General features: G+C 35.5%; 2 protein-coding genes, 1 long non-coding RNA gene, 1 other non-coding gene and 7 pseudogenes across 6 annotated transcripts; 7 read left to right on the top strand and 4 right to left on the bottom strand.

The window, feature by feature from the left end:
• Positions 1–246318: 246318 nt before the first annotated feature.
• LOC147830031 (U6 spliceosomal RNA) lies at positions 246319–246425 on the bottom strand. Its single transcript, XR_015445051.1, has one exon. It is a non-coding gene; the product is annotated as a U6 spliceosomal RNA (small nuclear RNA).
• A 60094-nt stretch (positions 246426–306519) lies between these two features.
• Positions 306520–308215, top strand: LOC101721595 (ubiquitin carboxyl-terminal hydrolase 1 pseudogene; annotated as a pseudogene).
• Positions 308216–393803: 85588 nt separating this feature from the next.
• Positions 393804–894712, top strand: Dok6 (docking protein 6). 2 transcript variants are annotated; one of them, XM_087191445.1, is made up of 8 exons: positions 393804–394097; positions 569186–569293; positions 597711–597825; positions 668396–668515; positions 687616–687805; positions 751426–751564; positions 774341–774458; positions 881441–894712. In XM_087191445.1, the coding sequence occupies exons 1-8, from the start codon at positions 394032–394034 to the stop codon at positions 881578–881580; spliced, it is 996 nt and encodes a 331-aa protein (XP_087047571.1). In that variant the 5' UTR covers positions 393804–394031; the 3' UTR covers positions 881581–894712. The 2 variants fall into 2 exon arrangements, with proteins under 2 accessions (XP_087047571.1, XP_087047572.1); XM_087191446.1 differs by lacking the exon at positions 774341–774458 and having other exon boundaries at positions 393834–394097.
• On the top strand, positions 415705–419169 carry LOC110346286 (general transcription factor 3C polypeptide 2 pseudogene; annotated as a pseudogene).
• LOC106007953 (dual specificity protein kinase CLK1-like) lies at positions 677124–678832 on the bottom strand (annotated as a pseudogene).
• LOC147830030 (10 kDa heat shock protein, mitochondrial pseudogene) lies at positions 692788–704657 on the top strand (annotated as a pseudogene).
• Positions 748557–762242, bottom strand: LOC147830029 (uncharacterized). Its single transcript, XR_015443151.1, has 3 exons — positions 761886–762242; positions 751167–753251; positions 748557–750205 (listed from the first exon to the last, which is right to left on the bottom strand). It is a non-coding gene; the product is annotated as an uncharacterized LOC147830029 (long non-coding RNA).
• Positions 818308–824956, top strand: LOC101720881 (transmembrane protein 135 pseudogene; annotated as a pseudogene).
• Positions 894713–1013167: 118455 nt separating the features above from the next.
• LOC101696462 (adapter molecule crk pseudogene) lies at positions 1013168–1013990 on the top strand (annotated as a pseudogene).
• A 19905-nt stretch (positions 1013991–1033895) lies between these two features.
• On the bottom strand, positions 1033896–1103618 carry Cd226 (CD226 molecule). Of its 2 annotated transcripts, XM_004861971.3 has the most exons (7): positions 1103438–1103618; positions 1099676–1099842; positions 1099091–1099429; positions 1060686–1061030; positions 1042739–1042838; positions 1038674–1038731; positions 1033896–1036052 (listed from the first exon to the last, which is right to left on the bottom strand). In XM_004861971.3, exons 2-7 carry the CDS (start codon positions 1099719–1099721, stop codon positions 1035939–1035941), a joined length of 1002 nt encoding a protein of 333 aa, XP_004862028.1. In that variant the 5' UTR covers positions 1099722–1099842; positions 1103438–1103618; the 3' UTR covers positions 1033896–1035938. The 2 variants fall into 2 exon arrangements, with proteins under 2 accessions (XP_004862028.1, XP_087047562.1); XM_087191436.1 differs by lacking the exon at positions 1038674–1038731 and having other exon boundaries at positions 1035811–1036052; positions 1103438–1103608.
• Positions 1103619–1119019: 15401 nt separating this feature from the next.
• On the top strand, positions 1119020–1120097 carry LOC101716691 (SWI/SNF-related matrix-associated actin-dependent regulator of chromatin subfamily A member 5 pseudogene; annotated as a pseudogene).
• The last annotated feature ends 33336 nt before the right edge of the window (positions 1120098–1153433 follow it).

Below are 1153433 nucleotides of genomic sequence, written 5' to 3'. Positions count from 1 at the left end.
GTGCAGAAGCTTTTTAATAAGATGAGATTCCCAGTTGTTGATTCTTTGTGCTAGTTCCCATACTACTGAGAATTTGTTCATGAAGTTTTTTCCTATGCCAGTGTCTTCAAGAGATCTACCTAACTTTTCTTCCAGTAAGTTTAGTGTTTCTGTTTTAATATGTAGATCTTTAATCCAGTTGGATTTTAGTGTAGCGCTTGGTGAAAGATAGGGGTCTAGATTTAATCTTTGCCAGGTTGAAAACAAGTTTTTCCAACACCATTTATTAAAGAGACTATCTTTCCTCCAGTGAGGATGGTTGGTTCCTTTGTCAAAGATTAGATAGTTGAGTATGTCTGGAGTTGTTTCTGTATCTTCTAGTTTATTCAACTGATCCTTGGGTCTGTTTCTTTGCCAGTACCATGCTGTTATCACAGTGGCTTTGTAGTATAATTTCAAGTTGGGGTTTGTGATAACCTCTGCTATGTCTCTATTGCCTAGTATTGCTTTTGTTATTCTAGGTCTCTTCTTGTTCTAAATGAATTTTTGGATTATTTTCTCTAACTCTGTGAAATATACTGTTGGGATTTCAACCAGGATTATATTGAATCTATATAGAAGATTTGGAAGTATGGCCATTTTCACTATATTAATTCTTCCTACTCAGGAGCAAGGAATATCTTTCCATTTTCTTATATCCTCTTCAATCTTTTTGCAGTATTGTACTTCTCAATGTAGAGGTCTTTTGGTTCCTTCATGAGACTGATTTCTAGACATTGCATTTTTTTGGATTCTATTGTGAAAGGAATTGTTTCCCTAATTTCTCTTTCAGTGAGCCTGTTATTCGTGCACAAGAAGCTATTGATTTTTGAGTGTTGACCTTGAATCCAGCTACTCTACTGTATCTGTCAATTAAGTCTAGAAGTCTTTTGGCAGAGGGGTCTTCAATGTAGAGTATCATATCATCAGCAAATAATGACAGGTTAACTTCTTCCTTTCCTATCTTTATTCATTTTATTTCTTTCTCGTCTAATTGCTGTGGCTAATGTTTCCAAAACTATATTGAACAGGTGTGGTGATAGTGGGCATCCTTGTGTTGTTCCTGATTTTAGCATGAAGTTTTTCAGTTCTTAATCATTTAGTATGATGCTGCCTGTTGGTTTTTCATAGATAGTCTTTGTCAAGCTGACATAAAGACCATCTATTCCAATTTTCTGCAGGGTTTTTTTATCATGAATGGGTGTTGAATTTTATCGAATGCTTTTTCTTTATCTATTGAGATGATCATATGGTTTTTGTCCTTGGCTCTGTTAATATAGTGTAATACATTTATTGATTTACGTATGTTGAACCATCTTTGCATCCCTGGGATAAATCCAACTTGGTAAGAGAATATGATCTTCCTGATGAAGCTCTGTATTTTGTTTGCCAGTATCTTATTGAGGATTTTTGCATCTATGTTCATTAGGGAGATTGTCCTATAGTTCTCTTTTTTGGTCGGGTCTGTCTCTGGTTTTTGGAATCAAAATAACACTTGCTTCCAGAGATGAATTTGGAAGTATTGTTTCCCTTTCAATTACACTGAAAAGTTTAAAGAGTAGTGGCAATAGTTCCTCTCTAAATGTCTTGTAGGATTGAGCAGTGAAGCCATCAGGACCTGGGCTTTTCTTTGTTGGTAAAGTTTTTATTACATTTTCAATTTCACTGATTGTAATTGGGGAGTTTTGACTTTTTATATCTTCTTTGTTCAACTTTGGTAATTCATATGTATCTAGAAACCTGTCCATTTCTTCTGTGTTTTCCATTTTATTAGAGTAAAGTTTCTCAAAGTAGGTATTGATGATCCTCTGGATTTCTGCTGGATCTGTTGTGATTTCGCCTTTTTCATTCCTAATTACATAGATTTGAGCCTTTTCTTTCCTTTTTCTGATAAGTTGGCTAAGGGTTTATCAATTTTATTTATTCTTTCAAAAACCCAACTCTTTGATTCTTTGATTTTTTTTTATTGTCTTAGTCTCCATTGCAGTGATTTTTGCTCTAATCTTTATAATTTCATCTCTTGTACGAGCTTTGCATTTGCCTTGCTCTTCTTTTTCCAGGAGTTTAAGATTTAGCATTAGGTTGCTTATTTGAGGTACCTTTGTTTTCCTAGTGTGGGAATTCCCTGCTATGAGTTTTCCTTGTAGAACTGCTTTCATTGTGTCTCATAGATATCTGTATGCTGTATTGGCATCATCATTTAATTGCAAAAACTGTCTAATTTCTTTATTAATTTCCGCTGTGACCCATTGGTTGTTCAGGAGAGTGTTATTCAATTTTCATGTGTTTGTGAATTTCTTGCAGTTTCTTATGCCAGTGTAATTGCACTATGGTCTGATACTATACAAGGGATAATTTCAGTTTCTTTGTATTTTCTTAAACATGTTCTATAAGCTCACATGTAGTCTATTTTGGAGAATGACCTGTGCTTAGCTGAAAAGAATATATATTCTGATTTTGTAGGGTGGAACACTCTGTAGATGTTCTATTAAGTCCATTTGTTCAAAAGCTTGGTTGAGTTATAGCATTTCATTGCTTTTTGTCTAGAGGATCTATTTGTGCCAGTGGAGTATTGAGTGCCCTCACTACAACTGTATTAGTGCTTATTTAGTTTTTCATGTCCACTGATATTTGTTTTGTATAGTTGGGGTCATTTGTATTTAGTGCATATTTATTTATGATTGTCATCCCTTCTTCTTGGATTGTTCCTGTTACAAGGATGTAATGACCTTCTTTGTCTCTCTTAATTAGTTTTGGTTTGTCATTTATTTGTCTGTAAATAAGATAACTACCACTGCTTTTTTCCATGTTCATGTTGTGTGGAAAACTGTTTTCCATCCTTTTCCTTTCAGTCTATTTTTTTTGAACTAGGTGCATTTCTTGTATACAGCATATTGTTGGGTTTTGTTTCTTAATCCATTCTTCCAGTCTGTTTCTTTTGATTGGCTATCTGAGCCCATTAACATTGATGGTTATAACTGATATGTATTGACTTATGATTGTCATGTTGTTTTCTTGTTGTTGGCTCTTTTTTATTTTTTTCTCCTCTCCTTTTAATTTCTTGCCTTGCCTGATGAATTTGCTCTATTGGGCCTCATGAAGATGTAACCTTCATTGTTATTTTCCAGGATATTTTTTACAATTGTTTGGAATGCTGGTTTGGTATTCATGAAGTTTCTCAGATATTCTTTGTCATGGAAGTATCTTATTTCCTCATCAATTTTGAAAGACAGTTTTGCAGGATACATCATTCTAGGTTGGAGGTTGTTTTCTTTTAGGGCTTTAAATATCTCACCCCAGGCTCTCCTTGATTTGTGGGTTTGTGTTGAAAAGTCTGCTGTGATTCTGATGGGCTTTCCTATGCATATGATTTGTTTCTTTTCTCTAAATGCTTGTAGTATTTTGTCCTTCTGTTGGGTTTCTGGGATCTTGATTATTATGTCTAGGTGTAGATATTTTTTTGATCATGGCTAGTTGGAGTCCTATATGCCTCATTTATCTGTATGTCAAATTCTCTACTTCTGTCTGGAAAGTTTTCTACTCTTTATTTTGTGAACAGTTTTTTTATGTCATTTGTACTTTCTCCTGCTTTTTCATGGACTCCTATCAGTCTTATATTCTTCTTCTTTGCATTATCTAGGAGCTGTTGGATTGATTTATCATGGTCCTTTACTATTTTTAATAGACCTCTCTTTTCATGGTCACTGACCACCATCCTGTCTTCTATATTTGATATTCTGTCTTCATGTAAGCTCAGTCTGCTGTGCATACTTTCAATAGAGTTTTTAATCTCCTGGATATCTGTTTGCTTCTGTTTCATGGATTCCATTTCTTTCCTATGTTGGGTGTTCATGATTTCCATTTTTTTCCTATACTGGGCATTCATGGCTTCCATCATGGTCCTGAACTCATCTATTTTTTTTATCTGTTTCTGTTCTAGAGTCTCTAATCATGTCTCTTATTCTGCTTACCATCTCTGTAGTTATCTGGAAAATTATTTCTGTTTTGCATTTTTTCTAGAGCCTCATTCATCTGTTTTGTTACTTCCTGTTCTATCAGTACAGGGTGTCCAGGTAGTTGATTATCAGACTTTTCCACCTCATTTCCCCTAGAGTTTGCCTTTGATGAGATGGAAGTTTGGGATTGAGTCTTGCTTAAATGTCTTCTCATTTCTATTTTTGTTGTTGGTACTGTCCTTGGTTTATTTCCTGGGTTGATACTTTGATATTGATTATTGTAGGTATCTTTGTTGCTTGTATTTCGAACCCTTATGTGTAGGGGACAGGGGAAGGGGACATTACCAGAACCTCTGCAGTTAGTCCTGGTCTCCTGCGAGCCACGGCAGCACACGGCGAATTACAGGAAAGGTAGAAAAATGAGACCGAGAAGAAGCTGAGCTTTGGGTCTGATCAGTGCTCCTCTGGGCGGCAAAGACAAAGCCCCCCAGCTTACCACACCTTTTATTCAGTACATCGGGAGAAACAAATGTAACAAATGACTTGCAGAGAGTTCAGTAGTTCACATTGGGATAAACAAGGTGTAACGGAAGGCTTGCAGAGAGTTCAGTACATCTCCGGCAAACAAGATGTTAATCAGTCCAAGAACAATGAGGAACTGAGCAGATGTTTGTTCTCCCAGGATGTTTCTTGTCCTGGAGAATCACAGCATCACTGGATCACTGAAGTCTCAGTTGTGACCGGAGGCCAAACTGGAGTTATTCTGTAGCTGGGCTGTAGGCAAGAGAACTGGGCTAACCAAATGATTTATCCCTAGAATTATGTAGCATTGCTCCCAATACTTATGGAATGATTGCTTCTCAGAGATGTCTTCCAGATATAGCTGGTCTTAAGATTTTGAGTCTCTAATGACTCTGGGGCAATCAACTACAATGGTCTAGTGTGCCTTTATTGCAGAGATTCTCTTCACTTTTCCAGTGGGCTTCAATTTTCATCATGGAGCCTCAGAGAGGCCCTCTCTGTTTTCCACTTCTGCTCTATCTTCTGTAGCTCAGGACAAAGGCCTTTATGATCCCCTGTGACTCTGGGGTGTGGATCCAGGTATAAATGCAACCAGGAGGCCAGAGGCTAGATAGGGTGGGGGTGGGGGGCTGAGGTGGTGCTGCAGGCCTCTGTGGGGCTCCACTCCTCACCTGTCTGCCACTGTCTGGGAGGCCTGGAACTGAGTGGTGAAGCTCAGACCTGCTCTAGTAGGTTCGGCTCCTCAACTGTCCACCCATAGTTGGGAGGCCCGGGACAGGGTGGTGTAGCTTGGACAGTTCCAGGAGGTCCAATTTGTGTATTCAGCCACAGTTTCTAACTTTCCTCCATTAGCTGATATTTTATTACTTAGAAATGCAGTCTTATAATGCACAAGAACTAAACAAAGCTAATAGTCATACTAAATATTTTCCACCTTACTTTTACATTTTCATTTCTATGCTTCATTTTTATCTTCACTAAAGTGTCTTAATCTGGAAGAACATACAGACTCCAAGCCTCATATTCCCTAAAAGACAAAAGAGAAACAGAACTAAAAGCTATATTAATTCTCATGGGTGCTGATTTCATTCTTGCATTCTCTTAATAAATTATTGATAATGAAATTTTGGTGGGGAAAGTTATTAGAAGCAGGTCACAACTAATGAGTTTCAGCTAGCTTTTGAAGTGCTAGAAATGGAAAACACTTCATATGAACCAAAAATGAATAAATTTGTATAATGAACTTTCCTGTTCCTCCACAGGCACAGTAAGAAAATTCTTTCATAGTTGTTAAATTCCATTTCTGTTTTGTTTCAATGCACCTGAAAAGTCTAGCATTATAAATCTCACCTGGGAAAAAGGATATTTATTATTTATTCAACCTTACTTAAGACGCTTAAACTTTGGCTAAAGAAGAATAGTGCCAGAATCTAACTTTAACTCAGAGGGTAATAAAGAGTGAGCAGTGTTTCAGAAAAGCCTCAATATGACCCGATGGTTTTGAAGGACCATTATATCTTGAGAATAGAGGTTAAAGAACAGATTTAGAATCAGGGAGGGTGGCTAGAAGATAATATGGTAATGACGGAGAGTAAGGTGGAGATCACAGACTGAAAAAGAATCACATTGGAATGTTCTAAGTATTTAGAAGCTAAAACCAAGAGATTTGCTGCATCATTTGAGAAAAAGAAATGAGTTTACACTGACTTTGAAATTTTTGTCCTCCACTATTCCATGGCTAGAATGACATTTGTTGAAATGGGAAAGGGAGTCAAAGGAAGAAGTTCCAGATGGACAACAACTTTGAACTTTGACATGTTGAGGTTAAGAGTTATATTTGATTTTCAAGTTGAAAGTTTGAAAAGTGATTATAAATTACGAGGTATAAATATGAAGCAGAGTGGTTGAAAGTCATTAATAATCTGAAGGTACATTATAGGTATATAGAAGCACATAATTAAGTATAAAGTTCTGGGACATGGGAGTCTAATTCAGCAATACAGTATCTGATTAGAACTTGCAAGGACCTGAGTTCAATCCCCAGCATCAAAAAATAAGACATAAAAAATAATGACGTTTTATAACATGTTACCATCCTGTGAATATTGTTTGTGATGCTGTTTTACAAAAAAGTGGCATAAGTCCACTTGAACATGTACTTGATTAATTTTTAAAAAATTATTACAGTATTTTAAAGTAACAAAATTCATCCACTTGAGGTGAAAATCTAATAATTTAGTTACTTTATTGAGTGAAAAACTGTCTCTGTAAATCAACTCTTGCTCATTTTCTTTACTGCAATGAGACCATATGCAATCATTGAGACTTGATTCACCTTGTCACAATGGCTGTGTATTCTGTGATATAGATATATCACAATTTATTGTCTTCACTAGTTAGACACTTAGAATGTTATTTTCATAATTTAAAATAAATTTCAATGAACATAAGTTTAACTAAAGTTTTGAAAGCATTAGCAGTTACTTTCAAGAAAATATGCTCAATTTGAGGATTTTGGCAAGTACTAAAAATGGATCTCAAAAATTATATGGTTTTACACACTTATAAATATTACATAATAGCCCTTTCTTCCCAAATATTTCCTAAATATTTGAAATTTCACTCAAGAAATATTTGTATTTAAAATTATATTGGTTTACACTACCATGACCAGGATTGCCAATCATTTTCACTTATGTTTCTCTATTTTAATTAACTTTTTGACAGTTTTCTATTAATTACAATTTATATTCTAATATTAAAGTTTTTCTTCCCCTAAAAAATAAATAAATTCAGTATATCTACATCTGTCACATACATTGCAAAGATGTTCTTTATTTAATATGTGCCTTTAAAATCTGTTTATAAGCTTTTAACATTTAAATATTTTTACATTTTATTTAGCCAAAACTATAATCCCCTTTGTAGGTAATTATTATTGCCACATTAGAATTCCAACTAAAGATTTTCATAGTTTTTGTATGTTCTTAATGTATTTGTTTTTATGACTTTCTCAAAATTGTGTTAACATATCATTTATTGTTAATTATCATTTTCTGTTAAGAAATGATTAAAACTTAAATATATAATTTATATGCATTGATTATTTTATGGTGTTAAGATTGATATATTATTTTCTCTCTAAGTAAACGTACTTACTGAACTATCCATCATTTCTTCATTTTTATATATCTTAGGAGAGTTTCATTCAGGGCAGTTTTCTTTTGTGTATTTCAAGAATTTTTTTCCCTGTCTTTTGTTAGATTCCATTTCTATTATCATTCCTTGTACATTTGTTATATGAACTTTATTTACCAAGTATTTTTTCAAATTTCTAATTACTCTCCTTTCTCTGCATTTGCAATCTTTAAGTTGTCTATATAACAAGTTTTCAGTTGACTTCAGTTTTTTTGTATTTCCTTTACATATTATGGTGCACACTGAATGTGCTTCAAGTGGTTTCAGCCTGAAGGGTGGACCCTGGGAACCTGCCTCATGAGATTTACACATTGTACTGGGATTGGTTTCAGAAATCAATGGAACACAACAGAAATGTGCCATTTTTGGAATGAGATTAAAAAGGTCTACAGGCTCCATCCCTCACTCTGTCTCTCTGTCTCTCTCTGTCTCTCTGTCTCTCTGTCTCTCTGTCTCTCTGTCTCTCTGTCTCTCTCTCTCTCTCTCTCTCTCTGTCTCTCAATTAATCACTCTGGAGAAGTTATCACATCATGAGGAGGGTCAGGCAGCCTGAAGCCCACGTGGTGAGGAATAGAATCCTTGGCAACAGCTTGTAAGAAAACAAGGCCCACTCATGACCATCTGAGATGGTTCTGCAGGCCCAGTTCAGCCTCTAAGACTGATAAACATTTGTTGTATGGTATTTATGTTTCTCTCTTTTCCTTTTGGTAAAAATGTAAGGTTACAGTGTATAATAAATTCTGGCACAAATTTAAATGTGCTAAAATTGGAGAGTCCTTTTAATCTATTAGCTTTTCCAATCTTTCTGTATTATTTCCCCCATTAATAGCTCCTTCATACCATGAGATGGCACCTTTGAAAACAGGATGCTTATAGAATCAGTACTTAATCTGCAAGGGAAATGGTACAATGTGTGACTTTTCTTTGGCATATACCAGTCAAGTCTTCCCTATAATCAAGAATTTACTGATCTCTCTCCCCTTAAAGATTTTGTCAGTAGGCAGCAGGGATGAAATTTCCAGCTGAGAAAGCTAAAATGATAAGCCAATCCACCCATGATAGTTAACCTGCTTTCAACATTTAGGATGCCTGTCAGAGGGAAGGGAAAAAGGCTCTTTAAAACTTTTACCTTTCCTATTGTAAATATAGTATTATAGAATATTAATGAAAATCCATAAACAGTGCACACATTCAACTGATCTTCATGTTTTGGATAAAAATTTCTTAGTCATTTAGCAGGTAACTTTATAACATGATATAAAATACATGAAGAATTGCATGTGTCTATAGAAATTTCACAATTAATAACATGTAAAAATGTTATTTACTTTTCCTTTATCACTAATAGGACCAAAATTGATAAAAAATGAAACAAATGCATTAGTGTTTAAAATGATTCCATGTTTGAAACATAAATGAAACTATACAAACCTGATATTATCAGGAAACACCTCTGATCATTAATTTAGATCTCTCCTCATAAACGAAGAAATTTTGTGTTATTTCTTCATTAAAAAAATGGGATATGACATTTAAAATTCAGCTTTCTTTAAAGATCTGTTCTGTTCAAGGTTTTGCTTTTTTTTTTTGTAAAATCCATTCCAGGCTCAAATTTTAAATGAAATATTTACTATTATCATGAATATGACATTTAACTATGATCAGGCAATTTACTCAATGCCTTAAAAAGTACTAGGGCTTATTTTTATTTTTATTTGAATCCTAGAAACACCTCATTAAGACTCTCTGAGGTTGGGGCCAGGGATTTAGCTCAGTAGGTCTGGCGCCTGCCTCACAAGTGCAAGGTCCCGAGTTCGATCTCTTGTAACAAAAAACAAAACAAAACAAAAGATTCTCTGAGGTGAATTATGTGACCTACATAGTGACAAGACCACAACAGTAAAACTCCTATAAGTACAGGGCAGAACTTACACACACACACACACACACACACACACACACACAATCATCCTCAAAAGCAATTAAATATTAGAAATTATTTCTTTCCACCTACTCATTGGGTTGAGTTTTGAAGCAAGTTATGAAGTATTATTTCCTCTGTGTCTTCCAAAATCATTTATATAAATTGGGTATTTTTTTTCATTAAGTATATTGGTACATTTTAGGTATACAATACAGTTACATTCATCATTGAGACCTTGTACCTTTACACACTGTATCTTGGTTCTTATTTTTTCCCCATTCCCCTGACCTCCCTTCAACCCCTCCACCCTTCCCTATTTACAAAGACTTTGTTTCCATGATTTTTCTTTTCTCATATTTTTTCTTTTCCCTTCTTTTCTTTTTCCTACCCCTCCCGCTTCCCCTACTCCTTTAGACCTTTTGTTCCTATTTCACAATATCAATTACACATTTTGATCCCTATTTACACTTTTAGTTTTTCACACCAGAGAAACTATTTGGTATTTACACGTGTGTCCTATTTATTTCACTTATGAGTATGGCCTCAATGTTCATCCACTTAGCTATAAATGCCTCTAGTTTCTCATTCTTTATGGCTGAGTAGTACTCCATTTTATTTAAAAAAAAAAAAAAACACATCTTCTTTATCCAGTCTCCAGTTGGGGTATTATTTAATTCTTAATTTTATTTTCAGAATTTATCAGTGACGCCATATGAATCTGTAGAAAAGCTTTGATTACAGCCTCAATTCCTTTAAAAGCTTCAGGTATATTCAGTTCTTCTGATTCCTTCAAAGTAGTTTTTGTATTTTTCAAGAAATTAATGATTTAAAATTTCTAGAATAAAGCAATTCCTACTAGTTTGTTGTATAGTGTCTGCTTTACAAACGTGCATGCACACAGATGCTTCTATTAGGAACCCATAGGCTTATATTTGTTCTATATCTTGACATCCCAAATGTTCTCATCTGTTAGTATTTTTAAAAAATAAGATTAGCTAAAATTTATCACTAATCTATTAAATATACATTTTCTTTGTCTAGTGAGTTGATATAGTAGTGTATAGTTTTGTGGCATAGAGTTGAATTTTTCATAATTTAGTTTTTTATTTCTGTTTACCCAGCTTTTTTTCCTTTTTTCACTTTTGTTTCTTCACGAAACACTGCCTTTTTTAGTTTTATTGTTGTATTTGCTTTTATTTCTTCTTTCATTCTTTTGAAAGTATATATTTATAATTATTATTTTATTAGTCGTTAAATTATTACATAATTATTTAACTTAACACAGTCCAGAATGAGGTATACTATTGTCAGAAATTTCTCCCTGTGAGAAGAATACAGCTCATTTTCTCTGACCACAGCTTCAGCTTTCAGGTCAGTCTCCCCTTTGTAAGGAGGTGGAGTGGTGAGATTGGGAACATACCTGTATTTTAGTCACTTTTCCACCACTGGGACAAAACACACAATACCTACCCTTAAAGGAGGAAATAGCTTGTTTGGCTTACAGATTTATGGTTTCAGTCCTTGGTTCATTGACTCCAAGGCAGAAACAGTTGGTGGACAAGCATGGTGGAGGTCAGCTACTCACCCTATAGTCACAGGAAGCAGAGAAGGAATCCCCCCAGGGACCTACCTTTCCCACCTAGGCTCCATCTAACAGTACATTCCATTATGAACAATCAGTAGATTGATTCACTCATGAATATAAGGTCTCCTCGATTCAATAACCTTACAAAATCTCTACTTCTAGACATATGAGACTTCTGGGGGATATTTTAGATCTAAACCATAATTATCTGAGTCATGTCATGCAAGGACACCTATGCCTTAAAATGACTGAAGGGTGGAGACGGTGAAGGGAGGGCAGGGGAATGGGGAAAAAATAAGAACTAAGATACATCATGTAAAGGTACAAGGTCCCAATGATGAATGTAACTGGATTGTATACCTAAAATGTACCAATAAACTTAATGAAAAAAAAAGATTGCCTTCTCCAGGATCTATTTTTTCTACAGCAAGACAGTTCTGAAAAATATCTAATCAGCAATATCATAAGAATTAGAAATTTTCAAAACCTTTATCTTATTCTTTTCTTTTATTTGAAGAAGGAAAATTGAATTCATAAGACTATATGTTGGTTCTTAGTGCAGGTTCCAGTAACATCTGAATAAAAATAAGGCACATATTATGTCAGTTCACTTTAGTAACCCTGAAAAGTTTTCTCTTTTTAAATGAATATTCCAAAAGTTTTAAGTATATACAACATGGGTGTCCAAAATTTTGGCTTGCCTGGGCCACATGGAATGAAGAGGAATTGTCTTGATCCACATAAAAATATTAAATACAGCTAATACAAGTTTAATAATTAAATTGGAAAACTAACATGTTTGATTAACAACAATAAATGCCTGTCTTCGCAGACACTGAGGGGTTGGTAGATTGAAATGCTTTTATTGATAATGGCTGCATTTTACTTACCAGCCAAATGGCACAGGTGCATGTAATGTATGATAAATGTGGGTCTTGATTTGTCTGTGTTGGGTGTAAGAGGCAAGTGTAAGAGGCGCAGCACTGCATTGTGTTCTTTCTTCCACAGCATTCTCTTGTTACCCAAGCAGCCTCCACTTGAGCACTGTACAACTGAGTCATGAAAAATACAATATTCCTGATAGTCACATAATTATGCAAAAATATACAATCTCATGAGACTGCATTACTAGTTGTCCCGGTCTGTGTATAACCTGTAGTGTATGAATGACATACACCATCACCACAAAATTATGATTATTGTAATTAGACTTTGCGTTCTTATATAAAGGTGAGGTAAATTGTTTCAATTTGATTTCATGCTATTCAAGAAAACACTGTTTTATTTTTACCTGTGTACTGATGTGCTTTCTTCTTATTAGTATTTTCTCTTCATTTTTTTTTTTTTTTTTCCGTGCTGAGGGTCAAACCCAGGCCAGGGCCTCACACAGGATGCTAGGCAAGTGCTTTATCATTTGGCTATATCTCTAGGCCAAGGGTTCTGGATTTTAGCATGACTATTTGTACAGCTACTGTAATAATGTAAGAAATTGAATAAAAAATTTGACAATTAAGATAACAATTATTCATAAATCTAAAAATAACAAATGCAATTTAAAATATGTTAATATACATATGCATATTTTTGTCACTCTGTGGATAAGATAGTTTTCTAGCAGCACTCACTGATTAAACTAATCTGTTTGTGTTATTTAATTTAATTTAATTCATCTTAAACTGTCAGAGATCATCAAACACATTAACGATAGTACACACATAGAAATTTAAAAACTAAACAAAAAACCTTATTCATTTAACAGCTCTATACTTCCTTGATAATTTGTATTTAAATATTTTAAACATACTTTTCTTATTTGTAGTACTTGTATAATATAAATTTACCTTGTGAGTATACCCAGCTCTTCTTAATACATTTCTCAAATATACTAATTTATTTACCTAAGCTCAGCCTATTATCAGGACATATAATTGAAGTTGTGTATAAATGCACATATATCTATATTTGCAGATTTTTAAAAAATTTTGCAATGCTTTTGCATTTTTTATGTTTTTAAGCTTTTGTGTTCTTTTAGCTCTTCCAAGATATTTTATCTTATTTTGTGGTCCAAATTAAACAAACAACTTCAGCATATACACACCTAAGTAACCAGGATATAGATTTGCATTGTTGTTTTTTTATATGTATGTGTATTTATCATTATCTCTCTAGTAGAGAATTGTAAAATGACTTACAAGATTTTCTAACTTGGAGATAAATTCCTAACACATATTAGTAATTTTCCTCATGTTTTAAGGGAAATTTATCACCAAAGAACAAGATAGACTCCATTTGAGTCTGAAGTTCACAAATTAATTGATGAGTTATTTTTAAAGCAAAAAAATAAAAGAAACAAGAAGTCAAGGGAGTTTCTTCTGTTAGAAGGAATTTCGAGTAAATTGCATTTACTTTGTGCTCAGGGTAACAGAAAGCTAGAGTTATATATTATTTCTGATTTGTCCAGACTTTTGTTTTACTTGAAATATTTTTTATATTCCTGTCACAATTGTGAAATTCCCATGCTCCCGCCCAAGTCATATTAGGAAGAGAGATAGAAATGCACCATTCTCCCTGTGCCTGGTCTAATCACAGCTCTCTCCTCTCAAAATAACTTGCTTCTCTCTTTTATCTCAAGAAGATTGTTGTTGATGTCATGCAATTACTTTTTCTGTTTCAGTGGAATGAAAAAGAGTGCAAGCTAAACATCTGAAAAATATTCCGTATTATGTTCTCACTTTATAAAATTATATATGAATTTTCTCTTAGCTGTATACGACAGTATAAAACCATTCCACAAAATCTCTTGTCTATCTTGCATAAAGAGATAGAATCTGATTTTCCCCTTCTTGAATATGAGTTGGGCTTAGTGTCTAACTTCTAACAAAGTAAATATCTTGGAAGGGATGCATGAGTCCATATTAGCAAAGATGGCACAGCTGGGTATATTGGTGCAAGGTCATGGTCCTAGCACTCTGCGAGTCTGAGTCAGGAAGGTCAGAAATTTGATCAGTCTAGGCAACTCAGGTCAGTATAGGCAACTCAGTGACTCGGCAACTTAGGGAAACCTTGCCTCAAAATAAGTTAAAATAAGGAGTAGAGGGCTGAGATGTAGTTCAGGACAAAGGTCTCGGATTCTGTTCCAAGAGAAGGGATTGAAGGAAGGTGGCGTAGATTCAACCTAACTTGCTCTCTTTTGGGACTTACATCTTTGCAGTTTTGAGTCACTATGTAATATACCTTTCTACCCTGGAGCTCTTTTGTTGTAAAGATCATGAGACTAGAAAATATAAAGATATATGTCCAAGCATCACATAAGGAAAGCTTTAAGTCCCTTCAGCAACAGTTACCAGTCACCAACTTGAGTCACTGAATCTCAAGAAAATGACTCAGGCCCACTGAGGACTCAGACACAATAGGGCAGACATAATCTACCCTTCTGTGCCTAATGAACAAATTAAATGGTGGTTATGAAAAAAAAAAGTGGTTATGGCCATTTGGTTGCCACTAGAATAAAATGGCTGGTTCAAGCATTACACCATGCTTTAGTGACAGTTAACTAATACATTGTTTCTGGGTGGAGGAAATATTGTCACATGACAACAGTAATTATCCTAGCATTACAGTAGAGATGTATGTATCCTTCAGAGATATATAGCATTGCTTGGTATCTTAGATTATTTACTTACTAATATATTACTTTTTCAAATTTGTGCTCTATTGTTTCAATTCTTCATTAGTATTAATACTAAAATTTGAAAGTTTCATGGTTTTAGCAACTGTTTCCATAAAACAAACAAACATTATCAAATTTTCTGAAAATTATTTGTGAGTTTTACTGCCTTTTTTAGCTATTGAAAATTTAAAAAATGATATATCAGTATAAAATAAAATATTCGCAACTTGTACTGATTCATTTTTTAAAGTATTGACTTGCTTAATAGTCTCTGAGTAAAAATATCCTGGCTGTAAACAACAGATGCTCACATTCCTGAGTGCAAAATCAAGCCACAGGTAAGAAGATCTCATTTGATTTGAGTTTTTAGCACCACTGATGAGTAGTCAATATATTTTGCATATTTTATTATTGATTATCTTTTGCTAAATTGATCTTAGACAAAATGATCTCGTCCACTAATTTCAAATTAACAGCCACAAATCAACTGAAAATTCATTTGTTAATTGTCTTCATTACTAGATATTTTATAAAAGATAGCAATAGACAAAAGTCAATGAATTTGGGTTTCCTATTTGTGTTTTATGCTTGTGTGTGTTTGTTTCTACAGCCTTTTTGTCAGTCCCTACCTAACACCACTGTGGGCAGAACACAAGCAGTATGTGACCAAGAGAAGTAATTTTACTGGAAGTAAATATAGCTTTGATTTAACAATGAAGGAGATAGCTGGTTTCTAAGTAACTAACACTGACTATTCTTAACATAAAATTGATTACATGATAAAAATTTACATAGTCTCAAAAAATTTGAATAGTCTCTGCAGTGGAATAATATTGTCTGGTAATATTTTCCTGATTAAAAATTATACCTCAGAAGTATGTTTGTTGTATATTCTCTGCTTCTGTAATCCCATTGAGACACCAAGACTATTATTTCTCAAAGTTGTCACTCTTTAACATTGTACAGTTAATACATACAATTAGTTTTCTACCAATAAATATTTTTAAACTTTGTGACCCTTTAAATATATCCCTAACTTTTTTTCAAGATTTGGGCTTTTGAAGGGAAATTAAATTATAGCATCTGGAGTGAATTATAACATTATAAATGAATTTGTTCTCCATGAAAAATGACTTTATTTGCTGTTCTAAGTGTATCACAGTTATTATGCATATTATCTTTGTTATACTGTGTATACAATCCCTTGCTAAAAGTTTCACTAAATTCATTATAACTACAATACCATTGTATTTTATTTAAGAAGCTAGAAGAAATAGGATTGTGTTGTTAGACGACACCATGCCTGTAAGACACCCACAGACAGCACATTGTTTCACAGCTTCCTCTTACCCCATTTTTCCAGTCCTAGGTTACATCAACACTACTTCTTAGTTGTTCATCTCCAAATGTGATCGTTTCAGCATTATAAATGATCAGAACTTTCTGGTCTTTTCAGCCTGTAGCATGCTGGCAGACAGCTAAGGCACTGAAGAACTCTGAGAAGTCTCCTGATGATTTATTCCTAAAGATCTCTGTATAACTTATGAATGAATGGAATCAGTCAACTTAGAAGGGACTCCTAAATATCATTAGTTTAGCAGCATAACACTCTGGTTAGAAAGAATGTGTCTGTGCTGTGTGCATGTGTTTGAAGATGTGTCTTCTTGGGATTTGCAGACTGAAATTTCTTTCTGAGTGAACCTAGCTGCCATATTGCTACCCAGGAAAAATCCCCTCTCTTCAAAGGTAATTAAATTGTCATAGTGGAAAAGCCAACAGAGATTAATCAATGATTAATAAATGAATAATTAAGCAAGCATACCAACTAATAATTGAATGAATGTGTCATCTAGAGAAACATTACAATGTGTGATATAAAACATTTAGCCAAAGCAACCAAACTCAAGTTCCAGCTTTCTGAATTCCTGGTATTGATGTTTGGAATAAAATACTTTATCTTATTGATACTCTAGATTTTTCATATGAAAAGAAAAAGCATCTATGCATATGTCTGCTATGATATTAAATGAGAACATCTATGTTAAAAGTCACCATGTTATATCTCTAGAATAAATACATTGTATACACTTGGTCCTACAGTAGATGATACTGATACTGCCCTAAACTCTTCAGCTATCAGGTGTCTCACACAGATGCTCGCTTCTAAAACTGGGTAGATATCCACCTATGGTAGCCATGTTGGGCTTGTAAAACAAGGGCTCACTTATTTTATAGTAAAGATATGGCATGCATAATTGAAATTGAAGCTAAAATTGAGTATCTGCACATAAATTAACAGAAGCTATACTTGACTGGAATAAGCTCAAAGATGCTTTCCTTCAAATGGCATTAGAATGAAGACACTAGCTAACTCTGCCTCAATTGTCCCTGGTCCTTTATGGGGACATGCTGGTATTACTTCACCACAAGGTCCAGAGACAAGTACTACACCTGAGGTGTGGGGCCTTGTTAGGTGTCTTAGAATCCCAATTTCATCACCCTGAAAAGTCAGTAGAATTGCTTTATATGTCTACACAAATCTCCTTTTATACATTACAAAGCAGGTCCAGTATCCAAGTTTCATGTTATGCCACATGTAGCAACTTGCTATCTTGCCTGTAGTAATGAGGAACTATCATTGTAATTTTGCATTTACTCATATATTCTCTTTGCATCTTGTGACTATGACTTTTACTCTGTTACCTCTGTTAACTTTGTTTTACTCTGTTACTCTGTTGTACTCTGTTAACCTAAGAGGAGCAGAGCGGGGCAGTGCTAGTGAGGCTCAATCCAACAGGACTTCCCTTTGCTCTGGTACCTCATTATTTAAAGTGAAGTCCTTGAATCAGCAGCATCTGATAGCACCTGGGAATGTGTTAGAAATGCAATTCCCATCCAGATATACCAATCAAACTTTGCCCTTTAACACAATCTACAGGAGTTTCATATGCTTATTAATGTTTGAGAAGTGCATATTGGACACAACTTTAGTTTCAGATGAGGTCATGATTGTGTGATCATAGAACCACAAGTGATCCTTCCAACTTAATCATCAAATTGTAAATCATCAAGGAACAAATTCAAACAATTTTAGCTACTGATGATTCATGACACTCTTAGGCTCATGCATGTGTATGTTTTTACAGTCATTAAAAATATCTTATTACAAAGACTTTTTTAAAAATCATATTCTCAGGAGAAGCATTCGAAGAAATAAAATGATTTAAAGGTATATAATTATTGATTCTTACTAGCATACAAAAAGTCTTGTTTCACTGATTAATTTTTGCTATTCTGCCATATATTTTAAAACAATCAGAAGATTTCTAAATTTCTTCTTGATAGATATGAGTATAGATATAGATATATGTTTTATATGCATATGTATACATATGCACATACCATTAAAATACACATTATATTATAAGATTAATAGAGGCTGTTATTGAGTGGTACCATTTAGAGCTATTTTGATACCATTTGCATTTCCAAATTTACAATTAGAAAAAATAACTAAATAAAACTTTATTATTTGAAAAATATACTTGATCCTTGATTACTGATAAACATATAATAAAATACTTAAAAAGTATGAGAGGACTTAAATTATGAGAAATCTTATACAGCATTTTATTTTATAGATATAAAATTGATTAAAACTGAACTTTCTCGTTTAAAATTTATAAGGTCATTTAAAACAATTTGTTGAGCATATGTGGTGATGTATGCCTATAACCCCAGCACTTGGGAGGCTGAAGCAGGACAATTGCCTTGAGTTCAAGGCTAGCCTGTGCTACTTAATGCGTTCAAGCCCAGCCTGAACTCCAGAATGAGTTTATGTCAAACAACCAAAAAATTTTTGATGAGTTTTTAATAACAAAAAGTTACATTTTTATAAAACTTATCTTGAAGCCTGATAAATTTTCTATAAAATAAAATGCTGTAATCCAGGCTCAATACTTTTTCAGAAAAATAAGATAAAATGTTTAATAACAAGCAAAAAATGAATTCCTCTTAATAAATGTTCAAAAACCCCATAATTTAACTTATTGTAGACTAAAATACCTGATTAATAAATCTTGAAAAGTAAACAAAGAATTAAAGAAAGCATTGTGACTATTCTAAACATGCATCCAACATATTCTGATAAGTAAAACTGTGAAACAAAATCAGAGATATGTTGCCTTGCATGTTTATCAACAACATAAACTAAGATCTCTACAGTCTCAATAGGGGAGTAAAGATTGATTATGAAACAAGAACCGTTTGAATAGCTAATAAAGGGCTAACATTTTGTGCTGATTTATTACATGTTAGACATGAAACTTCAGTATAAGTGTAACAGTGTATCGAATGCCTCCCTGGAGGCTCTGGGTTTACATGCTACTTCACAAACCCTAAAGTGGGTTGGTAATTTCTGGTGACCACAGCAGAATATGCTAGAGCCCATGCACAGGGGTCCATTCTTCCATACTCTTATTGGACCTTTATTACCCTTGTAAAAAAAGAGGGAACCCAGATTTTCAAAACCTCCAACAACGAGAAAAACAGATTGTTCTAAGTGCACTCTGTTGAAGGTTTTCAATATCAGAAGGAGTGTCAAAATTTATAGAATAAGAGACAAGGAAAAGTCTGAATATTGCAGTCAAAGATATACAGACCTTTAGACTAAGTGATGCATTAAAGCCCTAGTTCATCCCGGGGGTGGTTCTCAGGCCAGATGGTCCTAAGAGATAACTACAGACAAATGCTAGTGACAAAGACTATTCATTACATAAACAGACAAAGCCACACATCCCCACCTACATGCAAACATGGTTTCTCTTTATTTCTAACTTGAAGATCTTTTATAAACTACTGATGTAGTAGGAAAGAACATACCATGAGTCTTAAACAGATTGAGGGAAAAAAAATATGAAAGAACACCTTCTGGTAGTGAACAGAGATACACGATAACGCCTTGTGTTTCTGCCTCTGGACATTCCAAGCAGTGGAAAGCCAGATTTTTGCACCAAAGTCAGTCGAAAGGAGTATGTTTCTGATGATCATTGATAGAACTTCCACAGCCAAGGACTTGGCTGTGATTATTTTTTAATCATTTTTTAATTCTTTATGGATTCTAAGAAAACAATCATGGAAAAGATAAGTTAAATGCCATTCTGCATTTTCCCCAGACATGCCTGAAATTATGAATAAAATTTAGCTTATCTTTACCCAATGCTTGATCCATCCAAGTCAAGGCAACAACCAGGAAATATTTTAAACCTTGTCTTACTCTTGAATCATAAGGTATAGTCTTGCAATCACTTCTTATAACTCAATACATCCTGGAAGAACATTTTGTATAACTTAACCCTCTTTTTTCTACCCTCACTTTACCAAATGACTTGGTAGGATTGAATGGTTTAGTTTCAAAATCTCTGCTCTACAAAGCAGAGAGTTGCAGTTATGTTGTCTGTGTATGCAGGTGTGTAATAATAACAAATACGTTACATCCTTTGCTATACATAAATATTTTAAGACTTTCTATTCCAAACATACTGAGAAAAAGAGAAGGCTGAGGGGACAAGGAATATGTTCCTTCAAATATTTTAAGAAGTATAATACTAACAATATAGAAAATGTATGCTCTGTCTTCCAAAATTCAGAACTAGAACAGATAGTTGCAAATATCAGACAATCAAACTACAAAGGCATGTTTTAGTAAGTAGCACTTCTTAAAACATAGCTAATTCAAGTTGAGGCTAAAGGAAAAATAATTTTTTTTAAATAATCTCTATTTGAATGAGACGCCAAAGGACACATCCACCACAAACCTGTTGGGCCTTTTTTCTCATTGTGATGGTTTTCCTACATACACTGCTTTGCCTTCCTGTGCCTGCCGTGTCAATTCCAGGTTAGTTTCAAATAAAAAGAATGATTTGGGGAAAGTTAAAGTATGAGAAATTGGATAGTTCAATAAAAGCGTTTACTTGTTCCACAGTGCTGGAGAATAGAAATCCAAAACAGGTGGCAATGGGGTTGATTCCTTCTGTGAAGGCTCCAGGGGAAGAGCCATCCTGCCTTTGGTATATGTTTTTTTCTTAATTTTACACATTCATGGGGTAGTATGTGATGTTTTAGTGAAAATTTAATTTACTACAGCTATTATACAAAATAGTTATCAAGGTTCCTCAAAAAAATTAAAAATAGAACTATCATGTGTGATCCAACAATCCTACTACACAGTATATAGCTGAAGGAAATGAAATCAACACGGTGAAGGGACATCTGCACTCCTATATTCATTGCAGCACTGTTCACATTGGCCAAGACACAGAAAAGCCTAAGTAACCTTGATTAATCTTGGTTTGTAGATGAATCATGCCACTCTCTGCCTGTGTTCTCATGGCCGTCTTCCCTCCATCTATCTCTGCATTGCTTCTCTTTTTCTAAGGAGAGAAGTCATAATGCATTAAGAATATTAGTGAAAGGCTTTAATAAATCTTGAGAAAATCGATGCAACAATACGATAAAAATGAACACCTCCAGTCCTTTCTGCTATATTAAATAACTCTTCTCTTTGGGTACAGATTATTTCCATTGATATTTTAATGACCATTAGTTGCCACAGCTGAGAGAATATGCAAGTGTGAGGGAAAAATCAAAAAAGAAACAAAAGGAATTTCATATATAGATCGTTCTTAGTCTGGACTTGGAAGAGCACCATTCCTTTAGCAATTTTGCTGCTCCTGGGTGTTTGATTCAGATTATGAAGTGATGATTTCTTCTAAATGTCATTTGTCAGGTCAGAAGGTTTATTAATCTCCTGAAATTTCTCAGATGTAGCTCAATGCAAATTAATTTTTTTCTAATGTAATTAACTTGTAGCATTCGTCATTGTATTAGTATCAATGAAAGAATTAAATTTCTCCTATTTTTTTCTTCATACTTTTTGTTCTATGAAAGTCTGAAGATTAGTTTTCAACTGACAGTAAACACATTATTTTAAATTTTTGAATATTTTTCATTAAGTACAGGAAACAAATATTTAGTTTTTCCTGATTATTCCTTCTTATGTTTGTAGAATGAAACTTGAGAAAGGTGAAGATGTTACATGAACTTTTCTCAAAATGTGTTCAGAGTTTATTTTTATTTTGACAGTTGCTACATTAGTCAAACAGATTTAATTAGTTTAGATTTAGTCATTAACTTGTGTACTTTTAACTACACCAATAACATATCTTTTAAAATTAATATTTTCAATTTAGAATTTTCAACTCATCTGAAAGTCCTTACTGGGAATACCCAGTTAAATGAACACACTATAAAATATAGAGCCCAGAGGAATAACCTAAAATGCTTACTATAAACACTGTATTTACCTCAGTGTCTTCTACATATTCCTGAGCTTTCACTAATGGAGACATTGTATCAACTACAGACACCAAAGGAAAAGGCATCCTACTTTTCCACTCTAAATATATATAAGGTCTAAATTTTCACAAATTATTGATTCTACTATCTTGTATGTAACCTTCTGCTGTTTTGATTCAAATAAAATATTTAAAATTATATAAGTATTGATGGAAATTAAATCAACTAAGATTTCTATTCAAAATTGTGTCCATAAATGATGCTCACATTTAGGAATATTTGACCCATGATAATTTCTTAGTAAATAATGTGATCTCATAACTTGGTATTCTGTGTCTTAAAGGGTAATAGTTAATTAAAATGCAAAATGGATATGTCTCAATTCCCCAAAATTGATATAATCATCATGTATGGCAAACATATACTAATAAAAAAGGAAACTAAAAAAACAGGAAAAAGGGAAATATTCATGAAAAACATTTTTGAGAATAAAAGCAATAAAGTTTGAGGAATTCAAGTTTAGCTCTTAGAAACATGATGTTAAATCAATATATTACATGAAGGTTGATCATAATTTAGCTAAGTTTAAGCCCTTTATTTTGATGAGATTTGAAGGATAAGTGATGTCTATAAGAGGCATTTGTCTTATTGGCCTTAATCCCACTGCAGGAATATAGAATCTCAAAAAATGGTTCTGTTTTCTTTCAATTCTTTACCATTCTGACTTTTTATATCCACTTTAAGGGTCATCAGAATTGTAAAAAGAACAATGTTAAATTACTTTTCCTATTCCTTAAGATTAAGTTTGTATATTTTATCTCAGTACTGATGTGTCATGTCATATTTATTTTTATCAATAAAATATTTCAATAAAAATTTTCATCTTTTTTGCTTCTGCATTTATTGCACATTTTGTCACTGAGCCATCTTTTCCTAAAGATTGGGAATTTTAACTTGGAAAATACCACAAATAGAGAAAAAAAAAGTGTAGCTTAACAAAACAGTAATTAGGAAACACCCTAAGCACATTACCCAAATCAAGAGGAATAGTACAGTTTTATCTGCTAAAGATCTCAATCTGACTGTAACTGCAATCATTTTTCTAACTTTCATAGGGATCAGTTCCCTACATTTTTGTATAACTTCATGTTCATAATATTTATCAGTATGTTTCCATAACCACAGCTTTTATATTTTGAACTTTATATTAAATGAAGGAAACCATGTATTATTTTCAGTAGTTCTTCTGTTTAACATCTTTATGAGATTTACTCAGTGCTGTATGTAGCTATAATTTTTATTTTATTCTTTAGTATGCCACTACAGGACCACCGCAAAACTTATATACCCTGTATTTGAGCCATTTGATTTGCTCCTAAATTGGGGCTTGTGGAAATAACGATGCTATGAGCATTCATTGGTAGATCCTTTCATTCACAAATGCACATGTGGCTCTTGTTTAAACACCATAAAGGCAAACTGAGGTGTAAGTATGTTCAATAATTGTTCTACTAAGGGAAAGAAAATTAGTTTTAATCTAAATTTGTACAAACTCTTACAATCATAAGCCATTTCACTATTAGCCATTCTGGTGTGTTGGTGCTGCTGTATCATTGTGGTTTATCTTGATTTTCTAATTTACTCAATGAAAAAAGTATATATTTATATATATATATAATTTTTGAAATTTGATTTTAAGTCCTCTACTTTTCTGCTATCGCATATCACATTCTTGTTCATGTGTAGGAGGTTTTGTTTTGTTTTTTTCTTTTTATAAATAATCTATTAAAAATTACAAATAATTCCTTCAATTCTGTTCTAAATGGCACTTTTTGATAAAGAGAAATTTCATTTTGATATTATAAAATTTATCAATTTTGTTATGATTATACTCACACTGATTAAAAATTGCTTTACTTAAGGTCATGGAAATATTGTCTCCTATTATCTTTCAGAAACTTTACCATTTCTTGTTCAAAATTTAAATCTACAATTCAAATGGAATCTACATATGTGCATGATCTGAAGTAACATTCAAGATTTAGTTTTCTTGTTAAACTAATTTGCTGTAACAGTAAAATTTATGGAAAAGAAGATGCTTTCTCTACTGCTGTGGTGCAACATTTGTCATAAGATGAAGATATTTATCTACTGTCTTAGTTACTATTTTATTGCTAGAACAAAATAATCGACACCTATAGGCAAAAGAAGGAAAAGTTTATTTTATCTCATCGTTTGCAGAGGTTTAAGTCCATAGCCAGCTGGCTCCAAGGCAGAGAGACATGGCAGAGGAGAAACAGTCCATGGCAGGGTAGGCAGAAGGCAGTAAAGCCTGCCTTCCGTCTTTCTCTTTATATTCTATCTAGGGTACAATGGCATTGATTGATGCCACCCAGAGTGAGACCTCCACTATTCACAGCCAAAACTATGCTAAACCAATTTAATTATCACACACCTTTAATCTCAGTATCACACACCCATAATTCAGCAATCTTCCAAAATCCCTACCTATGAGCACATGAGGCTTTGGGGGACTATCTAGATAGAAGCCATCTCTCTCTCTCTCTCTCTCTCTCTCTCTCTCTCTCTCTCTCTCTCACACACACACACACACACACACACACACACACACACACACACAACTTATCCAGAGGCCTAAGTTCAGTTGTTTTAAATATTTTTGACACAGTTATTACATGGTCTTAAATACTATTGGCTTGATATATGTTCTTAAGTACTAGTGGCTTGACATATGGAATTACACATTTTCCTCAGTTTTTGTTCTTTTTTTAAACAATATTGTGGTGATTTGCAGGCCTTGGAAATTCCATTCAGATTTAGAGTCAATTTTTTTGCCCACACTCTCCTGAATAAAAAGAAGATGTTCTATTGATAGTTTGATTGGGATTACATTTAGAGATCAGTTTGAAGAGAATATTTGTATAACTCAGAGTATTACATTCTGTAGACATGATATATTTTACTAATTATATGGAGCAAATAAATTCCTTTGCTTTTAAAATATGTACACTTTTAAAATATTTTCTGATTAAAAGAATTAAATACTGTGTTAGATTTAATCCTGATTTTTTACATATTTAATTATATAAATAACATTTAAATTATTTTCCTTAAAACCTTTTGATAGTAGATAGGAATGCAGTTGATTTTTCTACATTTATCTTTTATGTATTACATGAGGAAAATTTAGATTTAGCCCTCCCTGTCGTGCAAAAGTGATATCTCGTCACATAGACCTATGCATTATTACACTGGCCCATTGATTTTCACTTAAGAATATCATAGTTTTCATATTCCCAGTTGTTTTGCTTACTATTTTTGTGTCTATATAATTTTACTATTTACTGAAATTTTAAACCTTGGAGTCTACTACCATCCATAACCATACAAAAATTGGTTTTATACAGAGCAAAAGCTACCATCTGGATCCATTTAATCTATCTGTCTAATATGTTTTTTAATTTTGCTGTCCTGGAGCTGAAGCTGGGGGGATTCTACCACTGAGTTATATCTGCTTTGCTTTTTATTTTTTATACTGAATCTGAAACTCATTAGTTGGCTAGATTGGACTCTAATTTATGAACCCCCAAACTTGTATCAGACCCCGAGTGGCTGAGACTATGTGTGCCCCAGCACATTCAGCCCAAATTACATTTACTTTATCTATTGTTAATGTGCTTTTTGTCACCAATCATATGAAGAATTTCAGAAAATATTTGAGGTTAAGATGATGTTCAGTTGTGTTGTTCTTCAAAATATTTTCTAAGCCATTGTATTGGAGAGGCAATAGTGATCTCATTCACTTTTCCTAATTACACTTTTAAGGAGAGTGGAAGAAATGCTGTACATGTTTGTTTAGGTACATTGCTATTATTAATGACACTGATTGCATGACTATTGGGACATCTCATTGGGGTTGAAACAAATTCATTTAAAATTTATATCACGAGAAATTCAAATAGTTTATTTGCATCTTATTCAACCAAAAGTCAGAGCCATTGATAGTTGTTATAGTAGTTTGATGCTCACATAAAGTAGTTGTTAAGTGAACCTCCAAGTTTGTTTAAAATTTTAGGTTGTTCCTCCCTCAACTTAGAATATCAAAAGGATATAAAAATGTGCTATGTCCATAGAAGAAAATATTATTCATTTATAAAAAGGAGTGAAGGATACCTTCTACCGTGTGGATGAACTTGAAAATTTAAAGGTAAATAAGAGAAACCTAACACAATGGTCACATATAATAATCTTTCTAAGAAATATCCAGAATAGAAAGAAACAAAAGGAATTGATACTGTATGATAAGGTCAGAGGGAATTGGAAGTGACTGCTTAATAGACAAGCAGTTTGATTTAGGGTGATGAAAAAGCTTTGGGTCTATACAGAGATAGTGATAATACAACTTTGTGAATGTATTATGGACAATGTAAAAATATATTTCTTTCTTCACCTTAAAGTCACTAATCTTTAGGTAAATTTCACTTGAATAAAAATTGTCCTCTGAAGAACTACAAAAATATGGAGAAAATCAGAAGAAAAGTCATTCTCTGTTCTGATGTAAAATAATTAATTGTTAATTGTTTACAGGAAAGATTAGAATTATTCAAATTTGGCCCTAGTGCAAGCAAGATATTGGAGTCTTATATTTCAGATAAGAATCACAGTAGAAGCAGTGATGACAACTCCTTTTTGTAGGCTGAGAAACAATGAAGAAAGTCCCATTATTTCCAGGCAATAAAAATAAGAACTGAAATGGAGACTACAAATTAAATTGCACTTGGGTAAAACATTTTTAAAATATTTGATATTACACTACACCATGTAAGACCTAGAAGGATGAAGCCTTTCTTTCTCTCTCTTTTTTTAAAAAAAATTTCAAAATAGTTATTTTCTGTAACTGTTTCCATACAACAAAAAGTTTTATTATTTCCGTGTGGAATCCTGTTTTGCTTTTATCCTAAATAATGCTCAGTTGTTTCACTGACCTTTAGTAGAATTTTTTGAAGTTTTTATATATGAGCTGAAACTATTTTTAATTCATAAAAGAGACAATGAGAGATAATTATACCTTACTCTGAGAATGTTTAAAGCAAGCAAGATACTTTTCATGTGGTGTATTTCTCTTCTTGGGATGAGATATATGTAGAAATATATTAGGATGAATTTTTTTTCAGTTTTTTGAGGCAGGGTTTACCTTTGTAGTTCAGGCTGGCCCTGAACTCACTATGTAGCCCAGGCTGGCCTCCAACTTGCAGTGATCCTCCTGCCTCAGACTCCCAAGTGCCGACACATAACAAATATGTGTCACCACACCCGGCTAGGATGAATGTATAAAAATGTGATTTATAGGGACAAAATGAAAGGAGCCAGAAACTCCATTGTTATGTTGTTATTTAGGGAATATGTTATCAGATAAAAGGGAATACTGTTTTGATTGAGAAAAACATTGTACGTGTTTAACTTTAAATGTGACCTTTAGTTACTAGGAATTAAAGATTTTCTTTCCATATTTACTAATTGAAACATAATCATCTTCACATGTCATTAGATGACCTGATTATTTTTAGTGAGAAACTGACATATCAATATTGATACTAATATATTTAAAGATATAGCTTAATGGTAGAGTGCTTGCCTACTGTATGGTAGGCTCTGAGTTCAATTCCTAGCACCACATAAAAATTAATACTTACATAACCTTAAACAATTTAGGTGCATACATTTGTGTAACATTTATGCATTGTTCATATAACAGGTATTTTACACGGGTTTTATGCCAGAAGTAAACCTACAAAAATCTATAAGCAGTTTCTCTATTTCTTCATGAGAAAAATAGCAAGATGAAGAATTTTAGTACATTTTATGATTCTCTCCCCGAATTTGTAATGAAATAAAATGAAAACGGGTCAGAGAAGCAGCCTAAATGAAAAGATCTAGGATCTTGCCTAAACTAACCATTTCTCTTCTGCATAAATGTTTCACTGTGAATACTCTAGAAGTGCAAAGATGATCAGAAATTTTTTATTTTGTCTGTCAGGAAAAAAATTTAAGAAAGAGTATAAGAGAATAATCACCAGCAGTAATATCATTGTTAGCAAATAAAGGCAGAGAGGAGAGAAAAACATCAGATAAGTACAAACATTTTTAACTGAAATTCATAGAAGCCGAAAACGTCAGAGAGTAAGTCATCATGACACAAAAATAAAAATCTGTTGTAGATATATGCCTGTAGACTTGACATGTGAATAAAAGTTTTACATTTGAAATTGCCTTTCAGTTAGGATTTGAGAAGGGAGTGCTGACATGACAGGAGAGGAGCTAAGGGAGATAAAAGGGAAACAAGTATTGTGTTTATTGTAGTTAGTTAACAGATTGGAGCATTGCCTTCCTACATCCAAGCATACTGCAAGTAATTCTCAAAGATGAGCTCCTGTAATACATCTAGCAAGCCAGTGAGCCTGCTTTTATTATCCTGCATGCTTTGCAAGTGAGAAAACTGAGGCACAGAGATAAAGCCAGATTTCCAAGTTTACATGGACAGTGACAGAGATGTGATTAGAAATCAGGCATGGTGTCTTAGTTTTGATTACTGTCATTTCATAAAACACAACAGGCTGTATGTTTGCTTGCTTTTGTATGGATAAATGTATTTTTTAAAAAAAGACTTGGAAAGAATTTCACTAATTTTTCTCACTTTCTTATCAGTACCAATCCACATACACACATAAATGTGCTTGGTATATTAAGCACTGAAGATGAACTGGCTAACAAATCGGAAAGTAAGATTTGTATCTAGTAAATTAGGATTATTCTCATAATGTAGACTTAACCACTTTACTTTAGTGCCTTAAAACCAAACTGTTTCAAATGGGGAAATAAATGATGGCTGTAGGGAACTATTTCTGGTTTCTTCAAAGCCCAGGGAGCCTAAGGACCCATAAGGAGATGATCCAGCCATCTGCCAAATGCGCACAATGGGACATATTTATGATAGCATAACTTGACATAGACTAGCACACATGCATTATGTGGTTATGGAAGGACACAATGATTTAAGACTATCTAGTGGCTTATATAAAGGCCATGGAATGAAGATCTGTGCTCTTGTTGCTGTTGGTGATGTCAGCAATGTGTGCTTTCTTTTTCTTGGGGACCTCACCCATGAAAATATCCCTTCAACCCCCTGTTCCCCCAACCCCACTAAATGGCATGGGCAGCAGGATGAGGTGAATGTCCCCTTGGCACTTGTGGACACACTGTGTGATGGCAAGGAGAGCCCTAGGGGTTGTTGACATGCTTCCCCTGGCCTTGCTTTGCTTATCTGTAGCTACTTTTTTGGCCACAAGGAAGGCCCCCAAGGACTGGGAAGCAGGCTGCCTGACACCCAAGTATATACTGAAGGCTTTAGAAATACTGGACACAAAATTCCCTCCCCCTCCCCATCAGCAGGGTGGGTGGCTTTGCTGCTTTCACTCTTTCCTGCTGTGTAGGCCAAAAGGCAGAAGACCTCCTCCAGTGGAGTTGGCCAACTGCAACATACAGAGAATAACCTAGAACAACCACTGGTCACCATGGAAGCCATGTTGGGGCACAGAGAGCACCACCTCCTCCTGAAGCATAAGTCCCTGTTACCAGGAGAATTCCCTGGTACTGCATGCAAGGCTTGCTATTCAACAAAAGGTATAGGTGGAGGAGCCTCTAGTCCAAGGCGGGGACCAGGGAGATTGCCCATGTCTATCCATCATGCAACATAATGACTTACACGGCCATGGAGTTATGAGAGCTGAGGAAACAACTGAAGCAAAGGGTGGGTGAGAGAATGCCCACCTGGTTGCTATGGTTGTGGGACAAAAGGGCTCATAACACAGAGTTAAGGTGACAAGAGATGTCCCAACAAGCTAGCCCCTCCTCAGTGCAACAGGTTTTTTTGGTTTGTTTGTTTGTATCGAGGATTGAACTCAGGACCTTGTGCTTGTGAGGCAGGCATGGTGCCACTGGGGTAAATCCCCGGCTGAAAAATGCAGCAGGTTTTGTAGGATGTGCAGAAGAAAAATCCATGAGCAGGTAACCAGACTTTGATAAACCTATTGATGGCAGCAGCCTGCCTCGTGTGGGAGAATCCAGGTGAGCTGCTGGAGCAAGTCACAAAATAGACAACTTGGTTGGACTTAGTAACTGCTATGGGACAAATGATGCTTGCTGTACAGTATCACGGGTCTGATAAAGAACTGCTTATAACCATATGAAAGACTTGATCATGGCTAGCAGACCTGGTGGCTACTAGCCCAGCCACAGATAAAGTAGATGGGCAGCCCTTGGATATGTTGCTGACCTTGTGGTGGCAGCTCTTCCCCAAAGGGTAACACTGGCTGGAAGGCCCAAATGACAATGCGTATTAGATGCTTGGCCCTGTGCCATTATGATGTTTATATTTCCCTGGTACTGAATATATACCGGGGGTAGACATATTGACTGGTGCTCAGCTTGACACCATGCAAGAATTCCCTTTGTGAATTCACATGGTAGAAACTTTGAGGACATCCTCATCATGCATCACTGACTGTTCTGCAGGCTACTAGGGTTGTGTGCATAAAGCAGTATCAGCTTCCTTGGGAACATGAGGAAGTAGAACAGACCTTTTCAAAGCTGGAAGAAGCTGAAATGACATGCTTTGCACACAACCCTTTCAGTCCCCCAGTGTGGCCCATCCAGAAGCTGTACAGAACATGGTGGATGACTGTGGATTACTGGGAATTGAATAAAGTGCCCCTCCACACACACAGTGATACCTAATATTGCAGACCTAAGGATTGTCTCACCAGGACACTGGGTTGATATCATCATGTTGTGAATTTGGCTAATGATTGGTGATATTATATTGATTTGGAAGCTGCTGCACACAGTCTGAAGGAAGCTTTGCTCACCTAGGGGTGGACCGTCAATGAAGACAAGGTCCAGGGACCTGGCTGGTCTACCAAATTCTTAAGTGTTACCTGGTTGGGTAAGATGAAAGTAATTCCTGAGGACTGAGAAGGCTGCAACATGGGACTGGATAGATGCAGCAGAAGCTGTGCAGTGGAAGCTGCTTTTCAGGACTCGAAGAGGGCAATCAAGCAAGTACAAGCCCTCTGAGTTGTTGACTCTACCCTGCCTTTTAGCCTAGCTGTCAGTGTAGATGATGTTAGTTTGGTTTGAGCTTGTGGCAAAAGCAAGGGAAGCAGAAGGACCCTATTGGCTTTTGGTCACAGTTATGATAAGAAGACGAAAGTCAGTATTCTCTGATTCAGAAACAGTTATCAGTGGTGTATGCTGCTCTGCATGCCTGTGAAAGATCATGGGGCAGCAGATGATGGAAGTGCAGACTAGATACCCAATAAAGGTCTGACTCCATACATGGACGTCCCATCCCAGGAGTGGAGTATCGCAGGTCCTCACCTTAAGGTGATGGGGGATGTACTTTCAACAGAAGGCCTCCTTCTCAGCCAAACTTTTGGTGGCTGAATTAGTAACAGTTTGGGGACCTGTTATGTACACAGCACAGGAAGCCTGACAGGATGATGCACCGTGGGTCATAACACCTAGCCCCTATGTGGAAGGGAAAGAAAGGCCTCTGGCCAAGGTTTGTATACCAATGGGTCCAGCTGTGGTGCAATCCTGCAACGGATGGCAGCTGCTGTCCAACCCAGTATGGAAATTCTCTAGTTTGAAACTAGAAAAGGCAGGTCAAGCCAATGGGCAGAGTTTTGGGCACTGTGGCTACTTGTAATGCATAAGGATGGACATCTCCATGTGGTACAGACAGTTGGACTATATACCAGAGGCTGATGCTCCAGTTACTGGATTGAGTGGCCCCAGAGTGACAGGGCATTGACCAACTGATGTATGGGTAACAGACCATTAGACTGCCTATTGAAAGTGCAGCTGGCCTGTCTGTGTATTTCACCCACAGACCAAGGTTCTTAGGTAAAAAGAAGTGATATTATGGCTGCTTGGCCCAACTTCCTGGGGTTGATGGACCTAGCTCCGACTCCTTTACCCCCGGTAGAAACAGAAACCCGGGTCTGGTATTCTAAGCCAAGAGGTAAGATGATTCTGGCCACAATCCTATCATAGGATAAACATGTGGCCTGCATACGTTTGGAAGAGCAAGATCTGTCCATAATGTTTTCTGTTCATGACCTGTCCTTTTGACCAGGACATGTTATGCTAACAGCATCGTTTCCTGGCCACATATGTTCACCTGTGTACACCAACTCACATTGTTGGGTGTTCACCAAACTGCTAAGGGCCTCTGAGAGAGGATGACATCCCTGTTCAATTGGACAGAATGGCAGCAACAGGCTGTGCCTGGGATCAACAAAGCCAGGCTGTCAAGGCACTGCTCCAGAGAGCACGACCACCCCACAAGGACTAGGACCTGTTATGTATAATGGTTGGAGGTAGAAAATAAGAAATCAAGTAACATTGCTGGGATGGCCACAAGTTGTGCTGTGGCAACAATACCGTTAATGGTATTATGCTGTTCCCTTTATTGTTGCTTTACTCTTTGTGCACAGGGGTCAACTTTATGGGACTTTCACAAGAAGTAACATTCTCCTAACCTGTGAGGGGATGGGATATAGGGAACCACTTCAGGTTGCTTCAAAGCCTGAGGCATCTGAGGACCCATAAGGACATGACCACCATCTAGTATATCTGGAAAATGGGACATACTTATGGAAGCATGACTTGGCATACACTACTGCACATACATTATACAGTTATGTAAGAACACAATGACATAAAGCTATGCAGAAGCCTATATAAGGGCTGAGGAATAAAGACATCTTCTCTTGTTGCTGTTGCTAATGTCAGCTCCATGTACTTTCTTTTTCTTGAGGAACACACCCGCAAAATGCTCCTTCAGCTCCCCATCCCTGATAATTGCTTTTTGAATATAGAAGTGCTTTCTGGAGTTAAAAAATAAAATTCATATTATACCAAAAGCAATGCCACAGACAAACACATAAAAGTATAGACAAATATTATTTCAGAAAGGTAGATGGAAATAATAGATACAAAATTGAAACAGAGATGCAGAGTAATAAAAGCAAATAAAAGTATTTGAAAATTAATATGCATGTACATTGAAGTCTAGTTCGAATACAGAGGACTTATTCAAAGAATTAATAGGAGGCTCAACTAAAAATAATAATTTAAATTCCACTGAGATGAGGAAATCCAGATAATGCAACAGTTGTCCTCTGTTATAATTATAATCTGAAATAACTTCCCAAAAGTTCATTATGTTGAAGGCATGGTTCCAAGCTGATCAGCTTTTGGTTAGTGGCTAGATCATGAGGACTCTGAAGCCATGAAGTAGATTAATCCATTGATGACTTCATTGGCTGAATGAACTCTTATTGGGAGGTAGAGCCTAATTGGATGAAAAAGATCACTGGAAGCATGGCTTGGAAAGGTCTATTTTGTTCCCAACCCTTTTCTCTTTGGCTCTCTCCTTCTCTGCCCATTTCTTGGCCACCAGTATGTGAGTAGCCTTCCTTGCCATGCCCTTCTATCATGATGTTTCTGCTTCGACCCTGGCCTAAAGCAATGGAGCCGGCTAACCATGGAATGAAACTTCTGAAACCATGAGCAAAAATAAACCTTTCTTCTTTTGGTTGCTTTTACCAGCCATTTTGTCACATCAATGGAAAGGTGAATAACTTATCATCTTTTCCACAAAATTATTAAAGTCAAACACTCATGTCTCAGGACAATTCAGGAAAAAGAAAGTCATAAACAGATAAAAATGAATAACTGTCAAAAATGTTTCAAGAGTATATATATATATTCATATATATACATATATATCATATATACATATATTCATATATATACATATATATGAATATATATATCTTAATGAATTAAAAATGAAAAAATAATGAAACTAGAAAAATTTTTGTAGAAATCATGAAAAAGGTTTTTACAGATGCAAAAATTAAAAAATATTCAATGTCCTTAAAAACCAAAGTGAAAAACAAACTAAAACCCCATGTAAAGGCTTTCTTACTCATTAGTACATTCTTTAAGTTGGACACAACAAACGTTGGTCAGGATATAAAAGAACAGAATCACTCAACCACTGAAGCTGGAGATGAAAACATGGAAGGCATCTATTTGGAAAGCAGTTTGGGCATTACCTAGCAAAGCTGAAACAGTTCTTAGCTTCGTGATATACATTGGAATCACCTGGGGATCTTTAAATTTTTTTTAAGTAAACACTGACATCAGGTTCCACCTCAGCAGCAGTTCTGAATTAATTGGTGTGGAATGAGACATAGGTGCTCAAAACTTTAGAAGCTCTCCAGGTGATTTCAAAGCACAGTGAGGTTTGGGAACTGCTGCCAATACCTGGAATGTAGGAACTGTACTAAAGAAGACAGCCTTAAGGGATCTGTTGCACATGGTTTCCTGGAAGCAATTACAAAAAAAGTAAAAGAAACAGAGGTTATGATAGCCAAATATAAATATAGTCAGAATGTGCATCTATCTACCATTGATAAATAATTGTGGAATATTCAATAAAACAAAAAAAGAATAAGAGACAACTTCAGGCACTAATAATATGACTCTGAAATATAATTTTGAGTGAAAAATATATGTTGCAGAACATAAACAAAATAAAAATATCAATTTCTTTACCTACCTTATTTGCAATATAACACAATCAAATCTTTTATTTTAGATAAAGCCATTGAACAAGATAAAACTTAAATAATTTTCCTAAGGTCATATGGATAGTAAGGTGGATGAAAAAAAATGACCTAAGGTAGTCAGGGTCTAAAATGTGTATATTTCTAAATAATTTCCCATAAAATAATTGGAAGATCAAGTAGGAAAATGTACTTACTTTACATTGGTATTAAAATCCTTAATATATGAAGAAAAAGATAAGCACAGGCCATTTACATTCCATGTAACACGTGAGGAAGGAGAGAATCTAGAAAATAAGAGATATGCAACATCAAAAAATCAATTCAAGTTTAAATGATAATATATTAAATTAAATAGCTTCCCCTGAAGGCATCTATGTTTTTATTCTTAGAACTAGCCAGTGTACTTTGTATCACAAGGTATGCCATACATACTGTATGATTTTACAGATATGATCAAAGTAAATTTCATAAAATGTGGAAATTATCTTGGATTATCCAAGTAGGTTCAAGTACATTTATAAGGAATTGGAAGGGAGATTTTACTACACACATGATGGGACCATAAGCCAAGGAATGCTGACAGAGGCTAGAAGTGGAAAGAGGCATGAAATAGCCTCCTGAGAGTTTCTAGAGAGTGTATACCTGCTGAAAATCTGATTTTTTCCCCAATGACATGGATTTCAGAAGGTGCTTTTCTAGATCTGTGATAGAATAAATTTCTGGTACTTTATTTAATAATGATATGTTTCCCATTTTATGGTGTCTAAAGTATGAAAAAGTAAACCCCAAGTTTTATTTTGGCCTGGATACTTGGGATAGATGATGAAGAAGATGGAAAACTTGAGGAATAATTGGTATAGGTTTCAGGATACTGGTTAGTTTTGCTAGAAGAGAAAAAAGAAGTCTCCAGTCAATGGACCATAGAAACTGCATTTAATGTTCTCTGTCTTGCCCTGGTGGTAGGTACACAGCTGTTTGTTTTAGTGTTATTTTTCACCTCTCTATAGCTTATATATTTTTATATACGATTTCTATTTCACAATATTTTTGGAATAAATTCTTGTGAAGATTTTAAACAAGATGTTGACTAAAAGATTATTCTTGTAAGCACCGGTGTCAAGACTGAATACATATATAACTGAGAGTGTCAAGACTGAATGCATATATAACTGAGAGGGTCTTGACACCCTACCCACATATTTTCCTGTTAATAGCCAAAGTAATGGTGCTTACGTTAATAATCTTTTAGCCAACATCTTGTTTAAAATCTCCACAAGAATTTATTCCAAAAATATTGTGAAATAGAAATAGTATACAAAAATATATAAGATTGGTAGTGAGAAAAAGTGTAAAATCATAGATCTTTAACCAATTTCTATGCTGATAATATAATGGGCATCTTTTTAATTTACTGAAATAGGAAAACATGCATGTAGAATAAAGATCTTTATGAACAAGGGCACAAATCACTGTCTCCTGATAGCATCTTCATTTAACTTGACCCTTCTACTAAGGTGAAGGTGTGTAAAAGACACACACAAGTCTGGGTCTCAGGAAAAATAACTCGGTTTAACATTTTTTTCTGATCATCGGTACATATTTATTAAATGTATTTGGAACTAATGAAGAGATTGCATAAGATAGTACAAAGTGAGACAAAAAGACATTCTTGGGTCCAGAGGAAGAAAATAGAGAAGGTCCATGAAGAGAGAAACTGAAAAGGTATTCTTTAGAACAAAAAGAAAATTCAGTGTGGTATTTTGATGAAAAGTATATAATATTGGCATGTGTCACTGTATTCATTTTGCTTATTATATTAGAGCTTGTTCAAAAACTTAAAATCTAGCTTATGCTACATTTAACACAAAGCAGTAGTTAAAAAAGAGAAGCGTGTAATAAAACATTTTTCACTTTTAAATAAAGAACTCTTACTCTGACAATTGGAAAATTTGAAAGTATAAGTATACTTAAGGATATATAAAATTAAGCTTTAGATATCTATTTACTAGTGAATAATTCGAAGGAAGTGAGAAAGATGTATTAATTGCATAGAGTTTTATAAACTCTTTCAGCTAGCAAGCATCAATAGACATGTTTAACTTTACAATATTTCCAAGGTACATTTGAGAGAAATTATAGAAGTTTTTACAAAGTCTAGACATTTCACAATATCTATTTGTCACTGACATCACAAAATTGTACCAGGATGGGGACCATTATTCTTTTTTCAAACATGAGTCTCTCAATGTGTGATTGTGGGAATAAGTTAGTCCCAAAAGTAAGAAAGAAATAACTGGCAATTGAAAACTACATCAATGAACTAATGAGAAAATAGTATTTTGTGCCAGAAATTCCTTCTTCAAAGCATTAAAAAACTAAAACATGGGAACAACCCTATGTTACAAATAAGATTAATGGATTAAATAACCTTTTGAAGTTTACAGATTTGTGAATGACTTTTATAACTAAATCTTTGGGTAAAATTATAGGCCCATGACCAATTAAATTAGGATAATGTTTTTGCAAGCATACCTACATAAAATGTTCTTATAAAATATAAATTCTATTGCTTTCAGAATGTTCAACTACATTCCCTAAACTCAGTATTTTTGTAATTGTATAGATTTTTTTGTAAAACAGTTTGTGTAACTCATCCAAACTCCGTTTACCATTTTATTCACAGAATGAATGAATTCCTGTGTGTAATATTTGTATTATTCATTCATGATATTATACTTCTGTATAAACAATGAATCATAGATTTCAATCATGAGAAATTATTAATCATTAAGGGAATCTAACTGTGTTTATGGGCATAGAAAGATTTCTACAATACAGAAAAATTCCATGCAGCAAAAATAAGGAAAATAAATCTAACATTTCAAAAACACAAAATTTGTTCTTATTTGTTAGAAATTATGTCAGGATTCAATAATTATGATCATTTTTATGATCTATTTTATTTATAATTATATCCAAGCTCATGTATTTATATATTTTCTAAATGATAGAGCTATCTCTTTATTTTATTAGCACCTGTTTGAGATACATAATGAATACATTCATTGCTGGGAATCCATACATGTCCATATCACATCTAAATCCTCTTGACTTCCACTTCATGTCTCCGCCTGCCTCACTCCATCCCTTTTTCAAATAGATCCCTACTATTTTCAAAAGATCTACTTCTCTGTTTCCTACAGTTTATCATCTCCTTATTAAGAACATCCATATCTGTTTCTCAGTCTAGGCTTAATCTTCCTTCATAACTCTGGAGATACTGTGAGCCTATTAGTGTCCTTACATAGTTAATAACCCTTCTAACTTTTACTCTTTAATGGCAGTTTTCAAGACAATAAGTGCCCTAAAGTAAAAACTTTTATGTATTTCCTAGACATTATGCATATTTTCTATCCTAATTATGAAGTAAATGTAGTTTTGCTTTTGGAGTTAGCAGAGTGTAGTTTTGTTGTAGACCAATTTCATATTGATAAAAACTTGAACACATGGACAAATATAAATGCACATTTTCAAATATGTGGAAGAGCTACCAAGATACCCATAACTCTGGAGACTAGGATCCTGAGGTATAAGAAAGAAGCTTATGGTGATTCCAACAGTCTTTTTCATTTATTAATATGTTCAACAAAATAAATTATGAGAGGGATGATGTCATCAGGGGATCAGCTAATTCTTTAAAATCCAATAGAAATTCTAAAATGACTGAAATAATTTTACATTACATAAATTAATAACAAATTGTAAAAAAACAAAATCATTAATAAAATAGAAGCAAGGTCAAGCATATTATTGAAAGTTACACGTTGAACAAATAGTATAGAAAAGTTTTATAGAGTATAAGAGAGAAATTGGTCATGGTAAAAATGCTGAAAAAATTACAGGGACAAAGAGAGAGAGGAAATCACCCGAAATTAATATTTGAAAAGAGATTCCCAATGAGTTTTTCAAAACTGCAAAAAATTACAAATAATGGACTCAAGAACCCCCAAAAGTTATACAAAGAAAATAACATGCAAGCACATAACTGAAAATGCAGAATATCTATGACAGAAAAACAAAATCAGGAGAAAAACCCATAATGCCTTGCCAGGAAACAAAACAAATGCTGTTGAATTTTCACCAAAATTAGTAGAAAAGAATTATTAACATATATTTAATACTTAAGAATAAATTTATTGACATATAAACAATTATGTATTTTAATAATATAAAATATTATCAAACAATAAAAATAAAATAAATATATCTTGAATAAGAACATTTTTTTCTGTAGATGCTATGTAATCATAAGTGATCATCTTTAAGTAGATAATAACAGATATTATACTGGACAACACATAATGTATACATGCCATTCAACCTCCCATGGTACCATGGAGATGTAAAATTTTTATGTTTTTATGCATTAGTTAAGACATAAATTTAAAATTTCCTTCATAGGACCACTTTCATTGTGGCCCATAAGTTCCAGTATGTTGTAGCAGTACTATCATTTAATTCTAGATTATGTCTAATTTCTTCTTTAATTTCATCTTTGAACCACTGGTTGTCCAGGAGGGTGTTATTAAATTTCCGTGTATTTATGAAGTTTCTCAGTTTCTTTTGACACTGATTTCCAATTTCATTTCACTATGGTCTGATAATATGCATGGGGTAATTTCATTTCCTTTGCATTTACTTAAAAATGTTCTATGAGTTAGTATGTGGTCTCTTTTGGAGAACGTCCCATGAGCAGCTGAAAAGAATTTGTTTTCTAATGTTGTGGCAAGGAACACTCTCATGAAAACATACCAAGCTCAAATAAACAACCTAATATTGAAACTCAAACTTTTAGATAAAGAACTAGTGGCCAAAGCTTACATGAGGGCTGAAATTATAAAGATCAGATTACAAATTAATGCAATTGAGACTAAGGAAACAATACAAAGAATCAATGAATCAAAGAGTTGGCTCTTTGAAGATTAAAAAAATGATAAACCACTAGCCTAGCCAACCTTATCAAAAGAAGGAAAGAAAAGACTCAAATTCATGTAGTTAGGAATGAAAAGGGTGAAATCACAATGGATCCTGTGGAAATCCAGAAGATGATAAAAAGTTATTTCAAGAGCCTTTATTCTAATAAGATGGAAAACACAGAAGAAATGGGCAGATTCCTAGATAGATAAAAATTACAAAAGCTAGACCAAGAAGACAAAAGAATCCTAAATAACCCAGTAACAGTCAATGAAATTGAGGAAGTAATTAAAATCTTACCAACAAAAAGTCCAGGCTCTGACAGATTCACTGCTGATTCTACAAAAAATTTAGAGAAAACCTAATGCTATTTCTCCTCAAACTCTGTAATAAAATAGAAAGAGAAGCAATAATCCCTATATCATTCCTAGAGGTAAGTATTACTCTGGTAGCTCGAAACCATAGAAAGATCTAACCAAAAAGTGAACTAGAGACCCATCTACCTAATGAACATAGATGCAAAAATTTTCAATACAATACTGGCAAAAACAATGCAGAAAATCATCAAAAATATAATACAACATGACCAATTTGGATTCATCCCAGGGATACAGGGAAGGTACAAATCTGGCAGATTAAATAAATGTAATACACCATATTAACAGAGCCAAGGACGAAAACCACATGATCATTTAAACAGATGCAGAAAAAGCATTTGCAAAGTCCAACACTCATTCATGATAAAAAAAAAAAAAAAAACTCCACAGAAAATTGGAATGGACAGGCTTTATCTCAATTTGAAAAGTCTAGACTGGTGCAACCACTGTGAAAATCAGTATGGAGATACCTCAAAGACTGAGGGCTAGAAGTCCCATTTGACCCAGCTATTCCCCCACTGGGTATCTTCCCCAAAGAATTAAAAGAATCATACCACAGTGATATATGTGAACCCATGTTCATAGCAGCACAATTCATGATAGCTAAAACTTGAAAACAACCCAATTGCCCGTCAACTGGAGACTGGATAAATAAAATGTGCTTTTTCATATAAAATGGAGTATTACTCAGCCATAAAGAAGGAGAAACTAGAGACATTTATAGCTAAATGGATGCACATTGAGGCAATACTCTTAAGTAAAATAAATAGGACATGCGTGTGTAAATACTGAACAGTTTCTCTAGTGTTTCTCTGAAAGTGTAAATAAGGACTAAAAGGTATAATAGATAATGTGAAATAAGAAAAGGTACAAAGGGGAAGGGGAAACAGGATGAGTAGGGGAAAAGAAAGAAAGATAAATGGTCAAAAACTGAAAACTTTCATGCTAAAATCAGGAACAAGACAAGGATGCCCACTATCACCACCCCTGTTCAATATTGTTCTGGAAATATTAAACTGCAATTAGGAAAGAGAAAGAGATAAAAGGAATAAAGATAGGAAAGGAAGAAGTTAAACTGTCATTATTTGCTGATGATATGATACTTTACATAGAAGAGTCAAAAAACTCATTCAAAAGTCTTCTAGACCTAATTGACAGATTCAGTCGAGTAGCTGGATAAAGGTCAACACTCAAAAAACAATTGCCTTCTTATACACAGATAGCAGACTCATTGACAGAGAAATTCAGGAAACAATTCCTTTTACAGTAGCATCCAAAAAAATGAAATATCTAGGAATCAACCTAACAAAGGGAGCAAAAGACCTCTACACTGAAAACTACAGCACTTTGGAAAAGGAGATCAAGGAGGATATAAGAAAATGGAAAGACATCCCTTGTTCCTGGGTAGGAAGAACCAATACAGTGAAAATGGCCATACTTACAAAAGTACTATATAGATTTACTGCAATGCTGATTGAATTACAACAACATACTTCACAGAACTAGAGAAAACAATCCAAAATTTCATTTGGAACCAGAAGAGACCTAGAATAGCAGAAGCAATTCTGGACAACAGAGACATGGCTGGGGGTACCACAATCCTCAACTAGAAACTATACTACAAAGCTACAGTGATAAAAACAGAATGATATTGGGAAAGAAACACTTGAGGATCAATGGAATAGATTAGAAGATGCAGAAACAACTCCAGACATACTCAGCCACCTCATCTTTGACAAAGGAGCCGACCACCATCATTGGAGGAAAGATAGCCTCTTTAATAAATGGTGCTGGAAAAACTGGATTTCAACCTGCCAAAGATTAAAACTAGACCCATACCTATCACCATGCACTAAGCTAAGATCAAAGTTGATTAAAGATCTAAATATTAAGACAGAAACACTAAAATTGCTGGAAGATAAGTTAGGTAGAATTCTTGAAGACGTTAGCATAGGAAAAGACTTTATGAACAAAACTTCAGTAGCACAGGAACTAGGACAAAGAATCAACAACTGGGATCTCATCTTATTAAAAAAGATTCTGCATTGCAAGAGAAACCACCAACAGAGCTAAGAGACAACCTACAATGTTGGAAAAAAATTTTAGCAGCTGTACCTCAGACAAAAGTCTACTATCTATAATATATAAAGAATTGAAAAAAGTCAGACCCCCCAAATTCAAAAACCCAATTTAAAAATGGGGATCTGAAATGAACAGACATTTCTCAGGCAAAGAATTAAAAGCAGCAAATAAATATATGAAAAAAATGTTCAACATCACTGGTCATTTGAGAGATGCAGATGAAAAAAACACTGAAATTCCACCTCATCCCAGAAAGAATGGCTGCTATCAAGAAATCAACCAATAACAAATGCTGGCAGGAGTGTGGAAAGGAACCCTTCTCCATTGGTGGTGGGAGTGCAGACTGGTGCAACCACTGTGGAAATCTGTATGGAGATACCTCAAAGAACTAGGGCTAGAGGTCCCACTTGGCCTAACTATTACCCTGCTGGTTGTCTTCCTCAAAGAATTAAAAGAATCATACCACAGCGAAATATGTGCACCCATGTTCATAGTGACACAGTTTGTAATAGCTAAAGCTTGGAAACAGCCCAAGTGCCCATCAATTGGAAACTGGATAAAGAAGATGTGGTTTTTCCATAAAATGGAGTACTACTCAGGCATAAAAAATGAGAAACTACAGACATTTATAGCAAAGTGAATGCATATTGAGGAGTGACAAGCCCTAAAAGAAAACAGCCTTCAACCCAGATTGATGTACCCTGCAAAACTCTCTTTCAAAATGGATGGAGAAATAAGATGCTTTTATGACAAAGAGCACCTTAGGAACTTCATGAATACCAAACTGGCACTTCAAAAAATTTTACACAATATCCCAGGAAAAGACATTGAGGATCACAACCCCAGGAAGCAAAGCAGAATGAACCCATCTAGCATGACAAGAAATTAAATGTAAAGGGGGAGAACCCAACAAAAAGAAAAAGTCATGGCAATGACAAGTCAATATGTTTCAGTTATAACCATCAATGTTAATGGTCTCAATTCACCAATCAAAAGAAATAGACTGGCAGAATGGGTCAAGAAGCAAAATGCAACAATATGCTACATTACAAAAAACACACTTAATTCAAAAGGAAACTCATAGACTGAAAGGTAAAGGGTAGAAAACAATACTCCATGCAATGTGAACCTGAAAAAAAGCAGGAGTAGCTATCCTCTTTGCAGATCAAGTAGATTTCAAACCAACACTGATTAAGAGAGATGAAGAAGGACACTACATCCTTGTAAAGGGAACAATCCAAGAGGAAGAGATGACAATCGTAAATATCTATGCACCAAACACTAGTGCACCCAACTATATAAAACAAATACTAATGGACATGAAAAGTCATATATGCACTAATACAATTGTAATTTGGGACCTCAACACCCCACTGTCACAAATAGATAGGTCAACTAGACAAAAAATAAGTAATGAAATACTAGAACTCAATCGAACTCTTGAACAAATGAACTTAACAGATGTTTAAAGAGTCTTCCACCCCACAAAATCAGAATACACATTCTTCTCAGCTACACATGGGTCATTATCCAATATAGACCACATACTCACACATAGAACATGTTTAAGTAAATGCAAAGGAATTGAAGTTATCCCTTGTATAGTATCAGACCATAGTGTGATGAAATTGGAGATCCATAGCAAAAGAAACTCAAAAAATTTCATAAACACATGAAAATTGAACAACACACTTCTGAATGACCAATGGGTCAGAGAGGAAATTAAAAAAGAAATCACACAATTCCTTCAATGGAATGACAATGACATTACAACATATCAAAATCTATGGGACACAATGAAAGCAGTCTTACGAGGGAAATTCATAGGAGTGAATACGCATATTAGGAAAAGAGAACGAGCCCAATTAAACAATTTGATGCTGCACCTCAAACTTCTAGAAAAAGAAGAACAGGACAACCCAAGAGCTCATACAAGGGAGGAAATTATAAAGATCAGAGGAGAAATCAATGCAATGGAGACTATGAGAACAATACAAAAAATCAAAGAAGCCAAGAGTTGGTTCTTCAAAAGAATCAACAAAATTGACAAACCTTTAGCCAACCTTGTCAGAAAAAGGAAAGAAAAGGCCCAAATCCATGCAATTAGGAATGAAAAGGGTGAAATTACAATAGACCCAGCAGAAATCCAGAGGATCATCAATACCTACTTGCAGAATCTATACACCAATAAGATGGAGAACACAGAAGAAATGGGCAGATTCCTAGATACATATGAATTACCAAAGTTGAATGAAGAAGACCTAAAAATTCTGAACAACCCAATATTAACCAGTGAAATTGAAAATGTAATTAAAAATTTATCAACTAAGAAAAGCCCGGGCCCTGATGGCTTCACTGCTGAATTCTACAAGACATTTAGAGAGGAATTGCTGCCACTACTGTGTAATCTCTTCAATGAAATTGAAAGGGAAGCAATACTCCCAAATTCATTCCTGGAAGCAAGCATCACCTTGATCCCCAAAGCAGAGAAAGACCCAACCAAAAAGGAGAACTATAGGCCAATCTCACTAATGAATAGAGATGCAAAAATCCTTAATAAGATACTGGCAAACAGAATGCAGAAGATCATCAAGAAGATCATACACCCTGATAAAGTGGGATTCATCCCAGGGATGCAGGGATGGTTCAATATTCTAAAATCAATCAATGTAATACACTATATCAATAGAGCCAAGGACAAAAACCATATGATTATCTCCATAGATGCAGAAAAAGCATTTGAAAAAATCCAACATGCATTTATGATAAAAACTCTACAAAAAATGGAATAGATGGTCTCTACCTCAAATTGATGGAAGCCATCTGTGAAAAACCAACAGCCAATATCATGCTAAATGGTCAAAAACTGAAATCCTTCACACTCAAATCAGGAACAAGACAGGGATGTCCACTATCATCACTCTTGTTCAATATAGTTCTGGAAACATTAGCCATGGCAATTAGACAAGAGAAAGAAATAAAAGGAATAAAGATAGGTAATGAAGAAGTCAAATTGTCATTATTTGCAGATGACATGATACTCTATATAGAAGACCCTAAGAACTCCACCAAATGTCTTCTAGACTTAATAACCAAATTCAGTCAAGTAGCTGGTTACAAGGTCAACACACAAAAATCAATAGCTTTCCTCTACACAAATGACAGACTCACTGAGAGAGAAATAGGGCAAATAATTCCTTTCACAATAACACCCAAAAAACTGAAAAACCTAGGAATCAACCTAACAAAAGAAATCAAAGAATTCTTCTCTGAAAACTATGGCACTTTGAAAAGAGAGATTGAAGATGATATCAGAAAATGGACAGACATCCCCTGCTCCTGGGTAGGAGGATTAATATAGTGAAAATGGCCATATTTCCAGAACTGCTATATAGATTTAATGCAATTCCAATTGAGATCCCAGCAGCATACTTCATGGACCTTGAGAAAACAATCCAAAAATTCATTTGGAACAAGAAGAGATCCAGAATAGCAAAAGCAATTCTAGGTAACAGAGACATGGCAGGGGGGTATCACAATCCCCAACCTGCAACTATACTACAAAGCTACTGTGATAAAAGCAGGATGGTACTGGCAAAGAAACTAATTCCAGGACCAGTGGAGCAGATAAGAAGATGTGGAAACAACATCAGACACACTCAGCCATCTCATCTTCAATAAAGGAGCCAAACACCCTCACTGGAGGAAAGATAGCCTCTTTAATAAATGGTGCTGGAAAAATTGAACTTCAACTTGCCAAAGATTAAAACTAGACCTATGTCTCTCACCATGCACTACACTAAAATCAAAATGGATTAAAGATCTAAATATTAATATAGAAACTCTAAACCAGTTGGAACAGAGGTTAGGTAGAACCATTGAAGATATCAGTGTACGAAAAGATTTTATGAACAAAATCTCCGTTGCCCATGAACTAGCACAAACAATCAACAAGTGGGATCTCTTCTTATTAAAAGGCTTCTGCACAGCAAGAGAAACCACCAGCAGTGTGAAGAGACAACCCACAATGTGGGAAAAAATCTTCACCTGCTCTTCCTCAGACAAAGGTCTACTATCTCAAATCTATAAAGAAATTAAAAAGATCAAACCTCCCAAATTTAAAGACCCAATCCAAAAATGGGCATCCAAAATGAACCAACATTTCTCACACAAAGAAGTAGAAATAGCAAATAAATACATGAAAAAATGTTCAACATCACTGGTCATTCGAGAGACGCAAGTGAAAACAACGCTGAGATTCCACTTCACTCCAGAAAGGATGGCTGCTCTCATGAAATCCACCAATAACAAATGCTGGCGGGGCTGTGGGGAAAGAGGAACCGTGGTCCACTGCTGGTGAGGGTGTAGACTGATGCAACCACTGTGGAAATCAGTATGGTGATACCTCAATGATCTAGGACTGGAAGTCCCATTTGACCCCACTATTCCACTGCTGGGGATCTTCCTCAAATAATTAAAAGAATCATACCACAGTGATATATGTGTGCCCATGTTCATAGCAGCACAGTTTGTGATAACTAAAACTTGGAAACAGCCCAAATGCCCATGAACTGGAGACTGGATAAAGAAAATGTGGTGTTTTTTTTCTAAAATGGAGTACTACTCAGCCATAAAAAATGAGAAATTAGAGACATTTATAGCATGTTGAGACAATACTCTTAAGTGAAATAAATAGGACACACATGTATAAATACCGAATATTTTCTCTGGTGTGAGAAACTGAAAGTGTAAATAAGGACTAAAATGTATAATAGGTAATGTGAAATAGGAAGAAAAGGGGCAAAGGAAAAGGAAGTGGGAGGGCTAGGGGAACGGTTACTAGGGAATGGATTTAATATGATAAAATGGAAAAATAGGAAGAAAATCTTTGTAAATAAGGAGGAATGGAGTGGTTGAAGGGAGGGCTGGGAAAGGGTGAATAATAAGAACCAAGAGAGACTATATAAAGGTGCAAATTTCCAATGATGAATGTCATTATATTGTATACCTAAAATGTGCCAATGATTAGAATGAATAATCAATAATGCAAAATAGGAAGAAAAGGTCCAAAGGGGTAGGGGTAGTGGAAGGGGCAAGGGAAAGGAAAGAAGGGAAAGGAAAAATGATGAGAAATGGAAAAAATGGAAATAAAGCCTTTGTAAATAGGGAAGCATGGATGGCATGAAGGGAGAGCTAGGAACGGGGAAAAAATAAGAACCAAGATGCATTATGTAAAGGCACAATTCCCAATGAGAAATGTAATTGTGTTGTATACCTACAATGTACCAATAAAGGAATTTAATAAAGTGCAATAAAACAAAACAAAACACAAAAAACAACAAAAAAGCAAAGTCAACACTCAAATATCAATAGCATTCCTATAAATAAATAATAAACACATCAGTAAAGAAATGAGAGAAACCACACCTTTCACAATAGTATTTAAAAACATAAAATATTTATGACTCAATCTCATAAAGGAAGTAAAATATATTTCTATTGAAGACTACAGTACTCTGAAAAAAGTTTGAAGAGGATATCAGAAAACGGAAAGATATTTCTTGCTCATGGGTAGGAAGATCCAAACTGGTAAAAATGGCCATACTTCCATAATTGTACAGATTTAATGCAAGCCCAATTAAAATTCCTAGAGCATACCTCTCAGAACTAGAGAAAACCTTCTTATAATTAATTTGAAACCAGAAGAGACCTAGAATAGCAAAAACAATTCCAGGTGACAAAGGCAAGGTGGGGGGCATCACAATTCCTGACCTGAAATTATACTACAAAGCTACTGTGATAAAAACAGCATGATACTGGTGAAAGAAAGAAAGACCAAAGAGTCAATAGAACAGAATATAAGATCCAGAAACAACTTTGAACACACCAACCATCTTGTCTTCCACAAAAGGGCCAAACACCTTCACTGGAAGAAAGATAGCCACTTTTTAATAAATGTTGCTGGAAAAACTGGCTTTCCACATGCCAGAGACTAAAACTAGACCCATGTCTCTCACCAAGCACTAAACTAAAATCAAAATGGTTCGAAGATCTAAATATTAAAAGAGAAACACTAAATCTGCTGGAAGAAAATAGGTGAAAATCTTAAAGGCATAGATATGGGAAAAGATTTTATGAGCAAAATCTTGATAGCATGGGAAATATTACAAAAATCAAAAACTGGGATATCGTCTTATTAAAAAGCTTTTGCACAGCAAAAGAAATTTCCAACAGAGTCAAGAGACAACCAACAGAGTGGGAAAAAATTTTGCCACATTTTCCTCAGACAAAAGATTCATACATAGAATATATTAAGAACTGAAAAAATCAAATGCTCCAAATTTAAAGACTCAATCTAAAATTGATTATGTCAAATGAATACACACTTCTCAGGTGAAGAAGCCCAAATAGCAAATAAATACATGAGAAAATGTTCAATATCACTGGTCATTCAAGAAATGCAGATTAGAACAATGTTGAGTTTCCACCTCACTCCATAAAGTATGGCTGCTACCAAGAAATCAACCAATAACAAATGCTGGTGGGGGTGTGGAGAAAATGAACCCTTCTTCACTGTTCATGGGAGTGTATATTGGTGCAGTAACTGTGGAAATCGGTGTGGAGACTCTTCAAAAATCTAGAACTAGAGGTCCCATTGGACCCAGATAGCCCTCTCTTAGAATCTTCCCCCCCCAAATTAAAAGCATCATATCACAGTGATATATGCACACCCGTGTTTATAGCAGCACATTTTGTAATAGCTAAGTCTTGGAAATAACCCAAATGCCCATCAGCCAAAGAATAGATAAAAAAGATATGTTTTTTATACATTAGAGTATTACTCAGTGATAAAGAAGGATAAACTTGAGACATTTATGGCTAAATGGGTGCACCTAGAGACCAAACTCCTAAATGAAGTAAATAAGACACACATGTGTAAATATTGCACTGCTTCTGTGGTGTGAGAAACTGAGAGTGTAAATAAGGACCAAAATACATAAAAGGTATTGTGAAATAGGAATATTATGTTCAAATATGAAGGGGCACAAGATAGGATGGCAAGGGAAAAGAAGGAAGGAAAAAGAGAAAAGAAAAAATGGAAATGATGCTCTTTTAAATAGTATATAGAGGTAGAAGGGAGGGAAGGGGAATGGAGAACAAATATGAATCAAGATATATCATGTACAGGTACAAATTCCATATGATGAATGTGATCATTGTGTATATCTAAATTGTACCAATAAAGTTAAAGATAAAAAAGGCATACATTTAATTTTAATTTTAAAGAGCTAAGCAATTTTCAAAATGCTCATTATTCTAAAAAATAAAATTGTTAGTTGAAAAACTCTAAAAATACACAAGAAAACTGTAATACTAATGATGATGCTTTTATTTTAATTGATAGCCAAACCTAAAGTTGCTAAATGTCAAAAAAATACATAGACGGTTGGGAATTTAGCTTAGTGGCACCGTGCCTGCCTCGCAAGCACAGGTCCTGAGTTTGATCCCTGGTACCACAAAAAACAAAAAACAAAAAACAAAAAAACATAGCTGTAGTAATGAAGGTGATGCGATGGCAATAATTGGCAATATGCTAAAAAATAAACCAATGAAACATAGTGGAGATTATAAGAGATAAACTGATGCTAGCATGAGGTTTATGAAGGGGTAAACTGGACGTGCACTATGATAAAAATATACATGTCTCCTCCTTTAGTAAGCTACCTAAATAATTTTAGGTGGATTGCTGATTTTAATTGGAAAGATATTAAAACAAGCTAAACAATACGATTTAGTTGTAATACGAGGGGATATTTTTCCTGTACTTGTGGCTTCAAAGATTTTTTAAACAGGACCTTAATTGTGCTAACCTTGCAAGAAATATTTGGTAAATTGAACCTTAAAAATTAAGAAATTCTGCTCAGCAAAGGACTCCATTCAGTTAAAAAAAAAAGTACCGTCAAAGGAGAGGCACAGGTACTTGTTATACATATACTCAACAAAGTCTTTAGTGTATTGCAAAATATTAATATTTTATGTAGATGATGTGTGCTATATAAAGTATAAAATGCTAAAACTACATACATACAACCATACTTATAACTACAAGTACTTACCTATATTTACTTCTATATATCTACATATATAATTTCCACACATTAAGAAAAAGAAACTTAAAAGGAAAGGAAATATAAGTCAATAGAAAAATGGGCCCCAAAATAACATATCCAAATGACCACTAAGTATATGGATGAATAAATGCCTTTCACAGTCATCAGGTAACCTGGATTAACAAAATAGCACCATGTAACCAAAAGAAATGATTAAATTTAAAGAAGCATATGTGTAAATAAGTGCATGAAGACTCTGTAAATCTCATGCACTGCTATTGACCTATAAATTTATATATTCATCTTAAAATTCTGTCACAGTTAGGCATGGTGGTGCTCCCTTGTAGTCCCATTCACTTGGGAGACTGAGGCCTGAGGATTGCCACAAGTTTGAGGCCAGCTTGGGCTATGAAGGAGGTTGAAGCCCAGCCTGAACTACAGAGTGAGACTCTGTCTCAATATAATTCTCTAACCCTAACCCTAAATAAATTCTATCATGATAGCTGCTAAATATGAGCTAACATCCAGAAATTATACTACTAAGATCCAGCAATTGTTCTCTTTGTTGTATATTTTCAGAAACGAACTTTATACATACCAAAAGGCATATGTGGCTGAGAATATTACAACAACAAATCTAAGATAAAACAAGTACCAATCACGTTTATTGATAAATATATATTTTGACATATTCATACAATGAAATAATTAACATGAAATTTTAATACTTCTGCTACATAAATAACATAAACATGAAGTACAATTTTACTTATGATGATGGATGCCAAAGAGGACATATGACATATAAACAAAATTCAAAAATCAGCAAAATTCTATCCAGTGTTAAAACACAAGATTGCTATTATTTTCCTGGATAAAAAGAAAGTAGAAAGTTCTATACCAGAGAAGGTAGGGCAGACCATCTATTGTGCTGATCACAATCTATTCCTGGGTCCTGGTAGTGATTATGTGGCTAAAATTCTTTGAGGTATACAACCATGATGTCTGCTCTTCAGTGTATAAATACTATTCTTCCAAAATAAGATTATAGTTTATTAAATATGAAGGTATAAATTCTGTAGAGCATTATGGGATTGATTTCCAGGATTTAAGAGCAAGTCCTCTTTTAAAAGTATTTTATGCAATTAATTGGAAAAGACAAGCAAGTTAATGGTCTGATTAAGTCAAAAATAGAGGGAAACATTGTAGATACTGTATGACGTTGTCTACTTGATGGAAAACATTATTTATTTCAATATTTCAATATCCTTAAAATAAATACCATCTCTGGAACTTGGTTTGAAATATCAAACAATACTGTTGTTAAAGAGGGAAAAACATTGAAATAAAATTTTGACACAATTATCTAAATGCCTATACATTTAATCTCTGTTGTAATGAACTGAACTTTTTTATTAAATAGAATTTTTTTTCAGAATGCTAGTTTTTATTTTAGGGATGAGTTTACTTGTCAATATTTTATCTATATGCTTACTATTCTTTGATGACACAAAGTCCAAATTTCAGCATGCATACTTTTCTTATGTATTTGCTTTGGGATTAAAAGTAAGTAAATTGGGGACCAGGGGTTTAGCTCAGTGGTTCTGGGGCATGCCTCTCAAGTGCAAGGTCCCTAGTTCAATCCCTGGTACCCCCCCAAAAAAAGTAAGTAAATTATTATGAATTTAACAGCTGCCAAAACAGAATAGGAAATAATGCATTTTGCAAATATTAAAAATGTCATTCTAGCATATTATATGAAATTAAATATTTCCTTCTCTCACCTTACCCTCTCCTCCTTTTTCCTTTTCTCCACTTCCTTGTCTTTTAGGGGATTGCTTTTATTGAAATAGCACTATCTTCCAGATCATGTAACTTGCAGTATAGTCTTCACACTAACATGGAAATTCCTCTTCCACTTTTATCTTGAAAATTCTTAAATATAGATTGAAAGCATAAATTTTACATTAGATAATGAAAAGTTGAAAATTTAGCCTCAATTACAGACAAGTCTTTTGTCTGCGTATTTTGTTTTCAAACAGAAGACAAAAGGACAATTACATGCAATGTCTTTTCCTTGACATTAAACAAATATTAAATAAGTATTTCAAGTTGCTTATAAAAATACAGTTTGTAAGAGTGAATATAAATGTTATAGCAAAGCTTGACCTTGTACCTCACAAATATATACAAATACTGTGTCAATTAAAAGAATTTTAAATTTGTGGTGTTTTGTTTGCTTCCTATGATGTATAATTCTTTAATGAATCTAAGCCTCTCACCTCATACAGATGGAAACATTTTCAACTTTCTGCTAAACTATAACTCCTTCTTTTGCTCATTGGCAGCCATGAAGGTCATATAATCTGCTCAGCTGGTCTATGTTCCCACCTCCAGTGTTGATGGGACAGCTTTACTGGTAGCCCAGTGTCACTGCTATTTCTCTCCCCTATTTTCCACTTTTGTGGTTTCTCAGCTTTCTGTTAATTTTGTGGCATCCCATTATCCTTAAAATAACATCTCTGCTTACTTTTCCAGAATACGGATCTCATATATATAAAGAAGAATGCATAACTGAGTCTATTTCTCTTTACCTTCAAATCCAAAGAAGTAAATAATTTTGCAGGAATGAATAAACAATCTTAGATCTCCTAATATATTTTACCCTGTCTGTAATATATATTTCATGATTTAAATCATGAAAATTTTGTCAAGGAAATTTTATGTAATATAGAATGATAATTGAAAAGTAGCAGTATTTTAGAGGTCATATATGCATGATTTTTTAAAAAAGGTAAAAGCATGAGTCTAGATATTAAAATCCTTTGATGACAGTAAACTTCTTGAAAGGAAAGTCAGTGTAGTGGCTTTAATTTCATATCTTCTAATAGAAATAACTTTGAATGTTAGAGTGTTACATTTCATACAACCAGAAGAATAACACTTATTTTCTGAGCACTATGCAAATATAGTACAAAAAATTCTTCTGGTGAGGAATGACATTAAAACTTAATAGCATTTTCAAATATATATACTAAAAAGAATGATAGAAGTGTATTCTTATTATTTTCTTGCTTTTGAAAATTTATTTTTTGTATTCCCTCCCTACCATGATTCATAAATGCTTCCACAAAACTGATTGAGCCTATACCCACACCACATTGACTAAGAACTCCTGTTCCCCACTCTAGCAGGTCCCCCATTCTAAAACAGGGCTTTAAAGAAAGCAGTGAGAAAGAGAGCAAGATTGTTATTCATCACCTTAAGTTTGGGAATAAAACTTTGTTTGCACATTTATATTATTAAACTAAATGAAAAAACACATCTACAGTTAGAAATATCAATATCAGGCATAAAAAAAGAATGTAAACTTCACTTCCAGAATTTTACATGTGTAGCCAACTGGTTAGATGCCAATGTCAGAATAACAACCTGTTGTTAAAAATCTAGCTCTGCTACTCGGCTATCCCAAGAAGGAGAAAATGTGCAAAAGTAGAAAAGAGTAAAACAAGAAGTATGTAAGCCAAGAGAGTGATGTGATCTGTTCAGCTTGATGGTGATGAAGACTTCCATCAAGGATACGTGTACACAGGAAAGTAAAGAATACAGGAGGGTTGATTAAATAACCTAGAAGTGTCAATATTTAAAACAAGGATGTGGTGGACAAAAATCTGAAAATCACAACCTTCAGAATTAAATGTTCAAAGAAGCATTCTATTTTGGGTTTTTTTGAGGGTTTTGTTGTTGTTTTTTTTCTTGATTTTCATTACTCTTTATTTTTTAAGAATGGTATTTTTTAAATTAAATTCTTTGGAAGCTTTCTATTTTGAAAGGTGAGAAGTGGTCAGTTGGCCATTGTGAAGTCAATAGTATGAATAGAAGTTGTCTTTCTTTCAGTGAATTCACCTTTAATCTCTGATCATCATCCCATTGCAAAGTGAGTCATTTTCTGCATCACAGTACAGTGACTTTCACGTAGGAACCAGTCTCTTAATGGAAATTAAGTTTCATTACACCAGACATCCAAGCAGAGAATTAAGGCTGTCTGAATTAAGACATAGGATAATGATGCTAACCTGATTTTTTAAAAATGGAACGGCCTGTTTATAAATTTACTGATATGAAAGACACCATCTTTAGGGCACCCTAAGGAACTCCAGTTGTCCCACATCTCTTCTTAGAAAGTAATTCAATGCCTAATGAACACAGTTATTCATAAATATTTTTCCCAGCAGTACCAGAGATATTTCATTATGCCTTTGTACATTAAGCCTTTCACATATTTATTGGTAACTCTGATTTTAACAAAGTTATCCTCACTTTTCTCTTTAAAGTGTATTACTCAGTTTCTCCTTATGATTGAAGGCTGCCGTCAACAAATTCACTTCCACTATTGCTAGATTGTGAAGACAAGGAAATATTGTTCTGCTAAAGCCAAAACGTGAATGGAGGTCTGATTAGATTGAATATTTTTCTCTGCTTATGGGTTTGAAGTGAACCTTATAGATCTGTGCTTTTTCAAGCCAGTTCTGAATAATGTGTCCAAACCTCCTTTCCACTTTCTCCTGTCCAAGCACACATGTAAAAGAAGTCAATATTTTTGGTCAGTTATTTCAAAATAGATCAAGACAATCCACTCACTTTTGGAGTTATCCTAAAAAGTGGAGCACTGTGTTCTTACACTTGTAGAATTTGGGTTAGGTTTAGGGTCACTTCTCTATAGTCCTAACCTTAGTGGAAGGGACTATAAGAATCAGAAATATTCTGATTTTTGGAAAACAAGTAGCCCAATATAAAGGTACCTATGTATAAGGGATTCATCAAAAAAATTATGACACACCTGGAAATTCAAGCTGCATAAAATCTTGACATTTGTGTATGTTTTCATGCAATTTTCATCACAGCAAAAGTATGTTTACATTCAAGTCATTTGCCTATATTATTTAGACTTATTTTTTAAATTACAAAATTATTTTTTAATTATTGTTCCTTACCAAAAATTGAATTTATATTTTCATTGTTAAAATCCCTTGAATGTTTATAACAAGTACTGATGAACTTAAATGTGCATGTCTACTCTTGTTTCTAACCATCTGTCCTCCTTTTTAAAACTCCATGGTCCTTAACCGAAAAGACACCTCACAAAGCTACATATTGTTGTTGCTGTTTCCCAACTCTGTGTCCTGCTACTTCCAAGTTTTTGAAATCTACATTTAGGTAAACTAAGATTAATATAAAGATCTGTCATTTGCTATGATTTTGTCATTAGGATTCTTTAAGCCTTAATTCTTAACAAATATGCATAAGGGAATGCCATTAAGTAAGATATCTAAGATGGAGAGATGATATACTGTGAGAGAGTTGTGCAATTTCTCTGTCAAAAGGAGTGTAATATTGTAAAATATCAGGATTCTATTCATAAGAGAGCAACCTAAAGATGCCCACACGAAAGAGAGAGGCAATTACACAGCAAGGAAAACTGCCTGCGTATTTGGGCTATAATTAAGAAAGAAACCTGTGAACAAGAGCCATAACTAAGCCAGGAGAGAGGGCAGATGGCCTGGAGCCCACAGAGCACATTTTCAGGCAAGAGTATGGCAACTGCTGTCTGATTTCTTCCAATTATCATACATCAAATAAAAGGCTTGACTCTATGGTGGAATAAAAAAGAATGTTTTTTTTTTAAAGCCTGTTTACCTTTTTAAAAACACAATTACATTTGTCCAAGTGTGAGTTGGAATTTAGTCATTTTTTCAAATTAAAAACAAATGAGTAAGTAAATCCGAAGTGCCAAAGCCAAAGGTAATTTCAAGGCTAAATTCATAAGTAAGGAAGGCACTGTCAATGAGACAGATGTTATCCTTGGAAGTCTTCTTTCCTTTCATTGGGCAGCATCTAATCCTTCTTCAAATTTCCTAAAGGATGAAAAATAGAAGAAAGCAATGAGAGCTGTAACCTTTTAATCAAGGAGTCATATATGTGCAAAAATATGCATGGCAGCACACATCCTCACTCAAGGACTGCACATGCATCATAAAAAATGGAAGCACATTGATTCCTCTTATATTTCACCATGACATCCTCATTTGATTGACTGTGTCAATCAAGCAGCATCATTGTATTTTCCTTTCCTCAAGCTTTTAAAGGTAATGCATCTTGGAGTGGTAATGCATGACATATGGATGGGGAATTTGTTATTTATTATTTGTTCATTTAAATTGTGTCCAGGACTGTGTAGTTCAAAACTCATATAAAGGCAAAGATATGACTGTGGACATTGTGCCTCTACAAATAGAGACAACTTCTATAATATCAAGTTTGAATGTGCACTCTTGTGATAAATTTTGAAAGGTTTACTGCATATATATATATATATATATATATATATATATATATATCCAAAATGCTTGTTGTATAGAAGAAAACCACACAAGAGTTCTGCTTGCCCACAGTCATAAATCTGAAGAACCAACTGCAGAGAGGGCCTCTACACATAAAAGTGTGGGTGGATTGTTTAATTGTGGGCATAGATTTTCACGATAACATTGAAAATGAGAAAATGAACAAAAGATATCATGTAAGAAACATATTTGGAAATAAGGAAGTAAATATCATATTAAAAAGCTATGAAGTTGAAAATGTTATTTCTTTAAAGTGAGAATTGGATGTGAGGAGGCAGGGTACATTTACATATCAAAAGATGAAGTAAAAGGAGAAAAACATTCAATGAAAGTTAGGAATCAAAATAAGTAACTATCAAATGCAAGTAAGTAAGTAACTGAATATGCTTCTAGAAAAGGCAAAACTGTAGAGGCAATAAAAATAATAAAGTAAATATAGATCTTTCTGAATTTTAAAGATGTTTCAGACTAAACTCTTTTCCACCCAGTTCAGTGTTTCTGTTTTAATGTTTAGATCTTTGATCCGTTTTGATTTTAGTTTAGTGCATGGTGACACATATAGGTCTAGTTTTAATCTTTAGCAAGTTGAAACTCAATTTTTCCAGCACTATTTATTAAAGAGGTTGTCTTTCCTCCAGTGAGAGAATTTGGCTCCTTTGTCAAAGATGAGGTGGCTGAATATGTCTGGAGTTGTTTCTGCATCTTCTAATCTGTTCCACTGATGCTCAGGTCTGTATCTTTGCCAGTACCATGCTGTTTGTTTTTTTTTTTATCACAGTAGCTTTGTTGTAAAGTTTCAAATTGGGGGTTGTGATACCCCCTACCATGTTTTTGTTATCTAGAATTGCTTTTTCTTCTTGTTCCAAATGAATTTTTGGATAGTTTTCTCAAGTTCTGTGAAGTATGCTGTTGGAATTTCAATTGGGATTGCATCAAATTTATACAGCAGTTTTGGAAGTATGGCCATTTTCAATATATTTGTTCTTCCTACCCAGGAGCAAGGGATGTCTTTCCATTTTCTGATATCCTCATTAATCTCTTTTTTTCAGAGTGCTGTAATTTTCAGAGTACAGTTCTTTGATTTCTTTTCTTAGATTGATTCCTAAGTATTTCATTTTTAACACATTGGCTTAGGAAAAAATTTCATGAGCAAAATCTCAGTCACACGTGAACTAGCAGAAAGAACCAACAACTGGGATCTCATCTTTTTAAAAAGCTTCTGCATTGCAAGAGAAACCACCAATAGAGCAAAGAGACAACTTACAATGTGGAAAAACTTTTCACCAGCTGTTCCTCAGACAAAGGTCTACTATTAAGAATATATAAAGAACTCAAATAAATCAGACCCCCAAATATAAAAACCCAATTCAAAAATGGGCATATGAAATGAACAGACATTTCTCAGACAAACAAGTAAATGCAGCAAATAAACATATGAAAAAATGTTCGACATCACTGGTCATGCAAGAGATGCAGATGAAAACAATGCTGAGATTCCACCTCATCCTAGAAAGAATGGCTGCTATCAAGAAATCAACCAATAACTAATGCTGGCAGGTTGTGGGGAGAAAGGAACCCTTCTCCATTGTTGGTGGGACTGCAGACTGGTGCAGCCACTGTGGAAATCTGTATGGAGATACCTCAAAGAACTAGGGCTAGAGGTCCCACTTGACCTAGCTATTCCCCTGCTGGGTATCTTCCCAAAAGAATTAAAAGAATCATACCACAGTGATATATGCTCACCCATGTTTATAGAGGCACAGTTTGTAATAGCTAAAACTTGGAAACAGCCCAATTGCCTATCAACTGGAGACTGGATAACAAAGATGTGGGGTTTTTTTTCATAAAATGGAGTACTACTCAGCCATAAAGAATGAGAAACTAGAGACATTTATAGCTAAGTGAGTGCAGATCGAGGCCATACTCTTAAGTGAAATAAATAGGACACACATGTATAAATGCCAAATAGTTTCTCTGATGTGAAAAACTAAAACTACAAAGAAGGATCAAAACGTATAATTGATATTATGTAATAGGAAGAAAATGTCTAAAGGAGTAGTGGAAGTCGGAGGGGAAGTGGGAGGGGTAGGGCAAAGGAAAGAAGGGGAAAGGAAAAATATGAGAAAAGGAAAAAAATGGAAACAAAGTCTTTGTAAGTAGAAAAGAGTGGAGTGGGTAAAGAGAGGGCTGGGAATGGGGAAAAAATAAGAACCAAGATACGTCATGTAAAGGTACAAGATCCCAATAATGAATGTTAACTGTATTGTATACCTAAAATGTACCAATAAACTCAATGAAAATAAATGAATCATACAACAGCGATATAGGGGCACCCATGTTTATAGTGGCACAGTTTGTAATAGCTACAACTTGGAAACAGCACAATTGTCCATCAACTGAAAACTGGATAAAGAAGATGTGGTGTTTCTCATTATAAAATGGCATACTACTCAGCTATAAAGAATGAGAAACTACAGATATTTATAGCTCAATGGTTGTACATTGAGGCCATACTCTTCTTTAGTGAAATAAATAGGACACACATGTAAATACCGAATAGTCTCTCTGGTGTGAGAAACTGAAAGTGTAAATGAGGATTAAAATGTATGATAAAGAATGTGAAATAGGAAGAAAAGGTCCAAAGGGGAAGGGGAAGTGGGAGAAATAGGGGAAAGAAAAGAAGGGAAAAGAGAAAATATGAGAAAAGGAAAAAATGGAAAGAAAGTCTTTGTAAACAGGAAGTGGTAGAGAGGTGAAGGGAGAACAGGGGAATGGGGAAAAAATTAGAACCAAGATACAGCATGTAAAGGTACAAATTCTCAATGATGAATGTAACTGTATTGTATACCTAAAATGTACCAATAAACTTAATAAATAAAAGATGTTTCATACTATTCGAATGGTGGCAATTCATGTATACATTGTTTAGACTTTGAGACATCAGCAATGAACAAGAAAAAGAATCTATGTTTTCCAGACTTTGCATGTAAATGAGAAAGTCCATAAATATAAACAAATAAATATATAGTGATTATTAGTTCTACAATGGAAAAAAATCATATTGCTTAATAGATACAGGCCTTGTGTAGGTGTGGAGAGCAGAGTTGAGTGTTTTCTTTCCAGAGTCCTAGGAGTGGGGAGAGGGAAAAGAAGGAAGGGACAAGGAAAAAAAAGAATAGAAGGCAAAATGGAAGCAAAGCTTTTGTAAATAAGGAAGGAAAGAGGGATTGACAGGAGAGGAAGAGAAAGAGAAAAAAAAAAGAACCAAGATGTATTATGTATAGGTACAACTTCTTAAAGATGAATGTTATCATTACGTATATCTATAATATACCAATAAAAAAGAGAGAAAAAAGAATATATGTAAGAAAGATTAGAAGAAAGGAAAGAGCTGAGCTGTGTGTAAGTGTGGGAAGAAGCCTTCTATAAAGGAAGATATGGTACAACATCCAAAGCTCTGCAGACTTTGTGGGTTGAAGCAAAGAGGAAAAAGTGTTCAATGCTTGATGAGTTTTAGGCAAAGGGGGAAAATTGTAGAAAATGACATCAGATGGGAAGCTAAAGTCAAGGTACTTGGTTCTGTGTCTCAATGGAATGAGATACCATTACTATGATTTGAAATGTGCTTTAAAAATTCTGATTTTGTTTGAAACCTAAAACAGACAAGGAAGCAAAGATTAAAGAAGAGAGATTAGTCAAGTATTCCACACTTTGGTAGTTTGGACCAGAGAGAAGTAGTGGAAGTCATTAAATGGGGAAGGTTCTGGAAGCCTTTTGAGTAAGGAGAAATCAGCATTATACAGTATATTTATATTTTTATCTAAGCAACTAGGTGTCTGCATTTCTTTAGGTGATAAAGGCTATGAAAGAAACATTTTAGGTAAGAGAGAATCAAGATACCCTTTCAGGTTTTTGGTACAATAAAAAAAGACAGTTAATGTTTAAGTTTTAAAAAATGTATTACAGTAAAAGACACATTACTATTAATTTCCTTCAGAATAGTACTGCTTCTTCAAGCTCCAGTATCCTATTGTTCTTGCTACTTTCTGAAGCAGTTACGAAGTTCTCTTTCTTGTATTTACAAAATATAATTGCAAATATAGTGAATGCTGCTACTCAGTGCCACCCAACCGCAAGGTGGGCTTGTAAAAACATGATGGTGTGTCCTCATCCACCTTATTCACTGGATTTGGCAACCTATGACTTCTGATTCTTCTCCAAAGACAAAATGACCATAAAAGCAAAAATTTTGATTAGATTCGGGACACGAAATGTCCACCACAGTGCAGCTAAAGACATTCCGGAAGGATGGCTTCTAGAACTGCTTTGAAAAATGAAAAGAATGATGGGATACATGTGTTTGACTCTAAAGGAATATTTCACAGTGGATTAATGGAAATGTGCATTGTATTGTAATATATTTTTTAACTTTAAACATTCACTGCATATTTTGATTACCCATGTATTTTAAGTTGACGTTGAGTGGAAATCAAAGGACAATGTTGAATAAGCAGGTTGATACACAATTTCAAATTTTAATGAAGAGCTTTTGGAGAAAACATAGATGTTAAAATGTATGACAAAATGATTCTATTTTTTCAGGTTTTATATTTTATTAGTACATGTTTGGGGTGTATATGATTTCATTTGTCACGGGGAGTTGGTACATACACATAACACATCTTAATTCATTTTTTAATCTCCTTCCTTCCTTCTCTCTCCTCTCTCACTCCATGCCTTGGCCCCCTCCCCTTCCCCCACTTCCCTTTTGCAAAAGATCTATATTCTTGATTTATATGAATGATAAAATGATTCTATGTTTGAAGTAGGCAAAACATCCTAATAGGTCACATAAGTATAATGCAATTTAATAGGAAAACAACAGAAATATTTAGAAAAGATAGTGTTTGTATGTTTAGTTTTTCAATATATGGATGAAAAGAGGCCAGACATAATTATTTTGTTAAAGTCTAGTCAAAACCTTTATTTTTCTTTAAGCAACACAGTTTACTACTCAGAGTTCTGGAAGCTAAGGTGTCTAAGATGAAGTCTCCAGCAGACTTGATGTCTAGGACAGGCTTATTCCTCACAGATGACACCAACTATGTGTCTTTTCCCTATAAAGGAGAAAATAAGCTTCCTCGGTCCTCTTAGAAGAACCCTAATCCCATTCATGGGGTCAGAGCTCTCATGACCTAATTACATCCTACGGGCCACACCTTTTAATACCATTATTTTGGACATTAAGTTTCAATATACAAATGTGGGGGGGGACATAAACATTCCGACTGTTGCAATCATGTATTTGCCTTACTATGTGATTTTTGATACTTTTGTGATAGCCATATGAACGAAGTAGAAGAATTGAAGCTGATTAAGAAGCAAAGATGTCACATTGGGGAAGGTAATTTAGTACAAACAAGTAGGCTCTACATTTTTCAGAATATATTTGTCTTAACTAAACTTTGTAATGGTTTTTATAAGCATTTTAGTTACAATGGCTGATGAACTTTAGTAAATATAATACAGCAATACTGTTTATAACAGAATTTCTGATTTATAGTGAGCCAAATCCCAGGTCTTGGGGTATAAAATATGACTAAGAATATGTCCTTCCAGTTGAAAACTTATTTTGCAGCACAGAGATAAATATTAAAACAGTCAACACGAAAAATGTTATGCAAAGAATTATGGGAATAAAGCAAAATTATAAATACCTGCCTATAGATAGTAGATATGACCTCACAATGGGTGTTAAAAATAATTACAGACAAAATGACAGTTGTGTTGCTGTATATTAGAAGTCTTACAAACGTGAAAGACACCATATATTGAAGACCTCCTGAGGTTAGAACACATGCTATGTGTCAAAGGTGAGAAGTCAGGGTGGATACTGAGCTAGACCACTTCCAAATTTTGCAAGAACAGTGGAGGTAAGATTTCTCAATATAATTATGGAAAGTTCTTTAGTCACACACATATAAATCAAAAGTTGTTCAAACCTCTGCCTGTATCTTCTGACATAAAAATGAAAATAAAATAAAATAATTGCTACCTGTAACCAATCAACACATGATGATGTGGTACAGGGAATTCAGTTTTGCTGTTTGTAATACACATGATAACCCAAGTCATTTCCTGAGCATTGCATAAATACTTTGGGGTAAGCTGACAAACTAATTGTATTTACAAATATAATTATATAATTTATTTTAACCAATTCATATATATATGATCATTTAATGCTCTCATAAAAAGAATAGATTCTGTAGATTAGCATTTTAAAGTCTCACTTTCCAATGTACTACACTGTCATTTGTTCATTTACTTTTTCAATTATATACTATTCATTTTTGTCAAAATGACTCTCAAATTCTGTAGGGATTATTATTATTGAGCACTTCTCTGTAAAAATTGTCTCAAAATATTGCAGCTTTATAAAAACTAGGCTTTCATTATTTTAACCAGTTTTGGGAGCTGAGAAATACTAGATGCAGATTGTTTGAGTGGCTCTGACTCAAGGTCTCTCATGAGTCTGTTATCAAGCTGAAGCTCTGAGCTGCAGTTTCAACACTTCAGACTTCTGCTGATGAAATTCTGCCTCCCACTTCAGTTCCATGGATATTGTCAAGAGGCTTCTGTTCCTTGGCATGTGAATCTCAGGATTAGTTGCAAATAGCATGGTTTCCCTCAGAGTCAGTGATCCAAGAGAGAATGCCACAGACTATTTATTACTTTATCTTGGAAATGGGATGTTATTATCCCCATCATTTCTGTTTAATAAAAATTAACCACTAAATCCAACATATATGTAATAATAAGAAATTGAGTTCCATCTCTTGAGGGGAGAGGTATCAAAGAACAGGTAAGAACAAGTAGATACATTAAACATCATGACCAAGATTGTCTTATATCAACTCAGTTCTTGTGATCACAAACACTGGTCTAGCTCAATGTTTGTTTTTATAGATGGAAAATTTATAAGAAATATCTATAACATTTAAAATGAAGACAGTATAATAGAAAATGCATGGCCTTTATAATTAAAAATACCTTAATTTGAATCCCAATTCTTCCACTTATTAGATGTATCCATGGAACAAAATGTTTATACTTTTAATACAATTAGGGTAGTGAGAAATACTTAGAAAAATTCAGTAAGTATTAACTACTGTAACTTTAAAGTTATTAAAATTAATAAATACATGTTCATAATTTATTAATAGGTTCATTAATAAAATCAGTAATAAAGAATTAATGATTATGCCAAGAGTTTACTTAAACAACAGATCCACATTTCCACATATGCCATTAGCATTAAAAGTGTATTAGTGGTTTTAGCTGACAAGAGCATTAAGATGCACAGTTAGACAGGAAATGTAGCATCTGCCATATTACACCTGGGTGCTCTGTGGTTACACTTAATCACCCTCCTAATGTCATTATTGCACCTGAATCGTGGAAGGCATATGGTGCTTTTCCTCTTTAGTAGTGTTTTTCCATTTTAGACTTGGTTGCCAATAATTCACTATTAATATTCTGCCAGCTGTATATATGAGGATGTTAAATATAAAACTGATTCTACAGAAGGACTTACTCTTTGGCATTTAACATACTTAACCCATTGGAGTCAGTTGTGTCAGGAATTCCATTTGTTGTGCTTAATATTCCCTTCTAAGCTATTCTTATTAAAAATAATCATTAGTTCTTTGTCTGAATGTAGTTTTAAAAGTAAAAGTAAAAAGTTGTTCAATTGCTTAATTACAGTTCAGGCTATATTCTAATACAAAACCATCCAATCTTTTGCTTCTAGTATGTAAAATTCTAAAAGTTCTTAAATAGAATGAATCTGGACAACCATCTTTTAACAAATTTTCTAGAATGCATGAATAAATGGAAGTCAGAAAGCATTATAATTTTATTTTGAAAAGTTCTGAGAAAGTTAGAATCTCAGTCTTTACCTCATTTGATAGCAGCGTATGACAAGGAAGGAAACTTACACCGGATGAGAAACCTTAAAACATTTTTTATTCATTCAGTTTATTGGTTTTGTGATCTAAAATAGAGGAGAATAAACTCAATGACCATAAATCTCAATTCTGTGGAGCAAAACCATAACATTGGTCCTTGTAGTATCATCAAATGTCTGTCATTCTGAGGGATGCAAGTATGTTTCCTCTGACCCAACTTGTCCCAAATAGCTAAAATTCCATTTTTCTACTGATTTTCCTATTCACTGGTATTTCAGCTGCATAGGTTTTATGCTATATTGCTTTGAAACAAAATCAAACATTACTAAATACTTACTTAGCAGTGATACAAATCAGAAAGCACTATGATAGGCCAAAAAAAAGAAAAAACCAAGGGACGAATTATGAAGGATTCCTATTGACCTAGTATGGGGTGTCAACACAACAAAAATAACATAGGAAATCGTTATGTTGCTATTAGTTTTCTTGCTAAAATAAATAAAATGGTAACTCTCTTAAAGGATTATACTCCAGGTAGAAAACTAAAATATAAGATGAAGCAATAATTTAAGTAATAATTAAAGAAAAATTTTCATGAGGAGGGATAATATTGAAAAATATTAATGAAATATTGTGATTTCCAGATGTGATTGAACAAACTTGAAAGTATGAGTACAAACAACAGAGTGAGAATTACCGCAAAATCTTCCAGGCAGTTCCAATGCACGCAATAGATGAGCTGGAAAAGTTTGAGACAATTTCAAGAAGAGCAATTAACCACCTGGAGGATAAGTTTTAGGAAGTAATAGGTTGGTGAGCAGATGTGTAAAGCCTGATTTTTATGCCTGATCCTGACCTAACTGCTGAGAAGTTGTGGGGTGAAAAAAAATAAACCAAATCTTTGCCTTTAACAGCCTCAGTCTAATCAATAAAATGATTTCTGGTGGTGTTATGTGCTGTAAAGAAGTTAAAGTAAGTAATAGATTAAAAAGAAGTGTAATCCAAAGACTGCTAAGTTTTAATGAGTTTTTTAAAAGTCTTAAATATAAGAGTGGCAAACAAAACATACATACATTCTAATAAATACAATGTGTTTTAAAATTTCATTGTTTTTGGCTACCATTTTGTCTATTTTTTCTAGTAACAATGGGTTTATATACTTAAATTATTACCTAGTGAAGCTATTCATTATTTTCCTAAGGATTTTCTGGGCAACTATTGTATGTTATATAAAAATTATTTCGCTCTGGAATACCTCACATAATAAACAAACACATACAGTTACAAAAATGCTGGTACATGTCATTTTCATGCACACACAATGAAAATGCAGAGGAGGAAATGAGGATGAGTAAGACACATTTTTAGAAAAAACATAGTTGTATCATTTTAAAATGTTCCACGTGTCTAGTCTGGCATTTCTGAATAAACACGTTGCATTTCATAGTTACCTTTAGGACATCATAGTGTGCATGCTATGTTCTGAACCTACAAGTATTTGTTTAACAAATGAATGAACCCAGCACCACCACAAGAACCAAGTTAAACCCTGAAGTTATTGTGCTTGATCTAGTTTGAGTTTCACGTAAAATGCCACAAATTGAGTGCGTTGCCCTTATTGCCATGAAATGCTTTCATAATACATGCAGTTCTTTTTTCCATGATGATTTTGTAAACTGAACTAAAAAACTGTAAATGCTGTAAGGGATAATATTTCTTGAAAAGAATCTTAAATCTGGGCCATTTGAAAACATAGAGAGCTGGTTATCTAATAATACTAATACTCTAATATAATTTAATTACCTTAACCCACAAAATTCTCTTGTGAGTGAAGTATGGTTATCTTGGGTAATATGCTTCGTCTGTGAAATGATGGCAGTGAAGAAAATATGGAGATGATTTGTGGAGATGAAACGGCCCTTAGGAAGTCTGTGCTAGGTAAAGCAAGACTATTTCTTGAATGTACAGGAAGTAAACAACATCTTCCCAATAGGAAGAAATTTTCCAAAGGTCAAACAAGCCAGTAATGTACATGGTCAGGGGCTTTTCCTGAAATATAATTTTCTTTCAAAAAATATTTTGCTATTTAAAACAAAATGTTCTTGTTTATTTGGATTATTTCAGAGCTTGTTTTTCCCCTAGATTGTGATACCTGGTCTCTTCTATTTTTCCACCTTTTCAGATTACAACAGAGACAAAGATCTCTGTATCTGAAATTAAGAATGAAAAACACCTGTAAAGATTCCACAGAAGAAAAAGATGCATGAAAAATTAATACAAGAGCATCTATGGGATAAGGGGTGTGTGTGTGTGTGTGTGTGTGTGTGTGTGTGTGTGTGATTTTTGGTAAGACAAACAAAAATACCTGAGAAGAGCAAGAGTGAATAACCAAAGAACACTTAAAAGTTAAATTGAGTGTAAAAAGAAATATTGATTCTTGGGAAATAGGAATATTTAAAATTATTCTTTATTACTATTTGTTCTGTATACTGTGTGAAATATAGTGCATATTATGAAAATCTTAATTTAAATTTTCTACCCCATTTTATTTCTTAAAATAACCTCACAAAATTAAATGTACTATATTATTCAAGAGGTAAATGGCTGAATTTTAAAATTTGTTTCTAAGGTAAAAGCAGCCTTTGCTTTTTAACCTCTTCCAAATTGATCACGGGACCATGATGAGCATCTGGTGCACCTGTGTGCTCAAAACAGTAAAGTTATGGAGGAATAAAACTATCCCAAACAGTTTTTAACCATGAAAAATAAAAATGAATTATCCTAAAGATAACTGTAAGCAGTGCTAAGAGTGATTAAAAGAGATCTTTTGAAATAGTCATGGCTTAGAGGATTATGGACTTGTCCAAAAGATAGATCAGCCTGCAATTGGCTTACATTGGAGTTACTGTCTTTTCTGTTTTTCTTTCTCATTTAACATGGAGGTTTTTCTAGTTGCTTGTACATAGGATTATAATCACTTTAAGTCTCTAGGTTAGCCACTCTTTTTGCCACTGAATACTTATGATCTGTTACTTTGCCAACAAAAAATGTCTGCTGTGTAATATTGAAGAAATAATATTCACAAAGCTCCCTTCTAGTGCAGATAATTTGTTAAATCTCTGGAAAGCACAGACATTTTTAAGGATATCTGTACTTTGAGAACTTAAGCCCATGTCTGCCTATCATGTACTGGGCTCAGTTAAGCATTATCTTCATTTGTTTAGCAAAAAATATGGTGAATACTGATTTTTACTTGGTGTTGTGGCTTCCAGCAAGCCAGTAAATAGCACTTGTTTTCTTTTGTTCTGAATTAAGAAATGAAATGTAGAGTAGTATATCTAGACCAAAGTACCAGCTCTATTACTTATAAAGTCTGTTGGGGGTGGTAGTTTAGTGGAATATGGAAGGATTGCTAACTGAACTTTCAAATGAGGCAGTTACCCACTTCAAGCAAGTGTCAGAAGAGGTTCCATCACCCCAGAGGAATTCCTGATTCCTTTGGCCACCTTGCTTCCTGGAAGAAAAAAGAAAAGAGACAGGCAGTGATCGCACTATACCTTAGTATGTGTTTAGCTTTTAATCCTGGTAACTACTGAATAAAGGAGTAAAATGAAGGTTGATTTTATACTGACGGACCTCCACCCAGGACTGGAGGCAAAGCACTTACAGAACACTAGGACCCTAGGTTCCATGATGGCAAAAAATAAATAAATAAAAGGAAAAGCATGGAAGCAGCTCAGAACCTCTAAGAAGGGTTGCCAGGAAACAGTCTGGTTCTGCATGAGAAAGTGGGCTGGAATTGCCTGTGATGAGATTGCAATTGTATAGTTCTATTTTTAGTGGCTCTATATTTAGTCAGAGCGGGTGAGGAAATCTGGATAGGGAGAAACATTTTTAGGCAAGAAAATATCTCAAGTAATTGCCATACAGGCTTAATCAACATGCACAGAAGATACCCTCCTTCGTGGTATGATAATTAATTCCCACCTGCCAATTCCCTCTGTCTGGCTGGGTAAAAAATGCACTATGTAAATTAATTCTTGACATCTATTGAATGCTATGTGCTAAGCCTTTCAGTTTGGTGATATACCTTATCTCTTTAGTCTTTTAATAACTCTTTAAAAGTTATAATTATTATCAGAACAACATATGCACCAATTATTGTTCATTGTCAACCTCCTTGGATTAACGGACTCCTGAAAGGTGACTAGATCCTAGGAGCTCAATACTCATCAGTGCTATTCATAGCTGACTGTGCAGCTAGGGTGTGTGCAGGATTGGAATGGGTGGGTCATTAGAATGTGCTTCTGGCGGGTATTTGTTTTGCTGGCACTCTTTCCCTGTGCTACCACCCCATCTTCAGATTTCTCTTATTTGAATTAAAAAAAAAACACTTCCCATTTAATGTGAATTAATGATCAATAAGAACTCTGACAGACTACACAGATGTAGCCTCCAGTATTGAACTAAATAAGTCCTAAATTTAGTAACATAGGTTATTGCATATATCAGCCATATACTACTTAATATTAATGCCTTGTTGTTAAAATGTACATTCTCATGTTTTACTCCGGAAAGTCATGTAAAGAAATTAAGAATTAAAGTGTGCACTTGCTTAGCAATTGGACAAAACAAAGACTCATTCATTCTTATTTATATCTCATATCCTGTATTTCCACAGCTAAATATTTATTTTATTTGAGTTAACATACTACATTCTAGGATTACCAAATGATAATTAAAGAGAGAAATATGAAAGCACTTCTACAGTAAATGATGGGCTCAGAAAAGTATTAAAGACATTAGCAAAGATTAAATGAAAAGGGAGAATATTTGTATTTTGGTTTCTGAAGAAATAGCAGAGAATTAAAAGTAGAAGGAAAAGGCAAGTCATTATAGGCAAGTCGACCTTTTGAAATGATAGTTTGAAGGCTGAGTTCACATCATCTGGATGGATGAGAATAAATAGGACAATAAAATTCTTCCCTCCAGGCTGCATGAGACATTGAGGGTTTGGGGAAAAGTGCTAGTCACACTGACAAAGAATACAGAAATCACTGTTGCATTTCTTAACAGTAGAGCTAATGGAGACAGTGGTCTCTTTTATTTCTTCCCCAAGCTTTAGCGCTTTTTTTGCCACTTAGGAAACTAACATAACTCCAGAACCCCCGTCCTAGTCAAACTCCCTCTGTACCAGGGAATTATTATTTTTTTTTTAAAGGCCTGCATGTTTGAGAGTATAGTTACTAGAGATCCTCTCTGCAGAAGCCCTTGCCCCATTAGTTCGCTCTGGAGGGAGCTGTGAGAGTCAGCTTTCTAAAGTTTAAACCACTCAGGGATCTTTCCAGCTGAGAATGCTTCAACTTCTCTCCCTGTAAACAAGATAAATAACAGTTTTCAATAAGGCGGGCCATGGGGAAGAAGTGAAAAAGTGGTCTTGTCTCCTCCTTCCTGTCGTACATCCAGGAGTGGGTGAGATTGGAGCGTGCTATCCTTCCCATGAGTACAGTTAAGGAAGCCACAGTGCTGCCAGTTTCCTCTCTCATCTTCCATGATCCACCCCATCTCTGGGCTACATTTCCACGCCCTTCACGAATCACCAAAGTGACAGTTTTTCTTGTCTCTTGTTATCTTCTTTCTTTTCCAGATTCCTCTTGCCTTTTCCACCTTCATACTTCCCCCTCACCTCCCCACCAGCTTTTTTTCACATCTCTATCCCTACCCTCTTTTCAAGATGTTGCTAAAAGGTGAACTTATTTTGTGAAATTTTCCATGATCTGATGTGTAAGAAAACGCTGCCAAAACAATTCCTACACACTTTTTTTTTTTTAAATATCGGAAACCGAACTCAGAGCCTCTCGCCAGGCGCTGTGCCACTCAGCTATATCCCGGCCCTGCACATTTTAATTACAGTGCTTTCCTCATTGCCTTTAATGTATTTTTATAGATAACTGTCTTTCACAAAAGCCTTTGAAAGCTTTAAAAACAGAATCATGGTATTCTTCTTGCTATTCTCAACAAGGCATAATTCTTGGCATAAAATTATTTTTGACAAAATAGCCTCTATAAATTGTTATTAAGCAAAACTAAAGGACCTTTTTTGACGACTTTCTGCTGTGATTGTTTCTGACTGACAAAGATTTATATATTTATACTGGTGATTGAACACAGGATGTTCACCCTGAGCTACGTTCTCCACCCTTTTCTTTATTTCTCTCCCCATCTTTATTTTTGATACAAAGTCTCCCAAATCACTAAGTTGCCCAGCAGCCCAGGCTTCACAGGAACTTGGAGATCCTTTTCCCTCAGACTCCTAAACAAAATCTTTTCACAGTATCACTCTTCTAATATGATGACCTGACATAAGAATCTTTGTACCTTTGCTCGGTAAAAATTACCTTCATTAATAATCCATTATTTGATATTACTGCAGTTTTATAGTTAAATGCATAGACTTATTTACCTTTTATGTTATTTAGGAAGATAAACTGTTCAGGTACTATATTCCAAAATGAATGAAAATCTGCAAATGTTTGTACTTGACTCCCCTGCTAAATAAATGCCTAAATTCACTCACTGACTTTTAGAATCTCAGCTCCCTCATCTACACATGACAGATGACCCCTGTGATTCCATCCAGTTCAACCATTGTGGCCCAAAATCGAGACAGAATATATTGCAAATACAGTATAAAAGCCATTCAACTAAATAAATGCATGCATAATTTCTTGATGGTTTTTAACTACGTTTTGGCTGAAAAAATATTCTGGACAAATGATCCAAGGTGTTGTGTTTTTAACAATGCACTTAATGGTTTATTGTCCTTTTTTTCTGGGCATTTTTATCCTTTATTACTTTAGCACTCATTCTGCTTAGACAGAAAATGGAAGTTGGGATTATTTAGTTCACTTAAATTAGTAGAATAGTCACAATAACATTTCTCAGTAATCTCTCAACTATAAAGTGAATTCCTTATTTTTTTTCCAGTATTTGCACCATTTTGATGACAAACTGAGCTTTGTTCTATGACAAAGAAAGAAAAGTTTCATAAAGCCAGCTTCAGTTGATCTGTGAACAATTTCACTTGGCATGTTCTTAAAAAATCCTCTGACAATGGCAATTTTTTGTTATTATGAGCAGTGGAATTATGTCTCACCATGTGGCCTTACTTTAGATTATGTTATTAAGTGTGACTTGGGAGATGAAATATGAAAGAGAGCTTGTATGATTTCTAACTGCCTTTCTGATAAAAGCAGCAGGGAGCTATTAAACAATCCCATTCTTAAAGTGCATGTTTCCAGGGAAAATATCTCAATCTTCTCTCTGTGTAGGCAATTCTGAGGAGAAAAGTAGAATATTTTTATCTATTTCATCATTGGATGGTAATTCTTTTTTCAATTTATAGAATTGTGCTATCTCATAAGTATCATGGAACTCAGCACACAAAGGATATAGACAGCTCTTCCTCATGAGAAAATTTTTCTTGAGTTTCCATGTTTTTTCCTCAATATTGAAACATACTCATTTTAAATTGTTTTCTGAGTGCATGTTTGCAATATATAATTAATACCTTTATTGTGGGTAGTTGGTCCACGTTCATGATCCATCCTGACCCTTCTTATCCCCACTCCCGTCCAATCTCTTGGTCATGTGAATGGTGCTATTTGTGAGAATACCATTTTACTGTTTTTAATGTATTTATGATTATTTGAGTTTTAAATAATATAGCTTGAACTAAAATTTAGCAGTTACTTGAATATATCGAGTTCTATTGACCACTAATTTGTCATTATTATTCAATGTAACATACTTAGTTTGTGTCATAAAGTATATTGGCTAGATTTAAAAATTTTCAAATAATCTTACTTACTCTAGACATTCTTAGGCTTTCTTTTTACAAAGCTTAAGGAGTTTATATAGGTAGCAAAATACATATAAGTATTTCAGGTAAGACGGAAGTGAAAGTTGACAAAATAAAATAGAAGTGCCTGTTGCTTCCCTACTTTGTAAAAAGGCCCAATGAAAGCAAAAGTCTCTAATCAAAGTTATTGTGCTTCCTCAAAGAGTTATCTTCTGTCTCGGCATACCTTGTTTTATTACTTTTTCTACTTGTAATTGTGATGTTTTACAAAGATGCAAAACTGTGGAGATTAATGTCGCAGATAACAATAAAAAGGTAACCAAAATTTAACCCCCATAACATGTGTTTACATGTATTTCCCATTTGTTCTGTCCATCTCTATCACCTTTCTTTCCATTTTTTGCCAGAGATACTGAGTGATATTTCTATTTGTGGTTTTATATATACATGTGTTCAATAAATGATAGATACATCAATGTCAGTAAATAAATAAGTAATAAGTAATATAGCATTGCCTGGCCTCTCTCCAGCCTGCTTTTAATTCACTTGAAATTCTGTGTTTGAAATTAATTTATTGATTTGATAAAAGTATATTTAATTTAGTATTGTAGTTTAATCCTACTACATTTATTTACCTATTCTTCAGTGGAGAAATGTTTGGATTATTTTCACATACTTATTATTAAAAATGATTCTGATTGAAGATCTTTCTAGAGTTCAAAACATGAGAGCATGATTTTCTCCAGGGTAGGATTCTTTAATTGTGCAATACCTGGGACATAAGGTCGTTCCTTTCCTCTGCTTGTAAAGCTTCTGAATTGTGTGATCAACAGAAATTTTATCATCAAAAGATAGTCTCTTCTGTGTCATTACCAAATAAGTAAATTAACAGTTAATTTCTAAATACTTACTAATAGGGAGATAGTAACATTTTTGAACAAAAATGTAAAATGTTTCACTCTATGACTTCAATGGTTATGTTTTCTTTAAAAATGTTCTTTCTTCTTGCTTCATAAATGAAAAAACGTCGTGAAATGTTTTGTTTTTGTTTTTCTGTTTTTGATGTTTAAAGGGCCCAACCTGCAATCCAATTAATGAGAATTTCTTCATTACTCTCTTTTTTTATTTTTTGGTACCGGGGGTTGAACTCGGGTTCTTGCACTTGTGCAGCAGGCAGTGAAACCACTGAGCTAAATCCCTGGCCCTCTTCATTACTTTTTAAAAAGACAGAATTTCCTAATTTCTCTTTGTAACATAAGACTATCTCAAGCAGTTGTTTCTCTGTGCTTAGATTCTATATGTAAAGCATAAAAACAGGTACAGGAGTAAAAAAGAAATTTCTTTTTCTATGATTAATGTTATCACTAAGAAGAAGTTATTTAGGCCCTTTACTTGGATGCATCAGGAAGTCTGACATGTGAGATTATCTAACATATGTTCAATGCCTTAATAATTCGTGTTTTAAGCTGCAAAATTTAAAAGTGTATGATATAAATCAATGATTTGAAAATCAAGTGCTTTTGAAATCTTTAAATTATAGTCAGTCATCTATATCTGTGTGTTTTGCACCATGGATTCAATGAAACACAGATTGCAAATAATTTTTTAAAATTTTCTGTGTATTCAACATGTACAGAAGTTTTTGTCATTATTTCCTAAAAGATACAGTATAACAACTATTTACATACCACTTACTTTGTATTAAGTATTGTACGTGATCTAAAGAGTTAAAGTATGGGATATGTGTGGTTTATATACAAATATGTGTGTAAAATATCCATTTCATATAGGGGCATAGAGTATCCTCTATTTTGGCATCAGTGTGTGTCTTGGAACAATTTTCACACATATAACAAGGGAAAATTATATTCCAAATACACGATCAATTAAAATATCACTTTTACTCAATTTCAGTTTTTGTTTGTTAATAATTTTCTTCTCAATAAATATGCTAATGAAGGAATATCATATCAATAAATATGCTACTGGAATATGCCCATTATAGTTATTTATTTACCATTACCATTGATACATACAGCTGCTATTTATGCCTAAAAAAGACAATAATTTATGATAGTTATTTTTATGCATCAACATGGGTAAGTCATGTTGCCCACTTTGGTCCAACAGTCTAGATGTCATGAAGACATTTTTTTATATGTGATTCTCATGTAAATTACGAAATGCGAGCAAACTTATTACACTTCCAAAATAGGAGTGGTCTCATCCAGTCAGTTAAAGTACTCATAAAAGAACTGAAATTTTTTGATGAAGATAAAAGAACTAAATTTCTTGATGAAGAAAAAGACTACAAAATAGAACCCTACCTGGCTTTTTAGCTTGAAAATTTTGTATTCAAGAGTACATCATTAACTCTTCCCAACCTGTTGGTCATCTTGCTCTGGGGAACAAGTCCTTAAAACCAATAACTTATTGGCTCTTTCTTTTGGAAAATATCTATTACACCATTTAATTATCTAATACCATTGTATCGATGTAATAAAACAATGAACAGTAAAGGTACTAACATAGATATCAGTCCACTGAAAGATCAAAAGTACAATGACTGAATTTTGTAGCATATAGTATTTCTAATTAACAAGATTTAGTTTTCTAATTTATTAATCTTTCTTGTTTTTATATGCTTCCATTTTTTGCTCAATAATAATCTTTTAGTTCAAATAAGCTGCAGAAGAATTTAGAAAAATTATATATTTAATATAATCATATATTACAGTCAGGACATAAATAAAATTATTTAATAAATTTAATAGTAGGTATAAAATTATATAAGACACAATATAAAAATAATTATGTAATCTTGAGTTGTTTATTTGAAATCTTGCAAAAACCAATCCCAAGTGTAAAAGCAGATAAAATGTTGCAAGTTTTATAGTAACACATCTTGTTTTGAACAGATGATCAATCCAGACAAAAATTCCATTATTAAGTGTTTTTTAACTAAGCTTCCTACATCAGGAAGCTCAACAATAGCATTCCAAGTTACTAAAATTATATATTTCTAGATACTTTACTAAAGAAAATTAAAATACTAGAATTGTTTATTAATCAATGTTTAGTATTGATTAATAATATTAGTAATATATACATCTTTAAGTTTTCATATTCTACTTAGAGTTAACATTATATCACTTTCCATTAAATGCAGAACCTTTGCAACCATATATATAAATTTGTGTCCTCATTTATATATCAGCTGTCATATGTGATACATCTACATATGCCATCAACCCCTATATATGTCATAATTTTTATTTGGACTACATAGGCTAAATAAATTTAGATAATCTTTTATGAATAGTCATATATTTACTTTTTTGGCATGTGAGAACATCCAAGTTTATTATTTAACTAGAAACTGAAATATAGTACTGTTTACCTCTCTTGACAATGACATCGTATTTGTATGTCTGAGAAAGTCTTAATTTTTCCTTCAGATTTAGAGTTTTTCTAGCACCTTTGGAATTAGATATTGACAGATGTTATTCAGTTTTACACTGGTCTTCATTTGTTCTCACAGCAGGCTAGCAGTCATCTGTGTGCTTGTCCTGTATAGTTTTTTCTACAATTACAGAGACGTTATCTGTTTTTTTTTGTTTGTTTGTTTGTTTGTTTGTGGGTTGTTTTTTTTTGGGTACCGGGAATCAAACTCGGAACTTTCAAGGTAGGTGGCAGAACCACTGAGCTAAATCCCGGCCCTAGAGACTTTATCTTTGATATTCAGTAGTTTGAGTAACATGTTGCTAGGTGTTGGTTTGTTCTTTGGGTTTTGTGATTATAATTATTTTTGATAGGTTTATTCTACTTGAGTATTTTTGAATTTCTTGAATATATAGGGGGGATTTTTGGCACATACTCTGTCAAAATTTTTCTGATTTATTTCTTATCCATATGACTATCCTATACTTACACATATTTTAAATATAGTAATATTGTCACAAATGTGTCAGACATTAATTCATCAATCTACTCAGATGGATGATGGTGGATAATGATATTTCTAATGTATCTGTCAATTTTCTTTTTCTTTTATTATTTCAAAACTACTGTTAAGTTTACCACTTTTATTCAGATCTTTAAGTTTTTAATTCTAACATTTCTATATTTCCTTCCTATAGTTCCCATTTCACTTCTGAATTTTCCTGTGCTTTCATTTACTTTTTGTGCCATTTAAAAAAAATTCTTAAGCACACTTAGTATATAACTATGATATAAAAAGGTGTGTTTACTAACTCTTATATGGGAGTCATCTTTTGGTTGATCTCCTGTGATTGTTACCCATTCTTGATAGTTAATAATCCATTCCTGATACTCATACTACCATTGTATCGCAAATATTGTGAGTAATGCATTATAGAGACACTGAACAACATTATTTTATTCTGAATGAAATTCAGTGTCTGAATTTCAAAGTGTTGCTTAAATTTTAGCCAATTATTTTGGTAGAATTAAACTACAAATTAAATATCTTTAGAAAATGGTTCCTGAAATTTCTACATTTTATTTGATCTGAGTCCAACAAACACCTGAGTAGTTCAAGGGTAAACCTGAGAATTGGACGGAGCTTTTGTATGGAGTTTGAAAACCCATTCAGCGATTCTCCTTTCCAGAATATTTCCAGCTGCTTTTTTCATGAGGAATTTAGTCTTCTGTATTTTCCAGCCAGTAAAACTGTTGATCTCTAAACTGATTTTTTTTTTGAGACAGGATTTTGCTATGTAGCCCAGGCTGGCCTCAAATTCCTGTCATTCCTCTAGCCCCTGCCTCCCAAGTACTGGGATTAGAAGTGTGCACCACCATGTCAATCCTGTCAACTTCCAAATGGCCATTAAAGTGTTGCATTACGCCTGCCCTTAAGTACAAAACCCTAAAAATCAGAAAATCTCTAAGTGCAATTTTTTCTAGTTTTAGACTCTCCTCCAGTTTCTGGCTAACTCTGGACATTCTCCCATGATAAGGGTGTGTGCTTGTGTGTGTGTATTTGATTTTATTCATAGCATACAATGGCAATCTCAGAGGACCACAGGAGTTGGTCCTTTATGGATGTGTCAGTCAAACTATCACTACTAGAAATATTTTTATCACGTGTAACTTTATTATGGAAACGCTCTACCACATGGACCGTTTTACCCTTTCTTGATTCTTTGTTTTCTTATCCTCCTCTTACCATGTCCTGAAAATCAAAAGAAAAACTAGTTGCTGAGAAGCAAGAAATCCTTCTCCTTAAAAGATTATAAGAATTTTAGCTTCTCAATTTATTTCATCTTTGTCCTGCTGCTATACCAAGCCCCACATAAATCCCTCACCATTGAAGTCAAACACACTGTATGTAATTATAAATTCAAAATGAAGTTATTTTAGCCTATTTATATAACCTTTAATATGTATATACTTTCTAAAAGTTAGTGCCCTTGAGCATCTCTGAGTGATGTTAGAGGCCCTTAGAACAGAACAGTATTACCTGTGCCTCTAGAATTAAATATTACTACCAGGCCATTGTGTAGATTGTGACTCAAACTGTCACAGTTGTCTCTCTGCTGACAACTCTGGCTATGGACAGAATGTTTATGTTCTCCCAAAACACATGCGATAAACCCATAGTCCCCCAGTGAGATGTTTTTAAATATAAATCATAAAGCAATAATCAAATACATTGGTGGACCTTTGACTTACGAACTTGATCAGTTCCCAAGGGCTGGTTGTACATCAAGTTGGTTGTCCATCAACGCAGCTGAAATCTGGATGTACCCAGGTACATGCTATAGATAACAAGAGGCAGATGAATCTTCCATTAACCTAATTAACCCAAGTTTTTTGTATGTCAGGCAGATTATAACTTGAAGGTTCACTGTATTTACTTTTAAAATATTATTTCTAATATATTGGCATTAATACTTATTTGTTTCCTTTTCCTATTTTTATAATTAATATAGTTTTCACTATCTAAACTTTTGTTTATAGAATTAGTAAATCATTTATGAAAAAGTGTGCTTGTTTACTTATTTATTAATATTTGCTTTACATATTTCACTAATTTATTTATTGACAATCTGTTAAATACTCTACACCAGTCTTTGCACCTCTCTTCTATATTAATAATGACTTCTTTAACTTGGTATTAATAGAATCACATTTTACTGTTGAAAAGAAAATTATATGAGATAGTATAAGGGAAAATACATCATAAATAGTGAGTGGTCAATATAAGTTCATTTACTTCTAACTATTTAACCTAACTCTCCTCTATCAGAATTTTTTCTGTTTATTCCCCTAAGTTTCTTTCTTTGTCATTACTTCCATTTATCCAGAGTATTTATATTGGTAAATTTTTCTTTTGAAAACACTAGGTAAAGTGTTATATGCCACAGAATAATTTTGACCTTCATAATGTAGCCAGGTTAATCACTAGATAATGAAAAACACCTATTTTCCTACAATAAGCTGCTCAGCAGGAATTTTTCCCATCTAATTAATATGATAGTGACATGTTCTATGAACCACATCTAGAATTTTGTACACAATTCAACAAAATTCCAGAGATTAATAATCTACAATAGATCTGAATATGTCTCTGTCAACAATAATAACACTTTTTGATAAGGAATGTTGCAAAATATATGCATATGGTGATGTCTCCAAGGAATCTCATGTTTCTCAAAGATAGTAAACATAAGTTGAGGAATACTTCTTTGTTTCAAGATTTGATACAAAAATCTTTATTTAAAATTTAAACTGTGTTTTGGTCCCCAACTGTACTCCTTTCAATATTTTAAATCTTAATATTTAATTACTGGTATATTTTCTAAATAGGCATATATCTATTTCATAAAATAAAGAAAATATGTATATTGTTCACTTCTATTGATATGAATTTGATATAAGTCTCTTAATTTATCATTTGAGCCAGAGAAATAGAATTTCAGTTATGTACATTTTCTGTGTATCTGTTCATTTTCCTACTTCTTTGTATAAAATACACTTTTTTTTGTACCAAACTCAGGATCTTGTACTTGCCATGCAGGCCCAGGCCCACTGAGTTAAATTCGCAGCCTTTAAAATATAATTTTTAACTGGAAAATTTACATAATGCATTGTAGCAACTCTGGATACTGTTGCCCCCCCCTTCCTCAGTGCTCATTTTTCTTGTTTCGATATGACCATTAATTATGATATATCTACTATGAAGGGAGGAAGATATGGCTAGCATAATAGTAAAGCACATTTTCAGTGTGTATGGGATGTTTCCACAGATGATTGGGATGTAAGCCAGCAAACAGAGGGATGAAGACCCACCCTGATTGTGGGTGATGCCATCCAATAGGTTTACGGCCTGGGCAGAATAAGAAGAAAAGAAGGAGGAAGTAGGCAAGTGTGTGAAGAGCTCCCTTCTGCTTGAGTGGATATGTCTTTTGCTGCTGTTGCCTGTGGACTTTAGTCTCCAGTTTCTTCAGCCTTTCAATATATTCTCATACCAGTGACTCTCTAGGGAGCTTCTGGTCCAGTGGTGGAGAACATACGGCACACATGCCACAGCAGCCTATTTGTTACATTGAAAGCTCTAAAAGGTTTGTCATAATTGCAAGGCCTTTGGTTTCAGATTGGTGGGGTAACTTGATCCCATATTTTTCTGCGACTTCCAGCTTCTTGTAATGAGCAGCTACTACACTCCTCCAGCTCTCCAGCATTCAGCTAACCATTGTGGAGCCTCCTCCCTCTGATTATGTAAGTCTATCTAATAAATTTCCATATCACTAAACAATATACTTGTATATTCATTTATATATATAAAATTTGATTGGAATATTTCAGTGAATTTTATCTGTTGTGACTCCCCTCAAGTATGGCCGCATGGGATTGCCTATGTGACCCTTGCATGGCGGTGGGTTTTGTGGAGCTAGATGACTTTCCCCTCACTTGATCTCTTTCTTTAAGCTTCTGGTAGTACAGAATTAATTAAAATCAATCTATCTGATAACTTCTATTAATTGCCTGCAGAGTGCTGTATTATTTTTGATAATGCATGTCCTAGAGCATAAATTCCTCTACAATCCCATCCTTTTAAATTTAGACCTTTAAAAAGGACTGATCAACAGGTCAGCTTTTATGATTTGTCCCTATCCCAAGAGAATTCTTCTTAGCTTAATTTCTCATGTTCTCTCTAGGAATATTTTAGCAGGTTTATTGTTTATTGGATTGTTCTCATGGAGCAACTGGCCCCTTCTTAATTGTTTTGTTTTGTTTTGGTGCCAGGGATTGAACTCAGGTCCTTGAGCTTGCAAGGCAGGAGGAGGAACCACTGAGCTAAATCCCCAGCCAAACTCAATTTTAGGAGAGCTGACTTTTTTTTTTTGGTACCGGGGATCAAACTTGGGTCCTTGCACTTGCACAGCAGGCAGCGAAACCACTGAGCTAAATCCCCCCGGCCCCCTTTCTTAATTGTTTACCAACAAAATCTCAATGGTTTCTGAGAAGACCCTCAGATTTGAATATTCTGTGCTCTACTACAAATAAAGTCAATTCATTCAGTCCTTACTGTTCTTCTAGCTGCTGCACCCCATGGCAACTCTTCCTGTCCACTGCTTTCCCTCTGAGTGTGGGACAGTGGGATAAATCACTGGGAATTGCTACCCCTCAGAAAGAAGATGCTGGACAGGGGCAGAGCAGCCTCTGGTCTCCTCAGCTTGTCTCTCTGAACATGTGCTGTGGTGTGGATGTTAATGTTCCCCAAAAGCCCATGTTTTAGAGGCTCAGTCACTCGAGTGACACTTTTGAGAGGTAAACCATAGTGGGAAGTCAGGTCATTAGGCTGTGTCCTTGATAGAAATCATGGGATCCTGATTCTTCCTTTTTTTCCTTCATCCCTGACCATGACATGAACGGGCTTCTTCCCTGATGTGCACCTACGAATACCATGCTGCCACAGGCTCAAATCAAAAGGACTATAATTGTTCAGAACTAAAATCTCCACAACTGTAAACCAAAAATAAACCTTTACTCTTCATAAGCTGATTGTCTCAGATATTTTCTTTACAGTTCAGAAAGCTGAGTAAAACAGCATAGAACCTCCAAGCAAGGCATCAAGTGTTAGGATTCCCATGCTCAGAGTACAGGAGCCACCCCATGAACAGCGCTGCTGAATGAAGAGAAGCAAAAACCTCAGTCATTGGTGCTAGATTGAGGCCTGCATGACATTCCCTGGGAGTGAGGTGAGAGGTACTGATGACTTTCCTTTCCCCAGGAGTTGATGCAGCCATAAACTGTGAGCTGAGGCTGGAGCAAGCCGAGTGAGTAGTTTTAGTTGTTCTCAGCTGCATCATACAGAGATGGCGGAGTTAACAGGTATTTGTTCAAATGCCACAGCCTGTTGTTGACTTTATCTACATTTAGTAGAGTTCCTTAAATCAGTGTTTCTTCATTTTCCTTAAATCTAGAAATTTTAAATGTTTATTACATTTTCATCAGTTATGGTTGTTTTACTTGGACAGGGTCTGGTGATTTCCATGAGTCTCCACCTTGGCATTATATTTTATATTAAAAGCAAAATCTGTTTAAAAGTGTTTGCTATAACTCTTCCATTTTTTAGACTGTTCATATATTATTTTTCTAGATTCGGTACAGTATAATTTAGATCTAAAGAATTTAATATTAATGTAATTTGTCTTTTAAATGGTTGAAGTGAATCAAAAATCCAAAGTAAGTGACCCCAAATAAATTAATTTGAAAATTCTGGAACTGTAGCAGCAAATATTATTTTCATTTTTAAAATTTTCTCAACTTCAAAGAGGCTGAAGAACAGTAGCGGTCGTCTTTCAACTGTCAAAATTTCTGAGCCACAATTTTACTCTATGCAAATTGTAACTCAATAATCCTGACTTGAAAAAAGTACTTCAAAAGCAAGAGAAATTATTGAATATTTTAGAATTTTTTTAGTGCTCAAGGATGTATTACTGAAATAAAAAATCAAGTATAATGGGTTATGTAAATGGGAGTGTGGAGAAAGCTTAATTAAGGCATTGCATACTTTTTCCCTATAATATAGTCTTACAATCTGAGATAATTAGAACTTATTCATAAACATGGAAATAGACAAACTGCCTAACATATGGCCACTACTGATCAATGAAATCATGTATGTTAACATCACTGAGTCTGTATTCTAATGGCCTTCTATGATTAAGTAGCAGTTACTATGAGTGGAGGGCTATGATATGCTAGTCATTGTATGCAACACATTTTGGCTATATCTCATATCATCATCACAAGAAACTTGTGAAACAGTCTGTTATCATTCTCATATAAAATTTGAAGAAAATTCAGTTTAAAGAAATTAAATGATTTGCCATAACCATGTGGTAGATCTGGGAGTGAGAAATCAATTTTTTATGTACTAAAATTTATGCATTATGCATTCAACTATAATGTTACTCTACATCCCCTTTTGTTTTTAAGCACCTGATTCTAATATATTGCAGTTTATAAAATAGATAATATAGTTAAATATAAATTATTTTCTATTCAGTGGCATTTTAAATATAAAACTTGTGACTTGAGCATTCCTAATAATCTATTATTCAAAATGATTCTAAAGTGCTGTCATAAGATGCCACTAATTGTAAAATGAAAATTATCACTGCTGCTGCATAAAGCACAAGCTAATGGTTCCCAATGTGAAAATTATGGAGTGCTGGTTTCAGAGTTCCCTGGAATATGTTTTAAAGATTTATGAGTTTCTAAAACAGACCCATTGACCCAGAAATACATACTTTAAAAGATGATTTATAAGCATGATGAAATTAAAATCTCCCTTAAGTTATTTATATTCCTACCTATGGTGTACTACGTATCAACATAAAAATGATCTTTTTCACTTTCCAGTGACTTAAGATGCATGTCAGAAAGTTTCCATTAGTGAACTATGCAGCCTGTTAACATTTGTTGCCACTGCTTCTAAATGCAATTCCTGACTAATCTGCAGACTAGTTCCTCAAAAAAGTGATGTGTATATTATTTAGGAGTATCATAAAGAAACTATGAATTTTATTTTTATATCAAGAGAGATTTTATTGATTAAGAAAATAATAAATAAAATATACGTTATAAATGAGTCCTTTAGTTTTATTTCACTTACCAAACCATAAAAATGGATTACATTGTGCTTGAAGTATATGCTAGTTACTTACTCATATTCTCCACAATCTGTATATAATTTATGTAAGGTTGAGGGAATAGATGTCACTGGAGACCCCTGCAGTAGGTCCCAAACTCCTGTGAGCCACCACAGCACTGAAAAGAGCTTAAAGAACAGACAGAATGAGACACATAGTGAAGCTGAGTCTTGGGTTCTGATCAATGCTGCTCTAGGCAGCAAAGACAAAAGCCCCCAAGCACATCCAGCATTTATTGAATACAATCATGAGAAGGAATAGGGAGCTAGGGAGCTTTGAAGTCGTCTAGTGAATTACTGCTGAACACCTGGCAGGATGGTGCCAGGCTGGGCTGTTAAGGGGTAGGCACTACTTATCTTGCTAGAATAGAAGAAACTGGTAAGGGGACCAGGAGCAATTACAAGCAACCCACAATGTGAAGTGATAATTGAGGGGAAAGGATTTTAAGTGGGATCAAACTGACCACAGCTGCTCGTAATTCAGCAGGGCCCTGCAACTTCGCAGACCATGACTTAGGCCACAGTGACAGCCATTAACAAAGGAGCCCAATTCTGCTAGCTGACATGCTCATTTGAGTCATGCAGGGCTTCAGTCTGACTCCTGATATAAAACAGTATAGGCAAATTAGGGAATGCAAGAAGCGGGTACCACTCATAGCCCGCTAGTACTGTGCAGGGATATCTGCTACAAATTTACACTCAACATCGAAGTTCATAGAATATGGTAAAGCAATTCCATTATATTTGAAAGATTTTTTAACTGTATATCCTTTTATTTGTACATTTTAGGTATACATATAATGACATTCATCACTGGAAATTTGCACGTTTACATACTCTCTTGGTTTTTATTTTTTCCCCCTTCCCCTGCCCTCCCTTCAACCCCTCCATCTCTCCCTATTTGCAGAGACTTTGTTTCCTTTTTTCCATTTTCTAATATTAATTACATTTGCTTCTTTCCTTTCCCCTACCCCTTCCCCTTTGGCCCTTTTCTTCCTATTTCACATAATCTATTATACATTTTAGTCCTTATTTACACTTTCAGTTTCTCACACTAGAAAAACTATTCGGTATTTACACGTGTGTCCTATTTATTTCACTTAGGAGTATCGCCTCAATGTGCATCCATTTAGCCATAAATGTCTCTAATTTCTCATTTTTTATGGCTGAGTAGTTCGTTTTATAAAAAAAAAAACCCACATTTTCTTTATCCAGTCTCCAGCTGATGGACATTTGGGCTGTTTCCAAGTTTTAGCTATTACAAACTATGCTGCTATGAGCATGGGCACACATATATCACTGTGGTATGATTCTTTTAATGCTTTGAGGAAGATACCCAGCAGGGGAATAGCGGGGTCAAATAGGACTTCCAGTCCTAGTTCTTTGAGGTATCCGCATACTGATTTCCACAGTGGTTGCACCAGTCTGCACTCTCACCAAAAATGGAGAAGGGTTCCTTTCTCCTCCACACCCCGGCCAGCATTTGTTATTGGTTGATTTCATGAGAGCAGCCATTCTTTCTGGGGTGAGGTGGAATCTCAGCATTGTTTTCATTTGCATCCCTCAAATGACCAGTGATGTTGAACATTTTTTCATATGTTTATTTGCTATTTCTACATCTTTGTCTGAGAAATGTCTGTTCATTTCAGATGCCCATTTTCAGATTGGGTCTTCAAATTTGAAATGTCTGATTTTTAAAAGTTCTTTATAGATTTGAGATAGTAGACATTTGTCTGAGGAAGAGCAGGTGAAGATTTTTTTCCCACATTGTGGGTTGTCTCTTCACACTGCTGGTAGTTTCTCTTGCTGTGCAGAAGCTTTTTAATAAGAAGAGATCCCACCTATTGATTGTTTGTGCTAGGTCACGGGCACCTAAGGTTTTGTTCATAAAATCTTTTCTTACACTGATGTCTTCAAGAGTTCTACCTAATCTCTGTTCCAACCAGTTCACTGTTTCTGTTTTAATATTTAAATCTTTAATCCATTTAGATTTTAGTTTAGTGCAAGGCGAGAGATATAGGTCTAGTTTTAATCTTTGGCAAGTTGAAACCCAGTTTCTCCAGCACCATTTATTAAAGAGGCTATCTTTCCTCCAGTGAGAGTGTTTGGTTTCTTTGTCAAAGATGAGGGGCTGAGTGTGTCTGGAGTTGTTTCTGCAACTTCTAATCTGTTCCACTGGTCCCCAGGTCTGCTTCTTTGCCAGTACCATGCTGTTTTTCTCACAGTAGCTGTGTAGTATAGTTTCAAGTTGGGGGTTGTGATACCCCCTGCCATGTCTCTGTTACCTAGAATTGCTTTTGCTATTCTGGGTCTCTTCTTGTTCCAAATGAATTTTTGGATTGTTTTCTCGAGGTCTATGAAGTATGCTGCTGTGATTTCAATTGGGATTGCATTGAATCTATATAGCAGTTTTGAAAGTGGGGCCATTTTCACTCTGTTGATTCTTCCTACTGAGGAGCAAGGGCTATCTTTCCATTTTCTGATAACCTGTTCAATCTCCCTTTTGAGAGTGCTATAGTTTTCAGAGAAGAGGTCTTTCATTTCTTTTAAGTTGATTCCCAGGTATTTCAGTTTTTTGGATGCTATCAGAAAAGGAATTGTTTGCCCTATTTCTCTCTCAGTGAGTCTGTTGTTCCTGTGCAGGAAAGCTATTGATTTTGCTGTATTGACTATGTATCCAGCTACTTGACTGAATTTGGTTATTAAGTCTAGAAGACTTTTGGTGGAGTTCTTGGAGTCTTCTATATAGAGTATCATGTCATCTGCAAATAATGACAATTTGACTTCTTCATTTCCTATTTTTATTCCTTTGATTTCTTTCCCTTGTCTAATTGCTGTGGCTAATTTTTCCAAAACTATATTGAACAGGAGTGGTGATAGTGAACATGCTTGTCTTGTTCCTGATTTTAGTGTGAAGGATTTCAGTTTTTGACCATTTAGTATGATATTGGCTGTTGTTTTGTCATACATAGCTTTTATCAGATTGAGGTAGAGACAGTCTATTCCAATTTTTTGTATGTTTTTTATCATAAATGTATGTTGGATTTTGTCAAATGATTTTTCTGCATCTATTGAGATGATCATATTTTTTGTCCTTGGCTCTATTGATATAGTGTATTACATTGATTGATTTGCATATGTTGAACCAGCCCTGCATCCCTGGGATGAATCCCACTTGATCAAGGTATATGATCTTCTTGATGATCTTCTGCATTCTGTTTGCCAGTATCTTATTAAGGCTTTTTGCATCTATGTTCATTAGTGAGATTGGCCTATAGTTCTCTCTTTTGGTTGGGTCTTTCTCTGTTTTGGGGATCAAGGTGATGCTTGCTTCCAGGAATGAATTTGGGAGTATTGCTTCCCTTTCAATTTCATTGAAGAGTTTAAACAGTAGCGGCAGTAGTTCTGCTCTAAAGGTTTTGTAGAATTCAGTAGTGAAGCCATCAGAACCTGGGCTTTACCTAGTTGGTAGGGTGGTAATTACATTTTCAATTTCATTGATTGATATTGGGTTGTTCAGAATTTTTAGGTCTTCTTCGTTCAACTTTGGTAATTCATATGTATCTAAGAATCTATCCATTTCTTCTGTGTTGTCCATCCTATGGCGTATAGGTTCTGGAAGTAGGTATTGATGATCCTCTGGATTTCTGCTAGGTCCATTGTAATTTCATTCTTTTCATTCCTAATTACATGGATTTGGGCCTTTTCTTTCATTTTTCTGATAAGTTTGGCTAAGGGTTTGTCAACTTTGTTGATTCTTTCCAAGAATCAATTATTGGCTTCATTTATTTTTTGTATGGTTCTCTTAGTCTCCATTGCATTGATTTCTGCCCTGATCTTTATAATTTCCTCTTTTCTATGGGCTTTGAGTTTGTCTTGCTCTTCTTTTTCTAGAATCTTGAGATTCAGCATCAGATTGTTTACTTTGGCTTGCTCTGTTTTCCTAATATGCGTATTCACTGCTGTGAATTTCCCTTGTAAGACTTCTTTCATTGTGTCCATTAGATCCCGATATGTTGTATTGTCATTGTCATTTAATTAAATGAACTGTCTGATATCTTCTTTAATTTCCTCTGTGACCCTTTAGTTATTCAGAAGTGTGTTGCTCAATTTCCATGTGTTTATGAAATTTTTGCAGTTTCTTTTGCTGTTGATCTCTAATTTTATCACACTGTGGTCTGATAATATACACGGGATAACATCAATTCCTTTGCACTTACCTAAATATGTTCTATGAGCGAGTATGTGTTCTATGTTGAAGAATAACCCATGTGCAGCTAAAAACAATGTGTATTCTGATTTGGTGGGATGGAACACTCTATAAATATCTGTTAAATTCATTTGTCCAAGAGTTTGATTGAGTTCTACTATTTCATTACTTATTTTTTGTCTAGTTGATCTATCTATTTGTGACAGTGGAGTGTTGAGGTACCCAACTACAATTGTATTAGTGCATATATGATTTTTCTTGTCTGTTAGTATTTGTTTTATATAGTTGAGCACACTAGTGTTTGGTGCATAGATATTTATGATTGTCATCTCTTCCTCTTGGATCGTTCCCTTTACAAGGATGTAGTGTCCTTCTTCATCTCTCTTAATCAGTGTTGGTTTGAAATCTACTTGGTCTGCAAGGGGGATAGCTACTCCTGCTTTTTGGGGGGTTCCTGTTTCATGGAGTATTGTTTTCCACCCTTTAACTTTCAGTCTATGAGTTTCCTTTTGAATTAAGTGTGTTTCTTGTATTCAACATATTGTTGCATTTTGCTTCTTGACCCGTTCTGCCAGTCTATTTCTTTTGATTGGTGAATTGAGACCATTAACATTGATGGTTATAACTGAAACATATTGACTTGTCATTGCCATGACTTTTTCTTTTTGTTGGGTTCTCCCCCTTTACATTTAATTTCTTGTCATGCCAGATGGGTCCATTCTGCTTTGATTCCTGGGGTTGTGATCCTCAATGTCTTTTCCTGGGATATTGTGTAAAATTTTTTGTGGAGTGCCAGTTTGGTATTCATGAAGTTTCTAAGGTGCTCTTTGTCATGAAAATATCTTATTTCTCCATCCATTTTGAAAGAGAGTTTTGCAGGGTACATCAATCTGGGTTGAAGGCTGTTTTCTTTTAGGGCTTGGAACATGTCTCTCCAAGCTCTTCTTTCTTTGATGGTTTGTGTTGAGAAATGTGCTGTGATTCTGTTGTGCTTTCCTTTTTATGTGATTGGTTTCTTTTCTCTAACTGCTTGCCGAACTTTGTTCTTCTGTTGAGTTTCTGGAATCTTAACAATTATATGCCTATGTGTAGACTTTTTTGATCAAGGCTATTTGGAATCCTTATGCCTCACTTATCTGTATGTCAAGCTCTTTTCCCCTGCTTGGGAAGTTTTCTGCCATTATTTCTGTGAAGAGATTTTTTTATGTCATCTGCACTTTCTCCTGTTTCTTCATTGACTCCAGTTAGTCTTATGTTATTCTTCTTTGCATCATCTAGCAGCTGCTGAATGGATTTCTCATGTTCCCTGATAATTTTGAAGCAATTTTTCTTTTCCTGGTCACTAATTGCAGTCTTATCTTCTATATCTGAAATTCTGTCCTCACATTGGCTCATTCTTCTGTGTAGAGTTTCTATGCAGTTTTTAATCTCCTGGAAATCTGTTTGCATCTGTTTTCAGGATTCTATTTGTTTCCTATGTTGGGATTTCATCATGTTCCTCAGCTCCTCTATCTTTTTATCTGTGTCCTCTCTAGATTTATTAACCATGTCTTGCACTAGGGGCACAATCTCTGCTTTTATTTGAGTAATTATTTCTGATTTCACTTTTTCTAGATCCTCTTTTGTTGCTGGTTCCGGGAGTCCAGGTGGTTGAGTATCAGAGTGTTCCATCTTATTTCCCTTTGGGATTGCTGTAAGTCATCTGGAAGTCTGGTTCTGAGACTTGTTTAAGTTTCTTCTCATTTCAACTGGGATAGGGGGAGGTGTTTGCTGCCACCCACGCAGCTCACCTTCTCTGTGGTGGGAATTTTGGTAGGTTGGCCTGGAATCCACCTATTCTTCACTGGGAGCTGTGGTATGTTGACCCTAAGGCTCCTCTGTGCTGGGAGCTGTAACACACCAACCCAAAAGCCTCCTCTGTGCTGGAGGCTGTGGCACATTGACCTGGAAGCCTCCTCTCCATTGGGAGCTGTGGCACACCAACCCGGAAGCCTCCTCTGCACTGAGATCTGTCACTTGAAAGTTCTTTCAGGGGAAATACTGTCCTCAGACAAAGGTGAAAATCTACTGAGGAGATGTTCATAAAGAGTAAGATGGAGGAAAACTGTAGTTGTTTAGGGTAAAAGAACTATTCCAAAAAGCCAAGGGGAAATGTTGAAAGAAAGAATATCAGAGATGTCTTAATTTTAGGGAAAAAACCCCACAAGCTCCTGAAATGATAAGATTATGACTGGCTAAGTTGAAAGATACCAGGAAAAACATGTAATTTCATTGTAATTTCAAGTTTCTAGTCCAAGAAAGCTCAAGGAAGAATTCTGAGGAGATGAGTATCAATCTATTTGAACTGGGCCTGAGGTATAGTCTCAATCCAATTGGCTAAAGGACAAAATCAACTAGTTCATAAGGTTTATTCAGTAGTTTGAAAGGATTTGCAACCCTAGTGGAGTAGAGAGTAGCACTTGGTATGGGGAAGCCCATTTTGTGTCTTGTAGAGGGATGGGAAACCTGAGGTCAACACTACATTGGCTCCACAGCTAGATTCATCAGGTTTTACATTGCAGATCAACTTGGAAGAAGCAAAGTCTTGTCCATGGAATCTTTCAACCAAATGATATTGACTTTATTTTATTTTCCCCTTAAATATCTATGTGCAAAATTTATTTCAAATAATTTTTAAATACCAGGACTTAAAATTTGTGTTGAAACTAAAGCTTATTTTCAAATCCATTGTAAAAATGGATTTGGCTTTAATGTAGAATTCACATAAATATTATATTTAGAGGAAAAATATTACAAATATAAAAAAAGTCCTTAACTACAATATTTAGATTTTGCATTTCTCATATTATCTCATAAGTTATCAGATACATCATGGCCATGATATGAACACATTACTAAGGATTAGAATATGAAAGGTAAATACTGACAACAAAATGATTTTTGCTTTGATTCATATAATTATGTGTATTACAATCTTACAAATCAGTCTTATAACAAATTGACCACCAGGTTGGTTATAACTAAATCAGTCTTATGGGAAAGAACATAAATGAAAATAATTTATTTTAATCTTTATTTGCCTGCCTCTAAAAAAAAGAGAAGGAACTTTTATTCTAACTTTATTGGTTTAGTATCTTAGCCCATTAACAAATGAAAAGATGGAGCTATAAATAATTTTAACAAATATTGCCTCTAATCTTTACATTTTCTTATTGACATCAATGTACTTCATCCAATCAAAAGCAATTTTAAATTCCATATCTTCACTAAATGTATCAGTTATACACATTTCCAGGTCACTAATCTCTACTAAAATTTGTAGTAGTAAATTACTATAATTGAAATAAGGCTTAAATTTCTCTATGGTGCATCCTAAAGTTCAGTCAGATTCACATCACAGTTAATCAGATAACATCTTGGGAATCAGCTCTGGTCAATAAACTCAAGCACTTTTATACACACATAACACTCAAGGTTGTACACACACAAAGTGCCTCTGACACTTTGCAATATTTTATATGAAGATTCTTAGAGACAAGAAGAAAATGGGTAGATAATTCTCATTAATATGACTATAAGGCATTTAAAAAGTAAATGTGACAAAAAAAAACTGTGCGTCTAAAGCATAGTATTTAAAATATACCATGGAAACTAATACCAATATATAATTTTAATATCTCTAAGAAATTTACACTAAAAAGAAAGCATTCACTAAATAACTTTAGTGTACTTTGTGTTGCTTTGGCAAAATTATCGGATACTTTATAATTTATAAAGAATTACAAGTTATTTTTCATGGTTTTGGAGGTTGAGAGTTCAAGACCAAGTTGTAAGTATAATCAGTGTCTATGAAAGCTGGTGTCTGCTTCCAAGATGGTGTCTTGTTGCTGTTTCCTCTGGAGGTGAAGAATAATGTGTCCTCACATGGTAGAAGGGCAAAAGTATATGAATCTTGTGTCCTTTCATGGGTGAAGGCAGAGGAGAGTAAACCCACTCCCCACTCCTTCCCCCCATTTGTAAAGGTAATAATCCCATTTATGAGAGTTCTCATGGCTTATGCTTCCTAAGTTTCAACTTATAACACTATTATACTGATGATTAAATTTCATTATATACATTTTTGGGTGGATAAAATCATTCAAATCAAGTCCTCATTTAACAACATGTTAAGATCTGTTTTTATGTAACTAAGTTTGTGGTTCAATGATAGGATTCTTTGCATCTTCCCAATTTGACAGGCAGACTTTGGGTCTTTTGCTGCAAAATAACTAACAGTCTTCATGGACGAGCATATTTTTTAAGCAACCAATAATGTCAAACTTTCCTTACATTCCCCTTGCCTCTACTTTTCCCACTCTTGACGATATTAACTATAATCTGCAACTTTCCAAACAGAAATAAAGTTGAAAGTAAAGGATAGTATAAATAAAGGTATTACATTTATAATTTTGGAAGGTTTCTCCAGATGTTACTACACTCTAGAAGAAAGAGAATGTGGAGTAGTTTTATGGAAGGTAGTTCCATGTGGCATGCTAAGTGTTCTATGTAGTGATGCTTACAATTACAGAAATCTTGAGTGAGATTAGGAAAGGATTTAATAAAAAAATGCACAAGCATTACTAACCATAAGTAGAAAACTCCAAATTGAACTGCATTAAAATAAAAACATTCTTGTCAATAGATTTCATTTAAAAAGTTAGAAGAATAAAACACAAATGAGAAGAGATGTCAATACATATATCTAATGGCCGATCCTCCAGAAATCTATAAATAAATGTCAAGTAAACTAATAAAAAAATGATACGTGACAAACATACATTTCATAAATAAGATAACAAAGTATTGATAGCATGAAAAATTTGTTAAAACTCATTAGTCATTTTCCAAAACTAAATATACCTATACCTATTCCTACATATATCTATCCTATGATTATATGAGTTGAATCTTGGATATACAGTCAAAAAATTTATACTGACATATGAGTTAAATTTTTATCAGCAGAAAAATACATAAATAAGTAAATAATGATATTTTATACAAAGAAACCTCACATTATAATGACAATAAATGTATTAGAGCTCTCTAGAAGACAGATTGAATGTAAAGTATACATGTGATTATACAAAGGATTTATGAGATAGGCTTACAGAATCAGAAAAGCCCTCATGGCTGCCTGCCAAATAAGAGATGGAAGAATCTAAAATGGCCATCTTGGCACTGGAGAGTTGGAGGATCCAGTAGCCATCAAAATCTGAAGGCCTGGAAGATTACTTCAGAATGGCCAGTGAATATCTGTGTCAGAAAGTGAAAGAATCTGCATTGGAAATCTGCAAAGTCTGTGCTGAAAGCCTGAAGGACTGTAGACCAATGTTCAAAGGCAATGGTAATGACCAGAACTTCTCCAAAGAAAGGAACAGATTTCCTTCTTCTCTGCTATATTTCATACAGGATACCACCCTATTGTATGGTTCCACTCAAATCCTAGCCAGGAACTCCTTCCTCTGTTTGTGATTTATATGTTAATCATCCACAGACACACTCAGACATTTACTAATTTGCTAAGCAGGCATTTCTTATGCAAGTCAAGTTGACATATCACGATTAAAGATGGCAATAAATGACATAGCTTATATACAACATTGCCTTATAACCACAATTTTAAACAAAAGAAGTCAGATATAGAGTATATACTATAATCTTACATGTTTATGAAGTTCGAAAATAGTTATCTAAAGTATTAAAACCCAGTAGTGGGTTGAAGACCAGAATGGGACACAAAGGAAGTCTGCTAGGGTTTTACTAATGGTTTTATTTTTTCAGCTCTTTGATATGCTTATGAATGTCCTTACTGAATGAAAATTGTATCTTTGTTCTGGGTCCTGGGGATTGATTGCAGGGCATTACACATGCTCAGCATGTCCTCTCCACTGAGCTACATGCCCAACTCTCAGTGAAAATTCAAACCTCACACTTATAAACTGTATAAACATTATGTTATTCTGAATAACAACTCCAGTACCTTCTGAATATTTTTGGCACAGTTAAGGAAAAGCTACTGCAGTCAGGAAATAGATAATTTTTAGACTTCAAAAAGTGACTGCCAGGGGACCAGAGTAAAAAATCAGTCCTGGAGCCAACGGAAAAATAGATTAGAAAGAGATGGGTTTTAAAAAGATGCAAAATTATACAGATGCTTAGCATACTATGGTTTGACATGTTTACAGTGATAAACAAAACAACAAGGATGAACAGTTAACACTGATGCCCTACCCAGGTCCTGACTTGCATGGAACATGCCGAATCAGCCCACGCCCTGGCAACAATCCACTGGACACCCAACGCCGCTCCTCTGTACAGCCGCCTGGTTCCACACTACAAAGATGCAGAGAAGATTGGACCACCAGACCACTGTACTGAGTCCTGCTGCTCCCGGCCCAGAGGTAGGGGCTTCTGAGCCACCATTCCACTGCTCCTGGTCCAGAGGAAGGGGTTTCCCAGCCAGCATCCCTCCCACTGCTCCCAGCCCAGAGGATAGGGCTTTTGGGCCACCTTCTGTCCCACTGCTCCTGGTCCAGAGGAAGGGGCTTCCTGGTCACCATCCCTCCCGCTGCTCCCAGCCCACAGGAAAGAACTTTTGGGTCACCATCCCTAACTCTGCTCCCTGACCCTGTCCTACCTCTCTCAGCTCAGAAGAGGTAATCTGTGCAGGCGCCAAAGCCCCCACCCCAGTTGAAATGAGAAAACACATAAATAAGTCTCAAAACCAGACTTCCAGATCACCTACAGTAACCCCAAAGGGAAATGAGATGGAACACTCTGATACTCAACCACCTGGACCCACTGAACTGGAAACAAAAGGGGATCTGGAAAAAATGAAATCAGAAATAATTTCTCAGATAACAGGAGAAACTGTGCCCCTAGGGCAAGACATGATTAATAAATCTAGAGAGGAGCTCAGGAACATGATGGGATCCCAACATAGGAAACAAATGGAATCCATAAAACAGATGCAAATAGATTTCCAGGACATGAAAAACTCCACTGAAAGTCTACACAGCAGAATAAGCCAATGTGAGGACAGAATTTCAGATACAGAAGACAAGATCGCAATTAATGACCAGGAAAAGGAAAACTGTTTCAAAATTACAGGAAACACAAGAAATCAATCCAGCAGCTGCTAGATGATGCAAAGAAGAATAACATAAGACTGACTGGAGTCAACGAAGAAACGAGAGAGTGCAGATGACATAAAAATCTCTTCAGAGAAGTAATAGCAGAAAACTTCCCAAGCAGGGGAAAAGAGGGTGACATACAGATAAGTGAGGCGTATAGGATTCCAAATAGCCTTGATCAAAAAAAAAAAAAATCTAGACATAGGCGTGTAATTGTTAAGATTATAAAAACTCAACAGAAGAACAAAGTTCTACAAGCAGTTAGAGAAAATAAACAAATCACATATAAAGGAAAGCCCATCAGAATCACAGCAGACTTCTCAAAACAAACCATTAAGGCAAGAAGAGCTTGGAGTGACATATTCCAAGCCCTAAAGGAAAGCAGCCTCCAACCCAGATTGATGTACCCTGCAAAATTGTCTTAGAAAATTGATGGAGAAATAAGATACTTTCACAACAAAGAGAACCTTAGGAACTTTGTGAGTACCAAACCAGCACTCCAAAGAATTTTACACAATAGCCTAGGAACAGACATTGAGGATCACAACCCCAGGAAGCAAGGCAGAATGAACCCATCTGGCATGACAAGAAATTAAATGTAAAGGGGGAGAACCCAACAAAAAGAAAAAGTCATGGCAATGACAAGTCAATATGTTTCAGTTATAACCATCAATGTTAATGGTCTCAATTCACCAATCAAAAGAAATAGACTGGCAGAATGGGTCAAGAAGCAAAATGCAACAATATGCTGCATACAAGAAACACACTTAATTCAAAAGGAAACTCATAGACTGAAAGTTAAAGGGTGGAAAACAATACTCTATGAGACAGGACCCCCAAAAAGAGCAGGAGTAGCTATCCTCTTTGCAGACCAAGTAGATTTCAAATCAACACTGATGAAGAGAGATGAAGAAGGACACTACATCCTTGTAAAGGGAAGAATCCAAGAGGAAGAGATGACAATCATAAATATCTATGCACCAAACACTAGTGTGCTCAACTATATAAAACAAATACTAGCGGACATGAAAAGTCATATATGCACTAATACAATTGTAGTGGGGGACCTCAACACCCCACTGTCACAAATAGATAGATCAACTAGACAAAAAATAAGTAATGAAACACTAGAACTCAATTGAACTCTTGAACAAATGAACTTAACAGATGTTTACAGAGCCTTCCACCCCACAAAATCAGAATACACATTCTTCTCAGCTGCACATGGGTCATTCTCCAAAATAGACCACATACTCACACATAGAAAATGTTTAATAAATACAAAGGAATTGAAGTAATCCCCTGTATATTATCAGACCATAGTGCAATGAAATTGGAGATCCATAGCAAAAGAAACTCAAAAAATTCCATAAACACGTGGAAATTGAGCAACACACTTCTGAATAACTAAAGGGTCACAGAGGAAATTAAAGAAGAAATCAGACAGTTCCTTCAGTTAAATGACAATGACAATACAACATATCAAAATCTATGGGACACAATGAAAGCAGTCTTATGAGGGAAATTCATAGCACTGAATACACATATCAGGAAAACAGAATGAGCCCAATTAAACAACCTGATGCTGAACCTCAAGCTTCTAGAAAAAGAAGAACAGGACAACCCCAGAGCTCAGACAAGGGAGGAAATTGTAAAGATCAGAGGAGAAATCAATGCAATGGAGACTAAGAGAACAATACAAAAAATCAATGAAGCCAAGAGTTGGTTCTTTGAAAGAATCAACAAAATTGATAAAACCTTAGCCAATCTTGTGAGAAAAAGGAACAAAAAGGGCCAAATCCATGCAATCAGGAAAAGGGTGAAATTACAACAGACCGAGCAGAAATCCAGAGGATCATCAATACCTACTTCCAGAACCTATACACCAATAAGATGGACACACAGAAGAAATGGACAGATTCCTAGATACATATGAATTACCAAAGTTGAAAGAAGAAGACCTAAAAATTCTGAACAACCCAATATCAACCAATGAAATTGAAAATGTAATTAAAATTTATCAACTAAGAAAAGCCTGGGCCCTGATGGCTTCAGTGCTGAATTCTACATGACATTTAGAGAGGAACTGCTGCCACTACTGTTTAAACTCTTCAATGAAATTGAAAGGGAAGCAATACTCCCAAATTCATTCCTGGAAGCAAGCATCACCTTGATCCCCAAAGCAGAGAAAGGCCCAACTGAAAAAGAGAACTATAGGACAATCTCACTAATGAACATAGATGCAAAAATCCTTCATAAGATACTGGCAAACAGAATAGAGAAGATCGTCAAGAAGATCATAAACCCTGATCAAGAGGGATTCATCCCAGGGATGCAGGGATGGTTCAATATATGCAAATCAATCAGTGTAATACACTATATCAATAGAGCCAAGGACAAAAACCATATGATTTTCTCCATAGATGCAGAAAAAGCATTTGACAAAATCCAACATGCATTTATGATAAAAACCCTACAATAAATTGGAATAGATGATCTCTACCTCAAACTGATAGAAGCCATCTATGAAAAACCAACAGCCAATATCATACTAAATGGTCAGAAACTGAAATATTTCACACTCAAATCAGGAACAAGACAAGGATATCCACTATCACCACTCTTGTTCAATATAGTTCTGGAAACATTAGCCACGGAAATTAGACAAGAGAAAGAAATAAAAGGAATAAAGATAGGAAATGAAGAAGTCAAATTGTCATTATTTGCAGATGACATGGTACTCTATATAGAAGACCCCAAGAACTCCACCAAAAGTCTTCTAGACTTAATAACCAAATTCAGTCAAGTAGCTGGTTACAAGGTCAACACACAAAAATCAATAGCTTTCCTCTACACAAATGACAGACTCACTGAGAGAGAAATAGGGCAAATAATTCCTTTCACAATAGCATCCAAAAACCTGAAATACCTAGGAATCAACCTAATGAAAGAAATCAAAGATCTCTTCTCTGGAAACTATGACACTCTGAAAAGAGAGATTGCAGATGATATCAGAAAATGGACAGACATCCCCTGCTCCTGGGTAGGAAGGATTAATATAGTGAAAATGGCCATACTTCCAAAACTGCTATATAGATTTAATGCAATCCCAATTGAGATCCCAGCAGCATACTTCATGGACCTTGAGAAAACAATCCAAAAATTCATTTGGAACAAGAAGAGAGCCAGAACAGCAAAAGGAATTCTAGGTAACAGAGACATGGCTGGGGGTATCACAATCCCCAACCTGCAACTATACTACAAAGCTACTGTGATAAAAACAGCATGGTACTGGCAAAGAAACAGACTGGAGGACCAGTGTAACAGATTAGAAGATGCAGAAACAACTCCAGACACACTCAGCCATCTCATCTTCGATAAAGGAGCCAAACGCCCTCACTGGAGGAAAGATAGCCTTTTTAATAAATGGTGCTGGAAAAATTGGGCTTCAACTTGCCAAAGATTAAAACTAGACCTATGTCTCTCACCATGCACTAAACTAAAATCAAAATGGATTAAAGATCTAAATATTAAAATAGAAACTCTGAACCAGTTGGAACAGAGGTTAGGTAGAACACTTGAAGATATTGGTGTAGGAAAAGATTTTATGAACAAAACCTCCGTTGTCCGTGATCTAGCACAAACAATCTACAAGTGGCATTTCTTCTTATTAAAAGGCTTTTGCACAGCAAGAGAAACCACCAGCAGTGTGAAGAGACAACCCACAATGTGGGAAAAAATCTTCACCTGCTCTTCCTCAGACAAAGGTCTACTATCTCAAATCTATAAAGAATTTAAAAAGATCAGACCTCCCAAATTTAAAGACCCAATCCAAAAATGGGCATCTGAAATGAACAGACATTTCTCAGACAAAGAAGTAGAAATAGCAAATAAATACATGAAAAAATGTTCAACATCACTGGTCATTCAAGAGATGCAAATGAAAACAACGCTGAGATTCCACTTCACTCCAGAAAGAATGGCTGCTCTCATGAAATCCACCAATAACAAATGCTGGTGAGGCTGTGGGGAAAGAGGAACCCTGCTCCACTGCTGGTGAGAGTGTAGACTGGTGCAACCACTTTGGAAATCAGTATGGAGATACTTCAAAGAACTAGGACTGTAAGTCCCATTTGACCCTGCTATTCCACTGCTGGGGATCTTCCCCAAAGAATTAAAAGAATCATACCACAGTGATATATGTGCACCCATGTTCATAGCAGCATAGTTTGTAATAGCTAAAACTTGGAAACAGCCCAAATGCCCATCAACTGGAGACTGGATCAAGAAAATGTGTTTTTTTTTTTCTAAAATGGAGTACTACTCCACCATAAAAAATGAGAAATTAGAGACATTTATAGCTAAGTGGATGCACATGGAGGCGATACTCTTAAGTGAAATAAATAGGACACAGATGTGTAAATACTGAATAGTTTCTCTGGTGTTAGAAACTGAAAGTGTAAATGAGGACTAAATGTATAATAGGTCATGTGAAATAGGAAGAAAAAGGGCAAAGGGAAAGGAAGTGGGAGGGCTAGGGGAAAGGATAGAAAGGAATGGGAGTAATATGAGAAAATGAAAAAAGGGAAACAAAGTGTCTGTAAATAGGGAGGACTGGAGGGGTTGAAGGGAGGGCTGGGCAAGGGTGAAAAATAAGAACCAAGAGAGACTATGTAAAGGTGCAAATTTCCAGTGATGAATGTCATTATATTGTATACCTAAAATATACCAATGATTAGAATGAATAATCAATAATGTAAAATGGGAAGAAAAGGTCCAAAGTGGTAGGAGTAGTTGGAGGGGCAGGGGAAAGGATACAAGGGGAAGGAAAAATGATGAGAAATGGAAAAAGTGGAAATAAAGTTTTTGTAAATAGGGAAGGATGGAGGGGGTGAAGGGAGGGCTAGGAATGGGGAAAAAATAAGAACCAAGATTCATCATGTAAAGGTACAATTCCCAATGAGAAATGTAATTGTGTTGTATACCTACAATGTACCAATAAAAGAATTTAATAAAAAAAATCATTTAACACTATACCTTTATTGTGTAGAGAACACATCAATAATTTCTATGACAGCTCCTGAGACATTTTCCTATGCCCTGTATCCACCCCATGCTAATGATAAACAGTAACAGAAAAAAAAAATACTTTAACAGGCTGCTAGGATTCTACCAGTTGTATTTGTGCACTACAATTGATTTCTTTTGAGCTTACTTACTGTTCATGTTGAATGTCAACCCATTTGAGTATACTAAATGACTTATAGTATCATACAATAATTGTTTTAGATTCCACAATAAAAATAAATGTTTTTCTTATAAAAATTATATAAATGTTCAAGTAAAAAAAACATTATGTTATGCTACAATGAATGCTTATTTTTAAAATATTTATGGAAGAAAAGTTAAAATCATATTCAGTTAAACGTGACAATGGTTAAGACAATAAGGAACTTTTTGGTAGGCTATATGCAAATTGTGTTTCTATGAAGTTTTAAATGTTTCACTGTTTCAATGGTATGAGCAGTACCACTGACATGGTTATCAATAGATATTATAGGTATCCTACCATCACAATAGTTGTCTCAGATATAATGAAGTATTTTACATTCATTTCTACTTCGAAATTATGGTAGTCAACCCAGTATAAATCCTGTTACGACATTAAAAATGATACATACAAATAATGTTCCACCATGTTTTTTAATATTTTGATAATTCCATTTATACATGATATGATTTTTCTGAAAAATATTTTACACTGTGGGTCTAACTTCCCAAACTTCAAAGAGCCATCAAAAGGTTAATGATCTCAGTGGATGAATAGGGGGTGCTGGAGGTGGTGAGTACCTCCAATTTGGTGATGAAGAATAGCAGTTAATCTGGGAGCAGGGTGGAAAAGTAAAGGATTCTGATACAGGATGATAGACAAAAGTCGCCCTAGCTGGACTAATATACACAGTTTCGAGGGTGAGAGAGGGGAAAACAGCCCATGTCTGGATCATGGTACACTAGCCCCTCCCCAGACACATCACCCATGCCATCCTGAGAGGGCTGGGCTGAGATAGACACCAAGTCAGCCCTCAGACACTTCAACAAGTCCGCAGTCAAGATATCCTCCCTACTAGGCAAGGTCAAGTTAGGTAACACCACCCCAGAGACACAAAGAAACCGAAAACAGGAAGGGGTAAAATTTAATTGCGAAACACTATTGCTCTCATCCCTGGAGCCTGTGAGCCAAGACACAAGGGAGGAAAGAGGTTTCTTCAAGATAGACAATTTTAGGACTGGGGATTTAGCTCATTGGTACCGCCACCTGCCTCAGAAGCGCAAGGTCCTGAGTTCGATCCCCGGTACCAGAAAGAAAAAAAAAAAAAAAAAGACAGACAATTTTAACAGTAATAAGCCGTCTATTTCTCCAACATACAGTGGGAGCAAGGTACACGAAACATTCAGCACCCTACACTTGACTATCAGCGGCTTCCCACGGAGGAGGTGACAACCAGCAATGTCTAACAGACGGGCAGAAGGAGGTGAAAGCCAGTTCTGTGACAAAACCAGAAAGTGCGGCAACTGCAACTCCTGGGAGCCAGGAGAGAGACAGAGCGCCCTCTTGAGGTTTCTGTGGGCAGAGCGGAGACAGACAAAGGTGATCAGAACCAGGGAGAGCGGTCTTCAGGCCATACAATAGACAAGTAAAACCTGTGAAAGAAAGACACAGAGAAGTCCGCGATCTTTACCCTTCAAATCAATCACGATAATTGGATCTATGGAGGTTTGTAGGAAGGCACACCTGGAACTCAAAGCCAGAATTTAACCTAGGAAGGAATAGCGGCTCTCAAGGCTTCAGATAGGCAATTGTGTTGAACACAAGAGGAAATTGCATGGCTAGTCAAAACCTGACCATGACACCAGGTTTAATTTCTCTTACTCTTCTTTCTTCCAATTATTCTTTATTGGCCATGGATGATTACAATACTTTGAGACCAAGTGGTTTCCCATTTGATCTGCTCACTCTTTTAGTTTTCCTTCCACCCATCCTTGAACTTTTCCCACTATATCTTTAGTCCTTTCTACCTCTCCTTGTCTTTTGTTCTTGCCTTCCTCTCCTCCTCTTCATCGATCTAATGGCATAAAAATAACAGAACACTGTATAAGTGCTTTAGAGAATAAGAAATAATCAGTGCTATAAATAAAATGGTACCATTTAAGGGCATGTCAGCATGATTCATAGCAAAATTGTGCTTACAGGAACCAAATAAAACTACCAACAAGCATATTGACAAGTACCAGCAATCTCAGGTTCACTAAGTCTCTATATTGCCATCCATCTGCATACATCCTTTTAACTACACAAATCTTCTCTCTACCCCCCCCATCTTAGTAACTTTTTCTCTTTGCTGAGACAAAATTCTCGACATCCCAAGTTAAAGGGGGAAAAGTTTATTTTGGCTGGCTCCAAGACAGAGTGGCATAGCAGAGGAGAAACAATTCATGGCAGGCAGAAGTCAGTAAAAGTGGTGAAGAAGCAAAATAGCAAGCAGCAAGAGAAAAGCAATGACCACAGCAACCCTCTTTCTGTCTCTTGTATTTTATCCAGGCTGTGCACCTTTAGGGTGGGTAGCACTCATACCCTTAATCCTAGCATCATGTCATAAATCAATCCCAACACCACATCCTTGATTCCAGCATCACATAGCCTAGATCCAGCCACCTCTGAAAAGTCCCATCTATGACTGCAAGAGGCTTTGGGGAGACATCTAAACACAAGCCATAACAAACTTCACAAACACAAGCTCTTTACCTCAGCTATAAAATAACTTCAACAGAATCAGACATTCCAATTATTTTCTTTTTACTTATTGATAAATGTCTTAACTTCCTCTGTTCATATTGACAGATTGCTTCCCCTTTATCTTTCCTCACCATGTCCAAACACCTCATACATCCCAGTACAACATACTCTGTAAGGGCATTGACAAAAATGGAGAAATTATAAAAACAATTTTAATTTCATGATTAATGTATGGTCAGTTCTCTTGACATTTTTATAACAAATAGAAATTCTCTTTCCCTACAACATGGTGTCAGAGTCCAACCTAATCACATTGAAAAGCATATAGGGTTGAAAAACATTCCTAGACAAAGCCACAAACACAACACTGAAAAGCAAATTCTAACTAAAAAATCTCTTCATATAACAAGAAACCTTTCTTCTTCTATTGACATCAACCATTCACATCAAAAATAGAAGAAAAAAAGTATATACAGTAAAAATCTTGGTTTGTGAGGATAATTCATCCTAGAAACATGCTTGTAATCTAAAGCTCTTGTATACCAAAGTGAATTTCCCTGTGAGAAGTAATGGGAATTCAAGATAATTTGTTCCACAACCCTAAAATATTCGTATAAAATGATTATAATATTCTAATATAATACAAAATAAATAAAAACAAAATATAATGAAAAATAAACAAATTAATCTTCACTTACTTTGAAAATCTTAGAGGATGGTGAGAGGAGGACAAGAGAGAAGAGACTTATTTTTTAGGACAATTTTCACTACCACTAACAGAATCACTGCTATCTATTGGCTTAACACAAAAAAACAAGGCAACAAAAAGCCACCAAAGTTTCCCACACCTCCCAGAGCACATCCAAGGGGTACTAATGAAGAGTAGCACAAATATCAGGTAGCATGACACTGGGAATCTTAACCTAAGGATAATTGGAGTTAGAAAAAAATTAGAAGATAGCACTCACAGAATAAAAATTCTTTTTACAGAAATTATAGTAGAAAATTTCTAAGTATATAAAGAAAGGTTTCAACATACAGATAAATGAAGCTTATAAAACACCAATTAAGTACAATGAAAACAAGAAGCTATACATGACACATCATAGTCACAACCCAACATGTCCAATAAACAGAATCTAAAGCTGCTAGAGAAAAGCAAAAAATCACATGTAAAGGTAAACTGATCAGGACTGCAGCAGACATCTCAACACAAACTTCAAGGGCCAGGAGAGCTTGAAACAAAGTATTTCAAACTTTTGTAACTTCCAACCCAGACTAATACATTTTTCAAAACTATCTTTCAAAATTGATGGAGAAATAAGGACAATTCATGACAAAAAATACCTTTAGAGATACATTTACAGAAAAAGAGTACTAAGAAAAAAAATTCAAGAAGAGACTAGACAGAGACAGCAAAGCTAACAGAAACAAACAAAGAAATCAATTAGAATGAACACATCATCATGGCTTCTCAGCCTTTTGGCTAAGATCAAGTGTAGAATGAATACATCATGCTAAGCAAGTGGTTAAACAAAAAAGGAAAAACAAACTAGTCATGAACAGAAAAAGAACACCGTAACAGAAATAAATCAATAAGATTCTGTAAAAACTCCCAGCATAAATGGCCTCAACTCCCTAACAAAAAGACAGATTTGTAGAATGGATCAAAAAATAGAAGCCAACAGTCTAAAAATGGCATGGTACTGGAACAAAAACAGAAACATGGATCAATGGAACAGAATAGAGGACAGAAACATCCCCAAACATAATCAGATATTTGATCTTTGACAGAGGGCCCAAAGCAAACATTAGAGGAAAGGTAGCCTATCCAGCAAGTGGTGCTGGGAAAACTGATTATATGTTTGAAGAAGATGGAAACTGGAATGATCTCTCTCAGGGTGTACTAAATTAAAATAAAAATGGATCAAAGATCTGAATATTCAAAGAGAAACATTAATTCCATTGTAAGATAATAGGTAAAACACTTAAAGACATAGATGTAGGAAAGGATTTTCTAATAAGAACTTCAATTGCACAAAACAGAACAGTAAGAATCAACAAATGGGATTATATCAGACTAAAAAGTTTCTGTAGAGCAAAATAATCAATTAGTAGAGTGAAGAGACAATCTGTGGGAAAAAAAATTCTGCCAGCTACTCCTCAGACACAGGGCTAATAACTAAAACATATAAAAAACTCAAAAATATTTGATGACCTAAAAGTAATGCCTCACACAAGAAATAGGCAAATGAAATGAATAGACACTGCACATAGGAAGAAGTACAAATATCTAACAAATATATGAACAATTGTTAAAGGTCTGTAGGCATTGGAGAGATGCAAATTAAAACAATAATAAGATTTCATCTTACTCCAGAAAGAATGACAATCATTAAGCTATCAAAACATAATAAATGCTGGTGTGGGTGTGGTAAAAAAGGAATCCTCCCACATTGCTCCTGTACTGAAGTCCTGACTTGCTTTAACAATCTGATGTTTTCATTTTGAAATTCTTCAAAAATTTTAAGTAAAGATCCTAAATTTGTATGGATCTCTAAAAATTTTATAGCCAATATGGCTCTTTCTTTTCTAGACATATTATTTATAGATCCTTAGAATGTATTTATAACTAAAGGTGAATTGATAAAGAAGTGTTAATACCTGTATGTCAAGTGCTATCTGTGTATTCAAAATGGGATGTGGTTTTTAAATTTTTCATAATGCCTCATATCTCAAAGGGTATTTCCAAGTTGTTATCCCTTGGATCCATTCTTCTGAAGAACTTGGGATTGAGTTCATGTTTCCATTGATAACATTTATCACTGGAGACACAGTTTTCACTTTTAACACAAGTCTAGACTTTAAAGTTCACCAAGTGGGGTTGGGGAAGTGATTCAATCACAGAATGTATGATAGCATTCATGAGGCCCTGGGTTTGATCCTCAGCACCATACCAAACTGTAAAGAAATTAAGTTTACTGGACCCTTCTCTAGTTTGTGTTAGACATTCACACAAAGAGAACTATACAATTACAAGTGTGACAATGTGCAAGAGTTTCTTTATATAGCAGATAGACTGAAATTAAGGATTGCTAATTAAATGCTACAAATTTTTTGAAGTTCTCCCAGTCCTAGTTCATCAAATTTTGTATATGGACCTCCTCTGCAAACCAACAATCTAGGGAAATGTTCCTGAACCTGAGTCAAATTAACTGAAAGTTTTTGTAGAGTGAACCAAAATGTATAATACATAATTTAAAATAGAAAGAAAAGGTTCAAAGGGGAAAGGGAAGGGGAAGTGGTGGGGTAGAGGAAAGAAAAAAATATGGGAAAAGGAAAAAACAGAAAGATAGTCTTTGTAAATGGGGAGGGGCAGAGGAATGGGGAAAAAATAAGAACCAAGATATATTATGGACGGATACAAATTCCCAATTATGAATGTCATCATATTGTATACCTAAAATGTAGCAATAAACTTAATGTATTAAAAAAAATCAACTGAAGATTTTTGTGGAGTGGAATGGAATTATCTGAATCTACCTGCAAATCATTGTGACTCAAATGATCTGGGATAAAGATAGGCAGTATATTTTAAACTTCCAATTTCAATTTTCCAATTTTACAGGAAAGAAACTTTGCAGATGCCACTCTGTCTTTACAAGTAAAATGCTGAGTCAACAACTATGTAAGGAGCATGAAGAGAGGAGAGGTGAGAACTCAGAGAAACCTGGGTTACCGTGAAAGAAGAAAACCCAGACAGGGCAATACAGGGAATAAAAATCACCTGAGAAAAGAGTTAAAAACTTCAGTAGACTGTCAAGGAGGGGGCACATTAATGAGCTTTACTTGCAGAACCATGACTATTTTTTCATGGTAAATATCACAGAAAAAAACTGATACCTTTTGTTCAGTGGGGGGGGATTAGAATAATTTAGAATTATACCTTATGACCATTAATCATGGTATGTCAACTTGACTGGATTAAAAACACCCCAGGAGCCAATGAAGCACACTTACAGGTGTGTCTGGGTAGATTAGAGAAGCATGACCTGGGGTAACTGGCCTGCAGTCTTTGCTCTGCCATGAGATTTCTGTCTCCCACCCAGTTGAACATAAACTTAATTTGCTGAAAATATAAGCCAAATTAAATATCTCCTTCTTTTAATCATGAGTATATTGTTTCTCAGCAATGGGAAAGTTCAATAATACAGAAAATTGGTACCAGAAGAGTGGTCATTTCTGTGATTATATCTGATCATATGGTTCAGAAGCTTTGTAGAAGAGTTTGTTAGGTTAGGAAATACAGGCTAGCATAGCTCTACAATGCTGTAACTGATGGGTGATTCTGGTCTAAATTTAGAAGACTAGTAATCTGATGGAAATGTGGACAGAAAAGACCAGGCTCAGGAGATTTCCTCATGGAATAAGACTCCATTGACAGTTGGACTAGAGACTGTGTGTTTTACACTCTGGGAAAACTTTTGCCCATATCATGAAACTTCACAGATGAAATTAAGTGTGGTGGATTGATTGTTATGGTGGGTGAAATTTCAAGGCATCACCAAGGTGAGGCTATAGCATAGGTACTACTAGTTGCTTTCAGCCAGATATATAGCAAGAATTGGGAGCAAAATGAAAAGCAGAATTATAGAGCAAATTAAGTTCATGAACTGAGGGACCACTGTTCTTGGTTTACTTTGTACAGGGACAGAAACAAAAATGCCTTGATCTCAGAAATCAGTAAGACCACACATATCAGAGTCTCACAGTTGGAAAACATTTTATTTGAAAAGAGAGACCCTGGGACTCCTGCTTGAGAATAGTCTCCCAGAAATTTGTTACCCTAGGATTTTTTGAACTCTAGTCATCTATCTAGATAATCAGAGATCACTGCAGCCATAGTCTGAGAAGGCTTAGGTACTGCTTTTGCTGACAACAGACCTTGGCATTATCCATGTTGTGCCAGTTTTACTGGCATGTAGAATGCAAGAGTTGTTGGGTCAGGGACGTTTCCACTCAGATTTCTGAGAAGGCCTGAGAGGACAAGCAAGAAGCCCCTGAAAGGACACTGCATGAAGATGTAGAATGAAGCCAAAGATGTAGTGGAGACCTAAGGAAGTCAGAAATACTGGGAGCATGGAATATCTGTGAAGGAAAGCTTCATCTGTGAGTGGAGACAACCCAAGAGAGTGGCTATGTGGACTATTAACAGCAATACTACGGGAGAGGGAATTCTCATGTCCTCTGGAATTCACACCTTAACACTGTGGGCCCTGATTATGTACATGCAACTGCAGGACTTAAATGTTTATCCTACTGGAATTTGGTCTTACTTCTGAACTATTCTTTTTTGTCTTTAATCCCTCCCTTTTAGAATGAGAATGTTTACCCAGTGCCATTGTAATTTAGGATTATGTGACTTTTTGAAGACAAATTTTACAGAGGTCTACAGCTAAGAGTTTGCCTTCAGTCTTAGAAGAGACTTTGACTTGGACTTTGGAAAAATGTTGGAATTTTTAAGTCTTTGGGAATGTAATTAGTGTATTTATGGTTGTACACAGGGTAGTCATATAGTGTTAGGCAGAATTACAAACTTATTATATTTTTATTTGGAGATTAAGTATGATTTATACAGATGTATATGCTTGTGTAGTCACCAAGGGTAGGTTGTGATATTTAATTGTGATATGTCAACTTGACAGAATAAGAAACATCCTGATGATTAGTAATGCACATGTTCGGTCATGGAGGAGTAGTACAATATATAGTTCATAGCCCCTTCTTCTCGGGCTCTGTCCCCTGATGTACTTCCCAGCAAACACAAACTGAGCATATTTGTTCCACTACGCTCTTCTTCCATGATGTTTCTGCCTTAAACTCAGCCTTACCACACATTGAATTACCTGAAAACATGAATCAAATTAAATATTTCCTCTTTTAACTTGTGTGTGTTGATTGTTGTGCCTTGGCAACAGGAAAGCTAACTAATGAAATTCCAGAGCATTCTGTTTATTTTAACAAACCCTGACTTCATATTTCACAATAATTATCTTCAAGTGTTTCAGAGACTTAACTGTAACACCCAAACCTATAAAATGCCTAAAGGTCAACATGGAAGAAAACTTAGATAAACTTAAGTTTGACTATGACTTTTTAGATAAAATATCAGAACAAACCAGGACAAAAACAAATGATATGCTGGGCTTCATTAAAATTAAAATCTTATGTTCAGAAAAAGACAGTATCAGAAGAATGAGGGAGAAAATTCTGCAGACTGTGAGAAAATATTCACAAAAGATACATCTGATGAAAACATGTTTTCAAAAATACATAAATAATTTAAAACTCAACAATAAGAAAATAATCTAATTTTACCAAGGGCCTTACGAAATACCTCACCAAAGAAAATATATACATGGTAAATAATCATACAAAATTTGTTCCACAAAATATGCTGTCAGTGAAATGCAAAGTAAAATAACAATGAGAACCTAGTGATAAGAACCTACAACATGGGTATCAGAATAGCCAAAATCTTCAACACTGGCAAAGCCGAATGCTGGTAAGGGTGTGAAGCAGCAGAAACTTTTATACATTAATGATGGGGATAGAAAATGGACACTTTGGAAGATGTATCCTCCGCAAGCCATGTATAAAGGGGCAATGGAGTAGGTTTCTGAGGGGCTGGACAAAATACCTACTTACAGCATACAAGAGATAAGGTTTACCAAAGTATCATAAGGAATGGATAGGGTTAATTGAGGATTATTAGCAGAAAAGATAATGATCAGTGATAGTGGGCTGGAAGAGTTAATTGCCAAAATTTCTGGAGGCAACAGGCCTGACAAAAAATCACCAGAGAGAGCTAGAAGTATCTGGTGGTAGCAGGCTGGGGCACTCCACTCTGTAATTTGGAGGAGGGGGGTAATAGAGTAAACAAAATGACAGTGACAACCTTAGCTTGCTTTGTTCTGTTGTGTGACCAAAATTCTAGAAACAGTTGACTTAGTATATGGGAAGAAAAGCAGATTCTACAGATAACACTAGTTTGCACAACTCCTAGTGACCCTCAAATAATATTCATCCCAACATTCTAGTGCCTATCTGCTTACAAAGCCCCCTTGAGTTGGTAAATGTCTTGGGAATACAGAAGTGCTATTTCAGGAACATGATTTTAAATGCTCTGGGTTTTTTTTTTTTTTGGATACAATATGGAAGCTTGTTTGGCAGTTTCTTTCAAAACTAAACATATTCTTATGAAATAACCAATTGTGTTCCAAACATGTTAACAACTTATGTCCACTCCAAAATCTGCACATTGATGTTTATAGCAACTTTCTTCATAACTACTAAAACTGGGAACAAACCAAGATGTCTTTTAGTAGATGAATTGGTAAACTACAATATGTCTGACAACACAGCATTATTCAGCACCAAAAATAAATGAGTTTTGAAGGTATGGAAATACCTACAGGGAATTTAAATGTATATTATTAAGTTAAAAAGTAATCTGAAAATTCTATATACTGCAAGCTTTTAATGATATGATATTCTAAAAAAGGGTAAACTATGGAGACAACAAAAATTTCAGCAGTTTCCAGGAATTTGGGGTGATTGGAAGAATAAACAGAAAAAGCACAGAAGTATTTTTAGCTCAAAGTCCTCTGTATTTTAAGAATATAAACATGTCATTATCCATTTGTCCAAAATCATGTCATGTACAGCAAGAGGAAACCATCAGAGTTCCTCTGGATTTTGGTGATGATGATGTATCAAGGTAGATTCATCAGTTGTAACAAATAACCTGCTATTATAGACAATGTTGACCATGAGAAGACTATGAGTGTAGGGAGGCAGGAGGGTATGGCAAATCTCTGAATCTTTACCCAATTTTGCTGTGAATATAACACCAATTTTAAAAGAAACATAAAACTTTTAAAACAAAATCAAAGAAAGAGCAAAAAAGAACCTTCCCAGAAGATTATAAAGAGAAGCCAGAATAAAGTATAACAGATCTTACTTATGGATTTATATTTCTCAATTTATTCCTCCCACACTCTCTCCTTACTTTCCTGTTTCCCTTGCCACCTTCTCTTTCTCAGTTTGCCTAGATATCTGGCTTTATTTTCATATTTTAAATGTACATACTGTATAATATTATTCTACTCTTTTAAAATGAAAAAGAAATTGTGTATGAATTCTCCATGTGTGTATCAAAATGTGGAGGGGTTGGCCTTGGACAGGTTAAGAGAAGAGGCTATAGAATAAGAGGGTAATGTAGGAAAACACTTCCTCAGACCACATAGGGTTACAGTTAGAAATTGTATGGAAATGCAGAAGCAAGGAAAAAGAAAAGATAGTTACAGGTGTGTGGGTTTATCCTTCCCACTTGTAGTCCATTTACTTTTAGATGCCAGAAGCACTTTTAGTCATTCCCTGCCACTTGTACTAAGTGGCTTACCTCGCCCAGTTTGTGGAAAGGAGTGAAGCAATTTTCAGTGCAGTTGAAAGCATCATTTTTGTTGACTTTCTGGTGTAAGAGTAAACATCATCCAGAGAAATAATAAATTGGGAGAAAGGGTATCTACTGATCTGTAAAGGACAGGTAATTCTGTTTGAGAGACACTGTCTAACCCCTGTGGCCTGTTTTAACTGCATATGCTAGAATTTCACCACTCAGAAGACAGCAACTAACCCATGACTAGAAGTTGAAGGATACCCTTCATGATGCCCATCTATTATGAAGTCTAGACTGTCATTATTTAAATGGAAACACAAAAGGAAATATGTAGAATCTAATCCTGAATTCAGACACTGGCAATGCATAATTTTCTTAAATTGATTTGCCCTTTCCTCTTCTGAATAATGATTTTTTGCATTGTAAGCATGCAATACTAAGGTGTATGGGGTTTTGCCCATATCTCTGTCCCTTTAACTTCCAACCTACATTTAAGTCAGTTATGGAGAAAGAGTGATATAAAATGTATTCCATGACAAGCATTTAAACATTACCATATGTAAGAACTGGAGTAGAAAATAAGAGTGTCATGAACAACCCTTTGTCAGAGAAGAATTTTCAATGAGACTAAGCATATCAGAATAAAGATGTGAATTTTAGGTGTGTGATTGCAACATATCTTTTTGAAACACACACCTATAATACTGTATACGGTTGTATGTATACATTTGAAAAATAAATTATTATTTCAGAATTATCAATAGGAAACTAGGAAATAATCCCCCATACACACAAACACACATGCACATTCAAATCCTCAATTCTTGGTACATCAAAGTATATTCTCATATTCAGATTCAGTTAGAAAATATGCAATTTGTGATACCTTAGTTTTCTATTCTACACCAGTTCATTTAGCAACAATGGACCTGTACAAGTAACGTCAACTATGCAAAAATAAGTAAGAAAATGTTCGAAGTTTATTTTTAAGAAATGTGAAGACAGAACACACTGAAAAGAGCATGCCTAGATTTCCTCGACAAATACAGATATTTTGATATTTAAACTGTGATAACTGGAAGAGTTAAATTTACTGATTTATCACAATGAGATTTGGTGCATCTAATCCGTTTGTTCACTGTAACAAAAACATGGTTAAGAAATATTTTAAATGATAATTTACAATGACTGAATTATCTCATATTTCTATTCAAATATCATTTCATATTTCTATTCAGATATCATTTCATTAGTTCTTTCCTGAAAACTCTTTTTAACATTCTACAGCACTATCTATCCTCTCACCTGTTTTTTTCTTTTATTCATTTTCTTTATATGGTTTATATTGTTACAAGTGCACATGTGTTTCTTAAAAACAGAAATGCAAGCTCTTCTTAGCTCTTCTTGCAGGCAAGCTCTATAAAGTCAAGAATATGTTATTTACTGTGATAGCCATAGTGACCGACCCTATATCTTGGACAAAAAAACTACCAAATAAATATCTTCTTACAAGATTAATGAAATTTCTGGGTTGTTTTTATATCTATTAAAAATTTAGGTTAATTTCAGAACAGATTATAAGAAGAACAATGAAATGACTATTAACTGACTATAACTTTGGCATGTTTTAATTCACTAAATATTACACTTTGTTAAAATATAATATTTTGTTTGCTTTTAATATTTTTAATTTTATTATATATATTCCAGGGGTAAATGTTTGGAAATGTACATACATAATGAAGTCATGTAAATTAAAATATTTATCATATCAGATAGTTGCCTTTCTTTTTAGTCTTCTGAATTTCATTCTTTTTTCTTTTATTTTATTCTTCTTTTTTGATGCTAAGAGTACTTAAAGTCTAGTCTCTTAAGAAATTACTAGTATACAATACATTTCTATTAACACCAGTCCTCATACTGTGGATAATATTTCTAGTCTTCTTCTATCTGTGACTCTTTACCATTTGGTTTACAAATTCACATTTTCTTCATCTTCTTGAGTACTAGTAATCACTTTCTTTTTCTGTTCCTACTTACCTAATTTTCTTTCAATTCCACACATAAGTAAGATTATCCAGCAACACCTTTTCTGTGTCTGGCTTATTTTATATAAAATAATGCTCTTTGTATTCATAAATGTTGTTGGAAATGGCAGTACTTCCTTCTTTAAAGCTGAATAATAGTCCACTCGAAACACAGAATTCCAGTGAATACACAGCTTCTTAACTATCCATCTGTTGACAGACATTTAGTTGCATCTATATCTTGGCTACTGTAAATTCATCTGCAATGTAAATGGGCGTGCAGATGTATTTATGAGGTGATGATTAAAACAAGAATGACTTTGTTGAAAGTGATAGTGATACCTTACTCTGGAATGCTATAATTTTGACAAAAATTTAAATGCCAGAAGTGCAAGTAAGGACCAGATAAAATGATGCAAGAAAGAGCTTGGTGGTTCTGCTGCCTGCCTTGAAAGTGCAAGGTCCTGAGTTAATTCCCAGCACAAAAAAAAAAAAAAAAATGATGCAAGAAAAGAAGAAGAATCAACAAAGCATAATAATGAATGAGCTACTTCTCTGTGTGACTGTGGTTTAATTTCATTGGGATCCTCAGAGAAAGTATATAAAATATACCTCAGAATTTCCCACTTGAGTGTAGGGAAAGTGGGCATTTGTCCTCAGACTCCTCATCTCATGTCTTTGATAAAGGTTACTGGGTAATAATCTGGACTATTGAATAGTGGTGACATTGTGAAAAGAGAATGGCCTCAGTTAGAGAAGAAAAAAATATTGATTGTACAAGTGGCAACCTGGCCACATGCTGGGAATTGTCTACCAGAGCAGCTGGCATGCACAGTGTCTGAGGAAATACCAACAGTACTGGCTATTACCCACACATGTAGCTGTCAAGAAGCAGCTGTGCTACCTGGTCAAGAAACTGTCTTGATCAGCCTACTAGAGTTCCTCTTAGCAAATATTACTTAGTTTTTCAGAAGTCTCTCTTTTGAAAATGTTATCACGTACCATCTGGTGTTCTTTATATAATAGGGGAAGACGAAGGGATATGTTTGAAATTATTTATTAACTCAGAATTGTCAAATATATTAGCAACACAAAAATATGTAGTACATTCACCAAACCACTGGTATGGCATAGAATATTTTTAAACTCTCATAATTTAGTAAGTTTAATTTAGTTAAATAAGGAATGGGGAAAAACACGAGACTATAATAAAAGGTATGTTTGTAATATACAATGAATGTTTACATTTTAAAAATTTATTACAATAAAAAACACATTGCCATTAACCACCCTCAAAACACTCACTATCACTTCAAAAAGTTATCCCATCATCCTTCACACTTTCTAAAGTAGTTCTGAAGCCCTCGTTTGTGAGTGTGTTTAGTTGGCTATCCTGGCTGCTTCAATGTCCTGAATCGATTCAAAACTTTTACCTTTCATGATAATTTTGACTTTGGGGAAAAGCTAGAAGTCACATGGTGTCAGATTGAGTGAATATGGTGTATGAAGACACACTAATGTTTGTATTTGACAGAAATTGCTGCAATCTTTGATCATTACAGTAACAGACATATTGAAATTAACTCCCCTGGAAATATTCAACATACCCCACTTATCTTTGATTCTTGGGATTATGTCTTTCATTCTAATAAGATTTTTCAATTTAAACAGTTGCTATAGCTTTTGACAAAAAACACAAACATTGCAATAAAATAAAAATATGTTATGAAATGTGATATAGTTCATATTAAACAATAAACATTTAAAGATTATTTTTAAACACAAAATGAAATTACATCCTTTGTATAAGAACTACACATAAAAATAATTTCTAAGAAAGATTCAATATAAGAAATGTTAATAATATATCTAGAAAATAGAAAAACAGAAACAAAATAATAATGGCAGCAGTACTATTATCAAATGATAACAATTTTAATGTAATAAATATTAATGTAAAAATAATGCAAAGTTGAATACAATGATACCTCAGTTCAATAACTTAATTTGTTCTGCAATTTTGGAAAAGATGCCTATGTTTATGTTTGAGCAGGAAAAATGGCTTGGAGTTGTTTTATAGCATCATTACCTATAAATTTTTCCTATTTCAACTAGTGAACTAATTACCATTCTCACATAGATATTCATAAAATCTGGATTTGGGGCAAGCAATAAGCATAAAAACAACAAAAGATAAATATTTGCATATAAGACATCTGCTTTATCAGCACTAAGATTCTGGCTGTATTAATTTAGCAATAATAATATAGCCCACAGAGACCGTCAGGGTGGTTTATATATTGAGGTTAATGTCCTTGCAAATGCATTTACATTTACATATTCTATATTGCAGGAGTCTTTAAACCACTTTTTAAAAATATATCAGGTGTTAGCTAATACAATTCATAAAATATGAATTAAAATTACATGAAATGTTATACCAATCATTATGCTAAATTATTATTTTATCACAGAGCATAATGAGTTGAAGGCTAAGGAAAAAGAGTGTCGCAAATTATACACCAAGCCAGAATGTATTTTTATGTAGACGTAAATCTCTAAAGGATACTCCTTACCTATTCTTATTTATGCAAGACCTGAAAAAAATCACATGATATTAAAATAAATTCTATGGTTAGCTGGCTTTTATGTACACATTTCATATTACAGAGGTAGAATTTATGTAACTTGCAACTCTATGACAATTACAATAAAATGATATTCTAATATGTGAAGCCAAATTTGGGGTTATATATAAAAAGTTATATATACAACTACATTTATACGACACTAAGTGTAAATATAAATGAATATAATTAATAGTCTAATCGAAGAATTCTGTTAAACATTGCCAGGCAATCAATCTTATATACTAGCATTATTATTATTTATTATGATTAAGACAGTTATTATTTTATTGTCCTAGCTGGACTATGCAGTTTTTTTCTGGTCTGCTAATGCCTGAAATATTCTGCACTGAAGAAAATCTTCATGCTTCAAGTCCTTTATAATTTTTCACACGATAATTTTTTGTTTAGTAATAGACTTTCAAAGAATTGTCATTCATTGCCATATCTTTTGTTTTCTACTGAAAGTTTTCCTTTTCTCCAGAGTACTGTGTGAAATGACTGCTATTGATTTTTCAAACAGAAACAGGCAACAGGCATTGGAATTCCATACCTGAGTTCTCTCTGTTGTGTCTTTCTGTGCTGCTTTGTGGTGGCTTTCTCTTCCACAGAATGAAGAGAAGAGATTATAGAATTTGTTTTTGCTTTTTTTTTTCACAGAAAGAGTCTTTTCTCACTAAATTGGCCCTGAATGAAAAGCACGTATTTTCTGTGTCACAGTTCCATGTTCCTGTCCTGGATTTATATGATGATCCCTTCCTTCATGCTAGGTGGCCACTAGGAGCCACACACTATTCCAGACCCTGAACACACAGGAGCAACAACATCGAGAACAACAACAACAGTAACACCAAAACTCTGGCCCTCAGCACACTTATAGTCTGGAAGCAATGAGACACTCCTTTGGCAGAAATATTTGTGAGGCATTATCATCTAGACATTTTTGCAGTTCATAAGAGATTAAACTCTTCACCATGGACAAATGGAAATTTTAAACTAAGGGACTATATTGTACACTACAAATACATGATACAAAATATGAACATTAACATAATATGTATAGATTCAATAAAAGAATTAATCTTTTGAGTCATTTGTAAATATTTTTAAGAATTTCAAAAGTAAAAGATAAAGTTTATGTTGTATATTTTAAAGAATTTTATTCTCATATGCATCAAATATTCCATATATTCATTTTTCCTAATTACTCACATATGTGAGGCATTGCAGGTATTTTTTCATTGGTGCTAATATTGATGACTACAGAGGAGAGCTATGGCATTCATTTTCTTCATCATATATTTGGCTGAAGAATCTCGAAATGGTTTCATATTGTTTTCTTTGAATATATCAAAGAATTAGGTCATCAAGGATATTACAAAAGTCTGGAACAAAAACTATTAGATTCAGCCCATACAGAAAAGATGAAGCAGGAGAAAAAAGTGAGGTTTTTTGTTTATTCTTGAATTTTATTCTATAAGAATATTTTTATTTACTTGTTGTCCTATACAAGTTGAGCAATTTTCTTTGAATTTATACTTGTAATCATTCTTATTAAATGTTGGCTGACACCTTTAAATTAATTCAGAAAGCTCAGCTGTTGTTTTATTTTTAATTATTATCTCCAGAATCTCCGTGTGTGTGTCTAAATCTGATAGTGTTAATGCCTTGGGTGTGAAAGAGGTTAAAGAGTCCTGCAAAGTAAATTGCAGTTCTTAAAATAAGAATATTTCTTCCTATATAACTTCCTTCTTTTTTAAAAGCTGCAGCAATTTTATTTTTATTTTATTAAGCAATTAGACTCCAATGAAATAGCTTGAAAAACATAAAGTAATTTCTATATGGCAATTTCATACTTTTTCCAATTTTGTACAAAAAGCCATTTGGAGAAATTCATATTCAATAATATATTGGAGAAGATAAAATGTTTATTTAACACCTTCAGCTTCCTATAAATATGTATTGGTAAGGGAATAGATAGCTCTTCCTAAAAGGTAGCAGCTATATGAAAGTTTGAATTAATATTGAAACTCTCATATGCAAACACATTGATAAAAAAGAAATATCTAATATATAGCAGAAGTGAAAAATTCAAGTTGATTCAGCCAAAAATGCCAAAAGAATTAAGATAGTTATAGGTTATTCTTTGGAAAGTTGAGCACTAAATGTGCCTCTCTGGTTAAAAATTGAGAGAAAATGCTTAGTATTCTATTGAAACTATAAACTTTCTAAGAATAACAACCAAATACATATTTGTTTTACTTATAGACATCAACAGTTATACAATAGTATTATGATTCACAAATTACTACCAGAATATTCAAGTGAGCCAACTAAAATATAGTCTCTCTTATAGTCTGGATATCAGTACCTATAAGATATAACAAGCCAGATAGGAAACACGACAAGAGGAAAATCATTTATAAATACTGAGTAATAAATATTTCCAAAGGTGTTAGAAAATGAAGAGTTTTTATAAAATACATCTAACCTGCCCATGCCCTACCGAGGTCCTGAGTCGCACAGAACACCCTGAATCAGCCCACTGCAGACAGGCAGGTCTGCCCATGCCCTACCGAGGTCCCCAGTCCTGCAGAATGCGCCGAATCACCCCGCTGCACACAGGCAGGTCTGTGTATGCCCTACTGAGGTCCTGAGTCAAGCAGAAGACACCAAATCACCCCGCTGCAGACAAGCAGCCACCTGGTTCCACACTACAAAGATGCAGAGGACACCAGACCACCAGACCAAGGTACTGAGTCCTGCTGTTCCCGGCCCAGAGGTAGGGGCTTCTGAGCCGCCATCCCACTGCTCCTGGTCCAGAGGAAGGGGATTTGCAGTCACCATTCCTCCCGCTGCTACCAGCCCAGAGGAAAGGGCTTTTGGGCCACCTTCTGTCCCACTGCTCCTGGTCCAGAGGGAGGGGCTTCCTGGCCACCATCCCTCCCGCTGCTCCCAGCCCACAGGAAAGGGCTTTTGGGTCACCATCCCTACCACTGCACCTGGCCCCTGTCCCACCTCTCCCAGCTCAGAGGAGGTAATCCATGCAGGTGCTAACAGCCCGCCACCCCAGAAGAAATGAGAAAACACATAAATAAGCCTCAAAACCAGACTTCCAGATCACTTACAGCAACCCCAAAGGGAAATGAGATGGAACACTCTGATACTCAACAACCTGGATCCACTGTACTGGAAACAAAAGGGGATCTGGAAAAAATGAAATCAGAAATAATTTCTCAGATAACAGGAGAAATTGTGCTCCTAGTGCAAGACATGATTAATAAATCTAGAGAGGAGCTCAGGAACATGATGGGATCCCAACATAGGAAACAAATGGAATCCATAAAACAGATGCAAATAGATTTCCAGGACATGAAAAACTCCATTGAAAGTCTACACAGCAGAATGAGCCAATGTGAGGACAGAATTTCAGATATAGAAGATAAGATTTCAATTAGTGACCAGGAAAAGAAAAATTGCTTCAAAATTATAAGGGAACATGAGAAATCAATCAAGCAGCTGCTAGATGATGCAAAGAAGAATAACATAAGACTGATTGGGCTCAATGAAGAAACAGGAGAGAGTGGAAGTGACATAAAAAATCTCTTCACAGAAATAATGGCAGAAAACTTCCCAAGCAGGGGAAAAGAGCTTGACATACAGATAAGTGAAGGATATAGGATTCCAAATAGCCTTGATCAAAAAAAATCTACACATAGGCATATAATTGTTAAGATTCCAGAAACACAACAGCAGAACAAAGTTCTCCAAGCAGTTAGAGAAAAGAAACAAATCACATACAAAGGAAAGCACATCAGAATCACAGCAGACTTCTCAACACAAACTATCAAGGCAAGAACAGCTTGGAGTGACATATATTACAAACCCTAAAAGAAAACAGCCTCCAATCCAGATTGATGTACCCTGCAAAACTATCTTTCAAAATGGATGGAGAAATAAGATACTTTCATGACAAAGAGCACCTTAGGAAATTTGTGAATACCAAACCAGCACTCCAGAGAATTTTACACAATATCCTAGGAACAGACATTGAGGGCCACAACCCCAGGAACCAAAGCAGAATGAACCCATCTGGCATGACAAGAAATTAAATGTAAAGGGGGAGAACCCAACAGAAAGAAAAAGTCATAGCAATGACAAGTCAGTATGTTTCAGTTATAACCATCTATGTTAATGGCCTCAATTCATGAATCAAAAGAAATAGACTGGCAGAATGCAACAAGAAGCAAAATGCAACAATACGCTGCACACAAGAAACACACTTAATTCAAAAGGAAACTCATAGACTGAAAGGTAAAGGGTGGAAAACAATACTGCATGCGACAGGAACCCGAAAAAAAGCAGGAGTAGCTATCCTCTTGGCAGGTCATGTAGATTTCAAACCAACACTGATTAAGAGAGACAAAGAAGGACACTACATCCTTGTAAAGGGAAGAATCCAAGAGGAAGAGATGACAATCATACATATCTATGCACCAAACACTAGTGCACCCAACTATATAAAACAAATACTAATGGACATGAAAAGTCATATATGCACTAATACAATTGTAGTGGGGGACCTCAACACCCCACTGTCACAAATAGATAGATCAACTAGACAAAAAATAAGTAATGAAATACTAGAACTCAATCGAACTACTGAACAAATGAACTTAACAGATGTTTACAGAGTCTTCCACCCCACAAAATCAGAATACACATTCTTCTCAGCTGCACATTGGTCATTCTCCAAAATAGACCACATACTCACACATACAACATGTTTAAGTAAGTGCAAAGGAATTGAAGTAATCCCCTGTATATTATAAGACCATAGTGCGATGAAATTGGAGATCCATAGGAAAAGAAACTCAAAAAATGTCATAAACATGTGGAAATTGAACAACACACTTCTGAATCACCAATGGGTCACAGAGGAAATTAAAGAAGAAATCAAACAGTTCCTTCAATTAAATGACAATGACAATACAACATAGTGGAATCTATGGGACACAATGAAAGCAGTCTTATGAGGGAAATTCATAGCAATGAATACACATATTAGGAAAACAGAAGGAGCCCAATTAAACAACCTGATGCTGAATCTCAAGCTTCTAGGAAAACAAGAGCAGGACAACCCCAAAGCTCATACAAGGGAGGAAATTATAAAGATCAGAGGAGAAATCAATGCAGTGGAGACTAAGAGAATGATACAAAATATCAATGAAGTCAAGAGTTGCTTCTTCAAAAGAATCAACAAAATCGACAAACCCTTAGCCAACCTTATCAGAAAAAGGAAAGAAAAGGCCCAAATCCATGCAATTAGGAATGAAAAGGGTGAAATTACAACAGACCCAGCAGAAATCCAGAGGATCATCAGTACCTACTTCCAGAACCTATACTCCAATAAGATGGACAACACAGAAGAAATGGACAGATTCCTAGATACATATGAATTACCAAAGTTGAAAGAAGAAGACCTAAAAATTCTGAACAACCCAATATCAACCAATGAAATTGAAAATGTAATTAAAAACTTATCCACTAAGAAAAGCCCAGAGCCTGATGCCTTCACTGCTGAACTCTACAAGACATTTAGACAGGAACTGCTGCCACTACTGTTTAAACTCTTCAATGAAATTGAAAGGGAAAAAATACTCCCAAATTCATTCCTGGAAGCAAGTATCATCTTGATCCCCAAAGCAGAGAAAGGCCCAACTGAAAAAGAGAACTATAGGACAATCTCACTAATGAACATAGATGGAAAAATCCTTCATAAGATACTGGCAAACAGAATGCAGAAGATCATCCAGAAGATCTTACACCCTGATCAAGAGGGATTCATCCCAGGGATGCAGGGATGGTTCAATATATGCAAATCAATCAATGTAATACACTATATCAATAGAGCCAAGGACAAAAACCATATGATTATCTCCATAGATGCAGAAAAAGCATTTGACAAGATCCAACATGCATTTATGATAGAAACCCTACAGAAAATTGGAATAGATGGTCTCTACCTCAAACTGATAGAAGCCATCTATGAAAAACCAACAGCCAATATCATACTAAATGGTCAAAAACTGAAATCCTTCACACTAAAATCAGGAACAAGACAAGGATGTCCACTATCACCACTCTTGTTCAATGTAGTTCTGGAAACATTAGCCATGGCAATTAGACAAGAGAAAGAAATAAAAGGAATAAAGATAGGTAATGCAGAAGTCAAATTGTCATTATTTGCAGATGATATAATACTCTATATAGAAGACCCCAAGAACTCCACCAAAAGTCTTCTAGACTTTATAAACAAATTCAGTCAAGTAGCTGGTTACAAGGTCAACACACAAAAATCAATAGATTTCCTCTACGCCAATGACAGACTCACTGAGAGAGAAATAGGACAAATAATTCCTTTCACAATAGCATCCAAAAAACTGAAATACATAGGAATCATCCTAACGAAAGAAATCAAAGACCTCTTCTCTGAAAACTACGGCCCTCTGAAAAGAGAGATTGAAGATGATATCAGAAAATAGACATCGCTTCTCGGCCTTTTGGCTAAGATCAAGTGTAGAAAATGGACAGACATCCCCTGCAACTGGGTAGGAAGGATTAATATAGTGAAAATGGCCATACTTCCAAAACTGCTATATAGATTTAATGCAATTCCAATTGAGATCCCAGCAGCATACTTCATAGACCTTGAGAAAACAATCCAAAAATTCATTTGGAACAAGAAGAGACTCAGAATAGCAAAAGCAATTCTAGGTAACAGAGACATGGCAGGGGGTATCACAATCCCCAACCTGCAACTCTACTACAAAGCTACTGTGATAAAAACAGCATGATACTGGCAAAGAAACAGACTGGAGGATCAGTGGAACAGATTAGAAGATGCAGAAACAACATCAGACACACTCAGCCATCTCATCTTTGATAAAGGAGCCAAACACCCTCACTGGAGGAAAGATAGCCTCTTTAATAAATGGTGCTGGAAAAATTGGGCTTCAACTTGCCAAAGATTAAAAGTAGACCTGTATCTCTCACCATGCACTAAACTAAAATTGAAATGGATTAAAGATCTAAATATTAAAATAGAAACTCTGAACCAGTTGGGACAGAGGTTAGGTAGAACACTTGAAGACATCGGTGTAGGAAAATATTTTATGAACAAAACCTCAATTGCCCATGAACTAGCACAAACAATCTACAAGTGGGATCTCTTCTTATTAAAAGGCTTCTGCACAGCAAGAGAAACCACCAGCAGTGTGAAGAGACAACCCACAATGTGGGAAAAAATCTTCACCTGCTCTTCCTCAGACAAAGGTCTACTATCTCAACTCTATAAAGAACTTAAAAAGATCAGACCTCCCAATTTAAAGACCCAATCCAAAAATGGGCATCTCAAATGAAGAGACATTTCTCACACAAAGAAGTAGAAATAGCAAATAAATACATGAAAAAATGTTCAACATCACTGGTCATTGGAGAGATGCAAATGAAAACAACGCTGAGATTCCACTTCAGTCCAGAAAGAATGTCTGCTACCATGAAATCAACCAATAACAAATGCTGGCAGGGCTGTTGAGAAAGAGGAACCATGCTCCACTGCTGGTGGGAGTGTAGACTGGTGCAAGCACTGTGGAAATCAGTATGGAGATACCTCAAAGAACTAGGATTGTAAGTCCCATTTGACCCCACTATTCCACTGCTGGGGATCTTCCCCAAAGAATTAAAAGAATCATACCATAGTGATATATTTGTGCCCATGTTCATAGCAGCACAGTTTGTAATAGCTAAAACTTGGAAACAGCCCAAATGCCCATCAACTGGAGACTGGATAAAGAAAATGTGGTTTTTTTCTAAAATGGAGTACTACTCAGCCATAAAAAATGAGAAATTAGAGACATTTATAGCTAAGTGGATGCACATTGAGGCAATACTCTTAAGTGAAATAAATAGGACACACATGTGTAAATACCGAATAGTTTCTCTGGTGTGAGAAACTGAAAGTGTAAATAAGGACTAAATGTATAATAGGTAATGTGAAATAGGAAGAAAAGGGGCAAAGGGGAAGGAAGTGGGAGGGCTAGGGGAAAGGATAGAAGGGAATGGGATTAATATGAGAAAATGGAAAAATAGGAACAAAATCTTTGCAAATAGGGAGGACTGGAGGGGTTGAAGGGAGGTCTAGGCAAAGGTGAAAAATAAGAGCCAAGAGAGAGTCTGTAAAGGTGCAAATTTCCAATGATGAATGTCATTATATTGTATACCTAAAATGTGCCAATGATTAGAATGAATAATCGATAATGTAAAATAGGAAGAAAAGGTCCAAAGAGGTAGGGGTAGTGGGAGGAGCAGGGGAAAGGAAAGAAGGGAAAGGACTAATGATGAGAAATGGAAAAAATGGAAATAAAGTCTTTGTAAATAGGGAAGGGTAGAGGGCATGAAGGGAGGGCTAGGAAAGGGGAAAAAATAAGAACCAAGATGCATTATGTAAAGGCACGATTCCCAATGAGAAATGTAATTTTGTTGTATACCTACAATGTACCAATAAAAGAATTTAATGCAAAAAAAAATACATCTAACCCAGTAAATCAACCTATACATAAAACAGGACACAAATATAGCTTATAAACATGAATGGGTTAACTAATGGATAGCAAACAGCCATGAGAAAGGAATGTGGGACACTCTATTTCCTGAAAGCTTGCCAAGGGAATCGAGTGGAAATCTTAACTTGATCATCAGCCTTAAATAATGAAATAATTAGGTATGCAAAGATGAGAAAGACCTGTGGACCTACGTGAGGCTTCAAAAAATGAAAAGAGGAGAGTGTTGAAGAACAATGAGGTATACAATTGGGCCAAAATAGTTGAATCATAAGACATGAAATTTATAAATTGAACATTCAGTACAAAGTGTGGAATGCTAAACTGCCAGATTGAAAAGTTTGCATATTATTTTTTTAAAAAGAAAAAATGAAGATATTTAAAGAATTATCTAGCAATAAAATGCAAAATGTTCTGAAATAAGGAAAAGACCAGAATAGAAGTTGTAGTTCAAGAACAGTTTCATGGTATGGAGTATGGACGATTGCAGTTTTCAAATATCTTCCTTGTGAAAATATATCCACATGCTTCACATTGAGTGTGAAAAGAAAATAAGAATGTATTGTACCACCCATAGTTTTGGAACATAAAGATTATAAAATCAATGCCACTCATATGAATTTGAATGGCAAAATTGTATCTTTTCAAATACAAAACTGATATCCAAAACACATGCACACTCTGAATGGATTCACGTATTTTATAATTATCTTATTCTAATGAAGATATTGGGGAAGACGGAAATATTTTCTTTATAGATGAAAATTATCTTTAAATTAACTGTGTCAATTATAATTCTACAACTGTAAATGAGTATATACAGTCTAAAATGGAAATAAAACCAACATTATTAAATAATACATTCAACTTAATTAATTTACATATTTATTAATTTTTCAGGGGAGAAATCTTCAAGAGGGAATAGAGATGCATGTTTATTAAAAAGTAAAAGTTTCAGTTCAAGGCCAGCCTGTACTACATAGTGAAACCCTGCCTCAAAAAAATGTTTGTAAAATTTGAGGAAGGAAATAAAAAATATATGAGAGTTTCTAGCAGCACCAAACTTTATTAGCTATGAAAATGGATCACTTTTGTTTTAGTATATCTTCCAACAATAAAGACATTTGCAAGGAAAGTTCTGACTTCTGAATTATTTTGTTTTACTTGTAACTATTCAAATAGTTTTAAACAAATGCTCCCTATTAACTTAGCAGGGTAAAGACAAAAGTGTATAAGGGAATATTTTTGTCATGTTTGAAACATGCACAGAGTTGGTGAAGCGATTCATATATTGTCAAGTAAGAAAAATATTAATTTATATTAATAATTATTTTTAGTCAATAAGAGAATTCTTCCCAAATCCATAGTTATCAGGAAAAGCTAACTACATACTACTTAGATTGAAATCTGCTGACACAGTCAAAAGACCATATGCCTCTGTGTTCACACGGTATTTAAAACTTTACCAAGCCAGCTGGCTTTATTTCATAATCTAATTACATATAAAAATGTTCCCCTAAATACTGCAACACTTGCCAAAAATTTAATGTCTTCATTTCCCTTAAGTCCCATGTTACTGAATTTGAATGTTTTATTATTCCAACCCTTCTACTTCTTGGTTTTTCAGTATTAGTTTTTAATAAAACATTATTTACTTCACTTAATGGATTTTGTTTTGCCTAATGAATGAGTGTAGATATTACATGGATGATGAAGTGAAATAATCTTATGGAAGTTGACTCTCTCTACATATATTTCAACAAGAAAATATAAAATTTCATATTCCAACATATGTCAATTCAATGCAAAAACAAACTAATCATTCTATAAAAACAATAAAAATTGCTTGTAAAATATGTGGATTTTATTAATGTATTGTATTGCAACAGACTTTTATACTATTAATGCCTATTCTCTTCATAGTATTTACAAGGTGTAGCTAACATTTAGATGAATGAAGATCTCTTGTTTGATAGTTGTACCTTTGTTATGCAATCCATTCTATGTAATTTCTTTTTCATATAATTGTGTGTCCCACTTCTTACATTTGAAAAGTTCATCATATTTTGTGTGTATTCTATACTTTTTTGAGTTTCTTTAAAATTATTTTTGGTTATGGGAGAAAATTTCTTGATTAATAGAAAAATGGTTGAATCTCTTTTGTTTTATTCCTTCGTATTTGACATCATTTCTATTTCTTCACAAAATTACATTTTAAAAGAACTCTAAATCTTCCATATCATCATACCATAGGAAGAAACATACTTTTATATACTAATGTCATGCATAATTCATTTATGCTAAAGAAAATAATTTGAATAGGATTTGCAAACTAAGTGGAACATACTTTAATGCTTACTTTACAAAATGAAAAATTATATTTTCATGATTTTAAGATTGCTCATTTTAAGTGAATCAATTGCAAAATCTTTAATAGGGCACTTTTTTGGAGTTGTTGTCCCTCTTTCATTAAAATTTGAATGCCTTAATTTACTGGTAAATCTTGTCAATCCTAGCATTTAGAGAAAAACGTTCATCTTGATGTTTTAGAACTTAACTTTCTTCAAGATTTTATTCTATTTTGTTTTATTTATTTATTTTTGTGTTATTGCCTGGATTCTTAAAACATAGTCTGGATCACCAATGACACTGTTCAGGAGTCAGCCAGTGAAGACACTCAGGGCTCCACCACCTGCTTCCTCAGCCTCTCAAGCATCTTGCAGATGCTCTTCTACTCAGACCCACTGGGCCTTTCATCATTCTTTGAATTTTCTGTGTTTTCCTATCTACTCTGTTTTTCTTTAGACTTAAAATGTCCTCTCTTTTCATTTCTTCCAAAAGATTGTAAATCCATTTAATCCTAGATCAAACCATTTTTCTTTCATAAAATGTTCCCATGGCATTTATCTCACCTCCAGTAATCTTTCTCTTCTCTGAATGAAACTCTGTTTATACCACTCATTCAGGAGTGTGTTTTGCTTTTATTATAGTTTGAACCAGATTTTATTTACCTGATTGAATCCTCTTGGACTAAGGAACTATATCAAAAGCCCTCCAGTTTTTAATATAACACTTTATGCACTCAAATTCTGTCCTCTTATGGCTCAGTCTAAAATTGACTTATGAGTTTTATTGTTCCAATCATACTTAAGTGTTTATTTCCTTACCTAGATTTCAAAGTTCCTTTCTGTTACCTTGGAATACTGTGTTAATGAGCTTGTCTTTCAGGAAATATGCACTCACTTTATACTCCAAGAAACTGTTCAAGGAATCTTTTAACCTTGTAAACAAATTCTGAAAGAGATAAATTATGTAAAATGTTTATGTATTAAATTGAGACATACTAGTAATACAAATTTTACACACATACTCACATGTACATTTTGGCTGGGATACGGGCTTGGACAAACTAATTTGGCAAGATTTCAAAATAACTGTCCGAAAAATGTTTTCTTCTTTTCTGAATCTTAATTGCAGAAGCATTGCTCCTGCAAATATTTCAAGACAAAAGAAAACAAACAAACAACCAGAAAACAAGAAGACATTTCAAACTGTAAGTCTATAAAAAAATTTTAAATTATAAAATGGCTATTATTTTCTATTTATCTTTTATTTAAAATTAGACATAATAGTGATATTGCTAGTATGACGAGACCAATGTATTTTGCAATAAAAAATGACACTCAAAAAATCTTCATATCTGTTTGTTTACAACTTATTTACACTCACATAACTATGTTCTGATAAGACTGAGAAACATGAAAAATAGAGGATCAAATCAATATATTCATTCTCAAAAGGACTACAAAATGTTATACAGTTTCTAGTTCTAGTTTCTAGTTACCTTATCCTTAGTGTTTGCTGCCCCCATTTCAGGGGGAAAATAATCTGAGGATCAAAAAAATGAGTCTAGCCAAAAATTCTAATTTTTCTACTTAAGCTAATAAACAATATGAACCTCAGTCATTTCATGTAGAATACAGAAGTAAAACCACCTGAAATGGTGGCAGTGAATCCTAAGGATGAAGCAGGTAAAACACCTAGCTCTGAGATTAGTTTATAAGTGACATCTAACAACTTCAAACTGTTAAGACTATTTGATACCTTTTTGAGAATGAATACATTGATTTGCTCCTCCATTTTTTCATATGCCTAATATCATCTACTATATAATTTTCCCTTACCTTATCCAATAACCATGGATAAACCAAATTTATTGGCATGCCTTTTTAACTTCTAGGGGTTTGAAAAACTGATCTATTTATAAGTTTATATTCTAAAAATTACATGATTTCAAATCATTCATACTTCAGGCTGACTTAGCATATTGAAATTTTATATAGAATTTATAAACCAAGATAGTTTTATGGGGATACACAGTAATGATTTTATAATTTAGTTTGATTTCCAAATGTCTCTATTTATTATATATCAGGCAATCTAGTAATCAACAAAGACATAAGAATGAAAACCATTTAGATTTTGCCTTTGGGAATCAGTCAGACTTGTTTCTGAAAAAGAAAAAACAATCACATATACTTTAAAATAAAAGCAATGTATCATGCAGACAATAAAGAGGCAGCTAGCACTGCCAGCCATGAGTTGGGTGGACAAGGGGATAAAGAAGTTGATCCACAGGACCACAGATCACTCCTAATGAGGGAAATTTTCAATTAATTTAGTGCAATGATATGAACTAGAGATAGTCTTTTACTTTTGTAACTTGATGTAAGAAGAAAGTATACACCTATATCAACTCCTTTTACAAGTAAGATCACAAAAATATTCACATTTATGTAGTTTGAGAACTTGGCAAACATTTAAAACATCTCTTTTAAAAATAAATTATATAATATGCATGTGCATATATAATATATTTATACTTATATATAAAATGAAGTAATTTTTTCTGTATAGATTTATCTTCACAGAGAAAAGTCCCCAGCCTCACAAATATGGGCAAACATATTTGTTCCTTCTATTCAACAAGAATCCTTGTTTTTGGTTGTCTTCAAGTCATATTCCTCTCATTTGGTTGAATTCATATTATATATCTTCCTTTTTCTAGTCTAACAACATAAATAACGATTTCTACTATTTTGTAATAGATATTTATATTTACCAATTACCTACTAATTAATGTACAAACTGAGTTGAAAGTTGGGGGAGATGAAAATGGGTTACTCAATTCATACAGTTTAAAGAAGCTGGCTAAAAATTATATAGCAAATTAAAAGATGTATGCAGGAGGTCCCAAGTTATGAAGACACCGAATTACCCAACTGCAGACAGGCAGGTCTGCCCACACCCTACCGAGGTCCTGAGTCATGCGGAACATGCCAAATCAGCCTGCACCCCGGCAACAATCCACTGGACACCCACCCTAGATCCTCTGTTACAGCCACCTGGTTCCACACTGCAAAGACAGATGCAGAGGACACCAGAAACCCAGACCACGGTACTGAGTCCCACTGCTCCTGGCCCAGAGGTAGGGGCTCATGAGCCGCCATGCCACTGCTCCTGGTCCACAGGAAGGGGCTTCCCAGTCATCATCATTCCCACTTCTCCCAGCCCAGAGGAAAGGGCTTTTGGGCCACCATCTGTCCTGCTGCTCCTGGCCCAGAGGAAGGGGCTTCCATGCCACCATCCTTCCCACTGCTCCTGGCCCAGGGGTAGGGGCTTCTGAGCCGCCATCCCACTGCTCCTGGTCCAGAGGAAGAGGCCTCCCAGCCACCATACATCCCGCTGCGCCCAGCCCAAGGGAAAGGGCTTTTGGGCCACCATCCCTATCGCTGCTCATGGCCCCTGTCCAACCTCTCCCAGCTCAGAGGAGGTAATCCGTGCAGGCACTAAAAGCCCCCCCCCCCAGTTGAAATGAGAAAAGACATAAATAAGCCTCAAAACCAGACTTCCAGATCACTTACAGCAATCCCAAAGGGAAATGAGATGGAACACTCTGATACTCAACAACCTGGACCCACTGAACTGGCAACAAAAGGGGATCTGGAAAAAATGAAATCAGAAATAATTTCTCAGATAACAGGAGAAATTGTACCCCTAGTGCAAGACATGTTTAATAAATCTAGAGAGGAGCTCAGGAACATGAAGGAATCCCAACATAGGAAACAAATGGAATCCATAAAAGAGATGCAAAAAGATTTCCAGGACATGAAAAACTCCATTGAAAGTCTACACAGAAGGATGAGCCAATGTGAGGACAGGATTTCAGATACAGAAGATAAGATTCCAATTAGTGACCAGGAAAAGAAAAATTGCTTCAAAATTATAAGGGAACATGAGAAATCAATCGAGCAGCTGCTAGATGATGCAAAGAAGAATAACATAAGACTGATTGGAGTCAATGAAGAAACAGGAGAGAGTGCAGATGATGTAAAAAATCTCTTCACAGAAATAATGGCAGAAAACTTCCCAAGCAGGGGAAAAGAGCTTGACATACAGATAAGTGAGGCATATAGGACTCCAAATAGCCTTGATCAAAAAAAATCTACACATAGGCATAGAATTGTTAAGATTCCAGAAACTCAACATAAGAACAAAGTTCTCCAAGCAGTTAGAGAAAATAAACAAATCACATACAAAGGAAAGCACATCAGAATCACAGCAGACTTCTCAACACAAACCATCAAGGCAAGAAGAGCTTAGAGTGACATATTCCAAGCCCTAAAGGAAAGCAGCCTCCAACCCAGATTGATGTACCCTGCAAAACTACCTTTCAAAATGGATGAAGAAATAAGATACTTTCATGACAAAGAGCACCTTAGGAAATTTGTGAATACCAAACCAGCACTCCAAAGAATTTTACACAATAGCCTAGGAACAGACATTGAGGATCACAACCCCAGGAAGCAAGGCAGAATGAACCCATCTGGCATGACAAGAAATTAAATGTAAAGGGGGAGAACCCAACAAAAAGAAAAAGTCATGGCAATGACAAGTCAATATGTTTCAGTTATAACTATCAATGTTAATGGTCTCAATTCACCAATCAAAAGAAATAGACTGGCAGAATGGGTCAAGAAGCAAAATGCAACAATATGCTGCATACAAGAAACTCACTTAATTCAAAAGGAAACTCATAGACTGAAAGTTAAAGGGTGGAAAACAATACTCTATGAGACAGGACCCCCAAAAAGAGCAGGAGTAGCTATCCTCTTTGCAGACCAAGTAGATTTCAAACCAACACTGATGAAGAGAGATGAAGAAGGACACTACATCCTTGTAAAGGGAAGAATCCAAGAGGAAGAGATGACAATCATAAATATCTATGCACCAAACACTAGTGTGCTCAACTATATAAAACAAATACTAGCGGACATGAAAAGTCATATATGCACTAATACAATTGTAGTGGGGGACCTCAACACCCCACTGTCACAAATAGATAGATCAACTAGACAAAAAATAAGTAATGAAACACTAGAACTCAATTGAACTCTTGAACAAATGAACTTAACAGATGTTTACAGAGTCTTCCACCCCACAAAATCAGAATACACATTCTTCTCAGCTGCACATGGGTCATTCTCCAAAATAGACCACATACTCACACATAGAACATGTTTAATAAATGCAAAGGAATTGAAGTAATCCCCTGTATATTATCAGACCATAGTGCAGTGAAATTGGAGATCCATAGCAAAAGAAACTCAAAAAATTAGATAAACACGTGGAAATTGAGCAACACACTTCTGAATAACTAAAGGGTCACAGAGGAAATTAAAGAAGAAATCAGACAGTTCCTTCAGTTAAATGACAATGACAATACAACATATCAAAATCTATGGGACACAACGAAAGCAGTCTTATGAGGGAAATTCATAGCACTGAATACACATATCAGGAAAACAGAAAGAGCCCAATTAAACAACCTGATGCTGAATCTCAAGCTTCTAGAAAAACAAGAACAGGACAACCCCAAAGCTCATACAAGGGAGGAAATTATAAAGATCAGAGGAGAAATCAATGCAATGGAGACTAAGAGAACAATACAAAAGATCACTGAAGCCAAGAGTTGGTTCCTTGAAAGAATCAACAAAAGTGACAAACCCTTAGCCAACCTTGACAGAAAAAGGAAAGAAAAGGCCCAAATCCATGCAATTAGGAATAAAAAGGGTGAAATTACAACAGATCCAGCAGAAATCCAAGGATCATCAATACCTACTTCCAGAACCTATACTCCAATAAGATGGACAACACAGAAGAAATGGACAGATTCCTAGATACATATGAATTACCAAAGTTGAAAGAAGAAGACCTAAAAATTCTGAACAACCCAATATCAACCAATGAAATAGAAAATGTAATTAAAATCTTATCAACTAAGAAAATCCCGGGCCCTGATGGCTTCACTGCTGAATTCTACAAGACATCTAGAGAGGAACTGCTGCCACTCCTGTTCAAACTCTTCAATGAAATTGAAAGGGAAGCAATACTCCCAAATTCATTCCTGGAAGCAAGCATCACCTTGATCCCCAAAGCAGAGAAAGACTCAACTGAAAAAGATATCTGTAGGCCAATCTCATTAATGAGCATAGATGCAAAAATCCTTAATAATATAATGGCAAACAGAATGCAGAAGATCACTAAGAAGATCATACACCCTGATCAAGTGCGGTTCATCCCAGGGATGCAGGGATAGTTCAATATATGAAAATCAATTAATGTAATACACTATATCAATAGAGCCAAGGACAAAAACCATATGATTATCTCCATGGACGCAGAAAATGCATTTGACAAAATCCAAAATGCGTTTACGATAAAAAACCCTTCAAAAATTGGAATAGATGGTCTCTACCTCAAACTGATAGAAGCCATCTGTGAAAAACCAACAGCCAATATCATACTAAATGGTCAAAAACTGAAATCCTTCACACTAAAATCAGGAACAAGACAAGGATGTCCACTATCACCACTCTTGTTCAATATAGTTCTGGAAACATTAGCCACGCCAGTTAGACAAGAGAAAGAAATAAAAGGAATAAAGATAGGAAATGAAGAAGTCAAATTTTCATTATTTGCAGATGATATAATACTCTATATAGAAGACCCCAAGAACTCCACCAAAAGTCTTCTAGACTTAGTAACCAAATTCAGTCAAGTAGCTGGTTACAATGTCAACACGCAAAAATCAATAGCTTTCCTCTACAGAAATGACAGATTCACTGAGAGAGAAATAGGGCAAATAATTCCTTTCACAATAGCATCCAAAAAACTGAAATATCTAGGAATCAATCTAACAAAAGAAATCAAAGACCTCTTCTCTGAAAACTATGGCACTCTGAAAAGAGAGATTGCAGATGATATCAGAAAATGGACAGACTTCCCCTGCTCGTGGGTAGGAAGGATTAATAGAGTGAAAATGGCCATACTTCCAAAACTGCTATATAGATTTAATGCAATTCCAATTGAGATCCCAGCAGCATACTTCATGGACCTTGAGAAAACAATCCAAAAATTCATTTGGAACAAGAAGAGACCCAGAATAGCAAAAGCAATTCTAGGTAACAGAGACATGGCAGGGGGTATCACAATCCCCAAACTGCAACTGTACTACAAAGCTACTGTGATAAAAACAGCATGGTACTGGCAAAGAAACAGACTGGAGGACCAGTGGAACAGATTAGAAGATGCAGAAACAACTCCAGACACACTCAGCCATCTCATCTTTGATAAAGGAGCCAAACACCCTCATTGGCGGAAATGTAGCCTCTTTAATAAATGGTGCTGGAAAAATTGGGCTTCAACTTGCCAAAGATTAAAACTAGACCTATATCTCTCACCATGCACTAAACTAAAATCAAAATGGATTAAAGACCTAAATATTAAAATAGAAACTCTGAACCAGTTGGGACAGAGGTTAGGTAGAACCCTTGAAGACATCTGTATAGGAAAAGATTTTATGAACAAAACCTCAGTTGTCCATGATCTAGCACAAACAATCAACAAGTGGGATCTCTTCTTATTAAAAGGCTTCTGCACAGCAAGAGAAACCACCAGCAGTGTGAAGAGACAACCCACAATGTGGGAAAAAATCTTCACCTGCTCTTCCTCAGACAAAGGTCTACTATCTCAAATCTATAAAGAACTTAAAAAGATCAGACCTCCCAAATTTAAAGACCCAATGTGAAAATGGGAGTCTGAAATGAAGAGACATTTCTCACACAAAGAAGTAGAAATAGCAAATAAATACATGAAAAAATGTTCAACATCACTGGTCATTGGAGAGATGCAAATGAAAACAACACTGAGATTCCACTTCACTCCAGAAAGAATGTCTGCTACCATGAAATCAACCAATAACAAATGCTGGCGGGGCTGTGGGGAAAGAGGATCCCTGTTCCACTGCTGGTGGGAGTGTAGACTGGTGCAAGCACTGTGGAAATCAGTATGGAGATACCTCAAAGAACTAGGACTGGAAGTCCCATTTGACCCTGCTATTCCACTGCTGGGGATCTTCCCCAAAGAATTAAAAGAATCATACCACAGTGATATATGTGTGCCCATGTTCATAGCAGCACAGTTTGTAATAGCTAAAACTTGGAAACACCCCAATGCCCATCAACTGGAGACTGAATAAAGAAAATCAGCTTTTTAAATAAAATGGAGTACTACTCAGCCATAAAAAATGAGAAACTAGAGACATTTATAGCTAAGTGGATGCACATTGAGGTGATACTCTTAAGCGAAATAAATAGGACAAACATGTATAAATACTGAATAGTTTCTCTGGTGTGAGAAACTGAAAGTGTAAATAAAGTCCAAAATGTATAATAGGTAATGTGAAATAGGAAGAAAAGGGGCAAAGGGGAAGGAAGTGGGAGGGCTAGGGGAAAGGATAGAAGGGAATGGGATTAATATGAGAAAATGGAAAAATAGGAACAAAATCTTTGTAAATAGGGAGGACTGGAGGGGTTGAAGGGAGGGCTGGGTGAGGGTGAAAAATAAGAACCACGAGAGACTATATAAAGGTGCAAATTTCCAATGATGAATGTCATTATATTGTATACCTAAAATGTGCCAATGATTAGAATGAATAATCAGTAATGCAAAATAGGAAGAAAAGGTCCAAATGGGTAGGGGTAGTGGCAGGGGCAGGGGAAAGGAAAGTAGGGAAAGGACTAATGATGAGAAATGGAAAAAATGGAAATAAAGTCTTTGTAAATAGGGAAGGGTGGAGGGCGTGAAGGGAGGGCTAGGAATGGGAAAAAAAATAACCAAGATGCCTCATGTAAAGGCACAATTCCCAATGAGAAATGTAATTGTGTTGTATACCTACAATGTACCAATAAAAGAATTTAATATATATAAAAAAAAGATGTATGCAAAGGAAGTCAAACTGTATTTTGAGATTGACACAATCACTCTGAGTGAAAGGAACTTTTGCCTCATCTTTTTATTTTGATTCCTCAGATGCTATCATATAATGGAAAGTGTGAAGTTAAAATCCTATTAAATCTAAGATTTTTACCCCCATTCCTGTCCATAATTCTAAGAAATGTGATTTGAAAAAGGAACACATATTCAAACTGCATGTTTGAATGGTACACCTAGTGGATTCCATCCCACTAGTGATACAGAGATCAGACATGGTTCTCCTTTTTTATAGCTGGCAGATGCTATTATCATAGAGATAATAGCTTAACCAAAATGCTTAACCAAAAACCTTTTCAGCTAAACAGATAACAAAACTCTTCTATGCTGACAGTTTGGAGATAAATGGAAAGCATAGGTGGCTTGACTTCATGCACTGCTGAAAAGCAGCAAAGAAGTAAACATGTAGGTAAGATATCTATGGATTATAGAAGAACAAGGATGGTTCATTTTTAGAGATAGTGTAAGACTTTGTCTATCATTGTTGACAGAGCAAAACTCCAGCAAACAAAACTAAATGTAATTACAGAAATGATAACTTTTCAATAAATGAGAACTTAAAATCAAAACATATTCAGCTAAAGAGGAGAATATTAAAATGAAAATAAAAAACCCATAGACCAATTAAAGAGAAAAAAATAAAATTTTCCTGAGGGAAAATTAGAGAGGGGTTGCTTATTTTCAGGTTGAAATTTGTATGAGGGTTATTTTATTAGTCATACATTTGATTTTGTGATTTGTTTTTACTTCTGGTAATATTTCAACCTCATGTAAGTGATGCAAATATACGTTTTGTGGTTTTACAAATTTGAGATTTAAATAAAAGTTTCCCTTTCCCCTAAGCTAATGCTTTTTATTTTCTTTCTTTTTCATACTTGTATAATTTTAAAGGTATCTCCACTGCTCAATTATTTTCATAATCTCATCTTCTTTCCAAACACATTTCCTCATAGCCTCAGACATCTGTTAAAAGTCTCTATTATGGTACATCAGTGGAGTGTGGATTCCAGAGGACAGGAGGGCCTGCCTTCTTTGCATCCCTTCTCCTTGCATCTGACAGTATATTTCAGGTATATTTTTCTCTTTTCTCCTCCTGCTTCAAATGAAATAAAGTATAAATATCTATCTATGGCTAGAGTATTTTAATGGCTTCTGAATTTCATATTAAAAGAAGCATTCAATTTCAAATTCTATCTCCTTGCATTTAGCTATAAAATTCCCACTAAGACCCTTGCACTTCTTTTATCTTTTAATTGTTTTAGCAATGATTGATGATTCTAACACCTCTCACACAGAGTTAAAATGAACAATTATAAAATCTTCACAGAGGCTCTGATTTATAAGAGGAAGGAAAATACACTCCATTAAATGCACAAACCTTTAGAGTATTCTGTCCAAAACTGTTTAAGCTCTTGATGATTCCTGCCAAGTGGTTCTTGGAGGCAGGGGCAACAAGTCAACTTTATTCTTAGATAATTGAGAGTTGCACTTATGACTTCTTTTCCTGGGCCTCGTCATAAATAGTAAAAGACCCTGTCTGTAAGGTTCAAGGTGAAGGGAGCCACATGGTTCTCTTAGCCAAAAATAACCACCAAAGTTGCTTTATTTTCACAGGTTTCAACTTCATTTTTCCCTGCAGTTTTCTTAAGTGCTTGTTAGCTCACTTAAGTATAAAAGATGATAATTTTTCTATCAAATTAGCTGATATAGGTACATCCAATTATTTATTACTATCATCTGCAAAAGAATCTTGGAGAAAAAAGATAAGTAACACTTTGAGAATAGAATAAGAAATTTCCAAGAGTACTGAATTTTATTAGATGACGTAAATATTTTAATGTAGTCTGGGAAAGTTGAAGAGAGTAAGTTTAGAAGTATTAATGAGAGAAAAAGTACTGAGTTGTAAGGGGGGACCTGTAATTTTTCAGTTATCTAATGACAGTTTAAGGTCTTGCACTCTTTAAAACAATAAGAGAATATAGAGATGTGTGGTGCCACCCAGCTATATTCTCAACACCTTATGTCTTAGTTACTTTTCTCATTGCTGAGAAGAAATACACAATACTCAAAGTAAGAGGAAGAAAGATTTATTTCTGTAGTTTCTAGAGGTTTTAGTCCATAGTCAGCTGGATCTAAGGCAGGGTGCTATGGCATAGGGGCATGGTAAAAGAGAAATGTACATGGCATGTCAAGCAGAAGGCAGCAGAAGACAAGCAGAAACAACAGAGGCAGCAGCAGGAAGAAATGGTAGCAGCCTTCATATCCAGGGTAGGTGGCCCTAATCCCAGCATTGCACCCTCAGTCCCAGCATCAGATCCTTAATTCCAGCATCACATACCCTAGATCCAGCCACCTCTGAAAAGCCTCACCTATGATTACATGAGGTTTGGGGGGAACATCTAGCTACAAATCATAACATTCCTTCCTGGCTTCCCAAAGACTCCTGCAAATCCCTTTATGCCAAATACATTTAGTCCGTCTCTAAGAGTTGGCAGCATTCTAACAGATTCAGCACTGCTGAAAAGCCCAAGTCCAAAGTCACCTCTGATACTCAAGGCAAACTCTTATCCTCAAGCTCATGAACAAATGAAAAGAAAGTTAAACACTTCCAGCATTCAATGGCACAAGATAGACATTTCCATTACAAAAGTCACAAAAGGCCATAGCAAGGAATGAGAACAAAGAAAGACCAAAATCCAGCAGGGCAAATATTAAATCTGATAGTTCCACTTTCAGCAGCCCCAGAAATCTGTGGTTAACTCCGAAAAGCTTGGGTGCTCAGCCTCTATGGCACCACCAGTGGTTGTAACTCCCATGGCTTCTCTCTGGGGCTCCCTCTGCACCTTCCTTGTAGTTTTCCTCACATGATCCATGTTCCTGGATTCTCTAAACTTCTGGAGTCTCCACTGCACCTTCAGCTTTGCCCTCACAGCCTCACACATTACCCTCTGGGTGCACACTGCCTGGCCTCCCAAGCTTTCTTCTGAAATCTGGGGGAAGCCTTCCTGACTTACAGTCTCCATGCAACTAAAGCCAGCACCACATGGTTGATGCCAAAGGGTGTCGCCACGCTTCCTCTTCTCTTGGCTGTCAGGGTCAAGTGCCTGAATTGCTGAGCAGTAGGAAGCAAATCCTGAGGAAAAGCTCCTGTGGTCCACTGCCATTCTGGAACATGGAGCTCTGGGGCTCTTTTCTCAAATCAAAGTCTTTCACCTTTTCAATTTTGAGGCTGCAAAGGCTAGAGTCCCACTGTTTCTTGTGATGTCCTCAGGCCATCCTTTTTATTATCCTGTTCCTTCTCAGCAACCAAGGTCTCTCTTCTCCATCTTTTCAGTCCACAATGTTACTGGAGCTTTCTTTCTGGTCAAACTCATAATGTTTGAATCATTCTCCTGGGCTTTTTGCTCTTGATTTTCAACATAAATTTGACTAAAAACCCCCAACAGTAGCTATGCTACTACCTCAATATTATACAGCCTTAAAATTTCTTCCACAAGATTAATTAGTCCACTACCTCTAGTCCCCATCCCAGGCAAATTCTATGAACATGAGCAAAATGCTGACAGTCTGCCAAAGCATAGCAGACATGCTCTAGATTCCAGCAGCCAATACAGTCTTTCTTTCCAGCAGAAACCTTCTGAACCTGCTCTTTACCAGCAACATTTCTATCACTATTCTGGTCTTCTGACCTCAGATAAGAATTTCCCATTGAGTATTGCTTAGAGTATTTGAGGGCTTCTCCTTCCACCTACACCTCCAAACATTTCCAAAACCTTCCCACAAATCAGTTAGAACGGCTCCTGAACCACATGATCAGGTGTTGTCACAGCAACAACCCCACTTCTCTGGTGCCAAAATCTAGCTTAGTTACTTTTCTCACTGCTGAAACAAAATACTCAATATGCAAAGTACAAGAAGCAAAAGTTCATTTCAGCTCACAGTCTGTAGAGGTTTCAGTCCATAGTCAGCTGGCTTCAAGGTAGTGTGGCATGTCAGAGGAGCATCATAGAGGAGGAACAGTGCATGACATGGGAAGCAGAAGGTGGCAAAAGACAAGCAGAAGCAACAGAAGCAGCAGCAGGAAGCAATGGTAGCAGCCCTCACACCCTCACACCCAGCCCTGTACCCAGGGTCAGGTGCCCTTAATCCCATCATTGCACCCTTAGTTCCAGCATCACACAACCCAGATTCAGCTACCTCTGAAAAGCCCCACATAGTACTACATGAAGCTTTGGGGGTACGTCTAGCTTCAAGCCATGACTTTAGAAGGCTGAGGTAAGAAAATCGTAGGTTCAAGCCCAACCTGGGCAACTTAGCCACTTAGCAAGATCATGCCTGGATATAAAAACAAAAAGGGGCTAGGGATATAGTTTAATGGGAAGGTTTGGGTTCAATCCCTAGTTTTAGGCATGTAGTTAGACATTAGCAGGCCTAAGAGACAGTGGCTACATAACAGAAGCTTTGACAAAAGCTTTGACAGTTAAATGAATAAACAAAGTCTTCAGTGTATAATACACTTATGATCATTTATTAGGTCTCAGACCCAAAGACACGGGGTTTCTATTTCTATAACAAGGTATACAGCCTTCCAGGTTAGCAAAGACTATGGCCCAGTGCTATGAAGCAAGGAAACATTTTTTAAAGACCCTCCTGCCTTGGGCTGAGACCTAATTTAGATCAGAACTCCTTGTGTATTTTTCTTACATGATTAAGGCCCCTGAGGGAACACTGATCATCAAAAAGGAACAAAAAGATATTTTCCAATTCAAACAAAAGATAGCTAAGAAAAGTATCAATGAGCATCATAATATCATAGTTCTCTGAATTCCAGGAGTAATTCTTGTATATGTAAAGATATCCAGACTTCCACATGGCACTTCCTGCCTTCTCACTTGAAGGGATTAATCTCTCTATATTTGCTTTAATAAATTGTACTTATACTTCCACACAGGCACCTATATATGCCTCTACCAAACGCTTTCATGAAAGGCACAAAGAACTGAGGAGCCAGCGGCAGGTTCCTCCTGATGTCAGAACCTAACCCAGCTACCTGGTTGGTAGGGGAGGAGATGGAATGCATTCTACTCCAGCCTTCTGCTTGGAGAAAGAAGGAAGATGCTTTTACATAGGCCTAAGATGAAAAGATCCTTAGATCCTTTATTTACCTCTTGGTAAAAGTCCCAAGTTAGAAGTCACCTGTTTTTCCTGTGTGTATTTTCATTCCTTCCTGCACCCAGACTCCCTTAGCCCCCAGAAGTGGAGATAGAGGAGGGAAGGGAAGCAGAGGAGGTGCTGAGGAGGAGAGGTAAGAGCTTTGAGCCAGAGGATTCACCGAATCTTCCAAGACACAGAGAAGGTTCTCATTGTTTCCTAACCCTTAACATCCAGAGAGGATTTACCTTCCCATAGGATTACATCCTACTCTTTACACCCCATGCAGCAATTGTTCATTTAGTGTTAAATCATATAAGGCAGTTCAATAATACATTTACTTTAGTGAGAACTGAAAAGAATTACTTGTTAAACCAAGGGAATGATTTCTGCAGAGAAATGATAGTTGTTTTCTTAAATTAGATTTTCTATTTGCTGAGCAGAACTTTTAATTATGTATTTTTAGTCAATAGTTAGAATTCTTTCATCCACAGTTTTAAGCACAGTTTAAAGATAACAGACTACTTATCTCATGTAGTGACATTTTGAGTAGTTTAGCTTTATGCACGTATATTGTAGACTATGTTTAAATGTAAGGCAGTAAAAACTTGAGCAGTTGTAGTTCATCTTGATTCAAAGGACATTTACTGCACATAGAATTGTTACATTTACCTGGAGAATCTTCATTAAGCTTGTGTTTTTTGACTCTGGTACTCAATAAATATCCACGGAAAGTATTATCTCTGCTTTATTATTTTTCTGATATGCGTAATTCCACCTGACATTTATCTGGGAACTATACTAAAAATTAGAGGGGTACAGATAAAAAAAGGAGACCATCCTCCTTGAATATTCTCACATTTTTGGAGCTGGACATGGAAATAGGAAATTTTAAACCAACAAATAAATTACTTATCTGAAAATTGATAGAATTGCTAAGGAAATATAAGGTAAGTAATGTCTATATTCTGAGCTTATTCAGGAGAAGTTTATTAAGCATTATGGGAATGTAGACAAAGAGTTAAAAAAAGTTTATATTTATTCAACAAGGGGCAGATGACCAAATCAGAAAAAGGACTGTTTGATAATATGGAGACTGTAACAGTCTGAGAAAATACTATCACAGTTATCTCTGTAATATAGTAGGAGAAAGACTTAATAGGAGATGTTCCAAAAGCGATTAAAAGTAGTTTGAAAAAAATACAATTTCACACAATGTCCTCAACCAAGTTATGATGGATGATAAAGGGTGACAGTGTGAAATGAGCACACTGTCATTACGTGATTCTGGGGTGGGGTCAGGACAGGAGACGGGGTGAACAGATCATGCATTCTGTACCATGAGCAGTTTAAAAACATGAACAGGTTATGAAAAACCTAGAATTTCAGGAATTGTGGTTGGAAATCCAGGAGGGGCTTGTTAACTGTGGCCTGAAATTTTACTCCACCTCAGAGGAAAGAAGGAGCTCTGGATGAGATTAAGCAAGCTATTCCTAATCAGAGGTGCATTAAAGTTTGATTGCTCTGAAGGAAGTGTGCTTTGAGGCAGGCAAGGGTAGAAAAAGATGGTTGGGTAAGATTGATGGATGCTGTATGCAAGTATGGAGATATTGGCATGAATTTCATTAATATGCACAACCATTATGTGTCAAAGAACAAGAAAGAGGAAGAGGAGAAGGAAGAAGGAGAAGAGAAAGAAGAAGAAGAGGAAGAGGAAGAGGAAGAAGAAGAGGAAGAAGAAGGAGGAGGAGGAGGAGAAGGAGAAGAAGAAGAGGAGGAGGAGGAGGACAACGACGACACTGTGGCCACACCTGCAATCCCATCACACTAGAATAGTGAGACAAGAGGATCTTAAATTCAAGTGACACCTGGGCAATTTATTTAGTTAGTAAGACCTTTCCTGGAAAGAAAGAAAGAGAGAAAGAAAGAGAGAGAGAGAGAGAGAGAGGGAGGGAGGGAGGGAAAGAAAGAGAAAGGGAGAGAAAGAAAGGAAAGAAAGAAAGAAAGAAAGAAAAAGAAAGAAAGAGAAAAAAGAAAGAAAGAGAAAGAGAGAAAGAAAGGCAGGCTAAAAAATGGTAGTCTGAGGATGTTGCTCACTGCAAAGGCCCTGGATTCAAGCCCCAGTACTGCAAGAAAATGAAGGAAGGAAGGGAACAAGGAAGGGCTTTGGAAGAGGATACAGGCAAAGAAACACTGAGAGAAGAGTATCACTAAAGTTTGATTTTAAAACACTGTTAAAAGCTTATGTCAGGGGAAACCTCTATCTAGAGGAGTGTTGACCTTCTCAAGAGTACCTCAACACTATAGTACTGGTTTTCTCATTAATTCCATCTTCATAATTTGTATCACCCATTGTCTTATTACAGGCCTAGGCTCCATTGGGCCTCCATCCCGGCCCAGTCTGTGTTCTGGGGTTTGTTTGCTGCCTTCACCTGAGTACAAGAAAAGCCCATGAAAATGAAAAAATGAGTTTATTTACAACTTGGCCAAATTGGGCAGGATGGTTGATGCCCGCCCCAGCTATGTGCACAGAAGCACTCTGATTTATATAAGGAGAACAAAATCCAGCAAGTATTCACATGTAAATTAGCTAAGTTTTGGCACAGACACTGACGTATTAAATTCTCCCTGGGAGTAGGAGTTTACTCTCACAACAGAAGGAAGTTGAAGAAGTATCTTGCCTCCAAAGGAAAACTAAATCCTAATTTTTAGAGTCTATTTTACCCTTTTGGGTTAAAGACTTAGATATAAACTGCAAAGAACTTATGAAACATTACTTGATCTTCCTGATTAGCATACTCTGCCTTGGTGTATATTTTAAGGAAAATACATTTAATGATCCCATTGTGCCAAAAGTTACAAGATTATATATATGAAGGGATATATGTATATATATGTACATGAAGGGATCGTCATGGTGACTAAATAATAAACAAAGGTTAGGAATAGGAGCACCTGCACCTTAACAGTCCAATAGAGAACCAGAGTGAAAGGAAAAAGAAGCCAGAATCTCTTCTCAGGTCCTAGTTTTTAACTAGAATCTATAGCTAGATAACAGGTTTATTAATATTAACAGTTATTATTAATGTTATTGTTATCACTAAGTACTAATTATTTATGGAAGACACTGCTTCTCTATTTGTAGAATACTAATTTCTTAATTTAGTAATTCAATGAAGTGAATAATTTTATTTATACCCATTTTTCAAATAAGATTTGTAGCTCAGAGGTGTGAAGTGACTTGTATAAAACCAGTCAACTAGAAGTGGCCAACTCTCCAACTTTAATCATAATGGTGGTGCTATTAATTAAAACGAAATTAAAGAAGGAAGAGCAATCTTGGGGCTAATGATGACTTCAGTTAGATGGGAACATAGAGGTACAGTGCTATGGGACCACAACATTGCCAGGTGACAGGGAAACTTAATGGTAACAGATTGCAAACCTTGCTGCAAAGTGTCTGCCTCTGCCTCTCAATTTTGAAGTGTTATTTTCTTGTTGGCAGACTTTTTTTAATAGTCCTAGGTATTGAACCTTAAACTTTCACAATGAGCTATGCTCTCTCTCTCTCTCTCTCTCTCTCTCTCTCTCTCTCTCTCTTTTGCTTAAATCCTTTTATTGGTACATTTAGGTATACAATACCTTTACATTTATCATTGAGTGCTTGTACCTGTACATGATGTTTCTTGGTTCTTACTTTTTCCAAATTCCCTGCCCTCCCTTCACCCCCTCCACCCCTCCCTATTTACAAAGACTTTATTTCCATTTTTTCCTTTTCTCATAATTTTCCTTTCCCTTCTCTCCTTTCCCCTTCCCCTCCATTTCTTATTTTCACTTGGAAACAGTATATGGCTTTTGTTGTAGTTTGTTGTTGTTCTCTGTCTTTTTGTTTATGTTGCAGTTGCACTCTATACATTTCTCATTCACCATAGCACTCTCATCCCCCTCCTGCTCACTTTGGCTTCCTCCTGTCTCTAGACTTGACTACACTTCTAAAACCTTCCACGTTGCTCAGAGCTGCGTGACATCATATTCTATGGTGTTACCTTCCAGAGTTCCTCTAGTTACCATCATCTTTCCCACACTGCACTTGAGTTGATTTGCTTGTACATCACTTCACTTTTCACAGTGGATGTTAATCTCATGAGAACAGATAGTCTACCTTGGGTTTTGTTTTGTTTTTTTTTTCGTACTGGGGATAGAACTCAGGACCTTGCCCTTGTGAGGCAGGCAGCGGCACCACTGAGCTAAATTCCCAGCCCTACCTTGGGTATTTTTGATGCTCTGATATCAGAACGTTTTCAATAGCTACAGGAGTTCAAATAAATTTTTCTTAAAAGAAAAATTCAAGAAAAATCTAAAATGTTTAAGACTGGTTAATGCTATAGAGACAATTCGGAACAGAGGCTGAACTAAAATATCTGGGTTAGATGAGTATAAATGACTGAAAAGTAGATTTTGATTTAACATAAGAAAAACATTTTAATATCAAGGAAAAATATTTATTCATATATTGAGACATCACTTGAGATTTTGACACTTTTGAGGAGAGTTTTATCAGAATTATTTCTTCACAGGTACATTCAGGAAGGAAATACTTCCATGAGAATGAAATAGCTTGAGTTTATTACACCGTGTGTACTGTTCTACTTCAAAAATACCCTGTAATGCTCTATTGGTTTCAATGAGCAGAGTTAAGAGCAGAATTTTCAGGACTGCTATTTTAAGAATACCCTTAGCACACCATTCAGTAGAGGTGTGCCCTCCCAATCCATTACAATAAGAATAAGGAGTGAGTTTATAGTCAATTATGGCTTCCTATTCTGTGGGTAATGTTGGCTTTCTAACTCAGAGCAGAAGCTGGAGGAGAAGGGAAACATTATCTTGACAAAGACAGAATGTTCATATTTTGTGGGCGATTTATAATATATCAGTAAGACAGGATGTAATCTAGCTTATGTCACAAGACTTTTTTTAAATAAATTTTTTTCTGAAGAACTTTAGCGGAAGTCTTTTTACAGGACAGTTGGTCTCAGTCACCCAGTATCCAGACTATTTGTATCCCAAAGAATTGAGCAGGACATAGAAGTAGTAAAAAAAAGGCAAAGATTTTTTATTAAAAGAAAGTACACTCCACAGAGTGACAGTGGGCCAATGAGAAAACTCAACAGTAGGACTGACTCAGAGTAGCCCTGTCTGTTCTAAATTTAAGATTAAAGTATACTTGGGACAATTCCAAGTGGGCAGCCCCCAGAGATGGAAGCTGTTATTATTGATAATACTCCCTCAAGAATAGGGGGCAGGCAGAACCAGAGATGGCAATGGCAGTGAATTCTGGGGTTATATTCTCTTTTGTTTGCCTAAAATTTTGAGAGTGGTCCAGGTGGTAACTAAGTGGGCTTTCTTTCAATCAACTGTGAGTCTCCATACCCAGGTCAGGAGGGGAGTTTTTAAACTTATAGGGCCCTAGACAGAACTATCATGATTGTCAAAGCCCAGGGGCTGGAGTCAAAACTGCAGTGATAATGATATAATGACTGAGCAGTTACTCTTGTTTGTTGTGTCAAGGTGGAACAGCTCAGTACTATAGCCAAGTGTTAGAGCACTAAGGCACAGCTAAGTGTAACAGTGTTACAATTTGAAGACTCAAGAATTTAATGGTAACTTGAAGAGGTGGAATCAAACCTTTATTATGCCAGTGGGCTCAGAGGAGTTCATACTGAAAGTCTGAGCTCTCTACCAGAAATGAGAGCCTCCTTATATAGGAATCTATAGTGTAGGCGAGCACGGCTACACTAAATCAGGGGGGCAGGGTTACAGAACTTTCCTGAAACACATGCCATGTGAGCATGCTCACTGAAGCAGAGGGGCAGAGTTACAGAACATTCTTGTAAGGGAGTGGAGCTTAACAGAACATTCTCATAAGGGGACAGAGCTAACAGAACATTCCAGAGAGGGGTGGAGCCAATGGAACACCCCTGAGGGGGTGGGGCTAACAGAATATTCCTGAGAAGTCATGAAGTTCAAACAGTTCAAAACCCATGCTATTCCCTACTCTTATCATTACTTTATGTAATTATTATCTTCATGCCTTCCAACAATTTTGACTTAATTAATAACAGTATTCCTATATTATGAGTGAAAAAAGTGAGAATTAAAGAGGCTAATGTACCAGCTGGAAGGCAGTAATTTACAAATCTAACAAAAAACAAAAAATCTGACCACAAGTCCATATTCTAAATCATGATATTAAAATAGTGTGTTATGATCTGATTGAGAAAACTCATTTAAATTGCTGTTACAGCAGAATTGTATTGAAAATATTTAACGAAAGGTAATGCCCCTTTACTAAGCAAGCTCTTGCTCCTTCTGACAAGGGGCTTGTTTCCACTGTGAACTCCTTGTCAGATTCCTCTGAGGAGGAGCCTGGGGGTGGCAGCTGTGTACATTGTTCCACAAGAATGGGAAACCCAGTAGAATCTAGGTGAGTTTTATAGTGGTCCCTGGCAGTGCCAATTAAAGGCCACCAAGGCTTAATGAGAAAGGCAAGTGAGGAATAGGTAGAGGAACCTCTAAAGGACTCAAGGTATACCAACAAAAGTAACTAGGAAGAGAGATTTTTGGGGGGTCTCACTGACGCAGACCATACCAACCTGAATAGTAAGCTAGGAATTGTATTGAAAAGAGATACAACGGGTAAGGGATGTGTGTAACATTGGATGGTTAAAGACAATAGCTGTTTACCAACTAGTAAATATTTCAACAGCCAGTACAGCTTTCTGGTGGGGATCCCAGATACAATGCGAAGGTCTCCTGTGACTGACTATTTCTTTCTCACAAAGAAGTATGCTGAGCCCCTTAGCTGGTCTCTTCTGATACAGGTAAGATTTATTTTCTTCTAGATTTGCTTTCTGGACTCTGAACAGACTGGCACCTAATTATCTTGGTACTCTTATGTTTAATATTTTTTCAATTTTTTGTACTTATCTCCACCCATACAAATTTGATTACAGTATAAGGGTGCTTTCCCGTCAGTAAGCTGTACTAACCACTGGTTTGCTTCTATGTTTATTATTGAGAAATGGCTCCACTCACTTTGAGTTCAACCTGTAGCTTTCTATTTATATATACTTAGCTGAGATTCTTCTTGGATGCAAATGGATGGAGATTTAAATTCTGCTCCTTCTGCAGAATAGGGTGGAATTATATTGGGGGAAGGGAAGCACGTTATTTACAGTGCATTCTAAAAACAGATTCCCTCATTACAGAGAAACATGACCGGCTCCACACTGTCTATGTTACAGCTTTAACACACTGTCTGGCCCTTTATTTGCAGCAGCTCAGAGGTTTCTCAATTCAAATTGATCACTACACTCATGTTCTGGTATGTGCCACAGAGCAGATCATTTGGAGTTGAATTGTCTTCTTGCACAGCAGTTGAAAAATATCAAATTTGTGTCCCTTCTAAGCTTCCGTCATATTTCTGTAGTCTGTCTCTGTGTTGAATTATTTTTAGTTTCAATTTGAGTTATTGGATTGATTTAATTTAATTTTCTTGTTATAATAATAAATGTTCTTTATTAGCCTTTAATGTGAATAGCCAATTTGTTTTGATTTTTGTTTGTTTCTTAGTTTTATCTCCGCTTTCATCTTAAGCTCTTTTGCTTCCCTAGTTTATAACCATAGGTCTTTCTTCTCACTTTCTTCACCTTGGATCTTATTAGGACTCTCATTTTACTACTCTCTCTTTTGGTTTTCTTTTTTTTAATTTTTAAAATATTTCTTTTACAAAATCAGTGCCTATTGAGAGTCCATTGCAAATCTCACTTTTAGGAGTCCTTGGTATTGATTTTATATTAATTATATCTTAGTTAAGAATATTTTTAAGATTCTCCATTGATATTTTAACATAGGTATATCCAGTCTTTTAATTTGAGGGCTAAATGCAGAAGTCATCAACTTCTTTTGGAGAGGATATATTTTTATAAAGAACTGATAAAATCAGCAGTATTGACCCAATAACAGGGGAAAGACTAGAAGAAAAAACTGACAGAAAGTATTTTCCATTCTAATTCTCCCACGTATCGCCCCTGTACCACCCATTTCAGTCTGTAGTTTATGCCATACACCAAATTCAGGGAGGTTTTGGGAACTAGTTATAGATTGGGGCTACATGACCTTTGACCATTGGAGGCCAGTTTATCCCCAGTAACTACTTGCTCATGAGAGTACCACTAGGGATAGCTGTGTGGGGTAAAAGCAAGTCCTCTTCCTTTTCCCTTCAACTTGGCTACATCTACATGGCAGAGAGGAAACCCAAATGCTTTTCTATCATCGGTGATTCTATGGTTGAACCCTCCACATGGCCACACTCCAGGCAAGTTAGATATACACATGAGAAAAAATGTTTTGAAAGTTTTAGATGCATGTAGGTTTTCCAGGACACTCACAGATTCAGCAAGTTATAAAATACTTTGTGTGACATCTGGTTTTAAATTTGACTAAAGAAGGAAAAAAAAAAGACAGGTTGTTCTCTGGAAAACAGATCTTTGGCCAGAAGAAAAAAAAACCTTTCATTCTACTTTTATTTTGCTGAGTATAATAAATGTTATACTGGTCTACAGCTTCCCAAATGGTTCCATAATGGATGAGAAGGTAGGTAACAGGAAGGAGGAAAAAGATTCTTCTTATACCTGGCATTGTGCAATGCCTCATCTGAAACACTCACTCTTAGCCAGGATGGATGAATTAAGACTCATTTCAAAAGTGGTACAGCTAAATGTGGTAAACTAAATTATGTTTGGCTTTCAGTTTTTCAATGTGAGCCTGTTTCTGTGTCATTCACTGGGGTTCATTCAATATCTGTCCATCACAGTAGTTCATGGTTCTCTCTCACCTAAGATGTTCATATGAGGAACACTCAGGAGATGGCTATAGTGATGGCTTACTTCTGTTATGAAGAAGACTGTGGAATTCTGGATAAGTTAAAAGCTCAGTTACAATGACACAAAATCTCTAGAATGGAAAACATCACCAGAATTGAGCTCCAGGATCAGTCTAGACCTCTTTGGACTTGTGCTTGACAACTCCCATAACAGCTAAATCTCTCCAAAGAGTCAGACAATCTAATACCACTTATAGGGAATAATGTATTCTACTTAGCTTAATGTAACTAACTTTGGGGGTAACTTAATAGACTAACCAATTAAGTAAATTACAAATATAATAAACCCAATTCTCTGTAGCAAGAATCCAAAAAACTTGTGTAGTGCAATTTAGTGAGATTTTAAAAGAGGATATACAGTAAGAAGTAAAGAAAAAAAATTGTAAAATGTTCTTAATTTGTAGTTCATTTTGGTTATTTTCAACTGGAACATTTCAGTTATTGAGAAATTTTCTAAACATTAAGCAAGAAAGGGTCAGGGATTTAGCTCAGTGGTTCTGCTGTCTGCTTTGCAAACACAAGGCCCCAAGTTCGATCCCTGGTACCAGAAAAAAAAAAATTAAGCAAGAGTGTAACAACTTAATAAACTCAAAGTCAACAAAAACTTAAAAGTTTTTATAATCATAAACCTATTTTAAAACTATAATTTATAATCAAATATGATTATAAAGTTTTACAAATTTCAAGGAATTCTTGCGATATGTATGGTAAAAGTATATAGTTTACCTTGAAAGGTAAGATGTCTGAGAAATCCTAAATCAACATAAGACTCTATGTCAAATTTGTCATTTACACTTTAGACAACTGCATTTCTGAGTAACCATATTCTCTGAGTTATTTTGGTCCTGTTCAAGTATTTGTTATGGGTTAGATTAAAAATCCCCCCCGCCACACACACACACACACACACACACACACAAAGGATCCTATGCTCAGAGCTGGAGATTTTGGAAAGTTTTTAGATCATGGTGGAACTGATATCGTGAATGAATTACCTTACTGATAAGCTCATAGCTGAAGGTGCTGTTAGGAGGTGGGGCCTACTGGGAGGAAATGAGTCACTGAAGATGTGACTTGGAATGGTGTATTCTTGTCCCCAGCCCCCTTCTTTCTAATTCTTCCTCTGTTCTCTGCTTCCTTCCTACCATGAGGAGAGCAGCTTTCTTCTGCCATGCATTTCCACCTTAGTATTCCTCCTTTGGAGCCAGAAAGCCATGGACTGAAAACTCAAAAACTATGAGCCCAAATAAATCCTTCTTTCTGTAAGTTATGTATGTGAGATGTTTAGTCCCTGCAATGGAAAAGGACTAATAAAATATAAATCTCTTTCTTGTGTTCATATTAACCCAAAATTTGGTGTCTAATGGAGGATTGATGAGGTTCTATTAATTGATTATTTGGGATATTCCTCTTTTTTAGCTTTTATTGTTATGAGTTATATCTAGATGACCCCAAAAGCCTCATGCACTCATAGGCAGATCTTTTGGGAGGTGGTTAGATCATAGTGAATTATAGCACACTTGCTGTCAAGAGGTGAAGCCTAGGCGGAAGAGGAGAGTCACTGGATGAGTATATCTCCCTTTCTGCCTCCACCCTTTACTTACTCCACTTCCTAGGCACAAAAAGGTGAGCACCTTTCCCTCTGGCATGCCTTCTGGCTTCCAGCCAGCCAACTATGGACTGAAATGTGAGCTAAAATAAATCTCTTTCCTCTTTTAGGTTCTGAGTGTGAGGTAAAAAACCAAAGTGACTAAGACACATTTTGTCCAAGGTGTTGTAATAAAAAAGAAAAATTTTACTTTCTATAAGTAAAATGTCTTCATCATCTAATATGATTGAACATCTTTTTATGTCCTTATTATCTGTATCCAATGTTTTATGCATATCATTAAGATGTTCAGGTGTTATATTTTATGTATATTTTCCTCATTAATTTTAATCCTATTCTAGTATAAATACTTGAACAAAAGATAGAATATTTTATGGTATGGCTGTGAAGAGGGAGTTGTTTTGCATCATAATTAACACTAGATAAAAGACTAGAAACCAGGATTCCTGAAAGGATACAAAGTCTTTGAAGAAAAATATTATAAAAGAGGGACAAATGTTTCATAAGGAATTTTAAAGAAAATGTATCCCTTAATTTTATAATAACAAACATATACAACATTTTTAACTAGCTACAATTCTTTACAATTTTTTTTCCTAGCTACAATGTAAATATCTACTCTAATTTCTTAGAAAGTATTCTCTATGTTGCAGACTTTGACCTTGAAAACTCTTTTGACAGTCATTGTAATTTTTATGATCATAACAAATGTCAAGCTCAATTGGGCAAGGACTAATTAATAGCCCTTTCCAGGCTAGGCACTAAAAAAGTTGTTGAGAATAAAAAAAAATATTAACTTTCTCTGGTGATTCTCTCAGTCTACTAAAATTTCTCCAATAGATCATTTCAATGTAATGTGAAAATGTCATTTAAAATTTTACCCTGGGAATGAAGAGAGAAGAATAGAAACCTCACCAAGCTTGAGAGATTTTAATAAAAGCATTTTGAAAGAGAAGATGCCTGATATATGTTCTTCAGAAATGAAGAGTGTGGTGACAGTTGTAGAAAGTGAGTGTCTTTCTTAGAGCAACGCCAAATATGAAAATAAAACAAACTACTAAATAGGTAACAATTTCCTTAGCAAAAAATACTTCCTAAAACAAATTAATGGCAAATCAAACTGATTATTTCAATTATCTAAAGTGTTTCTATATTCTATCATTAGTAGATATTCATCATTTTCATTAGTGTCCAATTGTCTGGTTATGTGGAAAACAATGTAAATCAGAGCTAACATCTTTAAATAAGCACCAAAATATTTATTTAACAGTATTTTACAAATACTACCTCACTACACTTCATATTACTCCTGGGCAGTACATGTCATTGTGCTTATTTTATAGCTAAGGTAATTAAGAAATAAAAAGTGTGGCCGGGGATTTAGCTCAGTGGTTTTGCTGCCTGCTCCACAAGCGCAAGGAACTGAGTTCAACCCCCGGTATCAAAAAAAAAAAAAAAAAAAAAGAAAAGAAATAAAAAGTCTAAGTTATTCTACAGTAAATGTAACTTATCTATCAAATAGATATCAGAGGTTATATTCAATCTTAAGTAGTCTCTCTCAGACTCTTTTACTAAAATATAACATTTTGTATTGAACATCCTAACTCACAATAAAGCAGGTAGATGAAGTACAGAATAGGGGCTACACAATTATCTGGTGCTAGATACCAGTTCCTAAGTTTGGCTATGGCTCTCGCAGACTAAGAGGAGCTAGGCATGATAAATACAGCTAGTCCATGAGCCAAAGAAAAGTGATCAGAATTTCAAGTATAGTCAACCACATTGGCTCAGATAGTAGCACAGAATAGACTTTAATAACCAAGTAGTGCCAAGTTATGATCATAGATGACCAAGAATGGCCTTTATAATGTTTTAGCCTTTTCAAACAAGAAGATCAATAATACATCTCCCAGGTTTTTCCTTGACATCATCCATTTTTGAACCTGTGTTGAATCTATTTTCTACATTATTTTTGTCTTTGTATAAACTAATAAGATCTTTTGTAATCTTGGTCACTTATGTTATGTTGTAAGTACTTTCTTTCAAGAAATCAAAGACTGAATCTCATATTTACTTATTTTTCTTCTCAAATTTTAAAATAGTTCTATCCATATTGCTTATACAGTGAAATTATATCATATGCATGTTTAACGTAGGTAAATACAAAAAGAAAGAAAGAAAGAAAAAAATATATATCTTAAGAATGAAGATGCTTCCCACCTTTTCACCATGTGTGCCTGCCCTAGAGTCAGTGTGAGAGAGGATAATTGAATCAATGTTTATTTTGGCCAAGCCTAGCTTCCTCAGACTTTGTAATATGAACATCTCAAGCTTTCACTGTGATTGCAAAAATTTAAAAGTATGTACTTTTCTTATAGTATATCCTCTAAATTTAATGTAACTAATTCATTGAGAGCCTAGTACAAATGTAGTAATATATTCCAAAGTTGGAGAGAAAACGGAGGCTTTAAACTTACTGAGAAATCCTACGTGTGTGTTCAATGTTGAGATTTCCTGGGGAAGTTTCAAGGAAAATGTTAACTTTATACAATTATCACTCTAGGAGTCACCTTTTGATGTTAAGTAATGTCACTGTGATTGCTCTGTACTCAAGGAAATAGCTCTTAAATGAACTAATAGACTGGACAACAGTTAAAAGTTATGGTGGGAATAAGGACAGTATTAGAGCTATTTGTTAAGGAACCTAGAGATGTCTGAATCTGGTTTATAAGTAATTGATTACCCTTATAATGTTTCAAGCCAATATTTGTAAGAAAGAAAATGGACCCTGACCACCTTTTTTTGATTTGCTTGAGTTATGATATTCCCTAATCAGACTCCAAGTTTAGCTCTGTTGAAGTACACATCTATAGATTATTAAGTTTTTAACTTCATCTCAAGCCAAATTCAAAACTTTTTTGGGACAGGCGGCCTAAGTGATGATGAAAATAATCAAGTCTGAATGTTAGAAAAGAAAAGAAGTCAAGATGGTTGACCCTACAAGACTTTAACTCTATTTCCTGATCACCCCTGATACAGGCTACAGGAAGAGAAATTATAGAAAAAAATCAGACGCAATATTTTTATATTGTATATTGTATATAGTATGCCTTTCCACAAGTGGATGACCCAATCATCTTCCTAGATGATGAGAAACCACAAGATTTCTAGGTGTGGAGCTACAAAAATAATTTAACTCTAAACTATTTATTCACTTTAAAATATCAATCTTGATTTATTAACTGTTATACTAGACTTGGTAAGTCGTGAATAGGCTGCTAGTAAAGAGATTCTTTTCTAATCCAGAAATGCCTTAATTACTCATAGCTGAAACACAATACCCAATACCCACAAGTTAAAGCAGGAAAGGTTTATCTTTTCTCACAGTGAGAAGAGGTTTCAGTTGGTTCCAAGGCGGGGTGGTATGGCAGAAAGACATCAGAGTGTAAAGCGCTCATAACATGGCAGGTTGGAGGCAGCAAGCAGTGAATCTCCCTTTTCTTTATATTCCATACAGGCTACAAACCTATTGGTCTGTGCCACCCACACCCAGAACCATGCAAACCAATCAGTGTGCTGATCCAGTTATCTCATGCTCATACTTTATGCCCACACACCCTAGATCTAGCCACCACTGAAAAGCCCCACCTATGAACACATGAGGGTTTGGAAGGATGTCTAGATACAAGCCATAATAAGATATGTGCTATGACTTCCCTGTATTTCTAATATTGTACATTGTAAAATAATTTTCTTAACTATCACTGTGTGTATTTAATTCCAGTACTGGTTTTGGAATTCCATGACCACAAAGTAAACTGGAAAAATTGAAAGTTTTATGAAAATAATTCAAAAATACAATGAAAGTATTGGATAATGGAACCATCTGATGAAACTGAAAAGCATCCATGATATCTATAGAAAACATGAATATAGGTGATATGTCTCCTTTTCATGGTAATGTATCTTTTTGTATTTACCTATGGCCTCTTTTTAAAATTTAAACCATAGATTTATTCAGTTACCTTAGCATCATAATAATAGGGGAATTTTGGCAAAGATTAAAATAAAGAAGTGAGATGAATAAAAGTAATTTTAAGGGCCAGGGATTTAGCTCAGTGGTTTCACTGCCGCCTCACAAGTGCAAGGTCCAGAGTTCGAGCCCAAGTACAAGATAATACCACTACTACTACTAGTTATTATTCTTATTTTAAGATTAGGAATCCCACCCTACATGTCTTGAATCTCTGTATTGGAAATCTGGCAGTAACTCTGTGCTCCCACAGACTGAAAATTCTCTCCTTAATGATGGCCTTGCTTATTCTACACAGTTACCTTATTATTTTTCCCTACCAACAACTTCTTCATCATATAATTATGGGTTTTATTGGCCAAAAATGAGTCAATAAATTTTCAGTTTTTCAACTTTTAATTTCCAAAATAATAATCACGTTGGTCTAATGTGATTATTTATAGAGTGCTTCAGACCATTGGCTAATACTCCTGAAGTAGGCATGCACCTGGTGAACAGACCTGAAGAACTCCTGGTGGGTGTATCATGGCAACACAAGTGGAAGTAACTGTGGGGAAATGTAGAGCAGACAAGGAAAGTTACCAGAATATTTCCCTTTGTTAGTTACATATTTGTTATCAAAACCCTAACTATAAACCTGTGCAAAGTTGTTAGATTTTATAAAAGGAATTTAGAGCTTGGAATCTTCTACCTATTAATTTTTAATTTTCTAGCCTTATCACTTTTAGTGGTACTGTAGCTTTGGTATAAAATCTGTGTATGTGCTCTTTGACTTTGTCTATGAATTTTAACTCCACTCCTTGCTGATTGCTAAATGCTGTATTAAGTTGCCTGGGTAAGTGACCAGATAATGGATTAGCAGCTTCTTCTTGCTGAAAAGTTCTGAGCTTATTTTGTAAGATTTTATATCACTCAAGGAGTAGAAGTTGAATCCAGTGTTTTACTTTTTTGCTGGCCCATACTTGACATTATGCCATTCGATGGATCTTCGCAGTTCTGAAAATGTTGCCTTATTTCTCTCAATATGCAGAAAACCAAGAACTTAAACATAAAATAAGCAAGTATCATAAAATGTTGCTAAATTTCAAGAGCTATGTTCTTTATTTCTCTCTTTCATCTCAAGCTCAATTCCCAAAGTGAAAGTATTGCATAATTCCTTTCTAAGAAAGTTGATTTAATAATTAAATTTTAAATCCTGCATGTGATATAGCCAATATTTCCATCTTGTGAAACTACCGAATCCAGTCTCTTTGAACTGTCAAAACCCTATCCTAATAAATGCAGTACCATTTCACTAAGAAGAGAGATTTTTAGTTTTATTCTGATCCCCAGTTGCAACTCTGTAAAAAGCAATTTAGATCACTACTTAAATCACAAATTTACTTTCTAAATAGTATTTGTTGGCTATGCTCACAAGTTAATAAACACAGAAAGATTCTTTCCTATAGATTAGGTTGCAATGTATTTGAATTTACGAAGCTGCTTCCTCATATTTAAAATAAACCAGTTTGACTAGCTCATATATAAGTTCCCTGCCAGAATTAAAATGCCATGATCATTTGACTGTATGACTCAGACAAACTTTTAAGCAAAAGGAGCAAAACTCAAGCAAAAATTAAAGTTCATAGGAAAGGTTACTTTTATTCTCAGTAGTTTATTAATTTTTTTCTCTACTTTCATAGACCAATATGGAGGCCTTATAAAGCTATTGGTGATTTTTCTCTGAAACCTCCTTTAATATATTCTTTCCTTCAATATTAAAGTAGGAAAGTCAGAAAAGTAGGAAAGTAGGAAATTAGGAACGCCTTCAAGATACCAAGTGATTAAATGCCAAAGGTAAAAAGTTGGGAACAGATAGGTATTTGTTCAATTATCATACTGAATCTTATCTATCCACTCCTGCCGGGCCAAACTTGAAGTTCTGAAAAATTTACCTGGCTGTGAAAACAAGTTTTGTCTGTTATTCAAATTGAAATTCAGTTGAATAAAATAATCCAAATAGAAATGTTATGTATTGGTCAGCATATGGTTGACTTATCATTTTGATAGATTAGACAAAAATAATGAGTATAAAAATATATTGAGATCTGATTTGTATATATTTATGGGCATAGATTAGAGTTTGGCAAATCATGACCTTTGTTCATGAATAAAGTTTTATCAAAATACAGCCATGCACATTTGCACTTGTAGGCTACACTTGCACTGCAATGGCAGAGTTGAGCAAGTGTGAGTGACTGTAAGATCATGAAGCTGAAAATATTTTCTATTTGTTCTTTTAAAAAGTTTTCTGACATCAGAATGAGGATAATAATTCTTGTTTTAAAAATAATTGAACATGTGTTCATTTAGAGAAAGAATTAAACTGTGGTAAAATACATCATTTATAAGAAATGATGCACCAAGCATATTCAGTGTGGTGCTCACACTTTGGTGGATTGTGACTGCCAGATAGAGGTACCTGGAAACTAACAGTGATTATATGTGACCAAACCTCTTATTTCATATGACAAAATTATCTCATGGTATCCACAAGAAGAAAGAAGCACCCTTGTTCATTTTACCACTAACTTTTTCTTCCAGGTGCTTAGGGAGGTGCCTTATAATTCTTTTTTTCCCCCATTAACTTTATTGGTACATTTTAGGTATAAAATACAGTTACATTCATCATTGGGATCTTGTACCTTTACATGAGTCTCTTGGTTCTTATTTTTTTTTCCCTTCCCTTGTCCTCCTTTCAACCCCTCCACCCTTCCCTATTTGCAAAGACCTTGTGTCCATTTTTCTCCTCTTCTCATATTTTTTCCTTTCCCTATTTGACCTTCCCCTACCCCTCCCAATTCCCCTGCTCTTTTAGACCTTTTCTTCCTGTTACACAATATCAGTTATACATTTTTTAAATTACAATATTAAGATCTAGGAGACATTACCACAGATTTTACAGAATTTAAAAGGCTATAGAAAGCATATTACAAAAATCCTTTTTGAAATAAATTTGACAACTTCTAAGAAGTAACTTGGAAGACAAATTAATGAAACTAACTCTGGAGGAAATATAAAATTTGAATAGCGCCTATTAAAGAAAGTACATTCCTAGCTTGAAAACCTACCTATATGATAACAGCAGGATCATAAATATTTTAACTGATAAATTATACAAACAATTAAAGCAGAAAAAAAAGAACACTTCTCCCCTCATTTTAGGAACTCAATATTGTGCTAATCCTAAAACTAGATAAAGATAATAGAAGAAAAAAGTATGAACATAGATAGAAATTTGTTTAACAAAACAAACCATTGGAAGTCAGATGTGGCGGGATGTAGAAAATGGTTTTGTTATAAGTATGGCAGTGTTGGTTCAGCATTGGAAGATCCACCCCCAAAAGTCATCATTTTAACAGAGGAAAGGAAAAAGCCATATGATCCTGTCACTAGTTGGAGAAAAAGTATTGGACTAAATTCTACAGCTGTTCATGGTAAAAGCTAGCAGGAGCCTAGAAGTAGAACAGAAATTTCTCAACAGATTAAAAACATGTACTCCATACTTCCAGCGAGAATGCCTTATATGAATGGAGAAGATACAATGCTTTCTCCTTAAGGTGGGGAACAAGGGCAGATATGCTTACTCTTTATCTGTCCATTAAACTTTGAAACCTAGTCCCCACCAAAATAGTCTGGCAATAAAATGACACAACTAGGATAGGATTGGCATGGCAGAAGCAAAATCTTTATATGTAGATGAAATGATCATCTACAGAGAAAATACTAAGAAATCTCTAGGAGCCCCTAGAACTTGTACTTGAATTTAGAAGGATTAGAAAACACAAGATATATATATATATAAACATTCAGGCCTGTGTATACTTGCTATAAATGAAGAATTGGATATTGAAATTTAAAAGTTATGTAGGAGTACAAAGGACCTAGGAAAGTTAAAAACAAAAAAAAACAAAAATAAAAAAAAGTGTTGGAAGACATTTAGTATCTAATTTTTAAGACTTCTTCTAAAGCTACAGTAATCAAGGCAGTGTTGGTGTAAGGAAAGACATATAGATCATTGGAATAAAACAGAGACTCTAGAAATAGAACCAAATATATATGGTCCACTGAGTTTTGATAGATTATTTAACATTAGCATTTTATAGACTATAAACTCAATTCGGGAGCCGAGGAAGAGATAGTGTTTTCAGCAAATGGCACTAGAACACCTGGTATCCGTATATAAAAAATTAACCTCAACCCTTTTTTCCATATATGAAAATAACTTGAAGAGATCTATGAACCTAAATAAGAAAGCCTAAAAGTATAAAACTTTAAGAAGAAATTATAAGGGAAAATATTTATGAATTCAGGGTAGGCAAAACTACCTAGGATACAAAAAGCATGATGTATGAAAGAAAAAACTTGATAAATGGGATTCCATCAATATTTAGAACTTTAAATGACATCATTAAAATGAAAAGTAGTCCTTAAAAAGACCATATTTACAATGCATATAACCTATGACCAGAATATATAAAGAATTCTTAGAGCTCATTAATAGACAACCCAATTAAAATGTAGACATGGGAAGATGATAAATAGCCAGTATAGCACAAGGAATGGTGTGCAAGTCTAGAATCAGAAAAATACTAATCAGTACAATAATAAGATTGAATTATACACTCATTAGGGAGATGAAGTTAAAAGTTTTAAAAGCCTTGTCATGACTTTTTCTTTTTGTTGGATTCTCCCCCTTTGCATTTAATTTGTCATGCCCAGTGGATTCATTCTGCTGGGTTTCCTGGGGTTGTGATCCTCATTGTCTTTTCCTAGGGTATTGTCTAAAATATTTTGGAGTGCTGGTTTGGTATTCATGAAGTTCCTGAGGTGCTCTTTATCATGAAAGTATCTTATTTCTCCATCAATTTTGAAAGATAGTTTTGCAGGGTACATCAGTGTGGGTTGGTGACTGTTTTCCTTTAGGGCTTGAAAGACATCACTCCAAGATCTTCTTGCCTTGAGGGTTTGTGTTGAGAAGTCTGCTGTGATTCTGATGGACTTTCCTTTGTATGTGATTTGTTTCTTTTCTCTCACTGCTTGTAGAATTTTGTTCTTCTGTTGGATTTCTGGAATCCTAACTATTATATGCCTATGTGTAGATTTTTTTTTATTAAGGCTAGCTGGAGTCCTATATGTCTCACTTATCTGTATGTCAAGTTCTTTTCCCCTCCTTGGGAAGTTTGCTGCCATCACTTCTGTGAACAGTTTTTTTTATGTCATCTGCACTCTCTCCTCTTTCTTTATTGACTCCAATCAGTTTTATGTTATTCTTCTTTGCATCGTCTAGCAGCTGCCGGATGGATTTCTCATGTTCCCTTACAATTTTAAGGCAATTTTTCTTTTCCTCCTCATTAATTGCAATCTTATTTTCTATATGTGAAATTCTATCCTCACATTGGTTCATTCTGCTGCCCAGACTTTCGATGGAGTCTCTAATCTCTTGGAAATCTGTTTGTATCTGTTGTATGGATTCCATTTTTTTCCTATGTTGGGGTTTCATCATGTTCCTCAGATCCTCTAATTTTTTTATCTGTGTCCTCTCTAGATTTATTAATCATGTCTTGCACCATGAGCAAAATCTTTGCTGTTATCTGAGTAATTATTTCTGATTTCATTTTTCCCAGATCCTCTTTTGTTGCCAGTTCAGAGAGTCCAGGTGGTTGAGTATCAGATTGTTCCATCTCGTTTCCCTTTGGGGTTGCTGTAGGTGATCTGGAAGTCTGTTTTAGAGGCTTTTTTATGTGTTTTCTCATTTCCATAGAGTGGGGGGTGCTTCTCATGCCCATGTGGCTCATCTTCTCTGCCGAGGAGCTTGGGATGGCAGCGGGGTAGCTTCCTTCCAGGTACTGGGACCAGCTCAGCTTCTCTGCCCCAGTACCTTATAATTCTTAATGGATTCCTGAATCCAGAAATTCTACTTGGAATTATTCAGTACCAAGGGCAACCATACCACTGCTGTGCAATACTCTTTCAAATTAGATTCACCCCAGTTTCCATTAGGGCAAGATCAAAGCCCTGACTATCCTGCTTGCATATGAGAGACATGTTATTTTACACACCTACAGATAATAAAAAACATTGAAGATTTTTGCCATTAACATTTCACAGACATTTTACAAGGAATCAGTCCCTTTTGCTATGTATTCCTAGAAATCACATAATGTAAAATACTGTCTCCAAAAATAAATATCATGGCTTAATACTTGAGGTTTTCCCATTTTTTTATTTAAAAGAAAAGTATGACAGGATATCATGATAGATTATCATCTATCCTAAATTGCATTGAGATGAATAAAATAAACCCTCAATTACTTTTCTCATTGCTGAGAAAACATTCCTGACACTTAAAGGAGGAAAGGTATATTTGGCTCATAGTTTGTAGAGGTTTCAGTCCGTAATAGGCTGTCTCCAAGGCAGGGTGGCATGGCAGAGGGCATCACAGTGGAGAAACAGTTTATGGTGGGCAGAAGGTAGCAAAGCAAGCAAATGACAAACTATGAATAACTAGCAGCAAGCCTTTTTCTGTCCCTTATGTTGTATCCACATACTCACACCCTTAATCCTAGCACTCTTAATCCTAGTATTGCACCATGAATCAATCACACACTCTAGATCCAGCCACTTCCAAAAAAGCCCCACCTATGACCACATGAGGCTTTGAGGGGACATCTAAACACAAGCCATAACAGTTAACTCTTAAAATATGACCATATTTATGGTTCATATCCAATTATACTTAGGATTGAAAATATAATTATAGACATCCCTGATCTTATTAGAAAATTAGTTTAAGTTGGGAAGAATTTTGGAAATAATGCCCTTTTTATTGTGGGGAGAACATAGTAGTAGATTCTCTAGAAACTTGTGACAATATTAAGATATCATCTAATTGCTAAGATAATACCAAATATGTAGTTGTCAAAATCACAAAGCAGCCACAAATAATTTCAGGCTTATGGACAATTGTCAAACATGAAGAAGTTTAAGACTATCACTGTACTTTGTTACATTAGATTTTACTTGGATTTAGTATTTGAGATTCTAAGTTATGCATATAGGTTACTATTTGCTTAAAATAAAAATCATTTTATTTATAAAACATTTTCATTTTTACTTTTCACAATAAGAAAGTAAAAATAACATTTTCCAGGATACTGTAGCCTGGTAAATTAAAATAACACAATAAACCTCCTCAAAAGACCAGGTTATGTGACTAAATATATGTCACAGATGAGGATTCTGTTTCCTCTGATAGTGGACACATTAGTATGCTTATCAGAAAGTTCCATTAGCATGTGCACACAAGAATTTAATTAGATTATGTTTCCATACCAGGAGAGAGGAAAAGAGATTTCAACTGAGACACAGCAGACAACAGAATTGATATTTTAATAATTACCCAATTCCAACAGATAAAAACCAATATTGTCTGGGACAAACCAAGGTGTGTTCACACTAGACAAAATTAATCATGCAGCATTAAGGTTGGCATATAGACAAAGGAGAACAGAAATGGGAAATGTTAAAAGAACAATATTACAAGAGAGTAATAAATATTAACATATAGTGCTTAACTTAAACCATATACTGTGTTTTGGCTTAGTAAGTGTGGGGTGAAATTAGTACAAACAGTGATCTGAAAGAAAGTCTAAACTTCTGGACATATTTGTTGTTGTTGTTTCTTTGGTGGGGGTGGTATTTTGTTTTTTTCTTTTCCTTTTTATTCTTGTCTACTGTATGTATCTTTATGACCTACAGGATTTAAAAAAAAACTCTCTTTGGATGACCTGAGTAAAATTTATTGTATGTCTATTCTAAAATTTCAATAGTTCTTTTTAATTTTGGAGACTATTATGCTTTGACTGTGATTTCAGTATGTTCCCCAAAGTGCACGTTTTGGAAGGTTCTTACCAGCATGGTTGTGTAAGAGGTAGTGAGGATTTTAAGACGTAGAGCCTAGTAGAAGTTTCTTGTCTTGTTGAGATCATGGTCCTTGGAAAGAATTTAGGTAGTTTTCATGAGACTATGACTTAGTCCTCAGGAAAGCAAGTTGTTATTAAAGAGCTACTGGTCTCTGTCAAAATACCATCCACTGTGAAGTACTGCTCCCAAGAATTCCTTCAGAAGAGTCAGTGCCATGTTGATTGGACTTCACCTTCCAAATGTGTGAAGTAAGTAAGCTCTTTTCTTGTTAAGCTACTATGTCTCAAGTATTTTATTATAGTAATGTATAATAGAATAACATAAGGACAAAACAAGAAATATATTCAGTCTTGTGTAGTAGGCTTATCCAAATTCTCACCTTTCAAATTATCACTGTAAGGTGAACAAGCAAGTCTCCAAGATTCACATAAGTCAAAACTTAAACTTCAGAATAAAAACTAGGGTATTTCTCTGCATAGCAGCCTGAAATATGGATGGCCTATTCATAGCATGTTCCATTAGAGATTTCAAAGCTATCTTAATGGCTTCATAATTTGCCAAGTTCCATATGCATAGAGTCATTTGTCATTCCTTGGCAGTTGTACAATTATATACTTTTTATATCTAGGGACATGCATCCAACCACTAGGTAATATTAATTTCAATGTGCTATTTAAGTTAGACTGCTCCTGGCCACAATAACTAAATGATTGATTAAAAGTAACTTAAACAACAAGAACATTTATTATCTCACTTAAAAACTCTACTGGTGATTTAGTCATAGGAAATTTTTCAAATTTATCTTGTACCTATCGGTTTTGCATTTCTTCTTCAAAGTCCAGAATACTGATTTTTATCCCAATTCCTGTTCCCATAAGAATCCAAATAATTCAGCTGTCATGGCCTCAAATGGCTTATTCAAAGGAAGATTGGAAGGTAATTTTTTTCTTTATGAGTTGCTTTTATCACATATAAACATTTACTAGCAGCTCAATAGCAGACTTACTATATTTTATAAGCCAAAACTGGGTCCATAATTACTATAAATTATTTACCATCAAAACTTAATTATATTACCACAATTTCTTTACCCTATGATAATTCATGGTACAAAACTTGCATTTTGTCACCCCAAATTCATGAATAAATGTAGAATTCTAAATCAAGGATACAGAAACAAACCATTACTGTAGTTGTAGCTTGGAACCCACCTGATAGTTTTTGAGTGTTTACTATGTTTGAGACAATTTGAATTTGTTCACATATTTTATATCTCTGAATCTCCATAACTCTATTAATGTTTATCCTCATTTAGTACAGTTGTAAAGTATGGGTTATAAACTCTGAGAATTTACCCCAATATGCTAGCATATGATGAAAATTCCACAATGATTCACATGTAGTGTTCTCTGTGAAATAGATTATCGTTCTGGAAATTATAACCCAATAATATTTCTGATCAGAAGAAATAGCTCCAGAGATGTAGAGCTTGAATGTTGGCATATTGGTTGAGTTTCTGTTAAAGAAAAAAGGCAATATTAGTATCCCAAAGTAAAATGACTGGTTATTTCAGCATTAGAAAAAGGAAATTCTACCATCCATAGAACAAATCCTGAATAAACTTGGAATATATTTGAATATTCTGGGAAAGAAAATTAAATTTGTCATGCTCAAAGCTGGTTAAATTGTGATGGATTTATTTATAGGATTAGAATGATTAGTAATTTTCGTTTGAAATATAGTCCTCACCCTTTGATAGGTTGACATATGATTTTTAACATTAGAATGGTGCTTACATTCAGTACAAACTATTTCGCATTTTGATCTTTTCTCTGGTTAAATATTGAACTATTCTATGACAATGCTAGGCACCACAGCCAGCCACTGGGCCCAGGCAGCCACTCAATCAAGAGGGTAAACACAGTACACTGTGTTATATAGCATGATGATCTTTAGGTTGGGTGCATTGAATTCATTTTAGACTTATCGTATTTTGAGTTTTTGGTGGGCTTGCCAGAATGTAACCCCATCATATATGAGGGAGTATTTAGTAGACTGATGAAAAAGTAGACTGAATTTTCTCTATTAATATTGTAAATATTTCTACTCTTGTTGGTCTATTCAGAATAAAATTTTGTAAAGTATTTCTCTTATATCTTGAGGATATGTAGAAGGCAAATATTGGGTACTTTAGTATAATTTCCTTTATGTTGATTCTATAATATCCTTCACTACTTAAAGAGCAAAATTTCTTCACATTTGTAAGAATAAAGATTCTTTGAAATCATGTTAACCCCTATATTTATGTCAAAGTATCTTATTATTACTTTGATTAAATTAACAGCCAATCTGTTTCTTAGTAACCCATGATCCTATTTCAGTCACAGATTCAATATCCTCACAATTTTTGATATTTTACTTCTTCCAAAATATTGTTTCAGATGATATCCTTGGCAAGTAAAACTGTCTTGAAATGTATTGGGAAAATCACCAAAAATACATTATTTCATCTTGTTAAAAATAAGAGGAATTTGAAGTAATGAACTTAATTAAATTTATTTGAATAGGTACTGTTAATGAGTTGTGGGGGAAATATTTCCAAGTATTTCCAATACTTAACATTGGTTAGGTTAATCTTGTGTTAGTATAAACATTTAATACATTATAGGCTGTATGGAAAGACGCTAAAGAATTATCATTGCCTTTTTTCCCATAATATTTCTATTTATCAGAGTCCTGGTGATGTTTTCCTTAAAACTGAACTACAGCAAAAACTGTTAACCTAGTTATGATTTTCTTTGTTTTATTTGACTCTGGCATCTCCTAAAGTAATGGATTTTAGTTGACAATTGACATCATTTACCAAGTTCTATTAAGATATGGATATTTAGAGCTCACTTCAGACTTACACAATTTCTTTACTTGATTAAACTGATACATTATTAGTACATTCTAGCTATTAGTTTGATATATTACCTGGGGTTCATATGTTAATCTGAAGGTTTGTTCCTCCATGAAACTTATACTCATTCAGTTTGATAAGTTAGATTTCATATGCACTTTGGAAACATGATAGCAAATATTTTAGGTACCTACTGTATTTTGTTGTTCCACACTACACAAATAACTACATTCTTCTTTCATTATTCCTCTACTGAACTCCTGTCAGATCTTTCTCTTTTGAAAATTATTAGCCAAAAGTGTCTTCAGTAATTCCAAGAGATTTACCATTAAAAGACAATTTATGCCTTATGCTGCTGCTTTTTTGAATGCTCTTGCAGTCACCGGGGTGAGTGGTAATTCTTCAAAAAGATTAGTCTCTTTATTCCCAATGGAATAAAGACTGACAGATGCTTTGGGGAACAGGCTGCTGATGGGATGACTTGCACAACTTTGTGACCATTCTGGTTGACTCAATCAGAATTTATAGAACCCTAGTAGAGAAGCAGATAAAGTCCTGAGACCACTCATCTAAGATCAAAGGGAACAAGAATACATTACACGGGAATGAAGGGAAGGATGATTATAACATTTGTTTGGAATATTGTTGATGATCATTTTAAAATTTGAGCTTCAGTTTCTCTTTTCATTGTTTTGTTTTACAATGTTCAATTGATGAATAAAAATTGCTTTTATTTAAGTCATATACCTGATGATTTTATGTATGTATACACTGCGATTATATTACACAGTATTCCCAGTTACTTGTGAGTGTGTGTACTTACTGTGAGGACACTTGAGATGTGTCCCTCCATAAAATATCTAGTAAATATTAGGGTTTTATTAACAATAGTCACCACATTTTATGAAATACCCAGAGCTTATTTATTTTAAAGCAAAAGTTCATATCCTTTGACTGATATTGCCTTAATTCTTCTACCAGCTATCCTTATTTTATTATGAACAATAATCTTTCTTAGATTTTTGTTTCTGTTTTTTGGAGGGGTCTTTTTGCTTTGTTTTGTTTTATTTTTATTTTTTTTTGTTTTGAGTACTAAAGAGGGAATCCAGAGCTTCATGAATGGTAGGCAAGTAGTTTACCACTTAGCAGGTTCCATGTCTGTACTTTGTCTTTTTAAACTATTTTGCACCTCTTCTAAATTAAAAACAATTGACATATATATAAAATGTATCTTGTCTGGTAGAGATTTAGATGACTCAATTTATTTGGGGGGCAGGTTTGATACTTATATTTGGTTGAAGAATATTATCTCTAAATTTACATCCACTTAGAACCTCAGTGTGCAACCTTTGGAAACTGGGTCTTTGCGATAGGTATTATTTCATTATTTTGAGATTAAATTATACTGTATTTAGATTGGGGCCTAAAGCAATGGCTGAAGTTTTCATAAGAGAAGATACAAGGAGATGAAAGGAACAAGCCTGTGTTAAAACAGAGGCAGAGAATATACAATCCATGAAAGACCAAAGATTGCCTGAGGTTAGTCTCCAGAAACTTTGTGATGCTCAGAAACATTCTTCCCAAAATCCTTTAGAAGGAGTATGAGTCAATACCCCTAGATTTCAGATTTCTGAACTCTGGAATTGTGTGAGACAGCAAATTTCTGTTATTTCAAATTACTGCGTGATACCTTTCTCTGGCAATTATAGGAAACTAATAGATATCTATAGTATTAGATATTTTAAATATTATATACAGTAGATTTTATTGACAAACTTAATTCACTCGCAAGGCTGTTTGTAACTCAAGTTGGTCAATTAAGGTTCAGGCTCCTCTACACAACTTTCAAAGTCTCTCTCCTATATACAAGAAGATCTCAGTGTCCTTAGAGAGACATTGGCCCAGGATTTCTTAATTAACCCCACACAGGAAATGATGTTGTAATGTTCCTTCCAGAACTCTTAAAAGGTTAAATCCGTATCTGAGACCATCTGTAAACACAAGTGGCCAGCATTTGAGTTGTAACTCAAGATTTTGTTCATAAGTTAAAACTAAATTTCTGGTTATAACTCAAATCATTTGTATATCAGGCTGGTCCTAACTCAAGGGTCCAGTGTAATTATATCATATTGGACTAGATTCTGTTTTCTTACTTAGCTTTTTATTTCTTACAAATTTTAAATTTCAGTTTTACTCAATATATAGTTTCAACTCTAAGTTAACATTTCAAATTTTTCTCCCTTCTACCTGAGTTGAAAACAACAGCAAAAATCTGACTCTCCGGGTTCCATGTGGGACTCTAGGCTGCCTTGTACCAAGAGTTTTCCCCTTAAAATGTGAAAAAGCTTTGCACCTGAAGCCCAGGACTTAGGTAAAACTTGAAAGGTGTCATCACACAATACTCCAAGAATAGGTGAGGTTTCTCTCACCAATTTACTGCTTGGGTCACTAAGAAGGAATGGCAACATGTTCGGGCTATGCATGCCTTTTTCTCAGTGGACACCAAGAACATGGGTGGAAATCATGACCTACAGCATCACCTTTCTGTGATGGATATACTAATTATCCAATTTGATCACTGTACATTGCACCCATTATTAAAAATTGTACTGTAACCCATAAATATACATACTTAAGTGTTAATAAATTTAAAACAAACAAGTACTCAAAAGGCCTCAAATTATGCACAACTTCTTGGAACCCAGTGGAATCATAACTTTACTCCCGGGATTCAAATTTTTTCTTTTTTGTTTAATGCAAACTTTTATATGAATAGTTCTCTTTTTTCCTTTTTGGAATATTTAAGATTTCTCATCACTAAGATCTGAAACATCTGAATCTTGCCACTACTTTTTAATTTATAATTCCATCGATTATTTTCAGGAACATGAATTTCTTAGTTACTTTTCTATTGCTGGCACCAATTATCCAACACCCACAAGGTACAGGAGGAAAGGTTTATTTTAGCTCACAATTTGAAGAGGTTTTAATCCTCAGTTGGCTGGTTCCAAGGCAGAGCAGCCAAGGCAGAGTAGCCTGGGATGTAGAACAGAAACAGTTCATGGCAAGCAGGAAAGAGGCAGCTACAAGCACCTGAGCCTGCCTTCTCTTCCTTCCCTTTATATTTCATCCAGGATACAAGCCTATTTGTTGTAAAACTCCCATCCAGAGGAAGCGTCACTCTTTAGTAATTTCATCACCCACAACAACGCTAAACTGATTGATGGACTAATCCAGTTATCACACCCATCATCCAGTATCACACACTCATGATCCATCTATCTTCCCATAACCCTACTTATGAGTGCATGGAACTTTGGGAGGACATCTAGATTAAGTCATAACAATAGCCAATAAGAATAGCTGAGATGCTAATTCTCTCTAATCTATATGAGCCCACTCAAAATATCGATGATTATTTGAGTTGTTTAGTGATAGCTGTTATTAATCTGTCTTGAATAAAGGAAGGAACAGCAAGATTGAATTTCACCTGTGCCTGTGCTCCCAGGAAATGTCCAGGTGAGTGACAATTAAAGAACATTCCATCCTTTCATTTTATTGGAAACAGCTAACCACAATAGCCACCTTGTTCCACGTGACAGACAAAACTGGCTGCCCAGGCTCTGTCATCACTCACTCACTTGTTTACCAGCCTTTATGGAATGCTGGGCTGCCTTCACTTTCAGAGACATTTTTCATTACTTTATTATCATCATATCAGAGTAGCTTGAATAACATTATCTTAATTATTTGATGAAATACACCTGTCACACATCAGAAGAATAAATCTGAAATCAGCTCTCAAAACCCAGATGAAAGCATGTACCTGTGTGATCGCACTAAGAATCTGTTCTATTCCCCTGTTTTTCTCATGAGAGTTGACTAATGTTTTCAATTTTTGCTTCCCAGTTCAATTATTTTTAAGCTTTATAATTTGAATATATTCCAAATAATATATGGCTCATATATTGCTACTTTCATAACTATACATAAATAATGAAAATATCACCTAATCTCTTTAGGTTTAATTTTTCATTGTATTGTACACATAGCTGTGGGCATCTATAGTGCATTTACATTTACCAATGTGTATTAAAATGTCAGAAATTACTTACCCTTACCATTTCTTTTTAAATGTGTATTTATATCATTTGTGATTTTGACACTATAAAAAGTGCTGTTTTGAAGACTGAAATTCATGCAGTTTTTAAATATTTGTGCATTAATTCTCTGGAATATATTTGGTGAAATTTGCCAGTTTGGAAAATAGGAGGAAAATCAAACTTTATAATACCATCTCAAATGTTGTCTAAATGATCCATCAGCTTACAATTCCAATATAAATATTTTAAGACATTCTATTGATCATGCACTCTCTACATTGGAATCAACTTCTTAATTACTGCCAATCTAATTAATGTATATATACATTAATTTTCATTTCCCTGGTTATTTGTGAGTTTATTTTGGCCCTCTACATTGAAAATATTTATAACAATTAGTTTCTCTGTGTTTACTTACTTTTTATTGACTTGTAGGAGTTCTTTATATATTCCTGAAAAGTAACCTCTGGTAAAGTATTTGTTGAATTATCAGCCTAATATGTCTTACATTAAGAGATACAATCTAAAATAAATTCTTAGTGCCTAGTGACAATACAAGCTTGTTTCTTGGCTATGTCAATCATCCACTATGGTTTAACTGTGAGATTTTTTCAAGGTATTATCATTCCAAAAGTAATGCTAAATGAATAACACTTTGTAGGATGTTGTTGGCTTGTGGCAGGAAAAAATAAATAAAATTACATAATGGAATGACAGCCCTGTTTAGAATTAACAAGAGTTATTTCCTCTCATTCTTTAGTGGTGAAAGGAAATCAAACAGCTAGATGTCAATATACTGGCAATTCAAAATCTTCCATCCCCCAAGATAGCAACAATAAATAATATAATTAATAATATCATGTGTTACATGTAGTGAAAGTATCACTGAGTTGTTGTCTTCTTGCTTTCTTGACTAGAATTTCTTACTTTGAGGAAAATTGATGGTTCATAAAATTGAGTGGATTCTTGATTTTAATTCTTTTGGATATATCCTTAGAAGTGGATGCTGGATCTTATAGATGTTCTTTTCCATTTTTAATTTTTTGTGCAAACTCCATACTGTTTTTCCTAGCAACTGCAGCATTGACTATCCCACCAACAGTACATAAGTATTCTGATTTTTCCATACCTTCTGCAGTGTTTATATTTTTATTTTTTCCTTTATATATATATTAGCCATTTTAGTAGATGTGAGTTGATTCCTCAGTATGGTTTCTGTTTGCATTTCTCTGATGACTAGTGATCTTGAAAATCCTTTCATAGAATTGAGAGACATTTCTTCTTAGGAGAAATGTCTACTTAGATTCTTTTGCACTTTTAATTGTTAACTGTATATTTTGTTGTTGTTGCTGCTGCTGCTGCTGCTGCTACTGTTGTTAGTTTTGGGGTTTTTTGTTTGTATGTTGCTATTAAGTTGTAGCAGATCATCATATTTTTACTAACATTTTGAGATATATAGCTTGCAAATATTTTCCTCTGTCTCATAATTTGGTCTTCACTCTGCTGACTGTTTCCTTCACTGTTCTGAAGGTTCTTAATTTGATATGATTCCACTTGTATATTTCTGCTTTATTTTCTTGTGCTTTTGTTGTCATAGGCAAAAATAATGATAATAATTTCCAACACCAGTGACATGAAATTTTCCCCTTTATTTTCCTCTGGGAGTTTTAGTTTCATGCCTTATATTATAATCTTTAATCTATTTGAATTGGTTTTTGTGTATGGTGAAAAACAAGTGTCTAATTTCATTTTTTCAGTTTGTGGATAAATAGTTTTCTAGCCTTCCAGTTTAAGAAGACTATTTGTTGTAGTCAGGGTTTGCAAGGGAAATATATTTAATACAGGATACAAAATTTATAGGATTTTTATAATAGTTACCCAAAAAGTCAAATGCAGAGGAGTGCAAGAGATCTAGCCATGCACTAAAGACCCAAAGAATCCAGGTAAGGGCCAGGATCCCACAGCAATGTTCCTCAGAAGAACAAGAGTCCAAGGTAATGTCCTGCATGAGTTCAGCCAGTGGCCTAGAGTCCATGGCAATATTTCATACTTGCTTATATCAAGAATCTTCACTAGCAAAGCCCAAAGGCCAGTAGTGGAAGCCAGAAAACCTGCACCAGTGGGGTGAAGGATTTGTGCCATGAGACTGAGGTATCTATATTAGAGCCAGGAAGTGATGCTCATGGTGAAGATCAGAGCTCCCCTGATGAGAACAGCAGCCATTCCTAGTGATGATGAAGACCCAAATTCCTCCTCCTAAAGGAACAGCCAAGTTTGCATCAGGAAAACCAACCACAGCAAGCTTCTCCTAGAAAATCAACAGCCCATGATCTTCCCCTCCATTTCTCTTTTTGTGCTGTTGACAACAATCTGCAGGTGGGTCTTCCATGCCCAAACCACGCTGATTCAGTTCAGTTGGGAGTTTCACATTGACCATTAGTTAATCCAACACACTATTCTTTCTCCATAGTGATTTCTTGGGATTCTTAGGAAGAAAACTAATTTACACTATATGTGCAAGTAAATTTCTGCATGTCTATTTTGCTAGATAAAGAATACAGTGTTGGACTATTTTAATGATGATTGGGATGTTTTCACTGCTGCAACACCAGTAGAGATATTGTTGTGCTTAGTGTGTCTTGTTTCTCAAAACTCTCCTAGTCCTTCAATAAGGCTAATTGTAAAACAAAACAAAACAAAACAAAAACCTTGATTCAAAAATCATTTTGAAAACTTCCTTCATAGATAAAATACAGGTCAGACTTTAATGCAAAAGGTAAGACAATAAATGGTAGGCATTCAAAAATAATTAGAGGGAAATATTGTCAATAAACTACTAGTAATCAGACACCTGATAAAAAGCAAATCTTTTCTCTTTTGAAGCTGAGACTTCTTTTTTTACATAAGAAACATATTGTCCCAGGCATTCGTGCTAATGGCACATGGCTGCATACAATGAGTCTAAATCAGGAGAAGGGAGAAATACAGGTTTGAAGAGAAGGAACCAACCTCAGGGACTACTTAGGTAGATGGAGAATAGATGTTAAGAAAGGAGTTAGAAGTGACTCTGACCCAAGTTATGAAAGATGACAGATTGATCTCTAATTTTAACATGAGAATCTGCCCTAAAATGAATCTAGGGCTTTCAAAACTGGTGGTTTCAAAACTGATGGTTCAGAAAAGGGAGATACTTTGCTTGGCCTCTAATTCCCATACTGCCCCATATGTTCAGTGTTCTGCGTCCTCTCTCTTCAGTGTTGATCACTATCCATTTCTGGAAACCACTGTTATGAAGGTGAGCTGCTGCCTAAGGGGACCCTCACAGTCCCTCTATTGTTGGATCTTCCTTTTATATTGACACAATCTTTTCCTATTACTCAGGATGTGGCCAAAAGTGAACAAAGTAATATCTCCACTGTTGAGCCATGTAGAGCTAGAGAGATATGCACACTAACATTCCATGTAATAACATGTACATATATAATCAATATATTAATGTTCTACATATATATATATGGAGAAGAAACAAATATGGCTTAGCTAGGGAAAGTTGGAGGAAAAATTATGTAACTCAATACCTGAAGGAATTGTAAGTATTATCAGTTTTATAAATTTAAGGAATGTATCCAAATGATGCATCTGGATTAAACATCTGGTGATATCACAAAAGCTAATGTGAGTGAAATACTGTATGGAAATGAACATTTACCTAAAATATGAATGTTACAGTCAGTGATAAGGAATTAGTCTGATGAGGGGAGGCAGGCTCCTGGATATAGAAGAAATTTCAGAGGAACAAGACAATGCTGGTAAGCAGAAGGAAATTATAGTGACCTATGCAAGCATTTATCAAGACAAGATGTGAGGATATATATTATCTGTGATCTTTTTGTGTTTCAAGCATGTAATTTGTAGTTTTAGTTTTGATTATATATTTTGGATCATTCTGATAACAATCTTATACCCAACCACTGGCATGTACTTTAACCAGGTGCCATTGGGATAGTCATTAAAATGACAAAAATTCCCAAGAAATACTGCTTTAGTTGCCACAAGCTATAGAGAAAATAAAAGAGGCATAAAAAATATTTCAGTAAGTAAAGTTTATATGGTAAGTGCAAGAGAAAGTTTCCGAGAAAATTCAAGCAAACAAAATGATTGAAAAAAGAAATATATTTTTCCTCCTACATGTTGGAGTATGTTAAAATCTAAAAACTAGTGGACAGAAGGAAAATAGGAATATGGCAGGAATGATTTAATTTCAGCAACACATTCATCAAATTAAAATAATACTTTCAATTTCAATTTTTATTGATATTTTATTTCTATGTAATTTGTAATTAGACAAATTTTTCTTTTACACATATTATTTCCATGAGGAATTTTATTACTTTTGTAACAAAGTGAATAATTTTATTCAATTATTTGGATCTGTAAGAACTTATTTTTCTTTAAGTAGGGGAGCTTACTGCTCCCCAAATAAAAAATTAACATTTTAATTTTCCTGTAGGAAGTCTGAGGTATGAGTGGAAGATCATTGTTTCCTGACAAAAGAGGCTCTATTTTAATTAATAACTAGGTGCTTTTTCTATTATATCTTCTGGTATAGTCTTTCATTCTTCCCCTCAGGTCAAGCTATATGAGATGAGTATAATCTTAGTTTATGCCAGTTGTGCTCTTGTTACTCTACAAATGAGTAGGATATCGGCAATTCATGCATATCCAAGACCTTCCTAAGTGTGTAAGACATGGCAACTGGCCTTTAATTACTGACACACCTTGGAGATGATAACAGGAAATTGCTCGAACAACTACACTCACCTTTTTAAAGAATTATCCTTCATGATTTAAGGATAAAAATACACTTTTATTTAATGTTTAACATCAAGTTTCACAAAGGCAATGTGAAAATCATCCTCAAAAACAAATTTCCCTTTCACCAAAGTTAATTTCAAGGTAGAATTAAAAGCTAAGGAATGCATAATATTTTAAATCCAAATGTCTGCTGTTCAGGTACCCAAGCTTCTTCACAACCCAGTTATGTCAACATAGTGTCCCTCAGGGAACATCTCCAGCCTAGAACTTCAAGGAAGATTCTCCAGAGAATTTTCTTTCTACCCCAACAAAAACCTTCACTGCTTCCATGCTCTGACGAGGAAACAGCTCCCCCACTTCTCACTCAAACAAATTCATTCTCTTATTATCTGCTAGTTAAACACAAAAAGTCAAAATTTTTATAGAATTAAAAATCTATAAGCACATTAACTGTTTTCAAATTAACGTTTTTCCCTTAATATGGCATTTGGAACTTTCTGATAAATATGTAACACACACACACACAAAGAGACACACTTCACTATTCTTTCATTTAACTTAACTCTTTTGTATATTGAATCTTATGTTTTAGAACATGAAAATAGTAAAAATGGAGAAACTATTAGTAAAAATGGAGAATCTTGTTAAAAATAAGTCCATATTAATAACAAAAAGGCAAATGTTTATATTTTGAAGAATTAATAGAAACAAAATAAGAAATGTGTAATTATAATATATTATGTTTTAATATGTGAAGTGCTTTTTTCTATAGTAAAGATTTGTTGCCTCCAAAAATAACTTAGAAGTATTGTGATTTACATTAACATTCCTTTATTGAATTTTAAAAACTTCTTTCATAAGAGCTCAGGTTTCATGTAGGAATCTTTGGAAAGATTCTTAGAGTACTTGAGGGACAAAGAGAGAGATGTTGCAGGCAAATGAGCATCCTTGGAGAGGTTTTCACACTTGTAATATTTGCAAAGTGCTGGCCAGAGGGTAGAGCAACCACAGGGCTGGGGCAGGATCCCTGAGCTAGCAGAGAGAGCGGGTACCAGAACAAGGAGTGGGAGTAGCCCGGAGAGAAAGTCCTAACTGATAGAAGAGGAAGAGGTGTATCTCCCAAACCTACTAGATATCTGAAACGCGAGCTCATGTTCTCTAAAACTGAAGAATGAATTCTAGGAACAATGGAGGTTAAGAGTAGGAAAAATTTATTGGGAGAAAGAAAGCTTTGCCTAAGAGAAACAGAACGGGGGCTGGAAAGTGGGTTGCCTGCCCACCCCACTTTTCAAAGATGTTTTATACAGCAAAGCCATGTGGTGAGGCAGGTACAAAGTGGGACAAAACTTTAAGACCCAATGGAAATTTACAAGGTGGGCATGAGGTGGGGCAAAACCATGACCAACCAATACAAGATTACAAGTACAGTCACCAGGTAATATTGATTAAATAAGGGTCAAATGGTGGCACAAGTCATGTAGCAAGAGTACCAGGATTTTTCAGTAAGCGTGGGTCAGGGATATGTCCTAGAGAGGCTGGATTAATTGATACTTGTGTGATTGACACCTGTTTAGAATATCTATCACTCCTGTTCATCCTTCTTGGGTATGCTAATTTCTCTCTTTTACAATACTGACCTTCAGTGAATGTGTCTTCACTGTCCTCCATGTTGGCTCCTTGTGGGCTGGCCCTGTCTAACCACCTACAAGATGTCTAATTAACTTAACTATCTACAATATAATGAACACTTACCTTTCACCTGAGGACACACTGGAAATAAATTCCTTCATCATATGCTGTTCCCATCTTTGAACACCTTCTTGGGGTTCTTTTGGGTGGGAAAGGAAAAGAAGGTCCCTGTTGCTGCAGCAAAAGGTACAGATCCTGGGACAAGGCAAAGAAAAATGGAACAGATATGAAATGCCAAACTGAAGAGACCAAGCACAGCTGACTCCCAACACAGTTTATAAAAGATGGAAAATAAGATATTCCATTGGTAAAAATGTGAAGTCTTCTGTTCATGTTCTTTGTTTAAATATGAAAAAGACAGAATGGCTGTGACTCATTTTGGTGAAACTAAAATGTGTAATAATTGAATCTGTTAAACTAAAAATTCTTCCTCTTTTTAAAAGCACAATCCTACATTTAGAAAGACATTTAAATGATGGGGTAATAAGAGCAGGGTGCAAGCTAAGAAAGCAATAAAGGAATCCAAAGATAAAATGTCTTTATTGTCTTTTTCAATAGTAAGTTTCTTTGTTTTGACTTTATTTTGTGATACTTGATATATATATATATATATATATATATATATATATATATATATATATATACTGCCATATCCAAGGTGGGTCTTCCTTCTTCAGTAAGTCGATCACTCAGACACACCCAGGACTGTTATCATCCAATCCACTCCGTGTCTCTTACTCAAGGTGCCACCACAGTTAACTGTCAAAATCCATCCCATTTCAACTTGGCCACCACACTTTTCCTTAAACTATACTGTAAACCATCCCTATAAATGCATATGATAATAAAGGTTTACTAGTCAGAATCACAATGGCCACTTGCAGAGTTAAGTATTGAAGACTGTAAAAAGGTCACCTGGGCACTGAGGAGTCAAAGGATCCAGTCAGAAGTCAAAAGACTGGGGTTTCCTGTAGAGTCCCATTGGAGTCTATATCAGGAAGCCAAAGGGTCTACACAGGAGTGCTGAAGCTTCTTTGCTGAAACATCTTCACTGAAAGGCTAAAGGGCCTTTGCTGGAGCCCGGAGAGAGATGTCCAAAAGTGATACTGAAGATTGAAGATCCACTGAAGCAGCAGAAATGAGATTTCCTTTTTTCCCTTCTTATTCCATCGAGGCTATAAGAGTATTGGTTGGTGCCATCTACACCCAAGATGGCTCTTCTCTCCAGTAAATCATCCAGACACATCTAGAATTTTGATAAACCAATCAGCTATATATCTCTTATTCAAACTGATACCTACCAGAGACTCCTGCAATTAGGTTCCAGTCCCCTGCCCAGTATACAACACAGGACTACAGGACTGAGGAAAAATATACTAAGAGAGAGAACTAAGAGGAGAAAGTGGGGTGCAAGGACAACTAATGCCAGTGTAATCAGCAAAGGCCCTGTCTCATCCCAGCCACTGACTTTTATTGGCAATCAATTGGGGTAAAGGGAAGCTATGTGCAGTTTCTATGGAAATTAATGTAAACAAGGCTCATAAAGACAAGACAAAGCATTTGATAATTAGGAACAGAATAGACAAAATATATGGTTGTAATGAGAACATTGTCCTTCTAGTCAGATAGTTGTGGGAATGGAATTTGGGTGTGAGATACTCTGACCTCAGCACTTTGGCTTTGGCCAGACTGACTTCTATAAATAAGCCAATTGTGAGGGTAACTCTTTACAGCCTGATTTGGGTATAATCAATATTACAGTTCTCTGCAAACCCCTCAGATAACTATCACAATCTGTCTCTTGTCAACATGGCAATTGAATACATTTCCTTAAACCATAATTAGTCTCCAGATACAATAGGAAGTTCATAATTACTTCTGACATGGTACATGGTACATCTTGCATACAAATGAGAGGACACTAATTTCCTCTCCAGCATGGAAGGCAAGGTTTATCTTTTGCTGATGCTTACTAATAATATTACATAACTTGAACATTATTATATGGGTGTAGCAATGCTTCATAATCAATATTAAGTCTATAAACATTATGTTACAAAGAAAATATCCTGCTTAACATATATGTGTATATGCATAAATATATTAACAAAATAAGAAAGAAAAATTACAATTGTAATCCTCATTTCTATAATTGGTCCTTGTGATAATAGCTGGTATTTATAACTACCTTCTGCTACTAACCATGCTGTATTCTCCTGGCCTGCATCAAAACCTCACCAGGTTTTGGTTCTCTCCTTGGCAGAGTGACCCATACCTTAATTCCTGAAAGTTTTGGGCCATTTGTCATCTTGTCTGGATTGGGTTGTTGTAGTTTCCCGTTGACCTTAATAACATGGCATGATAATGCTAGGAGGCACAGTGTGGAATCTTCTGCACTCCAAGTATGTTCTTCCTTTCCTCCATTGTGGGGTAATAGTCCAATTTTCCCTTGGTATTCTGAGTCAATGTCTCCGCCAACACCATAACTTTCTTTTGAGCTTATTTACTCAGAGACACAGGACTACTGGAGAAAGTCTTAGCTTCCAATTCAATGGAATCATGGTTGTGTTTCCAGATGTATGCCTTCTCCTTTCTGAAACTAAAACTTTTGGGCCACCAGAACATAAGGTTGTGGGAAGAGGAAACAAAAATTTTGCTAGTGAGTTACTAGAGGTAATGGTGAGTGGTTCCATTCCCACTTCCACCCTTTGATTTCTAGACCTGTGTATCTGTGAGACAAAGTACCTAGGGTGGATGCTAATTTAAAGCATATATGCCTTTTTGAAGAACCTTCTCCTAGCCTTTAAGTTTCCCAAGTAGGTGACTGCTGTACCCACTTTAAGGTCTGCTATCCAGAGAAGAGAAATGGCAGGGCTGTTCAGGAATGATGGTGCTCCTCTTAGAAATCCATTTCTTAAGGTATTAGTGAAGGGTAAATATTAGGAATGATGCCAGTGTGGAAGACTGAATTTAACATGATAAATCCTCTATAATATTCCTATTTCCATGAGCCTTTGAATTTCTCATCAACAATAAACCAAGGAATATCATACATCTCTAAATCATTCAAAGTGGGCAATCTTTTGATCCATACTTCTGCGCCCAGCCAGATAAAACATTAACACTTTTTTCATTCCATGAACTGCAACATTAAATTCAAAATTTTTCCTTAATGGACCCATATGGACAAACTCAGCCTGATCCAGGTGTATGTTTTTACCACCATATTGCACACCCTTAAGGTCGATTCTCATGCTTCTATATCAGACCTCTGTTTATAAAAGTTAGGAAACTCAAGAAGTCCTTTGGGAGTATAGCAGACCTCCTCACATGTCACACTGTGTACTTCATCTTTGGGAGCCTTTTGAGATGTGAGCCTGGTTATAGGCCTAGAGGCAAAAGTTGGTGATGAGGATGGGTCTAGAGGAGTGTCAGCATTATTATGTTTGGTGACTGTATTCAGCAACACGAAATTAGTTTACTTAGGTACAAGAGAATAGGACAGTACAGAGAATGCCTTTACCAATGTGGTTGGAGAAATCTCTTCCGCTGGCAAAATAATCTCATCAAGTTTTAGGAGCTCAACATCCCTAGCCACATCACCATCGTCCAAAACATCTCCATCCCAATTTATGTGATCCCATTTTTTTCAAGTCATGGCCCTCACATTTACTTCAGATACCCTTCAAACATTAACATTTATGTGGTATTTCAGCAATTGAATTACAAGGGCTTGTGTTTGGCTTTCTGCACTCTCAGCCCTGTGGCTAAAGGTGATACAGGACACATTTAGAAACTTAGAGATCCCTTTAGGTGTATGTTTACTCTGATATTCTTTTTTTGTCTGGTTGACTTGTCTATTTGTTAAACTGAGGTATTGAAGTCTTCCATTATGACTGTATTGCTGGAGCTGGGAGTTTTAATCTTTAAGCTCCTTATTTTCATTTAACTTGCCTTCTCATTTAGAAAACTTTTGATTTTTAAGCATGTCTGAAGCTCATAATTTCCTTCACTAGTTTGTCCAGAAATGCTAAGATCAACCAACCAGCATCATTATATTTCCTATTCTGCAAAACATATTCAAACATATTGTATATACAGTCACTAAATTCCTTGCATCCCACAGTGAATTAGCATAATAAGAGAGATTTAAATTTTTCCTTACAAATGTAAATTGGGCATTTACACAGTTCACAATATGGACTATTAGTACTTTGCACATGTCAGAAGGAGTGATCATAGCAGTTTTAAGTGTCATCAAATTAGAGAGCCAACTCCATGAATCAATAAAGCCATTAAAGAAATTCATCTTTGCAATTCTGTAAGGTCCCTCTTGGTAACAAAATCTGTATCAGGGTTCACTAGAGGAAATGATGAACAGATTTAGCTTGAAATTAAATACATATATGTATATATTTATGTAATGGTATGTGATTATAAATAATATATATGATAAGATATAGATGATATGTATATATGATATAAGCCTAAAGATTTACAAACTAGACTTATGATAACTTCCTAAAGAGTTAGGTGTGTCCTCCATCCCAGGCTCCTACGGCACAGAAGCCCAGCCAGTCCCAGAACCTGGAAGGAAGCTCCCTGTCTCTATCTCAGGCTCCTAGGGCAGAGAAGGTGAGCTGTGTGGGTGCCAGAAGTACCCCCTCCCGTGGAAATGAGAAGACACGTAAACAAATCTCAAAAACAGACTTCCAGATCACCTACAGCAACCCCAAAGGGAAATGAGATGGAACACTCCGATGCTTAACCACCTGGACTCTCTGAACTGGCAACAAAAGAGGATCTGGGAAAAATGAAATCAGAAATAATTACTCAGATAATAGCAAAGATTTTGCTCATGGTGCAAGACATGATTAATAAATCTAGAGAGAACACAGGTTAAAAAAATAGAGGATCTGAGGAACATGATGGAATCCCAACATAGGAAAAAAATGGAATCCATAAAACAGATACAAACAGATTTCCAAGAGACTAAAAACTCCATTGAAAGTCTGGGCAGCAGAATGAACAAATGTAAGGATAGAATTTCACATATAGAAGATAAGATTGCAATTAGTGAGGAGGAAAAGAAAAATTGCTTTAAAATTGTAAGGGAACACAAGAAATCAATCCAGCAGCTGCTAGATGATGCAAAGAAGAATAACATAAGACTGATTGGAGTCAATAAAGAAAGAGGAGAGAGTGCAGATGACATAAAGAAACTGTTCACAGAAGTGATGGCAGCAAACTTCCCAAGGAGGGGAAAAGAACTTGACATACAGATAAGTGAGGCATATAGGACTCCAGCTAGCCTTAATAAAAAAAAAAATCTACACATAGGCATATAATAGTTAGGATTCCAGAAATCCAACAGAAGAACAAAATTCTACAAGCAGTGAGAGAAAAGAAACAAATCCCATACAAAGGAAAGTCCATCAGAATCACAGCAGACTTCTCAATACAAACCCTCAAGGCAAGAAGAGCCTGCAGTGATGTCTTTCAAGCCCTAAAGGAAAACAGTCTCCAACCCAGATTGATGTACCCCGCAAAATTATCTTTCAAAATTGATGGAGAAATAAGATACTTTCAGGTTAAAGAGGACCTCAGGAACTTCAAGAATACCAAACCGGCACTCCAAAAAATTTTAGACAATACCCTAGGAAAAGACAATGAGGATCACAACCCCAGGAAACCCAGCAGAATGAATCCATTGGCCATGACAAATTAAACACAAAGGGGGAGACTCCAACAGAAAGAAAAGGTCATGACAAGGCTTTTAAAACTTTTAACTTCATCTCCCTAATGAGTGTATAATTCAATCTTATTATTGTACTGATTAGTATTTTTCTGATTCTAGACTTGCACACCATTCCTTGTGCTATACTGGCTATTTATCATCTTCTTATGTCTACATTTTATTTGGGTTGTCTATTAATGAGCTTTAAGAATTCTTTATATATTCTGGTCATAGGTTATATGCATTATAAATATGGTCTGTTTAAGGACTACTTTTCATTTTAATGATGTCATTTAAAGTTCTAAATATTGATGGAATCCCATTTATCAAATTTTTTCTTTCATACATCATGTTTTTTGTATCCTAGGTAGTTTTGCCTACCCTGAATTCATAAATATTTTCCCTTATAATTTCTTCTTAAAGTTTTATATTTTTAGGCTTTCTTATTTAGGTTCATAGATCCCTTCAAGTTATTTTCATGTATGGAAAAAAAGGGTTGAGGTTAATTTTTTATATGCAGATACCAGGTGTTCTAGTGCCATTTGCTGAAGACACTGTCTCTTCCTCGGCTCTTGAATCGAGTTTATATTCTATAAAAGGCTAATGTTAAATAACCTTTCAAAACTCAGTGGACCATATATGTGTGGGTCTATTTCTAGAGTCTCTGTTTTATTCAAATGATCTATATGTCTTTCCTTGCACCAACACTGCCTTGATTACTGTAGCTTTAGAAGAAGTCTTAAAATTAGGTACTAAACGTCTTCCAACACTTTTTTTATTTTTGTTTTTTTTTTGTTTTTAACTTTCCTAGGTCCTTTGTACTCCTACATAACTTTTAAATTTCAATATCCAATTCTTCATTTATAGCAAGTATACACAGACCTGAATGTTTATATATATATCTTGTGTTTTCTAATCCTTCTAAATTCAAGTACAAGTTCTAGGGGCTCCTAGAGATTTCTTAGTATTTTCTCTGTAGATGATCATTTCATCTACATATAAAGATTTTGCTTCTGCCATGCCAATCCTATCCTAGTTGTGTCATTTTATTGCCAGACTATTTTGGTGGGGACTAGGTTTCAAAGTTTAATGGACAGATAAAGAGTAAGCATATCTGCCCTTGTTCCCCACCTTAAGGAGAAAGCATTGTATCTTCTCCATTCATACAAGGCATTCTCGCTGGAAGTATGGAGTACATGTCTTTAATCTGTTGAGAAGTTTCTGTTCTACTTCTAGGCTCCTGCTAGCTTTTACCATGAACAGCTGTAGAATTTAGTCCAATACTTTTTCTCCAACTAGTGACAAGATCATATGGCTTTTTCCTTTCCTCTGTTAAAATGATGACTTTTGGGGGTGGATCTTCCAATGCTGAACCAACACTGCCATACCTATAACAAAACCATTTTCTACATCCTGCCACATCTGACTTCCAATAGTTTGTTTTGTTAAACAAATTTACATTTATGTTCATACTTTTTTCTTCTATTATCTTTATCCAGTTTTAGGATTAGCACAATATTGAGTTCCTAAAATGAGGGAAGATGTGTTCCTTTTTTTCTACTTAAATTGTTTGATATAATTTATCAGTTAAAATGTATATGAGCCTGCTGTTGTCATATAGGTAGGTTTTCAAGCTAGGAATGTACTTTCTTTAATAGGTGCTATTCAAATTTTATATTTCCTCCAGAGTTAGTTTCATTAATTTGTCTTCCAAGTTACTTCTTAGAAGTTGTCAAATTTATTTCAAAAAAGATTTTTGTAATATGCTTTCTATAACCTTTTATATTCTGTAAAATCTGTGGTAATGCCTCCTAGATCTTAATATTGTAATTTAAAAAATGTATAACTGATACTGTGTAACAGGGAGAAAAGGTCTAAAAGAGCAGGGGAATTGGGAGGGGTAGGGGAAGGTCAAATAGGGAAAGGAAAAAATATGAGAAGAGGAGAAAAATGGACACAAGGTCTTTGCAAATAGGGAAGGGTGGAGGGGTTGAAAGGAGGACAAGGGAAGGGAAAAAAAATAAGAACCAAGAGACTCATGTAAAGGTACAAGATCCCAATGATAAATGTAACTGTATTTTATGCTGAAAATGTACCAATAAACTTAATGGGAAAAAAAAGAGTTAGGTGTGGAAGAATGCCAAAATGCCTGCTGTGTGCTGGAGAGCTAGAAGACCCAGTCAAATGTCAAAGGCCTGAATCTCACTGCAGATTCCCGTGCAATTCTTCATCAGAAAGTTAGAGTGTCTGCACTGGAAGGCTGAAGATTGTGTACTAGAAGGCTGAAATATCTGCCTTGAGAGCCTGGAGACAGATGTCTGAAGGTGATGGCAAAGACATGAGTTACTCTGAGGAAGTAGAAATGAGATTGCTTTCTTTTATGTTTTTCATGCTATATTGGTTGTTGCCACCCACATTAGGCTTTCTTCTTTTCTAAGTCAATCACCCAGACACATCCAGAACTGTATTAAACCCATCACTTAGGTATTTCCATCATAGTTCACATCAGAGTTAACTATCACAGTGGGGATTGCACCTAGGGCCTTTGAATTGTGCTAATCCTAAAACCATTTCTTTCTTTCTTTTCTTTTCTTTCTTTCTTTCTTTATAGGATCTTACTAGGTCACTGAGTTGCCCAAGCTCAGTTCAAACTTGTGACCCTCATGCCTCAGCTTTCCAGAGTGTTGGGATTATAGGTGTGTGCCACCACATGTAGCTCTCAATAGTCAGTTTAATAGTAAAAGTTTAAATTTTAGAAATGTGTGAGTCATCAACTTCTTTCCCATGTCTACTTTCCCAATATTAGAGAATTATTTATATGTCTATTGGGATGATCATGTGATTTTTATATTTGATTCTATTTATCTGGTGTATTATAATTATTAATTTCTATATGGTGAACTGTCCTTGAATAACTGGTATGCAAATGACTTGGTCCTGTTGCATAATCTTTCTAAATATTTCTGAGAGCCTTTGCCTCATATTGAAGATTTTCATACCTATTCACCAAGGATATTCAATTATGATTTCTTTTTTATTAAGTCCTTATATCCTTTTGGTATTAGGGTAATACTAGCTTCATGGAATAAGTTTGGAAGAATTCTTTCCTATTCAATTACATGGAAAATTTTGAGCAGTATTGGCATTATTTCTTTTACAGAACCCTACTCTGTTAACATTCAGTGGTAAACCCACTGAGCAGCAGGTTTTTCTTGATTGGTAGAAATTTTGGTTTTGTTTTTTTTGTTGTTGTTGCTTTTTGGGGAGGGTTTTGGTACTGGAGATCTAACTCAGGACCTTATGCTTGCAAGGCAGGCAGCAGCACAACTGAGCTAAATCCCGGGCTCAGAATTTTTGTTACCACCTAATTTTACTGCTTATTTTTTTATCTGTTCAGGATTTTAAAATCTTGGCTCAATTTTGGTAAGTCATATGCATCTAGGAATTTATACTTTTCTTCTAGATTCTACAATTTATTGGATTATTTGCCTTGCAAATAGTTTCAAATAGATCTCTGGATTTTAGTGGTATGTTGTAATTTCACCATTTTCATTTTGGCTCTCTCTTTTGTTAAGAATGACTAAATGTTATCAACCTTCATCCTTTTGAAGAACTAACTCTTTAATTCATTTATTCTTGTATTTTTTAGTCTTGATTTCATTAATTTATGCTCTTCTCATTAATTTTTTTCCCTTCTACCAGTTTTGTTTGTATTATTCTCTTTTTTTTGTACCTTGAGATGGACCATTGATTATTTATTTGAGATTGCTCTATTTTTCTTATGAAGGCACTCATAGCTATAAATTTCCTCCTTAGAAGCTCTTTTCTTGTATCCCACAGATTCTGATATGTTTTATTTTTATTTTTATTTGAATCTAGTAAATTTATAATTCTTTGCTGACTTTTTCTATGACCCATTGATCATTCAAAAGTGAATAATTCAATCACCATGTGTATGCACATTTTCTGTAGTTTCTTTGGCTATTGGTTTCTAGCTTCATTCTATTGTGATCTCATAGAATGCATTAGGTTATTTCAATTCTTTTGTATTTATTGATACATGCTTTATTGCCTAAAATATTGTCTATGTTGTATATAGTGCTGTGGTTGCTATAATGATATGAATTCTATTGTTGTTGAATGAAATGTTGTGCAGATATCTGTTAGATCCATTTTTTCTGTGATGTACATTTACTTTGCTCTTTCTTTGTTGATTTTTTTGTCTAGTTGACTTGTCTATTTGTGAAACTGAGGTATTGAAGTCTTCTGTTATGATTGTATTGTTGTCTATCTGTTCTTTAATGTCAAGTAATTTTTGTTTTACAAATTTGGTATATTGACATTCAGAATATAAACATTTACAATTGTTCTTTCGGTGAATTTCACCTTTACCAGTTTGGAGTGACCTTAATTGTCTCTTGCCAGTTTTAGTTTTAATTCAAATATGTCAAAAATTAGAATAGTTACTCCTGCCTTCTTTTGGGCTCCAACTCTTAAAATCTCATTTTCAATACTTAAATGTGCACTTTGTGCATCTTTGTGGATGAGGTTTGTCTTTATAGACAATGTATAGCATTTTAAAATTTAACACTACAGTCTGTACCTTTTGATTAGAGCATTAAGACCATTTAGATTGAGTGTTATTATTGAAAGGTATGTACCAATTAGTGTCATTATATCATTTATCCAGTGCTTAATTACTTTCTATTTTCCTTTTGTTTTACTCTCCCAGTGAGATTTTTTTTTTACCTGGCCTCATGAATGTAGATTTTGTACTTGCATCTGTTTAGAATTCCCTTAAGTATTTTCTGCAGTGTTGATTTGATAATCCTGGATTTCTTTATCTCTATCAAGGAATGACAGCTTTAAAGGATATAGTAATCTGACCAGGCAATTATTTTCTCTAAACAGTTGAACAACTTCACTCCAAGTTCTCCTCATCTTTAATGTATGTATTGAGAAATCTTCTGTTATTTGGATGGGTTTGCCCTTAGAGGTGTTTGTTCCTCTTAACAACTTTCATTATTCATTGTTCTGAGCTTCTGGTATTTTGACTACAATGTGTCCTGGAGAAGTTAGTTTTAGGTCATATCTATTGGGGGTTTTAAATGCCTCTTTTATCTGGGTATCCATAGTGTTCCCTAGATTCATGAATTTTTCTGTAATGATTTTATTGAATGGCATTTTCTTTAAAATCAGGAATGAGGTCAGAATGTGCACTCTCATCACTCCTGTTCAGTGTAGTACTCAAAATTTAGCCAGAGCAATAAGGCATGATAAAGAAAAAGATTATGAATGCAAAAGGAAGAAGTCAAATTATTCTTATTTGTAGATATGATTCTTTATACAGAAGATCCAAAATACTCCATTGAAAAATTTTTAGGTAGAATAAGCAAATTGGAAAAAGCAGCAAGATACCAAATCAACCCACAAATATCAATAGTCCTCCTATATAGCAATAATGTACCCATAAAGAAATCAGGGAAACAAATACATTAGTGATAATTTCCAAAAAATTAAATATCTAGGAATCAACCTGACCAAGGAGAAAAAGAACTCAGCAATGAAAACTATAGAACTCTGAAGAAAGATATAAGTGGATTTTAGAAAATGGAAAGTATCCTTTATTCTTGGATTAGCAGAATTAATATTGTTAAAATTGCCAAATTATCAAAAACAGTCATTCACTTTTAGATATTTGATTCTTAACAAAGGATCCAAAAATATATTTGGGAAAAGATAGACTCCTTTAAGAATGGTGTCAGGAAAACTGGGTAGTCACATGCAGAAGATTGAAAGTAGATCCATATCTCTCACTCTGCACTAAAGTCAAGTCAAAGTAAATTAAAGAACTACATATTAAAACAGAAAATTTCAAATTTCAGGAAGATAACATAGGGGAAACATTGGAAGCCATAGGGCCAAGCAACACTTCCTGAACAGAACTCCAGTGGCATAGTGCAAATGGGAAGGAGACCAAGAGAAGGAGAGTGAAGTGGGGGAGGGACAGAAACATAGAAATAATTAAGATGGGGTCAGGGATTTTAGCTCAGTGGTTCTGCCACCTGCCCCTCAAGCTCAAGGTCCCGAGTTTGATCCCTGGTACCAAATAATAATAATAATAATAAAGATGGATTGTGTACATGGGTCAGTCAATAAGCCACAATGAATATAATCATTATATGTCATTTAACTTGAACTGAAAATAAAGAGGAAAGAAAGAAAATAGGGGAAAAGTATCTAAAGATGGAGGGAGAAGGGAGAGAAGAAAAATAAAAGGAATCAAGATATGTTAAGTATATATACTTAGTAAGATGACTATAAACAGGTACTGCAAACATGTACTAATGAATTTTTAAATTTAAAAATAATTAATATATGGAATTATACCAAATTAAAAAGTATATACACAACAAAGAAAACAATCTCCAGACTGAAGAGATAACCTATAGAATGGAAATAATTTTTCCAGCTATTCCTCAATAAAGGACTAATATCTAGAAGGTATATAGAGAACTGAAAAAGTATCAAACTACCCCAAAACAAATTACTCAGTCAAAAATAATAGGCAAATGAATCAAAGAGATACTTCTATAAGAAGAAGCATAAATGGCCAATAGAAACCAGAAAAAATGTTGCTCACATTAAGTTTTTAGAGAAATGCAAATCAAAACAACCATGAAATTTCATCTTTCCCCAGAGAACTGGGGAAAAAAAGAATCCTTCTGCATTTTTGATAAAAATGTAAATTAATTGAACCACTATGGAAAGCAGTATGAGGATTCCTCAAAATACTAAAAATAGAAATTCCACCTAACCCATGTATACTGCTCCTGGGTATAATCCCAAAAGAAGTAAGGGCATCACACTATTAGTGATATATGCATGCTCATGTTATGGCAGTGCAATTTGCAATAGCTTACCTCTGAAAATAGACTAGATGTCTGTCAACAGACAAAAGGATAAGGAAAATAGGGTATATATAAACAGTGGAGTATTATTCAGCTATAAAGAAGAATTACATTATATTATTTGTGGGAAAATAGAGAGAACTTCAGACCATAATGGAAACTGAAATAAGTAGGAACAGAAATTTAAATATCATATTGTTTCTCTCATATGAGAAGCCTAAATATAACTTAATAATCCAGTAAAATAAAGGAAAGATCATAGGATACCATAAGGAAGATTTTTGGAGGTGGGGAAGGGGATCAGGAGGAGGAAAAAGGGAAGAGAAGGGGGAAAAGGGACCAAAAATGTTCCAGATATGTTATATGTATGTATCAATTCCCCAGAATGTACATAATCATCATGTATTGCAAACATACATCATTTTTAAAAAACTAATTATGAATTTCAGTTTTTTAAAATATGACTTATTAATTTGAAAGTGACTATTAAGCTTTATTTAAAATTAAAATGTGATTTAAAACTACACATTTTCTTATTCACTTTCTTTTCACTGGGACAAAATACTTGACACTTGAAACTTACAGGAGGAAGGGTTTATTTGGGCCCATATTTTAGAAGTTTAAGTCCATGTTCTAAGGACTTAACAAAGAAACATCATGGTAGAAGGGCCTGGGCAGAGAAGAGATGTTCAGATTATGATGGTCAGTAAGAGGAGGGAGAAGCAAGGAACAAATAAGGGAGACATATCCTTCCAGGTCACACCCCCAATGACCTGGCTCTTCTAGTAAGTCTTCACCTCCTTAACAGAAAGTCAGTTATATCACCCTCCATGATTCAATCACCATCCAAAAGCCTGCCTATAAGTATATGATGGCTTTGGGAGACATTCCTTATCTAAACCATAACATTTTTACCCCTGGCCATTCAAAACTCATGCACATCTCTTTATGTAAAATGCATTTATTTCATCTCTAAAAGTCAACAAAAATTTAACGGTTCCAGGATTGCTGAGAAGTCCAAGTCAAAAATCTCTTCTGAGACCTAAGGCAAACTCTTACCTGTTGACCCATGTAAAAATAAAAACTCAAAAAAGTTAAACATTAACACATTGGCAAAAATAAACATTTCCATTTCAAAGGGGAGAAACTGGGATAAAAAGAAATGGGACAAAACAAAATTAAAATCTGGCAGGGCAAACTTTAAGCCCTATAGCTCCACGTCTTACACCTGGGCAAAGATGTGGCGCCAAGGAGTGGACTCCAAAGGGCATGGGCAGCCCCACACCTTTGGCGTTGCTGGTTGTATCCTTTACTTCATGAGGTGATTTTGCTTGCTGCCTGAAGCTTCCCTCAGCTGATATACCATATTCCTGATATCTACAACTTCTTAGCGTCTCCACTGCACTTTCAGCTTCATTTTCATAGCTTCACACACTGCCCTCTCAGGGGCACATTGCCTGGCCTCCCAGGCCTTCTTCTGAAATCTGAGTAGAAGCCTCCTTGACTGCACAACTCTTGAATTCTGCATATGTAAAAATTTGATTAATGAGATCAAAGAGAAGATAGCTATGTTCTAGGTTTATGAATTAATGATAATATTTGAAGGTGAAATTAAAATCATCAAGGAGAACATGTGGGTCTTTACTACTCTAGCTTTTTTTGCTGTTGTTTTGTTGTTAGTTTTTTTTATATATATACCAGGGATCGAACTCAGGACTTTAGGTATGCCAGGTACAGTGCCACTGAGCTCTGGCATTTTTACTCATCAAGAGAAAAGGTTGATCAAGTCTACAAGAGACAGGTTTTGATGAACCCCATTTCCCCTTTGGGAAGCAAATATGAGACCTACCAAAGATCTTCCTCCTTTTCTCCTTCAAATTCCTGCACTTGCTGATGGCAATCATCAATAGACTAATGATTACCTAGGGAGAAACAGAGAAATGTTCCCTTCCAGTAAGAGAGAGAGATCTACAAATCATAGTGTCAGAGTTAGGGGAAGAAATAGTTAAAGTCCCAACAAGATGCTTTTCTGAGCAAAACTACAATGTCTTCCAGGCATATCTTCAGCTTGCCTGTTGCTTTGAAATTTTCTCACTTAACGAAGACTTTTCCTTATTCCTCCAGTCCTTATTAAAGGCTTTCTGTCAACAGGGGTGTTACACACCACTATACTGAAATTAGACAATATTTGGAAAGGGTTTTCCATAATAAATACCAAGGGAATTTAAGAAACTGAAGAATGATCTTCACTTGAATACTGGCTGGAAAATATTGTTTCCTTCCCAGTGTTCAGTTCAAACAGTAGTTTTGGTTTAGCTCTGCACCTGCAGCACTTTAGTCTCCTGCCAAGAGTTTCAGTTTCATTTTCAGATTCCAACATCTCTGACACCATAATTGAAAAGAAATGTAAATTCCAAACCCAGGCTCTGTCATTTAGAAGCTGTGTGCCACTTACAGCATGCCTTTATTTCTCTAAATAACGTTCTTTATCTGATAAATAATGTTAAGAAGAGTTACACTTTCAGTCAGAATGGTGGTACGTGTTTGTAATGCCATCAATCCTGGAAGTTGAGGCAGAAAAATGACAAGTTCTAGTCTAGCCTGCACAATTTAGCAATTTAGTGAGATGATATATTACAATTTATTTTTTTTCAAAGGAGGCTTGGGATGTTGCTCGGTATAAAGATCCTGTACCACACACAAATAGTCAACTAAGGCAACACATTGCCCAAACACTGCATAATAAGCTGTTGAATATATATAACTTCAGTAATAGTTTCCTTACAATTTTCACACTATATTGTGATGTTTCTTATGCCTAAACAAATAGCAAAGACATCAAGAAATGGAGTAATATATACTTTCATTTCTGAAAAACAAGGATTTAATATTAGGGTAGTGAATAAATTCATAAATGAATGAATAAATCAATTAAATAATAAGCTGATAAAAGTTCCTTCTAAATTCCTTTGAGTTATAGAATATGACTCAACCATAAAAATATTACATTACTGTTTTGGCTTGTGTCTAGATGTCCTTCCAAAGCCTCATGCAGTCATAAGTGGGACTTTTTCAGAGGTGGCTGGATCTGGAGCACATGATTCAGGGATCAAGGGTGTGTGTTTACTAAATTAGTCCACTGATTGGTTTGGCATAGCTCTTGGTAGAATTAAATGTGCCCCACCCTGGGTGTGAGTGCTACCTGCCCTAAGGGGAGGTAACCTGCATAAAATATAAGGGAAAGAAAGAGGACTAGTCTTGCCACTTGTTGCTTGCTTCTTTCTGCCTTCTGCCTACCTTGCTTTGCCATGAACTGTTTCTACTCTGTGATGCCGCTCTGCCATACCACCCTGTCTCACAGCCAGCCAAATATGAACTGAAACCTCTGTAAACTGTGAGCCAAAATAAACCTTTCCTTATTTAAATTTAGGTATCAAGTATTTTGTCTCAACCAGGAGAAAAGTAACTAGAACAATTAATTACCTTTCATAAATAAAAGTTTTGGCAAAGAAAGAACTCAAAAACCTTAGAATTTAAAGTTACTTATAGTCTTCAGCCTTTCTTAAGAGAAAATAATTAGAATAAAATAATTCTAGCTTTAGAATAAAATCAATTTTATTAAATAAGGGAAATATGTTCTGGGTGGATATTTGTAAACCAGTAAAAATTTATAGAATATTACCATATTTATCGTCTCATCCAAAATTGTAGTTTAAACAATTAATGTAAAGAATAAATTAATAAATTTCTCATGCTCTTCATTAGTTTTAAGAGTAATTTCACTCTCACTGGAAAATGAAATTAAGTTTAAAAGGATATATATATATATATGTAAGTGTGTGTATATATATGTATATCTAAGTATATATATATTTGTGTGTGTGAATTTATGATATATGTGCATATATAGAAAAAATATTTACCTATACACAGAGAAATAGAGACAAAAACAGAGAAATAATACAGATATTAATGACATAGATATATAGATATAGATGTAGATATAAATACAGCTGTAGATAGACATAGAGATGCAGATAGTGAAGAATAATTAGAAGCATAGTTCTTCTGTCAATAAAAATGCAGTGATCCAAGCAGTGTGCTTATATGTGGGAGATGATACATTGCTCATGAACAATATGGAATCATCAGTACACATACATCAACTAGAATGTGCCTTGGGCTGAAGCAGAAGCCTGCAAAGTACTGGTTAAAGTAAATTAATTTAATTTGGTTTTAGGTGGCTCCTGGAGTTGATTCCATTGCTAGAGACTCTCAGAGCCAAAGAATTTTGATTTTCCTCACCTTTATTTCATGTTGCCTTTTGCTATGACCTCACTTCTCTTCCTCCAGTATCACATATTCACAAAGACATAGAAGGACAAAACAACAATAACAACAAAAATCAGAGAGGAAAGCAAAAAAGCACATGTTTCTGAAGTGCTCCCTTCTGAAGAGCTTTCCCAAGCAGCCCAACACAACTTATTTCATTTAGCAATTCATGGCATACTGCTCATGCTGCAAAGACAGTTGGGAAATGTAATTTTCTTTATTGTGTAGAATACCATCTCTAACAGAACTTTGGTACTATTAGCAAATAAATAGTGATGTATAGATGTAGTATTAATATTTTGTAGCCATTTACATTTTTCTTGATATTGCTATATTTTACTGAATCAATTACCAAATAAAACACATCTACAGTATTATTAAAATTCAACCCTCCAAAAGTCATCAACTTTAAAAAAAAATCAATAGACATTTTTGAAGTAGGTTTACAACAAAATTGAGCAATAGTACACAGTTCCCACCTCCACTCCAAAGTACCCACCCCTATTGTTAATATCTTTCTTAAATTAGGTAAGTTAGTTAAGACTTGGTGAGCACATATTGATATGTCATGACTGATCAAAGTTCAATGGGTTTACTGTGTTGTAGATTGTACGGTTCTTGACAAAAGTTTAATTACATGCATCTACTTTTGTTGTATTGTACAGAATGATTTCACTACGCTAAAAATCCCTGTATTTCACCTATTCATTTCTTATTTATCACTTTACTCCCAGCAATTGCTTAAATTTTTATTATCTCCATAATTTTGCCTTTTCCAAAATGCAGTACACTTAGAATCAAATAGTTATACAGCTTTTTTCAGATTCACTTCTTTCACTTAGTAACATACATTTAAAGAAACTCTATATGTTTTTATGACTTGATAGCTCATTTCTTCCTGGTGCTGAATAGTGTTTCTTTGTATGCCTATATTACAGATCTACTGATGAACATCTTATCTGCTCCCAACTTTGGGAAATTATGACTAAGGCCACTAAAAAATATAGGTGCAATTTTATATGGACATAAATATTTAACAACTATTTAATTGTAATCACATTGTCTAACAAGTTTTTATAACACTCCCAAATATGGTGAAATGCCAGAGTGTTCAAGAAAATTACTTTTTTGAATTTAACAATTGAAATTCACTTTTCCATTTATATAAAGTAAAATTTCATTGTTTGCAAAAACCATATCCCTCCATAGTAAAAATATATATGCAGTTACCTATTCAATAAAATATAACTGTAAAATTTTTATAATAAAATTAATTTCATAGCTATTTATTTTTACTCCCTACCTTGATATTAGTATATAAATTTAGAAAATATACTTGAGACTGTCTTTGATATCAGGTTATATTTTACTATAACACATTTCAATTTTATTTCTCATTTTTCCTAAATCTGTCATGCTTATTTTGGATAAAGATCAGCATCTCTTTCTCTTTTGAAATCTTCTACCAAATATATATACATTTCAAATTAATTTTTATATGTTCTCTGTTCCAAATCTCTGACTTCTACTCATTTTATTCCATAGACAACAAATTCAAATCTTTCATCCCTTCATGCATGGCCTCCCATGCTCTGATATCCCACCATCCATGTTTTATTTAGTTGTGTACATCTCCAAATTACTTTCTAATACACTACTTTCAGTTACATTGCATATACTTTCAGTCTTTGGCTTATACTGTCCTTTCCTTTCATACCTTTTTTCAAGTCTAACTTCTTCAAATTCTTCAACTATGGAAGACCCTTCCTATGGCCAGTTCTCTGAGTATCCTATGAAAACACCAGACTTTCTCTATCTCAATATCTATAAGTCGGTTTATACCACACACATAAACAATTAATATCTTATTTTGCACTACTTATTTTTGTATGTTTGTCTTCTCACCTTAACTAGTGCACATAACGTCTCATACATTATTAATAACATGGTATATAATCAATAATTACTAGTTTTTAGTTCCTTAATTATAAGCTGTGTTTTTGTCATCCGCATTTTCCTACCTAGACAATAATACTCATACTTCATATCTATATAGATTAAATCCTATTCTAGATCCTGCAAACAATTTTTATCCAGATGAATGAAGAGTCCAATTCAATAATTTTTCATTTAATGATTATTTTGCTTTGACATGCATACACTCACCTTTTCTATCTCTCTCCCTCCTCAGACATACTGCTGAGTTGATTACCTAAGGTAAAATATACTTCTGTTCCAGCATTCCACATTCTATGGAATGGATTCTTTTCCCTGAAAAAGACAACTTTGTGAGAAAATATACCATAGCTTTCTTGATCAATACTCTTTCTTTGGTTGTTTAATGAAATATTACTGTGCATCAGATAACATTCCATTAAATAAGTTAAATCTTCCCTAATATTTCCACCTGAGCTTTTGCATTGTTGTTTTCACTTATGTTAATTATAGTCTTCATTCCCTGTTTCAATAGACCTGGATTTTGATTTAATTTGGCTGAGATTTTTTTAAGACTAGTTCACTTCAACTTGCTCTTTCCTCCTATAAATACCTTACAATTGATTTTTTCCAATGTCTAGAGTGTCAATATTCAATAAACACTTCACCTCATTGTCAGCTGAGCCATAATTCAGATAACAACCTCAGTTAAAGCAAAATTAATCCAGGTCTAGCATGGAGTCTAAAGTAAACTGTGACAATTTTAACACATTTTCTATCTAAAACTTTCTACGTTTCAAATTTAATCACAATTGGGTTAACCTTTGAGCAAAATTCAACTTGAAATTTGTGAATTTCATAGCACCTATTTACAACAGGAGCACTTAGATACATCATAGACCTTTTCATAGTGAAATCTGATTCAAAATAATGGAATTTCTGTGCTTATGTATCTCAACTTGACCTTCATGATGAACTTCAGAATTTCAAATATGTTCTCAGGCCCTTAAGTTATCTCATATATTCATTATTATTTTTATTTAGTCACATATATTAAGTATAAAATTTTGACAAATATTTCTTTTTCATTTCTTCCTTCTTAAAATATCAGTGACATTTGTCTAAAATATGCTTAGTTCTAAAAAGATCTTTTTCTGACATTCTTTACTCACAATCACATTTGCAAAAACTTAATTCAAAAGATAAGAAATAAATATGAACAATGAACATTTTCTCCTTTGCTTCTTGAATTCTCTAAGTCTACAGCATGCCCAGCAGTATATTTAAGATTTTTAAATGTTCTTTTTAGGGTAACATATTAAATCAGTTTATATGCTTTTTATATTGTATCTTTAGCTTCAAAGGTATTTTGAAAATTATTTGTATTCTAAGCTATGCATTCCATGCCATTATGACAGGATTTGCATTCTAGATGATACTGAGAGAAAGAAAGCATAACAAGCCAAAACAAATAAAAGCATAAAAGATTTTAAATGTCAGGGGAAATAAAGTATGTGTAACCTCTGCATTTCTTTTCAGCAGTAATGTAACTTTGTAATAATGTTTTGAAAGACAATGATCCAAAAAAAGACTTGAAATTGTATTACACTACATTATTCTCAACACTTTTTGGCATATAAAGCAAGAGTAAAGATATAAATCCTCCAGTTAACATTAAATACCCAAGTGTCTAACACCATCATTTTTCAGTTTTTGGACAGTTTTTTTAATGATGCTTCTATTGTAAAAACCTGAGAAACCTGAAAGAAAATAGGCATTACTGAATTCTTTCTTTTTAGCAATAAGATAGAGTCTCAAAAGAATTTTTCACCCTTAATATTCCATAGCACAAATCTTGTGGGCTAATTCAGTATGCTCATATAACATAGATTTCTTTAAAGTAAAACTTCTTGAATATCATTTAGGACTGCCATATATAAATTTTGTAATCCTACCCTAATAGACAATCTTTCAAAATATGCCAAAAAATTTATTTAATGTGGATACACCAATGAAATGAAAGAAAATATACCAATCAACCTTCCTTTCCAGCTTGGAACTCTAAAAATGTGATGACAACGTACAGTGTTTGTCATGTTTCCATTCCCTGATGGGATTATTACTCTTCAGAGTTCCTTCATTATTAGGAATTTGGCTAATGATGATGCTCACAAGGCCTGATTTGCAATTTCTTTTATTTTTGTCCCCCTCAGAAAAAGGAATAAGAATACTTTCTCTGAGGTATTTGCAACACATTTTATCTCAATGATTAGTATTTTTTACTCATTTGGTCATTTTTATTATTACTTAGGTGGAACTCATTCTACAATGGAAATCTTAATATTTTGTAGGTTAATAGTCCAATGCATACAGATTGTATACAGTGACATAGGTTTTTGGATTCTGATTACCAGCTATACTGACTTTAGTGAGACAGAACACCCCCCACTCAAACAGTCACATTAAGCAGATTTATCACTTATGGGTAGACAGCCGCAAGCAAAAACAGAACTTTAAGTTTCATTCCCTAAGGCTTAGGAACACTGCCAGAGTAGATAAAGTCCTGTCTCTATGTGCCTCATTGTAGCTGAGGACTCTGGAGAGCACTATATTCTATGGAGGTCTACAATATACTAGGCTATAATGCGAAGGACATTCTGCTTCTGGAAGGGAAGGGATAGAATGGCCAACTTCTCCAAACCCTGGAATGTTCTACTGTTGTCCTTAAGAGCAACAAACAAGGGATGGAGGGAGAAGCGTATTGGTCCAAGGCCACACAGAACACTGTCCACAACTCCCATCAGCATTCACTGTCTCTTCCTCCCCAAACTCACTCCCTAACACCAAATATAAGCAAATATTAACCTATAGAAATGTTTATTTTTGATGCCTACTTCTAAGGTCTGTACTAATTTTTTTAACTATGAAGTTCAGTATTTGTTTTATCAAAAGCTAGATTATGTGGATAGGGATAATTGTTTTCTGCTATTGCCATACTAAATTTCCGTGCTTTTAGAAACTTGACACAAAAATTTATTTCACTTGTCTATAGGCCATAAGTCTGTAAATCAGCTGATCGGCCTACTGTAGGATTTACAAGACCAAAATCAGTGTCAGCTGGCCTGATTTCTTTGCCAGAAGCCCTACCAAAAATTTCCTTCTAGGGCCAGGGATTTAGCTCAGTGGTGCTGCCAGCTGCTTCAAAAGTGCAAGGTCCTGAGTTCAATCCCCGGTATCAAAAAAATGAATTTCCTTCTAACCTCATTCAGGTTATTGTCAGGTGAGGGAGGGACTGAGGTGGCTGCCAGCCAACAATCTCCTCAGCTTCTTGACTGCCCAAATGTCCTGTTTTGTGTCTTTCTCCTTAAAACCCAACATCTTTGGCTTGTGTAGCAACTCTCCACACTCCATTTCTGACTCCAGTGTGAGAAAATTCTCCTTTTCGAAGGGCTCAGATGATTGAATCATCCCTGATGAACCAATCTAATCTCCCTCATTTTTTGATCTTTAGTTTAATCACATCTACAAAACCCATCTTGCCAGGCATTATATTTCCAGGCTTGAGGTACTGGAGTGTGTATGTCTCTTGGGAGCCATTCTGCTTCCCACAGTCAGCAGTTTGTCTTATTATCCACTGACAGAAAGATGACATATAGCACCAACTAGGTAAATTTAAATTTGGTAAGACAAATAGGCAATTATTAGAAATCTGTAACAGTAAAAAAACTAGTTCCATATATTTAATTCTTTAAATGACAATTTCAAGTCTGAAATATCAGTCCCCTTTTAATTCATTTAACATAAATAATTTTTGGCAAATTTAATGGGAACCATAATTACTTTACCCAAATCTGAGCTAACTGATTTGATAAATTCTCAACTGAATTGGACCTTGAGCCTTTGCCCTGAGCCTCGTTACCATTCATTCATTCACAGGATCTTGATAAGTCCCTAATTTTCCTAAGCCAGACTCCAACTTGTGATTCTCCTGCCTCAGCCTCCCAGAATGCTGGGATTATAGGTCTATACTTCCACACTCAGTAAGTTCTTACTGTGTATACAGTCAACCAAATTGAACAAGGTTAGCAAAAGGAACAATGCCTTGTGCATTGATCCTAGAGATGGCCCACTGCCTACATAACATGTAATTAATGGCACAGTGAAATATGTTGAGGGTATGGCAGTTATAGCCTTACCACACAAGTGGGAAAAGTCTCATCAAATTCTATTATGCACTATTATAATCCCAATTATGTACAAAGCATTAAATATAGAAGATTGTTTTATCTTTTTATTTAGATATTCCTTTTCTATTCACAGTGCTAAGAAAATGTTCCTCAACTTAGCAAAGTACGACCTGAAATAATTCACAAAAATTAAAATTAGATTATCTATTTTCTCAGTTTCTTTTGCTAATTAAAATTCTCTGTACACTGGTTCTCCAAAATCCTTCCATAGTGAATCGAAATAATTGATCTGAAAACTCCTCCAGTCATTCATTCTGTGTAATCAATGACTCTAAAATTTGGTGGCATAAAAAGAAGCCTTTTATGATACTCATGATTCTGTGGGTCAGATGTTTAGACAGAGCACAGTGAGAACTATTTACTTCAGCTAGAAGGTGTCTCATGTAGAGTTGCATGGAACCAGGAAAGGTTGTAATGGGGCAATATGCCTAATCCTTAAACTGTCTCCATTAGAAAGAGCTGAGGGGGCTCCTTCTTTTACAGTGCACTGCATTAGCTGGGACAGTGTAGCAGCCTCTGTTGCTTCCCTTCCATAAAGCCTTTCCACATAGCTAGCTTGGTGTTCTTGAAAATTTTCATGCTTCTTATATAATGAATGGCTTTCCAGAGAAAGAATGTTGTAGATATCTGTCCTAGCTATGGATGTTTAACAGAATCACTTCTGTCATATTTCATTGGTTACAGGGTTAATATCAAAGAAATTAATGCAATAGCATGCCTGGCTACTCTAGAATCTATGAAATAGTGCTAAGTTTCCCTCATTAAATATTTTAGTTTTATATGGAATGCTGTAAATTCACAGTCAGTTTGGATGGTTTATATTAGGAATAATAAAAACACAGGAAAAGAAAGTCTAACATTCTATTTCTTAGTGGGTGTCTTGAAACCAAGGGATAAAAATTATATTAATGTTAAATCATATACATAGTGTATAATCCAAATGTGGAATGTATAATAAAAGTCCTCCCATGGTAAAGTTGTAAACAATAAAATGAAAACAAAAAATAAATCAGACACATAAGATTAAATATTGCATGATTTCTCTTATATGAGAAACTCAAAGTATAAATTAAGAGCAAAATAAAAATAAAGATAATAGGAAGTAGGGAGATAGATCTTTCTTAAAGTAGGGAAGGGGATCAATGGATGGGGAGTAAAAAAGGAATTAAGGTGTATTTTGTACATGTGCCAACTCCACACAAACAATATAAATATTACATATTATAAACATGTACCAAAAAAAGGAAGGAGATGAACAGATGGATGGAGGGTGAGGGAGAAAAGGGAAAGTGGATGAATTAGAGGAATTGGGATGTATTTTGTACATGTACCAATTCCTCACAAGAAATGTAACCATTATGTACTACCAACATGTTCTAATAAAGAATACTAAAACTGATAAAAACACATTAAATTGTTTTAGTTAATATAATTAAGTATGATTTTGTTGTTGCTGATAAAAGATTGCAAAAGAGAGAAAAATTAGAGGTAATGCTCATACCCTGGGACATATTCTTTCACTTTGTCGTTTCCTAAAAAGCATAGCTAACATTTTAGATTTTATAATGAAATGGGATTTTGATAATGAAATAACAAATTCAGATTCATATTAAAATATTTCTGTGATACAATCTTTTTTATTTACCCTAATAATCATAATCCTGTGGAGTATGACTATGTCAAAATTATATAGAAGGTGTAGAAGAAGTCTGCTCTAGTTGCAAGTTTTTCTCTTTGTCACTATTATCTCTTAAATTAGAATTTTAGACATTCACTAACTACAGATATCTTCACCTGCCATCATGAATATCCTTTGTACCTTATCTAGGCATGCCCCAAAGTGAGCCTAGCTGCTCTCCCTATTCACATTTTATACTTAAACATTTATTTCTAATGTGCTATTGCATAAAGCACACAAATTTAAGACTCCAGTTTCTAAGTTGGGTTCAGTGGTGCTGTAGTAACCATTTATGGAATTCTTATTTAACCCCTAAGTCTTCTTGAAAATTATTTAATCTTGTCTTTGGAAAATTATGGACCTCTAGATCACATGCCCTAATAAAAAGGGTTTATTTGAGCTCATGCCTACAGTTAAATAAAGCTACTGTGTCCCATGTCATTACTAGAGAAATTTTCAAGCAACATCCGCTCTCAGAAAACAGTGTCTGGAACACATTCTACAAATGTGTAAGTTTTACTGACCATGCTGGCAGCCAGGGTAGTGTCATTCCAGTGTTTAAAAAAATAAAGGATTTGTTCACTGTTTTAGTTACTTTCTTGTTGCTGAGACAAGACACCCAAAAGTTATAGGAAAAGAAGTTTATTTTGGTTTAAAGTATACAGAGGTTTCAGTCCATAGTTGGAGGGTTCCAAGCCAGGGTGCCAGGGCAGAAGAGCATGGCAGAGGAGAAACAGTACAGGAGATATCAAGGAAGGAGATAAAGAAATAAACCCTTCCAGGCCATGGCCCCAATGACCCACTTCCTTCCACCAGGCTTCACCTCCAACATCACACCCACCCATAAAGACATCAGTAGATTAATCCAACATCACGTACCCATGATTAAGTATCACACATCCACGATCCAGTTACCTCCCAAGAGCCCCATCTATGAAGGCAGGAGACTTTGGGGGGACATCTAGACACAAACCACAACATTCACCACCATTAGAAAATCATAATTGTTCACTAGTTTCCACACTGGCTCAGTAATATTCTCGTTCCGTTCTCAACCTGTCAATATAGTTGCCCCTCCATATCCACAAGTCCCACGTTTGCAGATTCAGTAAACCCTAGATGGAAAATATTTGGGAAAACAACTATTTTCATAATATACTTTATTAGATTTTTATAAGTAACCCAGAGATGATTTAAAGTATATAGGAGAGTGTGCATAGGTTATATGCATATGCGATGCCCTTTTATATAAGGGATTTTAAGCATCCTAGAATGAATCCTTCATGGATACCAAGGAACAACTACTTTATAGTTTAGTTTTTCCAGATGTCTTTCATTCTAATGCAACACATACTTTTCACTTTTTATAATATGGTTCAAACTATTCTTTCATTTTAAGTGCCTGTAATATATACTGTGCTGTCTTACCTGCAATTATCCAAACCTTATAGTGTTCACACGAAAGTCCACCATATTCCATATCAGAGGTAATTTTTTTTCTGGAATCCTTTAGACCTTTCAGTACCTCTGTTGTTTTCATTTCTTCAATTTAATATAATCTATTTTATAATTGCCTACATTAATTTAATATCCTTTCAATTTCTTGATGCCAACTATAGATCTTGGCCCCAGTACCCTGGCACAAACACCCTGAACCTATTAGATGCTTAATTACTTATTGTTAATAGAAGAATAAATGAATGAAGAATTTTACTGATTAGTAACAATGCTATATTAATGTTTGAGTATATTACTACTAAGTTACACTAATGTTTGAGTAAATTGATCCATTCATGGTATTAAAGGAGGGCAGCGATAAAACAACATGAAATTAGGCTACTGGGAAGTAACTTCAGAGAATACATCAAGTAACCCATATTTAGAGTAGAAATAGTTTAAACTTCTTCATGTAAAATTTGCAAACATACTAAAAATGATATGAGGTATTCTAGTGTATAATTGTCTTACAATTTTTATTCAATACACTATTTATTCTGAGTTTAGTACAAAATAAGTTTTAAATACCAATTCTCTACTATTTTTCTTTCATTGCCATTTCATCTATTCTCAAGTAAACATAAACTAGGATGAGAAGAAATGAGAAAATGTAAAACTTCAATGACAAAATGATTTATTATAGGGTATATTTTCAATGGAAGAACATGCAAAAATAAGGACTTTCAAAATACACATGTTCTATGGAAATTAAAAATGATATTTGAAAATAAAATGCTTTATAAAAGAAAAAAGATACTAGTTGAAGGTTTATGAAGCTTTTATGTTCTCTTCAGTTAGATGTAGGTTGAGCAGAACAAACATAACTTCCCCATTTCTTGGCTCAATATAACATCACATGAACTATTGAAAAAGTTGTTATTCACCAGAAACTCTGCATTTGTTGAACAAATGTATATAACTTATACAATAACCCCTTGTAAATTGAATTTGCCTTTAACTATTTTAAATGCCATTTATTTTACCTGCTTCTTTGATACTTAAAATATATGTAAACATATAAGAGGAAGTATATTCTATTATCAATTGTTTCCAAAACACATTTATAAGTTCTAAAACTCTATCTTTAATCCAGCTACAATTAGAACTTTTTAAAGCTTATTATTAATTGAAAAGAAAACTGGAATTCTCAAAAAACAATTTCCACACAAACTATATAATGAGGTTTTGCTCAGATATATCCATCTAATTGTTTTCTTTCCTTTTATAAAACCCTAAATTAATAATTAGTCTAACCTTCCTTCGCTTTTCCTTCTATCATTCCTCCCTCTCTCCCTCCCTCCCCCCCTTCTTCCCTCCCTCCTCTGTGGAGGACTGCCCTATCGATTATGTCCAAAGCAGGATATAAGCAGTGGAGGCTGTAAAGAGTTACCCTGGAATTGGCTTATTTTAAGAAGTGAGTCCAACCTACCCCTACATGACTCATAGGAGCATTTTGGGTGGCGTACAGGTTAGCACAACCTCTACACCAACAGCCACAGCAGAGACCAGAGAAACGGCCTGTGAAGTTGTGGAGCTCAATGTGAGATATCATAGCAGCCAAGGTTGGGGTGATTCACACCCAAATTCTGCTCCCAAAATTGTAACCTTCCTCACTACTGAAAAGATAAGGTTCATTATTAACCACCACCTATATTCTTTCTTTTCTGTTACTAATTCAAGAATGCTTTTTCCCTTCCTTCACAAGCCTTCCCTGTATCAACAATGTATCCATAGCAACCCTACATAGCAACTCAACTTTATCTCAATCTAATTATGATGTCACCAGTGAATATCAGCAGCTGTGGTTGGTCAGGGTCTTTTTCTGGTTGCCCCACACTGGCCATCCTGGATCCCCATTTTTCTCTTTAATTCTGTCTTTGAAATTTTCTTCTTGCCTTGTGCCATAGCACGGAGCAGGAGATTGGAACCCACCTTGGGGGGTCTCCAGTTCTTCTCTCCCTCTTTCCTTCTCTCTGAGTATTACAAAAGGAAACTTGGCTTAAGTGGGAAAAGCAAACTCTTAGAAGGTATCAGAGTTTTGAAATCCAAGTGTATAGTACTTTGGAGCTAAAAGCTGAGAAGTCTCTAGTTTTAATCTATAATCTGATCATAGTCAACTGCTTTGTTTCCATGTGGATATTTAACAGATGTCTCCACTTTGTTCACATCAAGTCTAAACAAAACATTTATTTTGCCAGGATTCCTACTCAATGCCTCTTCACTCTCATCTAAATGGTTTTCATGTGATTGTCCAAGTCAAAAAGCTGGGTATTACCACTTACTCTCCTAAGGATGACCTCTAATTCCCTTTTCTCTGCTTACTCTTTAATACATACAAAAGAAAACAGGACACAAACATTTCCATTCTTTAGTACAGTGAGAGGTTGACATGTGACCAAGTTCTGAGAAATGAAATGCAGAACTGGAAACGTTTTAAGACTTTCAAGGTGGCTTTTTTGATCTTGAGCAGAAGGATAGATTCAGCCCAACAATTTTTTGGGGGGGCAGGTGTTGAGACAGAATCTTGCTTTGTAGTTCAGGCTGACCTTCAACTCACTAAGTAGCCTAGGCTGCCCTCAAACTCACGAGAATCTTCCTGCCTCTGCCAATCAAATGCTGGGGTTACAGGTGTAAGCCACCCAACCATTAATTACTTTCACCTTTTCCATTCAATAACTAAAATTGATACATGGAATTGTGATTGATTTTATGTAATAAAGAGGCAAGAAGTATAGAAGAAAAAATTCTACAGTGAAAGATTCAAATGCAGAAAAATGACTTGGATCTTTGAATTTATGCAATTATAACCAGCAAACACTGCATCACTTCATTTAAGACTCAGTGGAGGGGTTGGTCACCAATTAAAATTTAACAAAAGTACCTCCTATATCAATATAAAATTCTATTCTGCCTAACTTGTCTGATAATTGAAAACAACAACAAAAAGTTAACCTTACATCTCTTTTAAAATCCCTATTATACATTTAGTTGTTAGAAATGTTTTACCATGCAATGTCTGACAACTCCCCCAGAACAAATGACAGCCCCTTATTTATATAAAGAGTTAGGCTTGCAGAATCTAAGAAGCTAATACATATAGTAATATATAAAACTCTTTATTCTACTTCATCTGTACAAGTTAGCTTATTTTGTATTGAAAGGAACTAACATAATCACTTTATTTCTGATACAGCATATGTATTATAATGATATGCTGAAAATATGAAATCACAAAATACTACCTCCTAACCTGACAAATTTACAGGCCAACCAAAAAGTGCTGTCTGGAGTGACTATGGAATGACATTGGAAAGTCATCATTTCATTGAGCATTTAGAAAAAAATGTTTTTCATTATCAGCTGAGTATTTATAAATCTCCCATGACTGGGTTATATATTAATCCACCAGGAACCAAGTAATTGTATCATTGCCCTGAAGGAGGTAGTTATCATATGCAACCTTTATGGCTCTTTCCATTCTCATAAACTCTCTTCAACCATCCTTTAATATTTTCTCCAAGATCAGTATAAGTTTTGCCTGCACACTAACTCAGCTTCAAGGCAGATTGGACAATCAGCATTCTGCTTGAATATATGTCCAAAATGGCTTTTCTGAGGTCACCCCTATAAATGCTTAGTAAGTCTAATATTGTGCAGAGCTCTTCCATACAATTTCTGGTATATTTCCTTTTCTCAAGTTAAATGTGACATAATATATGTAAAACAAAGCATAGAAACAATAAAAAGGAAATAGATTAATCAAAATGGTTAAAATTTAAAATTCCTTATCCTTCTAGAAAAATAAAATCATCTTATTTCACATAGAAGAACAAAATAAATTCCAGATGAACTAAAAACTTAAATGTAATAAATTAAACACTAAAAATGTTGCCACTAATTTAATACTTATTGTCTTATAATTTATCTTGCGGCATTAACATTTTAAAACTCTATTATAATTTATTTCCTCTCTAAATCATACACTTCCTGAGCCATACTATATTTTGACCACTGCCAGGTCTAATACTAGAAGTTGCCATCTACATAGAACGATAACCTCAGTTTTGTCTAAACCTGATCAGTATAGTCCCATTTAAGACATTTTTCCCTAAGTGCATAGTTTGTCATTATAAAACAAAGACATTATAAAAAAGAAAGTTAACTCACTAATCCTGAGAGTTGCATTTCAAAAGTATTATATGTAATACTGAAATTAAGCAGTTCTTAATTCTCATTTTTGAAAAATTCACCCAAAAGAAACAAGTTATAAATAGTAATGCAAATTATAGGACAGTAACTGAAAGTCCATAGACCAAGGAACTAGGATGGCCTGTACAGCACCCCCACTAGAATCAGATCAATCTCAATAACTGATTCCACAAAAAGATCACAGCCACGAGAATGACAGGGGGTGGATGTCCTGCTGAGTGCTGTTTTCTCCTGCTCCAGGCTTCTCCTAGCCCAGAGAGAGTGTCTGTTCTTTCCTAGAGATGGGGCCTGGAACATTTTGTGGAATTAATAAAGCTCTCCCCGTCTATCCCACATTTTTCTTCTATTATTTCCTTCTACCTACTTCTCAGATCTATGGTGGTTTCTTTTTCTACATTTCAAAAGCATATAATTTGTCTTCTAATCTCAACTTCTAGCTGTTGAAACTATCCATGACTTACTCTTTCGGGGAAATCGAGGGATGCCAAGAAAGATGTGGCAAATAAAAAAGAAAATATTTTGGAACTAATTGATATAACTGATGTATTAATTTCCAATAATATTTTTGTATGTGTTCCTAGTAGACCCCCACTGCTGTTGTTGGAGCAGAAGGAGAACTTTACCATCTATAACACACTTCTGTGAGATATGGGAAATGCTGTCCTACAACTGCATATAATACATATCTCTTCAACTGACTACTCATAATCTAATGTGCAGCTTATATTTTCCTGAATTTAGACAAAATTTTACATGAAAATAGATTGTGATAACTTTCTTAGCATTTTTCTAGTTAAAATTAATGAAGTGGTTCTAACAGACTTACATGCAATGAATCATTCTATTTTGAAGAATTTCTGAATCCATGAGGAAACATGTTGATAAACCACTCCCTAGCCCTACTACACTTCCACAACCTTTCCTAAAAAGAATCTCATATAAATCATGAAGCAAAAAATTCTGTATTTACTCGTACCAAAAGAGTAAATGATTCAAATCATATCTGAAAGTAAAGAACTAGGATACTAATTTTGAATTTCTTGTCACCAAGATAGGAGCCCATTTTTAAAAAAATCTATTTCATGTCCATACCTGTCCTCTAGCATCTCACCTTAGCAATTAAACTCTCTGATGTGGAACACAGTTAAATTCATTTTAGAAAGTCAAAGTGCTGCCTCATCACTTGAATTTTTCTTATTTATCATGACAGTAATCTCTTCAAAGACTTCCATAGGGTTTGGCTGAGTTTCACCTCTATGCAGCCTGATGTTTCTGTCATTTTGTTCTGTCTTTTGAGCTGTTTTCTTACTCTCTTCTCTTTCATTACTGACTGACAGACTATTCTTTCTATATCTATCATGCCCAGTGTCTCTGCATTCTATAATTCTCTGACAATGTACTTGCAAACTATCACTTAAGTTTTTCAAAGCAGTTTGGCTAGACTCTAAATCTTCAATTTTATGTCTTATCCCCAGCATTCTGCAAGGTCTGACTGCATGACTAGATTTCCCAATGATGATCTACAATAACAAAATTATACAAGGCGGTGGCATATGGAAATAAAAGATGTACCAAAAAATGTTTACAATATAAGAAAAAATCTACAACTTAAGGTAAAATATCAATCCATGCATCTATTAAACCTTTCTTACATAACTTTTAATAAGAAGAAATCACTACCTTCACCCAGTGTCTATGTTACATGTTACCAAGACAGCTGTATACATTGTTTTGGCCATTTACAACACCCAGATCAACTCTGCCTGTATGGTCAAGCCGAATCAAATTCCTGAATTTGTAGTCATTTCATTCTGACAACAAAATTATTGGGTGTGAAACAATCTGAGCCTAGGAGCAAAAAAAACCCCCCAAAACACTATATTATATAATTATATAATTATAATAGAATTATATAAATATTTATATATAATATACTATATATGTATATGTATATATATATATATATACATATACATATAATTTTATGTATCAATTGAAACTAAACCAGACTTGGCAAGATCTAAAAAAAAATACAAATACTAACAAGTAACTAACTCCACTGCAAATTTATTAAATAAGAAAGTGAAAGTGATGAGCAAATAAAGCACTAACATGTAATTTTTTTAAAAGAATAGTACTTTGATTTGATAATGTAAGGTTACCAGCAACAAAAGTTGTACATAAATGAGGAAATCTAGCTCCTAAATCTATTTTATGTGGGTAAGAGAATTGAAAAATATCATTGTTCTGTGAGGGAAATTACAAATAAGCAAAGAGAAAACCAGAACTATCTTGGTGATATCGCACTGAAATCAGAGGTGTGAGTGTTAGTTCATAGAGATTGATAGATGATGGAGAGAGACAGAGAGAGAGAGAGAGAGAGAGAGAGAGAGAGAGAGAACCCCCTTACCCATAGCAGCTATGTTTCAAGATCCCCAGCCAGATAACTTGAAACCACAGACAGCATCAAATCTTATAAATACAGTATTTCTGGGCACACAAGGAGGCTCAAGTGAATAACCTTTCTAGCCCCAGTTAGATAGTACCTAAATCTTCAAACTTCAGTCCCAGTTTACCATATCCCAGTTCTGTCCTGCTAGGATACAGCCGAGAAAGATGCCAAGGATGTTACCCTCTCCCACCAGCCACCCATCCCCCACCTCCAGCCCCCATGTTTTCATTGTGCTGGGCTGATTCCTGTTCTCAACTTTCTAGATTTCAGATTGCAAGGTGGAACAAGAGAGGCACTTTTGCTTATTCCACCCAGTCTTCTGCTTAGAAGTTCTTTATGGCTGCTGTTTCCTCTGCTGAGCCAATCTTCTGGGGTGGGTTTGGCAATCAACACTTTCTTGCCCCATCACTGCTCTGTTTCAGAAGATCTGTACGTTTCCAGCTGCTGCTGCTTTTCCTTCCACCCCGTCTTCTCTTTCTCTACTTCTCACTGCCCTTGTACATGGCATGGTGGCCAGGATCTGTGGTGACTCAGAGCTAGGTCAGTTCATGGGAATCCCTTATACAACCTTTGACCAGACACAGTGGAAAAGTGCATACCCTTTATGTCTCCTGTGAGTACAAGTTATTTAATCTCAGAACACTGGTTCCTGTGGTTTTGAAACTCTAGAAAACAATTATCAAACTGTAGAGGTTGTTCCATTAAAGCCTCCTCTTTCTGCGTTGTAGCCTGAGATGGGGAATTCACAGTACAAGACAAGAACTTTTTCAAAAAATCTTTTCCAATCTCCAACTCTTTTCTTAATTTTTCCATTCTCTTTGGTAAGCTGAATAATTGCAGAAAAAACCTTTGTGATTCTTTTAAAAAGGTCTCAAATTCCTTTTGCAAAGTTGAATCTGTGTCTCCAGGTTTCATAAAAAACTAAAGAATAATGTAGTTTTATTTTAAAAAAACAGTAATTAGATTTTAAAGTGTGCTTCTATAAAGTACATTTTAAAGTGTTTTTTTTCCACTTCCAATGAGGTGTTTGTTAAGCACATAAAGACTCTGAAACTAAGGAATTAAAAGAAAAGTATTATATATTGTTTAGCGGAGCTTGTAAAGTAAGTGCTTTGGCAAAATTAACCTTAGCATCAAAACTCAGTAAGAAAATATGGTAGCTTATAAAATCTAGCATTATAAGATTTTTCTATTTGACTATAGGTCCTAAAATGATGATAGTGTTTTTTATCACTATGACTCACACAAGCCAACTATTGTTAGTGAAATATTTAGAGATAAAAAGCTTATAAAATATTATTTCCTTATTCCTTTCTAGTTCCCAGGCTATCCATGACTATTGTAATTTTAGAATCATTTTTAAAGATTTTTTCAAATAGTTTACTGGGTTTTTTTTCACACATGGGACTATGAAATTCATAGTAAATAGGAGTAACTTCTAGTCAATTTTTAAATGCCCCAAAATTAAAGTTTGCATTAGTTTCTAAGCTACAGAAAATTATAAAGAAAAATATTAAATGATGAGAGGATTTTTGTATGATATAATATCACATACACTTTTCGTAGGCAGTAAATCATTGCTGCCAAAATAGCAGTGTAAAAATTGAAAATTTGAAAAATGACAAAACATAGAAGAGAATCATGAGGTTGAGCTGGCAAATCTAAAGTGAAATCACCTCAATCTAAGTGAGACACAACTGCATGAAAAATGAACACTAATTCTGAACAAGTACTGTTCATCAAGTATAGAACCCATGACTTGTGTTGTAAAACTGCTTCCTTTTATGATTTAAAAAAAATATTTGTAATGTTCTGTGATAAAGCATTTTGCAGCTCCCATACATCAAAATGTATATTTTTCTAGTTTGTAGTATGATAGACTATGGAACTAAGAGAAAAAATATTTTATTGGTTGACTGGCACTCTTTGTTTAATTTTTACTCTTAAAAGATCTTCAAAATGCTTTTAAAGGGTACTGATTAGATCATAATAAAACTGAAATTGAAGTACTATAAGGAGAAATTTCATTATAAACTTTATTTTGCAAAATTAAGATACATTGGAACGTTGCTTTTTTTCTGAGGGCTAAGGATGTTTCATGTCCTGAAAATGATATGTTAAGTAATAGGAACAACAGAAGTAAACTAAAAAGGGCTCAGAATATGCTGCTGCTTAGGTGATGAGATTTTAGTAAATCGGATCCCTGCCTCTAAAATAAGTCATCCTGATTTGCTCAGTGATGATGGAAATTTTTTTCAGCATGGCCAAATCCTTTCATCTTAGAGTTAATTGAAAATCTTAAGCTGAATGTAACCCTCATAAGTTTAAATGAGAGATACTGGATTCTTTCCTTAGTCCAGATTTCAGTGAAGAAAGTAGTGAGAATCTGAAGGATTTTGAACAACTTGATAGAAGATGATGTTCTCATGCCAAAGGAAAGAGAGATTCTTAGAAGGTCCCCATCTTGAATATTTTGTGTATTGTCTTTGGAAATCTGCCTTCTGTCACCAATACTGTGATTGTAAGATGGTTAAAATATGATGCAGAAATGGATCATTAGACTATTAAAACTATGCGTGTGGATCATTCAAGAATCACACATATATTCTTAGTTGTAGAAGTTGGACAAATTGTGTAAGTTTATCATCATCATCATACAGTCTTTATCCATTTTTTAGAAATTACTATAAATAATTTGAGAGTACAAAGGGCAAGAAAGTAACAACTTTCTTAGAGTTATCTTAAAAATGAGAACAAAGAAGCGACATTTAGAATAACAATGACACTTCTGTACTTTCTGTATTTCATTACATCTCTTTTGCCTGAACTCGTTCTTACTATATTTAATTACACCAGTTTCAATATGTAACTACGTACTGAACAACAAATAAACATTAATATTATAAATGCTGCAGAGGAGATGAAAATAAGTGAATTAGATCATCTCTGCTGTGAAGTATTTATCAGACTAGTTGGGCAAAAGACAGACTTCTAACTGCCACATAAAATGGAAACATTATAAAACTTTATATCTACATAAATTCTTTAAGTTTAATATTCAATTGCATTATAATATTCAAATCTATAATTTTATATTTATAAATGGGGAAACTGGAAAACAGAGAGGCTTAAATACCTTCTCTCTTAAAATCCAAGCTAATTATTTTATGTATTGTTAAGAACTTCATCCACTTGTTCAGTAATTATTTACTGAACGCTAAAATGTGGTCAAATTATGCCATTGCTGGGGCTGGGGATTTAGCTCAGTGGTGTTGCTGCCTCCTGTGCAAGTGCAAGAACCTGAGTTCGATCCCCGGTACCAAAAAAAAAATGCCATTTTTAAGTTACGAATGTAAATAAGATATCCCTCTTGGCCTGAGCTTTATAATCTTTGGGGGAAACATACATGAACATATAAAGACATGATAGTACAAAGAATGCTATATTAAATATATGTATGGCGTGAGATGTATTTGGACCACTGTACTAGCTTTTCATAGCCGCTATTGCAAATTGCTAAGACCTTGAAGACAACTTAACAACATAAATTTATTGACCTTCCATTCTACAGTTCATAATTCCAAAATGGATCTAAAATCAAGGTATTGTCAGGTCTTTGTGGTGGCTTTAGGGGAGATTCAACTTTCTTGCTTTCTCCAAATTCTAGAGGCTTGATGGAATTGTTGTATCACCTAATTCACCTTCAAAGCTAACAACATGACTTGCCTGTTCTGCTTCCTTAGTAAGCTCCCTCAGACTTTCTTCCTTTACATCCTTCTTTAACTTTTATGGTCCCATGTTAGTTATTTTTCCCCTTGCTGAGACAAAATTCCTGACACCCAAAGTTAAGGGAGGAGAGGTTTATTCTGGCTTACAGTTTGTAAAGGTTTCACTCCATAGTTGGCTGGCTCCAAGGCAGGAAGTCATGGCAGAGGGATATCACAGAGGAGGAACAGTTCATAGCATGGCAGGCAGAAGGGAGCAAAGCAGTAAAACACCACCAGCAGCAAACTTCTTTCTGTCTCTTATATTCTGTCCAGACTACCCATCCCTTGAGTAGGTAATACTCACACCCCGGGTGGGGTATGCTTAATCCCAGCATTGAACACTTAATCCGTGCATCACACCCTAGATCCAGCCACCTCAAAAAAAACCTCACCTATGACCACATGAGGCTTTGGGGAACATCCAGATACCCCCAAAACAGGATCTTTGTTTTTATGTTGGACCCACAGAAATAATATAGCATAATATCCCTATTTTAAGATTGAAATTAGCAACTCCATCCGCAACCCTAATTCTTTTGTGCAATGTAGCCTAACATATTCCACTTTAAAGACTAGGGACCAACACTTTTGGAGGGTCTGTATTCTGCCTACCACTAATGGAAACAAGGAAGGGGAGAGGATAAAAACACCCATAAAAGACTTTACAGCAATTGGTCTTGAAATACGAATAGTAACAAAGTGCTGTGAGAGTACTGGAGAGGGAAAGATCAATGATCACATTAGTATGTCAATGTGATAAAACAGAAATGAGCCCTTCCTGCAAGCAGAGATACGCATACTGCTTCAACAGTCAAGGGCAAAGGAGAAAATATTCATGACATACCAATGAGAAAGATAGAAAGCAATTTGTAGACACATTCTTCTGCTTTTAATAAAGTTACTGTATTAGCTTTTCTGTTGCTGGGAGAAAATGATCTGACATTTACAACTTATAGGAGGAGAAAATAATTTAGCTCATGGTTTCATTCAGTCCATGGTCTGCTGGCTCTAAGACAGGAACATCATGATGGAAGAGTGTCACATATGGCTCATGCCAGCCAGAAAGCAGAGTAGAAGGAATAGCATGAGAGAGAAAGGGAACAGCACCATATACAATACCCAAAGTCATGCCACCATGACCCACCCAGACACACCCAGAAGTGTTTTACTAATGAAGATACCCTCAAACCAATCAAATTGACAATTAAACTTAACCATCACACTTACATTTAAATTGACCAAGAAGCACTTAACATACAATTTTGAAAATTTAAGAGATGATTTTAGCAACTCGTCAGAAATTTAGCTCTCATTTTGTAACTAGTACATATTTAAATTAGTGTTTTAATTATTGAAAAAATTCAAAAAGTTCAAAATTTCTACCAATTGAAGAAGAAATACATATGACAGTGAAAGTTTGAGTTAATGAATTATTACATTATTTTTTTCTCTAGATATCTTAGTGCTTATATCAAGTCATGTTCAGTGAATTTTTCAAATTAAATGTATGTAACTTTTTTACATTTTATTTTAAATAGATTTGGTTTGTTAGAAAAGTTTTAGATTTACACAAAATTTGAATAACTAGTGCAGATCCTTGGTACCTAAGTTTTGCTACTATTAACATCTTGTATCAGGATGGTACATTTTTATGAATAATTAATCAATATTGCTTAATTTAACATTAATTAAAACCCATGGGGTTTTTTTCAGATTTCCTTAGTTTTTACCTAATGTTCTTTTTTTGCTCCATATCTTGCCCAGGTTACCACACTACATTAAGTCAATATGTTCTGCCAATCTTCTCTTGGCTGATAGTTTCTCAGATTTTTTTTGTTACACATGGTTTGATAATATCCAGTAGTACTTTTAAGGAGTACTGTAGAATTACAAGGGTTATCTGTTTTTGAATGAAGAACACAAATGTAAAGAATTTCCTCACATCATATCATACCTATTATCTGCATGATGTGTCCTTGTTGATGCTGATCTTAAGCACGTGAGTGATGTACTATCTATCTTTCTCCACTATCAAGTTACCCTTCCCCTTCTTAAGGAGAAGGGTATGTACATAAATTACTTAAAATTCTTCTCAATGAGAGATTTATGCTTTTCTTCATCTACTTATATATTCAACCATTTATTTATATTAATATGGATTAATTAATATATATTTCATAATAATATTTATTTTGTTGATCCAAATGATCAAATAAACTTTAATCAGAAGATATTACATGAAATCTTTTAATTAAATTATTATTAATGCTGCAATACAAAGGCTATACCTGTGAAGAGTCAGATTTTACATAAAATCATTTTAATTTGACAAGTATTTTAGTTACTTTCTCATCACTGTGACACAATAACCAATACCCACAATTTAAAGGAGGAAAGGTCTATTTTATTATAGTTTTAGTCCCTTTTTGGCCAGCTCCAAGCAGAAACACCATAGTGGAAGGGCCTGAAAGTTGCTCACATCATGGAGGCCAGGAAGCAGAAGAAAAATAGAAAAGCTGGAGAGAGAGATCTGTCTTTGCAGGTGATACTCCAGTGACTTGCCTCTTCTAATTAGATGCCGTCTGCTAACATCAAGCCAGCTATATTGCCCTCATGATTCATTTACTTTCCCAAAGCCTCATGTATGACTTCATGAGGCTTTTGGAAGATATTCTCAATCTAAACCATAATAACAAGTCACATTAGGTATTCTGAATAAGTAAGCTCTTCCTTAGTCAGAAGTATAGAATACATAACTACAAACTTAACATTTTTGGATTCATAGAAAAATTTACTTCCCAAACAATGTTACAGATAGAATATTTTATTCAGCACCACCTGTTTTAATTATTATTTTTTTCCATGTCCATTTTATTGTTGTGGTAGCTGAATTGACTAGAGTTAGCTAGACAAGCATTCTTTACATTTGAACAAATGCAAGATATTGAGAATAAATAATAGCAGAATAATTGCTTTGAGAATTCAAAATTTTCTGCAGGCATATTTTGCAGGATTTAAATGATATGAAATAAAACTACTCTTACCAAGATTATATCTGGGTCCTTGTCCTAATTCAGGCCAATTTTTAATATATTAAATATATGAATTATTGTGAGCAGAACTGAATTTCTCTCTTTGCCTGATTTCATTGGTCAAATGTATAATTTAACATTCTGTGCAGCTGTGACTACATTCTCAATGCTTAATTACTTTAGCTAGTTTCCATCTGTTCTTTGATTTCAAGCCTTTTCTGAAACTTTAAATGACATGGAAATTCTGCAAGCAGGACCGTTGTGTGATGGATATTTCATGTTAAAATTCAATAGATTGAACATTCACCTTCAAATTCAGGTAACCAATATTCTGGCCCTATGTGACCTCTAAATGTATGAAACAGGATTGATTTCTGTACTCTTCACATCCTTTTCACAATTGCAAACCTAACATTTAAAAAAGTACAATACTGAATTACTTTTTCTGAATCACATCTTTGTCCAAATAAAGTATAATGTTTGAGACTGGTTTACTAAAACCACAAACAAATTGAGGTGTGACAAAACTGACGTTTTGAGATTTCAACCTCTCTTTCCAATGCTGTCCACTCAGGATAACAATGACTTCTGAAGAACTGAACATATCCAATGTGAGATATCTATATCTATAGCTATCACAATACTCTATGAGAGTAAAATAAAAGATGTTTTTCAAGTAGCAGATAGTTTAAGAAAAGTCTTTTTGTAATCCAAAGATCAGACAGCAGCAGGAAATACAACTAAAACTAAGTACATGGGAAGAAAATTATCAATCCCAAATAAAACTGTCAGTTGTATTTTTCAGTTGCCATAGAAAGAAGCTGTCAAAACTGCTTTCACTTAAAAATGTGGGGATACAATTTCCATTGTGCCCTGTATTTGTCACTTTCCCTCTCCAGGGACAAAATACCTAATCATCACAACTCAAAGGCAGTATGGTTTCTTTGGGCTCACAGCTTCAGAGGACTCAGTCCATTCATGGTCAGTGTCTCCAAGGCAGAAATGGCATGGTGGAAAGGCCTGGAAAAGGAAATCTGCTTAACTCATGGCAGTCAGGGAGCAGAGGAAGGATGAAGAGAGGAGTCAGGAGCAAGAATAGACTCTTCCAGGTCATATCTCCAGTAACCCACCACCAATCACACCCCAGTTCCTAACCATACACTCAGTTATTAACTCATCAACCCACTGTTGAATATCAGGCCCCCAAGATTGGATCACCTTCCAAAAATCCTACCTCTGAAGACATAAGACTTTGAGAGAACATTCTAGATCCAAACCATAACATACCCTGATGTGAAATTATTTCAACTGATGGGTTTATAGGAAAATACAAAATGGTTCTCTTCTCACAGTAAATCCTGGCATCAAGAAGGATATAAGTTTATTCACCTATAAGAAGCTGAGGTAGGAAGATCACTGTGAGTTTGAGGCCAGCCTACACTACTATGCAAGACTCTCCCTCAAAAAACCAAAATAATAATAATAATGTTTATCGATCTCAAGTGAGGTGTTTTTCAAAGATGCTCGCAATAATGATACATAGGGATCTGTGGAACAATGAATAGCTGTATGTGCCTAAGATGTGCATTTAATTACCAGCATTCTCTATCAGAAAGATAATTTTTAAATTGGAGAAAATAAATAAAATGTATTAGTAAATAGAAATACCCTAATTGTGCCAGTTTGATAAACAGTATAACTGTATTTGCTGTCTGTCTCTCTGCAAAAATAGGTAGGCAGAGTAATAGCAGTGAGGTGAATGGAAAAGATACTAGCTATGCAACGATATGCATCCATTGAGCCACATCTTGACATACTTAACAGCAGAATCCAAGAGTTCAGAAGACTAATTAAAAGAAAATACTTATTTCCATGAAATTTAAGGCTGGTCTAGCCTTATAAAACTGTTCATTAAATAAGTCAGAGAGTAAATCTGAAAAGACATTTAGTTTATTCTCTTGCTTTCATATGGTAATGCCAATGACTCCACATAATTATTTTAAAAGACCCAAAGAATATTAAAATGTCCTCTTTAAAAAGATTGCTCATTGTTTCTCAGTGATCAATTCAAATGTTTAACAATACTCACATAACTAAGAATTCTATAGGTTTTAAAGGAAGGCTTCTGTAGGACTTCAAACCAAAGAGTAGCCACAATATGAACTTTACAAAAGATTATAAAGATAAAAACCATTTGAGCAGAAGGAATGATTTACTCAGTACTGCAAAAGCGCTAAGTTCTCCGTGTAGCAGGTTCTGGTGCATTGAGGTCCCACTGACTCAAATTTGTAGCTCCTGTGGTTTTGCACCTGCCTTTACCAGTCTTCACCTTTCCACATCCACTGTGGGTCCCCGATAGGAGCGCACAAGCCCATCCCGTACTGTACCTGCCGACACTGAACAACCAAGTCATTTCTTTCCTTCCATTTCTACTGCTGGCCTGCTTTTCCAGCCCTCACACATGGCTACCACACGTCGTTCTGACACCTAACTCTACCTCTATTTTTCTGAACCCACTGATTCTAAAGCATCCATCACCTTCTGCGCCTGAATATGGCTCCAAAGTGATTCTAATTTCTGCTATTTCATCTGAGGCTTCTCATGCTATAGTTTTGTTATATATGATTTATATACTCATCAGTCTAAATCAAGGGGGAAAACTACATATGCATATACACAATTCTATGACTTGTAAATGTTATAAAGGAAAGAAGAGATCGATGTGTCTCTGTCCTTTAGACTTATAGAAATAGATCGTTATTAAAATAAAGTATTTATGAACTCAACTTTGTAGGTGTATGGCATATGATTTTGTGAGAAATCTATAGTTAGTTTAGTGCTTTTTTTTGGTTATTACATTCAGATTGATATAAATTTTGAAGAAAGAACAATATGTTACTTTAATTTTATCTACCACAGCTCTTTCAGGCATAAATGTGTATTAAATAATACACATGTAATGCAAATGCACATATTAATACAAATGTAAATCCAAAAGTGTCATCCTTACTCCATTTCCAATTGCATTAAATAAATCTTTCATTCTTCATAAATTATTACACAATGTTTACATATCTCCCTTCGTCCACCTTTGATGTGCTCTTTATACAACTTTGTCAGGATGTTTTCTTGCTTGTGACTATGAGTTCATGGAAAAACTCCAACTGCTTTGCTTGACACGAGGCCCTTACAGATTGGTAATTCACCTTTCATACTGCTTTAAACACAGAGAGTAAAGTGCTGTCTCCACAATATGACAAGCTTTTCTACAAATTGTTCTCTATCCTTACCTGTCCTTCCCAGTTTCCTCCTGCCCTCATCTAAACTCTTTATGCCATTCTAAATGGAACTAAACAACCATCCTTTCTGCACAGCGTGTCCCTGCCTTCTCCTAATGCGATGTACATTCCTGCCTGACTTAGCATCTTGCCATCTCTACTACTGCAGCATTTATCAAATTATTATAAAATATTTATTTGGGTTTTTTTCGTTACTTAAGGATCATAAATTGCCTGAGAGCTGACGTGAAACTGCTCCTAAACGTGTTATGTGAATGCTAAAATAATATGACATTTATTATTTCTATTGTTTCCTTCTCAACTCCAAACCTCAACTACATGACGAAAAGTGGGTCAATTATGTGGAAATATTTGAGGGCTGAAAATTCTATTATGCCATATTGTGTGGGTTGTGTTATTTTCCATTTATCATATTGGTATGATACAATTATTAGAATATTTCCCTCAATTATCTCAAGACTTTATTTTTTGTGTGTTTTCAATGCATATGGAATAAACTATCCCTAGTATATTTTGAGTAAAAATCCTGTTTTATTGTTTTGGCTGTTTTGCTTCTCTTTTCTAAATAAGCTAGATTAAACTTTATTTTTTTTCTACTCACTAAAATTCTTTATTTTTCTCATTGAGAAAATAGAATTACTCAAAACACTGAAGAATTGGTGACAATGTCTATTTTATATTCTCAATAAATATAGGGAAAGGAAGTTGTTATTAGCAGAATTCTGTGGCTAAAATTTTCTCAAGGAATTATTTATTTTTAAATTTTTCTTTCATCTTTCTTTGCTTTTTATTCTTATGTGTGTGTGTGTGTGTGTGTGTGTGTGTGTGTGTTAACAAGGATTGAACCTGGAGCCTTGCACTAAGCTACATCCTCAGTCTTTTTTTATTTTTTATTCTGACACAGGGTCTTACTAAGTTGCTCAAGCTGGACTGGAACATGTAATCCCCCTGTCTCAGCCTCCCAGAGTGTAGGGACTACAGGCTTACACCTCCACATCCAGCTTAATTTTTCAATTTCAAATTGTAGTACACCATTTTCAATAAATAATTTCTATGTTCCCCATTAAAATATTTTCACTGGTGTTTAAAACTTTATAAATTATTCATACCTCTTTGGAAAACATACAGTAATTTATTTTTTTCCATTAAGTTTATTGGTACATTTTAGGTATACAATATAGTTACATTCATCATTGGGATCTTGTACCTTTACGTGGTGCGTCTTGGTTCTTATTTTTTCCCCAATCCCCTCTCCTCTCTTTACCCCCTCCACCCTTCCGTATTTAAAAGACTGTTTCCATTTTTCCTTTTCTCATATTTTTTCTTTTATAATTGATAATGTGAAATAGGAAGAAAAGGTCTAAAGGAGTAGGGGAAGTGGGAGGGGTAGGGGAAAGGAAAGAAGGGAAAACATACAGTAATTTCTTTGCTGATAGGAATGAATGGATAGATTTTGAGTTCTATAAAGAAGAAATCATTAAGATACATATGTTTGTATGTTGCACAAAATATGACATACATACTCAGTAAATGTAGCCTAAAAAAATAATCATTTGATTAAATGAAATTCAAAATAGCACCCAAGCATTTTAAATATTTTATTACTTAAAATATTTTAAGGAATGCCTCCAAAAAAGGATGTCTTGATCAAGAACCAATAAAAGTGGGATAAAAGCACTGAAATTTTTATATGTAGTACCCTGGTTTAAAATGTAGCAATGGTATTAAATAGAATGTAAATCATATGGTCTCAGGAAATCCAAATTACTTTGAAGAGATGTGAAATACAATATTTTTTTTACTTCAAGAAGATTTTGTGTGCATGAGTTTTCATATTTATCAGAGATTGCTATGGAGTAATGAAATTCAGCTCCAAAACTTATCTAGAAAAAAGTAACTTTCAGGTTGAGAAAACTCATTTTAGGAGTCAGATATGACCACTAAAGAACCAGAGTATATTATGTTGCACTTCATCTGTGCTTTCAATATTGGGGGCCGGGGATTTAGCTCAGTGGTTCCCTCACAAGTGGAAGGACCCGAGTTCAATCCCTGGCACCAAAAAGAAAATTTTTGGGTTGAGGATTTAGCTCAGTGGTCCCAGCTCCTGCCTCACAAGCACAAGACCCTAAGTTCAATCCCCAGTACAAAAAAAAAAAAAAAAAAAAAAAAAAAAAGATATACCAGGAATGTCAGAGCCACCAATCCAGGAACAAGCAGACCCTTAGAGGGCCTCTACCTTTGTGTTAGCTGATGAATCCTCCTTTAATCCAAGGAGTTCCAAATTCTACTATAGTGAATTCTGTGCTTATTGGACCACAGACCTCATCCACTTTCATCTCTAAGTGAGACAGAAGATGCCACTACATCTAATGCTGTGTTTCCCTGACAATAAGACCTCACTGGAAAATGAGAGCGGGTCAGTCCATGGCGAAGGCTAGTGTCGTACAGAAGGTTATATTTCATCCGGCCCTTGCTCAGTGGCTACTCTGTAACGTCAAGTAAGGCAAGTTGATTGGGGCTACCATTATTGATATCCAATTTTCAAGGCTGTTTATTTTCTGGCTAGTTATTATTTTCAGGGAAATACAGTATATGTTCTAAGGGCTCCTTATGAAGGTAACCCTTTTGGTCCAGGGCTTTACTCCCATAATACCAGAGGCTGCATGTCACACTGTAGTTCACAGACTTGGCTCCTGTAAAGTTGACATTCTTGGATTGTGACAGCCTCACATTAAAGATTTGTGATGTTTATTTGGTTATATACCTATATCAACTCCCCATAAGAATGTAAATATTATGTACTACAAACACATACTAATAATATAATTCAAAAAAGAAAGGGTCCTGTGATATAACCCATTGTTCTTTATCGTTTGACTATAAGATGAAAAGTCATATTCCCTATTTAGTTTGGAAAGGACTAGACATTATTACACATATCTTATCCTTTAGCTGCTATATTTTTTTAATTTTTTCAATATTTATTTTTATTAGTATATGTTTATAGTACATAATGATTATATTCTTTGTGGGGAGTTGGCACATGTTCCTAGCACATCTTAATTCTTTTTTCATCCCCTTCCTCCTCCTTCCCTTTCCTCTCCCCACTTTTCTTGATCCTCTTGCAAAATATTTTTCTCTATATTTCCTATTGTCTAACTTATATTTTGCTCTTTATTTGTTTTGCTTTTGTGTCTGATTTATTTCACTTAAGATTATTATCTCAAGGTGCATTCATTTTCCTACAAATGACTCAAGTTTATCCTTCTTTATGGCAGAGTAGTTCTCCATAGGGTGTAAATACCACATGTCTTTTGTCCTTTCATCTGTTGAAGGATACATACGCCACTGCCAAAATATAGCTATTATGAACTGTGCTGCTATAAACATGGATATGCATTTATCAGGAGACTATGATGTCTTTAATCCTTTGAAGGAAGATACCCAGAAGACCAATAGCTGGATCAAATGGAATTTCTAGTTTCAATTTTTTGAAGAATTGCCATAACAATTTCCAGAGTGGTTGTACCATTTGACATACCCATCAACAATGAAGAAAGATTTCTTTTTCCCCACAGCCTCTCCAGGACTTGTTATTATTTGATTTATTGATGTTACCTTTCTTTTTTGGGATAAGGTGGAATCTCAGTCTTGTTTTAGTTTGAATTTCTCTCATGGTCAGAGATTTGGAACATATTTTCATTGACACTCAGAAATGTCCATAAAAAATTAGATCCCTGAAAATAAAAGATTCAGTCAAAAAAATGACCAACTGAAATGAATAGCTGCAATAATTGTTTACATATCTCAACTTCTTTTTGGAGGCATCATCCCACTCTCAATGCATTGAATGCTTTTTAAAGTGAATGTTTAAGTATCTTTCATTTATATTTTTACCTTGTAATATCCAGATATCATAGATAATCATAATCATTTCAATTTTGGATAAATCACATACTACATATTATCACAATCAAGACAAATAACATATAACACTGGATCTAAAGGGATTTTTAAAAATCTTTTTTCCTCAGGAGATTCAATATATCAGAACTACCATGAACCACATGTCCTATCAGGTAATAGGAAAAGGTACTGCATTTTAACTCAATGTGACTTTATTAGGAAGAAAGTACTTGAGCTGAGTGTAACATTAATAATGAGTCTTAAAGAAAATATAGAATTCATCCAGTAAAAAAATAACAAGGAAAAAATGTCATCTGAGGTAAAAGTCATTCAAAAGTAGGCTGGTTTTATAGCATATCATAGTGTGGTAGCATATGGAAGGGAGCATTGCCTGGATTTGCAAAGGCACTGAGTATCATTTGGGTTTGTTCATTAAGACTCTGAAGCTCAGGTTTTATCTTTTGTAAAAGGATATTTGTATTGATAACTATATTGTTAATTAACCATTGAAAGGATAATTGACAAAGAAAAATTTGGAGAAAATTAGTTCAGGGTTTGACAATAATAGGTTGTCATGCATTAATTATACTTGTAATAGTTGCCATAAGTAAGGGTGGTGTTTATGGTGAAATTAGAAGCTCAATGTGTCTGGAATATAGGATACTAAGACATGAGAATATGTAGTGGTATTTGAGGGAATTGGTTTCTGCCAGATTTATGTTTTGTGATGATCCCTGAGGGTGATAGAATGGAGATGTCCACTCATAAAATCACATTTCAGAAATCATATCCTTTCCTCATTTCCTCATTTCCCTCATCAAATTATTAATATGGTCTTAATCCTGAAAAAGGATTTGAATTTCTTCTCTCCATAGGTTCTCCTGAAATGAAATAACCTTGAGATGTCCCTAAGGCTGAAGAGGACAAGACCTACATTCTGAAACAGTTTCTTCATCATCTCTTACTGCTGCTTACAAGCTAATATAACCAATGTAACAATCTTTGTCACATTTATAGAACTGAATTTAAGTAACATTAAAGTTATTTAAAATTTTATCACAGAAATGCATTTAAATATACAGTTTTCACTTGTGAGGATATGGAATGTGTAAAGATTTCAATATTAGTTTTTAAGATCAATTATGTTAACATTTTAAAATGTGAAATGTAATAAGCTGTACTTTCAGAGCTAAAACAGTGATTAAATAAAATGAGTTAATAAACAATTGCTTCATATTTAATTAAAAGTAATATTAAAAGCTGAACTAAAGCCAAAATCAATGTAGACAGTACATTTATATCATAGAAAGCCCTGAACATGGTGACTATGTACTTTGCAATACATAGGCTGAAGACAAAAGAAAAGCCCAATTTCGTTGCATTTATCAATTCAGAAGGAATTCATCTAGATCAACAATCAGCATTTAATTCATAGTGTGTGTGTATGGTACGTGCAGTTCTTTCATGATTAGTATAACTCTTGTTTCAGTCAAAATCATATCAAAAGGGAAGCTAATCTGGGTATCATTCTCATAAGTCAATTATAAGTGTTACTACTATAGACACCAGGAAATGGAGATTTGACTAGTTATTCCAGATAAATTAATACAAAACTATATGTGATATCTACACATTAAACTTTTAGGCACCTAAGACATAGAATGATATAAAGAAGAAAGAAGTTATCTAGTTCCTTGCAAGAATAATGATCCTTATTTACACTTTCAGTTTCTCACACCAGAGAAACTATTCGGTATTTACACATGTATGTCCTATTTGTTTCACTTAAGAGTATGGCCTCTGCTGCTCAGGTCACCATTAGGATTCCCCCCCAACCCCTGGCCTCCAAGGAGCAGAGCCGCATGGGTGCCTGCAGCAATAACCTAGCGCTCCCTGCCTCTGGCCTCTGGGCTGTGATGGTATCTGGATCTACACCAGAGGCACAGGAGGTCATAAAGGCCATTGTTCTTAGCGCCAAAAGATAGAGCAGAAGTGAACAACAGAAAGAGAACCTCTCTCAGGCTCTTGATGAAAATTGAACCACTGGAAAAATGAGAAAATCTCTCCAATAAAGGCACACCAGACCACCATACTTGACAAGTTGGAGGGATCAACACCTCCCCTTGGAAACTGGACTATCTTCAGGTGAAGGGCAGCTAAAACCTGGAGTAAAAGCCTGCAGAGTTCAACCCTGCAGGAGGACAGGGAGCTCAACTTGGGTCTTGCAGCCAGAAATCAGCCTGAATCTCAGGGGACTGCTGCTGGCTTACTGAGACTAATTGACTTAAATATACACACTGCTGCTCACATTTTCTATTGTGACAGCAGAGACATACCGTGAAGGAGGCCCTTCATTTTTATTCTTTAGCTTCAAAATTATTTTATCTCTTAATTTTTTTCTTCACTTTTCAAATTTTTCTTTTTTTCTTTCTTCTTTTTCTCCCCCCCCCCCACACCTTGTTCTTCATCTCTCTCACTTTTTGTTCCTGTTCCTATCCTAATTCGGATTTCTTCTTTCTTTTTCTTTTCTTTCTTTTTCCTTCTCCTGATTGTCATTAGTTTTAAAGGAAAGTGAATACAGTTTCTAGCTTCCCTATTGCTATCAGGTTGATCTGTTCTTCTCTTTGTTCTTTTGTTCTGTCTTTTCCTCTTGTATTCAACAGTTTCCTAGAGTTTGCATGATCTTCCTCTGTCCTCTGGCCTTACTTCTAACCTTTCCCTATCTTTCTACCTATCTATGCCTCCCTCCCCAACTCCATCTAAGTTCCCATCCCAAAGGATAAAGTTGTTATATTGAAGAGTTTATTACTATAAATATATTTGGGACTAGTCTTTGATTTTGATTTAATTCAAATGGTTAAAGGTGATAAATTAATAGCTATCACAAATTGTCATTTTCTAAGCTGTGCTTGATGCTATTGTTGTTGCTGATTGTATCACTTCAGCTAAGGTGCTGTGATTGATGTAATCAGTTGTCCTTCCTGGTATACTGAAAATGAGATTGTCTAAGAGTCATTAGAGACTCAAAACCTAAAGACCAGCAATGTCTGGAAGACACCTCTGAGATGCAATCATTCCGTAAGGGTTCTAAATACAAGTAACAAAGATACACACAATAACCAACATCAAAATATCAACCTAGGAACTAAACCAAGGACAGTAGGAACAACAAAAATAAAAATGAGAAGACACCTAAGCAAGGTATAAACCCAGACTTCTAGCTCACCAAAGGCAAATTCTGGGGACAAACAGGTAGAAAACTCTGATAATTAACCACCTGGACACCCTGAACTAATAGCACAGGAAGTAACAAAACAGATGAATGAGGCTCTAGAAAAATTCAAAACAGAAATAATTTTCCAGATAACCACAGAGATGGCAACCAAAATGAAAGACATGTTAGAGACTCTAGAACAGAAACAGATTAAAAAAAAAAAAAATAGATGAGCTCAGGTCCATGATGGAAGCCATGAATGCCCAGCATAGGAAAGAAATGGAAACCATGAATACCCAACATAGGAAAGAAATGGAATCCATGAAACAGATTCAAACAGATATCCAGGATATTAAAAACTCTATTGAAAGTATTAGCAACAGAATGATCTGAAGACAGAATATCAAATATAGAAGACAGAATGGCAGTCAGTGACCATGGAAAGAGAAATCTCTTAAAAATAGAAAGAGACCATGAGAAATCTTTTTAACAGCTTCCATCAGGCAAGGGAAAAAATTAAAGGGAGGGGGGAAATAAAAAGTAAAAGAGCCAAGAACAGGAAAATAATATGACAAGGATAAGTCAATACAATTCAGTTATAACCATCAATGTTAATGGCCTCAATTCACAAAAAAAAAAAAAAAAAAAAGACTAGCAGAATAGATGAAGAAGCAAAATCCAACAATATGTTGTATGCAAAAAACGCACTTAGTTAAATAATAATTCAGATACTGAAAGTAAAAGGATGAAAAACAGTTCTCCATGCAACAGGTACCTGGAAAAAAGCAGGGGTAGCTATCTTATTAGCAGCCAAGGTAGATTTCAAACTGAAACTAATTAAGAGAGATGAAGAAGGTTACTACATCCTTGTAAAGGAACAATCCAAGAGTAAGAGTTTACAATCATAAACATATATGCACCAAATTCTAATGCCCCCAACTATACAAAACAAATATTAATGGACATGAAAAACCAAATAAGCACTAATACAATTATAGTGGGGGACTTCAATACCCCACTGTCACAAATAGACAGATTATCTAGACAAAAAAATCAACAATGAAATACTAGAACTGAACCAAGCTTTTGAACAAATGGACTTAACAAATGACTACAGAGTGTTCCACCTAACAAAATCAGAATAAAAATTTGTTTTGGCTCCAAATGGGTCATTCTCTAAAATAGACCACATGCTAGTTCATAGAACAGGTTGAAATAAATGGAAAGGAACTGAAGTTATCCCCTGTATATTACCAGACCATAGTGCAATTAAACTGGAGATCAATAACATAAGAAATCGCAACAACTCCACAAACACGTGGAAAATGAACGTTCTCCTGAACAACGAATGGTTTACAGAGGAAATTAAAGAAGAAATTAGATAGTTTCTACAAATAAATGATAATGCCAATACAACATACAGGATTCTATGGGACACAATGAAAGCATTTCTACAAGAGAAATTCATAACAGTGAATGACCATACTAGGAAAGCAGAGCAAGCTCAAATAAACAACATAAGGCTGAATCTTAAGCTCCTAGATGAAGCAGAGCAAGACAGGCCCAAAGCTTATACGAGAGGAAACTATAAAGATTAGAGCAGAAATCAATGAAATGGAGACAAAGAGAAGGATAAAAAAAAATCAATGAAACAGAGTTTGCTTTTTGAAGGAATAAATAAAATCAATAAACCCTTAGTCTTATCAAAAAAGGAAAGAAAAGGCTCAACTCCATGCAATTAGGAACTAAAAACATGAAGTCACAACAGACCCAGCAGAAGTCCAGAGGATCATCAATACCTACTTTGAGAACCTGTACTAAAATAAAATGGAAAATTGAAAATGTAACTAAAAATTTACCAACAGAGAAAAGCCCACATCCTGATTGCTTCACTGCTGAAATCTGCAAGCCAATTAGAGAAGAACTATGCCCACTACTCTTTAAATGCTTTCATGAAATTGAAAGGGAAGCAATACTTCCAAATTCATTCCTGGAAATAAGTGTTACTTTGATTCCAAAACGGGGGAAAGACTCAACCAAAAAAGAGAACCATAGGCCAATCTCCCTAATGAACATAGATGCAATAATCCTTAGTAATAATAATAATAATAATAATAATAATAATCCTTATTCTGGCAAACAGAATGCAGAGGGTCATCAAGAAGATCATACATCCGGACCAAGTGGGATTCATTCCAGGATGCAAGGATGGTTCAACATACATAAATCAATAAATTTAATACACTGTATTAATAGACCCAAGGGGGGAAAAAAAATATGATCATCTCAATAGATGCGGAAAAAGGATTTGACAAAATTCAATACCCATTCAGGATAAAAGCCGTACAGAAAATTGGAATAGAAGGTTGTTATCTCAACTTGATTAAGGCCATTTATGAAAAACCAACTGCCAACATCATACTAAATGGTCAAAAATTGAAAACCTTCAAACTAAAATCAGGAACAAGACAAGGATGTTCATTATCACCACTCCTGTTCAATATAGTTTTGGAAACATTAGCCACAGCAATTAAACAAGTGAAACAAATAAAAGGAATAAAGATAGGAAAAGAAGAAATTAAACTGTCATTATTTGCTGATAATATGATACTCTATGTTGACCTAAATAAATCTGCCAAATGACTTCTAAACTTAATTGACAGATTCAGTAGAGTTGCTGGATATAAGTCAACACTCAAAAATAAATAGCCTTCTTGTACACAAATAACAAACTCGCTGAAAGAGAAATTAGGGAAACAATTCATTTCATAATAGCATCCAAGACAAATGAAATATCTAGGAACCAATCTAACCAAGGAAGCAAAAGACCTCTACATTGAGAACTACAGCATACTGAAAAAAGAGATTGAAGAGGATAGAAGAAAATGGGAAGACATCCCCTTTTTTCTGGGTAGGAAGAACCAATATAGTGAAAATGGCCATACTTCTAAAACTGCTATAGAAGTTCAATGCAATTCCAACTGAAATTCCAACAGTATATTTCACAGAGCTAGAGAAAACAATCCAAAAATTCATTTGGAATAAGAAGAGACCTAAACTAGCAAAAGCAGTTCTAGGCAAAAGAGACATGGTAAGGGATATCACAATTCCCAACTTGAAACTATACTACAAAGCCACTGTGATAAAAACAGCATGGTAGTGGCAAAGAAACAGACCTGAGGATCAGTGGAATAGATTAGAAGATCCAGAACCAACTCCAGACATACTAAGCTACTTCATCTTTGACAAAGGAGCCAACCATTCTCACTAGAGGAAAGATAGCCTCATTAATAAATTGTGTTAGAAAAACTGGATTTCAACTTGCCAAAGATTAAAACTAGACCCCTATCTTTCACCAAGAACTAAACTAAAATCAGAGTGGATTAAAGATCTAAATATTAAAATAGAAACACTAAACTTGCTGGAAGATAAGTTAGGTCAAATTCTCAAAGACATTGTCAAAGGAAAAGACTTTATAGGAACAATTCCTTAGTAGCACTGAAACTAGCACAAAGTACCAACAACTGATATCTCACTTATTAAAAAGCTTCTGCTCTGCAAGGGAAACCACCAACAGAGCTAAGAGACAACTTACAATGCAAGAAAAAAGTTTACCGGCCATTCCTCATTCAGAGGTCTACTATCTAGAATATATAAAGAACTCAAAAAATAGATGCCCCCCAAATATAAAGACCTAATTCAAAACTGGACAGATATTTCTCAGATGAAGAAGAGCAGCAAATAAACATATAAAATATGTTCAGCATCACTGACCATTCCAGAGTTTCAGATGAAAACAATGCTGAGATTCCACCTCACTCCAGAAAGTATGGCTGCTATCAAGAAGTCAACCAATAACAAATGCTGGTGGGGTTTTGGGGAGAAAGGAACACTTCTTCAGTGTTGGTAGGAGTGCAGACTGGGGCAACCACTGTGGAAATCAATATGGAGATACCTCAAAAAATAATATTAGAGGTCCCATCTGACCCAGGTATTCTTCTGTTGGGTATCTTCCCAAAAGTATTAAAAGAATCATACCACAGTGGTATATGCACACCCATGTTTTTTAGCAGCACAGTTTGTAATAGCTAAAACTTGGAAACAGCCTAATTTCCCATCAAGTGGAGACTGAATAAAGAAGATTTTTTTTTATAAAATGGAATACTACTCACCCACAAAGAATGAGAAATTAGAGACATTTATAGCTAAATGGATGCACATTGAGGCAATGTGAAATTAATCTTAAGTGAAATTAATAGGACACAAATATGTAAATACTGAATAGTTTCTTCTGTGTGAAAAACTAAAAGTGTAAATAAGGAACAAAATGTATAATTGATAATGTGAAATAGGAAGAAAAGGTCTAAAGGAGTAGGGGAAGTGGAAGAGTAGGGGAAAGAAAAGAAGGGAAAGGAAAAAGTACAAGAAAAGGAAAAAATGTAAACAAAGTCTTTGTAAATAGAAAAGGGTGGAAGGGGTGAAGGGAGGCCAGAGGAATGGGAAAAGGATAAGAAACAAGATATATCATGTAAAGGTACAAGATCCCAATGATGAATGTAACTCTACTGTATACCTAAAATGTACCAATAAACTTAATGAAAGAAAAAAAAGTATGTCCTCAAAGTTCATCCATTTAGCTATTAATATCTCTAGTTTCTCATTCTTTATGGCTGAGTACTATTCCATTTTATTTTTTTAAAAAAAACACATCTTTATCCAGTCTCTAGTTAATTGGCAATTGGGCTATCTCCAAGTTTTAGCTATTACAAACTGTGCCACTATGAACATGTGTGTACATATATCGCTGTGGTATGATTCTTTTAATTTGAGATAATGTGAAATAGGAAGAAAAGTTCTAAAGGGTAAGAGGAACTATGAAGGACAGGGGAAAGGAAAGAAGGTAAAGGAAAAAATATGGGAAAAGGAAAACATAGAATCAAAGTCTTTGTGAATAGGGGGGATGGAGGGGTTGAAGGGAGGGCAAGGGAATGGGCAAAAAAACCCCAAGATATGTCATGTAAAGGTACAAATTCCCAATGATGAATGTCATCATATTGTATACCTAAAATGTACCAATAATCTCAATGAAAGAAAAAAATAGATAATGAAATAATTATTTGCATTTTAAAAGAAATATATATGATAAAAATTTTAGTTGTCTACTTTTTTCTCAATTAATTTGTATTTTAAAATCCTCCAGAGTAGTATTTCCCAATCATTTTGGCACCAGGACGAGTTTCACAGAAGACAATTTTTCCATGGATGTGATGTGGGAGGATCCTTCACAGAGATAGGATGTTAGAAATGGAAGCACATTTTCAGTGTTTTTGTGGCAATTGCAAGATATTCTACCTGATTTTAATCTAGAATGTATGCATACTTGAAGATGGCTCAAACATACTTTTAAGGGACCATCATTTGCAATCTCAAACAGTTGATCCTCTTGACAAAAATCAGTTCATCTGGTTCATTTAAAAATGTGTTGCAGATACACTCCTTCACAGTTTGGTGGTCTTTTGTGGTTGGGAAGTAAAACAGTATTTTGAAGGCTGAGATAGGTAATCATGATCCAGCTGGGAGAAAGTAGACCCTGGTCTGGTCTCTTTAAAAATCTCCACTAATATTTGAAAATGTCAAAAATCTCAATGTTCACTCATACATTGAGTTCATAATTCATTTGGCTTTGAATGCAGCTATTTGCCATTCAGAGTTTCTTGCAGTTCTATAAGTATTTTAGGATTTTTTTTCTAATTCTGTGAAGAATGTTGTCTGTATTTTGATTGGGATTGCATTATATCTATATGACAGTCTTGGTGGTATGGTCATTTTGACAATATTTCTTCTGCTCCTACTGGAAGAGAAGTTATCTTTCCATTTTCTGAAATCTTCTTCAGCCTCCTTTTCACATTACTGTGGATTTTATATACAGGTCTTTCACTTTCTTTGTTAGGTTAACTACTAAGTGTTTTACTTTTCTTGTAGTAATTGTGAATGGTACTATTTTCCTAATTTCTTTCTTAATGGGTTCATCATTTTTATACAAAAACACTACTAATTTTTGTGTGTTAATTTCGTATCATGCTACCATGCTAAATTTATTTATTAGTTCTAGGACTACTTTGGTGTAATTTTTTGAGTCATTTATGTAAAAGATGATATTTGCAATATAAGGATAGTTTGACTTCTTACTTTTCTATTTATATCCCTTTTATTTCTTTCTCTTGATCACTCCGGCTAAAGTTTTGAGCACTATATTGAACAGGAGCAATGATAGTGAACATCCTCTCTTGTTCATAATTTTAGAGGGAAAGCTTTCAGGTTTTTTCCCATTTTCTATGATGTTTGTCATAAATGGTTTTATCAGATTGAGATAAAGTCTTTCTATACCTATTTTTTTCAGGGTTTTTATCATGTAAAATGTTAAGTTCAGGTGCCATATTTTGGCTAAGCAGAATTTCTCTATGGATGACACATACATAGATTGACATTCAGTGGCTCTTTGACCTGAGTAGTGAGACCAGAAAGCCATCCAGCCACAGCAACACTCCATCCATGCATATTCCCAAACAAAATGACTAATTCCGTTTTCCTGATGTGTAATATTTCAAACTTGAAAAGTTCTGCAGCTATAGTGTTGTATGGCAACAAAAATGTACATAACATATTCTCATGCACATCCTCCTGAAAAATATAGCACATAATGACAAGTATTGTTGCCATGTTGTTAATATTGGAAGACTCATCAACGTGGATTGTGTATCATGGTGCTCATTAATCCTCTTTAGCAACTGTGCCTCGGTATCATCTGATATTTCATCAGTTCATCCAGTTACAGTAGTAACTGAAAGCGGAATATATTCCACCATTTCAACTGCTGTCTCTTCTAAAATTTCCAAACAAATGCACTTTGCAGCAGGTGGGATCAATTGTTCACCAATTGTAGAAGGCTTCTTGGCTTTAGAAATGTCATTAGGCACTAAAAGTGATGCTCCCAGTGCAGACACGTTTGAAGTAGTAACCTTCAATAATGGCTTTTGTTCTTTATGTTCACAGTTTTTTTCTTTTTAAAAACTCCAAAGGCTTTTTTTTTTTTTTTTTTTTTGTACCTGGGATCAAACACGTGTCCTTGAGCTTGCATAGCAGGCAGCGAAACCACTGAGCTAAATCCCTGGCCCAAAAGGCTTCTTTTTTAATGTATGGTGCTTGGTCTCCATGTAGCAAAGCAGTTTTGAAGTTTCATTTCTTCTTTGGCTAGCAGGTGACTGCATATTGTGCAAATATGTATGGAGAATGTGAATTAGCTGTGGCAAATGAAGTCATATTTTAACTAGGACTCTTAATTTTCTTTCAAATATAGCTTTCTTTTTTGTAGCAGTTTTAAAGTCTTTTGTTTCTCATCATTGAGTCTCCCCAAAGAAGGTCTCCAGTGACACTCATCTTTAACTCATTTTGGCTTGGGTTACCTTGTGGGGATTGAGTGAGACATGTAGTTCAGAAAAGATCCATGATGGAAGTGGTAAATAATAATATAGGCAGTCCATGAGAGAAGTACAATGAGTGTCAGATTCTGAGTTAAATCCTGCCACCAGATGCATCTATATAACTAAGGTAGATCACCCCTCTTGTAGCTTTAATGCCTGAACCTGTCACCAGATGCAGCTTGTCACCACTCACTGATAGGGTTTTGATCTGAGTCTTCAAGCAGTTGAAGTATTATGATCTCTGTGAAAATATATTTGCTAAAGCTAATCTGTACTTGTAGCCACTCCCCAGTGCTAGCCTCTCTGTCTCAGCTTCAACTCAGATCATCAGACATTAAATTCTCAGAACATCAGGCCTCTAAATCCCTCACATAGTTCACGACAAGGTTCACACTCCTAAGAGAATGTTATGTTCCCACTGATCTGACTTGAGGCAGAGCTCAAGCCATAAAGTGAGTGGTGGAGAGCAGATGTAAATACAGGTGAGGCTTTGGTGGTGTGACTGCTGCTCATCTCCTTCTGTGTGATCTGTTTCCTAATAGGTTGTTAGAGTTGGTGAACCTGGGTTCATAGCCAGCATTGTATGCTATCACGATTTCCTTAACATTTAACATTGACTTGAAATATACATTCTGGTTGCAGAATAGTTTTTTAATACCCAAAGTTGAAATGATTGTCCATGATGTCTGGGCCTTAAAAGGTAAAAAAGAATGTTCATGAATATACACTACCAGATGTAAAGATAATGCAAAATTAAAGTAGTTAAGAAGTTTGTTATTAGTACAGAATAGACAAACCAGTTGACAAAGAGCTCAAAATAATCCCCAGATAGACAATAAAAGTACAAATACAACAGTAATGTTATTTCCATAATTTTAATGAACTATTGAACATTTGTATGAAAAAACCATCCTAATTCTTATCATGTGTTAATATTAAATGGATTATATACCTAAATCCAAAGAAATATATAATGCTTCTAGAAGAATATAGGGGACAATATAATAGTGAACTGAAGTAGAAAGAATATAGATATGTTAAATAGAACACAATAGTGACCAACAATTTAAAAAATAGAAATTTTTTGAAAATAAAAAATTTCACTTACCCAAGAAGATCATTTTAAGAGAATGAAGAAATGAAAAAGTCATACAAACTTGATGCAGATATTCATTAGACATGATACCTGAAAATAAAACCTTACACCCATTATATGTAAAATAAGATTCTAATCTCAAAACATTAAGTAAATGACAAAACATACAATACAAAATAAGCAATTGCCTTCCTTAAGGAGGCATTAATATATATACAAGATGTGATTGAAACATACGGTGAATGTTTAAATTTTAAAAATTTATTCCAGTAAAAGACACACTACAATTAGCTCCTTTCAGAATACACCCCTTCCCTTTGAACATTTATCCCATCATTCTTGCCACTTCCTTCAGCAATTCTGGCAGTCCTCATGTGTTGAGTTGTACTATCATAGCTGACCTTATGTCCCTATCATTGTCTTCATGAGTTTGGGGAAGAGTCAGCAGTTGTATAATCCCAATTCTGGTGAATAAGAAGAAGGATGACACACACTTAACATTTTCATTACCCTGCCTTTCTTTTGAGTGGCAGTTTGCAGCTATATTCACCATATTTTTGATCACATCCCATAAAGACAAAAAAGCAGACTTCCAGAGCTACTGGAAGTCACTGAAGTGAGGGCAGTATTTTAAGAGAAATTAATATCAATTTATCTATTACCAATATAATTTATGTTCACATGTATTCGATCATATTTCACATATGTAAATTTGCATATACATGAAAGTAAGTGAAAGAGACAGAGACACAGAGAGAAGTAGCCATTATTGGAATTGCCTTACACAGCTATAGAGACTGCCAAGTCCCACAGCATACTGTCTACAAGCAGGAGAACCATGAAAGCTGATGGCTCAAAGGCCCAAGAACTAGGAACTCTGGCATCTAGGGGCAGGAGAAAATGAATGCGATAGCTCTGGCAGGTAATAAGTTCACCTTTCCTCTGCCTATTTGTTCTATTTGGTCCCACAATGGAATGAATGTTGCCTCCTCTCATTGGCGAAAGTTATCTGTTTTATTCAGTCTACTATGCCAATGTCTTCCATAAACACTCTAACAGACACTCAGAAATACTGGTTACCAACATCCTGAGCATTTTTTGACTCATTCAGTTTGATATATAAAATTAAACACCACGGTATTGTAATGGAATTTGAAAGCTTCAAGCCAAAATTTAAGATCACTTTTAAAATAGAAAAGAATAATGCTGGAGGGAGGCATATGTCAGCTGTCATAATTCTTCTTCTACAATGCGAAATCTCTTAAAGTCAATCACTATGGAAAATGTTTAAGGAAAAGAGAAACATGATTCATTATGATGCACCCAATCTTTTGTAGATGAAATCCTGAATCACTAACTGTTCTATTTCATGTTTGGTGGAAAGAAACAAGCAGAACAATCAAACTTACTATTCAGGCAATCCCATCATTCGGTCTATGACAGACCTCCTATAGGACCTGAGCCCACTCAGCTCTCCATCCATGTTTGCGTAATTCTGGACATATCAGCCTTCCTCAATGGATGCTTCTTTCCCTGTTCACTATGACTGTAAGGCCATATTTCCCATGTGGCATTACTGAGAGGTGAAGGAGAGCTCTCAGTCCACTTTGCCAATCCTGGCCCTTTCCTTGTATAAAATGTCTTGTTTTAGAATCACCCTCTAGGCAAACTAGTCTGGTTGTTGTTGTATATTATTATCTATCAATTTCTGGCATTTTACATCTATTAACTAAAGATTTGACATCTGGATCACAATAATTTTTCTCTTTTGCACAAAATCAAACTTACCCTAGATTGTTTCAGTCTTCTCATGGAAAATCCACACCAGACACCTTAGGACTTCAATAGCCAATAATCTATACCACCTCTGTCTTTTATTTTGCTGCTCAATAAAGCTTATCATTAGCTTGATAGGTGTCTTTAGCATTTTTCTCATTGCTGAGATAAAATTGCCAACACCCACCATTTGAAAGGAGAAAAGTTTTATTTTAGCTCATAGTTTGTAGAGGTTTTACTCCACAGTTGTCTGACTACAATGCAGGGTGGCATGGCAGAGGGGCATCGCAGAGGAGAAGCAGTCCATGGCAAAGCAGGAAGCAGCAAGCAACAGCCAGCAATAGGAACAAGTCTGCCTTCCCTCTCTCCTTTTGTATTTCATCCAGGATGTAAACCTATCACTTGGTGCCACCCACACCTTTAGTCCCAGCATCACACCCTTAATCCATATGCACATACTCTAATCCTTCCATCTTCAGGACTGGCCATCTATGACCACATGAGGCTTTGCAGGGACATCTAGATATAAGCCATAACAATATGCTTGTGGCGGAATTGTGGTATTTGAAACTTCTTAGCCTCTGTATATAACCAATAATCTCTATGTTTTCTTTCTTCTCACTTAGGTATTTGTGATACATTGATTCTTCTGCCTTGTAAGGTCTTTGCTATTTTCCTCCTATAATCCATCCATTTTCTTTTTTCTCGTTCCTATACAGGTGACATGTGATGCTCATGGCTTACTCAACTCACTCATAGATATTCTTAAATCCCCTATCCTAATGATTTTCCATTGCATTTGCCTGGGCGAAATCCCAATTACAGATTCAGCCAATTATACTGTATTATCCCTTCCAAAAAATCCACATCCCAGGCACCTATGTCCTCCAACTGGGCCTCGCCTACTACAACTACAGTCAGCTATGAATTCAGTGGATTAATTGACAGGTGACTCTTGCTTCCCCATGATCCAGTCACCTCTCCAGGAGTCTCTTAACCTATCAAGTTGACAATTAACATTAACTGGCATGGACTTCATGGTAACATCTGTCTCCTCATTTCTCCATTCTTCTCTAACAGCTCAAATAAAAATAATACACCATACCGGCATCTTTTCAAGAACTGCTGTTTGTGAAATCACATAATCTACTTTTGTTCGTTAAGGCTTTTTCTCCCTTGTATAAGACATTCAACATTCTTCAACACACATCACTGTCCTCATACAAACCTCAAACCATGTTAAAATTTATGTAATGATTCTTAGTCTTCATCAAAAGATAGGTTATGGCTATAGACATATCTCTTGGAATGATAATCCCAAATTAAGTACCCTAAAATTAAGTAGATAAATTACTGTTCTTATAACACATCTCACCTCCTTCCTACCCACACATCATTGAAGCTTTTCTGTCCTCGGCCATTTCTTATGCATAGTCATTCTACATTAACAGGGACTGCCAAAGACTTACAGTGGAAAAGAGTTGACCTCAAGAAAGAGAGATGAAAAGCAATACATGAATAGTGCCCACCTTGGCCCCTGCTGTGCTTTCCTTCTGCCAAGCACAAGCATCTGGACTACAGAGGAGAGAGAAAAGGCCTCAACATCCGGCCTTATTTTTTGCTGATATCACTGTAGGACATCATTTATTATCATGTTAATGGATCTTTGAAAATATAAAGCAAATATGTTTATAAATTCCAATTATTTCTTGTAGCACAAAAGGAGAAAATTTTGCAGTTTTTGATTTTTTTCTATTTTAATATACCATAGTAATAGAAAAATTTTAAGAAATATAGACAAAAAAGTGATAAAAAAATGGAATTGTTGCTTATCATTTTCATTTTGATTTTATGTTCTGACTTTTTAATAGTTACCAGATGTATTGTGGGGAAAAAAATACTACAAGAAAGTAACAGCTTACTAGGTGAAATAATCCATTAACCTGAAAACAAATCAAAGCAGGACTCTGCATACAAATCTAATACACAAAAGTGAATCCCACCCCTATATACCAACTATGAACAATTGAAAATTGAAATGAAAAGCCCAATAACATTTACATTAATACAATAAAAATTTAATACTTAAAAACTGACAAATTATTATTATTATTATTTTGAGACAGGGTCTCACTATGTAGTTCAGGCTAGCTTCAAACTCACTATGTAGCCCAGACTGGCCCAGATCTCATGGTGATCATCCTGTCTCAGCCTCCTGAGTGCTGGGATTACAGGTGTGCACACCACCGTGCCCTGCAGAAAACTGACAAATTATTTATAACATCTATAGGGTGAAAACTACAAAACTTTGATCAAGAAAATGAAAAAAGTAAAGTGAAGAGAGTTTATGTTCATGAATATAAAGTTTCAGTGTTATCAAGATTTCAGTTATTCACAATGTGATCTGGAAATTCAGTGAAATTCGGTCAAAATCTCAGAAAGTTATTTTTATATTTCAATAATCCGATTCTAAAGTTTATATTGATAGGCAAAAAACAGCATAGCCAATACAACATTGAAGGAGAAGAACAATGTTGAAGGACTGACTATACTCAATTTTACGAACTACTATGGAGCTTTGCTAAGCCACACAGGGCATAATGATTGGAAGAAAGCAAGGAGGTAAATGAACTGGATAGAAAGCCCAGAAATACACTAATACAAAGTCATGATCTTAGACCAAAAAAAAAAAAAAAAAAAGGAAATCCAATGAATAAAAAGAGTCCTCCTAGTGAATAGTACTCAGAGAACTAGACTTCCTTGTGTGATAATAATTTATACGCTTCACAAAAATTCTGTTAACTCAAAATGGATCATAGAGATAAATGCAAAATGCAAATGTATTGCACTCCTCAAATATAATATAGGAGAAAACCTATGTGACCTTGGGTCTGACAATGGCTTTAAAGGCATAATCTCTGAAGGAAATCAATAATAATCTGGACTTCATTTACATTAAAAACAGCTGATCATGAAAAGCACTGTCAAAAAAACAAGAGTTCACATTAGGACAAAATGTCTTTTAAAGAACTTTTGTCCAAAGTACACAAACAATTTTCAAAACTCACCACTAAGAAAACAAATGACCAGATACCTCATCAAAGAATATATACAAAACAATTAAGTATATAAAATGCTTAATATCATGTTATTAAAATGCAAATTAAAACAATGTTTTACTACATAACTACTAGAATGGTCAAAATCTAAAATTCTGATGACATCAACTACTAGAGAGATACAGGAGCTCTCAACCATTAATTATAAGAATCCAAAATGGTGCAACCATTCTTCAGTTTCTTATAAGATTAAACATACTCTTTCCATATCATCTAGTAATACCATCTTCCCCTTATTTGCCCATATAAGTTGAAAATTTATATCCACACAAATACCAGCAAGTGAATGTTTGTATTCATGCCAAAACTTGTAATCAACCAAGATTCCTATCAGTGTGTGAGTAAAAATCTGAGGTACATTCAGGATATAAAATATTATTCAAGACTAGAAAGAAAGTATTGCCATGCCAAGAAAAGACATGGAAGAAACTTAAATGTATACTAATAAGAGGAATACTCTAAGAATATAACTATGGAAAAGACAAAATATGGACTCTGTGAAAAGATTACCATTTCCCAAGGTTTATGGGGGAGATAGGGATGGATAGCCAGAGCACAGAGAATATTTAGAACAATGAAATTGTTCTGTATGAAACTATAATAAAAAAACCCCTATAAACACTACCTTAGCCAGATAATTAATGTTGCCTGTATTAGTTACTTTTCTTGTTGCTGAGAGAAAATATCCGACACCCAAAGTTAAAAGGGGAAAAGTTTATTTAGCTCACAGTTTGTAGGGGGTTTTGTCCATAATCAGCTAGCTCCAAGGAAGATTGGCACATCACAGAAGAGCAACAGTTCATGGCAGGTGGAAGACAGCAAAAACAAGAGACCTTAACTGCTTCTTCCTGCCCCTTTTATTTTATTCATACTACATAGGGTAGGTAGCACTCACATCCTTAATCCTAGTGCCCTTAGGCCTACCCGCACCATGAATCAATCACACACTCTAGATTTAGCCACCTCAGAAAAAGCCCCACCTACAACTGCATGAGGCTTTGAGGGGACATCTGGACACAAGCCATAACATTGCCCATAATAAATCATGTTGATAATACAGTATAATTTAATAAGAATGGCGCTTGACCTCCTGTAGTCTTTCCCAAAACAAATAAACCCCATCTGACTATGAAAAAGCATCACCAAAACCAAACTGATTATGCTACTTAATCTTAGTTGTCAACTTGACTAGATTAAGAGACTCCTGCAGAGCTGATTGGATCATGGGATTATTATACTCACCAGTGGCTTAATTTCCATGAATCTTCACACTGAAATGTGCTCTCAAGGGGTGGGGTCCAGTGGGAGGAGGTAGGTCTCTGTGGATGTCCCTGTGGAGGGAATATCTCTTTGCTGGCACTTTTACTTTGTGCCCTGCTTCCCAACTGCCACAAAGTGAGCAGCTCTGCTTTACTGCACTCTTCTCCCATGATGTCTCTCCCATGGAGCCAGCTGACCATAGACTAAACCAATAAAACTATGAACCAAAGAAACCACTTTCTCCTTTAAGCTGTGTATATCAGGCATTTTACTCCTGCAATGGAAAGGTTGACCAATACACTGAGAGACATTCTATAAAATACCTGACCCCTACTACTCATCGGAATTGCCAAAACTACCAAAACAAAGAAAAATCTGAGAAACTCTTACAAATTAGAAGAAGATAAGAAGAAATGAAAACTAAATTAAATGTGTTACTTGGAAAAAAATCTCCAGCAGAAAATGGAATTTGGGTACAAATGTAAAATAGGAATATAGTCAAAAATGTCCAAAAGTATACTGTATCTCTCTATTACATTATTCCACAATTTATTCTGTATATCTAAAACTATTCTGAAATAAAAAGCCCTTTTTAAAATCATTTGTTCATTGTTATTGGAATAGCAATAATCCTCCCCTGTAAAAAGAAATGCATTTTTAAGAGTTGTTTTATTCTTTGATATTGATGTGTGAAACAATACTCCAAAATCTCTCCTTTGATAATATTTTTTCACCTTGTCTGAAATTACTTGGATTTTATAATTTTTGAAGAGCATGTGAAAGTAACCATAGCTATTATTTCATTATATTCCTACTGCTTTATCAATAGATGTACTGCTCTTGTCATGGGAAAAGCATTGCTCATTCACTCCCTATCTGACAACGTTGAGTAATGGCCTCATGTTTTCCAGCAAGTTGTGAGAGCAACAGTGAGTAAGGATATATATCAAAAATAGAAAATAGCAAATACATTTTAGTAGGGTAACCTGAATAAATAGGGAGAAGTCAAAAGAAGTAAATAGTGATCCCCATATCTGTGACACTTTAGCAGAGGTTATCTTAATATTCTCTCCAACCCCATCTGTGTCTAGTTATATTGCCATGACTGTAAATTTAGAAAGGTAACTAGTAAATAAAACAACACAAGAAGAGAGGTGATTTCTTGGAAATTGATGTTCTCATTTCTTACACTATATTAGAAATCTTGCTTGGTTTTATAAATAGCATCACCATTACCTGAATTTTATTGGGTATAGAATGAAGAACAGAACAGAGTCATATTCATTTATCAATTTCACATGAATAAATTCAGTACATAATATGCAGTGAGAGTTAAAAAAACTTTAAAAATGTATATTCAAACACTAGATTGTGAATGCAAAAGACAGTATAATATAAACAACCAGCAATTACAAGATCTGGGCTTTGGATCTCTTTTTTAACCCTACAACATATGCCTGTAATTTGATCTGTCGGTTTTCTTTTTATCAATTAATACTATAATATTTCATGTGCATCCCTATATTTTTTTGAAAATAAGGCAGTGTGTTGTAATTTTCATGATGTATGATGAGGTATTTAATTCTATCTCTCCTTCTCTGTCCCTAATACAATTACAAGTTTTCTGATCCTAATTATTGCTTACCTATATCATTGGAAAGTTTCTTAGTTGGGCTGTAAGCCTCCAGACTCTAAATTGCCTCTTTGTATGATTCAACTATATGAAATATTTTCAAGCTGACCATCTAGTAACAATACTTCAGTGGTTTTCCAGGAGGAGGAAACCCAGACACTTTGCAAGTTACTTGGGATGTATCCTTTATCTACCCATAAACCCTCTCTTAAACATCCCCAATTCTGAATTCATAGATATAAAAACTTTTATAACACACTACTTCATGTCTCTGTGTCTTTGTTCATGTTTAATTCACTTACTAGTCTTTTAGTTGTTATAATTTTGGCTCACTCCAACCCTAAGACAGAACTAAAGGCTCATTGTCTGTGCTTTCATAATACCTTGTTCATATTGATGGGAAAATTAACTCTCAACCTGTTAGATGTCAGATGTGCCAAGTTCATGATCTCACAGCATTGAGGAAAGAAGTCACAAACCAAAGGAGAAAGTTAGAAGAGTTTTATTGGAGATAAGAAAAATAGCTCCTGGATTTCCAGCAGAGGCCACCAAGTCTCTTTTTCAGGAGTAATTTAGACAGCAAAATTATAATGTGGATACAACATAGGTCAAACTACAATCAACCTATGGATTACAAGTGCAGTCACTTAGCTAATATTAATCCAATAGGGAAATGAGTCCCACAGAAAGGGTATATAGAAAAAATAAAGGAATTCTTAGAAAGGAATGAGTCCAGTTGTTCTGGTCACCAACCTATGCATCCGATGCCTATCTGGGCTCGCTGGACAAGATGGTGCTAATTATAACATAATCTTAAATTGTTATTTGAGGGAGTCTCACAGGCCTGGCTATTGAATCTCTATCGTGAGGCCTGCCTCCATTCACAATTTGATGTCTTTATCTTTTGTTCCAACGTCTTCAAGGGCCCAATTCCTTTCTGACTGTATATTAATTTCCATCTAACCTAGCTATCTCTAACAATATATTCATAATTTTGCATTCACATTTAATAATTTTTAATAAACTCAACTCACAGTCTTAAAGAATAAAAGTTTACTGTATTTATATCAATTAATGCGATATCAAACAGTCATTTCAATAAAATTTCTAGACTGGAGTTAACATGTATTATTATAAAGTTATGTTCTGTAAATCAGAAGAAAAATTTTCTTGTATCTTAAAGTCTACGTCATAAGCTGTATTTCTGAGGAAACTAATTAGAATGTGCTGTGAATAAAGTATATCCTCCAGAACAAATAAATTGAAGTTCTAACACTCAACAACTTTGAATATGGTCTTATTTGGAAATTGAGTCATACAGTGAAGACATAATTACCATAGAATTATGTAACTAAAGTTAGATATATTGTTCCTGAATAAGTTAATCACTATAAATAATGATAAATGTACTCAGCCAATTGGATGCATATATACATCAAGCTTTTTAATTTTTTTTCCTCTTTTTGAACCTCTATACTAATTTCAAGACTTGAATTCCTACTGAGGGAAGTTTGTGCTTAAAATATGAACCTCAGAACACAAAAATGTTAAAAGTCCTTCATACTTCAGTAATCACATTTGCATCACTTTATTCATTATTTTTCTAAAGCTAGTTCACTCATTATTATCCCCTACTTCACCTACTGTATGTTCATGTTATATATGTAAAGCTATTGTCAGTTTTTGGAAAACTATTATTAAAATCTTCTAGTTTAGAAGTCCTCTTCACATAGAAAGTAGAGGAAGAAACTACCAAGTATCAAGCTATAGGCAATGTACTAAGACATTTCAAAGACAGAAGAAATCTTACTTTCTTACATACCCTAGTAGATACAACTCATTCAGTGGGTGTTTTCAGGATAAACAGTAACTAATCCTCAAACAAGAAGGCTCGACAGTGCTGTTTGTCAAAAGGTTGTTCATTCAAAAATGCTGTGACTATTGATGTTAGTTAAACGGCTTTATCCAAAGAGGAAACAATGGAGAAAAAAGGTGTCAGCTTTATTACAGAAGACAATTCTGCAGCTTTGTAGGAAGATGCCCAGTGAAGTTAAGAGACTACTCTGCAGAGAAGACTCTCTCTTTCATGCTTCCATTTCAAAGAGATGGCTTCCAGGACATGAAAAAGTCATTCCTGGGTTATAAAACTAACAAAAAGACCTATCTAGCTTCCAGAAGCAGTTATACATATTTCTAAGAGAAGAAAAAATATTTTAAACTAAATGCTCTAGCAAAAAGGGGAGGGCTAAGTCATTTCCCTTATTTTAAAAACAACAATAAAACTTTTATTTTATTTATTTATTTTAAAATATGGAACACTTCATGAATTTGCAAATCATCCTTGTGCAGGGGCCATGCTAAACTTCTCTGTGTCGTTCCAATTTTAGTATATATTTTTATATTTTTTAAATTTTCACTTAATCTTATGCAAGATTTTATTTTTCAAACTAATTTTCTTATTTGAATCTTTTTTACTGCTTCAATAACATTGTCAAGTCTTTATTGTATTAAAAAATTTTGTTATATTAATTCAAGTAAATAAATTATATTACTTGAAATAAAAATATTCAAATTATTTTATTATAGAATAGTAAAAATAAAGCAAATCACACTGAAAAGAATAAAAGGTTGTATTAACACTCTCTTCGTACTATAATCCTTTTCAAATGATTATGTTAGGAAATTTAATAAGATTTACTCCTTCTCTGTTTAGGATTGAACCCAGGGCCTCCTGCATGCGACTACAGGCTGTACCACTGAGATACACTCCCACCCCTAATGAGATGATAATGTGTCCTTTGTTCTAATTGAATACATATATTTCTTATTACATTCCCACAACTAGATCTTTAAGTGAATTGGTCGCTATATGAGGAAATGTAAAACAACAGTACTGTAATGTATAGTACAATCATCAAAAATTACAGTGCTGTATAAACAAGGTATACTGCAAAAAAAAACAAGACCCTGAGGCTCTATAAACAAGATGTATAGAATTGTACAAAAAAATTAGAAAGGTCATATGTCCCAATGTTAGTGTGTAAGTCCAAACAGTGCAACCTTGGTTGTAAGTCAGAAAACTCCTTAAACAGGTAGGTCATTAAATGAGAAACATCTGTACAGTTCTGCTAATCACCTGTCATAGTCACGGACACTGTATTCATGAATGCATGGGTCAAAATAATTCTTTTTAATTGCTTCTCTACTAAACACATATAACCCTTTTTTTCTTGATGCTACTTCTTAAATAATACAACAACTATTCACAAATAATTTACATTCTATTAGGCATTATTAAAAATCTAGAGATGTTTAAAACTCTGAGAGGATATACTTAGGCTCTATGTAAATATTTCTCTATTTTATATAGGAGACATAAGCATCTCTGGATTTTGGTATCTGCCAGAATTCCTGGATCCACCTACCATGGAACTGGGAGCTGAAAAAGAGTATATTTACCCTTTGACAGAGGTTGAATTCAATCTTGCCTGCTTCTAGAAATGAAAGAGCTGTCACTATACAAACCAAGCTCATTGCTTCATTAAATGAATAATGAAATTGTGGACAAAGGGAGAAGTTAGGAGAGGTTTATTAGAAATATAAGAATAAGAATCACTCCCAGTTGGGAGGGGTCCTGAGTGGGTCACCATATGGCCCTCAGTTCAGAACTTCTATGGATTAGCAGAGCACAGGAATTGCTCATTTGTTTAGCAGCCACCTATCACAGGCAGTTCTGTGGGTTTAAAATGATCATTTGGAATGCAGGCACTGAGTTACTAAGCATATAAAGTTTAAAAAACCCCAGGATTTTAAAGAAAAATCAGTTGTTCTGCATTTCAAGTTCCTCAGAATTCAGGAAAGGACTGTATTCCATGTTGCCTGAGGAAATCCATTCTTGGTCAAAGTCTGAGTCCATTCCCTATTCTTAGATTAATTCTTTGTCAGTGTGGCTGATCATCCAACTCTCTGTCAGGCATTTCCCTAGCTAGGTGCATATTCATAAGTTATCTAACTAAACTGTCTTGTGTGTGGAAGTACATCCATTTCAGTAACAGACCCTAACTGAAATCTGAAAACTGAAATCTCTTGAATTAAATCTCCTTCGTTTCTGTTGTTTCACTGAAAGGCTTAATGTAGGTTTTCTGGAAGGAGAAAAATACTGTGGAAGAGATTAAAAACATGGAATTGGGTATGCTCTGCTCATGGCTAGATTCTTCATATCACAATGACTGGCACTTTGCTCCCTGAACTTACCTTGGAAGTCTCCATGATATATTCCTCTTAAGACTGATCACTGAGTATTAGAAATTTCAGTCTATGTGAATACAGGGAAACCATACCTCAATATCTGTATTTGTCTATACATGTTTATAGATATGTTGTCAGATTTTAGGGTGCTGGAGTATATTTCTAGAGTATACTTCTTTCTGCCTTGAACAAAGAATTGATCAAGACAAATGCAAAAAATAGTGAGGTTTTACATTTATTAAAGATATGGAAAGAGAAGAAACATGCTCCACAGAGTGAGTATGGAAAATAAGAACACACTACAGAGTGAGAGCAGACCACTGTGAAAGAGAGACCCCTGTGGCAATAAAGTTAATGGCAACTGTCTTTGGCATCTCCCACTCCTCAAGTTGATGTCAGGTCTAGGCTTTCCTGTCATAAATCTACTCAAGTTCATGTGAGTAGAATTGAAGATAGCACTGTCTGATTGGTTCCACCTGCAGGGCTTTGGGAAATGTTCTGTAAATGTGTCCCGCAACTCTGTAATCAATAGGTCATGCCTACTCTCCCTGCCAGTTTGCCACACCCTAATCTCCTGCCTAATCTCTATCTCTGATAAATAAATAGATGCCTAGGTGGAATGATTATAGAAACATTGAAAACCCAAGAGAAAATAGAAGAAACCTTAAGAACAAATCCATTAATTAAGCAAGAAAGAGGAACATATAGTGATTTCAACCTTAAATACAAATATACAAATATATTTCATTCATAAATTCTTATTTGACAAATGATAATTGAAAATATTTGTGGGGTGCAATGTTAGTTTTTGATATATATTTAAAACGAAGAATGATTAAGTCAGGAAAATTGACAAATTCAACATTCACAAACTTCCATGATGAAACCATTTAAAACTTACTTTTCTTGTAATTTTTAAATATATAATGCATTGTTATTATAATCACCATTCTGTGTAATAGATCACTAAACTTATTTCTCATAACTGAAACTTTGTACCTTTTTTTATATTACTGGGGATCAAATTCAGAAGTACTTTACTACTGACCTACATCTCCATTTCTTTTTATTTTAATACAGGATCTAACTAAGTTGCCCAAGTTGACCTCAGTCTTAGAATGATCCTGCCTTGGGCTCTGAGGAGCTGAGATTGTCACTACTTAGCATAGGTCATAGTCATGTTAGATGAAAATCAAACATGGACTAATTATAAAGTAAAATGAAAGTTTGTCATAGAAAATAAAACAAAACTGCCTGCCCCATGGGGAACCTCAAGAAAGAAAGAGCAAAGCTGGCTACTCCAAAGACAGACAAGTCCCCGGTAGAGCATGCATTTCATGTCTATGGCATTTTAAAGGAATGTTATTAATTATTCATGGTTTTTCTCAAAAGTGGCAGAGGTCTCTGGATACCATAGGGTTTAGTTACTGCTCAGGTGAGAGTTTGTACACAATATAACATGTTAGAAATCCATTATGTCTCCTTTGGGGGTAGAAACTTCATCATGGGAATGTATTATAATTAGGATATAAGGAAATGTCAGGTTATTTCTTGGTCACACCAGTTGCCAACTTTGGTGAGCTCATCCAATTTATCTGCTTATCCCACCTTCTCATCTCAAGCATGCTTGCTTGCTTAATTGACAACCTGATTTACTTTCCCATTCCTTCCACTGAAAGTTGAAACTGTCTGCTCCTTTTCTCTCAGGCTCCTTAGAAGTCATGCCAATCCCCATCCTCATGTTAAGATTGCAGTCATGCACCACCATGCAGCAAAACTTTATATGTTCTCAATATCTCTCCTTTTCCTATTTATTCCCTTCCCCTTACCTCTGGTAACAATTAATTTTCTGGGTTTTTTTTTTAACAAATTACCACCAAAACGGTGTCTCAAAACAACACCACTTATCTTTGCATTCTGGTCATAAGTCAACACTAGTGTCACTATATTAAAAATCAAGGTTTCAACAAGGCTACTTTCTGTTCTGGAGGCTTTGATGGGGACCTTCTTCCTTACCTGTATCACTTGTTGGAGTGCAACTGTACTTTTTAGCTTATAGTACTTTTCCTCCCTCTTCAAAGTGAGCAGTACATCACAGCACTCTGACCACTCTTCATGGTCATATCTCATTTGAAAATCATCTCCCTCCCTGTTCTACTTTTCAAAGACCTTTGATAACATTCCCAGAAAGTCTCCTGAAACTGTTTGACTTAGTCACATCCGCAAGTCCATTTTACCTTGTAGCAGAGTTTTTAGGTTCTGCAGATTAGGATGTTGACATTCTCAGAGATTATTATTATGACTATTATATTCATCCATTGTAACAGGAAGGAAGGTAGTACAAACAGATAAATTGGTGTACTTAATAGTGAGGAATTCAAGTAATTCTTAGCTTACCACCTGAAATTTATCACTGAATTGACTCAATTATCCATAATTTATCAAGGAAGAAAAAAATGTAGAAATTTGATGAAAAATTATTAAATAGTACTTTGGAAAGTGGAAGAGTGAATTGAATAGGCTCATATTAGCACATTTTCTGGACCTCAATTGAGGTTTGTGATACTAAATTTAAGATAGTGACTTTTCGATATAGTTGTAAATTTTCTCCATCAGATTTCACATTTCTATTGAGTAGGTGAGTATTAGGGTTAAGTATGTAAGCAAGATGAGGAACAAAGCACTTGAGGATATGTACAGAAGAATATTCATGGACGATTATACCTCAGCTGGACAAAAAGAAATGAGACAATATGGGCAGAAAAGTTCATGGATGTGGAGGAATGGAGACTCTAATGTGATCAAGCAGTTCAAACAGTTCTGCAAGTGGTCAGTTCCCGGGTAAGTGATGAGCAAAGCGAAGAAAGAAGTAGACAATGAGCTTTGTGAAGTTTTAAAAGTGGAACTGGCTTATTTATCATTAAAGGCAAAGTTAAAGGTGATCTTTGTGGAAAATGTGGTCAGAAATTTGAAAGTAAATAAACCAAGAAGATAGGTTTGTCTTGGGATTTTTGTGCATCTGTGTGTGTCTCTCATTCTCTCTTTCTTATTTACATTGTTTTACAGTCTTGGAGGAAAAAGTACAATTTAACACAAACTTTGAAATATTCTCTAAATTATGTTGTTAATATCTATCATACCTAAAAAGAGATATTTAGAATTTGGTTCCCAGGAATTTCCTCAATTAATCTTCACGAAAGTATTTTGTAATAGAGTAGCTGTAGAATTTATGAAATAGAAAATTACTAATGGATATATCGAGAGTTCACATGTCCACAGAGTCACATTGATTGTTGATGTGAGGACTTTACTCCAATTTGTTACATTGTGAAACAATGAGCTTTTGCCAAAATCAAATCATATGTAAGGGCTTTATACTAAAATAAGACATTAAAAATATAAAATTGCCTAACTGAGTTGATCATGTCAGCTGATGATAGTCACGGGACACCAGTGAAGATGTTTAACCTTGGCTTTCAACTCAATATCCTGCTGAACTGCTGGAGGCCATGCATTTAAGTCGGTAAAATAATAGGGCATCTGAAGAAGAAAGGACAGCCTGGGGACAATGAGTCCTCACATAAGACATGACTCATTTCTCCAGTCCCATATCTTTAACTGCTTTACTAATTAACACTGAGAGCATCATATATCACAATGCAACAAGCATCTAGGGACCAGAGCACCATTGTAAAGAGAGATATCTTAGTTCATATTGAGACATTAAATTCTTTGCAGTACTCTTTTTACTTGAATAAAGATATTATTGATATCATACAGAATCAAATTTTAAAGTTATACTCTACTATGAGATTAAGCTATAACCCTCAGGGATACATTCCATGATTCTCCAAAATTAATTTATTTTCAAATCTATAATTAACAGTTCACTAAAATCTCCAGCACCATTATAGCAATAGAACAGCTCCTAAAATTCCAACTACATGCTCATAAAATTTTGATTACTTCTTGTAATCATACCATCTGGTAGCTTGGTTAGAGCTATATCTTAAAAGTTATTGGAAATTGTGTGATTTTTAAAGCTTTTTAGTATTCTGATAATTCATCATCTCAGGAATAAAACCATAGTTCTTCATCTTTAAAATGAAGCTATAAAACAATTGTTCATGTATAAAAATGATAATTTAGCTAGTTTTTGTCATACCAAGTACTAATGTAAGTACTTTTTTTTAACAATTAGTAAGTCTGAATGTATTTTAAATGTAGAAAATTATTTATCTAAGGTTCCAATATTACAGTATCACCTTTTGTCCAGTAATAAAATTATAAATATATATAAATCTATATATCTTATTTTCTATTTCATACAAGCTTAATATTTTATACACTCAAATATCTGAAAACAATAATAAAGAAAAGATCACTTTTGCAAGATAATCCGGAATACATACACTATTCTTAAGTCAGGCTGTTAGTGGATCTACTCAGCAAATGGAATTGGATAAAGAAACCTTCAGCTACCTCTGAGAATGCAGTTGCAGATCTGTAGAATCGGGTAAATAGTATTTGAGGGAAAAAATGAACTGCTGTAAAGCTCTGTGAGATGGCTCCCAGAGAAACATTAAATGCCATGACCAGTTTCAAGACTAAAAGTCTGACATCCCCAGCTTTTTGGGCTTTCAAGACCTGCCTATTGAATGTTCCCGAGTGACAGAGAAACAGCCTCCTGTTTCTCCATCCAGCTAGATGCTAAACTGCCAGCACATAACAGGAGACAACACTCAGGCCCATTCATGGGTCAGACAGCCCCTGAGGAGTCCCAATACCTGCACCACAGCCCAAGGAGCAGATAGGAAAATAATGCCTCTGTGCCCGGCCCCCAAGTCAATGCCAGGTGAACACTTAAATTAGGTCCCTAACAAGACAGACAGAGGAGGGAAGCAGGAACTAGAACAAAATATCTTTACTTTTAAAATTTAAAAAAAACACACACATAATTTTAAAACTCCACTAGGTATGTTAGACTACAGGACGATGCATGTAAAACTCCAAGCCATAGAAAAAAACGTAAAGATAATAAAGAAGAGGAAATTGAAGCACCTAAAAATAGATAAACATGGCCTGATTACAATTATTCTTAGATTACCTGGAAGAGAGTAACAAAGCATAACAGAATGAGAAAACAAGACAATTTTAATGAAATATTAGTGTTTTTATGTTATAAATTCATACTTAAAAACTCAGATAAGTAAAATCTAGATTTCAATATTTTGTTAAAATGATTTGATATAAAATGGAAAATAGAAAAAGTACTCTACGACTTTGACAATATTAATTATGATACAGTTAGAAATTCATTTAACAGAGTCCTATATGAAAGTTAAACAGCTATGAAAAGATAAAAATAAATGGAAAAATATTCCATAGATGTTCTGGTAGTTAATTGACTAATTGTCGGCTTAAGTCAGCATGGTTGACAGAATGTATAAAAAGGAGACTGGGAAGGAAGGATTTCATGCTGATTTCCCTTGGAAGAGATTCGTTTGTGCTGATTTGTGGCTACTTTCCTTCAGAGAAGCTTCAGCTATTCTCTTCACCCTCGCCAAGGATGACTGCTGTTCTCTTAGGAGGGGCTCTGGTCCTCACCTTTGCCTTGAGCATCATCTCCTGGTTCTCAGTGCAGATTCTTCAACTTTCAGCACCAGCCCCTGGGCTTTCTGGCGCAGGTCCTTCAGTCTTCCATTGCAGATTCCTCAGCCTCCTGATTCAGACATGCACCAGACATTGCTGTGGACTCCAGGCCTCTGGTTAGATTCTTCAGATCTCTAGAGCACACAAAGACCTCGTGCACTCTTCTACATTTGACTCTGTGGGCAGATATTGCCAGCTAATCTTGTAAATTTCTATGTCCTTCATTAAATCTGTTTGTCTTGGCAATACTGACAACAACAGGTATGAAAATTTAAAATCATATGATATAAATTATTACAAGCCTATATAATTAAATTCAATGCATTTTGGGGGTTAAAACCTTGCCACTGTTTGTTATTTTAAAATAGAAAAATATGCTGATATATTTCCCCCAGGTATTTGCTAAACACCCACATCATCCCTGGTATTTCCTTGACATTCCAGATGCCAAGGCAAACCATATAGTCTCTGCCCTCATCCTGTTTATGTCCTTCTGGGGGCTAGGTGCGGGCAGGAATCCTTTAAAGCTACACAACATGGGAGGTAGAGATAAGGGCTCTGAGTTAAAAATAAAAAAGGGTGCTAAGTAAATGAAGAGATCTTATTTCAGACATGGTGCTCAGGGAAAAAAATTCTCTGAGGAACATTCCAGTAAAGATGTGGGCTCTTAAATTGTAAACACATGGAAGCAAAGAATTATAAGGAGTAAATACCAGTGCCTCAGGTTAAAAAGTCAGTGCATTTGAAGAATACATGGGAGAATGACAGGAACTAGGGTCTAACACCTTGTAAGGTCTTTGCAGACTGATGAGGACTGGCACAAGGGGTAGGGAATGAGCAGCTGGCGAAGGGAAGGTCAAGGACTGGCTTGAGCTGTGGGATGTATTAAGCCATATCTCATGGGTGAGAGAGAATGACAGTTGAAGAGCAAAGGTGAACACAGAAACAATGAGCAGGCCTGGAGCTATTCATGGAAGAGACGGCTGCAGCTCCTATCACAGTGTTACTGATTTGATTAAAGAAAGATTTTGCGGATAAAACCAGCAGACATATTTCACAGAATGTACGTTGCTTGTAAGTTAGACAAGTCAGTTATGATATTATGTTTGTTTCTTTTAATAAACCAAACTGGACAATTGTATATGATAAAATGAGGCATGACAATCAAGGAAAACCTACAGGAAGAAAATGATTTCTAAAAATATTAAAGGGTCTTTCTTTAGCGAACTGTATGCCAGAACTTATTGAAAGATTAATGGAGTAAAATAAATATTATACTCTCATACCTAGAGACAAATAGACTGATAGAACATAATACTAAATTCAGAAATAAAAACCACTATATAAGAAAAGGTATTATATGAAAAAAGTAATACTGGAAGTGTAAAAAGCATGGTATATTTAATAAAAATATTGGCAGAAACAGTTCTCCATCTGGGTAAGAATAATGTGGACCTAGTCTCACATGTTATCAGCAATAAATCCCAGTTAGCTTGACTAGGAGGTGGAGAAAATTTTTCCTTCCCAAAACTACAAATTTAAAAATCATCAGAGAAGGCTTCTCTCACTTTCTCTTTTTCTCCAATAAAATACTGTGAAAATACTGTTTAACAAAATAATTAAGATTTAATTTAATTCATATCATCAAATAATGTGATTATTATTTACATAGTACTTAATGAAACTAATTTTGAAATATCAATACTGTTATAAATCATGGTCAGGGAATATGAATAAGCAATTCACAAAGAATTTCTGCTAATATTAAAATGCATATATCACTATAATATGATGTCTTTTACTCTTTTCAGAAAGTACACAGAAAGGGAATGACTAGGTCAAATGGAATTTCCATGTTTTTGGTTTTTGAGGAATCTCTTTAGTGATTGTACTGCTCATATGTATTCAGTAACAGCATAGAAAGTCTCCTTTACCACCAAAGATTTTCCAGGAGTTTTTATTGTTTGATTGCTTGATGATAGCCATTCTTTCCGGAGGAAGATGAATCTGTGTTTTTTTAATTGAATTTCTCTACTGGCAAGAGATATTGAACATGTTTTCATGTATCTATTGGCCATTTGTCCTTTTTCTACTGAGAAGTGTTTATTCATTAAACTTATACATTTATTTTTTAAAATGGGACTTTAGTTTTGGGAGAGGTCTAATTTTTTTTGAGTTCTTTTTATACTCTAAACATTGGTACCCTGTCTAAAGAATAGCTAGCAAAAGTTCCCTTCCCCATTCTATTTGTCATCTCTTTATTCTGTTGGTTATTATTTTTCTAAAACTTTTCAATTTGACATAATACATTTACTGATTCTCAATGTTATTTCTTGTGCAATTGAGATTTGGTTCAGCAAGTCCTTTCTACACCTATGTATTTGAAAGTATTACTTGTTATATCTTCTAAAGAATTAAGTGTTTCTGTTTTAACTTGTAGATTTGTGATCCATTTTGATTTTAATTTACTACATGGTAAGGGATATGAGTCTACATTCAATCTTCTGCATGTGGATAGCCAGCTTGCCTAGCACCAATTGTTAAGGAAGCTGTTTCTCCTCCAGTGTAAGTATTTGGCCCCTCTCTCAAGTATCAGATAACTGAATGTTTCTGAAATTATTTCCATACCCTCTATTTTATGCCAATTACTGACATGTCTGTTTATGTGCTAGTACCATGATTTATTTTTTCCCTGTATTTTTGTAGTATAATTTAAAGGCCAGGATTGTAACACATCTTGCTTTGCTCTTTTTGCCCAGGATTCTTTATGCTATTCTGGGTCTTTTCTTGTTCATATAAATTTTAGGATTGTTTTCTCTAGTATTATGAGGAATGCTATTGGTCTTTTTATTAGTGTTGCATTAGATTTGTATATCAGTTTTGAAAGTATGACCATTTTGACAATATTTGTTTTGCCTATTCAGAAACAATGCAAACATTTCCATTTTCTCTTTGATCTCCTTTTTCAGAGTACTGTAGGTTTTATTATAGAGGTCTTTCATTTTCTGTTAGGTTAATTTCTAAGTATTTAATTCCTAAGTATTTAATTTTTCTTTATGTTAATTTGTATGACATTGTTTTCCTAATTTCTTTCTGTATGTTCATTATTGCTGCACAAGAATGCTAATGAACTTGTGTTTTGACTTTATGTCCTGTTATGTTAGTAAATTTCCTTATTAATTCTTAGAATCTTTTGGTGAAAATTTTTGAGTCATCTATGTAGAGGTTTATGACATCTGCAAATGATAATTTGATTTCCTCTTTTCTTATACGTATCCCTTTTATTTCTTTCTATTGCCTGGTTTCTCTGGGTAGTATTTTGAGTACTGTATTGATCAGAAGCGGTGGTAGTGGACATTTTTGTCCTGATATAAAAGAGTAAACTTTTAGCATTTTCTCATTTAATATGATGTTGACTATTGCTTTGTCAAAACTGGCTTTTATCATATTTTGATAATGTCCTTCTGTACCTATTTTCCTCAGAGTTTTGTCACGAATGGATTCTGGACTTTGCCAAAGGCTTTTTCTGCATAAATTGAAATGATCATGTGATTCTTTTTCCTTGATCCTGTTTATGTAATGAAATACATTTATTAATTTGTATACTTTGATCTATTTCTTTCTCCTTGGGATCAGTCACACTTGGTCATGATAAACAATATTTTTGATACTTGGTTTGCATTCTTTCTGCCAATATCTTCTTCAGGTTTTTTGTGTCTAGATTCATTAAAGAGATTGGCCTGTACTTTCTTTTTTTTGCTGGGTCTCTTTTTGGCTCGGAATCAGGGTATCTATAGCTTTCAACAATGACTATCAGAGTACTCCTTCCCTTTCAACTTCATTAAAAACTTTGAGGAGTATTGGCATTAAGTATTCCTAATTTTCTCGTAGAATTCAGCAGTGACTGTAACAGATCCTGGAAGTTTAGTAGTTGGTAGATAATTTTTATTATTGCTTCAACTTTATATTGTTGGATTATTAAGTGTTTTCATATCTTACTGATTTTTTGCAACTCTTATGCATCTAGGAATCTATCCATTTCTTCTGAATTCTCCAATATGTTAGAGTAGAGGTTTTCAAAGTAGTGATTATTAATCTTGTTTTCAGCGTTATCCATTGTTGTTTCACCTTTTTATTTCTTTTTTTATTAATTTTATTGGTACATTTTAGGTATGCAATATGACATTTATTGTTGAAAATTTGTACCTTTACATAATCTATCTTGGTTCTTACTGTTTCTTCATTCCCCTGCCCTCCCTCAACCCCTCCAACCCTCCCCAACTACAAAGACTTTGTTTCCATTTTTCATTTTCTCATATTAATTCCATTCCCTTCTTTCCTTTCCTCTACCCCTCTCACTTCCCCTTTGCCCCTTTTCTTCCTATTTCACATTATCTATTATACCTTTTAATCCTTATTTACACTTTCAGTTTCTCACACTAGAGAAACTATTCGGTATTTACACATGTGTGTCCTATTTATTTCACTTAAGAGTATCGCCTCATGTGCATCCATTTAGCTGTAAATGTCTCTAATTTCTCATTCTTTATGGCTAAGTAGTACTCCATTGTATTTTTTTTTAAAAAAAAAAAACATTTTCTTTATCCAGTATCCAGTTGATGGGCAAATAGGGTGTTTCTACTTTTAGGTATTACACACTGTGCTGCTATGAACATGTGTGCACATATATCACTGTGATGTGATTCTTTTAATTCTTTTGGAAAGATACCCAGCAGGAAAATAGCTGGGTCAAATGGGACTTCCAATCTTAGTTCTTTGAGGTATCTCCATACTGATTTCCACAGTGGTTACCACCAGTCTACACTCCCACCAGCAGTGGAGCAGTGTTCCTCTTTCCCCACAGCCCTGCCAGCATTTGTTATTGGTTGTTTTCATGATAGCAGCCATTTTTTCTGGAGTGAAATGGAATCTCAGCATTGTTCTCATTTGCATCTCTTGAATGACCTGTGTGGTTGAACATTTCTTCATACATTTATATGCTGTTTCTACTTCTTTGTCTGAAAAATGTCTGTACATTTCTGATGCCCATTTTTGGACTGGGTCTTTAAATTTGGAGGTCTGAGTTTTACAAGTTCTTTATATATTCTAGAGAGTAGTCCTTTGTCTGAGGAACAGCTGGTGAAAATTTTTTCCCAAATTGTGGGTTGTCTCTTTACACTGTTGGTGGTTTCTCTTGTTGTGCAGAAGCTTTTTAATAAGAAGAGATCCCACGATAGTTTGTGCTAGTTCACATGAAACTGAGGTTTTGTTCATGAAATCTTTTCCTATGCCAATGTCTTCAAGAGTTCTACCTAACCTCACTTCCAGCCAGTTTAGTGTTTGTTTTAATATTTAGATCTTTAATACATTTTGATTTTTAGTTTAGTGTATGTGAGAAATATAGGTCTAGTTCTAATCTTTGGCAAGCTGAAACCCAGTTTTCCAGCATCATTTATCAAAGAGGTTATCTTTCCTCCAGTGAGGGTGTTTGGCTTCTTTGTTGAAGATGAGGTGGCTGAGTGTGTCTGGAGTTGTTTCTGCATCTTCTAATCTGTTCCATTAATCCTCAGGTCTGTTTCTTTGCCAATACCATGATGTTTTGATCACAGTAGGTTTGTAGTATGATTTCAAGTTGGAGATTGTGATACCCCCCACATTTATTGCCTAGAATTGCTTTCGCTATTCTAGGTCTCTTTTGTTGCCAATAAATTTTTGGATTGTTTTCTCAAGGTCCATGAAGTATGCTGCTGGGATTTCAATAGGGATTACATTGAATCTATATAGCAGTTTTGGAAATATGCCCATTTTCACTATGTTGGTTCTTCGTAACCAGGAGCAAGGGATGTCTTTCCATTTTCTGATATTTTTCGATGTTTTTTCAGAGTGCTTTAGTTTTCAGAGTAGAAGTCTTTGCTTTCTTTTGTTAGGTTGAGTCCTAGGTATTTCGTTGTTTTTTTTTTTTTTGGATGCTATTGTGAAAGGCACTGATTGTCCCATTTCTCTCTCAGTGAGTCTGTCATTGGTGTAGAGGAAAGCTATTGATTTTTGTGTGTTGACCTTGTATCCAGCTACTCTACCGAATTTGGCTATTAAGTCTAGAAGACTTTTGGTTGAGCTCTTGGGGTCTTCTATATAGAGTATCATGTTGTAGGCAAATAATGACAATTTGATTTCTTCATTTCCTATCTTTATTGCTTTTATTTCTTTCTCTTGTCTAATTGCCATGGATAATGTTTCCAAAACTACATCAAACAGGATTGGTGATAGTGGACATCCTTGCTTTTCTTGTTCCTGGTTTTAGTGTGAAGGATTTCAGTTTTTGACCATTTAGTATGATGTTGGCTGTTGGTTTTTCATAGATGGCTTTATCAGATTGAGGTAGAGACCATCTATTCCAAATTTTGTAGTGTTTTTATCATGAATGTGTGTTGGAGTTTGTCAAATGCTTTTTCTGCATCTATTGAAATGATCATATGGTTTCTGTCCTTGACTCTATTAATACAGTGTATTGCATTTGTTGATTTGCGTATGTTGAACCATTCCTGCATCCCTGGGATGAATCCCGCTTGGTCGGGATGTATGATCTTCTTGATGATCTTCTGCATTGTATTTGCTAGTATCTTATTAAGGATATTTGCATCTATGTTCATTAGTGAGATTGGCCTATAGTTCTCTTTTTCAGTTAGGTCTTCCTCTGTTTTGGGAATCAAGGTGATGCTTGCTTCCGGGAATGAATTTAGGAGTATTGCTTCCCTTTCAATTTCATTGAAGAGTTTAAACAGTACTGGCAATAGTTCCTCTCTAAATGTAGAATTCAGCAGTGAAGCCATCATGGCCCGGGCTTTTCTAAGTTGATAATGACCCATGCACAGCGGAAAAGAGTATGTATTCTGATTTTGTGATGTAGAACACTCTGTAAACATCTGTTAAGTTAATTAGTTCACGACTTTGATTGAGTTCTAGTATTTTGTTGTTGTTTTTTTTATCTAGTTGATCTGTCAATTTGTGACAGTGGGGTACTGAGTTCCCCCACTACTACTGTATTAGTGCTTATTTGATTTTTCCACTTCATTTCTATTTGTTTTATATAGTTCGGTACACTGGTGCCTGGTGGATATATATTTATGATTGTCATCTCTTCATCTTGGATTATTCACTTTAAAAGGATGTAGTGTCCTCCTTTTTCTCATTTAATCAGTGTTGGTTTGAAATCCATCTGATCTGCAAAGGGGATAGCTACTCCTGTTTTATTTCAGGTTCTTATCACATGGAGTATTGTTTTCTACCCTTTCAGTCTATGAGTTTCTTTTTTAATTGAGTGTGTTTCTTTTATATTGTTGGATCTTGCTTCTTGACCCATTCTCTCATTTCAACAGATGCAGCCTGCTGAGCCTTCATTGAAGCACCCAGTATTCTTCAATTCTCATCAAGCCACCAAGCGGCCTTTTCTCTGCTGCTCACCAGTACACCAATTCTTGGGTTCGGAATGGTTGCCTTTTGGATCCCTGAGCTGACTTGTTGTCTGGGCAGGGTTCTGGCTGGGGTCTGTGCACACTTAGGATGGTATCTGTGCATGCCTCTAGCTAGGGCCCCCCAATGTAGCTGTTGTCTTGGAAGGCCATTGGCTAGGGGCTGTGCACCCCAGTCCCTGCCTGGTGTGTGAGCAGGCTTCTGGCTAAGGTCTCCACCCACTTACTGGTGGTATCAGGGTGAGCCTCTGGCTGTTGCTTGTGCACCTGTGCACACATGGGCCTTTGGCTTGGGCCTGTGTGCCCAAGTGGCTGGGGTCAAGGAGGGGCCCTAGCTAGACCTGCCTGAAGCTGCACTTTTCTGGTCCACACTGGTGCTTGCCGGGATCGCTCACCCTTTTTATTTCTAATTGCATTGAGTCTTTTCCTTCTCTTTTTGTTTTTTTGTTTGCTTTTTGTTTTTTGGTACCAGGGATAAAACTCAGGACATTGCACATGCAGGGCAGGTGCCAGCACCACTGAGCTGAATCCCAGGCCCCTTCCTTTTTTTGGTAAGATTGTCTAAGAATTTGTCTGTTTTTTTATTATTGCCAGAAACAACTCTTCAATTCGTTGATTCTTTATATTGTTATTTTATTCTCAATTTCATTAATTTCTGTTCAGATTTTTATAATTTCCTTCCTTCTACTATATTTCAATTTTTTTTATGGGACCTTGAGGTGCCTCATTAGGTTATGTATTTGGGATTGCTCTGTTTTTCTGATTTGAGCATTTACACTGTAAAATTTCCTCTTAAGATTGTTTTCACTGTGTCCTGTAAGTTCTAATATGGTATATTGGCATTAACATTTAATTCTAGTTTTGTCTAATTCTTTCTTTGATTTCTTAATTGCCCATGAATTGTTCAAGAGAGTATTATTTAATTTAAATGTGTTTGCCAATTTCTGTGGTTTCTTTTGCCATTGATTTCTAGTTTCTTTGCACTATCCTCTGATAATGTTCATGGTAAAATAGCCATTCCTTTGCATTTACTTAAGCATGCTTTATGAGCTAGCGTGTGGTCTATTTTGAAGAAAATCTCATGTATTTTTAAGAAGAATATGTTTTCTGTTTTGGGGTAAAAAATCCTGTAGATATCTATTAAATTAAAGGTTTGGTCAAATTCTGATATTTCTTTCATCTGTCTAATTGTGATAGTGGGGTATTCAGGTCACCCATTATAATTTTATTGATGATTTGTATGATTATTTATGTCCAGTAGTATCTGTTTCATAAGGTTGGGTGGGCCAGTGTTCAGTGGATATATGTTTATATTGTTATCCTATCCTATTGAATTGTTCCCTGACCAATTTTTAGTGACATTCTTTGTCTCTTCTGATCAGTTTTGACTTGAAGTCCACCTTATCTGAAAATAGGATAGCTGCTTCTGCTTTTTTGCAGATTGTATGGAATATTTTTTTCAATCATTTGTTTTTTACTATGTGGATTAAATGTGTTCCTTGTATACAGTAGATCATAGGGTTTTATTTCTTGAACCATTTTTCCCATCAGTGAGTTTTGATTGAGGAGTTAGGAGTTATTCCTGAGAAGTAATGATTCATTCTCATCATTACATTATTTTCCTGTTGCTGATTTATTTCATTTTTTCCCCTTCTGCTTAACTGCTCTCCCTGTCTGGTGTTGTAATCTAGAAAGTCACAGTTTTTCTCACCTAATTCTATGCCCTGTGGTTTTGTGAAATGCCCTCTTTTTTGAGAATCCCTTATGTCTGTTCAACCCAGGCTGTAGTAACCATCCAAGGCAATGCATGTCCTTGCAGACATCACTAGATGTGGAAAGGAATCAAACCTGTGATCTGTGCTGGATGTAGGTAGCAGGGCAAGCATTCAAGCAGACCAGTGTACTTAATGTGTGCACTCAGACCCAGATGCTTCTAAAAGCTACACATACTGGGCGTGAGTTCTCACCACAGAAGGCAAGGCCCCATGTCTTTCCTAGCCCGAGATTAAATTTCTCACAAGGACTGTGTCTTAGTCCACACCCTCCCTGCAGCAGTTCCCCCTGGATGTTTCTCACCCAGTCACTGTGGGAGTATAACACTGAGAACTCAGAAGTGAAGTTGTTTTGTAGTTTTTCTTTGCTTCAGTCTTAAATAATCAAACCATTCCTAAAATAGCACCTGATTAAGAACTCTCTGACAATATTGTGGATACTGCACTGAATTCTTCCAAATGCATCATGCTGTGAAGGAGTCACTTTTGGAGTAAAACCCCACACTGTTTTTAGAGGTTACAACACCTGTGGGCTTTTCTTGGGGCTAGTACTACTGGCCTGGTCCATTGTTTCTCCTGGACCTCCTGATCTGGAGGAACATAATTTTTCTGCACAGACAGGGCCCCCTTCCCAGAAGCTTTTGTGAGCTTCCTGATTGCTTTGTTCTTTTCTATGAATCATGCCTCATTTCTCTGGCTTCTCTGAAATTTCTAATTCTCCAGATGGTTCCCTCTTGATTCCTGGAGATCTACTTCACTTTTCATCAAGTTGTTTTTATCAAATGTGTCTGGATTCCAGGCCCCAGAAAAGATTATAATGGCTATATTTTTCTGCTGATCACTATTCCATAAATTTCAGCCCTCCTGTCTTTGATCCATTTTAATTTGATTTTAGTCTAGGATAAGAGATACAGATTAACATTAATTCTTCTGCATTTGGATAACCAATTTTCACAGCATCATTTGTTAAAGAGGCTATCTTTTCTTTAGCATATATTGTTAGGATATATTATAAAATTTAGGGGTTGAAGGTGCTTGGAGTCATTTCTGTATCATCTCTTCTATTGGTCAATAACTTTGTTCTTGTGCCAGTACTATGCTGAATTTCTACTATGGCTTTGTAGTATAACTTGAATTCTACAATTCTAATGCCTTCTGCCTTCCTCTGGTTGCCCTGGATTGCTTTTTCTATTCTGGATCTCTTCTGTTTTTTTAAAATTAAAATTTTAAAATTACTTTTATAGTTCTATGAAAAGGGTTGATAGTATTTTGATGAGGTTTGCATTAAATCTATATATTATTTTTGGTAATATGGCCATTTTGATGGTGTTAGTTCTGCCTATCTAGGGACAGAGCATGTCTTTGCATTTTCTAAGGTCCTCTTCAATTTCCTTTTCCAGAGCAAAATAGTTTTTACTACACAGGTTTTTTCACTTACTTGGTTAGGTTAATTTTTTGAAGCTGTTGCGAGTGGGGTTGTTTTTCTGATTTGTTTTTCAGTGTATTCATTTTTGGCATATAGGCTATTGATTTTTTTGTGCTTATTTTGTGTTTATTTTGTATTCTGCCTCTTTGCTGGATTTTTGTATTAATTCAAAGGGTCTTTTCATTGTGTTTTTTGGATCCTGTATGTAAAGGATCATATCCATTGCAAATAAGGATAATTTAACTTCTTCCTTTCCTATTCTAATCCCTTTTATATCTTTCTTTTGCTAATATTTTCTGGTAAAGTTTCAAGTATCATATTGAACAAGAGTGGTGACAGTGAACATGCCTGATTTTAGGTGGGAATGTTTGTCTTGTTCCTGATTTCAGTGGGGATACTTTTACTCTTTTCCCATTTAGTGTGATGTTGCCAGTAGTTTTATCATAAACAACTTCTTTCATTTTAAGAAAAAGTATTTCTGTACCCAGTTTGTCAAGGTTTTTATCATGAATAGATGTTGTATTTGTCAGAGGCCTTTCCTAATCTATTGACATGATCATGTGATTTTCATCCTTAGTTCTGTTTTTTTGTGGTATATTACATGTATTGATTTATGTATGATTTATGTATGCTGAACCATTCTTGCATTTCTGAGAAAAATCAAACTTGTCCACAATCAATTTTTTAATGATTTGTTGCATTTTGTTTGAAAGTTTTTGTTGATGATGTTTTATCTATTTTCATTAATGAAATTAGTCTGTAATTGCATTTTTTGTTAGGGTCTTGTCTGGTTTTGGTGTCAAGGCAAGGCTAACTTCATGGAATAAGTTTTGCAGTGTCACTTTCCTTTCAATTTTGTGGAAGAATTAGAGGATTATTGGCATTAGTTCTTTCCTGAGGTTCTTGTAAAATCCAGTGATGAATTCATCTAGTCTTGGGATTTTCCTAGATAGCAGGTTTCATTTTTATTACTGCTTTAATATCTTGGCCTGCTACTGGAATGTCAGAGTTTTTATATCTTTGTGGTTCAGTTTGGTTAATTCAAATATATCTTGGAATCCATCCATTTCTTCTGGATTCTCCAATTTATTGGCATACAGTTATATTAGTTACTTTTCTCATTGCTGAGACAAAATATTCAACACCCAAACTTAAAAGAGAAAAGGTTTATTGTAGCTCAGTTTGTAGAGGTTTTGGTTCATAATTGACTGACTCCAAGGCAGAGGGGGACATTGCAGAGAAGTAACAGTCCATGGCAAAGCAGGGCAGGCAGAAGGCAGCAAACAGCAAGCAGCAAGAAACAAGCAGCATCCACAGCAGCCCTCTTATGTCCTTTATATTCTATCCAAGCTACCCACCCTTAGGGTGGGTAGCACTCACACCCAGGGAGGGGCACCCTTAATACTAGCATCCCACCATAAGTCAATCCCAGATTCACATCCTTAATCCCAGTATCACACACCCGAGATCAAGCCTACCTTACACCACATGAGGCTCTGGGGGAACATCTACGTAAAAGCCATAGCAATAAGTTTTCAAAAATAGTTACTTATAATCCTGTCAATTTTGACAGAATCATAGTAACTTCTACTTTTTCATTTGTAATCGCAATGATATAGGTGTTCTCTTTACTGGTTTTGCTAAATTTGGCTAAGGATTTGTCTATTTTGTTTATCCTTTTGAAGAATCAATTCTTGTTCATTGCTTCTTTGTATGTTTTTGTCTGTTTCTTGACTTCCATTTTCATCTTTACAACTCTTTCCTTGTACTAATCTTGGATTTAGATTGTTCTTTATGTGGGACCTTGAAGTGCATCATTAGGTTATTTATTTGGGACAAATCCTTCTGCTGATTCTGTGTTCTCCCTCATCAAGTCTCCTCATAAGTTTCCCATGGAACATTCTCTGACTATGCCACCAGTTTTCAGCTCTTCACCTGCAGTTTTTCCTTCATGTTTCCTCACAGATCATCACTCTGCAGTCCACAAACCGGTAAGCTTTATGGCCCCTGGCCAGTTGTAGTGAGTGTTCTTGTGTGGGTACCAAATGATGAGCAGTGGGTAATGAGGAGGATATCCATGGGCACAGCTCTTTCCCATGTTTGGGGGAAGAACAGGTGTGTGTCTATTTTGGGGCTGCTCCAATTACTTTTTTCTCCAGAATCTTGCTGTTTACAGCTGCTGCATACTTGTGTAGCTCCCAGGGCTGCAGTTTTTTCAGCACTCAAATCTGGGTCCCTAATCAGGATTATGTCCTCGTTTTCAATTTTCCCAAGGGCCTGGTGGTGCTTTCTCAAGCACTGCTCCAAGATTTTCAGTTTCTCTTGTGCTTTGTCTTTGAATGTCTCACTCATTGGGTACTTTTCTCAGTGGGGACTGTGGAAAGATTAAGAGCCTATTTCAGCAGCCTGGCCACCACTGAAATCCTGGATCTCTCTCAGAGTGTGAAACCCTCTCTCAGAATGCATGTATGTCAGAACTGTGTAGTAAGTGATATCTTGGACCAGGGATGGTCCAATTTTCCTTTCTATATCCCCTAATACTGGATTTGGATCTAGTGTGTTTCTCTTTCAGTTTTCCTTCCTGTATCTGGCTTTCTTTGTCACCCCTGTTTCTGTGCACCTGTGTTTTCTGAAGCATATCTTTGGAGTCACCCTCATGTACTACTGCCATTAGTTGGCCATAATGGAATATACATATAACTACCATGGAAAATTTATTTTCTGTTCTTTGTCACATAGTCAAGCAGTAGCAGCAACATGATGCTTGACTGGATTAAAACACATGCATAAAATTGATCATTGTTATGGTTTGTGTCTAGACATTCCCCCAAAGCCTCATGTGGCCATAGATAGGGCTTTTTGAAGGTGGCTGAATCTAGGATGTGATGCTGGGATTGATATACAATGTGATGATAGGATTAACAGTGGATAGGATATAAGGGAAAAAAGGTGGTTATTGTTTGTCACTTATTACTTGCTGCTGCTGCCTCCTGGCTACTCTCCAATGTCTCTGCCATGCCATCCTGCTTTAGAGTCAGCCAATTATAGTCTGAAACTTCTCCAAACCATAAGCCAAAATGAACCTTTCCTCCTTTAAAAAAATCAGAAAACAACTGGACAGTTTTTCTCTAATTTGGTAGAAAAATAAGCACCCTGTGCAGGAATGATGTACACTTCCACTAATAAACTTGAAAGAGGTTTTGTAGTATATTAATCAATAAGTAGGGCAGATTCAAAGCACTGGGTATAAGTCTGCTTTTTCAGGAAAAAAGAAAACAAAAAGAAAAGCCCATGAATATTTACGTATATGTATTTAAATGTGTGATTATATGAGTAATCTATAATGAATAAACGTGAAAATTTTGAAAACACAAGAAGAAATGAAAACATATATACATAATAAAATTTAAGTTCCAACAGGATATGTTTTGTTTTTACCCATCTTCTCCCCATTATCACCTTCCTTCTTTCTTTTTTTATTTTATTAATATATGTTTGCAGGACATAATGATACTATTCAATGTGGGTAGTTGCTACACACATTACACATCTTTATTCTTTTTACATTCCTTTTCTCTCCCCCCATCATGGGTATGATGTTTTTGTGGAAGAACTTCTATACTTTGTAAAATTTTACATATATATATAATATAAATGTACAATATATAGTTATAATATTTGCTTTGAATAACATATTTAAAGATTAAGTTATTTATAGGTATGAGTTTTTATAAATATATGTATGTGTAAGCATACACTCTTAGTCTCTTTCTCTGTCGCTGAGAGACAATATCCAATGCCAACAACTTGAAGGAACAAAGTTTATTTTGTCTCACAGTTACAATCTCTGGTCAGTTAGCTCCAAGGTAGACACTACATGGTGGAAGGGCCTGTGTGGAGGAAAGCTTCTCTTATCAATGTGCCCAGGAAACAGAGAGAGAAGGGAGGAGCCAGGGAGGGAGATACACTCTTTCCAGGTTATGGCCCCAGTGACTTACCTCTTGCAACCAGGTCCTACCTTCTAATAGTAAGTCAGAAAGAGCCCCATGATTCCTCACCTTCCAAAAGCCCTACCTCTGAACACATGAGATCTACATTGTACACTTCAGATCTACATTGTAGGGGACCACCCTATTGATTATGCCAAAAGCAGGCTGTAAGCAGTGCAGGGTGTATAGTTATCTCTGAAACTGGCTCATTTCAAGAAGCGAGTGTGACTGAAGCTTACATGACTCATAGAAGTGCCTCATAAACACTGTGGTAGTAGGCAGATTATCATGACCTTCCTACTAACAGCCACAGAAGAGATCAGAGAAATGGCTAGTGAAGCTGTGGGGCTCAATATGAGGCAAGATAGTGTCTGAGGTCAGAATAACTCACACCCAAAGTCCATCCCCATGACTAAAATCTTAACTAGAAGGACAAGGTTCTAATTGCAACCCTATATTTTGTTTATTCTCTTCCTAATTCAAGAATGCTTTGTCTTTTCCTTTATAAGCCTTGCCTGCATTAGTATCCATAGCAACTGCACAACTACATGTCCTTGCACATAGGTCCCCTTTACCCCAGTTTGATTACCACTAAAAACCAGTGGCTCAGACTAACCAGGGCCTCTGCTTGTTGCTCAGCACTGGGTGTCCTGGCTCCCTACTTTTTTCTTCAGTTCTGTCTTCAAGTCTTTCTTCATCCCTGCATCATACACTGGACAGGAGACTAGAACCTACTGCATAGGTCTACAGTATACATAATATAGTAATACAGATAGATGATAGAGAGATGGATGGATAGATAGATAGATGATTTAATATTTTATATATTTTACTTTTATTTTGGTTGCTCCAAATCTTCTTCAGATGTCAATTTACTTCTGTCAAAAATCCCTCAAGTGTTTCTTGTATATCAGTTCTCCTGGTGATTCCCTCAATTTTGTTTGAAAATATTTTTAACTTTCTATTTTGTAGGATATTTTTCTGAATAAAAAATTCTGAATAACATTTCACTTTCAGCATATTTATGTTCTCAATTCATAGTCTTTTGTATTTGTTTCAGATTATGAATCAGCAATTATTTGTATCATTGCTTCCTTGCATATAATATATCATGCACTTCCTCCCCCTGTGTTTTCCAGACTTCTTTCTTTACCTGTGACTAGCAGGACTTTATGTACGTTGTACCTAGATATGTTTTCTTTAATATGCATCCAGTTTCTCTACTCAGATTCTTGGATCATAAATTTATGTTTTTCAACAAATTCAAGAGATCTTCTGAAAATGTTTCTTTACATGTATTTTTCTATGTCTGTCTATCTATTACCTATCTCCTATTCATAGGTATGGATTTACACACCCTTCATTTTGTTATTCTTTACTTTATTTACTGAATTTATGTTCACGTTTTTGTTTCCTGTTCTTCAAATTAGCTGTTTCTATTTTGAAATTCACTGCCCCTTTCATTTTCCATCCCTAGTCATCTGTTTAAGACAATTAATGTTTTCATTTCAGATAATCTAAGTTTGCAGTTCTATCTTTTTTACAGTTTGTCATTCTACTGAATATTTCTTCATTCTGAGAGTCATGTATTTCTTTATGCTCTTGGTCTATTTATGTCATACACAATCTTTATGGTTCATTCCAATACAGTATCTAGATTATCTTGCTGTTGATTGCTATTAAATATCTTTCTCCCTAGTTATGCTTCATTATAGTATAGTAATTTTTAAAAATTTTTGTTGTCTTCCTTTAAGTAGTATTGGATATTATTTTGGGAGGCAGTTACTTCACTGTGTCATATTTTTCCTTTCAACCCTTAAGCTCTTTCAGGACTGCTGTAAACTAGCCATTATTCTGTTATGTCTTTGTGAGTCTTAACTGAGTTCCTATGGCTGGCTTGTTGAAACTCCCATTTTCTAGACAGTGGTTGACATCTAATATCCTAATATCTCCATTCATCCCATAACTTCCTAGAAGCTATTAAAACTAGGTCATGTAGCATTTTGCTTAGAACACATACAGCTTAGTTATTCAGCCACAGACTTATAGAGACTATGCAAATTTCTAAAGATTCTATGTGTATTTTTTTCACGTTATTCTTTCTTGTAAATTCCAACTGTTTTATCATCTATTAAATTAGACCATTTCTCCCAACTTTAGTAAATTGTCTACATTGTAAATGGGCTCTACTTTTCTATCCAGATGTGAAAAATGTACACATTAGGCAAAATACAAAATGATATGGGACATACTGTGTGTGCAGTGACAGCCCTTATTGTCTATGTTAATTATCTGAAAATATTCCATCTTATTAATGATATGAGGGTTAATATGGTATCAGTGATTTGATCATGACTAGACTATTTGATGGCACTACTTTCCTCTTTTTTATTTAATTTCCATGAATAAGTTAGATTGCTAGGGCACAATTAATATATCCATGGTTATAAGACAATCCAGTAACTTGCTATTTCAGTATGATTTTTATAGGCAGTTAAGGGCTTTGCGATTCACAATTAATCCATAGTGGTCCCATATCTCAAAAAGATGCAAAATATTTCCATATGAATAGAATTAAAAATCAAGGACCTGCATATGTACTTCAGTGAATACCACTGAGGCTATGTTCTAATTAAATTGTTCTTATTAATGGCACCAAGAAAAAACATTAGTTCATGCAAGTAAAAAATTCTCTTAAAAATGTTGTTATTGTATAATTCAACATTAGAATAAATATAGAATGTCTAATTTTAAAAGACATTTTAGAAAATATAAGGATTATACCAATAATTTTAAAGAATTGTTATATGTGTATTAATTTATAAGACCTTTCATATTTTACTGACGTATCAAAATAAATGAAACTGCTTTCCTTGTAAAAAGAAAAACAATTAAATGTTTCAATGGATAATTCTATTCAACAAATAGATTGTTGTATTTTTGTAGTCTAAAAATGTATGATATTTAAGTGACTTTCTTCCTTTCAAAAGTAAAAAATACACATTTTGTCCATAAGTTATATATTTTTACAATGTTAATGATATTACTGAAAATATGAGATAAATCATGGTGATAGAAGACTATCATTATAGAGCACAGTAATCTATCATTTTAAATAGATTCTACATTAATCATCTACTTTAATTTGAATGCTCAAGTAATTTATTATAGTGATTCAGACTAAAAATAAGTATCAATAGTGTTGGCTGCTTTTGTAGGACAATACAGACTAGATTTAGAAATTACCCCAAAACAACAAGCCTAGTGCATCAGTGCTAACTATATTCAATGGGAAGCACATTTTTCATATTGGTCTAGAAAATTGGGCTATTTTTACCCAGACAAATTCACCAAGTATTAAGCCTAATTCAATTCTCCATGGTAACATAGATACAGCCTAGATCATATAATGTGCATATGTATTTCAAGTTAACATTATGTAATTAAAAACAACAACTTGGAATAATATATAGAAAGAAGATATAAACAACGCGTGCTGCCAAGATTTTACGATCTGGCTAAATATGCAATGAAAAATGTATCCCCTCAGTTTTCCAACTTATTTTATAAAGTTCTACTACTTGCTCAGATAAAGAATTTATTGAAGGTAAGAACAAAAATAGGTTTCCTGGCCTCCTTAATAAATGCAATTCTTTTTTTCCTTGTCTTTTATATACCAATAGTTCTTATGAGATTTTGAAAAAAAAATAAATTTTTGGTGTTAAAAAGTGTAAATTTTTAAAATATTTTTGTTGTAAGATAAATGAGTAAATATAAATGTTCCTGCAGGCAAGTTTGTTAAAGTCACTGATAAAACTAAAGAATAAGATTTTTCCAAACAACTGGTTTTAAGAGCTACTATGAAAGAAAAAGTTAAAAAATATGAAATAAGACCAAGGACAATAATGCTTCTGGGAGTATGTAATTAGAATAGGAGGAAGATAAATGATAAACAACTGAACAAACAGTGGAGCCAATTGAGGAAAATAATTGAGCCAAACAGGAAAATAATAAAATGAGAAAGGTTTAAACTAGTGATTACTTTAAAATAAAATTACACTCTGCTCATTTCTAACTGAAGAAGGCCCAAAGTTATGGCTAAATACTGCCAGTAGAAGTATTATAATTATCATGCTTAAATTTTAGGCTTTCTGGGTGGACAATGTCTGTTCTTCCTTTAACTCAGTTCTGATAGATGCAAATATTGTAGGTCAAATGGTACATTTAAATATACATCACATCAATGTAATCAGCAAAGACAGAATACAGACAGCAATCATATTTGTTTAGGCCAAAAGAAATTCTTTCAATGACCTCTCAAAATCTGAGTTATAGTTTCTATTGTACAGGAATAGGAAGATATACAAAAAGACCTTCTCATAGGTGGCCATCTTCATGTGACCTAATTAGCCAGTATTCTGAAGTCATTTCTACTTTTATAGATTATTAGTATGTAAATGTCAAGGATGATGTTATGGCCTAAATCTAGGTGTCCTTCCTAAGCCTCATGTGCTCACAGGTGGGGTTTGAGTATTGACTGGATCATGAGTATGTGATACTGGGTTGGTCCATGGATGGGTTTATGGCTGGATATGATGCTGGGAAGTGAAGTCTGATGGGATAGAAGGAGGTGGGTCACTGTGTATGTGGCATGAAGGTAGATAGATAGATAGATAGATAGATAGATAGATAGATAGATCCCTTCTGCCTTGAGCACTTGCTGCTTCCTGCCTGATGTGTCCCTCGGCCATGCCATTTGCCTTGGAGTCAGCTGACCAAGGACTGAAATCTCTACAAACTATAAGCTAAAATAAACTTTTCCTCCTTTAATTTATGCCTGTCAGGTATTTTGTCCCAGACGTGACAAAGTAACTAAGACAGATGAGGACACTGCCTCTACTATACTTGGATCAAGTGACAAGTTTATACCTGATAACCTGGCTAAAATGTTGAAGTCAGATAAATCACATAAGAATATGTCTAATATTTGATATATGATGAAATACATAGGTAGATAAAGGCTGGTTCTAAGAAAGTTACACAAGAAATAACAACAAAAATAAAACAACTACAAACAAAAACATCTTCCAAAATAATCCAAAAGATTTGTCTACCTACTATGTTTTTGGTACAGTATTAGTGTGCTCTGTGGCATGCCATTTTGAAAGTGATGAAAGCAATGGTGGAAGCTTTGTAAAAGTTAATTTCAATGATTTCAAAGATAACCATATAAACTGATAGATGATAGATAGATAGATAGATAGATATTATACACCTTTACATAGCAGATTTTGAAAATATGTTACCTTTACCCACCATAATAACAGCATGATACACATATATTCCACAGATTTTCAGACCACATAGTTTTCCAGTATATGAATTTTCTGATACTTATAAACCAGTGTCAAGTAGTAATTATATTATTTACCTTATTTTCTGTGTCTAAATTATTAATATGAGATTCAGAAATAACATTATTATATAATAGAATTTACACTATTCTCAAATATGGCCAGTAAAAACACTTAATATTTTAAAATTTATTGATAATCATGCAAACACAAATGAATTGAAATAGTTCACAAAACAAATTTTCACCTTTAATTTTTATATCAACTTTATGAAGTAGAATTTGTATACATACTCATTTTTGTGGTAGTAGGGATGAGACCCAGGGACACATGCTCTACCACAGAGCTATATCCCCATCCTGTATACTTACTTAAAATGTACAATATGTTGACTTTCAACAAATGTATAATTTGGTGAAACTGATACCTTAATCAAGTTATAAACATTTTCCATTAACCCAGTACATTCCATTTGGAACCCCTACAGACTCTTTTAGAGCTATTCATGTAGTTCTAGAGCTTCTGCTATAGAAAGGCTTTTAGTTATTCAATTATTTTTACATATAATGGGACCTTGAAAGTGATGAATTTTAAATGTGCACATGACTAGATTTAGGAAAACCTAGACAACTGGTAAAGTATCATTTTGGAGTGTGTCTGTGAGCATGTTTTTAGAGACTGGTGAGTGAGGTAGTTCACTGGGTGGGGAAGAGTCATCCTAATTTTGGCTAGACACCATTTGATTGGCTCGGAGTGCAGATGGAAAATAGAGGTGATTTCTTCTGTCATAAAAATAGGATATATTCTTCTTCCTGTACTTAGACACCTGAACTCCAGGTTCACTAGCTTTGGAACAACAGGGTTTATACTAGCAGACCCTAGCGTTCTCAGGACTTTAGCCTCTGACCAAGAGTTAAACCATCAGCTTCCCTGGTTTTGAGGATTTTGGAGTTGAACTGAACTATTCTACTGACATTCCTCACTGGTAAAATGCTTGTCATGGTACATCTCAGCCTTTGTAGTCATGTTAGCCAATTTCCTTAATTAATACCCAATTATATGTCTGTACAGATATATATCTTGTTACAGTTTTCAATGTTCTTTCACAGTCCCTTGGAGTTGTACTTCAGAATACAAACCACAAAGACACGATGTCACTCTTCTGCTCATTACGGTAACTCCTGTTGAGTTCAAGTTACATAGCCTTCTTGAACTTCCACATATGTGCTCTCAGACAATGAGGATGAAGTTCACTGTTGTGATCTTTCTCTCTGTTGGCAGAGTACAATGTGACTCTAGGCAGAAGACAAAGGCAATAATAGGTAATCTTTTACATCTCATGTCTCAGTGATCAAAATATTAAATAACTTGTTAGCTAATGTCAATTTTTTTCAGATTTTTAGTTGCTTAAGATTGGATAATTATATCTCTGATTCCATTGTGATCGGAAGAACAAAAAATTATTATTGCCAAGGATTACTTTGTTGGATGTTTCAGGGTTATGTTTCATAAAGTTTAAAAACTTCAGACAAGGATTACCAAAATTGAAGAGACTGGTAATAAATATACTTTTTAAGAAGAATACAAAGAAAAATAAATTATTTTGCTCTATTTTTTTTTTTTTTTTTTTTTGGTACCAGGGTCAAACTTGGGACCTTGCGTTTGCAAGACAGGCACCAGAACCACTGAGCTAAATCCCGGGGCCCTTGCTCTATTTTTTTGATTCAGACAATATGTTCTTGATCTGACTCTGTGAGTAATATTTAAGGCTTTGTGAAATCCTATTGTCTATTTTATAATATCAGAAAATATTAATAATTAATGGATTTTCATGGAAAAAATTCGTATTATGAAGTTTTTGAAAATTTCCTGAATATTCTGTAGCTATTTAATAGCTGATAGGTATTTTTAGATAAAGACATTCTTCAGAGTCCTTACTCATATTTTATAACATCTACAATATCCTAGGGAACATATAGTTAGCAATGTATTTGTTAACATAATTGCCTAATGAAATACTGCTGTATTTTCTTCACTTATGAAAAAAACTTCATTCTGATTTTACTCAGGATGCTGCCCTTCTTAAATTTGACTAGATATTAGCTCATACTCTTACTTCTCAGAGTGCACATGAGTCAGTGAGAAATTTAAAACTTTCATCATATCTACCATGTAATTTGGAATGGCAGAGAATGTTATTTTATTTCCCAGAAGATGAGACATGGCTCCACTCTCATCATAGGCTCCTGCCCACTAAACTCATCCCTGCCCACACTTCTACTGTGTGTGGCCATGCAACATGGAACAAAGAGGTGCGAGGGAGCCTGCTCTCTCATCAGTCAGTGAATGAGCTTATGTATTTCAAAAGTATAGTTCAAATTTGGAGTGTATCCATAGAAGACTTTGATAAACCCTAATTTTTACTCTGCGTCATTCAGCATAAATGTGACCAGACCTATAAAATAGCAAACTTTTGATTTACTGATCAGCTAAAGGCACTATTTATAGGAAAAACTTGGTGCTTAAATCCTACATGTGTGATTTATAATGGAGAAGAAATATTGTTCCCTTTGAAAGGAACCTTTATAAAGGTCCAAATAATAGGCCAGGAATGATTTGAATTGAGTATTTTATGAAATATTGTAAGAAATGACCATAAGATTCTTTTAAACTCTTAATTTTTTTTGAATTTACCATGCCTTCTTTCTTTTGCAAGATTATCCCTACTTCACAAAACAGTCTAATTAAGGATGACATTGGGATACATGGTTCAGCACTTGATAACTGTGACTTATAAGATGAACAATTATGAACCTGGAAGTACTGTTCACTTCTGAAAAAATCATCCATGTGCCTTGAACATATAAAACTCTTGTAGATGATGGTCAAGATGGTGAACACAGTTTTTGTGGGGAATATATGTCTTTATATTTATGAAAGATTTAGTGCTACTAGTGGGTGAGCCAATCTATTTTGTGCTTACTGCAGTTTTATTTGCATGCTGTGTTAATGTTCAGTTAAAGTACATTATAATGGCTAAGTCAAGATATGATAAATATGTGGAACATTGTGGTTCATTTATCATCCTGACAGCAAGAATAGTCTTATGGCCAGCTGCAAATGGGAAAAAGTATAAAAGTTCCTGAAATGGACTTGACATTTATCTTTTATATTTATGAGCTTTACATTCTTCTCCAAAGCCTATCTTATTCTGATTTGTGTGCAAGAGTTGGTGCCAGTATGCTCAGTGGCTGGTGTGGATAACAGGAAAATTTTTGGATCTTCTTTGCTATTTTACATGGGATTTATTCTCCTGCTAGAACAATAAAAGTAATTATGTAGCTCTACATTTCATTTGTTTTCTTTTTTAATAGAAGTAATCAGAAACTAACTTGCATTCTAATGGATTTTAAACCAATGAATAAGAAAAGTCAGAAAATGGGTGATGGAGTAAAAGCAACAAAGATAATTGTGGCATTAGTCTCTATCTGTATTTTAAACTGTACCCTATCAGATAGTTTTACTCTTTTCCAAAGGAAACCTGTACTGTTTTATGCTACTTCCTAGTTCAGTAGCCAGTTGATCTTCTGTTCATTCTTGAGTGAAGTACAGGTGTAGGACATATCAACAATATCAAATTCTTCCACAATCTAACTCCTACATAAATTTCCAGTTGTATTCTGTATTCCTTTTAAAAGATCTTGAGAGCCGTTATCTTTTATTTATACACACCTCATCTTATTTTCCCATTTTTACATTTTCCCACATTTTAGCATGCTTCTTTTTTGAAGAAATTCAAACATTTTCTCCTGGAAATTTTCCTTATTTATTCACCATCAAACATGTTTTTCTAATTTTCCTTAAAAATTTTTGAGTATTTCTTTGACAAAACTTACTAATTAATAACCTGCACCAATATACCACCAAAATCCTTTTTAAGAACAGAATCCATGCCTGCTCTTCTACATATATTGTCCACTACTAGCAAGCTGAATAACAAAATACTTTGGAAATTTTTTGCTCTGTTTTAGTCTTAAAACTTCAGGGAAAACCCACTGGAGAGATTTTTTTGTTTTTATTTCATACTCTGAAGTTAGGTACAACATTCACAGTTGTTATATGAGTTTATCTATATTTGATTAAACTAATTCCTGACTTCAAGCAACTGAAATAAAAGTGTAAATATCGACTGAGAAGTTTTTACCTGGTGAAAATATTTTTCAAAGACATTGGTAAGAGAATGTTTTCTGATAAATAAAAAAATCAAGGCAAATGTCAGTGTAATATATATAACTTAAATACTGTGAGGAAAACCGCAATCATAAAAATCATCAATCCAGAGTTCAAAAAATGTGAAAATATCTTCAAAAATTAAAATATATAATGACACTTTTTCAAAGACTATCACCAGCATACTTGAATATAAACAATATTAAAGTAACTTATTCAGGCAGACTGAAAATGATACCATTTTGAAGCTTGGATTTAAGAAATATATAAAGAGCAACAGAAAAGGACTATATATAGATAAATATGTAAAGTGGCTTGTGTTATTGTAAATACCATTCATTAATTATGCAAAATATTAATGTATTATCAGGCATATAAAATAAAAATAAGCAAACTATATTACTAAAATATGACATAGGGCAAGAATTAGAAAATATAAATACAAGTGATATTATTTGGAAGTTAACTGGTCAACTATAATGTTATGACATTGTATATACAATGAAACAAATTGGTATAGCTAAAAAGCAAATCCTGGAGACAAAGGGAAATCCTAAAAAAATAATTTTACCAAAGTGGATGATAAAATAGTAAAGGAGAAAAAAAAGAACCTATGGGAATAATAGAAAGAATAGCATGTTATTAAATTTAAACAATAAATTTGTTGAAAATGACATTAAATTTAAATGGTCTAAATTCTGTTGAGTTGAAAATGTCTTTATTCACATATGAAATGATCATCTGTATAGAAAGATCCTAAGAAATCTGGGTAAAAGCTATAGAACTTATATAAAAATGTAGCAATGTCAGAAGATAAAGATTGGCATGCAATTCTCAATTCTATTTCAATATACTAACAACAAACCTTTGTTGGGTGTCAGCTTGGTAGATGGGATCTGTCCCCACTGTGAGGAGTGCTGGTTCTGCTGACAGATGACCCTTGGTCTCTTTATTTGCAAACCTTTCTCCCATGGGTCCTAGGTTAGAGCCTCTCAGGCTCTGTAGGGGGTGTGTGTGTGCATGCTATAGCAGTGGGCATAAATGAGCCATAAAGATTCTTTCATGCGGTGTTTGGTTGGGATCTGGGAGGCTAAGGTGCTCAGGTCCTGAATCTTCAGTGAACTTAACTGTGTGACCTTGGGCAAGATACTTAACCTCTCTGTGACTCAGTCTCCCTGTTTTATAAAATGGGGGTAATACCTACCTCACAGAGTTGTTGTGGGGATTAATTAGAAATAATGTCTCTAAAGCATTTAAGGTTCTTGAAGAAGGCATTACATAAAAAAATAATATTAAAGTTGGTTTATTTCTGAAAAATAAATAAATAAATAAATAAATACATTTATATGGTAAATTACCCTTAATTGGTGGGGTTGGTTAGTAGCTAGAAAGTGAACTTTTAGACATGCCCAAAGTTGAACAGGTTTGTTTTTAAAACCATTGGTTGTAGATAATGAAAAGGTAGTTTGCCTCTTCATATCTGCTCTCCTAAATAGCTGCATCCAAAAAGGCTATTTTGTCCCACTACCCTGTCTTGCCCCCATTAAGCAGAAACCAGGATTGGTTTATGTCCCACTCCTGAATACATGTAAAATATGTACAAAAATATCTTCTATGAAAATGATTTGTTCTGTAGGCTTACTACCTTAGAGATGTCTTGAGATATAAAATCCCACCCTTTGGGTTATGGAATTTTTTGTTTTGGTTTGTTTCATTTTCTCCAAATAAATCTAATATTTAAAGTTCAGGAAAAAAAAATAGTAGCAGCAAGCACTGGGAATTAAAATTAACATGACAATAGTATTACAAAAAATATGAAATACTTAAGAATCTAACAAATTATATTCAACACAAGTATCCCAAAATTTTAAAATATTTTTCAGGGAAGAAAAGATCAAAACAAGTGAAGAGTTATATTGTGTTCATGTACTAAAAGATTTAATGTTATCAATAGGCTAATTCTGTTAAAACAAATTTAGAATGGATTATTGTGTGAAAATAATTGAGCTGCTTATAAAGTTAGTAGAAAAGCAAAGGGCCTAAAGTATAAAAACAGTTTCGAAAAAAGAATATCATTGGAAGATTTGTTCTATCTGATTTCCACATTTATAAGAAACTATAGAAATCAAAACATTATAATCCTAATGTAATTAGACACCCAGTTCCATGGAATGAGTATGCTATACTGTAAATCAGCCATTCTTCTGTTCAAGGAAATAGAAATGTAAATAATATTTAGGAAGTGAAAAGTTGGAGAAAGACTAAAAAACGACTTCTATAAGTAAGAAAAAGCTAAAATTAATGAATAGAAAATATAATGTGAAATAGGAAGAAAAGGGGCAAAGGTGAAGGGGAAGTGAGGGGGTAGGGAAAAGGAAAGAAGGGAATGGGATTAATATGAGGAAAGGAAAACATGGAAACAAAGTCTCTGTAAATAGGGAGGGATGGAGGGGTTGAAGGGAGGGCAGGGGAAAGGGAAAAATAAGAACCAAGAGAGACTATGTCAAGGTGCAAATTTCCAATGATGAATGTCATTATATTGCATACCTAAAATGTACCAATAAAATAATATTAGAAAATATTATTTTAGATTAATACACAGAAAGGTAGAGACAAAATAAATAGGAAATCAAGATAGCATGTGAAAGACAAGTGTTTTCAGGACAAGAGGAGAAGGACATTAGGAAGAAGTAGAATTGTAACAACAGAGAATTTTCCAAATATAATAACAATATTATATACAAGAACATATTTTAAAAGTATAACAAATCCCAAAGAATATTTTTTAAAGAATTGAAGTAAAATTGGGGGGGGTGATATATAAGAACATGGCAAAACTGAACACTAAAAAGTAGTCAACTATAGACATATATTGAACCTGCGATCCAAGTTCTATCTAAGCATACCGACAATTACTTACAAAAATTGACCATAATGTGCCTGTCAGCAAGTTTCAATAAGAGTCAAAACACTAAAAGATTTGGCACAGTGGTGCATACCTGTAATCCCAGCACTTTTGGGAGGCCGAGGCAGGAGGATTTCAAGTTTAAACCCAGCATGGGTATCTTAGCAATTTAGCAAGGCCTTGTTTCAAAACAGAAAATAAAAAAGTGTGGGAGCTGTAGCCTATTGCAAAGGCCCTGTGTTTAATCCTGAGAACCACACACAGAAAAATGACTACAATATTAAAAGTAATAAAAGCATGTTTTTTCATTAGAATTTAATTAGTTCATCTACTAATATCTCCACAGAGACCACCACTATAAAGAAAGCACACCGAAAACACCTGAAGTGAAAAGAACTGAGAGTATTAGATTTAAAGCAAAGTTAAGAAAATTTTTTTCAATAAAGGCTAGGGAGTAAATATTTTAGGTTTTAAGATTGATATGGTCACATGTGGTTGCAGCTACTCAATGCTGCAGATACAGAAAGAAAGTGGCCACAGACAACTGACTATGTTTCTGTGTGACTTTGTGTATAAAATGAGTGGGAGCTAATTTTGGCCCAATGGCCAGTGTGCTGGTGTCTGTTTCAGTGCAATGAAGTCTTACAGATTCCTGCCTTGCTACCTTGTCTGTAGGTGAGTGATGTTAGGCTAGTGACTAAATCTTTCCTTTTGTCAGATTGCTCATCTATATACAGATCTAGTGATCATCCTTCCTTCGTGGTTTTATATGAAACTATAATAAATGATTTTTAAAGTGAAAAATTCTTAAAATATCTCTACATTAATTTTTTCTTTTCAGTTTGGTTAATTAAATATGTTCAACTGCCTTGAGACACATAGAACTTATTCCTCAATAGCTATTTTTTAAAAAAATGAATAAAATAATATCATTTTCCCTACTCATCTCGATTCAAGCTATTCTCACCCATCAAAAGGAAAATATTGTTTGCTGGGGATTTAGTGGTTCTGCCACCTGCCTTGCAAGTGCAAGGTCCCAAGTTTGATCCCCAGTACCAAAAAACATCAACAAAAAAGAAAGTATTGTTTTATTCCTGGATTTCTATTAGCCAAGTTATTAACTTGAATGTGCATGCCCATTTAATTATTATTAATGTAAGCTTATCTTCATGCAGATGAATCACATCTTCCTATGGAATAAAAAGTGATAATTAAACTTAGTAAAAGTGATATTGTCTTATTTCCTCAAAAGCAACAATTCCACATTCATTGATAAGTGAAATCATCATATTTTTGAAAAAGATAACAGTTTCATCTTTAATTAAAAGAATTTTATGCCATCTGCTTTTACAAAAATAGTTTCATTTTTTAACATTTTTTAATGAAAGTCTATTCAAAAGAGAACCGTACCTAACCAAGTTCTAACAGAGAAAAATGTAGATATTCAGTTGAAAGTGATCATTTCAGAGTACCAAGGAGGAGAGCCTCTTGGGCCACCATACTACTACCCCAGAGCACCGAGGAGGTGAGCTTCATGGGTGCTAGCACTGCCCCCCCGCCCCTCCCTGGTTGTGCTGAGCCATTACCTAGATCCACACTCCAGAGTTGCAGGGGCCATAAAGGACATTGTTGGGAGCTTGAGAACATAGAGTAAAAATGAACAACAGAAAGAGGGCCTCTCTGAGGCCCCTTGATGAAAATTAAAGCCCACCAGAAAAGTGAAGAAAATCTCTGCAATAAAGGCACACCAGACCACCTTAGTTAGGGGAGCACCAGTGTGGACCAGAGCAACCTGGCTGCAAACAGATCCCAGCCAGGGCTCCACCCCAACCACAGAGGCTGGGGCACACCAGCCCAAGCCAAGGTCCTGCCTGGAAAAGAGCTACACAGGCACATAAGCAACAGCCAGAGGTTTGCCCCAGTACCATCAGTAAGTATGTCAGACCCTAACCACAAGCTTGCTCATACAATAGGAACTGGGGTGCAAACAACTCAGCCAAACGCCCTCCCAGACAACAGCTACATGGGGGCCCTAGGCAGTGGTATCAGCTAGATATCATCCCAAATGTGCACAGGCCACAGCCAGAAGCCCACCCAGATAACAGGTCAGATCAGGGATCCAGAAAGCAACCTTTCTGAACCTAAGAATTAGTGTACTGCTGAACAGCAGAGAAAAGGTGGCATGCTGAGAATTGAAGACCACTGAGTGAGCAAAAAATTGCCTCAACAAAGGCACAGCAGGCTGAATCTGTTGAAATGAGAAGACACATAAACACATCTCAAAAATAGATCACTTAAGGCAATTCCAAAGGGAAATGAGATGGAAAAATCTGATACTGAACCACCTGGTCTCCCAGAACTGGCAACAAAAGAGGATCTGGAAAAAATGAATTCAGAAATAATTTCTTGGATAACAGCAGAGATCATGCCCATAGTGCAAGACATGATTAATAAATCTAGACCAGAAACAGATAAAAAAAATAGAGGAGCTGAGGAACATGATGGAATCCCAACATAGGAAACAAATGGAATCCATAAAGCAGATGCTAACAGATTTCCAGGAGGTTAAAAACTCCACTGAAAGCTTACACCACAGAATGACCCAAGTGAGGACAGAATTTCAGACATAGACAATAAGATTTCAATTAGTGACCAGGAAAAGAAAAATTTCTTTCAAATAGTAAGGGACCATGAGAAATCAATCCATCGGCTACTAGATGATGTAAAGAAGAATAACATAAGACTGATCAGAGTCAGTGAAGAAACAGGAAAGAGTGCAGATGATGTAAAAAAATTGTTCACAGAAGTGATGGCAGAAAACTTTCCAAGAAAGGGACAGATAAGGGAGGCAACTAGCCATGATCAAAAAAAAATCTACACATAGGCATATAATAGTTAAGATTCCATAAACCCAACAGAAGAACAAAATTCTATAAGCACTTAGAGAAAAGAAACAAATCACATACAAAGGAAATGCCATCAGAATCAAGGCAGACTTCTCAATGCAAACCCTCAAGGCAAGAAGAGCTTGGAGTGACATATTCCAAGCCCTAAAGGAAAACAGCCTCCAACTCAGATTGATGTTCCCTGCAAATGTATCTTTCAAAATTGATTAAAAAGAAAGATACTTTCACAACAAAGAGCACAGTAGGCACTTCATGAATACTAAACCAGCACTCCAAAAAATTTTATACAATATTCTAGGAAAAGACAATGAGGATCACAACCCTAGGAAGCCAAGCAGAATCAGGCATGACAAGAAATTAAATGCAAAGGGGGAGAATTCAACAAAAAAGAAAAAGTCATGACAATAAGTCAATATGTATCAGTTATAACTATCAATGTTAATGGTCTCAATTCACCAATAAAAAAATAGAGTGGCAGAATGGGTCAAGAAGCAAGATACAACAATATGCTTCTTACAAGAAACACACTTAATTTAAAAAGAAACTCATAGTCTGAAAGTTAAAGGGTGGAAAACAACACTCCATGTGATAGGAACCTGAAAAAAAGCAGGAGTAGCTATCATCTTTGCAGATCAAGTGGATTTCAAACCAAAATCTGAAACACTTCTGGTCCCAAGAATTTCAGATAAGGGACAGTCAACCTTTATGTACAAATCAATTTTGAACATGTGTTTTCATTTCTCTTAAGTAAAAACTGAAGAACAGAACTGTTGGTTCTTAACAGTAATACAAGAAATTTCTGTATTGTTTTCCAAAATGGTTTTATCATTTTACATTCACATTAGCAGTATTAGAAAGTTCTAACTAGTTCACACCTAAGCTGACATTTGTTCTTTTAAACCTTTTAACTTAATCTCCCTATTTTGTGTATAGCATGATCTTTTTATTGTACTGATTTACCAATTTTTCTGATTCTAGTGGTGCACACCTTTCCTTGTGCTGTACTACCTATTTATCACCTTCTTGTGTCTACTTTTTAATTGGGTTGTCTGTTAATGAGTTGTAAGAGTTCTTTATTCTGGTCATAGGTTACATGTATTTTAAATATGTTCTGGTTAAGGACTACTTGTCATTTTCTTAACGATGTCTTTTAAAGTTCTAAACTTTGATGGAATCTCTTTTGTCAATTTTTTTCTTTTATACATCATGTTTTTTGTATCCTAGGAAATTCTTGCCTAAATTCATGAACATTTTCCCTTACTTATTCTTAAAGTGTTATAGTTTTAGTCTTTCATGTTTAGGTTCATAGATCCTTTCAAATTATTTTTATATATGGAAATAAAATGTTGAGGTTAATTTTTTACATATGGATAACAGGTGTTCTAGTATCATTTGTTGAAAACATTTTCTTTTCCTCTGCTCTTCAGTTGAGTTTATGTTCTACAAAATGTTAATTTAAATAATATTTCAAAAATGAGTGGACCATATATGTGTGGTTCTATTCATAGATTCTGTTTTATTTCAATGATCTATATGTCTTTCCTTATCCCAACATTGCCTTGATTACTGTAACTGTAGAAGAAGTCCTAAAATTAGGTAATAAATGTCTTCCAACACTGTTATTATTTTTTTTTTACTTTTACTTTTCCAGGTCCTTTGTATTACTACATAACTTTTAAATTTCAATATCCAATTCTTCATTTATAGCAAGTATACATAAACCTGAATTTTTATATATACTTTGTGTTTTGTAATCCTGCTAAATTCAAATACAAGTTCTAGGGGCTCCTAGAGATTTCCTAGTATTTACTCTGTAGATCATCATTTCCTCTACATATAAAGATTTTACTTCTACTTTGCCAATCCTATGATATTTATTTATTTTATTTATTTGTTTTTTGGTACTGGAGATTGAATTCAGCACCTTGTGCTTGCAAGGCAAGTGCCTGAACCACTGAGCTAATTCTCTGGCCCCTATCTGTTTATTTTTATTGCCAGACTATTTTGGTTTGGCCCTATGTTTCAAAGTTTAATGGACAAATGAAGAGTGGCCATATTTGTCCTTGTTCCCCACCTTAAGGAGAAAGCATTGTATCTTTTCCATTCATATGAGGTGTTCTCACTTGAAGAATGGAGTACACGTCTTTAATCTGTTGAGAAGGTTCTGTTCTACTTCTAGTCTCCTGATAGCTTTTACCATGAACAGCCTTAGAATTTAGTCCAATACTTTTTCTCCAACTAGTGACAGGATCATATGGCTTTTTCCTTTCCTCTGTTAAAATGATGACTTTTGGGGGTGGATCTTCCAATGCTGAACCAACACTGCCATACCTATAATAAAATCACTTACTACATACTGCCAGATCTGACTTCTAATAGTTTGTTTTGTTAAACAAATTTTTATTTATGTTCATACTTTTCTATTATCTTTATCCAGTTTTAGTATTAGCACAATATTGATTTCCTAAAATGAGGGAAGAAATGATCCTTCTTTTTTCTGCTTTAAATGTTTGATACAATTCATCAGTTAAAATGTTCATGAGCCTGTTGTTGTCATTTAGGCAGGTTTTCAAGATAGGAATATACTTTAATAGATGCTATTCAAATTTTATATTTCTTCCAGTGTCAGTTTCATTAATTTGTTTTCCAAGGTACTTCACAGAAGTTGTCAAATTTATTTCAAAAAAGTTTTCTGTAATATGCTTTCTATATCCTTTTAAATTCTATAAAATCTGTGGTGATGTCCTCTAAATCTTGATATTGCAATTTTTTAAAAAATGTATAATTTATATTGTGTAATAGGAAAAAAAGTTCTAAAGGAGTATGGGAAGTGGGAGGGATAGGAGAAAGGAAAGAAGGGAAAAGAAAAAATATGAGAAAAGGAAAAAAATGGAAACAAAGTCTTTGTAAATAGGGAAGAGTGGAGGGAGTGAAGGGAGGGCAGGGGAATGGGGAAAAAATAAGAACCAAGATATGTCATGTAAAGGTACAAGATCCCAATGATGAGTGTAACTGTATTGTATACCTAAAGTGTACCTATAAATTTAATGGAAAAAAAAGAATGTGAAACCATGAGCCTGAATGTGGTATTCTAGTACTAGAGAGGAACTAAAAACTACCTTCTGTTCTGGCAAGAAATACTGAAATATCCCATATGATATTGGACAATAACATATTTAAGATTGATTGCATTAGATTTTGTATTTTATAAATTATTTATTTTGCTTTTATTGCCTTTATAAAAAATTCTACCATCAGCATAATTACAGCACTGAATATTTTAATTTAATTAGGGAAAATATGATCATATTTTACCAAACATAAATACATATAAAATACTGTAGTACTTGTGTATAAATATAAATCTGATAATCCTTGTTGAAACATGAATGTAATTAATAATGCAATTAATTTATTTGTATTAATAATGATGCTGAGGACATTGATACTATGACAGCCTTAGTGCTATGCTGAATTCACTGTCTGCCGGTATAATTAACACAACATAAAAATAAGGATATGCAAACAAGACTCTTGTTTACATTTACTGGTGGAAAAATTAGCCAGTCACAAAATAATGCAATAGAGAACCTTATTGCTAAAGAGACCTCAATTTTCATCTACAGCGTTGCATTTTGGAAAGAAAGAGAAGCCCAGAAAGTCAAATCAGTGGTCTCAGTGTCAGTGTCAGGGCTGAAGCTCATTCTCAGGCTAGCATTTCTCCTGAAAGGGCCCAGAGCCCTTATGGCTTAGATTTATTGACAAGCTTCAGCTAGGAAAGCAAACGTGACAATTCAGGTCTGACTTGAAATCAGTGCTGGATCTTCTGACTATGAAAAAAAAAAAATTGGGGGCTAGTATATATATTTTTTTCTTTTTTACTGTTTTAAGTTCATTTTTTATTCTTATTAATACATGCTACCATAACTAATTATTACTGGGCCAGGGATTTAGCTCAGTGGTTCCGCCGCCTGCCTTGCAAGCTCAAGGGCCCAAGCTCGATCCTTGTTGCCAAAAAAACCCAAAAAAACAGAACAAAACTAGTGATTACATTTATTATCAGAAGTTGGTGGAAATATATAAGTAGGAAAGTTGCAAAGCCTGAAAATGAGCTTACAAGGGGCAAACCAGTGAAGAAAACACTACAGTTGTCTTTGGATGGTAAGGTATATGATGAAGTATAGTCATAGAGCTTCAATTTCTAGTTTAAGTATCTTTATAAATGGAAATAGATGAATGCCTATGCTTAAATGATAAATACTTCCAAATTAAAAGCTACAAAACTTGATACATAATAATAGTGCAAAATAGATTACAGTTTGCTCTATTCACTTAATATAAAGTCAACTGAATAGTAAGACCATTCATATGATTTAATAAATTAAATTTGAATATTATAAGGTTTTTTTGTATCATACACTTAGGCTTCAATATCCATGTGTGTATACTTACAATAAAATTAAAAATTCAAATTCACACTTTTATATGTCAATTGTTTTATAATTAGTCTTGTCATTTGCACTTTCTGTTTATGAAACTTAAGAAGGTTTGATCTTATATATACATAAAATGTGATTTCCCTGAAATGCAAATTACTAATTTATTGACCCTATTGTATTAAAATAAACTATTTGAGACTCAGCCTCCAAGCATCTAGTGAATGGACGGGTGAAGACTTCAGCCTGTGGAGCTGGGGCTGCTGTCCCCCACCCCCACCCAGCCTCCCAGTGAGAGCAAGTGGATGGGTGAGGACTTCCCCGCATGAAGCTGGGGCAAACGGAGCCACGTGGGCACTTGCAGCAACCTCTCCCCTGCCCTGGCTACATTGGTACCTGGGTCCACACTGCAGAGGCACAGGGGGCCATAGGCCATTGACCTGAACTCCAGAAGATAGAGCACAAGGAACAGAAAGAGGGCCTGTCTCAGGCTCCTTGATGAAAATTGAAGCCTACTGGAAAAGTGAAGAGAATCTGTGCAATAAACACACCCTAGACCACCTTAGTGGGTAAGATGGAGGGATCACCACCTCCCATCGGAACCTGGACTATCTTAAGAGGAAGGGCAGCTGGAACCTGCAGTAGAACTTTGCAGAGTTCAACCCTACAGGAGGGCAGGGACCTCAACTTGGGACTTGCAGCCATAAATCAGCCTGAATCTCACTGGTCTGCTACTGGCTTGCTGAGACTACTTGACTTATGTCTGTACACTGCTGTCCACATTGTCTATTATGACAGCAGAAACATACACTGAAGGAGGCCCTTCATTTTTATTTGTTAGTCTCAAAATTATTTTTTTCTTATTTTTAATTTTTAACATTTTTCTACTCTTTTCAAATTTTTATTTTTTTCTCTTCTTTTTCTTTCTTATTTTTCTTCTATTCTTTCTCTCTCTCTCACTCTCTGGCTCTCCCAGACTATTCCTCATCTCCCTTTTTGTTACTGTTCTGGCCCTAATTTGGATTTCTTCTTTCTTTTTCTTTTCTTCTCTTTTTCCTTCTCTCAATGGTCATTAGTTTTAAAGGATAGTAAATACAGTTTCTAGCTTCCCTGTTGCTGTTAGGTTGTTCTGTTCTCATCTTTGTTCCTTCATTCTGTCTTTTCCTCTTGTCTTCAACAGTTTCCTAGAGTTTGCGTCATCTTCCACTGTCCTCTGGACTCATTACTAATCTTTCCCTATGCTTCTACCTATCTATCCATCCTTCCCCAACTCCTTCTAAGTCCCCATCCTGAAGGCTAATGTTGCTATATTAAAGAGTTCATTCACTATAAACATATTTTGTGCTGGTCCTTGATTTTGATTTAATTCACACAGTTAAAGGTGATAAATTAGTAACTACCACAAATTGTTATTTTGTAAGCTGTGATTGATGCTATTGTGTTGCTGATTGTATCACTTGGGCTAAGGTGTTGTGATTGATCTAATCAGTTCTCCTTCCTGGGATAATGAAAATGAGATAGCCTTAGAGTCATTAGAGACTCAAAACCTAAAGACCAGCTATATCTGGAAGACACCTCTGAGAAGCAATCATTCTGTAAGGGTTCTAAATACAAGCAACAAAGATACTTACAATAAGCAATATTGAAGCATCTACCCAGTAATTAAACCAAGGACAGTACCAACAACAAAAATAGAAATGAGAAAACATTTAAGCAAGGCACAAACACAGACTTCCAGCCCACTAAAGGCAAATTCTGGGGACCTAGAGGTGGAAAAGTTTGATAATCAACCACCTGGACATCCTGAATGGATAGCACAGGAAGTAACAAAATAGATGAATTAGGCTCTAGAAAATTTTAAAACAGAAATAATCTCCCAGATAACTACATAAATGGTGAGCAGAATGAAAGACATGATTAGAGACTCTAGAACAGAAACAGATTAAAAAATAGATGAGTTCAGGACCATGATGGAAACCATGAATGCCCAAGAAGAAATGGAATCTGTGAAACAGATTTGAACAGATATCCAGAAGATTAAAAACTCTATCGAAAGCATACACAGCAGACAGAGGCAATCTGAAGACAGAATATCAGATATAGAAGACAGGATGGCAGTCAGTGACCACGAGAAGAGAGATCTCTTAAAAATTGTAAGGGACCTTGAGAAAACAATCCAACAAATCTTATATGATTCAAAGAAGAATAATATAAGACTGATAGGAGTCCATGAAAATTCAGGAGAAAGTATAAATGACATAAAAAAAAATGTTCACAGAATTAATGACAGAAAACTTACCAAATACAGCAAAATAATTTGACATACAGATAAGTGAGGGATATAGAACTCCAACTAGCCATGATAAAAAAAATCTACACCTAGATATATAATAGTCAAGATTCCGCAAACCCAACAGAAGAATAAAATACTAAAAGCAGTTAGAGAAAACAAACAAATCACATGGAAAGGGAAGTCCATCAGAATCACAGCAGACTTTTCAATACAAGCCCTCAAGTCAAGGAAAACCTGGAGTGAGGTACTTTAAACCCTAAAAGAAAACAACCTCCAACCTAGACTGATGTATCCTGCAAAACTATCTTTCAAAATTGATGGGGAAATAAGATACTTCCATGGCAATGAACACTTGAGAAACTTCATGATTACCAAACCAGCACTCCAAACAATTCTAAACAATATCCTAGAAAAAGACAATGAAGGTCACTACTCCATGTGACTCAACAGAGCAAATTCAATAGGCAAGGCAAGAAATTGAAAGGAGAGGGAGAAAAAAAAGGAACCAAAAGGAAAACAACATGGCAATGATAAGTAAATACATATCAGTTACAACAATCGATGTTAATGGCCTCATTTCACCAATCAAAAGAAAAAGACTGGCAGAATAGATGAAGAAGAAAAATCCAACATTAGGCTATACATAAGAAATGCACCTAGTTCAAAAAGAAACTCATAGACTGAAAGTAAAAGGATGGAAAACAGTTCTCTGTGTGATAGGAACCCAGCAAAAAGCAGGGGTGACTATCTTATTAGGTGACAAAGTAAATTTCAAACCAAAATTAATTAAGAAAGACAAAGAAGGTCACCACATTCTTTTAAAGGGAACAATCCAAGAGGAAGAGATGACAATCATAAATATATATGCACCAAATACTAATGCCCAGAAGTACACAAAAAAGTATTAGGGAAATGAAAAACCAAATAAGCACTAATACAATTGTAGTAGGGGACCTCAAAATCCCAATGTCACAAATAGACAGATCATCTAAACAAAATTCAGCAATAAAATACTAGAACTGAACCAAGCTTTTAAACAAATGGATTCAAAAGACTTCTACAGAGTGTTTCACCTCACCAAATCAGAATGTACATTCTTTTCAGTTGCACATGGGACATTCAAAATAGATCACATACTAGCTCATAGAACATGTTTAAGTACATGCAAATGAGTTGAAGTTATCCCATGTATATTATCAGACCATAGAGTAATTAAACTTGAGATCAATAGCATAAGAAATTGCAAGAACTACACAAACACATGGAAATTGAATAACATTTTCTTGAACAACCAATGGGTCATAGAGGAAATTAAAGAAATTAGACGGTTTTTACAAATAAATGATAATGTCAATAAAATATACAGGAATCTATGGGATACAGTGAAAACAATTCTACAAGGGAAATTCATAGCAGTGAATGCCCAAACTAGGAAAACAGAGTGAGCTCAAATAAACAACCTAATGCTGAATCTTAAGCACCTAGAAGAAGACCAAGACAAAACCAAAGCTAGTACAAGGGAGAAAATTACGAAGATCAGAGCAGAAAACAATGCAATAGAGACTAAGAGAACAATACAAAAGATCAACAAAGCAAAGAGTTGGTTTTTAGAAAGAATAAAGTTGATAAATCCTTAGCCAACCTTATCCAACAAAAAGGAAAGAAAAGGCTCAAATACATGCAATTAGGAATGAAAAAGGTGAAATCACAAGAGATCCAGAAGAAATCCAGAGGATCATCAATACCTACTTTGAGAAACTGTACTCTAATAAAATGGAAAACACAGAAGAAATGGACAGATTTCTAGGTACATATGAATTACCAAAGTTGAATGAAGAAGTTATAAAACTTCTAAACACCCCAATTACAATCAGTGAAATTGAAAATGTAATTAAAAATCTACCAACAAAGAAAACTCTAGGTCCTGATGGCTTCATTGCTGAATTCTACAAAACATTTAGAGAACTATTGCCACTACTCTTTAAACTTTTCAATGAAATTGAAAGGGAAGAAGTACTTCCAAATTTATTCATGGAAGCAAGTGTGATTTTGATTCCAAAACCATGGAAAGAACCAATCAAAAAAGAGAACTATAGGCCAAACTCCCTAATGAACATAGATGCAAAAATCCTCAATAAGATACTTGCAAACAGAATACAGAGGGTCACCAAGAAGAACATACACCCTGACCAAGCTGGATTTATCCTAGGGATGCAAGGATGGTTCAACATATGTAAATCAATAAATGTAATACACTGTACTAACAGACCCAAGGGGAAAAACCATATGATCATCTCAATAGATACAGAGAAAGCATTTGATAAAATTCAACACCCATTCATGATAAAAAAACTCTTCAGAAATTTGGAATAGATGGTCTTTATATCACCTTTATAAAGGCTGTCTATGAAAAACCAACAGCTAGCATCATACTAAATGGTGAAAAACTGAAAACCTTCCTGCTACAATCAGGAACAAGACAAGGATGTCTACTATCACCACTCCTATTCAATATAGCTTTGGAAACATTAGCAACAGCAATTAGAAAAGTGAAAGAAATAAAAGAAATAAAGATGGGAAAGGAAGAAATTAAACTGTCATTTGCAGATGATATGATACTCTACATTGAAGACCTAGAAAACTCTGCCAAAAGATGTCTAGACTTAATTTCCAGATTGAGTAGAGTAGCTGGACACAATGTCAACACTCAAAAATCAATAGCCTTCTTGTACACAAGTAACAGACTCACTGAAAGAGAAATTAGGGAAACAATCCCTTTCACAATAGCATCCAAAAATAAACATTTAGGAATCAATCTAATGAAAGAAGCAAAAGACCTCTCTGCATTGAGAACTATAGCACTCTGAAAAAAGAGATTGAAAAGGATGTAAGAAAATGGAAAGACATCCCTTGTTCCTGGTTAGGAAGAACCAATATAGTGAAAATGGCCATACTTTCAAAACTGCTATACATATTCAATGCTATCCCGATTGAAATCCCAGAAGCATATTTCAAAGAACTAGAGAAAACAATCCAAAAGTTCACCTGGAATTAGAAGAGACCTAGAATAGCAAGAGCAATTCTAGGCAACAGAGTCATGGCAGGGGCAATCACAATTCCCAACTTGAAACTGTACTACAAATCCACTGTGATAAAAACAGCATGGTACTGGCAAAGAAACAGACCCAAGGATCAGGGGAATAGACTAGAAGATCCAAAAACAACTTCAGACATACTCAGCTACCTCATCTTTGACAAAGGAGCCAACCATCCTCACTGGAGGAAAGATAGCCACTTTAATAAATGGTGTTGGAAAAACTGGGTTTCAATTTGCCAAAGTCTAAAACTACACCCCTATTTTTCACCATGCACTAAACTAAAATCGAAGTGGGTTAAAGATCTAAATATTAAAGCAGAAACACTAAAATTTCTGGAAGACAAGTTAGGTACAACTCTTGAAGACATTGGCATAGGAAAGGACTTTATAAACAAATCCTCAGTAGCACGGGAACTAGCATAAAGAATCAACAACTGGGATCTCATCTTCTTAAAAAGCTTCTGCACTGCAAGAGAAACCACCAACAGAACTAAGGGACAACCTACAATGTGGGAAAAAATTTTACCAGCTGTTTCACAGACAAAGGTCTACTATCTAGAATCTATAAAGAACTCAAAAAAATCAGACACCCCCCCCCAAATATAAAGACCCAATTCAAAAATTGGCATCTGAAATGAACAGACATTTCTCAGAGAAAGAAGTAAAAGCACCAAATTAATATATGGAAAAATGTTCAAAATCACTGGTCATTGGAGAGATGTACATGAAAACAACAGTGAGATTCCACCTCACCCCAGAAAGAATGGCTGCTATCATGAAATCAACCAATAACAAAGGCTGGCAGGGTTGTAGGGAGAAAGGAACCCTTCTTTATTTTTGGTGAGAGTGCAGACTGGTGCAAACACTGTGGAAATCAATATAGAGATACCTCAAACAACTAGGATTGGAAGTCTCATTTGACCCAGCTATTCTTCTACTGGGCATCTTCCCAAAAGAATTAAAAGAATCATACCACAGTGATATATCCACACCCATGTTTATAGTGGCACAGTTTGTAATAGCTAAAACTTGGAAACAGCCTAATTGCCTAATTGTCTCAACTGGAGACTGGGTAAAGAAGATGTGTTTTTTTTTAATATATAAAATGGAGTACTACTCAGCCATAAAGAATGAGAAACTAGAGGCATTTATAGCTATGTGGATGCACATTGAGGCTATACTCTTAAGTAAAATAAACAGGGCACATATGTGTAAATGCTGAATAGTTTCTCTGGTGTGAAAATCTAAAAGTGTAAATATATCAAAATGTATAATTGATATTGTGAAATAGGAAGAAAATATTTAAAGAAATAGGGGAAGTGGGAGGGGAAGGGGAAAGGAAAGAAGGGAAAAGAAAAAATTGAGAAAAGGAAAAACATGGAAATAATTTTTTTTTAAATACGAAGGGTGGAGGGGATGAAGGGAGGGCAGGGGAATGGGGAAAAACTAAGAACCAAGATATATCATGTAAAGGTACAAGTTCCCAATGATGAATGTAACTATTATCTACCTAAAATGTACCAATAAACCAAATGAAAAAAAAACACTATTTGACGTACAAACTTAAAAATGCCAAGTAGTCTCCATTGTTATATTCTGGTCTCCCTAATAATGTGGAAATCTCTGTGAATATAGATCATTAACCAAGAGAATTTATAAGATAATAATTATTATATAGAATCTATTGATTGTATACAACAGCTTTTCATTAAAATTAAGAATCACTAGAAGTTCCTATAAGTCAGTAGAGGATTTCAGAATGAAATGATTCCTCTTGTTACATGTCATGTATTCAGCAAGTAAAATCCAGGCTCTTGTGTATGAAGAGCAAAAATTTGGCATGAACAGAAAAGTGCTGTTTGGATAACAGGAAAGCAAAAAAGCACTGCACACAGATAAATCAGGCTTTCAGAATTTAAAAGATATGTACCTTAGACCAGTCCAGGAAATCCAATCCAAATGTGATCTCACTTAGATTATCAAAGATCTCCTGGGCTTTTCTTATTTTCTACCTCTCTTAGGACTGTGCAAGGAGGAATGTACCTAGGGTATTGTTTCACCTTAAATGAGTAGAGGGAAGTGATTTCCTCAGCTCCACTGTTTTACCTGGACTACTCTTATCTTTCTGTCTTTCTTTTATGTTCCATTCTACAATTAGGAAGGCAGTAAAAAGCGTGCAAAAAATATTTATTTTTGTATATACCATCATCAAACAACTGACAAATATTTTTAAGGCCTATGCTATGTGCAACAGTATTAAAAAACAGGTAACAGTGATAAATTTAACCAAAGATGTGTAAGAATGAAAAACCGTACCAGAAACTACACTCACTGAAAAGTAAAAATTATTGATGAATGAAAGGAAAAAAATCCAAGTGGATGAATACATATCTTATTTCATTTTCTGTAACCAACAACTGTCTTATTCTTGTTTCTATAACCAACAACTGGTTATTTACTATAAATAACAACTGTCTTGTTCTTTAAGTTCAATACTAGCTAAAATTAATATGCTATGATAAATAGCAGAAGAATGAACACCTGTGAGTAGAGAGGATTGACTTCAATGGTCATGAGAAAAATCTGAAGAAATGAAAAAATTCTATAGCTTGAGTGAGTAATTGTTATGCAACTATGCATGTTATAGTGTGACTGTATCCCCTCAAATTCACCTATTAGATACTTAATCCAGAATACAATGCTGAAAGGAGTGGGGATCCTTTGAGAGGTGCATCACCTCCATGAATACATTAATGACACTATAACAAGAACTTATGGGAGTGGATTTGGTCTCTTCTTGCCTTTTTTTCTTTGCTATGTGAAGATTCAATGAAGAGATCCTTCCCTAGATTCCAGCATCTTGGAGTTTTCAGGCTCCAGAACTGTGAGAAATACATTTTTAAATTATCTAAATTGATAAATTATCAATTCTCAGGATGTATAAAGTGGATTAAGAGAGTATAATTTGTAAAATATGATTGAATTATACATTTTTAATCAATAACTTTTAATAAAAAATACTTTAAGAAAAATATAATGGCAAGAAATTGACTTTTATTTTTGTTTTGGTATTATTTGTAGATTCGTACAACTAAAGGTCATGCTTAGAAGAATTTTCATATTTTAATAAGTATAATGGATTTTTAAGGCAAAAACAAATGTTAAAACTGCTGTTACTATATTTGTCTTAAATTTAAAGGAATATAAACATACTATTATAAAATGCAATTTATTAGATACTCTCCACTTATCATATTAGATTTTAAAATCTTGAAATTGGAAATGAAGAGTTTGAGGAGTGGTGGCATTAAATCTTCTCTAAAGTTCTTGTAGAATTCAACAGTGACTAGACCTGGGCTTTTTGGTGGTGGTGGTGGTGGTGGTAGATTTTTATTACTCCTTCAATTTCATTAACTGATATTAGATTACTTGGAAGTTTTATGTCTTCTTGATTCAACTTTGATAATATACATGTGTCTAGGAATCTGTCCATTTCTTCTGAATATTCTATTTTATTAGAGTACAAGTTCTCAAAGTAGGTACTACTGATCTTCTGGATTTCTACAGGATCCATTGTGATTTCATCCTTTTCATTCCTACTTACATGGATTTTGGCTATTTCTTTCTTTTTCACAAGGGTGGCTAAAGATTTGTCTATTTTATTTAATCCTTCAAAAAACTAACTCTCATTCATTCTTTGGATTTTTTTCTTAGTCTCAATTGCATTAATTCTAATCTGATCTTATAATTTCCTTCCTTGTGAAAGCTTTGCATTTAAGTTGCTCTTCTTTTTCTAGAACCTTGAGTTTCAACATTAGCTTATTTACTTGAGCTTGCTCTATTTTTCTGATGTGGGAATTCAGCACTATAATGTGTCCTATAAGTTCTGGTGTGTAATATTGGCACTACGATTTAATTGCAGAAATTGTCTAATTTCTTTAATTTCTTCTGTAACTCAATGGTTGTTCAGGAGAATATTATTATTATTATTATTATTATTATTATTTTCATACTGGGGATTGAACTCGGGCTCTTCAGCTTGAGAGGCAGGCAGTGGAACCACGGAGCTAAATCCCTAGCCCAGAAGGGTATTATTTAATCCCCATGTGTTTATGTAGTTTTTGTTACTTCTTTTGCTATTTATTTAAATTCTATTGAGTTATGATCTGATAATATGCATAGGATAATTTCCATTCCTTTGCACTTATGTAAGCATGTTATATTAGCTAGTATGAGGTCCAGTTTGGAGAAAGTCTGGTGTGCTGCTGAGAAGAATGTGTATTCTCTTGTTATTGGATGGAGCACTGCAGATATCTACTAAATCCATTCATTCTACAGTTTTGTTCAGTACTGATATTTCTTTGTTGATTTTTTTGTCTTGTTGATCTATCTATTTGTACCAGTGGAGTTTTGAAATCCTCTATTATAACTGTGTTAGTGCTTATCTGATTTTTCATATCCATTATTGTTTGTTTTATATAGCTCTGTGTGCTGGTATTTGGAGCATATATACATATAATTGTTATCTCTTCCTCTTGGACTGTTCCTTAATGTGCATATAATGACCTTATTTGTCTTTTCTAACTCAGAATAGCAAAAGCAATTTTGGACAAGGGAAATGCAAGGGGCATCACAATCCCTGGTTTGAAGTTATACTGCAACGCTATGATGATATAAACACCATGGTACTGGCAAAACAAAAACAAAAACAAAAAAGCAAAACAAAACCAGACCTAATGATCAATGGGATAGAATGGAAGATGAAGAAACAACTCCAAGGACACTCAGCTAAGTTATTTTTGACAAGGGAGCCAGAAACCTTTACTGAAAGACTCTTTAACAAATGGTGCTGTGAAAACTGGCTTTCCACATGCCAAAGTTTGAAGCTAGATCCATATCTTTCACCACACACTAAACTAATATTGAAGTGGATCAATGATCTAAATATAAAAACAGAAACACTTAATGTGCTCAAAGATATAATAGGTAAAACTCTGGAGGACATAGGTATAGGGAAAGATTTTATGAAAAGAGAGTCCAGTCATATGGAAAATATTACAGAGAATCAGTAAATGGGATCACATAAAAAAAAATCAATAAATAGGATCACATTAAAAAGCTTTTGTATAGTGAAAGAGAACACTAGTAGAGTGAAGAGACAACCCATAGAATGGGAAAAATATTATTCCAGCTACTCCTCAGACAAAGGACTAATGTCTAGAATATATTTTTTTAAACCTTAAAAATATCAGACCTGCCCAAAATTCAAATGTAAAAAAGGGCATCTGAAATGAATAGACATTTCCCAGAGGAAGAAGTACAAACAGCAAATAAATATCTGAATGTAAAAAATGCTCAACATCACTAATCATTCCAGATATGCAAATTTAAACAACACTGAGATTCCATCTCACTCCAGAAAGAATGGCTGTCATCCAGAAATCAACCAATAACAAATGCTGGGTGAGGCTGTGGGGGAAAAAGAAACCATTCTCCATTGTTAGTAGTAGTGTAAACTGATACAACCACTAAGGAAATCAGTATGGAGATTCAACAAAAAACTAAAACTAGAGCTTCTACGTGACCCAGCTATTCCCCTTCTAAGCATCTTCTTGAAAGAGTTAAAAGCATCATATCAAAGTGATCTATGCATACTCATGTTTATTCCAGCATATGATATAATAGCTAAATCTTGAAATCAACCCATAAGTCCATCAACAGATGAATGTACAAAGGAAATGTGGTATTTATATACAATAGAGTACTACTCTGTCATAAAGAAGAATAAACTTGAGACCTTGTAAGAAAGTGAATGCACTTTGAAACCATGATTTTAAATGAAATAAATCAGACATACAAGTTCAAATATTACATTTTTTCTCTTGTGTGAGAAACTCTAATGATAAATAAGGAACAAATGGAGGCTAGATATTGGGAAGTAGGAAGAACATGTTAAAATGGGAAGGAGAACAAGGAGGGGCTAAGGAAAGGTAGGAAAAGGGTTTAAAAAACAAAGAATGGAAGGAAAAATTGAAACAAAGCTTCTGCAAATGGGGATGGAAAGAAGGGTTGAAGGGAGGGGAATGGAAAAGAAAAATAATTAAGACATGTTATGTACACATACATAATCCCTTTGATGAATATGAACACTATGTATGACAAAATGTAATAATAAAAATATTTTTAAAAGAAAAAAAAATTGAAAATAAAACTCTACAAACTAGAATTTATAGCAATTTAACGTGAGGCCATTGAATATACAGCCTATTCAAAATCACCTTCAAAACATTTTTTTATTAGTACACGTTGACGATACATAGTTTATATTCCTTACGTGGAGGTAGTACATGTACCTTCCACCTCTTAATTCATTTCTTTATCCCTTTTCCTTCTACTCCCTTCCCCCTTCCTCCAGCTCTTGATCCTTTTCCTATTTGAGAAAGATCTATCTTTTGCTTTGTTCTTTATTTATAATTTGGGCCTCTCATATAAAACAAACCATGTAATATTTAAGCTTGTGTGTCTGATTTATTTCACTTAACGTTATGGTCTCAAGTTACATCCAAAGTGTGGCATTTAAATACAATAGAATAATTCTCTGTCATTTTGTAATAATCAATTTACAGATTAAACTAAAATGAGTTCTTGTTGCATACTCATTAAATAATCTTAGAACCATTCAGTCATCATATTTAGGTTCATTTTATTAAAATTCAAAGGTAGCAGTATTAATTTACATATTGTAAATTAAAGCAATTTTAATTGCATTACTATTGAAATTTAACTTGTAAGTTTTATCATTAGTTACTATTAATCTCAATCAAAATAAATTTGGTAGATAGTGTCAATTAAATAGGTCAATGATGGTGCACTTTTATTCATATATAAGATCTTTGCAATTATAAAATATCACATTAAGAATTTTATTAACTCTCATGGTTTTTAAACAATGAATTTTTCTTTAAGACTTTATTAGGTTGCATAGACCATAATGTTTAATCATTAATATGACCAAGATTTGCTGCCAGATAATTCTGAACTAATTCTTCATTTCAATGCCTATTACTTAGACTTTAAGTCCAGCTTACAACAAAGGATAAGCACTTATCTAAACCACTTTAAATTATGTCATGTCTTAATAAGTTAGGTAGCACACTTTAGCTGACAGAAAATTCAATATAAAGATTAGGTTTTAAATTTTATATATGAAGTTAATTTCAACTGATACTTTTAAAGGATTTTTCAATGCACATACATACATAAATTCTAATTAGTCCAACTGGCCTGGTGGCTTAAATAAATAGTAGAATAGTAGTATTCATTCCATGACATGTCTTAACTATTCACCTTAAAATGAAATGCAGATACATCTGTATTATATTTTTACCAGCCCATAATGGCAGTAAAGTGGCAACAATAGCAGTATATCATTGGGATAGGCAGGAGAATGTTTTTTATCCTCCTATTAACTTGTCCCATGCTAAGCCTCATAGTTGTGGGTATTGGAAGTAATGACAGAGGAGGAGGAGAGGGAGCCTTGCCCTCTGCTACCAAGTATTGTCATGGAAGATTCTTTTAGTTAGGTTTAAATCTCATGGGCAATTAAGTGGTAAAATGATTTAGTATGATTAGCTCACCAATTTTGTATGGATGTAAACTTTCTTAAACAATCTTTGTTTCTTAATATATGTAAGTCAAATTCTTATCTCTATAAAGTGTTTCCCAATATTCCCATTTGTGTGAGTCCCTGAAACTAGGGTTGCTGCAAATTAACCTAACAATAATAATAGGTAATAAAATATCTGTGGAAGGTATGTGGAAAAAAATCTACTAACAAAAATAGTAAAAATCTACATTAGAAGGAAAATGTTTGCATTATCAATGTATTAGACCTTTTTTCCCCTGGTGCTGGAGGTCAAACCTAGAGCCTTGGGTATGCTAGCTAAGCACTCTACTAGTGAGTGCTTTCAGTTAATTTTCTTATGTAGCAAATTCAAAGTCAATTTATGATGAAACATGACAACATAATGTTTGAATTCTTATGTGGAATGAAAATAAGTGTAAAATAATTTTTTAAAAATAGAGAGACATATAATTAAGTGTATGTGCTGGGTTTAGATCACAAAGATATTATAAAAATTATAAAACAAAAATAGCTATCTTTTATATCAATAATAGTTACATAAAACTGAGAAATACTTTTGTTATAAAGGATAATTTAACATTTAAAAAAAAAAGCATCTCAAATGAATTGGAAAAGGGATGTTATTTAATGATTGTTATATAAATGATTAGTTTGATGTGTACGAAAACACTTTCAATTGACCTTATTTTTCAAGTGCACTGAATAAGAAAACATACGTATAAAACATGCAGGTTTGAAATTTGTAAAACCATAGAATGATTAAGTCAAACTAATTAGCATACATATTACTTCCTATACTTTTCTACTTTTTGGAAGGGTGAGAACACTAAAAAATCTACACTCTTAACAATTTTCAAGAATACAATACATTGTTCCTAACTATAGTCACCATTGTAAATGTTGATCACATGCATGAAATATATTCACAGAAACATCTAGACTGGTGGTTTACCCAACAACTTGGTACCAGCTAACACCATAGCCCACTTGTAAAATAATCACAACCATATAAATACATGCATCTTGGAAAGTTCTCAAATACATATCCACAAGTAATCAAGGCACTGTTTGTTCCAGGGATGCCATTAAGTTTGGGTCCATTAACCTCCTTCTTTGCATATCTATTGTCTTTAATTCTAGAAAGATGGTACAGTTTGATATTTAAACTTTCACTTATGTCAGAATTAAAGGCCTTGGGACAGAATCATTTGCACTTCAGTAATAGATAGCTTCTGCCACAGAATGGACAGGTTTTGCATAGCGATATAACCATATGAAGATTTTCTAACAGTCCAGAGACTGGAATGAGAGCCATAATTATACTGTGTGAGCCAAGGACCTGTATCTATATTACTAATATATTCATCCTTTAGAGAAACTCCATCTCTATTGAGCCAACTTGTAGTTGTATGAATTTCCTATTCTTTTTTAACCTAAATCTACTTCTCACTTTTCAGCTGGATCCTTTCCAATCTTACCTAAGCTAGAATAGCACATATCTCTTGCATGATCAGTTTCCCTTTTTCCTAAATTATCCTGTTAGCTTTTAAATGTGCTAAAATAGTTCACATTAAAAAAATTTCCATTGACCACCATATCCCTTCAGTTACCACCCCAAATGTCAATTCTTCCTTACTACTGAATCTCTGTCCCTCCAATCACCCTTTCATTCCTAACAGTCGACTATAATTGCCCTTTTAAATGGCTTCCACATGGCCGAATCCAAAGTGACCTTCTCTCACTCAAAATATTCACAATGTAGATTGTTATGTAGCGGCCTTGTTTAATTCAGTATTTTAAAATAATATTAAACTCTACTTTTTAAGAATACTTGAGTATTTCCCATCTCAAGAAATACCCATGCAATTCATATATTACACAGGTAAAAAATTTAAAGTCCAAGATTCAACCTCAATTTGCTATATTTGTAAATTATCATATGTTCTAGTCTGAAGCATTATAATTACTCTGATGTCCTTCTGTTTCCTTCTTACCCACCCAATGTATTCCTCACATGGCAGGCATTGTATATTTTCCCTTGCAGGTCCAAATTCCCTAAATAGCTTCTTAGGTCAGTCAGAATAACCCTGAGACATGAATATTATATTGTACAGGATGCACTTGATATGATTCACTGGTGCCTCCATTTCCTGCTCTTCTATTGTTCATCCATGTAATCCGGCAGCTCTGGAAATACTGACCTCCTGATTTTCCTATAACACATAGATGTCCCACACTTCAGTGTCTTTGCACTTGGTGTTTGTTTTTTTAAAGTAATTTTATTGGTACATTTTAGGTAGTTCAATATAATGACATTCATCATTGAAGATTTGTACCTTTACATAACCTGACTTGGTTCTTATTCTCTTTCCCCATTCCCTTGCCCTCCCTTCAAACCCTCCACCCCTCCCTATTTACAAAGATTTTGTTTCCATTTTTTCATTTTCTCATATTAATTCCATTCCTTTCTTTCCTTTACACAATTCCTCCCACTTCCCCTTCCCCTTTGCACCTTTTCTTCCTATTTCACATTATCTATTATACATTATTTACATTTTCAGGGCCGGGGATTTAGCTCAGTGGTTTCGCCACCTGCTGTGCAAGTGCAAGGACCCAAGTTCTATCCCTGGTACCAAAAAATTAAAAAAAATTTATGTTTTCAGTTTCTCACACTAGAGAAACTGCACTTGGTGTTTCCCAAGCACCACATGATACATTCCATTTCTTCCACCAGCTACTGGCCGGCTGTCCCTTCATTAGTATGCTTTACCTGATCACCTTTATAAAACAGTAGTCTATGCTCCCCATTCACCATCTCCTTTCTGCTTTTTTTTTCATAATATTTACCATTACCTGACACATTATGTTTATTGTTGTATTATTTGCTTATTTCAATCTCACCAACTTGAATGTAACTTTTTTTAGAAACAAAGATTATATGTATTTCACTGTCAAATTATCAGCTAGTTATTTCACAAATAATTATTTTATATGAGTTGGTATGAAAATTCATGATCACAAAAAATTAAGCTGTGTTCAGATAACCTCAGTTTAGTGAAGATCCACTCAGCGTTCCCGTTACCTTCTAGACGCAGGTACTCACACTACCTCCTGCTCTGACATTTGTGACTAGCTTTCATTCTCCAAAATAGTGCATCTTATCAATAATGGCTACTTATTAACTATGGTAGCTACTGGCCCAGATTCTGAATAATCATGTGTATAGTGTAATAAACACTTCATAAATGCTTGAGTTAATGCAGCGATGAAAATACCTGGTCAGATTCTCAGGCATCTCTAAAGTTAGAGAGAGGACCTCAAATCCAGCTTTGGATCTCTTCCTTCCATATTCCCTCCCATCTTCCTGAAGAATTAGAAATGTTGGCTTCGAACAATTGCATGTTTCAAGGTAGAACATAAATACTTCTTCTTAATCAAGTAAAACTGAAGTCAAAAGAAAAAAGAAATATATATATATTTCTTATATATAATATATTATTATATTATATTATTATATATAATATCATGTTATTATATATTAATATATTATATACTATATATTATAATATATTATATATATACATGGTCTTTCACTACCCTGGAACTCAATTATGAGTCCATACTGCAGCTCATACATGGATTTTAGTGAGAGGTATGGTGCTATTACCTTAGAGACTGTATTCTTCTGATATCTTGCTGGGTTAAGTTAATCATTCAGGCATCTTTATCCTCAGTGATTTAGGTAAATGTTAAAACATGCATAGATTAGGTTACCATTTGATAGGTATTTCACATTTAATTATAAAATTATGTGAGTGTTTCTAATTGTGGTTTGTCAATTTTTTATGGATATTAGAAAAATTTTTGAACTACATTTTTACATAGTTTAAGTTTGGTGAAGTTTCTGCCAATGCAGATATCTGCTCAAATTTAATTGCTTTTTCTTCTATCACTCTTTTAATTTCTCTTTTTTCCTTCACAATATTATTTTTTGTCACTATTTTCCTATATTTGTTGTTCTCCTCTGTATTTAAGAGATGATTTCAACATATTCTTCTACATAAAGTATTTACTGTTTAAAATAACTTCAATATAACTATTATTTATTTATTTTTATATAAATCACATGAAATGAAATTCTTTTAAGTTTTTACAATCCTGCATTTTTTATTATACTCAGAGGTATATAACTATCACCACTTCTTATTTTAGGATATTATGATCACCCTTAAATAGAAACACTGTACTGATTATGGGCCACTATTCCCTAGGTCTTCTCCCTAAACCCCTAAAAAGCAGTAATGAACTTTCTGTGTTTTATCCATGCAAAATATTTCATATAAATGGAATAAAACATATGACCTTTGTGAATGGTTTATTTTGTTTAGCCAAATATTTCCAAAGTCCATCTGTGTCATAGCATATATCAGTATTTCATTCCGCCTTGTGCTCAACTGTATCCATTTAAATAAATATACTGCTTATTGTTTAGTGATTCATCAGTAGCACACTTAGATTACTTCCACTTTTTTAAATATTATGAATGAAACTCCTGTGAACATTATTTATAGTTTTTATTTCATGTAAACATATGTTTTGAATTATCTTAGACATCTATCCAGAAAAGCAATTGCTGAATCTTATAGTAATTATATGTTTAACACTTCACAAACTGCCAAACTGTTTTCAAAAGTGACTCTATCATTTTTATAATCCTATTAAAAATGTATGAAGGATACAATTTCCACACATCTTCACCAACACTTGTTATTGACTTTTTAAAATTTTAGCCATTGTGGTGTATATGAAATAATATTACCTTGTGGGTTAAGTTTACATTTCTCTTATAATTAATGATGCTAAAGATCTTTTAATGTTATTATTGGTCATTTATGTATCATCTTTGGAAAGACATCTATTCAATCTCTTACTCCTATCAAATTGGTTCATCATTTTATAATTGAACTTAAATTTTTTAAATATTATAGGTATAAGCCCTTTATCAAATATATAAATACTTTCAAACATTTTGGCTTTTTTTCACTTTGTTGATGATATTTACCAGTAAGAGTTTTAAATATTTTTGGAACAGAATGCTGCACAAGTAGTATTATAATATATTCTCAGAAACATTCAAGGAACATGCCAACTCCTAAAAAAAAGAAGATGTAAAATGTGTGGCAGAATTATCTACAAAGGTAGAAGAGAAATCTCATCAGAAAGAGGAAAGGAGTAGAATTAATAGCATGGAGATTTACAATATGAAGAATTCTGAGGGCTGTAAATAAAAACCACCAAAAGGGAATGAGAAAAGAAATGAGAACTAGAGACAAATTAGATCAAATAGAAAAGCTATTGGTGAGATATTGGAGACTCCTCCTAAAGTAATCCCCTAGCGTATTTCTGAAAGTGAGAGCCCAAGATCCTCACAAAAGAAAATGAGAGATAACATAAATTGGTTAATGTCTGCAGCTAAGCAACCCAAAATTCTTTCTAAATTCTGTAGTCTGAGAAAGCTAGCAGCAGTTAAAGGACTCAAAGGAGAATCTAAAGAAAATAAGTATGGTCTTGAAGAGGACTTTGGGAAGTAAGAAAGTGATAATACAACTAGTAGTTGTGGAGTTGAATCTCCAGGAAATATTAAACCTATAGATGTTGATGAACTTAAACCCATATACAAAAGTGCAAGGCAAATTGATCTGAGTTAGTGGAAAAATTATTTCAAGGTCAGCTGGTATTAAGGACTCATTGCTTAAAATGTTAAAGTTTAACAGAAAGAAGTGGAGATTTTCAGGACACCAGTGTGCCAGTACAAGATGACCTTCCCAAAGTAGAATTCTGGAATTTCTCTGGAGCCAAGAAAGAAATGAACACCTTGAGATGGGCAATTTCACAATTTCCTTTGGTAAGAGGATTGTAGGAGAAGATAAATATTTCTGTGAAGATTGCCATCATCATACTGAAGCTCAAAGAAGTCTCCTGTTTGACACATTGCCTGAAGTTAAAACTATTAATTTGAAATACTTTGCAGCTAGTAGCTTAGAGTTTATTATAGTGGTGGACTTCTCAAGATCAACACTACTTTATTGACACCTCTTAAGTTGTCACTAGAAGAATTGAGCATAAGGCCAACTGATGAAAGCTATGAATTTTTTTGTGGTTGTAATGTATAGTAGCACTGCAATCAGCAGTTGGCATTACACTGCTTCTGTTAAAGTTACTGACCTCAAAAGCTTAGACCTAGACAAGGAGAATTTTGTGGTTAACCAGATGTATGAAGTAGGTAAGGTGGAGCCACTGTATGAGGAGGAAGCGAGGGATGCAGTAGAAAATTACAGTGATGAAGAAGTGTCAATGAAACTTAGTGGAAATATCCAGCCAAGTAACATTTTGAACTTAAAAAAATGTAGAAGCTATTTGACTGGCTAAGGACAAAAGAGCAAAGCTGATTATGAGCTCTACCACAAAACATCTGATCCTGATAAGGCTATCACTACCACCATTGGTGAAAGTAGAAATTCTTGAGACTTACATTACTCATGAGACCCACAAAGTGGATAGGAGCAAAGAATCTAGTGAGCAAAAAGGAATTATTAACATTATTGAATTGAGAACAAAATTTCTTATATAGTTCAAAGTTTAAAAGAGTATAAGGGAAAGTGGTTGTGTTTTGATGATTCTGAAGTGAAATTTACCAAAGAGAAGGACTTCTGAATTCTCTTTCCCTTTCTACATCTCATACAACTACTTCTTACTTGTTATTTTATAAGAAATTATAGAGTGGGTATATTTTCCTTGTATATATATTAAACAGACCTGACCAATATTGGTAAAGTGTATTACAGCAAAGAATCCTTTATCTCATCTTTTGAACCTATTGGATACTATTAATATCTCTAGATTTTATAGAATCATCAGATCTGAAATACTGAAAACATGTAAATTTTTAGAATTCATTTTCCTTCAGAGACACCCGGTACATTAGCTCCTGAGAACAAAATTATAGGTTGTATAGGTTCTTAAGTGAATTATCTAAAATGGAAGCATAGAAACCTTTCACATTTACACCAATCTTTTGGTTTGCTTTTAAAATAAAGTGCTTATATTTGTATTCTCCATATTTTGGAGAAATTATCTAAATGACATTTATAGGTCTGTATTTTTTAACTTAAGAAATAGAATCTCATTCAGTACATTTAGTTTTATAATAGTCATTAAGCCTGATCTCTGATGGGCTATATCAGAGGCACTAAATCTACAGTGTATATATTCAGAACATGGTGTGCATTTTGTGCCTTGAATCAGTTTGGAAAGTATCCCAGAAAACCTACATGGTCACATACATCTTCATAATATATATATATATATATATATATATATATATATATATATATATATGGTTCTATATGCTAGTGAATCTTTTTGGTCAGGGGCTAATTTGTATCTCTTCATACTCATATTCAGTATGATCTGTATATAATACACCAAACTTAAAGGTATGACCTTAAATTTAACTTAAAAAGAAAAACTGGGAGATCAAAATTTAAATTGCTTACCTATGAAACAAAACAAAATATTTCTCATGAAGTTCATTTGTGTGTGTGTGTGTGTGTGTGTGTTTATTCTACTGAGATAATATCCATAGTTGGCCTGCTGCACTGCTTTTAGGTCTGTGGAGAGGCAGAAATAAAGAGAAATGTCACTGTGGAACAAAGCTGCTTACTCCATGGCAGCCTGGAAGCTGAGAGAGAATTACACCTCTTCACGTTTTTACCATCTCAAAATAATTTTATCATTTTAGGATACCTTCAATAGATTAATCCATTGATGAGATCAGAGTACTTTTGATGCCACAGTTCCCAAAAATCTCCTTTCTCATCATGCTGCACTGAGGACCACGCTTTCAACACACAAACTTTTGGAACACATGTCAGAACTAAACCATAATAGCTAATACCAGACTAAACATACATAAGCCAATAAGTTCATAAATGCAAAATACTCATACAACAGGAAAATAAATCTAAATGTGTATGCCCCTAATGACAGAACTTTCATAACTTATTTTACATGGAATAATGGTCAACTGAAGACTGGTTTACAGCACCAGTTTGGAAAAAATGTCATTCAAAATATGAGGCTATATCTTTGGAGATAGAAATATGCTTTGAGCCAGTGACAGAGGTATGGTATGTCTGTGCCCTAGTAAAAGCACATGGATTTGGGGGATCAAAGAATGGATATGGAAGTAGACCATCTCAGTGTTATACATCATAATCCACTCAAAGACATTTTTTCTTCTAGTTATCACAATTTTGAATCCTACTGAAAGAGGTCTTGGTTCCTAAAAAATGTTATCAGTCACATAACACTGGTTTTATTGAACTTAAAGCTAAGATCTCCTACTGGTTATTTTTGATTCCTCATATGAATGAACAGACAAAAAGGAAAATTTTATACCAGATGGGATGATTAATCCCAAGTACTAATAAAAAGGAAGGAGATCAAGAGATGGGTGGGGGAAGGGAAGGGGATGAAAAAGGGAATTAAGATGTGTTATATGCTAGTACCAACTCCCCACAGGGAATGTAAACATCATAGAGGTATTAATTAATTTAAAAATCCAATGAAAATCTATTGCAACTGTTAAATAAAGACAGAAGCACTGAGGATAGGGATTCTATAGGAATGAAGGTTTGGGTCACTCCTCCAATAATATCCTGGGCTAAGACAAGGAAAACATGGAAGTGTAATGGAAAGAAAAAGAAAAAAGAAACAAAAAAAATAGTTCACTATAATCTCTTCATGTGGTACAGAAATGAAGGCCATAGCAGCAATGCCTGTTCCTTTCAAATTGTAAAGTATTGTGTATCATCTCTTTTCTTTTCTTTGTTATTGTCTTTTATACTGTTACACTATTGTTCAAGGTACTGAAACAATTTAGTTTTCAAGTGACAGAATATTAAGCTGTTACTGAGATTGTTTTTAAGAGTGTTAGATATAAAAGAAAAGACAGAGTAACTCTCTACCAGAACAAGTATAAATAATTATTGGTTTATAGGTTAGCCTCAGTTCAAGAAGAAAACAACTCAATTTGTACAAAGGGTGGTTCTATGTTAGATGGAAAGGTAGACATACTTTGTTGTTTTATGGAAGTTCAGATAGCTATATAAGGGTGTGTGTATTTTTAAAAGGAAAATGTAACATGCTATGCCAGTTAAAAACTTGTGCCTGCTTCAATCTCACTTTTCCGTGTTTGTTTAGTGAAAATGAGACCATAGTAAGACTATAGAGAGTAAGGGTGGAAAAAAAGAATTAGGAGCAAGATCAATGGGAAGGCATGAAGCAATATCTTCTAGGGAAGGGCTTGTGAATCACAATCAGTATTGTACTTGGTGAAATAGGGAATCATAAGAGTGGTTTTAGAAGACTAATTTGTTGTTTATCTATGTCCTATAAGATCATTTAGATGTAGAAATATCTCATTTCAGGATATCAGAAAATGGAAAGACATCCCTTGTTCTTGGGTAGGAAGAACCAATATGGTGAAAATGGCCATACTTCCAAAACTGCTATATAGATTCAATCCAATCCTGATTGAAATTCCAGCAGTATATTTCACAGAACTAGAGAAAACAATCCAAAAACTCATTTGGAACCAGAAGAGACTTAGAATAGCAAAGGCAACTCTAGGCCACAAAGACAAGGCAGTGGGTATCACAATCCCCAATTTGAAATTATATACTACAAATCTACTGTGATAAAAACAGCATGTACTGGCAAAGAAACAGATCTTAGGATCAATGGAACAGATTAGAAGATGAAAGAAACAACTCCAGACATACTCAGCCACCTCATCTTTGACAAAGGATCCAAAAACCCTCACTGGAGGAAAGAAAGCCTTTTTAATAAATGGTGTTGGTTAAACTGGGTTTCAACTTCCAAAGATTAAAACTAGACCCATATCTTCCACCATGCACTAAACTAAAATTGAAATGGATCAAAGATCTAAATATTAAAAAAGAAACACTAAACTTGCTGGAAGATAGGTTAGGTAGAACTATTGAAGACATTGGCTTAAGAGAAGACTTTATGAATAAAACCTCAGTCACATGGAAACTAGCACAAAGCACCAGCAACTGGGATCTCATCTTATTAAAAAGCTTCTGCACTGCAAGAGAAACCATTGACAAAGTGAAGCGACAACCCACAATGTGGGATAAAAATTTTACCAGCTGTTCCTCAGACAAAGGACTACTATCTAGAATATGTAAAAAAATTTTAAAAACGGGCCCCAGGTACAAATTTCCAGTGATGAATGTGATCATTATGTATATCTAAAATGTACCAATAAATTTAATGGAAAAAATTAAAGATACTGTAGCAAAGAATAATTAGGAAGTTAAATTAAAAACATAAAATGAGTATTTGTAACCTACAAAATATGCACAACATCTACATGCTAAAAATATAAATGATGGTAAAAGAAATTTTAAAAAACCTTAAAAAATAAAAAACAACCAATCCAAAAATGGGCATCTGAAAGGAATAGACATTTCTCAGATGAAGAAGTAGAAGCAGCAAATAAACATATCAAAAAATGTTCAACATCACTGGTCATTCAAGAAATGCAGATGAAAACAATGTTGAGATTCCACCTCACTCCAGAAACTATGGCTGCTATCAAGAAACCAACTAATAACAAATGCTGGCTGAGCTGTGGCAAAAAAGGAACCCTTCTCCACTGTTGGTGGGAGTGTATATTGGTGCAACCACGGTAGAAATCAGTGTAGATATTCCTAAAAAAACTAGGGTTACAGGTCTCATTTGACCAAGCTATTTCCCTTCTGAGTATGTTCCTGAAAGAATTAAAAACATCATACCATGGTGATATATGCACAGTTTACAGTGGCACAGTTTGTCATAGCAAAATCTTAGAAACAGCCCAAATCCCAATCAACTGGTGATTGGATAAAAAAGATGTGGTTCTTTTTATATAAAATGGAATACTACTTAACCATAAGGAAAGACAAACTGGAAACATTTACAGCTAAATGGATCCACCCTGAGACAATACTCTTAAGTGAAATAAATAGGACACACGTGTAAATACCGAATTGTTTCTCTCGTGTGAGAAACTGAAAGTGTAAATGAGGACCACAATGTATAATAGATGTTGTGAAATAGGAAGAAAATATTCAAATGGAAAGGAGAATAGGGTGGGGAGGGGGAGAAGAGAAAGAAAAAAATGAGAAAAGAAGGATAAAAAGGAAGCAAGCTCTTTGTAAATAGGGAGGGGTGGAGGGGTTAAAGGGAGGGAAGGGGAAGGGGGAAAAATAAGAACCAAGATACGTCATGTACAGCTACCAATTCCCAATAATAAAGGTGATCATTTGTAGACCTAAAGTGTACCAGTAAATTTAATGAATAAAAAAAGAAATCTCTCTTCTCAAACATCTCCAGCAAACTTTCCATTACCACCACCATCTGTAGCTACCTGAGGCCATGCTTTCTCAATTTGCTTCTTGTTAATGTCTCTTCTTTTTAAGTTTTTACTGGCACATTTGCAGTACATAATGTCTACATTACTTGTAGGGAGTCGGCACACGCACATAACACATCCTAATTCCCTTTTTCATCTTCTTTCCTTCTCCTATTTTCACCCGCCATCCATCTCTTGATCCTCTTTCCCTTTGAGAAAGATCTCCGGCCCTCCTACTGTATATCTTTTATTTTGTTCTTTGTACTTTTGCTTTCTCCCATAAAGGAACCATGCAGTATTTAATATTGTGTGTCTGATTTATTTCACTCAACATTGGGCTGGGGATTTAGCTCAGTGGTTCTGCTGCCTGCCTCACAAGCGCAAGGACACGAATTCAATCCCCAGGACCAAAAAAAAAACGTCACAACATTATGGTCTCAAAGTGCATCCATTTTCCTACAAGTGACTCAAGTTTTTCTTTCTTTATTGTGGCATAGTACTCCATTGTGTGTAAACACTATATTTTCTTTATCCATTCATTTTGATGGGCATACAGGCTGCTTCCAAGATTTAGCTATTATGAACTGTGCTTCTATAAACATAGGTAAGCATACATCACTGTAATATGACATCTTAATTGCCTTTTCCATTCTTTTGTCAATGACATTTGGTTTCTCCAGAACCTGTCTCAAATAACTTAGCTTTCATTTAGTTATAAAATACCCAACACTCCAAGAAAATAATACACCAATTTTTGATGCTATGATTTTTTTTTTATTTCCAAGTTTATAAAAGCAAATGCCCATGTAATACTCCAATGTAAGATTGCCAAAATTTTCCTCAGGATTCAGTGGTGCACTGGAGAGAATCCATAGATCTTAGAACAGGCATCATCCCCGTAGCTCCAAAAGCTATGCTACAGTTTGTGTTTCCAGTCACAGTATAAAGGCAGGGCCCTTTCAACCCTCATATGACAGTTCCTGAAGTATCCACTGTATTTTCACAAGGCCTACACACAATAGCTTCCTGCTGCTCTCATCTTTATATCATTAGTATTTTATTTATATTGAAATAAAACTTCCAATAAATAAGGCTTTCTATGATTATAGTCATCCTCATTTTAGACATACATGAATGTTTTTAGGCACAGATTAAGGAAAAGTTTGATAGACTGAATCACCAAAAAAAAGCTTTATTTCATTTTCTTCGTTCTTATCCTAGGAATAAACTAATTCATTATTCTCAGTTTTCAGTTATTTCTTTTGAATTAAGGAAATGAAGCATGTGGGAAATCGTCTAGATAAAACAGTTCAGGCATTTAACTGAAACAAGGACACTTCTATCATAGCCTTTTCCCTTGTACTTTTGAAACTATTTTTATTGTTTCTTTTGTTTATTTAAATTACCAATAGAGGTAAAAGGATGGGTTTCTTTGTATTATTCAAAAGGATTGTACAAAATAGCATTTAATGTGAAAATATTTAAATAAAAATTTTTATTTGCTTAATGAAGTGTACTTAATTTAGAAATATTGCCTAAGTATAAATATTAATATAGATGAGATTTTAAATCACATTAAATCAATTGATAACCATAACAAACCTTATTCACTGATTTGCACAGCCATCATTCAGCATTTCTTATCATTGGTATATTTATATATAAATTATTTGCAAATTATAAATTGCTACACAACTGTTAATTATTTTGCTTTGAAAATGCTAGAAAGAGAATTCTGCAAAAGCAAATGTATTTTAAATGTGTGCTAAATATTTTCATTATATTTAAATACCATTTCTATGTATCTGCACTGGAAATATCTTCACTCAAAATAAGAATTTCTTTTGTCCTGAACTTTATAAAATTAGGTGAAATCCCTAGGAAGGTGGAAAAACAAACTGAATTTTTTTAGAATTTTAGTAGCATGATTCATGGTAATAGTTTCACCATGCCATAGTAAATGATAATCAGATTGAAAACAAAAAATGTATCATAAGAGCCACAAAAAGATCTGTGTGGGGAATTATCTTTCAGAGTATGGGAGGCAGAGAAGGAAGGGGGATAAAAACAGGAATAAAATGTGTTATGTATCTGCACTGACTTCACACAAGGAATGTAAACATTATGTACTGCAAGCAAGTACTAATAAAAAAAAACACAGTGATTAGAAATAAAAACCTAAAGAAAATCAAATTGTTGAATCAGAGACCTTACCCAACATCAAGCTTTTCTACTAAATTAAATGATTTTTCCCCCAATGAGACATGAATCTGTGGTTCTAAAATAAGGTGAGTCTTCTGATGAGACCTTTCAAAGAGGTGTTGTAAATTCTTGCAGCAGCAAGTTCAGGATATCAATATCTTTGTTATACATGACACATGGTTAGTTTATGGGACATTTTCCAAGGAACCAGGAGTCATAAATCTATATTTTATGTTTTTATCATAAGCAAGTCTAAACCAGGGGTATCTTATAGAAACATTAAATTACTAGGGTCTCTCCTGCTTCCAAGAAGGTCCCTTTCTCAATGGGTTCACAAGAAAATCAGATCAGGTTAGCTAACTTTCTGTCCCTAGGAGCACCCTACACCCTAGATGAGAAAAGAAGAATCCCAAGGCAATTGCTTTCTTTGCTTCTCACTTGCTGTATATATCTGGGTGATTTTACTTATGTCTGTCTTTTCATCTTTAGTATGGAAATACAGGAACTCTATATATGCAGCTTTATTGTTAAGTTGAATGCAATCATGCAACTTGCTGAGCACAATGCCTAGCATAAAGCAAGTGTTCAATCAGTATTAGTTATTGCTCTTAGTAGTGGGTTTTGCTTTCACTGATTAACAAGAAGAAATTCCTCCTTTGTAATTTTTAAGTAATAGCAGAACAATGAGGGCACAGTGAATAATAATATTAAATATATAAGGCACTATATATATATTTATATATGGATTGGTAGGAACAATAACAAAGTGTCCCACTTAGTTACTCAGCTAACCCAAAATATTTCCATTTCAGTAAAAGAAACATGAAGAATCAACTGCTTATGAAATATCTTCAAAAATGTCATTTTTGAACAAAATCTTTGTAAATAGGGAGGAATGGAGGGGTTAAAGGGAGGGCTGGGCAAGGGTGAAAAATAAGAACCAAGAGAGACTATGTAAAAGTGCAAATTTCCAATGATGAATGTCATTATATTGTATACCTAAAATGTACATTGATTAGAATGAATAATCGATAATGTAAAATAGGAAGAAAAGGTCCAAAGGGGTAGGGGTAAGTGGGAGGGGCAGGGGAAAGGAAAGAAGGGAAAGGAAAAATGATGAGAAATGGAAAAAATGGAAATCAAGTCTTTGTAAATAGGGAAGGGTGGAGGGCATGAAGGGAGGGCTAGGAATGGGGAAAAAATAAGAACCAAGATGCATTATGTAAAGGTCCAATTCCCAATGAGAAATATAATTGTGTTGTATACCTACAATTTACCAATAAAAGAATTGAATACATTTTTTTAAAAATATCATTTTTAAGATCAGTGAAGAGAAAATACAGAAATATGGCCTGGCATCTGGTAACATTAAGGTCCACTGAAATTAGAAATAAGTAAATACAAATACATTTGTTTACCTTCCCTTGAATCTTTTATGTAGAAAAACAAGGAATGAAAGAGAATTTAATGACACAAAGCTTTTAATGATGCAACAATTTTCTTCCACTTTTATATGAACCATTCTCTTATTGGGACAGGTCCAAGGGTCACTGTTGACAAGAGAGGTGAGTGGTAAACATGTGAGAAAAGTATCTCATCAACAGCATCATATTGTTTATATGTTCACTTCTTTGTATTTGTTTCTTAATTTTTCTTTTTGATCATTATACAATTAGAGCAAGCAATAGTAGTTTCAAAGTATGATTTGGGAGGAATTTTTTATGTGCTCTGTGACTATTTAAATAAGCTATGCTGTTCCTGAAAATGTGTAAGAATTCAGCCTGTTAAAGTGACTGATCTGTTGCCCTTTCAGATACTAGAACTTACATTATCTTTTCTAATTTTTATTACTCTTAGCTCAGCATGTTTTCTACCTTTTTTATTTGCTAACTTTTCCTTTTCCTGCTCAATCACCTTTTTAGCTATCATTTCAATTTATGAATTTGTTCAAAGTGACCTCATAAAATTAATTTGGAGTCATTTTTTCTGTAGTTTCATTCTTTTTATTCTTCAGTTTTTTTATGCTTTCTCTTTTATTTCCCTCTAGATCAAACCTAATAAACCTAATAATTTTTTCAGGGAACAATTTGGTGCTTGTATGGTTAAGTATAGTCAATTTTATTGTTATCTTACTTTTTATTTAACTTCTACTTCTATTAATTTCTCACTATTACCTATTGTTATTTAATTATTCTTCTAATTTCTCAATGTAGAAGTTTCTTTATTAATCTTCAATATTTTTTCTGCAATTATGATTTTAGGTTTTTAATTCTCTAGATCCCATAGTTTTATATTTAAATTTTTCATTTACATTCATTTTAATATAGTTTTATCTTATTTTTAATGTAATTCAAAATATTTAGAAGATCTTATTTATCTCCTAAATCTAAAGTTTGGAGGGCAGATTTTATTATTAATAGTTGATACATATTATTTCATATTTGAAAAATAAGACATGATTTTACCTCTTTATATTTTATTATATTGTCTTTTTTCTGTTTTAATGAATAGTTAATCAATATAAGTATTTATGGATAATATCTTATTTCCTAGTTATAGCTTGTATTTTTATTTACATCATTAAAAGCTGCTTCTCAGCAAAAATTCAAAAAATGATATAATTTCCTTTTTTTAACTTTTTGTAACTTCTTCTTTCTTGGACTTTATTTCACATATTAGTGGAATATATTTTCTTGCTTTTTTCCAGAATTAATGCATTGTAGAAATTTTCTTGGCCTTTCATGGATGAATAAGTCCTTTTCCTTCACCATGAAATATTTATTATTCTAAATTTTCTCTTAGAACTTCAAATTTTTCCTCCATTTTAATTTAGAATTATATATTACTAGCATGAAGACTGATATTCAGCTAATTTTTATCTCAAACAGTAACTTGTATGTTTTCTCTGGAATTCTTTTTTTTTTTCTTTTTCTTCCTTTAACATTGGTGTTTCCAGTCTACTACTTATTAGCCACATGTGGTCCTAGACAGCTATTAATGTGACCCACAAGCCCATAAAATTTGAATATTGTTTCGTGATTTTTAGTGTTATTTTTATGACTCAACTGTGGCTTGCTTCAGAGCAGACTGTGTAGACAAGAGAAGGCTATGTAGAGGAGGGCATCTCCTTGGACCACAACATCATTATTTCAGTTGAATGGAAATCCTCATAACAGACAATTTAAGTTGCGCAGGCTGGGCTCAAAATTGTGATCCTTCTACCTCAGTCTTCAAGATTTCTGGGAATATAACTGTGCAAGTATCTAGTATCTCCAATACTAGTATCTAGTATTTCTCTTTTTTCTTTAACAATGTGTGGTGTTTTGTTTTGTTTCCTTTGACTCTGAAGACTGAACCTAAGGCCTCACACATTCCAGACAAATTCTTTAACACTGAACCACATCCCCAGCCTTCCATAATAACTTTAGGGTGGTGATGGTGTCACATATCTCCAAATTCATCAAGGTGTCATTCATTTAAAAAAGAATAAAATGTGTTCTTTTCACTGTATGTTTGAGAGCTTCTCATAGCTCAATCACTCATTGGAGATGTGTCCATTATGCTATCTAGCCAATCTGTGGAACAATTTAATTTATTCCAGCAATCCTCAATCATACTTCTAATTTCTAAGAATGTTGATTCTTTTTTAAGGAACACACCATTTTTTTCTAAGGTCATATTTTCTCAACTGCCTTGAAAGATACTGTCATATTTAAAAACACCTTTTTCAAAAAAAACTTCTATTATTTGAGTAGTTTCATTAAAATTAGATGCCGCTCATTTGTGTATTTAAGCTTCTCAAAGTTCTTAATGATTCTTGTCTGTTTTGAATGCATGAGATATAGATGGATCAGTATTGATAGTAATATATTTCTTAGTCCATGGAAAAATATCTCTGGTCCTTCTTTCAGGATGTAGATTCTACTTAGTGGAGCTCACAGTTTTATGACTGATAGGGTCCATGGACACCTAGCTGGGCTTCTTCAAAAGATTTCATGTAAAGTTCACATCTTTTTGAAGAGTTGGGGAATGAGGGTTGCTTTCTTTAATTCGAGTAGGGCTTGTTTCTTTAAAAAAAAGGGTCAAATATTGACCCATTACTTTTCTGGGGATGAACAAAATAATTGATGTAATATTTTATTGGCTCTTTAACAAATTGGTATATCGACATTTTTAGAATGGTTCTGTATACTTCCTACTGGCACTGATTTTGCTCTTATTCAAAGGTAAACAGCATGTAAGACTGTAAGCTACTCCTACCTTTTTAGATGGTGTAAATCCAATTTCTCATGATCCACACAGAGCTAAATGTTCTTATAGTTCTATTTCTGACATTAACTTGTATATACAGCAAAACTAGTTACACTTACTCCTTTTTATTTTTTCAATATTTCAATGAAATTATGGAAAATGGGATTCAAAATTATGTTCAGAGAGGCAAGTTGAACCAAAAGCTAAAATACACTTTTAGTGCTTAAAACATGGCTTATATAAAATACAGACTTTAAGATTATCATGAGAGAATTCTAAAATATTATCTTTAAAATAATGCTAGTACTTTGGGGCTTTTGTATTATGTAACATCCCCTATCTTTCAAGATCTTAGAAATATGTAAGATGGACTTTTAGGTGTTGCATTACAAAATAAAAATAGTGTAAAAGAAACAAAAACTTGGACAAATATAAAATACATAATGTTTTAAAGAATAACTTCAGGCATCTTACTGGTATCTTTGTGCATTAGCATATTAAACCTACTGTATTGTTCATCAGCTTCTTTATAAACTTTGTGAAACAGTAAACACTGAAGACTGTTGGCACAGTTTTTACAAATGTGGAGACCAGTTAAAATCATATATATATGGGAAAACTAGTTAAAAGATTTCAACCATTATAGTTGTATTATCAATATTGGCTATTGGCAATATTGGCAATATTTCTCAAGAATTTTTTCTCCCAAGGGATCACTGTAATATCATTTAAATCTTTTAATTCTGTCAATGCATTGGTTTCTATTATAAATTTTCTTGTAAAGTAGATTTATTACAGTGAGACAGTACTTTGTAAATCATAGGTTTTGTAAATTACTAGGTCAGTATTGGTTGTGACCATTATAATTTGGATAAACAGGCGATTCATTTTTAAAAATATAAAGCACTTAGACAATTTCCAGGCAAATTGTGAATTTTGTGTATATGTCAATCATTATTCTTTCTTTTTTGTCAAATTATATTTCTTTTTTGATGACTACTGCCAATGTTGCCTTACAACTCATCTTTTTCTACAGGAAAAGAGATATAAACGAAACTTGCAAAAGAAAACCATTTAAGACACCTTGTACATTTTCATGTAAATTCTTTGAACATTTGGCAAAACTCACCTTTGTATTAGTGTTTTTTGTGTGAAGATATTTGATTTCAAAACTCAAAGGAGTGTTTCATATATTTTCTTTATGTACTTAAAATGCAAGTGACATAAACATTAAAAAAATGAGCATATGTGAAAAGCATTTCAATATACTGCTAGAAATTGTGCTTTAACTTGGATATTTATATAGTAGTGAATATAAATTATTTATTAACTAATCAATTTTTATGAAAAGTTATGAGTGCTAATGATCAAAAATATCTATCAAGTTGTTTTACAACTGTAATCAGAAATAGAATAATCAAATACTCTTCAGAATTTGACATTTAAAAATATTGTGCCACTGAAAGTCATACTGTAAAATCAACCCCTTTTATTTACAAAATGGCATCTGCAGAATGAAGATAAAATCGCTACCACTTTTGTTATTACCATTAATAGAACTTCACATTTATTGAATCTTTATTTTTCATTATATAGTCTGCTGCATAGCTTACATATCTCATTGAATCCTCATTGTAACCCTAAGAAATAAGCAGACATTTTATACCTATTTTTACAGAGGGTACGAACAGGTTAAGTAATGTGTGCAAGATCACACTTTGAGTTGGAGGCTGGAAATGTACACAGTGAATGTTGAAGAAGGGTTTATGAAATTATGTAAATATAGAACGCTGCTAGAGCCAGCCTCAATTTGTGCTCCCATTCATATTTATTCCTACCAACTCATATTTCATCCATATGTCTCAGGGGATCCCAGCATGGAGCAATTACAAAACTTAAAACCAAAACAGTGATGATACATCATGTATCATGTACATCTTAGCTGTTAAAAGCAGGAACATTTGCATCTGAAGCTGACGCTCGCCCCAAGTGACATAATGCTGCACAAAGGCCTAAAAGCTTCCGTAGGAAAGATGCTAAATCAGCCAGTTACAATCGTTTGAAAATAATCCTCCTGTCATATTTGCCATAATTTCTAATACCAAAAATAATAAATGCATTTATTTATAGTGTTGGTGTCAATGTCTCCTAATAGCTTTTTAAACTTCACAAGACAGTGATGATAATTATGACTATTAGTTATTAGTTTGTGTCCTTGGAACATGAGTGCTGAGAAAATACTCATTTTAGTTGAATGAACTAAATTGAACTTTTAGGAATGATTCATGTGGGGCAGACACAATGGCATTCAGGAGGCAGTGTTCTTTGTATCAGGCAGAAACAACAACAACACTCTCAGTCTCTGGTTGGACACTGTGAATGTCAGAAATTTATTTTTCTTGGACAAACTACTCACTTGTTTATTGGCATAATGAATGTTATGAACAGATTCTCACTGAAAAAAAATTTAAGATGATTAGTTGTATGGTTAACTAACCTGTTTTGAGATACTCCTCCCCCTAGGAAGAGAAAAAGCAACAGAATTTAGAGGGACCTCCAGAATTTGCCATTATAGATGGTGCCTTAGATTTGGTCACCCCCTATATGACCACCCTTTCCTCTAATAGCTACCAGTTTGGCCAGTACCTGCTGCCTCCCATCCCACTGCAGTAAAGGCCATATATTTCAGATATATTCTTAAGTAGCAGCGACCACTTCAAGTAACCAGTTTCTAAGACAGGACAGACTGATATATGTGGTGAAACAAAAAATCATCCCAGGGCCGGGCATTTAATTCAGTGGTTCCACCACCTGCCTCACAAGCACAAGGTCCCGAGTTCGATATCAGGTACCCAAAAAAAAAAATTATTCACTATCTCAATGGCTGAAAACAATAATGGTTTATTTCTTAGTCACCTTCTGTCCCTTACCCATAACTAAGGTATCTTCTCCAATTTATCTTTGCTAGAAACAAGCTTGTAGAGCAGATTCTATCTGAATTAATTTCCTGAAGATGCTATAAAAATGTATCATAAACTAGGTGGCTTAAAACAACAGAAAGTTTTTATCACATAGCTCTGGAAGCTGTCAGTCCACAATTGTGTGCAGGGCCATATATCCAGTCAGACCTGTGTGGAAAAAACATTTGCTTCTAGTTTCTGATGCTAGCTGGCAAACTGTGGTGTTGTTGACTTGTACATGCACCTCTTCAAACTGTTGACACTGTCACAACACATTCTCCCCTGTTCACCCCTCTTCTTTTCTTAAAAGCATATGGTCATACTATACTGTGGGCCCACCTTATTCCAGTACAAAGTCATCTTACCAAAGTGCGGTACAATGACTCTATTTCCAAATAATATCGCATTATGAGTACAAGCAGTCAAACTTGAACACACATTTTATGAGGCACACAACTCAAACAATTATACCATCCAAATGTTGATAGTTGCTGCTATGGAATGAATATTTGTGTCCCCACAAAATTTATTCATTGAGGTTCTAACCTCTAATGTTACAGTGTTTCTATCTGGAGGCAGGCCTATAATCTCTCTCTCTCTCTCTCTCTCTCTCTCTCTCTCTCTCTCTCTCTCTCTCAACATACAAGAGGAAAAGGCTATGAGAAGACACAGTGAGAACTCAGCTGTCTAGTCTAGAAAGTAGGCCCTCATCTAACACCTGATCCACTTGTACCTCCATTTTTGAATTCCTACCTTTCAGAATTGTGAGGAAATATCTGTTATATAAGCCATTTACCATAGTCTAAGGCATTATCTGAGAATATTAAGGTAGTACTTAGGCAAAGAGACATTGTGATAAACTGTGCAATTTCTACTAATGATTTAACCCAGAAAGAATACACATGGCTTCTATTCAGGTTGCAGTGATAGAATATATGACATTGCTGTCCACCCAACACTTCTCAGCACTATTTCCATGAATCCTGTCTCTTTTTCCATGACCTTTTTCATCACCATGACCTTTTTCCCTTGGTCTGAGAGCTCTTGCTGGCTGCTGGTTCCAAAAGAATAGATCATAGAATTTATACTTCTCTAAAAATAGACACTCCAGAGTAACTCAAGTTGGTGAGTTTTTAAACTAGTTGCTTTGCTCTTGTGTTAAGATGACTCTCATGCGTGTTTTAAATTACATACTAAAGCTTTTCTATGGAATTTGCCTTCGTTACTTATGTTGTGAACATGCTTGACCATACATACCCTTTTGTCTTCTATAATCTTCTTTCGCTCCTCTGTGCCTGTTCCATCAGAACACCTTGAATCAAACTGCTTGCCCCTGAGAGCTTGTGCTTAGGTCTGCTTCCTGGGGAATCCAAACTGAGATGATCCAGAAAAGCCAACTGGACCCTTCATTGGCTTCCCAAATCCTCCTTCCTCATCTCACACCCGCCCCCCCACCTTTCTTTCTGGGATCAACCCCTGAAGTTAACTATTCATTCCCAAGTCTCCAATTTACATTGGCTTTTGCAGTGCCTGATATAAGAAAAACCTCAAGGTTTCAAAAAATTATGTTTAAAAAAAATTTGTATTGTGTGCTAGAAAGTAAGTTCCAGGTCATGTCACATTTTGTGTGTGTTTTTCTTCTTCTTGTTTAAATGTGTGTATTTGTTTATATGTACATATATATATTTGCATAGAGATATATAAAAATGTATACTTATTTTTGTGGATATCATCTTTTTAATACTCTGTGCCATAAGTAACTTAAATAACATTTGCAATAAACCAAATATGAACCATACGTGAATTCTTCAATCAAATTATTTACTTGGGAATTATTTACTCCTAGGAATTATTTTTGTAATTGTGGGTAAATCGGCTCCATATAACCCCCTTAGAAGTTCATTCTATTTTTCTCAAGTTGCATGCTTCTTTCAGCCCTTTACTTTGCTATTTATGGTTTATTTGTGTTCCACACTCAGGCTATCTCAGAGAATTTATACTTCTCTGTGAATCCCTTAAGGCTGAGTCTGGAGAATACCATAAGTTGCAACTGTTCTCAGTGATAGAAGTCCACCTAAGATGTGGGCAAGGTCTAGAAGCTAGAGATTGCACAACTACTTATCTTATTTTTGAAGCACCTCCCTTCTCTCAGACTCTATATTTTTCAGGCTCCGCTCCCATAAGTTCTTTGTCATTATCTTGGACATCAGCAATATCAGAAATGCACACAATGGATTGAATTTGACCCTAAATTTTGCAGATCTGTTTGGGTTAAGTCCTCCCAAAACTTGTAACATTCAATTGCCTCTCTAGTATCTTCCAAACCTAATCTCCACTTATTCATTTAGCAGAGGGACAAAAAAAAGGCCAATACCAGCTTTATACAAGTAACCTGCAGAAAGAAACTCAAAGTATCACTTATTTCCATGAATCCTCAAGCATCTGCCAAAAGTTAGCCCACAAGATGACAGAAATTGGAGTTGAGAGTAAAAAGCAAGGAAGTATCAATCAGGCCACCTCAGGCCCATAATGCTCACTTTAAGTACTTTGAGCTTTTATTCCATTGTTGTTGTTATGATTATGCTACACTACTAGAAAGTTAAGCTTTTCACCAAAGCAATGTGACATGGTTGTTAAGAATTCTGACTCTAGAGTGAGATTAGACAGATTCTAGTTACAATTCATCACCTACCATTTTGTGTGATCTACACACCATAATTTAAGCCCTATGCTTCTGTTTTTTCCTTAAAGTATGGCTCATAATATTTACTGCTTAGAGTCTCTACAATAAAGATAACATCTCTTTAGCAGAGTCTAAAAGGCTTGAGATTAACTTATAACTATGTATATCAAAACATCTATTTCTTACTGAATGTAAAGTGTAAAGTTTAATAAAAGACAGATGTCAATGAAACTTGAGAATTATACCCACTTACCTCCAAATTGATAGAAAAACAAAATATGTTTTCACTGCATGCACTTGATGGTCAAAAGTAAAATTGAGGGCAGAGTTGGGCTTTGCACATCTGGTTATTTTTTCCAAATTTACAAATTTACTAATTTCCAAATTTTGCCCATCTCCTTGTGAGTTGAAAGTTGCCTGGTGGAAATCTGATCTCACAAAAACAAAGAAAAGCAGGAAAGTTGTCTACCCTGTTATACTGAGGTTAATATCTATCTGTGATGGTTTTATTTTGAGTAGTCTTTGAGCCTAGTCATTCTTGTTGTAAAAAGGGTTGTGGGTTTCCCTGAGTTTGGGCATGAGCTTAGCCACTACCTCTTCTGCTCAAAACATCCCCTTTGGATACTTCTTGGACTCCTCATGCACAGGATAGTTTCACCCCCCAGGTCCTTTGAAATGAACACTTTAAGCAGCCCATTTCCATTCTTATCCAAAATCCTCATCTACAAGAATTTCTTTGAGCTCAGAAACCACTACCAAGATAAAATGCATAAAGTCCAATTAAAAATTTCAACTGAGCTATGGCGGAGTTTAAATCCTATGCAATTATAAAAGTCCCAGGAAGAAACAAAAGCTAAAATATTTGGACATTCTTCAAGTTAAAATTCAAACATGATGAAACCAAAGCAATGAAAGTCTACTAATCTTGCTTTTACAAACTAAAATCTAAACTGCACAAATTTTATATTACACTTAGGTGAAGAAGTCATCCTCATAAATTTGTCCCTCCATGTTACCTCTGTCAGAGGCATTTTTCCTGACTATCTAGGACTGTACTCATTTCAGAAGCTAGAGAAAGCTTTAACATCTCTTATTTTAATGTACATGCTTGCTTCCTGGCCTCGAAGATTAGAGATAGAACAAATCTCTCAAGACCTCCACAGTCTTCATAAAACATATAACATTATGAATTCACTACATCTATGCCCATAAAATTTAGGCAACAAGAAAACCATTAGCCTTTCTAACAGTTATCTCAGGGGTACTACTCAGCATTCCATCACCATAACAGAATACCTAATAGCACAACCTATAGGAGGACAGGATTTCTAGGCTCACAGTTTCAGACAGTTCAGTTCATGGCCTTCTGGCTCCAAGGTACAAATGTGGTGGAAGAGCATAGCAGAGAAAATCTGCTTATTTCATAGTAGATGGAAGTAAGCACAGGAGAAGAAAGCCAGCATCAGATATAGCCTCCAAAGGCACAAGCCCAGTGACTCACCTCCTCCAACTGAATCCCATCTCTTAACAGAACATTCAGCTATGAACATGAGTGGGTCACCCCACTACTGAGTATAGAGCCTCCATGAGTCATTCACCTCTGCAGAAGTCTCTTAATCCAGTTGAGTTCTCAATTAAGATTAAGTGACACACCGGGCAAATTCATATTCCCCAAAACTAGTAGTACTCAGTTTTACCTAACTCCATAGTAGAAACCAAATGAAGGAGATGTCTGCCAAGAAAATCTCCATGTACTTACCCTCACCAGAATTACAATCAGTCCATTTCTGTTATTCAGAGCCTTTAAATTTGTTTAGAAACAATAATGCTGTGAAAGCATTGTTTTTGATTCTATTCAGTTGTTAAACCTGAACTAAAGTTCACTTTTGTGTCTATATCCTATTACTTTTGCTGGCATTGAAATGTTGCTAGTTTCTTAGAAGTCTGGAAAATTTCAATGAACAGGACACCATTAGCCAATTGGTATATTTGAAGTGTCTTTCTTTTATAATCAGAATTGTTGATTGCCGTTTATTCTTTGATTCCCATTTTCCTGACCCAGTATTATACTGAGGTTAGCATCTATTTTTCTGAGCACATTTTCTCATTCCTGGGCCATATTATGATATTGTATGATATATTAAAGTTGGTAAAACCTGATTTCCAGCAATTGATTCTCTTTCATCCCTTTAACTTGTTTCACTTGGAAAAAAATATCACTTTCTGATTTGGGATCAGAAGCTGCTATTTATTTGATGCTTTTGAAACCTGTCCCAAAAGGGACTTAATAAGACCTAATTCCTCTGCATGATTTCTTTAAAATACATTCTTTTTATTCACTTTCTGAATTTTCCAAGCATTGAAGAACATTACTTTATGTTGCTTTTTTCCCCAACAGCCATTAAATGGTCCTCTCGTGCTTAATTTTCTTTGCCTTCTGCCTTTCAAGAGAATTTAGCTGAATTCCCAAGGATTGAAATTTATTTTTGCCTTAGTTTCTTTCCTTCTCTAAACCGCATGAATTTTATAAAATTTATTTTAAATTGAAGAGTAATAATTATATATTTATGGGGCACAATGTGATGTTTTGATAAATGTATATATTATAGAATTACTTGCTTTAATAGAATCTATGAGTCTTTCACATCTTATTTCATGCTGCACACAATCATTTTCTCATCATTCTCTTTATATTTTGTTCGCACAGTGAAATGGCTCTGGACTTGTGTGTGTGTGCGTGTGTGTGTGTGTGTGTGTGTTAGTGAACTCTTGCTCAAATAAACCTTGTCTTCTTCCTTCACACTGTCACCTATCTGCACCTGCCCTCTCTCTGCCATTGCCTGTCCCTTCCCTTTAAGATGTCTCAATTAGTATTTACTTCACAGTGTTAAGTGCATACATTTGTGGCAGCTTATTAAGGAAAAATCATATGTTCATCTTTCATAAGTATACGCCCTTGAAATTGTCTTAAACGACTTCAGCTCTTCCTCACTTTCACTTCTGAACTTTTCTTTAAATCTGCACAGATTATTTTTGGGAACCACTCGGTGAAGCTACTGCAGTCTTTCAAGGTGGTTTTCTCTTTGCTTTTTTACAGGTTCCTACACTAAGGCCAGTTTACAATGATGTTTTCACTTCCAATTTCTTTAGGGATATTACTCCCACTTGTATTCTAGAAATGCTGCTAAATTTCCTTGGGTCATAAATAAGGTAGATAAGGTTCTGTCTCTTTATAAGTATCTTTTACTTAATTATTCAAGTGTAGGAGCTTGTTTAGCCTGCCTGTGCACCGTCTTCCATGGCCTTCACTGTCAATGTCACTTTTTCTCCTCAATTCTGTTGTGCTTATGTCTTAAAATCTCTACCTTTCTATGGGAGATTTTTCTCTCTCAACACATCTTCCATTACTTCCATTGTCTAGTGTTGCCTTCCTCCTGTTCTGAGAATAAACACATTTTTCAAGCTACATGCTAATCTATATAATTTCATTACATTGTTTCTCTACTACCAAGATGACATAGGGTAAGGGCATCATGTCTTTCTATTTATATATTAAGAAGATTATTATGTTTGAATTAGTGAATATAGTTGAAATCATGAAACCAGGGGGCCTTAGAGCTACTGTAATTGAATCCTGATACACTCTATTGTGGTATGAGTGTGGGGGTAAGACTATATTGGGTGGTAAGGAAAACCACCATACACATAAATGGGGTGCTGCCTGGCATGCTGGCAGAACTCTATGATCACAGTTCTCAGGGAAGCAGAAGCAGGAGGATCACAATTGGAGCCCAACCTGCACAAATTAGCAACTTAGTAAGACCCTGTTTTAAGATTTAAAAAATAAAAAGGGGTGAGAATGTAGCTCAGTGTGAAGACCCAGGGTTCCATCCTCAATATGAAAAATCAAAACCAAACCCAAACATAAAAGAACCAGGGAACCATAGTCTTCACCCTGGGTTGGTTCTTCCTTCTTCATGACATTCTGAGATATGGACAGTATTTCCTCATGGAACTCAAGGGACCCAAAAATCCTAGTGTGTACTGCACAGACCTCTGCAAAGTTGAACCCCAGTGCCTTTCTGGAGATTTGTCACCATTAGTGAGCTCACAGTGATCACCTCTAATAGGAAGGCCATTCCTCTAAGAAAAAAACTAAAAGGAGAATAAATGCCATAAATTGCAATTTCCACCCCAGTTCAAGAAGCAGCATGGCTGACTCAAATCATTTTACCCAGGACACAGTAGTTAAAGGCTCATTTCTCTGTGACAAACACCCATTTGACATACTATTAACCTCCACAAATCATACAGAACAAAATACCTGCCCCTCACCCTGAAAGCCAAGACTGCAACTTCACTTTCTGTTTGCCTTTATTGCAGAGATCTCTAACTGACTACAATTTCCCTTATTTATATCAACTTATTGCTTGTTTTAATTATATAAATGTGATTATCTTCCAAAAATTTTAATTTTAAGAAGCATAAGTCTTAAAGTTTAAAGTAAAAAAAATACTAGTTTGAGAAAGGATGTTAATGTGACACAGTCATGTTTGGATTACTTTCTGGTGTTCCCAGAATTCGCTGTTAAAGACTTATTAAAGTTTAAAACAAATGAAAAGGAAATGCGTCCTTCATCTCACCCTGTGGTGGAATATGCAGGTAGATCTGTAGGCATAACAAAGCTGCCTTTTGATAAGTCTAGAAAGTTGGACTTTTCCAGCTTAAAAAATCAGGTTAAGCCTAAGAAAACTGTCAGAACAAATATTGCAAAAGCTGTTCATAGTCTACAAACAAATCTGACAAACTCTGTTGTATAAGCAGTTTTTTTTTCTGAGCCACAATTCTGACATGACTTTCTAAACACTATGTTGATCCCACAAAAAATAAGCCTCTTCTGTATCTCTACTCTTTATTCATCTTCAGAGTTGCTGTGGTCATCTCCCAAACTCTATAATTTGTCCTAGTATGAACCTGTCATTACATAAATTATCAAATTTGAGACTGCAGAGACTTAAGCCAAAATCACTGGCTTAATGGCAAAACTGAAACTTTGTAAGATATTCATATTTATGAAGAAAAGCCTAAGTCCACTAATAATGGAATTAATTCCCAGGCTAGCTATATGCCTATGCATTCCTCTGAATTTAATTTAAAGCAGTTACACTGGAAAAGGTCATTATTCTGAGCTATGGAAGATGGCACAGTGGTGACCAGCAGAGAGTGGACCTCTCCAAGGCTTGTTGAGAATTTAAGCCCATCAAGAGATGGAAGAGAGTCACTGTAATAAAGATACAGGAGACTACAGAAATTGGTGAGTCCTTGGGATCAGCACCTCCTACCAGTACCTGGACTTGCTGTGGAGGAGGGGTGGCTCGAACCTGCAGCAGAATGGTGCAGGGTTCAAACTCACAGGAGGTCAGCTAGCTCAATTCCAGACTTGCAGCCAGATACCAGCCTGAATTTCAGTGGAATATGGCTAGCTCACTGAGGTTAATCAATTCACATATGTACGCTGCCTATGTTGTCTATCAGTGACAGCAGAAACATGCCTTGAAGGGGACATTTTTTTCTCTTTCTTTTCTTTTCTCTTCTTCTTCTTCTCCTTCTTCTTCTTCTTCTTCTTCTTCTTCTCCCTCCTCCTCCTCCTCCTCTTCTTCTTCTTCTTCTTCCTCTCCTTTTCCATTCCTGTGTTTATCCTGTTTTGTATTTTCTTAATTGTTTTTATTTTTATAGGAGTGTGTATATGGTTTCTAGTTTTCTTGTTGCTGTTAGTTTGTTCTGTTCTTGTTTTTCTTCCTTCTGTGTCTCTTTTCCTCCTGTCTTCACCAGCTTTACAAAGTTTGCATGATCTTCCTTTGTCCTCTAGCCTTACTTCTAAATGTTCCCTCTCCTATTTCTCTAGAATTTTTTTTCTGGTACTAAGAATCAAACTTAGGACCTCGTGCTTTCAAGGCAGGTGCCATGCCATGCAATTAAATCCCCAGCCCTCCTTCCATTTCTCCATCCAACCTCACCAACTCCTTCTAAGTCTTCTTTCCAGCAGGTAAATTCACTATATTGAAAGTCTTATTTACTGCAAACATATTTCTGACATGTTCTAGATTTTGATATATAACCACAAGTGTAGTTCATGTGGTTAAAAGTGGCGGATTAATAGTTATCATAGTTTGTCATTTTCTAAGCTGTGTTTTGTGCTATTATTGAGGCTGATTGTCTTATTTTGGCCAAGGTGACATTATTGTTATAGTCAGTTTTCCTTTCTGGTATAACAAAACTGAGATTGCCTAAGTGTCATTATATACTTAAAACCCAAAGACCAGCTATACCTGGAAGACACCTCTGAGAAGTAGTCATTCCCTATGGGTTTTAAATACTAGCAATGAAGACACTTGCAATAAGCAATTTAAAAGTGTCAACTCAGGAATTAAACCAAAGACACCAACAAAAAATAGAAAGACCTAAAGAACATACAAATCTAGACTTCCAGCTCATCAAAGGCAAATCCAGGAACAATGAGGTGGAACACCTGAAAGTCACCCACCTGAACTAGTAACAAGGGAAGTAACAGAACAGAGGAAAGGAGCTCTGAAAAAAGTGAAATCAGAAAAAAATTTCTCAGATAATAACAGAGATGATGAGCATAATGAAAGACATGGTTAGTAACTCTAGAGCAGATAGAGATAAAAAAAAAAAGAGGAGCTGAAGAAAATCATAGAAACCATGAATGCCCAGCATAAGAAAGAAATAGAAAACATGAAACGCATCTAAGAAGATATCCAAGAGAATAAAATTCCATTGAAAATACCAAAGCAGAATAAGTGAATGTGAGGACAGAAATTCAGATATAGAAGACAGGACTGTGGTTAGTGAACACACAAAAAATTTTTCTTAAAAATAGGAAGGAACCATAAGAAATCAATCCAACAGCTACTAGATGATATAAAAAATAGCTTAATATTGATTGGAGTCAATGAAGGAGTAGGAGATAGTGCAAAAGATGTAAATAAACTATTCACAGAAGTAATCGAAGAAAACTTCCCAAACATAGAAACAGAGTTTAACTTAAAGATAAGTGAGGCATAGAGAACTACAACTAGCCATGATCAATAAAAATCTACATTTAGGCATATAATAATCAAAATTTCAGAAATGCAGCACAAGAGAAAAATATTAAAATCAGTTAGAGAAAAGAAATAAATCACATACAAAGGAAATCCCATCAGAAACACAGCAGACGTCTCAACTCAAAGAAGAGCCTAAAGTCAAGAGCCAGGACTGAAGTATTCCAAGCCCTAAAAGAAAACAACCTCCAACCCAGATTGATGTACCCTGCAAAATTATCTTTCAAAATTGATGAAAAAATAAGATACTTTCACAATAAAGAACACATGGAAAATTTCATGAGTACCAAACCAGCACTCCAAAAATTCTAAAATATATCATAAGAAAAGACAATGAGGGCTGCAACTCCATGAAGCCCAACAGAATGAATCTATCAGGCAAAGCAAGAAATTAAATGCAAAGAGGGGTAAAAAAATCCAACAACAGGAAAATATCATGACAAGGATAAGTCGATATATATCAGTTATAACTGTCAGTTGTAATGGTCTCAATTCACCAATCAAAAGAAATAGACTGGCAGAATGAATCAAGAAGCAAGATCCAACAATAGGCAGCATACAAGAGACACACTTAATTCCAAATCAACTTCATAGACTGAAAGTCAAAGGATGGAAAAGAATACTCCATGTAAGAGGACCCAGAAAAAAAAAGCACAGGTAGCTATCCTATTTGCAGACAAAGTGCATTTCAACCAAGACTAATTAAGAGAGACAAAGAAGGTCACTATATCCTTGTAAAGGGAAAAATTGAAGAGGAGGAGATAACAATTACAAATATATATGCATCAAATACTATTGCACCAATTACATAAAATAAATATTAATGGACATGAAAAGTCAGATAAGCACTAATACAATAGTAGTGGGGCACCTCAATACACCACTATCACAAACAGACAGATCAAATGGACAAAAAATCAACAACAAAATACTAGAACTGAACCAAATTTTTGAACAAATGGACTTAATAGATGTATATCAAGTGTTCCATCCCAGAAAACCAGAAATACACATTCTTCTCAGCTGCACATGGGTCATTTTCCAACATAGGCCACATACTACCTCATAGAACATGGTTTGTTGCCTGCAAAGGAATTGAAGTTATCTCCTGTATATTATCACACTATAGCACCATGAAATTTGAGATCAATAGCAAAAGAAACAACAAGAACTTCATGAACACATGGAAATTGAATAAAATCCCCCTAAACAACCAGTGGGTCACAGAGGAAATTAAAGAAGAAGTTAGAAAGTTTCTACAATTACATGATAATGCCATTACAACATACTGGAATTTATGGAACACAATGATAGCAGTCTTATGAAGGAAATTTATACCAGTGAATACCCATATTAGCAAAACAGAGCCAGTTCAAATAAACAATTTAATGTTGAACCTCAAGCTTCAAGAAAAAGAAAAGCAACACAAACCCAAAGCTTGTACAAGGGAGGAAATTATAAAGATCAGAGCAGAAATCAATGCAATGGAAACTAAAAGAACAATACAAAAAAAATCAACAAATTTGTGTTGGTTTTTAGAAAGAATAAATAAAATTAATAAACCCTTAGCCAACTTTATCATAAAAGGAAAGAAAATGTTCAAATCCATGCAATTAGGAATGAAAAATGTAAAATTACAACAGATCCAGCAGAAATCCAGAGGATGACCAATACCTACATTGAGAACCTGTACTCTAATAAGATGGAAAACACAGAAGAAATTGATAGATCCCCAGACACATATGAATTAGCAAAGTTGAACCAAGAAGATACAAAAATTCTAAACAACTCAAAATCGATCAGTGAAATTGAACATGTAATTAAATACTTACCCAAAAAGAAAAACCTAAAGGCCTGATGGTTTCACTGCTGAATTCTACAAGAAATTTAGAGAAGAAATAATGACACTACTTTTCAAACTCTTTAATGAAATTGAAAAGGAAGCAATAATTCCAAATTCATTCCCAGAAGCAAGGATTATCTTGATTCCAAAAGCAGAGAAAGACCCAACCAAAAAAAAAAACAAAAAACAAAAAAACTACAGGCCATTCTCTCTATGAACATCGATGCAAAAATATTCAATATGATATGGGCAATCAGAATGAAGAAGATCATCAAGAGTATCCTGCACCCTGACCAAGTGGGATTCATACCAGGGATGCAAGAGTGGCTCAATATATGTAAATCAATAAATGTAATACATTATATTAACAGAGTTGAAAACAAAAAATATATGATCATCTCAATAGATGGAGAAAAAGAGTTTGACAAACTCAAATGCCTATTTATGCTAAAAGCTCTACAGAAAATTGGAATAGATGGTCTTTATCTCAACCTGATAAAAGCTGTGAAAAGCCAACAGCCAACATCATACTAAATGGTCAAAAACTGAAAACTTTCGAGATAAAATCAGGAACAAGACAAGGATGTCCACTATCAACAATCCTGTTCAGTATAATTCTGGAAACCTTAGCCACAGCAATTAGACAAGAGAAAGAAATAAAAGGAATAAAGATAGAAAATGAAGAAGTTAAATTGTCATTATTTATGGATGATACTCTGTATAGAAGACACCAAAAATTCCACCAAAAGTGTTCTAGATTTAATAACCAAATTCAATAGCCTTCTTGTACAAAAATAGTAGACTCACTGAGAGAGGGATTGGGGAACAACTCCTTCCACAATAGCATCCAAAAAAAATGAAATATCTAAGAATCAATCTAATGAAGGAAGTAAAAGACCTCTACGTTGAAAACTACAACACTAGAAAAAAAATCAAAGATGATAACAGAAAATGGAAAGATATCCTTATTTTGGGATATGAAAAACTAATATAGTGAAAATGGCCATACATCCCCAATTGCTGTAGAGATTCAATACAATCCCAATTGAAATTCCAAGAGGATACTTCACAGAACTAGAGAAAACAATCCAAACATTCATTTGGAACAAGAGACCTAGAATTAGCAAAAGCAATACTAGGCAACAAAGACAAGGCAGGGGTATCACAATTCCCAACTTGAAACTATACAACAAAGTTACTGTGATAAAAAACAGCATGGGACTGGCAAAGAAACAGATCCAAAGATCAACAAAACACATTCGAAGATTAAAAAAACAACTCCAGACATCTTCAGCCACCTCATCCTTGACCAAGGAGCCAAACACCCTCACTGGAGGAAAGAAAGCCTCTTTAGTAAACAGTGCTGAAAAATTGGGCTTCAACTTGCCAAAGATTAAAACTAGACCTATATCTTTCACCATGCAGTAAACTAAAATCAAAATGGATCAAAGATCTAAATATTAAAAGAGAAACATTAAACTAGCTGGGAGGGATTAGGTAGAACTCTTGAAGACATTGGTGTAGGAAAAGATTTCATGAACAAAACTTCAATCTAACATGAACTAGCACAAAGAATCAACAACTGGGATCTCATCTTATTAAAAAGCTTCTGCACAGAAAGAGAAACCACTAACAGAGTGAAGAGACAACCCACAATGTGAGAAAAAAATTTTACCAGCTGTTCCTCAGGCAAAGATCTATTATCTAGAATATATAAAGAACTTTAAAAAATAAGACTTCCCAAATTTAAAAACCCAGTCCAAAAATGGGCATTGGAAGTGAATAGACATTTCTCACATGAAGAAATAGAAGCAGCAAATAAACATGAAAAAATGTTCACCATCACTGGTCATTCGAGAGATGCAGATGAAAACAATGCTGAGATTCCATCTCACTCCAAAAAGAATGGCTGCTATCATAAAATCAACCAATACCAAATGCTGGTGGGGCTGTGATGAAAAAGAATCCTTTTCCACTGCTGGTGGGAGTGTAGACTGGTCCAACCACTGTGGAAATAAGTGTGGAGATTCTTCAAAAAACTAGGATTACAGGTCCCATTAGACCCAGCTATTCCCCTTCTGGATATGTTCCTGAAAGAAATAAAAGTATCATACAACAGTGATACCTGCATACTCACTTTTATAATGGCACAATTTGTAATAACTAAATCTTGAAAACAGCCCAAATGCCCATCATCTGGTGACTGGATAAAGAAGGTGTGGGTTTTTTTTTTAAATCAAATGGAATACTACTCAGCCATAAAGAAAGATAAACTAGACATTTATAGCTAAATGGATGCACCTTGAGGCCATACTCTTAAGTGAAATAAATAGGACACATGTGTAAAAACCAAATGATTTCTCTGGTATGAAAAACTGAAAGTGTAAATGAGGACCAAAATGCGTAATAGATATTGTGGAATAGGAAGAAAATGTTGAAAAGGGAAGGGGAACTGGGGGTGGGGCAAGAAAAAAATGAGAAAAGAAAAAAAAGGAAAAAGCTTTTGTAAATAGAAAGGAATGGATGGGTTTAAGGGAGGGATGGGGAATGTGAAAAAAATAAGAACCAAGATATATCATATACAGGTACAAATTCCCAATGATGAATGTGATCATAATGTATACCTAAAATGTAGCAATAAACTTAATAAATAAAAAAATACATAGCAGTTACACTAAAACTTTTTATTTAACTTGTACAGAATATATACCATATACATTTTAAAAGAATTAACAGATTCCAAAATAAATGTCTATTAAGTACAAGAACATTAAGATAAACACATTTAACAACACTTGGTGGAGGTCTGCTCTGATAATACAGTCTGAAATAAATCTTCCTTTCTACTTCATACTTTCATGCTTAGCATTCTCTGATAACCTTTTATCATGACAGTTCTCTGATCTGTAAATATATATTCATTTGTGTTTTGTCAATTCAAAGTCTACCTCCCAGGCAGACCTTACCCCCATGGCTGCCTGCTTCCGGGGTACCATGGTGCTGCACTGCATGAATGTAGAGCAAACAGTACATTCAAGCCAACATTTGCTAAATTACTAGGTAAATATTTGTCCTAAAATACCAAGGAGCAAGACCTTGCTATGCTTCAATACCTGTCCATTTCCATAACTCAGAGAGGAAGAATTTAATGAACACAATATTTAAATGAAATTACAACATTTTACTCATTTAGCACTATATTTTATTATGCAAATTAATTCATTTTTTCCTTCTATTTCACTTGCTTGAATATCAGTGGGAAATTGCTAATGTAGATTTATTTTAAAGTGATAACATGTTCATAAAAATATGGTCACTCCTTTATTATTAGAATATAATCTGTCTGTCAAGAAATAATTTATTTTCCAAATGACTTCTTCCTCCAGTTAGAATTCTTCTAAATTCTTCAAAACAGATTGTCAAAGTGGCTGTAGGAAATTATCACATATAAGAAGTAATTAGAAATTAAAGTGTGTTGCACATAGTATATGACTGAATGAGAATTGGAGGAGAGTTGAAATGGGTTTCTAATAAATAGAGTTAAAATTAAAATAGAGAATTTGGAAATGGAAATTTATCTAAGAATGCTGGAGATAACAAATTGAAAAACTCATAATGCTCATGTTCATTGGCTGCTTAGATATCATGAGATAAACTGAAGCTAGGTTTCCCAGTTAGTGAGAAAAATGATAAGGAAAAGATTTATTTAAAAAATCATCTCTCTTTTATTACAAGATCCATTTAAAATGATGAAGAGTTTAGGGCTTTTATGTTTCACAGGACTGAATAATCCACCTACATGTGTAGCCCAAGGAGCAGGAGAGGTACCTTCCTAAATGCCAGCCCTATTGTGCCCATCTGTCTTAGACAAGTCTACTGTTCCACATGGTCTCAAGGTAAATGCCATTAAACTGAGGGGAAGGGAGTCATATAAACAAGCATAAGCTCCAGGAAATACAAGAGAACATACATCAAGTTTAAGAACTACATATATGATTAAATTTATGTAAGTTTTATTAAATGAAAATTGATATTAACCTGCCAAAACATGAGGAAGTTGAATTGCCAAATATGCTATTGTGAAGACTTTATAAATCTTTAATTATGTAATCTTTAAATTTATTATTGTCCCATGTGGAATCACCCTATCAATATCTTCAGATTAGACCACTGAGGACAACAAAGAAGGAAATCCAAAGAAGACAGAGATGGGGGACAAAAGAGTTACTCACACATGCAAAAGAAGAGAAAGCCAGAGATTTATTATGTGGCAATGCTTGATAACTCCCATGGACTATTTGCTCCTTCTCATTCTTTCTATTTCTAAATAAATGACTGCTTCTCCTATTTCATCATAGGGAAATGTATACCATGATAAGTTCTGAAAAATTCATGTAAATCTATTCTAATTTGTCCCTCCTTCTTATCACAACTAAATACAATGGACAAAATAGAAAAAAAAAATCCAAATGCCTCTAGACATTGAAAAGTGAGTAAAAACAGATTCTGAGTAGAAGTTAGAATTTGGAGAACGAATTGCATAGGTGGAACTTTTTCTGTTAGCTTATTTTTCTTTCAAAGTTTTGTTCTCAGTGTGGGTCCAATTAATAGACCACAAGGATAGTAGTGATGGTTAAAACTTGAATAGATATATATATAGGATATAGGTCAGTTGGAGGAGCCATAGAAAATATAGGGGTACAATTTTCTACATTATACTAAACTGATAAATTATTAATTATAAGTTTACTGTGATAAGTTATAGTATATATTATAATTGTAATTCCTAGAAAAACAAGTAAATATATTACAAAGTGTCCTATAAGGGGAAAAGATAAGTCAGAATGAAATTCTAAAAAATATTCAAATATTCTTTAAAAAAGACAGAAAAATCTGGTTTATCTAAATCTTTTAAAAAACAAAATGATTAAGAATGTAATGGAACTAAATTCAACCATACTTACAGAAATGTTAATGTCGGAGTGATTAAAAATTGGAAATCTGGCATAAGCTGCCTACAAAATAAAATCACATTAAATAAAATGAGACGGGCACATTTAAATTAAGTAGCTGGAAAAAATGTCCTGTGTGAACAATCAACATAAGAAGGCCAGCATGATTGGAAGGACTATATGAACACTTGAAGATATTGAGTACTACCTAAGATAAATGGGGATATTTCATAATGATAAAAATATTTTGTATAAACATAACATGTAAATATTTGTCCAGCCACTGAAAGAACTGCAAAATAGATGAAGCAGAAATAAAATTTTTCTTTTGCAATGCTGTGGATGAACCTGTGGCCTCATGCATACCAGGGAAGCCCTCTACCACTAAGCTATCAGCTTAGACCCTAACTCAGATTTTTACAAAGAAGACAGTAACACAATCTTAGCAGATTTTAACACCTCTCTCAACAACTGATGGAATAATTAAGTTAAGAAAAATAATATTTTTGAAGCCTTTGTGAATGGACTTTTTTTCCTGATTTCTTTCTCAACTGGTCTGTGTGTGTGTGTGTGTGTGTGTGTGTGTGTGTGTTGATTTTATATCTTACTACATTGTTGCATCTGTTTACCACCTGTAAAAGATGTCTGGTGGAATATTTAGAGTCTTCTAAGCATAGAATTATCTCATCTGTAAACAAGGATAATTTGACCTCTTCCTTTCCTTGTTGTATTCCTTTTATTGATTTCTCTTTCCTGATTGTTGTAGCTAAAATTTTAAGAACTATATTGAACAAAATTGGTAGTAATGGATGTCCTTGCCCCATTCCTTATTTCAGAGGAAATGCTTTCAGTTTCTCCTCATTCAGAATGATATGGGCTATGGGTTTGTCATATGTGGCCTACAATATTGAGGAATGATATTTCAATATCTAGTTTCCTCAGGGCTTTTATAATGAAGGAATGTTGAATTCAAAGGCTTTTTCTGTATCAACTGAGATAATCATCTTGAGTTTTTATCCTTCATTTATTTATGTGGTGTGTTACATTTTTTGATTTGCATATGTTGAACTGTCCTATCATCCCTGGGATAAATACAAATTGAGCATGGTGTATGATCTTTTTAATAGATAAAAATGTAAGCATTTCTTTTTAATGCTAGAGGAATTAAGCTATATTTATTTTGTTTCCTTAATTTTTATTTAAATTAGTACATGTTTACTGTACGAAATGATGGCGTTCATTTTGGGGAATTAGTACATGTACATAACAAATCTTAATTCTTAATACTTTTTTTAATCCCCTTTCCCTCAGCTCCTTCCCCCCTCCCTTCATCTCTTGGCCCCCTTCTCCTTTGTGAAAGATCTAGCCTACTGTTTCCTATTAACTGTTTTTTACATTGCTCTTGATTTATATTTTGAGTTTCTCATTTAAGAAAAATCATGCAATTTGTATGTGTGGGTCTGATTTATTTCACTTACCATTATAGTCTCAAAGTGCATCCATTTTCTCACAAAAGATTCAAGTTTATCCTTCTTTGTGGCAGAATACTATTCCATTAAATATAAATGCCACACATTCTTTATCCATTTCTCTTCTGAAGGATGTATAGGTCACTTCTAAGATCAAGCAATTGCGAATTGCTGCTATTTACATGTGTATGCATGTATCACTGGAATAATGTGTATTCTGATGTTGTTAGGTAGTACACTGCAGATGTTTATTAAGTCTATTCTTTTAAAGGTTTGGTTGAACTCATATTCCTTAATTGATTTTTTTCTAGTTGATCTATTTATGACACTGTGACTTTGATATCCTCCTTATAATTTTGATGATGTTTATCTGATCTTTTATGTCTAATATTGTTTGTTTTATGAAATTGAGTGTGCCATTTTTGGTACATATATGTATAGGATTGTTATCTATTCCTGTTGAATTGTTCCTCTCACCAATATGTGGTGTAGTGACCTTCTTTGCCTTTCTTATCAGTTTTAGCTTGAAGTCTACCATATCTGAAAATAGGATAACTACTTCTGTTTGTTTTCAGGTTGCTATCTCACAGAATCTTCTCTTTCATCCTTTAATGTTTAGTCTATATATTTCTTTTTGGATGAAATTTGTTTCTTTTATGTAGAATACCATTCAATTTTGTTTTTAATCCATTCTGCACATTTGTGTCTTTTGACAGCAAAATAAGACCATGCACAATAAGAGGTATAATAGAAAGGTACAGTATTGACTTATTCTTTTCATTGCATTGCTTGCTTCTTTCTGGAATATCCTTGAGAATTTTTTGGAACCCTGTTTTTGGTGGTTCATGAATTTCTTAAGGAGCTCTTTTATGGAAATACTTTATTTCTACATCAATTTTAAAAAATAATTTTGTGGTATATAATAGTCTTGTTTGGAAGTTGTTTTCTTTTGGACCTTAAAACACCTTAATCTATATTTTTCTGACATTTAATATTTTTAAAATTAATTTTATTGGCACATATAAGGTATACAATATAATGAGATTCATCACTGGAAGTTTACATCTTTACATAATCCATCTTGTTTCTTATTTTTTCCCCATTCCTCTGCCCTCCCTTCAACCACTCCATCCCTCCCAATTTACAAAGAATTTGTTTCCATATTTTCTTTTTCTCATATTAATTCCATTCCCTTCTTTTTTTTCTTTTGCTTAAATTTTTTATTGGTACATTTTAGGTATACAGTACATTTACATTTATCATTGGGAGCTTGTACCTCTACATGATGTATCTTGGTTCTTATTTTGTCACCCATTACCTGTGTGCCCTTCACCGCTCCACCCTTCCCTATTTTCATAGACTTCATTTCCTTTTTTTTTTCTTTTCTCATAATTTTTCCTTTCCATTCTTTCCTTTCCCCATCTCCTCCCACTACGCCTACCACTTTGGACCTTTTCCTATTTCAAAGTATCAATTATTAGTTATTAATCCCTTTAATCCTTATTTACACTCAGTTTCTCACACTAGAGAAACTATTCTGTATTTACACGTGTGTTCTATTTATTTCACTTAAGAGTATGGCCTCAATATGCAGCCATTTAGCTATAAATGACTCTAGTTTCTCATTCTTTGTGGCTGAGTAGTACTCCACTTTATAAAAAACCCACATCTTCTTTATCCAGTTTCCAGTTGATGGGCACTAGGGCTGTTTCCAAGCTTTAGCTATTACAAACTGTGCCACTATAAACACGGGTGAACATATATCTCTGTAGTATGATTCTTTTAACTCTTTCGGGAAAATACCCAGCAGGGGAATAGCTGTGTCAAATGTGACCTGTAGCCCTAGTTCTTTGAGGTATCTCCACACTGATTTCCATAGAGGTCACACCAGTCTGCACTCCCACCAACAATGGAGAAGGGTACTTTCTCTCCACTCCCCCACCAGCATTTGTTATTCATTGATTTCTTGATAGCAGCCACTCTTTCCAGGGTGAGGTGGAATCCCAGTGTTGTTTTCATGTGCATCTCTTGAATGACCAGTGATGTTGAACGTTTTTTCATATGTTTATTTGGTGCTTTTACTTCTTTGAGAAATGTCTGTTCATTTCAGATGCCCATTTTTGAATTGGGCCTTTGAATTTGGAGGGTCTTATTTTTTTCAGTTCTTTACATATTCTAGAGAGTAGCCCTTTGTTTGAGTTACAGCTGCTAAAATTTTTTTCTCACATTGTAGGTTTTCTGTTAGCCCTGTTGATGGTTTCTCTTGCAGTGCAGAAGCTTTTTAATAAGATGAAATCCCAGTTGTTGATTCTTTCTGCTAGTTCCCATGCTATTGAGGTTTTGTTCATAAAATTTTTTCCTACACCAATGTCTTCAAGAGTTCTACCTAACTTAAATTCCAGAAAGTTTAGTGTTTCTGTTATAATATTTAGATCTTTAATCCACTTCGATCTCAGTTTAGTGCATGGTGATAGATACTGGTCTAGTTTTAATCTCTGGCAGGTTGAAATCCAGTTTTTGCAACGCCATTTATTAAACAGGCTATCTTTCCTCCAGTGAGGGTGGTTGGCTCCTTTGTCAAAGATGAGGTGGCTGAGTATGTCTGAAGTTGTTCCTGGGTCTTCTAATCTATTCCACTGATCCTCGAGTCTGTTTCATTGCCAGTACCATGCTGTATTTATCACAGCAGCTTTGTAGTATAGCTTCAAGTTGGGTATTGTGACACCCCCAGCCAGGTCTCTGTTGCCCAAAATTGCTTTTGATATTCTAGGTCTCTTCTGGTTCCAAATGAATTTTTGAATTGTTTTCTCTAGTTCTGTGAAGTATATTTTTGAAATTTCAATAAGCATTGCATTAAATCTATACAATAGTTTTGGAAGTATGGAATATTCACTATATTGGTTCTTCCTACCCAGGAACAAGGAATGTTTTTCCATTTTCTTATATCCTCCTTGATCTTTTTCAGGGTGCTGTAGTTTTCAGTGTAGAGGTCTTTTGCTTCCTTTATTAGATTGATTCCTAGATATTTCATTTTTTGGATGCTATTGTAAAAGGATTTGTTTCACTAATTTCTCTCTCAGTGAGTCTGCTATTTGTGTATGAGAAGGCTATTGTTTTTTGAATGTTGACCTTATATCCAGCTACTCTACTAAATCAGTCAATGAAGTCCAGAAGTCTTTCGGTAGAGTTTTCTGGGTCTTCTATGTAAAGTATCATATTATCAGCAAATAATGACAGTTTCACTTCTTCCTTTCCTATATTTATTCCTTCTTTTTCTTCCTCTTGTCTAATTGCTGTGGCTAATGTTTCCAGATCTATATTGAACAGGAGTGGTGATAGTGGGCATCCTTGTCTGTTTCCTGATTTTAAAGTGAAAGTTTTCAGTTTTTATCATTTAGTATGATGTTGGCCATTAGTTTTCATAGATATCCTTAATCAGGTTGAGATAAAGACCTTCTATTCTATTTTTCTGTAGGGTTTTTATCATGAATGGTGTTGGATTTTGTCAAATGCCTTTTCTGCATCTATTGAGATGATCATATGTTTTTTTTCCCTGACTCTGTTGATATAGTGTATTACATCTATTTATTTACAAATATTGAAACATCCTTGCATCCCTGGGATAAATCTGACTTGGTCAGGGTGTATGATCTTGATGATCCTCTGTATTTTGTTCGCCAGTATCTTGTTGAGGATTTTTGCATCTATGTTCATTAGGGAGATTGGCCTGTAGTTCTCTTTTGGTGTTGGGTCATTCCCTGGTTTTGGAATCAAAGTAACACTTGCTTCCAGGAATGAATTTGGAAGCTTTGCTTCCCTTTCAATTTCCTTGATGAGTTTAAAGAGTAATGGGGTTAGTTCTTCTTTAAATATCTTGTAGAATTCAGCAGTGACACCATCAGGACCTGGACTTTTCTTTGTTGATAAATTTTTTATTACATTTTCAATTTCACTCATCGTAATTGGGGTATCTAGAATTTCTATATCTTCTTCATTTAACTTTGGCAATTCATATGTACCTAGGAATCTGTCCATTTCTTCTGTGTTTTCCATTTTGTTAGAGTATAGGTTCTCGAAGTAGGTAATGATGCTCCTCTGGATTTCTGCTGGGTCTCTTGTGACTTCCCCTTTTTCATTCTCAATTGCATGGATTTGAGACTTTTCTTTCCTTTTTTTGACAAGGTTGGCTAAATCGATTTTATTTATTCTTTCAAAAAACCAACTCTTTGATTCATTAATTTTTTGTATTGTTCTTTTGTCTCCATTGCATTTATTTCTGCTCTGATCTTTATAATTTCCTCTCTTGTGTGAGCTTTGGGTTTGTTATTCTCTTCTTTTTCTAGGAGTTTGAGGTTCTGCATTAGGTTATTTATCTGAGTTCTCTCTGTTTTCCTAATATGGGCATTCACTGCTATGAATTTCCCACATAGAACTGCTTTCATTGTGTCCCATAGATTCCTGTGTGATGTACTGGGATTACCATTTACTTGTAGAAACTGTCTAATTTTTTCTTGAATTTCCTCTGTGACCCATTGGTTGTTCAGGAGGGTGTTATTCAATTTCCAGGTGTTTGTGTGAGTTTTCCAGTTTCTCATGTTGTTGATCTCCAATTTTATTGCACTATGATCTGATAATATACAGGGGGTAATTTCAGTTCTTTTACATTGACTTAGACATGTTCTATGAGCTAACATGTGGTCTGTTTTGGAGAATTACTATTGTGCAGCTGAAAAGAATGTGTATTCTGATCTTGTGGGGTGGAACACTCTGTAAATATCTATTAAGTCCATTTGTTCAATACCTTGGTTCAGTTGTTGAATTTCATTGTTAATTTTTTTCTAGATGATTTGTGCATTTGTGATAGTGAGGTATTGAGGTCCCCACTACACTTGTACTAGTGCTTATTTGGTTTTTCATGTCCATTAATATTTGTTTTATATATTTGCGCATATTTGTATTTGGTGCATATATCTTTAGGATTCTCATCTCTTCCTCTTTAATTGTTCCCTTCACAAGGATGTAACGACCATCTTTGTCTCTGTTAATTAGTTTTGATTTGAAATCTACTTTGTCTGCAAATATGATTGCTACCCCTGCTTTTTTCTGGGTTCCTGTCTTGTGGAGAGCCATTTTCCATCCTTTTACTTTCAGTCTATGAATTTCTTTTTGAGTTAGGTGTGTTTCTTGTATACAGCATATTGCTGGATTTTACTTCTTTAATCCATTCTGTTAGTCTACTTTTGATTGGTGAACTGAGCCCATTAACATTGATGGTTATAATTGATAGATATTGACTCATCCTTGTCATGATGTTTTACTGTTGTTGGCTCTTATTTTTTTTCCCCCCTTTCCCTTTAGTTTCTTACCCTGCCTGGTGGCTTCCCTCTGTTGAGCCTCATGGAGTTGTGACCTTTGTTGCCTTGTTTTAGGACATTGCTTAGAATTCTTTGAAGTGCTGGTTTGGTGTTCAAGAAGTTTCTCAGGTGTTCTTTGTCATGGAAGTATCTAATTTCCCCATCGATTTTGAAAGATAATTTTGAGGATACAACAGTCTAGGTTGGAAGTTATTTTATTTTAGGGCTTGAAATACTTGACTGCAGTCTCTCCTTGAGTTGAGGGTTTGTGTTGAGAAGTCTGCTGTGATTCAGATGGGCTTTCCTTTATAGGTGATTTATTTCTTTTCTCTAATTGCCTATAAGGTTTTGTTTTTCTATTGGGTTTCTGGGATCTTAACTATTATATGTCTAGGTGTAGATTTTTTTATCGTGGCTAGGTGGAGTTCTACATGCCTCATTTATCTGTATGTCCAATTCTCCACCTCTGTCTGGGAAGTTTTCTATTACTTCTGTGAAGTTTTTTATGTCAATTGTACTTTCTCCTGTTTTTTCATGGACTCTTATTAGTCTTATTTTATTCTCCTTTGCATCATCTAGCAGCTGCTGAATTGATTTCTCATGTTCCCTTACTACTTTTAAGAAATCTCTGTTTACATGATTCTTCACCACAATCCTGTCTTCTATATCTGATATTCTATCTTCAGATTTTCTTAATCTGCTCTGCATGCTTTCAATGGAGTTTTTAATCTCCTGAATATCTGTTTGAATCTGTTTCATCCATTCCATTTCTTTCCTATGTTGGGCGATCAGGATTTCCACTTCTTTCTTATGCTGGGCATTCATGGCTTTCAGCATGTTTCTGAGCTCATCTGTTTTTTTTTATCAGTTTTTGTTCTAGAGCCTCTAATCATGTCTTTCATTCTGCTCACCATCTCTGTAGTTATCTGGGAGATTATTTCTGCTTTGAATTTTTCTAGAGCCTCATTCATCTGTTTTGTTACTTCCTGTGCTATCTGTTCAGGGTGTCCAGGTGGTTGATTATCAGACTTTTCCACCTCATTTCCCCCAGAATTAGCCTTTTGCAGGGTGGAAGTTTGAGTTTGTGACTTGCTTAAATGTTTTCTCATTTTTGTTTTTGGTACTGTCCTTGGTTTAGTTCCTGGGTTGATGTTTTGAAGTTGCTTATTGTAAGCATCTTTGTTGAGGTACTTATAACCCTTATGGAATGATTGCTTCTCACTGGTGTCTTCCAGATATAGCTGGTCTTTAGGTTTTGAGTCTCTAATGGCTCTGAGGCTATCTCATTTTCATTATACCAGGAAGGAAAACTGATTAGATCAATCACAACATCTTAGCCCAACTGATACAATCAGCAACACCATAGTATCAATTACATCTTAGAGAATGACAATTTGTGATAGTTATTAATCTATCACCTTTAAAAATGAAGGGCCTCCTTCAGGGTATGTCTCTGCTGTCACAATAGACCATGTGGCAGCAGTGTGCAGTTATTAGTCAATGAGTCTCTATAAGTTAGTCCCAGGACCATGAGATTCAGGCAGATTTCCGGCTACAAGTCCCAAGTTGAGCTCCCTGTCCTCCTGCAAGGTTGCACTCTGCAAGGTTCTATTGCAGGTTTCAGCTGCCTTTCCCCTGAAGAAAGTCCAGTTTCCAATGGGAGCTGATGATCCCTCCAACTTACCAAGCACAGTGCTCTGGTGTGCCTTTATTCCAGAGAGTCTCTTCACTTTTCCATTGGGTTTGTTTTCATCATGGAGCCTGAGAGAGGCCCTCTCTCTGTTGTTCACTTCTGCAGCTCAGGACAATAGCTTTTATGTCCCCCTGTGCCTCTGCAGTGAGGAACCAAGTACCTGCAACAGCCAAAAGTCCAGAGGAGGGGGGGTGGGGCAGGACCTGTTGGAGGCACCCACATGGCCAAGGTGGCAGCTGGTGAGCAGGCCCGGGGGGGTCCTCCTCACCCTGTCTTGATTGCGAGACTTTCTTGGTTGCAAGCTGGCGGAGCAAGCCAGAAGAGGAAGCAGGTCCTGCTCGGCCACACTCAGCCCTACTAGGCCCTGCTCAGGCAAGCTGGCAGCTGTTAGGCATGCCGGGGTGGGGGTGGGGGTGTCTTCCTCACCCTGTCTTGGTCGCAAGCTGGTGGAGCAAGCCAGAGGAAGCAGGTCACAGTCGGCCCCACTCGGGCCCACTTGGCCCCACTTGGCCAAGCTGGCCTCTGCTGGGCATGCCTCGGGATGGGGGGGGTCTTCCTCACCCTGTCTTGGTTGCAAACCTGTCTTGGTTGCAAGCCTGCCTTGTTCGCAAGCTGGTGGAGCAAGCCGGAGGAAGCAGGTCCCTCTCGGCCCTACTTGGGCCCACTCGGCCCTTCTCGGCCAGGCTGGTGGCTGGTGGGAGTGCCCTGTGGGGGTTCTCCTCACCCTCTCTTGGTCACAAGCCTGTCTTGGTCACAAGCCTGTCTTGGTTGCAAGCTGGTGGAGCCAGCCCCATTTCCTTCTTTCTTTTTCCCTACTCCTCCCACTTCCCCTTCCTCTTTGCACTTTTTCTTCCTATTTCACATTATCTATTATACCTTTTAGTCCTTATTTACACTTTCAGTTTCTCACACTAGAGAAACTATTTGGTATTTACACGTGTGTCCTATTTATTTCACTTCAGAGTATAGTCTCAATGTACATCCATTTAGCTATAAATGTCTCTAGTTTCTCATTCTTTATGGCTGAGTAATAGTCCATTTTATTTTTTAAAAAAAACACATTTTCTTTATTCCAGTCTTCAGTTGATCAGAAGTTGGGCTGTTTCCAAGTTTTAGCTATCACAAATTTTGCTGCTATTTATAGAGAAAAGTTTTAAAGTAAGTTTAGTAGATTAGCTATTAAAGTAGTTGTGGAAGCAAAATAGGTAGTGCATCCCTTTAAAAGCTTTTCTTGTGCCATTGCTTTTGTTGTTTAAAGTGAAGGTTATATAGCTGCTTTGATCTGTGGGTCCACTATAGATAACATTTTTGCTCCAAAGAACAAAGTGGCAATCCCAGAACAAACTTGTGATATATGTGCCCTAACTGTCATGTGTTTAGGACTATAATCAGTGACAGAAACCACCTGCATTTAGTTTAACCATTATGCAGAAAATGGAACATTATTTACTTAACAAAGACAACTAGGGAGGAGATAATGACTAACAAAAGTATAAAAGGTGACTAACAGAACCCGATGCAGGACTCTGACCAGACCAGTTTGTGGTGGTCCCAGCTGCTTGCAAGTAAACTTACATTATTTTACCCAAATTCTGTGTCTCCATTTATTTCTTTCCATGATTCCAGAACATTTGGTTCCCTGGCTGGGAATTGGGAAAGAAGTGGTCCTTTTGGGCATCAGCCTGAACTCCACCAGAGGGAGCGGCTCTCTGCCTCCTCAAAGGGAATGGCATGCCCCTGGGACTAATTTCCTATGCTCCCCAACAGGCAATGGAGACCTGCTCGCTGGCTGTGGATTGCCTGAACCTGAGACAGAGGATGACAGAAGAGGGCTGCTGTTGTTGTGGTCTCATCTGTCTCTTTCCTTTGCTGGATGAGAAAACCCAGGAAACCTCCTAGTTGTTGACTTTTGGTTTAGCTTTGGTTTAATTTTGTGAATTTGTATTTTATAACTTTGGGCAAATACAGCACAGGGGCCTGATCATCCCTTGTGCTTTGCCGTTTGGAGAGGTAGCTTCTTTCTTTTGTTTTGATTATGGTTAGGGGGGTCACCAGGAGGGAATGTGATAACTTCTGAATAAATATGTGAGTGAAAAAGTTCTGGATAGGAGAGTGTGTGGAACAAGCTGCAGAACAAGACAAAGAGAGGAGGCACTTGCACCTAAAGAGTCCTCCCCGAGTTGTGGAATTTGTGTGTGGTCTATCCCACGATTCTGTGATCATGTTTAACAAAGACACAATGGTGAGCTCATGCAATAGTACACCTTAGCCTGAACATTCCTTAAAGTGGCCAAGAGGCCCACAGCCAGGCAGGTGAGCATGTGATCCCCCACCTTTGTTTGTCTTACATCTCAGTACAAGGGTATCCATACACACAATGACACTCTGATCAGCCAATTGTGTGGATAGAAACATCTCATCCTACTGTTTTGGAATGCATGCTTAAGAATTTTAAGAAAGGTTTTAAAGGAAATAATGGCATTAAGATGAAACCCCAAAACTTAGAGCTTTTGGTGGGTTACAATGGCCCAAGCTTTCACTAGCTTGGCCAACTGAGAGATACCTAGATGAGGGTCTCCTCTGGTCTGTCTGGCTAACAGTCACTGCCCCTGAATGGGAATATCCAGATCAATTTCCCTATATTGATATGTGGCACAAATTGTGCCACAGAATGCCTCCTTGGTTTCATATGTGCACCCTGGATGCAAAAAGCAATATTCTGGTCCTCCATCAGAAAGAGGACAATGCTGGAAAGAAACCAGTCCTTTCCAATCCTGGAGAGAATTTAGACTTTCCCCTCCTTACCGGACTGTCCCTGGCCTTCCCTGAGCCCTTAAGACATCAGCACCAGCCCCTATGGCCCCAGCCTTGGCCTCACCTGATTCAACCCAGCTGCTCCAAGACCCAGGTACCCCAAGATGAGCCAAATAAAAACAATGGAACTTAGGGAGCATGTCAAAAATAACATCCAGACAGTGCAATGAAAAAGTTATTTCCCTTGAGACATTAACTGAGACCTTGACAGCTTGCAGCCTTGTGCACCACGCCTGAGAGCCTCTCAAATTTCTGCTCCACTGCAATCAGTGGCTGGTGAGAACTGTTTGGTTTCCATTTTAAAACAGCTGCTTGCCAAATCTGCTGTCTTTCACACCATGGACTCGATTCTCTCAAAAATGTGACATCATTGCTGGGCTCCCTTCTGGTGGGGGTCAAGCTGCTTCCTCCTTTTCAGTTGCTAAATTCACAGGTGTGGAGGAGGTGGGGACAAAAGCATGAAAACTGCTTGACTTCAGAGCACCAGAGGGTGCATGCTGTGGTCAGACTCAGAGAGGATCGAATAGGGCTTACACTCAAATGGAAAAAACTAAAAAGAAAAAAATAAGTGATGGATTAAAAACAGCTAAGAAAGCTCTGAAGAGCATAAAACAAAGCCAGAAAAAGTAGACCTGTGCTCTATTAGACATAAAGAAATTTTACAAGATAAATCAAGTTACAAATTTTACCTAATTGATAAATGTATCTGTGTTTCAGTTTGAGTTGATGTTTAGTTGGTGTGCATAAAATATTTCTTGGACATTCCAAATTCTTCACTTCTAATTACAGGGTTAACTTGCTCTTTTCTGTATTTCGTTGATAAAAAACTCAAGGTTACTACCATTCTATGGGCAGCCAACCAAATTTAAAGTGTAACCATCTGAGAACAAAAAAAGGGACACTTTAAAATTTTAACAGCTAAAGACAAAATTGTGATAAAAGGTCTATAGTAAATGAGATGAAAAAAATATTAAAAAGCTGTAAGTACCACTCCCAGGGCAGAGGAGGTGAGCCAATCCCAGTGCCCAAGAGGAGGCTCCTGGCCACCATTCCACGATGCCCAGGGCAGAAGAGGTGAGCCACATGGGTGCCAGGAGGCCCCCATCCCTGTGGAAATGAGAAGACATGTAAACAAGCCTCAAAAACAGACTTCAAGATCACCTACAGCAACCCCTAAGGGAAAAGAGATGAAAAAATATGATACTCAACCACCTGGACTCCCTGAACTGGCAACAAAAGAGGATCTGGGAAAACTGAAATCAGAAATAATTTCTCAGGTAACAGCAGAGATTGTACTCATAGTGCAAGACATGATTAATAAATCTAGAGAGGACACAGATTGAAAAAAAAATAGAGGAGCTGAGAAACATGATGGACTCCCCACATAGGAAACAAATGGAAGCAATAAAACAGACACAAACAGATTTCCAGGAGATTAAAAACTTCATTGAAAGTCTACTCAGGAGAATGAACCAATGTGAGGAAAGAATTTCAGATATAGAAGATAAGAATGCAGTTAGTGACCAGGAAAAAAAATTGCTTTAAAATTGTAAGGGACCATGAGAAATCAATCCAGCAGCTGCTAGATGATGCAAAGAAGAATAACATAAGACTGATTGGAGTCAATAAAGAAACAGGAGAGAGTGCAGATGACATAAAAAAACTGTTCACAGAAGTGATGGCAGAAAACTTCCCAAGCAGGAGAAAAGAACTTAACATACAGATAAGTGAGTCATATAGGACTCCAACCAGCTTTGATCAAAAAAAAATCTACACATAGACATATAATAATTAGGATTCCAGAAACCAAATAGAAGAACAAAATTCTACAAGCAGTTGGAGAAAAGAAACAAATCATATACAAAGGAAAGGCCATGAGAATCACAACATACTTCTCAATGCAAACCCTCAAGACAAGAAGAGCTTGGAGTGATGTATTTGAAGCCCTAAAGGAAAACAGTCTCCAACCCACATTGATGAACCCTGCAAAACTATCTTTCAAAATGGATGGAGAAATAAGATACTTTCATGAAAAAGAGCACCTTAGGAACTTCATGAATACCAAACCAGGACTCCAAAAAATTTTAGACAATATCATAGGAAAAGACAAGGAGGATCACAACCCCAGGAAACCCAGCAGAATGAATCCATTGGGCGTGGCAAATTAAATGCAAAGGGGAAAAATCCAACCAAAAAAAGAGTCATGACAAGGCTTTTAAAACGTTTAACTTCACCTCCCTAATGAGTGTATAATTCAATCTTGTTATTGTACTGATTAGTATTTTTCTGATTCTAGTGTTGCACACCTTTCTTTGTGCTATACTGGTTATTTATCATCTTCTTGTGTCTACTTTTTAATTAGATTGTCTATTAATGATCTATAAGAGTTCTTTATGTATTCTGGTCATAGGTTATATGCATTGTAAATATGGTCTGTTTAAAGGCTACTTTTCATTTTAATGACATCATTTAAAGTTCTAAAGTTCATTTGTCAAATTTTTCTTTTATATATCATGTTTTTTGTATCCTAGGAAGTTCTTGCCTACCCTGAATTCATAAACATTTCCCCTTATAATTTCTTCTTAAAGTTTTATACTTTTAGGCTTTCATATTTAGGCTCATAGATCCTTTCAAGTTATTTTTATGTATGGAAATAAAGGGTGAGGTTAATTTTTTATATACGGATACCAAGTGTTCTAGTGCCATTTGCTGAAAACACTATCCTTTCCTCAGCTCTTGAATTGAGTTTATATTCTATAAAATGTTAATGTTAAATAATCTTTCAAAACTGAGTGGACCATATATGTGTGGTTCTATTTCCAGATTCTCTGTTTTATTCCAATGATCTATATGTCTTTCCTTACACCAACACTGCCTTGATTAATGTAGCTTTAGAGGAAGTCTTAAAATTAGGTACTAAATGTCTTCCAACACTTTTTTTTTCTTTTTCTTTTTACTTTTCTGGGTCCTTTGTACTCCTACATAACTTTTAAATTTCAATATCCAATTCTTCATTTATAGCAAGTATACATAGACCTGAATTTTTATATATACCTTGTGTTTTCTAATCCTGCTAAATTCAAATACAGGTTCTAGGGCCTCCTAGAGATTTCTTAGTATTTTCTCTGTAGGTGATCATTTCATCTACATATAAATATTTTACTTCTAACTTTCCAATCCTATTCTAATTGTTTCATTTTACTTCCAAACTATTTTGGTTTAGGCCTATGTTTCAAAGTTTAATGGACAGATAAAGATTAGCCATATCTGCCCTTGTTCCCCACCTTAGGGAGAAAGCATTGTATCTTCTCCATTCATATAAGGCCTTTTTCCCCTGAAGTATGGAGTATATGTCTTTGATCTGTTGAGAAGGTTCTGTTTTACTTCTAGTCTCCTGATCGTTTTTACCATGAACAGCTATAGAATTTAGTCCAATAGTTTTTCTCCAACTAGTAACAGTATCATGTGGCTTTTTCTTTTCTTCTATTAAAATGATGACTTTTGGGGGTGGATCTTCCAATGCTGAACCAACACTGCCATCCCTACAAAAAAACCACTTTCTACATACTGCCAGATCTGACTTCCAATAGTTTGTTTTGTTAAATGAATTTCTACCTGTGTTCATACTTTTTTCTTCTATTATCTTTATCCAGTTTTAGGATTAGCACAATACTGATTTCCTAAAATGAGGAGAGAAGTGTTCCTTCTTTCTTCTGCTTTAAATGTTTGATATAATTTATCAGTTAAAATGTATATGAGCCTGTTGTGGTCATGTAGGTAGGTTTTCAAGCTAGGAATATATTTTCTTTAATAGGTGCTATTCAAATTTTATATTTCCTCCAGAGTTAGTTTCATTAATTTGTCTTCCAAGGTACTTTTTAGAAGTTATCAAATTTATTTCAAAACAGATTTTTGTAATATGCTTTGTATATCCTTTTAAATTCTGTAAAAATCTGTGGTAATGTCTCCTAGATCTTGATATTGTAATTTTAAAAATGTGTAATTCATATTGTGTAATAGGAAGAAAAAGTCTAAAGGAGTAGGTGAACTAGGAGGGGCAGGGGAAGGGAAAGATGGGAAAAAAAAATGAGAGAGAAGGAAAAAAGTGGAAATAAATCTTTGTAAATAGGGAAGGGTAGAGGGGGTGAAGCGAAGGCAAAGGATGGGGAAAAAAATAAGAACCAAGATACTCATGTAATGGTACAAGATCCCAATGATGAATGTAACTGTATTTTATACCTAAAGTGTACCAATAAATGTAATAGGAAAAAAAAAGCTATAAGTAAAAGTGGTACAATTTTGATATAAAAAATTTTGTATGCTTATCTTTTTAGAAAGATAAAAAGAGATATACAAGACCAGAAGGCTTAGGTAAGTCAAAAGATATACAAAAGTGATTTATCAAACAAATATGCATGTTTGTTGGTTGGTTTCAAGTTTGTTATGAAAAGTTTAAATATATTTACATTGGTTGTCATCAAAGGGTTAAATTCTAAGTATGTTATTATAATATGTGTACATCAGTCATCTTCAAAGCATTTAAGAGCCAACAGGTTACAATATGACCTTTCCTTTATAGTGAGTTAGAAATAAAACTGTTGAAAAAAGGCACAAATATGTCAGACCAAGTTACAATATTTGAGATTTGACTTAAAAAAGGACAAAGGAAGCTAAGTCCAGAGAAAAAAGTCATCATGCTTCAAAAAAAAAAAAGTCAAATGCTTCAATTATTTCATTCCATCTTTGCTACCTATTGTCCTAATTGGGAGGACTGTAAACAAGTTTATAAAACTTTGTTAACCTCTAAAGAAATGCAGAAAGTTTTAGGAGAAATTAAAAGGATCAATGCCCCTAGAATGGTGGCAGGCACAAAAAATCCAGATACTTGTCATGAACAGCAATTTCCAGGGAATGAGCTGCCCAATTGAAACCCCAGTGCCCCATGAAGCCAGGACAGCTTAAGCAATTATCAGACAGCTCTCCTGTCAGGGATATGAGTCACTAGTAAAAGGCCTACAAAAATGATTAACAGGCTAAAAACACAGCAGGAGCCCGATGAGAGCCCTGAGAGATTTTATGAGTGACTCTGTAAAATTTACAGAATGTATAAACCTTTTGATCCTGCTGTTCCTGATAACCATCAGTTAATCAATATGACTTTTTTGACCAAGCCAGCTCCAGATATTAGAAGGAAAATTCAAAAGCAAGAAACTTGGGAGTGTCTAAATATAATGCAACTGTTGCAATTAGCTAGGAAACTGTATGTGAACAGAGAGTCAGTGAGAAAGAGAGAGTGAGCAAGGAAGGAAGATGAGTGAGATAAGAGGAGAGCAGAGGCTATGAGAGCCAAGAAAGAGAGAGAAAGACAAGGAATAAAACCAGAGGGAAAGCAGAAAAAAGGCTTTAGATGTAAAGACTTAGAGTTTGACCAGTGTGCATATTATAAAGAGAAAGGACACCATAAAAATAAGTGCCCAAGGCTCAAGGAAATGAAAAAGCAGGACTTAAAGGAAAAGAAGGATACTGGCACATTGTTGCCTGTGATGGAAGACAGTGACTGGCACAGACTGGGATCAATGCAGCTAGGCCCCCATGAGACCATGGTCAATATAAAGATAGGAGCCCAAAATATGTCCTTTATGGTGAATAGTGACACAGGACATTCAGTAGTAACAGCTCAAGTTGCCCCTCTGAGAGGAAAGAGCATCCAAGTAATTGGTGCCACTGGAATTTCAGAGAAGCACCAGTTCTGCTATGAAAAGACGTGAAATTGGAGGACTTAAAGTGAAACATGAATTCCTGATATGCCAGAATGTCCTATCCTCTTACTAGGAAGAGATTTATTATCTAAATTGGGAGGCACAATAACTTTCAGTCAATGAGGAAATGTATTTCTGCATTTAGATCCAGGAAAAGATCTCATCATGATGGTAACTACTAAAAGGGAGGATGAATGGAAGTGTTACAATGTGGATGATGTTTACCAGGCTCCACAAGAATTAAAATCTATGTTTCCTGGAAGTATGGGCAGAGAAATTGCCCCCAGGCTTAGCTAAGAATCATCCACCCATAGTTGTAGAATTAAAAGACAATTCAGCCCCCATTGCTGTAAAACCATCTCTAATGTCCAGGCAAGCCCAAATTGGAATCAAGCCCCATATCATGAGACTAAAGGAATCTGGACTTATAAGAGGATGTAAGTCACCTTGAAACATCCCTTTGCTGCCAGTTTGAAAACCTGATGGGTACTGTAGGCCAGTGCAAGATCTAAGGGCTGTAAATGACAGAACAGTAACACTGCACACAGTGGTCCCTAACCCTTATACTTTGTTGGGTTTAATACCCCAGAGGCAGCATGGTTTACTTGTTTGGACTTCAAAGATGTCTTCTTTTGTCTTAGCATCCTCCCCTTAGTCAACCCATCTTTGCATTTGAATGGGAGGACCTAAGAATGGGAAAAAAGACTCAGTTTACTTGGACCAGATTGCCACAGGGATTTAAAAACTCACCCACACTTTTCAGGGAACCCCTAGCTAAGGACTTGCTTGCTTTCCCCATGCAACAATATAGCTATGTCCTACTGCAGTAGGTGAATGACTTACTGTTATACAACCCAACCCAAGAACAGTGCTGGGAAGGCACCAAAAAGTTTTTGCTCCATTTATAAGAAACTGGATATAAGGTATCAGGAAAGAAAGCCCAGATCTGTGTACAGCATGCTAAATATTTAGGATTTCAAATAACACAGGGCATGTGTTGCCTAGGAAATGAAAGAAAACAAGTTATTAGTGCCATGCCTGAACCCCAAACAAAGAAGCAGCTGAGAGAGTTTCTTGGGGTGGCAAGCTTCTGTAGAATTTGGATTCTTGGTTTTGCAGAAATCTCTAAACCCCTTTATGAAGCCCTAAAGGGACAGGAGGAGAATCATCTGCATTGGACTGCAGAACAGAAGGAAGCTTTTAAAAACTTAAAATTGACTTTGGCAGCTGCCCCAGCCCTAGGCATACCAAATGTAAAGTGGCCTTTTACTTTATATGTGACAGAAAAACCATGTGGCCCTTGGAGTGTTGACCCAAGAAGTAGGACCATGGAACCAACTGGTGGCATATTTGTCTAAAAATTTAGATCCAGTAGCAAAAGTTTAGCCTCCTTGTCTTTGGGCCTTAGCAGCTTCAGTTCTGCTGATTCAAGAAGCAAACAAGCTGACTTTAGGTCAGGAACTGACTGTGTAGGTTCCACACGTGGTCCTAGAACTGCTGAACACAAGGGGACATTGTTGACTCTCAAGTAATTGGGTTGCTCAGTATCAAGCCCTTCTCTGTGAGAATCCCCACTTGTGGTTTATTCCTGTAAAAGCTTTAAATCCTGCTGCCGTTTTGTCCCCAGAGACAGGCCCTCTTGATCATGACTGCTTGAGTGTCACCAATGAGGTCTTTTCCATCCACCCTGACCTGCAAATGACACCATTGTCCAATGCTAACCTCATCCTGTTCATGGATGGGAACAGCTTCATGGAGGATGGGGTTCATCATGCTGGATATGCAGTAACCATGAAAGATGAGGTGATCCTAGCTGGGGCCCCTCCCTATTGGCTGGTCAGCACTGCATGCTGAGCTCTGGGCACTCATACAAACACTCAAATGGGCAAAAGGTATATATATATATATATATACAGATTTTCACTATGCATTTGCTACATTGCACATCCATGGCATGATTTATCAAGAGCAAGGTGTCACAGCAGAAGGGAAGCAAATTAAAAATAAGCAAAAACTTGTACAGTTGCTAGAGGCAGTGTGGGAACCTAGCAAAGTCACAGTAATACAATGTCCAGGACATCAGAAAGGCAAAACTTCATTGCCAAGAAAGACAATGCACTCAAAGCCCTGTTCTCACCATTCCAGAGGCTGGTGAGTCAAAGCATGGCTGAAGAATAGGAGCACCAAGAAAAACAACATGGACTATTGTGCTATACCAGATCACCACTGCTCTGAGTTTCTTTGTGTTCAAACTGTGGGTGTTTAAGCCTAGTGATGAAAAGTTAATAAACAATATGTAACTTTTAAAAAGGTAAAATGGGAACTGGAGGGCTATCTTTTTACAATGCTCTTTGATGCCTGCCCAAAGGAACATTTTGGGAAACCTGGGGCAACTTCTGACTGTGGGGGTTATTCTAATGAAAAACTATATTGCAAACAGAAAACACAGTTTGGATCAATGGCTCCCTTATTGGATGAGGCATTGGTAATTGTAACAATTGTATAAAAGATCAACATAATCCTATATCTATGTATATGTCAGCCCCATGGGATACTATTTGGCAGCAAGGAGTAATATATTTATTTAGGACAAGAAATTAGAAAAGATCTTGAGGAAATTCAAGATGCACTTCAGGCTTTAGAAACCCAAGTAGATTCACTAGCCAATATTGTATTACAAAGTAGGCTTGCTCTCAATTTGCTAACAGCCCAGAAAGGAAGGACTTCTTATTTCTTGGTGAAGAGTGTTGTTATTACACTAATAAATCTAGTGTAGTACAAGAATAAGTAGATAAACTGAAAGATTGGATCAAGGCTCTTGATGAGGAATTTGGTATAGGAGAGCCATCCTATGGGATTAATTTTATTTAGGTAGGATGAAAAACTTGGATAGGACCTCTTCCGAGTCCCATTATTGTTATAATATTAATAGTAATGTCTGGTCCTTGTGTTATTCAATGGATTTCAAGATTATACAGCAATGAATTGCTGACACTCAACAATATCAAATGCTAGTATTAAGAAATACAGATAAGTTAGATAGAAAATTTTATGGATAGAAGATTTATCCCAAAGTAGACAAAGGGAGGAATAATAGAGAAAAGTTTTAAAGTAAGTTTAGTAGATTAGCTCTTAAAGTAGTTGTGGAAGAAAAATAGGTCATATATCCCTTTAAAAACTTGCCTTAGCCCATTGCTTTTGTTGTCTAAGTGAAGGTTATATAGCTCCTTTGATCTGTAGCTCCACTACAGATAACATCTTAGCTCTGAAGAACAAAGTGGCAATCCCTGACCAAATGTGATATATGTCCCATAACTGTCATGTGTTTAGAACTGTAATTAGTGACAGAAACCACCTGTGTTCAACCATTAAGCAGAAATTGGAACTTTACTTAACAAAGACCACTAGGGATGACATAATGACTAACAAAGGTATAAAAGGTGACTAACAAAGAATGTGGTGTGCGGACTCTGACCAGACTAGTTTCTGGTGGTTCTTCCTGCTTGCAAGTAAACTTCTATTATTTTACCAAATTTCTGTGTCTCCATGTATTTCTTTCCATGATTCTGGAACAGTATGAACATGTGTGCACATATATCACTGTGGTATGATTCTTTTTATTATTTGGGGAAGATACCCAGCAGGAGAATAGCTGGGTCAAATGGGACTTCAAATCCAAGTTCTTTCAGGTATCTCCATACTCATTTCCACAGTGGTTGCACCAGTATACACTCCCAACAGCAGTGGAGTAGGGTTCCTCTTTCCCCAAAGACCCACTAATATTTGTTATTGGTTGATTTCATGATAGCAGCCATTCTTTCAGGGGTGAGGGGGAATCTCAGTGCTGTTTTCATTTGCATCTCTTGAATGACCAGTGAGGTTGAACATTTTTTCATACATTTATTTTCTATTTCTTCTTCTTTGTCTGAGAAATGTCTATTCATTTCAGATGCCGTTTTTTGGACTGGATCTTTAAATTTGGGAGGTCTGATTTTTTTAAGTTCTTTATATATTCTAGATAGTAGACCTTAGTCTGACGGACAGCTAGTGAAAATGTTTTCCACATTGTGGGTTGTCTCTTCTCACTGTTGGTTGTTTTCTCTTGCTTTGCAGAAGTTTTTTAGTAAGAAGAGATCCCACTTGTTTATTGTTTGTGCTAGTTCATGGGTAACTGAGTTTTTGTTCATAAAATGTTTTCCTACATCAATGTCTTCAAGAGTTCTTCCTAACCTCTCTTCCAGCTAATTTAATATTTCTGTTTTAATATTTAGTTCTTTAATCCATTTAAATTTTAGTTTAGTGCACAATGAGAGATATAGGTCTAGTTTTAATCCTTGGCAAGTTGAAACCCAATTTTTCCAGCACCACTTATTAAAGAGGGTATCTTTCCTCCAGTTAGGGTGTTTGGCTCCTTTGTCAAAGATGACATGGCTGACTGTGACTGGATTTGTCTCTGCAGCTGCTAATCTGTTCCACTAATCCTCAAGTCTGTTTCTTTGCCAATCCCATGCTATTTTTATCCCAGTAGATTTGTGGTATAGTTTTAGGATGAGGATTGTGATATCCCCTACCTTGTCTTTATTGCCTAGTATTACTTTTGCTATTCTAGGTCTCTTCTTGTTCCAAATGAATGTTTGGATTGTTTTCTCCAGGTCTGTGAAGTATGCTGCTCAAATTTCAGTTGTGATTGCATTGAATCTATATAGAAGTTTTGGAAATATGGCCATTTTGACTCTTTTGATTCTTCCCACCCAGGAGCAAGGGCTGTCTTTCCATTTTCTGATATCCTCTTCAATCTCTCTTTTCAGAGTACTATAGTTTTCAGAGAACAGGTCTTTGATTTCTTTTGTTAGGTTGATTCGTAGGTATTTCATTTTTTTGAATGATATTGTGAGAGGAATTGATTACCCCATTTCTCTCTCAGTGAGTCTGTTGTTCATGTACAGAAAAGTTATTGATTTTTGGGTTTTTTATCCAGCTTCTTTACTGAATTTGGTTATTAAGTGTAGAAGAATTTTGGTGGAGTTTTTAGGGTCTTCTACATAGAGAGTATCATGTCATCTGCAAATAATGACAATTTGAATTCTTTGTTTCCTATCTTGATTCCTTTAATTTATTTCTCTTGTCTAATTGCTGTGGCTAATGTTTCCAAAATTATATTGAACAGGAGTGGTGATAGTGGACATCCTTGTCTTGTTCCTGATTTTCATGTGACTGATTTCAATTTGTGACCATTTATTTATTTTATTTATTTATTTTTTATCTTGAAGTTCATTATGTTTTATTTATTTTTTCCCCATTAAGTTTATTGGTACATTTTCAGTATAAAATACAGTTACATTCATCATTGGGATCTTGTACCATTACATGAGTCTCTTGGTTCTTATTTTTCTTTCCCCTTCCCTTGCCCTCCCTTCACCCCCCCTTCCCTATTTGCAAAGACCTTGTTTCCATTTTTTTCCTCTTCTCATATTGTTTCCTTTCCCTTTTTTCCCTTCCCCTAGCCCTCCCAATTCCCCTGCTCTTTTAGACCTTTTCTTCCTGTTACACAATATCAGTTACACATTTTTTTAATTACAGTATTAAGATCTAGGAGACATTACCACAGATTTTACAGAATTTAAAAGGATATAGAAAGCATATTACAAAAATCTTTTTTGAAATAAATTTGACAACTTCTAAGAAGTACCTTGGAAGACAAATTAATGAAACTAACTCTGGAGGAAATATAAAATTTGAACAGCACCTGTTAAAGAAAGTATATTCCTAGCTTGAAAACCTACCTATATGACAACAGCAGACTCATAAACATTTTAACTGATAAATTATATCAAACAATTAAAGCAGAAAAAAGAAAGAACATTTCTCCCCTCATTTTAGGAACTCAATATTGTGCTAATCCTAAAACTGGATAAAGATAATAGAAGAAAAATGTATGAACATAGATAGAAATTTGTTTAACAAAACAAACTATTGGAAGTCAGATCTGGCAGGATGTAGAAAGTGGTTTTGTTATAGGGATGACAGTGTTGGTTCAGCATTGGAAGATCCACCCCCAAAAGTCATCATTTAAACAGAGGAAAGGAAAAGCCATATGATCCTGTCACTAGTTGGAGAAAAAGTATTGGACTAAATTCTACAGCTGTTCATGGTAAAAGCTATCAGGAGCCTAGAAGTAGAACAGAAACTTCTCAACAGATTAAAGACATGTACTCCATACTTCCTCTCTAAATATCTTGTAGTATTCAGCAGTGAAGCCATCAGGACCCAGGCTTTTCTTATTTGGTAAGTTTTTAATTACATTTTCAATTTCATTGGTTGATATTGGGTTGTTCAGAATTTTTAGGTTTTCTTTGTTCAACTTTTGTAATTCATATCTATCTAGGAATCTATCCATTTCTTTTTTGTTTTCTATCTTATTGGCTTATAGCTTCTGGAAGTAGGTATTGAAGATACTCTGGATTTCTGCTGGGTCCATTGTAATTTCACCCTTTTCATTCCTAATTGCATGGATCTGAGAAGTTTCATTCCTTTTTTTGATAAGATTGGCTACGGATTTGTCAACTTTTTTTTATTCTTTCAAAGAACCAACTCTTGGCTTCACTGATTTTTTTGTATCATTCTCTTAGTCTCCATTGCATTGATTTCTGCCCTGATCTTTATAATTTCCTCCCTTGTATGAGCTTTGGATTTGTCATGCTCTACTTTTTCTATAAGCTTGAGGTTTAGCACCATGTTGTGTAATTCAGCTCACTCTGTTTTCCTAATGTGAGTATTCATTGCTATGAATTTCCCTCGTAAGACTGCTTTCATTGTCTCCCATGGATTCTGATATGTTGTGTTGTCATTGCCATTTAATTGTAGAAACTGTCTGATTTCCTCTTTAATTTCCTCCATGACCCATTGGTTATTCAGAAGTATGTGGTTCTATTTCCATGTGTTTATGAAATTCAATAAGTCCCCATCACAATACAAATGACATTTCTCAGAGAACTAGAAAAATAATACTAAAATTCATATGTAAAGTCAATAGACCCAGAATAACCAAAGAAATCCTCAGCAACAATAAAAAATTGGGAGCATTATAAAACTTGATTTTAAATTATACTACAAAGACATAGTTAAAAAAAACTATGGTACATGCAAAAAATAGAATTGTAGATCAATGAAACAGAATAGAACAAACAGAAACAAACCCATGGAATTATATTCATCTGATTCTGAACAAAGAAGCCAAAAATATACATTAGGGAAAAGACAGTCTCTTTAACAAATGGTCCTAGAAAAACTGAATATACAATTATAGAAGATTAAAACTACATCCCTTTCTCCCAGTCTTACAAAACTCAACTTAAAGTTGATCAAGACATAAATATAAGACCTAAATCTTTGAATCTTCTAGGAAAACACATATTGTGCTGTTTTATGACCCCAGTAGCCCAGGAAATAGCACCAAGAATCAACAAATGGAACTACATCAAATGAATATGTTTCTGCACAACAAATAAAAAGGTAACGAGACTATCTAAGAATGAGAGAATGTCTTTGCCAGCTGCTTGTTTAATGGAAGATTAATAACTAGAATATATAAAGAACCCAAAAAACTTAAGAGTAAAAGCTACTACATTCAATAAACTGCCAAAAGAATTAAGCAAACACTTCTCAAAAGACATAGAAATGGCCAATAAGTATATGAAAACATTTTCAATATCTTTAGAGCCATTAGAGCATCCAAACTGATACTATATTGAAATTCCATATTATTCCAGTCATAATTACTATCATCAAGAATACAAAAAGTAAATATTGGAGAAGATGATGGGAAAAATGATACTTCTCCACTGCAGGTGCGAATTTAAGTTGATACAACCACTATGGAATTAAATATGGAAATTTCTCAAAAAACTAAAAGGAAACTACCAATTCATCCATCTATACCACTTCTTAGTATATAACCAAAGGAATTAAAGTCAGTATTACATAGAGATATCCGTATAACATGTTTACTGTGGGACAAAACACAGTAGTTCTGATATGGTACCAGCAGATGTGCTTATCAGCAGATGAGTGGGTAGAGAAAATATAGTATATGTACACTGTTATTTTTTATTTCTAGATAACCTTCAAAAACCTCATGTTATCATATATGGGGCTTTGGGAAGTGATTTGATCATGTGGGGACTATACTCATGAGTGATTTGATCATGGGGGCACTATACTCATGGATGGATTAGTCCACTGATGAGTTTGTAGCTAGGTGTGCAATTGAGAGGTGAGGTATCCTCAGAATAGGAAGAACACTGTGAGTGTGAGTTGGAAGGGTACATCTCCCTCCTCTGCTCCTCCCTCCTCTGTTTCCTGGCTGCCATGACATGAGCAGCTTTTCCTCTTCCACATCTCTCTGCCATGCTATATTTTCTTTGAAGCTGATCAGCCATGGACTGAAAGTGTGCCCCTGTAATCACACTGTGTGCAATTGTAAGAGTAAAGTGGAAAGTGCAGTGGAGACCCTGGGAAATTGGAGATATCAGGAATGTGGAACTTCAGATGAGGACATGTGCAGGCAGGGAATGAAGCTGCCTCAAGAGAGAAGCTGTGTGAGGTACAACCAGAAAAGTTGTATGTAGGGCTGGAGCCACTTAAGCCCTTTGGAGTTCATATCTTGTCACTACTTCTTGTCCCAGGTGCTGGACATGGAGCTACAGGATTTAAGATTTCCCCTGCTGAATTTTGGTACTGGTTTGGTTCAATTTCTTTCTCTCTACTGGTTCCCCCCTTTTGGAATGCAAATGTTTACTCTGTGCCATTGCATGTTGACAGTATTTAATTTTCTTTTTCTTTTTTTTTTTCTTTTTACAGGGGCTCACAGTAAGAGTTTGCCTTAAGTCTTAGAAGAGAGTTTGGACTTGGACTTCTCAGCAATGCTGAAACTGGTAGGATTTTGGCAACTCTTAATGGTGGACTAATTACATTCTGCATATGGAAATTTGTCTGAGCCTTTTGGAGGCCAGTAGCAGGATATTATGGCTTATGTCTAGATGTCCCCAGAAAGCTCCATTTCATCATGTGTTGGATTTCTGGAATCTTTATTATATATGCCTAGGTATAGATTTTTATTGATTATGGCTAGTTGGAGTTCTCTATGCCTCACTTATCTTTATGTCAAATTCTTTGTCCCTGTTTGGGAAATGTTCTGTGATTACCTCTGTGAATAGTTTATTTAAGTCTTTTGTGCTATCTCCTACTACTTCATTGACTCCAATCAGTCTTAAGGTATTCTTTTTTACGTCATCTAGTAGCAGTTGGATTGATTTCTCATTGTCTCTTCCTTTGGGGTACTTTATTCATGGGTGCATTAGTCCAATGGTGAGATTATAGCTTAATTTGCTGTTTGAAATGGGGCCTGGTCAGAATAGGTGGGTTCCTGGGGGCATATACTGGAAGGGTATTTCTCCTTCCCTGGCTCCTCTCTTCTCTCTCTGCTTTCTGCCTGCCATGATACGAGCAGCTTTTCCTCTTCCATGTCTCCCTGCCATATAGTTTCTCCTTTGGAGCTGGGTGACTATGAACTGAAATGTGAGCCAAAATAAGTTCATTCACTTTTCAGTTGCAGGTGTTGGGCATTTTGTCCCAGTGATTAGAAAAGTGGCCAAGACATATACAATGGGGTATTATTCAGCCATCAAAAGGAATGATATTTTGTTATTTGCAAAAAAATGGATAGATCTGGAGATCATCATGTTGAATAAAATAAGCCAGACTCAGAAAGACAAACATTGTGTGTTCCCCCAATAAGTGTAATTTAAAACAGAAGACAAGAAAGTAAAAGGGAGACTATTATTATACAAGAAGAAGAGAAAAGAAGAAAAAGCAGGTATACTGGCAGGTAGTAAGTGGCAAGAATATGATCAAAATTCATTATATGCTTCGAACCACCAAAAATGTGAAACTAGGAGGAAATGTGGAGGAAATGGTATGGGGGAAATGATTAAAGTTTATGTTGTGCATGTAGAAATTCACCAAAATAATGCCCATTAATCTATATAAACTAAATAAAATAATTAAAAATGTATCAAAAAAAACTGAGGCAGAGAAGTTAAGTAACGTCCAGGTTCATATAGCTAGGAAGTGACAGAGTCAATATCACGCCCAGGGTTACAATGGATTTATTTTATGTAAAGAAAAAATAACTAGAGTACAGCAAAGTGTATGTGGCTCCAGCTTAGCTGGTGATCAGTACAAGCTTGGATGGGTCATCTTTAAAATCTGTACTCCTATCCAGGCAAAATGTCACATGCATGTAAACCCCAATGGTTTGGGAGACTGAGACATAAGAATCTCAAGTTCAAGCCCAGTCTAGGCAACTTGGTAATTTAGTGAGATTCTCTGAAAATTCAAAAAGTGACTGACTCAGTGCAAAGGCTCTCCAGTGGAAAAACAAAAAACAAAGAAATCTTCATAAGGTAACTTTTGGAAGCAATGGACATGTTCCTTAAATTAATGGAATTAATTTTCACTTAATGTAATTATTTCATGGGCATATACAGATATACATATACATATATCAAAATTATCAAATAATACATTCTGACTACAATTCATTGTGTATCAATTATTTAAAGTTATTTTTCATAAAAACATATCAATTGTATGATGGATTAAAATGTTTTCAATATTTCTAAAAAAAGAAAATTAATAAATATAAGAAATTAACACTATGGAGTACTTTAATTCTAGTGAATATTTTTAAAACTTTATGCTTAATAACAGAAGGATACATATTCTTTTTATGGTTTATTCCCCAAGAGTGATTGTTCATTATCTGGGGAGGAGGATAAGGAGAAATGGATTCCAAAGAGATTTATGAATATATTCACAAGTTTTGGAAATGTTTATTATCTTCATTGTCAAATGTGATCAAATAATACACAAATGTGAGTATAGTTTAATGAAGTTTAATTATATCTCTCTAAAAGTATAAAAGTTAGTAAAAAAGGAAGTAAAAGTACCAAGGTGTCCTATGTATAGCCCATGATTAATATATATTCATGATGTGTCTCAAACATATATTAAAAATTTTAATCTATAGTTGAATTTTAAATGTTGATTAAAATACTTAAATTGTTTATAGCTAAATAACTGATTTGTTACCTACCAAGACATTTGTCTTCAACATTTCCTTATTCTTCAATTGTGATAATAGAATATCATGCACAAAAACTTTAAATTCTACAGTTTACACTCAAGTAGGTACTGCAAGTGTATAAAATGAATACCAACCCTTATGCAGGTTGGACATGTTAGTTGGACCAGAATGGTAGCTATCAAGAGGATGAAAAGATAATTTCTTTGACATTATTTGAAAGTACATGCCTAAATGAATAAGATTTTTGCTTGCATTTTGAGTGAGAAAGAGAGGAAGTACCTTCTTATTTTTCAGTCTGAGCAACTGTAAATGTTGGTGTGTCATTTTATGTTATTTAGTTTGGAAACAGAAGAAACAGGTATGAGGTACTCAATGATTAACTCTGAGGTGCTTACAAGACATTTAAATAAAGCTTAGATATTTCCAACCTGGAGTTGGATATATGGTACATATCAGGGAGATATAGTACATACAGATAGAAAAGAACTCAAATACAAGCCCTAGGACATTTCAGCATTTAAAAGTTGGGGAGATAGTAAGAACTGCAAATATTTATAGTAACAAAAAAACCTTTTAAACTGTCCACCAATCCACATATAAATTTTATATATTCACATATAATTTTTATGTTTTTCTAAATAAATATGACTTGAAAAACTGTGTAAAAGTAAATATGTATATATTCGTGAAGTCATCAGAACAACCTTATGCATTAGGTACTTTTACCTTCTCCATGTGTTGATAGAAAAGCCCAAATACACAAGAGTTAATCAAATGCTCAAGGTTCAAGCTAAGCAGTGGTACTTGAACTCCAATGGTGTGGGTCCAGACTTAGTACCCTTCAATCCTATACCTATCTTCTCTTTATGAAGAAGCACTGGCAAATATTTCTAGTAAAGAGCATCCCATGAAGTCAGAGTAAAACCAGGAGAGGTGGGCTCATGGAAGCCAAAGACAAGTATCCTGGAGAAAGGAGTGATGGGCTAGGTTGAAAGTTGCTGATAGGTCCACTGAATGATGATGAGAATTGATCATTATATTAGCCAAGGATAGCTACTGGTAATTAAATACATTCTGTTGCTTCAAATTAGGCTGATGAGGATTAATTCAGGATGGATTTTGAAGAGTGAAAACAAAAACAGAATTTGGACTTCATTGTCAACAATAGAGAACCAAGTTGGCACCTTGTTGGGGATGTGAGTCCAAGAATAGATGAAGGAGGTTACTGTCAGTATCTGTGTTGATCAGAATTGCATAGTATAAGTGGGAGAAGGTAGTAATGCAGAAGACAGTTCATGGTTACATTATTAGGAGTTACATTCCCTATTAAATGAATGAGCTTGGACAATGGCCTCAAATAAGAAGGATGGCTGGTCCATTCACAACCAAAGGAAGGTGGATAGAGAGCTTTCAAGCTTGCTTGCAAGACCATAGAGGACTGCTGTCTTGGGAGCTGTGGCCAGTTCTCTTCCGAATGCTCCTTTCTCATCAGTGTAAGAGGAAATTGGATTTGAATGTTAAGGTGGAAGAGGAGATGTGGAATTTTAAGAGAGAGAAAATAGTAAATATTGTAGCCATCTGGAAAGTGTTAGAGTGATTGAACTAAGATAATGTGATTGAATGCTGAGGCATCATTTAAAACTCAATTACCAGTTACAGATTTATAGTTAGTACAGTTTCCAATTGCTGCTGTAATGAATTACTACATAACCAGTGGTTTAAAACAATGTAAATTCATTATTTTTCAATTCTAAAGGTCAGAAGACTAAAGTCTAACCAAAATATAGGTGTGTCGGCAAGATTGTTCTGCCTTATAGAGGATCTAGGGGAAGGTCTGTTTCCTACTTAGCTGAGTTCTTGACAGAATTCTGTCCTTTGAAATTGCAGGACTGAGATCATTGTTTTGGTATTATCTATAACTTGATGAGCAGTCCTAGTTTTTATGAGTGGAAAATTGTTTGGTTTATAGACCATTTCCTCCATCTTCAAAACCAGCAAATGCTGAAGTTTATTTTACATTCTTGCATATCCCTAACCACCCTGGAAAGGGTTCTCTGAAGTTATAAAATAAAATCATGATTAGATTCAGCCCAACAAGATAATCCAGGGTTATTTCATCATTTCAAAGTCCATAACTTTGATCATATTTACAAAATGTCTTTGTCATGTCACTAACCTAGAGCTTCTTGGGATTAGGTTGTGAACACATTTCAGAGACCATTTCTCTGTGTACCATATTCAGTCAGGACAATAGTGTGGTTTTTTCCAGGTGCATTCTACTGTTTTTCTACAATTTACTTTTCTACTATATGCAAAGTTGGAGCCACACAGGCAGTTGGATATATACAGGGGTGGAGAAAAAGAGTCGAAGGTTTGTTCGAGGAATATTTAAAGTGATTTATTTGGAGATTACTGTTGCATAAATGTGTGTAGCAAGAAGAGTGATCTCTGATTAAGACAAACAGACAAATGAAGAAGGAAACAAAAGATTATATATTCTGAGAAAGATTTATTATTAAAGGGGCTATTAAAGCATATGTAAATATAGAGAAACCTCAAGATATACTGTTGTAAGTACAGGTCTGCAGGTCAGGTGTCAAGATAAAAGTCCAAAATTTAAAACATTCCAAAGTCTGAAAATTTTGAACGCTGACATAAGTGAAAATTGCATATTGTGACACAATTTTATGCATAATTTAAAATGTTGTATAAAATTAACTTCAGCCTCTGAGTATAAAGCACATATGAAATATAAATGAATTTTGTGGTTAGACTTGGGTCACATCCACAAAGTAGTTCATTAGGCATAAGTAGATATTTCAAAATTTTAAAAAATCCATAATACAAAACACTTCTGCTCCTAAGCAGCTCAGATAAAGAATACTTAACCTGTAATAGCAGTGATATGCTACCTGTAACCCAGGAGAATGACAGGAAGAGTGACTACTAGAGTCTGTGTTTCAGTAGAGGAAATTACCTTGAGAGAAGCACTGCCCTTTGCCTAGGTGTTTAGCCATTCAAGCACGACATCCCGGGAAGTAAAGTGAGAGCTAAATACCTGACTTCACTCTGCCTCTCCTCCGTGTGCTCTTCTAGGCTCTCATTGTCTAAACCCAAACAGAAGCCAGAATGTCAGAGTATGCACGGAAGTAAGCCTCCATGGCAAGACAGCAGCGCAAGAAAGGAAAGAGGGTAGGATATGCAAAGGTAAGGCTGAGAAGATGCTGTGGCTAGTGAGGAGCATAAGAGATGTGCAAAATGTAGGTCCTGGTGAGGTTGAGATATTGATGTGAACTGAAAAGAGAGTTGGTGATTATGAGAACATGTGGTACTTGGAACTGAGGTGAGGTGTTTAACACAATCATATTTGTATTATAGCCTCAGAGTAACATTCTCCTTTAGTAATGCAAAAGAATTTTACATTTGTAGTATTTTTTATGGTTTTAAAAATGATAATATTACCAGGTGTAGTGGCACATACCTGTAATCTCAGCACTTGGAAGCCTAAGGCAGGAGGATCACTGCAAGTTTAAGGCCAGCCTGAACTAATAGAGAGACCCTCTCTCTCTCTCAGAAAACCGCTAGGTTATATTTTGAAATCAGTTCAGATTTCCACATATTTATACTCTTTTAGATACTGGTGAAACACTCTTGAGTGGGCTTTTAAATTTTCAATAATTAAACAAATTTAATACTGAATTTTTAAAAATTATGATTATATTTCCAAACACAACAAATCAAGTGATGCACTTCTAATCTGCGGCTGTTCAAATGTGTTGTTTCTGTGCTTATTTGATCCCAGGGCTACAGTAACACTAGATCTCTCCTTGCAAGACATCTCTACATTTCCATTTCTTGGTTTTTACATAACTGTGTAGATTTTTAACCAGAGTGACACTGTAATACCCTTCCTTCACTTGTCATTAATTTCCCAATGAATTTACAATTATGGTTTCCTTGCATGTACTTTCCATTTAATATATTTCCAGATTTTCTTTGGTTTGGCACATAATTTCCTCATTCTTTGGAGAACACTCAAAGTAGATTATCCTCAAAAGTAAATTACTTTCTTGATAATTTACACCTTTTCTGTTTTTTCCCACCACTAAGCAATTTTTCAAGGCTCAAGGTGATCTAAAATAAAAAGTTAATTCAGTTTTCCTATTGAATACTGGTCCTAGGACTGTTGGTCAATACATATGGTTACCTGTAAATATATTTTTATAGTATATAAAGATGAATAACATTAGGAATTAGTGTTTTCCATTCACTATGTCAGCCCTATATTTTAAAGACTATTTATGAGGAATGTCCAACACACAAATATTTTTATTAAACTGAGTGCATTGATCATTATATTGGCTATGGGGAAGAAGAGGGAATTTATTTTGGTAGGTTTCTAATATTCTCAACATAAAACAGATTGAAGATGTATTTGGGGGCAGGTAGAAATGTGATTTTTAAAGAGTCTCATAATTTGAGTCTGGTGATAAGTGTAAACATTTACTTCACAATTTTTTCAAGGTATGAAAGAGTACCTTTAGTGAATCACCACCTCTAAATCCTACCATCTCTATCACTGCATCTCTTAACACATGTTAAATGATTTTTTTATCTTAACACAATTCTTCCATTTCTCAGAGTTGCATGAGAATATATATGGTGGAACATTTTTAAAAAGTAGGATGGCACTTAAGATTTATTTTATCTTTTGACTCTATCCAACAGACAAATCCTTATTTTCATCATGGAACCAAAGGCTAGAATGCCTTTGGCATATTTTGATTTGGAAGAACAACAAGACTAAATGCATTCACAGTTTCCTGCTCTCTTAAAGAAAACAGTAATGGGCTTTTAGAAACAGCCTTCAAGAGCACACTTCCATGTTTGTCAATATTAAAGCACTCTGTTTTTTCTGCTATAATTTAATGCCCCAATATAGGAATTATCCCTGTACAAATGCTTAAATGTACATCTACATTACCCATTGAATAAAGGTTCAGATAAACAAATGTTTTTGGAAGGGCTGTTATGTGACAAAAGTGCTTCTATCACTATTTAAAAGTCATATAATTCATTTACAAATATTATAATTCAAGAAAAGACAATGGCAAGTACCAAACTTTCTATGCCTTATTATCTTACCTTATTACTCTTCTATTTCAACACCTTAGGATCACCAATCATCATGTTTGACAACCTGGAAATAAGGTTTGTTTAATCTCTCCTCTGATTACACCAATTTGACACATCATGTCACTTCAAAAATTACATTTATTGAAACAATTATTACCAATAGGTCATATGCAACGAGAAATGTGTTGAGAAGGGCAATGAACTTCATTTCTCTCAAAGCAATAAGAGGTGTAAGTAATCACTACAGAGGGTTACATATTCCCTCAACACTGGAGCAAATATAGAGAAGTATCATTTACATATGCACCAGGAAGCTAGCAGCTTTTATTTATTTTAATGTTCATTCCAGAGTCTGAAAAGCAAAAGAAAATGAATAATAGTTCTTACAGTGTAGTCTCCTATACCAGTCATCTGATGAACTCTATGCTATATAAAGCCAAGTGCCAGGGGCTAACTGTGCCGCCTTTCCTTTACAGTAAGTTTGCCTGGAAAGTCAGGGGAGTATAAAGGAAGTCACTTACTGTGTAGAAGGATAAACAGGTAAAATCTTGGCCAAATTATTTCATTCAAATTCAGCTTTCCCAATTAATTTGAAATTTTAATGCTTCTCTTCTAAGATTTCAGGCAGAATGAATGGCAAAAAGTGGAAAATATCTGTAAATGATTGAGAATTCCATTCTTAGAATGAATGATTGGCTTTTTTTTCCCCTTCCATCCCTTGATCTACCAAGTGGATAGAGTCATTTCTACATTGGCAGCAAAGGGAAGAGCATGAACAAGACTCTGAGATCAGGGAGAGGTTTGGCAGGAGAAGAGCCACAGATGGAGGCTCAGTGAAGGGTATTAGGTAAGACACCAGGAAGCAGGCAGTGTAACTGCCACAACACAACATGCCATGGCTTAGAAATGCATGCCATCAGCTAAATCATGAGCATCCAAGTCACCCTGGGGCTGTGGCAATGACTGTCACAGTGTCAGTGGTGTAACAACTTCACATTAATAAAGACATAAACTGAGTACCAAGAGAAGGCGAACAGAGCAGAAACAGGGATTGGGTCCCTGCAGCAGTCATAAATATTACTTGTGATGAGTTTTCTCCCAAATACCAGAAGTAGTGGCATGGTAATTCTCAAAACCTCTGGGATTCAAAACAGGTTTCAATCTTTAACCTGTTTAATGAAGCTTAGAATGAAATTCAAGATACTGAAAGTCATTTAAAAGTCATCTTTTGGCTCTTTGCCTTCACTCAGCCTAAAATTTAACTGAGAAAGAACTATAAATTACTTTTTTTGCTTCCGAAGAGGATTTTTGTCAGTTTTTTTCTAATCATTATTTATTCCCCTTTTATAATTGCAAGGATATTTTCTGTGATGGAATTAATTGTCCCCTATTTTATATAGATCCACGTGCTTCTCTTGTCTATAGATAATGAAAGGATTAAAACTGGGAAAGGAGAAGAGATAGATTGTGCCATAATCTTAGTAATCTTGATGTCTGGCAAAACATGGAGCTGTCGAGTGACATTAACAGCATATTTAAGGCATTGATTTGAGGAGCAGAGAGAGACTAGAGACACTTTCCTTACCAGAAAAGTGCTCTACTTCTTACACTTGGACCATCCTGGTTCCTACCCATTACAGCAACTCCCAGAATTCAAGGAGCTCTCCAGATCTATCCAATAAATTGTGTTAAGCTTAAGTTAGCAAGAAGGAGTTCATGCTGTGGACTTTCAGCCCAATCTGTTGTAGCCTCCAGAAAAAATAGCAGGGAGAACTCATTTTACAAGGAGGAAGATTGAGGACAAGACAATTTGAGCACCACGAGAAACACCAGTCGTTGGGAAAAACCACTGCTTTTTGATGCAACCATTATGATGCCCGAATTTATCTCATTTTTAATAATCTTTTCCCCGTATTATACTATATATGCTTCTCTGTCACACCTTCATCAGTAGGAGATTATAAAAATGAAATTCATAGATCATCTGTGACTTAGGAAAACATTTCAATGAACTCTGAGGCAGAATCCAACTTGCAAAGGCTTGAGTGAAGAAGCATTGTTGATCTAGGAGGATGTAAAGGTAATGAATAAAATGGAATGAAATGACATGCTAGTTAGAGTCAGTGACAATCTCAGGGAATGTTTCAAAAGCCAGCAAAATGTGTTGTATTTTTAGGTGAATTGGATGGAGTTAATAGGGAGGAGTTTAGGAATAGCAAAAGCTAAAGAAAATAATGAGGAAGGGAGACCTAGAAAACAGCTTTCCTAAGCAGAAGAGACCTTTGCTCTTGGGGAAATATGTGAAGGACCAGATGAATGACAATATAAAATAATTAAACAGATTTGAAATGTCTTTGATTTTCATAAGTTAATAAAATGAATTCAAGGGTTTACAAATGACCATAGATATGTGTAAATAACTTCCTGATAAGTGTATGCATTTCTTCTGTAAGGATGTTTTCTCTCATGAGATTTCATGAGCTGCTTTTTAGAGACTCAAATATACATTGTTCTAAATTGAGCAAAAAGAAAAAAAAACAAACCTCTTGTTTCTTTATACCTTTTCTTGCTCTATTCCAAAAATTCCAATCTATTTTCTTATCTTTCATTCAAATATTTACTTAAGAACAATTATAATTCTTACCTTAGCAGAGTATTTCAAACGTATATAAAATGCAGCCTAATATATCATAATCTGTTACTGCAGGTGTATCATCTGTTCACATCATCTATTGTTTACCATCTGAGTGAAATAGCTTTACACTTAGTCTCTCTCCCCTTTCTTTTTGCTGTCTTCTTCTTTCCCTCCTTCTCTCTCTTCCTGCTACTCTTAAGACACTTCATTTCTGCATTTTCCTCTGTTCTTCCTGTAACATCCTCTACCAGGTCTAGATCTTTAGATATGTGAGCATGTACCTGTTAGATATCTTTTCTACACAGAGCAATAATAAGTATCAAATTTTCTGCCAGACATGTTTCTTTTGCATCATGTTTATTAATTTTTACATGCCCATATCTTAGATATCAGGACTTAGTGAGATCTATAATTATGTTTCTACTTATATCTGAATCTCAAGTTTATATTGCCTCTGACTCATATGCTGTGGCATCCAAAGTCATGAAGATGATTTTTTATACACTTTCCAATAAATTGTCCCCCAGAAACTGCTGACACTCCTTTCTATTGGTTTTCTTTATCCCTTGACAAACAAGATTTCCAGTATTCTATCATTACTGATATATCAGACCTTTCTTTCTCCTCTTCCTTTAAGCTTAAATTCCTTGTCATGAAATCAATAAAACTCAAGGAAAAGCATGTTTTAAAAATCTTTACACTAGTCTCCTGACATTAAAGAAGAATCCATGTATTCCACTCCCTGTATTTCATAAAAAATTGTATTCCAGAAAGCCAAATCCTGCTGTTCACCTTATATTTAAAACTTTGTCAGATCTCAATTTCCTTTGAGAAGAAGAAATTAAAATTCGATATTCATCTTCAGAAAAATTCTAGGTCTTATTAAGATTTCATAGATATACTTGATATTTATTTTTCATCACTTATCTTCTTGACCATATAACTTGTTACCACATTATTTTATTCTGGAAATTTTTATTGAAAACCTATACTCAAATCATGATACTAAATTGTATAAAAAAGAAAAATTAGACATTGTCACTATTCTAAAGGCAATATAATGTACCAAATATTAAAGTCAATGATTACATTAGAAAGTATTACATTTATGCAATAATAGCAATTATTTTATTATACAAGATAAATTAATGATTTTTCTAAAAGCATAGTGATGTCAAAACATCCTTACAATGATAGAGTGGAGACCTTGAGGAAGGCTAATAGTTAGACTTTTTATATTATTATAGATCTGTCATCTGGGGAGAAAGCATATTTTTGAGTCAAACATGTCATTTTGAAACATGTATTTCTATATCTTCAATAATGATTCTTAAATGACCAAAATATAAAACATTTCACAATTTTAGAAGAAAAAACACCAATCCTCTTTACCTATTTATTGGCATTGAATGGGAGATATATATATAACATATATATATATTATATATATAACATATATATAATATATATATAACATATATAAAATATATATATAACATATATATATAATATATATATCCAAATACTTCCTTCAATGTTTTCTATTATCTTCTTTCTTTTCCCGGTGTGGCATATTAGTTAATATTTCTAATATTCTAGTGTCTGCTGATAGAAACCTGTCCCTACTGATACTTAAAATTCAGAAAATACGAGCAAGATCACCTGTGACAACTTTTCTGGCTCACTTTTAGTTGTATGAATTGCCGTATTACTCTGAGAAGATTGAAGAGGAAAGACACTGGTAAGTTAAAATTTGTATAACCTTGGTGAGAAATTGTTTCTCTGAATTATGACTGACTCAAGTTCTTCCTGGGACTGCATGGTCTGATCTATAAAATCTCCTATGCCTCTTCTAAGCCAAATACCCTGTCCTTCAGCCTTTGTGTATGTTAGGATATTCTTGAGAAAAAAATAATCATACCATTGTATTTTTTCTATTTACTCAAATATAAACTTCCAATAGCTATTTTTGTCTAAAATCAGTATTCTTTTTTATTTTAAAAAATGTTGCAAATATCCACTTTGCATGCTTAAATTCAGAAGATTTCTCTTTAGACAGCTATCACTGTGTTGACATTATTTCCCATGTGAAAAAAAAATCTATGATATTTGCCTGAGTTTGTTATGAGCCAAATGCAGACTTTGGTGAAGTGAATGTTTTCTTCTTTCTGTCCTCTGTTTTTCAAGTAGATAATAATAATTGGAGTTAAGGTGATATAATTTACATTTATAATGTTCTTCAGGGTTATATTATTTACATTCAATTGCCCTTTGATCATTATACCAAATATGTGGAAAATCAAATTTGTATTAGTTACCTGCTTTAAGGTTTTTGAAGTCTATGCTTTTAAAAAAAAATTTTAATCAACTATAAATTTCATTGTGTATATTTATGTGGTATAGTGTGATAATTTGATACATTTATATAATAGGTGTTAATGGAACCAGGGTAATTAATATTTCCACATCCTTGTCACTACTTTGTATTTGGAGCCTTTGCATTTTCTCTTGTGTGAGTTACTCATAAAATATACAATAGCTTAACATGAACTATAGTCACCACATTATGATGTTAAAAAAAAAGACACCTTATTAGTGATTGCCTAGTAATCAGTCTAATAAGAGCCCCTAGTAATCATTCCTGTATATTCATTTTGATGCATTTTAACATTCACTATAATATCATATGGTATCTGTCTTTCTGTGTCTGGCTCACTTAACATAAAATTCTCCAGTTCCATCATTTTGCTGAAAATTGGTAAAGGCAATATTTTTTGTAAAACATCTCAAAATACAGGAAACAAAAGCAAAAATTTATAATAAAATTATATCAAATTAAAAAGCTTCTGCACAGCAAAGGAAACAACAGTGTGACAAAACATGCAAAATAGGGAAAAACTGCAAATTATTCATTTGATAAACAATATTTACCCACTCTCCAGTTGATAGGCATTTGGGCTGTTTCCAAGTTTTAGCTATTACATAGTGTGCTGTTATGAACACGGGGTCACATATATCACTGTGGTATGATTCTTTTAATTCCTTGGGGAAGATACCCAGCAGGGGAATAGCTGGGTCAAATGGGACTTCCAGTCCTAATTCTTTGAGGTATCTCCATACTGATTTCCACAGTGGTTGCACCAGTCTACACTCCCACCAGCAGTGGAGCAGGGTTCCTCTTTTCCTAAGCCCTGCCAGCATTTGTGATTGGTTGATTTCATGATAGCAGCCATTCTTTCCGAGGTGAGGGGGAATCTCAGTGTTGTTTTCATTTGCATCTCTCCAATGACCAGTGAGGTTGAACATTTTTTCATATGTTTATTTGCTATTTCTACTTCTTTGAGAAATGTCTGTTCATTTCAGATGCCCATTTTTGGATTGGGTCTTTATAATTGGGAGGTCTTATTTTTTTAAGATCTTTATAGATTCTAGATAGTAGACATTTGTCTGAAGAACAGCAGGTGAAAATTTTTTCCCACATTGTGGGTTGTCTCTTCACATTGTTGGTGTTTCTCTTGCTGTGAAGAAGCTTTTAAATAAGAAGAGATCCCACTTATTGATTGTCCTAGTTCATGGGCAACTGAGATATAGTTCATAAAATCATTTCCTACACCAAGGTCTTCAAGACTTCTACCTAACCTCCCTTCCAGCCTGTTTAGTGTTTCTGTTTTAATATTTAGATCTTTGATCCATTTTGATTTTAGTTTAGTCTATGGTGAAAGCTATGGGTCTACATTTAATCTTTGGCAAACTGGAACCCAATCTTTCCAGCACCATTTATTAAAGAGGCTATCTTTCCTCCAGTGAGAGTGTTTGGCTCCTTTGTCAAAGATGAAGTGGCTGAGTGTGTCTGGAGTTGTTTCTGCATCTTCTAATCTGTTCCACTGGTCCTCAGGTCTGTTTCTTTGCCAGTACCATGCTGGGTTTTTTTTTTTCTTTTACAGTAGCTTTGTAGTGTAGTTTCAAGTTGGGGGTTGTGATACTCCCTGCCATGGCTCTGTTACCTAGAATTGCTTTTGCTATTCTGGGTCTCTTCTTGTTCCAAATGAATTTTTGGATTGTTTTCTCAAGGTCCATGAAGTATGCTGCTGGGATTTCAATCGGAATTGCATTGAATCTATACAGCAGTTTTTGAAGTATGGCCATATTCACTCTGTTCATTCTTCCTATTCAGGAGCAAGGGATGTCTTTCCATTTTCTGATATCCTATTCAATCTCTCTTTTCAGAGTGCTATAGCTTTCAGAGGTCTTTGATTTCTTTTGTTAGGTTGATTCCTAAGTATTTCAGTTTTTTGGAGGGAATTGTCAAAGGAATTGTTTGACCTGTTTCTCCCTCAGTAAGTCTGTTGTTCATGTACAGAAAGGCAATTGATTTTTGTGTGTTGACATTGTATCCAGCTACTTTACTGAATTTGGTTATTAAGACTAGAAGACATTTGAGAGAGCTCTTGGGGTTTGCTATATAGAGTATCATGTCATCTGAAAATAATGACAACTTGACTTCTTTATTTCCTATCTTTATTCCTTTTATTTCTTTCTCTTGTCTAATTGCTCTGGCTAATGTTTCCAAACTATATTGAACAGGAGTGGTGATAGTGGACAGCCTTGTCTTATTGTTGATTTTAGTGTGAAGGATTTCAGTTCTTGATCATTTAGTATGATATTGGCTTTTCATAGATGGCTTTTATCAGTTTGAGGTAGAGACCTATCTTAATTTTTTGGAGAGTTTTTATCATAAATGCATGTTGGATTTTGTCAAATGCTTTTTCTGCATGTATTGAGATTATCATATGGTTTTTGTTCTTGGCTCTATTGATATAGTGTATTACATTGATTGCTTTGCATATGCTGAACCATCCCTGCATCCCTGGGATGAATCCCATTTGGTCAGGGTATATGACTTCTTGATGATCTTCTGCATTCTATTTTCCAGTATCTTATTAAGGATTTTTTCATCTACGTTCATTAGTGAGATTGGCCTATAGTTCTCTTTTTCAGTTGGGTCTTTCTCTGCTTTGGGGATCAAGGTGATGCTTGCTTCCAGGAATGAATTCAGGAGTGTTGCTTCCCTTCCAATTTCATTGAAGAATTTAAACAGTAGCGCCAATTGTTCCTCTCTAAATGTCTTGTAGAATTCAGCTGTGGAGGCATCAGGACAAGGGCTTTTCTTAGTTGGTAAGTTTTCAATTTCATTGATATTGGGTTGTTTAGAAATTTTAGGTCTTCTTCATTCAACTTTGGTAGTTCGTATCTGTCTAGAAATCTGTCCATTTCTTTTTTGTTTTCCAGCTTATTAGCTTATAGCTTCTCGAAGTGGGTGTTGATGATCCTCTGGATTTCTGCTGGGTCCATTGTAATTTCACCCTTTTCATTCCTAATTGCATGGATCTGAGAAGTTTCATTCCTTTTTTGATGAGGTTGGCTAAGGGTTTGTCAATTTTGTTTATTCTTTCAAAGAACCAACTCTACTTCATTGATTTTTTGTATTATTCTCCTCATCTCCATTACATTGATTTCTGCTCTGGTCTTCATAATTTCCCCCCTTGTATGAAATTTGGGTTTCTTCTGCCCTTCTTTTTCTAGAAGCTTGAAGTTCAGCATCAGGTTGTTTAATTGAGCTCACTCTGTTTTTCTAATATGAGTATTCATTGCTATGAATTTCCATCTTAAGACTGCTTTCATTGTGTCCCATAGATTCCAATATGTTCAATTATCATTGTCATTTAATTGTAAGAACTGTCTGATTTCTTCTTTAATTTCCTCAGTGACCCATTTGTTATCCAGAAGTGTCTTGTTCAATTTCCATCTGTTTATGAAGCTTTTGCATTTTCTTTTGCTATTGATTTCCAATTTCATCTCAGTATGATCTGTTAATGTACAAAGGATAACTGTAATTCCTTTGCACTTAAACATGTTCTATGTGTGAGTATGTGGTCTATTTTGGAGAATGACCCATGTGCAGCTGAGAAGAATGTGTATTCTGATTTTGCAGGGTGGAACACTCTGTAAACATCTATTAAGTTCATTTGTTCAAGAGTTTGATTGAGTTCTAGTATTTTGGGTTTTTTTGTTTGCCTAGTTGATCTATCTATTTGTGACAGTGTTTTATTGAGTTCCCCCACTACTATTGTATTAGTGCTTATTTTAGTTTTCGTGTTCATTGTATTTATTTTGTATAGTTAGGTGCACTAGTGTTTGGTGCATATATATTTATGACTATCATCTCTTCCTCTTTGGTTGTTCCCTTTACAAGGATGTAGTGCCCTTCTTTGTCTCTCTTACTCAGTGTTAATTTGAAATCCACTTGATCTCCAAAGATGGTAGCTACTTCTGCTTTTTTGGGGTTCCTGTCACATGAAGTATTGTTTTCTACCCTTTAACTTTCAGTGTATGAGTTTCTTTTTTTAATTGAGTGTGTTTCTTGTATGCAGCATATTCTTGTATCTTGCTTCTTGACTCATTCTACCAGTCTATTTCTTTTGATTGGTGAATTGAGACCATTAACATTGATGGTTATAACTGATACATACTGACTTATCATTGTAATGACTTTTTCTTTTTGTTGGATTCTCCCCCTTTGCATTTAATTTCTTGTCCTGGCTGATGGGATCATTCTGCTGGGCTTCCTGGGGTTTTTATCCTCATTGTCTATTCCTAGGATATTGTCTAAAATTTTTTGGAGTGCTGGTTTGGTATTCATGAAGTTTCTAAGGTGCTCTTTGTCATGAAAGTATCTTATTTCTCCAATTTTGGAAGATAGTTTTCCAGGGTACATCATTCTATGGTGGAGGTTCTTTTCCTTTAGGGCTTAAAATATGTCACTTCAAGCTCTTCTTGCCTTGAGGGTTTGCACTGAGAAGTCTGCTGTGATTCTGATGGGCTTTCCTTTGTGTGTGATTTGTTTCTTTTCTCTAACTGCTTATAGAATTTTGTTCTTATGTTGGGTTTCTGGAATCTTAACTATTATATTCCTATGCATAGACTTTTTTTTATCAACCCTAGTTGGAGTCCTATATGCCTCACTTATCTATATGTCAAATTCTTTTCCCTTGCTTGGGAAGTTTTCTGCCATCACTTCTGTGAACAGTTTTTTTATGTTGTCTGCACTCTCTCCTCTTTCTTCATTGACTCCAGTCAGTCTTATGTTATTCTTCTTTGCATCGTCTAGCAGCTTCTGGATTGATTTTTCATGGTCCCTTACTATTTAAACATTATTTTTCTTTTTCTAGTCAATAATTGCAACCTTATCTTCTATATCTGAAATTCTGTCCTCACATTGGCGTATTCTGTTCTGTAAATTTTCAATGGGGTTTCTAATCTCCTGGAAACCTGTTTGCATCTGTTTTATGGATTCCATTTGTTTCCTATGTTGGGATTCCAACATGTTCCTCAGCTCCTCTATTTTTTTTATCTGTGTCCCCTCTAGATTTATTAATCATGTCTTGCACTATGGGCACAATCTCTGCTGTTATCTGAGAAATTATTTTTGATTTCATTTTTTCCAGATCCTCTTTTGTTGCCAGTTCAGGGAGTCCAAGTGGTTGAGTGCCAGATTGTTGCATCTTGTTTGCCTTTGGGGTTTCTTTAGGTGATCCAGAAGTCTGTTTTTTAGACTTGTTTATGTGTTTTCTCATTTCAACAGGGGTGTGTGTGTGTGTGTGTGTGTGTGTGTGTGTGTATGTGTGTGCTGCATGTACAGCTCACCTCCTTGGCGCTAGGGGGGCTCTGCTCCTTCTCATTGGAGGATGTGGTATAGTGGTCTGAAAAACTCACCTCCTCGGTGCTGGGGACGGGGGCTCTTCCTTTTGGTTTTCAGGGTGGTGGTACAGTGCCCCCAAAAGGCTCAGTTTAGCAGATATATCTTTGGGTGAAAGTGAAAAATTCCAGCCCAAATTATATTTTAAGGCTTATTTAAGAGTGGACAGAAATTGTTAAGAGTAGAAGTTAGCTGAAGGAGGAGAAAATGAAAGGAAGTATTTCAATTTATTTCCTTCAAAGATTAAAATACATATCAAAATGCTTTGTAAATACAGTTCTTTAAATAAGTGCTAATATTAAAGAAAGATTAGGTCTTTTCCAAACTACTAAGGCATATAAAAATGAAAAGCTAAACTATGTAACAATATATCAAAAACTTAGAAAAATAGCTTGAAAGCAGAAAATACCAATTTAGAAAACAGAAGTAGTAATAACCTTATCAATCACACACACCAAAAAAATGATTCTTAGTTAAATGAGAGGGAAAACAGGCAGAACTCTGTCATTTGAATTATTCTCTGAAGTTGGTTAGAATAGCTCTTAAGGAGGATCCATGCATAGTGTGATTTAGGTGGTGAGGATTTCTACAGACTGCACATTTGAAGTATTTTCCAGAGCCACAGAACCTAACTGGTGAGCTTCAGAACCAGTCATGCTACAGTCATCTTCCTGTTAATTCCTTATAGCCACATCTAACCCATTTAATCCTGAGTTTCCAAACTTGAAGATTTGGCCTGAGGAGAGAAAAGGAAGAATTGTTTGAGAGAATGATGAAGAAAATAATAATTTTGGTATAGCTTTTTAAAGTATGTGTCATTTTGGAAAATCACTTTTATAATGTTTAACAGTATGCTTAAATAATCAGTCTTCCTAAAGAACCTCATGATACCCTATTGTTGGGGGAAAAACCTCTTATAGAATCTGATTAGTCAGAGTAATGAGCATTCTAAAACACAGTGCAGCCTTGGGTTCATTAGATTGTAATATGTTGATACCCCATACTTTTGTAGAATTGGAATATGATTTCTCACAAATGAATTTGATAATTTCAAGTAAGTTATGTGTGCATGCTAAAAGGTTACAAAAATAATTCTATGAATACCAAATTAGGCAATGATGTTAATATTTATATTATTCATTTGCCTTGTAACTTTTTTCACACTGTGGTTCTTCCTTTTATTATACATGAGCTTCATTTCTACTATGTGAAAAAATTTTTTTGATACAAGGAATCGAACTCGGGACCTTGTGCTTGTAAGGCAGATGGTGGCACCTTTGAGCTAAATCCTCAGCCTGAATATTTAATTTTCTGTTTGAAATAATACAGCATTAAGAAACAATGCATCAACTAATATTCTTCATCTTTCAGTTTGGATGATTGTTAGTTGGTTTGCTGAATCTGATTTGGTGTTTGCTCAAAGAAATATTCCCCATTGAGGTGGGAGCTCAAAATGCCTATGTGAAACAGAAATTCATTATTGGTTAGACAATGGTTAATGCACCTACAAGAGGTCTATAGAATATAGCACTTGCAAATTTGTCATTGATACACAATACTGTAATTGTGAAATATCTGTTTCCCTATTGCTTCTCTTATGTATTCAAGTATAAAAAATTGGTAAGTTTCTTCTGTTTCAGAGAATCATTGGACATTATTTGCAAATTTAATATTAGTAGTAAAGTATTTGTTATGCTGTTCTTTAATCCACTTACATATTTCTAGAGAAATCTGCTTATTATATTCTTCTGAAGCTTGAAGTTGACCTATACATTTCTTTCAGTAAGTTCTTCACTGTAAATCACTGTGGGATTAGTGTACGTTCCATTCCATATTTTTTTCTTTAGATTGTTTTCTTACACCCCACCCCCCAAAAAAGTAAGTATGATGGACTTTCTCTATAATTGAGTAAAATTTGCCTTTGGATGTTATTTTGATGATAAAGTGAAGATCTTCAAGGCACTGCATTTTTGTCTAAAATGATCAATTGAACTGCTTTGAGAATAAAATTCTATGGGGTACGTAAAAAAATTATACACAAAAACTAACAATGTACAAAATATATTTAATGGTGATTCAAAAATGTAACTCATAGGGCTGGGGATTTAGCTCAGTGGTTCTGGAGCCTGCCTCAGAAGCCCAAGGTCCCGAGTTTGATCCCCGGTACCAAAAAAGAAAACATGTAACTCATATAAGTAAAACAGAAGAGATTAATTTAGAAATCTTTACACTTTCTAATAAGAAAGAAGGCTTAATAAAATACCAGCCAAAAAAGAACTCAAGGGAAAATATATTAGCACAGAGTACTCTAATGTTAATAATATATATTAAAATAAGGATTAAAAGGTAAAATTTATTTAATAACTATCACTGAATTAAAATATAAAAGGCAAAGTAAAATATTGTTAAAATAAAAAAGTATGCCTAGCATTTACTGTGTGTACACAGTAAGACAGGTTCAGAAACAGAACTCCTCTGTCAAGTATTAATCATGGACAGCTCTGGGAGTTAGTAATACACATTGAATCAATTCTAACTCAAATACTCAAATCTTCTTTATGAAAAAAAATTTATACTTATAATTTTGCCTGGCAATAGCACAGAGAAAAAATTGCTAGAAACAACAGTAGAGATTAATATACTCTTTTTTTTGGAAAAATAAGGGAGATACAAGGATATAGAGGAATAAATAATATAACTAACACATGTTTTCACCATGTGCACATTTTGAAAACTTAATCAGATTTTCCTAAGATAAAAATATCAAACATTATTCAATTTCATAGGATTACAATTATATAGAATAGTTTAAGGTGTAGTATTAACTCTCTGACAACAAAACATAAAATTTGAAATTAACCATAAAGTGTTAACTAGGGATTATGTTTTTATTTTATTTTGTCTTCTTTTGATTTCTAAACAGCACTTGAACCAAAAATAAAACCAAAATCTCAATTCTTCATATCTTAACAATTATTCATACTCACAGGCAATATAGCAAATAAATGTATTCTAGAAGAAAACCCTTATCCTTAAATAGTTTATCTTTTTAAAAAAAGAACAATATTATTATTTAAGCATGCCATTTAAAGGCAAGCAAAGTAAAGAATAGTAAATGTTGAAAGGAATTGAGGAAAAGAAATAGGACAAAATAAGGCATGCCTCATTTTATTACATCTCATTTTATTACAATTCATGTCTATTGTGTTTTTATACATTGAAGGTTTGTGGCAGGCCTGCACTGAGCGATTCTTCTGCCATTATGTTGTCAATAGCCTTTGCTTATTTTGTGCCTCTGTCACATTTTGGCAAACCTCAGCATATTTCCAAATTTCATATCTGTTGTGATCTGTGATCAGTTATCTTCCATGTTATGATCCTAAACTGTTTGGAATTCCATAAACCATGTCCACATAACATAAAGCTGATCAATATATGCTGAATGTACTCTTACTGCTCCACTGACCACCTGATTCCCCATATCTCTCCTCAGTTCTCTCTGTTCCTTTAGACACAAAAATATTGAAATTAAACCAATAGCCTTTAAGTGTTCAAGTTAAAGGGACAGTTGTACATTTCTGACTTCAAATCAAAAGCTCAAAATGAGGGCTGGGGATTTAGTTCAGTGTTTCTGCCTCTTGCCTTGCAAGGACAAGGTCCTGAGTTCTATCTCCAGTACCAAAAATAGAAAAAGAAAAGCAGCAAAAGCTCAAAATGATTATGCTTAGAGAGAAAGGGATATCAAAAGCTGAGATAGAGACAGGACAAAAACTAGACATCTTGAGCCAAATGGTTAGCCAAGTTGTGAATGCAAGGAAAAAGTTGTTAAAATTAAAAGTGCTACACCACTGAACACAAAAACGTTAAGAAAATAAAACAGGCTTATTGGTAATGTGAGGAAAGTTTTATTGTTCTTGATAGAAGTTCCAGCTAGCCTCAGGATTCACTTAAGCCAAAGCCTAATGTAGACAAAGAGTCCTTTTTTCTTCCCTTCTATGGAGTCTGAGAGAGGTGAGGAAGCTTTGGAAAAAAGGTTGAAGGTAGTGAGTGTTGATTCATGAGTTTAAGAAGCCATCTTCATAACGTAGAAGTGCAGATGAAGCAGCAAATGCAAATGTAGAATCTGCAGTGAATCACAGATATGCACAGCCAAGATAATGGTAAAGGTGGTGACATTAAACAAAAGATTTTCAATGTAGACCAAACAGCCTTATATTGGAAGAAGATGCCATCCAGGGCTTTAATAACAGAAAAAAGTTAGTTCTTGCCTTACAGCTTCAAAGGACTGGCAGACTCTCTTAGTAGGAGCTAATGCAGCTGGTGACTTAGTCCATGATCATTTACCATTCAAAAAATTCTAGGGCCCTTCAGAATCACACTGAATCTATTCTACCTGTGGTCTCTAAATGGAACAACAAAACTTAGAGGCAAGATACCTGTTTACTAAACATTTTAAGCCCACTGTTCAGAAGTATGAGTCAGAAAAATACTCCTTACAAAGTATTATGTCTTCTGACAATTCATGTGGTCATCCAACAGTTCTAATAAGGATGTACTATGTGATTAATATGTTTTCAAGCCCACTAACACAGCAACCATTCTGTAGTTGTGGAGCAAGGAGCAATTTTGACTTTCAAGTCTTACTAATGAAGAAATCTAGTATTTCATAAGGCTATAGCTACCATCAATAGTGATTCCACTGATGGATCTAGGAAAAGTAAATAAAAAATCTTCCAAGGGAAATTCATTCTAAATGCCATTAAAAACATTCATGATTCATAAGAGAAGGTCAAAATTTCAACATGAATGCAAGTTTGAAAGAAGTTGATTCCACTCCTGAATAACTTTGACAGATTCAAAGTGGAGATGTAGATGTAAGCAATGTAAGCAATAAGATGCAAGATGTAAGCAATAAGCAGATCCAAAGGAAATAACATGAGAAACAAAATTAGAGTTAAAGAGAATAAGCTTACTATTGATAACTGTTTATTTTACAAAAGAATAAATGCAAAGAATGTTTTAGGTGGAGAGAGAGATATGAAGGTGAAAAAAGTAGTTTTAAGATATAGTAAAAATTCTTGAAGAAGCAATAATAAGTAGCAATAAATAAATAAATAATAGATGAAATAATGGAAGTGTTATTGTTATAATAAAAATATTTCCGTGATATTAATAATAAAAATGTTTAAAAGTTCTAGATAATTTTAATGAGAAGTCACATAAGGCATAATCCCATAATGTTACTGAAAGGAAGAAGGTAATAATTTATAAGATTCAAGGCAGAATGAAACGAAGTTGTGTACTGAGAAAAAGTCAAACTGACATTACATTTCTTCCTTGCACACTGTAAACTGAGGACTGTGTAACACATACAGGCCCCAGAGATATAGGAATGAAATCTAAGAATCCATGCTATAGCCCACAAGTTATCATTCACTAATGAAGGAGAAAGAAAGATATTTGAAGAGATGCAAGAGTTTAGTGTTTCATACACATACTCACTTCAGGAAGGTTTTTGTTTGTTTGTTTTTTGTTTTCGGTACAGGGATGGACCTTGTGCTTTCAAGGCAAGCGCAGCGCCACTGAGCTAAAGCCACGGCCCACTTCAGGAAGGTTTTTAAGAAGAGACTTTACTGAGGAACAGGAACAGGGGACCAGAAGAAACAGCTGAAGGCTTGGGACAAGGGAAATCAACAATGGGGGAAAGAATATGGAGCACTCTGAGGTGTGTGTGTGTGTGTGTATAATATTTATATTAAAAATGTGGAAATGTGTCTGGGCATGTGTCATGTGTTAATTAAGAAAGTTATTTGAAACATAACAATTTATCTCAAGAATTTTAATGACAAGTAGAGATAAGAGAAATAAAAGCATTCCAAATATATAATGGGAATAGAAAAAAAGGTTAGAGAATGTACACAAAAAAATATTCTAAAGGTATTGTTTCATTGAAGTTTAAAGAAAAATAGTGTATTGTGGTGAAGAAAATGTTGACTGTGTTTGGAGGTGTTAATTAGTATACATTATAAGTAGATTTATCATATATATTTGCCCGAGACAAAAATGGACAGTAGTCATTAGTATAACAGAAAAATACATTAGAATTTCTAAATTAATGGAGGAAATTAAATAAAAGACAGGTCAAAACAAGAAGCATTGAGAAAATGTGTAATAAATAATGAAAAAGGGTAAAATCTAGCATAACTACCATTATAAGTGTGAGTAAAATTAATTATCACATTATAAGTCAAAGAACATTAAGATAGGTTAAAATGGAAAACTTCATTGTGTTTTAAAGAAACACACAAAGTAATTTAAAGATTGAAAATAAAGTAAATGAATTAGAAAAGAGACATTTAAAAATGTAGCAATTAAAAATCGAAAGAAAAGCATTTTTAACAGACATAATTTATGGTAAGAACACCAAAAATTAGAGAGGATATTAAATAATTTTTGAAGGACGTAATATGTGACAAAGCTGTATCATTCATAAATGTCAATACAAAAAGCAATAGTAAAATAAAATACATTAATAAATTCTACTCAAATGGAAGAAAAAAAATCAAAAATAAATTATAGTGAAAATTTAATGTAACATTCATAGAATTAGATATGAAGAAATTATAGATTCAGTTGAAAAGATTAATTATGATTCTTCATTTCTCCAGTAATTGTCTGCATATAAATAATATTGTTAAGTATTCACCAATCACCAATAAATTTATTACAAATTCATAAATTATTAAAGCAGCAGTTAAATTATAGAAAATCACATTTCTAGAAACCACTAAAAGGAAGAATCATTCAATCAAAATTCTTAACAAGATTTGTACAATCATATATCGAACAATTTATTCTCTGAATAATGGATGTACTCAACTACAAAGATTGACAAATAGGAAATTTGTAAGAAAATGGATGTACCTGGAAAAATATAATATTGAGTGAAATAAATCAGACCAGACGTGCAAACTTAGGGTGTGGTATCTCTTATCTGAATGAGGAAGTACAAACAAAGAGAATAATAAAGGACAGATCGTGGGCAACAAAGGGATAGATCCCTTTCCCTAGGGCAATGGTCCAAGGGAACAGGGGTGAGGGGTGAGGAAGGGGAAAAGGGAAATAAGGAGAATAAAGACATGCCAAGTCCAGAAACCCAATAATCCCAATTAATGTAAACATTGTGTGCCATAACATAAGCTAAGATTAATAATATCACATATAAAATTTGGGATGGGGAACTGGAGGAGGGAGAAAGGGGAGAGAGAGAGAGAATGAGATTTTAAAAAAACAAGCTTTAGTATGTACATATAACCATTGTCCAATGTGATTATAAACTCTATGTACTGTAAACATATTAATAAAATAAAATTTTTAAAAATTCCTTAGGAACTGGCCAAAGTGGAAATTTGAAAAGCTTCAAACATCTGGCATGTTTTCCCCTTAAAGGAATACACTGAATTGTGAAGATATTCAGTGTGACTTAAAGATGAAGTAAAAATCTTTTAAATCCTAGCATGCACATACTTGACAGTGGAGAATATGCACAATCACCAACATTAACAGTCTTAGGGAAAGAACAGGTTCTTCACTCAAAGTAGAGGGATATAAGGTCAATCTGAGAAGCAACAGATGAAAGGTGGAAGTATTAAGATCCCAAACTTCAGGTGACTATGTGAGGTCAGTAGATTGAAGTACAAGTTAGTAAATACACAGAAATATTAACTACCAGATTGAGAAAAACACTAGGAATAGGAAAAGAAAAACAGGATATAAGTTCTGATATTCACATTCAAATATTAGTGGTTAAAGTGGCCTGAGAAGGTAAATCTCAGACAGACTTAAGAGGTGGACACAGCCACACCTTTTGGCAATTTCATGGAGCAGAAGAAGGATACCACAGATGTCTTAACTTAGTTTTTTTCCCCAAAAAGTAAGCATTAATAATACAAAGTAAAATGAGTAAAATGGAGTTTATTTTGTTTTTCCAGTATTTTGAGTTTGACACATGTATTGGATAATTCTTTTAGATTGCATTCCTAAGGATGAAGCATATTCATTTTGTATAAACCTATGAGACCAGTTGTCTTTCTCCCATAAATCCAAAAATGGTTGGATAAGCCTAATACAAACACTTTGCAAAGTCCCCAAGATCCAATCACCTTCCAAAAGCCCTACTCCTCAACTCATGAGAGCTTTGGGGAACATTTTAGATCTAAACTCCAACATGCTCCAAGAGAAATAATGAATTCTAGACCTAGAGTTGGAAACACAAGATGAGTCTGAGAAACCTTGTGTTAACAAGACGAGTAAGGTCTTTAAATGTCTTTGAAAAACACAAAAATATCAAGTGAAGCAGCTCCTTCTGGTGCAAGCACTGTAAAGAATAATTACCACAGGGGATTGAAATGCATCAAAAACAAGGACTGCATTTTTCATAATGACGTATCAAAGGGAGTAGTGTCTCATTTTGAGTTTGTGAGAATCCATTTGCTATTTCTGAAAACTGGTTGATGAAACTAATAATCAAGCAAGTACCTGGCTTTTTTCATAGGATATCTACTTCAGAGCAAGCCTATACATTGCAAGGGAAACTTTCAGTTCATTTGTTTTATTTTTAATAAGAGAACAACAACTCATAAATGCAGAATTAAAATAAAATTAGAAAGCCAAAACTTAACAATCACTAATGAAATAATGCATCTAAGCAATGGTCATCCTTGGCAACAAAAACCATTGTGTAGAAGTTTGGTGGGGAATTTTATATATTTTTTAATTTTAGATTGTATATAACTTATATTTTATAATTTCTGGATGGAGTTCACAACATTTTACCTCTAGTCAGTTGGAGAGGTAGACATTTTGTTTCTTTCACTGTGAGTTACTGAGATATGCACAACATCTTTTATGGGTTATTCTTGAAAAAAGTCTGTACTCAAATTTCTAAGTTGCACTGACCATAGGAAATGTGTTACCTAGGTGAATATATTAAATGATTCTATAAGGTTACAATCACCCACATCCAGAACTGGAAAAAAATATATATGACAAGTAATCTTGTATGTCCCAGTGACAAACCAACAGCATAAAGGGGGAGGCACACACACAATTACTATATCAGAAATTACTATATCAGAAATTTACTATAGAATTACTATATCACACAATTACTATATCAGAAATTTAAAAATGAAAAGTATATTGAGGAGAATATTTAAATCATTTAAACATATTACTGTATTATAAAGACCTTCATTAACATGATTGTAGGCACAATCATTGTAAAATCTTTAAAAGTTAAGGTTTCCCCCTGTACCTTATCATCATGTATTAAGTACAGAATTGCTACCAAAACAAAAGGAATTCTTGATTTCTGTGGAAGCAAATTATTATACAAATAAGAGTGGAGGTTAATGATCATGAGTTATTGTACACAATATCAGTGTTGAAACTGGCTCTGTTACAGAACATTTCTCAGCCTCAGTTTCCTAATCCTTAAATGGCAAGTATGCTTCATTTAACACTTGTGGTTGTCAAGATAGATGAATAAAATGATTTTTAAAGCATTTACAAGTCTGAAACAATCTTTATAATAAATACAATAGTCAAGATATATGTGAAATACTCACAAGTGAATGGAATAGAAAATAGGTGTATCTCAGGAATTTAGAAGAGGGAATCACACTGAGTTGATAGAAGATTTATGTAAATTTTCTGGGAAGGTTGGATATAGAGCTCATTTCAGAGTGATTACCCAAAGGACTTTGCCATGTGAAGTATCTTCCCAGCATCTGGTAGTTTACATGGTGGGCACCCCCCCCCCTTCCCCAATGCTCAGTACAGAAATGAATGACTAGGAACTCTGCTTCTAAGGCACATCAGGATTTCCTTTGGATTGTGTAGGATCTAGACCAACATTCTTGCTAAGGTTGAAACCAAATCACCCCTGGGATGCTCATGAAATTGGGGTGAAGGACAAGGTACAACGTCTTACAAGCTTTCATAGTTTTCCTCCCTTCAAATAAATTCAGTTTCCTTTTTTCTTAATATGGTTATGTTCCAATTGGGGCTAAGGTATTTTAAATAAAAATCTTGAAAAATCTTCCTTTTGGTAATTAGCAGAAACATTCATTATGGACATTCATTTAATATAAATATTTTATAACTGAAGGAAGCGATATTACATCTTTGAATATTTATACGTTTATCTTAATTGAAAACCCCTTTCCTTGAATCTTATAAAGTGACATAATTTGAAAAATTAAAATGTCTTTACAATAGAGGAAAATCTACTTTTAAACATGTGTTCGTTCCTACATTAAAGAAGAAAGTTCTTCTTTCCTTTGTTTTTAAGAGCTGAACATTTCAATGCATCCACTGATAATAGCTACAGTCTGCATTTCCCAAGTAGATGGAGAGCCACGAGGCAGTTTCAGTCATAGTTCACTAAAACGCATGCATAAATCCAGTGACTCAGGTCGGTCTTCGCCACTGCCTCGCCTGATTGCTTAGGTCCCTTCGGCTGCAGGAGGATTAGACACATGCGCAGGATTGGTCTCTTTGTGTGCACCAGGAAAGGCTCGGCGACAATTTACACTTCCTAACGGGGCAAAGACCTGGAACGGCGGCGTGTGCCTAGGAATAAAAATGCATTGTAAACACCGCTACTGAAATAAACAATTGTCCCGCTCCCGCTTGCCTCTTACAGGGCAAGTCTCCCCGCCGCCCTTGCCCCGGTGTACAGCTCGGCGGGGAGAGTAACAGCCCGGAATGAGGAGCCCTGTCTTTAGGAATCCCGCACCCAGAGGAGCGCTGCGGGCAAAGGGAGCGGGTGGGAGCGGTGCCCGGGGCTAGGGTGGCGCGTGGAGCTCCCCGCCAGAGCCCGAGCGATGGAGCGCGTCTCGCCAGCCTCCTCCAGCCCTGCCACCCTGCGGGCCAGGGGGAGGGAGCCGGGCATGGGGATCGGCCCGCCCCGCCGTCCCTCCCCCTCCCCCCGCGCCGGGGAGCCGCGATGGTGCGCTCCGGCCAGCTGTGCGCCGCCAAGTGAGGCGCCAGCCTGTGGGTGCCGCCGGGGGCAGCGGCGCGGGCCGCGCAGCTCGGCTCGGGGCGGGGGGCGAAGGTGAGGCTCGGAGCGCGCAGGGCTGGAGCGGCTCGCGGCGCCCGGCCCCGTTCCCGGTCCGCGGCGGCCCTGCCACTGACCCTGAGTCCCCGCCGGCGGGAGCTCCGGGCGGACCCGGCTGCGGCGCGGCTGCTGGAGGTGCCTGACTGCATGGAGACCTGAGCGGACCCGGAGGCAGTCGGCGGCTTTCGACTCCGGGAAGCGAAACGCGCTGGCCATGGCCTCCAACTTTAACGACATAGTCAAGCAGGGCTACGTGAAAATCCGCAGCAGAAAGCTGGGGGTGAGTTCCGCGCTCTGCTTTTTCCTTCCCCTGCGCTCCAGGGGCCCGGTGGCAGCTTGGGGGTTGGGGGCGGGGAGAGGTGACCCGCGCGGGGACGGGAGCGGAGACACCAATCCTTCGCGGACAGTCCGCTTGTTGCTTGGCCGGGCAAGGGCCCCACACCTGCCTGGGGCAATGTGGAGACCGAGCTGAGGGCTGCAGGAGCGCCTTGGTGCCAGTCCTCAAGCGCGCGGGGCTGGTTTGGACCGTACGGAGAAGTCCGGGAGACGAAAGGGCTTGTCGGTTCCGAAGAGAAACGTACCTGGGAGGGGAAGCCTACACCGCGCACCCCACCAAGGTCTGCTCGCTCTCTAAAGTGTGCGCCTCTCGGTAGAACTGCTTGCTCCGGGTGCAGACTCCGAGGCTTGGGTGTGTGTTCAGAATCACCATTTTCTGGTCCCTGCTGCCCACAGCCCATTTTGAAATTCTCTTTTGATCCCCTATCAGCGCCGCGCGTCCCTGCAGGCTTTAGCAAGTGGGTTTAATGTGCCCTTAACAGTTGCCCAGTGGCAGGCTGTGCGTGCCCGGCTCGAGTACCTGCGCCCGTGTGCAGGCAGGTGTGTGTTCACGCACTCGCCCACTGACACACGAGAGAGTCAGCGGCGCCAAAGTTTATGGAGACCTTCGCCTACTTTTTTTGAGAGATGCTTTGTCTGATTTGGAAGATAAATCGTTTAGACCCCCGAGTTACAAAACTTCTCTAGTGAGCGGATGAGGAGGTAAGAAGGAAGCTCCCAGTATTCTAGAGGACTTGGGGTGTAGATAGGAGAGGGCAGCTGAGGAGGGCGGGCCCCTGAGCTTAGTGCTGCTCAGACTTAGCGGATGCGAAGGGGCGGAGGAGCGACTATGCCGGGAACTGATGCCCACCAGGGCAAGCTGGTCCCGAAGAGGGAAGGAAACTCGGCCCGAGGGAGGAAGTGCTGGCTTTCCGATTTCCCTGGATGTCTTTCTGCCTCTCTTGCCTCAAAGTTCCAGTTCTGAGAAGCTCCGAAATCATGGGGCAGTGGCCTGGAGGTAGAACATTCCCTGTGCTTTCTGCTGAATGGATGCATACTCCAACTTGGGGAGAGGATGAGGCAATTTTCTCACAAGAGAAGAAATATCCCCTGGGTGAGAGATGAAAAAAGGTACAGAGGAATGTTGAAAAGAGGGAAGATCAGCACCGCGTACCGTACCCAGCGGTTCTGAGGGGGAGCCTGCGGAGGAGGCAGATGTTGGGGTCACGGGAAGGAAGGGAGGTTGTCACGCTTCTGCCTGTGCTGGGTTTTGCCTTGAAGGCACAGACTATATACCCCAAGGACACGAGGGACCCTTCCTTGAACTTCTGGTAATCTGCAGAAAACTGAAGTAAGGGTTGAAAGGGCAAAGAATACAGAGCTGAGTGACAGTGGAAACCCACTTCACCAGCCTGGCACCGCTTGGGCTGCTAGGTGGCCCCCTAGGGCAAGAGAGAGCAGGAGCTGGGATTAGACCTACAGTTCACTCTCAAGGACTTTTCTTGGTTACCAGATCACACTTCATTCCTTTCCAGAGAGATAAGGACGGACGAATCTCAGTGAAAACTCGCAGTTGTCTAGGAAGAAGGCTTATTGCTAATCGCAGCTACAACACAGTGCTCAAATCTGTCTCTGGCACGGCTATCAGCCAAGAACTGAGGTGTGGAGCTGAGCTGCAGCAGGGGTGTGTGTGTGTGTGTGTGTGTGTGTGGCCTGAGAGGTCTTCTTAAATTGACCTTTGACGCCCTTTGCTCTCTAGCAGAGTCCTTACTAATCATTCTTGCCTTTCTTTCTTGAAATCTCAGTTGTCTGACAGTTGGGACTGTACAAACTAATGGATGAATTACGTCCCCTAGGGAGATGTGTTTCTGCTTTCAGAGTCACTGTACAGGAAAATTGTTTTTCTTACTTTTACAGGGTTTAAAATGCCCTTAGAATTGTCTGCTTCTTCTAGTCATCTACTTTTTACATGATTGGTATTATAATTCATAAGGTACTACGACAGCTAGTTTTGGTTGTTTGTACAAAAAGGATACATTCTTTATCTATCAGGCTTGCTTAACTATTTTCTTCTGACTGCTGATGGATTACATTTAGTAAGCAAAGCATGTATTGCAGAATATCCAATCTGTTCTTGATTTGCAGCCAAACTAAGAAACTCATCACTGAAATCATTAATAACCTAATACCTTGCTTATTGACTCTATAAATTTAACAAAAATATATGCAGCATTATGGAATGATATCAATCATCCTCACCAACTTCTTGAACAAATTTGAGACTGCTATAATTTAACTAATTCTAGGCTCATATCTCAAATCATTATTTTAAAAAAATTTATTGAAATTTTATGACCATCCCTAATCAGAAAGTCCAAAATCAGAAATTCTTCAAAATCCAGAAAATTTTGAGCACCAACATGATGCCACAAGTGGAAAATTCCAAGTTTTACCTCATGTGATCAGTAGCCATCAAAATGCAGGCACCCTAAATAGACAGAATGAAATTTCTTCATGCTATGGTACATAAGATACATAAGAAAAATAAATGAATATCTAGTTTAAAATTGAGTCTTGTTCCCTGATATCTCACTATATATATATATATATATATATATTCTAAAATCTGAAAAAACATTAATCCAAAGCACTGCTGATCCATAGCTTTTCTGATAAGAAATATTTAATCTACATACATCAGTGTGAATGTTCATAGGCACATTATACTTAGGAAAGATGAAACTTTATGAAGACATTTTTCTGTTCCTTACTGAAAATCAGGTGGGCTATTGGTATTGGTATGTGGGGGTACTAAAGGAATGTCTCAAGGTATGATTGTGTGTGTGTCTGTGTGTTACAGTCCTGTTGTATTAAACCAGGGTTACTTACAAGAAACACATGTCATTATTCACATAGGGTTAGCTACAGTGATTTTTTCCAAATTCAGTTTTGAGGAAAGCAAGGAAATATGGAGGAATTCATTTTGAGTTTTTGATGGGTGCTGATCATCTATTAAAGATTTTGTCTTTAGTATAGTCTCGTGTGTGTGTGTGTGTGTGTGTGTGTGTGTGTGTGTGTGTGTGTTGCTAGAAGTTGAGTCCATGGCCCTCATGAATAATTAGCTCCCCGCCCTTTTTTATTTTTTATTTTTATCTTTTAAATTTTGAGACAGGGTCTTGCTGAGTTGCCCAGGTTGGGCTCCAACTCATGATCCTTCTGCCAGAGCCTTCTACAGTGCTTGCTTTCCACACATGCATCATCACGCCTGGCTTCTGAATTTGTTTTAACGACATATTGTAGATTAATCTACCTCTTTCTCTTTCTTTTCCTTCATTAAAACTTCAAGATATCTCTACTCCTGACTTAATAATTGTTGGTCTCCATCCTATAAATACTTTGAGGTTTCTTTTCATGTCATTAACAGCTTTCCGCTGACAATAACAGATGTTAGAGAGTTGTTCAAGAGACATTTATGGAAGTTTACTCTTTTATAGAAGCTCACACATTAAATAGGAATGTGCATGCATTCAATGCTTTTGTCCATTAGAGGATTTAACAACTTTTTTATCCTTGAATCTCTAAAAATTACTTTGTCTGGTGTGACATGCATTACTATTTGCCAAAACATAGTTAATACATTTCAGATAAAAGTATAAATAACAATAATTTTGATCATTCAAAGGCTTAAAAGAACTTTCAGAGTCATTTCTTTAGATATGAATTCTCAACCAATGGATCTAAAATATAGAAGTTGTATTGGATGTGTTTTAATCTTTACTCACGCTACCCTGGACATTGCTTTCAGAAATGGATGCAAAACACCCATTTTTAGATAATTTATCTTTCATTAAAGATAGATTTGAGAAAGGTTGAACATTTCTAGTTATTTATTATATTTTGTTTTAGAATTTTTCTCATGATGAATATTATATCTATTCTTATGGCATTTGTAAATATGCCACTTGTTTATTTGTTGGCTCCTAAATTTTAGAGAAGAAAATATTTTATTCATGTTCTACCTGTGTATTACATTATTTGTAATGCCATGATACTGCGTATGACATTTCAACCATGCTTAGAAAGTCTGCTGTCTACACTGGTGAGATTTATTTATTTTTAGAGTTTTAATCCCTGATTGCACATATGGGTGTGCCTAATATGCCTTGAATTTTAAAAAGTTAAGACAAAAAAAGAAGCCTAACTGTAAAATCTAAACCTAGACATGGGCCTGGAGTTTTATATTAAGTAATTGTGCCTATGGAATACCCGGGAAAGCTAAAAATTAAGGGGGGATTGTAAGGATTGACATCTCAGTTTATATCTAGATAGATTTATAGATCATGGCTGTTAAGGTGAATTAAAGATAGTATTTCTTTTCTCAGATGACAAATATTACTCAATACTTAGAGAAATCTTTCAAATTACTGGAATTAATATGTTTGCAGTCATATCAAGGCCAAATACCTTTGTAAGATCTACACCTTCAATTTCCTTAAATGTTTTACAGAAATACACAATAATGCTTGACATAGTGGGTCAGTATATGATAACATGAAGGGATCAGTTTAATTTAAAGCCTATGAATTTGACATAGGTGTCACTCTTTAAAGAATTTTTTTAACATTTTTCAATTTTGACAACAATGACCCATGAGGATATTGTTGAGTAGTACTGTGGAATATTTTTATCTTTGGACTTCTATTTACATCACTACATTTTAAAAACTGTACAGGTGACCAGAAATACAAAGAAAGTAAAATTACCTTCATTCTCCTCGTTCTCAGATAATCTTAAGACTCCAGAGGTTTTGATGTGGGAGTTTAACTGCTAGTTTTAAGGGAAAAAGTAATTTCAGGCAAATGCAAGAAAAAGATTAAAAAGGAGTATATTGTAATTTCTTTGGCCTCAATTTCTTTATTTTTGCCTCACTTTACTCTCAGTATTTTCTTTTTCTTTAAGCTCTCACAACTTTGTACATAAAGTCCACAAACACTAGACAGAGAACATTTTCATTAACTTTCTGCATAAATCCTCATTAGTTTTATTTTAAGACACAGCACAGGATTATCCTTGGGGTAATTTCATTTTTGTATTTATAACATTATTTTATCAATGATAATATTGTACCTGTCAGTCAAATTGTTATTTTGTTAACAGGCAGAGAATAGAAATTAATATAATAAAAAATTATTGCTTTTCATGATGTTTGAAATTGCTGATTGTTATAATTTTTGCTCATGTGCAAAATATTTTGTCTCTTATTATATTTTTGGGATTGGCATTAAAATTACTGAAAACATTTAACACATTGAAGCTTTGTTTAATTTGAGACTTCGTAATACAACCTGGGATGTGTGTATTTTGTTTGTATTATGCACTTTTAATTTTGCAAATAATTATTACTTATCTTACATAATTCTTCCAGCAGCCTTTTGAAAATATACTTAGTTTTTATTCCCATTCTAGATGTAAGCTAACATCAAAAGGAGCAGGATGTGACAGGCAGAGTTGTAGAGACAGATTGGGTCTAAAGGGAGGCTTTTAACTTCCAGTTCAGTGCATTATCTACCTTGTAACAACTGCCACTTTGGAATACGTGCAGACAACTTTTGTGTACTCTTCAGAGAAAATGTGTTTTCTTTAATTAGCAACTTTGTGTAAATCTAATATGGCCCTTGACTTCACTCAGCTTTGGGTTACTTACAGCTGAAAGTGCTATTGAGTGAAAGAACTTCAGTGACACTAAAGGAGTACTATGTGGTTATTTGTTCAGGGCACTGAATGGGCACACTTCCATTTTCATTGACACCTGAGAATCAGCTGATGTATCTTTCAAAACAGGAATGAAGGCCTCAAAATTCAGCTAAGCTTTAAGTAGAATTGAAAACATTTTTAAAATGAGTGCATCTGTTTTTGCATTACATTTGTTTGTGGAAAATAACTTTCCATTTAAATTGGTTATATAAAAGATTATATTTAAATTAACTTAATGAAAATTGAGAGTTTTTTTAAAGGAAAACACATTTTTAAACGACTATACAGGTGTCTTGGGATCTGAAAAATCAGAAAGTGATGTGTGGTGACCTAGCCAGCAAATAGTATGACAGTGTTTTCCAAATGCTTGAGCAATGGACCATACTGAGCTATACCATGATGTCTACCTGAGAGGCTCATTTTTGTTTGTTTTTATTGCTTGTTGATTTTAAGGGACAGGAACTGAAGTAGATATATATAAATTATATTCTTTTGAAACTATTATTTTTCATATTGTCTAAATGTCATCCTCTTACTCGTGTAAATTCACATGTGTATTAAATGATAAACATCTAAGTAATTTTCTCATTTCTGTAAATATGAAATTGCTTTTGTCTGACTATGCAGTATTATGCATGTTATACATATGCATGTATACAGTCCACACACATACAAACATGTTGAATATTAAGTATAACATATATATTTCCAAATGGCATGTTAAATACTCAGACGTATTAACGGTATAACAGCACTGCTCTCCGCCCCTCCGCTGGAAGAAAATGTTCATAAAGTTTCCTAGTTGGATACCAGGAAAAGTTTTATTGTCTAAATTGTTAATTATTTGCTCCATGTTTACACTGTTCTTTCCTTAAACAAGTAGATGTGATATTAGTCAAAAATTTAAAAATTAGTGTATTTTTCCAAAAATTGTAATTTTTAAATGAGGCGAACAGTGAATGTAAAAATTTATCTATATTTATATAACTCTGGTAAATTTTCTCACATACTATCCAAGAATAAGAATAAAAGCATACTTTTTACATACTGGAACTTGCTTTAACAAATACATTTTTTGGGTTAACTTACTAGCAAATAGTGCCTTAAAGACTGTTTGCTTGGGGGAGGTTAGAATAAGTGCAGTGTTAAGGAAAGTACCTGTCATTGGACTGATGCCTTTTAAGAGTCCATCACACTTTGGAGTATGAGCTATCTAAGTCTTCTGAGCAAGTAATCTGGTAGCTAATCATGGTCTTGAGTATAATAAAGCTGCCAAATTTATGTATAATATATAATGGAGTATTCTGTACGTTTCAAATATGAAAACTGTTTAGAACTCTGAAAGGTATTTAACACGTGTTTTCTAATACTTTGCAAACTTATCTACATGACCAACTTCCCACCCCCTTTTTAAAAAAATAATTCTAAGCCATGTCCGGATATTGGAATCACCTACAGTACTTGATGTATATGCATGGTCCTTCCTCATTGAGCTACTCTGCCTGGGTCTAAGCATGGGTAGACATTTAAAGTTACTCCAAGTATTTATAATATTGTGCTAGTGTTGGTAATAATTGTTGTACAATAAAGATTTTTTATAATGAAATATATAATGTTGTTAAGCTATTGTAAACTACTAGATACAGTTGTTAGAGTTAAAATATCTGAATTGGCATTTCTGAAATATCCAGTAAATCAGTCAGAAAACACTAATCTGTTGACAATCTATAATACTTCGTAAATGTGAACACTGAGGAAAGATACACCAAAAATTTCTTTCTGGTACAGAAAGTCACCTGTTATACAATGTAGTGAATATAATGTATTTTACCTGAGGACTCTGCGTCATGGTTTTTGTCCACTCTCTTGGTGCTTGGCAGAAGCTTCTGCTAGCAACATGGCTGCTTCCAGCAGACTTCTTTCTCCTGCATGGTGCATTCTGTCTCAGCTGGTTGAATTTTATGATGTCCTTGGACAGAACTAGAGGCTGTGGGGTTCTCTAAAACTCCATTAAGAGCCAAGAGAGATGGCTCCAGCTCTTCCCTCGTGTGAGATCCTTGTCTTCTTGTAATTTTGACTTAGGGTATTTTCTTCTCTATTTCCCGTTTATTTTTCTTTGTGGTACTGGGGATTGAACCTAAGGCCTTCACACTGAGCTACATCTCCAGTTCTTGTTTATTATTACTATTTTCTTATTTTGAGAGAGAGTCTCGTTAAGTTGCCAAGATACCCAGACTAGACTTGAACTTGGCTATCTTCCTGCCTCAGCCTCCCAGAGTGCTGGAATTACAGGCTTGAGCCACCAACCCTGGGCAAAAAATAAAGATATTTGAGTGATAGAACTAGCTTCAATTGATGAAAATCTTTTGCGGAAGGGAGGGAGAATATTCTACTTCTGAACATAAGTGAAGTAATAAACAGAAAAAGAACCAGCAATAAGCCTATGTTAGTATGGAACTTAATAAGACCAATAGTTTTTCCCTTAAACCAGTAGTTCTTAATCCTGGATGCACATTGCAATACAGATGAGGTTTTTTGGTTGTTATTGTTGTTTTTAATCCTTTTACAAATTTGTTTTTGTTTTTAAAAAATTGTTTTTTGTTTCTCCCAAGTACTTCTAGAACAAGCACTTTTCACTAGTCTATTTTCCAGACCACATTGTTTCTCACCATGCATTACTACAGAACTTTAGTGAGTTTTGACAAAGAGGTTATAATATGTATTGATGAGTAACTAGACAACACTATGAATTGCTATATTGGCCATTTTTTCATCTTTTTGCTTACTCAGAACTTTTTCTTTTCTATGATTGGAAAGTACTTTCATTTTATGGATGTAAAAGGTAGCGGATGATGCTTTGCATTACAGAAGTTGAAATGCTAAAAATATTATTTTCTCTTTTCTCTTGTCCCTAGTGCAGGAGAAAATGAGCTGGGTTTACAGTTACACAAATCTAGAATGGAGGGTTGTGACAAAGAGGCAACACAGTGGAGGGTCTTCACAGTGAACAACAGAGTAATCATTTCTACTGGGTCAATTGATTCCTGAAGAAGTAAAAGCAATGCAAATTGTACCTACTGTCAAAAGGTAATATCCTCATCAAGCCACTTTAGTGATTGAGGGATTATATTTCCTTAGTCTTAAACTTGGTTGTCCAGGTCTCTCTTCCTAGTTTGAAATAATGAAAAATTTAATAAATCACTTTCTGTCTAAATCAACCATCCTCCCCCCTCGGCCTTTTGAGAATGGGTCTCACTATATAGTTCAGACTGGCTTTGAACTCACTAGGTAGCCTAGGCTGGCCCCAAACTCATAACAATCTTCCTGCCTCGCCTCCCAAATGCTGAGATTGCAGGCATGCACCACCACACCTGACTCTAAATCGATCATTTTCAGCTTCTATTGCTGCCAGCTAATGCATACAACTGATAAAATAGCATTATCAAGTGACCAAGAGATGGACAGAAGGGAACAGAAGGGATGAAAAAAAGAATTAAGATGTGTTATCGGCATATACCTACTCCCCATGGACAATGTAATCATTATGTACTGCAAACACGTACTAATATAAAAATTGAAAAAAGTGATCCAATTTTAGAAGTACTATAGTAAAATAATTAATTTTTTGGTACTGAGGATTAAACCCAGGGCCTCCACACTGAGCTATTTTCCCAAGTCCTTCTTTTGTTTCATTATTACTTTTTAAATTTTGAGACAGGGTCTGGCTAAGTTGTCAATTCAGAGTTTAAACTTGTGATCTTCCTGCTCAGCCTCCCAAAGTGCTGGGATTACAGACGTTGACCACCACGCCCAGCTAAATATTTACTATTTTGAGGAATAAATATTGAATAGTTGTCCTAGTAATATATACACACTGGAATTCATTTTTTTCTTGTTTCTCCTAGCATGGTCATTAAAGCATAATTATTAAGTCTTCTGTTCACTAATGGAAATTTGGAAGACTTTTGATGTATGCATACATTCATATCATATCCTCAAGAAAAGAAGTTTGTTTTAAAAGGGGACTCACAAAATACATACAGCAGAGATTTGAAGGAGGTGCAAAAATAATTCAATTAAGAAGGAATACTTTTTCAACAAATGTTGCCAGAAAAGCTGGAAATGCATAAGCAAACTCAGTGAACCTCAACATAAACCTCACATCTTGCAACTCAAAATAGATCACAGACCTAAATATAAAACACAGCACTACATAACTTGGAGAAAAAAAATCTTTGGGAACTAGGACCAAACAAAGAGATCTTATACTTCACAGCAAAAGCAAGATCTATCAAAGGAAAAGTTGACAAAATGAGCTCATCAAAACTAAAACTCTTGGTCTGTGAAAGACTAGCTGTTGATGGGAAAAAATACAAACTGCACCTCTCTCACAAGGACATGTGACTGCTACGGTTAAGTTGTGTTTTGGACTTGATTGTATTTAGAGGCTCCTGGAGAGGCAGGTGAATCAGGGAACACCGTACTCCTCGGAGTTCATAGCTGAGTGTGGGGACAGGAGGTGGAGACAGTTGGAGGGTGGTGATGGGGGTGCACCTTTGAGGGGACATCTCTGGATGGAGTCTTCCCGTGGGCTCTGCTTAGGCTTAGTAGTAGGGTAAGGTTAGGCCATGAAAGGAGTAACTTTAGTCCAGAGGGTCCTTGTGCTGTGATGTTCCTGCCTTGGAAGCAGCTGACCATGGACTAAAACTTCAAACCTGTGAGCCACATTAAATCTTTTCCTTTAAATTGTGGGTGTTGGGTATTTTTCTCAGCAGTAGGAAAGCTGACCCATATAGGACTAATATATAAAACTGTCAAAACTCTACAGAAAAAAAAGCAGTTAGAAATGAGGCAAAGGCAAGAACAAAGCATTCAGCAAAATTGATGTACAAGCACTAAATAAGCACATGAATGGATATATTTGATGTCATCAGGCATTGGAGAAATGCAAATTAAACCACCATGACATATCACTGTGAAACTGTGGGAAAGGTTATAATAAAAAAATAGTGCTATGACTGTAAGCTGGCACAGTGGGAGGCTGAAGCAGGAGGATCACAAGTTTGAGACCAGCCTGGGCAACTTAGCAAGACCCTGTCTCAGAATAAAAAATATTAAAGGGCCGAGGATGTAGCTCAGGGTGAAGGCCCTGGGTTCAATCCTCAGTAGCCCCCAAAGTGATGTCACTAAACACTGGCAAGCATATAAAGAAGCTGTATCACTTGTATATTGCTGGAAGAAATTTGAAGTGGTACATACGGCATCTTTCTGGAAAACAATCTGGAGGCCTCTCTCTCTCCCTCTCTCTCTCTTTTCTTGTACTGAAGATTAAACTCAGATTGTTTGTACTGAGCCACATTGCTAGCTCTTTCTTCACTTTTTAAAATTTTGAAATAGTGTCTAAGTCACTGAGTTGGCCAGACTGGGAATGTGCTTGCAAATCCAGCCTGCCAGAGTGCTAGAATTGCAGGTATGAACCACTATGCCAAGCTAGGAGGTTTCTTTAAAAAAATATTTTTTTCCAAGGCCTCACATATGCTAGGAAAGTGCTCTACAACTGAGCTGCACCCCCAGCCCCAAAAGCCTTTATTAGTATATGTAGTAACCGTGCTATACGTTAGATTTCCATAACTTATTTTTCCTTAAGAGCTGAAACTTTTTACCGTTTGATTAACATCTACTTTTCCACTTCCCCTTCCCTGGCAACCAGTATTGTTCTGTTTCTGTAAGTTTAACTTTTTTTAGCCTCTACCTTTATGTGAGATCTGTTCCTGGCTTTTTGTAGTTATTATAGCATCCTTTAGGTTCATCTGTGTGGTTGCAAATCTCTTTTTGCAGGCTCTATCCACATATCTATGTGTATGTATCACATTTTATTTATCCATTCTTACATTGATGAGGACTTAGTTTGATTCCTTATGTTGGCTGTTGTAAATAATACTGCAATGAGCATAGGAGTGCAGGGATTTCTTCAATATACTTATGTTCTTTTGGATGTGTACCCTGTAGTGAGATTGGTTGTGTCATAGGCAATGGTATTTTTAATTTCTTAAGGAACTTATTTTTATCATAATGGCTGTATTATTTTACATTCCCATTGCTAGCATACAAGGATTCACTTTTTTGCCACATCCTTGCCAGTACTTGTTATCATTTGTCTTTTTGATACTAGCAATTCTAACATATGTAAAGCAATAACTCATTGGAATTTTACATTTATTCAATTAGTGATTTTGAGAATTATTTTTACATACCTATTAGCCTTTTCTATGTTTCCTATTAAGAAATGTTTACTCAGGTCATTTGCCTGGTTTTTAATTGGGTTACTTGCGCTCTCGCTGTTATTTGATATTTGATATTTATTTGGATATTAACCCCTCATCAGATATGTAGATTGAAAATATGTTCTCCTTTGCTTTAGGTTGTTTCTTCATTCTGTTGATTGTCTTCCACCTACGGTTAGGCCGAAGCTATTTAGTTTGATACAATCTCATTTGTCTGTTTTTGCTTTTGTTTTTGTAGCCTGTGTTTTTGAGGTCATATCTAAAAAGAAAAATCATTGCCCAGACTAGAATTTTTGAACTTTTTTTCTGTTTTCTTATATGAGTTTTATAGCTTCAGGTCTGATGTTCATATCTTTAATTTATTTTGAGTTGATTTTTGTATATAGTATGAGATAAGAGTCTAATTTCATTCTTCTTTATGTGATACCCAGTTGTCCCAACACCATTTATTTGAAGAGACTTTCTCTATGGTGTTCTTGGAACTTTTGTTGGAAATCAACTGAATTTACATATATATTTTGTTTCAGTGGTCTCTGTATATTTTTATGCCAATACCATGCATTTTATTTTTCTTTACTGTAGCTTTGTAGTATATTTTGAAGTCAGATACTGTGATGCCTCCAGCTTTGCTCTCTTTGCTCAACACTGTTCTATTTGAGATGTTTTGTGGTTCCATACAAATTTTAAGATTTTTTTCTATCTTTATGAAAAATGTCATTGGAATTCTGATGGGAATTGCATGGAATCTTTAGATCACTTTGAATTATGTGAACATCCTAACATTAATTCCTCCAATCTGTGAACACAGGATGTATTTACATTTTATTTATGTCTTCTTTAAATTTATCAGTGCTTTATGGTTTTTAGTATGTAGATCTTTAACCTTATTGCTTAAATTTATTCCTAAGTATTTTATTTTATTGTATTGTATCTATTGTACAAATAAGATAGTTTTCTTAAAATTTAGGTTGGGGACAATTCATTGTCAGTGTACAGGAACACTACTACTAATTTCTGTACCATTATTTCATATAGTAAAACTTTGCTTAATATATTATTATTAAGAGTTTTTGGTAGGGATTTTATAGTTTTCCTTATATAACTTCATGTCATTTGCAAGTGAGAACAATTGACGTTCTTCCTTTCTTGTCTAATTTCTCTGCCTAATTTTGAAGTTTCTTAACCTAAATATGCAGCTAAGGTATGGCCTGGCAGTCACACACTTGGATGTTTACTGTAGAGTAATGAACACTTTTATTCACACATAAACTTGCACATGAATGTTCATAGTTGCTTTATTTGAAATAGTCCCAAATTGAAAACACAACATCATCACGACAGGAATGGTTAAGTGAACTATACTCCATTCATTTCATACAGTGCTATTCAGCTGTAGAACCTTTTTTTTCCTGGTATCGGGAAGCAAACTCAGGACTTTGTGCCCCTATTGAGCTACATCCCCAGGCCACAGCTACTCAGCTATAGAAAGGATCAACTATTGATGAATGCAAAAATGATGGATTTTGAGAAAATTATGTCAAGTGAAGAAATTCCTAAAGATTATATATTGTGTAATTTCATTCATAAAACATTTTTTCAATTATTGTTTGTTATTAGAACATGTTTGACTACATATTGTTTACATTCCTTGTGCAAAGTTGGTACATGTTCATAACACATCTTAATTCTTTTTTCATCCTTTCCCTCCCCTTCTTCTCCCCATCCCTTGATCACCTTCCTATTTAAGAAAAGTCTATCCCTCTATTTCCTATTATCTATATTCTATTTTGCTCTTTATTGTGATATTTATGCATAATGGAATATGACTGTCATAAAGAAGATTAAACTTGAGCAATTTTAGGTAAATGGATGCATTTTGAGAGTATAATGTTAAGTACAATAAATCAGACACACAGCCATAAATATTGCATACAAATTTAACTAAAGTACATGAGGAAGCATCAAAATGAAGCTCCATTTGCCAAACATGATAAGGAGTTGGATGGGGACACAATTACAGTGGGAGTAGTGTAGAAAAGCTGATTTCACATGGTCTTTAGAATTAGTCAACCAGAATTTAATCTCTAGCTCTGTCAATTATGAATTCTACAACCGATGGCAAGTTTCAAATACCTCTGCACCTCACTTTTCCTAATTGTAAGACAGAGGTAAGAATATCAACCTTATCATGTTTTGTTAGGATTGAGCAAAATAATATTTTACAAGATCTAAAAGAGTGCTTTATGTATCACGGTCCAAAATCTTGAAAGGTAGAATTGATGTACAGATCCCAGGAGGCTCACAGGACAGTTCTTTGGCAAGAAACACTCATGGGGCAGCTTTTCTGAGTTGAGGTTTCATGAAAGAAGGAAGCTTAATGTGCCGACATTTCCAGTGTATGTAATGAGTTACTGTCTCTCCTATGTGGAAAATGAATAACTGTGCAGTACTTGGGAAGATTGAGAAAAATAATTCTTCAAAACATTTTCTGTAAGTCTTAATCATCTCAGGAAACAGATTCAGACATGGTGAATTTTATTTGATAGGCAATCAATTTGGAGATATTATCAAAATCTAAACAGAAAAGGCATTGTTCTGTGATGGTTTGAAATGAGTGAGGCACTCTACCATCCTCTATGGCTTTTAAATGTTATTACTGGCACAAACATAGGTGCCAAGCATCTATTTGGTCACAGGTTTGAGTCAGTGGCTGAACTCAAAGTCTGATATGGAGTGCTCATGGAAACAACTATACCAGTATATGGTGTTGGCGTAACATTTTCAGTTACTTTTCAGGATATCTGTGAATGCATACACTGTCTCATTTTCAGTACCTAAAAATCAAAGTATCCATGAGACAAATTTGGTTTTGTAAAGCAAAAGTCCCATTTAAACAAGTGAAAAAATATTTTGAAAATCACAAAAATATAGATAAAAAATGCTTACTTCAAGTATGCAACTCATCTATAAAATCCAAGACTACTGAACATGTAAAAGATTAGTTTGGGAAAATTTGGAATTGAATATATACTTACATAAAAATTTCTAATAAATATACTCTTCATTTACTGAGCTGATAATGTGATTACCTTAATTAACACATAATTACATTTAATCACATTTCAGTGTCCTCTTCTGTAGCTACTCTGTTTCCCCCTGCTCTCCGGATTTCTAGACAAGTCTTTCTGAGCTAAAAAAAAAAAAAAAAAAGAAGGAAAAATGAATAGTGCAAGGAAGCAAGAAGATCTTCATGATGAAAGTATATTTTTACTGAACAGTCCTAATGACAAGATAATCACTTTGAAACACAGGCTGTAGTAACATAGAAAAGGTAAGTTATGTCTTTGTATAAAAAGTACGTATCATGATATGGAGGTTCTGCCCAGCACAAATCCAGTGATTGTTCTTTTGGAGTTGTATACATAGTCTTGGTCTTCTTTGAATGCATTATAAAATTTCTCTGTTTGCTTTTGATCTAATAAATCTAGGATGTTAGAAGGTTAGGCCAATTATGCTTTTTATCTCTTGCCAGGAATGCATAAATATCAATAAGTATATACTGATTATATTTTTGTGAATAACTACTATTTAGAACACACTCAATGTTTTAATTGTGCCTAGATTTTTTGGTGTTTGTTTATACACTTTGAGGACTACTTTGCCTCCTTTTATGTCTAAGGTAAATGGAGGTTCTCTTATTATAAAGTCTGATAAATTTCATATTTTTATCTAAGCTTGATGAATTATGACAGCTTTTCTTAGTGAATTATCAGGGGCATGTGTGTGTGTGTTTAGAATTTGTATTTGATACTAAATTTTTAAATAAACATAATGGGAAGAATATTTAAACTCTTCAAAAAAGGCTTTTTTAAAAGTTAGTAAGGAAATAATAGTAAACTAAAGAAACTAGTGAGGTGAACACTTTCCTTACCAAAGTACACCTATAACAGCTATTAGCTGGAATTTTTATGGCTTGCTATCTCTCTGAATTGAGTCAAATACAAACGTTAATCATTTTACATTTGCAATTTAGTGTTCTCTATTAAGCGAGACTTATGTAAGTGACATTTACCACAGAACACCTTAATTACTAGGAGCTGGGAGGTTTGTACATTCTACTCACTGCAGAAACAAACAGCAGTGCAAACTTCTCTGCCTGTGATGTAGTGCTCTGTCCTTCCTCTAAACGTTAGGAAGCAGCGTTAAAGAGAAGAAGATAAAGTTCAGCATGATTCCAGTGAAATTCCACTTCATATCTCAAGGAGAAGATGGATCACTTAGCTACATGCCCATCCAAAAAGTGTGGTTTGCAGTGTTGATACTCAGGGTGATCCCTAGTGACAACTCCTTTTCAAATGAGAATGAAACTGGCAGAAACGGAGTAAATAAACCACCTGAGACATTTCAGTTATGCTCTCAGCTGACAGGTTCATTTTAGTACCTGGATAAAATGTGAAGAGGAAACAATAAAATCACTTTTAAAAAGAAACTTAATAATACTTAAAACATTTGTCCAATCATTTACACAGTCATTTATGTGAGATGTATCCAGGGTTCGGAATCAATATTGAAGAAACTGTTTTACTCTGCAGTTAGTAGCTGTAATGTATGTGGTTATTTCCAATTAGAAATATTAAGGACATATTAATAGAAGTATAATATTTATTGATGATATGCTTTGAAATATATTAAGAATGAAAGAGTAATGAGAAGCCCCCCCAAAAGGTTATTTACCATACACTGGTATGAGGATACCTTGATAACTAAGATCCATTGTCATTCTAGTCTAGTCTGGTAAAAAAAGGGGGCAGTCAACAAACACTAATTGCTAAATTAAGATTATGTTCAGATCAGTGCCACAACACTTTTGATTGATGTATATGTGAGTATTGGTACTATCTTCAGAAGCAATTTGTAATTTCCACCTTTAAAATTAGCTTCAGTAATATCAATTGATTTTTTTTGCTTAAATTCTTTTATTGGTGCATTTTAGGTCTACAATACATTTACATTTATCATTGGGTACTTGTTCCTGTACATGATGTATCTTGGTTCTTATTTTTTCCCCATTCCCTGTGCTCCCTTCAGCCCCTCCACCCTTCCCTATTTACATAGACTTTATTTTCATTTTTTCCCTTTTCTCATAGTTCTTCCTTTCCCTTATTTCCTTTCCCCTTCCCCTCCCACTTCCCCTATCCCTTTGGACCTTTTTTTCCTATTTCAAATAAAAGAATCATACCACAGGGATATATGCTCACCCATGTTTATAGCAGGACAGTTTGTAATAGCTAAATCTTGGAAACAGCCCAAGTGCCCATCAACTGGAAACTGGATAAAGAAGATGTGGGGTTTTTTTTTTTTAACAAAATGGAGTACTACTTAGCCATAAAGAATGAGAAACTAAAGACATTTATAGCTAAATGGATGCATATTGAGGCCATACGCTTAAGTGAAATAAATAGGACACACATGTGTAAATAGTGAATAGTTTCTCTGGTGTGAGAAACTGAAAGTGTAAATAAGTATCAATTGAATTTTAATACAAAGACTGGATTTAGAAACATAACAGCTACAAAATGTCTTATATTTTACTGAAATGCAATGGCCAGTGTTTAATTTATCAGAAAATATGTTTAATAACTTCAAATAAAATAGCTTTTGAAAATTCTTTGTGAAAACAATAAAATTTTGCTATCTTAAGAAAAAATATATAAAAACATAAATAACAGGCACATGACTTTGAAAGGAATGAGTTCAAGAAATAGGTTTTGATTTAAATCTTACCTAAGTCAAATAAAATTAAGGTGTGCAACATTGTCTTCAGATGTGTGTGTTATACTGTGATATTTTATTTGTTTCAGTTTCTATTTTCACTATTATATGTATTTTAACATTTATTATGAAATTTCTAATAGTATATAAATTAAAATCTCAAGGTAATTGTCTTCTAGCAAGTGGAACTTCTTTTAAGAATCGTGCCAGCAACTTCTATTTGAAGTTTAATATTCGCTCTTTTCTGTGGCTCACCTTTGACATATGAAAGCAATGCTGTTCAGTGGCCAGATGCAGTTTTTGGGTTCTGTAGGAAGACCGTGATGTTCAGACAGGTGAAGTGACACTGCGTCAGAGGGCTCAGTTCTGTCACCTCGTTTCTAGGGCCCTCTCACAGTGCATGCACTGACTGCACACATTTTTATGGCAATGTATCCAACTCTCACCCTAACAAAGCCTGGTATATCTCTGAGGACATTAACCTAGACAAGGTTGTAATTTTATTTTATTGTATTATTATTATTATTATTATTATTATTATTTGGTACCGGGGATTGAACTCAGGACCTTGCGGTTGCATGGCAGGCCATAGTACCACTGAGCTAAAGCCCTGGCCCCGTAATTTTATTTTTTTTAAATACCATATATAAACTGTGAAGTGCCTATTGACATAGATTTCCTTCAGTGTAGTTTGGAACCATTTAAATTATCTGTTCCAATGCATAGCCCTGCTCAGTGTCTCAATCCCTAATGTTAAAGGTAACGTCACTAATGACCCTTTGGACCTCACTGTTACTTTCTCCGTTGTGTAGGCAGTCTGCCAGCTCTGGAGAGCGGTGATGCATGAATCACTGTAAGTGTACTCAAGATTAAGAAAGTTTCTCATTATTCTTTATTCTTAAATGTGAAAAACCTTTACAGAAATAGTCCTCTATGTAAAAAAATGTAATTCTGAAGTAGGTTTTCTTCCACCTCTTTGATGTTGGTTTTTATGACATCTGATTTTATGATATAAAATGAAATTTCCAATTTCTTTTCACCAACAACTTTATTAGTTTTTGTCTGAAATAACTCTCCACACACTTCTGCTTCGGGAAAACCAGTACTTCAGATTATTAATGTTATTTTAAATCAGAGTTTTCAAGTTTGAATCTCTAAATATCAGAGTACAGTAGAGAGAAAACAGCTTTGGAAAGAGAAACCCGTGGTTACCATTTTCTTGGGTGCTGTTGCTATTCCATAAAATCAATGTCCACTTTAAGCAAATGGTTAAATCCCATAGAATTACTACAAGCAGTAAATAAGAAAAATATCTATCCCGCCTGCACACCATACAGTAGAACCCATTCCCTTTTGCCTGTTGACATTGGTATTTCAAAACACAAATACTGATTTGACTTGTCACAGTGGAGGAGTATCGCCACTTGGGTGCATTTTATATTTCCTTTCACCTGTTGGGGATATGATTTATTTCTTTGAGAAAATGATGATGTGTTGAGATTTATATTTGGTCCAAAGTGGTACATTAAGATAGGTTTTAAGCCACAGGGACTATTTGCTTAAATGTGTTGTAGGCATATTAGTCTGGCAGAATTATCCTCAGTGATTGACACATGTGAAGACATAGGAAGTGTGGAAGTTGCCACAGTGCCAAAGCTTTTTTTTTTTTTTTTTTTTTTTTTTAAGGTGGTACCAGGATTGAACCTAAGGCCTTTGCACAGAACTACATCCTCAGCCCAATTTTTATGCTTTATTTTGAGATAGTGTTTTGTTCAATTGCCCAGGCTGGGCTCAAATTTGCCAGCTTCCTGCCTCACCCTCTCAGAGTTCTGAGATTACAGGCATGAGCCACTACACTGGGCTGGTGATGGTCATGATCACACTTTGCCTTGAGGCTTCCAAGCTTTCTCTCCTGGAGAGAAAGAGCACTGGATCTTCTATCAGACGTAAAGTATCACCTAGGAAAATCGCCTCTTCTGGACCTTTTGTTCTCTAACCCTTTCATGTTTCCAGCCTTTGAAGCACTTCCTCTTCTCATGCTACCTGGGGTTATGTCTGCCTGAGTGGCAGGAATCCACATGGGCCCCTCCCCACTAGAGCTCTTTCTCTCACTTCTTCTCTTCCCCTCTCATTCTCAGCCGGAAGAGTTCTCACAATAATCTGTTTTTGAACATCTTATTATGTTCCCTTCATAATTCTTTAGTCTTGAACGGTAAAGTTTCATTTTCAGTCTTTTTAAGACTTCCCTTGAAATACTCTTGAATTCTAGTCTCACTTTCAAACTCCGGATTTGCATGTTCAAATTTCTGCAAGATATGCCCTCTTGATACTCCTATTACAGTGAATCTAAATGGAACACGTGTTTTCCCCTCCCGAATCAGGTGAACGTATGTAAGTAGCTGTTTTTATTAACACTGCCACTCTTCAGGTTTGTCCAGTATGAGATTTCAGAAAAACAAGACTAACTTCCCCTTTCTCTTACTCCCCACATCTAACCAAATGCCTGATCTTACTGGGACAGTCTTGCAGTGTTTTTGCCATCTTTAGTTTTCTTTCAGTTGAAAATTGTGCTTCTTAACTGAACACTCGAGGGTTGCTGTGGCTTTGTAATGGTTCATTTTACTGCCTGTTCAATTACCCTTGTACTCCTGCTAGATTATTTTTTATTTCAGTTTTGAACATATAATTCCCCTTCTTAAAGTTTTCTATGGTTTCTCATTACCTAGAGGAATAATTAAATTTAAACTAGTAATTCAGAGCTATGTACAATACCTACCATTGTGGTATTTAGTTTTGTAAAAATGCTGTGTTTGAAATATCCTGGAAATTACAGGGAAACATAAACCTCCATGGACAAACTACCCATATTTTACCAACGTTATCCAATACTTTTCTTTGCTTTAATTTTTTAAAGACAAAAATGTTTAGAGTTGAAGCTCCATCTGAAGCTCTTGCTATAATCATACTCAAGAGTTTCATTCGGTGTTTATGTTACTATATAGCCCAAGTTTGTTCATGTCAGTTATTGTGTTGTCCTGTTTTGCATAAATAAATAAAGCACCCTTCCTCCATTAATGGAAATTATATTTGCACTGTTTTTACTATTTCAAAAATGTTTTAAAACCCATTCTTATTGACTGGGTGGGGAGCTCAGTAGTAGAATGCTTGTCTATGAGGCCCTGGGTTTGATTCCTAGCACCACACAAATGAAATAAAACAAAAAACAGTTATATCATTATCCTTGATTGTATATGTATACTTTTCCAGGGTATAGGGACTTAGGTAGAGCTGCTTTTATTTTTCACTTTGCCAGCTATTTTCAGATTATCTTCAAGTAATTGTTCCTATTTTGAAGCCTACAACCATTTAAATGAGCAAACTTTTGTTTTATTACATACTGAGCTACAATTGCTTGTACCAGTTTTTCAAATTATTAAATATTTCATAAATACAAAGTTTTCTTTACAAATTGTTTCTTTACAAATAATTTGCTGTATTTGTTTCAAATTCTTTAAAAGAAATAATGAATAAAATTTAAGCTCACTGGGTATATTAATATAGTTACTTCCAATGTAAACTCATGGTTATGATTTTGTACCCAATTCTACATATCTGAAATTTTTGTATATCTTTAAATAATACATGTTGTTGCTTTGTATAGTTCATTTTGGTTATAAGAATTTTACAATATGTGATTTCCTGTTTTGGCTCGTGATTATGCTGGGGATATTTAGTTGTTTTGATACATATCATTAATGTTCATTCATTTTTTTAACTTTTATTTACTATTGCTTTGTATTATGAGTCCACAATTTATATTCCTATTACAAATATGCAAGAATTCTGTTTGTTAACTTGCTTGAAGATGGGTTTGATTTGATGGGCCTAAGTTGTCCACATAGCTTACTAAATCTTGCTAGTTTGCCAAAGAATGATTCTAAATGCACACTAATGCACACACACACACACACACACACACACACACAATTTGGGGACCTTTCTTTCTGCCTCTTCATCAATACCTGGTAATGTGAGACTTTTTCTTCTTGGGTAATAGATGTTTTAATATTGTGTATCTCTGCCCTTTGTACATGTTTTCATATCTTTGCTGAAGAGTTGATTTTCCTAGTTTCAGGACCATTATACATTTTTCTATGTGATATCTTTTTAAAAATTTTTATGAGAATTTTATCAATATTCAAATATTGATCTTTTATAGTTAAACGCAGTACAGTTAGCATCTCTTAAGTTATGGCTTGCCTTTAAATTTCCTTAAAGTGTCCTGTGTTTTATTATCATTTAAAATTTTAAATCCCATTTTAAATCCCATTTGACTATTCCTTATGACTTGTACTTTTGTGACTAATTTAAGAAGTCACTTCCACCAAAATGACTTTGCCACACAGACAGCCATTTTGGGAGTTGTTGATATATACCCCCTGGGTTGGCTGTGTTGCCTTGAGGGAGGCCAAGCCCTCCCTCCCTCTAATCTACTCTGGTAGATTCTCCTGGAAAAGAAGTGCTACACCAGCTTGGTGTCATGGCCCCATCAGAAACAACTAGTGTGGAGGCTTCCATAGAGATACCTACTCCTTCGCCTGGATTCCAGGACTCTCCTGATAAAAGAAGGCTTCCTTCATAGCAGGAAGGCCTCTTCAGCCTAGAACTGCAAGATCTTTCTTCAGAGTTGTCAAAGGTCTGAAAGCCTAGAACCTCAAACCCTGCCTGGAAGTGAGGTAGTAGGACACAAAAAGCCCCCAAAGGCCCCAACAGTGTAAACCTCCGTCAGCCCCTTTCCTTTCTGGTCTTTTAGATCTACCCATCCTGTGCCTAAGAAAAAAAGTCAAAAGTCCGAGGGAGACCTGCTATTGCTGAAATTATCAAAAGGCCTAGGTCAACCAGGCTCTCCACCTCTAAAGAGGACCCTAAGGACTTTGAGACCTCTCCTGGGGAATGACTTCACTGAAGGGCTGCCCAATTGGCACTTGTGTATCTTCAGAATCTGGCTGAAGAGCTCTCTTCAACCATACTGACTCCTGTGACCTTTCGTAAGAGTGCCATGATGAACCACTATACAAAAACAAAGAAGACCCAGCAACAGGCAGCCTGTCATGGTGAAGAGGATGCTATTGCCCCAGATAGAGACTTTGTTCTCCAGGTTGATGCTGAAGATGAGGCAGAAAGTGAGGCCCCAAGCCATGCCTTACCTGACAATAAGTCTGTAGTGCCCCAAAGCACCTCTGGAGGATCCACTTGGGAAGTGGAAGCCACAGCTGGGGCATGGCTCCCAATGATTTACCCATTTACATTATGGCTCCTGTTTGAATGTACCTCCATCTCACCAAGGACCTCCAAGAACAAAAGCATTCATTTTGTGACTTTGCTGAATGAATTCTTCTAGCCTAGAAGGGATACTCATTATCTGAAATTAAAGTAAGTTCCTAGCTGCCCCAGGAAGATAAGTCTCCATTGTTTTTTTTGTTTTATTTGTTTGTTTGTTTGTTTGTATAATGTGAAGGCCTTTCTGAGGATGTCACACTGTGCTAAATAAATGATTTAACTCAATCTTGGCACATCCAGAGCACTGGGATGTGTCCTTGAAAGGAGGTCTGCTCTGGGGTCTGGACTGGTGCCCATTGCCAGGTAGGTCAGCAGCCTCACAGGATTTTCTCCAGTCCTGATGTGAATGAGACACACCAAGTAGGCCAGCTTCATTCAGGCCCTAGGCTACTGTGACTCTGAGGCCTTGGGGCATTGAAGCTAGAAAGATGTTCTGGAAACAGGGTCCAGTTTGTCTGTGAGACTGATTGTGACCATGGCTACATCTGGGACCTCAGGTTCTGCTCCAGTGCTACAATGGGAACTTCTGGCACCTGTCAGAAGGCTCCTCCCCTGCTCCATGTGGGTCTCTTGGCTCTTGTGTACTCAGATGGGAAGTTGCTACTCTTTAGTCTGCCATATCCCATGTCTGTTTTCTCAGCAGCCCCTAGAAATGATGAACCCCATCATCTGTAAGCTACATCCTCAGCTCTGCCTGGACGGGCTGCAGCTCAAGGCTGTTCACAAGTACATTTCAGCCCAAACCTGGACTCCTATGGATGGCTATTGTCTGGGGAACAGTCATGGCTGGTTTGGATTCATTTCATCCACAGAATCATGTCCCCACTGGGTCACGATAGGCAGTTTGAAAGCTGAGCCCTCTTTAAGATTATTTTCCAGAAGTCCTCCAAAACTAAAGAACTTGGCTTTCCTCCAGCCAGTCCTCACCTTCTGCCCAAGCTCTAGTCTTGGTCCACTTAGGACCCTTGAAATGAAGTCTACTAAAGACAGATGAACTCCATGCACAGATCACGGTGATGGTGCCAAGCCTAGACTCTGACGTCTGCCTTCCCAGAACTCCTTAGATCCTTCTCCTATTGACTTCCATGGTCACAGCCATGGAGAGGAGAGTCACAGAGGGGTTCTCCCTCCACACAGGCTCCTGAGCCTAAAACTAAGGCTCACAAAAATTGCTCAGGCTAGATCCAGGCTTTGGAGTCAAATCGCTCATATTGACCAAGTGGTTAAAGCTAAGTGGTTAAAGCTAAGTAAAAATATTGACTGCTTTTGAGAACACTTGGGAGTTGAGTGTATGAAGAGTCACAAAGAATGTGCACATGAAGGCTCTGACTATATTTCAGGATCCAATGTTACTGCCTTTCCAAACTTCCTCTTCACAGTGACCAACACACAGGTGCAAGAGGATTTTATTGGACTGAAGCTGCTTACAGTACTTCTTTAACTGAGGAATACCATAAACACTACCAATAGCACAGTAGCTTAGCTCTTGCTTGCTCTTGCTTATTAAGTATTCTCAATCACGGGTCACTGGACCCTACTTGAACACTCCTAGGCAGTCATATTTTTAAAATCTTTCTTTATACCAAGCCAGAATATCTCTTAATTTTACTCCTGAGTGACAGGAAATCTAGTAATTGTTTCCTGTGATTACCTTTTTTAGTATTTAACAATAGCTATTACGTGTTTTCAAACTCTTTTTTTCCTGTAGATTAAATATCTTATTTCATCTGTAAAAAAGTCACTCCTTGCTGTAACATAAAATTACTATTTTCTGTCCTGATAATAGAATATTGTAATTGTTTTCACGTATAGATCTGTAATCATATAATTAGTCGTTAATTTTAGGTTTGAGTTTAGGATCTATTTATTCTCATATGAATAAATCATTTTCATCTATATTAAATATTATTAAGGAGCAAATCTATCTTTTCACATTTTCATATACATTTATAATATTTTGTTGGATTTATTCGTGTAGTTTATAGTTTTTGTTCTTATTAATGAAATGTTTTGAACATTTAGATTCTCTAATTGTTTGCTTCTGGTATATGGGAGTGCTATTGTTTTCATATATAATTGACCTAGCATTAATTCACTAATTGAATATTGAATATATTAAGGGCTTGCTCTGTGAAGGTAATGTAGAAGTGGCACAGATACATCAGATCTAGGAGCAGGAACCTCACCTTTCAGGAGCATATCTAACAAGGGCTCAGAATGCAAACATACAGCTACCATGAGGACTCTTAACATTCTCTCTACAAGGGGAAACGGTGGGGAAAATATGAAGGAATCTGCTTTTGAGAGCCAAAGAGTGTCCAGAGAAAAAGACACTTTTCAGTTAGTTCTGATAGAAGAGATGGAGCTCAGATGTGTGTCTATAGGGAGGAACTGCATAGACAGAAGGAGTCACACCAGCAGAGGAAAGGCAGTGGGCTTGTGTATGAAGCACAGGTTCTTCCAGGCCACCTTTGTATAAAGTGCCAGGTTAGGTCAGGGTAAGTAGGTGAGGGTAGCACAGTCATATTTGGACATGGTAGTCTGAGGTAGTTTGGGAAGAACTGGAACCAGAGCTACTCTATAGAAGCAAGGCCAAATAAATGCAAGAGTCACGTGGGCAGCAAGTTTTTATGTATCATATGACTAAGTAAAAATGGATGAAGAGTTTCCCACTTCTGGTTTTTAGATTTTATATTTATATAATAACTTTTTCTTTCAACTCCACTCTCACAGCAGTTTACCATGTGACCTGTCGATTAAAACTGCTTGAGAAACCACCCATTTACAAGCTTCATCCAGATTTCCTAAACATTATGAGGTTTCTGTACATCTTCCTTCCAATTATTTATTGTTCTTAGCTTGTGGTTTGTAGATACTTTTTTCTGCTTTTATCATATTTATATAGTCAAGAAATCAATATATTCTTAATTATTCCACAACCGTGTTTATTTTGTAAATACTTACTAAAATGTATTAACTGAAATTCTGAATTTATAATAAATTATTTTACTTTATTCATTACATCATAAATGCCCTTTTTTTGTTTTCAAAGAAGAATAATTTTAAACAAAGTCTTGAACTAATCTCTGTGTGAATATTTAGTTTTGAGTCAAAGTGATACTAATTTAAAATGTTGAAAATGTTTCTAAATTAAAATCACAAAAAATCACACAAACTATTAAACATATGCTTAGTCATCTGACTGTCTTTCCCCCCTTGACTTTATCTCTATCTGTAGAGGAGTTAGGCAAGGCAGTCTTTAAGATCATTTAAACACTAACATATGATAGTTTGGTATGATATTTATGTTTTCTAAAATTTCTTGAGAAATTTCTTCCTGCCCTAAAACCATAATGATATTTCTATATTTTAGTCTAGTAGCTTAAGATTTTAATTTTCATGGGCAGTCTATCCACATGAAATAGTTCATACTTAACTTAAGATAATGTGTCAGATTTATCTTTTCCACATATTTACCAATCCAGTTTTCTTATCACCATTTGTTAGGAAAGACTTTTTTTTGTCTTTTCTGGTATCGAGAATCAAACTCAGGACCATGCACTTGCCAGGCAGGTGTGGCACCACTGAGCTAAGTCCCCTGGTCTCTTATCACCATTTGTTAACTAGTATATTCTTTTCCATTCATGACAGTGGTACTTTTTTGTATGCCAGATTTCTCTGTCTAGGCTCTATATTCTGTTCTGCTTGCTCATTTGTGTATAAAGAGCCCTCTCTATTCCAAACCACCTTTTCTTTTCTTTCCAAAGGAAGATGGCTAGGATCATCTTTAACCTGTTCCTCTGTCATTTGACATTTAAGGTCTATTTATTACCTTGCATCAAATACTTTGCTGAGATGTTTGCATTGAATTTTAAAATTACAATGAAACATGAGTATTAGACATTATGAAGTACAACTTCTTATTTTATAAATATGGAAGTGGGAGCCAAAAGGTGTAAAGTCAGATCACCTATAGAAAACATTTTGAGTCTATATTCTAGGGGAAGTTATAAGTGATTGAAATTTGGACTATGTTACTGAACACCATGTATCATGATTATATCATTAAAAATAATAAGCTGAAATTCTCAAGAAAATCCATAAAACCATAAATTCAATCAATACCATAATTTATTTAAAAGAATCATAACACACTATTATTTTACCAGATATTCACAACAATTTTTGCACTTTTAAAAATATGATTTGTATCACATTTTGGCTACAAAATGCCCTTTTTTTCTTTTAGTCATTTTGTATCCTTTCCAATATAATGTACTTACCCTTTTTTTAAAGATATTTTCCTTACTGAGGACTTAGCTCAGTGGTTTCACCGCCTGCTGCGCAAGCACAAGGACCCGAGTTTGATCCCCGGTACCAAAAAAAAAAAAGAAGGTATTTTCCCTGTGTTTAGAATGATTAATGGTCTTAAATTAATATACTGTGCTTTTTATACTGAGTGAATAATTATAAAATGTAGGGAATATATTTTATGTAAAAAAGAATATAGATTATAAAATAGACTATTTCTCTGCTAACTACTGCATTGCCTAACTGAGTGCCTATTTGTCACTATACATATCTCTGATGAAATAAATATATTTTAAATTCCATAGTTCATGTGTTCATTCATTCCACATTACTGATTTAACATTTATTTAATTTATGGCAAAATGGTTCTAATCCTCTCAGAGATTTAAAATTTTTACTCTTTCTTGTTCTTTCAGGAAATATTTCACCTATTATAGGAAATTTTATTTTCAGGAATTACAGAATTGATATAAACAATATGAGCTTTGGGTTCCAGAAGGGTTAAGCCCATAACTTTAGAACATCCTCATGTAAAAAAAAAATGACTATTTAGTTCAAAGAGAAAATGAATGAGAAGAAAAATTAGCCTCTTATAGCTCATTTTCTGAATAGAATACCAGAAAAAGTAAAATCCAAATGAGTTGATTAGGATTATCTAATCTGTACAAAAGCAAATCAATTTTAATAACCAACCTCTTGTTCTCTTTTTATATACTCTAAAAAATTAAAACTAAAAATGAAAAGGATTTTCTCAAAGTATCAGAGTGTATATTTTTACCTTGAGGTTGAGAAATAGTTACAATTGTTGCCTTTCATTGTAGATTCATTGTTTACGTTTATAAATGGCATTTCTTTATGGAAACGTAGACCATGCATGAAAAACATCTCCAAAATCAAAGTTTAGTTATGTTACCTCTTGCTATCCACAAGTGAAAGCATTTGTGACACCAAGCCTGACATAGCCTGGGCAACTCTGATCTAAGAGATCAGTTACTAAGTTATTAAGAGATAACTTGCCTATTCAAGCTAGCCATGAGAGAATTGAGGACTTGTATCAGACTTTTTTTGTTTGGGTTTATTTTTTTGGTACTGGGAATCGAACTCAGGACCTTGTGCTTACGAGGCAAGCGGCAGAACCACTGAGCTAAATCCCCAGCCCTGTATCAGACTTTTTACAGGATATATGTTTTAATTATTTGCTCTATCTTTTGTTTCAAAAAATTTTTGTTGGAATCTTAAATTTCGCCTTAGGACTGTTTATTTAAGAAGTCATAAGATCATTTCTGGAGCATTAATTTATCTCTGTTAATTGAGGATATAAGAGAAGTTCTACTGAAAAATCTTTAAAATATTTTGGGAAAAAATTGATCCTATTCTGTTTCTACACATAAATGATTTGTTTTACTAATTACTCAGTGTTCCTAACATTCTAGCAGTTTAACATGATTTTTTTTCTTTCCTTATTGCATGAGCATCATTTATATTTCTATCAAAATTATAGTCTTTTGGACTTTTGTTTATACTAATCATTAACCCTTAAATATATGTTGAAACCCACAATTTTTGCAATCAGACTTACATTCAACAGAAACAACTATTTCCACATTGATTTTGTTATAAGGAAAATATCGAATTGTTCTGTTTGTTTCTATTGATATCTCTCTCTCTCTCTCTCTCTCCATATATTTATGTATTTTCCTTATTAGTAGAGCATATGATCTCCCTCCTCTTCGATCACACTCACAATGCATTTATAACTTCTACTGATTTTTTTCATTCTTATAATTGTAATTTCTAAGACTTAGTGTAACTATTAAAACTCAGAAAAGTTAAAGTTTTCATTTAAATAAAAAATATGGGACTCATTGTTCTTATCTCTGAATTTTTCCAGTGAAAAACTGGTTAAACTGTTGATTATGATCATGAAACACTCATTATTACTATTAATAAATTGACCATTTTCATCTAATAAATTTTGTTTTTTTGGAAAAAGACCATGAAAGCTAGCTCAGTGCATATAGGGTTATGCAACTACTTCTGAAATAAATGCAAGTGATAGGTGGATGTTTGCCAACATTGCCTTCCAAAGATTTTAACTAACATAAAAGTTTATTCTGTAGAAGGAAAATTGTAGCTATTTGTTCTACCTTGTGTTTGAGAGTCTGGGACTGATTTGATTATAATGGAAAAGAAATAGCCATTGTGCCCTAAAAGTCTTAGATTGTCTACATCAATCCTCTTATTGGTTTAACATCCAGATTAGGAATATTAATTAAGCCTGCATCTTCAGTGTAGGTATTCTGAAAAGAACACTAGTTAATGTTGGGATCTTGATTACTTATATAGAGCTCAGATTTAAGATACAGAATAGTTCTATCTACTTTTGCTTTTCAAATTATTTTTTGGAGAGCAAGAGTTTATTCTCTTCAAAATGTAAAACTTTACTTTCTTTGATTATAAACATAAATTGTTCTTTTCAAAATAAAAATAACATGCACTGTATTTTTGTGTGTGTGTCTCTGTGTGTGTGTGTGTGTGTGTGTGTGTGAAATCGGGGATTGAATTGAGGACCTTGTGCTTGCCAGACAGGCGCTGGCACCACTGAGCTAAACCTCCAGCCCTTAAAATTCAGTCATAAAACATGAGAAATTAGAGACATTTATAGCTAAATGGATGCACATTGAGGTGATACTCTTAAGTGAAATAATAAATAGGACACACATGTGTAAATACCAAATAGTTTCTCTAGTGTGAGAAACTGAAAGTGTAAATAAGGACTAAAAGGTAAAATAGATAATGTGAAATAGAAAGAAAATGTGCAAAGGGGAAGGGGAAGTGGGAGGGGTAGGGGAAAGGAAAGAAGGGAATGGAATTAATATGAGAAAATGAAAAAATGGAAACAAAAAAATAAATAAAATGAAATAAAATAAAAATCACACAAAATAGAAAACTATAAAGTTGTACCTACTCACTATTTGCCCACTTCCTCATAAGAAGTGTTATTATTTTTTGGATGAATCTAGCTAGATGTTTTTCACTCTCTAGGTGAATGCTTATGTTTTTATTTTGCAAAAATAAAATATATGTATTATTTCATAGGTTTTGTGAACCTGCTGTTTGTAGGTTTTCTCTACCCAAAAATAAATCATTAATGATTTTGAATATCTATTGTTCTAACACCATGAAAAATAAAAAGTATCCATCCTGACAGTCAGGTTAATTGAGTCATTGGAGTGGAAAAACTGCAACAAAGACATTTTAGCAGTTCTTATAAAACTAAAGAAAATGTAGACTTATTATAATGTTTTGGGGGGATGCTGCACTTTAAGTAAAATGTAAATGAAACAGTTCTTGTGGAAGGCCTAAAGCAGAACTATTTAAAGGGGTCGACATCAGGTCTGGACTATACTGAAAACTCAGGGTTCTTTTTCCATAGGAAAACCAACATTGAGATAGTGAAGAGGTACTGTGTCCAGAAACCCCTTAAAATATCTAAATCTCTACATCTCAGTGAAAATTCACTATTGCTTCTCTGAGTCAAAAAAACAAAACAAAACACAAAAAACACAACTTAGCAACTCCAGAAAAGAGTGGGACACATTGTACTTATAATTTCAAACATCAGGCTGGGGATTTAGCTCAGTGGTTCTGGCACCTGCCTCACAAGTGCAAGGTCCCAAATTCGATCCCCGGTACCAAAAATAAAAAATAAAAACGAAAAAACAAACTACATATAATTTCAAACATCGAAATTTCTGACAGCAAACAAGGTTTCTTAGTGAGTACTACTCACTTGCAAAAGGGCATCTTTATGCTACTCTTGGTTCTGTGCATCCTACAGGGAAATGGGGATTCTGTTAATTTTGCCTCTGGCTTTATCCATCTTTTATTCTAGCCCAGTGAATGGAAGATCATTACAGACCAAGCTAATTTGTATTTTTTCGCAATAAATGAAAAGGTGTACAATTTTTGATGGGTATGATTTATGAGTATTATATCTTATATACTACTGTTGGACTTCCTCCATCTCACAACTTATAAGCAGAATTGTTGCTTCAAACTTACATATTTGGTATATTAATTTCAGATATATTTAGGCTTACATAAAAGTTACAAAAATTATACCAAGAATTCTCCATGCCCTTTAGTCTTCTTTCCTTTGTGTTAATTTCTTATATAAACATATTTCAGTATTTCAACAAGGTTATATTATATAAAATTAATCTTATTTATGGTTTTGCTAGTTATATAATAACCACAGGCAACAGTAATACATTTAATGTTGTTAATGCCTATAAATTCATGTTCAAAGTTTACAAATTTAAACTATGCTGTTACAAGAAAAAGGAAAAGAAATACTGTCAGTGGAAGAAAATAAAATTTTATTTAAAGCATAAATTAATTCAATTAAAAATCCTTCACTAAAATACTTTCATGTATTTGGTTTGATCTGTATAATATGACTTAATTGAGCTAAAGAATTGGCTCCTATGATTTCCTAATTGAGGTAAAGGGACTGGGCATTATAATTTTTGGCATGCTCTGTGTTACTAAATCAAGGCTTTAAGGCTGGGAACATGTCTGGTTAACCTCAAAATAAAGCGATTGCCTTGTTTTAATAGTTTTGATTATTCTTAAGTCATATTATTAAAACCATGATGTAGCTAAAAACACAGGCTATCCTCTACTGATTTAGTCTAATTCAAAGATCTTGATTCTGTGTGCTGTCCTGGGTTTGAACCTAGTTTGACTCAGTATATTAGTACCATTTTAATTAATGCTTAAATTAAGCTAGAATGCCTCCATGGTTTCTAGGAGATCAGTTAGTGCTGCATTTGCTGATGGTAATTGACCGTGGCCTCCACTTGAGGAACATGCAATAAAATAGTCTAAGAAGGCAAGTTTCAGTTTTTCTCTGAATTTTGTTTTTCTGAGATTCAGTGAAGTATTTTAAAATGTTTTATTCTTCAATTGAATGGCAAAAAAACCCAGTTTTGACTTTTGAAAAAGCTTCCTCTCAGATATTTTGGAAGAATCATTGGCATATTGCCACAAAAATGGTGGGAAGTTCAGAGATAGTTTTCAAGTGATCAACATATTTTTATTGCATGAAATTTTGTAAGTTAATTATGATCTAATGAAAATATACTTCAACTAAAACATCAGGCCCAAATTACCTGAAATAAAGATAAAACTCATAATCCAATTTTCCTACTGTACTTAAAAGTGTAATGCAGTAAGCACATTGCTGAAATTTCAGCTCTGAGTAGGAATGTGAAAGGTTCAATGTACATGTAGTGTTGTTGTTGTTGTTGTTATTGTTTTCTTGTTTTGTTTCATTTTTAGTTGTGGTACTGAGTATTGAATCCAGTCTTTACTCTGTATCCCTAACCAATCCCCTTTTCCTTTTGAGACAGAGTCTTGCTAGGTCATTAAATTCCCCATGTTGACCTTGAACATGTGATCCTCCTGTCTCAGCCTCACAGAGTGCTGGAATTACAAGTGGGCACTGCCATGCTTGGCTCTTGTGCATGCAACTTTATAGACTTTGCCCTGCCTATATCATCTGTACCTGTGGCAAAAAAGGAGGAAACCCAGATACTCTTTCTTTTTAGAAGATACAGAATATAAATTCCTTGGGAAGAAGTGTGGAGTGTTTCACATTTATAGCATAAAATTAACAGAACATAAATAAAGAACAAAAATAATTTCACATTTAGAAATTTGGTGTGTGTGTGCCTTTATGTGTGTGCATTTCTATGTACTTTTTCACTTTAGATATTCTACATACTGTATTTTCTATTCACACATAACTTTTCCAGTGGGGATAGTCCTACTTTTCATTGTACTTTTCAAGTATTTCTTACTGACTTTTAGACTTATTATCTGAGCATAATTGTACCACATTATGAAAACATCAGCAGAATCTAGAACCCCTCCTGGGATAAGTGGCACATGGGTTCATAATTAGACAGAGCTGTGTTTGAAACGTTTTCCAATTTTTCATTCATTCCTCGGGTATCTGTTGACTTCTTGTCCTCTTTGAATTCTTTTCTATTAATTTGTCTGCCAGGTGCTCCCCATGTGATCTTGGATAAGCTCCTTACACACTTTGCTCTTTAAACTCCTCATTGGAAAAATAAGGAGAATAATTTTTTCCCCTTCAATCTAGGTTGAGACTCAAATAAAATGAAAGAAACTGGCATGCTCTTTGTATGTAAGGAGTTCATGGGGATTTGCATGTGGAAAGTGTATTGGTACCGCTCTGGGGAGTTCCACAGGTTAGAGAGTGAAGAAGGTCCAGTTGGTAGAGGAGAAGCTAGCCCATTCTGGGGTTGTGATTGTGGTTGCAGGCCCTCATGAGCTCTGAAGCTGTGATGCCCCTGTGGAGCTGCCCCAGATTGAGGCCAAGCAGCCAGTCTGCATTTCTGTATCTGTCAGTCACTAGCTTCAGGTTGTTCCCTTCCCCATCAATATCCCAAGGTTTCATGTTGGTGTAATCATCCATTTATCACAAATTTATTTAAGCTTGGCACTCTATTGGAGATATAAAGACAGATAAGACATAGACTTTTCATTCCATTCCAAATGAAATGAACAGATAAATTGATCTAGTATATAAGTTTGTGTGATTTTGTGCAGTTCACAATAAAAATAGAAGTAAGTCCTATAATTTATGGTACCATAGCAAAGGGAATTTCCAGTAGATTGTGGACTCAGACTAGGAAATGATTCTTTAAATATTCCTTAAGGATATGGATCTTGAACCGAAGTATTACAGTTGTAATCATTTAACAATAGGATATATTTTGCGAAATGCATTTCAGGCAATTTCCTCATTGTGTGAACAAAAGAGTAGGCACTTCCACAAATTTGGATGACTGCAACATCATCAGGTGATATAATCTTATGGAAGCACCATTGTATATGCAGTCTATCCTTAACAAAATGTCTTTATGCACTGCACGACTCTATTTCTCCAGTCTTGATGAATGATGAAATCATAAGAAGTTCAGGAGATTGAACAGCACTAAATATATTTCCACATCAATGAATGTATTTTTAAAAAACCTTTAAACTGTTTGTTTTTGTTTGAATATTTCCAGTTTATTATTTTATTTTTAAAGACTATATAAACAAAACTATATAAATACATTTTTCGCTGAGCATTTTTCTGTCAGGTTTTTTGTTTCATTGCCTAAAAGTGGATCTACTTTTTTCTTTCTTTCTTTCTTTCTTTCTTTCTCTTTCTTCCTTTCTTTTTGGTTTATGTGTTCTTTTCTTTAAATATATAGGAATTATATTTAAGATAATGTCCCTTTATGCCCTTATATAAAAACTGAATAAAAACATTTTAGGGGCCAGGTATTTAGCTCAGTGGTTTCGCTGCCTTCTGCGCAAGCGCAAGAACCTGAGTTCGATCCCCAGTACCTAAAAAAAAAACATTTTAAATTCTCCTTTTGTTCTTAATGTTTGTGGCATTCCAACTGAAGTTTTAAAATTTGCGTTATGAGTTATAATTTATTCTCATGTCTTTCAAAATTTTACTTCTAGTATTTTATTTGTTTACTTTTTATTTGACATGCAATGTTTGTGTGTGTGTGTGTGTATATATATATATATATATATTTTAAGAGTAGGGAAAATTTATTGAAATAAATCTTCTAAGCTTAAGACAGAAGGGAGACCAGAATGTGGGTTGCCCCTAATGTTTGTATATTTATATGGAGTTCATTTTTTTCCATTAATTTTATTGGTACATTTTAGGTATACAATACAGTTACATTCATCATTGGGATCTTGGACCTTTATATGATGTATCTTGGTTCGTATTTTTCCCCATTCCCCTGCCTTCCCTTCACCTCCAATTCCCCTACTCCTTTAGACGTTTTATTCCTATTTCAAAATATCCATTATACATTAGATGGGGTTCAGTTTTGAATCCAAGTGACATCTCCATCTTGAAATCTGTATTTTGATACATAACTGGGTTAGCTGGAATTTATTCTTTGGATGGTTGCAAGAAGATATTAACAGAAGTAGCAGTTGTGTCCTGTGACTTATAGTATATTTAGGAACATTGGTCTAGTGCTTTTATACTTGCAGAATGACTCAAGGCTGAGTGTGCTGCTGGGGTTACAGTCTTTTACACTGTCTCCTCGCATTTACTGCATCTGTGGAGGAGCTTGTTCTCTAATTACTTAACTTTTCTATAGAAATTGCTGCCTCTTCAGGGATTTCTGTTCTTTTAAAAAAATTTTTTTCTTGTTCACCGTAACGATGAGACATGATGAACACGGAACAAATACAGTCTCTACGTAAAATTGTATTGTTTGATTGAAGCCTTAATAGATGTACTCAGAGAGTGGGTAGTGAATTTCAGCAGCTTCATGAAACATTTCAAATCCCACTATTTGATTCTCAGTAGCCTAAGTAAAATTGGTTGCCCACTTTAAGCTTTTGGAATTACAACAGGAGATATGAAAATTAAACTTTCCAAATTACTTCTCAATTCTTCCTGACTCTTGGTAAAATTCTTGGATTTTTGCTTGTTTGAACTTACATTAACTCAGTCCTTACAGCTGACAAAATAATCTCTATCTCAATACTAAATGAAGTTAATATGATATTATGCTCATTATTAAAATACTTTGTTATTGCTAAAAATTTGACCATAAAGGTAGAGAAGTATGTCAAATATTCTATAATAACAGTGTTTAGCTATTCAAATTCAATAACAAGGTCATTCTTCCCCCATCCATCTTTTCCTCAAAGATTGCATATGTTTTTTGCAGGCATTTTCCTTTGAGGATTTTAATTCTTTCATACTTTTTGAACATTTTTGCAGTCAAACACATTAGAAGGCAAGAGAATATATAGTCAATAGGGCATCTCTGAGAATGATATATATTGTTATTCAATCTGATTGTGAATTGCTCATTTTGAACTATATTTCTTAGGGAAAAAAATTTAAAACTGTACTATATCTACCCCCTAGTGACTCACTCAGTCAAAGTGCATAGAAAACGTAAATACAAAAGGTATTTCTGAATGAGATAATTATTTTTAGTACACCAGAACATGTCCTGGGAACTACAGTAATAAATGTAGATAAAAATATATTCTTTTTTTTTTTTTTGAGGATATCAGCAGCCAGGTTGCTCTGAATAATTGTTCATGCAACAGCTGTTGCTTTGTGACAAACACTACAGGTGTCTTGTGGTACAAAGAAATGGCTCAGTGGTAGAAGTAAAAGCCCTGATGGGCATAATGTAGCATAGGGTGTGATATATGCCTCAAGGAAGACACAATAAAGCATTTTGAATATTGAGAGAAAAGAACAAATTGTTCTTGATGGAAGGAAGGCAGAGTTCAGAAAAATACTTTAGAAGGGAGATAATATTTAAGCTGTGGATTAAAATACTGTTTCCCTGGAATATGCTGAGATAGAGTAAGATAACAAAATAAAAAAGTCAGAGGATTTGAATAACATTAGATTGTGCACAAATCCTGAGTTATTATTTTGCCTTGTGTTTTTGTTTGTTTGTTTAAGCTGTTAATGATTTTTTACTTGGTTTATTTTCTGTCCTTAAAAAGTTGCTCATTTTAAGAACAATAATATTATTTGAAATTATTTTTATATTTAAGGATCTTTAAAGATTTTTAATATCCTTTTAAAATTATTTTCACCAATAGAAATTTGATTTGTTCTCTGCATTTTACATGCTGCTTATTGTGCTGAAGATGTTTGCATTTTTGCCTTGTAACACATGTAATCTTTAATTATACTTCTTTGTGAATGTTCTAGTAGTGTCTCTTTGCCTCCTAATTATGAGTTTCATGACATTAGGGACCATTTCTTGTTTTTCAGTATGTTCTTGTATTGCAAAACTATTGTGCAGGTGCACAATAGATCCTTGTTGAATTGATGCACAAAAAAGCAAAAATGAATGTTACTGTATACACTTTATTTAAAAAAAGGTTTTTCATCAGACATAAAGAAGGTACAAAAAGGGCAGCTTAACTCACAAAAAATACATCAGTTGATTTAGATCCTGAATTTATGTTTTTCAAAGTAAAAGAATTACATTTGTATGGCACCTATATGACCCAGTTATTGCCCTTCTGGGCATATTTTAGAAAGAGTTAAAAACATCATACCACAGTAATATAGGAACACCTATGTTTATAGCAGCACACTATATAATAGCTAAATCTTGGAAACATCTCATATGCTGATCAACAGATGAGTGGATAAAGAAAATGTAGTATTTATATACAATGGAGTACTACTCTGCCATAAAGAGGATAAACTTGAATAATTTGTAGGAAAATGGATACACTGTAAGAACATAATCTTAAGTGAAATAAATCAGATATATAAGTTTAAATATTGCATTTTTCTCTTGTGTGAGAAACCCAAAGGCCAAATGAGCATAATGGGGGATAGATATTGGGAAGTAGGAAGCACATGTTCAATTGGGAAAGGAGACAAAAGAGAGGGGAGGGGAGAGGGAAGGAAAGGAAAAGGGAAAAAAAAGAGAATGGAAGGAAAAAATGAAAACAAAGCTTTTGTAGATGGGAGGAGAAGGAGAGTTTAAGGGAGGGGAGGGCAATGGGAAAAATTAAGATGCATTATGTACAGATACAATTCCCTATGATGAATGTGATCAATTTGACAAATATGTACAAAATAAAATAAAGTTTACAAAGAAACAAAAGTGTTATGATATTATTATAGATTCCCAGGGTCTCCTCTCTTTGGACATAGGAATTACTGTTTTTAACATGGGAAAACCTGAACCTGTATATACTTCTTGTATCCTAAAACAGAGTAACTAACAAAGTGTCATAATTGTTCTGGTCCTTATCAATTCTGTTATCTGATGTTGCTCCAGAGCATAAACTCTGCACAACTTCAGTGCCATTCAGACTTGTGTCAGCAGCATTTTCTTTTGCTGCTTTCTACTCCTTGTGCTATATGCTCTGGCCACACTGAATTACTTGCTGTCACCTCTCTATCTTGCCTCAAGAAGTTGTTGATATTGCTCCTTAGGGGCCGGGGATTTAGCTCAGTGGTTTCACCACCTGCTGCACAAGAACAAGGACCCCAGTTCGATCCCCAGTACCAAAAAAAAAAAAAAAAAGGAATTAGTGATATTGCTCCCTAGCTGTAGGCCTGCAACACTCCTACTATTGAATTTTGCTGGACTACATACTCCTTTCCTGTGGTGGCTATGGTTTTCCTAATCCAGTGCAGAGGGCAAATCTATGTTCTTCCCTAACCAACCTGTGTATGCTCTGTGCTTATGCTTAGCACACTCCACATGTAAAGCCTGCTATACCTGCTATACACTGCTCAATGAAACACAGGATGGGCTACCTCCCCCCCTCTCTCTTTCTCTCTATGTCTTTCTGTCTATATATACACACACACACACACACACACACACACACACACACACACACACACTGCACAATGCCACATACACATAAAAAAATAAATGATAGTAAAGTTATCTCTTCTTGCAAAGCAACTAGAGAAATACATAAAATGTGAGTTTTAAGATGGATTTAGACAATTTCAAGGAAATGGCTGTGATCATGGAAGGTGAAATTCAGTAGACAACATACAGTTTTTAAAGTTATATTATGTTTTGGGGGATATTATACCCATTCTTTTAGCCTAGACCAGTTCTCTTCCAATGTATGAATGGTATTTCAAGGTACTAATGTGGGGATATTTCATGATGGGTGGATATTGGAAAAGAACAAAAAAAAATTGTGGATTTTGTGGATATAAGAACTCATTGCCTTAGCAATTATGCAAAAAGGGACATTATATGGAGATTATTCAATGCATTGTTGTTTTCCAAGAATGCATTTCCTGATCACCCAACCCCACAAATAAACTATGCCTATTTTAAAATTGTGTCTTTGGGGTTTACTTCAGTGGCATTTAGTATGTTCACTGTGCTGTGCAACTGTCATGTCTATCTAGTTCCATAACACCTCCAACTTTGTTTTTGTCACAATTGTCTTGAATATTGGGCATTATTAATCCATATGAATATTGGATTAGGTTTTCAATTTTTTTTTTGCAAAAGGTGACTGAAAATTTTTTAGCAATTGTATTGATTTTATAATCACTGATAGGGGTGGACTATTTCCATATTAATAATATTATGTATTCCAATTTATTTATTACAATCTGTTCTGATGTGTTTTGGCAATATTTTGCAGTTTCAGTGTATAAGTATTGCACCTCTTGAGTTAAAGTTATTCCTATGTATTAGGTTCTTTTTTGTGCTACTATGAATGATATTCCATATTTGGTTTCATTTTCAGATAATCCATTATGTGTACATGGCTATATAATTGGTTTTGGCATTTTGAACGTATATTCTGCCACATTGCTGAATTTACTTAGTTTAAGTTCTGATAGTTTGTGTGTGCATTTTTAAGTTTTTTATTTACAAAAATCAAAAAAGTATGATCAAACGATATAATTCTTAAATTTTTAAAAAATATGTTACACTAAAAGACACTTTGCCATTAATCCCTCTCAGAATACTTCCTCTCACTTTAAACACATACGTCTCATCTTTCTTGCCACTTTTTGAAGAAATTCTAGAAGTTGTCTTTTATGAATATCTTGAGCTCTGTTTTCTGGCTGCTTTGTTGTCTTGAGTCAATTCCAAATGTTTATGTTCCATAATAATTTTGACTTTGAGAAAAGCCAAGAGTTGCACATTGTGAGGTCTAGTGAATAAGGTGGATGAGGACACACTATAATGTTTTTATGAACCTCATCTTTTGTTATATGGGACAGCAGGACTCATTAGATTTCAACCACACCTTGTTAAGATGCTGAAGAAAACTTCCAAAACTGTTTTAGAAAATGGCCAGAATGATGAGATAAGTATGTTTGAAGCAAGGGAGAAGAGTGTTTTGAAGGAAAATAATGTCAATGTTTGTTTTACCTTAGTAATTTTTTTTTTGAGAGAGGGTCTCACTATGTAGCTCAGGCTGGCCTTGAACTAACTATATATCCCAGGCTGGCCTCAAACTTGTGGCAATCCTCCTGCTTCAGCCTCCTGACTGCTGAGATAATAGGTGTGCGCCTCCATGCCCAGCTTACTTTAGTGAATTTTTACACTTGATCTTAGCCAAAAGGCCAAGAAGTGATTTTAGTGAATTTTAAAAATGTAAATATGTACCATATTTTTGTTCATACCACAGAAGTGATTAGGACAATTTTCCTCTTTCCCAATTGCGTTCTTTGATTTATTTTTCTGGCCAGTACTTTGATTAGAACCAGTACTAGTACAATGTTGAAAAGAAGTGACTAAAGTTTTCATCATTATCTTGTTTCTAAACTTAGAGCAAAGATTTTCAATCTATTGCCTTAAATATGTTTCCTATGGGTTTTTCATAAATGGTTTCCATCAGACTGATGAAGTTTCCTTCTATTCCTAGTTCATTGAATGTTTTATTAACACAACAGAGCTTGGGATTTGTCAAATGCACTTTTTGTATCAATTGAGAAAACTGTGTGAATTTGTTTCTTTTATCCATTATGATGCATTACTTTGATAGATCATAATATATTGAGCATATTTGTATTGCTAAAAGTAAATCCCACTTGGCTATGGCATTTTTTCAATATGTAATTGGGTCCAATTTGCTACTATTTTTGAAGATTTTTTCCATCATTTTTCACAAGAAATATTGGTCTATAGTTTTCTTATGAAATATTTATTTGACATAGGTGTCAAATTATATATCAAGAATATATTAGGAGTGTTCTCTCTTGCTTTTCTATTACTTAGAAAAATTGGAAAAGTGTTGGTGTTACTATTTGTCAGAAAGGTTTATAGAATACACCAATGAAACCATCTGATTTAGGACTTTTCTTTGGGGGTGGGTAGTATTGATGACTGATTCAGTTTTTTAACCAGCTATGCATTTGTTAACATTTTCTACTTCTTCAGTCAGTTGGTATGGTTTGTGCTTTGTCCATTTCATTTTGGTTTCTTAATATTTTTACTATATAATTGTGTGTAATGTCTTTTGTAAACCTTCTTATATCTATGAGGTCTGTAGTAATGTCTTCACTTTCATTACTGATTTTAATAATGTGGATCTTCTTCTGTCCTTTATTTTCAGTGTATCTGAAAGTTTGTTAGTTTTACTCATATCATTTTCAGAAACCAGCTTTAGATTTTGTTGATCCTCTCCATTGCTTTTAATTTATCCCCATTCTGATTCTCAACTTCCTTTCTTCTGTATTCCTTCAGTGCTTAGTCGGGCCCTTTACAGCTCTGCCTTGCCTTTCACTTCTCATGTAGAGTCTGAAGGTGAGCTGGTGGTGAGGGCTGAGCTTACTCTGTGCTCTTTCTAGAGTATGTGTACAGCCATGGACATGGATTTAGTCTTCTTAATTCATCAGAGTACTCTGAATTTTTTTAAGCCCTTATTTTTTCACCTATCTTTATATTCAGTCTCTCTTTCCTCAATATTTGGTTTGATGCTTGTTTTGCCTGTTATTCCTTGCTTTGGGCTTCCATGGTCTATAAATGCTTTTGGCAAATGTTACTTTGTCCTAAGAATGCTCTGATTTAGACAAATTAACTACAGCTCTCATTCAGCAAGCCATCAGACAGAGCAGAACACAACTTAGTTCTTTGATACTAGCATCCATCTTGTTCCTTTTGGCCCTAACAACATTCACTATGAGTGTGGCCAGCTGACTCCTTGGCTGCCACCTAGATGGAGAAATGACAGACAGGTATTCATAGTGCTGTATTCTCTCTTCAACATGTAGCAGCTTCTGTCATCATTAAACTGTTATCTGGTTCTTGTTAGTATTTTTACTGTATTCCTGAATTCTGCAAAAGCTGACTGAGATTTTTTTTACTGATGTCTTAAATAGTTGTCAAGAGTTCCTTACTCTGTCTTTTGTGTGGTCTCAACTACATTGTTTTATAGTAGATTACACTAGGCTTTGTTCTTAAGGAGAAATGACTAAATATATTTGCATACTGAATGATAAGAAAAGATCATTATTTTTAAATCAAATGTTAGAGACAAGAAAAGTGATATAATTAACATGCATTTAGAAAATGCTTATTGAGTACCTTCTACATTAATTGCCACATTTTTAAAAAGTAGAATATAGCAAAAATGGAAACCACATAGTAATCAAATAATTTGTCACACAAACCTGGAGAGTTTGAAAGTGTTAAATAACAAAGAACTAAGATAACGAGGATTAAAGTTAAGATTGAGGAATAAACTGGACTGTATTGGCATAATCAGTAAATATGACAATCCTTGTTCTATCTTTCATTCTCTTTGGTGAGTGATACACTTCACTTACATAATAGTCCCTTTATGGTTTTTAATTTGCAGGGTTTTGTTTTGTTTTGTTTTGTACCAGGAATCAATTTCTCAGCCTTGTGCTTGTGAGGCAGGCATGGAGCCACTGACCTCAATCCCTGGCCCCTAATTTCCAGTTTTTTCATTATTATGTAGATGAGCAGAGACTTTGTTGCTAAAAAGTTAGGTACAAGATAAGTCTGATTTTAATATAATGCATCTACCAATAGTGTTTTCCTATCTCATTGAAGACTAATCACATTTATAGTTAATACTGCAATAGAAATATCCATTTCACTGTTAGAGAAATATGATCTAATATTCAGGAAGGACATAAGAGCTGTTACTCTTACTTGTAAATGTTAACACAAATTTGTAGAGAATACCAAAGAAAGAAAAAAACTAAAGAATAAACATACGTTAGTATTACAAAATATCAAAGTGCCTTTGTATTTGAAATAAGAAATTTATAATTACTTATTTAATTTAATATCAAAAGCTTCAATTTTCTTAGATAACATGTAATAACTATGCATGAAAACAGTCATGAAACACTTTCAAGTACATTTAGAAATATCCTTCGCGTACTTGTGAAAAGTATCTGCATCAAAACAAAACTGAAACACCAAGCTAAAAATCATTAATATGTTGAGATACAGAATATTGTGGAAGGAAGAATAGTAAATAAGCAGTCAGTCTTTTTCTACCATAAAAATAACACCTTCTGGGATTGCAGCACATCCCTGAAGTTGTGCTTGCTGTGTCAAAAACCACTTGTTCTACTTTATTTCTTAAGCTGATACAAGACTTTTGCTATGCTGAAGGGCAGTACACTTATTTGTGTTTTTTACTAATATATAAAGTGAAAATAGACTAAAATAGTTTAATGCAAATATGCATAAATAATTGATTCTGTAAGATATTTTAATGAGTTCATTTCCTCTCCCTCTTTCTTCCATTTGATATTGTATCAAATAGAGTTACAAGTGGCATATCTTTGCGTAGATACTTCATCAATATAGCAGCTTGTTTTTACATAGGGTTGTGAAGTAAGATACAAGGCGACTCGGGATTTTATTTGACAGCAGGTGGAAAGCATATAACATTTTGGGGGTAAATGCCATAACATAAAATGTAAAATATCGGCAATCCTTCTCTTTCAGTGAAATTACCTGCAGCTGTATTGGCAAATAACTTGTCATTTATATTCAAAAAGCTTGATTATGGGCAATTTGAACTCATTTATTGTCTTTACATAAATGCAAATAATGAAAATATTAATCTTTTTTCTCAAAAAAAAATGAACAACTACTTTGAAATGCCAATTCTCTGAAAAGACTTCTACTTACAACAGCGTATCCACATTAAAAACCAGAATTAAAGGAAGATTAAGGATTTCAAACTGGATTGAAATACAGGAAACACAAGGTTTCCAATTTGATTCTACCCTCTAAAAATAAACATTATTCAACCAGTGTAGTTAAGAACCATATTGATGGCATCAAAACATGCTTATTTTCACCCTTGATATTAACATGTTGTTTTAATTCAGGAATGCATTTCAAAATAATTTTTTAGTTAAGTCCACTTAATTTATTGTGTTCTAAACTCATTGAGCTTGAAATTTGTATTCCAAATTCAATAAATAAATGTCAGTAGTGCCTAAAGTAAGCCTTTTGTATTTGTTGTGGCTTAGCAGTTTTTCTCAGTGCTTTAAACTTTTCTCATTTCAGATATATTCTCTATATTTCTTTAGGTCTCTTTGTTGATTTTCTAATTATCTAATTGATAACACTAATAACAATTAATGGCTAATCTTTATTGAATATTTAAAGTGGGTCCATCTTCTCAGCATTTTGCTTTTAAAATAATTTAGTACTAACTTCTTATATGTGAGGAACATTGGGCTTCTGTTTAGTGACAAAGTACACATATGCTTAGATGGTGACTGTGGTAGAAAGTACTGTATAATTTTCTGTTCTTATATTCTCACGACTAAGCCTCTGTCACAGTAGTCAGAACCCTACTATCATTCAACACAATGAGTTCAACGCATTCAGGAAAGAAAAATACCTAAAAAAAAATATGAAAACAATATACTGATTACATCTGATACTTGGCTTAAATATGCATAATTGATAGGAAATACTTATTTTAAATATTGTGTGCTCATGTAACTTTATTTGATGCTTGGATGAAAGTTATTATAAAAGCTGCTTTTTAAAAAAAAAAGCTGCTTTTTTATTAGTACACTGTGTTTTAAATGATTTCTTATTTTTTTAATGTCATTATAGATTGTTCTACAGAATTTGACTTATAATTACTTCATCTCACTGTTAATTTTTAAAATTTATTTTTAAATTTATTGCTAAGCGATATATAAAAACAAAACATAGATATTTATGAGTGGTTTCAATACATTTCTCTGTTGAGTTATATTTAAATCAGAGTAAATATACCCACCTACTCATACATTTATCAATTCTCTCAGGTGAAAACATGGAAGACCTTGTCTTTCAGCTTCTTTGTGTCTACAGTGCGTTCTTTTTATTTGTAGTCACGCAGCTGTGTAGCAGCGCGGCAGAGCTTCTTCCTCCTGTGTACCCGACCCGCCTCTTCGGCTCACTCCCACCTCCTCCTGTCCCAAGCCTTTGGTGACCACTCTTCCACACTCAACTTCTACGAGATCAGCTGGTTTTTGTTTTCTTTTTTTATTTTAGATTCCACGTGTGGATGAGATCAAGCAGCACTTGTCTGCTGTGCCTGGATTCTTTAACAGCGCTCACTATTGACTACTGGTTATTTTTTCCTAAATGTATGCATTGAGAGCTTCGCTTGGCTAGCCTCTGTGTGTCCTTCTGGCAGCTTCCTGTGTATTCTTAAGCACTTCTTTTCTTTCTGGTGCAGTGTCTAAAAAGCTCAGGGGAGAGGAGAAAGTTCATCCTTAGCAAAAAAAAAAAAAATGCAGACAAAAATTCAGTATCAATGACAGAAAGAGAAAAAAATGTAATTTTCCAACTATTATAAGAATCATTGAATCCTCCAGGCATTATCAATCAGTGAGTGAAAAGCAATTAGGATTTTCACAACTTGACATCAACTATAATGGGTCAAATGATACTATTGTGCCCTGATGTGATCCAATAACAAGAATATTTATATATACATGTAAATATGTTAATCTTAGATCAAGAAAAAACAATACATTGGTAGACTATATGAATACATAGACAGATACCACTAAGTCTTATAAAATAAACATAAGTATATATCAATTAAATTATACTTTAAAATTACTGACTGGGCTTGATCAGTATTTTTTGCATGCATATATTGTTTCTACACCATAATAAGTAATGTGAAACAGTAATTAGATATTAAATTTTTCATACCTTTTATGAACAGTCAAGAAATTATAGCAAACCCACTGATATCTGGTAAACTCATTGGTACGAGAAATTTGTATTAAGTAACACTGGTGGTTTTATTATTTTGCAGCTAAACTACTCAATCTGTTTCTTTAATGTATATTTATCTCGATCTGGGGTCTTACCAGCTGGCCTAAAACTTCTAAGCTCAAGTCATCCTTTGGCATGCATCCAACTGTCTTGCTTTTTAGCTTATTTACAACTGGTGACATAGTGGCTTCTGTCCTAGAAATGTACTGCCTTCTCTTCTTATTTCATAAGCATTATTTCAAAAAACCCAGAGCCATTTTTCCTAAAGTTTTTCATCTCAAACCAGGCCATGCTCACTTTTGAATTCCCAGAGCAAGTAACCCTTTCTCTTTCACATTTGTTCTTTTTAATCTGATTTTTGAATGTGTGTCTACATTTATCTACATGTATATGTGTGACCAAAATAGTATTATGTATTTAAAAAGTACAAAAAACCTTAAACTGACATACTTTTTCCAACATGCCTTCCTCATAAATGTTGCTCATAAGTACTGAATATTTGTGGAAGAACATTTTTTATTATTAAGAGTGCTTGACACACAAGCACTTTCTCTTCATTTTGATGAATATACATATTTCACGTACACCTACATTTTCTTTTCTCTTTCTCTCTTTCTCTGTCATACACACACACTGGATATGTTTTTCAACCTAACCTGGAATCTTGATGTGTTCCCTAGAATCGCATTCAAACCTCTTCTGTTTCCTTTGATTTCTGATCCGTCATGCTTCTGAGCACTCAAAGCAAGCAACCTCACCTTGCATTCCACGTTGAAAACTTCTAACAGGACTTCCTTGACTTCTGAATAAATGTCTGACAATGGTATTGTACCTAAATATGCCTTTATTCATCTGATCCAAATATGATGCTACAAATACCCCTACTTGCTCTAAATCTCTTCCAGCTTCCCTCTGAATCAGACCCTTAATAGGAACCCTATTTAATGTATTTTATGCTTTCTTACAATCTTTAAATTATCTTTCTCACCTCCCTTTTATTTCCAATGACAGAAATGTCTTTTCATACTAATTTAAAAATAAAATTAAAAAACATTTTAAATCTCTATATTTTCTTCTAGTTGTAGACCTACCTTTTCTCAAAGCATATCTCTGCTGTGGCCTATATACTCTTTTCTGGTTTCTATCCCATATAGCTCTGTTCTGGCCACAATGAACAAATTTAGTTGCCAAATACAGAATCCATCTTTCTGGCTCTTTCTCATTTCCAGATACCTACTTATTCTTTCTGCCTAGAATGGTCTGTGTGTACTCTCTACTGCTGTGTGGTCAGTTGTTAATTCCCATACTTCATGTAGGTAGGCCTTCTCTTCTTCTCAGAGGGCTTTCTTGACATTCCCAAGGGAATGTCAGTGTTACCCACTGCTCATTAAATTATAACTGTCTACTTCTTTGTGCATATTTCCCACTAACTTGAGGTTAATGTTAGCAAGTGCCTTTCATTATTTTTTATAACTATGTGCTCTTAAAACATAGAATAAAGGCTGTCAGATAGAAGTAATTCACTAGATGAAATGTTACTTATTGGCTTCTTGCGTAAACCATCATATGTTATTCTGTGTATATCTCTATGTGGGTGCTCTTAAACTTCTCAGGCTATGAAGATTAAGAATATTTACAAAATGTATCCTCACATATCAGTCTTCCATGAATATTTTGATTGCATTTTGCTTCTTTCCATTATGGTATTAAAAATTCTAGATATATGTATATTTAAAGATATATTTGTTCAAAACATTCTTGTAAATGGTAGAAAAACCTCTGTCCTGTTTGATCGTTGTTTTTACTAAAAGCTTCAGTGAATTGATACATGGCTTTCAAAATATTTTTATAAAGCATTTATGTGTGGTATTAACCGATTAATCCTCTGCTAGAAGATTATGAAACCCTCAAATCTGTGCAAAATTCAGCAAATCCGGATTAGTAGTATTTAAGCATTGGAGAGGTCGTTTCTCTGGGGAGATTGAACAATTACTTTAACTCTGTGCCCAAGTAACTTGAGCCATTCAAATTGGCCTGCATTTTAAATTCTCCATGCCAGGTGTGATAACTGGCTGCCTTGCCTAATTTTCATCACCTTCACCAGTGGCTTTTGCAAAAATTGCTATTAGAATTTAGTCTGTGGCTAGCATTTGGGGATGCATTTCACCACTGGATTATTCTATTTATACTTCTATCACAAAATATCATGAATTGGACAGCTTATAATGAACACAAATTTATTCCTCAAAGTTCTATAAGTAACAAAGCTCAAGATTAAGGTGCTGGCAGATTTGGTTCCCATGCAAGTCATCTTCCTGATTCACAGATAGTGCCTTCTAGCTTTGTCCTCACCTAAGGGCAAGAAGTATCTCCTGGGCCACCCTTATGAGTCCACCAATCCCCATCAGGAAGATTCTGTCCTTTTGGCTTCAGCATCTCTAAATGTCCCAACTCCCAAAAATCATCACCATCATGATTCAGAGGTCACCCTAGCAAGCAGGAGAGAAGCAAACATTGATGCTGAAGAGTCACTCCCACCCCTCTCACTTTAGTTCTTCTCCTGAGAGCTCTTCATCAGCACTTAGCATTGAGAGATGATTAGAAACATTTTGTTGCATTGCTTTGTTTTGTTGGCTTCTCCTGTACTACATACTGTTCTCTTTCCCACTAAAGGCATTTTCTATTGGATGAAATTCTATTTTTGTCATTATATTAAGTGAAATATTAGGATAATTTATTAACAAAATGAGATACTTGAGAAAGAAGTCTACTGAGCACTTTTCACTTGCTATAAGTTATTCATCATCTTTTGTCTTGTGGTTGCGTGTGTGTGTGTGTGTGTGTATGTATGTGTGTCTGTGTATGTTAGGCAGCTTTCTATCACTGTCACAGAATACCTGAGAAAAACAAAAGAACTTAAAAGAAGAAAGATTTGTTCTGACTTATGGCTTCAGAGGTTTCACTCCATGGTTGACTGACCATTGTTCTTGTGCCTGTGGTGAGGCAGACACATCACTGCAGGAGGGCTCGATGGAGCTGCTCACCTCATGGTGGTCTAAAATTTAGGACAGGCAGGAGAAAGAGGGGGGAGAGGGAAAGAGGGAGAAAGGAAGTACAGAAGGCTGGTGGACAGAGAGAGCCAGAGAGAGGGAGAGAGGCAGAGACAAAGAGAAGGCATGGACAAAATATACCTTTCAAAGGCACACCTTTAGGGACCTAACTCCTCCAACTAGTCCTCAATTCCTAGAATTTCTACCACTTCCCAATAGCATCATTAGGTAGAGACCAAGCTTTGAGCACATGAGCTTTTGGGAGATATTTAAGAATAAAACTCTAACATTGTCTGTACTTCCAAGACTGTATGTGAGTGTTATGTGTCTGTATGTATGTGTGTATCTGTGTCTATGTGTTTGTGAATGTCTTTGTGCTTGTGTGTGTTTCCATTTCTATGCCTCTGTACCTGTGTGTGAGTGTGTGAATGTATGTGTGTGTTTGTATTTGTGAATGTCTTGGTGTGTGTTAGCCTCAATTGTCTCCTTTCTCATATTTAAATGTCAGGCCACTATGTCAACTTTGTCAGGACAGTGCTTAGCATTCTACTGATGCAGAATAAAGCTTGACCTGCAATCATTGTAATTACTGCCACTTTTGTCTGAAAATAATTAACTGTAGACTTTTGTCAATATTTTTGTTACTTAAATTGTTTCTTTCTGTATTTGTACCATTCAAAACTCCAGACCTAAAAGCATGAAGATCTGGACTATCTAAAGTTGTGGCAATTTTGAAAGTGCATTGTATGTCCTGGGCTTCAAACATACATAAAAATTATAGCACACTTAATGAGGATAATCACCTAACAGCATGAGTGTTGTTTTCATAAACATGTTTGCCTAATGACAGACTCACTTCTGAAAAGAAATCAACTAATCAGTGTGAATTCCGGTAATTTGTCACATATCCCAGTGCGGGATCGACATTTTCCAAAAACCTTTATTCTAGTTAAAAGTTTATCTTACAAGACTGTCAACAAGATGTGCATCACTATTGAGAAAATATGTTTATTTTTTTCTGTTTAAGTTTCAGTTATTATGGTCCTCTTTCTTGTTCTTTAAGGTGATACCTATCCCCACTGCTGTCTACATCTTCACTGTCAGATACATTTATAGTCTGGTGACAACAGTGTGATTTTTTTAATGGACTCTCTATTAGAGTATGAAAGTACAGCTGGTACACAGTGATGTCTGCATCATTTCTAGACTAGAGTAGAAATATTCAATGAAGATTTTTGCATGACTAATGATTAGGACAAAAAATCCACAAAATATTATGCGTATCATCTATAAAATTTTGTACATAAAATACTTTAGACATCTTAAATTTCATCATAAAATACTCATAATTTGAGCTAATTATGAACAAAACTAGCCTGAATTAATAAATAATGCAAATTACAGAACACATTTAAAGATTACAGTTATTACATAAAATTAATTAGGGCACTTCAAATTAGTCTAGGAAAGTATTGGCAGCTGATGTACTTGGGGGACTTGCTTCCAAGAAGAAAAACAAGAAATATAAACTTCTATTTTTAAGTTTCAGATCATTGTTTTTAAAGTAAATATTTCTCAAATATACTTCTAATAAACTTTATTTCAAATTTTTTAACCTTGTGTTTCCTTATAGGATCCTTATCTAGCTAATTGACTACTAGACATTTTTGTTGTTCTTGAATTAAAAATTTTTTAAATCCAATAATGGGAAAATTATTGTTCAAACATCATGCACAGGGATAGGGATTTAGCTCACTGGTTCAGGCGCCTGCCTTGCAAGCAGAAGGTCCTAAGTTCGATCCCTGGTACCAAAAAAAAAAAAAAAAATACACAACCAGAAACTAATTCATTGAATTTTTGTGCTATGATTGATTTTGCTCCTGGATCAGAGACCCTTTTTTATATAAAATAATAGAAAGCCAAAATAGATTAATTAGCCAGTGCTCCTCTCCACAGGTCAGCCAAGCAGCGTGAAGCTCCTCGGCTGCATCCTGGTTCCTGCTCACGGCACAGTGAGGTCCCAGGAGTGCCTTGGAGCCCCGCCTCAATCCGGCACTCCACTTAGCCACGCTGGTGCCTGCAAGGCCCAGTTCCACTCCCCTCCACACACCTTCTGGCTCTTCTGCTACCTGGTCCCACACTACAGAGGCACGGGGGATTATACTTCACATAGTTAAATGTAATAGATTAATAACTACCACAAATTGTCATTTTCTAAGCTGCACTTGATGCTATGGGACTGCTGATTGTATCATTTGGTCTAACATGTTGTGATTGATCTAATCAGTTTTCCTTCCTGGTATAAGGAAAATAAAATAGCCTCAGAGTCATTACAGCCTGAAAACCTAAACATAAGCCATATCTGGAAGACACCTCTGTGAAGCAATCATTCCACAAGGGTTTTAAACACAAGCAACAAAGATACCTGCATTAAGGAATTTTGAAATATCAACCCAGGAATTAAACCAAGGACAGGACCAAAAACAAAAATGAGAAGACATTTAACCAAGGCACAAATGCAGGCTTCCATGCCACAAAAAGGAAATTCTGGGGGAAATGAGGTGGAAAAGTCTGATAAACAACCACCTGGACACCCTGAACTGATAGCACAGGAAGTAACAAAGCAGATGCATGAGGCTCTAGAAAAATTTAAAGCAGAAATAATCTCCCAGATAAATACAGAGTTGGTGAGTAGAGTTAAAGACATGATTAGAGGCTCTAGAGCAGAAACAGATAAGAAAATAGATGAGATCAGAAACATGCTTGAAGCCATGAATGCCCAACATAAGAAAGAAATGGAATCCATGGAACAGATTCGAACAGATTTTCAGGATTAAAAACTCCATTGAAAGCATGCAGAGCAGACTAAGAGAATATGAAGACAGAATATCAGATATAGAAGACAGGATCGCAGTTAAGGACCATGAAAACAGAGATTTCTTAAAGATAGTAAGAGATAATGAGAAATCAATCCAACAGGTGCTAGATGATGCAAAGAAGAATAACATGAGACTGATAGGAGTCCACGAAAGAACAGGAGAAATTACAGTAGACATAAAAAAAACTGTTTACAGAAGTAATAGTAGAAAACTTCCCAGACAGAGGTGGAGAATTGGACACACAGATAAGTGAGGCATATAGAACTCCACCCAGCCATGATAAAAAAAAAAAACTATACCTAGACATATAATAGTCAAGATCCCAGAAACCCAACAGAAGAACAAAATCCTACAGGCAGTTAGAGAAAAGAAACAAATCACTTATAAAGGAAAGCCCATCAGAATCATGGCAGATTTCTCAACACAAACCCTCAAATCAAGGAGAGCCTGGAATGAAGTATTTCAAGCCCTGAAAGAAAATAACTTCCAACCTAGACTGTTGTATCTGGCAAAATTATCTTTCAAAATCGATGGGGAAATTAGATACTTTCATGACAAAGAACACCTGAGAAATTTCACGAACCCCAAACCAGCACTCCAAACAATTTTATGCAATATCCTAGAAAAAGACAAGGAAGGTCACAACTCCATGAGGGCCAACAGAGAGAAGACACCATGCAAGGTAAGGCACTAAAGCGAAAGGGGGAAAAATAAGAAAAGAGCCAACAACAATAAAACATCATGGCAAGAATGAGTCAATATCTCTCAATTATAACTATCAATGTTAATGACCTCAATTCACCAATCAAAAGAAATAGACTGACAGAATGGATTAAGAAGCAAAACCCAGCAGTATGCTATATACAAGAAACACACCTAATTCAAAAGGAAATTCATAGATTGAAAGTAAAAGGATGGAAGACAGTTCTCCACTCAACAGGCAACCAGAAAAAAAGCAGGGGTAGCAATCTTATTTACAGACAAAGTAGATTTCAAACCAAGACTAATTAAGAGAGACAAAGATGGTCACTACATCCTTGTGAAGGGAACAATCCAAGAGGAAGAGATGACAATCCTAAATATTTACGCACCAAATATGAATGCCCCCAACTATACAAAATAAATATTAATTGACATGAAAAACCAAATAAACAATAACATAATTGTAGTGGGGGACCTCAACACCCCTCTATCAAAAATAGATTATCTAGGAAAAAAATTAACAATGAAATTCTAGAATTGAACCAAGCTATTGAACAAATGGACTTAATACATTTTTATAGAGTGTTCCACCCCCACAAGATCAGAATACGCATTCATTTCAGCTGCACATGGGTCATTCTCCAAAAGAGATCACACGCTAGCTCATAGGGCAAATCTAAGTAAATGTAAAAGAACTGAAGTTATCCCCTGTATATTATCACACCATAGTGCAATAAAACTGGAGATCAATGACATAAGAAACCGCAAAACACCCACAAACACATGGAAATTGAATAACACCCTCCTGAACAACCAATTGGCCATGGAAGAAATTAAAGAAGAAATTAGACATTTTCTGCAAGTAAATGATAATGCCGGTACAACATACAGGAATCTGTGGGACACAATGAAAGCAATTCTACGCGGGAAATTCATAGCAGTGAATGCCCATATTAGGACAACAGAGAGAACTCAGTTAAATAACCTAATGCAGAACCTCAAGCTCCTAGAAAAAGAAGAGCATAACAAACCCAAAGCTCATACAAGAAAGGAAATTATAAAGATCAGGGCAGAAATCAATGCAACAGAGAATAAGAGAATGATACAAAAAAATCAATGAATAAAAGAGTTGGTTTTTTGAAAGAATAAATAAAATTGATAAACCTTTAGCCAGCCTTATCAAAAAGAGGAGAGAAAAGGCTCAAATCCATGCAATTAAGAATGAAAAAGGTTGGGCCAGGGATTTAGCTCAGTGGTTCCGGCGCCTGCCCTGCAAGCACAAGGACCCAGGTTTGATCCTCGGTACCAAAAAAAAAGGAGTTTAAAAGAATGAAAAAGGTGAAGCTACAACAGACCCAGCAGAAATTCAGAGGATCATTAATACCTACTTTGAGAACCTGTACTCTAATAAAATGGAAAACTCAGAAGAAATGGACAGATTCCTAGATACATACAAATTGCCAAAGTTAAATGAAGAAGATGTAGAAATTCTAGATACCCCAATTACAATGAGTGAAATTGAAAATGTAATAAAATATTTACCAACAAAGAAAAGCCCAGGTCCTGATGGCTTCACTGCTGAATTCTACAAGACATTTAAAGAAGAACTGTTGGCATTACTCTAAATTCTTCAAGGAAATGGAAAGGGAAGGAATACTTCCAAATTCTTTCCTAGAAACAAGTGTTACTTTGATTCCAAAACCAGGGAAAGACCCAACCCAAAAAGAGAACCACAGACTCCCCAATGAACATAGATGCAAAAATCCTCAACAAGATACTGGCAAACAGAATACAGAGTGTCATCAAGAAGATCATACACCATGACCAAGTCGGATTTATCCCAGGGATGCAAGGATAGTTCAGCATTTGTAAATCAATAAATGTAATAAACTATATTAACAGAGTCAAGGACAAAAACCATATGATCATGTCAATAGATGCAGAAAAGGCATTTGACAAAATCCAGCACCCATTTATGATAAAAATGCTACAGAAAATTGGAATAGAAGGTCTTTATCTCAACCTCATTAAGGCTATCTATGAAAAAACAACAGCCAACATCATACTAAATGGTCAAAAACTGAAAACTTTCATGCTAAAATCAGGAACAAGACAAGGATGTCCACTATCACCACTCCTGTTCAATATAGTTCTGAAAACATTAGCCATAGCAATTAGACAAGAGAAAGAAATAAAAGGAATTAAGATAGGAAAGGAAGAAGTGAAATTGTCATTATTTGCTGATGATATGAAGCTTTACATAGAAGACCCAAAAAACTCAGTCAAAAGTCTTCTAGATCTAATTGACAGATTCAGTAGACTAGCTTGATACAAGGTCAACACTCAAAAAACAATAGCCTTCTTATACCTAAATAGCAGACCCATTGAGAGAGAAATTTGGGAAATAATTCCTTTTACAATAGCATCTAAAAAATGAAATATCTAGGAATCCACCTAACAAAGGAAGCAAAAGACCTCTACACTGAAAACTATAGAGCTCTGAAGAAGATCGAACAGGATATAAGAAAATGGAAAGATATCCCTTCTTCCTGGGTGGGAAGAACCAATATAGTGAAATTGGCCATAATTCCATAACTACTATATAGATTTAATGCAATACCAATTGAAATTTCAACAATATACTTCACAGAACTAGAGAAAACAATTCAAAACTTCAGTTGGAAGCAGAAGAAACCTAGAATAGCAAAAGAAATTCTAGCCAACAGAGACATGGCTGGGGGTATCACAATCCCCAACTTGAAACTATACTATAAAGCTACTGTGATAAAAACAGCACAGTACTGGCAAAGAAACAGACTCGAAGATCAGTGGAATAGATTAGAAGATGCAGAAACAACTCCAGACATACTCATTCACCTCATCTTTGACAAAGGAGCCAACCACCCTCATTGAAGAAAAGATAGCCTGTTCAATAAATAGTGTTGGAAAAACTGGATTTCAGCCTGCCAAAGATTAAAACTAGACCCATACCTATCACCATCCACTAAACTAAGATCGAAGCGGATTAAAGAACTAAATATCAAGACAGAAACAGTAAATTTGCTGGAAGATAAGTTAGGTAGAACTATCAATGACATTGGCATAGGAAAAGACTTTATGAACAAATCTTCAGTAGCACGGGAGCTAACACCAAGAATCAACAACCTGGGATTTCATCTTATTAAAAAGCTTCTGCACTGAAAGAGAAACTACCAACAGAGTTAAGAGACAATCTACAATATGGGAAGAAAATTTTAGCAGCTAGAATGTATAAAGAATTGAAAAAAATCAGACCCCCAAAATTCAAAGACCCAATTCAAAAATGGGCATCCAAAATGAACAGACATTTCTCAGACAAAGAAGTAAAAACAGCAAATAAATATATGAAAAAATGTTCAACATCACTGGTCATTCGAGGGATGCAGATGAAAACAACACTGAGATTCCACCTCACCCCACAAAGAATGCCTGCTATCAAGAAATCAACCAATAACAAATGCTGGCGGAGGTGTGGAGAGAAAGGAACCCTTCTCCATTGTTGTTGGGAGTGCAGACTGGTGCAACAACTGTGGAAATCAATATGGAGATACCTCAAAGAATTAGGACTAGAGGTCCCATTTGACCCAGCTATTCCCCTACTGGGTGTCTTCCCCAAAGAATTAAAAGAATCGTACCACAGCGATATATGTGCACCTATGTTTATAGCGCCACAGTTTGTAATAGCTAAAGTTTGGAAACAGCCCAAGTGCCCATCAACTGGAAACTGAATAAAGAAGATGTGGGTTTTTTATAAAATGGAGTACTATTCAGCCATAAAGAATGAGAAACTAGAGTCATTTATAGCCAAATGGATGCATATTGAGGCCTTACTCTTAAGTGAAATAAATAGGACACACATGTGAAAATACCGAATAGTATCTCTAGTGTGAGAAACTGAAAGTGTAAATAAGGATGAAAATGATTAAAATGAATAATTGATAATTTGAAATAGGAAAAGGTCCAAAGGGGTAGGGGTGGTGGGAGGGGAAGGGGAACAGGAAGAAGGGAAAGGAAAAATTATGGGAAAGAAAAAAAAATGGAAACAAAGTCTATGTAAGTAGGGAAGGATGGTGGGAGTGAGGGGCGCATAGGTAATGGGGGAAAAATAAGAACTAAGATACATCATGTACAGGTACAAACACCAAATGATAAATGTAAAGGTATTGTACACCTAAAATGTACCAATTATTATATAAATTTTTAAAAACATAGAAATGGCAAAATAGATTAATTAGATTAATTCTTTTAAGCCCCCCAAAATCGAATTCACTTTTTGTATTTTTGTAATATAATGAAAAAATAAGCAGAATTCAAAATAAAGTTATTTTACGGTAAGTCTCTGACTTACAAATAAATTCTATTCCAGGAGAACATTCATAAGGCAGATTGATTCATAACCCGACAAAATGAGCCTTATGCAGTGCACCTGTGAATCTAATACAGTACATCTGAACTCGAATGCTCATAAATTGGGGGCTTACTGTATTACCTACTTTTAAATTTTTAGTAAAGCATTATTGATATATAATTATGATGTACAACATGGTACTTCGATACATGTATACACCATGAAGGGATGAGATCAAGAGAATTAGCATACTGTCACCTCCCATACCACATTATATTGAGAACATTTAAGATCTATTCTAGTAGAAATTTTCATACATATAATAAATTATTAACTATAGTCATCATGCTATAACAGATTTCCTAAACATTCATTCTGTCCACTGAAAGTTGCCCCATTTGGCCAATACTATCTTGTCCCTCTATTCCTACCTCCAACCCCTGCAAATCATCATTTGACTCTTAGTTTCTATTAAGTTTGCCTTTTATTAATGGGAAATCATGCAGCATTTTTCTTTCCATAACTGGCTTATTTCACTTGACATAATGTCCTCCAGATTCATCCAGGCTGTTGAAAATAACATGATTTTTAAAGGCTCAATAGTATTCCAGTGTGTGTGTGTGTGTGTGTGTGTGTGTGTGTGTCCCATATTCTCTTTATTCATTCATCTGCCAGTAGACATATAGATTAAATGTTTGACTTTGCTATTGTAAGTAGTGCTGTAGTGGACTTGGGAGTGCAGATGTGTCCTCAACATACTGATTTCATTCCCTTTGGGTATGTACCCTGAAATGGGGTTGCTGGATCACATGGTGGTTCTATATTTAATTTTCCGAGGAACCTGAATATTGTTTCCTATAATGACCTCTGAATTCAAACTTAATGTATTATAAAAATTTACATATTTTCTGCCTTTGAAAAGGTTTTCAAAAACAAAGAAAGGTGGATGACGTGATAAGGGAAAATCCTGAACTTATTCAGTGAATAAGCCACTTACATGATATGATAGCAGCCATCCTAAAGACCAATAAACAAAGCAAGGCAGGGAAGCAAGAAAGAACCCTTTCTTCTCTATGCGTAATGAAGCATCCTTTTCTGCTGAATAACTTTAACTACTATTGTATTAAATGGTATCTGTCATTTCACTTTTCTCTTTTCATTTTTTCTCAAATAAACCAGAGGTAAGACCAAGAAGGCACCCAGTGTTTAGGGAATAATGAGTAAGGAGCAACATCAAAAAATTCATAATGACTAACTTTAATTTAACCTCCCTGAATTTTTAAAGTATGCATCCTGTCTATATACTGTAAAAGAAGAAAAAATATAACAGTCCATTGTCTCAATGTTTTAAAAATAAGTACAGTTAAGAAATGACTGAAACAACAGTGAACACATACCATATTCTTACATAGTTGCTAGAAATAAAGGAGAGACATAATGTGAGAAACAGTAATTCCTGGATACTGGTAATTTATACATAAGGTCATATCACCATTTTAAATGACAAAATGAGAATAAAATAAATGCTGACTTTAGCATGAATTAAAAAAATCAATAATGAACCAAGGAAGAATTTATTTTGAAAAAGGAATGCGATGTGCTCCCTCTCTAAAAGAAGTAAAATAGATTAGAGGAAGAGTAGCTTCAAACACTGTTTCACAGTTATCCAAACAAATGCAGAATTTTCTTCCCTAGTGTATATCCAACTAATTTTTGTTTGACTCATAATGTTTAAAACATCATGTTTATATAAGGTGATATGAATATTATCAAATAATTTTATGCAATTACATGATTAAAACAGGTGCTTTTAAAAGAAAACATTCTTAAATGTGCCACCAAACATTTATAGCAGAGTTACTCAAAAAGTAGGTTTAAATCTGTAGCTTCATATATCATTTATGTTATTTCATGAGGTACCTATTAGCAGTTAGTCTTGGTTTTTATGCTATTGAGATAACTATGTTAGAAGTGACAGGCAAGATCATTAGAAAAGAGAGGATGGGGGGGTAGAATCTCTTAGCCATTGTATTGTAAATAACGATATGGAGACAATGCTTGCACTTTTGAAAGGCACTATGCCATGTGATAGGCCATGACTTAATTTTGAAGTTATTTTATTACATTTTCAAATGAAATGGAAATTTCCCTAGTTTCTTACTTTATGCTTCCTTATTAATTCACAATTTTTCCTTCCTTAGATGAATGTTCTGATTCACATATCATTCTCTATCTTATATGTTATAGAAACATTTGCCATTATATGATGGTGGGAATTTATTTTTCTCATTGCAATGGAATTATTTCCTCATCCACTTTAAAGAAGGCTTCTGTATTGCAGAAAGCGAATTATGAATTCTTATTTAACAAACAGAAACAAGTCACTGAGCAGATTCTCCCATTAAATTCTACTCTTCATGGAATTTGAAATAGTTGGAATTTAAAACTCTGCTAAGTTTAACATGATAATAACACAATAAATTTGATTTGTAACAATGCATCAAGTGTTATGTGAGTTACTAGGCAGTGTCTGTGCCCTTGAGGTGTGTAAAGCTTGATATACGGATTTTCCAGTCATTTCTATTAGTTTATCCTCCATTTTCTGAAATCTGGGATGCAGAGATGTGGCTAGTTAGAAAAACAGAAAGCAAGGCCATTAAGGGTTTCATATCTAATGCGACATAGGGGTATTTTAGGGTTCAAACTTAGATAAAGGTAAGATAACGTCATAGGTTTGAATGATTTAACTGTTGCTAGATGCAGAAAGAATCTACAGTATAAAGAGATCAGCTTGAATATTATTAGAGAATACAGCTCTAGATAAACATGAGTATTTCATAAAAAATAAAAGCAAAGACACACACTGTCACACATTTCAGAGCAAGTGGAGTCGGGATTTTATAACTAGAACTAGGGGGATATTTGGGACAAAGAAGATGTGTGGGACATTCTTTTTGAAGATGACGTCTTTCATATCAGAAAGGTCAGAGGGTGATGCTGCTGCTACTGAAGGAAACATGGGTTTGTCCAGGAAGTTAATGAGTTTGTATCATTTATACTAATTAACAGAAAAAAGAGGTGACATAACGACAACAAGAAGTTTCAGGACAAGCACCCACTGAATCAGAACTAGAAGTACAGATTGAATAATCTCTAGTGTCTGTTAAGTATGGATAGTTTCATAAAGGAGATTACATTGCCTAGTTAAATTATTTGATTCAGAGATTTTTTCCATTTTTAGGTAAGCTTTTCATCCTAATCTTTTGTTTAAATAATAAACTATTTTAAATTCAAATCATTTTAATTTTGTGTTTTTGTTTTATAGGACAGGAAAAGATAATTCAAAAATTCATACAAATGGTAATTAATTTTTCCCTCTTTGATCTTTATTTGAAAACACATATAATCTATGAGCCATTCCAAGTAGTTGCTTGAAAACAATGCTTGTAAAGGAGTAGAAAACAAAGCATGCAAATGTTTTTGTTTATTTAGCTGGTAGTACTTGACTTTGGCTTTGTGTTCTGAGATGGATCAGGACAGAGATTAACTGCTTAACACAGGAACAATGAAATAGATGACAATAAGTGCTGTATAAGGATGCTTTTAAGAAGTGCGTTGCAGTAGGGGTGGACGTTAGCTCTTGTGGATGGGTAGGCAACAATGGCTCCCGGGAACAAGCTCCAGGCTCTAGGCTCCAGGCTCCTGACCACAGACAGCCCAGGATCATGCAGAGTACACTGAGAGCTCAGGAATAGAATTTATTTGTTGGAGGAAGAAAATTGAAACCATTATGATGAGAAATGGGCACAACTAAATAGCAAGTTTGGAAAGTCAGTGGAAAATTAAGCAAGTAGACTATAAACCATGGCACATTATTTGGATTTTAAATTTTCTGACAAGACATTGAGTACTTTTAAAGATGGATTTTTCCTTATCTGGTTTATATTTTTTTAAATCATTTTGATTACTGTACTACAAGTGGATGGAGAGTTGCTAGGACATTAGAAAAAATAAGAGATCATTTCAAATCTTATTGTAACATCTGAAAGAAAATTCTAATCAATACATACTGAATGAATGGTTAAATGAATTGCCTTTTGGTTCAAGAAAATTATCTTTTTTCTTTTCAAATAAAGACTAGTTCTAGGTTGACCAGAAAATACAGAGAAACTGTATTTCAAATAACTTAATGAAATTTGTCTGTGCTCTTACTGGTTAATTGTTTCACTGCATTTTTTGCTGCAGTTTTCAAACAATCCAGTTTCTTATCCCATGCCTGCATCCATTTGACCATTTTAAATTTACTTTACAATGTTGATTATGGAAAATATTAGTATTATTATTGTACTAGTGTACATTTATTTATTCAGCAGAGATTGCAATTAGATTTTGCTAATAGTTCTATTAGGTGAGTAACATAAATATCTCTATTTTACATTTAAGAAAACTCAAGCACAGCCTCACATAAGAAATGGTTCACTTGTTTCTTACTTTGGAAAAGTCAGAAACCAATGTCAAAAAAAGCACTTTAAATATCCCTTTCCTTGAGGTTAGATAGAGAACAGCAATTGCAAGTAGACTTACCTATTTATTTCAGGTACTTAGACCACCACTCACCAAAAGATGATTCCTTCTTCCTTGTGATGTTCATCCACTCCCAGGAGTATCTGCATAATGAGAATATTCCCAATAGACTTGAAGTCTTTAAAATAAATAATGAACATCATGGTACTGCCTTTGTGTTTAAAGTTTCTGTGGAAAACTCCCCTAACTACCACCTCCTTAGTTCCTTGGAACCTGCATTTGTTTGTTGTCAGTACTAGCTGTGAGCCTAGGTGAACCCCTGCCCTGTTCTGGTCTTTGAGACTGCTCATGCCCAGGACTCATTAGGTTTACAAGGAGGAAAATTTTGCAACTGTTTCTACAACCTTTGCTTTCATCATCTTCTTTTCCAACTCCTCATCTAGAGAATTATTTGGCACTGATTGCATCATACAATAAAAACTTGATTGGGAAACTATTAATATTCCTTATCTTATGTAATTAATCCTGCTTCCAAAAAATGAGAGAAAAAATTTAAATTTGCCATGTAATTATAAGTAAGCTATTCACATACAATATAGGATACACAGTTAAATTTGAATTTCAGATAAATGTGTCTAAAGCAATAATAGTTACATGTTTATTTTTTAAATCTGCCAACCCTAATTATGAGACCATTTCCACCCTATCTTGGTTTTCCTGTCACCACCCCACTGGAAGTTCACATCTAATGGAGGTAAGGGAAAAAAATTCTCAGACTTCTGCAGTCTTGTTCACCTTCTCTCCTTTCCCTCACTTTCTCCCTAACACAGAGGAGGATGAGGGCAGTGTCTTCTTGGTAATAATGGTCTTTACATTTTAGTTTCCTTCTCCTCTAGATTTAGTGCTTTGATCATGACTGTAAAACAATCTTTTGAAAATGAGAAATATTTTTCTTTTTCAGGGTACCTACCTAAGACTCACTAAAATCCTTAGGACGTCATCTTTCTGACCCAAAGGCCTCTTTGTTTCAGGTGTATTATCCTTTTTGTTGAAGATGAGTTCGATGGACAGAAGTGTCAATATGCTAGGATTTTTAGGAATGGAAATGTATTTCAAAATAATTTTAAAATTCTCCATTATATTAATATACCCTTTGCTATATTTGTGCAAAGAAGGAATGATTTTTTCCTTCCTCTCCTCCCCCTTCCTCCCACCTTCCTCTTCTTCCTCATCGGCTTTCTTTCTCCTTGTCTTCTCTGAAGCTGTGTAATTATGTATGAATAATTGTACAATGCATCCCTAGATGTTTAGGGAACAGAAAAACTTTTGAAATCTTTTAAAAATAATTTTGATGCTGAATTTTGTATTAAGGACAGATTTTAGGCTGTTTTAATCTGTTATGAATAAAAAGTGTTTATTTTATCCAGACTTCTTCAGAAAATATGTACTCATTTAGTTCAATAAAATGAGACATTTACCCATAAGCAATTCAAGTTTGACTGCTGATATGGTTCCTCTATCACTCTATCCAAAGAGTGTATTTATTGGAAAGTGTGTTAAAATGTTTTTAAATGCCAGTTTTTAAATTTTTTGAATCAGTTTAGAGACAGCTCTCTTGGGAATTGCCTATACCTTATTTGTCAAGAAAAAATTTGGTCATAAGATAACTAAAATAGTTTCAAAGGTTACTCAAAGCAGTATATTTAGAGATAGGGTCATTCTTCTGAAAAGTAAAAGTTAATAAAGTCTTATAATTCTTGTCAAAGAAAGAATGTCCTTAAAATACTGTAGCTTATGGTATTATCTATAAGCAAAAACTTGAACCAAATGAATAAATATAGCAATGTGTAGTGCTTCATTAAACACCAACCTACACATCAGAGACATTAAAATATGTACATCTTTAAATTTTACTATAATAGTCCACAAATAAATCCTAAATCAAATAGGTGTTTCATTCCAAGTGGCCACATTTGCACTGAATTTAGTACACTAAGAAAAAATTTAATAAGTCACTCCTAAAATGATAAAGGAGTTAATAAATAATAGCAATTGTGTACTTCAGCATTTTAATTTACTTTAGTTTAACAGAAAAAAAGCATTTGTATCAACCATTGTAGAAAAAAAAGACATTGGGGTTAAATAAAGATAATATTGGAAACTTACATTCTCAGGGAAAGTTGGAAAAGCACAGGTATTGATCTTACCAAGAGTAAGTAGTTTCCAAAGGCATAAAGAAAAACAAAACATTAGAATTGGATCCAATGGAAATGCACCCATCCTGATTGCAAATTCCTACTTATCACTTTGTAATTTGCCCTTAATGAGATAATAAAAAATAAAGCACACCGACATTAGAACTAAAAATTAAAAGGAAACCAGGAAAATGTATCACTGAAAATTGGCAAATAATTTTCCATCTTGAAGAAAGAAATTTAATGCATAGGTGAACATTGCCTTTGGTACTTCTCTGTGAACTCTCATTATGATTGCCCCAACTCTTCTTGGAATTGTGTTCTCCAAATACAGAAGCTTGATGCCTACTGGCACTGTACTGAGCAGTGTATCTGTTTGAAAACTGTTTACTTTGGATATATCAGCTCTTCAGGTAAATAGGCAATGGCTGTTCCATCCTACTGTATTCTTCAGCATTTAATTGTATAATAATCAATATGTGCGTGTATGATGATCTTCTAGTTTTAATGGTCAAGCTTATCACAACCACCTGACATTTAAAATGTCGTTCTCCACAGGCTGTTTTCTTGTGACTTTACTGTTATTGATTTGATCTATTGTCAGTTGTAAAACAGAGTTATCACCTCTCAAACTAGTTTGTTTAGCCTAAAGGAATAGTTGTTTTTCTGGATAGATAGACATATATAAATATTTCACATGAAAGTATATGCTTTATATGAAGATTTTGTAAGACAAAAAAATTTTAGTCTTAAAACCTTGCTTCATATTGAGTATAAGTATCTTAGAGCTCATGATTTTAGTTTTTAATTTGTCAAGAGTAGAAAAAATTAGAGACATTCTTGAAGACACATATAATTAGCTCTATTTTCAGTCAGGATCTCTGGAGAAGACAGATGGCTCTCTCAGAAGGAGCAATTAGAGAAATCTCACTGTGGACAAGATAGTTAATAGAGAAGTTAGGGAAACCAACAAGATACACGAGAAAGAGTCAGCCGCTGCCAGGCCTGAAGCAGAAGAGATGGGATGGTGACCAGTGGGGTCCGAAGGAGGAGCTTCATGAAGAGTTGCTGTTAAGGAGAAGAAAAGCACGCCTTCTTCCCTCTCATCTCTTGTTAGAGTTTTCTTTTGTCTGACTCCAGCTGGAATCCCTTGGGAACCCAAAAGGAACTTTCTCGGGCACTCCATGAGGCCCAATCTCCAGGACAGAATAGGCTAGACAGCGGTGAGGATCTTGGATCAGCCAATTGATACACACTTTGACTGAAGCGCTGTAGGAATTCTGCATTTATTTGAGTAGCAGCCTTTATATATAAACTACTTGTAACACAGAAAGACTTGGGGCTATATTTGAAGATGACTTGGTTTATTGTGTTTCACAATTGCTTGATAACCCTAAGGTGATAGTACTGTTGGAAATAGAAAATTTCAAATAAAGTTTAGAACAACATTCATACTTTGAGGAATCTATGGAAAGAAGTTTTGTAGATCCATTTCAGATCAAAAGCATCAATTCCAGGATTGCTAAGACAAGTTCTTCCCATCAAATGCTATGGTCATAGTAGGCTATACCTGGGAACAACAGAAAACAAAATCAATGTCCTAATGCCATGGATTTAATGGTCCTTAGGTTTCATGTAGGTAAAAAAATATTGGTTTTACCTTTGTTTTTATCAAATGAAACTATAAACCACATTGACTTTCTTTGTATTCCATAGCTATGGAAAATCTTAAAGCAAAAGGATATGTAATTTATCATTCATTTTATTCAACAGATATTTATTAATTTCCTACATGCTAAAAAATGTGAAGTCCTAAATGGATTCAACAAACAGCATCTATTTTTCTGTTCTCCTAAAATATTATTGGTCTTATATTTGAATATTGATGAAAATATATTTTATATAGGCTAATCTACATGTGTTTAAAGTTCAAAGCTGACCCAGTTCTCTTTGGGGGGAGTGGGGTGGGATGGGTTAAGTATAACATGAGTTTGTAGAAATTTCAACGAAAACATTTTAAATATTGATAACTATTGTGGTGGTTTTGGCATCTTCTGAATGATCAACAGTCAGGAGAATAAGCTATTAGCAAACATTTGAACTTCATGCCATGTCTCTATACTTGTGTTCTATGTTTTTCTTTAAACATAACTGTTAAAAAGAGAAATACTTTCACATTTGAGGCTTTAGCCTTAAATTTATTTATGCTAAATCTATCACAAAATGTATCAATATTAAATGTAAGTTAAAATTACTATCATCAAAATATAAGAAAGGAAAGTTATGTTGTATCTCTTCTAAACTATAGAAAATTGCCTTACATTGAATATTCAAATATACACACTCATAATGTACACACAGTATACAACATACAAGGGTATAGCTGTTTTTACGCTATAGTTCTATTAGCTTGGTGGAAGAGAAAACAGGCTTTCTAAATAATGGTGATATTTGACACTATATTTAGCTATGTCCTGAATAATTAAAAAGTCAGATTAGCAGTCTTATATTAGCACAGGGCAAATGCTTGAAAAATTGTATCAGTCACTTTTTATTCTAAGGAATTTTCTTACATCTTTAACATAAATCATGTTTTAGGGCTTTGATTTCTAACCTGATGTCCTGTCTAATGTGCTTCCTCTTCCTACTGTTTCTCCTTTTGTTGCTTCATCTTTTCCTTTATCTCTTTAAGTCTTCCCTTTTATTTTCTAATCTAAAGAGTGAAACCATAAAATTAACATTCCAGCTTTACAATTGCTACTTCTTCAATTTTATCATTTTCATTGAGGAATAAATTCACTATACACTAAAATTAGCATTTTTGCTTTCTGATTCTATTTATATACACTTATTCATTTAGTTAACATTACTATACCTTTATTTTAGGCCAATTATGTCTGTTTTGGTACATAATGTCAGTATTTTAAATAAGAAAACTAGTATGTAATTTTTTATAATGCTTTTTGTTAAAATAATTTTTGAACTTACAGAAATATTGCAAAGGTTATAGAGTTTATCATTTGTTGAGATTCCTCTAATGTTAACATCTTATATTACCATGAGGTGTCAAAACTAAGAAAGCATACCCGTGTGTCACCAGTAACTAAACTCCACACTTTATTAGCATTACTTGAGTTTTTCAATGAAGATCTTTTTAAGTTCCAAACTATATGAAACAAATTTCATTTAGTATTGCTTAAATTTTTCATTGCTTTTTGGATTTGGAAAAAGACTTCCAGATTTTGGTTTAGATTTCAATGAAAATAAATTAAGATATATTTGATATATATCCAATTTAGATATTTTGTCAGTTTAATGTTTGGAAACTATTGATTGCTCAGCACAGAGTAATGTTTATATTTGGAGATAAGATAGCATAAAAATAAAAGATAAATCCTGGTTGCTTATTCTGTTGAAGAGTATACACAAAAACAGTAAACAAAGAAAGGGGCATCATTAGAGGGGAGGAGGGAGAATTAAATGCATAATGAACATGTTTGGTTTTGACAGTTCCCATATAAAGTTAAAACTATGAAGAAGATAATTAGGAAAGAGCTCCACAGTGACTCCTAGAAGATGCAGTAACATAAACTGTCCTAAAATCTAGTAACATGTGGCTCATTTAACAAGATAAGCTAGAATAAGGTGTGGTCTAGCTTCTGTCACTTGCCTTCAGTCTGTAAAGGATGTTGAGCCAGTTCATAGGAGACAAGAATCAAGGAAACAAATTTATCAAGGTTCTGGGATTATAGAAGCACAATCTTTTTGTAAGGTGGTCAAAGGACACTGTTAAAGATTTAATTAAGAGCTCTTTGGAGGAAAATGGTCCATAATATAAGTTAATACTGTGTAACTTAAAGCATCCTTCTCAAGGTAAGTTTTGCATTAACTCTGGTATATTTTCACACACAAAGAAGGAAACATCTTTGTCACCTGTACTCTCAGTCTGAATGGAATTATGATTTCTTCCCTTGAGGACCAAAGGCCACCCAACACTCTCATGTAGAGACATAAAATAATGAAATACTTAAAATTTCATAAAGCATTTTGAATGAAGGATGACACAAATGTGATTAAATATTTATGTTTGCATCCATTCAGTCCCATGTGAGAATGTGGTAGTGGCCAGATTTTAATTTAATTATCAGAACCACTAATGAACTTCGACATAAGTCAAGAGGGGGCAAGTCAATTTCAAAAGTTATTAATAAATTGACACACTCAGAACTCATTTAATTCTTCACAATGTAAACTGATGAGGTCTTTCAATCTATTTGTCATCATAGCATTATAGCTGAATCCTTTACCTTTAATTAAGTATACACCACTTGAAATTGTAAAATAAACATAATTTACTACTAGTAGTAATTTACTGCATGATTTTAAATATGCTTACTATGTGCAATTTATAAGGTGACTGCTAATAAATGAGACAAGTGGGTAACTCAGTTTCTTTTTATTTGTCTAACTTTTGAAATGACAAAAATATATAAAAGATATAAATATTAATGGGCTTCGACAGTGATGGAAAGTTAATACATTTTTATTTTTATATATCCTTGATTAATTATTCTATGAAAATGAAGTCTCTAATAATATGTGATCTTTTTAATAATTAATGTAATTGTCTAAATTTGTATCAGACTACTTAAAGCTAGTAACATCTAATCTGTTTGAATTAAGGTATATTCATCAGTTGGACATGTTGGTATTGGGCAGTACTTTTTCATTGTATTGTATTGTGTCTTGGGAAGGAACTATGATTTTGATATGACTGAGGTCATGGTCAGAATCTTAAAGAACCACTGTAATATGGGCTGAGGGATAACAATGATCTTTTATCCACCAAACGTTTGAAAAAGAAGGAAGGAAAGGACCACACCCTTGCTCAACCACTTGTAGTTTCCTGCTTGAGAGTGGGCAGGTGGTGAGATGTCAATTAAATATGAGATAAGGATTTTCAAACTGAAAGTCTTCAGAGAACCAAGAATTCACCCATGTGTTATAAGTGGAATAGTTTATGACAATTTGAATATGGCACATTTGGGAAAAATAATCTTTTAGTACTTGTTTACAGAACATAACAATTAGATATTTTGTGGGGAGCTGGTACATGTACATATCTTGATTCTTTTTTCTTTCCCTACCACTCTCACCTCTCCCTACTCATTAAAGAAAGAAAAAAAAGGGAAGTAGAGCCTTTACAAATTGGAGAAAGAATTGAAGAAACATTAAATTATTTGTTTGTATGCCCTGAGACTGAGAACACTAAATAAACTCATTTTATATATGATGAAAACATAATTACATTTTGGGGTGCAAACTACCTATTGAAAAAATGGGAATATACAGTCAGAGTGGAAATGACAGAACAGATTATTATGATATACCAGCCTAAATATAATCCATTTTAGAAGTGTATTTTATTTGGCATATACATATCTGTACCAGCTAGAATCTTTCTCTTTAAAAAAATATTCTAGAAGATAAGTAACTACTAAAAATGAAATGAAAGAGTTACATAAGAAATATAAATAATTTGAAAATTCCTCTAAATATATATTTTCTAATGGCCTCCTTTAGAGATACACTGCAACCCAGGAACCCTAATACCTCCCCAAACCTTCACATTATAAAATGGAATCTTAGCAGACCTGTCTTTTGGAAGCTATCCCAGGTTCTTTGGGAGGAAGGGACATCATGCTTCCATGATACTCAAACAGATTAACCAGTAGTCACCTCATTAAGGATTTCTTCCAATCTTTGATTCTCTTGGCTACTCGTCTCCTTAGCACACATGGATCTTTTTCCTCAGCAACTGCAGATGACATTTAGATCTCAAGAATTTCTTCCTTTTCGATTACAGTAACAAGTTGAGAAGGAAAAACTTGCTTATTTCAAATACTACTTAGCAGAAATGTAGGCTTTACTCATGCTTGCTTTTAACATTTTAGAAAGGCATTAGACACTGGTCCCAAGTTTTCTTCATACTTATACAATGAATATTTTTGAAAGTTAATTGCTATTCTTTAATGAGTGAAATATTTTTTCTATCCTTTGACCTACATGTTAATTGAGTTTGTTTATTTGGTTCATGTCAATATCTAAGTTTTGTTATTCTTAAAACTAACAAGCTTATTTAACTACTTAAGCCTAAAGATTTTATTTTTTGCTATCTCAGAAATGATTAAATCCCGAAAAGAATGGCTACTATCAAGAAATCAACCAATAACAAATACTGGTGGAGTTGTGGGGAGAAAGGAACCCTTCTTCACTATTGATGAAAGTGTAGACTGGTGCAATCACTGTGGGAAACAATATGGAGATTCCTCAAACAATTAGGATTAGCAGTCTCATTTGATCCAGCTATTTCTCTGCTGGGTATCTTCCCAAAAGAATTAAAAGAATCATACCACAGTGATATATCCTCACCCATGTTTATTGCGGCACAGTTTGTAATAGCTAAAACTTGGAAACAGCACAATTGCCCATCAACTAGAGTCTAGATAAAGATGTGGTTGTTTTATAAAATGGAGTACTACTCAGCCATAAAGAATGAGAAACTAGAGATATTTATAGCTAAGTGGATGCACATTGGGGCTGTACTCTTTTTTTTATTAATGTATAATTTTATTATCATTCACTAAACATACTCATATACAAAAATTAAAATTATTCAAAGAAAAACAATGCAAGGGAAAAAAAACTATAATAATATTCAAATATAATAGAACTCAACCAAAGCAAAACTGAAAAGTACTTAAACATTTTTCCATATAATTTAAAAAAATCTCAAGCATTAATAAGACATCAGAAGATGTGATTTGTTTTAGAAAGATTTTCAAAACTAATATTGAACAAATAGTGGTCTGGAGAAAAATTCTAATTAATTACTAGACTCCACATAGGCCAAACTTTTTAATTTAAATTTCAATACAGTCATGTGACATGTAATGGAAATATAATCTGAGAAATATATTATTAGGCAGTTTTACTCATGTGTATCACAAAGTACCACACAGAATGCCAACTTCCAAGTGCAAACTGAAAAGGTATACATCAATCATCTGTGATGGCCCCTTGATATCATCCAAATACACAGTTAAACATGAGATACATGAGGCTACCACTGGCATAACAGCACACTGTTTTACAGTAAGCTCTTTTATATAAGTAGGATTATGCTCCAAAGGATGAAAAGCACAGCATGTTGTGATAAGTACCTAAAACAGCAACAGTCATTTATTACACTATTGAGTACTGTGTTCTATACATAGTTGTATGTGCTTCTTCTGGAAACATACCCTTCCCTCCTTTGATCTCAGTGACTCTTCCTTCCCAACCCACTGATGTGCTCCAGCCTAGTCTCTTATCTACATCTCTTCCTATAGTTTTAAACAAAAATCTATGTATGGATTCTTTCCAGATTCCAGCCTGTAAACTGATCTCTCCCCTTCCCCTCCACAACCCCTACCTTTTGAACCTTTTCTACATATCTCAAATTATCCATTATTCATTTTAATCATTTTAATCCTTATTTACACTTTCAGTTTCTCACACTAGAGAAACTATTCAGTATTTATACATGTATGTCCTATTTATTTCACTTAAGAGGATGGCCTCAATATGCATCCATTTAGCTATAAATGTCTGTAGTTTCTCATTCTTTATGGCTGAGTAGTACTCCATTTAAAAAAAAAACACACATCTTGTTTATCTAGTCTCCAGTTGATGGGCACGTGGGTTGCTTCCAAGCTTTAGCTATTACAAACTGTGTCACTATAAACATGGGTGCACATATATCACTGTGGTATGATTCTTTTAATTCTTTTGGGAAGATACCCAGCAGAGGGATAGCTGGGTCAAATGGGACCTCTAGTCCTAATTCTTTGAGGTATCTCCACACTGATTTCCACAGTGGTTGCACCAGTCTGCACTCCCACCAAGAGTGGAGAAGGGTTTCTTTCTCCCCACATCCCCGCCAACATTTGTTATTGGATGATTTCTTTATAACAGCCATACTTTCTGAGGTGAGGTGGAATCTCAGTGTTATTTTCATCTGCATCTCTCGAATAACCAGTGATGTCAAACATTTTTTCATATATTTGTTTGCTACTTTTACTTCTTTTTCTGAGAAAATGTCTGTTCATTTCAAATGTCCATTTTTTTTTCAGATGCCCATTTTTGAATTGGGTCTTTGAATTTGGGGTGGTCTGATTTTTTTCAATTCTTTATATATTCTAGGTAGTAGTCCTTTGTCTAAGGTGCAGCAGCTGAAAAATTTTTCCCACATTGTAAGTTGTCTCTTAGCTGTGTTGGTGGTTTTTCTTGCAGTGAAGAAGCCTTTTAATAAGATGAGATCCCAGTTGTTGATTCTTTGTGCTAGTTCCCATGCTAATGGGGTTATGTTCATAAAGTCTTATCCTATGCCAATGTCTTTAAGAGTTCTAGCTAACTTATCTTCCAGCAAATTTAATGTTTTTGTCTTAATATTTAGATCTTTAATCCACTTCGATCTTAGTTTAGTAGATGATGATAGGTATGGGTCTAGTTTTAATCTTTGGCAGGTTAAAATCCAGTTTTCCAACACCATTTATTAAATAGGCTATCTTTCCTCCAATGAGGATGGTTGGCTCCTTTGTCAAAGATGAGGTGGCTGAGTATGTCTGGAGTTGTTTCTGCATCTTCTAATGTATTCCACTGATCCTTGGGTCTGTTTCTTTGCCATTACCATGCTGTTTTTATCACAGTAGCTTTGTAGTATAGTCTCAAGTTGGGGATTGTAATACCCCAAGCCATATCTCTGTTGCCTAGAATTTCTTTTGCTATTCTAGGTCTCTTCTTGTTCCAAATGAATTGTTGGATTGTTTGCCTAGTTCTGTGAAATATATTGTTGGAATTTCAATTGGTATTGAATTAAATCTATGTAGCAGTTTTGGAAGTATGGCCATTTTTACTATATTGATTCTTCCTACCCAGGAACAAGGGATATCTTTCCATTTTCTTATATCCTCCTCGATCTCTTTTCAGGGTGCTGTAGTTTTCAGTGTAGAGGTCTTTTGCTTCCTTTGTTAGATTGATTCCTAGATATTTCAGGTTTTTGGATGCTATTGTAAAAGGAATTGTTTCCCTAATTTCTCTCTCAGTGTGTCTATTATTTGTATATAAAAAGGCTATTGTTTTTTAAGTGTTGACCTTGTATCCAACTGCTCTACTGAATCTTTCAATTAAGTCTAGCAGTCTTTTGGCAGAGTATTTGGGATCTTCTATGTAAAGTTTCATATCATCAGCAAATAATGACAGTTTACCTTTTTCTTTTCCTATCTTTATTCCTTTTATTTCTTTCTCTTTTCTAATTGTTGTGACTAATATTTCCAGAACAATATTGAACAGGAGTGGTGACCGTGGGCATCCTTGTCTTGTTCCAGACTTCAGTGTGAAGGATTTCAGTTTTTGACCATTTAGTATGATCTTGGTTGTTGGTTTTTCATAGATAAACTTAATAAAGTTGAGATAAAGACCTTCTATTCCAATTTTCTGTAGGGTTTTCATCATGAATGATGTTGGATTTTGTCAAATGCCTTTTCTGCATCTATTGAGATGATCATATGGTTTTTGTCCTTGACTCTGTTAATATAGTGTATTACATTTATTGATTTACAAATGTTGAACCATCCTTGCATCCCTGGGATAAATCTGACTTGATCAGGTTGTATGACACTTCTTGATGATCCTTTGTATTCTGTTTGCCAGTATCTTGTTAAGGATTTTTGCATCTATGTTCATTAGGGAGATTGGCCTGTAGTTCTCTTTTTGGGTTGTGTCTTTCCCTGGTTTTGAAATCAAAGTAATACTGGCTTCCAAGAATGAATTTGGAAGCCTTGCTTCCCTTTCAATTTCCTTGATGACTTTAAAGAGTAATGGTGATAGTTCTTCTTTAAATGTCTTGTAGAATTCAGCAGTGAAGCCAGCAGGACCTGGGCTTTTCTTTGTTGGTAAATTTTTTATTACATTTTCAATTTCACTCATTATAATTGGGTGTTTAGAATTTCTATATCTTCTTCATTTAATTTTGGCAATTCATATATATCTAGGAATGTGTCCATTTCTTCTGTGTTTTCCATTTTATTAGAGTACAGATTCTTGAGGCAGTTATTGATGATGCTCTGGATTTCTGCTGGGTCTGTTATGACTTCCCCTTTTTCATTCTCAATTGCATGGATTTGAGCCTTTTCTTTCCTTTTTCTGGCTAAGGGTTTATCAATTTTATTTATTCTTTTCAAAAACCAACTTTTTGATTCATTGATTATTTTTGTATCATTCTCTTAGTCTCCATTGCATTGATTTCTGCTCTGTTCTTTATAATTTCTTCTCTTGTATGAGCTTTGGATTTGTCATGTTCTTCTTTTTCTAGGAGCTTAAGGTTCAGCATTTGGTTGTTTATTTGAGCTCTCTCTGTTTTCCTAATGTGGGCATTCACTGCTATGAATTTCCCTGGTAGAACTGCTTTCATTGTGTCCCATAGATTCCTGTATGTTGTACTGACATTATCATTTACTTGTAGAAACTGTCTAATTTCTTCTTTAATTTCCTCTATGACCCATTGGTTGTTCAGGAGGGTGTTGTTTAATTTTCATGTGTTTGTGTGAGTTTTGTGGTTTCTTATGTCATTGATCTCCAATTTTATTTCACTATGGTCTGATAATATACAGGGGGTAACTTCAATTCTTTTACATTTACTTAGACATGTCCTATGAGCTAGCATGTGGCCTATTTTGGAGAATGAACCATGTGCAGCTGAAAAGAATGTGTATTCTGATTTTGTGGAGTGGAACACTCTGTAAACATCTCTTAAGTCCATTTCATCAATAACTTGGTTCAGTTCTAGAATTTTGTTGTTAATTTTTTGTCTAAATGATCTGTCTATTTGTGATAATAGGGTATTGAGGTCCCCCACTACAATTGTATTAGTGCTTATTTGGTTTTTCATGCCCATCAATATTTGTTTTGTATAGTTGGGGGCATTCATATTTGGTGCATATATATTTAGGATTGTCATCTCTTCCTCTTGGATTGTTCCCTTTACAAGGATGTAGTGACCATCTTTGTCTCTCTTAATTAGTTTTGGTTTGAAATCTACTTTGTCTGCAAATAAAATTGCTACCCCTGCATTTTCTGGGTTCCTGTTCCATAGAGAACTGTTTTCCATCCTTTTACTTTCAGTCTATGTATTTCTAAGCAATAGTAGGAAGCTTCCCAGACAGAGATGGAGAAGTGGACATACAGATAAGTGAGGCATATAGAACTCAAACTAGCTATGACCAAAAAAAAATCTACACCCAGATATATAATAGTCAAGATCCCAGAAACCCAACAGAAGAACAAAATCTTCCAGGCAGTTAGAGAAAATAAACAAATCATCGGCAAAACAAAACCCATCAGAATCACAGTAGAGTTTTCAACACAAACTCTCAAATCAAGGAAAGCCTGGAGTGAAGTATTTCAAGCCCTAAAAGAAAATAACTTCCAACCTAGACTGTTGTATCCTGTAAAATTATCTTTCAAAATTGATGAGGAAATTAGACACTTCCACAACAAACAACACCTAAGAAATTTCATGAACACCAAACCAGCACTCCAAACAATTCTAAGCAATATCCTAGAAAAGGACAATGAAGGTCACAACTCCATGAGGCCCAACAGAGGGAAGCCACCAAGCAAGGTAAGAAACTAAAGGGAAAGGGGGAAGAAAAGAAATAAAAGAGCCAACAATAGTAAAACATCATGAGTCAATATCTGTCAATTATAACTATCAATGTTAAAGGTCCCAATTCACCAATCAAAAGAAATAGACTGACAGAATGGATTAAGAAGCAAAATCCAATGATATGCTGTGTACAAGAAACACACCTAACTCAAAAGTGGCCATACTCTTAAGTGAAATAAATAGGACACACATGTAAATATCAGATAGTTTCTCTGGTGTGAAAAACTAAAAGTGTAAATAAGGATCAAAATGCATAATTGATATTGTGAAATAGGAAGAAAAGTTCTAAAGAAGTAGGGGAAGTGGGAGGGGTAGGGGAAAGGAAACAAGGGAAAGGGAAAAATATGAGAAAAGTTAAAAATGGAAACAAAGTCTTTTTAAATAGTGAAGGGTAGAGGTGCTGACGGGAGGGCAGGGAAATGGGGAAAAAATAAGAACCAAAGTATATCATATAAAGGTACAAGATCCCAATGATGAATGTAACTCTATTGTTTACCTAAAATGTACTAATAAACTTAATGAAAAAAAGAAATAATTAAATTGAGAGTTGAGATATCATATATTTACCAGATGTCTTTGTCATCTTTATTTAATATAAATATATAAAATGTAAATATATAAAATAATATAAATATGCAAAATATATTTTATTTAAATATTTGTAAATACACATATATATTTGTTCTTTGCTTAATTTATAAATCCTGAGTCTTACCTCATAAAGTAATGTAAATGTTTAATAATTACTTACTAATTCTCTAAAATGCAAAAATATTCGAAGCATTATCTTTTAAAGTACTTTGATCAACCTTTTGCTATGTAATATGTGTATTTTTTTTAAAGATTCAACACTATATTTTAAATATGAAACATTTATTTTATAGAAGCAATTTAAATAAATATCTCAGCTTTGTAAGTATGTACAGAGATACTCAAAACTGATTAATTTTTGGTTACGGGAACAAAGTCTAAATCTAGAAGCTATTTCTTTTTTACAATACAGTCTTAAAATACTTGCAGACATTTTTAGTTTTTTGTTTTTTGTTTACTCAATGGATAAAAATTAAAATGGCAAAAATCCAGAATATTTTTAAGCTTTGTCATCAAGTGGTAGTGAATCAATGTTCCTACAAAACAGAACTGGGTCCTCGCAGCATCTAGTCACATTTTAGTCAACAGATCCATACATAAACTTGTTTAAGTAAGTTTCTGGTCAAAGACACTTCATATATAGTTTTTATTTATTGACATTAAATTCACAGCCAACAATACCATCATTTAGGTCAGAACAAAGGTTATCTGATTTGTATTTCTTGACAGACACATCACAGCCTTCTGATGCTCAGGAATATTAGCACTTCTGCAGTTTGCTTGTGATTTGTTTTAAATGGTTAAATGACCAATAAAAATGCAGAAATGTGAGAACAATGGCTAATAAATACAACTTTAAAAAGGAAACTTGCTTGGAGTGATAGAAATTAAACAAAAGATCAGAGCATTGTCCCTCAGCTGGGAAAAGTGTGCTATATTTATATTCATGAATGACAGGGAAAAGCAATGAGTAGTGTTGGTTTCGGGGGTATAAATAGTTTTCTGATTAAATGAGTTAGCAACTTTGGAATCTACAAATAAGAAGATCACCTGCACTTCACACCATATCCTTTACTCTCCCATTTGAGATGTGTGTTGGGACTCACCGAAGCCATTATTCAGCATAGGATGTCATGAGGCACTGCTCAGAGCCTGCTCCGTGGTGAGCTAGGGCAGAGAGTGAGAATGTGTGCTTAAAGCTATTTCAACAACTAGAAGTAGTGCTTTTAGATCTGTGGAATCTAATTAAATTTTAGAATGTATTTCTATATTATATGTATATTTTTAAGAAAGCCATTTTAGTGTACTTTATATAGTTTATTAACAGATAAGTGGTAAGAAAGACAAAGACATAATCTTTACCCTGCACAGATGGAGAATTGCATCAGGTGGCCGTGTAATTGTGTCTACAGAATTTGGGTACAGAACATAGAGCATCATTTAGGCTGTCATTAATCTCCTCCTGGTCTCTCAGCCCCAGAAATCCTTTTTCCCAAGTCTGTGCTTGAGATAGTCTTAGGCCTTATTGCTTCTTTTTCTTCAGAGAAGCAAAGAAAGCCCTGGCTGATTGGTGGTTCACCGTCTTTATCCTACCTAGGAAGGCAAAAGTAGCAGTCCTCTAGAAATATAAGTATTTTTGTAGTTGAGTTTAAAGAATCAGAAAAAAAATGTGCTCTGGGGCCACTGAAAATTTTAAATCAAAATATACTGTCTTAGACATAGCTAAGACAAGAATATAGTTTTCTCCTTCTCTGCCTCCACTACCACTAAAGAAAAGCAATTCTAAAAATACAAAATTTTGGAAATAGTCCCATGACCAGTCTTAGACTTTCCTTACTTATAGAATGAAATGATTCAAAACTGAAAGTCCAAGATTGCCACAAAAAAACTCTTACTCATTAACTTACAATAAATATTTAATTATCATCTATGCATCAGGAATTGTTCAACACATATGTGTGTGTGTATATATATATATATATATAATTACTTTAATAATGATTACCCATAGCTGCTTTGTACATCTAAAACAAATAATTTTATATTAGGGACAGTAGCCATTCTATATCTATATCTATTCATATATCTATCTAGTCTATCATTTATTTTTCTGTAATAAAGATGGAGAACATAAAAATGTACCTATAAAAGAATTTAAGCAAAAAAAAAAAAAAAGATGGAGAACATTTGAAGCACCTAGAGAAGGAGACAAATGGACTCAAATAATTAGGTCAGCCGTACTTGTGAAAAAGTCTACCAGATAGATGGCTAATTATCAATCTATGTGTCATATTGTCAAAATGTAATTAAAGAAGGAGGAATGCAAGTATGGGAGAAGGTCTTGTCTATATGTGTTTGAAAAGTTGAAGCAGATATGTCATATAAATGTCTTGGGTTGGCAAGGGGATTTGTTCCATAATGTTGTCTGGATCCAGCTGATGAGAGTCTCTCCATCTGGAGAGCACAATGTTGGAGACAGTATCCCATCAGAAAAGATTAGGAGGCTATAAGATCTGGCACAGATCGTTCCACTACTTCAGCTGAAGGTATCACAGATTAGTCACATTGTGGCTGCTTCTAAACACTAAGTCCCTGGCCCAAGGGGTCAGGGAATATGGAGAACAAGTCGAAGACTGGGGAGCTGCTTCTGACTGAACCACATGAGTGATGCTGAGATTAAATAGTTTGTCTACAACCTGGAAGTGTTTTGCAACTTGTACATAAGTCACTGAGTGCAACTCTGACTTGCTTTCAGGCAGTGGACAAGAATGATGAACTTATTTTTGGGATATGAATTTTTGCTGGAGCCTGTTTTACTCCTCAAAATTCACTGATGTATGACAGTGATTGTAACTTACCTGCAACAGTGATATTTGAATGGTGCTCAGAATCATAAACATCTACATTAGGTATTTGAAAGGTCCTCATTACATGGTCACTGGAAAAGTGATATCCTTGTCTGTTTCACTTGTTGCAATTATCAGGAAGGTTTTCATACAAAAAAACCCCCAAAGTTCCTGCTCCTGAACAATTACTTGAATTTGAACGCCTATGATATCTTACAAAAACCCACTTCATATCTATCACTGTGTTTAAGATCAATAATACAAAAAAATGTGATATTCTTGGCAATTAGCCACTTTGAAATTAAAAAAAAAAATAAGAACACTGATATTTGAAAGATTCTTCTTTTTCTTCTTTTTTTCGGTACCAGGAATCAAACTCAGGACCTCGCACTTGTGCGGCAGGCATGGTGTAAAAGAGTCTTAACAATAAATGCGTTAGTGATAAATACCATTCTGTGAAATAAAGAAGTCTAGAGGTCTAACATATGACATAAGGACAATTGTTAATTATATTGTATTTTGAAAATTTGCTGCGAGAAGTTATTAGGTGCTCTTTCTATATATAGATGAAAAATAACTATGTGAGATACTGGATAGATTAATTTGCTGGACTGTTGTAATCATTTCATTATATGCAGGTATATCAAAGAATCATGTTGTACATTTTAACCATATAAAACAAAAATATAAAATAAATGTTGACTAGACATGTATGTTTCGTAACAGGAAAAAATCTTGTTTGCTTGAAGTTGGAGTACTGTAGCCACTGAATTCTAGTCAAAGCAAATATTTTAACTTTTTATTTTATATATTTATATAATTTGGCTTTTCATGATGAAATTGATAAATCAAAATCTTAATCATTGAAAGCATAAATTTATGATTGCTTCATATATATTGGTATACAGATATTGTAAAATTTTATATATACAGTAAATAAAGGAGTTACAAAATTATAAACCTGTAGTCAGAAAAGTAGAAATGCCTTACAGCAACATGAATCAAAAGAATTGCAATAATGAAATTTTATTAAAGCATTTATAATAGATTCTGAGGAAGCTTTTAAAGAGAATTACCCTTTGTAAAAATACAACTTCAATTATACTAAATACGTAATTTTTACTTTCATTTAAAGTATGTTATGTAAATATTTGACAGTGAAGTCCAAATTATTAACAGAAATTACCATAGTGTTTCTTGAACATTTGACATTTATATCCCTTGTGAAGCATATTTACTTCTATTACTTATTATTTAAAATACTCTAAAAATTCTAATATAGAAGGAAATAAATTGATAAATAAGTAATGTCTGGCCTTTGAGGAAAATAGTTTTATATTCAGTACCTATTAGAACTTTATTTTATGGTATTCTACCTCAAAAATGTTTAGAAGTAAACTCAAGATCTATTATAGATACATATTGTATGTAAAGAGGTAAATTAATAATTTTGGCAGACCTGCTAAAGATTCAGATTTTTAGTCTTTCTTTTTGCTTTTTTTTGTTCTTCATATTGGCTAATAAGCAGTCTGGCAATGCCTTTTCTTATCTTAATAAGCCCTCTTAAGCTTAAGGACTGCCTTTTGGGTAATTAGCAAGAGGCATACAACAGTGAAGCTATGTGTCTTGGAAAATTAACCCAGGTGAAATTGTTTACACAAGTTTTATACTTGGACAAATGAAGCTTCATCAAATGCAGTAGCCAAAAATAGTATAAAATTGGTACAAATAAAGCCAGAAAATTTAATGATTGTTTGTCTATTCCTTCAGCATATTACCTTAAAATTCAGTGGCTGGAGACAATCATTTTATTCAAATTTTGTCAATAGAAAATCACTCTTCTGTGTGCGCTGTGCCCAGTCTGTGAGCATGAGCAGGATTGACTGAGCCTGAAGGGCCTTCCCAAGATGTCAGGGTTCTTGACTCAACAAGTCCAGTTCTTTCTTGCAGCTTAGACCTTCTCCCTGTCCTCATGGAGACATCTCACTTGCCTTTGGCTAAGGCAGTGACAGCTTGGTTTTCCTGTTGTAACATTTTTCATATGGCATATGCATTGCCAGAGACAGGAAGTAGAAGCTCTCAGACCAGTCAGTTGCTGTGTGGGGCCAGGATCACTTCATCCCTCACAGGTCATTGGCCAGGGCAAGATTCAAGGAAATGGAAAAGTAACCTCCCCCCATCCCCATGAGAGAAGGGCACAATCACACTACAAAAGAACATACCAGATGGGAGAGATTATTGTGGTTAAATTTATAAAATGAAACCTTCCACAATTCTTAATCTGAAAAGAAATGTCTTTGTCCATTTTTCTTCTATAATAGACTACCACAGACTAAGTAAATTATAAACAATAGAAGTTTATTTGGCTAACCATTCTTGGAGGCTGGGAAGTTTAATACTGAGAGGTCACACATAGGGAGGGCTTTCTTGCTACATCATAACATGGTAAAAGACTTTGCATAGAGAGCCAGACAGAGGGGAAACTGGGCAGCAACCATTTTTTATCTAGAATCCACTCCGCTGATAACTAACCCATTCCCATAAAAATGACATTAATACAATCATGAGAACAGAGTCCTCATGACCAAATCACTCCGTAAAGGTCTCACCTCCTAATACTGTCACAATTGCAATTAAATTTCATTCTGAAGATATGAGGGAAACATTTAAACCATAGCAGTAAAAATTTAGAGACTATAATATTCCAGATTGATATGTAGGTTAATCTATTGCTAAATAAAGAAGCAATTAGCTAATAACATTATTTAATGAAACTTTACTGGGTAAAGTTTACATAAGTTATACATTTTTCAAGTACTATGTTTTTAATGAAATGTGTGGAGTCTAGGACATAGATCAGTGGTAGAGCACTTACCTAGCATATATAAGGACTCTGGATTCCAGATCCAGCACTGCACAACAAAATGTGCTTGTTACTGAAATACATTTCAGCAAGAGGAGAGGCTTTATTCTAAAATGAGAATACAAGAGTAAAACATTCAAATATGTCATATATCAATTAGAAGAAGGATGAGGCTCATGACAAATGGACTCCAGAATGCAATACAAATTGGTAGGAAGTTGTGTGAACAACTTTTCTAGTAAGAAGTTTAGCACAGAATATTCTGCCCACTCCAGTAAGAAGAAAATTCAAGGAAGCCGTTGTTGTTGTAGTTTTCTACATCTGTGTGAACTTTAGACATTTCAAGGTGTATATATATATATATATATTTTCAATATCATCTCATGCTATTTGTTTTTCTTTATTACTGGAAATTCTCTTTGTTAAAATATGCCTGGCTTTCCTTTATACATTAGTTCCTAATCCTCTGTTCATATTTTAGTGCCACTTTTTGGATTAAAAACAAATATGAAACAGGGCTGGAGATTAGCTCAGTGGCACCACACCTGCTTCACAAGTGCAAGGTCCTAAGTTCAATACCTGGTACTGAAAAACAAAAAAACAAAACAAAAAACAAATATGAAACAGAGAAAATGTATTTTTGTAGTTAAAAATTTTGAGTTCTCATAATGGTCATTTTTCTTCTGCAAACTATGATATCTTTTATTCCTTTGTTGATTTTCAGAATCAGATTTTTTAAAATGTATTTTAATTAAGGATATAATAACATAAACTGACCAAATAATTTAAAATATATATTTTTAAAAATCTGAAGATATGGACCAGGAATTTAGCTCAGTGGTTCCGCCGCCTGCCTCACAAACGCAAGGTCCCGAGTTTGATCCCTGGTACTAAAAAAAAAAATCTGAAAATATTTCAGACATTGTTAGAGGAAATGGTTTTAAAATGCACTGGATATGTCTTAAAATACAAAGATAGTAATATCTATGAAATAATAGTCGTTTATGTGTTTGTTTCTTGTCCTTACCTCACCTCGGTATAGTGACTTTGGTAGAAATACACCTTTTTTTTTCAGACTAAGTCCTAAATCTAGAGTCTAGAATGGAGCTTTGATCTATCCTGGAACATCCCATTATGTACCTTCAAGAATCTGAAGTTCAGCCTTTATTATCTTCAGATCATAACATCTGTGGCTGCAGCAAACTCTTTTGTTTGTGGATTTTGTTTTATTCATATTTATCAATGAAACATCATAGTTTAGAAGTATTCATTTTCACTTAACAAAGGTACCATTTGGATTTCTCAAGACTAATTTTGAATTCAATCATGAGCTTCTTATTGGTAAATATGAAACTTATCATTGAAAACTTTTTGTTTTGTTTATAGACCGTGTTATGGAAATTTACTAAAAATAGCTCTTATTTCATTTTAAAGTGTACATTTCTGAAAGTGTTTGCTATAGAAATACCATCTGCAGTTTATATGCACCTGTTTTCCTATTTGGCTTTTTATTTTTTGTCTCCCTTCTGTATTTTCCCTCCTGCTTTTTTTCTATTTTGTGTTATTGATGATCTATTTTTGTTCCTCTTTAAGTTGTAACATCCTAACCCTGTCTTTTCCAGGGTCTCTTGAGATGGAAAGTTGAGGAAAAGGAGACTTGAAGGAGGCAGTGTACATTATCAGTTGCTGCATTTTTCTCAGGAGATAGGTATTCCTTAATAACAGTGGTTATGATTAATCATAGCATTGATAAAATGTGTATTTGGATCTTTAGTTATTCCAGTTTTAATGTTCTATTAAATTTCTTCACAGTATCTATATAAGACCTTTTTATATGGTATAAATCTGATAGTCCTGAATTAGGAACCCAGAAGAGAAAAGGAATATAACTGGATTTGTGTAGGTTTCTAAGACAACAAAGCTTCATTGAGGGTATCTGGGATAAAAATCTGCTCCTGATCTTTGAGGAGATGAGAAAAATCCAATCTATGTTTTATCTTTCCCCAGGGATAAAACTGGATATGTGTAGAATACTCTTTTATCCTTTTTTGTCAATATGAAACAGCAAAAACATATTTTTATTTTTTTAGCATTGATTTTAAAAGCTTACTTCTTCTGGTAAGGAATTTTATATATTTGTAAAAGTTATGCAAGAAAGCTTCTGTACATAGTCTTGTAAAAGGAGGTGAGAAGACAATAACAGGATATCTGATCAGCTGGAAATCCTTGGGCTCTGAATCCTCACCAGTTATAAGGTGACAGATCTCAGTTTTTGTCCACTTTGAAGATCTGTGCTCTTTTTGGAATCTAACAGTTTCAGGGTTTATCTCACTGTACAGCATTTACAAATGAGTCCAGGTCATTAGCCAAGGTGTTGCCTTAACACACCTTGGTTTCTGCCATCATGTGTCTATTACTTTGGCTCTGCTTTAGTCATACTGATCCAGTAGAACCTCCTCACTGTTGTTGCCATTTCTTTAGGCTATTTATCAAGGGCTTTCATCGAAACTCTCTGTTCTAGTCATGCTTTGTGTTCTCTAAGGGTCTGAAAGAGCCTAGATATTTCAATCATATAGAGACCCTATGCACTATAGGCTCTTTGGTTTACCTATTAGTCAGATTCTTGTCCCTGGGACCAAATACCTTACATGTACAATTTAAAGAAAATAAGGTTCATTTTGGCTCATGGTTCAAGAGGTCTCAGCTCGTGGTTAGCAGACTCTAAGGCAAAAATGGCATGGCAAATGAAAGCTGCTCACCTCATAGCAGCCAAGAAGCAAAGAAAGAAAGCAGTGGAAGAGAGACAGAAAGAAAGATCTAGGGGAGGGGACCAGGATATACTTTTTCAAGTTCTGCCCCCCTTGACCTACTTGCAACTAGGCCCCATCTCCATTCAACTATGAACTCATGGATGGATTAGCATTGATAAAGTAACAGTTCTGTTGCTTCCCCAAAACCCCATTTCTGAACTCTTGAACCTTTTAGGGGACATTTGGGTTCTACACTATAATAGCTTACTATAACAAATCATCATAGACTAGATGTCTTTCACAACTTAAATTTATCTCTCACAATCCTGACCAAGGTGATAGTAAAGGTAGATTTCATACTGAGGGCATTTCCCTTGGCTTGTAGGTGACAACCATTATGAGAGAAGAGTGCACATCTAGTCCATATCTAGTTTTAAATACCTACCAAAGGCCCCACCTCCTGATACCATTACACTAGGGATAAGGCTCCAGTGTATGAATATCACCACCTAACACAATGTTTTGCTCCCTCTACTGGGGCTATTGACTATTGCCAATTGTTCTTACTCCCCACTTCAGTTTCCAACTCATATCAGTCTCACTGTTGCAAGCTCAGTAGTTCTTGTGACTGATTTACATTGTTCTTGTGTCACTATATTTAACACCCATGGCCCTGCTGCCTGAATTACCCCAACTGTAACTGCTGCTCATTGGCCTAGAGCAAAATTAATAGAGAAACTAGCCTGAGTCTCTGGTTAACTCTGCTCTTACTGCAGGGGCTATGGAGCCCTAAGTGTTGCAGCTTTGTAAGTTTTGTACACAGATAATTTTCCTACAAGTGTGTTGAAAGAGATTCAATAAAGAATCACCACTAAACTCAGACACACAAGTGCATTCTGTCAGATTGGCTCTAAAATATTTTAATTAGAGTGTCTTTTGTGATTTGGCTGCAGTTTAGTACCCTACCCACACTGACTAGCTTAAATATGAACATACCTACGAATTTTAATTTTCAAAACTTTTTCCGGAAAATTTTCCAGACCCTGAAAAAAGGAATTAATACAAATATAGAAAGTTCATTTTGCTCACACAAAGGACACAGGGCCCACTTCCATCTATTAAAGTAGCCCAAATATTGAAAGTCCGTCAGCTCTCCCTTAGTCATAAGCAATGGCCATGGAAAGGACTATTTCCATGCTGTTGCATATCTTCGATGTTCACATTAATAGCTTGAAATCAGCCATAGCAATGGAAATATTTAAATAGGAAAATGTTACAAATCTGGGCTTTGGGAGGGGTGATGCAGCGGGGCAGAGTACCAATTCTCTGACCATGACTGATGACAAGATACTGATGTTTTATGAACAGCTCATAAAATCTTTAAAAACTTAATCTTTTAATTTCACAATTCATTATTATGTTAAGTCTCACAATCCATTATAATTTGGCTACAGTTTACCAATCCTGCTTTCAACTGATGAATAAGGGAAGCCAAATTTATAGTACATTTTTAATGTTATTATTTGTGTGATAGGTAGATATTTGTATATGAAGCTTAGGAATTGATGTTTAGGCATGCACCATATAAATAAAGTAAAAAAATTAATGTAGATGGAAATGTGGTCACGACAACTTGGTCATTCTCAGTTGTGACTAAGTATAAACTTTGGCCAATTTGACACACTATAATTTTCTCTTATAAAATACTAAATTTAAATTTTACTCATTCATGGCCACTACCAGGTTCCCAGAGGAAGTAGCTGTTTGTATATAGGGCCACTTTGGAGGACCATGGAGTTTAAGAATCACAAGGTCACTGCACACCTCAGAGAAGAGAATAATTACAATGGAGGATTAAGACGGGTCAATGACAGAGTCGGATCTGAGAAAATGGAAATTGGGGTATATTGGTATTTTAAGAAATTTAGTAATATTAGAAATAAGATAGATTGAAAATTTCCAGGGAAAACTTCAAGGGATGATGTTTGTGAAAGAGTGAGACACCTGTTTTGTATATTCAGACAAACTGAACACAGTCAAAAGAAAAAGCACGACAAGGTATAAGACAGATGGAACAAGATCCAGAGAGAATTGATATTTGGCAAAAACACTAAATATTTTTTCTTCAGAGCCAGAAAAGGGCAGGGAAAAAATAAGGGAGTGACACAGAAAGATGTGGAGGTAAAGAGGATTGTGGACTTAATCTGAATTTATTATTGCTCTTTCTCTTATGAATGGCACTGAAAAAAAAATTTTATTCAGTCCCTTTGATATCTAGTACTCTGCTTTGTGAGACTGAACTTTTGGATGCTTTCTTGCCTTCTCATGCTTACATTTCATGCTCATTTCCTTGGTCCTTTACCACTACTTCAACCATTGTAGCCCCTGGAAGTATCCTAATGCTTTCTCACATAAGAGACATCCCAGCCATCTGGAAAATAGTCTACCAACAACTATTCTCCATGTCTTCCTTCCTTTAACCTCAGACTCAAATTTATCAATGAGCTTAAATGTTTAAGTAACATGTTGAAGTCTGAAGACCTTCAAGGAGCTTATCATTTAATGAAATGAATACATATCAAAAGGAACTTTTTAAAATTAGCATTTAGGGCCAGGGATTTAGCTCAGTGGTTCCACCGCCTGCCTCACAAGTGGAAGGACCTGAGTTCTATCCCTGGTACCAAAAAAAAAAAAAAAAAAGAAAGAAAGAAAAAAAAACAACAACAAAAAAATAAAATTAGCATTTAGAAAGTAAAGTGATCAGTCATGCCCCTTTAAAAAATTTTTTTAAAATATTTCTCTCTTGTAAGATTGCACAGCTTTTTCTTAATCCCCGAGTGAGAGGTAGGTATAGAGATTGGGCAGGTAATGAGGACAAAAAACAAATACATTAGAATGTGTAAGATGTTTATAGATATTACACTACTGCCTTGTACACAAAATGCATTCATTTAAAGAAATAAAATGTCTTTATAATTTTAATATCTTGTTACTCCAACAGACCATATATCTAACATGAAATCTCTTGAAATTTTGAATATTTTAAAGACAAAATCAAACTAGAAATTATGATATTTTGCTTTATAGAATTGAAACTTAAATAATAAAATTCCAATAAAGTTTAAAAAGCTGGATATTCTACACTACCTCTCTGGTTTCTATGAAGAAATTCCATGCAATAAAACATGTTATAAATACCTCTAAACATTGATTAACATAATTTACAATGAATCAAAACTAGAACAGTTTTCTTTAGCTTTGACATAAGACCTATTGTATTTTTTTTTTTTTTTGTACCAGGGATCAGAATCCTCAGGAAGCCCAGTAAGACCTGTCTGTTTGTTTTAGTAAACCAAGGTGGAAAAATCTAGAAATATTTTTTTTAAATGTCATATTATAATGAAAATAAAGAGATTTAATTTTACAGTGTTCAGATCAGAAAGTGATTTCATTTGTACTTTGCATATTTTGCTCAAATTCTCTGGCTTCTTTTGCATTATGAGACTTAATAATATGTTTAACATTCACTAATTTTCCCCTGACCAAATTCTAACACCAACCTTTCCATCTTCAGCTAACCACTTTTCTGTTGAGAACCTAACCCTGCAGGGGATGGGTAGGGTAGTACACGATAATAAATAATAGTGTGCTTGGAGACAAGAGGCCTGGGTTCAAGCCCTATCTCCAACTAAACAATGACCTCAGCAATTGACTCTTTATGTGCATTGAATCCGAAGGTTTAACAACAGGATATCAAAAAGGTTACATATGTGAAGTTACATAGGTTAATATTCTAATATTACTATATTACTCAAAGCAAAGGTAAACCTAGCAGAAGTTGCTTTTCCTTTCAAGAGTCACCATTACCAATCCTCAAACTACACTCCATAAGTGATATCTACTAGTAAATAAGAAGCAAGAATGTGCAGAGGGAACCTATGGAATGGGGAAGAAATTAGACTATTCCATGGGCAGAGAACTAATATCTGAATTATATCAAGAACTCAAAAAATTAGACCTCTCAAAATAAAACACCCAATCAAAAAATGGACAGTTGAAATTAATCTCAAAGAAGTAAAAATGACTGATAACTACATGAAAAAATGTTCCACTTCACTAGCTATTAGAGAAATGCTAATTTAAACAATACTGAGACTCCAGCTTATTACAGAAAGAACAACTATCATAAAGAAATCAAATACAGACAAATACTGGCAAAGCTGTGGGGGAAAATGAACCCTTCCACATTGTTGGTGGGAATGCAAATTATTATAAATATCATAGAAAACAAGTGTGGATGTTCCTCAAAAAATCTAAAACTAGAAATTCCATGCAACCAAGCTGTTTGCCTTCTAAATATCTTCCCAAAAGAGTTATACAAATCATATTTTAATAATATATACATATGCATGTTTATAGCAGCACAGTTAATAATACCTAAATCTTGGAAGCAACTTCTATGTTCATCAATGAATTAATGGATAAAGAATATGTGGTATTTATACACAATGAAGGATTACTTTACCATAAAGAACAATAAACTTTTGAGTCATTTCTAGGAAAATGAATGCACCTTGAGATTATAATGTTAAATGAAATAAATCAGAAACACAAGCTTAAATATCTCATCTTTTGTCCTATATGAGAAACTCAAATATAATTAAAGAGCAAAATAAAAGGTAGGTAATAGGAAAAATGGAGATAGATATATGCAAAAGGGAACAAGACCAAAAAATGGAATGGATGGGATGAAAAAAAGAATTAAGATGTGTTATATACATATACTAGCTCCCTAGCAGAAATGTATTCATGTACTCCAAACATGGACTAATAACAAAAACAGAAATAAAGAAGCAAGAATGGAGCACAGGGAAGGGGCTTCAGGACTGGTGTAACAATGCTCTCAGCACAGAGAAAGGGGTTTCTGGGATGCCATATCACCACTCCCAGCGCAGAGGAGGTGAGCTGCATGGGCTCCAAAAGCACACAAAACCCTGCCATGCCCCACTCCCATCAAAATGAGAAGACACATAAACAAGTCTCAAAACCAGACTACCAGATCACCTAAAACAACCCCAAAGGGAATTGAGATGGAACACTATGATACTCAACCACCTGGACTCCCTGAACTGGCAACAAGAGAGGATGTGGAAAAAATGAAATCAGAAATCATTTCTCAGATAACAGCAGAGATTGAGCTCATTGGGCAAGACATGATTAATAAAACTAGAGAGGAGCTGAAGAACATGATGGAGCCCCAACACAGGAAACAAATGGAATCCATAAAATAGATGCAAACAGATTTTCAGGATTAAAAACTCCATTGAAAGTCTGCACAGCAGACTGAGCCAATGTGAGGACAGAATTTCAGATATAGAAGATAAGATTGCAATAAGTGACCAGGAAAAGAAAATTGCTTCAAAATTGTAAAAGACCATGAGAAGTCAATCCAGCAGCTGCTAGGTGATGCAAAGAAGAATAACATAAGACTGATTGGAGTCAACAAAGAAACAGGAGAGAGTGCAGATGACATAAAAAAAAAAACTGTTCACAGAAGCAATCACAGAAAAATTCCAAAGAATGGGAAAAGAACTTGACACACAGATGAGTGAGGCATATAGGTCTCTAACTAGCCCTGATCAAAAAAAATTCTACACATAGGAATATAATAGTTAAGATTCCAGAAGCCCAACAGAATAACAAAATTGTACAAGTGGTTAGAGAAAAGAAACAAATCACATACAAAGGAAAGCACATCAGAATCACAACAGATTTCTCAACACAAACTCTCAAGGAAAGAAGAGCTTGGAGTGATGTATTCTGAGCCCTAAAGGAAAAGCCTCCAACCTAGATTAATGTACCTTCCAAAACAATCTTTCAAAATTGATGAAGAAATAAGATACTTTCATGACAAAGAGCACCTTAGGAACTTCATGAATACCAAACCAGCACTCAAAAAAATTTTAGACAATAACCTAGGAAAAGACAATGAGGATCACAACCCCAGGGAGCCCAACAGAAAGTATCCATCGGGTGTGACAAGGGGGGAGAATCCAACAAAAAGAAAAAGTCATGACAATGATAAGTCAATATGTATCAGTTATAAGCATCAATGTTAATGGTCTCAATTCAACAATCAAAAGAAATAGACTAGGGCTGGGGATTTAGCTCAGTGGTTCTGCTGCCTGTTTTGCAAGCACGAGGACCTGAGTTTGATCCCCGGTACCCAAAAAAAAAAAAAAGAAAAAAGAAAAATGAAATAGACTCATAGAATAGGTCAAGAAGCAAGATCTAACAATATGCTGCATACAAGAAACACACTTCATTCAAAAAGAAACTCATAGACTGAAAGTTAAAGGGTGGAAAATAATACTCCATGCAAGAGGAACCTGAAAAAAAGCAAAAGTAGCTATCTTCTTTGCAGATCAAGTGGATTTGAAACCAACACTGATTAAGAGAGACAAAGAAGGACACTACATCCTTGTAAGGGGAACAATCCAATAGGAAGAGAAGACAATCATAAATATATATGCACCAAATACTAGTGCACCAACTATATAAAAAATACTAATGGACATGAAAAATCATATATGCACTAATACAATAGTAGTGGGGGACCTCAATACCCCACTGTCAGAAATAGATTGATCAACTGGACAAAATACAAGTAATGAAATACTAGAACTCAATCGAACTCTTGAACAAATGAACTTAACAGATGTTTACAGAGTGTTCCACCCCACAAAATAAGAATACACATTCTTTTCAGCTGCATATGGGTCGTTCTCCAAAATAGACCACATACTCATCACTCATAGAACATGTTTAATTAAGTGCAAAGGAATTGAAGCTATCACTGTATATTATCAGACCATAGTGCAATGAAATTGGAGATCAATAACAAAAGAAACTACAAAAATTTCATTAACATATGGAAATTGAACAACACACTTCTGAATAACCAATGGGTCACAGAGGAAATTAAAGAAGATATCAGACAGTTCCTTCAATTAAATGAAAATGACAATGACAATGCAACATATCAGAATCTATGGGACACAATGAAAGCAGCCTTATGAGGGAAATTTATAGCAGTGAATACTAATATTAGGAAAACAGAGTGAGCACAATTAAACAACCTTATGCTGAACCTCAAGCTTCTAGAAATAGAAGAGCAGGACAAACTCAAAGTTCATACAAGGGAGGAAGTTATAAAAATCAGAGGAAAAATCAATGCAATAGAGACTAAGAGAACAATACAAAAAAATCAATGAAGCCAAGAGTTGGTTCTTCAAAAGAATCAACAAAATTGACACACCCTTAGCCAACCTTATCAGAAAAAGGAAAAAAAAGGCCCAAATCCATGCAATTAGGAATGAAAAGGAGGAAATTACAACAGACCCAGTAGAAATCCAGGGAATCATCAATACCTACTTCAAGAACCTATATGCAAATAAGATAGAAAACACACAAGAAATGGACAGATTCCAAGATACATATGAATTACCAAAGTTGAACGAAGAAGACCTAAAAATTCTAAAAAACCCAACATTAATAAATGAAATTGAAAACATACTTAAAAACTTACCAACTAAGAAAAGCCCAGGTCCTTATGGCTTTGCTGCTGAATTCTACACGACATTAAGAGAGGAACTACTGCCTCTACTGTTTAAATTCTTCAATGAAATTGGAACGGAAGCAATACTCCCAAATTCATGCCTGGAAGCAAGCATCACCTTGATCCCCAAAGCAGAGAAAGACCCAACTGAAAAAGAGAACTATAGGCCAATTTCACTAATGAACATAGATGCAAAAATCCTTTATAAGATACTGGCAAATAGAATGCAGAATATCATCAACAAGATCACATACCCTGACCAAGTGGGATTCATCCCAGGGATGCAGAGATGGTTCAACATATGCAAATCAATCAGTGTAATACACTATATGAATAGAGCCAAGGACAAAATACATGTGATCATCTCAATAGATGCAGAAAAAGCATTTGACAAAATCCAACATGCATTTATGATAAAAACCCTACAAAAAATTGGAATAGATAGTCTCTACCTCAATCTGATAAAAGCTATCTATGAAAAATGAACAGCTGATATCATACTAAATAGTCAAAAACTGAAATCCTTCACATTAAAATCAGGAACAAGACAAAGATGCCCACTATCACCACTCCTGTTCAATATAGCTTTGGAAACATTAGCCATGGCAATTAGACAAGAGAAAGAAATAAAACGAATAAAAATAGGAAATGAAGAAGTCAAATTGTCATTATTTGCAGATGACATGATACTCTACATAGAAGACCCCAAGAATGCAAACAAAAGTCTTCTAGACTTAATCACCAAATTCAGTAGAGTATCTGGATAAGTCAACACACAAAAATCAATAGCTTTCCTGTACATGAACAACAGACTCACTGAGACAGAAATAGGGCAAACAATTTGTTTCAGAATAGTATCCAAAAAACTGAAATACCTAGGAATCAACCTAGCGAAAGAAATGAAAGACCTCTTCTCTGAAAACTATAGTACTGTGAAAAGAGAGATTGAAGATGATATCAGAAAATGGAAAGACATCCCTTTCTCCTTGGTAGAAAGGATCAACAGAGTGAAGACAGCCAAATCCAAAACTGCTATATACATTGAATTCAATCCCAGGGCCGGGGATTTAGCTCAGTCTTTTTGCCACCTGCTGCACAAGCTCAAGGACCTGAGTTCAATCCCTGGTACCAAAAAACAAAACAAAACAAAACAAAACAAAAATAAATGCTATCCCAATGGAAATTCCAGCAGCATAGTTCATGGACCTTGAGAAATCAATTCAAAAATTCATTTGGAACAAGACGCTACCCACAATAGCAAAAACAATTCTAGGTAACAGAGACATGGCAGGGGGTATCACAACCCCCAACTTGAAACTATACTACAAAGCTACTGTGATAGAAACAGCATGTTACTGGCAAAGAAACAGACCTGAGGACCAGTGGAACAGATTAGAAGATGCAGAAACAATTCCAGACACACTCAGCCATCTCATCTTTGATGAAGGAGCCAAACACCCTCACTGAAGGAAAGATAGCTTCTTTAATAAATGTTGCTGGAATAATTGGATTTCAACTTTTCAAAGATAAAAATTAGACTTCTATCTCTCACCATGCAATAAGCTGAAATCAAAATGGATTAAAGATCTAAATGCTAAAATAGAAATTCTGAACCAGCTGGAACAGAGGTTAGGTAGAAATCTTGAAGATATTGGTGTAGGAATATATTTTATGAACAAAACCTCAATTGCCCATGAACTAGCAAAACCAATCAACAAGTGGGATCTCTTCTTATTAAAAAGCTTCTGCACAACAAGAGAAACCACCAGTAGTGTGAAGAAACAATCCACAATGTGGGAAAAAATCTTCACCTGCTCTTCTTCAGACAAAGGTCTACTATCTTGAATCCATAAAGAACAAAAAAATCAGACATCCCAAATTTAAAGACCCAATGCAAAAATGAGCATCTGAAATAAACAGACATTTCTCAGATAAAGAAGTAGAAATAGCAAATAAACATGAAAAAAATGTTCAACATCACTGGTCATTTGAGAGATGAAAATGAATGCAAGGCTGAGATTCCACCTTACCCAGAAAGAATGGCTGCTATCATGAAATCAACCAATAACAAATGCTGGCAGGGGTGTGGGGAGAAAGGAACCCTTGTCCATTGTTGGTGAGAGTGCAGACTGGTGCAACCACTGTGGAAATCACTATGGAGATACCTCAAAGTACTAGGACTAGAGGTCTCATTTGACCTAGCTATTCCCCTGTTGGGTATCTTCCCCAAAGAATTAAAAGAATCATACAGCAGTGATATATGTGTACCCATGTTCATAGAAACACAATTTGTATTAGCTAAAACTTGGAAGCATTCCAAATGCCCATCAACTGAAGACTAGATAAAGAAAATGTGTGTGTGGTTTTTTTATAAAATAGAGTACTACTCAGCCATAACAAATGAGAAATTAGAGACATTTATAGCTAAGTGGATGCACATTGAGGCGATACTCAAGTGAATAGGACACACATGTGTAAATACTGAATAGTTTCTCTAGTGTGAATAACTGAAAGTGTAAATAAGGACTAAATGGTATAATAGATAATATGAAATAGGAAGAAAAGGGGCAAAGGGGAAGGGGAAGTGGGAGGGTAGGGTAAAGGAAAGAAGTGAATGGAATTAATATGAGAAAATGAAAAAATGGAAACAGTCTTTGTAAATAGAGAGGCATGAAGTGGTTGAAGGGAGGGCAGGGGAAGGGTGAAAAATAAGAACCAAGAGAGATTATGTAAAGGCACAAATTTCCAATGGTGAATGCCATTATATTGTATACCTAAAATGCACCAATAAAATAACATTTTAAAAAAAGAAGCAAGAATGATAAAGACACACTGTAGCTACAAAATTTTCAAAAATTATCAAAAAACAGAGCAAAAGTTTTTTCTCTGAGATTGAAAGGTAAGACTAGTACCTTTTTGAAAATATTGACCCACTTACAAATGCCTTGATCAACCATTTATTTTATTTTCATGACCCCAGAAAATTTACCTGGGTTTTCCCTTCTGTTGCCGTCACCATTTTATTCTATTCAGGATTTCAATTCATCTCTTATTCATTGTATAATAAAACTCATGTTTGTAGATGTTTCCATCCCATTTCTGTGTAAATATAAGGAGCAAATGCTTTTAAGATTTTCTTGAATTTTATACTTTTTGGTTATATGTGTTCAGCCTAGCTCAGGTAGATATAGCAGGATTTTTATGCATATATTTTCCTTAGAAAACTTTGGAAGCAACAATTTTGAAGGTATAATTATTTTTTTGAAAAATATTCCAGAAAGCTTATCCCTATGGAAATACAGTTTCTAAGAAATGTTGGCATATTCAAGGCAATATTATAGGCTACTGTGTCATAGTTTTAAATATTCAGGGAACATGCTAATTAGTCCAGAATTAGCTTCTCAGATTGCTTGAGAATCAGATTTCTAAAAAGAATTGCCTTATGTGATAATATATTTTCTATTTTAAGGATAAACATTTCTAAAAATAAAATGAGAAAAAGATTTCTTGCTCCAATGGATGATTGCTCTTTTGGCATCAATTGTGACTTCCTACAAGTGATGAAACACCCAGCCTCACCAGGATTCATTAGACTGAAGTTATAGTTCACACCACCTTCCAGAGCTTTATATCCCATACTCTCTTTATCTGCAAATTTCATAACCCAAAATGACAACATTTACATTAAAATTTAATTAATAAATATATTTGATAGAAAAGTTAAAATTCAGAAAGAAAGATAAAACCTCAACCCCAGACAATGGAAACTTGAAAATGCTAATCATGAAAAAATGTTTTGAGTTAAGTAGCTATTATGAGATCCCTTTGTTGTGTCCATTTTCAGGAAATTTGAGTCATTAATATATGTCCATTAACATACAGATAAGCTAAAAGTACTTTTTATATCATTTAACAAAAACTCATAGTTTTAAAAAATATTGAGATCAAACATTAAAACTATGATCAGTTATGATTCTCATGCTGCTATGAGGTTATGTTCCAATAAACTAATCATGAATTGAAAATGTATTTAATAACCTAACCTACAGAACATCATTGTGACACAGTAGAATATCCATGGTTACCCTCATGATCAGGGGCCTGAGTGCTAGAAGCATTAGAGTATTCTATTGCATATTGCTACCCCTGGAAAAAATAAAAATGCAAAATTTGAAGTATAGTTTCTACTGAATGCATCTGGTTCTTGCACCACTATAAACACAAAAAATCCTAAATTGAATCATCATAATTCAAAGACCATTTGTGTTAATAGACAATTTTCAAAGTTTCTGATCTACTTCCACCTTGTGCAATTAAAACAAGCAAAACAATGAAAAAGAGAGAGAATTGGCTTCATTTAAAATTATCTAAATTTGAATAAAATAATATACTAACATGAATATAAAGATAAAATAATGAACTACTTTCAATTATTTAAAGCCTTATATTAGATTTTCTTTTCACCTTTCACAAATTAGATTCACTAATTTCTAAGTGGGATAAATGTGCATATGGGAAATATGTGCATGTGCTTATTTCTGTTATGAATTTTATAGGAGTAACTCACATCACCCAGAAGGAAGCTCCCCGCCTCCATCCCAGGCTCCTAGGGCAGTGAAGCTCAGCCCTTCCCAGCACTCAGAAGGAAGCTCCCCCACTGCCATCCCAGGCTCCTAGGGCCAAGAAGGTGAGCCAGTCCCAGCACCCAGGAGGAAGCTCCCCCGCTGCCATCCCAAGCTCCTAGGGTAGAGAAGGTGAGCTGCATGGGTGCCAGAAGCACCCCCCCCGTGGAAATGACAAGACATAAACAAGCCTCAAAAACAGACTTCCAGATCACCTACAGCAACCCCAAAGGGAGACAAGATGGAACAATCTGATACTCAACCACCTGGACTCTCTGAACTGGCAACAAAAGAGGATCTGGGAAAAATGAAATCAGAAATAATTACTCAGACAACAGCAAAGATATTGCTCATGGTGCAAGACATGATCAATAAATCTAGAGAGGACACAGATAAAAAAATAGAGGATCTGAGGACCATGATGGAATCCCAACATAGGAAACAAATGGAATCCATAAAACAGATACAAACAGATTTCCAGGAGATTAAAAACTCCATTGAAAGTCTGTCCAGCAGAATGAACCAATGTGAGGATAGAATTTCACATATAGAAGATAAGATTGCAATTAGTGACCAGGAAAAGAAAAATTGCTTTAAAATTGTAAGGGAACACGAGAAATCAATCCAGCATCTGCTAGGCGATGCAAGGAAGAATAACATAAGACTGACTGGAGTCAATGAAGAATGAAGAAAGAGTGTAGATGACATAAAAAAACTGTTCACAGAATTGATGGCAGAAAACTTCCCAAGCAAGGGAAAAGAACTTGACATACAGATAAGGGAGGCATATAGGACTCCAACTAGCTGTGATAAAAAAAAAATCTACACATAAGCATATAATAGTTAGGATTCCAGAAATCCAACAGAAGAATAAAATTCTACAAGCAGTGAGAGAAAAGAAACAAATCACATACAAAGGAAAGCCCATCAGAATCACAGCAGACTTCTCAATGCAAACCCTCAAGGCAAGAAGAGCTTGGAGTGATGTTTTTGAAGCCCTAAAGGAAAACAGCCTCCAACCCAGATTGATGTACCCTGCAAAACTATCTTTTTTGATGGAGAAATAAGATACTTTCATAATAAAGAGCACCTCAGGAACTTCATGAATACCAAACCGGCACTCCAAAATATTTTAGACAATACCCTAGGAAAAGACAATGAGGATCACAACCCCAGGAAACCCAGCAGAATGAATTCACTGGGAGTGACAAATTAAACCCAAAGGGGGAGAATCCAACAAAAAGAAAAAGTCATGACAAGGCTTTTAAAACTTTTGACTTCATCTCCCTAATGAGTGTATAATTCAATCTTATTATTGTACTGATTAGTATTTTTCTGATTCTAGACTTGCACACCATTCCTTGTGCTATACTGGCTATTTATCATCTTCTTATGTCTACATTTTAATTGGGTTGTCTATTAATGAGCTCTAAGAATTCTTTATATATTCTGGTCATAGGTTATATGCATTGTAAATATGGTCTGTTTAAGGACTACTTTTCATTTTAATGATGTCATTTAAAGTTCTAAATTGTGATGGAATCTCATTTATCAATTTTTTTCTTTTATACATCATGGTTTTTGTATCCTAGGTAGTTCTTGCCTACCCTGAATTCATAAATATTTTCCCTTATAATTTCTTCTTAAAGTTTTACACTTTTAGGCTTTTTTATTTAGGTTCATTGATCCCTTCAAGTTATTTTCATGTATGGAAAAAAAGGGTTGAGGTTAATTTTTTATATATGGATACCAGGTGTTCTAGTGCCGTTTGCTGAAGACATTGTCTCTTCCTCGGCTCTTGAATCGAGTTTATATTCTATAAAATGCTAATGTTAAATAACCTTTCAAAACTCAGTGGACCATATATGTGTGGGTCTATTTCTAGAGTCTCTGTTTTATTCCAATGATCTATATGTCTTTCCTTACACCAACACTGCCTTGATTACTGTAGCTTTAGAAGAAGTCTTAAAATTAGGTATTAAAAGTCTTCCCACACTTTTTTTATTTTTGTTTTTGTTTTTGGCTTTTCTGGGTCCTTTGTACTCCTACATAACTTTTAAATTTCAATATCCAGTTCTTCACTTATAGCAAGTATACACAGACCTGAATTTTTATATATACCTTGTGTTTTCTAATCATGCTAAATTCAAGTACAAATTCTAGGGGCTCCTAGAGATTTCTTAGTATTTTCTCTGTAGATGATCATTTCATCTACATATAAAGATTTTGCTTCTGCCATGCCAATCCTATCCTAGTTGTGTCATTTTATTGCCAGACTATTTTGGTGGAGCCTAGGTTTCAAAGTCTAATGGACAGATGAAGAGTAGGCATATATGCCCTTGTTCCCCACTTTAGGGAGAAAGCATTGTATCGTCTCCATTCATAGAAGGAGTTCTTGTTGGAAGTATGGAGTACATGTCTTTGATCTGTTGAGAAGGTTCTGTTCTACTTCTAGGCTCCTGATAGCTTTTACCATGAACAGCTGTAGAATTTAGTCTAATACTCTTTCTCCAACTAGTGACATGATCACATGGCTTTCTCCTTTCCTCTGTTTAAATGATTACTTTTGGGGGTGAATCTTCCAATACTGAACCAACACTGCCATCCCTGTAATAAAACTTTCTACATACTGCCAGATCTGACTTCTAATAGTTTGTTTTGTTAAACAAATTTCTATCTATGTTCATCCTTTTGTCTTCTATTATTTTTATCCAGTTTTAGGATTAGCACAATGTTGATTTCCGAAAATGAGGGGAGAAGTGTTCCTTCTTTTTTCTGCTTTAAATGTTTGATATAATTTATCAGTTAAAATGTATATGAGCCTGCTGTTGTCATATAGGTAGGTTTTCAAGCTAGGAATATACTTTCTTTAATATGTACTATTCAAATTTTATATTTCCTGCAGGGCTAGTTTCATTAATTTGTCTTCTAAGTTACTTCTTAGAAGTTGTCAAATTTATTTCAAAAAAGATTTTTATAATATGCTTTCTATAGCCTTTTAAATTCTGTAAAATCTGTGGTAATGTCTCCTAGATCTTAATATTGTAATTTAAAAAATGTATAACTGATATTGTGTAACAGGAATAGAAGGTCTAAAAGAGCAGGGGAATTGGGAGGGGTAGGGGAAGGGAAAAAAGGGAAAGGAAAAAATATGAGAAGAGGAAAAAAATGGAAACAAGGTCTTTGCAAATAGGGGAGGGTGGAGGGGGTGAAGGGAGGGCAAGGGAAGGGGAAAAAAACAAGAACCAAGAGACTCATTTAATGGTACAAGATCCCAATGATGAATGTAACTGTATTTTATCCCTAAAATGTACCGATAAAGTTAATGGGGAAAAAAAAAAGAGTAACTCACGTCTCATATAAACAGCTTTGGAAAACCATCTGGTTGCATGCCCTGGTGGTAATGGAGCAGAGATTGAAGAGGAAAGCAAAGCCTCCTTTTGCTGTACTCCTCAGAGAGCATTGATTTCATCTCAGACTTGCCTTAAGGGCATTTGACTTTGGGAAAGATAGATGTGTCATATGAAAGAAAGCTACTTTTTTCTTAACTTAAAGTATGATGCATTTCTATTTTGAGAAAAGGGACAGCAACAATGAGACAGTAGCCTGACATAGCAAAGGCAGGTCTGGAAGGCTTGTGGGCAAAGCAAGCTCAGTCGTGTCTGTATCAATGCTGGAGGCTGCAGCGATCTACAAGCAGCAGAGTGTTCCTTTCAAGCAGTCATGCTTTAAACAAACAATTAGACATCCCTGTTAACATTTCTTAGTACGTACTTTAGTGGAAGCAGTCTATCATATGTCTAGATAATACCACTATGTTTTGTAAATTTTAGTGTTTTAGAAGTTTACATTTAATATTTTTAAGTAAATTTATTTTTAAAATTTATGACCTTGGGGATACTTTCAAAATTGGTCATAGTTTTTATACTCAATAAAATAAAATATGAATAGAGGTTAGTTACTCCATCCAATAACTTTAACAGGTTTTATAAAAATTTTTCTCTTCCCACAGAAGATATTAGAACATATACTTGAAGAAAAAACATATATGCATAATATTGTAATTTGAAAGGATATTGGAAGAATTCATATATGGATGCATTAGTGATTGTAAAATTTGTCTTTCAAAATCATTAAGCAAGAGTTTAAATTATCTATGTATTTCTCTATTTTTTAAAAAAAATTCCACATAAAATTATCACACATGGGTTATATATTTTTAATTCAAATAGAAGTTATTCCAAATTGTTAGGGATTTACTTGACAGAGAAAAATACACATAATCTATTCAATACTTACTGTTCTTTAGATAGTTGTTGACTCACTCAGACCAGTTATTCAGGCATGAGAAAACCAATATCCAAAAATTTCAAGTAATAGCTTCAAGTATCTTTCAACTAATTTTGTACTATTTAAGATGTCACTTGTTGGGCTGGGAATTTAACTCAGTGGCACTGTGTCTGCCTCGCAAGCTCAAGGTCCTGAGTTTGATCCCCAGTACTGGAAAACAAAAAACAAAAAACAAAAAAACAAGTAAAATGTCACTTGTTACTACCAGTTTCCTCAGTTGATCTCTGTTTTCATTTAGTTGATTAAAATGAATTATTCCTACAAAAGGCATGACATAAATTTAACATTCAGTAAATTTTAATACTAATAGTAATAATAAACGCAATAATATTGGAACTGTTTAGATTAACTGAATACTGTTACTAGTACAGAACCTCTATGGAGCTTACCTCGATAAATTTCTAAATTTTATTACTGGCTAATTTCTGGAGGAAACACATTATTTTTGCACCTTGCTGTCCTGATTGGCTCAAATGCCCCTCACAACAGAATAGAAGCTAGCTAATGATGCATAATATGGCTTATGATTTTCTGACAAAATAAAATGTTTTTCAGTGTGCACTTGGGTACTTTTGGGACAATAGCTCTAGGAATTGTTTTCTAAGATTTTAATAAAGCTATCTAGTGCTAAATTTAAGATTTCATAATGTTATCTCATTGATTAAATCATTGTGTTATACACCATTGCATGATATAATACTAGACGGCAATTAGCATAAATGTAGCTTGTTATCAGGGTACTTCCTAAAGAGGAAATAAAAACCTAAAGGGCCGAGGATTTAGCTCAGTGGTTCTGCCGTCTGCTCGCAAGTGCAAGGTCCTGAGTTCAACCCCAGGTATCAAAAAAAAAAGGAAAAAAAAAAATAAAAACCTATACTAAATATTACTTCCAGTCATGACTGAGGGCTCTCTAAATGGTGATAGTGATTTAGCAAGTTATTATTTTGCTTAAGATTATGGCCTTGGAGGTTGTTTGCTGTACCTACTGACACTGGATTTGTTTAGAATTGGTTGCCCAGAAATATTTCTTGACATGCTATACAAATATATAAACTATCCTTTTTTCAGGGGCTAACTGGCTAGACATTATTACAGACTAAATGGCAATCAATGTGCAGACAATCAAAAGAATATTAAATGTAGGCATCTCCAAATTGAGAGCTCTGGTAGTTTCATTATGGCTGTATTTGATAGAAAATGTTCATTTCCAAAGCTATCTTTTAAGAGAGCTAATTTTATGCCAGTAATAGAAAACTGAAGAGATGAGTAATATGAATTTATAATTCTAATTATTATCTGATTTGGAATGAAATACAGCATGTGGAAAGACTAATATATTGATTTTGTTGAAAACACATGAATAAGACCTAAAAAAATCAAGACATTGTTTATATGAGAGGAAAATGTCACATAATTATTGATTTTAAATTTATGAATATCATACACGATGGAAAACAGCATTAAACATTTTGGTTACTTAAACAGTTAAGAGCAATATTTTCCCTGCAGGGATCACACATTCTGCATCTGCAAGTTCTAATTCTAACAAACCCATCACTGAATTATTTTGTGAGGCTATAGCATGGGATTTTTAAAGGCAGTATTAAGAAATACTCAAAAGATTTGCATTCAGTTTTTCAGATTATCTGGCTTTCAAACCCAGCTGTGTCATCCCCTACTTCTGCTTTCTCTTTTTTAAATGAGAAAAGTAATTGTATATTCCTCATGGAGGCGTTAAGAATTCTAGATGAGAACATAAACTGTCAGTGTAAGGGCCCAATAAATATCAACTATCATAGCTACAAAAGCACTGTGATTTCACTATGCTACTGTCACAAAAGATCATAGTATAGATCTTTCCCAAGTTCTGAAATGGAGTCCATAGCCCTGTATATAAGTACCAAAAGCATAGAATTTTAATATTTCATCTTTGAATAGTATTTTAAAAGATATGGTCTATTTAATCCCTACTATAAATTTAAATATTTGACATGGTTACTACTGTTTTTAACTAACCATTAAATAGAGATACAGAAGCTTTTGGAGTGGAATGTCTGAATGTATTTTTGAAGGAACACTCTAGATGATTATAATGCATCCTAAACTTTGAGAGCCATTGCACTACATAAGGCAAAAAAGGATAACATCTAAAATACAATTAGCAACTCGTTAATAATGTTCCATTTCTTCAGATTCATAGGTATATATCTGTGAAGTTAGCATGCCTATCTTTTATAAACACTACCAGCTGTATATGGGTATTTTGGTGAGTCTTATGTGGGTGAATATACCTATAAATCAAAGAAATATATATCAAACAGGAAAGATCTTTTGTGGCTCTTGTTTTTTCCTCTGTAATGGTTTTATGTTATTCCAGCTTTATTAATGTAAAATTGAAAAATTAAAATTGTATGCATTCAAGAGATACCATGTGATGATTTGAGTATATACTGTGAAGTGATTACTGTAATTAAGCCAATTAACTTCATACAGTTAACTCTGTGTGTGTGTGTGTGTGTGTGTGTCTGTGTGTGTGTGTGTATGCAGATTTCTCTAATCACACATTCAGGTAATGATTCTACTCACCCAGATCATTACTTCAAAAGAGAGTAATCCACACAATGATCTCAGGGATAGAGTTCCATAAAACATGGTTACACAGTGAGCTCTCTAAATGAGCTATTCTGTCTTCTGATTTCAAGTAAATTAGGCAAATTTTAAAGTTTTGGCTGTCTTGCATAATTAACCCCACTTAAGATTTCTTTTAAAATAAATTTCCAGGTAATAGCTTATACTTAAAAGATAATTCTATAATTAGGGACAAAAATGAATAAAGTATTCCATTTCCTGGAATTACTGAGAAAGTGTCTTGTCAAAATCACTTCTGCACTGATGTCTACTGAGTGCTGCCTCATCTTTCTCTACTCATTGGAATTTTCCAGTGTCCAATTTAAACCCTCTTACCTCCTTGTTTTTCTCAAAAACTTAAATTTATATAACTAGCTTTCTGTTCTTAAATGTCTACTGTTACACTTTTATTCAAATGTTGATGTCCAGCCAGTGATTTCCATGGGATTTTCCCACCTAAATTCCACATCATGCTATGGTATTCCAAGGGGATAATTAAGAAATAAAACCATGCATAAATATCCTTTTGAATCTGCTTCTCATGCTTAACATATTGCATTTGAAATCTGTCTATGATTTTACATTACAGTAGGTCACTTCTTTTTTTAATACCCAATGGTATTTCTGGCTGTGTCAATTTGTTTAGTTATTCACCCCCTGAAGTATGCATGAGTCACTTACAGGTTTTGAGACTACAAATAAAGATTGCACAGATATACATAACTTACAGTGAACATAAGTTTTTACTTACTTTATAAATGCTTAAAACCAGGGTTTCTGGTTCGCATGTTGAGTGTGTGATCACCATTACAGAAACTGCTACACAGTTTCCCATTTTGAATTCCCAGCAATGTGTGAAGCTGTTTTTTGCCCCATATTGTCATCAGCACTGAATATTGCCAACACATATTCTTTTGTTTTAGCCATTCTAATAGATATATTCTGCTATCTCATTATAATGTTAATTTATGTTTATGCATACCTAATGATTATACTGATGGCCATATTTTTACCTGGCTATTCAGAATTCATATATTTTCTTTGGTAACAGTTCTGTTCAAATATTTTGCTAGTCTTTATTTTTTATTTTTCTTATTATTCAGTTTTAAGACTTCTCTATATATTTTGGTTTTGGTTTTGGTTTATCCCTCTTCTTTTTTCCCATTCTCCCTCCCCTCAACCCCCTCTTCTCTTTATGTACAAAAGTTTTGCTAACATTTTTCCTTCTATTTTTACTTTTCATGGGGGGGATACAAATTTTTTTTCAAATATGTGATTTTCCAATTTTTTTTAGCCTGTGGTTTCTCTTTTCATCTTAGCAGTTTCTTGCAAAGAACAGAAATTTTAAATTTTATCACAAGTTACTGACTTTTGTCTTTAATGATTCATGTTTGGTGTTATACCTAAGAAGTCTTTGTTAAACCAAGAGCCACGACATTTTTTCTTATATTTTCTCTTAGAAATTTTACATTTTGCTTTTACATTTGCTATAGATTTTTCTATTTATACAGTTCAAAGTTGTATATTTGCACTTTTGTACATATATATGGTAGAAAGGTGCATAGTATAGGTACTTCTTGTTTTGTCTTGGAATTTTACATATGGATATCCAATAGTTCCTGAAACATGTCAAAAATATTGATTCTCTAATGGATTAGATTTTTGTTGAATATCAATTATGTATTTTCATATATTCAAGTTTCTGGATTATAATGTGTTTCTTTACTCTGTGTATCCATCCTTTTACCCATATATATACTGTATGATAAGTCTTAGATTCTAGTAGTTCAAATCTTCCAACTTTTGTTCTTTTAAAAATTGTTTTAATTATTTTGTCTTTTCATATATTTTAGGATCAGCTTGTAAATTTCTGGAAAAATGTATTAATTTCTAGGAAACTTCATGTCTTAACTACTATTGAATTTTTTTAAAAATAAAGACTGTATATCTCTACTTATTTAAGTCTTTTATTTCTTTTATAAGTGTTTAGTACATTTCATCACTCACATACTGGGCATATTTGGTTAGATTTATCTCTTTTTGTTTTATTGTGGGTTTTTGTGCTATTCTCAAAGGATTTTTTTTCTTTTTTAATTCCTAATAGTCACTACTAGTATAGAAATTTTATCTAGTGTATTATGACGATGAAAAACTCATATTAGTTTTTGAAAATTTTGTCTATATGACTTGGCAGTTTGTAAATACAGAAAATTCTACATTTTCCTTTCTTATCTGGAAGTCACTTGTACCTTTCATTTCTTACAGCACTCACTAGAATCTCAAGTATGATAATAAAGAGTGGAAAGAGAGGACATCTTGGCTTTGTTTGTAATCTTAAGAATAAAATTCAGTCTTTCACCTTTATGTATGATGTTAACTGTATTTTTGCCCCCACCAGAGATATTTTCCAAGTTAAGGGGATTCCCTTCTAAAATTAGTTTCCTGGTTTTTTTTTAAGGAAAGATGTTGATTACTTTCAGCTTCTCTTTCTGCCTCTTATTTAGATGATTAGGTGCATTTTTTTTTCATATCTTTCCTATGGCAAATCATTCTCATTAGTTTCCAGTGTTGAACCAGCCTTGCATTAATGGAATAAATCACATTTGGTTGTTATATATTATACTTTTTATACATTACAAGATTATATTTGCTGCTGTTTTATTGAGTTTTTTCATCTATATTCATGAAGGACATTTATCTGTAGACTTATTTATTTATTGCTGAAAATACCCTTTCTGTGGTCTGTTTCCTCCTCTTCTATTTTGTGCAGTAGTTTGTATATCATTAAAAGTGTTCCTTGTTCTTTGGTAAAATATGTCAATGAATCTATTAGTGTTGAGGTTGTTTTGTTGGAAAGTTTTACATTAGAATTCAATGCATTTAATTCACAGACTTCAGTGAATATTTAAAGATCATATTACGGAGGCAGACAATAAATGTGAGGAGAGAGATGGAGACCAATGACAACCTAGACAGCCAATGCAAAGACTGTGAGCCTAAAATTGAGATGCTGGGTCAGATTCGGGCTGAGTGTTTATGCATCTACATCACTGCAGACTGCACCAGAGATTTCTCCTTTCATTAGGCCATGACCTGACACTTAGGCAGCCTGCCTCAGGAATTTATAACTGCAGCTTGGAAGATTCAGACAGAGTTACAAAGAAAAGATTAGAAAGAGTAGTGTAGACAGTCTGCTGGTTTCTGGAAATACTGTTGTCATTATTAATTTAGTCATGGTTTCTTTGCTGCTTTTTAAAAAATAATTGATCTTGATAAAAGTCTGTTTATGTTATTAAATTACAGGTAGAACAATGATATGGAGTCCAAATTTAAAGGCTATATTACATAATGTAACAATCCTGTTACACTTCACATGTTACTTGAGGTTACTCATCACTCGTAATAATTCACACCTTGCTTTCTGGCTCTTTCTGAGTCCTGAACATTCTTCCCTTCATCATGGACCAGCCTTATCTTGACTCTTAGTGCTACTTAAAATGGTTCTAAGATTAATTTATGCTCTTTAATTGTATTTTCGATATTTCTACATTTGACATCATTCATATATGAAATTCAATAATTTTCCAAATCTTGACAATAATTCCAATAATGACAAAAATGTAGTTAAAAAGCCAAGCTATTTGTATCCTCTGACAGTGAGAGTTTTATTTCTTCTTCTCAGTTACATTTTCCCAAATAAACTGTTCACTTCATATTTATGTTGTCCCTTTGGTTACTCATATTTAAATAAAACAATCCCTATGGAATTTGATTCTTGGATTAACACAGTAAATTTTTATTAAGTCATTGTTGAGATTCTCAGGGTGCTGTGAAATTATTTGAGAACAAACGGATGTGAAATGTTTTCATTGTATCGAGTCTTCAGTGTGACACAGCAAGGATAGCAGTGGAGTTTTTAGTAATGTTTGACTTGATCAAACTGCCTGTGTGGATGATAGTTTTGAAAACATGCTGAAGAAAGATAAAGATTAGATGTAATCTTTTCCTTATGATTTCTCTCTTAGGAGATTTGTACTTTAAATTGTGTTTTAGGGACTTGTTATTACTTTACAGTCTTTCTGTTTTATTGATTGATTGATTGATTGATTGATACCAGGGATCGAACTTTTTGGTACCGGGGACCTTGTGCTTGTGAGGCAGGTGTGAAGCCACTGAGCTACATGCCCCGACCTAGCGTCATATTGTTTAAATTTTCAAATATATTCAAAACAAATAAATCCCAGAATTATTCTTACTACACTGAATTGGAGCTATTAGATATTGTCTGTTTAGTTCTGTATTACTTTGTGTTTTTTGGTGCTATTAAAATCGCACAGTATTGCTTTTAGACAGTATCAACTATTAAATAATGACTTCATTAATCACTTAACAGGATATCTTACCACTCACTATTGTTTCTGTCAGTTTTGCTTTTGTAAATATCAACTGCTGCTTTTATATGAACTTCTTTGTTGAATAGTTTTAAAACACTCATGTCAAATATTTTTAAGGCCTGAATGAAAATAATTGTGGTTTTGTTGTTTAGCTTATTGCATTTAAATGCCAATATAGAGGCAGTTATTTTAAAAATTTTCTATGATTTTCTGGATGACCATTAACAAAGTGAGTGTCACTAGTTTTTCTTCTACCTAAAGTGATCTAGGCCCCTGTGTGATAGCGACAGTACAAGATACAAGCAAGGGTAAAATTACCTTTACTACAATAATTTTCAATTGATATTTTACAAAAAGGAAATCAAATACTTTTTAGCAAATTTGATCAATGACTTGGAAACGTTTAACAGCTGATTTCAACTTCTGAATTTACATTGTTTGGGTAGTATAAAATTATTTTACTTACAATTTGTTTAATTTTGCTCATTTCCTTTTTGTCTTCTTCCATGTCTTTCTCTTTATCTTCCCTCTCCCCTCCCCTCTCTCCATCTCTTTGGCTAAATCATTATTTACATAGACTAAATGATTAAGGTCACAAAGTCATCAATGAAGTCAAACAGGTGAGTTAATGAAGAATGCAAATAATTCCGGCAATATTATTTTATTTTTAAAAAAGAAAATTAAAACAAAAATTGGCAGCAGAGAAAGTAACTTTTGAAGCATGAGATGGTTTAATGAAAGAGATGTTCCAGTTCTTGTTGATGTTTTTGTTTCTTTATATCAAAATTGTTCCCATGCAATTAGAATTGCCCTGTACACCTGATTATTGCACCTTTATTTATTTATAGTTATGTAAACCTTGAGGACTCTGAACTAGTGTATCTTTCTCCCCTGTTCTCTATGATGTGTGTGTTAGAGTACATTACTTTCACATATTATGATATGTATTTTTAAATGAACAATATCAAATGAGGCCCTCCATGAGGTTATAAAGCATAATTCTGTTTCTTTTGGGAACCACTTAATTCTGGAAATCCTCATTATCTGGGATGACAGTAAGCTGCTTTTCAAGTGTGACAAGAGGTACTGGGGTAGCTCATACCTGCAGTGTTCATGGGTGTGCACGTGTATGTGCAATACAGATGTACAACAGGTAGATTTCAGCAGTCAGGCTAGAAACTTGATTAGTTTAACTGATGACAGAAGAATACAAGAATGAAATTTTCATAAAATGTGCCAATAATCCTAAGAGTTTGTTCCTCTTCCTTCTTTATTAAGACCCAAACCATTTTCTGTTATGATATAGTCCATTAAAAAAAAAAGGGAACAAGGGCCAGGGATTTAGCACAGTAGTACCGCCACCTGCCTCGCAAGTGCCAGATCCTGAGTTCGATCCCTGGCACCAAAAAAAAACACAAAAAGGGAACAGAGATCAGTGTATTTTTGTTCAATCATAAAATATTTAAAACAAAATATGTATCATATAGTATAAGAACTTTTCCTGCTTTATTTTAGTTGTAATTATAAAAAATGAAAATCAATCTCAATTGAATTCAATGCTACTATACTATTTACCTCGTACATGTAATAACATCAGGTATTTGTGGTGCATAATTAAAATTAGGTTAAAAATTCCCCTCTATTTATCTTCAGTGATATAAATTTATGTTGTGATATAATACAAACTGTATGGCATATATTAAAGAACTGAGAAATTATAATGGCACTGAAAGGAGCCCTGAAGTGGAAGCCATTGTAGTGTCTTAATGTAACATACTATTAACATGTTTGTGGGGTTGCTGGTGTACACAAAGCAACTATGCTTCCAGTCATAAAATCATAGCCCATACAATTATGTATAGTACATAATACTTGACAATGAGTGATGGTGGTACCGGCCCATGGGTTTACGAAAAATACTTTTTACAATAATTTTAGGATCCATTTCTCCTTCTTATATAAAACGTAGTTCACTGTGGGACAAGGAGGTCCTTCAAGAGACAGTCCAGAAGAAAGGAGGCACTGTGACCATAGGAGGTCACAGACCCCCGAAGAGTGTCCATGGGGACAAGATGTAGAGGTAGAAGAAAATAATGGTGGCAGTCCTGACCCTGTGTAGGCTGGGCTACTGTGAGTGTTTATGTCTTAGCTTCTAACAAAAAAATATTTAAGCAGAAAAAAAATCAGAAGGAAAGAGAGAAGAAAGGAAAGAGGGAGGGTTAAAACTGGTTCAAGGTTTAGATTTCACTCTGATAAAATACTTGGAGGCCTTTCTATGATTGACAACCTTGCACAACTGGAAAGGTTTTGGGCAATTTTTACACTACAGTAAAATTCTCAGCAAAGCAATCTAGAGGTAGTGAGTTCATTATAATATGATTTTTGCTGAACTAAATTGCATAGCAGTAAATAAATGCAGTTCTTACTTGGCAAGAGAGCACCATATTTTCTGGTATTGTACAAGTCCAGCATTAAAATTTTGTTCCAAAAAAGCTAAACCAGTGAAAATACACTGTCTAATCTAAATGTTACTGTATTATCTCCTAAGCTCTCCTTAATAAAATGTATTTCACATTTGTATTTAACAGATTAAAATTTAATAAAATTCTGGGTCTCTATTAAAGTTAAAAAGGTTATTATTTAAAAGTTATGTAGGAGTGCAAAGGACCTAGAAAAGTTAAAAAAAAAAGTGTTGAAAGACATTTAGTACCTAATTTTAAGACTTCTTCTAAAGCTACAGTAATCAAGGCAGTGTTGGTGTAAGGAAAGACATATAGATCATTTGAATAAAACAGAGAATCTAGAAATAGAACCACACATATATGGTCCACTTATTTTTGAAATATTATTTAAATTAATATTTTGTAGAACATAAACTCAAGAGCAGAGGAAAAGATAATGTTTTCAACAAATGATACCAGAACACCTGGTATCCATACGTAAAAAATTAACCTCAACACTATTTCCATATATAAAAATAACTTGAAAGGATCTATGAACCTGATAGCTTTTACCGTGAACAGCTGTGGAATTTAGTCCAATACTTTTCTCCAACTAGTGACAGGATCATATGGTTTTCTCCTTTCCTCTGTTAAAATGATGACTTTTGGGGGTGGATCTTCCAATGCTGAACCAACACCGCCATCCCTATAATAAAACCACTTTCTACCTACTGCCAGATCTGACTTCCAATAGTTTGTTTTGTTAAACAAATTTCTATCTATGTTCATACTTTTTTCTTCTATTATCTTTATCCAGTTTTAGGATTAACACAATGTTGAGTTCCTAAAATGAGGGGAGAAATGTTCCTTTTTTTTTCTGCTTTAAATGTTTGATATAATTTATCAGTTAAAATGTATATGAGCCTGCTGTTGTCATATAGGTAGGTTTTCAAGCTAGGAATATATTTTCTTTAATAGGTGCTATTCAAATTTTATATTTCTTCCAGAGTTAGTTTCATTAATTTGTCTTCCAAGGTACTTCTTAGAAGTTGTCAAATTTATTTCAAAACAGATTTTTGAAATATGCTTTCTATATCCTTTTAAATTCTGTAAAATCTGTGGTAATGTCTCCTAGATCTTGATATTATAATTTTAAAAATGTATAATCGATATTGTGTAATAGGAAGTAAAGGTCTAGGGGGGCGGGGGAAGTGGGAGAGGTAAAGGAAAGAAAAGAAGGGAAAAAATATGAGAAAAGGGAAAAAATTGAAACAAAATCTTTGCAAACAGGGAAGGGTGGAGGGGTGAAGGGAGGGCAGGGGAAGGGGAAAAAAAAATAAGAACCAAGATACTCATGTAATGGTACAAGATCCCAATGATGTATGTAACTGCATTTTATACCTAAAATGTACCAATAAACTTAATGGTGGGAAAAAAAAGGATATTATTTCTGGTTAGGTTTTTAACTCTGATTATGCATATTAACTCCAATTATGCATATAACTTACTGAATTTACATACAATATAATAATTATATATAATATAATTATATATATTATATATATATATAATTATATGATATATATAATTATGTAATAATTTCAGTCAAAAGTTACAAAATGGGGGCCAGGGATTGAGTTCAGTGGTTCCACCACCTGCCTCGAAAGTGCAAGATCCCAAGTTCAATCCCCAGTACCAAAAAAATAATAATAATAATGAGTAGATTGTATCATTGCCTGGGATTTAGCTCAGTGGTTCCGTCACCTCCCTTGCAAGCACAAGTACCCAAGTTTGATTCCTGGTACCAAAAAAAAAAAAAAAAAAAGGTTACAAAATGGATGATATGTAAGATCCTGTTGCGTTGAGGTTTTTCCACTTAAAATCTTGCAATCATTTGATTACTTTTCTATGTAAATACTTAAAATATATGCATAAGTATTAATTCCAGAATTGATACATTTCATGTATTTTCAGGGCAATATATTGATGCAAATATAAGAAATATATTGTTTCAAATATAAATGAGAGAAAAAATCAGGGAGGGAAATGAGAGAAGGGAATGAAAAAAAGAAGGAATGAAGAGAATATTTAAGAATATTTTCCTCTTGTGCCATTATCTTGAAAAATTAACAATAGGAGTGGCCATATGTCGTCTCTATTTACAAATTTTCTCTATATGTTAAATTTTCAAGGTGAGAGCAAGTAACATTTCTGAATATTTTAATACAGTATTGTGACGTGAAAAATTATTTATCAAACTGGTTGCTGAATCTTGAAATGTAATGTATCACCGATCTGATTTATTTGGAAACTTTAAAATGAAAAACAGTGAATATGAAATTCAGAGAAATGTCTGTGTTGATGGTAAACAAGAGGGTTGGTTCGTTAATTTATAATTTTTTTAAAAATCAAGGGATGGCATTGAAGCAAAAATATATTAATTTATCCCACATCCTTCATCTCAAAACCTAAAGATAGTTATTTTTAGAATCCATTTTTATTTCAAGATTAGGCGGGGTTTTTTTGTAAGTAGGAAAGAAGCTCCCTATATAATTATTAAGCTGCTCCCTCCTACTCTGAATCACTCCTGGTTAGAGTTCCACTTTTTCTAGGAAGAAGCAGACCACTGCTATTTGCCGCAAGGTGCTGAGGCATTGCCATTCAGCCCAGCACTCAGCTTTGTCTCATGTTGATTTCTTCAAGCTAATTAGGACTTCTTTCCAGTTAATAGGATGCAATGGAGGCAATTTTTAAAAATGACTGATAGTGAATCTTTTATGACTTTAGATCAGCTGTTCACATGTGGGATGATCTTGGTGAAAGTTGATGATAGCTTTCCATTTATTTAATGTTTAACTTAACTTCACTAAGAAATTTAAAATATATGAGAAGAGACAGTTTTACATCAAAATGATTTATCCAGAGTGCTTAATGTGTACAAGTTACTGGATTTGATCATTTTTTCTTAGACTTATTTTACACTACAAGAACAGGAATGTAAAGGAGATATGTATAAATACATGTAAGTAAAGAAAAGATTTTTGTGGTTTGTGTGATATAACCTCTTCAATGCTTAAACACAAAATGATAAACTTTTTTTCTAACTCTAAGGTGAACAGAATAATAGATTCAGCAGGCTGTGAGCTTCTGTGTCTTCTGATATTTACTAGATAGCCTACTTTTTTGCTGATGCATGGTCAATCATTTGTCTTATTTCTCTTTGTTTCTTGGCCACCTGAGCGTGAGATTACCGTAAAGCCAGTGCCACACTGAATAAATTAGGGACTCAGTCATGAACTAAGAAACATAAAACTTATTTTTAATTATTAGTTTTTCTGCCACAGCTCAGAAGACACAAAAATAGAATGGGCTTGAAAAAATAAACAAGTGTCTTATAAGAGAAAAAAAAAAAAAAAAAGACAAACAAAGGTGAGAAATATATGGACACTTTCCACTCCACTTATTCTGGTTGAATAACTTTATGTCATCATTTTTTGTGGAAAAATACATTCCTGTCATGCCACTTCACACACTAATAGACACACAATTTATGATCACATAAGATTGGAAGAGTTATAATTGTGGACTGTTTCATTACTGTAGGGAGATTCAGTGTTTCTAAGCATGCTAATAGTGCAAATTTCTCAAATATATTTAGGGTTATAGATTTTCAAACTCTTTACAAGCATAGATTACTTTCCACTATTATGCACTTTAGCATCTACTGTTATGGTTTCATTATTGGAAAATGCTGACCAGTTCTTTTCCTGCAGCTTTGTAATTCAGAACATGATTTCAATTTCTATTTCAGAGAAGTTAATCAGAAACTTGCAAGCCTGCTGTGAGCCAGGAGTGGGTGTGGCTCTCCTTAGTGCTCATAAGGTCGCCAAATATTTTACAAAGTACACTTCATCCAAGAAAATTTTGTATTCCAAGTGTTATGCTACATGTGAGACTTAAGACGTTCCCTGTTTTAGAATTTAGAGTAAGATCTGAACTAGTGAAAATGGCAGAAATAAGAACACATAACTATGATAGAAGGAATTAGTGGTATAGATCAGGTAAGAATAAAATCCCATTTCATAATACAGGAGGGCGAACACCTCTTTTGGGAGAAACAGGATGAGCTCTTTTGCAGTAAATAAACTGAGTCCTAAAGGATAAATTGTTATTTTATCAGGTGAGGGCAAGAAGAAAACCTAAAGTATGTCTTTTCAGAGACAGATATATAAACAAAGCAATTCACTTATAAGAAAGAAGAAACTCAGTAAGAATTATTAGTTAATAATTTTTCTGGGGCAAAGATTTTTGTGTATTGATTTTTTATTTTGTAATTTAATATATTATTATATCAGTCTTCTTTAATGTAGTTTTGGTTACCCTAGGCAATTTTAATCTACATTTTCCCATATAAAGTACACTTATTCTCTCCCTTTTTATTTATGAAACATTTGAGTTTACATCGATTTAAATATCAGTAACCCAAAGACCAAGAGTGTAATTTTAGCATTATTACATTTCTCACAGAACTGTTTACGGCTATGAATATACAGGAGGATTTTGGTAAATGAATGAGATGTTAAAATACTATCTGAAAAACTGTGAAGCAAACATTGCAAACAATGTTCTTAAGCTTTAGTTGATTAATGCATTTGTATGCAGGAGGTAGATATAACAGCTGAGTGGATTGTATCTCCTCAAAGCTAGTGAGACCATCTGATTTTTCCATATGTAAAAAATGCCAGTATTATCTTGGTTATATATATTCTAGATGTTTTTCATACTGTTACCTCTTCAAGTTGCATCATTGTTACAATTTCTCAGAGAATCTTTGACTATGCCAATTAAACTTGAAACATTCCAGAACCTCTTTGAATGGATGACTTATAATATAGAGCCATGAAAGCCTCTCTTCCAAACCATGTCTTGGGATACATCATTTTTTTATGTTTGTATATATCCATCAGTTGATTGATTGATAATTTAGTTGTAGCCAAAAGTCAGATTATTTTGCTTTTATGTATTTTTTAAAGAAAATTATTACTTTAAATTCCAACTGAGGGTTAAATGACCCTGTTGCTAATTTTATGGTACCTTACCTTAAATTGAATACCTATATTTGAGAGTTATGTTATACATCTTAGGTCATTATTATTATTTTTATATTTCACATAGCCTTTTCTGTGTAGTAAGCAACAAGAATGTGAACATTCCATTGCATGCAAATGTGTACATTCGATTGCATGCGATTGTGTTGTTCATATGAGTGTGCGCTGTCCTTTGTCCTGATTTAATGTCTGCAGCTGTGAGGTATATTTTCTGTACACCAACATTCACACATTAAATACTGGCATCACTAAGGCTGCCTTTCTTAGGCCAGATTATGTCTATATACATCAGCTGGCAAGGCTTGACTCTTAACTCTCCCTTGGTGGCTCCATGCGCTGGCTGCCATCAGTTTAATTTCCATTTGTTCATCCCAATGATTCTTAATAATTCGGAGTATTATTATTACTTGTCATAAATATGACAAGATTTGCTTAGAAAGAAGGGATGCTTATCAGCACTCTTTAAATGTTCAGAAAGCATTGCTGGTTTGGTAAATTGAGACTTTGTTTCTGCAATAGTACAATTTTTTAAAAATCTATTGATAAAATTATACAGTAAACACTAGAGGACCAAAATGCCTAAACATTTTGTAACACTCCTCACTCCTTGCCCTGTTCCTCCTTTCCCTGTTGTCTTTCCTCCTCTTTTTTCCTTCTCTGTTTTGAAAGTCCTATGCCCTCCACGTGTGTTAAACTCATCCTCTCTTGTTGTCTCTCTTTCTATTATTCTGGTCTTGCTTTTAAGTAGCCTCCTCTTTTATAGTGCTGTATCAAAAGTTACCTTAATGCTTATAAAATACTGTGTTGTGCTTTAAATGTTTTGACATATATTTAACTAAAAACATTGCTCTTGTTGCCTGATGTCATAATTAGGTGACAAAAGTTGAAATATTATGAATGTATTCAGAAATTTTATATCAAGATTAAATAGGTAGAGGATTCATAAATACTTGGTAGGGTATTATGTAGATAATTTTTCCAATACATTATCACTTTGGTTAAGGGGAAAATCACAAAAATTTGTCATAACCTTAAAGTGTGTACTAAAGTTAAAGTCATAATATGTAACAAGGAACATATGTTAGAATGAACCCAATAGAAGACACTGACATAGTATAATCTCTCTAAAATATGTATTGAAGTTTTCCTGCTCTTATTGGAATAACGATGTCAGGCAATCTTATCATTGATAGACCCAATTGTAGTTTTAAATATTATCAGATATATATTTATCTTTCACAGGTCACATATGTGTTAGCCACCCTGTATTTCACAGGAAGTTCTTCCTTCCACATTATTATTCCATCAATTAAAAGGAAAATACAGAAATTTATCAACTGAATATGATAGATTTAAAATCTTCTTGAGAAAATACTAATAAGATATAGAGTATGAGAAAAGGAATACTATTCAAATTTAGGCTCAGTTTCACAGATTTTGTGTTGCACGTGAGAGATGAATTTTGCACAAATATTTATGATATGATTAATAGAACATAAAATTGTACTAAACATAATAACATATTAATAATTTATATAAAGGTTGAAAAAGAAAACAGCCACACTCAATGTATAGTCACTTAACAGCCAGACTAAGATAATTAGAATAAAGAAAAAGAAGAAAATATTTAGAGTCAGGAATGTTTATCTCTGATTGATTTTCACTATTCACACGTACAACAGAAAGTAACTAAAATTCCATGTACAAGGATAAGTAAGTAAATTGTGCGGGAGTTATACATTGAACTTACATAAAACTATATTAAAACTGAGACTTTGATCACTAGAGACTCGAGATATTATTAAATGTTATGTAAAGGCAATTATTAGATATGTACCAACAGAGGCAAGCTAGGAAAATATACTAACATATTTTCAAAGGTTACTTTTGGATTAGTGAGTAAAATGTATTGTCTCATAAATACTCCCAAGCTTCTTGATGCGTCCTGAGGTACATACTGGTAGCAGAAGCTTGTGTATTTTTTTCAGCCAAGTGATAACCATCATCTATGAGAATGGTGCCATAAAAACATAGGCAATCCCTATAAGAGAAAGAAAGGAAGGCCCCTGGCAAGAAAGATCTAGAAGCAAAGCAGAATTTAGAGGCATCATGAGTAGGAATTCAGTGTTGTTCAGAAATGTACAGCTTAAATTTGTGACTATACTGGTTATTTTGAGGAATGAGATACGAAGCCTTGAACCAAGATGTGAATCTTGATTCTCACAGATTGTTTAGCAAAAACCCTGTTTCTAACAGAAACAGTAAACTGGCTAAGAGAGGTTAGGTAGAACTCTTGAAGACATTGGTGTAGGAAAAGGTTTCATGAAGAAACTTCAATTGCACCTGAACTAGAACAAAGAATCAAGATCTGGAATCTCTTCTTATTAAAAAGCTTCTGCACAGCAAGAGAAACCACCAACCGCATGAAGAGAAAACCAACCATGTGGGAAAAACTTTTTGCCAGATGTTCCTCAGACAAAGATCTATTATCTAGAATATATAAAGAACTTGAAAACATCAGCCATCCCAAATTTAAAGACCCAATCCAAAACTGGGCATCTGAAATGAACCAACATTTCTCAGACAAAGAATTAGAAACAGCAAATAAATGTATGAAGAAATGTTTAACCGCACTGGTCACTCAAGAGATGCAAATAAAAACAATACTGAGATTTCACCTCACTCCAGAAAGAATGGCTGCTATCATGAAATCAACCAATGATAAATGCTGGCGGGGCTGTGGAGAAAAAGAGCCCTTCTCCACTGTTGGTGGGAGTATAGACTGGTGCAACTACTGTGGAAATCAGTTTGGAGATACCTCAAAAAACTAGCATTAGAGGTCCCATTTGACCCAGCTATTCCCCTGCTGGATATCTTCCCCAAAGAATTAAAAGAATTGTACCACAGTGATATATGTGCAGCCATGTTTATAGCAGCACAGTTTACAAACCATGATAGCTGAAACATGGAAACAGACCAATTCCCCATCAACTGGTGACTGGATAAAGAAGGTGTGGTTTGGTTTTTTTTTTATAAAATGGAGTACTACTCAGGCATAAAGAATGAGAAACTGAGGACATTTATAGCTAAATGGATTCACATTGAGGCCATACTCTGAAGTGAAATAAATAGGACACATATGTGTAAATACCAGTTTCTCTTGTGTGAGAAACTGAAAGTGTAAATGAGGATCAAAATGTATAATAGATAATATGAAATAGGAAGAAAAGGTCCAAAGGAGAAGGGGAAGGGGAAGTGGGAGGGGTAGGGAAAAAGAAAGAAGAGAAAGGAAAAAATGGAAACAAAGTCTTTGTAAATAGGGAGGGGTGAAGGGGTTGAAGGGAGGGCAGGGGAATGGGAAAAAAATAAGAACTAAGATATATCATGTAAAGGTACAAATTCCCAATGATGAATGTCATCATATTGTATACCTAAAATGTACCAATAAACTTAATGAATTTTTAAAAAACCCTGTTTCTGAGCATTGATTCCACACTGGTCTGCATCTACCATGATGAGCCTGGGTAGCACAAGAAGCTGTGAAACAGAGAGTCAAATCTTAAACTAAAATATACACTTATGGAAAGACTATAAAAAGATGCAAAGTCATAATAAATTAAATGTTTGATTGAAATTCTTTACACATTTATCTGTGTAAATTTGCAAAATTATGTGCATTTATCATGTATAATATGGTGTTTTGAAGTACCAACACATTATGGAATGGTTAAATCTAGCTAAAAAACATATTCCCTCACATGGTTATTATTTTTCTGATGAGAAATCTTACTATCAGAATATTGAGAAAATATATTGGCATTGACTATAATCACCATTCTATATAAATCATCCATTGAGTTTATCAATTTTTCTGGTTTTCAATAAAAACAAATATTTTAATGGTTAAAAATATTTAGACTTTCATATTTTTGAGACACTATATTGATATTCCACTGAAGAAAAACAATTCTTTTTTTCCCTTATGAAATTGTTCTTGTCTCTTTGGTGTTACTGTTTTGTTTCTGTTCTTATGAGTATTTAGATCTAGCTCTGGTATCACCAAGAGGAGAAAATACTGGTCTGTGAGCAGAAATAATGGTTGTGTTCAAGAAACTTATAAAATATCTTTTACTTAGTGTAATAGTTAAGAATGTCTGATGTAGAGAGAGGATGCATAAACAAAATCTGAGTTACAAATCAATCAAAAGCTTTTCTCAGTTCATATATTTGCCACTTCAGGAAGCTTTCTCAGCTTTCATCCTGGATTTTTAACAACTGGATAGTGAGATGATATGTTGAAAACTCTCCAAGTGCAGAAGTTTTAATTCTAGAAGATTTTCACTTAAACCCATGTGCTTCAAGAAGTGACTGTTGTATTCTTGAGTAGATGAGATGCCTTGTGCTTGAGATACACATTAATTTTGTGGATTTGTCACTGTGCTTTAGTCAAGTTAGACAATTCTACATTGGAATTGGAGTTAAGGAGTAAATTAATTATCAAATGTTAAGAGTTTGAACATTCTATTAGGGTTGGCAACCTAAATGTCAGGATAAACAGGCAGTACTTTCCACATGTTTTTTAGCATGCTTAGCCTGTGTTTTATTAAATATTCTTCAGTACTCAAGTGACAATTTAAGCAATTTAAAGCTTTGTTAATAGCAATTTTCTTGGTTCTATTGTAAAACTAGAGTGCCACTTTCCTTGTATCTGTACTCCCTCAATATTGTGAAATGTATGATGGCATAAAAAATTAGAGAATGGACAATATCATTAATTATCTTCTAGTTATCTCTGAAGATTCAAAGTATAGTATAGACAGTTCTAATAATCTATATGCTAAGTACTGGATTTTACATTAGAGTTATGTAGACTATTCAGAAACTTTATGTTTTCAAACTCATTTTATAAAGTAAACACATTCATTTAAAATAGAAATGAATTACCTATCATTTTGAAATCACCAGAAATACAGCAGTGATTTTATTTTATGGATTATGAAGAATTTCAACTTTAAATCCTTAATGCAGGTAATTAATCAGGCAGTAGCCTGAAAATGTTATGCAGATTTTTGAAAATTGAAATTAATGCAATTATGTTGACTAGTTTGTTTTTTAAAAAGTAATGAGAGTTTTTTCACATCAATTAGTATTCTTTAATTTTGCATCTCTTTCAATCTATTTCTACCAGTTATTAGAATAGTGAACTTTAGTTGCTATGCTTGCAAATTTACTGGAGAGGAAAATTTTTATTTTTACTAAAATGATATTAAATGAGGATTTTCAATATAAAGGAAGTGATTTTCATATTGCAGTGTATTAATTAGTACATATACCAATATATAAAATATTCAACTCAAATAGTTTATTTTACAATTCTTTGATGTGTATAGGTAGAAGTATAACATTTTGAAAGTTCTCTAAAATAAGATGAGCCAGGTATGGTGGTGCATTGTTTTTTAAATTTTTTTATTTCAATGTAATACATGTAGATACTCATAAAGAAAATATAAAGCCATTCTATGAAAAAATGATTTTTCATAACAAAAACTATTATAGAATAACTATGGCAAATACACTGTGTATCATGATTTTAAAAGAATATATTTTCATTTACTAATCTATCTCTCAGCGCATCTCACAAAGGAAGTAAAAGATCTTTACATTGAAAATTACAGTACTCTGACAAAAGAGATTAAGAGGATATCAGAAAATGGAAAGATATCTCTTGCTCATAGGTAAGAAGAACCAACTAGTGAAGATGGCCATACTCCCAAAATTGTTATACACATTTAATACAATCCCAATCAAAATACCATTAGCATACCCCACAAAACTAGAGAAATCATTCCTAAAATTCATTTGGAATCAGAAGAGACCTACAATAGCAAATACAACCCTTAATGACAAAGGCAAGTCAAGAGGCATCACAATCCCTGTCTTGAAATTATACTGCAGAGTTTCTGTGGTAAAAACAGCATGGTAGTGACAAAAAAACAAACAAACAAACAAAAAACAAAAAAAAACAGACCTGGGAACACACTAGAAGATGAAGAAAGAGCTTCAAATACACTCAGCCAGTTTATCTTTGACAAAGGGGCCAAACATATTCATTCACTGGAAGAAAGCCTCTATTATAAATGGTGCTGGAAAAAACTGGGTTTCTACAGGCTGAAGACTAGACCCATATCTCTCACCATGCACTAAACTAAATCAAAATGGATCAAAGATATAAATATTAAAACAAAAACACTAAATCTGTTGGAAGAGAGAATAGGTGCTTTCTCATAGTATCAGTCACTGGAAAGTCAAAAGCAAGAGGATTATTTGAACCCAGGAGTTCAAGACTGACCAGCCTGAGCAACATAGTGAAACCTTGTCTCAAAGAAAGAAAAAAAGCCTACATAATAAGAAATGATTTAACTTTACAAACTAATCTTCATTTCTCATTTTGTTTCTTAATACATTCATCTACAGATAGGCACCTGGGCTGATTCCATGTGTTATTGTGAGTACAGCTACAATAAACATGGGCATGGGCATGCAGATAGCTCTTTGGTAGGTTGACTTCATTTATTTTGGCTATCTACTCATAAGTCGGACAGCTGGATCATATGGTAGATCTGTTGTTAGCTTTTAAAAGAGAATACATATTGCTCTCTATAGTAGTTTCAGTCATGAGAAAATACTATACTTTAAATTTTTGTAAAAACTAGAAAATAAATATTTTGGGCTTTGTGGGTCATTAACTCTCTGGTACAACTACTTAACTGTGCTACTGTAGCATAAAAGCAGCCATAGACAGTATGTGAACAACTCTGGCAGTATTCCAATAAAACTTATATAAACATTGAAATTTGATTTTTGTGTAATTCATACATATCATGAAATAGTCTCTAAAAATAGTAAAATGCATTCTTGGTTCTTTTGCCATTCATAAATCTGTTCTGTGGCCTGCTTTCCAGGGGCCCCCAGCATATCATCAACGAACTTTAGAAGAACCATAAAATTTATTCATTAAGTTAGTGTGCATAAAATATATCATTTTAAAGTAAATGTATTTATGTAGTATTTCTACTTTTCTTTTTCAATTTTTTTATGTTTTATTGACATACAATTAACATACCATAAAATTCATTCAATTTATACATTCAGTGCCTTTTAGTGAACTCACAGAATTGTGCATTTATTACCACTTAGAATATTTCATCACCGTAAAAAGTCTCAGAATCCTTATTGGTCATTTTTAGTTTCTGCTAGTCATCCCCAACCCTAAACAACCGTTGGTAAGTGATTTTTATTAATTTGTTTATTTGGTGCAATTCACATAAATGGAATCATGTAATATGTGATCTTGTATACCTTACTTCTTTCATTTATAATAGTGTTTTCATCATAGCATATATCAGTGCTATAGACTTGTTCACATTGCTGAATAAAATTCCACTTATGAAACATTTTCAGTTATACATTCATCTAGTGATGACCGATTGGGTTGCTTCTACTTTTGGCTACCATGAATCATGCTTCTATAAACATTCATGTAAAAGATTTTGTGAAGATATATCTTTGTATTTCTCTTGGGTATATCCCTAAGAATGAAAATATTAGGTCAGACAGAAATTTGGCAATTTCTTAGTGATTTCTGGTTTCATTTCATTGTGGTCTTAGAACAAATTGTCTATCATTCTAGTCTTCCTAAATAACTGAGATTTGTTTTATGACACAACATATGGTATATTTTGAAGAATGTTCTATGTATGGTGAATAACATGTTTTATGGAATAAGTTACTGAGAAAACAAGGAATTATATGTGTATACTAACCTATGTATGTATATGTATGTATATACATATATAAACATTTCTATATGTAACATCTGCATTTACATTGAGCTGAATTTCACTTCCTACTGATGTCTCCAGGTCCCATACGTTATGACATCAATCATTCTATCCCTTTCTCTTGCTTATCTGTAACTCCTACTCTAGTTACAACTAACCATCTATTGTTTGTTTAATTTTAGTATAAAGGCATAGTGATTAAGAATTCTTAACATATACTGCCTGGGAAACAACTTTATTCCTTAGCTCCAGTGCATATGCATAGATACTTTTCCCTTCAGTCTTAAATCTGCACTCATTTCTGATGTTATGTTATTTGGCTCCAAATTCCCTACCTGCTTTAGTGTGATTGTTTTATATATTGTAATGCAGTTAGGTAATTTGGTCACATTTTGCACTATATCTTGGAAATATATTTCTCTGTGTGTGTGTGTGTACTTTGACTGATATTTATTTAATACAAGATCAAGACAGATTTTTCTGTCATTTTCCCCCATATCCATCATATTGTTATAAACATAGCTGTAATATACACTAATCATATTCCTTTCAGAATTTAATTTTTCTAAGGTATCTAAAGTTGAGGGAGGAAAGTAACTTTGAAGCAAGTATTTAACCCACTAGTAGGTTTTAATAATACACTAGGCTTCTGAATCTGAGTAAATTAAGGCAAGGAGAACTTTAGTTTCTGTGTAGGGATTTATACAGAAGATTCCTTAAAATATAGCCTTATTTTCACTACTCGTAACAATACTTCTCCCAAGGGAATCTTTAATTTGCTAGTTTTTACAAGGCTGAGGAGCAGTAAGTAATCCTGAATTCTCATATGTACTTATTTGGGCTTTTTTTTTAACTCAGGACCTTGCACTTGCTGGGCAGGCTAGGTGCCACTGAGCTAAATCCCAGGCCGTAGGCTTTGTATTTAAATGTAAGGTTTAATAAAATTAGTTCTCCCCTAGACTGGGTATCCATCATCCAGTTGGTAGTTCTATCCAGATCTTATTATTTAATCTTCTGTACAATTTTGTCACATATAACATTGTAGTATTTCTTAAAATTAGTAAAGCAGCTTCACTTTAGAACAATTAGCAGAGTTTATATTGTATTACTCAATATCATCTTTTTAAACAAAATCTCTGAGAAATGAAAAATGAATTTCCTTATCACTGAAGGTTCAAAGAGCAGAGTAGTATAAATTTCTAGCATGTCTGATCTTTCCTAGTAAGAACTTTCAATGAATATTGTTTATTGTTGCTCTCTCTCTCTCTCTCTCTCTCTCTCTCTCTCTCTGTCTCTGTCTCTGTCTCTGAATGCATAAATCTGGTCTGTGTCCTATTTTCCTGTGGCCTCACAATACACCCTCAATAAACTTTAGAAAACCTGTAAAATTTATTGTTAGTATGCATAGAAATACAGCATTTAAAGTAAATTTATATTTCTATATTCCTTCTTAAATTTTATACCAGTTTTATTGACAGTTATTCTCTCTCTTTTTCTCTCTCTCTCTTGCTTTTCCTCCTACTCCCTTTCCTCCATCTCCCCTTTTTCCATGTATTATGCAATGAAAATATATTTCATAGTAAATCAATGTATTTACTCCATAGACTGAATTGTAGCATTATATCAAGTATTCATTTTTTAAAAAACTCCTTAAATTTGATTTTAGCATTTATTAAAAAGATGAAATTCCTCTTAGATCTTTTTCTCCTTCATTCCCCTATCTAATTCACCAATAATTCTTTAACTGATATATGACATTTTGTTCTGGCTACTTCTTTCAAATTCCCATAATCAAATTCCCATAGTACTTTATGCCTTCATTTTATACCTTGGACTCATTACTCAATGGAACACAAACTATGTTCTCCAAAGTGGCTTCCCCATCTGCAGCCTGTAATTATCAATTGTTTGTAGAATCAACATTATTTAATGCCTTAGGTCATCCATTTGGAAATGAATACAAATACTTTCTGAGTCTAAACTCCTACTACATAAAACAGCAATTGAAAAATAATATGAGTACTCCATAAGATAATTGATGAGTATTTTCTTGCAATTACTTTTTCTTATAAACCTTTGTTTAAATTATTATCATTAAAGAGAAAAGAACTCTTTTTCAACTTAGCTTATTAAAATCTTACATATCCATCCATTAGGGTTAAATGTTAATCCTATTTCTAGCTTGTCAGTGATAATCCAAACTGGAAAAAACACTCTTAATTCTTAAATTCAATGTAACTTAGTTTTGGTACTCCTATATTTCATATTTCAAAATTTTCTGAAGTTTTCTATGAGTTATAATAATGATATGCTAGGCACTTTGCATATATTATTTCATTCTTATGGCTTCTGTATACCAAATATTGAAGGACAAAGGTTTTAATCTATACTTGTCTCTGGTCCTTCCAGCTGAGTAGCTTTGGGCAAGTTTCTTAACCACAATCTATCTATCAAATTAGAATCATTAGAATTTCTTACAAAAACACTCAAAATTATTCTTATTATCATTTATTATTGCCTTTTTATAGAGTATGAAATTAATATCCAAAAGTTACTGAATAAGATCATGCCATTAACAAACAGATCCAGATCTCTGATGCAAAACTACTTTACTTCTGAGAACCCTCTTATGTTGCCTTTTGTGTATTTTTTTTTCTAGTGATTGGACACTTGCCTTTTAGATGGTAAATACTGGACAGACATTAGCTGTATCTTAATGGTAAAGCACTCTGTTGTCCCTGTATGCTTTGTTTTATGTAACATTGCCCATCCCAAAGTGTTATCTAATCTATATGAATATGAAGCTGAGTGTAGGCTTTGAACAGATAAATTGCTGCTGGCAGCAGACCTGGAGAACAGATATTACTTTGGGGAGACATTGAAGGTTGGAGAACAAAGATGAGCAGTATCAAAGAAAAGTTACACTGGAATGAGTTTAATAGGCAAGAAAGACTTTATTCCAAACTATATTTCAATAAGAGAGAGACACCAAATATATTTTCTCTGAAAATAACTTTTAGGAATTTTAAGCACTGGGTGAGATAATGGAAAAGTCCTGAAGGGGAATAGGGGAGAGGTTTGTCAGTGAAATTAGGTTTTTGGGTTTGCTAATTGACTTTTATATTTATAAAACACAATTTCATAGCAAAATAATAGGAGAATAACAATAGTTTATCATCTTCAAAGTACTCAGAGTACAAGACAGACAAAAAAAGATTCTCTCTTACACAGAAGAAACAAACAGATAATAGCACCAGAGTTTATTTTCAATGAAATAAGAGAAGCTAGTAGTAAAAATGAAACAAATTTTTATATATAGTAAAATATTTTGAGATGACAGAATAGATAATTTGGGGAATTATTTGAACTTCTCCCTAATTTCTATTTATTTATCTTCTATTTTGCTCTTTAATTTTTACATTTATATTTTAAGTTTTGCCTCTTAAGAAGTTTGACTTCCACCCTACCTTAGGGACTGGGAAATAGGGACTATAACTGCTGTGGTGCTAGTATTACAAATATATGCTTTTTGTGTCTATATATCACATATATATACACATATATATATATATATATCATATTTGAGAGGAGTTCTTTAAGAGGGTGGAGAAGATCTATCTCCCAGAGAGAGAAAAACTTTGCAATGGGAAATTTTCTACAGTAAATTCTCTAAGACAAGAGAGATGCTGGTCTTATAGGAAGAAGCCTGTCTAATGTTTACTCAACCTGAGGGAAATGTGAATTCTCAATACCACCTTCCAGAAGTTATCTTAGTCCAAAACATAAACTTTTTTCTTTTGGCACTGGATGTTAAACTCAGGGCCTTTGCACTCAGCTACATCTCCAGTTTCCTCCCGATTCTTTTAAATTTTACTTTGAGACTGGGTCTTACTAAGTCACTACATAGCCCAGGCTGAGCACAAACTTCCTTCCCATCCTCTTGCTTCACTTTTCCTGAATGCTCACATTACAGGAGTGTGTCATCGTTCCTGGCTCTAAAACATGTTCTTAATAAAAGATATTCCATGTGCATCAGAATTCCTGAAGGATTTTTTTTAAAACATATGTTGCTTAACCTCCTTATCTCTCATTTTCTTTACTGACATGTTCCTGTATGATATTGAAACTGCTTGCGTGTGGATCACATTTATAGCACACTTTCTCTAGATAATTATGTGCCCAGTAGCTGGTTCTTGAGCTTACTTTCATTATCAGCAATCCCAGAGAGATTCAGCTGAGACTATTAGACTTCACCAGCTGTTCAAACTTGGTGAGAAAATGAATTGATCAGGGACATTTTTCAGAGGGAGATGATGTAAACAGTAAATATATTGTGCTTTTTGATTTGTTATTATGCACAACTCTAAACTGAGGAAAACAATGTATGTATGTGTTTTATTGTAATAACACTTCTTTAACTTTCTGAAAAATACACGATCTGTACTATGTAAATTTTCCTGAAGGAATTATAACTCCTTAGCATTTACAAAAGCAAAAATAAGTCAGCTACAAGGAGATCTTTTACAAATAATTAACTGATAAGTCAAGTGGACAATTTTCCTATTTGAGAATTTCTCAAATGTAGAACATTAACAGCCATGAAGAGCCAAATTCAGCCCATGACACTCAGCACATAGAGAACCTTTCAGTTTACAGTCTTTCTCTTCATCCTGATTATATCCTCATTCCTTCCATTCTCATGAAGTTTCTCCATCATTTCAGCATTTAAGCTCCTCAAAATCACCCATTTAAATGTTTTTCTCTAGGGCCAGGGATTTAGCTCAGTGGTTTCACCACCTGCTGCGCAAGCACAAGGACCTGAGTTCAAGCTCCAGTACAAAAAAAAAATCTATAAATGTTTTTCTCTCTGTTTTTACTGAGGCCATAGTATTATCCTTTTCAAAAATTGCCATTATGTAAAATACATTCAGAAATTGTTTTAAAAGAACATCTACGTAGATTTCTATTAAATGAACATATTTAAATGCCTGTTATGGATTGAATGCTTGTGTTCCCCAGTATGCTTTTGTTGAAGTGCTGATATCACCTCTAGAGTGATGATATTGGAAGGTGGTTAGATTTAGATGGATTCATGAGGATGGGGTCTCATGGCAAGATCAGTGACCTAGTGAGAAAAGGAAGAGGTAGCATTCTCTGTTCTTTATCATGTGGGGTACTGTGAGAAGACATTTTTTGCAAAGCTAGAAAGACCACAATAAGAACTAAATCTTGGCTCTTTAACATTGAAATTCCTGGCCTTCAGAACTGTGAGAAATAAATGCCTGCTGTTTACACCACCCCATCACTGTGTTATTTGTTTATGGCAGCCTGAGGGAGAATACACACTCTTTTATATTTGAACAAAGAGCTCTCTTCCCTTCTTTCAGTTTTATAGTCAATATCCTGAGGAAGATGTGCATTTGTCAAGAAGCACTGGCAGGGTTCTCAATATCATTTTCATTCTATAAAGATACTGTGCTTTTATAATCCAGCATGGCACAATATGTATTAACCACAAAAGAGATAGTTTCTGCATTTTTCCTTGTAGACAACATGAAAATAGAAGCTTTTCCTGACAATTCTGTGATCAGAATATGCTTAGTCAATCCCAAGCACCACAAAAGAAAAAAGAAAAATGTGCTAACTGAATAATCTAGGTGATGCTTTCTAAACAATGTAAGTGGTATTTTTCTTTAAGGCCAAGTGTTTTAAGATATTTCTGAAAATAAAATTGCATGAAAAGTCAAATTTCAGTGGTGGTGGTGAAATACTCATAGAAATAAGCATTTCTTCCCTCAGAGAACAGCTTTATGGGGGACCATCTATTTCCACATCTGCTTTTGTGGGAACAAATGAATAATGACAATTCATGATACTCTAAGGAAATAAGAAGAAGTAACAGTAAAGTATGCTATTTTAAAAATATTTATCCAGGGCCGGGGATTTAGCTCAGTGGTTCTGCGGCCTGCCTTGCAAGAGCAAGGACCCAAGTTCGAACCCTGGAACCAAAAAAAAAAAAAAAAATTTATCCTATGTTTAGTATGGCAACTCAACATCTTATTCTCCTCCAGAAAAAAAAATGATTTGTTACCTAAACAAAATACCCAGTCCTTTGAATTGTATGAAAATTCCTTCAAATTTATTTTAAATTACAAACTACCTATGTTTAGGATTAATGTACATCTATTATTGCTTATAATGAATGTACACATAACTCCAATATTATCTCAAAATTTGTTCTGACAACTTTTCTTCCTTTTCAGCCATTTCAGTTGATCTTCATTATCCCCCAAAAATTATTTTTAGTGTGGCTTGTCATGTCTTCTCTAATTCAGAATAAGTCATGTCTAACATTATGCCAACAGATTTTTCTGTTCAGTCAAACTGAATAAAAATAAGATACTAGTTATTATCTCAGAGAAAAAGTATAAAAGTGGAGTGACTCATATTATACAAATATAATTATTAACCTGACAACTGCAGGAAAGAAACTTCAGTAATTTTTTATTTAAATGACTAATCCCAGAAAGTCAAATTAGAACACATTATATATGAACATATGGATGAAATGATTATTGCTCAATGTTCATAGAAAATTGTATACTTAAATTATAATTATTTTATGTTTAGATCCTTAGTAAAATGAACCACTTTATTTTCCCTTTAATAATTTCTCCCTTGCTTTAAAAATATAGACAATTATACTTTTTAAATTTCTAAATTACTGTTTTTATTCTTTGACAAAAATGCTATCAGCAGATGCGTAGTATCTAAAGGATTGGTGTAACCACCAGAAATCCCTTGTGAATGTGTGTGTGTGTGTTGAAGTAGCAAGCAGTTGAACAATGTTCTTATCAAGCAGATCAACTTTTTTAAGATATATTTTTTTTAAGTTCTTCAAGGTAAAGGAAGTCAGCTTTGGACCTAGAATATAACTTCAGGGTATATGTAATGTCCTCTATTATTATTTAGAGATATATGACTTAAAATTTTTATCCTTTAGTCATGTAAAATGAGTGAAAATAATTAGAAACAAATAACCAATCTGCAACCAGTTATTTCTAGTTTTATAATATTTTTGTTTACTAAAATTATAGTACTGATACTATTATATAGTCTAGTTGTTCTATATAGAGCTGAGACTTTTGTGTCTATCTTCAAATATCCTGTATTGTCTTTCTAGCTGATTTTCAGTAATTCTTGTATATTTTAATATATGGCAATCAAATTTATTTACATTTGCCTACTCTTTATTTAAAATAGGGGTATGGTGAAATATAGCTTTTAAATCAAATTTATATTTGTACTCATTAAATTTTCATATATTAAAACACACACTGTTGCAGAATAGCCTTGTCTTTATGCGTTGTTTATACTGTAAAAGCTTGGAATAACTAAGATCTTTCGGAAAATAATTTCAAATAATGTAAGATACTTATAGTACTCATGGTTAGTACCATATTTATAAAACCAAGAACTTAAGTGTATGATGGGCCTATAAATCTTGTGCCTCAACCATTAGACTCAAGTAAAGTAATAGTGAAATCTTAGGCTTCTCCAGGAACAAGCAAACCACTCAGTAACTCCTGTCAGTTTTGGTCTTAAATAGATTTGAAATTTGAATTTCTTTCCTCCTTCTCTGTTCGAAATCTGCACTATCTCGCAGTCTGGCTAATGTGGTAATCCTTGAGTGTGTGTCTATAAGTAGAATTTCTGGCTAATGGATGTGTTCAACTTTGGAAGGAATTTCTTCCTGCTTATGTTAATTGGAGCATTGTGCTCAATACTCAGATATGGGAACAACAGTATGTCTGCTACTAGACAAATGGCTAGAGAAAAGATGAGATATAGCTTGTATGATTCAATATTACGCATTCCTGAAAAGAAAAGAAATTCTGTCACATAACAATTATGGATGAACTTGGAGGACATTATATTAACTGAAATAAGTCAAACAGAAAGACAAATGCTGCATGATTCACTTATATGTGTAATTTAGAAACATTAAACTCTTAAAAGGGTGAGTGAAATGGTAGTTTGTAGGGTCTGAGGAGAAGAAAATGTGGAAACATTGGTCAAAAGGTACAAAGCTTGGTATACAGAATAAATAAGTACTTGAGATCTAAGGCAGTGTGGTGACTATACTTCACAATAACATATTGTACAGTTAAAATTTTCTAAGGGAATAAATCTTTAATTTTCTCCATGCACACAAACAATGGCAACTGTGAGGTGATTGTTATATTAATTAGCATGAATTGTGGCAATCACTTCACAATACATATATCCAAGCATCATGTTATATACTTTAAACACATGCAATTTCTATTTTTCAATTTTTTCAATAAAGCTGGAAAAAAAAAAGAAATTAAAGGAACTTCCAGAGAGTTTTGAATCTGATTACTTATTTTACATTATTGCTAACAACATATCAGATTCCTAGATCTTCTTAAGGTCAGTTTAGCTATTCCAGGTCATTTGTACTGACATACAAATTTCAAAACCACCTTGTCATTTTCTATTTAAAAATTCTACTAGGAATTTTATTATGATTATGTTGAATCTATAGATGAATTTGGAAAGGATTCTTTTCCTAATTCATAAACATTGTATATCTCTCCATTTATTTAGGCCTTCTTTATAGTCTCAGACATGTTCTGTATTTTTCAGTATAAAAGCTTTTCTCATATTTTAGCATATTTTGTAAGTATTTTGTGTCATGTCTTATGATGAGGATAGTATTTTAAAATTTTATTTTCTTTCCTTGTACCAATAAAAGAATTTAAGGAAAAAAAATATTTTCCCATTGTTAAGCACAAATACGTAGAAATTCAGTCATTTTGTATATTAACCATGTAGTCTTTACAGAACTTTTATATGCACTAGTTGTTTTCAGAGATACCTCAAAACTTTTAAACAGCTATGCCACCTGTAAGTACAGATAGCTTTTCTTTTACCTTTCCAAACTTTTTACCTTCAACTTATTTCGTTGTGCAATTGTTCAGTCTCAGGTATATGGTAAATGTGGTGAGAGAATATGCCTTAGAACATAATTTACAGGTCACCATTAAATGCAATGTTAGTATTACATTTTCCCTCAAGATCTTATCAGACTTAAAATGTTCACCTCAGTTTAAATTTCTCTTTGAGGTTTGATCCTGAATATATCTCAAATATTAACCCTTGATTTTTTGCACACATTGAAATAATGACTTTCTTTTTATCATATGTCATTGTTGTAAATTATATAAATGGATAGTAGATGTTAAACCAGCCTTTTATTCCTAGAGTGTACTCCATTTCTTTCCATTTTCATGAGAGTAATTATATTTTATGTTATTATAATAATTTTATATTGTATTTCATTCTAGCTTTGACTTATGCTGACATAATAAAACAACTTGTGCTGGTGCAATAAAACAACTTGGGAGGAATTTCCTCTTCCATTATTTTATAAATTACTTTCTGTAACTTTTTGTTTCTTTGGTTGGTTTGCCTTGTTCTGTTGTTGTTGTTGTTTGTTTTGTTAATTTCTGTTTTTGTTTTTTGCAGTACTGCCTGAAACATCACTCATACTAGGGCAAGTGCTCCAGTACTGAGCTAAAACCTTCCTTCTCCCCAGCCCTTTTTCATAAATTCTATTTTGAGACATGGTTTTGTTAAATTGCCCATTCTGGGATGGAACTTGAGATCCTCCTGCTTAGGGCTCTGGAGCAGCTAGGATTACAAGTATGCATCACCACTTAGCTTGCTATTTTTTTTTCTTTAAACATATAATAAAACTCACCAGTGAGGCCTTTGGACTATGATTTTAGTCTGAGAGAAGATAGTGTTTGTAAATCCAGTTCCTTTAATAGATATTGAACTATTCATATTCTCCATTTCTTATTTTTGATAAACTGGTTTTCAAATAACTTATTCATATTTTCTCATTATTTAGTTTATTAATATAGGCTATTTTTTTGTGTGTGTAAAGGTATGTGTGTGGCACCAGGGATCGAACTCAGGACCTTGTGCTTGCCAGGCAGGCAAAGTGCCAGTGAACTACATCCCTGGCTCAAGTATAGGTATTTTTGCTAACTGCCTTATCCGTTCCATATCTTTAGAATGCACAGTAATATCCCAGTTTCATCCCTGATATTTCTTTCTTAATGTTCCCTCTCTCTCCCTTCTCTCTCCTCCCTCCTGTCCTTCCAGTAGAATTATTGATCTTTTCAATATGCATTTTAATATTATTGATTTTTTCTTTTGCTTTTGTTTTCTATTTCAGTGATTTCTGTCCTTTCTTTCCTTTCACTTACTTTGAGCTTGATTTGCTTTCTTTTTCATTTTTCTTCCTTTCTTTGTGTTTATGATGCATTCAGGTCAGTGATTTTAACTCTGTATCACATTGAAAGCTATGAAATTCATAGTAAGCATTGCTCTATCTGTGTATATGCATCTGTCCCCAAACTGCAAAACTTTAATTGTCTTACTTTAAACTCTTTTGTATTTTTTTCATGATTCTTCTTTGTCCAACCTGTTTATGATTATGTTGCTTTAGTGGGAGAATTTGTGGATTCCAACATATTTTATTTCTAATTAAGTCTTATTGTAATAGAAGAACACACTTTACATGAGTGCAGTTCTTCTGTGTTGCATATTTTACTAGATTCTAATTTTGATAATTGAGACTTCCTGAATCATGCTCCTTAAAATTCTTCATCTTCTCTCCACAGCTCAGTTTGAAACTTCTCCTGTATTATAAGAAAATATAAGGTAGCACTCTGCTTTATGTGTAGCGAATATGTATCATTTTCATAGGCTGCATTATAAATTAAACCATATTTAATGGCTTAATATAAGACAGATTTATCATCTAAGATTGAGGGCCAGGAGCCAGGACACAACTCTCTGACCCTCTCTTTTGATATCATAAGGCAGACAACAGGATGCAGGTGGTGTTGTGATCTCATCTGTGGCTCAGGATCCGACTGCAAGCTCACTGACTGTAGGGAGAATTCAGTTTCTTTCAGATGTAGAGAATCTGTCCTCAGCTCCTGAAGATAAGCTGTTCTTACATGCCATATACACTTGCCCACCACATGGCTGATTGGTTCTTCAAGACTAAAAGAGAATATCTGTTTTTTCAAATTTTTCTTTGCTCTCCAATCTGTACTTGCCTTTTTTAAGGCCCATCTAACTACATCATACCCACCAAATGTAATACCAATAGCTTTTTAGAAACTAAGGATCATTTTTTATATCTGAAAACTTGTTTACCTTTGCCATAGGACTGAACCACAGGAGTGAGACTCCATCATATCCACTAGCTCTACTCACAGTCAAGGGAAGGGGTTCATATTTGCCATGCATAGAGGGACACATGAATTATAGGGGCATTTTTAAATTCTGCCTACACAAGCATGTGCTTTTATACACATGGCCCTACACCAATAAAAATTACTTGAATTATGTTTTGTTTTCATTGAGAAAATGTTTATTTTGACAATTTCCAAATTCTCAGGACACTTAAAGAAATATATTCTTCACCCAGATTAATCAAGTATTTATACCTGGCCAACTGTCTTCAAACTTCCTTTTACCAAACTATGTGAAAGTGGCTACAGATTTCATAACACATCACCCTAACACTTTAGTAGCCCTTTCTTCCAAACAAGACTATTTTCTGACACCACATTATAATACTTAATGAAATGATGCAATAGTAAATGATACTATTTACTAACATGTTCCAATATACTGTCTTAACAATGTGTATCCTTTCAGATAATCCTTTGTAATTGCTATTTTTCCCTCAATTGAGAATCTTTTGATCTTCAGATATTGCAATCAGCTGATAGGCCTCCTTCATATACCTCAGTCTAGACCAGCATCATGGCCAATACTATCTTCTGGTCTTTTGGAAAATAAACCCTTTGAAGAATGTAAGCCTGTTTCCTTGCAGAACACCCACATTATGGCCATACTGATATGTTCACCAGCCACAACTACTGACTGGTATTAGCATTCATTGATACCATGATCCTTGCATAGATCAATTGTTATTTTGGCTTTTAGATAGCAAGATTTTCTAGATATGTTGTTTCTTCTATTTCTCTACTTTGCATCATTTTGTGGGAAGAAAAGCTTTCCAGATTAATTCTCTTCATAGAGGTGATAAACAAATTGAAGAAATGCCTACATGAACTCATACTTTTAGATGACAACAACATGGGCATTTTTGGACTGCTAATCTTATTGCAGGCATTAGGCTGAGTGTTTTACATATATTCACTCATTAAATCATTGCCACAGTTCCTAGAAGCTCCTTTTAAAATCAATTTTTTTTCTGTTTGCAAATGAGGAATAGTAAGGTTAGATAGCGTGCCTGCATTTTCACTGATCCTGTGTGGCAGTTTTACTCCATGCCGCATTCATTTTCCACAGTCTGTCTCATAGGTAGGAGATTTAGGGTAAAATAACATTTTTCTGTATTTGAAAGAAAATCTAATGCTGAGTCTTATATAGGAATTAAGCATTATAAGATTGTAATTATACAAAAGAGTTAATTAACCTGTTAGAAGCTGACATCTTCAAGCGCTGATAATCTTCAGTGAAGTTAGATAATGACCAGTAACACGATCTGACGGCACCACAATTAAATCACACTCACTTGCCCTTGGTCCTGACACTGCTGTGGGAGAGGCTTAGCAGGAGAAAGACAGCTGATTCCTAAATAGTAAACCAGTCTGAATTCAAGAGAATATTAATAATGGTAACAATTATTTTTGTTGAAAACTTAAATAATTTTCTATTAAGTTTATTGGCACATTTTAGGTAAACAATACAGTTACATTCATCATTGGGATCTTGTACCTTTACATGAGGTATCTTAGTTCTTATTTTTTCCCCATTTCCCTGTCCTCCCTTCACCCCCTCTACCCTTCCCTATTTACAAAGACTTTGTTTCCATTTTTTTCCTTTTCTCATATTTTTTCTTTTCCCTTCTTTCCTTTCCCCTACTCCTTTAGACCCTTTTTCCTATTTCAATTATCAAGTATACATTTTGATCCTTATTTACACTTTTAGAGAAATTTAAATAATTTATAACTGAGTAATTATTCCTGCAAAAATTATTTAAAATATTCTAAAACATTTCTTCTAAATAGAAATGATTCATTCCTTATTTTGTTCTTACCATTGAAAAATATCATTGTGCCAAAGAATAACTGTGTAGTGATAAATCAATGGATTAGCATTTTATAAATAGGGGAATCAAATCAGCTCCATCATAGATATGATATTTTATTATGCTTTACAGGCATCATTAAGAGAGTGAGTTTATTATGAAATGTATTTCCCTCTAGGTGAAGTATTCCTGTTCTCAACTCTAACAGTAAGCTTGACATCAAATAGATTTGACATAATAAACGTTCATTTCCACAGCTGTGTATGAAAAATAGCCTAAATTTATCTATTAGTTCTGTTAATCATATGCTTATAATAAAATATTTAATATTTTAACTTAATCACGTTTGTCTTCTGTATAGACTGTTATTTTAAATTTGTATTTTTAATTCTGAGATAATTTCCTTGTAAAATTTTTGAATTTTGTTTTTTATATTTATGATATTTATCCATGAGAATTGACCTACAGTAGTACCTCAGTTCAAGAACTTAATTCTTTCCACAATTCTGGTTGCAAACCCAAATGGATGGGAATCAAATACAGTTATACAGTTTCTCCATAAGGTCAACATTGAGATATATATATATATATATATATATATATATATATATGGTGAGAATTTTAAATAAAACATTTTCTTTTTTGTATCTGTCCCTTTAATCCCTGCATCAAAACAACAGTTTTAATTATTACGAATCTTTATACTAAAAAGTAGAAAACCTTTAGCCCATTCTTTAGCATCTACTATGTTTTTATATTTGTAAATTTACAGAAAATGTCTTGTAAGGGCTTTGGCTGAAATTGATTGCATTTATATATTAGAGAGAGGAAAATCAATAGAAATCATTATATTGCTCATACATCCCTCCAGTTCTGTATGACCTTAATGTGCTTCAAAAAGATTACATATTTTCTCCATATTAATCTTAATTGCCTTTCTTAGATTTACAACTACATTTTATATTTTCAATGCCATTGTAAAACTTACATTACCCACATATATTTTCTTTATATTTGTTGCTGCTGAATAAAATGGCAACTGCTTTTTCTTTCTCTTTTGTGGTACTGGAGACCAAACCCAGGGATTTCACAGTGAGCTACATCCTCAGCCACTTTTTAAATTTTTGAGAAAGAATCTAACTAGGTCCCTAAGTTGCCAAGGCTGAGCCAGAACTTACAATCCTCCTGGCTCAGCTTTCCTGAGAGGTGGAGTTTACAGGCATGAACCACCATTTCTTTCTAAAAACAATTGATTTCTGTGTATCTGATCACCTGACTTGTTGAAATCTTTATCATTCTAATAATTTATTGAATTTTTGTATAGATAATAAATTTACATAAATAACAAATAGATTTTGTTTATTTTAAACTTTCCCAATTCTTTTTTTTGAGGGGGGGGGTACCCGGGATTGAACTCGAATCCTTTCACTTGCGAGTCAGGCAGCAAAACCACTGAGCTAAATCCCCAGCCCTCACAATTCTTATATAAGAGTTCTTTACTCCTTGGTTTGTGAACTTGCTAGAAATTTTTGGTACATGGTATCAATCATAATGGCCATTCTCCTCATGTTCCTGATATTAAGGATATTACTTTTGAAATTTTTATTATTAACTTTAACATGTTTACTTTTTCTTAGACTATATGGAAAGATAAATATCAGTAGTTCTTCAGATTTCCAAAAAGAAAAGAAAATGAGTTAGAGTCAGACTATCTACATGAGCCTCAAATTTCATTATAAATCTTTGGATTTGAGAAAATAATAGGTTAATAGATTAATACACACGGAGTTGTGTGTGCCAGAAAATGTTTAAAATATATGGTAACTGGATAAATTATCATCAAATAATAATTGCACAAGCACATATTTCTATCTATATATGGAAAATCTGAGGAATTATCACATGTAGAATGAGTTCTTGAAAAACAATAATATATACAATCTTCTAAAAACAAATGGTCACAGTATGGGGAGAAGAGCAGTATTAGGCTCGATGTGTACACAATTACCCAACTCTCTGCAAAGACTGATAAAATCAAGACTTCTCCAAGAAATTTACTATAACTAAATCATCAGTGAGGATAGGAGATGTATTATCGTATTTGAGGATTTAAGAATAAACTCGAGGATTCCACCCATAATCCCTTTTTATAACAAATAACTTGGAAATAAAATCAGGTGCACTGAAACACTGATGGATATGATTACCTCAGTAATAGAGAATCTATGGTCAAAAGATATGTTGAATATCAAAAGCAGTGACATTTAGACTACTTGCTCAATTAAGAATAGTATGCAATTTAAATGCCCTATGTCTTAGCCACTTCTCTCATCACTGAGACTCAACACCCAGCACAACTGAAAGGAGGAGAAGTCTATTTTGACTTACAGTTTGGGTCCATAGTCAACTGGTTCCAAGCAGAATGACATGGCACAGGGGCATGGAGGAATAGCTGCTCACCTCATGACTTCCAGAGAGTAGAGGGTGAAGGGAGGAGACAGGAAGGGAGATAATTCCTACCAAGCAGTGCCCTCCCACTGCCTCTTCCCACCAGACCCTACCTCCTAAGGGTAAATAGGCCCTATCATCCAACCACTTTCCAAAGATTCTGCTTATGATAGCATAAGGATTTAGGGGAACATAAAGATATAAACCACAATACATGGTATGTAAAATTATGACTAAAAAATCCAATCTGCTAAACATTTATTGTTGAAACTAAAAAGTAAAAGAGGATATTTTTTCTTAAAATGAAACTTATTAAATATGTCTCATCTTTATCAAACTAATTCTGATTATCTGAATGACCAAATAATCTATATAAAATACTTGTTATTTTAATAATTATAGATTTTTCTAATTAGTGGGGCTCTTGTGGATCATTTTTATCTTCTCTATATTTTTGTTTGAAATATAATTAGTATAAAAAGTATTTTTTAAAAAGTCACAGAATTATTCTGAAAGTTGAACAGTATAGGCTGAGAAAAAGCCTGTGTAGTCTTTTGCATCAATGTAGCCACAATATATTACATTAATTTTGTACTTAAAGTATCTTTAATAGTAATTTAATCTAACACCCTCATGATACAAGAAAGAATAAGCAAATCCAAATGACTCAATAAATTGTCCAGATTAGTAATTGAGTGATCAAAGGCTCAGTTTCTCATATTTTACATCAAATGAAACAAACTCACGAAGAAAAAAGAATATACACAGTAATAAGACAAAAGATTAAAACCATATTCAGGTAATAGCAAAAGTTTTGTAGAGAATATTGCACTTTGATTTTATAAAGACTTTTGAAACTTGGACTTCATTCTGCTCTTTGCCGCTGTGTTGTCTGGTTAATTCAATCTCACTCAAGTCTTCCTTTCGGAGTAGGTTTCTTTCATTCAAGCTTTGCTCCACATGACATGTCGTTTGTATCTTTGTCTCAATATACTCTGAGCATATCATTGTCCTGATCCTTTCTAAGGTAATTTGAAATTAATTTTTACATGCTTATCTGCCCTAGTATAAGATAAGTTCCTTCTAATCGAGATCTACTCATTACCATTTTCTGTATTCACTAAAACAGTGGCATAGTTTGTGTTCTAACATTGAAAATTTAACTGATTATATTACATTGAGGAGTCTATACAGTCAGCTAATTATGTGCATTTATTATGAGTAGGAGATATTGATAAGAGTTCAATTATACTTCTGTGTCTGAGATAGTATGTGTATTTTACAGAAATAAGCAAACTCTTGTTCTGACTTTGCATTTGAACAAAGAATAATCTATGATCTCTATCTAGAAAACATACTTCAGAGGTATTTTGAGTGGTTACCTGGCTAAGGACCTGATAAAATCTCTTTTATCAGGGGCCATGCTCCCTACTTTCATATACTTTTTATAACACTATGTCTTGAAAGTGTATTGACAGAATAGTATACTATGTTCAAGATGTATCAGAGATAGGGCTCCCAGTGAAAATAAGCTTCTTAGAAAGCTTTTAGTATTGCTATTTTTATCTAAAGGAATGATTGAAAGAATTTTTTAACAGATTTGTGTCTCAGCAGAGACTTAAAGCTCTCATATTAAACTTGATGTTATATGATTGTGAAATATGAAAAATCCTAGAAAGTTATAGGGCTATCATTATTGTATTGAAATCTAAGGTAAATAGGTTCTTTTTCCATGTATCTTTTTGGTTGGAACAACTGCATTTTGAGAATAGAAACATTATTTTGATACTTGAGAGTCTATATAGAAGATAAATATGAAAAGGAGGAGAATGATAAATCTTATAAAAATTCTGTTGTATTTAGAATACAACAAAGACCTCCTGTTGTCTGATTTTGAATATCATTTTTTTAAGCGGGCTACCCGCTGCTGGATTTTCACCTAGCAAGAAAATGTGAATGTTTTAGTGCCTTCCTACAGCTCTCTTTTCCAACTCATGGTTTATATGCCCATCCCGTGATCCCTGGGAAATTGCACTCCTGGTTACTCTTGTTACCTGTCTGCTTCTCTTCCTCCGAATCCCAACTTCCCTTTCCTTCTCAAAATCAACCCTCTTCCTCTTATTATTTTTCCCTTTTTCTCCCAAAATTGTTCCTTCCATGCCAAATGCTGGCCCTGATTCTCCTTGACCTTTCAACAGTTTCTGAAAGTCTTAGTTGCTGTAATCGTTTCATCTCCAAAATGGAAATAATAGCAGTAACGACCACACAGTATTCGCCTCATAATAAGTGAGGGAGACAATGTTTGACACATAGGGAAATTGGTTTTTTGTTTGTTTGTTTTGGTACCAGGGATCAAACTCTGGTCCTTGAGCTTTCGAGCCAGGCGGTGGAACCACGGAGCTAAATCCCTGGCCCCACATAGGGAAATTAGTGAATGAGTATCAGTAAAAGCTTTCCCAGTCTCATTCGAAACACAAACATAATAATAATGGGTTGTTCAGTGGCCGTCCATTTAAATTGTTTTTAAAAGCTTAAATGCACTTATCATTATGCACTGAAAAACATGTACTACTAATAAATGAAAAATTAAAATCGTTTTAAAACTCCAAATATCTCTGGGAAGCATTTAAATTGCTATTTAGCATATTTTGATGTTCCTTATGAGACAGACAAAGCGCTGGAATATAAGCTGTAAATTGAGTTTTTACCAACACCATCTTGGTAGGATCCTTGTAGTGGAAACTGATTTTTAAGTTTCAGTTTGTATGGTTCTGATGTTTCTTTATAGAGATAAGAAATGTTGCTATATATATTTTTATTGTTTTTATTTCTCATAAACTTATTCAGGAGATATTTTCATGTCAACACATAGAAAGCTTTCTAATCTTGTTATGTGGATATGTAGTTTATTAACAAGTTCATATTAGGGCATATTGATATGATGTCCAACATTTTGTTATTATCAACAATTCTACAGTATATAGTTTATGCAGAGAACATTGTGATGAAAATAGATGCATCCATGGCTTAAATTCCAGAGTGTGAGAATGTTGCTTTCTAGTAACATGTCTTTAATTTTTATACATATTTTCAGATAAAAGGTGTTTATCATCCTTCCTGGATTGAGCTGATATGTCAGCTTTATCATTGCAACTATTTCTGAAATTTCTGTGCTATTCTAGTCTGAGCAGTCAGGTTCCATACCTACACTGTTTCAATTACTGGGGCATCAGAGTGTGTTTAATATCTGGAACATTTCCCCCACCATTATTCTTCTTTCTCTGAGTTTTACTGGCTTTCATTTATTTTACTGGGAGTTAAATAAGATATAGTATTTTGTTCTTCAAGAATAATATAAAGCATATTGGACTAAAATAGTTACTACTACAGGAAAAATTATTTTCTATCTCCAATTGTAGTTGTATCTTTGCCTTAAATTATAATTTTGTGTCCTGTAGAAATGTTTTCTATTTTTTTTAGCATTTACTTAATAGATATTCAGAAGTCTGAAAGTTCATTTAAGATTATATCACAATCTCTTAATATTTATGTGGCTATTACAAATGGACCATTCTCTCGCATCCCACTTTCTAAATTATAATTGTGTATATTGAAAATTATGAACTTCTGATGATTAATTTCAAAAGTTAATCACTGTACTTTGTCATATATTTCAATAGGTTCTATTGCTTACCAACATATAGTTATTTCACCTGCAAATTGTTTTAGTTACTATTTTCTTGTATTTCTAAAATTTCTTTCCCTTTTGCAGATGCACTGGTTAATATTTCTACTACTATATGAATCACAGTGTTTCTGGAGGGAATTTTTCTTGCAGTCTTGATTGTCAGAAATTATTCATTGTGTTTTCCTATTAAATATATTGATTGACTTGGTCTAATTTAAGTGGGATAGGGGTGTGTGTGTGTGTGTGTGTGTGTGTGTGTGTGTGTACACCCATGCATATTGTGTTTGGAGTTAGGATATGTGATTTATTAACTCACCAAGTGGTATGATGTTTGTGTTTCTATTTCCACTGTCTGCCTTTGAAGCCAATTATGAATTCTATTTTCTCCCACTATAAGTATATTTCATCACATTATCAACATGTCTGTACCATGCCATTTGAATTATAACTTTGAACTTTAAAATTATAATTTACTGTAATTTGTTCTCATGCTCTGGAATAATTCCTAAGGAGAAAAATCTCCTTATCTGTAATGGAGGAATTGATTGCTTTCATAATGGCTCAATATTATGACTGGTGACAAGAAGGGATTAATGGATGTTTTCTGCAGCATAATGATGTATATTATCCACAAAGATTAAATACACCACTATATGTTTTAAAATAATGTTCATTTTCAATTATTTGTGAAAGAAATTTTCTTGGAAATAAGTGTGAAAGTTTTTCTAAATTATATAATTCTCTTTTTTAGGTTTAGAATGCTTTTTACTAGTTCTTATGCATCTAAGGTTTGAATTCATGCTTTCTACTAATAAATAGAGTCCTTATGGAACCATATTGGGCAACAATTGTGAAAATGGTAGTATGATTTTTTTCATGATGTCAGGCAGAACAGTTTAGAATAGAAGAGAAAGCAGAGATTGGAAGTCCTTATCATGCAATGCAACAATTAGTATTATGCCAAACTAGGTTACTTCTCTTTTCTACCTGACTATTCAATTCTATACACAGGGGTAATTATATTGCCTGTGTTATTAAATTTTGAGATGGTTTAAACTGTATTGATGTTTGTAAATCAATTTTTAAAATGAGAAACATAAGAAGTTAAGATGCCAGCTATTATTATTCAGTCATGATTGCTGATTCTGTGTATGGAAATGATGCTCAAAATGTTAAACCAGGCCACAAGTCAAGTGAAACCACAGTATTAAAATAATACTAACAGAAGTAGCCCCCAAAACCAATTACGCAACTCTAAACAGAGAACCAACACTTTAAAAGAAACAGTCAAAATTGTTTTGGGAAAATTATAAAATCAAAAATGTAAAGTGGAAACAACACTGTATACATCGTGCAATGTTGATTTTCGTTCCTGAGTGAAAATGCTTGTATAAGACTCTTCGTTTCGAGGGAGCATTCAGTCATCCACTGAGATGCTTTTCTCACAGGTCATCAGACTTCTGAAGCTTTCATGTCTTCTTCATGTTATGAGGTTTGAAGCTTCAGTTCAGCCACTGAGCTTGGATTAGTTCCTGAGGATACAAAGGTGCCCGGCTGTCAAATGCCATGAGTTTAGATCTTGACATTTTCTTTTACTCTTGATTTTTAAAAAAATTGTTTATGACTGCAGAAGATTTACATCCTAAAAATGAAAGGACAGAAAGCATGCCCAAAGAGTTATTTTTGAAACATCTGTTTGGGGGCAAAAATGTATTCATAACTAAAGACAGAGATTAAAGAGTTCTTCATTGGCTGAATCTCTGTGTTAGTCAGCTTTTGCTTGCTCTGACAAATAACTGAATAAAACACTTAGGGGAAGAAAGATTCATTTTAATTCATGGTTTCAGAGGCTCAGTCCCTGGTTGGCTGGCTGCAAGGCAGAAATATCATGGCCAAACAATACAGTGGAGGAAATTTGCTCAACTCATGGCAGCCATGAAGCAGAGAGAAGAGAAAAGAATCAAAGAGGAAGGATTTAGGGACAAGATATATTCCCTAAGGTGACAGCCACATAATCCACTTCTTCCAACATTGTTCAACCTCTTGTTCCCATCACCAATAATGCCACCTAAGTATAATCTTATCCTTTGGTGAAGTTAGAGCTATCATAATCCAAACACTCTCTGAAAAACCCCATTTCCGAATACGTGAGACTTTTGACATATATTTTAGATCTAAACCATAATAATCCCAAACAAACCCAGTATTGGCTTTAGGATCCTTGAATCTGAGAAAGACTACTAGTGGCAAATCCTTTTTATTTTTATTTTTCTGTTTTGGCTTCTCCCATCTCAGGCTTCAGCCATGAAGTGCTGCAGGTGTGCTGAAATTTTTAGTGTGGCAAAAAAGTGGGTAATCCTCTTTCAATGGCTATTTCCAATTCGAGAACAAGGCTTTCCTGTAGAAGTTTTGAACAAATTTCTCTGTAAGGTAGGTGAATGGAGAACAAGTGGAAAGGGGTTAATATGAAGAAAGACAGAGAGAGAACATTTATCACACAAAGATGACTTTATAAAATATGAAAAGAAATATATATATAAACATGTATCACCTCTCATTTATGTCAACCTCATTATTTTTTTATTTTTTTTAGCAGCTTTGTGCCCTCAAGCTCAGGTTCTCTTCCTTGGAGAAAGCCAACCTCCTTCCCTATCCTGGTGCAATTTTTCTTAACTTTAAAATCAATACGTTAATATCTTGCTTCCTTAACACTCAGATGGCATAATGCACGAGGGAGGTTATTATAGTAATTACAAATACAAACTCTGAAGCTGTAGTGTCAGAGTATCAGGTACTATCTGTTTTTAAACATTTCTACACTTTGATTTCCTCATGTGAAACATTGATTAAAAAAGATGGCTTAATTATATTTTGAGGATTAAATTAGTTAATACAGTTTAAATATTGAGAACAATGTGTGGCCTAGAATAAGAGCTCATTTGGGTAATTTAAATGCATATGCATATAATTTAAATGCAAATGCATATACATATATATCTATAAGGAATTAATTACTTCATATGGTGACCTTATAGTGACTTATAAGACTTATAAGTGATTGCTTATACAGTATAGGGGTGAAGAGGAAGCAATGATCATAATAAGGCACAAGTGCTTCTCTGAAGAAGACTATAATATAGTAAAGGAGGCTAATATTTAGAATATGGTAGAGTATAAGTGTTAAGGAAAAACATTCTGAAAAAAACCTCAATTAGAAAACAGCAGCATTCCATTTAAAAGTTAAAGCAAACAAAGTTAAACCAATGTCAATGATGAGTTAACTAGTGCAACAGAGAAAGAATTTTAGGGGAGAAGTGACAAGTGTCCCGTGTTAACTGTGAGATTAATTTCTGACTGTTACTGAATGGCGAGCTTCAGAATTCTGAATTTCATCTATAAGAAGTAGGTATTAGTGAGACCTAGAAAGATTAGTTATTGTTTGATTGATTCCAGTTTTTTGTTACTTGAACAAAACAGATATATGACCGCTGTGTTTTGTGACTATGACTGTAATTTTGCAAAGTGGACTGGAATGAAACAAATTTAAGAGCAAGAAATCAACTGCGGGGTTACCAAAACAACATTCCTTAAAATGAGACCCTACTAGGTTTAGTGGTGGAAATGAAATGAAAGGGAAAATTGTTATGTAAAAATAAGAATTTATTATTGACTACTGATGTTACAAACTTTGAAGTTCTTATAGATTAGTATAAAATATTATTTATATCAAATTTTAAATAATTGTTAAAATTCATTTAAAATTCAGAAGCTTCTTGTGACTAATTTTTTAAAAATGATTAACCAGTTATAATAATATTTGTCATCAGAAAATCCACATTACTTAAAAATCATACTTTATTACCAGTATTTGATGCTAACATCCCAATATAACTATATTTAAGGAAGAATGGAGCATTAGGGGCATTGAGTAATTCCATTTTAGATTTAAAATTTCATTCAAGACAAATGAGAAAGTACATAAACTTAAGCCAAGTTAATAAATGAATTTAAAACAAGCAATAGAAACATGTTTTCTGATTTTATATACACATATATATTGAATTTTACACTTTTAATGGCAGAAAAAAAGCTGGTAAATAGTAAAGGAAGAATCAACATTGCAGAATGAGATAACTATGAGAATTTATAACAAGAAAATTTAAGTAAGATAACATTGTAACATGGTGGATTTAGTTTAAAGGAAGAAATTGTGATGAGAGACCGAGTGAAATCCACTCATTTAACAGAAGGCTGCAGTTTCAACTTTGACTAGGAGCTTGGGTCATGCAGATGTTTATTTATCATATCACAACCAAAGTACCTGAAACTAAATTTCTTTCTTAGATTTTCCCACAGTTGCATGCATGTCATCATCCACTTATGTAGATATAAATGCACAGATATGTCTCTAATTCTTCTCTTTTTTCCACTCATATTGAAGTTTTGTGAGATTCTAAATTTGGGCCTTAATGTTTTCTTCCTGGGTTCATCTTTATCTCCACAGTCTTTTACACCAGATGAATTGTAATCCCCTTCTATTTTTTATATACTAATTGCTCAGTAAAAATTTTATTTCCAAAGTCATTTCTAGACCTTCTACTTTTCTAATGTCTTTTAAACATTATTTTCATAGTACTGGTCACTTAAAACTGATTGATTCTCTTTTTCTGCTGAATCAATGAAAATTCTTTTTTTATTAAGGTCTTCCACCACTTTTCTTCTTCATTTCCTTTTTCCATCTACTTTTATTGCTTTATTCAAGGTATTCTTAATATAATTCACGAAGTTCTTCATTTAAGGTTTTGTCCATAGGTTTTGACATGCTTTAGGCAAAGGAAATGGAGAAGTAAATGATGACATAAAGTTTGATCACAAATATGGTTCACAAATGGAGGAAGCACAGGAGGAAAAGGAAATGAAGGAAAAAAATTGACTTTTTATTTGGTCATTGAACTTTTACTTGCATGTCATGATGTCAGCTCTAAGCTGTGGTCCTGAACCTCAGTTCTCTAGATATCATTGTTATAGTCAGAGTTTGTGATGTCTTAATAAATTTTTCAAGAGAGGAATGGTATATAAGAAATGAGGAATAATCAAATTTTAGAGGAAAAATTAAAAATAAGAAAACCATAAGAACAAAATATTAAATGAAATTGAAAAAGAGGAATATGGTTTAGAATTTCAGAAGCTCAGTGTTATCAAGCAATGCCCATCAGAAGCATTAGGATGCTTTTTAAGAAAAAATAGTGATTCTGAAGCAAAAACTATAAATATAGAATCTTCAGGGATTGGGGCTTGATATGACCAAACTCTATATGTACTAACTTTATCCATAAAATAGTTATCTATACTGAGCAGTGGGGTTTTTTTTACTTTTTTATTTCATTAGTACAGTACATGTTGGCAGTACATGCAGTTTACAATCATCTTGGGGATTGGATACATGTGCATACTATAGCATGTGTTTTTAATCCCTTTCCCCTCTCCTTCTTCTTTCTCTCCATCCTCCTGAAATTCCCCATCCCAGTTTTCATTCTTGTTGATATTATTTGTCTGAGTTCATGTTATGGTATATACTGCTTCATTTCATTGATGTTACTAGTTTTCTGTACATGGCATAACTTTATTCTACTTATTTCCCCTTCCCCTCCTCCTCACCCCTCACCCTTGTTCCCTTGGACCCTGAGCACTAAATTCTACCTCTACAAGTGACTAATCAAAAAAAAATTGCCATTGATTTCAACAGACAGCTGTTTATATGGTAAAAATATTCTAATTTTAGCAAACTCAAACATAGCACATGGCATCAGAACACACATCTTTTCTGGAGATCTTGTTCAAAGAGAAATGATTTTGTGATCTATATCATGTCAGTGTTGGGCTGTTTCAAAATAGGAAGCTTAAAGGGTATAATTTTAAGTATCCTTCCAGTGCTTTAATTGTTTCTAAAAATATCCTTCTGCTTGGAAACTACTCAGCACTTCTGCGGTACAACTAGTTTTCATCCTCATGATGATGATGATGACAATTTCACACTCTTGCCCTAAAACTTCTGGGAAGCATTTCCTTGCTGAATGTGAATCTAAACCCTGTGTGTCTTCTCTCTTGGTATTTCACTGATGGTCTGGTAAACAAATGCTGCAGAGAGGATGATGTTTACTCAAGTGAAATTTTAAAAATTGGCTTCCACAAAAATTGCCTCTGGTTAGAATTTTGAAATCATAGTTTGTCTTTATAACTTTCGCAATTGTTTCTTTAGATTATTAATACCGTGTGAAAGCAAGATACTAGAAGCAAACAATTAATGTGTTCATTCTGGTCTTTGCAAATATATTAAACTATATATAGATACATTCATATATATATATTCTATCTATAAACAAATGTATAAACATGGGCTTGGATTTATACTATATATGTATATATGCTTGAATATATGCTAGAATTTTTACTGTGATTCTGTTTGGTCTCATTCTTAACTTCTTGCTTTTTATTTATGCCCTTTTCAATAACAGATTCCATAGCCTAAAGCAGAAATGGACAGCAAGCATATTTTTATGTACTTAAATAAAAACAACACTAGAATTAATGATGTGAATTCCTATATTTTTGTGAGAAAAGGGATATTCATATTGCTAAATTAGCTATTAAATATATATATATTTAGATTTGTATTTATTTTAAAAATACATTTATAGTATACAATTGAAGAAGTAGGCTTTTTACATTTTCTAACTGAGGAGTATTTGCTCTTAAAACAGACATACTTTTATTTGTAAAAGTATGATTTTAAAATATTTTTTTGGTATACATTAACATCCCATCCCTGGTCCCTTCCCTCTCTCCAAAATGTCTAACTCCCTGTCTCCTACCATCTCTCCTTCATATTACTCTTCATTTATATTTTGGTTTTCTCATATAAGAGAAACCATGCAATACTTAAACTTCAGTGTAAGAATCAATTCTCTTAACATTATGGTCTCAAGGTTATCCATTTTTCACAAATGACTAGGATTCATCTTTCTTTATTACTAATACTATGTTGTATATATACTACATTTTCTTTATCCACTTGACTATTGTAAACATCTAGGCTGTTTCCAGAGCTTAGCTGTTGTGAATTGTGCCACTGTAAAAATGGTGTGGATGTATCACTATAGTATGATCTCTTTAACTCTTTAGGGAGTATACCCAGAAGGGGTATAGCTGGGTCAAATGGAATTTCTCTTTAGTTTTTTGAGGACTCTGCACACTGATTTCCATAGTGCTTGTACTTCTTTCCAAGTCCATCAACAATGTAAAATGGTTCCTTTTCCACACATCTGCACTAGCATTTGTTTCTTTTTCTGTTCTTGATGACAGACAGCCTTTCTTAAGGAGTAAAATGGAATTTCATGGTTGTTTTTACTTATATTTCCCTAATGGCTAAAATGAAAAACATTTTTTCATGTATTTATTGGCCATTTATACTTCTCTGAGAAGTGTTTATTCCTTGATTGAGTCTTTTGTTTTAGGGGGTCTTTTTTAAGCTTTTTTATATATCCTAGACATTAGTCCTTCAACAGAAGAGTAGCTGCCAATTTTTTCCATTTCATAGGTTGTCTTTTTACTCTGTTTCTATTGCTTTGCAAAAGCTTAACTTAATATAAATCCATTTGTTGATTCTTGGTGTTACTTCTTGTGCTATTGGAGTTCTGTTAAGGAAATGCTTGCCTATGCCTTATGTGTTTCCTCTATTGAATATCCTAGCAGTTTCAGTATTTCTGTTATTATAGCTAAATCTTTGATCCATTTTTATATGGCTGTATTAAAAGTTGAGAGATATGGGTCTAGTTTCATATTTCTGCATGTGAACATTCAATTTTTCCAGCATCATTTGTTAAAGAGGCCATTTTTTCTCCAGCGTATGTTTTAGCCTCTTTGTGAAAGATCAGACTGTTAAAGCTTCGTGGGGATTTTTATGTCTTCTTTTCTGTTCCATTGGTCTACATGTCTATTTTAGGGCCAGCATCATGCTGTCTTTCTTGGGGATTTTGGTATTGGGGATTGAACTCAGGTCCTTAGCTTGTGAGGCAGGTGCCACGTGGAACCACTGAGCTAAATCCCCGGCCCATGCTGTTTTTATTACTACAGCTTCCTAGTATAACTTGAATTCTGGGATTGTGATGTCTCCCACATTGCTCTTTTTTCTCAATGATGCTTGTACATATTTGTGAAGTATGTGTTTAATCCCATACATGTGTACAATGTGTAAAGATTTAAATCAGTCCAATGGGCATTTTCATCTTCTTAAACATTTATTATTTCTTTGTGTTTGTAGGGTACCTATAGTTTATAACTTATTCTATATATATATAGAGAGAGAGAGAATATATATATATATAGAATATATATATATACTAGAGTACATTTTATAGTTAGTTTTGACACAAAGTTTTCAGTTGTACTTGTATTCTTTAGTGTGTCTAATAACTCACAGGTGGAGAAGACCATTTGGGGATTTACATTTTTCAGTGAGCCATTTATTTGGGAGAATCCAGCAGGCTGTGAACCTATGCTGAGCTGTAAATGTATACAAAAAGTCATCATGAATAAACATAATCTAGAAGACCACATTCTCAGTTCAGTTGAGCATTTAGAAGATACAGAACTACAGCTGACATATTCCTCATCCTATATGGCTATTTTAAAATTATCATTTTATTTGACATCTTAAGTATTTTGTTTGATCTAAGAATCTTATATTTTTGAGGCTTCAGTTTACTTAACAATTTTTACCTTAACATAAAGAAAGAGATGGTGTTGTTTGGTGTGTTATTTATTTTTATTTATTTATTTATAAGTACTACTGGGGATTGAACCCAGGGTTTTTACACAGAGCTCCATCTCCAGCCCTTTTTTAGTTTTTATTTTGAAAGTTTCACTAAGTCACAACATTGCTCAAGCCAAGTTGAGACTCATGATCCTCCTGCCTTGGCCTCCCAGACTGCTGGGATTACAGGTATGTACCACCATAGCTGGCTTCTTATTTAAATCTTCATGAATGACTGATTTCTTAGATTCATTTAGATATTTGCCAAAGTGAGTGAGACTTCTTAGGGGACAAAAAATGTTCTTTTATGTAAAATAGGATTGTAGACACAATTCTTATGGAAATTTCCATTTTTTAATTAATTAAGTTTATTGGTACATTTTAGATATACATAATGATCACATTCATCACAGGGAATTTGTATGTGTACATGATATAACTGTTTGTTTCCATTCCCTTACCCTCCCTTCAATTCTTCTTCCCCTCCTTAATTACAAGAGATTTGTTTCAATTTTTTTCCTTCTTTTCTAGTTCTTTTTTCCCTTCCTTTCTTTCCCCCTCCCCCTACTCCTCCATAGTTCCCCTTCCCATTACAGCATTTTCTTCCTATTTCATAATGTCTAGCATACATTTTGGTCCTTATTTCCACTTTCAGTTTCTCACACTGTAAAGACAATGCTACATTTATACATGCATGTTTGTTTTATTTCACTTAAAAATATGGTCTCAAGGTGCATACATTTACCTAGAAATGTCTCAAATTTATCCTTCCTTAATGCAGAGCAGTACTTCATTGTATAAAAATTACATCTTCTTTATCCATTCCTCGGCTGAAGGGCATTTGGATTTTTTCCAAGGTTTAGCTATTACAAACTTTGCTGCTTTAAACATAGGTGTGTATATATATATCATTGTGGTATGATGATTTTTATTTGGGGAGGAGATATCAAGAAAAGGAATAGCTCAGTCAAATGGAACCTCTACGTTTAGTTTTTTGAGGAATCTCCACACTGATTTCCACAGAGCTTGCATCTGTCTACCCTCCCACCAACAATGAAGAAAGGTTCCTTTTTCTCCACAGCCTTGCCAACATTTGTTATTGGTTGATTGAGGATAGCTATTCTTTCTGGAGTGAGATGGAATCTCAGTGTTGTATTAGTTTACATCTCTCGAATAATCAGTGATGTTGAACATTTTTCATATATTTAATTTCTTATTTCTACTTCTTCATCTGAGAAGTGTGTATACATTTCAGATGGCCATTTTTGAATGGGTCTTTAAATTTGGGGGGGGATTGATTTTTTTTTTTAGTTCTTTATAGTTTCTAGATATTAGTCCTTTGTCTGAGAGACAACTGGCTACAATTTTTCCCACTATGGATTATCTCTTCACTCTGCTGGTGATTTCATTTTCTGGGCAGAAGCTTTTTAGTAGGATGAAACACCTGTTATTGATTCTTTCATTATTTCCTGTGTGATTGGAGTTTGTTCATAAAGTCCTTGCCTAAAGCTAAGTCCTCAATAGTTCTACTTATTTTCTCTTCCAGCAAATTTAGTGTTTCTGTTTAATATTTACATCTTTGATCCATTTTGATTTTAGTTTGGTGCATACTGGAGGCATGGCTCTAGTATTAATCTTCAGCATGCAGAAAGCTAATTTTCCCAGCACCATTTATTAAAGAAACTATCTTTCTTCCACTGAAGGTGTTCAGTCCCTTTGTTGAAGATAAAGTAGTTGAGTGTATTTGGAGATGTTTCTGCATCTTCTAATCTGTTCCTTGGGTCTGTTTTTTTTTTTTTCTTTTGCCAGTACCATGCTGTTTTCATCACAGTAGCTTTGCAGTATAATTTAAAGCCAGGGATTAGGATGTCTCCTGCCTTGCCTTTGTTGACCAGAATTATTTTTGCTATCCTAAGTCTCTTCTGGATCCAAATAAATTTTATGATTGTTTTCTCTAGTTCTGTTAGGTATGCTATTGGTATTTTGATTGGGATTGCATTCAATGTGTATAACAATTTTGGGAGTATGCTCATTTTTCACTATGTTGGTTCTTCCTACCCAAAACCAAGGAACCATGTTCTGATAGTCTCTTTGATCTCCTTTTTGAGGGTACTGTAGTTTTCAATGTAAAGATCTTTTACTTCCTCTGTTAGATTGATTCCTAAGCATTTCATTTTTTCAATGCTATTATCAAAGGTGTGGCTTCCCTAATTTCTTTCTCGATGAGTTTGTTTTTGTTTACAGGAATGCTACTTATTTTTGAGTGTTGACTTTGTATTCAGCTACACGACTGAATTTAGTCATTAAATCTGGATGTCTTTTGGTGGACATTTTGAGGTCTATTTAGTATCATGTCCTCTGCAAATAATGCTAATTTAACGTCTTCCTTTCTTAACTTTATTCCTTTTATTTCTTTCTTTTGTCTAATTTCTCTGGCTAATTTCCATGTTTAAAGTTGTATGGGGCACCTTGTGAACTAGACAAGCATTATTTTATTAATTTGATACTTACTGGATGCAGCATGCTTATTGGCATACAGATGACACAGACAGTGCAGAAATGTGTGGGAAGGGATATTAAGGACTCTGTGATGCCTCTATAAAGTCTTATAATTAAACTTGCATTTTCATATTTGCAATTTTATGCTCCTTGTCTCCAATCCCTTCCTAGTTGTTGATAAGTAACACTTACATAATATATATAACTCTTATATAACACTTATATGGAAAATGTTCTTGGAAGATAGCACTGATGAAAGTTTCTACTTCATCCCAATACTAAAGAAGCCTGGATAAGAGAAGAGCATCAATGGGAAAAGTAAGATCAAATACAAAACAACACCAAAGATACTTTGGTTGATTAATTTAAAAAATAATATATACATATTCTTCTGCTTTATATGCTCACTGCATATTTTAAATACTTTGAGATTCCCTAAGTATGAATACTGACAATTTAACTTTGTTCTATCCAATACTTTACACAATCACTTGTATTTTATCCCATGTAAATGTTAGTATCAGCTGGTGTGCTAGTCTATTCTAGAGCATAAGTTCAGAGTGCATATTTAGAAAAATGCATATTTAGAAAAGATTATCAAATGTATGGAAAACTAAGTTATTTAATTTCACATATCTTAAAATGGATTACATCACTTTGTTTTTTCTACTGTAACATTTTGATGGTTTCTTCCAATAGTTCGTTTTTTCCAATCTTAACTTAGTTACAGTCAATCTTTAATCTTTAAAATTTTTATTAAATTGATCAAAGCAATAGAAATGAAAATCTTTTGGGGTGAAATGACAAAGTTAAAGTTTCAAAGAATTTGTAATTATAAAGAAGTACAGAGAGAGTGGAGGAGAGAGTGTGGAGTTCAAATATGACTATCCAGGCAAGACTCATGTTAAAGAGGATAGTTAAATTTTGACTGTATTTTACTGATTTTATAGCAAATTACTTGTTGGACTATTGTTAAATGTATTAAGAGGAGATTAAAAATTGCTTTCCTGGAACTTAGTGAAAACTTAAATTACAAGGATTAAAAGGATATTGTTTCTATATTTGACAAACATTGTTTCTTTAGAGAAATGTACTTGTGGGTTTTTATTTATGAGGGACTAGAATATTTTAGAAAAGTATATGTTCATATCCTAAGAACTTGTTTTACAAGTCTGGAAGTATAAAATATATAAATACATACTTTAAGTATAAAAGTAAATATTAAAGATATGAAGTTTAAAGTATTAATTAAACCAAATGAATAATATATATTAAGTATTATCTATATTTGTTTTATCTTTTATAGAGATAACATTAAGAAAATTCATATTCATAAGTTCTTTCCCACAGAAAACTATTTGGAAATACACATACATTTATTTCTATTTTACCCTTAAATTTGCTTTGCTTATGTATATTTATTGATATGACCCAAACTCCAGAATGTCTGTGTAAAAAAGCTGATTAATTTCTTTAGAAGTTCCACTTTCCCTTCACTTTCAATTTTCTTCTTGCTAGTTGTTCCTTATTACTTCAAAGTTTATTTGTACATGATTTTAATATTGTTTTTATATATTTGTTGAGAGGTAAAAGTGGCAGATATTATTGCTAGTTACTGGAAATACATTCAGCAAATAGCAGATATTTAAAACTGATGCTTGTTGAATGAATAAATTACAAGTGTGACATGTTTTTGAAAAACTACATGCATATAAAATGTGTATGTGTATTTGTGTGTGTGTGTGTGTGTGTGTGTGTGAGAGAGAGAGAGAGAGAGAGAGAGAGAGAGAGACCTTGTTTTAAAAGTGTCCATCAAACTGTAGGCAATACAGGAAATGTGTTCACTATTTCCGTATTCAGTATGATTTTGGCTTGGAGTCATCAAGCTTTAATCAGTTTGAGGTAAGATCTTTAAATAACTATATTCATCAGGGGTTTTATCATGAACAAATGTTGAGTTTTGTTGTAGGCTTTTTCTGTGCCTATTGAGATGATCATGAAATTTTTGTCCTTGGCTCTATTATGTAGATATTATATTTAATAATTTGCATATATCGAATAATCCTGGCATTTCTGGGATGAAATGAACTTGGTCATGATTAATGATTTTTTTAATGTGTTATTATATTCAATTTGCAAAAATCTTATTGAGGAGTTTTGCCTCTATGTTCATCAAGGATAGTTGTCTGTAGTTTTCAATATTGTTGAATTTTCTTCCAGTTTTGGTATCAGAATGACATTGGTTTAATGGAATGAATTTGGAAGCATTCTTTCCCTTTTTGTATCATGGGATATTTTGAAGAGTTAATTTCAGTTATTCTTTAATGGTCTGGAAAGTTTATTTTTAAAAGTTCAGGAAAGGATTTGGTAAAATCTGATCCTGAAATTTTCTTTTATGATAGAATTTTTTAAACTACATCTATCTCATTGCTTGGTTTTGATTTGTTTATATTGTTTATAGCACCTTGGTTCAATTTTTATAAGTCATATTTGTCTAGATATTATCCATTTTTTCTAGACAATAAAACTTTCCAAAATAGTTTCTAATAACCACTTGGATTTCATTGGTATTTATTGTAATATCACCCTTTTAATCTCTAAGTTTATTAATTTGTGTCTGTTTGGCTAAGTGCTTACCAATTTTGTCTGTTTTTTCAGAGAACCAACTTTGTTTCATTGATCCTTTCTGTTGTTCTTATACTTCCCATTCATTAATTTCAGCTCTGACCTTCATTATTTCTTTCCCTCTATTGATTTGGCATGTGGTTCTTATTTTTCTAAGACGTTTATGCAACATTAGGTTGTTTATTTGAGATCTGGTAGTTTCTTTTACATAGGCACCCGTAGCTATAAACATCCCTCTCAAGACTCCCTTTGCTGTGTCCCACAGATTTTGATATATTATGTTTGCATTATCATTTTATTCTAATTTTTTTAAATTTCCCACTTGATTTATCAGTGACTCACTGATCTTTTAAAAGTGTATTATTCAAGGGGAAATGAAAGAAGGGAAGAGAAAAAATATGAGAAAAGGAAAAAATGGAGCCAAAGTCTCTGTAAATAGGGAAGGGTAGAGGGGGTAAAGGGACAGCAGGGAATGGGGAAAAAATAAGAACCAAGATATGTCATGTACAGGTACAAGATCCCAACAATGAATGTAACTGTATTTTATACCTAAAATGTACCAATAAACTTAATGAAAAATAATGCATTATTCAATCTCCATATGTTCATGTAGTTTTTGTGGTTTCTCTTGTCATTTGCTTCTTGTAACTTCATTACACTGTGATTTGATACTTTCAATTTGAATGAGAAGGAAGAGTGTTAGAGATGAGGAAGGGGATCAGAGGGAGGGGGAGGGAAGAAAAAGGTGATAATAAGAGGGTAAAGAAAATCAAAATACCTCACACACATATGGCAATATGCCAAAACAAAATCCATTACTGTGTATAGTTGATATGCACTAATAATTTTTTTAAATGTAGGCAATATTTTTCTTTGGATGGTAGTGGTATTTCAAATTATTTTTACGGTTTCTCCAATTCACTCTTGGGTGTCATGTGTCATTTTATAAAAGAAAAAATAAAAATTTTAAATTATGATTTAAAAGTATCAGCACAACCCTGTAATCATCCAAAATGCATGTTTAATAATTATATTGCTGCAGGAGGGAAAATATGCTCTTCGTCCTCTGAAGTCACTTGGTAATTCACCAACAAAGATAATAAAAAATTAACTGAAGAACAAAGTCAAATGTAATGCATTCCATAATAATTGAACACTGAAAACTTATATTCTAAGCAACAATTTTTGAAAATAATTTGTTTACTGTCCACACAAATAATAAAACAGAAATCACAGTCTCCTCTGTGTACATCCATTACTTAACTGTATATTTAAATATATGTCTGGATTTATTGCAGTTAAGATTGGAGAAAATATGATATGGAAATTGAGTGAGCCATAAGAGATGAGCAGAACACAGGCTTTGAAGCCAAAGAGATACATTGGATGCATTCAGTTTGGGTACCACATACCCAGATTTGGTAGCCCTGCTTGATGTGGAGATCTTTGCCCAATTACAGTACTTGAGATAAATGGACTAGTCATACTTACTCTTTTGTGCCTTTTTCAGAATTACCTGGTCATTTGGGAAACACATTGCACAGTGACAATAACTGTTCAACAAGAGTTAAAGTGACACCCACCCTAGCTGCAATTCCACCTTGTCTCCCTTCACAGCCACAAGAACCAGCCCTTTCCTATTGACTGCAACCACTGCTTCAAAGCCAGTCATTGTTAACTTATTTTTAATAGACAAACTAAAGCTATCAGAATTTCTTTAACAACTTGAATGCATTAGAAATAAATAATGCCTGCATCTTAGGCAACAACTATGTGGTATCTCCTTGCTCCTTGACAGTGATCAGACACATTAATCATTTATTCTAATAACTTTGCTACCACAATTTTCAGAGACTGCCATCTGCTATCCAGAAAATCATCAGGGGATCAATCCATCAGTCTCTGTCTCTTACATCATTTATAAAAATAGGGAACAAGACACTGCTCCTGGTCCAGAGGAAGGGGCTTCCCAGTCACCATCCCTCCCTCTGCTCCCAGCCCAGAGGAAAAGGCTTTTGGGCCACTTTCTGTCCCGCTGCTCCTGGCCCAGAGGAAGGGGCTTTTGGGCCACCATCCCTCCCACTGCTCGCGGCCCAGAGGGAGGGGCTTCTGAGCTGCCATCCCACTGCCTCTGGTCCAGAGGAAGGGGCTTCCCAAGCACCATCCCTACTGCTGCTCCCCACCCACAGGAAGGGCTTTTGGGTCACCATCCCTACCGCTGCTCCAGGCCCCTGTCCCACCTCTCCCAGCTCAGAGGAGGTAATCCATGCAGGCGCTAACAGCACCCCACCCCAGTTGAAATGAGAAAACACATAAATAAGCCTCAAAACCAGACTTCCAGATCACCTACAGCAACTCCAAAGGGAAATGAGATGGAACACTCTGATACTCAATGACCTGGACCCACTGAACTGGCAACAAAAGGGGATTGGAAAAAAATGAAATCAGAAATAATTTCTCAGAAAACAGGAGAAATAGTTCCACTAGTGCAAGACATAATTAATAAATCTAGAGAGGAGCTCAGGAACATGATGGAACTCCAACATAAGAAACAAATGGAATCAATAAAACAGATGCAAATAGATTTCCAGGAGATGAAAAACTCCACTGAAAGTCTACACAGCAGAATGAGCCAAAGTGAGGACAGAATTTCAGATAAAGAAGATAAGATTGCAATTAGTGACCAGGAAAAGAAAAATTGCTTCAAAATTATAAAGGAACATGAGAAATCAATCCAGTAGCTGCTAGATGATGCAAAGAAGAATAACATAAGACTGATTGGGCTCAATGAAGAAACAGGAGAGAGTGGAGATGACATAAAAAATCTCTTCACAGAAATAATGGCAGAAAAATTCCCAAGCAGGGGAAAAGAGCTTGACATACAGATAAGTGAGGCATACAGGACTCCAAATAGCCTTGATCAAAAAAAATCTACACATAGGCATATAATTGTTAAGATTCCAGAAACACAACAAAAGAACAAAGTTCTACAAGCAGTCAGAGAAAAGAAACAAATCACATACAAAGGAAAGCCCATCAGAATCACAGCAGACTTATCAACACAAACCATCAAGGCAAGAAGAGCTTGCAGTGACATATTCCAAGCCCTAAAAGAAAACAGCCTCCAACCCAGATTGATGTAACCTGCAAAACTATCTTTCAAAATGGATGGAGAAATAAGATACTTTCATGACAAAGAGCACCTTAGGAACTTTGTGAATACCAAACCAACACTCCAAAGAATTTTACACAAAATCCTAGGAACAGACATTGAGGATCACAAACCCAGGAAGCAAAGCAGAATGAAACCATCTGGCATGACAAGAAATTAAATGTAAAGGGGGAGAACCCAACAAAAAGAAAAAGTCATGGCAATGACAAGTCAATACATTTTAATTATAACGATCAATGTTAATGGTCTCAATTCACCAATCAAAAGAAATAGACTGGCAGAATGGGTCAAGAAGCAAAATCCAACAATGTGCTGCATACAAGAAACACACTTAATTCAAAAGGAAACTCATAGATTGAAAGATAAAGGGTGGAAAACAATACTCCATGCAACAGGAACCTGAAAAAAAGCAGGAGTAGCTATCCTCTTGGCACATCAAGTAGATTTCAAACCAACACTGATTAAGAGAGATGAAGAAGGACACTACATCCTTGTAAAGGGAACAATCCAAGAGGAAGAGATGACAATCATAAATATCTATGTGCCAAACACTAGTGTGCCCGAAGATATAAAACAAATACTAGCGGACATGAAAAGTCATATATGCACTAATACAATTGTAGTAGGGGACCTCAACACACCACTGTCACAGATAGATAGATCAACTAGACAAAAACTAAGTAATGAAATACTAGAACTCGATCGAACTCTTGAACAAATGAACTTAACAGATGTTTACAGAGTCTTCCACCCCACAAAATCAGTATACACATTCTTCTCAGCTGCACATGGGTCATTCTCCAAAATAGACCACATACTCACACATAGAATACGTTTAAGTAAGTGCAAAGGAATTCAAGTTATCCCCTGTATATTATCAGACCATAGTGGGATGAAATTGGAGATCCATAGCAAAAGAAACTCAAAAAATTTCATAAACACAAGGAAAGTGAACAACACACTTCTGAATAACCAATGAGTCACAGAGGAAATCAAAGAAGAAATCAGACAGTTCCTGCAATTAAATGACAATGACAATACAACATATTGGAATCTATGGGACACAATGAAAGCAGTTTTACGAGGGAAATTCATAGCAGTGAATATGCATATTAGGAAAACAGAACAAGTCCAATTAAACAACCTGATGCTGAACCTCAAGCTTCTAGAAAAAGAAGAGCAGGACATCCCCAAAGCTCATACAAGGGAGGAAATTATAAAGATCAGAGGAGAAATCAATGCAGTGGAGACTAAGAGAATGATACAAAAAATCAATGAAGCCAAGAGTTGGTTCTTTGAAAGAATCAACAAAATTGACAAACCTTTAGCCAACCTTGTCAGAAAAAGGGAAAAAAAGGCCCAAATCCATGCAATAGGAATGAAAAGGGTGAAATTACAACAGACCCAGAAGAAATCCAGAGGATCATCAATACCTACGTCCAGAACCTATACGCCAATAAGATGGACAACACAGAAGAAATGGACAGATTCCTAGATACATATGAATTACCAAAGTTGAATGAAGAAGACCTAAAAATTCTGAACAACCCAATATCAACCAGTGAAATTGAAAATGTAATTAAAAACTTATCAACTAAGAAAAGCCCGGGCCCTGATGTCTTCACTGCTGAATTCTACAAGACATTTAGGGAGGAACTGCTGCCACTACTGTTTAAACTCTTCAATGAAACTGAAAGGGAAGCAGTACTCCCAAATTCATTCCTGGAAGCAAGCATCACCTTGATCCCCAAAGCAGAGAAAGACCCAACTGAAAAAGAGAACTATAGGCCAATCTCACTAATGAACAGAGATGCAAAAATTCTTAATAAGATACTGGCAAACAGAATGCAGAAGATCTTCAAGAAGATCATACACCCTGATCAAGTGGCATTCATCCCAGGGATGCAGGGATGGTTCAACATACATAAATCAATCAATGTAACACACTATATCAATAGAGCCGAGGACAAAAACCATATGATTATCTCCATAGACACAGAAAAAAGCATTTGACAAAATCTAACATGCATTTATGATAAAAACCCTACAAAATAATGGATTAGATGGTCTCTAACTCAAACTGATAGAAGCCATCTATGAAAAACCAACAGCCAATATCATACTAAATGGTCAAAAACTGAAACCCTTCACACTAAAATCAGGAACAAGACAAGGATGTCCACTATCACCACTCTTGTTCAATATAGTTCTGGAAACAGTAGCCACAGCAATTAGACAAGAGAAAGAAATAAAAGGAATAAAGATAGGTAATGAAGAAGTCAAATTGTCATTATTTGCAGATGACATGATACTCTATATAGAAGACCCCAAGAACTCCACCAAAAGTCTTCTAGACTTAATAACCAAATTCAGTCAAGTAGCTGGTTACAAGGTCAACACGCAAAAATCAATAGCTTTCCTCTACACCAATGACAGACTCACTGAGAGAGAAATAGGGCAAATAATTCCTTTCACAATAGCATCCAAAAAACTGAAATACCTAGGAATCATCCTAACGAAAGAAATCAAAGACTCTTCTCTGAAAACTATGGCACTATGAAAAGAGAGATTGAAGATGGTATCAGAAAATGGACAGACATCCCCTGCTCCTGGGTAGGAAGGATTAATATAGTGAAAATGACCATACTTCCAAAACTGCTATATAGATTTAATGTAATTCCAATTGAAATCCCAGCAGCATACTTCATGGACCTTGAGAAAACAATCCAAAAATTCATTTGGAACAAGAAGAGACCCAGAATAGCAAAAGCAATTCTAGGTAACAGAGACATGGCAGGGGGTATCACAATCCCCAACCTGCAACTCTACTACAAAGCTACTGTGAAAAAAACAGCATGGTACTGGCAAAGAAACAGACTTGAGGACCACTAGAACAGATTAGAAGATGCAGAAACAACATCAGACACACTCAGCCATCTCATCTTTGATAAAGGAGCCAAACACCCTCACTGGAGGAAAGATAGCCTCTTTAATAAATGGTGCTGGAAAAATTGGGCTTCAACTTGCCCAAGATTAAAACTAGACCTGTATCTGTAACCATGCACTAAACTAAAATAAAAATGGATTAAAGATCTAAATATTAAAATAGAAACTCTGAACCAGTTGGAACAGAGGTTAGGTAGAACCCTTGAAGACATCGGTGTAGGAAATGATTTTATGAACAAACCTGCAGTTGCCCATGAACTAGCACAAACAATCAACAAGTAGGATCTCTTCTTATTAAAAGGCTTCTGCACAGCAAGAGAAAACAACCAGCACTGTGAAGAGAAAACCCACAATGTGGGAAAAAATCTTCACCTGCTCTTCCTCAGACAAAGGTCTACTATCTCAAATGTATAAAGAACTTAAAAAGATCAGACCTCCCAAATTTAAAGACCCATTCCAGAAATGGACATCTGAAATGAATAGACATTTCTCAGACAAAGAAGTAGAAATAGCAAATAAATACATGAAAAAATGTTCAACATCACTGGTCATTTGAGAGATGCGAATGAAAACAATGCTGAGATTCCACCTCACTCCAGAAAGAATGACTGCTATCATGAAATCAACCAATAACAAATGCTGGTGGAGCTGTGGGGAAAGAGGAACCCTGCTCCACTGCTGGTGGGAGTGTAGACTGGTGCAAGCACTGTGGAAATCAGTATGGAGATACCTCCAAGAACTAGGACTGGAAGTGCCATTTGACCCTGCTATTCCACTGCTGGGGATCTTCCCCAAAGAATTAAAAGAATCATACCACAGTGATATATGTGTGCCCATGTTCATAGCAGCACAGTTTGTAATAGCTAAAACTTGGAAACTGCCCAAATGCCCATCAACTGGAGACTAGATAAAGAAAATGTGGTTTTTTAATAAAATGGAGTACTACTCAGCCATAAAAAATGAGAAATTAGAGACATCTATAGCTAAGTGGATGCACATTGAGGCCATACTCTTAAGTGAAATAAATAGCACACACATGAATAAATTCCGAATAGTTTCTCTGGTGTGAGAAATGGAAAGTGTAAATAAGGACTAAATGTATAATAGGTAATGTGAACTAGGAAGAAAAGGGGCAAAGGGGAAGGAAATGGGAGGGCTAGAGGAAAGGATAGAAGGGAATGGAATTAATCTGAGAAAATGGAAAAATAAGAACAAAATCTTTGTAAATAGGGAGGAATGGAGGGGTTGAAGGGAGGGCTGGGCAAGGGTGAAAAACAAGAACCAAGAGAGACTATGTAAAGGTGCAAATTTCCAATGAAGAATATCATTATATTGTATAGCTAAAATGTACCAATGATTAGAATGAATAATCGATAATGTAAAATAAGAAGAAAAGGTCCAAAGTGATAGGGGTAGTGGGTGGGGCAGGGGAAAGGAAAGAAGGGAGGGAAAGGAAAAATGATGAGAAATGGAAAACATGGAAATAAAGTCTTTGTAAATAGGGAAGGGTGGAGGGCGTGAAGGGAGGGCTAGGAATGGGGAAAAAATAAGAACCAAGATGCATTATGTAAAGGTACAATTCCCACTGAGAAATGTAATTGTATTGTATACCTACAATGTACCAATAAAAGAATTTAATTTAAAAAAAATAGGGAACAAGAATAATGAAAAAAATAAAATGGATTCCCTATCATCTGTGAAAACTTGAATATCTGATATTTTTAAACTTTTAAACATAATCATAAATTAAAACAACTATAGTGAAAATGGCATAAACTATAATGAAAGACTTAAAGCAAATATATGTGTATACTTTACCAGGAAAACAGAATAGTTTTTAAAATTTTTATTGTGTGTGTGCATGAGTGTGTGTGTGTGTGTGTGTGTGTGTGTGACAAGTTCTCACTACGTAGTTCAAGGACTGGCCTCCAATTTGCTGCAATCCTCCAGCCTCAGCCTCCAGTGTGCTGGGATTACAGGTGAGTGCCATCATTGCTAGCAGTAGAACATTCTTAGCAGCCAAAAAGAATCTTCCAGTAGTTCCTTCTTATTTATACTACTGTCCCCAACTAAATCTGTCCTGTTTAGGATGGGAACCATTTTCTTGATACTGCTTTACTTACCATCTAAGTATACATCATTCAACAGAATAGCTGGTTTTTCCAATTGGGGGAATTTATATAAAGAAATGAAGAATAATGCATTTTTAAAACTAGATTCTTTATTCAACATGATGAGTTTGAAATTTGTATAACCATAGTTTGTATAGCCATAGTTCACATATGTTTTAAAGGCAGCCTAGTGTTCAATTATATAGATAAACCACAATGTATGCTTCTGAGGTTATTATGAATGATCCTTCCATGAACCTTCTTGTACCAAGTACATAGCTTTCTATTAGGTACCTAAGAAAGAATGGAATTGCTGTTTTCTGTGGCAATTTTCAGTAGGAATGTGAGATTCAAGATAGCTATACATCCAGGTAGGCTCTTTCCAGAAAAATGTGAATCCCATTGCTTCATGTCATCACCAGCACTTTTTGTTGTCAGTATTTTTATTTCTTCTTTCAGTATTTTTCTTTTTCTTTCATGTTTTATGAGAATAAAGTGGTGTCTCTTACTTTAGATAACTTGAGTGCCAGTAAGTTATCATCCATTTAAACAACCCTATTTGTAAGTGCACATACAAGAATTTTGAACTTTTAAAGCTAGATTGTCTTTTTTCTTTTGAATTTATTATAATTCTTTCCATATTTTTTATATGCAGCATTTACCCAGTTATAGGTATAGCAAAAACTTCTATCAGTGACCTAATGTCTAATTCTCATATTCTTTTCTCATAAAAAATAAACTCTTACATATTTCACTTTCTTGTTTTCTCTTGTAATTATGCTTTAATGTCCTATTTTTCCTAATTTGAGAACACTGACAAGTCAATTAGTACATTGTATTTTTTTCTAAAAGCTTTAATTATTGGGACTTTCACATTTATACCACAAATGCATCTCATTCCTATTACTATGACTATATGACATCATTTTAGAGAGAGTAACATATTTTTATAAAAGAAATATTGTTCATCTAACATTGCAGCAGTTTGTTTAAGTAGATATTAGAGAGAGCGAGCAAGAGAGAGAATGAATAAACGCATCCATCTGAGTTTGATCTGAGGGTATTATGTGAAAAGTCAATTTTCATTTTGTTGTCATGTTTATCTAATGATCCTAGAGCTTTTTTGTTGGAATATCTTTATCCATTGCTTTGAAATATGTCTTTTGCTATAAACCAAATACATTGGGTTGTGCTTATTCTATTTATTGGTTTCTTTGTGTTCATTTCTACTGTGTCTTAATCATTGTAACTTTTTAATTAGTATTGACATTTTAAATAGTAAGACCTACCATTTTGTTATTCCATCTTATTTCAATCCTTTGAATTCACTAGTTTGTAAACTGATATATGGTCAATTTCTCTCAAGTACTTGTGAGCCTGAATATAATTTGTAGTATGCAACCATTGAGTGCTCTGTTGTAAAAAGCTCTAGTTAGTTTAATTAATCTTGTTCAAATAAAATAGTTCTTGATTTAAACATTTGTTCCTGCAGACACTGAAATTTTTTAAATGTTATTATATTTCTATTTGTGTAAGTTTTGATTTATAGGTTTTAGTCTACATTAATGGAGCCAAACACAAAAATAACATGATCATCTCAGTAAATGCAGAAAAAGCATTTGACAAAGTCCAATGCCCATCCATGATAAAAAAAAAAAAAACCTATACAAAGTAGGAACAGAAGGACTTTATCTAAATCTAATAAAAGCCATCTATGACAAGCCAGCACCCTACATAGTACTAAATGGTCAACAACTGAATGATTTTACTCTAAAATCAGGAACAAGACAAAGATGCCCACTATCACCACTCCTGTTCAGTATATTTCTGGAAACATTAGCCAGAGCAATAGACAAGATAAATAAATAAAGAAATATGGATAGAAAGGAAGAAGTTAAATTATCATTATTTGCTGGTGACATGAAGACCTCAAAAATACCAAGACTCCTAGAATTAATAACCAAATTCAACAGCATAGCAAGATACAAAGTCAACACTCGAAACTCAGTAGAATTCCTGTACATGAATAACAGACTTACTGAGAGTGAAATTAGGGAAACCATACCTTTTACAAGAGCATCAAGAAAAATGAAATACTTGCGAATCAATCTAATGAAATGAAAGAGGTACACATTGAAAACGATAGTGCTCTGAAAAAGGAGATCAAAGAGGTTATCAGAATGTGGAAAAATATCCCCTGTTCTAGGATAGGCAAAACCACTACAGTGAAAATGGCCATACTTTCAGAAGTGTTAGACAGATGTAATGCAATCCCAATCAGAAATATCAACAGCATACCTCATAGAATTAGAGAAAATTCATATGGAACCAGAAGAGACCTAGAATAGCAAAATCATTCTGGGTAACAAAGGCAAGGCATCACAATCCTCAATTTGAAATCGTATTCCAAAGCTACTGTGCCAAAAATAGTATGGTACTGGCAAAACAAAACCAAAAACAGACCTGAGAATCAATGGACTAGAATAGCAGATGCAGAAACAACTCCAAGCACACTCAGCTAGTATATCTTTGACAAAGGAATCAAACACTTCAATGGAAGAAAGATAGCTACTTTAATAAATAGTGCTGAAAAAACTGGTTTTCCGCATGCCAACAGAGTGAAGATAACCCAAAGAGTGTGAAAAAAATTTTACCACCTTTTCCTCAAAGAACTAATATCTAGAATATATAAAGAACTTAAAAAAATCAGACCTCCCCAAATTTAAAGATTCAATCCAAAAAATGGGCATCTGAAATAAATAGACATTGCTCAGCTGAATAAGTACAAACAGCAAATAAATACAGGAAAAAAAGTTCAACATCGCTTATGATTTGAGAAATGCAAATTAAAACAATACCGCAATTTCATCTCACTCCAAAAAGAATCACTATTATTGAGAAATCAACAAATAATGTTGGTGAGGCTGTGAGGAAAAAGCCTTTTCCACTGTTGATGGGAGTGTAAATTAGTACAACTACTATGGAAATCAGTATGGAGACTGAGAAAACTAAAACTAGAGGTTCCATTTGACCCAGCTATTCCCTTTCTTGATATCATCCCCAAAGAGTTGAAAGTATCATACCACGGTGGTATATGCACACTTATGCTTATAGCAGCACAATTTGTAATAGCTAAATCTTGGAAACAGCCTATAGCCCATCAACAAATGAATGGATTTTTTTAAATGTGGTTTTTATATACAATCGAGTACTACTCTGCCATAAAGAAGGAAAATTGTGAGATTTTTGAGTAAATGAATGCACCTGGAGACCATACTTTTAAGTGAAATAAATTGGACACGTGTTTTTAGACATCCCATTGTTTCTCTTGTATGAGATACCAAAAGCATAAATAAGAACCAAATGGATTTTAGATATTGGAAAGTCAGACAAAAATGTTCAAGTGGCAAGGAAAACAAGGGTGGGGGAAAGAAGGAAGGGAAAAGAAAATAAAAAATAGAATAGAAGGAAAAAATAGAAGCAATCTTTTGTAAGTAAGGAGGGGAAAAGGGGTTCAAGGGAGGGGAGGGGAATGGGAAAAAAAGAAAAATCAAGATGTATCACGTACAGGTACAAATTCCCCATGATGAATTGATCATTATGCATATCAAAAGTGTACTAATAAAACCAAATTTTTAAAATGTTATTATATATCTATTTTGGCCAATTTTGATTTATGAGTTTGAGGCTACATTTGTAGCCTTCACAAATTCAAAAGGGTTTATACATTCTGTTGAATTAGCCTCTCATTATTTCCAAGTGTCTCTATTTCTATAAAATGTTTAATGTATACTCTAATAAGTAGTTACAACAGCCTTTTCTGGTTGCAGTTTATGCTCTACCATGTTCCATGGTGGCTCCAAGCTCATGGTGGTTTGTCTTCAAGAGTAGAAACCAGCTCCTACTTAAGCTACTTCTCCCCCTTTCTCTGAACTATGGTTGTTCTCATGTTCTCTGCACACTCCCTTAGCCCCTTACAGCTCTTGGAGTATTTAACACAAGTTCCCCCATGGCCTGAGGTAAAACAACCTAATCAAAATAAAGAAGAGTGACATTGACTTACGGCTCATTAGGAATACAAGTTAGAAGACACAAAATTCAACCTGTCTTGAAAATATGCTGTAAGGTTCAAAGATAGAGCCAGTTTTTACAGTTTAAGCTGCAAGATGGGTTGTTAATTACAACTCTTATTTGTCAAGAATTGTGATTAACTCAGTAAAGGTTAAACCATTTTCTAAGAAAGGCATTAAGCACAGTCTCAGGAAACAAGGGGGAAGGTTTCATAAACTGTTACAAAGACAGTGAACTTTATTCCAGAAATCACAGTTCCTCCCAGCTCCCCAAATCAGCATGTACATTGCAGTATATGCAAACATTTTACTTCAAAAAGTCAACTGTCACTAGGCATGGTGGCACACATCTGTCATCCCAGTACTCGGGAGGCTGAGGCAAGAGGATCGCTAATAGTTCGAGGACAGGATGAACTACATAGGGAGACCCTGTCTCAAAAAACAAAGCAGAGAGAGAGAGAGAGAGAGTGAACTGGTATGGCTGCACATGCCTGTGATCTGAGCATCTGCAAGCCTGAGACAAGAGCATCACAGGTGTGAGCTCCAGCCTGGGTAATTTGGCAAATTACCGAGACAGTAACTCAAAATAAAAATTTAAAAAGGGCTGAGAATATAGCTCAGTGTCAAAGCCCTGGGTTCAATCCCCATTTATTCCCCCACATGTGTGTCACACACACACACACACACACACACACATAGTGTCTGTTGTGGGTGTGCTGAGACCTGGTTTAACAATGACCTCCAATGCTTCTGCACTTTGATTTTGATTTTCCTGTCTGACACCACACCACGTAAGGACATTTACACCTGCAGGTCTCTCCATTAAATCTCTCTTTCCCTAGATGTCTATATGGCCCATCCTCTCACTTCCTCTGATCCTGTGATTAATGTGCCTGTGTACGTGAGTCTTCCTCTGCCTCAGTCAGCATTTACCTCCCCCTCACTGTGCGGTAAGTCCCTCCACACCACTTAGTGCCCTCAAGAGGCTGCTCACAAATGCACTCATTTATCTGCTGTCCCTTGTCTTCTCTTTGGAATGAAAGTTCCACAAGGCAGGAATTTTGTTTCCATAAGGGGCAGAACCTTGTTTTTTATTATTGTAATTGTTTTTAGCTACAGAACTCTCAAATACTTTTTTTTTTATATACTGGGGATCAAACTCGTGTCCTTGCGCTTGTGAGGCAGGTGGAGAAACCACTGAGCTAAATCCCAGGCCTCAAATACTTTTTTGAATGAATGAATGAATGAATGAATGAATGGAATTCTGGCATTATAGTACTAGGATCCCTAACTGGACTGCATAGCAGGAGGTGATGGGAAACCTATGAAGTTTCCTTTGTATTTACAACCCCTTCCCATCACCCCATCATTCCCATTACTCCCTGAGCTCCACTTCCTGTCAGGTAATCAGTGACATTTGAATCTCAGAGGAGCAGGAACTCTGCTGTAAACTGCTGAACATTCCAGAGATCTCGAATGCACAGCTTTGAATCATCCAAAATCCACTTCCATCCCTGGTCTATGGAAATATTGTCTAGTCCCAGGTGCTAACAAGGTGGGGAACTACTGCTACAGTATGTACAATGGTACCTTGTTTCACCAACATTTTTGTTTGCAAACAATTTGGTTTTCAAAAGGAAACATTTGGCAAATTTTTGTTTTTGTTTGCAAAATCTGCATCAGGTGACAAACACGAACAAAGCCATCTTTCCCACACAGACACAAATGTGTCCATCTTTTCCAAAATCATAGAATAAATTAAGTTCATGAAATGAGGTGTCACTGTATAACAGCAATTAAGCATAAAGCTGTATTGCAAGATACTAAATCTCATCTCTACAGTGAAAAGATAGCTAAATCTACACACATCAGTGTATTAAACTTAATCCTGTGTAATGGTTATTTTTTTTTCAAAGAAGAAATGTCTTTTAATAGCACCATACACATTTTGTCAGAGGAAAAAGACTGAGGACTAAGTCACTGAAATTACTCATAGTATATACATGTATAAATTATTCTTGGGTGTAATAGTTGTGTACTTATTTGTTTATTTGTTGTCTTATGTTTATCTGATATACAATTATGAATTAATAATTGAATTCTATACCCCAAGATATAATTTATATAGTATGTGCCTTTCAGAAAGAAATACAAATACAAGCCACTTCAATGTGCTCTTTTCTTCCATGTTTTAAAATCTCGAAACTCTCTTTAGTGCAGTGGACTCTCAGGTTTGACAATTCCCATACTCAGAAGTTTTTCCAAGTTTCTAACCAAAATCCTATTTGAAGTACAAGGTCCATTAGGTCAATAGCTTGTGATAAAACAGGACCATCAAATCCCACTTTTGGGTAAGTTAAAGCTTGTGAATGACTTCTAGCTAAATAACATAATTACAGGTATGGACTAAAGCCAAGAAATCTGCCATTTACTTCACAGTAAGTCTTAAACGTAAAAAGAATGTCCTTTGTGTAAAATCACCTTGAAAAGGAGAAAGCACTTAAAGCAAGAGATTGCCATGTGGTAAAAGGGTTTTCATCAGATGGAAAGGGATTAAGAAGGTATTTAACTATGGCAAGCTCGCTGGTGGCTTAATGCAGTGGAAAATGAGGGTGTGGACCAGTTGGGGATTCTGGGGATTTGTGGAGATCTGTCAGCAGCATGGAATTTTCACCAGGAGCCAGTTTGTGAGACAACCAGCATGTTTAGAAGAGGGCTGTGAATGAGAAGGTGAAATCAGTTAGTCCATCCAGGCTAGCGTGGGGTAGCACCCGGAAACCATGAGAGAGCAGGCATCAATGTCATCTGCCAATCAACAGACCAGGGGAAGGAGGATCTTTTTGCCAGCACTGATTTCTCTTCCTAATTCGCCAAATGGCCTCTGCAACTTCAGATGACCCCAAGGAGGCAAGAACTGTCTGAAGAGAACAGCCGATTTCTTACTGTACTGCTGATGAAGGTTATTAACTTATGTCCCATTCTAAAGGGATGTAAATAAAAATAAGGAACCTAATTTCATTTATAAGGTTCTCTTTTATGCACTCAAATATTTTCTCTTTCATTTATAATTAAAATAAAACTTATTCTTTTGTTACTATTTTTTCTTACCTCAGAGTGATTTCCTGGTCTCAGGAAATCAGTCTTGATGCTCTGGAATTTTGCCAACATACTTACCTAAGATGTCAGTCCTAGTGTCTTAAGCAGATCATAGTACACTCATAAAACCTGGTTTGATGAAAAGGACAAAACGGTGATCTCTTGCTTCCACTCATTTTATACTCCTGGAGGAGGTGGCATTTAGTGCCCTGACTCATACTTAATTTCATTTCACATTTACGCAGAATGACACTTGAAAATTCACCACACTGAGGCCCTTTTTCATTATTTACCTCTTATTTAAAAGCAAGATATTTTTTAAAATGGTGTCAAAGGGGAAAGTCTGCATTTATTAAATAATTACTTGGTTACTTTGTTTAAAAATTTAACTAGAGATCAGATCAAAATATAAATAGTTCATAGACATGACAAATTTACATATTACGTCTGATTCATTTTACTGTGATTTTTATTAGACTTTTATTAGACTATTATCAAAAATATCTTAAATGAAACAGAAAGAAAATGAATATTTTACAAAATAATTATCTTCACCATGCAAGACTTTCTAGGTCATGAAAAACAGAGACTAAAAAACTATCTCAGATTAGAAGAGATTAAGGAGTTAGGGCATGTAAATGCTACTTCTAATCTTGGATTGGATCCTGACATAGAAGAAGGCAGGAAAAAATGTTTAAAAATATGAAAAAAATTTAGAATTTGGTTACTGTTTTTATCAGTGATTTAGGTGTTTTATCAATGTTAATACCTTAGTATGCAAAAGGTACCATGATTATGCAAGCTGGTAATATTAGGGAAATTTGGTAAATTATATTTGAACTTACTGCATCATTTTTGGAAATATTCCTAAGCCTAAAACTATTGCAAAAAATAAATAAATAACATAAGGGCCTCGCTGGATAGTTTATTACTTTGAGTCTTTAAAAATCAGTCTTATCTATAGCTGGTTGCTTCTGTGAAGTAATAGCAAAAAGTAAGCTACTATCAAAAATATTAAATCTCTCCTCCTCATTATTTGTTATCAGGTTTATCCTACAACATTGAGTGCCTATATGGGAACACTTACACTTTCCAGCTCATGATTAGCTCATTTTAAATCTGTTTCCACTTAAAATATATTTTTTAATTTAAAAATTAGAATTCTACAACCCCAAGGAAATCCATGCAGAAATGAGTTAAAGTGAAATATACCATATATTTACATCATATTTTCAACAATTTTAAATTATGTCTCGCTTTGGAGGCAGAGATCAGCAAGGAATAAACAAATAAAGAACCAAACACAGTGTGCTAATAAACACCAGTGTCTGAAAGAAGTCTGGGAGCTCAAGGGAATAAACAGCTCCTGATATCCAGATGCATGATTAGAAGTCATTTGAGAGGGAAAATATATCTGATCGCAGGCAGAAAGGACAGTCGTGTTCATTCATGTGGGGAATTCAGGGTTGTTCTTGATGTGCTTTACAAGGCTGGCTGGAGAGGAGCTAAGAAAAATAGGAGAGTAGTGTAAGTGTGTGTTTGCATCATTATTCTACTTACTCTGATTTTTCTTTCTTTTTTTTTTCTTTCTTTTTTTGGTACCAGGGATCGAACTCGAGACCTTGCACTTGCAAAACAGGTGGCAGAACCACTGAGCTAAATCCCCGGCCCCTTACTCTGATTTTCTAATGAGAAGTCTATGTGATTGCTCTGAGTACCTTTTAACATTGGAAATACTGTTTTTCAGCCATCAAGAAATAATGCATATAGGAAAAATTCAAAAGGATTACATTATCTGTCCTCTACTGAGCAGAATACTACTACAACTTTCATAAAGTAAAGGTCCAGAAATAATGACTTCTATTTCATAATTAGAAGTCATGTTTCTAACAAAGTTTGAGAGATGTATATTCAAATTCTGACATTTTTTTCTAATTTGATATTAAAATGAAGAAAATAATACCTGTTCAATCCAGAAACTGACATTCACTACACATAATAAGTATTTAATAAATACTGGATACTATAAAAATAGAAAGAGACAGATGTGCCCATTGCTAAAACATATCCCTTACTGTTTTCTAAATTAACACACAAGCATCCATTAAATACACTAAAATCCTACAATACAATTTAATTTTTAAATGTGATTTTCTTCAACATTAGAAAACTGAACAGTGTATAAGGGCTTCACTTAACCTTATTAAACTGCCATTGCACTGGCATGGAAAAGAGAGAATTGTCTGTCATGAAGAAGATGAGAAAAAATACCATACGTAGTGCTGACACACAGGTGGTTTACTTATATTAGCCTATTGAAATCAACACATTGAAAACCTCATCACACAATCAATTCACAAAAAATTCACTTTGTATGAAATACAATTTTTAACTTGCTATCATGTTAATTAGTAACATACTATTGAAAGACAAAGTTACTCTGTAAAATAAGTGGCCTTAAAAATGTATCAACAGCGTGCTAACTGAATATATAAAGTTCCTGTAAGCAGTAAGTGGATGTAAAAAGAAGGATAACAGGATTCCTTTATTTACTTTCAGATTTTCAGACGATGCTGGTTGGTTTTCAAGAAGGCTTCTAGCAAGGGACCAAGACGGTTAGAAAAATTTCCAGATGAAAAGGCAGCTTATTTCAGAAACTTTCATAAGGTAAGTCACAGTCCTGGAAGTCCCTGGAGAATAACTGCACCCTTGGCAACTTTTGGAGACATTTCTTTGATAGATGAAATGTGCAAAGGCAAAAATTCATGGCTGGGATAAAATACCTTCATCCTGATATAATGCAAAAGTTATTTTTCTTCTTTACTTTAATCATCTTCTGTAAATGCCAGTGGTACCTTTGCAGAATGAAAGGCTCATTTTTATTGCTACTTTGAGAAATGAGATGACTCATAACCTGATCATTCTCTAAGGTGCTGAGTAGGCATTTTTCCTCTGTTCAGGTTAATTGCATATTTGTTACTTTGATTTAAACTCTGGGCAATATTTGGGAGATTAAACTTTTGAGAGTAGCTTTAGCAGTGTTAATAAAACTGTTCATGTACATGGCATTTACTATTTAGTCAGCTCCTTAGAAAGGAGCTCATTATCAAATATGCTTATAGATAGGGACATGGCATACATTATGGACATTAAATAGCAGTTTCTATAACTATAAGAATATAAAATATACCCTCCAAATAATGATAAGTATGATGCCTAAAGTTATCTTTGTGATGGCATCAAACATAGTTATGTGTTTTACAGTAGAACAAAGGATTCATCATCACAACGCAGAACCATAGAATAGTATCCCCAACAGGTAGATGCCTGAATGAACTCAAGAAAGATTCATATCCTTCACTGCTGTGGATTCACATTCATCAAGGAAGTTGTGAAATTTATTTTATGTTATATATAGTTGTGGGGGTTTTTTGTATTAAATTCTTTTATTGGTACATTGTAGGTATAAAACACAATTACATTTCTCATTGGGAATTGTACCTTTATATAATGCATCTTGGTTCTTATTTTTTCCCCATTCCTAGCCCTCCCTTCGCGCCCTCCACCATTCCCTATTTACAAAGACTTTATTTCCATTTTTTCCATTTCTCATCATTTTTCCCTTTCCCTTCTTTCCTTTCCCCTGTGCCTCCCACTACCCCTACCCCTTTGGACCTTTTATTCCTATTTTACATTATTGATTATTCATTCTAATAATTGGTACATTTTAGGTATACAATATAATGACATTCATCATTGGAAATTTGCACCTTTACATAGTCTCTCTTGGTTCTTGTTTTTCACCCTTGCCCAGCCCTCCCTTCAACCCCTCCAGCCCTCCCTATTTACAAAAATTTTGTTCCTATTTTTCCATTTTCTCATATTAATCCCATTCCCTTCTATCCTTTCCCCTAGCCCTCCCACTTCCTTCCCCTTTATATATAATTTTAATCTCTGCTTCTCTTAAAAATAGATTAGATAGTAATACATTAGCTAATTCTATTTCACAAATAACTAGCAGTCATGCATATTGTATTTAAACCTGACCAAATAACTTAAAATTTGAGCTTCAATAACTCACTATGAGGGATAGGATGTCTATTAATTTAGCTTTACTGCTAGAGTGCAAGTTCAGGTTTTTGTCCAGTCACTTACTAGCTCATGGGTATTTGGTTTTTCCATAAATGGATAGATTTATTATTTGAGATATGATATCATAAAACACTCAACACAACACTACCTTCTCCAACTGTATGAGAAACTGCTGGACTTCTAAAATATTACTGGCATTTTTGTATTATAATGATCATGGTAATGATTTTAGGAATAAAGGTAAACCCAACTTAATGAAGAATTGCCAAGTCAGAAAATATAAATCCATGACATTTATTTTATGAGTACAATTGTGAAAGGCTGAATATCTATAAGTGTTCAGAGAAACCTTGGTAAAAACACTCCTACTTGGTAAGAGCCACAGCCAGTGTACCTGTTTTTTTTTTTCTTATAAATAAAAGCAAAATTCTTAAAAAGACATTATATTCTGCCACCTTCACCTAAAAGAGCATCTTTTAGATGAAAATATGGGCACATGTTAGTATTCTAACCAGCCATAAGAATCAGTAATTTGCACATTACATGTCTGGGGTGTCTGCTCTAAGATTGGGGATACAAAGGTACAGGACACACAGTCATTATTCTGAACAAGCTTGAATTCTAGTGGAGATGATACACAGAGTAAACAGTGAACTTGAAAATGAATGAAACACATCCAACAGACAAAGAGCGAAAAATATTTTCTTAAAAGAAGGAGAAAAACAGAGCTTCAAAGACTTAAGGACAATTTGAAAGTTTCTGACACATAGATAATTACTGTCTTCAATGTAAAGTTTTTTAAACTGAAGCAGAGAAAACTTGTTTGAAAAAAAAATGATCCAAAAATTCCCCAATTTGGTGAGCAGCATGAATTTACAGATTCATTAAGTTCAGTTAACTCCAAGCAAGGTATTTTCAAGAAAAAAACATGACTTATAGGCACATCATGAAAACTGGATAAAGATCAAAGAGAAAGAAAGTCTTGAAAGCAGCCAGAGGAAAATGACACACTACCATGTGGGGCCACCGATTTGAAGGCAGTGAATGTCTCATCAAGAACCTTGGAAGCCAGAAGAGACAATGAAAAAATATCTCTAATGTGATAAAATAAAAGTTTACCTTAACCAGGAATTCTGTAACTATAAAAATCTGTCAAAAATAAGTGTAAAATAACATTATTTTCTGATGAAAAAACTCTAACAGTATTGATTTCCTCCTTATCTGCACTGTAAAAGTGCTAAAGGAAGTTCTCCAGGCTCTGAGATATTATATTAGATGGAAACTTGAATCTTCACAAAAGATTGAAGAGAATAATTTTAAAATATATAGGTAAATATAAAAGACTAGTTTTAGGATGTATGATATTTGAAGATGTACTACATGTAATAAATATGATATGAAATAATATGGATGAGTAAAATGGTATCATTGGAAGGTTTAATAAGGTCATACACTATTAAGTATAAGTAGACTATGAAAAATAAGCCATATATTGTAGTCATTAGATAATACTTTAAGATTAAAGCAAACATATGTAGCTCAAAAGTGAATAAATTAAAATTGAATTCTAAATAACATTAAAAATCCTAAAGCAAAGTAGGAGATAAGAAAAGAGAAAAACAGTAATAATAATAAAATGTGTGAGAAACAAAAACAAATAATAAAACAGAAGACTTAATTTCAATAGCATAATTAAATTCATGATGTAATTAATTAATAATTACATTAATTAACCCAGTTAAACATGAAAATTTACAGGTGAAAATTATTAAGTATAAAGAAATTGAATGTAGGTGAATGGTGGATAATAAATCATCAAAACAATAGTTGTAGTAAAGTTACAATGATTTATTAAATCTGGTAAAATGCTGGGAATGGTGGTACACACCTATAACCCAGCACTTGGGAGGCTGAGGCCGGAAGATTCCTGCAAGTTCAAGATCAGCCTGGGCTACATAGTGAGTTTAAGTCCACCCTGAAGTACCTGGTTGAGACCCTGTCTCCAAAAAACCATTGGCATACTTTAAGCAAGTACAATTTGCTTGGTACAGTGGCACATACCTGTTATCCTAGCATTTTGAGAGGATCAGGTAGGAGGATCACAAGTTTGAGTTCCATCCAAGCAACTTAGTGAGACCCTGTCTCAAAGTAAAAAAATAGAAGGAGCTAGGGAGACAGCTCCATGTGACAATGCACTTGGATTCAGTCCCTTGTACCACAAACAAAAAGAAAACAAAGAAGGAGAAAAAGAGGAAGAGGAAGAAGAGAAAGGAGGAAATGAAGAAATAAAAAGGGAAAGAAAAAGAAATGAGTATAATTTATTTGGGCCAATTATTATTCAATTAAAAAAGGAAAGAGACACCCTAGTGTGCAGATTATTGAGGAAGATTAGGATTCTCAACTATGTGTAAACTACACTATATTGTAATGCCTAGAATATTGATTTCATACATACCAGCTGTGTGAACTTGGATTAGTCATTTAATCTTCAATGTACTTCATTTTTCTCCTCTGATGACTTGAGATTGCGAATACTGACAACAGAAGGCTATTGTAATGAATAAATGGTACAATAGGCATATAATGAAATTAACTATATGACTAGATTTATATATAAATGAATAGATATTCTTAATAAACAAAATGTTAGAGCTATGTATATAAATAATTAATGTGATCCTTCAAATATAATAAATTGTAATATAAGTCTTAACCATTATTAGTCCAGGCCAGATGTGATGGTAGCTTTCATAAGGTGTTAGTTTGGAGTTTGAAGATAAAAAGACAAATTTCACATATGGTGTGTAAACATGGACAGTATTTACATAGGGACTAGATATAGATTGCAATTGAAATGTAGTACATATGGGTAATTCATGGGTTTGACCTTGAGAAATGGTGTCAAGGATGATACAACTCATGGAATGATGAGCCTTGAAAAATTGGTCTTGGGTTAAAAAAAAAAAACAAGCTTTTATTTTGCATATGAAATTGGAAATGTCTGGCATTGAAAGCAAAATTTCTGAGTCAAGCAAAAATGGCTGAAGTGAGGGAAAGATTATTACCAAAATTGTTCATTATCAAAGGCCTATTGATGATACTGTACAGTGTGACATGAGATGGAATACCCTTGAAACAAAGAGAATAAAAAGCAGAGAAATAGCACATCAGCATTTGAAGAATGACCAAAAGAAAAGCAAGGATAGAAAATCAAGGGGAACCTTAAAATGGGAAAAATAACACTAAGAGTAGACAATTGGAACCAAGTGAAGACAATTACCAAATGGTTAATGTTATGGCTTGTGTCTAGATGTTCCCCCAAAGCCTCATATGATCATGGGATGGGGAGCTTTTCAGAGGTGGCTATATCTAGAGTATGTGGTGTTGGAATCAAGGGTGTGTGATTACTAAATCAGTCCACTGATTGTTTGGCATAGTTCTGGCTAGGAATAAGGGTGTGAGTATTATACCTGCCCAAAGGCAGGTAGCCTGCATAAAATATAAAGGACAGAAACAGGGCTAAATTGCTTTCACCTGCCTGCTTGCCATGGACTATTTCTCCTCTGCAATGCCCCTCTGCCATGCCACCCACCTGGCCTTGGAGCCAGCCAGCGATGGACTGAGAGCTCTACAAATTGTGTGCTGAAATAAACTTTCCTTCCTTTAACTTTGGGTGTTGGATATTTTGTCCCAGAAACAGAAAATGTAACTAATAAAGTTAAAATAATGAACAATCATCTATGTCTAATATCATATAATGATGAATAGCCCATTCCCAGCCCAGAGGAAAGGACATTTGGGCCGCCTTCTCTCTTGCTGCTTGGGGCCCAGAGGTAAGGGCTTCTGAGCCGCCATCCCACTGCTCCTGGTCCAGAGGAAGGGGCTTCTGGTCCACCATCCCTAAAGCTACTCCCGGCCCCTGCACACCTCTCCGAGCTCAGAGGAGGGGAGCCGTGAGGACCCCAACAGCAGCCCCCATGCCCCCCAAGTTGAAATGAGAAAACATATAAATAAGTCTCAAAACCAGACTTCCAGATCACCTGCAGCAACCCCAAAGGGAAATGAGATGGAACACTCTGATACTCAACCACCTGGACCCATGGAACTTTCCACAAAAGGAGATCTGGAAAAAATGAAATCAGAAATAATTTCTCAGAAAAAAGGAGAAATTGTGTCCAAAGTGCAAAACATGATTAATAAATCTAGAGAGGAGCTGAGGAACATGATGGAATCCCAACATAGGAAACAAATGGAATCCATAAAACAGATGCAAATAGATTTCCAGGAGATGAAAAACTCCATTGAAAGTCTACACAGCAGAACAAGCCAATGTGAGGAAAGAATTTCAGATATAGAAGATAAGATTGCAATTAATGACCAGGAAAAGAAAAATTGCTTCAAAATTATAATGGCACATGAGAAATCAATCCAGCAGCTGCTAGACAATGCAAAGAAGAATAACATAAGACTCATTGGAATTGATGAAGACACAGGAGAGTGCCGATGACATAAAAAACTCTTCAAGGAAGTAATGTCAGAAAACTTCCCAAGCAGGAGAAAAGAAATTGACATACATATAAGTGAGGCATAGAGGACTCCAAATAGCCTTGATAAAAAAAAATCTACACATAGGCATATAATTGTTAAGATTCCAGAAACTCAACAGAAGAACAAAGTTCTACAAGCAGTTAGAGAAAAGAAACAAATCACATACAAAGGAAAGCCCATCAGAATCACAGCAGACTTCTCAACACGAACCATCAAGGCAAGAAGAGCTTGCAGTGATGTCTTTCAAGCCCTAAAGGAAAACAGCCTCCAACCCAGATTGATGTATCCTGCAAAACTATCTTTCAAAATTGATGGAGAAATAAGATACTTTCATGACAAAGAGCACCTTAGGAACTTCGTGAATACCAAACCAGCACTCCAAAAAATTTTACACAACATCCTAGGAAGAGACATTGAGGATCACAACCCCAGGAAGCAAAGCAGAATGAAACCATCTGACATGACAAGAAATTAAATGTAAAGGGGGAGAACCCAACAAAAAGAAAAAGTCATGGCAATGACAAGTCAATATGTTTCAGTTATAACCATCAATGTTAATGGTCTCAATTCACCAATCAAAAGAAATAAACTGGCAGAATGGGTCAAGAATCAAAATCCAACAATATACTGCATACAAGAAACACACTTAATTCAAAAGGAAACTCATAGATTGAAAGATAAAGGGTGGAAAACAATACTCCATGTGACGGGAACCGGAAAAAAAGCAAGAGTAGCTACCCTATTTGCAGATTAAGTAGATTTCAAACCAACACTGATTCAGAGAGATGAAGAAGGGCACTACATCCTTGTAAAGGGAACAATCCAAAAGGAAGAGATGACAATCATAAATATCTATGCACCAAACACTAGTGTGTCCAACTATGTAAAACAAATACTAACAGACATGAAAAGTCATATATCTGCACTAATACCATTATAGTGGGGGAGCCTCAACACCCCACTGTCACAAATAGATAGATCAACTAGACAAAATATAAGTAATAAAATACTAGAACTCAATCGAACTCTTGAACAAATGAACTTAACAGATGTTTACAGAGTCTTCCACCCCACAAAATCAGCATACACATTCTTCTCAGCTGCACATGGGTCATTCTCCAAAGTAGACCACATACTCACACATAGAACATGTTTAAGTAAGTGCAAAGGAATTCAAGTTATCCCCTGTATATTATCATATGATAGTGCAATGAAATTGGAGATCCATAGGAAAAGAAACTGGAAAAATTTCACAAACACATGGAAATTGAACAACACACTTCTGAATACCAATGGGTCACAGAGAACATTAAAGAAGAAATCAGACAGTTCCTTCAATTAAATGACAATGACAATGCAACATATCAGAATCTATGGGGCACAATGAAAGCAGTCTTACAAGGGAAATTCATAGCAGTGAATACGCATATTAGGAAAACAGAGTGAGCCCAATTAAACAACCTGATGCTGAATCTTAAGCTTCTAGAAAAAGAAGATCAGGAAAACCCCAAAGCTCAGACAAGGGAGGAAATTATAAAGATCAGAGGAGAAATCAATGCAATGGATACTAAGAGAATGATACAAAAAAATCAATGAAGCCAAGAGTTGGTTCTTTGAAAGAATCAACAAAATTGACAAACCCTTAGCCAACCTTATCAGAAAAAGAAAAGAAAAGGTCCAAATCCATGCAATTAGGAATGAAAAGGGTCAAATTACAACAAACCCCGCAGAAATCCAGAGAATCATCAATACCTACTTCCAGAACCTATATGCCCATAAGATGGACAACACAGAAGAAATGGACAGATTCCTAGATACATATGAATTACCAAAGTTGAATGAAGAAGACCTAAAAATTCTAAACAACCCAATATCAACAAATGAAATTGAAAATGTAATTAAAAACTTATCAACTAAGAAAAGCCTGGGCCCTGATGGCTTCACTGCTGAATTCTACAAGACATTTAGAGAGGAACTGCTGTCACTACTGTTTAAACTCTTCAATGAAATTGAAAGGGAAGCAGTACTCCCAAATTCATTCCTGGAAGCAAGCATCACCTTGATCCCCAAAGCAGAGAAAGACCTACTGAAAAAGAGAACTATAGGCCAATCTCACTAATGAATATAGATGCAAAAATCCTTAATAAGATACTGGCAAATTGAATGCAGAAGTTCATCAAGAAGATCATGCACCCTGACCAAGTGGGATTCATCCTGGGATAACAGGGATGGTTCAACATACACAAATCAATCAAGGTAATACACTCTATCAAAAAAGCCAAGGACAAAAACCATATGATTTTCTCCATAGATGCAGAAAAGTATTTGACAAAATCCAACATACATTTATGATAAAAACCCTACAAAATGTTGGAATGGATGGTCTCTACCTCAAACTGATAGAAGCCACCTATGAAAAACCAACAGCCAATATCATACTAAATGGTCAAAAACTGAAATCCTTCACACTAAAATCAGGAACAAGACAAGGATGTCCACTATCACCACTCTTGTTCAATATAGTTTTGGAAACATTAGCCACAGCAATTAGACAAGAGAAAGAAATAAAAAGAATAAATATAGGAAATGAAGAAGACAAATTGTCATTATTTGCTGATGACATGATACTGTGCATAGAAGACCCCAAGAACTCCACCAAAAGTCTTCTAGACTTAATAACCAAATTCAGTCAAGTAGTTGGTTACAAGGTCAACACACAAAAATCAATAGCTTTCCTCTACACCAATGACAGACTCACTGAGAGAGAAATAGGGCAAATAATTCCCTTCACAATAGCATCCAAAAACTGAAATACCTAGGAATCACCCTAATGAAAGAAATCAAAGACCTCTTCTCTGAAAACTATGGCACTCTGAAAAGAGAGATTGAAGATGATATCAGAAAATGGACAGACATCCCCTGCTCCTGGGTAGGAAGGATTAAAATAGTGAAAATTGCCATACTTCCAAAACTGCTATATAGATTTAACATAATCCCAATTGAGATCCCAGGAGCATACTTCATGGACCTTGAGAAAACAATCCACAAATTCATTTGGAACAAGAAGAGACCCAGAATAGCAAAAGCAATTCTAGGTAACAGAGACATGGCAGGGAGTTTCACAATCCCCAACCTGCAAGTATACTACAAAGCTACTGTAATAAAAACAGCAAGGTACTGGCAAAGAATCAGACCTGAGGGCCAGTGGAACAGATTAGAAGATGCAGAAACAATGCCAGACACACTCAGCCATCTCATCTTCTATAAAGGAGTCAAACACCCTCACTGGAGGAAAGACAGCCTCTTTAATAAATGGTGCTGGAAAAATTGAGTTTAAACTTGCCAAAGTTGAAAACTAGACCTACATCTTTTTCCATGCACTAAAATTGAAATGGATTCAAGATCTAAATATTAAAATTGAAACTCTGAACTAGTTGGAACAGAGGTTAGGTAGAACTCTTCAAGACATTGGTGTTGAAAAACATTTTATGAAAAAAACCTCAATTGCCCATGAACTAGCAAAAACAATCAACAAGTTGGATCTCTTCTTATTAAAAAGCTTCTGCACAGCGAGAGAAACCACTAGCAGTGTGAAGAGACAACCCACAACGTGGGAAAAAATCTTCACCTGCTTTTCCTCAGACAGAGGTCTACTATCTCGAATCTATAAAGAAGTGAAAAAGATCAGACCTCCCTAATTTAAAGACCCATTCCAAAAATAGGCATTTGAAATGAACAGACATTTCTCACACAAAGAAGTAGAAATAGCAAATAAATACATGAAAAAATGTTCAACATCACTGGTCATTTGAGAGATGCGAATGAAAACAATGCTGAGATTCCACCTCACTCCAGAAAGAATGGCTGCTATCATGAAATCAACCAATAACAAATGCTGGCAGGGCTGTGGGGAAAGAGGAACCCTGCTCCACTGCTGGTGGGAGTGTAGACTGGTGCAAGCACTGTGGAAATCAGTATGGAGATACCTCCAAGAACTAGGACTGGAAGTCCCTTTTGACCCTGCTATTCCACTGCTGGGGATCTTCCCCAAAGTATTAAAAGACTCATACCACAGTGATATATGTGCGCCCATGTTCATAGCAGCAAAGTTTGTGATAACTAAAACTTGGAAACCACCCAAATGCCCATCAACAGGAGACTGGATAAAGAAAATGTGTTTTTTTTTTATAAAATGGAGTACTACTCTGCCATGAAAAATGAGAAAATGGAGACATTTGTAGCTAAATGTATGCACATTGAGGCGATACTCTTAAGTGAAATAAATAGGACACACGTGTAAATACTGAATAGTTTCTCTGGTGTTAGAAACTGAAAGTGTAAATAAGGACTGAAAGGTATAATAGGTAATGTGAAATAGGAAGAAAAGGGGCAAAGGGAAGGAAGTGCAAGGGGTAGGGGAAAGGAAAGAAGGGAATGGATTTAATATGAGAAAATGGAAAAATAGGAACAAAATCTTTGTAAATAGGGAGGAATGGAGGGGTTGAAGGGAGGGCTGGGCAAGGGTGAAAAATAAGAACCAAGAGAGACTATGTAAAGGTGCAAATTTCCAATGATGAATGTCATTATATTGTATATCTAAAATGTACCAATGATTAGTATGAATAATTGATAATGCAAAATAGGAAGACAATGTCCCAAGGAGTAGGGGCAGTGGGAGGGGCAGGGGAAAGGAAAGAAGGGAAAGGAAAAATGATGAGAAATGGGAAAAATGGAAATCAAGTCTTTGTAAATAGGGAAGGGTGGAGGGGTTGAAGGGAGGACTAGGAATAGGGAAAAAATAAGAACCAAGATCCATCATGTAAAGGTACAATTCCCAATGAGAAATGTAATTGTGTTGTATACCTACAATGTACCAATAAAAGAATTTAAGAAAAAATAAAAGATTGAATAAGGGAGAAAGAAATTGTTAGATGTAAAACTTTGCAGTCTCTTATTACTTTGACCTATAAGAGAATGGGAGATGAAAAAGAGACCACTTTTTAGGCAATTTTCTAGAGAAGTTTTGAGCCAAGACACATAGTAGATATGTTTTTAAAGCTCAATGTGTTGTAGGACACCTGTGGACCAATGTGAGTGACCCAAGAAACCAGAAATGTAATAATGGCTGGTCTTTGAATATCAAGGATATTTCATTCATTTTGACAAATAGATACAATAAAATATGAGAGCAGGTATAAATAATGGATTAAAATTAATATTAGATAATGATGACTAGCATATCAAAACCTCACATGCTTTGTGTGTCAGCACCCCTCCCCATTATAAGAAAAATAAACCTTCAAACAGCATCAGGAATATTGTAAGTATAGGAATAAGTAAGGGAATAATCCTTTAATAAATAACCAATTTTTATTGACTATAACTTGAAGCTACCAAAAGCACTTTAAAATCTAGATTTCAATATATGTGACAGCTGAAACTTACCTTTCTTATGGCAATGCTATAAAGATTGAAGTTTTTATTAGTACAACTTTCCTTTTATAGTATTGGCAAGGCTAATTCACTTTCTTAGTGATTTAAATTTCCCTTCAGTAATTTTATCAGGTTGTTTTTCTTTATGTGATTGATTGGAACTGAAATGGTGAAGTTAGACTTGTCCTGAAATGGAAGAATAATCAGGGCATAGTTCATCAGTAAAAAGAAATCTTAAAGTTTATTTTCAAGAGGGTATGTTCATGATGTCTTGTTTGGATTTTAGTTTAACAATATTGCCTAGTGTATCTAACTGGTTACCTTATTCTATTACTTTAGCCTTTTGTATCACCTTCACTATTTTTCTTCTTCCCACATTCTTAACTAGCACAATGACACTGATTTTTGCTTGGAAAATACATCTAGTTTCACTTGAATTCTTTTATCATCCTTTTATTATTACAAAATGCCACTCCATCACTCAAATGTGATCCATTCTTCAACTCTTTAAAATTGTATTACCATTAAGCAACTCTGAATTGAAGTAAACTCAAATTGGGGTAAAAAACTTTCACTGTGAAGATTTGCTTTCACTGGGTGAGCTGAGTAACCTCAGGTCTTCTTTGGCTGTGAGTAACTATGACTGCGCTTCAAAGAAGCTATGAGGGAAACTGCCCTCTTCATTTTGAACTTACTATTAATCCCAGCCCACATACAATGAACACAATATTATTATGAATTTTGTATAAATTTTTGTGAGGCTAATACAATATGACTGTTAATGCAATATCTATTCTTGTTCATCTGCTGTGTCTCAGTGTGAAGTTAGACACTGAAGCTCAGAAGATGAGGACAGGAGATACTCTTGTATTTTGTAATTGTCCTTTCCACCAGGACTGCTATGAGGATTGGATCCAATAGAGGAAGAATTTAAGAGTGTTTGGAGTAGTCCATAAATGCTAAGGGTTATTTTCATTCGTGTTTTATAATGTTACAATCTGATGAAGTAAAATGTTTGTAAACAGCAAACTGTAATGAAATGAAAGTCTAAGGGAACAGTTAATCCTGCCTCTGGAAATTAGGACCTTAGAAAGGATATGACAGTTAAGTGACTTCTTTAAAGATTGCTCTGTTTTGACAAAGCACAATAATCAAGAGGAATGCATTGTGTGAAGAAAAGAGTGTGATTGCAAGTACTGAAAAGTTGTACTGTATGATGATTTGAAAAGAATTTGAGTAATCTCCTGTTGGCCAACTCTGAAAGGAGATCTAAAATAGGGGTAGAGGAACTCAAAAGAAGTGGACTAAATAACCATTTTAAGAAGCATAAAAAGACTTTACAAATGAGTTGAGTTTTTATCTGTTAATCAACAGGGAAGTTGTGAAAAGTATGAAATGGGCTGTGATATACTCAAATGTATTTTGTTCATGTTTAAGTACTTCAAAGTAGTATATTGTCAGTTATTTTGATTTTCCCTAAAATTTACTATCATGGTCAATAGCAAGAAATTAATCAATCAAATGCATGAAATGTTTATAATCTGAAAAGTTTCTGTGCTCAGTTGGGCAGCATATATACTATAATCTGAGGGGTTTCTGAAAGATGAAATAAGGATACAATTATTCTTTTATCAATTTTAACTCTGTATTATACCCTGTCTGGAAAAGTATATTAGAGGCTTATTAATGGTCTCATTTAGACATCTGATATGTTTACTGTGATAGAGATCTTGCTGCATAAATCAATTTTTATATGAAACTGTTATAAAGTGGTATATAGTTTTTTAACTTCATGGCACCAAGAAATTTGAAATTCAAATCACTAGCTACTGAAGGAAGTTATTAAAAATGCATTAGGGTTGAAAATGTAGCTGTATATAATTGTCACAACAGATACTCAAAACAAATTTATCCTAGATGAAAACTGAAATAGAGCAGTTTACATAGGATCAGCTAATAAATTTTCCTTAATTTTCTAAGCAAATGAAAAAGAAATAGTTTATAGAAATCTTAATGAAATAAATATGAATGCTGTCTATAAGGAGGAAAATATAAATAAAATCTTTCAGAATGATGAATAAAAATAGAATGATATGAAGTTTCAGGGATGAAAATTACAGGCTGCCAAAAAAAATGTTGCTTGAATTGGAACCAATATCATTTTCTAAATCTTCTATAACCAGATACTGAAAACATCATTTCATTCTATCTGCTTTATGCCTGTTCAGTGTTATTTAAAACATCTGAGAGAGTCCAGGAAATGATGACAGTGATCTGAAAAAAATATTACCTGAATAGCATATGCCTAAAAGCAAAATTCTTGGTAAGTGCAGACACAGTGTAGGTACACAGGGTTACTTTGACTACTCCTATTATGATTTCATGAAGTAATGGCTTTATGCTTGGAGGAATGCAAGCTTGATATGATGTGAAGAGTGTTAAAAGGCCAACTGTCTCCTGCAATACCTACTGGCAGTTTCTGGAGTGATTGCCATTCATTTGGATACAAGTTTCTTACCTATTTTTTTCATTCATTCATTACCCGCGCCCCCATCCATCCATCTGCAATCTCTACTCTTGAGGTTCTAGTTTCTTGAACATAAGCGTCTACTAACATACACATTGGTTCTGGAACAGTTCCACTGTAACCCAGGGTCCTTTGCTTTTCTACTCATACAATTGATTGTTTTATAAATTACATGCCGGTTACTCAGGAAATGCTCAAAGAAATGGAATATAAAATGTTGTTTTATATAGGGTGCAAAAGGAGGGATGCTAAAACAATGCAACATGTGGGTGAAGTGCTTCTTAATGCAAAACTCCAAAGTCAGAGGTTAGAAGAGGAGGGCAGGTGTGATGGTCTTAGATGGAGGGGATTGGGGAAGTTGTGATCTCAGAATAATTGGGAACATCCACAGTGAAATTTGTCCTTCATAATATTAGAATTGAGGTCCATAAGCCAGGCGTGGTAACACATGCCTGTAATCCCAGTACTTGGGAGGCTAAAACAGGAGGATCACCAAAAGTCTGAGGTCAGCCTTGGTTATATAGTGAGTTAAAAGTCAGCCTGAACTGCATAGAAAGACCCTGTCTCCAAAAGCAGAAAACAACAACAACAAGGAAAAACAACTGAGGCCAATTAAAATTTCCCCACATATAAGATTTCTCATTAAAAATTTTTCTGTGTGCCTTTAGGATCCCTGGAAAATAGACCACTCTGACACTGAGATTTTTGTTTATAACCTCTCACTTTAGAATAGCTACAAATCAGACTTTTAAAAAATATTTGTATAATTGATCTAAACTTGACTGAGAGTTTATAAGTATAATTTATATCAGAAAAAAATATTGCCTTTATTTTACTTTTGAAACTACCCACTTTTTAAGGCAATCATTTATAATGATGCTATCTCATGATATGCTGTAATTTAAACAGTGTATTTTCCTATCTGTAAAATGTAGTATAGCACACAAAGTAAGGGAGATATTACATGTAAGATGTCATGTAAAGGTAAAACAGTTATTGTTGTAAAAGCCATTTTTGCTTCAGACTGTATCTTGGAAATCAGAAAGATAATTCATACAAACTTTACAAATACTTTTAGACCCATTTCCATGATAATGTAACTTGTAATTTTAAAAAGGTCATTTTACATGGTAAATCAGATAATGTTAAAGAATATTCAGTACTGCAACTCCACTTTTATATCATTCCCATCATTTTCCAAGCATTTTTACATTTATTTCAAAGATTTAGATCCAATCGCTTTAATCATTATTTCAGAATTTCCACAGTGCTTTTTGGTTTTTTTTTTTTTTTTTGGTACCAGGAGCTGCTGAGCTAAATCCCCGGCCCTGTGCTTTTTTAATTTTAAAAATCTTTTTTTAATCCCTCAGCAAATTCTGCCAAATTATGCAGTAGCTGACAGATGTGACAGAAGAGAATTTTGTGGTATGATTTTCCTGAGAATAAGTGTTTTTTTCTATTATCAATTAAAATTTATATATTATACTCTGTTACGAATGTATATTCATTTACAACCTAAGATTTTTAAAAATATTTCAATGAGAATTTATTCTTGAACACTTTGTCCCTCACTACAAATATCTTTTCAATATATAAATATTACTACTTCATATTTATTTTAAATATATACAGCATTTTAATTTTTAAAGCTTTCTAAAGCTAATACTTTTATTAAAAACAATAACATTTTAAATGGCTGTTAGTCAGTTCTAGTTTATATTCCAAGAGCAACCACCAAATAAAATCTATTGATAAGAAAAGAAGCCTTGAATTTAGGGAACTGTGAACTTAGAGACTCAAACTACTTGCTTGATGATAATTGTTCCATTTGTTAACTTGGAATTATTTTCACATATAATTTGGTCTCCCAAAGTAGTCAAGTTCTTGCTGTACAGTATTAAGAGAGGCAAGGTATTTCTTTTTGTTTCTGTGGCAATTTTTTCTCTTTATTTGAAGATGGAGAGATAAGAATAAATGCAAATATCTAAGTGCATACACACGTATGGTCACACAGATATACAAATTGTAGCTGCGTGCTTTAAATGCAGCTAGTTTTTTGCTCAATTCTCCTTTTCTATTTCTTTGAATCAAGTTAATCTTATTAAGCTATCACGTTAAAATTTATCCTGATTTGCAGTGGCCTGGAAATTCTCTAATCCTCTTCATTCTTTCCTAAGAGGTTTATGAAGATTGTCCTCCCACATGATGTTCTCCTAGTCTCAGAGCTGGGTTAGCCAACTCTGCCAGAATGGACCAAGAAGTCCCCTTTCCTAGTTTTATTGTAGTTGTTTTTTACAAGTAAATTCATCTCAGCTGTCTAGTACTATGCCCAAGATCTGAATGTTTTATGCAGCTCAAACACTAACAATATTTGCGATATTGTTTTAGTTTTCTATTGCTGAGTAACAAATTATTACTAACTCAGGAGGTCAAGAGGCATCCACACATGAGCTCACAGCTCTGTAGGTGAAAAACAGGCCTCAGCCTTGCTCCACATTTCACCAGATTAAGTCAAGGTATCAGGTAGACTGAAGTTTCCTCTGGTGATTCTGAAGAAAAAATTTCCCAAGTCCCTTGTGTTGTTAGCAGAAATCAGTTTCTTGCAGCTGTAGGACTGATTTCCTCTTTCCTTGCTAGCTGACAACAAACAGAGGCCTCCATAGTCCTTGTCGGGGGGTTCTTTCCCTCCCCAAGCAAGCAGGGAACACCACGTCCTTTTCAGGCTTTGGGTCTTTGACTTCCTTCCTAGTGACTGGTTGGAGAAAAGTCCTGCTTTTGGAAGGCTTCGATGATGATGTCAAGCATGCCTTGGGGTATTTCTCTTTCTTAAAGTACAGAAAATGGTATCTTATGACATAACCTAATATAAGGCATGTAGAGCAGGGTTTGGGGTCTCTCAGAGGACTCTTTAGAATTACTACCAGTAATATTTGATATTCTTGTAAGTCCCAGTGGTTGGTAACTTGTTTGCTGTGGCTCCATGACCACAACTATTCAGCATTGTGGCAAAACTTTCTATAATTGATGGAAAGGCGTTAATCACAACTAACACAGCTTCATTCAAAAAATCTGTGGGCATTTTTATACCATTTCCCAGGTTATTTGTTTAAAGTTTAGCAGTATGATCAAATTCTAGTGACCTAAAATTAGAATTTTTGTTTTATTTTCCTTTTAGGAAAGAAATTTCAGGCTGACAAAAGTAAAGGAATCACCTATCACTCATGCCCTATTTTTGATGTGTGCATATACAAGTATTGGAAGTGAAATATAATGCAATTTTTTTCGATTCAGGCATGGAGTTGGATTTAATTCATTGCCAACTCAACACCAACACATAACATATTTCTTCCTTCTCTGTACACACTACAGAGACAGAAAAAGTTGAATGATCATATTTTTACACTTTCTACACATAAGGAGGCACATTTCTGGTGAATGAGATATAAATTTAAGTCTTTTGGAAGCTACTGAAAGGACTTTACATTTTCTCATGTGACCAGCAATATCCCCTAATCCTTTTACCTAAATCAAATGCTTGCTAGTTGGAGGTGCAGTAGCCATTTTGTGAACATGAAAAGATGATTCTGAGAAACGCTAAGAGAAAAGACATATGGGCCTAGGGTGCTACCTTCATCATCATCAAAGTTCTGAACCGACCCCAGTAACTGCTTACTTCAAAGTTCTTATGTGAGAAAGATTCATTTGTTAATCAGTCAGTAGCAAACTTTTTTTGTAAAGGACTCAAGAGTAAAAAACGTAGGCTTTGCAGACTCTAAGGTCTCTCAACTATGTCTTTATAGTTTTTAAAACAACCATAGACTGTATGTAAAGACATGGGCACTGCTATATTGTGATAAATTCCTATTTACCAAAGCAAGTGGTCCACCAAATTTGGTCCATAGGTCATTTGCTTACCCCAGATTTCAGCTACTGATAATTGGGTTCTCTACTATTTAAAGCTACATTTACTGTCTACATTTCTTAAATTGTAAAATCTTAAGCATTACACCTAGATTCGGTAAATATATAGCTAAACACTAACTAAATATTGTCAGCCATTAACTCATAGATCACAACTAGATTTGGCCTTTTAGCTTTTGGTGCCTTTAAGAATTCATATATATATTCCTATATAATTTGACAACAAACTTTGTGGCTTGAAAGAACATAATTTATCCTCCTTGAGAAATATCTTTCCCAAACATTTCAGATCTGCAGTTCTTCGATGTCAGGATGTAGAAGCATGAAAAAGGAAGGTCAGAAACCAAGGTGTCTGTTGGAGCACACTTCTCTTTGTGCTCTGCACAGGGCTACTGGTGGCAAGGCCCTGGCTGCCTTACCCAGCATCGGGTGGCTCGAGATGCCCCTTTGTTTGTGGCAGCATTGCTTCTGTCTCTCCCTTTGTCTTCACAGGACTCTCTGCCTTGTGTCTTTGTCTCAAGTCTCCCTCGAGTCTTTTATAAAGACATCACCCATTGGATTTAAGATCCACACTAAATTCAGAATAGTTTCCCCACAATATTCTGAACTTTACTAAATCTACAAAGACCCTTTTTCCTAATAAGAGCACATTCACAAGTCATGGCTGCTAAGATTTAGACAAGTCATTTTAAGGGCCATATTTAACCAACTGTAATACTGAAGAAATTTAATTTTGTACATTTAATAAAAAAGTCAAAGTAGCTAAATGATATCTGTTAATATCTGTGCAGTAAATCTCTAGCTCTCAAATTAAGAGCAGCATTATACTCAATGAAGCATGGTAAATTTATACATATAGAGGAGAGGTACATAGATTTCCTATGATAGTGTATATTTTACTTATTGTGTTCTATTTTTCTGCATTTCTCAGTCATTAATATGCATTACCTTTGTTTCATAGTAGTCTCAAAATAATTTAGGAGTAATAATGTACTGCTGTTATCTTGAATTCTCTATAATTTAAGGCTCTTTTTTTGTTCAATTTTCCTTCATGTAGTAACTTTTTGTTAAGTTATTATTTGCCATTGGTAAATCACATGACTTTCAGGGCAAAGCCTGTTGCATAAATTCATACAAAACAGGAAATATAGCCCTTACTCTGGCCATGAATTTAACTGTGTCATGGGCCCCCAAATCAAGATAGCCATCTTCCACATTTTTACAGTGAAGAAAGGTCAGTTCTAAATTTACTTTATTAATAACAATTTTTTGGTGGTAAGTAATAGAAACCCCAATTTAATGTTCAAAAGTGAATTACATATTGTAGCACATCCAAAAGAAAACTAGTTTCAGGCCTAATTGATTCGGTAACTGTATCTCAGCACTAAAATTGACAACTCTTTTGTATTCTCTGCCTGTGCTCTGGCTCCTCAAGGATTATCTCATCTTCCTCAGTCTAGTAGAATGGCAGATACAGCCCAACAAGAAGGTCTACACTGATACTAAGAGATTTCTGCCAAGGGACAAGAGATACGTGACAAAAGGGTAGATTCTGATACCAATGAGGGAATTAGACCTGGAAGCCCAATAGAGAGCCAAAAGTGTCTTCAACAGTCATCGCTTGATGTGTGCACAAGATTGATTCTAATGAAGATACAAAAACTTGCAAATGCTGAAGTCTTTTATAGAACAGCATAAGAGCTGGGGCTATAGTAGAGTGCATAGCATGCATAAGGACCTGGTTTCAATCCCCAACAACAACAAAATGTATTAGTAAAAATAAAACAGCAACAGAGTATTTGTATATGACCTATATGCATCATCCCATATACTTTAAATCACCTGTAGATTATTTCTACCTATACTCTAAATGCTAAGTAAATAGTTGTTACACTATATGGCTTAGGAAATTATAACAAATAAAAAATTCTTTATATGCTCATTACAGACATAGTTATCTTTCATAAAATATTTCTAATCTACAATTGTTGGATTCCAGGATGTAGAACCATGGAAAAGGAGCTAATTTCAATTCTAATATAATTGTGGCCTATAATTATTCATGTGTAGATGTTACATTTCATAATGTGCTTAATATTTGAGAGACCTTATATCTGTCAAAGATATAAAAGACTAAGATGATAATGAACATCTTGGGATAATCACATAGCTAACATGGGAGTAAACTATTTTTATATGGCTTGTCAGAACACGTAAGGTCTCTCACAAGTAGCTTTCAGAATGAATAATATTGATTTTTTAATAATACACAATCATTTTTATTACCAAGAAGAAGAATTATAAGGAAATAGCTACTGTAAAACTGATGTGTTTACTTGAAAGGAAGCAATAATAAATATTTCTATAAAAGTTTGTGTCAGATATTGAAGCATAAAATGTATTAGATAATAAAAATACTTAAATTTATTATTATGAAAGCTTAGGAATCAAGCAAGAGAGATTGACATGTGTTAAGTATAATAATAATTGTTAATAAAAAACAGGAAAAATGCTATCTTCCTACTGGAAAATCAATAGTTTCTATCTTACTATAGTTTTATTAAACTTGCTCTAAAAATGTGCTATTTTATTCTCAAAAAATCAATGCTCTTCCTCAATTGAAAAAAGCCTAAGAGGTTAGCAAAATACCAGAATTAATAAGCATTATTAGTACAATTAATGAAAAGTGTAATTTATATTATATTCATTTGAATCTACTTGAAAAAAATCTAAAGGTTCATTTTCTTTCAATTTTCAAAAGATAATTAGATTTAAAAAAGAAATACAGCTCTTAAACAAGTATGTATCTATCTCAGTTGTTGTGAGGTAAACTGCTAAGAGACATTTTAAAACTAAGAATTTCAATATATATATTTCCCCCTATTTATTAGGGTAGTAAACACTAAAAATAAATGTTTATAGTATAAGAGGTATATTGAGTGCGAATACTTAATTTGTAGTGATAGGCTAAAGGAAAAGATACATAACACAAATGACATGATGATTTTTAAATTATACAATTAATTTTAATTTATTCTCAATGTTTCTAAACATGCTAATAAAAATCACTCTAAAAACTTAAGACTCAGTTGGAGAAAATATGACCATGTACCTCAGCCCATATAATATACTCTCTGTTAACTGGCTGCAATGGTAGAACAAGTAAAATGCAATTAAACCTTCTGAGCTACAAGAAGAGCAGTTTCTCTCTGTGATGTTTGGTCTAGTTATTTATAAATCCTAAAATGCCTCGGTATGCCCTCCATCTCAGAGCGCACAACTCAAGAAAGCAAGTCCCATTCTTCAGTCTTTTCTCATTCCACAGAATCTGAAAGGAATAATCAGTCCACTAGTGCCTAGTGATCTTCACTGTGAAGACCACTTGTCAGACCGCCAAACAAACAAACCCACCGATGCTGAAGTCTAGCTGTGCAAAGAATTAATAAATAAATGGCATGAATCTGTTACAGCTCATGGGAAAAAACCCTACATCAATAAAAGAATTAGAGATATAAGTTCAGAAGGAGAAACAAAATCACTTTATTAGAAAAGGAAGAAAAATAGGGAACACAATTACTTTATTAGAAAAGGGGGAGAAGTAAAGAGATAGATAGCTCCCTTGTCTGAATAAGGTAGGAGTCGGAACTGGAACTCTGGAGGGTTCTTTATTCTCAGCCCCTATTATTACATGGTGAGGAAGGGGCTATCCCCCTTGAGAGCTGCGATACTTGACTGGCTATTCTAGACTGAGACCCCTGATTTGGCCACTGTCCCTTCCATCACCTGTGGGTACATTTTTGGATAAGCACTTTTACGGCCCCTTTGTCCTGTCCAGGGCTTTGTCCTGTGAGATTTACAGCAGAGCCCCACATTCAAAGAACAATTAGCAAAAAGAGATACATGTGCATTTTAGTGTATTTATATGGCAAGTGAATAATAAAATACATGTACATATATGAATATATATATGTGTGTGTGTAGGTGTTAGTGCATATTTTATATACCGAGTTTTTTTCAATGTATCCCCCTCCCCACTTTGTTCTGTGTGTGTGTGTGTGTGTGTGTGTGTGTGTGTGTGTGTGTGTGCATAATTGGAGGTGGAAAGAGGAGAGAATTGAGCTGTGACCTGAAGTGAGCCAGGCCAGGCAGCCTTATCAGCTCTCTTCCCATTTATTTTTCTTAGCTACTTTCTCTTGCTGGGTTTAGCCCTTTATTTACAAGAAAACTTTCTGAGGCCTTTTAACTTTTCCTGCCTGTCACTCAACTTTCCCTACAAACCAATGAAAGAAATCTACCTTTGCTTGCTGAGCCTAAGAATACAAGCAGGTTTCATAATTAGCCAAGAAGGCGTATAAGTTCAGTCAGATTCCAAGGTCTTCAGAAAAGGCCCAAGCGGGGAGAAGTTATTAGCTCTGCATAAACTATTGAGAAAGACGTCTTGAAAAGTGGTTATGACTTTGATAGGAAGCTGTGGAAATAGCGTGCTCCAAGCAGATTACCGTGTGAAAGGATGACCTTTGTATAGCAAGCTTCTTATTTAGGAAAACTGAGAGATTTTATGGCTGGGTCTTACCTTGTATTGAGGGTTGGAGTAGAAAAAAATTAGATTAGATGTGCATGTGAGAACAAAATCCCAGAAAATCTTCAAGTCCTTGGTGAAGAGTGAGAACTTAATTAACAAGGTGTTATTCTTTGGTTTTCAGTCCTGCATGTTAATTTAGAAATGGTTGCATGTTTAATTTAGAGATCCTAGTCTGGACGAAATGTGAACAAGATAATGAAATGTGAGGAGTGAGTGGGCCGATGGAAACAAAATGCTAATATTTCAGATGACAGAGAGAGGTTTGAATGAGTCATGAAGTTGTGGGGAGGAAGCAGTGAGTGGGAGAATGTTAAAGAAGTGGAAATGATGAAACTTCATGACAGAACAGAGGCTGTCAGTCCAGGAAAGAGCTTCTTGTGGGGCAATGGATTTGAGTGGTCCACGAAACAACACCGTTCTTGTCACAATGCTGTATGTTACTTGTGTTATCCACCTGTTTGCAATTTTACTGTCTTGGTGCAGAAGCAGTAACAGGTAAAACTGCTGCATTAGTCAAAGCAGTGGTTCCAAACAACACTAGCTGTCATTGTGTTTTTCATACCCAGGCAGTCACTTACATAAATAATCAAATACAAAATGACAATTTTATTCTCACTTTACTCAAGAATACTTTTGATGAAGCAATAAAGAATCATATTGTTAATCTAGATCTCACATATGACTCTTTAATGTTCTACTTGACAAAATGGGAGACTCTCAGAGCGCTTGTGCTGGGTGCTGGTGGGTAGTGGTCACCTGAAGAGTAGCTGGAGCATGGCTGTGGATGCGACAAGCAAAGTGCCTACTTCTTAAAAAGGAGAACAAACACTCATTTTAATAAAGATGCAACTGATGGCCAAGCTGTGATCGTGCAGTGTTTGGGATTTATCAGCTACATTCTCAGAAATGGACTAAGTGAGCCAAGCTTCAAGAAAAACAACCAAGAGTGTTTAATGAAAATGTAAAAATTTAAGTTTTCGGGGAAAATTAAAATTTGAGAAACTTGAATTTGCATTATTGAGTTTGGCAGCTTTCCAAAACTTATTTTTTTGAGAAGATCATGGATGAGAATAATGACTTTTTAAAAAATGCATTAGTCCGTGTTCACAGTACATAAAGATTACACTCCTGCGGAGTTGGTGTATGCACACAGCATAGCTTAATGCTTTTCTCGTCCCTTTTCCTTCCCCAGCCTCCCCCTCTCCCTCCATCTTTTGATTCCCTTCCCATTTGAGAAAAAAATCTATCTCCCTGCTTCCTATTATCTATGTTTTGTTTTCTATTTATATTTTGAATTCCCATATAGTAGAAACCATGTGATATTAAAACTGGAGTGTCTCATTTATTTCACTTATTATTATGGTATCAAGTTGCATCCATTTTCCTAAAACTGACTGAAGTGTATCCTTCTTTATGGCAGAGTAGTACTCCATTGTGTACTTTTCTCTAGCCATTCATCTGCCTGGATATATGGGCTGTTTCCCAGATTTAGCTACTATAAATTGTGCTGCTATAAACATGGGTATGCATGTATCACTGCAATATGATATATTTAATATTTTTAGGAAAATGCCTAAAAGGAAAATAGTTGTGTTGGATAGAATTTCTAATTTTAGTTTTTTGAGGAATCTCCATACTGATTCTCATAGTGGTCGCATTAATTTACCTTTCTATCAAAATGTAGAAGAGTTCCTCTTTCCCCGCAGCCTCACTAGCATCTGTTATTGTTTGATTCTGTGTGATAGCCATTGTATCTGGAATGAGATAGAATCTCAATGTTACTTTAATTTGCATTTTTCTAATATGTATTTATTGGCCATTCATATTTCTTCTGGAAAGTGTTTATTCATTTCACTTGCCCATTTTTCCATTTTTTGATTTGGTCTTTTATTTGGGGTGGTCTAATATTTTAGAGTTCTTTATGTATTCTAGATTGAAGTCCTCTGTCTTAAGAATGGCTGGCAAAAAGTGTTCTCATTCTGCAGGTTGTCTCATCACTCTGTTGGTTGTTTCTTTTGCTGTACAGAAGCTTTTCAATTTGATCGCATTTGTTGATTCTTACTACTATTTCTTGTGCAGTGGGATTGGATTCAGAAAGTTCTTGCCTATGCCTATGACTTTAAGAATTTAACCTATTTCATCTTCAGGTTGTTTCTGTTTTAACAGATCTTTTCCAACTTTAATTTTATGCAATATGCTCATGCCATATTTACAAGATCTGGATAACTCATTGAACCAGTGTCTTTCCATCAACCAGATCATGATGATACAAAACCATGATTGATAAAAGATCCATTCAAAGTTGAAAATCAACCTATGGATTTTAATATATCAGAGTAAGAATGTGTATGACATGGGGTAAGACTCATCATTGTGATACTCGTCAGGAGAAACTTTGTCCAGTTTGAAGATAGAATGACCAAGCAGAGTATCTAGAGTTGCCTGAAAATGCTCTTAAGTTATTCTTTCTTTTTAGACCTGTATATCTGTGGGAGGCCTTTTTCACATACTTAATCAAAACAGCTGAATGAATTCAGAAGCAGATAAGAATATAAAGTATTTTCTATTAAGCCAGACACTTAAGAGTTTTACAGAAATTTAAAATACTCACACTATTTGGGTAATTAGTTTTATTTTAAAACACTATTTCTGTTAGCATGAAATGATTTTATTATTTTAACATAAAATTAGTATTCAATAATGTAAAAGGCTAATATTTTTCATAGCAATACTTAACAGATACAACCCACGTGAATACAGTTGGGTGAGACAGTCAGCCGTCGTGTTTTTATCTTTTTACCTGTCATTTAAAATCCAAGTGGCATGTCTGCAAAGTGGTTATGAAACATAGTCATAGAAATCTTCTTCCTCTGTGCCTACTTAGTTCTTTTCTTCCTTCTCTCACAGGATTCATTGTAGTCATTTTTTACTGTTATCCTAATTAAATGGTGAAGTTCTATAGAAAGTTATATTTTCCATCTTTGACTTGTCTACACTTTAACTAAATGAACTGTTTATGGATTGCATCCTGAAATAAAAGTAAAATAATTAACAATATCATCATTTGGCTATGTTTATATTTGGGTATTAATTCTATCATTTATCAGACCCTAACAATTTAAAATGTTGATCATGGCACTGATTGATTTGAATTTGAACAACCTAAGTTATTTTCAGGTAATTTCTTCCTCAATTCAATTTGTCATATTTATTTAAAATTATTAATTTTATTTATGCCAGTAAATTTTGATCAGTATTTCCTGATTTTACAGCCATGTAAAAAATCAGTTTTTCAGAAATGCATATTGAATTTCTTTTAGACTATTTTAGCAAGCAGGCTTGTGATTATTTGAGACAAAAACAATAATTATTAGATAATGACATTACATGTGACTTAAATAAAGAATGAGTTACTTCATTTAAAAATACTTTTCCTAACATTCCACTTTTGGTAATATGACAAATGAGATAATCATGAAGAGCCATCATGCTTCAAAATCCTTAGAAATTTCATTCCATACCTTCTCAGACAAGAAACTTCACCTTTCTGAATTTGCACATAACTGCCAAGGTGCCACAGATATGATTTGGTGTTCCAAATTTTAGCACATAACCTGCTAATACAGAAAACTGAATCAGCAAACCTGCAAATGCAGAAATTGCTAACCTGCAAATACAGAAATCATGAACATAAAGATCAATCTAACCCAAAAAATTGTAACAAATTGAATGATTTTCCTTGACAAATAAATTTTAGCAAAAGTTTCCATTCTGATATATACACTTCTCCATTTCCACACATACTAATATTTCAACTTATTCTTTTTGCCTTCGATTTTTGTTTATGTGCTTTTTTATAAGGACATTTGTCTAACTCACATACTACAATGTTAAATAAAAATGGGAGCACTTGCTAACTTCTTACCATATTGTATGTTAAAGATACTAATGTATCACTGCCATTAATACCCCTCAAAATACTTCCTTTTGCTTCAAACACACTTATTCCATTGTTCTTGCCACTTTCTAAAGTAGTTCTGAAAATACTTTTTCATAAGTGTGATTACTTGTGCTGTCATGCCAGCCTTGATAATTCAAATCAATTCCAGACTTTTGCCATTCAAGGTCACTTTAACTTTAGGGAAGAGTCACAAGCCATACTATGCCAGAGCATGTGGATAAGGTGGATGAAGACACATCATAATGTGTTTAGTTGACAAAAATGGCCATACACATTTGGTCAATTCGAGTGATCAGTAAATATGGTGAATGATTAAATTTTAAAACTTTATTATAATAAAAGACATACTGGTATTAATTCCTATCAAAATACTCCCCCCTTACTTCTGACACACATCCCATAATTCTTGGCAATGTGTCTTTCATTGTAATAAGTTTTCTAAAATTTAAATTTCATCATAGTTTTTCTCACCCTCTGTATATACAAAAAAAATTATATATATATATGTATATGTATGTATCACTTGACTTTGACTTTCCATATTCATGGGTGCCACATCTGTAGATTCAAGTGACCATATATCAAAACTATTAGAAAGTTGTGTGTAGGGCTGGGGATTTATCTCAGTGTTTCACCCACCTGCCTCACAAGTGCAAGGACCCAAGTTCGATCCCAGATACCAAAAAAAAAAAAAGTTGTGTTCCCATTGAATATGTACAGGCTTTTTTCTTGTCAGTTTTCTGTAAGCAATATAGTATGACAACTGTTTATATAGCATTTATGTTATATTAGCTATTATAAGTAATCAGGTTTATTTAAATTGTATGGGAAGATACGTGAAGGCTATATGCAAATACTATGCAATTTTAATGAAGAATTGAGGGTCCTCTGATTTAGGTATTCATGTGGTGTGGGGGCAAGGCTAAAACCAACCCCTCATGGATATCAGTGGACAAATATGCGTGCAGATAGATTATGCCATCAAAAAAGTTGAGATTTGTATTTATTTAGTTCCTGTGTTTATCAAAATACTAATTAGCAAAATAATTTCCAAAATTATCAATGAGAATTCCAAATTTGGAAAAGATAAAATTATAGATAGGCAAAAATAATGAATTTATTATAGAATACCGTAGATATGACATTACAGGATGCCCTAAAATGATATTAATAAGTTGTTTATTATGCTAGCTATTTCTCCTGCTTCCTGCTAACATTGATCCAGAAATAGAAAATATTTTAAATTAAAAGAAAAACAAAAATTTAGTATGTTGAAAAGTGCATTCGAATAAATTAAATCACACCAGCTTATTAATCATTAAAGATTATTATTACAAAATTATTGATTAAACTACATGATGATGTGTTTCAGAGTAGCTGGAAAAGTAAATATTTTCCCAATTCTGTTGCCTGTGAGGAAAAATAAGATGTACAAGTTATAGTAGAAGTTTTACCAAAAAAGCATTAAAAGCAAGTTTATTAAGTGTATATTAATTTCCAGATGAATAAAGAGTTTAAAATTTTGGGTCCGTAAGTCATGGGTTGACCTTGATATGAAAAGTAGTGTGCAGATCATGGTTTATGTTAAATAACTCAAAATTTTAGATCAATCTTGCCAGTAGATAGGTGTCAATTCCCCAGGGCTATAGTCCTCTCAGAATTTGCATGATAGGTGGGAGTTGGGAGAGATAGTAAACCCAGTCCATATTCAATAGATATCTAGCAATAATCCTCTTTGTATCACAATTGCTACTGTTTTCTGGGAATAAAATTTTATCAAAAGTATAGAGTCCATGGAGCTAGATAATATTACAGTAATAGATAAAATTACAGTAAACAATAAGGTCAAAAAGGAAGATACTTTAAATGTTTTATGTATTGTTTTTGACATTTAATTAAAAATTAGTAAAATTATCCATTTCAAAGTGATCTAAGATAGTGATACCCTGATTATTTGTTTAAGCACTACAATATAAAATATATACTGCATACTGACTTAAAAATACTTTTTTCTTTTAAGGTAACTGAATTGCACAACATCAAAAATATTACCAGACTTCCTCGAGAGACAAAGAAGCATGCAGTGGCAATTATTTTTCATGACGAAACATCCAAGACATTTGCCTGTGAGTCAGGTAAGCAATTACAAGCCTTTCTACAGCTTGAGGAAATTTACTCTTTCTGAGACAATGAGTCAGAGAGATGAAGGTACATTCTGGATAGCATGGCTTTTAGTAATGAGAAGTGTTTTTGAAGACTTTAGGAACAAGTTTAACATAGTGATTTCTACAGAATTTTTGGGTGCTTGGTGTTGTGTGCCTGTGTCTGGATTTTGTACTCAAGTGGTCTCAAGATCTGCATGTTTCTGTTCAAGCTTTGACAATTAAGTAAACAATACCTGGGAGACATTGTTAGGGTGAACATGTCACTTGTACTCTGGTTTTTGCTGTGGATAGCTAGCTGTAGGTATTTGGGGAGGCAATAATAACAGTGCCGTCTAAAATATGGCCAAGAACAGCCTAACTCCTCAGGTGTTTCAAAACAGAGCTTTGAGCAGTTTGTTGCTTTCATGGTTTCTCAGTGCTACAAGTAAATAGACTTCAGTTTGAATTTTAATATATCAGCTCATAAACCACTCTGATATTATTGAGACTCAATTAGTTTGTGGTTTGAACTTCAGTATTTTTCCACATTGTAATCCTTGTGCAGTACTGTATTAGTTGACCTATTGCTTTTTAACGATTTTGCTCCATGAAATAGTCAATTTATTTTATAATGGATGTGAGCAAAAGATACAAAGGATTTGAAATAGATGAATTTAAAACAATAGTGAAGTCTTTAGAAAAAGCTTTATTATTTTTAAGGGGAAAATAAAGTTTCTGGTTAAACTTCATTGCTGTAATTAATACCAAGGTATATTATCCTAAGACTGACAATTTCACTCTACCTAAATAAAATTGCTCCCATTTCCTCACCTACGCTTACTGTACTTTTGCTAATTTGATCTGAAATTCATCAAAATCTTCCTCTTTCTCTGAGTTCCTTGATCCTCCTAGCATATTTTCCTTCACTTGACATCTGACCTCATCTTGTCATTTAAATAAATTTTTGGAGTTGCATAGAAGTCTATTTATTGGTAAAAATAAACTTACTTTGTAAGAGAACTTTTTTTAACTTTATGGCTAAAATATATTATCACCCAAAAGTATCTCTGACTTCTTACTGCCTTAAAACTGACCACTTCATTTTTCTCTGGGATCTTAAATATATAATATTAATGTCTCACATTAAAACTAGTAACAGCTACAAAATTGTTTTTTAGAAAAAGACAAAGCAAATTTTTGTTATATTAATTTTTAAATTTTCACTATTTTTTACATTTTTGAAGTTATACTGAGCAATATTATGGATGTTTTAGTGAGTCTGGAATCTGCTATTTCAGAAACAATAATTATATTTATTTAAGTAAAAAAGTTTTTTAGATTTTCTTTGAAGAGATATGTCTGTTTCATTACTTCATTATTCAATATATTACCTTCGTCACTCTGATTTTTACTGAGATTACAGTGCAAACACAGTTGAATGTAATTTTATGTATTTGTGCAATTAGTTTATCTGATTTAAATTTTTATAAACCATTCTTTACTTCTATCTTAACTTTCTATCAGTTTTTAAAAGTTAATTCTATGACTATTATAAAGCACATAATACTAATCCCTTTCAAATTTTAAATTCTAGAAAATTGAGAATATCTGTGTATGATACACATGAACCATATATAAGTGTGCATCATATATATGCATCTAATTTTTTTCTTGTTGCTTCATAACATTTTTGATATCACTTAACTATTCTCTTCTTTACGGGTCATAGGACATATACCAGTGGGCCAGAAAACAGCATTCTTATTTCCATTCTGATACTTAAAGTGATTTTAATGAAGATGCATTATTTAGATACCACACATACTATTATGTTCACATCATCCCAACTGCCTAGAATAGAAATATTCTTCTCCATAATGTATTGATATTTTTACATAAATTCAGAAGCCCTCATTCACGTACATCAGATTTAACAGTACCTGTGAACCTGCCTGTGCTATTTGATATTCTTAAGTGTGACTTCAGGAATGTTGTTGAACTATGCACAACAGACCACCAGGGTGTTCAAGACAGCGAGTTTGTTACCAGACCCGTAGCAACCAGCTCTTCCAGTCCTGGTGCTATGGTCTCAGTGTTGCATCTTCACTTAGGGTTCATCATAAACAGAACACACTTCTCCCTGAATCAGCTGAATGTGTGCATTTTAAAATTTATAGGAAGACCATAAGGACTTAGCATCTTAAAATAAAATCACAGAGTACACCTACCATCCAGATCTTAGTTTCTAATAGTAGGAATCAGGGATTCTTGGAGAAATGACTGATTCTAAAACTGGGGCAGGAAATATATAAGATGAACTTAGAGCATGTAGCAGTGCCAGAAAGTATGAAAGTATTTTTTTTTTAATTAGAGTATGTCAAAGGGACATAGAAGTTCCCAGAGGTCAAAGCTGTTGGAAGCCATAAGAAAAAAATGACCAAAAAATTAAATAGTACGTGATAATTATCCAAGTTATGAAATATTTATAAGCCAATACTGATATAAATGCTTAAATAAATACATGGGAGCAGACAGATAAATATCCCATACAGAAGAATTTCAAATAATTTATACAAATATCATGCCGTCAGTGAAATAGTGTGTAATCTCCAATCCTTAAGTAAGAGCCGTTCTCTAGGATTTCCTTCTAAAGGGAGTAGTATAGAAAGTAATGGGGTATGAGAGAATAATTAGAGTAGAAAAAACTAACAGGTTTTTCCTCAGAAAGATCAAGGTCAACATCATCAAAAAACCAGAAACTTGTTCTTGGCAAACACTTAGGTATACTAAAAAAAAAGGAGACTAAAAATCACAGATGAAAAAGGAGACTTTATAATTAACATCATAGAAGCACAAGGATTATTAGGGATTATTATGAACAACTATATGTGAACAAATTTGATAAAATAGAAAATAGACAAATTGCTGGTAGCATACACTCTACCAAGATTGAATAATAAAGAAATAGAAAATATGAATAGATCAACAATGAATAACGAGATTAAATGAGTATTCAAAACTATTCCATCGGAGTTCTAGTAGTTGAGTTGAGCTCTACTATTTAAAGAAATACTAGTACCAGTTTTTCTTAAATTATTCCTAGAAATTTAAAGAGAATTCTCTCAAACTCATTCTACTCTCATTCTACAAGGCTAGCATCTCAGGGATACAAGGATGGTTCAACATACATAAATTGATAAATATGATATACTACATCAACAAAATGAAGAAAAAAACCATGTGATCATCTTAATAAAGTCCCTAGATGAAATTCAACATTCTTAATGTTTAAAAATCCTGAACAAATTGGATGTAGAAGGTATATACCTCAACATAATGTAGACTATAACAAGCCAACAGAGAACATCACAGTGAATTGGGAAAATCTTGAAATTCACTCTCTAATATCTGGAACAAGATAGAGATGGCCATTTTACCACTTTTATGGAACATAGTACTGGAAGTTTTAGCCACAGTGTTCAACCAAGTAGAAGAAATAATGGCATCCAAAGAGGAAGTCAAATTGTATCTGTTTGCAGATAATATGGTATTATATAGAGAAAATCTCAAAGGCTCTAACAAAAAATAAAAACATTACAACTAATAAATGAGTTTAATAAAGTTGCATGATACAAAAGCAATGTACAAACATCAGTAGTGGTGTTGTGTGCAAAGAGCCAGTTATCTGAAATAGAAATCAAGAGAGCAGCTTGAAATAAAACAGCTATAAAAAAATTAAGTACCTAGGAATAAATTTAACCAAAGGGATGAAAAATCTCTATAATTAAAAATTATAAAACATTGATGAAACTAATTTAAGAGAACATATACAAAATATGAAAATACATCAGTGTTATGCAGTATAAAAATATTATTAAAATATCTATACTATCCAAAGTAATTACAGATTCAATACAGTCTCTGTCATAATGCCAATGGCATTATTCATAGAATTGGAGAAATAATCTCCGTATTTATAGGGATCCATACACGGAAAAACACTCAAAGAAATCTTGAGCAAAAAGAACAAAGTAGAAAGCATTATAGGACTTGACTCCAAAACATACTGGAAAGCTGTAATAATGAAAACAGCATGAAATCACCGTAAATACAGACACAGAGAACAGTAGAACAGAATTGAGAGTCTTGAAGTAAACCCACACATCTACAGCCAATTGATTTTTGCAAAGGTCCTATGTGCACATACTGGATAGAGGTCAGTCTTTTTAATAAATGGTGTTGGGAAAATTGAATATTCACATGCAGAAGATTGAAATTAGATGCTTATTTCTCATCAATATAGAGACCACCTCAAAGTGAACCAGAGACTGAAATATAAAACCTGAAACTTTGAAACCACCACAATAAAAAAAACCTTAAGAAAATGCTTAAGGACATTGGAATAAACAGGGATTGCAGGGAAGGGGTAGGATGGGGAAGGCAAGGCCCCAGAGGAGAAGAAACAAAAGCAAAAAAGACAAATGTGATTAATCAGGCTAGAAATCTTCTACATAGCAAAGGAAACAATCAATAGGTAAAGAAACAGTCTACAGAATGGGAGAAAATATTTGAAAACTATATATGTGACAGATTGATATCCATATTTAAGGAACTCCAGAAATTAATTAATTAATTCATATATAGGCAATTGACCAAAATAGACACTTCTCAAAAAGATGCACAAATGACCAACAGGTTCATGAAAACAAGCTGAATCTCACTAATCATTAAGGAAAATCAAATCAAACTTCAATGAAATATTACCTCACCCCAGTAAGAATGGCTATAATCAAAAAGACAATAAGTTCTGGTAAGTAAATGGAGAAAGGTTACTGTACTGGAAGGAAGTGAAATTCCTACAGCCATTATGGTAAACAGTATAGAAGTTCCTCAAGAACTTGAAATAGAGCTTCTGAATGATTCAGCAGTTCTACCGCTGGGTATATGTCTAAGAGAAATAAAGTCTGTGTTGGGAAAAATATCTGAAACCCATGCTCACTGCAGCACTACTCACATAACCAAGAAATAGAAACAACCTAAGTGAATATCACTTAGGGTAAAGAAAATATTATACATATATGTATATATGTAATATATACATATATATATGAATCTTTCTTAGCCACAAAAATAATGAAATCTCTAACATGAACTGGAGATGATTATATTGAACGAAATAAGCCAAGTACAGAGAGACAAGTGCTAGATGATATTTCTCATATGTGACACCTAAAAAAGTTGATTTCATGTAAGTTAAGAGTAGAATAGCAGTTGTCAGAGGCAGGAAAGAGGAGGCAGGTAGGAAGGGTTTGTGGAGGTGCTGATCAGTGGATACTAAGCAATAGTTAGTTAGAAGTTGTGGTGTACTATTTTTGCACATTAGGGTGACTATGAATAACAATTACATAGTATAAATTTCAAAAATATAAAAGAAAGTATTTTATTTAATCATAAATAAATGTTGTTTGGGGAGATAAATATGTTTATCTGGACTCAAACATTGCACAATGCATACATGTAACAAAACAACCCATGAGAAACTCATTAATATGTACAATTTAAAAACTTTTTCCACAGAAATAACTTTACACATATGAGAAAGTAGCAGGGAAATAAATTATGGCACATCCAATACAATGGCATGTGAAGCAACCAAAAATAAAAATGAGAAATTACTTCATGTACAGAAATGACATGATATCTAAAATCTATTAAATTAAAAAAATAAAAGATTCAAATACACATATATGTGTATAAGAGAGTATAGAATATGGTATGGTATAAAACAATATAGTACAACGTAATATGTTTAATAAACTATCTTGTTTGTGCATACACCACTCCTGAAAGGATATATGAGCAAACTTCTGAGTAGGGAGGGTGCACAATTTCTGTTTAGACATACCAGTTAAAGTTTTTAACTAATTTTTAAAAAAATCTCATCTATAATAACATCAAAGATATTAAAATATTTAGAAATAAATTTAATGAAGTAGATGTAAGATCTGTACACAGATATAAATTGACGTTTTCATCTGTTACACATTCATGAATCCCAGCTGAAGACAAAACGCTCCTAGATTAGAAAAAAAACTGTTACCCAAAATAGGGTACAGTATATTTGTATTACTGCCTTTTCCCCCAACTCTGGGGAAGGTGATGGGTTTAGCCCAAATGGGTCTCGGCACATGCTATTGACTTGGTGTCACAGCTGCAAATCCCAGGACTTGCAGCCCAGGGCTTTCTGAGCAGGAAGCACACATGTAACCAAGAGCAGATAGGCAGCCCAGCATCCTCACCTCACCTTTGCCTCTGCCAAAACTATATTAGCAGTCCTCTACCCAACTTGTATTTCACACTTGACATTTTTCTTTGTTCTTTTTTATTGTAATATTGGGATCCTACCCAACTTGATGGTATTTGTTAATTTAATTAATATTTTGTAAGCAGCTAGTGTATGGCAAGCATTTATTTGCCTTGGACTGAACACTGAAAAAAAATGATTAAAAATCAATTATTGTAGAGACATTAAGATCAGAATTTTTCATACCTGAATTCTACTTCAAAACTAGCAATATTTTTAATATTTGGAACTATTAAATCTCCTAAAAAGGAATGTGCTTCAATTTATTTTATGAAGCTAGTGCAGTAAAAACTCATATTTCCCTTATTTTAAATAGTTTTTAATTTTAGGTTTAAAAATTAGCAAAATCCTATAGCTACAAGAGCTTAGGATATTCAGGAGAGAATTTAACAGGAAGAGTGCTGTATAAATGAAACTAATTTTTGTTAAACACATAAAACAAGTCATTTCCTTGGGTAGAAAAACATAATACTCCAGTAGAAATTTCTTCAAGGTTAGAAGTATGTTTTATTATGCAATTGTCCCTCAGTATGTGCAGGGGATTGATTTCAGGATGACCATGGACACCAAAAACCAATGAAACTCAAGAATGTTATATACAATGGCATACTGTTTGCATATAACAGATACGCATCCCCCTGTGTAGTTCAAATCTATTTGAGATTACATATATTATCTAATACAGTATAAATGCTACATAGTTACTCTATTGTATTGTTTATGGGGTAATGACAGAAAAAAAATCTACATTTTCAATACAAAAAATACAATTTTTCCAAATATCTTTGATTTTTGGTTAGTTGAATTTTTTGATGCAGAATTTGTAGATCTGAAGAACTAATCTCCAAAATAAGGAATGCATGCAGGCACATCTCAAAGGCAAAACAAATAACTCCATTAAAAAAATAAGCAAACATTTTTCCAAAGAAGACATCCAAGAGCCAGGAGATGTATGAAAAGATACTCGGTGGAAATAATCATCAAGGAAATGCAAATTAAAACTGCAGAGAGCTTTACCTCACATATTTCGGGATGGCTATTATTTTTTCAAAAAGAGAGACAAGAGCTACTAAGAATGAGAAGAAATTAGAATCATCAAGTACAAATTGGTACAGCTGCTATGGAAAACAGTGTGGAGGCACCTCTATTGCACTATATATATATTTATATATATACCACATATTTCATAAGTATGTACAATTATTATGAATCAATAAAAAATTAAAAATAAACTAGAACTATTAGATAATCCAGCAATCCCACTTCTGATCATTTATTAAAAATAATACTGTACTGTTCACTTAAAAGTTAGTTAAAAGGTAAATCTCAAATTTAATATGGATTCTTAGCACAACAAAATAAAATGTTTTTTAAAAGTCCTTATATTTATTTCCAATGAAAAATTACAATTGCCTAGAAGGAATGAGAATTGTTTAAATTAATTTTTCAAGAAAATGGCAGCTGTGGGGCTGGCGATTTAACTCAGTGGTTCCACCATCTGCCTCCCAAGCTAACGACTCAAGTTCAATCCCCGGTACCAAAAAAGGAAAAGAAAATGGCAACTGCTATTGCATAAATATACATACCCTTGATTTATTGAACCTCTTTGGGACCATATCCCACATACATATGCACACCAGTAGGTGAAGATGTAGGTTTCAGTGAATTATATTAATTTTTAGAAATTGGAAGTGAATGTCAACAAAAAGAATAGTTGAACAAATAAAGATACCACTTTGTTTTACTTGCTTCCTTGTTGCTGAGACACAATACCTGACACCATAACTCTAAGGAAAAAAGGGTTGTTTGGGGTCACGGTTTGCAGAGGTTTCAGTTCATAGTAGGCTGGCTACAAACCAGGATGGCATGGTAGAAGGCCCTGGAAGAGGAGGCTTGCTAAGAGTTGGCAGTCAGGAAGCAGAATGAGATCAAGGAGGAGGGAGAGCAATATAACCTTCCAGGCCACGACCCCACTGACCCCACCTCACACTAGGCTTTACCTCCCAAGTTTATTAGCAATAAACTTAAAGTGGACTAATCCACTGATGAGTGTCGCACCCCCATGATCCAGTTACCTCCCCAAAGCCCCACCTATGAGCACATGAGGCTTTCGGGGACATCTAGATATAAACCATAAAAGCCTTATGAAATATTATACAATAACTACATTTCTTTGAATTTTAGTTCTTCATGCAAAACAACTCTCAGCAAAGAATATGCTGAATAATTACATAATGTAAAGAAAACAAAATTCATGTGAGAGTTTTGATCAGGTGTTACCTGAGTAATAGGATATGATGATAAGGTGCATGGAAAAGATTGATGGAAAAAAAAAGAGGGAAGATAATAAAGCAACATGAACAAAACTACTTAGAATATAACTTATCTATTTACATGAATCTCTCTATGTGTAAACTTGTGCATGAATATGTTCAAGTTTTTTAAGTAACTTAGTTACCAAGAAATACAAATTAAAATAACAATGAAGCATATAGTGATGTACTTATCAACATAGCTAAAAATTTTTTAAAAAAATATCAGCACCACTAAATACTTGTGAGGATAGAGAGAAACTAGATCTCTTTAAAGTACTGCAGTTACTTTTTAAAATTATTTGGAAGCCTCTTATGAAATTAAACATGCAATTTCCATATGAGCCAACAGTTAAACTCTTAGGCATTTATCCTAGAAAAAAAGAAACTTATCTTCAGAAACATATGAGAAACTTATCTTCAGAAACATGCACACACAAACATGCATGCAGCCTGTAAATGAGTATTCATAGCAACTTCACTGATAAATGTCACAAATTGGAAACAACCTAGATGTCCTTCAACAAACAGTGGTACCTACATACCACAAAGGAATTTTTAGCAATTAAAGAGAACTATTGGTACATACATCAACCTGAATAAATCTCAAAGGAATTATATTAGGTAGGGGAAGGCTAGATACTATGTGATTCCATTTATTTAATACTTGTGAAAGGCTAATTTTATAAATGGAGCACAGATTAGTGGTTTCCAGAGGTTAGGATTGGATTTAGAAGTCTGGGGACAAGAAAATTATGTAGTCATATAACGATAATATAAACTTGTATTGAAACTGTGCAGTGTCGTGATTGAAATGGTACAAAAATCTGCACAAGTGGTACAAATTATACAGAATTTACACACATGCACACACACACACAAGTACAAATAAAACTGGAGAAATCTGAACAAGATCCATGGTCTCTCAATGGCAATACTCTGGACGTGATATAATACTATAATTTTGGAAAATATTAGCAGGAGGGGAAACTGGACAAAATGTACCCAAGATGTCTTATCCTCTGAACTAATCTCTACTGTTTAATTATATGTGTGCAGTTATCTCAATAAAATTTTCAATAGCAAGTAATTTAGATTTCTATAAATTTTCTTAAAGTTGTGTACAATGTATTTTTTGGTTAAAAGCTGGGGTATGAAGACATTTTCAGGAAAGCATATTTGGTGTAATTCTTATGTACTAAAAAGAAACTGACAATATTAAGGTAATCCTTAGTGCGTGGCTGTGTGGCTTGTGCAAATCTTATGAGCAAAAAGACATTAGTGCAAGAGTATATGTATACAGCTAGCTCTTTACCAACAAAAAGCCCTGAGTAAGCTGCCTCCCTGCCACCAAGTGCTCAACATCAACACCATCCAACCCCCACCTTCCCTTCAGTTCAGCCAGTGTCTCTTGCTTCCTGATTTCTACTATTACTTAGAGCCTCTACCCGGTGAGCACACAGCACCCTGATGCTGGACTTCACACTCTCTCTGAAATCCCTCTACTCTGCCAGGTATCAAGTTCCATGAAGTCATGACCATGTCATCTTGCTCAATGCATATTGTCCCATCACAATGCCAATATAGATGCGATGATTAATTATTTAATTAATTAATACACGATTGAGCAGAATTTATACTTGTTTCGTTATGAAATACTTATTGTTTTTCAAAGAGACTACTTTCTTTCAAAACAAGTTTTAAAAGATTCATTTGACAGCCCCGCTAAGAATATTTAAATTCCCCAGTAGCAGATTGCTGAGTGTTTGTGATCAGGAGTGAATGACCAGGGTGTTCCAAGCGTGTATGTGTAAAATTTGCCATTGCCCACAAACTCTTCTGTGCTAACTCTGTAAGAAAATTTTGTTGAATGAAAATGAGAATTTTAGCCTTTCAGTGAAAAGAACTCCTTTATTTCTTTTTCGTCTATGTTCTATCTCAAGTCCATGCTTAGTAAGTGAAGAAGTAAATGATGTAGACATAGGAAATCCAGTTTGATGAGTGGATTTCATTTACCTTCATTAATAGAAAATAGTATTGGGAGGATTTCATCTAAGTCTTTGTCAGCACATGAAACCTGAAAGTTTATCTCCCACTAATTTAAGGCAAGTTATGTTATAATGTGAATGAGTTAATTTCCTATTTACTTGGAGTGATGAATTTATTCTATGAAATGATAACATTATTTTCTGAGTTCTTCATTCACAATATGTAGTGCAATATTCATGAAAGGAACAAATGCTCTAACATGAAGCATTTTTAAAAGTTGAGGCAAATTCTAAGTCTCAGTATGCCTATTTATTTATAATTATTTTAGATTATTAAATTATTATTTTGTGTCTGAAACACCTGGCTGATGGTTTATCACATCTCAACTTATTTAAATTATATTTCTTCTATTCTATATCTTTATTTCAAAGTGAATATATTTTCTAAAATAATATCTTTTCCCTCTAATTATTTTTAATGAGATGTGTTTCTATCTTACATAATATTATTCACTTTTCTAAGGATTGCTTTTTCAGGAGATTCTCTGTGGTTTTTCTTCTCAGTCTCCACATAATCTTTCCTGCCACACATCAACCAGAAAGGATGCTGTCAAAAATCATCCTTGAATTCAAAGTGAAAAGTAAGAGGCATACATGTCAGCTTTTCTTTTGATTAGCATTTTTCAGCTTTATTATAGTATTACTGTCAAATAAAAATTGCATATATTTAAGGCATACAACTTGATGCCTCGATGTATTTATACATTATAAAATAGTCACCATGACAAACTTAATTAACATATGTCACTTCACATAATTATCACCCTTCTTTTTCCTTCTTGTGTGTGTGTACTTGTGTCTGTGTGACAAGAATACTGTAAGATATTCCCTCTTAGAAAATATAGGCAGTTATAAAACCTGCTTTTGCTCTGACTTGTGCCATACAACCTGCAAACATTAGAAATTTGTTTTGCATATATGTTGAATCTTTAGAAGTTAGTCAAAAATATGTCAACTTAAATGAAAGCAACCTACTTGTAAAGACCAGTTATGTTTCATTAACATTATAATTATATATATAAGTCTATATGTACACATATGATACATAAGTATATAAGTACATATAACATATATATAATATATATTATATTATGTACATATATATTAGTTCATGAACTCAATTCTCTCCACTATTCTGGTTGCAAACCAAACTGGAGGAGAACAGAATCGAATTTCCCCATAAGGTCAACATTGAACCAAACCATTGAATTTGATTTGGTTCTCATCCAACTCAATGTGATACCAGAATCAGGGAAAGAATCAAGTTTCAGAACTGAGATATATATGGAAAGAGACCACCAAAAAAATGTATACACACTTCAGGAAAAGAAAAACTTGTACAAATATTTTAATACTGAATTTATTGAAGCATCATGAGATTAACACCAGTTACCTTTGGCCTCTACAACTGCAAGAGGGGCTCAGAGTGGGGGCCGTTTGTTCCAGACATTTATCAGCACGGCAAATGCTGCTTGGGTAACCTTGGTCACTGAGATTGCTGTGCATGCATTTTCAATTTCTTCTCTAAGGGCCAGCAGTGCAATAATGGGTTTTCTGCTATATATGAGGCCCTCTAGTGTCTCCCACACAAGGGTAACACCATCTGTTGAAAAAAAATCATGCTATTTTTCTTCTTCTGAAGTATGCATGCATTTTTTGGCGCTCTCGACAGATAGATAGACAGACAGACAGACAGATCTGCATGTGTGATTTCACCAAAAATATTTCATTTGAATTTTTTCAAAAAATACATTTATATTTTCTAACATAAAATGATGTGGACTACTTAATTTTGAAAAACTCACTGGCTGCTTCAGAATCAGAAAAGTGACCTTTTAAAAAGGGTTCAATACTTCTGTACTAATCCCATATTATAAAATATTTTTGTGGTGCTAGGACTGATCTAATAAGATAGGAAAATGCTTAATCGATTTTGGTGATGTTAGATCAGTTGGATAGTCAAGTATGTCAACTTGTCGCAGATATAGTACGTATTGTCCAAAATAATGGCTGATGCATGTAAAACAAAGGGAGAAATCAAATGTACTTCATTTAAGAATCCAAGTTCAGATGAGACATTAGAAAAAAATCCCCACTACTGCTGTCCAGAGTTACACTGTCTCTGGTTAAACACAATCCTTCAATTTTAAGTGAGGTCAATCCAACACTTTTATGAGCAGTCCATTACTTTGAGGATAATGGGAAACACTTCTATTTACTAATTTTTCAGTAAAAAACACAACTTTAACAATGTTGGAGAAATTTATACTTCTAGCTGACTGAGTACACTGTCATCACCAAACACATTACACTTTCTCTAAAGAATTAAGTTCAAAATTCACATTGTGACTAGAATTGCTGATCTATAGGGCCAAGGATTTAGCTCAGTGGCACTGCAAAAGGTCCTGAGTTTGATCCCCAGTACCGGAAAAAAATAATCACTTACTTATAACCATCTGCTTCTTAGGTATTCTGCTGAAAGATGTGGGAAAAAAATCATTGAAAACAAAATGTAGTAGACTTATGTGAATCAAAATGTGTGAGAATTTTCAACTTAATTATTTAAAGAAAGTATAATGTGTTTGGCAATGACAATGTATTGAGACTTCAAATTTTTAATGTTCTTCACAAACACACATTGAAGAAAAATACCAAAATTAAGTTGCACCTTCTCATACAAAATTTAAATTATTTTGGTGAAATTTAGGAATGATTTTGCTACCATAGCATGACAAATAAATCAGAAATAAAACTGATTAGAGCAAAGTTTGATATGACTTTGTACCTTGCGGTATTCACACTGTCAAGTATAAAGGACGTCTTTGAAATTAGTGGATTCAGGAATCACTAACAAGCATGAGACAGGTAAAGTACTCCATCTAAAATGGCAGGAGTAATACACAATTTCTAAAAGAGGTTCTTTGACTTCAGACATTGGGAGTGAAAAGGGTATTAGTTTTCTGTCAGAAAAAAATATAGAAACAGATACACAATTAATTTAAGCCTTCGTAGTTAAGTTTAACATGTAAAATACTGATGTATTTTGGTTTGTTCACTCACTAAAGACTGAAATATTCTAGAAATTAGTAGCTTGAAAGTAAAGTGTGGCATATATCTGGTAAATCTTCTCTTCCTGTCCTTAATTCCAATGATTTGCTGTTTCAGTTTTCATCCTGGTGCACTTTGTGTCCCTGCCTGGGAAGTTTGTGCCCCACAGGAAGAGCTGTTACTGTGGGACCATCATGCACCACGCTGCCTTACTGCTTCAAGCTCTTCTTCCTGCCGTTCCACACAGAGAAGCCCTAGGCAACCCTTGTGACCTATCTCTGACCCAACCAACTAGATGTCCCCAAAAGTCAGCCAAACTCCAGCAAGTAACTTTAGAATGAATAACTATATGTGCAAAAATTTAGAAATTATTTTTCAAGTTTTTTGAACAGTTAACACATGTAGTCAGTGGGAAAATGGTTGGCATGCAGGCCTGATTCTCATTCCTCATTGTTGTATATTAAGAAAATGTGCTTATGGTTTCTTTTCAAAATTTACATAAAGAATATTACCTTGGATGTGTCACTCCAAAACTTCACCATATGCCACTGTTATACAGAACTGTGCTTTCCTGATAAATCAAGCCATCTATAATTGGTGCCAGATTTTTTAAAATTTTGGAGCAGAAAAATGGTTAGAATATTTTAATGCAGAAAAATAAACTTACATTTGAAGTGCTGATGAGGACTTAAATATATTGAGTATCTTTCTTAAAGTAACAATCCACGTTAGACTAACAAGATTTTGTAAGACAAACTTTCTAGAAAATGTTTTATTTAAACAATGAATAATCAGTAGTACAATGGGCCTTCAGATTTATTTTACCAATTTGTCCCTTACATGTCCATTTATTTGTAAAAGATTCACTGTAAACAACTTAGGCAAATATCTTAAAAATGCACCTTGCCTTGGTAGCACAAAACAGAGCAATAGAATAAAATATAAAGAATTTGTAATGGATTGATTAGTTTCCCCCTCAAAATACATGTTCAAGTCCTAAATCCCCATACCTGTGAATGTGACCTTATTCAGAAACAAGGAGTTTGTGGATGAATCAAGCCACCATGAGGTGTCACTGGATCGGTGTTAGCCTAAATAGAGTAGCTGGCATGCTTAGAAGAAAAAAGAAAGAGATTTGTATGCAGAGATACAGAGGAGGCATGGAGAGCATATAATGTAGAGAGGAAAGCAAGATCAGAAAGATGCAGCTATGCCCACAGAATGACAGCCCTCAAGAGCTAGGAGGAAGGCGTGGATCAGAGCCTCCCTCAGAGCACTGGATAAAAAGCAACCCTCCTGATGCCTTGATTTAGGACTTCCAGCCTCCAGAGCTGTGAGAAAAAAATAGATTCCTGTTTCTTTAAACTGCTTGGTTTGTAATAATTTCTTAAGATATAACTAGAAAAATAACATAGAACTCTTTCAAATCAAGTTTAAAACATTCTTCAATGAGTATTAAGTTATACAGTATGTATGTACATTGAAACCTCACATTACCTTATTAATATCAACTTTTTGTTTCTACATGTGTTAAAAATATGTAACTAAAATTTTTAATGGCTCTTTTTATAACCGCCATCTCAGCTGAGTGCCTACTCTCTCTTACTTACTCCACTGAGTATCTCCATTCTAATACTATTTGACTCCATCTCTGATCATGGCACATTTTCAAACTCAGCCACGCCTTTTATGGTCCACTCCTGTCTTTATCCAACCTCAACTCTAGGGTAGGGTGTCCAGTCTGTGGCCCTTATGTGGCTTGGTACAATTAATAATGTGGCTTCACAAGATCTTAAGCTTTTAACAGTATGAGACTTTTAACAATATTTTTCACGACTCAACTGCATAGCACTGGAGAGAAAGGACTGCAGAGGTGACATTGGAAGGCTGTGTAGGAGAGGATATTGGAGGATACTGTGCATGCCCCCCCCCACACACACACACACACACTCGCAGAGTCAAACTGAAACCTGTGGTTGTGCCACTTGGCACTTAAAGCACAGTGACCACTGATAAGAGTATTTCAGGCTGGGGTTGGGAATTTAGCTCAGTGGTTCTGCCGACTGCCTTGCAAGTCCAAGGTCCCAAGTTCAATCCCCAGTACCAAAAAAAAAAAAAAAAACACAAGAGTATTTCAGGCTACCCGCATGGGTGCGTGCCTGCAAAGACAGGCATTTATCATTATAAAGCAGGCATGTTAGTTATCTTATTTAATTATTAAACTTTGGCTTGCTTTATTTTATAAAATAGTAAATTAAAATATTAAAAAAGAAAGTTTTGTTACTTATGTACGTTAACTGTGTTATATATTTTATGTGAATCCCAGTTCCTCTTCACTCAGTGCAGCCAGGACAAGTGAAAAAGTTGGACACTCATGATGTATTTAACTCCTAGATTTGGCTCCTAAAAAAGTGAATAGATTGTGTCAGTCAACTATTACACATTAAGAAGTAGCTAAGTTACATGTGTTTTGTGACTTTTTTAGTTTTTTAGTACTACATGTGTGGTTCATGATGTTTACATTCCTTGTGAGAAGTTAGTGCAGATATATAACAACATCTTAATTCCTTTTCTTCATTCCTTTCCCTGCCACCTACCCAACCCTGTATGTTATGACTCTGGATATAACTTTTCCTAGTGAAAATATCTAAACTCTAGTATCAATTTTATAATTGCTCCCACGATATACAGTAAACTTCTTTGACACTCCCCTTGATTTCTCATATTTGTTTGACAAAAGAAAACAGCAAAATATATACCTCCTAAAAATCCTACCCAGCTTAAAAAGAAGGGAAAAAACGTAAGTACCCAATATTAATGAGAAGAAAGTCAATATCAAAATAAAAGGAAACTTATAAAAGCTCTATTTCCGCTCTATTTCCACTTTTTTCTTCACTTATTTTTTTCCTTTAAATCCTTTTTTTCCCTTCCTTCCCTCCTTCCAGCTCCTTCTTTTGTTCCCCTTTGCATTAGCATTTGTAGATGGTGGGGTGCTGGAGGGAGGAGAGAGGAGGATAAAAAAGAAGAATTGAGATGTATTATGTACATGTACAAATGCCCCATGATGAATGTGTTCATTATGGATTGCAAACATGCACTCATTTTAAAAAATAAGAGGAAATTAAAGTAAGATATAGTAATAGTAATAATAGTTGACTCTGACAGAGCACGTCCTAAACTTCAGTTGTGGCACTAAGTGATTAACAGTGTGAGTGCTTTCTGTAATTATGCTCTTGAAAGGGCCAAGGCCAAGCTTTATGAAAATAATTTTCTTCCAAACATATCACTGATAATGAGAGACCAGGACTTGAACTCAGGCAGTTGCTACCAGAGACCAGAGTTGTGCCCATTTCATTAAACAAAGAAACCAAAAAACCAGGGTGAAATAGATAATGTTCCCAAAAATTCAGGTTGCTAGGCCACAGCCTAATAGGAGTAGAAAGTGAGTGTTTATAAGGTACCTTTCAAAAATGTAGCAAACTAGGATGATTTTAAAAAACACAATGAAAATAATATTTCATTTGTTATATAAACTGCTCTAGAGCTGAAAAGCAAGAATAGTTTCCAATTGTTCTCATGCAAAATGCAATATCCTGATGCCAAATCCTAAGGATGTACAGTACTGTACGTAAAGTTTACAAACACACCTCAACTATGAATAGTGTTGCAAAAATTCTGCAGAAAGTTGATATTAAAAATAATATTTCAATACTGCATTCCTAGTAGGATTTCATTGTTTTTCAATTTTTATTTTTTATTAGCACCTGTTTGTGGCACATAATGATTACATTCCTTGTAGGAGGTTGATTCATGGATATAACACATCTTAATTCTTTTCTCATCCCCTTGCCCTCTCCTCCCTTTCCCTTCCCTTCATTTCATCTCTTGATCCCATTCCTATTTGAGAGAAATATATCTCCGTACTTCCTGTTATCTTTTATTTTGCTCTTTCTTTATATTTTAGGTCTGTCATGTAAAAGAAACCATGCAATTTTTAACTTATTTATGTATAATTGTTATTTTATAATTTATATTTTATAATTTATGTATAATATTTTAACTATTTATGATTTAGTTCACTTAACACTATGGTGTCAAGGTGCATCCATTTCCCTACCAATGACTTGAGTTTGTCCTTCTTTATGGCAGAGAAGTACTCTGTTGTGTGTAAATACCACATTTTCTTTATCCATTCATCTCTTACTAAACATATACATCTCTTCCAATATTTAGTTATGAATTGCGCTGCTATAAATATGGGTATGCATGTATCACTGTAATATGATTTTTAACTCTTTCAGGAAGATACCTAAGAAGGGAATAGCTGGGTTGAATAGAATTTCTATTTTAAGTCTTTTAAGCAGTCTCCACACTGATTTCCATGATGGTTATTCTAGTTTATTTTATTTATCTAGGTTATTTCTAACAACAATGATGATAATATTAAAATCATTTATGAAGTGCTTAATTTATGCCAGGCATTGTTCTTTTTGGTATCAAATGAACCGAGGTTAAATGAGGTGAAATTGCTGTTGGCCCCATTTACAGAGAAGGAAATAGAATCACAGAATTTGAAATCCAACATTGTGCTGGAATATGCTCATGTCTAAGCTATGACCTTGCCCTTAAAATGGTCGATAGCAGGAAATATGATAATTTATCCTAATAGTTGTTTAAAGGATAAGAACCATTACATTATACGGATGGACATTAACTTTTAGTGATTGCAAATATTTTAACAGTATAATTTAAGTCTCAAAAATGCAGCAAGACATAAAGATGTACTATAAAGATGTAAAATGAATGAATGAACTAGGGTCATATTAATAAAAAAGGAAGAAGTTCACAAATTTGCCCTGGAGGCTTTATTTTGGAGACAGAAACTCAGTTACACTTTGATAATTATAAATAAGTTATTATTTGAAAAGAAAGGATTTTAAATGGGTAGTTTGTATTCAAAATGAAGTCCAAACTCTTGGCCTTTCTTTGATAGCTGTTTCCTGTCTTTTGTCCCAGTTTCCAAAATGATTTCTTTAAAAACAAAGAGGAGTTTCACAATTTCTTTTTTCTCATTATACATAGAATACTTTTTTTCTCTACCTACATGTTGAAACCCCAAATTCTCCATAAATGTGATATATATATATTCTTCCTTATTAATTAAACTTATTTTTAACTGATAGATTAAACATAAAATATATATACATCAATGTGATACAATGTACTATTTAAATACATGTCTACATTTTATAACATTGAAATCAGGTTAAATGTATTTCCACTATTTATCATTTCTCCATATTAAAAATTTCAAAATCCTTTTTCTAGCTTTTTGAACTATTCAGCACATCATTATTAACTATAGTCACCCTACTGTGTAGCAACACACTATAACTTCTTCCTCCTGTCTAATTATAACTTCGGACCCACTGATCAGCTTCCCCCATTCCTTTCTCCCCTACCCTTGTACCTTCTAGTAACCACCATTCTATTCTCAAAATCTGTGAGATCAACTGTTTTAAATTCCACCTCTCAGTAAGAGGATGTGCCTGGCTTATTTCACTTAACAGAGTGATTTTTGGTCCATCCATGTTATTACACATAACAAAATTTTATTCTTTTTATGGCTGAATAGTGTTCCATGGTGTGTTTGTACCATATTCTCATCCATTCACCAGCTGATGTACACTTAGGCTGTTTCTACCCCTCAGTGATTGTGAATAGTGCTGGAGTGAATGGGCACATGCAGATATCTCTTCCCCATACTGACTTCATTTTCCTTGGGTATACACATGCAGGAGAGAGACTGCATGATCATATGGCAGTTCCGTTTTTCACTTTCCGAGGAATCTCCATACTGCTTTCTATAATGGATGGCAGTTCTGATTTACCTTCCCACAGTGAGCAAAGGTTCTCTAGAAAACAGTTTTAACAAGGGACATGAGCTTTGTTTATTTGGATATCTTCTTCATCAAAAACAACTGATTCCTCAATTATAAAAGATGACATATTACACATACAAAATACAAATAAAAAATTTTGTGTTGATTGTAGTGTGTTTTGAAAGGGAGAAAGTGATTTTAAAGTCGAAAGTAATATAATTAAAAGTTCATCCTAATATGCTTTTACGCTTGCTTTTTGGAAGGATTTAAATTTAAATTTTAAAAGTAAATATATTAATACAATTTTGTAGCTTTCAAATACTTTGAATATAAGTACAGACCTTCTGTTAATGTCTCTTTTGAATTTCAGTTTCAAGCACCAGAAACATATTTTAAACACCCACTGTGCCTGATACAGCTCTAAGGAGGACCACATAAGAAATTCCTTTGAATTTTCAAAAGAAATTTTTCTGTTTATTGTGTTTTCCAACCCATCTCATAAACTCAGTGCCTTATTTTTATGACTTTCTCCAGCAGAACAAACAGAAAAATAGAGATAAGAGAATTACGTGTAAGTTCACATTTGATAACCTTTTTCTTCTGTGATTTTAAACTCCGTATTATGGAAACACAGCACACTGCCATCTGAAGGATTTGTTTCTGTAACTATTATTGTTTGTCAGAATATATCAAAAAATATCTGCAGCTAAAAGCATTTTTTTGTAATATGTTACTAGAAATGCTATGAAACAAGAAATGAGATTTGGTGTTTAAGTATCCTTTTGCCATTTGTTTCAAGTTATACTTTCCTGTCTTCAAATCTACTACTTGTAAGAATGTAACTGTGGTTCACTAAATTTATTTATAAGTAGTGAGGTAAATATCAGCATGAAATTAGATTTAATTCAGGTTACCATGACCTCTTTCGATAAAATATTTGCAGAAACTGGATAGAAACTGAAGATCGACATAAAGAAAATTAAGATTTAGATATGTGAAAAATTGATAGAGGCAACAAGTATTGTTATTGATTAAGGGAGATGAATGTGAACACATTTTAAAAAAATCATTAATTTTGAGACCAGCTTGCACTTAGGAATTGGAGGGAGATAAAAATTCGTAGGAGTAGACTTGACTGGAAAAAGAAAAAAAATTCACTGTGTCTACTGCTACCACTTGTGGATTATATGAAAATGAAATAACAACATTTGAGTCTGAATTAGCATTGTACTATTTCCACACTTTCTTTTTACCCTATGATAATTATTGTGGCCATCCCATGCATTATGGTCAGGGAAGCTTTTCAGTATATGGAAAAAAATGATAAAAGATACCTGAAAGATACAACTGGACTTCGTGCTGATAGTTTATTGAACACTATGTTGCTTAGATGGTACTTATTCATAAGGTACATAATTAAGTTTTCAAGAAAAAAATTTTTCTTTTAAGAAAGGAGGTCACTGTAGAGTATTGGAAATTGATGAATCTAATGCAGTGGTATTAACTCCATGTTGTAGGGAAACTACTAAATCTCTCTAATGATAGTTACTAATATTGTATTTATGAAAGGCTGTTTTCGTGTCTGGCACTGTACACTATACTGTGAACACATTTACATTTCATAATAATTCTTATTTTAGAAGTAATTCAAAGTAGACGCATAGAGACCATGTGGACCCTGATTAGTAAGCCAGGATATGAATTGAGGGTATATTACTCCAGAACCTCTCCTCCTTGCTGCTATATTGCAATTTTTTAACCAAAGTTGTTCTCAGCTATGGAAAAGAATACATTATAGTTCCGTTAACAAGTAGATATGATAGATGTAAACCCCCTGGCATTTAATAAATCCTTAGTGAACAGTTGACTACCATTATTATGGCTCAGATAGCTTCCTCTTTTATCAGAGTAAGGAGCAATGGCAATTTATTATTTGGGAGGCTGTAATGTTTAACAAATCTGAAAACAGTTCAGAAATTAATTTGTTTTGGTTATTGTCCACTGAAATTATCTCACTTTCCCCCAAACTCATCCTTAAATAATTAAGGATTTTCATCATCACTATCATCATCAATTACAATCATCCTCATTAATTAGCAGTGCCTGGCAAATTTAGCAAATCATCATAAGTTTTATTTTTACCTCTTGTCAATTTAAAAAAGACATTTTTAAAAGAAAAAATAAAAGAAAAATTTGTAGCCACTTTTATAAGAACTGCCAGCTGGAGCAATGTTTCAAGTTTTATACCTCTGTAATCTAAAACCAATTAGTAGTACATCAATTTTTTTCTGTGATCAGAGAAAATGAAAAAGTGGTAATAGCCCCTTTGCTAAAAGTTGGTTAGTGTCTGCTCTCATAAATTAAAAAGTCTCTTTAAATATTTGAGAATCCCATTTCATCCCTACACCATATACAGTTACCTGAACAAAAACTTACCCATGTACAAATTTCATGAAAGTAATATTTTCTGGTTTGTTTTAGGGGTCTGGTTTTTAATTTCTAAGTGTGTTCCTTAACTAATAGTCTTGTCATTAGATTTATAATGAATCTTGGTTTCTGAATTCCTTTACCACACATATCACAAGCCAGTTCCATCCAACTTACATTGCACAAAATAATGTTTTGTGCATTCTTTCCTTAATGCTGTGTTATAACTTATCCTTTTAAATGTGGTCTTTTTTTTCTCTTATATACTTTCTAAATATTTTTTGACCATCCATTATGTATACAAGCCCCTGTATATTCCTGTCTACTTAGTATTCTTAGTAATGAAATTGTTACTAAGTAACTACATAAAGGTTTCTTTTTAAAAGTGTTGCTATGAAAGTCTTCATTAGAATATTTTGAAAGTTGAAACAGGCTCTAGAATAACTTGGCAACTCTACAGAAGATCTGAGAAAGAGCTTTCTCAAATTTTTTCTCACATCTTTAGTGTCCTCATTACATAGGTAACTATTCATCGCTATTTAAAAGGCTATAAAACAATGCAGTAGAGGACATAAGAATGCTGTACCCTCTTTATTAGTGTCAAGAGAAAATTAGAATTTATTTTAAGGTCACAAGTGGGAGGTGTTTTATTATATTTTCATGAGTTAAAAGTCTAAGAGGAGTATTTTTATGACCCGTGAGTAAGTTTTTTCTTTATTTTGTCAGGAAAATAAAGTCTGTGGCCTGATGAAGCCCTTGGGTAGCACATTTTGGATGGTGGCTCACCTTGAGTTGTCTCAGTGCAGATTTCTCCTTTTAAAGGTCCATTCCACAGCCTGGCTTGCCCCACCTGCATTGCACTCAGACTATCAGGTCTCTTATTGATAAAGAATATTTATCTTACTCTGAAAGTGTAAGGTCAAATATCCATGTTCACATGTGTACGTTCAAATTCTGAATTTAATAGAATAAAATGTTCACATTTCCTTACATATTTTTATTAAGGCAAATATCTTAATTGCTTCAAAAAACATGAAAAACAATGAAAAATCTTCTGTCGATAGCAGTAGTAACCATTTTTACCATTTATTGTATGTTATCTTTAGGCCAGGACCCAGTATTTATATAAAATAATGGAACTCTATTAGAAAGTGTTCAAGTATTCAGGTTTGGTTATTTATTTATTTTTCTTTTGTACTAAGGATCAAACTCGGATCCTTGTGCTTGCGCAGCAGGCGGTGAAACCACTGAGCTAAATCCCCAGCCCCAAGGCTTGGTTATTTTGAAACCTGTTTATTTCTTGCCCCATAAATATTATAATACAAATTATTGATAATTCTAAATTTTATTTCTATAATAATAAAGTTATTACACAGGTAATTGGTAATTCCATGTTTTCTTGGGTGCAATTAAGTGAATTCTGACATATGGAGCAAGGACGTATTGCCCCATGCCTACATTCCTGGACTAAGTAAAGGCCAACAATCTATTAAGACTTACATCCAAGAGCACCTAACATGCTCAGCTTCAGACAATACCGGTTGGCATTGTTCATTCCTGAAAAGAAGGACTTCTTATTGTGGTCTGTCCCCTTTCCCGGATCCCCTTAAAATCCTTAAAACCCCTACTCCACTCAATCACATTTGCTTTCTTGATTACCAGATTAAAAAAACAAAAAAAAACTATATGCACCTTTCTGCCTATCTTCCTTTATTTATCAGTTCAAAATATAGTTATTAAATGTCAGCCGTGAAAAGGCTTAGTTGAAATCATCAGGGATATAGCTATGAACAAGCAGAAAAAAAAATCTATGCTGGCAAAAATCTATAAGCAAAAAGGCTTTTAATCCTGTGGAAAGAGACTAAAAAGTATGCACTAGAAATAAGTAAAATGTTTAATAGCTTGGTGATAAATAGTACTAAAAAATGGAAGCAGGGAAGTGGTCTTCCTGAAACAAAAACTTTCTCCTGTCTGCAAGACAGGAGGTAATTTTGGAGCTAGGTATCCCACAGTCTCCTAACCTCCCACAAAAACTGAGGGATGAGGCCCTCATTTTCTTTGGTTGCTAAAGAGATCGCCCCCCAGACTAAGAAAAAAAAAAACATTATTTGGTTGTATAATCAGACAAAAGGATTTTAAAGAGATTTATGTCTCAATTATCTCTTTTGTAAAGTAAATATTCCTTGGAAAGGAAGAATAGGGGCTGTGTGTCTAGGCTGCCTGCATTCCTGAAGGATCTGTCAGAGGGACAGCACCTGGACTCAGGAAGAAGACTGTTTTGAGTTTAGTCAAGTTGAGAGAAAGTTAAAACTGTTGAACATTTTAGAGCCCTGGGTTGACTTGGGCGTGCTAAAAAGGGCGGGCTTGGGATGGTATGGAATGACAAGAAAGCCGGGAGGAGAGCAGTGATCCTATTAGCAGCTAAGGAAAGAGATTTCATTTAACAAAAAACCAAACACAAAGATACAGCTTCTAGTGACAGAAGAAAGAGGGGATAGAGACACCAAAAGTTGTTTGTGTTTGCAGACTTTAAGCCAGAATTTGGAGCAAAATACACAGTGCATTATGGGAATGTATGCGCTCTTCATAAGTCTTCCTAAACTCTACTATGATTTTCAAGCACAGATATCTTAGGTGTCAAATCAATCAAGTGTGAGGATTAAAAACTTTGCAAAAACAGTAATCCAAGTAACTTAATGGAACTTATGTTTTGGGAAGGCACTTTCTTCAATATACTTGTCTGCAATTTACATGCATATATGATATGAAGGTGATACTTCATAAAACTGCATAAAATGGGAAAGTTAAGATGCTTGTTTTAACTTTCTATTGAACTTTATGTATAATGTACAAAAATATTTTGTCCTAAAATGTTTCTCTTACAATGAAATTTTAATTTCTATTTCATTATACATAATATTTGGAGAAATTTTACATTTGTGCTTTACCAAGTTGTCAACTGCAGATCATTCTTTTTTGTGTGTAAGATAATTAGCTAGTAGTTGAAGAGTGTTGCTGCATGATCAAATGTCTGAGGAATGCAAGATTAATCAGAGCCACACTATTAATCTACTGTAAAACTCCTCAAAGCATTTAACATGTTATGGCAAGTTGCGCCTGACCAAGACATGGTATAAATTTTTCCTAAGCATACTTTTAACTTACGGATACTCTGAACATGTCTGAACTATAACTCTGTAAGCCCTACAGAAACAATTAGTGCCTACATTAGTTTCAGACTGTCTCAGAGCTAGGTCCACCTGTTACAGTAGTTCACACCTTCACATAGAAAGCATTTCTTGGATAGGTTGGAGTAGTACTTAGGTGCACAAGAGTTCACTTAAGGCAGGGATTAACTGGAGCTGGAGCAATGAGCAAGCCACAAACATCCAGGTTACTCCTTATTGAAGGAGCCCAGCTTTTCCCAGACATAGGGGGCACCTGGCTCTAGCTGGAGAGATCATCAAATGGTGCCTCAGTTTAGTATCAAAGGCTGGAATAGTTTAAGGTTTCCTAACCAATCCGAGAGAATGTTGGAGGTCTGCCAGTTTGAAGAAAATGATTGCTGCCAAAACAACCCCGCAGCTGCTCGGAGAGCGTTCAGGCAGCTCCAAACTATGCAGCCTCTCTTTTTTCTGGTGTTTATGGCCGGCCATCCCTGAAACAATCCAGAAGAGGGTTATGGTCTTTAGGAACACAGAAAATGACAACTTTTCTGTAATTTGCTTAGTATTTGGGAATTTAGATGCAGGTTTGCTGACATTTAGAATAAGATATCAAATATGATTGCTGCTTATTTTTCTCATTCCTATTAAATGGCCCTATAGGAAATTTATTATTGACCTATATCACATCCCACGTAATGTATCTAATTAAAAGACTGGTAGTCTGACAGGTTTTTTTTCCCACATCCTTCCCTTTTCCTGTGTCTGTCATTTTTTGAAAGTATAATTTGCAATAAAAGTATAATTTGCAATAAAACGTTTAACATTTAATTAGAAGCTAGATGGAATCCACGGCCTTTGGACTAAGCTGTATCTCCTTTTCTTTGTTTTTTATTTGAGTTAGTGTATCACTGAGTTACTTACTTGCCCAGGCTGGGGTCGGCCTCCCAGAGTGCTGGGAATAAAAATAAGTTATACCCCCAATTACAGCTTGGAGGGCTGATTGTTTCCATTGTAAAGGAGTGATCCCCAGGATAATGGGAAAGTCTATAGGATCTGCCACTATGACTCAGATCTGTTTTCAGCACTGTGTTCTGTCTACTTTTAGCATTTTTGCATTCTTCCCTTAACAAACTGCGATATACAATTGACTTCTCATTTAGCAGTAATTTAAAATAATTACTCCCCAGTGAAATCCTACCAGGTAATGTAAGTTTCTTGTGTACCTATATTTGCCAAACTCATATAGGCACGTGAGTATCCAGGAGAAGCCAGAAAGATCATTTAAAGGTATTGCTTCCACAGCCAATTGGAAAATAGATTTTGGGCTTCCTTCCTCCATGGTTTATTTTATTATATTTTTCCTTGAAACTGAAAAAATTTGGGCTTCCTTCCTCCATGGTTTATTTTATTATATTTTTCCTTGAAACTGAAAAAAAAAAGGATTTTTCACCTTGTGACATTTTAATTCCCTTAGATTTTAAACACTTATTATCATTTATGCTAAAATGTATTTTACTTTAAAACTTTTTGCATGAGTGAGGAAAGCTGTATATTTCTTCATTTTCAGTTATTCATTCATTATTCATGAAATCAAAACACAAATAGACTGTTAGAATATAGCCAAAGGGCTGAGCTGGAGGAGGAATGTTGCTGTTACCATGTAAAGTGGTATAAAAAATTGAAATCATAATAATGGGGAGTAGATATATAATTCTTCTTGAAGAAAACATGCTCCAAGTTTCACAAAGCATTAATCATTATATTCATTTCTATTTTCAAAGCTCCAGGCATTATTTTGAGTTTCTTTTTCTCTGCTGAACGGTCAATTTATACTCTAACTGTATGTATTGCATTGTATATTACAAATCTTTGTCAAATTCCCATGCAATTCTTCTATGAAATGCTTTGGTATTGCTCAGTAATTTTGTGTTATTCAGAAAAATATAAATTTATTAGCCTTTTTGTAAGATAGTTTCTTAAGGTTATAAAAAATAAGTGCCCCAAGTAACTTTCAGTGTTTAGAAATACAAGGAAACTGAGAGGTATCTTGGCAACCAAAAGCAATTAGCTCAAATTATTAAATAATCCACATTCAAGATACTGTAATCCTTATTGAATTTGAACACATTTATTTACCAGGAAATATTTTCCTGTTCTAATGAGGATCTCTAGATATTTGTATTTTTTAAAATATATAGCTTTCAGTTTTATATTAAGTTCATTTGTATTTCAGTCCATTTTGGATCAAGTGCAAATTAATGAAATACATGCAAAACATAGACAATATGAGAAAATGTGTTTTCAAAATGCGCTTTTGTATGAATGAGTTGGCTAAACTCCAGTAGGTGTTCAAAGAAAATGTTGTTAATGCAGAAATCCAACATCTTCTGAGGCTTCTGGATTCTTTAGGAAATTGCCTGCCAAAAAAGTCAGCAGTAGTTTGAAAGTAGAATTTGAGACACCGACAGGCATAGATAGATGACTGGCTGGGCCAAGGAGATTTCCAGTGTTGAGTGTGGAAATTTATTGCACCTAACCTGAGACAACAACTTAATTCATCTGTCCAGCTTCAGTTTGGCCAGTTGGTCACGTGCACTACATCATCCTGCAAACAGTCTGACCTGCCACACACTACAGGGCTCTCTCTCTGATCACAACTGAGTGCTGGACTCATCCACCTGTGGGCCGGCCAGTTGTGAACACTTCGCAGCGTAGCTAGACTACATCACAGATTGTTCAGTTACGCCTCTCCCCAATATTACTATGAATACACCCACAAGAAAGAGAAATGTTCACCCATGCAACCGCCTGACTTGAAATTACTGCTAACGAGTAAAAGTGTATGTCTGTAGACAGATTTTCCACAAACCAAAATGCAATTTTCTAGATTTCACAGGCCTCTTTCTTAAAAATATTTCTGCCTAAGGGCTGGGGATTTAGCTAAGTGATTCCACCCCCTGCCTTGCAAGCACAAGGTCATGAGTTCAATCCCAGGTATCAAAAAAAAAAAAATTTCTGCCTGTAGAAACCTATTCATTTTTACCACTAACAACATTTTTATCAAAATTACAAACATTTACACCAGTAAAACTCTTTATATTGATTACAAGACTAAACATTGAAGTTAAAGAAATATTTACCATTACTTGGTAATTTAATAAAATACATTTTTAGTTCCCTTGATGAACACATATTAAAGTAGAAAAACAGTATGTGCTGTATTACTAAAAGGAAACTTGGTTTATTTGTTTTAGGAGACATTGACCCAACTGGTGGATGGTATACCTTTGACAATAAGTTGAGTGTAACCTAAAACATGATCAAGATTAGGTTTTTGGGGCCAGGGATTTAGCTTAGTGGTTCTGCCGCCTGCCTCGCAGGCACAAGGTCCCGAATTCGATCCCTGGTACAAAAAAAAATAAAAAAGAGTTAGGTTTTTTTAGGTGTAGTGTTGAAGGTTACATTTCATTCATATTTCTAGTCTGTTAATATGTATATGCAGTTTTCCCCTTTTTCTAAATTTTCCACTTGAAACTTATAAAAGCAATTATCTTAAAATTTAAAAAAGTATTCAAGTATTTTTCACTTGAGCATATTATCAAAATAGACATCTAAATAGATGAAGGTTATATGTTATATTGTAGATGAGACTGGTATATCAGAATACTGAATATGGTATAGGATGGAACTAGGGTCCACATCCTTACAAAGATATGAATTTTAAATATTAAAGTCTTGATGCTTGGTGCTTCTGATACTCAAACTGATTTTACTAGTAGAAGGTACCATATTCTTAATTGGTAACAAAACATTTAGACCTAAGATCTCCCTAGATGCATTTTCTCTATATTTTCTCTATTTTATCTGATTTCAATAAGCCATTTTTCAATATTTTGCTTAAAAACATTAGTAATTTAGTGACTGTAAACCTTCTACAAATTCCCATACAACAAATATGAAAAATAAACATCATTTGGAGCAAGTCAAAAGAAACATTAGAACCTAGCTAATTTAAGAAATAACAATGATTTATTTTTTCTCGTGTTGCTATGTTTTGACACTACTCATAGGACATAATTAACCTAAAATGGACTTCGGACAAGATGCCATCCTCTGTGGCCACCACCTTGTCCCAAGTTTGGATATTCTAGGAGTAATGTGGTTTATACTGACATCAGCCATTGCCTGTCTCTATAATAACTGCAGTTATGAGCTTACAACTTTAAGTCAGAGAGTTTCCATACATGCTTCATGCGTGGCCTACAGGGAATTCATGTATCTCTTTTCTTTCCTCCTGTCATTTATGTTTGTATGACCTTCATAGATTTGTCAAGAATTATTGTTTTAATGGCTTTCTTTTTAGAGTGGGTGCAATACCCTTCCAATAATAAAAGTATCTAGTGATTATTAAAAATATGCTCTTTGTCAGTATACACATAAGACCTTGACTGAACTTACTTTTCCTCACAGTGATTGTATGCACTAAATAGTATTCATCCCAATTTTACAGATGCAGAAACTGCAGTAAGGTAGCTTAAGAAATATCTAATAAGTGACAGGTAGAATCCAAACTAACATACTTCCATGCAAAGTCTGTAACATTAACTAGGAAGCTAAACATCCTGAAATATAGTTGGTTCTATCTTGCAGGATGTATTTTGCCTATAGGTTATCATGTTTCTTCTCTCAGAGTATAAACAATACAACCAAGGTCTAGCTCATGAATTAATTGTCTTCATTGTACAATTACATACCAAATTTTCATTTTTTCAATAAAATAAAACTAATAAAAAAAACTTCAAGTATTTTTTAAACCTATTTAAAGCTAAGCAGTACCTATTTAATTGTGTCTTAACTAATAAAACTGCTGTTTACTTACTCGGTTAGAGGATCTTAAATGAGTAGACACAGCAGCAATCTACTGCCCAGTGGAAATAGTCAGGATCCTAACTGATAGAAATATTACAATACCAGGTGGCACAGGCCTTCTTGTCACATCTCCTTACTGTCCTGTCAGCTTCCTTCTATTCCATATAGATGGCCTTATGGAGTATTCCCTATGAACAATTAAAAAGGAAGGAAGCACTCAAGTGTGGTTCACAAATAGCGAGATACAGTATGTCTGTGATCGCTAAAATGGATAGCCAAATGAGCACAGCCGGCTGTGCTCAGGGTTGTCACTGAAAAGCAAGAATAAAGGAAAAGCTTCTTAGTGATGAAGAATGTTTCCCTTAGGCTGTTTCCTGGGGTGACATTGGTTTGTCATCTTCAAAGACTGCATATCTTCTCTATCCCCTCTCATGGCTGCTGCTTCTTAAAACTACTTGATCAGTCCTTGCAACTGTCAGTATTTGGCTAAAGGTCTGATCAGAGATCTGCTGGAGATCCTGTGAGTGTAAGTCACATTTTGTATTATAGTACTCCAAGGCACACACATTTATACCAATCAAGTCAGGTACAATGAAGCTTGGAGCCAGTTTTAAAAGGCCAGAAAATTTGGAAAAGCAAAATTCAGCCTAGTAAGTAAGAGTATAAGCAGGTGAAGTGAATTAACATTGGAGGAGTAGATAGTACCTTAGCAGGATGATTGTGTGTATATGAATCCCTTCAAAGAACTTTTAGTACTGAATAGCAGGGTCCCTTCGCCGCCAAGCCCCACTTCTCATTTCTACCCCCCTGAGCCATTACCTGAAGCCTTCAGAACACCACAAGCACCGGCTTCCCTCTGGGGACCCTATACCCAGATCCTCCCCTCTGAACCATCATCTAGCCAAATTACTCTTGCCATACACTTGTCAGAAATCTACCAGATGAAAGCCCTGATTGTTATTATTTGAAGCTGCATTCTCAGTAGAAAAGAGGTCACAAGAAATGTTCAGGAAAATGAATTTTCATGCTCATATGAATTTGAGAAACACAATGTAGTATGTCTCCCCTTTTGAAAATTCATCAGGCACATTTACATAGTAAAGCCTTTCAAAGGAGGATAAAAAGCAATAAAAAGACTCTTTTATCTAAATTCAAGTACAAGTTCTAGGGGCTCTAGAGATTTCTTAGTATTTTCTCCATAGATGATCATTTCATCTACATATAAAGATTTTGCTTCTGCCATGCCAGTCCTATCCTAGTTGTGTCATTTTATTGCCAGACTATTTTGGTGGGGACTAGGTTTCAAAGTTTAATGGACAGATAAAGAGTAAGCATATCTGCCCTTGTTCCCCACCTTAAGGAGAAAGCATTGTATCTTCTCCATTCATATAAGGCATTCTCACTGGAAGTATGGAGTACATGTCTTTAATCTGTTGAGAAGTTTCTGTTCTACTTCTAGGCTCCTGATAGCTTTTGCCATGAACAGCTGTAGAATTTAGTCCAATACTTTTTCTCCAACTAGTGACAGGATCATATGGCTTTTTCCTTTCCTCTGTTTAAATGATGACTTTTGGGGGTGGACCTTCCAATGCTGAACCAACACTGCCATCCCTATAACAAAGCCACTTTCTATATCCTGCCAGATCTGACTTCCAATAGTTTGTTTTGTTAAACAAATTTCTATCTTTGTTCACACTTTTTTCTTCTATTATGTTTATCCAGTTTTAGGATTAGCACAATGTTGAGTTCCTAAAATGAGGGGAGAAGTGTTCCTTCGTTTTTCCTGCTTTAATTATTTGATATAATTTATCAGTTAAAATGTTTATGAGCCTGCTGTTTTCATATAGGTAGGTTTTCAAGCTAGGAATATACTTTCTTTAATAGATGCTATTCAAATTTTATATTCCCTCCAGAGTTAGTTTCATTAATTTGTCTTCCAAGGTACTTCTTAGAAGTTGTCAAATTTATTTCAAAAAAGATTTTTGTAATTTGCTTTCTATATCCTTTTAAATTCTGTAAAATCTGTGGTAATGTCTCCTAGATCTTAATATTGTAATTTAAAAAATGTGTAACTGATATTGTGTAACAGGAAGAAAAGGTCTAAAAGAGCAGGGGAATTGGGAGGGGTAGGGAAAGGGAAAAAAAGGGAAAGGAAAAAATATGAGAAGAGGAAAAAAATGGAAACAAGGTCTTTGCAAATAGGGAGGGGTGGAGGGGGTGAAGGTAGGGCAAGGGAAGGGGAAAAAATAAGAACCAAGAGACTCATGTAATGGTACAAGGTCTCAATGATGAAAGTAACTGTATTTTATACCGAAAATGTACCGATAAACTTAATGGGGGAAAAAAAAAATGTACATGCTAATGGGGTTCATTGTGATATTTTAACACTTGCATACAGTGTGCACTGATCAACAACAACCACAAAATCTTTGAAATGGTGAGGGAGACTGGTATTTTATTTCTCTTTAATGGGTTGTGAATGCTTCAAATTTGGGGTCTACTTTTTTCTTTTCTCCTTTTCCTTCTTCATTGTCCTTGTTGTCGTCTTCCTGGGGATAAAACCTAGGGCCTGGCATATGCTTGGGAATTTTTTTTAAAAATTTTAAAAAAAGACTCTTTTATCCTTATTTAATTCCATAATTACCAAACTTAAGAGCCTAGATAACTCCATTTTATTTTTGTTTTAAACACCATCCCCCTCCCTGGAAATGTTTCACCCCTCTCTCATCATTCAGGAAGAAAGAATATTGATTATAATAACTTTGAAGTATCCCTGTGGTACTTTCATGTTTCACAGGATTTTAAAGTTGAAAAGCCCTTAGAGAATATTTAATCTAGTGGTCCACAAGGATTTTATCACCAAAAGACATTTTATTTTATTCCCTCCTCATATATTCAAGTTCTGATGTTCTACCAATAACTTAGTAAATATTATTAATTTTCTTTTCTTTAGTAAAGAATTACATAGCTGCCTTTCAAAGCCTTTCAGTTATGTATTTATTCTGGTAGTTTAGTAACCCTTGCAGAAAAAAATGGAAGTACCTTGACATTGTTGTTGACAAACTTAAAGTTTGTTTTAATGACTTCTTTTTTTCAGGTCTCCAGAGGTGAGATCTATTTTTCCCATCCTCAACTACTTACTGCTAATATTCTTCATTTTCAAAACTTACCCTAGGCTCACTGGTATTTGATAGAATGCAGGCCCCTAATTCCCTAATAAATAATCTTTTTCTTGCCTTTAATATTTCTCTAGAGGAGGGGTTGACAAACTTTCAGCATAAGAAGCCAGATACATAGCAAATATTTCTGTCCTTATGGGTTGGTTATATAGACTCTGGGTGAAATGCTTTTACTTTGCTGTTTTAGTGCAAAAGCAATGATATGCAATGTCTAAATGTGTATGACTGTGCTACAGTAAAACTTTATTTGTAAACAAGCAGCAGGCAGGATCTAGCCTGTGAGTCACATCTTGCCACCCCCTGCTGTAGAGCATGCTGTCATACATTTGCCTGGTTATAATAAATACCAGGCCTAGAGGAAAAAATACAGATTCCAGTGCCTCCTTTCTAATTTTGATTTAGGATGAGCTCCAGGAATCTGTGTTCTTTCCAAACATATATGTCTCCTTGATCTTTTCCCAAAGAGAAAAGTTTGGGAAAGAGTATAGTTGTTCTTTGCGTTACAGTGTTAGCAAAATATGAGACTATTTCCAGCTTTAACCTTTGTAATTAACAATAACCTTTGTGATTTGTACAAGGCAATAGCTGAGTCAAAGAACCTTAATATTTGGTTCAGCTTAATTCAGATTAATTTCATTTAGTCATTAATTTGAGGTTTATTTTTTTGTTTGTACTTGTTATTTGAACTTTTAAATGATTTATTTCTGGTTCATTTGTGGTTTTTTGATACAAATAGAAAGCATCTAGAATTATCCTCTAAAGGATTTAATCCTTAAGAAAATATACGTGCAGACTCACACACACACACACACACACAGTCTCACAAGAGAGATAATGGCTAGTAAGAAGTGGGATTTTATGAAGCAATTAAACAGTAATCAATACTAATATGATTCTGTACATGTGACAAAGGTTCATTTCTTATTCATAGTCCAGGGAAGTAGGTCCTGAGTCCTCATTTTGTTGCTGAAAATCCTAGGCTCTAATAATAAGGCTGTTAAATGGAATTGGGAAATAAAAGCAAAACTTCAAAGTTCAAATTCTGTACTCTTTTTCCCACAGTCTAAGAGGGAGAAACAAGTTTAGCATAATAACAGAGTAGAAAAAATATAAGAACCAAGAAAATCCTTTTCATCACTGCCCATATTTCCAGAGCTCCCTGACCTGAAGCGATCCTACACTCAAAAGCTACTTCTACACTGATTTGAGACAAAGCTTGAAAAATATCTCTAAATGTCTTCCCACCCTCTGTCTCTCAGAGAAGGCTTTTCACAGCACTGCGGGCCCTTTTGCAGCTTGAGACATGGTTCTTAAAACACTTTCTATGTACTGCATCCTTATAAGATGCTGTGGTTCCAAGGAACTGCCTTCTGTATTGTTCTATTCCCTAAGCAATAGGGCCTAAGCAAAGCACATGTGACATGTAGATTTGCCCTAATGAATACAAGTCAGAAAGAAGAAAGAGGGGAGGGAGAGAAAAGAGGAGAGAAGAAAAAGAAAAGGTAAATGTCAGGAAGGCTAAAAGATATGAGCATTACTAATTGGCAGAGGAATATCTAATCTAGTGCTTCTTCCTATTATATTCCTATTCCTTTCCTGTCCTTACACAAAGTAAGATTACAATTATGTGCCCAGAAGTTCCTCATCCTCCAGTTATTACAGCTGGGCCATGGCTCTAGTAATTGATGATAAGGACCAGTTGCCTATTTCTCCACAAGTAGCTTGAGTGAGCTAAAGGTACTTTTCTTAAATATCATTTTAGCCAATTCCTGACTCCAGCTGCTCTGCCTATTTTTTGTTTGTATGATGCCAGGTTAACTTGTAGCATGGCTTCAATAAAAAAGTAAACAAAGCTTATGGTGTCTGTTCTGCTTAATAGAAGTCTGAGTACTTTGGATTCCCTGCATGCTCTTTCCATGCCAGGGAATGTGTGGCTCTTTATTTCTCTCATTTTGATGGGCTGGAAAATTGCAGTCCACAATTATGTCCAAAATATTACTTCAATCTGCTATGTCCACTCTTTTCTGGTTAATTCTCTTTCTCTTCAAAATGGGCTCTCAGAATACTGCCTCAAAGAGAATTTCACAGACTTTACGTTCCCTTAAAACATCCTATTTTCCTATTAGGTGATTTTTATGTCATTCTTTCTGAAATGCACAATTGTGTCAACAGTGCACTTCAGAGTCATAAAGAGGTAGACTCTGCTCCATAGGCTCTATATCCTGAGACAAATTGTGTGGCCTTTTGGAGTGTCTGTGTCCCAATCTGAAAAATGGTCCCAGAGAGCAGTACATTTTTGCACAGCTAGTAACAAGTGAAAACAGCCTTTCCAGCAGCAGAAGCCCAAATACCTGTTCGCTGAGAGTCTGAGGCGATAGCATGGAACTGCAGGACAGAAAGAGGCAAGGACTGAGGAGTAGGGAGGACAGGTTCTTGGATCATAGATGAACTTCCATTCTTACAGAATCATGATGCTAAAACTTAGCTAAAGGAAGTGGCGGGGTATCTTTACTTGATGTTAAGGCTAATAAGATAATAAAAATATTTCCTTACTCCAAGGCTGTATAAAGACTATAAGCATTTAGCAGTCATGTAACTCTTTCAGAATACTTTTCTTTAGATACCCTGAGTACTTCTCTCTTACCTGTGGAGTCTTCACTTGTTTTTGACAATGCCACCATCCTCCAGTAATGAATTAATATAGCAATTGCATTCTCTCTACTTGCTTCAAAAATATATATTTTTGCTTCTCTTCATAGAAAACTGAACTCAATCTTAGTGATGAAGTAAATATGAAGTAATGCTTGATCCTTTATATACACACACACACACACACACAAGTTCTATTTAGTCATTGACTACACTGATAATGAAAATATATAATAGGAAATGTAATTACATTTTATATTTGAACAACAGCAATAACAATTTATGCCAGTTGCTCACACATCTTAGCTTATTAATTTTATGAGGAGGATTAGATAAAAATTTAGATTCTGGAGCTGCCCTGTAGTTTTTAATTCATTAAGACTGCAATAGGGCCTAGAAACTTACATTTTTAAGGAAGAGGATGGTTAAACTATGACAATAATTCATACTTGTTTGTATTTTTTACACCTTAACATAATCATCTGACTAGTTAGTTTTCAACCTCTCATAATTATACTGCTTAAGGATCTCCACAATGAGAATGCTAATCTAAAAAGGGCTATTTCAAAGCATGGTCTCTTGAATTTTCAACTTATTCCTTAAAGATAACAATGTCTAAAAATGTAACATCCAAAAAAAAAAAAGGATAAGTGTCACCACAGCCATTTTCTGGATACAAGCAGCAGTGTGGAATACAACAAAAAAAATTATTCAGCACAGCAATTATCTGAGGTGTTGAAACTTTATGTTCTTTTCACAGGCGACTCTCATTTGTATTGTTGGTAACAATGTTCTCAGTGTTTTCGCTTTTTTAGGGACATTTAATAACTACTGGATTTTTTTAAAAGATTACAAACTTGGAAAAAATTTAAAGGAATAAAAATATAAAGATCCACTTATACCTGAACTCAGCAGTTAATATTTTGCAATATTTACTCTTCTTCCCTCTCCCTGTATCTACCTGATTTTTAAAGTATCATTAAACATAAATTACAGACATCATAATAGCTATCATATATTTCAGATTTACCGAATTAAAGTAGCTTCTCTTACATAAATATAAAGCAGTCATCACACCAAAGATGTTTAATATTGACAAATAATACAGACCATAGTCAACATTTCCTTCTCGGCTTTACCTGTAGATATTTTTATTTTTTTGTTCCAGATTTCAAGATTTCACTGAAGAAGTATTCAATGAGTGAATACTCAATTGGTCTTCTTATCTCCTCGATCTTTAATTATCTGCTTGGTCTTTTTTAATTTAGAATAATCTACCTGCCTTTTACACTTTTTCTCTTTTAAATTACTGCCATTTTGGAAGAGTTCAGGCACATGTTATTTATAATATCCCTTAGCCAGAAGTTTTCATTTTTTCCCCTCAGATTCAATGTTGTTTTCTAAAAATGTCTCCTTAAGTAATTTTATGTATTTAGACATTGGAAGGTGCATGATGCTGATTTGTCTGTCACCTTATGATTGATGATAACTTTAGTCTCTTGGATATGGCATATATATGCCCTATAGTAAGGGCAACTATTTCCCTGAGTAATTAATATTCTTTTCCTCACAAACTTCAGCCCATAGGTTAAGGACCTATTGCTCATCCTTACCTGAGGCAGATATCACATTGATAATTTCAAGTTAGAGACTGCATCACTACTTTAATATTTTTAATGTGGATTTAGTATGTTAAGAATAGCTTTTTCCTCATTGTGTCTTTTTCTTTGTTTTATGATCTTGTGTAGACTACTGGATTAGTTTTATACTCACTATTTAATAAAACATTATGATTATTATTTCTAACTGAAATACTCATTGAAGTAATCATGTATTATTAATATACTATTAAAAGAAATAAAAGAGAGACCTTGATGGTGACATTTTGGAAAACCAGACAATATCATTGATGTGAGGACATTGACATTGATACAATTTAATCATCTTATTCAGAGTTTCCTAGTTTTGTTTTCCTCTGTGTGTGTGTGTGCGTGTGTGTGCATGTGTGCATGCGCACGCGCGTGCGTTTAGTTCTGTAAACCTTTATCATCCAGGTAGGTTTGTATATGCAATAACACAGCCAAGAGACTGAGTAATTCAAACACCACAAGGATTTCTTGTGTTACCCTTTTGAAATAACATCCAGTAGCATCCTATCCCAAGCCAAGCCTGTTCCTCCGCTTTGAAACACATCCTCCATTTCAAAATTTTTGTCATTCCAAAGGCTCGTATAAATGTAATCATACAGTATATAATCTTTTAGTATATTTTTTTCTCTCAGCACAATTCTCTTGAAATATCCCCTTACACATCAAAATAGTCCCTTTTTATTCCTGAGTGTTCCATGGTGTACCTGTTTCACAAAATGATTAGCTACTCAGCCAGTGAAAGACATCTGCGTGGTTTCCACTTTGGAGCCTGTACAAATAGAGCTGGCATATATTTTCGCTTGAAGATTTTTGTCTGGGTGTAAGTTTTCTTCTCTCTTAGATAAATGCTCATAGGGCCAACTGCTGTCTGTTGTGGTAGATGCCTGCTCAACTCTATAAGAAAGTACCAAAATGTTTTCCAGAGTACCTGTACTGTTTTGCACTCACATTAGCAATTCATAGGTAGTCTAGCTTTCTACATCCTTACCAGCATTTAGTGTTGTCAGTACTTTCTTATTTTAGTCACTCTAACAGTAGAAATGTTTCATTATGATCTTAATTTGTCTTTACTCAATGGTGAGAAATATGGAACTCATTTTCATTTGCTTCATTGTCTTTTGTATATTCTCATCATTCAATTGTCTGATCAAGTCTTTTGCTCATATTTGCCCTTTTATATTGTTGACTTTTGATAGGTCTTTTTCCATTCTAGGTATTATACATTGCCAAATATGTGGTTTGCCAATATTTTCCCCATTTTATAGCTTGTAGTTTTTAATTTCATTCTTTTTACATGGATATTTTACAAAATAAAATTTTTAATATTTATTAGTTCAGTTTATTAGTCTTCTATTTCATGAATTTTATTTTTGTTGTCAAGTTCAACAATTCTTTGCTTGGTCTTAATTCCCAAAATTTATCTCCTATTTTAAATAACTTTTACAGCTTTTCATTTTTGCACTTAAATCTGTGTTCCATTTCTAGTTGATTTTTGTGCAAGGTGTGAAGTTTTGGTTGAAATTTCCTTGACTGTTGGTGTCTAATTGCTCCAGTGCTTTTAAGTGAAATGATTAGTTACCCTTCCTCCACTGAGTTGCCTTAGCACACTTATCAAAAGTCATTTGGGCATATTGTGTGAGTCTACATTTGGGTGCTCTGTCCTGATCCATTAGTGTATATATCTCTCCTCTGTCAGGACCACAGTGTCATGGTTACTGCAGCTATATTCCGAGCCTTGATTCTGGGTGATGATTCCTTCCATGTTTGTATTCCTTGTCAGGATTAATTTAGCTATTGAAGATCAGCTAATATTCCTTTTGAGTATTGTGTCTTGACAAATAAAGTTCTTCTACAAACCACGAGTTTCTTGTTAGCTCCAAGGATCAATGAAAGAGTAAGAGGTGAAATTGTCAAGTACAGCAAATCTCCGGTGCTTCAACATTCCTGACACGTATGTTCTTTTCTTAGAAAATATGAATTAAATTCTTTGGAAGGACCAATTTAAAATAGCTTTTTTAGGTTTTTATTTGGATGTAATTAGAGATTCACAGGAAATTACAAACACACTGTATACCTTACAGACAATTTTTTCCAATGCTTACATCCTACACTCAAGAAACCACACCAAATCCAGGCATTTAATACAGATACGATGTGTATACATAATTTTATGTCATTTTAGTATGTATGGATTTGCATAACCACTACTGTATTATGCCCTGATAACACATACCATGCTTGTTTAAAAATCCCCAGATGTTAGAAACCATGAATCTGTTTTCTGTTTCTACAGTTTTGTCATTTCACCAATGTTATATAGAATCACATGCCCTTTTGAAGTTATCTCTTTTGCTTGGCATTATTTTCTCAATATTCATCTAAGTTGTTATATGTGTCCATGCTTTATTCTTTTTTCATTTCTGAGTTGTATTCCTTGCCATACATATACCAGGATTTTTTTAAGCATGCACTTATTCAGGGACAATTTGGTGGCTTTTCATTTGGGGGTATTAAAAGTAAGCTGCTTTGAACAATCATACATTCTACATGAATTCTTCTGGCATGAAGCCTCAGGAGTGGCATTTCTGAGCTATATGGCAAGTGTGTGTTTATTTTTTAAGAAGAAACTTCTGATCTGTTTTTCAGAGATTCTGCATAATTTTCCACCACAGCATGAATTATTTTACTTTCTGTGAACCAAATATAAAGTCTTTTTCTCTTAACATATAAACTTCATATTTTAAAAATTATGCTATGTCTGATACAGGTGGTCTCCATTTTGTCCTATTATTCTGTTTTGTTCACTATGTGTAAATACTAATAATGTTTCTTTCTCCACATAAAATGTTTCCTACTCTCTTCTTTTTTGCAGAGGAATATTTTGGGGCATAATTAAACTTTCACTCAAGTTACAATTATAATGTACAACTAAATACACACAATGCTCAAAATCAATCCTTTTGCTGTTATTTATCTTTACTGCTTCTCCTCTAGGAGATTCTGGAGGACAGTAGGCCTCTTTTTTGTTTCTTTTTTATTTAAAATATATTTCTGTGGCCTTTACAGATTAAAGATCCTTATTTTTTTTTTCTTTGATTCTTCTGAAATGTTTCACTCTTGTCATATTCATATTCTGTGGCTAAAAGATGTGATTCCAGTTTGGCATTTTTCCATTATAAGTGATTTTGTCTTTTTACCTGTGAGCTGAAAAGATATTTCTTTATTCTTAAAATTTATAGTTTTATTAGGGTATATCTAGGAACTGACCATTTTTAAATTTTCTCAGTATACAGTGAGCCCTTCAATACGTTGATTTAGTTTTCTTTATTTTGAGCAATAGTTTTGAGATAATATTTTTATGTATTAGTTCTCTTACATCATTTAAGTTTTCTTCAGGCTTTCTAATTATGAGTACTTCAGGGTTTTTTTCTTATTCTTACATCTTTAACCTGTACATGCTTCCATATCTATTATAAGGTTATTCTTATGTCTGTAGTTGCTTGGTTGAGAGTATGCGTACAGTGTTATAATTTTCCTCTGCTTTCTGGTAATTTTTAAGAAAATAATTTTTACCAGTTGCTCTGTTTTTATTCTGTTTTTCTAATATATTCCTTTAGTCATGTGTACAGATCTTGTTTTGCATTTTACCCATTTTTAAATACTGTGTTTTCTTTCTCAAAAAATACAGGTAAATTCTAGGGTTAGAGGCTTGACTCTCATTTGGTTGAATCCTTGAGGCTTCATCTGTGGGTAACATTGAGGTGGGAGGGGTGAAGGCGAGATGCCTGCTGAGCATCCTCTTTTTGCTCCTTTTTCTACACTGTCTCTATTTGTGCAATATCCATCCTTCTGTCATCTATTTATTTGTCTACTATCAGGCTCTCCTAGTATCTTATTTATCCTATTATTTATTTATGTGTATATGTATCTACATATCTAGCATCCCTCCTTCCACCTTGCTATTTAGCATAGTCTCTGCTTAACTCCTCTCTCCATTGTGGACTCCACAGCTGGTCTTCTGGTTGCTGACTTTTCTTTATGTACTTTTTAAAGTGAAGTTTACATTACTTATTATTTCCTTATTGTGCTAGAAGCATGGGTTATGGATGACTTTTATTTGCTGTTCTGCTTGAGGGTGATGTTGGAGGCTATGTGGAAAACAAGGCGGCCATCACTGGCCTACAGGCCACTGGCTCTCTCAGAGCTGCCAGGTCCTAAACTCCTGTTCATTACTTCCACCTGGTGACTCCATAATTACCTGAGAACACACACAGATGCAGCCATGAGATTTGACAGTGGATGAATGCCACCAAGCTATGTAAGATACTTTAGACCTTAACAGGAGACCACTCTTTAGGGATTGTGAGTGTGTGTGTGATATACCATGTACTTATTTTTCAGCATTCTACACCCCACTTTGTTCAAGCACTTCCCATTCCTTGTACTCCCCCATAAACTTTGGGAATAATGTAGGTAAAGGAGAAATTAAAAACCTTAGAGGGTCTTTGGTGATGTGGAAATCTACTAACTTTAAGTTTTTACTGGGAATGGATTTTCTATAGATCAAACTCTCTGCCATTAGGGTAGGAAAATACAACAATAGAAATAAATGAATCAATTTATTTTATTTATTTGCTTTATTTTATAATAAATTTCTAGTAACTACTAGTATCTTAAATACTTTCTTAGGTTTAGAATAATTATGAAATCTACGCAAATAGGGAAGGGTGGAGGGGGTGAAGGGTGCACAGATAATGAGGAAAAATAAGAACCAAGATGCATCATGTACAGGGACAAGCACCCAATGATAAATGTAAATGTATTGTATACCTAAAATGTACCAATAAAAGAATTTAAGGAAAAAAAAGAATAATCATGAAGCTTGACATATCATTTTTTTTTGTTTTTCTTATGGAAAAGTACTTTTAATTTTATCTTTTACCTTTTACTCCATATGCTCAGAAAGTAAAACTATGGTCACATTCATGCCTTCATGAAAACCTTGGTTATTTACAGTTGCTTATTACAGTTGAAGTAACTATTAAAAAGAAATAAATTCAAGATGACGTTGTGCTGAATTTCAAAATATTTGTGGGTGCAAACCAAGTTTACCATGTATTTGCAACTGACCGAAAAACAAAACTGACAAAACAAAAGCACATTTCCTGTCTCTTTCACTAAAGATGTCTTCAAAATCCCACCATTGAGAGTTTATGTAAATAACCTTTTAGAAGGGAATTTAGAAACTATAATACATCATTAATAAATCTAGAATTAACACTAAGAATTAGAGGATCTGAGGGCATTAAGATATGTGCACTGAACACCCCCATGAGCTGGTAGGTAGGACATCATTGCCTTGGCCTCCAAGGTTCTTTGACAGCAGACTTTCTTTGGTTAAGAGCCAATGCACATTTTGCTTCTGCCTCAATGGAGTTTGTAGAAATCGATTTTTATTGCTGTTCCCATCAGCAATAAAAGAGCTGTTCGTGCAATTGGGAACAGTAGTAAATTCATTTTTATTTCTGGTTCCTATGCAGAAGGTCAAATCCTTGGTCAAATTCAGATGTGTATTATATTTTTTAAATCTATATATAAAGAGCAAGGACATGAGCTGAATCTTATGGTAGAAAAGAGATACGTTTTGTGCTATCACACACATAATCCCATGGAGATGGTATTATTAGAGCATCACATCGAGATGGCATATTCTTGAGTTCTAATAATTTCCTGGCAAGGAAGTTTCTTAAGCTTCGGTTCCTATCCACACAATTTCCCATTAGAGGAATCCATAGATATGTTCATCTCCAAAAATACATAGAGACCCCTGGCATGATGGACTCTAGTGTTTTCTTTCAACACTTTTCACTAATGAAATCTAAAGGGCTTATCTAATCACAGAAAGGAAAAAGAGTAAGGCTGTATTCACTGAACATATTTATAGTAATGCTTTTTTCAAAGCTTTTTAGTATACAATGAAACCTCTTATCTTAGAGACATAATTTATGACTATTTAGACTCTCTTTGTCAGCAGTCTAAAAAATTACTGCTTTGATTGTACAGAGTGAACTCCCCCCAAATCCACAGCAACACTGAAGGAAGGGATCTGTTGGTTTGGGATCAACCCCAGAATTGTATTTTTTTCACTGCCAAGGCTTTGCCCACTTCTTTTAGGATGAGTAACTCAGTTTGGTGATTCTCAGGACTTGGAAAATTAATTTATATTGCTATGAGGAAAAATTTTGGATACCCTTTTTATAAAATAATGGAGTAATTATAAACTATGATTATAAAATTAAAGAGTGCAAAATAAAGTCAAATGAAAAGTGTTCTTACTAATAAGCTTAGTTATATGGCATAAAATAAGATAACATAAGATCATATGCAGAAATCAAGGCTTTACCTACAAAGAGACAATGCATATATACATAATTTGTATATGTATGTCATGCATATAACATATAAATAGTTCATATAAAAAAGAAAAAGGAAACAAATTGTTTTCAATGAAAAAATTACATAAAATTCATAAGTATAAAAATCAGAGAAAGGTGCAATACTTTGATGAAATTATATATATATACAATTTATATATAAATAAAACATATATAATTCATATATCAATGTTTATTGCATAAAAAAATCCCAAAATCTTCCTATATTCATCTTCCTGTGCACTGTAATCCTAATAATTAGAATTTACAAAAATAAACCTTGTCTCATGATCACGAAATAGATCTCTCATATCCCCCCACCTTTGTAGAGTCCTATACACAAGGCTTAGACACCCAGCCTCTTCTCTGTGCAAACTTCCCTCCCAAGTGTAGGTACATAAGATTACCACTTTGTGCCCGTTGTCTATTGTTCTTGGTTAAAGTAAGCCAATGTGACAATATGTCTGACAAGAATTTGTGAAAATTCTAGAATTTCTATAAGGTCCCTGTAATTCCTGTCTTGTTTTTAAAATGTGGTTGGTTAACTTTTGGCATTATAAATAAAATACAGGGAATACTACTTCCATATGGGCTGGGAATCTTAAGATACTTACAGGTCAGTGTCAAAGTATCAATTTCTGAACTAGAAGTGATGAAAGGGGTGAAGGTACCTCCTGCCCTGCATGGGGACACCAGTCCTATTCACACAATCTTTGTTCCAAAGGGTAAACCACATCAGATCTGGAATCCTAAAAACGAAGACTCAACACAGGAAATGCCCAAGTCTGTTTAGTATGCACTTAGTAAGGAATCAAAGAAAAGGAAAAAGCTACTCACAGTCTTCCTTTGTTTCTCAGGACTTTGGTGATATTTGGTAAATAGTATCAGAAAACCCCATATCCAGCAAAGGGAAATGGCCTTAGCTGTTAAGCTAAGTTAGAATTTAGGTATAGTCTTAAATTGAAATACTCTCTTATCATAAGTACAGAAGAACAAGAAAGCCATCCTGGACACTGTGGGGAAAAGTGTGTGAAACATATTGCTGATAAACAAAGGGTTCTCTCTCATTCTGCACAAATAGAAGGCATCACTTTAATACTGTCCCACCACAGAGCATGCAAACGTCTGGGCCCATCCTCTCTACCATGACTCTTGATACAGTACAGAGCCAAAATAATGGCAATCCCCCACCAGTAGTTTTCATCACACCACCTCCTTGCACCACAAGGAATATTTTCACTTTTTATGCCATATTGTAATCCAACTGCTGTCTCTAAAATTGTTCCCTTCCATAAGATTTTAGATATGGTCAAGTTTTTTTTTTTTTTTTCTAAAACTTAACTCTAGTTTCCCCTTTTTGATATTTCGTATCTTTTCCCTCACCTCCTTGTGGAAACTTCTTGACTCCTCTCTGAGGAACCTAATCTCCTTCCTTGCATTGAATCAGCCCCTCTAATCTATTCTCTTCACTGTCTCCTTGCAAAGCAGAGTAACAGGTATCTCATTAGCCTCCATTTGTAAAAATCACTAAGTCATTTTATTATTCAGATACACTTGATGCAAAATGGAAAATGAAACTAACGTGAGTCTTTAAAGGGAATTGATTTAATAACAAAAAGAGCAAAGGAAAAGAGGCCTTTTACCACAGTGTCCTTGTGATTCTCTCTGCTGTGACCTTACAGAGTTGTGGCTTCTCATGTGCTTGCAGTGGTTTACACAGGCACTGAGTCTCTGTGCTTGTTCACATTTATCTTGTGCAAAGCTGAGGTGCTCTTGTTTCATCACCAAAAAACATCTATGTGAGCAGTTTTGCTCCAAATCAATCTAGGAAACAGCGAGGGTTAGGGTGACAAATGGATGTTTAAGGTGTTCTTTTTTCCTTGAAACAGACACTAAAAATAATATAAAAGCATTTGTTTACTAAAATACAGAATTTAAAAATTTGCTGATTTATTCTATTTAACTCCCTCATTTGAAAAATGAACATTCAACATAAATTTGACATGTTGATACACAGGTTCCCTTTTTTAAGAAACAGATTAATATAAAAAATACAGCATATTTTTACTACATAGCCATGCTCACAGGAGGTATAGAGATGATTCTAGCTGCTAGAAATTTAAAATCGGTTGCATGTTAGAATAAACAATTATATAAGGGTCAGTAGTATTTTCAGATCCAGATGTGTTGCACAGAGTCAATGTCGATATTTTTAGATTCACTGGAGAATTTTACACTTGGCTATGGAGGACTCACTTTTATAATACCAACACTTTTTGATAGCTTATAAATAATGGATAATGTATTCCTCATAATTATCTGATGGCATCCAAGAAGTATCAAAATAATTGGATTTGGAGAAGCCAAGACCCAGGATAGAAAGCAGTAGTGGAATCTAGCTTTTGAGACCATTTTTACTCTTGAACATTTGCCAGTTCATAGTTAACACAGGACCCAAAAGCTGAAAATCCAGAGAGAAAGAAGAGATAATGAACAAACAGCTAAGAAACGCTTTAGGCAGCATCACAGTACTGGAAAGAAAAGAATGGAGTTTGGCTCGCTACCAAGGCAACCAGGACTTGAGGGGTGACAATCCTAGAAAAGTGGAAGTACAGGAGGGGGCTTCAAAATTAACTCTGCCTTGCTTCACAAGGTACCGTTGATTGGAAAGTAATGACTAAGGGACCTGTGAAGCTGAAGTGCTAACTCAGCTTTATGGTGTGTTGATGGTCTCTCTAGAGGGAGACCTGGAACCCCAGAAAGCACCGACTTTTCAAGAAAGAAAAGGAGACAGCCTGGGGGACAAACAGCAGTTTAATTCTCTGGCACTATTCGATAATCACAAAGGGAAGAAGCAAGGCTTTATACATGTAGGAAAGCAACCTAGGTATTCTGGCTATCGTCTTTCTGATTTTCACCTCTGATGATAACCAGTGACTTTAAGTGACTCATAAAAGCTACAGGAGAATTCACAAGTCCCCTGTTTCCATTCACCAATCCCGTACATCAAAGAGCACACCGCAGCCCTCTTCTTAACAGATAGTATCAAGAGAGCAGGACGACTTTAGCCAAAAATCAAGCCCATCGGCCCACCACCATAAACATCACAGATGTGCATAGTGAGTCGTATCTCTCTTACCACCCATAGAGTCATTGGGTCGCGGTCCTCTGATCCCAGAAAATGGTAAATAAGAAAACTAGGAAAACCTGTTTTTCTGCTGTGAGACTTTTACAAGGTCTCAAAGTTTTCTGGCACTCTTTTAACAAACAGACTTGTGGAATTTCCCAGAAACGACTTAATGCTATTAGTTAACAAACTTCTTGTAATCTATTCTTACAACTAGATAGCTGAATTCTACCATTTCCCACAATGGTGCTAGTTGTTGCACTGGATTTCAGCATCCACCAAGAAACAGGGACCCTAGTAAACACTAGATTTCCAGTGGAATTCTGAAGGGGTATACCCCAGAGATAAGTGCAAATTAAATACGAGGCAGTGTTTGAAAACACTGAAACTCGGGTTTAAACCAATATAAAATAGCAAAACTTGATCTTTCTCTAACTACGTGCAGTAAGGTGAATTGACAAAGATCATATCATTCAGGTCTTTGATATCTGAACAAATATAACATCAATCAGATCCTCAAATTTTCCCTATGTTTTATATATGCTTTCTAGCATTTAATTAAGTATCACTAACCATACCAAGAAAAGAAGACAAGAGAAAAAATTGCCAATAGAAACAGGACTAAATGTTGTCCGATATTAGAGTTATCCAACATGGGAGGTAACATAACTGATCAATATGCTCAAATATAAATGAGATGAAGAACTTCAACAGAGAACCAAAACCTATAAAAGTAAATCAAACTAAAATTATGAAACACACTAAAAATTAAAATAAAAATTTAGTAAATTAATTTAATCTTAAAGAGAGATGAAAATGCATTAGTAAACTGAAAAATAGGTCACTAGAAAGATGTAGATCAAAAAAGAAGAAACAAAAATAAGCAAGAGTCAATCATGCATAAGATGCAGTAAAAAGCCCTAATGTTCTTATAACTAGAGTTCTGGAAGTTGAATAAAAAGGGAAAATGTTCAAAGAAAATATTTGAAGAGAAAATAGCTGAGAATTTTCCATATCAGGCAATAGATGTGAAGGAAGAAATTGAAGAGTTGCTAGATCCTTGAACTAGGGACACATACACACACACATTTTAAAATTTCACTTGAGCTCACTCACTAGATATATGACACTGACACTGAATCAACCCAAAGTCTGGGCTCTGAGCATAAACTTTTTGCATAAAGCCTGGTTCTTCAGGGTTCTCCTCTTCTTTAAAAAGGAATGGCAAAGATGACTTGATGCTTTCAGAAAACATGAAAAAGGTTAGCATTTACCCTCGCTGAAGGTAGAGAATAATCACCCCCAACAAAGGCTTGCCCTTCATCATGTAAATGTAATGTCCTAATGTAACTACTCACATAGTAAAATAATTCCAAACTATTATTGAATTCAACATTTTTCCATAGTTGCTAACTGCCATTGGGGCTTTGCAGGCTGTAATCAGCTCTGTAGAGAAGCTTTAAGGATCCCAAGGTTATGAGAATTTCAGAGGAGAGAAGAACCTTTAAAAATGATCTTATAGTGAAATAGCACAAATCACAGAAATAAATCACAATGAGGGGTAGTCAGCTAGTACCAAAACAACAGCAAATTAGCCCTCGAAGAACTGCAAATAACAATAAAAAAATTAAAAGAATATAAAATAATTATATTTAAAATTACTAAATGTAAGAAAAAAACAGACATCATATTGGAAAGGCGTAATATGAAAAACAGAATATAAGTGAAGAAACCAATGGAACTTTGAGATATTTTTAAAAGTCATTGAAATGGAAATGATTAAATGAAGTTAGACTGCCTAAGAAGATTATTAGTTAGAATATAAATTTGAAAAAATCACCAAGGATGCATCATAAGCCAGGCATGGTGGCACATGCCTATAATCTCAGCACTCTGGGAGGCTGAGGAAAGAGGATCACAAGTTTACGTCCAGACTAAGTAACATAGAAAGACCCTTGTTATGAAAAAAAATAAGGCTGTAGATGAAGCTCAGTGCAAAAGTCCTAAGTTTGATCCTCAGTTCAACAAAGAGAGGGAGGGAGGGAGAGAAGGAGGAGAGAGGGGAAAAAAGCAGAACAAAAATATGAAACTATAAAACCTTGATCCAAAATATAAAAAAGTCAGAACATAAGATTGGGAGTTTGAGAAAGATTGACTCAAGCTTTCCTATTACCTATGCAAATCAGAATTAAATGTAAGCAGTCGTGCATAGAACAAAAATGTTAACCATTGTCTTGACTATTTTCCTCAAGTGGTTAAGAATGAAAAGTTTTAGTTTGGTACATTTAGCTACCACAATTGAGAGCACAGAAATTGAAAGAAATCAAGTGTTGGGAGTAAATAAGTTTAGAGCTTTGGGAATTGTAAAATGACGGTTGTAACTTTTGTTGTGAGTTTGTAACTTATGAACCATTTGGATTTTATCTGCTTTGAATCAGGTCTGGTGGTTAGGGATTAGGCTGTAGTATAAATTGCTAGCTGTGTCTGCATCTTGGATGGTGCCTTTTGACTGATTAAGGCTCCAGATGCTGAGAGCAGAGCAGCTCTTCCCGCGTCTGGCCCCTTTCAGTTGTTGGGATGACAGTTCAGATGCTTTGGACAGTCTTGCTAAGAATTAGGAAGACTATAAAATATGATCACATTTTTAAAATTCAAGTCATAAGTATAAATTCTCAAATTTATGTAAAACTTAGACATATGTACAATTTGATATTAAAAGGAAGGAAAATGTAGTAACTTTTGATGTCTCTTAATCCCCATTAGAGGGCTGAAACTTTGTACCTGAACAACCCATTTATCACTCAGTGCTTTTTGATGCCTTAGAAATAGGAAAAGTAATTCTTGTTTGATGAAAGGTCAAGAAAACATCCATTCTATAGCTAATTAGATCTGCCTCAGGAAAAAGTACTAACTTGTTCTTTTTGTTCCTGGCTTTCACTTTGTGAGATTACTCTTTTTTACAATATAATTTTATTTCTTTCAATAAACCCTAAGATAAAAACTTTTAGAACAATGAAAAAAAATAAAGTATAAAATATATGATTGCTAACATATGAAAGAATGAAAATATCTAACGTGCATCTCACATATATGTAACAGAATTTGCAATTTATAAAACAACAGTAGGGCCAGGGATTTAGCTCAGTGGTACCACACCTGCCTTGCAGATGCAAGGTCCTGGGTTTGATCCCTGGCACACACAAAAAAAAGCAGTGAACAGGAGAAAGTCAAAATTCAAAATAATAGTTGCTGAAAAAAATATCCCATCTTGAAGAAAGACTTGTTCTCAAAAGTTACATCAGACCAACAAGCAGAAATACTCTGGTGAATGCAAAATTAAATACAAAACAAGAAAACTGAAAAATCAAACCCAAAGAAAAACCATCCTCCTATTAGGAGGAAATGACAGGTTAATAGATGACACTAGAAAACTACTTTCAAAATGCTAAATGGTGGGCAAAAATAATCATGAAATTGAACTAATTTTTGCTGGGGATTTAGCTCAGTGGTTCCACCACTTGCCTCGAAAGCTCAAGGACCCGAGTTCGATCCCCAGTGCCAAAAAAAAAAAAAAAAAAATTAATTTTTAAGAATGAGGGAAAAAATAAGAAACAAGAGAGATTATGTAAAGGTGAAAATTTCCAATGATGAATGTCATTATATTGTATACCTAAAATCTACCCAAAAATTAATAAAAAAAGAATGAGGATAGAAAGGCATTTTCAAAAATATAAAAACTAAGGAAATTTAGTAGCTGTGGTGGTTAGTATAGAGTATCAATTAAAGATTGGCTTTGGCATCCACCCATGGGATCGATGAAGCACACGACTGGGTGTGTCCCGGTAGGCGAAGGTGCATAAACTTGTGTAATATATATGGTCACTGGCTCCTTTTTATCTAGTGCTTCTCCCCTGCACAGCTTTCCAGCTGCCATGAACTAAGCAGCTTTGCTCCACCATGCCCTTCTGCCATGATATTCTTGCCTTGGAGCTTCCAATCATGTAATGAATCCCCTGAAACCAGAAGCCATATTAAATCTCTCCTTTAAATTGTGGGTGTTGGGTATTATGTGCAGGAACAGAAAAGCTGACCAAAACGGTAGCCTAGATTTTCACGGAAAGAAGTACTAAAAATATATTCTTTAGAAGGAGGGAAATAAAATAAAAAAGAAGGGAAGCAAATGATGAGGTGAAATAGAGAAGTGGTTTCTGCAGTCAGCCACGCTGTGTAACTAAGAATAAATTAGTCCACCTTTCTGTGCTTTAGTTTGCACATTTGTTAAATAGAAATGTCAACAATAGTCTTGTTGTAAGGAGTACACAAGTCAATATTTCAAAGCATTGGCATATAGTATAAGTTAAATAAATGTTAGTTTAAAAATAAAAAAATTGATTGTTAAATTTAAAGTAACACTAGGAAAAATTATGAGAAAAGAAAATGGAAACAAAGTCTATGTAAATAGGGAAGGGTGGAGGGGGTGAAGGGTGCACAGGTAATGGGGAAAAAGTAAGAACCAAAATACATCATGTACAGGTACAAGCACCCAATGATAAGTGTAAATGTATTGTACACCTAAAATGTACCGATAAAAGAATTTAGGCAAAAAAAAAAAAGTCAAGGTAACCACTTGAAGTCTTTAAAAGCAGTAGACTTAAAGATGTTGGACAATAATGAGGAACAAAGATAAAAGGAAATTTTATTATACTATTTTAAGGTCATTATATTTCTTTTCTTATGCATAGCAAAGGGGATAAAGAAAATGCAGTTTACACTACATAGAGTGAATGTAGTCTCTGAACCAACAGCATTGGTGTATTTGGGAACTTTTCAGCAATGAAAATGCTTGATTTCCATCTGTGACCTTCCAAATCAGAAACTCCAGAGTGGAGTCCCAGAAGCTGTTTAACAAAAACTACCTCCCCAGTGATTCTAATGCACAATGAAGTCTGAACAGTTCAAGCTGAAAAGATAGCAAAGGAGAGAAAAAAGTAGTCATATCAAGTAGAAAACACAAAAGGAACTATTCAATAAAAGCCCAAATAAATATGAATACATACCTGTTGTTTATGAGATCTCCAATTCCACTTTATAATCTAGCTACTTCCTTTTTTTGTTCTTTTTTTTTCCCCCATTAACTTTATTGGTACATTTTAGATAAAAAATACAGTTACATTCATCATTGGGATATTGTACCATTACATGAGTCTCTTGGTTCTTGTTTTTTTCCCCTTCCCTTGCCCTCCCTTCACCCCCTACACCCTTCCCTATTTGCAAAGACCTTGTTTCCATTTTTATCCTCTTCTCATATTTTTTCCTTTCCCTTTTTTCCCTTTCCCTACCCCTCCCAATTCCCCTGCTCTTTTAGACCTTTTATTTCTGTTACACAATATCAGTTATACATTTTTTAAACTATAATATTGAGATCTAGGAGACATTACCACAGATTTTACAGAATTTAAAAGGATATAGAAAGCATATTACAAAAATCTTTTTTGAAATAAATTTGACAACTTCTAAGAAGTAACTTGGAAGACAAATTAATGAAACTAACTCTGGAGGGAATATAAAATTTGAATAGCATCTATTAAAGAAAGTATATTCCTAGCTTGAAAACCTACCTATATGAAAACAGCAGGCTCATAAACATTTTAACTGATAAATTATATCAAATAATTAAAGCAGGAAAAACGAAGGAACACTTCTCCCCTCATTTTAGGAACTCAACATTGTGCTAATCCTAAAACTGGATAAAGATAATAGAAGAAAAAGTATGAACATAGATAGAAATTTAACAAAACAAACTATTACAAGTCAGATCTGGCAGGATGTAGAAAGTGGCTTTGTTATAGGGATGGCAGTGTTGGTTCAGCATTGGAAGATCCACCCCCAAAAGTCATCATTTAGACAGAGGAAAGGAAAAAGCCATATGATCCTGTCACTAGTAGGAGAAAAAGTATTGGACTAAATTCTACAGCTGTTCATGGTAAAAGCTATCAGGAGACTGGAAGTAGAACAGAAACTTCTCAACAGATTAAAGGCATGTACTTCTTCCAGTGAGAACGTCTTATATGAATGGAGAAGATACAATGCTTTCTCCTTAAGGTGGGGAACAAGGGCAGATATGCTTACTCTTTATCTGTCCATTAAACTTTGAAACCTAGGCCCCAGCAAAATAGTCTGGCAATAAAATGACACAACTAGGATAGAATTGACATGGCAGAAGCAAAATCTTTATATGTAGATGAAATGATCATCTACAGAGAAAATACTAAGAAATCTCTAGGAGCCCCTAGAGTTTGTACTTGAATTTAGCAGGATTAGAAAACACAAGTTATATATAAAAATTCAGGTCTGTGAAGTTACATACTTTTTACAAGATAAATACACACGAAAATAGAGACTCAGATTGATACCTCAAACAACTAGGATTAGAGGTCCCATTTGACCCAGCTATTCCTCTGCTGGGTATCTTCCCAAAAGAACTAAAAGAATCATACCACAGTGATATATGTGCACCCATGTTCATAGCAGCACAATTTGTAATAGCTAAAACTTGGAAACAGCCCAAATGCCCATCAACTGGAGACTGGATGAAGAATGTGTGTGTTTTTTTATAAAATAGAGTACTACTCAGCCATAAAGAACAAGAAACTAGAGACATTTATGGATAAGTGGATGCACATTGAGGCCATACTCTTAAGTGAAATAAATCGGACACACATGTGTAAATACCAAATAGTTTCTCTGGTGTGAAAAACTAAAAATGTATATAAGGATCAAGATGTATAGTTGATATTATGTAATAGGAAGAAAAGGTCTAAATGAGCAGGGGAAGTGGGAGGGATAGGGGAAAGGAAAGAAGGGAAAAGAAAAAATATTAGAAAAGGTAAAAAATGGAAACAAAGTCTTTGTAAATAGGGAAGGGTGGAGTGGGTGAAGGGAGGGCAGGGAAATGGAGAAAAAAATAAGAGCCAAGATACGTCATGTAAAGGTACAAGATCCCAATGATGAATGTAACTGTATTTTGTACCTAAAGTGTACCAATAAACTTAATGGAAAAAGAAGAAAGTAAAAGGATGGGCAAAATGCATGAGATGTGGTATTACATTATTGATTCTAATACTGTCTGCCTTTCTCTGTGAAGATATTATACTGCTCTTTTTAAGACTACCTTTTGTCAATGGAAACTGGGAGCCATGGCATACTCCTCAGCTGAGTCATAACAGCATCGCAAATATCTGCCTTTTTAAAATTTCTTTTGCCATGAGACTGGGCTAGCGGGTGCCCCATTCAGCTTGGTCCCAAGATAAGAAAGTCAGCAGCAGAATTGAAGCTGACCTGGCTAGGAACAAGAAATAAGCACTTTTCTTAGAGAAATCTCCTGGGATTTCTGGGTTGATTCTTACCATGGCATAATCTAAGTAAAAGTTAGTGACACAAAAAATAGACAAGAGCTTACCCAGGAAACTTGGTTTAATAAAATAAGGTTTTTGAAGCTAAAACATTTATTAGAAATAAAGAGAAATAATCCTCAGTCCTTATACCTAATAAAATAATCTTAAAATAAAAACTATTTGTTGATAACTTTACATGGTGGAAATTAGTCCAATAGGTGAAAGTAATAATCTACCAACCTGATGGAGATTCTCACCTGCATCTTTTATAATTGTGGAATTAGGCCTAGAATTATACCAGACCTCAGCTACAAACTAATCAGAATTTGTTATAATTAACACCATAGATTATTAGGCCTGACTTCTAGGGGTGACTCCTTAGTCTCCACATTGTATACATGCATGAATTTTCAGTTACTAGAAACCTGGAACTTCAGTGACATCATCTGTAAAGTGGGAAAGTGGACAATGACTATTTCACAGGTTACTGGAATGCTTACAGTACATATTTCCTAGCACACAGTAAATATTTTTCAAATAATAACTCTTGTTTTAGTGTTAAGAATGATGACATCTACTACCATTACCACTATGATTGGTGTTATTTTTATTATAATAGAAGCTCATTTCCAGAACAAAATGGAAAAGACCCTGCAGCTAAAGACTGGTTTATTCACTAACTGTCCTGATCAGATGAAAGGGTCCCTCTATTGCCTTGGGCTTCCTACTTAGCCCCGCCAGTAGTAGCTTTTTGTATTCCTTTTTATTAAATAGAAACAATATTTTCCTAGCACTCTCCCCCAGTATCCCAGAATATAGCAGAGGGCAATATGAAGAAACTCAAAATGCATTATTTTTGCATAAGTAACCTTCTTTTTCCAATAAGAAAAAAATGTTAACTGGCAGTTGCTTTCTTATCATTCATTCTCCTCAATATTACCAGATGAGGGTTAGCATAGCTATAAAAGTGAGTCTGTGCATAGCACATAACACTTAACAATCTGTGGTGGAAAACACTATGCCTTAAGAGTCACAACAGTTTTTGTCTACTTCTCTTGGGGGGGAGGTTTTTTTTTTTTTTTTGCTTCTTCAAACATTTGAAAACACATTAAAACCAAACATACAGACTTTTTCACACCCTGCGATCAAATGACAGAACCACAAACACATGGATTTCCTGGGGCTATTTTTGCTACCACTGAATACTCAGGATGACAGCAGCCTTCCTCACCCTGGGTTATGTGTGGTCTCTACCACTTCATCACTTAACCTCTTTGGCCAGTGGATGCTGTCTTTCCTTTCTAACCTGTTCATAAGAAAAAAACAGCATCTGCTGTTCCTTATGACACAAGATGATTTTTTTTAAGTCACTGGTATTCATATTCACATGCAATCTTCCAAAGGATTCATAGTCCAAGAACAAAAACAGTATCATGCATGGGAAGATAAAATGGCCAGGAAAGCAATTCACAGAAGGCTGCATGCTGACATTTCACAAAAGTAAGAAGATAATCATATGATTTTATGTTGTGTTTCCACACCATCTATTTCTTTGTTTTTTTAATTTAAGAATTAATCCTCTGAGAAATTGGATATTGCTCACATTTCACCAACTAGCTCTGTTTAATTAAGCAGCCAGAGATAAAATCAAGGGCACTATGATCAAGAGCAGATAAGTCATTAAATTTGGGCAGGAATGGAGTTTCCGTACACCAAGAATGCACATTGACTGGTGTCTTACAGCCACAATGTATTTCAGAATGTCTTAGAAAGTCACTAAAAGACCTTAATCTTAGTGGACTTGTAATTATTTGCTAGAACATTACACATCTGAACACATCTTGAGTAAATTCAAGATTTTAAATAAAGTTAGACAGTCTGGAGTCCTGGCTCTTCACAAAGAACAGAATTATATAATGGCTCAATCTATTGCTGAAAATGATTTGGGGGTGTCCTCCTGGCTTAGCAAAAAGAAGAGACACCTGCAATACCATGTGTTTTGCTTTAAGTGCATCATCTGGCCTATTTGGAAGAGGCTTTGATGCATGTCAGAAACAAATAAATTTGTCATTTGTTGACAGGGCCCCTTTTCCCTAAAGGCCATTTTTTTACTCTTTTCTACTTAGTTTCTCGACTTTTGAAACAATCTCTGTACATGACACACCTGGATGTGCATATATTGTTCATACTTGGAGACTTAGACTTTAATAAATTCATAAATGCATTTTCTTTTATATGATCAGTAGGATGCAAGTGTCTTCTGTATATGTATCAAGATAAAAAATAATGAAGATAAGGTCTTCCATAACTCATTAATTTTGACTCTAATATGCAAATCTCAAAGAGGGTATTAACTTACATTGTGTGTTTTTTGATAGTGTGTGCTAGTGTAGGATATTCCCTGATATTAATTTCTTGTTTCCATCTCAAATGATATGTTCATTAGAAGAAAAATTTTATGAGGGATACCTCCATAAATTAAATTAAACTAATTTTGGAGTTTTCACACTGACACAAAGGAGCAATACACTCAATTGTCTGTTGATGATAGAGAAATCTATTCATCTTTTTGAGATATCTCTTATGCTTGAGTTACAAACTGAACTGATGAAAGATCAGATGAAGAAATAAGAATGGCACTTCAAACTTTATCAATTTATATACTGTCTTAGTCTAATCATGCTGTATAACAAGAACATTATAGATTGAGTATCTACATGCACCAGAAACTAATTTCTCATAGTTCTGGAAACTGGAACTCCAAGATCAAGGTATCAACAAATTCAGTATCCAATGTAGGCCACTCCTTTCTTCAGTGAAGGCTGTCACCTCAGTATCTTCATATGACAGAAGAAACAGAGGCTCTTTTATAAAGGAACTAGTGCTGCTTCAGAGGTCTACCCCCAAATGATGGTATCCCTTACTAAAGGCCCCACCTACAACACCATCACAATGAGGATTGACTTTCAACATCAAAATTTGGAAAGGACACAACATTCAATTTCTAGTATATGCCTAAGCACTTAATTAAGGAGCAAAATAAAACACTAGTGTCTCGTAAGTTAGAAATTGAAGTTCAGTCACACTAGCCTCTGGTAAGCAACATTCAACCTTTTATTTCTGTGATAAAAGCTTTTTAAAATTCCACATATATGTGAGATCATGTGGTATTTGTCTTCTTGCTCCTGACTTGTTTTCCTTAACATAGTGTCCTCAAGATTTATCTACACTGTTGAAAATGGCTTTATTAAAGGAAGGATAGGATTCAATTGTGTATATGTATACATTAAATTTTTTATTCATTCTTCTATTGATGGAGTAGTTCAGGGAAGCGTTGAGGAGCTGCTGGTCAAAGGATACAAAATTTCAATTAGATAGGAAGAATAAATTCAACACAGTGACTATTTTATATAGAGTGTATTTTTTGAAAAATGATAAGAGAATGAATGTAAAGTTTCTTGCCAAAAACATGATAACAATATGAGGTGATGCATATTAATTAGCTAGATCTAGTCATTGCACAATGTAAAAGATATGTATGGTTAAACACATAGGGAATGTTTAAACTTTAAAAAATTATTATACTAAAACAATTAGTATACTAAAAGACATGTTTCCTATTAATCCCCCTTCAAAATACTCCCCCCTGGTTTGAACATACTTATCTCATCCTTCTTGCCACTTTCTAAAACAGTTCTGGAAATCTTTTATGAGTGTCTTTTTATGACTGCCTTGATGTCAATTCAAACTATTTATTTTTCATAGCCATTTTAACTTAGAGAAAGAGTCAGAAGTTGTACAGTGCCAGATACAGTGTATTACGTGGATAAGGACACACTATAATGGTTTTATTTGACAAAACTCCCATAAACATTTTGAATCAATTCAGGACAACAAGATAGACATAAAAAGACACTACTAAAAAATGACTTCCAGAACTGCTTCAAAAGGTGGAAAAAATGATGAGATAAATGTGTCAGAAGTGAGGGGGTGTATTTTGAGGGGGATTAATGGCAGTGTATCTTTTGCTGTAATAATTTTTATTTGTACATTCACCATATTTTTTATCACACATCATATAAATACTTTGAAACATCAAGTATACAGTAAATACCTACAAATTTACCTGTTGATTTAAAAATGAATATTGAAAAAGAGAATGTAATTGAAATTTAGGAAGCATAAGCAACTATCTAGGAGTATTTGTGAGAATCACTGATATCCCTTTGTATCATATTCTGCAAAAGTAATTGAAGATTTCTTTATATCCACTCACTGGAACAATTTTTGGGAAAATAGTTTTAAATTTTAAATCATTCTTATCAGAGAAAGTAAAGCTGTACCATGATTCATGATCATCTGATCAATTTTGATTTTCAAGAGATAATCCTTTATTAAAATTTAAAGTTTAGTTTACTTAAATTTTAAAACTAAATAAAAACACAGAAACAATACAAAGAAAAAATAAAAAGTTTACATAAAATATATGACTTGGCCTGTCAAGATCCACTGTAACTGTCAATACAGGTATTTTCATGTTGATCAGAAAATTGAATGGCTCTCACTTGTGCCCACTCAGAAGTTGTTCTGGGCTTAGTACACAAATAGCAATCCAATAGGAATGGCTAACCTATTGTCCACCTTTACTCTTTTACAAACATGTAAATTTGATCTCCCTGTACACATTTTGTTTCAGTATCTTGGGCTAATCTTTATTTTCTTCTATCTCTCCTCTTTTGTTTCTCCTGGAGTTCTGTCTTGAGACCTATATATGTTAGTCAGGGTGCACATTTATCTGAGATATTTTAGAAGACTTCCTCATTATGTAGTTTATTGTTCTCTTTACTCTTCTGGATAAAACTAGCTTTTTCTTCAGAAAGGTTTTTCTCCTTCCCTATCTATAATCTCAATAGTTTAATAACTACTCCAAAATATAGAGTCTTTTCTTTTTGGTTAGTTTTTTATCTTAAGACTTTTGTTGTTAGATGCCTTCAAACAAAAAATTTGAACAGCCTTACATTGATCCATTTTAATCAATCAAATGAAATTTCCATGACTCTGCATTAACAGATTACCAAAGAGAATTTCTTACAGTTTGAAAGTACTTACTGTAGAAAAAAAATCAACTGTGATCCAGAAACAAGCAAAATGGTAATGATCTGAAGATTAATTTCTTGTCCTATTACCAACTCTACAATTAAGTTTATCCATCCTAAACTTCCTGCTATCGAACTGATCTTCAAGCCAAGATAAAAAGAAACATTTTCATAGAAATACACATAGAGACAAATGGATTTAAGTGATAGGATAGACCAGCCTTTAAGGAAATCTTTATTTATCCTAGCTTCAAAGTCAGTGAAGAAAACCAAAGCATACTTTCTCTGAGCCACCTCTAAGCTATTCAGAAATTATTTCATGCTGTGTCTTTGGAATAATATTTTGGCTTTCAAGTTCCTTAAAAGATAGTGCAGCCACTAACAAAGTCAAGGAGGTAAAAGGCAACTTTTGTGTGTGATTCTGCTGAATTAAGCAATGGAATGGGTCATTCTCCTTGAAATCCCTGGTCCCAGAAAAATCTCTAAATGATACCGCACTCTGTAGCAATCTCGCAGGCACTCCATCCCACAATTTCTGCTCTGCTCCAGAGTGCTAACTCCTATAGGTTCATTTTAAGATCTTCCAAGAGAAATTAAAAATCATGAGTCAGATGAGTACCAGAAATCCTTTCAGTCTAATATCCATCTTGAATAAGAAGATAGGTCTCAATGATAGGCAACAGACCGTTTGGTGCCTTATTCATTGTGTTAGGACAACACGTTGTGAAGCACTGCTATTTAATAAAAATTTTTTTATAATTCTGGAGATAAATATTGTACTCAGAAGAATTGAAGAATTTTACTCCTCATTTCTCCTAGGAATAGCACTGTGTTTTATATTGGCTATCATAGAGATTTTAATACACGAATATTTTAGTATTTAACAGTATTTTTTAAACATTGTATCTGGTGAACTCCTTTATTTATATATGTAATCTCCTAAACTTCTTGTAATCTTAAAAATTATGTTATCATATTTTCAAACTTTTGTTAAGAAAATTATTTTTAAGCCAGAATATTATGTGTTACATAATGTAACTAAAGAGTAGGGTATCAGAACAGAGTCAGTATTGTTTGGGTCTGGACCTAGTTATTGGATGTGCATTTTTCTCTCAGTTGTTGCCTTCAACTGAGACTTGTCAAAATACTCTTTTCTACTTCTTAATAAAATCATGGTTGCCTGTTCACTTTCTAGTCTTATAATCCAAACCTGTCAAATTGGGAATTATATATAAGATCCAATTTGTTGTTCTTTCCCTCTCATGAGCTCTGAATTTGGGATCTAGATTTAGGAAAACTGAGACATAATTTTTCTGAGACACCCGCCCCCCCCGCAATTCTGGAGTCTCTAGTGCATTGAATCATAGGAAAAGGATAGAGAAAATGTCACCCACACCTCTTTGGCTATCTGGCATTGGTCCCTGTGTTGCAGCTTGTGTTCTGACAGGGCTTGTGAGCACTTTGAGAAGTCATGAAGACAGGCTCCACCCTGCACATTCCCTGAGAGAGAGTTTTTCAACTAAACCCTCCACTGATCTCTACTGACTTGTATCCATCATTTACCACTGTGCTCAATCAAGATCTTCTATTGCTGGACCTCTTTGCCACCTCTTGGGTACTGTGGAGCTCTCCGGGGGTTCAGCAGTATCCACTTGGCATACACTAAATTCTTTCATTTTTGCCATCCAATGCATGAGAATACAGCCTTCATACTGATCCCTGTTGTTGGTTGTTTTCCAGTTCTCCCTTGCCCATAATCAAGGCATAATTTCTGTATTTTATTTTCAAATTATTATTTAGAATATTATTCAGATCTTATCCTAAGTTCTTTTTTCATAAATATATGTTCTCTTTATTCTTAGTGATTGGAAAATCCATCTCAACATAATATTTATTACATGCCCTCATTTTGCTACTGGCTTTGAAAAATTGAGCTGTGTATTTATTATAAGTAGAACATGTAAATCTTGATCATCTTGATGCAAATTATCAGAATAATTACAATTTTATGTTCCTGATTAATTGTGCTTCAACACTAGTTGTCCTTGTGCTTTCTTCTCTTATGAATGTATGACTAGAAAAAAGAATTCCAAGTTGGTAGCTGTCACAATCACTGGTGATGCTGTCCTGCATTCCATCCCATGGACCCATATCAGGGAATGCACTCCTCCTCATTTTCTCAAACTGTGTGTATCAGAAATGCATATGGAAAATGTTTTATTAACTTTTCATTAACTGAGCAAATGCCCACTGACTGTCCTCCATGTGCCAAGCACTTACCTCTGAGGTGAGAACATACCACTGGACCATGTGCCTGTGAGCAGCAGCTCTAGATCACTTAGCCAAGTAATCGGTTAGAATCCCATCATCCATGCTTCTGTTTGCCAAACGTTGTTCAGTTTTCCTCCTAAATGCAAAATGGACTCACACCTGCCAAAAGACACAAGCCCAACATTTCATCCAGTATTTACTGACATGTTTATTAAGAACCTACAGCAATCTCAGGAATCCAGATAAGGCTTATCACGATCTAGAAACTTATAACCCCTATATGCCCCACACGTGTGGAATGAGACAAGATAAACACTAATGTGAGTGCCCTTCCCACTATGTGGAATAGACTCTATCAACATTCCAATAGTGTAATACCAAGGAGTTTGCACCCTGTTAAGGTGTCACTGATGTATTGCTATGTGACACCCATGGATGGGCCCACCCCCATGGAGTTCCTGACATTCCATTGCCTGCCTTAACTTGACATTTGAAGTGAGCAGGTAATACTTTATAGACTTTCTTGAGGAGCTAAGAAACAAGAAACATACTCAGTCCTCCTCCTGCCCTAGAAGCTCAAGGGTAGTTTGACAAGCCCCAAAAGCCACTGACGTTTTTAGAGAAGTTTCAGACTTCGTTGACAATATAACTCTTTAAAAACTTGGCAGTTTTGATTTCACTTAGTTCCCTGCCCCACTAGTTACACCCACCGTTCTTTTCTAGAAATATCTCTATTGAATTCTCAGCCTCCTGCTCTTTCCCTGTCAGACCTCGATCTCTCAGGTTTTGTCAGAAAAACCACCCCCTGGTCTTTTCTTACTGAGCCAGTCCTTCAGTTCAGTGGATACACTGGGCATCACATATCTGGATGAATATTTAGTCAGGGATACTTGCAGCCAGTAAGAGGTTTTTAGAAAAGCTGGGAGGCTTATCATTTCTATTTTACTGACATTGAGTTGGAGTTGAGAAGCTACTGTCTTTTACAACCCTGAAAGACTGAAGATTTTTAGAGATAACTCGATTTCTTTTTAAATTCTATGTGGAAATTGACGAATTCTTTTTCTTAATCCTTTGTCAAATGAAGCATGTGTTGTGAGTATGATAGTATTCTCTATTTCAACTCCTTTTCCTAGTTTTTATTATTTTCTACTCCATTCCCTAAGTTTTTACAGGCAATATTTCAGTGAGCTATTTTACCACTGCATAATATGGACCAACATATTTCTGGTATCCAGTAATATTTTCTATCCCTTGCTGCTGAATCACCTAGACAATGGCACATATTTTATGTTTTTGTGATAGCACATCTCACTTCTATTCATTTATCTTTGATCTTTTTTATTAGTTAAAGAAAACATCTTCTCTCTCTCTCTCTCTCTCATACCTTTTTGTCTTACAGGACCCTAAATTTTCTGTTTTCTTCTTTTCCCCTCCAGCAACCCATGGTGTTTTGTCTTTATTCTTCCTCAGAAACTTTAATTTTTTTGGTACCGGGGACTGAACTCGGGTATTTGCGCTTGCGCAGCAGGCGGCGAAACCACTGAGCTAAATCCCCGGCCCCTCTCAGAAACTTTTCAAATGAAAGGTTTGTCTCTCTGAACTCAGCATGAGCTTTAAATCACAGGTTTGACCTTTTATATGCCATCCAGCCCTTTGATATCCGTTCCATCTAAATCATGTGATCTGCTCACTTCTTGTTCAGGGTGTTCCGATTTCAGGTAACTCTTTTCTTTCTATCAGTACCTCCAAATCTTTCACAGACCCTTTGCCAACATCTTTCCTCTAACTCCCATGCAGTTTTTCTTGCTTGGCCTTTGCCTGTTCACCATAGAAAATTCCTACCTTTTTAATATCTTAAATTTTACACAGATTTAATTACAACCGTTTCACGTATATATACTTATTTTGTTTCATAAATCATATCCTGTTAAATTAATTTGTTTTTGTGGGTTGTTTATTTGAGAGAAAAATAGAATATTTGACTTTTGCATTTAATGTTCTATTGCTGGTGTAACAAATTACCATACACAGAAGTTTTACGCAATTCAAATTTATTATCTTAGGAAGACCTAACTCTAACACTAGTCTCACCAGACAAAAATTAGTGTCCATAGGTCTGCCTTCCTTTCTGGAGTTTCTGGAAGTGGATGTATTTTAGACTTTTGGGGTTTTGTTGACGAAATTCAGTTACATTCTTAACATTAGCTATCTCAAAATGTTTTTGTAACACATCTGACTACTAGAGAAAAAGAGCTCCATAGGCTATTAGTCTATAGGCCTTCATAACCAGATGGCTGGTGAAATGTTCAGACGCCAAGGACTTTCATCTTTCTGGTTCCCCTTTCCATTCCAAGCACCTTATGTGAGTTGCACAGAAAAGCACTGCTCTGGGTCTTACTAGCATGTGACTAGGGTGTGTGCTCTTTCACAGCACCTCTTCTTCAGAATTTTCACTGTTTGATCTTTGTGTTGTGGTGAGAAACCTAACCCTTGGGCATCTGGTATTCTGCTGGTACCTCTTAAGAATCCCATAGACTGGAACTCATTCCTGTCCTTGCCTCAGAGAAATCTACTCACTGGTAGATTTGAAGCAAGAAATCTTGCTTTCTTGTAATGTTTTAGCAACCTAGTCCCACTTCTACAACACACACACACACACACACACACACCACTTTCATTTTTCAGACCATTTATAGGTGTTGATTTCTGTTCTTATTTCCTCTAAATTGTTTTAAGCTTTTGTGTCATTTACTAACCTTCATATTAAAGCATTTTGCAATGAATTCTTGTTAGGCAGAAGAACAGTGCAGTTGATTGTTCTGTCAATTGCTGCTATTTGTCATTTGTTACTTTGGAAAATAGGCAGGGGTAATTTTCTATTTGGCTATATCTGGAAGCCAAACCTCACTCCTCCAATTCACAAAAGAAAAAAAGATAGAATGAGTTTTCTATATTTATTCCAAAAATTTGATGTATCAACCTGCTGTTAAATTAAAATTGTATTATGATTATCTTTATAAAAGATGAGATCTATTTAAGTAGTAACTCATTTTCTTAGCTTTAAGTTGACCTTTTCAAAAATTCCACTGCTGTTATCTACAGAGAAAATAAAAATTTAATCAATCGTGTATCATATAAAATAAAAGGGAATTTATACAAGACTTCCATGTTGCCAAAATATCCCTAATAAGATTAAAAGGAAAAGATAGATGATAAAACAGGAAAAGTTGTAAATGGATATTATTTTAGCACAACTGAAGTTCAGTGGAAAACCTTGTTTGCTACGGCTCCTCTTCCCTTCTTAATCAAAGATCTCTTTTATCAAAATAAGCCAGTGGTAAATAGTAAGTATTATGAGTTGCACATAAATGGAGATCAATACAGACCTCAAAGGGTCCAACATGAGACTAGTCCCCAAATTATTTGCATATGACTGAAATTCTGGAAATTAATTGCAAATTACATCTACTACCTTATTCCACATTTATTCATTAGCTTCCATTATCTGGTGTTGTGCTATATGCTCAAGGGACTAAATCAGCCAAGTCTCCTGTGCTTCAGTGTCTTGAAATATACTAGTTGGAAAAGGCAGAAAGGAACCCAGTGATAAATAGGAGCTGGATAAAGGATGTTGTGGGAATGTGGAGGATGATGTCACATCCCAACTTGGATCTGAAGAGCTATAGTAAAAAAATCCTTTTAAGGAGGATTAGGTGGAAGTGAATTTTATGGAAGACAGTAAAGGAGAAGTACTGCACAGAAGAAAATAAAAGCATTTCCTCCTTGAAAAAGGAAAGTAATTGTTCCCCTATCTCTAAACTGATCAGTCCTACAAATCTAACTTCAAAGGTAAATGCTCTTTCTTGTGGGCTAAACAGAAATATATTACTTGAATGCTGAAGCAAGTACTTAGGTTTTAACTTTTTTCTTATCTTCCTACTACACAAAAAGTGTGGGAAAAACAGAAGTCTGTAAAATATTGGTAAGGTCAAGCAAGTATTTGGCAGTTTTCCAGAATGAGAGCTCCATCAAGATGTCTTATGTTGTAACATCACTATAAATTCTTCAGAACAACCGGAGAAAATCTTATATTCTCTAATCAATAGTCTGGGGAAATATTGTTTGGTCATGTTAAGGCAAAGTATGTGTTTAGTACTTTATTAAATATAAAAATAATCTTTGTCACCAAATCATAGCAAATCTGCATAGAAGATAAGAATTAGATATAATTAAGAACTACTGCTTATGCTGAAGGCAAGCAGGAGTATTTTATCTCCATTTTACAAACATTATTAATTAATCCAAATCCGGTGAGGACTAGATACAGTGATATGATTTCCATGCAAAACTAGTCTTGCTTGTGCCTTATAATAAATTAATATGATACATGCAGTGCTTTTTAAAATTCTGCTATATGATTTGAGCTGATAGCGTATTTCCTATATATGTTATAATTTTTTCATTTAGTTTTCAAAGATTGCTCATTTTGGATACTTAACTTTATTATCATTATCATATCAATGAACTTCACCAAAAGCAATAAAACTTTAATCTAATCATTTTGTCAGTAGGCCTTTATTAAGGAACTTCTATGTAAAGACCTCTTCTGATTCAAAGGTATACAGTCGTACTGTCCCCAGAATTCTGTAAAGAGGGAAAGGAAGTGAAACCAAGAGAAAAGCCATTTGCTTGCCTATGAAATTGTTTTGTACTATCCCTGGTCATCATTTCTTTCTAATCGATAAGTCTATTTGTCACATATTTTACCATTTAAATTAGTCTGGCTTTGTCAAATGTCTTGTTATTTCCACACATCTTTTCATCTTCCTTTTGAAAACTACTGAGCTTCTTCATTTAATCCTGTGCATAATGAAAGCATTTTAGGGTTTCTGCTATAGAGAATAAGAATTTGAACATAGCTCCTTGCTATTGGGAAAAAGCATCTTAGTAAAAAAAAGTGCTTCTATCATGAAGCGAAAAAAATATAAGGTGTAAAGAATATTTTAATGTCTGTAGTCATCCATAAAGAAATTTAATTATTTGTAGACTAAGAAATTTGAAAGGTAAAACAAATGACACAAAGCACCAGCTCTATAGGACCTCCAATTTTATTCACTCTCAGCTCTGAAATTATATATATATATATATATATATATATATATATATATATATATGTATGTATAATATCAGTGGTAGAGCACCTGCCTGGCATGCACCAGTCCTTGCTTCAGTCCCCAATACATATACATATGTGTATGTGTAGATGAAAGATAATTCAGAGAAAATGACTAGCTAAATAATGATAGGACAAAATAAATTAACACTCAATCAAAGATAAAAAAGACTTCAATACCTAGAGGTTGCCTGAGAAAGAACAAATGAAATGCAAAGCTGTAAATATTTGAAAGATGACCATCAAAAGCAGATTAAGGGAACCAAAGCCCTGTGTAACTGAAAAGATTCAGCTCATATGCAGCAAACTATTATATCAAGTATATGGAATACAAAGGTTCACACTTTTGAGATGAAGGTTTAGGGCTTCTCTAATTAATCCAAATACTAGCAAGCTATGAAAAGAAATTATCAAGTGTTACTTCTCATGTTTTATTGTGTGAACTCAGAGCTCTCATTGAGAGCTACAAACAAATGTCACTATCACTGCCCTGCAGATGCTTTTCTTCCTCTGCCCCTGTCTCTGTCCTCCCTGACTCATTCTACACATTGACACATAAATGCACACTCACAAACACATGGACACACACACTCAAACACAATCTCATATATACCCACACTCATTCATGCATACACATAGGCATGCTCACTCACACACATACACATACTCCCTCACATGCACACCTAGTCACCAGCCTGCCTGCTCTGCAGGTCACTGCTCTGATAATCTTCCACTTGGCTGAGGCTTTTTCATTCATATTCAGTTCCTTCCTGGCCAGCCTAGCAGTCTTCAGGGATCACAGACCAAATTCACCTGCCCACTCCATTAGATTCTAAGATTACTGAGAGCAGAAATTATGTGTTTTTCAGATAGTCTCCTAACACAATGCCTGGCAAGATGCTAATTAAGAGTATATTTTTTAAAAGGAATGAACCCTGATGACTTCTGAATTGCAGAGAGATCTCTCTCTTGTGCTCTTTTTCTCTCTCTTTCTGAAATACTTCATAGGTCAGTCTTTATGGTAGCTGTATGTACTGGTTTTTATTATTCTGGCTATTTCTATGTTACTGCACCACTAAAATGGGGGCACCCTGCAGTTCCCAAGATAACTACAGAAAACATCTCTTCCAGCAAGATGGAAGTCCATATCTCATATTGCTCTGATAGGAAACCTACTGGCTTTGTGTCCTTACAGAATTCTACCATTTAGCTGTAATTCTGCATGAGGAGTCAGAACCAGTTTCACAGAAGCCCTTTACTATGGGATTCTTTCTTCATCCATTAAACCCGAGGACAAAAGAGCACACAGGAAAGAAGGGATGAGCGATGCACTTCTTCATGCTCTGACTTCCTACTTACAGGCAACACTGGTAGCAAGGTGTTTGGCATCTTTCACATTTTAATTTTTACCCCAAATAGCAAATTAGATATTCTCATAACCAACTGAAAATACTGTTAGGTAGAATAATGCAGATGAGATGTGAATTGATGAGATGTGAAGCTTTTAAATAGTAAAGTCCTGAAAAAAGTCAAAACAATAAGAATTAAAAAGAAGATATAACCATATTGTCTCCTTTAGCAGAAATTTCAAATTTCTAAATGCAGTATAAAGCATGTAAATAGGCTTAACCTATAAGATTCTGCTTTGTTGTGAGAAAAGCTTTAAAACTTTTATGAATTTCATAAATTAAAGCTCCTATATCCACCAAAAATATTTTAAATATATGCTATTATTTGCTTCTGCAAATTTTTTCTATGAATTCTGGAATTCCCTCTGTACAAGAAAAATGATCTTTTGTTTTTGATAATGGCCTTGTGTTTACAAAAGATTATTTCTTGGGTCCTAGGAAATGCCCAGGCAGCCAATCCCTTGCCTCTGACTTCACTTAAGTGAGTCAGGCTTTTGTGGGAATCTATCTGATTTTTGACTTAAGCTAATGTGACTCATACCACTGAGGGGACATTCCCAGAAATAGGCAGACAGTGGCTTTAGGAAAGAAAATTGCTCTCCTGATTGGAATGTTAGAGCTATTGTTTCTGTTAAAACCATACCTTATGGGGGAACTTCATGTTCTTTCTGCTTTATTTTCTAACAGTATCTTACAGTCTTGATAAGTTTAAAAATAAATGACATTTGTCTGGACAGTGCATTGATCAAACTTATCTTTCATGCTAAGGCACTGTGACTAAACTCAGGAAGGAAGTACGGCCCAGGTTTGTTGATGTTGACCATTTTGAAGAGTACTTAATACTCAGATCTCTAGCATCATGAAACCTGCCACAGATGACTTTTCATGGGGAGTTTAAATGCCAAGGGAAAGACTAGAATGTCGTCCACAGACAGAAAGAAATATGATGGAAATCTATATTAAACTGTTCTAGTACAGAATTATGCTACATGGAAAAGTCAAATTTTTCTGTGCGCAGGGGTCAATGCAAAAGTTCTGATGCAATTTCTGTAAAGCAATAATACAGCTTACCCCAAAATATTAAACTTCATGCTCAAATCTTTTACAGTAGCATAGTAAAATAGCTAGAAGACCTTGTTCCAATTATCATAGTGCTGGTCAATGATATGATATAGAACACAAATATGATTCCAACCCCCATCTGCCTCCACACACAAGGATTTTGGTTAAAATCTGATTCATTGATGTTGAAGAACGGGAACATTTTGGACACTACAAGATTCTGTATGATGATAAGATGCTGAAGTGTTTCAAACAACAAAAAAAACTTGTAAATATAAAGAAGTGAGGAGATAATCATAGTAAAAACAATAATTATGTAATCAATGTTGTAGAATTGGGATTAGAATCCATGTCTTTGGATTTGGAATTTTCCAAAGAAGAATGATTCTTTTAAGAATCTATCCCACTCTCTCTCTCAAAAAAAAAGGCTAGTCTACGTTTTGATGTTGATAAAGGAAATGTGATCATATTTATGGGGTAATCCATTATCCATTAAAATTCAGAATAACTCAGATCAGATCTTCAGTCCACACAAATCTAAATCACAATTAGGAAAATATTTGGCTGCTTAATTTACTCTGATGTTTTTTAAATAGTCACTTATCTATTTTTTATTTTATATTTAAAGTTTTTCTAAGTAATTTCAACCCAAGAATTAATTTAATCTAAAATATTTTAAATAGAAAACAAATATTCACCAACTGTTACCTTTAGTAAAATAAAGTACAAGAATAAGTTAAAACTACTTGAAAATGCAATGTCAAAATGGGAAATACTGGTGGGCATTTTTTTTTTCACTTCCTGAGTATAGCGTTTGTTTAACACTTGCCAACTACCAGAAAAAATGGCCTTCTCTTTCCTTTCCTTGGAGCTTTACTGACTCTGACACATGTTCTCATTTTTGGGGGAATTTTTTTTAAATTTGTGCTCATTAATTATATAGACTATTGGGTTACATTGTGACTTTTCATGCATCATATAACTTGCTCTCTCATTTTCAGAGCTGGAGGCAGAGGAGTGGTGCAAGCATCTCTGCATGGAATGTCTAGGGACCAGGCTCAACGACATCAGCCTTGGAGAGCCAGACCTCCTGGCCGCAGGAGTGCAGCGGGAACAGAATGGTCAGTGCAAACTTGCTTCCCATCAATAGAAAGTGCAGTACTAGCTGTAGAACTCTGACAGTAGAGAGCACCTCAGCAATGTTTCAGACCAATCATATTTTTAAAAGAAAGAAAAATGGTCAACCTTGGTTACTAGGGAACTTTCCCACAATGCTATGGCAAATCGAGGAAATGCTAACTAATGTATAAGCCAGGTCTCGTGGCTTCTTGTCTGTGACATTGTCATTTGTTCAAATGAAAATCTATTGAATTAAGTCAAGGTATATAAGGCTTTGGAATGTATAGCATCCCTACATCTTCTTCTTTGTGAGTTGGTTTAGCTTTAGAGTTTTTAAAACAAATTTGACTTATCAGTTAATCAACAGCTTTTACAGCATTTAGCTAGCATCACCGGGGGGAAAGTACAATAGATGAAATCTCAGACTATCACAAAGTTGAGGCTTACGTGATTAACATTGTGTATTTTCTACACTGTTTTCTAACTTTACAGCCATTTCTGATATCTGTTGACAATTTATGCTGCATACTCTTGATTAGCACCTCTAATGAAAATGTATTTATACTTCAATGTGAGGTTTTAAGTTATATGCAGATAATTATTAATAATCATGAACTCATTTCCACCAGTTTTAAAATAATTATCACTACCGTCGTATAATCTAGTTTTGTGAAAATATAAACCTTTCAATATTGCTAGTATTCGATGTCAGTTTGGGAAAAGATTGAGGGTTATTGGTTGAACTTGATATTATTTAAGAAAAAAGAAAATTGTGGAATTATCTGTTGTTTATAAATTAGATAGCACAGATAAAAGTGTGCCAGATAACACTTGATGATTATTTGCTTGTTGTTAACAACCATCACTATGTTAGAGTCCATTAAACCACTATTTTTTTTTAGTCAATAAAATGAAAAAACAAGATTTTCCTCCTAATTGATCATGAATATACATAGGGGCCAGCACTGACTTCACTTGTAGTTTTCACAAAAAGGCATTGCTGCAGCTCTGGTCTCACATCCTCTTTGCATTCCACTTTTTCTCCTATGTTTGCTCAGGTTTCTATTTCTCTGATTTTTTTCCTGAGAACTATATTGGACACAGAATGCCCATAACTGTGCTGCATATAGTACAGTGTTCATTCACAGTTTAAAAAAAAGGAAAAAATTCTTACTGTAAAGATTTGTCAAATACTACATAAATGAAATATGAAAAGGCAAATAAATTAAGCTTGTGAGTGGAAATATCGTTTGCCTTTTCTAGTGTAAACTGTATGCTTTCATTTTAAAACTATGGGATTGTTTATGGTTTCCATTCAAATGATCTTTTGGTATGATCTTTTGGTTCATTATAATTTTGTTTCTAATTTAATGATACTGTTAATTTGCCTAGAATAGAAAAAGAATTTTCAATGTGGACTTTTAAGATAAGACAACCATGGAATTAAACATGACAGCCACACAAAAAGCAAAAGTTTTCTTTAAAAAAAAGCACAAATAATGAAAACAGAAAGTTTCCTGTAAATACTTTACAGCAGACTTGAAATTCTAATATCTCCAATACCACCAAGTTTTGTGTTACATTTGTCTTGTTTGAAAATTCTAACCATGTAAAAAGTAATTCTTTAGCTAAAGAAGATGCTATTTAGTCCATTTAAATAAATTCCTAAAGGTACATGTAACTCTATAAGAAAATTAGCAATCTTACTGCAATACACATATATAGAGACACATATGCATGTTCACTCACAAAGATGCTTCAATATTTGTATTAAAAGTACAATTCTTGGATGGGGAAGATCTCTTTTCCCTAGGAATCACCTTCTTTTTATGACTCCTAAGACCACAGATGAAGCCACTGCCGTGGCCTCATGGAATTCACACACCCCTAAGTTCAGATAATATATTTGCTCAGTTCTTCTTGTCCCCTTTAAAAAAATAACTATGTAACTTTTTAAAATTGTCATTTGTGCTATAAGAAGACAGTACAATGGATGAAGCTCAACAGAATGTCGGGAATTCACATTCCATCAAGACTAGCTCAATGATTCTAGTGTCTAGATGCAGGTGGAAGAAAACTTTACGCGCAGATTGCCGCAAGTTCTTAGGGGAATTTTCTCACTCCCTCATCACCAGGCTTCCCCTGTATATTTGACAATTACATTCGAGAGCAGCCCTGAGATAATTAACAAAGACTATAAAACTTTACAGTCAAGGCTAAGATTTGGTTTTAGCTGCTTGAACCCTCTCCTTCTAGTCTATGACAGTGTTGAACCCAACACTTCTTTCTTAGACATTATGCTTATTTTACTTAAAATGTGTAAGGGAGATATTCATTGTTTTAACCAGCTAAAATTTAAAAAAACATGTTTAAAGCTGTCTTTTCATGGATTCTCAATCACTACTCAAGACTTTTCATGCAAAACAAACAAAATTTTTAATGTCATAAAACATTTTGAGCAATTAATATGCATAAATTGAAATAAATACCTTATGAAAGATTTATCATTACAGATGCAATTTTTTTGCTGGAAGACACTTTGGTTTTAAATTATACAATGTATCCTTCATCAGAAACATTATTTTGTTATCCTGTCAATCATGTGCTTAGATTTAGTTTTAACTTTTTCTCCTAAGACATCAAACACATATGCATACAGAATTGATATAAGGAATTACATTAGCATGGTTTGCAGTGATCTTATGGTATTTTGTAATCAAGGATATTGAACACAGCATTTTTTGACATTCAGAATTGCGACTTCACTTCTATTTTTCTAACTCTTCAGCTTGGTCTTATTTACTCTGAGGCTAGATGAGAATAGATATTGATGCAAATAATTTTTTAAAGCTGAAAAGCGTGTGTTGCTGAGATAAAAATGTCATCGATTAAGTTTTTACCTTAATCATCTTTATCTAGGGCTGTCAGTTGTTTTCATGTTGACTCAGAATCCCACATGGTATAGAAGAAAATTAGGTAAACATAAGCTTACACACACACACACACACACACACACACACATACACACATTCTCACTCTCATACACACACACATTTATTTCTAGACCCTAGACCTCAGGTGACACTGTCACAAGAAAGAGCATACTGAGTAGCCATTTCAAACTTTAAATTCTTACAATTTCTAGGATCTCCAGGTCTGTCCATAGTATTTGAGATTCTACACTGACCTTGGAAAACATTAATGTATGATCTTATACTCATAGTTTTTTATAACACATAATAATAACTCTGAAAGACAGATATTGCATATTAATTATTAATAGCAAAAGTGTGCATAACAAAGAAATAACTCACTTGTAAGGAAATTCAAGCAATTACAATTAGAAGGAAACACAGAGAAAATGTTCAGCTTGCTTTTTATATAAGGAAAAGAAAATACCCCCAAAATAAACAGGAAATATGGGGTTGGGGATTTATCTCAGTGGCCTGCCTTGCAAGCACAAACTCCTGAGTTCAATCCCCAGTAGAGGAAGAAAAAAAAAAAAAAAAAAAAACAGGAAATGTAACCTCAAACTGCCATCTGATTAACTCAGCATTAGATCTGAAGGTTTTGTTTTATCCAGGACCTAGTTGCTCTGCCTGTGATTGGATCAGACTCAGGATGAATTCTTACTTTTAGCTTAGAAACATGCATAATGTTTCTCTAGAATTAAAAGAATATTCTAATGATTCTAAATTCTACCTGATTTGTCACAATAAACATACTCCCTACATTCAACTCAGACACCTTTGAATGTCATTCAGGCATTCATTATTCATACATCAAACACATTTCAGGAATTCTCGATCCACAATCCAAGCTCAGGAAATGTAGATTTGAACAAAATATGGTTGATAGGTATGATGTTCACAAAATAGTGAGGGACTCATACCTATAATCAAGGTGTATCAATCAACGCTTTGTAAAATAATGTTGTGCTACCAGTCACTAAAAATTTCTCAATAGCAAAAGACTACATGCCTGTCTGTGTGGCTAAAATTTAGCCGACTTATGCTAGATTCTGCTGAAATTGGCCCTAAACTACAGGCAGTGTTGTGGTGGTCTCCTTGCATGGAAGCTGCAGCTACCCAAAGCATGTTCTAAAAACAAAACAAATATAATAGTAATGCAAAGACAGCAAGACAAAATTTGTAATATAATTTAAGCCTCTGCATATTTCATGTCCATAAGAATTCCCCTGGGCAAAAGAAGTCCCATGTCCAAGGCCAAAGTCAAGAGGCATAGAAGCATATTCTACCAGTGAAGCCATGACAGAAGCTAGAATGTGTATTCTAACTGGGACAAAACCAAGAATGGAGATAAAAGACCGTCCAGTTTACCATCTGATATATAATAAAATGCCTGCTAAAATGGAGACAAATACTGTGGTATAGTTATGATTAATTTCTAATCAAAGTAGCTTACTTCTTTTTCTAAATTATTTTTTATTCTTTCAAATAAGCTTTCTCAGTCACATCAGTATGAAATTCTTAATAGCCATCAATAGACAAAACTATTATTAGCAGGACCTTATTCATGTGAAAAATACCAGTTAATGAAAGACAATTTCAACAGTAGCAATAAATAAGAAGAAAAGGTCCAAAGGGGTAGAGGAAGTGGGAGGGGAAGGAGAAAGAAAAGAAGGGAAAGGAAAAATTATGAGAAAAGAAAAAAATGGAAACGAAGTCTATGTAAATAGGGAAGGGTAGAGAGGGTGAAGGACGCACAGGTAATGGGGAAAAAATAAGAACCAAGATACATCATGTACAGGTACAAGCACCCAATGATAAATGTGAACTTATTATATACCTAAAATGTACCAATAAAAGAATTTAAGCGAAAAGGAAAAAAGCTATTTAGGACTTTTCCCAAGTTCTCAAATGATATAAGATCAACATATATTGTATAGATATTCTTTATAACCAGTAACAAAAGCATTTTCTATGTTTATTATTTTGTCCAGATTTGTCTAGGTTAACCCTGAGCAAAATCAAATTGTGCATGGAGGAAAAGAAATAATTCCTGAGCTTGTAAATGCAGTCTACATGCTTTAGCACTTCCCAAAGTCCATTCCAAAAAATATCGTTGTGTCTCTGATCACAACAATGATAATCCCCTACTCTCTGAAATGAAGGAATCCATCAAGTGAATACAATATGGTACACCTATGAGTTACATTGAGGGCCCCACTGAAAATGATAACATTGACATTCCAACTCTCAGTAACTCTGAATGTTGTCTTACTTGGAAAGAATGTCTTTATCAAAGTAACCAAGTTAAAGTGGGATCATTAGTGTAAATTCTAATCCAGTTGCATCCATTATATCCTTATAAAGAGGCGACTTTTGGACACAGACACAGACATGCATAAGGGAAGATGATGTGAAGACACATAAGGAGAAGCCAGCCATACAACTGGAGCAATGGTCATCTGTAAGCCAAGGAACATGTGTTGCCTGAAAACATAGTTGCTAGAAAAGACAAAGATGGATTCTCCCCCTGAGTATCAGAGAATGGCTCTACCACAGTTAATGTTAGACTTTTAGTCTCAAAAACTGTGAGACAATAAATTTCTATTTTTTGAATTAAGTTTATTGATACTATTTAGATATACATAATGATCACATTCATCATAGGAAATTTGTACCTGTACTTCATATATCTTGATTCTCTTTTTTTCTCATTCTCCTCCTCACTTCAACTCCTCTTCTCCTCCTTATTTACAAAGCTTTGTTTCCATTTTATCCTTCTTTTCTCATTTTTTTCTTTTTCCTTCCTTCCCTCTCCTAGATCCCCTTTCCTTTTGAATTATTTCTTCCTATTACACAATATTTATTATACAGTTTGGTCCTTTTACCCTTTCAGTTTTTCACAACAGAGAAATAATGCAATATTTACACATGTGGTCCAATTTATTTCACTTAAGACTATGGTCTCAAGGTACATCCACTTACCTAAAAATGTCTCAAGTTTATCCTTCTTTATGGCTGAGTAGTACTCCACTGAATAAAAAAATCCACATCTTTTTTATCCATTCATTGGTTCATGGACATTTAGGTTGTTTCCAATATTTAGCTATTACTAACTATGCTGCTATAAATGTGAGTGTGCATATATCGCTGTGGTATGATTCTTTTAATTCTTTTGGGAAGATACCCAGAAGGGGAATAGTTAGGTCAAATAGGATCTCTAATCCTTCTTTTTTGAGGAATTCCCGCACTGATTTCCATATTGGTTGCACCAGTCTACACTCCCACCAGCAGTGGAGCAGGGTTCCTTTTTTCCCACAGCCCTGCCAGCATTTGTTGTTGGTTGATTTCATGATAATAGCCATTCTTTCTGGAGAGAGATGGAATCTCAGCATTGTTTTAATTTGCATCTCTCAAATGACCAGTGTAAATTTCTATTTTTAAGTTCCTTAGTTTGGGGTACTTTGTGACAGTGGCCCTGGGAAAGTAAAACTGATCCTGTGTGATGATCATGATATATGTTAGTATAGCAAAGGGCTTGAGAAGTCTTGTCCCTTTCTGCACATAAGAGATATTCATATCCTCAGGAACTTAAGTTCCATGAAACATAATTTCAGATGCTGATACTATCTACAGGGAAATCTGAAAGATGATGACTATGAGAGTAGCCAGCCTGCCAGGAAGTAAACATTAATGGGTACAACACAAAGGCTCGAGTGGGTCATAGCTATTTTGCCCAGCCTTGAATTGCACTCCTTTAATTTCATTATTTAATTTATATAGGTAGTGCATGTAATTTTTAAAATGTATTAAAACCACCAATTTTCTCACTTGTCTTTAGTATATATTAAAGTGGAATAAAAGTTAATGTCAAATGTATTTATCCCTCTTCTTTGCAATAGTTGCTTGAGGGGAATGAAAGATGTTTTGTAGGCTTACTTGCCACAATGCCAAATCTAAATAATCCACATGTCTAAAATCTAACCACACTGTTACAAATGAGATGTATTGCTTGAAGAAGTATTTTGAAGTGCCCAAGGACATGTGCTGCTTCATTTGCCCTGGGAAAACCCCTTACACAAACAATAAGAAGAAAATGTATATATTTAAAAGCAATCATAAAAGAACTAAAAAAAAAAAAAAAGAATAAACTGTTCCTCAACTTTAGCTGAAAGTTAGCCATTGCAGCATAATTTATCTTACACAGACACTGGCTTAACTTTGCTATTTATGAAATAGATAATTATTAAATAAATTATAACACAGCTTTGAAGTACAATATTTTACATTCATTAAATTTTACCCCTAAGGAATATTTAACAGCATATTAAAATGTTTATATCAAATACAACACACAAGGTTAAATAATTTATATTCTGTATAATAAAAAATTGTGTGTGGATATGTTTCTATATTAAACTACACAATTACAGGGATTATCTCAATAAAGAATAACAACAAATGAATTTTTATTTTTAAATAATTTTCATAGTTTCTGCAGTGAGCATGATTTACTTGGAAATGCAGATAAATTACAGTCAACAGTCAATTTTGTAAAGAAAAAAAAGACATTGCTAGGCGGTTAAAAGATGCTGAGGATTTTTAAGTGCTACTAATTATTCAAGAACTACAAGTGTTCCAATTCACAGTGGCCATGTGCTTTGAACAGATGCCACCTGGCAACTGAATATATTGCCACATAATCATAAAATAAATGTTGACAAATTTTCAGTTTGGGTGGAAATAGAGTCACAATTTCTGAAGAGTTCCACAAATTTTAACAAGTATAAATCATGCTTTGTTTCCCTGATGGTTTAATTGCATAATACAGATCTCAGATGTGGCTCAGCATGCAAACACCTGCTTCCTCAGTGTAGCTAAATTTCTGTAGTTGCTAGAGTTGATGAGTGACCCCTCCATTACTCCTGGGTAATAGAACTTGGGAAATAAGAATATGTGGAACAGAATGTTCTTGAAATGTCTCGCTATCTTCTCTATAATATGGGCTCTATTTAATTCCTTTAGCACTTTGTATATCTGTTAAAAATAAAGCAGATTGTATCCAACAATGGGGTGAGTGGACTAGAGTCCAAACTGGGATAGACATTTAGTCATAAATCCCCAATGTAGGTTCAGTTTTTCAAATACCAGATTCTTGTGAACTTCTTCCTCAGTACTTCATATTAGACCCATATCTCTCCAATCTTTTGCCTGGGTCACATTTTGTAAACAGTTTTTTTGTTTTGTATTCTTACTAGGATTTAGTGTTTTCAATTGGTATGTGGCAATTGTTAAATAAAGTGTATAGAATGAGACTTTCTTGTTGTCTCAAAGGTACCTGTGGCCCCAGAGATGTGGATAATGGATGAAGGCTCTAAGAAAGTCTTTGAAGTAGGGTGGTGGATTGAGGATTGCTTGGGAGTCTTTCATAGAAGTGTCTCCATCACTTTCTCATTGCTGGGACAAAATACCCAACACTCCCATTTCATTTTATTTTTTTTTACATTCATATAAATTTTATTATGCACAAAGTTTATTCTGAATAAATTGCTTTATAATTGCTGAAAGACATTGGTTACTTAGCTCTAGGTACTTAAATTACCCAAACAAACATAGCAAGCAATACAAAAATGTAAGAAATTTACAAAGCTGTATGAAATAACTTAATATTTAAAACTAGGCAGATACAGTCTATCATATTTCTGCAAGAGAACTGTACGATTACATACTTAGCTATTTTTTTGTTAAGTGGGTAAAAGAAAGGATGCTTTAGGGCTTCTTTGAGAGTGATTCTTTTCGCTGGATCATACTCCAGCATCTTCTGAATGAGGTCAAAGAGAAGCTCATGTTCGGCATCCTGAGAAAGCATAAATTCCTTCAGGGGTTTTCAGCGCCGTAAGACATATCTGCCCGCAGAACTGTGCTCATCCCAGTCCAACCGGTCATGATGGAAATATTTACGTTTCCGAGTCTTCTGTATCATATGTTCTGGCAGCGGTCTGAAAATCCTTTCCATCATTGCTAAGTGCTCCTTACTATATCATGTGTTGGGAATACTGTGAACCCCAGGTAGTACTCGATGAGAATGCACCCGATGCTCCAGACATTACATGGCTGCAACCACCCCAGGGCTAAAATAACTTCAGGTGCTCTGTAATACCTGGTCGACACCAACGTACTGTGATGCTCATCATCATAGGTTGCTCTTCCAAAGTCTACAACTTTAATATCTGGATTTATTAAGGTGCATTCATCACATTTCATTTTGGGATTATGTGCCTCTGCGTAGTCGGACTGCACAAAGTAAGATGTTTTCAGGCTTTAAGTCTGTGTGAGTCAATTTATTACTGTGCAAAAAGTTCACAGACTTGCATATCTGATAGGCCATCTTCCTGATGTGATCTAGGCAAAAGGGTAGAAATCTCTTTTCCTTAATGAAGTCGTAAGTACTGAGCCCCAGCCGTTCAAACACAATGTAAATGTGACCGTGATGCTCAAACCATTCCAACATCTGCGCACGGCGGAAAGTACTGCTAGGGTCCGTCACGTTTAAGTGTTCCAGAACCTGAATTTCTGAGCGAGCAGCTTCACAGTATCTATCCACATTTTTAACTATTTTTACTGCTACATGTCTACCTGCCACTCCATGATCCATGCACTCCACAACTTTTCCAAAAGCTCCTTCATCTAAAGTATCAATAATTTCAGGGCCGGGGATTTAGCTCAGTGGTTCCGGTGCCTGCCTCGCAAGCACAAGGTCCCGAGTTCGATCCCCAGTACCAAAAACAAACAAACAAACAAAAAGAATTTCATATCTTGCACTTAGTACGTCTCCACTCTGACAGATCAGGTGACCCTCCTCATCATCCTCTACACTCCTGGCTCTTTTCCTTCTGTGACTCTTCCCATGCGAATGATGATGAGAAGTACTGTGGTGAGTCCTGTGTTTACTTTTATAACTATTTCTTCCACTTCTACCAGAGGATTTGCTCCTATGATTCTGACATCTGCTTTCAAGGTCTCGATGGGGATGTCCAGAATCCCATCCTTGACAGTAGGCGTTTCTCTATTCATCAATGCAACTTCGATTATGATAATCCTCATTTATAGATCTGCTTTCCAAATAATAGCTGTCAGAAGCATTCACGGCATCGAACCTGCAGTGCTTGCTCTCGCAAACGCTGCTGTGGGACCTTCTCCTTCTCTTGTGGCTGCTGCTGCTCCCCACCTCCCATAATCCCAGTCCTTCTGGTCCCAGTCCGGGCAGTAGGCTCTCTTTGAGTGTCTCATCGTGCTGTCAGAGACCCCACGCCAAGGCACAACGTTCGCGAGGCGACCTGCAAACCAGCCAGCCAGTCGTGAAGACCGCTGTCTACAAAATGGAGCTCACCCACTTAACACTCCCATTTTCAAGAAAGTGAGGCTTATTTAGGTTCACATGTGCAGTCCAGGGTCAGCCACTTCCTAGCCAAAAACAGAATTTTGGAAGGCCTGGGCAGAAGACAACTGCTCATCCCATGTCAGCCAGGAAGCAGAGGGAGTGAGAGGTGGGGTGGTGTAGAGTGGAGAACAAGAATATACCCTTGCAGGTCACACCTCAGTGGCCTAACTCCAACCAGGCCCTGAACAGCAAGTCAGCTATGATGATCCCATTATCCAGTTACCTTCCACATACATGAGAATGTGGGAGACATTTTAGATCCAAACCATAATAAAGAAGAATAGAAAGGAAGGGTCATTTACCACCACCCGTCATGTTGGAAAAAAGAGATAGAGCAAGGGAAGTACTGATAGAATTTCAGATGTTTGTCAGAATGAGTGACTGACTCTTTACCTCGCCATGGTGCCAAAACTGTCGAGTCCTGCAGTTCTTGCCAGGTGGGTACCAGACCAGTGTGAAAGTGAACTTTGGGTAGGACCTGAGCTTAGAGGTATAGAAGTTTCTATTTGCACTATGATAGATCTGAGATCAGGATGTAAATGGGGCTGAGGCTGTTCATGATGGCCTCAGAGTTTACCAACTAGACAGGACACACTTCCACAATTGCTGGGAAAGCAATGAATGAGTTTTCCTGTGGACCAGGTAGATGACTTATAGTTAGCTAAGCTTAAGTCATCTTGAAAAGATCCACACCAGGACAACTGCCTGCCTGGAATCTCCAGCAGGTAGGCTACAGATGTAGAGCAGAAAAAAAAGAGCTCAAAAATATGGGGTCAGTAAATAATGGGGCACTTCCTATCAGGAGGCAGGGTCGTGTGGGGTTTGGGGCATTTGAAGTGACTTTTATGAACATTCTGCACATCTCAAAAGAAATAGTCTATATTTGAATGCCAGCCCTGTCCTTAGGAATTCAACAAAAAAGAAGGAACTTCTCATACTACAGCTAATTAAAAGGGATGTTACCCCTTTTGTTCTCATTCTTCTCACCCTCAAGAAGCCAAAAGCAAAAATAAGAGAAGTTCCAGAAGAAAAGAGGTGAACAGTAAATGAGAAACCACATATTCTACCTTTGCCATTTTCACTGCTGAATCCTGAGTGATGGATCTGATCTGGGAGAAGGGGAGGATTTATTCTGAATGAGACATTAAAAGTCTATAGCATGCCACTTAGCTTACCTGCATCATGAAGATGACAATGTCCTTGTGACTGATAATGAGTTAAGCTCAAAGACATCTTCAGAAAATACTCTCAGGAGCAAGAGAAAACTTAGTTGTTAAAGAGCAGTGTGGAAGAAAAGATAAACCTTTGTCCTAAATTCCACCTTACCAAGCCTTGTGGGCCTTTTATGAGCTAACAACCAAAAAAATTAACTTTACTTAATATTTTTTATAAATATTGGGTTTTCTCAACTGATATTTTGAAAAAGGTTATTTGAATCCTCTTGCCATCAGATAATCTCAGTAAAATCTCTAAAGTTATTTTGACAGATGAGTGAGTTCTACTGTACTTTGTGGACTCACATACTAATATAAATAACTATGAAATTCAGAAATATAAATACACTATCCAATTACATACATCAATTACTAATAATTTTACATCTCATTTACATATATAGGTATATATAATTCATAATTTTATTCATGTTATTTAACTTTATAATGTCTACATATTTTAAACAATAAATGTTAACATATGTTTAAGCCTCTTCATTGTGGAAGACTCTGTAATTAAAAGCCAGATAATGAGACAGAATAGAAGATATCAAAAAAAATTTTATATAAAGAGTTGTAGAAAGCCTAAATTATTAAGTCACCACAGATCTAAAGAATGCCTTTTTATGTGGGACTTGTACTTTTGAGCAATAGATTTAAGAGGAATGAAAGTAAAAATGTAAGGAAGGTAAAAGTCATTACTAAACTTATTATTAGATTTAATCCATCCCTGGGGAAAATTTGATGAGTTTTAATATTTACTGATCTCTTGGCTTTCAACTGTTTAAATGTAATACTTTGTCTCAGTCACTTTCTCATTGCTGGGACAAAATACCTGACACCCACAACTTAAAGGAGAAGAGATTTATTTTGGCTCACAGTTTCAGAGAATTCAGTCCATAGTTGGCTAGTTCCAAGACAGGAAAAGCACGGTGGGAGGGTCTGGTGGATGGAGGCTGCTCAGACCACGGAAGCCAGGAAGCAGGAAGCCCAGACAGGCTTTTCCTGGCTCATACTTGCAGTGACCCATCTATACTGACCAGACGCCACCTACTAACAGCACATTTAGCTACTGAACTTGCCCCCCTGATCCAATTACCTTCCAAAACCCTGCCTCAGACTACATAAGAATTTGAGGGGACACTCTAGATATGAACCAGATCATACTTCATTTCATATTTCATCGTTTTCTCTTGACCTGACTTTTAAACCTACAACTTCTGAAGTAGAGGAAAATGCAGTAGCATAGATAAAAACTTTAGACGTTCAGCTAAAACAAGAGGATGTTTCTTTGAAAAAGATTGCCATTCAGTCAATTTTTCCCAAATTTCTTTAAACTAAGGAAACTACAAAAAAATGCATTTAATGTTTACGCCTTCTCAGGCACTTCATGTTTGCTACATGTTAAGTGCATGAAATTAATATACAAATTCTAAAGCCTACTTTTGAAAATATTATTTGTTACAAAGAAAATTTAGCTGTGTACATGTGTCTATTTCCCATATGTTTCTCCTTTAAAAACAGTTTTGTATCTCTTTTCTCATAGAATGGAAACTATCAAAAAACTGTTTAGAGAGCTCATCTCTCTCCTGCTTTTTGCTTGGTTATTTCTACTCACTGGGTGGTGTTTTTCTTCACATCAGACTCTCCAGCTGTATTCCCTTGCTTCTTACACACTCCACTTACCTTCTACCCTCCAGGCTCAGACTAGCAGTTATACTTGGATTAGTTCCTGTCCTAGACTAGACCTACTTAAAAGCTCACCAGTTGAGGAAGGAAGGTTTCTGCCTTCTTTTGGACCAATGACCAGTTTCTCACACTCTGACTGGAGTCTCAATGACCTTTTTCACTGATCAGTTTTCCTATGCAGTTGCCCTTTTTTTTTTTTTTTTTTGGTACTGGGGATCGAACTCAGGACCTTGCACTTGCATGGCAGGTCCCGGAGCCACTGAGCTAAATCCCTGGTCTGTAGCTGCCCTTTTTTTGCCAGGCTTTAATCAATTCAGTTTCATTAAGCCTGGTTTTGTAATAACTTCTAGACCAATGATGGTGAACTTTTAGAACTTTCAATGATAAACAGCCAGCTGTTGCATGCATCCCATAGGTTCCCCACCAGTGCTGTAGATCTTTCTGCAGATGGGGTCTGATCCCAGGGTCTCAGGCATTTTGGGGACATGGTCTATTCTTTTGGCTGTCTTAACCCATCCCTATTTGCAAATGTAATTTCAAATCTAATGTATCTTTATTAGACAAAATACTTAAAGAATTATTTCATCTTATTGTTTTGCACATTTAAAATGAAATTATATTTTCCCATATGTCAGCTGGCACAGAAATATAAGTTCTATCAAAATACAAATTCATGAGCAAGCCATTTGGGCTTTTTAACTATAATTTTATAGCATATCTGGAGCTATACATACATGCTATACAGTATGTAGTAAATACAACATTTGTTTTACATAACTTTTTGTATATTTTAATCTGACATTTATTTTACATCACTTTTTCAAAAATTTATTTCTTCATTCACCAGTTTTTACAAAATTAATAGAATTTTTATTCATTTTTTTTCAGGATATTATTATTTCTATTTGGACAAGTAGTTTCCTTTCCAATTCTTTTGGATACTTAGAAATGGTTGTATAGTTTTTTAAATAGTATTTTTGTTATTATTGTTGATCATATTCAAAAAGAATATATTTATAATATACATATCTTGAATTATAAACAATCTTCTACTTACTTCTTTACTTTTTATGCTCTTTTTTGTTCCAGTTATTCGTAAGAATTCTTTCTAAATCAGTAACAAGTTGGTTGCGATGAGAGTAATTTCTTTGAACCACTAATAGAGAATGGTTTTGGAAAAGATGGACTGGTTGTTTCCTACTAAAACATGGCATCACTTTCCAACAGCATCAATTTAGCTAGTATTACTACTTCCCTGGCCACATTTTGAAATAGGTTTCAGAAAGTAAGAGATCTCAAAGTGTGATCAACAGAATAGCAGCCTCATGATCTCTTGGGAATAACTAGAAATATAAATTCTAGCCCCAACCCAGAAGTATAGCAGTATACCAGAAGCAATAAGGAAGAAGGGAACGCAGCAATGTGTTTTTATACCAGCCTTGCAGGTAATTTTGATCCATACTGAAGTCTAAAAATCAGTACTGGAAGCAACAAATACAAAATATACATTCTTAAATTTAAAAAGTAACATGATAAGAAGAGGTAGTATTAGGGACAGGAAGGGAACCAAGGAGAAGGGGAAAGGGAAACAAGTGTGAGGGTGGAGTGGCACACAGTTGTGCTCAGTGTGCGCGCTCTACGACCATGTGGAAGTGTCACATTGAAAGTCACTCTCTTGTACAATTAACACATGTTAACGAAAGGTTACATAATTAGAGTTTTTTATTTTTGGTACCAGGGATTGAACTCAGGACCTTGTGCTTGCTAGGCAGGTGGCGGAACCACTGAGCTAAATCCCTGGCCCATGATTAAAATTTTTAAAGTGCCTGTCTGATAGACTTGTGTTACAAAGGTAAACATTTTAAAAAATCATTTTAGTGGAGCCCATTTTAACCACTCCAAATTGAAATAGTCTTTCCAATAAAAACTTTAACAAAATTTCATAAAACAATGTGTTTATGTCATGAAGGAAATAAAATATTCGCAGCCAATGCAGTGTTTCTTTCCTCATAATGGAATCTGATGTACCATAGGTATGAAGTTGAAATGCTGCCATCCTCTTTAGGTGCCTGAATTTTCTTCTGGGCTACATTAGCCCACTTTTTAATTGAATGTGAAATCCTTGGAAATTAAGGATATAAAGGAATAATTTTGAGGATTTTGAATTTTAAAAATTGAAAATAATATTTATTAGTATAATTTCTGTCAAAACTTGCAAGAAATAATGTCAAAAAGATTAGAGAAGATTGGAGCATCCTTAAGCGTAACAAAAAGGGGCTACCTTAAAGTACTAGGTTAAAAATTGCTTAAAAATAGGGAAAGCAAAAGGCAAGCCAGAGGGACAGTTGCCCACAGGTAAATATCAGTGGCATTGTGTTGCCTAAACTGGTCCTGGAAAGACTCCTGGGCAAGTTATCCAATCACTTTTTATTTGTTTGTAAACATGCCTACATGACTGTTATCAGGTGTCCTCTATCATGTGAATCTTATCAAGTTCACTTCTTTGTGATTTTACAGCTTTTTCCAGTGTTCAATATAATCTTCCTACTTTTTCCCTGTTCATTATTATTTGCTTTTATATGCTAACATTTGAGTATTGTTGTGGTTTAGATCTAGAAAGTCCCCAAAAGTCTCACGCATTCAGAGGCAGGGCTTTTGCAAGGTGATTAGATCATGGGATCAATATATTCACAAATGGATTAATCCATTGATGAGTTCATGACTAAATGTGCTGCTAGGAGAAGGAGCTTGGTTGGAAGAAATATGTCACTGGAACTGTGCTTGTGGAGGGCATATACCCACTTCAGCTCCTCCTGTCTCTCTGCTTCCTGGCTGCTATGGGATGAGCACTTTCCTCTACCATTCCAATTTTTGCTTTTGAGCCAACCAGCTATAGACTGAACACTCTAAACCCTGTGAGCCAAAATAGACCTCTCCTCCTTTACATTTTCCTAGTGATAGGACAATAACAAATACAAGCACATAGACATTTCAATAAAAATATAATAGTTCTGATGAGTTATTATTTATAATGTTTTATGTACCATCCATTTGATGGATGCTTAAAGTCAAGATTTTCTACATGTTCTATTTTTCTCTAATATCAAGGTCTTGGCATGATTATCATGGTAAGTACAGCACTAAGCTATATATGATCAATATCTTGGAAGAAGTGTTATTTCTTGGCATTCTTTGGTTATTGTCACACTCAAATTGATGGAAAGGAAAATTGGTAGAGGAAAATTTTTCTTTCCACTTTTTATACAATATTGTCTTAGCTACTTTCTCCTTGCTGGGACAAAATATCCAACACCCATAAGTTACCAGAGAAGAAGTTCATTTTAGCTCACAATTTGGAGAGGCTTCAGTCCATAGTCAACTGGCTTCAGGGCAAGACAGCATGGCAGAGTGGATATGGCAGAGGATAAACAGTCCATGGCAGGGTAGCCAGGAAGCAGTAGGCACTCTTCCAGACTATACCCACAGTGACCCACCTCTTCCCACTAGGCTTCAACTCCCAACATCAAACCCAGCTATAAATCTATCAGTGGAGTAATCCAGTATCACACACCCATGACCCAATCACCTTCCGAAAGTCTCACCTATGAGTGCATGAGACTTTCGGGGGACGTCTAGATATAAGCCTTAACAAGTGTTTTCCCTATGCACAACACATGCCATTGAAATAGATTAATTCCAAATGTAAAAGTTGAACTTCATCAAACAGATCTTGATATTCAGGCATTATTTATATTCCTGAGTCAACCCATTGTGTTCAAGTTTCATTTATACTCTTACATGAAATCATGCCACTTTTATTTATTAGTTGTAATCACATTTGATTGAGCATTACAATAGGAATATGAATAATTCACTTAATGCTAAATGTTAATACTTTACTTGGTCACATGCAAGAATTTTAAGATATATGGAATCAGTATATATTTGGGCCTTTCCATTGCATGGGACAATGTTCTTTCTTTGTTTTTCAGCTATAAAATTGATCTCCATTTGTCATTTCCTTAGGAAATGAATATGAACTGCATATATATATATCAGTTTCATGTGTCAATAACCTAAGTAAATATTAAATCATTAGTTTACCTTTTATCCAAACTATCCAGACAAATAAGTATCAATTTTAGTCATATGGCTATTAAATTTTAAGCTACCATACTTAACCCATTTGGAATCTGATATTTTGTTTTGCATCAGAGAACTCTTATTGTGTAAAATATTTCCTAGTCAAAAGATTCTTTATATATAATGTATATACAGTACAGGCAATTCCAGCAGAGCACCAGCAAACATTCCACATTTAAGATTGTGGCATTATGATGAATACATTCCTAAACATATCAATCCACTTCCAACTGCAGCCATATTATTGTGCTTTTCAAAATAATTTAACCCCAGTGCCTCTAAAGCACTCTTTTTTTTCCCTTAAATTCTTTTATTGGTACATCTTAGGTATACATTACATTTACATTTATCATTGGGTACTTGTACCTGTACATGATGTATCATTTTTTCCTCATTCCCTGTCCTCCCTTAACCCACTCCGGGAAGGGGAAAGGAAAGAAGGGAAAGGAAAAATTATGAGAAAGGGAAAAAACAGAAACAAAGTCTTTCTAAAGCACTCTTCACAATTAAATTGTAACTCACAGAGATTTATCTGCTGGTAACTCTTAACCTTTTTGTTATCATGATGTCATTTTTCATAATTCCTCAATTTTTGCATCCCATATTTATCATGGCATATATTTATTTTATTGATACAGTTGACCAATATTTATTGATCACTTGCTATAAACCAAGGATATGTTGTGGGATTTAGCATAATTTTTAGGATACTTTATAGAGCATACCACTTTTTTTATTTCCTGAAAATTACAAACTAGCCTTCTTTTTTGTCTCAAAATAAAGTACATTTAATGCATTTAAATAGGAACCAAGGGCTGAGGCATTTTTGCAATAGCCTTTGAGATACACAGAAAGTTATAAAACAAAGAATAGAATCATGTCTAGTAGGATTTTGAACTATAAAATATCCAGGAATTAAATAAGTTATGCACATTTATTTTCCTTATCTGACCAATGTCTTAAATTCTGCAGAAAGCAGAATGCTTATCTAAATGATTATCTAAAGCTAGTATATCCTGAATTTGACCATGACTACAATTTGTTTTGACATACAAACTAAATTATTTTTGCAATGCTTAAGTAGCTAGTCAGTCTGATTGTGCACTAAATACTTCATGTCACAAAGGTGAAATAGAGTCAGTTTTTGCTTAAAAAGAGTAAGTATCTAATTAGACTCTATGAAGAACCAACAAGTAAGCACCATTTGGTAAAACCTCCACTTAGTTTTTATCCTTATTTTCCCATTGTATAATTTAACCACTTCATCTTCATCTTAGAGAACGCATGCCATGAAAAGTTATAGAATGGGTAAGAGTGAAATAATGATTAAGATGGAGTGAAGAGGGAGGGAAAGCAGGGGAAGGGTAAATAAACACAATTAACATGTGTTACGTGCATGCACCAACTTTCCATGATGAATGTAATCACTATATACTGCAAACGTACTAATAACAATTTTTAAAACAGAATAATGAACTTTTTTCATACGCAAAACATAAAGAGGTATGGTTTTGCAGTATATATTGAGGCCACCGAGGAATGTGACAACATTTGCTAAAGTATAAGTATACAGATTAATACTGTGCTGCTAAAAAACTGTCACATTTCTTTTAACTTAATTTTCTCCCTGCTTTGTTTCTTTGCAGAACGATTCAATGTTTATCTCATGCCTACACCAAATCTGGATATTTATGGTGAATGCACAATGCAGATCACTCATGAGAATATCTATCTCTGGGATATCCACAATGCCAAGGTTAAGCTGGTGATGTGGCCTCTCAGCTCCCTAAGGAGATATGGTCGAGACTCAACGTGGTTCACATTTGAGTCAGGAAGGTAAGCTCTCACACGGAGACCAAGCTCAGGAGGTGGGGAACCGACTCCAGAGAGAAAAATTCTGTCCTAAGTTGCCAGAGATGCCCATTGTTTTTATATAGTTTAGAAGTTAACAAATACAAAATTTTTCAGATTCTCATTGATAATATGAAGGAATAATGTACTAATTCTATGGCAGATTAGTCACCCCATTCAAAATAAATTTTAATCTCTTACACTAACATCAAGTTATTTTAGTCATGCAGAGATTCTTGCAGTAGTATTATCAAACTGTTTTTTGCTTTATGCTCGTAAAAGATTCCCATAAAATTAAATATGTCCTTGCTTGCACGACATTTGTGAGTTCCATATCTGTAAGCAATAGGAAATGGTGTTTTTATAAAATAAATTAAATATCCCCTTTTAAGTTTGTAGTAAGTTATGCCACTCATTCATCCAGATGTTTATGTTAATGATATTACTAGTTAATTATAATGTCAATTCAGAATGTAGAAATATTGGCACATCCATAATTTATGAAATGTGTAACTCAGATTTTAAACCTAGTATATCAAGGCAAATATATTGGTTTCTCCATCACACCATATGGTTTGAATCTATAAATGTTTGAAATGTATGCTTGATTCACAATCATTATTCATAGACATGGATTTAAACATGAGGTACAACCAACAAAATTGATGTTTTTTTGCAGTAACTCCTTTGTGCTATTGTTGTCTGGGACTCAAGACTTAGGTTTTTGAATTTTGTATAAGAAAAGTATGTATAATGCATCAATCTCCATATGGTAGATATGATTGCCACATTGTAAAAATGAATCTATACTCCTGAAAAGTAATTACTAGTGAGATTTCATTGCACTTGATATAGCCATTTTAAGTTCTAAATTTCTTCTTAAAAAACTGTTAAATATTTATTCAAGATTATATTCTAATATCCATTTAGGGTAGGGCTCTTAAGATTTTAAGGAGAAAAGAAAAACCTGAGTTATAGTAATTTTACCAGTCTATACTACTTTTGCACCAAGAAAATATTAAATATATTAAATTCTCGACTGTGCTGATTTCTTTGAAGAATCTTGGATCTTTTGTTTGCTTAGTAGCTAGGAGCTCCTTCAAATCAATTTATCTATTTCTACCTACCTAGATATTTAAAGTAATAGTAATTATATTATAGATAACTGTTGAGAAATAAAAATTCTCATAGAACAATGAATATTTTAGACATGCACACTATTTAAAAATTATATGATTATGAAAAAGAGATAATATTTTTATAGAGTCATCCACCTAAAATCCATAATACATTGGGTTTTTTACTGACCTTAAAATTTAGGGCTAAAATGATTTTTCTTGTTTGTTTGTTTTTCCCTCCTTTGGTTTTTTGAGACAGGGTCTCACTATGTAGTTTAGCCTGGCCTTGAACTCACTGTGTGGCCCAGGCTGGCCTCTAACTCAGCATGGTCCTCCTGCCTTAGCATCCTGAGTGATGAGATTACAGACTTGTACCACCACACTCAGCCATTTGCTTATTTGTTTACTTTTTTCCCCATCACTCAGTAACACTACCTCCAGGTTAGCCTGCCCTGTCTTTCTCCTGGGTACATCTACCTTCCTTTTCTTACATAGAACAATTTAACTCTTATCTGCTTCATCCTTAGAAGAGGCTTCTTACTCATGATTTTAAATAAATAACACTTAGCTTAGGTTTTTTCCTTGGTTGTTTAGAATTTTCATCCCATTTATACCCCTCTGCATTAGGTTTTGCTAATTTCCTTTTTTATTGTCTTTTTTCATCTTGTTTTTGTATTTTTGACAATTTCCTATTCTTTGAACATCTTTAAGGGGAGTGAACTGGCTCTCCGCGAGTTTTAAAATTGTTATCCTCAACCAAAGTTCCAATCTACTTGGTGCGCATCTTGATTTGTCTGACACCAGGAGTTGGTCTTCTCTGATCATGATGATTTCTAATAACTTTAAGTCATATGAGAAAACACAAGTATATTAGAATAAATGAAGTCCATAGTTTTCAAAAATTCTTATTGACTTGCATAATTTTTGTTTTGTTGTCTGCCTGAATAGCTTTTTTAAAAATTAGCATCTTAATATCTGAAAATCATCTTGGTTCCCACATTCCTATGTACTCTGAGAATCAGAGAGAGTTAAATTTACATCACAAGTCTGTTGGTTAACAATTTAACTTAGGTATTTGACTCCTCTGTAGTTGCATTTTCTCCTTTGAATTGGGAGAATCATAATTTCTATTTTCTAGTTATGTTTAAGGAGGATGAATGAGTTAGTGTGTGAAGCTGCACGTGCCTCAGCATTGCTACCTCATGGGTGTTTAAGACTATGACTACTTACTCTTTCTCAGAACTTACATAGGGTGCATGATTCTAGTTTCTGAGTGAAGTTTCTAGCTCAGTCTTTCAACTCTCATTGTGCCTAATTCTTCGAAGGTAGACCTTTAGGTAAAACTACAGGAAATGTGGGCTGAAATAATCCAAGCACCACTCTTAGGAGAAACCTGTTTTTAAAAGCTTAAGAGATAAATTGTGAATCCTACTTTAGAAATAGAAACCAGTGTTACTTGCCATGAGTCAAGAATTTGTGGCTCATTGTGGAAATGAGACTGGCCCCGTAAGACTTTGGAGAACAAATAGAACAGAAGTACTGAATGGCTGTTTTGTTTTCTCTCTGGGCTTGGAGGAAAATTATGGATTAGTACTGTAGGTGTCTATTTCATTAAGAGTCAATAGGATATACAAGAATTCTCTAATTTACAATGTGTAATTCTTTGGAATGAGTTTATGGTCCTGTATTACTGTCCTTTGGAAAATCATAGAAAATCAAATTTCCATACACTAAAAAATATTAAAGGGAACACTATACAAATCTATTTTGATAAACTAGTAAAGCTAAGACAATAGTTGCAGCATATAAGGTTAGTATACAAAAATCAATTTTATTTTAAATGAAAAAAAAATTTTACTTTCAATTTAAAGTAACAAATTTAAATGTATTTCTTATCATGGTATCAAAATAAAGTAAGTGTAAGTGTGTTTAATACAATATGTGCAAAATGGTATGTTAAAAACTAAAAAATAGCTTAGAGAAATTTTAAAAAGCATAATAAATAAGCAATATGTACATGTTAAAGAACTGGAAGATTCTATATTTTTAAAGTGATGTTCTTCTCCTAATTAATATGTAAATTAAAAAATCCCAACTGGCTTTTCTGAAGTACATCACAAGTTGACTCTAAAAGGTATTTGGAATTGCAAAAGACCTAGAATAGCTAAAATAATTTTGAAAAGAGCATAATTAAACCTAGCTACATATGGCAAGATCAGAGATCTGCTTTTATAACCAGGAAAAATTTTGGATTTTTTAAAGTTTTTAAATAAATCACTTTTCCTTAGCGTTGAAATTTTTATTTGACTTATGTGGTATAATTTTAAAGCTTAATGCAAACTTTTGAAGCTGTGAGAAAGGAAAACTTAAAAATCACTCCTAATGTTTCCTTACTCAGATAACTCAGATATTTTAATGTACTTCTGTTCAATGTATTTTAAAATGAATAGATATAAAAATATTTATAATTTTTGTTTGATATTATATTGAGGATTCTTTAAAATGAAGATTCTAATGGTCATATGATGTCTAAACATATAGCTATGCCATCATTAATTTAAGATTAAAATGTTTCTAAAATGAATTATAATAAATAAGGCCATACTGACCATCTGTGAAAGATTTGAAAATCTCCAATTACATTCTTAACGGACCTTTTCTAAATAATTATTGAATAATTATTGAATTACTAGGTTAAAAGATGTGAACCTTTTACAGTACAAAAATTGCTTTCGAGGAAAGTAAAACCCATTCATACACTCTTAATGGTGAAAAGAGGTGCCCTTGTACCCATAAATACAAACATAAAAATGATGATTTAAGGTTTTTCTATTTTGATAGAGGAAGTTGAAAACTATTTCTTTCTTTTTCTCTCTCCTTTGTTTGCTTTTGAGATCAGATGTTTTTGTCCTTTGGTACAGTTTATTTGCATTTTTTCCTTTCCAGATTTTGAGTGTCTTATTCTCATTAATGATTGAGATATCGATTATAATTTGTGCATCTGTCAAAAGATGATCACACTCTTGTTAAAGGAAGCAACATGCAGAAAGTTTTGTTCATGTTTGATCCAGAGGAATTACAAGGGGAGCATTGTGCTACCTGGATCTGAGCTATGGGGAGCATTCCCTAGTGGTGAGACTGGGGACAATTTAAGAGTATAGATCTGAGAGTGAGGAATAGACAGTCATCCCTGCAAACCAGAGTTGAAGAATTGCATTTTCAGTTCATAGTTTAAGACATAATATTTTGTATGAATTCTTACCCAATGATTTTACTATATTTATTATATTGTAATCTATTGGGTATTTCAAAATACTCTTCTCACTGACAGATATTTTTTAATGCATTGATAAATTCTACTGTTCCACTCAGCTATAAAATATGAACAATAAGAAAGAATGTAGATCATTTGTTCTGAAGGAAAATACCTCATTCACCATCACAGTTATAACCATACAATGTAAGCTTCAGGGAGCCCAGGCCCAGGTAAAGACTAAAGGAGAACAGGGACCCTGAGTTCCTCAAAGGGAATAGTCCTCAGCAGGGAACGGCATCTGAGAGATGAATTCAGTCTCACGTCAGCTCAGAGCAATTGCTCTTTTACTATAATGATTGCAACTTTCCATTTTAAGTAAAAAAAAAAAAAATTTCCCATGGAAGCTTATTTTCTGAAAATATCACAAATTTACCAGACCTGCAGGGTAAGTCACAGGATTTGTGATTATATACAATTTTATCTTGTGAAAAAAAAAAAAAAAACCTACTTCTTAAACTGCTGATGAAGCATTTGTACTTTTTATAACCTCATAAATATTGTAAGCAAAAATCAAGATGAGTTCAAACGCTTGCATGACAAAATTCAAGTAAGCCCCAAATCCTTTTTTTCTAAAATTATTGTTAAAAACATATCCTTTTATTCAACACAATGCTTAATGTAACAAAATTGGTGTTTAAAATATATGTCCCACAAGCTTTAATAATATTGCTGTAGTTCAGAAACCCAGGGGGAAAATCTGGTTTCCAATCTATAACAATTGGAAATGTAAAATAATACCAATTATTACAATATGGATCCTATGGGAAGATGGTTAATGGAAGCAAATGCTATTGTGGGATAATTAAGGATTCTGTAATGTCATAGATGGGCTTAATTTATCCCTAAGCCTTTTTTTATCAAGGTTCTAAAGAGAAAGGATTCTTTTTCTAATATATGCCCTTGTACAGTAGTTGAAAGATAAAGCAGAGGCTACTTAAATATGATGTCAAATCATAACAAATATATAATATAGAATATAACTAGTATATGAATATAAAATATATATTATGCTAGTCAAGCTGGAGAGCTCTTATTTGAAAAGCTTGAGACCAGAAATGTTTCAGATTTCTGAGTTTTGGACTTTGGAAAGTTCTCTTAGACTTAGCAGTTGATCATCTCTAATTCTCAAGTTGAAAATCTGAAATGCTTCTGACAGCTGAAATTTTTGAGCACTTACATAACACTTAAAGAGTAGGTGTCTTAGTTACTTTTCTCATTGCTGAGTCAAAATACCCGACACACAAACTTAAATAAGGAAAGGTTTAATTAGTTCACAGTTTGTAGAGGTTTCAGTCTATAATCACTGGTTCCAAAGCAGGGTGGCACATGGCAGAGCTGTAACAGTTCATAGTGGCAGAAGACAGCAAAAGCAACAAAACACCTTAACAGTGTATTTTTGCCCCTTTTATCTTATTCAGACTATTTAGGACAGGTAGCACTCACATCCTTAATCCTAGTGCCCTCGGCCTAGCGTTCTACCATGAATTAATCACACACTCTAGATTCAACCACTTCTGAAAAAGCCCCACCTAAGACCCCATGAGGCTTTGGGGAAGACATCAAAACACAAGACATAGCAGTAGGGGATTTCAGAGCATTTCGAATTTTGGATTCAGCAATTAGGGATGCTCTACCTATACAAAGTGTAAGTTACCAGAGGAATCTCTAAAAGATTCTCATAGCCAGATCCTACTGGTTAACTCTGAGTTGTTATTGCCTTTGATTGGCCAAAATATTTTGTTCACAAAATATTTAATTTTCCATTAAGAGTTACTGAGATCCACTTTTCATACAAGAACGTAGTGCTGTGACTCTAAGATTGTCTTCTGAACTACTGATACCTTTTCTGTAAGTCTTATGCAGATTAGGGCATATTTTTCCTACCAGAGAGTGTCCATAATGGGCTTTTAGATAGTAAGCAGAACTGATATTCTTTATCAAATGTCCCTAAGAGATTTCTTGACTGAAAAATGGAAAAGTTGTAATTAATTAAACTGAAATACAGCTAAACTGAAGACATGAAGCATTGCATGTATAACTCAGTATTACATGTAAGTTCAGTTTAAGTGAGGAAAACATGAGAGTGGGTACATAGGTAGCTACATTACTGCTGCCACTTGACAGTGACCACTAAATGATACTACTTAATTATGATGTGATAAACAGTTAAAAAAAAAACACTGTGATTTCAGAAACACTAAAAGATAACTAAATGCATCTGCTGAATGGATGAATGAACAATTATTTCCATTGTTCTAATAAAGCCAGGTGGGGGTAGTGGCATGGGAGATGGGAATCCCAGGCGGAGGTGGTCACCTTCCATCAGTGTGGGAGGAGATCAAACCAGAATACGTCTCTCTCCATTGATTGTACCCCCTCCAGTCCTTGATTTAATGACTTAATAAAGTTTAGGAACTTTCTGAAGGAGAATTTAAAAAGCCTAAAAGGAAGAACAAAACTGTCACTGTGATCCCGATAGACCAATTAGTAAAAAGCAATTCACATTAAAGTATGTGTGGGTTCAATAAAAATGTATTGAACTTTAAAGTTAATGGAGCAAAAACTAAGATCAGAGCCTCCATTTCTTGATAAAAACTATTTCCTAAGTCATTTAATTAATGCTTTATCCTAAGGGAAAAAAATTAGTCCTACTATTATCATAGCAAGAGATTTTCCAAATTAGACCAAAAAAAGAGATACTAAATTCTCAAAAAGCCTTTGTCTTATTTCTGTGGAATTAAAGGAAAGGGCAATATAGCCCTATGGGGTTTTTTTAATATCACATTACATTCCTAGTGCAAATTTTCACATAAATTTTTCCTATGCCCATACCCAGTTAGATGCTATGATTTAAATTTTTGTGACATCCAAAACCCCATGTATTCTATGGGATGGTTTTATGTATTTGTTCAACACTGATAAGTACTATAGAAAAATAAGATGAGAAACACAATCTCTGCCCTTAAGGAGCTCACAGGATACTTGGATAGACAAAGAGACAGTTCAATGAATAATTACAGAATAATGTAGGAATTCTAATAAAGAAATCACAGGAGGATTGCGTATTAAGAAAATAGGTTAAATTATGCTATGTAATTTAAAAAATAATAATGAGAGAGAACACAGCAATGGCTTATTTTCTCTATCTCACCAGGGCAACTGGATTCAGAAGTCTAGACTGCTGAATCTTGTAGCTCAGACATCTCAATACTAGACCTCTCAGCGAACACAGCAGGAGAATAGGTGGGGAAATCTCCAGCAGGTATTACAGACTGAACTGTGTGTTTGCAAAATTCATATGTTGAAGCCTTAGCCTTCCAGTGTGTCATAATCACTTTCCTACTTGCTGGGACAGCCCCGAAAACACACTAATTAAGGAAAGAGAGGCTCATTTTGGTTTACATTTCAGTCCATTGTGCTCTGGCTCCAGGCAGGATGGCATGGCACAGGTGCATGGCAGAGGAATAGCTTCTCAAAACCAAGATAGACAGGAAATCAGAGTCAAAAGAGGAGCTGGGAAGAGAGACATATCCTTCCAGGGCACGACCACAGTGATCTGCCTCCTCCAACCAAACTCTACCTCTTAAAAGCAAGGTACATCATCCAATAACCTCCTAAAGGTCCCTCCTCTGAGCACATGAGGCTCTTGGGAGACATCTAGATATAAATCATATCACAATGTGAATAGTTGGAGATAAGGCATTTATGGAAGTAACTAAATTACATGGAGTCATGAGGATGGGGTCCTAATATGACAGGATTGGTATGGCTTTCTAAGATGAGAAAGATGGAGATTTGTCTTCATCTTCAACCCCATGCAGCAGAAAGTACACATAAGTGAATAGCAGGAAGGTAATTATCTGTCAATCAAAAAGAGACCTTCATTAGAACCCAAACATGATATTTTAATCTCAAATATTTAGTCTCCAAACTGTGTCAGCTGTTTAAGCCATCCTATTATTGAAAGTTTGCAATAGCAGCTTCAGTTGCATAATAGAACTCACTTAAACACTTTGACACAGAGGTAACACAAATTTCTTCGCCTAGCAACCTTTTATTCAGAACACTGCCTCCCATAGCTCCACTTAACTGCAAGAGGCAAGTACAAGCAGGGAGTATATAGAGTATTTGGAACCATTACTGTACTGTGTCTGCTACAATTGCCTCTGGTTAGCAAAGATTTATTTCCTCCTTCTTTCTTACACTCTTAAATCTTTGCTTAAAGGAGACAACCAAAAAAAAAAAAAAAAAAAGCCCCTCAGTTACAGGGACTAGCTCAGAGTCTGCAGGTTGTGTGTTGGAGTGCCTACATTGTGCTAGGTACAGCTTTTCTTGGTTTCAGAAGAATAATTTTAAGAGATCATTCTTCTGCCTCTGACCATTCCATGAAGTGACCAGTAGTTTAAGAAAGACAGGAAGTTTACATTATAGATATTGCCATTCAAGGAAGAAAGGATTGAAAGCCAAACAGCAGAATTGGTCCTGATATATCTGAAATGTCACTTACTAGATATCCTGCACATTTGTCTTGAAAATTAGCAGGGATGTTCATTGCACTTTGGGAGGAGCTGACATAGCCTCTCTTTTCCTTGGCTCTGACCTCTACACTGGCAGGATTTTCCTTTATCACTGTTCTCCTTGGCCGCATCTGAATTGAACACAGGGAAAATGTTCTCTTGAGACATTGCAAGTTTCTCAGCCATCTATCCTGAGAAGGTTATGCTAGAGATCTTCAGGCTGTGAGGACTTAGAAAGTCATAAGCGAGGCATGAGAACAGAGTCTCAGCTGCAGGAGAAACTATAGAAGAACAAACAGAAAGTTTCTTCTGCTATTTGACTGAGTTTTAGTTGAAAGGAGAGCAGTCAAAACTTTAATGTAAGGAAGGATTATGATTTTAGAAAAATTTCAGAAAAAAAGCATTGCAAACAATAGTAGTAACTGTTGGATCAGGCTGTAAGAACAAGGGAGAGAGATTCAGTGAGTTAGAGTGAAAGCTGGATTAAGTTCTTGTCCTAGAACATGGAGGCACCAAAGTAGTTCTAGACAAGGATTATTTCTTATTAAAAGATGCTGACATTCTTAGAAATTACATAGAATGAAATAAGTCACTGTTGAAGAGACATCACGTGAAGCTGCTCCCGCTGAAGTTCCATAGTCTTTCATCATGTAAATAATTTCCATGTCTGTTTTATAATAAACTAATGTTATCTAAATTAGTGATATCTATGATGTCTAAAATTTAGTTTGCTGTGCTAATATAAACATTTCCAAGTAAATAGATGAATGAGAGGCTAATCTTTTAAAAATTAAAACATTCAAAAAGTCATAAACACTTTTGGTTTAGAGATATTTTTAATTTTATTGGTACATTTTAGATACACATTATAAAAATATTCATCATAGGGAATTTGTACATCTACATGATATATCTTGCTTCTTCTTATTTTTCCCTGAAAGTGTAAATAAAGACTAAACTGTATAATAGGCCTTGGGAAATGTGAAGAAAATGTTCACATGAGAATGGGAACAAAGGAGGGAGGAGAGGGAAATGAAAGAAGGGACAAGAAAAAGACAATAGAAGGAAAACTGGAAACAAAGCTTTCATAAATAAGGAGGGAAAGAGGAGTTAAAGGGATAGGAGGGGATGGGAAAAATAGAGATCTTTTTCCTATAAAACTTTGTCAAAATATTGTCAGGTGGCTGTCCACTTAATTTTGGTCTATCGCATGTGCCAAGGGCGATACATTTGGAGAGGGTGTCTGAGGGATATTTCTCAGATTTGTTGGTATCATTTGTTTACTTTCCTCACATCCATCTTTAGATTTGTAAGGGGCTCCCTTGACCTCGCCAGGCTTCTTTAGGAACAGTATCACTTAATTTGCTCCAGATCATTTTTATTTAATTAAAATATATGAAATATCCTACTACGCTATTTTCTGTGCGCCATCTTCATCAACTGAGACTTTAACAGAACTGTGTTGATTACACAACTTATCTGCTCTTTTCTTTGAGACTGTTTTAACTTGCTCCTGTAATTTCAAGACTTATTTTATGTCCTACTCTTTGGTGTTTTCACATAGTTATCTTTTTCCAGTTTTGAGTTATTAATTTTTCAAACCCTTTTCACTTTTTATTGGAAATTCTCAATTTCTTCCTGAGACCCTCTTTCTTTCTTTTTTTATCTTTTTCTTTCTTTTTTTTTTTTTTTTTTTTTTTGGTACCAGGGATTGAACTGAGACCCCCTTTCTTTGTAATACCTTGTCAATCAGTAAGCATTGCTCACATTTTGTTACCCAACTTCTTCCCCAGATGTTTTTGGGAAAATATGATAAAGAGTGAAATCTTCCCCCAATCCAAAAGTCTTCACAAAAGTAGTAGGGAAAGAAAATATTGTTATTGAATATTCTTAAGGCAGGATGTGAAGCACATTGTAAGCACTCTGATAAGAGGTCACAAAGATAGAAAATTTCCCCCTTTTGTATATTCAATCATGCACTGTTACATACAGGTTTTAAAGATAAACAATTACTGGTCTCAAGAGAATTTGACAGCACATTTGTCACATAGTTCATCTAGGTAATTGAGAGGAACATCTGTGCTGGATAATTGGCTTTATCCAGAGGAAAAACGAATTTCTCGTACTTTTATGACAGGAGAGAGTTTTACATCTTAGAACCAGATGCCCCTGAAGCTAGGCTCCTACTCTTCCATTGAACCTGAAAACTGAAGTGCTACCTCTCTTTGTGTTTATGTTTATGTTTATTAAAGGAAGTTCTCTAAGAAAAATGGAAAGGAGAGTAATCTTTTTCTCCCTCCCCATTTCAACAGGAAGAATTTAGCCTTTTATTTTAATTTGTAATTATTCTTCAAGTTCAAAAGCTCAGTGGACAAGCACTGGTTCTACCAAGTTACAGGTTTTACTGAGAGGCAAATATTTGACCAAATGTCTCACTACTGCATAACATCAAATTTTCTAGATTCCAAATCACCTTTCTTTATCCCTGGATCAACCACTATTCTAGTGTTAAATATTGTAGGGCCATTTATTTATTTATTTATTTATTACTGTAGAACTAGTAGGATTAAATAAACTTATCCTTAAATAACAAACAAAATCTCATTCATTTAGCAGGAATTTATTTCTCACTCATGCTAATTCACTGTAGTTCTGGACAACTATGCTAAGCAACCAGGATATTTACATTAAATAAATAAATAATGTTTTGGCTACATACACAGTCCTTTGTAGGGACTCCTCATATGGCTTCCTGACTACAGTGGGTGTGGGGAATTGCAAGAGAACATGAGACATTTGGGGCAGAACAGTGCTGTCTTGGCCAAAGGCTGCTAAATCCAATTTGAGGGACTTAGGAGAGGTTTACTAAATGCAAATGGAATTGTTAAAAACTGAGCTAGAATTATTTAAGATATAGTGGGAGGTATAAAGGCATTCACAATGAATGCACAGTTTGGGAAGAACAGGGTGTTCTTTGTTGGTGGTTTTTATGCTCCTGAAAGTTAAAGTAAGAAGCAAAGGGTAAACACTTTTTTATTGTTTGTTTGTTTTGTTGGGGGAGGGAGGGTACCAGGGACAGAGCTTGGGATCTTCCACTTGTAAGACAGGCAGTGGAACCACTGAGCTAAATCCCTGGCCCAAGAGGTATTTTTTTTTTTAAGGTAGATAAAGCTCAGAACTTGGAGCAATTTTTAAACCGTGCCAAAAAAATCTTGGCCCTTATCTTATAGTTAGCAGGGAATTGCCTGTAATGCACACAGGAAAACACTGATTTAAATTTTAGATACATCTATTTGGTAACTTTGTAGAGAATATCTTAATAATTAATCTTTTACCTAGGTTAATAATTTTAAACAAATAGTGTGTCCAGGTCATTATTCTTTACACAGTCATGACATGAAAAAAAATATGGGAGGATAAATCCGACAACTCAGATGACTTCTGAGTGTGCCAGCCACTTACATTCCATGTGACCTGTGTTACATCCTATTAACTTTCCTGGGTCTTGATTTTGTCATCCTCAAGAACTTATTAAAGCTGTATTCTGCTATATCCACCTTCAGTGGTGATATTAGGATCAAAATAAAATAATGTGCTTTGAAACAAGGGCTTGAAATCCATCAGATGCAACAAAAATATGTGATTAAATCTAACAAACACCTACTTTTATATGCATAGCACAGTAAAAGCCAAGGTAGAAACCATAAAGGATCCCTTCTGAAATTCATCATTATTTCATGAAAAAATGCCAACACAAGAGCATGATTTTGTAACTTTAGCTACAGAGTGTAATTATGAAAGAAAGGCTGTATGTTAATAAATGTACTGAGTATAAACATTAAAAGGGACTCTTTCTGGGGAAGTGGTCACCAATGGAGGGGATGCATTTATCACTGCATTTTGCAAAACCTCAGAGAAGAGGTTTTCAAGGTGGGTTAATGTGGATCTCAAGATCAGGCACAGAACTCTGGATTCATGTGCTTTCATGATAATAACTGTATGCACAAACTTTGTAAGTCCAGAAATCTACCTATGAGCATTAAAGTATAAAGAGCTAAGGTTGTTGTTTCTAAGTTAAATAATCATAGTCCTATCAAAATCTCATACAGGGGCCGGGGATTTAGCACAAAGGTTCAGCCGCCTGCCTTGCAAGTGCAAGGTTCTGAGTTTGATCCTTGGTACCAAAAAAAAAAAAAAAATCCCATACAAATTCAGATATTTTAGTCCTTAATTCATCAGACATATAAAATTATCCTTGACATGAAGGTTATTTTTTCACTTTTTATTATAATATTTTACTATTTTTTGTGGTTTTTTTAATAAAATGGAGTACTACTCAGCCATAAAAAATGAGAAATTAGAGACATTTATAGCTAAGTGGATGCACATTGAGACAATACTCTTAAGTGAAATAAATAGGACACACATGGGTAAATACCCAATAGTTTCTCGGGTGTGAGAAACTGAAAGTGTAAATAAGGACTAAATGTATAATAGGTAATGTGAAATAGGAAGAAAAGGGGCAAAGGGGAAGGAAGTGGGAGGGCTAGGGGAAAGGATAGAAGGGAATGGGATTAATATGAGAAAATGGAAAAATAGGAACAAAATCTTTGTAAATAGGGAGGACTGGAGAGGTTGAAGGGAGGGCTGGGCAAGGGTGAAAAATAAGAACCAAGAGAGACTATGTAAAGGTACAAATTTCCAATGATGAATGTCATTATATTGTATACCTAAAATGTACCAATGATTAGAATGAATAATCGATAATGTAAAATAGGAAGAAAAGGTCCAAAGGGGTAGGGGTAGTGGGAGGGGCAGGGGAAAGGGAAGAAGGGAAAGGAAAAATGATGAGAAATGGAAAAAATAGAAATAAAGTCTTTATAAATAGGGAAGGGTGGAGGGGGTGAAGGGAGGGCTAGGAATGGGGAAAAAATAAGAACCAAGATGCATTATGTAAAGGTACAATTCCCAATGAGAAATGTAATTGTGTTGTATACCTACAATGTATCAATAAAAGAATTTAATACAAAAAAAATTTTACTATTTTTAAAGATAACAGGTTAATATATGTTTATTTAAATCATAAAATTTTGATGGATAAATGTTAAAACTCAGAACAAAAATGTGAGAAGAGAATCAAATTACAGTTATTTTTGTATTTATAAGGCTATTTTTTCTTGGTGTTGAGTAAATTCTAGATAAATATTTTAAATTCATCATTATTTTTAAATATCTTTAATAGGCATGCATCCCTGTACACACTTGATTATTGATAGTACTTAATTCATAATGTGCATCTCACCCTAGCTCTATATTTTAATACACTCAGAAAGCTAGAATTACTAGGAATTTTTTCTCATCAGCAAAAATTATAAAGAAAATATAATACTTTTATGGTTGTGAAAAAATCGAAATTATGTAAAAATTAGCTCTTTCAACACTGATATTTTTGCTCTCCTATTTCCTTTTAATATATTTGTTCCATAAAATTTTCACCATCTTATAGTTTCCTGATCGCTTAATCATTTAAGTAATTATAAATTTGCTAAATTCAATAATTTCAGTTACTATAAATGAACCAGACCAGAAAAGATTTTTAAAATCTAAAAAGGGGAAAAAGTGATATATGTAAAACATTTGGCTGATTCTCACATAGTTTACATCACAAAAGTCCTACAAGATAGATACTCCAGTCCCTGTTATAACAAATGAAGGGAATAAAATTTAGGAATTTAGATGAATTTGCCCACATATGTAGTAGAATCAATTCAAATCTAATCAAAGTACAAAACTCATGTCCTAATTATAATATAGCTTTGCTAATACATCTCAAGCTTCATGTTTATAGATCAAAGGAGGTAATTTGCTTAGTGTATGTTCATTGTTTCCAATGAAGAACACTGATGAAGAACATCTTATCTTTTTGCACAAGATCTTAGACTATGATGAACAAAATTAGTGTTAAATATGGAACAAATACATATTTCAAGACTTCCACACACTAGATTTCATGAACATGTCTAAGTGGATCATGGATTGATAACTCCCTTAAAGTCTATCAAAGGTTATTCTGCCTTAAGAACATATAGATAGCCTTTAAATCACATGTGAAATTGCATATATTGTTTCCTTATTACTATGAATAGTTAACATATTAAATCTGTAGCATCTTTTATACAAAACTAGTTCTGTAGCCACTTGGACCAACATTGTATCTTGATAGCACATTCAAAGATGCCAGGGGTATATAGCAGCACAAGACTCAGAGTTCTTTGCAGGCATTAGCATTGGTTTGCCTAGTATCATTCTTCAAGCTAGATCTGTGGTTTCAGACCAATGTTATAGTCAATTAACCCTTTGAATGGAATAGAGAAAAACATCCAAATTCATTTTTTTATATATTGCCTAGAACATGACCAGTGTGTGTGTGTGTGTGTGTGTGTGTGTGTGTGTGTGTGTGTGCATGCACATGTGTGTGTCTGGCTTCCTTTTTTATTTATTTTTTATTAGTATCATTTTCCATTTTCTAATTAAAGTAAAAGGGACTGTAAATTTTTATAAACTTGGGGCTCTGTAATACTTGTTCACTCTTGTATCTATTTAATTATTTTACCCACAGCAGTCCTGGATTTGTATATCTGTCTTTTCCTTACCTCCACCTTCTCAAATAGAATCAACAAACTCCCTTCCAATAGGCCTACATTGTACTGTGGTATATCACTATGAAACATAAAACTACCTGGATTTCATAGGAATCAAACCTGGAACTTGGTTCCAACCTTACAGTACTCCCGGGAAAGTGATAAAAATAAGTTCCAGATTCAACAGTGTGCCCCGCTGTAGAGGAAGATAAGCACCTTGTCAGTGGACCATTTCTTTCCTAAAGCTAGAGAGGCATCTGGGGGCAAAAAAGAAAAAAGTCAGTGATCCAGTTTAACTTTGTAAATGTGCTGGTAAATAAACGATTAATACTTCTTGGAAGATATATTATTGTATTAATATTAATATATTAATATTCCTAGGAAGAGATTCCTTATCATGGAATACTTTTAGCAGTACATCCCTCAATTAGGATTACAAGTGGAAAAGGTAACCCTAAAAGGATTACCTGTGCATACACCTATGGGTGTATGCAGTGGAGCTCTCTAGAGAATGTCATTTAAACCAAACATTTTTGTTACAAAAGACAAGTGCTAACTCAAACACTCCTTTCTGTGTGTGCCAGCCATATGCATCACTGAGAGACAGCATGAAATTGGTGAGGTCATGCACCTCCAAAGGCAAAGAAAGATTTGGAGAGCTGTCCTGGACTTCCCACACCTCTGCCTGTTTTGTCCATGCCTCTTGGGTGTTTCAGCTAATGTAAGATCTCATAATAATCTGACCCTTTTGTTTGTCTCACCCAAATGAGCACTTTGGCTCACTAATGTTCTCAAAAATGGTTGATGGAAAATAAGTAAAATAAATTTAGAAACAGAAATTACTACAATCTATTACTGTTTCTTATAAATGAGTCATCCTTAAAATTAAATACTTGTGGCAATATATCTGGGTCAGAAGAAAAAAATAGTAAATAAATGTTTCAAATACATTTTGATAAATAACAATATACCACAGTAATTCAATAAAAAAGATTAGAAAAAGATTTTTCAGGATAGGTCACTTCAATCATTAGCTATTTAGAAATACTTTTGTGCTGAATATTTTATTCAGTCAGTGACATTCTTCAAAATGCTGTGAGTGTACTTGTCAATATATAAAGAACTTGGATAAATTGAATTACATTTCCATTGACTCACAAATTACTCCAAAAGTGTGTAAGTCAAGAAAGATTTGATACAAATATGTGTATGCATAACTCCAATATCATGCCACAAAAGCTTATTTTATTTATTTATTTTTTGCTATTTTTGTAATAAATTTGAATAGAATACCCATTAGCTAGGAAAAATTGCTAGAATGAAAATCTTTCATATCTGACTAAATTTGGTACTATGACATTTTACATTTCTCATATTCAGTTCACATAATTAAGTGGTGTAGGCTTAAATCTACGAACCCATCTGTTAAAATTCCCTTGTGCAAGATTCTTAACTCCTTTGGGCATCAGTTTCGATAATCTGAAAACTGGAGATTTTTGCCGAGGCCAAGCAGTTGGTTTTAAAATTGAGATTAGGCACAGGAAAATAAACAATCACAGTGCCTGACCAAAAGTAAAGTATAGAGTTAATGAGTGTCACAGTTGTAATTAACAAAACCCATGGATGCCACCTGTAATGTTTTAAGAAAGTATCTGAATTTGAAGGATCCAAGGATTTTCTGTTTCAGAAAAGCAGGTAGAAATCAGGGCTCGGGTCATGCACCCACGTGCTAAACTAAGGAGCGTATGACCAGGTGAATTTTCAACCGGCAGAAGCATCCATTCCTTTCACACACCCTGTTCTGGGTGGCAGAACTGGCAGTCAAGTGCATTGTCAACCCCAGGCCTGATGAGGACTGGGAAACACACATTTGACATTTGGCTTTGCAGATCAATGAATTCTTCCAACCTCACAGACTTTGAAATAAAGGACTCTCAAGTTAAAATTTGATGGACTCATGCTCCATTACTCTGTAAAAGTATTGTATTTGAAAAAGTTGAATCAGGATCTGACTTGTTCCCAGAAAAGTCCCCATCGACTTTCTATTTGCTTTCCTATTACCACTCTGAACTCATATGGTGATTTTTGAATCCACCCTCATTGCACTCATTATATTCCTATTAAGAAAACTGGCAGAAACTGGTTTATTCAACAGAGAGCTAGAAAACAAAGCCATCAATAATTCTTCTGGAATTAACCAATTCCTTTGTAAATACAACGTGTAATCAAAAGAAAAAGGAATACTTAGGCAACATCACTTCAGCAGCTGAGTCCCACATATAACCAAATGAATTCACTTACGGCCAGGACACTAAAAAATCTTTGCTGGGGAAGACAGAGTGTACCCTGAAGCCCTCCCAGATCAAATTGCACCCCACTGATGTGGAGTTGCACCAACCTGGCAGCCTAAGGAGGGAATTAGCTAGTCCATATTATTCTATAAAGCTATGTCTGGAGAAGTTAACTGGAAGAGCATAGCTGAGAAGTCACCATAGAAAGAGAAGTACAGAGTAATTTAGTATGCAACTAACTTTGTAATTATAAATGACAAACTATAAATATATTGCAATAAAGTCTAAAAGTCAGTATTTCCTTTCCTCTTCACTATGAAAATAGTGAAAACTTTTCCCTGGAATACTTAGGGGTTTTTTGGGGTTTGTGTCTTTATTTGTAAAGTTTCTGGTGACTCTATACTATATTCAAACTATTCTTTTCCAACCATAATCTGTCTTAAAATATCCCTTCTTTGCTTTTGGATCCCAATTGACATTTAAAGAAAATTCTTAGACTATGCCTAAAGTTTCTCAAAATTCCAATTGCATGACAGACTGTGTACAGAATGGGCAAAAATGCCTTCCTGTGATTATCTATATTCAGGAACATTTTTTATAGAATTGTACTACTGCCCTAGGATAATGTTTAGAATACTGCTTTGTTATTAACAATAATTTCTGGATATCTCCTAATTTCCGGTTGGGCATACCAATGACTAAAGTTTTCAGCAAACCTCAGCCCCTGGGGAACATTGATCTGATTTCTGCCCCCAGTTTTGCCTTTTTTCTAGAATGTTATTTAAATGTATGTCTGGGTTAGTTCACTTACCACAATGATTTTAGATTTCTCAAGATGTTTTATGTACAGGAGTGTATTCCCTTTTATAGGAGACTGAATATACTATGGCTTCTTAACCCATTACCAGTCAAGAATCTTAAACTTATTTTAGTGTTCTTGCTTCATGTAAAGTAATTAGTTCAGGGATTAAGGAATAATTTTCACCCTTTCTGTACCACAGGCAGACACTCACTCATTTTCTTCCATAAATTCTTTATTTTCCCATTAAGTTTATTGCTACATTCTAGGTATACAATATGATGACATTCATTATTGGGAATTTGTACCTTCACATGGTATATCTTGATCCTTATTTTTTTCCCCATTTCCCTACCTCCCTTTAAACCCTTCACCCCTCCTCCCTATTTACAAAGACTTTGTTTCCATGGTTTTCCCTTTTGTCATATTTTTTCTTTTCCCTTCTTTCCTTTCCCCTACTCCTCCCACTTCCCCTACTCCTTTAGACCTTTTCTTCTTATTTCACAATATCAATTATACATTTTGATCCTTATTTACACTTTCAGTTTCTCACACCAGATAAACTATTAAGTATTTACACGTGTGTCCTGTTTGTTTCATGTAAGAGTATGGCCTCAATGTGCATTCATTTGGCTATAAATGTCTCTGATTTCTCACTCTTTACAGCTGAGTAGTACTCCATGTTATAAAAAAGAAAACATATCTTCATCCAGTCTCCAGTTGATGGAATCTGTTCCCAAGTTTTAGCTTTTACAAACTGTGCCACTATAAACATGGGTGCACATATTATCACTGTGGCATGGTTCTTTTAATCCTTTTGGAAAGATACCCAGCAGGGGAATAGCTGGGTCAAATGGGACCTCTAATCCTAGTTCTTTGAGGTATCTGCATACTGGTTTCCACACTGGTTAGCACTGGTTTGCACCAGTCTATGCTCCCACCAATAGTAAATAAGGGTTCCTTTTTCCCTACAACCATTTGTTATTGCTTGATTTCTTGGCAGCAGCCCTTCTTTCTGGAGTGAGGTAGAATCTCAGTGTCGTTTTCATTTGCATTTCCTGAATGACCAGTGATGTTGAACATTTTCTTCATGTTTGCTATTCCTACTTTTGTCTATTCATTTCATATGCCCATTTTTGGATTGGTTCTTTAAATTTGGGAGGTCTGATTTTTTAAAGTTCTTTAAATTTTCTAGATATTAGTCCTTTGTCTGAGGAACAGCTGGTAAAAAAATTTTCCTACATTGTGGGTTGTCTCTTCACTCTGTTGGTAGTTTCTCTTGCTGAGAAGAAGCTTTTTAATAAGATGAGATCCCAATTGTTCATTTTTTTTGTGCTAGTTTACATGCGACTGAGTTGTTCATGAAATCTTTTCCTCTTCTATAAATTCCTAAACTCCAACACAGACATCTTTCTGGATTTTATTACCTACATAATGCAGTATTTCATGACAAAATTTTTGTAGTACAAAGATTGAGGTGTGAAAATATTCATTAAGTATAGTTATATATAATACAACATAATATATAACATACTAATTGCAACTATCAGTGTGTAAACATAAGCTTTGACAAATGAAAAATTTTATAAAAACAATAGGAAATGGGAAAATATTTTTGTATTGCATTAATGAGTACTTAAGCAAAATTAATTTGAGTATATGGGTAATAGTTTTAGCTGATTTTAATTATTATTTATATTTTTTTCCAAAATACTTTGATCTTTTTATTTTTTTTTAGACACAGTTCTTTTTATTTATTAATTATATTGGTACATTTAAGGTATACAATATAATGACATTCATCATTGGAAATAAGTAAGATCAATATATCAGATGATTGCTATTGAAAAAAATACTTTCCCAGGAGTGGTGATGCTGGCCTGTATTCTTAGCACTTGGGAGGTTGAGGCAGCATTACAAGTTCAAGACCAGCCTAGGCTACATAGTGAAAGCATGTCTCAGAAAATGAAAAAAGAAAAAGAAAGTAAAGAAACACACCACACACACACTACTTTCTGATAGCGCCCAAGAGCAGGACACATGCCACGACACGTCAGCGCACACAGGAAGAACCCATGTCAGGAAGCAAAGAGAAGGAAAAGTGAGAGCAAGAAACCTTACTGCAGAACTGGCCAGCCATAGTAAGCAGGTTAGGGTTGGCTGGCTGGAATACTGTCAGTGACTCTGGGACAGAGAGGTTGTGCCTCATTGTCTCGTTCTGGCAGGGAGGTGGTTAGGAAGCCTGAAGGCAGGGGAAGCCCACTAAGAAAAGGAGGTAGACTGTGGGTGAATGGGTTTGCATTTGAAAAGCAGACTGACAGTTGCTTTTGCTGTCAGGAAGGCCCTAAATGGCACAGAGTCAGAATATACAAAGTAAAAATTATGGTTAATATAATAATATGTTTTCTAAGTGTATTCTTTTAAGAAACCCTTTGGGAATGTTTCTTTAACAAATTCCCTCATGCACTGTTTCAATCCTCTTTTAGAATCAGTAGAAAGTTGCCTTATCTAGTCTTATGTGGCACAATTCCATGTCACTATGGCTGATGGGAACAAGAGTAGAGGAATCTGTGCTGTCCACATTGAATCTTGGAGACACTAGGGAGTGGATTGTTTCTTCTTCCATTTGAAATTCACCAAGTGCCAAAATGATTCTGACCCGCTGGAAGGGAAGAATCCAGTGAAACCACACAGAAGTAGACCAAAAGCTAAAAAAAATGGGATTTCCTTGCAACAAGAAGATGTACTGAATTGCTTAGTCTTCTTTTCAGAAAGCAGTAAATTCATATGGAAGTTAAAAATAACAATAGTGCACATTTTATCAAGAAAGGGACTCTGAGTCAGGGGTAGAAAATAACAGGGAAAGAAAATTGTTAGAGAAATTGCTTCTATGTTATTATGATGAGGCCCTATTTAGCTTAAAAAGGGAGGCCTATTTTATGTCAAGCCTATCAAAGACTGAGAAATCATCTTTTATTGTGTTTATAGCTTTACCTCTCATAAATAGAGGAGAACTTGTCTGGTATTTCTATCCTAGTCATGAATTCTACCACTCAAATAAACCCAGTGATATTCAGTATGACTACCTACTTCATCTCCAGTCTGCTGGTTCCCCATTTTCCCCTAATTTTTTGATCCCACCAAAGACCACATAAAATCCTAGAAAAGAGAACCAGAATTGACTACATATTGATAATATGAATATTCTGGCAAAAAGGAGACCTGGAAATTCTATTCAAATTTTTTAAAAAGCTAAAGCATTGGGAGTACAATATAATGTCTTAATACATTCTAATGTGAGTGAAGCCCACTATCCAGACCCCTAAAATATGTGCTCAGAGCTGTTAAGTACAGCAGAAGTGAAAATGAATGGTGATTTTTCAGAAAAGGACTCTGTCTACAGACAGGAGCATGCCCATGCAAACAAGCAGTGGACTTTATCCCCCCCTAGTTTTCAAGGGCCCTTCCCCTGTCCCTCCTTGGCAGAGGTCAAGGAGGTACATTCTTCACTATTGCAAACTAAGTTCCTCTTAATTTCTATGGAAAACTCACCCTTCTCCATGCATTCCTTTGATTGTGGAATGTTGCTTGCCTATCAATTATCTAGTTCTAGCACCTTGTTCTGGAACTTTCTGGGTGGGGTATCATTCTTTTGGGGTCAAGCTTTCTTGCTCAAAATAACTCCCTTAACTGTCAGTAAATTTCCATCCAAACTAAAAGCCAAATGTAAATGAACCACCTATTTGTCTCTTTCTGACATTAATATATTAAAATTCTAATAATTCTAAGAGCTTAGAAGAGAAAAAAATATGATTTAATCATCAAAAGTAGAATGTAATCAACATGTGAAGCCCTGGGCCCTACATGGTTGAGGATTGGCTTGCAATAACTTAATCCACACCAATACAACAGAGTTTAAAGATTAAACATGAAACACAATTTAGTAAACACAAGACTTGCATTAGCTTTATATATATATATATATATATATACACACATATATATATATATACATACATATATATATATATGTTTAAATTTATTACCTGGTTTACATTACTGAGCAAAATAGTAACTACTGGATTTCCAAGATGTTACAGTGTTATAGTCATACTTTTGCACAATTTGCCTACATATTCTATTAACACCTAATGTTAATTAACATATAAAATGGTATACTTAATTGATAATTAAACATAATTTGTATTTATAACTGATTAATAAATAATTATAATTGATAATTTTAAAACTATACATATATTACATAATTATGTTATTTTCACATATTGTCATTACTTATTTTCCATTACAATTTTCAGAAATTCCCTTACTAGTCAACCTAACTTGTAGTCCAAGCTTTACCTAGTAGATTGCTGGGCCATTTTGAAGTCTTCTAATGTAGAGCATTACTTCTATTACATCATTCATTATCTTGTGTTATTTTTAATAGTACTTATTGCTCCCTTTACCCTAAAGAAGCCCTATATTACTAGTACTAACTTATGTATCTTTGTGTTTTCAGTATATATACATATAAATTGACTGTGTAATTAATGTGCTTTCAAAGTACAATGATTTTTTGATTGCAAAGAATTAAACCATGATTCATATTAAATATTTCTCAAAATATTTAAATTACAATGTCTAGTGTCGCCACTATAAATTGCCAAGATTTTATCTATTAAGCCATTGTGTCAACAGCTCTAATTCAGCATGCAGCATTTACAAAGACAGGATCTTGGGGTCAGTGAACATAAATTGTCTCAGGCTGAAGAAAATAAGCATTTTAGACCTCAACTTTATTCAATAAAAAGTCTATTACATTAGGGCCAGGGATTTAGCTCAGTGGCACAGTGTCTTCCTCACAAGCACAAGGTCCTGAGTTCAATCCTTGGTACCAAAAAAAAAAAGTCTATTACATGGACATAGTTTTAAATAAGCAGAACACAGCAAGATGAGACTACATGAAAAATAAAACAACAAATAATGGAGAATAATAAAAAACCTCAATGACACCAGATCCTGGAATTATCATATGCAGATTTCAACATAAATATACTAACAATACTTGAGGAGATAAAGACAAGATTAAGAGTTCATTCAAGGAACTGGAAACATAAAGATGAGCAAATGAGAATTTCAGAATGAACAAATACAATGTTCTAGATGTTTATCTACTGTCTGAAACTTAGTGGAATAAAACAATACTATTAATATTATTAGTATCATCATCTCATCTTTCACAGTCCTCAAATTGACTAGGTTCAGCTCAGCTGCTCTTGCTCATTCAGTTCTCTCATGTGGTCACAATCAAATTGTACTAGGGATGGAATCAACTCAAATACCATCTTATTCACATCTCTGGAGGTTGATGTCAGCTGTCATCTAGAGCTCAACTGGAAAAGTAAGCTGAATCAACAACTACACATATCTCCTTATTATAGCCTGTGCTTCCTCAAAATATTGTGACTGAATTCCAACATCAAGTGTCTAGAGAGTTGGGTGGAAGCTGATTTTTATTCCCTAGAATCAGAAGTCCTACAGAATCACTTCTATTTCTTCATCACTAAACATGAATCCCATATTCAAAAAAATGGAATAAGACCCTTCCTTTTGATATTACTAGTGACTAAAACTTCGCAGCACAATACAATACTTGATAATTATTATGATCTGGTAAGGTGGGTGTAACTGCAGAATGGATATACTGTCAATGACCTAGGAATTGAGCTGAACTTCCTCAACTTGATAAGGACACACTTGGTCACTCATGGATGTGGCAGATATACATTTATGCTCAGGCACATCTGCAGGCACCCACACATACACATACATACACCATTGTACACATATTTATACCCATGCAGACATGAGAACATACATGTGCATTCCTGCATACAGCTAACATGTTATTCAATGGTGAGGAAGCTGAAGTCTTGCTGTTGAAATCAGGAACAAAGGAAATATGTCCCCTCTTACTACTGTTTTACAAAACCACACTGGAAGTTCTAGCTAATGAAATAATACAGAAAATAATTTGTATAGATTGGAAAGAAAAACTAAAACTCTATTTACAAATGACATTGTCATCTATATAGAAATCTAAAGTAATCAAAGAAATTTCTGGGATAAGTAAGCAATTATGATAAGGCTGTGGGAGACAAAAGTAATATATGGGCTTGGAATGTAGTTCAGTGGTGCAGCACTTGCCTTGTATATGTGAGGCCCTAGGTTCAACCCCCAGCAGTAAAAATAATTTTTGATATACAAAGGTCAATCATATTCCTATATATGAGCAACAAAAAATTAAAATTAAAAGCACAATACTATTTACATTAGCATCCTCAAAAATGATATACAATGCTTAGGTATAAATCTAAAAAAATAGGCACAACATCTCTGTGAGAAAAAGCTATAAAACTGATGAAAGAAATCAAAGAAGAACTAAATAGAGAGTCCATGTTCATGAATAGGAAGGCTAAATATTGCCATAATGCCAGCTGTTCTGAACTTAGTCTATAGATAATCCACTACCAATCACAAACACAGCAATCATTTTGTGGATATTAATAAACTAATTCTAAAGTTTGTATGAGGAGGCAAAAGACCTGAAATAGCTAACACAATATTGAAACAAAAACAAAGATAATTATAGGCATGACACTACCTAATTCAAAGACTTACTATAAAGAAAATTAATCAAGTCTGTGTGACAATGGCAAAAGATTAGACATAGAAAAATCAATGGAACAGGACAAGGGGCCAGGGATTTAGCTCAGTGGTTCCACCACCTGCCTCACAAGCAGAAGTTCCTGAGTTTGGTCCATGGTACCAAAAAAAAAAGAAAAGAAAAGAAAGAAAAGAACTGACAATGGAACAGAGAGATATACCCACATAAATATAATCAACTGTTCTTTGACAAAAAGTAAAAACAATTGAATGGAGCAACATATTCTTTTCAACAAGTGCTGTGAGAACTTCCACACTAAAAAAATGAAGCTAGACATGAACCATTTTACAAAAGTAAATTAAAAGATCACAGACAGAAATATAAAATCCCCAATTATAAACCTCCCAGAAGATGACAAATAAGAAAATCTAGATGACCTTGTGTGTGGTAATACTCTTTAGTATATAACACAATAAGCACTATCCATTCAGTAACTGATGTGCTGAACTTCATCAAAATTAAAAAGTTCTATGAAAGTCAAGGAAATGGAAAGAAAAGGCACAAAGAGAAAATATTTGCAAAATATATACTTTATCTGATAAAAGACTGATACCTAACACATACAAAGAACTCTTTTTATTTTTGCTTAAATTCTTTTATTGGTACATTTTAGGTATACAATACATGTATTGTATCATTTATCATTGGGTGCTTGTACTTATACATGATGTATCTTGGTTCTTATTTTTTCCCCATTACCTGTGCGCCCTTCACCCCTCCACCCTTCCCTATTTACATAGACTTCATTTCCATTTTTTTCTCATAATTTTTTCATTCCATTCTTTCCTTTTCCCATCTCCTCCCACCACCCCTACCCCTTTGGACCTTTTCCTATTTCAAAATATCAATTATTAGTTATTAACCCTTTTAATCCTTATTTACACTTTCAGTTTCTCACACTAGAGAAGCTATTCAGTATTTACACATGTGTGTCCTATTTATTTCACTTAAGAGTATGGCCTCAATACGCATCCATTTAGCTCAAGAAATCAACCAACAACAAATGCTGGCAGGGGTGTGGAGAGAAAGGAACCCTTCTCCATTGTTGGTGGGAGTGCACACTGGTGTGACCACTATGGAAATCAGTGTGGATATACCCCAGAGAACTAGGGCTGAAGGTCCCATTTGACCCAGATTTTCCCCTGTTGCATATTTTCCCAAAGAACTCTTAAAACTCAACAATAAGAAAACAACATATTTAAAAATTTGGCCAAAAATCTAAACAGATGCCTCACCAAAAAAGATATAAAGATGGAAAATAAGTATGTGAAAAGATGTACCAAGTCATCTGTCATCAGGAAAATGTAAATTAAAACAAAGGAACACTACAACACACATTAGAATGTCTAAATTCTGGAAGACTGACAGCTGCAAATATTGATGAATGAGATCATGGAGCAACAGGCACTCTCATGTACTGGTGGTAGGAAGGCAAAGTAGTATGGCCATTTTGTAAATGATGCTATTTGGCAGTTGCTTATAAAACAAAACATACTCTTACCATACAGTCTAACAAATATATCCTTGGCATCTCCTCAAAGGAATTAAAACTTATTTCCACATAAAAACTTGTACACAGATTTTAATGGGAACCCTATTTATAATTATCAAAATTTGGAAGCAACCAAGATATCTTTTGGTAGGTAAATGGATGAATAAACAAGTATATTCTGAAAGTGAAATATTATTCAGGATAAAAAAGAGTTATTAACCTATGAAAAGACATGGGGATAGAGGAGGTTTCCAGGTCAATGAGCCACAGCTCAAAGAACAGAAGAGGCTTCCAGGTAGGTGTGCCAAAGCTCCCAGTGCAGAGGAGGCGAGCCAGGTGGGTGCCACCAGCAGTCCCCATCCCGTCAAAATGAGAAAACACATAAACAAGCCTCAAAACCAGACTTCAAGATCAACTACAGCAACCCCAAAGTGAAATGAGATGGAACAATCTGATACTCAACAACTTGGACTCCCTGAACTGGCAACAAAAGAGGATCTGGAAAAAATGAAATCAGAAATAATTTCTCACATAACAGCAGAGATTGTGCCCATAGTGCAAGACATGATTAATAAATCTAGAGAGGACACAGATTAAAAAAAATAGAGGAGCTGAGAAACATGATGGAATCCCAACATAGGAAACAAATGGAATCCATAAAACAGATGCAAACATATTTCCAGGAGATTAAAAACTCCATTGAAAGTCTATGCAGCAGAATGAACCAATGTGAAGATAGAATTTCAGATACAGATGATAAGATTGCAATTAGTGACCAGGAAAAGAAAAATTGCTTTAAAATTGTAAGAGACCATGAGAAAACAATCCAGCAGCTGCTAGACTATGCAAAGAAGAATAACACAAGACTGATTGGAGTCAAAGAAGAAACAGGAGAGAGTGCAGATGACATAAAAAAACTGTTCACAGTAATGATGGCAGAAAACTTCCCAAGGAGGGGGAAAGAACTTGACATACAGGTAAGTGAAGCATAGAGGACTCCAACTAGCTTTGATCAAAAAAAATCTACACAAAGGCATATACTTGTGAAGATTCCAGAAACCCAACAGAAGAACAAAATTCTACAAACAATGAGAGAAAAGAAACAATCACATGTAAAGGAAAGTCCATCAGAATCACAGCAGACTTCTCAATGCAAACCCTCAAGGCAAGAAAATCTTGGACTGATGTATTTCAAGCCCTTAAGGAAAACAGCCTCCAACCCAGATTGATATACCCTGCAAAACTATCCTTCATAATTGATGGTGAAATAAGATACTTTTGTGGCAAAGAGCACCTTAGGAAATTCATTAATACCAAACCAGCACTCCAAAAAGTTTTAGACAAAATCCTAGGAAAAGACAACAAGGATTACAACCCCAAGAAGCCCAGCAGAATGAATTCACTGGGCATGACAAGAAATTAAAAGCTAAGGGGGAGAATCCAACAAAAAGAAAAAGCCATGAAAATGATAACTCAATATGTACCAATTATAACCATCAATGTTAATGATCTCAACTCACCAATCAAAAGAAATAGACTGGCAGAATATGTCAAGAAAGCAATATCCAACAATATGCTGCATACAAGAAATACATTTAATTCAAAAAGAAACTCATAAACTAAAAGTTAAAAGGTGGAAAACAATACTCCATAAAACAGAAACCAAAAAAAAGCAGGAGTAGCTATCCTCTTTGCAGATCAAGTGGATTTGAAACCCACACTGATTAAAAGAGAAAAAGAGGAACACTATGTCCTTGTTAAGGGAACAATCCAAGGGGAAGAGATGACAATCATGCACCAAACACTAGTGCACCCAAATATATAAAACAAATACTAACGGACATGAAAAATCATAGAAGCACTAATACAATAGTAGTAGGGGACCTCAATACCCCATTATCACAAATAGATAGATTAACTAGACAAAAAACAAGCAACAAAACACTATAACTCCATCAAACTCTTGAACAAATGAACTTAACAGATGTTTACAGAGTGTTCCACCCCACTAAATCAAAATACACTTTCTTTCAGCTGCACATGGGTCATTCTCCAAAATAGACCACATACTCACTCATAGAACATATTTAGGTAAGTGCAAAGGAACTGAAGTTATCCCTTGTGTATTATCAGATCATAATACGATGAACTTGGAGATCAATGGCAAAAGAAACCACAAAAATTGCATAAGCACATGGAAATTGAACAACACACTTCTGAATAACCAATGGGCCACAGAGGAAATTAAAGAAGAAATCAGACAGTTCCTTCAATTAAACGATAATGACAATGCAAACATATCAGAATCTATGGGACACAATGAAAGCAGTCTTATGAGGAAATTCATAGCAGTGAATACACATATTAGGAAAACAGAGCGAGGCCAACTAACCTGATGCTAAACCTCAAGCTTCTAGAAAAAGAAGAGCAGGACAAACTCAAAGCTCATACAAGGGAGGAAATTTTAAAGGTCAGAGCAGAAATCAATGTAATGGAGATTAAGAGAATGATACAAAACATTAATGAAGCCAAGAGATGGTTGTTTGAAAGAATAAACAAAATTGACAAACCCTTAGCAACCCTTATCAGAAAAAGGAAAGAAAAAGCCCAAATCCATGCAATTAGGAATGAAAAAGGTAAGATTACAATGGACCCAGTAGAAATCCAGTGGATCATCAATACCTACTTTAAGAACCTATATGCCAATAAGATGGAAAACACAGAACAAATGGATAGATTCCTAGATCCATACGAATTACCAAAGTTGAATGAAGAAGACCTAAATATTCTAAACAACCCCATATCAACCAATGAAGTTGAAAACATAATTAAAAACTTATCAACTAAAAAAAGCCCAGGTCCTGATGGCTTCACTGCTGCATTCTACAAGACATTTAGAAAGGAACTACTGCCACTGCTGTTTAAATGCATCAGTGAAATTGAAAGGGAAGCAATACTCCCAAATTCATTCCTGGAAGCAAGCATCATCTTGATGCCAAAAGCAGAGAAGGATGCAACCAAAAAAGAGAACTATAGGCCAATATCACTAATGAACATAGATGTAAAAATCCATAATAAGAAAATGGCAAATAGAATGCAGAAGATCATCAAGAATCTGATACACCCTGACTAAGTGGGATTCATCCCAGGGATGCAGGGATGGTTCAATATACGAAAATCAATCAATGTAATACACTATATCAATAGAGCCAAGGACAAAAACCATATGATCATCTCAATAGGTGCAGAAAAACCATTTGACAAAATCAAACAGGCATTTATGATTTTAAAAAACCCTGCAAAAAATTGGAATAGATGGTCTCTACCTCAATCTGATGAAAATATTCTATGAAAAACCAACAGCCAATATTATACTAAATGGTCAAAAACTGAAATCCTTCAAACTAAAATCAGGAACAAGACAAGGATGTCCATTATCACCACTTCTGTTCAATATAATTTTGGAAACATTAGCCACATCAATTAGACAAGACAAAGAAATAAAAGGAATAAAAATAGGAAATGAAAAAATCAAATTGTCATTATTTGCAGATGACATGATACTCTATATAGAAGACCCCAAGAACTCCACCAAAAGTCTTCTAGACTTAATAAACAAATTCAGTCAAGCAGCTGGTTACAAGGTCAACACACAAAAATCAATAGCTTTCCTCTATATGAGCAACAGACTCACTGAAACAGAAATAGGACAAACAATTCCTTTCACAATTGCATCCAAGAAACTAAAATACCTAGGAATCAATGTAATAAAATAAATCAAAGACCTCTTCTTTGAAAACTATAGCACTTTGAAAAGAGACATTGAAGACAATACCAGAAAATGGAAAAACATCCCTTCCTCCTGGGTAGGAAGGACATAGTGAAAATGGCCATACTTCGAAAACTGCTATATAGATTCAATGCAATCCCAATTGAAATCCCAGCAGCATACTTCACAGACCTTGAGAACACAATCCAAAAATTCATTTGGAACAAGAAGAGACCCAGAATAGCAAAAGCAATTCCAGGCAACAGAGACATGGCAGGGGGTATTACAACCCCCAACTTGAAAGTATACTACAAAGCTACTGTGATAAAAACAGCATGGTACTGGCAAAGAAACAGACCTGAGGACCAGTGGAACAGATTAGAAGACGCCAAAACAACTCCAGACACACTCAGCCACCTCATCTTCGACAAAGGATCCAAACACCTCACTAGAGGAAAGATAGCCTCTTTAATAAATCGTGCTGGAGAAACTGGATTTCAACTTGCCAAAGACTAAAACTAGACCTATATCTCTCACCATGCACTAAACTAAAATCAAAATGGATTAAAGATCTAAATATTAAAACAGAAATGCTGAATTGGCTGGAACAGATGTTAGGTAGAATTCTTGAAGACATTGGGGTAGGAAAACATTTTATGAACAAAACCTCAGTTGCCTGTGAACTAGCACAAACAATCCACAAGTGGGATCTCTTCTTACTAAAAAGCTTCTGCACAGCAAGAGAAACCACCAGCGGTGTGAAGAGACAACCCACAATGTGGGAAAAAATTTTCACCAGTGGTCCCTCAAACAAAGGTCTACAATCTCAAATCTATAAAGAACTTTAAAAAATCAGACCTCCTAAATTTAAGACCAAATCCAAAAGTGGGCATCTTAAATGAACAGACATTTCTCAGACAAAGAAATGGAAAATAAACATATGAAAAAATGTTCAACATCACTAGTCATTCAAGAGATGCAAGTGAAAACAACACTGAGATTCCACCTCACCCCAGAAAGAATGGCTGCTATCAAGAAATCAACCAATAGCAAGTGCTGGTGGGGCTGTGGGGAAAGAGGAACCCTGCTCCACTGCTAGTTGGAGTGTAGACTGGTACAAGCACTGTGGAAATCAGTATGGAGATACCTCCAAGAACTAGGACTGGAAGTCCCATTTGACCCAGCTATTCCCAGGCTAGGTATCTTCCCCCAAAGAATTAAAAGAATCATACCATAGTGATATATGTGCACCCATGTTCATAGCAGCACAGTTTGTAATACCTAAAACTTGGAACCAGCCCAAATGCACATCAACTCCAGATTGGGTAAAGAAAATGTGTTTCTTTTCATAAAATGGAGTACTGCTCAGCCATAAAAAAATGAGAAATTAGAAACATTTATTGCTAAATGGATGCACATTGAGGCAATACTCTTAAGTGAAATAAATAGGACACATGTGTAAATACCGATTAGTTTCTCCAGTGTGAGAAACTGAATGTGTAAAAAAGAACCAAATGTTATAATAGACAAAGTGAAATAGGAAGAAAAAGGGCAAAGCGGAAGGGGTAGGGGAAAGGAAAGAATTTAATAGAATTAATATGAGTAAATTAAAAAAATTCAAACAAAGTCTTTGTAAATAGGGAGGGATGGAGGGGTTGAAGGGAGGGCAGGGGAAGGGGGAAGAATAAGAACCAAGAGATTATGTAAAGGTGCAAATTTCCAATGATGAATGTCATTACATTGTATACTGAAAATGTACCAATAAAAGGATATATAAAGTAAAAAAGACATGGGAAAAGGATAAATCATATTATTAAGTAAAATAAAGCAATTTTAAAAGACTACATATCATACATTTCCAACTATAAGAACAGAAGAGGATAATATCCAAAAATAGTAAAAAAATTCAATCCTTTATCACTCAGGAAATTATAAATTCAAATTTCAATAAGATAGGACTATATTCAAATGTAGTTAAAATTTAGAAGCTTGACAATATCAAGTGTTGTGAGGATATGAAAAAACAACTGTCATATATTGTAGTAAGGAGTAGAAATTTGTTAATAGCATGAAAAACTGATTCACCATAATCAAAAAGTAGAATGATAAAATTTAATACAAACAGAGCCTTGCTATGTAGTTGGTGGCCTTGAGCTCACTGTGTAATCTAGGCTGGCCTTAAACTGACGGCGATCTTGCTGCCTCTGCCTCCCAAGTGGTGAGATTACAGGCTTGTGCCCCATTCCCAGATTAATGCACATTTTTTAACATTATCACTGACAAAGATTCTCAAAGGTGATAGATTTCCTAAGAGACTGTTCAAGTACAAGTTTACACAGTTTAAAGTCTTCTAATTCTTGCCATAATTTATGTGGACATAATGCTTACATCCATTTATCTCTTTGGCTAAATCTATTTATCTCTTTAAATAGTCACAAAATTTCACAGCTGTTGGCTTCTTGTTTTTGAAATGCAGTGAACATGCTGATTATATGATCATGTTTCTTTAAAAGACCATTTATTGAAATCAAAGTCAAACTTTAAAAGATAGCTTGTAAGCAGTTCATCCCAAGTTGCAAGTTTAATTGAATGTATATAGCCCTAACATATAAAAAAGTACAAAATGTGATTCCTATAGAAAAGACTAAAAATAATCAGAAAGAACAAAGATGTTTTAGGTCTTAGAAATGCCCTACATCCAGCCTGCCCCAAAATTTGCATGTAGGTTGAATTTTTACTTTATTACCATTTTTAACCTTAACATTACTTATATTAACTAGTATAAGGTTGCACATAAATTCTAAAGCTTGCTTCCTTCAGGCTATAAGAAAGAAGAGCATAACCTCATTACCTGTGACATTGTCCCCAAATGGGATACAAGGAGATCCACCAAAGAGGAGATGAGGACTTCAACTCACCCTGCAGAGGAAATTGTCAAAATAAACATTTCAGAATGAGTCAGTGTGAGGCATAGGCTGATTTATTTGGCAATGTTCAAGAGTAAGGAAGAATAAGGAAAGGTCTTCACCTTGGGCAAATGAACAGGGCAAGCTGATAAAGAGGTTCAGACTGGCCACCTCATAAAAGAACAAGGTCAGAGTGGATTTGCCAGAGTGGATTAGAGCCCAGTTGATCATTGTCTCAATTCTGGTTTTATGGCTCCTGGGTCCTGGCGTAATCCTTATAGCCAGAAGAACAATTCCCTTCCCAAGAGATCATTTTTCATGCTTAGGGGAGAGGTACTGCCTTGGTTCCTACCGTGGGGTAATTGCTCCCTCTTAGGGAGGTGACCTCATCACAGGGTGGTATGGAAGCTTTGCTTTTCCCGGAATCTGAAAAGATTCCAGGTTTAGGAGTTGGTTTGTTTTTTGCCCCCTGGGCACCAGGGAATGAACTCAGGGCCTTGCATTTGCCAGGCAGGCGTGGCACCACTGAGCTACATCCCCAGCCCTTAGACTGCAGGTTTAGGACAATGACTGGAGACTTCTAGGCATCATTTTAACGGGTCCAGAACTGGACATTGTAAAAGCTGTCAATTGGATATCCTCCAAAATCCTAAAAATTACTTTAGTTACACTTATCTTGGTGTCCTAAGTGTGACAGAGGGATGAGAGAGGTTAGGTAAATTTAGGGCTAATAAATCCTGTACTACAAATACTCCTTACTTGACTAACATACCTATATGTAGCTGAGCAAGGATCCAAGCCAAAGTTTTAAGGTAATAAAGGAGACCAAAGATTGAAGGCAGAGATGCCAAGTTTCTTCCTGCTTTTAGTTCTCACTGAGCATCTGTAGCTCTGATCTCTAGGTCCCTGTTACACCACATGCCCCTTTGTCTTAGTTTGTTTCTCTGTCCTGAGGAATCTGGCTTTGCAAGTTTTCTCGCTGGTCATAAGCTAGTATACTCAGTATAAGCTGAGTCTTCAGTTTCCGGTGAGTCTTGAGTTTCTGGAATGCCTACTCCCAAGCCTAGAGAATAAGGTCTCATTTCTGCTTATCTTTATTTCTTCTGTCTACCTCAATGTCGTACAAATGTTTGGATTAAAAACTTCCCTCTTGAATTGTTGTTAGGAGATCACAGAGAACTGTGCAATACATGCCAACAATCCTTCTCTAGGAGTTCTTTTCTCCAGCAAGTACATGTATGCCTAGAGCACCTAAGTAATGTTTGTTTAGTTATTTGAAGGTAAGAGCATCCAAAGTCCAATATTTACTTGAAGAATGAGGGGATTTTTTTCTCTCTTTGCTTCTACTTTCTTTCTTTCTTTTTGTTTTAATATCAAATTCTTTTATTGGTGCATTGTAGGTATACAACACAATTACATTTCTCATTGGGAATTGTACCTTTACATAATGCATCTTGGTTCTTATTTTTTCCCCATTCCTAGCCCTCCCTTCCCTATTTACAAAGACTTTATTTCCATTTTTTCCATTTCTCATCATTTTTCCTTTCCCTTGTTTCCTTTCCTCTGCCCCTCCCACTACCCCTACCCCTTTGGACCTTTTCTTCCTATTTTACGCTATCGATTAATCATTCTAATCATTGGTATAGTTTAGGTATACAATATAATGACATTCATCATTGGAAATTTGCACCTTTACATAGTCTCTCTTGGTTCTTATTTTTCACCCTTGCCCAGCCCTCCCTTCAACCCCTCCATTCCTCCTTATTTACAAACATTTTGCTCCTATTTGTCCATTTTCTCATATTAATCCCATTCCCTTCTATCCTTTCCCCTAGCCCTCCCACTTCCTTCCCCTTTGCCCCTTTTCTTCCTATTTCACATTACCTATTATACATTTACCCCTTATTTACACTTTCAGTTTCTCACACCAGAGAAGCTATTCAGTATTTATTCATGTGTGTCCTATTTATTTCACTTAAGAGTATTGCCTCAATGTGCATCCACTTAGCTATAAATGTCTCTAATTTCTCGTTTTTTATGGCTGAGTAGTACTCCATTTTATTAAAAACCACATTTTCTTTATCCAGTCTCCAGTTGATGGGCATTTGGGCTGTTTCCAAGTTTTAGCCATTACAAATTGTGCTGCTATGAGCATGGGCACACATACATCACTGTGGTATGATTCTTTTAATTCTTTGAGGAAGATCCCCAGCAGTGGAATAGCAGGGTCAAATGGGACTTCCAGTCCTAGTTCTTGGAGGTATCTCCATACTGATTTCCACAGTGCTTACACCAGTCTACACTCCCACCAGCAGTGGAGCAGGGTTCCTCTTTCCCCACAGCCTCAACAGCATTTGTTATTGGTTGATTTCATGATAGCAGCTATTCTTTCTGGAGTGAAGTGGAATCTCAGCATTGTTTTCATTTGCATCTTTCCAATGACCAGTGATGTTGAACAATTTTTCATGTATTTAGTTGCTATTTCTACTTCTTTGTCTGAGAAATCTCTGTTCATTTCAGATGCCCATTTTTGGATTGGGTCTTTAAATCTGATCTTTTTAACTTCTTTATAGATTCAAGATAGTAGACCTTTGTCTGAGGAAGAGCAGGTGAAGATTTTTTCCCACATTGTGGGTTGTCTCTTCACACTGCTGGTAGTTTCTGTTGCTGTGCAGAAGCCTTTCAATAAGAAGAGACCCTACTTGTTGATTGTTTGTGCTAGTTCATGGGCAACTGAGGTTTTGTTCATAAAATCTTTTCCTACACCGATATCTTCAAGGGCTCTACCTAACCTCTGTTCCAAATGGTTCAGAGTTTCTATTTTAATATTTAGATTTTTAATCCATTGTGATTTTAGTTTAGTGCATGGTGAGAGATATAGGTCTAGTTTTAATCTTTGGCAAGTTGAAGCCCAATTTTTCCAGCACCACTTATTAAAGAGGCTATCTTTCCTCCAGTGAGGGTGTTTGGCTCCTTTATCAAAGATGAGATGGCTGAGTGTGTCTGGCATTGTTTCTGCATCTTCTAATCTGTTCCACTGGTCCTCACGTCTGTTTCTTTGCCAGTACCATGCTGTTTTTATCACAGTAGTTTTGTAGTAGAATTGCAGGTTGGGGGTTGTGATACCCCCTGCCATGTCTCTGTTACCTAGAATTGCTTTTGGTATTCTGGGTCTCTTCTTGTTCCAAATGAATTTTTGGATTGTTTTCTCAAGGTCCATGAAGTATGCTGCTGAGATCTCAATTGGAATTACATTAAATCTATATAGCAGTTTTGGAAGTATGGCCATTTTCACTATATTAATCTTTCCTACCCAGGAGCAGGAGATGTCTGTCCATTTTCTGATATCATCTTCAATCTCTCTTTTCAGAGTGCCATAGTTTTCAGAGAAGAGGCCTTTGATTTCTTTCATTAGGTTGATTCCTAGGTATTTCAGTTTTTTGGATGCTATTGTGAAAAGAATTATTTGCCCTATTTCTCTCTCAGTGAGTCTGTCATTGGTATAGAGGAAAGCTATTGATTTTTGTGTGTTAACCTTGTAACCAGTTACTTGACTGAATTTGGTAATTAAGTCTAGAAGACTTTTGGTGGAGTTCTTGGGGTCTTCTATATACAGTATCATGTCATCTGCAAATAATGACAATTTGAATTCTTCATTACCTATGTTTATTCCTTTTATTTCTTTCTCTTGTCTAACTGGCGTGGCTAATGTTTCCAGAACTGTATTGAACAAGAGTGGTGATAGTAGACATCCTTGTTTTATTCCTGATTTTAGCGTGAAGGATTTCAGTTTTTGACCATTTAGTATGATATTGGCTGTTGGTTTTTCATAGATGACCTCTATCAGTTTGAGGTAGAGACCATCTATTCCAATTTTTTGTAGGGTTTTTATCATAAATGCATGTTGGATTTTGTCAAATGCTTTTTCTGCATCTATGGAGATAATCATATGGTTTTTGTCCTTGGCTCTATTCATAATAGTGTATTACATTGATTGATTTTCATATATTGAAGCATCCGTGAATCCCTGGGATGAATCCTACTTGATCAGGGTGTATGATCTTCTTGATGATCTTCTGCATTCTGTTTGCCATTGTCTTATTAAGGATTTTTGCATCTATGTTCATTAGTGAGATTGGCCTATAGTTCTCTTTTTCAGTTGGGTCTTTCTCTGCTTTGGGGATCAAGGTCATGTTTGCTTCCAGGAATGAATTTGGGAGTATCGCTTCCCTTTCAATTTCATTGAAGAGTTGAAACAGTAGTGGCAGCAGTTCCTCTCTAAACGTCTTGAAGAATTCAGCAGTGAAGCCATCAGGGCCCAGGCTTTTCTTAGTTGATAAGTTTTTAATTACATTTTCAATTTCATTGGTTGATATTGGGTTGTTCAGAATTTTTAGGTCTTCTTCGTTCAACTTTGGTAATTCATATGTATCTAGGAATCTGTCCATTTCTTCTGTGTTGTCCATCTTATTGGCGTATAGGTTCTGGAAGTAGGTATTGATGATCCTCTGGATTTCTGCTGGGTCTTTCGTAATTTCACCCTTTTCCTTCCTAATTGCATGGATTTGGGCCTTTTCGTTCCTTTTTCTGACAAGGTTGGCTAAGGGTTTGTCAATTTTGTTGATTCTTTCGAAGAACCAACTCTTGGCTTCATTGATTTTTTGTATCGTTCTCTTAGTCTCCATTGCATTGATTTCTCCTCTGATCTTTATAATTTCCTCCCTTGTATGAGCTTTGGGGTTGTCCTGCTCTTCTTTTTCTAGAAGCTTGAGGTTCAGCATCAGGTTGTTTAATTGGGCTCATTCTGTTTTGCTAATATGTGTATTCACTGCTATGAATTTCCCTCCTAAGACTGCTTTCATTGTGTCCCATAGATTCCGATATGTTGCATTGTCACTGTCATTTAATTGAAGGAACTGTCTGATTTCTTCTTAATTTCCTCTGTGACCCATTGGTTATTCAGAAGTGTGTTGTTTAATTTCCACGTGTTTATGAAATTTTTTGAGTTTCTTTTCCTATGGATCTCCAATTTCATCGCAGTATGTTCTGATAATATACAGGGGATAACTTCAATTCCTTTGCACTTACTTAAACATGTTCTATGTGTGAGTATGTGGTCTATTTTGGAGAATGACCCATGTGCAGCTGAGAAGAATGTGTATGCTGATTTTGTGGGGTGGAAGACTCTGTAAACATCTGTTAAGTTCATTTGTTCAAGAGTTCGATTGAGTTCTAGTATTTCATTACTTATTTTTTGTCTAGTTGATCTATCTATTTGTGACCGTGGGGTGTTGAGGTCCCCCACTACAATTGTATTAGTGCATACACGACTTTTCATGTCCGTTAGTATTTATTTTATGTCGTCAGGCGCACTAGTGTTTGGTGCATAGATATTTATGATTGTCATCTCTTCCTCTTGGATTCTTCCCTTTACAAGAATGTAGTGTCCTTCTTCATCTCTCTTAATCAGTGTTGGTTTGAAATCTACTTGATGTGCCCAGAGGATAGCTACTCCTGCTTTTTTTCAGGTTCCTCTCGCATGGAGAATTGTTTTCCACCCTTTAACTTTCAGTCTATGAGTTTCCTTTTGAATTAAGTGTGTTTCTTGTATGCAGCATATTGTTGGATTTTGCTTCTTGACCCATTCTGCCAGTCTGTTTCTTTTGATTGGTGAATTGAGACCATTAACATTGATAGTTATAACTGAAATGTATTGACTTGTCATTGCCATGACTTTTTCTTTTTGTTGGGTTCTCCCCCTTTACATTTAATTCCTTGTCATGCCAGATGGGTTCATTCTGCTTTGCTTCCTGGGGTTGTGATCCCCAATGTCTGTTCCTAGGATATTGTGTAAAATTCTTTGGTGTGCTGGTTTGGTATTCACAAAGTTCCTAAGGTGCTCTTTGTCATGAAAGTATCTTGTTTCTCCATCAATTTTGAAAGATAGTTTTGCTGGGTACATCAATCTGGGTTGGAGGCTGTTTTCTTTTAGGGCTTGGAATATGTCACTCCAAGCTCTTCTTGCCTTGATGGTTTGTGTTGAGAAGTCTGTGTGATTCTGATGGGCTTTCCTTTGTATGTGATTTGTTTCTTTTCTCTGACTGTTTGTAGAATTTTGTTCTTCTGTTGTGTTTCTGGAATCTTAACAATTATATGCTTATGTGTAGTTTTTTTTGATCAAGGCTATTTGGAGTCTTATATGCCTCACATGTCTGTATGTCAAGGTCTTTTCCCCTTTTTTATGTCATCTCTACTCTCTCCTGTTTCTTCCTTGAGCCCAATCAGTCTTATGTTATTCTTCTTTGCATCATCTAGCAGCTGCTGGATTGATTTCTCATGTTCCTTTATAATTTTGAAGCAATTTTTCTTTTCCTGGTCACTAATTGCAATCTTATCTTCTATATCTGAAATTCTGTCCTCACATTGGCTCATTCTGCTGTGTAGACTTTCAATGGAGTTTTTCATGTCTTGGAAATCAATTTGCATGTTTTATGGATTCCATTTGTTTCCTACATTGGGATTCCATCATGTTCCTCAGCTCCTCTCTAGATTTATTAATCGTGTCTTGAACTAGGGGCACAATTTCTCCTGTTATCTGAGAAATTATTTCTGATTTCATTTTTTCCAGATCCCCTTCTGTTTCCAGTTCAGTGGATCCAGGTGGTTGAGTATCAGAGTGTTCCATCTCATTTCCCTTTGGGGTTGCTGTAGGTGATCTGGAAGTCTGGTTTTGAGACTTATTTACGAGTTTTCTCATTTAGACTGGGGTGGGGTGCTGTTAGTGCCTGCACGGATTATCTCCTCTGAGCTGGGAGAGGTGGGACAGGGGCCAGGAGCAGCGGTAGGGATGGTGACCCAAAAGCCCTTTCCTGTGGGCTGGGAGCAGCAGGAGTGATGGTGGCCAGGAAACCCCTTCTTCTGGACCAGGAGCAGTGGGATGGCAGCTCAGAAGCCCCTACCTCTGGGCCAGGAGTGGTGGGAGGGATGGTGGCCCAAAAGCCCTTTCCTCTGGGCTGGGAGCAGCGGGAGGGATGGTGACTGGGAAGCCCCTTTCTCTGGACCAGGAGCAGTGGGACTCAGTACCTTGGTCTGGTGGTCTGGTGTCCTCTGCATCTGTCTTTGTAGTGTGGAACCAGGTGGCTGCCTGTCTGCAGAGGGGTTATTCGGCGTCTTCTCTGTGATTCAAGACCTCAGTAGGGCGTGCACAGACCTGCCTGTCTGCAGCAGGCTGATTTGGCGTGTTCTGTGCCACTCAGGACCCGATTTTATTTGATGTCTTCCAATGGTGGGGGCGTATTGAAGGCCTCAATAGAAGTTTCAAGGCAAGTAGTTATAAACCTGGCCAAACTTTAGAAATACTCATAAAGTTTTCAATAAAAATGTGTTTCTGATAATATGAGTTATAAAAGTAAAAAAAGAAATGCTTCGTGTATTTAAAACAAAACAAAAAAAAATATTCTCTTCAATCTTATTTTGCTGCTGTGTGCAGCTTCAAGTATGTTCTTTAACTGCAATAAGCATTTTCATCTCTGTATCTTGACACTAGTCATCCATCAAAAAATGCTAATTATATTAGTTCTTGCCTAAGCCATTTACCTTGGAAGGAATTTTTAAAATGCAGTAGAAACATTATTATGAATGTACTCCAAGTATGTATTTCCTACATTTATTAATGCAAATACAAAACAGAGAAAATACTTACCAAAAAATTATTTTCCTCGCAATCACAAAAGACAATCCTTTATATATGAACCAGTACTGTCTTTTTAAATAGAATGAAGCTAAATAATCACTGGAAGTATATTTTCTCTAGTATAAACAATGAATATATTGGATAAGACCTGTGCAGCCTTTCAATAAAGCTTAATGTATTAGAGAAATTTTGGACTGCAAAGTGTCTGTTCAAGGGTACATAGGGATTTGAAGCATTTTGGTAACTCAGAGGAAATGAGAACTTCCTCAAAGAAAGAAAATAGATACAATGCTATTGCCAACCCCTTCTCAATGGATCTCTGAATTTCATTCCATATTATACATTTAGGTCTGTGTGTCACTTTTGATCACTGTGGAAGAGCTTCGATATTCTTAAAACATTCTTCAAGGAAGAAAATGATACCAAGGCTGTTCACATTTACACCTATGAACGTTTGCCTAGAAGTTTTTAAAAAGGGTATTATCTAAGTAATTTATTATTATAATCTGCAAATCAGTTCCTTCAATCCTGCAACTTCTCATTAGTGTGAAGGTCTAGTAGAATATTAATGACCAAGTTTTAGAGATAATTAGTAAGTCCTTTCCTCAAAATATCCACCTCTTTATTACCTCTCTCTGAGTCTCAGAAGTGGACTGTATGGCTCATTGTTTGAACCAGAAATTTACTAAACAGTTTTTTTAAATGCAGCACTTGAATTTTTTATCTTTGTCATTATCACAATTTCCTGGAGAATTCTTAAGAAATATACATTTAGACAGTCATGGCTCAGGATAGAAAAATATTTGAGTAACATTTATTATCATATTCCATTTGATTTTGCCAAGGGGTAATCTGTCCCAGTATGAGATTCTATGACTTTAGCTTCAGACTAGATGTACTATTTGGCATAGCTTCCAGCACCCTCTTAGCCAAGTCCCCACAGTGCTGAAATTCTATACTAATGTACCTCAATAATGCAGTATTGAAATGCTCTACTGTACCCCACAAACACAATTTTTTACATACACATTACGTATGTACAACATACATATTAATTTTAAAGTCCATAAGACTTATTTCTCTTCTACCATCTAATTCCCTGTTTAATGTACTTTTTATATATTTTTGATTTATAATTTTAAGTAATATGCAACACTGAACAGGATCTGATGATACTCGTGGCCAGTAAGCCTTTGGAAACTCATATGTTAGAAAACACAATTGTACTTACCTTCCAGTGTATAAGCATTTTGCCCTCAGCCAAATTGCCCTTAGTGCTTCAGAGACCCCAAGAATCACATTCTCCCTGCCACAGCTTTCCCCTGCCATAATGACATATTGATAATATAATAATAATAACGTATGAGAACCCTCCATTAATGTAACACACTTAATAGTTTTGTGTTTTTATTTGCAAAGAATTATTCCATCAGTTATCTATTGCCATGTAACAAGTTACCCCAAGATCTAATGACTTAAGTACCAACCATTTACATTCATGAGTCTACAGACTATCGGAGCAGTGGTGCAGAGCTTGGCCAGTTTCCATGAAGATTTTTCTCCAGTCAGTTAGCAGTATAGACTGGGACTAGAAGCTGAGCACAGTTTCTACTTGCTTGGTGGTTAACTGAGCGTGACTGGGAGATGTGTATCTCATCATCCCTTGAGCTACCTGGGTTTGTTCACAGGATTGCAGTATTCCAAAGCTGCAGATGAGCCCAAGTGAAAAATACTTTGTAAGTCCTTGATTGTGTTTCATTTCTTATTTTCACATCTGCCAAAGTAAGCCACAGATGGACATAGGCCCAAACAATGGAAGGAAATGCCATCTTTGGTGGGAGGTGACTCAAAGGTACATTACAAGGATGTGGATACAGGACAGGAAACAGTTTGTAACTGTTTTTGCATTCCTCAATAAGAGATATTATGGATAAAGGATGAGCTTTGAAGTAAATTGTTAATGCATCCCAGGTTCTAGTAGTAGTAGTAGTAGTACCATCCTTATTATTGTTCATCGTAGCAGCCTCTGGACAGATACTATTTTCTTTTTTTTATAAGAAAAAAACAGGGTCAGAGAGTTTAAGTAACTTACTATAAATTATCTTTAGGCTTAGAAAGAAATAAATGCCCTACTCAAAAACTTAACTAAGAAGAATTCAATGTAGGGACTATTTAAAGAGGTGTGAGTTTGATTAAAGAATAATCACAGGATGAATAAGCTCTTAGGGAAACTAGCACCACAGTTAAGCTTCCACTCACCCACTTCCAAGTCAACACCCAAAGAAAGCAGGGAATTCCAAAGCCAGAGAGAACTTGGATCTTTGGAAGGTGAAGCACTGTCAATGCCACAGTGCTGAGGTGGCGGGCTCAGGGAACACTTCAACTGCTCACTCCTCATCTTCTGGCCACATTCTCCTTTTGGCTGAACCAGAAGGCAACAAACCGGGCTCGAGGAAGTCAGCTTCCCTGAGTACAATCCAAAGTCATAAAACAGGAAGGACAGAGAATAGGTTAAAGGGTATAAAAGAAAACTTGCATTCAAGCTCACCTAAGTCATTATCAGTACAACCCATCATAGAAACTCCTGTTTGTAGAGATTGAATTCTGAATTCCTTTTTTCAACTAGAAGACTAAATTGTGAATTATTCAGTTATTTTCTTTGGCATGTGTTTTCACTAGTAGCAAAATACTTCATATCTCTAGAGTTGAATTTAATTACACGTATGTTAACTTAAAATATTGAAGACAAATATTCAAAACCAACCCCTAAAATGATAGCATAGAATCCTGAGGAAGTGTATATCATTGTTTTACTCCCAGGTGAAACAGGTCCAAAATGAACCCTGCAATAATGCAGATATCCTAAAGATGCAAATACTAACAGAAATTCCACTTTTTTTCTCTTTAAAATTTGAAGTTTTAAAGAGAAGCCCAGGGAAAAATACACAAAAGCATCCAAATCCAAAGTAAATATGTAGAAAATGGACAATAGAAATAAGAGTGGGTTATTTGGCCTGCAATTCTAACTACATCATCAGCATGCTCTGCTGCACTAAATATAATGAAACTTGCTACAGGGGGAGGTGGCATAGCCCCTGAGAACAAAAATGAATTTCAGAAAAGGTAACATTATCAGAGCTATATAATTAAAACCTTCTGCTGCAAGAGAAACAGATTGAAAAGCAAACTTTCCATGAGCTGGCGAAGTAGCAAAGTGTTTTTTGTTCCCTTCTCAAATGCTGTCTGTGTTGGTGGAAGCAGAGGAAGATTTCCCTTGTGGAAAGCTGCAGTTTTTCACAGGCAAATTCCCTGGAAAGAACAATGGCTAGTTTGATAGTGCACCCACTAGGGTGTGATCGGGATCTGTCAGAAGTATATGGGACACAGTCTGAGAAGAGGAAACACCATCTCCACACATAGAAAATGCAGTATCAACCAGGAATGTAGCAGAGGGCCTGATACTCAAAAGCACAGGAAAACATTACCAAGCAGGAAGTTTGAGCTCTCCACTGTGCAACTCTTTTGAAACCATGTTCATAATCACACTAATAACGTCATTGCATAGTGCTTGAGAATGTTCAAAATGCATTCACATTTTGATCTTCATATCTACAGTATATAAGGCAAAGTTTTAGAAATGAGCAGCCACACACTTGGAGATCATATAATTTTTCTGAAGGTCCCAAACCTGAGCCCAAGCCTTTTGGCTTCTCTGCAGGATGTTAGAAGTCTTCCAAAGTCAGTGTTTTCACTTTGCAATTGAACCTCACTACTTCTTTGTGCAGTCTAGTGCAACCGGCATATCAACACTGCTCTCAAAATTTTTAGCATTCTTCTGATATAGTATTAACTGAAAAAAAATGCAGGAGATTGGCTAATTCTTCTGTTTGCTCCTTTGCCAATTCCTTCTTCTTTTCAATTTGTAGGAAACCCTAATAAAAGTAGCAAGAAAAATAACCACTGGAAATTGCAATGCAAAATCAATCCCAGGATAGAAAAACAAATAGTATGAATTATATAAGTATAAAATAACTTTACAGCCCAAGCATTCAGAATCTTAGGCAAGTGAGCAATACAGAACTTTTAATCCTTAAGATTCCATAACTCATCTTTTAATTCAAAGAGAAAAAATTAAAGCCTATAGATATCATTTAGCAGTAGATTGTCTTAGAGAGGACAACATTTAAAATGAACATTTCTTGGAGTCTTAACAGCTAGCAAAGCTGAAGGTATATGTTTCACTAAGATTACTTTGATCCATGATATGTATTTACACTATGCAGCCAAGGGCATTGACCATTAAGAAAAATAAGATAAAATGTGTACCACTTGAATTCCCATTAAGTCTCAAGGGTAAAAAAAAAATTTCTCTCAACTATTTTCCTTTGGTATTTTATTCTGTTCTTTGTAACAATTGGTGCTCCATCCAGAACTTTAGAAAACATCCACGTGAACTCCGCCCCCCTCCTTTTTGCTTCCACAATGTTGTATCCTGGGTTGCAAAAACCTGGGGAAAAGCAATGCAGCCAGCTCACTCTGTCTGCTCTCCACTTTTCCTTGTCACTCAAGAAAGGTGTCTGCCAAAGGTCCAGTGTTAAATTAGCTACCTGAGCTGCCTTATCCAGTTCTTGCCAAAATAATTTTTTAAAAAAAATTCTAAGTTGGTATTAGCTGCTACTTAGAATTTTTGGGTTTTCTTTCTTCCTCCTGACCCATCAGGACACCAATCTCTTCTTATAGCCCCCTAGCTGGCAAATCCAAGTTGTAGTGGCTCCCACTTCAAAATTCATGAAGTTACTCTTTCCAAAAAAGCAAACTCTATTTCTATTAATAGTTTTCAGTTATAGAAGTGATTCATTCATGGCTACCATGAGCTTTCTCCATAATGTTTAATAAATAACTAAAGATATTTATGGAGATACCAAAGAAATATATTTGGGTCCAGTCATAAAGATGCAGCAAAATGTAGGTAGTAGGTGGCATATAAATTACTTGGAATGAGTGCCAAAATCTCTCATTTGAGGAGCTTGCCCAGTCACCACCCTTCCCCATGCAGCCTTTCCTGGGCTGGCAGAGCACCTTGCACACAAGTGATGGATCAGTGTTTGCTGAATCAGAACAAGCTGATGAGAATTTGGTCCCATAAGAAGAGCTTCTGTAGCCTTTGATTCTCTAATTTTGATGCAGCCATCCATCCTAGCCTTACTTTAAAAGCACTAATTTCAAACCTTAATGTGCAGATGAATCACATACAGCATGTGTTTAAAATATGGATTCTGTCCCCAGTATCAAAAATCTTATGAAATTCAAATACATGAAAGAAAATATGCCTTTCCAATGATATGAAATGCAGAGCTAAGGGTTCAAGAAGAAGGTATAATAGATAATGTGAAATAGGAAGAAAAGGGGCAAAGGGGAAGGGGAAGTGGGAGGGGTAGGGGAAAGGAAAGAAGGAAATGGAATCAATATGAGAAAATGAAAAAATGGAAACAAAGTCTTTGTAAATAGGGAGGGTTGCAGGTGTTGAAGGGAGGGCAGGGGAATAGGGGAAAAATAAGAACCAAGAGAGATTATGTAAAGGTGCAAATTTCCAATGATGAATGTCATTATATTGTATACCTAAAATGTAGCAATAAAATTAATTTTTTAAAAAAGAAGGTATGTATCTTTGGGATGCTCTCTGAACCTTCCCTGCTTCTCTTTCTTTACAACTGACCATCTAACACTAGGTTTACCTGACCCATGTCTTTTAACTTAAGTTATCCACTGGAGAAAATTTGTCTTACCAACTGGCAGCTTCAGTTATTGTGGAAATGGAGTCAGTACACTTAGTCAGGGCTGTGGGCAGCATGGGCAATGAGGAAAGTTGAATTGAATATTCTGTGAGGACAGGACTTTGAAAATAATTCCTGCATTTTAAATTTGACTTGGTCTGCTCTGCCACTTCTGATGTTCAGTCCTTTCTTCATGGCTTCTGTAACCTTTTCTGTCCTCAGGATATAGTCAGTTTGTTCACTGAAAAGTGCCCTTGTTTGAGTAATCATTTTCTGAACTCACTTCTTGTTGAGTTTTTATCACCATTTGACCCACACTAGCTTTGCTCATTCATCTTTTGGGTGTTCTGTCTGTTACCTCATACTGTTTCTCCAGAATTGATTTTAGCCTACTACTTCATACTTTCCTGATCTTAAATGTAAATAACCATAGCAGAAAGAATTTTATGCCCAAATATACCTTGCCCCAGTGAAACTTCCTTTACTGTGGGGCCCTATATTTAAAATTTGCCCTGCTATAACAAAATGCCATAAACTCAGTGATTTATACACAAAAAGTATTTCTTTCTCACACTTCTGGGAGCCAAGAAGTTTGAGATCAAAGTACCCATCGTCAGAGGTGGCATCTTTGCACCACATATTCACATGGTAAAACATCAAATAATCTACTTTGTGCTTCATTTATAGAAGCATTAGTCTTACTCTTGAGGCCCCTGTCCTGATGACCTAATTAACTCCCTAAGGCACAACTCTTAATGCCACTGCATGAGGATTAGGTTTCAACACAAGAATTTGGGAAGAACATAAACATTCAGATCATAGCAGACTGTTTTCTGAAGTTAAGGAAATCTAGGTCTGATGTAGTCAACATCTAAATATATAATTTTGGATTAGCTCTTTCTGTCATTTCTGACAATGACAGGATCCTTTTTGGTGGTAACACTAATAAAATATATTCAGTCTTTTTGGTACCAGCAAGTGATTATAGATGCCAGGAAAAATATTGTAGAGGAATTACAAAGAGATGTGGGCAGAAACCTAGAAAAAATATTTCCCTCTCAAATTCATGGAGGAAGTATAGGCCTAACTTGAGGACTATAAGAATGTAAGGTCAGAGCAAATTAATACTTTTACTAATTAATTATTATACATAAAGGAGCAAAGTCATTACTATCTGAAACTGCAAATGTTTTACAACTGTAGGAGGTTAAAGAATTTAACACAACGAAAATGCCGATTCTCATTACTGAATGTATACATATATCAAAATATCACATGGTGCCACATTAATACATATAATTTTATATTTTGATGTATGAGTTAAGGAAATTTTAAAAGAGTCACGCCGAACACGGTGAATCAGCCTGCTGCAGATGGGCAGGTCTGTGCACGCCCTACCGAGGTCCTGAGTCGCAGGGAAGACGCCGAATCACCCTGCTGCAGACAGGAAGCCACCCGGTTCCACACTACAAAGACAGACGCAGAGGACACCAGACTACCAGATCATGGTACTGAGTTCCGCTGCTCCTGGCCCAGAGGTAGGGCCTTCTGAGCCACCATTCCACTGCTCTGGTCACCATCCCTCTTGCTGCTCTCAGCCCAGAGGAAAGGGCTTTTGGGCCAGCTTCTGTCCCATTGCTCCTGGCCCAGAGGAAGGGGCTTTTGGGTCACCATCCCTCCTGCTGCTCCCAGCCCACAGGAAAGGGCTTTTGGGTCACCATCCCTACCGCTGCTCCTGGCCCCTGTCCCACCTCTCCCAGCTCAGAGGAGATAATCCGTGCAGGCACTAACAGCACCCCACCCCAGTCTAAATGAGAAAACTCGTAAATAAGTCTCAAAACCAGACTTCCAGATCACCTACAGCAACCCCAAAGGGAAATGAGATGGAACACTCTGATACTCAACCACCTGGATCCACTGAACTGGAAACAGAAGGGGATCTGGAAAAAATGAAATCAGAAATAATTTCTCAGATAACAGGAGAAATTGTGCCCCTAGTTCAAGACACGATTAATAAATCTAGAGAGGAGCTGAGGAACATGATGGAATCCCAATGTAGGAAACAAATGGAATCCATAAAACATGCAAATTGATTTCCAAGACATGAAAAACTCCATTGAAAGTCTACACAGCAGAATGAGCCAATGTGAGGACAGAATTTCAGATATAGAAGATAAGATTGCAATTAGTGACCAGGAAAAGAAAAATTGCTTCAAAATTATAAAGGAACATGAGAAATCAATCCAGCAGCTGCTAGATGATGCAAAGAAGAATAACATAAGACTGATTGGGCTCAAGGAAGAAACAGGAGAGAGTAGAGATGACATAAAAAAGGGGAAAAGACCTTGACATACAGACATGTGAGGCATATAAGACTCCAAATAGCCTTGATCAAAAAAAACTACACATAAGCATATAATTGTTAAGATTCCAGAAACACAACAGAAGAACAAAATTCTACAAACAGTCAGAGAAAAGAAACAAATCACATACAAAGGAAAGCCCATCAGAATCACACAGACTTCTCAACACAAACCATCAAGGCAAGAAGAGCTTGGAGTGACATATTCCAAGCCCTAAAAGAAAACAGCCTCCAACCCAGATTGATGTACCCAGCAAAACTATCTTTCAAAATTGATGGAGAAACAAGATACTTTCATGACAAAGAGCACCTTAGGAACTTTGTGAATACCAAACCAGCACACCAAAGAATTTTACACAATATCCTAGGAACAGACATTGGGGATCACAACCCCAGGAAGCAAAGCAGAATGAACCCATCTGGCATGACAAGGAATTAAATGTAAAGGGGGAGAACCCAACAAAAAGAAAAAGTCATGGCAATGACAAGTCAATACATTTCAGTTATAACTATCAATGTTAATGGTCTCAATTCACCAATCAAAAGAAACAGACTGGCAGAATGGGTCAAGAAGCAAAATCCAACAATATGCTGCATACAAGAAACACACTTAATTCAAAAGGAAACTCATAGACTGAAAGTTAAAGGGTGGAAAACAATTCTCCATGCGAGAGGAACCTGAAAAAAAGCAGGAGTAGCTATCCTCTGGGCACATCAAGTAGATTTCAAACCAACACTGATTAAGAGAGATGAAGAAGGACACTACATTCTTGTAAAGGGAAGAATCCAAGAGGAAGAGATGACAATCATAAATATCTATGCACCAAACACTAGTGCGCCTGACGACATAAAATAAATACTAACGGACATGAAAAGTCGTGTATGCACTAATACAATTGTAGTGGGGGACCTCAACACCCCACGGTCACAAATAGATAGATCAACTAGACAAAAAATAAGTAATGAAATACTAGAACTCAATCGAACTCTTGAACAAATGAACTTAACAGATGTTTACAGAGTCTTCCACCCCACAAAATCAGCATACACATTCTTCTCAGCTGCACATGGGTCATTCTCCAAAATAGACCACATACTCACACATAGAACATGTTTAAGTAAGTGCAAAGGAATTGAAGTTATCCCCTGTATATTATCAGAACATACTGCGATGAAATTGGAGATCCATAGGAAAAGAAACTCAAAAAATTTCATAAACACGTGGAAATTAAACAACACACTTCTGAATAACCAATGGGTCACAGAGGAAATTAAGAAGAAATCAGACAGTTCCTTCAATTAAATGACAGTGACAATGCAACATATCGGAATCTATGGGACACAATGAAAGCAGTCTTAGGAGGGAAATTCATAGCAGTGAATACACATATTAGCAAAACAGAATGAGCCCAATTAAACAACCTGATGCTGAACCTCAAGCTTCTAGAAAAAGAAGAGCAGGACAACCCCAAAGCTCATACAAGGGAGGAAATTATAAAGATCAGAGGAGAAATCAATGCAATGGAGACTAAGAGAACGATACAAAAAATCAATGAAGCCAAGAGTTGGTTCTTCGAAAGAATCAACAAAATTGACAAACCCTTAGCCAACCTTGTCAGAAAAAGGAACGAAAAGGCCCAAATCCATGCAATTAGGAAGGAAAAGGGTGAAATTACGAAAGACCCAGCAGAAATCCAGAGGATCATCAATACCTACTTCCAGAACCTATACGCCAATAAGATGGACAACACAGAAGAAATGGACAGATTCCTAGATACATATGAATTACCAAAGTTGAACGAAGAAGACCTAAAAATTCTGAACAACCCAATATCAACCAATGAAATTGAAAATGTAATTAAAAACTTATCAACTAAGAAAAGCCTGGGCCCTGATGGCTTCACTGCTGAATTCTTCAAGACGTTTAGAGAGGAACTGCTGCCACTACTGTTTCAACTCTTCAATGAAATTGAAAGGGAAGCGATACTCCCAAATTCATTCCTGGAAGCAAACATGACCTTGATCCCCAAAGCAGAGAAAGACCCAACTGAAAAAGAGAACTATAGGCCAATCTCACTAATGAACATAGATGCAAAAATCCTTAATAAGACAATGGCAAACAGAATGCAGAAGATCATCAAGAAGATCATACACCCTGATCAAGTGGGATTCATCCCAGGGATGCAGGGATGGTCCAATATATGAAAATCAATCAATGTAATACACTATATCAATAGAGCCAAGGACAAAAACCATATGATTATCTCCATAGATGCAGAAAAAGCACTTGACAAAATCCAACATGCATTTATGATGAAAACCCTACAAAAAATTGGAATAGATGGTCTCTACCTCAAACTGATAGAAGTCATCTATGAAAAACCAACAGCCAATATCATACTAAATGGTCAAAAACTGAAATCCTTCACGCTAAAATCAGGAATAAAACAAGGATGTCTACTATCACCACTCTTGTTCAATATAGTTCTGGAAACATTAGCCACGCCAGTTAGACAAGAGAAAGAAATAAAAGGAATAAACATAGGTAATGAAGAATTCAAATTGTCATTATTTGCAGATGACATGATACTGTATATAGAAGACCCCAAGAACTCCACCAAAAGTCTTCTAGACTTAATTACCAAATTCAGTCAAGTAGCTGGTTACAAGGTTAACACACAAAAATCAATAGCTTTCCTCTACACCAATGACAGACTCACTGAGAGAGAAATAGGGCAAATAATTCTTTTCACAATAGCATCCAAAAAACTGAAATACCTAGGAATCAACCTAATGAAAGAAATCAAAGGCCTCTTCTCTGAAAACTATGGCACTCTGAAAAGAGAGATTGAAGATGATATCAGAAAATGGACAGACATCTCCTGCTCCTGGGTAGGAAGGATTAATATAGTGAAAATGGCCATACTTCCAAAACTGCTATATAGATTTAATGTAATTCCAATTGAGATCTCAGCAGCATACTTCATGGACCTTGAGAAAATGATCCAAAAATTCATTTGGAACAAGAAGAGACCCAGAATAGCAAAAGCAATTCTAGGTAACAGAGACATGGCAGGGGGTATCACAACCCCCAACCTGCAATTCTACTACAAAACTACTGTGATAAAAACAGCATGGTACTGGCAAAGAAACAGACGTGAGGACCAGTGGAACAGATTAGAAGATGCAGAAACAATGCCAGACACACTCAGCCATCTCATCTTTGATAAAGGAGCCAAACACCCTCACTGGAGGAAAGATAGCCTCTTTAATAAGTGGTGCTGGAAAAATTGGGCTTCAACTTGCCAAAGATTAAAACTAGACCTATATCTCTCACCATGCACTAAACTAAAATCACAATGGATTAAAAATCTAAATATTAAAATAGAAACTCTGAACCATTTGGAACAGAGGTTAGGTAGAGCCCTTGAAGATATCGGTGTAGGAAAAGATTTTATGAACAAAACCTCAGTTGCCCATGAACTAGCACAAACAATCAACAAGTAGGATCTCTTCTTATTGAAAGGCTTCTGCACAGCAAGAGAAACTACCAGCAGTGTGAAGAGACAACCCACAATGTGGGAAAAAAATCTTCACCTGCTCTTCCTCAGACAAAGGTCTACTATCTTGAATCTATAAAGAACTTAAAAAGATCAGATTTAAAGACCCAATCCAAAAATGGGCATCTGAAATGAACAGAGATTTCTCAGACAAAGAAGTAGAAATAGCAACTAAATACATGAAAAATTGTTCAACATCACTGGTCATTGGAAAGATGCAAATGAAAACAATGCTGAGATTCCACTTCACTCCAGAAAGAATGGCTGCTATCATGAAATCAACCAATAACAAATGCTGTTGAGGCTGTGGGGAAAGAGGAACCCTGCTCCACTGCTGGTGGGAGTGTAGACTGGTGTAAGCACTGTGGAAATCATTATGGAGATACCTCAAAGAACTAAGACTGGAAGTCCCATTTGACCCTGCTATTCCACTGTTGGGGATCTTCCCCAAAGAATTAAAAGAATCATACCACAGTGATATATGTGTGCCTATGTTCATAGCAGCACAGTTTGTAATAGCTAAAACTTGGAAACAGCCCAAATGCCCATCAACTGGAGATTGGATAAAGATAATGTGGTTTTTTTATAAAATTGAGTACTACTCAGCCATAAAAAATGAGAAATTAGAGACATTTATAGCTAAGTGGATGCACATTGAGGCCATACTCTTAAGTGAAATAAATAGGACACACATGTATAAATACTGAATAGTTTCTCTGGTGTGAGAAACTGAAAGTGTAAATAAGGGCTAAAATATATAATAGGTAATGTGAAATAGGAAGAAAAGGGGCAAATGGGAAGGAAGTGGGAGTGCTGGGGGAAAGGATAGAAGGGAATGGGATTAATATGAGAACATGGAAAAATAAGAACAAAATCTTTGTAAATAGGGAGGATTGGAGGGGTTGAAGGGAGGGCTGGGCAAGGGTGAAAAATAAGAACCAAGAGAGACTATTTAAAGATGCAAATTTCCAATGATGAATGTCATTATATTGTATACCTAAACTATACCAATGATTAGAATGAATAATCGATAATGTAAAATAGGAAGAAAAGGTCCAAAGTGGCAGGGGTAGTGGGAGGGGCAAAGGAAAGGAAAGAAGGGAAAGGAAAAATGATGAGAAATGGAAAAAATGGAAATAAAGTCTTTGTAAATAGGGAAGGGTGGAGGGGGTGAAGGGAGGGCTAGGAATGGGGAAAAAATAAGAACCAAGATGCATTATGTAAAGGTACAATTTCCAATGAGAAATGTAATTGTGTTGTATACCTACAATGTACCAATAAAAAAATTTAACAAAAAAAAGAAAATTTTAAAAAGAAAAAATCTTATTCTAATATTAAAATGCTTGAAAAAATTTAAAATATAGATTTTTTATTTTGTATCAATTACTATTTCTCATGAATGCCCTCTCAATAAGAAGGATGTAATTTCACTTTCCATTTTAATTGCCCTTTTTAGTTGGCTCATATTGGTATTATTCTGTTTTCTCTCTCTTTTTCTAAGTTTTATGTAGTTTAATTTTGAACATATAAAACTCTTCTATGACCTATGGATCCTTGGATCAAAGCATCATTTGGTCTAATCTGTCCTCATTGGTCTTTGTTGAAATGTAACTCTGCTTATGTGGCCTTGGTGGGTTATTCTGTCACCCTCCATGGAAACACTGATTCTGACCTATTTCCTTATCTTAAACTACTCAGGTTTTTGTCTTTTCAACTCCAGTCCTCCACAGAGAAATTCTGGATGCTCTACTAAGACTTGAGCACTGAAGGGTCCACAGTGTGGCCTTCCGCTCATCTAACTTGACAACTCAATATTCCTTTCTTTTCTAGAATTTCCACTTGAATCAGAGATATCAAGATGTATAAATAAACCAAATGCTTTCTAACTTGTTTCCTTTCTCTTTTCCATATTTGCTCAGGCTCAGAAGGAACAGGGCCATTTCTTAAGTCAAGTCCTAATCTCTATAGACTACAGCTTATAGTAAAACTAACTTAGTCACCTAGACCTGGCATCTGAAAATTCATAAAGTTCTGCCTGGTCAGTAGAAGGATGTAGGGTAGAGGTCCATGTGTCGAGGGATATAGAATTGTATACTTGGTGAGAGAACAAGATATTTTCCAAGATTCCTGCATATTTTCCTTGAAAGGTAGATAAATATTAATTTACAAAATAAAACAGAATGGAATAGCCTTGATGTAAACTTAATGCTTTTGATTTCCAATGGTTTTGATTTTAATTACTTGAAGGATACCACATAGTTGTGAATAAGTCTCAGAAACTCAGAAGAAATACTAGTCCTCAAAGAGTGAGAGCCAAACTCATGATTGTGGACAAGTAATCTGTAAAAAGTATCTATTGATAGACATAAAGTTTACCAATGATAGGATGCAAGAGCATAACACATTTAATGAGAAACACAATCACAAAAATACAGATGAATCATTTCAAACATTCTACACTTTCTACAACATATTTTCTACAAAGTCAAACCTAACTTTATTATTTCACTTATGAGTTCTTTATTGTCTTAAAGAACTCAAGTTTTCCATTGGCTTTGCTTTTTGACCATTATATGAATAGTGTCAATTAAGAAATTATTTTCTCATGTGTATATTTGTCCCAGTTGTTGCTATTTTCTACCATCATGTCTGTCTTTTTCATAAAGAGTAAAGATTTCATTTTCAAAATATTAACCAACATATGTTTAACCAGACTTTACCATTTTTTTCCAATTAAAATGAGCCATAAGGTCTAAAAGGATGTATGACACTATCTCAATTCAATACACAAAATTAAGTAGATGGATACCGATAAGAAACTAGGATTGGGATAGTCTGTGCATTTTGATCTAGACTCCAACTGTAGATGGAAAAATAGGCATTGGATGTCACACAAGTGAAAAATGTACTCAGCTAAGAAAAATTCCCATTATGATTTGCTGAAATACTAGATCTAAAAATATTTACTCAGATATAAAGAGGGGTCTATAAAGCAATACACCATAGGAGAGATAAGACAAAGCATTCTCAAATTTCAGAATTAAAAAAGCTCTAAAATTTTACTGCATAATCTAATAAAAGCTACCAAAGAGAAGAATTCCTCAAAGTCAAGAAAGGAAGCCATAGGAAGAAACAACAAAATCTATATGTTACAAAGATGAAGAGAACAAATTTGATAAGGTTTTTCAGAAAGCTTAGAAAAAGGATAAATGGATTTCGAAAGAGAAAGAAAGTAACCAGTAGATCAAATAAGAAACATAAAGAATAACACATACTCAAGTAAAAAAAGGCAAATCATCCAAAGAAAAAGCAAGAATATTAAATATTCTTAGGATTTACTAAACTTCTTGAATTTGTAAATGTATGTCTTTTCTCAAATTTGAGGGGCTTTGGTCCCATTCTTTCAAATATCTCTTCTCCACTCTTTTCCTCTCTTTTCTTTCTGGAATTCTGTACACAACTATGCTAGTTATATTGACATTTATTCAGAGGTTTGGGGGCTTTATCCATTTTTTACATTTTTTTTCTCTGGGTTCTTTATATTGAATTATTTCTATGGTCTGTTGTCAAGTTTACTAATATTTTCCTCTATCATCTTCATTCTCTTCTTCCACCCACCCTATAAATTTTACCTTTTGCTATTCCAGATATCAATTGTATGTGTCAATTCTATCAACTGCAATTCTATATAAATAAATGTAATAAAATATTAGAAATACTAATATGTATGCTTGGAACTGACTGTCCAGAGGAGGCAAAAAAGGAATAATTGGTTGATTCTTAAACTGGGATATATTAGTATGACCATAATGAAGAGTAAAACTTATGAAAAGCAGAGATCTCAAGGAATAAGATTAAGAGAATAATAGTTTTATTTATAACTGGGAAATATTTATTCCATTTCTTAGTATCTACTATGAAAGTGATTCAAATGCTATATTCACCAAATTTTTCAATTCTAGTATTTTATAGTATTCAATTTAAAATGTTAGGTAAAGTTTAAAAAATTAAGTTTGAAAATTTTTTTAACCTGGAATAATGATATTTGAAATTATATAAAAAGTAGTAACTTCTGAACTTATTTAATTTTTTAAAACATAAGTGTAATCATTTTTTCACTTGGTAGTAAATTTCAATTTTTATTTCAACAGAATTTAAAAACATTCTTTCTGGGCTGCTCAACTGTCTTTTCTATTAAGTTGAAAACCAAAAGAGAAAATTTAGAAATAATAAAACGAGCTAAAATAGAATAAAATAAAAATATGTAATGTAAATGAAAAGATATAGATATTTTAATTAAAGTGCTTATACTCTGTCATCACTGAGTTTATATAGAAGAACTGTATAATTTTAGAGCAAGTTTGTACCTTAGAAATTATTTAAATCAATTTTTTCAAAAGCTTGATTTTATAGAAAATCAAATTGTATTTTATAGACAATCAAATTGATTTTATAGAGGATCAAAAGCTAATGTGAAGCAGGTCTTAGACTACGAATTTTTGGTAGGTGAGAATTTCTCCACTTTGCTGAGTAAACTCAACTAAGATGACTGAAATAAGGAGCACTCTGATCAAGTGGGTAGAGAGGGCTGCAAATCCCCAACTACTCCTTCTTCACAAAAACACTTGATGTGGAGCTCAAAGAGAAGAGAGGATTTGATTGTAATGTTTATTGATTGATTTATTTACTTTAATTTATTTACCGGTGCATCTATTCAGCTTCATGTCTTGGGGACCTAATTTAACAGAAAAGAAATAGTGGCAAGGAGAGAAAGAATCTTTAAAGCTTTGTATCTGAAGTCCTATCCGGAACTCTCTGTCCATTGAATAGCAAAAGAACTATGTACTGTATGTTGTTCTGTTTCTTCTCTGAAGTGAATGCAGTGTGGCTTAGTGACACGAGCTAGTTTAAGAATTGACTAAAATCATCATGGCTGGATTCAAATCACAGTTTGGCTCCTTATCTCTTAATAATCTTGGGAAAATTCTTTAACATCCTTAAAGCCATGTTTTGTGCGAAATAAAGAGCAGTTGGCTGCCTTGTAGGATGTTGCTGAGTGAAGTGATGCACACTTTTTGGTTTTTATTTGCTTTTTTGGGGAATTTTTTATTGGTGGAGTGGAAACAGAGTTTCCTTTTTTTTTTTTTTTAAATGGATAAGCATCCAACATAGTTTACTGAAGAGCTTGACTTTCCCTCCCTGATTTGAGATTCTCTTTTGGTCACATATTTTACTCTCCTATGAATGGGGTCTGTCTCCGAACATTGTATGATGTTACTTTACTCTGTCCATTTTGCTCATAGTTTCTTAGTACAGAGCAGTTTGACTCACCATAACTCTCTCAGAGTAACCATTCTTTTCATAGGTACTAAAAAAAGTGAAATGCTAGCATTGTTAAATGACTATAAAGATTGAACCATTAATGTAATAAAAGTACTAATTGGTTTAAACCTCTCTGAAGAAAAGCTTGTGCTTTTCAGAGTTTCATTACTTTCTATAATTAAATATTAAATTTTCAATAGAAACACCACTGAATTTTCAGGAACATGCTTGTGCTGTATTCCATTGCTGAGAGTTCAGTTTCTGTGTACATGGAGAATAGATACTTGGTCGTTACATATGTACACAATTTTGCAAAACTGACAGTGACAAAGAAAGTGTACAGCTACAAAGACAGACAAAATGCCAGAGGTTGACCGATTCATCTGTAGTAAAACTATCTAGAGACTCACAGAGAATTATGTTAAAGTATCCACTTTTATTTTCTAAACTTAAAGTGTCTCCATTATTTTTGACTTGATAAATTTCTTTCATTTGTCACTTGGAGGAAAGACTGGCATTTCAGAGTCATCACATCACACAGGACTAAATTGGACACTTGAGAAAAGGAAAAGAATGGCAGGGGTCTATTAGTACCTAATATGGGCTTGTTCTCCAGTAAATTTCCCTCCAGGGATCTATATATTTTGGCTATTTTTCCCTGAAAAGCAAGTGTAAAATCCATGAATAGTGAAACACTATATTTGGAGTTCAAGTTCCTACAAATCCATTTATCCACATAATCTCACATTATTCCTTATTTATTAGAACATTACAAAAACAAAACAGACAGTGTTACTATTTCAAATGATTGATTCTGCCAGTGAGTAGTAAAGTGGAATAAAGACAATGGGGTATTCTTGCAGATTACCTAGAGATATGGAATCGAAAAAGTAGCCATTTAGGGAAATGATTCAAATTTTTAGGTTCTTGAACCAAAATACATTGGCAACCTAGCATATGTTACTGTCTTGAACGAAGGGTTTGAAGACCACCTGCAGCTTTTATGATTTTTCTAAAAGACTCACAAGACTCAGAAAAAGTTTTTAAAATCACAATATGGCAGACTACCATGAGATATATAGATTAAAATGAAGAAGAGAAAGACCAAGAGACACCAGACTTGAGCTTTCAGGGCCCTTCAGTGCATTGTATGGGAACACTCTTAATTCTTCCAGCGATTATGTGTGATAGTGCATGTTATGAACTGTCAGCCAGTGAGGCTCTCCAGAACCTGGGAGTCCAGGCTTTATTGCAGTCATTTATGTAGGCAGGCAGCACCCACAGGACCCATCTCAGCCTCCATCGGCATAAAAACAGGCAACCACCCTAAGTCACACTGTTGAGATCAACCTATCCAGTCAAACTGTTACAGCATGGCCCAAAAAGACCTCAGGCATACAGAAACATGCAGAATATTCCAAAAGCTCTGATGCTATATCCCAGAAACCAGTGAGGACTATCCTGAGAGTAGGCCTTCCTGTGGAACGTGCAGTGTTTGGGCAAACCAGGCCTGCTAAATCGTTCATTTCCTCCCTTTACTGTGGCAGCTTCTTTGGACTTGTTCTTCACTTCTCTCTCCCTTTGTCCTTCCATGAGGTTCTTGCCCCTTCCTTTCACTTGGCATTCTAAATTCTAAAGAAAAGCCCCACCTAAAAGTTAATACAGTTAACTGCCAAATCTTTCGTTCATAGAATTCAGAACACATGGTGCCCTCTATCATGCCCATCTTAACCTATAGTTCTGTGAATATGTCTATCTAAAAAGAACATGAGGAGCCTTAAAACTGAGGTTCATTGTGATGTTCCAGAGAGGAATAAAAAGGAGACAAATATCCTAGGTGACAAAGACCCTGATCAGCAAGTAGCCTTCCTAACCTGCTCCTCGTTTCCTTGCTATTGCAGCTCTTTGCACCCCAAACACTGCCAAGATGGAGATTTCAGGTCAAGCTGCTCCATCTTCCAAGTTTACAGCCCTTGAGTAAACCCAATTCCTTCTCACCAGCTCACCCAAGGGTTGGCCTTCAAGCAGTGAGAAGCCTGAATTTATTGCAATAATGTACCAAGTATCACATACATGCGACTTAATTTGATTTAAGTAAAAATATCTGTGCAGATGAGGAGTTAATAGGTAAATTCCTTGTTCAGGTCAGTCCATATTACCTTCCACAGCACTCCATAGGTGGTCTGTGCTAGGTGGCACAGACCAGAGTAAGTAGGTGATGCTTTAACCAATGGTTTTCTTCCCTCATTACTTGAAAAGTCTCAGAGGTAATGGGTCATGGATATTTTTCCCTTCTTGTTATCCTTAGGCCCAAGATAGTATCTACTTTAAAAAGATGTGATAAATTTATATGGCAGGCCATGACTCACTGGTATAAATTTGAATCCTAGTTTTTGAACCCAATGCTGCTATATTTTCTCTTACATCACTGTATCCAAAATAAAACAGAAAACACAAACAAAAATCCTGAACACAAGTGTACCTGTCTTACTTACCTTTTAGAGTTTTTATGAGATCCCAAGCTATTCTGCAGAACTGAAAGGAACCTTTAAGATTACATTCTTTTTTTTTTTTTCCCCCGAAAACCAAGACCAGGCCAGTACCACGAGAAGCCTTTTATTAAAGAGAAGGGACAGTCTACCTGGCTGCCTCTGAACAGAGTGCAGCCTAAGATTACATTCTTAAACATTTATTTTACATAAGAAACTAACTTTGTACCAACGTTTTGTTAAACATAAAAAGAGATAATATTTGCTGTTGTCTTTATGTAGAATTCTAAAGTCAAGATATCCATATTTTCATTTTTTTGCAAAATAATGCAATCATTGTATGCTATTCTGGTGGCTAGGGAATTACAAATGTAATTACATTTGTACAGTATAGAAATAGAATATACAAGTGTAACCAGCACCTCTAATTTAGCTCTTCCCAAGTCAAGGAATGATTACTTCAGGGGGTTTTTGTACCATTTTTTTGTTCTGCTTCTTCCTTTTTACCTTCAGTTTCATATATCACATTCTTTAAAATGTTGGACAGATATGGTTTCTGATTTGTCCTCCTTTGAATCACATTATGTCTTTATGTGCATATGAACTCCTTGGAGATTTTGCTAACATGCAGACTCCAATTCAGGTGTCTAAATAAACTTCCAATTAGCCAGAACTCCTGTTGGATTCTACTAGAGGAGCAAGTCAAAAGCCATATAAATTATTCCATCTTATTTCTTATCATCTCCTCTAATATTACCCTGCTATCACAAAACTGTTCAGACAGATAAGAAAAGTCTCTTTTCTCTGCCAGCCCCCGATGAACATATTTTAAGCAAGAACCAAGGAAATCTGAACTATTTATTTTAACAGTACTAACACATGTCATAAATGGAGCCAATCATGCTGAGGAATTAACCTTCAGCTTGGCTAAATAGAATGTTGATAAAACAGCACCTTCTTCTTAAAGTTTGTTTTTTATGCTAATATTTTAAGTACTTTGTTTTCTTGATAAAAGGTTGAAGCTTACAGTAGTTATTTGAAAGAGTGAGAGAAAAAAATCTCTAAGCATTTAGACTCCCCCATTGGGTAGAGTTAAATCCCAAGAAGTGGGCAAAATTTAGAACTTAACATCTCAGTGACTGAGTATGAAATAACAATTTGTGTCCTCATTATCTCATTTCCCAAAGGCTACTGAGCAGTGTTTTTCAGATGACAATGAACAAAATTCAGCTTCATCCAAGATGCACTCATGACTTATCAATGGTTTTGCCGTTGCTGTTGGATTTTCTTACTCCCCTGAATCAACAAAGAAAGCTCACTCGTTTCACTTTGCAAAAATTCTCCATTTTCCCCCAGACTTTCCATTTCATGCTGGGTGAATTTTATTAAGATGGTTTTCACAGAAGCTAAGTGCTGGCTTGATGGGGCCCTAAGGGATGCAGTCACAGCCGCCATAATGTCGGAAAGCCTCCTGAGGCATTTCTTTTCCACTGAAAACTCCTTTGAGAACCATAGAGAAGAATACAAAATCTTTTTGGTGCTTGAAGAAATAGTTTGGCCTCTTGAATATTTTGATGTAATCTGCTAATCCTTTGACAATTATCACCTGAAAAACAACAAAACAGTAGTAGTGCACTTAGTATCCAATATCTAAGCATTAATATCATATTGATATTGGGAGGGTCTTTCCAAAGGCCTTCAATTATGTCTAAAAACTGACTTAAAGCATCAATTTAAAATGGTTTTTATTTTAGAATTAGTCTTTGTTAATGAAACTTATCTGTAACCCTACTAACACTTGTCAATGAGCTTTTTCCAGTAAAATGCATGTTCTCAGAAATGACGCAGAAATCGCTGCATGATAATCCTGTTCTAAGATGACATCATAACAACATAATATCCTGTATCATAACAGCAAATAAAAATATAATTAATCCATCCATTTCTCTGTGATAGATACTTAATTATTTCCACACTTATATTGTTTAGCACCAAACTTTATAATGAAAATAGTAATAGAGAATATTTTTGAACACTTAATATGTGCTAACTGTAAAAACACTGTAAATATTTTTTTATCAACTCTTAACCTTCATGAAGACATTGAAATGGTCCTATTATTTGTATTTTAGATAAATGGAAAGGAAGTATAGGTAGTTTGAACAAATTGCTCAAATTCACACTGCTGGTAATTTTCAGAGAAAATATTCAAGCCAAATGTCCTCATATCCAAATAGGGACTCTTTTGCACCATGCAGTTCCCTCTACTACACCAAGACTTGCTTAAGAATTATTTGGTTAAATAAAAGATTCAATCTATGTATGCAAATCCATAAATTAAAAATCATATGAAACTAAAATTATATAAAAGATGTATAGTCTCTTTCTGGGTTCCACTGAACATAATATTGCAGACCTTTCTTAAATTCTTTATATTTCAAAAGTTTTCAACTCCTCAGTGGTAGTGCTTTTATAGGAGAAATATGAAAATCCTTCAAGAAAACTACTACTGGTTTATATTCCCTTAATGGTAAGAAATGCAATGCAGTAATCTAAATAACACTTACCGGTTCCTTTATATTGTGGTGAATGCTTCCTCTTTATCATTCCAAATATGCATGAATTTTCATCCTTTTGAGTTCCATTTTCCTGTACTATTTAAGGATGCATTCATTGGTTGGTTTGGTCAAGGATGAATCTGCTTCACTAACTTCTCCAAAGGCAAGGAGGGACTAACACAAGGGGTGAGGGCATCTTTTACATGAAAAGCTGTTATGCCCTTGAACACATGAAGACCCATCTCTTTCCCTATCTCTATTCTCACAGAATGTGTGACACAGGAGAAGGACTATTCACTTTTCAAACAAGGGAAGGAGAAATGATCTATCAGAAGGTCCATTCTGCGACACTGGCCATAGCTGAGCAACATGAAAGATTAATGCTAGAAATGGAGCAGAAGGCCCGGGTAAGTCTCCTTCCTTGGTAAACTAACAGCTTGGAAATGAATGTTCCTGAGGTCTGATGTACTTCATGTTTATGTGGGTCCAGTCGCATGATGCCTCATTGTCCTCCCCTACCCTGGCCTCCCAGGCTCACCATAGTTACCAAACCTGTGAGGCCCAGCCTCTCATCTCTGTACTATCCTAGTCAATGTTACCTGTGGCCACTGCTTGGGACCTTACCCTCTGTGTATTGACATATGTATGATCTGTTTTTTCGGTTACCCAAAGAAGGCTGGAGTGCCTGAAGCATGAAATAAGAGCAATTCTGTTCACATAGCTCTGCATGCAAGTGCACAAAATGCCAAGGAATTCTAGGAAAATTGAGATTCCACAAGAAAAGATTTCATTTTTCCTGTTTATCTTTATCCTAGGTCCTCTGAAATATTTAACTTTTTCTATCTGTATTTCAGTGACAATAATAAAATGATAACAGAAAGAGAGTATATTGTTTATCAACAGAATAGTTTGTCTAGTATCCTGTTCTGGAACTGTACTACAGTTTCAGGATCAATAAGAAGTAACTTAATAAAGAATCTGAAGTAGGAAAATTTATAGCCTGTTGAAGTATAAACTTTACTGCTTTGAAAAATAATGAATGAAATGATTGTTGACTATAATCCTTAGAGATGATGTTCTTTCTGCAGGAGTTATAGAGATGTATCAGATTTCTTCTGTGAAAGAACAAGTGGTACTTTGGGAGCATCTTAATTCTATTCAAGATGCATCCATAAGACACATAAACTATTCAAGTGTAAGACAATGTTTTTTCAATCATTTTTGTTTTAAATTTTGATCTTACAATATTAAAGTATATTCTTAATTCATTTCAAATTTTCCCAGTACTACATATATATTTTAAGTTTTCATCTGAAATATTGTTAAGAGATCCATCCTAATACCTAAGTAGGACAAGAGCAAATCCATGGGAAATTTGATTCTCCATGGGAATGGGTGAACAGCATCAGAATTAGGAGGATTATGACTATGTTACTATGGGACTGGTTGAAGAATTATCGTGGGTTCTGATAAGATGTAATCTTTTAGGAAGATTTGGGTTAAATCCAAACCCTTGTAACAATTATCTTAGTAATATGATATTTTCTCCAGTGGTTTAAATCAAGCGAAAAAATAGAACAATCAAATTTCAAATTATTTGAGTTCCTTGTCCATTACCAGCCATATTTATGAAGTCCTGATGTGTTGCTGGCAAACAAAATGAAGATTGAGCTATCATTTGCTGTTACTTAACAGTTGAAGTTCTTTCCTGTAGTTGTTCTAAGCAGGCAAGTTTTTGTATAAGCGGAGTGATTTAAATGGTACTTCAGGAAGGGATTGCCATGTGCTCTTTCATGCATCTGCCATTGTCTACCCTAAAGAAGGGCGTACACTTTGAGTTCTCTTCTCTCTACCCAGCATCATTGACTATTCATTGGCTCTGTAATCCTGGGCAAGTCTTTAACCTCTAAGAGTCTCCTTTTCTTTTGCCTGTAACACTGGGGGTATTATGGCTCTATCTATATGACTATTTTGAAGTTTCTGCACATTAGTCTACATAAAGTGCTAAGAATCGGATCAGACCCATAGAAAGTCCGGTGAAAGTATTCATTCTTTTGATGGTGACATAGGAATGATTTTGAATTATCATAAGATCTGTAAAATTAAGAAAAAACAGTAAATTGTTATTTCTAGATGTGGTGACATCATGTCTTTCACATTCTTTCAAGTATGTCTATCAACCTTGTGCCAAAACTTTTGCAAAACAAAATTTAATTTATATTAGGTATGTTTTGTGAGTATTATGACCTGTTCCCCAGAGAAGCAAATTTGGGAAATACAGTCAAGCAGTTGCTATTGAAGGTTTTGAGACAGCAGTCCACTCACTAGGATGTTGGACAGTCTAAAACTGGGGTGTGAACCCCATATGTGGGACCAACACTCAGATGAAAGGGAAAATGTAGCAGATGTTTAAACAGCAGCCTCAGTGAAGCTCAATAAAAGAAACTACATGTTTCTTTAAATCTCAGAATCAGAAATGACATCACTTCCTGCATATCTGTAAATGGAGTATTTGGTTTAATTTCAAAAATGATTTCACAACTATGCTTCTCTCTAAAGGCTGTTAATGCTAGTTTTTAAAAATCTAGTTTAAAATGCTAGTTAAAAAAATCACATCTGGTCCTTTCTTCAGAATAAGCTGAACTAATGCTCTTCTGAGAGCAGGCTGCCTTAACTTGAAAATAACCCAAATTCCCAAAATTTTAGCACCTTGAGCATAGATTCCCAGGTCTCCAAGACATAACTTTTTTTCTTCTTTCAAGATACTTCCTCTACATATATGAAACTCCCCAAAAAGAAAAGAAGTTACTATGAAATAATACTTTAATACCTTCTTTCTAACTCTTCATTTACAATTTAAAATAATATGTAAACCTGTGCAATAAACTAAGTAGTAGTAGAACTTAGAAGTTGAAATGGTACAAATAAAATCTAAGATGGAAAAACATCACATAGCCTTTGATATATATTTACTGCAAAATAAGATGACACTCCTAATTGGCTTTCCACTTTTCAAAATAGACCATGTGAGATTAACATTGATCAAATACATAATACTTATGTATTTTAATGTGATTTAAAAGATTATACAAATTTTGATGAACAGTAATAAATACATAATTTTAGCCAGTTTATACTGTCATAGCAATGGAGCCTGGTTGATTTCTTGGTTAATCAACTCATTGTGAACCCCTCAGTGAATTCTCTGTGGAGAATGACTTTTGTGGAAGAAGATGCCTTCCACTGCTGTTTCTATCACTACAGCTTCTCAGTCCTGTATTCATCTGAGGGTCAGAGAGTATTCATGGCAGAAAAGGGGCAAATACTCTTAAGTAGTCTATATTTTCTTTATTTACTTTGCGGGGGGGGCAGGTACCAGGGATCGAACTCAGGACCTTGCACTTGTGAGGCAGGTGTGGTGCCACTGAGTAAATCCCTGGCAGTAGTCTATATTTTCATTGGTTATTTAATCCCAAAACATGTGCTTTTTTAAATGAGAATTTTGTTTTGGAAATGCATGAAAGAAGGAAGCCAGGGTGTAAATTTTAAACTGGAATTATTTCCAAAGGATTCCTAATATTCAAATTGTTGAGGAAATTATTAAAGCTAGATATTTAAGCCATCTGGCAAATTTGAATTTGTTTCCATTTCACAGAGATCATTCTCATGTTTAGAATCAGCAGAATTCTTTGAGTTCCATTACCAAAAACTGCTGTGCTGTACATGTGGAACACCATGAAGGAAAGATTTGACTTTCTTTATGATGGAAGGCATTCTTCAGAAACCCCATCATATATGTGCCCAGGTGATGCACCCTACTGACTTTCAATAAGAGCAAAGTTATCATAAAAACAAAAGTTTCAAATACCTCAAAATAATTTAATTTTGGATATTCATGGATCTACTATACACACACATAAACAATATATGAAAGAAACTTTGAACATTTTTCTGTTTGACAAAAGTTATAAAAAGACCATGGGTAAAACAAAATATGAGTGAAAAGGAGGAAAAAATTTTTTTCTGATATCTAAATATAAGGAAGAGAGGATTGGCATTAGCAATAGCTAAACTTCTAATATTATAAATAACTTAAAAGCATATTTGCTGATAGCCTTAAGTAATAAGATTTACACAACACAATTTTTAAAAAATTAAGATGCTCCTATTCTGCTGAAATTCCTATCTTCTGGTCATCAGAATTGCCTTGTGTACAATTTAAAGACAAATAGCATGAGTGCTATTGAAATACCAGCAAGATGGCAAGGCTACATTGTTCTCATGAGCAAAATGGGCCAAATGGGTTGTTGCCCAAAGCTGTAAATCCTATGAATGTTCTGAACACTGGTGAGCAGACAAAGCAACATCAGAGTCTTACACAAAACACCTTCCCTTGAAAAGAAAGAAGTAATTTTTGTCTTTATTATTTGTAGTTATGTACAATATTTCTTGTTTTTAGAAATATAAAGGATGAAAAGTCAAATTCAAGTATTTAATAAACTAAAAAAATCCTAGTTTCAACAGCCGTGAACATTTTGAGCAATAATTGTTTTAAGTAAATTATATCCTTTTATAATGCAACATTTAAAGACAATTGTGATGAAGCAGTAGTATTTTTTCACTCTCCCAGCCACCCAGTGACATAGAAATGTGTTAAAGAGACTTGCATCTTGGAGGAAGATGAAAGAGGAGAGGGGCTCAAGAGAAGAGGATAAAAAGTACCAGCTTTGTGTCTGCATAACATATGTTGTGACTAGAAGTTACATTTGCCCATCTCCAGTTATGCTTCACCATAAGATTTACCCAATAACTGATTTCTACCATGCTCTGAAATGTTTTATATAAATAGTTGCATAAGCTGGAAAATATTACCAGATTGTACCAATTCCAAAATGTACATTTTTTTCACATTTCAGCATCTCTGAAGTCAAATGTGAGTTGCAGTTTAATTGGCACCACTATCTACATCATAGCACTATGTAGAATAATGTTATATCTTACAATGGGTGGCCTCTTGGTATGTATAAAATATAGTAATGTTTTTATAACCAGCGAACATATATTTACTTATGATTTTTCAAGGAACAAAAAGAGTTCTACTCTCAGTAGTTTGGCTTCCATTTCAGGATTCCATTCAAACATTCTTCTTAGCCATAATTTACAGGAACCTCTTACCATCTATGAGAAAATACTAATTAGTTATTCTATACTAAAAGTCTGAAGAATTTGGAGTCATTATGCTCTGATGAGCAGTATATAAAAAATTTTTAAATCATCTTTGCAGATTCACTTCTGATTATGTTCATAGATGTTTAATAGGAAAAGTTATATTTTTTATTAGAAGTGACATAATATATAATAACTGCACATAACTTCATTCTTCAAAGTTCTATTTAAGATTCTAATGCTTATCTTTTAACAAACATAAAACATGGATCTTCATTATTACTGACAATAACCAGGTCCCTCCTGGGGAACACCTTTCACATATTTGTGTAATTCTCTTTTACTGAGAGATACTGGTTGTAATGAACTGACACAAGCTCAGTTAGAATGAGTTATTATGGTCACTGTTGAAAGTGGAGCTCAATTATCAATTATCTCAATTATCAATTCAATTACTGCTGTTGAGTTTCAGAACAGCAAATAAAATAGAGTCTTTAAACACACATGAAAAAGCACATATTTCTATATAAAATCATGATGAGATGGAAATGATGAGAAATGATACATAAATTAGATCACATTCTTTTTCCTTAAAATTTGTTTTGTATTGTAGATGTGGTGTGTGTGTGTGTGTGTGTAATATGTATCTATATATTTCTTACATGTAGTCAACTAAATTTATTACTGTATAAGAAAAATGACTGGCTCAAGAGCAAGGACATTCCTGAAATACTGCTAGCTCTAGGGCTCTACCTCCCTGCCTTGGGTAAAAGAAAACACTTGTAACAAATTGGAAACTAAAGAGCTTTTGGTGCAAGCAGTGGTGCCAGCCTAATCAATACATGACTGCCGAAGATTTAAGAGGAATCCCTATATGATGGCCTACCAAAAGGAATTACAGCCTGGGACTACTTGGTGACATGCAACAGAGAGTAACGGGTCCCTCCACAGACTATATCCCCTAGTGCTTCTTTCACAGGCTGAATGTTGAACTGGGCGAATCACTAGTCCTCTCATCCCAGGAACATCCCTGATGTTCTTGGGAGGGGTGGAGGAGAGCCATGTAGTAGCCAGGAAATAGAATTATTTAACCTCAGACTAACCTGAATTGTCTACAAATCACATTTGTATTCTCTTCCCTTCCCTTCCTCCCCCACCTACCATATCTCTCTAGAAGCTCCTCCAGACAAAGAAAATGTCTAGTAGCCTTGCTTGTCTTACCTTTACCATAAGCCTACAGTAGAAACACACCAGCAGGTACCAAGGCTGACCCTGTATTCTAGAAGAATCCACCGTAAGGCCACACTCTCAGGGCTCCAGGCTGAGGGGGTCGAGTTCTTGTCCCTGCATCAAATGGAACCTTGGAATTTCCTTATGTGGCGGCTCTGGCTGTTATGTCTTGAAATCCTCTATTAGAAAATGTGGTAGCACATAGGGTTCATTATTCTGCAGGGTTTTAGTGAAAATCATCCTGTATATGCCATACTCCTATCACTAGGGGACGAGACTTTTTAGTAATGAATAGATGTGAACTGGTAGTCGTCTTCAGGGTAAAGGTAAAGGAAAATGGTGCCAAGACTGAACAAGAGATAACAATACCTCCAAAAGTGCCTAGAGTGATGGCTCCTCTGCCCTGACTCCAGGCACGTGTAGTTACAACAGCGCATTATCTGTGATTGTCTGCATTTCCTGTTTATATGGGTACGGTAGGGATATGCTTTGATGTGGATGGATTAGAATTTAAATCCTAATACTGTTTTCAACTCACTGGAATAATTAACCTTGTTTCTCCAAGACAGGAGTGGGTTCTAGATACAGGAGACTGCTTTTTACTGTTTCACCTCGCCCTCCTTTTGCCATGGCCTCAACCTTTATGCCACCTCCTGCATGGTTCTGAAAGAATGGTTCCTGTGTATGGAAGGTACAAGGGACTGACCACCAACCTCTCACAACCCCCACCACTTCAGCACTTCCATTTGGCCCATTTATATTGGTTTCCCCCTAGTGGGAGGCAGAGGGTGGTGGGAAGAAGGTACTGTAGTTGGATGCACATACTGCAATGTGGAAACTTTCCATTCCATTGCACAGCCCTGCCCCCTCCATTTCAATATTCACCGAAACTTCTAAAATCGTGAACAGTCAAAAATCACAAAATTCCGAAAACGAGTGAGCTTTATTGCACAAGCTGGTACAATGACATGTGACTGACATGTGACTGAGGACTGAGAAGGCTGTGTTGGCCTTGTGACTTACCACCATCCTGTCAGAGAACCTGAGGTGGTGCACTACAGGAATATTCCATTCATCTCCGGGCAGGTGTGGATGGTCGCTGTTATTGAACAGGTGTTTTGTTCCCCATGGCACAAGGGGGAAGCGATCTTGCATAACCTTTAACAGTAAGGCCTTGCTAAGTGGCCAGATCTCCCTTCTTTATTTTCAGTGTTATCTAGTACCTTCAATTACAATAGGTGTAGTTTCTACAACTGTTTAAAAAAATTCCTGTTAGAGCTGAGAGGACCTTTTTGTCAGTTTATTCGTTTTTGGTCAAGATTTAGCTGTCTTCTAGCATTTCTTTGTGCAATGCTCCACTAAAGTGTCTTTTAATTTGGCTAAGTACTTACAGCCTTGAGTTTTAATGTAAGATACTAAAAATCAGATCTGTCCAGCTTTATTAGTCTAAGATGTTTCCCCCACTCGGGGTGCTAAACAGAATTGGAATCTTTACTAAGACCTGCTCAAGGAAAGCTTCGAAAAAGAACAGCCTCAGAACCCTTCTCTGTGACACTGAACCATAGGTTTCTGGGGGATTGTAAGGATATATAGTAGCCTTATTACTGCTAACTACTGTCAATAAAAGGTCACTCCATTCCCCCCTTGTTGTGAGGTCAACATTGAGAATGTGATGAACTGGAATCCTGGTCAGTATTGGGAAATTTTAATGTTGCAATATTTAATCCAGCCCCTCGTGTAGTGGTTCTGTGAACCACGTGCAAAACAAATTAAACTTATTAAACAGCAAAAAAAAAAAAAAAAGAATGACTGCCTAACATAAAAGAGTGCAGCATCTATGTTAAAATATACAATTTTGTTTCTGTTATTTGCCTTCCTGGGACTCAGCAACAATAAGGGATCACTAAAAAAAAAATGTTTTCCTTAAAGAAAAAGCATACATTTCAAAAGCTAATCAAAGTGATCAACGTATAAATTTATCATTATGATATATATACATAAACCCAACAAATCAGTGTCATGTTTAGGGGAACAGTGCTGTAAAATAGAAAGAAAAATATATATATATATACATATATATATATGGGCCACTAATGGGCAAACTAAATTCTAAAAGGCTGATGTAAGAATTTCATGGGAGGATCAATAATGTTAAAGGAAGAAAAAATTATATTAGCTCATGGTTTCCATCCATTGTCAGCTGGCTCCACTGCTTTTAGGTAAATGCTGAAGTGAGAACATCATGATAGAAAGACACAGCAAAAGAAAGCTGCTCATCTCATGGCAGTCAGGAAACACAGAGAGAGAATGAATCAGAGAGAAAGGGGCTGGCAACAAGACATAGTCCCCAAGTCACACCCTCTTAAACCACTTCCTTCAACCGGGACCCAACTCCCAATCACCCTTCAGCTACGAATCCTCTCATAATGGGATTAGTCCATTGATGAGCAATGATGATTAGCAGCCTCATGATCCAATCACTCCCTCAACGCACAACAGCTGGCTTTTGGGGGACATTTTACATCAAAACCACAGCACTGTCAGTTCCTGAAATGTGTTCAATGAAAGCATAGGCGGTGTGTGGAAGCACCATGCCAAGGGAAGTCATTTATCTTCTCTGAAATTTAGGAGTCTCTTCTTAGGTACTTCAGAATGGGGATAAGTTCACTGATTATTAGCTGATTCACAAAATGGCTGGCCAAAAATGTAGTTTTGTTTTCAAATATAATAAAGATACTTTAATGGCCACTAAAAATTCATGGTCATTCATTGTGACCAATAAGCTTTTATTATGTGCAGATATTAGAAATTATGTAAATTTAACTACAGCTTCTAGATACTTAAATGTCTAAAATTTTAAAAAGCAAAATTTTGATGTAGAGTTACTATGAAATTTTATGTTAAGTGTATATTCATCATGCTCCTTATATTAAAAGAGTACCTAGTAGATGCCCCTACTTTATTGAGAAGGGGAGAGACAGAGGGAAGGAGGGAGTACGGTGGGAGAGGAAGCAGGGAAGGGCAGAGAAAGGCAAGAGAGAGAGAAGGAGAGGGAGACAGAGGTTATAAACATATATCCTTAAAAATATTATTGGTTACAAATAAGAATGATTTTTAAAGTATTAATGTTGATGTTTGTAATGATTTCAGATGTTATTGTAAAGCTCAGCTTTTCCACAGGACTTGAAAGTATTTTGTTCAATATATAGTTTAAAATACATAGTAATAACATCCATTTTGTTTCAAGTTTAATGAAAATAATATTTTGAGAAGTTCAACAGAATGACATCTAGCAACTTCCACTAAATGACTGTGTAAATAACATTTTATTTGTTATCCTGGTACAAATTCAGCAAGGTGTCTTCTAATTCCTTTCCATTTATCTTGAATAAAATGGAAGATCAAGTGTGAGATGTCCCCTATCGAAAATTAAGCCAAATCTGTTAGAAACCAATTGCCCATAAACCTTCAAATTTCAGAGGACCATTTTAATGAATCCAAACAGTGCCCAGCTTGGCTGGCTGATGGTCCTGGCGCCTCTAGGCCCATATAGTTTCAAGTTTCATGAGGTCATTTCCAAAAACAAATAAAGCCCAATGTTCTCAACTGGGAAGCTACATTGTATGTACTGTCTTATTAAGTAGCACATTTTTTAACAGCTGGCATACATTTCATAAGTCACATTAGCACATTTCCTGGCCACTTATCTTTGCAGTACTTACAATCTATCTATTTCCTTACTCAATCCCTCTTGCCTCAGTCATGACAAGGAATATGTTGACATATGCATCATGGAACATTATTTACTCCCTTCATCATATAGAGAAAGCTATGACTAACCTTTTCCAGGCTTCACGATGTATGTGTGGTTGTGCATATATATAAGCATGTATACACAAGTGCACACATGTACATACATGAATACCCACATTATGCTACTAACATTTTCACCTATTTCCCACCTTTCCTCATTTTTCCACATTGATGAACTACTTCTCACATACATCTTTCTTGGGTTTTGTGGTTTAATTAGCTCTTAAGCTTAGATCCAAACATATGTCTCTATCTTTGCTGTCATTCCTTTGATAGTTCAATTTGAATAGATTTCCATGTGTTGATCACATATGTACACAGGTACCTCTGATCTATGTCACCTTTCCCATGCAGTGGTGACAGTAACAATCCAGCAGTCTTTGTCAAACGCTTCAGATGTGACAAACACAATTCTTTTCACTCTAAAACCATACCTTATATATTTATAACAACCTTTAAAGTAGAGACCATTAACTCTAGTTTAAAGAGAAAAGTGAATCTTAAAAGAAATTTAAGTACCTTGCTTGCCTGAAATGAAATATGTAGGCAGCTGTATGTTTGAATTCCACAGCAAGTCAGCTGACAGTGAAAGTGGATGCTACCATCTTGCTTCATAACATGGTACTATTCCTGTGAAATTTACTCCGAGGGGGTAATTCTCACTTTCACTGCTCCCGGAGGAGGAGCCCATCATTTATTTTGCAATGAGCTGTGGTGATGAAGAAAGAACATCACAGGCTATGAAGCCTGCATTCCATGAACAAAACATAAGGCCTTCTGTACCTCATAGTCCTTGTCTACGAAATTAAGATGGCACATTTACTATACCTTATATGAATATTCAAAGCGATAACATATGGAACTAGTTCTCACATTGCCAGGTACATAGGATATAGCTCATAAATGTTAATTCAGTGCTAAATTTCTTCTCTCCCAATTATACACATTTATGTCTCAAATGCTAACATATTTTGTTAAATTTCTAGGCAAGCACTATGGTGATACAGAGTACAAGGAAAGTCAAAGTTATTTGTACAAATGAATTTTATATGGATTAATGAATTAGCATTAATGTTCATTACAGAAGGAAAAAAGTCTCAAAGGAGCAAAGTACAAAAGGCAATAAGGTAATCCAAAAGATTATTTTTTGTAAAATAACAAAGAGGTGGTGGTAGCTCTTCCTTTCTTAAAAATCCCAATAGTTTCCAAGCCCCACTTGCTTCTTCCTGGTAGCATAAGTCCTCTTAAGGTAGGGCTGAATTGTCCCATATTGCCATATGTTGAGGAGGGAAAAATCAATACCATCAAATCATTTTTCCTGGGAAAGATCAATACCCATGTTGAAATAACAGTGGACTTTTAATACTGTTTGCTATACAAACATTCCTGAAAAGGTAATAAGAAACAAAAGTTGTCACAAGTAATGCAAAGTCATGATTGAATTCCAAAGAAATGGTTCCTCACAACTACCCTTTCAACAAGATATGTTCAAAAGAGTTTCCCAAAGTTTAGGAGAGAGGGTAATAAAGTTTGCTGCAGGAAACAGTAGTGAAGTATTACTTTGATACTATCTATTGGTCTCAGATATTTATAAATGCATGCATTTGTGTATTTATTGCCTAAATGGAAGAGATCTCTGTGCGAGAGTCCTATAAATGTTTCTCTTCTCTTCAGTCTCCTTTATCATCAACTTGAAGACACTATGACCATTGTCTGTGTGATGCTCAACTAAAGGTATTAATTTTAGTCCCACACAGCACATTTTGGAACTAAATCCTGCTCTTTGGCTGTGGGCTTTATGACATAGCTTTCACAACCCTAACTCTGCACTTGGCTGAGCTGTTATTTCCACCATTCCCAGATGCTAAATAAGCAACTATGAATTCATTACTCAGTATCCCCAGGAAATAAATGTTGTTTCAAAAGAATGGAACCAAAAGGTTAGGGCCGAAGATTGCAGAAAGCCTTGGCAAATGTTTCAAGAGCTGAACTAAGTGCTTCTCTGTCTAGTTGGTTTCTTCATCTATGCTGAAGCATCATTTTAGAAACCTGACCCTGTCTATGCAAAAGGAGAAACAGATGAGTGTGTTGCCTGTGTGAAAGTGTTCACAGTAAAATACGGAGGGAGATCTGGTCCAAGGCACTGCACGATTTTGTGGTTTCTCTTGAGGAATTTTCCAATGGCAAATGCCACCAAAAATCATCACAGTAGACCCTGCCAGAGAACACTTGCCTAATTTCTTAAAACACAGTAACTGCTTAGAACAGATCTCACAATATGATTTTTCACATATGTAGGTACATCATAGATATAGAGATACAGAGATAGAGATGTAAACATAGGTATTTATTTTACTTTGAATACAAAGTGCCCTATATGTTTTTAAATATTTACTACTGTGATCCTAAACATCTTCCAGTTCAAGTTGTTGCATTGTTCTTTCAATTAAGAAATTACTATAGCACTTTACAAGTTTAAATACTGCATGGTTTCTCTTATATGGGAAACCCAATAGGAAAAAAATAAATTACTCTAGCACTTTAAACCTTATTTTTTAATGTGTTCACTTGAAACATTATTACAATATGAAAATAGTTAAGGACAATTTTTCTATGTTCTCTTGAATTCTCTCACCAAATGAAGTTTTATGAAGAGTTTAAAATTAGAACCAACAAAATTGTCTAATAAAAGTGTTTGAACTATTGTCACATTGACTTTGTCATCATGCCAATCAAAAAGGACAATTTGGGCCGGGGATTTAGCTTAGTGGTTCCACTGCCTGCCGTGCAAGCGCAAGGACCTGAGTTCGATCCCCAGTACCACCAAAAAGAAAAACAGATTTAAAAAAAAGGCCAATTTATAATACATAACATAACAAAATTAAAAGTCATTGGACAAATCAGATAGATTTTATACTCTATGTTGTATCGCCCATGGAACAGTAGTTGTATTATTTTGCTAAAGCTGCCAAAACAAAACACCACAGACTGGGTGGCTTAATCAACAGCAATGTATTATCTCACAATTATAGAGAGTAAAAATTCAAAATCAATATTGCAGTAGGGTTGGTTTCTCCTTGGCTTACAGGTAACCACATTCTTGTTGTGTGTTTTCGTGGGCTTTTCTATGTGCACATTAATCCCTAGTGTCTCTTCTTCTGATACCATCTTGTTGAATGAGGGTACCAACATTGTAGCCTCATTTAAACTTAATTAACTTTTGCAAGACCTATCTCCAAATGTAGTCATATCAAGAGTTAGGGCTCCAACACGGGATATGGTGGAGGACACAATCCAGTCCTCAGCAGTTCTTAAAACGTAAGCATAAATGGCAAGTGGACTCCCTAATGTTGAGCAGAATACTTAGACATCTGAGATGTAGTGGACAAGATCTGTAAAGATTCCACAGAAATCCATAATCAAGTCTTAAACACATATGTTCCCATTTTTTCCAATGTAAAAGTGAAATAAAGAGAAAATAAAGAAACAAATGAAGAAACAGAATGGCATGCCAGGACTTGACAACAATGAAGAGAAGAACTAGAGAAACATGAGATATAAAACAATATGGGGTGATTCAGACAAAAATGGTAGGGAGAGAATTATTCTCTAGTGGTTTCCAATTATTTGTTTCCAGAAAATAAAATATGTTTATTGTGTTTCCGTGATTCTTAATCTTGACTGACCATTTGAGGAAGAAAAAAATGTTTCCCAGAATTAAAAGAAAAATAGAAGCAAAATCACTTTCATCAACTTAAAAATTTTTGTATGACAAATTATCATAGATTTTAAAAGGAGAAAGATTACACAGTAAACAACAGTGATTAATATGAGATTCATTTCGCAAATTAATTGATGTTATTAATGGGCACTGCTGACCCAAATTCAAAATGTAGGTGTTTAATTAAATTTTTGCCTCATATGGGAAATTGACTTCAGAAGGGAAAGATCTTTTCTCCCAAAAACACCTTGTAAAAATGAGCCTTGACTCTATTCTCATATAGTAGTAGGTGACAAATTGTGATCTATATGAGGATATTGGGTGTTCTTTGTCCCGGCCCGCGGGTAAGTCAACGGAGACCCTAGAGGGGGAGCGAGGATGAGAGGGGACAGGGGACACGAGAGATGGAGACAAGACAGGTTTCTGATCAAGTCTCGTTTATTGCAGAAGCTGTTACAACATATATACCGTAGGGCTAGAGGGGAGGAGCAAGAGGAGGGTACTGGGGCTACTTCCTTGTTGCCGGGTAGATTTGCAGCAGGCCCGGATATGTCCGTAAAAGGCACTCAAGAGTTCTAGCGGGGGGGCAAGGCCCCCCACAGGTCCTCCCTTTAAAATTATAATTTTAGAAAGGCGTCAGGAGAGCCAAGCCTGCGGGGGCTGAGCCTGTCTTGGGTCAGAGCAACACACGTGTCTGCACGGTGCACCTTACCCGTCATCGGTTAACCAGAGAATCAAGGCTCTGGCACCTGTCTTAGGCGGCACACAAGGGCTCTCTCATTGCATGGCACGCTTGCTCAGTTGCCCGTCATTGGCTTGCCAGCCCACTCACCAGGTGGGGCGAGAACACTTCGCCACGGCAAGGACCTAATCGATGGTCCGACATTCGTCCTGGTCAGCCATTGCCAATCTATTATAGTAGACCTGTATGGGCGCTGTTTTTATTGCCTCTATCTGGGCTCTAAGAAAGGCCATGATTTTGTTATAAAGTACGGGCCCTAAAGAAATGAGCAAGAGTAGACCCAATAAGGGTCCCAGCAAAGGGAGGAGATAAGGGAGGAAACCATTGAGGCCAGTCCAGAGGGGATTTTGAGTGAATTTTTGTCGTCATCTGTTTAAATCTTCCTGAAGTTCGCGAATTTTTCCCCTGACGATCCCAGATTTGTTGGCATAAAAACAGCAATGTTCATTTAAGGCTAGACTGTGAATAAGAGAGTTAAGCTACCCTGATTAAGCTTTTGAAGATAACCAATGTGGACATGCTACAATAACATATTCAGAACTTAACCAATATGAACGTTTTGTAACAACATATTTAGTGCTTAAATATCAAGGACAACCAATACAATCAATTTATAACATATTTAGATAATATTCATTGTGATATGTCTCCCATAAGATTATATAATATAAAATTTACTAGGGGGTCCCTTTAATGAATTAAGACCAGAATAATCATTTTCTGGGTGGCCACTTCTATATTCATCAAAGGGAGTTCCCATCTATAATCGTTTTGACAAACAATTAAGAATATATATCTTTTTATTTTATAACTGTTAATTGTAATTTGATTGTTGCGTGTGGGTAACAATGCACGTCACTTTCATAAAATAAATTTCAGTGGTACTTTGATCAATTAACAACCTGGGAAGAAAAGCATGTCTTTAGTTTAATAATATTATCTATAAGTCAATTTAACAATAGGCGAATATCCTTTGAAGAGGAAGGAACATATTGAGCTCAACTGTACAAACACAAACAACAGACAATAGACAAACATATAAGACAGTGTGTAAAATTAGGGTGCACCCAAATATAACTAGCCAAATTGAATTATACTATACTCTTGATGATTATTAGATTGTAATTGTAGGTGCCATTGTTAACTGGTTAAGATTGGACAACGTCAGGTCATCGGCATCATCAGCACACCTATCAACTTGTTTTACTAGGCGTTCTGGGAGCCACCTGGCTGACTTCATTTCCTTGGAGTAAATACACACCGATCCTCAGCCCCAGATAAGTACAGGATCCGGCCCGTGCCATGAGTGGTCCAGGGGGTCTTTCCACATCACCGAGGCAAATTGTCGTTGCGTCTCTGGTTGCCAGAAACGATTGGCTGCAGATAAACCTTTGGCATCCAAATTTAAGAAGTTAAGAATAAATAGTGCATGTGATATCAGATTTCTAGGAGACCCCTTAGTAGGATACCATTCCCCCTTTTTTATTTTGTCTAAAGTAATTTTAAGTGTGAGATTAGCCCTTTCTATAATGCCTTGTCCCTGTGGATTATATGGGATTCCCGTTATATGTGTTATTGTAAATTGTTTGTAAAATTTGGAGAAGCCAGAGCTGATATAGCCAGGACCATTATCTGTTTTAATTTGTTGTGGGCAGCCAAGCACTGAGAAGGCAGTGAGGAGATGAGCAATGACGTGTTTAGTAGCTTCCCCAGATTGCAGGGTGGCAAATATGAATCCACTATATGTATTAATGTTGACATGTATATATTTAAGATTTCCAAATTTAGGGTAATGTGTGATGTCCATTTGCCATAGGGCATTTGGAATCAAGCCACGAGGATTAACTCCCAGATGAGGTGTAGGAAGGTGCAGAGTGTACGTAGGGCAGGCCTTAACAATTTGTCTAGCTTGTTTTCTAGTAAGCTTATACATAAGGCGAAGCGTGTGAGCATTAAGATGATGGAATTGGTGTGCCTTTTGTGCTTGGTCAATCGGACTGGGGGCATCAGTATTTATTGAATAGGCAAAAGCCTGAGGTCTTGTGGCTAGGTCTGCTAAGCGGTTGCCCTCTGCAAGTGGGCCGGGTAGGTTAGAGTGGGCGCAAAGGTGTCCAATGAAAAAGGATTTGGATCGTTTTTTGATTAGATCTTGTAATTGGAGGAAAAGACCACCAGTCTGAGAGGCAAGTTTGATCAGTCCACATGTTTCTAATAAGGGAACAGATTGGGCAATGTAAGCACTGTCAGTAAAGAGATTAAAAGCTCGGGCAGGAAATGCGGTAAAGACCGCTATGACTGCCTGGAGCTCGGTTAACTGGGCCGAAGAGTGGGCGGTTTGGAACTGGACAATGTTATCATCCCACACATAGGCAGCCATTCCAGTGGAAGAACCGTCTGTAAAAACGGGTAGAGCCTCTGGCAGAGGAAAGCAAGAAGTGATCTTCGGGAAAATGAAGTCATGTCTGTTGGCAAAGTCAATAAGTTTGCTGGGAGGATAGTGGTTGTCCAATAACCCTGAATAAGAAGCAAGAGCAATTGGGCAGGAATCGGTGGTTTGTATAAGCCAATCGACCTGGTCCTTAGGGTAGGGTTGGATAATGACATCAGGTTTTTTTCCAAAGTACATCTTTCCATGGTCTCTGCCCAAGATAACTAGGTCTGCAACTGTAACATAATAGGGGTAAAAGACCAGTTTAGGGGAAACTGGGAGATGAACCCACAAAAGGGGAGCGGTTTGCCAAAAGACAGCAGTGGGAGAGAGGGAGGTTTTGCAGATGATATACTGTAAAGGAGAGTTATAATCCATAAAATTAATTGTTTGATTTTGAATGGCTTGTTCCACTGTACTGATGGCTTTGTGCCCCTCGGCAGTGAGCTGTCGAGGTGAAGTAGGGTGGTTATCACCTTGTAGGGTATCATAGAGAGGCTTCAGGTCATGTTTAGTGAGCTTTAAATAGGGCATAAGCCAATTAATGTCTCCTAGCAATTTTTGGAAGTCATTTAAAGTCTTAAGACCGTCCAGCCGCAAGGTAAGCTTTTGGGAGGAAATGTGACGTCCCTTCATCTGAAATCCAAGGTAGTTATAAGGGTCTTTTAGTTGAACCTTATCAGGGGCAATCTGGAGGCCATGAGATTCAAGTGCCCGTCGAAGGTCAGCATAACAAGTTAAAACCTCACTTCCTAATTGCCCCGCTACAAGGATATTATCCATGTAATGGATAATATACATTTGAGGCCAATTGTCTCGGGTGGATTGGAGTGCCGCGGCTACAAATGACTGGCACAGGGTGGGACTATTGGCCATGCCTTGGGGCAGAACCAGCCACTGAAAGCGCTGCATTGGGGTACAGAAATTGGTCGCTGGAAGGCTAAATGCGAAGCGTTTTTGATCAGCAGGATGTAAGGGAATGGTGAAAAAGCAATCTTTTAAATCAATAATAATCTTGTAATACCCAAGGGGAATGGCTACCGGCGAAGGGAGACCAGGTTGTAAAGCTCCCATGAGTACCATGGTTTTATTAACTGCTCTAAGATCTTGTAAGAGTCTCCATTTTTCCGACCATTTTTTAATGACAAAAATGGGCGTATTCCAAGGGGAGTGGCTAGGAATAATATGGCCAGCATGAAGCTGTTTCTGCACCAACTGTTGAGCTGCTGACAATTTTTCCTTAGAGAGGGGCCACTGATCGACCCACACTGGATCATCTGAGAGCCAGGTAATCTTTTCAGCATGGGCCGCAGGAGTGTCAATGGCCCCTATGGAAAATGGCCTAGCCCTGCCCGAGGGGGCCGAGGGACAGGCTCAATGGGGTGAGTAAGGTTTGTAGGGTGTTTCCCCAGTCCCGTTTCTGGAATGTACCCATTTTTAAACATCTGCATAGTGACAATTTCATTGGGGCTGGAAATAATTATCCCCATTTGTGATAGTAAGTCTCTTTCCTATAGATTAATAGGTAACCCTGAAATGATATAAGGTTGAATGGTGCCCTGATTACCATCTTGGTCTCTCCAGGTCAGATCTTTGGCACTTTGTTTAGGATTTTCACTCTGACCTATACCCCCGAGATGGGTGAGGGTGTCTTTTAATGGCCATGCCTGAGGCCAATCCTCTCCCTTTATGATAGTTACATCGGCACCAGTGTTAACCAGCCCAGAAAATTGTCTCCCATTTAACCACAAGGTCACGAGAGGCTTTTGTGCTGAAAGTATCTCTGACCAGTAAACATCAGATGAGCCGAATCCCTGGCTGCCTCGGGCGTTGTTTAGAGCCTTATTAGAGGTAGAGAGAAGGGGAAGGAGTAGCAATTGAGCAAATCTTTGGCCTGATTGAATGGTATTAATAACTTTGGGAGAAGAAACCATAACTTTAATTTCCCCAGAGTAGTCATTATCTATCACTCCTGGGTAAACCAACAGCCCATTTATGGTACTACTGCTTCGGCCTATTACGAGGCCAAAAGTCTCTCTAGGTAAGGGTCTAAAGACTCCTGTGGCGAGGGCCTGGACTCCCATTTCTGGGGTCAATACTGTGTGGGTGGTGGCACTGAGGTCCAATCCGGCACTTCCTTTTGTGGCTCTGATGAGGTCTGAAATGGATTGCTGTTTATTGGAGCAAAATTGAGAGCCCCGTAAATTTGTTTGGAGTTGGGGGCCTGGGGCTGGCCCCCTTTCCCGTTTCCCGAATTCGAATCCTTAAGAGGGGGAAGGGGTCGGCCCTGGGCATCAGTTTTGGATCGGCACTCACTCGCCCAATGCCTCCCCCGATTACATTGGGGGCAGGGCCCGGGGGGCGGAGCATTGGGGCCCTGCATTTTAGTGGTCGGGCATTTTCTAGCAAAATGGCCGGTGGCCCCACACCGGAAACACTTATTGCCGACGTGGCGTTGCAAAAATTGTTTGACTGTGAAGCCTTGCATGGCGGCCGCCATGGCAAGGCCCTGTTGGTAGGCGGCCCCAATCTCAGAACAAAGGCGAATGTAGCCGGAAAGGTCAGTTTTCTTTTTATAGGGGCGGATAGCGGCCTGACAGGCGGCATTGGCGTTCTCAAAAGCAAGCTGTTTAACAAAATCTGTCCCTGTCTCCGCGCTCCCAAAAATCCGGCCTGCCGCCGTGAGAAGGCGGTGGACAAAGTCCGCAAATGGCTCGTCTGGGCCCTGCCGAATGTTAGTGAGGGAGGCACTCACGTCTCCTTTGGAGGGGAGCTTTTTCCAGGCCCTAGTGGCGGCGGTCTGAATCTGGGCATATAACCCCGCATCAAATTGTATTTGTTGGTCGTTGGCGGCGTAGGCCCCCTCCCCAAGGAGCATGTCAAGCACCCATCCATTCCCCGCCTGAGCATTGTGCCTAGCAGTTTCTCAGCAATTTTTAACATATTTAGATTTCCATAATAAATAATCACCTCCTGTAAGGGTGGCGCGGGCCAGAGTCTGCCAATCAATTGGGGTGAGCCAATTTTTTGCCACCGATTCTAAAATAGCCATGGTGTAAGGTGCAGTGGCCCCATATTGAGCTGCAGCCATTTTAAATTTTTTAATGACCTTAAAATCAAAACCACTGTGGTGTCTTCACGCCTGTCTCTGTGCATCAGTAGTTTTAGTTACGGGAAAGGCTTCCGCATTTTTAAGTTTCAGGGATACTCCCGACCCGGATGGCACCCTAGGGGCCGCCCCTCTAACGGGGGGTCATGGCTTAAGTTTGTCTTTTTTACGGACATTTTTATGGGCTTTGCCTGTTCTTAAGCCTTCAAGCTGGGTAATAAGTTCTTGGTGTTCCTTTTTTAACCTTATCTGTTTTTTTAGAAATTCTATTTTGTCCCGGAGTTCCTTTTGGGGATCAACAACAGGACATGCCAGAGTGGGAGTGTCGGGGCCTGAAGAGATATAAGGAGGGGGATATCCGGAGTCGCCCCACAATGCTCCCCCCGCGGGCTCCTCCGACCCGGAGCCCTCTTGGGGCGGATCTGGGGGCGGAGGCGGGCCACGATAGGCTTGAAGGGAGGGATATAGGGGCGGAACCTTCCACGAGGGTGGGGCTGTCCTAGAGGCGGTGGCAGAAAGCAAGGAAGCAGGGGTTCGGCGAGGCCCTGCCCTACAGGGCTTGGCAGGGTTCGTGGCCGTTTGGGGTTGGTCCGAAGGGACGTCATGTCCGTCGGGGGCGGGATCGTCGTCACTGTCAAAGGACATCAAGTCCTCTTCTTTGTCTGACAAAGAAGTCGTGGTCTCAACGGGCCTGGGCCCCGGCGCCATATTGGCCCGGGAGACTGCGTCAGAATCACTGGCGGGTGTCAGCCCCTTACCATCTCGGAGAGCTACCTCCCCAGCCTGTATAGCCTGCGCCACCAGTGGATCCCTCGCTTTATGAGAAATAATATCATTAATCAAATTCCAATATGAGAACGCCGCAATAGGGACCTTCCCGGGTCCGCAAGTGGCATAATAATCCTGGAGAGCTTCCCCCACCTTTTTCCATCTCTGTTCGTCAATGGTTCCCTCAGCAGGGAACCAGGGACAGAGATCTTTAATATAATCAAAAAATCTTAACAACTGTTTGACTGTAACCTTTACCCCTCGTGCCTGTAATGTATTCTTGAGACCTTGCACAAACAATTCGTGCTAATGCCCTGTCCCATAATCGCTGCTCAACTTACCGAGGTGCAAAAAGACGGCAGGTCCACGTCAACTGCAAGCCTCTCCCGTGTCGAGTGTGCTCTTTGTTCCTCAATCTTAATCTTAGGGCCCCTGAGCAGCGTCCTTCACTGGATCCCCCGTTCTCTGGCCCCACGTTGGGCGCCACTTGTCCCGGCCCGCGGGTAAGTCAACGGAGACCCTAGAGGGGGAGCGAGGATGAGAGGGGACAGGGGACACGAGAGATGGAGACAAGACAGGTTTCTGATCAAGTCTCGTTTATTGCAGAAGCTGTTACAACATATATACCGTAGGGCTAGAGGGGAGGAGCAAGAGGAGGGTACTGGGGCTACTTCCTTGTTGCCAGGTAGATTTGCAGCAGGCCCGGATATGTCCGTAAAAGGCACTCAAGAGTTCTAGCGGGGGGGCAAGGCCCCCCACAGTTCTTAACGTGGGTAACTGCGGGCACAACACTTAGGACTAGAGACAAATCGGAAATGTGCTTTGTTAACAAGCATCCCAAAGATTCTGAAACCTCTGCTCTACTCTAATCCAGATATTTGTCTTCTCCACACCTCACACACACACATAATAGGAGGTGAATGTGGATAGTACACCAATTTTTGTAAATAAGGAGGAAATTTTGAAATATACCAAATTTCAAGAAGTATAAAAAGTGGCTGTATTATTGTTTTTTGGACCTGTCTTCTTTAAAAAAAAAATTCAATGGCACTAAACTTAAATTGACTGTATGACACTTTTGTTCTGAAAATGTCATCACTAGAAAACATAAAATCAAATAAATATGCTTAAAGTCTTGCACCATCTATTAAAGTGTAAAGTCCTCTTAGTTTTATGCAGATTTAAAAGATGTTTCAGCATCAAGTACGTTCCTGACCTCAGTCTCCTGTGAAGAGTAGAAGGGGCAGAACCCAAGGCCAGGCGCAGGGGGTTTAAGGAACTGAACACGGTGGGGTAGGCACTACACAGAAGGTAGATAGAGTCAGTCTTTACAACCCCCACTTTGCCAAAGGTCAAGCATTAAGGAAAAATGAAATTTTATTCATAAGCAGATTCACATTTTGGTCAAAAAGTCATTGTTAGCTCATGTTATATCAGAAAAATATGTATAAAGATCAAATAAAGCCATTTCTGTGTGTTTATTAAAACCTGGTGCGAATTAATTAAAATAAGTTTTTCTTAAAAATGCAATGTAAACTATTGTTTTCTTTGAATTAATCATATACCTAAGCAAATATTGTGACATGGTGTGGATCTCTTTGACTAACCTTAAAATGTACACTTGAAATAAGAAAATGCACCACCCTTCTAGAATTTCTCAGGAAAAAAAAAAAAAACAACAACACTAATTTTATATGTGCAAGTCCCTAGTGCAGAGGCAAGGAAAAAATGTATTTGAGAAAAACAACCATTGCGAAGGTTAGAGAAAGTGTCCAGAAGAGACTGAAATGGTTAGAAAAAAAGGATAATAGGTGTCTTATTCTGGAATATCTGATTCTGAAGAGACTTGCATCTCCATTTTTAAAGTTATTTTACCATTCTATATGTTGTGGAAATCCAAGAGTAATGCAGAAAAACTTTGTCCATAGGAATGCAAATAAATTTGTCTGGAGAAATAGAATTATCTTGGATTACACCAGCATGCCCAGTTGGCTAAATGCCACTGTCATTTTCCTTGGAATCAGTTGTACCATCTTTTTCCCTTTTTAGTTAATGGGTTAGATTAAATTGTTTTAAACTGTTCATTTTATATTTTTTGAGTACAATTATACTTTAAAAGTCCCACATACTCTACCCTCATTTAAAAAAGCAAATTTTAGTGTAATATTTTAAATAAGCCTAAGACGTGTTTTCTTTTTCTCTTTAGCTTCAGACAAGCTTGACTGAACCAATGACATTATCCAAATCCATCTCTCTTCCTCGCAGTGCATACTGGCATCACATTACTCGTCAGAACAGTGTTGGCGAGATCTACAGTTTGCAAGGCAAGTGACTTTACAATAGCAGAGCAGCACTGACTGCCATTAGCTCCCTTCACATGGACCAGGAGTTGTGCAAATTGCTTTGTATTTGCATTGCTTGCTTTTCATCCATTTCCATTTAGCAGCTGTCACTGGCCACAGTGGGACCTCTGAGATTTACAGTTGCCTTTTGAAAGCTATCCTTTCATATGCTTGTAAAAATTATTCTAAAAATTACTGTGAGGGCTAAGGACTCAATTTTGTGCAAGACCTTGGCTAAAACATTACACGAAGCACATTATCAGAAGCTAAAAGCTAATGCTTGGGTCTGTTTCATGCTGGGTTTTACAAAGAATTTCCTTTTTAGTATCACTTTATTTTTCTTAATAGGATTAAGTATCAATTCAAAAGCTGACTTCAGACCCAGTAATGAAAATGCTACTTAAACCTACGTAAATCTTTTAAGATTTAGTCAGTCTTGTTATATAAAACCCTTGGGAAGGGTGAAAGGTAGACAGAACCAAGGGTAAATATTTTGCTTCTGTGAATATTTCCTAATGAAATAAGAATGGAATTAATAGATAGCAAGTATCTGAACAGGAAGAGCAGAAATCTCCGTGTCAGCCATTGTCTTCTTATTTCTTCTCTTTTGTTGTAAAATGAATAATCTTATTTTTTTAATAAAATTTTCAGCTACAAGCAATTGACTAACAGCTGAACCACATTACAGGAAGCAATAAACTAACCAGATAAGGCCGAAACACACAGGAGAAACATTTACTCATGTAACAAATATTTATTAAGCATCTTGGTCTTGAACTTAAGAGGCATTCAGTGACTATCTGGTGAAGGAATGGCAGGTTATGACTTTCAGCACCATGAGGCATTCAGAACATTTAACCTTTTCATAGTTTATCCTGTACTAATATTAATGACACTAAATGTGTCAATTAAAAATTCTACTTCACTCTGAAATAATATATTTTTATATAAATATGCTTTCTAGGGTTTCAAACTAGACTCACTGAATTTGATCAGTGAGAATTATATGGTCAAAGAGTTACTGTATAAGAAAATGCAGTGGGAATTATAGTCAGTTACTAAAAGCAAGTTCATTTTATATATTGAATGGCCATTTAAATTTTAACTTTAATATCCTTCCTCAGTCAACTTGACTACCTATACTTAAGATGCAGTTTGATGTTTTTACACTACCTGTTGTTATGAGAAAATGTTGCATAAGATAAGGACTCAAGGACTGAGGAAACAAAGGCCTCATTTGGCAACTTCAGGAACCAGAGGTGAGCTCCTTCGTCTTCTGCTTCCTTCACAGGTGCCAGGGACCACACACTGAAGTCATCTTGTAAAACTGAGCTTTCCTTTTCCTGTGATTAGAATTACAAGATGTACTTATAACAATAGGCTATCTGTATTTAAACATAAACACATATGTGGAAATACTGATATACACTTGGAAAAACTAAAACTTGAACATTTATATGAGAAAATTTAAAATATCAAATTTATAAGGAAAAAAGTGAAAGGCTAGTGCAAATAGTTGGGAACAAGTTAGAAAGTGATATAATACTAGCTTTGGTTTTTGCCAGTGGCTTGGTCTATAATTCTGTAAAATAAAAGATGGTTGTCTTCATGGAAGCATAAAAGAAAAGCATTTCTCTAGAGGGAGACCATATATTTATACACAACTGCAGAAATAATTTCACATTTATAAAAAAAAAACCATGAGACTGCAATGAAATATCTTAAAACATTGCCATGAGCTTCTTGCTGGACAAATATTGACTAATATATTAAAATAGAGACAATAACTGATTTGAATAATCTATAATTTATCTCACTAATATTAATTTCCAATAAAGTTATGTCTTGAAGTGCTTTATCAATTACAATGAATAATTTATTTGCATGGCCACAATATCACACTTTTCTCTGTTGATTAGTGGTTGTTTTTGTGTAGCAGAAAAGTATTGATTAACCTAATGACTGTAAGTCAGATAGGTACAGAAGGTAGTCAATGTAAATGACATTTCACTTTACCTTGGGTTAACTTTTTATGTTGCATTTTTCTTAAAGCAATACAATTTACCATTTGTATACCCTTCATTTTATGATGTTAAAACAGAAATAGATAAAAATATGTGGATATCCAGGAAGGTAGACAATAAACACACTGATAGATGATTGATTGATAGATAGATAAAAATAATTGATATAAACTTGTTAATGATACTTTGAAATGGTGAATATTATATTCTTCTTCTGTTCTGTTATAGTAGTCAGAATTAGTAGCCTCCATAGTTTTTTTATTGTTTCTATGCCACAGTGAGTCAGGATAGAATAAAACTACTGAAACAAGGAAGAAATAAAAATAAAACAATAAGCCTCAGTATCTTTCTGTATACATCTGCAATTTTTTCCCCACAAAATAGCATTTGAAAGTGAGGTCATCTTCAATGGCTATGTCCTCAGTCATAGCTATTGAAGTGGCATTCTTTTGTGAAAAGGAGAATATAGCTGGCTAACTAACACTGAGGATTTGACAGACTGGAAGTAAAAGTCAGGCAATGTGAGTATTATATCATCAAGTAAATTTCAGGTAGCTTTGAAAAATACAAATAGATCTTCAGAATTTTATCAACATTTTTTACATTCTAACTGTGAAGCTGAGATCAATATGAATTAAATTCAGGATGCTTTCATTGAAAAACTAGAAATGAAAAGTTATGTATTTAAAGTTTAATAGATTAGGATTCATTAATAAGCAGCACATGTACTTGAACTGAAAGAATTCATGGCATGAAATAAATCCATTCTATATTAAGACTTACCTATAACTTTAATTGCTTGTCACTCTCAAAGCTGCACACTTAGCTCAGTTTTGCTTCAGTTTTCACTTCTTCTACGTGTAGTTTAATGCACTTTCAAAGACAAGAGTGAGATGCTGCATCTGCTTTAATGGCTGAAGAATAAACGCCGTAGAATTACCCTGATTTCTCCATGCCACTCCCAGAAGGGTGCTCAGAAAGAATAAGCTGTCATGGTTTCCCTGTTGTATTCCAGGCATCTGAGTCAAAAGAGTGAGAAGGGGAATCATTCTCTTCTAACAAGTGTCTGTCATCCTGGGTACTAGGCAGTTACTGTTTTTGTTCTCCACCCCTATGTGAAGTTGAGCTATGCCACCTCTTTTTACAGAAGTGATGGAGGCTGCTTTTTTCTCTTTCTCTCTCTCTTTGGCAGATAACTGGGATGAATTGATTTGTATTTAAAGGTAATTTTCTATTTATATGTCTCAAACTTCCTGTGAATACGTGAAAAAATGTTTAAGTCACACATATATGAAGGATATTCTCTCTAGAATGAAGGAAACCTAAAATGTTAACAAGAAGGAACATATGATATTGAAATCTTGCCTCAGAAGTGAATGTTTAAAACCTAACATTTGTTTAATCCTAAGAAAAATGTAATTTTACTTTTAAAGCCTTAGGAAATGTGTTGGAAGCCTGAGGGTGAAAGAGAGACAGAGACGAGAGAGCAAAGAAACGTAAATAAGGAAGGTAGATTTCTGAATTTTTCTTCTGGACTCACACCTTGACTTTGAGACATTATTTAATATATTTAGATGATGGACTATATTATGAAGTCTCTAAATCAGGATTTATGAAAATGACAAAAGCATCTGATTAAAATGACAAATCAAATTGGTAAAACTTATCAGTGGTACCAGGTGTAGTGCAGAAACTCAATGAATCTTTCTTGGATGCAAAAAATAAATAGCAGTATGTCCTGAAGGACACGGAAAGGTGATAACATCAATACTACTTCATCTGTGAGGAAGGTGGGGGCCTGAAGAATTGTGTCTCATCCCACATGTAGCCTATTGTGGATAGTTTGTGTTTCTTCCTGCATAATTACACCTGCTATGCACTTCAGGGGCATTTTTACTGACCATAGATCCCTGCTGTTGCTAGAAGTGGATCTCCAATGCTCAATTCCTCTCCCTCTCCACCTGCTGCCTTCCTGGTGGGATTAATTCTTCTTCAATAACCTGTAATAGTGAAATGGGGGCTGGAAATGGTCCCCATTGAGTGAGTTTATGGATTGTGTGCTATTCTTAAACTTCCCCTGACATATGTAATCTCTTATTTCCACAAATAATTAAATAAGATGTACTTTGACTCATTTTTAATACCTTGAAAACCTTCACTCTTTGGACCAAAAATGATTGTGTGGACACCTTCTGTAAAGGCAGGAGCTAAAGGAGTTCTGCTTTCATTAACACCTGTTAATATCTAAATGCCAGCTCTGAACTGTGTACCTTCCTCTGCCCTCTGTACACCTGTAATTAACCTACAGACCACCAAGTGCCAGCACTGAAGCTTATGTAATTATACACAAGGCATTTGATGCACATAGAAAGGACATCTGTGGCTTCAGTTTCTCAGGACAGGTGAAAACACAATTAGAATTAGAGATAACCTGCAGAAAACTCTGAACTGGGTTCTGCCATAGATGAACAAGGTAAACCAAAGGATTTATTCCTTTTTCAGATATGATCTGTCCTTTTTTTTTTCTTGGTACCAGGGATCAAACTCGGGACTTTGCACTTACGAGGCAGGCAGTGGAACCACTGAGCTAAATCTCCAGCCCTGATTTGTCCGTCTTCACTGCCCGTTCATGACAGTTTGCCTTGTTCATAAAGTACTTCCATTGAGATTTTCTTAGATTCTCACTACACATTTTCCAGATTACAAAGTCAATAAAAGCCTCATGCAAAGTTTAAAAAACTACAGAAAGTTGCAATAGTTATAAAAAGGAGCCTGCATAAATTCAAACAACCATCTTCTCAGTATTTGGAATAAGCATTTTAAGGTGAAACAGTCACAGCCTTGCTAATAGCCAAATACATCACCCATTCTCCATAAGGCACAACCCTGCTCATGGTGATGCAGCAACAGCCTTTAGAAATATGAGGCTTTTTCTAGAAGCAACACTTTCTGTCTATTAAACCATATTTATGGACAGTTATTGCATATCTTTACCTTAAGAGAGGTAAATCAAAGCAAAATATGCCTCCCTGGATATCACTTTTTGGAGATAAATGAATCAATTGCTCCCCAAAGTAGATATCATAAAAATGCACAAAATATTCCCCCTGTGCAAAGTATCTTATCTCCTGCAGTCAAAATTAATCACTCCCTCTTCCTTGCTCCATTGGACATTTAGGCATAAGTCTATTTTCTTAATATATTTGTTTAAAAAGCTGCTTTTTCCACTGGATTGTAATGTAGTAACTTTGTGAATGAGTTTTTTATCCTCAGAGCTCAGCCAAATTGGGAGACTTAGCTGTTGTGAAAAGGTATCATCTACAGAGGTTAAGGTCTTGGATTTTGAAGTCAAGTGAACCTGAGTTCAAATACCATATTACCTCCACCGCTGTTGCGGCTTGTGACTTCAGGCAATTTACTTCATTTTATTCATCCTAAAATGGCAATAATAGTACCTACCATGTTGATTAAATGAGATATTAATAATTATCAATCATTTTTCATATATTAAATTAAATTCCCACTTAGAATGTCCTTTATCTACCGGAGAGAGGTATGCTATCCTGTGCCAGTTTATTCTAGTATTCATTTTAAAACAGTAGGACAGAATTTTCACTATGAATAAGAAATTTTGCTTGATGTTAAGGACTTACTTTCACTTTAAGAAATATTTTCTAGCTTTTAAAATTCTACAGAATCCAAATTTAAAATATACCTTAACCCTAAGTTTTACTGCAAGAAAAATACTCAGTTTTCATTTATTATTTTTCTACCAAGGAGTGAATGTAAGACTTTGCACCCTAAACAGATAAAGCACTGCTTCCAAGCCTTACATCACTCAGTCCAGGTAGCCTTGGGGAAACTAGAATTTCTAAATGGAAAACTGGAAGGAATTGATTCAGCTCTGTCAGTGCAGGAGAGGGGCTGCTATGCCACTCACTTGCTCACCTTCCCCCGACCCCTCCCCTATTAGCTTACCCTGGATGCTGAGAATCCTTTCAGAGAACATTCTTCCTCCATAGGCACTAACCTGTCTCGCAAGTTGCACTAGCTTTGTTTGAGCCAAGTCCTGCTGTGTTTATTCTCTCACATGGTATATTCTACTGGCTGGACCAGAGGTGAGCAGCACAGTGCTCAGATTTAGATTGCATAGTAAGTTTCCCTGGCATAGCACAACGCAATTCTGAAGATGAGTCACAGTATGAATAAGCCAATTCAGCCATTTAATCATTTTTTTACCAGACATGTAACAGTAATTACTGAAAGATAAAAGATTAAGAGTTTCCAGAGCATATGTGGTATTAGTATAAACCATCCATGGTTTTATTAAAATAAATGCTTTGCTCTTTAATGCCAACCTCAAATTAAAATTTATATTTGGTCTCTGTACTTGATTCTTCTCTATTAAACTCCTCCCACTGAATTATTTAAATATAAATGGTAATACATTAAGTTCTTTATTGCTTAAATTTTAAGGAAAAATACATATTATATTTATTTCAGAAAGAAATAACCATAGTACATAGCATTAGTTGAGGGAAAGACTAAATAGCCAGATCAGTTAATACAGACAGATATTTACATGGATAGAAGTTAATAAAGAAACATGCTCAGCTGTCTCTGTCATGCACACACATGGAGAAATAGGAGAAGCATTTGGTTTATTTCTACTTCACCATATATTACTTTCTTCAAAACACTACCCATAAGTCTGAGCTTTACAAATTATAAACTACACAGAAAAGCCTAGAGAAGAATGTTCAATGATCTTTTGTTCCCCCCTGACTTCTGTTTCTTTTTCTATTTTTTAACCTCATCTACCCCTCTGATTCTTCAACTAAATATACCTTATCCCTAGGTTATAGGCTTACTAACTGTACTTCACACAATTTCTCCTTTATTTTCCTTTGCATGCCAGAGAATAGAGAGTCTGAGAAACTTGACAATGATTGGAGAAGAAAAGATGAAAAATACTAGAAAAATCAGCATTTTTAAAAGTATAACAGTCAGAGAATAAACAGAGTTGGTGTAGATTTAAGCCTGTATGTGTCCTTCTTGTTCCAACTTCCTTACTGCCTTGGTAATCATAGATGTTAATTGAAAGTTGGCTGCTTGAAGCTTCAAACTTCCAACATCTCAATACAATATTTCAAAACATAAAGCATGGTTATATAAGTTTATGTAGGAAGAAATACAATAATATTAATAATTAGGGCCATGTATGTAAGTGTTGATTAGCTATATCTAATTCAGAAGGAATAGTGTTATTTAGGAGAAATCTTAGAAATTTTGTTGCCAGTGCTGTGTTAGAGCCTTTCTTTTAACACTGATAATACAAGAAAGGGAAGTTTAATATCAAATTGTAAGTCTGTCAAAGACACAATGTCTATAAATTTAAAAGCTTCCAAAACACATATATCTTCAACACATGTTCAATAATAAAAAAATTAGAAGTTTTGAACAAAACTTTTTTTACAGGAAGAATATTAGACATTGAATCCAGGAAATTTATACTGAGCTAAATCCCTAGTGCTTTGTAAAAATCTTTTCAGAGACTCACAAAATTGCTAAGCTGCCAAAGTTGGCCTTGGACTTGATGATTCTCCTGTCTTGGCCCCTGAAAAGGATTATAACTCTGTGCCATAGAGTCCAGCTTGAACAGAATTTTACTGACAATGTAACTCTCTGACAGAAATTATACTTTTTTTCCTTTCTTCATCAGAAAATTCCATTCTTCCAAATAAATTTGAAAATTTTCCCCTCTGCTGTACATTTGAGGAATGGCCATTGTGTTGGGCCATATCATGGCTCTTAAAATTCTGTATGTGTTCAAAACGATATTGGCTAAGAAACATCCTGTAGTAGTATCTGTAACATTAAAAAGCACCCTCCTGATTAGTTGAAACTTTTCTTGGAGAATAGTATTCTTTAATGTCTTTATAAAATATTTAAAATTTTGCCAAAACTCTTGAAACTAAAATTTAGCATTGTTCTTATTGTTCAAACAGCCTGTGTTTTGCGGAAAAAAAAAAAAAGGAGAAAAAGAAGAAGAAGCAAACTACACTGTGATTAGTTTTATCATTTGAGCATTTCTCTGCATTAATGTTATAGCTTTCTGGGGCTGTGTTAAATAAATTGAAGTAGAAAAAGACAGAAATCACAACGTGATATTTACTCCTAATCTGTTACCTGGTTTTCAGTGCTAAATCCAGCCTCGCAAAGACACTTAGACACTGAGAGTAAAAAAACTCATCCTATTTTAGTAATTTCAGTCACCCACTTTTGTTTAATCATCTGTAAGCTCTCCAGTCAGTAAATGGTAGGAGTAAATAGACCACTGACCTGGTTTCAGACAAGGAGGTCTGGATTTCTATTGAGGAAATATGACATGTTTGAAAATTCTTTACAGGGAGGAGAAGGGTATTTTTCTGGGCAATCTATTATAAAATATCATGCTGGGTAATATCACCAATAAAGTCTCATAAACTACACTGATTGCTGTAATAGTAGATAGCTCTGCATTAAGTTTTCATGCAACATCAACCTAGCGCACACTTTTTGATCACTTAAGTGTTTCATGATGTTTGATCTTCCCCACAATTTTTTTCAAATGGGTGAATTTACTGTCCGCATTTTACAAATAAGGGAACTGAGGAACAGAAATGTAAAATAACTTCCTAGGATGAAGATTAGGGTTATCAATCCAAGCAGATTATCTAGCTTGTTTGCCATTATATAACTGACCCCAAGGTGAGAGAGTTTAAAACAGGATGGAATAAAACATTTATAGTCTCCATCCTTCTGCCCAGGTACATTCTCTTTGAACAGTAATCAAGGTCGACAAGAATTATTCCTCTGAAATGCAGACAACAGTCATTTGTAAACATGCTTTAAATGAGAGAACCCAGATGGAAACTATCTAAACAATTTGTAGAAAATCCTCAGCATTTAAAAGATAAGTTCTGTATGGCTTGAGCACTGCTTTTAAAAATTCCATATAACAGCTTTCCTACTTTTGTGGTAAAATTTAAAGCAGGTTGGGAGCCGCCATACCACCACCTCCAGTGCATAGGCAGGGTCCACCAGGCTGCTGTTCCACCACTCCCAGCCCAGAGGAAGGGGCCTCAGGGGCCACTGTTCCACCACTCCCAGTGCAGAGGAAGGGGCATCTGGGCCACTGTACCACTGCTTCCAGATCAGAGGAAGTGAGCCATGTGGGTCCCAACAGCACCCCCCCCCACATATCCAAATGAGAAGACATGTAAATAAGTCTCAAAACCAGACTTCCAGATCACCTACAGCAACCCCAAAGGGAAATGAGATGGAACACTCTAATACTTAACCACCTGGACTCCCTGAACTGGCAACAAAAGAGGATCTGGACAAAATGAAATCAGAAATAATTTCTCACATAACAGCAGAGATTGTGCTCATAGTGCAAGACATAATTGATAAATCTAGAGAGGAGCTGAGGAACATGATGGAATCCCAACATAGGAAACAAATGGAATCCATAAAGCAGATGCAAACAGATTTCCAGGAGATTAAAAACTCCATTGAAGATATACACAGTAGATTGAGCCAATGTAAGGTCAGAATTTCAGACATACAAGATAAGAGTTCAGTTAGTGACCAGGAAATAGAAAATTGCTTCAAAATTGTAAGGGACCATGAGAAATCAATCCAATAGCTGCTAGAAAATGCAAAGAAGAATAAAAAATGTCTAGAGTCAATGAGGAAACAGGAGAGAGTACAGATGATGACATTAAAAAAACTGTTAACAGAAGTAATGGCAGAAAATTCCCAAGCAGGGGAAAAGAATTTGACATACAGATAAGTGAGGCATATAGGACTCCAAATAGCCTTGATTAAAAAAACCTACACATAGGCATATAATTGTTAAGATTCCAGAAACCCAACAGAAGAACAACATTCTACAAGCAGTTAGAGAAAAGAAACAAATCACAAACAAAGGAAAGCCCATCAGAATCACAGCAGACTTCTCAACACAAACCCTCAAGGCAAGAAGAGCTTGGAGTGATAAGGAAAACAGCCTCCAACCCAGATTGATGCACCCTGAAAAACTATCTTTCAAAATTGATGGAGAAATAAGATACTTTCATGATGAACAGCACCCTAGGAACTTCATAATAAAAAACCAGCACTCCAAAAAGTTTTAGACAAAATTCTAGGAAGAGACAATGAGGATCACAGCCCCAGGAAGCATAACAGAATGAATCCATCAGGCAGGACAAGAAATTAAATGCAAAGGGGGAGAATTCAACAAAAAGAAAAGGTCATGACAATGATAAATCAATATATATCAGTTATAACCATCAATGTTAATGGTCTCAACTCACCAATCAAAAGAAATAGACCAGCAGAATGGGTCAAGAAGCAAAATCCAACAATATGCTGTATACAAGAAACACAATTAATGCAAAAAGAAACTCGTAGACTTAAACTTAAAGGGTGGAAAACAATACTCCATGTGCCTGGAACCCAAAAAAGAGCAGGAGTAGCTATCCTCTTTGCAGATCAAGTAGATTTCAAACCAAAACTGATTAAGAGAAACAAAGGACACTACATCCTTGTAAATGGAACAATCCAAGGGGAAGAGATGACAATCATAAATATTGATGCACCAAATGCTAGTGCACCCAACTATATAAAATAAATACTAATGGGCATGAAAACTCATATATCCACTAATACAATATTACTGAGAGACCTCAGTACCCTACTGTCATAAGTAGATAGATCAACTAGACAAAAAATAATGAAATACTAGAACTCAATCAAAATCTTGAACAAATGAACTTAACAGATGTGTACAGAGTGTTCAACCCCACAAAATCAAAATATGCATTCTTTTCAGCTGCACATGGGTCGTTCTTCAAAATAGACCACATACTCACTCATAGAACGTGTTTAAGTAAATGCAAAGGAATTGAAGTTATCCCATGTATATTATCAGACCATGGCGCAATGAAATTGGAGATCAATAGCAAAAGAAACTGCAAAAATTTCATAAGCACATGGAAATTGAACAGCACAATTCTGAATAACCAATGGGTCACAGAGGAAATTAAAGAAGAAATCAGACAGTTCCTTCAATTAAATGACAATGACAATACAACATAGCAGAATCTATAGGACACAATTAAAGCACCCTTATGAGGGAAATTCATAGCAGTGAATGCTCATATTAGGAAAACAGAACAAGCCCAATTAGACAACCTGATGCTGAACCTCAAACTTCTACAAAAAGAAGAGGAAGACAAACCCAAAGCTCATACAAAGGAGGAAATTATAAAGATCACAGGAGAAATCAGTGCAATGGAGACTAAGAGAACAATATAAAAAATCAACGAAGCCAATAGTTGGATCTTTGAAAGAATAAAAAAAATTGACAAACAATTAGCCAACTTTATCAGAAAAAGGAAAGAAAAGACTCAAGTCCATGCAATTAGGAATAAAAAGGGTGAAATCACAACAGACCCAGCAGAAATCCAGAGGACCATCAATACCTACTTCCAGAACCTACACGCCAGTAAGATGGAAAACACTGAAGAAATGGATGGATTCCTAGATACATATGAATTACCAAAGTTGAACAAAAAAGACCTAAAAATTCTAAATAACCCAATATCAATCAATGAAATTGAAAACATAATTTAAAAATTACCAACTAAGAAAAGCCCAGGTCCTGATGGCTTCACTGCTGAATTCTACAAGACATTTAGAGAGGAACTACTGCCACTACTCTTTAAACACTTCAGTGAAGTTGAAAGGGAAGCAATACTCCCAAATTCATTCCTGGAAGCAAGCATCACCTTGATCCAGAAGGCAGAGAAAGACCCAACCAAAATAGAGAGCTATAGGCCAATCTCACTAATGAACATAGATGCAAAAATCCTTACTAAGATACTGGCAAATAGAATGCAGAAGATCATCAAGAAAATCATACACCCTGACCAAGTGGGATTCATCCTAGGAATGGAGGGATGGTTCAACATATCCAAATCAATCAATGGAACACACTATATCAATAGAGCCAAGGACAAAAAAAATATGATCATCTCAATAGGTGCAGAAAAAGCATTTGACAAAATCCAACATGCATTTATGATAAAAACCCTACCAAAAATTGGAATAGATGGTCTCTACCTCAAACTGATAAAAGCCATCTATGATAAAACAAGAGCCAATATTATACTAAATGGTCAAAAACTGAAATCCTTCACACTAAAATCAGGAACAAGACAAGGATGTCCACTATCACCACTCTTGTTCAGTATAGTTTTGGAAACATTGGCCACACCAGTTAGACAAGAGAAAGAAATAAAAGGAATAAAGATAGGTAATGAAGAAGTGAAATTGTCATTATTTGCAGATGACATGATACTCTATATAGAAGACCCCAAGAACTCTACCAAAAGTCTTCTAGACTTAATAACCAAATTCAGTCAAGTAGCTGGATACAAGGTCAACACACAAAAATCAGTAGCTTTCCTCTATACGAACAATAGACTCACTGAGAGAGAAATAGGGGAAACAATTCCTTTCACAATAGCATCCAAGAAACTGAAATACCTAGAAATCAACCTAACAAAAGAAATCAAAGACATCTTCTCTGAAAGCTATAACACTCTGAAAACAGAGATTGAGGATGATATCAGAAATTGGAAAGACATCCCCTGCTCCTGGGTAGGAAGGACCAATGTAGTGAAAATGGCCATATTTCCAAAACTGCTATATAGACTCAATGCAATTCCAATTGAAATCCCAGCAACATACTTCATGGGCCTTGAGAAAATGATCCAAAAATTTATTTGGAACAAGAAGAGACCCAGAATAGCAAAAGCAATTCTAGGTAACAGAGACATGCCAGGAGGTATCACAATCCCCAACTTGAAACTATATTACAAAGCTATAGTGATAAAAGCAGCATGGTACTGGCAAAGAAACAGACGTGAGGACCAGTGAAACAGATTAGAAGATTCCGAAACAACTCCAGGCACACTCAGTCATCTAATCTTCAATAAAGGTGCCAAACACCCTCACTGGAGGAAAGATAGCCTCTTTAATAAATGGTGCTGGAAAAATTGGGTTTCAACTTGCCAAAGATTAAAACTAGACCTATATCTCTCACCATGCACTAAATTAAAATCAAAATGGATTGAGGATCTAAGTATTAAAATAGAAATGCTGAATTGCCTGGAACAGAGGTTAGGTAGAACTCTTAAAGATGCTGGTGTAGGAAAAGATTTTATGAACAAATCCTCAGTTGCCCATGAACTAGCACAAACAATCAACCAGTGGGATCTCTTCTTACTAAAAAACTCCTGCACAACAAGAGAAACCACCAGCAGTGTGAAGAGACAACACACAGTGTGGGAAAAAATCTTCACCTGCTCTTCCTCAGACAAAGGTCTACTATCTGGAATCTATAAAGAACTTAAAAAGATCAGATCTCCCAAATTTAAAGACCCAGTCCTAAAATGGGCATCTGAAATGAACAGACATTTCTCAGACAAAGAAGTAGAAATAGCAAATAAACACATGAAAAAATGTTCAACATCACTGGTCATTCAAGAGATGCAAATGAAAACAACTCTGAGATTCTACCTCACTCCAGAAAGAATGGCTGCTATCATGAAATCAATCAATAACAAATGCTGGAGGCTCTGTGGGGAAAGAGGAACCCTGCTCCACTGCTGGTGGGAGTGTAGACTGGTGCGACCACTGTGGAAATCAGTATGAAGATACCTCAAAGAACTAGGACTGGAAGTCCCATTTGACCCAATTATTCCCCTTCTGGGTATCTTCTCCAAAGAATTAAAGGAATAATACCACAGTGATATATGTGCACCTATGTTCATAGCAGCCCAGTTTGTAATAGCTAAAACTTGGTAACAGCCCAAATGGCCATCAACTGGAAACTGGATAAAGAAAATGTGGGGTTTTTTTATAAAATGGAGTACTACTCAGCAATAAAAATGAGAAATTAGAGACATTTATAGCTAAATGTGTGCACATTGAGTCAATACTCTTAAGTGAAATAAATAGGACACACATGTGTAAATACCAAATAATTTCTCTAGTGTGAGAAACTGCAAGTATAAATAAGAACTAAAAAGTATAATAGATAATGTGAAATAGGAAGAAAAGGAGCAAAGAGGAAGGGGAAGTGGGAGGGGTAGGGGAAAGGAAAGAAAGGAATGAAATTAATGAGAAAATGAAAAAATGAACCAGTCTTTGTAAATAGGGAGGGATGGAGGGGTTTAAGAGAGGGCAGAGGAAGGGGGAAAAATAAGAACTAAGAGAGATTATGTAAAGGTGCAAATTTCCAATGATGAATATAATTATATTATCTACCTAAAATGTACCATAAAATAAAAATTTAAAAAATGAAATAAAGTCAATCAGTGTATATATCCTGAAAAAAAAGTAAAGCAGATTGCATATGTAAATTAGCTGTTTTAATTCTTAAGGGTTACCATTACTTTTCCTTATTACTTTTCAAGATCTTAAGTAAGTTTTACAGCAAATTCAAATGTGTTCCTTGTTCACTCCAAATACTTTAAAAGTGTCTTATTTTAGATTCTAAAATCACTTTCCAGGTTGCAAATCCCCTTTATTCCATGCCTTTTCCTCCTGACCAAATCTGTTCTAGCTTCTCCAGGCACCAGGGCTGACAAGCAGATTCTCCCTGCTGTATGTGCTTTGGGTGGGTTCCGTAGGAGCAGTGCAGGCAGCCTCTTGAAGCCAAGATGAATTCCTCTTAAGTAAATCATTTTTTGTGTCATCTATTGAAAAATGATTTTTCTAATGTAAAACAGTATGATTTCTTAAAGGTTTGACAAAATTCCAAGGGATAAATAAGTAAAATTTAACTGAAATTAATGATCAAATCAATGAGTTGAACATACCCTAAATTAAAAACTCAAGACATGAAGGAAATATGTAACTACAAAGAAAGAAAACTAATACTAAACCTACCAGATATTGTTAACCTCTTAGAGTATGAGTATAGATAGATGAAAAGAGATTGAGAGTGAATTCATTTATAAATTAAGATCATATTTCATGTGCATTTATTTTCTGTGTTTCTAAGTTGAATTTTATATTGGGAACAAAGTCTAATTATGTGTCAGTTAAGGGCTCCATAGTATTAGAATTCAAAATGCTAATTTATTTAACTATTGCTTTATTGTTCAGCAGCATGTTTATTATCCCCTGGTATCACCAACAATGCTGCACTGAGCACATTTCTGTATGCTCTTTAATTACACCAACATTTTTAGAAGAAAAAGTGTAATTTTTTCAAAGTTAATTGAGCAGTTTTTTATCTTGGAGATATATTTCATTTACGGAAGTGGTGCAGTCTTGATCCTTGTGTACAAAACAGCATAACAACTACAAGCATAAAATTAATCATGGCAGATTTGTTCATATGTTCCTTTATTAATTCATTCAGCAACCATGCATTGTTTTATTGCTACTTATAGGTAGTTGGGAACTTAGAGATAAAGAAGAGAAACAAGGTGTTTACTCAACTGGAACAAAATACCATAAGAAGCATATAAAGAAAATAACAATAATTTCAGATATTGATGAATGTTATGAAGAAAGCATGTCAGAATGATGACAAAGAAGTGCCTGGCTGTTTAAATTATATTTAAAGTGTAGTATCTGAGTTCAGATTCAAATAGTAAAAGAAGTAGGCTTGATGGAAGAAACTGTAAGCCCAGATAACAACATCAGTCAGCAGTGAGCCTGATAAAGTAGAAGGAAGACAGGGATGGCTGCAATGTGCAGAAAATGAATGGAGAGCACTGCACCTTGGACAACATTAAGGAAGTGTCCCTGGGTGGTGAAGGACCCCACAGGCCTTGGAAAAGAAACACGTTTATTCCAGTATCAAGGAAATCCTTTCAAAGTTTTAGGTTCTATGATGGCATCAACAATTTTTTAAAGATCATTCCTGAGTTTGGGTGGGTATGGTGTTATAGAGGGCCAAAATATAAAATAAAAGGCATTTGGGAAATTATTGCAGTGGTTGAAGGGATAATGGTGACTTTCAGAAATGATCAGCTAGAATTTTAGGAAGAGAATCAAAAGTCCTGTTTTAGGCCCTTTGAGATGGAAATTTTAGGCAGATAGTTGTTTCTAAAAGAAGGAAGAGGAATAGAATCTGCTTCTACCTCTTCAGGTAGAGATGGGTATGACTGAATTCAATTTCCCATGGGGCTTGACCTCAGGTTCTCTAATGCTTAGCATCTGCCTTTCCCAGGACTCCCACACATAATGAGCACCTAAAATCAGACTGTCTGGCACCTGAGTCTGTATGTCTTTGTGCCCTACCAGGCTACACCTTTAATGAAAAGAAAACAGTCTAGGAGCTAGGTCCCTTTGATGTGACTGTGTGTGCCTTGACATAACCTTTAATATGATAGGCTTCAGTGGAATAGGATAATGAGAAATTATGAGACGAACCCATAGCAGAGACAGTGCAGATCACCAATAGTTATTTAAATGGCAGAAAGTTTAAAGGAAAATTCTTATAACTTAATTTGTCAAGAGTAAATATTTTTTTAGGCTAGTGAGGCAAGCTGTCAGAATCTTTTCTATTGGCTTTTATCATTGTCATTGAAAAACCTTTCCTAAAGAAATGTGGTCATGTAAAATCTACATAGAACATCAATTATCTTCATGCCTACTTTATTACAGTTCTTTTGAAAAAAATGAATAAATTGTAAAATCAATGTCTTTGAAGCCTCAACATTCCTACACATATATATTAATTTCTTTTCTGTATATAAACTTTTCTTAGGATATTTGTTTTCACTAACATTAAGAAAGTATATTACAGAGGAAAACTGTATCAACAGATTATTCTGATATTCATTAAATAACCTTTTTTATAAAATTTCAAATTTATTGCATAGAAATAAAATTTTGATGAATTACATTGTTTTTAGGTATGCTGTTCTCACTAAGTCCTATTATCCTTTGGGTTAAAGGTTTATAAAGTACTTAACTGTAGAGAACAGGAATAGGGATGTTACTATAGATTTCTGCAGTAAGTCTACAGTCTCCTGTGAGACACTACAACACAAAGCTACTAAGAATAAAGAAATAAATGAGACTTAGAGAGAAATGGGTCTTAGGCTGATCAGTGCTGCTCTGGGCAGCAAAGACAAGTGGCACCAAGGGAACCCAGTATTTTATTGACTGCAAGTGTGGGAAGGTAAGAAAGGTATGCTTTGAATACATCGAGCAGCTCAGTATAAAGTGTCCAGAAGCATCTAGCTGGAAGCATCTGGCTATGGTTAATATCCAAGCAGAAATATCTGATATGCAGGAAAGGGTAGTTGATATGCAGGAAGGGATATCTGATGTGCAGACAGGGATATAAAGGGGGAAGGCACTGCTTGTCTTGCTTGGAGAGATCAAAGAGTGCTGAGACTGGGTTGCAATTAACCAGCAGGCCATCAGGTCAGTGAGAAGCCATAATTAAGGGGAAGGGATTTGGTTGAAGCTGGGTTGACCTTGCCTGGAAGTGAACTCTGCTACTTCACAAACTAGGACTTAAGTCTCAGTAGAAGCCATTAGCAAAGGAGCAATGCAAGCTAACTCTGCTATCTGAGATGCCCATTTGAGTCATGTAAAGCTGTGGTCAGATTTCTAAGATAAAACAATACACTCGAACTATGGAAAAGCAAGAAGCATGTGCCACTTATATATATATACCCTGCTAGTACTGGGCAGAGATGTCTGCTACACTTAACACAGTACTTTTCACCTACAATTACTTAACAGCATTCTTGACATTATCAACCCCTATTTCATACAGGCTTGCAAAGAGGCAGTCATCTTTAGCACAATCTTACCTGGACACTTGTCTCAGTCTTTTTAAATAAACATTAAATACCAAGTAAATGCCAGGGCTACAGTAGGTTGGGGGGACATAAAGATGAGCAGGACCCACTTCTTGCCCTGGTGGAGCTCATAGCTGTGCACATTTACCTGGTCTTTTATTGGCCTCCAAATTTCTCTCAACTTCACTCTCTTCTGTATGTCTGTAGTTGCCTTGGTATATATTATCACAACCCTCTCTAACTTCTTCATAATATCTTCCCTTCTCCAGTCCACTTTATCCTCATAGTAACTCCAGCTCACCCTTTATTCAGAGGGATTTTTGTAAAGGCCAATTCTGATCCTATTATTCTTCTACTAAATAAATAAAGTTGTAAACTCTCAACTTAAAAAGTAACTACTCAAAATAAAGAAATGACATTCAAACAAGAAAAGAAAAATTTTCCTCTGACAAAAATCAGAAACAAAACTTTAATTGTTAGACTTAAGAATATCTGCCAAACATTTTAGTGGAGGAGACTATGAACTGAAACACACCTCTCCAGCCTGTGTACAAGATACAGAATTCTTGAAATTCACTCAAGGACACTTATCAATAGGGTTTATTTTTAAGGAAATGCGATAGCCCACACAGGAGAGAGAAAAACTAAATGGTCAGGCTTTGGGAAGAAGAGGAACAGAGAAAACTCTGAGATTGAGGCAGCAGGAACATCATTAGATTGCGGTAGCTCCAAGCACGTTCTGTCCTTTTATATTTCGTTTTAAGAAGTAAAAGACAACCTGCCCTATGAGTGTAGATGGGCATGCGAGATGGAACGGCAGAAGTAATGGGCTAAATGGCTGACACACTGTGTTAGTCAGCTTTTTGTCAACATAGCAAATATCTGAGATAATCAACTTGATAAAAATGTTTACTTCAGCTCACAGTTTTAGAAGTTCCAATCTGTGCTCAGTTGGCCCATTGCTTTGGGCCTGTGGCAAGGCAGCACGTCATGATGGGAATGTAGCAGAGGAAACAACAGAAGGAAAGAAGAAGGGGCTGACGTCTCACCTGCACCCAAAGAACGAAAGACCTCCTGCTAACTAGAGCCACCTCCTAAATTGAAGCATGACCACCTAAAGGTCCCCAGCAGATCACCACCCACACAGAGAAGGAGCAAATCAGCTTAATTAGCCAGCAATTTCAAGGTATTTAAATTGCCTCCAAACAGAAGTTTACTCTCATTTTCATATCTTTATGTTTCTATGGGAGGGGGGAACAGCAATTGAAGTTGCTGGGGAAACAACCATGTAATTATGTAAGTATAATTACATAAGCAGAGGGGCAATGAAGGGTTGAGCAGGAGGTTTGGCAGGGCTTTTCAAGATCGCCTTGCTCTAGTGAGTTTGCATTGCAACAGTGGCTATAGTTACAATATATCTTTCTCAGCAGACAGAGTTACACAGTTAACCTGTGGTTGCCCATTTTTACACGAGGAAATGGCTAGCTCCCTCAAAGTGTTCATTCTCCTCCAAACAGCCTCCCTGGAGGCCAAATCATCAACATACAGGCCTTTGGGGGATTTAAACCTCACCCTTCACCATGCACCATTCTAATTTCTCTGAATCTCAGATTGCTGGGCAGACTAAGCATCTGGGATGAGTTAGATAGGGAAACAAAGAAAATGAGCTTTGCAAAATTAGACTACAGACGGTTGAATGGCAGAAATAACTAATCATCACTTAGGAATTGTGGAGGCTTCACACAGCACCCCAACTTCCAGACATGTCCATCACATCCACCAAGGTAATTCTTGGACCTGTGACAAAGAACCACTTAATCTGGTCAGGGAAGATGCAGAGCTGTTGTATACAGTTGCTGATGTACCCTGCCCCATCTCCAATTCCTTCTCTAATCCTTTCCCGCACAGCAGAAGAAGTGTCAGGTCTAGAGAAAACTGGTCCATCCACTAACAAAATATAAGCCGGAAAGTTTCAACATGGCATCTGCTTGCAGACAATCAAAATCAACACAGGAAAAGTAAAAAAGGGTTTTGAGATTTTTTTTTCAGAAAAGCATAGGCATTAATTTTTAAAAACTCTGAAATCCTAGCATCTGGAGAAACTACAGTCAATTTCTTGGTTCATTTCCTTTCAATTATATATGTACATTTTGTTTACATATTAATTGTTTTTTATTTTTTAATAAATTTTATTTTATCCCAAAAATAGTGAAAGTATGCCCTCTCTAAAGAACAGGTCAAATAGGGCTGGGGATTTAGCTCAGTGGTTTCGCCACCTGCTGCACAAGCACAAGGACCTGAGTTCGATCCCTGGTATCAAAAAAAAAAAAAAAAAGAACAGGTCAAATTACAAGAAATCTACAAATAAGAAAATGGTAATGATATAAAGTGGGTTTATCAAAGTTAGTTGAAAATAACAATAAACCTTCACACAAATAAAACTATTTTTAAGCACAAGGAAGTCCAGGATAATTATAACTGAAAGTAACCTATAACAACTTTAAGAAATAATAAGCGTTGGTAAAATAACAAAGAAATGAATTCCAAAAGAGAAAAGAATGTGTGCATTTGTGTGTGTGTGTGTGTGTGTGTATGCAGAAATTGAGTATTTCTAAAATAGATAAGTACAAGATGTATGATCAGAATCTTTCCTGAAAGAGTGGAAATTGTGGTCTTAGCTCAGATTCTGTGAGAAATAGGTACCAAGGTGTGCTGAGATGTAAAGTAGATGGGCAGTTAGTGATCATTGGGTATTTTCAGAAAACATAAAGCAAAAAACAGAGGCTCTAGCAAATAATTATCTAAAAAATAGCCTGTAAGAAACAGAAGCAACTGGAAGTCCATTTGACCCAGCTATGCCCCTGCTGGGTATCTTCCCCAAAGAATTAAAAGAATCATACCACAGTGATATATGCACACCCATGTTCATAGCAGCTCAATTTGTAATAGCTAAAACTTGGAAACAGCCCAAATGCCCATCAAGTGGAGACTGGATAAAGAAAATGTGGGGTTTTTTTTAATAAAATGGAGTACTTCTCAGCCATTAAAAATGAGAAATTAGAGACATTTATAGCTAAATGGATGTACTTTGAGGAGATACTCTGAAGTGAAATAAATAGGACACACATGTGTAAATACCGAATAGTTTCTCTAGTGTGAGAACCTGAAAGTGTAAATAAGGACTAAAAGGTATAATAGATAATATGAAATAGGAAGAAAAGGGGCAAAGGGGAAGGGGAAGTTGGAGGGGTAGGGGAAAGGAAAGAAGGGAATGGAATTAACATGAGAAAATGAAAAAATGGAAACAAAGTCTTTGTGAATAGGGAGGGTTGGAGGGGTTGAAGGGAGGGCAGGGGAAGGGGGAAAAAATAAGAACCAAGAGAGATTATGTAAAGGTGCAAATTTCCAATGATGAATGTCATTATATTGTATACCTAAAATGTACCAATAAAATAAAATTTTAAAAAAAGAAACAGAAGCAAAAATATAATAAAACCATGCAAACAATCAAAGCAATAATTAAAGTCAGAAATTTGAGAAAAACAAATATGAAATCAGTATAAACTACATATTTGGCACAAATAATCAGATTAACGATACAAATACAAATACAAGTACTAAATACAGCTTTAAAATATTCTAATCATTCTAAGGATGAACAGAAGAAAAGTGTATGTGAGGAAAGGAGGGAGTAGCTAAGAACACTAAATTGCCATGTTCTGTAGAAGAAAGAAAATTTATAATGGGTGAAAAAATCAATAAATTCAAGCTTTAAAACGTTGTTTATAATTATGGAAGGAAATAACCAAAAAAAGAAGCATGTGACTAAGTGCCCTCTGTGGATTCAGCATGGTGCTGTCCCTGTTGTTATAGTGCATCTGTTCACTTTGGTGTTTGTGACTTCAATCCCCAACACCCTAGAGAACTGCAGGGAGAGCACAGTGGATGGAAGAGTTTTACTGGCTCATTTCCACCCTGTTTGAACCTTTTTTTTTTTTCTATTTGAGCCTTTTACAAAAGTTAGGTATCATTTATAATCTGAAAAACATTCAAAAACACAAAATTTAAAAAAGCATTAGAGGGCCGGGGATTTAGATTAGTGGTTCTGCTGCTTGCCTTGCAAGCACAAGGACCTGAGTTCAATCCCCGGTACCAAAAAAAAAAAAAAAAAAGCATTAGATCCTGCTCCCTGTCTACAAAATGATCTCCAGATTTTTCTCAAATGATACTATGGGAGCTCATATTTTGACCTTACCTACCTTTCCAGTATTCTCTCTCTCTGTGGATCCAGTGACCAGGATGCAATTGTATCAAATAGGAATGCACGTTCCTGTTTTCTACTCTCCTTTTGTACCATTGCTTGTACCCGATCTCTAGGCCCCCATCTCTACTTGTGATGTGGCTGCAAGAATTTGGAGATCTAGGTAATAGTGAATTAATCTTAAATGTCTCCAAACCCACCCCTGTCTGCTCACTAGCTTGTCAAAATATCTTCACCTTCTTTCTGGACCCACTTAGCATAGTGCTTTATAAAGCTTTATGGAACTATACAAAAAGCAATGTGTTTCTGGCAAGAAATTTTAGTTTCGTTACGCTTCTATTTATTAAATTTATATAATTATGTTGCCTTGTGATAACAGAAATTGTGTCATGGAGAGACTTTGAATTCCAAGTGAGTTTTTCCTGATAATGTAGGACACAAAGTAGTCTAGGTGCAGGAAAGTGAAAGTTAATTTAGCAGTAGCAATAGCAGTCTCTCTCTTTCTCTCTCTCACTCTCTGTCTCTCTCTCTCTCTCCCTCTCTCGTGTGTGTGTGTGTGTGTGTGTGTGTGTGTGTGTGTGTAATTTGCCACTGCAGCATGGGTAAATTGGCTCATGTTTAGTAATTGGTTTTCTTCTCGGCAAATGATGGTAGCTTGAAACTCCTACAATGTCCTTTAAAACTTATACTAATCTTTTTCCATCTCATGACTAAATATTTGACTTTTTTTTTCTGGTACCTTGGATCAAACTCAGGACCTTGCCCTTGTCAGGCAGGCGAGGCACCACTGAGCTACACACCCCCCTTTATGACATATGTTTTAGACTTTTATATTTTTGTGAAAAACAGTATTAGAATTCTATTTATGTCACCTTTACTGGGGGAATATTATATTCTGGATTGTACAAGTGGCTGTAAAATTCTACAAATAATAGGACATTAAAACATGGGTCTACTTTCACATTTAAAAACCCTAAATATACTCAAAATTAAGAAGATTATGATTCAGAATACAGAATAAATTTTGCCTGGCTTTACATTCAGAACAGAACATTAAACAATTAATACATTCTATATGGTAGAATATATATTAATATATTCTATATAAAAGTCAATTTAGCATGGACTAAAAAATAGTAATTTTACAAAATTATAAAATTGAGCTAGATTTTCAGTGAAAACGTGATCATGTTGTATACATCTGAAAGTAGACACAATGGGAAAAACCTATGAGGTTCTAGTCTCCTTGCTTTTTAGCGCACGCTAAGATGTGGATATTTACAGACTGTGTACTTAGTTCCTTCCACATGTAGTAACTATGGGATTTCTTAATTTAGCTTGTGCCATCTCCATTCGTTTCTCTGCACATGGATGAGAGACGGCCATTTGTCAGAAATTGTCGTGTACACTGTTTCTTTGCAATACCTGCAAATATTTCAGCTACCAGGGGAAAAGACTGAAAATATTTTCCAAATTCTGATCATCTGCTTATTCCCTTCAGATTTCTCAGAGGAGGCTGTCAGAAAATCTTTTTCCTTTTCTGAATTTGTACTCTTAAATAAGAGAATACCACCCCCCTTCCACAATGAGGAATGAACTCAGGTTTTTCTCTTCTTTCTTTCTTTCTTTCTGTTTTTCTTTTTTTTTTTTTTTTTTTTGAGATAGTGTCTTGCTAAATCATTAAGTTTCCTAAGTTGAGCTCAAACTCACTATCCTCCTACTTCAACCACCCAAACAGTTGGAGCTTACAAGTGTATACCACCACATCCAGATGTTTCCTTCCTTGCTATAAAAATAGGATTTTTCCCAAAAGAATAGCAAAGAGATTTTATTCAGCAAATTTGACTGTTTGATATTTTCTCCAATCACATTTCTTGGATTTCTTGGAGAAACTATAACCTTGGTTATGTACTCAAGCATTCACCATCTGTTAAAGGATACTTTTATTTGCAAAATTATCCAGGTCTTGAAATAAACCATCTCCAGTTTCATCATCAGTGTTCATTACAAATGCATTGTCTATGGTCAGAAATAAATGGTCAAAATGACATCATTTATTTTTCATGATATGATCTATTTATTTTTTCAGCATGTGATTATGAAGAGAAAGCAAAACTATGTGTAAATTTTATGAAACATATTCCATTGCTACTGAAACTGCACATATAATTTTATATTCTACAAATAATTGTCTCAGCTATGGTTGGGGAATCTAGACATAGGTTTTTTGTTTTGGTTTGGTTTTTTTGATACTAGGGATCAAACTCAGGACCTGCGTTTGTGAGGCAGGTGCAGTGGCACTGAGCTAAATCCCCAGCCCAGCCCCTATAAAAGTATTTTTAAAATCATGTCACTCAGAATTATAAAATTTTGTAAATTACTTTATTCATTTAAATCATTTAAATTTTGCAGATAAAAATGATCAAAATCATCATATCACTTAATTTTATACAAATAAATATTTTGGAAGATAAATTTCCTGTGTCAAAAAAAAAAAACCTATGAAAGAAAAAACCATCTTTTCATTTAAGTTTTTAAGTTAATTTTATTGGTACATTTTAGGTATACAACATGACATTCATCTTTGGAAATTTGTACCTTTATGTAATCTATCTTGGCTCTTATTTTTTCCCCCATTCCCCTGCCCTCCCTTCATCCCCTCCCTATTTACAAAGACTTTGTTTCTATTTTTTCATTTTCTCATATTAATTCCATTCCCTTCTTTCCTTTCCCCTACCATCTTTTCATTTAGATGACTACCTTGTCTTGCCATTTACCTTTGAAAGAATATTTTGTTATATTTTCTAGCAAAGGTGAGAGATTTCAGTAAAGTAAAACAAAGAAGTTTTTTCCAAGAACTGATCAATCCATTATTCACATTTGTGATATAAAATTAGCCTAGAAAAAAATAAAAAATCAGAAAGAATGACACAGAAATTCTATTATGGCCAAGAGTTAATAAAGCCTCTTACTGCAGGAAAAAAGTGACAAGATTATAGAGGGAATAAATATGAAGACTACAAAGAGTTGATGTTTTAAAGAAGTAAGCTTCTCTTTACTGGAGAGTTTTAAAAATCACTCAAGATGGGTGTAAACAGAGCATTTACTACAAACATATACTAATAAAAGAAAAGAAAAAAATCTGGAGCTACCTGGAAATTTTATGTGTTCCAAAATTTGCTAAAGCTTCATGCATCTTCCAAAAGAAATAATCTTAGGAGTTAGCTGCACAAAGATGGAAATTTGAGTTGTGTTCATTAAACCATTGCCAAACAATAAAATCTTCTTCTTAACAACACGTAAAAATAGGTCCTAGATGATTTAAAATATAAGGCTTTTATTCATTCCCGCTCTACTCTCTTGAGTGTGATCTATTGTCTTTTTTATTCCCCAAGATACCCAGATTCTCATTTTACTAACCACAATGTGTCTTGTCACCCATGAAATTTGGAGGCAATCAATAGCCTCCGTATTCCAGAAGTGGCCTCATTTGGGTCCTTTACTGGCATATTTTATCTGCTTGATAGAAGCATGGAGTCAGAAATAGATATATGACCAAGCCAGTGAAATAAACCATCATCTCAGACTATTTCCCAGTCAAATATGCATCATCTCCCCTACCAGGCTTTAGAAGGAAGTGGGTGGTCATTCTGTGGCTGGTGGCAACCCTATTCCAAACACAGCCAAATGATGGTAATGCTGTCACCAGAGCTATGCTCTACTATATGCACTGCCACATGTAGCTACTGAGTGCTTGAGATCTAACTAGTCCAAAATGAGTTGTGTGGTGTGACTCACACAACAGATCTGAAGATACATCATAAAAAACATGTATCTCATAAGTACTTTTATATTGAACTGCTAATATTTTAAATAGATTGGATTAAAATATGCTACTAATTCCACCACTTCCTTTTTGTATTTTTACTGTGGCTAACAGTAAATTTTAGGTTACACTTGTGACTCTACTACTTGTATTGGGCCAGCACTCTTGGTTTGAGCAAACCTGATGCTGATGATGTTCTTGGTGCCCAGAGAAACCATCTCTAAATGTAACCAACCTATGCATTTTTAAGGAGGCATTTGTCAAGATTTTCTAAATCAGTCTATGTTTATATATTTGATAACTTTCCAGCAAGATCACCCAATCTAATACTCTGTCATTTATATTTTACCTGATTTTAGATTTATTTGAAAAAATGTGAAGGTTTTTACTATATTTCTTTTAGATTTGTGATCATTTTCGATTAATATTACTATTGCACAGAGCTTAAAATTTTAGGACAAGCATATTTCTAAATTTGGATCTAAAATATCAAATGTATAAAATGATATTAAACTGTTTATAATTTTTGATGTCTCTAACATCACAGCAGATTACAAGTTAATTGTTGATATAAAAATGACAAATAAACATGGACATGAGAAAATTGATGCTTGTAAAGAATTCTGTGATTCTTAGATATGAAATGTAGACTTATTTTAATTGAAGTTTTAGCTTTGCCTTCATGAAACATAATGCATTTTGTGTATTTTTATATGCATAAATAAATCACTGTCATGACATTATAACACCAAAAAATACATTTCATTATTTTAACATAAAATATTACAGTGTATTTGTATGGATGTAAAGTTGTGATTATTTTTTTTAAAGTAAGTGAAAATGACTATCAATCATCATTTTATGATGGATTACATTTTATTCCTATCAAAAAAATTCATTGGTGCATTTAATTGGATTCATAAGATATTCCTGAACACCTATCAAATATGACAGCGTAGCTACTCCGTAGGGAGGAAAAGATTTAGTTCCATAAGATGGAGAATTCTTGCTTTTACTTAAGATTTTCACCCAGTGTTTTTGAAAAATTAAAGGAAGATTTATCTGATTTTATATTTTCATGGTCATGGATCATTGACTCATAGAAATGCAGGTAAAATTGACTTTACTATTTCTTTTGTATAATTAGAAATTCTAGACTACAATTATTTATCAACCATGCTGATGTTGATAATGCAATTAAAAATCTGATTCTACAAATACTAAGGCAAATATTTAAAATGAAAAGCATAACTTTATCCTATTTACTGTAAGTAAAATATACTCAATGTCCTTTTGATGGGACAGCAAATGACAGGCTTTGGAGAGTTGCTTTTTCCATTATTGCTGCCATATGATTTATACAGTTCAGAAAATGCTTCAATTTTCCAGAACTTTTATATGCATACTGAAAGCCCCACATCAATAAAATTTTTACTGACATATTAAAGGACATAAGATTATTTGTTTGGAACTGGAACCTAAAAAGATCATTTGAATGAGGTCTTATTGAATATCTCATTCATCAAATCTGGAATTTAGTTCTAAACACAGGTCTGCAGTAATGCATGTTGGTACAACAAAAGCACATTTTTAGATATTGGACATTGAAATTATATTGATTATGTTTTTCCCAGTCATCTATAATTATTTTCTCAGAGTTTATGACTATAGTGTTCTCTGTCTAAATTTTAATAAAAACTTTAACAACCTTCATTCTGCAGCAAAAGCCACTGTGTTTTAACAAAGAAAGGGATATACACGCCCAAAAAATATTGAAGAGAGACAAGACGTTAAATCAAGGACAGATTTTCCCCTAAATTATGTCAGTTATTGGATTCTTCTCCTAAGAATAGATTTATGTACTATCAGTGTATGGATTTGTAGATCTGGAAACTACTAGAATTCTCCTTTTTGTTCAGTTGCCAAATTTAAAACTCAGTCTTTTCATCACAATGTTCATTGTGACCATATTTCTTATCTTCTTCCTGACATTATTTTGTCCATTACATTACTCCTTTCTCAATTGCTTCATTTCCTATTATTTATGCTGTGTTGACTAATATATTTTGTGGAAAGAGGCTTGGTATGCAGTCATGAAATATGAGTCTTAAAATGGTTTTCTAGCTCTGTTATAAAGGTAATAATCTCTCAGAGTTAAACCTTCAACTAAAGTCATACTCAAGCTGAATGCCAATTAAAATAACTTCAGGGTAATATAATAGAACTGGAAAAGTTAACACTTCTTAGTTCTAAGATTTCTCTTATAAATTGGAGTAGGAAAATTTAATAAGTAGAATTATTCTGGGTACTTTAATATTTTTAATAGTTTTCTACCTGTAGTGATTATAAAAATTGCCCTAGAATGCATAATTTTAATGCAGATGTAACATATTTTGGTCAGTTCAAATGTTAAGTATTTGCACTAGTAATAAAGTGGATTTAACTCTCTGAATTCCTTTTTTTAAATGTGTAGAATAAAATTCTAGCAGGAGGAACCAGTTTTATGGGTACTGGAGTCTATCCATATTTAATATAAATATAGAAAAGTTGGCATATATATAATTGTACTTTTCTAAAATGTTTATTATGTAACATTAAAACAAATCTACACTTTGTTTTATCACAAATTCTAAGAAAAGCTTTCAAATTATAACTTTTATGTACTATCTCATACATGGAAATAGTTTCCAAAATGTTAGCTGTTTTTAATCCAATTAGTGTGGTATGACATAGATAATATATTTCTATCATATTATGTGATATATAGTATACTAAAATTATCAGTAAAGTGAAAAACAGTTATACTAGAAAAGGAAAGAAATCAATAATATGTTTTTATATGAAATAGAAAGAAAGAATTCTAGTCTCCTCACTCCAGTGACTTTGAAGTCACATTAAATAATCTTTTAAATCAATCTATTGCAGCTCATTTCTGGCCTGTAAAATTATCTCCCAAACAAATCAATCATTTTTCCTAAGAGACTAGTTTATTCCTTTTTCTCTAAATGAAAAAGTAAAGTAAGCCCAGGATATTTTGTACATTTTAGAAATAACAGCACTGAGAGAAATATTTAAAGTAGCATTAAATAGGATAGCGTCCGGTCTAAAGAGAAGGTAATGGTGGGCAGTAGTACCAGTTCAAACATTAAAGGATGTGGCTAGTTCAAACATCATTATTCTAGTCAGTTAGGGGAAAAATTATAAAATTGAACTTTATAAGTCCAAGATGAAGCTTTAAAAAGAAAAAGACAATATAGGATGTATCCAATCCAGGGAATCTGTGACAAGTATCATATCATCCATGCTGACATCTACCACTGGTTTAATATCTCGTTTGATATTTTTGGTCACACCACCACTCCACAGCAGAACAAAATCACCCAGTACATCTTGAAACCATTGTTGACACGAGGTTTTGTACTGCAAAGCACAAAATGCTGGTTATAATGCCTGTATCACTTTCCACTTTTTACCAAAAATGTTATACATTGACCAACTCAAACTATGCAAGTTTATAATGTAGTTCTAGCCAATTATTGGGTGACTAAGTATAAATATTAAGTAAAAATAGGCAAATATAGTTTTGGTAGGAGAAAAAATGATAGTGAAAATCAGGGAAAATGTGAAATATACAGCAAGGGATTTCTTTTCATGGAATAATGCAAACATTTATAAAAACACATGCAAAAGAAAGAAGAATGCTTGGATCATGCCAAGTTTTCTCCAACTGGTACTTTTTTATTGGTGGAAATGGGAAAGTCTATTTGGCTTACATGGAAGTACCAAGACTACCTAAAACCTAATGTTCTGCCAAATGTCATATGGGTGACACTGATCACACAGTGCTATGTATGAACTAGGTATTGTTGTATGAAGAATGCACTAAAGATAAACTTCAAGTGATGTGAAAGGGGATATGAGATGCAAACAGTTTCTGAGTGCAGTTACCAGATATGTATAGGAGAGATTATTGTATGCTTGAAAGAAGAGATGTTTTTCTTGCATCTTTTCGCAGACATTGAGAAGGGGTCAGGAACAATTTATCTAAAATTGTATGATGGGGGAGGAGTTGAGCAGTGTCCAAAATGCAACACAAATTTCTCTTAGTCTAGAATAATGATTCTCAACTTGATATTGAACCAAAATAAAACATAACCGCAAATCTTGGTCTCAGGAGGTGCCCTTCCAATAACTCATTCCTACCTACACAACTCTGTTAGAACTGCTATTCCAATTTTCATATCATGGATTAGTTTACCCTGACTTTTTAGTTGTATACAAGTGGAAACATGCAGTATGCAATTCTTTCTGAGTTCCTTTATTTAATAAGGATATTTTTCTGCAGTGTGTATCTTAGTCACTTTCTTGTCACTGGGACACAGCACTCAATATTAAGGATTTAGAGGACAAGTACTGAATATTTTGGCTCAAAGTTCCAGAAGTTTCAGTCTATGGTTGGCCAACTCCAATGCAGAAACCAAACAGTGGCAGGGCCAGTGGGAAGAAAGCTACTCAGGTCATGGCAGCCAGGAAGCTGAGAGAGAAAGGAGCTTTGGATAGAAATACACTCTTCCAGGTCATTCACTTTGCACAGCACATTTAGCTATAAACTCATCTGTGGACCAACCCACCGACCAGTGTAGCATCCCTGTGATCCAGTATCTTCCAAACACATGAGACTTTGGGGGGAAATTTCAGATTAAAACTATGACAATGTGTTTGCATGTAGCAGTCGTTTGTTGATTCTAATTTATTCATAGTAATTAAAGTGTAAATATGTAGTATTAATGTATCAGTTGCATTATAAATGGACATTTGGAGTATGTAAAATTCTTGTCTATTCTGAATAGTTCTGCCAGGAATATTCTTTACATATATTTTGCTGTGAATATATGCACAATTTATATTAAATATATACCTAGCAGAAACTTCTGGATTATCAAGTATGAGCATTTTCAGACTTAGAAGATATTTTGTTTTTCCAAGTGGTTCTATCTGTTTCTATCCACAAAGCAGAGTATGAAAGTTTCACTTACTTCTCATTCTTGCCAATAGTTGATATTTAACCTTTTTTTTTCTTTTTCTCATTAAGTTTTCTGGTACATTCTAGGTATAAAATTCAGTTACATTCATTGTTGGGATCTTGTACCTTTTCATGATATATCTTGGTTCTTATTTTTCCCCACTTCCCTGCCCTCCCTTCAACCCCTCCACCCTTCCCTATGTACAGAGACTGTGTTTCCATTTTTTCCTTTTCTCATATTTTTTTCTTTTCCCTTCTTTCCTTTCCCCTACCCTTCCCACTTCCCCAACTCCTTTAGAGGTTCAAATGATATAATTGATAATGTGAAATAGGATATTTTACCTTTTTAATGCTAGCTATTCTGATGTTTCAAGTGGAGCATTTGTGATTTCAATGAACATCTAGAATTGAGAACAGAAATTAATATCTCCACCCTTGAACCAATCCCAAGAGTAAGTTACAGTGACTCCAGAAGAGGAAATAAAAGAGAAGTGGGATACAGTTAATCCTGCCATCTGTTGGTGCCTTACCTCTTCCTCCACATAAAAGCAAAAATATAGGAGACAACTATTGGGCCAGTTTTCAAATCATAGGCTACTCTTGTTTCTACTCACTAGTAAGAAGATGCCTTCATATTTCCCCAAAAGTCTTTCCTAATGAGCTATAACAGTACTCTGAAGTGTGAGAGGAAAGGATTTGATTTTTGAATGCTGATTCCTAGATTTTAAAATTTACATTTACAGTACAACCATCAAAAATACATCAGCTGTGTCAATGGGTATTGGACACACAAAGAACCATGAGGTAAAAATGTACAGCAGGGGTTTTGTGCCTTTAATGATTTGTTTAGGCATCAAAGAAAAAAACTTGATTATTTTCTACCAATTATGTTTTTGTGTATTTTTATTTAAATATTTATACAAGACAAGGAATAATCCCTACATATATTTTAAATGGTTTTCACATGCATAAAAAGTAAATTATAACTTGACATGGAGACAATCTAAAAATCAGTTGATTTAAGATTAATTTTATAACCTGATACCTGTATTCTCAGATTTTGGATTTTTAACATGTAAATTATCTGAAAAAATATTTTATTTTTCATTATTTTAAGAAGCTTCTCAAAATTTTATAGAATTACTGTAGTTCCTCTAATATATCTTCAACAGATAGCTGGGGATTTGGGCAGTTAAGTAACAATTATAATAGAGATACTATAATCAACCAAAATTCATATCATTCTGTTTTAGACCCTGGACTTGATCCAGGAAGAGAGAGAAAGAGAGAGAGAGAGAGAAAGAGAGAGAGAGAGAACTACTAACAGTATTTTGTATAATTAATTAATTTGCCTGAATAGTTAAGTTCTGGCAATAAATTGAGAATTTCTGGTCTTTTGTCAGGGCATTAGTTTATTTATAAAAATCATTTTCAGCTTAAGCTAATTCTTATTCTGAATATAATCTTTAACGTAAGAGAAGTCAGCTTTATGAAAAAATATATTGAAATAGGTTAAAAATAATGTTACATTACTTACAAAAACTGATAGGAAGTGTCTGATTAATGAGATAAATTAATTTTTCTCATAACTCAAACACAATAGACTCTTGCTGTTATGATTGACATATAAAATGTCCCTCAAAGATCTCACACATTCAGAAATGGAGTGTTTGGAAGGTGATCCATGGATGGGTTCATAGTTGAATGTGCTGTTAGGAGGTGACATACAAGAAGTATGTCACTGGAGTGTAATCTGAAAGGGTATATTCTTGTATCCCGCTTTTCCCTTCTCTCTCTGGTACTTTCTCTCTCTCCTCTCTCTCTCTCTCTCTCTCTCTCTCTCTCTCTCTCTCTCTCTCTCTGTGATTCCTAGCCATCATGGATTGAGCAGCTTTTCTTTTCTTTACGCTTCCACCATGCTGTTTTAGCCTTGAAGCCAGCTAACCATGAACTAAATGCTCTGAAACTATGAGCCAAATAAACCTTTCCTCCTTAATTTTGCAAGTGTCAGGTATTTTGACATAGTGATGAGAAGGCTGGGGCTTCTTGCAATGAGAATAAAGAGAGGGATTCCATTCCTTTGTGTAGAAGAATAGGGAGATAGAATGGAAGTTTCTGATGTTATGCAACGATAAAAATTAAGCAGTAGTGGTGAGCCCAGCATTAAGATAACATTAAGCATATGATCCATTAAAACCTGGCACTTCACCAGTAGCAAGGAAAGCTGTCCAAGAGTGACTGACTGATCATTTGGAACACTGGCAAAGTGGTGGCATAAAACAATATGCATTAGTATAGGTAGAAAGCTCAAATTGTAATCATAATGCTTCTGAAATACACCCATGCCAGTAAGAGAATCATCAGGTAATGAAGGCAGACTACTTGATGAGAAATAGCTTTCTCATTTGCTTCTTTAATATGCCCCAATTTGCAAATTAGCAGTGTAAAAATTGGTTCAGCTGTCCTGTGTTTTCATGTTCAGCAGACTATCTCATGAAATAAAGAAAAGGGTTTCCTATGCATAACTCCAGTGTGGAAATAATGTGACTCATAAAATGCAATAGAATCTGTCATTTCAACTCAGCAAGCATGGAATCACCAATAGAAATTTCCTTAAAATACAAAATTAGTGACATTTACTACAATTACATTAAAGATGTTTTCTATTACTTTTTTTAAAAATTCTGTCAAATAAAATTGACAAAGACCATATATTTGAGCTATAAACATAATCATAAGAATCTAAGTATATGTAACCTTGGCAAAGCTTCCTAAATATTTATAAAATACCTCTATCCTAAATAAGATAGATGGATGACCATTATAGCTGTGTGCATCTGAGAAAAAAATATGAAAAAATTAATTATCTCTTTATCTTGTAATAACAGAAGACAAGAAACTGCTATTTATTTTACACCCGTTTTGCATTGTAGTGATAAATAACTGAACACAGAGGTTTTGTGTGTTGCCAAAATTAACATTTTATGCAAACATTTTATAAACATATTTGGTGATATTACTTTTGCTGAAGTAATCCTATCAATTCACCATTCACATTCAACCAGATTAAATATACTAATCTAGGGGGTGATGTGTATCTGATATGGCTAACCACTAAGATATCAGCTGGAACTATCTAAATTTTATGTTTAGAATAAATTTTTAAACAATTTTTCTTCCTAACTTGATTATCTACCAAGTGCTATGTCATTAACTACCCTACAAGACAGTAAGCAACCTGGGGGATGCTGCAGGGTTAGTCTGAGTTTCTACTCCAATATTTCTAAAAAACAAAAACACCTCTCATTCACTGTGACTTCAAATGCAGTTACTACTGGCACTACTGACTTTCCTTTGTTGCTACAGTGGACTAACAAGTTCAGGGTCCTCAGAGTTGAAAGAGGGATACAGGTTAAACTCTAAATCCTTTCTCAGCTGTGATCAGAGACTTTCTCAATGGACAGGATGTCTCCTAATTCCACAGAAGCAGAATGAGGCACCTAATGCAATTCAAAAATTTAGTTATTTAGAACCTTTAAATTACAAAATTTTGGAAGTATTTATACTTAATTTTGCTATTTAATTAGAGTCTATGGAAGAATGTTTAAATTTCTAAAAACCCATCTGTTTGTTTTCTTATTTAGCAATGTAAGCTATGGTGCAAGGTTGTGTTATGGTTATGAGCTGTAGCCTCTTGTGTAAGAGAATCTCACCCCTCAAGACTAAGAGCACTCAATTCTTTCAGTCTTGTAATTACAACACATTACATGCTTTTCAAGATTCTGTTGTCTGCAGTTGTTTTGGTAAATAATCCTTCAGGAAATACTTTAAAAATAATTCACATTATAGAAAAAGAAATAAAATTCTCCATTAAAAATTAGTAAACTAAACAAAGATTGCCTAATTGGAAATGATGAATAAAGGCAAATATATATCCAACTTTATAGTCAATCACCTTCTAAGAAATGTAGAAATGTGTCCAATATGTTAGAGCAGTTACTTGTAGCATCATTTTACTTTATCACATTAAGTCTCTTATTTTTTATGAAAATAGTACTAGAAGATTGAGAGATTGTATTATGTGTAAACTGTTTCACAGGCAGCAGATGTCCAATAATTCATCGAGAGATTGACTTACAGTTCTCATGTGAGTTTTCAAACATTGACGACCTTCAAGTTATAGATTTTTGAATTTTAATACAAACACAGAGACATCCATTTAATTTAAAAAAGGATCCATAAATAAATTTAGCCTCTGCAAACAAAAGGAACCACTTTAAGCACGCAATATTTTTCCTGTCTTCAAAAAATTTATATCCAATAGATAGTCCAAACATACAGAAAGTGGTGAATGATACAGCAACAGTACTGGCAGCAAAGGCCACACTCTAATAATCACACGAGTGCTCCCATGAAGTAATCTGCTATTAATTAGCATTAGCTTCACATAATTCCAATATGGATGTACTGGTACCTAATGATCAAAAAAATAACATTTTACATTAAATAGTTTTTCTTTCAAAAGCACATTTAAGAGTCCTAGAAGTCTGAGGAACGAGTTCACACTCAAATTTTTCTCACCTTTAAAAAACACCACATTAAATTATTTAACTGGCAAGTGACTGAACCAGAATTTAATCCCAATTCTTCTGAGTTCTTTCCACTACTAGAGAAAAAGGCAGGATTAAAAAAAGGGGTAGCACTTTCCTAAAATCTCTCCTTAAAAAGGGGAAAATTAAATAAGAAATAAAAGAAGAAATGACATTTTTGTTATTCCTTGAAAGAAAAATGTATCTGTACTAACAATTACAAGACTAATGCTTAATGGGATTGAAAAATAAAAACCACATTTATCAAAATTAAGTAATCTTCTCTGATTCTGATGAGAAACTGATATCAGAGACCAAATTTAGCCAAATACTCTTATCCCCATTTAATCTCACTTGTTCTGTCCTGATAAAGAAAAGGTAGCATTTATGCACAATGAAATACTACTCCGCCATGAGGAAGAATAAACATGAAGCATTCATAGGTAAATGGATGCACCTCAAGACCATAAGGTTAGGTGAAATAAATCAGACACAGAATCCTAAATATCACATGGTTTATATTATATGAGAAACCTAAAATACAAATAAAGAGTAAATTAAAAGATAGATAATAGGAAGTAAGGAGATTTTTTTCAAAGATAAAAGGGGAAGAGGAACAAGAGCTGGAGGAAGGGTGGAGTGACTGAAGGGAATGGGATTAACAACGTATTGAAGAAAAGTGGAAGTGGAGCTTTTGCAAATAGGAAGGAGAATAAGAGTTGGAGGGATCAGAGAGGGATGGAATAGGAAGGGTATAAAAAAATGAGATGTGTTATGTACATGTACAAATTCCCCACAGTAAATGTAATAATTGTGCACTACAAATAAATACTAATAAAATAAATAAATAACTCATAAGGATACATGGCAATTGCTACCCCAATACCCTTTTATATGAATTTTTCCTTTTGCATAGTAAATTTATGAAACAATCTGGTGAGTCTCACTGTTATCCTCACTGGGTCCTGCCCTCTATTCTCGTGACCTGGCTCCCTTCTTCATGTCTAGTCTCCACAATGTGGGCAGTACTTCTCAATTTGTAAATAGTTTCACCAACTGTCCAAATACACTTTAGCTGAGTTTCTGAAAACTGACCTGCTTTTCTGTGTGTTCCAGGGTAAGCCCTCTCTCCCTAACACATGCCCTTATTGATGTCATTATTCAAAGAAAGGAATTATACAGAAAATGAAGGCCTATTTTCAAACTTGACAAAATATATATTTTCATCATTATGATTTTCAAGTCCTGGTGGTATAAGAATTGGCAATGTCTATTTTATTAACTGGGATTTTAGGACAGATAAGCCAAATAACTTGAGTACCACTTTACTCTTCATCACTACATTCATGATCCCCTGTTCACAGATCTGATGGAAAGGCCATTATTCTGGGTATTGAGAATCCTGGGATTTCATCCCCTCTTGGTCATTAACCTCTTAAACACCTCTGGACAAGTTGATTATCCACTCTGAACTGTTCTCACATAAGATACACACTGGATAATAGCAAAGGTCATTTAAGTTTGAAAATGCTTATAGCCCTTCAATTTTTTTCCCATTCAGACTGCTTTACAATGGTTTTAGAAACTTTAGTCCTGTATGTGAGAAGGATATGAAGATCCTTCTGTACAGCTAAGGGTTTATTTATATTAGAACTATGTAAACATTGCATAAGAACATTTTACAGAACTTACAGTGATACATTGAAAGACAGTGTCAACTAGTTGCCAGTGAAAGCAAAAACAGAAAAGACAAAACTCTTGGAACAACGTTGCTTAATGTAAGATCTATGCAAAGTGCCAGTTCCTTCATAATGCAAACTTACTTGTTTAGTGATACTTATTTAGTGATTCTATTTTGAAATCTTATCAGTTTGGCAGAGCAAGAACTTTTTGCTGCACTCCAAGTAAAGATATTTAATGAGAAGTTTTATCTGCTTTTAACTCTCTCCTACCAAGTGGGAAAGAAGAGATAAATAACTTTATGTATCTTCCCAGGCTTATTTTTCCCTGAGTAATCGAACTGTGGAAAGCAGCCCCTGACCATGTATGGAATGAGTGAGCCACCCGACTGTGAACCGCAATTATCCTGTAACTGAGGGCCTGGAGTACTTTCTAGAAGAATGAGCTTTCTGCCTGAAGTGCTTCTTTCAGAAAAAGGAGAAATGAAATGTCACAGCAATTATCTTGGCAGTGGACAGCACAGGGGAAGCTGGCTGTAGCCAGTGTCCCAATTACTGGATTAGGCAGAGAGATAGATCCCAGGAATTCCTGTCACTTCAAGATGAGCTTAGTGACAGCATGATAGAAGCATGAGAATTCCTAAGAACATTCCTGGAAATAGGCAAGTGACCCTGGTTTGCTTCACAGGAATGCTTTCAAGTCCACATTCACCAGCACTTTCTCTTAGTCCCAATTTGATTCTGCCATTCCGCATAATGAAAAATTGTTGCTGAGAATTTGTCTGCAGGGACAGGAGCAGAGTGCTCTCTTCCCCATTCCCCTAAATTCTAATTACTCAGTATATAAAAGTCTAACAAGGGATCTGGCAAAATGAGAGCAGTTTCTGCCTCTTGACTTTCACCTGCACTTCAGCCTTCTAAGTACCTAAGACTGCACAATCTTTGACAGCACCTTTCAGTCTCAGGGGTCTTGCAGGTATTAACACCCATATCCTTAAAAGTAGAATATGCTGTGCACAAATCACTTCTACAAACACCAGTCTTGCTCATGACATAAAGCTTATAAGAAGATTGAAGTCACTAGGAATTTCCTGTCATGAATGAGTTTGGAAAGTGTCCACGTTGAATTAGCACAGGTTTACATGTGCTGGACAAAGGCACAGTCAGAAGCCCCATGGTGTGAATCCAGCTATAAGACTGTGGGTGGTGATGGTTTTTCATTCTCTTACTCTTGTCTTTAGCATCCTAGAACAATGAAGCTATTAAATGTTTCATAACTTCTCCTAAGGGAGATATCCTGAGCAGAGGGAACAGTTTATAGAAAAAAGTATCAGAAGTCTGATTAAGTGGCTTTTTTAAAAGTGGCTTCAAGATTCTTGAAAACAACTCCTATGTGAGTGCTGTATCTGACTCAGTTGGACTATTATGGTTGATATTTAAAACGGCCCCATAAAAGGGCTTATGTTGAGGGCTTAGTTGCTGATGAGCTTTTGGGAAGTGATTGAAATGTGAGGACTCCAACTTCACCAGCTGGATAGACTATTGATGAGATCATAAATTTTTTTTTGGTACTGAGTATCAAACACAGGACCTTGAGCTTGCAAAGTAAGCGACAACACCACTGAGCTAAATCCCTGGCCAATGAGATCATAATTTGATGGCATAACTGAGAGGTGTAGAAATAGGAGCTGGGGCCCAGTGGGATGGGATAGACCACAGGGGCAGGATCTTGGGAACTGCATCTGTCCCTCAAACCTTTCCTCTCTGGCTCTATTCCCTTTCTTTGCTTCCAGCTACTGTAAGGTGAGCAACTTTCCTATTCCACACCATTCTTCTGTGTGTTCTGCATCAACACAGATCTAAAGCAAAAGAGCCAGCTGACCATGGACAGGAACCTTAAAACTATGAGTTAAAGTAAAACTTTCTTCCTTTCAGTTTTTCTCAAGTATTTTGTCACAGCAACAGCAAGCTGACTGACCTGTGCACTATAGTGATTATCTTCACTGGAAATTGCACCTGTCTAGCAATTTCATAGACATTAATGTCATTTCTAATTATTTACTTATCCCCTGGTAGACAAAATTGCCTGTATTTATCATGAAAGAATTAGAAGTCAGTCATTTGCACCTGCACAGAGCCTCCTCCAGCTGATAGTGCTGCTTACCGAGTGAAAGGAAGAGAACAAGATTTAAAAATTAATTATTTGTTGGCATTGAGCAAAGGGTTGTATCCTTTTTATGGTAGTAAAATATGGCCAGCATTGTAGTCAGATAATTTTACCCATGGAGAATGCATATTAAGTATAAAAACATGAAGCAAAAAAGTAGACGTATATATCACTGGTTGTTTCCTTTTCTTTTTTCCCCATTGTTATTCCACTACCTGAAATTACCACACACTATATATAAGCCATATCTCATTTACTGGATTTCTTCTTTAAAGTAGCATTTTAATTTTCATTCAGAAAACCTATACTGTTGTTATAAAGTAGCCTGAAGACATTAACAGCTTGAAATGGCATTGACCTTTACAGCACATCCTTATACAATGAGGCAGAATATAAAGAAAATAGAGGCAGAAACCTTCCATTTTGTTAGTGCTAGAAGGAAAACAGCACAGTTTTTAATATTTGCAACTTTTTTCTTTTTCTGTGTTTCTGGCGATTGAACTTAGGGCCTTAACCCTGAGCTATATCTCCAGCCTTTTTTATTTTTTATTTTTCTTATTTTGAGACAGGGTCTTTCTAAATCTGTAATTTGACCAGAGTGGCCTCAAACTTGCAGTTCTCCTGCCTCCGCCTGCCAGAGTACTGGAGTTACAGATGTGTACACCACACTCATCTAATAATAATTTTAAAAATATACAGAATAGCCAGGTGTGGTGGTACATGGCTGTAATCCCAGCACTTAGGAGGCTGAGGCATGAGCATCACAGGCTTGAGACCAGCTTGGGCTACATAGTAAGTTTAGGGATAGTTTGGACTACACAGTGAGACTTTGTCTCCCAAAAAAATGGCAAAAAATTTGGCATAAGAAAATATTTTTGCAAATGTCTGCAAATAGGCTTTCTTCTGCATCTGTCAAGCCTTTCTTTGTCGCTGGTCCCCTTAGAGAGATAATTTTGACCTTTATAAATTGCCACATTTCTGTCTTCTTTTCCTTTCTGACACTATTTTCTAATCAGTACTAAAAATAATATTACATATAGTTTATTCCCCTTAGTAGTTCGGTTGCAGTACCCTTTTACTTCCTCACAGAGCCTATCAGTAACCCTGTTCTTCAAAATGAGATTTATGAAATAACACAAAACATTAAGAAAAAATTTAAATTTGGATTAGAAAAGCTTAGAAATTAGATGACAGAGCTAGAGAATTAGAAATGAAGAAGAAACCATTCTGGAACTGAAGCTTAAAAGAACACAAGTGAAAATAGATAATGCTTTACTAGAAATAAAAAGCAAAAAAAAAGAAAAAAAATTAAACAAAAAGGAAGAGATAAAAAAATAGAGATAAAGTGTCAAATATTGAAGCTAATCAAAGAAAATTCAACCTATGGATAACAGAATTATTAAAATACAATAACAAAGGAAAAAATGGAAAAATAATTTATGCAGAGTCCAAAAATGAAAACATTTAAAGTAAAAATGACCACTTTGCTTCTTTTACTTGTTTCAACATTTGCAACAATAAACAGAAATCAACTAATAATGACCAATATCATAAAGATACTGTTAAAATTACTATTTTATTTTATTTTTTTGTTAAATTCTTTTATTGGTACATTGTAGGTATACAACACAATTACATTTCTCATTGGGAATTGTACCTTTACAAGACTCATCTTGGTTCTTATTTTTTCCCCATTCCTAGCCCTCCCTTCATGCCCTCCACCCTTCCCTATTTATAAAGACTTTATTTCTATTTTTTCCATTTCTCATCATTTTTCCTTTCCCTTCTTCCCTTTCCCCTGCCCCTCCCACTACCCCTACCCCTTTGGACCTTTTCTTCCTATTTTGCATTATCAATTATTCATTCTAATCATTGGTACATTTTAGGTATACAATATAATGACATTCATCATTGGAAATTTGCACCTTTACATAATCTCTCTTGGTTCTTATTTTTCACCCTTGCCCAGCCCTCCCTTCAACCCCTCCATTCCTCCCTATTTACAAAGATTTTGTTCCTATTTTTCCATTTTCTTATATTAATCCCATTCCTTTCTATCCTTTCCCCTAGCCCTCCCATTTCCTTCCCCTTTGCCCCTTTTCTTCCTATTTCACATTACCTATTATACATTTCAGTCCTTATTTACACTTTCAGTTTCTCACACCAGAGAAACTATTCGGAATTTATTCATGTGTGTCCTATTTATTTCACTTAAGAGTATCACTTCAATGTGCATCCACTTAGCTATAAATGTCTCTAATTTCTCATTTTTTATGGCTGAGTAGTAGTCTATTTTATTTAAAAACCACATTTTCTTTATCCAGTCTCCAGTTGATGGGCATTTGGGCTGTTTCCAAATTTTAGCTATCACAAACTGTGCTGCTATGAACACGGGCACACATATATCACTGTGTTATGATTCTTTTAATTCTTTGGGGAAGATCCCCAGCAGTGGAATAGCAGGGTCAAATGGGACTTCCAGTCCTAGTTCTTGGAGGTATCTCTATACTGATTTCCACAGTGGTTGTACCAGTCTACACTCCCACCAGCAGTAGAGCAGGGTTCCTCTTTCCCCACAGACCTGCCAGCATTTGTTGTTGGTTGATTTCATGATAGCAGCCATTCTTTCTGGAGTGAGATGGAATCTCAGCATTGTTTTCATTTGCATCTCTCGAATGACCAGTGATGTTGAACATTTTTTCATGTATTTATTTGCTATTTCTACTTCTTTGTCTGAGAAATGTCTGTTCCTTTCAGTTGCCCATTTATGGATTGGGTCTTTAAATTTGGGAAGTCTGATCTTTTTAAGTTCTTTATAGATTTGAGATAGTAGACCTTTGTCTGAGGAAAAGCAGGTGAAGATTTTTTCCCACATTGTGGGTCGTCTCTTCACACTGCTGGTGGTTTCTCTTGCTGTGCAGAAGCTTTTTAAGAAGAAGAGATCCCACTTGTTGATTGTTTGTGAAAATTACTATTTTAAATAAAGAGAAAAAATATCCTTTGTGCATCAAAAAATGTAAAAGCAAAAACCATCAAACATGGGACTTGTAGGTATATGAAATTTAGATTGCCTGCCTTTTACACAGGAATATTTTATTTCAAAAGAAAATGGATTTTCAAGATACTCAAAGAAATAAACTGTGAGCCACGATACATAATAACTTGTAGAAAATCAACTAAATGACTACTGAAAATGAAAAAGACAGTATCTGAAGGCAGCTTGGCTTGACAATGTAGATACAGTAAAAAATATTTTTAAATAGATGGAAGTAAGGGCAACATATTCATGGAAACTTTGTGTGTTTTCTTGAACCAAAATTAGTGTTGGTAGTACTAGTATTGTTATTCTTAGATTATTATAGGTATAATGTAGAATAATGAATGTATAGTGTTCTAATTCTTTCATCCCCTATGTCCTTGAAAACCACTAATTACAATAATGAAAGGACTTCTGTGGCCAAATAGTTAGAGATCTCTTGTAACACAGATGACTTTATAGTTCCAAGTTCTAAATAGAAGTATGTATATGAAGTTATCAAAAATTCATACAGATATAAATTGTATGTATTATATGAGGTGTAGTTCTGTAGTAAAAGCACTTGCCTAGCATGCACAATGGTCTGGATTGGACTTCCAGCAGCACAAGAGAAAAAACAAAATAGGTAGATGTAGAGGTATAAAGATTATTTTTACATACACTGTTCTATTTGTACAGGCATTTCATTTCACTTTCTGTTAAAAGAAATCAGAGACATTTAATAAAGCTGTTTCTACATTGTACAATATTAGCCTGGAAAATGCTAATCACAAAACAGCAAGGAAATTATGAAAAATTACAAGTCATGTCAAGGACAAACAGAAGGGTTTCTCTCTGGCTAATTGTTGGCTAGTTTGAGATACAATAAAAATAAGACCATAATGGATTGAAGCATACATTTAAAATTAATGAGTTCATAACTATATTTTTAAAAAACTAATTGATCACTCTCAGAGAAAAGTGAAACAATTCACTATGTTGAAAACTGTATAAATCAATTATCCTATATGTCATTTTTTACATCTTGATTCTTTTTTGTTCCCCTTCCCTTCCCTACTCTCCTCCCTCCTTCTGTCTCCTGGTCCCCTTTTCTCATTTTCATTATGATTGTTACTATTTTTATTTCATGTTATGACATACAATGTTTACATTCCTTGTAGATATTTGGTATTTTCCTATATCACCCGTGCTATAGCATCTGCTGTACGTGTACTCGAGGCAATAAATGAAAAGATAAAATTAGAATATTACCATTTTAACATCATAAATTTAGACATGGACTTAGAGATCTTTTAAAATTAAAGGAAAAGAGTAAATGCCAGACATTATCTGCCCTGGATGGAAGTACCCAGCATTAACTCTCATACTGATGAAAGCTCAAAGCTGAATCTAGTTAAGACTCTATATCAGGAAGTAAAGAAGGGAGCCGAACCTTCCAATAAAATGCTCCATAAGTGTGCAGCAGCTGTGGATGAGTCTCCAAGTCCATACAGGATCTTTGACAGAAATAAGGTAAATAAAGGGATGAAGAAGAAACCTGTAGATTCAAAGAGACATACAAGACACATAAATGGGTTTAGGGATGAACCCCTGAGTGGTAAAACAATAGAAAAATGCAAAGAAGTGTTTCTGTAAAGGTTCAGGCAGAGACTATTTTGGAAGGAGGGAGAAGGCTGTTTAGGGATGGCATACTGAGGAGCTCCTGGTGGGGAGGGCAAAGTTCTCCTACTTATCATGAATAACAGTTATAAAGGCTAAAAGACTGTGTAGAGTTATAAAGGCTTTAAGTAATTTGCTAAGCTATATATTTTCACAGTTTTGTGAATTATATTTTATTTTATAGTGAAATGGCTAAACTATTTTATGTATAATGTAATATTACATATATAACAATTTAACTCTTTTAAAATTTAAACATTGGGGCCAGGGGTTTAGCTCAGTGGCATTGCACCTGCCTCTCAAGTGCAAGGTCCTGAGTTCAATCCCTGGTACAAAAAAAAAATTAAACTTTACTTTAAATTTTAAAATTAGCTGTATTCATTGTGTAGCATGTACACATTAGAATAAGTTTTCAAGTCTCTGTGAAAATTTAGGTTATACAAAAATGTGAGAAGTTAATCTTACCAGATTTTAAGAAAGAGGAAAAAAATATTTTTTTGCTGTGGGTAATTTGGAATCCCAAATTAAAATGATAGCTGTACTTACACTTTCAGTTTCTCACACTAGAGAAACTATTTGGTATTTACACATGTGATAATTTGAAATAGGAAGAAAAGGCCCAAAGGGGTAGGGATGGTGGGAGGGGAAGGGGAAAGGAAAAATTATGAGAAAAGAAAAAAATGGAAACAAAGTTTATGTAAGTAGGGAAGGGTAGAGGGGTGAAGGGTGCACAGGTAATGGGGAAAAAATAACAACCAAGATACATCATGTACAGGTGCAAGCACCCAATGATAAAAGTAAACATATTGTATACCTAAAATGTACCAATAAAAGAATTTAAGAAAAAATAAATAAATAAATGATAGCTGTATGTTACTATTATTATAAAATTTTGAAATAATATTCTGTTTACTACCATTTATAACCTTTTAGGTTATAGGGCAAGCATTTTTACTCTGTTATAGCATTTGCTTAAATCCATCATGATGTTACTCTCATAGCAGAGGGAATGAGACCTCACCAACTGTGTTAGAAGAGTTTGCCAACTACCAGCTGTGCTACTGGGGGCAGGAAGTTAACAATGGTATTGTCTCTGCTTAAGGTAAAAAATAATACTACTACTGGTGGGAGGAAGTACAAAATAGAACTAATGTTCAAAATAGAACTAAAAAACATTTTAGCAAGTCACTGGCTTATCAACACAATTTAATTATTGAAAATATGAACCTGCTACATAAAAATCTTACATTCTCTGTTAACTATTATTATTTTTTCCAAATATTACTTTTATCACTAATGTACTGTCCTAAAAATAAGAAACTGGAGTTCTGAGCCAAAAGAAAATACTTCTTCAGTTGAAATTTTAAATGTTTTAAATTTAATTTTCCATATTTTATTAAAATCTTACAGAACTAGAAATTCTTATTTTTAAGAAGTTTGCTTTCAGCTGCAATATGCTGAAAACTAGATGAGAAAGGGGATTAAATATCTTAAATTTGGAAACACCTAATCTCATTTTGTAAGTAAATGAAATCATTAACTCTGATTTGCCTGTGACCCAAACTCCAAAAGATTAAATTTCATGAAAAGCAGCTATCATTCTGAAATTATCCATTCTTAGAAAACAATGAAAAAAACAGTGAAGTGTTATTTCATTAACTTTCATATAAAAAGAGAGATACATTTTCTTCTTCAACATTGCTTGAATATTCCCAATATTTTCCTAATGGGCTTCTTAATTCATGAGATGATACTAAGACATCAGTAAATTCTATAACAAACCACTTTGTTTTGGGCACAGAATATAAATGCTATGATTTTAACATGCAGAATTCATTTCTGAAGTAATCTGGCTGCTTCAGTCATTTGTGGAAGATACGGCCTAATAACCTGAGGTATAGCTCTGTCGTTTCTTCAATGCCCTCAACAACCGAAATCTTCTATTAGAGTTATCTCACACTTCCGTAGGTCCAGTCTCAGAAGCCAGCAGCTGAGACATCCTCTAAATTTAACCACACAATTTGATTCTCCAAGCCATTTGACTTTAATACAAAAACAAATAAAATTAATTATAATAGTTGTATTTCAGGGGTAGGAATCAGTTCCTAGTGTATACAAGTTTAAATCAATAAACTGAAATCAGCAGGAAAGAAACATTTGCAGTTCAGCTTATCATCAAATGGTTATTTTTGACGATCTTTACATTTTAAATTTTTTTCCTTAAATTCTTTTATCGATACAGTTTAAGTATACAATACGTTTACATTTATCATTGGGTGCTTGTACCTGCACGTGATGTATCTTGGTTCTAACTTTTTCTCCATTGCTTGTGCGCCCTTCACCCCTCCACCCTTCCCTATTTACATAGACTTCATTTGCACTTTTTTTCTTTTCTCATAATTTTTCCTTTCCCTCCTTTCCTTTTCCCTTCCCCTCCCACAACTTCTACCCCTTTGGACCTTTTCTTCCTATGTCAAATTATCTATTATTCATTTTAATCATTTTAACCCTTATTTACACTGTCAGTTTCTCACACTAGAGAAACTATTCGGTATATACACGTGTATGTCCTATTTATTTCACTAAAGAGTATGGCCTCAATATGCAACCATTTAGCTATCAATGTCTCTAGTTTCTCGTTCTATATGGCTGAGCAGTTCTCCATTTCATAAAAAATCACATCTTCTTTATCCAGTTTCCAAGCTTCAGCTATATAAACTGTGCCGCTACAAACATAGGTGCACATATAACACTGTGGTATGATTCTTTTAATTCTTTTGGAAATATACTCAGCCAGGGAATAGCTGGGTCAAATGGGACCTCTAGTCCTAACTCTTTGAGGTATCTCCATACTGATTTCCACAGTGGGTGCACCAGTCTGCACTCCCACCAACAGTGGAGAAGGGTTCCTTTCTCCCCACACCCCCACAAGCATTTGTTATTGGTTGATTTACTGATAGCAGCCATTCTTTCTGGGGTGAGATGGAATCTCATTGTTGTTTTCATCTGCATCTCTCGAAAGAGCAGTGATGTTGAACATTTTTTCATATATTTATTTGCTGCTTTTACTTCTTTGTCTGAGAAATGTCTGTTCATTTTAGATGCCCATTTTTGAATTGAGTCTTTGAATTTGGGGGGTCTGATTTTTTTCAGTTCTTTATATATTCCAGATAGCAGTCCTTTGTATGAGGTACAGCTGCTAAAAATTTTTTCCCCACACTATAGGTTTTCTCTTAGCTCTGTTGGTGGTTTCTCTTGCAGTGCAGAAGCTTTTTAATAAGATGAGATCCCAGTTGTTGATTCTTCGTGCTAGTTCCCGTCCTATTGAGGATTTGTTCATAAAGTCTTTTCCTATGCCAATGTCTTCAAGAGTTCTACCTAACTTATCTTCCAGCAAGTTTAGTGTTTCTGTTTTAATATTTAGATCTTTAATCCACTTCAATCTTAATTTAGTGCCTGGTGATAGGTATGGGTCTAGTTTTAACCTTTGGCCACTTGAAATCCAGTTTTTCCAACACCATTTATTAGATAGGCTATCTTTCCTCCAATGAGAGTGATTGGCTCCTTTGTCAAAGGTGAGGTGGCTGAGTATGTCTGGAGTCGTTTCTGCATCTTCTAATCTATCCCACTGGTCCTCAGGTCTGTTCTTTTAAATTTTAATGTGCTCTATAAAGACACAAAAATAGAACATCTGAGGACTTTGGCCCAGAGTAACCCGGCTCGAGTGACCTTCCCCCTCCATCCCTCAAGTCTAGCTTCCAGCGGGGACGAGGCAAGCTGTTGGTCGCCGGTGTCGCCCCCTCCAGAGCCCCGGCCCACCCCCGTCCCGGGCCCTCCATGCTTCTCTTAATGGCGGCCCTCAGCAAGTAAGTCCATCCCTCAGAACTGCTCTGAGATCGGCCACACATGGAGCCCGTCCTGCCTGGTCCCCTTCCTGCAGGTCACTAGGGACGCCCTGGAGGACTCCCTGAAGGTCTATGCTCCTCTGTACTTGATTGCAGCGGTTCTCCGAAAACGAAAATTTGACTATTATTTATACAAACTACTCCCTGAGACCCTACAATCTGCTTCATTGCTGACTGCTAATGGGCCTTCTATATTACTTTCTTTTGCCTTCTCAGGCAGATCCTTGGAAGATTCTACCTATGGACTCCTGGCTTTGGTGCCACTTTACCAGAATCTTACATAGCCACTCTAATTGAAAGGAAAAGCAGGAGAGGGCTGCTCACAATTTATATGGCCAACTTTGTTTCCATTGCTTATAATAAGAAAATCTTCACCAGAGAAACTCTCTGTGATTTCCTTGCTACTAAGAGAAGGTTAAGGAAATGCTTTTGATTACTGAGTACTACCACATGTGAGATACCATTAGGTGCAAAGATGGTTTGAAAGGATTTACATTTTCAGCACTTAGGATTATTGTAGGGAAGGAAGAAATTCCCACACATTCTTATTCACCAGAGGCAGCATATGCAAAAGTGAAACAAAAGAGAGAGGAACATAAGGAAAAACAGAGAAGAATGAATATAATCACTCTAGTCAAGAAATTTGTGGATTCAATATGTGAGCATGGATCAAGGCACAGGTGTTCCAAACACCATGAAGTAATTGCATCTCTTATTGCATTATAGGCTTTACCAGAATTTTCAGTGTGGGATACTTGATCCAGTGCTACCTCAGAATCCCCTCTGCATTTAGGCATCTGTTTACACAGCCATCCTGGCTACTTTCCCTATTCTACAATAAAGAAAACTTCCAGCTCGGAGCTTTTCTTGGCTCTTTTGTTAGTATATACAAGGGTACTAGTTGCTTCCTGTGCTGGATCAGAAATCTGGATGGTGAACTATATGCTATTATAGCTGGATTTTTGGCATGTATATCAATGATGTTTTATAAAAGCACAACAATTTCCATGTATTTAGCTTCCAAATTGGTGGAGACAGTATATTTCAAAGGCATCCAAGCAGGGAAGGTTCTGTATTTTCCTCATGCAGATACTATCATTTACTCCATGTCTACTGCAATTTATTTCCAAGCAGCTGTAATGGAAGTTCAGAACTTGTGACCATCTTAATGGAAGCTCCTTTTAAGGCTCACCAAGGGAAGATTTGCTATAATGAATCGAAAAGCCCTAGATGTTTTTGGTACTGGTGCATCTAAACATTTTCAGGATTTCATCCTCAGATTGGATCCAAGATATATACAGTTGTAACACCAGAGTTACCCATAGAGTTTTCTTGAAGACAACTATCATTTATTAATGTGGCTATATGTCTCATCATTTTATGCTGAAGAGTTAATTATGTTTAACACAAAAAAGGGAGCCCAAGCTCAAACTTCAGTGTTATTTCATTGAGAGATTTTGTTGTTGTTGTTGTTTTCTTACCAATCAGAAATACAGAAGCTTTTTAGGAAGGTATTGCTTAATAATTAAGCTTCCTCTATAGCCAGAATCTAATTCTGAAATCACAATAGTGGTTAACATTATGATGTATTATTGATTAAATTATGTCCACAAACAATATTGAGTTATTTATGTAGAGTATACTTAAAATTACTTTAAAAGATACCTTTGGTTCATTGCAATATAATTCCTGGTTAAAACTAAGAATATTTCTACATTTTAGGATTTACAAAGGATCATGGGTGCATGGATTTTGTCTGTGTGTTTTTTTAAATTTGAATTGTTATTTGTAGTAGTGGAATGTTTGGTTTGAAGGACTCTCCATGGACAGCACTGCTTTAGTATAGAGCAATGTAAGTGGAGAAGAAAGCGGCCATTTGTATTTCAGGGATGTGAAAATGGGTCTTACCCCATATAGGTGAATGTCGTGGTATCCATACTATTTCTGTCAACTGATATCACCATTTCTCCATGACCAGCTAAGCTGTTTGGCAGCCCAGTGAACCTACATATTAATTGGTTAGAGACAAATGGAAAGCCACACATCAGATATAGTTGAAATGTATGTTGTAATCTTTTACAATAGGATTACACTTGGATATTTTAAAACAAATATTTTTAACCTGTAGAAATATTATATATTTTTTTAACTTATAGAAACTGAATTCTTTATTTTTCAGTTTGTATACTGTTGTTTTGGAAGAGATCAAAGTCTTATAGACCAAAAGTCATGTCAAGTTTAGCAGTTTGTACCTTCTCAACTGTTTCTCTTAAGTAATGGATGTTTTACAACTAAAAACAATATTCAAATCCAGTGGTTATTAAAAAGTCTATTTTATTATTTTTAAAAAGACACAAAAATAGAGGCCATTCAATTTAGCTTCCTCCTTTTTTTTTTCTGCTGAAACAGTAAATTAAATCTAAAGTCACAAATATATGGATTTCCTTAATTTCAAAATATTTTAAAATTTTTTAACAATTTTCTTTTAGACATTCTACCAAGAGATGATATTTTAATTTTCTCTGTATTACAATTAGATTCTCCTGTTACTAGTTATATTTTCAAATTGCTTATAATAAAGAAGCTAAATCATTCTATGCTTATTTTTGCTTCAGTTTAGTTCCTCTTTTCAGAAATCACTTATTCTTCAGAAATTACCCATTATGTATTTGGGAAAGATATTAAGTACTATTATTAAACATGATTTATTCAATGTACTTTAGCTGTGTACGTGTCTAATTGGCTTGCTTTAACACAAAAAGCCTTGTTACTTTATTTTGCCAGAACTGATGATTTTGGAAAAAAGATTAATGTGAATATTTGCTCTAAACTTTTTATACTTTGGTTCTAATAACAATTTCAGAATGATAAGGTTTTTTTTTAACTTATAAAAGAACCTCTGAGAAGCAGAAAGCCACTTCTTTTACAGTTGTTCACATTATGTACCCATGATTTAACCTGGTCTCTGAATAATTATTTGGTTACTCTGCCTCACTTCAAAAGTTACTATTACTGTTTCAGTCAGAGTGCTCAGAGAAAATGGGAAATGATAGAAAATGTATATACATACAGCAGTAGAAGAGAAAGACTTATTCAGAGAATTGGCTCACTTAATTATGGAAGCTGAGAAGCCCCACAATAAGCCATCTGAAAGCTGGAAAAAGAGGGAAGCCACTAGCATTGCTAAGTCAACATCCAAAGGGCCCATAATCAAGGAGCTCAATGGTGTACAAAGCCAAAGAGCCCAGAGGCTGCTGGTGTAAATCCCAGAGGTCCAAGGCTTAAAGACCTAGAGTTCTCACTTGCTGAAGTAGAAGAACAAAAGTGTGCCAGTTCTGATACAGACAAGGCAAAAATCTACTTTCCTCTTTTTTGGGGTTCCATCTGGGATCCTTGCTGACTTGATGGTGGCTACCACACTGAAGGAGTATCTTCTCACACTCAATCCACAGGCTGATAGACCAGTCTCCTCTGCAAACAGGCATTCCTGAACCCAATCATTCTCATCAAATGCCAGACTACCTGGGATTCCCTTTCAGCAGAAGGATGGCCTTGGTGCCTTCAGAAGACATGAGAATAAACAGTTACAGGAGGAGCCCTCATCTAGCTCAGCTGACAACCAAAATCAACCATCTTGCAATCTTACAATCACCTTGGTAAAGCTTGTTCTTCCAGTAATGTATGACTTTTTCTACACCACAGTCTTTTCAAAGAACATGATTCATGTCTTTTGAAATGTTTGACTTTAATGACTTTCCTGATACAACAAAATCATTGAAGTTTTTCTTATCAGGCAGAATATATTTACTTCCTTGGGTGAGAAAGAGCACAGGACATTGGAACTGGCAAGAAATATGGACAGCACTGGTTCTATCATAACTTTCCATCACTCCATGAAACCCAACCACTGCTGTTGCCCTTGTGTGATGGGCTCATCCTCAGAGAACACTACATCTGGGGTCACCTCCATACTGGGGAATACTAGACTCCCCGTTAAGTAACTTTGTAGTTTCTACATAGTGGGACTTTTTTTTAATTGTCAAGAAATTATCAAAGATAAATACTCATTCATAGGGTGAGAAAGGTCACTCAAGTTCCACCTTTGATTGTTTCAAAATAAGTATTTGTAGTATTCATTTTAGTTGAAGGTTCAAGGCCTGGGAGAGGCAGCACACTAGCCTGAGATGAAGGTTAGCAGTGAAACAGAGCAACTCAGGCAGGTCATGCCCTTCAGAAACCAATTTAGGCCACCAAAACCCACAGGGCTGCCTCTGATGATCCAGCTTCTTCCAGCACCAAAATCCAGGTGACAGCTAAAAGCCAATTCCTGCCCCTTGATAAACTAAAATTAAACTCTCAAGTTTGTTTCAACTCAAAGAAAATAGCATTTTAGGAACCATTAGAGAAAACAGAACTTAGTCGTATCTGTTTTATGACAAGTAAATTAAGATATTCTCTTTTCTCAAACACACTTTCACAAATTATTTATAAGAAAACTTCTTATGGCATCAGAGGAAAATGGTTGTTACAATCTCAACAACTGATGTTGCTAGTGGAGCTTATTTTTTAATAATGAATATTTTCTTCTCTTTGATACAATTAAATATAAAAAGAGAATTGGCAGTGGCTAACACCAACAGGAGATTGGTTTTGTTTGGCTTGGGTTTTTTTCCTCATATAAAAAGATCTAGTCAGTTGGCTGTTTCTGTTGGTTTAGTTGGTCATTGATGTTTTGGCGGATCCAAGGTCTTTCTGTGTCTGCCTTCTGTTATCCTCAGTATGATTCCTATCCATCTTAATGCTTGTCAGCAATGTTTACAGCACAGCTGTTGTACTTCCAGTTATCACATTCACTTTCAAAACAATAAGGAAAAGAAAAGATGTCTTTTCATTATGAAGTTTATTTACTTTTTACTCAGTGAAGAATATTGCTCCAGGATTTATGCAGTAGACTTTTTTCTATTTCATGGGCCATGATTTTGATGTATGGCCTTCCCTGTCCACAAGTGAGCTGGCATGGTAACTGGCAAAGAGGAATGGAATGACTATGATGAGCTTAGTAATCATTATTTATCTCTTTAGTGAAAGGAGATCCCTAAGAGATCAAAAGATTCCATCAAAGTTCTTACCACAAGGACAGAAGAGGCAAATGCAGTTGTCTAAGTCATAAACTGCATCTGGAGTACCTTTTGAATTACATAATTTGAATACTACAAATTTTCCAAACATATTTAAACAAATTTACCATTTAAAATTTATTTTAGAATATATATATATATATATATATATATATATATATTTGTGATTAAAGTAATGTATGGCCATAGGAATAATATTGGTGGGGAGGAGCACCAAGGATAAAATGAGGAGTTTTATTTTTAAATCCATTTCCCAGAGACAATTATGTTGACGTTTTTGGTATAAACATATGCTTAGCACTTTTGTTTAGTTTGAGGTTTTTATTTTTTTATAAATTCAATGAATCATGCCTTTAATACTGCTTTTTAATCAGCCTTTCCCTTAATAATACGACTTGCCATTCTCCTGGTCGTTAACACTCTGATATATTATTTTTAATGACTCTGTGATATTCTAGTTGGCATGTCTGCAGCATATTTGATATAACCAATAACCATTGTCAAACATTTAGGTTGCTCCTTAGTTTTTTGTTTTGTTGTTAAACATAAAAACCAAAGTGAATGTAATTCATTTTTAACTAACAATTGTACTTTGATAATTTCAACACTTCCATGAAAATATAGACTACATAAATTATTAAAAAGGTGACATAACTAGTTACCCTTACTCTGATTTTCTGCCCTACAAATCCTTTTGATCCATCCTCTGCATTGCAGTCAGTGTAATCTTTGTAAATATGCCTGCTACTGAACCCCAGATTAAAACCGACCAAGGATTTCTTGTGACCCTTGGGTTAAAATCTAAAGTGCCTGCCAGGTCATCAAAGGACCTTCACTGTTCAGGCTTTATCCCTCCATCCCTCCCCCTGGTTCCTTCCATCTCTTCATCCTGTCCTCCTGGTCTTGATCTTTTAATTGCTAAAAGTCATTCTTTCTCTTGGATTAAAACCATCCCACATACTTTCTCCTGGTCTGGGTGATTTCACCTAGCCTTCTGCCCCCTACCAGAATTGTTTTCATAGAATTTTAAGTCAAAGGCAATAAGGCTTATAGGAGAAACTGTCTTCATTAGCTACTGTACATATATGTTATCCATAACAGTAGGGAAGTAAGGAAAGAAAATTCACCTTTTACTACTTTCTCAGGGAGCCTTTTATGACATACAGGTTCTTTTCCAACACTCTCCAGCCACACAATTGCCTGACTGCACCAGGGACTGTCTCATCTCATGCCTGGAACTCCTCTCATCCTAAGACACATTATGCCTTATACAGATATATGTCTAACTCTACAATTGTCTACTTCTACAGTAGATCATAAACTTTCTGAGAGCATGGATCATGTCCTTTTCTTACCTTGTGAAGAGTCCCCACAGCAAATAAATCCTTCTGATGGAAATGAACCTTATCTCAAACTTCTAATAACATTTGTCTTACTTTCAAAAATAAAATAAAAATTTCTATATAGAAATTGAAATCCAGGAAAGTAGAAACTTACACAAGAAACTGTCTTTTTTAGCTGTGATTGTTAATAACATTGAGGAATGAAGATGGAATGATTAGTAGCTAGCAAAATAAATCTACAAAAGATTGAAAGTCTATCATTAAGAATTTAGGTGCTTTTATTTTTTATGTATTAATATTTTTGTACTGTAAAGTCTTCCTTTTTATCTAATAATTCTCAGAACCATTTTACTATACCATTAAACAACTTTGAATGTTAAAGTTAACACTTTGTCAATTTAAAATTTCTGGTGATTTCTGGGTAAGGATGTTAACAACAGTAATTATTTTATAAAATGAACCCTTATTAATATCATTAATATATTAATATATGAATTCCTAGAAATACTATAGATGCTTGATAGTGGTTACCCAGAAACTTCATAGTAAATAAAAAATTTAAAAATATATTTTATATAGTGCTGAGAAAATTTCCCAGGAATAAAATGCAAAATGACCTGCAATGGGAAGCTAATACATCAAATGCAAGTGAGCTATAAAAATGCACCAAGCAGAAAAATAAGATGAGTCATGACATTATAGATTCTGCTCACTCTTGACAAGCTAATGAAGGAAATTCTGAAGTAACAAATTAGTGAGTAATCAAGATCTATAAAAGTAGAAGAAATATGGCACAGAATAGGTTGAAGAAAGATATAGGAAGGCATTTTGGTTTAAATTATCCAAAACTCTACCTTATTCCTCCACTTCACATGAATTTTGGATTACATATAAAACAATCCAATGAAAACAGAGGTAATTCAACTTAGCAATTTCAGGAAAATGATTATTTGCTCTAAATAACAATTTTTGAGATTGTTTATCTGAAATGGTGGATCCCCAAAAGAGAATATTCCAAAGGGAAAAATGACCAGAGAAAGAGTGTGTTTGTCTGTTATTCTAGCTTTGTAAACTAAGGCATAGGTGCATATAACTGCAAGAGTCTTTTGAGAAATTGTTTTCATGGAAAAAATGAAGGACAACAACTTTTAATTTCCTAATACATTTCCTCAAACAGACTTGGGATTTTTAAGCAGGTCAACTACTTCAGTAAAGTAAATTTTGTTCTGTTGAGGTTTAGAATTTTCTTTTTAATTACAGTAGCAAATGTTGAAATTCTTCCATTTGCTTATGTGGTGACAGCTTTCATAACCTGTAATAAAAATATATGACAATTTTCAGTTATTCTTTTTAACTCTGATTTTAATTAAAAACAGCCTTTTGAAAGAGATACTGTTAAAATTGTTACACATTACATGGATTCACTACATTTTCCAACTCTGTACACTGGACAATTAGCAGCATGTACTCAAAAAATTATTACTTGCCTATGTCTACATATATACCTATGAGCACTTTGGGACAAGGACTTTTGTTATTGTTATTATTTCTATCTTTAACCCATGACCAAAATGAAGCTATAACAATGAGATTCAGTACCAAATCAATTCAGCCTCCAACCAAAACACTTACCCTTCCTTAGAAAACATGTCAAAATTGTTCCTATTAATAGAATATATGCTTGCTCTGTGGGCTCAAATACTAACACAGACTGACAGTGGGTACTGGTATTGTATGTGAGTCCAGTTTTCTTTGATTCTGATTTTGGGGATAGGTATCTAGCAAAGAAAGTATCCAGAGAGTAGAGTTAGCAACAGGGAAAACACTGAAATAAGTTTCTGGTCAAAAATCAAGCTGGATTTCTGTAGAGCAGAAGCAAGGACAGTACTTCTAAGTAAGACTGTTTGATATAACTTCACTGCCAGAAAGGAGGCTCATGAAGGAGAGGTTTGAAAAAACTTGCTAACAATTATTATGATTGAGCGCCTTCAGTAAGTCAGGAATTGCACAGCACATACATAGATGCAGTTCATGCTTGGTGGTTTAGAATCTAACAGAAGCATGCGTATTGTTAAGACATTAAATTACCAAAGAAAGTATTTTCATTTCAGGGGGTGAAAGTTCATAAGCACTTATATGGGTGGTTTTATTTCTCCTGCTGGCATTTTATGGAGGGTAGAGAGGGAAGGACACAGGAAGGTGCTCTTGATGGTCATTGAGAGGTGTCATGAAAGAAATGAGTAATGAGAAGTAATGATCCAAGAGATAAGAATGCTGATATCTATGCAATATAAAATAGATGTAGTCTTTCAGTAAATATACAGAGCCACATGCAAAATAGTGCCGTTGCCTTGACTGAACCTATTACTACAATTCAGTGTTTTTCATTCAATATTCCACAAAACCATAACCCTGGCTTTTTCATGCACAAAGAAAACAAAAAAGCAAATGTCTAAACAGTTTAAGAGAGATCTTTTCCCCAATAAATTCTGATGTACTATAAAGAAAATATATGATACTTTGAAAATGATAAGTAAATCGAAAATACATATTTTCTTGAAACTTTGATAACAAGTTTTCAGGCTCAAGTAAAAATTCTTAGGATTAAAATATATGAATAAACCCTTAGAAAGGTATTTTAAATATTCCTTTCAAGAAGTACCTTATTAAGAGAAAAGATACTTTTTAATTCAAGATTTCTTGGGTCTCTTTCAATGCTTTAAATTTGTATTGTAATCATTTAAACATCTTTTATATTGACTCTTTTTAGTCTTCGAACATAGTAAAACCCACCAAAAAAGAGAATAACTTGTTCTATCTACAGTCAGTAGAATAAGTTATATAACTAATGGTGTCCACAGAGCTTAGAAAATTAGTTTAATTTCTATTACCTAAGATGGTTTTGCTGTCTAGAAATTCTTATCGTATGGCAGCTAAATAAAACATAAAAGTTTTCAGAGGCACACTATTTTACTTTTCGATTTATGCTCTATGTTAGATTTTAGCACATTCCAACTTTTGATAATGCAAAAGGTCAAATGCTCAATGTAAGTATACTTTTGAGTATATACACATAAGTCCACATTAATCTCAGTGTAATTAGTGAGATTACCTCATATTTATTAAACAGGAAAATGGGATTATTTCCTTCAAAACAAATGAACACAGCAGAATAATAGATGAAAAACAAAAAATTTGCATGTGCTATGCTGACAAGAAACAAGCTATATGTATCAAATGTATTTTTCTTGAAATTTTGACATTCTGAGTTATAATATAAATTTTACTTATAAATCATGTTATTTCCATTATCATCAGCCTTAAGGACCAATATTTTAAAAGGCAGGTTAGATAATCAGACACATAGATCACTAGGCTCATTATTATATAAAACTATTGTGTTAAATGACAACTTTATTTACAAATCAGATTGATGATGTATATCTATTAATTTCTAAAATGTAAACACTAGCCAATCAAGTCCATCATGTATTCAAATAGAAAACAAAGTTAACATTGAATTCACATTAAGCTTTATTCAGACCTGAACAAAAGATCTTGATGAATATATTTTAAGCATGTTCTGTTTTGTTGCTCTTTATCAAAAGTACATATCACATAGTTTTATTGGCAGTCTGTTGGTAGTTATTGATAGAATAATACAATCTGTTATTCTCAATCACAAAATGTATAGAAATTTAGAAATTATCTAGGCCAGTAGTTCTGAAAATGTAGTCCCAAGATTAGTAACATCAACATCACCAGGAAACTGAAACTTGTGAAAAATGCACCCGCCCACCTCTGTCAGGAATTCCAGGAAGGGACTCCAGGAGTCTTCATTTAACAAACTCTTTGGATGATTCTGATTTGTGTTTGAATCCCAGAAAACTTGACCCCATTTTCATCATTTTTGTGAATTACAGCAATTACTAAACAGCAATGTCAGAAAGAATCTCAGCTCTCCTGATTTTCCTAAGAATATCCACTGCTATATAAATTACCTGGAATAGGTTATGCATCCAGAAAATAAATATTCATGGAACAGCTTCTGTGTGATATGCCAAGTTTCTAACTTCAGAGAATATACTTTCACAAAGAGAAAACAAGCAACAAAATTATATATATATAATCATAATGAGACATTGCCAATAATCACCTGTAAAATACTCCCTTTCACTTCAAATACGCTGTCCCATCATTCCTGAAACTTTATGAAGCAGTTCTGGAAGTTTTCTTTCATAAATGTCTTTGTGGCTGCCTCCATGTCCTGAATAGATTCAAGACATTTACCTTTTATGGTCATTTTGACTTTAGGGAGGAGCCAGAAGTTGCATGGTGCCAGATCCAGTGAATAGGATGGATAAGGACACACTATAATCTTTTTATTTGACAGAAATTGCCAGGAAGATTTTGAATCAGCTCAGGTCATTGAGGCAGCCATGAAAAGACATTATGAATAAAGACTTCCAGAACTGTTTCAGAAAGTGGCAAGAACAATGGGATGAATGTGTTCAAAATGAGGAGGAGTATTTTTAAGGCGACTCAGGGTAAAGTGTCGTTTACTATAATAAAATCTTTTTAAGTTCTTATTTAAACTTTCACCATAGTTTTATCATGCCTTATATAGTATTAGAATATATTTAATAGAGTGTGAAAGAGTGGTAATACATATTTAGAAAAACAAAGCAGAGAAAATAAAAATGAGTTACCAAGGGTACAATTTTATGGATGTCAGAAAGGATCTCTCATTGAAAGTAATTCTGTGCTTGTTTTTCCAAAATAGATACTTTCTCTCACAGTCTTTATCTTGAGTAGCTCAATTCACTTGGAAAATTGCAAAAACATTTGTTTGACCCTGTACTGGATACCACCAACTAGATGTGTTATAACTACCAGAGAACATAGTGACAATACTGTGTTGTCTCTCCTCCATCAAAGACCATTTTTATGATGAAAAATTACATCACATGTAGTAATATTTTTGAAAATCCTTTAGGAACAAAATGTCATGCAAAATTCAAGAATTTTAAGACCTCTTAAAATGAGACACTTTCATGTGGCAATGATTAAAATTTTGACAGCAAACTGAGACCCTCAGCTCCTGATAGTCTGAGGGCAAAGTCCAAATGGCTACACTGGTGAAGTCCAACACTACCCAGTGTGAAAGACCAACATGAATAATCTCTACTCACTAGGTCAAAGAATCCTTCACTTTTTGGTCTTGCAATAAATAGCAAATAAACAAATTATTGTAGGATCCCATGGTAGCATAGAGGAAGTATTTTCACTTAATTTATAGGACAAAGTAGCATCATCTTATAAAGTAGAATGCCAAGGCTAGGGTTTTACTTTATGTCTACATGATCTCATAACTTGTACCTGTTCCAGGGCCTCTATTTTATTTTACAGATCAGAAAACCAAAGCCTGGGAGACGTTAAGTAGCTTGGGAAGTTCCAAAGTTCATGATAGTTCATATGAACCATTGTTTTAGGTGGCAATGTAAAAAGATTATAAGGGAGAAATATAAACATAATTAATTGAAAGCTGCTGCAATAGAGTATTCATGTTGAACTGAAGTCCTAGTTTGACATATTAATAATAATGATTGAGGAAAGATCCTGAAAAGTCTAGATAAGAGTATGTAGGAGCTGCCACTGACATTTCTATGCTTACTAACCTAGAGGGATATGGTTTGGGGGAGATCAATATATAATTATGACATATGCAAAAAACAAAAATACAAGAAGAAAACCTTGCAGAAATTTTGATGAGCATTTTCTTTAGATAAAAAGTAAAGGACTTCTGGAGAAGACTGCATCTTTTTTAATGCCCAAACTGGACTTCATGTGGGACCCCAAAAAAGCTTTGTTTTTAGGCTCTTACTCCAGAAAGCAGGAAGGAAGGCACAGAGAACAAGTAACATGTGGTACAGGGGAGCAAATACAGCCAGGAACCAGATGTTCTGGACCTGGGACCACAGGTGAACTAAATAATCCTAGCAAAGCCAGGCACATTTCTCCTGGTTCAGATTTCAGTGTACTAAATGGAAACAAAACTCACAATCTCATTTCTCAATGGTGTCTTAAAAATTAAATGAATTAATTACATAAGAAAATATCATAAAGCCTAAAAGCAATTTAACACATATTATTACTTTGATCAAACATGAGATCTGTCAACAACAAGGCACAGCCAAGGAGGGAAGAGCCACCAGCAGAAGAAAGAGCCAGAAGTAGCAGGTGCCAGGAGGGCTCTGGTGATCAGAGTAGGGGCTGGAAGATGCCCAGAGAGAGAGACAGGGAAAGTCTTGACCTGGAGGGTAGTGATCTTGAGAAAATCAATCAAAATAGACAACTTAGGAAAAATACAGAGTCCAATAGTCAGAAATAAGAGTCAGTGCAAAGAGAAATAAAATAGGTAAGAGGGACCATAAGTCCCAGATGAGAAATGTGTAGTACCACAGAAACTGTGCCCTGGCAAGAATCTATTGGCCTTAATGAATTAGTCTGATGTGGGAGCCAGAATAATGCTGTGGTCTGTGAAGAAAAATCCCTCCAGGGGGCATCCATGAGCTGTATTTGAGTGGTCAGATAAGAAAAAAGAAGAAATACTAAAATGGAAGGGTGGGCAAGGAGGTGATTTGTCTCTACTATTTTTTTTCTGAAGTCATTGTAGTCAAATCAGACTCCCATGAGAATGAAGGGGGAAGTGAACTGCCTCATTCTGTCACCCTAACAGAGCAAAGGTTCAGTGAGTCACAGGAGTGGAAGCAACTGGGAAAAGCAAGGCAAAAGTAGAAATAAAAGACAGCAGAAGAAAGACAGAAGGGAGCAGGCAGGCTAGGTATCAGCATGTGAGATATGGTGCCCCAGAAGGGAAATTGCACACAGATTCCAGGTGCCTTCCGGTTGAGGCTGGAGGAAGATGGGGCATGGAGAGAGCAACTTTAACTCATTCAGCTTTGTAGTGCATGATGTGGCTGGTTGCAATAAGCTGTATTCTTTGTGTGATCTGGAACTCATCAGAGACAAATTTTTAATTAGAAGAAGCAATAATATATGAAAGAGATGTGTGCTAAAATCTATGTTGAAGCAATTGACTGGGGCTACCAGTAAGGTTTGACATACCTGCAATGTTAATATGATTAGCTTTGTAGCACTCTTTACGAAGGTCATGCTTTGACAAAAATATAACTGCAGGAATAAATCATGTAAATAAAGACAAATGAAGTAACTGGCCACAGAAAGTCTTTTAATAGCCATCTCTCTATATAGATGTGTATGTGTGTTGTAGGCTAAACTGTGAATTTCTAATATTTTGCAGTTGTGACATACAAACTATAATTTCAAGCATCCAATCTTATCTTTTCTATGTAGATAGATACAGATAGATGATAGATAGATAGATGATAAATAGATAGATAGATAGATAGATAGATGATAGTAATTTGAAGCTCTCAATATTTGGCTAAAATTATTTTGTTCTCATTTCCATTTCATTCATTAAATACAGTTACATGAAAATAATCTTTCTATTGTAAGTTTATCCAATTGTATTTTCAATCCTATGTTTTATATCTTTTAGGGTTCATGGAAAATAATAATTTCTGTGGAGATGCTTGTGCTTTTTAAAATAGTCTAAGAGAAAAGAGTAGAACCAAATATATTAATACTAATGGCAGTGTCAGAAACAGACCAAACATCCTAATCCATCCTCCATGTAATAATATTTTTAAAACTTAAAGGAGGCTTCTGAATTCAGCTGGGCCCCCTCTCAAAACACCACTGCTCCTGATTGATACTATTGAAGAATTCAATGCTAGGCATAAAAGTCCAGTGGTGTTGCCAGACTCTTTTCCAAGTCTCCTATCTGCTAGACATTGGAATGGACAGCAGATGTTCCTGTATTTGAATTTACCCATTTCTGCCAATCAAATTTACTCTTTGTTCTCTCTTGTGCAATATGTTCCTCTTCCAAATAGTAGAAACCAGGCATAATGTAAACTGTGGCCACACATATCATTATAAATACACCATAGTCCCTACAAACAAATTAGTGAATTAGCTACTCAGTCTTAGAGCACATTTGCATTGAAAGGATTATATTATAGAACCTGTAAACTTATATAATTTGCAATTCTTGGTATCCTCTCCATGGTAATAAACAAGTGATATGTATGGAACATCTATAGGAATAAATACTGTGCAAAGAAGGTCATACACATGAATGACCCTTCTTGTTACTTTGTACTTAGCCTTATCTGTGAGGTAGATATTATTCTTGTTTAAAAAATCTAATCTCCTGAATAATGCAAGGGAAATAGGACATAGGGCAAGAAAAGACAAAATAACAGTAAGGTCTACCAGCAAGAACATCAGAAAAGTCTCTCAATAAAAATTACAGCAATGTCTATCGGTAGGCATCTGAAGAAACCCATGAATGGAAAATATTCTGTATTTGGTGCTTTGTGGGCAAGGAGAGCAGAATTTTTTACCCTTATGTATTCCTCACATTCCTTATGGCTGAGAAACAATATCCAACATCCACAGCTTAAAGGAGGAGAGGTTCATTTGGCTCACAGTTTGCAGTTGGTTCAGTCAAAGCCAGCTGGCTCCAAGGCAGAAATGCATGGTGGAAGGGCCAGGTGGAGGGAAGCTACTCATCTGATGGCATCCAGGAAGCAGAGAAAAGTGAAGGGCTGGGACAAGAATACACCCTTCCAGGTCACACCCCCAGTGACCCTCCTCCACCAGGGCCCTCCTCCTAATAGCACATTCAGGAATCAGTAGATGAATCTACTGATAAGCATAGCACCTTCATGATCCAAACACATGCAACTTTGGGAGGACAATTTACAATATATCTAAGCCACAGTATCATGTAAGTAGTGAGTAGTAAGTAGGCTCACAGCTTCAATGAACATGAAAGGATCAGCAAATTAAATCCCCAAACTGTTATCTCTTAATTATTTTTGCATAGTAGGTTTTAACTCTTTGAGTAGAAAGCCCAATTCATCTATTTTTGCTTATTCTTTCAGAAAACAGTATAGTAACTGTTCAATAAGTGTTGAACTATTCACTGGTAACCAATATTGTTGATAATTTCAAATTTGTTCCATCTTTATTTAGTGAAAAAGTTAGCGTCATCTTTGTGCTTCATTTAAAAAGACAATAATAATAATAATAATAATAATAATAATAATAATAAAGTATTCCTCTAGTGTCTTTGGCCTTAAAATCAATGGCTTCAATATTTACCAAAGTCAATTTTTATCTTGGTCTACATAGACCCTCATAACAAAATAGCATAGATTATGAGGCTTAAACAACAAAAATTTATTTTCTCATAGTTCTAGAGCTTGGAAATCTGATGCTAGGGTGCCAGCATGGTCTGGTTCTGGTCTGGTGTCTATTCCTGGCTTGAAGACAGCCACCTTCTCACTGTGTCCTCATGTAGCCTTTCTGTTGTGTGCTTGTTGGAGTGGATCAGGACCCCACCCTTATGACTTAACTTTAATCACTCTCTAAAACCCCTAAGTCCAAATAAAGTCTCATCACCGGTTGCAGCTTCAATATGAATTGAGAGGGGAACAGAATTCAGTCCAGAGCAGGTTTCTACATACTGGGTGCAACATGCACATCTGTGGCCAGTTCACCGCCAAGGTGAGTATCTCAGTGAAACTCACTAGTTGTCTTTTGGGTTTGCTAAAATCAAAATTCTGAGGTTTGGAGTATTCTTAGAGAATTGAGAAACTAAGTCCCAGGGAATCAAAACCACGCAAATACCACATGCTGTCTTCCCACACAAATGCCTGCTAAAGAACTCTCTTTGAGTTTAGAACCCATGAACTGTGCCTATTTTCAAACCACCTGACTCCTGACACCCCACCAAGATATGGAGTATTCCTGGCCTGGGAACAGGGCCATTTTCACAGCTGTTTCTCTCCCAGAATCACTGTAGTTTTCATGTCCAGTTCTAGTGCAGTTCCCATGTGACACAGGATATGTCAGGGGAAGGGATGTGATGGTGACTGTGTTGGCACAGGGGACATACCTGTGTCATCAGTCAGGGTCAGGCAGAGAAGCAGGGCAAGTGGGAGGTAAATATCAGGAGACCCATTGCAAAGAATTGGCCTATGTGAATGAGGGGCTGAGTACACAAGTGTGAGACCCATGGGGTATGCTGTCAGGAGGATGGGCTGAGCTGCCAGTGTAATCCTGAACTGCTGCAGCTGGCAGAATCTGTTCTTCACCAAGAAATCCTCTGCACTACCTTTAGGGATTTTCAACTGATTGACTCACAGCAGATTATCAAAGGATAATCTCCCTAATTACAGACTTTTATCATCTACAAAAAACATTCAGACCAATATCCACATTAGTGTGTGATTGACTAATTGGGGACTGTAGCTTTGCCAAGTGTACACATCAAAAAAAAAATCTCTCCTTGCAAACATTTCCTTTACATGGCTGAATGCTGCCAGGAACCAGCAAAAAGTGGAACCACCTTAAAGCCAGACTGTTGAAGAGATCCCAGCCTATGCAGTAAGGAAGCTGCCAGAAGAGCCAGAGTCCTAACCCTGGGATCTGGAATAAACACTAATAGTTAAGAGAGGTTCCAATGGCCACCAGTAAAATCTAAGTGATAATTCTCTGCTAACCCACCCGTATGAGGCACTAGAAGGGTTAAATGACACAATATGTCAAAAATACATGGAAAGCTAAAATTTTATAAATGTACAAGAGAATTTTTTTCACTACTATTATTGATATCAAAGGATGCCTGCCAGTGCTCTCACAAGTACACACTGGTATTAGGCAGTATAGTTTCCCCAGATCTATTTTCATTCCAGCACATGCTGTCCCAAAGATTTAATGGGATTTGAGACAATGATCTTTTTTTTTTCATTTTTATGGTAGGAGCACCGAACATGAGATCAACCCTCAAAAACTTTTCATGTGCATCATACAGTATTGTTATAAGTAGATGCACAGTGTCATACACAGTGTCCCTAGAACTTACTCATCTTGAATAACTGACATTTTATGTCCATTGAAGAGCAGCCTTCTGTTTCTTCATCCCACAGCTTTTGGAAAGCACCATTTTGCTCTCTGCTTCCCTTTTACATATCTCGTATCATCCAATATTTGTCCTGTGTCTGGCTTATTTCAATACGCTTATGTCCTCCAGATTCATCCATAGGGTGAATAATATTTCATTGTATGTACTTATAATACATTCAGCATTTTATCCGTTCATCAGTTGATGGTCATTCAGATTGTGTCTGTGTCTCAGAGTCTGTGTTTTTGTTTTTGTTTTTGTTTTTTGAGACAAGGTCCTGCTATATAGTTCAGGCTGGCCTTGAACTCACTATGTAGCCCAAGCTGGCCTCAAACTCAGGGCAATCCTCCTGCCTCAGCTTTCTGACTGCTGGGATTACAAGTGTGGGTCACCAAGCCCAGCTTGGAGTCTGTGAATAATGTTCCAATTATATCTTACCAGCTAGAATCCTTCACTAATTCCCACCTAATCATGCCAAATCAAAATGAGAAAAAATTATTGTCCTTTGAAGTTTCTGCAACACATTAAATTATTAGAGCAAAAGGCACATTTCCATTAATCTCTCTGAAAATATTCCCCCTTTTTCCAAGTACAATCATTCCATCATTCTTGCCACTTTGTAGAGCAGTTCTGGAAGTCATTCTTCATGAGTGACTACTTATGCTCCCATGTCTACCTTGACATTCTGAATGGATTCAAAACATTTAACTTTTATGGGCATTTTGACTTTGGGAAAGCACCAGAAGTTGCAGGATGCCATATCCAGTGAAGAAGGTAGATGAGGACACATCATATTTTCATGAGCCCACCTTTCTGTTGGATGGCACTCAGCAGCCACAATTAATATATTTTTATCACACCTAGTAAATACATTCACAAAAGATAATTTCCACAGCAACTTCAGAAGTTGGCAAGAATGATGGGATAAGTATGTACAATGTGAGAGAGAGTATTTTGAGGAGCATTCATGGCAATATGTCTTTTTCTACAATAAAATTCAAAAATTTAAACATTCACTATATTTTGATCATACCACATAAGCACATTTTGCATAAATCTTCTAAAATAATAATTTTTAGTAAAAAGCTACAGCCAGAATACTGTGCATTAAAAAAATTGATGGCTTTTTCCCAATAATATACACTTCAGTGAACTTCAAGAATCAAATTGCCTGTATGTATGAGATTCACTCCATCGGGTGCATAGATTAAGCAATAAGAATGAAGGTAACAGAGACATTTAATATTAAACTTACTATTTTTATATCATACATCTCTCCACTCAGAAATTTAAAGTAGTATTTAATTTTAAATTTGAGCATCCAGATGCAATATGTAAACATCATCAGAATCTATTGTTTCTAAACTAAAAAGCTAAATCATTCAAAAGTTTCTAAATATTAGAATAACAGAAACATTGAACATTTATTACCTTTTCACATTTTTGTCAATATACTCATGTGTTAGCCAGCTGTATGTAGTAGCAAAAATGGTCTAGAATCATGAAGTGAGCCAGTACTGAAAGTTATTAGAGAGATAAGTATGTCTGATTCTCAACTTGCTGCTCCAACCCTTTGCAACATACTTCCTGTGTGGGCCATGTCTCCACTTTCCATTGTAAATTCTAACAGGCAATAACTGGATACTGTGAAATACCCCATGTCTGGAACTTTTTGGTTCAGTTCAACTGTCCATTACAGGGGACCAAAAAATAAAGGCTACTTTGACAAAAGACTCTGATAAGACATATATTCAGTAGTGAATCATCCTCTAAATGTTATCCATCACAGCTTGCAGGCTATTTACTGTGTAATCTCTTTATTTTCCATCTTTAAGAGTACTCTATTGTGGTGTAGCAACATATCTTAGAGTAATTTTGAGGGGCAGCAAATCTTTGGGAACAATTTTCCATATTCAGAACTAAAACATGCTTCATTCTTTTTAACAATGGTTCTAACAGGATAAAAAGCTTGATTCTAAAACCACAGGAATCATTCATTTTCTGTGCTTTGTGTTTGTGCTAAAATAAATGTTTCTTTTTTCCCCATGAAAATCACATGAGCTTTCTGATTTTTTTATCTGTATGTTGACAGGACGCTGTTGTTAAAAATATCTGAAGAAGTGTATCTCTCCATCAAGACAACAGCAGCAACAAAAATCTATCTGCTTTTTAAGAAATAATTTGAACAACTCTTCTCAGATGACTGAACTATCTTTACCAGAAATCAATTGTGATTAGTAGTCTATTTCAGTCCTATGAATTTAGGTAGTAAAAGGGCACTGACATAATTTTTTATTGTCTAGTGAAAAAAGCATTGTTCATAGTCATTCTTTCTGTCTCATACCATGGAGTTCCTCTCTATGAAACTATCCTATTGGTCACTCGGATGTAAGTTATCTCATTAAGATGATGTGTATTTCAAGTCAAGGAAGAATTTTACTAAAACTTAGCAAAGTCTTACTAAATAAATGTAAAATCCAACAAAAATTTGAAGACACTATTCTTAATATGGGACTCATTAAATGTCACTAATTTTTAAACATTTTCTAGAATTGTGAAGGGTCTTGGATTTCATCCTACATGGAATTAGCAAGTTAGCCTACCACCATTTCATGAATGCTGTAGAGTACATGAGATTCCTAGCTCAGAAACCATGGGCAGTTAACTACTCAGCAATGCCACTAATAAAAGTTTGATGGTTTTCTGAGTCCTACTTACCGCAGGATGAAGCAATGAGGGTTGGTTGGCACTGTGCATGAAGTAGAAATGATGTTACAGGAGAGGAAATGGGAATGAAGGAAACTCCAATATTTTATATCAGCAATAATTCACCCTGATCTTTGCCTCAAAGGAAGCCATTATCTATTTTGTGTGAGCACAAGCAAATCTAAAACCTACATTTCTATCAACATCCTTGAAAAGATAATCTAGAACAAAAACAGTGCTTTTGCTCCCAAACCTGAAGAAGTGAAAAAGACTCATAGAGACTTGTTTATCAATAAATTTTCATAGCATGGGTCTTGTCATCATTTCTCACTGAATATATATCTGTTTTAGTTTTTTTTTTAAAGTCTTTTAAATTATGACCCCTCTTGGAGACCATGTATTATAATGAAGCTAGAAATAATCACGTTCTTGGTTTCCTGTCTATACCTATAGCATACATTTGACAGTCACATTTAGCTATGTATTAGATTATGCCATCATTTTCAAAAAATTATTTCTCCATTAATCAGGACCAGGTCACATAATTAAATAAATCACTTTAATTCAACAGGTAAATTATTGATGATCAAAGATATGCAAGGCAAGATCTGAGAAAGCTTTAATCTGTGTGTTCCACTCCATCTGTGCACACAAGAGTGAACTGCTGCATGCATTTTTCATAGTTTTATTCATTAATATTTATTGAGTGCCTGCTGGGTGCCTGGCATTTTACAAGGCTGCAAAGACACAAAGGTAAATAAGCTTTCTCTCCATAAGTTCAGTGTAACCGCACAGAGAAAGCAGAAAACTGAAGCAATAAAATGAGGTTTGCAAGGGTGCTGAGAGAGTACACTGGATTGGCTTCTCACTCAAGAGAGATGGATAATGAAGAGGAGTGTGTTCGTCTTCCTAGATTAATTTCAAAGAAAAAATAGGGATTAGCCTAGTAAGAGTTGAAGTTGGGGTGAGGGGAAGCAGCCCGTGGCACTGCTTCCTCTTGGAACTGCATGTAGTTTGAAATGGGGCTATGGAGCAGAGGGTCAAGGAAGAGACTGGAAAGAGATGAGGCTTAGAGAAGTAAGCACATTTCAAATACAGAGTCCTTAGTTGGCCTCCACATACATATGAAATAAGCTCATATAAATGTATGGAAGAGTTGGTTCAGGGTAAAAATCAGGGTAGAAGGAATACCTGAGGGATTTGTCATGAGGCATTATTCTCACTGCAGAGCAATATTTTTACATAGATTTTTTGTTGAAAAGAATTGAAACTGATGCTTTTGTAAAGGGAGGTTAGACAAGTAAGCTGTAAATTGTTTCCTTGGCTCTACTATTAAGAATCTTAAGTACAATGCTAAGGAGTTTACATTTCTCCTAAAAAGGTATGGGAGTTGAAATTACCAGATGGCCATCATCACTTTGGTGAAGAACAGATTAGAAAATGGACACCAACAAGAAGAACAGCTGGGTATCTGTCACCATGAATCTAACAAGGAAGGCAAGGTGGAGAAAATGAGCATGAGACAGGTGTTAAGCAGGATGGCTCCTGAGACCTGGTGACTGATGACCTGAAGAGAGATGGTGGAAGAGCATGGGGAACAGATGTCTCCATGTTCTTTGACTTGGACTCAGTTTGACAGACACCATTCCCTGAAATACTAAGTATGGAAGACAGGGCAACTTAGCAAGAAGGGAAGATAGGTGCAGGTGAGAAGCACTGCTTCTCCATAATAAGCAAAGTTGTGTTTCCTGGTCAGGCTTTACCATTCAATCAATGAACACCAAGTTGGAGAAGTGCAAAGATTTTCTTCATTTTTAAAATCACTCATTCTTTGTCAATAGGTGATAGACAATGTTATAAGGTTTCTAGTTGTTGGACTTGCCCAACCAAGAAGCCCAAAGCAACTCACCTTTATCCCCACCCCTGATTTCTGAGGAAATTTTTTCTTCAATTTTTAATACACTTTTGTAATACATGATGTTTACATTCATCTTGGGGGGTAGGCATATACATAATACAGTTTGTTTCCTTATTTTTAAACCTTTCCTTTCCCTGCCTTCCTCCTTCCCTTTTCCTCTAAATGCTCTTTCCTTCTTTTTTTATTCATTAAGTTTATTGGTACATTTTGGGTATACAATATGATGACATCCATCATTGGTAATTTGTACCTTTACATGATATATCTTTGTTCTTACTGTTTTCCCCATTTTCCTGGCCTCCCTTCAACCCCTCCATCCTTCCCTATTTACAAAGACTTTGTTTCTGTTTTTTCCTTTTCTCATATTTAGTCCTTTCCCTTCTTTGCTTTCCCCTGTCCCTCTGATTCCCCTTACCCTTTGGACCTTTTCCTATTTAACATTATCTATTATACATTTTGATCCTTATTTACACTTTCAGTTTCTCACACCAGAAAAACTATTCAGAATTTACACGTGTGTCCTATTTATTTCACTTAAAAGTATGGCCTCAATGTATATCCACCTAGCTGTAAGTGTCTCTAATTTCTCATTCTTTATGGCTGAACAGTACTCCATTTTATTAAAAAAAAATCTTCTTATCCAGTCTGCACTTGATGGACAATTGGGCTATTTCTAAATTTTACCTATTACAAACTGTGCCACTAAAACATGGGTTCACATATATCACTGTGGTATGATTCTTTTAATTCTTTTGGGAAGATACCCTACAGGGGAATAGCTGGGTCAAATGGTGTTGGGAGCAATTCAACGTGATTTGGGGGGAAACAAATCACTTCATAATTAAATCATGATTAGGGACTAGTTTTCATGCCTACAGGCCCTCTACGGCATGTCCAGACATAATTCTGTTTTCCCTTCTGTCACAGCTAGACCTCGGTGGTCTAGTGATGTTATGATGCTCCAGGGCAGGACTACACCAGCTGGAGACATCCTGGGAGGAACCAAATCTTCATCTGCATAGTTTCTCATTGTTCTAGGATTATCACCACCTCTCTCTGAGTCATCTACTACTTTTGTTTCTCCTGATATTATGAATAAAGGTGTAGCAAGCTCCAGGTTTGGGGTCTTTGCTACCTAGAGCAGCATTGATCAGGCCAAAGCTCAGCTTCTTCTCTAAGTCTCATTTCTTTCTATACATTAATTAATTTGCCTCATACTGTCCTGGCTCGCAGGAGACTAGAACTTGATGCAGAGGTTCTAGTAATGTCCCCTATCCCTGTTTCCTACAAAATGGCACCTCTAATCCTAGTTCTTTGAGGTATCTCTATACTGATTTCTACAGTGGTTGCACCAGTCCACACTCCTACCAACAGTAAAGGAGGGTTTCTTTTTCCCCACAGCCCCACCAACATTTGTTACTGGTTGATTTCTTGATAGCAGCCATTCTTTCTGGGGTGAGGTGGAATCTCAGTGTTGTTTTCACTTGCATCTCTTAAATGTTGTTGGTGATGTTGAATTTTTTTTATATGTTTATTTGCTATTTCTACTTCTTTGTCTGAGAAATGTCTGTTCATTACAGATGCCCATTTTTGGATTGGGTCTTTAAATTTGGGAGTTCTAATTTTTTTTAATTCTTTGTATATTCTAGATATTAGTCCTGTGTCTGAGGTACAGCTGGTAAAAATTTTTTCCCACTTTGTGTGTTGTCTCTTTATTCTGTTAGTGGCTTCTCTTGCTGTGCACAAGCTTTTTAATAAGATAAGACCCAAGTTGTTAATAGTTTGTGCTAGTTCACATGCTACTGAGGTTTTGTTCATGAAATCTTTTCCTACACCAATATCTTCACTAGTTCTACCTCAACTTTCTTCTAGCTGGTTTCGTGTTTCTGTTTTAATGTTTTGATCTTTGATCCATTTCAATTTTAGTTTAGTGCATGACGAGAGACATAGGTCTAGTTTTAATATTTGGCAAGTTGAAACCCAGTTTTTCCAGCACAATTTATAAAGAGGGTATCTTTCCTCCAGTGAAGGCGTCTGGCTCCTTTGTTGAAGATGAGGCAGCTGAGTGTGTCTGGACATGTTTCTTTCATCTTCTAATCTGTTCCACTGGTCCTTGTGTCTGTTTATTTGCCAGTACCATGTTGTTTTTATCACAGTAGCTTTGTAGTATAGTTTCAAGTTAAGGATTGTGATACCCCCTACCTTGTCTTTGTTGCCTAGAATTGTTTTTGCTATTCTAGGTCTCTTCTTGTTCCAAATGAATTTTTGGATTGTTTTCTCAAGGTCTTTGAAGTATCCTGCTGGAATTTCAATTGGGATTTCACTGAATCTATATAGCCATTTTGGAAGTATGGACATTTTCACTATATTGGTTCTTCCTACCCAGGAACAAGGAATATCTTTCATTTTCTTACATCCACTTTGATCTCTTTTTTCAGATTGCTATAGTTTTCAGAGTAGAGGTCTTTGATTTCTTTCATTAAGTTGATTCCTAGGTATTTCATTTTTTTAGACACTATTGTGAAAGAAGTTGTTTCTCCAGTTCACCTCTAGTGAGTCTGTTGTTTCTGTACTGGAAGGCTATTGATTTTTGTGTGCTGACCTTGTATCCAGCTACTCTACTGACTTTGGTTGTTAAGTCTAGAAGATTTTTGAAGGAGTTTTGGGGGTCTTATAGACAATCATGTCATTTGAAAATAATGACAATTTAACTTCTTTGTTTCCTATCTTTATTCCTTTTATATTTTTCTCTTCTATAATTGCTGTGGCTAATGTTTCCAAAACTATATTGAACAGAAGTGATGATGGTAGACATCCTTGTCTTGTTCCTGATTTTAGTGTGAAGAATTTCAGTTTTTGACCATTTTGTATGATGTTGGCTGTTAGCTTTTCACAGATAGCTTTTTTCAGGTTGAGATAAAGACCATCAATTCCAGTTTTCTGGAGGATTTTTATCATGAATTGGTGTCAAATTTTGTCAAATGCTTTTTCTGCATCTACTGAGATGATCATATCGTTTTTGTCTTTGGCTCTGTTAATTTAGTTTATTACATTTATTGAATTGGGGTATGTTGAACCATCCTTGCATCCCTGGGGTGAATCCCACTTGGTCAGGATGTATGACCTTCTTGATGATCTTCTGTATTCTATTTGCCAATATCTTATTGAGGATTTTCACATCTATGTTCATTATTGAGATTGGCCTATAGTTCTGTTTTTTGGTTGGGTCTTTCTCTGCTTTGGGGATCAAGGTGATGCTTGCTTCCAGGAATGAATTTGGGAGTATTACTTTCTTTTCAATTTCACTGAAGAGTTTACACAGTAGTGGCAATAGTTCTTCTCTAAATGTCTTATAGAATTCAGCAGTGAAGACATCAGGGCCCAGCCTTTTCTTCATTGGTAAATTTTTAATTACATTTTCAATTTCATTGATTGATATTGGCTTGTTTAGAATTTTTAGGTCTTCTTCATTCAACTTTGGTAATTCATATGTATCTAGGAATCTGTCCATTTTTTCCGTGTTTTCTATCTTATTTGCATATAGCTTCTTGAAGTAGGTATTGATGATCCTCTGTAATTCTGCTGGGTCCATTGTAATTTCACCCTTTTCATTCCTAATTGCATGAGTTTGGGTCATTGGGATTCATCATTGGGATCTTGTACTTTTACATTTGTGTCTTGGTTCTTATTTTTTCCCCATTCCCCTGCCTTCCCTTCAACCCCTGTACCCTTCCCTATTTACAATGACTTTGCTTCCATTTTTTCCTTTTCTCATATTTTTTTCTTTTCCCTTCTTTCCTTTCCCCTACCCCTCTCACTTCCCCTACTCCCTTAGAAATTTTCTTCCTATTTCATATTATCAATTATACATTTTGATCCTTATTTACACTTTAAGTTTTTTACACCAGAGAAACTATTTGGTATTTACACGTGTCCTATTTATTTCACTTAAGAGTATGGACTCATTGTTCATCCATTTACCTATAATTGTCTCTAGTTTCTCATTTTTTATGGCTGAGTAGTACTCCATTTCATTAAAAAAAATTTTCTTTATCCATTCTCTAGTGGATGGGGAATTGGGCTGTTTCCAAGTTTTAGCTACTACAAACTGTCCCACTATAAACATGGGTGTGCATATATCTCTGTGGTATGATTTTTTTTTTATTTTCTCTTTAGCTAAGGTTGGCTAAGAGTGTGTCAATTTTGTTTATTCTTTTGAAGAACCAACTGGTTATTTCATTGATTTTTTTTATTATACTCTTAGTCACCATTGCAGTGATTTCTGCTCTGATCTTTATAATTTCCTCTCTTGTATGAGCTTTGAGTTTGTCCTGCTATTCTTTTTCTAGAAACTTGACATTCAGCAATAGGTTGTTTATTTGAGCTCACTCTGTTTTCCTAATATGAATATTCACTGCTATGATTTTCCCTGTCAAGACTGCTTGCATTGTGTCCCATAGATTCCAATATGTTGTATTGGTATTGTCATTTAATTGTAGAAAACTTCTAATTTCTTCCTTAATTTTCTCTGTGACCCATTGGTAGTTCAGGAGTATGTTTTTCAATTTCCATGTGTTTATGAATTTCTTGTGGTTTCTTTTGTATTGATCTCCATTTTCATTGCACTATGATCTGATAATATGCAGGAGATAACTTCAACTCCTTTCCATTTACTTAAACAAGTTTTGTGAGCAAGTATGTGGTCTATTTTAGGGAACAACTCATGTGCAGCTGAAAAGAATGTGTACTCTGATTTTTTGGGGTGGCACACTTTGTAAACATCTGTTAAGTACATTTGTTCAAGAGTTTGGTTGAGTTCTAGTATTTCATTTTTTATTTTTTGTCTAGTTGATGTGTCTATTTGTGACAGTGGGTATTGAGGTACCCCACTACTATTGTAGTAGTGCTTATTTGACCTTTCACATCTGTTAATATTTGTTTCATATAGTTGGGCACTCTAGTGTTTGGTGCAAAGATATTTATGACTGTCATCTCCTCGTCTTGAATTGTTCCCTTTACAAGGATGTAGTACCTGTCTTTGTCTCTGTTAATTAGTGTTGGTTTGAAATTCATTTTATCTGCAATAGGATGGTTATTCCTTTTTTCCTGTCACATGGAGTATTGTTTTTCACCCCTTAACTTCGTCTATGAGCTCCTTTTTGAATTATGTGTGTTTTTTATATGAGCATAGGGTTAGATCTTGCTTCTTGACCTATTCTGCCAGTCTATTTCTTTTGATTGGTGAATTGAGACCATTAACATTCATGGTTATAATTGATATGTATTGACTTATCCTTCTCGTGGCCTTTTCCTGCTGTTGGATTCTCCTCCTTTCCATTTAACTTCTTGTCTTGCCTGATAGATTTATTCTGCTGGGCTTCATGGTGTTGTGATTCTCATTGTCTTTTCCTAGGATTTTGCCATTACTTCTGTGAACAGTTTCTTTTTATGTTGCTTGCACTATCTCTTTTTTCTTCATTGACTCTGATCAGTCTTATGTTATTCTTCTTTGCATCATCAAGCAGCTGCTGGATTTATTTCTCATGGTTCCTTGTTATTTTTAAGAAATCTTTCATTTCCTGGTCACTAATCACAATCCTGTCTTTTATATCTGATATTCTGTCTTCACATTGGCTCATTCTGATGCATAAACTTTTAATGGAGTTTTTAATTTTCTATATATCTGTTTGAATCTATTTTATGGATTCTATTTCATCATGTTTCTGAGCTCCTCTTTTTTTTAAATGTGTCTCTTCTAGTGTTATTAATCATGTCTTTCACTATGGACACAATTTCTGTTATCTGAGAAATTATTTCTGATTTTATTTTTTTCAGATCCTCTTTTGTTGCCAGTTCAGGGAGTCCAGGTTGTTGAGCTTCAGATTGTTCCATCGCATTACCTCTTGCAGTTGCCTTTGCTGATCTGGAAATCTGGTTTTGAGTCTTGTTTAGGTCTTTTCTCACTTCAACTGATGCAGTCTGCTGCACTTTTATTGAGGTGACTCTGCTCCCTAAGTGGGCTTCAATTCTCAAACAATGATATCTGTATAGATGCTATTTCCTCTTTCTCAATTTTCATTTTTGTTGATATTATTAATCTTAGCTCATGATCATGAAATACTTTGTTTATGTTCATTGCAATTATTAGGATCCTGTACAGGGCACATCTTAAATCCTTCTACTTTTTAATAAATTAAACATCCAGATAGATATTTCAAATAAAAAGTAAAGCAAGTAGTTCTTGAAACAATATATCAGGTTTTACTCCATCCTCTGGTTTAATTACATTATCTCACTTAATCTCCAAAATTCTGGGATAGTTATTAATATTATTCCCATTTTACAGGTAAAGAAGAGCTTAAAATTTAAATTGTACAATCAGGGAGGAGGCAGCACTCCCATGGGCTGTGCAGTGGTGCTGGGACCTGGTGCCCATGACCCTGCAGCTCCCGAGGCCGAGCGTGGCGGCCGCGGACAAAGGGGCATGTTGGCACCCGAGGAGGGCCGACCCTGGGGGCAGCCATCTGGAGGCCACGCCTGCCCACCCACCCGTACATTGAGGCTCCCCACTAGGCAGGTGCTCTGTGCTCGGCCCACAGCATGGAGCCATCTGGGTGCCCCCTGGGCCATGCACCACCACTGCCACTCCTTCTGTAGCTTGTGCTGCTCTCCATGCTGGGAGGAGGAGGAGGAGGAGGATGTAAAGTTGGGGTCATGGTGCTCCCCCTAGGCTACAAGCATGATGGGTGGCCCCAAGGGAGCAGCAGGGCGAAAGTGCCCCCCAAGGGCAAGGTGATGTGTAGCAGCCTGGAGCTCGCACAGGTCCTGCCCCCAGAAATGCTACCCAACTGCACAGTCACCCTCCAATTCAGTTGGCAACCAAAATTGTGGAAAGAGTTAAGTCCATGAACCAACATACTACTGTAATTATCAAGTTACCAAAACCTAACTTTCCCACAGCAGATGGAAGCCGTGGTAGTAGCGCTTGAGCTCATCCAGCACTCTCTGTCTCAGTGACTTCTTTACTGCCACTAGGACCGCTGGGCTCTACACCCTCCTCCAGCTTTTTGTTCATGACCTTCAGGGACTGGAGTCATGGCTGAGAGGGGGCAACGAATGCCAGACATGCACCGGAAGTTACTGGCCCCCCGATGCACACACTGGCTGCAGTGGGAGTCCATGGCACTCCTGCCACTACACACAAGTGCTCAGGCCTCGGCATCCAGCGGCTGCTGGGTTCGTCTCTGAGGCATAGCTACGACTTCTACTGTGATATTGAAGACAACTTGTGAGAAATCTTTGCCATATTTCTGATCTCAGCAAGAAAGATTTGTGCCTCTCATCATGCACAGCAGCGATGGTATCCATCAGTGTCTTGTAGATGTTCTTTCAAGGGATACTACTGAGAATGTCCATTAATAGAATGTTGCTCCAAGAATGATGCAGGCAGGGTCAGCTGAAGAAGCCATGATGCAACCAGACTCATGGTCCCTAATATTGAAGATATTTGAGGTCTTTATATTCTGAGATGGTTTGTTATGCAGTGATAATTGAACCAGGATGCTGATTTCTGTGAAGACATCAGGATCTGGGAGTGAGAGGAGGACAAGGAGCTGTGCTGCCTCCTCTTGGACATCAGAGAGCCCCTGTGATGAAGGTGCAGAAGCTACACCAGCCCCATGCGCAGGATCTTGCTATGTAGTTTGGGCTGGCCTTGAACACAGTACGTAGCCGAGGCTGACTTCAAATGCATATCCTCAGTCTCCCATTGCTGGGATTACAAGCATACTCCATCACATCTGGAAGAAGTTAACAATTTACTGGCAACACGTGAGCTGATACTCTCTTCCTGATAAACACTGCTGCTCCCAGCTGGCCGCACAGACATGAAGGGTAAACAAGCGGTGCTCCAAAGGAGACTGTCCTGTACAAGCTATTTTCTTCAGGTTCACCTCTTTGCAGATCCTAAAATCAAGATTTTAATAGCTCAGTGTTGCTGGTAACAGGTTGACCCTCACATAGAAGAAATGTGTTATACAACTTTCTAGAGTAGGCCTAGGGACACCATAGCCACATAAAATCCTCAGATGTACTTCACAGTGCAAAACAGCAAAAAACTGGAGGAGCAGAGGCCCCCCCCTCCAGTGCCATGGAGGTGAGCTGTGTGGGTGCCAGCAGCACAACTCTCTCCCACCCCAGTGGCTGCACTGAGACAGTATTAGGATCCACAGCACAGAGGTGCAGGGGGTCATAAAGGACATTGTTCTGAGCTCCAGAAGATAGAGCAGAAGTGAGCAACAGAAAGAGAGCCTCTCTCAGGCTGCTTGATAAAAATGGAAACCCATTGGAAAAGTGAAGAAAATCTCTACAATAAAGGCACACCAGACCACTGTAGTTGCACACTGAATCAGGCAGGATGGTGTGTGACTGCAGTGCCAGCACTCTGGAAAGCTGAGGTAAGAAAGTCACATGGTGGAGTCCAGCCTGACCAATTTGGTGAGTTAATGAGACCCTTAGTGGGTATCTGAAGTAAAATGTCTGAGGATATAGTTCACTGAGGAGATGCAGAGTACAAGCCCCAGTAATGCAAAAGTGAAAAACTAACAGATAGGTGATAAATAGATAAAAATATTCATAGATACTTAGATAAAAATAACAAAATAAGTGGCCACTGATTTATTTAGTATGAAAAATATGGCTGTCACAGGTGGAGACAAGGGGAGAGTCCCCACAGTCCCCAGCCTGACTCTCCCAATGATGCAGAAGGTTGTGAAGAATCAGATAGAGACTGAAACTGTAGAAACAAAGTTGTACTTTTATTCAGAAAGCGTGCAAGAGTACAGCTGCCTTCTCACAGAGAGAAAGGCAGGGGTGCCTGAAATGGAGCCACCATTGCAGGGGGGCTCAAGATGCTGGTTTTATAGTAGTTGGACCCTATCTTGCCTCTGGGCTGAAGGCGCCCCTACTTGATTGGTTAATGATTAACTTAGCTCATTACTAGGGACAACAGGGAAGGATCTTTTCAGGGGCCCTTTACATCTTAGAGCCAAGGTTCTTTTTCCTTTTGATCTTAGCAAACCAAGCTTTGGAGGGTACAACGTGGAAAGGAGGTGCAACCTCAGCAGACTGTCAGCTTTTTATGGGTGGTTAAGCCTGTTCTGCCAGCTGGCTGAACTCCTTTGGAAAGGGACTCATCTCTCCCTGCCTAGGGGTCTCTATCCCTACAGGGCTATAGGCTTTTCTAGTACATGGAGACTCAGGTTATTGAACCCTCAAGACACGAGCTCACTTCCTTGGCAACATCTCCAAACAGAACTTGGAACCCTTGTTAATGGGTGTCACAATCTGGTAACAGCTGTCTCCCAAGCTCACTTGGCTGGAGATGGCCAACAGCGAACATGCTGAGCTGCTTCTCCACTTCAAGAGGTCACAGCCTCAGGACCCCAGGTAGAGAAAGTATCTGTGAATGATTAAGAAGATGGCTGACTCCATCCAGACGCCACATGACTGTCACAGACACCCCAGGGACAGTCTCCCCAGGAGTGACCATCAGTGACCTACCAAAATCAAGGTACCACAGTGAAGTCTCCCTAAGCCCAAATACCAATGGCACAGAAACTGGGAAGAGCATGGGGCAAGTATAACCAGGCCCAGAAACACCCAGTAGCTCTAGGCAGGTCTTCACGGAGCCAGGCACAGAAAACCTAGAGTCAAAGTCCAGTGAGGGAGACTGAAATCACAGCCACTGGCCCTTGAGTGATACTGAGAAGCCTGGTGTACATTCATCTAGGCCTGGCCACCACTATTGGAAACAGCTTCACAGAGAGCCTTGCAGAATCCCGGCCACTGTGGTCCCTGCAGGCAGTCAGGCCGCTCTCATTCTCTGAGCTCTGCCTGTCTGTTTCCCTGGGAAGCCAACCCATCTATGGTCCCTTCTTCCCAGGCACCTCCACCACCCACACCACTACCCGATTGGCCCTGATTTTGGGAAGAGACATCATGACAAGGCCTCTTGAGAATTCCATCCATTTTGAGGGCCTGTGTGATAAAGATCGAGATCTGTGGTGTTTGGACAATAAACAGCTCTTCACCACACACTGGGTAGAGGAGGGAGGAGACCCATATACTGTGTCACCTCAGTTGGAGTTAGAAGGGGCCATTAGGGTTTCTGAGCTAAAGAAAGAGTCTGAGCTCTTAACTCATTCACCGCCTTGTATACCAGAACATCCTAAAGTGCCTTGTCCAGAAGGAGAGAAATCCATCCACCACAGAGCTGCAGGCCACTGGAGAAAGCTGTATTACATGAATGGCCACACTTTTCAGGCCAAACACTTCAGCAGGTAGCTCACTGTGCTGTCTGCACAGACCTTGTAGGGGGACTTGGCCTCTAGGTGTACAAGTGCACCAACTGTAAACTCTTGGTTCACAAGAAGTGCCACAAACTTGTCACAATTGAATGTGGGCGGGTTTCTTTACCATCAGAGCCCATGGTGCCAGTTGATCCATCATCCATGGCTTCAGACCCTGCACACACAGCAATCCCACATAACCTTTCAACTCATGAGGCTTTAGAACAAGTTGATGAAGAGAATGAGGCAGGGAACACCAGGGAAGGTGGCAAACGTCATCTGATCTAGGTCTTGAGGACTTTGACTTGCTCCACATGATTGGCAGAGGAAGTTATGGGAAAATAGGCCAACTGAAAAAATCAGATCGCAGGTATGCCATAAAAGCAGTGAAAAAAAGAGCATTTCTACATTCATTGGGTACAGAGAGAGAGGTGCGTTCTACAGCAGACATCCAATTGTCCCTTTCTAGTTGCACTGCACGCTTGCTTCCAGACAGAAAGCAGACTGTTCCTTGTTCTAGACTATGTCAGTGGGGAAGATCTACTGTTTCATGTGCAGCAACAAAGCACACTTCCTGAAGAACATGCCAGGTTTTACTCTGCAGAAATCAGTTTAGCAGTCAATTTTCTTCATCATCAAGGAATAATTCACAGAAATTTAAAAATGGAAAATGTATTACTGGACTCAGAAGGGCACATTAAACTCACCGATTATTGCTTACAGCCAGGAGACACGACCCACACTTTCTGTGGGACTTCTAATTTCATGGCCCCAGAAATTATAAGACAGGAAGATTATAGTTTCAGTGTGGACTGGTGGTCTCCTGGTGTTCTGATGTATATGATGATGATCAGAGAGTCTCCATTCCATCTTGATGAGTGCTCTGATAACCTTTATGAAGACTCAATCAAGAATCTCTTCCAAGTAATTTTGGAAAGAGACATTTTCATACCTCATTGTCTGTCTGTACAAGCTGCAAGTATCCTAGAAGGTTTTCTGAACAGGAACCCAAAAGAAAGACTGGGTTGTCATCCTCACAGGGGCTTTGCTGATGTTCAGGAGCATCCATTCTTTCAAAATGTGGACTGGGACATGATGGGGCAAAAGCAGGTAGTGCCTCCATTTAAACCAAATATTGATGAGGGATTTGGTTTGGACAACTTTGATCCTGGATTTACTAACCAACCTGTCCAGCTCACCCCAGATGATAATGACATCGTGAGGGAGCTTGATGGATATGAATTTGCAGGTTTTGAGTATATCAATCCTCTTACGATGTATGAAGAAGAAGGGGTCTGATGCTCATTTTTCAACTGTGCATTTTGCTTATGTTGCCATTTAATGCTTGGAAAAACTTGCTACCAGACTGGATAGAATTAACCATTTCAGAGTTGTTTGGAAGCTAATTTTAATTTATTGTTTTGAAGTTATAGTCAGATGTAATACTTGATTCTTATAGTCTATAGTAGAGAATATGGAATTTTTTGTTCATAGATTAGAGTTTTATGAACTTATTTAAATAACAATGAGACAATCGCTTGTTAACCACACTTGTATATGCATTCCATTTGTTGAGTGGGACATAATGCCTAATATTCTTTCTTTTTATTTATGATACAAGAAAACAATTTGTCTTTTCAGTAAAATATCTTACCTATGCTAAAAAAAAAAAAAAGAAATCTCTGGGTAAACTCAAGAACTATATTTTGCTCTTCATCCCTTCAAACAGTTTGTATCTGGTCTCTTGTATTATTTCCCCTTTCTGAAATGCTACAATACTTTTTTGTTTTCCCTAGAATAGGAGAGGAAGTGTGGTGTGCTACTTCCGAGCAATGCTTTTAGAAACAAGTGTGTCTCCTCCACTCTCCCTTTCACTGGCTAGAGACCCAAGGGGATAGTAGAACCATAAGGGAGAAGGAGCTTAAGACCCTAAATCCCCACAAGAAGAGAATCACCATCAATCTGATACTGACCCTAAATGATATATAAACAGGAAATAAATTTATACTGCATTGGAAAAAATAAATAAATAAATAATAAACTGTACAATCAGGACTCAATCTCGTCTATCGTACTCCAAGATATTTTCTGTATCATTTTTGTACATTTCTCATAAAGGTTTTCTTCAAAAATTCTAAAAAGGATACTATTTGGCAATCCCAGTTTCATTCCTAAACCTTCTTAGAGTCATTTAAATTTTTGTGGGGGGAGGGGGTACCAGGATGGAACTCAGGACCTTGCTCTTGTGAGGCAGGTGGTGGCACCACTGAGCTAAATCCCCAGCCTTTAAATTTTTTATATAGTAACTCAGCTCATCTTAAGTCATGTACAGTCTGCACATCTGGTAGTATCACTGGTACTCAAGGTCCTACCTCTGGTCTACTGTGAATTTCTTTCACAGTTGCATCCAAACATCTATGATTTGCCTCCTAAAAATTACATTTCTAGTCTCTTCCACTTGGAAAAATTGATAGGGCCAAATTCATGGAATTAAAATATCTTGTTTATTAAGCACCTACTAAATACAGTAGCCTATACTGGAAACTTTAAACACATCATCTCATTAAACTCTCACAAGTCAAATGTCACTTGCTCATTTTAAAAATGAAAAACTGAAGTTAAGTACCAGAGGAACTTGAATAAGCCACACAACTAGAGTGTGCTTCTTCTTGCCTTTCAATTAGACTTGTCTCACTGCAAAGCCATTAGTAGGGGCTCCTTGGAATGAGTTACAATGCAGCTCTTTTGTCTCAGAATTGTTATAAACTTTCTTCAAAATATAATAAACTTGAGAATACTAAATACAGTATTTCTCAAGGTCTCTGTAATTTATTTTCATATGTAACATAGACAAGGACAAAAACCTAGTTTTTCCCCACAGAGATAGCACCAAATTTCCCAGTCCAGAATTTTTAAGGTAGGTTGAGGAAATAATGCTAAGTGGATACAAAATTACACTAAGCTAAATAAAATAAATTCTGGTGTCCTATTTGGTAGGATATACAAATTTGTATGCAGGTAAAGTCACATAAAGTCTCAAGCACATATAAACTGTTTATATTTTAGACTTAATTAAAATTTATTTAAAATTTAATTTATGGGATTTATCAATTTTTATTAAGTAAATGTTATTAGTTGCATAAGCATAAACAGCTTACCTTCCACTACAGTAGTGAACGTAGAGCAACTTTGATAACACTAGCCAACTTCTCAGACATAATCTGAGAACAATGAAGATTATTAATCATAACTTTCAACTGTAAGATTAGCATTTTATTGTACTAATGGCTGACATACAAGAGCAAACAAAATATAAAAATAAATGGTTCTAACTTTCACAATTATGAAACAGAAATAAAACATACAAAGAGATACAGACACTTGGAAAAAAATTATCATAGTCAAGTAATATGAAAAGCAAATAATTCAGATTATGCTATCCTCTTTCAAACATCTAGGTCACTGTGTATTGTTAAAAAGAAGAAAGCTATCACTTCTGTCTTGTATACATCTCTAAAATGGGTTTTTGTTTGCAAATGTATGCCCTCTTCTTTGAGCATTGTGCTGGGTATTAGAGTTTACTTTCTGTAAAAGTCAGCAAAGAGTTTTGAGCCAGGCAGTGTGAGTTCCAGCTGTCCGTATACCTCAAGCACCTCATCTGAGAATGAGGATACACACATCTTATAGGACTGCCTGGTGGATTAAATCAACATAAGTGAAATATCTCACACTCACCTGGAATGTTGTTAGTGCCTTATGAGTTTTAATAACATCAAAATGGCACTCTGCCACTTGGTGTCTTAGTTACTTTATCATCATTGACACACAATATCCAATACCAACAATATAAAGGAGGAAAGATTTTTGTGGCTCATAGTTTGTAGAAGTTTCCATCCATAGGTGGATGGCTCTAAGGCAGGGCAGCATGGCAAAGGGGCATCACAGAGAAGAAACAGTTCCTGGCAAGGCAGGCAGGAAGCAGAGAAAGAGATAGAGGGAGGAGGGAGGAAGATACACTCTTCAAAGCCATGACTCCAGTGACCTACTTCCTCTCATCAGGCTTCACTTTCCAACATCACACCCAGCTCCAAACCCATCCATAGACTAATCTAATGAAGAATATCTCATATTCATGATCCAGCTATCTCCCCAAAGCCCCATCTATGAGCATCTGTGACATTGGAGGAGACACCTACATATAAACCATAACACGTGAGTGTTATGTCACCCAGAATGAGCTGGCAAGACAAGAACAGGCTTTAGGGTCTGTACTCCCAAGCTCTTTGCTATTGTGAGAGTTCTCAGAGCAAGCCTCACAGGTATAAGTAACATGACGTGTAAAATGAAAGTCATTTTAAACATACTTTTTTAGCCTTTCATATTATTACTTAATAGAAAAATAATTGATAAAGTATATTTCAAATGCATTCTCCCTCAAAGTGACAGTAAAAAATAATGAATTAAAAATTGAACACTAGGAGATGATTAAGATAATGACTTTCATTGCTGCCTGCTGGTGCAACGGTACATAGCCTGGTAAAGAATTGCTCAACCTGCCTAGGAAAGACATTCTCATAAAAAATAAGAACTGTCAAATTCCTTCTTTATCCTACACTCCTTGACTCTTATTTTTAATGACCCTTAAATCTCTTATTCTCTTTTTAGATGTTAATAAGACTAGTAGCGTCTTGGTTAATGTATTATTAACTGTCTCCAGTTTACTGCCAGTTAGAAAGTTATTTAGGTTTCAGACTTCTAGGCTCTAAAATTATTGTGCAGTTTATCAATTGTATAATTCAAAATTTAATTCTAATTCTAAATACTATAGATTCTTATTGATGGTGAACTTTCCCAAAAATGCCACCACATCCAGCTTCTCTGGGCTCTGTCTTGTCCAACACTCTGCCCACAATTGTCAACTCTTGTTGAATGCTGGTGGATTATTGATAAGATGGAGAAAAGCAAGAAGAATTTTAAGTAAACCCTGGGAAATGCACAAAAATTATCTCTTCATTAATCTTGCATGAGAAGCTGTTCTACCTGAGGGAAATTTTATCCATCAGATATTGTATGGCAAAAATAGAGCTATGTGTAGTGTCATGAAGGGAGTTTCCAAATCATAAACTTAATCTAATCACTGACTTTTTTAAGCATTTGAAAGCTGTGTATCACTTACTAGAAAAATTTACCCTGTCCACTTGGAGTGCAATAAATTCTCTATGACTTGTTCCCTCTCCTGATCTCATCTGCTAACCCTTCCCAATGTAATTTTTATATTACACTATTAACATAAAGAAGGGTGAACTGATAATGGTAAGGTATAAAGAATTTGAAAACTATGATCACAGGAGCATGGTGGCCTTAGCAGACTGGCAAAGGAAATATTTATAAATATGTAATGTATATTATATATTTACAAATATAAGAAAGAATTTTGCTTGTGATGACAAGAATGTTTGGTAGGTATCTGAAAAATAAATTTAATCAATTATTTAAAAGAAAATCCCAAGGCAAACTTCTATGATAATTCACCTTGGTAAACATATATCAAAATTCTAGAAAATGAGATGAAAAGTCAGATCTTTGTTGAGGTACATTTTTGACATATATCTTTAAAGTCATTTCAGAAGTTCATAGACTAAGTGCCACCTAATCTTACACCTTTTCAAGAATAAAAGTGTACTACATTGTATTAAAACTTGATAGGAAATTTTCAACAATATTATGATGTCACTCACATTTAATCTGAACTTTATAAAAACTATGTCCGGTGTAAGTCTATTTGAAATTGAGTAATTTTGTCTATAATATTACTCAGAGAATATGTCATGTAGGGAAGTTTCACATTTGTGAAAAAGTAGAATTTTGCATTAGTTTAAATTTGTGAATAAGAACAGTAAAAAAATAAAATTCTCCAGTTTCTCCTTAATACATAAGTTTTTTAAGGATCATGAGCTGAGGTGTACCCTTATTGATTTATAGGACATTAATGTGATGCTTTAGTAAATTTGGTGGCTAGCTCAGCTTATGGTTCACAACTGAGAATACTTAACTTTAAAATCTTAAATAATTCCTTGGCTGCTTAAAACAATCTGATATGTTTGAAAATGCAAACAAAAATATATTGTTGAACATTTAACATATTCAAATTTTATAGCTGCATCTTTAAAAATGGCAAACATTTACTTTAAAAACCAGATTCCTGAGTTTTTCACTATAAAATATCTCTTCTTCTTGTTAACATTAATGAATTTTCATTTCATGTTTTCTTTGTTCATATTGTTTCAACTCAGAATATTTCATTTCAATATTTACCATTTTACCAAGTGCCATACAGATTGCTTATAAACTCTATAATTGTTCAAATAGATTATCTATCTGCTGCTAGTAAAGAGTTCAGCTAAGTTTTGTACAGAGATCACAACTGTAAAAAATAATAACCTTGTAGGTAATTATAAGAATTAGAGTACAAGAGAAATTAAATGCAAGAAGCAGAAATAAATGAATGTTACATTAACCAAAGTAATAGACATGACTATTTTTGTTATGGAGAGTTTATGAGATGAGTTAAAATGAAATCAAATTAAAACATCTTAAAAGCAAATTAAAGTAAAATAAGCTACATTATTTCCAATATTTTTCAGTGTTTTGGTGTTTCTAACTCACCAATCTCTTTATAACAGTGGATTGAGCACAACATACAATTAAATGGTATGCGGTTTTCTCATGCAAAACTTTCTAACTTTTAAATGTAAAATAAGGAATACTTAGGTGTCTACTTATGAGATATACAAAGGTTCATAGGTTCAAGGATGAATGTCTCATTATTAATAGTAATAAATATTTGTACATATTTTATGTCTATGTTTGAAGGTTAAAGAAAGGAGATAGAGGGAGGGAAATGAGAAAGAAAAGTTTTCATGAATTAAAATCAGAGTAGTAGGAAATTTTTTGGTTCCATACACTTAGAAGGAAGAGTTAAGGAAATACAAATTGCCTGCAAAGTAAAATCACAAAAATGACAAGCGAAAATAGAGAAAATTAGAAAATTACAAGATAAATACAACACCTAAACATCTGAATAACAGATGGTTCAGGAAAAAAAACAGAAGAAAGAGAAAACAGATAAAATGGAAGGGAAATAATTTTAAAATTATAATAATAATTCAGAAATATTTCCCAGAAATGGGAGATACTAGTTCCTTGACTTTAAAATATCATAAAGTCTTTGAAAAACAAAACAAGACACTTAAAACACTAGGAAAAATCAAAGGCCATAAAAATTTCAAAGAACACAAAAACAGGTTATATTGAGAGGATTTGTGGCAGATACTAAGACAACCATTTTGTTTCTACCTTCACAACAAGAAGTGGAAATTAAATTAGTTAATGAGAAATGTGTGTGTGTGTCATAAGGCAATGCCCCTGATTCTATTATATTATCTCTACTGGAACACACTATCACATCTGAAATCACTTAGTGCAAGATTCTACTAGTAGAAACTGTTATCAGTGTCACTGTACAGTTGTAGTACTTGGGGAACCAATAGTTAAAGAACATCCATGTCATCCTAATAGTAAGTTGTAGAGCTTGAATTCAAACTAAGGAGTCTTTCAGAACTCATGCTATTAACAATTACACAATATAGAGATACTTAATTTAGGACATGAACCAAGTTATATTCCTAAAGAATTATAGAGCTTAAATGTAGCAGAATAAATTCATGAAAGTATACGAAGAAAGTAAGAGAAAATATTTTAATATTCCTATGATAAGAAAAGACTTATCAAGATAAAAAACCTAGAAAACACGAAGACAGATTTTACTACAAACAAAATTTAAGTACTTTATGTATCAAAAGGAAATTAAACAATGAGATGAAGTTTTCATACTTTGATTTTAAAAAAGGTTTTTGGGTGTTTTTTCAGTACTGGGAATTGAACTCAGGACCATGTGCTTGGCAGGCAGGAACAACACCACTGAGCTACATCCCCAGCCCAGGAAAAAGTATTTTTTTTATTAAATTCTTTTATTGGTACATTGTAGGTATACAACACAATTACCTTCCTCATTGGGAATTATACCTTTACATAATGCATCTTGGTTCTTATTTTTTCCCCATTCCTAGCCCTCCCTTCACGCCCTCCACCCGTCCCTATTTGCAAGGACTTGATTTCCATTTTTTCCATTTCTCGTCATTTTTCCTTTCCCTTCTTTCCTTTCCCCTGACCCTCCCACTACCCCTACCACTTTCGACCTTTTCTTCCTATTTTACGCTATCGATTAATCATTCTAATCATTGGTACATTTTAGGTATACAATATAATGACGTTCATCATTGGAAATTTGCATCTTTAAATAGTCTCTCTTGGTTCTTATTTTTCACCCTTGCCCAGCCCTCCCTTCAACCCCTCCATTCCTCCTTATTTACAAAGATTTTGTTCCTATTTGTCCATTTTCTCATATTAATCCAATTCCCTTCTATCCTTTCCCCTAGTCCTCCCACTTCCTTCCCCTTTGCCCCTTTTCTTTCCATTTCACATTACCTATTATACATTTACCCCTTATTTACACTTTCAGTTTCTCACACCAGAGAAGCTATTCAGTATTTATTCATGTGTGTCCTATTTATTTCACTTAAGAGTATTGCCTCAATGTGCATCCACTTAGCTATAAATGTCTCTAATTTCTCATTTTATATGGCTGAGTAGTACTCCACTTTATAAAAAAAAAAAACACACATTTTCTTTATCCAGTCTCCAGTTGATGGGCATTTGGGCTGTTTCCAAGTTTTAGCTATTACAAATTGTGCTGCTATGAACATGGGCACACATATATCACTGTGGTATGATTCTTTTAATTCTTTGGGGAAGATCCCCAGCAGTGGAATAGCAGGGTCAAATGGGACTTCCAGTTCTAGTTCTTGGAGGTATCTCCATACTGATTTCCACAGTGCTTACACCAGTCTACACTCCCACCAGCAGTGGAGCAGGGTTCCTCTTTCCCCACAGCCTCAACAGCATTTGTTATTGGTTGATTTCATGATAGCAGCCATTCTTTCTGGAGTGAAGTGGAATCTCAGCATTGTTTTCATTTGCATCTTTCCAATGACCAGTGATGTTGAACAATTTTTCATGTATTTAGTTGCTATTTCTACTTCTTTGAGAAATCTCTGTTCATTTCAGATGCCCATTTTTGGATTGGGTCTTTAAATCTGATCTTTTTAAGTTCTTTATAGATTCAAGATAGTAGACCTTTGTCTGAGGAAGAGCAGGTGAAGATTTTTTTCCCACATTGTGGGTTGTCTCTTCACACTGCTGGTAGTTTCTCTTGCTGTGCAGAAGCCTTTCAATAAGAAGAGATCCTACTTGTTGATTGTTTGGGCTAGTTCACGGGCAACTGAGGTTTTGTTCATAAGATCTTTTCCTACACCGATGTCTTCAAGGGCTCTACCTAACCTCTGTTCCAAATGGTTCAGAGTTTCTATTTTAATATTTAGATTTTTAATCCATTGTGATTTTAGTTTAGTGCATGGTGAGAGATATAGGTCTAGTTTTAATCTTTGGCAAGTTGAAGCCCAATTTTTCCAGCACCACTTATTAAAGAGGCTATCTTTCCTCCAGTGAGGGTGTTTGGCTCCTTTATGGAAGATGAGATGGCTGAGTGTGTCTGGCATTGTTTCTGCATCTTCTAATCTGTTCCACTGGTCCTCAAGTCTGTTTCTTTGCCAGTACCATGCTGCTTTTATCACAGTAGCTTTGTAGTAGAGTTGCAGATTGGGGGTTGTGATACCCCCTTGCCATGTCTCTGTTGCCTAGAATTGCTTTTGCTATTCTGGGTCTCTTCTTGTTCCAAATGAATTTTTGGATCATTTTCTCAAGGTCCATGAAGTATCTACTGGGATGTCAATTGGAATTGCATTAAATCTAAATAGCAATTTTGGAAGTATGGCCATTTTCACTCTATTAATCCTTCCTACAAAGGAGCAGGGGATGTCTGTCCATTTTCTGATATCATCTTCAATCTCTCTTTTCAGAGTGCCATAGTTTTCAGAGAAGAGGTCTTTGATTTCTTTCATTTTTTGATTCCCAGGTATTTCAGTTTTTTGGATACTATTGTGAAAGGAATTATTTGCCCTATTTCTCTCCCACTGAGTCTGTCATTGGTGTAGAGGAAAGCTACTGATTTTTGTGTGTTGACCTTGTAACCAGCTACATGACTGAATTTGGTTATTAAGTCTAGAAGACTTTTGGTGGAGTTCTTGGGGTCTTCTATATAGAGTATCATGTCATCTGCAAATAATGACAATTTGACTTCTTCATTACCTATCTTTATTCCTTTTATTTCTTTCTCTTGTCTAATTACCTTGGCTAATGTTTCCAGAACTATATTGAACAAGAGTGGTGATAGTGGACATCCTTGTCTTGTTCCTGATACTGTGAAGGATTTCAGTTTTTGACCATTTAGTATGATATTGGCTGTTGGTTTTTCATAGATGGCTTCTATCAGTTTGAGGTAGAGACCATCTATTCCAATTTTTTGTAGGGTTTTCATCATAAATGCATGTTGAATTTTGTCAAATGCTTTTTCTGCATCTGTGGAGATAATCATACGGTTTTTGTCCTTGGCTCTATTGATACAGTGTATTACATTGATTGATTTGCGTATATTGGACCATCCCTGCATCCTTGGGATGAATCCCACTTGATCAGGGTGTATGATCTTCTTGAAGATCTTCTGCATTCTGTTTGCCAGTATCTTATTAAGGATTTTTGCATCTATGTTCATTAGTGAGATTGGCCTATAGTTCTCTTTTTCAGTTGGGTCTTTCTCTGCTTTGGGGATCAAGGTGATGCTTGCTTCCAGGAATGAATTTGGGAGGATTGCATCCCTTTCAATTTTATTGAAGAGTTTCAACAGTAGTGGCAGCAGTTCCTCTCTAAATGTCTTGTAGAATTCAGCAGTGAAGCCATCAGGGCCCGGGCTTTTCTTAGTTGATTAGTTTTTAATTACATTTTCAATTTCATTGGTTGATATTGGGTTGTTCAGAATTTTTAGGTCTTCTTTGTTCAACTTTGGTAATTCATATGTATCTAGGAATCTGTCCATTTCTTCTGTGTTGTCTATCTTATTGGTGTGTAGGTTCTGGAAGTAGGCATTGATGATCCTCTGGATTTCTGTGGGTCCATTGTAATTTCACCCTTTTCATTCCTAATTGCATGGATTTGGGCCTTTTTGTTCCTTTTTCTGACAAGGTTGGCTAAAGGTTTGTCAATTTTGTTGATTCTTTTGAAGAACCAACTCTTGGCCTCATTGATTTTTTGTATAGTTCTGTTGGTCTCCATTGCATTGATTTCTCCTCTGATCTTTATAATTTCCTCCTTTGTATGAGCTTTGGGGTTGTCCTGCTCTTCTTTTTCTAGAAGCTTGAGGTTCAGCATCAGATTGTTTAATTGGGCTTGTTCTGTTTTCCTAGTATGCATATTCACTGCTATGAATTTCCCTCCTAAGACTGCTTTCATTGTGTCCCATAGATTCCGATATGTTGTATTGTCATTGTCATTTAATTGAAGGAACTGTCTGATTTCTTAATTTCCTCTGTGACCCATTGGTTATTCAGAATTGTGTTGTTCAATTTCCACGTGTTTATGAAATTTTTTGTTTCTTTTGCTATGGAGCTCCAATTTCATCACACTATGGTGGACTTTCAATGGAGTTTTTCATGCCCTGGAAATCTATTTGCATCTGTTTTATGGTTTCCATTTGTTTCTTATGTTGGGATTCCATCATGTTCCTGAGCTCCTCTCTAGATTTATTAATCGTCTCTTGCACTAGGGGCACAATTTCTCCTGTTATCTGAGAAATTATTTCTGATTTCGTTTTTTCCAGATCCCCTTTTGTTGCCAGTTCAGTGGGTCCAGGTGGTTATCAGAGTGTTCCACCTCATTTCCCTTTGGGGTTGCTGTAGGTGATCTGGAAGTCTGGTTTTGAGACTTCTTCACATGTTTTCTCATTTTGACTGGGGTGGGGGGCTGTTAGCACCTGCACGGATTACCTCCTCTGAGCTGGGAGAGGTGGGACAGGGTCCAGGAGCAGCAGTAGGGATGGTGGCCCAAAAGCCCTTTCCTGTGGTCTGGGAACAGCAGGAGGGGTGGTGGCCGGAAGCCCCTTCATCTGGAAGAGGAGCAGTGGGATGGTGTCTCAGAAGCCCCTACCTCTGGGTTGGGAGCAGCGGGACTCAGTACCATGGTCTGGTGGTCTGGTGTCCTCTGTGTCTTTGTAGTGTGGAACCAAGTGGCAACCTGTCTGCATTGGGGTGATTTGGCATCTTCTGCGTGACTCAGGACCTCGGTAGGTCGTGCACAGACCTGCCTGTCTGCAGTGGGGTGATTCAGCATCTTCCGAGTGACTAGGGACCTCGGTAGGGCATGGGCAGACCTGCCTGTCTGCAGCAGGGTGATTCGGTGTCTTCCGCAGGACTCAGGGTCTTCTGCGGGACTCGGGACCTGGGTAGGGTGTGCACAGACCTCACAAAAAAGTATTTTTAAGACAACAATATCCTAATCAGCTGAATGATAAGAAGGAAAAGTATTTTTGTGCCTTCAAGGAGGAATAGTAGTTCAGTGCAATGCAATATGACACTCTATGTCAGAAACCTAGTAGCATAAAAGACCCATTAAGGATTTTAAATCCTTTTTTTTGACAATTTTAAGGATGAAAAATTGCCTGTCATATTTAATCATTGTATGTAATCTTACACTGAATTTATTATTTCACAAACAAGTACATACATATACCTCACAAAGAAAAGGTCAAGAAAGCAAAAATCTTGAGGGCCAAATTGACCAAATTGCATACATTAGTTGTGTTCATTGTGTCGAATTCCAAATATACCTTAATAAAACTAGGAAAAAGAAAAGAAACCCTAGGAAAACATAAGATGTCATCTAGTACAGTACATGGTTTGGTTATGGTCTGTGACAAAAGTTCCTGTGGTGCCAGCTTAATCTCCAGTGTACTGACATTAAGAGGTGGTAGGACCTTCAAGAGCTGAGGCCCAGGGAAAGGTCATTAGGACAGCGGGCCATGCCCTAGGAAAGGACTAACCCCAAGCTTGTGGAACACCAGGCTCTTCACTGCTGCATGAAATCTTGTGATGATGCTGTGTGCCATGGTGTGACAACCAAGGAAGCCCCTCACCAGATTTAGGGCCATGCTTTTTGTAAAACTATTTCCTTTATAAAGTAGCTAGCTTCAGGCATTTTATCATTATAGTGAAAAATGGACTAAAATACCTACATTGCATAAGTTATTATCTCCTGATTAATTTTGTTTTTATAACTTCTTATGTACTCTGAGCCATGTCCCTCTAAAATCCATAGGTTGTATTCCAATCCCTGAATTGAGATGTATTTGGGATAGAATCTTTAAAGTGCCAGTTAAGCTAAAATAAGTCAACTGGGGCATGCTCATTCAATACAACTGCTGTCCTCAGAAGGGAAGATTAGACACAGACATGTAGAGATGAAAGATCATGTGAGGACACAGTAAGACAACAGCCAATCTGCAGCTCAAAGAGAAAAACCTCATTCAAGAGAGAGGTGTCAGAAGAAACTAACCCTGATCACACCTTGATGTTGGACTTGTGGTCACCAGAACTTTGACAGAGTAAATGGCAGTTGTTTAAGGTACCCAGTCTGTGGCTTAAAAAACCTAAGATATAGATTTACATATTTCAATTATTTTTGTTCTTCAACAATTTCCTCATTTTAGAACGAATTCAGTCAAGTCTTTAGGAATTGAGTCGCAATTGGGTTTTGAAAATTGACATTTTCCTGTGCTATATCCTAACATGAGACATGTGTTTAAAGAGCATCGATGAGAAACTGTAGCAAAAATGGTAAGGGCAATGCTTCTGATTCCAAGAGATTTAGACCTGACTCCTGCACCACTATCTAGTTTGGCAAGTTGTTAAATACCACTAGACTGTACTTATATTTTCTCCACGTAAAATAAGAATTTGTGTATTAGCGTTCTCTAGCAAAACAGATCCAATAGGCTATATATATATATATATATATATATATATATATATATATATATATATATATGAGAGGAGATTTAGTATAGGAGTTGGCTCATGTTGTTATAGAGGTTCAGAAGTTTCACCATCTGCCATCTGCTGGAGGCTCAGAAAAGCCACTGGTTTAATTCATCTGAAGTGTGAAGGCCAGAGAACCAGGAACTCTGTCCAAGAACAGGAAAAGCCAGATGTCCCAGCTCAGAGAGAGAACTTGCCTTCCTTCTTTTTGTTCTATCCGGATGGACTGAATGATTCCTGCCTACGCTGGTAAGGGCAGATCTTATTTACCCTGTCTATTGACTCCGGTGCTGTTATTATACACAAACCCCAACACATACACAGAAATAATATTGTACCAGTTATCTAGGCATTCCTTAGCCCAGTTAAGTTGACACATAAGTTGTAAAGTTAATATGATGATTTTTTAAAATATTTCTAAAGTACTTGGATTGAGTCTACACAGAATATGCATTTAATGAGCTTATTATATAATATAATAATGAGTTATTATATTGTGGATTTTCCAAAACACTCTCAGTATTGACTGAAATTGGTGAGCATTATTCTCCATTGGCTCAACTGTACTTAAACCTGAGCCTCAAAACTCCCAACAAATGTATTCAAGATTATGAAGTTACAGACATCCTAGACTCTCCAAAGATATTTCAGAAGCACTTTTGGGGAGTACAGAGATCAAATGAAACCAAAATCTGATTTGAATTATAACTTGTAAGAACTGAGTAAAGTTCAAATACTGTTTGTAGACAACATTGGCAATGCACTCTGGCATTTCTACTTATATTTAATATATGGTAGGTTGTTGCTAAAATACATAGAACATCTCTGTGTTCTTTTCTACTTCTAGTTTGGTTTTACCTTATGTCTAGCCACATGGTTAGTATTCAAACGTTTCCTAAGACTGACTGGAAAGCCACATGGCCTCAGTTTGCTAGAGTAGAGCTATCAGAGCTCTCTGCACCCCAAGCCCTTCCTCATTCCATGTAGTCCTGAATCTACAGTCTGCTTCTTTTTCTGCTTGTGGGTAGAAGCTATTTTTTAAAGGAGGACAGTATTTCCTCTGACTAACCAGGCCCAATTGTTAATGCTTTGACTCCAGGCTGTTCCCTCCCTCATCAGAGAATTTCTTTGGTGTGTTTGTGGCCTGTGTTTTTATTTCATTTTGTTATTGAAAAGAACAACATCTTTTTATCTCCCCCAGATTTTAACAAATTAGTAAAACATGCAAATAATTACTTTTACCAGGCCCATTTCTTCTTTGAATTAATGACCTGACCGCAAGATTTATGCCTTGGGGCACTTTTGACTTCCTAGAAAAACAACTTCCCTTCGATTATATTTTGGGAACAAAATCGGTGAGAGTAGAAAAGCAGGTGCTGATCAGAAGGGAGTGCTCAGTGAGAACTCTGGGCTGCCAAAAGTACACTTCTTAATATCTCAGGAAAGAGAGGAGGTTCATGATGTTCTGTCTTCTCTGCGTTTTCTTCTCTGAATGATGGGAATCTGTGGCCTTGCATTCCAATTTGGTTGTTATTTTCTAGTGCATTTGCCTTTCTTGTAATTCATTACCAGTTTGAATCTTTTATTGACACAGTAAGGAAGGTCCCCTTTAAGTCTAGAGTGGCTCTGCCTTTCTTGCTGCACAGTCCTCTGAGTTCCCAGAATTATGGTGGGGGACTTTGTATAGTTTTGCTAAAATACAAATGTTTTTGATGTGCTCATGTTCAGTATGTGTCCTTCTTTATGGAATGCAACTGTTTCTGGAGAATGTATACATACATACCATGAGAAAAAGGTAATGGAGGTGGTATGAATGTCATTTCTCAAAGGGTTTTGGAAACAACCAGGTAAATATGGTATGTTTTTTTCCCCAGATTGTCAACATTACTGGAATATATGGTCCAAAACATTAATTCCTATTAAAAACAAACATGAATACACAATGGAATAGAAACAAAAATTCAAGAAGACTTTCAAAATAGACTAAGCTGATAGCAAGTTTATTGCCTTTAAATGGTGTAGCCTCAGATCACAGGAGCACTTATTCACCTTCTCTGTCTTGATGAACTACAGAAAAGTTTACAAAGCAGTTATCTAGAGTCCTTATGTGATAGGATGCACAGGTCTATTCTATCAAATTTTTAATTTAAACCACAAATTTGATTTCTGTTTTGCTTTGATCAACATTGCCTAAGGGTATAATTCAAATGAATGTTGAGAAAATGCTTAATTATTTCTCCTTTTTGTTCCCATATTGTTGTTGCCAAAATCAAACAGCATTTATAAAGCTTTAATATATTCAGTTCTAAGATGTATTATTTTGTGACAGCATTAAGGAGCATAATTTGTGAATAGCCTGCAAAGAAATGGTTGAAGTAAAAACAAAATCATAAATTTAATTTCCAATTAAAATAGAAATTATTCAGAGGGCAAGTATGGAAAGCAATGTTTTCCTTGAAAGAGAATAATATTCAAACTATATGTCAAACACTAATGGTGGATAAAGTATGGGGGTGAGCACTGAACAAAAAGAATGACAAGCATATGGACCAATTTAGTGTAGAAGGAAGAAAACTAACATTTATTGCATACCTACCATTCCAAGACTTTTCTTACATATTGTGTTTATTCTTCCAAACACTTCAGGGGATTGTATTCTTCCAAATCAGAAAATGAGGCTCAAAACAGATACTGCAGAAATAAGTGTGTTTCAAACTGCCGAGGCTGGGCCAGGAATGTACCTCAGCAGTACAGTGTCTGCCTGGCAAGCTTGAGACCCTGAGTTCAATTCCCCTCACCAAAAAAACAGAGAGGGAGGGAGGGAGAGAGAGAGAGAACGCCAAAGGCAATGTGAGACCTGCACACTGTAACAGGAAAGTTGTTTGTGATCGTTGAAACAGTGTGCATGATCTGGTAACAAACTCTTCTAAGCTCCATTGCCTTCTTCCTCTGATTCTGTGTAGCAGAAACTGTGTGAATTGTTTATTTGGTGTATATTGTTTGCTTTCCTTATCTGATTATCATTCCCAGGCCATCTAAAGAACTCCAGAATCAGACACCTGTCCTCCATAGGTGGTCTTCCCTGAAGAGATTTGGGCTGTTTTAGCAGATAATTGGTAAATACATGTGTGGCTTGTTTGTTATGCTTAAAGATCTAGGACTTCGTAAAAACTGTTCATAAGAAGAACTTCTGAACCCACAATTTTAGCCCCACTTTTCAGCCTACAAGTCAGGTGAATTGAGTGTTTCTAAGCATTGCTCTCTTTCACATATTTATAAAACTTTAGAAACAACAACATACAATGTACCACCACTCCCAGCAAAGAGGAGGTGAGCTGCACTGGTGCCAGCAGCACCCCCCTGCACACATTGAAATGAGAAGACATGTAAACAAGCCTCAAAAACAGACTTCCAGATCACCTAAAGAAACCCCAAAGGGAAATGAGATGGAACAATGATACTCAAACACCTGGACTCCTGAACTGGCAACAAAAGAGGATCTGGAAAAAATTAAATAATTACTCAGATAACACAAGAGATTGTGTCCATACTGCAAGACATGATTAATAAATCTAGAGAAGATACAGATAAAAAAAATAGAACTGAGAAACATGATGGAATCCCAACATAGGAAATGAATGGAATCCATAAAACAGATGAAAACAGATTTCCAGGAGATCAAAAACTCCATCGAAAGTCTAAACAGCAGAATGAGCCTATGTGAGGACATAATTTCAGATATAGAAGATAAGATTGTAATTAGTGAGCAGGGAAAGAAAAATTGCTTCAAAATTTTAAGGGAACATGAGAAATCAATCCAGCACCTGCTAGACAATGCAAAGAAAAACATAAGACAGATTGGAGTCACAAAGAAACAGGAGAGAGTACAGATGACATAAAATAAAAAAATGTTCACAGAAGTAATGGCAGAAAACTTCCCAACCAGGGGAGAAGAATTTGACATACAGATAAGTGAGGCATATAGGAATCCAAACAGCCTTGATCAAAAAAATCTACATGTAGGTATTAAATTGTTGATCCCAGAAACCCAACAGAAGAATAAAGTTCTACAAGCAGTTAGAGAAAAGATACAAGTCACATACAAAGGAAAACCCATCAGAATCATGGAAAACTTCTCAACACAAACACTCAAAGCAAGAGCTTGGAGTGATGTATTCCAACCCCTAAAGGAAAACAGCCTCCAACCCAGATTGATGTACCCGGCAAAACTGGCTTTCAAAATTGATGGAGAAATAAAATGCTATCATGACAAAGAGCAGCTTAGAAACTTCATGAGTACCAAACCAGCACTCCAAAAAATTTTAGACAATTCCCTAGGAACAGAGAATTAGGATCACAACCCCAGGAAGCAAAGCAGAATGAACCTATCGGGCATGGCAAGAAATTAAATGTAAAGGGTGAGAATCCAATAAAAAGAAAAAGTCATGGCAATGATAACTCAATACATACCAGTTATAACCATCAATGCTAATTGTCTCAATTCACAAATCAAAAGAAACTGGCAGAATGAGTCAAGAAGCAAAATCCAACAATTTGCTACATACAAGAAACACACTTATCAAAATAAAACTCGTAGACTGAAAGTTAAAGGGTGGAAAACAATACTACATGCAACGGGACCCCAAAAAAAAGCAGGAGTAGCTATTCTCTTTGCAGATCAAGTAGATTTCAAAGCAACACTGATTAAGAGAGACAAAGAAGGACACTACATCCTTCTAAAGGAAACAATCCAATAGGAAGAGATAACGATCATAAATAGCTATGCACCAAACACTAGTGCACCCAAATATATAAAGTAAATGCTAATGAACATGAAAAGTCATACATGCACTAATACAATAGTAGTGGGGTACTTCAATACCACATTCTCACAAATAGATATATCAACTAGACGAAAAATAAGTAATGAAATACTAGAACTCAATCAAACTCTTGAACAAATGAACTTAACAGATGTTCACAGAGTCTTCCACCCCACAAAATCAGAATACACAATCTTTTCAGCTGCGCATGGGTCAGTCTCCAAAATAGACCACATACTCACACATAGAACATGTTTCAGTAAGTGCAAAGGCATTAAAGTTATCCACTGTATATTATTACGCCATAGTGCAATTAAATTGGAGATCCATAGCAAAAGAACCCGAAAAGAATTTCATAGACACATGGAAATTGAACAACACACTTCTGAATAACCAATGGGTCACGGAGGAAATTAAAGAAGAAATCAGACAGTTCCTTCAATTAAATGACAAGGACAATGCAACATACCAGAATCTATGGCACACAATGAGAGCAGTCTTATGAGGGAAATTCATAGCAGTGAATACGCATGTTAGGAAAACAGAGCAAGCCCAATAAACCTGATGCTGAGCCTCAAGCTTCTGAAAAAGAAGAGCAGGACAAACCCAAAGTTCATACAACAGAGGAAATTATAAAGCTCAGAGGAGAAATCAATGCAATGGAGACTAAGAGAACAATACAATAAATTAATGAAGCCAAGAGATGGTTCTTTGAAAGAATAAACAAAATTGACAAACCCTTAGCCAACCTTGTCAGAAAAAGGAAAGGAAAGAAAAGGCCCAAATCCATGCAATTAGGAATGAAAAGGGTGAAATTACAACAGACCCAGAAGAAATCCAGAGGATCATCAATACCTACTTTAAGGACCTATAAGCCAATAAGATGGAAAACACAGGAAAAAATGGACAGATTCCTAGATACATATGAATTGCCAAAGTTGAATGAAGAAGACCTAAAAATTCTAAACAACCCAATATCAACCAATGAAATTGAAAATGTAATTAAAAGCTTACCAAGGAAAGCCCAGGTCCTGATGGCTTCACTGCTGAATTCTACAAGACATTAGGAGAGAAACAACTGTGACAACTGTTTAAACTCTTCAATGAAATTGAAAGGGAAGCAATACTCCCGAATTCATTACTGGAAGCAAGCATCACCTTGATCGCCAAAGCAGAGAAAGACCGAACCAAAAAAGAGAACTATAGGCCAATCTCACTAATGAACATAGATGCAAAACTCCTTAATAGGATACTGGGAAATAGAATGCAGAAGATCATCAAGAAGATTAGGGGACGGGGATTTAGCTCAGTTGTTCCTGTGTCTGCCTCACAAGCACAAGGATCCATGCTCTAGCCCCTGTACAAAAAAAAAAAAAAAAAGGACGATAATACACCCTGACCAAGTGGGATTCATTCCAGACATGCAGGGATGGTTCAACATATGCAAATCAATCAATGTAATACACTATATCAATAGAGCCAAGGACAAAAACCATATGATCATCTCAATAGAGGCAGAAAAAGCATTTGACAAAACTTAACATGCATTTATGATAAAAACTCTACAAAAAATTGGAATAGGCAGTCTCTACCTCAATCTGATAAAAGCAATCTATGGAAAACCAACAGCCAATATCATACTAAATGGTCAAAAACTGAAATCCTTCACACTAAAATCAGAAACAAGACAAGGATGTCCACTATCACCACTAGTGTTCAATATGGTTTTGGAAACAGCCATGGCAATTAGACAAGAGAAAGAAATAAATGAAAAAAGATAGGAAATGAAGAAGTCAAACTGTCATTATCTGCAGATGACATGATGCTCTATATAGAAGACCGCAAGAACGCCACCAAAAGCCTTCTAGACCTAATAAATTCAGTAGAGTAGCTGAGTACAAGGTCAACACGCAAAAATCAATAGCTTTCCTCTACACGAACAACAGACTCAGAGAGAAATAGGGCAGACAATTCCTTTCACAATAGCACTCAAACAACTGAAATACCTAAAAAACTGAATCGACCTGACAAAAGAAATCAGAGACCTCTTCTCTGAAAACTATAGCACTCTGAAAAGAGAGATGGAGGATGATATCAGAAAATCGAAAGGCATCCCTTGCTCCTGGATAGGAAGGATCAACATAGTGATCCATAGTGAAAATGGCCATACTTCCAAAATTGCTGTATAGATTCAATGCAATCCCAATTGAGATCCCAGCAGCATACTTCACAGACCTTGAGAAAACAATCCAAAAATTCATTTGGAACAAGAAGAGACCCAGAATAGCAAAAGCAATTCTAGGCAACAGAGACATGGCAAGGGGGTATCACAACCCCCAATCTGCAACTCTACTACAAAGCTACGGTGATAAAAGCAGCATGGTACTGGCAAAGAAACAGACGTGAGGACCAGTGGAACAGATTAGAAAATGCAGAACCAACTCGAGACACACTCAGCCACCTCATCTTTGACAAAGGAGAGAAACACCCTCACTGGAGGAAAGGTAGCCTCTTTAATAAATGCTGCTGGAGGGCCGGAGATTCAGCTCAGTGGTTCCGGCGCCTGCCTCGCAAGTGCAAGGTCCCGAGTTTGATCCCCGGTACCAAAAAAAAAAAAAAAAAAAAAAAAAAAAAAAAAAAACCCACATAAATGGGGCTGGAAAAATTGGGTTTCAACTTGCCAAAGATTAAAACCAGACCTATATCTCTCATCATGCACTTAACTAAAATCGAAATGGATTAAAGATCTAAATATTAAGACAGAAACGCTGAACGGCTGGAACAGAAGTTAGGTAGAGCTCTTGAAGATACTGGTATAGGAAAATACTTTATGAACAAAACCTCAGTTGACTGTGAACTAGCACAATCAACAAATGGGATCTCTTCCTACTAAAAAGCTTCTGCACAGCAAGAGAAACCACCAACAGTGTAAAGAGACAACCCACAATGTGGGGAAAATTTTTCACCTGCTGTTCCTCAAACAAAGGTCTACTATCTAGAGGCTATAAAGAACTTTAAAAAAATCAGACCTCCCAAATTTAAAGACCCAATTCAAAAATGAGCATCTGAAATGAACAGACATTTCTCAGACAAAGAAGTAGAAATAGCAAATAAACATATGAAAATATGTTCAACATCCCTGGTCATTCAAGAGACGCAAATGAAAACAGTGCTGAATTTCCACCTCACCCCAGAGAGAATGGCTGCTATCATGAATGCAACCAATAACAAATGCTGGCAGGGCTGTGGGGAAAGAGGAACCCTGCTACACTGCTTGTGGGAGTGTAGACTGATGCAACCACTGAAGAAATCATTATAGAGATACCTCAAAGAACTAGGACTGGAAGTCCCATTTCACCCAGCTATTCCCCTGCTAGATATCTTCCCCGAAGAATTAAAAGAATCACACCACAGTGATATATGTGTACCCATGTTCATAGCAGCACAGCTTGTGATAGCTAAAATTTGGAAACAGTCCAAATACCCATCACCTGGAGACTGGGTAAAGAAAACGTGGTTTTTAAAAAATAAAATGGAGTACTACTCAGCCATAAAAAAATGAAAAATTAGAGTCATTTATAGATAAATGGATGCACATTGAGGTGATATTCTTAAGTGAAATATTTATGCATGTGTAAATACTGAATAGTTTGTCTATTGTGAGAAACTGAAAGTCTAAATAAGGACTAAAAGGTGTAATAGATAATGTGAAATAGGAAGAAAAGTGGCAAAGGGGAAAGGAAAGTGGGGAATGGAATTAATATGAGAAAATGGAAAAATGGAAGCAAAGTCTTTGTAAATAGGGAGGGATGGAGGGGTTGAAGAGAGGGCAGGGGAATAGGGAAAACCTAAGAATCAAGAGAGATTACGTAAAGGTGCAAATTTTCAATGATGAATGTCATTATATTGTACACCTAAAAATGTACCAATAAAATATGATTTTAAAAAATAACAAGATAAAACCAAGGCCAGAAAAATGGTTAAATGTTAAATTTTCCAGCTGGTGTATAGCGATAAATACTAGTATTCTCACTTATAAGAAGTACGAATTATTATTAGTCAGAGGCAAGATATGAAGACAAAAATCATTAAAAGTTGTAAGTGCTTTTTCCCATATCAGATTAGCACATCAGAACTTTGTCATTTAAAATGTGGTTACTTTGGTTAACTATCGTCCTTGGGGATTGCCTGGTATTGTATCACTTTAGCAGTGTGACAGTAAATAGCATGGATCAACTCACCGATAGAATGTTCAAAAGAACCATATAAACTAAGTGCTTGTTTTATCACCCAGAATTAGCAGATAAGGATGTTCAGACTCTTACAAAGTAAATCATTCACAGTTGGCCACAAGTTAGTCATTAACAGAGAAAGCGTATGTACCTGTGTTGTACCCCCAAAGGTCCCATCTCTAACCTCCAGCCACTCCTCTAATCTCTCCTCACTCTCTTCAATTTGTCCTTAACCCCTGTCCTAGCCTTTCTCAAATGTCTCCCAAATATCACGCTTCATCAGTCCTCTAAGGCTCTAACTTCTCTGTTACCCGCTTACTTCTTAGCTTCATTTTTCTTTCCTAAATGTGTTACCAGCATGTTTCAGGAAAGAGAAGACACACTGAGTTGAGATTTCTAAGAGACTTTGAGAAAGGGACTATTTTGAAAGCTGTGGACAAATTTCATTGAGCCAATAAGAATTATGATAGATGCACAACACATTGGACACATGGCCATGCTCAGACCTAAGCACTCTAGAGAAGAAAGGAGGTTTTGTTACAGAGAGAGGAGCGGAAACTACAGGAGCTGAAGGAGCAGACAATTCTGGAAGTTCAGCAGGACCTGGCTGGCAGAGCCACCCCTGGGACTATGGCTAAAGAAAACATCCACTGCATTAGTTAGAGTTCCTGTCACTGGAACACAACAGCTGCCACCCACAACTTAGAGTAGGAGAGGCTTAATTTGGCTCACAGTTTGGAGGGTTTCAGTCCATATTTGCTTGGCTTCCAGGTAGGAACGTCATGATGAAGGGCAGGGTGGAGCAAAGCTTCTTAGTTTATGGTGGCTGGAAAGCAGAGCAGGGAAACTGACTGACAGATAAGGATGAAGGACCAGATATAGGCAACAATACCTCAATGACCATCAAGACACATCCAAAACTGTGCTTTGCTAAAGCCCTCAGTGGCTCCCAAGCCACACAAGTTGACAACAACTATATATTTAACCACTACATTCCACCGCTTGTCAACTTGACATCCATATACATTTCATTAAACCACTCTGCACCCCCAAATAAACACAAAAACTAGTTAATAATTTCACCTAAGATTTTACAACTATCCTGTATACAACTGAGAATATAATAATCCCCTCCCTAATGTCTCAACAGTTCCAGCAGTTTTCAAAAGTCAAAGTGTCTTCTGAGATTCAAGTCAAACATTCACCTGTGGACCTCTATGAAAAGCAAAAACAACTTATATAATCCCAGGGTACAATAGCACAGGACAAATATTCCCATTCCTAAAGTGAGGTATTGGACGATAAAAAGAATTGGAACAAAGCAAGATCAGAATATAAAATAGCAAATATTAAGTCTTGTATCTCCATATCTAGTATCAAAGGCACGTGGTGAGACATGAGTCCCAGAGGGCTTGGGCTAGTTCTGCTCATGGCCTGCAGCTTTCCTTGGGAAATATTCCACATCCCTATGATCTGATTTCCTGGGGTCTCCACTGCAGCTTTGGCTTCATTCCAGCAACTTCATGCACCGCTCCTATCAGGGATTACTTGCCAGGCCTCTACTGTCTGCATTTTTATCATCATTCTGGCCTTCTAAACTCTAACGAGAATTATCCGTCAGGCTCTGCTTACAGCATTCTAAGGATTTTCTAGACCAACCTTTCCAGTTTCCTCCTGAAAAGCTGTTCCAGAAGTTTCTAAGCCACATGGTCAAACATAGTCACAGAAACAATCCCACGTCTCTGCTACCAATTTTCTGTATTAGCCGCACATCGTAAACGTGGAGAGATTTAATTTAGCTCATAGTTACGGAGGTTTTTCAGTCCATGGGCTGGGTTTTCCCAAGGCAGAAACATCACGGTGGAGCAAAGCTGCTTAGTTCATGGTGGCCAGGAAGCAAAGCTGGGGAACACTGACAAAGAGGAAGAGGCCATGAACCATATACAGTGCCCAATGTCACGCCTCTTAAATTCAGCCATCACACCCTCTTTCTTCTCCCAAATCGCACATGATGAGTCTGTTATGATGTCCCCTGCTCAGACAAAAGAGAAATGAAAATTTAAAATGAATTTTACTCAACAAGTAGTATTTTGGTCTCACAATTTTTTTTTAACAGTTCAGTAGTTCTATGAGTTTTAATTATCCTACCATTATTCAAATCCTGTGAGTCTACTCCTTGAATCCCCAGCTTTCCACACTGCGATGATATTACTGAACATGTGACAATGAAACTGGCTTAAGCCTGTGACACTGCAAAGGACAGGACCAAGGAGGGAACTGACAAGATGTTCCATGTTTCTATGTTAACAGATTTTATTCTCTGGATTCCTCATCCTAGAAATCAGATAAAGTACAAATCAAGCTAAATACATTCCTTCCTTTGAGTATAACTTCTAAAAGTGCAGCACATAGTGGATCTATATTTCTTCTCTTCCTATGAAGTCCATGCATTAGTTACAAATATTCTCAAGTATGAAGAATAATTACTGGCTAAAAAAGGATGAGATAATTACAGGGAAGTTTTGCTGCAGCCTTAGCACATACGTCTCTCCATACATTGTTAACATTCTGACAAGTGTTCAGTAATCACTTCTGCTTCAGTTTGTGCTAGATGATTTCATCATAAGGATGCAACTTAGCAGCCACAAGCCTAGACAGAATTTTAGTAAATATATCTTATATGAGATTCATCTTTTAGGCCATCTAACCATCAAATTTAGCATATCTCAGAGACGGAAGAAACCAGTAGGATAAACCAGAGCCCCTAACTTTGTCAGTGTAAAAGGGTCCTCATAATAAGTAACAGCTTCTGGTTAGGACAAAATATAGTTTACTTGTTCACAGAGCTTTTAAGAAAGCATATAATTTGCATTTGTATGCTGAAAGTAGGACTAGAAACAGTAAGCAGCTAACAGGCTCGCCATCAAAAATTGTTTTGGGGAAAAGCTTTCATGCTTTTATTTCACAAGTTGCAGGACAGAAGTTTGAGATTCCTAGAAAATTTACTTAGTTCTCTGGGATCCAGAATTGCTGGAAAGATATATTTTCTGAAAATATTGATCAATGAATACAACATTTTTAACTCATAAATGACATCAAAGTCTTAAACCAGCTTCCTTGCAGCAAGCTAAGTACCAAGGACTTGAAGTCAGCTGCTGAGTTTTATTTTTTTAATATAGCCTCGTGCTCTTCTGAATCTGTTTCTTTATGGAGCTCTCCTCTCCTCCTTTCTAGGTCATGGGTTTGGTTCGTCAAAGATGTCTCGTGCACAAACGTTCCCCAGCTATGCCACGGAACAGAATGAAGAGGCGCAGCCTCCCTTGTCGAGGTCCAGCAGCTATGGCTTCAGCTACAGCTCCAGTCTCATCCAATGACACACAGAGACCACTGCTGACCAGAGAGACAGTCTGTCCTGGACCTGCCTGCAGGGTCACTGCACCCTCTGCCTCCTGGAAGACCAACTGCAGTACAAATTGACATGGGTTGGGTCTAGCCCCAATCCCATTGGAAGGTTAAAACCTGGAGTTCTACTTCCTTGATTCCGTAGCTAAATCCTTTATTTATTGAATTTCTATGGGGGAATCTATGTTTTACAATAATAGAATCCAAATCGTATAAACAGTCATTTTAATAAACAAAATTCTTTGGGTCTGACAGTAGCAGAAGCCTTGGTCCTGGGAGAAGTTGCCCCCCTGGGTGGTGACTGAGGGATAGGCACTGACCCCTGTGTTCTGTGCCCACTCCTGCCTCTAGCACAGGGTCTGTCCTTAGGCATCCTGCTGACCTACCGCAAGTTCTGTGGTTTTTTCAGTTTTGACAGGGTCAAATCCAGAAAGCTTTGCAAATGGCATCTTAACCCTCCATATAAATAAATCCAGTGACAATGAAGGGAATATGAAGTTAGAACACTCTGTTAATCAGGGTCTAGTAGCTCTACTGTCGTGTGTGTGTGTGTGTGTGTGTAGACAAATATAGATACGGATATTGCTGTATCCATCTATATATTATAACTATATGTACATATATATATATATGTGCTGAGGGTGACAGGATATGCTCACTTAAATAGTTGAAAACTGTAATTTGTTTGCATTAAAATTAAGATTATGTTGAATAGCTATTTTTAAAATAGTGCTGTTTTTAAAAAGAAAAAAGGCTTCTTATTAGCAAAAGTATTTATGTAGTCCAGTCTGCTCCTGTGAAAAGTCTGAGCAAAAACATGAGAAGGGGAATGTTTTGGAAGCAAGGGCCTACCTGTCCTACCTGTCATGCTGTCATGCTGTGTGTTGTCTGGTTAGTGTTGCCATGCTATTGACAGTGTTTCTCTCCTGAGCTACATGAGGATCTGGTGTGGTCACTGATTAGCTTTCAATTAACCTGGGGGAAAAGAGACTCCAAATGAGAAACTTAAAAGAAAAGAAAATACACACACATTTTAAAAGAACTCGGGTATTTTTCAGTAAGAGAAGAAAAATCAGGCACGGAATAGTAGCTCTCAGCATTTAAAATTTCATAGGTACTGTTCCCAGGGGCCATTAGGTATTTGTAACTTACTGTGTAACCAGAACTCACTGGGCTTTATTTTCTCTTGTGCTGGGCATGGCTTGTCTGAGATTATAAGTGGAAAAGGATCAAATATAACTACTTTTAGCCCTGACACTATTGACAAACCTACACCGTTAAAGGGAAGTAGTGATTTCCTCATGAACAGAGGAAGTCTGGCTAATTCCAGTCAACATAGATATGTGTGTCCCTAATTTTAAAAGTAAAAAAAAAAAAATGATTCTGCCTGGAACATATGACACAGTGTGCCTAATATTGGTATCTCTCAACTACTCCAGCGTGGGTTTAAAGGATAGTGAGCCTGATTTTTTTTCTTAATAGCAAAATTTTTATACCATCAAAATTGAAGGGTACCTATTTTGCTCATCTGTTAAGATCGTTTTCATCCCTATTCACAGCCTGAGAGTAGGTTGACAATTCATTTAAGTGAATTACTACTGAATAAAAATGGTTCTGCATCCCTTTTTGATAAATGTGCACTTACAACTACCTAGACTCTCCGAATCACTCAGCTAGATATGAAAACCCCATCAAGCTGCTAATCATAAGAGTTAATGCGGCTGCAAAAAATAATTGCCCTAAGCCTTCAGGGATAAAAAGGAAATTACCCAAACTCTCTATGCTGTGAATTTTGCTGACACAGCAGAGGAGCAGATAACTGGTTCCTTTTTGAGGATAAAGCCTTCCCTGGGAATCCCTGCTTTCAGGGTTGACACCTCTGAATTTCGTTAGTGTGTGGCATTTGCTTTGGAAATGCTATTACTCAAATATACCAGAGCAACTCCCAGCTGAGACCATTTGAGCACAGTTCCTAGTGCAGCCAATTCAGAGCGAGCCTCTCGCTGCCTCACTCAGTTGAGCTGTTGCTTAGATACCAGAAGTTTCTATAAGGGACTTATGGGGAAAGGCCCTCAGGGGTCCTGGTTCATGTCTCAGCTTTATTAATGTGCCAGAAGCACAGACAGCAGGTCCAGGGGGATTCTGCTAATTACACGAGTCTGCTCTTGTGTCTCTTTGGTGGGAGACAAGTATCTGCATGAATCACTTCCAGAACACCAGTGGGTTCTGATCTTCCCTGGTGCGCTAACTGAGAAGGCATAACCTTGAGCCAGTTTACTCTGAAAATAGTGTCACAGAAAAGGTGTGTGAGAAATTTACTTCCCAAGGCTTTAACCCAATCTCATCCTAGTGAGAATGATGCTATACAATATATCGTGGTATAGTTTTGGAGTTTTATTCTATTTATTCTAGCATCCTCCTTCAAGTATACATTCGGTTGAGTCCAAACTGCAAAGAGAACAGATAGAATTTATAGTAACTTCATACACTTGACAAAAGGCAGTGTTCACTGTAATAAAAATGACAAGCAAATAGAACTACAAAACCCAAAGACAGAAACTTACTTGTACCAGTCCCTTGGAACTTCATAAAAATCAGTTCCACTGCAACGACTAAAATAGCTGTGGGCATATGTTCAGCTCACCTGAGCTTATAGGTTCTTGACTGAAGATGCCTCTATACTTTGCAAGTCCTTTCTCCCTCCAGAGATGTACATACAGACAATTTAAATTTAAACATACAGACAATTTTTTCATGGTGAGGGAGGGATTACTATGAACCAAAGACATCTTTTGGCTCCTGAAAATGACTCAACTGGGGTTTCACCCAGATTAGAATATGTAAATAAAGATAGTAACCATTTATACATCAGTTTGGAAGAGATCCATGATCAAGGAACCTCATATTCATAATAAATTCTCTTCTGACAGCAGAGAAATCCCGGAGGCACACCTATTTCATAGAAAGATTGTATGAGGGTATTTATTTTTCATAGCCTCAATTGTTTCTTTTGATAATCTTAATTAATGTGCATAACCAAGATATGACATTAAATTTAAAGTGCAGAAAAGTACACAGTGAACTTGACTCAGTGGTTCACTATTCTGGTGGAGGGTGGGGGATAAGACAAATCCTTCACTTACTTATTGGACAAACAACAGGCACTCAGAGATAATTTATTTAGGCAGACTGCAAATATTTCTGAGCCGATAGGCTCCAGCCACTGCCAAAATTTGAATTTTATAAAAAAATAAATATATTTGCGTACATATTAGGGAAGATGCTGTTCGATAGAGCATGTGAACTAAACTTCACCTCTGTCACCAACTAGTCATCACAGCACTAGTCCTACTCTTCTTCTATGTCTTCATTAGCCAATTATGTTTGAAAACTGTTCATCACCTATAAAATGATTGCCCATTAATATCTTCTATCCAACACAGAAACAGTGGCTTGACAAATACCTTTACACTGTTAGTAGTAGTTTCTACAGATCCAATTTATTGCATGTGGAATCTTTATAGTAGATATTAGAAATATATCATAAAGACTGATGTCTACTCATTATTTGGCTACTATCTCAAATAACAGCAAAAAAAGCATGAGTACAGTACTCCCTTGACTATTGGAAACATTTAATGTACTAAAGTCAACCATTAGTGCTACATGAAAAGAAGCCAAGGAAATTGTATTATTATAAAAATTGTAGTGCAGTTCCATTATAACACAGCAAAATAAATGGAAAACATACATACATTAGGGCTGAACTTTAGATGTGTAACACTTTAAGTTTTACAAAAAAGTTACTCTAATAACTGACAGAAGTGAAAAATACATATTCTCCAATTCTATTAACATGTCTGTCAATATCTTATATTTCCAATTACATTATCAATAACTGATTATGTACTCCCAGAACACTTCTGTCTCAAAATAGATAAAAATTTACCCCAGGCATGCATTAATAGTTATAACAACAGGTGCTATGTCCCACATACTCATATCTAGCCTATGAAATTTATGGAGTGTGTATTTGTAGGCTATGAAATTTATAGGATGTAATTTCCCATAAAAGGAGTAGAGAGGGATGGTGACTAGTCAGGAGGATAATTTAGGTAAAATGATAAAGAATCCATTGAAATGTCAAAAGCAACACTTAGACCCTACTTTCCTAACACTCTAACCCAGTTCAATGTCAGGCACACTTGGCCTTATTTACCTGCTGTATCATTTCTTAACGTGACCAGAGAAACACACATTACCAACAAATATGCTTTTTTCCATTCTGTGAAAAGAATTTAACACAGAAGAATGTGCAACAAAGTCCCCATACTAAAATGTATCTTCAGTAATATGAGAACCATTTTTTTTATGGCCAACTTCATTTTAGTGTTATCATGAATATATATTATCATGACACACATATATATGGAACTGGCTAGGGGCTAAATATGTGAGAAAAGGTCAACAATCACATGTGTGGATTCCCTGTGAACATACTAGAAAGATTACCTTTTTCTTTGTGGAACTACCAGAGATCCATACTTTCTTAAGAATGTGAACTTTATTTTGACAATTGTTCCAACAGAGGAAGCATAGCTTATAGATTGTCATAGAAGTATGAAATGCTGGGCACATTTTCTACACAGGCAAAATGCTAGCCAGCTCTAAAATCAATCTTAGAAGTCATAGAGAATAAAGGTTTCACTTTGCTTTCCTCAGGAAAAAATTGAAACCCATGGATGCTGTAATTTTTTAAAGGCAAAGAAATGGCCAGGAATGGTTTCTCCTAATTCCAGGGCCCATGTCTAGGAATGTTTCCTTGGCTCCAGCTCGCCTTCCAGTTAGACTTAGAGCAAATTGAGAAATGCCGCATGGCCTCATGATAAATACACTCTTGTACATTTCCCGTATTTTTGAAATGCTGTTTTCCTTCTTGGATTCATTCTCAACCATATCCATCCAAAGGTTTTCTGAGATATTTAATGAGATTCGTTGTAGGTCATGAATGACTGGTATAAACTTTGTTTTTCTTAAATTGTCATTCAATTATTGGTTTATTTAAAATTCAGACTTATTTATCATAAGATAATAGTAAAAAATTTAGTAGTTGTATATATTTTGTGGTCCTGTTAATCCCTCATATTATAATCATGATCATTATTTTGGAATCTTTATCTCTCCATAGCACTTTATGATGTCATTATTCATGTTATTTTCCCACAATTTTGTTGGATAATTGATACTATTACAGCTACATTTTTTTCGTGTGAACTTTAGTTTCCAACTTCAGCAGAAATTTCAGAAACGATTTGTTTTACATTAAAATAATGTATGCCTCAATTTTTTCTTTATAGGCAATTATTTACATTTATTGAAGTTTAGTTAATAAATAATCTAAAAGAATTAAATAACATAAAACCCACAATTTATTTGCAATTTTCAGACACATTTCCCTGATTTCAACATCTTGTAAACATTTAATGGAGATGGAAAGTACATTTATAATAGAAATGTTCCTTCTAATAATTCCGTTAAACTAATACACTTTTAACATGTCTTCTATACCTACTTCCCTAGCTTTTATTCAATATAATGTCAGTTGAGAGCATAAATAGGTTTAAAGATTTTAATCATTATTTTGAGCCAATTCTACTAGTTAGTGCAATTAACTTTCTCAATTTGTTTCCTGCTTGTTGGATGCTTTTAGACTGAGTGCATGAAATCAGTCCTTTCTCTAGACACAGAGTTATGCAGAGAGGGGGAGCCAGGTACATGCCCTAACTCTGGTGGTGCTGAGACCCACAGTTGCTTATTATCAGGTCTATGAAACTTAAAATTCCAAATTCAGGTGACAACTGAGAATGAGATATGATTTAGTGTTTTAGAAGTCACTGCAAGATTACTCTTAAAGAAAACATCTTGAGGGGGTTTTATGATGGTTTTGGATCATTGACTATTTGACTGAGGGACTGGAAGGCAGCAAAATGAAGAACAAACTGCTAACAGTACCTTGATATTCAGTATCAATCCAAAATTAACATAATGAAAAAATGATTTATCAACTTCAGATGCACAAATCTTCTATAGTGCAAGCAGTAATATTTACTTTTGTCAATATAAATTAATAAATGCATATCAGTGGATGAAGTAGAGGAAATGGGGTGCAAATTATCACAATGGAGTATGATTCTTTCCAGTTATAAGACATTCTATTATTTTATAGTAATCAGTGTATGAATGACATTAACAAATCAATCGGTTCTCTGATATCTTTATTACAGATGACAAGAGACCTCCCAGGATCTGCAGTGGTTCCCTTGCCCCTACCCACTGCACACTGTTTCTGTTTCTCTGTTTGCTCTCTCTCTCTCTCTCTCTCTGTCTCACACACACACACAAACACTTAACTTTTGACCCACTCTATCTTCAACTGAAGTTACCATTTTTCTTTTCCAGATCTACACAGAATAACCCCATCTTGCAAAATCTTTATCCCTATAAATCTCTAAAATATATTAAATTATATATCTTCGCTTTCTGTAACTCTTCATTTAATTAATATACATTCTTTGTGAAGTCTTATACGTACATTATAAAGGAATGTCATTTGTAGTTCACTAAATATAATGTTTATTATCATTTTGATAAAAGTAACTTTGGACTTTAAGCTGGTATTAAATAAAACACCCATTATATATTTGCTTCTGTTGGAAAATATATGATCTAACATACATTGTTAGCCATAATCTATTCCAGATTAATAATAATCTTGGGACATCTGTATTTAAATGCGAGTTGAAACATTTTCTTGGAATGTAATGCAAGGAATAGCTGTCCCTGGAACTTAAATGTGAATTTCTGCCAGAACTGAAAATATTATAATAATGAGGCAATAATCAAATTAGGAAATTCGATTAATTTAAAATCTGTGTGATTTTTTTCCCCTTGGTAAAAAGGCCTGAAAAATATAGTTGGATACTGGTCTGAATTTATAATTTTATATATGTGTGTGTATATATATCAATCCCTAAAAATTAAACCTAATCTATTGGTGTCTTATAATATCAAGAAATTTACAGATGATATTGATACAGGAAAGATAATTTATAGTTGTGTAATATTAACATTTACTTCACCACCTAAAAAGTAAAACAGTTCAAAATACTACTTTACTTGACAAGTTTGCATGGTTGAAATCATGAACAAATAAACTCGTGGTTTTACCCATGAGTGATTGAATATTGCTAATATTAAAAGATTTCCTTACATTTTTGTTGTCATGTGATGAAATATAACTATGTAATTAAACAGAATTCTGACAATCATATTCTGCTAACCTTTAAAATGTTACTTATTCCTTTACTTTTTAGCTTGTTATTTTCAAAATAAAGTGAAAGAAAGGCCTTTATTAAATGCAAAGTTACTGAGAATTTATTATGCATTAGTGTTTTCCTAACCCTATCGTATAATAGAATTTAAGTCTATTAGTTTGACTCTGGCTTGGTAGAATGAGGGAATAATCATATTGAAAATGGCATTAAAGTTCAACACATTTATTTTCTAGTGGAAAGATATCAGTAATATAAGTGGCTTGCACAGTGTGATACAACTAGATAATGGCTTTCTTCCAGAAGTCTGCTCACTTCTTAATAACAAAAGAAAATGATTGAAAATGAATATTTGGTAGACAAGAATAAACGTCAAAATTGAAATCATGCAATTATAACTATGATGAAGTTATATAATAATGATGTCTATCATTAATTTAAATTTCATGATATAGCACTCTTTTTCACTTGGCTTAAGACCTGTTTAGAAATATCTGTACAGCGTCTGTTTCTCTGACCTAGTTGTTAAATACTACCTGCCCTGTTTTGGTCAGTTGAATAAATCAGTTTGTTACAAAATTTCTTTTCTTTGTAGAGATTCATGCCTTCAAAGTAAATGTGAACTTCTCTAGTATCAGAAAAACCAAAATGAATTCGGAACCTTGGATCAAGCAGTCAGTGGTGTTAAAGGGTCCTTCTAAGGGTAGGTCCAGACAAACCGATTAACTTGACAGTAGTAAAAAGTTTATGAGAACTTTCAATTCCATGAAGCCGGTACTTGTTTGTAAAATGCTTGGGAGAAGCAATGATAATGAACACATCCATTCTTCCTAAATGCCAAATTAAATAAAGTTTATTCTGAATATGAAGTTTTATGTCAGTTGCATAACAAATTGGTGCTGTTAACTTGATGGATTTTCTTTCTCTTTTTGTCGCTACTAAATCTTGGGGATTTGGAGATTCTATTTGCCGGGCGAAATGTCTTAACGAAGAGTGTAGAGATTTATGTAAGCTTTGAGCTGACATCAAAGAAGAGTTTTAATAAATACATGTCGCAGGGCACAGCTTAAAATCAGTCAGTTTGCTATTTTTTGCAATGTTCAAGAAACCAGCTATCTCTATTTTTAAATTAGTTGAGGAATATGTTAGGCAAATTTTTCTAATTTTGGTATCTACATGGTGAATTATTAAAATAAGTGTCAGACCAAGAACTGAAGAGACTATCTAAACATTCGTGAAAACATAAATTATCCTAATATGCAGGTATTTGAGGATATCAGGCTACTGCCTGAAATGTGATCTTAAACACCAGTCATTAAATATTTATTGAGTTATTGCTACCTCCAGAACATGAATAAATGACGTGCAATATCTCTTGGTCTGTGTTCTTTCATCCTTTTAATTCGTTTTGATATGTGTCGATACTAGGAGGTAGTTCTAGCAGCAAAGGGGCAACACAAGTTTCTATCTAAAATTAAGGGAGGAAGGCAGGAGAGCTCATCCTCACTAGCTTCCTAAATTCCTTTCTCAAAACTGTCACTGAATTTTTCCTCCTCCTCCTCCTCTTTCTCCTCTTCCTTCTCCACTTCCCCTTCCTTTTCCTCCTCTTCCCCTTCTCTTTCTCCTTCATCTCCCTGAATAGACTACATTGTTAATCAAAGAAAATGATTAGCATAGTCCTTTTTAAACCCAAATCATCCAAATCACCCAAATGTCTTTTTAAAAAAATTGTTTCTCTTTGACACAGATTTTCATGTAAGACAAATATGTGCATGGATAGTACCACCCATCGATTTCAATGTAAGTGTGAATCACATATCTATTTTAAACACTAAATACTCTTCTGAAAACTAGTAAACCTTAGTTATAAGGTAGTCAAAGTGGAAAGTGCTATTTCAAAATTCAATTTACAAGGCCTTAATTGAATCTTCTAATAGCTAAAACACAACAGTGATAACTGAATAGTGAAAAAGGACGGCATTCTAAATTAAACATTGCATGAGCCACTGAGAGATTTGACTGGGAAATGTAGCTGAAATGGAATTGTCCTAAGTTTAGAATTTGTAAGTGGGATGACTAGGTGTTAAATGGAAAAGTATGCCCACTGCTATTTTTAATAAATGCACAACTTAGACTAATTTGGAGTAACATTCCATGTCTCAAGAAAATCAATATTGCACTGCAGAGTACAACATGAACAAAATGTAATTCCATCCCTCCTATGACATTGTATGGCCAAATAGCCTTGATCAAAAAAATCTACATGTAGGTATTAAATTGTTGATCCCAGAAACCCAACAGAAGAATAAAGTTCTACAAGCAGTTAGAGAAAAGATACAAGTCACATACAAAGGAAAACCCATCAGAATCATGGAAAACTTCTCAACACAAACACTCAAAGCAAGAGCTTGGAGTGATGTATTCCAACCCCTAAAGGAAAACAGCCTCCAACCCAGATTGATGTACCCGGCAAAACTGGCTTTCAAAATTGATGGAGAAATAAAATGCTATCATGACAAAGAGCAGCTTAGAAACTTCATGAGTACCAAACCAGCACTCCAAAAAATTTTAGACAATTCCCTAGGAACAGAGAATTAGGATCACAACCCCAGGAAGCAAAGCAGAATGAACCTATCGGGCATGGCAAGAAATTAAATGTAAAGGGTGAGAATCCAATAAAAAGAAAAAGTCATGGCAATGATAACTCAATACATACCAGTTATAACCATCAATGCTAATTGTCTCAATTCACAAATCAAAAGAAACTGGCAGAATGAGTCAAGAAGCAAAATCCAACAATTTGCTACATACAAGAAACACACTTATCAAAATAAAACTCGTAGACTGAAAGTTAAAGGGTGGAAAACAATACTACATGCAACGGGACCCCAAAAAAAAGCAGGAGTAGCTATTCTCTTTGCAGATCAAGTAGATTTCAAAGCAACACTGATTAAGAGAGACAAAGAAGGACACTACATCCTTCTAAAGGAAACAATCCAATAGGAAGAGATAACGATCATAAATAGCTATGCACCAAACACTAGTGCACCCAAATATATAAAGTAAATGCTAATGAACATGAAAAGTCATACATGCACTAATACAATAGTAGTGGGGTACTTCAATACCACATTCTCACAAATAGATATATCAACTAGACGAAAAATAAGTAATGAAATACTAGAACTCAATCAAACTCTTGAACAAATGAACTTAACAGATGTTCACAGAGTCTTCCACCCCACAAAATCAGAATACACAATCTTTTCAGCTGCGCATGGGTCAGTCTCCAAAATAGACCACATACTCACACATAGAACATGTTTCAGTAAGTGCAAAGGCATTAAAGTTATCCACTGTATATTATTACGCCATAGTGCAATTAAATTGGAGATCCATAGCAAAAGAACCCGAAAAGAATTTCATAGACACATGGAAATTGAACAACACACTTCTGAATAACCAATGGGTCACGGAGGAAATTAAAGAAGAAATCAGACAGTTCCTTCAATTAAATGACAAGGACAATGCAACATACCAGAATCTATGGCACACAATGAGAGCAGTCTTATGAGGGAAATGCATAGCAGTGAATACGCATGTTAGGAAAACAGAGCAAGCCCAATAAACCTGATGCTGAGCCTCAAGCTTCTGAAAAAGAAGAGCAGGACAAACCCAAAGTTCATACAACAGAGGAAATTATAAAGATCAGAGGAGAAATCAATGCAATGGAGACTAAGAGAACAACACAATAAATTAATGAAGCCAAGAGATGGTTCTTTGAAAGAATAAACAAAATTGACAAACCCTTAGCCAACCTTGTCAGAAAAAGGAAAGGAAAGAAAAGGCCCAAATCCATGCAATTAGGAATGAAAAGGGTGAAATTACAACAGACCCAGAAGAAATCCAGAGGATCATCAATACCTACTTTAAGGACCTATAAGCCAATAAGATGGAAAACACAGGAAAAAATGGACAGATTCCTAGATACATATGAATTGCCAAAGTTGAATGAAGAAGACCTAAAAATTCTAAACAACCCAGTATCAACCAATGAAATTGAAAATGTAATTAAAAGCTTACCAAGAAAAGCCCAGGTCCTGATGGCTTCACTGCTGAATTCTACAAGACATTTAGAGAGAAACAACTGTGACAACTGTTTAAACTCTTCAATGAAATTGAAAGGGACGCAATACTCCCGAATTCATTACTGGAAGCAAGCATCACCTTGATCGCCAAAGCAGAGAAAGACCGAACCAAAAAAGAGAACTATAGGCCAATCTCACTAATGAACATAGATGCAAAACTCCTTAATAGGATACTGGGAAATAGAATGCAGAAGATCATCAAGAAGATTAGGGGACGGGGATTTAGCTCAGTTGTTCCTGTGTCTGCCTCACAAGCACAAGGATCCATGCTCTAGCCCCTGTACAAAAAAAAAAAAAAAAAGGACGATAATACACCCTGACCAAGTGGGATTCATTCCAGACATGCAGGGATGGTTCAACATATGCAAATCAATCAATGTAATACACTATATCAATAGAGCCAAGGACAAAAACCATATGATCATCTCAATAGAGGCAGAAAAAGCATTTGACAAAACTTAACATGCATTTATGATAAAAACTCTACAAAAAATTGGAATAGGCAGTCTCTACCTCAATCTGATAAAAGCAATCTATGGAAAACCAACAGCCAATATCATACTAAATGGTCAAAAACTGAAATCCTTCACACTAAAATCAGAAACAAGACAAGGATGTCCACTATCACCACTAGTGTTCAATATGGTTTTGGAAACAGCCATGGCAATTAGACAAGAGAAAGAAATAAATGAAAAAAGATAGGAAATGAAGAAGTCAAACTGTCATTATCTGCAGATGACATGATGCTCTATATAGAAGACCGCAAGAACGCCACCAAAAGCCTTCTAGACCTAATAAATTCAGTAGAGTAGCTGAGTACAAGGTCAACACGCAAAAATCAATAGCTTTCCTCTACACGAACAACAGACTCAGAGAGAAATAGGGCAGACAATTCCTTTCACAATAGCACTCAAACAACTGAAATACCTAAAAAACTGAATCGACCTGACAAAAGAAATCAGAGACCTCTTCTCTGAAAACTATAGCACGCTGAAAAGAGAGATGGAGGATGATATCAGAAAATCGAAAGGCATCCCTTGCTCCTGGATAGGAAGGATCAACATAGTGATCCATAGTGAAAATGGCCATACTTCCAAAATTGCTGTATAGATTCAATGCAATCCCAATTGAGATCCCAGCAGCATACTTCACAGACCTTGAGAAAACAATCCAAAAATTCATTTGGAACAAGAAGAGACCCAGAATAGCAAAAGCAATTCTAGGCAACAGAGACATGGCAAGGGGGTATCACAACCCCCAATCTGCAACTCTACTACAAAGCTACGGTGATAAAAGCAGCATGGTACTGGCAAAGAAACAGACGTGAGGACCAGTGGAACAGATTAGAAAATGCAGAACCAACTCGAGACACACTCAGCCACCTCATCTTTGACAAAGGAGAGAAACACCCTCACTGGAGGAAAGGTAGCCTCTTTAATAAATGCTGCTGGAGGGCCGGAGATTCAGCTCAGTGGTTCCGGCGCCTGCCTCGCAAGTGCAAGGTCCCGAGTTTGATCCCCGGTACCAAAAAAAAAAAAAAAAAAAAAAAAAAAAAAAAAAAAAACCCACATAAATGGGGCTGGAAAAATTGGGTTTCAACTTGCCAAAGATTAAAACCAGACCTATATCTCTCATCATGCACTTAACTAAAATCGAAATGGATTAAAGATCTAAATATTAAGACAGAAACGCTGAACGGCTGGAACAGAAGTTAGGTAGAGCTCTTGAAGATACTGGTATAGGAAAATACTTTATGAACAAAACCTCAGTTGACTGTGAACTAGCACAATCAACAAATGGGATCTCTTCCTACTAAAAAGCTTCTGCACAGCAAGAGAAACCACCAACAGTGTAAAGAGACAACCCACAATGTGGGGAAAATTTTTCACCTGCTGTTCCTCAAACAAAGGTCTACTATCTAGAGGCTATAAAGAACTTTAAAAAAATCAGACCTCCCAAATTTAAAGACCCAATTCAAAAATGAGCATCTGAAATGAACAGACATTTCTCAGACAAAGAAGTAGAAATAGCAAATAAACATATGAAAATATGTTCAACATCCCTGGTCATTCAAGAGACGCAAATGAAAACAGTGCTGAATTTCCACCTCACCCCAGAGAGAATGGCTGCTATCATGAATGCAACCAATGACAAATGCTGGCAGGGCTGTGGGGAAAGAGGAACCCTGCTACACTGCTTGTGGGAGTGTAGACTGATGCAACCACTGAAGAAATCATTATAGAGATACCTCAAAGAACTAGGACTGGAAGTCCCATTTCACCCAGCTATTCCCCTGCTAGATATCTTCCCCGAAGAATTAAAAGAATCACACCACAGTGATATATGTGTACCCATGTTCATAGCAGCACAGCTTGTGATAGCTAAAATTTGGAAACAGTCCAAATACCCATCACCTGGAGACTGGGTAAAGAAAACGTGGTTTTTAAAAAATAAAATGGAGTACTACTCAGCCATAAAAAAATGAAAAATTAGAGTCATTTATAGATAAATGGATGCACATTGAGGTGATATTCTTAAGTGAAATATTTATGCATGTGTAAATACTGAATAGTTTGTCTATTGTGAGAAACTGAAAGTCTAAATAAGGACTAAAAGGTGTAATAGATAATGTGAAATAGGAAGAAAAGTGGCAAAGGGGAAAGGAAAGTGGGGAATGGAATTAATATGAGAAAATGGAAAAATGGAAGCAAAGTCTTTGTAAATAGGGAGGGATGGAGGGGTTGAAGAGAGGGCAGGGGAATAGGGAAAACCTAAGAATCAAGAGAGATTACGTAAAGGTGCAAATTTTCAATGATGAATGTCATTATATTGTACACCTAAAAATGTACCAATAAAATATGATTTTAAAAAATAACAAGATAAAACCAAGGCCAGAAAAATGGTTAAATGTTAAATTTTCCAGCTGGTGTATAGCGATAAATACTAGTATTCTCACTTATAAGAAGTACGAATTATTATTAGTCAGAGGCAAGATATGAAGACAAAAATCATTAAAAGTTGTAAGTGCTTTTTCCCATATCAGATTAGCACATCAGAACTTTGTCATTTAAAATGTGGTTACTTTGGTTAACTATCGTCCTTGGGGATTGCCTGGTATTGTATCACTTTAGCAGTGTGACAGTAAATAGCATGGATCAACTCACCGATAGAATGTTCAAAAGAACCATATAAACTAAGTGCTTGTTTTATCACCCAGAATTAGCAGATAAGGATGTTCAGACTCTTACAAAGTAAATCATTCACAGTTGGCCACAAGTTAGTCATTAACAGAGAAAGCGTATGTACCTGTGTTGTACCCCCAAAGGTCCCATCTCTAACCTCCAGCCACTCCTCTAATCTCTCCTCACTCTCTTCAATTTGTCCTTAACCCCTGTCCTAGCCTTTCTCAAATGTCTCCCAAATATCACGCTTCATCAGTCCTCTAAGGCTCTAACTTCTCTGTTACCCGCTTACTTCTTAGCTTCATTTTTCTTTCCTAAATGTGTTACCAGCATGTTTCAGGAAAGAGAAGACACACTGAGTTGAGATTTCTAAGAGACTTTGAGAAAGGGACTATTTTGAAAGCTGTGGACAAATTTCATTGAGCCAATAAGAATTATGATAGATGCACAACACATTGGACACATGGCCATGCTCAGACCTAAGCACTCTAGAGAAGAAAGGAGGTTTTGTTACAGAGAGAGGAGCGGAAACTACAGGAGCTGAAGGAGCAGACAATTCTGGAAGTTCAGCAGGACCTGGCTGGCAGAGCCACCCCTGGGACTATGGCTAAAGAAAACATCCACTGCATTAGTTAGAGTTCCTGTCACTGGAACACAACAGCTGCCACCCACAACTTAGAGTAGGAGAGGCTTAATTTGGCTCACAGTTTGGAGGGTTTCAGTCCATATTTGCTTGGCTTCCAGGTAGGAACGTCATGATGAAGGGCAGGGTGGAGCAAAGCTTCTTAGTTTATGGTGGCTGGAAAGCAGAGCAGGGAAACTGACTGACAGATAAGGATGAAGGACCAGATATAGGCAACAATACCTCAATGACCATCAAGACACATCCAAAACTGTGCTTTGCTAAAGCCCTCAGTGGCTCCCAAGCCACACAAGTTGACAACAACTATATATTTAACCACTACATTCCACCGCTTGTCAACTTGACATCCATATACATTTCATTAAACCACTCTGCACCCCCAAATAAACACAAAAACTAGTTAATAATTTCACCTAAGATTTTACAACTATCCTGTATACAACTGAGAATATAATAATCCCCTCCCTAATGTCTCAACAGTTCCAGCAGTTTTCAAAAGTCAAAGTGTCTTCTGAGATTCAAGTCAAACATTCACCTGTGGACCTCTATGAAAAGCAAAAACAACTTATATAATCCCAGGGTACAATAGCACAGGACAAATATTCCCATTCCTAAAGTGAGGTATTGGACGATAAAAAGAATTGGAACAAAGCAAGATCAGAATATAAAATAGCAAATATTAAGTCTTGTATCTCCATATCTAGTATCAAAGGCACGTGGTGAGACATGAGTCCCAGAGGGCTTGGGCTAGTTCTGCTCATGGCCTGCAGCTTTCCTTGGGAAATATTCCACATCCCTATGATCTGATTTCCTGGGGTCTCCACTGCAGCTTTGGCTTCATTCCAGCAACTTCATGCACCGCTCCTATCAGGGATTACTTGCCAGGCCTCTACTGTCTGCATTTTTATCATCATTCTGGCCTTCTAAACTCTAACGAGAATTATCCGTCAGGCTCTGCTTACAGCATTCTAAGGATTTTCTAGACCAACCTTTCCAGTTTCCTCCTGAAAAGCTGTTCCAGAAGTTTCTAAGCCACATGGTCAAACATAGTCACAGAAACAATCCCACGTCTCTGCTACCAATTTTCTGTATTAGCCGCACATCGTAAACGTGGAGAGATTTAATTTAGCTCATAGTTACGGAGGTTTTTCAGTCCATGGGCTGGGTTTTCCCAAGGCAGAAACATCACGGTGGAGCAAAGCTGCTTAGTTCATGGTGGCCAGGAAGCAAAGCTGGGGAACACTGACAAAGAGGAAGAGGCCATGAACCATATACAGTGCCCAATGTCACGCCTCTTAAATTCAGCCATCACACCCTCTTTCTTCTCCCAAATCGCACATGATGAGTCTGTTATGATGTCCCCTGCTCAGACAAAAGAGAAATGAAAATTTAAAATGAATTTTACTCAACAAGTAGTATTTTGGTCTCACAATTTTTTTTTAACAGTTCAGTAGTTCTATGAGTTTTAATTATCCTACCATTATTCAAATCCTGTGAGTCTACTCCTTGAATCCCCAGCTTTCCACACTGCGATGATATTACTGAACATGTGACAATGAAACTGGCTTAAGCCTGTGACACTGCAAAGGACAGGACCAAGGAGGGAACTGACAAGATGTTCCATGTTTCTATGTTAACAGATTTTATTCTCTGGATTCCTCATCCTAGAAATCAGATAAAGTACAAATCAAGCTAAATACATTCCTTCCTTTGAGTATAACTTCTAAAAGTGCAGCACATAGTGGATCTATATTTCTTCTCTTCCTATGAAGTCCATGCATTAGTTACAAATATTCTCAAGTATGAAGAATAATTACTGGCTAAAAAAGGATGAGATAATTACAGGGAAGTTTTGCTGCAGCCTTAGCACATACGTCTCTCCATACATTGTTAACATTCTGACAAGTGTTCAGTAATCACTTCTGCTTCAGTTTGTGCTAGATGATTTCATCATAAGGATGCAACTTAGCAGCCACAAGCCTAGACAGAATTTTAGTAAATATATCTTATATGAGATTCATCTTTTAGGCCATCTAACCATCAAATTTAGCATATCTCAGAGACGGAAGAAACCAGTAGGATAAACCAGAGCCCCTAACTTTGTCAGTGTAAAAGGGTCCTCATAATAAGTAACAGCTTCTGGTTAGGACAAAATATAGTTTACTTGTTCACAGAGCTTTTAAGAAAGCATATAATTTGCATTTGTATGCTGAAAGTAGGACTAGAAACAGTAAGCAGCTAACAGGCTCGCCATCAAAAATTGTTTTGGGGAAAAGCTTTCATGCTTTTATTTCACAAGTTGCAGGACAGAAGTTTGAGATTCCTAGAAAATTTACTTAGTTCTCTGGGATCCAGAATTGCTGGAAAGATATATTTTCTGAAAATATTGATCAATGAATACAACATTTTTAACTCATAAATGACATCAAAGTCTTAAACCAGCTTCCTTGCAGCAAGCTAAGTACCAAGGACTTGAAGTCAGCTGCTGAGTTTTATTTTTTTAATATAGCCTCGTGCTCTTCTGAATCTGTTTCTTTATGGAGCTCTCCTCTCCTCCTTTCTAGGTCATGGGTTTGGTTCGTCAAAGATGTCTCGTGCACAAACGTTCCCCAGCTATGCCACGGAACAGAATGAAGAGGCGCAGCCTCCCTTGTCGAGGTCCAGCAGCTATGGCTTCAGCTACAGCTCCAGTCTCATCCAATGACACACAGAGACCACTGCTGACCAGAGAGACAGTCTGTCCTGGACCTGCCTGCAGGGTCACTGCACCCTCTGCCTCCTGGAAGACCAACTGCAGTACAAATTGACATGGGTTGGGTCTAGCCCCAATCCCATTGGAAGGTTAAAACCTGGAGTTCTACTTCCTTGATTCCGTAGCTAAATCCTTTATTTATTGAATTTCTATGGGGGAATCTATGTTTTACAATAATAGAATCCAAATCGTATAAACAGTCATTTTAATAAACAAAATTCTTTGGGTCTGACAGTAGCAGAAGCCTTGGTCCTGGGAGAAGTTGCCCCCCTGGGTGGTGACTGAGGGATAGGCACTGACCCCTGTGTTCTGTGCCCACTCCTGCCTCTAGCACAGGGTCTGTCCTTAGGCATCCTGCTGACCTACCGCAAGTTCTGTGGTTTTTTCAGTTTTGACAGGGTCAAATCCAGAAAGCTTTGCAAATGGCATCTTAACCCTCCATATAAATAAATCCAGTGACAATGAAGGGAATATGAAGTTAGAACACTCTGTTAATCAGGGTCTAGTAGCTCTACTGTCGTGTGTGTGTGTGTGTGTGTGTAGACAAATATAGATACGGATATTGCTGTATCCATCTATATATTATAACTATATGTACATATATATATATATGTGCTGAGGGTGACAGGATATGCTCACTTAAATAGTTGAAAACTGTAATTTGTTTGCATTAAAATTAAGATTATGTTGAATAGCTATTTTTAAAATAGTGCTGTTTTTAAAAAGAAAAAAGGCTTCTTATTAGCAAAAGTATTTATGTAGTCCAGTCTGCTCCTGTGAAAAAAAAAAAAAAAAAGGACGATAATGTTTTGGAAGCAAGGGATTCCTTCCTGTCATGCTGTCATGCTGTGTGTTGTCTGGTTAGTGTTGCCATGCTATTGACAGTGTTTCTCTCCTGAGCTACATGAGGATCTGGTGTGGTCACTGATTAGCTTTCAATTAACCTGGGGGAAAAGAGACTCCAAATGAGAAACTTAAAAGAAAAAAAATACACACACATTTTAAAAAACTCGGGTATTTTTCAGTAAGAGAAGAAAAATCAGGCACGGAATAGTACCTCATCTGATAAAAGCAATCTATGGTTCCCAGGGGCCATTAGGTATTTGTAACTTACTGTGTAACCAGAACTCACTGGGCTTTATTTTCTCTTGTGCACATGGCTTGTCTGAGATTATAAGTGGAAAAGGATCAAATATAACTACTTTTAGCCCTGACACTATTGACAAACCTACACCGTTAAAGGGAAGTAGTGATTTCCTCATGAACAGAGGAAGTCTGGCAATTAGACAAGAGAAAGAAATAAATGAAAAAAGATAGGAAATGAAGAAGTCAAACTGTCATTATCTGCAGATGACATGATGCTCTATATAGAAGACCGCAAGAACGCCACCAAAAGCCTTCTAGACCTAATAAATTCAGTAGAGTAGCTGAGTACAAGGTCAACACGCAAAAATCAATAGCTTTCCTCTACACGAACAACAGACTCAGAGAGAAATAGGGCAGACAATTCCTTTCACAATAGCACTCAAACAACTGAAATACCTAAAAAACTGAATCGACCTGACAAAAGAAATCAGAGACCTCTTCTCTGAAAACTATAGCACTCTGAAAAGAGAGATGGAGGATGATATCAGAAAATAAAGGCATCCCTTGCTCCTGGATAGGAAGGATCAACATAGTGATCCATAGTGAAAATGGCCATACTTCCAAAATTGCTGTATAGATTCAATGCAATCCCAATTGAGATCCCAGCAGCATACTTCACAGACCTTGAGAAAACAATCCAAAAATTCATTTGGAACAAGAAGAGACCCAGAATAGCAAAAGCAATTCTAGGCAACAGAGACATGGCAAGGGGGTATCACAACCCCCAATCTGCAACTCTACTACAAAGCTACGGTGATAAAAGCAGCATGGTACTGGCAAAGAAACAGACGTGAGGACCAGTGGAACAGATTAGAAAATGCAGAACCAACTCGAGACACACTCAGCCACCTCATCTTTGACAAAGGAGAGAAACACCCTCACTGGAGAAAGGTAGCCTCTTTAATAAATGCTGCTGGAGGGCCGGAGATTCAGCTCAGTGGTTCCGGCGCCTGCCTCGCAAGTGCAAGGTCCCGAGTTTGATCCCCGGTACCAAAAAAAAAAAAAAAAAAAAAAAAAAAAAAAAACCCACATAAATGGGGCTGGAAAAATTGGGTTTCAACTTGCCAAAGATTAAAACCAGACCTATATCTCTCATCATGCACTTAACTAAAATCGAAATGGATTAAAGATCTAAATATTAAGACAGAAACGCTGAACGGCTGGAACAGAAGTTAGGTAGAGCTCTTGAAGATACTGGTATAGGAAAATACTTTATGAACAAAACCTCAGTTGACTGTGAACTAGCACAATCAACAAATGGGATCTCTTCCTACTAAAAAGCTTCTGCACAGCAAGAGAAACCACCAACAGTGTAAAGAGACAACCCACAATGTGGGGAAAATTTTTCACCTGCTGTTCCTCAAACAAAGGTCTACTATCTAGAGGCTATAAAGAACTTTAAAAAAATCAGACCTCCCAAATTTAAAGACCCAATTCAAAAATGAGCATCTGAAATGAACAGACATTTCTCAGACAAAGAAGTAGAAATAGCAAATAAACATATGAAAATATGTTCAACATCCCTGGTCATTCAAGAGACGCAAATGAAAACAGTGCTGAATTTCCACCTCACCCCAGAGAGAATGGCTGCTATCATGAATGCAACCAATGACAAATGCTGGCAGGCTGTGGGGAAAGAGGAACCCTGCTACACTGCTTGTGGAGTGTAGACTGATGCAACCACTGAAGAAATCATTATAGAGATACCTCAAAGAACTAGGACTGGAAGTCCCATTTCACCCAGCTATTCCCCTGCTAGATATCTTCCCCGAAGAATTAAAAGAATCACACCACAGTGATATATGTGTACCCATGTTCATAGCAGCACAGCTTGTGATAGCTAAAATTTGGAAACAGTCCAAATACCCATCACCTGGAGACTGGGTAAAGAAAACGTGGTTTTTAAAAAATAAAATGGAGTACTACTCAGCCATAAAAAAATGAAAAATTAGAGTCATTTATAGATAAATGGATGCACATTGAGGTGATATTCTTAAGTGAAATATTTATGCATGTGTAAATACTGAATAGTTTGTCTATTGTGAGAAACTGAAAGTCTAAATAAGGACTAAAAGGTGTAATAGATAATGTGAAATAGGAAGAAAAGTGGCAAAGGGGAAAGGAAAGTGGGGAATGGAATTAATATGAGAAAATGGAAAAATGGAAGCAAAGTCTTTGTAAATAGGGAGGGATGGAGGGGTTGAAGAGAGGGCAGGGGAATAGGGAAAACCTAAGAATCAAGAGAGATTACGTAAAGGTGCAAATTTTCAATGATGAATGTCATTATATTGTACACCTAAAAATGTACCAATAAAATATGATTTTAAAAAATAACAAGATAAAACCAAGGCCAGAAAAATGGTTAAATGTTAAATTTTCCAGCTGGTGTATAGCGATAAATACTAGTATTCTCACTTATAAGAAGTACGAATTATTATTAGTCAGAGGCAAGATATGAAGACAAAAATCATTAAAAGTTGTAAGTGCTTTTTCCCATATCAGATTAGCACATCAGAACTTTGTCATTTAAAATGTGGTTACTTTGGTTAACTATCGTCCTTGGGGATTGCCTGGTATTGTATCACTTTAGCAGTGTGACAGTAAATAGCATGGATCAACTCACTGATAGAATGTTCAAAAGAACCATATAAACTAAGTGCTTGTTTTATCACCCAGAATTAGCAGATAAGGATGTTCAGACTCTTACAAAGTAAATCATTCACAGTTGGCCACAAGTTAGTCATTAACAGAGAAAGCATATGTACCTGTGTTGTACCCCCAAAGGTCCCATCTCTAACCTCCAGCCACTCCTCTAATCTCTCCTCACTCTCTTCAATTTGTCCTTAACCCCTGTCCTAGCCTTTCTCAAATGTCTCCCAAATATCACGCTTCATCAGTCCTCTAAGGCTCTAACTTCTCTGTTACCCGCTTACTTCTTAGCTTCATTTTTCTTTCCTAAATGTGTTACCAGCATGTTTCAGGAAAGAGAAGACACACTGAGTTGAGATTTCTAAGAGACTTTGAGAAAGGGACTATTTTGAAAGCTGTGGACAAATTAAATTAGTTGAGGAATATGTTAGGCAAATTTTTCTAATTTTGGTATCTACATGGTGAATTATTAAAATAAGTGTCAGACCAAGAACTGAAGAGACTATCTAAACATTCGTGAAAACATAAATTATCCTAATATGCAGGTATTTGAGGATATCAGGCTACTGCCTGAAATGTGATCTTAAACACCAGTCATTAAATATTTATTGAGTTATTGCTACCTCCAGAACATGAATAAATGACGTGCAATATCTCTTGGTCTGTGTTCTTTCATCCTTTTAATTCGTTTTGATATGTGTCGATACTAGGAGGTAGTTCTAGCAGCAAAGGGGCAACACAAGTTTCTATCTAAAATTAAGGGAGGAAGGCAGGAGAGCTCATCCTCACTAGCTTCCTAAATTCCTTTCTCAAAACTGTCACTGAATTTTTCCTCCTCCTCCTCCTCTTTCTCCTCTTCCTTCTCCACTTCCCCTTCCTTTTCCTCCTCTTCCCCTTCTCTTTCTCCTTCATCTCCCTGAATAGACTACATTGTTAATCAAAGAAAATGATTAGCATAGTCCTTTTTAAACCCAAATCATCCAAATCACCCAAATGTCTTTTTAAAAAAATTGTTTCTCTTTGACACAGATTTTCATGTAAGACAAATATGTGCATGGATAGTACCACCCATCGATTTCAATGTAAGTGTGAATCACATATCTATTTTAAACACTAAATACTCTTCTGAAAACTAGTAAACCTTAGTTATAAGGTAGTCAAAGTGGAAAGTGCTATTTCAAAATTCAATTTACAAGGCCTTAATTGAATCTTCTAATAGCTAAAACACAACAGTGATAACTGAATAGTGAAAAAGGACGGCATTCTAAATTAAACATTGCATGAGCCACTGAGAGATTTGACTGGGAAATGTAGCTGAAATGGAATTGTCCTAAGTTTAGAATTTGTAAGTGGGATGACTAGGTGTTAAATGGAAAAGTATGCCCACTGCTATTTTTAATAAATGCACAACTTAGACTAATTTGGAGTAACATTCCATGTCTCAAGAAAATCAATATTGCACTGCAGAGTACAACATGAACAAAATGTAATTCCATCCCTCCTATGACATTGTATGGCCAAATAGCCTTGATCAAAAAAATCTACATGTAGGTATTAAATTGTTGATCCCAGAAACCCAACAGAAGAATAAAGTTCTACAAGCAGTTAGAGAAAAGATACAAGTCACATACAAAGGAAAACCCATCAGAATCATGGAAAACTTCTCAACACAAACACTCAAAGCAAGAGCTTGGAGTGATGTATTCCAACCCCTAAAGGAAAACAGCCTCCAACCCAGATTGATGTACCCGGCAAAACTGGCTTTCAAAATTGATGGAGAAATAAAATGCTATCATGACAAAGAGCAGCTTAGAAACTTCATGAGTACCAAACCAGCACTCCAAAAAATTTTAGACAATTCCCTAGGAACAGAGAATTAGGATCACAACCCCAGGAAGCAAAGCAGAATGAACCTATCGGGCATGGCAAGAAATTAAATGTAAAGGGTGAGAATCCAATAAAAAGAAAAAGTCATGGCAATGATAACTCAATACATACCAGTTATAACCATCAATGCTAATTGTCTCAATTCACAAATCAAAAGAAACTGGCAGAATGAGTCAAGAAGCAAAATCCAACAATTTGCTACATACAAGAAACACACTTATCAAAATAAAACTCGTAGACTGAAAGTTAAAGGGTGGAAAACAATACTACATGCAACGGGACCCCAAAAAAAAGCAGGAGTAGCTATTCTCTTTGCAGATCAAGTAGATTTCAAAGCAACACTGATTAAGAGAGACAAAGAAGGACACTACATCCTTCTAAAGGAAACAATCCAATAGGAAGAGATAACGATCATAAATAGCTATGCACCAAACACTAGTGCACCCAAATATATAAAGTAAATGCTAATGAACATGAAAAGTCATACATGCACTAATACAATAGTAGTGGGGTACTTCAATACCACATTCTCACAAATAGATATATCAACTAGACGAAAAATAAGTAATGAAATACTAGAACTCAATCAAACTCTTGAACAAATGAACTTAACAGATGTTCACAGAGTCTTCCACCCCACAAAATCAGAATACACAATCTTTTCAGCTGCGCATGGGTCAGTCTCCAAAATAGACCACATACTCACACATAGAACATGTTTCAGTAAGTGCAAAGGCATTAAAGTTATCCACTGTATATTATTACGCCATAGTGCAATTAAATTGGAGATCCATAGCAAAAGAACCCGAAAAGAATTTCATAGACACATGGAAATTGAACAACACACTTCTGAATAACCAATGGGTCACGGAGGAAATTAAAGAAGAAATCAGACAGTTCCTTCAATTAAATGACAAGGACAATGCAACATACCAGAATCTATGGCACACAATGAGAGCAGTCTTATGAGGGAAATGCATAGCAGTGAATACGCATGTTAGGAAAACAGAGCAAGCCCAATAAACCTGATGCTGAGCCTCAAGCTTCTGAAAAAGAAGAGCAGGACAAACCCAAAGTTCATACAACAGAGGAAATTATAAAGATCAGAGGAGAAATCAATGCAATGGAGACTAAGAGAACAACACAATAAATTAATGAAGCCAAGAGATGGTTCTTTGAAAGAATAAACAAAATTGACAAACCCTTAGCCAACCTTGTCAGAAAAAGGAAAGGAAAGAAAAGGCCCAAATCCATGCAATTAGGAATGAAAAGGGTGAAATTACAACAGACCCAGAAGAAATCCAGAGGATCATCAATACCTACTTTAAGGACCTATAAGCCAATAAGATGGAAAACACAGGAAAAAATGGACAGATTCCTAGATACATATGAATTGCCAAAGTTGAATGAAGAAGACCTAAAAATTCTAAACAACCCAGTATCAACCAATGAAATTGAAAATGTAATTAAAAGCTTACCAAGAAAAGCCCAGGTCCTGATGGCTTCACTGCTGAATTCTACAAGACATTTAGAGAGAAACAACTGTGACAACTGTTTAAACTCTTCAATGAAATTGAAAGGGACGCAATACTCCCGAATTCATTACTGGAAGCAAGCATCACCTTGATCGCCAAAGCAGAGAAAGACCGAACCAAAAAAGAGAACTATAGGCCAATCTCACTAATGAACATAGATGCAAAACTCCTTAATAGGATACTGGGAAATAGAATGCAGAAGATCATCAAGAAGATTAGGGGACGGGGATTTAGCTCAGTTGTTCCTGTGTCTGCCTCACAAGCACAAGGATCCATGCTCTAGCCCCTGTACAAAAAAAAAAAAAAAAAAGGACGATAATACACCCTGACCAAGTGGGATTCATTCCAGACATGCAGGGATGGTTCAACATATGCAAATCAATCAATGTAATACACTATATCAATAGAGCCAAGGACAAAAACCATATGATCATCTCAATAGAGGCAGAAAAAGCATTTGACAAAACTTAACATGCATTTATGATAAAAACTCTACAAAAAATTGGAATAGGCAGTCTCTACCTCAATCTGATAAAAGCAATCTATGGAAAACCAACAGCCAATATCATACTAAATGGTCAAAAACTGAAATCCTTCACACTAAAATCAGAAACAAGACAAGGATGTCCACTATCACCACTAGTGTTCAATATGGTTTTGGAAACAGCCATGGCAATTAGACAAGAGAAAGAAATAAATGAAAAAAGATAGGAAATGAAGAAGTCAAACTGTCATTATCTGCAGATGACATGATGCTCTATATAGAAGACCGCAAGAACGCCACCAAAAGCCTTCTAGACCTAATAAATTCAGTAGAGTAGCTGAGTACAAGGTCAACACGCAAAAATCAATAGCTTTCCTCTACACGAACAACAGACTCAGAGAGAAATAGGGCAGACAATTCCTTTCACAATAGCACTCAAACAACTGAAATACCTAAAAAACTGAATCGACCTGACAAAAGAAATCAGAGACCTCTTCTCTGAAAACTATAGCACTCTGAAAAGAGAGATGGAGGATGATATCAGAAAATCGAAAGGCATCCCTTGCTCCTGGATAGGAAGGATCAACATAGTGATCCATAGTGAAAATGGCCATACTTCCAAAATTGCTGTATAGATTCAATGCAATCCCAATTGAGATCCCAGCAGCATACTTCACAGACCTTGAGAAAACAATCCAAAAATTCATTTGGAACAAGAAGAGACCCAGAATAGCAAAAGCAATTCTAGGCAACAGAGACATGGCAAGGGGGTATCACAACCCCCAATCTGCAACTCTACTACAAAGCTACGGTGATAAAAGCAGCATGGTACTGGCAAAGAAACAGACGTGAGGACCAGTGGAACAGATTAGAAAATGCAGAACCAACTCGAGACACACTCAGCCACCTCATCTTTGACAAAGGAGAGAAACACCCTCACTGGAGGAAAGGTAGCCTCTTTAATAAATGCTGCTGGAGGGCCGGAGATTCAGCTCAGTGGTTCCGGCGCCTGCCTCGCAAGTGCAAGGTCCCGAGTTTGATCCCCGGTACCAAAAAAAAAAAAAAAAAAAAAAAAAAAAAAAAAACCCACATAAATGGGGCTGGAAAAATTGGGTTTCAACTTGCCAAAGATTAAAACCAGACCTATATCTCTCATCATGCACTTAACTAAAATCGAAATGGATTAAAGATCTAAATATTAAGACAGAAACGCTGAACGGCTGGAACAGAAGTTAGGTAGAGCTCTTGAAGATACTGGTATAGGAAAATACTTTATGAACAAAACCTCAGTTGACTGTGAACTAGCACAATCAACAAATGGGATCTCTTCCTACTAAAAAGCTTCTGCACAGCAAGAGAAACCACCAACAGTGTAAAGAGACAACCCACAATGTGGGGAAAATTTTTCACCTGCTGTTCCTCAAACAAAGGTCTACTATCTAGAGGCTATAAAGAACTTTAAAAAAATCAGACCTCCCAAATTTAAAGACCCAATTCAAAAATGAGCATCTGAAATGAACAGACATTTCTCAGACAAAGAAGTAGAAATAGCAAATAAACATATGAAAATATGTTCAACATCCCTGGTCATTCAAGAGACGCAAATGAAAACAGTGCTGAATTTCCACCTCACCCCAGAGAGAATGGCTGCTATCATGAATGCAACCAATGACAAATGCTGGCAGGGCTGTGGGGAAAGAGGAACCCTGCTACACTGCTTGTGGGAGTGTAGACTGATGCAACCACTGAAGAAATCATTATAGAGATACCTCAAAGAACTAGGACTGGAAGTCCCATTTCACCCAGCTATTCCCCTGCTAGATATCTTCCCCGAAGAATTAAAAGAATCACACCACAGTGATATATGTGTACCCATGTTCATAGCAGCACAGCTTGTGATAGCTAAAATTTGGAAACAGTCCAAATACCCATCACCTGGAGACTGGGTAAAGAAAACGTGGTTTTTAAAAAATAAAATGGAGTACTACTCAGCCATAAAAAAATGAAAAATTAGAGTCATTTATAGATAAATGGATGCACATTGAGGTGATATTCTTAAGTGAAATATTTATGCATGTGTAAATACTGAATAGTTTGTCTATTGTGAGAAACTGAAAGTCTAAATAAGGACTAAAAGGTGTAATAGATAATGTGAAATAGGAAGAAAAGTGGCAAAGGGGAAAGGAAAGTGGGGAATGGAATTAATATGAGAAAATGGAAAAATGGAAGCAAAGTCTTTGTAAATAGGGAGGGATGGAGGGGTTGAAGAGAGGGCAGGGGAATAGGGAAAACCTAAGAATCAAGAGAGATTACGTAAAGGTGCAAATTTTCAATGATGAATGTCATTATATTGTACACCTAAAAATGTACCAATAAAATATGATTTTAAAAAATAACAAGATAAAACCAAGGCCAGAAAAATGGTTAAATGTTAAATTTTCCAGCTGGTGTATAGCGATAAATACTAGTATTCTCACTTATAAGAAGTACGAATTATTATTAGTCAGAGGCAAGATATGAAGACAAAAATCATTAAAAGTTGTAAGTGCTTTTTCCCATATCAGATTAGCACATCAGAACTTTGTCATTTAAAATGTGGTTACTTTGGTTAACTATCGTCCTTGGGGATTGCCTGGTATTGTATCACTTTAGCAGTGTGACAGTAAATAGCATGGATCAACTCACTGATAGAATGTTCAAAAGAACCATATAAACTAAGTGCTTGTTTTATCACCCAGAATTAGCAGATAAGGATGTTCAGACTCTTACAAAGTAAATCATTCACAGTTGGCCACAAGTTAGTCATTAACAGAGAAAGCATATGTACCTGTGTTGTACCCCCAAAGGTCCCATCTCTAACCTCCAGCCACTCCTCTAATCTCTCCTCACTCTCTTCAATTTGTCCTTAACCCCTGTCCTAGCCTTTCTCAAATGTCTCCCAAATATCACGCTTCATCAGTCCTCTAAGGCTCTAACTTCTCTGTTACCCGCTTACTTCTTAGCTTCATTTTTCTTTCCTAAATGTGTTACCAGCATGTTTCAGGAAAGAGAAGACACACTGAGTTGAGATTTCTAAGAGACTTTGAGAAAGGGACTATTTTGAAAGCTGTGGACAAATTAAATTAGTTGAGGAATATGTTAGGCAAATTTTTCTAATTTTGGTATCTACATGGTGAATTATTAAAATAAGTGTCAGACCAAGAACTGAAGAGACTATCTAAACATTCGTGAAAACATAAATTATCCTAATATGCAGGTATTTGAGGATATCAGGCTACTGCCTGAAATGTGATCTTAAACACCAGTCATTAAATATTTATTGAGTTATTGCTACCTCCAGAACATGAATAAATGACGTGCAATATCTCTTGGTCTGTGTTCTTTCATCCTTTTAATTCGTTTTGATATGTGTCGATACTAGGAGGTAGTTCTAGCAGCAAAGGGGCAACACAAGTTTCTATCTAAAATTAAGGGAGGAAGGCAGGAGAGCTCATCCTCACTAGCTTCCTAAATTCCTTTCTCAAAACTGTCACTGAATTTTTCCTCCTCCTCCTCCTCTTTCTCCTCTTCCTTCTCCACTTCCCCTTCCTTTTCCTCCTCTTCCCCTTCTCTTTCTCCTTCATCTCCCTGAATAGACTACATTGTTAATCAAAGAAAATGATTAGCATAGTCCTTTTTAAACCCAAATCATCCAAATCACCCAAATGTCTTTTTAAAAAAATTGTTTCTCTTTGACACAGATTTTCATGTAAGACAAATATGTGCATGGATAGTACCACCCATCGATTTCAATGTAAGTGTGAATCACATATCTATTTTAAACACTAAATACTCTTCTGAAAACTAGTAAACCTTAGTTATAAGGTAGTCAAAGTGGAAAGTGCTATTTCAAAATTCAATTTACAAGGCCTTAATTGAATCTTCTAATAGCTAAAACACAACAGTGATAACTGAATAGTGAAAAAGGACGGCATTCTAAATTAAACATTGCATGAGCCACTGAGAGATTTGACTGGGAAATGTAGCTGAAATGGAATTGTCCTAAGTTTAGAATTTGTAAGTGGGATGACTAGGTGTTAAATGGAAAAGTATGCCCACTGCTATTTTTAATAAATGCACAACTTAGACTAATTTGGAGTAACATTCCATGTCTCAAGAAAATCAATATTGCACTGCAGAGTACAACATGAACAAAATGTAATTCCATCCCTCCTATGACATTGTATGGCCAAATAGCCTTGATCAAAAAAATCTACATGTAGGTATTAAATTGTTGATCCCAGAAACCCAACAGAAGAATAAAGTTCTACAAGCAGTTAGAGAAAAGATACAAGTCACATACAAAGGAAAACCCATCAGAATCATGGAAAACTTCTCAACACAAACACTCAAAGCAAGAGCTTGGAGTGATGTATTCCAACCCCTAAAGGAAAACAGCCTCCAACCCAGATTGATGTACCCGGCAAAACTGGCTTTCAAAATTGATGGAGAAATAAAATGCTATCATGACAAAGAGCAGCTTAGAAACTTCATGAGTACCAAACCAGCACTCCAAAAAATTTTAGACAATTCCCTAGGAACAGAGAATTAGGATCACAACCCCAGGAAGCAAAGCAGAATGAACCTATCGGGCATGGCAAGAAATTAAATGTAAAGGGTGAGAATCCAATAAAAAGAAAAAGTCATGGCAATGATAACTCAATACATACCAGTTATAACCATCAATGCTAATTGTCTCAATTCACAAATCAAAAGAAACTGGCAGAATGAGTCAAGAAGCAAAATCCAACAATTTGCTACATACAAGAAACACACTTATCAAAATAAAACTCGTAGACTGAAAGTTAAAGGGTGGAAAACAATACTACATGCAACGGGACCCCAAAAAAAAGCAGGAGTAGCTATTCTCTTTGCAGATCAAGTAGATTTCAAAGCAACACTGATTAAGAGAGACAAAGAAGGACACTACATCCTTCTAAAGGAAACAATCCAATAGGAAGAGATAACGATCATAAATAGCTATGCACCAAACACTAGTGCACCCAAATATATAAAGTAAATGCTAATGAACATGAAAAGTCATACATGCACTAATACAATAGTAGTGGGGTACTTCAATACCACATTCTCACAAATAGATATATCAACTAGACGAAAAATAAGTAATGAAATACTAGAACTCAATCAAACTCTTGAACAAATGAACTTAACAGATGTTCACAGAGTCTTCCACCCCACAAAATCAGAATACACAATCTTTTCAGCTGCGCATGGGTCAGTCTCCAAAATAGACCACATACTCACACATAGAACATGTTTCAGTAAGTGCAAAGGCATTAAAGTTATCCACTGTATATTATTACGCCATAGTGCAATTAAATTGGAGATCCATAGCAAAAGAACCCGAAAAGAATTTCATAGACACATGGAAATTGAACAACACACTTCTGAATAACCAATGGGTCACGGAGGAAATTAAAGAAGAAATCAGACAGTTCCTTCAATTAAATGACAAGGACAATGCAACATACCAGAATCTATGGCACACAATGAGAGCAGTCTTATGAGGGAAATGCATAGCAGTGAATACGCATGTTAGGAAAACAGAGCAAGCCCAATAAACCTGATGCTGAGCCTCAAGCTTCTGAAAAAGAAGAGCAGGACAAACCCAAAGTTCATACAACAGAGGAAATTATAAAGATCAGAGGAGAAATCAATGCAATGGAGACTAAGAGAACAACACAATAAATTAATGAAGCCAAGAGATGGTTCTTTGAAAGAATAAACAAAATTGACAAACCCTTAGCCAACCTTGTCAGAAAAAGGAAAGGAAAGAAAAGGCCCAAATCCATGCAATTAGGAATGAAAAGGGTGAAATTACAACAGACCCAGAAGAAATCCAGAGGATCATCAATACCTACTTTAAGGACCTATAAGCCAATAAGATGGAAAACACAGGAAAAAATGGACAGATTCCTAGATACATATGAATTGCCAAAGTTGAATGAAGAAGACCTAAAAATTCTAAACAACCCAGTATCAACCAATGAAATTGAAAATGTAATTAAAAGCTTACCAAGAAAAGCCCAGGTCCTGATGGCTTCACTGCTGAATTCTACAAGACATTTAGAGAGAAACAACTGTGACAACTGTTTAAACTCTTCAATGAAATTGAAAGGGACGCAATACTCCCGAATTCATTACTGGAAGCAAGCATCACCTTGATCGCCAAAGCAGAGAAAGACCGAACCAAAAAAGAGAACTATAGGCCAATCTCACTAATGAACATAGATGCAAAACTCCTTAATAGGATACTGGGAAATAGAATGCAGAAGATCATCAAGAAGATTAGGGGACGGGGATTTAGCTCAGTTGTTCCTGTGTCTGCCTCACAAGCACAAGGATCCATGCTCTAGCCCCTGTACAAAAAAAAAAAAAAAAAAGGACGATAATACACCCTGACCAAGTGGGATTCATTCCAGACATGCAGGGATGGTTCAACATATGCAAATCAATCAATGTAATACACTATATCAATAGAGCCAAGGACAAAAACCATATGATCATCTCAATAGAGGCAGAAAAAGCATTTGACAAAACTTAACATGCATTTATGATAAAAACTCTACAAAAAATTGGAATAGGCAGTCTCTACCTCAATCTGATAAAAGCAATCTATGGAAAACCAACAGCCAATATCATACTAAATGGTCAAAAACTGAAATCCTTCACACTAAAATCAGAAACAAGACAAGGATGTCCACTATCACCACTAGTGTTCAATATGGTTTTGGAAACAGCCATGGCAATTAGACAAGAGAAAGAAATAAATGAAAAAAGATAGGAAATGAAGAAGTCAAACTGTCATTATCTGCAGATGACATGATGCTCTATATAGAAGACCGCAAGAACGCCACCAAAAGCCTTCTAGACCTAATAAATTCAGTAGAGTAGCTGAGTACAAGGTCAACACGCAAAAATCAATAGCTTTCCTCTACACGAACAACAGACTCAGAGAGAAATAGGGCAGACAATTCCTTTCACAATAGCACTCAAACAACTGAAATACCTAAAAAACTGAATCGACCTGACAAAAGAAATCAGAGACCTCTTCTCTGAAAACTATAGCACTCTGAAAAGAGAGATGGAGGATGATATCAGAAAATCGAAAGGCATCCCTTGCTCCTGGATAGGAAGGATCAACATAGTGATCCATAGTGAAAATGGCCATACTTCCAAAATTGCTGTATAGATTCAATGCAATCCCAATTGAGATCCCAGCAGCATACTTCACAGACCTTGAGAAAACAATCCAAAAATTCATTTGGAACAAGAAGAGACCCAGAATAGCAAAAGCAATTCTAGGCAACAGAGACATGGCAAGGGGGTATCACAACCCCCAATCTGCAACTCTACTACAAAGCTACGGTGATAAAAGCAGCATGGTACTGGCAAAGAAACAGACGTGAGGACCAGTGGAACAGATTAGAAAATGCAGAACCAACTCGAGACACACTCAGCCACCTCATCTTTGACAAAGGAGAGAAACACCCTCACTGGAGGAAAGGTAGCCTCTTTAATAAATGCTGCTGGAGGGCCGGAGATTCAGCTCAGTGGTTCCGGCGCCTGCCTCGCAAGTGCAAGGTCCCGAGTTTGATCCCCGGTACCAAAAAAAAAAAAAAAAAAAAAAAAAAAAAAAAAAAACCCACATAAATGGGGCTGGAAAAATTGGGTTTCAACTTGCCAAAGATTAAAACCAGACCTATATCTCTCATCATGCACTTAACTAAAATCGAAATGGATTAAAGATCTAAATATTAAGACAGAAACGCTGAACGGCTGGAACAGAAGTTAGGTAGAGCTCTTGAAGATACTGGTATAGGAAAATACTTTATGAACAAAACCTCAGTTGACTGTGAACTAGCACAATCAACAAATGGGATCTCTTCCTACTAAAAAGCTTCTGCACAGCAAGAGAAACCACCAACAGTGTAAAGAGACAACCCACAATGTGGGGAAAATTTTTCACCTGCTGTTCCTCAAACAAAGGTCTACTATCTAGAGGCTATAAAGAACTTTAAAAAAATCAGACCTCCCAAATTTAAAGACCCAATTCAAAAATGAGCATCTGAAATGAACAGACATTTCTCAGACAAAGAAGTAGAAATAGCAAATAAACATATGAAAATATGTTCAACATCCCTGGTCATTCAAGAGACGCAAATGAAAACAGTGCTGAATTTCCACCTCACCCCAGAGAGAATGGCTGCTATCATGAATGCAACCAATGACAAATGCTGGCAGGGCTGTGGGGAAAGAGGAACCCTGCTACACTGCTTGTGGGAGTGTAGACTGATGCAACCACTGAAGAAATCATTATAGAGATACCTCAAAGAACTAGGACTGGAAGTCCCATTTCACCCAGCTATTCCCCTGCTAGATATCTTCCCCGAAGAATTAAAAGAATCACACCACAGTGATATATGTGTACCCATGTTCATAGCAGCACAGCTTGTGATAGCTAAAATTTGGAAACAGTCCAAATACCCATCACCTGGAGACTGGGTAAAGAAAACGTGGTTTTTAAAAAATAAAATGGAGTACTACTCAGCCATAAAAAAATGAAAAATTAGAGTCATTTATAGATAAATGGATGCACATTGAGGTGATATTCTTAAGTGAAATATTTATGCATGTGTAAATACTGAATAGTTTGTCTATTGTGAGAAACTGAAAGTCTAAATAAGGACTAAAAGGTGTAATAGATAATGTGAAATAGGAAGAAAAGTGGCAAAGGGGAAAGGAAAGTGGGGAATGGAATTAATATGAGAAAATGGAAAAATGGAAGCAAAGTCTTTGTAAATAGGGAGGGATGGAGGGGTTGAAGAGAGGGCAGGGGAATAGGGAAAACCTAAGAATCAAGAGAGATTACGTAAAGGTGCAAATTTTCAATGATGAATGTCATTATATTGTACACCTAAAAATGTACCAATAAAATATGATTTTAAAAAATAACAAGATAAAACCAAGGCCAGAAAAATGGTTAAATGTTAAATTTTCCAGCTGGTGTATAGCGATAAATACTAGTATTCTCACTTATAAGAAGTACGAATTATTATTAGTCAGAGGCAAGATATGAAGACAAAAATCATTAAAAGTTGTAAGTGCTTTTTCCCATATCAGATTAGCACATCAGAACTTTGTCATTTAAAATGTGGTTACTTTGGTTAACTATCGTCCTTGGGGATTGCCTGGTATTGTATCACTTTAGCAGTGTGACAGTAAATAGCATGGATCAACTCACTGATAGAATGTTCAAAAGAACCATATAAACTAAGTGCTTGTTTTATCACCCAGAATTAGCAGATAAGGATGTTCAGACTCTTACAAAGTAAATCATTCACAGTTGGCCACAAGTTAGTCATTAACAGAGAAAGCATATGTACCTGTGTTGTACCCCCAAAGGTCCCATCTCTAACCTCCAGCCACTCCTCTAATCTCTCCTCACTCTCTTCAATTTGTCCTTAACCCCTGTCCTAGCCTTTCTCAAATGTCTCCCAAATATCACGCTTCATCAGTCCTCTAAGGCTCTAACTTCTCTGTTACCCGCTTACTTCTTAGCTTCATTTTTCTTTCCTAAATGTGTTACCAGCATGTTTCAGGAAAGAGAAGACACACTGAGTTGAGATTTCTAAGAGACTTTGAGAAAGGGACTATTTTGAAAGCTGTGGACAAATTAAATTAGTTGAGGAATATGTTAGGCAAATTTTTCTAATTTTGGTATCTACATGGTGAATTATTAAAATAAGTGTCAGACCAAGAACTGAAGAGACTATCTAAACATTCGTGAAAACATAAATTATCCTAATATGCAGGTATTTGAGGATATCAGGCTACTGCCTGAAATGTGATCTTAAACACCAGTCATTAAATATTTATTGAGTTATTGCTACCTCCAGAACATGAATAAATGACGTGCAATATCTCTTGGTCTGTGTTCTTTCATCCTTTTAATTCGTTTTGATATGTGTCGATACTAGGAGGTAGTTCTAGCAGCAAAGGGGCAACACAAGTTTCTATCTAAAATTAAGGGAGGAAGGCAGGAGAGCTCATCCTCACTAGCTTCCTAAATTCCTTTCTCAAAACTGTCACTGAATTTTTCCTCCTCCTCCTCCTCTTTCTCCTCTTCCTTCTCCACTTCCCCTTCCTTTTCCTCCTCTTCCCCTTCTCTTTCTCCTTCATCTCCCTGAATAGACTACATTGTTAATCAAAGAAAATGATTAGCATAGTCCTTTTTAAACCCAAATCATCCAAATCACCCAAATGTCTTTTTAAAAAAATTGTTTCTCTTTGACACAGATTTTCATGTAAGACAAATATGTGCATGGATAGTACCACCCATCGATTTCAATGTAAGTGTGAATCACATATCTATTTTAAACACTAAATACTCTTCTGAAAACTAGTAAACCTTAGTTATAAGGTAGTCAAAGTGGAAAGTGCTATTTCAAAATTCAATTTACAAGGCCTTAATTGAATCTTCTAATAGCTAAAACACAACAGTGATAACTGAATAGTGAAAAAGGACGGCATTCTAAATTAAACATTGCATGAGCCACTGAGAGATTTGACTGGGAAATGTAGCTGAAATGGAATTGTCCTAAGTTTAGAATTTGTAAGTGGGATGACTAGGTGTTAAATGGAAAAGTATGCCCACTGCTATTTTTAATAAATGCACAACTTAGACTAATTTGGAGTAACATTCCATGTCTCAAGAAAATCAATATTGCACTGCAGAGTACAACATGAACAAAATGTAATTCCATCCCTCCTATGACATTGTATGGCCAAATAGCCTTGATCAAAAAAATCTACATGTAGGTATTAAATTGTTGATCCCAGAAACCCAACAGAAGAATAAAGTTCTACAAGCAGTTAGAGAAAAGATACAAGTCACATACAAAGGAAAACCCATCAGAATCATGGAAAACTTCTCAACACAAACACTCAAAGCAAGAGCTTGGAGTGATGTATTCCAACCCCTAAAGGAAAACAGCCTCCAACCCAGATTGATGTACCCGGCAAAACTGGCTTTCAAAATTGATGGAGAAATAAAATGCTATCATGACAAAGAGCAGCTTAGAAACTTCATGAGTACCAAACCAGCACTCCAAAAAATTTTAGACAATTCCCTAGGAACAGAGAATTAGGATCACAACCCCAGGAAGCAAAGCAGAATGAACCTATCGGGCATGGCAAGAAATTAAATGTAAAGGGTGAGAATCCAATAAAAAGAAAAAGTCATGGCAATGATAACTCAATACATACCAGTTATAACCATCAATGCTAATTGTCTCAATTCACAAATCAAAAGAAACTGGCAGAATGAGTCAAGAAGCAAAATCCAACAATTTGCTACATACAAGAAACACACTTATCAAAATAAAACTCGTAGACTGAAAGTTAAAGGGTGGAAAACAATACTACATGCAACGGGACCCCAAAAAAAAGCAGGAGTAGCTATTCTCTTTGCAGATCAAGTAGATTTCAAAGCAACACTGATTAAGAGAGACAAAGAAGGACACTACATCCTTCTAAAGGAAACAATCCAATAGGAAGAGATAACGATCATAAATAGCTATGCACCAAACACTAGTGCACCCAAATATATAAAGTAAATGCTAATGAACATGAAAAGTCATACATGCACTAATACAATAGTAGTGGGGTACTTCAATACCACATTCTCACAAATAGATATATCAACTAGACGAAAAATAAGTAATGAAATACTAGAACTCAATCAAACTCTTGAACAAATGAACTTAACAGATGTTCACAGAGTCTTCCACCCCACAAAATCAGAATACACAATCTTTTCAGCTGCGCATGGGTCAGTCTCCAAAATAGACCACATACTCACACATAGAACATGTTTCAGTAAGTGCAAAGGCATTAAAGTTATCCACTGTATATTATTACGCCATAGTGCAATTAAATTGGAGATCCATAGCAAAAGAACCCGAAAAGAATTTCATAGACACATGGAAATTGAACAACACACTTCTGAATAACCAATGGGTCACGGAGGAAATTAAAGAAGAAATCAGACAGTTCCTTCAATTAAATGACAAGGACAATGCAACATACCAGAATCTATGGCACACAATGAGAGCAGTCTTATGAGGGAAATGCATAGCAGTGAATACGCATGTTAGGAAAACAGAGCAAGCCCAATAAACCTGATGCTGAGCCTCAAGCTTCTGAAAAAGAAGAGCAGGACAAACCCAAAGTTCATACAACAGAGGAAATTATAAAGATCAGAGGAGAAATCAATGCAATGGAGACTAAGAGAACAACACAATAAATTAATGAAGCCAAGAGATGGTTCTTTGAAAGAATAAACAAAATTGACAAACCCTTAGCCAACCTTGTCAGAAAAAGGAAAGGAAAGAAAAGGCCCAAATCCATGCAATTAGGAATGAAAAGGGTGAAATTACAACAGACCCAGAAGAAATCCAGAGGATCATCAATACCTACTTTAAGGACCTATAAGCCAATAAGATGGAAAACACAGGAAAAAATGGACAGATTCCTAGATACATATGAATTGCCAAAGTTGAATGAAGAAGACCTAAAAATTCTAAACAACCCAGTATCAACCAATGAAATTGAAAATGTAATTAAAAGCTTACCAAGAAAAGCCCAGGTCCTGATGGCTTCACTGCTGAATTCTACAAGACATTTAGAGAGAAACAACTGTGACAACTGTTTAAACTCTTCAATGAAATTGAAAGGGACGCAATACTCCCGAATTCATTACTGGAAGCAAGCATCACCTTGATCGCCAAAGCAGAGAAAGACCGAACCAAAAAAGAGAACTATAGGCCAATCTCACTAATGAACATAGATGCAAAACTCCTTAATAGGATACTGGGAAATAGAATGCAGAAGATCATCAAGAAGATTAGGGGACGGGGATTTAGCTCAGTTGTTCCTGTGTCTGCCTCACAAGCACAAGGATCCATGCTCTAGCCCCTGTACAAAAAAAAAAAAAAAAAAGGACGATAATACACCCTGACCAAGTGGGATTCATTCCAGACATGCAGGGATGGTTCAACATATGCAAATCAATCAATGTAATACACTATATCAATAGAGCCAAGGACAAAAACCATATGATCATCTCAATAGAGGCAGAAAAAGCATTTGACAAAACTTAACATGCATTTATGATAAAAACTCTACAAAAAATTGGAATAGGCAGTCTCTACCTCAATCTGATAAAAGCAATCTATGGAAAACCAACAGCCAATATCATACTAAATGGTCAAAAACTGAAATCCTTCACACTAAAATCAGAAACAAGACAAGGATGTCCACTATCACCACTAGTGTTCAATATGGTTTTGGAAACAGCCATGGCAATTAGACAAGAGAAAGAAATAAATGAAAAAAGATAGGAAATGAAGAAGTCAAACTGTCATTATCTGCAGATGACATGATGCTCTATATAGAAGACCGCAAGAACGCCACCAAAAGCCTTCTAGACCTAATAAATTCAGTAGAGTAGCTGAGTACAAGGTCAACACGCAAAAATCAATAGCTTTCCTCTACACGAACAACAGACTCAGAGAGAAATAGGGCAGACAATTCCTTTCACAATAGCACTCAAACAACTGAAATACCTAAAAAACTGAATCGACCTGACAAAAGAAATCAGAGACCTCTTCTCTGAAAACTATAGCACTCTGAAAAGAGAGATGGAGGATGATATCAGAAAATCGAAAGGCATCCCTTGCTCCTGGATAGGAAGGATCAACATAGTGATCCATAGTGAAAATGGCCATACTTCCAAAATTGCTGTATAGATTCAATGCAATCCCAATTGAGATCCCAGCAGCATACTTCACAGACCTTGAGAAAACAATCCAAAAATTCATTTGGAACAAGAAGAGACCCAGAATAGCAAAAGCAATTCTAGGCAACAGAGACATGGCAAGGGGGTATCACAACCCCCAATCTGCAACTCTACTACAAAGCTACGGTGATAAAAGCAGCATGGTACTGGCAAAGAAACAGACGTGAGGACCAGTGGAACAGATTAGAAAATGCAGAACCAACTCGAGACACACTCAGCCACCTCATCTTTGACAAAGGAGAGAAACACCCTCACTGGAGGAAAGGTAGCCTCTTTAATAAATGCTGCTGGAGGGCCGGAGATTCAGCTCAGTGGTTCCGGCGCCTGCCTCGCAAGTGCAAGGTCCCGAGTTTGATCCCCGGTACCAAAAAAAAAAAAAAAAAAAAAAAAAAAAAAAAAAACCCACATAAATGGGGCTGGAAAAATTGGGTTTCAACTTGCCAAAGATTAAAACCAGACCTATATCTCTCATCATGCACTTAACTAAAATCGAAATGGATTAAAGATCTAAATATTAAGACAGAAACGCTGAACGGCTGGAACAGAAGTTAGGTAGAGCTCTTGAAGATACTGGTATAGGAAAATACTTTATGAACAAAACCTCAGTTGACTGTGAACTAGCACAATCAACAAATGGGATCTCTTCCTACTAAAAAGCTTCTGCACAGCAAGAGAAACCACCAACAGTGTAAAGAGACAACCCACAATGTGGGGAAAATTTTTCACCTGCTGTTCCTCAAACAAAGGTCTACTATCTAGAGGCTATAAAGAACTTTAAAAAAATCAGACCTCCCAAATTTAAAGACCCAATTCAAAAATGAGCATCTGAAATGAACAGACATTTCTCAGACAAAGAAGTAGAAATAGCAAATAAACATATGAAAATATGTTCAACATCCCTGGTCATTCAAGAGACGCAAATGAAAACAGTGCTGAATTTCCACCTCACCCCAGAGAGAATGGCTGCTATCATGAATGCAACCAATGACAAATGCTGGCAGGGCTGTGGGGAAAGAGGAACCCTGCTACACTGCTTGTGGGAGTGTAGACTGATGCAACCACTGAAGAAATCATTATAGAGATACCTCAAAGAACTAGGACTGGAAGTCCCATTTCACCCAGCTATTCCCCTGCTAGATATCTTCCCCGAAGAATTAAAAGAATCACACCACAGTGATATATGTGTACCCATGTTCATAGCAGCACAGCTTGTGATAGCTAAAATTTGGAAACAGTCCAAATACCCATCACCTGGAGACTGGGTAAAGAAAACGTGGTTTTTAAAAAATAAAATGGAGTACTACTCAGCCATAAAAAAATGAAAAATTAGAGTCATTTATAGATAAATGGATGCACATTGAGGTGATATTCTTAAGTGAAATATTTATGCATGTGTAAATACTGAATAGTTTGTCTATTGTGAGAAACTGAAAGTCTAAATAAGGACTAAAAGGTGTAATAGATAATGTGAAATAGGAAGAAAAGTGGCAAAGGGGAAAGGAAAGTGGGGAATGGAATTAATATGAGAAAATGGAAAAATGGAAGCAAAGTCTTTGTAAATAGGGAGGGATGGAGGGGTTGAAGAGAGGGCAGGGGAATAGGGAAAACCTAAGAATCAAGAGAGATTACGTAAAGGTGCAAATTTTCAATGATGAATGTCATTATATTGTACACCTAAAAATGTACCAATAAAATATGATTTTAAAAAATAACAAGATAAAACCAAGGCCAGAAAAATGGTTAAATGTTAAATTTTCCAGCTGGTGTATAGCGATAAATACTAGTATTCTCACTTATAAGAAGTACGAATTATTATTAGTCAGAGGCAAGATATGAAGACAAAAATCATTAAAAGTTGTAAGTGCTTTTTCCCATATCAGATTAGCACATCAGAACTTTGTCATTTAAAATGTGGTTACTTTGGTTAACTATCGTCCTTGGGGATTGCCTGGTATTGTATCACTTTAGCAGTGTGACAGTAAATAGCATGGATCAACTCACTGATAGAATGTTCAAAAGAACCATATAAACTAAGTGCTTGTTTTATCACCCAGAATTAGCAGATAAGGATGTTCAGACTCTTACAAAGTAAATCATTCACAGTTGGCCACAAGTTAGTCATTAACAGAGAAAGCATATGTACCTGTGTTGTACCCCCAAAGGTCCCATCTCTAACCTCCAGCCACTCCTCTAATCTCTCCTCACTCTCTTCAATTTGTCCTTAACCCCTGTCCTAGCCTTTCTCAAATGTCTCCCAAATATCACGCTTCATCAGTCCTCTAAGGCTCTAACTTCTCTGTTACCCGCTTACTTCTTATTTTTTCTTTCCTAAATGTGTTACCAGCATGTTTCAGGAAAGAGAAGACACACTGAGTTGAGATTTCTAAGAGACTTTGAGAAAGGGACTATTTTGAAAGCTGTGGACAAATTAAATTAGTTGAGGAATATGTTAGGCAAATTTTTCTAATTTTGGTATCTACATGGTGAATTATTAAAATAAGTGTCAGACCAAGAACTGAAGAGACTATCTAAACATTCGTGAAAACATAAATTATCCTAATATGCAGGTATTTGAGGATATCAGGCTACTGCCTGAAATGTGATCTTAAACACCAGTCATTAAATATTTATTGAGTTATTGCTACCTCCAGAACATGAATAAATGACGTGCAATATCTCTTGGTCTGTGTTCTTTCATCCTTTTAATTCGTTTTGATATGTGTCGATACTAGGAGGTAGTTCTAGCAGCAAAGGGGCAACACAAGTTTCTATCTAAAATTAAGGGAGGAAGGCAGGAGAGCTCATCCTCACTAGCTTCCTAAATTCCTTTCTCAAAACTGTCACTGAATTTTTCCTCCTCCTCCTCCTCTTTCTCCTCTTCCTTCTCCACTTCCCCTTCCTTTTCCTCCTCTTCCCCTTCTCTTTCTCCTTCATCTCCCTGAATAGACTACATTGTTAATCAAAGAAAATGATTAGCATAGTCCTTTTTAAACCCAAATCATCCAAATCACCCAAATGTCTTTTTAAAAAAATTGTTTCTCTTTGACACAGATTTTCATGTAAGACAAATATGTGCATGGATAGTACCACCCATCGATTTCAATGTAAGTGTGAATCACATATCTATTTTAAACACTAAATACTCTTCTGAAAACTAGTAAACCTTAGTTATAAGGTAGTCAAAGTGGAAAGTGCTATTTCAAAATTCAATTTACAAGGCCTTAATTGAATCTTCTAATAGCTAAAACACAACAGTGATAACTGAATAGTGAAAAAGGACGGCATTCTAAATTAAACATTGCATGAGCCACTGAGAGATTTGACTGGGAAATGTAGCTGAAATGGAATTGTCCTAAGTTTAGAATTTGTAAGTGGGATGACTAGGTGTTAAATGGAAAAGTATGCCCACTGCTATTTTTAATAAATGCACAACTTAGACTAATTTGGAGTAACATTCCATGTCTCAAGAAAATCAATATTGCACTGCAGAGTACAACATGAACAAAATGTAATTCCATCCCTCCTATGACATTGTATGGCCAAATAGCCTTGATCAAAAAAATCTACATGTAGGTATTAAATTGTTGATCCCAGAAACCCAACAGAAGAATAAAGTTCTACAAGCAGTTAGAGAAAAGATACAAGTCACATACAAAGGAAAACCCATCAGAATCATGGAAAACTTCTCAACACAAACACTCAAAGCAAGAGCTTGGAGTGATGTATTCCAACCCCTAAAGGAAAACAGCCTCCAACCCAGATTGATGTACCCGGCAAAACTGGCTTTCAAAATTGATGGAGAAATAAAATGCTATCATGACAAAGAGCAGCTTAGAAACTTCATGAGTACCAAACCAGCACTCCAAAAAATTTTAGACAATTCCCTAGGAACAGAGAATTAGGATCACAACCCCAGGAAGCAAAGCAGAATGAACCTATCGGGCATGGCAAGAAATTAAATGTAAAGGGTGAGAATCCAATAAAAAGAAAAAGTCATGGCAATGATAACTCAATACATACCAGTTATAACCATCAATGCTAATTGTCTCAATTCACAAATCAAAAGAAACTGGCAGAATGAGTCAAGAAGCAAAATCCAACAATTTGCTACATACAAGAAACACACTTATCAAAATAAAACTCGTAGACTGAAAGTTAAAGGGTGGAAAACAATACTACATGCAACGGGACCCCAAAAAAAAGCAGGAGTAGCTATTCTCTTTGCAGATCAAGTAGATTTCAAAGCAACACTGATTAAGAGAGACAAAGAAGGACACTACATCCTTCTAAAGGAAACAATCCAATAGGAAGAGATAACGATCATAAATAGCTATGCACCAAACACTAGTGCACCCAAATATATAAAGTAAATGCTAATGAACATGAAAAGTCATACATGCACTAATACAATAGTAGTGGGGTACTTCAATACCACATTCTCACAAATAGATATATCAACTAGACGAAAAATAAGTAATGAAATACTAGAACTCAATCAAACTCTTGAACAAATGAACTTAACAGATGTTCACAGAGTCTTCCACCCCACAAAATCAGAATACACAATCTTTTCAGCTGCGCATGGGTCAGTCTCCAAAATAGACCACATACTCACACATAGAACATGTTTCAGTAAGTGCAAAGGCATTAAAGTTATCCACTGTATATTATTACGCCATAGTGCAATTAAATTGGAGATCCATAGCAAAAGAACCCGAAAAGAATTTCATAGACACATGGAAATTGAACAACACACTTCTGAATAACCAATGGGTCACGGAGGAAATTAAAGAAGAAATCAGACAGTTCCTTCAATTAAATGACAAGGACAATGCAACATACCAGAATCTATGGCACACAATGAGAGCAGTCTTATGAGGGAAATGCATAGCAGTGAATACGCATGTTAGGAAAACAGAGCAAGCCCAATAAACCTGATGCTGAGCCTCAAGCTTCTGAAAAAGAAGAGCAGGACAAACCCAAAGTTCATACAACAGAGGAAATTATAAAGATCAGAGGAGAAATCAATGCAATGGAGACTAAGAGAACAACACAATAAATTAATGAAGCCAAGAGATGGTTCTTTGAAAGAATAAACAAAATTGACAAACCCTTAGCCAACCTTGTCAGAAAAAGGAAAGGAAAGAAAAGGCCCAAATCCATGCAATTAGGAATGAAAAGGGTGAAATTACAACAGACCCAGAAGAAATCCAGAGGATCATCAATACCTACTTTAAGGACCTATAAGCCAATAAGATGGAAAACACAGGAAAAAATGGACAGATTCCTAGATACATATGAATTGCCAAAGTTGAATGAAGAAGACCTAAAAATTCTAAACAACCCAGTATCAACCAATGAAATTGAAAATGTAATTAAAAGCTTACCAAGAAAAGCCCAGGTCCTGATGGCTTCACTGCTGAATTCTACAAGACATTTAGAGAGAAACAACTGTGACAACTGTTTAAACTCTTCAATGAAATTGAAAGGGACGCAATACTCCCGAATTCATTACTGGAAGCAAGCATCACCTTGATCGCCAAAGCAGAGAAAGACCGAACCAAAAAAGAGAACTATAGGCCAATCTCACTAATGAACATAGATGCAAAACTCCTTAATAGGATACTGGGAAATAGAATGCAGAAGATCATCAAGAAGATTAGGGGACGGGGATTTAGCTCAGTTGTTCCTGTGTCTGCCTCACAAGCACAAGGATCCATGCTCTAGCCCCTGTACAAAAAAAAAAAAAAAAAAGGACGATAATACACCCTGACCAAGTGGGATTCATTCCAGACATGCAGGGATGGTTCAACATATGCAAATCAATCAATGTAATACACTATATCAATAGAGCCAAGGACAAAAACCATATGATCATCTCAATAGAGGCAGAAAAAGCATTTGACAAAACTTAACATGCATTTATGATAAAAACTCTACAAAAAATTGGAATAGGCAGTCTCTACCTCAATCTGATAAAAGCAATCTATGGAAAACCAACAGCCAATATCATACTAAATGGTCAAAAACTGAAATCCTTCACACTAAAATCAGAAACAAGACAAGGATGTCCACTATCACCACTAGTGTTCAATATGGTTTTGGAAACAGCCATGGCAATTAGACAAGAGAAAGAAATAAATGAAAAAAGATAGGAAATGAAGAAGTCAAACTGTCATTATCTGCAGATGACATGATGCTCTATATAGAAGACCGCAAGAACGCCACCAAAAGCCTTCTAGACCTAATAAATTCAGTAGAGTAGCTGAGTACAAGGTCAACACGCAAAAATCAATAGCTTTCCTCTACACGAACAACAGACTCAGAGAGAAATAGGGCAGACAATTCCTTTCACAATAGCACTCAAACAACTGAAATACCTAAAAAACTGAATCGACCTGACAAAAGAAATCAGAGACCTCTTCTCTGAAAACTATAGCACTCTGAAAAGAGAGATGGAGGATGATATCAGAAAATCGAAAGGCATCCCTTGCTCCTGGATAGGAAGGATCAACATAGTGATCCATAGTGAAAATGGCCATACTTCCAAAATTGCTGTATAGATTCAATGCAATCCCAATTGAGATCCCAGCAGCATACTTCACAGACCTTGAGAAAACAATCCAAAAATTCATTTGGAACAAGAAGAGACCCAGAATAGCAAAAGCAATTCTAGGCAACAGAGACATGGCAAGGGGGTATCACAACCCCCAATCTGCAACTCTACTACAAAGCTACGGTGATAAAAGCAGCATGGTACTGGCAAAGAAACAGACGTGAGGACCAGTGGAACAGATTAGAAAATGCAGAACCAACTCGAGACACACTCAGCCACCTCATCTTTGACAAAGGAGAGAAACACCCTCACTGGAGGAAAGGTAGCCTCTTTAATAAATGCTGCTGGAGGGCCGGAGATTCAGCTCAGTGGTTCCGGCGCCTGCCTCGCAAGTGCAAGGTCCCGAGTTTGATCCCCGGTACCAAAAAAAAAAAAAAAAAAAAAAAAAAAAAAAAAAAACCCACATAAATGGGGCTGGAAAAATTGGGTTTCAACTTGCCAAAGATTAAAACCAGACCTATATCTCTCATCATGCACTTAACTAAAATCGAAATGGATTAAAGATCTAAATATTAAGACAGAAACGCTGAACGGCTGGAACAGAAGTTAGGTAGAGCTCTTGAAGATACTGGTATAGGAAAATACTTTATGAACAAAACCTCAGTTGACTGTGAACTAGCACAATCAACAAATGGGATCTCTTCCTACTAAAAAGCTTCTGCACAGCAAGAGAAACCACCAACAGTGTAAAGAGACAACCCACAATGTGGGGAAAATTTTTCACCTGCTGTTCCTCAAACAAAGGTCTACTATCTAGAGGCTATAAAGAACTTTAAAAAAATCAGACCTCCCAAATTTAAAGACCCAATTCAAAAATGAGCATCTGAAATGAACAGACATTTCTCAGACAAAGAAGTAGAAATAGCAAATAAACATATGAAAATATGTTCAACATCCCTGGTCATTCAAGAGACGCAAATGAAAACAGTGCTGAATTTCCACCTCACCCCAGAGAGAATGGCTGCTATCATGAATGCAACCAATGACAAATGCTGGCAGGGCTGTGGGGAAAGAGGAACCCTGCTACACTGCTTGTGGGAGTGTAGACTGATGCAACCACTGAAGAAATCATTATAGAGATACCTCAAAGAACTAGGACTGGAAGTCCCATTTCACCCAGCTATTCCCCTGCTAGATATCTTCCCCGAAGAATTAAAAGAATCACACCACAGTGATATATGTGTACCCATGTTCATAGCAGCACAGCTTGTGATAGCTAAAATTTGGAAACAGTCCAAATACCCATCACCTGGAGACTGGGTAAAGAAAACGTGGTTTTTAAAAAATAAAATGGAGTACTACTCAGCCATAAAAAAATGAAAAATTAGAGTCATTTATAGATAAATGGATGCACATTGAGGTGATATTCTTAAGTGAAATATTTATGCATGTGTAAATACTGAATAGTTTGTCTATTGTGAGAAACTGAAAGTCTAAATAAGGACTAAAAGGTGTAATAGATAATGTGAAATAGGAAGAAAAGTGGCAAAGGGGAAAGGAAAGTGGGGAATGGAATTAATATGAGAAAATGGAAAAATGGAAGCAAAGTCTTTGTAAATAGGGAGGGATGGAGGGGTTGAAGAGAGGGCAGGGGAATAGGGAAAACCTAAGAATCAAGAGAGATTACGTAAAGGTGCAAATTTTCAATGATGAATGTCATTATATTGTACACCTAAAAATGTACCAATAAAATATGATTTTAAAAAATAACAAGATAAAACCAAGGCCAGAAAAATGGTTAAATGTTAAATTTTCCAGCTGGTGTATAGCGATAAATACTAGTATTCTCACTTATAAGAAGTACGAATTATTATTAGTCAGAGGCAAGATATGAAGACAAAAATCATTAAAAGTTGTAAGTGCTTTTTCCCATATCAGATTAGCACATCAGAACTTTGTCATTTAAAATGTGGTTACTTTGGTTAACTATCGTCCTTGGGGATTGCCTGGTATTGTATCACTTTAGCAGTGTGACAGTAAATAGCATGGATCAACTCACTGATAGAATGTTCAAAAGAACCATATAAACTAAGTGCTTGTTTTATCACCCAGAATTAGCAGATAAGGATGTTCAGACTCTTACAAAGTAAATCATTCACAGTTGGCCACAAGTTAGTCATTAACAGAGAAAGCATATGTACCTGTGTTGTACCCCCAAAGGTCCCATCTCTAACCTCCAGCCACTCCTCTAATCTCTCCTCACTCTCTTCAATTTGTCCTTAACCCCTGTCCTAGCCTTTCTCAAATGTCTCCCAAATATCACGCTTCATCAGTCCTCTAAGGCTCTAACTTCTCTGTTACCCGCTTACTTCTTAGCTTCATTTTTCTTTCCTAAATGTGTTACCAGCATGTTTCAGGAAAGAGAAGACACACTGAGTTGAGATTTCTAAGAGACTTTGAGAAAGGGACTATTTTGAAAGCTGTGGACAAATTAAATTAGTTGAGGAATATGTTAGGCAAATTTTTCTAATTTTGGTATCTACATGGTGAATTATTAAAATAAGTGTCAGACCAAGAACTGAAGAGACTATCTAAACATTCGTGAAAACATAAATTATCCTAATATGCAGGTATTTGAGGATATCAGGCTACTGCCTGAAATGTGATCTTAAACACCAGTCATTAAATATTTATTGAGTTATTGCTACCTCCAGAACATGAATAAATGACGTGCAATATCTCTTGGTCTGTGTTCTTTCATCCTTTTAATTCGTTTTGATATGTGTCGATACTAGGAGGTAGTTCTAGCAGCAAAGGGGCAACACAAGTTTCTATCTAAAATTAAGGGAGGAAGGCAGGAGAGCTCATCCTCACTAGCTTCCTAAATTCCTTTCTCAAAACTGTCACTGAATTTTTCCTCCTCCTCCTCCTCTTTCTCCTCTTCCTTCTCCACTTCCCCTTCCTTTTCCTCCTCTTCCCCTTCTCTTTCTCCTTCATCTCCCTGAATAGACTACATTGTTAATCAAAGAAAATGATTAGCATAGTCCTTTTTAAACCCAAATCATCCAAATCACCCAAATGTCTTTTTAAAAAAATTGTTTCTCTTTGACACAGATTTTCATGTAAGACAAATATGTGCATGGATAGTACCACCCATCGATTTCAATGTAAGTGTGAATCACATATCTATTTTAAACACTAAATACTCTTCTGAAAACTAGTAAACCTTAGTTATAAGGTAGTCAAAGTGGAAAGTGCTATTTCAAAATTCAATTTACAAGGCCTTAATTGAATCTTCTAATAGCTAAAACACAACAGTGATAACTGAATAGTGAAAAAGGACGGCATTCTAAATTAAACATTGCATGAGCCACTGAGAGATTTGACTGGGAAATGTAGCTGAAATGGAATTGTCCTAAGTTTAGAATTTGTAAGTGGGATGACTAGGTGTTAAATGGAAAAGTATGCCCACTGCTATTTTTAATAAATGCACAACTTAGACTAATTTGGAGTAACATTCCATGTCTCAAGAAAATCAATATTGCACTGCAGAGTACAACATGAACAAAATGTAATTCCATCCCTCCTATGACATTGTATGGCCAAATAGCCTTGATCAAAAAAATCTACATGTAGGTATTAAATTGTTGATCCCAGAAACCCAACAGAAGAATAAAGTTCTACAAGCAGTTAGAGAAAAGATACAAGTCACATACAAAGGAAAACCCATCAGAATCATGGAAAACTTCTCAACACAAACACTCAAAGCAAGAGCTTGGAGTGATGTATTCCAACCCCTAAAGGAAAACAGCCTCCAACCCAGATTGATGTACCCGGCAAAACTGGCTTTCAAAATTGATGGAGAAATAAAATGCTATCATGACAAAGAGCAGCTTAGAAACTTCATGAGTACCAAACCAGCACTCCAAAAAATTTTAGACAATTCCCTAGGAACAGAGAATTAGGATCACAACCCCAGGAAGCAAAGCAGAATGAACCTATCGGGCATGGCAAGAAATTAAATGTAAAGGGTGAGAATCCAATAAAAAGAAAAAGTCATGGCAATGATAACTCAATACATACCAGTTATAACCATCAATGCTAATTGTCTCAATTCACAAATCAAAAGAAACTGGCAGAATGAGTCAAGAAGCAAAATCCAACAATTTGCTACATACAAGAAACACACTTATCAAAATAAAACTCGTAGACTGAAAGTTAAAGGGTGGAAAACAATACTACATGCAACGGGACCCCAAAAAAAAGCAGGAGTAGCTATTCTCTTTGCAGATCAAGTAGATTTCAAAGCAACACTGATTAAGAGAGACAAAGAAGGACACTACATCCTTCTAAAGGAAACAATCCAATAGGAAGAGATAACGATCATAAATAGCTATGCACCAAACACTAGTGCACCCAAATATATAAAGTAAATGCTAATGAACATGAAAAGTCATACATGCACTAATACAATAGTAGTGGGGTACTTCAATACCACATTCTCACAAATAGATATATCAACTAGACGAAAAATAAGTAATGAAATACTAGAACTCAATCAAACTCTTGAACAAATGAACTTAACAGATGTTCACAGAGTCTTCCACCCCACAAAATCAGAATACACAATCTTTTCAGCTGCGCATGGGTCAGTCTCCAAAATAGACCACATACTCACACATAGAACATGTTTCAGTAAGTGCAAAGGCATTAAAGTTATCCACTGTATATTATTACGCCATAGTGCAATTAAATTGGAGATCCATAGCAAAAGAACCCGAAAAGAATTTCATAGACACATGGAAATTGAACAACACACTTCTGAATAACCAATGGGTCACGGAGGAAATTAAAGAAGAAATCAGACAGTTCCTTCAATTAAATGACAAGGACAATGCAACATACCAGAATCTATGGCACACAATGAGAGCAGTCTTATGAGGGAAATGCATAGCAGTGAATACGCATGTTAGGAAAACAGAGCAAGCCCAATAAACCTGATGCTGAGCCTCAAGCTTCTGAAAAAGAAGAGCAGGACAAACCCAAAGTTCATACAACAGAGGAAATTATAAAGATCAGAGGAGAAATCAATGCAATGGAGACTAAGAGAACAACACAATAAATTAATGAAGCCAAGAGATGGTTCTTTGAAAGAATAAACAAAATTGACAAACCCTTAGCCAACCTTGTCAGAAAAAGGAAAGGAAAGAAAAGGCCCAAATCCATGCAATTAGGAATGAAAAGGGTGAAATTACAACAGACCCAGAAGAAATCCAGAGGATCATCAATACCTACTTTAAGGACCTATAAGCCAATAAGATGGAAAACACAGGAAAAAATGGACAGATTCCTAGATACATATGAATTGCCAAAGTTGAATGAAGAAGACCTAAAAATTCTAAACAACCCAGTATCAACCAATGAAATTGAAAATGTAATTAAAAGCTTACCAAGAAAAGCCCAGGTCCTGATGGCTTCACTGCTGAATTCTACAAGACATTTAGAGAGAAACAACTGTGACAACTGTTTAAACTCTTCAATGAAATTGAAAGGGACGCAATACTCCCGAATTCATTACTGGAAGCAAGCATCACCTTGATCGCCAAAGCAGAGAAAGACCGAACCAAAAAAGAGAACTATAGGCCAATCTCACTAATGAACATAGATGCAAAACTCCTTAATAGGATACTGGGAAATAGAATGCAGAAGATCATCAAGAAGATTAGGGGACGGGGATTTAGCTCAGTTGTTCCTGTGTCTGCCTCACAAGCACAAGGATCCATGCTCTAGCCCCTGTACAAAAAAAAAAAAAAAAAAGGACGATAATACACCCTGACCAAGTGGGATTCATTCCAGACATGCAGGGATGGTTCAACATATGCAAATCAATCAATGTAATACACTATATCAATAGAGCCAAGGACAAAAACCATATGATCATCTCAATAGAGGCAGAAAAAGCATTTGACAAAACTTAACATGCATTTATGATAAAAACTCTACAAAAAATTGGAATAGGCAGTCTCTACCTCAATCTGATAAAAGCAATCTATGGAAAACCAACAGCCAATATCATACTAAATGGTCAAAAACTGAAATCCTTCACACTAAAATCAGAAACAAGACAAGGATGTCCACTATCACCACTAGTGTTCAATATGGTTTTGGAAACAGCCATGGCAATTAGACAAGAGAAAGAAATAAATGAAAAAAGATAGGAAATGAAGAAGTCAAACTGTCATTATCTGCAGATGACATGATGCTCTATATAGAAGACCGCAAGAACGCCACCAAAAGCCTTCTAGACCTAATAAATTCAGTAGAGTAGCTGAGTACAAGGTCAACACGCAAAAATCAATAGCTTTCCTCTACACGAACAACAGACTCAGAGAGAAATAGGGCAGACAATTCCTTTCACAATAGCACTCAAACAACTGAAATACCTAAAAAACTGAATCGACCTGACAAAAGAAATCAGAGACCTCTTCTCTGAAAACTATAGCACTCTGAAAAGAGAGATGGAGGATGATATCAGAAAATCGAAAGGCATCCCTTGCTCCTGGATAGGAAGGATCAACATAGTGATCCATAGTGAAAATGGCCATACTTCCAAAATTGCTGTATAGATTCAATGCAATCCCAATTGAGATCCCAGCAGCATACTTCACAGACCTTGAGAAAACAATCCAAAAATTCATTTGGAACAAGAAGAGACCCAGAATAGCAAAAGCAATTCTAGGCAACAGAGACATGGCAAGGGGGTATCACAACCCCCAATCTGCAACTCTACTACAAAGCTACGGTGATAAAAGCAGCATGGTACTGGCAAAGAAACAGACGTGAGGACCAGTGGAACAGATTAGAAAATGCAGAACCAACTCGAGACACACTCAGCCACCTCATCTTTGACAAAGGAGAGAAACACCCTCACTGGAGGAAAGGTAGCCTCTTTAATAAATGCTGCTGGAGGGCCGGAGATTCAGCTCAGTGGTTCCGGCGCCTGCCTCGCAAGTGCAAGGTCCCGAGTTTGATCCCCGGTACCAAAAAAAAAAAAAAAAAAAAAAAAAAAAAAAAAACCCACATAAATGGGGCTGGAAAAATTGGGTTTCAACTTGCCAAAGATTAAAACCAGACCTATATCTCTCATCATGCACTTAACTAAAATCGAAATGGATTAAAGATCTAAATATTAAGACAGAAACGCTGAACGGCTGGAACAGAAGTTAGGTAGAGCTCTTGAAGATACTGGTATAGGAAAATACTTTATGAACAAAACCTCAGTTGACTGTGAACTAGCACAATCAACAAATGGGATCTCTTCCTACTAAAAAGCTTCTGCACAGCAAGAGAAACCACCAACAGTGTAAAGAGACAACCCACAATGTGGGGAAAATTTTTCACCTGCTGTTCCTCAAACAAAGGTCTACTATCTAGAGGCTATAAAGAACTTTAAAAAAATCAGACCTCCCAAATTTAAAGACCCAATTCAAAAATGAGCATCTGAAATGAACAGACATTTCTCAGACAAAGAAGTAGAAATAGCAAATAAACATATGAAAATATGTTCAACATCCCTGGTCATTCAAGAGACGCAAATGAAAACAGTGCTGAATTTCCACCTCACCCCAGAGAGAATGGCTGCTATCATGAATGCAACCAATGACAAATGCTGGCAGGGCTGTGGGGAAAGAGGAACCCTGCTACACTGCTTGTGGGAGTGTAGACTGATGCAACCACTGAAGAAATCATTATAGAGATACCTCAAAGAACTAGGACTGGAAGTCCCATTTCACCCAGCTATTCCCCTGCTAGATATCTTCCCCGAAGAATTAAAAGAATCACACCACAGTGATATATGTGTACCCATGTTCATAGCAGCACAGCTTGTGATAGCTAAAATTTGGAAACAGTCCAAATACCCATCACCTGGAGACTGGGTAAAGAAAACGTGGTTTTTAAAAAATAAAATGGAGTACTACTCAGCCATAAAAAAATGAAAAATTAGAGTCATTTATAGATAAATGGATGCACATTGAGGTGATATTCTTAAGTGAAATATTTATGCATGTGTAAATACTGAATAGTTTGTCTATTGTGAGAAACTGAAAGTCTAAATAAGGACTAAAAGGTGTAATAGATAATGTGAAATAGGAAGAAAAGTGGCAAAGGGGAAAGGAAAGTGGGGAATGGAATTAATATGAGAAAATGGAAAAATGGAAGCAAAGTCTTTGTAAATAGGGAGGGATGGAGGGGTTGAAGAGAGGGCAGGGGAATAGGGAAAACCTAAGAATCAAGAGAGATTACGTAAAGGTGCAAATTTTCAATGATGAATGTCATTATATTGTACACCTAAAAATGTACCAATAAAATATGATTTTAAAAAATAACAAGATAAAACCAAGGCCAGAAAAATGGTTAAATGTTAAATTTTCCAGCTGGTGTATAGCGATAAATACTAGTATTCTCACTTATAAGAAGTACGAATTATTATTAGTCAGAGGCAAGATATGAAGACAAAAATCATTAAAAGTTGTAAGTGCTTTTTCCCATATCAGATTAGCACATCAGAACTTTGTCATTTAAAATGTGGTTACTTTGGTTAACTATCGTCCTTGGGGATTGCCTGGTATTGTATCACTTTAGCAGTGTGACAGTAAATAGCATGGATCAACTCACTGATAGAATGTTCAAAAGAACCATATAAACTAAGTGCTTGTTTTATCACCCAGAATTAGCAGATAAGGATGTTCAGACTCTTACAAAGTAAATCATTCACAGTTGGCCACAAGTTAGTCATTAACAGAGAAAGCATATGTACCTGTGTTGTACCCCCAAAGGTCCCATCTCTAACCTCCAGCCACTCCTCTAATCTCTCCTCACTCTCTTCAATTTGTCCTTAACCCCTGTCCTAGCCTTTCTCAAATGTCTCCCAAATATCACGCTTCATCAGTCCTCTAAGGCTCTAACTTCTCTGTTACCCGCTTACTTCTTAGCTTCATTTTTCTTTCCTAAATGTGTTACCAGCATGTTTCAGGAAAGAGAAGACACACTGAGTTGAGATTTCTAAGAGACTTTGAGAAAGGGACTATTTTGAAAGCTGTGGACAAATTAAATTAGTTGAGGAATATGTTAGGCAAATTTTTCTAATTTTGGTATCTACATGGTGAATTATTAAAATAAGTGTCAGACCAAGAACTGAAGAGACTATCTAAACATTCGTGAAAACATAAATTATCCTAATATGCAGGTATTTGAGGATATCAGGCTACTGCCTGAAATGTGATCTTAAACACCAGTCATTAAATATTTATTGAGTTATTGCTACCTCCAGAACATGAATAAATGACGTGCAATATCTCTTGGTCTGTGTTCTTTCATCCTTTTAATTCGTTTTGATATGTGTCGATACTAGGAGGTAGTTCTAGCAGCAAAGGGGCAACACAAGTTTCTATCTAAAATTAAGGGAGGAAGGCAGGAGAGCTCATCCTCACTAGCTTCCTAAATTCCTTTCTCAAAACTGTCACTGAATTTTTCCTCCTCCTCCTCCTCTTTCTCCTCTTCCTTCTCCACTTCCCCTTCCTTTTCCTCCTCTTCCCCTTCTCTTTCTCCTTCATCTCCCTGAATAGACTACATTGTTAATCAAAGAAAATGATTAGCATAGTCCTTTTTAAACCCAAATCATCCAAATCACCCAAATGTCTTTTTAAAAAAATTGTTTCTCTTTGACACAGATTTTCATGTAAGACAAATATGTGCATGGATAGTACCACCCATCGATTTCAATGTAAGTGTGAATCACATATCTATTTTAAACACTAAATACTCTTCTGAAAACTAGTAAACCTTAGTTATAAGGTAGTCAAAGTGGAAAGTGCTATTTCAAAATTCAATTTACAAGGCCTTAATTGAATCTTCTAATAGCTAAAACACAACAGTGATAACTGAATAGTGAAAAAGGACGGCATTCTAAATTAAACATTGCATGAGCCACTGAGAGATTTGACTGGGAAATGTAGCTGAAATGGAATTGTCCTAAGTTTAGAATTTGTAAGTGGGATGACTAGGTGTTAAATGGAAAAGTATGCCCACTGCTATTTTTAATAAATGCACAACTTAGACTAATTTGGAGTAACATTCCATGTCTCAAGAAAATCAATATTGCACTGCAGAGTACAACATGAACAAAATGTAATTCCATCCCTCCTATGACATTGTATGGCCAAATAGCCTTGATCAAAAAAATCTACATGTAGGTATTAAATTGTTGATCCCAGAAACCCAACAGAAGAATAAAGTTCTACAAGCAGTTAGAGAAAAGATACAAGTCACATACAAAGGAAAACCCATCAGAATCATGGAAAACTTCTCAACACAAACACTCAAAGCAAGAGCTTGGAGTGATGTATTCCAACCCCTAAAGGAAAACAGCCTCCAACCCAGATTGATGTACCCGGCAAAACTGGCTTTCAAAATTGATGGAGAAATAAAATGCTATCATGACAAAGAGCAGCTTAGAAACTTCATGAGTACCAAACCAGCACTCCAAAAAATTTTAGACAATTCCCTAGGAACAGAGAATTAGGATCACAACCCCAGGAAGCAAAGCAGAATGAACCTATCGGGCATGGCAAGAAATTAAATGTAAAGGGTGAGAATCCAATAAAAAGAAAAAGTCATGGCAATGATAACTCAATACATACCAGTTATAACCATCAATGCTAATTGTCTCAATTCACAAATCAAAAGAAACTGGCAGAATGAGTCAAGAAGCAAAATCCAACAATTTGCTACATACAAGAAACACACTTATCAAAATAAAACTCGTAGACTGAAAGTTAAAGGGTGGAAAACAATACTACATGCAACGGGACCCCAAAAAAAAGCAGGAGTAGCTATTCTCTTTGCAGATCAAGTAGATTTCAAAGCAACACTGATTAAGAGAGACAAAGAAGGACACTACATCCTTCTAAAGGAAACAATCCAATAGGAAGAGATAACGATCATAAATAGCTATGCACCAAACACTAGTGCACCCAAATATATAAAGTAAATGCTAATGAACATGAAAAGTCATACATGCACTAATACAATAGTAGTGGGGTACTTCAATACCACATTCTCACAAATAGATATATCAACTAGACGAAAAATAAGTAATGAAATACTAGAACTCAATCAAACTCTTGAACAAATGAACTTAACAGATGTTCACAGAGTCTTCCACCCCACAAAATCAGAATACACAATCTTTTCAGCTGCGCATGGGTCAGTCTCCAAAATAGACCACATACTCACACATAGAACATGTTTCAGTAAGTGCAAAGGCATTAAAGTTATCCACTGTATATTATTACGCCATAGTGCAATTAAATTGGAGATCCATAGCAAAAGAACCCGAAAAGAATTTCATAGACACATGGAAATTGAACAACACACTTCTGAATAACCAATGGGTCACGGAGGAAATTAAAGAAGAAATCAGACAGTTCCTTCAATTAAATGACAAGGACAATGCAACATACCAGAATCTATGGCACACAATGAGAGCAGTCTTATGAGGGAAATGCATAGCAGTGAATACGCATGTTAGGAAAACAGAGCAAGCCCAATAAACCTGATGCTGAGCCTCAAGCTTCTGAAAAAGAAGAGCAGGACAAACCCAAAGTTCATACAACAGAGGAAATTATAAAGATCAGAGGAGAAATCAATGCAATGGAGACTAAGAGAACAACACAATAAATTAATGAAGCCAAGAGATGGTTCTTTGAAAGAATAAACAAAATTGACAAACCCTTAGCCAACCTTGTCAGAAAAAGGAAAGGAAAGAAAAGGCCCAAATCCATGCAATTAGGAATGAAAAGGGTGAAATTACAACAGACCCAGAAGAAATCCAGAGGATCATCAATACCTACTTTAAGGACCTATAAGCCAATAAGATGGAAAACACAGGAAAAAATGGACAGATTCCTAGATACATATGAATTGCCAAAGTTGAATGAAGAAGACCTAAAAATTCTAAACAACCCAGTATCAACCAATGAAATTGAAAATGTAATTAAAAGCTTACCAAGAAAAGCCCAGGTCCTGATGGCTTCACTGCTGAATTCTACAAGACATTTAGAGAGAAACAACTGTGACAACTGTTTAAACTCTTCAATGAAATTGAAAGGGACGCAATACTCCCGAATTCATTACTGGAAGCAAGCATCACCTTGATCGCCAAAGCAGAGAAAGACCGAACCAAAAAAGAGAACTATAGGCCAATCTCACTAATGAACATAGATGCAAAACTCCTTAATAGGATACTGGGAAATAGAATGCAGAAGATCATCAAGAAGATTAGGGGACGGGGATTTAGCTCAGTTGTTCCTGTGTCTGCCTCACAAGCACAAGGATCCATGCTCTAGCCCCTGTACAAAAAAAAAAAAAAAAAAGGACGATAATACACCCTGACCAAGTGGGATTCATTCCAGACATGCAGGGATGGTTCAACATATGCAAATCAATCAATGTAATACACTATATCAATAGAGCCAAGGACAAAAACCATATGATCATCTCAATAGAGGCAGAAAAAGCATTTGACAAAACTTAACATGCATTTATGATAAAAACTCTACAAAAAATTGGAATAGGCAGTCTCTACCTCAATCTGATAAAAGCAATCTATGGAAAACCAACAGCCAATATCATACTAAATGGTCAAAAACTGAAATCCTTCACACTAAAATCAGAAACAAGACAAGGATGTCCACTATCACCACTAGTGTTCAATATGGTTTTGGAAACAGCCATGGCAATTAGACAAGAGAAAGAAATAAATGAAAAAAGATAGGAAATGAAGAAGTCAAACTGTCATTATCTGCAGATGACATGATGCTCTATATAGAAGACCGCAAGAACGCCACCAAAAGCCTTCTAGACCTAATAAATTCAGTAGAGTAGCTGAGTACAAGGTCAACACGCAAAAATCAATAGCTTTCCTCTACACGAACAACAGACTCAGAGAGAAATAGGGCAGACAATTCCTTTCACAATAGCACTCAAACAACTGAAATACCTAAAAAACTGAATCGACCTGACAAAAGAAATCAGAGACCTCTTCTCTGAAAACTATAGCACTCTGAAAAGAGAGATGGAGGATGATATCAGAAAATCGAAAGGCATCCCTTGCTCCTGGATAGGAAGGATCAACATAGTGATCCATAGTGAAAATGGCCATACTTCCAAAATTGCTGTATAGATTCAATGCAATCCCAATTGAGATCCCAGCAGCATACTTCACAGACCTTGAGAAAACAATCCAAAAATTCATTTGGAACAAGAAGAGACCCAGAATAGCAAAAGCAATTCTAGGCAACAGAGACATGGCAAGGGGGTATCACAACCCCCAATCTGCAACTCTACTACAAAGCTACGGTGATAAAAGCAGCATGGTACTGGCAAAGAAACAGACGTGAGGACCAGTGGAACAGATTAGAAAATGCAGAACCAACTCGAGACACACTCAGCCACCTCATCTTTGACAAAGGAGAGAAACACCCTCACTGGAGGAAAGGTAGCCTCTTTAATAAATGCTGCTGGAGGGCCGGAGATTCAGCTCAGTGGTTCCGGCGCCTGCCTCGCAAGTGCAAGGTCCCGAGTTTGATCCCCGGTACCAAAAAAAAAAAAAAAAAAAAAAAAAAAAAAAAAAACCCACATAAATGGGGCTGGAAAAATTGGGTTTCAACTTGCCAAAGATTAAAACCAGACCTATATCTCTCATCATGCACTTAACTAAAATCGAAATGGATTAAAGATCTAAATATTAAGACAGAAACGCTGAACGGCTGGAACAGAAGTTAGGTAGAGCTCTTGAAGATACTGGTATAGGAAAATACTTTATGAACAAAACCTCAGTTGACTGTGAACTAGCACAATCAACAAATGGGATCTCTTCCTACTAAAAAGCTTCTGCACAGCAAGAGAAACCACCAACAGTGTAAAGAGACAACCCACAATGTGGGGAAAATTTTTCACCTGCTGTTCCTCAAACAAAGGTCTACTATCTAGAGGCTATAAAGAACTTTAAAAAAATCAGACCTCCCAAATTTAAAGACCCAATTCAAAAATGAGCATCTGAAATGAACAGACATTTCTCAGACAAAGAAGTAGAAATAGCAAATAAACATATGAAAATATGTTCAACATCCCTGGTCATTCAAGAGACGCAAATGAAAACAGTGCTGAATTTCCACCTCACCCCAGAGAGAATGGCTGCTATCATGAATGCAACCAATGACAAATGCTGGCAGGGCTGTGGGGAAAGAGGAACCCTGCTACACTGCTTGTGGGAGTGTAGACTGATGCAACCACTGAAGAAATCATTATAGAGATACCTCAAAGAACTAGGACTGGAAGTCCCATTTCACCCAGCTATTCCCCTGCTAGATATCTTCCCCGAAGAATTAAAAGAATCACACCACAGTGATATATGTGTACCCATGTTCATAGCAGCACAGCTTGTGATAGCTAAAATTTGGAAACAGTCCAAATACCCATCACCTGGAGACTGGGTAAAGAAAACGTGGTTTTTAAAAAATAAAATGGAGTACTACTCAGCCATAAAAAAATGAAAAATTAGAGTCATTTATAGATAAATGGATGCACATTGAGGTGATATTCTTAAGTGAAATATTTATGCATGTGTAAATACTGAATAGTTTGTCTATTGTGAGAAACTGAAAGTCTAAATAAGGACTAAAAGGTGTAATAGATAATGTGAAATAGGAAGAAAAGTGGCAAAGGGGAAAGGAAAGTGGGGAATGGAATTAATATGAGAAAATGGAAAAATGGAAGCAAAGTCTTTGTAAATAGGGAGGGATGGAGGGGTTGAAGAGAGGGCAGGGGAATAGGGAAAACCTAAGAATCAAGAGAGATTACGTAAAGGTGCAAATTTTCAATGATGAATGTCATTATATTGTACACCTAAAAATGTACCAATAAAATATGATTTTAAAAAATAACAAGATAAAACCAAGGCCAGAAAAATGGTTAAATGTTAAATTTTCCAGCTGGTGTATAGCGATAAATACTAGTATTCTCACTTATAAGAAGTACGAATTATTATTAGTCAGAGGCAAGATATGAAGACAAAAATCATTAAAAGTTGTAAGTGCTTTTTCCCATATCAGATTAGCACATCAGAACTTTGTCATTTAAAATGTGGTTACTTTGGTTAACTATCGTCCTTGGGGATTGCCTGGTATTGTATCACTTTAGCAGTGTGACAGTAAATAGCATGGATCAACTCACTGATAGAATGTTCAAAAGAACCATATAAACTAAGTGCTTGTTTTATCACCCAGAATTAGCAGATAAGGATGTTCAGACTCTTACAAAGTAAATCATTCACAGTTGGCCACAAGTTAGTCATTAACAGAGAAAGCATATGTACCTGTGTTGTACCCCCAAAGGTCCCATCTCTAACCTCCAGCCACTCCTCTAATCTCTCCTCACTCTCTTCAATTTGTCCTTAACCCCTGTCCTAGCCTTTCTCAAATGTCTCCCAAATATCACGCTTCATCAGTCCTCTAAGGCTCTAACTTCTCTGTTACCCGCTTACTTCTTAGCTTCATTTTTCTTTCCTAAATGTGTTACCAGCATGTTTCAGGAAAGAGAAGACACACTGAGTTGAGATTTCTAAGAGACTTTGAGAAAGGGACTATTTTGAAAGCTGTGGACAAATTAAATTAGTTGAGGAATATGTTAGGCAAATTTTTCTAATTTTGGTATCTACATGGTGAATTATTAAAATAAGTGTCAGACCAAGAACTGAAGAGACTATCTAAACATTCGTGAAAACATAAATTATCCTAATATGCAGGTATTTGAGGATATCAGGCTACTGCCTGAAATGTGATCTTAAACACCAGTCATTAAATATTTATTGAGTTATTGCTACCTCCAGAACATGAATAAATGACGTGCAATATCTCTTGGTCTGTGTTCTTTCATCCTTTTAATTCGTTTTGATATGTGTCGATACTAGGAGGTAGTTCTAGCAGCAAAGGGGCAACACAAGTTTCTATCTAAAATTAAGGGAGGAAGGCAGGAGAGCTCATCCTCACTAGCTTCCTAAATTCCTTTCTCAAAACTGTCACTGAATTTTTCCTCCTCCTCCTCCTCTTTCTCCTCTTCCTTCTCCACTTCCCCTTCCTTTTCCTCCTCTTCCCCTTCTCTTTCTCCTTCATCTCCCTGAATAGACTACATTGTTAATCAAAGAAAATGATTAGCATAGTCCTTTTTAAACCCAAATCATCCAAATCACCCAAATGTCTTTTTAAAAAAATTGTTTCTCTTTGACACAGATTTTCATGTAAGACAAATATGTGCATGGATAGTACCACCCATCGATTTCAATGTAAGTGTGAATCACATATCTATTTTAAACACTAAATACTCTTCTGAAAACTAGTAAACCTTAGTTATAAGGTAGTCAAAGTGGAAAGTGCTATTTCAAAATTCAATTTACAAGGCCTTAATTGAATCTTCTAATAGCTAAAACACAACAGTGATAACTGAATAGTGAAAAAGGACGGCATTCTAAATTAAACATTGCATGAGCCACTGAGAGATTTGACTGGGAAATGTAGCTGAAATGGAATTGTCCTAAGTTTAGAATTTGTAAGTGGGATGACTAGGTGTTAAATGGAAAAGTATGCCCACTGCTATTTTTAATAAATGCACAACTTAGACTAATTTGGAGTAACATTCCATGTCTCAAGAAAATCAATATTGCACTGCAGAGTACAACATGAACAAAATGTAATTCCATCCCTCCTATGACATTGTATGGCCAAATAGCCTTGATCAAAAAAATCTACATGTAGGTATTAAATTGTTGATCCCAGAAACCCAACAGAAGAATAAAGTTCTACAAGCAGTTAGAGAAAAGATACAAGTCACATACAAAGGAAAACCCATCAGAATCATGGAAAACTTCTCAACACAAACACTCAAAGCAAGAGCTTGGAGTGATGTATTCCAACCCCTAAAGGAAAACAGCCTCCAACCCAGATTGATGTACCCGGCAAAACTGGCTTTCAAAATTGATGGAGAAATAAAATGCTATCATGACAAAGAGCAGCTTAGAAACTTCATGAGTACCAAACCAGCACTCCAAAAAATTTTAGACAATTCCCTAGGAACAGAGAATTAGGATCACAACCCCAGGAAGCAAAGCAGAATGAACCTATCGGGCATGGCAAGAAATTAAATGTAAAGGGTGAGAATCCAATAAAAAGAAAAAGTCATGGCAATGATAACTCAATACATACCAGTTATAACCATCAATGCTAATTGTCTCAATTCACAAATCAAAAGAAACTGGCAGAATGAGTCAAGAAGCAAAATCCAACAATTTGCTACATACAAGAAACACACTTATCAAAATAAAACTCGTAGACTGAAAGTTAAAGGGTGGAAAACAATACTACATGCAACGGGACCCCAAAAAAAAGCAGGAGTAGCTATTCTCTTTGCAGATCAAGTAGATTTCAAAGCAACACTGATTAAGAGAGACAAAGAAGGACACTACATCCTTCTAAAGGAAACAATCCAATAGGAAGAGATAACGATCATAAATAGCTATGCACCAAACACTAGTGCACCCAAATATATAAAGTAAATGCTAATGAACATGAAAAGTCATACATGCACTAATACAATAGTAGTGGGGTACTTCAATACCACATTCTCACAAATAGATATATCAACTAGACGAAAAATAAGTAATGAAATACTAGAACTCAATCAAACTCTTGAACAAATGAACTTAACAGATGTTCACAGAGTCTTCCACCCCACAAAATCAGAATACACAATCTTTTCAGCTGCGCATGGGTCAGTCTCCAAAATAGACCACATACTCACACATAGAACATGTTTCAGTAAGTGCAAAGGCATTAAAGTTATCCACTGTATATTATTACGCCATAGTGCAATTAAATTGGAGATCCATAGCAAAAGAACCCGAAAAGAATTTCATAGACACATGGAAATTGAACAACACACTTCTGAATAACCAATGGGTCACGGAGGAAATTAAAGAAGAAATCAGACAGTTCCTTCAATTAAATGACAAGGACAATGCAACATACCAGAATCTATGGCACACAATGAGAGCAGTCTTATGAGGGAAATGCATAGCAGTGAATACGCATGTTAGGAAAACAGAGCAAGCCCAATAAACCTGATGCTGAGCCTCAAGCTTCTGAAAAAGAAGAGCAGGACAAACCCAAAGTTCATACAACAGAGGAAATTATAAAGATCAGAGGAGAAATCAATGCAATGGAGACTAAGAGAACAACACAATAAATTAATGAAGCCAAGAGATGGTTCTTTGAAAGAATAAACAAAATTGACAAACCCTTAGCCAACCTTGTCAGAAAAAGGAAAGGAAAGAAAAGGCCCAAATCCATGCAATTAGGAATGAAAAGGGTGAAATTACAACAGACCCAGAAGAAATCCAGAGGATCATCAATACCTACTTTAAGGACCTATAAGCCAATAAGATGGAAAACACAGGAAAAAATGGACAGATTCCTAGATACATATGAATTGCCAAAGTTGAATGAAGAAGACCTAAAAATTCTAAACAACCCAGTATCAACCAATGAAATTGAAAATGTAATTAAAAGCTTACCAAGAAAAGCCCAGGTCCTGATGGCTTCACTGCTGAATTCTACAAGACATTTAGAGAGAAACAACTGTGACAACTGTTTAAACTCTTCAATGAAATTGAAAGGGACGCAATACTCCCGAATTCATTACTGGAAGCAAGCATCACCTTGATCGCCAAAGCAGAGAAAGACCGAACCAAAAAAGAGAACTATAGGCCAATCTCACTAATGAACATAGATGCAAAACTCCTTAATAGGATACTGGGAAATAGAATGCAGAAGATCATCAAGAAGATTAGGGGACGGGGATTTAGCTCAGTTGTTCCTGTGTCTGCCTCACAAGCACAAGGATCCATGCTCTAGCCCCTGTACAAAAAAAAAAAAAAAAAGGACGATAATACACCCTGACCAAGTGGGATTCATTCCAGACATGCAGGGATGGTTCAACATATGCAAATCAATCAATGTAATACACTATATCAATAGAGCCAAGGACAAAAACCATATGATCATCTCAATAGAGGCAGAAAAAGCATTTGACAAAACTTAACATGCATTTATGATAAAAACTCTACAAAAAATTGGAATAGGCAGTCTCTACCTCAATCTGATAAAAGCAATCTATGGAAAACCAACAGCCAATATCATACTAAATGGTCAAAAACTGAAATCCTTCACACTAAAATCAGAAACAAGACAAGGATGTCCACTATCACCACTAGTGTTCAATATGGTTTTGGAAACAGCCATGGCAATTAGACAAGAGAAAGAAATAAATGAAAAAAGATAGGAAATGAAGAAGTCAAACTGTCATTATCTGCAGATGACATGATGCTCTATATAGAAGACCGCAAGAACGCCACCAAAAGCCTTCTAGACCTAATAAATTCAGTAGAGTAGCTGAGTACAAGGTCAACACGCAAAAATCAATAGCTTTCCTCTACACGAACAACAGACTCAGAGAGAAATAGGGCAGACAATTCCTTTCACAATAGCACTCAAACAACTGAAATACCTAAAAAACTGAATCGACCTGACAAAAGAAATCAGAGACCTCTTCTCTGAAAACTATAGCACTCTGAAAAGAGAGATGGAGGATGATATCAGAAAATCGAAAGGCATCCCTTGCTCCTGGATAGGAAGGATCAACATAGTGATCCATAGTGAAAATGGCCATACTTCCAAAATTGCTGTATAGATTCAATGCAATCCCAATTGAGATCCCAGCAGCATACTTCACAGACCTTGAGAAAACAATCCAAAAATTCATTTGGAACAAGAAGAGACCCAGAATAGCAAAAGCAATTCTAGGCAACAGAGACATGGCAAGGGGGTATCACAACCCCCAATCTGCAACTCTACTACAAAGCTACGGTGATAAAAGCAGCATGGTACTGGCAAAGAAACAGACGTGAGGACCAGTGGAACAGATTAGAAAATGCAGAACCAACTCGAGACACACTCAGCCACCTCATCTTTGACAAAGGAGAGAAACACCCTCACTGGAGGAAAGGTAGCCTCTTTAATAAATGCTGCTGGAGGGCCGGAGATTCAGCTCAGTGGTTCCGGCGCCTGCCTCGCAAGTGCAAGGTCCCGAGTTTGATCCCCGGTACCAAAAAAAAAAAAAAAAAAAAAAAAAAAAAAAAAAAACCCACATAAATGGGGCTGGAAAAATTGGGTTTCAACTTGCCAAAGATTAAAACCAGACCTATATCTCTCATCATGCACTTAACTAAAATCGAAATGGATTAAAGATCTAAATATTAAGACAGAAACGCTGAACGGCTGGAACAGAAGTTAGGTAGAGCTCTTGAAGATACTGGTATAGGAAAATACTTTATGAACAAAACCTCAGTTGACTGTGAACTAGCACAATCAACAAATGGGATCTCTTCCTACTAAAAAGCTTCTGCACAGCAAGAGAAACCACCAACAGTGTAAAGAGACAACCCACAATGTGGGGAAAATTTTTCACCTGCTGTTCCTCAAACAAAGGTCTACTATCTAGAGGCTATAAAGAACTTTAAAAAAATCAGACCTCCCAAATTTAAAGACCCAATTCAAAAATGAGCATCTGAAATGAACAGACATTTCTCAGACAAAGAAGTAGAAATAGCAAATAAACATATGAAAATATGTTCAACATCCCTGGTCATTCAAGAGACGCAAATGAAAACAGTGCTGAATTTCCACCTCACCCCAGAGAGAATGGCTGCTATCATGAATGCAACCAATGACAAATGCTGGCAGGGCTGTGGGGAAAGAGGAACCCTGCTACACTGCTTGTGGGAGTGTAGACTGATGCAACCACTGAAGAAATCATTATAGAGATACCTCAAAGAACTAGGACTGGAAGTCCCATTTCACCCAGCTATTCCCCTGCTAGATATCTTCCCCGAAGAATTAAAAGAATCACACCACAGTGATATATGTGTACCCATGTTCATAGCAGCACAGCTTGTGATAGCTAAAATTTGGAAACAGTCCAAATACCCATCACCTGGAGACTGGGTAAAGAAAACGTGGTTTTTAAAAAATAAAATGGAGTACTACTCAGCCATAAAAAAATGAAAAATTAGAGTCATTTATAGATAAATGGATGCACATTGAGGTGATATTCTTAAGTGAAATATTTATGCATGTGTAAATACTGAATAGTTTGTCTATTGTGAGAAACTGAAAGTCTAAATAAGGACTAAAAGGTGTAATAGATAATGTGAAATAGGAAGAAAAGTGGCAAAGGGGAAAGGAAAGTGGGGAATGGAATTAATATGAGAAAATGGAAAAATGGAAGCAAAGTCTTTGTAAATAGGGAGGGATGGAGGGGTTGAAGAGAGGGCAGGGGAATAGGGAAAACCTAAGAATCAAGAGAGATTACGTAAAGGTGCAAATTTTCAATGATGAATGTCATTATATTGTACACCTAAAAATGTACCAATAAAATATGATTTTAAAAAATAACAAGATAAAACCAAGGCCAGAAAAATGGTTAAATGTTAAATTTTCCAGCTGGTGTATAGCGATAAATACTAGTATTCTCACTTATAAGAAGTACGAATTATTATTAGTCAGAGGCAAGATATGAAGACAAAAATCATTAAAAGTTGTAAGTGCTTTTTCCCATATCAGATTAGCACATCAGAACTTTGTCATTTAAAATGTGGTTACTTTGGTTAACTATCGTCCTTGGGGATTGCCTGGTATTGTATCACTTTAGCAGTGTGACAGTAAATAGCATGGATCAACTCACTGATAGAATGTTCAAAAGAACCATATAAACTAAGTGCTTGTTTTATCACCCAGAATTAGCAGATAAGGATGTTCAGACTCTTACAAAGTAAATCATTCACAGTTGGCCACAAGTTAGTCATTAACAGAGAAAGCATATGTACCTGTGTTGTACCCCCAAAGGTCCCATCTCTAACCTCCAGCCACTCCTCTAATCTCTCCTCACTCTCTTCAATTTGTCCTTAACCCCTGTCCTAGCCTTTCTCAAATGTCTCCCAAATATCACGCTTCATCAGTCCTCTAAGGCTCTAACTTCTCTGTTACCCGCTTACTTCTTAGCTTCATTTTTCTTTCCTAAATGTGTTACCAGCATGTTTCAGGAAAGAGAAGACACACTGAGTTGAGATTTCTAAGAGACTTTGAGAAAGGGACTATTTTGAAAGCTGTGGACAAATTAAATTAGTTGAGGAATATGTTAGGCAAATTTTTCTAATTTTGGTATCTACATGGTGAATTATTAAAATAAGTGTCAGACCAAGAACTGAAGAGACTATCTAAACATTCGTGAAAACATAAATTATCCTAATATGCAGGTATTTGAGGATATCAGGCTACTGCCTGAAATGTGATCTTAAACACCAGTCATTAAATATTTATTGAGTTATTGCTACCTCCAGAACATGAATAAATGACGTGCAATATCTCTTGGTCTGTGTTCTTTCATCCTTTTAATTCGTTTTGATATGTGTCGATACTAGGAGGTAGTTCTAGCAGCAAAGGGGCAACACAAGTTTCTATCTAAAATTAAGGGAGGAAGGCAGGAGAGCTCATCCTCACTAGCTTCCTAAATTCCTTTCTCAAAACTGTCACTGAATTTTTCCTCCTCCTCCTCCTCTTTCTCCTCTTCCTTCTCCACTTCCCCTTCCTTTTCCTCCTCTTCCCCTTCTCTTTCTCCTTCATCTCCCTGAATAGACTACATTGTTAATCAAAGAAAATGATTAGCATAGTCCTTTTTAAACCCAAATCATCCAAATCACCCAAATGTCTTTTTAAAAAAATTGTTTCTCTTTGACACAGATTTTCATGTAAGACAAATATGTGCATGGATAGTACCACCCATCGATTTCAATGTAAGTGTGAATCACATATCTATTTTAAACACTAAATACTCTTCTGAAAACTAGTAAACCTTAGTTATAAGGTAGTCAAAGTGGAAAGTGCTATTTCAAAATTCAATTTACAAGGCCTTAATTGAATCTTCTAATAGCTAAAACACAACAGTGATAACTGAATAGTGAAAAAGGACGGCATTCTAAATTAAACATTGCATGAGCCACTGAGAGATTTGACTGGGAAATGTAGCTGAAATGGAATTGTCCTAAGTTTAGAATTTGTAAGTGGGATGACTAGGTGTTAAATGGAAAAGTATGCCCACTGCTATTTTTAATAAATGCACAACTTAGACTAATTTGGAGTAACATTCCATGTCTCAAGAAAATCAATATTGCACTGCAGAGTACAACATGAACAAAATGTAATTCCATCCCTCCTATGACATTGTATGGCCAAATAGCCTTGATCAAAAAAATCTACATGTAGGTATTAAATTGTTGATCCCAGAAACCCAACAGAAGAATAAAGTTCTACAAGCAGTTAGAGAAAAGATACAAGTCACATACAAAGGAAAACCCATCAGAATCATGGAAAACTTCTCAACACAAACACTCAAAGCAAGAGCTTGGAGTGATGTATTCCAACCCCTAAAGGAAAACAGCCTCCAACCCAGATTGATGTACCCGGCAAAACTGGCTTTCAAAATTGATGGAGAAATAAAATGCTATCATGACAAAGAGCAGCTTAGAAACTTCATGAGTACCAAACCAGCACTCCAAAAAATTTTAGACAATTCCCTAGGAACAGAGAATTAGGATCACAACCCCAGGAAGCAAAGCAGAATGAACCTATCGGGCATGGCAAGAAATTAAATGTAAAGGGTGAGAATCCAATAAAAAGAAAAAGTCATGGCAATGATAACTCAATACATACCAGTTATAACCATCAATGCTAATTGTCTCAATTCACAAATCAAAAGAAACTGGCAGAATGAGTCAAGAAGCAAAATCCAACAATTTGCTACATACAAGAAACACACTTATCAAAATAAAACTCGTAGACTGAAAGTTAAAGGGTGGAAAACAATACTACATGCAACGGGACCCCAAAAAAAAGCAGGAGTAGCTATTCTCTTTGCAGATCAAGTAGATTTCAAAGCAACACTGATTAAGAGAGACAAAGAAGGACACTACATCCTTCTAAAGGAAACAATCCAATAGGAAGAGATAACGATCATAAATAGCTATGCACCAAACACTAGTGCACCCAAATATATAAAGTAAATGCTAATGAACATGAAAAGTCATACATGCACTAATACAATAGTAGTGGGGTACTTCAATACCACATTCTCACAAATAGATATATCAACTAGACGAAAAATAAGTAATGAAATACTAGAACTCAATCAAACTCTTGAACAAATGAACTTAACAGATGTTCACAGAGTCTTCCACCCCACAAAATCAGAATACACAATCTTTTCAGCTGCGCATGGGTCAGTCTCCAAAATAGACCACATACTCACACATAGAACATGTTTCAGTAAGTGCAAAGGCATTAAAGTTATCCACTGTATATTATTACGCCATAGTGCAATTAAATTGGAGATCCATAGCAAAAGAACCCGAAAAGAATTTCATAGACACATGGAAATTGAACAACACACTTCTGAATAACCAATGGGTCACGGAGGAAATTAAAGAAGAAATCAGACAGTTCCTTCAATTAAATGACAAGGACAATGCAACATACCAGAATCTATGGCACACAATGAGAGCAGTCTTATGAGGGAAATGCATAGCAGTGAATACGCATGTTAGGAAAACAGAGCAAGCCCAATAAACCTGATGCTGAGCCTCAAGCTTCTGAAAAAGAAGAGCAGGACAAACCCAAAGTTCATACAACAGAGGAAATTATAAAGATCAGAGGAGAAATCAATGCAATGGAGACTAAGAGAACAACACAATAAATTAATGAAGCCAAGAGATGGTTCTTTGAAAGAATAAACAAAATTGACAAACCCTTAGCCAACCTTGTCAGAAAAAGGAAAGGAAAGAAAAGGCCCAAATCCATGCAATTAGGAATGAAAAGGGTGAAATTACAACAGACCCAGAAGAAATCCAGAGGATCATCAATACCTACTTTAAGGACCTATAAGCCAATAAGATGGAAAACACAGGAAAAAATGGACAGATTCCTAGATACATATGAATTGCCAAAGTTGAATGAAGAAGACCTAAAAATTCTAAACAACCCAGTATCAACCAATGAAATTGAAAATGTAATTAAAAGCTTACCAAGAAAAGCCCAGGTCCTGATGGCTTCACTGCTGAATTCTACAAGACATTTAGAGAGAAACAACTGTGACAACTGTTTAAACTCTTCAATGAAATTGAAAGGGACGCAATACTCCCGAATTCATTACTGGAAGCAAGCATCACCTTGATCGCCAAAGCAGAGAAAGACCGAACCAAAAAAGAGAACTATAGGCCAATCTCACTAATGAACATAGATGCAAAACTCCTTAATAGGATACTGGGAAATAGAATGCAGAAGATCATCAAGAAGATTAGGGGACGGGGATTTAGCTCAGTTGTTCCTGTGTCTGCCTCACAAGCACAAGGATCCATGCTCTAGCCCCTGTACAAAAAAAAAAAAAAAAAGGACGATAATACACCCTGACCAAGTGGGATTCATTCCAGACATGCAGGGATGGTTCAACATATGCAAATCAATCAATGTAATACACTATATCAATAGAGCCAAGGACAAAAACCATATGATCATCTCAATAGAGGCAGAAAAAGCATTTGACAAAACTTAACATGCATTTATGATAAAAACTCTACAAAAAATTGGAATAGGCAGTCTCTACCTCAATCTGATAAAAGCAATCTATGGAAAACCAACAGCCAATATCATACTAAATGGTCAAAAACTGAAATCCTTCACACTAAAATCAGAAACAAGACAAGGATGTCCACTATCACCACTAGTGTTCAATATGGTTTTGGAAACAGCCATGGCAATTAGACAAGAGAAAGAAATAAATGAAAAAAGATAGGAAATGAAGAAGTCAAACTGTCATTATCTGCAGATGACATGATGCTCTATATAGAAGACCGCAAGAACGCCACCAAAAGCCTTCTAGACCTAATAAATTCAGTAGAGTAGCTGAGTACAAGGTCAACACGCAAAAATCAATAGCTTTCCTCTACACGAACAACAGACTCAGAGAGAAATAGGGCAGACAATTCCTTTCACAATAGCACTCAAACAACTGAAATACCTAAAAAACTGAATCGACCTGACAAAAGAAATCAGAGACCTCTTCTCTGAAAACTATAGCACTCTGAAAAGAGAGATGGAGGATGATATCAGAAAATCGAAAGGCATCCCTTGCTCCTGGATAGGAAGGATCAACATAGTGATCCATAGTGAAAATGGCCATACTTCCAAAATTGCTGTATAGATTCAATGCAATCCCAATTGAGATCCCAGCAGCATACTTCACAGACCTTGAGAAAACAATCCAAAAATTCATTTGGAACAAGAAGAGACCCAGAATAGCAAAAGCAATTCTAGGCAACAGAGACATGGCAAGGGGGTATCACAACCCCCAATCTGCAACTCTACTACAAAGCTACGGTGATAAAAGCAGCATGGTACTGGCAAAGAAACAGACGTGAGGACCAGTGGAACAGATTAGAAAATGCAGAACCAACTCGAGACACACTCAGCCACCTCATCTTTGACAAAGGAGAGAAACACCCTCACTGGAGGAAAGGTAGCCTCTTTAATAAATGCTGCTGGAGGGCCGGAGATTCAGCTCAGTGGTTCCGGCGCCTGCCTCGCAAGTGCAAGGTCCCGAGTTTGATCCCCGGTACCAAAAAAAAAAAAAAAAAAAAAAAAAAAAAAAAACCCACATAAATGGGGCTGGAAAAATTGGGTTTCAACTTGCCAAAGATTAAAACCAGACCTATATCTCTCATCATGCACTTAACTAAAATCGAAATGGATTAAAGATCTAAATATTAAGACAGAAACGCTGAACGGCTGGAACAGAAGTTAGGTAGAGCTCTTGAAGATACTGGTATAGGAAAATACTTTATGAACAAAACCTCAGTTGACTGTGAACTAGCACAATCAACAAATGGGATCTCTTCCTACTAAAAAGCTTCTGCACAGCAAGAGAAACCACCAACAGTGTAAAGAGACAACCCACAATGTGGGGAAAATTTTTCACCTGCTGTTCCTCAAACAAAGGTCTACTATCTAGAGGCTATAAAGAACTTTAAAAAAATCAGACCTCCCAAATTTAAAGACCCAATTCAAAAATGAGCATCTGAAATGAACAGACATTTCTCAGACAAAGAAGTAGAAATAGCAAATAAACATATGAAAATATGTTCAACATCCCTGGTCATTCAAGAGACGCAAATGAAAACAGTGCTGAATTTCCACCTCACCCCAGAGAGAATGGCTGCTATCATGAATGCAACCAATGACAAATGCTGGCAGGGCTGTGGGGAAAGAGGAACCCTGCTACACTGCTTGTGGGAGTGTAGACTGATGCAACCACTGAAGAAATCATTATAGAGATACCTCAAAGAACTAGGACTGGAAGTCCCATTTCACCCAGCTATTCCCCTGCTAGATATCTTCCCCGAAGAATTAAAAGAATCACACCACAGTGATATATGTGTACCCATGTTCATAGCAGCACAGCTTGTGATAGCTAAAATTTGGAAACAGTCCAAATACCCATCACCTGGAGACTGGGTAAAGAAAACGTGGTTTTTAAAAAATAAAATGGAGTACTACTCAGCCATAAAAAAATGAAAAATTAGAGTCATTTATAGATAAATGGATGCACATTGAGGTGATATTCTTAAGTGAAATATTTATGCATGTGTAAATACTGAATAGTTTGTCTATTGTGAGAAACTGAAAGTCTAAATAAGGACTAAAAGGTGTAATAGATAATGTGAAATAGGAAGAAAAGTGGCAAAGGGGAAAGGAAAGTGGGGAATGGAATTAATATGAGAAAATGGAAAAATGGAAGCAAAGTCTTTGTAAATAGGGAGGGATGGAGGGGTTGAAGAGAGGGCAGGGGAATAGGGAAAACCTAAGAATCAAGAGAGATTACGTAAAGGTGCAAATTTTCAATGATGAATGTCATTATATTGTACACCTAAAAATGTACCAATAAAATATGATTTTAAAAAATAACAAGATAAAACCAAGGCCAGAAAAATGGTTAAATGTTAAATTTTCCAGCTGGTGTATAGCGATAAATACTAGTATTCTCACTTATAAGAAGTACGAATTATTATTAGTCAGAGGCAAGATATGAAGACAAAAATCATTAAAAGTTGTAAGTGCTTTTTCCCATATCAGATTAGCACATCAGAACTTTGTCATTTAAAATGTGGTTACTTTGGTTAACTATCGTCCTTGGGGATTGCCTGGTATTGTATCACTTTAGCAGTGTGACAGTAAATAGCATGGATCAACTCACTGATAGAATGTTCAAAAGAACCATATAAACTAAGTGCTTGTTTTATCACCCAGAATTAGCAGATAAGGATGTTCAGACTCTTACAAAGTAAATCATTCACAGTTGGCCACAAGTTAGTCATTAACAGAGAAAGCATATGTACCTGTGTTGTACCCCCAAAGGTCCCATCTCTAACCTCCAGCCACTCCTCTAATCTCTCCTCACTCTCTTCAATTTGTCCTTAACCCCTGTCCTAGCCTTTCTCAAATGTCTCCCAAATATCACGCTTCATCAGTCCTCTAAGGCTCTAACTTCTCTGTTACCCGCTTACTTCTTAGCTTCATTTTTCTTTCCTAAATGTGTTACCAGCATGTTTCAGGAAAGAGAAGACACACTGAGTTGAGATTTCTAAGAGACTTTGAGAAAGGGACTATTTTGAAAGCTGTGGACAAATTAAATTAGTTGAGGAATATGTTAGGCAAATTTTTCTAATTTTGGTATCTACATGGTGAATTATTAAAATAAGTGTCAGACCAAGAACTGAAGAGACTATCTAAACATTCGTGAAAACATAAATTATCCTAATATGCAGGTATTTGAGGATATCAGGCTACTGCCTGAAATGTGATCTTAAACACCAGTCATTAAATATTTATTGAGTTATTGCTACCTCCAGAACATGAATAAATGACGTGCAATATCTCTTGGTCTGTGTTCTTTCATCCTTTTAATTCGTTTTGATATGTGTCGATACTAGGAGGTAGTTCTAGCAGCAAAGGGGCAACACAAGTTTCTATCTAAAATTAAGGGAGGAAGGCAGGAGAGCTCATCCTCACTAGCTTCCTAAATTCCTTTCTCAAAACTGTCACTGAATTTTTCCTCCTCCTCCTCCTCTTTCTCCTCTTCCTTCTCCACTTCCCCTTCCTTTTCCTCCTCTTCCCCTTCTCTTTCTCCTTCATCTCCCTGAATAGACTACATTGTTAATCAAAGAAAATGATTAGCATAGTCCTTTTTAAACCCAAATCATCCAAATCACCCAAATGTCTTTTTAAAAAAATTGTTTCTCTTTGACACAGATTTTCATGTAAGACAAATATGTGCATGGATAGTACCACCCATCGATTTCAATGTAAGTGTGAATCACATATCTATTTTAAACACTAAATACTCTTCTGAAAACTAGTAAACCTTAGTTATAAGGTAGTCAAAGTGGAAAGTGCTATTTCAAAATTCAATTTACAAGGCCTTAATTGAATCTTCTAATAGCTAAAACACAACAGTGATAACTGAATAGTGAAAAAGGACGGCATTCTAAATTAAACATTGCATGAGCCACTGAGAGATTTGACTGGGAAATGTAGCTGAAATGGAATTGTCCTAAGTTTAGAATTTGTAAGTGGGATGACTAGGTGTTAAATGGAAAAGTATGCCCACTGCTATTTTTAATAAATGCACAACTTAGACTAATTTGGAGTAACATTCCATGTCTCAAGAAAATCAATATTGCACTGCAGAGTACAACATGAACAAAATGTAATTCCATCCCTCCTATGACATTGTATGGCCAAATAGCCTTGATCAAAAAAATCTACATGTAGGTATTAAATTGTTGATCCCAGAAACCCAACAGAAGAATAAAGTTCTACAAGCAGTTAGAGAAAAGATACAAGTCACATACAAAGGAAAACCCATCAGAATCATGGAAAACTTCTCAACACAAACACTCAAAGCAAGAGCTTGGAGTGATGTATTCCAACCCCTAAAGGAAAACAGCCTCCAACCCAGATTGATGTACCCGGCAAAACTGGCTTTCAAAATTGATGGAGAAATAAAATGCTATCATGACAAAGAGCAGCTTAGAAACTTCATGAGTACCAAACCAGCACTCCAAAAAATTTTAGACAATTCCCTAGGAACAGAGAATTAGGATCACAACCCCAGGAAGCAAAGCAGAATGAACCTATCGGGCATGGCAAGAAATTAAATGTAAAGGGTGAGAATCCAATAAAAAGAAAAAGTCATGGCAATGATAACTCAATACATACCAGTTATAACCATCAATGCTAATTGTCTCAATTCACAAATCAAAAGAAACTGGCAGAATGAGTCAAGAAGCAAAATCCAACAATTTGCTACATACAAGAAACACACTTATCAAAATAAAACTCGTAGACTGAAAGTTAAAGGGTGGAAAACAATACTACATGCAACGGGACCCCAAAAAAAAGCAGGAGTAGCTATTCTCTTTGCAGATCAAGTAGATTTCAAAGCAACACTGATTAAGAGAGACAAAGAAGGACACTACATCCTTCTAAAGGAAACAATCCAATAGGAAGAGATAACGATCATAAATAGCTATGCACCAAACACTAGTGCACCCAAATATATAAAGTAAATGCTAATGAACATGAAAAGTCATACATGCACTAATACAATAGTAGTGGGGTACTTCAATACCACATTCTCACAAATAGATATATCAACTAGACGAAAAATAAGTAATGAAATACTAGAACTCAATCAAACTCTTGAACAAATGAACTTAACAGATGTTCACAGAGTCTTCCACCCCACAAAATCAGAATACACAATCTTTTCAGCTGCGCATGGGTCAGTCTCCAAAATAGACCACATACTCACACATAGAACATGTTTCAGTAAGTGCAAAGGCATTAAAGTTATCCACTGTATATTATTACGCCATAGTGCAATTAAATTGGAGATCCATAGCAAAAGAACCCGAAAAGAATTTCATAGACACATGGAAATTGAACAACACACTTCTGAATAACCAATGGGTCACGGAGGAAATTAAAGAAGAAATCAGACAGTTCCTTCAATTAAATGACAAGGACAATGCAACATACCAGAATCTATGGCACACAATGAGAGCAGTCTTATGAGGGAAATGCATAGCAGTGAATACGCATGTTAGGAAAACAGAGCAAGCCCAATAAACCTGATGCTGAGCCTCAAGCTTCTGAAAAAGAAGAGCAGGACAAACCCAAAGTTCATACAACAGAGGAAATTATAAAGATCAGAGGAGAAATCAATGCAATGGAGACTAAGAGAACAACACAATAAATTAATGAAGCCAAGAGATGGTTCTTTGAAAGAATAAACAAAATTGACAAACCCTTAGCCAACCTTGTCAGAAAAAGGAAAGGAAAGAAAAGGCCCAAATCCATGCAATTAGGAATGAAAAGGGTGAAATTACAACAGACCCAGAAGAAATCCAGAGGATCATCAATACCTACTTTAAGGACCTATAAGCCAATAAGATGGAAAACACAGGAAAAAATGGACAGATTCCTAGATACATATGAATTGCCAAAGTTGAATGAAGAAGACCTAAAAATTCTAAACAACCCAGTATCAACCAATGAAATTGAAAATGTAATTAAAAGCTTACCAAGAAAAGCCCAGGTCCTGATGGCTTCACTGCTGAATTCTACAAGACATTTAGAGAGAAACAACTGTGACAACTGTTTAAACTCTTCAATGAAATTGAAAGGGACGCAATACTCCCGAATTCATTACTGGAAGCAAGCATCACCTTGATCGCCAAAGCAGAGAAAGACCGAACCAAAAAAGAGAACTATAGGCCAATCTCACTAATGAACATAGATGCAAAACTCCTTAATAGGATACTGGGAAATAGAATGCAGAAGATCATCAAGAAGATTAGGGGACGGGGATTTAGCTCAGTTGTTCCTGTGTCTGCCTCACAAGCACAAGGATCCATGCTCTAGCCCCTGTACAAAAAAAAAAAAAAAAAGGACGATAATACACCCTGACCAAGTGGGATTCATTCCAGACATGCAGGGATGGTTCAACATATGCAAATCAATCAATGTAATACACTATATCAATAGAGCCAAGGACAAAAACCATATGATCATCTCAATAGAGGCAGAAAAAGCATTTGACAAAACTTAACATGCATTTATGATAAAAACTCTACAAAAAATTGGAATAGGCAGTCTCTACCTCAATCTGATAAAAGCAATCTATGGAAAACCAACAGCCAATATCATACTAAATGGTCAAAAACTGAAATCCTTCACACTAAAATCAGAAACAAGACAAGGATGTCCACTATCACCACTAGTGTTCAATATGGTTTTGGAAACAGCCATGGCAATTAGACAAGAGAAAGAAATAAATGAAAAAAGATAGGAAATGAAGAAGTCAAACTGTCATTATCTGCAGATGACATGATGCTCTATATAGAAGACCGCAAGAACGCCACCAAAAGCCTTCTAGACCTAATAAATTCAGTAGAGTAGCTGAGTACAAGGTCAACACGCAAAAATCAATAGCTTTCCTCTACACGAACAACAGACTCAGAGAGAAATAGGGCAGACAATTCCTTTCACAATAGCACTCAAACAACTGAAATACCTAAAAAACTGAATCGACCTGACAAAAGAAATCAGAGACCTCTTCTCTGAAAACTATAGCACTCTGAAAAGAGAGATGGAGGATGATATCAGAAAATCGAAAGGCATCCCTTGCTCCTGGATAGGAAGGATCAACATAGTGATCCATAGTGAAAATGGCCATACTTCCAAAATTGCTGTATAGATTCAATGCAATCCCAATTGAGATCCCAGCAGCATACTTCACAGACCTTGAGAAAACAATCCAAAAATTCATTTGGAACAAGAAGAGACCCAGAATAGCAAAAGCAATTCTAGGCAACAGAGACATGGCAAGGGGGTATCACAACCCCCAATCTGCAACTCTACTACAAAGCTACGGTGATAAAAGCAGCATGGTACTGGCAAAGAAACAGACGTGAGGACCAGTGGAACAGATTAGAAAATGCAGAACCAACTCGAGACACACTCAGCCACCTCATCTTTGACAAAGGAGAGAAACACCCTCACTGGAGGAAAGGTAGCCTCTTTAATAAATGCTGCTGGAGGGCCGGAGATTCAGCTCAGTGGTTCCGGCGCCTGCCTCGCAAGTGCAAGGTCCCGAGTTTGATCCCCGGTACCAAAAAAAAAAAAAAAAAAAAAAAAAAAAAAAAAACCCACATAAATGGGGCTGGAAAAATTGGGTTTCAACTTGCCAAAGATTAAAACCAGACCTATATCTCTCATCATGCACTTAACTAAAATCGAAATGGATTAAAGATCTAAATATTAAGACAGAAACGCTGAACGGCTGGAACAGAAGTTAGGTAGAGCTCTTGAAGATACTGGTATAGGAAAATACTTTATGAACAAAACCTCAGTTGACTGTGAACTAGCACAATCAACAAATGGGATCTCTTCCTACTAAAAAGCTTCTGCACAGCAAGAGAAACCACCAACAGTGTAAAGAGACAACCCACAATGTGGGGAAAATTTTTCACCTGCTGTTCCTCAAACAAAGGTCTACTATCTAGAGGCTATAAAGAACTTTAAAAAAATCAGACCTCCCAAATTTAAAGACCCAATTCAAAAATGAGCATCTGAAATGAACAGACATTTCTCAGACAAAGAAGTAGAAATAGCAAATAAACATATGAAAATATGTTCAACATCCCTGGTCATTCAAGAGACGCAAATGAAAACAGTGCTGAATTTCCACCTCACCCCAGAGAGAATGGCTGCTATCATGAATGCAACCAATGACAAATGCTGGCAGGGCTGTGGGGAAAGAGGAACCCTGCTACACTGCTTGTGGGAGTGTAGACTGATGCAACCACTGAAGAAATCATTATAGAGATACCTCAAAGAACTAGGACTGGAAGTCCCATTTCACCCAGCTATTCCCCTGCTAGATATCTTCCCCGAAGAATTAAAAGAATCACACCACAGTGATATATGTGTACCCATGTTCATAGCAGCACAGCTTGTGATAGCTAAAATTTGGAAACAGTCCAAATACCCATCACCTGGAGACTGGGTAAAGAAAACGTGGTTTTTAAAAAATAAAATGGAGTACTACTCAGCCATAAAAAAATGAAAAATTAGAGTCATTTATAGATAAATGGATGCACATTGAGGTGATATTCTTAAGTGAAATATTTATGCATGTGTAAATACTGAATAGTTTGTCTATTGTGAGAAACTGAAAGTCTAAATAAGGACTAAAAGGTGTAATAGATAATGTGAAATAGGAAGAAAAGTGGCAAAGGGGAAAGGAAAGTGGGGAATGGAATTAATATGAGAAAATGGAAAAATGGAAGCAAAGTCTTTGTAAATAGGGAGGGATGGAGGGGTTGAAGAGAGGGCAGGGGAATAGGGAAAACCTAAGAATCAAGAGAGATTACGTAAAGGTGCAAATTTTCAATGATGAATGTCATTATATTGTACACCTAAAAATGTACCAATAAAATATGATTTTAAAAAATAACAAGATAAAACCAAGGCCAGAAAAATGGTTAAATGTTAAATTTTCCAGCTGGTGTATAGCGATAAATACTAGTATTCTCACTTATAAGAAGTACGAATTATTATTAGTCAGAGGCAAGATATGAAGACAAAAATCATTAAAAGTTGTAAGTGCTTTTTCCCATATCAGATTAGCACATCAGAACTTTGTCATTTAAAATGTGGTTACTTTGGTTAACTATCGTCCTTGGGGATTGCCTGGTATTGTATCACTTTAGCAGTGTGACAGTAAATAGCATGGATCAACTCACTGATAGAATGTTCAAAAGAACCATATAAACTAAGTGCTTGTTTTATCACCCAGAATTAGCAGATAAGGATGTTCAGACTCTTACAAAGTAAATCATTCACAGTTGGCCACAAGTTAGTCATTAACAGAGAAAGCATATGTACCTGTGTTGTACCCCCAAAGGTCCCATCTCTAACCTCCAGCCACTCCTCTAATCTCTCCTCACTCTCTTCAATTTGTCCTTAACCCCTGTCCTAGCCTTTCTCAAATGTCTCCCAAATATCACGCTTCATCAGTCCTCTAAGGCTCTAACTTCTCTGTTACCCGCTTACTTCTTAGCTTCATTTTTCTTTCCTAAATGTGTTACCAGCATGTTTCAGGAAAGAGAAGACACACTGAGTTGAGATTTCTAAGAGACTTTGAGAAAGGGACTATTTTGAAAGCTGTGGACAAATTAAATTAGTTGAGGAATATGTTAGGCAAATTTTTCTAATTTTGGTATCTACATGGTGAATTATTAAAATAAGTGTCAGACCAAGAACTGAAGAGACTATCTAAACATTCGTGAAAACATAAATTATCCTAATATGCAGGTATTTGAGGATATCAGGCTACTGCCTGAAATGTGATCTTAAACACCAGTCATTAAATATTTATTGAGTTATTGCTACCTCCAGAACATGAATAAATGACGTGCAATATCTCTTGGTCTGTGTTCTTTCATCCTTTTAATTCGTTTTGATATGTGTCGATACTAGGAGGTAGTTCTAGCAGCAAAGGGGCAACACAAGTTTCTATCTAAAATTAAGGGAGGAAGGCAGGAGAGCTCATCCTCACTAGCTTCCTAAATTCCTTTCTCAAAACTGTCACTGAATTTTTCCTCCTCCTCCTCCTCTTTCTCCTCTTCCTTCTCCACTTCCCCTTCCTTTTCCTCCTCTTCCCCTTCTCTTTCTCCTTCATCTCCCTGAATAGACTACATTGTTAATCAAAGAAAATGATTAGCATAGTCCTTTTTAAACCCAAATCATCCAAATCACCCAAATGTCTTTTTAAAAAAATTGTTTCTCTTTGACACAGATTTTCATGTAAGACAAATATGTGCATGGATAGTACCACCCATCGATTTCAATGTAAGTGTGAATCACATATCTATTTTAAACACTAAATACTCTTCTGAAAACTAGTAAACCTTAGTTATAAGGTAGTCAAAGTGGAAAGTGCTATTTCAAAATTCAATTTACAAGGCCTTAATTGAATCTTCTAATAGCTAAAACACAACAGTGATAACTGAATAGTGAAAAAGGACGGCATTCTAAATTAAACATTGCATGAGCCACTGAGAGATTTGACTGGGAAATGTAGCTGAAATGGAATTGTCCTAAGTTTAGAATTTGTAAGTGGGATGACTAGGTGTTAAATGGAAAAGTATGCCCACTGCTATTTTTAATAAATGCACAACTTAGACTAATTTGGAGTAACATTCCATGTCTCAAGAAAATCAATATTGCACTGCAGAGTACAACATGAACAAAATGTAATTCCATCCCTCCTATGACATTGTATGGCCAAATAGCCTTGATCAAAAAAATCTACATGTAGGTATTAAATTGTTGATCCCAGAAACCCAACAGAAGAATAAAGTTCTACAAGCAGTTAGAGAAAAGATACAAGTCACATACAAAGGAAAACCCATCAGAATCATGGAAAACTTCTCAACACAAACACTCAAAGCAAGAGCTTGGAGTGATGTATTCCAACCCCTAAAGGAAAACAGCCTCCAACCCAGATTGATGTACCCGGCAAAACTGGCTTTCAAAATTGATGGAGAAATAAAATGCTATCATGACAAAGAGCAGCTTAGAAACTTCATGAGTACCAAACCAGCACTCCAAAAAATTTTAGACAATTCCCTAGGAACAGAGAATTAGGATCACAACCCCAGGAAGCAAAGCAGAATGAACCTATCGGGCATGGCAAGAAATTAAATGTAAAGGGTGAGAATCCAATAAAAAGAAAAAGTCATGGCAATGATAACTCAATACATACCAGTTATAACCATCAATGCTAATTGTCTCAATTCACAAATCAAAAGAAACTGGCAGAATGAGTCAAGAAGCAAAATCCAACAATTTGCTACATACAAGAAACACACTTATCAAAATAAAACTCGTAGACTGAAAGTTAAAGGGTGGAAAACAATACTACATGCAACGGGACCCCCAAAAAAAGCAGGAGTAGCTATTCTCTTTGCAGATCAAGTAGATTTCAAAGCAACACTGATTAAGAGAGACAAAGAAGGACACTACATCCTTCTAAAGGAAACAATCCAATAGGAAGAGATAACGATCATAAATAGCTATGCACCAAACACTAGTGCACCCAAATATATAAAGTAAATGCTAATGAACATGAAAAGTCATACATGCACTAATACAATAGTAGTGGGGTACTTCAATACCACATTCTCACAAATAGATATATCAACTAGACGAAAAATAAGTAATGAAATACTAGAACTCAATCAAACTCTTGAACAAATGAACTTAACAGATGTTCACAGAGTCTTCCACCCCACAAAATCAGAATACACAATCTTTTCAGCTGCGCATGGGTCAGTCTCCAAAATAGACCACATACTCACACATAGAACATGTTTCAGTAAGTGCAAAGGCATTAAAGTTATCCACTGTATATTATTACGCCATAGTGCAATTAAATTGGAGATCCATAGCAAAAGAACCCGAAAAGAATTTCATAGACACATGGAAATTGAACAACACACTTCTGAATAACCAATGGGTCACGGAGGAAATTAAAGAAGAAATCAGACAGTTCCTTCAATTAAATGACAAGGACAATGCAACATACCAGAATCTATGGCACACAATGAGAGCAGTCTTATGAGGGAAATGCATAGCAGTGAATACGCATGTTAGGAAAACAGAGCAAGCCCAATAAACCTGATGCTGAGCCTCAAGCTTCTGAAAAAGAAGAGCAGGACAAACCCAAAGTTCATACAACAGAGGAAATTATAAAGATCAGAGGAGAAATCAATGCAATGGAGACTAAGAGAACAACACAATAAATTAATGAAGCCAAGAGATGGTTCTTTGAAAGAATAAACAAAATTGACAAACCCTTAGCCAACCTTGTCAGAAAAAGGAAAGGAAAGAAAAGGCCCAAATCCATGCAATTAGGAATGAAAAGGGTGAAATTACAACAGACCCAGAAGAAATCCAGAGGATCATCAATACCTACTTTAAGGACCTATAAGCCAATAAGATGGAAAACACAGGAAAAAATGGACAGATTCCTAGATACATATGAATTGCCAAAGTTGAATGAAGAAGACCTAAAAATTCTAAACAACCCAGTATCAACCAATGAAATTGAAAATGTAATTAAAAGCTTACCAAGAAAAGCCCAGGTCCTGATGGCTTCACTGCTGAATTCTACAAGACATTTAGAGAGAAACAACTGTGACAACTGTTTAAACTCTTCAATGAAATTGAAAGGGACGCAATACTCCCGAATTCATTACTGGAAGCAAGCATCACCTTGATCGCCAAAGCAGAGAAAGACCGAACCAAAAAAGAGAACTATAGGCCAATCTCACTAATGAACATAGATGCAAAACTCCTTAATAGGATACTGGGAAATAGAATGCAGAAGATCATCAAGAAGATTAGGGGACGGGGATTTAGCTCAGTTGTTCCTGTGTCTGCCTCACAAGCACAAGGATCCATGCTCTAGCCCCTGTACAAAAAAAAAAAAAAAAAGGACGATAATACACCCTGACCAAGTGGGATTCATTCCAGACATGCAGGGATGGTTCAACATATGCAAATCAATCAATGTAATACACTATATCAATAGAGCCAAGGACAAAAACCATATGATCATCTCAATAGAGGCAGAAAAAGCATTTGACAAAACTTAACATGCATTTATGATAAAAACTCTACAAAAAATTGGAATAGGCAGTCTCTACCTCAATCTGATAAAAGCAATCTATGGAAAACCAACAGCCAATATCATACTAAATGGTCAAAAACTGAAATCCTTCACACTAAAATCAGAAACAAGACAAGGATGTCCACTATCACCACTAGTGTTCAATATGGTTTTGGAAACAGCCATGGCAATTAGACAAGAGAAAGAAATAAATGAAAAAAGATAGGAAATGAAGAAGTCAAACTGTCATTATCTGCAGATGACATGATGCTCTATATAGAAGACCGCAAGAACGCCACCAAAAGCCTTCTAGACCTAATAAATTCAGTAGAGTAGCTGAGTACAAGGTCAACACGCAAAAATCAATAGCTTTCCTCTACACGAACAACAGACTCAGAGAGAAATAGGGCAGACAATTCCTTTCACAATAGCACTCAAACAACTGAAATACCTAAAAAACTGAATCGACCTGACAAAAGAAATCAGAGACCTCTTCTCTGAAAACTATAGCACTCTGAAAAGAGAGATGGAGGATGATATCAGAAAATCGAAAGGCATCCCTTGCTCCTGGATAGGAAGGATCAACATAGTGATCCATAGTGAAAATGGCCATACTTCCAAAATTGCTGTATAGATTCAATGCAATCCCAATTGAGATCCCAGCAGCATACTTCACAGACCTTGAGAAAACAATCCAAAAATTCATTTGGAACAAGAAGAGACCCAGAATAGCAAAAGCAATTCTAGGCAACAGAGACATGGCAAGGGGGTATCACAACCCCCAATCTGCAACTCTACTACAAAGCTACGGTGATAAAAGCAGCATGGTACTGGCAAAGAAACAGACGTGAGGACCAGTGGAACAGATTAGAAAATGCAGAACCAACTCGAGACACACTCAGCCACCTCATCTTTGACAAAGGAGAGAAACACCCTCACTGGAGGAAAGGTAGCCTCTTTAATAAATGCTGCTGGAGGGCCGGAGATTCAGCTCAGTGGTTCCGGCGCCTGCCTCGCAAGTGCAAGGTCCCGAGTTTGATCCCCGGTACCAAAAAAAAAAAAAAAAAAAAAAAAAAAAAAAACCCACATAAATGGGGCTGGAAAAATTGGGTTTCAACTTGCCAAAGATTAAAACCAGACCTATATCTCTCATCATGCACTTAACTAAAATCGAAATGGATTAAAGATCTAAATATTAAGACAGAAACGCTGAACGGCTGGAACAGAAGTTAGGTAGAGCTCTTGAAGATACTGGTATAGGAAAATACTTTATGAACAAAACCTCAGTTGACTGTGAACTAGCACAATCAACAAATGGGATCTCTTCCTACTAAAAAGCTTCTGCACAGCAAGAGAAACCACCAACAGTGTAAAGAGACAACCCACAATGTGGGGAAAATTTTTCACCTGCTGTTCCTCAAACAAAGGTCTACTATCTAGAGGCTATAAAGAACTTTAAAAAAATCAGACCTCCCAAATTTAAAGACCCAATTCAAAAATGAGCATCTGAAATGAACAGACATTTCTCAGACAAAGAAGTAGAAATAGCAAATAAACATATGAAAATATGTTCAACATCCCTGGTCATTCAAGAGACGCAAATGAAAACAGTGCTGAATTTCCACCTCACCCCAGAGAGAATGGCTGCTATCATGAATGCAACCAATGACAAATGCTGGCAGGGCTGTGGGGAAAGAGGAACCCTGCTACACTGCTTGTGGGAGTGTAGACTGATGCAACCACTGAAGAAATCATTATAGAGATACCTCAAAGAACTAGGACTGGAAGTCCCATTTCACCCAGCTATTCCCCTGCTAGATATCTTCCCCGAAGAATTAAAAGAATCACACCACAGTGATATATGTGTACCCATGTTCATAGCAGCACAGCTTGTGATAGCTAAAATTTGGAAACAGTCCAAATACCCATCACCTGGAGACTGGGTAAAGAAAACGTGGTTTTTAAAAAATAAAATGGAGTACTACTCAGCCATAAAAAAATGAAAAATTAGAGTCATTTATAGATAAATGGATGCACATTGAGGTGATATTCTTAAGTGAAATATTTATGCATGTGTAAATACTGAATAGTTTGTCTATTGTGAGAAACTGAAAGTCTAAATAAGGACTAAAAGGTGTAATAGATAATGTGAAATAGGAAGAAAAGTGGCAAAGGGGAAAGGAAAGTGGGGAATGGAATTAATATGAGAAAATGGAAAAATGGAAGCAAAGTCTTTGTAAATAGGGAGGGATGGAGGGGTTGAAGAGAGGGCAGGGGAATAGGGAAAACCTAAGAATCAAGAGAGATTACGTAAAGGTGCAAATTTTCAATGATGAATGTCATTATATTGTACACCTAAAAATGTACCAATAAAATATGATTTTAAAAAATAACAAGATAAAACCAAGGCCAGAAAAATGGTTAAATGTTAAATTTTCCAGCTGGTGTATAGCGATAAATACTAGTATTCTCACTTATAAGAAGTACGAATTATTATTAGTCAGAGGCAAGATATGAAGACAAAAATCATTAAAAGTTGTAAGTGCTTTTTCCCATATCAGATTAGCACATCAGAACTTTGTCATTTAAAATGTGGTTACTTTGGTTAACTATCGTCCTTGGGGATTGCCTGGTATTGTATCACTTTAGCAGTGTGACAGTAAATAGCATGGATCAACTCACTGATAGAATGTTCAAAAGAACCATATAAACTAAGTGCTTGTTTTATCACCCAGAATTAGCAGATAAGGATGTTCAGACTCTTACAAAGTAAATCATTCACAGTTGGCCACAAGTTAGTCATTAACAGAGAAAGCATATGTACCTGTGTTGTACCCCCAAAGGTCCCATCTCTAACCTCCAGCCACTCCTCTAATCTCTCCTCACTCTCTTCAATTTGTCCTTAACCCCTGTCCTAGCCTTTCTCAAATGTCTCCCAAATATCACGCTTCATCAGTCCTCTAAGGCTCTAACTTCTCTGTTACCCGCTTACTTCTTAGCTTCATTTTTCTTTCCTAAATGTGTTACCAGCATGTTTCAGGAAAGAGAAGACACACTGAGTTGAGATTTCTAAGAGACTTTGAGAAAGGGACTATTTTGAAAGCTGTGGACAAATTAAATTAGTTGAGGAATATGTTAGGCAAATTTTTCTAATTTTGGTATCTACATGGTGAATTATTAAAATAAGTGTCAGACCAAGAACTGAAGAGACTATCTAAACATTCGTGAAAACATAAATTATCCTAATATGCAGGTATTTGAGGATATCAGGCTACTGCCTGAAATGTGATCTTAAACACCAGTCATTAAATATTTATTGAGTTATTGCTACCTCCAGAACATGAATAAATGACGTGCAATATCTCTTGGTCTGTGTTCTTTCATCCTTTTAATTCGTTTTGATATGTGTCGATACTAGGAGGTAGTTCTAGCAGCAAAGGGGCAACACAAGTTTCTATCTAAAATTAAGGGAGGAAGGCAGGAGAGCTCATCCTCACTAGCTTCCTAAATTCCTTTCTCAAAACTGTCACTGAATTTTTCCTCCTCCTCCTCCTCTTTCTCCTCTTCCTTCTCCACTTCCCCTTCCTTTTCCTCCTCTTCCCCTTCTCTTTCTCCTTCATCTCCCTGAATAGACTACATTGTTAATCAAAGAAAATGATTAGCATAGTCCTTTTTAAACCCAAATCATCCAAATCACCCAAATGTCTTTTTAAAAAAATTGTTTCTCTTTGACACAGATTTTCATGTAAGACAAATATGTGCATGGATAGTACCACCCATCGATTTCAATGTAAGTGTGAATCACATATCTATTTTAAACACTAAATACTCTTCTGAAAACTAGTAAACCTTAGTTATAAGGTAGTCAAAGTGGAAAGTGCTATTTCAAAATTCAATTTACAAGGCCTTAATTGAATCTTCTAATAGCTAAAACACAACAGTGATAACTGAATAGTGAAAAAGGACGGCATTCTAAATTAAACATTGCATGAGCCACTGAGAGATTTGACTGGGAAATGTAGCTGAAATGGAATTGTCCTAAGTTTAGAATTTGTAAGTGGGATGACTAGGTGTTAAATGGAAAAGTATGCCCACTGCTATTTTTAATAAATGCACAACTTAGACTAATTTGGAGTAACATTCCATGTCTCAAGAAAATCAATATTGCACTGCAGAGTACAACATGAACAAAATGTAATTCCATCCCTCCTATGACATTGTATGGCCAAATAGCCTTGATCAAAAAAATCTACATGTAGGTATTAAATTGTTGATCCCAGAAACCCAACAGAAGAATAAAGTTCTACAAGCAGTTAGAGAAAAGATACAAGTCACATACAAAGGAAAACCCATCAGAATCATGGAAAACTTCTCAACACAAACACTCAAAGCAAGAGCTTGGAGTGATGTATTCCAACCCCTAAAGGAAAACAGCCTCCAACCCAGATTGATGTACCCGGCAAAACTGGCTTTCAAAATTGATGGAGAAATAAAATGCTATCATGACAAAGAGCAGCTTAGAAACTTCATGAGTACCAAACCAGCACTCCAAAAAATTTTAGACAATTCCCTAGGAACAGAGAATTAGGATCACAACCCCAGGAAGCAAAGCAGAATGAACCTATCGGGCATGGCAAGAAATTAAATGTAAAGGGTGAGAATCCAATAAAAAGAAAAAGTCATGGCAATGATAACTCAATACATACCAGTTATAACCATCAATGCTAATTGTCTCAATTCACAAATCAAAAGAAACTGGCAGAATGAGTCAAGAAGCAAAATCCAACAATTTGCTACATACAAGAAACACACTTATCAAAATAAAACTCGTAGACTGAAAGTTAAAGGGTGGAAAACAATACTACATGCAACGGGACCCCAAAAAAAAGCAGGAGTAGCTATTCTCTTTGCAGATCAAGTAGATTTCAAAGCAACACTGATTAAGAGAGACAAAGAAGGACACTACATCCTTCTAAAGGAAACAATCCAATAGGAAGAGATAACGATCATAAATAGCTATGCACCAAACACTAGTGCACCCAAATATATAAAGTAAATGCTAATGAACATGAAAAGTCATACATGCACTAATACAATAGTAGTGGGGTACTTCAATACCACATTCTCACAAATAGATATATCAACTAGACGAAAAATAAGTAATGAAATACTAGAACTCAATCAAACTCTTGAACAAATGAACTTAACAGATGTTCACAGAGTCTTCCACCCCACAAAATCAGAATACACAATCTTTTCAGCTGCGCATGGGTCAGTCTCCAAAATAGACCACATACTCACACATAGAACATGTTTCAGTAAGTGCAAAGGCATTAAAGTTATCCACTGTATATTATTACGCCATAGTGCAATTAAATTGGAGATCCATAGCAAAAGAACCCGAAAAGAATTTCATAGACACATGGAAATTGAACAACACACTTCTGAATAACCAATGGGTCACGGAGGAAATTAAAGAAGAAATCAGACAGTTCCTTCAATTAAATGACAAGGACAATGCAACATACCAGAATCTATGGCACACAATGAGAGCAGTCTTATGAGGGAAATGCATAGCAGTGAATACGCATGTTAGGAAAACAGAGCAAGCCCAATAAACCTGATGCTGAGCCTCAAGCTTCTGAAAAAGAAGAGCAGGACAAACCCAAAGTTCATACAACAGAGGAAATTATAAAGATCAGAGGAGAAATCAATGCAATGGAGACTAAGAGAACAACACAATAAATTAATGAAGCCAAGAGATGGTTCTTTGAAAGAATAAACAAAATTGACAAACCCTTAGCCAACCTTGTCAGAAAAAGGAAAGGAAAGAAAAGGCCCAAATCCATGCAATTAGGAATGAAAAGGGTGAAATTACAACAGACCCAGAAGAAATCCAGAGGATCATCAATACCTACTTTAAGGACCTATAAGCCAATAAGATGGAAAACACAGGAAAAAATGGACAGATTCCTAGATACATATGAATTGCCAAAGTTGAATGAAGAAGACCTAAAAATTCTAAACAACCCAGTATCAACCAATGAAATTGAAAATGTAATTAAAAGCTTACCAAGAAAAGCCCAGGTCCTGATGGCTTCACTGCTGAATTCTACAAGACATTTAGAGAGAAACAACTGTGACAACTGTTTAAACTCTTCAATGAAATTGAAAGGGACGCAATACTCCCGAATTCATTACTGGAAGCAAGCATCACCTTGATCGCCAAAGCAGAGAAAGACCGAACCAAAAAAGAGAACTATAGGCCAATCTCACTAATGAACATAGATGCAAAACTCCTTAATAGGATACTGGGAAATAGAATGCAGAAGATCATCAAGAAGATTAGGGGACGGGGATTTAGCTCAGTTGTTCCTGTGTCTGCCTCACAAGCACAAGGATCCATGCTCTAGCCCCTGTACAAAAAAAAAAAAAAAAAGGACGATAATACACCCTGACCAAGTGGGATTCATTCCAGACATGCAGGGATGGTTCAACATATGCAAATCAATCAATGTAATACACTATATCAATAGAGCCAAGGACAAAAACCATATGATCATCTCAATAGAGGCAGAAAAAGCATTTGACAAAACTTAACATGCATTTATGATAAAAACTCTACAAAAAATTGGAATAGGCAGTCTCTACCTCAATCTGATAAAAGCAATCTATGGAAAACCAACAGCCAATATCATACTAAATGGTCAAAAACTGAAATCCTTCACACTAAAATCAGAAACAAGACAAGGATGTCCACTATCACCACTAGTGTTCAATATGGTTTTGGAAACAGCCATGGCAATTAGACAAGAGAAAGAAATAAATGAAAAAAGATAGGAAATGAAGAAGTCAAACTGTCATTATCTGCAGATGACATGATGCTCTATATAGAAGACCGCAAGAACGCCACCAAAAGCCTTCTAGACCTAATAAATTCAGTAGAGTAGCTGAGTACAAGGTCAACACGCAAAAATCAATAGCTTTCCTCTACACGAACAACAGACTCAGAGAGAAATAGGGCAGACAATTCCTTTCACAATAGCACTCAAACAACTGAAATACCTAAAAAACTGAATCGACCTGACAAAAGAAATCAGAGACCTCTTCTCTGAAAACTATAGCACTCTGAAAAGAGAGATGGAGGATGATATCAGAAAATCGAAAGGCATCCCTTGCTCCTGGATAGGAAGGATCAACATAGTGATCCATAGTGAAAATGGCCATACTTCCAAAATTGCTGTATAGATTCAATGCAATCCCAATTGAGATCCCAGCAGCATACTTCACAGACCTTGAGAAAACAATCCAAAAATTCATTTGGAACAAGAAGAGACCCAGAATAGCAAAAGCAATTCTAGGCAACAGAGACATGGCAAGGGGGTATCACAACCCCCAATCTGCAACTCTACTACAAAGCTACGGTGATAAAAGCAGCATGGTACTGGCAAAGAAACAGACGTGAGGACCAGTGGAACAGATTAGAAAATGCAGAACCAACTCGAGACACACTCAGCCACCTCATCTTTGACAAAGGAGAGAAACACCCTCACTGGAGGAAAGGTAGCCTCTTTAATAAATGCTGCTGGAGGGCCGGAGATTCAGCTCAGTGGTTCCGGCGCCTGCCTCGCAAGTGCAAGGTCCCGAGTTTGATCCCCGGTACCAAAAAAAAAAAAAAAAAAAAAAAAAAAAAAACCCACATAAATGGGGCTGGAAAAATTGGGTTTCAACTTGCCAAAGATTAAAACCAGACCTATATCTCTCATCATGCACTTAACTAAAATCGAAATGGATTAAAGATCTAAATATTAAGACAGAAACGCTGAACGGCTGGAACAGAAGTTAGGTAGAGCTCTTGAAGATACTGGTATAGGAAAATACTTTATGAACAAAACCTCAGTTGACTGTGAACTAGCACAATCAACAAATGGGATCTCTTCCTACTAAAAAGCTTCTGCACAGCAAGAGAAACCACCAACAGTGTAAAGAGACAACCCACAATGTGGGGAAAATTTTTCACCTGCTGTTCCTCAAACAAAGGTCTACTATCTAGAGGCTATAAAGAACTTTAAAAAAATCAGACCTCCCAAATTTAAAGACCCAATTCAAAAATGAGCATCTGAAATGAACAGACATTTCTCAGACAAAGAAGTAGAAATAGCAAATAAACATATGAAAATATGTTCAACATCCCTGGTCATTCAAGAGACGCAAATGAAAACAGTGCTGAATTTCCACCTCACCCCAGAGAGAATGGCTGCTATCATGAATGCAACCAATGACAAATGCTGGCAGGGCTGTGGGGAAAGAGGAACCCTGCTACACTGCTTGTGGGAGTGTAGACTGATGCAACCACTGAAGAAATCATTATAGAGATACCTCAAAGAACTAGGACTGGAAGTCCCATTTCACCCAGCTATTCCCCTGCTAGATATCTTCCCCGAAGAATTAAAAGAATCACACCACAGTGATATATGTGTACCCATGTTCATAGCAGCACAGCTTGTGATAGCTAAAATTTGGAAACAGTCCAAATACCCATCACCTGGAGACTGGGTAAAGAAAACGTGGTTTTTAAAAAATAAAATGGAGTACTACTCAGCCATAAAAAAATGAAAAATTAGAGTCATTTATAGATAAATGGATGCACATTGAGGTGATATTCTTAAGTGAAATATTTATGCATGTGTAAATACTGAATAGTTTGTCTATTGTGAGAAACTGAAAGTCTAAATAAGGACTAAAAGGTGTAATAGATAATGTGAAATAGGAAGAAAAGTGGCAAAGGGGAAAGGAAAGTGGGGAATGGAATTAATATGAGAAAATGGAAAAATGGAAGCAAAGTCTTTGTAAATAGGGAGGGATGGAGGGGTTGAAGAGAGGGCAGGGGAATAGGGAAAACCTAAGAATCAAGAGAGATTACGTAAAGGTGCAAATTTTCAATGATGAATGTCATTATATTGTACACCTAAAAATGTACCAATAAAATATGATTTTAAAAAATAACAAGATAAAACCAAGGCCAGAAAAATGGTTAAATGTTAAATTTTCCAGCTGGTGTATAGCGATAAATACTAGTATTCTCACTTATAAGAAGTACGAATTATTATTAGTCAGAGGCAAGATATGAAGACAAAAATCATTAAAAGTTGTAAGTGCTTTTTCCCATATCAGATTAGCACATCAGAACTTTGTCATTTAAAATGTGGTTACTTTGGTTAACTATCGTCCTTGGGGATTGCCTGGTATTGTATCACTTTAGCAGTGTGACAGTAAATAGCATGGATCAACTCACTGATAGAATGTTCAAAAGAACCATATAAACTAAGTGCTTGTTTTATCACCCAGAATTAGCAGATAAGGATGTTCAGACTCTTACAAAGTAAATCATTCACAGTTGGCCACAAGTTAGTCATTAACAGAGAAAGCATATGTACCTGTGTTGTACCCCCAAAGGTCCCATCTCTAACCTCCAGCCACTCCTCTAATCTCTCCTCACTCTCTTCAATTTGTCCTTAACCCCTGTCCTAGCCTTTCTCAAATGTCTCCCAAATATCACGCTTCATCAGTCCTCTAAGGCTCTAACTTCTCTGTTACCCGCTTACTTCTTAGCTTCATTTTTCTTTCCTAAATGTGTTACCAGCATGTTTCAGGAAAGAGAAGACACACTGAGTTGAGATTTCTAAGAGACTTTGAGAAAGGGACTATTTTGAAAGCTGTGGACAAATTAAATTAGTTGAGGAATATGTTAGGCAAATTTTTCTAATTTTGGTATCTACATGGTGAATTATTAAAATAAGTGTCAGACCAAGAACTGAAGAGACTATCTAAACATTCGTGAAAACATAAATTATCCTAATATGCAGGTATTTGAGGATATCAGGCTACTGCCTGAAATGTGATCTTAAACACCAGTCATTAAATATTTATTGAGTTATTGCTACCTCCAGAACATGAATAAATGACGTGCAATATCTCTTGGTCTGTGTTCTTTCATCCTTTTAATTCGTTTTGATATGTGTCGATACTAGGAGGTAGTTCTAGCAGCAAAGGGGCAACACAAGTTTCTATCTAAAATTAAGGGAGGAAGGCAGGAGAGCTCATCCTCACTAGCTTCCTAAATTCCTTTCTCAAAACTGTCACTGAATTTTTCCTCCTCCTCCTCCTCTTTCTCCTCTTCCTTCTCCACTTCCCCTTCCTTTTCCTCCTCTTCCCCTTCTCTTTCTCCTTCATCTCCCTGAATAGACTACATTGTTAATCAAAGAAAATGATTAGCATAGTCCTTTTTAAACCCAAATCATCCAAATCACCCAAATGTCTTTTTAAAAAAATTGTTTCTCTTTGACACAGATTTTCATGTAAGACAAATATGTGCATGGATAGTACCACCCATCGATTTCAATGTAAGTGTGAATCACATATCTATTTTAAACACTAAATACTCTTCTGAAAACTAGTAAACCTTAGTTATAAGGTAGTCAAAGTGGAAAGTGCTATTTCAAAATTCAATTTACAAGGCCTTAATTGAATCTTCTAATAGCTAAAACACAACAGTGATAACTGAATAGTGAAAAAGGACGGCATTCTAAATTAAACATTGCATGAGCCACTGAGAGATTTGACTGGGAAATGTAGCTGAAATGGAATTGTCCTAAGTTTAGAATTTGTAAGTGGGATGACTAGGTGTTAAATGGAAAAGTATGCCCACTGCTATTTTTAATAAATGCACAACTTAGACTAATTTGGAGTAACATTCCATGTCTCAAGAAAATCAATATTGCACTGCAGAGTACAACATGAACAAAATGTAATTCCATCCCTCCTATGACATTGTATGGCCAAATAGCCTTGATCAAAAAAATCTACATGTAGGTATTAAATTGTTGATCCCAGAAACCCAACAGAAGAATAAAGTTCTACAAGCAGTTAGAGAAAAGATACAAGTCACATACAAAGGAAAACCCATCAGAATCATGGAAAACTTCTCAACACAAACACTCAAAGCAAGAGCTTGGAGTGATGTATTCCAACCCCTAAAGGAAAACAGCCTCCAACCCAGATTGATGTACCCGGCAAAACTGGCTTTCAAAATTGATGGAGAAATAAAATGCTATCATGACAAAGAGCAGCTTAGAAACTTCATGAGTACCAAACCAGCACTCCAAAAAATTTTAGACAATTCCCTAGGAACAGAGAATTAGGATCACAACCCCAGGAAGCAAAGCAGAATGAACCTATCGGGCATGGCAAGAAATTAAATGTAAAGGGTGAGAATCCAATAAAAAGAAAAAGTCATGGCAATGATAACTCAATACATACCAGTTATAACCATCAATGCTAATTGTCTCAATTCACAAATCAAAAGAAACTGGCAGAATGAGTCAAGAAGCAAAATCCAACAATTTGCTACATACAAGAAACACACTTATCAAAATAAAACTCGTAGACTGAAAGTTAAAGGGTGGAAAACAATACTACATGCAACGGGACCCCAAAAAAAAGCAGGAGTAGCTATTCTCTTTGCAGATCAAGTAGATTTCAAAGCAACACTGATTAAGAGAGACAAAGAAGGACACTACATCCTTCTAAAGGAAACAATCCAATAGGAAGAGATAACGATCATAAATAGCTATGCACCAAACACTAGTGCACCCAAATATATAAAGTAAATGCTAATGAACATGAAAAGTCATACATGCACTAATACAATAGTAGTGGGGTACTTCAATACCACATTCTCACAAATAGATATATCAACTAGACGAAAAATAAGTAATGAAATACTAGAACTCAATCAAACTCTTGAACAAATGAACTTAACAGATGTTCACAGAGTCTTCCACCCCACAAAATCAGAATACACAATCTTTTCAGCTGCGCATGGGTCAGTCTCCAAAATAGACCACATACTCACACATAGAACATGTTTCAGTAAGTGCAAAGGCATTAAAGTTATCCACTGTATATTATTACGCCATAGTGCAATTAAATTGGAGATCCATAGCAAAAGAACCCGAAAAGAATTTCATAGACACATGGAAATTGAACAACACACTTCTGAATAACCAATGGGTCACGGAGGAAATTAAAGAAGAAATCAGACAGTTCCTTCAATTAAATGACAAGGACAATGCAACATACCAGAATCTATGGCACACAATGAGAGCAGTCTTATGAGGGAAATGCATAGCAGTGAATACGCATGTTAGGAAAACAGAGCAAGCCCAATAAACCTGATGCTGAGCCTCAAGCTTCTGAAAAAGAAGAGCAGGACAAACCCAAAGTTCATACAACAGAGGAAATTATAAAGATCAGAGGAGAAATCAATGCAATGGAGACTAAGAGAACAACACAATAAATTAATGAAGCCAAGAGATGGTTCTTTGAAAGAATAAACAAAATTGACAAACCCTTAGCCAACCTTGTCAGAAAAAGGAAAGGAAAGAAAAGGCCCAAATCCATGCAATTAGGAATGAAAAGGGTGAAATTACAACAGACCCAGAAGAAATCCAGAGGATCATCAATACCTACTTTAAGGACCTATAAGCCAATAAGATGGAAAACACAGGAAAAAATGGACAGATTCCTAGATACATATGAATTGCCAAAGTTGAATGAAGAAGACCTAAAAATTCTAAACAACCCAGTATCAACCAATGAAATTGAAAATGTAATTAAAAGCTTACCAAGAAAAGCCCAGGTCCTGATGGCTTCACTGCTGAATTCTACAAGACATTTAGAGAGAAACAACTGTGACAACTGTTTAAACTCTTCAATGAAATTGAAAGGGACGCAATACTCCCGAATTCATTACTGGAAGCAAGCATCACCTTGATCGCCAAAGCAGAGAAAGACCGAACCAAAAAAGAGAACTATAGGCCAATCTCACTAATGAACATAGATGCAAAACTCCTTAATAGGATACTGGGAAATAGAATGCAGAAGATCATCAAGAAGATTAGGGGACGGGGATTTAGCTCAGTTGTTCCTGTGTCTGCCTCACAAGCACAAGGATCCATGCTCTAGCCCCTGTACAAAAAAAAAAAAAAAAAAGGACGATAATACACCCTGACCAAGTGGGATTCATTCCAGACATGCAGGGATGGTTCAACATATGCAAATCAATCAATGTAATACACTATATCAATAGAGCCAAGGACAAAAACCATATGATCATCTCAATAGAGGCAGAAAAAGCATTTGACAAAACTTAACATGCATTTATGATAAAAACTCTACAAAAAATTGGAATAGGCAGTCTCTACCTCAATCTGATAAAAGCAATCTATGGAAAACCAACAGCCAATATCATACTAAATGGTCAAAAACTGAAATCCTTCACACTAAAATCAGAAACAAGACAAGGATGTCCACTATCACCACTAGTGTTCAATATGGTTTTGGAAACAGCCATGGCAATTAGACAAGAGAAAGAAATAAATGAAAAAAGATAGGAAATGAAGAAGTCAAACTGTCATTATCTGCAGATGACATGATGCTCTATATAGAAGACCGCAAGAACGCCACCAAAAGCCTTCTAGACCTAATAAATTCAGTAGAGTAGCTGAGTACAAGGTCAACACGCAAAAATCAATAGCTTTCCTCTACACGAACAACAGACTCAGAGAGAAATAGGGCAGACAATTCCTTTCACAATAGCACTCAAACAACTGAAATACCTAAAAAACTGAATCGACCTGACAAAAGAAATCAGAGACCTCTTCTCTGAAAACTATAGCACTCTGAAAAGAGAGATGGAGGATGATATCAGAAAATCGAAAGGCATCCCTTGCTCCTGGATAGGAAGGATCAACATAGTGATCCATAGTGAAAATGGCCATACTTCCAAAATTGCTGTATAGATTCAATGCAATCCCAATTGAGATCCCAGCAGCATACTTCACAGACCTTGAGAAAACAATCCAAAAATTCATTTGGAACAAGAAGAGACCCAGAATAGCAAAAGCAATTCTAGGCAACAGAGACATGGCAAGGGGGTATCACAACCCCCAATCTGCAACTCTACTACAAAGCTACGGTGATAAAAGCAGCATGGTACTGGCAAAGAAACAGACGTGAGGACCAGTGGAACAGATTAGAAAATGCAGAACCAACTCGAGACACACTCAGCCACCTCATCTTTGACAAAGGAGAGAAACACCCTCACTGGAGGAAAGGTAGCCTCTTTAATAAATGCTGCTGGAGGGCCGGAGATTCAGCTCAGTGGTTCCGGCGCCTGCCTCGCAAGTGCAAGGTCCCGAGTTTGATCCCCGGTAAAAAAAAAAAAAAAAAAAAAAAAAAAAAAAAAAAAACCCACATAAATGGGGCTGGAAAAATTGGGTTTCAACTTGCCAAAGATTAAAACCAGACCTATATCTCTCATCATGCACTTAACTAAAATCGAAATGGATTAAAGATCTAAATATTAAGACAGAAACGCTGAACGGCTGGAACAGAAGTTAGGTAGAGCTCTTGAAGATACTGGTATAGGAAAATACTTTATGAACAAAACCTCAGTTGACTGTGAACTAGCACAATCAACAAATGGGATCTCTTCCTACTAAAAAGCTTCTGCACAGCAAGAGAAACCACCAACAGTGTAAAGAGACAACCCACAATGTGGGGAAAATTTTTCACCTGCTGTTCCTCAAACAAAGGTCTACTATCTAGAGGCTATAAAGAACTTTAAAAAAATCAGACCTCCCAAATTTAAAGACCCAATTCAAAAATGAGCATCTGAAATGAACAGACATTTCTCAGACAAAGAAGTAGAAATAGCAAATAAACATATGAAAATATGTTCAACATCCCTGGTCATTCAAGAGACGCAAATGAAAACAGTGCTGAATTTCCACCTCACCCCAGAGAGAATGGCTGCTATCATGAATGCAACCAATGACAAATGCTGGCAGGGCTGTGGGGAAAGAGGAACCCTGCTACACTGCTTGTGGGAGTGTAGACTGATGCAACCACTGAAGAAATCATTATAGAGATACCTCAAAGAACTAGGACTGGAAGTCCCATTTCACCCAGCTATTCCCCTGCTAGATATCTTCCCCGAAGAATTAAAAGAATCACACCACAGTGATATATGTGTACCCATGTTCATAGCAGCACAGCTTGTGATAGCTAAAATTTGGAAACAGTCCAAATACCCATCACCTGGAGACTGGGTAAAGAAAACGTGGTTTTTAAAAAATAAAATGGAGTACTACTCAGCCATAAAAAAATGAAAAATTAGAGTCATTTATAGATAAATGGATGCACATTGAGGTGATATTCTTAAGTGAAATATTTATGCATGTGTAAATACTGAATAGTTTGTCTATTGTGAGAAACTGAAAGTCTAAATAAGGACTAAAAGGTGTAATAGATAATGTGAAATAGGAAGAAAAGTGGCAAAGGGGAAAGGAAAGTGGGGAATGGAATTAATATGAGAAAATGGAAAAATGGAAGCAAAGTCTTTGTAAATAGGGAGGGATGGAGGGGTTGAAGAGAGGGCAGGGGAATAGGGAAAACCTAAGAATCAAGAGAGATTACGTAAAGGTGCAAATTTTCAATGATGAATGTCATTATATTGTACACCTAAAAATGTACCAATAAAATATGATTTTAAAAAATAACAAGATAAAACCAAGGCCAGAAAAATGGTTAAATGTTAAATTTTCCAGCTGGTGTATAGCGATAAATACTAGTATTCTCACTTATAAGAAGTACGAATTATTATTAGTCAGAGGCAAGATATGAAGACAAAAATCATTAAAAGTTGTAAGTGCTTTTTCCCATATCAGATTAGCACATCAGAACTTTGTCATTTAAAATGTGGTTACTTTGGTTAACTATCGTCCTTGGGGATTGCCTGGTATTGTATCACTTTAGCAGTGTGACAGTAAATAGCATGGATCAACTCACTGATAGAATGTTCAAAAGAACCATATAAACTAAGTGCTTGTTTTATCACCCAGAATTAGCAGATAAGGATGTTCAGACTCTTACAAAGTAAATCATTCACAGTTGGCCACAAGTTAGTCATTAACAGAGAAAGCATATGTACCTGTGTTGTACCCCCAAAGGTCCCATCTCTAACCTCCAGCCACTCCTCTAATCTCTCCTCACTCTCTTCAATTTGTCCTTAACCCCTGTCCTAGCCTTTCTCAAATGTCTCCCAAATATCACGCTTCATCAGTCCTCTAAGGCTCTAACTTCTCTGTTACCCGCTTACTTCTTAGCTTCATTTTTCTTTCCTAAATGTGTTACCAGCATGTTTCAGGAAAGAGAAGACACACTGAGTTGAGATTTCTAAGAGACTTTGAGAAAGGGACTATTTTGAAAGCTGTGGACAAATTAAATTAGTTGAGGAATATGTTAGGCAAATTTTTCTAATTTTGGTATCTACATGGTGAATTATTAAAATAAGTGTCAGACCAAGAACTGAAGAGACTATCTAAACATTCGTGAAAACATAAATTATCCTAATATGCAGGTATTTGAGGATATCAGGCTACTGCCTGAAATGTGATCTTAAACACCAGTCATTAAATATTTATTGAGTTATTGCTACCTCCAGAACATGAATAAATGACGTGCAATATCTCTTGGTCTGTGTTCTTTCATCCTTTTAATTCGTTTTGATATGTGTCGATACTAGGAGGTAGTTCTAGCAGCAAAGGGGCAACACAAGTTTCTATCTAAAATTAAGGGAGGAAGGCAGGAGAGCTCATCCTCACTAGCTTCCTAAATTCCTTTCTCAAAACTGTCACTGAATTTTTCCTCCTCCTCCTCCTCTTTCTCCTCTTCCTTCTCCACTTCCCCTTCCTTTTCCTCCTCTTCCCCTTCTCTTTCTCCTTCATCTCCCTGAATAGACTACATTGTTAATCAAAGAAAATGATTAGCATAGTCCTTTTTAAACCCAAATCATCCAAATCACCCAAATGTCTTTTTAAAAAAATTGTTTCTCTTTGACACAGATTTTCATGTAAGACAAATATGTGCATGGATAGTACCACCCATCGATTTCAATGTAAGTGTGAATCACATATCTATTTTAAACACTAAATACTCTTCTGAAAACTAGTAAACCTTAGTTATAAGGTAGTCAAAGTGGAAAGTGCTATTTCAAAATTCAATTTACAAGGCCTTAATTGAATCTTCTAATAGCTAAAACACAACAGTGATAACTGAATAGTGAAAAAGGACGGCATTCTAAATTAAACATTGCATGAGCCACTGAGAGATTTGACTGGGAAATGTAGCTGAAATGGAATTGTCCTAAGTTTAGAATTTGTAAGTGGGATGACTAGGTGTTAAATGGAAAAGTATGCCCACTGCTATTTTTAATAAATGCACAACTTAGACTAATTTGGAGTAACATTCCATGTCTCAAGAAAATCAATATTGCACTGCAGAGTACAACATGAACAAAATGTAATTCCATCCCTCCTATGACATTGTATGGCCAAATAGCCTTGATCAAAAAAATCTACATGTAGGTATTAAATTGTTGATCCCAGAAACCCAACAGAAGAATAAAGTTCTACAAGCAGTTAGAGAAAAGATACAAGTCACATACAAAGGAAAACCCATCAGAATCATGGAAAACTTCTCAACACAAACACTCAAAGCAAGAGCTTGGAGTGATGTATTCCAACCCCTAAAGGAAAACAGCCTCCAACCCAGATTGATGTACCCGGCAAAACTGGCTTTCAAAATTGATGGAGAAATAAAATGCTATCATGACAAAGAGCAGCTTAGAAACTTCATGAGTACCAAACCAGCACTCCAAAAAATTTTAGACAATTCCCTAGGAACAGAGAATTAGGATCACAACCCCAGGAAGCAAAGCAGAATGAACCTATCGGGCATGGCAAGAAATTAAATGTAAAGGGTGAGAATCCAATAAAAAGAAAAAGTCATGGCAATGATAACTCAATACATACCAGTTATAACCATCAATGCTAATTGTCTCAATTCACAAATCAAAAGAAACTGGCAGAATGAGTCAAGAAGCAAAATCCAACAATTTGCTACATACAAGAAACACACTTATCAAAATAAAACTCGTAGACTGAAAGTTAAAGGGTGGAAAACAATACTACATGCAACGGGACCCCAAAAAAAAGCAGGAGTAGCTATTCTCTTTGCAGATCAAGTAGATTTCAAAGCAACACTGATTAAGAGAGACAAAGAAGGACACTACATCCTTCTAAAGGAAACAATCCAATAGGAAGAGATAACGATCATAAATAGCTATGCACCAAACACTAGTGCACCCAAATATATAAAGTAAATGCTAATGAACATGAAAAGTCATACATGCACTAATACAATAGTAGTGGGGTACTTCAATACCACATTCTCACAAATAGATATATCAACTAGACGAAAAATAAGTAATGAAATACTAGAACTCAATCAAACTCTTGAACAAATGAACTTAACAGATGTTCACAGAGTCTTCCACCCCACAAAATCAGAATACACAATCTTTTCAGCTGCGCATGGGTCAGTCTCCAAAATAGACCACATACTCACACATAGAACATGTTTCAGTAAGTGCAAAGGCATTAAAGTTATCCACTGTATATTATTACGCCATAGTGCAATTAAATTGGAGATCCATAGCAAAAGAACCCGAAAAGAATTTCATAGACACATGGAAATTGAACAACACACTTCTGAATAACCAATGGGTCACGGAGGAAATTAAAGAAGAAATCAGACAGTTCCTTCAATTAAATGACAAGGACAATGCAACATACCAGAATCTATGGCACACAATGAGAGCAGTCTTATGAGGGAAATGCATAGCAGTGAATACGCATGTTAGGAAAACAGAGCAAGCCCAATAAACCTGATGCTGAGCCTCAAGCTTCTGAAAAAGAAGAGCAGGACAAACCCAAAGTTCATACAACAGAGGAAATTATAAAGATCAGAGGAGAAATCAATGCAATGGAGACTAAGAGAACAACACAATAAATTAATGAAGCCAAGAGATGGTTCTTTGAAAGAATAAACAAAATTGACAAACCCTTAGCCAACCTTGTCAGAAAAAGGAAAGGAAAGAAAAGGCCCAAATCCATGCAATTAGGAATGAAAAGGGTGAAATTACAACAGACCCAGAAGAAATCCAGAGGATCATCAATACCTACTTTAAGGACCTATAAGCCAATAAGATGGAAAACACAGGAAAAAATGGACAGATTCCTAGATACATATGAATTGCCAAAGTTGAATGAAGAAGACCTAAAAATTCTAAACAACCCAGTATCAACCAATGAAATTGAAAATGTAATTAAAAGCTTACCAAGAAAAGCCCAGGTCCTGATGGCTTCACTGCTGAATTCTACAAGACATTTAGAGAGAAACAACTGTGACAACTGTTTAAACTCTTCAATGAAATTGAAAGGGACGCAATACTCCCGAATTCATTACTGGAAGCAAGCATCACCTTGATCGCCAAAGCAGAGAAAGACCGAACCAAAAAAGAGAACTATAGGCCAATCTCACTAATGAACATAGATGCAAAACTCCTTAATAGGATACTGGGAAATAGAATGCAGAAGATCATCAAGAAGATTAGGGGACGGGGATTTAGCTCAGTTGTTCCTGTGTCTGCCTCACAAGCACAAGGATCCATGCTCTAGCCCCTGTACAAAAAAAAAAAAAAAAAAGGACGATAATACACCCTGACCAAGTGGGATTCATTCCAGACATGCAGGGATGGTTCAACATATGCAAATCAATCAATGTAATACACTATATCAATAGAGCCAAGGACAAAAACCATATGATCATCTCAATAGAGGCAGAAAAAGCATTTGACAAAACTTAACATGCATTTATGATAAAAACTCTACAAAAAATTGGAATAGGCAGTCTCTACCTCAATCTGATAAAAGCAATCTATGGAAAACCAACAGCCAATATCATACTAAATGGTCAAAAACTGAAATCCTTCACACTAAAATCAGAAACAAGACAAGGATGTCCACTATCACCACTAGTGTTCAATATGGTTTTGGAAACAGCCATGGCAATTAGACAAGAGAAAGAAATAAATGAAAAAAGATAGGAAATGAAGAAGTCAAACTGTCATTATCTGCAGATGACATGATGCTCTATATAGAAGACCGCAAGAACGCCACCAAAAGCCTTCTAGACCTAATAAATTCAGTAGAGTAGCTGAGTACAAGGTCAACACGCAAAAATCAATAGCTTTCCTCTACACGAACAACAGACTCAGAGAGAAATAGGGCAGACAATTCCTTTCACAATAGCACTCAAACAACTGAAATACCTAAAAAACTGAATCGACCTGACAAAAGAAATCAGAGACCTCTTCTCTGAAAACTATAGCACTCTGAAAAGAGAGATGGAGGATGATATCAGAAAATCGAAAGGCATCCCTTGCTCCTGGATAGGAAGGATCAACATAGTGATCCATAGTGAAAATGGCCATACTTCCAAAATTGCTGTATAGATTCAATGCAATCCCAATTGAGATCCCAGCAGCATACTTCACAGACCTTGAGAAAACAATCCAAAAATTCATTTGGAACAAGAAGAGACCCAGAATAGCAAAAGCAATTCTAGGCAACAGAGACATGGCAAGGGGGTATCACAACCCCCAATCTGCAACTCTACTACAAAGCTACGGTGATAAAAGCAGCATGGTACTGGCAAAGAAACAGACGTGAGGACCAGTGGAACAGATTAGAAAATGCAGAACCAACTCGAGACACACTCAGCCACCTCATCTTTGACAAAGGAGAGAAACACCCTCACTGGAGGAAAGGTAGCCTCTTTAATAAATGCTGCTGGAGGGCCGGAGATTCAGCTCAGTGGTTCCGGCGCCTGCCTCGCAAGTGCAAGGTCCCGAGTTTGATCCCCGGTACCAAAAAAAAAAAAAAAAAAAAAAAAAAAAAAAAACCCACATAAATGGGGCTGGAAAAATTGGGTTTCAACTTGCCAAAGATTAAAACCAGACCTATATCTCTCATCATGCACTTAACTAAAATCGAAATGGATTAAAGATCTAAATATTAAGACAGAAACGCTGAACGGCTGGAACAGAAGTTAGGTAGAGCTCTTGAAGATACTGGTATAGGAAAATACTTTATGAACAAAACCTCAGTTGACTGTGAACTAGCACAATCAACAAATGGGATCTCTTCCTACTAAAAAGCTTCTGCACAGCAAGAGAAACCACCAACAGTGTAAAGAGACAACCCACAATGTGGGGAAAATTTTTCACCTGCTGTTCCTCAAACAAAGGTCTACTATCTAGAGGCTATAAAGAACTTTAAAAAAATCAGACCTCCCAAATTTAAAGACCCAATTCAAAAATGAGCATCTGAAATGAACAGACATTTCTCAGACAAAGAAGTAGAAATAGCAAATAAACATATGAAAATATGTTCAACATCCCTGGTCATTCAAGAGACGCAAATGAAAACAGTGCTGAATTTCCACCTCACCCCAGAGAGAATGGCTGCTATCATGAATGCAACCAATGACAAATGCTGGCAGGGCTGTGGGGAAAGAGGAACCCTGCTACACTGCTTGTGGGAGTGTAGACTGATGCAACCACTGAAGAAATCATTATAGAGATACCTCAAAGAACTAGGACTGGAAGTCCCATTTCACCCAGCTATTCCCCTGCTAGATATCTTCCCCGAAGAATTAAAAGAATCACACCACAGTGATATATGTGTACCCATGTTCATAGCAGCACAGCTTGTGATAGCTAAAATTTGGAAACAGTCCAAATACCCATCACCTGGAGACTGGGTAAAGAAAACGTGGTTTTTAAAAAATAAAATGGAGTACTACTCAGCCATAAAAAAATGAAAAATTAGAGTCATTTATAGATAAATGGATGCACATTGAGGTGATATTCTTAAGTGAAATATTTATGCATGTGTAAATACTGAATAGTTTGTCTATTGTGAGAAACTGAAAGTCTAAATAAGGACTAAAAGGTGTAATAGATAATGTGAAATAGGAAGAAAAGTGGCAAAGGGGAAAGGAAAGTGGGGAATGGAATTAATATGAGAAAATGGAAAAATGGAAGCAAAGTCTTTGTAAATAGGGAGGGATGGAGGGGTTGAAGAGAGGGCAGGGGAATAGGGAAAACCTAAGAATCAAGAGAGATTACGTAAAGGTGCAAATTTTCAATGATGAATGTCATTATATTGTACACCTAAAAATGTACCAATAAAATATGATTTTAAAAAATAACAAGATAAAACCAAGGCCAGAAAAATGGTTAAATGTTAAATTTTCCAGCTGGTGTATAGCGATAAATACTAGTATTCTCACTTATAAGAAGTACGAATTATTATTAGTCAGAGGCAAGATATGAAGACAAAAATCATTAAAAGTTGTAAGTGCTTTTTCCCATATCAGATTAGCACATCAGAACTTTGTCATTTAAAATGTGGTTACTTTGGTTAACTATCGTCCTTGGGGATTGCCTGGTATTGTATCACTTTAGCAGTGTGACAGTAAATAGCATGGATCAACTCACTGATAGAATGTTCAAAAGAACCATATAAACTAAGTGCTTGTTTTATCACCCAGAATTAGCAGATAAGGATGTTCAGACTCTTACAAAGTAAATCATTCACAGTTGGCCACAAGTTAGTCATTAACAGAGAAAGCATATGTACCTGTGTTGTACCCCCAAAGGTCCCATCTCTAACCTCCAGCCACTCCTCTAATCTCTCCTCACTCTCTTCAATTTGTCCTTAACCCCTGTCCTAGCCTTTCTCAAATGTCTCCCAAATATCACGCTTCATCAGTCCTCTAAGGCTCTAACTTCTCTGTTACCCGCTTACTTCTTAGCTTCATTTTTCTTTCCTAAATGTGTTACCAGCATGTTTCAGGAAAGAGAAGACACACTGAGTTGAGATTTCTAAGAGACTTTGAGAAAGGGACTATTTTGAAAGCTGTGGACAAATTAAATTAGTTGAGGAATATGTTAGGCAAATTTTTCTAATTTTGGTATCTACATGGTGAATTATTAAAATAAGTGTCAGACCAAGAACTGAAGAGACTATCTAAACATTCGTGAAAACATAAATTATCCTAATATGCAGGTATTTGAGGATATCAGGCTACTGCCTGAAATGTGATCTTAAACACCAGTCATTAAATATTTATTGAGTTATTGCTACCTCCAGAACATGAATAAATGACGTGCAATATCTCTTGGTCTGTGTTCTTTCATCCTTTTAATTCGTTTTGATATGTGTCGATACTAGGAGGTAGTTCTAGCAGCAAAGGGGCAACACAAGTTTCTATCTAAAATTAAGGGAGGAAGGCAGGAGAGCTCATCCTCACTAGCTTCCTAAATTCCTTTCTCAAAACTGTCACTGAATTTTTCCTCCTCCTCCTCCTCTTTCTCCTCTTCCTTCTCCACTTCCCCTTCCTTTTCCTCCTCTTCCCCTTCTCTTTCTCCTTCATCTCCCTGAATAGACTACATTGTTAATCAAAGAAAATGATTAGCATAGTCCTTTTTAAACCCAAATCATCCAAATCACCCAAATGTCTTTTTAAAAAAATTGTTTCTCTTTGACACAGATTTTCATGTAAGACAAATATGTGCATGGATAGTACCACCCATCGATTTCAATGTAAGTGTGAATCACATATCTATTTTAAACACTAAATACTCTTCTGAAAACTAGTAAACCTTAGTTATAAGGTAGTCAAAGTGGAAAGTGCTATTTCAAAATTCAATTTACAAGGCCTTAATTGAATCTTCTAATAGCTAAAACACAACAGTGATAACTGAATAGTGAAAAAGGACGGCATTCTAAATTAAACATTGCATGAGCCACTGAGAGATTTGACTGGGAAATGTAGCTGAAATGGAATTGTCCTAAGTTTAGAATTTGTAAGTGGGATGACTAGGTGTTAAATGGAAAAGTATGCCCACTGCTATTTTTAATAAATGCACAACTTAGACTAATTTGGAGTAACATTCGATGTCTCAAGAAAATCAATATTGCACTGCAGAGTACAACATGAACAAAATGTAATTCCATCCCTCCTATGACATTGTATGGCCAAATAGCCTTGATCAAAAAAATCTACATGTAGGTATTAAATTGTTGATCCCAGAAACCCAACAGAAGAATAAAGTTCTACAAGCAGTTAGAGAAAAGATACAAGTCACATACAAAGGAAAACCCATCAGAATCATGGAAAACTTCTCAACACAAACACTCAAAGCAAGAGCTTGGAGTGATGTATTCCAACCCCTAAAGGAAAACAGCCTCCAACCCAGATTGATGTACCCGGCAAAACTGGCTTTCAAAATTGATGGAGAAATAAAATGCTATCATGACAAAGAGCAGCTTAGAAACTTCATGAGTACCAAACCAGCACTCCAAAAAATTTTAGACAATTCCCTAGGAACAGAGAATTAGGATCACAACCCCAGGAAGCAAAGCAGAATGAACCTATCGGGCATGGCAAGAAATTAAATGTAAAGGGTGAGAATCCAATAAAAAGAAAAAGTCATGGCAATGATAACTCAATACATACCAGTTATAACCATCAATGCTAATTGTCTCAATTCACAAATCAAAAGAAACTGGCAGAATGAGTCAAGAAGCAAAATCCAACAATTTGCTACATACAAGAAACACACTTATCAAAATAAAACTCGTAGACTGAAAGTTAAAGGGTGGAAAACAATACTACATGCAACGGGACCCCCCAAAAAAAGCAGGAGTAGCTATTCTCTTTGCAGATCAAGTAGATTTCAAAGCAACACTGATTAAGAGAGACAAAGAAGGACACTACATCCTTCTAAAGGAAACAATCCAATAGGAAGAGATAACGATCATAAATAGCTATGCACCAAACACTAGTGCACCCAAATATATAAAGTAAATGCTAATGAACATGAAAAGTCATACATGCACTAATACAATAGTAGTGGGGTACTTCAATACCACATTCTCACAAATAGATATATCAACTAGACGAAAAATAAGTAATGAAATACTAGAACTCAATCAAACTCTTGAACAAATGAACTTAACAGATGTTCACAGAGTCTTCCACCCCACAAAATCAGAATACACAATCTTTTCAGCTGCGCATGGGTCAGTCTCCAAAATAGACCACATACTCACACATAGAACATGTTTCAGTAAGTGCAAAGGCATTAAAGTTATCCACTGTATATTATTACGCCATAGTGCAATTAAATTGGAGATCCATAGCAAAAGAACCCGAAAAGAATTTCATAGACACATGGAAATTGAACAACACACTTCTGAATAACCAATGGGTCACGGAGGAAATTAAAGAAGAAATCAGACAGTTCCTTCAATTAAATGACAAGGACAATGCAACATACCAGAATCTATGGCACACAATGAGAGCAGTCTTATGAGGGAAATTCATAGCAGTGAATACGCATGTTAGGAAAACAGAGCAAGCCCAATAAACCTGATGCTGAGCCTCAAGCTTCTGAAAAAGAAGAGCAGGACAAACCCAAAGTTCATACAACAGAGGAAATTATAAAGCTCAGAGGAGAAATCAATGCAATGGAGACTAAGAGAACAATACAATAAATTAATGAAGCCAAGAGATGGTTCTTTGAAAGAATAAACAAAATTGACAAACCCTTAGCCAACCTTGTCAGAAAAAGGAAAGGAAAGAAAAGGCCCAAATCCATGCAATTAGGAATGAAAAGGGTGAAATTACAACAGACCCAGAAGAAATCCAGAGGATCATCAATACCTACTTTAAGGACCTATAAGCCAATAAGATGGAAAACACAGGAAAAAATGGACAGATTCCTAGATACATATGAATTGCCAAAGTTGAATGAAGAAGACCTAAAAATTCTAAACAACCCAATATCAACCAATGAAATTGAAAATGTAATTAAAAGCTTACCAAGAAAAGCCCAGGTCCTGATGGCTTCACTGCTGAATTCTACAAGACATTTAGAGAGAAACAACTGTGACAACTGTTTAAACTCTTCAATGAAATTGAAAGGGAAGCAATACTCCCGAATTCATTACTGGAAGCAAGCATCACCTTGATCGCCAAAGCAGAGAAAGACCGAACCAAAAAAGAGAACTATAGGCCAATCTCACTAATGAACATAGATGCAAAACTCCTTAATAGGATACTGGGAAATAGAATGCAGAAGATCATCAAGAAGATTAGGGGACGGGGATTTAGCTCAGTTGTTCCTGTGTCTGCCTCACAAGCACAAGGATCCATGCTCTAGCCCCTGTACAAAAAAAAAAAAAAAAAAAGGACGATAATACACCCTGACCAAGTGGGATTCATTCCAGGCATGCAGGGATGGTTCAACATATGCAAATCAATCAATGTAATACACTATATCAATAGAGCCAAGGACAAAAACCATATGATCATCTCAATAGAGGCAGAAAAAGCATTTGACAAAACTTAACATGCATTTATGATAAAAACTCTACAAAAAATTGGAATAGACAGTCTCTACCTCAATCTGATAAAAGCAATCTATGGAAAACCAACAGCCAATATCATACTAAATGGTCAAAAACTGAAATCCTTCACACTAAAATCAGAAACAAGACAAGGATGTCCACTATCACCACTAGTGTTCAATATGGTTTTGGAAACAGCCATGGCAATTAGACAAGAGAAAGAAATAAATGAAAAAAGATAGGAAATGAAGAAGTCAAACTGTCATTATCTGCAGATGACATGATGCTCTATATAGAAGACCGCAAGAACGCCACCAAAAGCCTTCTAGACCTAATAAATTCAGTAGAGTAGCTGAGTACAAGGTCAACACGCAAAAATCAATAGCTTTCCTCTACACGAACAACAGACTCAGAGAGAAATAGGGCAGACAATTCCTTTCACAATAGCACTCAAACAACTGAAATACCTAAAAAACTGAATCGACCTGACAAAAGAAATCAGAGACCTCTTCTCTGAAAACTATAGCACTCTGAAAAGAGAGATGGAGGATGATATCAGAAAATCGAAAGGCATCCCTTGCTCCTGGATAGGAAGGATCAACATAGTGATCCATAGTGAAAATGGCCATACTTCCAAAATTGCTGTATAGATTCAATGCAATCCCAATTGAGATCCCAGCAGCATACTTCACAGACCTTGAGAAAACAATCCAAAAATTCATTTGGAACAAGAAGAGACCCAGAATAGCAAAAGCAATTCTAGGCAACAGAGACATGGCAAGGGGGTATCACAACCCCCAATCTGCAACTCTACTACAAAGCTACGGTGATAAAAGCAGCATGGTACTGGCAAAGAAACAGACGTGAGGACCAGTGGAACAGATTAGAAAATGCAGAACCAACTCGAGACACACTCAGCCACCTCATCTTTGACAAAGGAGAGAAACACCCTCACTGGAGGAAAGGTAGCCTCTTTAATAAATGCTGCTGGAGGGCCGGAGATTCAGCTCAGTGGTTCCGGCGCCTGCCTCGCAAGTGCAAGGTCCCGAGTTTGATCCCCGGTACCAAAAAAAAAAAAAAAAAAAAAAAAAAAAACCCACATAAATGGGGCTGGAAAAATTGGGTTTCAACTTGCCAAAGATTAAAACCAGACCTATATCTCTCATCATGCACTTAACTAAAATCGAAATGGATTAAAGATCTAAATATTAAGACAGAAACGCTGAACGGCTGGAACAGAAGTTAGGTAGAGCTCTTGAAGATACTGGTATAGGAAAATACTTTATGAACAAAACCTCAGTTGACTGTGAACTAGCACAATCAACAAATGGGATCTCTTCCTACTAAAAAGCTTCTGCACAGCAAGAGAAACCACCAACAGTGTAAAGAGACAACCCACAATGTGGGGAAAATTTTTCACCTGCTGTTCCTCAAACAAAGGTCTACTATCTAGAGGCTATAAAGAACTTTAAAAAAATCAGACCTCCCAAATTTAAAGACCCAATTCAAAAATGAGCATCTGAAATGAACAGACATTTCTCAGACAAAGAAGTAGAAATAGCAAATAAACATATGAAAATATGTTCAACATCCCTGGTCATTCAAGAGACGCAAATGAAAACAGTGCTGAATTTCCACCTCACCCCAGAGAGAATGGCTGCTATCATGAATGCAACCAATAACAAATGCTGGCAGGGCTGTGGGGAAAGAGGAACCCTGCTACACTGCTTGTGGGAGTGTAGACTGATGCAACCACTGAAGAAATCATTATAGAGATACCTCAAAGAACTAGGACTGGAAGTCCCATTTCACCCAGCTATTCCCCTGCTAGATATCTTCCCCGAAGAATTAAAAGAATCACACCACAGTGATATATGTGTACCCATGTTCATAGCAGCACAGCTTGTGATAGCTAAAATTTGGAAACAGTCCAAATACCCATCACCTGGAGACTGGGTAAAGAAAACGTGGTTTTTAAAAAATAAAATGGAGTACTACTCAGCCATAAAAAAATGAAAAATTAGAGTCATTTATAGATAAATGGATGCACATTGAGGTGATATTCTTAAGTGAAATATTTATGCATGTGTAAATACTGAATAGTTTGTCTATTGTGAGAAACTGAAAGTCTAAATAAGGACTAAAAGGTGTAATAGATAATGTGAAATAGGAAGAAAAGTGGCAAAGGGGAAAGGAAAGTGGGGAATGGAATTAATATGAGAAAATGGAAAAATGGAAGCAAAGTCTTTGTAAATAGGGAGGGATGGAGGGGTTGAAGAGAGGGCAGGGGAATAGGGAAAACCTAAGAATCAAGAGAGATTACGTAAAGGTGCAAATTTTCAATGATGAATGTCATTATATTGTACACCTAAAAATGTACCAATAAAATATGATTTTAAAAAATAACAAGATAAAACCAAGGCCAGAAAAATGGTTAAATGTTAAATTTTCCAGCTGGTGTATAGCGATAAATACTAGTATTCTCACTTATAAGAAGTACGAATTATTATTAGTCAGAGGCAAGATATGAAGACAAAAATCATTAAAAGTTGTAAGTGCTTTTTCCCATATCAGATTAGCACATCAGAACTTTGTCATTTAAAATGTGGTTACTTTGGTTAACTATCGTCCTTGGGGATTGCCTGGTATTGTATCACTTTAGCAGTGTGACAGTAAATAGCATGGATCAACTCACTGATAGAATGTTCAAAAGAACCATATAAACTAAGTGCTTGTTTTATCACCCAGAATTAGCAGATAAGGATGTTCAGACTCTTACAAAGTAAATCATTCACAGTTGGCCACAAGTTAGTCATTAACAGAGAAAGCGTATGTACCTGTGTTGTACCCCCAAAGGTCCCATCTCTAACCTCCAGCCACTCCTCTAATCTCTCCTCACTCTCTTCAATTTGTCCTTAACCCCTGTCCTAGCCTTTCTCAAATGTCTCCCAAATATCACGCTTCATCAGTCCTCTAAGGCTCTAACTTCTCTGTTACCCGCTTACTTCTTAGCTTCATTTTTCTTTCCTAAATGTGTTACCAGCATGTTTCAGGAAAGAGAAGACACACTGAGTTGAGATTTCTAAGAGACTTTGAGAAAGGGACTATTTTGAAAGCTGTGGACAAATTTCATTGAGCCAATAAGAATTATGATAGATGCACAACACATTGGACACATGGCCATGCTCAGACCTAAGCACTCTAGAGAAGAAAGGAGGTTTTGTTACAGAGAGAGGAGCGGAAACTACAGGAGCTGAAGGAGCAGACAATTCTGGAAGTTCAGCAGGACCTGGCTGGCAGAGCCACCCCTGGGACTATGGCTAAAGAAAACATCCACTGCATTAGTTAGAGTTCCTGTCACTGGAACACAACAGCTGCCACCCACAACTTAGAGTAGGAGAGGCTTAATTTGGCTCACAGTTTGGAGGGTTTCAGTCCATATTTGCTTGGCTTCCAGGTAGGAACGTCATGATGAAGGGCAGGGTGGAGCAAAGCTTCTTAGTTTATGGTGGCTGGAAAGCAGAGCAGGGAAACTGACTGACAGATAAGGATGAAGGACCAGATATAGGCAACAATACCTCAATGACCATCAAGACACATCCAAAACTGTGCTTTGCTAAAGCCCTCAGTGGCTCCCAAGCCACACAAGTTGACAACAACTATATATTTAACCACTACATTCCACCGCTTGTCAACTTGACATCCATATACATTTCATTAAACCACTCTGCACCCCCAAATAAACACAAAAACTAGTTAATAATTTCACCTAAGATTTTACAACTATCCTGTATACAACTGAGAATATAATAATCCCCTCCCTAATGTCTCAACAGTTCCAGCAGTTTTCAAAAGTCAAAGTGTCTTCTGAGATTCAAGTCAAACATTCACCTGTGGACCTCTATGAAAAGCAAAAACAACTTATATAATCCCAGGGTACAATAGCACAGGACAAATATTCCCATTCCTAAAGTGAGGTATTGGACGATAAAAAGAATTGGAACAAAGCAAGATCAGAATATAAAATAGCAAATATTAAGTCTTGTATCTCCATATCTAGTATCAAAGGCACGTGGTGAGACATGAGTCCCAGAGGGCTTGGGCTAGTTCTGCTCATGGCCTGCAGCTTTCCTTGGGAAATATTCCACATCCCTATGATCTGATTTCCTGGGGTCTCCACTGCAGCTTTGGCTTCATTCCAGCAACTTCATGCACCGCTCCTATCAGGGATTACTTGCCAGGCCTCTACTGTCTGCATTTTTATCATCATTCTGGCCTTCTAAACTCTAACGAGAATTATCCGTCAGGCTCTGCTTACAGCATTCTAAGGATTTTCTAGACCAACCTTTCCAGTTTCCTCCTGAAAAGCTGTTCCAGAAGTTTCTAAGCCACATGGTCAAACATAGTCACAGAAACAATCCCACGTCTCTGCTACCAATTTTCTGTATTAGCCGCACATCGTAAACGTGGAGAGATTTAATTTAGCTCATAGTTACGGAGGTTTTTCAGTCCATGGGCTGGGTTTTCCCAAGGCAGAAACATCACGGTGGAGCAAAGCTGCTTAGTTCATGGTGGCCAGGAAGCAAAGCTGGGGAACACTGACAAAGAGGAAGAGGCCATGAACCATATACAGTGCCCAATGTCACGCCTCTTAAATTCAGCCATCACACCCTCTTTCTTCTCCCAAATCGCACATGATGAGTCTGTTATGATGTCCCCTGCTCAGACAAAAGAGAAATGAAAATTTAAAATGAATTTTACTCAACAAGTAGTATTTTGGTCTCACAATTTTTTTTTAACAGTTCAGTAGTTCTATGAGTTTTAATTATCCTACCATTATTCAAATCCTGTGAGTCTACTCCTTGAATCCCCAGCTTTCCACACTGCGATGATATTACTGAACATGTGACAATGAAACTGGCTTAAGCCTGTGACACTGCAAAGGACAGGACCAAGGAGGGAACTGACAAGATGTTCCATGTTTCTATGTTAACAGATTTTATTCTCTGGATTCCTCATCCTAGAAATCAGATAAAGTACAAATCAAGCTAAATACATTCCTTCCTTTGAGTATAACTTCTAAAAGTGCAGCACATAGTGGATCTATATTTCTTCTCTTCCTATGAAGTCCATGCATTAGTTACAAATATTCTCAAGTATGAAGAATAATTACTGGCTAAAAAAGGATGAGATAATTACAGGGAAGTTTTGCTGCAGCCTTAGCACATACGTCTCTCCATACATTGTTAACATTCTGACAAGTGTTCAGTAATCACTTCTGCTTCAGTTTGTGCTAGATGATTTCATCATAAGGATGCAACTTAGCAGCCACAAGCCTAGACAGAATTTTAGTAAATATATCTTATATGAGATTCATCTTTTAGGCCATCTAACCATCAAATTTAGCATATCTCAGAGACGGAAGAAACCAGTAGGATAAACCAGAGCCCCTAACTTTGTCAGTGTAAAAGGGTCCTCATAATAAGTAACAGCTTCTGGTTAGGACAAAATATAGTTTACTTGTTCACAGAGCTTTTAAGAAAGCATATAATTTGCATTTGTATGCTGAAAGTAAGACTAGAAACAGTAAGCAGCTAACAGGCTCGCCATCAAAAATTGTTTTGGGGAAAAGCTTTCATGCTTTTATTTCACAAGTTGCAGGACAGAAGTTTGAGATTCCTAGAAAATTTACTTAGTTCTCTGGGATCCAGAATTGCTGGAAAGATATATTTTCTGAAAATATTGATCAATGAATACAACATTTTTAACTCATAAATGACATCAAAGTCTTAAACCAGCTTCCTTGCAGCAAGCTAAGTACCAAGGACTTGAAGTCAGCTGCTGAGTTTTATTTTTTTAATATAGCCTCGTGCTCTTCTGAATCTGTTTCTTTATGGAGCTCTCCTCTCCTCCTTTCTAGGTCATGGGTTTGGTTCGTCAAAGATGTCTCGTGCACAAACGTTCCCCAGCTATGCCACGGAACAGAATGAAGAGGCGCAGCCTCCCTTGTCGAGGTCCAGCAGCTATGGCTTCAGCTACAGCTCCAGTCTCATCCAATGACACACAGAGACCACTGCTGACCAGAGAGACAGTCTGTCCTGGACCTGCCTGCAGGGTCACTGCACCCTCTGCCTCCTGGAAGACCAACTGCAGTACAAATTGACATGGGTTGGGTCTAGCCCCAATCCCATTGGAAGGTTAAAACCTGGAGTTCTACTTCCTTGATTCCGTAGCTAAATCCTTTATTTATTGAATTTCTATGGGGGAATCTATGTTTTACAATAATAGAATCCAAATCGTATAAACAGTCATTTTAATAAACAAAATTCTTTGGGTCTGACAGTAGCAGAAGCCTTGGTCCTGGGAGAAGTTGCCCCCCTGGGTGGTGACTGAGGGATAGGCACTGACCCCTGTGTTCTGTGCCCACTCCTGCCTCTAGCACAGGGTCTGTCCTTAGGCATCCTGCTGACCTACCGCAAGTTCTGTGGTTTTTTCAGTTTTGACAGGGTCAAATCCAGAAAGCTTTGCAAATGGCATCTTAACCCTCCATATAAATAAATCCAGTGACAATGAAGGGAATATGAAGTTAGAACACTCTGTTAATCAGGGTCTAGTAGCTCTACTGTCGTGTGTGTGTGTGTGTGTGTAGACAAATATAGATACGGATATTGCTGTATCCATCTATATATTATAACTATATGTACATATATATATATGTGCTGAGGGTGACAGGATATGCTCACTTAAATAGTTGAAAACTGTAATTTGTTTGCATTAAAATTAAGATTATGTTGAATAGCTATTTTTAAAATAGTGCTGTTTTTAAAAAGAAAAAAGGCTTCTTATTAGCAAAAGTATTTATGTAGTCCAGTCTGCTCCTGTGAAAAGTCTGAGCAAAAACATGAGAAGGGGAATGTTTTGGAAGCAAGGGCCTACCTGTCCTACCTGTCATGCTGTCATGCTGTGTGTTGTCTGGTTAGTGTTGCCATGCTATTGACAGTGTTTCTCTCCTGAGCTACATGAGGATCTGGTGTGGTCACTGATTAGCTTTCAATTAACCTGGGGGAAAAGAGACTCCAAATGAGAAACTTAAAAGAAAAGAAAATACACACACATTTTAAAAGAACTCGGGTATTTTTCAGTAAGAGAAGAAAAATCAGGCACAGAATAGTAGCTCTCAGCATTTAAAATTTCATAGGTACTGTTCCCAGGGGCCATTAGGTATTTGTAACTTACTGTGTAACCAGAACTCACTGGGCTTTATTTTCTCTTGTGCTGGACATGGCTTGTCTGAGATTATAAGTGGAAAAGGATCAAATATAACTACTTTTAGCCCTGACACTATTGACAAACCTACACCGTTAAAGGGAAGTAGTGATTTCCTCATGAACAGAGGAAGTCTGGCTAATTCCAGTCAACATAGATATGTGTGTCCCTAATTTTAAAAGTAAAAAAAAAAAAATGATTCTGCCTGGAACATATGACACAGTGTGCCTAATATTGGTATCTCTCAACTACTCCAGCGTGGGTTTAAAGGATAGTGAGCCTGATTTTTTTTCTTAATAGCAAAATTTTTATACCATCAAAATTGAAGGGTACCTATTTTGCTCATCTGTTAAGATCGTTTTCATCCCTATTCACAGCCTGAGAGTAGGTTGACAATTCATTTAAGTGAATTACTACTGAATAAAAATGGTTCTGCATCCCTTTTTGATAAATGTGCACTTACAACTACCTAGACTCTCCGAATCACTCAGCTAGATATGAAAACCCCATCAAGCTGCTAATCATAAGAGTTAATGCGGCTGCAAAAAATAATTGCCCTAAGCCTTCAGGGATAAAAAGGAAATTACCCAAACTCTCTATGCTGTGAATTTTGCTGACACAGCAGAGGAGCAGATAACTGGTTCCTTTTTGAGGATAAAGCCTTCCCTGGGAATCCCTGCTTTCAGGGTTGACACCTCTGAATTTCGTTAGTGTGTGGCATTTGCTTTGGAAATGCTATTACTCAAATATACCAGAGCAACTCCCAGCTGAGACCATTTGAGCACAGTTCCTAGTGCAGCCAATTCAGAGCGAGCCTCTCGCTGCCTCACTCAGTTGAGCTGTTGCTTAGATACCAGAAGTTTCTATAAGGGACTTATGGGGAAAGGCCCTCAGGGGTCCTGGTTCATGTCTCAGCTTTATTAATGTGCCAGAAGCACAGACAGCAGGTCCAGGGGGATTCTGCTAATTACACGAGTCTGCTCTTGTGTCTCTTTGGTGGGAGACATGAATCACTTCCAGAACACCAGTGGGTTCTGATCTTCCCTGGTGCGCTAACTGAGAAGGCATAACCTTGAGCCAGTTTACTCTGAAAATAGTGTCACAGAAAAGGTGTGTGAGAAATTTACTTCCCAAGGCTTTAACCCAATCTCATCCTAGTGAGAATGATGCTATACAATATATCGTGGTATAGTTTTGGAGTTTTATTCTATTTATTCTAGCATCCTCCTTCAAGTATACATTCGGTTGAGTCCAAACTGCAAAGAGAACAGATAGAATTTATAGTAACTTCATACACTTGACAAAAGGCAGTGTTCACTGTAATAAAAATGACAAGCAAATAGAACTACAAAACCCAAAGACAGAAACTTACTTGTACCAGTCCCTTGGAACTTCATAAAAATCAGTTCCACTGCAACGACTAAAATAGCTGTGGGCATATGTTCAGCTCACCTGAGCTTATAGGTTCTTGACTGAAGATGCCTCTATACTTTGCAAGTCCTTTCTCCCTCCAGAGATGTACATACAGACAATTTAAATTTAAACATACAGACAATTTTTTCATGGTGAGGGAGGGATTACTATGAACCAAAGACATCTTTTGGCTCCTGAAAATGACTCAACTGGGGTTTCACCCAGATTAGAATATGTAAATAAAGATAGTAACCATTTATACATCAGTTTGGAAGAGATCCATGATCAAGGAACCTCATATTCATAATAAATTCTCTTCTGACAGCAGAGAAATCCCGGAGGCACACCTATTTCATAGAAAGATTGTATGAGGGTATTTATTTTTCATAGCCTCAATTGTTTCTTTTGATAATCTTAATTAATGTGCATAACCAAGATATGACATTAAATTTAAAGTGCAGAAAAGTACACAGTGAACTTGACTCAGTGGTTCACTATTCTGGTGGAGGGTGGGGGATAAGACAAATCCTTCACTTACTTATTGGACAAACAACAGGCACTCAGAGATAATTTATTTAGGCAGACTGCAAATATTTCTGAGCCGATAGGCTCCAGCCACTGCCAAAATTTGAATTTTATAAAAAAATAAATATATTTGCGTACATATTAGGGAAGATGCTGTTCGATAGAGCATGTGAACTAAACTTCACCTCTGTCACCAACTAGTCATCACAGCACTAGTCCTACTCTTCTTCTATGTCTTCATTAGCCAATTATGTTTGAAAACTGTTCATCACCTATAAAATGATTGCCCATTAATATCTTCTATCCAACACAGAAACAGTGGCTTGACAAATACCTTTACACTGTTAGTAGTAGTTTCTACAGATCCAATTTATTGCATGTGGAATCTTTATAGTAGATATTAGAAATATATCATAAAGACTGATGTCTACTCATTATTTGGCTACTATCTCAAATAACAGCAAAAAAAGCATGAGTACAGTACTCCCTTGATTATTGGAAACATTTAATGTACTAAAGTCAACCATTAGTGCTACATGAAAAGAAGCCAAGGAAATTGTATTATTATAAAAATTGTAGTGCAGTTCCATTATAACACAGCAAAATAAATGGAAAACATACATACATTAGGGCTGAACTTTAGATGTGTAACACTTTAAGTTTTACAAAAAAGTTACTCTAATAACTGACAGAAGTGAAAAATACATATTCTCCAATTCTATTAACATGTCTGTCAATATCTTATATTTCCAATTACATTATCAATAACTGATTATGTACTCCCAGAACACTTCTGTCTCAAAATAGATAAAAATTTACCCCAGGCATGCATTAATAGTTATAACAACAGGTGCTATGTCCCACATACTCATATCTAGCCTATGAAATTTATGGAGTGTGTATTTGTAGGCTATGAAATTTATAGGATGTAATTTCCCATAAAAGGAGTAGAGAGGGATGGTGACTAGTCAGGAGGATAATTTAGGTAAAATGATAAAGAATCCATTGAAATGTCAAAAGCAACACTTAGACCCTACTTTCCTAACACTCTAACCCAGTTCAATGTCAGGCACACTTGGCCTTATTTACCTGCTGTATCATTTCTTAACGTGACCAGAGAAACACACATTACCAACAAATATGCTTTTTTCCATTCTGTGAAAAGAATTTAACACAGAAGAATGTGCAACAAAGTCCCCATACTAAAATGTATCTTCAGTAATATGAGAACCATTTTTTTTATGGCCAACTTCATTTTAGTGTTATCATGAATATATATTATCATGACACACATATATATGGAACTGGCTAGGGGCTAAATATGTGAGAAAAGGTCAACAATCACATGTGTGGATTCCCTGTGAACATACTAGAAAGATTACCTTTTTCTTTGTGGAACTACCAGAGATCCATACTTTCTTAAGAATGTGAACTTTATTTTGACAATTGTTCCAACAGAGGAAGCATAGCTTATAGATTGTCATAGAAGTATGAAATGCTGGGCACATTTTCTACACAGGCAAAATGCTAGCCAGCTCTAAAATCAATCTTAGAAGTCATAGAGAATAAAGGTTTCACTTTGCTTTCCTCAGGAAAAAATTGAAACCCATGGATGCTGTAATTTTTTAAAGGCAAAGAAATGGCCAGGAATGGTTTCTCCTAATTCCAGGGCCCATGTCTAGGAATGTTTCCTTGGCTCCAGCTCGCCTTCCAGTTAGACTTAGAGCAAATTGAGAAATGCCGCATGGCCTCATGATAAATACACTCTTGTACATTTCCCGTATTTTTGAAATGCTGTTTTCCTTCTTGGATTCATTCTCAACCATATCCATCCAAAGGTTTTCTGAGATATTTAATGAGATTCGTTGTAGGTCATGAATGACTGGTATAAACTTTGTTTTTCTTAAATTGTCATTCAATTATTGGTTTATTTAAAATTCAGACTTATTTATCATAAGATAATAGTAAAAAATTTAGTAGTTGTATATATTTTGTGGTCCTGTTAATCCCTCATATTATAATCATGATCATTATTTTGGAATCTTTATCTCTCCATAGCACTTTATGATGTCATTATTCATGTTATTTTCCCACAATTTTGTTGGATAATTGATACTATTACAGCTACATTTTTTTCGTGTGAACTTTAGTTTCCAACTTCAGCAGAAATTTCAGAAACGATTTGTTTTACATTAAAATAATGTATGCCTCAATTTTTTCTTTATAGGCAATTATTTACATTTATTGAAGTTTAGTTAATAAATAATCTAAAAGAATTAAATAACATAAAACCCACAATTTATTTGCAATTTTCAGACACATTTCCCTGATTTCAACATCTTGTAAACATTTAATGGAGATGGAAAGTACATTTATAATAGAAATGTTCCTTCTAATAATTCCGTTAAACTAATACACTTTTAACATGTCTTCTATACCTACTTCCCTAGCTTTTATTCAATATAATGTCAGTTGAGAGCATAAATAGGTTTAAAGATTTTAATCATTATTTTGAGCCAATTCTACTAGTTAGTGCAATTAACTTTCTCAATTTGTTTCCTGCTTGTTGGATGCTTTTAGACTGAGTGCATGAAATCAGTCCTTTCTCTAGACACAGAGTTATGCAGAGAGGGGGAGCCAGGTACATGCCCTAACTCTGGTGGTGCTGAGACCCACAGTTGCTTATTATCAGGTCTATGAAACTTAAAATTCCAAATTCAGGTGACAACTGAGAATGAGATATGATTTAGTGTTTTAGACGTCACTGCAAGATTACTCTTAAAGAAAACATCTTGAGGGGGTTTTATGATGGTTTTGGATCATTGACTATTTGACTGAGGGACTGGAAGGCAGCAAAATGAAGAACAAACTGCTAACAGTACCTTGATATTCAGTATCAATCCAAAATTAACATAATGAAAAAATGATTTATCAACTTCAGATGCACAAATCTTCTATAGTGCAAGCAGTAATATTTACTTTTGTCAATATAAATTAATAAATGCATATCAGTGGATGAAGTAGAGGAAATGGGGTGCAAATTATCACAATGGAGTATGATTCTTTCCAGTTATAAGACATTCTATTATTTTATAGTAATCAGTGTATGAATGACATTAACAAATCAATCGGTTCTCTGATATCTTTATTACAGATGACAAGAGACCTCCCAGGATCTGCAGTGGTTCCCTTGCCCCTACCCACTGCACACTGTTTCTGTTTCTCTGTTTGCTCTCTCTCTCTCTCTCTCTCTCTGTCTCACACACACACACAAACACTTAACTTTTGACCCACTCTATCCTCAACTGAAGTTACCATTTTTCTTTTCCAGATCTACACAGAATAACCCCATCTTGCAAAATCTTTATCCCTATAAATCTCTAAAATATATTAAATTATATATCTTCGCTTTCTGTAACTCTTCATTTAATTAATATACATTCTTTGTGAAGTCTTATACGTACATTATAAAGGAATGTCATTTGTAGTTCACTAAATATAATGTTTATTATCATTTTGATAAAAGTAACTTTGGACTTTAAGCTGGTATTAAATAAAACACCCATTATATATTTGCTTCTGTTGGAAAATATATGATCTAACATACATTGTTAGCCATAATCTATTCCAGATTAATAATAATCTTGGGACATCTGTATTTAAATGCGAGTTGAAACATTTTCTTGGAATGTAATGCAAGGAATAGCTGTCCCTGGAACTTAAATGTGAATTTCTGCCAGAACTGAAAATATTATAATAATGAGGCAATAATCAAATTAGGAAATTCGATTAATTTAAAATCTGTGTGATTTTTTTCCCCTTGGTAAAAAGGCCTGAAAAATATAGTTGGATACTAGTCTGAATTTATAATTTTATATATGTGTGTGTATATATATCAATCCCTAAAAATTAAACCTAATCTATTGGTGTCTTATGATCCCAAGAAATTTACAAATGATATTGATACAGGAAAGATAATTTATAGTTGTGTAATATTAACATTTACTTCACCACCTAAAAAGTAAAACAGTTCAAAATACTACTTTACTTGACAAGTTTGCATGGTTGAAATCATGAACAAATAAACTCGTGGTTTTACCCATGAGTGATTGAATATTGCTAATATTAAAAGATTTCCTTACATTTTTGTTGTCATGTGATGAAATATAACTATGTAATTAAACAGAATTCTGACAATCATATTCTGCTAACCTTTAAAATGTTACTTATTCCTTTACTTTTTAGCTTGTTATTTTCAAAATAAAGTGAAAGAAAGGCCTTTATTAAATGCAAAGTTACTGAGAATTTATTATGCATTAGTGTTTTCCTAACCCTATCGTATAATAGAATTTAAGTCTATTAGTTTGACTCTGGCTTGGTAGAATGAGGGAATAATCATATTGAAAATGGCATTAAAGTTCAACACATTTATTTTCTAGTGGAAAGATATCAGTAATATAAGTGGCTTGCACAGTGTGATACAACTAGATAATGGCTTTCTTCCAGAAGTCTGCTCACTTCTTAATAACAAAAGAAAATGATTGAAAATGAATATTTGGTAGACAAGAATAAACGTCAAAATTGAAATCATGCAATTATAACTATGATGAAGTTATATAATAATGATGTCTATCATTAATTTAAATTTCATGATATAGCACTCTTTTTCACTTGGCTTAAGACCTGTTTAGAAATATCTGTACAGCGTCTGTTTCTCTGACCTAGTTGTTAAATACTACCTGCCCTGTTTTGGTCAGTTGAATAAATCAGTTTGTTACAAAATTTCTTTTCTTTGTAGAGATTCATGCCTTCAAAGTAAATGTGAACTTCTCTAGTATCAGAAAAACCAAAATGAATTAGGAACCTTGGATCAAGCAGTCAGTGGTGTTAAAGGGTCCTTCTAAGGGTAGGTCCAGCCAAACCGATTAACTTGACAGTAGTAAAAAGTTTATGAGAACTTTCAATTCCATGAAGCCGGTACTTGTTTGTAAAATGCTTGGGAGAAGCAATGATAATGAACACATCCATTCTTCCTAAATGCCAAATTAAATAAAGTTTATTCTGAATATGAAGTTTTATGTCAGTTGCATAACAAATTGGTGCTGTTAACTTGATGGATTTTCTTTCTCTTTTTGTCGCTACTAAATCTTGGGGATTTGGAGATTCTATTTGCCGGGCGAAATGTCTTTACGAAGAGTGTAGAGATTTATGTAAGCTTTGAGCTGACATCAAAGAAGAGTTTTAATAAATACATGTCGCAGGGCACAGCTCAAAATCAGTCAGTTTGCTATTTTTTGCAATGTCCAAGAAACCAGCTATCTCTATTTTTAAATTAGTTGAGGAATATGTTAGGCAAATTTTTCTAATTTTGGTATCTACATGGTGAATTATTAAAATAAGTGTCAGACCAAGAACTGAAGAGACTATCTAAACATTCGTGAAAACATAAATTATCCTAATATGCAGGTATTTGAGGATATCAGGCTACTGCCTGAAATGTGATCTTAAACACCAGTCATTAAATATTTATTGAGTTATTGCTACCTCCAGAACATGAATAAATGACGTGCAATATCTCTTGGTCTGTGTTCTTTCATCCTTTTAATTCGTTTTGATATGTGTCGATACTAGGAGGTAGTTCTAGCAGCAAAGGGGCAACACAAGTTTCTATCTAAAATTAAGGGAGGAAGGCAGGAGAGCTCATCCTCACTAGCTTCCTAAATTCCTTTCTCAAAACTGTCACTGAATTTTTCCTCCTCCTCCTCCTCTTTCTCCTCTTCCTTCTCCACTTCCCCTTCCTTTTCCTCCTCTTCCCCTTCTCTTTCTCCTTCATCTCCCTGAATAGACTACATTGTTAATCAAAGAAAATGATTAGCATAGTCCTTTTTAAACCCAAATCATCCAAATCACCCAAATGTCTTTTTAAAAAAATTATTTCTCTTTGACACAGATTTTCATGTAAGACAAATATGTGCATGGATATTACCACCCATCGATTTCAATGTAAGTGTGAATCACATATCTATTTTAAACACTAAATACTCTTCTGAAAACTAGTAAACCTTAGTTATAAGGTAGTCAAAGTGGAAAGTGCTATTTCAAAATTCAATTTACAAGGCCTTAATTGAATCTTCTAATAGCTAAAACACAACAGTGATAACTGAATAGTGAAAAAGGACGGCATTCTAAATTAAACATTGCATGAGCCACTGAGAGATTTGACTGGGAAATGTAGCTGAAATGGAATTGTCCTAAGTTTAGAATTTGTAAGTGGGATGACTAGGTGTTAAATGGAAAAGTATGCCCACTGCTATTTTTAATAAATGCACAACTTAGACTAATTTGGAGTAACATTCGATGTCTCAAGAAAATCAATATTGCACTGCAGAGTACAAAATGAACAAAATGTAATTCCATCCCTCCTATGACATTGTATGTTCTAAGCCCTCAATAGAGATGTATAATGCATAGGTACCTGAGACACTGTAACGCAAGAAACATTATATTTCGATGTTTGACACTGTGAACAATAAGTTTGATGCTATCTTTTACCTTATGTTTAAACTGAATTTATAAGTGGGATTTGTTATTTTTAATACACCAAAACACTATAATGTCTCATATAGTTCATATCATTACTGTCATCATTGACTATTGAGTAAAAGAAATTACATTTGTCTTTTTTCATTCCTCCGTAGGACATTATATTTTCCCCAAAGCTTAACTGACATGCAACTCTTACTGCTTAGTTATCATTAATGCTTTTTTTTTAACCTGGAAGAATACTATAAACTAAAAGGAATGTTCAACTTCATCATTATATTTACTGAGTACAGCTTAAGAAGAAATTATTAAGTGAACAATTTCAAAACCTTTGCAGTATTCTGATATATATCTATTTGAACAAACTGTAAGACAAGTCTACAGATTTGGGTCTATAATTTATATCAATATGATTCAGTGATTTAAAATATTCCAGTAACAAACATTCTGTTAAGGCCAAAGAACCCTCTTTGTTCTGTTTTTATTTTTCTTATTTTTCTTTTTTTTCTTTGTACTGAGCTTTCTTCTTTGAAACACTAATTGCACACATACACAAATGCACACACACATGTTATGATCAAAAAATGCAGTAATGCTGCTGCCCAGTATGAGACTGCCTCAATATGAGATGTGGCATGTTAAAATGTCAAAATTTAGTGATAGTGCATGAGAAGTTTCAACTTGTTTGGTGTAGTCTGTTTGTGAGCTACGGTTGAAAGAAGTTTTGAAGTGTCCCCAAAACAAGGATCACAAAAGATGCATTAACATGAACTTTTTCCTTTATTATTGGGGTGGCACAATCATATAGCTTCACAGTCCAGCTTTTTAGAAAATGTTATCACAGAACATGAAACTTGGGCCTATAATATGATCCTGATGCCAAGGTTCAGAGTTCTCAATGGAAAATCACCTAGTTCTCCTCATGTAAAAAAGTATATCCATTAAGATCCTAAATCAAGGTGATATTTAATTGTATTTTTTTACCTCGATGCAATTGTATGAACATACTGTGACTGTGTATCCAGAAATTCTACATTAAGGTTTAAATATTATAAAGTCTTCTTAAGAGTGTTTAAAAAATGATAAGTGGAGAAAACAACCTGAGAAACAAGCGAAGAATTTTTAATCCTCCATCATGACAACACACCGTGTTACACATTGCTTCTGGTACTCCAATTTTTGTCAAATAAAAATATTATTTTGTGTGCCCTTCCACCTTATTAACCTGTCTGGAACCATGTGACTTCTCATTCTTCCCCAAAGTCATAATGACCATGAAAGGTAAACATTTTAAATCCATTCAAGATATCATGGCAGCCATGACAGTACAACTAAAGACTCTCATGAAGAGGACTTCCAGAACTGCCATAGGAAGTGATAAGAATGATGGGATAAGTGTGTTCAAATCAAGAGGAAGTACATATTTAGGGGGAGAGTAATGGCAATATGTCTTTTACTGTAACTTTTAAAACTTTAAACATTCACTGTTTTTGATCATGACTCATGTGTATATATATTATATATTATATATGTATATGTGTGTATACAAAGCCTATACCTATACACAGACACTATATATATATGTATATATATGTATATATATATGTGTATATATATATATATATGTATGTATACATATATATATAATTCTTGACCATGCTATTACTTCTTTGGCTCCTTTTACAATGAAGTCTTCTAAATCTCATTTAAATTTGTGCAACTAAACCTTAAAATAAAATAATATTACATACATGTGGCTAGAGAAATACTTCCCTATTGCTTGAATTTCATTATATTTCAGAAGAATTCCAAAAACGTTCCTGAAATCTAGTGCCTCAAACTGAACTGGATGATGAGTGAGCATTACTGTCCGCTAATCTGCTTTACTTTTTGCTAATTGGGTGGACTTGATACATTATTTTCTTGTGGCCTGAGACAAAATTTCTCTTACTGGTTCAGACTGTATTCTCATATTAATCTTCAAATTGTCTTCTGCATTTCACTTCATATTTATTAGAAAGTAAATATTTGCTTAATTTGAATATACCATAAATATGCCAGTTCATAAAATAGGCCAAGTAGCAATACAGACTAGTAAAAGTCACATGAGACAGAGTCTAGTGTCAGGCCACCCTGGCACTAGGACAAAAAACTATCAGAAACCAATACAGCACCAAACATATATTATACATACATGGATAAATCGTTTTGCATTTTACTGTCAACATGAAAACAGCTTAGATATGACTGCCAAGCTTACATCAAGAAAAAGCTAGACAAACTGAAAACCTATGACTTTCTTAGACCTATTAGAGAACTGGGGTACAAAGAAAATCTGCCATCCAAATTGTGGATAAACACCATAGCTGGAGAAATACAGCACCTTGGAGCTTTTGCCTCAAGCCATAAACTATTTGGAACCAATAAATGGTAAGTTGGATGAAATATTGCCATTTGATTGTGGACTAGTCAGAATAAAATCTTTTGGGAGCTGTGTTAGTTAGCTTTGTGGCTGTGATAAAACACCTGAGAAAAACAGTATAAAGGAGGAAAGGTTTATTTTGGTTCACAGTTTCAGAGGATTCGGTTCATGGTTTCTTGGTCCCATCACTGTGAGCTTGTGGTGAGGCAGAACATCATGGTGAGGAGCTTGTGGTGGAAAAAACAAACTGCTCATCTCATTGCATCCAGAAACCAAGAAGAGAGAAAGGAAGAAGCCGGGTTTGCAATATCCCCTTCATGTGCATCCCCCCCAGTAACCTACATCCTCCAATCAGGCCCCACATCCTAAAAGTTGCACCACCTCCCAATAAAACCACAGGCTGAAAACAAGTGTTTAGCCTTTGAGACCCTTTCAGATCCAAACCCTAACAGGAAATGTAGAGTTGGACAGGGTTTTCATTTTCATGAGCTTTATCTACAGGAAACCTACTGGATTGTGATCATGAAGACCCAGGAAAATTCCCCTCATGGCTCTTTCGAGGGTAGGGGAAGCATACCGGTCATGAAATAAGCCCAGAGCCTTCTCAGTAACAAAGACCCATCATCAGAGAAAAAGACTTTCTCCAATTCAAACACCTACCCCAGCCCCTGTAGTTTTTCTGTCCCACCTAAGGAAAGAAAAAAATGTCAGCAGAGGTAAAGCCTTCAAGGAAATAATTGGGTGAGCTAGGGTAAGAAGTATAGGACAACACCTACTACCAAAACTTCATGAACTTCCAGACATAGTTCCCTAAAAAACTGATAATTATTCATGAGATTACAGAACCTACCCTTCCTTATAGCTTATCACCACAACACCAGGTGCACGCTATAGTAGCTGTGAATGTCAAGTGAAAGTGCTGAAAAACAAAGTCTCTCAAGGAGGAGTACTTAGGAAGCCTGAAGTAAGGGGGCAAGGAGAAAGCAAAACTGAAAAATGAAACCAACCAGGACACTAGAAGAATCTGAAGGAGAAACAACAGACTTCAAACACGGTCCCAACATCTAACTAGATTACGAAAAATGTGCAAAGACCTGTTTACCTCTGTTCCTATAACATGACATACTCGGTCCACCTTTCAACAATAACAACAAAGTAATCACAAGGCTTCCCAAAAGAGAAGAAAAGATATAGTTTGAAGATGCAAAGCATTTATTGGACCAGATGGAGATCTGACTCGTCAAAATTATCAGGCTGGAAGTTTATTAGAATGATAAAAATTTGCATGAAAAAATAGACAAGAAAGAAAAGATGGAAAATGGAAGCCAAGTTATGACTGAGAGAGAATTAAGTAGAATTTAAGAAATAAGCAACAGAAATGAAGACTACCTTGGGTGGAATCATCAGGAGTCTTTTAACCTCAGACTGGTCAGTATAACTAAAGCATAAACAGGAAAGAAAACCCACAAAATCAAAGAACTGTGGAATAATTTCAAAATGTGAAGCACCGGTAATTAGAATCCCAGAAAGAGGATAGAGAATGTAGCAAAAGAATATTTGAAGTAGGAGGCCCACCGGAGCCGGTCAGCTGGGTGGTGGAGGGGCGTGCATTGAGGGCCCAGGGTTTAGCTGCTATGGAGGCCTTGGGGCACCTTGGACTGGAGGAGCAGAGCAGCTGGTCCTGGGGCGACTGAGCCGGCCGGAGGCGGTGGCGCTTTGGCAGGGCCAGAGGGACGGGGTGTTCTTGGTGCGGGACCGAGCACTGCACCGGTCCCGGGGACATTGTGCTCAGCGTCTCTGAGAATCTCGCGTCCCTCACTACATCATCAATCGTAGCAACCCCCTGCCGCGGTGCCACCGCTGCCAGTGCAGCTTCCGCCAGGAGTGAACCCCTACAGACTCCGGATGGGGGGGTGAAGAGTTAGATTCCTTGCCTGCTTTGCTGGTATTCTATAAAAATCACTATTTGGACACTACAGTGTTGATAGAATAGATTTCCAGAGCCAGGCAGGAGAGTGGAGTGATTTTCAGGCAGGAGGAGGCAGAGTATGTGTGAGACTTCTTTGACTGTGATGGGAATGATGAAGATCTTCCCTTTAAGAAAGGAGGCATCCTGAGAATCCGGGATAAACCTGAAGAGCAGTGATGGAATGCAGAGGACAACGAAGACTAGAGGGGGATGGTTCCAGTCCCTCACGTGGAGAAATATACGCCTTCCTCTGCCTCAGTATGGCTCTGATTGGAGCCAGGGCCTCATTATGTAGTTCAGGCTGGCCTTGAACTCATGCTGATCCTCTTGCCTTCTGAGTACTGGGATTACAGGTCAGTGGCCTGGTAAAGGTTACAAAGGGTGTGGGAGATCAGTGGGAAGGGGAGCGTAATGGCAAACGAGGTCACTTTCCACTCACACGTGTCGGTCTCCTGGATCAACAGAATCCTGATGGGAACTTCACCTGAGTATAGCTCAACAAACTGTTTTGTTGACAGATCGGTACAATCCCCCCCCCCCCACCTTCTGTTGGCATCTATACAATTTTGCACAGGTGTCAAAAGCAGTCTAGTTCAATAAAAGCATTCTGTTATTACCTGTGATCCTTTTTAGAATGAGCTATTCCATTCTATTTTCACCTACTCAGGGTATGAAACTGGAGGGCTTGTGTGGTTAACTTCTGGGTTGGCAATTTTAGATGGTGGAGGCTGTGCCTGTATCAGAAGGGATGGGAGACTTCCCTCCTTTCTCAGGCATTGCAGATCAACCTGTGGAAAAGCAATGAACAGGAGATGACTGTTACATACTCCTCACGCAGTGGTCTTGTTTTTATTCTGAAACTAGACTCTCAAATGGCAGTAGAATGTCCCCTTCCACCCACAGGAAGTAATTAATCATGCCCTATGTGAGCAGTGCCCAGCACAATTGCTTTTTCATCTATGGAACATGACCACTGTATGACACATTCTGAAATTTCAAATCTTGAGAATTCTAAGAACACTAATTGACACATTTTTCTTCCTTTCTAGTCAGTGCTTCATACTCTTTCTTGGGATTCTTTCAACCTTTGTCATTCTTTTCCCTCAGATCTACAAGTAGACTAATTCTTAAGATAGTGTATATTTTAGTTCCAGATGACAGATGGGACAGGCCCAGAACTTTTTGCAGTATGTAGAGTTAAGCCAGTATTGGATTCACTAGGTGGACAGCCAAACTCCAGCTCTCTGCATTCCCGCAAGGGGCCGGTAGTGGGTTTACACTGCCACAGCAGCTGAGGAAACTCGTGGCTGATGGGATCCAACAGGGCCATTCTCCCAAGTGCCGTTATCCTAGTAGGAGACTCAGAATTCTCAGACTCTGCTTGGAGTGGAAGGACCAAGAACTTGTAATATTCTGTGGAAGGTTTCAGGGTTAAATTCTTCCTTCTACATTATTTACAACTTGTATAAAAGCCCAGTTAGAATTGCATGAGTTTGGGGGTAGAGTTAGGGCTTTGAAAAATGTTTGAACCAATCACAAATTGTGTATGTAGTGTTCATTTTACATGGCCATAATAGTGTTTGAAGTATGTTACAGCATAAACTGCCTTCATTTTTTTTTTTATATTTAGGTTTAGTTTACAAACCTTTTAAAGTATAGAATGGTTTATTTGGGGTTAAGTTCTCCAAAGAATAGACCTATGTGACTAAAAATGATCTTGAATGTTTAGGATACAATGTGAAATGTACAAAGTTAGTTCCGAGTTGATAAAGGCACTTCTGGTCTCTGGTGTAGTGTGACAAATAAAAACAACTTATGCTTTCTTTTGGACCTCATTTTTTAAAAATAATGTACCTTTTTAATTGTTCTACATAGATTAATATGATAAATTTGCATTCTGTGAACATATACCAAATCACAGTACTGCAGTGACAAGCACATTGCCTGGCACACAGTGTGCAGATGTATGCGAGTGAATGGGGAGTGCAGAAGCTTCTTACTTGGCCCAAGGAAGCCAACTGGCACAGGATTACATATATCATCACAGGCGACTAATGAGTAGACATTAATTTATTTTTACCTGACACTAAGGTAATGCCTGATAAAACATTAATACTCAACTTTTAAAATGTTAGCACAGTGTTTTACACTTACTGGGTGCTGAATAATGTTGAACGGACAGATTTGGAATATTCAACACAATTCCATCTGACTACTTTGTTAAATTTTCAGTTAGCATAGATACTAACTGAAAACCCAAATACACATTAAATCCTGTATCCCTGAAGGTATGGAATCTAAAATATTTGTAGAAGGCCCTTGCAACAGCTGGTATGAATGTTTGTATTTTCCTTTCCCTCTGACTTCATTGGCTTGTAGTGCATGTTTTCATCATGTGGAATATTAGTGGAATACGCAGCTCTATCAATATAAGAATTTCTCCACTCTGCTTAGATTGTCTAGAGCCATCATATGAAATGTTGGGGTGGATTTGGCTGGGTGTGGCAGATATTAGACCTCAAGAAATCAAAGGACTTCTTACAAATATCTTCCAAAAATGCAAATGCTAGAATACTATTCAAGTACATATGTACGTTGTCACTTAGCAAAGTGAACTGAAATTGGCTGCTATATTTTATATAATCATTTCTGCAGAAGCCCATTTTTTGGATCCTAATATTTGACATGGTTAATTCTTATTATTTGTTGAAATTATTTATTGTTAATAATGCAAATAGATAATTTTTAATAATCCACAAATAACATTCTACTATTAATGGTTAGAAATGGGTGATAAGCAAACCAATTTGAAATAAAATATGAACATGTGCCACTGTATTATAGCACTGTATACTTTCTTGACAGTTAAATTTTAAAAAGTTTGTAGCATGTATTGTATATATTTATAATATGTGCACTAAATAAAAAATGGCCAAAAAAGAATATTTGAAGTAATAATGGCTGTGAACTTGCCAAAATTAATGATAGACATTAATCCAAAGAAGCAGAAAACTCAGACACTAAATGGCAAAAAGTGAAAAAAGGGATAGATAAATAAATAAACAAATGAGGGCGGGAAAGAAAGAGAAAGGAGGAAGGAAAAAGAAGAAACAAATCTCAGTCAGCGAAAAATATGATATAAAAATCCCTAATTTAAAAACCAGAAAATAGAGAATCCCTTCAAATTGATAAAGAACAACTATAAAACAGCTTCTTCTAACACCATACCTGATGGTGAGAGACTGGGTACTTTCTCTGTAAGGTCAATAACAAGGCCAAATCTGCTACCTTACCAGTCCTGATCCTAGAAGTCCAATCTACTGAAGTAAGACAAAGAAAAGGCATAAATCTTGGAAAGGAAGAAATAAAGCTATCTTTATTCATAAGAAGACATGATTGTGTGTGAAAATCTCCAAAGAAGTACTTGAACTAAAAATAAAACCATGGAACTAATAAAAATACTAAATAAATGAATAGAACAAGATAACAGTATAAAAGAACACATCCTATGTGTGCTTGGTTGGATGTTTAGCTAAGTACAGCACTCCATCTATTTTGATGCTATGGTAAATAACACCGATTTTTGGGTTTTTTTGTTTTTTTGTTTTTAGTTCTTTTATTGGTACATTTTAGGTATACAATTCATTTACATTTATCATTGGGTGCTTGTACCTGTACATGATGTATCTTGGTTCTTATTTGTCCCCATTACTTGTGCACCCTTCACCCCTTCCACCCTTCCCTATTTACATAGATTTCATTTCCACTTATTTTTTCTTTTCTCATAGTTTTTCCTTTCCCCCTTTTCCCTTCCCCTTCCCCTCCCTTCACTCCTTCCTCTTTGGACATTTTTTTCCTATTTCAAATGATCAATTATTCATTTTAATCATTTTAACCCTTGTTTACACTATCAGTTTCTCACATTAGAGAAACTATTTGGAATTTACATATGTGTGTCCTATTTATTTCACTTAAGAGTATAGCCTCGATATGCATCCATTTAGCTATAAATGACTCTAGTTTTTTGTTCTTTGTGGCTGAGTAGTACTCCATTTTATTAAAAAACCCACATTTTCTGTATCCAGTTTCCAGTTGATGGGCACTTGGGCTGCTTCCAAGCTTTAGCTGTTACAAACTGTGGTGCTATAAACATAGGTGCACATATATCACTGTGGTATGATTCTTTTAATTCTTTGGGGAAGATCCCCAGCAGGGGAATAGCTGGGTCAAATGGGACCTCTAGTCCTAGTACTTTGAGGAATCTCCATACTGATTTCCACAGTGGTCACACCAGTCTGCACTCCCACCAACAATGGAGAAAGGTTCCTTTCTCCCCACAACCCTGCCAGCATTTGTTATTTGTTGATTTCTTGATAGCAGCCATTCTTTGTGGGGTTAGGTGGAATCTCAGGGTTGTTTTCATCTGCATCTCTCAACTGACGAGTGATACCAAACATTTTTTCATATATTTCTTTGCTGCTTTTACTTCTTTGTCTGAGAAATGTCTGTTCATTTCAGATGCCCATTTTTGAATTGGGTCTTTGAATTTGGGGGTTCTGATTTTTTTCAATTCTTTATATATTCTAGATAGTAGTCCTTTGTCTGAGGTACAGCTGTTAAAATTTTTTCCCATATTGTAGGTTGTCTGTTAGCTCTATTGGTGGTTTCTTTTGCAGTGCAGAAGCTTTCTAATAAGATGAGATCCCACTTGTTGATTCTTTCTGATAGTTCCCGTGCTGCTGACGTTTTGTTCATGAAGTCTTTTCCTATGCCAATGTCTTCAAGAGTTCTACCTAACTTACCTTTCAGCAAGTTTAGTGTTTCTGTTTTAATATTTAGATCTTTGATCGACTTTGATCTTAGTTTAGTGCACAGTGATAGGTATGGGTCTAGTTTCAATCTTTGGCAGGTTGAAATCCAGTTTTTCCAACACCATTTATTAAATAGGCTATCTTTCCTCCAATGATGATGGTTGGCTCCTTTGTCAAAGATGAGGCGGCTGAGCATTTCTGGAGTTGTTTCTGGATCTTCTAATCTATTCCACTGATCCTCAGGTCTGTTCCTTTGCCAGTACCATGCTGATTTTATCACAGTAGCTTTGTAGTATAGTTTCAAGTTGGGGATTGTGATACCCCAGGCCATGTCTATGTTGCTTAGAATTGCTTTAGCTATTCTAGGTCTCTTATAGTTCCAAATGCATTTTTGGCTAGCTTTCTCTAGTTCTATGAAGTATATTGTTAGAATTTCAATTGGCATTAGATTGAATCTATATAGTAGTTTTGGAAGTATGGCCATTTTCACTATATTGGCTCTTCCTACCCAGGAGCAAGGGATGTCTTTCCATTTTCTTGTATCCTCTTTGATCTCTTTTTTCAGAGTGCTGTAATTTTCAGTGTAGAGGTCTTTTGCTTCCTTTGTTAGATTGATTCCTAGATATTTCAGTTTTTTGGATCCTATTATAAAAGGAATTGTTTCCCTAATTTCACTCTCAGTGAGTCTGTCATTTGTGTACAAGAAGGCTATTGTTTTTTGAGTGTTGATCTTGTATCCAGATACTCTACTGAATCTGTCAATTAAGTCTAGAAGTGTTCTGGCAGAGTTTTTTAGGTCTTCTATATAGAGAATCATATCATCAGCAAATAATGACTGTTTAACTTCTTCTTTTCCTATCTTTATTCCTTTTATTTCTTTCTCTTTTCTAATTGTTGTGGCTGTTTCCAGAACTATATTGAACAGGAGTGGTAATAGTGAGCAACCTTGTCTTGTTCCTGATTTTAGTGTAAAAGTTTTCAGTTTTTGACTATTTAGTATGATGTTGGCTGTTGGTTTTTCATAGATAGCCTTAATCAGGTTAAGATAAAGACCTTCTATTCCAATTTTCTGTAAGGCTTTTATCATGAATGCGTGCCGGATTTTGTCAAATGCTTTTTCTGCATCTATTGAGATGATCATATAGTTTTTGTCCTTGACTCTGTTAATATGGTGTATTACATTTATTGATTTATGAATGTTGAACCATCCTTGCATTCCTGGGATAAATCCAACTTGGTCAGGGTGTATGATTTTCTCGATGGCCCTCTGGATTCTGTCTGCCAGTATCTTGAGGATTTTTGCATCTATGTTCATTAGGGAGATTGGCCTGTAGTTCTCTTTTTGGGTTGGGTCTTTCCCTGGTTTTGGAATCAAAGTAACGCTTGCTTGCAGGAATGAATTTGGAAGACTTGCCTCCCTTTCAATTTCCCTGATGAGTTGAAAGAGTAATGGTGTTAGTTCTTCTTTAAATGTCTTGTGGAATTCAGCAGTGAAGCCATCTGGACCTGGGCTTTTCTTTGTTGGTAAATATTTTATTACATTTTCAATTTCATTCATTGTAATTGGGGTATTTAGAATTTCTATATCTTCTTCATTCAACTTTGGCAATTCATATGTATCTAGGAATCTGCCCATTTCTTCTGTGTTTTCCATTTTATTAGAGTAGTGATTCTCAAAGTAGGTATTGATGATCCTCTGGATTTCTGTTGGATCTGTTGTGACTTCACCTTTTTCGTTCTTAATTGCATGTATTTGTGCCTTTTCTTTCCTTTTTTGATAAGGTTGGCTAAAAGTTTATCGATTTTATTTTTTCAAAAAACCAACTCTTTGATTCATTGATTTTTTGTATTGTTCTCTTAGTCTCCATTGCATTGATTTCTGTCCTGATCTTTATAATTTTCTCTCTTGTATGAGCTTTGGATTTGTTATGCTCTTCATTTTCTAGGAGCTTGTGGTTCTGCATTAGGTTGTTTATCTGAATTTTCTCTGTTTTCCTAATATGGGCATTCACTACTATGAATTTCCTGTGTAGAACTGCTTTCATTGTGTCCCATAGATTCCTGTATGTCCTACTGGCATTTTCATTTACTTGTAGAACTGTTTAATTTCTTCTTTAATTACTTCTGTAACCCATTGTTTGTTCAAGAGGGTGTTATTCAGTTTCCATGTGTTTGTTGGGGTTTTGTGGTTTCTTATGTTATTGATCTCCAATTTTATTGCATTATGGTCTGATAATACACAGGGGGTAACTTCAATTCTTTTACATTTACTTAGACATGTCCTATGAGCTAGCATGTGGTCTATTCTGGAGAATGACCCGTGTGCAGCTGAAAAGAATGTGTATTCCAATTTTGCGGGGTGGAACACTCTATAAACATCTATTAAGTCCATTTGTTCAATAGCTTGGTTCAGTTCTAGAATTTCCGTGTTAACTTTTTGTCTGAATGATCTGATTATATGTGATAGTGGGGTATTGAGGTCCCCCACTACAATTGTGTTAGTGTTTGGTTTTTCATGTCTATTAATATTTTTTGTGTAGTTGGGGGCATTCGTATTTAGTGCATATATATTTAGGACTGTTATCTCTTCCTCTTGGATTGTTCCCTTCACAAGGATGTAGTGACCATCTTTGTCTCTCTTATTAGTTTTGGGTTGGAATCTACTTTGTCTGCAAATAAGATTGCTACCCTTGCTTTCTTCTAGGTTCTTGTGGCATGGAGAACTCTTTTCCATCCTTTTACTTTCAGTCTATGAGTTTCTTTTTGAGTTAGGTGTGTTTCTTGTATACAGCATATTGTTGCATTTTCTCTTTTAATCCATTCTGCCAGTCTATTTCTTTTGATTGGTGAATTGAGGTAATTAACATTAAGGGTTATCATAGATAGATATTGTCTCATCCTTGTCATGATGTTTTACTTTTGTTGGCTCTTTTATTTCTTAAATTTCCCCCCTTTCCCTTTAGTGTCTTACCTTGCCTGGTGGCTTCCTCTGTTGGGCCTCATGAAGTTGTGGCCTTCATTGCTTTTTTATAGGATATTGTTTAGAATTGCTTGTAGTGCTGGTTTGGTGTTCATGAAATTTCTCAGGTGTTCTTTGTCATGGAAGTATCTAATTTCCCCATCATTTTTGAAAGATAATTTTGCAGGATACAGCAGTTTAGGTTGGAAGTTATTTTCTTTTAGGGCTTGAAATACTTCATTCCAGGCTCTCCTTGACTTGAGGGTTTGTGTTGAGAAGTCTGCTGTGATTCTGATGGGCTTTCTTTTGTATGTGATTTGTTTCTTTTCTCTAACTGCTTGTAGGATTTTGTTTTTCTGTTGGGTTTCTGGGATCTTGACTATTATATGTCTAGATGTAGATTTTTTTTTGATCATGGCTAGTTGGAGTTCTATATGCCTCACTTATCTGTATGTCCAATTCTCTACCTGTATCTGGGAAGTTTTCCACTATTACTTCTGTGAACAGTTTTTTGTTCTTTGGTTTTTTTTAGTACCGGGGATCGAACATGGTTCTTTGCACTTGGGTAGCAGGCGGCGAAACCACTGAGCTAAATCCCCGGCCCAGTGAACAGTGTTTTTTTATGTCAATTGTGCTTTCTCCTGTATTTTCATGGACTCCTATCAGTCTTATATTATTCTTCTTTGCATCATCTAGCAGACGTTGGATTGATTTCTCGTGGTCCCTTACTATTTTTAAGAAATCTCTATGTTCATGGTCTCTAACCGCCATTCTGTCTTCTATGTCTGATATTCTATCTTCAGATTCCCTTAATCTGCTCTGGATACTTTCAAAGGAGTTTTTAATCTCCTGAATATCTGTTTGAATCCATTTCATGGATTCCATTTCTTTCTTATATTGGAAAATCAGTTTGCATTTCTTATGCTGGGCATTCAGGGCTTCCAGCATATTTCTGAGCTCATGTATTTTTTTATCTGTTTCTGTTCTAGATCCTCTAATCATGTCTTTCACTCTGCTCACCATCTCTGTAGATATCTGGGAGATTATTTCTGCTTTGAATTTTTCTAGAGCCTCATTCATCTGTTTTGTTACTTCCTGTGCTGCTATCAGTTCAGGGCATCCAGGTGGTTGGTTATGGGACTTTTCCATCTCATTTCCCCAAGATTTACCCTTGGTGGGGTGGAAGCCTGAGTTTGTGCCTTGCTTAAACGTCTTCTCATTTTTGTTTTTGGTACTGTCCTTGGTTTAACTCCTGGGTTGATAGTTTGAAATTGCTTATTGTAGGTATCTTTGTTGCTTGTAATTAGAATGATTTATGGAATGATTGATTCTCAGAGGTGTCTTCCAGATATAGCTGGTCTTTAAGTTTTGAGTCTCTAATGACTCTAAGGCTATCTCATTTTCCTTATACTAGGAAGGTTCATTGACTAGATCAATAACAACACCTTAGCCCAAGTGATACAATCAGCAACACCATTGCATCAAGTACTTCTTCAAAAATGACATTTTGTGGTAGTTATTAATCTATCACCTTTAGCTGTGTGAATTAAATCAAGATTGAGGACCAACCCAACATATAGTGAATAAAATCTTCAATATAACAACTTTACCCTTTGGGATGGGGAGTTAGAAGGGGTTGGGGAGGGAGGGACAGATAGGAAGGTTAGCAGTGTGGCCAGAGGACACAGGTGAGAAGGAAAAAGAGAATAATAGGAAAATAGAGAAGAACTCTGAATGAGGACCAAAACAGGGACAAAAAGGGAAGATGAACAATGTGGGAGAGCAAGAGAGAGAAAAAAAAACTAATAATACTAATTTTGAGAATAAAAAATAACAATGAAGATGAAAGGCCTCTTTCAGGGTATGTCTCTGCTGTCACAACAGACAACGTGGGTTGCAGTGTGCAGATATAAGTCAATGAATCTCAGCAAGCTAGTCGTGAACCCCTGAGATTCAGGCAGATTTCTGGCTGCAAGTCCCAAGTTGAGCTCCCTGTCCTCCTGTAGGGTTGAACTCTGCAGAGTTGTATTGCAGGTTCCAGCTGCCCTTCCCCTGAAGATAGTCCCGGTCCTGATGGGAGGTGAAGATGACTCCACCTTACCCAGTACAGTGGTTTGGTGGTGTGGTGCCCTCTGCGTCTTTGTAGTGTGGAACCAGGTGGCTGTACAGAGAAGAGACCAGAGGAGCGGGGTGGGGGTGGGGGTATCCAGTGGATTGCTGCCAGGGCATGGGCTGATTCGCATGTTCCATGTGGCTCAACATTGATTTTTAAATTTCACATTTTAATTACTCATCCTAACATAGAGGAAACTGATCTTTTATTCTTTTCTGAAAATATATTGACCTTGTATACTATAACTTTAATGTGAAGGGAAGCTGGTACAAAGTCTTCCATGATGCTCTCACCTGTATACTTCTGCAGCCAACACAGAGTGGTGGCTGGAGCTGTCACTGGTCAATGGTATCAGTCAGGGAGAACTGGATGTACAATAGAATAAAGACAAGTTGGATTTTGCCAGGTCCCCTCCATCTGCCCACCACCAGATTGCCTAAAATGATCCACCAAGAGTAATGTTTAACATTTCACGTGGATCTTCCACATTTCATGCAAATTCCATTTTAGACAATTCTAACCTAGAACAATATAAAAACATTCTGATAATTACAAGTACTATCTTAATCAAGTTAACATAATCTGGCACACAATTTCTCTGCATCTAGTTTTCCTCAGTATTAATAAGGTAATATTTACATTGCCACCATCTTAAAGTTGTTAAAAGCCTAGAATAAAAAATTAGAATGCTTTGAAAATTGTAGCACAAACTAGAAACGTACTTTTGTCAGTAGCCCAAACTCATAATGGCTTTCTATTACTAGCCATTGAAGGATAATCAAAGATGCAAAAAATTATTAAAAGGTTAGATAAGGCTATCTATCTCCCTATAAATTATCAGGCCACTGTGTTTTTGGATATACCTTACATGACCAAAAGAAATAAAAAATTGCTTTTGACGACCCTCATATGATAAAAAGAAGAAGAAATCAGCTCAATTGAAGCTGCCCAAAGCTGTTAATCAAAAAAATGTAATAGCACTGAGAGTACATGGGAGAGCTCAAAGTCATACACAGGTAGCTGATTAGAGATAATGGTCTTGGTCACTATGAATACTTTTGGATATCTGCGGTAAAAAATTATAATGAGTAAGAAATTGAGTAAGCAGATAATCTTAAGAATGTGTTTCCAAAAACATTTTTAGATTTTTAAAAATTTTTAGATTTTTAAAAAATTTGGGCATGGTGGCCCATGCCTGTAATCCCAGCACTCAGGAGGCTGAGGCAGGAGGAGTGCTGTGAATTCAAGGCCAGCCTGGGCTACACAGTGAGTTCAGGGCCAGCCTAAAACACAAAGGGAAACTCTGCCTCAAAGCAACGACAACAACTACAAAAAGTAGTTGAGATTATTTAAATTTTGAAGAGTAAAAAATGTAAATTATCATAGCTTCTCAAGTTTTGTGTCTTACAAATATTGTTTGGCACTGCAACACCAAGTGTCACTCTTCAGGGTTTTGGAGAATTTTTGCTTGACATTTTATACTTACGGATGTTTAGTCTTAGATGGGCCTTCATGTATTTGAGTACATGTAGAAAGATATTGGGTCTATCTACCTGTTGCTTTCTTCTTTTAGTAATACTAATTTCTATGGATCAAATGAAATATAGTATGATTTTATGACATTTAGTGAGCAGTTTGCTATTTTCAAAAGGCGACTTATTACCTGGAATTTTGGAAGTAGTATGTTAAAAAGAAATTGATATTTTGCATAAAGATACATGTGTCTGAACATAAGTGGTAAGTTTAAAATGAATAAACTTAAGCAAATTAAAGTCTAGAAAAAATAGGTCATACATCTATTATGTGAAAGATTGGTCATTCTAAAATCCAAACAAAATCTCAGTAGCATTGTTTATAATGAACTATGATCTTGTATATATTTGGATATACCTGCAATAAATGTAGATATTGAACTAGTTTCTGAACAAATCTGAAAAGAAGAGCTTAACAAAACCATTCTCTAGTGAAATAGAGACGTTTGTCAGTTGTGGATATTCTGCAGCAACCTCACAGAGAATGTCATTTTGTGAATGATTTTGGAATTAAGTCACCTCACCTGCTTCCATACAACTGAAACTGCAAAAACCCAGACACCTTCTAGTGGATGCTTCTATAGAAAATCTACTGTAGAACTAATGAGACAAATATAGAGGGATGCTCAGCACGCATCTAAGGGTGGACTTGTGATGTTGTTCAGGCTTCCTGTGGCAGTTTTCTTGCAGAGAACTGAAGCTCAGTGTTACTTGTGCTTCTTGACTTAGAGACCACCAGAGTTGCCACATTTCCTCCTATTTTCCAAGTTTATTCCATCAGTGTCCTGTAAATTGTGTAAGCATCCATATTGTTCCAATAAAGTGTTTCTTAAGCCAACATTACACTTACAACTTTTACAGACACATACTAATGGAATAGATAAACTATTCACTTGTTGACCATTTGCAATTTGGATGTTGCCTTGGTTAATCTTTCTTTCAGATTTTATTAGTACATGTTTGTAGTAAATGAGTTTACATTTATCTTACAGAGTAAGTACATGTACATAACACATATTGATTCTTTTAATCCTTTCCCCAACTCACCTCTCTCCTCCAGTCCATAAATCCCATTTTTATTTTATTATGATTATTATTTTTAGTTTATGTTTATGATGTATAATGTTTATGTTCATTGTAGGTATTTGGTACATGTACATGAAACATCTTAAATCTTTCTCTCCTCTCCCTTTACCCTCAGTCTCCAGGACGCCTTCTCATCTACAAAAGATCTCTCTCTGTTTCATTTCACCAGTCCTTTATTTTGCTCTTTATTTGTACTTTCCCTTAATCAAGTGAGAGACCCCATACAGTATTTAAGCTTGTGTGTCTAATGTATTTCATTTAACATTATATTTTCTAAGTGTATCCATTTTCCTACAAATGTCTCAAATTTATCTTTATAGCCAAGTAGTAATTATATATATGTATATATAATGTATATACTACATTTTCTTTATTCATTCATTGTTGATAAACATACAGGCTGGTTCCATGCCTTAGTGATTATGAATTGTGATGCCATAAACAGTGATATGTATGTATTGCTATAATATAACGTCCTTAGGTTCCTTGCAAAGATACCTAGAAGGGAAATACCTCTGTCAAATGGAATTTCTAATTTCAGTTCTTGGAGTCATCGCCATACTTACTTACATAACAGTTGTAGTAGTTTACCTTCCCACCAAGAATGTAGGAGAGATCCTTTTTCACTACAACCACACCAGCGACTGTTATTATTTCATTTGTTAATGACTGTCATTCATTCTAGTATAAGGTGAAATGTTAGCATCATTTTAATTAGCATTTCTCTAATGGCCAGAGATGTTGAACATTTTTTTATGTTTATTGGCCATTTGTACTTCCTCCTTAGGGAAGTGTCTATTCATTTCATTTGCCCATTTCTTGACTGGGTCTTATTTTGGGTGGTCTAATTTTTTTTTAATTCTTTAATTGGTTCATTTTAGGGATACAACACAATTACATTTCTCATTGGGAATTGTGCCTTTACATAATGCATCTTGGTTCTTATTTTTTCCCCATTCTTAGCCCTCCCTTCACCCTCTCCACCCTTCCCTATTTACAAAGACTTTATTTCCATTTTTTCCATTTCTTAGCATTTTTCCTTTCCCTTCTTTCCTTTCCCCTCCCCCTCCCACTATGCCTACCCCTTTGGACCATTTCTTCCTATTTTGCATTATCAATTATTCATTCTAATCATTGGTACATTTTAGGTATACAATATAATGACATTGATCATTGGAAATTTGCACCTTTATATAGTCTCTCTTGGTTCTTATTTTTCACCCTTGCCCAGCCCTCCCTTCAACCCCTCCATTCCTCCCTATTTACAAAGATTTTGTTCCTATTTTTCCATTTTCTCATATTAATTCCATTCCCTTCTATCCTTTCCCCTAGCCCTCCCACTTCCTTCCCCTTTGCCCTTTTTCTTCCTATTTCACATTACCTATTATACATTTTAGTCCTTATTTACACTTTCAGTTTCTCACACCAGGGAAACTATTTGGTATTTATACATGTGTGTCTTATTTATTTCACTTAAGAGTATTGGCTCAATGTGCATCCACTTAGCTATAAATGTCTCTAATTTCTCATTTTTTATGGCTGAGTACTATTCCATTTTATAAAAAAAGGGTGGTCTAATTTTTTGAGTCCTTCATATATTCTAGATATTAGTCTTCTGCCTAAGGAGTAGCTGTTCCGATTCTATAGGCTGTCTTTTAATTCTGTTGGTTGTTTCCTTTGTTGTGCAGAAGTTTTAGAATTTGATATGATCCTCTTCATTGATTCTTGCTGTTATTTCTTAGGCAATTGAAGTTCTGTTCAGAAAATCCTTCCCTACACCTATGACTTCAAGTGTTTAACCTATTTTATCTTCCAATAGCTTCACTATCCTGTTTTAATGTTGAGATCTTTGATCCATTTTGATTTTTAGTACATAGCACTATATACATAGTACTGGTACATAGTACTATATACATAGCAAATTTTCCCAGCACCATTTGTTGGGAAGGCTATCTTTCCTCCAAAATATATTTTAAGTTCCTTTGTCAAAGATAGAATAACTGAATGTGCCTGGGAATTTTTCTGTATCCTTTATTCTGTTCCATTGGCCCACATCTCTGATGTATGCCAATACCATGCCATTTTTACCAGTGTTACCTTGTAGTAGATCTTGAAGTCAGGTATTGTGATGCTTCTTGTTTTGTTCTTGTTGTCCAGGACTACTTTGGCTATTCTGGGTCTCTTCTGGTCCTACAAGAATTTTAAGATTGTTTTCCTTAGTTCTGTGAGGAATGCTATTTCTACTTTAATTGGGATTGGGTTGAATGTATATATCAGTTTGGGGACTATGGCCATTTTGACAATATTGGTTTTTCCTAGCCAGGTACAGGGAACATCTTTCTGTTTTTTTGACATCTTCAATCTTTTTCAGAATACTGCAGTTTTTGTTCCAGAAGTCTTTCACTTCCTTAGTTAGGTTAATTCCTTGGTTAATTTTTCTTATTGCTATTGTGAATGGTATTATTTTCCTAATTTCTTTCTCATTGAGTTCATTATTGGTATACACAAACGCTAATAATTTTTGTGTTGATTTTACATCCTGCTACATTGATAAAATTGGTTATTAATTCCAAGAGGTTTTTGGTGGAATCTTTTGGGTCTTCTACATAGAGTATCATGTCATCTGTAAATAATGATAATTTGACTGCTTCCTTTTCTATATGTATCCCTTTTATTTATTTCTCTTGCCTGATTGTTCTGGGTAATGTTTCAAGTACTATGTTGAACAGAAGTGGAGATTATGGCCATCCTTGTTTTCTTCCTTATTTTAGAAGGAAAGTTTTCAGTTTTTCCCATTTAATATGATGCGGAGCATTGGTTTGTCATAAATATCTTTTATCAGAACAGGTAAAGTCTTTCTATACCTGCTTTCCTCAGAGGTTTTATCCTGAACAGCTGTTAGATTTTGTCAAAAGCTTTTCCTCCATCTTTTGAGATGATCACTTTATTTTTGTCCTTGTTTCTGTTTCTGTGATGTATTACATGTATTGATCTGCATATGTTGAATCATTACTGCAACCCTGGAGCGAAAATTAATTGGTCATGACGTCTGATCCTTTGACAATGTGTTGCGTTTTATTTGCCAATATCTTGTTGAGAATTTTTTCAACTATGTTCGTTAAGGCGATTGGCTTGTAGTTTCCTTGTTTAATTGGATCTTTTTCTAGTTTAGGGATCAGAGTGATGCTGGCTTACAAGAAATGAGTTTGGAAGCACTTTTTGTTTTTCAATATCATTGAAGAGGTTGAGAAATATTGGTAATATAACATCTGTAAAGATTTTGTAAAATTCAACAGTGAATTCATCTGTTGCTGGGATGGTTTTAGTAGATTTTTTTATTACTGGCTCAATTTCATTGTTTCCTATTGGATTGTTCAATATTTTTATGTCATATTGGCTTAGTTTTTGTATTTCACATAAGCCTAGGAATCCAACCATCTCTTCAAGATTTTCCAATGTTTTTTTATTTGTTTTTTCATAGTAGTTACTATCTTCTGGATTTTGATGGTGTCTGTTTTGATTTTGCCTTTTTCCTTTCTAATTTGCACTGATGTGAATCTTTTCTCTCTTTCTTTTGGTAAATTTGACTAAGGGTTTATCTATTTTGTTTATTCTTTCAAAGAACCAGCTATTCAATTCATTGATTGTATTGTTCTTTTTAGTTTCAATTTCACTATTTTTTGCTCTCATCTTTATGATTTGTCTCCTTAATTTTGGCCTGGGCTTGGGTTGTTGTTGTTTCTCAGATATTGTGAGGATCCTCACCAGGTTATTTGAGTTCACTTTATTTTTCTAATGTGAACATTGGTTACAATTAACTTCCTTCTGAGGACTGCTTTCATTGTGTCCCATAGGTTCTGGTGTGTTGTACTAGCATTGTTGCTTGCTTCCAGAAATTGTTTATTGCTTTCTTTGATTTTTTTCTGTGACAAATTGGGTGTTCAGAAATATGTTATTAAGTTTCTAGTTGTTTCTAAATTTTCTGTGATTTCTTCTGTAGTTGATTTCTATTTTCATTGAACATTGGTCTGATAATAAACACAGGATGATTTCAATTCTTTCACATTTATTTAAGCAAGCTTTGGTATGTGATCTATTTTAGAGAAAGTTCCATGTGCTGTAACAATGTGTACTCTGTGGTAGTAGGGTAAAACACTCTGTAGATATCTATTATAGCATTCATGACAGGACTATAATTTATATGCCTCAGTGCTGGGTGACTCTGAACCACTGGAGGTACATGCATCATTATCCAACTGGATGGCATAGGAAGTCATGAGTGTTCCACAGGTGATACAAGTGCCTAATGGGACAATCATTCATGTACCATCAGTAGTTCAAATTGGCAGGAACATGTTGAGTCCCTATGTTCAAGGGTGTGGTTCAGCTCTGACATTTCTTTATTGATTTTTTTTTTGTTTAGTTGATCTATCTCTTGGAAAAGTAGAAAATTGAGATCACATACTATAATTGTGATACTGTTTATTTGATCTGTTATGTCCAGCAGTATTTGTTTTATGAAAACAGATGCTCCAGTATTCATTGCATATATATTTGCAAGTGTTGTTTCTTCTTGTTGGATTTTTCCCTCAACTAGTATGTAGAGACCTTCTTTGTCTCTTCTGATCAGTTTTAGGTTGAAGTTTACTTTGTCTGAGAGTAAAATTCCTACCCCTGCTTGTTTAGGGGGGTCCAGGTACATGAAATACATTGTTTTCCATACTTTGATTTTTAGTCTGTGAATATCTTTCTGGGTTAGATGAATTTCATGAATGCAACAGGCTTTAGGATTCTATTTCTTGATCCTATCTGCCAATCTATGTCTTTTCATTTGAGGCCATTAACACTGAGCAATATTACTGATAGGAGTTGATTAATCCCTAACATTGTGCTCTTTCTCTGTTGAGGACTCCTTTGTTTTTCTTTTTCTTTTTTCCCTTTTTAAAATCTATTTGACTTGCTTGATGTATTCATTCCATCTGGGTTTTTGGCTATCTTGGTTTCATTGTTTCTGCCTGTTATATTCTTGAGTGTTTTCTGGAGTGCTGGTTGGGTATTCATAAATCTCTTGAGGTGTTCTTTTTCATGAAATGATCTTATTTCTCCATCTATTCTAAAGGAAACTTTTGCCAGATATGTTAATCTGGGTCAGAAGTTATTTTCTTTTAGGACTTGAAATACTTCACTTCAAGATCTTCTGACCTTTAAAGTTTGTGTAGAGTACCCTGCTGTAATTCTAATGGGTTTATCTTTTACATGATTTTTGGCTTTGCTCTAACTCATTTTAAAGTACACTGTATCATCAAATATTGATATAACCAATGTTTTAACAGAAGTAATTTGGAAGGATAGAGACATTAAAAGACTATGCATATATGATAATTTTGGGGAGAGGAAAGCCTCAGAATAAAGAATGTCTAAAATTGAAAAAAAAAAAAATCTAGTAGTTATATAAGCATGATATATCAGAAAAGTGGAGTGAAACAATCAGTCAAAAGAAGTTAAATTTGTTGTCTCAATAGAGGAAAATGCAAATGAGAGGACTGCTGTTTGAAAAACAAAACCCTTGTGCACAGAATATTGCAAAATGAAGTTACAAAAGAAGTTACAACATGTTTGTGCTTAAAAGGCTATTCTATATTTAACTCTTTATGTTAATATAATTTTGTAAGGATTATCCCCTACTGTTTTTCGATAGTAAATGGAACTGGTGATTGTAGAACACTATTCATTTAAAAACACAGAACATCATTCATTCAAAACATCAGTACATCAAGCCAAACATTTCCATGCCCCAAAAATAAAGAATCTGAAATAACTGGAAACTAAAACTGGAAACAATGCTCTAGATAGGACAACCATTTATTTGAAAAAGGACAAAAGGCAATGAACCAGGAATATCTTAGACAGTGATCACCCATATACCTAAAGAAGACTTCTTTTTTTTTTCTTAAGTTCTTTTATTGGTACATTTTAGGTATACAATTCATTTACATTTATCATTGGGTGTTTGTACCTGTACATGATGTAACTTGGTTCTTATTTTTTCCCCATTACCTGTGCGCCCTTCACCCCTCCACCCTTCCCTATTGGAAGCAGCCCAAGAAGACTTCTTCTAACAACATCTTGAAACAATAGCTAGTGCCTCGAATCTAGAAAAATATAATGTGTAAACCAACCTGGAAGATGTATACAGCTTCCATAGAAAGCATTACAATTAATTCTGTAAGCCTATTAGATCATTAGCAATAGAGGATGGATGGATGGATGGATGGATGGATTTATTTGCAGGGTTAGGGATGGAACCCAGGGTCTCACATACTAGGCAAGCATTCTATTACTTAATTGCATTTTTAGCCTGAAAAGTTTGAAAAGAAACAATCTTTTTTTTATTTTTTAAATATATGTATAAGAGCCCAGTGACTTGGTTAGAATAATTTCAATAAATATTTCAAAAGATATATTACCTGATTAAAAAAACCTGAACATGAAGGTTAATACTTTCTAGATATTATATTTTAATAGTAGTAAAACCAGTGATGATGATAAAACAATGACATTACATGTTTTTATTTTTTAGACTTTTCAAAGATATTTTCATGTCACTGTTATGGAAATTTCATACTCACAATTTGACACCCCACCTGTAATTTCTAAGCAGCTTTATTCTTTAATATCCCCAATCTTACTGAAATTTTATGCAAGCTGTGCAAATACAGCACAACATATAAATCCAGGAGAATCATTCGATTACGGTAATTTCTAATTTCAGTGTAGACTCTCCCAGCTTAGAAAATTACTGTAATATTGCTGCAATTTTTATTTAATATAGTTTTATATAAACCAACATAACTGATATTTAAATAAAAGCAAATGTATTGAAATTGTTTATTTTATTTTATCTTTTAAATTGATACTCACTGTATTTAAATTAATGAGTAGCATTTTGCTAAAAACTGATTTAATTAAAATGTATAAATTTGAATTTTTACTTACTGAAAATTGTATCTTCAGCTACCTACCTCCTATCTGTAACAATAATTATAATTTGATGAAATTTATATTCTGGATTTGGGGATGTAGCTCAATGGTAGAATGTTTGCCTGCCATGAACAAGGCCCTGGGTTGAAGAAAAAAGAAATTTGTATTCTATTTTCCCATTATACATAAAGGTCTTTAAATAAAGTTTGAAAGTCTCTCTAATAATAATATAGTCAATAAACAGTCATTGTAAGTTAATAAAAATATGTTCTTTCTCTGATAAAACTGTGTTCGCTATGACATTTAACACACTTATCATCCCACAGTGATTTCATTACTTGGTTTGTTTATTTGATGTAAATATTAAGGTAATGGCATGCAAAGAAAAGACAGATTTTTATTTAATGTATTATATATCAATGTCAATTATCTATGTTTAAAAAATGTTAAGGAACCATTTAGCTTCAAAAGTAGCACCTTACAAAAAAAAATATTTAAAACATAATCTATTTGTATTCTGATCTTGACCTCGTATTCTGTGAATCTATTTTGATTTGTTCTCCTAGTAACAAACAAAATAGAAAGCATAAAAGAATTAGTAAGAAAAAAAGTAGCAAGTAGAATCACAAAACTCTGATGAGTTCTGTTGAACACTAAAGAGATTACAATAAAAGAGCTTGGTTAAATAAAAATGTACAAAAAATGTGCAAAGTAAGAAAATGAATGAAGGAAATTGTAGCAGCATAGCAGCTGACTGTGATAGGAACAGCAGTGGATGCCAGAGAATCTGGAACAGGCCTAAAATTCCTAAAAAACCCTCAAATCTGCAGAGAAAGAACATGGAGAAAACAAGAGACACAATAAATAGTTCTCATAACTGTTTTGACTAAGAGTTTGTTTTTTTTTTTTTTAAATCAAAATGCTTGTGAAACACAGATAAATTCTAAACATTTTGGAGGCTTTGCACCCTTAAGAGGTTTGTCATAAAAGTTTTTCACCTCTGGTAACATTTTCTACTAAGATGGGATTCCTGTTTTTCCATACTGCAACTGTAGAAATATTTTTCCTTCTCACTTACATTAATCATTGAGAAATTAGTTATCAGAATCTTCCAGAAAGTAATATTTTGATTGTCCATAACTTTTTAAGAAAAAGAAATAATGTACTTTATAAATGATGCTTAAATTTGCTTTGCAAAGCAAACTGATTGATTCAGCCACAGAATGTTTGCTTAATAAGATGGGAGATTGTTTTCAATGGCCTTCTAACCTTGCTACATTAATGTGTCTGTGGAAACATTTTATGAATCTAGATATGAAGTTCTTTAAGAAAATATAATAAAAATCATAGTTAACTCTTCTTGCATACACAAATAAGTAAAACTAAAAATACTTGTCTTATATCACTTACTTTGCCTTCTGCATATCAGTAATTGTACACTTTGGTGTGCGTGATATTTAAAACTAAAATCAAAATAGGCACCAAGTAGCTTAAAACCATAGTATAACAGTATTCATGTAGACAACATGAGAACTTGGACTTGTTTTACCTAATATTATTGTGGAGTGTATAACTGATACTTAAATGAAGCCTATCATGAGTTTTTAAAAGATATCTTTTAGAGATCTTTGAGTTAAGTACTGAATCTCTGATATATGAATGATCACTTTATTTGATAGTGACCTTTGTGGTTTCAAGGTGACCATAACAGGTTTATTTCATTTCACAAATGCTTTTCATTGTTTGTATATACTTAGAATTTAGCCAATATCAGGTACAACCTCTAATTATTTAGACTGTCCTCATGTCAGTCTTTGTCCAAACTGTGAAGAAGTTTCCCTTTGTATCTTCCTTTCTTTGATGCCTTTCCCTCCTTGCTTATTCCTTCTCCACACTCTCCTCCTTGCAAATTTCTACCCAACCACTACTTCCAACTATCATTCTTTTCTCATGTATTCAAGTTTCATATAATTGATGAAAAGCTTAATGCCTATGTATCTGTTTTGAGAAAATTTATACATTAAAAATAATTCTTAAAAGTAGAGAAAAAGAAAAAAGCAATAGCAAAAAGATTAAGCTATTTCTAATAAGACCACCCACTACATTTGCTAGGTTGTGAATGGTGACAAGAATTACATGTAGAATCAGAGATAAATGTATTTGAAATTAGAAAGGGAAGAGACAAGCCTGTCACTTTTATCTTCCCCTTTACTGTTTATTTTTTCTCCTTCCAAGTATTGTTCTGGACTATGCTGATAGAGCAATTCTAGAAAAGAAAGAGAGAGAGAAACTAATGTTGTTCCACCCATACTCACTTTTCAGTTGATTAGCAAGAGATAATCATGGATAATCATTCTGGTTAACATTTATCGGTAATCTCCACAGCTTCCAGATCCCTTTCCTTCATTTAACATGCCTGAATTAGCCAGTAATGCCTTTGGTCCCAGACCATCCAGGTAAGCCATCTCATCTACTGTGGCCAAGATCCCTACTTAGTGATAGGCAAATAACCAAATACAAACAAACTCTCTACCAAACATAGAACAAAGATGTCCAAATTGCAGTCTTGGTAGCCATCAGAGAAGCACAAGAAAGAAAACTGCATCAGTTAGGTTAAACCAGAGAAGTGGATCCAGCCCTGGAGGAGGGGATCCAGAAAACAATTTTTGCTCATACTTGATTTTAGACATGACACTGAAGTCCTGGTAAGCAATCCCTTCAGGCGAAGCGTGGTCTTCCTAGATTGTTCTGTTATAAGTCAGTTTTCTTTTATATAGAAGTTAAATTCAGGTTTTCTGAAACATTCCTGTTAAGAACGTGCTCTACATAAAGCAGGATTTTTTGCAAGTGAAACAAATGCAATCAACTGGCATCAAGGTAGATATTGGGTGGTAGGAAGAAACTGTATAAGGTCCATGTAGATAATATTAATTTTCTCAGGTCAAGTGAAAAGCTCAGACTTTAGGTTTGGGTCTTCGACCGAAGGTTGGGTAGTTGACATAAATATCCTCATTGGCATTATCTACAGGTTGATGGGGCGAGATGGGACTCCTGTAGTTGTTGACTGCCTACAAAGACAAACAGCAGTTGGTGTCAATAATTCCCTGTATGTCAGCAGCCAATAAAGACACTCAACATCAATCTCTCAACTCAACTATGATACAAGTTAAATTACATTTCATTACAAGTAATTTCATAAAGCATTCCCTTTATTATACGGAGTTTCAATTTATAGGACCCTGAATGAGCTGTAACATTGACCTGATCTAGATTATTGGTTGCTTCACTGCTATCAATTACCTGTTTAGAGGTAGAATGCCTTCCGGCAATGGAAGGCTATTTGAATAAGAACAATTATTTCTGTTTTTTATATGGAAAGTATAATATAGTATTTTCCCCCAGTGGGTACACTGTAATGTCTACTGAATAAATGTCTTAATAATAATAAATAAATATTTTAAAGTACACAGTGTCCTAGCTTTAAAAATGAGCAACTAAATACAATGAAACAAATTGGCGAAAGAGGCGTTCTCTTTCACGGTGATGTTGCATAATCATTAGTCTTCTCTACCCTGATCAAGTTAGTTTAACCATGTGTGTATGTGTATGTGACAGAAGATACACAGGTCTGAGAAGTCCAGACAGAGAGGAGAAAGATACAGCGACCGAAAGACTCGGGGGGGGGGGGGCGGTAGGGAAGGGGAGGGGAGAGAAGGGGAGGAAAGAAAGATCTTCTGGTGAGTAGTTTGGAAATGTAGATGATTTTGATGTTTGTAAGAAGAAGGAAAAGGGAAATTCAAATGTCTTGTTACTTATATAACCTATCTAAAAAACATAAAAGAATCAAATATGTCTATCTCTTAGAGTTCAACTTACTAAACTTTTAATCATTCTTCAAAATACCATTATTCTACAAAAGATGTGTTGCATATCTAACATAGACAGTTACAAAGCATCTTTCCTTCCTCAAAATTCATAACAATATGCTTTTCTTTGGATTAGTTTGAGTAGGAAAACAGTTAGGCACAGAAAAAGCTATTCAAAAATTGGAAAGGGTAGAACACCATTTTATTGTGTGCTAAGGTAACACATGAAACAAGACAAGCCTTCTTGATTACACAGTTTGTGCTAAGAAACAATCCAGGAGTTAGTAAAGAAATTTTTTTCTGAGTAGTTAATGTTCAAAAAGTTCAGTTGATGGATTACGAATAAGTCTGATATTTTTAGTACTTAACTTCTTAACCATGCAGAATTCAAGTACAGAAAATTAAAGTGAGAGAAATTGACATAATATTGGGTAGCACTTGAGAAAATGTTTGTCTTGGTCAGTTCAGGCTGCTATAATATAGCATAGACTAAGAATCTTAACAAACATTTATTTCTCACAGTTCCAGAAGCTATGAAGTTCAAGATCAAACTTCTGACTTGTAGATGACCATCCACTTCATAGTTACAGTCTTTTAGTGCAGAAAGCAAAGGGTGCAGTTGCTCAAATCTCTTCTAACAAGGGCATTAATTCCACTCATGAGAACTCCACCCTCCTGACTAATCCCCTCCCAAAGACCCCTCCCAAGACCACACACTGACCACTGGGATTTCAAGATGTGAATTTTGGAGGACCACAAATATTCCATCCACAGCAACATTTTATTGTGAAATTTAATAAACACAATAATATGTGCTAAACATTACAATGAACTTGAAAATAAATATCACTCTTATCCGCAAACTTGGAAGAGTCTATTTTTTTAATTTAATAGTATGAGGCAAAATAGAATGAGGAGGAAAATTTCATTCATCAGACTCCTGCAACTAAGGAGAAAGTTCTTCAGTTTTATAATTTAATTTGATCATTCGTTAATTAATAAATTAACTCAAAAGCAATAACAGCAATGAATTTTATGACATGTCCTATGTAGATGCTGTGCTTCTGAGTCATTCGTGTAGTTTAATTTAATTTAATCCTCACAATAACCTCATGACATAAAAATAATGCTATACTCTGTAGTGAAATCCATAGAGTTTTCCAGAAAATTCTTCCTTCTCAGAACTTCATTATGTAATTTTCCTTGAAAATAAGATCTTTGCAGATGTAATTAGTGAAAGAAATAGCAGGTTGTACAGGCCTAAGTGGGAGGCAGCCATTAGCTCAATATGAGCAGTGATTTTATTAGAGAAGAGAAATAGACACAAGAGAGCACCACGTGAACACAAAGGCATAGATGAGATGTATCTCCCAGGCAGGACCGCCCAGGACTGCAGACAGCTGCCAGAACCTGCTAGTAGAGCCTGCAGCAGCTCTTACTACAAGGAAGGACTATCCTTCACACCCCTCTCTTTGGACTTCGACCCTCCCAAATCAGGATGGAATAGATTTTTGCTCCTTTCAACTACCGAGCTTATATAATTTCTTACAGCAGCCCCAGAAAATATGACCTACAGGTTTAATAATGCACAATGCTGACTGCTATTATGCCAGTGCTGCTGTACCTGTTATTTATATTGATGCAAAGAAGCTTAGCATCAAAGGGTATAATAATAAGAAAACAGTTCAAGTAACTGACACTTGAATTACAAGCAACTGCATGACCAGGTTATTGAAAGGAAAATTAAAATTAAGACTTCAAACACAAACTTTGTAAGACATTAATGAATCACAAAAAGGGAAAAAAATCTCAAATGAACTCACCTTACTCTGTGTATCCCAGGGAATTTTAACTGGAAAATTTTTCTGTCTCCTTCTCCTTCTAAAATACATATTCAGTAGAGAATATCAAGACACCACACTCCACCACTAGTGTCAGTTCAACAACTTGATACCTCACCAACTCTCCAGCCCACCTGCACTTACTGAATAGGTAGATGTGACTACCCAGACTACCCATGGTGGATTCCTGGACATGTAACCAATACAGTCATCTAAACTTATTTACTTCTTTCCCTCTCATTGCCTTCATTCTATTCAAAAGTGGTGAGGACAGTTATATGGCTATCCAATATATACATGTAACTAATTGTGATGGTTTTACTGAAGAATGGTTTGTAATGGACTATTAGAGAAATGGCTTACAATCTTTTCTAAATAACCTGGGGCTTAGAGATTTTCCCTACTTAAAACATTTTGCATGCCAACCATGTAACTTTTTGGCTGGTAATATCAATAAAGTTAAGCTTTATAAAATCATATAGTCATTATTATGGATTATTTCGTTTAGATTTCACCTGAGCTCTACACTTGACAGATTAGGAATTAGGTGTGCACAGGCAGAGTCGCTTGCCGAGAATCACATGGTTGCTTAGTGTCAGGATTTAAATCCACAGTAGTCCCTCCTGATTCTGAAGCTCTAAGACTTCTAGAATCACTTGGCTGTGCCTAAATGGGCCATCTAGAACCATATTATTCAACAAACTCCACAGTTTCAAGGAAAATTATAAAAACTTAACTTCTAGAGAAATCTCCAAAGAGCAGATAAAAGAGAAGAAAAAGGAGGCTAGTGTAATTGAATGCAAAAAAAGAACTATATCCAAGTACGTGAAGAGATCATGAATATCTCTTTTTCAGATCTCTAAAAAAATTCTACTTATCAACAGAAGAGATAAGTTAGATGCAAAAATGCAGGATTTTTTTCTTTTGTTTTTTTATTTTAATATGAGGCTGTGATTCCTTTATAGGAGTCTTGAAAAACAAGAGAGTCTCTCTCCAAGGAAAGATTATTTAGTGATAGATATTGATTCTAATGCTCTCCTTTAATTGCTTGGAAATCCTCCTTCCATGTCAATGTAATCTTATTTTATTCTATGTGCATCTGTTTATTTAAACCAATTATTCCTTAATTCCCTTATTCTATGTGTAAATTTATGATGAAACATTTCTCAATGTTTTATATAAATTATGTCTTTTACTCATCAAAGGGATCCATAATATGGCAGCTGTTATCATCTTCTGTATACAGATGAGGCAGGCAAGACACAAATCTATGACCTTTGATCCTTTATTGAATCATAATGTCCAAGACAGTGTCATATATGCAGTTAACTTTCCCTGATACATCCCTGTGTGTGTGTGTGTGTGTGTGTGTGTGTGTGTGTGTGTGTGTGTACATTTAAGGAATCGTGGAGAATATTAAAAGAATAGACAGCTTATAATCAGATGCTCTGTGTTTAACTTGTGCTCTGATATTTACTAGCTGAATGATTTTCATTTCTAAAGATCAGTCCTCTCCTGTGTAAAATAAAAATAGTACACATATTGAAGCCTGTTCTGTGTTGACCAGCTGTTCTGTTTGTATTGTACTAAGGTCTCTTCCAGGATGAACTTCTTTTGCAATGCTGAAAGCAGGAAAGTCTCAGGCAAATCAAAACACCACATTTGTTTTGAACATCAACATCAACAGCAAATATACAAATAAGTGTCTAACGTTTATCTCACTGCATATTAAATTTCTTCTTACTAACATCAGTGTCCACCTCTCTGATATCATAGTTCCTTTCACGTTTACCAATGCTGTGCATCACTTCTGGCCATGCTCATGTACAAGTATTACTGTGCTGATGTCTATGTGAGAAAAACACACCCAGGAACACAGGAACTATATCCAATGTCCCTGAACACACAAGTGACTAGGCGCCAAGAGTGAAGGAAGAATTTATTTCAGCTTCTACACAAGTCACCACATCTGAAGCTATAGGATTATTTCAAACGGTTGGTCAGACAGAGCTCCAGAGGGTCATTGTTGAAGTCCTTAGGTCATTTTTCCAAAAAAGTGAAGTAGCAATCATAAACTGAGACCAATGACAAAGGAGAAAGAACAGGTGCTCCTTTCCTTTCTTGTGTTCACCCATGATAATGCGATTGAATCTACTAATCTTTTCACTACATTAACCGAGTAGGACAAAATATTCTGCAGTTCAATTCAGCTATTCCTGAAAAGTGATGCAATTACATAAAGACAAGTCCATCATGTCCAACATGTAATCCTCAAGAGGTCCATTCTATCACTCATTTTCTCACTCGTGCTGCCTCTCCCAGAGCGCAATTCCTGTCACCTCTGCCCTCTCTGCATTTTTTTATCAACTAAGGTGAGGCAGTAGAAAAATTCTCAGTGACATAAATGCTTGGGGTCCTTACCTCAGTTTGCTAATTTCTTAAGGAAAGCTTTGAGAGCAATCCATGGTGCAGGAAAGGGTAAAATGACTGTCTCATGCTTCAATTTAATTAGGTACTTAGTGAACATCCATTACTGTACTTGTTCAGATTGGTGCTAAATGCTACCAGATACCAAAAAATGAACAAAATACAATCCCTGAATACCATAAAAGGGAGGAAGATATGAACATGATTAAAATACAAAGTGTGATACAAGGAGTAACAGATAAGAAGTACAAAATTATTCCAGATAGTGACATCATGTCTATTTGCAGGGGCAGAGAAATAGGACAGACCTCAACAGAGGGGACAAGTGTCCTGCACGTTGAATGATGCATAGGACTAAAGCCAAGCATGAGAAAAATCACATTTTGGTATCATACCAGATGGGAAGATAACTGAGTGTGTTCAAGAATAAAACTTACAGTTTTTAATTTTTTTTCAAAATTAGGGGAAGTAAATAAAGTAGAAAATATAAATGAAAAGGTAGGCATTGAACAGAAAGCAGGACACCTTCAATAACAGAAAGGGCTGATGAGTTTTACGATTATTCTGCTGGTGGAAGGGAAATAATAAAAAGTGTTATACAGGAAGATGACATCGCCAGTCCAACTTTCAAAAGCGAAACTAGAAAAAAATCATAAGGTTAGAAGGAGAGGATGTACTTGTAAGAAGGAGGGCAGGTTGGAGATTATTAGTATAACCAGGTAAATGATGGAAAAGGTAGAGGTCAAGAGTATGAGACAAGTTGCAGGAACCCGCTGGGGATCTTATAAATAAAGGGTGTGTGTGTCTGTGTGTGTATTTGTGTGTGAATGTGTAACTATTATTAAAGTAAGAAGGGTGGAAATGAATGTGTTCATTTGTTCAACAAACATACATAAAGTAACAGAGGTCTCCCAGACATGCAAACTGCAAACAACCAACATGTAATTTCTCCCAAAACTCCAAACCAGTACAATTATAGCTAGGAAGTCCAAAAAAAACTAGACAAATGATTAATGTCTCTCACATGAGAGACCTGATAAAGAAAAGAAGGGATCAACCAAAACAAATTCTCAAAATTTACCCCATGCCACAGAACAGCAAAAAGGAGGAGACTTCAGGATATCCTAAATGATTACCCACTGTCTCTAGGATAACTCCATAATTTTTAATAAAATTAAATTTAGATTGCTTGTTTTAGAAAATATACAACTACTTGAAATCATGTTGTTAGCTTATTATAATGTGCTCTTCATTACATCTTGTTTATTACTTTGCCCAATATATATCTGATGGATGAATAACTTCAGGCACTATCTTCCCCCAACCCCCAAAGACAGCTTTTTCCTTAAAGGAGAAGAAGATCAGGTGTAGGCAGCTCAGAGGCACCAGGTGGAATATGAAGGGAGCCTGCCAAAGCCTACAAATACCTAGGTGAGCTATTCCAGCTTTTACCTCTAATATCAGCACCCCACATCTCCCCCTGCATGAGAACAGTATTCAAATGCTGAACAGTATACGAATGCTGAGACAACTTGACAAATTGTTGGGTTATTAACAGAGGACCTCTAACACCAGAATTATTCAGGGCAAGAAAGATTCAGAATATGTTGCTCTACTCACCTGTTATAAGAAATGACCGTGATGGTGACAATTAGGATAACAAACAAGAATAAAACTGTTCCTACAGCCACAAAGACGATGTATTGGTTATCAGTTTTACCTAGGAGAAAAAATACAGTAGGAATTAGAAATTCAACTAATGCTACAAAAAGAAGGTAAGAAAATGAAGAAAGGGCCTATTAATTATGATAGGAAAACAATTAAAAACCAACAATCCAATAAAAATAGGATAGGCACAGGGGAAAAGACAATTATTCCTTTAGAGACTCCTTAATATTTCTGACTCCTCACAGATTTTGATATTTCCTGATTGGGCTGGGAAAACTTTAGAACAAGAATACAAGGGGCATACATTTAATACAGATATCACTTCATTCCAATAAGTGCCCGACAAGTGAACAAAGTCTTTTGTTTAAAAACTATTGGAAACCATATTACCTTTTGTGTCTGACATATTAAGCACACTCAACCTACAACACTGTGCAACTTTAATGTTCATTGGTAGAATTTTGTTCAAAAATATTTTCTACTAGATTTGATACATTTAATGATTTTAAAAATAGGAAAAATATATTACTGCCACTAAATGTTATATGGAAATTTACAATGGTCCAGGAGTCTGAAGTTCTCACCCTGGATCTTTCACGAGTTAGCTGATGACCTCCAGGGTCGTCCTATACATCTTCTGCATGGCTTGCTTTCAACTCCCGAGTGATGACAATGACAGCAGCTCTAATTGCATCACAGAATTGTGTAAGAATCTAATGAGCCAATGTTGAAAAGAATGATGTACTTGTACTCCTAGAGAAATGTCACTGCTAGACCATGGTCCCAAAGATCATTCTTCTTGCTATGTCTTCCTGCCAGCAATGCACCTCACGTATCCCCATCTATAGGGTACCTCCTAGGCAGCTCACACAGAGAAGAGACCAGATCAGCACCTGCTGCCAGCAGGAGCAGCAATGAAGGAAAACAACAAATTTGACCAACTCCTTCCAAGAGAAAGGGACAGGTTATGAGAGGGCAGTACAATTCCCCTTATTCTTGAAATGGAACCTCAAATGCTTGGTCTGTGATTCCTGAGCTGTCTAAAAACCAACTGATCTTTCCCTATATTTTCCTCGGATTGTTTCTTCCTTCTTAAGTCACTATTCAGTTGAAAGTTTTTCCACCATAAGAACTCAAATTCTAGATCCATTAATTTATAAACTTTGCTGCAAAGCAAAACTAAGACAAATAATAGAACTTATTTGTATTTGTTTAATCTACATTCTACAATTCAGAGCTTATACAGTAGTTTTCTTTTTGTGCTTGGATTATCTCACTTAGCATAACATTCTCCAGGTTCATCTGAGTTGTCACAATTTACTTCCTTTTATGACTGTTGTTCCATTGTGCATATAAATATATATATATATCATATTGTTTATCAATTCATCTTTTGGTGGACATTTATGTTGTTTCTATATGTTGACTCTTGTGAATTATGCTGCATAGATATAGATACCTCTTCAATATACTAATTTCATTTCCTTTGGATATATACCCAACAGGTATTGATACACTGTATGGTAGTTTTGTTTTTAGTTTTTGAGACACCTCCACACTGTTTTTCATGACTGTTTACATACCCACCAACACAGTACATAGATTCATTTTCCCTTATATCATTGCCAACATGTTTTATAATAGCTATCCTAATAGTTGTGAGGCGTTTTTTCATTGTGGTTTTGATTTTCATTACCCTGATAACTAGTGGTGTTGATCAACTTTTCATATATCCATTGGCCAGCTTTATGTCTTCTTTAGAAAAATGTTTATTCAGATCTACTGACTACTTTTTCATAGGGTTATTTGTGGTTTTTTGCAATGAAATACTGAGACTTGCAACAGCATGCATAAACCTAGAGCACATTATTCTAGGTGAAACAAGCCAGACACAGAAAGTCAAATATTAAATGAATTCATTTGTAGGAATCTAAAAACGATGAAATCATAGAAGTAGAAAGTTCACAGTAGTTATGAGGAGATGAGGGGTCTAACTTTCAGTTAGAAGATGAACAGTTTCATGGATAACATGGATAGTGAGGGATGTGTTAATTAATTTGATTGTTCCAATTATTACATAATGTTTACAGAAACCAAACCATCATGTTATACACCTTGAATATATTTAATTTTTGACAGTTATATGTATACATTTTTTGTTTTAAAGCAATTGCAGTATTTAAAGCAATTTTGGTATTTTACAAATTTTCTAACTGATGTGTGGTTTTTGTAATCAGGAAAAAATAGTACAAAATTGTAAAGATCTGTACACTTAAAATAGATTATTTTACCAAATTTCAGTGGTTATATTTAAGAGGCAAGATATAAAAAACTGCTTTTTTAGAAGTAGATTTTGAATCCTTAAGGATTAAGGTGACTTTTTTATCAAGTCGTAAATTCTGTGAATTTGGAAGTAAAGTCCAACTGAAAGTGTGACTATTTGTGTCACCCTGCTAAATTATAAGTCCAAATTTTAAATATTTAAGTTTGAAACATATTTTAGCCTCTTCTAGGTATGTCTGACCCCTCAGACTCTGATCCATTCATCCATTCAGTGTCTAAATGCATACTATTTCAATAGAGCTGGTAGTACAGATAAGGGGCTGGGTAAACACAAATTTAAGGCTTGATTTGGTAGAATTTATGTTCTTTTGAAAAGTCCTCTACAATTTAAGAACAAGTGTGAAGCAAGACTTTTCCCTTAGGAAACAAGTAAAAAAGTTTAGAGGGTAGGTGGGTCTGCAGCTCTGCTCCTGAAATAACACAGGGACCATTCCCCATCAAACCAGCAATGCCTGCCCTCCCTCCCCTTCCTGCCCTCCCCTTCCTGCCCTCCCCTTCCTGCCCTCTGCCTGCAGCTGTGGCATCAACACCCAGTCTGGTGTTAAAGGCAACTCCCTGAGCCCTATAAGAAATAAAAGAGCAAATGAGGATGGAGGCTTTGGGGAGTTAATCAATAGTTCATAACATTCATTTTTTTCCCTTAAGTTCTGCTATTAGATCTTCTGTTGAATAATGTCAGCCCTCAAGCCTTTCTCTTGAAGAAGGAAGAATTATTGTTTTTGGTGACCACTTTTTTGGTGACTTTTTTTAAAACTTACATTCCACTGCTGTGCTGATTCATAGGAGGACAGAAATGTCTTGAACCATAAAGTTATTATTTTTTTCTCCCATTACAAAAGATAAATACAGTTAAAATAATTTAAAGCCAGTCAGTGAAATTTATAAATGAATAATTTACTCCAGCCCTGTGATCCTCTAGGCTACATTTCTGCCAGTGACAAGTATTTACGGCTGAGTTATAAACCTTTAGAAATGTCTCATGATAGAAATGCTGCCAGGCCCCTCCCGCAGAGCCAGGCAGGCAGGGCAGCCACACATGTCTGTTGGTTCTCCATTTTTAGAGTTCAGGATAGAGAAGTGAAGAAACCAACTAATTTAGAACCTAAATAACTGGATCAAAAAGTATTATAAGAAAAACTCACACATCTTGACCCTGTAAGAAGCCCTGGGTAAGTCATGGTGCTAGTTAAAAATTATTTTCTTACTTCATTAAAAAGAGAAGCAGAAATGTTAGATCTCAGGCTATGTATAATAAGTTAAGGTAGAGAAGTTACATGTGAGTTGACAGATTCTTCATATAAGGTGTTTCCAAATTTCAGTTCTCTATACGACACATAAAAATACCCCACCTCCACCTCACACTAGACATTAGTTGTTTGAAAGACAGACACTGAAGAAAGAAGTTGTAGGGCTCATCCTGTATTCTCATTCTTCTTCCTGGAAGATCTTATATAGGACATGTAATCTCTCACTTTTTTGGCACTATAAAATGATGATAAAATCAACCCTAAGAATAGCAATAAAACATATAGAGGTACTTTAAATATTTTAAGCTCCATGTAAATTCTTAATAGTACACATTACATTTATACTAACATTTTAATATGCATACATTCCAAACTAAGGTTAGCTCATTTCTACTCTTCATATTGAAATGTCATGATGAATTAGTCATAAATGACAAAGGATGCTTGCTCCTGTAGGTGAACTCACTTTCCTTAGGAAGGGCACAGATAGTGGTGACCAAAATACATAAAGTACTTGAAGCCTTGGAGGATCACAGGAAATAACTAGCCCAAAGTTCGTAGAACTGTGCACCCGAAATGTATGTCAGGTGGATGCTGGTGTGATAATATTATTCCAGGTTTTCTAAGGTCATCTATCTTTGTAAAGATCAGTTTTATACTTTACATTTCAGAAATCTTTCCCTATTTTATTGCAAGTAGATCCTAGGGAGTAAATGATTCTCAAAGAATTAAGGGATCATGACTTCAATCTCCAATCTCTCTTTTTTTTTTCTTAAGTTCTTTTATTGGTACATTTTAGGTATACAATACATTTACATTTAGCATTGGGTGCTTGTACCTGTACATGATGTATCTTGGTTCCTATTTTTTCCCCATTACCTGTGGGCCCTTCACCCCTCCACCCTTCCCTATTTACATACTTCGTTTCCTTTTCTTTTCTTTTCTCATAATCTTTCCTTTCCATTCTTTCCTTTCCCCATCGCCTCCCACCACCCCTACCCCTTTGGACCTTTTCTTATTTCAAAGTATCAATTATTAGTTATTAATCCTTCTAGTCCTTATTTACACTCTCAGTTTCTCACACTAGAGAAACTATTTGGTATTGAGATGCAGATGAAAACAATGTTGAGATTCCACCTCACCCCAGAAAGAATGGCTGCTATCAAGAAGCCAACCAATAACAAATGCTGCCGGGGGTGTGGAGAGAAAGGAACCCTTCTGCATTGTTGGTGGGGTGCAGACTGGTGCAGCCACTGTGGAAATCAGTGTGGAGATTCCTCAAAGAACTAGACCTGGAGGTCCCATTTGACCCAGCTATTTTCCTACTGGGTATTTTCCCAAAAGAATTAAAAGAATCATACCACAGAGATATATGTGTACCCATGTTCATAGTAGCACAGTTTGTAATAGCTAAAGCTTGGAAACAGCCCAAATGCCCATCAACTGGAGACTGGATAAAGAAAATGTGGGGTTTTTTTATAAAATGGAGTACTACTCAGCCATAAAGAATGAGAAACTAGAGTCATTTATAGCTAAATGGATGCATATTGAGGCGATACTCTAAGTCCAATCTTTCTTTTGAATAAATAGAAACTACTCTTCCTTAAAAACTACTATCAGGTTTAACTGAGAAGCATAGGTACAGAGAATCTAAACAGTGTTCTTGTCATTATCCAGCAAACCAATGAGGGAAGCAAGTTTCCAACCTGAACTACAAATTTTGCTATCCTTTGCTTTTCTTGGCAGAAAATGGTTTTCATAATGGCATAAGTGCTTTAAAAGGTTATGTCAGCTCAGAAACACATATTCTAAGACCAGTTGAAAGTTTTCCCAACATAATATAGAATAAGTACACTAATGACATCTTCTGACACCGAAGTGTGGCCTTATGCTGCACCATGGGGGACAGTACTCAAAAACATTTGGTGTGTGGCAAGGGTATTTAAGTTGGTGGATGAAGACAAAAGTCTAGAGAACATGTATTATTTGGTACATTTATTGAGAAAAATTTCAGGCCTGACTCCATTATATTAAATGTCTCATCTTCTCGTCCAACCACTTATTGGTCTGATATTATACTTTTTGCACACTTTTTGTGAGCACATATTGTTTTAATGCATCATAGGTCAGAATGTCAAGTGCTGCACAGGCCTTTTCCGCTCTCCTAGTGAATTAGCATACAGAAAAAGCCTTAGGATGGTAAGCCCACAACAACCAAGTTTCAAGGTTGTCCCTTGCCTGGCAGGTGAGAACTTGGACTTTTGTTACCTTTCTGTCATTCCTGAACCAATAAAATTTACTGTATTTAAACTTTTTACATCAATGTAATTTGTGCTAAGTATCTTCTTTTCTTCTGGAACATCATTTAGTCCTCCCGACTCTGCCCCCTGCATCTTTCCCTTTGCTGGTTTTGCTTTGCGTCCTTCTGCTCAAAGCTATGAGCATATCTATAGGCTATATGCTGTGAGTCCTTCTAGAGCTTCCCAGGTCAAGTAAGGGGGTTGTAGACGACCCAAACACAACTTAGAAATATTTTGGTTGTTTCTTAATACCAATGCCTCATTTTAGAATATTTCCATTACATCCTTGTAAGAACATATACATTCTTATTTTATTTATAATAAACCTTACATATATAATAGATCTGATTTATGTTGGCAACAAATAATGATATCGATACATATGACCTTTCTAAACTAGTGAAGCATATTCCTTTTAGGTACCAAGTGTTTAAATTACAATTTTTAAATGAAAATAATTATAAGCAGAATAGCGTATCTTTTTGCCTTGTTAAGCAGAGAATAATAAATATAAACAAGCTGGGCCATCACATTGAGCACCAAGTTTTACACTTTGCTATAAGCAATGATGAGAACCAAGATGGTAATATCCACTTTCAGTTACCTGTGTCTCATGATACTCTTTTATCTTCACTGTCTACAAAGCTGTTAACTTTCTTTGTGTGTTTCCTTCAATATTCTGTAGTCTAACATTTATTTGCCATTTTTCTAATTGGTTACCATTAATTTGTTTTAACAAGAAGACAAATTCCCAAGAGTAAATAATCCTGATTAGGACTGAGAGTCATTTTTTGAGTCAATGGCAAAAGTGTCAACACGAACTATTATTACTGTGCTTGTCCGTTGACAGGACATAATACATCTACTTCATTTCTTTTATGCTTTGTTATTTTGTTTCTCACTCTTGACTTTGTTCAAGCATGTTCAGATAAGAAAATACTACAACCCTGGAAATAAAAATAAACAAAAGTAGACTTGGCTGGTAGTCTACAAGTTGGGACTCAATGTTAAGTATTCATAATAATCACTTGGAACCTAGCTAAGTATCGCTCTGACCTGGAGACATGGGGACAACATCTGGGCATCTGTGCCTTGTAGCACTCGTGTGAGAACACCTGAGGCTGGTGTTCCACAGCACTGGCTTTGAGAAACACTACTCCACTCTATGAGGTACCTTCTGGGGGAGCTCTGGCCCCCTAGCCCCAGTCCTTCTTTCAATTTCTTCCTTGGAAAATATATAGTCTGCTTCTCTTTGACTCCTTAAAATGTAAGTAAATCCTTAAAAGCTGATTCTCCTCAGCCTTATGATGAAGAAATATCTTTCTCAAAGACCTAGGGGTCACCACTTTGAAATGTTTTCATCAGTGGTGATTGTGCCTCCATGGGAGGGGAGGAGTTTCACTTCCTCCCTCCAAGGTGCAAACCTACTCCTGTCCTGACATGTAGATGTTTCTTGTACCTTTGGATAAAGCCAGTTAGCTAACACAGGTGGCCACCCCACTCACCGGGTGAATCTATGTGTGACAAATGATGCTGTGAAGTTCTTTTACTTGAGGATCAGTCATTATCTTTAGAACACATATATAACTGACTGCATCTGCTTGTCTGTACAAAAGGATGAGAATTCTTTGAGTCTTTGCAATCTCCTGGTAGGCTGCCTGTGATTCACATCACATTATTATTTAATGTCTATTCAATAATAAAATAGCTTTCTTTCTCTTCTACCTTTGTGGAGCAGTTTTCTGGGTAGGGAGGAGATTTTGCTTCTATTTCCCCAGAATATTGTTAATATTATTGTTGTTTATTCAGATGTTAACTTTACATTATGTTATCATTATCCTTATCCTTAAAGATACAATAGGAAATTTTTCAGATGCCCTACCAAAAATCAGGATAACCTGCCATTTGCAAGTTGTAATAAGACACACAACATAGGCATACTGTACTATTGAAATATTTATATATTTAGTTGTACAACATAAAATTATAGAAATATGAGCTACTATGGTGGTTAAAATATGAACATAGAAAATGATCTTGCTTTCTCTGGGAGATTTTGGGGTTTCAGTACTCACTGTCCCTAAGGATGAAAGAACTCTTGCTCTGATTTCTACTAATTTTAGTTCCAGTCTCTGGTCATTTGGTCAAATAGGGTCTATTGTATATAAATAAGAGGAGAGCAGAATTTGAGAAAAGAGGAACTTAAGAGGGAAAGTGTGTATGGGAACCTTTAGCAGATTCCTCAGCAGTTGTTCAAGGGAAGAGTAGGATTTTTCCATAAGGGAAAAGTCTATTTGGGGATCTGGTGAAGGCTGTGGGTGCACAGGTGCTTTGTGGTGCCAGAAGTCGTGTGAGAGTTGAGCTATCCCCAATTCTCTCTGCCTGTTGTGTCTCCTTTGTCCAGGGGCTAGCTCTAAAGTTCCCTTGTCATAGACCCTTTTAGGCTACTACAACAGAATGTAGCATAGGCTGGTAATTTATAACAAACAGAAATTTATTGAACTCATGGTTCTAGAGGCTAGGAACTCCAGTATCAGTGAGCTGCCATCTGTGAGGACCTTCTTGCTACCTCATCTCATGGTGGAATGTGGAAGGGCAAGAGATAGTGAGAGCAAGAAAGAAGTAAGGGGCCAAACTCATCCTTCCATCAGGAACCCATTCCCATGGTAGCTGACCCGCTCCCAGAGTAATGGCATTAATCCATTGAAGATAGAGCCCTCATGACTTCGTCATCTCCTAAAAGTCCTACTTTTAACACTGTTGCCTTGGGAACTAGGTTTCTAACGTTTGAACTTTGAGGGATGCCTTTAAACCATAGAATCTCTTAATCTGGTCATGGTGTGGACCTGATTTTATCCACGACCAGGACCTCCACTCTGGATCCTCACACCTGCCACCCAACTTTGCTAGTTCTTCCTATGACGGTGTGGGGAGCCTACCTTATGTGAACTGATTCCAAAACATGCACAACCCCATGATAAGAGACAATAAATCTATGGAGCAGAAACTACCCGACACAGCCCCTGAGCATGAGGGTGACGACCTTAATGTGCCCAAGCACTCAGTGCTGGAACAAAGAAGTGGGAAACAAGCCCTGTACCGTCCCCTATATGGGTCTGTATGTTGGTTCAGTTTAAATCCCAATACATGTACAAACTTTCTACAACCAAGAAAGCAAGACCCTGTCACTCAATGGATACCAGCTTCTATTGCGCTATGATTGTTGATAGTAATAATACTTTTTCTTCCATTTGGAGGAGAAATTCAGTGCTGTGGCTAAGAACAAGAATTCTGCATCCAGTCTGCCTTGCTCTGATCCCAGCTCCTCCACTTATTATCCTTGAATAAGTGACCTAAACTCCCATGCTTTACTTTTTTCATCTGTAAAATACAGCTAAAAATAGAATTGAAACGAAAAGTAAATGAGCAATTATGTATGAATTCTTAGATTAGCTATTGGCATAATATATATGCTTACCAAATATTTTCCAGGACATATCCCTGTGTATTAGTCGGGTTTCCCATTGCTAAGACACAGTACCCAACCACAACATTAAGGAAAGTTTTATATCAGCTCACAGTTTCAGGGCATTCAGCCCATGATCAGCTGGGCTGATCAAGACAGAAACATCATGGTAGAAGGGTGTGACAAAGAGGCTTAGTTCATGGTGGCCAAGAAGCAAGGCAGGCAAACAGTGTCACAAGGAAGGAGCCAGGAGCACTAAATAACATCTGAGGACATGCATACATGACCCACCCAGACACGCCCCCAGAGGTGATCTTTACTAATCCCCTAAGTATTTCTTAATTCTATCAAGTTGATATCACAATGGGCATGATTAAATTTCAAAAATGGTAACTTTCTTTACTAGATCAGAAAGAGAAAACAGCAGTCGGCATAAAAGCAAAATTATTTCGATAAAATTTTGAGATTTGGCACATATGCATGTGTTAATTATGAATGTAAAATTGCCCACACAACTACATGCATTGACTTTTATGTTTTGGCAGGTTAAATAAACTATTGCTCCTTCTAACAAATGTTCACAGATATATTAATTTGCACATGTATACACACACATACACACACAAATTAAGACCAAAGATCCTGTCCTAAGGCTACAAATAAAATATGAAAACCTAAAGACACACTAATTTCAGAACAACTGTACTGTATGAGCTTCTATTTTTCTATATTTGTAAACTTGTCTCATATGTAGCCCACATTTGGAGATCATTAGCATGTAGTGTCCTGACACTTCTCTGCTGTGAAGCCATAGAAAATATCCTACCCACTGCTAATACACCCTTCTCTCCAGCAGCTACTCTTTCTTTTCCTCCTGCCCATCAACATCAAAATAAGGTATTTTTTTTTATTTCACTCACTATTTGTATAGCTGAAGCCACTTTCACTTTCTACCAATCCAACTAGAAGCATTAACATTTCAACATTATACTTGTGAAGAGAGGAATCTCTTCTCTGCCATTCTTACAGCTTAAACATCAGAAGCACCATGGCTACTCTTCAGTTCTAACAAGAGTGTACCAAAATAAGAACTTATTTTTCCATTGAAGAAATGCTTCTTAAGAATCCCTGAATCATTTCAGTGTAAAAAATAACTTGAAGGTACAAACTTGGATTCAGAGATAACTCTCAGAATGACTCACCCATGCTCACTCTCCATGTTCTGACCTTTTTAATAAAATAGTCCTCTCCAAACCCATTATGTTGCCCTTAAATATTTGCCAAAAGTCAAGTCAGTATGCCTGGAATACTTCAGGTGAACTTAGACATTTTTGTCTGATTAATTAAATCAGAATACTAAAAATTGGAATTTCTGTTAAGAATGAAATACATTAAGCCAATTGAACTAATTTCTAAAAATGTTAAGTGCATTTTCTTGATCCAGTCTCCAGTTGATGGGCATTTGGGCTGTTTCCAAGTTTTAGCTATCACAAACTGTGCTGCTATGAACATGGGTGCACATATATCACTGTGGTATGATTCTTTTAATTCTTTGGGGAAGATCCCCAACAGTGGAATAGCGGAGTCAAATGGGACTTCCAGTCCTAGATCTTTGAGGTATCTCCATACTGATTTCCACAGTGGTTGCACCAGTCTACACTCCCACCAGCAGTGGAGCAGGGTTCCCCTTTCCCCACAGCCCCACCAGCATTTGTTATTGGTTGATTTCATGATAGCAGCCATTCTTTCTGGAGTGAAGTGGAATCTCAGCGTTGTTTTCATTTGCATCTCTCGAATGACCAGTGATGTTGAACATTTTTTCATATATTTATTTGCTATTTCTACTTCTTTGTCTGAGAAATGTCTGTTCATTTCAGATGCCCATTTTCGGATTGGGTCTTTTAATTTGGGAAGTCTGATCTTTTTAAGTTCTTTATAGATTTGAGATAGTAGACCTTTATCTGAGAAAGAGAAGGTGAAGATTTTTTCCCACATTGTGGGTTGTCTCTTCACACTGCTGGTGGTTTCTCTTGCTGTGCAGAAGCTTTTTAATAAGAAGAGATCCTACTCAGCCATAAAAATGAGAAATTAGAGACATTTATAGCTAAGTGGATGCACATTGAGGCATTACTCTTAAGTGAAATAAATAGGGCACACATGTATAAATACCAAATAGTTTCTCTAGTGTGAGAAACTGAAAGTGTAAATAAGGACTAAATGTATAATAGGTAATGTGAAATAGGAAGAAAAGGGGCAAACGGGAAGGAAGTGGGAGGGCTAGGGGAAAGGATAGAAGGGAATGGGATTAATATGAGAAAATGGAAAAATAGGAACAAAATCTTTGTAAATAGGGAGGAATGGAGGGGTTGAAGGGAGGGCTGGGCAAGGGTGAAAAATAAGAACCAAGAGAGACTATATAAAGGTGCAAATTTCCAATGATCAATGTCATTATATTGTATACCTAAAATGTACCAATGATTAGAATGAATAATTGATAATGCAAAATAAGAAGAAAAGGTCCAAAGGGGTAGGAGTAGTGGGAGGGGTGGGTGAAAGGAAAGAAGGGAAAGGAAAAATGATGAGAAATGGAAAAAATGGAAATAAAGTCTTTGTAAATAGGGAAGGGTGGAAAGGGTGAAGGGAGGGCTAGGAATGAGGAAAAAATAAAAACCAAGACGCATTATGTAAAGGTACAATTCCCAATGAGAAATGTAATTGTGTTGTATACCTTCAATGTGCCAATAAAAGAATTTAATAAAGTGACAAAAAAAATAACATTTTCTAAATTAAAAAAAATGTTAAGTGCATAATTTTCCACTTGCCTTTGGAGAACACTTCCTACACTTACCTATGTACAATTTCTAATAAGGCTCCAAGGGACAACCACAAGCTGTTGACAATTCGCAGGAGCATTTAGAATAAAAATTCCAGGGATAACAAAAAAGTATAAGCTGTTATTTTGCAGTTGGAGCCATTACGAAGGTTTCTTGAATAAATGTGGCTATGCATAGATTTTAAAAGGAAAGAAAATCAGTGCATTTGTCTGAACCTGAAACCCTATCTGTCTAAATTTCCTGAGAGAGGAAAACTTAATGAAAAGACTTTAAAATTCAATCTGTTGAAGGCCCACTTACAGAAGTGCAATTCCTAGGATCAACTGCTTTCTAATTCTATTCACTTGGATTGTTTATAGCAGTGTTCAGTTAGAACTTGCTTTATGTACATGAGACATTCAGCAGTGCAATTCATCCAATCAAGTTAATGTGTGACCTTTTAGAATTTCTCTCTTTTATGTAAACTTGTCACTATTATTGAATTCAATACACTATTCATCTACATAAATAAAGTATGTATGAAAATGACTACAGGCAAACATTCTATGATTTTGTGTATTAGGAAAAAATAAATCAGTATGTGGGGTTTACAAAACAAATTAACTGACCAGTTGCTTTTTCAGAAATGCAATATCTTAAAAAAAACAAAAACAAAAATAAAACTGATTTAGGCAGGGGCAACTATCAAGATGCAATGACATAATCAGTCATGATTGAGTAATCAACTGACTTGTGATGTAGGAAATGGTGTTACATCTGGATAGCCACTTACGATCCAGAATTTTAAAACCAAAACTAAATTGGGCTGAAAATAGTGGTTGATCTGTGTCAGTAGCGGCTATTTTAACTTATGAGCAGTGTAACTAGCAATCTGGATGTCTGGTTGTGTGGTTCAATCACATAATTTTCAGGGGTGTTTTATTTTCCATATATTTACAGATAACAAAAGGCTGAGGTGTGTCACATTTGCCATGGAAATGACCATACCCATCAGCTCAGCAGGCCCTTGCTCAAACTATCCACACACCTATAATCTTCAAATCTAGTCTAAATTCATGGGAATGAGAAAAAGGGTTTGGAATTAACAAAATCCTAAATATAAACAACAAAAAAGCTTGCCTACAACCTGAAACTGTTCTAGAATTCAAATCTATTGAGAGCCAAAAGGTCAAATTTTAGTGGAAACTAAAGACCAATTTATCTCTTCTTCAATATTCTCATAATTCAACTCAAGAGCACAAAGTCCCCAAAACAGTAATCTTCACCAAGTCATTGAAAGGCAAGATTTACAATCAATAGTTAGTGTACTTACTATTCCCCAATTCTACCTCTTTGCCAACCCTATACAGAAGAAATACATAGGAAAATTTCATGGGCTAGAGTATCACTACTTCCCAGTGATTATGTCTATAATCTTAACTTACAAATTCTATCCTCTAAAACTGAAGACTTGCAATTATGCAGAATCTATCTAAAAAATGCAAAATAAAAAAGCCAAAGTTTAAAAAAAGAAATAGTCCTTTCTGAAAATTATATATACAGACAAAAGTTCACAAAAACTTTCTCCCCAATCATTGCAACTGATCTTCTGAAAGTTCACTTTATTTAATCAACAATCACTAAACCTCAAAAGTTAAATGTTGATGAAACCAATCTCAGAATAATCTACAAAGAAAAAACCTGAAACTTAAAACATAAAATCAGGCAAGAACACTTACTGAGCTTATGCTTAAAAGATACTTTGACAACTTTCAACAGAGGTGTCATAGTCTTAACCCTCAAGTAAGTTTTGTTGAGTCTGGATCATACAAATGTGTAGATTAGGTCACTGGAGGGTAGAAATCTTTGAGTTATAAAAGTCTCAGAAAATCAAAATGCTTAATGACTCAAAGACAGGAAGGCATTTGGGGCTAGCGTGAACAAGACAAGAAACAGAGAGATGACTACATTCTATGGAAAAGGACCTAAATATGGTTAAAAATAAGAGATTGGTTAAGAAAATGGAAATATAAAGTTGAACATGGTAGCACACACTTGTAATCCCAGCACACTGGAAGACTGAGGCAGGAAGAGTGTAAATCCAAGCCTTGGCAATTTAGTGACTTAGTAAGACTGTTTCAAAACAAAATAGGAAAGGAAAAAAAAAAAAACCAGGAAAAGGTGGGACAATGTGAGTGGCTGTACCAGGAGCAGCAAACATGGGCTGAGACTGATGTCACTGAGATCGATATTGTTCTGAATCTCTCCTTGTCGCAGCCAGTTTTGTGTCCAGTCAAGGGAGATCTGGAACCTGTGGTCTATACCCACTCTTGGACCAGATAGCTTCACCAGTGCACTCTGCTGAAGTTGTTTGAACACTAACAGTCGGCACACCACCTGGTTAATATGAAACAGACTTCACAATTTATTTTGGTGGCACCTAAAATACTTCTCTTATGACTAATGAAAATTTGGAGGACACTGACAACCAAAAAAAAAAAAATTCTGGTCACTGTCAATAAGATTTTCTCTACTTTCGTGCATATGTGGTCAAGTTCTAAAATCAGAAAAGTTAATCTGGAGCTATTTCTTAATAATTTAGAAGTCCTGAGTGCAAAGGACAGGAGATCAGCATCTCTTTCCATTCTGCAAAGAGAGTCAATGGCAAGTCAACTGAGATTTTTGTCATTTTCTTCCTCTGTCCAGAATACATTAAGTCATGGAGAGATGATGCATTGGCTGACAATCATACAATTATTGGTTGGAGATTGTACAAAATCTTTTGAGTGACCTCTGACTAACAGATTCTTCTCTGAAGATGAACATGGGCAGGCAAAAGTCAGAACAAAAGCCTGTGTGTACTTATAAATTTTTTTAAAATACCTCTTTTGAATCCAATAGTCTGTCCCATAAAAGAAGTTGATGTGAACGAACAAAAGGATGTAGAGTAGTTTATAAAATTTGTGTCACAATCACCTTTCCCTTGACAGTTGAAATAAATTAAATATCTCTACATCTTCTACCTGTCTCTCTCCTTTAATCTCTATATTGATTTTTGACCAAACAGCTTTAGGGCTTGAAATAATCAAGCTGCACCAGAGAAAATGAAATGATCTATCATTTTTTTTGTTTAATTTTTTGGATTCAATCTTTTCTTATTTATAATAATTGAAAGAAGGAATTAAGCCAAAATATACAGTCCATAGTTGTCATCTTCCTTCAATTATAATTTTTTACTGATGGATTAAAAGTCCACTTGTTGTTCTTTCATTCTTTCAGTCTGTCAATTGAATGTCAAAAAGCCATTTTGCATTTGCTCAAACTCACAGACACTGACAATACCTACCATTACATTCTCACCTTCATTTCATTGGCAGATTTTGATGTTGTTTACACTTTATTACAAAGAAACAATTCTGTGCAAAATATTCAGTCATGTTTGGATAAATGAAAGATATGATTATAATTAGTAAAAGTTAAATAACTCATCTCCTAAAAGTCCATGACTTTCATCTATGATTTAAGATGTTTATAATTATTTTTTCAACACCTAATAAACAAGACCTTATTCCATATGTGTTTGAAAATGATTCTTTGTGATATTTTTCTGAATGGAATATTTTCTTGTCTTTGCATCTATGAAATTTTACTTTCTTTTTCCTGACTAGTTTAAAAGAAAAGCACTTCTTTTTGAGGTAAGAAATATTTCTGTCTATGCCTTCAGGAATGGAGTCATACTGTATTTAAAATGAGGAAACTGCTCATTTTTCCTCTGTGATTTAAGGTCAACCACTGTTCGACATTAAATCAGAAGGGCAACGTATATTTTGCCACAGCTCCTGCTCTGGTGGAGAGGAACAATTTGGCTTGCTGGCTTCATGTGGCCCCCGAGGTGACTGCAGATGAAAAGTGCTGTCCTCTAGCAACTGCTCTTCTTACTACACACTGCAAAGGCTGCTCTTCCCAAAAATCTTTACCTCTTCATTTTCAATGCAGGAAGAAATATCAGTCTGCAGTATAAACAGAGACTACAAAAAGCAGCCAAAGTCTAGGAAGCCTTGGTTGTACGTATAATCTGGGTGTGGTGGTGCCCACCTATAACCCCAGGAGTTGGGGGGCTGAGGCAGGAAGATCTACAAGTTCAAGGCCAACCTGGATTACATAGTCCAAAAACAAAGTCTAAATAGAAGTCAAGTAAATGAACTGGCTAAATGCATATGGAAGGAAAAAGAGGAAAGAAATGAAGGAAGGAGGGAGAGAAGGCTAGACTAACAATAAAGTGAAATAAGAATTACTGTTAAAAAAATAAATTTTTTTGTAAGACATGTTTCTCAGCAACAACAAATCTTACTCAGAGCAGAGCTGAGATATCCTGAGATTGACTCCCTCCTACTTAACGGTAATGCAGACCTCCACACAGGCATCTATGTATATTTGTACTTTCATAAGTGGAAAAAAAAAATCCCCTTTTCTCTCTCCAGGTATTGATCACCCCGGCACTTACAAACTGGGGACAAATTACAAATACAAAGTGAATGCAGCTCTCTGAAGGGTTCTGCTTAGAAAGAGGCCCTGAAGGTCAGTTTTGTTAGCCTCAAGGTCAGTCTGCTTCTCTGCCCAGTTCTGAATACGGCTGCAGCAAACAAGGGTCTGATCTGGCAAAGAAGCAACCACACCAGCAAGCAGCAGCTGCATTCTGGTCAGCTCAAGACTGGCTCCCACACACTAATCCAGCACTGCCTTGTCATTGTTAGGGATCACAGGGATTAAATACCTTGTCAGTGCCATCAACAATGTTAATATAGTGATACTTCTTAATACACATGAGAAGTATCCTCAGGTGTCTGAGCATCTTCTACTGAACTGAAAATTATTCTCTGCTTTGCCAAGGTTTTGATTTCATCCATCAGTGAAAAATATCTTTGTCTGATGTGCCAAGTCGTAGTAATATTAGGTAGAGTAAAAGAATAAAAAGATTGTTCTTTTAAAACTTGTTAACTTTTTTAAATAAAACAAAAAATTTACATGTATTAAAGTCATGGTTTCATGTGTTGAAAAGGTAATGGTGACTAACATAAGCCTTTTTATGAATAGTGACTCAGCCCCCAGAAACAAGAAGGAAATCTTCCTTGGATTTTTGAACCCTACCTTCTTCATTCTTGACACTGGAAATGATTGAAATCATTCTCAAAATTAAAAAAAACAATGTTAATATAATTGGAGGGGGGAGTTACATAGCTGAAACATACAGGCTGTAATATCACATGTTTTTTTTTAAATGTCAGGAATGTGGCAGATAAGAAAATAAAAAATATTCTGTGCTGGATAGAACACTAAATTCTAAAATATAATAATGGCCACTATATCTATATCAAGCATTAATGTTCCATTAAATGAATATGTTTACCACAAATAAAAAGAACAGAGACCAATTCATAGGGAGGGGCTAGTTTTGTAGTTGTTTCTGTTGTTGTCGTTGTTGATCTTTGGTTGAGTTTTGTTTTGTTTCATTTTGTTTTAAGGTTTCTGGGGATCAAACCTGGGCACTCCACCACTGAGCTACATCACTAGCCCTCTTTAATTTTTTCTTTTTTTCTTTTGAGACAGTGACTCCATACATTGCTCAAGTAGGACTGGAGCTTGCAATTCTCCTGCCTCAGCCTCCCAGAAATCTGGGATTACAGGCATGAGCTACTTACTGCACCTGGAAAATATCCAGGGTTCACTCACCATCAGTAATGGTCAGTCTCATCAGGAAGCTTTCATTTTCTCCAGTGCTGGCTGTAAAATGGCAGCGGTAAAGCCCAGAGTCAGAGGCAGTGGCGTTGATAATAATGATGAAGTTGCTTCTGATGCCCTGCGTGCAGTTGGTCAATATTTGTTTTCCGTATCTGGAGTAACTTATGCCTTCAGACAGATTGCAATGTACCAAGAGGTCTACCTGATGTGGCTGGATCTTCTCCCACTTGATTTGTTGCACTGCCCAGTTCACTGGAAGATCATAGGTAAGTGTGATGTTTCCAGGGCTTGAGGTCATGTGGCTATGATTCGATGATTCTGCTATCTCAAAACTATCTGAAAAGAAGCAAATGATTAGACTTATGGGATCAAATTTTTAGACACATAGGAGGTACCCAGAAAGTTCTACCAAAATGATTGGTAATGTTAATTAATGGAGTCTCACTGATTCTAAATAATATCATATTTTTGTAAGAGAAAAGAATTTTTGAAAGGCTGGTAGACTGATGGTAAAGAGGACATGATGTTCGTACACACCATTTAAGTGTTATTTGGTTAACCAGGTAATGAGAAACATAACCAGAACCCTGCTGATTTTCTTGGTAGTGATGATATTCAGTCTGAATTGCACAAGCAAGTTCTGCAATACTGCCAAGATGATGACTCACTAAGTCATGCTGAGATTTTAATGGTCATAAAAATGATACTAAATTATTTTCATTGAATATATGTGTAAGTTCATTTTCAGATGTATAGCACTGTCTTATGTGTCAGTAGAGAACCACATGTGGTATGAATTTCTGGTAAGAAGGGGCCCTCAATATTCTCCCACGATCCACTATCATTTCTGGAGTTTCCAACATAAATACTCACTATTTATCACCAAAAATCTAAATCAACAGCTTTTATAGTGTGTTCTGGGCCCCCCAAAGGATGTCTGTGTCACTTTTGAAGATCTGCAAGGCCAAACCTATTTTAAAAGTAAAATTAATATGTGATTGACTATCCTCATTCTTGATGGCTCACAAGTGTAGCATAGAACTAAATATACTAAATACAGCTAAAAATACTTGTGCTTCTCCATAAAGTTTTGTCGAGTAGGAATGTAGACAAATCTGCATCATCCTCCTTCCTTCCTTAAATGTTGAAACTCCTTCAGACAAGCATCTCAGAGATTAGAAACCTCCACTTCTCACCTGGACTTCCCCATCATTTTACCTCCCAGGAGTGCTTATATGCTTATGTAAAATAGAATGCTCATTTCTTAAAAAAAAAATTCCTATGGTTTACATTGTGCTCAACATTAAACCTATATGGCAAATACAACAGATATAAACCACATAAGCAAACGCTCTTTAGGGGTCTCAATAATGGTGAAAAATATCAAAGCGTCTTGAAACTAAAAAGGTTATGAACCTAATGTAAATAACACATTTCAGGATTTATTTCCCGAAGTTAAAATAGCCCAGAGCAATAACAGGTGGACCTGTTCATCGGCAGTCATGGCTCTCCCTTCATCGCACAGCTCCCCACGCTCTGCTGCTGACCCAGGGTTCTGACCCACTGGGCAGAAATGGCGTCACAGAGCTTGTGGGCAACAGGGAAAATGCCAAACATAAAACAGTATCAGTCCTCAATTTATATAACAATTGTGATGGGACTGACAGGGAACATCTGGGTTTACAAAAGCAATAATTAATACTAGTAACAGGAGAGGAAGAAAAGGCATAGAGAAAAAAGGAAAAGAAGAAAAGGAGCACATTTTCAAAGGAGTGAAAATAAGTTTAATAATATTTGTTAATATTATTTGTTAATAATATTTATCTACTTAAATTAGAACTCTATCTGTAAAATGGTTTCACTTCACCAAAAGCTACTTCACCAAGTGGTTCTAGGTGTCAAAATGTTTTTGACAAGGCAAGCCACAGACACAGTTTCTCAGTCCATAACCATGCAACCATATACTGGAGTTAACACTTTTACCCACATAACAAGCACACAGAAAACATCTCATCTCTAAGTTATAAGCCAACGCAAAAGGGATGGAAAAGAAAAAAATTCACAAGAACTGGTAAAAAAATCACAAGAAAAACAAAGCTTAAAGAAATGACAAGGCAAATTAAAATAATACCTGATATGGGAAAAGAAAGATGTGAGAAAAGAGAGAAATGAGGTACAAATACAAAGAAAAGGCTAAATCAGATGCTGACATGCTGTGTTAGGAAAATGAAAGAACATAAAAGAAATGAAAAGCTTTTATGCACACAATCTGGGCCCTCAGAAGAGGCAGCCAAGCCCTGGTGCAGTTTTGATGTCTCACTTCAGGGTTCACACAACTGGCTTTTCCTCTTTCTTTCTTGGGATTAAGAAATGCGTAGGGAGGGAAGGAAAGGGGCTTTTAAAAAGAATTAAGATGTTCTATGTACATGTACCAACTTCCCACAAAGAATGTAAATATTATGCACTACACAATGCATTAATAAAATAAACTTTTAAAAAATTAAGATGGTGTCTTTCATGATATATATATATATGTATCAACTACCCATAATGAATGGATTCATTATGTATTGAACAATTAAAAATAGTACCTAAAATAAAATTGGGATTTATGAATTCTCAAAAAAAAGTAGCAGAACCTGAATTCAAATTAATTAATTTTACTTTAGAGGCTTAGAAGTCATGTGTATTTATTTCCCTGTTTCATTCCTAGGGATTGAACTCAGAGCCTTTATGCTGAGCAACATCCCCAGCTCCCATCCCCCGTGTCGGGACCAGGTCTCACTAAGTTACTGAGTTGCCCAGGATTCCATGTATTTTCATGCCAGAATGACACCACATCTACACTCTCCTTTATCTTGAGCCTCTGCTTTTCCCTCACCTCTACATAGGGCTTATCACTTCCGAGGGTCAACTATGATGCCACCCATCCCTCTTTCTTCTTCCTGCTTCATTCAAAATTCTGGAAGGAGTGGGGTGCTCCCCTGATTCTGTGTCCTTGTTTTTCATGAGTGCGTCATACAAACAAGGATTCATTTCTACCATTCCCCAAATACAGCAAACATCACCCACACCCTTCCCCTTCAACACTAGTTGCCCAGGCTCCCTGGAAATAATGCTCTACTCCAGCCCCTTGGTGCCATTGCACTTCTCCTCTCTCCTCTCTGCCCTCCTTCCGTTTCCTCCTTCTGGGCTTGCTGCTCTTTCTAACTTTTTCTTTTCCATGGTGCTGGGTCCCACTTTCTATCCCTGGGTGACTCTGTCTACTCTTACTTGTCAACCACCTTCTCCTGTTCAGGTGAACTAGTTCAGGTGTTACTAGCTCCTGCTCTGTCAAACCTCTCCCGATGGCTTCTAATGCATGAAACAGAATTTCCTTTCCATGATGTTTAAAATGAACTAAAAATTAAACAGCCCAGAATCTCCCTAATCCATCTTCAGGACCACTATTATTATACCAGCTAATTAGAAGTGCTAACACTAGTGGCTTCATGTAGTCCCAAAAGTGCCCGGACTCTGACAACGCTCAATAGGGAACTTTTCTAAAAACTCTTAATAGGAGCCCAGATAAATACAAATTAAAATAGTGGCAGCATGATGACTAGGGAAGTATTCTAATGTGACTTGAAAAAAGCTCTCAAATATAAGCAGTCAAAAGAAATAAACAAACCAGCTAGGCATGGTGGCATATGCCTATAATCCCGGCACTCAGGAGGCTGAGGCAGGAGGATCATTGCAAGTTTAAGGCCAGCCTGGGCTACATAGTGAGTTCAGGGCCAGCCTGAACTACAAAGTGAGACCCTGCCTCAAAAAACAAACAACAACAACAATAAAAATAAACAGATTAATTTCTAATTGCAGGCAGCAAAGTCCAGGAAGTATTGAAGGAGGACTTCTGCATCTTTTTTCTCAGTGCTGAGGACCTAACCCAGGGTCTTGTATGTGATACACAAGAACTCTGTCACTGAGCTGCATGCCCAGTTCCCAATGAACACTTCTGAAGCTCACAAGACATGTAGTATGGGAGGATGCACTAAAGGCAGAAGGAGGAGCACGGACACAAAAGGCTAAATTTCTCCAAATGGCTTTTCTTCCTCCTAGTTCTGCCTGTGACAGACAAAAAGTGAAAATGTCAGCTATGCTGGACCTTGAATTAAAGTGTCAAGCACTTTCCAGCAGAACAGAAACAGGAGCAAATTGGATCTAGAAACCTAGAGCAGGTCAGCATTCCTGGAGCTATACACACCAACTCCTGCCCTGCATTCATCACCAAAGTAGAAGGCAACAAAAGTGCTGGACGACATTGCTCCCAAAAGTACAATATTCCATGAAGACCAAATTAAGAAGTGTTCCCAAAATTCACATGGCAAAGTTCTACCATCAGAACCTCAGAATGCGGCTGATTTAGATTTGTAAACGTATAGCCGAGATGGTGGTCATACTACAGTAGGGAGACCTAGTCCAGTACAACTGGTGTCCTTATAAAAATGGGAAGTGTGGGTGCAGGCATGCATTCAGAGAGACCGCCATGTGAAGGTGGAGGCACATACCTGTAATCTCAGTCACTCAGCCAGTCTGGGCAATTTAGCAAGTCCTATCTTAAAATAAAATTTGGACAAGAGCTATGGATGTAGCTCAATGGTAGGATGCTGATCTCACATGCATACAGCCCTAGGCTCAGTGTCCAATACAAAATAAAAGACAAAACAGATGAAGGCACAGATCCAGTTCTGCTTCTGGAAGCCAGAAGTGGGGAGTGGAACCCGGCACTGCTCTCAGAAGGAGCCCACATGCTGACACTTCCTCTCAGACTTCAACCTGCAATGTGAGAGACAATAAGTTTGGGTGGCATAAGCCAACCAGATGATGGCACTCTTTCACAGCAGCTTTAGGACACCGATGTAGGAAGGAGGGTGTGACTGCGCCCACATTTTGGGTTGCCTGGGCCTCAGCACCCCCAATCAGAGATAGCAAGGCCACCCTGTTACGAAAATCGGCAATGTTTACAATTCTCCTCTCATGTACGGCCATTTTCTGCCCATCATTTCAAGTGTAGATAAAAGGTAATGGAATCAAACAAGATAAAAATGAGCTAAAAGGATGCTTGACTGAAAATGACAGACAAAGCTGGAAGCATGAGAGCTACAGTTAAGAGATAAAACACAGCCAGATAAAGCCATCATGAAGGTAGACCAGGCAAGACCATTTGTTTAACTGAAGAAAAGAAAGAAGAAGTAACTAAAATCAGGTGGGCATTCCCAGATGGCAAAACTGAGACTTGGCCCAGAATACACATATTGAAGAGAAGATTTGCAATATGTCCAAAATGTGCTGCAGCTGGCCTAGCTCCATGACAAGCAGCATAGCTTGGGCAGGTTTGTGATTCAAACCACTTCCGGGTCCAAGCAGCTGCTGAGCAAGGCTACTGGGCCAACCCCAGATGACAAGCTGCTTATCTGGGGAAGCTCTTGGAGCTCCCAAGACTTGGGGACCTTATATCATAACTTTCGTTCTTGTAAGTTGTTAAATAATAACTTCAAGTAACTCCATCATGGCAATAATGGTTCTGTTTAATTCAGTACCATAAAGGTTGAAGCGCATGAAAAGTCTGTTTGTAACAATTCTATATTGTCTCTCACCAAAAACAAAACAAAACAAACCAAAAAACCAACCAAACTAATGGGATATAAGAATTTTAAATAGTACATGTCTGAGGACTTAAAAATATCAAAAGATGACAATACAGCCCAAGAGCATTGGATTGTTTTGTCCTAAAAATGCTAACACCTGGTATTCCACATTTAGGGAATTGAATGGAGCTTTTCTTCAGAGTAGGTTTTTAACAGAAAAAGGTATGAAAATATTAATACTTCCTCTAATTTTGCCCTATCAGAGAGTAGATTATGTCCCTGTAGCTTCCATTAACCATTTTGTCTCCTGTACTGTAAAATTATCAGTGAATTTTCAAAGTGAAATAATAAACCTTGAATAGTCCTTGCTATAAGCCAGCAATAAATGCATGATGTGTGCTCACACACGTAGTCTCCACAGATAAGTCAACTGGTGAACAGCGGAGAAATTTTCCCCTAGGCAAGAGGTCACCAAGCCACTTCCTTCATTGCTTGTCCCTGCAATGGGGCTGCAGAGATATCCAGAGTTGCCCTTTCTACTGCTACAAGGCTAGATTTTACAGAAACAGATAGGACCATGGAAGTCCCAGTTCTTAACTTTCTTACTTTCTGATGCCTTAAACCCTATAATTAGAAATTAGTTTCTGTACTTGACCTTGTCAAAGTGAATATAAACATTTTTAATTTCTGGCAGGTACCAACATGTTAGTGTGAAATTGTCCACTAGATTGATTTCCAAGTAGAAGGAAAGGAAGGACATTTCCACAGACAAACAGCCTGGAACAGACTTGCTATATACAAGGAGAGAGGCAGAAACCAAAAAGTAGCCTATCCCAGAGAGGCCATGGTTGGCATGCTACAGGGCTGCATGCAGGAAAGCAGTGAAAATCTATCCATATGGGGTGTGGTGGGGTGGGAGACTCATGCAAAAAGATGGATTACATGCAGGAAGCATGTAATTCCATCTCTTTTATCCCTCCTTCCTTCCTTCCACATTCATTGAACAAGGATTACTGAATAATTGTTGAGGTAAAGACACAGAAGGGACAATTCTTGGTTCTGCCTATAGATGGTTATTTTAGTATCTGTTTCATTATACATCTTTTATATTTCCAGTTAATTTTGTAGACAACAAGTAAGTAGTATTTCTGATGCATGACATTTGAAAACTGGTGAAGAAGCAGTTGATATGGTGTTAAAAATGGGAAAATAAGAAATGGCACGTGCACTTCTCCACAGTGGAATACACACACAGATGTGGACTTCCACTTCAACTTCTATAAAATGAATGATTTAATAAAGTTAGTGATTTATAAACCAAGTTTTATAACACATTTCTACTGAGGAGTCACAATTTTCACCAATGTGATTCATATCTAATTTTACTCTGAAAGTTTGGAAAACAATGCTGGAAAAATTCTGCAGAAAAAGACCTCATCTATAAAACAAGACATTTCCTTAGCATTGCATAAGTCTCTAGTTAGTAATAACAACAGCATTTAAAGAAAACTTTCACTCTTACAAGTCTGTCTTGAACATTTGAATATGAGCCAATTTTTCTAGCCATGAATTTGGTGCTGTAATGGCTACAGTTGAAAAAATGCTAGGATTTCTTGGGGGCTTAGACTTTCATACAATATTTGTGTTCTCTTTAAGGGATAAAAGCAAATGGTGAGTGGGAAGAACCGAAAGAGCAGATTGCCTGCTGGGATCTTTTTTTTCAACAAGCCTCCAATACCGCAGCACAGGAAGCCCTGTGGACAATGAGAAGAAGCAGGGGTGACACAGACACAGCAGGTGTTCTCAGTGCTCCGTGGGCACTTCTGGGATCCCTTCACCCCTTTGAGGTCCTTTAGCTTCTCTGTGCTCTCTCCTGCCTTCTCTGTTTGAGGCCACCTGGGGCAGTTGTCACCTGTCTTGCCTGACCATTGACACACCCAGAGGGACCCTGACCCTAGGCTGGTAGGGACGTGGTTCCCTTCCTTGACCAGGTCACCCTCACAGAGCTCTCTCCAAGATCAGTTACCATTCACCTCCCTCAACTTGTCCTTGCCTTGGTGCCCTTTCAACACTGCATCCCCTACTGGATTTTCCTGGGAGCACTTTCTAACACATCCCCTTCACCTGTATCTTATTCCTAAGCCCTGCTTCTGGAGAATGCAGCCCTAAGACAGATGCAGTGCTGGGACTTTATAAGTTTTACTTCGAACCTAGCATGTGGACCTACACAATAGAGCCTGGATGGAGGAGAGGCTACCCAAGGCCTCCTAGACATCACTTGAGCCAATTAAAAACTCCCTCTTAACCGTAATTCCAGTACTCTGGAAGACTGAGGCAGGAGGATCACAAGTTCGAACACAGCCTGGGCAACTTAGAGAATTAGTGATAACATCTCAAAATTAAAATTTTTAAAAAGTAAGAGGAAAGAGACTGAAGATGTAGCTCAGCGAAAAGGTCCTGGGTTCAATTCCCAGTACTGAAAAAGGAAAGAAAAGAAAAAACACCTCCCTCATTGTCTCACTTTGACTCCAACACTCTCCAAGACCTGCTTGGTTTTCTCTTACATGACCCGCCTGCCCATAGCAGTCTCTGGGGCACTGAGTCCTGCAGCCCTTATTTCCTCATGTTTCATGCTTGTTTCTAGTTGCATATAACAAATTACTACACTGCAAAATATGAACTGCTGTGTTTTCTATTTTCTTTGTGTGTGTGTGTGTGTGTGTGTGTGTGTGTGTGTATGTTTTGCTTTCCTCAATTATGCTGAACTTCTTGGAGACAAAAATAATTTCCAAAACATTTGTTTGCTACTTGTTATTCCTCCATGTTCCATAAGTTTTAAAAGTAATTGAACCATGAATTGCACATATTTTAACCTCAGGGGAAAAATTTACATGAAATCCAGCACATATGTGATAATCAATAGAAACCTGCTGAATTCATGTAGTTCATAGGCTAGAGCTAAACATAATAGTATCAGAGAAATCTTCAGAACACAAAAAATCAAACAAAATGAAAACACAACACACTTATCAGAGGTTTCTTTTTTTTTTTTAATGAGACTATTACAATAGTTATCCAAATGAATTTCCTCACTCTGGCCCTCTTTCCTCCAATCCACATTGTATCCAAAATTATATGACAGAAATGTGAAACTGATCATTCTACACCTTTATTTTTAAAAGGTTCAATGTTCTCCATTCTCCAGAACAAAGCACACATTCTTCAGCCAAAATATATTTATATATATAAAATTTAATTATATATATAATTTTATTCCTATCTTTGTATCGGGTGTCATCTATTACTATAATCTATCATGTACTTTAGCTTCCTCAAGAAAAGTATTCATCCTTATGCTTTTGCCTCAGCCATGCCTTCTCCTGAAATTCCTTCAAACACTCTTTTCACCTTATCTCAGGAACACTTCTATTTATCTTGCAAAAGTCAGCTGTGATGCCACCTGCTTAGAGGAAATATTTTTTAACTCATCCCAAGATAAGGCTAAATACTCCCTCTTCTGTTTTACTTCTAAACCTACTGTGCAGTATTTTGTTTGTTGTCATTTCTCCCTGCCCTGAGAATTTATCAAGTCCTTTGAAGCAGTAGACCTGCAAGATGTCTTGTCTTAGCCCAATGCCAAGCACATTAAGTTGCCCAGTATATACTGACAAAACAAATGGATGAAAAACCATCTCCCATGATTACAATATATCATAAGTTTAGTGGATGAGACCTTTTCCTACATGACTTCAGGTCTGTGTTCCTAGGTTTGCCTAAGAGACACACACCAAGAGCTGTCCCTCCTGGTACCACATCCCCCTGAGCACCAGCCAACTCTGCAGGATTTATGGTTTTAATACTGCCCCTACAAAGAGCTCCAGGTGCTGTTCAAAACACAAAAAGATGGACAATATTTCATACAACCCTCTGTGGGAGGAGAGGCTGCAGTTATTTAGATCAAGCTATAATAAAGTTAAAATGAAAAATATAACAATGATGAAAAACAAGTGTAAGTATGGCTGTTGGCAGGAACAGCAGTAATCACCATATCTGGAAAATGCAAGCAGTTCAGGAAAGAGGCAAGACAAAACAGAAGCAAGAAGGAAACAAAGAAAACCGAAAGGGTTTATATCATTTAATTTGAATTTAAAAGGAAATTTTACATGTGCATATGTTTGTTTCTGTGTGTTTGTGTGTGCGTATGAAATAAGGAAATAAGTATGGCAGTGAAATAAAAGGATATATGCATTCAATTTTTATACTTTGCATATTTTCACTTATTTATTTTACATACTTTTGCACATATAGCAAGGATATAAAATATACAGATATATTATACTAAGGAGTATCAGTGATATATAGAAAAGAATATGTGCTCACCAAAAGATATCTGCTAGTCATATTTTGGCTGTGAAATTCAGTTTTGTTCAATTGAGAGCATTTTATTATTTCATTTTATTTCATCCACTCAAATGCTTTCATTAATTTCTTTAACATAAAATGTTTGAGCCCAAACCCAAGACACACCAAAATTGACAACACTGTCATGAAGTGAGTTACTGGCTACTTTTTAAATAATGCCTAGTCTGAGTCCTACCTGTGTTGAATCATTTTCACACATCTTTTTCTTCCTTCATCCAAGAAAGGGTAAATAAAGCTCCAACAAGTTTTGAAACTGAGATATCTAGACTGTGTAATTCTCTAAATTTTTGGACATAAAATTCCTCCCAACTGATGGCTAGAACAAATGTCATGACTGATTATTGAGGTTTCAGCTCCTACCTTCAAAAAGAAACATTATCCTTATCAAGATGGATAATAATAATAATCTAACCTCTGGTCTGAGCAAGTTACTTATTATCTCCTTGTCACTAAGTGCTTTACATATACTATGTCATGTTAACATTTACAGCAGTCCAATGAGGTGTGCATTATTACATCATATGGATGATGGAAGTTAGGCCACAAAGGTAAAGAGAAAAGTAAATCTCTGACCCTTGAAAGGAATGGGCTCTCTTTATGTTTTTCCTCAGGTATAGGTGTACACACAGCACAGCAAGGAGTTATCAGCTGGAAGGCATTTAGGGCAGTTGATTCACTGGTTTCTCATGTCTAGAATAAGGTAATCCCAGACCTACATGAGGCTCTCCCTGTTATGAGGAGAGATGGAAAAGGCCACCCCCTCTGAGCAGATGCCTCGAACAGCAGCAAGCAGATGCTGGTCACAGCTGTCGGTGGGCACATGCACTATTCTTGATGGCCCTGCAACAACCAGCAACATCCTCCTTGGATCTGTCAGGCCCTCTTCCCTGGCTCTATCCCCTGACCTTCATCAAAACAGCAGAAAAGAGAGAGGCATCTGGAGAATATGAAAGATGTTGTAGAAAGAAAAAGGAATGTGGGAGCCTTTTAGCAAATGAATCGACAGAACTTTGAAAACAGACCAAGTTCTTAATTGAGGAGAAGAATGCTCCTAAAAGATGTTTTATTGCTATGTTGGAATATTTTGCAGTTTACATTTCTCATTTTTCACAGTGAGAAAGGGAATGTTTTGGTCATAATTATAAAACAAAATAAGCCTTTTACTTTTCCACTTTTAGCAAAGTGGAAAAATGCTTAGAACAACTCTGGCACTTCATTAATTTATGTTTATGCATTAAAGCACGAGTACTCCAAAAACAAAGCGCAACACTTTAGAGAAAATTCAATAAATATACATCTGTCCCTTCAAGTGGTTACCTTTGCCATCCACTTATTAAATTCTGAACGTGGGATAAGTGCCAACAAGCGTTGAGAAAAAGATTATAAAGGTCCCTTTGCAAGTAAGACCTTGTGAGGTGATGGCAGGCACTGTGAGTAGAAAACACTTCCAGGGCACAGGTGCCTAGTCATATTCACAGCCTGCATGGTATCAAGGAAGGGACAAACCCAAAAGAACTGGAGAATTACAGACTGTCTCCTAAGAAAGGGAGAAAAGGAAAGATGATTCTTATTGGAGTGTGGAAGAAAATGTTGGTAGCCCACGCCTTCACTATCATTTCTATTGCTTTTAATGAGCTTCCTAAAAATGAAGTTGGAGAAAATATATTCCTTCTGTTGGACATATTTCCAAAGTTTGGAAAACCATCTCACTGTGATCATATATTCTTAGCATTATTTCACAGCAACAAACTAAAATGTTCAATATTTGCAATACTATCTAAGAATTTGGTTTGTATATCTTACATTAAAAAGTGAAAATCTCTAGCTCTGAAATTCATCTATAGATTAATCAGATTTCCCATAGATGTGACACTACAGCCAACATCCACAATTTAAAACATGAAAGATTTAATTTGGCTCACAGTTTCAGGGGATTCAGCCCATGGTTGACTGGCAGAAATATCATGACAAAGTAGCATCACACAGCCTAGACATTGACTTCATGGTGGCATGAAGCAGAGCAGGGGAGCAGACCCAGGAAGCCAGAGACCATGTACAGTGTTCAAGGTCATGCCTCCATGATCCACCCAGACACTCAAAACTATGCTTTACTAATCTACTGAGCATTTCTTAATCCAATCATGTTCACTTAACCCAATTAATGGTCACGCTTTGTAAAATTTCATATAGTGTGCAGAACAGCCCTGGCCCTCTTGGTGTGTTCCATGTGTTTGATGAGTCCTTGGATTTCTTCTGTTAGCCACTTCATATTAGTGTCTTTGGCAATTCAAGGAAGAAGCAGAGAGACTTGGTTCAAGTTCATTAGCACCATCAGAAAAGAAGTTCACAATGCACACACTGTACCAACAAACCCATTGTGTTCATGGACAAAGAGCAGAACATTTACTTTCAAATTTTGACTTGAACTTGTGGTTGGAAATTCCTTGCAACAGCACTGTCAGTTTTCAATTTTCTCACTGGAGAGCTACAGAGTTCAGCATTTGTTTTGGATTCTTTCTATTGTTCTTTTAGAAAAGCATTTCTACTGGAACAAATTAGAAAAAGAAAGAGGAGCAAGACAGATCAGATTTCTGCCCCTTCTTCTAAATGAGAATGACAACCAAAACCATTTCAGGTGCATTCGACTGTCACTGTTATTCCCAATAAAATAGAAATGTTCACGCTTTAAAGTAAGCAGCACACCAGCAGCTTAGGATCTATTATATTTAAGACAATTTTTTAAGTCTGAACCAAATCTAACAACGCTCTGTGGAATTACAATTGATAATGCAAAAGGTCTTGACTAATCTGAAAGAAAAGCAGTATAAAAAAAAGTCCACAAGATATTTTTGAACTGTATTTGCATGCTCTGACTTTTCCAAGAATTTTACTCCTATTCACTTTAAATCAAAGGAAGAGTTATTTTAAAACATTAGGACTTTGGGCCAGGGATTTAGCTCAGTGGTTCTGCCACCTTCCTCACAAATGCAAGGTCCCCAGTACCAAAAATATATATATTAGAACTTTAACTGGAGTTGTCCATTGGGGAAAAGCATCATTGATGGCAATGCCATCCAGGGTCATCAGGTATTCAATGTCTTCAACTATGGGTGTCATGATAATTGACAGTGATTCTTAATGCAGGTGAACTCATTTCACTTCATTCTGTGTTTTCACATAATGATGTCTGGACATTTATATATTAAAATACATATCTTAGTATAAATTACTTCCTTCTTATTACTTCTTTGTATTATTGTTAGAACATATATTTAATCTTTTGAAAATATGTGCATCATTTTCATAATGTATGAATATAAGTTCAAAATAGTTAAGAGGACTTATATTTATTATGGAAAAGAACCCTGGATGTGATAGGGTTGAGATTTGCTGTCTCCCACTTAATTTATTATTAGCAGTACAAATAGAGATATACAGAAATGTATAGACATTTTAGTAAATGATCAGAGTCTATATGATGTATTTTTAATCTAGTAAATTAATCCATGTAATTAATCAAATATCCCTATGTGCTTTTTATTGTGTGGTTGCTCTCCATTTGCAGAATTCATCTGAGAGCCATATAAAAATTGTAAACACTAAAAGCAAAGACAAAATAAAAAGCAAATCAAATTTTTTCCAAATTATTCAGAAAGAGTTCAGATAAATGTCTCATGAATTGGTATGTCCTGTTGCTAACACTAGTAGGCAAAACTAGTAGAAATGGTTACTTTTGAAATATTTAAACTATATGTTTGCCATTCCCTCTGGCTTCTTAGCTCACTGTAAACTTTCTAAATTAGGAGTGTGTTCTATTTCCCATGCACAGTATATACTTCCCTCCAAAGTCTGCAATTTAATTTCCACCTCCATAATTTTAAATATTTTAAAGTCATCATTTCGCATTCTCCATTTTCCTCTAAAATTGCCTTCAGTAATGGCTTCCTAACTCCATTATCTTGGAATTACATTTATCATATTTATGGGTTTGCCTTTTAAAAGTGAAACAAAACAAAAAGCCGTAAAATTTGGGGATCTGACTAATCACAGGATATGTCCCAGCCAGTAGTAGTGATTTCAAATATACTTTAACGTGCTTCGATCAAGGTGAGATTTATCACAGTATGCTATTTCATTTCAGAGGCATAGAGCTCCAGAATAACAGAACAAAGCATCTTTTCAGTTGTATTCAACAGCAAAAATAATTTACACACAAGCTTAAATTAGTCATCTCCACGTGCAAATAAATAAATCACCAGTGGCTTAAGCAAGCAAAGATAACCACAAAGATGGTGATTGATGATTTCTTTATGAAATACCACAAACAAAACTAAAAACCTTATGACATATTATGCTAAAAGATTAACTTGGTACATATGTACTAAAAAACATATTGCGTAAACAAAGCAAATTAATGTTAAATAATAAAATTTAAGAATACTGTAGCCCTAGGGAATAATTTAATGTGACATTAGCCATCTGTTCATCCCCACTGTCCCTACCCTACCATATAGTGTGGACCCTAAAAATGAAATATTTCTGTAGAAAATTAAAAATAAAACATAAAAACACTGTCAGACTAATCTATCTGTATGAAACAAAATGTTTTCCAGAAAGCTATGACTCAAAACATTTATCATATCATTGAGAAATAGTGATGTGTTTGCTTCATAAAGTAATACAAGAAGAATACATCCATAATTTTTAGGCTAGAGTTGAACCACAAAATAATATTTTCTGATGAGTCACTGGAGCTAGAGACTTTCGATTCATCTTTCATAAAAGTGAATAAATGATTCATCAACTAGAGTAAACCCACTAACCACATGAAACCATTATTCCTGTCCTTTTGTACATAAGAGAACAGTAGAAAAGATTTTCATATGCAATATATGTACGCAGTGAGCATTCATTATATTCTAATCAGTTTGGCCTTAGGAGATATTTAAATAACACTGTGACTTAAATTTTGTGATATGGCATTTTTTCTAACAATCTCCATCTTTGTAAATGGCACCCACGTGGGTCTTGCTGCCACATTACAGAAGCCACTCTTGACCTCTGTCTTTGCCCAGCCCTCATCTTTGTCTTGACTTTTGCATTCTGTCACTTCTTCCCTTCTATCTGCCTACTTCTCTGCTTTCCCACTTGAATGGCTTCTTATATCACCTCTCCTCTCAATAGTTATTACAGGAGTTTTGCCATTATTCTTCCTACTCATGCCTACTTCACTTCAATCCACTGGTAATATAGCCAAAGCAATTTCTATAAAACAAATCTGACCCTCTTATTCCCTGGCTTAAAATCCAAACTTCTTAGCACTAGTATCAGGACTAATAAGGCAGCTGTAGTTTCTCCAAGCTTCAGCTCTAGTCCAGCACTCATCCTGCTCCTGGTCTTATTTGCCAGTACTGCAATAACACACACGTACTTGTTCTCATCTCTGAAATCCATGTGAGGCTCCTTTCCCTTGGTACCCCCTTTCCTTTCATCTTTCTCTGCCTTTTGCTTCCAGCCGGGAGAGTCAGATGTTGCTTCTTCCATTAAGTTTCTTCAGACTCTGTTATATATTCACTCACCCACCCTTTATTCTCTTCTTTTAACTTATATTTACCTGTGCATTCACAGTGCAGCTTCTAAGATATGTCTCTCATAAGGTTGTTGGGTTTTTTTTAATAAAGCAGAACAATTTATATGTTTTCCTACTTGATGTTAATTTTTCTTGTTAGTGAAAATTCATTTTTCCAATTTGCTGCTTTCATCATTTTATTTCATTGTCCAGAACATTAACCATGTCCAGAATTATGGGTATAGATTTATCTGTAGTTCTTCGCTCAACTTGTTGAGGGAGGAGTAGTTGAAAAGGCTCAGTGATGCAGTTTCCCATCTACATAATTAATGTAATTAATGTATTGATCATGCTTTGAGGGAACAGTGGGGAGATGGGTAAAGGGAAATATGGGCAGTTTGGGTTCACTCTGAAGAGGATCAAAAGAGTTTCATACTTGCCAAAAGTCCCAAGATTCAAAACTTGAAGCAGAGTCAGGTTCTGGGTTAGCCTGATGGTACAGGACAATATCAGAGGACATCTGTGCACAAACTGAGCAACAGGAAGGGCACACCCAGCCCAAGGCTGCCCTACACAGGACACCGAGCTGAGTTAATCTCAATAAACAATTTAACCCTTCACAGGCTATTGTAAAATATACATGAGGCAATATTTATGAGGTATAAAGATGAATAAGGCCTACTTCTTTTCTGAAAGATGTTACCAAAACAGTCATGTGCTATAACCACAAATTTAGTTTGAAACAATTTAATGGCAGAGGAAGATTATTGTCACCTAGGGGGCAACAAAAAGGGTGAGAGTCTAAATCAGCACTGGACAAAGCCAGGTACTCTAAGGCAGGAGCAAAAGATAAAGCTTGACACTGGAGGTAAATGAAAAGAGAATCTAGCTGGAGAAAAATTTAGGGTCTGTGTGGGGGTGCTGATAGAAAACCAGACCTCTCCTGGATCACAGCACCCTACCTCCTACCCCAGACCCAAGGCACATTCCATTTTGGGAGAGAACCAGACTGAAGTAGTGAGTCTACATTTTACTGGCAGCCTGGCTGATAAAACAGACTCAAAATCACTCTGATCTCCCTACTAGGCACAATGAGTGAGAATCTTGAAAGCTGGGGATTCAGAGAAGCTGAAAGCAGGAGAACAGTTTATGGGACAACAAAGCCACACAATAAAGTTTTGAAAACAATCCAGCACCTGTGAGCAGTGGGACTGTGGGAAGAGAAAAGGCTTGCCCAACACAGAAAAGGTAAATCACCAGGTCCCCCAACATACAACAAGAATTCTGTGCTTGTGGATCATCCACAGTTGCTGGCAGACTCCCACATGGGCAAGAATACCCAGGATTGTGCCAAGTATACAGATCAGAAAGTGGAGCTGGGAGGTCTGTGAAAGGAGAGATGGAGACTGGTGCCTAGTCAAAGGGATTTTCGAGCTGGACTAGGTGAAGGGCTTGCAGAGGCCTGGGGAGGCCTCTTACCTAGGCAGAGAGTTGCTGAACTCCATGAGGTATGGGCAGAGCGGATCCCACTAGAAAGGGGGGGGGCAGCTGTGGACTGCATCCCTGGAGACACAGGGAAGAGGAGGGTGACTCATTGGAGCCAGAACGTAGCAGGCACTCTCTTACCATTTCCTCAATCACCAGAAAAGCCTTAGATGGCATGAAGAGCAGTCTACCACCACCACCCCATGTTGGCAAAGGGATCCTCTGCTGAGCTTGGGGACTATCCCAGGTTCTTCAGGCAAATATGTGAGCAGAAGTCTTGAGTCAGAGACAGACAGACATCTGCAGGCACAAGATAAAGAACTGGGCCAGAGGTCTTCTGGTAATATACTAGGTGAGGAAAGCCTGTGGAAGGAAGATGCAGAGATGACCACAGTATTTGGCAGGCAGTGAAGTAAGTGGGAGTGAGAGGTCACCGGTGAAAGTCAATGGAGAATGGACAAATGAGAGTTGACCAAACTATACCATATGCACTTCCTCCCAAAACGAATGAGGCAAAAGGATCTTGAGTTTGTGACAAAGGCCCTCAGTTGACAATGCTTAGAACACAACTTCTAGCCAGGAAGTGGGTCCAGAAGAATCAGCAGTTGTCATCATTTCAGGTAGGCAATTGAGTGGTCCACAGAAAAAGACTGTTGGGCTGCTCACAACCTCACCATGACTCTAGCATAGAAGATTATGCTGTGAAAGTTTCTAATTTTTTTCTTTCCTTTAATTTTTTTAAAATTTTTTTGTTTTTGCAGGGCTGTCTTGGTTGTTTGTCTTGTTTCTGGTTCTTGCTTTTTTATTGATATTGTGATTTTTTTAAACTTTACTTGACTTTATTCTTTAAGATGTTTTCATTTGTCTTGCTAATATTCAGACAGAGACCGTGTAGTGGACAAGACCAAAAATTTAGAGGGAATGAATTCATCAAGCAAGGCAAAATGTTAAACAAATTTTTTAAAAAGGAGTAAATAGTAGGAAAAGAATACAATAATGGTAATAAGTCAATACCTGTTAGGAATTATTCTCAATGGAAATTGCCTTAACTCTCCAGTTAAAAGACAAAGATTGGCAGACTTGATCAAAATACGGAATACAATAATCTGATACATACAAGAAACACATCTAATCCAAAATGAAATTCATAGACTAAAAAAATCAAAGGATGGGAAACAATATTACATATAGCAAGACTCCAAAATCAAGCAGGGGTAGGTAACAATTTTATTCTCAGTGGAGATTGACTCCAAGCTAAAACTGATCAAAAGAGTCAAAGAAGGTCACTACATATTAGTTAAGGGAACAATTAAACAGGAAGAAATAATAATTGTGAATATATATGTACCAAACACTGGTACTCTCCCAACTTCATAAAACAATAATACTGGACATAAAAGATCAAATAAATACCAACCATTCATAGTGCGGGACCTCAATATCCCACTTTCACAATTAACAGATCAACTAAACAAAATATTAACAAAGAAATACAGGAGCTGAACCACACCTTCAAAGAAATGGACTTACTAGATATCTACAAAGTGTTCCACACAACAAAAGACTATAGAATCTCAGCAGCACATAGAACTTTCTCAAAAACAGACCATATTCTAGCCCATAAAGCCTTCTTTAATGAATACAAAAGAATTTGAATTCATTCCACGCATTCTATTAGATCAAAGCACACTAAAACTAGAAATCAATGGCCAAACAACCACAAAAATTTTACAAACACTGAGACACTATACAATACACTCCTAAGTGTTCACTAGGTCATAGAAGAAATTAAGGAAGAAATAAATTTCTATGATCAAATGATAATACCACTACAGCATAACACGGCACAATAAAGGCAGTCATAAGGGGGAAGTTTATTGCTGTGAATGCTCACATTATAGAAACAAAATGAGCCCAAATAAATAAATTAATGATGCACATAAAGATCTCAGAAAACAAATAACAGCTTAAATTGTTAATAACCAAATTCAGCAACGTAGCAGAATACAACATCAGTACACAAAAGTCAACAGTGTTCTTGCGTAGTGTTCAGTGGAACAGAATGGTGGATGCAGAAACAACTCAAGCTACATTCAGTAATCTGATCTTTGACAAAGGGGCCAAAAACATGTGCTGGAAGAAAGACAGTCTCTTTTAACAAATGGTGTTGGGAAGAATGGTATCCACATGCAAAAGACTAAATGTAGATCCATTATCTCTCACTATGTACTAAATCAAAATCAAAATGGATCCTAATCAAATGTTAAAACAAAAATTCTTAATCTGCTGGAAGACAAAGTAGGTAAAAGTCTTGAAGGCATAGGCATAGGCACCGGGTTTCTTTCCAAACACCAATAGCACAGCAAATAGTACCAAGAATCAACAAATGGGGTCATAGCTAATTAAAAAGCACAGCAGAGGAAACAACAGAGTTCAAAGACAACCCACAGAATTAAAAAAAAAATTTGCCAGCTACACCTCAGACTAATGACTAATATCTAAAATATGTAAAGAACTCAAAAAATTAGACCCCACCACAAAATAAAAGACCTAATCAGAAAATAGGCAAATGAAATGAATAGACTCTTCTTAGAAGAAGTACAAATGGCCAATAAATACATGAAAAAATGTTCAATGTCTCCAGTTATTAGAAAAATGCAAATTAAAGCAACACTATAATTTTATCTTATTCCAGAAAGAATGGCTATTAGCAAGAAATTAAATATTAACAAATGGTGGCAAGGCCTCAGGGGAGAAAGGGAACCTTTCTACATTGTTAGTGGGAATGCAAATTAGTACAACTGTTATGTAAATAAGCATAGAGATTCCTCAAAAAATAGAAATTCCATTCAACATATTTAATTACCTTCTAGGTATCTTTACAAAAGAGTTAAAGACATCTTATTATAGTGATACATGCATACCCATGTTTATAGCAGCCCAATTCATAATAGCTAAATCTTAGAAGAGGTCTATATATCTATTAACAGATGAATGGATAAAGAAAATGTGCTATTTATACACAATGGAGTATCACTTTGCTATAAACCAAGGTCTATTTGAATCACTGGTAGGAAAATGCTTCCCATTTGAGTCACTGGCAGGAGGCAATGGAATATTCACCTAGAGCTTAGAAATGGGAAAATAAAGGAGAATTTGATAAACAACGTAGTTGCTGGATGGTCTGGCAGCCAAAACAAGAGGAAAGGGCAAAACACAGAGAAATGTCAAACATAGAAAAAGGTTAAAACTTTAAACAAAAAATGTTTGGATGGTTGTGGCTTTAACCACTGTGTCAAATGAGTATTGGTTATTATATCAGCTAATGTTCTGCTTCATTTCTCAAGGATAACCAAGAATTGGCTGTGGCCTCTTTGTTTCCATTATGTTCAAGGTGAGGAAGAGTACTGAAGACACAGGCAATTCAAACATTCCAGAAAAGCTGTCAGAGAACTTTTTTAAACAAAGGTGGAAAAAAAATTGACCTTTTATACTGTATCTAAAATATTGCAAAAGACCTCATGAACCAGGGAATGTTATCACATAAAATAAAACATTTCTCTTTCACCATAATATTTAAAGGATGGTCTGGGAAGTAGATAAAACCCTTCAAACAATGTCTAGTATCAAAAAAAAAAAAGCTAATAAATCTGCTTTTTGAAAGAATTGAAGGCAAGAAGATTACCTAAATCTTAAGAATAAATAACTACTGAAGAGAGAAAGTACATTCATCTCTGAAATAAATAGCAAAGAGTATTTGGATCTTTCTTTGCAGAACAATATTGGGCAGGATTAAGGATGAGAAAACAATTTTTATCATGACTGATTCATAACTATTTGTAATAAGATAGATAATTTACTAAATAGTGCCAAACATTGAATGAAGATTTTTTTTAAATGAAGTTATTTCACAAAAGACTCACTTAGGTACTATAAGCAACACAGGCCAACTCTTTATCTTCATCTACTTTTGTTCTCACTCTTTCTACAAACCCAAAATTAGAAATGGAAGTAAAGAAAGATTACCTTAACTGATTTGCTTATTTTATGAAAGCTATCACAAATGACTTTATTTCTCTTCCTCTATTCCTTCTGATAAAAGGCAGTCTATTAGTCTTTTTATTCCTCACATTTATTAACCATTATTTTATATTTTTGAAACACAAGAATTTTCCATAGAAAACACATTCCCTATTGTCTTTAAATATCCATTCACATATGAAGCCCATGCAACTTATAGAATATCAACACTTCTTATCCCACAAAGGCATCAATTTCTTCATTTCCATATTAGTTGAGAAATTTTGACTACTCTCCTTTTTATTTTCACTATAGATTTGCCCTCTTTATTTCTCCTCTTCCCAGTATTACAGCCATAATCAGCTGGCTCCAAGGCAGGGCAGGATGGCAGAGGGGCATCACAGAGGATAAACAGTCTGTGGCAGGGTAGGCAAGAGGCAGCAAGGAGAGAGCTTCCTTCTCCTTTTTATCCTATCCAGGCTACAAGCCTATTGGCTGATGCCACCCATGCCCAGAGAGAGGCTTCCCATCATCGACACCCAGAGCTATATAAACCAATCAGTGGACAAATTTAGATATCATACACCCTTAATCCATATTCACACACTGCAAAAAGCCTCACCTATGAGTGTGTGAGGCTTTAGGAGGACATCTAGATACAAGCCATACACCATCTTTTCTCTGGGAGGACCATCCTTTCCAAATGTAAATCTGATCATGGCCTTCCCTTCTGGCAAATCTATAGTTTCAAAACTTCTAGCTTCACTGAGTCCTGCAAGCATAGACTGCCTCCAAGCCTCTCTCTACTCTACTCTCATGTCTCCTTTCTGTTGTCCATAATCACTGACCATACAAAGCCAAAATAAGACATAGACTTTGTGAAGATGAGAAAAGGATTAGAGGACAGGAGAAGACAGAAGGAAGGGGAGCAAAAGGGGAAATAAAAAGAATCAAGACGTGGGATGTATGTGAACCAATTCCCCATGGTGAGTGTATTATGTATCAAAAATATTTAGTAAAGAAAAACCACATTTAAATAGTAAACTAGGCCACATGTTGGAAAACTACATACTGTAAGTTAAATTTGTACTCCTGCCTATTATTGTCAGTTAAATTTTATTGAAACACACACACACACACACACCCCTCATGTGTTCACTACTTTCAGTCCTCTAAGCCTTTATGCAAGTGTCTGGTGAAATCCTCAAAACTCTGAAATCCTCAAAACCCACATTTGCCCTGGAAACCTCCTTGAATGCAATTTTCCATGACACCTTCTCTGACATTGAAGGTGCAAGGTTGACCTTCTCATTTTTCCATTGTGACCATTCCTTTAGACATTAACATGTTTTGTTTTGCCATCTGATTGTTAACAGCTCCAGGCAAGAGATGGCTTCTTAATCAAAGAAAGGACCATACGTTTTAACTTCCCTATCCAATGTCATCAATAAGGGGACAATCCTTCCCTCCAGGCAGGGACTGTGATTGTTGTGTGCAAGGGCTCAAGTGTCATGTGCCTAGAGGATTCATGAGGCCCTATGTTGCCTCTTATTATCTTTTGAATGTGACCATAAATGACTGGTCCAGTCATTAGTCAATTTAAGTAATTATGAATCAAATTTAAGGACAAAATTTACATTCTCCAGGTTGTATTCAGTGGTGTCTGGCATGAGTTCTCTCCGTGGTATTTCTAATCTTATTCTTCCTAGAGACATTCAGGTTTCTGGGGAGGTTTTTTGCTTTATTTTGCTTTAGTTTAGATTTTATTTTTATATTGTGGTGTTGTCTTGTTTTTCTGGGAATATTTTGGTTGATTTGTTTTCATGGAAATTTTTTTTTTTTTGGTACCAGGGATCGAACTTGGAACCTTGCACTTGTGAGGCAGGTGGCGGAACCACTGAGCTAAATCCCTGGCTCATGGAAATTTTTAAAAACTGCTCCCATTTCTGTCTTTGGTAACTATAATTAAGGGAACATTAACAATCCTCACTGTTTTATTACCTATTGTTACCATTAGATTGAACATAGAAAATCCTCCCATGACAAATGGCCAGGTATCACTTAGTGAATGGTGCACTGAGATATACACAAGGCAGAAAAATGAATATCCTGAAGTTTTTCATTATAGAATTGGTGAGTCAGAAAGATTTTTGATATTTGCACTAAAAAGAATAGATACCATTTTTAAACATCTTCTATTACAATAATAGGATAATATCTATTATAAGAAATAACATATATTATAAGAAATGAAAAACAATTTCAGAGACAAGAAGAAAGGCCTTATAATAGTCACTTTCCTGGCCCTGACACACAATACATGACATTAACAACTTAAAGAGAAGTTTAATTTGGCTCATGATTTGGGGGTATTAGTCCATATTTAGCTGGCTTTATAACAGAAATAGCATGGTGAAGTGCATGGAGAAACAAAGATGCTTAGTTCACAGTGGCTGCTAAGCAGAGCAGGGGAACAGCGCCAGAAAAGAAGTGGATAGGGAACAGACATAGGCGTCCATGACCCACCCAGACATACCCAGAAGTGTGCTTACTGTTGCCCTGTATGCCTCTCAAGACAATCAAGTTGACAATCTACCTTAAACATCATATCCCACCCCTTGTCACTTGACATGCAAGCACAACTCCTTATTATACTTCATCTCCAAATAAACAGACCATAATTCCACCTAATAAGATTCTGAAATACAATAATCCCTCCTCCAAAGCCTCAACAGTCTCAAAATTACTAAAGACTCCATTGTCAATGTCTCCCCTGAGACTCAAGGTACACTCTTAGCTGTAAATCCCCATAAAAAAAATAAATAATATAATCACAAAGTATAATGGCATAGGGTAAACATTCCAACTACAAAATGGAGCAATAGAAGAATAGAAAAAGAAAGGACCAAAACACGTTTGAAACCCAGTAGGGAAAACATTAAGTCCCATGATTCTATGTCTGACATGTGGGGCGTGTGGTGATGATATATAAGTTCCACAGGGCCTGGGAAGTCCAACCCCTATGACCTTGTTGCTTATCGTTTACATGGCCTCTCTCAGATTTATTCCCCTTGCTGCTTGTGGTTTCCTCAGCAGATTTTCTACGCTCATGGGATCTCCAACTTTCTGGGATCTCTACTGCACCTTCAGCTTCATTCTCACAACTTCATACACTAACCACTCATGGGCTTCTTCCCTAGCCTGACAGGTCTTCCTTTGACATGTAGGTGGAAGTCTATATGTGAATGATGCCAGGTCTCCTTTCAGTGAGGACACTAGGTAAGCCCTTGGGCCATGGCTGCAGTGGCCTCTAAGTGCCTGGATGGCAGCCCTCAGGGAGACACGTCCTTAGACAGAGTGTCTTAGACTTAGACTGAGTGATCATGGAATCTTGGGGCTCTCTTTTCAAAGCAAAATCTTTTAAAGGAGTTTAAAAACCTTTCATACCTTTGAGCCAGTGATGAGTGTGGGCTAGCCAATTCCTGAGATGCTGTCAAGGTACCTTTCCTCTTGTCCTGAGACAAAATACTTCACTTCTTTTCTTTCTTTCTTTTTTTTTTTTTTTTTGCTCTAATCTTTTCACTGTAGATCTGTCAAAAAGCAGCCAGTAACACCCATGCTGAATGTAGGGATGTCTTGAAATTTTCCTGACCAGATTAATTATTCCACTGCCCTTAATATCAGTCTCCCACAAAGTCTGAGGGCATGGGCAGAATTTAAACACAGTAATGATCTCACTTCTCTGGGACCAATTTTCTTTATTATTCTCTGATCACTGACACACAGTACTTCACACAACTTAAAGGAGGAGAGGTTTAATTTGGCTCATAGTTTCAGGGAATTCAGTCCCCAGTTGATAGGGTCCAAGGCAGGAACATCATGGTGGAAAAGCATGGTGGAGAACAACTGTTTAGTTCATGGTAGCTTGGAAGCAGACCAAGGAAGGATACCAGAGAGGAATGGGTGAGGGACCAGACATAGATTCCAAGGTTATGGCTCTATTACCCACCCAGACATAGCTAGAAATGTGTTTAACTCCCAAATCAATCAAATTGACCATCCACCTTCAATGTCACAGGCTTGAGTACTTGCTGAATGTCTACCATAAAAAGTTTACATAAAAGCTAACTTGGATAATTAGAATGACTAGTGTTGAGGAGCCTAAGACCTGACTTACAAATGCTAGATTCAAGAGACATTAGGAATCATCTCTCTATTATCCCCAGAAAGTCAAGAAACTGAGATCCTCAATAAAAGTGATACATTTGATACAAGCATGGGAAAAGATTAATCAATAAAAATCAATGGAGAATTTATACCTTTTTATACTTTTAAAAAAAGATAGACCATTGTTTATAGAGGATAGCTTAGCTCAGATCTAAATAACAACTGCTAGAGAAACCTTAAAATTTTACAAGGTAAAAACCACCATCTGGTGTTATGCCATGGGCTACATTATCCAAAACCACAGACTGAAAGAAAATAGGCAAAATGCAGCAGAGAGAAACAAAGGGAGACTAGTAAACTACTTAAGTTATCCACATTCTGTCTTGAATTTCTCCTCTGAAAAAGCCATGGACTCACTTATCACTGGTTACTGAGTCCACAGGAATAAAAATATATTATTTTATATTGCATTGTGGAGTGAAATAGATACATAAATCTTATGCTTTGAAGCACCACTCACGATCAAATGACTGAAGGCAACTCTGACTAGAAAGGCAAAGTCAAAAAGGTTCATTGGAAATTTTGCATGATTACAAATGGAAACTATAATAAAATGCAAATATTCTGGCTAAAAAGAATAAAAGGTATAGTTTCAAAGGTAAAAAAAAAAAATCCCATAAGGAAATCCCAAGAAACTGAAAAATACATTTTTGAAAGCCTATGGGAAATATATTCTAACAGATCTGAAGGGCCAGGTGCTTGAAATAAAACCCCTTATGGTTAATGGCAAAGTCAAAGTGTCACAGACAAATAAAGGTATCATCGAAAAAAGAAAAAAAAAAGACCATTCAACTGGGAAGAAGTATAAAGCCCAGAGGTAAAAATAAGTAACAGGGCCAAAAGAATATTTGAAAAATATCTCACAAAAGGCTCTAAATACCAAAAAATTTTTCAATACATCAAGGAGAGAAAGTTAGTAGAGAAACTTTATAACATTTGAAAACAGTATAGACAATGAACATTATTCAAGACAAGGACACTTAGGGAATTATTTGATTTTATTTTTGTGGAGGAAACTATTGAGTATTCCCAAATTTTCCACTAAAAAAAAAAAACAGGTAGCGAGTACTACTTCAATTAAATGAGGATCCTTGGATCTAACTTATGAATTAGACAAAATTATCTGCCTAGAAGAGAAAACCTCCATTCCATTTGCTCTTCAGGTGCAACCAGTCAACCTGTGTGACACAATGCACATCTGGTGCTTGCCAGTGGCCACCATGTTTCAGAACAAGTGTTCTTTCAGTGGGCACCACCTAGCAAGGGACATTCTAGATAGGTCATAAAATGAATGAGTCTCATTCCATTGTCAGGAAAATTGGGAGAATTTTGTCTCTGGTACTTAGTGCATAACCAATACAAACCAACTGGGAACTGCAATATGACCTCACAAAGACAAAAAAATGTCTCACTCACCCCCTAGCATTTCCTGTGGAGATAAATCAAATGGCAGAGGAGAACCAAAGAATATAACTCAGATTCTCAAACTCTGTTGTCCATCTTTTATTCACAAATACCCAAAACCCTAGTCCCCTCTCCAAACTGGCTCTTTCTCATTTTCCATACTGTTCAATACCAAATGTCATTCTTAATGTCTTCCTTTACACATTCGTCTAATCAAGTTGGATCCTGTCAATTCTACTTTCTAAGTTTCTCTCAAACATGTACCCTGCTCTTCATCCTCATTGTCCCTATTATAGTCCAAATTTTCATTCTCTCCCACCTATGTTTCTAAAATAGACTCCCACCAGCCTCTTGCACTCCACTCTTGCTTGTATTTGAATTAGTTCTTCACAAGGCAATCATTCTGACACCCACTTCTATCCAAAACCCTCAGTAAACATGTATGATGTGCATGAAACCATTATCACCACCCAGGAAAATACCACTCACTTCCTGGAAGTTACTCACAAAAGGCTGCTTTATTCCACTTAATTGTGTACACAATTAACACATTTCTTATGTACCTATCAGGGTTAATGCTAATGTTCTCTTTTCTATGACGGAATCACTCCCCCAGCCAGTCTTGTGCTGCTTTGATGATCCATATCTGAAATACAAAGCACTCTACCCAACAATGTTGAATGGAAACAGAGTAAGAGACATCTAATGACCTTTCCAAACAGCACAGATAACAATCTGAGTGAATAAAGAGAGCGCACCGTGACACAGTACCACAGACTGGGGGGCTTATTCAACAGATATTTATTTACTCACAGTATCTGTTGTATAAGCCCCCCAGTCTGGATATCCACAGGCAGAAACTGAAATCTCATTCTATCTTTAACTCTGTATACAAAGCAACATACGCTAACTTTCCTTCAGGCTTTCCTGAAGTGCCCAAGCACCCCAGCCCCACTTTGCCTTTGTGCCATTAGCATGATTTCTCTCTTTAACCCAGCAACTTCTAACTTTGCTTCTCTGAGTAAATTAAAGCATCTTCTGGTCTCTGAAGCTTCCTGAAAAACCTCTCCCCTTTCCCCAGCTCCATTCTTCCAATATGCATGTCCATGTGCTCCTCCTCAACCCTCCCAGCACCGCCATCACCTGTCCTGGGCACCCACATCCAGCAAGTATCAAACTCCAGAGTAATTAGACTTGAGCCTGAGGTCAGGGACTGGGACATTTCCCCTATGCACTGCCAACATCACGCAGCTCTCAGCACAGGCAGACATCTGATAAGTTATTTACTGGAAGAGGGGAGAGAATGGTAAGGAATAGAAGAAAGAGAGCTTTCTTTGGGGGGTGAGAAGGACAATGGGGATTGACCTACACCCCTAGCCCTTTTGCTACTTTTTACTTTGAGACAAGGCTTGCTAAATTGTGCAAGCTGAGCTAGAACTTGCCATCCCTCTTGTCTCAGCCTCCCAGAAAGCTGAGATTACAGGCATGGGCCAACATTCCGACCACAAGGGTGCGAGTTCTTTGTCAGGAGAGACACTGTGGAGGTTGCACCAGGGCCCTCCCCTGGAAGCAGTGCTTTCATCAGGTCTACTGGTCTCCCTTCTACTCTCCTGCATTCTCCTCTCCCAGATTTCCGCTTTCTCCACTCTCAATCATTCTACATACTGTGGCTAGTGTGATGGCTTCAAGTCATGGCCAATATGTGACTTCCACTATTTGAAAACTTTATTAGCCACAAAATAAAGTCCAAGATCTGGATCTCCCATCCTCTGATCTTCACCTAGGCCTCTAATGAAATGTTTTTAGTGTGCTCCGAGTTCAAGGAAAGTCTCCCATAGATGGGACATTTCTTACAGTGCTTCTTCTCATTTGACTTCTTGCTCTACCATCCCTAACACCCACCCATTAAAATAACACTCATGCTTCCAGGCCAGGGTCCCCCACACTGTATGTCCTTTGTGGACATACACTAACATTACTAATCTCTGTCTCAGAAACAATACTGGAATTCCCTGGCTGTTTCTCAAATCAAAAGGGTACATGTCCAATTGTAGCACAGAATTAAAAAAAAATATATATCATTTATGGAGTGAATTAGAAATACAATCTAAAATCTTCTCTCATCTCATGTACTTTATACTATACATCATGAAGGAAATTATCCCCCCCACACACAAACACACATTTACTAACCTATTTTAAAATGTTTATTTGGTAGCACGTAGAATTTCATGTAGTCTGCCAAGAAATCTAACAAGCATGTACTTCGGAACTAGTTGGCTAAAATGAGAGTGTTAAATTTCTTCAGTATTCTGCTAATTGAATGGAGAATTTAAATACAGATTTCATCCCCAGATTTTGTTCTTATTGGTCACAGTCATCACCCCACAAAATTGGGCCAGTCTGATTCATGTAGCTATTTACACTGCTAGTAAATGGTGCATATTGTATACTCCATTTCCTTCCTTAGACACTTTCTTATAGCAATATTCTATGAAACATGTGCCTTTCTCTCTGGGTAAATTATGAAGAAGATGATTTATAAAAGAAGAGTTGGTTAAATAGCTGAAGTCAAGGAAAATTTTCTCAGGTTGGGATTTGACTGTGAATAATCTCCCAAGGGAAGTGCAAGCAGCCCCATCAGCTGAGTTATTTAATTAAAACTATTCTAGAGTAAGTAGAAGAGATGTTTCCTGAGAGAGTAATTTTGCAATGATTCCTGAAGGGTTGACTTGATGGTCTTAAAATTCTTAAGAGTTTCAAAATCTTTAATGTCTTCAAAAATAGACTCCTACAATGTTCTCAAAGGACTGCAAAAGCCATCCTGCTCACAGATCCACTCCCTATAAAACCAAACCAAACGAAACTAGCAACAAAAAACACGGCTTAGAAACCAAGTCATTTTTATCAATGCTAAATAACCTGTCCCAGGGCAGCATTAGCTCTAGAAGAATGTGCGCAGATGAGCCCCAAACTCCACATAAGCAGAGAGCTTTATTTTGACTTACTTTCTTCAGTTATTTTCTTGTTTGTTTGAACACTGAAAACCCAGTGCTTTTCTTTTACAAAATACAAACTACAATTTTACTTTGAGTCAATAATGTGATCCTTCCACAGGCAAATTACTACAAGGTTTTTTTGAAGGTCATTCACACCTCCCTGCTAATCCTCAAAGAATGCTCACTGTGGCTTTCGGTCTTAATGAGGAATTTTAAAGAACACTGACGTCCAGACAGTCTGGGGGAGGAGTGTGGGCTGAACAGGTTTCACAGTTACTTGGTTATCCGGATGGACCCCCAAGATCACAGGGCGCCAGCTCTGACTCATGCAAGAAGCCGTGTTCCCACACACAGGCCCGAGCACCCACACACACCCACGCCACGCTGCAGAGGAAACGCGTGTGATCGGCAACCTCTTCTGTGCTGGTGAAGAGCAGATGTAGAAAAGACCAGTGGAAGAGGTGTCAGTCGCCTTTCATCACTAAAAGTTAGAAGAGATCAAAATCAAGAACTGAACAGTCTTCAGCAAAGCCAAGAGATGTTCAGGGACCACCCGGAAGACATGTTCAAAAACTTCAGCTGTAGCTCATTCTCTAGCAATTTAGCCGAGAGTCCCTCTCCCACAGCCAGCCTGGAAATAGAAGCATCTACTCGAAGCGGGATAGTGTTCCTAAATGTCTAAAATGGTTTCAGGCACAGATCACAGTCAGTTCCATTCCCTGCTCTGAGACGCCTGAATGTGTTGTTGAACGAGTTTGAATTAGAAGTTTCCTTCTGGGGCTGGGGATTTAGCTCAGTGGTTCCGGTGCCTGCCTCACAAGCGCAAAGTCACGAGTTTGATCCCCGGTAGGGCCCCCCCCCCCCCCCCCCCCCCCGCCAAAAAGAAGTTTCCTTCTGGATTTTGTTACAATGAGTAATTACACGCGACCGGGTTGTTTTGGAGGCACAAAGGTAGGTAGGGAAAGTGGAGCGGAGGAATTGAAATTACAAAACCCCAAGTTTATATCTATTCTCATATGTTAATTTAACTTCATTAGCTATTCAAGTCTTTCATTCAATTATGAATATACATCTAATACTGTCTTGTTTTAAAGGTTTTTAAAATTTTTTTCTCATTTTGATTTTGGATCACAGAACTTTACCCAGCATCTGAGAGATGAATCCCATGGAGACCGGACTCGGAGGGACAGCAAGTGAGTAACAAGCTTGGCACAGGTTCTGGCCACTGTCTCACTTTCTGATTCCTATTTACTTCGCCCTAGAGAATAGCAATGACCATAGCCTTCCTTTCCACTGACCCGAAATACATTTTATTATCTGTCTTCCCTATATCCTATTTTATTTCATTAAGGAGTGAGATTTTAAAACGTTTCTGTTTCATCGTTGACTGTTTCTTATAGGTACTATTGAATATCATTTCTCTTTATCTTTAAGTGAAAAACTGCTGATATGTAACATTTTACAGACTCTTTTCTCCATCTTACATATGTAAGTATAAACTAATGCACATAGATATATAAAATAGAAGTTTTTTATAACATTTCTGAGCTTACTAGAAGGACCTTAGAAGAGCTTATGGTTTTATTATTTAACAGTAGATTGGAACATCTTTTCTTCTTTTTTCTATCCTACTTTAAAAAAAAATTAAAAACAACAGAGGTGCAGCCAAGCATAGTGAATAACGCCTACAATCCCAGCACTCTAGGAGGCTGAGGCAAGAGGATCACAAGTTAGGAACAGGCCTGGGCAATGTAGGAACTTAAGGAGACCTGTTTCAAAATACAAATAATAAAAAGGGTCGGAGATGTAGTTCAATGTCAAGGCCCTGGGTTTGATTCCAAGATACTGCAAAAAAAAAAGACAAAGAGATCTACATAGGAGGATCAAAGATGAATGAATCAACAGTAGGACAAAATAAAAGTATACATGTATCAAAACACCAAATTGTGTCCTCTAAACATTTGTAAATTTGAAACAAACTTTAATAATGTTACATGAAATAAATCCCGCATACAAGCTTAAATATTGCATAGTTTCCCTTGTATGAGAAACCCAACATATAAATAATTTAAAGAGCAAAATAAAAGGTAGATCAAAGGAAATAGGGAGATAGATCGTTATTTGACTCAAAGGGGACCAAGAGATGGAGGGAGAGGGGAGAGAAGAGAGGGGAAGTAAAACGAATTAAGATGTGCTTTGTGCATGTACCGACTCCCCACAGTGAATGCAATCACTATGTACTGCAAACGTGCTACGTAATAAATATTTTAAAAGGAAAAAAATCATTTGAAAAATAAGGAATATAACATCATGCAGAAATGTCAAAAAGTAAATTAGCATTTATTGGTGACCTTTGCAACAGAATAACAGTTCCCCTCCATGAGCTTCTTAAACCCTTTAGAACATTCTTTGACAGGCAAAAAAGCTTTAAGACTTCCTTCTTCACTAACATACAAGGTAGCGTCATTTTCATATTTCCTCCCTTCCTCTTGAATTTGGGATAGGCAAAACAAAAGCTGAAATGAAAGTGTGCAAACATCTTCAGATAGATTGTGAAATATATTAAATATATTTGCATAATCCACGTGGCTTCCTATGCCTTTTGAGGGTTTTTTTGTTTGGTTTGGGTTTGGGGGAGATTCTTGAGAGAGTGTCTCACTATGTAGTTCAGGCTGGCCTTGAACTCACTATGTACCTTAGCCTGGCCTTGAACTTGAGGCAATCCTCCTGCCTCAGCCTAACAAATGCTGCGATTACAGGCATGAGCCAGCATACTTGGCTTCTATATGTTTTTTAAGCAGTAAGTCAACATAGAAAAAACTAAACCATGAACTGGCAACCAGAATAAACTACATTAATTTGCTCATCATCCAATTTGGAAGCTTTTGTTATTTTGAAACCAAAAATTATCTTCCAGAGTAAGTAAAATTAGGTTTAAAGCTATTTATTTTTGTATATAATTTTCTAAAAAGATCCTCCGGAATGTTGTTTAACCCATCTTAGTGTAGAAATATACTGACTTGCCTTCTTTAAGGTTGATCCCGAGTTCCACTTTCTCAAGAAATCTATCCTAAACTTCCTAATTAAAAGTGAATTCTATCCTCTGAATTACAGCAGCAGTTATTATTTTTTGCCTTAATTTATAATTTATGTTATACAAGTTTTATCTCCTCTAATACTTGCAAATTATTTAGAGGTAAGATCCATATCTCCCTCTCTCTTCCATACCAGTGAACATTAGTAGGTTCTCACTGAAGACTTGGTGAATGAATTAAGTTCAGTTTCCGCAAATCAGCTCACTCATCTGTACAAGCTGGATCTGGGACACTTTTCTCCTTCCAACTGTGAATCCTACATCACACTATTAGAAAAAATGCTGGTCACTGGGCAGCATAATCATTAGAACCCCCTCCCAACGTGCAATTCTTCTAAACTTCCATCAATGCTGGGGCCCCAAATATTAAAGGGACTCCTCTAATGTCACTAGCCAGCACCACATATGTCAGAATATATGAAAAATTCAGCTGCTACATCAGCTGCTGGCACCTAGGCAGAATGCACCAACCTTGAAGGGAGCAGGGAGAAGATGCTTTCTGAGAACTACCATGGGCGATACGAGAGCCTTGTTCAACCCAGAAGAGAATGAAACCCTTATAGGGAGGGAGTGAGGAACATCTCTGTGTGTAAGTTGAGATAAGTAGACTGGAATATGAAAGAGTACAAAGGCAGAAAACTACATGACACAACCAATACAAAGCACCTCAATGAGTGGAGCATCGGGCCAGCGATTTCGCTCAGTGTCACTGCACCTGCCTGGCAAGTGCAGGCTCCTGAGTTTGATCCATAGTAAAAAAAAAAAAGAAAACAAAAAAAAACAATGGAGCATCAACAGATAACTCTTCCCTTCCTGTAAACATGAGTGAAACTTGCCTGCTGGTCCCACATCAACAATTTGCCTCCCTTTGCCCTCCCTGCTTTTCTCCCTCCTGTCCCTGTGCCTATTTTACATAATGCCCTCACATACTTCAGTATGACCATCTTCCAACCTATTGCCTTAGACCTCTACCCCATCCATTAGTACTTTCTTTGCTAACCATCATTTTCACATATGCTGGTATCATTCAAACAACTGCAAAATGTTCTCATTCATTCTCTCATAATTTCAATTGTCACCCGAGCAAAGTCTACTTTACAACTCAGTGAACCTGAATCAGACTTTTTTCCTCTCTTCTTTCCCAAGTCAGCCTCCTAATTCCCCATCTTTTTAAATGAAATTATCACTTTCAATCCTTGGATCATAAAAGTTCAGAATCATTCTTGAAGTTTCCCTCTCTATTCCCTCAGAATGAAGATCTCATCCTTAATTTAGACAATTATCTTTGAACTGCTCAAAAATTAGAAATGCATCCTTTTTCACTATTTTATTAGAAATTCAGTAATGTGAAAGAAATTTTCTTAAACAGTTTTGAGACAAGTGGAAAAGAAAACACCTATACTGTATATGAAAATCACCATAATTATGAACTTCACAGCCTCTTGAAGTCCCTTCTCATTCTGTCTCCTTCCTGCTCATGTTTTGGAAACTGGCTTTTCTTTATAGTTCTACATTTAGGTTTATATGTATAAATAACACATCATTCAGTTCTGTGTGTCTGTAAAGGAAAGAAATCATACAGTGTAAGTTTTTCTATAACTTGCTTTCTTTCCTCAACATGATGTTGCTGAGATCATCCCTGTTGGAGAGCATAGTGACAATTCATTTCTTTTTAGAGATGTAGAGTGCCTCCCTTATTGTATGAATAGCCCCAGTGTATTTGTCCATTTTACTGTCTATAGGTATTTGGGTTGGCATCAATTTTTTTGCTATTAAAATCACTGTTGCTATAAATATTGCTGGACCTTTCTCCTACTTATGGGCAATCTCTAAAATATCAGAGTGGAATTATAGCATAATAAGATACGTGCTTCTTTAACCAGCTAATGCCATATGATTTTCCAAAACAGATGCAATGGTTACATTTTGTGTGAACTAGGCAAATGTTTTGAAATGAAATTAATATTTAAGACAGAATTTTGAGTAAGCAGATTGTCTGCCATAATGTGGGTGGGCCTTGTCCAACCAGTTGGAGGCCTGAACACAATAAGAGCTGCCCAAACAAGAGGAGATTCCTCGGCAGACTGCCTAAGACTTCATCTGCTCCATCTGCTCTCCTGTGTGTCTAGCTGGTTGGCCTACGCTTCCTGAACTTGCCAGCCTGCATGCTTGCATAAGCCAATCATAGGTAGGTAGATAAGTAGATAGAACTACATTGTGCTCTAACCAGTCGTTGTCCCTTCCACAAAGTTTACCCTTCCACTGCGTTCTTCTCTCTGCCATCAACATTCTCTGTTTTCTCTTCATCTTCCCTCACAGGATCTCTATCTTTTTTTTCCCTTAAATTCTTTGATTGGTACATTTTAGGTATACAATACATTTACACTTATCATTGAGTGCTTGTACCTGTCCATGATGTATCTTGGTTCTTATTTTTTTCCCCATTACCTGTGAAGGGTGGAGGGGCTGAAGGGCGCCCAGGATCTCGATCTTAAAATATTTTTTTTGCAATTTGTAATTCTTCAAGTTCCAGCACAAACTTTCCTGCCTTGAGCTGCCCTGACACATTATTGTTGGAATCAGCTCTCTTTCATGTCATTTCTACCACTTCAGAAACATTGACAGGGCTGATCTTGGTGCTCCAACTCACCAATCATGGACAAGTTAATTAAAAACTCTGACCTCAGTACATCTACTTGTATAATAGAAAACATTATCTCTCCATGCTGTTTCCTAAGTATTAAATGAGAAAAACACTGGTGACTTTATACTAAGCACTCAGTAAAAATTTGGTAGCAGAATATTTTGAGTGGCTCATCCTCTGGGGAAGGGTGATTTTTATAAATATAACTGTATTTACTTTAACTGAGAGCAATATGGAGGGAGAGTAATTTTCCCCAGGACCCTACTTGTACCGCAGACTGCCATAGAAGGGCTTATTTTGAAACGTTATCCTAACATTATCCTAAGTCATCTCAGCAAATTTTCCCATGAATTATATAAAATAAATGCATTCTTTATTACCATTAAATTGTCTAAATTCATTGCTAATTGAGAAATGCCTATTCTGAAGCTAACACATATTTTTAGAAAACTTTGTATTAATAGTACCATTTATTCAGCATAAGATATTCAATTTGCTCATCTCTGGGTTAAAAATTTGAAGGGAAGGAAGAGGGACAGGATATGCATTGACTAATGGACATTGACTAATGTCTCTTCCTTTGCAGCACCAGGGGTTCATGTTCCCCAGGTTGTTACTTTGCATTTACTTACAGATTTATTCAATGGGACCCAAAGGAAGCTTGAGGTCTCAGAAAGGCCACTGGACCTCAGGATACCTCAGTGATCTCACCTACAGAATCAAAGTAAGATCCTCATTCAAGTGTGCACTGGGTTAAATGAGAAAATCTATATGAGGCACTGATAATTAAGAGTCTTCACACATAATACATTATCAGTAATAGCAGAAACCAATACATTCAGGAAAAATATGGCTGAATTCCTTCATCCATTTGAAGTTTTTATGATCTGTTATGCAATTAGGATTTCTGGATTCCAAGTTTGATTTTTTTTATTGTTAAATAGATAATCAGCTCCCCCTTTATATTGCACAAAAATGTGATATTTATAGGTCTTGGTATGTTGTTAATAAGGGACAAAAAAGGACAGCTTAGATATATTTAATGTAAATTTTGAAATACAACATAATGTTTAAACTTGCTAGCATCCTTAAATCTCACCCTTCAAATCTCACAATAGGTTAGAACATCCTCACTGGCCCATTGTCCCCACTCTATTCTTTAAAAATGTAAATAATCAAAAGCAACAGCAATGAAACATGATGAAGAGTACCATCATGAAGAATTCAAACCAGTTCAAGGGTTAGGCACCCCTGATTATCTGGCCATTGACTTTGAAAAGGTGCCAGGAGTTGGAGAACTCTCTTTTCCTAACCTCAAAAAAACAAGAGCTATAAATCTGAATGATAAAAATATGAAAATATTCACAAAACTGTTCACACATGATATTAAACATCCTACCTTGGTACAGCAAAATCTTAATAATTTAGCTCCATTCTTTACCTTAAACTTTTGGAAAAGGTCAAGCTACCTACCTGCTTTCAGTTCATTGCCCTTTGGCAGAAATTGAAATACCCAGCCCATGACTGAAATTACAAAGACTCTAGCCACACAAGGCAGAAGGGAGAGACCTTCTCAGTCCAACCCTGAAGAATCAAGCCACATGCAGAATGGCTCGCTCAGTTTGGACTACACACTAAAAACTAGCAAACAGCATTTAACAGGTATCTACATACTCCAACAAATGAGTTCTTGAGTGACAAAATATAGACTTTAATAGGTGTTTAATTAAAGATATTTTGCTGTTTGACACTCTAAGCCTTAGCTGTATACACAAAATTAGTCTTGAGCTCAAACTACATCTAAAAAGTAAGGCTACATGTGGAGAAATTTGTCTTAACCTCTGATCATTTGCTATTCCTCAAATGATTCTGTAATTTATCCTTTAGAATTATTTTTTAAAAAGTGTTTTATCAGATGTCATATAATATTCTTTTCTATGTGTCCCTGGGGTGTAATTTGAATACCAGACAAAAGCACACAGTTTTAAAAATATTTTCTTCTTTAAACAGTTGCTGATATCTTAAAAGGTCATAATTAATCATTATGTATCAGAGGCATACAAAATAATAGTAATAGTGATGATAATCATACCATAGATTCTCTAATGACTGTACCAAGTTGCTTAAATGCATTATCCCTGAACCATTCAACAAAGAAAGTGATATTTTTAAGTTGATGTACTACTCAGGAACCTGAGATTCAGAAGGATTGAGCCACTAACACAAGATTATATAGAAAGTCATAGCTCTAAAACCCAACTTTTTTCAAAATACTATATCCACTCGATATGGTCATTACTAGAATGCCCAAACCACAATCACTGGTAGATACAGCAGCAAATACTTTAAGAACTCATTAGACTCTTTCTAATATGATAATGAGCAGTTTCCAAAAAGTCCTCTCTCACCAAATGTGGATGGAGTGAAAGATGGAGCCATTGCTTGAAGCCTGCTTAGGATTCACTAATAATTTTAGATTAAGTCATGCAGAAAGGTCCTTGAACTTCCAGGGGTTGTAGCTGGTACTGACTGCCTGGTAAAAGGGAATGGTACTCATTGCTGAGATAAAGTACTAAAAGGGAGGGAGCCAGCTGTGCAATCCACATGGTGCCAACATCAATTTAATCTAGGCTCATGTCATCGTGAAGACAATACTAGACATGCACCACCACCCCCACCCCCACCACCAGCATCCAAATTTCTGAGCTACCTCCACTCAGAAATGACAGCACAGTTAGAAAAATGAAACGGAGTCATAGAGATACTCCTTTGAAACAATACCATCATAAAATCTAGAAATGAAACTGAGAAGAGTCACCAGAATGGGATAGAGTAGTTTTGTCTTTCGGGCTTTATAGAATTAAACATTGTAGGGGTAAAAGGAAATAAAAGGTGTCCTTACCTGACTGAACCACCTCTATCATCTTTTCCCAAGATCCATGGGGAAAAATATGGAGCAAGCAGGAATAGAGGCCAACATCAGCTTTGGAGGCATTATTAAAGGAAAGAGTCACATCTTTGAGAGATGTGGTTGAATTTACAAAGTGCAACTTATTTTTATAGGATGTCCTTATTATCACACCATATGTGGGGTGGAATATGGCCATGGACTGTTTCTGCTTGCCCACAATCTTGAACCACTCTGCCTGGGTTAAGATGGCCATGAAGGGATACACGCATTCCAGAGTCATACTCTCAGCAAGTCTGATGGTCGTGTCCCAAAATGTCTCTTCACACAATGCTGAAATATACAACAGCACACAGATTCAGTTAGACTTGATGATAGAAACAACAAATAAATATCTTAACCTAACATGATAGTAAATTGAGATCATAGTGAAGCCTGACAGTTTCCACTGCTGATAATTGGCATTTGAGTACCTTTTAATTTTTCTGAACAAGTGAGAAATTATCTCAGAAATTTTGTGCATATTACAGTATGATAGAAAGCAGTGCTAATTTTTTAAACAAAGGCATAAAAGATTACCTTTGTATACTTGAAGAATAGCCAAAAGGAAAGCAAGATAATCCATCTGTGGAAAACTTCTGGGAGCTGGTATATTAAAAAATAACTTGTATAATGTTACATATGCACAGGCCAGGCACGAAGCACCATTTCCTTCCTCTCCGATGCTATCAGTGTGTCCTCTTTTTCTGAAGTGTGAACACAGGAAAAAGATCTTAGCTTCAAAGGCAACTTTGCTCTCACACGGATGTGCAGATTTGAGTTACTTCCCTCTCGGGGAAAGAGCTTATTTTTAAGGTCTCATTTTCTACAGAGATTCATTCATTCAATAAATGCCTCCTGAGTGTCTTCTCAGGGTGAATCTCTGTTCTAAGCAAGGAGGATACAACAATACATTAAAAAAAAAACTCTTGCCATCATGAAATTTGCATTCTAGTAGGAGACAGAAACTAAAATAAGCCATACATTTATAAATATATATATATATATATTTGTATATACAACACTGTCTGTTTAAATATGTACAGTAAGTTAAAGATGTGAATTTATAAAGAAATGTAAAAGCAGGAAAGCAAGCATAGGGAGGGGAAATATTGCATCCCTTTTATATAGGAAGCTCCAGGGAGTCCCTACTGAGAAGGTGAAATTGGAGCAGAAATTGAAGGTCAGTGGCAGGAGCCTGTGGCTCTGGGGATGGCATCTCTGCCCAGCTCTATTGGGGCCTAGGCTGGCCTGTGTCTACTTCCTTCCTAAGCTCAGAAATTTGCATTGGTGTTGATGAACAGACCATGGAAAGGTCTCCATATACAAAGGAATAGTGGCCAGGAGCAATACAGTACACCATTATGTTTGGGTTTTTTTAACTTTTCATTTTAAAACAAACATAGAGTCCAAATAAATTACAATATCTGAGGTCCTGTCCACCCTTATGGTTTCACCTATGAAAGGAACAAAGCGCAACTGAATATCACAACTGGATGTAAATGATAAGAACAACTTTATATTTTTGAAAGGTAACTTTGGTGACTGTGGGGAATGGACTGAATGACAAAGATTTAACATTATATATCTGAGTTGGAAAAACTGATTTCATCCATTAAGTCTTAATTACAAAAATTTCTCTTAACACCAAGAAAATACTACAAAACTTGAGTTAGCACGAGTAACAAGAATTCCTAAATCTTCAAGACAGTACCATCCTAAGTGGCCTCCTTTGCAGCTATTATGTCCTACTTACGTCCCTTCACACACACGTTAACACTCAGTTCGTGGACATGCTCACACCCACACATACTCATGTGCTTAAACATGTTCAGATACACTACACATATGAACACACTCACACCCCATATGTGCATGGTTTACATGTACCCTCACACATACATTCCTCATAAACACACTCATGTTCACACTATTCACACGCACACATTCACACACACATTCTGCACATGGAGTGATGATGCAGCAGAGAGAGTAGGGCCCATAAACCCCCAAATATTATCTAAAGTTTTACAGAAAAGTTTTCTAACTTGGTATGGTTCCTAACCTGGTATAGGAAGAAAGGCAGATTTTGAACACACAGATAAACATATAGTTGCAATATTTATGTTAAGAAGAAAAACAAGGATGTGTTAGAATAGAAAAGAGTCAACTGGCTTAACAGACAAGCAGAAAACTACTTTAGGCAGGATGGTTAGGAAAGGGACTTTCAGGAAGTCACCTGAGTGCCAAAGCTTCCAGGATAAGATAGTTATAACCAGATAAGGAATGTAGCCAGGTACAAAGATGAGCAGTCCGGATAGACAAGAGAGCAGGTGGAGCAACCCAGAGATTCTTTGGGGTTTACAGAGTTCAAGGTGGAGCAACAGACTAGATGTGAGGACAGAAAAAGACAAGAGATTAGACTGTGTGGGTAGATGGGGTGAAATTAGTTTGCCCTTATAGACTTCCTAATGTGATTCAGTGACCAATAAAAGTATCAGAATGATTTAAATTATTAGGAAGATAACTGAACATCTCCCATTTCCCCTTCATACTTCAGTTTGGATGTCCATTCCTTTCCCGCACTACAGGATATTAAGAATCTAAGCTAGTTCACTGACTGCTGTGATTGATTTGAGAATTGGAGAAGCCAACCATGACCTGAATTGACCCAATCAGAGTAAAAGAGATTATTTGCATTCCACACAAAAAAAGCCCATGTCCCCTTTAATGAAAACAAAAAACAATGTTGCCCCCGTTGCTGTAGTCATCCAGCCCCAAGGAAAACAGCCTGGGGGTGGCAGAGAGATAAGATTAACCTGGATCGTAGATGACAACATTGCGCTACAGAATCCACCAACTCTTGAGTTTGAGCATATCATGTGATATAATAAATTTCCATATTTTATAAGCCAATTAGAAATTTCCTATGATTTGTGTGTATATATATATATGTATGTGTGTATATATATATATATATATATATATATATATGAATTTGTGTGATTATTCTGACTGCCTCATGAAGATAAGATTGGGAAAGAGAAAGAGAAGGTAACAAATTCTAAGAACACTATTAGCATAATCTAAGCAAGATAGAATGACAGTTTGGACTAGAATGATTTCCACAGACATAAAGATAAATGAATCAAATGCCAGGAGATTACCTATTGCCATATAGATATATAACAATATAAATATCTTTTTAATTCCATGTGTCCAAGGCAAGGTCTGATCAGGAAAACACACTTACTACTTGAATAGAGGGTACTTCATAAGAGAAACCACTAGAAAAGGTAATAGGAAAGAGAAGAAAACAGACAGGGGTGGCAAACAATTCATAGAGGTGCAAAGGAAGAATTAGTTTCTGCCTTTAGGGTTAGAGGTTCCAGGAAGAGCCAGGACTGCCCACCGTGGTTAAAGCTGGGAGTTTGGAGGACATGAAGGCCCTCTAGAGATACTGGAAGAGCGAAGGAATGAATCTGTCCGAGGAGAAAGGCAAATGATAGGTAAGGAAACAGATGCTCAGAGAACTTAACTGAAACATCTTAAAGAAAAACCCACAGCTAACTTTATCCTCAGTGGGGAAAGTCACCATGGGATGAGGACTAAGACAAGGGTATGTGCTTTCACTGATACTATTCATATTTGTTGGAGGCTTTAGCCAGAGCCATCAGGCAAGAAAGACATTAAAACCATACAATCTGCAAAGGAAGAAGTAAACTATTCCTATTCGTTGATGACATGATTTTGCATATAAACACTCTTTTTAAATCCACCAAAAAACAAAAAACAAATTCAACAAAGTTGCAAAATGGAACATCAACACATGAAAATCTGTGGTATTCCTATACAACAATATACATTAGGAAAACTAAGAATACACTTTAGGAAAAAATTCCATTCATAATAGAAACCAGAAGAATAAAATAACTAGAAATAAATTTGACCAAGGACTTGAAAGACTTCACACTGACAGTGACAAAATATTGCCAAAAGAAATTCAGGAGGATCCAAATATGGACAAAACATGTATAGGAAATATGTCTAAGACATTCTACGTTCATGAACTGAAAAATTTAATTCTGTTAAGACCCCAATGTTTCTCAAAGAAGTCTATAAATTTGGCCATTTTATTTAGAAATGGAAAAGCTGATCCTCAAATTAATACACCATTGTAAGGAGTTGAAAATAGCTCAAATAACATTGAAAATAAAAGTTTTACCCTTTCACACACTGGTAATTTATACTGCAAACTTAGGCACATCCAGCCTTTTTTTTTTTTTTGAGAATGTTACTAACCTTGAAATGTGAGGTGCTGGTTGCTCCAACTCTGTTTGTTGGTTAAGGGCTTCCTGTTTATCTGGCTGCTCACCCAGGTCACCAGCCAACTCCCTTCTGTTACAGTCAAGTACCAGAGAGCTTTCTTCCCTCTAGGGGCTGCCTCTTGCCCTGCCTGGAGCTCTTCTCTCCCAACTAGTGTCTGGAGTAAAACACTAATATCAGATGAGGCAGAGTTCTTTGAAGTCAAGAAGTCTCCCTGCTTCTGGAAGATCTTTAACATTTCAGCTACTCAGACTCATTCCAAATTCAGATATATATAGTTCTGTTCTGCTGTTTCCTCCTTAGACTCTACAAGTTAGAAAGATTCACTTCGCATAATCTATTCTAACTCTAAATTGAAACTACAAACCTTTTCATCCCCATATTTTTTCTGCCATCAAAGCACTTTATATTCAGTAGTCTCTTAACCTCAGGAAGCTTTCTTATCTTTGCCCATATCTAACCATGTTTCAGTCTTACTTTCTAGCTACTCCCTCTGTTTTGTCTTCTATTCTCTGAAAGACAAAGTTCACAAGCTGGTGCTTCTGAAGAACTATCTCCCCATGTTTAGCAGCTTCTGTGTCTTAGAAATGCCATAGTTTCAAAGCTGTACTAGGAGATAAAAAAATGTTGCTTTTATTTATTCATTTTATTGTAGATAGATGAGCTAGGTAGAAATATTATGGGCAGTCAGATAGGGCTAGGTCCTCAGAAAGGTCAGGACAAAGGTGAAACACACCACAGTTGCACCAGAGAAACATTGGCTGAAAACCAGGCCTCAAGATAAAGAAAAGATGAACAGACCTACATACTTCCTCAAAGAACAAACATTGGGCCTAATGAAGTCTAGATAAACATCAACCAACTTGGTCTGTGACCAAAGTCCTCTGGACCCACCACTACCTAGGAGTATCTTTATTCTTTTCATCCACTCTTGTTTCTCAATTGGACCACCATTACCTAAGTGACTGTACTTGTAACCTTATTGGATGTTCCTGGGTGTGGCCCATGTTGTACCCACATGGGTACAACTCTTCTGTAAAGTGGGGTTCTCTGGCTACCTACTCAGGACCCCTCCTGACCCCAAAACTCTTCTATAAAGTGGGGTTCTCTGGCTACCCACTCAGGACCCCTCCTGACCCTCAGGAGCTTTCCTATTAAATATCTTCCTGCTCTTAACCTCTGTTGTTCCTAGGACTCACTCTTTGATTTCTAGAGAGCAAGAACTCAGTGCATTATGCAGCTCACAGGTTGGGAGATATTTCATATTTCACCTATGATATTATTTCCTGTAATAATTTGACTACTAGGTTATGGTGGTTCCCCATTGGTTAAACCATAATGAAGGATCTGGGTGAAACTTGAGTTCATGTAATTCATAGAAATCCTAGGAAGGAAGAACTGCATTTGAGAGTGAAAAAAGGGCTTGCTCGGGTGAAACTGCTCTGCCCATGACAGTGCGTTTCTAGGTGCAGGGCTGGCCTCTCCTGCTGCCATGCAGTACTACTCAGGCCTAAAGAACGAGAAACTAGATACATTTATAGCTAAGTGGATGCACATTGAGGTGATACTCTTAAGTGAAATAAATAGGACACACATGTGTCAATACCGAATAGTTTCTCTAGTGTGAGAAACTGAAAGTGTAATTAAGGAAATGAAATGATTAAAATGAATAATTGCTAATTTGAAATAGGAAGAAAAGGTCCAAAGGTGTAGGGGTGGTAGGAGGGGAAGTGGAAAGAAGGGAAAGGAAAAATTATGAGAAAAGAAAAAAATGGAAATGAAGTCTACGTAAATAAGGAAGGGTGGAGGGGGTGAAGGATGCACAGATAATGGGGAAAAAATAAGAACCAAGATACATTATGTACAGGTACGAGGACCTAATGATAAATGCAAACGTATTGTATCCCTAAAATGTACCAATAAAAGAATTTAAGGAAAAAAAAAGAATCGTTGAGGCCAAATAAAGACCCTCTACCACTTAGGGAGATGAACAAGTGTTCTCAGCCTTACAAAAATACTTCTTCACATTATCATTTGTTAACAGAACTAAGAAACACAACAAAAATCATCATATCACATTAACTACTTTTGGAGTTTTTTCTAAGTCTCCAGGACATCAATTCATTGTTCTAATAAATGGCAAAAACAAGAGAATAAAGCATTTATTCAAAGCATACAAATTTCATTGCAAAGTGACCCAAATTTTTCTCTATAGAAAAGTTTAGCTGTGTAGTGTAAAAAAGTCATAGGTGTATGTTTAAATAACCATTTTGCAGTGCTTATTAAAATAATACATCAAGTCAACTCCAAATAGAAAATAAAAACCATTGGGTGAAAATGATTGGAGAACTTCATAATAAAATAAAACTAAGTGCTGATTGGCAGTACCTGCACACTCTGATCAGCTGTAGCGTCCCTAAAAATGGTACAGCCAGACATCAGGCAGTCATCATATGACACAGCAGGAAGGAAACAGAGACACTGAGGTGATGATATTCCCAGAGTGGCTGAGCCTGAATGCAGCCAAGCCTAGAAGTAGCTAGGGCTGTACAAATAATGCAAGAAATAGATGGCTGAGTTGAAGAAGCAATTAACGAAACAGAGAGAACACAAAGGACTCCAGAACAAATGCCTCAGGTTCTTCAATAAACAAATGACAATTATGGCTAACATAAGAAGACTCTCCCAACTTAACAAATGTTGTATTAGTTAGGGTTCCTGTTGCTGGGACACAATACTCCAGACCTACAACTTAAAGAAGGAGATGTTTCACTTACAGTTTCAGGGGACTTAGTGCATGGTCAGCTGGCTCCAAGGCAGGAACATGGTGGAGCAAAGCTGCTTAGTTCCAGGGAGCCAGGAAGCACAGCTGGGGAACAGTGCCACAAAAGAAGGGGGGAAGAAGCAGACATAGACACCCAATTTATCCCTCCATGACTCACCCAGACACACTGAAAAGTGAGCTAATACCTTCAGCTCCTCTTGAGCCAAACCAGGATGCTCTCCATTCTAACCACCACAAATGCCAAAGGGAAACTTGATAGTATTCTTTCCTAAAAATTCATAGTAATTCAGGAATTTCTTTAGCGTGATAAAGAAAACTGATCAAAACCTACAACCAAACTAGTTAGACACTAGAAGAATGTTTATTAAATTCCTAAAAAAGACAAGAATGACCATGATCACTATGAACATTTAACTTTATTCTAGAAGTTTAAACCAATTATAATAGGTAAATTTTTAAAAATGAAGGCTGGAAATGTAGCTCAGTGTAGAGCTCATGCCTAGTCATGCCTAGCATGTGCAAGGCCATGGGTTTAATTTCCAGCACCACACACACACACACACACACACACACACGAACGAAAGAAATAGGAATTGTAAATCTTGAAAATTATCTAATGATCGCTAGGGATTTAGCTCAGTGGTTTCACCACCTGCCGTGCAAGTACAAGGACCCGAGTTTGATCCCCGGTACCAAAAAAAAAGAAAAGAAAATTATCTAATGATCAACTTAGAAGATGCATAGAATTAAACAGAAAATAAAATAAATTAGGTGTCTGAAAACAATAATTTTATGATTTAATAGCTCTTCTGTCATAACAGAAGAGCAGGAAAATTACACACACATGGACATATGTGTGGAAATACACAGAAATGAACCTCAAAGATGTGTAGGAATCAGCAAAAGAAGCTTGTTAATTCTGTCAAAAGTAATAAAAACAAGTCTTGAATAAATAGAGTTATATGCTATTTTTCTCTATTGAAAAACACACTTTGGGAATACAACAAAATTATACTTTTAAAATCATGTAATCTTTTACATTTTTAAGCAGGTCAATGCTTCTCCTGATGCACTTGCTAACTACACATTCCAAAGTATGGCCCACGCCCTGGAAGCAGGGGGTCAAAAGTATCCTCAGTGCCCAGTGGGATTTCCATCTGTGAACATTCATATAATGAAAGTGCTCTAATTAGCAAAAATGCTGTTTTGATTTATAAGAACAGCAAAGCACATTTTCATAAACAAGAAAAGAAAACTGGAGTATATGGAGGGGTGTGTGTGTTTTCATCCAAAGGTAGAAAAAATGTGAAAGCTTTACTTACGTAAAAACTTAAAACTCTGCCATGGCAAACATACACTAGCAAAGCAAAAAGGCAGAGGGATTTGGAGAGAAATACACAAAAGTTATGAAATAAAGTATTACATTTTCTAAATATAAAGTGCTTAAATGTTAATAAAAAAACTACAAATATCCTGTAAGAAGCTGACAATGGCTATTAAACATCCATTCACAAAAGAAAGATTACAAATAGAAAAACTAAAAAGGCATTTACTCTCAGCAAATGTAATCTATGCAAATTAAAACAATGACATACTAACTTTTGATTCTCAAATTTACAAAAATGTTAACAAAACTTATGACAATGACTATTGTTAACAGGAGCAAGTGGAAACATAGATTGCCAAATGCTATCGTTGAAAGAATAAACTGATCTAACTTTTCTGTATGATTACAGACTTAAGCAACATATATAAAAAAATAGACTTATTATATCCTCAACCCCAGCAAAACCACATAAAGATATTTGCCTTAAAATAGGTAAATTTAGGAAATGAAATTCAGCAAAGAAGTATATCTAAAAATCTATGTGTATTACAGCATACTTTCATTGATTAGAGTTGAAAACAACTGTGTCTATCTTTAGTGAACCAGTTGAATTCAGCCTGATAAAGCCCTGTGATGGGACATTTAGATGCTCTGAAATGATTGTGCAGATTTATATTTAAATATGTAACACTTCTGCAATATGCGGAATGAAGAACATTCTACAGCACCCACCACCCCCAGACAATGAATGAAATGCTGTGAAAGGTACCACCTAAGCCAGGAATCCACACCTTACTCCTCACTTGGTTTTACCATTGCCACAGGCCCATCACCCTTCACCACACCCCATGGGGCCATTGTCCTTTACTTCCTCCCCTGTTTTTAACCTCTGCTCTCTTAAAGGTCTCAAGGTTTTAAAGATATAAATACTTACTCATTCCATTTGGAGAGCTCCAGACTTTTTAGTGTCAGCCCCCATAAATGCTACATTCTTCTTTGGGAATTTTTTTTTAAAGGACATCAGGAAACAGCAGACAGTGACTTGCAGATATCTACTATCTCCTTCCCCCAGCTGCAGTCCCTGGACATGGGCAGCTCATTCCTTTTCCCTCCATAATCTGCATTCCTCTGTCTGGCTGCCATTTGGTCCCACTCTACTCCTCACTGTGGCTACTTAGTGAGAACAATGGTTGCTATGACTAGAGTTCAAGTCAGGGTCCATGTTCTACTAGCTGTGAGATCTCCAGTCCTCCAATCATTTCAGCCCAGAAAGAGAAGCCCAAATTCATGCCTAGCCACAGATGGGCTCCCAGATCTACCTCATGCTGCCTCAGCCAAGTGCACTCCACCCTTGGCATTAAAGACTTTCTGTTTCAGATCTGAGGATCAAACCCAGAATCTTCCACATGTGCATGCTAAGTGAGCACTCTATCACTAAATTTCATTCCCAGAACTCTTTTATTCTATTTTGAGACAAGGTACTGATAAATTGCCCAAGCTGGCCTAAAACTTGGGACCTTCCTGCCTCAGCCTCTGGAGTTTCTTGGGATTCTAGGAATGTACCATCACCCCTAGCCAGGGAACACTTTTGAACACCCTGAATACTGCAAAGGTTATTTTTCTTTCAGTATTGTGCATGCCAGATTATTAAATGAAACTTTTATTTTCCAAAATGGCAGAAAATCCATTTGTGATTATATTAAAACAGTCTTTCTGGGTTTTTTCCTCTAAGAATTTCTGAAATTCTCTTGTTGTTTCCCTGCTCTTCTGGAGCCCTGAGAATATTTTCATCTGCAATAATGTAGTGTCGTTTATAGCTGAGCTATTCAGTTAGCATGTACACTGTGGTCCTTGTCCCCACAGTCCACCCCTGCCTGAGGGAGGGAAGCAATCCAGTCTCCACAATGCACAACCTCTCTGGAATGAAATGTGAGATCAAATACAGATGTCCTCTAGGTAGTTCTGGTCATGTTTTTCTGGCTTCACAGGATAATTCCAATATACACCTTGTTGAACTGTTATATTAATTAATGGTTTCCCACTTCGTTCTCAAATGTGTCTTGAATTGAATGGTAAATGTTATGGTCACCTAAGAGCCAACTAGAGGGCTGTGAATTCCCATGTCCCCAGAATCCCTTCAAGCCTGGAAAAACCAAGGTCATCCTTGCTATAGTAGTGACTAATTTCACTTCAGTCCAGCCCACCTTTCTCTTGCTCAGCTCACCTGTGGCTGTGATCTCTCTTACTTAACCTTAGTCAGGACCACCCTGATTCAGCAGAAAGCTGCTAATAATGCTGGCTGTTAAGGAAACAGGACCTGAGCCTCCATTCATGTCTCCCTGGCACATGTAGACTCACTGCAAAGTTGATGGCTGTCTTGATCAGCTTTCTATAACTGTAACCAAATACCTGATAGAACAACTGAAATGAGGAAAGCTTTATTTTGACTCATAGTTTTGGAGGTTCAGTCCATGATCAACTGGCTCCATTACTCGGTGGCCTATAATGAGACAAAAACATCATGGTCAAAAGGCACTAGGCAGGAAAGCTTGTCATTTTATGGAAACCAGGAAGCAGAGAGGAGACAGCCAGTGAAGAAGAGACCAGAAACCAGATACAGTATAGTCCTCAAGGTTATGCCCCCATAAGGCTCTCCTTTCAAATGGACCTCTCATCCTGTTTCCCTTACCTCTTAATAATGCCATCATTGGTAAGTTAATCCACTGGATGAAATTAGAGCTCTTAATTGAATCACCAGACTCCATCTCTGAACATGATGCATTGGGGACTGACCCTTTCAAACGTGACTCACTGAGGGGGACACTTCATATCTAAACTATAACACATACTTTATAACACCATGAGGTGCTATAGGCTGTGTCAGACAGAAAGCAGCCATTCTATAGCCTAACCTCCAAGCGATGGGGACCTAATCACCTTTAGATGTATCCACTGGGGACAGGCAAGCAGTTTTTCTTTTGAAAAATAAGGCCAGCCCTAAGTGTACCATCCCATAGATGGAGAAGGAGCCAGCTCCTTTCATAAAATAAATAAATGAACCAATATACAAATAAAAATTTTAAATTATTTCTAATCTCATGCTATGTTCTATGTGAATTGTGCCATGTGTTCTATTTTTATGTTTTCTCTGGATCTTCCAACTTGCATATGAATTCCTTCAGTGCAAGGGCTGCCTTCTTCACTGTGATATCAAACACGACCCTCTGTGTGGGTTTGCCTGGGACCAAATCACTCTCTAGGACAATTCCAAGAATACCCAGGGTATCGGTCCTCATAGTTGTATCTCAATGCCAGAGTAGTGTCCAGCATACAGCAGGTGGTCAGTAAACAATTATTGATCTAATTACAATCTTAACTTTTATTTTGCAAGTTTTTTCTTAAAATTAAAGGGGGTTGGGTGCCAAAATACACAACAGGACCTTGATAAATGCTAGTGTGGGCTCAAAAACAGAGTTTAAGGCCTTCTCCTACAAGACTCTCACTTCATCCCAGGAAGAGACAGGAGGTGGTGATTGACGAAATGTGCCAGCTTATCTCCTGGCTAAGTAGCACCACTTTCTCCTAGAGTGCTCTTTATACTTCAGGGTTAAAACCCTAGATATTGCATGTACCAGAATGCCAGTAGCAAGATTCCAAGTTAAATTCTGCCAATGAAAGGTATTTGTATGAGATCTGGAGATCAAAAGGATTTAAGTTCTTTCAAACTGATATTTCACAACTTAAATTGTATAAATTTATGCTTCTTGGTAATCTTCACCTGTAGTGGGCAGATGTGATGGCTTTGCATGTAGGAGACTTGGGATAGCTGGAGATAGCTATGGATGGCCTGGTGGGTTATTCTAACTCCTTAAAAAGTCAGTGACACCCTGAACTCAGGAGACTTCTTGTGTTAGCTAAATATCCTATGGTTGAAAGAAAATATTTGATACTTACAACTTAAAAGAGGACAGATTTATTTTGGCTCATGGTTTCAGAGAATTCAGTCCAAGGTTACTGGCTCCAAGACAGAAACAGCAAGGTGAAAGGCATAGTGGAGCAAAGCCGATCACTTCAAGGCTGCTGGGAACCACAGCACCAGAGAAGTCTAAGAGGAAGGAGTCAAAACTAGATATAATCCCTAAGGCCACACTTCTGTGACTCACCCAGACACACCCAGGAGTGTGCTTCACTAATCTCTCAAACCAATCAAGTTGCCAATCAATATTACCCAGCACACCCTTCAAGTTGATGCCTTCAAAGCTTCACATTTGCAACTATCTGATCCTCTCCTTTAAATCTGTTCTATTTAAATGTCTACATTTTTTTCCATTTTTTCTGACTGATTCTTAACTGATAGCCCAAAATAAATTTTGTTCACTACTGCTAGTGAAAGAAAGGTTAGCCTAGCTGGTGAAAAGGAAACCTGGATTAATGTGGACACTGCCCAAGGTCTCCAGCCCACACCTTCTCTCCATTTCTCACCAGGATGGATGCACAGTTCTTTATGTTTCCTTTACCAGTAAGGGAAACCTTTTATGGGAGATTCCCTAAAGTATCATTAGCCAGACCTGAAGCTTACCTGTTTATTGACTCTATTTGGTAAATTATAAGCTATCCCCAAAGCTTAGTATTGGAAATAACAGTTTATTATTTCTCACATTTCTGTGGTTTAGGTATCTGGGCAGTTGTGCTCCTCTGGTCTCTTATTTCCTTTCTATCTCTGTTTTACCTAGTGGTTTCTGAGTCTCTCTCTCTCTCTCTCTCTCTCTCTCTCTCTCTCTCTCTCTCTCTCTCTCTCTCTCTCTCTCTCTCTCTCTCTCTCTCCCCTCTCTCCTCTCCTCTCCTCTCCTCTCTTTTCCTCTTCTTTCCTCCTCTTCTTCCTCCTTCTCCTTTCAGAGCACCATTTATGTATTTATAGCTGCCATATTTGTTCTTTAAATGCTATTGTAACCAATTACAAAATACTTAGTGGTTCAAAAACAGGTCAGAAGTGCAGCATGATTCTCACTGAGCTATAGTTTTGATGTCAGTAGGCTCCAGGCATGGACCTGTCTTTTGACTTTGGCAGCTTCCTGGCATCTGGCTCCCTAGGGTTCTTACCTCTTCCTCTGTCTTCAAGGGTCAACAAAAACAGGGTACATAGTATTTTAAAGATTTTACCATTGGAAAACCTGGGTTAAGGGTATGTGGAATCCCTCTGTATTACTTCTTAGAACTACCTGTGAAATTACACTTATGTGAATAAAAATTTGAAAAAAAGAAAAAGGGAGAAGACAGTAACATCATACTGTTTTGGTCCTTTGGTGCTTAGAGCAGCTCCACTGCCAGCCAGCTCCTTTGCAATGTGACCAGGAAGAGCACTAAATGGGGCTTTGGGAAGTTGCAGTTTCTACATTGCCTGTTGTCTCCCACCTAAAGTCAATTGTGATACAGATATAAACTAACACGGACAGATTAATGTTGCAGTTCCCTTTTTAAAAAGCCAGGGACTTGCCCAAGGTGCTTTCAGGAAGTTAGGTTATACGTAGCTAGAGGAAGTGAAAGAAGAATACCAAGCTTATAAGCAATAAGCAATGGTAAGGATTTAATTTTCTTCCCTTACGACCCAAGGTTTGACATCCTCCCCTTTAGGGTACAGAGCAGCACAGTTAAGGTTATTTTCTTTTCACCATGTGAAGAAGTTCAGGGAAATGCCAGTGTAAAACAGCTTTGAATCAGTGTTGACCCTATCACAGAAAGGGCTCTAGAAATAACTTTCTCTATGAACAACTCCCTCCAATATTTCTATTTCAGGAATTCTTTCTTCTCTTATGCCCTGGCATTGCATTGCTCCTCTTTACATGGTTTTCTTACTTTCAGCTGGACGTCTCTCATAATACCATCCCAAATGCAGGGGATATTTTGTTTACAAAATTTACTGTGCACAACAAAAGACATAAATGGGATATAAGGTTTGTTTCTAAAATTTTATTCATCGAGATTTAAAGATTTACATTTCAAAATGCTATTTACCAATTCACTACTTATTTCTTTGCATATAGTAAAACATTACACTAAAATAATATGAACAATTGGTTAGCAAAATAAAAGTTAAAATATCTCCATAGAAAGAAAAGCTTTGGAAGAAATCCACTAAATTGTCTTACGGGATTGAGTAACATTTGTATTTTTTTCTCTCTAATAAGCAGGTTTTATTTGATAAACAGAAATTTAAAAATTTTCCCCTTACACTAGAGAATTATTTCTCTGAGGAATCAAATATAAATTTATGTTAATTTTTAATTAATTTTATGGTACATTTTAGGTTTACAATATAATGGCATTCCTCATTGGAAATTTGCACCTTTACATCATCTCTCTTAGTTCTTATTTTTTTTCCCCATTCCTCAGCCCTCCCTACAACTCCTCCATCCCTTCCTACAACCCCTTCATCCCTCCCTACTTACAAAGACTTTGTTTCCATTTTTTCCTTTTCCCATATTAATCCCATTCCCTTCTTTCTTTTCTCCTACCCCTCCCACTTCCCCTTTCCCTTTGCCCCCTTTCTTCCTATTGCACATTATCTGTTATACCTTTTAGTCCTTATTTACACTTTCAGTTTCTCACACTACAGAAACTATTCAGTATTTACACATGTGTGTCCTATTTATTTCACTTAAGAGTATCAGGTCAATGTCCATCCATTTAGCTATAAAAGTCTCTAATTGCTCATTTTTTATGGCTGAGTAGTACTCCATTTTATTAAAAAAACCTACGCTTTCTTTATCTACTCTCCAGTTGATGGGTAAGTGGGCTGCTTCCAAGTTTTAGCTATTACAAACTGTGCTGCTATGAACATGGGTGCAAATATATCACTGTGGTATGATTCTTTTAATTCTTTGGGGAAGATACCCGGCAGGGGAATAGCTGGGTCAAATGGGACTTCCACTTCTAGTTCTTTGAGGTATCTCCATATGGATTTCCACACTGGTTTCACCAGTCTACACTCCCACCAGCAGTGGAGCAGGGTTCCTCTTTCCCCACAGCCCCACCAGCATTTGTTATTGGTTGATTTCAGGATAGCAGCCATTCTTTCTGGGGTGAGATGGAATCTCAGCATTGTTTTCATTTGCATCCCTCGAATGACCAGGGAGGTTGAACATTTTTTGTATGTTTATTTGCTATTTCTACTTCTTTATCTGAGAAATGTCTGTTCATTTCTGATGCCCATTTTTGAATTGGGTCTTTAAATTTGGGAGGTCTGACTTTTTAAAGTTCTTTATAGCTTCTAGATAGTAGACCTTTGTCGAGGAACAGCAGATGAAAATTATTTCCCACATTGTGGGTTGTCTCTTCACACTGCTGGTGGTTTCTCTTGCTGTGCAGAAGCTTTTTAGTAAGAAGAGATCCCACTTGTTGATTGTTTGTGCTAGTTCATGGGGAACTGAGGTTTTGTTCATAAAATCTTTTCTTATCCCAATGTCTTTAAGAGTTCTACCTAACCTGTTCCAGCTGGTTTAGTGTTTCTGTTTTAATATTTGGATCTTTAATTCATTTTGATTTTAGTTCAGCGCATGGTGAGAGATATAGGTCTAGTTTTAATCTTTGGCAAGTTGAAACGCAATTTTTCCAGCACCATTTACTATCTATCTTTCCTCCAGTGAGGCTATCTTTCCACCAGCAAGGATGGTTGGCTCTTTTGTCAAAGATGAGGTGGCTGAGTGCGTCTGGAGTCATTTCTGCATCTTCTAATCTGTACCACTGGTCCTCAGGTCTGTTTCTTGGCCAGTACCATGCTGTTTTTATCACAGTAGCTTTGTAGTATAGTTTCCAGTTGGGGATTGTGATACCCCCTGCCATGGTTCTGTTACCTAGAATTGATTTTGCTATTCTGGGTCTCTTCTTGTTCCAAATGAATTTTTGGATTGTTTTCTCAAGGTCTGTGAAGTATGCTGCTGGAATTTCAATTGGGATTACATTGAATCTATATAGCAGTTTTGGAAGTATGGCCATTTTCACTATGTTGATTCTTTCTACCCAGGAGCAAGGGATGTCTTTCCATTTTCTGATATCATCTTCAATCTCTCTTTTCAGAGTGCTGTAGTTTTCAGAGAAGAGGTCTTTGATTTCTTTCATTGGGTGGATTCCTAGGTATTTCATGTTTTTGAATGCTAGTGTGAAAGAAATTGTTTGCCCTATTTCTCTCTCAGTGAGTCAATTGTTCATGTAGAGGAAAGCTATTGATTTTGGTGTGTTGACCTTGTATCCAGCTACTTGACTGAATTTGGTTATTAAGTCTAGAAGACTTTTGGTGGAGTTCTTGGGGTCTTCTATATAGAGTATCATGTCATCTGCAAATAATGACCATTTGACTTCTTCATTTCCTAAATTTATTCCTTTTATTTCTTTCTCTTGTCTAATTGCTGAGGCTATATTTAACAGGAGACTATAGTGAACAAGAGTGGTAATAGTGGACATCATTATCTTGTTCCTGATGTTAGTGTGAAGGATTTCACTTTTTGACCATCTAGTATGATATTGGCTGTTGGTTTTTCATAGATGGCTTTTATCAATTTGAGGTAGAGACCATCTATTCCAATTTAGTGTAGGGTTCTTATCATAAATGCATGTTGGATTTTGTTGAATGCTTTTTCTGCATCTATTGAGATGATCATATGGTTTTTGTCCTTGGCTCTATTGATATAGTGTATTACATTTATTGATCTGCATATGTGGAACCAGCCCTGCATCCCTGGGATGAATCCCACTTGGTCAGGGTGTATGATGTTCTTGATGATCTTCTGCATTCTATTTGCCAGTATCTTATTTAGGAGTTTTTTGTCTATGTTCATTAGTGAGATTGGCCTATAGTTCTCTTTTTCGGTTGGAAAAGAGGATCCTGCTTTGAGGATCAAGGTGATGCTTGCTTCCAGGAATGAATTTGGGAGTACTGCTTCCCTTTCAATTTCACTGAAGAGTTGAAACAGTAGAGGCAGTAGTTCCTCTGTAAATGTCTTTTAGAATTCAGCAGTGAAGCCATCAGGGCCCAGGCTTTTCTTAGCTAGTAAGTTTTAAATTACGTTTTCAATTTCATTGATTGATATTGTTTTGTTTAGAATTTTTAGGTCTTCTTCGTTCAACTTTGGTAATTCATATGTATCTAGGAATCTGTCCATTTCTTCTGTCTTTTCCATCATATTGGCATATAAGCTGTCAAAGTAGGTACTGATGATCCTCTGGATTTCTGCTGGGTCCATTGTAATTTCACCCTTTTCATTCCTAATTGGATAAAATTGGGCTTTTTCTTTCCTTTTTCTGATAAGGTTGGCTAAGGGTTTGTCAATTTTATTGATTCTTTTGAAGAACCAACTCTTGGCTTCATTGTTTTTTTGTATCATTCTCTTAGTCTCCATTGCATTGATTTCTGCTCTGAACTTTATAATTTCCTCCCTTGTATGAGCTTATGGTTTGTCCTGCTCTTCTTTTTCTAGAAGCTTGAGGTTCAGCATCAAGTTGTTTAATTGGGCTCGCTCTGTTTTCCTAATAAAAGTATTCACTGCTATGAATTTCCCTTGTAAAACTGCTTTCTTTGTGTCCCATAGATTCTGCTGTGTTGTATTGGCATTGTCATTTAACTGAAGGAACTGTCTGATTTCTTCTTTAATTTCCTCTGTGACCCATTGGTTATTCAGAAGTGTGTTGTACAATTTCCATGTGCTTATGAAATTTTTGTGGTTTCTTTTGCTATTGATCTCCAATTTCATCACACTATGGTCTGATAATATACAGGGGAAAACTTCAATTCCTTTGCACTTACTTAAATATGTTCTGTTCCTCCGCACTGGGGATGGTGGTACAGTGGCTGGAAAGGGTCACCTCCTATGCCCTGGGATTGGGGCTCTGCTGCTTGATCCTAGGGGCGGTGGTCCAGTGGCCTGAAAGGCTCAGCTCCTCAAATGTAAATTTAAATGATACTAAAACTTAAATGGTTGTTATGCCTGAGTTTGTTCAGTAAAAATAATCTATATTTTTACCATGAATTTCTGCTTATTTTACAAATTCCATACAAAAATGCATTATTTTTACAATCAGATAAATTTTAAATGAAAAAAGTGAATAACTATATATGGTACAGATTACTTGGTACTGCAGTCAAATCTTGTATAATCTACCATTATAGCACTATCCATGAAAATGCAAGCTCTTCAGTAAATACTGGTTGGACTGAACAGGCCTTGAATGCAACTAGGGAAGCATAAGAATGTATGTGAATGTACTTGATTTTTAGGAAGATAAACTACTGAACTCAATATCAGTGTGATAATAATGCATACAATTCAAAGCAGTTTATTTACCCTATTACTTTGAGCATGTGTTCAACATAGCAGCAGATAATAGCATTTGAGTTCATGTGATGCCCTCTGCAATTAGCCCACAATAGATTTTCTGAGTTCTCAATATTATACACTCCACTTACATTCAGAGCAAAGAATTCCAATCCATTCTTCAAACCATTCTCTTCCAAATTCTGTGCTTTTACATGGAAATGGGCCTCCCAGGTGGACCTAGAGGGCTTCAACTTGTCCCCAATATAAGAAGAGAAGCACTTGTGGTGAAAACTATTGCTCAGCTATACATGCACTCATATACTGAGAAGCCCAGAGCGGCTGTGGAGCCATAGGCTTCATGTGTACTTCCAAAGCAGGGCCCCACAAAAAATTCAGAAGGAGCTACTTATGCATTTATAATCTGACCCAGCAATTCTACTCCTAGAGTTGAACATAAATCTCTGCAAGTGCAACACAAATAGGAATGAGTTATTAATAATTATGGCATTATGTATAAAAGCAAAATATGAGAAATGATGGATAAGTTATGGTATATCTACATAAAAAAGTACTAAGAATGGGGACCATACCTGTGAACTGATATAGAGTAATATATTTTAAATAAAGAAGAAAGTACTAGGATGTGTACAACATGCTGGATTTACTGAATAAGAGGAAATTTATGTATGACATATATTTGCCTATTTTTACCAAAAAAATACAGAAAAGATGACTAATAAACTAAGTAACAATATTTATATAGAGAGGTTGGTGGAAACCAGATGGGGAAATATGGACAGGAATAAGACTTGGCTGAGTATATTTATTTTATTTATTTTACTTTTTGAAACATGATCTCCTTGTGTAGTTCTGGCCGGCCTTGAACTCACTATATAGCCCAGCCTCAGCCTCTTGAGTGCTAGGATTACAAGCATACACCATCATGCCAGCAGAGTATATTTCTTTAGATGACATAAGAAAAATTAGAATCATGAATAGTCAAACTAAGATTAACTACAAAAAGTTGTACATCAAATATGGCTATACAGAAAAAAAATAATTCAAGTCACTTTTGCATATATTTTGCTGACTATACACAGTACTAGGGCTATATTCTAAGCATCAAAAAACTGCAAAAAATGAATGAAAAGTTCTCCATAATGGGTGAAAGCTCGCTTAGAAATTTTACAATGGATACAGTCAAGTGTGTATAACTTTGAAGGCGAAGACTATACAAAAAAACAAAAGATTGCATTCACAGAGTGCATTGAACCACCCAAACGAGAGAGAAAAGCTAACTACGCTGTTGATGAATATTTCAGAGAAACACTTCGTGTTAGTGAACTAAAGCACCCAAGGCTCCTTGACCTCCAAAACAATCTAATGTTCAGGATTTTCAGTTTTTTCCCAAATGTTTATTCCAATTACTAGAAAAAGAAATTCTGTATTACAGAAAAACTACGGGGTACGAGGTACCTCTAAGTTCTGATCTTCCTAATGCAGCACAGGCACAGAAGGAAGAGCAGCTTAAAACTGATGAAGGGGAACTCCTTAATGATGAGGAATTAGAGGAAAAAGAGAAGCTTCTGACACAGGGATTTACCAATTGGAATAAGAGAGACTTTAACAAGTATATCAAAGCTAATGAGAAGTGGGGTCGTGATGATATTGAAAATATAGCAAGAGAAGTGGAAGGAAAAACTCCAGAAGAGGTCATTGAGTATTCAGCTGTGTTCTGGCAAAGATGCAATGAGCTCCAGGACATAGAGAACATCATGGCATAGATTGAAAGGGGAGAGGCAAGAATTCAAAAAAGCACTTGATATGAAGATTGGACGGTACAAAGCACCTTTTCATCAGCTCCCAATATCATATGGTACTAACAAAGGAAAAAACTACACAGAGGAGGAGGATTGTTTTCTGATTTGTATGCTTCACAAGCTTAGATTTGACAAGGAAAATGTCTGTGATGAATTGCAGCAGTGCATCCACAACTCTCCTCAGATCAGATTTGATTGGTTTCTTAAGTCCAGAACATCAATGGAGCTCCAAAGGTGGTGTAATGCCTTAATTACAGTGATCGATAGAGAAAACATGGAGCAAGAAGAGAAGGAGAAGGCAGAGAAAAAGAAACGAGGGCCAAAGCCTTCAACACAAAAGCATAAAATGGGTGGAGCAGCTGACGGTAGGGGAAGAAAAAAGAAGCTGAAACTATGAATGCATATTTGTTTCATAATCACTAACTTTGAAGCAGTAGTTCTCTAATTTATGGGTCTTCATAAGATGTACTGTGCCATGCTCAATTGTTGTGTCATTCAGAGACATCAGGGTCATCTTTTTATTGAGCCGGAAATATAGTATGTACTTTTACTTTTTTAAATGGAACAGCTGTGCTGAAATTTTTTTATCATTAACACTTGAAGTAATAAAATAGGCTCATTTATTTTTTAAAATGCAAAAAATAAGCCCCTAAACGTTACTTAGTATAAAGAAGGCTTATTGGTACAGGCTCCTTGGTGTGGCACCCATGAGTTGATTTTGAAACTATTTTGTACATGTTATGTGATAAAGGAAATGAGATTTATTCACTGGGTTATTATGAGGGTTCTCACTAGGGAAAACAGAGATACAGATATGGGATGATGGGGAACCGAATGGAAGAACTCTGTGTTACTGAGTAAAATTGAAATCATCAGTGTAAATTCCTGAATTTGGAAATACTTCTTAGCTTTGTCCACTGAAAAGGTGTAGAAGTAATAACAGCTCTGCAGTAGTGTGCAAACCCACCGCCCACAGGTTGTTTCCAGACACTATTTCCTGCCAAAGTAACAAAGGCTTCCTACAGAAATTGCTGATTGCATTTGAGATGAGAAAATACAGGATCAGTCTGTAATCTTCTGAGGGTGCAGACCAAAAACAAAGACCCTGTGCAAACCACTACCGTCACCGAATACCCCCTCTCCCAGCTCACCCGAGCCTTGCTGCACCTGTCCCAGCTGCAGCCCCAGTCTCCCTCCGTTTTCACCTCTACCTCTCACCCAACACACAGTCTAAAGCAAATGCCCATTTCCTGCCTCCAACATCTCCTAACACAAGCAAAAGCCTTACTATCAGGCCATAAGAACATTGCTTACCACTTGCCCTCTGATTGCCATGCTGTGTGGTCTCTACTCTGAGGTGCAGCAGACATCAAAAAGCCATGCAGTGTTGGATGACAGGTGGTGTCCCACTGTAGTATACAGCTAAGCTAGTTGGAAAATATTATAAGGCAGTTAGCAAAGCCCAGGCCCTCAGCACAGAAGACAATTGAGGCACATTTACTAAAATGTCAGGATTCAAAGAAGAGGAATTACCACATTCACGTACTTCCCCTAAGGATGAACAGCAGTGATTGACATCAATCACCTTGGGTGGTGACCAAAATCTCTCTAGCTCATTCTTTCTGGGAAATTCTTGTTTGGTCCATGTACACTTGCTATGTGACTGGCCTCCCCATTTAATCAATATTATCTAAGTGATAATACTTGTAATCTTTACTGGTTGATCATAGTTTTGTCCCATTTCTTGATTTCCCATTGGATCAATATTACCTAAGCAACTATATTTGTAATCTCATTGACTGTAGTTTTTTGCCACCTTATACCTGTCTCACCTTGTGGCTTTGCTCAGTGTAACCCCTTGGAGAGATGTAGGGTGGGTGGTCAACTCACTTTCCAGTCCCCCTTCTGTCTCTCTTAGACAGAAGCTGTCTTTCTCTCAATAAATTCTTCCTACTGTTAACCTCCATTGTTCCTCGAATTCATTCTTCAGTTTTAGAGAACATGAACTCAGCATTTCTGATATCTAGCAGGTTGGGAGTTATAATATTTCTTTTATATTATTTGAATTATTTCCTTTACTTGGATTACTTGGTATCACTACCTCCCATGCCTCCCGCAAGAGATAAAGTATGTGGTATGTGTATGTGCTGACAGGCATTTTTTGCTGCTGTTCATGCTGGAACACATTCCTAGAACGTCACAGAATGATACAACCAGAATGTTTTTTCAGAAACTCTACATCTCCCTGCACTGTGTTGCTATTCCCTAGGAGCAACCATACTCAAATTTTTTGGTTGTTCGTCTTATGCTGCATTCTTAAATAATATGCTCATTCTGTTTATTTTTAATTTATCTATTTTTTTGCTTACCTTCCTTTAGCACATTATTGTTCTTGCGCTTATTAAAGAAAAATTTATTGAAACTCAAAGGAAGGCAAACTAATGATTGCTTGTTTTGAAACAAGATCATTTCCTCCACAACCTTTCTGATCCTTGTTTGATATTCTTAGGGAAAGTGACTATATTTTTCTCACAAAATATTTGATCCACAGTGGCCAAAGTTGTTCTCTTTTATACACATCTACATTCATTTCTATCCCTCCTTATTCTCCCAATACATGTTAACCTTGATTTTTAACAAATTGCTCATCATTGTTGATGTCATAATGACTATAAATGCTGGCCAAATATCTTAAATGACTCCTTTAGCCAAGGGTCACCCCACTTCTTACAAACATGGAAAATCCAATTCTTCAGCTCACAGCACCACGACAAATAACTGTGGTCCTGATGCTCCCAGAAAATACTCCAATCTGGTTTCATAGTTGAGTAACATAGCTAGAACGGTATCACTTGCTGGTGACAAGGAATCTGAATGGCCTGAAATGCACACCAAATATTGTAGTATTTCTCTAAAGTGGTCTAAGGCAACCTGGGTTTGTCTTCATTAAATGGACCAGCTGAGAAGGAGCTGGATTTTGAAGGTCTAGCCTTAGTCTTTAAGTACATTTGATATTACAAAGGATGCAGTCCTTCCTTCCTGTATTATCAATTGGTGAAAATAAAGAGTTCATCACATTTTCATGTGAGCTATTGAGATACCAATTTATCTTTACTTTGGACATCTCCAAGTTTATTTGTAGCATCATATATTTGATGCATAAAAAGCACTGAAGAACCTTTCACTTTGATGACCCATATGATAAAGCTGGATTAATAATCTGAGGCCTTTGAAGTAATGAGGGTAGAAAAACTAGGACCATCATTGAATATCCAAGACCTAGATATGAGAAGGCACACTCAGTTACAGTACAATTTTGACAATATCAGTGGATATGAGAGGTTAATATGGTTATCCACCTAAGATTTGGAAATATTTTAAAAGAAAAGATGACAAAAATTTGTAGCAAAACATTGAATTTCTTTTTGAACTGTGATGGTTAATCTTCATTGTCAACTTGATTGGGTTGAGATGCTAAATAGATTAGTAAAGTACATGTCTGGTTGGGTCATGGGGCCCAACTGTGGGGAATATATCTGGTCCCTGGCCTCTTTCTCTCTGGCCCTGTTCCCCTGCTCTGCTTCCTTACCACCATGAACTGAAGATCTTTGCTCCACCATCATGTTTTTTTATCTTGGAGCAAGCCAACCATTGATTGAATCCCCTGAAACCATAAACAAAAACAAACTTCTCCTCCTGTAAGATGATTTATGTCAGGTATTTTTCTCAGCCTTGGAAAGGTAACTAATACACAAATTCAGTAATTTTTTTCATTATTACTTTGTTCTCATAATTCCTATCAGTCTATGAAAAAAATTCAAAACATTCTTCAAACTTCACCTAGAGTTGCTTTGCAGTCCCTGTACATCCTGCTGTGACTGACATTCAGATACTGTGGTTGTGGGATTGCTGCTTGTCCATGTGAGCAAACTGCAGTCTCAGAGATAAGAGAAAATGCCAACATCTGGATAATTGTGGCAGTTATTGCATAAACTGTGGAGGAAGACTGAATTCCTCATGGGAAGTGGTTATTTAGACCCATAAGGAAGTGATGCATAAGGATATGGAAACAGGCAGATAGTGGGGAAGAGCACTTAGGAAGAAACAAATGGTTTTCAAGTAAATCTTTGGTCTTCCCAGTAAAGGTAATAATGGAAGTCAGAAAAAGTAATAAGATACCTGGGGGGCAAGTACAGAGGAACAAAAGTTAAAAATATTGACACAGTAAAACTAAACCAAAAAATAAACCAAACCTTAAACCCAAAATTTTGAAAGTGCTCTTTACAGTTCAAAAGACAGATGTATGGTGGGCTCAAATTCTCAGAATTGAGAGCTAGTTTATACTTTCATGGAAGTAAAAGTGAAACATCAGGCCTTGTCAGAAACAATTTTGGTTTGGTAATAATTGCATAACAGTAAATAATAATACTCCACTTTTATAGACAGTGCCAACAAGATATGTTAAATAAGATCTGGAGACTAAATAATACCAATTTATTCACTCTAAAATACTAGAAAATAATACTAAAGCTCCACAAGACACACACACACACACACACACACACACACACTCACAAATGCATACTGAATCCAAATGTATGAACTCTCACCTAATAAATCAAGTCAGAGAAAGGACATTAGTGACTGGCCAGAGATTGAGACCTACAGTTCCCTAAGTATGAAAAAGGAGCAGATCTCCAGACATTTCCTTTTTAATTGAGTATCTGTATTAACTTGATCTGTGCTCTTATCAGCTTGAAGCAGGTGGGAGACAGACCTTTAATTTTCATCAGGCTATAAAAAAATAGCATTCTAGTCAATTTTTTTATGAGGTGAGGTTGGTGATTAGTATGTGGCTGGAAAATTAGCATAATGATCACTTTATAATCAGAAATACCCTACTTGTGGAGTCAGAGGAGATCCACACAGGGGTTGAACAGAGTATGGTGCAGTGCAAGGTAATAAGGTCTACATAAGGGCCTCTACAGTCAAGAAAAACTGTGCTGTTTCATGGGGGCCTGAGCATTTTAAGAGAGGCACAGTGCAGCCCAGCTCAGCTTTAGGGCCTAGGCGATGATGGAGCCCTAATAGGCTGTTAAGTAACTAGCTTGAAGTTGTTTATATTGCTTCATGTCAATAGGGATATCTATCCACAGATAGATAGATGGATAGATAGATGGATAGATAGATGATAGATGGATAGATAGATAGATAGATGGATAGATGTAGATAGATGAAGTGGAAAAAAATGACTCCAGTGCTGTTTTTCTATAGCCTCATGAAAGTTAAAGGTCTGTCTCCCACCCGCTTCAAGCTGATAAGAGCATAGATCATTATGTAGATATACCTATATCTCTCTCTATATGTAGCTGTAGATATAGTCTATAACTATAAATAAGTATAGATTTTTCTGAAAGGTATCTAAATTCATATATATATATATATGGTGTGAGTATGTGCGCAGTAAGATCAAAATAGACAAGTAATATTGCAGCAAGCTAATAAGCTCTTGATCAGCAAAGGAAACAATCAAGAGTAAAAAGTAACATAAAAAAGGGAGAAAATATTTGCAAACCATATACCTGATAAGCAGTTAAAATCCAAAATATATAAAGAACTGTTACAACACAGTAGCAAAAAAAAAATCTAATTAAAAAATGTAGAAAGGACTTGAACAGAGATTTCTTCAAAAAAGACATACAAATGGTCAGCAGGAATAAGTACACAGTAGCACTCAAGGAAATGTAAATAAAAAACGCAGTATCACTCTACATCTGTTAAGATGGTCATTATCAAAGAATAGCAAGCATTGGAAGAGGGAGGAAAAACTAGAACATATGTACATGGTTGGAGGGAATATAAATGCTGTATCCACTGTGGAAAACAGTATGGGAGTACCTCAAAAAATTAAAATAGAATCATCATGTGATCCAGCAATTCTACATCCAAAACAATTTAAATTAGGATTACCAAGAGATATTTGCACTCCTGAGTTTACTGCTGTGTTATTCAGAATAGCTAATGTAGTAACAATCTAACTGTCCATCTACAGACAAATGGATAAAGAAAATGTAGTATATATTATTCAGCCTCAAAAAGAGGATTTTGCCATAAATGGTAACATGGTAAACCTGCAAAACATTATGCCAAGTTAAATAAGCCAGTGACAGTAGGACTGATACTGCTTGATTCACTTGTATGAAGTAAGCAAAGTAGTCAAATGCAAATACTAAGAGGGCTGGTGTTTTATTTTTGACATATAAGTTCTTAGTCTTTTGGAACTCATTTTTGCATATGTTGGGAACAATGAATCCAAATTCAACCATTCCCCTATTATTTCTTTCTTACCCTATTAATCAAGTAGTTCCTCCTTTCTAAATTGTAGGGTCACGTCACATTAGTTTTATATATCAACCTCCACAAATATTTTTGCTTATCCCTACATTAATTAATTACTGTAATTTTATATAATACATTTTGATACCATTCCTTTACAAAATTCCTCTTCAAAAATTCCCTGGGCTATCTCAAGATATTTATTCACTCACATCAAACTTCAGAAAAAATTGTTTTGAATTCTACAGAAACATTCTATTTCTATAATATCTTTCTACACTTTTGTGCATTTTTAAATATGTCTTAATGAGCTTGGGGGAGGTGTCACTCAGTGGTAGAGCACTTGGTTCCAATGCATGAGGGTCTGGGCTTGATCCCCAGCATTGGACAGACAGAGAGAGAGAGAGAGAGAAGAGAGGAGAGAGGGAGACACAGAGACAGAGAGAGACAGAGAGAGATCTTAACACACAGCTAAAATTTTCCTGATAGAGCTCATGCATGCTTTTAGATTTATTACTCAATGCATTATATTCACCATTGTCAATTTCTTCTCTTTAAATGATATCTCCTCTTTAAATATATTTTAATTGCTTATAGTGTGAAGAAATGCAATTGATTATGAATTCAGTCACCTTGCTAAACACTTAATTTTAAAATAATTTATCTTAGCTGGGGATTTAGCTTAGTGGTTTCGCTGCCTGCTGTGCAAGCACAAGGACCTGAGTTCAATCCCCGGTACCAGAAAAAAAAAATTTATCTTAAATTGTTTGTACTTCCCTTCATAGGTGATTATATTATCTACAAATAATAATTTAATTTCTTCTTTTTAACTTTTAGTTTTCTATTCTATTTTCCTTATTACACTGCATAGGATTCCAATAAAAATGAACCCAGGGCCGGGGATTTAACTCAGTGGTTCGCTGCCTTCCTCACAGGCACAAGGTCCAGAGTTCAACCCCTAGTACCAAAAAAATAAAATGAATCCAAACTGATTAGAATGGGCCTCCTTACAGAACTTTTTAAAGTAGATACTTTGGTTATTTCCTTATTTAGAATATTGTTGCTTTAAATTTTTTACACATATTTCTTATTAGTTAAGGATCCCTTTAATTTTATCATTGTCTGTAATAGAATGCAATCAAATACATTTTCTTTGCTGAGACAAACGTGTGTGTGTGTGTGTGTGTTGTTTGTGATGCACATTTACTTAGGATTTTCTCCTCTTTGTGAATGAACAGGATGCACCTTTCCATTCCTGTGCTGCCTCAGTGTCCTCTTAGTCTAACAGTCACGCTGTCCTTGTAGAGTTTAATGGGATTATTTCCTCTTACAAAACTGAGAGAGTCTGCTTTTTGAATGTTTTTGGAACTTTCCTATAAAACCAGCTATCTTGTATTTTCATCATGGGAAAATTGTAATTACCCTTTCAATTTTTTAATAGCTACAGGATTATTGGAGTTTATTATTTTTGAGGTCATTTCTAGTAAATTGCATTTTTCTAAGAATACATCTACTTCACTTATGCAAATTTGTAATAGAATTTTGATAATATTGTAGTAGTATCTCTTTAATCTCTGCTGTGTTTACCTTTACCTTTCTTATGAACAGTGGACCCTCAAGTTGCAACTGACCTGACATACAAACAACATATATTAATTAAGATAAGGGAAGATTCATCTGCCTCTTGTTATCTATAGTGTGTACCCAGATAAACATCCAGATCTCAGCTGTGTTGACTTGCAACCAACTTGAGTTACAACCAGCCCTTGGGAACCAATCAAGTTCATAAGTCAAGGGTCCACTGTAATTTGTGTCTTTTGCTTTTTCAGGTGGTCATTTTTAGCAGAAATTTATCTGCTGTTCTTTATTCAATGAATTAATTTTTGTTGTGACTTTCTATATTGTGTCTGGTTTAATTTTACTGAATTCTCTTGTGTTTTCATTATCTCTTTTCAACTTAATTTAGGTTTATTCCATCCTTTTTTAACTTCTTAAAATAGACATTTCTATATTAATACTGAGGTTTCCTTTTTTATCAGATTTAAAGCTAAATATTTCTTTGGAAGATAAAGTGAGAGAACTTTCACTTATGCTGCATCTCACAGATGTTTTAAGTATTCTCTTTTCATCATCATTCAGTAAATTTCCATTGTGGTTTCTGCTTCAACTTCTGGGCTACTTAGAAGTGAGTATTTCAGTTTCTAAATATGTAAAGAAGTTATTCTTATATTTTTGTTATTTTTAACTCAATTACATGGTGGTAAGACTTCTTGTTTTATATGGACCTATTCTTTGAAATTTATTGAGGTTTTCTTTGTTACCTAATATTTGATCAACTATAAATGCCTCATGTGAACTGAGGGAAGTGTATTTTTCTTTCATTTTTAGTAGTAGTGTTCTGTAGAACTCCATTAGATCAAGGTTATCAATTATATTGTTCAAGTTTTCCATATTCTTTTTGAGTTTTTCCGTTTGACCTATCAGTAATCAAGAGCATGTATTAGAACCTACTCCTGTGATGGCAGACTTGTCAGTTATTTCTGGTAATTCATCTGTAGCTTTCTCTATTTTGAGGTTATTTTATTAGATGTGTGCACAATTTAAATTCCCATGTGTTGATGGGTTAGATCTTTTCTCATTACTGGGATCTTTTTCATCTACTCTTATCTTACAATTTTATTCTATGTTAATATCAGTTGATAATAACAGCAACTTATTTTGGCTATATTTGTTTTTGTATCTTTATATTCCAGTCTTCTAAACAACATATATTTAGAATTTTAAAATTCAGCCTCTCAAGTTTATCTTTCACCATTTACTTCTAATGATAATATATTGATAAATTTGTCATCTTTATTCTTTTAATTTGTCCCTCTTTTTGTTTTCTTTTCTACCTTTCATACTAAAAAATAAGTAACGTCTACCTTCCCTAACCTAATAACAATATAGCACTGTCTTTGATCCTTTGTTCCCTGCTCACTAATGTCCATCATGTTGATACATTATCCAGAGTTAATTTTTGTCCAATGCTTTACTGAATTAGAATATGCACATAATACCATGAACAAATAAGACTTTTACATAAGCATAAACCTATTACCATAACCTAGATAAAAATATAGGATATTACAGATGAGCTCTGAAGATCATAGTTGCTTAATATTCTTTGCAGTAATTACTCCACCTTGGGCTGGGGATTTAGCTCAGTGGCGCCACACCTGCCTCAAAAGCGCAAGGTCTCAAATTCGGTCCCTGGTGCCACACACACACAAAAAAGAAGTAATTACTCCACCTATAAACTATCATTTGTGAGAATTAAGCTTAATTGTCAACTTGAGGGGGTTAAGATACTTATAGAGAAGTGACTGGATCATGGGCCAGCTAAGGGCTATGCAATACACTATTCATTTAGGATGTGCAAAGCTCAGTATGTTGTTAGGAGGGGGAACCCAGTTAGAGAAGGCACACTGAGGCACACATTTGGAAGGTACATCTCTCACTGGTGCTCATCCCCTGTGCTCTGATTCCCAGTTGTAATGAAGTGAGCAGCTTTACTCCTCCACACCCTCCTGCCATAATGTTTCTTTGCCTTTGCACCAGCCAACTATGAACTCAAATCTTTGCAACTTTGAGCCAAATTAAACTTATCCTCCTTTAAGTTGTGGGCATCAGGTAATTTGTCCCAGAAACATTATTATGACTTCTATCACCAGTGATTATTTTGGACTATTATTGAACTTACAGAAGTGGAATCATCTGTATGAACTCTTTCTGTGCATAATTCTCTTTCTAATTTAATGTTTGTGGTACTTATCCATGATATTGTACTTATCAATAATGGGAATTATTGAGCAATACTGTATTTCATTGCTTAAATACATCACATTTTTTCCATTCTTCTACTGAAAGGCATTTGGATTGGTTCCAGTTTAGTGTTATGCTATTGTTCTATTTAGTATACACCTACTTCTCAGAGAATGCCTGAATCTTATTTTCTAATCCATTATTAGATGTATTTACTGTTATTTGTTCTACTATTGTATGCTTTATTTCAACTTTAATATCTGTTGTACATCAAATTTTCTATTTTTATATGTTTTCTTGTTTAGAGTTTTTTAAATTTCTTCCCTCATTTCTTTCCATGACTTTGACTAATTTTTAAATTCATGGTTTACCTGTTTCAATATTTTTAAGCATATTTAAAGCATGTTACTTTCCTTTTGAAATGGACATACTCCTCAAATGTCTTATAATTTTAGCCAGTGAGGTCCATATCCCCTGTGAGCACCCTCTTAGCCTATTCATAGGAGCCCCAGACAGACCAAGTGGGAGGAAGTGGTGGTGAATAAGGCTACAGGAGAGTGTCCCACACACCAGTTACTCCTTCTGCCATCCACACTGTCAGATCCTTAACCTTTGGTCCCTCAGTGAGAAGCATTAGCAAGAGACACTTGGAAACTGCAGAGCCTAGACCTGGGGTCTGAAATGGCAAGGCACAGAAGCACCTAACAGAGACCAGTGAGACTATCTCACATTAAGCTCACAAGCACAAGGTTCTATTTTGCTGCCTAAAGTTTGTTCATGAGCACACTTGGACCAGGCCCCAACTGCCAGAGGCAATGGCTGAGAGAAGCAAGAGAAGCAAGAGCAGACGGCCAAGGTCTTCTATCTTCCTTCACATGTCCTTGCTTGGTTGTCTCCTCATCTGAAACAAAGACATCCCAATGCCCACAACACACAGTGGTTACAAGAGTACCCTGTGACCCAGATGGTGTCTCGCCATTCTCTTCCTAGATGTGGAAAAATTAAAGTCAAACAGAGGCAGATTGAGGTGCTCCAAGATGCTACGCTGAAGAGGACACAAGAGACAAGTTTTCAGTCGCAACTATCTCCAAATAAGATTTTGACCCTATGCAAGTTGGAGGTTATTTCTCTAGCACATACTGAACTCTACCCCAATTCAAGCCAAAAATTTCCTATATCCTATAGTTTACATGCTGAGAGGTATAGTTTTCACTACAGCAGAATATTCTTTATTTTTTTAAAAAATTTTTTCCTGTTAAGTTTATTGGTACATTTTCAGTATAAAATACAGTTACATTCATCATTGGGAACTTGCACCATGACATGAGCATCTTGGTTCATTTTTTTTCCCCTTCCCTTGCCCTCCCTTCACCACCTCCACCCTTCCATATTTGCAAATACTTTGTTTCCATTTTTTGCCTTTTCTCATATTTTTTCTTTTCCCTTTTTTTCCTTTCCCCTACCCCTCCCACTTCCCCTGCTCCTTTAGACCTTTTCTTCCTGTTACACAATATTAATTATACATTTTTAAAATTACAATATCAAGATCTAGGAGACATTACCACAGATTTTAAAGAATTTAAAAGGATACAGAAAGCATATTACAAAAATCTGTTTTGAAATAAATTTGACAACTTCTAAGAAGTAACTTGGAAGACAAATTAGTGAAACTAACTCTGGAGGAAATATAAAATTTGAATAGCACCTATTAAAGAAAGTATATTCCTAGCTTGAAAATCTACCTATGTGACAACAGCAGGCTCATATACATTTTAGCTGATAAATTATATCAAACAATTAAAGTAGAAAAAAGAAGGAACACTTCTCCCCTCATATTAGGAACTCAACATTGTGCTAATCCTAAAACTGGATAAAGATAATAGAAGAAAAACGTATGAACATAGATAGAAATTTCTTTAACAAAACGAACTATTGGAAGTCAGATCTGGCAGGATACAGAAAGTTGTTTTGTTATAGGGATGGCAGTGTTCATTCAGCATTGGAAGATCCATCCCCAGAAGTCATCATTTTAACAGAGGAAAGGAAAAAGCCATATGATCCTGTCACTAGTTGGAGAAAAAGTATTGGACTAAATTCTATAGCTGTTCATGGTAAAAGCTATCAGGAGATTAGAAGTAGAACAGAACCTTCTCGACAGATTAAAGACATGTATTCCATACTTCTAGCGAGAACACCTTATATAAATGGAGAAGATACAATGCTTTCTCCTTAAGGTGGGGAACAAGGGCAGATATGCTTACTCTTTATCTGTCCATTAAATTTTGAAACCTCGGCCCCACCAAAATAGTCTGGCAATAAAATGACACAATTAGGATAGGATTGGCAAGGTAGAAGCAAACTCTTTATATGTAGATGAAATGATCATCTACAGAGAAAATACTAAGAAATCTCTAGGAGCCCCTAAAACTTGTATTTGAATTTAGCAGGATTAGAAAACACAAGGTATATATAAAAATTCAGGTCTGTGTATACTTGCTATAAATGAAGAATTGGATATTGAAATTTAAAAGTTATGTAGGAGTACAAAGGACCTAGAAAAGTTAAAATTAAAAAAAACAGTATTGGAAGACCTTTAGTACCTAATTTTAAGACTTCTTCTAAAGCTACAGTGATCAAGGCAGTGTTGGTGTAAGGAAAGACATATAGATCATTTGAACAAAACAATCTAGAAATAGAACCACACATATATAGTCCACTGAGTTTTGAAAGACTATTTAACATTAGCATTTTATAGAATATAATCTCAATTCAAGAGCCGAGGAAGAGATAGTGTTTTCAGCAAATATCACTAGAACACCTGGTATCTGTATATAAAAAATTAACCTCAACCCTTTTTTTCCATACATGAAAATAACTTGAAGGGATCTATGAACCTAAATATGAAAGCCTAAAATTATAAAACTTTAATAAGAAATTATGAGGGAAAATGTTTATGAATTCAGTGTAGGCAAGAACTACCTAGTATACAAAAGACATGATGTATAAAAGAAAAAAATTGATAAATGGGATTCCATCAAAATTTAGAACTTTAAATGACATCATTAAAATGAAAAGTAGTCCTTAAACAGACCATATTTACAATGCATATAACTTATGACCAGAATATATAAAGGGTAGGGGTAGTGGGAGGGGCAGGGAAAAGGAAAGAAGGGAAAGGAAAAATGATGAGAAATGGAAAAAATGGAAATAAAGTGTTTGAAAATAGGGAAGGGTGGAGGGGTTGAAGGGAGGGCTAGGAATGGGGAAAAAGTAAGAACCAAGATGCATTATGTAAAGGTACAATTCCCAATGAGAAATGTAATTGTGTTGTATACCTACAATGTATCAATAAAAGAATTTAAAAGTGCAAAAAAAAAAATTCTTAGAGCTCATTAATAGACAACCCAATTAAAAAGTAGACATAAGAAGATGATAAATAGCCAGTACAGCACAAGGAAAGGTGTGCAACTCTAGAATCAGAAAAATACTAATCAGTACAATTACAAGATTGAATTATACACTCATTAGGGAGATGAAGTTAAAAGTTTTAAAAGCCTTTCATGACTTTTTCTTTTTGTTGGATTCTCCCCCTTTGCGTTTAATTTGTCACACCCAATGGATTCATTCTGCTGGGTTTCCTGGGGTTGTGACCTCATTGTCTTTTCCTAGGGTATTGTCTAAAATGTTTTGGAGTGCTGGTTTGATATTCATGAAGTTCCTGAGGTGCTCTTTATCATGAAAGTATCTTATTTCTCCATCAATTTTGAAAGATAGTTTTGCAGGGTACATCAATCTGGGTCCGAGGCTGTTTTCCTTTAGGGCATAAAATACATCTCTCCAAGCTCTTCTTGACTTGAGGGTTTGCATTGAGAAGTCTGCTGTGATTCTGATGGGCTTCCTTTGTATGTGATTTGTTTCTTTTCTCTCACTGCTTGTAGAATTTTGTTCTTCTGTTGGATTTCTGGAATCCTAACTATTATATGCCTATGTGTAGATTTTTTTTTTATTAAGGCTAGCTGGAGTCCTATGTGCCTCACTTATCTGTATGTCAAGTTCTTTTCTCCTCCTTGGGAAGTTTTCTGCCATCACTTCTGTGAAGAGTTTTCTTAGTCATCTGCACTCTTTCCTCTTTCTTCATTGACTCCAATCAGTCTTATGTTATTCTTCTTTGCATCGTCTTGCAGCTGCTGGATTGATTTCTTGTGTTCTTTTACAATTTTAAAGCAATTTTTCTTTTCCTCCTCACTAATTGCAATCTTATCTTCTATATGTGAAATTCTATCCTCACATTGACTCATTCTGCTGCGCAGACTTTCGATGGAGTTTTTAATCTCTTGGAAATCTGTTTGTATCTGTTTTATGGATTCCATCTATTTCCTATGTTGGGATTCCATCATGTTCCTCAGATCCTCTATTTTTTTATCTGTGTCCTCTCTAGATTTATTAATCATGTCTTGCACCATGAGCAAACACTTTGCTGTTATCTGAGTAATTATTTCTGATTTCATTTTTCCCAGATCCTCTTTTGTTGCCAGTTCAGAGAGTCCAGGTGGTTGAGTATCAGATTGTTCCATGTTGTTCCCCTTTGGGGTTGCTGTAGGTGATCCAGAAGTCTGTTTTTGAGGCTTGTTTATGTGTCTTCTCATTTCCACGGGATGGGGGGAGGGGTGCTTCTGGCACCCGAATGGCTCACCTTCTCTGCCCTAGGAGCTTGGTATGGCAGCAGGAGAGCTTCCTTCCAGGTGCTGGGACCGGCTCAGCTTCTCTGCCCTAGGAGCTTGGAACGGCAGTGGGGGAGCTTCCTTTTGGGTGCTGGGACTGGCTCAGCTTCTCTGCCCTAGGAGCTTGGGATGGCGGCGGGGGAGCCCAGCAGAACATTCTAATCCTATACATAACCCCCAGGGTGATTTCACCCCCTAACTCCTCCTTCCCCCCAAATTTGTTTGTTTTTATCTTTTTTCTCTCTCCCTTTATGAGAGCTGATTTATGTTCTTTCAGTACCCCAATTCCTTTCCTACAAGATAGCTTGCTACCTTGCCTGAATACATTTAAATTCTTGACAAATAGCTGATGTAATGCCCCCACCCCACATTTGGGTTTTATTGCCTGTAAACTTGTAGGACCCTGGAGCACATGTTTAGTCTGCCTAAAATTTGTGGTTCCCAGTCACAACTCTGATCAGACCAAATAAACTCTTCATTTCTTAATCTGTGCCTCAGTTTCTTTTAAGGGTCAACACATCCAAGAAGTGAAATTTAGAAGAAAGATCAGCAGTCCTGGTAATTCACCATCCTCATTGGTACCAACTCCAGACCCTTGGCCATTTCAAATCTTTAAATCATACACAATTGATCCCATACATGTTGAATCTACCAGTTGTGAATTAGACTCTACATTTAGAGCTTCTCCACTTGAGTCTAAACTCAAACTGATCACACAAGAAATGCAGTGTCCTCATTCTTGCAGATAGAGCTGTGTTCTCAGCTATGGTTAAGAAATAAGCATGAAATATTTAATGTGATACAGTTAAAGACATCATTCTCTCATGCAGAGGCACCAAGAGAACAAGATTTAGCAACAGTTTTTATTAAGTTGAACTTAAGGAAAGAATGTAAAGGAGTTTCTTTTTGGCATTGGCTCCTGTTCCTTGTCTTTCTGTGCAAAGAAAACAGAGTCATGTTTACTTTATTCAAATTCACTGTCTCTGGATGTTTTGCTGCCAAGTGTGAACACTAACAACAAGTGGCAACTAGAATGAAGCTGACTATCTGTTGATTTACACATCCTGGATGAAGCAAATTGGCCTTTGTTTTTTCTACTCTGATGAAATGGTGGGTTATACACTTTTCAGAATTCATTGATTAATTTTCAAAAAGAGGATACTATACTCTACTTCCAAAAAGAATATTCCAAGGAAGAGTCCCAGTATGCAGTGGATCCTGAAACTCTGACTGACGTCTTTGCTTCTTGTTAGCATTGGTTACATTTTCAAATCATAGCTAAAATACTATTTTTTTCTTTTTCAACAGAATTAAAAAATTCTAAAAATCTAATACTTTAAAGCAGTACTTTTTGCTTTTTTCTTTTTAAGGTCATGACAGAAAAACCTATTCTAAGTTTATAAAAGAAACACTTATGGTTCTGTATGTTTTGACAAAATCAATCTAATATTTGACCTTAACATACTGAAAATTTTGTAGCTTTTACTAATAAGACATTTTAATATTCATTCAAATAAATATAAATTAGGCATCTTCTTTACTCAGGGCATTATGAGAAGCAGGAAGTTCTCAACTCAATCAAAGGTCACGTCTGTATGGAGGTGGTGGGGAAAATGACTAAATGAAAACCAGAATAACACAAGAGCAAAAGGGCTAAGTGATATAACATGTTTTTAAAATAATAAATAGTTGCAGAAACTCAGACAATATAGAATTTCTTCCCAGCTGGGGAACCTGACAAAGCTTCATGGGAAAGGTGATATTTCCTTTTGGCCTTTTACAATAGGCAGAAATGGAAACAAAGTGGGTAGGACACTGGAGAAAGGAAGTTGAATTAAACCTGAGAAGTCAGAGAAAAAAAGGCCTGAATAAGCAAGCAAGAGAATCTAAAGAGGGTATTAGGGTGAAAAGTGAATCGAGGATAACTCCTGATCAAGTAAACATATTCTCACACAATCTTTGTTTTAATAACAGGGAGCCAGTTGAGGAATAATCGCACAAACAAAGCAAAGTTCCAAGTTTGAAAAAGCCTCAAAAGCTCACAGAAAAATTGAGTCCCCATAGAACAGATCTGCTATGATTAAATGATTGTCTGAATTTTCTCCAATAAAACATACTATCCAAACCCAGAACACATGAACATTGTTGGGAGGGTTATGGAACACCTTCTCTGCCTTTTGAGCTTCATGTTTATTAAGCTCTTGCTGGAGGAATTCTTAAATCATTTATACTACTTAGACTTGTTACTGTAACTTTAGATGTTTCTAAAAATAATACTGACAGAGGTCAGGGAAAAAACCAATTGTTTCTTTAAGAACAAAGTTAAATGCTTTGCAAAGAACTGGTAACAAGGAGTCATTTACAGATCACTATTGGATCTGGTGTGGAGAGTTAACTACAAAAGAAAGTCAAAAATTGTAGAGATCTGGAAAAAAATTCTTATAGAAAATGATTTTTTAAAAATCTGAAAGAAGTCAGTTCGGATTGCTTAATAAGTGCATTAGTTTTTGCTCCACTTCCAGAAATTGAAACTGGAAATTATCCAAACTCATTAAGTGTGATTTATGACCAGAAAAAATAAATGAATTCAAAGAGCCCTCGGCCCTTCATCAAAGGATTGGTGAATGAACACATGTTTACATATTTGAAAAAAACACTAGTGGTGAATTTAAAAAAAAATTTCTAACAATTTTTCAATGAACCAAAAAATTTTAAGTTACTGTCTCTGAGAATTCTTGGAGTATACTCAGACTTACTACTCTGTCCTCTCAGTCTCTGTGGTGGATTAACTAATGGTCAACTTGGAACACCCAGCTGAACTGAGTCAGCGTGGTTCTGGGTGTGGAAGACTTACCTGAGAATTGTTGTCAATGGCATAAAAGGAGAACTGGAGGGGAAGATTGTACACTGTTGATTTTTCCTGGAGAAGCTTGGTACAGCTGATTTTCCTGATACTAACTCGACTGTTCTCATCATCAGAAGCGTTCGGGTTCTCGCTGTAGCTGGGGATGGCTGCTATTCTTGCCAGGGAAGCTCTGGTCTTCACCTTGAGCATTGCTTTCTGGCTCCAGTGCAGATTGCTCAGCCTGGTAGCACAGACCCTGCACCCCACCAGCACAGACTTCTAGCTTCTGCCACTGGCTTTTGGGCCTTCCAGTGCAAACCCTTGATACAGACTTTCATGAAACACTGCCATGGGCTGTACGGTTCTGGCTGGATGAACGGAGGACATTGTCTTGGGCTATAGGCCTTTAGCTGGACTTGTACAAGACATTGCCATGGGGTTCAGGGCCTCGGCTGAATTCTTCAGCTGAATTCTTTGGGTTGCTAGCATGTGGACAGATCTCTTGCAGTCCTCTGCATTTGACTTTTTGGGTGAATATTATAAAAATAATCCTATAAATTGTGTGTCCTGTATTAAATCTATTCCCTTGCAAACCCTGACTGCAACAGTATCATTTCTCCAAGCTCAGCCTGACTGTTGATAATACCATTTCATGAGGATAAACCTCACATAGGTACTGGAGAAAAGTGATCTTCACACTGAAAAGTCATCCTTCTTTCCCTGGATGCAACTAGAACTAAGCACAATCTAATGCAGATTGGATAAATACAGTAAGCATCTAATCTTTCTTATTTTTATTTGGAAGAAAAATACTTTCATCCTTAATAATACCACAGTTTTCTCTTAAATAAAGATGGAACATTCACCCATATGGCATCTAGAGATTTCCTAACCAAACAATGCCTAACCCTTCTCTGCTTGCAGCCTGTGTTACAGGATGTGGCAGTGTGTCCACTGAGAGACTACAATTCCTAGACTCCCTTGCAGGTGGGAGTGACCATGTGTTATGTTCTGTCCAAGAAGATGTGAGTGTTGGTGAAATGGCCTTTTGGGAAGTCTCCCTAAAAAGACAGTGGACAGTGGGGGAGGCCCTTTTCTACCCTTTCTCCTTTCTGATGTTCATGATGTAACTTGTTGAAACAAGTGTTGAAAGAGAAAGCAGGCACATGAGTCCCAGAGGACACTGTTGGCTATGAACTGATGAGTTTCTAGGTGTGGAGAACAACAAACAGAAAAAAGAAAAAGAAACTTTTACTGAATCCATAATTATTTTGGACCTTCACCTCCATAAAACCATAGCTTTTCCTAACAGATATAAAATGTAGCTTTAAACCAGGTGTTAAAAGTTAACACTAGTGTATTAGTCACTTTCCCATCCCTGGGACAAGATACTCAACACCCAGAGTTTAAAGGAAGCTAGGCTTATTTGGGTCACAGTTCTAATGGGTTCAGTCCATGTTTGGCTGACTCCAAGGCAGAAAAGACATGGTAGAAGAACATGTCAGAAGAAAGTTCCTAAAAGAATAGCTGAAAAGAAGAATAGACAGAGAGAAGAGGATCGGTGGCCAAACACCCTTCCTGGTCATCCTCCAGTGACCAGCCTCTAACCAGGCCCAACACCCTAATAGCAAGTCAGTTATGAACTCATCAGTGGGCACCTCCATGATCCAATCACCTTCCAAACACATGTGACTATTGGGGAACATTTTAGATTTAAACCATAACATTCAAGGGGCTCACACCCATCTCACTATGTAAAATACATTTAGTCCATTTCTAAGAGTCACCAAAAGTCTTAACAGTTTCACCATTGCCAAAAGGTCCAGAACATCTCCTTTGAGACTCAAAGTGAACTATTAGCTGTGAGCCCTTGTAAAAAGTCAAATACTTCCAATATACAATGCACAAGGTAAACATTCCCATTTCAAAAGGAAGGAATAGGGGGATAGAATGAATTGAACTAAAGCAAGATTGACATCCAATGGGAGAAACATTAAATCTAGCACTCCAGGTAGGTTGTGGTGAAATACGAGCTCCAAAGGGCCTGAGCAGCTCTGCCCCTGAGGCCCTGCTGCTCGCAGCCCTCAGGGCTTCTCTGTTGGTCTGGCACTGCACAATGCCTGCAACTTTCCTTAACAGACAACATTCTATAATCTTGGCATCTCTGATTTCCTGGGGTTTCCACTGAACCTTCAGGTTCATGCTCACAGCTTCAAACATCACTGTCTTATGGACTCCTGGCAGGGACTGTGACCCTGTCATACCTTTTTGTCTGGGTTCTCAAGACTTCTGAAATCTGGGTGGAAGCCTCCCTAACCTTGTAACCCTTGCATTTTGCTTATCTGTAAAGCTGGCACCACATGTATGACACCAAGGTCTACCACCAGCTTGAGCAGTAGCCTGGGCCTCTTGGAGCACAGCTGCCTAGGCCTCTGAGTGCCTGAATGGCTGAACTTGGGAAACACTTCCTTAGGCGGTCCTGAATAAGCAAAGCACTCTGTACTCTGGGGCTCTCTTCTGAAAGCAAGTTCTTTCAAAGAAGTTTACCTTTTATACCCTTGAGCCTGTGATGGGTGGGGTCTGGCCATTTCTTGAGATATCCTCCAGGAGTCTTTTCTTTCCTCCAGATAGTATTTGACTTCTTGTTAATGCTGTCTTTTTAGTCACCATGCTCTCTTTTGCCTCAACTTTACAGGTGCTTTCTTTCTGGCAAAACTATAAACATTTCTAGAAATTTTTTGGTTCTGTTTTGTCCTTCTGTTTCTCACTATAGAACTGGGTAAAAGCAGTCAACATTAGCCACTGCCTAATGGTGGGCTACCTTGAAATTTCTTCTACCAGATTAATTAGTCCCTCATCTTTAAATTCATCCTCATAATCGCTTCTCGGCCTTCTGGCTAAGATCAAGTGTAAATTCAACCTCATAAAGCATCTTTAAGGCATGGGAAAAATGAATACAAGTTCTTAGCCAGAATGGAACATGCATGGCCTCTTGTCTAGTTTTCAGTGAAGTCTTCATTCCCAACTGAAACTTCATGAACCCAGCCTTTAACATCTGCATTGCCATACATTACTGTCCAAGCTCCAACAAGAATCTTTCTTCAATCTTTGCTTATAGCATTCTAAGGCTTCTCTAGCAGGCATCCTCAAATCTTTCCAAACTTCTCCCATAAACCAGTTCCAAAGGCTTCTAAACCACATGATCAGGTATAATCTCATCAATGATCCCCACTCCTGACACCAACTTTCTTTATTAGTCATTTCCCCATTACTGGGACAAAAATAGTCCATACTCCAAACTTAAAGGAAAGGAAAAGAGGCTTATTTGGATCATAGTTTCCAGTTGGATCAGTCTATGGCTGGCTGGCTCAAAGAAAGAAATGGCATGGTGGAAGAGTATGATAGAGGAAAGTTGATTAACCCATGGTAGCCAGGAAGGAGACAGAGAAGGAAAGAGCCAGCAACAAGAATACACCCTTCCAGGTCATGCCCTAGTTACCCACCTCTAACCAGGCCCCATATCCTAACAGCAAGTCAGCAATGAACTCATCAGTGTATTAAGGCACGCATGAGTGTAGTGCCACCATGATCCATCACTTTCCAAACACATAGGATTTTGGGGAGACATTTTAGATATAAACCATAGCAACTCAATATCAAACCAAGAATATATCCATAAACTGATTCACAATAGAATCTTCATGAACATGACCAGAAAACAAAAATTGTAAGTTCCATTTATAACCTATTTCTTTCTATGGTAAGCTAAATGTTCTAGGCATGAATGTTCTAATAAAGAGCTTTAAAAAATGTTTTCAGAACTTACACAGAACTGTAAGCAATCTGCTACCAGAATGCTGAGTATCACCACCCAGATGAATTCAAATGGAAACCAGATATGCCAAAGGGGCACAACCACTGGCAGCTGGGGGTGCGGGGCAGGTAAAAATGCTAGTGTAAAGGAAGAAGTGTATGAAAAATGTTTCCCTTAGAGTCTATATTAAAACACATATTTTGACTTTTAAGCAAAATTAAAGGGGGTCTTTTGAATGCTACCATAGGACATTTTATAAAACAATGTTCTGAAAAAGAAAGATTTTTTTCTGAAACAGATTTTTCAGACACAGAAGGAGCAAACAAAATTCAATATAAACATTGGGAACATTTAAAACAGGATCACACTGAGCTCTTTGTGTATGATGTTGCCAAATCTCAGAATTCCTGGGGTCCTGGCACAGTCTTTTGTACATTCTGAGCCTCAAGGCCCAGCATATTCTCAGTCAGTTCCACATGATTTATTACTTGAATTGTATAAGAATTTATCTATAAGGAATCATTTTTAACACAGGAAAAATGAAAGCTAACTTCCCCAAACTAAGTTTCCTTAGTTAATAGAATAAACAGCATTTTATCATTGATTTCCCTTACTCTTGGATCACAGTAAGTTAACAACAGATAGAAGAAATGTCTTCTCAGAGTGGTGCATTCTTGAAGCTAAGATTTTTCTTTTGTCTAGTAAAGTTATAATTTCCTGAATTTTCTATTTTTCTAGTCAAATAGAGAAAGCAATATTCAGCAACTAATATTCAATCAGGACAACCTGATAAGCAGAAGAATAAAATGTACTAAATCACCTATGCATATTTAATGCTTGTACCCAGTGCCCTTGATATAGACGGAATAGATATAACTACCAAACCTAATAGATATCTGAGACCCGAGTTCGTGTTCTCTAAAATCAAAGAATGAATTCTAGGAACAATGGAGGTTAAGAGTAGGAAAAATTCATTGAAAGATAGCTTCTGTCTAGGTGAGACAGAAGGGGGATTGGAAAATGGGTTTTCTGCTCACCCCACTTTTCAAAGGCATTTTATTGAGCAAAGCCATAAGGTGAGGTGGATTCAAGGTGAAACAAAACTACAAAACCCAATGGAAAGGTGGGCATGAGGTGGGACAAAACTATGACCAACCAGTAAGATTACAAGTACAGTCACCCAGGTAATATTGATTAAATGGGGATCAAATGGGAAAACAAATCATGTACACAATCACTACTCTAGAAGAAGTAGTACCTCATTTCTTTTTATAATACTAACCAGTGAATGTGTCTCAATTGTTTTTCTATGCTGAGGGCCCAGCTTTGTCTAAATGCCTTATAATAATTTCTAACTAACTTAGCTATCTGCAATACCTTCAACATTCATTTCGGTAGTGCAGACATCCTTTAGAATGTTGGAACCTTAATTTTGACAGCATAGTACACTTTACAGCACATCCCTCTCCCAAAAAGAACAGGTTTGCAAGAATAGATTTAATGTTTTAAATAAAGAGACAGGATTTGGAGAGACTTTTATATTAATCATTGATAATATCTAAGGGATAATCAACTGTGCACTAGGTACTGGGTTAAGCACTTAGTTCTCTCAACAACTTTACAGGGTAGGTATCCTTGTCTCCAGTTAGGGGTGAAGAGCCCATTCTAGGGTTTCCACAGGTTGCAATGGTGGGGACATGGCTGATTCCAGATCCACAGGACTCCAGCACACTTCACTCTTAACTACTACCTCATGCTCCCCCATTTACTGAGGCAACTACAGGTTGACATGGCTATGGCCAAAGGTGAGATACTAATCATTACTCTTATCCACCATTCTGCAAATCTGATCAAGAAGCAGATTTGGGTCTCTAGTCACCTCAGGAATTGGAGACAAGGTGAAGCCACAATGCCTAATCATAGAAAATTACTATAGGTGAGTTTATTTAACACTACAAAGGAAAGTTGGTAATTTGGAGTAAAATAGGCTAATTTCTATTTTTCACTCCATTCTTTTTACAATGCTATAGAAAAGCACAACAGTTTTATAAAAACAAAACTGAAAAGTTTTTAGAGAGGAAAAGGATTCAGCTAAGAGTAACTCTATTCTGCTACTCATGTCCTCTTCCAAAACCAGGGTTAGGATTAGGGAAGTAGAATGTGGTTTCTGCTTTTTGAAAATTAATCAGTGAATTCTGAAAATTGTATAAGCCACCATTTCAGCGGGGTAGAAAAAACAGGCTAGTTTGCCTCACTCAGTATGAGTAAATCAACAGATAACCTGTCAGCTTCCTTCCAGTTGCCACTTGTTAGTGTTCTCACTTGGTAGCAAAACTTTCAGAGAAGGCGAATTTGAATAATCATGACTAACCCTAACCCTAACCCTTGATAATGAGTTACAAATGTCCCCATGATATTACCATTACTCCTGGGGAGGGTGACTACAATCCTTCCTCATTCCAAAGAGATTATAAGGCATCCAAATACAATGACAAATATTTCAATGAGCGGTGTGGGGGAAGTATAACTTGACAGTTAAGAAAAATCAGGCTTTTTAGCTAGGTTACAATCTCAACTATTCACCAGCATAGGCAATGAGCAAATTACAACTCTGAATCTCCATGTATTCTCCATGTAAGGATAATAGTAGCATTTTAGAGAAGATAGATTAAATAATGAAAGTTCTGAGAATAGGGCCTAGGACAGAAAAAAACTCTGGAAGTTATTCATCAGTAAGAGGTTATGAGGAAATATTTTTTTAAAATGGTATGGAACATAATAAACTAAGAGAAAAGACAATGGTATGGAACATAATAAACTAGAAGAAAAGAGAAAGATAATTCTTAAGATTACTCTCTTAGAATTGGTGAGTTTTCCAGAATGATTGGCATGTCCATTTCGTCAGATTAACCTGGGCTGCTTTGAAATTTCTGGGCTCCCCTAAGGTTACTTTTCAGAACTTTAATCAACAATTCTCAGCTGGGAGTGGTGGTGCATGCCTGTAATCTCAGCACTTGGGAGGCAGAGACTGGAGGATTGCTGAGTTCCAGACGAGCCTGGGCAACGTAGTGTGTTCTGGGATAGACTGGACTCTGTAGTAAGACCCTGTTCCTAAAACAAAAATAAAACAGTCAACAATTCTTAGGCACTACATTTACCTATTTCCATTTCAATATGTAACATATCTTGTCCTCATACTTCCAGTTTAAATAACACCAAATGGCTTTATTGATAGTTTACTAATAGCACTTTAATAAAGTGTTTTTCTTGTGAACTGCAATCCAGTTAGTAAACAATTTTCTAAAAGATTTCCCTAAATGTGTACAAATGTATATATCACCTGTTTTTTATCAGTATGTTTGTGATACACAGTAATTCTTTGTTTTAGGGAATTAATACATACATGATGTATCTTCATTCTTTTTAGTGCCTCTTCCCTTCACCTCCTGCCTAGACTTTTCCTGTTCCCAGGTCCTGTTCCCATCTCCACACAATCTCCTTGGTTTCTATGGTCTATCTTTTAAATTGAAATTATTTATACTTTAAATTTTATAACATTTAAATTATACTTTATATATACTTTGTTGTTTAAATTGTTTTTACTTTGGGTTTCTCATATGAGAGAAACCTTGTAATATTTAACCTTCTGTCTGATTTCACTTAGCATTGTGGGGTGAAGGTACATCCATTTTTCCTATAAATGACTGAAATTTATCATTCTACATGGCTGACTAGTATTGTATCCATTGTGTATAAATAACACATTTTATCCATTCATCTGTTCATGGACAATATAGACCACTTCCAAGATTTAGCTGTTGTGAGCTGTGCTACTATAAACATGGGTATGCATGTACCACTGTAATATGTCTTTTACTACTTTGGGAAGATACTCAGGAGAGGTATAGTTGGGTAAAATGGAATTTCTATTTTAGCTTTTAGAAGACATTCCATCTTTTTTTTCCAAGTGGTTGTACTAGTTTTCATCCCACCAACAATGCAAAAAGGTTTTCTCCCCATTACCTCACCAGCATGTTTTTTGAGTTTTTGATGATAGGCATTCTTCTGGAGTAAGATAAAATCTCAGTGTTTTTTTTTTCATTAAGTTTATTGGTACATTTTAGGGCTAAAATACAGTTACATTCATCATTGGGATCTTGCACCGTTACATGAGTATCTTGGTTCTTATTTTTTCCCCTTCCCCTGCCCTCCCTTCATCCCCCCCACCCTTCCCTATTTGCAAAGACTTTGTTTCCAATTTTCTTTTCTCATATTTTTTCTTTTCCCTTCTTTCATTTCCCATACCTCTCCCACTTCCCCTACTTCTTTAGACCTTTTCTTTCTATTATACAATATCAATTATACATTTTTAAATTACAATATCAAGATGTAGACAACATTACCACAGATTTTACAGAATTTAAAAGGATATAGAAAGCATATTACAAAAATCTGTTTTGAAATAAATTTGACAACTTCTAAGAAGTACCTTGGACGACAAATTAATGAAACTAACTCTGGAGGAAATATAAAATTTGAATAGCACCTATTAAAGAAAGTATATTCCTAGCTTGAAAACCTACCTATATGACAACAGCAGGCTCATATACATTTTAAATAATAAATTATATCAAACCTTTAAAGCAAAAAAAAAGAAGGAACACTTCTCCCCTCATTTTAGGAAATCAACATTGTGCTAATCCTAAAACTAGACAAAGATAATAAAAGAAAAAAGTATGAACATAGATAGAAATTTGTTTAACAAAACAAACTATTAGAAGTCAGATCTGGCAGGATGTAGAAAGTGTTTTTATTATAGGAATGGCAGTGTTCGTTCAGCATTGGAAGATCCACCCCCAAAAGTCATCATTTTAACAGAGGAAAGGAAAAAGCCATATGATCCTGTCAGTAGTTGCAGAAAAAGTATTGGCCTAAATTCTACAGCTGTTCATGGTAAAAGCTATCAGGAGACTAGAAGTAGAACAGAACCTTCTCAACAGATCAAAGACATGTACTTCATACTTCCAGCAAAAATGACTTATATGAATGGAGAAGATACAATGCTTTCTCCTTAAGGTGGGGAACAAGGGCAGATATGCCTACTTTTCATCTGTCCGTTAAACTTTGAAACATAGGCCCAAACCAAAATAGTATGGCAATAAAATGACACAATTAGGATAGGATTGGCAAGGTAGAAGTAAAATCCTTATATGTAGATGAAATGATCATCTACAGAGAAAATACTAAGAAATCTCTAGGAGCCCCTAGAACTTGTATTTGAATTTAGCAGGATTAGAAAACACAAGGTATATATATATATAAATTCAGGTCTATGTATATTTGCTATAAATGAAGAACTGGATATTGAAATTTAAAAGTTATGTAGGAGTACAAAGGACCTAGAAAAGTAAAAGAGAAAAAAAAAACAGTGTTGGAAGATATTTATTATCTAATTTTAAGACTTCCTCTAAAGCTACAGTAATCAAGGCAGTGTTAGTATAAGGAAAGACATATAGATCATTGGATTAAAACAGAGAATTTAGAAATAGAACCACACATATATGGTCCACTGAGTTTTGAAAGATTATTTTAACAGTAACATTTTATAGAACATAAACTCAATTCAAGAGCAGAGGAAAAGATAGTGTTTTCATCAAATGGCACTAGAACACCTGGTATCCGTATATAAAAAATTAACCTCAACCCTTTATTTCCATACATAAAAATAGCTTGAAAGAATCTATGAATCTAAATATGAAAGACTAAAACTATAAAACTTTAAGAAGAAATTATAAGGGAAAATGTTTATGAATTCAGGTTAGGCAAGAATTTCCTAGGATATAAAAAACATGATGTATAAAATTAAAAAATTGATAAATGAGATTCCATCAAAATTTAGAACTTTAAATGACATCATTAAGAAAATGAAAAGTAGTTCTTAAACAGACCATATTTATAATGCATATAACCTATGACCAGAATATGTAAAGAACTCTTACAGCTCATTAACAGACAACCCAATTAAAAAGTAGACACAAGAAGATAATAGCCAGTACAGCACAAGGAAAGATGTGTAACACTAGAATCAGAAAAATACTAATCAGTACAATAACAAGATTGAATTATACACTCATTAGGGAGATGAAGTTAAAAGTTTTAAAAGAACAAATGTCAGTTTAGGTGGGAACCAGTTAGAACTTTCTAATACTGCTAATGTGAATGTAAAATGACAAAACCATTTTGGAAAACAATATAGAAATTTCTTTTATTAGTCTTAAGAACCAACAGTCCTGTTCTTAAGTTTTTACTTGAGAAGAATGAAAGTACAGGTTTACAATAGATTTGTACATACAAGTTGACTATCACTTATCTGAAATTTTTGGGACCAGAGTGTTTCAGATTTTCGCTTGAAATCCACTTGATCTGCAAAGAGGATAGCTACTCCTGCTTTTTCTTGGGAGGGGGCGGTGTTCCTGTTACATGGAGTATTGTTTTCCATCCTTTAACTTTCAGACTATGAGTTTCTTTTTGAATTAAATGTGTTTTTTGTATGCAGTATATTGTTGGATCTTGCTTCTTGACCCATTCTGCCAGTCTATTTCTTTTGATTGGTGATTTGAGACCATTAACATTGATGGTTATAACTCATACATATTGATTTATCATTGTCATGACTATTTCTGTTTGTTGGATTCTCCCCTTTACTTTTAATTTCTTGTCACACCTGATGGATTCATTCTGCTGGGCTCCCTGGGGTTGTGATCCTCAGTCTTTTCCTAGGATATTGTCTAAAATTTTTTGGAGTGCTGGTTTAGTATTCATGAAGTTCCTAAGGTGCTCTTTGTCATGAAAGTATCTTATTTTTCCATCAATTTTGAAAGATAGTTTTGCAGGGTACATCAGTCTGGGTTGGAGGTTGTTTTCTTTTAGGGCTTGAAATACCTCACTCCAAGCTCTTTTTGCCTTGAGGGTTTGCATTGAGGAGTCTGCTGTGATTCTGATGGGCTTTCCTTTGTATGTGATTTGTTTCTTTTCTCTAAATGCTTGTAGAATTTTGTTCTTCTGCTGGGTTTCTGGAATCTTAACTATTATATGCTTATGTGTAGATTTTTTTTTATCAAGACTAGTTGGAGTTCTATATACCTCACTTATCTGTATGTCAAGTTCTTTTTCCCTGCTTGGGAAGTTTTCTGTCATCCCTTCTGTGAACAGATTTTTTATGTCATCTGCACCCTCTCCTGTTTCTTCACTGACTCCAATCAATCTTATGTTATTCTTCTTTGCATCATCTAGCAGCCACTGAATTGATTTCTCGTGGTTCCTTACAATTTTAAAGAAATTTTTCTTTTCCTGATCACTAATTGCAATGTTATCTTCTATATCTGAAATTCTGACCTCACATTGGCTCATTCTGCTGTGTAGACTTTCAATGGAGTTTTTAATCTCCTGGAAATCTGTTTGCATCTGTTTTATGGATTCCATTTGTTTCCTATGCTGGGATTCCATCATGTTCCTCAGCTCCTCTATTTTTTTATCTGTGTCCTCTCTAGATTTATTAACCATGTCTTGCACTATGGGCACAATCTCTGTTGTTATCTGAGAAATTATTTCTGATGTCATTTTTTTCAAGATCCTCTTTTGTTGCCAGTTTAGGGAGTCCAGGTGGTTGAGTATCACAATGTTCCATCTCATTTCTCTTCAGGGTTGTTTTAGGTGATCTGGAAGTCTTGTTTTGAAATTTATTTATGTGTCTTCTCATTTCAATGGGGGGGATGCTGCTTGTGCCCACGCGGCTCACCTCCTCTGTGCTTGTGTGGGGTATGGCGGCCCAGAAGCCTCCTCTTGTGTGCTGGGAGTGGCTCACCTCCTCTGTGCTCACCTCAGTGTTATTTTAATTCGTATTTCTCTAATGGTCACAGATGCTGAACTTTCATGTATTCATTCATCATTTGTACTTCTTCTAAGAGGTGTTTATTCATTTCAATTGCCCATTTTCTGATTGGGTCTTTCATTTTTTGCGGGGGGGGGAGCCTAACCTTTCTGAGTTCTTTATATATACTAGATTAGTCTTCTATCAGGAGAGTAGCTGACAAAATTTTTTCCCATTGTGTAAGTTGTCTCTTATCTGCTCAGGAAGTAGTCCTTGGCTATGCCTATGTCTTCAACTGTTTTACCAATTTTATTTCCAGCACATTCAGTGCTTCTGTTTTTATATCTAGGTCTTTGATCTGTTTGGTTTTAGTACAGGGCGAGAGATGTGAATCTAGATTCATTTTTTTTTTTTTTTTTTTGGTACCGGGGATCGAACTTGGGTCCTTGCACTTGCAAGGCAGGCAGTGAAACCACTGAGCTACATTCCAGGCCCTTAGATTCATTCTTTTACATGTAGATAAACAGTTTTCCCAGGACCATTTTTAAAAGAAGCTATCTTTTCTCCAGCATTTGTTTTTAGCACCTCTGTCAAAGTTCAGATAGCTAAAGGTGCATAGGGTTGTTTCTGTGCTTCTGTTGTTTTTCATAGTTACAATTTTCACTTCTTTCAAAAGTGTTGAAAAACTGCTAAAACAGTAGTACAGGCTAAGCATCTATCATTTCAAGTCCTTGGAGCACAGTGTTTTACAATTTGTAATTTTTTGGTATTTGGAATAATTGCATAGACTTTACCTATGGAGCTTGCTGAATCTTGAAACTAAAACAAGTATTTTCACTGCCTATGCTCAAAAGTTTCAGATTTCACAGCATTTTGGATTTTGGATGATATTCCAGAAGTTGGGGATTTTGGAGAATTTTGGATTTCAGATTTTCCAGTTACAGATGCCAGACCAGTACTTGGGCTGATTTTGGTTTAAGTACTAAATTCAAAACTACATACAGAAGAGTATGGCTAAAAGATACAACTGGATAGAAGGAGTAACTTCTAGTGTCCTGTAGCACATTAGGGAAACAATGGTTGGAAACAACTAATTTTATGTTTCAAAAAAGCTGGTAGAAAGGTTTTTGAACATTCTAGGACCACTGAGGTGTTGGATATAGTAAATACCTTGATCTAATCATCACACACTGTATCAAGTATTGAAGCATTACATTATGGACCCCCTTCCCCAGCACACAGGAGGTGAGCCACTCCCAGGGCCCAGGAGGAGGCTTCTGGGCCGCTGTACCACCTCCCTCAGTACACAGGAGGTAAGCCACACGGGCACCAGCAACAGCCCCCCCCCCCGCCCAGTCAAAATGAGAAGACACATAAACAAGCCTCAAAACCAAACTTCCAGATCACCTAAAGCAAACCCAAAAGGAAACGAGATGGAATAATCTGATACTCAACCACCTGGACTCCCTGATCTGGCAACAAAAGAGGATCTGGAAAAAGTGAAATCAGAAATAATTTCTCAGATAACAGCAGAAATTGTGCCCATAGTGTAAGACATGACTAATAAATCTAGAGAAGATACAGATTAAAAAAATAGAGAAATTGAGAAACATGATGGAATCCCAACATAGGAAACAAACGGAATCCATAAAACAGATGCAAACAGATATCCAGGAGATTAAAAACTTCATTGAAAGCTTATGCAGCAGAATGAGCCAATGTGAGGACAGAATTTCAGACATAGCAGATAAGATTGCAATTAGTGACCAGGAAAAGAAAAATTGCTTTAAAATAGTAAGAGACCACGAGAAATCAATCCAGCAGCTGCTAGATGATGCAAAGAAGATAACGTAAGACTGATTGGAGTCATTCAAGAAACAGGAGAGAGTGATGACATTAAAAAAACTGTTCACAGAAGGGATGACAGAAAACTTCCCAAGGAGGGGAAAAGAACTTGATATACAGATAAGTGAGGTATATAGGATTCCAACTAGTCTTGATCAAAAAAAATCTACACATAGCCATATAATAGTTAAAATTCCAGAAACCCAGCAGAAGAACAAAATTCTACAAGCATTTAGAGAAAAGAAACAAATCACATACAAAGGAAAGCCCATCAGAATCACAGCAGACTCCTCAATGCAAACCCTCAAGGCAAGAAGAGTTTGGAGTGAGGTATTTCAAGCCCTAAAAGAAAACAACCTCCAACCCAGATTGATGTACCCTGCAAAACTATCTTTCAAAACTGATGGAGAAATAAGATACTTTCATGACAAAGAGCACCTTAGGAACTTCATGAATACTAAACCAGCACTCTAAAAATTTTTAGACAATGTCTTAGGAAAAGACAATGAGGATCACAACCCCAGGAAGCCCAGCAGAGTTATTTCACTGGGTGCAACAAAAAATTAAACGCAAAGGGGGAGAATGCAACAAAAAGAAAAAGTCAGGACACTGATAAGTCAATATGTATGTGTACTGGCTATCATCTTCTTGTGTCTACTTTTTAATGGGGTTGTCTATTTTTTTTTTGGTACAGGGGATCAAACTCAGGTCCTTGTGCTTGTGCAGCAGGCAGCAAAAACACTGAGCTAAATCCCTGGCCCCAAATCTATCAATTTCTTTCTTTTATATACCATGTCATTTGTATCCTAGGAAATTCTTGCCTACCTTAAATTCATAAACATTTTCCCTTATAATTTCTTCTTAAAGTTTTATAGTTTTACTTTCATATTTAGGTTCATAGATCCTTTAAGTTATTTTTATGTATGGAAATAAAGGGTTGAGGTTAATTTTTAAAATATGCACACCAGGTGTTCTAGTACCATTTGCTGAAAACACTACCTTTTCCTCTGCTCTTGAATTGAACTTATGTTCTATAAAATGTTAGTTAAATAGTCTTTCAAAACTCAGTGGGCCATATATGTGTGTTCCTATTTCTAGATTCTCTATTTTATTCCATTGATCTATATGCCTTTCCTTATGCCAACACTGCCTTGATTACTGTAGTCTTAGAAGAAGTCTTAAAATTAGGTAATAAATGTGTCCCAACACTATTTTTTTCTTTTCTAAGTCCTTTGTACTCCTACATAATTTTTAAATTTCAATACCCAATTTTTCATTTATAGCAAGTATACATAGACCTGAATTTTTATATATACCTTGTTTTCTAATCCTACTAAATTCAAATACAAGTTCTAGGGGCACCTAGTAATTTCTTAGTATTTTCTCTGTAAATGATCATTTCATCTACATATAAAGATTTTACTTCTATCTTGCCAATCCTATCCCAATTGTGTCATTGCCAGACTATTTTGGTTTGGGCCTATGTTTCAAAGTTTAACGGACAGATGAAAAGTAGGCATATCTGCCCTTGTTCCCCACCTTAAGGGGAAAGCATTGTATCTTCTCCATTCATATAAGGCATTTTTGCTGGTATGGAGTACATGGCTTATCTGTTGAGAAGGTTCTGTTCTACTTCTAGTCTCCAGATAGCTTTTACCATGAACAGCTGTAGAATTTAGTCCAATACTCTTTCTGCAACCACTGAAAGGATCATATGGTTTTTTCCTTTCCTCTGTTAAAATGATGATTTTTGCGGGTGAATCTTCCAATGCTGAACGAACACTGCCATCCCTACAGTAAAACCACTTTCTACAAACTGCCAGATCTGACTTCTAATAGTTTGTTTTGTTAAACAAATTTTTATCTATGTTCATACATTTTCTTCTATTATCTTTATCCAGTTTTAGTATTAGCACAATGTTGATTTCCTAAAATGAGGGGAGAAGTGTTCTTTTTTTTTGCTTTAAAGGTTTGATATAATTTATCAGTTAAAATGTACAAGGACCTGAGTTTGATGCCCAGTACCAAAAAAAAAAAATCTATATGAGCCTGTTGTTGTCATATAGGTAGGTTTACAAGCTAGGAATATACTTTTTTTAATAGGTGCTATTCAAATTTTATATTTCCTCCAGAGTCAGTTTCATTAATTTGTCTTCCAAGGTACTTCTTAGAAGTTGTCAAATTTATTTCAAAACAGATTTTTATAATATGCTTTCTATATCCTTTTAAATTCTGTAAAATCTGCAGTAATGTCCTCTAAATTTTGATATTGTAATTTAATAATGTATAATTGATATCGTGTAATAGAAAGAAAAGGTCTAAAGGAGTAGGGGAAGTAGGAGAGGTAGGGGAAAGGAAAGAAGGGAAAAAATATGAGAAAAGAAAAAAATGGAAACAAAGTCTTTGCAAATAGGAAAGGGTGGAGGGGGTGAAGGGAGGGAGGGGAAAGGGAAAAAAATAAGAACCAAGATACTCATGTAATGGTACAAGATCCCAAT

Source organism: Heterocephalus glaber, unplaced genomic scaffold (genome assembly GCF_053883595.1).
Source record: "Heterocephalus glaber isolate CG9 unplaced genomic scaffold, H.glaber_assembly_v1.0 deba00000331, whole genome shotgun sequence".
Taxonomy (NCBI): Eukaryota; Metazoa; Chordata; class Mammalia; order Rodentia; family Bathyergidae; genus Heterocephalus; species Heterocephalus glaber.
The sequence above is the reverse complement of the archived record's forward strand: the minus strand, read 5'-3'. Positions and strand labels throughout refer to the sequence as shown.

Excerpts from the sequence above, each read along its gene's own strand:
- Dok6 (XM_087191445.1), top strand. The coding sequence starts at position 394,032 with ATGGCCTCCAACTTTAACGACATAGTCAAGCAGGGCTACGTGAAAATC. Across the intron at positions 394,098-569,185 it reads TCCGCAGCAGAAAGCTGGGG|ATTTTCAGACGATGCTGGTT; the intron begins GTGAGTTCCGCG and ends ATTTACTTTCAG. Across the intron at positions 687,806-751,425 it reads TTCACATTTGAGTCAGGAAG|AATGTGTGACACAGGAGAAG; the intron begins GTAAGCTCTCAC and ends CTATTCTCACAG.
- Cd226 (XM_004861971.3), bottom strand. The coding sequence starts at position 1,099,721 with ATGGATTATCTTGCTTTCCTTTTGGCTATTCTTCAAGTATACAAAG. Across the intron at positions 1,099,430-1,099,675 it reads TATTCTTCAAGTATACAAAG|CATTGTGTGAAGAGACATTT; the intron begins GTAATCTTTTAT and ends TGTATATTTCAG. Across the intron at positions 1,036,053-1,038,673 it reads CCTGGGATACACAGAGTAAG|GCAGTCAACAACTACAGGAG; the intron begins GTGAGTTCATTT and ends TTGTCTTTGTAG.